The sequence below is a fragment of the Radiomyces spectabilis genome (genome assembly GCF_025331425.1).
Source record: "Radiomyces spectabilis strain NRRL 2753 chromosome Unknown BYT42scaffold_2, whole genome shotgun sequence".
Taxonomy (NCBI): Eukaryota; Fungi; Mucoromycota; class Mucoromycetes; order Mucorales; family Radiomycetaceae; genus Radiomyces; species Radiomyces spectabilis.
Genome location: NW_026251927.1, coordinates 259,588 through 1,290,910, shown reverse-complemented (window position 1 = coordinate 1,290,910; position 1,031,323 = coordinate 259,588). Strand labels below are relative to the sequence as shown.

The following is a 1,031,323-nucleotide window of genomic DNA, read 5'->3' as shown; positions in this document are numbered from 1 at the left end:
GAGTAGTGGAACAGGGAGAACCTCTAGAACGCGAAGAGGTAGAGGAGCGAGAATGCCGCTGAACTAGCTTGGAATGATCAATGGTGTTGGCGCTATGGCTATTGATCCCTAGGGGTGATACCAAGAGGTCGGAGCGAACAGAGCCAGAGGAAGGGGTATTGGGTGTAGATGACTGAACGACGGAGGCGGTGCTACGCCCACTACGCACAGACACAGTAGGAGATAATAAGATGGGACTGTGTAGCGATGATCGACAAATCTGTTGCTCTTGAGCAGGCAAAAGGCTAGATGTCAAACACCGTTCGTTTGATGGAACGGTGCTCACAGACGGCGAGAGATCTGGCACTTCTTCTTTGGAACCTCGTCGACGCAATACCGGGGACTCTTTCAGTATGATACTTCCGCGAGTGCTCTGCGCATAGGAACTTGCGCTGGGAGAATGGGGACGGCCTAATCCAATATTCAATCCTGTGGTATCAATGTGAAGAGCCTTTCTCTCGGGAGGAGTTGGTTCGAAAGGCTTTTGTAGCTCGGTGCCTGAAGATAATTGACCGTCTTCTGTCAGAGGTATAGGATTAACCGATCCGGGCTTCAGGCATTCAGAGGACGGGATAGCAACGAGCCTTTGCTTTGGCACTTGATGATCCCCAGGGCCATAACAAGGTGGATGATGAAAATGATGGCCAGTCTCAAACTGAGTCTCAGGGGTGTAGTTCAATTGTCCAGCAAAGTCGTTTGAGGAATGATTATCGAAGAAACCACTGGCAGATATAGAACCCTGATGTCCTACGAAACCACTGTAAATAATTTGTCGGTTCAGAAAGTGACAAACCAATGTGCATACCCTGAGTGTGATGAGCCACGTTGTCCTGAAATGCATACAATGTAGGATCTTGATAATGCGTCGGGATTTCCATGGAATGGCGGAAGCTCGCATACGAAATGTTATCATTGATGATGTCAGCTGGAGTCACCCTCGTAGGAGTGATGGCACCGTGTCTGAAAACTGCTGGAGGAATTCCTTGCGGACTAGGTAACGAATATGGACTGATGGAAAGTTGTTCCATCGCCATATCAAGCTCCGGGTTGTGTACATGATGTGCCTGAGGCGGGATCTGTGGCAAAGGTTTCTTTTTCCGTTTCATTCGACTATGCTCTTCTACGTCCTCTGCAAACTCCGCCGTACGCACAGACGCTGTTTCGCTATGGCTCCGATAGACATCGTGATGTAGAACTTCCGAAGTATTCCCCTGGTTGATGTCATATAGTTCCCCATTAAAGGACAATCTTTTCATATTTGGTTGTAGATGGTACTGCCATGACGAATCGTAAATGGGGGTAGCGATCATTGAGAAATATATAAATAGGATTCAATCAGGGAATAAATGACGGCAATAAATGAAAGAAGATGTTGAAAGGCTGCAACGATAGAAGAAGTCCAAAAAAAAAAAAAAAATCCAGAAAAAATGAGGTTGATGTGCTTTGATGTTTTGTTGTTTACTCTGGTTTGTGTATCCTGCCGCGTTTGGTCATGTAAACCATTTCCATTTTTGTATGCAGTGCCTCCGGAAATTGTTAGCGGTTTTGGGACAAAAATTACGAGTGTAACCTTGTAAAGATTGTAGAAAATTAAATTTGGAGTTCCACGAGACAAATTTGCAAGTTTTGACAAAGCAGATTTGCTCCAGCTTGAAATGCTTTCTTTTTCTATTCACAATGACGTTTGGATTTGCGTATGAAAACAGTCCAGGTGATATAGAATTAGAAAAAGATGCAGCAACACCTATGGAAACAGATGAAGATGTGCTAGGAACTGTGGATGTGGTGATGACTGTTAGCTCAATATGAAAAACATGTTAGAAGAAAGATCTCAATTTGCCCATGAACCAGCTAAAGACAGTTCTGTGGCTAACGACGGTAAAGAATATGACGTATCAGCCAATGATACACCCATCAAGAGGAATTCAGGGGTCGATATCCTAATTACTCGGAGCAACAGATCAAAGAACAACCTTTATCAGGATCAAGAGCAACACAATGCGACCAAACAATAGACATTGCCAGTGAACTAGGCATTGTTGAGAAAACTGCCTACACCTTACGCATGATAATGAAAATGAGGAAAAGGAGACCACATGTCAAATCAGGCGAGCGAAGCAAGGGTGAAGAAAAAGAAATGATAGATGAACACAAAAGTGTATATAATACAAACACTTGGAGAATAATCCGACAACCACTGTGGTCGACCATTACAGGCAGTTTAGGTCAGAGCTTCAGGACTTAATAACGAAATCGACTGTTCATGAATATATTATCCAAAGGATGCTCTTTTCAGTCTCAAACGCAAGGGAAGATAATCCACAAGCGAGTAGGCGGGAGAGAAGAACCTTCACATTAACCCTCTCGTGTAATTAGTAAAGCCACGTTTATGCATTCATTAGAACTAGCAAAAAAAAAAAAAAAGCACTTCCGTAAATATTGATTGTTCGACAACGAAGCAACGAGTTGCGCAACTCAAAACTCTGGACTGAAAATAAAAAAAATTGTCTTGCGATATTTTTACCCCCTTCTCGTCGCTTCATTTTTCACCTTTTGTTTTCTACTTTTTCATTGCAAAAGACAAAACATTGTGTCCTCGCTGCATTATTTCCAGAAACAGGTGTCGTTTATGTGAAAAGCACGCTGACAGAACTCGATATCAGACAACAAACTCAGTTCTGCGGAATTTTCATTTCGATCGAGGAGCATTCTGTTAATGGCGGCGGATTCGATAAGGCTCAACATCACATTCCATGTCACGGGTATATCCTCAATCTTGCTGTGCAAGTGGCATTAAATAGTTTATGCGCACGTCCGGAAGACGATGAGGACGATCGTATCGCCAGTGCTATCAGCCTGAATCCAGTCTCCAAACTACGCTCTGACATTAAGGGGATCAGGTAAATTTCTATAGTCACTTTGAATTGCTGCGCATTTGCTAAATCGCACGAGATTCATTAGACGCTCACCCTCCAAGTATGGCAAGCCATATGAGGACATTAGCAAAGCTTTTTCTGGACATGTGAAAGCCTCATGGTGGAAGTCAAGACGCGTTGGAATTCGACGATGCTGATGGTGAAGCGCGCGCTCTTGAAGTCAAGAATGCCTACAACCATAAATGTCAGCATTTTCCGGAACGCGTCCAGCTTACCCTGTCTGATTCCGGTGTCAACTTTCTGCAGCGAATGCTGGTCTCTTTCGGGAGTTCCATGAAAACGACAGAATCGGTGTCTTCATCAAGGTATGGATCGTATTTCAGTGAATCGGAATATAGCTTATAACGAGCGTTTGAAATAATAGACACCTCTCAATTGACACCGTCATATTTGCATATAATGCAAAAGGACGATCCCAGTCTTCATTGTAACAGCCGAGGTTTATCCCAAGTATCCAGCAACCGATATTCATGCAGAAGCATCGGGGTTATTAAGCCCTTATACCGACTCCCGCTATCCAGGAATCTTTACGGGAATCGTGCCAGATTCTGACGGCAAAAAATTGAAGCACAAGCTCGTTCTAGCTTCCAATACCATGAATTTGCTGTTTACCTGCTCTGTCATTCTTTCCGAGAAGGACAATGTGCAAATTGGACCAAGTGTCTCCGTCCCAACAGCAGCCATTGACTCCCAAGCGACACGAGTTTTTTATCGCAAATGGGCTGTGGAACAATTTAAACAAACCATTTCAATTGATGTCAATACCACCAATAACGTGATAATAGCAAGACTATATCACCCCCATTCAATATATCCAACAAATTCAGCTCCTCAGCGGATTCCATCATAGATCGACTTACGAGTTTTATCGAGCCTCTGCCCCTGGTTTTGAGGACCAGTTACATATGCCTGCGACCGTCTTCACCTTGTGCGACGTTCCCAATTCTGATGGGTATGGATTTGGAGAAAAAGCCAGTGCCACCATCGCATCCAAGATCCTACAGATAAAAGCAATTGCGCATCATCAAAAAAAACAGTAGAATCACCTGGCGGATTTCGAGGATTTGTTAAACACGTGCCAGACTCTCTTGGACAGGAAAAAGGATACTAAATACTGGGCTTGAATCCGCCAATCATTGGAAACGATTCAAATCAAAAGCAATCACAGCAAGTCAGCGTCTTCTTTGGCAGAATTACATGTTGACAACTCATACCATGAACTGGCACAAGAGGCTGCCAGTAAATGCTCAATCGTCAATGAAAAAAGCAGGAAAAACATACTTAGCAAGGGTCAACGGGCGAAATGGAAATGTCCATCAATGTGAGGGGACTGAAGACGATATATTACGCTGTCCTCATCTTCAAGGAAGTTAGCACATTGGAGATTTTCACCGACAACATGACGGCGCTCAAATATGTGACAAAAGCTGAGGGAACGGCATCATTTGCGCTACAAGATTTCTAGCAGTCAAATTCCAGGACTTGTGCAATCCGCATAAATTGACGATCCAGGACCATCATGTTCCGGGAGTCCAGAACGTACAAGCAGACAAACTTAGCCGATCCAGGAAAGCTTTCTACGAAGCGACCATTCCCAGGAGATTCTTCAACCTCATTCAGCGATTTGGAGCAAGAGTATGAAGATAACGCGTTTGCAGCAGCTTACAATCACCAATTGGCAATGTATTGGAGTTTTCGCGAAGATCCATTTGCGATAGCGACCGATGCGTTCAACCAGCACTGGACCGAGGAAAGACTTATATATGCACCCTCCATGGAAATTGATTCCCCAGGTAATTCGAAAAATGAAGCAGGACAAGACCAAAGAAGCCATATCGGTAACCCCCCTATGGATGAGCCTATTTTGGCTCCCCAGCATCCTACGAGTGAAGATCTGGTTCTACCAGTCGAATGGCAGGTGAACAGAAGGTGGAGTTTAATCGCATGGCGATTATCGACGACCAAAGAGGAGCCCATGGTATGGCGGATGGACTCCTTCAACATTTTACGCAAGGCTACCCGCTCCAGCATGCACAAAGCATACAACGTTTCCTGGAGGAAATAGTGGTGCCGGGAAGAGCAAGTTGATCCGGAAGATCATCAACCTGGATTTTCTGCTGACGATCAACATCTGTTGAATGGGTATGGGTCTGCCATCGCCTCGTACTTAAAAGTCATCCATCCTCCAAAGCCACCCATTGCCGGCGAACCGGATATGGTCCAGTTTTTCAAGGCGACGATCTTTTGCGCGAAAATAAAGACAGATAGTTGTTTGTCCTTTGCAACCATCCAATAATTTGCCATGATAAAATAGAGCATTTGACCCCTGATAGCTCGCTCTATGTCATGTGCCATCGGCAGCCCGGCAATATTCTATTTCAAGTATTTCGGTTGATAGGTCCAACAAAGATTTTGATATTCCTTAGAAGGGAAAGGCTTTGATGAAGCAAGTTGTGAGTGGTTTGTCTTTTTGTTGTATGTAGACTATCCGCCTTGGCATGCATGTTTTTCCGATCAGATCAGTTGTTTTATATTTCGCCAGAACAGAGAGTGTCCAAGCATCGGATCATCGGATAATGAGAATTTACAAATGACCAGAGCAAGAAATGAGAAAAACAATCTCATGGAGGCTGCTCGATTTCTCTGTCGATTGATTTGATCCCGATAAAGTTCGACAACAAATTATTGCTTAATATGGAATGTCCTCCGTTCTAGGTCAAAGACGGCATCATAAATGCATAGCACGTGAAGCCTATCTCTTTTGCGTGCAACGCCGTGGTGATACAAAGAAGAACTAACAAAACCAATTCAGCATCCGCATCAATAATTCTTATTCGCCTCGCCATTTTGATATTTATAGCTGGAGGGTCGCTTTAGCTGGATTTTCTTTGCGGTCTTCATCTATTTTCGCCACCCAACTTATAGTATTGTTATTTAGTTTGCTTTTTACGATAACAACACTAGTTCTTGTATTTATTATTATATTCTTTTTATACCATGACGACAGCTTCCACTGCCTCATCTTACGCTACTGAACAGTACCATCACTCTATGACTGAATCTAAACCTCATGCTTCTATGTACTCTTATGATGACACCACGGACGAAAGTGTACGAAAACAATATGAAAATATGTCCTATGATGAGATGTCGAAGCATCTGGCCGAGAGCTACAAGCAGTTAACGGAGGTCCTTCACAACAGTCGCCACAGCGTTCCTTTGGATATTGACGATTCTACTCTCCAAATCCATGGCGAAGAAGAAGTCCTCGATGACGAGCAGCTACTGAACCACGCCGACGACGAAACAAAGCGTAGTCAGTTGAACAAAATCTTCTCGCGCGCTGCTTCCAGTGGTGACCTTGAGAAAGTGACACAGTTATTAAACGATAAGCGCACAAGACCTTTTATCGAGATTGATGCTAAAGACCACGATGGGACAACACCTTTGATATATGCAGCTTGTTTTGGAAAAGCCGAAATTGCCCAAGCACTGTTGACAGCAGGTGCAAATATAGATATTCAGGATTCCTGTAAGTAACCTCGACTCGCTACTTTTAGCTTTTTATTTTCCAAATCGCGATCTCATCATCTTTTTGATTCATTTTTATCAAGTCGGCTGGTCAGCATTGATGTGGGCCACGAGTAACAATCATAATGATCTTGTCAAGATTCTTTTGGAACACGGTGCCTCGGCGCAAACAAAATCAGCTAAAGGAAGAACTGTGTTTGATTTCGTCAACACCGACAATCAGAAAATTGTGGATATTCTTGCCGTCAATCCCCGGGACAGCGTGTCTTCAACGAGCAGTATACTTGGACGAACGACGGTCGGAAGCGTTTCTTCCACTTCTTCGACTGCGGACGATTGCGATTTTTACTATCAATCGACCGTTGAAGCATTTGACAGCTTCATGGCTGAAGAAACTGAAAGAAGACAAAAGCTGTTGGAATCAGCAATGGGACCTCTTACATTTGACGACGACGATGACGATGACGATAAGGATGACGATTTTCAACAAGATACCGAGTTTTGCTGGGACAAATGCATGCCCGATCAGATGTTTGTTTTTTCTGCAGACGATCTAAATCACATACTGGACACTGTCATCAACAACGTCCAATTGCCGGTGGCGTCCCGACAAGAGATATGCATTCCGGCCAATGTGATCTTTTTAAGCGCACGTTTTGCCCATTACTTCTCGACTTCCGACCTTTTAAGCGAATGTCTCGATGGTGCATTGAGCCGTATGCGAAAACTCATCAAGGTAACTATTTTTGGAGGAAATTTATGGAAGGATGGGAAAACTGCAAAAGATTAAGGTGTGAAAAATGGGATTTTTCAAGGGTGAAGTGGAAAAAGGTTGGACAATGTATTGTATGACAAAAGAAAGAACTATCAGGAGCTGATATCTTATTAGGAAAATGCTCATAATGTTCACGTTCTCAGTTTCTGGATTACGAATTTCACTCAACTATTGTACTATCTGAAAAAGGACGGGGGTTTGGTCGTCGCCACCGCAGAGTACCAGTTGACGCTGTCGGAACTGATCTCGGAAACGTACATGTTCATCATTGGCGACACGGAGCGTCGACTGGCCAAGATGCTCGTACCTGCTATGTTGGCCTTTGAGCAGATCCCCGGCATGGAAGATCTCAACTTTGTCGATGATTGGCAACGTTTCTTCCGTCGAAATAATCGACGTTCAACTTTTTTTCAATCTGAAGAGACCAACGGTGTGTCCATGAAGAGAACAGGCAGCACGTCTAGTATGTTGGCAACGGATGCTTCAGACGTTACCTCGCCTCGATCCATCACCAATTTGCTGTCTACAACATTCCACGTTCTTCAGGAATACGAAGTCCATCCTACCATTATCATCCAGGCCTTGGCGCAGTTTTTCCATTACATGTCTTGCGAAGTATTCAACCACATTTTGACTACAAAAAAGATGCTGAGTCGCTCCAAGGCGCTTCAAGTCCGTATGAATTTGTCTCACATTGAAGATTGGGTGCGTCACAACCGGTTGCCATCGAGTTTGAACAGCTACTTGACGCCATCCACACAACTGCTGCAGTTGCTTCAATGTTTGTCACAGCTCAACGATCTTGCCAGCTTCATCAACACTGTCAAAAAGTTTGACGCTCTGAACGCTCTTCAAATCAAACGATGTGTCCTGAACTATCGTTACGAAGTGAACGAGCCACGATTGCCCGAAGAAATTGAAAAGTACGTTCAACAATTGGCCGAGGATACCATCCGCTATAAACAAGCAAGAAAGCTGCGATCCGTTGAAAGAGCCCGTCGCAGTGCGCCTCCAATGTCGCGAACTCAGAGTGCCCTGTTACAACGATCCCGATCGCGTCATGAAAGCATGACCAACTTCGTGGGATCGTTGATGTCGTCTGTTGGCATCACTGCCTCGACTTCGCTTCCTCCGTCATTGCCCTCCACGCCCACATCCACTGCGCATTCCAGCGAACCATCCTCCAACAGTAAATCCTCTACATCGTCGGATGAAAAGCGTGATGTTGCTCCAACGAGCGATGTAGTATCAACGTCCAAGGACGAGGAAGATACAGACGACGATGATGAGGAAGAGAAGAATGTAAAAGAGACACGCGACTCCAAATTCATGTTACCGTTTTCCGTACCTACAACTGCGCATATGGCGTTCAATTACAGTTGGGCGCCCGTCGATGCCAACCATGACAAGGCGCATCGAGTCACGCCAGTAATCCCGGAAAGTTGGATGGATAGACTAGACAAGGGAACGGCGTGCGATGCTTAGGGAACAAAAAAGGTCTATCAGACAAATGGGTAACACACCTATATCCTTCGGTTATATGCACCTATTATTTTTTGATTGTGTTCCACTTATTCCCCCATTTTTGACGTAAAAAAATGTACATATATCTATGCACACAACCAGCAAGAATTAATGGCTCATTCATTGCTTTCCACACTATGCCCTTTTCCTTTCTATTCCAAAAAATAAAATCAAAAAATATGAATATGATCTAAATCCCGTCTTTATTTACTCTCCTCTGTTTTTGGCTTGCTACTACTTGATTCCTCTGTTTTTGGTTTCTTTTTGTCGCCATTGGCTTGTTGGGCCTGTTTGCGTTTCTGTCGCTTCGCTCGCTTTTTAGCTGTACGCTCTTCATCTTCAGCCTTTAATCGTGCCATTTTCTCTTCATAGTCTCGTTGCTCCTTTTCCTGTAGAAAAGAAGAATGCCATCATTAATAAACCGCTGACAACAGACGCACGCACGATCTTGGTTTTACCTTTCGTTCCTGCTCCGTCATCTCCTGTAATCGAGCATACTCTCGTCGACGATGAGCTCTGTAAACGTGGAAATCGCCGCTACCAGCACCCGCACTGGACCCTGTTATGGTTGTGTTGATAAGCTCAAGCTGGTCATAGAGAGGGGCGGGGGCCCATCGCCGTGCAAAATTTACCTGGTACATTGCTAACGAATTCCTTTGGCGGCTTTACACTTGATTTCTCCTTTGGCCTCTCAGGAATGACAACGGGTTTATCGATTTTCTGGAACAGCTTTTCTAGTCGTCGTTGCTGTTCCTCGGCTGTCGTGAGATTATATCGTTTCGCTTTCGCTTTTTCTTCCTGATCCTTATCCATTGGTGCAAATGAGTAACAAAATTTTTGACCCAGAGTCTTCCAAGTGTCTTTTTTATTTCCTTCCCGGAGATTCAAAAATGGATGATATCCAACGCAACTCTCCATCAACGAAATAAAGATAACCCATCCGTGCACTTCCCAGTCATAGTAATATTAGCAGACAAAACCGCAGTTTAATGAAGCAGGACCTTTTTCACAAGCTTAAAAAAATTTCACAGTAGATACCATTTCAACTTTGTATCTACAGTATTTGTCACGGCTATTTCGCGCACCACGTTGTCTTTGGCCACAAAGCACGACCATTTGTATTGTTGGATTGAATATACTCCTTGATGATAATGTAGCGTTGCCCCATGTGTTTTATCTCTATACTTTTTAGTTCCCGTGCTTCCTAGTTGTTTTCTGTCCTCTGTCGATCCATGCTATGCATATCTCATGCCATATGATTATTATATTCTGTTTTTTTCTGTCATCTAGTGTAAATGTCATATCCGATTATATGAATGAACCTCAGTCTATAAGCATGTATTCTCTCACACTATCACATCCACTATCTTTTCTTGTCCGTGTGGACTTGTCCTTCTCTATTATTGTCCTTGCCTTATCTTCTAAAAGCATCCGACACCGTCTTTTATTCTGCCTGATCTTCCATAGTCTACGCATAACATACTTTTCCTTATATTTATTAATGTAAATATTTCAATATATTTAATGCCAGAACCCTATATACGAAATTTTAAAGGTTCTAAATGGGCTATTTCGGCTGCTTTCTGCATGAGTTTTACAAAATATCTCGATATCAGAATGCTTTCAGATAATCAAAGAACAGTCATGTGACTTGAAAGCTTCGAAATTTTCAGAGATTGGTAAATTGCAACTTGTCATATGTGGATGCTTCCCTAATTATTTCGTCGTTAAAAGCACAAAAAATATACCAACTATTCATAAGTTCGTTCTCGCATACGCTACATCACTACTGACCGCTGCAGGCCAGAAAACTGGCTTCAAAATTTGCTTCTGTTATTGAATAGGCTATTTTTTATAATTTTCTAAATTAGGGGATGTGGTGTAGTGGTATCACGTCTGCTTTGCATGCAGAAGGCCCCGGGTTCAAACCCCGGCGTCTCCATTTTTGGTTTTTTTGGTGCCGTTTTCGGCGCTTTTGATTGGACATTCCGCATTCATAACAGTCGCTTTGCCTAACTCAGTGGTCCCAAAAAAGATCCTATATTTTTAATGCTTCAGCAAAATATAACCAGACTGTGGTTCAGATCAAAGATCAGAAAACAAAAAAAAAAAAGCATGATCCTGTGCAGATATAGGGATCTGCAACTACGGTGGACTGGACTCGATCAATAAATTTCTGTGAGGATAACAATGGAGGCACGTCATTAATCGTTAGGTTTAGCAACAGAAGTTGCCAAAGCAACCTGACGCGTTAAGCATTGATGTCGCATAAAGACGTTGTCCCCTCATCTGAAATACCACAAAGCCCGGTGAGAAGGAATGAAAATGCCAAAAGTACCATTGACAGAGGGTTGGATATCCCATTATTGAACGAGAGGTAAACAGTGATAAATAAAAAGAATGGATTTTATTTTTGCAATGGTGATCCGGTAAAAGGCCAAAAAAAGGGAAAAAATGCGGAATGGTATGTGTCATTTTTGGAATTAGGATGTATACAGTAGCTCAATTGCATATTTCATGCTTCGGTCAGGCCATGATGTTTGGCCATTTCTTGGATTTTATGTCTCCACGATTTCTCGGAAATCGTTTGCTCAGGTATAGAAAGAACTTCGCGATAAGTTTCTTGCGCGGCCGTAGCATCTCGGCTCTTGATTAAAGCTTCCAAGGCCAGGCAATACGTCCGTATCAGCGGTAATTTCGGTGCCGTATCCGGGGAATCGGAGGCCGCCAAACGCGGGCGCGATGGTAAACGCCAAACCGTTCGAGCCCCGGCCATATCGGAAGCAGATACGGCGGCCTCTATCATGACATCAAACGTCACCGCATCCGGCTCCACCTGAACTTGATGTGGATCCGATGTAAACGTAGACCCTTCAAAGATGCGCTCGTTCATCATGGATTCAAAGACATTCTTGCATACAGGATACCACAGCTTGTTATGAGAAAAGCAGGAAAGCAATGCATCGTAATGTCGGTAACTGGGAGCCAGCATGCGCTTGCTCGACAAGCTATTCCAGAATTTCCACGCCAACTCGGGTTTCTCCAACCTCCGGTAAGAAGTGAGAATGGTGGTAATCGCTTTATCGTCCAGGTCAAAACCTTGTTGTTGAATCTCATCACATATATCCTGCACCTTCTTGATGTGGTAATCGCGCTGTTCCAACACCTGACTCAAGCTCAGTTTTTGCCGACCATTTTCTTGTACGTCCAAACTTCGCGCACCAGCAATACCATGGGCTTCGATCATCACCGTCAAGACCTGGAGATCCAATCGAAGATTCGATTTGCCGTCGTTGCTCATCTTGCGCAAATCCTTTAGCAATTCTATTGCTCGAACTCCGTTGCTGGATCCCGCCGATTTCAAAAACATTTTAGCGAGAATGGTGTAGGTAGGCAAGTCGGCAGTGATGCCCTGGTCGATCATGGAACGAAACGTGTCGTACGCTTTTTCATATTCGGCGGCATCCACGTAACCTTGGATCAAGGGCGCATAGATAAAGGCAGTTGGTCGGATATGATACGGAGCGTGGACCATGTGGTGGATGACCCTCTGTGCTTTCTCCATTTCACCCGCTTGAGAATAACCCACCACAAGATGTGTAAAAACGAATTCGTTGGGCTTGAGCCCGGATTTTACCAGCTTCTTGAAAGTGCGTTCCGCGCCGTTCATATCCTGTCGGTAAACATAATTGCGGATCGTCAATGCATACGTGAGTAAATCCGCTTTGATGTCGATGCTATCGAGGATGGATTTAAGAACGGTTTCAATGGCGTCGTGACGTTGTCGATCTTTTCTCTTGTACAAATTGCCAAGCACGTTCATTGCAATATTGTACGTTTGTGCCGCGGGTTTCAAGCCTTGTGCGTTCATTTGCTCGAACAAATCGGCCACTTCTCGAATCGTGTCGTCAACGTCGTCCTTGACTGACAAAGCTGTCATCCGAGTGTTGTATGACACCACATCCTGATCAATATCATCCATCATCATGGTCCTTAAGCGGGCTTCTACAGCATCGGCATGAGCTGGATCCTTGAACAGGCTGACCATTAATACATTGAAGATGTGCTGATTGCTGCATATTCCCTTCTTTCGCATCACATCGTAGTATTTGAGGGCTTCGGGGATATTCGCTTGTCGCACGTAGTAATTGATGAAATTGGCGTAGGTTTCTGCATTGGGTAATAATCCGCTGGTGGCCATGGAATCGTATGTTACAAAGGCTTCGTCTAAATTATGTTGTCGTAGATAATGTCTAATAAGTATGTTGTAGGTGTGAGTATTGGGCGTGAACTTGATGGGCGGTTTCTCGATGGGGTCCGGTTGTATCGTCTTGGGCTGGCAACCGGAACCGCAGCCGCAGTTCCCGCAACCCGTCTTTCGAGGACGGATGTCCAAAAGGTCGACCACCTTTTTCAGGGCGTCCTTGTCGTTGGCCGCGGAATAGGCCGTTAACAAACAATTGGCGGTGATGATATCCGGTTTGACGCCCAGTTGAACGGCTAAATCGTACAATGCTTTGACGGACTTGACGGCACTTTGCATGTCACTGTTGGATCGTATGCGTCGGTAGTATTCCACTTGTCGCGTGATGCCGCTAATGATGTTGTTGAAAGTATAAACGGACGGGATCATGCCAGCATCAATCATTTCGTCCATCCATACATTCGCCTTGATCACGTCTTCGTGGCGACAACTCCTCAGATAAGCATTCAAGAGACTGTGATACGTGGTCCGATTCGGTTTCAAATTGGCCGTGGCCTTGAGTTTGGCCAGTACTTCCTCCGCGCCTGCAAAATCGCCCGTCTTCAATTTGGCTGCAATCAATGCATTGAACGTTGTTGTGTCCGGTGATACGCCTCGTTGCTCCATCTGCCGCAAAAGACTTATCATTTTTGATACATATCGACGGCGTGCCTGGTCTCCGAGGTTGTTGAATGCGTTCAAATAGGCGAGCATCACCATGTTGTAGTTATCCGTCGTGATCGGGTCTTTGCAATAGACGTTTCGATTACGAACCACGGCTTCTATCCGCTCAATATGTCCCAATTTGCCGAAAATCTGTAAAATGGTCGAAAAATCTTCAGGGCTCCACGTTGTATCTGAGCGCTGGAGATGATTCAAAAGCGATTCCAGCCGTCTATGGTACAGTTGCCGCAAATCGACTTGTTCCGATGTGAGCGATGAGGAAAGGGAGCTGACGTCTTGTTCAAGCATGTGCAGTAGTTTTTGCGCAGTGACGAACGGTATAATGTGGTTCGCATGGGATGAGTGAAATGCTTGAAATGCTTCCCAAGCTTTGGCACTTTCTCCCGCTTCGGCTAGGGAATGGATGGACAGCGCAAGGGGGGATCGAATGTGTTTGGCGACTTCCGAAGTGACATGCGGAGGAATTCGTTTTTGAGCGATTTTCTTTTCCTTGTCCAGTTTTATTAACGTTGCTGGCTCGGTTCGGTTTCTGCCCACACACTCGTCAATGTCTTTTAGAAAACTGTGCATGTATGCAGTGTCTACGATAAACATCACCAAAAAAAAGTTTAGAAAACGAGGCCTCCAGCATCCTGACATGACTGCTGTATTCACCTTGTTTGGAATCGGTTGATAACGCTCGTTTGGCTGCGTATGAAAGCTTGCCCCTACATTTTCGTCGATGGCCCTCGCAAGGCGTTTCCAGGAGCAACGTCCGCCATTGAGAGAAAAGGCGTTGAGATACGCACTCCGTCACTTTGGAGTGCACATTTCGACACCGCAGATGAACCATAAAGGAGGGAAACTTATCTCTGGCAAATCGCAAAAATCGGAGGTATAGATGAGATGAAAGTCGGGTCGCCCTCTTTCTAGGTCTCGAGAAGTTGTTTTTTTTCAGAGGCCTGAGTTGCAGGTCAAAATTTCGGAAATTCAGGTGGCGTCACTTGTGACGACTGTCTTTCCGCAGAGGAAAAAAAAAACGACCGGCTTTTTTCTTTTGATTCCAGCATGGATCCATCCAAGGATTTTGCTTGTAATGAACGTATAAAGCCGAAGCGATGCGGTTCCGTGTATTTACTTTTTTTAATATGATGTTGCATTAAGCGAATCGTTTTCCTCATATAGTGTCAGGTTTGAGGTGTCATTGAATAACGCAACTAAAAAAGTAGCAAAATTTTGTTAAGAATTTGATGGGACGTGCATGATGCAGTGCAAATATTATTGTTTCGAAACAAAAAAAAAATAAAAAAATAAGTCGATCTGTGGCATCAGGTATGGTATGTCTGCAATACTATACTGAATGGGAATAAAATTGTCTCATTTCTTACTCGCGAACATCCATCTGTAGCGATCCCAAAACCCAATACCAACTAATGAGTGCACGTTTTTTCAAAGAGTCCCAATAAATCATCCAAATGGTTTACAATGCAAGGCAATTGGATCGTGCAAAGTTTGGATAATCGATATTGTTGTCGCTGATCAATTCAACATTGGCGAATCAATGAATAGTTTATTCTAGCAGACACCAATTTCTACATCCGTTTCATCATCCAGAAAGGAAAAAAGAATAAACGGATAGATTTACTTTTGGTAGGACCAGACGTTCTTCAAATCTAGAAAATGAAATAAAAGGTCAGCGCTTACATTATTTTACTGCTCGTCACAGACAACACTTACAACCGTCCTGAGTGGCCAAGCGGTTAATGGAGTCGTCAGCCTCAGCCTCCTTGCGAACGAATCCACACAAAGCGTAGGTGGAGAAGGTGTTGGTGTAACGACCTTCAGCATCCACATCGCCGACATTGAGCTGAATGGAAGCGTGATCCTTGGCGTTGATCAAGCGGTTGGTAGCAGAGCTAATATAAAAATAGGAAGAAATGTGGTCAGACTTCGGGTCATTGGGATACATGAAAAAAATGGGGAGGATTCAACGGCATTTACCATTTACGAGGAATGTAAAGATCGACGAGTCTACCCTCAGAGTTCTCCATGTTGGTTATTTCCAAAAAGTTAAGGTAGGTTAGAACCGGGAAAAGAGAAAAGAAGGAGCCATAAAAAAATTTGCTTGCAACTATTTAACAGTCCCTCTCATGATTGGCTTCCAAAAAAATTTTACTTGGGGGTCCAGCGGAAACAGGCCCATCCAGAATTTTTTTGTGATGTAGATCTGTAAAAAAAAGTCATTCATTGATTTTATCACTGTTTCATGCCGTCATTGATGTGATACTACGGTATCTATCACAAAATCATTCAAAGTTGTATATAAAGGAATCAATGGCTTTTTTGATGAAATTACTGCTATCTCTCCTCTGGACTTGTCATCAAAACAAAAACAATAAAGTAATATAATGCGTTCTGTCTTCCAATTGCTATTATTCTCGGTCGTGATCGCTTTGGCTATGATCCAGGCAACGATAGCGCAAGAAGTAGAAGCAGCGTCTGCCGATTCTGACGTGAAGCAAGCCGCAGCGGCAGCTAATGAAGAAATCAATAATCTACAGGCGACAATCCCTCCAAACGTACCATTGCCCACGGCCACGGTGGTTGTTACTGATACTATCACTACTACTGTCGCAAGCTTTACCCAGACATTTACAAGCACCATTCCGGGAAAACCCACCGGTACAGAGAAGCCGACTCACACGCCAGTTAGCGGTGCCAGCCAAACTCCTGGACGCGCTTACATGGCGCTTTTTGTCTCGATTGGTATTGCTGTATTTCATGAAGCTCTCTTCAACCAATTCAGCTCATGATGTGCTATGCCTGTTGAACTTGCGTGAAATTTACATCACCATACTATAATAACCAAAAAATTCATATGCTGGATAATAAATGCGTGTAATACTGTTGTAATCGTAAAATCAAATGTTTTGGACATGATCAAACGTATAAAACCATCACCAACTACTTGATTTATACTTGCAGCGGTTTCAGAAAAGCCTATACAATTGTCATTCCTAAGATCATACTCTGACTCCCATGCTGTCTGTATAGTTGAGGCTCTTTGCTTGAAAGCTTCAGCTTTCTGTGTTATACATATCCGCCTCATAGTGTTGGAAAAAACTAATACCGTGATCTTACAAGGAACTGACCCAAAATCAACTGCAGTTGTAAGATATGACCGCGATTAAAATTATGTCATTGTTTTCGAGAAAATCTCATCAGTTCTCAGGATCTAACGATTGTTCATCCAATGATCGCTGGGTAAACATTTGACTCTTGAGACAGATATGTTCACCGGATGGCACATTCATGACATCTCATCAAATGACGACTTGGGGGTTTACAGCTAATACACCTGCCAGCTTTACGTTTGAACATATCGCTGAAGCAAAGTAGCCGATTATACAGTTGGTTGACAAGCGGACCTGTGGCTTGAAACAATAATGCATAGCCAAAAGCGCAAGCGGCAATTTCTCGATGTTAACCTGCCCACGCTTTGCATAGATATTGACAGAATTTTCGATCTTGACACGGGTGCATCCAACTTTGGAAGCTTTGCCGCTGTGGTACCAATGGAACAATGAACTCGTCAGGGCAGGTCTCAATCCTGTGTTTCACCAATCTTGTATGTTCCCATTCTCACACGACCACCAATTCTTTCGATACGAAAATCACAGTAGATACGGAGCATTTCCGCGAACTGACTATGACCATGCAAATGAAGGATATTTTTCAATGATGCTATATATCCGCCATATCATCATATCCGTTCCAGGCTGCCATTAATAAAACTAAATATCTAACCAAAAGTCTTGATCACACAAAACAACAATAAAAAAAAAGAACTATCTCTGTAGTGCCAAAAACCAAAAGCAAGGCTCAAGGAAAATTTCGAAATGTGCACAACAGTAAAAAAGAGAAAGAAAATCAAAGACAGAAGATAAAGACTGGAGGAACAGAAAAAGGTAAAGTGAGGGTGAAAGAAGATAGGAAGTTCAACCTTTTTTCTTTACTGGAAGGTTGCTATTAACCTCGACGTCCTTTCCCTCACCAATTCGCAGACAAGAGCTGAAGGATGATGATGTTGTTTGAATAAGCTGCATTAGTAATGAAAATATCATGTGTTTTCTGGACCTTAAAGATAGCGATGTGTATGTCTTTTTGACAGGAACGAGAAACGGACTATTCTGCAAAAAACTTCGAATCGGCTCGTGTGTTAACTTTGTACAAAAATAGAGCGCAACTGGTTCAATATGTAGTTATATAAACGAGAATTTCGAGTTACGGTAACCGTTAACCATCCAGCATATATTGGTTTGATAAAATCTCTTTGCCTTCCACTGTGATTTATGATAAAATAGTCTTCGCGGATCTCCGAAAAAAAAAAAGAGAAATGCCAGCTTACGGCACAGTGCTCGATAGACGCGGCTGATTTATCACTACTTTCACACATCGTATCGCTTCTATAACAACCATAGACAACCATGAACACCTGATGGACATTGCTCCTGTCCGTCAAGGTTTTTCTGACGTCATATGCTTTTAGCGTTTCTGGGTATTCGCAAACAAAAAAAGCTTTGATCCCCGACGCAAATTGTTAATTTTTTGATGAAGACACTTGACAAGTTCCTGAGCTTTTCTATTCGCCATCATTGAACCTGATGAGTGCTTCTGTATTTCTCGAAACCTTGCGTAAGCATGAGCTGGATCAGGTAAATTTTGTTACGGGAATTGAAACGTTACAAGTTACTTGGAAAAGGTGACAATCAGATTGTTCATTCGCGTTTGAATTTTTGCTTGTATAGTTCTATCCTACGTGAGTATCGATCTTTAACCTGATTGACCGTTTTTTCACGAGCCATTGTCTTTATTGAAACAGTTTTTCCACCCATGGCATCACGCATTTACAGAGTTTAGCTCAGGTAGGGTTTTTTTTCCATCGTTCACACAACCGTCATGGGAGGTCTTTGTTGAGTTGTTGCTGCTTCGGACCCTCATCTCTTGTAATGTGGCTGACTCCCAATAGTTGTCTGTTCAAGATTATGCACAACTGGGCATCACCGACTCTGCCGACCGAAAGAAAATTTTTGGATTGATCCAAATGCTGCGGAAAGAAGCCAACCCAGGTCGTCTTCATATCATGACATCCGCTTCCACCATGACCAGTGGGTTGCGACAACCGCAAATATTTTCCAGCAAACTTGCTTACAACGACCACCCGTCACCTTCGCCCACTTCGCCCAGCACTTTCAGTAGCCGGTTGCCACAGCTACAAACAGCCTCTCCCACAGTGGATAACAGTCGCTACGCTCGCACAAGGAGACAAAGCGTCATTGCCACCCAGTCAGTGACCCCCAGCAAAACGGTAGCACCAATTGATAAGGTTCGTACACGCAATCGTACCATGTCGGACGCATCACGATTGGACTTGACAGCATTACGGTCCTCGGTACGGGATCGCAAACCCGAACTTCGTCGGTCACTTTACCTGGATCAAAGTTTCACCCACAATGACAGCAACGAATCCTCGGATGAAGAATCGCAAACCAGAAATTACAGGGCCTCCGCGCCTCTTTTGGACGCTTACGGTGTTCCGCTTTCTGCTTCTGCCACCAAATCTCGGTCCAACAGTGGCCTGTTTAAACTAGCGACTAACTCCGCCGTGGCAGCCAGTAGCCAGCATCATGCATTGAGCGATCTTAACCAGAAAATCCGTGTGTGTGTCCGAAAACGACCCTTGAACCACAAAGAGTCTGAAAAAGGCGAAAAGGACATTGCTCCTACCATTGGTACACGAAGCATTCAAATCAACGAACCAAAGTAAGTTATTACCCCGGGGCGTTCTTGTGTCACTCGCTGTCCAGTTTTCGGTCTTTTTTTTTTTTTTTTTTTTTTTTTTTTTTTTTTCTCAGGGCTTTACTTTTGACTCATTTCACCTCGATAGATTGAAACTGGACTTGTCGCGCTACATCGAACAGCATACCTTTACCTTTGACGATGTCTTCGACGCCGACACAAAAAATGCCAATGTCTATGAAAGAACGGCCTTGCCGCTTGTCAAATACATCTTTCAGGGCGGGAAAGCCACCTGTTTTGCCTAGTAAGTGGTATCTTAAGCGGCTCAACCTTATCCGAAAAGCACCATTTTGGACGGGTAAAAAAAATGTATCTTGAAAGGAATTGAACGACTCATCATTTTCTATGCAGTGGTCAGACGGGATCTGGTAAAACATTTACAATGCTCGATCCGAAGCACGGTCTCTACATCATGGCAGCAAGGGACATCTTCACTTTACTTCGAAAACCCGAAAATAACCACTTGTCAGCGTGGATCGGTCTTTACGAGATTTATCAGGGACAGCTGTACGATCTTCTAAACAATCGCAAACGGCTATTCGCACGTGAAGACGGCAAACACAATGTGATCATCGCGGGTTTAAAAGAATTTCCTATTGACAATGTGGATAAGTTGATCCAGGTTTTTGAATACGGGAGTCAAGTGCGAAGTACAGGTAGGGTGGGAGCTGAGAAATTTCCTCGCATTCGTCGGCATAAGAGCTAAATGGTGGATTGGGGGGTAGGTACCACGGGAGCCAACGACAGTTCTTCTCGATCGCATGCTGTACTACAAATTCTGCTAAAACCCAAGACGAACAGAAAGCGGATCCACGGCAAACTAAGTTTCATTGACCTGGCCGGTTCAGAACGTGGTGCCGATCGAGGCGAAGCGGATGCTAAAACAAGGTAATTGAAGGAGTACACATTTCTGTGTGAGAATAGAAGAGAAGACTAACCCTTTTCTTTTTTGTAGAATGGAAGGCGCTGAGATTAACAAAAGTCTTTTGGCTCTGAAAGAGTGTATTCGTGCTTTGGATCAGGATAAACGTCACACGCCGTTTAGACAGAGTAAACTGACTCAGGTAAAAAAAAAAAGTGGAAACAAGAGCATCATCATGTCATCCGTATTTTGACGAGTTTGTTTTGTGTGACAGGTCCTTAAAGATTCGTTTGTCGGCAATTCCCGAACGTGTATGATCGCTACAATTTCACCAGGTCATTCCAACAGTGAGCATACACTGAATACGCTACGATACGCTGATCGGTAAAGTCGATGAGAGAAAGGGGCGGCGGGGGGCGCTCTTGAAAGGATAAATAATGAAGACTGATGTTTTTTTCTGTTGATGACTGGTAGTGTAAAAGAACTAAAAGGAGAACGTGATCGAAGATCGCAAATGGAAAAAACCAGCAGTAGTTCTGGTAATAATGCCGATGAAGAGGATACACCGTGGATGATGGATACCTCAGCGGGAGATGAGGATGAGGATGACGAAGACTTTAATGAAGATTACGATACCCGATACATGCAAGAAGATTCCAACGACGAGCTTCGCAGCCATGGTGACTCTGATATCCTTGATGATGATACCTTCAATGCAGACGAGGAAGATATTTTCGATGTGGATTTCCCGCATGAACAAGACGCATTTATTCGATCCAATACCATGATTTCGCCCTCACATAAACCGATTCATTCTCCCGCATACCATCATGTCCCATCGACGCGGCAATCCATGCCACTACCGAAAGATCTGGAAGCATTGGGGTTGTCCAGTACCGGAAAGTGGAGTTCATCGACCATCCCTGATCGGGGACCGATAAACGAACCACCATCTTACACATCGCCATACAGCCCAGTTTCTACACCTCAATCACCCATCTATTCCGCATCTTCTCGACGAAGCAGTCTAGCCATGGATTATTCGATGCAGTCATCCACGTTTCAGGCACCTATTCCCTCTACGACCGCCAAAGCATTAAATAGTGGCACCACGAACGGATTGCCACAGTTTGACCATGTGCAGATGGAAGAGTTTGTCAAGTTCCATCGTGCCGAAATCCGAGAGGTGACCGAATGCACCAAGAAGGAGACCAAGCTCGTCGCCAATATTTCGCTGGATTTATCGTGCTCTCAAGATTTTGCCGATGAGGATCCACTAGGCGATAATGCACACATGGATATCTCAGCGATGCGGCAAAAAGCGAAAAGCAGCGAGCAATTCCGAAAGTATCTGTACGATCTCGAGGAAATCCTGGAACGAAAGATAGCTGCCATTGAAGCACTCCGAGACCGTATTAATCACACGGTCACCCAAGTCGAAATGTAACTGTATAGCATTTTCTTGAATGAATCATCATTTTACCCCCATTCCAGAAACACATTGGTTCCCCAATGCAGGATAAGATATGAAAACGAGAACAAGGAAACATCCTGCTATACTCCTGCACTTTTGATGTAGAATGGCACTGCGCACTTGATATCTCCATGGAACAGCAGAAGATGGCTACATACTATTCAAGTGTGTTGGATATATTGATCAGCGTTAATCCATAGCATACAATTCCACACCTTGATGAATTAAGAAAGGAGCCATCCACTTTGCAACTCTTTTGTTAGCTAACTGGAAGCATGTTTCCTTCAAGTTATTAAAGTAGTCGATTGAGATTGTTGGATAAGAGAATAGATTCTCATCATTACAGGATGAAAAGATTTCCCAAAGAAAAAAGCCCAACACATCCGTGCCCTCATCTCATATCTTTTATCTCCTTACTGCCCACGAGGAGAAATAGCAAATTCTGTCCTCTGCCACCATTACTCACATTTGCGTCCATCAAGGATGGCAACCAACTATAAGGATGAGCACAAGACATTAACAGAACATGTAAAACGACGGTACATCGCTAGTTTGGTACAATAGAGGTGGAGGAGCGATTTTTTATTTTTCAATCAAGAAAAAAGAACCCATCCAACTCGCGGTGGAAAAAAGAAGGACGTTCATCGTTATCTTTCAGCAAATTTAGATGTTGGAAGGATAAAGCATCTAGAAAAGAGAAAAAAAAGGTTAGCATTCATCAAATTATTAGATATGCCTCAAACTGTCAAAATGATACGTACAACGCGGACGCTGGCACCAAAGGTCTTGGGGGGCAAGTTGTTGCGGAAACGGGCCTTGACGACACCGTTGGTACCGTGAGTGCGGGCAATGCGACCCCAGATGACACGGATCTTGGAACCGTTGACGGCCTTTTGGGCACGGTAGACGTAAGCAATGCGCTTGCCAAGGTAGAATTGAGCATCCTTGGTGGTCTGGACACCCTCAATTTGGATGAGAGAGGTGTTGGGGTTCTGGTTGCGCTTAGCACGCTCGTAACCCAAAACGCGGCCCTTGCTGTACAGACTATATCATACAGACAAACAAGCTCATTAGTCAAATGTTGATCAACCTTTTGGGTGACTGGGTTACTTCAGAATGCTATACTCTCAAGAACGATCCATGCATCCGTCATGATGCCAACCGATGCATCGATCATCTTGTTTCACTCCATATACACTTTATACAATCCATCCGTCTCCCAATGACTGTTTCTCTATACTTACCGAGTAGCTACCATGTCTAAACGATAAGGTGAGGATGAAAGAAAGGTCCTATGTCTGTATGAGCTTGATCGGGACGTGCACTCCCACTCCGGACCTTATTGAAACCCCGCCCGCCCTCTGCGCCATCGAAAACGGGTCATGGCGGCCTGTTCTGGGTTATTTTTTTCTGAACTCCACTTGACTCTCGACACCATATTTATTCGTGCAAACAAAAAGTACACTCTTTTTGTATCCCTTTTCTGACGATGGGGAAGGATAAGCTTCACAGTCAGCGTCACATATCGGCTCCCGTTCCTCCACGATTATGTTTCAACGGACAGAATCAAGCGGTGGATCCCAGCCACCCCTCACCTTACTATGACACTATGTCAGCATCGTCACCGTATAATCAAAATGGTAAGACATTGCCAAGTACCCTCTTATCTCTGTACAAGCATCAGCTGATTTAACCTGAGAGCTTTCTAGCATTCTACTATCAACCCACACCACCACCACAAACAGTCGTTGTTCATCAAACACCCTCGAGATCTAAAGACGCTTGCTGCTGGGGTTGGTAAGTACAATAAAGTAGATCAAGTTGTCTACAATCCTCCTTTCCTCCACTCGATTCACCTTGTTTTTTTCTTCACATAGCTTGGCTGCACTTTGTCTGTGTTTCGCTTCAGAAGAATGCTGCTAATCTTGTTTGCTCAGCAGCCCACATTCAACAAGCCTGTAAATTACAGAAAATAGCCGCTGGCGGCTTTTAATTTTGGATTTGCTCATCGAGAGAAATATTCACCGAAAAGGACAAAGAAGCACATGTACAGCATACATAAAAAATACCATCTCGGCTTCCAAATGACGCATTAGAAAGACCATGTGTAGCTCTACGGTATTTGTCGATCGAATTCCATGCTATGCAATTTTTAGACACGCAGGTCACCAACCACAGCATACTATAATCGTCTGTCCACTCTTTTTTCTTTTTTCATCAACGGATCATGTCATCACAATATTCAAAAGTTGTAATAGCAATAAAAAAAAGCAAGAATACGGAAGATGAATGTGCATGGATAGTTTTTGCTGGAAGTATTCCTAATCAACCTGAAAAGATTGTATACATGGAGGGCTAATTCCTTATTTATCATCGTGGGTCCGCTCATGCTTCCATTGGAAAAAGTTGCATCGAAATTGTTCAACCGGTCCATCTTCTGGTCCCACAGGCCTAAGTTCCGTGATTTCAGTTAAAGCTAATAAAGTAGGACTGGTTCATCGCATCAAATACCTTGAGCATATATAGAAGCGGCGTCCCTGATTGGGTCCTTTTTTGTTCACTTTCAGTTCTTTGCACGGCTCGTTGTGAACACGACAACGAGGCGCGCTTGGTGGCACAAACATCGAATTCCAAATTTGCTTGGCTTCTTGGCGAACTTGGGCTTCATTGATAAGCGAATCAATATCGATATTTTCCTCCGCATCTTCCTGGGACGATTCGGTTTCCTTGGGCAACTGTTGCGATGATTCCTGAGACGATTGAACAAAGAAGGATCTGAAAACTTTTTGACTCCCGGGAGACACGGCTGTCGATTTACGCTTTCGATTTAGGACTGGACTGGGCACAGATGAGGGATGAGTAGCAGGTGCGTGAGTGGTGGGTATTGGGGAAGGACTTTGCACGGCAGAAGATGGCGATGTGTCCGAAGACGCAGGTGAAGGTGTATTGGTGTCTGAAGGCTTTTGAGCCTGCTTGCCGAAAAAGAAGGACAGCTTTTTTTGCTTGTTTGAAAATTCGGGAAAGTTCTTGGCAAGCAGGGCCGAAAACTCGATATTCTTGGAAATCATTTTCTCGTCCAGCTTTTCGATGGTTCCGTCATCATCCACTCGTCTTTCGTCCAAGAAATCCGCATATACCGGACAGTGATCCGATCCGATGATATCAGGCTGAATGTCAGAATACTTGAACCATTTTTTCAATTCCTCAGAAGCCAGAACATAATCAATGCGAGTGCCTAAATCAAGCCGATCAGTGACGTTTTTGGTGGTATCCTATCCTAGCAAGGCGGCATTACCGAAATTCGCAGGCCTAGAATGTATGTTAACTCCAAATTATGCTGTTGATCATAACAGGAAAACATACCTTGCATTCAATCTCGTGTTCCAACCTGTGAAATCACCCAATGTCAGTTATCTTTTAATGTTTGAAAAAAGCACCCCTTGAAGCTTACATGTATACATTCCCCGCCGGCCAGGATGATAAAAGCGGCCCATGTCAATCAAAGGCCCTTTGGGGGCAATGATCTGGTCCACCCACCTTCGATGAGGCAGATCCTTAAAGTCAGTAATATTATTTTCTTTCATGCTTTTCTTTGGATCACAGTGATCGATTTCTTCATGCGCCGCGTTAACATCGCCCACAAGGACCACTTGTCTTCCTTGTTTGAGATAATCGTCAATCCGTTTACGAACGCATTGATGAAAATCCATCTTGTAGATTTGTCGATCTTCCCCAGCGTGCGGGAAATAGATGTTGAACAAGATGAATTCATTCAAATCCATAATAATACATCGGCCTTCGGCATCCAGTGCGGCTGGGTCTGTCTTTAAGGTGGCGAGAAACTGGTCCATTTCCGGATCGTGAACACGCTTATTCCGTACTCCGGTAATCCCTTCTTCTGTCCACTTGGGTATGATTGTGTTTTTTACATAAACGGCTACTCCAGAGTAACCGCGTTTAGCTTCGGAGAACGAGAAATAGCCATCATAGCCGGGAACCATGCCCATCTCCCGCGTCAGTTTCGATCGTTGACATTTGATTTCCTGCAAGCTGCATACTTCTTAACATTCACTGCTCGTACAACATGCCTAAAGACTTGCCATATAATGTCTGCATTCAAAGCGTCAAGGAGATTCTGTATGAAGCACAATAAGAACAAAAAAAAGAGAGAGTTGCGATCAAGCAATAAAAAGAGGCCTACTTTGTACGATTTCGTCTCTGACCATGGATAATATTGCAATGTCGTTGCCAATCCATTAATGTTCCAGCTCAGTATTCGCATTATGAAGGATCGATCAACAATGACAGCATTGAGGGAAGATGTCGAGCAAGAGCAAGAGCAAGTCACAAATACCGGTATGCATTTTGCCGAATTTTACGCTCCCAGTTCCTCTGGAAATTCAAGCCATTGATCTGCATAACAGACTCATTATGGACATGGGCGATTGTTATTCCCTTATATGTGTATTTCAACCTCTATGCATCCAATGTTGCCAACTTGGCTAAAGGTCTACTATATTTCCAGTCACTGATGCTCAAAAAAAAAGCCAAACATCGCGTAACGTTTCCTAATCTATTGCTCTATTGCTCTTTGCTTAACGGCTGACGCGGATGGAATGGTTTGGCGGCCTTGTATGTGGAAAGAAGCCGGAGGAATAAGTTGGATGACACAAGATTTGAAAGACGCGGCATAGGAGCGGCGGAAGGCGCTAGAAAGTCTTGACAGTGACACTCATGTTGTGTAGCAGAAATAGCGAGTCCGGTGCTGTTGCTCAATGACACAGACTCTGTCAAGTTGGCCAGCACAGCCTCATTAAACAAATTGGGTGGCCAAGCATGTCAATAAATAAGCCACTAAGCTCTTGAATCCTTCATGGTTCAATAAAGGCAAAAACTATTACCATTTTTTCTGTTGTAATTGGTGACGATACATCCAGCCAAATTACATTCTAAATGGGCATGCTGTATGAATTAACTAGCTGAGGCACTGAGTAGGGTGACGCGACAAGAGATGCCATGGCATGTTGGTTTGCCATACCGTGTAGCGGACTCAACGGTTGCTAGTGTATCCATTGGCTTCCGAGATCCGGTTCCGGTAACGCAAAAGATCCAGTGGGCTCGTTTGTGTTATGTTGGAAGGTTGGTACGGAGAATAGACATCAAGGGCTCGGGATCTGGATGTCCAAGTCTTGGTAGAGAAGGTTATAAACACATTATCGAATAGGACAGCTTGGATCAAATGAATCGCTCCATAAGTTTATTTTTGTAAAGCAGCTCATTGGTGGAACTTTTTATTGGATTTTATATTCCCCGCTTTTTTCATGCCAATTTTTTTCATTTTGGCCAGGAAAAAATTGATAAAAATGGCAAATTGAATAAAGCGGGATTGAAAGATGCGCAGCATGCTTATAAAAAAAATCGTTGAACACTTTAGGTTCTTGCTATTGAATTTGCTGATGTAGCTTGTACCTGAGCCGAAGCATGCAATTCATTTGTTAGCAACTGTAATGATTTTGTAGTTCCTGAAAAAATTAGCATTTGGTTCTCTGTGTGATTTAATTTTATCCAGCGATTTGCTCGAAAAAGGTCATGTTACCAAACGGCCACCATTCAGATGGAGTCTCATTTCTTCTGTACGACGGGCAGATTGCTTCAAAAGATAACATGTATATATCGATTGCATGAACCACATGTCCGTTGAAAAAAAATAAATCCGCAAAATGGTCCAAGAGTACCAAGCAAGCAAGAGGCTGCTTTTTAGACGGATCAATTCTGCAATTCTACTACGCTTCTGTAAAATAAAGTTCAGCATGGCAGTAAATTGTGCCTATTTGGTCAGCCAAAGCCCCAAGGGATTCATTGACCGTGGTGCCTTAATTGCCAATCAGGTACATAAAAAAAAAATCAAAAAAGGGTGACGGGACCTTGAACTGTACAGCCATTTCTGTGCTACTGTGCTCGGTTCCTATCCAGATTATGTTTTTTTTTTTACAGAGAACGGTTCTCCTTTTTTTCTGACCACGCCGAGATTAATTAGTAATCGGTGGCAACGGTGATACAATAGAAATAATGAGATCCAGGGGCAGTCGAATGAAAACAAGATCTCTGTCATGACAACATAAGTATAAATAGTGGCAACATAATGAAAAAAACAAGTAACTTTTCCTGCAATCAGTATATTCACCCAACCGATCTTTTTTTTTTTTTCCAAAACCCATAGATATACCCCAATCTTTTTTTTTATTTCTCATTCAAGAGCAGGTCTCAATCGCAATCTCTTTTTTTTTCTATCATGAAGCTGGTTCTTCTCGTGTACATACTGATGGCCCTCATGGTGACATCATCCCTCGCCGTCCCACTTGCCAAAAGAAAACTGAAAAGCTGCTACAAGAAAGCGACTCTGACACAGTAAGTCAAAAAGTGGTTAACGAAATAACAAGAATCAAGAGAGCCTAAATACATTACACGCTGTAGATACTGGATACCGAAAGAGGGTGACAAGGACATGACCAACAATGGCAAAATTGTCACATTGAGCGGATCAAAAACCAAGAAACTCAAGACAAAACATGGTGACACCATTGCCAAAGTTTCAAAGACCACCTACGAGAAATTCCAAATGGAAGGCACCGGTTTGCTGAAAAATGGAATCATGGTCAACCTTGACAGCGGTGATGATACATTCATGAAAGTCGATCGTAAAAAGGCTCCCTATGGCTTTGGCAGTGAGGAAAACAACCCATTGGTTCCGTGGGTGAGCGTTGCAAGCAATGATCTGAAACCAGGCACCAAGCTTTATATCAAGGAACTCGACGGCGTTAAGCTACCCGACGGCAAGAAGCATAATGGCTGTGTTCGCGTCGATGACGAAGGCTGGAGCTTTGGAAAATGTCAACTCGATTTCTTCGTTTTACAGTATTCGGCCTATTCGATTCTTGATGATAAACTTCCCGGTCATGTCACAGTGGAAGAAAAAGATTGCGATGTCAAAAATCTTGTCACATCCCAAGTTAAGAAATGGGCCGTGTTGAACAAATAAAACCACCCTAGATTGTACATGTGCAATAAAAAAGAATCATTTTTCTGCTCCGCCATTTTTTGTTTTCATTTGCTTTAAACTCTACTACTTTTGGACTTATTTCAAGGCTGGAAAAAGGGCAAAACAAGCGGAAACAGAAAATGACATCGGAAATCAAACCCTCATGGATTCAAAGATGAACAAGTACACGTGAAAAGAAAAGATGAAAGCAAATTACATTTTCATACAAGATACATACAATAACAAACGTGATTAGACTACGATGGAATAACGAAAAACACAAACAACAACGGACTTTTTTGAAATATTGTACAATAACCGAAAGCAAAGAAAAAACAAGTAGAGCGAAACTTTTTGACAACAGTAAAAAAAAAAAAAAAAAAAAAAAGGAAATAAATGAGGTAGTAGGGTGGTGTAAGTAGGGCGAGGCAAAGTGTGGAAATATTGAAAGATAAATGGAGTGAAAGGAAAACGTGTCGCTCCACCGCGGGAAAAAGAACAAGAGTCGAAATAGAATGGATATGTACATGAGGCAGTGTTTTCATTTTTAAGCGAGATACTCGTCATCGTCATCATCATCACCGTCGTTGAAGTATTCGGAAGAAGGGGTGAGGGGGGGAATATAGGTGGAATCTTGCAAATCATCCGGCTGGAAATTGAGTTCTTCAAGTGGCTCTTCTTTCATTGGCATCAGAGGCCGATCTTTGGAAGATTCAGGTTTGCGGGACGACTTGGCGGATGAAGAAGAAGGTTCAGTCATCGATTTGAGTTTTCCAGATTTAGGACTAGTGGAACGTTGTGAATCCTTTTTGGTCTTCTTTTTCCGCGGTTTCTTGACTTTACGATGCGGCCATTCTTGTCGGAAGATGGTAAAATGTCGTTCACATCGAGGACATCGTTTAGGACGCCAGTCAGTGAATATTGCACTGGGGCTCCACGTCCACGTCGCCAACTCATTCGTCAATGACACATCCGAGCCTACTTGTTCCGAGATTTCCTCGCGTCGAAGTGTACGTCCACATGCAATACAGCACAATTCTTTGTTGCTGTCGCCTCGCTCTTTCTTGGCTTTTCTGATTTTCGGGGAAGAAGGCGCTGAAGGCGCTTCGGATGACGGTTCGGAATCGGACCAAGTGGAGAGTTCGGTGCTGCATACCGAGGAAAGATCGGATACATCGTCAAATAGATCGTCCATATCTGACACGCCTTCGTCAAATAATTCGTCCATATCACGTTTCCAGTGATCGTTCATGGGAAGATCTTCTTCCTTGACTTCGCACTCTCTGAAACGAGGAGACAATCCGACCGCCGAATCCGCTTTCGCATCATCCGTGGAGGAGGAGAATTCAACGCTTGAAAACGACGAATTAGGGGTGCCTTCTCGAAGTCCATTGACGAGATGGGTATCACTGCTTCGTCGACCGATTCGGGTGGTGGCATCACGATGAATTTCCGGACTCACAATGACGGTAATCCCTTCTTGTTTGGCCATTTCAGGTGCCACTTTCATATATTCCGCATCCATCACCGCATTGCAAAGCACATCCAACGGACAGTCGGAACCTGCGGATGAAGCGGATTTCACTTCCACATCTTCATGCATCTCTTGAGGATGAATTTCGGGCGACTCCGTGCCGCATAAAAACCCGATCCGCATTACCATAGGCCGTGGGGCTTGCTCGGTTGGATCGGCAAGGGGACTGGATATTTTGGGTAGATTCTCTTCGGTTTCTGTCTTTTCTGTTTTTACCGTGGCGCAGACATCCACGGCCGTTTTCGTTTCAATTTCCACGGAAGAACGTTTGGACGGCCTTGATCGTGATGTAACATAATCTATGATGATAAATAGAAATCATGAGTGTCCGGTCACCCTACCTCAGATGGGGTGCATGAAAAAAAATTACCTTCGTAGAAAGCCGATTTCCTTTTTCGCGTGCTTCTTCTTCCACTTTTGCTGGTAATATATTCTTCTGCGACAGGCTTATCGGGCGATGCAAAGTAACCGGTACTGCGCCTTTTCGCAAACAAAAAAGTATCAAAAAAGAAAACATCAGTATGCCACGTTGACTTCTTTTGTCCTAGGATTGCGTGATGCTTACCGTTCGCATGTGACACATCGACATTCGCAGTTGTTTTCACCAAAGTAGTGTTTACCATAGAACGAGGTTAATTCTTCGCCACATTTAATTTCCTTGATGACTTTAAAGGTGATGGTATTTTGTCCTGAAGCAATAAACTGGGTCGCATACATTAGCTCCAAGTCATTGAACCAATCAATCATCCCCTTTTCCCAAGTAAACATACCTTGCAATTGGAATCGCAGTCATGCTAAGAAAAAAAGAAAAAACAGTGAGACCTCAAATCAACCTGCGGTGTGTGGACGTGGTGGGCACTTACATTCACAAATCGCGCCGGACCAAGGAACAGACAATTGCAACCTTTTCTCGATGACCACATGACACTGATATCGCGATTTCCTTTTTTCAATTCGGCATCCTGTTTTGGATCAAGACACGCAATCATGCCCGTCAATAACCGCATTTCATCACCGACATGCCAGTCCTTGGTCGCTATCAAGCAAGCCTCCACCCTTCGGCCATTATTGCTGTATCGTCGTGTGTCGCCAATTTCAAAGCCTGCATTGGGCATATACCTAATAACGAAAAAGCAAAAAAATTCAGCAAGGCCGAAAGAGTCATTTGTTTCAAGGATGAGTCATGCTCGTTCTTACATATACAGATAACGTTTCATGTGTTGCACAAATTCTTGTTGTTGTTTAGCGGTTTTCGAGGCAAGGTAGTGGCGAAAATAATCCATGCTAAAAAAGGGATGCGTTGTCCAAAAATGTGAGTATATCATTCTCAAATGAAAAAGAAAAAGAAAAATTGACATAAAAAAAAAGATAAACAATCCTCATCCGATCATTCCCCCATTGCCCAGAATAACAAAAAACCAAATAAAGGAACACCCAAACAAAAAGAAAACAATAAGGCGCGTCAAATATCGGTAAATTGTTCTCGTTTCCCTCCTTCCTGTCGTACAGCACTTTTTTTTTCCATCTGTTTCGTTGTGTCTTTGGGTGAAAAGCTTGAAGAGCCAAAAAGTTGAATCGAAATGGTGTGGGATGATGTGAACGTTACACGGTACTAAAGTGGAGGCGCCCAAACCACCAAATCATGACCTCGTGTCACACCTTGGTTTCCGCCCGTGTCATCATTTGAACCAGTATGCTTACAGCTTGACGAAAAAAGATGATCACATCCATATTTCCCTCTTTTTTCCCACTCTTTGTAGACCGGTCGCTGTGCAACGGTTACCGGAACCGATATTGGTGATTGGTGCTTGTCAGGGGGAAAAAACCGTCGGTGGTGAATGCGTCACCGGATGATCCAAAGTCCACAAAAAATTCGATAATTCGTAAATACCAGTTTGAGCCGAATCATGATGACGGAAGGAAGAAAACGAGAAGGGAAAACGGAAAGCAAGCCAGATCATGCCATGTCAAAGGAGAAGAACGAAAAGGGAATCATCCGCCAAAAAACTTTTTGCTTTTTCTTCCGATAGCCCGCGTTGTCAGAGGGCGAATCAATCAAACAAATATGCAAATCGATTCGGCATCCGTTCCTTGTCTTCCTGTAGTAAAGCCGGCCCCCCAAAAAAAATTCAAGTAAAAGAAACCCACCACAGTCGCAGAAGAAAAAGTATTCCGCCCGAACCCCCCATGGCCTTTTTGTGAAAAAAAAAGAACACAGAAAAAAAAAAAAAAACTTACGCTAATAACTCAGCAACCGCATCGTTAAGTTTTCCTTTACCCAGAATATCTCGTTGAATGATATCGAGGACTTTTTGACATGGTATCCGTGGGCGTCGATGATCGTTGTTCATCTTGGTGGTATCAAACCAGAGGTAAAGGGCATCCAGGAATATGTCTGTGAATAAATCATCGTATTTTGACAGAAGGCAGAAGTCCATGGAATGTACTGGCTGCATGTCATGAATAAAATGTGTGTATATGATATGTATAAAATGTGTAAAATATGCGGATAATTGGAAAAAGCTAAAGTGAAAAAATAGAGAGAAATCAAATAAAATATGTATACAAAGGAACAAAGCAAACTTAAGGGTAAAGGAACATAAAGAGAAAAAAAAAAAAAAAAAGAGAGAGAGAAAAAGAAAGAAGAATAAAAAAAAAAGGGTGAAGGTGGGAAAGAAAAAAAAAAAAATCCATTCACACATATACACACACAAAGCAAGCCAATATTCGCAGCTTCACGTGATTCTGGTGCGAGCAAGGATTTAAAGTCCGATGAACACAAGAAAACCATTTCATTTGCCGCTGGGCAATCGCTCGGTGCGTCGCCGTTTGCATTTTTTCTCTCTTTCCAAAAGCAACCCTGTCCTTTTTTTTTTCTCACCTGCTTCTGCCACTTGAATAGTCTTTCATTCAGTATCACATAATGGACTGATCTACATTTTAGCAGGCAACAAGCAACAGAAGCAGCATTGCCTGGAGTCATTTTTAATCCACAAAAAGAATTTCATGTTTTGTATCTTTGACACCATCGGCATGATTCACCTGTATACAGACAGGGTCAATGACATCATTCGGATGAGCTGTCGGCTGGTTTGCGTCTCATACTCTCAACTAGCCAGTGAAGTATGAGGATGTGTATTTTTTTTGGTGGCAAAAATGGATTTTCTCATGCCTTAAAATGGTTAGCTTGTGATTCTAGGATTGTCCTTTTGGATTACACACCACTTGTCGCTCGTTCATCATGGGCGGGGCCAATGCACGCTCAAAAATGATATCATTCATGTTTCATTTCAGCTTTTTGTCCGTCAATCTATTCCCGCTTGTCAGCTTCCCTGCTTGTCAAATTTGAACGGAAAATGAGCCATTGAAAAATCAAACTCCGCCAACGAGCGCGGCATCCAAGCTTTTTTTTTTTTTGACGAGTCCCATCCATCAAGTATGAAGTAGCCCTTTTTGAACAAGGCAAAAGAAAAAAGAAAAACGACAGTGCGGAAGAAAAACAAGGGATACATGTGCATCTGAGAAATATATAAAAAAGAACGGTTTACCGTTTTTGGGCATTGCTTTCGCCTATTTCGCCTCAAAAAAAACCGTAAACTTGGCTTGGTTTAGAAAAGGCGGAAGGGATCACGTTGCCTTGCAATGCGCCCTTGCCTTTATTTCGATCACACCCACCGGTCCGGACTCCCTCTTCCTTTGCTTAGATTTTTTACACCCAAGATGAGTCGCCAAAGCACAGACTTGCTCAAAGGCTCCATTCTGGAATCCGATTCCCCCGAACCGACATTGCTAAAAGTCGCCTGTCTTGACCCAGAGTAAGACGCTTCACCTCCAACTTCCAAATACTCCGGCCTCTTGGCTGGGCATTTTCTTTTTATTCCCACTCGATTATTCGCTGAATAAAAAAAAATATCTTTGCTTTTGCATAGACGTGATTATCACACTCAGTATTGGCATAATGGATTGGGGATTACCCATGAAATCAGCATTTATCCACCAGAGAAGAACTATAAAACCGAAAGCTTCTTTTGGCGTCTAAGTGTCAACGACGTGAAAGCCAACTGTAACTTTCCCGTCTTTCCAGGTTATGATTGGTAAGTGCCTTGTTCATTTTTTTTTGAAACGTCAGGGGGTTTTTTTTTATATCATTTTCATCAATGATCCATTTTGCATAGTACGACCGTCATTTTGCCAAAGGGTGGGAACAAGTCTACTTTTTTACTAAATCATCAAGGAGAAGAAGTGTCCACCAATATTAAGCCGCTTTTTCCTTACAGCTGGAATGGTGAATGGTAATAAGATACCGACTAGGTTTAAACCGACTCGTTTATTGACCGTGATGTATTTTTTTTTTTTTCGTGCCTTTTTTTTTTTTGACGATTAGGGCCACGAGTTGCAAAGTGAATCATCCTCCGGTGACTTACTTACAGTTCATGCTGAAGCGTGATCTGGGGACCGCGCAATTCAATGTTGATAAAATCGGTCAACCGGTATCCAATGAAAGCGGAGAAACGGGCAAGAAAATGATTCTTGGATCATTTGCTTTGGTCTATGTCATTGAAGGCCATGTCAGAGTGGGATTAGATGAGAATCACTTGAACGGTCATTCGCTCGTCTTATCTGCGGGACAGACGCTTTATGTGGAGCGTGATGAAGACGCAAGTCCAACAAGCCTTGTCATGCAGGCATGCGACGAATCAGGTACCGTAAGCAACTCGGATCTGGGTAAGTGTGAATGAAAGTGCCATCAAGGCTCATTGTGCTTCGCCTTTCTCTTTTTTTCCTTCCTTCCTTACCATCGTTTTCCTTTTTTCCTTTTGTTGCTATTTCAACCGTCAGATGCAACGTTGGTCACTATTCAGATCACGGAATCCAAACGCCAAGCTGCATCGACCGTATCCGATTATTTTGGCATCTCCAGTGTGCCTACTTCAGCCGGCGTGACTCCCCTGATGAGATCATCTGCTGAACGCACCGCTACATCACCTTACGAGATGGATGCACTCAGTCGTCGTCGTGAGCCCCGTCGGAAAGGATCGCTCGTAGTATATGATGACCAACCTTTGTGGAATCTTCCCCAGGAATTGGCTCAAAAAATGGTAGCAAAAGAAGCAAGTGCATCGGCGAGTGCCATGCCTACCTCCTTTGATGATGTCGGTGGCGAATTGGCTTCCGTGCTCAAAGGTCTCGCCATTGACGAAACACTGAAACGGGATACCACTCAAATGTACGAACCACCGGCTTTTGCTTTGGCGCATCAAGACACGGATGTGCCTCCGCCAGTGGTTCGCGATCGTCTTGTCATTGAAGATTTTCCGAAACACAGTATCAGTACAGCATGGATCAAAATGATAAAACAGGGGCTCAGTGAATGGGTTCGATTGCCAGTGATTGTATGTCGAGGGACAGAAGAAGGGTAAGTATATGATAGATGTCTACCGGGTCGTTTTTCGTGTTTTTCCTTTCTTTGACTTGGTATCGTAATAGCCCAGTGGTCGGTATTACAGCAGCAGTTCACGGTAACGAGCTGAATGGTGTACCGTGCATCCACCGGTAAGTTGCACATAAAATGGGATGGCTGTACACAAAAGAGTGAGTGTGTTCAGTTAATAATGTCTTCTTGGGGTTTGCGGGGCGAAAACAGAGTGGTGTCGGAAATTGACGTCAAAAAACTTCGAGGCACCGTGGTGGCTGTCCCTTGTGTCAATGTCACCGGATACCTCAAATTCACTCGAGAATTTGCTGACGGACGTGATCTGAATCGTCTTTTCCCCGGTCGAGAGGATGGGTTTTCATCGCAAGTGTTCTGTTACCAGTTGATGAACAAGATCATTTCCCAGTTCAATTACTTGATCGATCTACATACCGCCAGCTTTGGTCGTGTGAATTCGTACTATGTACGAGCCGATATGGTGAGTGCAAAATAGAATTTACATTATCCATCGTAAGATGACGCGAATCAAGACTCCTCATTCTCTTTTTGCCGTAGAACGATCCATCTTCGGCCGTACTAGCTCATTTGCAACAGCCACAAATCGTGTTGCATAATTCCGGCCAGGATGGTAAAACTATTTTTGTCCCCAGTCAAGTATTCTCGCCTCTCTTTAACCTTTTTTTTTTTTTTTTTTTTTTTTTTTTTTTTTTTTTTTTATACATCACAGGTACATTGAGATCCGCTGCATCGGCTCGAGGTATCAAAGCCATCACAGTGGAAATTGGTAACCCACAACTGTTTCAAAATCAATACGTGCAAGTAAGTTGCGAGAGAATGACATGATCCGCGTGATGGAAGAAGAAATAGATGGAGATTGTGAAACTCACAAACGAGTGTGATTGATAGTGGTCTTATGTGGGGGTGATGCGTATTTTGGATCATTTGGATATGTTTTCAATGGACGAGGAGGACGAGACGGAAGCTGGCGTCATTCCCAGCCCACCGACAACGATTCTCTGTTCCAAGGGATTTTGGATCTACACGAAGACTGGTGGTGTACTAGAAGTGTATCCTGGTGTCAATACGATTATACGTAAAGGAGATTTGATCGCTCGTATAAAGAATATTTTCGGAAATGTGGTGGATGAATACTTTGCTCCGTGTGGAGGCATCGTCATCGGACGAAGCTCCAATCCGGTTGCCATGTCGGGAGATCGAATCATCCATCTCGGCGTCATCAAGAAGAAAGGAGAAACCTTACCCAAAGAAGCCAAAGAGAATTATTGATAAAGTGCAACATGTAAACAACCCCGACATTGAGAGAAATATCGAACGGAAGAAGATTGATGTTAATATTTTGTCTTTCTAGTATTATTTACAAGGGAGATCGACAATGTAAATCCAAATGAAAATTAAAGAAAAAATGCGGAAGTATATATAATGCACTAGGATGACTGATCAGCGGGAACGGTGGAGGGATGGTGACACGTGTAGTTGAAAGTTTGATGTTGATGAGTATAATACTTGGGCTGATGATAAGCCGGAAGATATGGGACTCCGTGGTCGAGAGGCGTGTCTTCGTCAAAATGATGAAATGAGGAAGCAGTTGATGAAAGACCGGAAGACATGAGCAGCGAAGGAGTAGGGGAAAGATTGATATGTTTCTGTCGAGTCTTGTTGCGTTCTTCAATCAAAAGAGCCGCTTCCGCCTCGTAGTCGCGAGTGGGATCAATCGGTTCGGGTTCTTCGGTAAACACGCCCAATTCTTCACAAAACATTTTGATCTCGGTGGTGTGGATATGATTCTCCGCGTCAATAATGGTCTCCTCGGGAGATAAAGCCCAAATATGAGTGAGATTCTCTTGACATTCAGAATCATCTAACCAATTGCAACAATCGCCATCGTTCACCCAATCGTCGTTTGTCTCAATATAATCGTTGTCGTCCGCCGTCAGTTGTAAGAATTCAATTTCCGGCATAGCGTGGGAGTCCATGAGGTAGTGCAAAAGTAGGGTTCATCCAAAAGAAGTTACTGAAATAAATAACAAAAAAGAGACAAAGATCACAAAATAACTTTAGTAAAAAAGGGAATAAAAAAAATTTTAGTTTCTTAAACAAAGGGTCGTTCACGAATGCAAGGCTTTTTGAATGGCTGAATTTTTTATAGTGGAAAATTTTCTGAAACCACCCTCGGAGTTTCCACCAACCAAATAATCTTATCACCCAGTCATTTGAATCGTGTACGGAAAATCAAGGATCTGTTCATCCAATGAAATCGTATGATTGCCCGAATTTTTAAATCCCCGCACTGATAAATGGGATGATACGGGATTTTCCACTAAATGCACCAAAATAGGCAGCGCTAATTCAGGTACCAAAAAATTTTGCTTACCAAAGCCGTGTTATGAAACTACGACAAAAAGGGAACGAAACCTTTCGATGTTCGCTGAAAAAAGGGGGAACATGAGGTCATGTTGCCCTTGTATCGGATGGTCTTCTATTTTTCTTACTTGTCGTTCAAAATAAATAGCACTCTATAGAGGCTTTTACCATTTACCTGTATACAAAAGCATTCAAATGCTATCAAAATGTAAAAATAGCTTTGCAAATACAAGCATTGAGCTACCACGGACCCAAGTGTTGTATAACTATATCGCCAACAAGCTGGACAGTTGCCGTCAGGAAAAAGCGTTCAAACCACACTGAAGCTATGCAGTTTTATCTGATGATCCGTCTTGAATAGTTCTCGCGATATTGCTTCATGATTTTCTGTGGCTGTGGGACTGTTATCGTAAGATCTTTTATTGCACAACTGAGGAAAAGTGATGATCAAAACAAACAGTTTTTTCCCCAATTTTCTATCAGATGATACCAACTGTATAATTCTCTCAATGCTGTTAAAAGTCCCAAGAACATGCTGTCACATTCGATTTACATGTTCTCAGAATCCTTATACAGTCCTTGGACATAACGCAAAGGGTTCATAACCGCATGACAAAAGATCGAAATCATACGGTAAGTTTTACGCCGACAGGCGTGGGGATGTCGTGTTCAGATCGAAGCAGGGTCATGCAATAATATGCCAAATTGAGCTGCATACGTGGCGCCACTGTATTGCTGCCATCTTTTATGGAATAATGGTTTAAAAGTGATTTTCTTCAAAACTCTCTCGCAATGATGAGCTCAATCATGGTTAACTGATCAAATATTTTTTATGATTCTGATTACAAGAGGAATAAATAATAGATTATACTTTGGGAATTGATTAATGTGTTTGTCTCCTGTTCTTGCAAAGCAGTGAATCGCGGCTCACAAGGTTTGCTAGGAACAGTCCATCATTGTTTGGAGAATGTCATGCGCAAATAATTTCGCGAATGCGTTCCTGATCTTCCTTTCTAAAACCAATGGAAACAAGGTACTTTTCGATCGATCCAAACTCCTCATCAATGAAATGGAGCACATCACGCATAGTCTGTTCAAGAAAAAACAAAATATCAATCGCATGCACTTCCATGTCATCGTATTTTGCCAACACCATAAACTTACCTCAGGTAATGCATTGGCAAAATCTTTCGAGAGACCGGCGTCCACCACGTGTTTCACCACATCGGAATAAATAGGGGCCAAGCCTGGTTGCGACATTGCATAATCTTTGACGATTATCTCAGTCGGTACGCCGGCGATCCCACAAACGAGAGCAGATACAAGTCCCGTCCTGTCTTTGCCTTGTGTACAGTGGATGTGGATGGGATAGTTGGATGGGATGGTGAATGTGTAGAGCGCTTGACGGATTTCGTCTTTGCAGTGCAACAAAAACTGCTTATACAGGTTGGGGACGCCCATGGGGGTCATGACCTCTCTTCCAACCAAATATCCCGCCCGTCGCCGGTTGCACATAATGCTGTATGCAATCACTCGTCTAGATAGAATAGGCAGGATTATTATGAGCTTATGCTTTCGAAGATTTCCTCTACTTACAGCTTTAAATATGGGGAACAGTTTGCAAAGACGTAATTGCGCTGGAATCCCTGACCGACAAAATCAATTCTGTACTTTTTTCTCAACGAAGTTTGTTTATCTAAAACATCCCTTTTCTCCACATCGGCACGTTTGGCCGACATGACTGTAAAAACATCCACCTACACAACAGTAATTGGCATAAGTATGTAGAATCATTCATCACCGAATGAAGCTACCCACGTCAACGAGTGCTGTGGTCGGAAAGAGCTGATCGATAGGGGATGCTTTTCCTTCTGCACTGAGAAAAACGGAAGGCCTTAGCGAAGGCGCAGATACCCAAATTGACTAGTCAGGCCGCCGGTGACTAGTCAGGTCGCTTCAAGTCAACTTACCGAGACCGCAAATCCAGTATGGTATGAATATTGTGCGACAAGATGAAATCGTTTACATCGTCGTGTTCCATGCCGTCCATGGTGGCGGATCGAAAGACCATGCCTTCTTTAATATATCTGTTCGGTGTTAACATGGAGCGCCAACGGCCAAATGTCAGACCTCAATGTACCTCTTCTGGCTGGCATTATCCGAGGTAGAAACTCCAATATCTCGAAAGTTGATCAAGCCGTGGCGTGCCTGAGAAGGATGGTTCATGTTGTTGGTGGCAACCAAAAGAAAGACCAGCAAGACGTTCGATTGAATATGTATTATGGAGAGCGGAGTTTTGTATTCGCAGACCCGCTGGTGGTTTGACAGCAGCAACCCCTATTTCTTTAAGCTTTTGGCGTAACCACGGCCCAGAAAACTGGGTGGAACCCGCTGCCAGCTACCGAGCAACAAGGGTGTATTCCGCTTGTTCACAAACCAGGAAGAATCACTTGATCTATCATGATTGTCTATTCTCGCAGTGATCCGAGTTTTTGGAAAATTCCAAAACGAGGTTTTACTTAATGATGATGACAACTCCATTTTTTCTCATCGTCATTTTGTTTAGCAATGTATGCTGTGTCCCAGTCTTGGCGAAACCTCCCCACAGCAACATTTTCTGAACTCTTATATTCGTTCGTCCGGGTTGGAATTATTCCATGCGTTGTTTGCTGATCTGCGAAGACGGCAGATACTCTACGCAGCATTTTGCTTTACAACTGGCCGAGATCACATTTTTTGGCCTCCGACAGGGCAACCTGGTCTCATACAAAGTGTTGCAGATTTAGCTGCCAGGCAATCATGGCTTTGATTGGTGCACCCGGCGGATGCAAGCGACCAACTGCACTTGCACGGAAAGAACCCCCGTTTCGTGATTTTGCCGTGTTTGTTGTTTTACCGACTGATCAACGCAAAGTAACCATTGCAAATCTGCAAGCTGCCAATCTCATTATTCCCCCATGCCGACCAAATGTGATAATGTCCGTGATGTCGGCGAGTCTTATATTTTTGCATATTCACTCCATGATACGATCTTTTCTCGTTTTGCCCTGTTCAACTGCATGATACGGCAATCGAATCCAAAAAAAATTTATTCTGGAGAAATCATCTTTTCAGGTCTGACCCATTCGTCAAATTCCTTCTCCGTCAGGAAGCCAAGAGAGCATGCTGCTTCTTTCAAAGTAGTGCCTTCTTTATGTGCTTTTTTCGCACATTGTGCTGCTTTGTCATAGCCAATCTTGGGGTTGAGCGAAGTGACCAACATAAGAGACTACCCCACCATTCATTAGAACAGCTTTCATATCATTTCTTTGCTTTATATTCTCACCTCGTTCATGATCGTATTAATCTTATCACGGTTGGCTTGAATACCGACCACGGTATTCTTGGTGAACGATCGAGAAGCGTCCGAAAGTAAGGTAATCGATTGAAGCAGGTTTTTGATAAGCACCGGCTTGAAAACATTCAGCTATATAACACCCATTTCAGAAAAAGCTTTAGAAAACATCCATTTGACGCGAATGCTGTGGAGGATGAGCTTACTTCGAATTGTCCTTGGCTGCCTGCAATGGAGATAGTAGTATTATTTCCCATCACCTGAGCGCATACCATGGTCATTGCTTCGCATTGCGTGGGATTGACTTTGCCCGGCATGATGGACGAGCCAGGTTCATTCTCTGGCAACGATAATTCACCGAGTCCACAACGGGGACCCGAACCGAGCCAGCGGATATCGTTGGCAATCTTCATTAAAGAGACAGCCACAGTATTGAGAGCACCGGAACATTCAACAATCGCGTCATTGCTGGCCAACGCTTCAAACTACACATGATTTGCGGTGAATATCCTTCAAGACAACCCACAAAAAGAAAAAAAGTCCAGTAACGACTTTTTGCCGTCGCTTATGCTGTAACGACTTTTTGGCATCGCTTTTTATGAGTCACGCACCTTGTTAGGAGCCGTTTCAAACGAATAGCCGGTCAATTGAGACACCGTCTCCGCAATCTTCACGTCAAAACCTTTTCGCGTATTCAAACCTGTGCCTACGGCTGTACCACCTTGAGCCAGACGGGACAGACGAGGAAGGGTGGCCTTGATACGCTCAATGCCATACGTAAGTTGTTGGACATAGCCCGAGAACTCCTGACCCAGGGTAAGCGGAGTGGCGTCCTGCAGGTGAGTTCGTCCAATTTTGATAATATCCGAAAATTCTTTCGATTTGGCATCCAATGCGTCACGCAAGGCTGTCAATGCGGGAACCAACTGATCATTGATTTCACACACAGCAGCGATATGCATTGCCGTTGGAAATCTAACCGATCCATCATTAGCACCCCCGGTAAACTATCCGGTGAATCGACTCGTTCCGAAGATCACTCACGTATCATTGGATGACTGGCTCATATTTACATGGTCGTTGGGATGCACAGGCGTTTTACTTCCAAGTTCGCCACCCAATAATTCAATGGCACGGTTGGAAAGAACCTAACAGCCCATTTTCACTGTGTCAATATCATGGCACGGTAAAGCCGTAAATCGTTTATCTTCAATGATTTCTTGCCTCGTTCACATTCATGCTATCCGTTAAAAAAAAAAAAAACAAATTGTTCAGTTTCTTTTGGAGTCGATATGCCAGGAGCTTTTGAATTTGGATAGCTTACTGAGTTTGGGTACCCGATCCCGTTTGCCAAACCACCAGTGGGAAGTGGTCCATGAGTTTGCCGTCAATGACCTCGTCTGCGGCCTGAACAATAGCATCGGCCAACTTTTTATCGAGGCCATAACCTACATTGATCAGAGCCGCTGCCTTTTTTAAGATACCAAAAGCCCTGATCAATGCTGGGGGCATTCTTTCGCTCGAGCCGCCAATCTCAAAATTTTGCAGGGATCTTGAACATACAATGATGCTGCATAAATATACCGCTTTGCCTCACTTTTGATTTTCGTCCGTTACAAGGACAACTAAATTACCGCTGGGTCTGTGCGCCCCAGTAGACGTTGGAAGGCACTTTAAGCTCGCCAAAGGTATCGCGTTCGGTTCGAAAGGAGTTGCTGGATGCCATCTTGTTTAGGAAAGTGAAAGAAAAAAAAAAGGCTCAAAATAAAGAGAGAAAAAAGGCACTAAAATTTGCCAATCCGATGTGACTTGCAGTGGTAACACCGCTTTTTATTTTTGGCAATGGGATGCTTTTTTCTTTGTTTGTTGCAATGTGCAAGTCAATAGTGTTTATTGTCAGTTGATATACTGATTGTGCTTTTTATGCCACTCTTCGAGAGAAACGTCGGGATACTCTTGAAAAGTATGCTTGGATGGCGGGACAATGGCCCAGTTTGCTTTGGACTTGTCATTCAGCATAATGCAATAGACATCTTCATGCGACAATTCCGGTAAAGGCGTGTCAATGGCACATGCCATGGGGTACACAAAATCCGAATAAGATTCATTGTATGCATACAGATGACTGCCGCATTCGCTGCAAAAATAGCGAATATTGCCACTGCCATGAAGGGTTAATGATATACAGCCGTCATGTTTGGCCAAAAAAAATCACAGGCAACAGCTGGGACTTACCAAAGTTCATTCGTTTCTTTATCACGAAGGGCTCGGTACTCTCTATCATTCTGATTAAGGAGAAGAAAAATATCGTGTGAAAGTGATACAACATACCGAACATGCTCTCGACCGTTCACCTTTAATGTTTTATGCTGTGTATCCCACCGAGTTAGTCAGTATCGATCCAACTCGCGCGTCGAGCAACTTTTTTTCCTACCTGTCCCATGATGTTAATTGCATAACCGCCACCACCTTGACATTTACGGCAAATAGAACTGAACAAGTCCATTTTCAGAGAATCATTCACGACCCTTTGGCGTACAATGAACACTGATCCAGATCGCTTACCAGTAACAACGCATAAACTAAACAGCGGAATGTTAACTTTTTTATTGTTTTTCGACAAACTTTAAACCCTCCCAAAAAAAAAAAAACATTTACCGGTGCAGGTGTATGAGAGGTAACGCTAAAGGAAACTTTTCCACAGTGACAAGAACCTTGTAATTCCATATTGACAGCAGAGAGCAATGCGAAATGCTTGTCAGGTCTCAAACGAAACTTTTTTTATATATTTCTTTTCAATTCTCCGCGGCCCGATGGACGCTGGGCAATCAACTTGACGTCACCTGTAAACTCCGTTACGCCACGCGTTGATTGGCCAATTAACTGTGACCGTGTCTCTTAAATTTTCGATTTTTGTGTAAATCCCAAATAAGGCCCCGGAGGCCGGGAACCCAGGTGAGGGTTCTTTTGAACCGTTTCCGATTCAAGGATGTTGTATTGCGATTACAGTTCATAACAGTGGGCTTTTTTTTCTTCACTTTTCACACTATTCATTGTTGCCGTTTTCTGCTTCTCAATGGCGCGATCTCCCTATGAAGTGCTTGGAGTGGGACGATTCGCGAGTCAAAAGGAAATCCGACTGAAATACTTGGACCTTTGTAAAAAGCATCATCCCGATGTTGCCAAAACTTCCGAAACGGACTTCCGAGAAATCACAACGGCTTATCAGCAACTGACACAAAAAGGCCACCCTGTCTCCTTATCTAATACCACCAGCGTTCATCGGCCTCAAGCTACCATGGCCAATGCCAGGTTATGGACCAATCGATCACTGATAGCCGGGTTCGGTCTCGCTGCTACCATTGTCGCCTATATCTTGTATGAACCTTCCCATCCTGAATTCGACCGTCCTCTCCCTCACCATCATACTGCACGTTCTGCTGAAAACTTTCGGCAATGGCGCAAGCAATAGAAAGAAAGAATTCTCGAGTCACGCGCCGCGCCATCTGGTGTGCTTACTTTTTTCTGCTATGGTTGGATGGATTCCAAATAGACAATCACTGTTCTTTTTCATTTTTTTTTCCCCATTTCGCCCTAAGAGTTTACCTTCTCGTCCCTTGTGTTGCATCCTTTTTTTTTATTTTTTTTCGTTGCAACTTATTGTATAAATAATATTTGGTCTATCAATCAGTGTTGACACTTTATTGACGTTCTCTTTCTTTTCACTCTTGTTATTTTCTTTTACTTCTTCTTCCGTGATAATTTCTCTATTCTATGCCAACCATTCTATCTCCTTTACCTATGAATTTGTTGTCGACAGGCACCGGTAAGTCTTCGTACCGAGATATCATCAAGCAACTGGCTGCCCAGTCGCCCCAACCCTACGGTGTCATTCCTCCTTTGCATAAATCTCGGAGAAAGAAAAAGCCCTCATCTCAGCATGAGTCCATGACGGATTCCACTTTGGTTCAGCGTCAGCGACTCTTGCGACGCATGTCTCATGTGGAAGATTGGGTGGTGGTAGATAGTAAAGAAAGTCTTCCCGATGAAGAGGAATTGGTACATAGTTTTTCTATTTCCGACAATCAAAAGAGTGCAACAGGAAACAAGGGCGAGCTCACTCATTATCCATCATCGATTGGCCTTTTTATTTCTGGTCATTTTAGGTCCATGAGTCGCTTTTTGGAAACTTTTTGTCAGCCGACGTGTTTACGCAGGTGTTACCGTTGCATATGCCACCACCTTCTTTGAGTGATCCCACCGCTTACTCCGAACCTAAAGAATTGCTATTGTCTTCGTCCAATGATCATTATCTTGCAACAGATCCATATGCTGTGAGTCCAAGGAAAAGGCATCCATTCGATGGGATTAAAACGCCGTCTACCGGTTTACAGGTGAGTCCGCACTGGACAATACCGGGGGTCCAAAAACTGTCAAGGCAGTATCACCGACGAACAAAGCATGGCATGAAAGACGAGGATCGCAAACGAAAGCGGACCATTGCATCCAAGTCGCAAACGCCATCCACATCCACCACGGCTTCGTCGGTGCTTTCATCATCTCCCCCTCGGATGTCGGATATTCATCAAATGCGATGGTTACAGACCATTGCCCACCTTAAGCGTTCCTTGGATCAGGTGAAATCTTCTCCTGCCAAGCGCACTCTGATTCCTATGCCGCCTCCTCCACCCAAGCGTCCCATGTCTCGACACCGACGATCCGAAGCCACGACTCAACCACGGTTCGATCCGGAAACCAATACCTATACCCGTGATACTCGGTCGAACCCTGATCATCTGAGAATGATATCAGCTGAACTGAACATGATGCGTTCACGCAAACTCTTGAGTCCTCTAAAGCCACGTGGATTTCTTCCAAGGCGCAAGGATCCATTCATACGCGGTACGAATCGTCGAGAATCCTGTTTGCGCAAAGAACTGTGACTTTAATTCATTGAATGTCGCTGCTTGTAATTTTTTTTTTTTTTTTTTTTGACTCTTTCCCTTTTCCAAATTTCCCTTCCGAAAAAAAAAGCCCCTCTCTCTTTTTTCTTCTCTCTCACTTACTCTCGCTTTTCGTTTGACCTTTGTTTTTTTTTTCTTCGCAACCAGCTCTCTCCTTTTACGAAAACGCCAAAGAATTCCGCCACGCGGCCATCACGAATTTTCATTATCAGAGTTTAAAATAAAAATACGATGCCTCCCCACGCGGGCGCGAGACGCACTCAGAAATATACTTCTTCTGGAAATGACTTTAAAACCCTGAAGCATCTTTACCGCGATCATTTGGCCACATTACGGGAATTGTTCCCCGACTGGAGTCAGGAAGACTTGGTATTCGTCATGCACGAAGCCAACGGTGATCTCGACCTCACCATTGGCCGCATCTCTGAAGGTAAAGCCCTTCCGCCTTCATTTGCTTATCCTAGTGATACCTTTATTTTGACATGGCAACTGACACCTGGGGTACTTTTTAAAAAAAAATATTTTAGGTCATGCAAGTCAATGGGGTCAAGTCAAGTCAAAGAAACCCAAAGCAGTCGCGTCACAACAACAACAACAACCACAGCAACCTATAAAGCAGGCCTTTACACACAGCGGTAAAAAGTCTTTTCCTCGTTCAAGTGGTATGTTACTAGTTACAAACTTTTCTTTTTCTTGTCGAATCACTTATCTTAACACCATTCGTAGACAGCATTCGTGGTGGCAAGACAAGGGGTACTGGTCGATCAAGTAAGCGTCGTGGTTTTTTTTTTTTCGTACAGATGAATTCATGTCAACGGGATTGACTAATGACGGGTATGGTGAATTAGATAGAGGAGGTCGTTTCGGTGACAGAGCCAATCGTACACAGCCGAGTCCCGCCGAACCCGAGCCTGAAAAGAAACCAGAAGAAGTAAAGCCGTCGTGGGCTAGTATACTCAAAGGCCCACCGAAACCAGAACCCGTCCCTGCACCTGAACCTGAAATTGAAGCCGCTCCTGCGACAGCAACATCCACAGAAAATGAAAAACCAAAGGTGACCGATGATGACGTCGCGGCCACATCGACGGAGCCATCTTTATCCAATGCAACGCCAAAACAACCCAGTGAATCCAATGACACAACAGAAGCGACACCCATGCAGAACAATGTAGAAAATCACGACGAGGGAGAGAAAGGAGATGAAGAGGAGACACCGAGGGATTCACCTACAGCTGACAGTGAATCCAAGGCTCAAACTGAAGATAAACCATTGAAGGACGATAAGGAAGTGGAGAAAGTGACCGATGAGAATGTGGAGTCACTCCAAGTGGAGAATGCGGCCATGGTGGTGGAGGAGACTTTGACCACCGTCAAGAAACCGGTAGTGAGACGATTGAAGCAAAGTGAACCGGTCGTACTACGTGTTAATCAAACCACCGAATTGGGAACAGTCAGTATGCAATTTGGCAGTCTTCATCTTGCCAATGGTGAGGAAACAGAACCGGACAAATCGATTCATGAAGATATACCAGAGTCGGAGAGTGTGGCCGATTCCGCTGTGGCGCTGGTATCGACACCAGCCTCAGTCCCTGCTTCTACCCCAGCCCCCGCGCCCGCCGCCGCTGAGTCCATGTCATCCTCAGGTGGCGAATCCATGCCTGTCTCTAACCAACAACAACAACAACAGCAAGATTCGTTGAATGCACCTGCAGCCGGTATGGCGGGCTATTCGCGAACTCCCGAAGATCATTCCTCATTGGCGGGTTATCAATCACAACCACAGGCATCGCTTCCTCAGGAACCGCCACAATTACAACAGCCGCAACCTTATCTTCCTCCTCATCAACAACAGCAACCACCTCAGACACAACAAGCTCAACCACAACCACCTTCGGCCATGGATCCCGTGGTCAATCATTACGCGCCTTACATGGCCAACAACCTTCCCAATACAGCCACTCTTTCCAATTTTGCAATGAATCCTGCCATGATCTCCTTACCCGAGTATGCCTTGTATTCATCCGGTGCTCAACGAGCAGCGGCTATGGTAAGCATAAAAAAAGGGAATTCATGAGGTGGAAGGGGAAGGGACATGGAGAAAAAAAGCAATCGCATTTTTTTTTTTTGGAGTTACAAGGTCTGGAAATACGGATGGAATGGAAGGAAACTCAAAAAGATGACAAAAATAGGGTTATTGTGATCCATCTATATACGGACAATCCCCGTCGCTGGCGGCTGCAACCATGTATACGCGTGACAAATTTAATTCTCAAGAACCGATGCCGGTCTCTTCGGGGGCGGTGGGCATGGTTCCGAATACACAGAATACGGCTCCGATGATGCAACAACAACAGCAACAGCAATCAGGATACGCTGGTATGCCTTACTATTCCTACTACTACATGCCGACGAACCAGTATCCCAACTATCAGCAATCGTATCAACCCACGTATGTGGGAAAGAATATGTATTCGATGTATGGTAAACCCGGCAATTCGCCCTATCATGATTACACTTCGCCGAGCTACGAGGATATGTTGCACCATCAGCAGGCCCATGGCATGATGCCATATGATAAACCGTATCCACACATGCCACAACAGTACATGCCTCCTCAGCCAATGCAGTTAAAAAATGATATGATGAATGGTTACGATAAATCATCGTCCCAGCAGCAACAACCCAATGTCCAGCAGCAACAGCAGCAACAGCAGCAGCCCATGGCCCCGATGTATCATCAACAGTTGCAACAACAACAGCAACAATTTTTGTATCCACATCAACAGCAGCAATTAGCACCCGCACAACAGCAACAGCAGCAACAGCAGCAACAGCAGCAACAGCAGCCACATCATCACCAACAAGCTCAGCAGCAGTATCCTTTCCAACAACCACAACCAACGCTTCACCATTCTGCTGCTGGCCAACCCATGGCTCACGCTACTTACCCGTCTCGTCAGCAACCTTATTGGCATCAAGCATAATCACTTTTTTTTTTTCCTTTTTATTTTCACTGTTTAAACTGAATTCTTTATTGTGTCTCTTTTTTTTTTTTTTGTCTTCTTTGCCCCATTTTTCTGTAGTCCTTTTTTGTTTGTGTTTTTTCCCCTCCTGAATAGTAGTGTGTTGCAATCATCATCAAAGAAAAAAATAAACCCAAATTCCCAAAAGTGTAAAAAAAAAAAAAAAAAAAGAAATAGACGGTTTCCATAAATAACCTTCCAATTTCGTCTCCTATTGGGAAACAGTGACATGAACAAGCAAATTTTTTGAACTGCCTTTGTCCTTTTGTTCCTTTCCATCTTATGCATTTTATTGACTCGAAAGGATTGTGGAGTGCTTTAGCCGTTGCGCTGCTGGCCAGCTTAACGCAAGCGCTCGGCATCTCCTTGCAACGACGTTCTCATCTGGAAGCTCGTACCGATGCCCTGTTTCGTCGGCCTTTATGGGTGTCTGGTTTTCTGATTTATACCTTGTCGACCATTGTCGGCTCCACCATCACCATCGGCTATCTTCCCATCGTTATTCTGGCTCCTATAGGAGCTATCGGTCTTGTGTTCAATGCTATTTTCGCTCGTTTGGTGTTGGGCGACCCTTTTACCGCCAGAACGGTGCTAGGTAACCTATTTCCGGCTTTTTTTTTCTGTGCAAAAAAAAGTTTTGGTTGACTTGCAAAACGGTAATGATGTTTTCGTTTCTGCATAACTAATGGCGAGAGCAATGATAGGTACCTCCTTGATTGTGGTGGGAGCGGTTCTTGTTGGTGGTTTCGGCGTGGTTCCGGAACCTAAACATTCTCTGCAAGACCTTATCAAGCTGTACAAGCGACCTGCTTTCATTGCTTACTTTGCCGTTATCGAGACGTTCACGTGCCTAGGTCTTTTGGTAACGCATGTGCTGGAGTATGGCATGAACAAGAAGAAACCCCATCCCCATGGCCTGTGGAGTCATCCAGATCTAAAAATGTGGTTGGGCATCAGTTACGGTATGCTTGGTGCGAATATCAGTAGCCAAGCGATGCTGTTTGCCAAAAGCGGATTAGAGTTACTGACGCTCACGATCTTCCAGCATGAGAATCAGTTTGTGTATCCTTTGACTTGGGCTATCGTGTTTGCTCTGATTTTTACAGCAATTCTTCAGGTGAGTGGCTATCAAAAGGAAGGGGTGGTTTCCATTTGGATAGAGTTTTAAACAATGAGGGATTCCCTGTTTAGCTTCATTATCTGAATCGTGGCGTGCAACTCTGTGATACCATTATTCTCGTTCCGCTCAATTTTTGCTCTTTCAACGTGTCTTGTCTGTTCAATGGATTGATGTATTACAACCAATGGGACCAGTTGTTTTGGTGGCAAGTCGTGGCCGTTCTCTCTGGGATTGTCATCCTTGTCTACGGTGTACTGGTCATCTTTTTCCAACCATCGACGACCCGTCTGAAAGACGTCGATCCCGATCACAACATCAAGGGACAGCAGAAAAATATACCAAGCGAACGTACACCCCTCTTGGCATCTGCCTAACATGCACAAGATCTCTCTCTCTTTATCACCATTTTTATACTCGTACGATCTAAATGTATATCCCTTTTGTTATCTGTTTTTCCACTTTTCTCAAGCACATGGAAAAATCCTATCTAGGTTTCATCGCTGATCATTCATTTGCTCTGTTTTCTCATTCCTTCTTTTGTTTGCATTTTCTTTTTATCTCACATGCTTTCTGTTCATTGCATGTGGTATTTACCCTTTTCTCTGTAAATAAACAATTTAATTTATATTAAAAGCATTCATTGGATCCAAATTGACACGTCCTATTTCACGAACGACGACGGTTCATTTGATTTTTCAAATCCATTAATGGTTTGCGAGGAGCCACACGTTGAGTTTCAGACGCTTGTTTCTTCAATGGCGGTTCAACTGTCGTGTAGTCATCCTCATTCTCGTCCGTTCGTTTTCTTCGTGCTCCGTGAGGTTTCATGCTCGAAACACCCCATGAGGGACGTTGGTCTTTCTCGTTTGCGTCGAATGATGGTGAAAATTTTTGACGCCATGATCCCGCTGGCCGCTGGCCTGTGTTTCCTTCTTCAGAACCCACATGGTCATCGAACCGAATATATTTATTGAAATAAGTTTTATCGCGAATCTCGCCACGATCAATACGGTCGTTGTACATGTCCTCGTCTTCCTCATCATATTCGCTGTGAGTGTTGTCATCATCATTATCGGGCTCATCAAGGGACCAGGAGCGTTCCGGTAAATACGATTCCAGAATGGACCCGGATGGAGATGATTCAATGGTCATCGAGGAACTCGTGGATTTCGGAGTTTCAGATCCATCTTCATGGGCAAAGTTCATGATATAAAAAAGACTGTGCAGAGATAAAAGACGAGAAGAAAAGAGACAGAAGAAAATTAAATGGTTTGAACAAAGGATGACGTTGATTTATACAATGCGGTCAATTTTTGTGGCAGAGGGGTGATGGAAAATATGTAAAATGAATTTTTTTCTTTCTTTTTTTTTTGCGCGCACATCATGCATTTTGATTTTTATGACGGTCGTTGTGTAATCTCGGAGCATTGGCCTCCAGCCAACGCTGGGCCAAGTCAAGGTCCTCGTTCTCTGTTTCCAACGCTTTGATGCACCAATCGATCCCGAACCGATTCGCGTTATTGTCTACCAAAATATCGGCCAAGAAGTGCTTGCGAGAAGTGGCTTCGTCCACACAGAAATATAGCTCCGGCTTTGGATGAACCGACGTGAGCTCACGTTGTAAGGATTGAATCATGGGTATCAGCATACTTGCAGCGGTGGTCGCATCTTTGGGATCCTTTGTAGCGGTAGCGCAAAACTACAAAAGGAACAAGCCGACGATCAGTTACATCCTTCTTAAAAAAAACAGAAAGAAATGCTTGGACCCGCAGGACCTACCTTGTTACCACACCATGACTTTTCGCAACCCACCGTGAGTTGAGAATGCAGTTTACGAGCCACGCGTTGAATTAATTTCATGTTTTTCGGATCGTCTTCGCTCACCCAAAACGGGCCGAAACAGTATTGACACAAGCGTAACCGGTTATTAGCTCTTGGACGTGTACAATTCTTATTGCTGCATAATGGAGGAAGCTTCTGATTCTGCCGATGTACTTCATGGATCTTGGCATGCACTTGTATATCTTTGATAGGTATCTGACGTTGACATTTCTGGCAAGTAATGGTTCGTGACCCACAGTAACTTTCATGGGAATGCAACCCTAGCAGCCGATCACGAGCGTCAGCCGATGACACCCCTTGAGGTACGAGATTCTGTAAACCCCAGTTAGCCTTCCGTAACATACCGACTCACTCGAAGTACTTACATGGCAGTAGCGACAGGTGATTAAACGTTCGGGGCAGCTCGTTCGACGATGTGCAGCGAGCTTTTCATACGAATCGGTTGTGCAATGAGAGCATGAACACACTTTTTCAGCGTGATAGTAAGCCATATGTTTGGGTTCGTCTTCGATTTGTCCGACTTTACTGCACAGCGGGCAATGCCAATGGTGTCGTGCTTCATCGCTATCCCTTTTAAAGACTCGACCACACCCTTGGGAACAAACAATATTATTACGCAAGCAGAACCCTTCGTGAAGCATCAGTGTGCGTTCGGGTAGCCATGCTTTACAATGGTGACACTGCACAAACCCTTCTTGCGGCGCGGTTTCTGAAGGCTGATCGGTTTGAAGCTGTGGTTGCTGATCATCGTTCGGTGTAGACAGGCACTCCCATGTGAACACGCTATCCGTATACCCATGAAAGGTGATGTATACGGAAGACGCATTTGATCCCATCCCTTTATCTTGCAATGAAATATAACGTTCTGAATCCGATGATAAATCGCTCCACAAATGGTTCTCTAGCGTCGGATTCGGCCTGTCGCTCAAAAGCACATCTATTTGATACGTAAGCATACTGTACGTTGTCCACTGCTATTGCATTTATTTTTCTGCACTTACCGAGGTCACCGGATTCCACCACCACTCGGATTGCTGCGCCTTGCTTCAGTTGCCAATGCTTGGACTCTCCTTGGGATACCGCAACCGAAACGATGGGTTGATCCACAGAAGCTACCGAGACTTCACTTTGAGAAAAGAAGTTATTTTCATCGGTACTGAGTTCCTTTGGTAATGGTTCAAGATCTACTTCGAGATCGGTGTCAGTAATGCAAACGGCGGCTTCGGGCTTGAGTTCCAGCACGGTGAATCGGTACAACTGCGATCCGTACCGGCAGATCAATGTCTGACCCGTGGTTAACGTATTATAGTGGCTACGCAGATGGGCTTCGAGAGCGGCTCGGTAATCCACAATGTCGGTATAGTTACTGGACAATGGCCGTAATCGCACCCACGTGCCTTTGGGTAAATCTCGAGCTTTGATCATGATGCGATCATTCGCTTTAAGGTCGAGCGCATTCATCATCCAAGCCGGTAATTGCACAATGTCCGCATCATTGCCAGAGAATTCTTTGACGCCACCGTGAAGCATAGCACCGGTATGTGGATGGCGAAGTTCAAATGTGAGTGGGGAAGGCAGACTTCCGCCCGGGGCTGCTTGCAACAACTGCTCGAGCGATTGAGACGGTAGAATGATCTTGTCACCTTCCTCCAAATGGCTAGGTGAAGGTTGGACGTGGAAGACCTTGGTCCAAGTAATCATGGTATATAAGACAAAGCTGGGTTGATTAAGACAAAACGATTCGTAGCATACGTCAGGTAATTGCTTTGTCATGCGGCGGCGATGCTACGGCAATCACGTGACGCATTCGTCAGCCAATGTCCTTTTTGGGGGATTTGCAGCAGGCTTGAATCGCAAGCAGCCTCGAAGTTTTTGAGATACGATTTGACAATAGTGATGACATATCCCACAGGAAACATGAGTAAAGAAAAGAAAGTCTACCGTCTCTAAAGTACATATTTTAGCACAACTTCCTCAGAAAACTACTCTTTTTATCTATAAATGGGAGCCATTTGACGTCTCGCAAACAGATGACCATTCATATGTATGTATCCTCGTTTCCGATTATCCATTTAATGCAGAAAAATGGAGGGTTTGAAGCAAAGAGTATTCCAAGAGTGGAAAGGATGTCAAAAGCCAGAAGTCGCATGTTAAATACATGTAATTGTCTAGCTGATTGTTATCGTGCACCATTTGAACGTGGAACCTGATAAAATTGGTCGACTATCCATTTTCGCGATTAGTCGCTTATCACTTTCTACCCGCAATCTTTCGCTTTTAATCACTTGCTAATGAGAAAATTGAGCAGAAGAGAGGAGAAATCCCCATTATTCGCTCTGTTTGAAGAATGGCCAATCATTTCGACTAACGCGAGATCAGGCCAAAAAACAGATTCTTGCCTCAGGCCACCTTGCCTGGTTTCCGCGGGCAAGGACAACGCTACGCTTGTAGGTCGGTCCCGTTTCATCAACTGTTGGCATACTAACAATCGCTACTCCATTCACAATGGACCCCATATTTCATGCCCTATAGCAAAAGAATCAAAGAATGTTCACCTCTTGCAACTAGGCCTGCCATTGTAACCCTATCTTTTTTCGATCTGCTATCGTATTTTTGGAAACTAAAGGTGACTGGCTCGAGTCAGGGTCAACAGTTTGTCAGGGAAACGAAACGCTTGATGTTGATGAGAACCCTGGTAGATTAAAGATTACCGGAAGTATCTTGATCGGAAATTCGAGTGTCCAAGTAAGTCTCATTTCGATAAGGGGGCGATCAACACACAAGTTAGCTGTCAACGTGCGCTGGCAGCAAGTGAATAGACCTGGCAGCCGATCTGACACCTTTGACAGTTTTTTTCAATCTACAGCCCCATTGATGCTTGATAGAGACCTATCGTGAGTGAGCTTTGCCAGTGATGATATTATCTCGGTTTTATGCCAACGAACAATTGCTGGGAACTTTAACTATACCCATGCCGATAGGAACGCTTACTGAGAGATACATCCATTAGTTCAAAGGAAAGACCACATTAAATCTGATGAATTCTTCGTGCATGCCGTCCCAAGCATTGGCACTAATATCATGTGTTATATGCTTTACGATGATTCTTTATTTCAGACGATGGGCCTCTGTCATCTTTTGGGCTGAGCCATCATTGAGACAAGGTAGACGTTTTTCTGACTTTTAAAAAGGCATGATATTGGGTGAGTGATGGAACTAGAGTCGGGCACTTGGAAAATGCACCTCGACATAACCATGCTTCATCAAACCCACCAACGGTTCCCCTGGCCATCAACGTTTCAATGATTGCAATCCGCGGTATGCAGTTTGGGGTATTTTGGAAACGAGACGTATTTTTTTTTGCTGTGGACATGTATATTTTTGCCTTGGCTGTCATGTTTTCCATACGGCGGAGAATCATTTTGCCAAGGACCACTGCATTTGATCGTCCAATGAAATGCATTGAATTAATCGTATGGCATGAAAAAGAAAAACAGGTTGAATCAGATGGAAAAAAATACCTTCTTGGATCCTGCAGAATAAACCTACATGCATATGGATCGAAAGATAAGAACAGATGGTAGGTGAAACCCATTCCTTTTGATATTTCTTGGGGGCACCTCTTTTCTGACACCATGATGCTGGGTATTACCAAGAAATCACCCTTGGTGCGTTTAACTCGAGGTCGTGAAACTGCAAGGTGCTAACCAATAGGTTCATACACGATAACCCTAGTGAAGCACGTGAAAAAATAAAAAAGAATCAAATAGTTATTCACGCATCTTAAGGACCGGATCAAGGAATCAACCGATGATTGAAAAAACGTGTGGATCCAATGATGTCGGTACCGTGATATTGGGCTACTATTTACATTCGGGTCCCGTGCCGAAATGGGGGGCGATCCATTTATGGTCTGAGAACCATTGAGCAGTGAATGAATAACAATTGTTCTCATTGGTGATGGATTCCGATTTCGTGTCCCACGGCCAGTCGGCCATTGTTGTCTAATCATGAAAAGGATAATATATTAATGACGGTAACGAAATTTCTATATGGGAACTGCAGGCTTGAAGATGATGATCCAAGCTGTCGGTTTTTTTTTTTTTTTTTTTTTTTTTTTTTTGGTTTTCCATTGTATACACTGAACACGCAACAAGTGGGTGTGGAATTGTTTTGAGAAACTTTGATCCTTATTGGTCTCACAATTTCGTATCATTGGCACATCCTGATATTGCTTGTCGTATTTTAGTCCGATTGGGGAGGGGGGAGGTTTGCCTTTTATGGAAGGAACTATGGATGTGGTTGGTTCATTTTCATCCACTGGGCTTCCAGATGAAGCTCAGCGGGATATCAATCTGCACAAGGTCCAGACTTCAATGCAAGCAAAAGGAAAAAAAAAAAAAAAAAAAAAGTGGAAAAAAAGACATATATCTGTGCCTTCTCCCCTACTTTTTTTTTCCATCTTCTTGTCTTTTTTTACTTCTCTTCCTTTCGGCTCGTCTTGTACTCGACAAACTGGATTACTTTAGCTATCAACATCAAAGGCGACGTTCTAGTGGCAATCCAACCGTCTTACCTCCATCACCTTTCTCCGACGGTGAAGGTGCCGAACCTATTCAACTTCCTGCCGTCTCACTCCCATCACCTCCTGTCGTCTCACCTGCGCCCTTTCTTTCCACATCATGGCCATCGTACCTTGATCGCAAATGTCTGTCCAAAAACAATTCACCTCAACGATTGAACATCATGTTGGTTGACGACAATCCCATCAATCTTCAAATATTATCGCGCGCCCTGCGAGTGCACCTACCTGACTTGATAAATCACATGGAATTGGTGGACAGTGGTATCAAGGCACTGAATATTCTTCGCGAACGCGCATTTGATCTGATCCTCATGGATATCGATATGCCAATCATGAACGGAATAGAGACAGTACGCTGTATCCGAAATCCTTGCAGCAGCTCGGTCCTTCCGTGTAATCGAATCATTCCCATCATCGCAGTGACTACCAATGATTCGCTCAAACAACGCCAAACGTACGCGGGCATCGGCATGGTAATTTGAAATAGAAAGAAAAGAAAAAACAGAAAGTTTAACCGACCAATTTCCATTGGACTAACTTTTTATTTTTTCCCCTTTTGGTGCATTCGTTATTTAGAATGGCTGCATTAGCAAACCTTTCACACCGGCCTTGCTGATACGAACACTGTCCAAGATTCTTTGTTTCTAGTTAAAAAAAAAAACGCCAATATCACTAGCATTGGATCCCTTGGGTGTGGGCTCCCCCCTTGGATAATCTCTTTTGTTTTTCCTTCCTTCCTTCCTTTTTTTTTCCCTTTCCTTGCATATTGTACATACTGCATCTTTTCACACACTTTTTTTTTATTATTTCACCCCCATCTTACCAGCATACTCATACCTAGTTTATACGTATACAAAAAGAAATAATTCAATCCATCCTTTATAATTACCAGAGACAATGGAGGATATATCTTTTGTATGATTCCATCTTGGACCTTTTTTTTTTCTTTTTGGGTTTTTTGATTTTTTTTTTTCGGCCGGTTCCTGGCTAAAACATTGGGAACCGTGAAAAAAGAACCGCAGCGACAAATTTTCCATGGACAGAGTCGCGACAAATCAACCCCGTGATTCGTCCACTGTCTCACGTGTCAAGATGTTGATTGGCTGAAAGTCGATTGACAGCCTACTTGGAATTGTAAAACATGAGCTGATGTTAAGGCCAACTTCTTTTTCGCTGATTGAAATGCAGCGGGTATGTGCGGAAAAAGGAGAAGCCCAACCTCGGACAAGTTCCCCGTGCTGTTTATTTGTCAATGTTTGTCGGGGTCGAATGAACTTTGACCAAGTTGGCTATAAACAAACAAATAACTTTCTGGTTCGGATTCACTTTTTTCATCATACGCTTTTTGTGTCACTTTTTCATCGCCTGCGATTGACTTGGCGAATGAGGTGATTATTTTCACTCATTTTCAGACTCCCGTGCCGGGGTTTTCCATTCCTTTTTTCTTTTTTGTATAAAAAGGTAGTCCACCAAAAACTCACCCCAGGAACCTTTGTTTTATTACCTGTCTTTTTCATCCCCCACTCTCTATTTCATTATCAATCATCATGGAACATATTGATTCTGCCAAGTTGTATGCCGATGGTGGCTACCGCTTTGAATACGTTGCCAAGTTTATGGATTTCGGTATGTCATCTGTGTTATTTTTTTTTTTTTTTTTTTTTTTTGTTGGTGCAATGCATTGCCAATGTAAACAAAAGGATCAATATATATGCTGACTGCATCCACCACTCTCCTTTTTTTTCTTAATTTGCAGGTGAGGCTGATATCAACGCTATCAAGTCCGTTGCCGAAAAGGTCCGTCCTCTTATTCCTGTCGTGGTCGATGCTGTGTACAACAAGTTGTTCCAGTACGATGTGACCAAGAAGCATTTCCTTCCCAAGAATGAAGGTTTCGAAGGTGAGGTCGCCACTTCGTTGGAAGACTTGACCTTGGAACATCCTCAGATCAAATTCCGTAAGGATTTCCTGTCAAAATATTTGAACAAGCTTTTGGATGGCCCCTATGATGATCGCTTCCTTCGTTACCTTGACTGGGTCGCCAAGATCCACACCGATACTCCTACCAAGAAATCCAAGATCAATGTCGATTATATCCACATCAATGCACTGATGGGCTTTGTCGAAACCACATTGGTCGGTGGTTTGTTGTCTCTCAACTTGGATCGTGAAACCGAAGGTGCCGCTTTGGGTGCTTTCAACAAGCTTCTCTGGATCCAAAACGATTACTTTGCCAAATACTACTGCAATCCTGTCCTTGCTGCTCCCACCGCGGAGGCAAAGAAGTGCTGTGCCAAGCTCTGTGACAACCCTATCATCCCTGTAATTGTTGGTGCTTTGGCTGGTGGCTTGGGTGTTTGGTTCTCCATGCAACGCAAGTAAAACCCCTTCATCATTTGCCCATTTACTTTATTTTCTTTTTTTTCCCTGGGTCTCTCTTCTCTATTTTATTTCTGTAAATACGACTGTAATTGATAACTCAAAATTAACAATTAAAAATTTATTGTTTAACAATTTGAATGAAAAAAAAAAGGCGTGTATGTGGGCAGGGATGGAAACTTTCCTTTTCCTCCAAAATGACGTAAATAAAAATCTTTCCAGCCGGCCATGGATAAAAAAGCTCCTTATTACCCCATGTTGCACAATCGAGAAGTTTCCTTTTTTTTCTTTGTTTCTTTTTTTTTTTTGTCAGTCAGCTGGTATATAAACATATATTACGAAGTAAAGCAGAAAAGATGTTTGGATAGCATCTCTCTCCAAGGTTGTATAGTTTGATGTTTGTGGTTTTTCTTGAGGGGGTTTTTTAACCTTGAGGTTTTTGTTGAGTTGTATCATATACACGGATAATCTTGGTTTGATCGCTGTCGTTTTGTGAAAAGGCATAACCTCGATTACGCTTAAGACGCTGTATCCGTCGGACTTTGTTGACGGCTTGTCGGAATCGATCCATACGCGGTCGGTAATCGGGAAGATTGTATTTCTGGATTTCTTGAATAAAGTGGTACGGCAACGGTCGGTACATGCGTTTCGCACTGCAAATCAAAGATTCAATCAATCAGTCAGTCAGTCATCCTATTCAATAGTTTTCATCCCACACAAATGACTTACTATTTCCAGAAAAAGTCACGCAAATTGCAGACAAATGGCACAAGGATAATAAATAACCAGAAATTCAAATTGCCCCAAAGCATAGGTACAAGACCATAGTATTCAGGGAACACATTCACAGAAATAGCAGGCCCAATGTATGCCACTACCGGAAGATACAGGAACCATACTGCCATGGATCCTGGAATAGCAATCACTGTATACTTTGTCCAGATACTAACATTCCAAGGATTAGTTTCTTTCTTTTTCTTGGTGGGATTTTCTTTTCAAAGAAGGGAAAAAAAGAAGAATACTTACTCGGTGCTCAATGCGCACTTCCACAGAATACAGCCCAAGACAGCCGTGAAAACAGCCGAACCTGCCCACCATTGGCCACCCACAAGACCATTGCTGAAAACACCATCCGTTTTAAATGCAGCAACACCCAGGAAAAATAGCAACTACACACGAAAGCGGGGTTTGACTGCCGTTCATTTTTCTTTTTTTTTTTTTCATTCCACAGAGTACTTACCAGCGAATGGAAACAGGCATTGGCAAACCAACCCCAGAATCGTTTCTGATTAAAGAATTCGTTGTTTTGACCAAGCATGTACATTTGCGGATACTTGTCAAGCAGTCGCGCCGATACCAATTGATCAAAAATACCCATCACCAAAGGCGGCAAAAATGTGAAGATGACGTTAAAACACGACATGGTCCATGATTCGTACAACGTCGAGCCCGAAAAGCCGTTGTAAAAGGCATACTAAAACAGCGCGTGTACGTGAGTTGTGTATCCATCAAACCCTGTTTCTTTGCCCGTACTTACCCAAAATTGTGTAAGATACAAGGCCACGTTCTTGTAAAAGTAGAAAAAGATCATTTTACTGAGTCGCTGATAGGCCCATGCACCATGAACGAGCAAAAGTTTCTTGAGGAACCGGAATTGGGAAATGGCAAAATCGGCACTTCGAGCCGCCTGAAGACCTTCCACACCAGAAATACCCACTCCCACGTGCGCGGCTTGAATCATTGACACATCGTTGGCACCATCACCAATGGCCAAAAGGATCGATTTGTCGTACTTTTTCACAAGCTTGACCACCAACGCCTTTTGCAACGGAGACACACGACAGCACACCACGGCTTTGCACAGAACCGCCAGATCGAATAAAATCTTTTCAATATCCTTCTCCAGTGCAAACGTCAATGCCTTGCCATCAATCACCAAAGCAAGAGGCTAATAAAAAGGGTGCGCGTTAATTTTAGAAAACTTTTTTTTTTTTTGGCCTCAATTTTCTCCACTTACTTCCATGTCTTCACCGCGGTTCAACACATCGGTAATGTCGCGCAATTTTCTTTCAAGGAAATTCTTGGTCTCCCAATGACTTTCTTCGTTGCACACAATCAAACTCATTTCTTCGTTCAATAACTTGCAAGAGTAACCAATGTTGATGGCTGTTTCCTGACGATCACCCGTCAGCACCCACACTTTGATACCGGCTTCCTGCAATGTGTGAATCGTATCTGGCACACCGTCTTGAAGCTTATCCTCGATGGCAGTGGCTCCCAGTAAAAACAAGTCCTTTTCAATCATCTCAGCCGCTCGATCCAATTCATCCGATCGGTTCACCAGTGTCGTCGATGCCTTGTCGTAAATCTGAGACCAACGAGCATACTCTTCTTCAGGAATCTCACGCATCGCGATACACAAAGTACGTAAACCTTCCGAGGCATAATCTTCCAAATGAACCAGCGTCGATTCGACAAACGGGTTATTTTCTGCTAACCGTTCCAAAATCACTGTATCGGCGCCTTTGCAGTACAACTTGATCTTTCCATCAGGGCCACGAATGATCGCCGACATACGCTTGCGAGTGGAATTGAATTCGCATACATTCAGTACTTGGAACTCCATATCATGACCGCGAATACTGCAGGTAATGGAATTCGGTCGTCGCGTCTATACACATGAGAGAGATACAATGTTTAATAAAATCACCACAAACTTTTAATGCACACTGTCGAAAGAGTGACTTACGTGGAATGTGTAGCCAAGTTGGCTTGCTCCTTTGACAAGAGCTCCTTCATCGGGTGACGACGCTTGATACACGATATCCTCACTGTTCTCCTGTTTTTCGGGGATAACAGTGTGACAACAAGCAAGCAGGGTGAGAAATTCGTTGATAACGTTGGCAGTCGGGTGAGTTTTCAGATGCTCTTGCAGTTGAGCAAACGTGTATTGAAGGGACGGATCATCCACACCGTCGCGTGCTTGTTTATCCGAATCCACCTTGTCTGCATACGAGAGACCAGCGATCGACGATTGTCGAAACTGCATCTCGTTACACGTTAATGTACCCGTCTTGTCAGAGAACACGAATTTCACCTGTAACCGCGTCGAGTTATATTTCATCGGATTCCAAAAAAGAATAGCTCCATAATAATCACTGAAGCTTACCTGACCAAGTTCTTCGATCAAACTACTACTTCTTGCCACCGCAGGTGTATCGGTCTTGTCATAATACATGTCCAAATCCGCCTCAATCAAGTAAGACAGGACAAATTTCACAATTTCCATCGTGACCATTAAACTATTACGATGACGTTGAGGAACAACTGGTTTTGCCGTTGAATAATTGGAAAAGTAAAGTCTTACCTGATAGGGATGAAACTATTGAAAAGAATCAAAAACGTCAAGATATCATAACCAAATTCTTCCCCCCGACTTTGTTGGCCCAACGGAAGATAAGACACTTCGTCTCCTTTGTAAATCTAATAATCCAGGATCCCACCAAGCTGATCAGTATACCCGTAAATTCACCGTCAACTTTTTTTTCCCCACTTACCGTGAATACCAAACCACCAATGGCGCCGGCAATACTCATGGCTACAAGGATCGCGAAAAGATACAGGATATTGCGGTTGGTAATATGTGTCACATTTGAGATTTTGGATGGTTTTTTGCTGTCAATTCGACCCCATTAATAAACTGGCACGTTAAAGTTTGCTCAGCAAGTTCCCTTACCTTGAGTTGAGCATCAACTTGGTCTCGTGACCAGTGAATACAACGATACCGTAAATCCAGGATGTATTTCGAAGCTGGGCGCCACGTAGTAACAGCTGAGTGGGGTCCAGAGCGTAATCGCGCGCTTTGCCCATTTCATCCGCAGAAGACGTCGATAAAACGCCATCGTAGTTGTATAAACGATTGTTGGGTTGTTCCGATTTGATGACTCCTTGCAAACGGCTCACTTCAATAGGATTCAGAATCTGAGCCGTTTGTGGAAGCGCTTGCTTGATTTTCAAATTGACTTCACTGAATGCGGGCGGGGTTTGGAGGATGAGTGAAAAAAGATTGTATAACCTGGGCCACAAAGAAAAAAAAAATCTAAGCCTACTTACCCATCGAGGTTGCTTGTTTCAATATAGCATAAGCCTTCAGGTTCCGAACTGCTGACCAAAATAAGATCGGCCGGAAAGTTCTCGCCACCCTCGACACGTAAAATATCACCCACAGCCACATCACGCCAAGCTTTTTCAACAAATTGGGTTCCAACCAGCACTTTACATTTTTTCGCGTTGAGTTCGGCGTCAGATCGATGAACTCCCTGGAAAATGCCATCCATGAATGAGTAATTCATCATACTCGCTTGCAAAGAAAATGTACCATACAAGGCGCAAAACACATACCCAATCTTCTACAATTTCCTTGATAGCCGTGATGAACAGTACAATCACCAAAGGGACCAAGGTCGTCCAACGTGAAGTAGGCGAGATACCGGGAATTTGCTATTGTGCAAATGAACCTTATCAATACATAGGTCCCCCAAAGACAAAAAAAAAATAGTCGATGATGTTTTTGTTGATGAATGTCTTACCTGGATACCAGATACGAACAAGAAGAACAGATTGGCGTACTTTGAGAATTCTTCGTACAAAAACTTGGGAAGGAAAGTGATCGCGGTATATTTCGCTGTAAAAATCTTGTTGTGCAAGAATCGTTGCTGATCATTGAGATCTTGGTTATTTAAGTAGATGATACGTTCGCCACCTTCGCCGGCAGTACCGGAAGCGGTTCCAGGACGGCCCAACAGATTATTCACCGTGCCTTTAATGGTCTCCTTGAATCCTCGTCGTTTCCGGGTACGACTTGTCGGTGCCGCCGATATCCCGGCCGCTGAACGAAGCTGAATAGCACTACCAGCATCTGACGGTGTAGGCGTAGGATTGTACCGCGCACCAGCAATCGGGCCTTGATGCGAAAGAAGTTGCAAATCATCCTCGTCATCAAATGCGGTTGTATCATCGTAAATAGAACCGCCTAACAAAGATTCGTTAACAAATCACTTTTTTCCTTCATCACCAACTACCCCCAACCTCTCCTTCTTTTGCGCGTTGGCGTGTTGGCGAAAGGGAGAAAGTGGTGGTTATTTTTTTGTCACTGTACCATTATCTGTGTTGAATGTCTCTGTTCGATTCAGTGGATTGTGTGAATGAGTCGGCGCAGTGGTGGATGTTGAATGATTTCGCACACGCGTTGCATTGGGAGGGGTGACATCGGTCGGCACAAAAGGAGAAGGCTCAGTGGCTATGGTCGCTGTTGCTGGTACTACATTAGCCGGGGATTGGGGCTGTCGTGATTGACCATTCTGGAGATCAATAAGGTCAGCCGTGTAAACGGAAGGAGAATAAGTGGTAGGTTGGCCATGAGGCGACGGCGAGCTTGCATTCACAGGCGTGGGGTTGGCAAAAGGATTGGCGGTGGCATCATCGCCTCCAAATGCGGAAGGCATGGGTGGATGCCGCTGCCAAGACTCGGCTTCCGATGCCTCATCGCCAAAGGGGTTATGCGGATTATTGGACGCCACTTTGAGTGGATGATATTATGGCACGTAGAAAATAACAGACGTTCGTTCAAGACTATCTACCGTCTGGAACGCTAATACAATATATAGAGAAAGGACCAAGAAAAGCAAGGAAAAAAAAGGGAAAAAAGGTTAATCTGCCTTTATTCTGTGCACACCAGCGAAAAAAGAAATGTCTGCTGCCTTTTTTTAAACGGCGCTTCAAGAACCACAAGAAACAAGGTCCGTTCAGCCAAGAAAATACCAACAACGAAAAAGAGAAGACCTCTTCATGAACCCAAGTTCCAACGTTCATTAATGTTGTCAGCTATGGCGCAGAAGCTGGACATTGAGAGTTGACTGCAATTGCGACTGGTGGTGAAAGAAAAAATTTAGCAGCGTGTAATTTAGAATTTGGTTCTTATTTTTATTTTTTATTTCGTAGTACTGCCGTGATGGGAAGTGACTGGTGCAATTCACAATTGGCGATTATTATGAGATAACAAAACGGTAAAACTACCTTTCGATGCCAAATAACGATCAATACGGTCAATGATGGGTTGATGATCCATTACTTTCCTGTCAATTGGTACATCGGATACAAGCATAGTGATTCTCCTTAAAAATTTAAATACGACAATTAACCCATTTATTACCATTGACTGTCATCACGAACTTGTTTACATAGAAATTTAAGATGGATACAGCACTTGTGCATACTGTACTTGTAGAAATAATTCGTTCAACCCTTGGCTGCTGTTTTGAGATATCGATGTGCCAAAAGAACAGCAGCTATGCTTGTCAAAGTCCATAAAAGACCAATGACAAGTTCGACAATCTGATGCTTTTCCGACGTCACCAAGAAAATCCTTAATTTGGGGGTGTTCCATCTATTGCAACGAGACCAAAGATGAGTGGAAATTGAACCCTTTTAGCATTTAAAGTAAAATTGAATCTTACGTGCTCTCGGTCCATGTGCCTTTGGTCGGATCCACCACACCAAGTTTTCCTTCGGCTTCATCGTAATGCAGCCCGGTGCCGTAGGCTGGGTGATATTCTGTAAACGTCTTTACACATTTTTGCTTGATACAGTATTCACCCGGGTTGCAATCCTGGATTTGATGACAACTGACGACTTGTCCCTGACTGTCTTTGCGTGGCGTGCCCGTCACACCACTGAGGTAGCTAAAAACGAACCGAGGAACCAGTTGCGGCATAGGATCTTCAAATGAATACACAGAAGTATAATGGCTAATGCTGCCTATTTTCGACACTATGGTTGTGCGCAAATGAGTCGCCACATTCTACTTTTTCACCGGACCGAAACTCGTCATCACAACTTTACCGTTAAAGTAATCTTGCATAAAAGGACAGGAGAAATTGGTGGATAGACAATCGAGCAAAGACTGAACCACCGTGCAATTGGCATTGATCAAATCCGCGCCGTCGGAAGACCCTTGCGCTTGAATAAATGTGGTACGCGCTGTGGCATTTACAAGTTTGCAGATGGATTGTGTCATCGGTTCAAGGTTCAACAAATAATCCATGTCACTGTGATAATATCTACAATAACATGCGGCCTTCCCGTTTAACAATCCATAATGGGAGACGTATCCAGTAATGGACATTTTACCTGCCAAACTCTTTCTGATAATCCGTGACTACCGTTGCTGGAATGGTACGCTTCTTGTCCAGGAAACTCATGATGCTGCTGGGAGGTAGTTTCCTCTGTGTATCTGCATAGGCATTACGAAGTTCGCTTCCTGTCAGCCTGGTTTGTTGCGCTAAAGCATCCACCAAGCCTTTGCTGGTGTCAATATCATCGACATGAGCCCAGTAGCCACCGCTGTAATTGGAAGTTCTGCCAGTCACCGATTTGAATTCGATAATGGAATCGATCTTTTCCATATTAATGCGCGTAAATTTGTCGCTGCGTATGCATGGAAATGTACAAGGCGCGTTTGTAAACGGACACGGCGTAGCTCGCGTCGCATTGGTGCACTGGAAAGGGGTAGAAATATCCTTGACAAACCGTTGAGAACCTGCAAATCCCCACGATTCGGCAGTGAAAGCCGTGTACATAATGTGCTTTCCCAGAGTATCCAGTGCCTTGGGCGCCTAAATGACTCGATGGTGAGAAAAAAGCATCAAGGCAACATTAGCTTAGTAACAGGGTTACCCGACTCAGCGTTTCTGCCACTGCCAGCAGAGCGACCAGCCCAGACACATCGTCTTCCACTCCGACTGTCAGGTCTTGAAACATGGAACGACTGTCCATGGCCGCCGTCAACATCAAAATAGGTTTATCATCTTGGGCATTCATTTCTAACGAGGGCGTGGAATAGACGGACAATCCACCAATAGCCTGACACCAGCCTATATAGCCGATTTTGTATGAGTCCGAATGCTTTTCCCTTGGTAACAGTATCTAGTTTACCGCGTCTTAGACATGTCCCAGAGTTGACAGCGGCCCACATGAATAAATCGAAATCAACAGCCTGAAGTGGGTAATGTTGATACTGTTTCTCCTTGTTGTAATTTAATGCCTAGGTTACCTGATCAGTCTGTGCGTTCTTGTATATGCAATGCAGTGGGAGTATTCATTACCCGAGTAAAGTACTGATACACTTTCTTGGTTAATGCATTTTCCGGCTTGATCGCGAAAATCGGAAAATTGAAATGTTCTTGCAACAAACCATCTCCCTAATATCATCAAAAACAGTTGACGCGAATTCCCAGCCTACATCTGCGAAACCTGGTCAGTACGACGAACCTGGGGATTCCACATATATTGATTCGGCTCGTTGGCATAAAGACCATATTCGCAATTCGGACACATCGCATCGGGTGATATCACTGAGACGTTGTTCTCGGATGACAGCCACGCAATGATTCCCGTAATTCGTTGGCTTGCCTCCAGTTTTTGGATATTCGTCCTGTGAAATAAAAATATGAATTGACGAAACATGGGGTATGCTTATGATAACCAAGCCATATACTTTGTCAATAAATAATACGGTAGAAATACAGCATACGACCGACTATCGCCTTGGAAAGGCGGAAACTGATCAATGTCGTCTTGTGTTTCGATTTCATACAAGATACCACTGGCCGTATGGGGCGCTTATGCGTCGACAGATCAAATAAAGAGTCAGCGATCGCGTTTGACGAATGAGCCATAGTTTCATGGACCGGACTTACCGTGGCAGCCCACTGTGCCATTGGCATGGAGTAATCGCACGCATGGGTAGTTATTAAGATTGGTATATATGTAGGGATATAAACTAGAAGCAATGTCCTGTGCTAAGAATGATCGTGAATACAGTCATTAAGGGTTTTCTTGTTCAATGGTAACCAACCCAAGATGGACGTTCCGTAGCATAAAAGGGCAAGGACAGTAATGAACGGCTTTATGACATGCATAACCATCCACCATTTACTGAAAGACAATCTATTCAAGTCGCATATTGAAGAATTGGATTTTTTTTTATTTTTCTTAGTTTTTTATTCCTTATCGCGGTTTTCAAGTTCAGTTCATTATTGCATGTTTGTAAGCCCATTCTACCAGATAGATCACCCTTTGTTCAGATTATTCCTTGTCACTTTTTTTTTTCTCTCTTTTGTTCATGCATTGATGACTGTTTTAAGAGAATCAAGGATACACATGCATATCTTTACAATGTTGCGTATGGTATCTTTTAAAATCCTCCACCATCCATTGCAGTGATTTTGATCAGTAAATGAAACCTAAGGGGCGCAGCATCAAGCGCCCGAATAATAGCTAGAGCATAACCGAGACGCAAAAAACCCTTCGGCCTTAGTCTTCGATCCAATACTGGTATTCATAAGGGTAAAAGTTTGTGTGAGAGAGGAAAGCCAAGCAAAGATGACTTTATTTTCAGGTGGTCAAATTTACAGAGGCAACTAGTACAAACATACTATGATAGCTAATATTAAAGCACCCGGCAGAAAGCGAATTCGGACTTGGACCAATGTGATTTCCAGGAGTTGGAGGCAGATAGCGGCGGAAAGATGATGGATGACAAGCAAATGACAAGCGAAAAGGAAAAACAAAATAAAAAAGTAATGGAACTCACCCTGGAGCAGTAGACTGTTCACGGGCGGCGTCGTATCTATTTAATCAAGAATCAGCTCCATAGCTACCTTCCCGATGGTCTACCCTACTGGAAACCTACAAATGGTCAGTCTCAAACTGTAAAAAAATAAGGAAAAAAAAAGCGCAAGTTAGTAAAAAGATGTCCTTCAACTTGTACTTGTGATAGCAATAAAAAATTGCTGTCAAGTGCTGTCATCCATCAACGCTCAAGAAAAAGGCACCAGGCACCTAAGAAAAAAATGAACGAGGCATAAGCATTTTTATTAAACGGGTTTATATTAAGCGAACCAGTGAGAGCGGATGGATGGATAGAAACAGTATAAGGATAAAGAGAAAGAGGAAGATGCAGAAAAAGAGCGAAGAAAACGAAAAACGATTCTCTTTCCCTTTTTATACTCATACTTCTGCGTTTAAAGTTTTTCGCGTTCAGTTCATTTCCATTGGAACAAACCAGCGTTTTCATTATGCAATTACGCCCTTTCCTGTCGTGGAACATGTCGCTATGAAATCATTATTCTTTACCGCAGCACCTTCTTATCTACGTAGAATTGTCACCTAAGCAACAGGCTTAGATGTAGTGTGTTCCAAATGATCCATCCTTTCAACTCTTAATATAGTTTCAATGTGCATTTTCCGATAAGCTTTCATTTATTTAAAAGCGATTCCATTTTAAAATTTCGCATGCGCCTTTTTCTGTCAATTGCCGGAGAGGTCCCGATTTGGTTACAGTTCTTTTTTTTATATTGTTTATTTTATCATATCTGAAACCTGGCTCCCTTGGTGTAACCAAAAAACCGCACATTCTGCAAAATACAATCTTCTCTATCAACCTCAATGTCGATGAAAAAAGGTGCAGAAAGTTGCTAATCCACTATTATCGGTGCCAAGGAAAATGATGGTGCAATGTATGTGAAGGGTTAGGTTTGATGAAAGCCATGCAAATGACTTGGGAAAGCCCATAACGTAAAATAACCTTTTGATCAGTGGGCCTGTCGATAAGAAAAAGGGGGTGTGTGGGACAGCTTTCTTGAGTGGCACCACTTTGCAGATATCGTTCAATCACAGTGCATGAATGACGTTTGAATGATTTCTCAACACTACAGTAATTTTTTTATATCAAAATGCTGCGCACCCTTCCTGTGGATCGATATCTGGCCATATGCACGAGGAATTAAAGCTTTTTTGTTGTTGTCATGAAAAATGCACTCTAATGTAGGAAAGCAAGATTTCGATGCACTTTAAGTTATCCAGGTTATTTCTTTTTTCTTCATCGCTGTTAGTGAAGGAATAGTTTATCAATACCCTGATTTTGCTTCCTCGGTTGTCTAAAATCAAGACTACGGTGAGAAAAAAAACGTGGTTCTGGATTTACCGAGTCACTCAAATTGAATCGAACCAATAAAGCCATCTTTAAGGCCTTTGAAGCGGGTGGTCCTATTTTAATTACAAAGTTTATCTATTCCACAACAAAAATCCGTCAAGATGAGAGAGCGCAACTGCAAGTGTTGAGGGAATATCTGTTTATTGGGATAGTATGCACGAAGTTGTCTATGCATGCACTGCAACATAAAATACTGAAAAAGCATATCACAAGTAAAAATGGAAAGTAAAAAAGCACGAACAATAATAATAAACGACAGATTTCATCTTGATGAGAAACTGGCTGAATTTCTCTGAGAGCAATATCTACTGTGGTTTGTCCTGAGCGGCCAAGCGGGTCAAGAATCCAACCACTTCAAAGCTTGTCCGGACGTGCCAGTTGGCCATGGTTTTCTTCTCGGGGGGTCCTACCGTAATTGAGAACAGGGAGGAATCGCGTTGCATCCATCCTGAAGGCAAAACAGGAGATAGTGGCAAAGTCGAAGACGGTCGACGAGCCGTGGTAGGTGAATTGGGTTGAGAGGAACTGCCCGAGTGGCACACGTTGAGCATTCTAAACATATCTTCATCCGTTTTGTCATCACCAGCGCAGATGACGAGTTCGCATGCAGCGTTCCGGGTCAATATCCGCTTGACAATTTCTCCCTTATTGATGGACATGGGGCGCACTTCTAGATTCTTCTTGCCAACGAGGATTTCTACCGGCAATCGAGACACGATTGCGTTCTCAAGATGGCTCTGACACTCTTTTGCTTGGAACGCTCTGATTTAAGGATGCACATTTAGTCAACGCATTCATCATAGGTACGGTATGTCCTTTTACTTACCCGTATTCGGCATCAGCCATGCGATAATGCCATGTGATGGATGATTTTTTATGTTCTACAAAGCTGCCTTGGGTTCGCTCGGTGTAATAATCAAAAATCATAGTGACATCTTGCTTCCAACTCATATCCACATCATTGACAATGCTTGTCCAGTTGGCTTCACCGGGTGATTTGATGTAACAACCATGCTCCGCACTGAGGCCCAAATTGGGAACAGCATTGCCGAGCCATTCATCCAAGGTAGCTTGATCACGACCAGAGATAACCCACACCTCGTTACGTGGATCACGGCAAAGAACTCTTAAAGCTTCCAGCATGTCGGCGGCTGGCTTTGCATCGGACGGCACAGAAACAATGGGCGTCAAAGTACCCTAATGTTATCCGATGCGTGAGTTTACATTGATTGTGACCCATAGCCTGATGGAAAAAACTTACATCGTAATCGAAAAAGAGCAGTCGTTTCTTTGCATTGGTGTAAGCATGCACCAGTTTATCCAGATCCAGGGCAGGCGTGGAATGCGAACGAAGCGACTGTTGTTGGCTACAGTCCACCAACTGTTTCACAAACGAATGCGCCCAGAATTCGGCGGTATGGCTAATGACATGCTGATAAAGTTGCTGTATCAAGTCAAGGAAAGTAATATCAGTAAAAACGTCAACGCTGGTTCTTTTTTTTTTCAGATTAACTTACTTCATGACGCGTGGACTTCTCTTCTGGTAACATGGTGAGTGCATCATGGATGGCCTTTGCTACTTCAGCATAATCCCATGGGTTGATAAGCATTGCGGCACTCAGGGAATTGGCGGTGCCTGCGAATTCACTGAGAATCAACGGAGCATGCGTTTCATGTTGGCAAATGGTGAATTCAAACGAAGTCGTATTCATGCCATCGCGCACGCAGGTAATCAATCCCACATCGGCCACCGACAGTAATGCATAGTATTCATCCCGATCGATATCTTGATGGAAATAGTGCACCGGCGTAAACTGCAACGAGCCATAAGTCCCATTGATGTGGCTTACTGTTTCCGAGATTTTGGCTTCCAATTTGGCGTGTTCGCCGTGTGTAGGCGTGGCGACTTGGATCAAGACCACGTTATTACGCCATTCCGGATAATCGTGCAAGAACTTTTCAAACGCCAAGAGTTTCTGCAGAACGCCTTTCGTCTCATCCAACTTGTCACGGCCAATCACGATCTTCTTGCCAGCATACATGTCCCTGATAGCGTTGATTTTCGGCGCTACACCTGGCTCCTTGCAAAACCGGTGCACACGGTCGGCGTCGATACCGATAGGGAAGGCACCCACAGATACAATATGGCCATTATGATTCACGCCTACTTGATTGGATTCACATCCCAGAACACGGGTGCAGGATGAAATGAAATGGCGAGCATACGAATACGTCTGGCACAAAGCACCAAGCACACATTAAGTTTGAATAACAAGAGAAAAAAAAAGATCTTTTTTCTTCTTTACCTGGAACCCAGCTAATGTCGCTCCCAACATGCCTTCCAATATTTCACTCCGGGCTAACCAAAGAGTAAGTCAATGTTACTTTAGCCAATAGTGATTCATTTCACTTTACTTGTCAAGCAACGAAAGATTTCGGAACTGGGAAAGGTGGCGTGGATAAAGATGCCAATGGTGGCTTCTGGTAACTGCGTTCTCAGCATTTGAGGTACCAGCAACAGATGATAATCATGAATGCATACTAATCTCATCAATGAATAAGCGTTCCAAATACCTTTCACACGGAGTTTTTCGCTTACCAATATCGCCGGGTTGATAATGAGCAATGATGGTGTCTGCAAACTGTCGGTTCACAGCGACATAATCGGCCCAGTTATTGAGTTCTGCACGGCCGTCGGTAGCTTTGGACGAAACGATGTAATGGAACAAGGGCCACAGGACTGTTTCAAAACAGATTAAGTAAGCATGCAAAAAAAAAGAATGCGAGAGGAAAATAAAACGAAAAAAAAAATTAAAGTTTTCATTTTGGACTACCTTCTTTACAGTAACCTTCGTAATGACCATGCGATGTTTTGTCCAAGAAAATAGGTACCACATGGGCCTTGTTCCACAACAATTCCTGCAATTTCTTCTTATCCTCAAGAGCGACTTGTTCCGGTGCCACTTGTTTTTTACTGCCTTTGATACGAATGGGACCGGTCCATCCGATATGGAGGGTCTCCCAGTTCTTGTTCAAACTTTGCAATCCGGCATAGAGCGCCTGATGGCCCCGACGTTCGACCACCGTCCAGTCGGCCGCGTGGAACTTTGCCCGCAAAGTACGGCTACGATAATGATGGCGAGCCAGTCGGCTCACGGGAGCGGCTGCCGCCGGATCCTTTCCGTTACCATGGTCCACTGGGGACGACGGAGGCAACGTTTCGGGGACACTGACTTGTTCCTGAGCTCCGGATTTATCATGAACCGCCGGAGGAGGCGAGTAAGGTGGCGACAAGGGAAAAACGTCTTTCCGTATAGCAGAGGCGGTGTCCTGCGTTCGAAGAATATTGTACGGTATTTGATGTGTGACGTTGATAATGCGTCCTGGAATCTCGGGAAGATGACCGGATAAAGGTAGGTAGTTGGCCACTTTTTCGGCCGTCAACGATTCACTGGACGGAAGAATCATTGGGAATCAAAGGGGAATTGTATTGTAGTCAGTAGCAGTGAAAAGAGGCAACAGAAACCAAAGGTACAAAAATACAAAGCCAAAGCGAAAGGAAAAAGAGACCCAAGGAGAAGCGAGAAGAAGGAAAAAAAAAAAAGAAGCCGAACGATTTGAAATTTCAGAAAGACAAAGGGTTGATTAAAAAAACGTGTTGTTATTTATACCATGCCTCCACTTTTTTGTATTGATCATGGGAAATGCCCGGTTTGAGTTACCAAAAGATGATGAAATGGGCAAATGCCAGCAGGTGACTCGTGCACCCGACCGATCCTGCCGGTCTTCCTTGTAGCATGGGCCACAAAAAAAACCAGGAAAAAAAATCCCATCGTAACGTATGATAAATTAAGCAACCCCCCACCCCCCCATCCCACCCCATTTTCCACCCAGCGGGCTATTTCCTTTGGATCTTTTCAAGGACAAAACTCCTACCACCGTGCCGTACCATCATCTGTGAATCTTTTTCGTCACACTGAAATCTCAAATATAACTCGTTACGGAAGATCTGAACTTTAACAGCTACAAACACGTAAGAAAAAAAATAAGAAAAAAAATTGTAAAATGAACATCCCGTTGGAAGACCAATTGGCACAAACTGTTTACCCATTACAGCAAGTGTCTCATGATGTTTTTACTTGTAATTAGGGACCCCCGTTTATCTTTCACTCACTTTTTTTTTGTATTCTCTCTCTCTCTCTTTTTTAGTGCCTATTTTTTGATTTTTCTCGCACACCATCCGCAAAACTTGGGCAGACACCGACAAGTTCGGTTGTGCCTAGATTTTTTGCCTTTGTTCTTTCGGAGTTTTCGAACGTTTGCGAAATTGAAGGAACCAGTATGTGCCACGGTGTGCTCCGTGCTTTGCCTACGTAACGGAATACAAGATTTTTTTTTTTCATGTCTAACAATGGGTCTTTATTGTGCATTTTTCTGTGTCGCTAAGAATGTGGATAGGGGTGATTACTTGCGGCAAGTTTCGTAGTTCTCAACGAACCACTCGACGGACTCCTTGACAGCTAGAAAAACAAACAACGTCTGAATAAAACTCATCCAAAATGGAAAACTCCAGGTTTGTCCATGATGTCAAAGCACTTACCAACGTCAAATGGAGTGAACTTAAAGTCGGGAAGGTACTTTCTCAACTTGGCATTGCTGGCGGTCTTTTTGTATTGACCATCAGCCCGGCTTGTGTCAAACTAATAGGTAGAGGGATGAGCATGCGACAGAGCATCAACAAATCAAAAAGTCTCCACTATTATATTACCGAGTAATCGCCCTTGAAATCAATAGCCTTCACGATGGCATCAGCGACATCCTTGATAGAAACTTCATCTTCTTCCCCAACTAGATACGCAGCGATTGATTAGTCACACAAGCTTTTACCTAAACGATCAGAATCGTTTTTCGTGCTGTACCTGAAAGAATGATGGGATCGATTTCCTTGTATTCACGCAAAGTCCAGATAAACAACTTGGCGAGATCGCGCGAGTAGATGAACTGGCGAAGGGGTTTGCCAGTGCCACTCACAACAAAGGGTTTACCTTCCTCTGTAGAAAAACCAAAAAAAAAAAGTCAATATGGAGAAAAGGTTGGGAACCGGCGATACGATGATCTTACTCTTGGCCAAGTAGCACTTGTGGGTGAGACCAGGAAGGACGTGGGAATCTTCCAGGTTGTAGTTATCATGGGGACCGAAAATGTTGGTAGGAATGACCGAAGTGAAGTTGCAACCAAACTGATCATGATAAGCACTGTGACGTGGATGACTGTGAGTGAGCTATTCCCCATCAGGTCGTACTACTTGCACGTCGACCGAAAACAAGAGGAAAAGAATCATATGCTTCCTTACCGGTTATATACATCAATCATACGCTTGCCGTGAGCGTAGCCAAAGTTGGATTCGTGGGGAGGACCGTTGTGGACCATGGTTTCGTCAATAGGATAGCTGGTCTTGTCAGGGAAGATACAGGTCGACAGACAGGACACCACTTTCTTGACCTACAATCCAGGACCATGTCAATTCTCGGCCACTATTTTTACATTCGCATTCGTAAAAAGTCAATCGCACTTACACCAAATTCTTTGGCCATGAAGAGCACATTATCGTTGATGAGCATGTTGTCACGCAAGAAATCGAGCTTGTACTTCATGTTCTTAAACAAGCCACCCACGAGAGCAGCCAAGTGAATGACATGAGTAGGGCGATACTTTTCAAAGATGGCCTTGGTATCTTCAAGCTTTCTGTAAATAAAAGGAAAGCTACCTGTGAGTTGAAACCCTTTTTTTAAATAGGCCAAGGACAGTCCAAAATGAACACTTCACCTGAGATCACCATCCTTGGACGTCAGGAAGATCCACTTCTCGCCCTCCTTCTTTCCGAATTGCTCGGACTTATCATTCTCAATGACCCAGCTAATAGCTTTTCCAACAAGGCCGGAACCACCGGTAACAAGAATTACAGATTCAGAAGACATGCTTGCAATAAGATGAGGAAAGAAAAAAAACGAGGAAAGTAGGAAATCGAAATCTTTTTGAGGCCAGTTCAATAAAGTTAGGCTAGTGCAAATCGATTGGTCGAGAAATATACAAAGATCGACAGCCCGAACGTGTGGGCTATTTTCGGAGAATGCTGCGCGTTCCCAGGTTATTCCAGCACCTCCAACCTCGCGCTGAAGTCGGTCGTGCGTAATTCACTCCACGCATTTTCTATGTTACAAGACCGAGGTCAATTGGTGGTCCCATTTCATTCCTTGTCATTTTGTTATTCAGAGAGCACTCACTGTTTAATGGCATAGTCGGCGTTACGGGGTCTTGATGTTGAGTGGTTTTTGTCCGTTTGATGCTCGGTCCCAGCCGTTCCTGCAACTGCAACCATACCATATAAGTTTCTTCAACAGTAAGACCCTTTCTCTTTCGCAACGTGGGTGACGGCGTACTGAGAGTTGGTGTCGGTTCGCTGGACAAAGGTTCGTCGACGGATTCAGTTTCCGGAACGTTGTCAGAATACGATGCCGGGCTGTCGGCTTTGGGGCTGGTTGGTTCAAAGGAGGAAGTGACATGGGAAGAGGATGGTTTTATGGAATCGTCCATGCTGGCAGTATCTGTGAGTGGATCGGTGGCAACCGATTTGGGTGTGGCTGCAATGGATTCTGTTTTGGATGTAGATTGTTGGGTCGATGACGGTGATGCATGCTTCAATCGCCAAACGATGGAATCAGCTTGATCGGCAGGGATGTCAAGCGAGTTTTCAGCGAGTTCAAACTTTGAACTGGTAGCGAGGATTTGTAATACGGGAGCCTGTGCGAGTAGATCAGTAAATTCCTGCAGAATTTCTCACTCGTATCCTGGTTTGGTTTTTACCAAGTTACCACCGGTGAACTCTTGTGGTCCACGTCGCGCCATGGCTTCAGCAATATCTTTGGTATTGACACCGTCAGCAGCAGATTCAAGAATCTCAGCAATCATAGATTCATAAGTACTGCTATCTTCGTCAACACATTGTTGCGGTGTGCTAGCTTCGGAAGCGGTGGCGTTTGCATTGGAACTCTTGGTGCTGTCTGGCCGTCGGTTTTGAGCTTCTGCAGGTAAAATGAAAATGAATCGAGTACCATTGATTTCTAGCAATGAACTTTTGCCGATGGGCAGGGTTAGAGGTATGGTCTACCGTGACTCCCTTCTTTTCACCGTACCCAGTCGTAAGAGGGATGGCCTTGACAGGCGGTTTTCTCAATGTCGAATTCACAGTGACTCCATTGGCACCGTGAATTACCAATTCCCACCGTTTTCGTGATCTGCTGAAACGTATTTCTGCATGCTTACGCGAGATCAACTTGGACGGACCAAAGTCGACGTCTGGTCGTCGCTGTCGGGTAGACTGTTCTGTAGAACGTCCAAGCACCGCAGAATCCCCCGTAATATAACAGGTCCAGTTGGATCCAGTAAGCCTTGGATAATACTGTATTTCATCCGAAGGCACCGACGGTGTACGTACTTTGACGGTGGGTTCCAGATCGGTCAACAGATGAAGACCGCTTTGCAGCTCAGATCGCGTCCACTGTGAATCCGTTATTGTCATGACGTTATCATTACTGTCATTGCAGGCAAGTAAAAACACCATTGGAAGGGATTTACTTACAGAAGAGGAAGCCGACTGCGTGGTATCTTTATCCATAAACGTCAAGGGTAAAAAACCTACCGCCAAAATAGGTGGACGTCTTTTGCAAAGGAGTTCATTATTCCATTCGTGCTGAGTGTTCGCTATCTCCGGAATTTCCAAAAATGGCATAAAGAAAAAAAAAGTTCATGACAGAGAAACGAATGACATCTTTCCCAAAGATCATTTTGTATCTATCGTATTTCATCGGCTGTTTGCTCACAATCTCCATTTAAAATTAGCTGCATCATTTGAATAAAAGGAACGCTTTTAATGATTTTTTCTCCACGACGAAAACCAATGAAAGGGTCACTGCGAATCAGAAAATCGAATGGTGTGTTTCGCTCCTTGTCTTTTGTTCCTGAGATGTTTGACAGGTTCGTTCCAGACTTTTTTGTTGGAATATCATACCATACTCGGGATCGCGTTGTAGCCTGCTCAATATCAGACTAGCAATGGTTATGGTTGGACAAGGCTATTGCTTGATATATAAGTTACTGTTTTAACAAGCCGTACACCCGCTGTGCAATGGATGCCACCTGCTACTGGATGCCGCACTCTTACATTGAGCGACATTCGTCAGACAAAAGCCTAACGCAATACGGCATAACCTGGGCGAGACTCTTGATGGAACTTTGGTATATTAATGTCAATACTCTGGCATACCATGAAACACTTTTAATGAACAAAGCAGCACTTATTGACCCCCTCCATTCTGTCCCGCCCAAGGTTATGATAGATCTACAAAGATGTGTGGGAATGTTGGGTATTTAAAAAAAATGAGTTAGTAAGCTCTTTGGTTGATTCAAATTTCGTTGAGATATTTTACCTTTGATGTTTGATGCAGCAGATACCGAGGGCTTCCCGACCGAAATAAAGAAAGGATACAAATATAAAAAAAAAAAGTAAATACAATAGGTGCGTCTGTAAAAACCCCCTAAAAACCCTGTGGGAAAAAAAAGGAGGAAAAAACTGCAAGAAGACTATTCACTAAAATACAAAATACATACTACAACTACAAAATAAAATGGTCGGGAAGAAATATCGAAGGCGATACCACGGGCAGCAATCCATATGAGAGGAACCTGGGGAGGACGCGTCAGCGTTTCCCGATGAAAAAGAGAGCCACACGACCGAAGATGTTTTGACGACAAAAACCGGATTGGCCACAATCTGGTGCCCGAACAAAGTAGAAAGGTTTTGGAGGGATGGATGGCTTGAATGGCTTGCCAGGCAAAAGAAAACCGGAGAGAAAACCAAAAGCTAAAGACAGAATAGAGAAAAAGGACAGGTAAATTTTTTCTTGTCGAAAAACGGATAGTCGTATCACACAAAAGGTACCTTTTTTCATAATAATCGAATCGACCGGATCAGATACACGCCATAGTCTGGATGATGGATGATGGATGCAATGATAGTGAGGGATTTCCAGGCAAACAGAAGAGATGCAAAACTAAAGAAGAAGAAAAAATTCGGACAAAAATATGTGATTTTCCATGGATGAAACAATAGTCACCTCACTGATGCATGAATGATGAGCTACACAGATCGAAGCATATCTGCTCCATGTATCATTCGATTACTGAAGAGAATGAAAGGGCATATATAGTATAACTGACAGATAACCCAAATTAAATGATGCTACAAAACACCAGATCGTCGTATCGTCAATCACCTTTCTTCAAAAAAGAGCTCCACTCACATTTTATGTGAACGGCGACGATGCTCTGTTTAACCACAACTGGCGCAAACGGCATCTTGCTGCTGATTGTTTCGCCTATTATCGTGAAAGTGGGCAGCGAGGCATGGTTGAAAGATGAAAAAAAGGTTTAACAGGTCTTGATAACTTAGTGTAGATCATGTGATTTACAAAATCGCTTAATGTCTAGCATAGAAAAGAAATCATCGCGCGTCGACAACCACTCTCAACTTTTTTTTTTTTTTTGTTATTTACGAGGATTACGCCGTCTTGGAACCCGGTACATATAACATCAGCTGCGTTTTTTAAAACTATATATTACGCATCTGATACCCATCTTTTTTCACCAAGTACATGAATGCGCCAGAACTCATCCACCGAGCCTATTCGATTTTTACCCACAAAAGAAAGAGATCTCCGGAGAATAACACTGAGGGTGGACATTATCATATTGTTTGGTCTTGTTTTTTAATTTATTTCTTTTTTAACCCAAATTGGAATCCTCCTGGTTTCTTTTGAGGAAGTCCAAAACTGAACTTGCTGGCTCCTTGGGTCTGTGGCTTGTTTCCACTGTTTGTGCTCAGCAGGGCTTCCGTCGCTGGAGTCGTGCTTATGGATGTTGGTGACGATGCAGTTGGCTGAACTGAGGGAAGCGGGTTTGAAGGAGGAGTCGCTGTGGAAGTAGGTTGGGTGGTACTGGAAGTCACAGCGGTCCATCCACTGGCAGCTGGTACAGAGGCCCAACCTCCAGCTGAAGGCGCTGATGATGTCGGTGTAACTGCTGTCGCTGCTGTCACCGTGGTCCACCCACTGGAGGCTGCGCTTGCGGGCAAAGGGTTCACATTTGTCCAACCTCCCCCGCCTCCAGTCCCGCTTGCAGAACTGGATGACGGAGACGGTTTGGGGATACTAGTTACCGGCTTTTTCCCTTCTTTCTCTAAATCATTCATGCGTTTTTGTGCCGTTTCCTGTATTCGTCTTAATTCGCGTTCTTCTCTCTTTTTTTCACGTTCGCGTTTCTTTTTCTGCTCATTCAGCGCCACGGCCGATTTTTTCGTTTGTTCTCGCATATCTTTAAACCGCTACACAAAGGATTTAAGCATCTGAAATGGTTTTTTGTTGGACGCAGCAAAAAAATAAATAAATAAAGTACCTTTCGATGGTGATGATCATAGCTTTGTAAGTGCTGCTCGTATTCACTAATCTTCTTATATTGCTTATCGCACAGTTCGCAATAGAATGCTCGTTTTACTTCCTCCAGTTCCCGTTGAATTGCCTCCTTTTTCTGAGCTTTCATCTCTCGTTTCGCACGATCTTCTTCCGTTTCTTCCAGTTGTTTCTCGCTGTCCAGCGCTTTTCGCCGAGCAGTGGATGATATATGATAAGACTGCTCCTCTTCAGCCTTGCCGACACCGAGAGAATCTTCCTTGAGCTCAGTGCGAATCGGTTCAAGGCGACCTGTGCCCATGATTCAGGTTAAGCTCGTGTGTCCCATTGTCAACCATGGTGTTGCTGATGATTGTACCTTGACCTGAACTGCCTAATCCTGATCCCGCCTTCCAGCCCATCTTTTGCAATAGTAGGTATCCTTTATTCGTCGCCGGGATAGGACTATCCAGCGTTATTTGATCGGTGGATTCGTAATCAAGATAACCCGATGTTCCAGCAAAGCGAGGTTGTGAGAATTCTTCGTAATCATCATCGCTGTCTGTGTCGCTAAGGTCACGCTTGAAAATTGGAATGATAAAGAAAAAAAAAGAAAACAAGTAATGGTAGAAATGGCGAATTGATTTTCAATCATAGGACGTTTATCAAACAACACGGACTTTTTATGAACACAACAATCCGTTGGCTGTGAAGAAGTTCCGGTGGTGTTGATAGGTTACCTACCTTGGCTGTTGCAGATGAAGCCATGCTGTTATACTTTCCGGAAAACTCTCGGTGCACTTTTGCAAGTTTCCCTGCGTGATTGAATCCCGTTGTGACGGCTGTGATTGAATTTTTCCAACCATCAGCTGCCGCACTGAGCTCCGCGACCTCTTTTCGAAAGATTAATAGACAGTGCGGCAATTCACCAGTATAAATGAAGTGTTTACTAGATTGCATATGAATTTGCAAAGGAAGTTGCACTGTTATTTGCGTTTGCTTTGGCAATGGATAAGTTTTTTTTTTTTTTTTTTTTTTTTTTTTTTTTTTTTTTTTCAAAGGCAACAGAGATGCAGTTTATTACTTAGAATGGATAAAGATTATCGCTCAACTCACTATCAAGATTCCATCTGCCCTGATCAGCTTTATGTAAGATTCATATGGAAGGACTGTCAGCTTGAAAATACCGGTAGACAAGGTATAGTAGAATAGAGTCTTTTTTTTCATGTTCAGCGCCCAGCTTGATAAGGAAATATACCAAAAGCGGATATAGGCTTACTAAAACAGCAATGTCCATCCTTCCCGATCTATCGCTCAACAGTAAGATGATGTGGTAAGGATACATTTTAAAGAGGCAGCTTTTAGTTTATTTTACATCTTTGGTAGAAGAAGCCTCCCATCTGATCACAAGTTCGGACGGCGAGACCACTGGAAAGGCGGTAAAATACCAATGGGCACAATTCCAGCCATTGATGATCTCCGAAGCCAAGTAAAAAAAGTTTACCATGCAGGAACAGAGGTTCACGGTACGATGGATCCTTGTGTCTGTACTGTTCATTGCTCGTTGAGTAATATATTTATTTGTTTGCATTACCCTCACATCTTTTGTAGTCAAAGTGAGTTGCAAAAAAAAGTAACGGATTGAATTGGATTCAACTGTCAAAGGAAGAGTCGGGAGACATAATCGTGCGAAAATTTGTCCAAACGCGGGGAAAGCGGAGTAGAACTTTGTGAACCATGTGAAATTTCGTTCACGTTATAGGACTTTTTTTTTGTTTCCTTGGTCCCTCACGAACCACCGCCCTTTCTTTTCCGCCTTATTCTTCCTCATGTTGAGATCTGCTGTTCGCTCTGTTGGTTTAGCTGCCCGTGCTCTCCCCAAGAGGTAAGCTGAATAATACATTAGGTGAACAAAACGTACGCTAACCTTTTTTTTTTTCCTCGGTGTGGGTCGGCTTGGTCTTGACAGAACTTTTACTTCTTCGGCTGTTGCTCGTAATGTCGCTGGCATTCCCGCTTCTCTTCAGGTGTTTACCGAGGAGGAAATGATGTTGAAAGATGCTGGTAAGTAGACTAGAAAAGCGTGCGTGGTTGTTATTTGGTCTAAATGTGTGCCTAGTCTCCAAATTCGCCCAGGAGGTCGTCAAGCCTAAAGTGTTGGCTATGGACGAAAAAGAATACATGGACGAGACAATTTTGAAGGGGTTGTTTGATCAAGGCGTAAGTAGAAAAGATAAGCAAGTTGTATAATCATTGGGGTTATTGACGGAATGCAATTTGTAAATGTTATTAGCTAATGGGTATTGAGACGGAGGATGAATATCAAGGTTCCAACTGCTCCTTCACCTCGGCTATTATCACTATCGAAGAACTGGCCAAGGTGGATCCCTCCGTTTCCGTTCTTTGCGATGTACAGGTACGACAAACATTATCGATTGCATTTTGCTAGTCATGACTCGATATTGATTTGGACATGAGTAGAACACATTGGTCGGCACGGTTGTCCGCAAATACGGCAACAAGGATATCAAGTCTCGATACCTGCCTCGATTGGCTACAGATACTGTTGGCAGTTTCTGTTTGTCCGAAGCCGGTTCTGGCTCCGATGCGTTTGCCCTTCAAACACGTGCTGTTGAAAAGGATGATCACTATGTGCTCAACGGTTCCAAGATGTGGATCACCAACTCCAAGGAAGCAGACATCTTCTTGGTCTTTGCCAACGTGTAAGATGGGCTCATTTTATGACCTGTTGCGTCGATGTAACTAAAACTTCTTTCTTTTGGGCTATTACAGCGATCCTTCCAAGGGTTACAAGGGTATCACATGTTTCGTCGTTGAAAAATCGATGGGTGTGGAGATTGCCAAGAAGGAAAGCAAGGTAAGTTTTGAGTGCGGATGGTTGCAAGGAACGATGGATAGATCCTAAGTTTTTGTTTTAGCTGGGTATTCGCGCCTCCTCAACTTGCGTTTTGAACTTTGACGACGTCAAAGTACCCAAGGAGAATGTTCTCGGTGAAGTGGGCAAGGGTTACAAGTATGCTATTGAAATCTTGAACGAAGGTAGAATCGGTATTGCCGCGCAAATGTTGGGTCTTGCTCAGGGTGCCTTTGACCTGGCTTTACCTTATATCATGCAGCGCCAGCAATTTGGTAAACCTGTTGGCGAATTCCAAGGCATGCAACATCAGTATGCTCAAAGTAAGTAGAAACCAAAAAGAGCTGGATTCTGTTGATGGTTTTTTTTGGGGGGTGTTCTGATATGTCCATCCCGCTATTATAGTTGCTATGGAAATTGAAGCTGCTCGTCTGTTGACTTACAATGCTGCCCGCTTGAAGGAAGAAGGCAAGTCGTTCATCAAGGAAGCTGCCATGGCAAAGTTGTATGCTTCGCAAATTGCTGAAAAGGCTTCCAGCCGTGCCATTGAATGGTGTGGCGGTGTTGGATTCACCCGTGAAATGGGTGTGGAGAAATTCTACAGAGATGCCAAAATCGGTGCTATCTATGAAGGTACCACCAACATTCAGCTTCAAACGATCGCCAAGATTGTCTCTAGCCAATATAAATAGACAATTTCTTCTCATTTGCTGTAAATACAAGCCCTTTTTCTTCATCCACCAACTTTTGTTTTTGTTCAACAGCCCTTTGTTTATGATACATGGGCGTAGCCATTAATACCTGCGCTACGACTCTTTCTTATCTTGCCAATTTACTCATTTACGGCGCTTTATGTCAACCTTGTGAACATCAGAATACAACTGAGCATAGCTATCATGATACTTATATTGTGGGTCATGCCCCGTAGCTTTACATTTGCTAACGTTGCATCACATGCTGAAACCTCGCAGGTGTACATTTTGTTTGCAAACGCCAGTAATCACTTTATGAAATGATAAACTTTGGTCACATATGGAAGGCCCAACCTATTAGCGCCAATGTGGGATTTACAACGCGCTTCAGCGGAAAAAAATTCCAGGAACGATGATCATCCAATGAACTGTTGCGGACCCAAATTCACTCCGGCAGAACTCCGCTATGACGTAGAAAGCTTGCGCTGACGTAGAAAAGGGTTGGTTGGGCTGGGCCAGGAAGAAAGATATTGACTTCTTTTTTATATCGTGTCGTGTCCTCGGTGCCTACTTCAGCCGTTGTTCGCTGTGTAAATTACCAAAAGACATACCTTTTTAAAAAAAGTACGTGGCGCCGTTTATTTTTCGTGCTTACTTTTCTTTATACTTAAATTCTCTTCCTCTTGGTTGTAGAGCATGAGTGAACCGCTACCTATAAAATTCCAAGAGCATGCACAAGTAAGTTGGCATTTTCCAGATGAAAAAGTAGTACTTTCTCATCTGGTCGTTGGTTGAAAAAAAAATACTCATTTCTGTATTGCCATCTTCTTCTATTAGCTGCAATCTCTTGGTGTCAATGCCGCGAGTATTGGCTTCAACACGCTGACCATGGAATCTGAACGGTTCATTTGCGTGCGTGAGCAAGTCAATAATGCCAACCAGGTGGTCATCATCGACCTTCAGAATAACAATGAAATCATGAGACGACCTATTACGGCTGATTCCGTTATTATGCACCCCACTACCAAAGTGATGGCGCTCAAGGGTAAGTGCTTGGCATTACCAATATGATGAATTGACCATGTTGACTTTTTTTTTTCTTGGCATCTTTTTTTTTTTGGGTCATGGTAGCTGCACGACAGCTTCAAGTGTTCAATCTCGAGATGAAGTCCAAACTCAAGTCGCATATGATGCATGAGGATGTTGTTTTCTGGAAGTGGATCAACTTGAAGACGCTTGGTTTGGTGACCGAAACCGCCGTCTATCATTGGTCTATCGAAGGCGATGCTCCTCCCGCCAAAGTGTTTGACAGACATTCGAGCTTGGCTGGTTGCCAAATTATCAATTATCGAAGTTCCACAGACGAAAAATGGCTCGTTCTCATTGGTATTTCCGCTCAGCAAGGCCGTGTCGTCGGTTCCATGCAGTTATACTCCAAGGATCGTGGCGTCAGTCAACCTATCGAAGGTCATGCTGCTGCCTTTGCCGAGTTGCGTCTCGAAGACTCTCAGACTCCCACCAAACTCTTCACATTTGCTGTTCGTTCTGCCAATGGTGCAGCCAAGGTACGCTCCATTTTTTTTTTTTTTTTTTTTTTTTTTGGCTTACACACACATAGTCAGGTTCTCACCACTCATTATTGTCTTTTTTCTTTCCTTTGCTCTCCTGTGCTTTGGGTATTGTTTTTGCGCGTCTAATAGTTGCAAGTCATTGAAGTCGATCATCAAGAGGGTAACGCTCCTTTCCAAAAGAAGGCTGTCGATGTATTTTTCCCACCGGAAGCCGCCAGTGATTTTCCCGTCGCTATGCAAATTAGTCACAAATACGGTATCATTTACCTTGTTACAAAGATGGGCTTCATTCACTTGTACGATTTGGAAACCGGCACTTGTATTTATATGAACCGTATCAGTGGCGATACCATTTTCGTCACGGCTGAATACGAACCGACGTCCGGTATCATCGGTGTAAACAAGAAGGGTCAGGTAGGAGATGATTCAAGCCCATACCGGCAATAGTTCTTTTTTTTTTTGATGTCTCATCCGTTGGTTGTCCCATGTAGGTGTTGTCTGTCTCCTTGGATGAGAATACCATCATTCCTTATATTATCAATACATTGAACAACACCGAGTTGGCGCTGAAGCTGGCTTCGCGAGGCGGTCTTTCCGGCGCTGATGACTTGTACATTCAACGTTTCAACCAACTCTTCTCGTCGGGCGCCTATGGCGAAGCTGCCAAAGTAGCGGCCAATTCTCCCAGGGTAACGATTTTCTGCCTAACCCAGGCATCCCACTTATGACTGTTATGGTTATTGATTCTTTTTGTCATTTCTATAGGGCATACTTCGTACAGTCCAAACCATTGAGCGATTCCGACAAATTGCAGCCACGCCCAACCAGTTATCTCCTATTTTGCAGTATTTCGGTATCTTGTTGGAAAAGGGCGGCCTCAACAAATATGAATCCTTGGAGCTTGCCAAACCTATTTTGACTCAAAACCGCAAGCCTTTGCTTGAAAAGTGGCTAAAGGAAGATAAATTGGAATGCAGTGAAGAGCTTGGTGACTTTGTGAAACAATACGATTCCGTACTTGCTTTATCCGTGTATTTGCGCGCCAATGTTCCTAACAAGGTAAGCACTGATACCAGCCTACGGTGGTCAAGGGGAGCATAACAATAATGATTCCATGTGATAGGTGGTGGTCTGCTTTGCCGAGAACCGACAATACGACAAGATTCTTGCCTATGCCAAGACGGTGGGGTTCACTCCCGATTACAGCTCCTTGCTCTACAACGTTGCCCGTACCGATCGTGATAAGGCCGCCGATTTTGCTGCCGCTCTTGTCAACGATGAGAACGGTCCTCTCATTGAACCCGATAAGGTACGATTTTTTTTTTTTGGAATAGATTCAAAGCTAGAGGATGTTCATTGATTGATCTATTTTCGACTGATAGGTTGTCGATGTGTTCCTTTCGCAAAACATGATCCAGCAAGCGACTTCCTTCTTGTTGGATTATTTGAAGGGTGATCGTGAGCAGGATGCGGCTTTGCAAACCCGTGTTCTGGAAATGAATTTGATCCACGCTCCCCAGGTGGCGGATGCTATTCTGGGAACTGGCATGTTGACGCACTATGATCGTGTCTTGATCGGTTCGCTTTGTGAAAAGGCTGGATTATATCAGCGTGTAAGTGACATTGGCGTGTAGATGCGCAAAGAACATATAACTTATGGTCGATGTTTAGGCGCTTGAACATTACTCCGACATTCACGACATCAAACGCATTATTCCTCACACCCATTTGATGCAAGCGGACTGGCTTGTCAACTACTTTGGCAACCTATCCGTTGATCAGACATTGGAATGTCTCAAGGAGATGTTGACCAATAACCTTCGTCAGAACCTCCAAGTGGTGGTACAAATAGCCATCAAGTATTCTGAGCAATTGCAAGCTCATAATCTCATTGACTTGTTTGAATCATTCAAGAGCAACGAAGGTAAAATTGAAGGCGCCAGAGGGATTGATTCTCCGTAGATTGCATGCTCACCACATATTTGTGCTTCATTTAGGATTGTACTATTACTTGGGCTCCATTGTCAACGTCAGCCAGGATCCTCTTGTCCATTTCAAATATATTCAAGCTGCCTGCCGCACTGGCAATATCCGCGAAGCCGAACGTATCTGTCGTGAAAGCAACTACTATGATGCGGAGAAAGTCAAGAACTTTTTAAAGGTAAGATCGAAAGAAGCCAATCTCTGTTGTTTTTATTAGAAGACCGTCTCGATTAACGAAATCAATCCAAATTATAGGAAGCTAAATTGAGTGATCAACTTCCTTTGATCATTGTTTGCGATCGCTTTGGCTTTGTGCATGATCTCGTGTTGTACCTCTACCATAACAACCTCCAAAAATTCATCGAAGTGTATGTTCAAAAGGTGAATCCTTCTCGTACACCTGAAGTGGTGGGCGGCTTATTGGATGTGGGTTGTGATGAAGATGTGATCAAGAATCTTCTCATGTCTGTCAAGGGGGATATTCCGGTTGGCAAGTTGTGCGAGGAAGTCGAACAGCGAAACCGCCTCAAGTTGCTTTTGCCCTGGCTCAATCTTCGTGTCACCGAAGGCAGCCAAGATCCCGAAGTATACAACGCATTGGCCAAGATTTACATTGATACCAACAACAATCCTGAACCATTTTTGAAGGAGAATGAGGTGGGTTTTATTTACTGATTGAAAAGAATGGACGGTCTTGAAAATTTTGGAACTCACCAATGGCTGTTTCCGATAGTTCTACCAACCTCGAGTGATTGGTCGCTACTGTGAGAAGCGCGATCCCTATCTGGCTTACATCTGTTACGAAAAGGGACAGTGTGATTATGAACTTATCAACATCACCAATGAAAACTCCATGTTCAAGCACCAGGCCCGTTATTTGGTGCATCGTCGTGATCAAGATCTCTGGAGCTTTGTTCTTCAGGAAAACAATGATAACCGTCGCGAATTGATCGATCAGATCGTGGCCACGGCTCTTCCCGAGTGCACCGATCCTGATGATGTGTCTACGACCGTCAAGGCTTTCATGACAGCCAACTTGCCTAATGAATTGATCGAACTTTTGGAAAAGATCGTGTTGGAAAGCAGTGCCTTTAACGATAACAAGACCTTGCAAAACTTGTTGATCTTTACTGCTGTCAAGGTAAGCAGAAAAAAAAAACAAATTTCAATATCCGATAGATGGAGACTTGCTACGTGTAACAAGGAAGAAAAACTTACCTGTGGATTTTTTCTTTCTAGGCTGATCCTACGCGTGTCATGGACTATATTTCGCGCTTGGATAACTTTGACGCTTCCGATGTGGCCGAAGTTTGTATCGGTGAAAACTTGAACGAGGAAGCATTTGCCATTTTCAAAAAGTACAACGTGAATGCCAACGCTGTCAATGTGCTCATTGAAAAGATTGGCGATCTTGACCGTGCCTACGAATTTGCTGAACGATGCGACCAGCCTGAGGTGTGGAGCAAGTTGGCCAAGGCTCAATTGGATAATATGCGTGTGAAGGAAGCCATTGATTCCTATATTCGTGCCAACGATACTTCCAATTACATGGAGGTCACTCAGAACGCTTCGATGGACGGCAAATGGGAAGATCTCGTGCGTTATTTGCAGATGGCTCGCAAGCAGTCGCGTGAGCCTTTCATTGAAACCGAACTGTTGTACGCTTACGCCAAGACGGACCGCCTGGCTGATTTGGAAGACTTTATTGCTTCGCCCAACATTGCTCAGATCCAGCAAGTCGGTGATCGTTGTTTCCAAGCTCACATGTTCGAGGCGGCCAAGATCCTTTACAGCAGCATTTCCAACCACGCTAGCTTGGCCACGACTTTGGTGCAACTCAAGGACTACCAGGGTGCTGTCGATTGTGCTCGCAAGGCCAACAGCACCAAGGTGTGGAAGGAAGTGAATGCCGAATGTATTTTGCAGCACGAATTCCGTCTTGCCCAGATTTGCGGTCTTCACATCATTGTTCACGCCGAAGAATTGGAAGCGTTGGTCAAGACATATGAAAACAATGGTTTCTTTGAAGAATTGATCAAGCTTCTGGAAGCCGGTCTTGGTTTGGAACGCGCTCACATGGGTATGTTCACGGAACTTGCCATTTTGTATGCCAAGTATGCTCCCGAGAAGATGATGGAACATTTGAAACTGTTCGTATCCCGCATCAACATTCCCAAGGTCATCAAGGCGTGCAATGACGCTCATCTTTGGCGCGAAGTCGTGTTCTTGTATGTGCACTACGATGAATTCGATAATGCGGTGGTGGCCATGATGGATCATGCTACCGATTCTTGGGAACATTCCGCTTTCAAGGATATCATTGTCAAGGTGTCCAATGTCGAACTGTACTACAAGGCCCTACGTTTCTATCTCAACGAGCATCCTTTATTGCTGAACGATCTTTTGGCGGTGATGGTACCTCGTATCAAACATACTCGTGTGGTGCAACTGTTTGAAAAGTCGGATAACATTCCCTTGATCAAACCTTACTTGGTGTCTGTGCAAGAAACCAACAACAAGGCGGTCAACGGTGCTTTGAACGAACTGTATATTGAAGAAGAAGATTACGAGTCTCTGAGAGATTCGATCGATAATCACGATAACATTGACACCTACGACCTTGCTCAACGCCTGGAGAAACACGAATTACTCGAGTTCCGACGAATTGCCGCCCATTTATACAAGAAGAACCGACGATGGAGACAATCGATTGCGTTGTCCAAGGAAGATCGCTTATTCAAGGATGCCATGGAAACCGCGGCGGAATCCAAAGATCGCGATGTGGCCGAAGAATTGCTCCAATACTTTATCGAAGTTGGCAAGCGAGAATGCTTTGCTGCTATGCTGTATACTTGTTACGACTTGATGAGACCTGATATCGTGATGGAACTCGCCTGGCGTCACGGTCTCAATGATTTTGCTATGCCCTATATGATTAATACTTTGAAGGAACAGTTCAGCAAGGTGAGTTAAAACCAAGTTAACATTGGGTGCTTATCGCTTTCTATGCAGTGTGTACTGATACTGGGTTGATGTGGCAGATTGAAATGTTAGACAAGGATGTGAAGGATCTTAAGGAGAAGATGAGCAAGCACGAAAGTGAGAATGAAAATGGTGAGTTGACACTACATCATACGATGGGTTCGATAGTAATGCTTACATATCTTTTTGTTTTTCCAGCATCCAATGTTCCTGCTATTGCCGGCGCAGGGTTAGGCAATCCTCTGATGTTAACCGCTGCCCCCACCGGAGGTTCTCTACCTCAACAACAATCTCCCATTAACTGGGGTTAAACAGAAAAAACAAACGAAAAAAGAAACCAATGTTTATATGAGCTACTTATGTCCCTTTAAAATATAAAAACATATTTTGTGAATGAAATTATTATTAACCGCTGACCAAGTGTCCACACATGCGATATGCTATTTTATGACCTCAATATCCATTTCCTCGAGCATTTGTGTATGATATCAGTCATGGATGATCCCTCTGATATTGTTATACATATTTATACATCTTGTCGTTCATGAGTCCAAATTGCATCTATTATTATATGTTCCTGTGTTAGCTGGTTTCATAAAAAGGACAAAATACTGGTCTCTGCTGGTTTGGTTTCATTATTTCATTACAATCTTTCTAGTTTTATGTTTGCGTTTATCAAAGTTTTAATTTATGACTATTGTTTATAATGTTGCCTAACAGGAACTTTGTTGCTGTAAAATTCATGCATGACAGACAAGTAACAAGAGCCGGCATTCTCAATGAGTGGCTTGTAAAATTTTGCCTGCATCTCAAAAAGAAATTAAAAAAAAAAGTGTAAAAGTCGGCGAAAGGGTCTATGCTATTGGCATCCAAACGTTTGCATTCTTTGTTCAATTCCTCATTCTCCCCTTTCCGACGCTTACTTACAATGGCCACCGGTGACATTGACATTTCTTTGTATAACACGGTCACCGAAGGAAAAGCGACCATTCTTTTCCCGAAGCAAAATGAGGTGTTTTACAATCCCGTGCAAGAATTCAATCGCGACATGTCCATTGCCGCCATTCGCACCTGGAGTGAAATATTCCTCCAGGAAAAGAGAGACCGTATTGAAAAGAAAATCCAAAAAGTCAAAGGTAACATTAGAAAAAAAAATGTCTTGTTTTCGTTTCGAGATGCTCATTGTGTGTGTAGATGAAGAAGAACGCAAGAAAATGGAAGCAGTAAGTCCATGGACGCATAGATTCCCAATGCATTTGACAATGTTGGACTAACAGATTTGGGTGGTGGTAATAGTCTCTCAATGAGCATATCAATGCAAAGAACTTTACCATCTTGGAGGCTTTGGCTGCCAGTGGGTTGCGATCGGTGCGTTATGCTAAAGAAATTCCCAACTTGAGACAAGTGGTCACGAACGATATTGAAGCCGAAGCTGTCGAATCGATCAAACGTAATGCGAAATACAACGGTATCAGCGAAGATCTTTTGCTCCCCAATAGGGGAGATGCCATGTAAGCTGTCAAATTCGACGAAAATCTTTCTTGATCTGCGCCAAATTTTTAGCTCACACCGATGGATTCGAATCTTCTTAGGCAGGTCATGTACAGCACGGTAGGGACATCAAAGCGATACGATGTAGTCGATCTGGATCCCTACGGCAGTGCAGCTCCCTTCATTGATGGTGCAGTCCAAGCGGTTTCAGAAGGAGGTAATTGACATAAGGCTAGTGGTCAGAGCCATTTTGGCAGATGCTGATGTGTAGGTGGAGATTAGGCCTCTTATGTGTCACATGCACGGATCTTGCTATTCTTACGGGCTCTATGCATCCTGAAACCTGGTACGTCTGGTATGCATAAGAACAATACCCGACTTGTGTTTTGATAAATGTCCTTGCTTAGCTTTGGCAAGTATGGTGGTATGCCTTTGAAGGGAACGTTTCCCCATGAAATGGCCCTTCGTCTGGTACTTCAACAACTTCAAACTTCCGCCGGTAGATACAAACGATACATTGTGCCTCTCGTTTCTTGCAGTATCGACTTTTATCTTCGTGTATTCGTCCGTGTATTCACTTCCGCTTCCGAAGTGAAAAAGGCAGCTAGGTAAAGTTCATTCATTTACTCTACCGATTCATACTCGCTGATATTGATGGATGATCTGTTTTTTTTATTCAACAGCAAAATGGCGATCATGTACGAGTGTTCAGGTTGCCACGCCTTTGCTACGCAACCTCTTGGTAAAATCGCCATGAAGGAAAACGGCCATGAAAGACACACACCCGCCACTGGTCCAGTAGTCAATGAACACTGTGTCAACTGTGGTAATACGCATCATGTAAGTTTCATGTGCAGATGATAGACTAGAAAGGTCTTCTTTACTCATACATATCGTATGTGTAGATTGGTGGCCCGGCATGGGGCAGTGCTCTCCACGAAAAGAGTTTTGTCGCGAAAATGCTGAATCACGTCAAGGAAAACGAAAAGAACTATGGTACCCATCAGCGTATGAAGGGTATGTTGACTGTCATTGGTGAAGAGTTGGATGCACCTCTCTACTGGACCATGAGTCGATTGTGTGGTACCCTGCACTGTACAAGTATTCCTCAGGTTGATTTATTGTAAGTTGAATATAAGCTCGGAGGGTTGAATGTGGGCAAAGATACTCATGTGTGCTTGATCATATCAATGCTACTGTAGCTCTGCCATCCTCAATGCTGGTTACAAAGTATCCGCTTCTCATTGCGGCCCACTGACCATCAAAACCGATGCCCCTTCTCACATTGTATGGGATATTCTTCGTGCTTGGGTAAGATTCTTTTTTTTTCTTATATCTGCTGTCATAATGATCCATGGATCTCATCCGTTAATCATTACTTTTTTTTTCCAGGTCAAGAAGAATCCTGTAACAATGGCCAATATCGCCCAAAACTCACCGGCCCGTGTGATCTTGAGCAAAGAACCAAGGTAACAAAGCTAACTTTAACATGGTTCTATTGGATTTTGATGACTTATTTGTGATATTTGCAGTATTGAGGTCGATTTTACACGACATCCTGAAGCATTCCCTGAGTCCCGATCGATTCAATTAGTACGCTATCAAGTGAACCCTACGCCCAATTGGGGACCTAAAGCGCGAGCAGGCACCAAGAGAAAGGCTGCTGATAAATAAAATACATATTCATCTAGACCCATCCGTAACCATATCCTATTTAACCTTATAACAAAAAAACTGCTATCTCACAAAAACGACGTCAAAGCAAAATAACAGACAGTTCCAATCAGAGGTTGTATTTTCGGGTTTGTGCCAATGGGGAAGCTGGTCGTCGGAGTTTGATCCACTCTCTTAATGCTCAGAATTTTGGGACACCGTTGGAACTTTCTGTTGCAGAAGTTTTACCGCTCCAACTGCTCCACCTCTTTTCTTTCCCTCTCTCTCTCTATTCCTTTTTTGTATCCTATTTCCAACTTTGTGCTTTTACAGGTGCACTTCATCTCGACCACCTCATTTTCATTCTTGTGTTATAGTATGTATATACTGTTCACTTTACGTTTTGACCGTCCTTGCTAAACCGAAACTTCTTTCCCTTTCCAGAAACTCTAGTGCTTTTACATCCGAACCATGTCTACACCGTCTCCATCGTCTACTCCTAAATTTCGAGCTTTTGAATCAATGGCAGGCCCCATTACCAGGGAACAGACGGTCGAGGAACGCTACGGTATTCCAGAGAACTTTTTGGAAATCGAAGTGAAGAATCCTCAAACTCACGGTAAGATATCGCTGACGGTTATCATTTTGGTTTGTCCATGTGTATATGCCTTGTGTCTTGTATTCACGTTTTTTCTTTCTTTCAAAGGCTTCGGCCGTAAAATGTATACTGACTATGAAATCATTTGTAAGGTAAAGCACGGACCATGAGATAACCAACGGTTTTAAGAGAGCTACTTGTTTCTATGAGCGATGGAGATACAACAGGATTGCGTATTAACAATGTTTTATTCTAGACAAATATTCCCGCTTTCAAGTTGAAGCAGTCTTCCGTACGCAGACGTTACAGCGACTTTGAATGGTTCCGAGATGTTTTAGAACGGGAGTCTACCCGCGTCAATATCCCACCTCTTCCCGGCAAAGTCTTTACCAATCGATTTGCGGATGAAGTGATTGAACAGCGACGTGAAGGACTCGAACGGTTTTTACAAATGTAAGTTGCAATGCAGGACAGGCTTATTTTTGGGAAAAAGGATCGTTGACTGATCGGTCCATATCATGTAGTGTGGCTGGACATCCTTTATTGCAAACAGGTAGCAAAGTGCTGGCGGCTTTTATCCAAGATCCCAACTTCTCGCGCGACAATTACAACTACTGAATTTAATGTACATTGCTGAATGTTTTACATCTTATACTTTTTTTTTCCCGTTTTATCGTATTCTTGATTCTTGTATTCTTAGAGGGTCCGGAAAACTTGCTTTTTGTCTGCGAGTGACCTTGGGTTCTTATGGCCAGCTGTAAAAAATTGTAATAAAAAAAAGGCAGTAAAGGAGGCTGTGGATTGTCGATGCTCCGAGGACAGTGATATCTGTGAGAAAGAGTATTTATCATTTGGATACCGTTGGAATGGTGGCAATATCCTCAAGGGTGAATCAACTGCGATTTGTTCATTTTTAGATAATGTAAAGATATAGTGAGGGTTTCTTTTTATTTACTCAGTTCTAAGCAATAGCAGACAGCACAATCTGCGAAATGACAGTGTCATCGCTTCGGACTGCCAACTCAAATGCAACGCCTGTTGTGTTGCTAAACGTCATTCTGCATCGCGCCAGTACTTTGCTACCTCCTACAAAGATACCTGCCAAAAGCAAGGTATGTACATTGCTACTCTTTGGCAACGCTGTATCTTCCAGTGCTTGCATGCCAAGAAGATCCATGATGGCAACACATGCAGCTAAAGGAGATAGATCATTTTTCATCAATAATCCATGCGTCGTTCTACCGATGGGTTCCTCAAAAACTCACCCTTCAAACTTGGAGCCTTCTCTTTATCCAAAGCAAATGTTTCTATTGCTTCATTTTCAGCAAGCGGTTCCCATTCTTCAGCAAAACTAGAGATGTATGTCGGACGAATGTAATCGCTTGTGAGCACTTCCACATCTTCCACTTGGTATTCGTCTTCATAACCCTCAGGGTCAGGCTCGCCCGTCGTTGGATCGCAATCTTTCACCACGAATTTAAGTGTATTTGTAAACGATACTATGGAGTAACACAGCCAATGATGGATGTCAGTGATCAAACATCATAATGCCCCTTTCCTTCGGTCTCTTTGCGAAAGTAACTTACCCACAGGGAATTCATCTGCTTGTTCTTTCTGGAAAGCAAGATACAGGACACCTGTCACGTTGTATTCTAATTTCTCGGCTGCAATACTGGCCACTTGGACAAGTCCACAATCGTCAATTTCGGGTTGCATGAGCATTTCTACACTCTCCAATAACTGATCGTTGAGCGTATTTGTACAGTTGAATTGGAAGACGATGTGATTCAGGTACGTGTGTTTGACACAGTGCACAACGTATTCCGTTTCGCTTTCGGTGAGTTCAACAGGCTTGCTAGAACTCTTGAATAAGGGACCAAATGTGGCAAATTCGGGAATGGCCGACAGTTTTTCGGCATACATGGCCTGTTGATCCAAGCTAGAAACACCCGCAGCAGGGGCACCCGGTGTCGACGGTGTAGCAGGGGTGCCAGGTTGTGCGGTAGAGGGCGTTGCCAACGTAGGCCCAGCTGTAATATCTTGTGTACGGAGACCTACAAGTTTTCTCATGCATAAGTTTGACATTCTTCTTTTTTTCCTTAAAATTTTAACTTACGTCGTCGCTCCTCTTCTTCTTGAGCTTTGCTGATGACAGGAATATTCTGCAAATCGAATTCCTGGTCATTACCGAGAGGGTTATTAAGATATTCAACAAGTTGATGTTCCAATGTAGGAAGTGCAAAGGTGGCATCTACAAAAAGCAACGTTAACATAAAAAAAAAAGATCAATCGACAAGTCCCCTGCAGAAAGCGTTACCATCCTTCACGAAACGTTTGGCGAGATCGGTGTGATCCATAAAAGTGAGATACAATGTAGCGCGGTCACGCACTTCGTCATCTGTATCATCAAGACATCTATACAAAATTTGTTTTTGTTAGCACAAACATTGCGCTTTCCGTTGAATGGGCTTGGATTAGGCAGACATACCTTGTCAATAAGACGTGAACACTCTTCTTGACGAGTGGATCTTCCACATTGACACCAAATTTAGCGAGAGCGCTGACGGCCGCTGCTCGCACAATCGAATTTTCAAGTATCACGCGGTTGTAAATGTAGCGAATAAACTTGGTAGGGGTCGTTGTCTTGGGACCTTCGACACCGAGAACGTGAAGAATACGCACCGACAATTTGGTGAATTCACAATCTTCAATAAACTCGCAAAGGTACGACAAGGCTATTGTGTTTTTGCAAAACAAAAAAAAAAGTAGGTCACATCAGCACAAATCACAGCAACGAAAGGTGACGTTGAAGCTCTCAAGTTTACCTGTATCTTTGCTTTCGGGAATGAATTTGATCATGTCAAAAATGGCTTCTACCACGGCCTTTTTAAAGTCGTAACCGCCTTCGTCACGTAACACTCCGCTCAAAAAGGTGAGCATGACGACTTGCTTGGCGGGGAATTTGAGGCACAACGATCGGATGGCATCCACCACAATCACCTTGAATTCATCCGAGATTTCACCCATGAAACCCGAAATTTGTTTCATCAAACGATCCACTGAGGCCTCGTTGCCGGTCTTGAGTAATGTGGTGATGGCAAAGGTGGCCACGCTACGGTTTTGATCGGTAATCAAGTTTTCAATATCCAGGTTGCAGGGCGACACCACCGCAGGTTTGGATTGGGCCAGTTTGTTCAGGATACGGATAGCCGCGAAACGCAAGGTCGGTTTAGGCGATGAAAGGAAGAGTTGCAAGACTAGACAACGAAAAAATCACATAACCATTGGTCAGCCCTTTCAACGGAAATACAGCACGTATATCCCCAATACACACCTGAGATGGCAGGATAGAGTTCTTTGGATGACATGTCTGGAATTTCACAAATAGCGCGTGCCGCTTCCAAATTGACCATATCACTGCGATGACGCAAAAATCCTTCCAAAAGTTCATACATACGACGGGTAGCACTACGCATTGTTGGTAAGATGCCGTTCCCTTTTTGCAACCATTGTCCCTTTTTTTCCAACTTGGTGACTTACCTTGGATCATCTTCCATAACTTTGCATGCATAGCGAATCAACAAGCATACAGCAGCAGGATTCTTCAAAGGACTTCCGCCACCACCAAGAATACCTCCGCTACGACCACCTGCAAATGCCTGCACCAATTTGGCCACCGCCATTCGATCGTGCTGTCTAATTTGATACAAGAGGCCCAAAGCGTGATACTGCGTAATATTGCTGGCTGAGATCACCACGTTCGATTTATCGGCCGCTCCGCCAAAGCTAGACATGTAACTGGAGGCGGCCGAGGCAAATCCACTGCTTGACTTTGCATGCACCGCTTCCTGTACTTCGTTTGACCATCTGCGAACGATATCCTTGGCGACGCCATAGAGATGATAGGATGACACGAGCGCTGCCGATGAAACAGAAGGCGTTTTATCCACGATGGATGCTTTCAAGATACGTTCGATACCTTGAATCATCGATGGCTAGTCGCCGGTAACGAGGGAAAGCGGCGTTAGTCATTCAAATGGGTGAAAAAAAAAAAAGATAGTTTTGCTGACTTACATCAGTGATGAGGCACAAGGCGCGAATAGCATTGGCACGATAAATGGTTTCTTGCTTGGATTGAATATCTTTGATAAGTGACTGGGTCACCATAATCACGTCTTCTGCTGTTTTGGAAAGTTCTTTGATGACAAGATACATCATTTGGCGTAAGGATGTCTAACCAGAATAGAGTGTGAGACTGGGTATGTTTTTGCTCCAAAAAGCAAGAGGATCGAGAGCTTACGTCTTTTGACTGAAAGAGTTTGATGACGTTGAAGAAAAGGTCGGTGGCTTCCTTTGTAGCGAACGGTTCGCCCAAGTAAAGCAAATAAATGATTTTGGTCAGAAGAAGACGACATTTTCTTGCACTGATAGGCGTGTCGTTGAAAGCGCGGGCTTCCTGAAGAACCACCGTTTTGTCGAGATGATAGAAAAGGCCGACTTCACCTATAAAGAAAACAAGGTCATGGGAAGAGCATGAGCAAGTGAGGTATGAATCCGACAATCACAAGACGCGCTTCCTCTCTTCTGCTGTGCTTCACCGCAACCCAAAATGCCACTTCTTGCTATCCAACTGCCCATGGACTTGCGGTGACGGGAAAGTTCACTTGTCCATGGTTCATGCGACGTGTAACCCCCCAAATGGAGCAGATGACAGTTTTACAGCAGAGCTTTCCGGTTGTGTGCTAGAGGTTTTTCCATCCCGTGTCCTTTTCGATGCCACCAACTAGATGAAAGTAATAAAAAAGAGAAAATATGTACCAGTGTCGTCGTCTCGTTTGCCGTAACTCATGATGCCACTATTCTTTTTTATTTCAGGGAACGAGGAGTGCTGCTGAAAAGAAATAAAAGGCGATGAGTCAAGTGGCGGTGTTGGTCAAAGGTGTTCGTCTTTTACACGTATAGCTCGTTTACAAGCCGGGATGAGATGAAAGGAATTCGTGCAAGTAAAAGAGAAAACACAAGCTGAACGAAAAGCGGAAACTTCCCACTTTCCCTATCTACGTGGTGCACAGCGCGAAAACACAAGTGGCGTCGGGCTTCTATTCCACCTAAAATGATTGGCCGACAAAAGTAGATCGACGTCACTCTCTCAATAACCAACGCGCTTTGGCATCCCACAGCCAATCCGATTCAACAATGAACAATGGGAAATCGCATGTTAGGACCCAACACAGCTTGGTACAGCCATCCTCTCTTGTGCTTGCTAAATCGACACCCATACTTTGCTTGATTCTATGTCATAGGTATACATATAAAGTCGATTCCTATATTAAACCAACTCAAGCATAACCGTACTGGAAAATCCATGCTGGCTATACCATATGCTGATCAAGAACGTATCTCAACATTTGACCGATTCGAGGTTGTCTATTTGCTAATGATCATATTTGGCCGTTTTATTTGAATAACCGTCACACGGATTCGTTATTTTATGTCGCAAAGATCAACGCAAATGGACAAAAGGGGGGTCCTTTATCGAATACCTTTCCAAGGCATTTAAGGGGAATAAGAGAAAAAATAAGTTGATACAGATCAAACAAGTGATACACACTTGATCAATCAAAATCACACTCATTGGTTGTTCATCACTCAAAACTACCTGTTATTGAAGACGCCATGGCTGTAAGTGTCGGCAATTGAACAGCCGCTGGAATTACCGTATAGATTTCATTTAAAGTCCGACGGTATCGTTCAACGTGAGCGACAAGGACCTTTTCTTTTTCCATTGCTGGATTAAGAGATACACACACCATTTCGTCATGTCCATATTCGCCCAGTCCATCAATCAATTTCTCGAAAAAAAACCTTTAAACACCAAACTTACGCTTACCGCCGTGGCGTCTTCGGCATTGACGGCGTTTGGTGTGTTGGGATACCAAGCATTACGGCGTCAACAGCGTACGCGAGCTCTCAAGCGGGAATTGCGATCCAGCGATCAGTATCAAAATGAACACAACGCGCCCAAGTTTATGGATCACCTGGATCAAGTCGGAAATCTCACCGCTCAACCTACCGAGTTTGACGAATCCTTGATCGATCAACAATTGGCGAGAAATACCGAATTCTTGGGCAAAGAGGGATCGAAAAAGATTCGCGACGCATTTGTGATTGTTGTTGGTGCTGGTGGTGTCGGTTCATGGGCAGCACTTATGCTGCTTCGTTCTGGCATTGGCAAAATTCGTATCATTGATTTTGATCAAGTCACCCTCAGTAGCTTGAATCGTCACGCCGTAGCGACATTGGGCGACGTCGGCACACCAAAAGTTACCGCGATCAAGAAACATTTCAAAGATATTGCCCCGTTTGTCGAGGTGGACAGCGTTGTTGATTTATTTACAGCAGAAAATGCGGATGAATTATTAAGTGGTAGGCAATCTATTTTTTATGAGACTCCAATTTGTTCAACCTATCATGGATATTGAGTTTCCGGTTGGTTTGTAGGCAATCCGGATTATGTGATTGATGCAATTGACAATATTGATACAAAACTGGATCTTATCAAGTACTGTTATGATAAAAAGTTGGAAGTCATCAGTTCCATGGGCGCAGGTGCCAAGGCAGATCCTTCCAGAATTCAAATAGCCGACATCAGTGAAACCATGGGTAAAATAGTGTGAGCAAAAAAATTGAATCTGTCCATGGACTAATGACGCTGGGCTTTCTACAGAGGATCCATTAGCTCGTGCTGTCCGAAGAAAATTAAAGAAGATGGGGGTTGAAAAAGGTGTTCCTGTTGCTTACTCTACCGAAAAACCCCATCACGTCAAGCTCTTACCGTTGGGTAATATTTTGGGATAGGCAGGGTTGCATATCGATAACCCATTAAACTCATTCATATATCTATTGATTAGAGGAAGAGCGGGTAGCCAACGCCGATGATTTTGCAGCATTGCCAGAATTCCGATCCCGTATTTTGCCGGTTCTGGGCACTATTCCCAGTATGTTTGGTATGGCGATTGCCACTTATATCCTTCTTCGATTGGCCAAATTCCCGTCGTTTGATCCTCTGGCCATCAAGTTACGCGAAGGTTTATATGCGCGTCTTCATCGCGATTTAAGAGCTCGTGAAATGAAGCATTATAACAATAAGTAAGTGCGAGTGAAAATTTCAATGCCATGAGACCGGTCTTGACGGATCATTGGATCTTTTTAGAGTGTGTCCCTTGGACGTACGAGATGTGGGCTACATTTTCGAACGGATGTGGCATGGAGGCAGCATTATTTCTGGACCGCAAGATCGACTCGCTCTAACCCGATGGGATCGAACCAAGCCTCTAAGTTCACTCAATGCTGTGTGTTTGAGCCGAACAGAAGCTGATGCTCACGATAAACTGCCACCCCATACCGACCTGAAAGCATACTATGGCGAAGGTAAAAATCATGGCTGCTTATTTATTCACCATTATTCTACCCTCACATCCTACTCTTCTCTTCAATAGATGTCTACAGCAGAGTAGAGACAGCATTCCAAGAAGAGGAAAAAACACGACGCATATGGGATGATGTGTTGTAAAAGGAGTCGAACTTACATTACATTCAACTGTGCGATTCCGAGATCATCCACATGATTTGTTCTCTGATGAAGAATATTTACAAGCAATAGACACAAAATACATCCAATAGAAAAGATATGAATAGTATCGTAGAATATGCTGCCTATATTTTCTATGACAACGCCTTGTATTTGTATTTCAAGGCGAAAGCACTAATTGCTGATTTTATCGACCTCCAATCGAGCCTCTTTCCAAGATTCCAAGTTCTGTGAAAAAAAAAAAAATTAGTCATTTTGCAAAGAAGAAAAAAAAAAGACGACGTTCCGTACCTGTTGGCAGTAGCGAATGTGCACTTTGGCGTAGGCAATCAACATATTACGCAAATCCTTGATTTTCTCGCGTTGGAATCGATCCAAATCAGCTTGAAGCTCCACCGATGCACCGGCAAGATCCTTGCGCGTAATTTCCAGTGCTTCCTCAAGCTGTAAACGAAAAAGTCATATTCAGTGAACAAGATCAGCACGTAAATGATGATGTTCGTTCCATAGACGTACCACACCCATTGCGTCTTTTGTTTTGCCGATCTGGTTGCGGCGGGTCGCTTCTGGATCGACATCAATGATGCCTTGGATTGTGTGACCAACAGCATTAATCACCTGCATCGGTCCGTTCCAATTTCGTGATCGGGACTTGTGCAGTCTCGGTTCAGTGTGATGAACAGCGTATGGATTCTCCTCGGTCGCTTCACCAGACCCGGTTTCCGAGTTGCCACCATTAATTTCGTCGATATCGACGGCGTTGCTTCCAATCGTTCGTTCTCTTGTTATGGCTTCCTCCAACCGCCGCGCCTCGCTTTCCATTTCCAAAAGGGTTTCCAGTCGCTCTTTCTTATTTTTCAGCGAATTTTCTATCAGCTCTACCTGAGCATGCTTCATGTGACGAAATCTCAAGACCTGCTTGATCGTCTGTGCAAATTGTGAATGCTCTTGTATGGGTTCGGCAAATTCACTCTCCAGCGTTTTCACCTGAGTTCCACAAAAAAGAAAACAACAAAAATAAGTACGCCACTCAATAACAAATTTCCCATGGAAACAGGAGAAATAGAGCCGTACCATTTGACCTGTCTCTGTATAGGATGCATCGACTGCTTGCCCAATTTTTTCAATCGCATTGGCAACAGCACCTGATTCATTCAAACTAAAACCATTGTACACCGCTCCGAGTTCTGCATAATCGTTGGCTAATTCTGTTTGCAAGTGGAAAGGGAGGGGGAAATTCAAGATCAGAAATGATGGGTGACGAAAAGAGTCATACGTGATATATCAATACATACCACCTAAACGTCGAATCACTTTACGTTGGCTTTTCTCCAAATTATTGCTCATATAATTGGCGATACGGTAGGTGAACTGTTCTGATTGTTCAAACTGAGGATCGGGATTTTTCAACGTATACGCCGCTGTAGGAGTTGGAATCAGACTACTATTGAGGATCGCAGCATTGCCTGGTGCGGAAGCATCACTGTCCTTGCTTACAGCCATTTGCAAAGGATTGCTGGGAAGCAAAGAGAGAGGCGGTGAGTGTAATACGTCATTCTAAGCAAGTAAAATAATATTCAGCATCGAAACCAACCTCTCACCCCAACGCACCCCCGCCCCCTCCCCATCATCAATAAAGAAACTACCTACCCATTGCACACCACTTTCTAGAAAACGATGAAATACATGATCGCGTCCCAGATCAGGATGCTTTGCTACTCGATTCAGGAACGTCTGCAACATGCGTTTTCTCTTTTCAATCATGAATAAATCGTCTCTAAGCCTGGTTTGCAACGCTGCATAATCAACTATGACCTTGAATTAGCGAATCGTTCCTCTTGAGTCCCTTATCTAATACAAGAAACGCAACGAACCAAGTGAATGCTTTTCGGGTATCGGCGGAACAATGACGTTGGGGTGTAATTTGACGAGGGATTTACGAAGCGATTCGAATTCGCTGTATCGATGCTTTGTTTCAACATCCTAGACAGCAAAGCATGAGCGACAATGCGTTACAACAGAAATCAAATACTGCCTCAATCCCAGAACTTTTTTTCTTTTTGGTAGAGATTTTCTCTTTTGGAGTAGAAGCAAATAGAGGGCAAATAGAGGGAAGCACTTACCCCCACACGAATATCGTAGGTTATATAGGATTTCTTGGCGGCCGTATTCGATTGTTTCTGAGTTCCAGTTATAAAGATGAACTCATCATCGTGGTAAATTAAGCGGTCAATCTTGCAGTTGCAAGCCGATTTATTGGTCATGATTGAAAAATGAGGAATTGGTAAAGATGGTTGATTTGTATTGAATGTGTGTCGATAGAAAAGAAATCAAAGCGCAAACAACAAAAACCAAAAATAGCATTGAAGCGCCGCATGACATCCGTTCAAAAAAAGGAAATTCCCGATGACGATGACGTTAATGGGAAGGCGGCCACCCTCGAATGGAGCTCAGGTCATCATTTAATGAAACATCCATATAGAATAAATGGTTCACAAAAACCAAAGTCTATTGTTTTAGTCGATGAAGATTTTACGATCATTAGGTATGAAAAAGACGCCTGCGTATCTAAGAAAACACGCGGCGTTTCGTTGGTAATCCTTTGGCCCGCACAACACAACTCAATGCCTAATGCGTTCCTGGTGTAACGCGATCAAGCAAATAGCGCAACAGCGTTGTTTCCAGATTCTATGTGAACACCCCGGATAAAGCTCAGTGCATTAGTGTGAAGCTTTAACGACTAGTCAAACCAAGGCCAAATGGGCCGTAATCCATCAGCATTATTGTTCATCCAACGATGAAGGAAAGTTGTGCAATCGGCTTGACAAGCAGGAATATAAGGTGGCGAAGTGATAGCGCCTGACCGCTTGTCATTCGGAAGCAATATTGAACCTCAAGTATTTTCGGTGATTCTTGGGAAGCCAGAGGTTGATATCTTGAGGTGATTTTTGCTAACCCTGCAATCAAATCCTATACCGAAGAAGCCTTGCAAAAAAAAAAAAAAAAGTCGGCATTTCAAGCTAAATCAATCATTTGTCTTCTTTAGATGGTCCACTTGGAGGACAGTCTTTCTCGGTATGCAAGCATCTTTCTCAATAAATTATGTCAATACAGAGCTCATGGAGTATAGTTATGGTGGCTCGAAAACCGTATTTTCTTGGGCATTCGCTCCCTATCTGCACATTTCCCAATCTAGATATTAACGATGTGTGCAACTCTAAACATTAGTAAATATCGGATTGTTACTGTCGCCATATACTATTTTAGCCGTGTGCCATAAATGCCTGTATGAAACATGTGGGGTGGACACGGCATGGTTCTAGATACTGTTTTCTATCAGAAAACAGACAAAAAATGGCCCTCCAAACAAAAACAATTACAGAGTAAAAATGTCGACGGGAATTGTGCGTGCAAAATGGTTTGTCGAGATGAGAAGAATGAACCATGGGATCAGAAAACACGAAAAACTTTATCCTTGGACTGTTTTCGTCAAGATCAAAAAAATATTCTCATCACACAGAATGTCCATTTAAGGAAATTTATCTGACTTATCAAAGGGTAATACTGCAGATCGTTAATAACACTCGGAAGCGGATTGGTCTTGGCGCGCTATAAACTTGTCCTTCTATCTAGTCGAACGAACCTGAGAATATCTCACACGCGCAACGGACTGGACCGCTATTCTTCAACCGCCACGGAAATAAAAGTTAGATAAGCAGCTTTAACAGTTTATCGCTTTTCATTTCTCACTTTTCCACTTTTTTTTCCACTTTAATTTATACGCTTATTTCTTTGCAATTCCTTTTTTTTTTTTTTTTTTTTACGAGTGATCTTATCCAAACGATATTTTTGATCAAACATGAATGTATCAAGTGGAAAACAATTATGCAAGGAAGGCAGTGATACGTGCTCAACAGACAAAGATCTTGAAACTCCTGCCAATGGCATGCCTTACAAGTCGCCCGAAGAAAAACGTTTTGTTCGTAAAATGAATTGGACTATTCTACCGCTTGTCGCCTTTATCATTTTTATCCAGGTACTTTTGAAAGGTTGTCTTTCTGCTTCTATTTTGTTTCTGACAAAGGCCTTTTTTTCAATGACCGCAGTTTGCCGATAAAGCAGCCATTAGCGTTGCCGCAGTACTAGGCTTAATGGAAGACACTCATATCAGTGGAGAACAGTTCAGTTGGGTTGCCTCCATTTTTTACTTGGGCTATCTCGTATATCAAGTAAGTGCTTATCCATGATGGAATGTTCAGAGAAATTATACCGTTGCTGAGCCTTGAAAATTGTCAGTTACCCAACAACTATCTTTTACAAAAAGTACCACATGGACGCTATCTTGGCGTGTTACTCTTAATGTGGGGTACGGTGATGTGTACCACCTCATTATGCCATAATTTTGCGGAATTGATGGCCACACGTTTCCTGCTGGGTCTTTTTGAAGCCGGCACGAGCCCTTGTATCTTTATCATCTTGAATACTTTATATCGTCGCACAGAACAAGCCGCATGCTTTGGTTATGTGGCCGCATGCACAGGTATGGGGGCCGTTATCGGTACCCTCTTATCATTTGCTATTTCATTTATGGAAGGCGTGGCCGGTCTCCGAGCATGGCGATGGTAAATCCAAAATTACACAGAAAGAAGACCGTCCCGAATAATCCATCTAATTTTAACCTTTATATTATGTCAGGGTCTACATTATTCTCGGTGCCATCACGATTTTCTTTGGCTTTATTGTATTTTTCTTCTTGGCCGATGACCCCAACCACAAATTACTTCGATTGACCGAAGTGGAGAAAGAAATTGTAAAGGAGCGTACCCAAGACAATGCCGTAGTCCGCAGCAGAAAGATCAAAACGTATCAAATGTGGGAAGCATTGAAAGAGCCCCGCTTATGGCTCATATTACTGGCTTCGTTATGCATCAACTTTCAAAACGGTGCACTCGTGAATTTCAGCGCGACCTTGGTGAAAGGATTCAATTTCTCTGTAAGCTTCTCGAAAAACGAATAAGCCGATTTCTTCAATGCTCATACATCTGGCTAGGCTACAGAATCGATCATATTACAAATTCCCAGCGGTTTAGCGGCAGCGTTTGCTGCTATCATTGCTGTCATAACTGCGCGAAAGTCACGTCAAGCCATTTATACTGGCATTGGCATGGGCATTGTATCTGCTATTGGCTGTTTATTACTGGCAGTGATTCCTCAGAGTGCCGGAGCAGTCAAGTTATTGGGTTATTACTTGAGCTGGGCAATGGCCGGCGCCTACACGATCATTCTTACCGTGATCGCCAACAACGTATCGGGTTATACCAAAAAGATCTTTTATAACGGGGCTTATATGATCTTCTCTACCTTTGGTAACTTTATCGGTCCGCTGATGATGGTCCAAACGCAAGCTCCCGGCTACGTTGGTGGTATGATAGGCTACACAGTAGCCAATGTTGTTGTCATCATTTGCTTGATCTTGATACGATACATCATGGCCAAAGAAAATCGTCGACGCTTAGCCGATCCTCCCACGGAACCGACGGATGTGTACCTCGATCTCACCGATGCCGAAGATAGAAATTACATCTATCGCCTATAATGTTACTGGCTTTCAGGGTGCGGAACTGACTCGTCATGTCAGAGCACGACATATTCTCTATTGTATTCTACATCTCACATGATGCTATGTTACACTTGTATGAGCAATCAGTCTTTGTATTTTAATAACTCTATTGATTGGATGACAATCGCGATCACATAGTAAATTATGACAAATTATTTCAGGATTATTGAATGCGTTTCCTTTTGAAAGGACAATGTGATTTGCGTTTTGTTCATAATTGAAAACAAAACAGTCAAGCTATTGGCCAGTTTACCTTTTTCTTTTTCCTGCACAATGATTAGCGTGGAAATTTTTTTAAGATTTCTGATCCATGTCAGATGATAGGTTGCAGCTTTGTGACACTTAGCTTGCATGAAATGTGCTGGAACTTGAGATTTGCAGATGTATCAATTGGCATTGTCATTCGAAATGAAAAATAAATACGCCATGTTCTTTTAAGAAACCAATCAACTCGTACCGTTACCTCGTAAGGCATACCGATCTTGCCTCAATTCACCGTTCGTGATCCTGCTCTGTAGATAGGGTCTGCTTTTTAGTTTAGACCAAAAAACATCCCACGGAAAATAAGTTGACACATCTTTATTTGTCGTGAGAATCTTTGGACATTCACCATTTGGCCATGTGAACCGCTCGAATGAATCCAACGTTAAAGCACTGTAAGAGCGCGACGCTACATACCCTCACATACCAGAATACCACATAATCTTCAGTTCGACATTTTAACCGAGCACAACATTAGCTTCATAGTAAATTAATATATCATTTGCTTATGCTCAAAGTTTTATGAAGCAGGGCTGCTTCTTCGCTTCATCATTATATAAGGACTTTTTTTAGTAACAAAAGGGTACTTCAAAATTCCACGACCAAATTACATTAATGATGCAGATCTGGATCTCTCAACTTGTAAGATTTCTCAACATGGGAAAAAGAAAAAATAAAGGCCGTATCACCCAGCAGCTTAAAATAAAAAATTTGGATGCAACTCTGCCATCAATGACAAGCGAAAATAATGAACTGTAAGAAAGAGCCATTGCAAATTTCAGCAACGCAAGAAAGAAGGCAACCTTATATTCAGAGATCATTTGGAATTTTACACGCTATTCTTCTTCTTCTCCTTTACATGTTTGACTAAAAGGCGTACCAATTCAGTACTTCGGTAATCGGGCGGCACACCATCGATCATTGCATTCATGGTGTAGCCGACGCCAATCTTGTATTCTTCATTCCACCAAAAGATACTGCCACCATTCCCTTCCCAGCCTGCAAAGACAACGCCATCAATGGTTTGGCCCGGTCCGATGCCAAATCCACCTCGAAGACTTGGCGAAGGAGCTCCGTTAAGCAGGACATCTACATCCACAGGGACCGGCTTCATGGCTTCTGTCCACGTTTTCTCGTTCAAAAGGTCCGGCTCGCCTTTCACTATAGCGTGGCCCTTATTGGCCATCATTGCAGCCAGTTTCGCCATCTGCGATTATCCCGTCCATATATATGAGAAAAAAAAAGGTACTTGTTGTTTTCCACCATGTATTGCATGAACACTTACGGAGCGTGAATTGGTGTAGCCGTTGTAGGCAGGACCTTCAACGTGGCGTATCTTCCACATTTCGGTATGCGCCACTTGATCCGGCATGGAGATACCTGCTGCCCTGTAAATGAGGTCATAGTCTACCGTTACGGTTGAATCCGCATCGTCATAAAGGTTAAGCCCAAGACTTTTGGCCCATTGTCGCATTTTTCGGTAGAAGGGCGAAGGTTTATAGTGTGGACCAATGCGTCGATCGAATTTGGGCTCATGCGGCTTGAGGTACCATTCAATATTGTAGACCTTATTAAGCTCGGCAGCGATATCGTTGATGGTTCGATGTGCTGGGTCAACCCGGCGAATGATTTCATTAATACACCATCCTTGTGTCACTGCATGATAACCTCGCGTGCGTACGCCACCAAAGTTGTGAGGCTGTTTCGCTAAAACAATCGCCAGTTGGTCCAAATCGGCGGCGACCGCAGCTGATAACGGTTCGTCAAGCCAACTCACTCCGGCGGCATGTTGCATCTATGAACATTGTCGCTTTTTCAGCTTTTTGGATCCTCTCTTGGCGCTTTTTACAAAGACTTACCAGATCGCCCAACGTGACGTCGCTCTTATTGTTTTGGGCGAATTCCGGCCAATAGGTAGCGATTTTTTCATCGTAAGACAAAAGTCCCTTTTCGACATACTGTGCAACAATGATGGCGCTCTACAGCAAAACACATAAATATCAACCAAACAGGTTCGCTTGCTTCTCGCTTGATGCAAGTCTGTTCCCAATACACCTACAAGCATTTTCGTGCTGGACCAGCTAAGTTGGAGTGTTTCGTTGGTGTAAGGAATCCGTTTCTTTGCATCTTGCCATCCACCGTAGGCATCGATCACCAGTTCCCCATCCACGTAAGCTGTCACCATAGCGCCCACTTCACGACCTCGGTTAAAGTTCTCTTGAAACTTAGCAAACACGTCCGCATATTCGAGTTGGGCGAAACCAGAGAATGGTATGTCTCGAGGGCATTTGTATTCGAACAAGGCACATGTCCATGGGATATAAGGGCCTTTGGACAAGTACTGATGAACGAGAGCCGCACCAACGGCCAAAGCCGCTAAAAAAAAGCCTGAACTAAACATAATACAGGTGGTCGACTGCCACTTGTAGAGAAGAGGGGAAAAAAACCGCAAAGGTCTGTCATCTGCTTTAAATCCAAATTTTTCTCACCATTGCGGCTTCTCAAAAAAAGAAATGTCTCGGCTTTCAAAGCCGAAAAGCCGTCGTCCACCGTTTGCATGAAAATTTCATATTGTCTTTACAATTGCCCTGTGTACGATTTTGTCTTCATTAGATTATTCATCACAGAGCAACCCTTATATCATCTACAGATGCATTTCCTTCAAACTTCTCTCTACTGCTTGCTGTACTGCAATGCAGTGTGTGGAAAAATAGGTTGTAAACATTTCTGCCTTGACATCTTTCACGTCTGTATTCATCAAAAATGTTGCGCCTCATCATACAACATCAGAGATTCATGTTATATGTGGTTTCAAACGCACTTTTGAAAGACTGGATATGATATCACATTCGACAAAGAGTAGAGCTGATTATTTGACTGTGAGAAGAAAAAAAAAATAGGGTATCGTATGTGATAAACTCTGTTTTAAAGTAAAGAGCTGAGTATAAGGATATAATGGATAATGGATAATGGATAATGGAAATAGAAAAAAAAAGATATAATGCATGATAGGTGATGCCAATGCGATGAATAATAGGGATAGAAGGGGGAGAAAAAAAAAAAAAAAAGGAAACGCTAACTGGAAATCCATAGGGATGATGTTTGGTTCAAAGGAAATGAAACAGCCGAGTTTAACCGGATGAGTAGGATACCGAGAAATCAACAAACAAATGCCTGTATGGATCATCTCCGGGTGTGGCATTGCAGTCGGTTTCGAGAGCTGCAGTATCTGGGTACTTTTCAAAATTACTGGTATCACCAGGATGTCGATAAGGAGGAACAATAGGTGCCTGGTTCAAAATCAATGAGCCCACTTTTTTCCATAAAAAGTGACAGTGGGTCATGCGCGCTGTTAACCTACCCGTACAGTTTTTTCAAGCAGACCTATCCAGTCAACGCCTCTAAACCATTTATGTCGTTTTACGTCATCTGACCCGGACTACATCCACATGAAGTATTAATCAATGCACATTGACAGCCAAGCCCACTGTTTGTCATACACACCTTCAAATTACCTAATCGTTTCGTCCGATCCCCTACTAGGAACCGTTTCAGCAGGTCTTTAGCTAAAGGGTCAAAGTGAGCAGGAAACTGCACTTTGCCGGCTAGAATTTTCTCATAGATGCCAAAGGAGTTGTCGTCAAAAAACGGCGGATATCTATCTGCTTTGTCAATATGCGGCCGTCCAACCCGTTTGGTGCTTAATGCATGAAACTTACCCTGCAAGCATTTCAAAGATGAGAATGCCCAAAGCCCACCAGTCCACTGCTTTGCCATGGCCTTTGCTCTGAATGATTTCAGGCGCCAGATACTCAGGTGTGCCACAAAGGGTCCATGTACTAGTCGATTCAAAATACCCATCAGTCAAACCTCCAACCTCTTTTGAATCACAGATTCTTTTTTTTCTTACCGATCTTCCACTTTCTTGGCAAAGCCAAAATCTGTAATTTTGATGTGACCCTGATGGTCTATCAGAAGATTCTCAGGTTTCAGATCACGGTAAATGATATTTTTGGAATGCAAATATTCGATGGCAAGCACGATTTCGGATGCATAAAATCGAGTCATATCATTCGTGAAGCGACCGGCTCGGCGCAGGTGGGTGAAAAGCTCTCCACCGACCACATATTCCAGTAACATGTACAGATTCGCATCATCTTGAAAAGTACAGAAACTATAGTACCCAGTTAGATGAGAGTTTCTCTTTGCAGGTCCGTGTGTCACCTACAGATCGACAACAAACGGAAATCGAATGGAGGCCAGAATTTCTTTTTCCGACATGATATGCTCGACTTGCTTCAATCTAACCACTTCTGACTTTTTCAGCACCTTCATTGCATAATACTTTTGTGTTGTTCTGAATTTCGTCAGATACACTCTGCCAAAAGTTCCAGTGCCTAGTAAAAAAAAAAAAATAAGGGATAACAAGGGATATTGGTTAGTACCTTTGCTAATTTGCCAAACAGTTCAGCAAGTGCATTAAATAATACTAATAATGATAGAAAGAACACATGTTGTATACACACACAGATAATGAGATCGCTACATTACCAAGCGTATCCTGCAGTTCGAATTCCGCCAGTCCGAACGAAGGGTTACGAACATAGACCGGTGGTCGTGTATGAAAATGTTGTAACCGAGATGCTTGCTGTTGATGATAAGCGGCAATATTGCCAAGTCCGGCAAGGGGATGATTAGGAGGAAAAGATAAATCAGTCTGGCGTTTGGCGGTGGACGATTGGAGTCTCACTGTTGTCCGTGATGGGGACTGGAATGGCTGGGTTCCTCCTTGTGTACCACGAGGACTGGTGAGGTAGATGGAGTGACTGACAAGCGTAGAGTTACTTTTAGGTTTGCCGTTATTGAAAGAACGCAGAAATGGTGGTGTCGATTGAGTGTCATCGTGCTCCGCTATGGACTCCATGCTGACAGAAGACGCATCTGCTGCTGCGGTAGATAAAGTCTGATATGCTAAATTTTCGAATTCCAACATGTGAAATGGAGTTTAGCAGAAGGTGAGAATGGAGAAACGGCGAGGATAAAGCAGCGAAGCTACAAAGAGGTACAAAAGTGATGGTAGTACCAGAAGCGAAGCACAGGTAAAAGTGGGAAAGGAAAGCCACAAGAAACAGTGGTGAAAAAAAAAAAAAAAAAAACAGAGCTCTTAGCAGACTTTCATCACTGGCCACTTTGTATAATCATTCAGAAAAAAAAAACGGGGGAAAGCTGAAAATTATGGCAACAGTTGCTGCTTTGGTTCGTGTGAATTCGCCCCTCAGTTGAAAAGGCAACAAAAGGAAAAAAGGGGCACAAGCATCTTTGAAATCTTTTTGTCCTCATTCATAATTACAGAAGAAGCAAAGGGAGCATTTCTTGTATACCATATTAAATACCAGATACATCAACTACATATTCGCAACCCAAAATAAAGAAGCCCCCCGAAAACGCCAGCTTCTTGAGGTGGTCAATATATGCAAAGCACACAGTTCCTTCTCCTCGAAAATTTTGTGGACAATTTAGGCAATCATAAAGACAAAGTAAAATCAATGTGCCTCAACTTTCCTCCTCTTATGCTTTGTTTTCCGGAGCAACGTTAAGAACATGATAATATCGCGTCTTTGCGGTGTGAAAGTCTGTATTCTTGGAAATGCGCAGAGGAGCCATGGCTGCAGCATAAATCGCATTGGAACTCAGACATGATCCGTTCTGGAATTACAAAATCTAAAATAGCGGGAACAATGAACAACCAGTAGAAACCACAAACACTGGTTGGACGTCCCCGAAACTTATTGAAAGAGTTATGAGATAGCTGGCAAGATGCGTAAAAGAAGAACAGGCGGACAACTTCAAGGGACATTACGAGACGAGCACCCGACAAAGATGTCCGAGCCGATAACTCAACATGCCATCATTTCATACTACTAAGCCGTATTCTCTTATCAAAACAAATTGATAGTAAATAATATGACACTACATGATGTGAGCCGCTTAATTTCTTTCTGATTTATTGTTGGACCATTAGAGAAGATCATATCTATCAAAAGCGATGAGCTGTTTCTTTTCTTCATTTGACATCCACTTTCATTATCTTGCAAGAATACCCATTGCATACATATTTTCATTTGCATATACAGAACATCTTTCATGTTTTTTTTATATATCGTTACATTTACTTCAATTACTGTACGCATACTGGGGATGACAACAATTGTCAACGATCTAAATTTCTACATGTATCATAGCTTGCGCACCAACAACTTTTCTTTGGTTGGCGATTTATCTAACGTTTTTCCAAGTTAAATTTCCTGTCAAGTGCCTTGCTTTCTGAATTTTTATACCCCATCACTGCTCCAAAACACCAACTTATAGTTTAATGGGTTAAACTCCGATGTCAACGCCAGATCTAATGTCTACTTTGAGCTATTATATCTTTTCATTTGGATAGTAAAACTCGAAAAAAAAACTCGTTATTGATTACTAGAAACATGTAAAAAATTACATTCCAACTTTGCATGTGCCTTTGGAACTTGTAGTTCGATATGTCTTTTTTGTAAAAGCTACTTATTTCTAAAGGATCTCCGACCCTAGATCTAGTGTCTATTTCAAATACATAATTCAAATATGCGCAAATCCCATGCCTGAATGATGCGCCCGCAATCCCAATAGACAAAAGGGTTTTGTCCTGTAAATGAAGAAAAGGAGAGTACTTCTCGCTTTATGAGCTCATATTTTTTTTTTCTTTTGGGTTCCTCTCTTCGGCCACTTGGAACACTTCCGGATAACTTGACTTGATTAGTTTTACACAACTTTATAACTATCTTTATTTTCACTAGATTTTTTTTTACGAAAATGTGCTCGATGATCCTCAAACTGCTGTATTTTCTTTATTTTCAACGCGGAGGCTGGTTTTGTTGGGTTGCAATACCGTATTCAGGATGGATCAATAGCTTTGGCGGAGATTCACAAAATCAACGTCACATGTGACGTAGCGCTCGAAAAAACATCGGCGAACTCCACTTCCGTTGAAGAACAAAAAAGCCTTCCATTTACGGTTCGCGCGATCATTTCTAACGAACGACCATGGACGATTCTCTTTATGATGAGTTTGGCAATTATATCGGTCCCGATATTGAGGACGAAGACGAGGACCTGGAATTAGACGAAACCGAAGAGTACGTCGAACCTGTGCAGCCTACAGTATCCCACTATGAAAGCGGCGAAGAGGAGGAAGAGGTCGTCGACGAATCGGCCTTGATGCAAGTGGATGGTATGCTCGCTAGGATTCGTCTCTCAGTTCAATGATAACTGCAAGGATACTAACCATGGTGTGCACAGATATTCCCGCCAATCAGATCGTTTTGCACGAAGACAAGAAATATTACCCTTCTGCCGAAGAAGTCTATGGCCCTGACGTCGAAGCCATGGTCCAAGAAGAAGACACTCAACCGTTGACCGAACCTATCATCGCCCCCATCAAGGTGCGAAAGTTCCATGTCACTGAAAAGGATTTGCCAGAGACACGATTCAGCAAAGAGTAGGCAGTTGTTTTGTTGTTTGCTCACGCAAGAACCCAGTGGAATTAACGTTTTCGATAGATTTTTGATGGATCTCATGACGTTCCCTAATCTCGTTCGTAACATTGCTGTGGTTGGCCATCTTCATCACGGCAAAACTTCGTTTCTCGATATGCTCGTATCCGAAACCCACGACATTCCTATCAACGTAGATCAACCTGTACGTTCTGTGACCCTGACGATGAACGACATTCCTCCAGTGCTCTGACATGCCGTTATTTTGTAGGAACGTTATACGGATACACATACTTTGGAAAGAGAGCGTGGTGTTAGTATTAAGAGCATGCCAATGACCATGGTGATGCAGGATCTTAACGACAAGTCCTATGTCTTGAACGTTCTCGATACGCCAGGTAAAATTGCTACTTGCTGACGTTTTCCATCTCTGTGACATATACTTACGTATTTATTTTTGCTACAGGACATACCAACTTTATCGATGAAGTTGTGGCAGCTACGCGTTTGGCAGATGGTGTTGCTTTGATTGTCGATGTTGTAGAGGGAGTAAGTAATCGTGTTGTAAAGGGGAAAAAAAAAGTGAATCTCGTTCGTGCTGTGCTGAGGCATCGATTTTCTTGCTAGGTGATGGTGAACACAGAACAGATCATCAAGCACTGCATTCGTGAAAAATTGGCAATGACTCTGGTGATCAACAAGATGGACCGCCTTATTCTTGAACTCAAGTTACCCCCGGCTGATGCTTACTTCAAATTGCGATATGCCATTGAAGAGGTGAACAGCATTATCAGGTACGTTGGTTATATAATGGGCGCTTTGTATATCAAAAACACTCACGGTTTTAATTGCTATGGTACCGTAAAGATCGACCCCTGGCGGTGAAAACATCCGACTGTCCCCCGAACTTGGCAACGTGTGTTTCGCATCGACCCAATACGGCTGGTGCTTCTCTTTGAAATCATTCAGCAATCTTTACGCGGATTCCTATGGTGCGTAGGATAAAAAAAAAGTTGTTTCGAAAAAAATGAACTAACCTGATACGGTATTTTTTTTTTATAGAGGAAGAAATAGATGTTGATGAATTTGCAAAACGTCTTTGGGGTGATATCTTTTACAATCCTGAACGTGGCAGTTTCCACCGCAAATCGCAAGGGCCCGATAGCCGACGTACTTTTGTCCACTTTATCTTGGATCCTCTTTACAAGGTCTATTCTCACGTAAGTAGAATCTTGGGGTAAAAAGTGATGATGCATCTGTGCACTCATTACCTGCTCGTCGTTGTCGTTGTTAGGTCATGAGTGAAGACACTGCGGGATTGAAAAAGACGTTGCGACATCTTGGCATTTATTTGAAGGAAAAGGATTTTGCTTTGAATATGAAGCCTTTGTTACGTCTCGTTTTAGCGCAATTTTTCGGTCCCTCATCCAGTTTTGTGGATATGACAGTCAAACATATTCCGTCACCCGCCGAAAACGCTGTCAACAAAGTTCAACATATCTATACAGGTCCTTTGGACACCAAGGTGGCTAGAGCTATGCAAGAATGCGATGCTGACGGTCCTTTGATGATCCAAGTTACCAAATTGTACAATAACGATGATGCCAGCGAGTTCCGCGCTTTCGGACGTGTATTTAGCGGTAGTGTCAAGTCTGGTCAGATGGTCCGTGTGCTTGGTGAAAATTACTCGGTGGATGACGAAGAAGATATGATGATGCAAAAAGTATCCAATGTCTGGATCCATGAATCAAGGTAACTATTGGAATCATTTTCATCGTGGAAATTTTGACAGAGGTCCTAATCTACTGCTGTTGATGCTGTGCAGATATCAAATCGAAGTGGATGGCGTCCCCGCTGGTGGCTGGGTGTTATTGGGCGGTGTGGACAGTTCAATTATCAAGACAGCTACAATTGTGGATCAAAAATCACCTGAAGATGCCTACATTTTCCGACCTTTACATTTCCCTACAGCTGCCACTTTGAAGGTAGCCATCGAACCAGTGAACCCCTCTGAATTACCGAAAATGCTCGATGGTTTACGAAAGATCAATAAGAGCTATCCAATTGTCACCACAAAGGTTTGTAATTGCCTCGCTTCCTCAAAAGTTTGATTTATCTGTGGCTCATGCGAAATATAGGTTGAAGAGTCGGGTGAACACATTTTACTGGGAACAGGTGAACTGTATCTGGATTGTGTACTTCACGATCTCCGTCGTATGTATGCCGAAATCGAACTCAAGGTCGCCGATGCTGTTGTCCGCTTCTGTGAAACTGTCGTTGAAACTTCTGCCCTGAAATGCTTTGCTGAAACTCCCAATAAGAAGTAAGCACTCAAAAATCGCCACGTTTTTTCATAAAGTGAGAATCAATTTCTAATTCAACCTCTTTTTTTTTTTTTCAACAGAAACAAATTGACGTTTATTGCGGAACCGTTAGAAAAAGGACTTGCAGAAGAGATTGAAGGCGGCCGCGTGAGTATTCACTGGCCTGCAAAGCAACTTGGAAGTTACTTGCAAGAAAAACATGGTTGGGATGTTCTTGCTGCACGATCCATATGGGCTTTCGGTCCCGATGATATGGGTCCTAATGTCCTGGTGGATGATACCTTACCATCGGAAGTGGACAAGAAGTTGTTGCACTCTGTAAAGGATTCTATTCGACAGGGTTTCCAATGGGGTGCACGTGAAGGACCTCTGTGTGATGAACGTAAGTGCTTTCTATATATCCGTCGTCGGATGATGCGTTGCTGACGTTGTTTTTGCTTTTTATTAGCCATCCGCAATGTGAAATTCAAGATTTTGGACGCTGTTTTATCAAACGAGCCCATTTATAGAGGCGGCGGTCAAATTATCCCCACTGCTCGCCGTGTATGTTACTCATCTTTCCTCACTGTAAGTATTGACACGCTGCATCAGAATTGAAGCTGGGGAATGAAATAGCACTTCTGACAATGGAAAACTTTTAGGCAACACCGCGTTTGATGGAACCTGTATACTACGTAGAGATCCAAGCACCGGCAGATTGTGTATCAGCTGTATATGCCGTGCTCCAACGAAGAAGGTAACAAAAAGAGGGATGGCGGCTGTATATGAAAATGACAATACTGAATTTATTGTTTTCGTTTTGCAGAGGTCATGTTACACAGGATATCCCGAAACCCGGATCTCCACTGTACACTGTCAAGGCGTATATCCCCGTGATTGATTCATGCGGTTTTGAAACAGATTTGCGAACACATACTCAGGGTCAAGCTTTCTGTCAACAAATCTTTGATCATTGGCAGATTGTGCCAGGTGATCCTTTGGACACCAGTATTGTATTAAGACCTTTGGAAGCTAGCCCAGCACAGCATCTGGCAAGAGACTTTATGGTGAAGACAAGAAGACGAAAGGTAAGATCCACTTTCATTTAACACTGTTGTTGAAATGGACATATTTGACTGATGACATATTCTTTTGTAGGGTTTATCGGAAGATGTCAGTATAAACAAATATTTCGATGATCCAATGCTGTTAGCTTTGGCACAAAGTGATGTTTTAGGAGGAACGTACACCGCACAGTAACTAAAAAAGAAAAGAGAAAAGAGGGTATACTACAAATAAAATAAAATACAACATGTTGTTCTCATTCTTATTTCACTTGGTATGCGAATCCATTATCATCGTTTGTTGAAGAACACACTCACTGTTTCATATGACACGTATTATTGATCCAAAGTTTGGCCATGAAAACCAGCTTCAAAAAAAAAGATACAATAAAAAGCAAGCTCGAAAAGAAGTTTATTGCATTAATGACTTGCAGTGATAGCTTTTCAAAGAGGTTGTGACGATTTTTTTCATTTTCTGCTTTTGGTAATCAATACGTACAATCATTTTGCTGAGCGGAGCACTTGACTGTAATTTGTTTGAATCGATGTTGGATCTTTCAAGGAAACATATTTCAGTATACTTCAATTAGCCTTGCTTCCTTGTCAAGATTCTCATTCAAAGAATGCCTGCAAAGATTGGTCGACAAACCATGGAATATAATTTATCAGAGATGTGGTCAGCTTATTTGGCTTGATTATTCACAGTGGCTTGTCATTGTTCACATACCGCACATTCGACCTCACCTTATCTATGGTTAGCATATGATTTGATAGAGTGCTGTTGCTTCCCAGCCATTGTGTGAACGAAGCAGAAATGTTGGGAGTTCAGAATTTGTATGCGAGAAAAAAGACACTTACCATTTTAGGTAATCTGTAATGATTTTGGTGTGAAACCGCAATGGCTGACCTTGGTGTGACTGTGAATTAATGGAAATTGAATAAAAAGACCATTCATTTTTTTCTGGATTTGTCAGGAAAAAGGAATCGTACTTTCTTTCGCAACTCTTGTCAGAAATATCATGAACCCAGCTCGCTTTATCGCCAGACCTACTGCACAGATCGCTCGTGGTAAATATCAGTTGTTATGATTTTTCTTTCTGTCATCACTCGTATTGATGCGAACTTTGTATGTCAGTGGCCGCAAGCCGACGTGCATTCCACGTCGCCCGACCCTGTTTGACCGGAAAGACCTTGGAAGGAACCGAAGAGAATTTTGATGAACTCGTCATCAACGCCGACCACCCTGTCATTGTCGATTTTTACGCCGAGTAAGCATGATACGGATGTATTTCGAAAAGCAAAAAAATTGGTTTTAATTTCTCGAGCGATCGAAAACAGTTGGTGTGGACCTTGCAAAGTATTGGGTCCTTTGCTTACAAAGGCAGTGGCTGCCAATCCCACGGTGACGTTGGTGAAAGTGAACGTTGATAAATACCAGGAGCTCGCTACCGAGTTTAACGTAAGTGATATATTTCGGGAAGGGCGGGTGGGGAATATCAGTGGTGCGCCTATATTTTTTTCCTTTTGGTGCGGTGACCGGCGGAAAAGACAAAAAAGTGGAAAATAGGTCAAAGATCCTAGTCTTAATATGTCATTGATGTTGAACTTGGACTTGTTTATTTTAAACAGATTGCGGCATTGCCGACGGTCATGGCTTTCCAAAATGGTGAAGTGGCCGATCAATTTGTCGGTATGCGCAATGGTGCTGCATTGCAAGAGTTTGTGAAGAAACATGCTTCCAGTGCGTGAAGAGAACAATTACTCAACTATTTTCTAAAAAAAAAAAAAAGAAAAAAAGTACCACCAATAAAAATATAGATTTCGCCAATGGATATGTTAAAGGAGCTACAAACTATGGCTTTGCAGCCTTGTCTGCCACACTAAAATCGTAATCCTTTCGAGCTTTTACCGACTTGGGCTCCCGGTTGCTTTTGAATGATGATTCAAATCGCGCAACGGAGTTTTTTTACCATTGCAAGTTCAAAAAAAAAATACAACCATAAAAAATGCCATGAGGAATTACATTGATCTGTGAGACTTTTAACATTATCTTTAATTTATCAAGAGCGAGGGTTATTCTATTTTCTAAAGCAAGGGAATAAACATGAAAAAAAAAGAAGCAAGTATATACAAAAAACAATGATCCGTTTATCTACTTAGGCCCAAACATCTTCCTGGTATCTGCCCGTTTTACGAAGCATATCAACATATTCCGTGGCTTTGGCATCATCCAAACCGCCAAATTCTTTCGCAAATTCCATCACAGTTTGAGATACATCCTTCGCCATACGTTTAGCATCACCGCATACGTAGAAATAGGCTTTTTTTTCCAGCAAGTCCCACATCTCCGCGCCGTTCTCCTTCAAACGATGCTGAACATATACTTTTGCGTCAGTTTCTCGTGAAAAGGCGGTAATAATGCGAGAGGGCGATGGCAACTGTTCAAACAATTCGGGCCACTCTTCGGCGTACAGAAAATCTTCAGTCGATCGACGACATCCAAAGTATAAGATAGTGGGACCCACGGGTTGGCCTTGTTTAGCTTGATACGCACGTTCATGCACAAATCCTCGGAAAGGTGCAATACCAGTTCCAGGACCCACCATAATGACCGGCGCCCGAGTATCGACTGGCAGCTTAAAATTGGACCGACGAACGTGCACGGGAATCTTTGCCATACTAAGCTTTTGATCATAATACTGTCCGCTGGGGCCGTCAATCATATACACCGGTTTTCCCTTTTCCATTGCCGTATTGTGAATGGCGTTATGCACCGCCCACAGGTAGTTTGTGTTCACACCGTACACCATGCGATCGGGAGCCATGGCTGGATTGTAGCTAAGGGTGACGGCTGTAATGCTGATAACATCAGGGCTTTCACTGGACGATGAAGAGATCGAATAATAGCGTGGCTGCAAGCGACTGAAGCATTCCACCAGGATATCCAAAGGTACAGTGCTGAATGCCCCTTCCTTTGCACTACCGTCGACACCTGATTTCGAGAGACAATATTCCAATGTTTCGGCAAGGTTACGAACACCATCCTGGACCACACGTCGATGCTCCTCCTTGTCGTCGGCCAAAGTCTTCAATAACTCCTTGCATGCATCATTCGGTGCGTAATCGACGAGTAAGCTCAAAGTGGGACGGCTTGGCAGCTGGCAGATTTCAAGATAATGTCTGAACATGGCCAAGTAGCTGGTAGGGGAAGGGAACGGTGACTTTTTGGAAGCCGATTGATCACGGAACTGGACGGAAATAATCTTGTCCAACTTGTCCTTCAATCCAAACAACGCTGCCACACGGATCACTTCATCTTCGGAATTGGTGGGCCATACACCGAGATGATCGCCCGTCTGATAAGAGATGCCGGAACCTGTAATGTCGAGATCAATGTGCATGCAGTGTCTATCGGAGGTGGCCGTCATGTCTTTTGTTGTAACAAGAGCGGGGTACGGTTTCTTGACGTCCCAAATTGTCTGTGTTGCATCTCCCAATTCGCCCAAATGAGGATTCTCACATGCATCGATTTCTTCGGCAACATAGGTGGACACAGTGACAGTGTCTGCTTCTTCGTTGGCCGTCACACCAAGGTTTTCTGCCAACAACGGCCAGAACTGTTCTTGCCAGGCAAGGAAATCGTCTTCAATGTCGGCATCGTCATCGCCTTCACCTCGTTCACCAAGTCTGGTAGCACCGAATTTCCGCAGCTTCTCATCGATCACTCGAGCGGCCCCGTTGAAATAGGTGTAAGAGCTGTTACCTAAACCAAACACAAAATAGCGCAAGTTGTTCAAAGGCTGATCGTCCCCTGTGCCTTGCGAGAATTCGGGTTGTTCGGCATGAAGCAGGTCCCAGAACTTCACAGCGTTATCGGTGGGTTCACCCTCACCATAGGTGGCCACCACAAACACCACCAAACTGTCGGACGGGATTTGATCCAAACAAGACATATCATGCTGTTCGATATCGGCAACAATAGCTTCAATGCCCTTTTGTTTACACTGCTTTCCTAAGCGTGATGCAAAATCTTCGGCTGTGCCTGTTTGCGAACCATAAAAGATGCAAACTCGGCGACCCTACGCCCACTATTAGTTTTTCCTCGGTTGACATGAGGGAAGAATTCTTGCAACTTACTTCATTTTTCATTTTATCGGCAATGGATTCCGTCTTCTGTTTTGGAACCCGGGCAACGTTTTTCGTTGAAGCGACCGTTTTGCTGGTGAATTGATTTTTAAGTAACCAGGCCAAAGCACCCAGACCCAGTGTGCCTGCCAAGATCATCATTAAATGACGATCATTTAAGGACGAACTGGAACTTTTGTTCATGGGTAAAAAAGTACAGCAAACAGCGTAAAAAAGTGTATGTGGAGTTAAAAAAATAAAAAATAACGGGAAAATGGATTGATATCAAGTCGTGGTTCTTATATTGCCCCTCAATTCGGAGGTCGTCGGCCCGTGTTTCTTGATTCCTATTGGATATATTGTTCGGTACCATGATTATCCTGGATCTCCCAACCGGCAATTCCCTGAATGTCCGATGACTCAAATGCACTCCACGCCGTCTTTTCCCTCTTGAGATCCGTCACCAAATCTAGGTGCATGTGTTCCCTCCAATAGCATATGTTTATCAGGATCCCTGTAAACTATGATTACAATGTGTCTGATATGATCAAAATCACAGAAAAGCTAATAGATAAAACTGTTTGCGCTTTTGCAGCGATTAATTGGCGCACTTTCAAAAAGTCGCTTTCGACAAATAGGATTCCATCTGAGCTTTCCATACTTGAAAGGATATGAAAAATTACAAAGTAGGCATAGGTAGACTGAATCAATGGGTAGACAGCTATTCTGAACAATAACAGCCGGGGTTGCAAAAGATGGTGCATCCTGGGAGGGTCCAAGGCACATTCATGTTGAATAATCTTGAAACAAGTTTTTGTTTTTATTGTCAGTTGCTGCACGTCAGCCAGCCAATGCCCCTTTCCGAAACGTCATTGATGATGTCGGCTGCAGATGCCTAAGATAGGCCCAACTGCCACATACGGAAAATGATTCATTTCGCATAGAATTTTTAACCTGTTCAGCCAAGACCAAGCCCGTACCACTTGATTTACGAATACTGCGGATTAAGTCTATTTGTTTATTATTTTTAGTTTTCAGCAAGTTGCCTTGCTTAGCCAATTCCACTTTCTTCAAGGTGATTTACAGTATGAAGGTTATTTGAGTATGAGACATAGAAAATAATTGGCTGATGCCAACGTGTTGCCGACGGCGACAATGACCTGCTGGAACGATGGATACTTCGATAGGCTACATATTTGTCTGCGGTTGGTCTATCGGCTATTCTTTAACGAAGCCTCATAGGGAGCATATTAGCGCAAACAATTTATTATTGCGATATAAGGTTTGCTATGTAGATACTTTGAAAGTCGAGTTCCAACCGCAATTAGCAATGACTTCGAAAAAAAAAACTGTGTGGGGCATTGTCTCCAGAGTGCGGTGTCCATGGTGAGGCTTTTTTGATCTCCCGAAGTTCATATAATTTCGCTGTCACAAATCTGGTTCGTTGAAATGGGGACAGGGAGATAAACAAAATTTTGGATATCAGCCATAAGCAACCGATTCCTTTGTCACCATGTCGGTCATGTCACTTGGTATGAAAGCCCATTTTCTATTGTAAACGCACGTTGCTTATATAGTCTACTTGTAGTCTCGTCTTTTAAGGCGTTGCATCCTTTCAAGAGAGCATCGACCTTTACGGGAGTGTTCGCTTCGCAGTCGGCCAGGTAAACAGTTACATGCCTGAAATCGTTGCACGAATCTCGATGAATAACCCTGTGCGCAGTTTTTCCAATGCAGCAGCTCGTTTAGCTGAACAACCTCCCAGTGAGCGACCACAAATCGGAGCTTCCTCTTTATTCGAGAATGTACAAGTGGAAGCGGAAGAGACTTTGACAAAAACCGGAGACAAGCCTGTCGATAAAGAAGTACGTTGTGCCATTCGTCGTCTTTTGCAGCTTAATGTGGGTCTTGTATTGATTATGAGTTTATAGTATCGTTGGTCGTCTACCAATTTCAAAACGAGTCCCCGAAAGTTGAACATGATTGCAAGACAGTTGCGCAATCTTCCCATCGATGAAGCCATCAAACAGTTGGAATTCTCACCAAAGCGATCAGCAAAGAAGATTATGCACAACTTGGCATTTGCCAAGAAGAATGCTCAAGATCAAAAGGGTTTAACAAACTTGGTTGTCGGTAAGCATATGAACATATTATTATTTAGCCAGGGGTCAGTACGCTTAATATGAATTTTATGATGGAAAATTAGCACAAGCGTGGGTTGGAAAAGGACGATATATCCAACGTATCAAGCCTCACGCCCGTGGTCAGTTTGGTATTGTGCATCGCAAAGAAGCACACATGAAGTTCCTTCTCAAAGAATTGGATCCCAAGGAGGAAGCCTTAAAATCACAACGACGAAATGTTCGAGGATGGCACGATAGAAAGAAGGTGTGGACACCTTTGGCGGAGAACAAGCCTATCTACAACCCCAAGCCTTTCTATAACTGGTAATAAAGTTATTGCATATAATAGAGATTTTTCAAATGTAAAAAGAAAATTAAACGCAACATCTGGATCTGATAAAATGGAAATATTTCAATCTGAAAAAAAGATTGATAAATGAACGAACGATGTGTGGATGGTTTTGACGGATGATGGAGAGTTTGGGGGCAGGTTCTCTGCGCAGAAGTCAACGGAGTGTTGAGCAGTGCTGTGGTGCGGTAAGCACAGATAAGGACAATGAAGGCTATTTGAGGATATATTGAAAAATATGTTTGGAGAAAGCGGACTTCTTACACATCCACGGGCTGCATGCACATCACTACATCAATTAAACCCTCTCCCACCCCCCAATGCCGCATATTTTTTGGCGCCTGTTTGCCGAAATAGTAACCGAACGATTTCATGGTTCAAAATACATTTGCATCATTCAGGCGTTTTGGGGGTGACCTATACATATTGATAATGTATGCATAGGTTTCTGATCTTACATGCTGGTATCAATGTTTGGTACGCATGAGGCTGCAGAACAAGACCGACTCTGCACATTGTTGGGAATTGAAGGATAGACTTTTAGCATTCCCCCACCCCCACGCTTCTCTATTCGTGCCCTTCTTTCCTTTACCCTGGTCAATTATGTTAGTTAACTATTTGACAGGATGTAGTGCATAAATGTTATTACTTTGAGAATTTTGACCATCCCAACGTTTTCGCTGTCTGGGATTGACAACTGAAAAAGCATGGCTCGAAAATGAGTCGTCACAGCATTGTGACTTGATTTTTCCTATTTTCCCTCATTTTGCCTTCTCCGGGGATTTATGCAACAGCAAACTTCTCCTCATTTCTCGATCCGTACGAGGCAATTCAAGTTACCATTGCCATGAAACCAAATTCGCTACGGCGTTACAGTTTGGAATCGAGAATAACTCCCGGAATTGCGGCGTATCTCAGAAATGCACCCGAGCAAGTCAATCAAAGTGAAGGCGATCTTTCCGCAGCTGCTGCGATTCCAAGCTCGGACGCTTTAATAAAATTCAAAGACGACATGGAAAAATTAATACCTCACTCATACAATCGCCTTGCATCTTTGAAGCACGATCTGATACAGATAGAACGTCTTGCCGATCCGTCGAGAAAAGGTAGCGTGGAACGACATGCGTATATCATTGTTTGCTCCTGACATTGACCACTTTTGTAATTTGATAAAAAGTTTTCTCGGATGAGCCTATCAATGGCGCAGTAGTGAAAGAGGAAGGTAAGTAAACACACGGCCATAAACTGGACCTTTTTTAATTCCAAGTGTGTATGCAGACTCGGGCAAGGATATCGCGGCAGTTACACAAGATAAAACAAGGAGCCAATCGACTGGGATCGAAAGCAAGGCAGAACGCGATAAAATGGAACCACTATCTACTAGGCAGGTAAATATCTCATCATCTTTTCCAAATACCGCATTGAAGAAAACGTAATAGTTGCTTCATGGAAAATAGAATAACGGAACATCAACAGCGACGCATATTATTAACGAAGCACCTACCGAAGAACCTTCAACGCGACGAAAAAAGCAAGCAACCCAAAATACACGGCAGCTTCCTCCACAAACACAGTTTACTGCTTCTTCCGACTCGGCGCCAGATGATCTCGATTTCGTACGCATGAAACCAAAAGATCAGGTTTCCATTCATACGTTCTGGGGAGCGGTGGATCCTTTGTTTCGCCCATTATCAGAAGAAGATCGATTATTCCTATTGGAAAAGGTATGTCATGGAAGGCAGCTGCGGCTGGGAGCTTTTATATAAGGGCATACATATAGAGTATAATCTAACTGGGATGTTACAGGGTGATAATGTCAAACCATATATCATTCCGCCTCTAGGCCGCCACTATTCGCAAGTGTGGGCAGATGAAGACAAACGATATGGCATACCGCCATCGCTGGACGAAAATTCCTTCAATGATTCCATATCCCAGTCCAGCAAAAAGCCTTTTACAAAAGGCTCTGCTTCAACCAAGAGGGCAGATGCAATGATGAGGGGCGCTCATCGCGGCAATCTTATCGATCGGTTGTTGAGCAGTTTAGTGCAGGAAGATATTGTTGATGAATCATCACTGCTGCATGAGTCGAATACTACACACACTCCTACGGAAGAAGCCAAGGGAAGTGGATCAGGGGATTTGCAAGTATGGCCTTGTGAATCGTACGATATTATTAATCTTGAAGAAAGAATGAGACGCGAGTTACGTTATGTTGGATTATTAAGCGCTGACGAGGTGAGTTTTGATTATTTTTTTATTATTGCGCATCTGTTGGGATTGACGAGGTTGTCTAACACACGACAGATTGATTTCGACGCTCAAGAAGATGATGAAATTTGTGCTGAACTACGAGCAGCGGGTCGAGAATTGCAAAAACAAGTGAAAGAGAACGAGTTTCGCAAAGCACGACTGCTTGACATTGTGGATCAACAGCTACAGTACGAGCAATATCGTCAGATGCTTGAAAAATTAAACTCACAAGTGGAGCAAAGTTACATGAAACGTTTCGTAAGTGTAGATATGACGGATCTGAATGAGAGCAAGAGACTCATGCTTTAGCTTATAGAGAACCCATACATCCAAAAAGAGAAAAACCGCCTCTTCCGCCAAGATAAATGCAGCTTACGCTATGCAAAGGCGAAATACTTGGATCAACTCGCTGGATGATATCTTCCGCAATAAGAATTTGATCTTGCCGGAAGAATCCATCTACAAGCAACAGGACTAGTTTCACCACGCGACAAAAATACCCTTTTAAAGCTTCTGTACTTTTTACATGCGCACATTTCTCGTCCAACTTCCTATTCACATCATCAAATCTTTCGATTCCTATCCTCTTTTTCCCTTTCACTCATATTTCGACATTTTCATGTATATATTATTATTTCTAGGTTTGATCCCTTCTTATCCCTATACCGATTACCTTCCATGCAGTGAAGAAAAGATATAAAAAAAAAAAAAGGAAGAGGACAAATTTCTCGTCGTCATCAGATCAAAAATTTAAAATAGGATTTCAATAAAAAACCGAAACACGGTTATTTCATCTTCGCCTTTGGATCATCTTTTGACTTTAGAGAAATCCATCCTTTTTTGCTTTTCTGATTTACTGCATTTCACTTTTTGCCTGGAATCTCTGATTGAAAACTACATTATTTGGCTTACACGGTTAAAAATAACTTCAAGCCTTACAATTGTCATCCTTGATTATAACAAAAAGTTTCTAATGTATAGAGAGAGCAATTAGTCAATGGAAAAACTACAGATGACGAGAATGGCGGTGACGACTTACACGACAGCTCCTCAGAAATAAAAAAAGATGAAAGCCATCCATGTCGAGAGTGGGTGCTCACAATGAAATATCTTCAGATGTCTGTTCCAAAATTCATCGTTTCAAAAGATCTGAAATAATCCCCACACGTGTGTGCTTTTGTGTTTTTTCTTCATCAGATACTTTTTTCACCGTGTACCCAAGCTTTCCTCGACAAAGACGCTCCCCGCCAAAAACAAAAACAGGCGCCAGTGATGAAGAAAATTTGATTGGGAGTCACGTGCAAAATTTGAGTCTCAGTAAGCTTCCCCGCAGGACATGCCTACAGATGGCTCGATAACAGTCAACATAAAAAGTGTAGAGGCCGATCTTCAACGGGACTGATAATATTGAAAATTTGCTTGAGAAAAGGATTTAATGAAACACAATAGGTAACGTGCAAAGAACAATATGCTGTAGTTTGCAATGACGTTTTTTTTTCGGTTTTTGTTTAAAATGTTGTGCTGATGAAAATGTCGCAACGTAGTGTGGTCGACATTGACCGCAGCACATCGCACCGAGGATATCACCCTTTGATGTCTGTCCATTAACTAGTCTGAGTATAACTTTTTTAGATATGCTGGCCTTTCAAAAAAAAAAAAAAAAAAAAAAAAAAAAAAAAAAAGAGATATGCAATGTTCTTGTTTGAGAAGCATAATCTGAACAAACAAAAGATAAGCCTAGACAATACGGTACTCAGCCCCGTTTTGTAGTAGCCTTATCTTTTTACTGCAGCTTATCCCTAATGCAAAGTGAGTAAAAAAAGTCGGGACATTTGAAAATCAAAAGAAATAAAAAGAATATCCCCAACTCGGAGGAATAAATATTTTTTGGCGGAGCTGACGAACGATACGATCTCTCCCCTTCGCGAACGGAGCGGCAAATTGGCAATCTATGCATTGACCTGAAAATCTTTTTTATTTCTTTTTTTATTTCGGTCGTTGATGTTATCGTAGATTTGGCCACGATAGGAAACACTGGTACGATATCGCGTAAAGGGAAGGTAAGCTAAAAAGGTACAGTTTCTTGCGATCAGTGAATATCAAAGTTTTTTGTGTTCCCCAATTTTTATTTTTTTTGTTTACTGTAAAATGAACAAGCTTGCACTAGGTAAAATATAGTAACCCTATTTTCATGTTTTGGGGTGGGAAACAAAGAAAAAGAAAAATGCATCTGTTTGTTGTTGTTATAAAAAGTCGTGTTGCCGAAAACCGTTGGGAAATTTGACATTGGAGAATGTTGCACAACATGTTCGAGATTTTTTTTTGGTTTCGTGATAAGTACCAAATATGTGAACTTGGACCATGTGCTTTCGTGATGCTCGGCAGCGATCGCATTTCCTTTCAGAAATATTCACCGATATGGGAACGATGAGGTGCTCAAGATCTTGGATGGTTCAAGACCTGCAGAAGATTTTTGGCGTCCAAATTTAAACCAGTGTTTTTTTTTCTCGCCCTTGTAATTAACCAATCAGTTTTCAAACAATCCAGTCACTACTTGTTTTTTTGGTTTTTGCGCTCAGGGCAGGTTTGTCCTACGTTTGTGTCACCTCATCGGCTTACACGATCCATCAACTCCGCTGTTAAGGCTGTCCCTTGGGAAAAAAAATCAAGGAAATTGGAAGGTAGTGCAAATGGCGTATATACCATTGATGCAACAATACAAAGAGAACTAGAATAATTGATACAATAAGATCACTTTATTCATATTGAATACCCACAGAAAAAAAAAATTGAGATTTTAGTTTTTGTAACACAATACAAGCGGGAGAATAATCAGTTTTGAGAAAAATGAAAACAACTTGAACCAAAGATAGAAAAAGAAAAGCAATATGTACATGATAAGGGAGGAATAAGGTGTCTTTGGTCGTGGGAGGGGGAGGAACATTTTTTGAGATGACGAAAGGGAGATAATATGAATGAAGCGAATTTCAAAGGAATAAACATAGAATGGGGTTGTAGAAAAACTAATGAAAGAGGAGAGTAAAAAAAAAAAAACCAATTAACCACGAATGGGCCTGGGAGAGGCAGAGAGGGTAGTATCTATCGGATCGCTATAGAAACAGTATTTGCTCACGAAATCTTGATAACCGGTTTGCCAATCAAAGCCGCCAGAGGTGGGTGATGATGAAAAGATGGGGCTATCCACAGGAGATGGGGCGGCGGGAGAAATAGGAGGTTCGATTTTCTTGGGAGCGGAGGGTGAGAAGTAAGAGTAGGTGGTGGCGGGTTCGAAAGAGTAGTTCTTGGAGAGGTAAAAGAAGGAAGGAGGATATGATAGCATGGATTCTCGGCCTTCGTCTACGGGTGTAGGAGGTGAAGCAGGAGGCGACCATGGCTTGCGTGCGGCTGAAAGTGAGGCACCAAAATCGTACCTTTGAGCTAATTTCTTGGTTCGTTCCTTGGGCGCTATTAAGTTTTGAATATCCTCGTCTTCGTCCTCGTCGTCGGTCAGATCATTTTCACTGCTGGTTTCCTCAAACGGTACTTGTGGAACGATTTCGAGTTCGTAGTTGTGACCATTGTTATTGTCCCAAAAATCTTGACCATTCACGGTATAGAGCAACGCCAAATAGATCGTCTGAGCGCCCTGCTTGGGTGATACAGGAATCGAAAAGGAAAACCGATCCCATTTGTTGCCACTGCTGCTAATCGCTTCACGGTAACAAGCAATTGTTTCGTGGTGTGTCTGCCAGTAATCGAGGGTATAGCGCACCTTGACTTGTTTTTCAAACGCGACATTGGCCACGCGGCATCGACCAATCAGACACAGGTTACCATGCGAATCCTCATGCTCGTCCAAATAAACATTCTCCATACGGATGTTGACGTTTTGCTTGCGGTATAATGTTGTCTTGGCAGGCCAATTGGGATACTTCAATTCATGTCGTGGAATGGGATCACTGTGTACTGCTTTGGGGGTTTGTGATTTCAAGAAAAGTCGCACGTCTTCCAGGTCTTCACGGAAGCGGACCGTCTTTTTAGGTTTAAGATTGACATTGGAAGTGGGCGCGGCGGCTGCATTGGTTGAAACTTTATGAAGCATGACCGGTATACGATTACTGGGTGCGCGTTTGAGTGACACTCTACGTTCTACCACAGGTCGAAGCGCCATAGGAAAATGTGAGGATGGAAATGAAGATACTGTCAGAGACATGGTTTTTTATATGTACATGCAAAAATGAAAAAAAAAAATGGAAAAAAAAAATAAACCAAAATGGTTTTTCCAAGAATGAAAAAAAGGTACGCTAAAGCAAAAAGGCTTTGCACTAAAGAGAAAAAGAAGAAATGTAAAGAGAGGGCGGTCAGTTTCCAATTATATTTATATAAAAAAACTGAAAAAATTTCAAACAGCCTAGATTATGCGAATGTCAGATTCCATGGTTTCACAAAGAAGTTGAATTCCAATTTCTTGCAATCTTTGAATCCCCGGTTTAGATATCTTATCGGGGAGAGTGATACCAAAGTGGCGAGCATCCCAAATGCGTTATCATGGTAGAATCTAGCAGAAAGAAAGAAAAAAAAAAAACTAAAAATATAGTTTCCTGTTCGTCTTTTTTTTGTTCTCCTTCACACACTGCGCAATGCTCGATAAATCAACTGTGCAAGCTTTTTCGAAATGTTATACCATTTTGGCATGATATTTCACATAACGAAAAAAACTTTTTTTCGGTGGTGCCTAATTCCTTATCAACCATCTTGAATCCGGCGGATCTTCATTTTTTTTTCGGATCAGAGCTTGGTTACAGGGAGAGGAGCTTATCAAATGACCCCCTTTCCACTTGCTCTTTCCCTTTTGCTTATCCACCATGACCCCCCAATCTATTTCCTTGGTATCGGGACCCCCCAAAGGGTTTTGCTTTTTTGGTTATGGACCTCCCCCAACATCCGAAAAAAAATCCCTTCATGCAATTTTGTCTTCTTTTTTTCTTTCTAACCCAATTGTGTAGGCGCTTCAAGACCTGAAACAATTTATCCACAAATGGCAACTCAACATGGACTCAGCGCACTGAGATGAATCTGGTATGGGATGAGCGGGATTGATCTAAATAGTACATTCGATGCATCACGAAGATCCACAAAAAAGAAAATCACAAAAAAGCGTTGATTACTCAAGTGTCGGATGAACACGGTGAGCTTCCGTAAATGAAACACTTTGAACGCGACAAAATTTATCAATAAGATCTGTCTTCCCACGACTTACCCGCCTTTTTCCCCCTTTTTTCCTATGCCAAAAAGAAAAAAAGGGGGCTAACAAAAACAATCCAAAGACACAGGGAGCGCGGCGAGGAGGTCATGCATTAAAATATCAAAGAAAAAAAAAGTGATAGTGGGACTGGCGTAAACCCGAAAATAGTTGTTTTTGTTTATATCACTCATTGCTCAATCGTTGGTCCCATTGATTGCTTAATAATAAAACAACAATAAGCCGGGCAATCGTAATGAATCGTTTTTCGTTCCTTTGTTACAATTGTCTCCCATTTTGCCGTCGGAGAAAATCCATTTTTTATTTTATTTTCTTTTTCAACAAAGACATGAAAAAAAAAGTAAACAATGCAAAACTTTCTAAAAAAGGCTCATAAACTTGTATCCAAGTCGTTTGTCTATTTTTCTTCAATCTTTGTCCCCTATTTTTTCCTTTTTATTTTGCATGTACTGTGTAAAAATAAAAAAAAAGAGCATGGCAGGAGCTTGCATTATGTAAGAAGGCACCAGTTGTTGTCTATAAGGGAACGAAAAAAAAAAAAAAAAAAAAAAAAAAAAAAAAAAAACGCCGCATCGGTGTGGCACTGTTTTGAAATTTTCAAAAACGCAGCCAACCAACGGTCGTCGTTCCTCATTGATGGAACTCAAAATAGCCAGACGACTGGCTGAAAGTGACATTGAATGAGCAACCATCGGCCATCCCGATATCCCCGACAACTCGAACCTGAATCCTTTCCCCTTTTCCATTTACTGGAACTGAGGACAACGCCGCTGGCAAAGGATTTATGCGCATGAAAATAAACGGCAACCAAATGCCAAAACTCTTTTCCTATCGACGAAAATTCCATGTGTTTATCACTTGTAAAAGAAAATCATGCCGATTAGGAACAGATAAACGAAAACAACCAAGTACGCGGTTAGAACCGTATTTGAAATAAGCCCTCCCACTAGACCATGTAAAGCAAAGTCTACTTTGTGTATGGGTTTTTTTGGGCCTTTTTTTTGTAGTCTATTTTTTTTCCCCCTACAAAAATTCGGTATCCAATCATTTTATTGCGCCCCTTCAAACCAACACCAATCCCCACCATTTGCGACGGCACAATTTCAGACGTTTATCTTTTTGTTGTTGCAGAGTGGACGGGGAATCGGAACAACAACTGCCCCAATGGTCTGGAGTGATGATCATCATACAACAGATCTGGGGTCTGGGGTTAAAATAAGTGGTGTGGGAATCAATATGCAATTGGCTCCTGCGGGATCGATACATCTATGCTAACTCTATCGTGTGCGAATATCAGTTTCGGACTTGCACCAGAATATCTGATATGATATCTTTTCCGCAAGAGCTCAACTCAGTTCGTTACACCCGCTTCATTGTTCTCGCGCTTGGACGACACTTATCTCGGCAAAAAGAAAAAAAAAATGCACCATATTTCCACATCTTCTGTGACTCATCAAAAAAAAAAAAAAGGAACTTCAGCAATTGCAAGCGTGTTCTCATCGAACAAGTTTCCCTACTTGCGATCCATATCAGCCAATTCACAAGAGTAACTATAACCAAATTTCACCCCACTGTTTATCCCCGCCTAGTTCCACCATGGGAATACAATCCTCTGCTCCCCCATGGTATTGGGCAGATTGGGTAGATTGGGGTGATAGCAGATATAAACTCATAGAATGCTTCACCCTCTGCAATTTTGGGCGCGATGATCGGAAATGACGATATTATTGAATGAATCATGCGAAGCTTTGCCATAGAGACGGTAGAATTCCTTGCATATCATGATTAAAACCGTTGCTGCATGTCAACGTACTTCTTGACAAATCTGTGTTCTTGGCGCTCGATATCATGCAAGGAACGTTCTAAGCTTGGCAATGCAAAAAGGGACATATATCATCCGATATCATTGAAACCTGCAATGCACTTTAGGCTAAACCAAGAACTGTCGATTTTTCCATGTCTGTGGCCTTTGCTAGAGTTCGCTGGGGTCATCTGATGATTTTGGCAATGGAATTCAGTTTTATATGTTAGCTTGACATAATGGATGTTGTTTTGTATAAACAATGCAAAAGAACGACGTTTCATCCTTCTCATATAACTTTATCCTACATGTCTATTTGCTTTGTGATCATAATCTAACTATTTTTTCTGCCATTTCGAGCGGTATCATTTTTTTCTATGCTTGTTGCCTTTATTATGTTTCGAAATACCATACCATCCATAAACATTTGGTCAGCTGCCGTGCATCGCAGAAAATTGGGACGTCAAATGACTTCAAATTTTCAATTTCGCCTTTTGATGACGATTTTTTTAGGTTTTTAATACCACTCTAAACGTCTATTCACAACACAAATTAGCAGCTCTTGTCAACTCTCTGAGTGAGCAATCTTTTCGTTGTATGTAAACAGAGATGTCTGTGCGATTTGTTCCTGAGGCGACAATGCCATCGCTACGCCCCAGGAAAATTCATGGAGAATGGGACGCGGGCAAACAACTTACAAAGCCGTATTTCTGTGGACGAACAGGAAGAAAGCTTTGAAGCCTACCAAGGCGCGAGATAAAGTGAAATATGAAAGCCATTGTATCATAAAGAATGAGTTTCGTCGAAATTTGCATCAACTAGAATTTTTATGGGCTTGCCCTCTGGGAAATATGCAATGCTCAAGAGAAAACCATATTTTCAAGCTACAGACAAGTTAAGAAATAACCACTATATATGAACTTTCGCAGCTTGTAAACGTGTTACTGTAGTTATGCCGAGAAATCAGCTCATTCCATTGGTTACCATGTAGGTGAATAGGGCACTTTCAAATTGAGAGATCCACACCTCGTGCGCCCATAACACACATGAAATACACAATCATAAACGTCCATATCGTTAACAGAACTCCATGGAGCACATGGTTTTATTACAGGTGGACAACACTCCATAAAAGAGCTCCAAGAGTTGCAAGTTTTGGCATGAAAAAGAGATACGAAAAGGACATAGCACAAGGGAGGTGATGATTGTGGGCTCCCAAAAAGAACGTCACTATTTCAATGCTCATCACAGAACAAATTCTCTATGATTCCGCGTAAAAGGGTGCTTTTGCACACAAGGTTTTGTCCTATTACTCTTGCAACGTTGCGTGCGGTGTCAATTGCTGCCAGCGATTAAATTTTTGTTCCTCTGATTTCATTCTACAACTGGAAAAACTGAGCTATTCGTGCAATTGAAGGACCGCATGTGATTGATTGGATATCATACACAAATTAAGAGGACCTTTTTTGAGAAAATGCATCATCCCTTTTCTCCACTTGCACTTTTTTTTTTTTCTTTCCTGACAAAATGACATATACCAAACCAATGCCCCACTTTGATCTTGTTGATCACCCTACTTCGGAAACCATAAAGATGCTAACGGGACTGTTGGAGCGCATCACAAAAGCAAACGATCAATTGTTCGCTACGCATGCCGAATCTCATCGCAAGTCGAAATCGGCACTGTTATCATATAACTGTTTCCATGCTCGCTCCATTCCGACCATCGATATTCACTCTTATCTTGTTCGCATTTTAAAGTATTGTCCTTGCAGTAACGAGTGCTTCCTCAGCTTACTGGTGTATTTCGATCGTATGTCTCGCAAATCGGTCGGATTACGTATTGACTCGTTCAACATCCACCGATTGATCATCTCTGGTGTTATGCTTGCCAGCAAATTCTTTTCAGATGTCTTTTATACCAATGCACGATATGCCAAGGTAAATTCTTCTTTCGTTATTGAAAAACCGGTTGGAAAGTGAAGTCATCGGAAGGGGAAGGAACATTTCATGTGCCCTTTTTCGGACCCTTTCCTGGAATTGGACTCTCTCATGTGATAGGCTGCTGACTTTACATTGTCTTAAACGCTATGAATCTTTTTTTTTTTTTTTTTTTTTGATTGTAGGTCGGAGGGCTGCCGGTGATGGAATTGAACGCATTAGAACTGGAATTCTTGCAGTTGAACGACTTTAATATAAATGTAAAGGTGGAGGAATTACAGCAATATGGAGACAGACTGCTTCGACATTGGATTCGTGAAGAAGAACGACGAAAAGAAAGCGAGAAGAGAAAACGCGAACTACTGGTGATACACAAATTCTGCTCCGAAGACGGCGCATATCGTTCATCCAAACTTCCTGCAGAAATGCATCGATCTTCCAGCACTGGCCATTCACGATACAGAGATACCCCTTCCGCATCATTAACTACTCAACTGCGATCGCATGCATTACACAATGATACCGAATCACCAGCGAATCGCGGTTGTTGCTTGGATACGCCAAAAATATATCAATTCAGCATCGCACCATCACTCCATTGATTTCATCCTTATTTTATCCGCATCAAGCTAATGTATAATACATCTCTCGATGGCAGTCTAATCGAAACAGATTAAAGCGGATCGATGAACTGTATAATAAATGGCTTTTCGTTCGCCCTCCATCAAATCATAAAGTCGGACAAAATGGAGAAATGGTAGCCAAAATTTGACAGAAACGTCATGGAATAGGTTGGACGAAAGTTCTATGATAGGCTATGCATTCAGTAGTTCAAAAGTTTTGATTCCAGGGGATATGTATCTGATGTATATACAAAATTGGCTCATTGTTACTTAGTATGGGTGTTAGCAACAATGATCTTGCGTTCCAAATCCGAGAAAATGTCGATGCCGGCTTCCAGGGACTCGATCAGCATGTTTAACCGCACGGTATTAAGTTCAGGTTCCTGCAAGAGATTAAAAAAAAAAAGGCGTATAAGTTGGATGGAAGCGTCAGATGCATGCCGAAATTTACCTGTCGAAGTTGATCCAAATCGGTCGCAAATGCTTGGGTCATTTGTGACATGTAATGATCACGGAATTGTTTGGCTTCCGAAGCATCTTCTGTGTCTTGTTTCGTTTCAACCGATTCTTCCTGTGTTTCTGCATTTTTGCGCCCGTTCTCGGTGCTGGACCGATCCACGTCGTCCACATCGTCCATATCATGATCAGATGAGCTATCGTTGTCATTAGCACCAATGTCAAAGTCGCTGTTATTCTCGTTTTGTTCTTGATCGCTGTCGCCAGATTCGAGTTCCTGCAGAGTTTGTTCCAATTGTGACGGATCCATCTCTTCATCGAGATTATCAAATAGTCCCTCTTCTACAATAGCAATGATTTAGTCAGCCATACAATATGTTTCCCTTTTCATCAGTATAACAATCGTCGCTTTACCTTGGATCTGTGATCGAGAATAAAAAAGGAACATGGCAAAGTTATTCATCGCTATAATCAAATGCGGACATCCATTGCTTTACCTTTTCTTCTTCTTCCTCTACTACAACAGCCTTTTTGGCTTGCTTCGCCACCGGTTTCTCAGAAGCTTTTTTTGCACGTCTTTTGATACCCATACTGTCACTGGTGTCTTGCAACTGTTCTCGTATGCAAGTGTTCACACTCTTTTTTTATTCCGCTGGCAAGTCCAAAATTGGATAGCTAAGCCACCTGTGATCTATGCGCTTTTTAAACATCACTGCAACAGATGGCCCGTTGTGTCGATTAATATAATGTGGAACCCCATACGAGCCAAAAGAAGCAAGATATCTATTGATTCCATGTGCCATAAAGCAAGGAGTAGAGAGACTATAACGCTAGCCTGAATTTAGATGTTAACCTGAATGATACTGATAAAATCAAGGAACAAAAAAAAGAAAAAGCGATGTCGTGTTGCCAGTGATAGTTCTTGGAACAAGACAATTTTGTATGCTGCATGTTAAGGTAGTTTTCTACGTTACTGTGTACAGCAACGATTCTGTGTTGTAGCCTCCTTCGTACTACGGAGATGACTTGTTGGTGGTCATCTGATCTCACATTTTCTACTAAAATTTATTGGTTGTTCTTGCCCGGCATAAAAAAAAGTGGTTGTTCTTGCAAGAATGCAACAGCCACATCAATGTACTCACTGAAACAGATATATTGGCGGCCGTCTCGACGATGGTCATTGTCTTATCTGAAGCGTTGTAGAAACACATGTCACAGACATGCTATGAGAACAAGTTATACGACAATGAATCGACAAGTGAGGTATTTGGCGTAGGAATGTGAACAACGCACAGTATATGAATACAACATGTTTTCAAATGGGCTAGTATAGAATCTTTGAAATACTGTAAAGTGCTCCAAAATTCCAAGTGCTATCAGTATATCCGCAAACTTCTTTCAGGTTCGCTTTTAATCCGGATGTCGGTCCGATATTTTCATATGAATGACCAAAAAGAAAAGAAAAAAAGATGGGGAGATTTAATATGGACGACATGTTCATGCCCTTCTTTCGTGTTTCCAATAATTTCGATAACAATGTGGAACCAATCAGATGCATGATGTTCGATATGAGCCGATAAATACAGTTGCGTGCTGGTTCAGGATGGTTGTACAAATGTCAAACCAAACGGGCTCAGAAAAGTTATACATTACTACAACAATGAAAGGAGAGCGGTCTCCATGGCGTCATTTTTAGGGAAATGAAAATGGATCATCCCACAACAGGAGAAAAATGGCACCGTTTGACAGGTAAGCTTCAGAATTATCCGAGATCTTTTTTTAATCTTTTTACAATCACTTGATCAGGAGACATTCTGTCGGAGCGATGGATGGAAATGTATGATTTTTTTCATACTGGCAGTTGACATTGGCAACAATAAAAAAAAAAAAGGCTGGCCTTGCACCAATGAGTCCCGACTGCATGATAATGGTAAATGTTTATTGTTTGTCATAGAAACGCTACTTAAATGGCGAAAAAAGAAAAGATTCGCATATGTGATGCCATAGTTGACAACTCTATTAAGGTTCTCCTGCGGAAGGAAAGGGAAAGGGGACACGCCAGTTGCACAAAAGGCAACTTCGCATTGAACCAATGATTGACAGCGGGGTTTTGAGAAATGGGTGAAGCCCAATATTTAAAAAGGATCGTTTCGTGATTTTTTTGTTTTTTCATTCTTCAAAAACTATCTGTTAACAGAATGCAATCAACTATACATATTACACCTGATGAAGTCGATGTTCATGCCCCTGCCAGTACCTATTACACCACAGGCAACAATGCCGGCGGTTTGATTGGTCGCCTCAGAACTGTATCGGTAATCTATGATGGACTTGCCTGTGCAAGAAAAACGATAAACACGTAACAATACACTAACAAGTTTGGTTCACCTTTAGAGTCGTCATACTGGGTTGCGGGATGCACCTCAACGCCGACGAAGGGCGTCTCACGGTGAGTTTCAGTCACGGTCTTGCGCCCATCCCATGTTCAAAGCATGTCCTGATGACTGACACCTCTCTCTCTCATGATCTGTAGATGATAAGAGCAAGGCACAAAAATTCCTTCTCGATGTCAAGGAGACCCAACGAATCTTGGTAGAACAGGAAGACACCGATGGTGATTTCCAGATCACGGTCAATGACCTTGGACCCAAAACATTATCGGTCGGTACGGCTGACAGCGGCGGATATCGAAAAATCGAGATTCGCGGTACCTACATGCTGTCGAATCTGCTGCAAGAATTGGCTCTCGCCGAAGACTATGGACGTAAACATATTGTGCTTGACGAAGCGCGTCTCAACGAAAATCCCGTGGACCGGCTTTCCCGCATGATTCGTCACAATTTCTGGGATGGTCTCACTCGACGGATCGACGCTGAAGGATTGGAAATTATTTGTGCGGATCCAAAAAACCGCTCGGCCAACCATACCCCGCGCATCTATATCCCTTACTCCGAGGATGAAGTGTATGCTTACTACCAGCACGTGGCGGAAACCCGAAAACATCTTAACCTTGAAGTCGTTCGTCTGCCAAAGGATATCACCCCCGAGTTTGTCCAGAGTATCAATGACCGACCTGGTATTCTCGCTTTAGCGATGCGACGTGCGGTCGATTCTCAGGGCCAACCCACTCTTCGAGGTGTTCCTTTTGTCGTGCCTGGTGGACGATTCAACGAAATGTACGGATGGGATTCGTACTTTGAGACTTTGGGGCTATTGATTGACGACCGAGTGGAACTTGCGCAGGGAATGGTGGACAACTTTATTTATGAAATCAAACATTACGGCAAGATTCTCAACGCCAACCGATCGTATTACTTATCGAGATCGCAGCCACCGTTTTTGACAGACATGGCTCTCAGTGTGTACGAAAAACTGCCTGCAAACAATGAAGAAGAAAACAAACAATGGCTTCGCAGCGCTCTGCAAGCAGCCGTGAAAGAGTATCATACCGTGTGGATGGCCGAACCTCGTCTGGATCCAAAAACACAGCTGTCCCGATTCCGACCTGACGGTGTCGGTATTCCTCCCGAAACAGAAGCCTCTCATTTTGACCATGTCATTGCACCCTTTGCCAACGACATCGGAGTCTCAATCACCGACTACATGCACATGTACAACAATGGCGCCGTGAAAAACTCAGCTCTCGATGAATACTTTTTGCATGATCGTGCTGTCCGTGAATCAGGCCACGATACCACTTACCGCTACGATGGACGCTGTGCTAACCTGGCAACAATCGATCTGAACTCGCTTTTATACAAATATGAAACGGACATTGCCTATGGTATCGAGTGCCTTCTTGATCATGATCTCTACGACTATGACGGTGTACGACAGGAAGCCAGTGTGTGGGCGCAACGAGCCAAGGACCGAAAAGAGCGCATTGACAAGTATTTGTGGAATGAAGAGAAGAGTTTGTTTTACGACTACGATACCGTCAAAGAAGAGCAGATTACTTACGAATCTGTGACCGCCTTTTGGGCCATGTGGGCCAACTGTGCTAGTCCCGAACAAGCCGAGAAGATGACGGAACATTCTTTGTGTAAATTTGAAGTGCTGGGTGGTCTTGTTTCCGGAACCGAAGAATCCAGAGGCGCTATTTCTTTGGACCGACCGAATCGTCAGTGGGATTTCCCGTTTGGCTGGGCGCCTCATCAAATCATGGCTTGGAAGGCTTTCGAAAACTATGGCAAGTTGGATGTTGCACGGCGACTCGCTTACCGCTGGTTGTACACGTAAGTAAAAAAAAAAAAAGAAAAAACAAACATTGAGAACCCTATGCATTGCATGGCAGATACATAATGATTCATGATGACCCCGTTCTACAGTATCACCAAATCATTTGTCGATTTTAACGGGGTTGTACCGGAAAAATACGATGTGGTGAGCTTGACCCACAAAGTCCAAGTCGAATATGGCAACGTCGGTGTTGATTTCAAATTTGTTCCCCGTGAAGGCTTTGGATGGATGAACGCTTCGTATCAAGTTGGACTGTCGCTCTTGAATACCCAGATGCGACGCGCTCTTGGTACCTGTACGAACCCTGATCTGTTCTTCGAGAAAGCATTGATGCGACAAAATATGTTCAACGAAACCATGTTACGTCGTCGTCGGTCTTCTGAAACAGCCGCCAGAGCCATTACCCGAAACGGTCAGATTACAGCCGCCATTACGCGTTTCGGTGCGGAATCCGGCATTGGAGGCTCTTCACCCTATCTCGTGTCATCGCCTGTTGAACGTGTCATGGAAAATCATCCACTGTACTTTGACGACTCGCACAGTGACCATTCCGCTTCAGCTCAAGATACCAGTGACAATACAAGCAGTGATGAACCAGCAACCGATCTTGCCTAGTGTAAGATTTTTTTAAAAAGAAAAGAGAGGATTCACAGCCATCACCCTATTCATTTTGCTTTGTCTTCTTATTTCCATCATGTTATATTTTGTTCTATCTGATTCCCCCCATTTGTCTATTTGTTAATGCAAATCCCTTAGATACAAGCACAGATGTTTTATTGACAAACGGGATGCCAATGTCCATATTTTTATAGTTTCAACTCTGCCTTTTTTTTTCTTTTTTTCTTTTTCGCTTATCTTTCTTCATCGCTTTTCTTTGTCTCTTCTGTGCTTGGCTTGTATTGCATTTCATAATAAAAAATGGGCACACATGCTCTTGTGTACATTCAAATATTCAACAACCATTTTTTTTATTTCCCCTTAAGATGTGTATTTTCTGGTTAGCTGCATGACGCCTGACATGGGAACGACTTCCACGTCCCTTGCGCGAGCCTTGACACTCAAGTTACGATCACCAGTGACGAGACACACGCGAGCACATGTCGACGGGGATCCATTGTCGGGAGCAGATCGATTCCACCAGAGACACGTCGAAAGGACAAGGTCATCGAGATTCTTGTCAGTTTCACCAAATACAAATTGCTCGGAGCGAATGGAGATATCAGACAAAAAGTTATTGTGAGAAGTCTGGATTCGAAGACCGCGTTTGTAACGTTGCTTATCCGCAAGGGTATCTTCAATCAACTTTAGCGCATCCATGGCGGTGGTACCAAGAGGAGGGGAGTTGCCACATAATCCATCGAGTTCAGTGATAACTATTCGAAAGTAGGTATAAATCAGGTTGACTGATTTTCTTGGTTTTTTTTTTTTTTCACACTTACCAACAAGCGGGATCACAATAATCCATGTATGAGATGCCATCAGCTTTTTGACGTGGTTCAGGTGACCAATAAAGCAATTGGTATCTAACACTAGAGTCGTGTATTCGGGTATCAATTTCTCTTCCAACCGTTTCAACCGTGCCTCACGCTCCTTGACACGAGTAGGTAACTTGCGGTAACCAAATCGTTGTTCATCTGTCACTGACACCATCATCTGCTGCAACTGATCGCGTCGTTTCTTCAATTGACTCAACATATCAGTATCGGCATCGTCTTCTTCATCCAGAGAATCGGTTTCATTGGATAACAGAACAGCGTCATCCATCTCGGCCAACGTAGCCACAACCGCATCGTCATCGCTGTGATGGTCGAATTCCTCTTCGTCCATATCGTCCACGTCATCCACTTGCAACGAACCGACTTTGTGCAGCAATTCGTGTTCCGTCGGACCATCATCATCCAAAAATCCCATAGATGCCGCATATTCCGCTATGAAGAACGTTTCCTCCACTGGATCAAAGCATACGACATCCTTCATTTGCTATATATATATATATATATATATGTATAAATAAGAGGATGTGAGACTGTGAGAGCAACGATAGATGCTGCCGAGTTTCTTTTTACCTGAACCAATGTAAATCCATAATGAAGCAGTTTCAGGCGTCGCTGTGTTGCCAAAGGATAAGAAGCTAGCGATTGATGAGATTCGGACGTCGGTGTATTGGTGAAACTGCCCGTAATATCGTCGATCCAACCAAGGCCGAGCAGATAATGTTCCTCAGGCAATAGAGGTGTGTTTCCAAGTATTCTTTGGATTTGTTGTGCGAAACGGTCTGCAGGAGTGAGATGGTTTTCATTCGTACCACTGGTATCGTGCTCCTGTGAAATGGAAGGCTCGTCATGGTCCAGCAAATGATAGTTGATCAATTCATATTTCATGTCATCCGAGAGTTCATGCAATATGGTGTTGAGGAATTCCATCAGCAGGGACCAGAAACTCGGGGATATGATTGACCCGGTACTGTCAAGCTCAGTATCATGTCCACGAGGGTGACGAACGGCTGCAGTATCCTTGCATGGCTCACTGATCACATATTCCCATACACTGTCAAGCGTAGCCGCCATCTCTGCTTTTTCGGTTTTCTCTCGAGGCAGGCTTCGTACACATACCCCGCTCATCACCATCCACTGGAGTAATACTTGCAAGTAAACCATCCAATCTTCTTGATCGTCCTCTTTCCCGCTTTCGTCGTCATCCCGCACGCATAGAGAACTGTCACCCATTGTTTCATTCACAGCCGAGCGTCCAAACAGCATTTTTTCATTGTCGCAGAGCGTCATGGAGATTTTTGGTAGTTGTGGCATGGTTGGAGCGGACATGGCCGGTCGTGTGGTAGAGTCAATGTATCGTTGGATCAGTTCAACAGCAATCTGACATGTCAAATCGATGCCGTGACTGAATACGACGCTTTCTTTGAGTTCATTTTTCATATTTTCCACAGAAGCATTCACAGTGATATTCTCGGTGGCGGAATCGGAGAGAACAGCGGCTGAACCGTCCGATAAACTCGATCTGGTGCGATAAAAGGACGTGACTCTGGACAGTTGCGCGGTCGAAAATTCATAGCGATAAAGGGATGAAAGACACAGAATAGCCGTTTCTAACCAAAACATGCTTCTTCCGCTCAGAGCGTGTGTTGTACGATCAGTGCAAGTAGGTGCATGGATGGCTGGATTTGGTTCACAAGACGTCATTGTATTTGAAAGAAGAGCGTCAAAGAAGCGTCTCTTGACCTGGGCAAATTGATCGAGACCGATTTTGGTAAACATCATCCCGTGCAAGCGAACAAACGTCCCGGCAATGATATCATCCGTGGTGAGTTCGGCGGCCGTGTCCCTGGAAACTTGTTTAGCCTGGGCATTATTCGATTTGTCTGACATGGTGGCGATCGCATTGGTCTTTTGCTTGGACTTTTTGCGGCGATTCTTGTCGTGCTGGAGATCGATGTAAGACTGATACCATCGGCGGTTGCTCTCGAATAAGACGAGCATTCCTTCACGAGCGTTGACAAACCCATTACGACGCACCATTAAGCTTCGTGTACTGAAATATAGTTTGTGAAGGTCGTCCTTCACACTTGGGTTTCTTTGGATGGGATCGTTCAAAAGAAGCGATAAATGAAAATAAGGTTTCCCGGTGCCTGGCATCAGCCAAGAGGTGAGATGGTACCACTGCCAAGCTTCAGCGAACGAGTCATTGGTCGAAAGGGAATCATCATCGACCAACATGCGTGCCTTTTTCAGACTCGAATGGACTGCCCATTTATACCGTGCCAGGTCGCCGCGAATAGGGACACACTTGTACCATTTTGATCGGACGGTCCGTCGCCATCCTTGCAGTTGGTGTTCGTGATGCTCCATATAGCTTTCACCATCACCTGAAAACGCCGATTGATCCAAGTTGCGTAGCATGACCATAAGATCGCGGTAAAACTCATCTGCTTTGTCTAGGAACGATACGTAGCACTCTTTCAACATGGCAATGGCTTGGTCTTTGATCGTACTCTCGGTTAGTTCCGCGTCCAATTTGACCATGGTCATCCCGGTTTCATCGATGACTGGGTAAGCGATCTCTTCGTCTGTGGCATGTTCATCTTTTGCCAGGTCATTCTCCGCGCCAGTACGCATACTCATGCAAGTCTTGAATGACTGGCGAAACAAGTCCACCAGGGAGTAAATGGCACGTTTCCAGCACAAACTTTCAAGACTCTTCTTTTCCGCAAAGTTGTAATCGAGCTGCAATACATCCAAATATTTGTACGCAAGCTTCATGTGCAAGTCAATCTTTTCTTCAAAGTACTTCTCGGCTAGCTCTATATCTTTAGGTGTGAGTATGGCTTGTTCCGCCACTGAAGATTCTGCCGGTTCAGGAGGGCTACGACGATACGATAGGAACTGTCCGCCGTCGCGATTTCGTACGTTGGCCGGGTGATCCTCGTTGCCAAGAGATCTTTCGTTGAAGAACACCAATGTCTTGGAGGCGGTCGACAGCTCTGCGATTTTTGTTTCAATGATATGGAGATCGTAAAGTAAGGCTTTGATAAGTTTCTTGTGCGGATCTATCTCTGGCTTAGGAACCGTTTTCGCCTTTGGCATTATCGGGTGAGAAGATATTGCAGTGGGGGATTCATGTGATTTCACGGTAGACGGCTCTTCAGAGGACTGGGATGACGTTTCTTTTCGGTGGAGAAACTGGGGTGGTAACAAGACTGGCGACTTAGTTTCCTTCACCACTTTATGCGTGGGTGGTTGTTCGTTTTTAGGTGGCGAGTGCTTGGATGAACTCTCGTTGGCATGCCATAACTTGCCTTTACTGGGGCCTCTTCTAGCATATACGACCTCGTCATCCTCATCATCATCATCGTCACAAGGTCTCTGGGAGGACTTTGCCGAAATGGAGCGCAAAGGCAGGCCAGCACGGCTGCTGGTTTCGTTATTGATAATGGAACCTTCTTTATGTCTATTCAGATAAGAGCGTCGGTTGGAAGCGGATGATAGCATAGAGGTAGGTTGACGATGGGGCGTTCGTTGCTCCACTTCGGGTACGGATTTGGCTTGCGCATTAAATGCTATAGGATTATCAGAGTTGGGATTGAAAAGTTGTCTGTGAACTGATTTTTCTCGTCCGGGGGTCAAATCGCGCGTATAATCGTCATCAGGTGGATAACGGCGTCGGCCTGAACTGCCTCGGTCGGATCGTCTAGATGACCGTCGCATGGAATTTCAGAATGGGAATGGGAACTGGAGAATGGCTCGGGCAGAGTCTTCCTTTTTATCGATAAAAAAGAGGAAATCAAACACAAAAAGGGATAAATAAATACAATGTTAAATATATAAAAGTAAGCTGCAATGGTTTGATAAAACTCTCGTCGACTTGGCAGCAGAATCTGACTTTGCAAGAAGACACATTAGTCAGAAGAAAGCTGATGAAGCAATAAAAAGGAAATTCAAATAAAGAAGCTTTCCAAAGAAGTATAAATAAGATGGCAGGAATTAGAAAGCTGAAGGTCGGTAGGTGGGGTAAACGTGTTCGCGTCCGTATCTGTGTTCGTTTATATTGTATAACTGTGGGGAGAGACTGAAAGCGCAAGCCAAGATAGGGCGAGATCTCTGATGAAAAAGGAGATGTGAAACAGCAGGATGACAAGCTTGTTTTTCCGTCCCGAACCCATTTCCTGCTCAGGCATTCATTCCCGGAAAGTGGTCACAAGTGACGGTCTTTCATTTGAAATTCAAACTTTTTTTTTTTTTGTGAGATCAGGTCGCTCGAAGAAAAAAAAGCAGCCCGGAAAGACAGAAGTAAAAAAAGACCGTTTTTGTACCGCTTGACAGACAGAGGTTGAACCATGGGCAAACAATCTTTTAAACGTAATCCCAATACGTCCGTGGTGACAACGTCCGAAACGGCGGCGGCTACCGCTGGTATCTTGTTCTCGGCATTTGACGACGGTGTCTCGGCTGATCAGTTTGCTATCGTAACTCATGGCGTTGATCGCCAACGATTACGAATTTTTAACGTTCGCAGCGGCACAGTTAATAACGATTACGCATCAGAGAACAAGGAAAAGTTTACTTCGTTGACATGGGGTCGCATTGTCCATAGTGATCTGATTCAGGTAACGTAACGACAGCGTGTCAATCAAGATCGGTTTAAAATATCTCATTCTGGGGTTTTTCTGTTTCCTTGCACACACACACAGAATGCCACCGCGAAAAGCAACAAAAAGGCCAAAAAACCAACATCAAAGACCATTCGTGTGATTGCTCTTGGCACCCAAAGTGGCAATATTCTTTTCTTCTCCCTTGCTCACGGCGACATTGTCCATTCATTAACGGGATCACATACCATGCCTGTCACTGATTTTGTTTTCAACCAAGACGGCACCAGAGGATACTCGGTATCACACGACAACTATATTGTGGAATGGAATCTTGAAGACGGAACAGAGATCACGTACGTAGCTGTTACTTGTCCGCACCTAGTATGCAGATGGTCAACCTCATTTCGGTTTATTCACTAACCTATTCTTTTCTTCTCCCTCTCATGTACAGCAAATGGAAGACTGAAGTTAAAAATGCCCGCAAACTCAAATTAAGTCATGATGAAACCAAATTAGCCATCGCCAGTCATCGAATTCACCTCTACGACGTCAAGACCCGAGAAGTGATCAAGGTAAACATGATGAGAGATCCAGGCAAAAGCGACTGCAGCGGAAGGTTCTAAATGGAATATGATTTTGCAGCAATACACAGGCCATGCAAGCTATGTAAGCCATTTGGCTTTCTCGCCCAAGGATGATATTTTGGTCTCAAGCGCTGAGGACGATCGATACATGAATGTTTGGGACAGTCAAACTGACAACCAGAACACGAACAATTTATCGTCATTAACCATTGAAAGCAATGTTGCACACATCGCTTTCTCATCCACCGAGTCGGCCGTACTGGCAGTGTCAGAAGACGGTATGGTAGCGATTTGGCAAAATGCGGGGGGTACTTCTGCTGGATCGTCGGCTCGTGGCCATTCTCGACGCAAGATGATCCGATCCTTGACCCGACAACCCGATTCCTCTGTGAAAATTGTATCCGAGGAAGCGGAAGATGCGGTCATTCCTATTCTGTTGGCAGCCTTTATTCCTGATAATAACGGTAAATCCATCATGGTGGCTCGTGGTTCCAGTGTCAAACCCTCTTTCGAGGCAGTGGTAAGTTGGCGCTTAATCAAAGGAAAAAAAAAAAGAGAAATTTGATAAATTGACGAATTGCTTGGTTTTAGCGTTATACCAATGAGGAGACGCACGCTGTGATGAGTGAAGTTACTCTGACACGACATTCAGTGACCAACTTTTTGCTCGACGACGCATCGATTGCTGCCAATAACCTGAAACTGTCACGAAAGGCGTACGATGAAATGTCGGTGAATGTGCTTGGTGAAGGCGATTTTGTGATTCAAAAGCCAGCTTTGAAAGAAGCCGAGGCGGAATCGGAGCTTACCATTGAGCAGAAACTGCAATCCATGAATGTGGAAGAGGAGGAAGAAGAGGAGGAGGAGGATCAGGAAGTCGAGGTGACGAAACAGCGCGTACAAAATCCCACACCCGGCGTCCCATCTGCAGGATCTTTGCAGCAAGCCCTCGTACAAGCACTACATTCCAACGATCGCCAACTGTTGGAAGCATGCTTGGGACACAAAAAGGAAGTCGTTTACAGCACGGTGCAAAGATTACCAGCAAATTATGTGATTCCTTTATTAAAACAACTGATTGCTCGATTCGAAGAAAAACCGATCCGAGCTCCGACCTTATTGATGTGGATTCAAGCGGTGCTGTTATTACATACCACCTATCTAATGACGGTGCCTGACTTGGTTGGCAAACTTGGCGGCTTCTATCAAGCATTAAATACCCGTTTGACTCTTTTCCCGAAAATGCAAAAACTGTACGGCCGCTTGGAACTCGTTGACAGTCAGATCGAATCACGACGCCGATTTATGTTGGCGGATAAACAGGTGGAGAAGGCCAACCAACCTGTCAATGTTTACGATGAAGAAGACTCTGATGATGAGGCTGCCCATGCTGAAACCTCGGCCCTCCAAGAAGAAGACATGGAAGAATTAGAAGGCTTCACAGACGAGGAAGATATGGAGGTAGGTTTAATTGAATGAGTTCACGAAAAAAAAAAGTATCAGCTTCTTAAATGTATCTCTTGTAGGACGACGACGAGTCGATGGAAGAAGGAGATGACATTTTTGAAGGGGAGGACGAAGATGAAGATGAAGAAGATGACGAAGACCAGGAGCACGAAGAGTAAATTTTATTTTTTTCCCTACAAAATCTTGACGATTACCACATGCATTCACAATCAATAGTGTATATTTTAGACTAACCATTAAAACCGATCATCATATGGAAGAAACATGCAATAAGACAAACTATTTTGACTTTGTAAAATTATCAGTTGGCTTTCTTCATCATGATTTCCTTGATTTAATGTATTGGCATGGATACCGTAGGATAAAACTTGAGTGTGACGGAAAAATGTTGAACAGCATTTATCATACATACTCTGGATATTGATCATGTAATCACTGACTTGTTTGTCACCATTTTAGTCAACAACGGCAATTATGCAGCAGTATTATACATCTTTGTTTCTGTGAAAAAGGTTTCTGTCGGGCGTGATTCTGTTTTCGGCATGGTTCAGGTCGTGCAAAAAGATGGGGTTAAAACGCGCATACGCACATTAATGTTCAACCGGTCATCAAAGTTTGTCCGAGGCCAGCCAAAACCCGGCTATTTTTTTCCAGCGTTGTCTATTCTTGCCAAAGTTTAAATCTTCAGTGACCTTTTTAAGTTGTAAGGTTGCATTTGCTGCTTTACATACATGAAACCTGTAACAGGAGAATTTGACTAGATTGATCATATACAGTGCACTTCTATTTTAGCTTTATGTATGTGAAGAAAAATCACATGATCGAATATGAACACCATTTTCTTTAAGTACGAGAATCATCCCTGTGTTAAGCAATTGGTATATCCTGTATTACAATATTGAAGAGCACGGCACATACTGTCGTACATCGTTTGAATGTGCCCTGCCTTGTCCGCTAACCTTTTGCCGCAAGATCTCTCTAGCTCGCTTTTCATCAGTAGCGAATCACGTCACATTTGTTGTTTGCTTACGAGCGTGTTCATCTAATAAAAACTAGTAGTGATACCCAGTCGAATGCTATCTAATCTGGCGTGTTATAGTTTTCATAATAAGCAGCATCTGGAGGTATGACAAGGAAAAAAAGCCAAGTCTGAAGAGCAGAATTAGCTTGGCTAAAAGCCGCTAGAATTGGATGTAACCTAGATTTGACCGGCGAAGCAATTTGAAAAGGTAATATGCCAGCCACTCCTCCGTTCATGATCAAGACCCGAAGCCGAAATGTGAAGAGATAAAAAAAATAAAAAAAAATCTGCCAATGCATAGTTACACAAGCAGATGAAAGTTCAATTTATGAGACGTTTTTTCTCAGTTTTATCACCTCTTTTTCCTTTCTTTCTTGTTCTGCATATTACGGTTGTGATTATCCAGCATGTCGTTTTTCACCAACCTGGCTTCCATGGTAACTGATTTGTTCCACGGTGATGATGATGAAGACAAGCGTGAAGAAGAATACATGAAAGAATATCATCGTTATGATTCTTTTGCTCCCGTTCGACACGGGGCTCGCGTGAAAACGTACGTCGACGGTCAAGATTATTGCTGGTAAGAAAACTAACAAGTATCAGACTTCAACTATGGATGCGCGGATCACAAATTAAACTCTGACCGTAGGGCTGTGTCTGAAGCCATCGAACACGCAAAGGAGTCGATTTTCATTGAGGATTGGTGGTTGGTAAGTGATGTTGACTTTGTTTTATCGGGCAACACAAAGGATTTGTATAACAAAGCTTATTCTTGTTTTATTTTTTCTCTCACTTTGAGTAGACGCCCGAATTGGTGAGTTTAGTAACGAGGAAGGATCATAAAATCATTTGACCAACGCGTCGTTTTTCAGTACCTTCGAAGACCGCCTGTCAAGTATCCTGAGTATCGTCTTGATGCTCTTTTGAAGAGAAAAGCAGAACAGGGCGTGAAAATTTATGTCGTTATTTACAAGGTAAGATGATGACACAGTGAAAAGAAGTTTATTACTGTATCGGGTTGTACTGCGTACCAAGATTTTTTTTTTCCCAAAAACATGCACACTTTTTTCCTCTGACATGTGCATTTTAGGAAGTGGAATTGGCACTGACACTTGACAGTGAGCATACGAAGAAAACACTGCAAGCCTTGCATGAAAATATTGTCGGTACGTTGCTCAATAAAGTTCGTTTCTCGCAGATCTATGACAACGTATCTAACTCTCGGGATGTTTAGTGCTTCGTCATCCTGATCACGCTATTGGTGGTACCTTTTTCTGGTCTCATCACGAAAAGTTTGTTGTGGTGGATAACCGCATCGCCTTCTTGGGCGGTATCGATTTGTGTTTCGGGTAACTATTTTTCGTTTATCGTATACTCCTCTCTTTCCCACTAATCATTTTTGATCTAGACGCTGGGATACGCATGCTCATCGACTGGCTGATTTCCACTATGCAGAACCTGGCTTGGAAATTTTCCCTGGTACGTCAATTTAAACTTATAAGATGGCGGACTTTTTTGGTTGGTGTGACCGATCACTGACGGTGGGCTTCCCTCGATATAGGTCAAGATTACAGCGATGCTCGTGTCCGTGATTTCGAAGATGGTAATATACAATGCCCATTGTGTCCAAAGGTTTCTTTTACTTACAATGTATATTTTACCAATGAATCACAGTGAAAAATTGGGATATGCGTTTGATTGATAAAACCGTCGTTCCGAGAATGCCATGGCACGACATGTCATTGTGTATCGTATGTGTTACCGGGAAACAGGTTTAACTACCGTTGTCACCGCCAAACTAAAACAATTTGGGAAAATGTAGCTTGGTGGACCTGTATTGGATGTCGCTCATCATTTCTGCGAACGGTGGAATTTCATCAAACACGAGAAAGCCATGGATCACGATAACGTGCCGTTCTTGCAACCCCCTCTTGGTGGTTTCGCTGGTCATCAGCGTTTCGTCATTCCTAATGAAGATCCAGAGAACCACCGTCATCAACGTCGTCGCTTCCAACATGGAACTCGCGGTGTCACCGGTACGTGCCGCGCTCAAGTCCTTCGTAGCAGCGGCGAGTGGAGCTTGGATATCCCTACAGAGGTAAGATGAAGTTTCTGCTCCAGCATGTTCCCGAACAGTGTTTATTCATCAGCAACCACTTTGAACCATAGCATTCTATTCAGAACGCCTACCTTGCTGCGATCTATGGTGCTGAGCACTATGTTTACATTGAAAATCAATTCTTCAGTAAGTGTACATCTATCAAAATTTAGAAAAGGATGTAATAATTCATCCCATTTTCTCTAGTTACTTCGACCGAAAAGGACGATGATTATATTTTGAAGAATTTGATTGGTCAAGCGATTGTCAACCGTATTATTCGTGCGCACGAAGAACGGTCCAAGTTTAAGGTCTTTGTCGTCATGCCATTGATGCCTGCCTTCCCAGCTGATCTCAGTACCAAGGAAGCAGCCACAGCTAGGTAAAACTTTCGTTTATCATCCTTTGCGTCGCAAATCCATAAAGAACTAAGCTGAACTATTTTTTTACGTTAATAGATTGGTGATGCATTATCAATATGTGTCGATCTCCCGTGGTGGCAAGAGTATTATTGATAAGCTTCAACAGGCGAATATTGATCCCAACGAATACATCCGCTTCTACAGTTTGAGAAGCTACGATCGCATCAACCGCAACAGAATGGAAGAGATGTTGGCTTCTCAAGCCGGTTACAGCAGCGAGGATCAACAGTTGAATGAAGCTGGTCAAAGAGATGAGGAACAACGAGCTCAATTTATTCGTCATGCTGGCGATCCCGATTTTGTTCGAGGCACAAAGGGCGAGAGCCGCGTCGACGACGAAGTGGAATATGCTCGTGTGGCTGGAAGAGAAGAAGCAGAAAGAATGCAAGAGGAGTACCGTCGCCGCGCCGAAGAGTACGATGGAGAACCTGGTATCGCTTCCGACTCGATCGCTCATAATGCCATGAAGGGTGGTGATCTTCAATCAGAACCCTGGGTGGATGATACAGCCACCAGTCAACCCCGAGATGAAGCAGCCGAAAAGGACGAAGCCCGTGATTATGTCAGCGAAGAACTCTACATCCATGCCAAACTTTTGATTGCTGATGGTAATAATGTTTGATCAAAAAAAAAAAGTGACCCTCGATCAACATCAAACCATATTAATTTTGTTTCCTCTTTTTTCCAGATCGTGTGGTGATTATGGGTTCCGCCAATTTGAATGATCGCTCGCAGTGTGGTGACCGCGATTCCGAGATTGCATTATTAGTGGAAGATCAGGACATGATCCCCTCCCGCATGAATGGACGTTATGTAAGTGAATAATTCAACGCTGCTACACATCGTCCAAAAACCACGACAACTGAGTGTGTCATTATTGTAGTATGAAGCTAGCCGATTTGCTGCCACTTTGCGTCGCAAATTGTGGAAAGAACATCTTGGATTGATCCCTGATCGTCCCACGGATGAAGTGAACGCGGATATGTTGCCTTTGCCTATTCCTCCCGTGGATACCACAGATTCTGAGGAGGATGCCATCGTTATGGATCCCTTGGGTGAGGAGACTTTGGAGTTATGGAATGATACCGCCAAAGTAAACACGGTTGCTTTCCGCGAAGTCTTCCATTGTGTTCCCGACGATAATGGTAAGAACGTGCCAACAATCCACTCGTGGCCCCTTTGAATATTTGGATTGACTTGTTTTTGTGCATTTTTTAGTCCGTGACTGGGAAGAATACAAGGCCTTCTATCCCGATCCCAGCCAGATCGATATCGGCCACGTATGGGATCCTGAAATGTCCGTTGAGACTATCCGTGGTCATCTGAGTGAAATTCGCGGTCATTTGGTAGAGTTCCCTCTTCATTTCTTGGAGAACATTGATTTGCAAGGCGAATCTATTCCCTTCATTAGCGATGTTGTGCAGGAACTGTATACCTAAGTTTATTTTTTGTTTATCTGTATATCCCCACTTCCAATATCCAATAAATTAGAAAATGCTGATCACTGAAATTATTCAGTGAGCCAGAAGAAAAAAAAAAATAGCTTTCCGGGACCCATGGAGATAAAGGAATGCCTTATCGTGAGAACGTGTTGCATCATGCCTGCATTCGGCGGTGGTGCCGAATGCTTGATTAGCCCCATAGCTTAAAGTATGCATGCTGAGCCAAAAAAAAATAAAAAAATAACAACCGTGGTAATGGAAAATGAGCAATTCTATGATATTTTGCCATGTGGCAACCATCTGCCGTTGCCATAAATAGCCTCAAATTCCCTTACACGGTTGTCGTGGGGGAAGGGGCGATTAATTACGAAAGGGAGTTTCTAGACTCCGACAAGGGCCACTTCGGTGGCGCGTACAAACACGTCAGATGAAAGGAGATCAGGAAAACTGGGAAGCTTGAAGAATTTTAATAACGTGAAGGCAGAAAAATGTTGAGTGTGGGGTAAAAAAAAGGTCTTGTGAAGGAAACACAGGGTGCCTGACAAAATAGGCGAAGGGCATCATCAAAGGGCAGACGGGAGATTAATACTCCGAAAGCTTCAAAATTTGAATCATCCGGAGCAAGACGGGAACGTGGGTCATCCGAAGGCAACAATGTGGAAATTAGGGATCTCCTTTTGTTCAGCCACTATAAAACCACAGACCAGACTGCGGCAGAAAGAAAAAAAAAAGTACCTGTGTACACATCTCACATGACTATCCTTGGAAGCTTACCATTGTTTGGATCCCTCTTCTCGTCTACGTCCAAACCTGACCGTATTCGCAAGAGCATCGCGCCCATCTCCACGGTTCTCAAGCGACAACAACCCTTTTCCACTTCCTCTATCCGCGCTTACCCTCATCCTCATCCGCAAGTCAAAGGAGCTGATGCGTACCACCACCATACAGGGTCGTCCCACACTGAACCTATTACCGAGAGCTCGATTATGAGTAATTTCCCTCGTCCCAATCTCATGCCAACGTTACACTTTTCCTTGTTCGGACTTCAGTCCCCACCCAACTCTGACGATACTTTCAAAACCAAAAAATGCTCCAATTGCGCAGGTCCTCATTCAACCGATTTCTGTCCCTGCTAGACCATACCAGTTGCTTATTGTTGTTTCTTTTTTTTTTACTTCTCTGTATCATATTGCGTGTTCTTGTTTATTACCTTGATTTACTTTTTTTTATTTTCTTTGTGTTTCCATATACAATCTTTAAATATTTGGATTTCAAACCACAGTATCTCTTTACATGCTTCTTTTCTCTGGTGTCCTGATGAGTGCAGCAGTTCTTTGATTCAGTTGCAATTACTCTGTACGATATGACAGACAGATCAAGCAAATGCCCCATGCAAACAGGATCTTGACATTTACAAGATTATAAAAGTCGTCAACCCAAAACGGCAATGCTCTGCAATGCATCAGCTAGACAAAAGAACATCATATTGTTACACAAGGATTTGAAAATTTTTATTTCAGAATGACATTTTTCCAAATACACTGTGTTGCTGTGTTTTAGCACGCCAAGTAAATGAAATATGCAAAAAGCGATAAGCGAACACATGGCAGCATAGACGGTGTGAGTGATCATGACAGGTTCACGTTCAACTTTTCACTTTTTTTTCGCATTTTTGGTGTAGGTCCCTTTCAGCATTATATGCATCCACCACTTGGTAGTTTATGCAATTAATGCTTCAACACTATGCTTTTAAGTGCGTAGTCGAGGCGATCGTTTCTAGAGGTTACATCATGAATATTTACAAATCACGGTTACTGTGTGTCGAGAAACCATACTAGTACCCCATGTCGGCACTTTTTTTTTCAGGAGAAGCGTAACCGTTCCCATGAAGATCACATAGTTTTGCGAGACATTATTGATAGATTGTCATGGCGTCATAAACAAAAGCACAAAGAATAACAACTGGTCTCTACATGATTTATCTTTACTCAATTCCTTCTACAGAGTTGTTGTAAGATAGGTCATCATTGACTATCTCAAAGGACATCCAAAAATTGAAAAAAGATACAGTGAACAAACTGGATGAAATTCTGTTTAACAACACGAGCCCCTTCTTTTAAGCTCTAACCATCTTTTTTTAACGTAAAGAACGACCCGTCTATTCTTTTTAAGTGCCAACATTTTAATATTTCTTTTCTTTTTCCCTTTTGTTCATTTCGTCCTTTGCTCCTGTCTTTTTTCTTCGCCAGTATGTTTGAGGAAAAATATATTGGTCTTATTCTCGCTATGAGTTCAAGTGTTTTTATTGGACTGTCATTCATTATCACCAAGAAGGGGCTAATGAATGCCCGACAATACCACGGTACATGCTAAATGAGGGCATGTTACGTTCCATGGCAGTAGCTAATCTTGCCATGCTGCAATTAGGCGTCTCAGCTGTTGACGGGAAACATCATTATCTGAAAAATTGGACGTGGTGGACCGGCATAGGCACCAGTAAGTGGACATTGATTTTGCAAAATGTGAAAGATGGATCCACTCAACGGCACTACACTTTTTTTCGCATAGTGGCTGTGGGTGAAATTTTGAATTTCTCTGCGTATTCTTTTGCACCACCGATCCTTGTCACTCCATTGGGTGCATTAAGCGTTATTCTTGGGTAAGAATAGCAGTGATATCTGGGATGTATGAATGAATGTCTGGCAGCTTTGTGATATTCATCGAAAAGCGATCTATAGCGCTATTTTCGCGTCGATATTTTTGAAGGAGCGTCTCGGTGCCATTGGGAAAATCGGATGCATGCTCTCAGTTGTAGGCGCACTGATAGTGGTACTTCATGCGCCGGCGGACAAAGAAGTTTCATCCATTGATGAATTATTATTTTATGCCTTGCAACCCGGTAAGCATGATGTGATTAGCCTCAACGTACTGGAATGCTAAAAGAAAAGGGATTATTATCTGCTGTAAAAAGGCTTCATGATGTATTGCACACTTGTGGTGACAGTGAGCCTGTTCATGATCTATAAAGTAGTACCACGTTATGGGAAGCGGAACCCGTTTATCTATGTTTCTATATGCTCGCTCGTAGGCTCTGTATCGGTGATGGCCATCAAAGCCTTTGGTTTTGCATTGAAGCTGACGATTGCTGGCAATAATCAGTTCACCCATCCATCTACCTATGTCTTTGGAATAGTGGTCGCTGTATGTATTGTGACTCAAATGAATTATTTCAACAAAGCCTTGGATCAATTTTCCACCAACGTGTAAGTGTGTTCTCTCGTGATGATAGTTTTTTTTTTCCCTGTTGGTTTTACTAACTGGACGGCCTATGTCATCCGTGGTATTGCCAAATTAGTGTCAATCCCATTTACTTTGTTTGCTTTACTACTGCCACGATTGCGGCTTCAGCGATTCTGTTTCACGGTTTCAATACCAATGATCTTGTCAATATTATCTCGTTGATGAGTGGGTTTATCATCATTTTTGCCGGGGTTTATCTCTTGGACTCAATTGCGCGGGCCACCACAAACGAAGCCAGTCATTCAGATAACCGATATGGTGAAGACGAACGGCTGCTGATGAGTGAAGTTAATATGATGGAAAATGAAGATTGCGTCAACCTGAACGAATTCGAGGATACCTTTCATAGCCAACCTATGATCATGCGATGATTAACATTCCCATGTTCCACTAACCGTTATATCCTTCAATCCATATATTTGTCTCTTCTTATTGTATTCATAGCTACATCCATTCTTTAGATTGTTCACGTCTTGTTTAAATTGAACGTTTTCTTTTTTTTTTTTCTCTCTTATCTGCCCTTATTAAAAGTGCAAAATGCTGATCTCTACTTTTATATCTATCATATAAGTACATTCTTCAGTACAGTAGTATTCGAATCATGTTCTTGCGGTGAAAAGCTCCCAATTTAAAGTAGAGGATCTGGACCCAAGAATAGCGTACTTAATTTACGCGTTGCATCTAACCGCACGAGAATGAACAGTTCTTAACGTCAACATGACGTACCATCTTGTAGTTTACTATCGACCAGCGCCTTTATCCAAGCTGTGGTAAAGATCTACCTGTGTTAAATGTTTTCTCAAGATAACAAAAGACTGTTCTCCTTGAGAATAATTGGTGGGTGAATCACCCTTTTCCAGCTTCCAAAATTGGGCGTAAACAAGTCGATAAAGGACCAAAGACAGGGACAATAAGAAAAGAGAAAGAGAAAATAGGCTATGTCGTTATCATTTGCTGTTGAAGATGTCGTATTTCTAAAAGGAAATCGGAAGAATATAGGATAGAATCTCCCATCTGTCCTTTTGTTTGTCCATGCAATGCTTACTATCGGAGAGTTTGAAGTTGCCAAACTCCGCAATATCAACCGGTGGAGGTCAACTAGAATTGTCATTCATTCACTGGCGTCACAGTCGTTTTCGCCGAAATCAGATGGGGAATCCAACATCATAAAAAAGGGTCCTTGAACGAGTAATAATATACAATAAACACGTGGAAATGCATTTCTTTATTCATAATAACATTTTAATCCATGGCAGGCGGCGAGGAGGTCATTGGAGGGATGATCTTTTTAAACTCTTCAAAGTCAATATAACCATCCTTGTTGGTATCTGCATCCTCCATCATGTTTTTGATCTCGTCAGGCGACAATTTTTCGCCAAGCTTGTTCAATACTTCTTCCAGTTCTTTTCTGCTGATTTGCCCATCTTGGTTCTTGTCGAAAGCTTTGAAACATTCCATCAGCTCATCTTCCTCGTGGTAACTCATGCGCTGGTTGTTGAAGCTTTTATGTCGGTTATCTGTGGGAGGATACGACTTGGTTTTTCGCAGATTCTCGTCTTGTGATTGCCCTTCGTCGTCTTTTGGCATCAGCTTGTCCATTGCTGAAACAAATTCGTCAAAGTCAATGACATCGTCCTTGTTCTTATCTATAGCTTGCACAAGGCTCTTCAAATGCTTTTCGTCCGATGCAACGCCGAGACTCTTGAGAATATTCTCGAATTCCTCGAGTGTGATGCTTCCATCCTTGTCGTGATCGTACAGTTGAAAAGCTATGTTTTATCCGTGTCAATTCGCGGTGCATTGATCGCATTCGCACTCTAGAAATACCTTCTTTCAAAGAAGCCAACTCGTCTTTGTTAATTTTAGCTGAAGAATCACTCATATTAATATTCGTTACGTGAAAAAAGAAGTATATGACAGGACTTGGCAAGGAATTTATAGCAGTTTTCACGAACTCAGCCTGAGCCCGTTTCGGTTTCCTAATGAAGAAATATAATCTCAGACGATTGGCGCGACGTAAACTGATCGTCATTGACGATCCAACCGTAACCGACAATGACACAAATCTTTAGAAAAGCTAGATATAACAATTATCATTTCCCCCAACATCAGTGATTCAAATACCGTGATATTTACCCTAGGCACATTCATCTACTGATAATCATTTTCGGACGCGGCATCCCTGAAACCGTTATTTATGACAGGAGGATCGTCAACACCACCTATTATTCGGGAAGCCTGATCGATACACAGGAAAAGAATGTAACGCTTATCGCCGCTGTAATTGATGGTCTTTCTTGAAAAGTGGATCATGTGGTGCTATGAACAAACTCGCTACTTTTAGATTAAGCAATCTGACTAACGGAAGATATGAGTTTCGACAGATCAGTTTAATCCAATCGTCCATGCCAAAAAGTCGTGAAATGAAAACCCAGACTGAGATGACAAATGAAGATGATTTTTATTGAACGTTTATTTTGTCACTGTCGCCGCTTGACGAAGGTTTGCTCGCGGTTTTCCTGTATCGCCTCCGCCTGGGATTACGGCAGCCGTCGCTGACGCTGTTGGCGGTATCGTTGTCAATGAAGTTGCTTCTTGTGTTTTTTAATCTGCAATAAATTATCTCTTAGTATTCAATCTTTAGAGCCAATGTGTGGTATCGGGAAAGACATACTTGGGGTTCATGAGGACCATGCTGCGGAAGAGGCCGTGCATCCTTTTTGGTATAAATGTGCTGTACAGTATGAATACTGTCATTACGTTCTTGAAAATAAACATTTGAGATGTCTTTTTCCACATCAAGTCTCTGTTTTTATTTATAAGCTCGTAGACAAAGAAATGCAATCGAACATGGATTTCTATCCCAGCTATTACAAGGTCGGACAATCATGCTGCTTCCACTTTCGATTGTAGAATGTCATCTTTTGTTTGCTTCTTTGGGACTCTGCTGTATTACCACCTATCCCCCCCCGTTTTATTTATTTACTATGCATCGCAGCGGGTGTTATGATACTTCTCACGAGGATTCCCAACATGACCGATTTAAATGGCGGTATATCATGGAAGTCTTAAAAAATGGGCACTCACCGCGTCTGTCAAAGGTCTTTTCTTTTTATTTTTCGAACCTCTATCCTACCTTTCAAATTGTCTTTTTTTCTTGCCTGGGACACTCAAGACTGTCGTTGAAGCAAGCGGAACATGAAGGGTAGGTCGTCGTACTCAGGCTTTCTTTTTTTTCTTTCCTTTCTAGGTGTACTCCTGCTGCGAAAGAAAGGCGCCACAAAGAGTAAACGAGCCGGCAGAATATGCTTCACTTTTCCACGTCCTCAAGTGCGAGAGACTTGCAATCGACGTGAATCAAGTCGGAATATGCGAAACATTGCCCTTGAGGGATTTATGGGATAATCCAGGCCTATAGTCTTCACTCGTCAGTTTGAATTTGCTCACGAAGAAGAAGAGGACGAACGAGTTCTTCGCACGCCAATTTCTTTGCCCAAATATAAGGAAAGACAAATTCCCAAAATAGCAATTTCCTTTTTCGACCGTCTGACCTTTTTTTTTGGAAGAAACAAGAAAAAATAGTGGAAACATTGAAGCATACCCTGCATTTTGGCATTCCGAATTTTCACCATCCGAGAATATCAACAAAATGGACACAAAAAACTTTCTGACAGCGCAAGCGTGAACTCAACGCACGAGTGGCTTGTTCGGTGCCAAATGATAAATGGGCTGTGCCTGAGCCATACTTCAAACACCACTTGATCTTTTTAGCGTAAATGGCAGCTTTTGATACAATCTACGTTATATGTATGAGTCTATGTATAGCCATATGAAGATTTGATGGATGTTGTTCATCGTAAAATTTCGCTGCAATGTTAGCATCGCAAAGATTCACTGCCAGCGCTCTTGAAGATCTGCGAAAGTACAAAATGCCTTTCTTGGAAACCGTGGCGGTGATTTTTCAAACCGCGAGATTAAATTCGTATAGTTGCAACATTGGTTCTGAAAAAGAAAAAAATTACAGTGTTGGTTTGTCTCTCATTGTTTTCTTTTTTTTTGAATGCCAGTGCGCAAACCATCACAATACCGCCCTTTTGTCGATCGCGTATTTCTGCCTGCGGTTCGCACTTTGCTAACTGTAGTAGGGCTATTCGCTCTTATTGCAGCCACTTGGATAGAGACCAGTCCCTCCATCGACAGTTGCGGGTTCCGAAGCAACATGGCGATCCTCGACGTCTCAGTTTATCGCAATATATCTGAACACCTCGATGCACCTGATACGGTGACGTTTGGACTCTGGAAGCACTGTTTTATATATTCTCGAAACTGTACTTGCGCCGATACGAAGCTTAATTATGAAGTCAGTAAGTGTGGTTTCCGAGCAGCTGTTTTTGTTGTTATTATGAACCTTATCCCAATCTAATTATCCTCAATTTTCTCCCCTGCTTTTCTTCCCATCCTGTCTCCTTGGCAACAACAATTTCTCCCTGCTTCGACGAAAAAAAAAAAAAAAAAAAAAGATGCGCTTCAAGTTCTTTCATATGCAATCAGTAACCAGTCATCGTCATTGAACACGACAATTCCCGAGTTTGATTATACACCTTCGTATACGCGCGTCGTTCCGTTGATCATGGCCAGCGTATTCGGTATCGTTGCGATACTGTTCAATGTTTGGAGCAACCGTCAAGTGGTAGCTTATCGTCGCAGCTGGAGCTGTTGGATCAACGTAGGGGTGGACGCGATCGCTGTCGGTCTTATCGCGCTTGCGTTGGGTTGCACTTACCGCTCTTATTCTCAAAATATTGAGGCGGCTTGCCAAGTTTTAGCGACCCGCGATGTGCACTGTGCCAACACTTCGGTGGGATTGGAAGTGATTTTATTCGCTATTGCCATTGGTTGCTTAACGTTGGCCTGCATCTTATGGGTGTCAAGAGGCCTTCAATTCATATCAGGGGATGCTACTTCGCAGCAAATTGATTCGTTTGTTTCTGAAAAATTCCCAGACGACAAACTACAGGGATACAAGTCGTTTCAGCGTGGTCGAACTCCGTCACCGATGAACCGTCGCGATGATGCCGTGGCCGCGTGGCAAGATGCGACGCATGCTTTTGATCACGAAACGAATCACGCACGACACCACAGCCAGGGATCGTCATTCTTATTAAGCAATTTTCACTTAAGACCACCACCCCATATTCGGATAGGCGAACAACAACAAGTGCCTAATGCTTCTCATGATTGGTATCACGATGCAGAAGCCGAGACCCAGGCCGCGGCCATTGGTCATTTGTACGACGACGTCGAACTAATTCCGCCGACGCTTCCCTACGCAAACAAGCGACCGAAACCCGTGCGACAGAGTTCAGGCAATACATTTGGTGCTAGCGAGATGCTTGGCCATTCTCGAGCCTCAACAGCGAGTACACTCGAGGATATGTATTCCGTCCAGCGACGGCACCCTTCCACGGATCTTTCCTCATTTCGCGATTCTCGAGGTTCCTTTTGCATCACACCGACTCAAAATTACAGTCCTTCTCCTCATGGCTCGTTTGACAGCATTGCAGAATATGATCCACCCTCGACGTCGCCAACAACAGTGCCCACACTACAAACCCCTCCTCCACCAACAGGCCAGGTTCTCCATCCCTTGAATCGAAAAGTCATCCGAGATCAACGTATAGGCGCTTATCTTCAGACAAGGCCCGCCTCTTCATCTAGTTAGTCCCATTTTTTGTATCATAGCCCATATAGTTCCCTTTTTTTTTCTTCATGCGAACCCCTTTTTATTATCCATTGCTACTACGTATATTACATGTTTACCATTTGTTTTTCTGTAAAAATAGACTGTCTCGTTCAACTTTAGTTTGTGGTTTTTCATTTTTTTTCTTTATATTGTTTAGTATTGCAATTTCGCGCGACGATCTTCCTGAAGCTTCATTGTACCAATTAAGGAAATCTGATTCAGTCTTTTTAACGCCACAACATCCATCTTTTCTGGTTCCGTTCGATGCACAATTACTATGGAACTGCACACGGTTGACAAAGTTGCCAACACCCAGATTTGTGGGTCTTCACCGCTTCGCGCTCCGAGAGCGGGATGTTTCGTTTTGTAACGCCGGGAGAGTTGTGGGTTAAGCAAGCCACATTGACTTTGTTAGTCGTTATCATGCTTCTGCGGCTCACTTGACATTTTGGCTGCCATACTTTATACCCACATTGAAGCAAACTGTAAGCTTAATAGCAATATCAACACATGCTGCTGTCACCAAGTTACAAGAGCACTGTGGGTCTGAGATCGCTGGTTATTAACAGTAACACAGTCCTCCACCTAGTCAAAGCTGTCCTGCGGATACGTTGCTGTGGCAACAACATTCCATTACGGATATGCTTCCACAATTATGTGATATTGTTCTGTTACAATAAGAAGCGTTGATTTAAACATCTCAATAACATTTGCACAGCCCAGGAGCAGAAGAAACGCCCAGCGTTGGAAGCTTCATTGCAAAAGCGAGCTGTGTATTCACTATTTTGATTCGCAAAACTGATGCTCATTGCAGATAAGGAACTAGAAGATCGTAATAGAAACCGTTGCCAAGCGATATATTAATAACCTAGTTACCAAACGTGAGAAAACGAAACAGGGCAACCGCTTCTAGACAATTATCAACTCAATTGTTTCAAAATGTCATATGCTGTGATCGACTAGACCCATTATTTGGGTTGGTTACGGTTCTCAGAGATTAGCACACGGTCGTGCATCCATGGCGACAACTTGTCGGGCTGGCACCATATCCATCAATTTCCATTTATCGCTGTATTCATTGCCCTACTTTGACTGGCCTCGAACTTTTTCTTTGCTGTATATTTCACCTGATGAGTATGAACTCTTGTCGTAATCCTGGCAAATCAGTGTGCCAGAATTACTGTTCCTTAATCGTGAACAGCTGATGTTTCTTTGCAACCAATGACGAAAAGAATGAAGCACTGAATGCGCCGAATCTAGTTTCGTCTCGAGATCGTAGCCATGATCATCATGAATTACAGATGTAACAAACAAGTACATTGTTAGTGTTATTTGGAATTTACTGTCACAACCTAAACACATGGAACTTTATTTCGAGAGAGTCGATTGACAACTCGTAGACACCTCTAATCAAAAATTCACTCGAGTCTGTCCTCGAAAAACGTTTTTTTTTTCCGCCGATTTCGCCATTTTGTGGAATATGTGGGACTTTTTTGGTAACTTTTTTTTGGCTGCTCGGACCCTTTTTCGATTGTCTTTCCTAGTACGAAAAAAAAGAGCTTTTTGGAGGCAAAAGAAGGGCTATTCCCGTACTTACAAACGTCATACACCATTCTCATTATGCAAAAGGGCAAGGTACTGTAAAATCATCGCCCTGTTTCTTGGCAAAAGCATCCCAATTTTTTGGACCAAAGAGCTAATGCTTTTCCAAAAACTGCCTAGACCCGAAGAGCCGTTCTCTGCACGGCACACTTTGGGCGGGGGATTTGTGTAACCATGGACTTTCTGAGTTCAAATGAAGACCATTTCGGCAAAGTGAGTGAGACTTCTTCCCTTTGATATTACAGTTACATCATTGCCAAGTGCTTTTCGATATAGTCTAGCAAAGACACTAAATTACAGAATAGTAAATAGATCGACGGTTATACTATGGAGGTGGCAGATAAAGTGTGGAAATCGAACCCCCGAGATCGTCATGAGGTTATTTTTTATCCGATAATCATCGGACCTTCATACCGCTTCGATACACTTTCAAATACCAAAGAGTACCATTTGTGAGAGGGCTTCGGCGGTCCTTGGATTTTGCCGTTCCATAACATTATACACGGCGATATAAATATCGTTATCATTATCGTTTTATTATTCGTGATTATTGCCTCATATATCCTTCATTTTTTTCTTTTTGTTGCTTTTTGTTTTCTTTTTTATCTGGATCCATTCTTTTTTCTCTTCTTTCTCTCCTGCCCCCGCATTTGGTATGTCTTCTCGCAATCCAGCTGCGCCGCCACCACCTCCTCCTCAGCATCATTCTCCATACGGAGGCAATGCTCCATCGTGGTCCACCTTGTCTACCACGATAGGTACGGGCGATGAATCTCCAAATGAGTTCAATGGTATGTCTTATAAATGTGGTATCTGTCTACCCTGTTGGTTTTACTAACCGTCATTGATGAAGGTGAAAAGCCTCCGGAATATACTATTAGACAAATCGATGATCCTGAAAACTTGAAGAATCGCCATCGTCGACGACCACTAACTGAAAGAAACCGGTGTGTGCGTTGCTGTTGCTGCGCTTGTTGCTTACCGGTGTGGGCACGCTGGCTCGTATGGTTCATTATCATTGCTATCATCATTGTGATCATTGTTCTTGTCTGTCTGCTCGCCACATTCAAAATGCCCACCATCAATTTCGCTGGAATCGCCCCTGCAAGCGTGGCCAATAGTCTGAGCCCCATCAGCTTCAGCGGTAACAGCCTCAACGTTAAATTCAACCTTATCGTCAATATCCAAAATCCAAATGTGCTTCCTATCAAGCTTTCCAGCGTCAATGCAACAGTAAGTGTGAATCGTTGACTTATTGTTGACATGTAACTGTTTGCTCAACAACCTCGTTAGGCATTCTATCCAACAGCAGCAGGTCGTACCCCTATTGGTGGTGGATTTTTACCCTACCAATATGTACCGAAACAAAGTGACTTCAATTTTACCTATCCATTTGCAATCAAGTACAACCCAAGTCAGGATTCTGATCAAACAATACTGGACAGCATAGCTGACAAATGCGGATTAACTGGTGGCGGGAAACAAGATTTGAACATTGATTATGATATTCATCTGACCGCAAAAGTACTTTTTGTCACCGTTCATCCTACGATTTCATCCAGCGCCTCTTTTCCTTGTCCGCTTGATGTAAGTTTTGCCCCTCAGCTCCGCAGTTGAATAGAGTTTAATGTCTTTTTTTGATGTTAGGGTAACACCTTGCCTGGAATGTCGGCCAATGCTATGGGCAGTATGCTCGGCGGGTCTTCATCCGACAATGACTCTCATTAGTTCACTCTATCTGTAAATAACTGTATATTTCTCATTTTAAAAAAGATTTCTGTACATGTGACATATACCCTCGTTTGTGTTGTCTTTTTTTTTCTGTTCTTTTTCAATACATACAGCTTTGCTTTTCGAGTAAATTAGTTACGTTTCCAAGTGAATAAGTTGGCTCTTTTATCAGCCACTTTGGGACCGCCAAAATTCATGTTGATTCCTCTTGAAGAGGACGTTAGCATAATCAATGAAAGACGTCGGCGTCATAAATAATGACTCTGAAAAAATCCAAGGACCGGTTCAAACAAACCACAATGATGTTTATTTGTTATGGTTGATAGAACTCTTTAGATGAAGATGCAGGGCAGGCGGATTACATTTCAGTGAAACAATAAGGCGGTCATTGAATCGCGAACGTGCCACGTGAAGAAACGCGTAATCGTATTAGAAAGAAAAAGACCCTGCATATCCCTTTCATTTCTGATGGCAGTAAACAATATGTTTTCTCGTTGAAGTTCTGCAGCACTTCTTGACAGTATAATAGCTGAAATGTGAGGACAAATCACGGACGAGACTCAAACAGCATCTAAAGCTTTAAAATTGAAACTTTGAGTCAAACTCTTACCGAAAAAGGACCGGTTATCGAGGGCAATGTATTTATTATGCAAAACTTGACATGGGGAAGAAACTAACATATTTGTTTGAGAGATCGGTGCGTTTTATGAAAAAAGTTGGAGGAGAAAAGGGAGTAAAGGCAAAAAGGATGATGCAGCGAAAAAAAAAAAAAAAAAAAAGAGTCGATGGATTAAACGACGAGTATTAATGTAAAAACAAAACAAAAACAACAGATTAAGTATGCTTTTTGATGAGCTGATAACAGGAGAAAAATAAGTTATGAGTTGTTCGTTCTTTGACGCTGTCGTTGATAATAAGCATTGGATAATCGCTTGTCGGCTTCCATATGTGGTGAACCAAAACCGGCCGGTTTTCCTAGTGGTGCATTATCGTCTTCGTCTTCTACTTCTTCTTGGATACCCCCATTGAATCGTTGAAAGTTATTCCACAAGCCATTGGTGGGCGGATACATGGGGAGTTGTCCGTACATATTGTTGGCTGCAGGCATTCCCATCATCGACATTCGAGGATCCATCATGGGCATACCAACCATATTCATACCGTTCATCATGGGCATACGTGGATCCATCATGGGCATCGATCCCATCATCGCGAAACGAGGATCCATCACAGGCATGCCCATGTTCATTCCCATACCGTAACCCATCATGTTCATCATATAAGGATTGGCACCCATCATCGCCTATGATGACAACGTTAAGGATATGTATTCCCATTATTAACAATCAGAAATACACATACCTGCTGCTGTTGCATCATTTGCTGTCGTTGCTCAAACATGATACGCTCTTGTTCCAGCATGTGCTCTCTCTCCATATCCATCGTCCTTCCTTTGGATGCTTCCTTTTCCTTCTTTTCATGCTCCAATTGAGATATCACGCCAATGAGCCCGGCTTTGGGTTGGGGAGGTTTGTTAGGTAATTGCACCAATGGTTGACCCGATGCTCGCGCCAGCTCTTCTTGGGAATGTACAGGCAGATGTTCACGTCTATAGTTATCTAATAAACTGTTGTGCGTCAAGTGTGGTTCGCCTAAATGCGACATGCCGGCTCCATCCATATATCCATCGTCGCCCCCGTAAACGCTGCCGTCGTATACATTATGCGGATCATTGTAATAGCCAAAAAACGGCGCTGCCGCACCACCCATCATCATACGGGGATCCACCGACGCTGTATCCCACTGTTGTTGGTGCTGTGGATAGATGGATCGACGATCGAAATCGCCATTGACCGATGCAGCGCCCGAAGGTCTTGAAGAAAGAGGAGCCGGTGTCCAACGATGGCCCATGGGAGGAGCTGGGGACGATAAATTGACGGAAGCCACGGATCGAGCTGGACGGCCCACTGCGGCAGTAGGATTTCGAAAGCGAGTACCGGGAAGACTGTTATCCGAGTCGCTAGGTGTCATACTTTGAATACTGGAGCGACTATCACCACTGGCAGAAGCAGCCACTTGATTGCTCGGTACATTGCGTGGACCTCGGTTGGGCGCATATGCACCAGGTTTCACTGCATTGACAGGTGGTTCGGCAGATTTAGGTATATCCACCGTGTGGCTTAACCGATCAGAAGCAACACTGGATGTAGAATCACGGGCTTGCTGCATTGACAAGGGAGACGGTACCGGTTGGATTGATTTTTCTTTGGACTGTGCATCATGGAAGGCTGGCATATCACCAAATATGCTTTGTGCAAAATCGTCGCTGCCACCAATCTGCGGTAACCCGAGGGAGTGATTGACTTTGGAGTCGGTACCTGACAGCGATGTTTGTGATGAACCTGTACTGGTTTTGGAATGTGGACTGACAAGTTGCGGGAGGTGAGATGGTGTAGCCCCATTTTGATGATGTGTAGGTAAGGATGCTTCGGATTTTGATACTGGTAGTTGTCGCTTGAATATTGAACTGACATTGTCATAGTCGGCACTATCGCTTTCATTTTCACTATCATCATTGTCGTCGTCTTCGTCGTCGTCGTCTTCTTCTTCATCTTCGCTATCGTCGCTGGCATAAATTATCTGTTTTGAACGACTGTGCGGAGGACGTGCCATTGCGAAAGAAGCCGGTCGCTGAAGTTGATTGGACGAGGACATCATGGACATTCTATTGGTGGAGAGTATTTGGGCACTAGCTGCCGAGTTCTTTCGGGGCATATCAGCATGCGACGGCAGCGCATTGGATAACAGAGGCATACTATTGGTTCGACCGTTGGTCAGATTAGGTGTTGGTGGCAAAAGAGGGGCAGTTTGCTGAGTTCTCAATTTGTGAGCGAGAATTCCTGCAAAAGTTGCTTTATTATCGAGCAACGTAGTGTCACGGGTCTCCACTTGAGCAACGTCGGCTAATTCCAAGAATAAACGTGGTTGTTCACCAAATACAGGTTCGCCAAAGTTGAGCGCATTGATGTGATTGGGATCGTCCAACAAGCGGGAAGGTCTTCCATAAAGTTTAAAAGCATCGAATATACCAATAAGCCACTGTATCAATTCATCGGGAGTAGCAGCCATGAGCAAAGCACTGGAGGCGGATGGTGTTGTATTTTGATCTCCGTTTAGATAAACGGTTCCTTCCACTTTCAGGAGCACGGCCGCGTTGATAAGTTGCGGAGACTCCGGATAAATTGTGTATGCTTGTACGACATTGAGGATCTTCATAATAGGGTCCTTGGCCTTTTTAGACGGAAAGAGCAACAACTGCCCTCGTGACGGAATGGATTTTTTGCCAAATAATTTCTTCTTCTCACTTTTGTCCGACACAACCGCCCAATATTTCTGCCATTCGGTTGCGCCTGTGGAACGTACTTGAAGAAAACCCTCCACTTTGGAACCGCGCTTCTTTAAAATGTCAGAGAAGGAGGATCGCACGATAAGTTGCCTTGTGTACATTTCTTGAAGTCTCGAACATTCAAAACTTGATAAACGAATGGCACGAATCCACATGCTGCGCATCTCGTCGTCTGCGGCTTGGAAGAGATACCGATTAGCTCCAGCTGAGTTGAGAGCAAAAATATTTTGTTGCGGTGACTGGTCGTGCATTACACCGTCCTCCACATACTCCACTTTGGCGTCCATGATATTGATATACTGTGGTAACGCCATTTGGACGGATTCCTCTTGCTCGGCTTCCCAGAAAGTCAATACAGGTCCGCACAATTCGATATAGCAGCGAGTCCATTTTCTGTTGGCACAAGGTTTTCCGTCGGTATTCAATTCATTTAGTTTGAAAAGGTAACCTTCGGTGTACACTTTTTGGTGGTACGTTTCAAATAGCTTCTGTATGCCAGTCATATCGGAAGGAACAGGTGCTGTAGATTTAGAAGGTTGGTTCGCGGGTTTCATGAAACGAGCCGGTCTCGGTGAATCGGCATACATGGCCAAGTTACGGACCGACATTGGGCGAGAGAAAGAGCTTGAAAATGAGGGCGAGGAATGCATAAGTGATTGACTGTGAATGGATGAGGGTCGATGAACGTTGGCAGAAGACAATGGTTGGTCGTCGTCTGAATCGTCGTCTTCCAGCGAAGGGTCTTGAATGAGATGCGTACTTCGATTCCATCCTGGACTAGTGTGTCCTGGTGCCCCACTATATAATGCTCGTGAATCTCTTTTTGAGACTATCCTGGGGTTATTTGCACGTGGAAGGGGTCGCTGAGACGTGGAGGTATCTGATATACTGAGCGATTCCACCGCAGACGGTAAACTACTGTCGTCTGAAGCTCGGGATATCATGCGTTATTGTTATGTGGCGCTATCTCGGGTCGAAAAAAACCAAAGGTATGGCAACTGGTCTAAATAAAATATGTGGTTCAGTATGTTACATTCAGGATGACGAACCCTGACTTTTTTTTGTAGATAAAAAGCGAACCCCTTCCTCGTGTAAAAAAGGTACTGCGCATAGCCACAGAAAACCAAAAGCATCACCCAATGCGTCGCAAAACAGCAATGTGGGAAGAAAAAGCAAAGAATGACTTACATCGTAATGCAAAAAGAGAATGCTATTGTTGCAATGGCAAAGCGATCAAAATGGGATACACTAGGGAATGGCGCCAATATAAACAAGGTATGAACGGAAAAATGAATAAAATTCGTTCTTTTTGTATTTCGCGTGGTGCCGGCTCGAGCTTGAAAGAGTTGCGGAGAATCAAAACTTTTTTTTTTTTTTTGTTGCAGAGAAATGAGTTCCAGATTATAGAAACCTTTGAGAAATAACTTCAACATTCAATGTCGCCGCTCCCTGAAGCGAAATATGCTCAATTTCCGGGGGGAAGGATTAGCAATTGAAAAAAGAAGGTAACTGTATCACTGCCTCTACAAGGGTCAGTATAAAACAAATCTCATTAACCAAGCTTTAAAATTAGAATAATCCAGCCAAGTGATTCTCTTCTGAATATTATACTTATATTTCACTTACAACCATGCAAAGTAATTATGTTTATATGGCAAGATGTAACAGACGTTGAAACGTCACTATATATAGACATAAAGACGATGCGGACATTTATCATCGCAAGGAAAACTGGAGAAACCATTCACTCGTACAATGCATGCCCTGTTGATGCAGGTGGGACACCCGTTGATATTTCATTCGACCAATTTTTCGATTTTGATGAGCCTTTCTTTTTCGGATGAACTACTCTCTGATAGCAAAACCCTAATTGTGGACCCGTGCAGTTGCTTCGTCATTACCTTGGGTTGTGGTTAGCAGCCAGGTTGACCTCGCCCTTGAAAGCGCACATTCTGTCGTTTGCAGTACCATTGAAAGCTTCCACACGATCACTACGGGAATGGATGGAAACCGCGTTGTAAATGCGAGGTAATAAAAAAAAGCGCGTCTGATTGAAAAAATAAGAATTCCCCCCCATAAACCACGACGTTGGTGGATCCAATACACATGGCTGTTCCGTTTTTCTGCTTCGCCTTGCCTGGATCAGCAAACTCTGCAGAGCCTGCACAAAGGACAAATTGCGGTAGTGATTCTACAACAGGTTCCATACTGCACTTGTTGATTCACCCTTAGAGAGATCTGTGGCTGTTCGCCGGCATCGCAACAAACATTGCAGTCTAATGGAAAAATAGCCGTGCATGCACTTGCAGCCTACTAGCATGATCAACCCTTTTGAATTGGTCATGAATTTCATTTTTAATCGGGAAAATATGTTTTCGATGGTTTATTAATTGATGCCTATTGATTGAAGCTGCTAAACAAACATGAAAAGGTGCACTGCCCATGGCTAAAATGATCAGGGTGATCATCTGCCCTCGATGATCCTTAACGAGGTAATTGCAAGCTGCGGTTGGAGATGCAGAGAGAATAAAGACAAAGTTGTATACTTGTGTATGCAAAGATTTTACTATTTGGTCACAGTTAACCCACCCAACATGTGTTCAACTTCAGCACGGTCCGCCTCTGATTCCAAGAATTGCTGTCCGCCATCCTCGAGAAAATTTTTCCTCACGTATTCTTCATAAGAGTCGTACTGCTCTTCATCTAATCCGTGATCAAATCAGTTTACTGGCCTTAAATGGCTACCTGCCCTGATAATACCTTGTTCGCTCCGCATATATTCCAAGACCGGCATCAGTCTTTCCCATATTTCTGGTTTGTGTAACTTGATTAGTTCGTAGACCTGTAGCATCATGTCCGACCACGGTATACGATTGACATAATGCTGATCCAATATCGCAGTAAAGGCATTATACAGATTCTCGTCATCGATGATTCGTTCACACTGAACTAGCATGGATTTGGAGTTGTCAGAATGTGTTTCGTCGAAAGCGTCACTACTGTGCCGTTGCGAATTCAGTACGTCTGTCACCGCTTCTCGTATCGGCATAGACAAGGTTTGTAAAAAGCCGTTCAAACTTGACATGACTTGGTGATGGGTGGCATTCGGCTCTTCTAACAGTAAGCTGTGTACGAAAGCACTGGATTCTACTTCATCCCGCAGTAACGCGGTCACTTGTTTGAGCGTTCCAAAGCTGTCGACGACCCGTGTCAAAAGAGCAGCATAGGCAGGATCGTAATCAGCAGCAGTGAGAATAGGTATTGCTTGAGCACCCAGCTGCTGTCGAGGAGGATTGTTCTGGAAATGAGGAGCGGTGAGTTCTAAGAGTGAACGCGAGTTATCGGTCGCTGTCACTGGTGAACGTAGCAATGTCAGCAAGTCAGTGAATTCCTGGGGATTGTTGAAAAGTTCATCCGCTTTACACAGAAATTTGTAAATAATAAATGCAGCCATGGAAAAGTATCCAGAAGAAAAGAAACGATAAAAAGTCTACAAAGGCAATACGTTTCGTGACATCATTGACAAATCACCGATTTGAAGGTTTCGCAAAATCCCAACTCGCAAATCCTGCGCTGGGCGAATAAATGCGACGTTCTTTTTGAATAAGAACTCTACGAATTCCATAATTCAAGGTCTAGTTCTTATCACTGCAAATGTGATTTTTAAGGTACTCTTGAATGAGGGCAGACTGAGGAATTTTTCATGGCAGCGATCAATGCAATCGTTGAAAAAAATGTCGGAGACCGGAGACAACGAATTGGAAGGAAAAAAAATAACACGTCACGACGCTCCTTCCCACTTCCTATCAGCCTTTTTCTTCCCTTTCAAATCTTCCTTCTATTCTGTTATGGCCGAAGATACCGATCCTTTTGAATGTCGTCTGATCTTCTCGGACCTTCTCCAAAAGCTAAATGCCTCTCAACAGTCCATACACAAAGTAGCCAATTATGCTATGCGTCATCGCCGATCATCAGAGGATCTATACAACTGCTTACGGGAGGAACTTGACCAGGTAAATGCGGCTTCTTTCTCTTTCTGTTTATTATGCATCTTTTTTTTTTTGGCTACGGGGAACAAATGCTGGCTGCTCTTTGGGCGATGGAAAAAAAAAAGTCACTGGAGGAGATTATGTGGGCTTCTCGATTAGATAAACATCAGCGTAGAAATAACATGGCGAATGACTGGAGGGAATACACTGCGTGCTCTCTCCAGATATAAACAAAGTTGTCGAACCAAAAGAAACCCAATACAATACTGCATATTATTGACCTTACGTGTTTGGCTGATCAAATCCTTCTGTTTTTTTTTTTTCTTTCTCTCCATTTACTCGCCAATGGGGTTGATCTTATTTAGGCGTCTTTAAACGCCCGTCTAAACTTGCTTTACGTACTCGATGCTATCTTATCAGTCAGCCAGAAATCGCGATTCAAAGGCTATATCGAACTCACACGCAGAGATTTCATACCGATTGTGCGCGCTGTCGTATTGAACGATGCCAAAGGGGTCGTCAATCTGCCAAACACGCGAAAGGTAAGAGTGAAATGGCGGCGTCTTAGGTGTAGGAGGGAAGAACTAAGTCAAAACCTCATATAGATCTTGAATAACTGGAAACGCAAAGCCATTTTTGAACCTGCTGCGTTTGAGGAAGTCGATCGTTTACTGTCGGAATCCGATGCTAGGTAAGAAATTAGCCATGCGAAAATGCGAGATTCACACATTTTTATTTGAATATTGACTCTTTTTTTTTGGTTTTTTGGGGGGATACAGTTCAGCTCAGACAGCGTCCTCGTCAGATGGATTTACAAAAGAAGATATATTACGACGTATGGAAGAAGACAGAGAACGCGTAAGTTGAATATATTTTTCTGTTACAATAGCATGTGTCACTAAAAATGAGGTCAATGACAGCATAAACGGTTACGTGAAGAGATCTGGATCCGCCCGTCGGACGAGTCGGCAGATGCCGAGTTTGAACAAATCTGGGAATCGACGCAAGCGCTCGATCCGGAAACGGATTATGAGACGATGATGGTCCAAAACATGCTGCGACTGCCGCAGTATGCTTGGCACATGATGCTCTCTCAACGTACATCAAAAACAAATCAAAACGATGATACATCCTGTACCTCATAGAAATTTTTTTCGTTGTTCTTTTTTTCTTCTATTATCCATTATTATCCTTTGTCGTTTTGCTGTCATACCTTGTCCCTTTTTTTGGGTGTTTTTTTTTTTTCTTTATCTTCACTCATCATCGAATCCCCGCTTCATACCTACTTTGGACCCTACTTTGGGCTTATCTAAAGGAATATAATAAAAACCATTTGAAAAAGATCAGGTCGTTGATAATAAATCATGTTACGTCGCACTGTTATTGATTCTTCTCTTTGATAAGATTGCACAATTTCTCGATACGATCAACGCAATCTGTACAGTCATCAAATGTAAAGGAGACATAGGCAATAATGCAAACAAGCTATAAAAAAAAAAAAAAAAAAAAAAAAAAAAACAATCCCGGTTGAGAGTACATTTGTTTACGAGCGTTGATGCATGTTTCCCGGGATTTCCCCATCAACAAAAAAACAAAAAAAATTTTTTTTTTTGGTACTCATCGCACTAGCGATGTTATATCATCCTGTGATCTTCATCCATCATATTGAGCAATTTGGAAATTGTTTTTCCGTCGTTTTGTTATGAGCCTCCGGCATAGCTTTTCTCCGGAGATAAAAGATATTCGTCACGAACGTGGCAAAACCATCCCACATTAAATTCCCTTATGCGGTAATTTTGCCGCTCTTTTTGGCGCCGCGAGAAAAAAAAAACTGACTGCAAACAAAAAGGTTATAAAAAAGTCGGGGAAGCAAAAAACTTCACTTGATCTCATTTGCAATTTTTCTTCTCTCTTCCTGTTTCCCTCATATCCTTGTCTTATTACTCCATTTTATTCCTAAATCAATTCATATATCATGCTGATGGTACATCCAATGCAGTTAGTACACGGATGTAACTTAAAAATCGACCTCGATACCGATAAAATTGCGCTTCACGGCAATGCAGACGAATCGGCTGGCGTTATGTTGAGAGGAACTGTACGATTCTCTTGTCAGGAACATACCAAAGTAAAATCTGTCACGCTCAAACTGGAAGGCAAAAGCCACGTTCACTGGACTGAAGGTAGGCTACATAGTCTGTATAGAGTGATTGCGAACCAATCAAATACTAACTCTTTCTTTGTCAGGTGCTGGTTCCCAAGTACGCCACTTCAAAGAAGAACGTTCAATAATCCAACACGAGTGGATTTTCTTGGCGTCTAAAGAGAAAGCTCAAGTTTTGAAAGAAGGAGAATACAAATGGTACAGTGATCTCATTGGTTTCTTAAAAATTTGTTTCTGACAGCCTGTTTCGGATTTAGGTGCTTTGAATTACCGCTCCCAGGCGATCTTCCCGAGTCCATTAAACATCCTTTGGGCGAAGTCAGCTATCGTTTGAAAGCCGTGATTGACCGTCCAGCATTCATGATGAACTATGTTGCTAAACGAACCCTTCACGTGTCGCGCCTGTTGTTACCGTCCTCGCTTGAATTAACCCAGTCCATCTTGATTTCCAACGTCTGGACCAATAAGCTCATGTACGAAATTGGCATCCCCCGCAAAGTCTACCTCCCAGATACGAAGATTCCTATCGCCTTTGACCTTGTCCCCATCGCCTCTAACCTTCGAGTACGATCAGTGGCTTGCACACTGAAGGAGTATACAATATTCGCCGCATCTGGGCACCAGCGAACTGAGGGACGGGTAATTACTCACTTGCGCGATGACCATTTTACCCGCTCCGCCAACGGCCATTGGATGAAAACGGAACAATTATACATCCCCTCCCGTGCATCCAATATGCGCGAGATCCAGTACGATGTAACGGGCGACCTTATTAAAGTTAAACACAAGCTCAAATTTATCGTCACATTGGTGAACCTTGATGGCCATATTTCTGGTAGGATTATTTTCCTGGAGTTGATAAATCACATCACGGAATGAATAGCATACTCATATGCAAGGTGACCTTCTTTAGAACTCCGGGCTTCTATTCCTGTTATTATTGCATCTAGCTTGCCTGAACAAGACCTCAACGACCTTCCCACTTACGAAGCTGCTTCTGGTGTCCCTCCTCGTCATGCTGCCTTTGAAAATGGCTTGGTGAGTCACGCTTCATCCGTCTCCATGGCCATTCCTGGCGCAGACATGTGCCAGTCACGGTACAGAGCCAACGAAGATTCAACCGATGATGACGAAGAAGAAGATAGCTTACAGCCATATCAGCCGATACTCTGGAATGGGTTAGACTTATCACGCGTTCCTTCATATACCACTGCCGTTCAAAGCAATCGCTTCTATATCTCGGGCTCATTACCTACTTATGAGTCCATCTGTGTCCCCCCTAGTCAAATAGCCTGAAGTACGCTTTTGACTTGACCTTTTCCCTTTTTTTCCCCTCCATCGAGTTTCTTCCTCTTTTTACCCCATTTTTTCACATCCTTTTCTCTCATATTGTAAATAGATACAGCATCCTTCTTGCATACACTATTGAATTTTTGTTTTACTTTTTCCTTGCCACTTGGTCTTTGAACAGGTGGATCATTTATTGTTCTCCTTTTTCCGTCTTTCTTATGCTTTTATCTTCTTATGGTAATTAAATAAGCGTTTGAATCAGTGATCTATTCGTCAAATTTTTTTTGTTGTTGCTTGCATAGGATGAAATATACTTAAAGAGAAGTCTATCTTGAATGGTCCCTCGGATTGAATACACCAATCCAAGTCAATGACTGGCAACGATTGCTAACTTACAAAGGCACCTCATTCATGACTTCTTCAAACCAATAATATCCCACCCCTTGAGTACCTCCGATGAAATCCTCCTGTGTTCCTTGTTTCACTTAATTGTGCAGATGATGATTGTTGTTGCTTTGCTTTTGTTGACTTTTTAGTGTGTCACCATCTTACATACGTTTGGATCTGTCCTGCATGGTACATGTTACTTAGGGTTGGCATCATAGCAGTGTGAATAATGGATTTTTTCGGCTAAAAACACTAGATGGTCTAGGTATCCTAGGCATTCTGGGTATCCTGGATATTTCCACTGATGTATTTCTGACATGAAAGCATTAATCGTATCAAATGCATATATAACAAGGGTCCTGCAATTGGATGTTATCCAGTACACGTTTGCCTGAATGGAATCCATAGTGGAGGGATCATACTCGTGAAGTGCCTAACTATGTGTAAAAATAAGCAGGCTACGAACAGTCTCATCTCGATCCGTCATTTTGCTTTGTCCATGAAAGTTTGATCGGCATCCACTCGCAAGTTTGTATCACTGAATCAAAAAAAAAAAAAACCAAGACCGGATCATTCAAGCATAGCATAAACGGCTGTGTGAAATGGAGAATCTCACTTTTTACGTGCTCCGCACTGCATCTCTAGGTTTACCTCGGAATCTTATTAGTCGCGCTGTGCCAAGGAGCGATTCGCAGTGATGCGTACCAATCGTCAAGATATGTAATGGATGAGTAATCCTCGCCCTGCAGCCCTGCAGCAATATATTGTGTGAGTCGCGATGCTTCGTTGTCGGCAAGCTGCCAAGTTGATGGGAAATAAAAGAGGATACATGTTCCACGTGTCAACGCATACTTTCTTATCCATGGGCATTGAAGGACCACAATGAGAAACCGAGAAAAATGTAAACATTGTACTGTTATTGTTACTATGGTTCGCCGATTGAATGTCAGATTAGGTTGTGAAAATGGTTCAATACCGATGCTTGACGATTCTGATGACATTTTTCGGGTGTCACTTGTGAGGCCGGGTTCCTTTACGACAAGGAATATAAGTCTTTGTCATCTTTTTCACCTTAAAAGCGGGTATTATTTTCCAAAAAAACATTGAACAGCGACCAGTTCGCTTGATGCCACTAATTATTCCCGCTAATCCCTTCTTTTGGGTACTTTCATTCTGGGATGGAGGCAGAAAAAAAAAAAAAAAAAAAAAAAAAAAAAAAAAAAAAAAGCCGGAAAAGGGTCCTCTTGAATGACCAATAAGTTATAGAGAAACCCCTTGCCTGTTTTGCGTGTGATTAAATTTTCAGCTCCGCTCATGTCGTACAAAAGCAAGTGCCCGTGTCGCTTGTTGTTTCTTTGCTGCTTGCACCGGCCCCGCACCTGGTTCCTGTTTTTGTTGAACTTGAAACCCCCTTACTTTCTCTCCTTTCCTTTTCACTCCAATTCTTCTTTGATCCTGTAATTTTAGGCTCTGAATTAAGTTTTACTGCTATTGCTTACATGCACAGACCATAACCCCGCATTTTCCAAACCATCCTTGGCTCTTAAGCACGAATCCCTTTTTTTTTACCCTTTTTTCACTGCATTTTTTATTGTGCTGTACCATGCCATTATTAGTGATGCATAGATTGGCAACTCGCCTATCTACCTACTTTTATGGGTATGGGAAACTTTGTGCCTCCCATTCTTTGATACTCTTGTTTTTCTCTTTAGCGTGCGTATGTTTCTTGTCCTTGCCCGTCATTACAAACGTCATTCACGCACATACCCACACCTTCACCATACCAACCAGCCACCTCGATGCTAAACTATGGCAATTTTCACCCCATGTTCATTCGATTGATCATTCCTCCAACTCCTTGCGTGCACCTTCCATGATCGCTCAACAGATTCACCTCATGATTCCTGAACAAACGATAACCACCGAACTGCTCAGCGAGACAATGAAGCTTCGAGACGCTCTTCAATCCGTCACCGTCAATGTGAACGGCAAACAGCAATCGCTTCGTTCTATTTGTGTTACGCATCACGGGCAGTGCATAATCCACTCACCTTTGGATTACTGGACTTCGTCGTCTGATTTATTACAAGATACTGCCTGGCCTACTACCATCAGTCGTCGTCAGCATGCTATCTCTCAAACCTCGGGTCTACTTTTGCATCCTTTTTCGCTTTTCGCCAATGTGACCATGAGTGCACAAAATCAATGGATCGATGCGGAGTCAATTATTATGACAGTACTAATCCAGCCGTCGCCTTTTTTTGATGCCCAACATATCTGGGACCTTTTATGGCAACATGCCACAGAATATGTTGGTTTGAAGCACCATCGTGACAGCATCAATTTCCAGACATCTTCCTCCTCGATCCCTCGTGGTTGGTATGATCAATTATTACTACCTCCGCATACGTTGCAATTCAAGGTACGTGAGACAAAATTCAATCAATGAAACTTTGGCGCGCCTCGTCAAAACCCTTGACTTATACGTCATATCAAAAAAATTAGTATCAGTTATTTCCCTATGCGGTTCCCCCTGAAATATATGTATCAATCGGAGCTTGCATCGCTACCTTTTACATGGTGTCGGCCGCCTTTGGCAGATCGAAACTTGTGCGATCTCAATATCTCTTCGGATTAGCCGCTGTTTTCTTGTCCATAGCCTGTTTCACGACAACGTTGGGCATCCTGCACTATCTCGATATCGAACTCACCAGGCTGCCCTGGTACCTGTTACCCGTCGTGGCATGCGTCGCCACCTTGGAGAACGTGTTTCTGTTGACCAACGCCGTCCTAGATGCAGGCTGTGATATGCATGTGAAAGAAAAAGTCGCTCGAGGTGAGTCCTTGAATATTCGGTGCTCTTCATCTATGTGACTTACCAATGGTTTTCAGGCATGCAAAGTGTTGGTCTTCCTATGATGGCCACTTTGATTGCCGAAATGGGCATATTGGCTATCGGTGGTTCCATGGAGAAACCCCTCGTAAAGGAATTTTGTTTCTTTGCCAAGTTACTCTTGCTCGTTGAATACGCTCTTCAAATGACTTTCTTCGTTGCTATATTGACGATTGACGTCAAAAGAGTCGAGGTACGTTCGTGAAAAGTTTTTTCGTAACCGAACAACGTATTTATCAGTGACCATGAATAGCTGGCTGATCTTAACGACAATAAAGTATCCAAGCGCATCCGGGAACTGTCAAAGTATGATGGAGACGTCGGTGACGATCCCGATTTTTGCCCGGTACAGGATACACCCGATGAGTTGCAATCCAAATCATGCGCTGAATGCAAAGAATTCAAAACCCATCGAGCCTTCAACGCCCTCATCGTAAGTATGACCTGGTCTCTGAAAGCAAATGTATCATTGCTGACGGAATGTCTCGCTACGCGCGTTTTTCCACAACTCCATAGCTTTGCCTTGTCCTTCTGGCTCTTTCGGTATTTTGCTCCCATAGCGATTATCCGTTGCCTACAGCTGTGACGATGCCTCCAAAACCATCTTCAACGATGCACAAACTGCTCATCTCCATTTCATCTCGTTTCTGGAGAACCGTCAATCCATCGCATGATATGCAGTCGCTGGTAGTAAATGCACCTTTTATGGTCATTTTTTCTGAAGATGTGGAGAGAAGTTCAGCTGTGCTTCTCCAACATGAAGCGCTATACCCGCCTGTAGCCACGGCATGGTCTGCTTCCGATTCTTTGACAAATGACCATACATCCTCTGTTTTCCGCCATGTCTCGTTTTTATTTATACAATACGCATCGGCACTGGCAGTTAGGATCAATATCCCGTCTGTGCTCTTATGTATCGTCCTTGCCGGTATCATGATATGGATGTCGCCGTACTACCGAAATCGATGGTTAATTCCCTTGTTGAAACATCTTTTCGTCAAAGCCACTCTCCAGCTTTTGCTTTGTATTCAGAAAATCGTACCTTCGTGGTCATCAGCCATTCTCGAGCGGACAACGCTTCGCATTTCCGAATATGACAAGGACGGTGTTCATTTTGGTGCCATCTCAGCCCAAAAACTGTTCAACCAACAACAGCAACGATCCGTGCAAACAGTTACCGTTCAAACACTTTCAGGAAAACACGTGGCCGATTTACGCCAAATAGGCGTCAGTGGAAAATGTACCACCATCGTTTCCAGCGGACAAGATGGGCGTGTCGTACTGTGGGACCCCCAACGAGGTGACTGGATGGCCCGCTTGGATCGATGCTACCAGACAGCCAATGGCAAAATACAAGCCCAGTTGAATACCGCCTACTACCGGGGTGGTCGAAAAAAGCCCACCCTCTCTCTGGATGCTCCAGCACAGCAGAAAACCATCAAATCAGCCAGATGCGTTCAGATTGATAAGAGCAATCAATGGTTAGCTATTGCTTCAGATGAAGCTGTTCTTCAATTGTGGGAGATCAGTACCGGTACGCTTATTCGTGAAATCGATATGCAATCCGCCATGCCCGTAGCGGATCTGCCAGAAGAACAAAATGCTCAGGACGGGCTTCGCCGACGACGAGCAACATTGCCAAAAGGCGAAAAGCCGCGTACCTCGAGGGACCGTGTCATGGCGATCTCTTTTCTAGATACGCTGACGATGAAAACGGCAGATACGTTGGGCGATGGACGGAGCTCACCTATTGCCGAGGAACCACTGCTGCCTCAAACGTCCGTGGTAGTCGTTTTCAAAAGCGGTGTACTGCAAGAGTGGGACATCTTATCGGGCGCGTGCACACAAAGCATCGTAACACAACATGGGAGAAATGTCAAACTGTTGCATGTCGTTGAAAATCGATCGTCGAAGCCAACCGATACGCAATGGATTTTTACAGCCTCAAAAAACGGGATTGTCAGATCTTGGGAACGCAAACTTGTCGACTGTGCTGATAGTGGTGCGGAAACAGACTCGACAGATGACACCTGTCCTGTGCCGACAAGCCGCATACAGTGGCATTGTCGATATGTTATTGATGGTCACAATCATGAATCCATAGTTGCACTGGCAAGCGAGAATTCGGCGGGTTCGGCAGGAATCGTGGTGACGGGTGCCAGTGATGGTGCGCTGAAAGTATGGGGTTTCGATACGGGCGATCATGTACTGACATTGTGCCAAGGCGGTGTCAAGAAGACGCATCCTGAAATCCATGCGGGCGGCCCACTGTTGCGTTTCAGTAAATTTGCTACCAACTCGACAGCCCACAGAGACAACGACGATCAATATCGCGAGCCAGGACAACCGTTGCACAGTGCTGTTGCAGAGATCGTTGTTGCAAGATATTGTGACGCCACGGAAGGCCCAGGTTCCCATCCAAGCCATGAGCGTTGCCTAGGCAGCGGATTTATTGTAGCGTGCAGCTCGATGGATGATACAGTACACGTATGGCGTTTGGACCGTCCTCAGGGTGTTCATGATAAATCGTGTCAGCCATACTCCAAAGATTATCGCCGTCAACAGATCAAGCGCAGTCGAAAACCCAGTATGTCACTGCAAGCTTCTTCAGAAGATGCCTTGTCCGATCCACGAAGCAGTCGGCAAAGACGAAGATTGGCTTCAATGAGCAATGGTACCAATGGAACTAACAAGCGCCGTATTCGTGTTGTTCGTTCTCAATTGACACTCAAGGAGGATGAAGTAACCGATCTCCTGGATATTGAGCAGCTGGCGACTGCACAGGAAAACGACGCTGCGCTGGAACCCATCTTCCTCGGAAAAATACAACAATTCGCTGGTCGAGGGTTGGTTTTCTGTGATAATATGGTGCTTGCCGGTGTCCGACAACGATTGCAAGATGAACACGAAACACATATCCAGTGGGAAGCATGGTTCGCGTCCCTGAGATATCGGGAAGCTCCTGATAGCGACACAACCATTCCTGTAGAAACCTTTAATCTAGAGGTTGATAAAAAGGAAGTGCCAGAAAAGCGACAAGCAACAACAGCCCTGTGGCCGCTTTTTCAGCAGCTGCTTCACCTCCTTTTACCAACACCGACTTCGACCAACAGACGATCGGCGCTTCATAGGCTGAAGTCAAGCAAACCGAAACGCCTACGCAGTTCATTTATGCATAACGAAGATTCAAGTTCGCATGACCAAGATATGGAAGAAGCCAACGAAATTCTTCCATTCGCTGTTATTCGCCACGTTCTTCCTTTGAACGGTAACGGTGTCATTTGCGACTTCGGCAATTTCATCAAGGTAGTCTCCATTGACAATTCAACGACAATCCCATCCGAGAAAGGAGAGTCACCTAGCCTCGATCGAGAAGTGGACCAAGCTCGTGAATCTATCACTGCCATTCAGCCTAGAAACGGCCACATCACCTTGGACGACGGAAGGCAAGACTTCCCACCTATAGAAGGACGGCTCGGATACAGTGGCGGTACTGTATGTAATCCTAGGAATAAGGCCAACTGCGTGCTTAAAGCCAACTGTGCTCGCGCGGCTGACTGTGCCGGAGCGCCAACATCCTTTGGGCGTCAGTAGAAGCATTGTATAACAATTGATTAATCGCATTTTTACCCTCATTTATCTATCATTGTATTCTTACATTCATCAATAAACATATGACCTTGCTTGAGATGAGACATCACCGGAGAAGAAACAAAGGGGACTAAAAATGGCATGTTTATCTGGCCTTCCAAACATACGATTTCATTTTTGAAAATTATCGTACAACACACACCCGACAATAGATAAGAGTATCAGGCGCATCATAGATATGTGCAACGTCGAATGCAGCTATGTTGTGCCCAAGGAGATACAAAACCTTGCCATTGTTTCACATGCCAAGCTACGGTTTTCCTTGCCTCTAATACGATTGAATTAGGTTCCAATTCCTCAGGTATAATGTCTGCCCCATACCTGACAGCAGCATCTAATTTCGTGAACAAGAAGGTGAATGCGTGATTAAAAATTACATTGCAGACTGTGTTCAACCTTATGGCGAAGTTTTGATAGATGGATTCTACGATCATCCCCGTTATGAAGTTGCATTCCCATAATTCGATGTCGATAGGAAAGAAGAGTTACTCAGAAACAATAAAATAAATGACGCAAATGCTGGGTCCCTAGGGATCAGTCTACTTTGACTAAAAGCCTTGGTGTATTTTTTGCTCAAAAAAGATTGCGAATGTTTCCATGAAGATAAGCAGCGAATAAGTTTTCAATTGTATTCGCTGCATTGATTTCACTATATTACGCATGTTTCTATGGCAATACAACTTTGGAACAATTCTGACAAAAGTGAACGTCTCACAATGCGTGATCAGTAATCCAGATCGCATTTTTTGTGTTTGATTTTTTTTGAGGATCATTTGTATAAAACGCTTCATACCATATCCAACCGTTGTCATCGATATAAACAGAGTCATGAGCGAAACTGTGAGTTTAATATTGCATATTTGCTACGGTAACCTTGTGACTATTTATTCCCCTGACGCGAACAAATACCATTCTTTTTTGGGGGGACTTCCTTTCATTCTATTATCGCGATTTCGTCTAAATTGACACTACCTTGATCCGACATAACTCAATATAAGATCGATGAAAATGATCTCCATCTTTCATCAACATTATGTGGAACTTTGCAGTAAACGAGACGCGCGCCAGCAGGAGCTCCAAAAATTACAGCACAACGTTCAACGGTTAGAGCGGCTCCATTTTCACATCAAAAATAAATCAACAGTACAACGACTGGAGCTTTCAGTAATAGAACATCAGATCCGCGACTTGCAATATAACGACATCTGGGTTTCAGCGGATGACTACGATAAGATTCATGAGAATAAAGCATTCATGGAGAAAAATCTTGAAGCGATAATGGACGAATTTGTACGGATTCAGAAACAAATCGAAGAACAATGTGAAGCGGCTCAAAAGGAAGCATCCCATATCATTGGCATAGAAAGGGCGCTTGTATGTCTCGAAATCGAAATGCAGCGACTCACAGAAAGGAAGCATCAACAGCGGTCGCACACATTCACTCGTAGCTCTTCCTCAATTCGACGCCTTTTTATTGACCAACTTTCTTCATGCTGATCTGCCTCCATCATAATATCTCCGACAACCATAGGCTCATAATTAATCAAGGGTAGACAAGAATCCAAGTACTACAACCAAAAACAACCAACCATAATAGCATATCCTGCCATTCAACAGCTTGTATAAAATAGGAAAATCTAATATTTCTTAACTATCACCATTAAAAGCATTCAATGAAGTGACAACGAAGAAAATAAAAAAAACCAAATGCCACTGTGGGTCGCTTCATCTGCGAATTTCCTTCTATGTCACCACAATCACGTGAGGGTGACGTCACGGACATTTTAGTTTTGGTGATCATACACGTGCAAATTTTTAAGAAATAAGCTGATTTGGCCGAGTTGGTCTAAGGCGCCGCACTCAAGTTGCGGTCTCGCAAGAGGCGTGAGTTCGAATCTCACAGTCAGCATTTTGCCCCCAGCAGGGCTCTCTTGGTTTTTTTTTAAGCTGTTGCGTGATGCAGAGCGCGAAGGGCTCTTTTTTGACTAAGAATTATGGGCGAAGAGACGGTATTTTTTTTTTGTAGACGAGATATTTATTCCCTTGTATCATTTTTTTTTTAAAAAAAATATTTATAATTGCTATTCTCTTTGAAGAGGATCAAGTTTATTGCCTTTCATATTTTTTTGGTTGGGTATCCTGTTAAATCATCTTTCTTCGATCTTTTCGCCTAGACGACCTTCTGACGTTTGGGGTTTCCATGAGATGAGTTACTGGAATTTCAGAGCATTTGACAACCGCATTTTTCGTTTGTATTGAGCGAGTGTTTCGACCGCTTTTGACAACGAAATCTCCCGTGTCCTCATAGATGGGATACTAAAGAGTGTATGTACAGACAGACGCCCGCAAGATGGCTATTGTCAATCGTGACTTGTTTTAATTAAAGGCTTCCAAAACGATTGCGAATTGTATCATACTAACTTGTAGTTTTTGCGGGAAGCATATAATATTCTGTCTGACCCCTTGAATCAGAAATACAACTGCAGGATTTTCTGGGTGCAGTAATGGATTGCAGCATCCTTATTTCATAAATTCCAAGTACACGTACCGTGCGAATATATTTCACATAATAGTATAACGTGATTCCGTATCCCTGATTCTCAATCACAAACCGTGATGGTTTGTGGTCTCGATACTGAGATGTCGTGCTTTTCCATTACGCAATGATATTGCGATAATTGATTGGCTGTGAAACTGGGCCGTTTAACCACTGACTAGAGGACCTGAATTTTATTTTCCGAGTCGTCATCAACTTCATGCAATTGAGAATGCAGATAATTCAGCCCTGAATCTATTCTTTTACAATTACGCTTCCTTTCCTAACATGAAGCCGTTGCTATTTAAATGTTTGACGATACTGATTCTCATTAGTACATCGAGTGCCAAGTTGCATAGTTCCATTCTGGGTTCCAAAAAGTCTTATCATCGTATTGAGAGAAATCATACAAGGCCACGGATTCTCGCACCTTTCTCGCGAGCAGACATGGCAAGCCCACTTGAAGTAATCCAGCACCCGTATTTACCAGTTTATGCGGACCCCAATTTTAAGAAAGTAGTACCTACCAATTCATGGATCAGCAACCTCTTCTATCCGAGCTCAGAAGATTTGGCACCCACGACGCCGGATCCGTATATATTGCGTCTTTTGGATGACCATGGCGGTTACCCAGGACTTTCTATCCGTCACACTGATGCAAAAGTAAGTACGAATTAGCAGACTGTATCCCAGCAATGTGGACTTAGGTTTTTATTGTAGACATATGGTTCCTATCCCGCCATGAACGATGTACCAGCTACGCAGATGGGTTTCTTCATCAATGGCGTACTAACGGATTTGCGTTTTACCAGTAAAGAATGGAGTCGAGAGAAACCTGAGCCCAAGGTCACCTATTGGGATCATTTTGGAGCAACGTTGCGACTTTCTTCGCCGCGCAATCCAACCAAACGTATTGATTTTCCGCTAGCGCGTGGCATGCCCTTTGTCACTGGTACATACAGCGGCTTGACGCCCCATTTCTATTCCGAGCATGGCATTCAACAGGTGGTAGCTGCCAGCAACAATAATGGCACTTATGGAGGCCGTAAATTCAAAGTTACCATGAATGATCCTTCACATACTACTTTCATCATCTATGCGCTGGGTGGTCCTCTGCAATTACGAAAAATTGGCAACTCAAAATTGGAAGCAACCACTATCTATAACGGAGTCATTCGCGTTGCGAAATTGCCTAGTCCTGATCATGAGCGACTTCTGGATGACTATTTTGATGTGTGGACCGTTGGCGGCACCATAACTACGGGGACGGATGGGTACGTCACATCAAGGTGATCAATTGGACGTTTTAAAAATAGGTCTAACTCTTTGTGTAAAGCGGTAGCTATACCATTACATGGAAAACAGCAGGCAATACTGCAAAGCCGCCATTGATATATGCCTATCCCCACCATCTACAGACACTGTCCGCGGATGTGAAGCGAACGAGAATGCAGCTGCAATCATCCACCAAGGGCGCTATGACAGCTGTTATCGGCAATTCATGGGTGCTGCGAGAGACGCAGTTGTCGGATATCGGTTGGCTTCCGCGGAATCCTGTTCCTGAACGATCGACTCAAAACGAAATTATGAACGCCCTTGCACAGGATGTGGCCGCCAACTATGAGTCGCAAACCAACAAGGGCGATAATTACTTCTCCGGAAAAGGCCTTCAAAAGTATGCCATGGTCGCACTTATTTTGAATAAGCCAAATGAGACACAGTTGAAGAATCCAGAATTGGCCAAGACGGCTCTCGATAAACTCAAGGCCGCATTCTTGCCTTTTCTTGAAAACAGGCAAGGGGACCCTTTCAAGTACGACAGTGTTTACAAGGGCATTGTAGCACGTGATGGGTTACCTGCATCTATGGGCGGCAAAGGCGATCCAAACGCTGAATTTGGACACACGTACTACAATGATCATCACTATCACCATGGCTATCTCGTCGTTACTGGTAAAATGGAATGACTAAACTCAAAGATTGATACCTAACTTGTCCTCTTCCCTAGCTGCTGTCATCCATCACCTGGATCCAGCATGGAAAACAGCCCAAATTAAACATTGGACGGATGTTTTGATCCGAGATGTTAACGCGGCATCTGATAATGACCCTTATTTTGCCCCTTATCGAAATTGGGACTGGTTTGCCGGTCATAGCTGGGCTGGAGGGATTAAGATAGGTGGTGCATTGGATGGTAGAGATCAGGAGTCTGTCCCAGAGGTAAGCAAGGTGATTTACAGCAATCAGTTCACGATGCTAAAGTGATCGTTTTTCAGGCCATCAACTTTTACTGGGGAGCGAAGCTATGGGGTTTAGCTACTGGAGACGCTGCGATGACACGATTGGCGACATTGCAACTGGCGATCACGAAACGTACCACTTACGAATATTTTTGGATGTTGGACAGCAACAAGAACAGACCACGAGATTTCATCAAGAATAAAGTGACAGGCATATTTTTCGAGCAGAAAATAGATTATGTAAGTGTTTGCCAACGAATATAAGGCACGATAATTTCTAAACATTCTACTTGATTCAGACCACCTATTTTGGCCGATACGTCGAATTCATTCATGGCATTCAACAAATTCCAATGACGCCTATTTTAGCCGATGATATCCGTACACAGCAATTTGTAAAAAAAAAAAAAAAAAAAAAAAGACAAAAAACTGTTATTTTAATAAGCAAACGTTAATGAAATTGATAGGTACAAGAAGAATGGGATCAACGACTCGGTCCAGTTATTGATAATGTGCATAACGGATGGGCCGGTGTCTTGTATCTGAATTACGCTCTTGTGAATCCCGCAGCAGCTTACCCTAAACTTCGCACTGTGGACATTGATGACGGCCAAACCAGATCTTATTCTCTCTATATCGCTGCTACACGGCCCAACTTTTACAGACGGTGTAAGTGGACCAAACTGTGATTGAACCGATGTGGTCAATCATATCTCACACGTTTTTCTTAGCCATTTCCAAGGTGCTTGCGGGACACCAGCACCTCTTATCGCTTGAAGATCCGCATCCTAGCCAAAGCTTTAACGGTGTACGTCGCTTGAACCTCACTAAAACGGAGGAGGATGTCGTCTACGATGACTATTGATGAAAGATGCTGTTTATTATTTACATTGTTCAAATTTTGAAGTAAAAAAAAATGCCAGTTTATGAACGACCCTTCAGTGTTGTCTCAGACCCCGAAGAACTGTCTGCCGTTTGATTATAGACATGAATTGCTGCTTCGAGCTCCTCTTTTCGAACCGGTTTACTGACATAACCGTTCATTCCTAAATTATATCATAATCGATCAGTTGGGAAATGGTCTGTTTCTCTCTGTCCGGTTATCAATGCCAATTACCTGCCGCGAAACACTTTTCACGATCTCCCGCCATGACGCAGGCGGTCATGGCAATAATATAAGGCTGTGTTGGTGATCCTGATAACTCTTGCCGGATCTTTATGGTTGCTTCAATTCCATTCATTTCCGGCATCCAGATGTCCATGAAAACGAGCTGAACAGGGTTATTTTCCTGATGGGCTTGCTGGATAATTTCAAACGCCTGTTTTCCATTGTTGGCTATCAATGGTGAAAGGTTCATTCGGCTTAGCATTCGTGAAAGCACTTTTTGATTGACTGGATTATCGTCCACGAGCAGCGCCTTTACTTTGGACAAATCTTCCGAGAACGAGCTTGTGCTGCCATTCAAATTTCCTTGACGGTTAACCGCAGACAATGACATATTGCTCCGCTTTGTGCGTGAGTTGACTGACGTCGTCTGCCTAGATAAGCGAGTGGTGGTTTCAAAGGTCGTAGGGGACATCAGCTGATGAAGTGTGGTTATCAAGCTGGAATTTTTCAACGGTTTCGTTAGATAGGCTGTCCTGGAGTTCCCGGTATCGTTAAACGGATCGGACTTTTCTTCTTGAGGGGTACACAGCGGTTGGTCAACCTGTCGCGTGCATTGCAACATCGTAGTGTCATGCTCTTTGGCTGTCAACTGATGCGCCGTACGATATCTAATATCCTTGACACAAATGACGTTGCTCGCCAATCCAACAGTGTTTCGCAAATAAGTGAGTACGTCTTCGCTTTTCTGTAGTCGCATATTGGAAACCTGGATATCTTCCATATCCATATCAATAATCAGAATGGTGATGTTGGCTTTGTCCTTTTGTTGTCGTTGTTGTGCAAACCAGCGGGTAACTTCTTCAAAGCCCATGGCACGGACTTGAGGGAATCCTAGATTTGATAACAATTTGATCCACGCCGTTCGCAGTAACGGGTTTTCAGCAATAATCATTGCTTGCACATAATGACTTGACAGTGCCTGCAACTTATTTTGCTCTCCGTAATTCTGAGTCCCTTCTTGTGTTTCTAGCCTTACGCGAAAGTAAAAGGTTGAACCTTCATTATACTTTGATTTGACCCACTATATAATCTGTTAATGCACTTTTCCCAGGCAACGGAGAAATAATTAAGAATGAAAGACAATGTACTTACCATGTCACCTTCCATCAATCTGCACAATTTTCGGCTGATAGCTAGTCCAAGGCCGGTACCACCAAAGTTACGCGTTGTCGACGCATCCACTTGCGAGAAGGACTTGAACAGTTTACGGACCTTACTTTCGGGAATACCGATGCCCGTGTCTTGGACAGAGAATAAAAAATCTAGCATTCTCCGAGAGTCGTTCTTTGCAGCATCTGCATCTGCTGCGCTCTGCTGGTATTCTTCGTCATTACTGAAGCATGACTGACAATCCTCGGAGATACGGCATGTATCATTAACTTGTACATGAACAGATACAAATCCTTTGGCGGTGAACTTGAAAGCATTGGATAACCTATGTTACACGCATGAGTCAAACGTCGGCAACCGCGTGATCCGTGAGTTGACGGTCGCCTTACAAGTTAAGTAAGATCTGTCGAAGCCGTACAAGGTCGCCATATACGTGGATGGGTACGTCTGCTTCGATGGTATACCATAGAATCAGCCCTTTCGTAAGGAAATTAGACGATACCAGTTTCATGGCACTTTCAACAACAAAAGTCTACATTGTTACATAAGTCTCTCTTCCTCTTGCATCTGTTGCCATAGGACACGAATCAGTTACCATATCAAGTTTGCTGCGCTCTAAGCTGAGTTTTCCCGATTCGATTTTTGAGAAATCCAGAATATCATCAATGAGAGCCATTAAATGATTTCCTGTAATGTAATGTCATGTGTTAATTTGACCTTCTTCTTCTTTGATTACTACATACCTGATGATTCGATGGTTTCAGCACATTCGTAAAGGTCTGGAGAAAGGTCGCTCTCCATGAGCATACGCGACATGCCAATGACCGCATTCAATGGCGTGCGTATTTCTGAAAAAATTAAAACTTAGTTGCATGTTGCATTTTTCCTGGTCTTTGGACCGGATTTTTACCATGAGACATATTGGCTAAAAAATTTTGCTTCGAAGCTGCCGCTGCCTCGGCCACTTCTTTAGCGGCTTTGAGATCTGCGCAACCATGCGTTAGAGATTCTCAATAAATTTGTTAGTTGTTAATCTCACCTTTGAGAAGGGTCTGGGTTCGGGCTCTTTCCTCTTCCAATTCCAACGTGCGCTGCTGCAAATTGGCAGTCCGTTTTCGTACTAGATTTTCCATGTCATTTGCGTATTTTTCAAGCTAATCAAAAACTGCATTAACAGGGTTTTCATGCGGTTATTTGCCAAACTCCACGTACTAAGACAGCCATATTGTCCACGACGGATCCTGAGCCTATGGAGTATGGATCTATAGATTGTATGCGTGACTAAAGAAGGAATCAGCTACGCATATCTAAATGTCTTGCAACTGTTATTTTACCCCAATGCCAGAAAACGTCGGCCTTAAGCTTGGGTCGACTTGTAAACAGTCAAGGATGACAGCATTCACATCGTCCGAATATTCGTCCTGCATTGGTAATTGCATTGTAGGTCTCAAGCCTTTATCGCGAATATGCTCAAAGATGACTTCAGGAGAAAGTCCTTGCTCAGTTAGTTCGTGATAAGGCGTTTCTCTGGTCAGTATTTCGTTGATAATAATGCCGGCACTGTATACGTCTGCTGCTTTGCTGGGGTGCGTCAAGTATACATCCAACGGCGAGTACGTTACGGATTCTGGAGCAATCCATAGAAGCTTTTCGTGATTTGGTAACGCTTGTGCCTCCGACTGTTCAGTGGCAGATGCGCCGTTGGATTGTACCGAAGATTGATGGTAGTTTTTGTGTAGCGATAACTGTATCAGCGGGTCGAGCTGCGAGTGGCGCACCTTTTTCAATCCGTAATCGGTAATCTTTAACTCCCATTTGCCAGAGATCATACATGTCTTTGAAGTTAGGCAGCCGTGATATAGAAACTTGGACCGATGTAAAAAAGCCATCCCTAACCAAAAGTAATCATCAGTGGTAGAAAACTTGAACTGGGGAGCAAGCCTTTAAACGTACCGTGGATCAAATCATTGATCAAAGAAAACCGGAAAATCCAGGTCAAATTGATGTCACAATCTGCCAAAACATCCGCCAGGGACCCCTTTGTACAATATTCTTCCACGATCAAGGTACGATGCGGTTCGAGACAAATACCAACAAATTCGGTTAGTTTTGGATGCCGGGCATCTTTCATCAACGCAATCTCCATTCTTATATTGTCATCAATACGTAGGCGTCTGTTCCCAATTTGCTTGATGAATACAGGAAGGTTACGACTAAAACATCATCGGTTAAATTCACCGAGTCAGCCATGACTTGGAATACTTTCAACTTACTGTAACCCTACTGCGTGAATTGATTCACACACCTTTTCGTGGAATTTCGACGAATAACTGGTTTAAAGCATTGATTACAATCGAAGATATTGCACAGAATGTATCGACTTACTTTGACATCTTTGGAGCGTCGGCCTTCAGGGACAACTCGGGTTCCGAGGCGATACGGTAATCTGGTTGCGGCGACCACTCGCGAGAGCTATTAGCCCGATCAATAGCTTCATCCGACATTATTGCTTTGTGGACATGCTGAGCATCGCGACGGGACCATGAAGAAGTACTCGTTATATGCTTTAACGAAGGACGCACCAAGTCATGATAGGATAGTAACCAGGTCTCATCTTCAAGACGACGACGCCGTTTCCATTGGTTGATAACTTTCCAGACAAGAAAACCAAGCAAAGAGAGAAATAACAATAAGCCCAAAGGAAGAAAAATTGCCATGTATACTCTTCGGTGAGCTTCCGATTGCTCAACCACATACGCTGCGCAGTTGGGGCTATTCTGACTGTTATTCGACGAACATTTCGTACAAAACGAAGACCCTGCCGGCGAATAGGTTCCATAATCGCAGGCCCTGCATGCCATTTGATTGGATAGTGGCGTATAAGTGTTGTTTGGACATGGAGTGCATTGAAGAGCTAATCGTGTATGACTGCTTTCGTCCAAGCAAAAGTAGCTGGAAGCTAGTTGATTGTAAAATGTACCGGGAGGACAAATTTCCTTGATGCGTTGAGGTGTGATGATCGTCTTCGCCCAGGGATGCGGACGAATGACGTTGGCAAGTAGAATGTTCATCATCGACATGAAACCAATGGAGAACATGTCCATGTACCTGTCAATAAAAGAGAATCAGTCATACCGTCTCTGCATTCATCGGTTTGGTGTTATCGTACCAGAGTGCTCTTATTCTGCCTTCCAAAAATGCTTGCACTTGACTAAATAAAGTGCCTGATGTATACAACACCTTGTCTTTGCTCATATATCCCTTTTGTTTTCTCTGTTTTACAAAGCGTTAGCACATGACGTCTCTGTGAATATATTCGATCATTTACCGTATCAATGATATTGAAGATATATTCGGATATGGTGATGTACGCATCGGGTGTATAGTTACGTGCCGTCAGGCCATCAATAATGTTCTGAAACTCTGCGTCCATAGATTCAACAGTGGATATGTTGAGCGAGTGAACCACATGGTGCTTGGGTGGCGAGCTTTTGCCTGTAAGATTGCTAAACTTTTTGTAGAAAGCTCCACAGAATGTGCCTGCATGGTGATGTGTATGCTCCGAAAGGCACATAGGGTACTTGACGTGGTCTGTAGCCGCTGCAGAGGCCATTGAGTCGGCCAGCCCAGCCAGATCCAGGGCCACATTCGACGATAACCTGTAAATGCGCATGTTTGGTGGACGCCCTGATCATCATACTGTGAGTGAATCAACACTTACGATTTACCGATATTTAGCGGTTCATAAAAATCGCCTATTTTTGCCAAAGGCACCTCATTCATTTTGCTGATATTGCTTCCATAGTTAAGCACCGAAGGATCACTGGATTGAAGGATGATAGCATTGACACCATGCTTTGAAAAGGTGGCCATTTCATTCTTCAAATTCATGCTTGGAGCAACCGGCTCCGGCTAAATATGAGATTTTGATTTTCAGCAACTGATTAATCATGTTCATCTTGAAATATTGCGTACCTCTAGACTATTTAAAATAGTCCAATTAAGTTTCCGGGCGAGATCATGAGCGCCCACCATCAAAGCACCATTGTATGTATCACCGCGAGCGTTGTGAATGATCGTGCCAACGTACGCATTTTGCTCGCTTAGTGGAATGAGAGTGGTTTGCTCATTCTCAATTGCTGACTGAAGGTTATCAAGTGTGATCAGATGGGGTCCCGTGCTGATCGTCACATTTTGATAGATGTTATGACCCGTAAGAATCTATTCAGACGACTATCATCAATACCCCGCTGCAATAGCTTATCTTACAGTGACACATTTTTACCCTCTGATACATATAGAAAACCGGTAATGCAGTTTGATAGTAAGGCAATTGAGAGACGGCGATCGTATCCTTGTGGCGTTGAAATAATTCTGTTGTGTTCATTCCTCCAAGATCAAAGAACGCTACACCGATACGTTTTTGGCTATCCGATTGTAAAAGATTCAACATGGCCCCCGATGTAATATCTGCGGCAACCTATCGAAGGATAAGAAAAAATCAAGCTATGATGGCTTCCATAGTCTCTTACCGAACCACCCAGAGATACAACCGAGTCGTACGTATTATTACTGGAGACGGCCTGTTTGATCTGCATAATGGGCTGCAAAGTGTTGTTGAACAAAGGTAAAGACAGAACGTCAGGTTCGGAACGCATCACTGCTCTTATGCCGTTCATGCGACTTTCAAATGTCTTTTGATCCAGTGTTGCCAGTCGGATTACCAGCGGACGATTATATCCACGTCGCACAAGTTCCGATGCGAGTTTCTGTCCCGCTTCGGCGTCGTCTTGCAATACTCGTGTTAGACCGAGTCTCTGCGCATATTCGAGTCCGGTATTAAACACAATGACGGGAACATTCTTCCGCAGAGCGTATTCTACCGCTTCGAATACATCGTCGTTGGGTATAGTGACTATGAGTCCATCTATTCCCTAAATTTTTGTAAACGAATCGCTTTTCTTAGGGATTTGAAGAAAAACGTCATGATTTTGTGCAGATCGTTATATTACGCTATCAACGGCGTTGCGTATATCACCGGTCATTTTCGAGTCCGAATCCACCAAATGTCGATTCCAATCGATGCGCAAGTCGAGAATGGCGGCGGCATCACGAGCACCTTGTTCCGGATTATGAACAAAGGTTGTAACAATCGAGTCATGCGATATCACGGCGATGCGTGGTCGCATGGATGAAAATGATCCCGAGTTGGCACAGCTTGGCAAACGCGGCAACTTTAAACTCTGTACATTCTCCCATGAAGTTTGTGATGCTGATAATGTACAAAAATAAAATAATATAATAATACAAAATCGATAATGGAACATTATCAAGTTTCTCAAGATGATAAAAAGACTCTGATTTCGTGAAGATCGTCCATTTACTAATGTCTGAAAATTTGAAGCTTCGGAAGAAATATGGCGGACAAAATTGCGATAAAATGTGTTGTGTGTGTGTGTGTGCAGTTTAATTATGTATGTGTGTGTAGGATAATAAAAGTGTCGAGCGAAAATGAAACGACCCAATGAAAGTTTTACGTAAGTACTTTGATCAAAGAACAAGAAAAAAAAACTATAAGAAAAAAGATAACATATAAAAAATAGAAGCTTAATATGCACGGGCCAGAAAAATACTGACAAGAGAAAAAATTTACAGTCTGCAGTAGCATATAATGAAAGTTGGGAAGAAAGTTAGGGAAGGGGAGAATGCTGTCCATAAAGGGATATATGCTTGTATGATATAAAGTAAAAGACATGTGGGATGGAGGAGCACGAATAGGAGGAATAGGTGTGGAGGTCGGGTTCCGTTCGACAGATCAACCGAATCTCCTTGGCCTTTTTCTTTTTTTGGAATTTTTCTTTTTTTGGTGTGGATTTTCCTTTGTTTTTTTTTTCTTCGACGTCGATTTACATGGCATGACGTTTGCGAATCATACCAGCAACTTTGGCGGATCGGAATTCACATTCACGCCACGAGCGTTCACCCATATCTCGGGCCACGGACTTCCAAGCTTGCTTGAAGAGACGTGCATGTTTTTTCATAGCAAGCATCAGCAAGCGATCCTCAGCGTCCGTCCATTCACGTTGCTCCAAGACCTTGGTTTGAAGGGTTTTAAAACGACCCCAACAGCATCCACGCGATCGATGGGGGAGGTAGGTTGAGGAGATCATGGCCCACGAGAGACCCTGATTATATCCTTGTTGCAATAAATAATCTTCGGCAGGTGTCCAGGGTGTACGGGTCTGCGATGTATTTCGAGCATGCTTTTGCGAGACGGGTCGTGCAGGCATAAGCGGAAGCACGATGGGTGAGCTGGAAGGCGAGAGAGAGGGAAGCGACGAGTACTGAGAAGACATCGATGGACTGTTGGAATAGGAAAATGCAGGTTCGTAATCTCTGATCGAATCGAAGCTGGTAGGTGTCTTTGGGCAAACCGGTTCAGTCAGAACAATGGCTTGATCTTGTTGAGAAAGAGGGCAAAGCAAGTTTTTGATATCCATGGTTGAAGTTGAGATGGGCAAAAGTGATATGATTATTATTAGAAATGGATGGATAACAAAAAAAAAGTCATCAAAGTTTAAGCCTTTATATATGTAATGCGATTAACTTTTTTATTATTATTCCCCACTTTCGCATCCCTAGCGACCTATCTCCTAAGAACATTTGGACCCTCCTCTGGCCCGCACAGAAGCACCTGTCAAGCTCCAGGGGAGGAAAGGGAAGAAAAAAGAAACAAAAAAAAAAGACGCAAGAGGGGAAAAGAAGGAAAAGAAAGAGGACCCTCAGAAACCCATTTCTGTTTTGACTGAGGCGCCCAAACATCGAAAATAATGCCATAGCTTATTTTGGCAACGGACGTTTCAACCAATAAGAATCCATCGATTCGGGTTATTGTCATTAAACTTGCTTTAACAAAATGTTGAGAACCCCTATGTCTCCACTCTGCTCCTTCAAAATGCCTAAAAAAAGCGGACAGCCTGATGGTTGAACCCTCCCGTTTGTTTCGTCACTAACGGAAATTCTCAAGGACCATGCTTTTTCAGCACGCTACAAGTGCCTAATTTATTAATCCTTTCAACTCCTCTTCCCGTGGCTTACTGTGAAGCACCGTTTTGAATGCTCCCTTTCAAACCTTTATTTCTTTTTTGGTTAACATGGGTAGACTATTTTTCTTTAAAGGGTCTAATTTTTTTTTCATCCGAATTTCGCACGACAGTTTCAAGAACAATCTAATCTATTGACGACAACACAGACAGCTGGTTAACGTGACGCATATCCACCATCCATTCTGCTATATAATTACTGTCTCAACTAGCATCCCCATTGTGCTGATGACTGTATTCATTGTATATTCTATTTTAGCGAAAGGAGACTTGTTTGATCTACAAGCCAATTCATGCTGAGTGTCATCATCATCGATCGTTATGACTTTACGGATCAATAAAAAAAAAGTGGATTGTGCCTCAGGGTTCAATTTGGGGCGACCCTTATTCCACCTCCTTGTGTGTCTATTCTCGCACCTCCTATCGCAAAACGTGGATTAGGATACAGATGCGCATGTCTGCTCCCCACATTATCCAAAGAATAAAATCAATGTTCCATCCATCTATTTTCGGTAGTCATGAATGAATGACAGTAGAAAAGACAACAATAAAAAGAAATAAGGATTTATAGTTTAAGATGATATATCAAATGCATAATGAAACATAATATAAAGTTTTATTTTTTACAGTAAATTGCGGATCATTCTTTTCGTCATTTCGAATGTCAAATCTTTTTCACTTTTTGCTCTTCTATTTCATAACGATTCTGTCTTGTTCTTTACTCATTTACTCACGGATCAGCGCCATTCTTTGTGATAAAGGAGCTTCAGGGAAGAAACGCTTCAAAGGAGCATTGCCAGCCAAAACACGGAAAAGAAAAAAAAAAAGTCGTCGCGTGTAGCGTTGTTGATCAAAATGTGTGATTCCTTATACTCACGAGGCTGTCCTAGGAGCATTAGAATGCACGCGCTGCAGAAAGGCGAGTGTTTCAGTTCTAGAATGGTGAGGACAGATTGACGTGCTGTGACGGATGATAAAACGGAAGCATTCACATTTTTGCTTTCTGAAACACGTAGTTGACGAGTGTTCCCTTGTACTCCACCAATTTCACTCTGACATGGGGTGATGCAGGTTATCATTGTATGAAATTAAGATTTGTCCTGTATCGCACGGACACATTCAATGTAAGCTCCTATCCTAAAAACCAGGTATCTAATTTGATTCATTTGCAACCACAACCTCCTTATACTCGACATTTTGTTACGAAAAGAAAATGTTTCAATTCTTTCATCTTTCCCCGAAGAGCTCCTGCATTTACGGCTTGAAAGCAGTCCCCTACTTATGCACCTGTATCCATCGTTGTTTACTGTTTACCTTTTGTTTCAGAAGGAGTTTTGCCTTTCAAAAAACAACAACAACAGCCTCTTCTACGGAGTGTTGTAGCCACCTATGAAAAGGAAGTGAAAAAAGCGGTTATTTACGTCGGTTGGGCACAAGCAAATTGACTTAGTGCCCTCTCGTACGCAAATAATTACCTCCTTGAGTACTCTTTCAAGTTCTTTACTGCAAGATTTTAACAAAATGGAAAGCTTATATTAATTGATACAAGTGCATGCAGCTTTTGGTGAACAGCATTTTCATATTTTGTATCTAGCCTCCAATAAGGAGCTGGAACTAAGCATTTACTACCCTATATACTTGTGCATGGAATATGTTTTCCACCGCATTTTTTGGTGAAAACAGCGTACCACTTTGTTTGTACAACATATGATACAACATATTTATCGCTTCCAAGGTGAAGCTCCAGGCAGACTGTGGCAGACCATCACAAATCCGGGCAAGTTTCTAACCCGGATTCACTGAAATTAAATGAATTGTCCCTCATCAAAATAAAATAGCATGTTCATATCCTCACTCATAAATCAATTAAAAATGCAGCAAGATCCCGAATATCTCTTTTTTTTTTGTAAAATGCTCTTGGAAAACTGCCATTTTTTTCTGTCATATGACAATGCAAAGTTTCTTACTTTCCAGCCGACGTAGAGAAAATGAGGTTATCCTTAAGGAGCTTGGCATTGGAGCTTATTTAAAAAGGATCAAAAAACGCCTAATTCTCACGATATGTTCCCGGTTTTGCGGTCAATGCAGCGTGACGGATTCGCACACTGTTGCTGTCCGACATGATTGGAGCACACGCACCAAAGTTTGTATTCCCCTTTTAATCCCAGAAAACTGTGTCACCTTCTGAATGCGAATTGACTTGCAAAATCCAAAGTCACAACGCCCATAAAGTCAATTGCACCCGGAAATGGAATTCTACGGTTTTTCATCCAAGAAACTCTAGTTTTTGTACGTGGAGTGGAAAACAAAAGCAACACAATACAATGCCCAGTCTATGTTGTAAATCCAAAGGTCATGACAATTTCGCGTCATCAACCGCAACCAACCAGTACGCACCCAACACGGTAATCGAACCAGTGCATCTTGGTGAGTTTCCTTCCAATACATGGCCTGACGCATTATTGTGAAACGAGCTTCAATATTTATGCAATGCGGTGGCCATGGATTAGACATTTCTCTCAAGTTTGGCAACTTGAAGGAGGAAACCATGCACGGAAAGGTCACATTGACTTTCTGCCACAGTGGCCGTGCTTTGATTGGAAAGGACGAACGCTCAACAGTGGTGCTCAACGCGGAACAGTTTGAGGATCTTCAAGTTTTGGGTGAAGGAGTGACCCATACCTATGACGGTCATCATATTCAACTTTTCTGGAGCACGCCTTTTGAGCAAAGTAGCCGACGCGAGGTGACAATCACCTATAAAGTGGAAGAGCCGATCGCTGGTCTATACTTCCAGAAGGCTGACAGTATGATCGGAGCGAGTCCTTTGTGGGCTATCACGGATCATGAAACAGAAAAGTACGTATGCCCTATCGGTTTTATTATATGGACTCTATCTCAAAATTTTTAACAACAGGGCTCGCTACTGGCTGCCTACGGTTGATTTTCCCGCTGTGAGAACTACGTTAACATGGGCTATCACTGCTCCGGAGGAGTACACGTCGTTGGCAAATGGTTCATTTGTATCGCAGGAGACAAAGGATGGATTGACAACCACTTGTTGGGAGTTGAAGCATCTTTGGTAAGTAGCAATAGAATTTCTGTTTTCCTGAATCTCTGCATATGTTGGGAACTTACTTTATTCATGATTCTTTTTTAGTCCGTCCTATCTCATTTGTTTTGCTGTGGGCGAATTCGTGTCCGTGGATGATGGCGAAGTCGACGGACGTCCCATAAAGGTAACTATTGCCTTTTGAGGATATAAAACCCTAAAAAGGAAATCCCGTCTGACCCGATGTTCTATTGCAGTATTTCGCAGCCAAAGGTTATGAACCAGCTGACTTGAAGCGGGCATTCGATAAGACGCCAGCCATGATGCAGTGGTTGCAAAACAAAATTGGTGTATCATGTAAGTTTATGAAGCTACACAGGCATACGTTAGGTCCTTGTCTCATGTGAAATTATGATAGTTCCATGGCCCAAGTATTATCAAATCGCGCTTCCAGCCGTTGGAGGTGCTATGGAAAACATTTCTCTGGTTTGTACACTGGTTTATTAATTAGCTGAACTGGAACTAATGATTGGTCATTTGTAGGTAACCTGGTGTGATACCTTTATTCAGGACGAAACCAACAGTCTTGAGCGCAAGTATTTGACAGATCTCGTCAATATTCACGAAATGGGTAAGCGAGAATATCACTCTAGGCTACAGGCATTAGACTAAGCGTACTTCTCAGGACATACGTATTTCGGTGATCTTCTTGTCATCCGCCATTTCGAGCATGCATGGCTAAAGGTAAACAACCAACGTAGCATGTGAACATCCTACCAACATCATTGACACATTTAAATTTGCAGGAAAGCTGGGCTTCTTACATCGAGTCATGTAGGTTTAAACATTGGCTTTTGTGTTGTCAACTGGTAGCTCAACTATTCTTTAGGTTGGTTGGAGGATAACGTTTCTGTGGATCATTTCCGCCACGAGATGCTTGAGAATGCTCATTCTTACTTTTCCGAATGCCAGCGTTATATGGTATGTAATTTATTGACGCACAGCGTTGATGGTTTTCGTGTTAATCGGATGAAATTTACAGCGTCCTATTGTCACCCGTAAATATGACTCTTCATGGGATTTGTTCGACATGCACACTTATCCTGGTGGCGCATGGCGCATTCACATGCTTCGCAAGCGCTTGGGAGACGAAGCTTTCTGGTGTGGTGTGAACCAATATGTCAAGGAATTTTCTGGAAAGACCGTCCAAACCACTGATTTCCAGACATGTCTTGAGCGAGCATCCGGTCTGAATTTAACCCGCTTCTTCGATGAATGGGTGTATTCCAAAGGATATCCAAAGATCAAGGCACAGTATGAGTACAGCAAAACTGATAACCGCGTCAAGTTTGTCTTGACACAGACCCAAGTTGATGAAGCAAACAACATTCCCTTGTTCGCCACTGATATCGAAATTGAATTTACCGACGACCAAAATCACGTCTACACTACTCGCGTGACGTTTGACCGCGATGCCAGTGTCACCACCTTCATCAATCTGAATGACAAAGCGTCTCCCCAGAGTCTCCGCATTGATCCCGATGGCAAAGTCTTGTTCAGCTTGGAATTGGCCGCTGACCAGGATATCCTGATTAACATGGCTAAAAATGCATCGGATGTTGTGAGTCGTATCACCGCTTACACTGAGTTGATTAAGAAGGGATCGCGCCCATTATTGAAGACTATTCGAGAAGCTATTCAAATTGAACCTTTCTATGGTGTTCGTGTCGCAGGTAAGCCATATTCTCATTGATTCTGACTCATTGACTGCGATACAGGCAGCTAACGTTATTTTCTACATTGCTCTTTAGCTGCTAACGAACTTGCAAAGCTTAACAGCACATTGAGTCTCCAAATCTTGGCAGAAATGCTGGATAATGAAAAAGATCCCATGGCAATGGCTTCCATTGCAGATGCATGCAAGATCCGGGATGATTTGATGCGATCAGCTATTTTGCGATTCCTCGAGAGACCATCGTTGCCTTACCGGTGAGTGAAGCAGCCATTTGCACAAGTGGATATAAGCAAATGATATTTATTGTTTTGTCAAATTTTTCCCCAGAGCTCATGGAGCCGCTTTGATGGCACTTGGTTATCAGCGAAATCCAGAAGATTTGGAATATTTATTGCGCGTGGCTCAGGATGATGGAGCTATCGGACAACATGGCATTGTCAGAAGCGGGGCTTTGAAAGGTAATCCATTATGAGCACAGATATCGTCAGTCAAATTACTAACAGGTATATCAACATTTAGCCCTTGGTTATCATCGCAGCCAAGAAGCCTTCAATTATTTGAATAATCGTGTAGGATCCGAGATTGGTCTTGAGCCTATGCGTGCGCGCCCACAGGGTATTCGCGCTTTACAGCACTCCGCCGAATGGCAAGAAGACAGACTGAAAAAACTCGCCGTCGAATCGATCGGTATGTCATCGTCTTTCGTCCCAAGTTCCTAAAAACTGACCATGGCCATGTTTCTCTTTTGTAGCACAATCGATTCGCAGTCCTCATCCGATTGTCAGAATGCATGCCGTAGGCGCGTTGGCAAGTCTCAAGGCAACGTCAGTTTGCAACGCTATTGCAAGCACGCGCCACATGTACCCTCATGACGATCATTCGTGGCTTAATCGACAACTTAAACGGTTGCAAGACTCGTCCCCTGTTTCAGAAGGGTTGCGCGCCGACAAGGATAAAATAGAAAAGCTTGAAGACCGTGTCAAGAAATTGGAAGAGCAATTAGCTGATTGGATGAAAAAATAGAGGCACGTGACGCGATCGCGTGGATATGACGCGCCTCGTGTGCTGAAAGCGCCCTTCACTTTTTTTTTCAGACACCTTCCCCTTCCCCTATTATTTGCTTAAATTCCTTATTTCTTTTACTTTTTATCCAATTATTGGGGAATAAAACGACGCCATTCATAGTCTCACTCAATTCAGTATGGGAACCTCTTTTTTCCTCGACACATTAAGAAGATACGAATTGGAGCAGGTGTGTTTCACTTTGAGGAGTGCGAAGCATCGTATGCAAGAAAAGAGACATTGAGGCTAATACAATCTGTAGTATTATCCAAAGTAGGCCAAACAGCAGAATGCCGCAACCGGATCACGGATGCGAGCTACTTAATGGGAACGAGCGTCGGTGCTGATCTCTTTTTCCCTTTTCTGATAGTTTATATTCGCAAGGAATGTCATCGCTGGATTATATTGCCGAGGTACGTCTTGTTTGCGAAGCAATGTGTATAATTCAGATGCGGGTTATAACTCGTAATGCCTCAAGTTATCTGCGCAAGATTATACGAAATTAGGCATTCGATCTATTGAAGATAAACGGAAATTCATGGCTTTAGCCCAAGACCTCAAACAACGAAGACAACTGAAAACACAACCCCAGCGTCCAGTGCCACAGCCAACGACGGCATCACCCACAAAAACCAACGAACGAATGTTGCAACCACGAAAACGGTCTACGAATAGTTATGATGCAGGCAAAGACAAAAAAGCGCGACGCATGACGATGGGTCCTCAGAGCATCCCGCGTCATCTACCTTCCAAGTCGCCTGTCAATAACCGTCGACTGTCATGTCTTCCAAAACGTGATGCTGCTCCACTGATTCGTCGATCGCCGGTCCGAGCTGGTGTTGGGGCCGTCATAAAGACCGCCAGCCCATTGAGACAAAATAAACCAAGTGCCAAACTTTTGAAATTCATGGAGGAAGTCAGTAACACCGCAGACACGACAAAAGATGTTATACCAGTTCAGCGAAATCGGACGCGTTTACTAGACGCTTATGGTATACCAATTACACCTTCAAAACGGCGATCGAGCCTCGATCAACTGCAGCCCGTGAGCCACATGTCCTTTGAAGAATACGTGAAGCAACGCCAATCCGGTAATACGACTGCGACAACAACAACCACCGCCACTACATCAAAGGTCACAACAACCTACGCATCGGGTGCAAGTGATTTGCAACAGCGCATCCGAGTGTGTGTACGGAAACGTCCGTTGAACAAAAAAGAACTTGCCTTGAATGAAAAAGATATCGCACCTTTAGTAGGTGCACGGACAATTCAAGTGAATGCGTCAAAGTAAGGCTATAGACCAAGTCAACTTGTATCGTTGTCATATTTTATGCTCATTCATATTGCTACCAGAACCCGTGTAGATTTATCCCGCTTTACTGAGCAGCATTCATTTACCTTTGACGAGGCTTTTGACAGTTATTCAACCAACTCTGAGGTGAGTGCTACGGTGGCTGGTTTAATTCCCCATATACTGATATCGTCTATTTTGTGCGGCAGATCTATCAACGGACTGCTCGACCGTTGGTCGATTATATCTTTGCTGGCGGGAAAGCGACCTGTTTTGCATAGTAAGTTGTACTCAAAAGGGATGGGACTGAATGGTTGAATTAATGCGTCAATTTCTACAGTGGCCAAACAGGCTCGGGAAAAACCTATACCATGCTTGATCCCCAGCACGGCTTGTATGTACAGGCGGCAGCTGACATATTTTCTATGTTAAACGAAGAACGATATTCCCATCTAGCAGCATGGGTTGGCTTTTACGAGATATATCAAGGCCAATTATTTGATCTGCTCAATCAACGTAGTCGACTGATTCCCCGTGAAGACGGAAATAGCAACGTGATCATCGCTGGACTATCCGAATACCCAATCAACGATGTGGATAAACTGATGGAGATCTTTGATTTTGGTAGTCAAGCGAGAACAACAGGTACGCAACTACAAAACCATTCCTACATTCCGACACATACAGAAGGCTGAATGTTGATGGTTAGGAAAAACGGGTGCCAACAGCAACTCTTCACGATCTCATGCCGTTTTGCAAGTTTTGCTGAAACCGAAAGATGAATCGACTGTCCATGGCAAATTGAGTTTCATTGATCTCGCAGGAAGTGAAAGAGGGGCAGATCGAGGTGATGCGAATAACAAGACGAGAATGGAAGGTGCTGAAATCAACAAGAGTCTTTTGGCTCTTAAAGAATGTATACGAGCACTGGATCAGGATAAAAAGCATACGCCTTTCCGAGGTAGTAAGCTTACTCAGGTAAAATACCCTTTTTTTTTCAGTCACTTGATCCACCCCTTCTGGAAGAGAAAGGAAAAAATTAAACCATTGATAATAGGTGCTACGGGATTCCTTTGTAGGCAATTCTCGTACTTGTATGATTGCTACCATATCACCCAATAATATGAATAGTGAACATACATTAAATACCTTGCGATATGCCGACCGGTAAGTCTAGATTGCAAAGTGGTGTGACCAAGGCGGAAAAGATTTGAATACTGACTATGGCGTTGAAAAGTGTAAAGGAGTTGAAAGGAGAGACGGATCCTCGGTTATTACCTGACCCAAAACATTCTGTAACTGAGCGAGCGGTGGAGAACGGCATACAGATGGAAAGGAACGAAGGCTCCAATGTGCAGTCGACGCCGGAACCTGGTGACATGAAAGACGATGCCAAGAGTCTCACCAATTCCGACGCAATTTGGGAGAACGAGACGGCCGAAAACTTGCTGGATGTGGATTTTCCTATTGAAGCCAATGAAGCGCTTAGTACACCTCAAAATGAACGATACTGGAATGTTACCACACCACAACGACAAGAAAATTATATGCGACGACTTTCAACGCCTCCCGATGAGATTTTTCAAACACCCATGGATGGATCGGACCCTTTCGCAGAATCACCGGTGCGACCTGAGCACGCAAAAGAAGAGGTGTTTTCGACCCCTGAGAGATCAAATGGCCTTTCCTTGACAGGCACCCCTGCTGATGGCGAGAAAATCACGGTGGATCATATTAAGAAGTTTATCCGATTACATCGTGCACAGATCAAAGAGTTGGAAGAGTGTATCCGACAAGAAAAGAAACTCATCGCCAAGCTTTCTATGAATCTATCAAGTCATCACGACTTTTCTGAAGAGGGAGAGTTGGATGACGGCAAATCAATGGAAGACTTTGAAGATTATCTGAACGATCTCGACGATATGCTTGAACGAAAAATCGCATGTGTCGAAACCTTGAAGGAACGCGTCAAAGTTGAACTTGGCGATGACGAAGACATGAACGACAGTTTGTAACTCCATATTTGTATACACCTTTTTTAGCCACATCATATTTCCTAGGACTCTTTCCATGGTCAATCCATAGAACGACTTGTATATTACACGCGTATTCCCGCCATCAAAAAAAATAATGCATCTGAAACATATCTAATGGGATTATTTTCTTTTTCTTGTGTTTTTTCTTTTTGGCGTTCACCGCACCGGATTTCCTGTTGACTCCTCCCCCTGGAAACACATACAGTACGCCTTGCCGAATTGCTCTTGTGCCGCGACATTGAATGAGTTCGCGAAAAGGTGGCCGTAAACGGCCAATACCTTTGACAGAGAAGCAGAATGGACAGAAGACCATTAGCAACTTCTTCAGCAAAAAACAGAAATGCATTGCCGATACCCCCACATCAACAGCCGCTGCGGTCGATCCAGATTCACCACTGATGACTGAAAACGAAAATGAACAACCACCTATTACCAGCAGCGGCGTCGATCCTACAGCTTCTGGAGATACCGCAACTGGCGAAAAACCGTTTTTCGAGACCTCAATGTACACGGATGAAATGAATCTACTCCTGGATACGGTCATGAAGGACGAACAACATCTTTTCACAGCAGCTGAAATCGCGTTATGTCGCCGATATCAGCAGTTAGAAGGTAGTTTGGTGTGATTTATTCTCTCTCTGATTTATCGGGTTTGTTGACATGGTTTTAGATCAATCGCAGCATTTACTGGTCCGTCTGCTACTGCGGAAACAACGATGGATCCGTGTCGACAAACTCGACTATACGAGCCATGTTAAGGATATAAAGGCAACGATTGACGATTTATGGCAACAAAAGTTTCTCCTCAAACAATCGTCTTTACATGATATCGATGAAATGCTTGCTTTATTATCCCTGGAAGAACTCAAGAATTTGGCAAAGAAGAAGCGTTTGTTAACAGGCTCTGAGAAACGGGTAAATTTTCTAGAAGCATCCGTAAAACGTGCATATCGTTACTCACGCCGATCTTTGACGCAGCGCATTGATTTTGTCCAATTACTCAAGCAGTATGCATCAAAATCAATACCTCCAATCTATAATGACAAGAAAGCCGACACAAATGACAAAGAGGACAAAGACGATAAGGAAAACAAAAAAACTGTATCAGGGTCTCTTGCGGTCATCCTAGAAGTAGCAGGTATGATTTTTTTCGAAGATTTGCGTTGAATTTTTGTGAGACTCAGGAGTTCAAACTGCAGGACACTGTATACGCGTGGAAGATGATGTGTATCTTTTGTTTCGTCGGTTACAGCTTGTGTATTATCGGAAGACGGATCTGTCGGATACAAATCCCATGTCAGCTGCGCTTCTAGCCCGGCTTAGCCGTCGCAATTATCCTACCTACGAGTATACCCGCACAATCATCTGGAAAAAACGCGACGAACTATTAGCATATGAAGCTGCTTTGCAGACAAGGCAGGTCTTTGATCTGAAATTAGAATCTTTGCAAAAACGCTCTGCGGCTGATACAAATGCCGAAGAGTACGAGCGAAATATTCTCACAGAGTGTGCAGCACTTTGCGAAAATATTATCGGCTTATGGGAAGAACAGGTAGAAGCGTCTAGACAGGATCTGTTCAGCGAGAATCCACGTCCATACTATTTACGACGATTTGAAGCAGGTAAGCACCGGTCTTTCGATCGTAGCATAAACGGCAGGGCAGCTTACAAATAGTGTAGGGTACATTTACACGCATTTATTGGAACACGGCACCAAATGTTTAGCCAAATTACGTGAATACGAACTGGAAGCGCTGATCCTAAGAAAACTGATCGATCAGAAAGTGTATCGTCTTGGCAAAAGAGGACACTGGTATAACCGATTAGCTCTTGTTCAAATGACGCATTTACGCTCAAAAGTGGATCGCCAACACAAGAAAGATGCTTTGCAGACGTGTATTGAAGCTATTCAGGATCCTCGCGTGCATCAGAGTAAATATCGCAAATTGTCTGTCCACTATACGCATTACTGACAATTTTTTGTTCAGTTTATTTGAACGGATTGTATCAACGAATCAAGCGGGTGGAACGCGACCTAAGGATCCCAAAACGAGAACAACACGACTTTTCATACGCCTTACTCAAACAAGCAGAAGAGCGTACGATTTATGGTTAGCATGTCCATCCTTCAAAGTCGTGAGCAGCAACTGACGCAGATTATGTTTTGCTAGGAGAGAGGTTATCCGATTCTGTCACCGGGAAAAAGTCGGTGTGGAGAGATGATGATGGCGCCGAATGCAGTGTGGAACAGTTGGCTTTGAGCTTCTACAAGAAGCAAGGCTATCAAGGGTAAACTCAAATGTGGCTAAACTGTCCATAATCTCGAATGACTTATACAGCTGATAGATTTCATTGCGAGGGAGGTGTTGTCTGCATGCTGGTATGGATTACAGTTGTTGTCAAGCCATTCATATGATATGTTGACTTTTTCGCTTTAGTTTGTTATATTATTCTGGGATATCATATTTGCTTCTATACCCGGCGTTTTCGAAACGCCTTACCAGACGGCGCCATTGGATATTGCGTCGGATACCTTTTATATCGGTATGACTTGCCAAAAAAAAATTTGGTGCCAGTAAATGATTATAACTAAACTTGATCACAGATCGTATTGATATGATCAATCAGCGACTTCGTGAAATCGACGAGGGTCGATACCTGGACATCATACGGGAAGTGGATGAAAGAGAACGTAGTCGGAACACTCTCTGTCTCGGTGTCCGTTGGGATTACGAGCTGGAGCCATTGTTGGAAATAGCAGAGGTAAGTGTTACTTTGGGTGAACCATCCATTAACCCTATATTCAACATCCTCTCGCCTGTTAGTGTATTGGTGGAGCTGGGCTTTCGGCTCTATGTAGATTATTAGCCGAAGAATTTCGCCGCGGAGGGATGCCTGATTTATGGTAAGCAAGATTTATTGTTCTGGTTTGCTGCCTGTTCGTCGCTTACAGATTGAATGCCTAGTTGCTGGAACATTGAAAAGAAGGAGTGCATCTTCTCGGAAGTCAAAGGTCCTGGAGACAAATTAAGCGAAACTCAGAAACTTTGGATTGACACCTTATCGGGGATGGGCATACACGTCGAGGTGTGCCATGTGAAGGAATGGCAGGGCGAACTTCAGTGGGTCAACACTTTGTAAAGCAGAAATCCCTCAGATGATCTGTTTTAACTTATTTTATTCCATTTTTTGGAGATTTCCGTTGTTACGATAATACAAACATGTGATGACATGAATTAAAAGAGAACAAAAAAAAAAGAGAGGGAATAATGCTGTTTTTAGTTGGCGGAACGGAGAGGGTTCATGAGCTTTCTTAACTTGGCGGGACCGGTCCAGGTACCGTTCAACAAACCGTTCCAGTAGATGGAGGGAATGACTTCCTTGTTCAAGAATTGAGCTGCCTGACTAATTTGACGTTGATCAACGGGGAAAGTTTCGAGAGGCGAACCGGTGTAACCCGAGAACTCCGCCAGAATCAATTGGTCACGGCCTACAATCAAAGGACAGCTGGTATAGCCATCGTAGGCAGCTTGTTCCACTTGCTTGCCCTCGAGATCGGCGATCAAGTTGTGCTTGAGCACGCCAGATTCACCAGTAATCGCAGCAGCCGTCTTGGAGGTAGGAAGGGAAGAGCAGTCGCCCAACGCATACACATTCTTGTATTTGTTATGACGCAAGGTCTCCTTGTTCACATCCACGAAGCCAGCCGCATCAGCGAGTTTGGATTCCTTGATGAAGGTGGGGGCACCTTGAGGAGGGGCAACGTGCAAGAAATCGTAGTGAACCTTGTGGGACTCTTTGGTGGCGTTGTTTCTGAACGTAGCTTCGCGATTGCCGGCATCAATTTCGATCAATTCAGTCTGAAAGTTAACCTTGATACCACGTTCGTCAGCCAACTGCTGGAGGACACGTCCATAGTGATCAACACCAAAGATCTTTCCCAAACTAGTATTATAGATGACGTCGGTCTTATCGCGAACACCGTTGCGACGGAAAGCTTCTTCAGCAAGGAAAGTGATCTTTGTAGGAGCACCGGGACACTGATAGCAATACAGAGAATTTCACACATCAATTTCCTGAAGTTTGTCAATATATTCCCGTGATTAAAAAAGTTTACCTTGAGAGGCGTGTTGGGGAAGGTGAACACAGCGTTTCCGCCCTTGAAATCTTGGATAAACTGCCATGTTTTCTGTACGCTGTCGGCGGAATAATTGGATGTAACACCGTCTTTTCCGAGAGCTTCCTTCAAACCCTTGACTTGATCCCAGTTGATTTGGATGCCTGCTGCCACCACCAGATAATCATAGCCAATGACTTCATTGTTGGCCAATGTCACTTGGTTGTTGTCGGGGTCGAGCTTCACCACTCTGTCTTGGATCCATTCAGCATCCTTGGGGACCACCGATCCCATCGGCTTGAAAGATTCGCTGAAATCCTTGATACCGCCACCAACATAAGTCCACAGAGGTTGGTACTACACTCTGTTAGCTCATGTCACTCCCAAAAGTCAAAACAAAAAAAAAATTATACACACATAATGTCTTTGAGCGGGATCGATGACAGCAACCTGATTCTTTCCCAACAATTTGGCAAGAGTGGAGGAGACTATCCGTCGATATCATTGGATGAGTATATCTTGTGATACCCCCAAAAAAAAGCCTCCTCTGGATTTTTCATCGTTTTTTTTTCGGTGGCATGGACGATGATAAGCTTACCGGACAAACCGCCAGGACCAGCACCAACAACAACGACCTTAAATTTCTGGCTTACGGCTTTGGGTTGCTGACTAGCAGCAGCAGCAGCAGCAGCAGTTGCAAAAGAGCGCACTGACGATTGAAGTCTTACCACACGGGGCACTGCCAACATGATGATTTGAAAAGGGGTAAAGTTAAGCAACGATGATAAACAACGGAACAAAAAGAAACAAGAAAAAAAAATAGCACAGTTGTATTAGATGATGTTTTAAATTCCGCAATTGCGTTATCATGCAAAGATCGTTCGGGATTCGCTGGCTTCGATGACTTATTCTTCGGCCACTGATCGTTTCGCGCGTGTTTCCGAATTGAAGCCGTTTCGAACTATGTCTACCTTATTTCGGACAATATCCACGCCCCGTTCCATTTTTCGTAAGAACAAGAGCTTACTGATTCTGTCATTGGCCAAATGTTGACGCAATTCCATAAAATACTTCACGTCATCTTCCAAGTTGTTCTCATCCCTACGTTCTTCTGCTACTTTAGACTCTTCTGATTGTTGTTTCACTTGACTGTTGTCCCCGTATTTCTCGCCATCTCCATGGAACCATTGTTTCAGTTCTCTTTCAATCTCCTCCCCTTCAAATGGATTGGCACCGAGCATGTCGAGTCGGAACGGACGTAGTTGGGCGTGTACAGAGGAAAAGCCAGAGACAAATTTCAAACGCACCACGATTTGTCCGTGGGGGCCCATCTCTGGCCAGATATCCTCGTTTGCGTTGTCCTCGTTGACGTAGTCATGGAGGCCGATAGTGACCGTTTGCCACTCGTTGTCATAGATCTGCTTCATTGACAAACGTCCTGTGGCACGGGTCGTTGTAAGCGTTCCTTGTCGGATGTGCACATAGAGTGCAGTTCGATATCGCATCAAAAGCGGAAAGTACAAATTATTACGACTCCATGTCTTGTTCTCATCAAGATCGCGGGCTTTGAGTCGTTTAACAATGACAGGATCAACGTTGAGTGCAAGAGTTGCTTGAATCGAACCTTCGGGCTCAGAGCCATCGGTGCCAAACTTGTTAATGTGCACACTGCCGATAACCAGGGTACCAACGTCTTTTTTTTTTTTTTGGATTGGTTACTGCAATGTTCCAACGTTGTTTAATTGTTGATTTCCTACCTGCACCTCGCAGTGGCCGTGGTACGGTCAGTTTCACGGGCTTATATTTGAGATTGAGATGGAACTTTCCGAAACCGATGCCGTTGGCGAGAGGGATCCAACGCTCCATTCCCTTATACTACACGAGATGGTGAGAAAAATGACAGCAACGGATTTTCTATAGTGAATTAAGCCTTGCCTTGTCACCTTCTCCTTCCAAGTATTCTTTCAACCGAATCACCTTCGTTCCCAACACCGGATCATGCTCGAGATCTGCATTATTTTTTATAGAGATGCGCAGGAAGTCATGATTGAAATCCTTGATGAAATGCTCTGAAATTGCGTTCCAGTACTACGCACTACAATGTCAGCCGTCTACTTCGTGAAAGGGACGCAATATATGCTATACAATCGCTTACCGGACTGGGGTTATTCAATTTAGCACGCGTTTGGTAGGCTTTTCGATCACTAATGTACAGCACAGCGTATGGACTGATGCCAATGTTTGGATTGTATGGATGTTTCAAATTATCTTGGCTGATAACAGATGGATCTCCAACTTCAAGATCTTTGGCTTCCCTGATCAGAACCGATAGAATCCCTTGGTATGAATCAGGTAAGTTCTCCGTATGAATCCAGTATCTGTTCGGCGATGAATACTACTTACCGCTTGTATGTTCTGGGTCGACCTTTTCTTCTTCTTCTTTGTTCTCTTTCTTTTTGGGGTCAAGATTCAGTAAGTTTGACTTTGGAACAACGTACTTTGGATGGAAGCTCAGTTTGAAATTCAAACGAACTTTACTATTGTCCATTTCTTCGCCATCCATCGGCGCCCATCTATCATTCGATAGCCGGATTATGAATATAAGATGTACACAATCATGACAGTTATTACTTACCCATCGAACACAACACGTTCGGTTTTGCACCAATCCGCGACGTTACCAAGGTTATCAATTTTGCCTCGCACGATGTCTTTGACAGGAAGTGACACAGAGCCCCACAGGTCGTCAAACTTTACTTTATCAGCGTCCCAAACTTTAATATCCACCTTGTTGTCCGCGGTAATATCATCTGCATCGACAGAATCTCTCTGTTAAATAAAGTTCACTTCAAAATGTCGGTTTTCAAGCCTTACCCTCATAAACAAGAGTATACAAGTCTTCATCCCAGCGAGGATCTTTATCGTTCGTCAATATGCGCGTGCTCGATACGTTCTGATGAGGCCGGTTGTTAACCGATACCGTCGCATAAGCATCTTGCATATCTATTGTACGCTTTAGCATTGCAAAATGACTTTGAGCAGTATGCTTCTTAGGTTTTACCTGTGAAGGTGATGGTATCGTCCCTAAACGCTTCACGAACCGTCACTTTGACTACACCAATGGCCTCCGTATCTTGAGCGGCGGCCCCCATCAAAGCCTGGACATTCAGCGTTATGCTTTTAGGATCCACCAGATCAGCAAAGCCAAGTTTGATGCCTTCGTCGACGACAGCCTTTAGCAATGGCAGCTATGCGTAGAGCATATATTTGAATTATATTCTTTTTTGAATCCAGTGTATGACCATTTCTCCTTACTCTCATCACATTGACCTTCTGGGTCAATGGCATGACACTGGTTTCGATAGTCGGAATAGACGCAAATGAAATTGTCACTTTGGAGACAAAGGGTGGTTCAAGGCATGTCAATAGCTTGAACCGCAATTTACCAGTGAGACGAACTAGTTCGGCCTTGATGTCGATAGGTGCATATAGACCTGTCTTGAATCGAATGTTGATACCAGGAGGAGAAGAGACGCCGTGAGTGAGACTTTTGGATGATGCTACTGGATTGGCGATCAGTTGAAAGGACGCGTCCCCGAACTACAGTGAATGGGCAATGACAAATGATGAGATTCCTTCGCTGTACGAATTTTTGGATATCCTTACGATGCTCTCTTCGCGCTGACCCTTTTTCTGCGGATGAATGGTTACTCTAGTTGCATGTCAGTTTTATGTCCTGTGAGAACCATTGCTTTTGATTCTTGATGCTTACTTATCTATTTGGAGAGCATGAACTCCCAGTTCCAAATCGGTCACTTTAACGGCTTTCTGGAGATGCAAAATGAGTAAATACAAACAGATTATCATCATTTCACGACTTACTATAAATGCTGGCGCAATGCCTCCTAGAATATCCTCTAGCAGATCTTCCACCACATTGAAAACAGAGGGGTCGATACTTCTCCATATCCTTCCGATAAAGTAATTTAACCATTGTACAGTCTCGCCGGAGGAATTGAGCTGACAATCAACAGTAAGATATCATACACAAATTCTTGTAGTAGTGTTGCTTATTCTAAATACCGTTTCGGAAGCATCCAATTTTTCGACTTGCCAGGCAAGAGCTTGACGTGTTTCCGATGTCAACAGCCAGTAACCACCACCGCACATACAAGCAATGACAGCACCGCTAAATATGCCAAAATGCATGCGTCCGCATATATAACAAATGGCTCCCGCAACCAGGATATAACGAAGAGCAATAAGCTGAAGACCGTTGGCGATCATGTTCGGATTACTCAAAGGCAATGGCTGTGGAAATTGCAATTTATAACTCTTTCCCGTGACGATTTCACTGTTGGCTGTTCGAACACTGCTTTTGCGCTTTTCTCTGCTATTCCGACTTAACGAATGTCTAGACTTCCCCGGATCTTTTTATACAAAGTATTTTTATTGATGAGAATAAAAAATAAGAATTTGATTGGTAGCCTCAATCAGTTTTCAACTTGCCTACATCGATGTTCTGAGACATTAAATCCGTCTCATCTTCTCCCACTTTTTTGCCTCCCATAATAGGTGCGGTTTGTCGTGCAAATATCTGATCATCATTAACGTTCGCTGACTTCGATAAGGGATCTTGATTCCGTTCGTTGGCATCATGGTACGGGTCGTCGCCGTCGTTTTTGCGGATGGTGGTACCAGTTGTTGGTTTCTCGGGAGCTTTTCCAGCGTTCTCGAAAGACGTCTTCACATCGTTGATCGAATTGATATTTTGTCCTTTTTTAGGCGTATCGTCATACTCTGGCCGTGGAGGAGGGGTGGCAATAGGTACTTGCGAACGATTATTTCCCATGCCAGCCATTGGGTAAGATGGATTTTCTGTGATATCACTTTCTTGTAGAAAAGGAGAATGCCACCTCAATGTGTCAGAGAATAAAAGAAAAAGAAATAACAAACATAATTCTACGAGACAAATCGTCATTTTTACAGAATATAACAGGTAAGACATGGGATTTATTTTGATCCTCATTGAACCATTTAGCATCGTATTGACATTGCAGGGTTTCTGGCAGATGCAGTGTCTGGGTGCTATAAATAATAAGCTACACGTAAGAAGCACACGCTTACTTTGTGTTCTATGAATAAATCACACCGATATGGATGGTGATAATGTGCCATATGAAATTAATCAATTCTCATTTTGTCCTCGAAAAGTAATATTCTCAAAGACATCTGTTTCATGCACATTGCCACAGATGGATCGTTTTGTCAACTTACTTCGGGTTCGCATAAAAGCTAAGCAAAGGACCGAGAGTTGTTGATAACTATGTGTCTTTTATAATGTTACTAGCATCATTTCTATTGTCTAGAGTTGCCACAAAAAATCATCTAGAATCATTTGAATGAGACAGCATAACCAAGTAGTCATCACTCATGGGTCGATTGGATCAGTCAAGTGACTGTTATTCCAACGGGCTGCTGCTAGGGATCCCGACGAGGAAAACGCGAGAACAAAACTTCCGAACTGCTCCACAATGAACTCATCGAGATTAGTGCCTCTCCTCCTCGCTACTGGTATTGGGATTGGGACTGGTGTATACGTATTTCAGCCTTTGTTGAAGGAATATGAAGCGTAAGTTGTTCTGATTTTTTCTTGACGATTTGTACCCCATCGTATACTAATGGCGGAAGGTTTAACAGAGAAACAAACGGTACTTGGCTAAGACCGGGGGATAAAGAACGTTTCCATCTCAAAGAATCGGATACCGTGAAGCCGAAAGATACAAAATCCATAGAAAAGAGCGATCCAACATCATCATAATATGAATAAAAGAAAAACAGTCGAGACTGCTGACCATAAAAATTTATTTTGCTGTTGTACTATTGCATTGTTCCTCTTAGACCACCAGTGACTGGCTGTTTATTACTGTCATGAGTAAACCTCAACCTATTGCCGTGCAAGCACCAACACAGAACGAAGCAACGTACGAGCAACAAAATGTGCATGAAGTATACGAAGCAATAGCAAGTCACTTTAGCGATACACGTTACAAGGTACTTTTACATTTCGTCTCATGGATCGATGGAGTCATTGAAAGACGTGATAGCCATGGCCGGTGGTAGAAAACTTCCTTCATGGACTTGCTCCGGGAAGCCTAGGTGCCGATGTGGGTTGCGGTAATGGCAAATACATTGGCGTTAACCGTAATGCCGTTATACTCGGATCCGACAGGTAAATGTCTGATACTCAGCCAGTTTTCTTAGCACTAAAAGTTGAGCTTGATGAAATAGGAGCTCGAACCTTATAAAAATCGTACGAGATCGAGGATTCGAGGGCATGGTGGCAGATGGCTTGGACTTACCGTATCGCTCTCACCTTTTTGTAAGTGTAGACCGACAGGGAAAACAGCTGAAAAATTACCGCTGATTCCTTGAAATCACAGGATTTTGCGATATCCATTGCCGTGATTCATCACTTTTCTACACCTGAACGAAGGCTGGAGGCACTCAAGGTATGTGAATACAATCTGTGAAGGAAAGTCAGTGCGTTAAATTTTGGCAAAGGAATTGGTACGCATTGTGCGACCCGGCGGACGAATCTTGGTATTTGTGTGGGCACTGGAACAAACAAAATTCAGTAAACGAAATTTCGAGCCAGGAGAACAGGATGTATTTGTGCCATGGATGTTGACCAAAAAGAAAACCTCGGAAGACAACCAAGATGAACCACCTAGGGTCTATAATCGATATTACCACTTATTTAGAAAGGGAGAGTTGGATATCTTATTCGAACAAATCCCCGGGATTACCATCGAATCATCAGGCTACGATCGCGATAACCATTATGTCATTGCAAAAACTTCATCTACTTGATAGCTAATATATGCCGCACAAACGTTTTCCTGGAATTTATTAAATTCTCCCGAGTCTCTTAGACCATCCTTGTATGCCGTAAAATGGTGAAAGCTCACTACCTAGGAAACGCTGGCAGCTTATAGCACAGTGTACTTTTGCGTCAACTGATCTAATGAATGCTGCCTTTATTGATAAGGGTCTGCTATTTGATTTGTCTCTAGAAAGGTTTAGCCAATAAAGTTGTGTGTGACAGTATGCACGTAAACAATAGTGCATGGCTAATCAAGGCGTGCGTTACACGATAAGCTTAAAGGTGGGATAGTTAAAATACCAAAGAGCGTATTTTGCGCATTGTCGATCTTCACGTGGCTTTTAAACCTTTCAAAAATTTATTTCGCGTCTTCCGTGTCGAATAAAGGAACTAAAACTTGCTCTTTCCGCACGCCCCAAAAAGAGCTCATTTTTACGTCAACTGAGATTGTAAAGATGTAGTTTTGTGGGTATTTTTTCGTTTGTCGGACTACCAATTTCCCAGAGTGGATCACACAGCGCAATATTTTTTTTGCGAGCGCAACTTTGGGGAAGGACTTCTTTTTCTTCCAATTCTATCCCAAACTTCGTACTCTCCCTCATAGAGCATCAGTTTTTTGCTGTACCTAGCAAAACCTTTTTATCATGAATCGCACCATGTTAAAGTGTAGAAACTTTCGCCCATTGTGTGCTCAACGTCTCATCCAGACCGGCTCTCGGAGCAGACCCCAAAGCACCAAAGTTGTTCGATACGACCAGGAACACTTTGATCATGCCGGTAAGTCTGTGCAGAGTAGTATTATCAAATATCATTATAGTTGTATTAACTGTAGTTCAATGACAAAAGAAATTAGATACTCGGTACGACCGGTATCGTTTTGGATGGATAAGATTTTGGAGAAGGAAAATAAGCGGCCATTAACCCAGGAAGCCGCGAAACAGGAACGTCAACTCGTCACAAAAAAGGCAAGGTCGATTTTATACTAGTCGGAAATACGATGGGTCATTAAATATAGGAATAGATGTCTGACAGTTACATGGAAGAATACCTTCCATTCAAATCCAGACCTGAATTGTTGGAGGAATATATTTCAACAGGGGGCAATATCAGAATCGGCAAGATTCTCGAAGGTAGCATCATTATCATCATCCGTGATGCCCCATTGTCCTGGCATGACCACTTGCTCATCAGGAATGTTTAGATCTTGATTCATTGGCCGGCTCCATTGGTTACAAGCATGCCGACACAAAGTTGCCTGGACCACCTACAGCCATCGTAACAGCGTCGGTGGATCGCATGGAACTACTTTTGCCCAACAATGTCGAAGACTTGAAAATATCTGGCCATGTCGCCTACGTCGGCAGCAGCAGTATGGAAGGTAAATGTTGTCGGCTCTTGTCATTTAATACTAGGTGGGAACCAGCTGACAGGAGAACCCAGTTTTCGTCAAGGTGGAAACAATGCAGAATTACGATCCGTCGTTTGTCTCCAGAGACGAACCCCCTGTGGATTTTATGGCCAAGCCTACCCCCAACACTGTATTATTCGCACGATTTACCATGGTTTGCATTGATTCGGTCACCGGAAAGTCGGCTAAAGTGAATCCGTTATACTTGGCCAATGATGAAGAAAAGAGCTTGTTCAAATTTGCTCAAGGTAACATCAAGAGGAGTGTCTAGGGTTGTACTGCGTAGACTAACCCTCGTCTTTGGTAGACTCCAAAATGCGAAAGCGCCTGGCCAGTGACACGGCTCTCAGCAAAGCACCGCCCACCGCCGAAGAACGTCTGGCGATCCATGATCTGTATATGAAATATTCAAAGTTTGATAGTATGCATCAGATTCAGTCATATCAAGTATAACCGCTTATCAGTCTTTGTTTTTATATTGTAGAGAAAGAAATGCTCCCCAAGGAAATGGTGTGGATGGAAGACACCTATTTGCAAAGTGTATTCCTGATGCAGCCCCAGGATCGCAATATTCACAACAAGATTTTCGGTGGTTATGTGGGTTACCATCATCTGCCAGCACTGGAACGAACTAGATGAACTCATTATCTTTTTGGTTTCATCATTGATAGCTGATGCGTCGCGCTTATGAATTGGCGCATGCAACCGGACGCATGTTTACCAAGTCTCAAATTAGACTGTTGTCCTTGGACGAAATCCTATTCCGCAAAGCCGTGCCAGTTGGTACATATCTGAACCTTCATTCTCAAATCACTTACGCCCGGGGTGATCCCGAAAAGTCCTTCGAAGTCAGTGTGACGGCCGAAGTCAAAGACGTCGACAACGACACAACCGACGTCACCAACACCTTCCATTTCACTTTCGCCACTGCCGACAAACCCGTCCCTAGCATTCTGCCGCGAACATATGCAGAAAGTATGTCCTATCTGGAAGGCAAACGCCGTGATGAACATGGTGTCATGGCAAAGAAGGAATTATTAGAATTAATGGGCTGCCGGCCGCCTACTGTATCCATTCAAGGATAAGAGCTTGGCTCATACTTCTTATATTTCGTATTTGTCCCACCTAGAATTGCTTCATTACCGAAACATAGAAACATAGAGAAAAGTAGTTAATAAATATGCGTAATAGACATTCCTGTCGGGATCATCGGAATCTTTTTGGCGTCGTACGAATCTTTTGCGGAGAAACGGGGCGTGGGAAAATGATATTTAATCTCCGAACGAGGTTCGTTTCCATAGCAAACTCCCAGTGTGTCCAAAAATTGCTCAAAGTGGTTCAACCAAGAGTAAAGTACACACAGTGTTTTTTTTCATTTACTTTCGATAATTGATAAGGAATCTTCATCGCCTGTCCACACTCTCTGTCCCTCTTTTTTGCCGGACGAAAGCTCTAGCTTAATACGACGTTAACTTTTCATCGTATCGCAATTCAAGCTGAGCTTCATTGGATTCATCACTCTCAATGAGTTGTGGGTTAAGCTGATATTTTGAACAAGGGTTCGTAAAACCACTTTCAAGTGTGATATCGGTGTCGTGCAAACCAGTAACAACTCCAAATTAAAACCATGAAACCAAAAATCTACTGGAAAAGAAATTTTGGTGTCACTTAGTGTACAGCGTATTTGAAGAACCATCATTGTTCATGAAAACGTAATGAATCGTTATTCATATTGAGGAAAGCTGGTTATATTACATGATACGGGTTTTAATGAGGGGACTCGAAAGTGTTACATGAAGCATCTAATGATATGTAAAACTAGGGCCTGGGTGGTCTTTGTTGGATGGCTGGAACGTATTCAATTGATTTTCGTACGCTTCAGCGCATCTCGATGAATAAATAGGGGGCCGATCAGGCCGCAAGTCATTATGCGGTGACGCTGTCGTCTTCTCTCTGATCATCCACAACGGCATCCTCCTGTTGCAAATGCTTCTTCACCGATTTGATGAAATGTCGGAAAGAATTTCGAATCAACACTTCTTTGATAGGCTTTTCCTATGTTTCAACGTTAGGCGTTCATACATCTTTAGCAATTTGCAGGTGTCTCGATTACCTTTTCGATCGTCTCACATAGCGTCAAAATCTTTTGCAAACGATCTTCTCCTCCTTCTGCTATATAGATCTTTGAGAGCATATGGCACATCGTTTTTCGTGTCACTAGATGTACATGTTATGTCAACGCTGTGTACGTTGGTTACAAACGCATATCTTACCTCCTGTCTCGTTGTAGATATTGCTTAAAATCTGAAGTGCCATGTCTGCCTGAAGCCCCAAATCCACCTCTTGATCTTCTAAGCGCGAAATTTTTGATCTGCTTATGATTAGATGGCGGAAAATAAGAAATCGCTGGTTAAAATACCACTCACTTCGCCACTTTTCGAGGGTCTGTCCAATCGGCCAGCATGTCGGATATCTGGGATGGGGATACCATATCTTCATCTTTATCCAGATCAGCATATGTTGAGCAAAGATCTTCTAATGTGGGTATCGCAATCTATAAAAGCAGCACGTATCAGCGGGAAGGATGTTCTATGAACCATGAATGGTGAATCCCCAACCTTGGCCATGATTGCTTGATTTTTCGCAGATGAATAGCAGAATGCAGGGAAAAAGTAGGTCAAGCACTGCTGAGCCTTGGTATTTTCAACACTGCTTGGGTAATAATACAAGAGCACCAACAATTTCAGGGTCTAAAAAAAAATCAAAAGTGATAAGAAAACGTCCTGTGATGGTTCCGATGAAATAAATAGGGAAACTCACCTCTTCGTGTTGAAATAATCGATGGAGCATTAGTTTGGCGATACCCTCGACGGCGATAGCTTGCAGCTCCACGTTGTCATGATCCAAACAGAATTCAAAAATTTCATGAAGCTCAGTCTCCTATAAAACTACTCAGTAACCCATTGAAAGATACTATGTGCCGAAGCAAAACTTACACTTTCCATTTTGGATACAACGGTCGATAAGCCAAATGTCATGATTAGGTCAAAGAGAATCTAGAGTCCAAATCAGCCATAGATTCATTTGCACAGTTTTCCAGCCATTTTGAGGATATCTTACCATGAGGGCTCTTTGTTGGAGCTCGGCATGACCATTTCTCAGTAGGTGAACAAACAAGTTGATGTTGTGTATTCCAAGCGTCTAACAGAGAAAGCGAATCAATACACGGTTTTTCTTGAAATGAAGGACTTGTCATTGTTACCTTGTCCAACATGCAGCAGAGACCCAAGCAATACAAGCCTTCCTCGCGCAGCACAATTTCTTTGCTTTGAACCGAAGGAACGATGAGTTCATTGAGCAAACCATAAACCGTAGAGTTTTGGTGCAACGACTATCATATCATCAGATATCACAGAACAGATGATCATACTGCAGCATTAGGTACCTCTTCAGTGTGCTCCAGCATATGTTTACATATAGTAAGACACTTTAAACGAGCGACCATTTGCCGTAATGCATGAGGATCAGTTTCTTCGTCAGCTTGCTCATTTTTCACGGTCATGGATCGATCCGCAAGTCTCATTCGTTTAGCAGGCAGTTCATTTTCCTAAGGCATGGTTCGCATTAGCCTTCAATTGAGACTATGGTTCAAGGAGGCTTACCATGTCCAAGTCATTGGTATCATCTGTGTCCGCAACTTCTTGTATATCCGAGATAATTTCCATCATCGTTCTATTGTCATGATTTCATCAATACACTGTCATCCTTGAGACGTCGCATACAGCATTGATATACCTAGTAAAATCTTTCTCGTCCAGTGAAATAATGCGGAAAAGTTCTACGATACTTTTCAGATGATCATCCGGTATATCAGGCACCATAAGAATTTCACCTAAAAATTAGCAAGCGGTTACGATAGATGAGCCTATTCTTGGAGACCTAGGATAGACTTACGCAACAAGACAAACATCTTTCGTCTACCGACTTCATCGGCGTAATCAAGACATTTGGCAATATCCAGTAATTGACCAATGATAAATTCATAGTCTCCTTCGGTCTCCTTTGATGCTTGTTGCCATAAATGGTTGTAATTTTGAATATAAAAAGCATGTCGTGTCACCTCTGGAAGTAAGGCGTCTAATTTTTCATCGTACTGGGCGCGTTTTTAGAAAGACGGCGCTTCATCGACCAAATATACGCAAACTACCTTTTTGGATTGCAGAAATTTGATGAATACTTTTGCCAGAAATGCACTCTCAGGAGAAAGATTGTCCCAAAATTGATCTATCGTTACAAACATTAGTGCTTTTAAATTTTTCCATGACGCCTCTCTCATTCGGTACCGTCGAATTTGATATCGTTGATAATATCGATTCTCATGGACAGGAAGGCTGTTAATATGTCTTCCGCGGCATCCCCTTCAACTACATCCATGCGTTCGAGGAACTAAAAAAAAAAAAAAAATCAGATTAATGTACATAATTTATATCATGCGATGAAACGCCTCATGTAAAGTACCTCCAGCAGATTATGATCAGCGTGTCGAATCCAGTGCGTGGCAATGACTCGACTGGCAGCTCTTCTCACCAAAGGATCTCTGTATTACCGGTAAGTATTATGCCAGATTTTACGAATACTTTTACTTTTGCGAACAGTACCTATCGTTGAGACCCCATTTCAATAACTGATGTCGTTGCTGAACCGTGAGCATTCTGAAATCCTGAAGATCGGCCATAGGTTTTAGAAACACAACCCGACGATTGATGGCATCCACATCACGCGCGCGTTCAATAATGAAAGGAAGGGTTTCTTTGGTCTGATCTAAGTTAAATAGGACAACGCGACGTACTTCCCTGTATAATGAATCAATATCTGGTGATTGGGCACACTAAGACACTCAACATACGCGCTTGGGTCATGCTGAAGAATATGAACCAACTTTTGTGTAATCGTTTTGCCGTCAGCTTCGTCTACTTCGTCGTCGGCGTTTTGCAATCGAGAAAGAGCGGTGGCCGCCTGAATACGAATAGAGGACTCCTTATCTTTGATGCGTTCAAACAATGCCTGTCTCAGATCCTGGTACAGGTCTTCATCAATTTCTCCCAGGGAATTGATACTGAGAGCGATAATCTGGCAACAACGTAGTCGAATGGATTTACTTTTCGCTTTCATGCCTCTGAGCAAGTGGCGCATAAGGTATTCGACAAATCGCGATGACACGGTTTCGCTTTCTTCCTCCTCTTCCTCTTCGTTTTCCTCGTCGTTATCTTCTTCTTTCTCCGTATCTTTGCTATCTTTTTTGTTTTTGCATTTCGTCGTATTAGTTTATCATTATGGGCTTTTGGGTGCGATCGACGAACCAACCTAGCTGTTGAGTGTATTGAATAAAGGTAGCGACAAATCGAATGATACGATCAGCATGGGGTTCTCGTTTTCGAATTCGTAGAATCTTATTGAGGTTTCGGATCGTCTCTTGTATAAAAGCTGCTTCACCTTCGGCATCGATATCTTGAGGCTGATCTTCGACAATGGGGCTGTTTAAAGCACACTGTTCCTGAATCTTTCGCAAGGCAATAGCGTGCTTTCGTTGGTTAGCGTTTGGTTTCTGAGCGTCATTGAAGATTTGAGGTATTGTTGTGGATAATGACGCAATAGCTGTCGCCTTTCTAGAAGTAGCTGTCGGCATGAGGTTAAAGATGTTTAAAAAGTCACCTCGATTCAGGTGGCCGATACAAAAAAAAGGCAGTCTTTCAGACGCGGCAATTGAAACGTTCCTATTTCCACTTTCACGCGTCGGCCCCAAATTGAGGAAAAAAATCTTGTTGACGCTTTACACGCGCGAATAGGGATTCCGACAACGGCTTCCCCACAAATAATACACAGGATCTCTTGATAAGGATTTCAGTCATCTGAACTCTATGACCTATTGAATGACTTTTGCATTGCTATTTATCTCCAGTTTAATAAAAAATGCTGTAATGGCATATTATCCCGCCTGAGAAACACGCCAAAGCTGGGTGTGATTTTCAGGTTGCTCAAAGCACAAATCAAAAAGGCAATGTGAACATGAAATATGGGCTTGTAACAAATAGGGCCGCCATCTTTTCCTTGTTCCTTTTTTATCATGTGGGATCGCAGCGATCGTGTTTTACCTACCATTGCTGTCACTGCAGCAGGAATCGCAATCGGCGCTTATTTATATTCTCGGCAGAAAGCTAAAGACGATGGCTTCAAAAAAATACCCACGCCACCAGGGCAGTTGCCTTATGTTGGTATGTTCGCATTGGAGTTTCAATGCACAACTTTTTAGCTATCAGATGCTGATCAGCGGAATTAGGTCATTTGCTGTCGTTGGGTGACATGCCACCCTATCGAATCACAGAGTGGCAGCAGGAGCTAGGTAAGCAAGCGCCACGACAAAATTGTTAAATCAATCAAGGGGGTTGAAAATTTTCTATGCGAGTATAGGGCCCATGATTCAGTTGAATATGGGTGTTCAAACCTGGATTATGATCAGTGACCCGATTATTGCCCACGAGATTTTCGTCACAAGAGGCAGTATAACTTCCGGGCGCACCACCGGCAATTTTGGATACGATATCTATGGCCTTGGCGGCCGGTAAGCGGAAAAAAAAGATCTTTCAGCGAATAACAGAACGTAACCAAATGTGAACTTTTATTTTTCGTCAGAGGCGTGGTTTTCGCGGACTACAGTCGCAAATGGAAAAATGCACGAACTACAGGTAACTCTTCAACATTGTCTGCTGCTTTTTTAATCCATTCACGTATGCTGTTACCGCAGTACTTTCAATTCTCGGTCCTTCCATGGTCGATGAATACAACCATTTGCTGTTAAACGATGCTGATCGATTGGTGATGTCGTTCCTGAAAGCCACAGAACAGAAAGGCAGCGTCTCTCCTGGCGAATTGTTCCATTTGGCTTCTATGAACGCTATTCTGAAGCTCGTTCTCGCAAAACATGTCGAGTCCACGGAAGATATTCTCTTCAAGCAAATTTATAACCTTGTGGATGAAGGAATGAAATACGCTGGCGCTTTTGGATACATCGGTGGATTCTTACCAGCGTTATCATGGATTGATGTATTGACACAAAAAGGCAGACAAATGCGCCATTTCGTAAAAGAGAAGCGCGATAAGATATACAAGGCATTGATCAAGGACGCCATAGAAGGTGACATTCCCTGCCTCGCCAAACAGTTTTACGCATTGAAAGAACAACAGGAACTCGATGACGACGACATCCTTGTCACTATCAGTAAGGAATACTTTATATTTTCTATGAACATTGTCTGCAACTACTGAAATTATACATAGGTGATCTGGTAGCAGCTGGTACAGACACCATTGCTGTCACATTGACGTGGGCGATTGCTATTTTGGTGCATCATCCCGAGGTTCAGCAAAATATTTGCCAAGAATTGGATGGTTTTATCAAAGCCCACAGTCGATTACCTAAATTCACAGAACGCGATGCCCTGCCGTACTTTATTGCGGTCCAAAAAGAATGCATGCGCTATCGACCCTCTGTGCCTTTTAGCGTTCCTCATCGTGCCACAGAAGACTGTATGCTATACTGCTTAGTATATAATATACTATGGGAACAAAAAAATACTAATCAATGTCATTTTACCGTTAGTCGAATACCGAGGTTATCTGATCCGCAAAGATGCGATTTTGATATCTACGATGCATGGTATGCATCTTAATCCGGATATCTACCCTCAACCGGAAATGTTTATTCCCGAACGGTTCTTGTCGAATACCAAGACTATGATGGCTTCCGCTAATGGAACTATTTATCAACGTGACCATTATAATTTCGGATGGGGAAGGTACGTTGGTTGATCACAACAAATATCTAAAATCATAAAAGCTCTAACGGCCCCGATCCTGATATATATTATAGGCGTATATGTCCTGGTATTTATTTGGTAAGGCTATCAGTTAAATGCAGTGGAGTAAAGTATGAGTTCATCTAATGAAACTTTATATGATAGGCCGAGACGGAATGCTTCAGCGTTCTCGTTCGAATCTTTGCTCAATGCACAATTGCCCCACATATCAGTACTGATGGACCAGTGTACCCTGATCTAAACGGGGCAAAGGACGGTGGTGCCGTTTTCTTGCCACCATCTTACCGTGTCCGATTTATAAAAAGAAACAAGGACGGACAACTATCAGCATAATCTGTCGGTTGCATGTCTGACAAATATCCTCTTTTGAAAACCTAGGAAAATTATGTATTTAACGAGTTTCAAATAAAGTAGTGCAACCCAATAATTGCTTTCATTACATAAGGTTAGTTTCTATCACCTATACATTAGTGAATTGTTTTCTCGTCCCAGTCTTTTTCGCCGTTTTCACGATGACTTGGTAAATCTAACATACAAGCCTTCCGATTATTAATGCTTCCAATACCTGATGATGAAGCTAGTGAACATGTGGGACATGAATGATGCTACAAGTGACTTTATGTTTTTTATCCTGTTGTGAAACTATCTTATAATGCTGCTGAGGAACATAGATAAATAAGCGTGTTAGAAGAGAAAGTTTCGAAGAGATCTACAGAATAACAATGTAGTAACAGAGGATAATTTAAGTTTTCATGTTTTGGTGCAGTTTGGCGCTGTGTTCGTTTTTTTTGTATGTAACGTAACAATGAGTGAGTGCAAAGTGTCATTGAAGTGTTGCAACTGCTTTTCAATGTGTCACAATGCATAACAGCAGGCGGCCTTTCAAAGAGTGACTCGGACCGAAGGTCTTCTCCCATAAAACATAAAAGCTTTTTCAGCTTACCTTGCTTATCTTTTCTATTCCCACATTTTTCCTACATTAATATGTCAGACATCTCTGCTCCAAAAACCTTGGGAAACCGTCGATTTCATAACGTGGAAACATCAACTTACTGGTTACCGAACGATGAAAGTGAACTGGATCGCTTGGACGAAGTAAGTGAAGTAGAGTTTCTTCAGAAAAATTCTTGTCTAAAAAATAAGGCATTAGTATCATTTCACTCTGAAAGATTTTTTTGAAGGGTAAACATAATTTCGTCGCATGTCCTATTTCCTCGCAAGCTCCTGATGCACCGATAGAAATGTTCTAGGACCTGGCAAATCGCTGTTCGAAAAACCCGTGAAGGCGCTGGATGTTGGTTGTGGCCCCGGCACTTGGGTGCTTGTAAGTATCACAGTGCGTACATCAAGTAAGATAAAATACCTAATACGCAATAGGATATGAGTACCGAGTATCCGAAAAGCGACTTCACAGGCGTGGATTTGAGGGATGTGACGTTCCCAACTAAAAAGGCATCCAACAGCCATTTCCTGGTGGGAAATGTCCTCACTGGCCTTCCTTTTCCAGACAATACTTTCGACTTCGTGCAAATGCGACTGTTGGTGGCAGCAATTCGAGTGGAGGAATGGCCGTCAGCAATGAAAGAGTTGATGAGAGTGACCAAACCGGGAGGATTGATCCAGTCCATTGAAATCGATCTCAAGGTATGACCAATTTGGCGGCAAAGATGTCCAGATACCAAAGCATAAAATGTTCCTTATCGGTATAATTTAGGTGGACGAAAACGATAAGACAGGATTAGTCAAAGCCAGTAAGTGATACATGCTGTATACCAAAGTTGGACAACATGTACTCAGGCGCGGAGTGACAACAGTGTGTGACGCTTGTACGAGCCGCGGACAGGACCCGCGCGTTGCTATCCGCATCAAAGATTTACTGACGGAAGCTGGCGCACAAGTGCTTCATACCGAGCGACGGGAAGTAAATTTGGGTAATTGTTTGAACGACAAGAACAAGGTTAATCAATAGGCAACAGAAGAGCATTGATTCCGGATTATCTTATAGGCGGCGACGATGCTTTGGCCACCAAGTTTATTTCCGTTTCCAAAAATAGCATCCACAGCATGCTGCCAGTGCTCGGTCCCATCCTCAACATCGATGAGAGCGAAGGTCTCGATAAAGGGCTGGACAGATTCTGCGATCGTTTGCGCAAATCGGAATCACGCTGGTATTACAGCGCCAACTTGGCCCAAAAGCCTGAATAATAACTATCTTCAAGGAGCTATTGCATCTTATAAACATACCCCACGTCAAAGCGTAAATATACTCGACTAAGCAATCAACGGATGTAATTTACAGACCCGATGCAAAGATCTTATTTGTGGCCCGACGTGCGTTTGCATTATTTTCTTTGCTGCTCTCAGAAGCGCAGATAAATGTAACAAGCTTTATCTATCCCTAATCTTAGTTTGTTACGAACGGATGCTCCTTTGCTTTGTTGAGTAACCTTAAATTAATAACATTTGAGCAAATCGTATCGAAGAATGAAATGATCTATTTCGTTTCGCATGAAATTAAAAAAAAAAAGACTATCTACATTAGAGCACCGTATATATAAAAAATGTTGATGATGTCTAAGCTTCATCTTCATCATCCAAGCGTGTGTTATCGATCCATCGTTCTTGCACCTCACTGACATCCTCGTTATAGCCTGATAACATTGCCGTCGTCATAATAGATTCGTTACCTTCGGTTAAACCACCAAAGACAAACCCGCCGGCCTTATCAATGACTTGCTGCAAATTCGTCATGGATTTCTTGTCCTCGACACACAATGTATAGAAGCCAACCAAAGAAAAGTCTTCAATAAGCTCGCACAGTGCTTGATTCAACTTTTTGAATTTGGAGCCGAAAGCATCTTCGTTCAAGGAATCTAAAAGGTACGAAAGATCCATAACGTCGGTGTAATATTGCAAGTTGAACCCTACACGTCGCATCAACAAGTTAGCTTTCAGGTATTTCATCAACAGGCTGTGCGCACAACATACTTAGTTTTCCATACGATTCTATCAGATCGACTTTTGACAAGACATTAACATGCGGTAACTCGAGCTGGATCATCGTCTTAAGCGAGAGGAGTAATACGGAGATATATTTTGCAGGATCGGTGCAGTAGTGAGCGTCGACGAGATGGACAGCAACCAGCTAAAAATTAAACAGCATTAGCTATCTCGAAAGACTGCAATTCTGTACATACATACTCTGTAATTCAGCTTCTGAAGACGATCAAGAATTTCTTTGACAGCAGTATGGTGGGTGAACAGTTCCACTTGGCCCGGGAAATCAAACAGAAAGTAATGATCTATACAAGCAAGTGTTCAGTAATCCCGTTGCGTTATAGTAAAAAAGAAGGTTATTGTTACCCTGCAGTTTGTCCAACTGTTCTGTCAACCAGTCCAGATTCTTCAAAAGATACTCGACGCAAAACATTATGCCGCCATTGGGTCCAAGCCGGAGTTCGTTCATTGTATCTTCCAGCGTGATCAGATCAGCCACATTGATTGCGCAAGGATAAGGTATATGGTCGTTCGCTGGGTCAAGATTCACAACAGCTACTTTTCTATCAATAGAGGAAGCGCTCTAAGCGGACTGATTGTCACATTGTGAGATCGTTATGTCGTCTTTACCTGCCGGCCGCTGTAAGATACTGGTAAGCGCCCCAACAATACGTTGTTTTACCGGAACCAGGTGGCCCAACGATAATCTAATCAGCACATTAGAAACTTCTATCGTCTTCAACACGATCGATCTTATTACCTGTCCGAACGGCATATGAATGAAAATGAGTTTATAGTTTAAAGACGGAACTGTCAAGCGTTAGTCGCCCAATCGGTCTTCATTGCCGGTTTCCGCAGTCCGAAAATTTTGCAGCTGTGGGTCTTGCCCATCAACCAGGACAAGGCATGCTTATGCGGAATGACAATTGCAAATTACCCCATAATAGCGCGTCTCATAGTTATGTTTGGCTCAAGTCTATGCACAGAGAAAAGACTATGATGCAGTGATTGCTTTCATATGACTCAGAGATGAAACGGACTATTGGTGAAAAACAGAGCAATGTCATAAAGTATATATCATACATATCATCATCAGAGTTTACTTTATCCAGACCATATATCTTTTACTGGTCATATAAGCAGCATAAAGCATGTTATGGGATTTAGCAAATAATCATACGCTCGGATAATTGTAATCCTACAGCTGCCACATACTCCTTGATAGCTTTCCAAAGTTTCGACGATTCGGTGTGTGAAGTCACAGATACAGCAGGAGCCACCATCCCACCTTCAACAAGCAGCAGGACTTTTTTCAGGTCTTCGCGAGTCAAGCTCCCTGGATCCAGCCAACCCGGTGGGACTCCTGGGTCGGCATCTTCCTTATCTGGACGTGCAAGCGAAACAAAAGACCTGGTATCCAGCAGTTTCTGATATTCGGCAAGAGGAAACCATTGGTATGCAAGAGGGTCCAGCAGATAGGATGGTTGATATTGGCCCTTGTAGTTCATCTTTGGACAAGAATGAATGTAATAGCCTAACAACAGTGAAATTAGTATTTCCATTTAAAGGCTTGACGAACTGCCACTGCGGATGTAAATTACCCATGTAATACCACTTTAGGTCGTCCTTTCCCTTCTGCTGATTAAGATCTTGAACTAGACTGATTTCGCGGAGAGCGCTGTATTTTCCAAGACCCAAAAATGAATAATCGGGATCATACAAGAAATACACCGAAGAAACGCATTTTGGCAAAATGTCCAGCACAGCCATAGCTATTAGCTTGCCATCGAGCAAGTACTTTTGATGATAGGAGCCGTAACCCACGCTTGTGTTCGTCGTTTTTTCCACCTGAATAATCGGCTCCATTAACACATTGTTTCTTATGTCGGCAGTCGCGGTCGATATTTTACCTTCATCGGCGATTCAACAAGGAACCGCTTAAACGACTTTGTGGAAAGCTCTTCTTTTTTATCGTTATGAACCACCGTCTGATACTTGCAATATACGTCGTATTTCTCTTTCGTATATGAAGCTGGTTCCAACACAATCTGACATGGCTCTTAGTTTAAAATGTACAGACATTGTTACAGTCACCGTTGTACCTCCAATTTGTGCCGATAATCCTTGTCCTGGGTTTCAGCTGCATGAATAATGTCGGTTAATGCCTGGTCATTTTTCGGTTTGGGAGGCTTTTTCTGTCTATTTGATACTGAGGAATAAGTTGATCATGGCAAGAAAAACTCAACACATCCACTTACGGGGTATTCTCACTCTTGGTGTCGGGATCCCATGTGCCGTCAATAAAACGATTGAACTTGTTCAGGACTTTTCGTTGTGATTTGGATATTTTAAATTCTTGTGCGTCCAATCTTTTTCCATTCGTCAATTTTCCCCCATTTCAGACTATTTCAGATCCAGATGTATAGAGAGTACCTTATAGTGTATTGTGGACAGCAGCTCTTGCGCAAGTCGGGTTTATAAACGTAATGCCCTGATCTTCTCGGAAGTGTAAGCTAGCTTGATTACATTGCTACCAAGTACATGAGCAAACCTTCTCCAGCCTCGGTCAATGAGCGATTGATAATCCTAAACTTTCATGAGTTACTGAACGGGTGCTGGACTTTTCCAAGCAAAACGCGCTTACTGAATACGAAAGAGCGTGCGCCCAGATTCCATATGTAAACGACGTGTCCTCCGAGTGACAGTAGCCGCAATCACTATTATTTTTCCCGACAATAGAGATAATGGAGATGGATTCAGCTTCATCCATTTTGTGCAAAGCGAACGAAGAGCCTATGAAATGGCACGTCACATCTGAGTTGCTTTAGAGTGGTCGGTTTTTTTTATGTGCAAACTTTATTCAAAACTTTCTGAAACTTCCTGCATTGATGCGAAATGTGTTTTGCAATCATACAGTACTTCGAGATTGCCTCAAACAAGATGGGTGATATTTTTAATTTGCTTCAAATTTTGTGGATGCCTTAATAAGCATACTATTTTTCTCGTCCTATTTTGCAAATTCTTATGCTGCATATCATCATATGCTCATCGGATTCAGCGCCATGGATCATCGTAAATTACTATTGCTTTGCGTTATTTGAAATACACGCCAAAAATAAACAGCATCATTAAAAAAGATATACAATGGGATAACAGATTAATTTGTTATCATATTTGCCAACGGCTTGTCTGATGGTGATTATTTATGCGCGAAGATTGCGCATTATATAATTTCAGGAAGATCTCATTATATACAATATCTTTGAAAGAAAAGATACATACACTGCAGAGAAATAAAAAGAAGAAACGCTCGTTGCATGATATTTAAATGTAAAGAATCCAGCAAGAAACGGCCTTGGCTAATCCATCCGGATCTTCTTGTAAATGTGTTTTGATGATGACATTTATGATATACCTGCTGATTCGATGTTCTCGCAAATAATTTACATTCATATTCATTGAATTTTCTTTCATTTTTGCTTTGTTTATATTGCTCTATTGTTCATTGAGCGATCATGCTTAGTTGCCATGATCTGGCATGCAAGACAGAAAACTTTGGGCAGCGTTGCTGGCATCCATTGGTCTGATTCGGTGTTCAAACCAATCATTTCCATTCATAAAAACAAATACAAGCGTCTACAGTTCATTAATAAGTGTGAAGATCTGAAGGACTTAAGTAGCTGACCATTTGATCATCTCTGCTGCCTTTTTTTTTTTTTTGCCATCAATAATAACACCACTAGATATTTCGGTCAAGGATGTTCGGAGATTGAAATGTTGAGCAATCGGATGAGGACGGCATTGATGAACGGCGTTGAAGGGGAATGATCGACATTTTTCAGGCTAAAAAATATGGATACCTGGGATAACAGAAAATAGGACCAAACGATCCTTAACATTGGTTTAATTTTATACTGTACTATTGCTAAATAAACTTCAAATAAAAGAGTTTTTTTTTTTTTGAAATTGGGAAGATCACTTTGACCGGTGTCCAGAGGAACCAACATCATCATGAGTGCCAAGACCCAAAAGACAGAAAGATGATCAATCTCCTTTTTTTTCTTTTACTTTTATATATATAACCGCAAAAATTAAATCTTTTTTCTTCATATTTTATCTTCGCTTTTCCAGCAAACTTTTTGATGAACCATCAGCTGGTGTGGACAATTATTTTTGTCATTGCTCACAACGGTCAACTTGCATTCGGCCAAGCACAACATCAAGAGAATAATGTCAATGTCAATGCCAGTGATACCATCAAATTCGGAACGGGCCCCTTCTGGGGTTCCGTTATTGCCGTAATATGCTTAGTAGCCGTGAGCGGCATGGTAGCAGGTATGAGCTTTGGGTCAACTTAACGATCCACATCTGCGATACCAAAGCAAGAGAACGGAAACCAGAGAACTAACAAAAATTTTACAATACATAGGTCTCACATTGGGATTAGTAAGTCAAGCAAACGTGATCAACTGTGATAATAACATTCCCTCATAACGAAAAAACCGTTCTTTTTATTTTCATTTTCTCATGGCCAGTTATCCCTGGATGAAACGAATTTAACGATTTTAGCAACAGCCGGTACAGCAAAAGAGAAACAGCATGCCATGCGGATTTTACCCATCAGAAGAAACTGTCATTTACTCCTCACGGCTCTGGTGTTAACAAACACAGTTGTCAATGAAACCTTGCCCATTGTTTTAGACAGCATTCTTGGTCAAGGTACATTTTCGAGAATGAAGGGGTTTTTTTTCCTCTAATGCATGAGTGAACTGACACCGTCAAAAGGCTATATTGCCGTTATCGCTTCCACCGTTTTGATTGTTATCTTTTCCGAGATCTTGCCACAAGCTGTATGCTCTCGGCATGGTCTCGCTGTGGGCGCCATTTTCGCTACTCCCGTACGTCTCGTGATTTGGTTTTGGTTCATTATTGCCTGGCCTATAGCCAAATGTCTGGACTGGCTGTTGGGCGCCAATCATGGTTCCGTTTACCGCCTCGAAGGTATTGCAGAATTTTCAATCGCTTAGCAAATTTATCAAGTACATATACTCAATTACAATACAGAAATCCGGGAATTGATTGATATGCACGGTGTGGTGAGGGGACGAGGCGGCCAACTACATAGCGGCACCGTACAACTCGTCCATGGATCATTGGAATTGCAGAATAAAACCGCAGGCGAAATTGCACGCTCTGTTGATAATTTCATCCTCGTCGCGTCGAATGAACTGATCACGCCATCATTGTGCCATAAAATCATGCAGCATGGTTGCACACGGATTTTGATTTTCGAACGCATGGATCATGCATCTGGGCGGCGTATATGCGGCAGTTTATCGGCCAAGGTAAGCATCTAGAAGATTGAAATTTTTACATTGTGTGATCTAATTATGGTAATTTTTTATCATTATCACCGATCATTTTTCTCTTGGTCAGCTTCTTTTCAGTTTACATAATCCGGAGGAGGCAATCACGTTATCAAAAATGGCATTGGAACCGGTGGTCAATGTCTTCGACAACGCAGCTGCCGTCACTTTAGTATCCACATTTCGCGATAAACCACGTAAGTGAACCAAGACACGACTTAATTTATCTTTTTTCCCCACCAATTACTGATGATATTTTCTTTTCCCATGATAGATCAAGTCATTGTTGTGTATGCAACGAACGAATGCAATAAAGAGACATTAATCACCATGGATAAACAAGCGGATACTGTATCATCGTTGGACGAAAAGAAAGCGGACTCAATATCTGTTTCAGGGAGTGCAACGACGCTTCACTCTTTACATACTGGCGATGTTATTGGAGTCATTACTTGCGAGGATCTGCTGGCTCAGATACTGTAACAACAACAAATCCGACATTTAACTACTGTACAGCCAACCAAAATGGAATGCATTTGTTCCAATAGTAATGATGTGTCAAGTGACTATTGCTTGTCGTATCTAGTATAAAAGCATCAAACAAGAAAAAGTCTTGCGGATTACCTTGCATAAATAAAAATGAAGCGTAAAATTGTTAGTCAATTGTTAGATAAGAAATTATACAAAAATAATGATATCACTTACTACAAAAAGACCTTGGAGACCCTCATATCATTGCGGTAACTGCTTTATTAATTTGAGCACGTATATTATGGTGTTTAAAGGTGCCTAGTAGCATCTGCTGAAGAGTTGCTACAGTAGAGTGGTTTCAACTCCCACACTGTGAAGAAAAAATGGTTGCCACTTTGCCCGGCCAAATAAATTGGAAATCAATGTCCGATGAGGAGGATCTGAAGCCTTTTCGATCGTCAACGATTCTTTTGACCTTGCATAAGTTCACGATGGATCAGGCAGTTCCCAAAATCACTCGCGAAGGTAATTCAAGGGAGGGGTTCTTTCAAAGTATCGAATACAAGGGATGGCGCATCATCAGCAAAAAGGCAGCCATATGCAATTCAGCCGAAATGGACAGGTACTTGTCTCTTTCTTCATAATGTGCCAGCGCTTGATATTAATCCGCCACACAGCATTCAAACCGACATTGGTATCCCTCCGCCCGAAATGGTGTTTGGAAATAGCGAAGTTTTGTTGAAAAATGAAGATTTTGAGCTTTCCTTCAAGGCGTATGACGCCTTGCGTATGGTTGATACCAGTTCCAACAGCAGTGAACACATCAAGGTGGCCTATGCGGACGACTGGAGTCGCAAAAGGTACTACAGCTCAGAGTGACTTGCTGTGCATCCCAGTACTAATTTATTGCGTATAATTCTAGTGCTGCGAACCATACGGATGTGAAGGACGTGATTAAGCCATACGACTGGACTTATTCTACCGAGTATCAAGGCACATGCGCTGCGTCATTCACAGCAGCGGAAGAACCGAAAATTGATATTGAGCGTCTTAAAAAGCCCGAACCCATTCTTTTCTACGATGAGAATATCCTGTACGAAGATGAATTGGCCGACAATGGCACCGCCATGCTTTCTATTCGATTGGTAAGTTTTTCGCATTCACTTGTGGATCACGATGCAGTAAATCAGTGGATCTCATCAACATATTAACATAATTCATGTATACAGCGTGTCATGCCGTCCTGCTTCCTTGTGCTGCAACGTTTCTTTCTGAGAGTCGATGACGTGTTGTTTCGCATCAACGATACACGCATTTACCATGAATTTGGCACCTCGTATGTGGTACGAGAATATACATCTAAAGAAGCCCCGTATCAATATATCAGAAAGGTAAGTAGGAAATGAGACTATGTTCTGCAGAAGCGGGAGAATGTGAGTTGATATTGGCATATGCTTAGATCATGGGCCATGGCGATGTTTCGCTACTGAATGATGCCAATTGGATCGGGTCAAAATTACCTGAACCGCCCCAAACTTTCGTCCGAGAACATGTGCGCTTGAAACGTTAATAAAAGGAAACAAGAGAAAAGAAAAGCAGGCAAGGGGGAGCGAATGTACAGAAAATTCTTTTATTGTGATATCACCAAAAATCATCGTCCCGTCCAGGCTGAATGAAGCCTATAGATACTCTATCCAAGTTGACTGGTCGCTTTTCAACGGCTCCAAATCGAGAGGGTGGCCATAAGATATGCGTGACTTTAGCTGTAATTAAGGCCATGGGTACCTTTACAATTGGATGAATAAAGGTTCTCGTTTCTGTGGATCCTTTTCCATGTCTTCTTAACATCTCTTTTGAAACTGTTCCCACTCATCCCTTCCAGCTGCCACGAGATCCTCCCAATGATATCATGTAAAACAAGCCATAGACTTACTGTGCCAAAAGAATTGCTGTCTCGTGAGTGGAAAGCCTCGTCACCTTCTACCCAGCAGTGGCCTTTCGGCACATGAACTGAAATGAACAGGCGTAAATATATCGAGTAAGTGGGTTTCCTTTTGCGGTTTTCTTACCTGGAGCAGCTGAATGCCGTAAAGGTTGAACGGTATCGCCTTCAATCGCGATAATTCGTTTTGTGATTTGGAGTTTTGGATCGGTTGGCGATCTACAATCGACCCGACTTTAGATAATGGAAGGCAGGCAACCGAATTGGTAACGAACTTACGTCAGGGTGACTACCTCGCCTCGTTCAAAATTGTGATCATTGACGGCCCATTTATTTAGAAAAACAAAGTCTCGTTTCAATTTGTTGGAATCGGGGTTGAAGGTGGGCTAGCGATGGAAGGTAAGATGAGTTTGCACTGCTGGATAGAATCAAGGGATCAAAAAGACGTACTTGCATTGATCGACCGTTCACAGGTCCATAACTAAAGCCGTGATCAACGACAAAGACCACTACTGGGAGCCAGGTCAGTGCCTTGAGCGCTGATACGGTGTATGGACTGGACCGTAAGCGACCAAACAATCCCATAGATGGCATAAATTGGCACCGATTGAGGCAATTGTTCCCTTTCACTGAACTCTATCAGAATTTTTTGGACATTTTTTAAAACTCCGTGATTGTCAAGGCGCGTTCTGATTATCGCGAACTGTGAAAGTCGTCCCACGTCGATCTCATGTATTCATGCTTAAGGTGCCGATCACTGCATATTACGCGAGGATTGTCGATGTGCAAGATGCAAAATGAAGCGTACCGGGGTTGACACATTTTTCTGCCAATATTGACAGATGGGGTGCATACATCCCCTGCCTATACTTTCTCCATGTGCAGTTGATCACTACGCTTTCCTCTGCATAGTGGCAATAAACTGACTCCCACATTCGAAACGAACAAAAATTCCAAGACAGTTTGGCAGATATTATTACGGTTTTTTATGCATGCAATATGATAGCACGGCTTGTTATCATCAAATTACGCTTGAAATTTGCCAACCATTACCAAATAAAATTTGATTTTGTATTTGGATATCAAAAAGGCTAATTCAATTGTTGCTCCGAAGTGTTCGCATATGCCGGAGGAAGGTGAAATAAAGAAATCGTTTCTATAAAGTTAAGCGTGGAAGCTCAGCAATGGAGGCCTTTAAATAAATCGTTGATGGTATATTGCGACGAGGATTTGGTTTATTCTTCATTGACTATCTACAATTAAATACTACCTTTTTTTTTGTATAATCGTCTCCCGGGTAAGCGTTATATTGTCCGTTTGAACAATCTGATGAACATACTTTGTGTCGAAATTTACGCAGAGTATAAGCAAGATTGTCTATGGGGTTGCCTTGGCTTCGAAACACGTCGGCTTGATAAGATGGAGAAGAGGGCCAAAGCGAAAGCGAACCAGATCTGCTGCCGGAGACACTGTAATGGCTGAAGTGCCTTAAAGTAGGGTATCTGACATTGCTGCCAAGAAGGGTTTTATGACTATCAAAATGAATCAGTTGAAAGCATAAAAAAGTCACCTGCTCAGCAAAGACGACATTTGTTGCCTTATTTTGAACGAAAACGGGCTGTTGGGAGAACACAGTGCTCCAAATGTAAGCTTATGCTTCTTGCCAACGACCATCTGAACATTCCTTCTCCTCTTAAGAAGCTCACAGCAAGTACCGGCGGTCCATTATAGAGAAGAAGCTGGTCCTGTGACCAGACCATCTGGTGGGGTGGAGCGCAACGTTAGCTGAATACCACAGAATATGAATCCCGCCACGACTCTTGGTAATAACGAAGTTTGGGTACTTCCAAGAAGCAAACCATTCGACAATAGCTTTTAGGCTTCAAAGTGTTCGCTGAATTTTGTAAGACTGCAACAAGAGCGCCGGCTGCGCTTCCAAGTAAACTGCATTATTCCGTGCTTCGAACAGGCAATGACACCACTATGACCATTGTAAAACTGATCGCGGGCCAAGCAAAAGTCATAGTTAGAAGAAGCTGCGCCATCGAGGAATCACGTGCAATTTTGGCCTTCGAAAAGAATATAAATATCGTCCTTGACGGGTTTTCATTATTTCTTATCAATCTCGTGTCTTGCTCTCTGGCCCTTGGATTTCCAGCTCATATTTGGCAACGACAGAAGAACTGCTACGGCGTCAATACCAAGACGGATAAGCATTATCTTATCCGTAATTTTTTTATTTCACCCATGGCACCCACTTTACCGTCCAAACCCCGATTTAGACGCCCTGACATTGGAACATTAATCTGACGACCACAACTGCATCAAGGACAACGACGATCTTGTCCGTACCAGCCTTTATCTTATCGGGATTGGCCTTTATTTTGTCAAGATCGACCTTTATCTTCGCAAGGCCGACCTCTATGTTGTCAAGGCCCACCGTTATATTGCTACGACCGGCCTTTATCTTGTCGATTCCCAGCTTTATCTACATTGAAAGGTTTTTGGAGTGGAATGGAAGGACGACCCGACCGTTGTGCTGTTGTATACGGTTGCGAAAGAGCTCTGAACCATGAGATCCAGAATCACCGTTCCGCGATTGATGTATTAGTCGAAACGCATACTGAAACTAACAAGCAGTAAACGTATACTTTAGAAAGTGGTCATTCATACTTCTTTTGGAGCTTTAATTTTTATGCAGCTTCTTTCTGCTTTTCATCTTTACAGTCTTTATCTTCAGTTTTTATTTTGGACTTTTTCTTGGAAAAAGGGTGAATTCATTGTTCTTTGGAGCTCTATTTTTGAAGCTTTTTCTTTTTCGCTTTTATATTTAAAGCTTTTATTTTTGAGCTCTTTTCTTCTTCTTGTCTTCGTTTTTCTCGCACTTCGGTTCAACTAAGAAGTCCTGGTACTATTTTATTTCATCAAGTTCCTAGCTGCATTCCATCGCCCAGACTATGGCTTTCCCGTGTAGCTGACTCGGTTAAATCGACCATCACAATCAGAAGGTACCATCAAATGGTTTTTTATCAGTTCTTCAACAAGAAAAAACTTACCTGTTCTTTTTTCTATTCTTCTTTAGCTTTGGTTTTCTCTCCGGTTTTCTTTTTCGCCTGGCAAGCCATCCATCCTCCAAATCTTTCTACTTTGTCGCGGAGCAAATGTGGCCAATCCGGCTTTTGTCGTCAAAGGGCATCGCCGTTGGTGACTCAATTTTTTCATCGGAAAGTGCTTAGGCGTCCTCCTCAGGTTCGTCTTTGGATTACTTCCCGTGGTATTGTCTTCGATATTTCTTCCCGACCATTTTACTTCGTAGTTTTTGTATATACTTTGTATTTTATTCGATAGACCTTCTTGCAGTCTTTTTCCTCCTTTTTTTTCCCACCTATTGTTTTACTTTTTTCATATTTGTATCGTTTCTTTTTTCCGTTTGGGAAGCTCTCGATATCTGCTGCATCGAATAACAGAGGTAAAATATCTTGACGACACTTGAATCAATCGAAGAGCGTACGAACGCATTTTTTTAATACCCAACATTCCCACACATCATTCTAGGTCTATCATAACGTTGGGCGGGACGGGACTGAGGGGGTCAATAAGTGCTGCTGCACACATGTTTGAAAATCATGACTGTACGGTATGCCAGAGTATTGACATTAATATACCAAAGTTCCATCAAGAGTCTCGCCCAGGTTATGCCGTATTGCGTTAGGCTTTTGTCTGACAAATGTCTATCAATGTAAGAGGGCGACGTCCAGTAGCAGGTGGCATCCATTGCACAACGGGTGTACGGCTTGTTAATGGTGAATTAGTAATTGTCTCTCTCACTCTCCCTCCAGACCTAGTTGTCCGAAACGAACATGCTTTTGATTACGAATAAAATTCGGTTGATCGGGGTCGAGATAGCGCCTTCCACCAGTTTCATGATCTCCAGAGAGGCATACATACGAGTGTATGGCCCATGGTAATCCGGCAAATCCTAATGCAGTCAACGAGTTCGTTGACCAGTCATTTTGGGAGCATGCATTTTACCAAGGACTCCGAGGCAACTATTCGTTTTACAATATTCTCCACCGAATATTTGATCTCGTTGAGGAAAATTAAGGTGACGTGTGTTGAAATCGGTTGTTACTATATGAGCCTGTAACCGCTCACATGTGTGCAAGTCAATGAACTCATGATCCTCATGAGTTCGACAGGGTTTCAGAAGCAGGATACTTGATAATGCTAATATGTGTTGTACATTTTCTTTCAACGTCAAATTCATTGGGCCTTGATCGATATTTGCTTTGACCGCAAGCTGAAAATTGTGAGTGCTCGGAAATGTCCGTGCCCATAAACACGAGGCGGTCATTAGCAGCTCATGGTTGAAATTCAAATGACGAAACAGAAACTGCCACGGTGTTAGTGGGGTTATTCTGATCATATGGTGTATCAGTATCCGTGTCGGTCACGGAATATGGGATGCTGTCCGACGAAGTACAGGTGCTGGGTATAGGTGATTCTTGAACAGTGGAACGCGACGAATTGGAATCAATAATAAGGTTACATTTTAAGATGGTGTTGCTTAGAAAGGTTTTTCGAAAATTGCTTTGCATTCTTCAACAGCGAGGCACCGCCAGGACAAGGAAAACCTTCATTTGTGCGCAACACAGTTGTTTTCGTCTGTGTGATTAAATCGAAGTTCGAATGAAAAAGAAAACGAAGTTATGCAGATGTGATACTCACCGACAAGTATACGAGACACATGTTCGTCCATAGTGTGCTTGTCACGTTCATATTTTGTTCGTAGACTTTTTTCACAATGTGCACATCTAATATCGGTCATCTTGCTCACAACAAGGAAAAAGCAAAAAAAAAGTCCATATTTCTTTGTAGCCTTTGAAGCCTGTTCGCGGCCTTTGCAGCCTTGCTTCTGGAGTCTTTCTGCACCGCCAAAGAATGATTACCATTTTAGGCACAGTCACTGTTCCAAGCCACGCACAAATCGACAGCCGGCCCATGTTCGGTTCCCTGGCCCGAACTTCAGTCTCCTTTGACTTGTCATTTTTTTTTCACTTCTCAGATTCGTCTGTTCGACATCGATCATGTTGCGTTCCGCCGCTGTGAAAGCAGTCCGTCAATGTACCTCAGTTCATATTCTCAAGGTACGTTACGTCCAAAATTGCAACAGAACGTGAAAACTCAATTTTCAGTACAGCGAAGCGCGCACAAGAAAGCTTCCATCCAAGTCAAATTGAATGAATTTGTTGAAGGCGTAGGCATTAAAGGTACGTGACTAAAGGACAACATAGAGTCTGCATGATGGGCGATTAATCGTGCATATAAACAGATGAGGTTGTTACGGTTCGACGTAAGTTACTTTAAAGTACAGAAAGTACACTTTTGACTCGGCCCGCTTACTTCCGCTGTTAGCTGGTTTGATGAGAAACGTATTGTATCCTTCCGGAAAAGCAACGTATATTGAGAAGAATCTCGGATCGCGGAATCGTCAATTAGCAGATCAACAGGAGTTGGAAGCAGAGGAGCAGGAGGTAAGGACGAATTGACGAAAAAAAGAGGCACAGAAAAAAAAACAAAAGAAAGGGAAGCATGGATCTGCTTTCCCTCGTGGCAAAATAGAACCCCCTTCTTCTCTTTTTCTTTTTCTGTACGAGATGGGTCTGTGTGTTTGATTGACACTGATATATATCACGATTATATGTCTTCTTTTTTTTTTTTTTTTTTTTTAGCTTCATTTATCTATGAAGGCAGAGAAGCGTCGCGAGCGTACCAATGAATTGCTGAATGTTCTTGAAGATGTTAAAGTGGTAGAATTTGAGCGGGCTCTCGTACCGAACAGCAGCAATACTTTTGGATCGGTGACGGCGGACGACTTGGTAAACAAGTTAAAAGAAGAGTTTGCACTGGATGTGGATAAGCAGACTATCGAATTCCAGTCCGAGGGTGGTCGTATCAAGTCAGTTGGAGAGCATTTGGTTACTATCCAGCTGGGACAACAGTCGGCCACGATTAAAGTGATTGTAAAAGCAGCATAACCGTAAAAACACTGTAAAAAGAAGTGTGTGTTTGAATCCAAAAATAGACATTGCCGGTTTTTTTTTTTTTTTTTTTTTTGAACATCTGTCTTTTTTTGTTACTTTTTCTTCATCCCGCATCCCTTTCTCCTCCATAACTCCTCCATCTGCCGTATTTTTTTTATATCTTTATATCACTGTTGCAATACAGGAAGAAACCACCTTGGGTTGTCTTTTTCACTTTTCTTCTTTCTTTTGCTCGTTACTTCTTTTTTTTTTTGGTTTTATCTTCTATCTGTTTTCGCCTCTGGGTCCTCGTCCCTCGTTCTTTCTTCTGTTTCATACATACCATTACTCGCCATGGGTCAAGGTGCCAGCAAAGCACAAGGATCAATCACCTTTGCTCATTTAGCAGCTTCCGCTAAAATGGATGGTGTTCTTCCATCCTGGGATGACGAAGATCCCATTCTCGCTAGACCTTATTTGTACGGATTGGCGGACAAATCTCACATGAGCTTTCCACCACCCCTTTGTGATATCTCGATACCCAGTTCGTCTTCCTCCATGTCGACGTTAGCTTCCTCTTCCTCTCGATTATCAATTCACACAGCCGCTCCAGATCGCATGGGACGCACAGACTCTGGATATGGCGAGAATGAAAATCGTCTCCTCAACGATCTTGCTTACGTAGATAAAACATATTACAACAATCGTCGTCCAGCAACGCATTCACGGGAGCCAAAGCATCCTGCCTTATCCACCATCACCATTACTTTTACCGACGTTGCAGTAGCGTCTATCGACAAAACGATGCAGGAGGTGAATTTGTCAAGTCGTTCTTTGGGCAGTCTGAGTCCCAATATCGGACTCTTGACGATGATACGTAAATTGGTTCTGTAAGTAATTACGCAGCTGCGGACCAAGGAAAAGAAAGACTTTGGGGGATGGGGGGAGTTGTGAATGCGTATTGAAGAAAAAAAAAGGACACTTGGAGTGGATTTCCAAACACAGGAGTATAACTGCATCCCCACCATCATGCAAGGGGGTTGGGTGGATCAATGTCAATGATAAAAAAGGGGGAAAATCCGGGAAGACGATTCTTGCCAAAAAGAAAAAAAAACGAAATACTATTGTGTTTGAAGCTTAAAAATATGTAGTAAGAAGGACAAAAAAAAATAGGAGACGAGTGGCAAAAAGGAAGGAGGTTTTACTGGACGTGAAAGCATGACAAAAAAAAAGGGGGGCGCCCAAGACACAAAAGATGCTTTCATTTCAATGTCACTAATCATCGCAATTTCGTCTAGTTCGGACAATCAGTTGACAAAGCTTCCGGAAACCATTGGCTATTTGCAAAATCTTGAAAGTCTATCCATCGACAATAACCAGTTGAAAAAATTACCGGACTCTATCGGTCATCTTTCGCGACTCACGGAATTGGACGTATCCAATAACTGTTTAACGTCATTACCATCAACAAGCTTCTATCTCAAGAAATTGCAGACGCTTAATTTATCGAATAATCAGTTGACCAATTTACCCATCGATGTGATCGGCATGTCGAATCTCGCCACTCTCGATGTATCGTACAATCCGCTCACCATTCTACCCGCAGAGATTATTCAATTGGCTTATCTGCGACGACTGATCCTCTTTGAATGCCCACTTGAGACCACGCCCGAGTATTCGCTGACACATGATCCCCCTAGCTTATTTGAAATCTGCGCTCGCCAAGTTATACGGGACCAGGTTCCTACGCACAATCTCCCGGATTATTTGCTCAATTATCTCGGAACAGCCAAAACTTGCACCTCGTGCCAGGGACCTTATTTTGAATCTCATGTTGTACGTAGTCGCTTGGTGGAAAGGGGTGATTTGATGGTACCGCTGGAATATCGGCTTTGTTCCGCTCACTGGACGGATGATCAAGATCGCACCTTGTCCATGTTTTCCAGTCGACCTCCCACCAGTTGTGTCCATCGAGTATTCCCCTCAAGGAGAAACTTGCCGCCAATACCCCACCATGGATCTCAGAAAATGACCATGTTAGCGCGTCGACCGCGTTACGCCTCCTCATCATCCCATCCTACTCTATCTGCTGGCATGGATAGCGCTATACAGAATGACGAAGATGATCTGGTCAATTCGCCACAGAAACTCTTGTCCGGGTGGAGGTCTGCGCAACGCATGCGGGTGATGAACCGGAATCATTCGGGATTCCTCAGCCTCACGACGAAATTAAAGAGACCTGCCAATTTGTACAGCAATCACTCAAAACGATGATCCTTTCTTGTCTTCACATGTTTATCTGTAGTATATCCCCTCAATTATAAAGAAGACAAAAAGCAAAAGAACAACGCATATACAATAAACTCAAAACGGATACCTGCTTGTAGAATAAAGATCTGGAAAGCAAATTATCAGGCTTTGGGTGGGGGAGGTGGAGACAAGTCATGTGCGATCAAACAAGGAGTGAAAAAAAAAGAGATTTACAGGAGATGGTCGTCGGTTTTGTCTCCGAAATGGATTGTATACCAATCATTTTGTTTTCGAATGGAATCTAGGTTATCACATACGGTTATCATGGTAAACAACAACATCTGAATACAACGTGCACAGCATGCATTGGAGACGATACAAGCAAATACATATTGAATTTGCTTTATAGATGACTCCAGGATACAGTATTTGTTTACAGTTTTAGCATGGCGCATGTCCGCCAACTATGTTTCATGAAAAAAAAGAAGGGTTCGCTTAGCCTGAGTGCGGATCACAAACAACAACAAAAAAAAAGTAAGAGTGCGGCGTTCCGGTATTGGTGGCGTAAGAAGGGGGGCGATTTCCACCAGAAGATCCGAAATGGACAGAATGCACATGCTGTCATGGAAGAAGAAAAAAAATACAATGTGGCGCCATGAGTATACGGCTTATTCTTCCATGTAACATATCAAACGTTCTGGTTAAAACATGACCGCGTGATGTCACTGCATGCCTAAGGTAGGAGGAGTTAAAAACAAGATTGCTTAAAGCAGATCAAAGGAAAACTATGATATTACCTCAGAGGAAAGCTTATTGCCTTTCTTGTCATTCATCTGTAACACCACATCCCTTAAAAAAGAAGAGTAACCTGCAAATCATCCTGATTATCGTCATTGAATAACAAACCCCTTGTTGTCCAATTTTTATCTCCAAAACGCCTTGATACTGCATCCATGTGTCGCTCCCCACAGTTACGTGGCTCTCACATGATTTTTTTATGGCAAAAGTGACCATCGTGGATCAGTGAGATGTAAATTGAGCTGCTATTATAGTGCTTACCCAAAACAGCTAATCTAGGATTTTCTTCTGCCAAAGAAATGGACTCTATACAATTCTTTAAGCTTCTCCTTCAATCCAATTTTTCCTATTGACAAACGCGGATAACCTTCTTCGGTTGTTGAGCGTAAGATGGTGTCAATCCAATACTATACCCACATTATCAGGCTACTTTAGGAGAAATAAACCATAGAATAGCATTTCTATAAAAAAACTAAAACTGGATTAAAATAGTCGCTATCAAATGATACATTCTCAAGCATAACCATGCAAAAAAGCTGAATGCAACAGACGTATCTGCATAAAGCACTCAACTCCTGCTGACCGTCAATATAAAAATTGGTAGGAAAGGATCGTTGCATTTAGGATGCTACTGCAGGGTGAACCCAAAAAATATCTCCAGTCTGCTAAATGGAACCATGTTAGATTGGTAACTCCGTGAATGGTTTTTTATCATATTCTTATACAGGTCTAGAATATCATTTATCACATATAACAGAAGCTGACATTTATTGTACCCATTGCACTTATTCTCGGTATGTATCATATACACATGTATGTTTTTAGACGACAAGCCATTCGCGGAGACGAGCGGAGCGAGTTGCCACTTGCAAAAAATAAAGCGTTTTTTCAGCGCCAGCTCACTGCGCTCGGCCCCGGCGCTTGAAATCACTCTGACACAATTTTGGTGCTTTATTTTTTTGATTTTTTTTTTTTTTCGGTCAGCGTTTCTCTTATTCTTTGCTTTAGCGATCTGCTGTCATAGAAATGATTTCTATTCTTAATCGACTTCGACGCCGTAATTCGCACGAATATGCTCCGTATCAACATTTAGAACGTCATTTCGAGTCGGCTGAAATTGTGCGTGATACGATTATTGGTCTATCTGGTAATATATCATGACTAACGTTATTTGACCTTTATGCGTTGTCGGCAACTTATGGAATATTCGTGTCTCTTTGTATAGATGGTTTGACAGTACCATTTGCGTTGGCTGCGGGTCTCTCATCTCTGGGCAACTCAAAAATTGTGATTTATGGTGGCGCTGCAGGTAATCATATTGAGTGGACGCGCAGCTAAACAAGGACAATATCTCATAGTTCGAACATAGAGTTGGTGAGTGGTGCTATCTCCATGGGTCTTGGCGGATATCTGGCCGCGTTGTCCGAAATCGACCATTACAAAACGGAACGTCAGAGAGAAGAACGAGAAGTGGAAGAATGTCCTCAAGATGAGGAAGACGAGATTGTTGAGATTTTGGAACCTTACGGCCTAGATCGTGAGACAATTCAACCCATCATTGACAAGCTCAAAGCCAATCCCGAGAAGTTTGTGGATTTCATGATGAAGTTCGAACTGAATTTGGAGATGCCCGATCCACGACGAAGCTGGGTAAAGATCACATCTTATTATTTTGTTTTTTTTTTCTCGTTCTTTGTGTAACATGATCACGGTTTCTTTTTTGGTTCAACTTGTTCTCACCTTTCTTTCATTGGTTTAGATTTCCGCTTTGACTATTGGTTTATCATATTTCGTGGGCGGATTGATTCCCCTATTGCCGTATATTTTCATTGATGATGCTACCTTGGCGTTATACGTATCTGTTGCAGTCACTTCCCTCACCTTGTTGATCTTTGGATATGTCAAGAGTAGATTAGTCAATCCCAAGGGCGCATTATGGGGCGCCATCCAAACCCTGTTGATTGGTGCTTTAGCAGCGGGTGCAAGTTACGGCATTGTCTATCTCCTTCCAAGCGAACATGGACTGTGAACCTAAAGTTTAACCTTTTTCTTACTTCCACTCTCTTGTAATTTTCATGTTCGGTATTCCCACCTGTATTTTTTGTTTTTTGTTTTGGACACGTCCCTGCTCTAAACATGTTTATTGTAAATGATCCATAAATAGAACGAAGTCCTTCGCCGAGAAGATTCACTCTCATCCTTTAAAGGCTAAATACAAAAACATCCTTGAAATAATTTGTGATACGAGTCATTTTGATTTCTGCGCTGCGCAAACAACGAGGAAACTGTATCAAACTACATGGTCCTTTTAATCTTGGATTATGTGACATTGCTACATCAAGTACTCTCGAGTCTGAAATTCCTTGCCATTTGTTATACAGTATAACGAATTGCCACCTATTAAGAGTCCCGTAGAATTTTGTATGGCCTTTAGAATGCGAAAACCGCTGCTTTCAATGTGACGACCGCTGATTGTGCCTGGGTAGAGTCAATGGCATAGTGCTGTGTTGCTGTGCGATAGAAACGACAAGCTTCAAAGACGCTATCGTCTGGTGAGCAATAACTTTGGAAGCTGTTCGCTGCTTAAAGTACTGTGCAGTACATCAGTATATGTTAATAAGTTTTGCGGCTGATAAATGGTCCTTTTCTGATTGGGAAAAATTGATGATAGGGGTATTCTTGCATCCAGCATAACGAAAGGGGAGCGGCAGACAGCCTTCTGAAGCATCGCTCCACCAGGTTGTTGGCTTGTAATATACAAGTTCTTCGGTTAACGAAAATAATGCGTAATTTTAGAATCAAATGATAACACATAAGACGCTGATATACTGCCACTTGTTTCAAACCCGATATTGGAATTGTCGTGAGAAGTATTTGAGGATTTAATTGTCCTTCACTCGAACTAACAGGTTGTGCTCAAGTCAGTTTTCCATACTTTGCTAGATATATAATAAAGTCTCCTCTGAAAGAGGATTACCCAGAAACTTTTATCACAAACTATGGAGAGCCAGTCGAAATCCTTCCGTTATATCCTTCTTACCGATGTCGAAACATATTTGGGCCACAATCTGGCCCTTTACCTACTAACGACAGTCAACGATCGTCCTGGCAAATTGAAGAAGCACTGGAAAGTCCGCGTTTTATGCCGCAACAGAGATAAAGTAGCCGATTTGGAGCAGCTTGGAGCGGATGTACAGGTACTGGACAATGGGAATGATCCATTTTGATTGTTTTGAGCCTTGCATGTCTAACGTTTTTGTTTCTGCGTTTTCTCCTAGATCGTCAATTATGACAATCTTCAGTTATTGTGCAACTGTATGAAAGATGTCAAATGCATGATCCTTGTTCCTAGTATGAGCCGCAACCGCTTGGCTGAGGGACAGCTCCTTATTGATGCAGCTGCTGCTATGAACGTCAAATCCACTGTCATGATGTCTATGTACGTACACAATAATTTCAATGTCAATTTCGCATACTGATCACTTATATCATTTTATAGTTGCGGTGAATCACTTTCTTCTGGCCAGAATAATCCTATTGGGGAATATCGCGCTCTGGAAGATCATCTTCGCACAAAATACTCCTTTGGTCGTTGGTGCATTTTGAGGTACGAGAACATAGCCAAACTGTTCTTAAAACGGTCATGTCATACCCTTTTTTTTCGACTGCTAGAGCGGCCTTCTTTCACCAATACTTCTACTATTGGTCACGCATGATCGAAGAACGCGGAGAGCTCGGTATGCCTTTGCCAGCCGAGGACAGCATGCTTACCGTTGGCATTATGGATGTATGCAATGCAGTCGGTAATCTGATCCTGGGCTCCAAGAAGCAAATCCTTGAAGACAATAGGGAAGACGAAGAAGAAGACTATGGACTCTCAGCGGCCGTGTCCACCCGCATGTTTAGTTTGACAGGTCCTCACAACTATTCTGGCAATGCGCTTGTTCATCGCTTGAACCAAATCTTTGAAGGTGACGGCGAAATCAAATACACCGAAACTTCAACGGACGATATGCGCAAATACCTCGAATCGATGACCATGCAAACCACTGATATTACGCGCCTTGAGAGTAATGTGCCTGGCTTCTTACCTGATCCTCAGCAATTCTTGAATATGGAGGAAATTGATCTCATGATGAATTTCTTTGATGTTATCAAATCGTGGCACAGAGGTAGACTGACATCTGATGTTGCTCACTTGACAGGACGAGACCCGATGGATTTGCTCGATTTCTTTGAAGAACATAAGCAGCAATTCCGTCGTCCCGGAAATAATTAAATGCAACGGTTGTAACTTGTACCTCTGATCAATAAATGTGTTATCCATTGCGTCTCTTAAGCTGTATGTTTATAATTTGTAGTTTTTATGTGTTTTTTATCATCAGTGAGCAAGGGACGGTGATTTTGATTTCAATCAACGACGGCGGAATTCTTGTCCATTTATGCCCTCGATCTCTTTCTGGCAAATGGAAGTTGCGCAAGCTCAACTTGAGAGAAGATGACTAAAATTTCATAGTGTCACTGAAGCTTTCTCGTTATAACACATCGCTACAATTCGAAACGTGTCTCAAGGCCTATTTCTCATCAAATTACGGGTCTTAAATCTTGTCCCTTATTTCAAGCATCAACGAACACTATGTTGTCCTGTCCGGATTCAACTGGTGGCAAGAAGAAAGGTAATCCCAACGGTGAGACACGCACCCTGTTGCAGTGGAAGCTGGGCACGAAGCAAACCCTTCCTCCCGGTATGCTCAATGAATTCAACTGCGCCAATAAGAGATCTAATTGACTTGCCTTTGTTTTACGGTCACCACTCGATTTAGAGGGATATCCGATTGAAGATTCACCTTTTTGGACTTTTGATAATTGTAGGCGGTAAAGCATTTGCTCGAATTTATCACTCTCTGGAGCAGGAGTAAGCTAATCATTCAAAAAGGTGGCCCGGTGTAAAAAAGATACGAGGTCGGAGAAAGTTAATCCCTCTCATCATAGCTAATCTGCCGCTTGTTGCATGACAAGAGAAACGGTCTCTTGGTTTCCGGTATCCCAATCTTCGCCTTCACAAGAAAAAAGGTTTTACATTCAATTTGTCGTGTTGGTTCCTCCCAAGTACGAAATGGTGATCGCGAGAGTCCACATTCACAAAAGGTGCAACCTGACCATCGCGCATTTGGCCTCACAACCCTGAGAAGCACCATCACCGCCATGTTCGAAAGCTTGGCGGACTGTCTTCCTTCCTCAACAATAACTCCCTCTCCTCTACTTCCCTCTCTTTTATGGTTTAGCAAAACACAGCTATAGCAGTTCTGTTGATGTTTCCGCCAACTACTTCCTCATTACTCGTCGCATTTGCTGGTCGATGATTCTGCTTTTGACGCCAAGAACAGTCTCCCTCAATTTGGAACGAACAAACAATAACCCACTTCGGCGTTAACTGGGTGGATGTGGAATACCAGCTTAATGAGTGAGCTACGGCAGGCAAAACGCATGAATAAAGAGGACGGTTTTGGACGTCTTTATTGAATAGAGAAATCATGTGCAAATACAACAAAGAGGTCTATCCTGTTGCATATCCTCTAAGCAAAGTGTTTTTCATTCATGTTTCCTTTTTATATGAAGTGGCGTGTGATCGTCCACAGGACGTTAAGCCCACTTTTTATTTTATTATTCAACCCACAAAGGGCTGAGAAAAAGAATAATAAAGGCAAAAAGCCTTTTTTATTTTTCATTTACCTTTGTTGCGATTAAAAAGCAAACCCACCGACATACCTTCCACAATGACCGCGCTGATGACTAGTCAGGCGCCCAAAGGGAAGAGCCGACGGGAACGAAAACAATCTTCTTCAGAGGATGGCCAATCCTATCATTAGAGGATGGTTTTCGGATTTTTCGCCATACCCCGAATGCTTTACCAAAAACCGGAGCGTTCATCATTACCAGTAACCACCAGCCTAGCAGCCCCTGATTCCGAACTGGCGCACAAAAGAAAAAAAGAGATACGAAGAAACGCCCTCTTTTTATATCTTTTGCGGACCTTCGATTTGTGACCCTGTTTATGACCGCGAATGCACCTCATTGGCTCGATTCTCGCAACAAAACTGGCGAAATTCAGCGCCTCACACTTCTTTCGCGTAAGCGATGCAAAGAGGAACTGCGCCGTGTCAATCATGCTACCAGCAGCATCCAACGTATACTACAGTCACTCTATAACGTGCACTATAGCCTATGATTGGACGCTGGTGCGACATGCTTCAGACTTTACGCACTTTTTTTGATCTTGTTGTATGTTAGAAAGTTTCCCCATTTGCCCTGCCCCTGTGTATCAGTTTAGTTTTTGAAACCGCATATTCAATACTGCTGTGACAATAAACGCTCACGTATTACTCCATGAAACCAGGGTTTCAGGTCTCAGTGCGCCATGTTGCAATGGCGACAGATCACAGAGACTGCAATGACCAAAGCCGAAGCGAACGCAGTGAGCATGTCTGCAAAAGGAATATTCTTGGCGGGCTACGTCAAAAATGTTCTTGTAGATATTTAAGCAATTGAAAGGCGCATCAGCAGGGTAACAGAACCTGTAGCCCGGTTTCTCCATTTACGATGTGCCATATCCTCGCATAAACCTGATTTGACCGTCCAGGATCACTGTTATCTCCTCTTGAAAAATGGAGTCCTCCTTCTCCGCTTCTCTGCACAGTGACGAGTTAGGACTATTTTGTGTTCGATAAAAAGATGCTCTCGTTTGTGGGTTTGATTCGAATGAATCTTGGCAAAGCATAAAGGTACTATTTGATTTTGGCATCACCTTTTTGTGCTTTCATGGGATGATCCCAAAACCGAGCGGTGTCCAGTCGCCACTCGATTTAGTGGTGACTGTACTAGCTTTTGCTGTTGAGGAGATCTAATTCATCTGGCATCCTCCCCAAAGAACTGGATCGCGCTTTATTCGGTGCTCGATGAAAGTGGGTCCATGGGATTCAGTTATTCTTCGCCATATTTCCACCTTTAACGTGTATACATACAAGCTCAAGACACATATTCTTCGCCATATTTCCACCTTTAACGTGTATACATACAAGCTCAAGACACATGTATAAAGACATATTTGCTTTTACATCTTTTCTCTTTATTCGGTTTAATTTAGTCATCGGCAAAAAAAGGATCGAGATCGGTGTCTGGTATGGGTATATCGGATTCAGATGCCTCCGTTTTCTCTATATTCTGTGGTTCTGTATCTTTGCTTGCTTCAGATACTTTCGATTTTGGACCAAGATGATCGGTTACATCGAACATGACGTCCGACTTCTCATCAACAGGAAGGGATGGCTTTTGGGGGCTGACTTTCGGCGAGGAAGGCGGTGATTCTTGAGTGATGGTCGATCCACCAAAATGTCTTGGGGTTGCCGTGTTAATAGTTGGCTTCGTTTCGTTGGGACTGTCCGCAGCAGCGCCACGTTGAAATACGCCCATCATCGAATTCACCCCCCATTTGGCGGTGTCTTCCATGTTTGGTCTCATAAACGACATCAACCCGCGCTTCTTTGTTGGCGAAGTCGCTTTTCCTCCTTGATCCGCCAATGAAAAATCGGATTTGCTTGCTACCAAAGGACGTGCCTGACGTCGTTTTTCACTTTCGGCATGAGACTTCAAGGTATTCTCCGAGAAAATTTCCTTTTGGTGTTTGATTAAATCGAGCGCCAATCTAACCGGTACGCGGCTCGTCAAAGTCGTTAAAGATTCCGTTCGTGCTCGAAGTATCACAGATCCTAAAGATTGGCTAATTTGCTCAATCATAATGTTCTTGCCATCGTTGCCGTACTTTTCTATATGGCTGTCAAGTTGAATAATTAGATATGACGCATTTCAGATGATGTGTGTAATCTATCTTACCCGGCAATCTTTTGTAGTAACAAATGCAGCGTTGCAAAATGAGCCGCGGGCAGAGATGCAATAAGGTTGCTCAGAGAGAGCAATCGCAAGCTGTCATCTTGTTCATCTGGCGATATATTCCATGATTAATCGCATGCACAAATAAAATGTTTGAATTATAATATACTTACTACTGTTACTGTAAAGAGCTTGTGCTGCATCGTAAAACTCAAATGTCATTAAGCATTCCGGTAACTCCAAGAAAAAAAGACGCAATATCGCGACCAGAAGAACTGGTTCATACTGCTGCAATAGATCAACCGTAATGCGTCCGCTGGGTAGGTTCAGATCAACGTGAGCTGCATGAACTCGATCGAGAGCGAAAGGTGTCGACCAAAGACGACGCTTATCTGTGCGTTTTTATGTTCGTTATACCGATGTGCTGTACAATAATTTTTTACATGTCATCTTTTTACCTTCCTCAGATAACCCCTCCGAACCTACTCATAGTCATACTTTCATCAGTATATGCAAATTCCCATACATTGAATATCTCATCTGCCGCTTACCTTTATCGATTGTTTCCAATAGAGAGCGTACAAAGATGGGGACATTATTCTCGCCTTGCTTTGCCAGCTCCTCCAAAGGAACTCCAAAGGTTTGATCTAATGATATGCGTCAGTGGCTCGAAAACGCGAGGATTCCGCGTATGACGTACCGTGAGCAATGCCATGGTAATAATTTTCGTAGAGTAGCGCCTTTGGCGAAAAGCCAGCGACGCAATACTGCTGGACGATATATTGTATCTCTTGATCAGGTTTCAGCGACTCTTGAAAAACGAGCATTTGATCCACAATGGTCTTGTGGCTCGGTAATGCTTTCGATAAACAGGAGGAGAAATCGGCAAAAACTGCATACGACCATGTTAATAGAGATTCTCCAAAAAGTAAAATGGTCTATTGCTCTCTTCTTTTGCGAATTACTTACCGGATTTTAAAGTAGTAACTCTTTGCAACTCCACTTGCTCCATCTCGGCAAAATGGGCAAACTAACGAGCGACGCAATGTTTTTAATAGCCGAGTCGCTGTCATTATATGCCGTGAGTCTTACCAGAGCTTCTTCCACAAACATACGCATTTGGTCCGCTCGCTTGATAGCACTACGGTACATTTCATCAGCACGTTCAGCGTCGCTTCGTGCCTTCTTGTGTGGTTCAACTGCACCATTGGCGGGGTATGTGCCGGTTGTCGTTGTCATGGTGCCAAATTTCTCCAAAAGACCCCCGAAAGCCGATGCTCCCACATTCGATTCCGACGCACTAAATGCTTCTTCGTCGTTGTTGTTGATACGCCACTGATAAACTGAATTTGCCGCCGGAAGAAATTTATTGCCTCTTTGTCCAATCAGACGGAGCACCGCATACGATTGGATCAGTTGTTGACCTACAATGTCGGCCATGGCAGGCGAATCTTTGCACTGTTGCATGTTCTGCTGTAACCAGGATGCGATATCCTCGCCTGTCGATGTATTTTGATAACGACCTAAAATCGGAACGCGGTGATCTTTGATAGGAATCTCTTCGCGCATCTTGCGTATCAAGGCGTCAAATTCGGTTTGTGACATGGATTGATTTCCCAACTGGATTTTCGCATCGGATTCAGCGGAAGGCGTAAGGTTGGCAGTGGTTGATTCCATTTCTGACGCAGAGGTGGAAGTAGGTCGTTGATTCGCACCGTCTGGCGCGTTGTCGGTAGAAGAACGGGCGGTTTGCTCTTCGGTTGCTTGTCTCACGAGTGCCTGCTCCTCAGCTGTATCGGCTTCACGGCATCGTCGATGATATGTTGTACGTGCTCGTTCCGCTTCTTTTACTAGAGTATCAAACTGTTTCAACGTAGCATCCACGGCTTGTTTGCTGCTCTGAATATTCTTCTTATAATCCTCGTGAAACTTCTGCAAAGGCTTCAAGACCGTGTTGAGCATGGCGGACGCCGACTGTTTATGCTGCTGACCCAACTCGGTGCTTGCCGTTTTCATATTCTTAAAGCAGCTTTTCAGTCCGGCACCTTCGTCGCGTTCAAAACCGGAAGATTTCCCCGCTTGTTTGCCTTGGTCGCATAACTTGCTGCCGTACATATCCTCGATGGCTATACGTTCTTTGAAAAATGCAATGATTTCCTCATTTTCCACCTTGCTCTGATTGAGTTTCTGATGCAACACTTGCAGACCCGATTGGAAATTGGGATGATTGGCATCGTTTTGCTTCTGCGACCAAAAAGCTGTCTCAAAATGGAGGGCAGGAGTCATTCTCGTAAGATATGCGCTCTCTGGTATGCACCAAAAAATTGAAACACCAATGCCCACCCACGCTGGCTGAATGGCCAAAATTTACAAACGCAGAAGGGGCAGAAAAAAAATTTGTGTCACCTGCATAACGCCCGCTTTGGCCTTGAGGATTTCCATTTAAGCCTTTTCTACATTGGTGATTAGGTGCTACACAGTTTGAATCGAACGTCTCTGTCTGCGTCTAGATTTTGCTACTCCCCTCTTAAAGAGCGCCTCGAATCAGCACATTTGTTGTTTGACGCCGTATTCCAATCTACCAAGTTGTTGATACACCACACGGTTGAAGAGTAGGTTGGGCTTGGCAGTCGGGGGTTGCATGCTGAGAGGTAACAGACAACATCAGAGCAACTACTGTGAAGTCCGGCACAGCAAACACGGTAGTTTGGTAATTGTAGCAAGATGGGATGATATCTATATCGTACCACTAAACAAGAAAGTGTGTACAGAATTCATCTGGTACATCGACTGTGAAAGGGTGAATCGACCAGCATGGACAGACAGACACTTGGCGCACCGGAATTTATTAGTCGGGTGGCTGCTTTCGATACAATCAGGACAGCCAATAACTTTATTATTATTATCATTTACAAGTAGGGTTTCTTTCTCTTTGTACAGATCCAGACGGGAAATGACTTACTGCAGCACTGCTACACCCGATAATCGGACCGCTGTAAGATTGGATAATTGGCACAATTTTGAACAGTGCGCCAAAATCATCCGTATGAACGAATTGCTGTACCGAGACACCAAGGAACCGACCAGGTGGTTGCTGCTTCAAGGTTCATTCGTTTTACTGGTTTTAGCTGCAGCTAAGATATTCGTAGGAGGAGGGGTATTAAGTTGGAATGCCAGTCATGTAGTTCTTCTCTTTTGTTTTCTTTGGTTTTTAACACATATTTACAAGACCTTTAACCACGGCCACTCGTTGTTTTGACTACCAACGTCACTGTGATCAGGAAATAATTAGTCTTCGGATTATTCAGAACATTATGACGCTTTAGATTACCTGCTGTCGTTCCTGTGCTGCTCTTCGTACTCATAGGATATGTCGTTCATGGTTTGATCTGATATTGATCCATAGGTCAGGGATGGAACAGACGAACCGTGAGAGGCCCTAGAACCGGTACGACGGGTAAAAGACCATACCGGATCGGTGGTAGTCGTATCTCTCAGTCTTTCTTCCGGTAACATGATGGGTGATCGCTGAAGGTTATTCACTGCTATAGGGTCGGTACCCGGAAGTGAGATACTCGAATTCCACATATCGTGCGACAGCGAATCGAGGCTGCAGTTGGAGTTATTTTGTAAATGGAATCCTAATTGACGATGCGTATGTTGTTCACTCCGTTCATAGCCATGGCTACGGCGCTTTGTATAGGGTCGTCCGTCATGCACCGGCCATTTTTCTCGCTTCATGGAATCGAAGTTGTGAATCTCCGGTCCATCAATCGTAATATAAGGCCGAGATTTTGCTGAATCATGTAGAGCATACCGCTGCGAACTGTTTTCAATCATGACAGGGCTGGTTCTCCATGAACTATGCTGATCGATAGAACAACCACTTGAAGGTGATGGTATATGTTTTCCCGATCCCAAGGATGCTTGATTCTGTAAAATATCATTGCTTAAAAGCGGGTCGTCATTTAGTGCATCGTCGATTTTATCCACCAGGGTATGTATTCTGTCTTCGAATCCCGAGGAATCACTAGAGGTTTTGCTGCCGCTCGACTGTCGTACTTCGAAGCGTAGATCACTAGGAACCCATTCGTGCTGCTGACGATAACTTGATTCCGAATCAGGGTATATAGGTTGCGTCAACATCTCGGGGGCACTTGTGGACAGCATATCCATTCTGTAGTCGGTATCCAACGTATCATTAAGAATGCGGAATCCATGCGATAAAGAATTCGTATTTGGAACTGGTTGTTCAGAGCTATCGGTAAAGAAAGGATGATTGAGTGCTTCCGCCGCTTTTAGTCGCTGCGTTGGGTTGAAGCATAAAAATTGACGAATAAGATCAAGCATGGATGCTGTGGCAGTAGGTAGGACGGAAATCAACGGCTTCGGCGGTAACTAAAAAAAAAAAAAGGTCATCCAAGGAAAAAGGTTCGTTATCAATGTTACACCACGCTATGTCATTGTCGGGAAAACAAAAAAGTAAAAAGGAAGAAGCATTCACCTGAGGAAATTCAAAGCCAATCTTGTGAGCTAGTTTTACACCTTCACGCCATTCATTCACAATACCGTCCGATGGACGTGCTGGTACTGAGCTGATAGAGCGACGTCGATCCAGTGGAGAGGGGGTGGGCAATTTCTTTCGTGCAAAGCCAGGACTCAGACGCTTTTCCGGTTTGATGGAGCCTTTTCGTAAGAAAGGTCTATTGTTCCCAGGACTTCCCATCAATTCGCATATTCGGTATAACTGATCAATCTCCGATTCGCCAGGAAATAGAGGATGAAGAGTAATAAGCTCAGCAAAGATAGCGCCTATAGCCCACAGATCTACCGCGGAAGAATAGCTGGTGGATCGCAGTAACACCTCAGGTGCCCGATACCTAAGCAAACAAATAATGATTCATCAATTTGACATCCAATTGGCTGATATGGATTCGAACAACTGAAAAAAAAAATCGTACCATCGAGTGCTCACGTATTCGGTATAGGGTGGATTGCTTTGAAGCTCTCTGGCAAGCCCGAAATCAGCGAGTTTGATAACCGGTTCCCCGCTGGAGGATGGAAAACTGATGAGCAGATTTTCGGGTTTCATATCCCTGTGGAATATGCCATGGCTGTGTATGTGCGCAACGGCAGACAATATTTGATAACTAGTGACAAAAGAGAAAAAATGGGATGAGTCTTGATATGACATTGACGGAAAACGTTACTGCGGTACAAGTCATACAATATGTGCCGTAGTTCGTCAATTGAGAATACTTCATTGGCTTTCCGTCGTTGATTCATTAGCTGGTACAGATTGCCGCCTTCCATGTATTCCATCACAAAACATAAATCGTTTTCTGGCGTATAAAAGGTATCATACAGTTGAACAACGTTCTGATGAGGTGGTAAAAGTGTCAATAATCTCGATTCCAGGAGCTTTTCGCACTCTGCAACGTTGTCGAATTTTCTCTTCATCGTTTTGATGGCGACCTATTGAACAAGAAAAAATAGGTCAATTACTGATGATTCAGAGAAGACCATTTGACACCCATTCGTCATGTCAATAATTACAATCTTTGATGTTGCTTTGCTCTTGGCTTTCTGCACGGAACCAAACGATCCGTTGCCTATATCCTCTAAGATATCATATTCGTCATGCGGATATCCTATTTTAGTCATATCTTTTTTTCGCAGAAAAGTAGAAAGAGCAAAAAAAAAAAAGGCAGAACACAGGAGGAAAATTTTCCAACCCGCTTTTTCCTTTTCTTATTGTCATACAAACTTCAAAATTTTATCTTATCAGCAGAAAAAAAAATTATATCACGAGACGTAGCGCGAGGGTTTTCGTGAGTTTCTTTATTTTTACAAATGTGAAGTTGGTGGTACAGCAGTTATTTGGCTTTTTTTATGCGAGGTTTTGAGAGCGTCGTCGACGGAGACTTGGATCCGTGAACAACTTGCGTAGCGAAGCATAGGCACCTCCTATAAGGATAAATCACGATCAGTTTCTTGAAATTGGGGATCCAAAGTCACTTGATACAGAAAAAAACAAATTCTCACCAATGACACCAGCTGATACAATTGCCACCAAAGGATACACCTCTCTAGGCAGCTTTCGGTTTTGAAGACGGCTCATAATCATCTTGGATAAGATATATTGTTGTAATAAGATGGAAACAAATAAACGATGCCTATGCGAAGAAATTTTTCTGCTTGATTTTTATAATGACTAGCAAATAAGTTTCATGCAATAAAGCAATAATGACATCACGCTTGAAACCTGCCGAAAAGGCTTCATCTAATGACCCATTTCGCCCGTCTTTTTTGTCTTCGTCCCCGTGTAATATTGGGGATCACTATCGCATACAGCGGCTCCGCAACTGCAGATTTTACGGCACATTGCATTTACTTTGCAATGAAAATCTCTTGTATAGCCATGGTTTGCTGTATGGACTTCCATATCATCAAAAAAGCTTTCCTGATCATGCGATACCGTGTCCCAAGCTTTAAGTTTGATATCTGCCATTTGATTTGTGCTTCTTTTACTGCCTAAAACAGTAAAATAAGATAACAGATTATTTTCTATTGGCTGCAATGATCGTCACTCATGTGAACATAAAATTTTTAACTTCATTGGGGCAATGGACATGGTAATTCCCCGTAATCTGTCAAGTTGGCACAAAAAATGCAATCAAACGACTGCATTGCTAGGATTAAATAACTAGAAAGACGATATAATGATCATACAATGGGATATTCGTATCCTTGAATCACACAACATGGGTAAAAATCGAAAAAAATCACATAACACGATGAAATACAATAATGAATAGGCGAATTGGCAATGTCAAATAGGCTCTATGTCTGGATGCAATCATGTTGACGGCGTTTGACGTAATTGCAACGGTTTTGCAGATATGGGTCATCGATTTACCAGCTTTGTCGATTGCTCATCGAAGAGTTTTCTAGTTTATATTTGCGCAATTCATGCGTAAAATCTGGCATTCGAGTTCCCCAATGTCCCAGTCGCACCACCTACATAACCCAAAAATAGAATAATGAGTATATGCTATTGCTAATTTACCAAAAACCATGACATACCATTGCGCTGAGGTTATCTTCGGAACCATACTGATCTGCCGCATCGACCAGCTTTTTAGCCGCCGTCGTAGGATCTTTGTATTGTTTAATGAAATCAATGATCTCTTGGTCAGACATCACGGAAGTGATCCCGTCTGTCACCAAAACCTATCAAATTTTGAATCCATGAATGGGTCGGTCGGGCGTATTTCCCATGTCACACAAGGTATTCGTACCATAAATGCCGCCGGTTTGTCGTTGTTAAAGGTATACCGCATAATATCGGGCTCGGATGATACTCCATAACGTTTTAATCGTGCATCACCAAAGGCTCTGCTTGTAGCCAACATGCCGAGTATTCGATCATCACCCCAGGAATCGGTGGTCACAAAACCGGCATATTTGCGTAATCGATCAATCTCAGCCGGATTGCCTGGATGATGATCCCCAGTAGTCAATGTCACCACTTCTCCAGATGTAGCATCACACAATAAAATTCGCGTGTCGCCGACGTGGCCGATCAAAATATCGTATTGTTCACTCTCCCAAAATGGCTTCTCATCTCTCGGTTCAATGATCGCTACACTGCCTGTAGAGCCTTCTTGGTTACTGTGGAGATCGTTGTTTTCGTACGGAATATGCTGTAAGCATTCGGTATCAGCCTTCAAGAATCCGAGCGTCAATCGTTGTTCGATCGTTAGGTCGTTGACCGATACATTATCTAACGGGTATCCTTGTTCATCCACGAAATCACGCAATAGAGCAGGAATGGGAAAACGTTTAAAGTAGCCACGATAAGCTCGCAGTGTTGATAATGTGTGAGGAAATTCATCTAGGCTTGCTGATTCGATCATGTTATGGAGTCTTGCTGCAAGCCATTCGGATACCACCGGTCCGCCGTGTCTAGTGTACATCATGGTGTCAACAACGCTTGTTCTCTATCTTTTGGGCTGTGACCGAGACATCTTTTGTATTATTCATTTACCCGTCGAATATACCGAAATAAGCCCGATTGGCTTCTCGCTTCATCGTGGGTAGATTTTCCCCTTCTGGTAATTCCAAAGTACCGGCAGAACACTTATCCTCGTTCGATAACCGGGTTCCGCGCGTGCTGAAGATGCCTACATAATCCAACATTCGTCAAATGTCAGGGTCACAGTGGTAGATGTAATGAGAGGCTGGGGGTGTATTACCGACGAGCGAAGTTGCTTTCTGTAATTTCAGTCTCAAGAAGGCACCTGCATTCAAACGTTAGCATGGCATTATCATTTTCCAGGAAAAAAGTCGGTTCGCCACTTGCCATTAACAGCTTTAGTAAGGTAGTACTCCTGGAACCGTTGGCAATGAGTACTAGATATGCTTCGAAAAGGTACGATTCTGCGCAGTACAGGAATGGGCTTTGCATATAAACTCATGTTACGCAATAACACTGGGCGTGACAAGGAGAACATGTGCAAAAAGGATGGGGAAAAAAAATTGAAAATTGGCCATGATTTCTTCTCCAAGAGAGCACCTGTTTTCAAGCCATGACGTACAGAGTGACTTTTTCCAAAGTTTGTCTTGTGCATAGACGATCACTTTCAACCCAATAGATAAATATGGCCCATACTCAATAGCCGTGGAACGAGAAATGGTGTGAAACGGACCTTTTGTTGATTTCTTCATGCGCTACTGTTTTTATTATGGTCGTCTATTTAATGAACTACTTCAATGCCAACACTCTTTGCTACACCGATGATGCTACCGCAGATGCTCTCCAGGGAAAGATGTTTGAGATTGGCATCTTGCTGCTTCAGTTTTGCGATTTCATATACATGCTTCAAGCTGACTGTGCCGACAACTTCTGAGCCGGGTTTTTGGGCACCCTTGGTGATGCCGGCTGCGCGTTTTAGTAGAAATGTAGTAGGAGGAGTCTTGACAATGAAAGTGAATGTACGATCTGGTTTGATGGTGATGACGGTGGGTAATGGGGTTTCAGGAACAATGTGTTTGGTTTTATCGTTGAATTGCTTGCAAAAGTCCATGGACTTGACACCTCGAGCACCAAGGGCCGGACCGACGGGCGGTGAAGGAGAAGCTTTTCCAGCACCTATTAAAAGACGAACAAAGGCTGTCGCTGCTTGCGGCTTTTTCGACATGCGTAAAGTTTACAAAGAGAGAAAAAATGCCCAATATTCGGCTGACAATTTGTCGATGAGAGAACAAATACCTGGGCTTGCTTCAAAAAAGCCTGGGTCAGAAAGTGGCTTGGAAAGGAAATTTCAGTCACAGCGGTCCAAACTTTCGTTCCTGACAGTTGCACTTGCAACTTCGAGTGCACCCAGCAGTTGAGAAAACTGTTGCGTCTGTTCGATAGATAATAAAATCAAATCCATATAAAGTATCAATTATTCTTTGCATAGAAATTATAGGATGTTGGTTTATGTTTAAGCTTACGGGGGATGTTTCAATATCAACATAATGGATCCAATTATTCTGGCAAAACTGACGGAGGCTCCGGATGGCAGACGTTTAAGTCCCACATATTGCTTACAAGGTACACATACTAGATATATGCTATGCATCAAAACAAGGATACATCTAAAGCGTAAATAAATACTGATAATATTATGGAATGATATCATCTATTTTTTATATCTTGATAGCAGAACACACTAAGCTAGGTTGTTGCTCAGGCATCACATTGAACCAAGTTTTTTATCAGCAGCTACCGTAAACAGTAACCCTAATGAAAAGTCTACCGCCAAGTTTTCAAGAATGATGTACAATGGCAGGTTAGTAACATTTCACAATAAAACCAAAAAGAAAAAAAAAGCTAGACGCCCATAAGGTAGTGGATGTCAACATGACAAGAGTAGATAAATTCGCGGGATACAAGCGGAATTTGCCAAATGCACACAAAGTTTCCACATAAAAAGTAAGGGCGCACAGAAAAATAAGGGCGTGCCGCACAAAAGCTATCGACGTCACTCCACAGTTTTTTTTTTACTAGCTGATTGCCTTTTTACTTTACTTTCCTTTCCTTGGCACAGCCAATACACAAAAAAAAAAAGAACGTTCGTCGCGATGCCATCTGAAACACAATTAGCCGATTCCTTTTTTGAAGACGATGCTTATGCCGCCAGTCAGTCTTTGGAAGAAGAGTTACTAGGCAAAGGGTATATGACGCAAACACCTTTGGGAGCATCTTTGGCTGCTGAGCTTCACTCAGCTACAAGCCCTATTTCTCCAACAACACAAGAAACGCCACTTTCGCCAACAGCGGTTCAACGGAGCCTGTCTACGTCTCTGATACAAGAATATGCAAGCAAAACATTCCCAGCAAATATTAAGTCTTTAATGGATGCCCATCCTTCTGAAGATCTGCTATTTCGAGGAATATCCGTGATGGACAACACAGATGTCACTAGCCCCGTGTCCACGCCACTACACTTTCAAGCTATGCATAGTTCTTCCACGGGATTTTTCTGCAGAAGTCGTCGAAGCTCATTTTCCTCGACATGGTCATCACTTGATGCAGAAGATGATGATCCCTTTGAACAGCTCAAACGTCAGCTGGAGGAACTGAACTCGAATATTTGGGAGACAAAGACTTTACATAAACGGCTGTGTAATACTTTATTGGCGGACGAAAGTCTATTTCCTAAAAATCAAACCCAAGGCAATTTTGCGCCACCACCGGAGTTACCGATCACCTCTTTCATCAACGTTGTCGAACGAAAATGGCGCGACAGAGAACGTCAAACCAGCCATTTAAAAAATATCGGAAATTCGATCCGCAAGGAAATGGCTTGGATGTCCAAGGACGATATCAAAGATTTGGAAATGCTGGTGAACTCGATGATGTCGACCCTACACGATCGAACCTTTAGTTACGAGAATCCTTTGCCGGTGATAAGAAGTCTCAACATGGATACGCTGGCGGTGACCGATTCGTTGGAAGAATTGAAAGAACTCATGTTTGTTAACAAACACCAAGTGCAAGAACTCAACTCGCGCCTCCGATCCATTGCCAAAACGGTTCATGAAGTTCGAAAAGATATCAGACGAATAAACAAGTTCTTAGAAGAAAAGGACGACGATGACGCCGTAGTACTTGAACGAGGCGAAGTGCAAGCTCGTGTCAAGGAAATTATGTGGGGACTAGACGACCTAGATAACGAAAGCTCCCAGAAGGTGAAGCAAATACAAACATTTTTGGAGGAAGAGGAAAAAATGGCAACTGCACCTTAATTGGTTGTATTTTGTCCATTTGTCATTTTGTTTTTGTTTGTGATATGTTTTCTCTGTATTTGATTCCCTCTTCCTTTTTACTGTTGTTCATTCATTTTCCTCTATTCCACAATCTTTTTTTTTCTTTCTCTCTTTTGTTTGCTTTTTCTCCCACAGTCTCTTGTTTTTCCCTGCCGCGATAACCCTTCCATTCCCCAAATTCTTATATCTGATTTTTATTTATCCTTCGAATGATACCAATTTTTGGATATGCATTTCTTTTCTTGTTGCAATTTAGCACCTGTATATGCTTATGGTCGATTTTCTTTTACACTTCCATAAAAAAAAAGAGTTGTTTTGCTACCAATTTCCTACTGATGTTCGTGACTGTATCTTGGTCCGTCCCTGCGGCCCCGCATCCACCCTCTAATCTAATGCTATGACTACCAGTAGAGTAACTTACTATAAGAGAATTCATAGTACGTATTATGTGGTGTTTATTGACAAAATCAGCCGATGAAAGGATCGTATGTCATGAAAAAAAAACGACCTGTTGCCTATCTACTTTCTATCTCATCGATCGTAACCCCCACGCTGAACCACACTGATGTCGTGTTTCAAGGATGAACTACTGTGACACCCAACACCGTGACCAAAAGATCAGTCACGCCACTTTCACAGAAATCATGTTGGTAATAGAACATACATTTGTGGTGGCTGTCGGTTGCAATGCTGTTCTTTCACAGGCCGGAATCGGATTTCTGGAAAATATGAATGTGAGATGAACATCATGATATGTTTTGATTTACGATTGTAACACTAAGCATACATGGCATGGTTTCACACGTTTTTACGGGAAATATAGTAGTTGCAACGATCGTAACTGTTGGACCATTTAGTTCACTTGGCTAACTGCAAGCTTACATTCAAGTTGTCGAAAAGGGTAGCGTATATATTGCTAAACACCATATAAAAAACGTCTCGAGCATAATAGAAACTTCCAAAAACTATGGGGCGAGTACTTCTCAGTGGACAATTTCCATTGTGTAGAGGAAAGGAAGATCCTACCAACCTACAATTGCCTTCATCCTTTTCGAAACACGGCAGAGGTCTAAGCCTGAGGCATATGCGTAATTTTTATTTTTAGACGGATGCAAGTCTCTTAGCTAAGCACTTTTTGATTGCGCAGATCAGTCCTGTGGACCGGGGAGATTGTACCATTTACGCTTGCGCTGCATTGAAGCCAGGTGATCATGCCGCAGCCTGATTTTCTAAATAAAAACTCTTACGTTTATTTTAAGGCGGTGCTGTATAGGATATCAGAGTTTACGGGCTCGTTCAAAAATCTTGCTCAAGGGCTTCCGTTCACTCACTGTTGTGTATTATGACGTATAGCTGTATCGAATCAGTCTGTCCCCATACGCTAGTGAATCTCACACGGAAAACCATGAACGGGAAAAAATCTAAACACTTGAATCTTTGGGAAATTAGCGATTTTGTAAATCACATGATCTACACCAAGTTATCAGGACCTGTTAATTCTTTTTGCATCTTCTTTTTTATCTTTCGACCATGCCTCGCTACCCACTTCCACGGTAATAGGTGAAACAATCAGCAGCAAGGTGCCGTTTGGGCCAGTTGTGGTCAAATAGAGCACCGTCGTCGTCCAAATAAAATGAGGGTAGAGCTCCTTTTTGAACAAAGGTGGTTGATGATACGACTGGCGTCTTTGTAGCATCATTTAGTTTGGTTTCTCTGTCAATTATACTTTTTATGCCCTTTCATTCTCTTCAGTTTTCGATGATCGAGTAATTCATGGAGCAGGTATGCTTCGGTCTATGGGTTCATGCATCAGTGGGGTGGCTATCGTTTCATCCATGGGAAATCCACATATTTTTGTCTTCAATTTTTTCTTGAAGACATTGTAATCAATCAAAGAGCTTCCTAACTCATTTTTTAATACCCAACTTTCCCTCACATTATTCTGGATCTATCATAACCTTGGGCGGGACGGGACTGAGGGGGTAATAAGTGCTGCTGCACACACGTTGGGAAATCATGACTGTACGGTATGCCAGAGTATTGACATTAATATACCAAAGTTCCATCAGGAGTCTCGCCCAGGTTATGCCGTATTGCGTTAGGCTTTTGTCTGACGAATGTCGCTCAATGTAAGAGGGCGACGATCAGTAGCAGGTGGCATCTTGCACAGCGGGTGTACGGCTTGTTAGTCAAATGACCAATATAAAGTTGCTGTATTTAAGTTCACATTTTCATATGCCGCTGCATTGTATTATCGTTTGTCATACTCGGTATTGTCTTGTTTTCACGTGCAAAGTGCTTCAAATGTATGCTACAAACGATGTACGTGATGCATTCTTTTTTAATTTATTCATCAGCCTCGAATTGTATTTCATTCTTTTTTCCATATCTCTTCTCCACTTTATCGTTCTCATGACAGCATTAGTATCGACGGTTTTGTCTTATGCAGACAAGGTTCCCGTATTGAACCAAGCAACATCATGGTTGCCCGCATCCTACCATCATGACAAGAAGGCATCGACTTTCCACCATGTGGATCGCACTTCATTAGCAATGCACTTTGCTGCTACAGATCCTTCGCCATTACCTCCTTCTTATGAAAATGTCGTCTCCCAATCCAGGTTATCAAGGTTGTCACAAATGATTTGGAAACAAACTTCTACCGATGTATCCGACTACGGCCTGAAACAACCATGCCCAGCACAACAGCCTTTCATGAACAGGAAAGATTTGGAGCGGGCAATGGCATTAATCCATATTGCAAATGAGATGGAACAATCGAATAATCGAATGATGGCTATGGACCTGTACCTTATGGCGCTTGACCGGTTTATGGAAGCCATTCCTGGTAAATGCTCAGTATTAATGGCCATTCTAATGAAAAAAGACTGATCAAGGACGGGAAAAAACCTGCAGTTGATACGGACGCTAACGTAAGACATGCCCTGACACAAAACATTATGGAATTCCGAAAACGGCATGACCTATCGTTTGACGAAATATCGCATGAGCATTTGGGAACCGCAACCGAAGCAGAGCAAGCCAAATCGGAACAGGAAACTACATCCACCTTGTCCAATCTCATCGTCAACACGGCCGTTTTTACGGCCATTGCGTTAAAGAAAAGCTTTATTCCAAGTAAGCCTTACCGTTACATTTCCCTTTGTTATTTTGGGTTACCCCTAATTCGTTTGATCTATCCAGATGTGATGTCGTCGGCCATAGATTATTGCAAAATGGGACTTGATACTATCGATGAAACATGTCAGATCCGTCAACACACATGGAATATGGCAGCTCAAGGAATCGCCAAAATTGTTCAGGTTGATCAGCAATATGAGCTGCACCAAACATTGGCCAACATCATGTACATTGGTTGCACAGCTTTTTTCAAAGCCGGTGTTGCTTATGCTGAAACTCCTGGTTATGGCGAAACCCCAAAATCGACATCAGGCAACAAAGCTTGAAAAAGTTCCTCTTCTCCATTTTTTAGTTCTACCATTCGTATCTGCCCTCGTTTCACCGTGCTATAGTCAATGTACTTAAGATACCCCCTTCTATTCATGTGTCCATCGAAACGGCAATAATAGAAAAAGAGCAGAATAACCAATACTAATGTTGCGAACACGATCCATTCATTTTTTGATTCCAAAAATAAATAAAAAGGTTATTGCGGATGCATTTTGTAAAATTACATGAGTTGCATAAGAAAGTAGAGAAGGAATAAAAATTGTAAAAAGAAATGAGAAACAACAAAAAAAAACCTAATAAAAAGGTACAAGTAGAAGGTATGATAAAAACATGAGTGAAAGTAAATATGAGTTGGATTCAGATGGTGCTTGCATTGGGGGGAATTGTGGAGCTATTAGATCCCGAAGCCGAAGGTTCGGGCTTGATATAAGGAGCATGCGGATTTTCTTCGACCGTTTCCAGGGTGCCCCAAATTTCAGAGAAAGGTTTTTGTGTGAAAGGCAGAGAAATAAAGTGGCTGGTAGAAGGGAGGTTCGTCAAGGTATACAGTCGAGTGGTCGATGCAGAAACGATGCCTTTGATTTTCGCATAGGTTCGCAAGTGATCTGCCACATCAGCTCGTCGTGCAACAATGTATTTTGTAACAAGGGGGTTTAGCGGCACCGAATATTCCAGGCTGTCGTGAATCGGCTGAAGCGCCTGACAAATCTCCAGGGCGTCTGGTCGATTTTCTGGCCGTGGTTCCAGACAAGCTATATACAGCTTTTGGTACCACTCGGGCAGTCCCGGTACTGGCTCGATGATATACACTAGGCTGTTGGGATCATGACTTCCATCCAGCAACACATCGGGCGATGGGAAAATCACTTTGCTGACAAGCTGCCAGATAATGACACCAAGACTGTATATATCCGACTTTTCGGTATAAACACCCTGGCGCACCTCAGGCGCCACATAGGGCAATCTTCCATAGACAGCTTTCGTCAATGTGGTGACACTGCTCGATTCAAGTGAGGGGGTCGAAAAGCGGTAGTCTACCAAGAAGTAATCGCTGTCGGTACAGATAATGTTGCGTGGATGGACATTGCGATGGCACATGCCGGCCTTGTGAAGATCGGCTAAATTGGCTGCCAAGCGCAAAATAGTTCCCACAATCGTTTTCAAATCCAAGTCGCCTAACGGAAGTTGCTGCATATGGTCCTCCAAATTGCCATCATTGCTGAGCTTCATCACCATCATCAGATCGCCCGTACTCTCGCATACTGTTAATCCTTGAAATAAGAGAGGTAGAAAAGCTTTGGATTGCACGGAAATCTAAATTGTGGGGTGAGAACGGTAAGTAATGTGGAGTGAGTGAGTGGCACCTGACTCTTTGAACAGGAAAAAAAAAAGGAAGTAGCCGTTTTGGCGTTTCTTAGGTTACCTCGTTCAGTAACTTATCATCGACGATTTTTAATGCCATGCGCAACGGTTGTGGATCGTACGAGGGAGTCATCATTACTGCGTAAACGGCCGAAAATCCACCGGCACCAATAAATTGCATATTGGAAAACCATGACCATGGAAACCACTGCATATATTGATCAAGCTCTTCCAAATAGATTTGAGCAATCGCTTTTCGTGCACGCGGGTTAACCGAAGCCATGATTTGTTCATATCCATAGCGCGTAGCAAGCACTTTATAAGAAAGCTGCTGGCGCCATATCAAAGACCAGTGCTGCAAGAAGAGGGTTGACAAAAAAGTGGGTTAGTTAGTATGATTCCAAACAGGCGAACGAGAAAAAACTGTGGAAAAAAGTGCTTACCCATGCATGATCGAAAACGATCGAGTTGTCGACGTACGATTCACATACTTCTTGGTATAGTTGCGCGACCTTTTCGGCGATCGTCACCATGGGTCGTTGTGGTATTGGTATAAGATTCTCAAGTCCAAACTCCTCAGGATACATTTCCACGAGTCGCGAAACCGCTTGAGCCGTTTGATGAGCGAGCTGATCATGCAACTGTTGATTATAAATTAAATCCAGCTCTTTGTCGTCCATAGAAATGAGAAACCGCAATTATGTACAAAGAAGTTCAAAAAAAAAAAAAAAATTATAAAAAAAAGGTTGAGGAAGGTGATGGAAATCGAAAAAGGAAAATTCTCTCCAATGGCACAGACAATTGGGAAGAAAAAAAATTAGAGTTTAAAAAAGTCATGGCGGAAGAGGAAAGTGAGCCCACTGAAACTACTCCTTCATCTCAGTCACAGCTCCGCCGTTGTTACACAAGATGCACTTGATTGGTGTTGATGAGCATGAGACAGTGGGGCGAGCTTTTCCCGTATGAATTTATAAACAATTGGCGCTTGCTTTTTTTTGTCGCATTTTGACTTTAATAATGGCGCACAATGCATAAATAATTAAAACCTTGCGCATGTTTTTTTTTTTTTTTTTTTTTTTTTTTGGCGGCGTAGAATTTTACTCTTCTCGCGCGCTTTCTCTTCACACCGTGGCGTCGCTCTGTTAAAGAAACCCCACATACACAGCCCGCCATGACTTTTTACGAATAAGAAAATCACTCGAGCAATTGGTGAAAGTACTCAATTTCAAAACTTCAAGCCAACAAGCGATACAGTTCATGGGCCGTGGATGCACATCTCCAGACGTTAAACAAAAGACGTTGAATCAGTAGATAATGTTATCAAAATTCCTCGCTAATGGGAAATTTGACGTTGAGGATATGCCTCACTTTGTCATTGTGTAATATGGATAGGACAATATTGATGACAAAGCCATATTTTCGATAGAAGTAAAGGTCGGTTTTATACATTTTTCTTTCTTGGTTTTCTGATCACATGCCCTATAGAATGAGGGACAAGATCTTTCATGATTTATTTTATCTGTAACTGTGTGCTTTTCCGTTAAAATGATGTGGATTGTTATTGCGACCAAGATCGTAAACGTGTGGCTTCAAAATAAAGATGCATTTTATATTGAAGCTCCAGCAACGGTGAATCGGTTTTCACGAAACCGGCATGGCAGGCTTCTTCCAGATAAGACTGAACGTCCAATACGAGATTAAGAAGTGAATCGCTACAATAATCATGTTCCGCATCATCGTAATGATCGTTTAAAACATATTCGTTGTCGTTCATGATCTCGTCGTCGTAGTCATTCTGCATACAACCATCTTCATAGTCAGCGACGGCAATCGTATCAAGTATTTCTTGATCATAGTGCGCAAAATACGCTTCCTCGGCAGCTAAATCAGTTTCGTTCATGCGATGAAAATACCACGTGTCAACAGATTCGCGAGTGTCTACAGTCACGTTGTCTTGTTGGTTCATGATTCAACTGGTGATAGAGGTCTCTGGGACTACACGAAATGAATGTATAGATCAAACGAATATTCCAATCAGGTAGAATAGAGCAAAGACGTAAAAGGAAATAAATAGTCAGAGAGACCTCAACAAAGTTGGAGAAACCAAGATAACTGGTCTTTAAGGAAGGAAGGGGAAGAAGCAAGTGCAAAGCACGTACGGAAGGAATGGAAGGCGTTAAGAGAAAGGACCAAACTTCATGGTTGCTCTCATGTATTTATAGTTTAGAAACAATACATTTGACTTCAGATAGACATTGCTGTCAAGGGTTTTTTCTTTTTTTTTTTTTTTAACAAAAAAAAAAAAAAAGGATGTCCCTTTGCGTTTCGCTGAACCGTGTTATCTTCATTCCATGAAACTCTCTTATTTTCATGGATGAATAAACTGAAATTCCTTTTTTCGGTGCCGGTGGATCCCATTTCTCGTACCATTCTCCACAGGGGCACTACAATGATGCTATCCTCGCTTGCTTATCCTTACGATTGTGTTACATGAAAACTGCGGTCAATTCTTGCTGTCAGAAAACCTAGTCCGGCCACCGAGTGATCTAGCTAGACAAAGTAAGTCGGTCCTTCATCGCTTTCGGCGAGCAAATGTTTGACTCAACTAGCGCGTTCTTTAAAGACACTTGACAAAGTAGATCTCGGTTGCAGGATGCATCTACTGAGCAGAGTTTTCAATCGTGATCTACCAATTATTATACAGTGAAGCTCAAATGGGACAGCCGACTCCACGCGCATCGAAAATCACATCATCAGTGGTCATCCTCAGAGCTGTAAATTCATCGTCCGAAGGTTAACAACTAAACAAACGATGATGCATTTCACATAATTCGTGATCAATTATTGCTCAACTACGATCATTAACGCTTATTCCTTTCAGTAAAAACTTTAACATCTTAAAGCCAAGCCATGCTTATTGTAGCGTTAATGCCAATCCTCCTAATCACCAAAGATTCCGCTATTTAATGAGGAAGCCAGAAAGTTTGCAAATTGCAGTGGGCCAATTTTACAATTTGTCGTAGTCGTTTAGAAAGTCTAGAAAAAAGCTCCAGATGACACGGGAACATCCACTATCAACATAAGAAAAAAGATAAATCTTTGATCTCTGACACATGAGTATGTTGCATGCACAGCATTATTATACTGTATGATACCCCAGTAAGCTGGTAAAACAATATTGTTTTGTAAAGTTTTATTCATCAGAGAGAATGATTTCAAATCTGGCAAGTTCGATCTATAACGGATGACTCTCGCCAGCGCATAGCCAACTTGTTTGAGGGCGAGTCTTCATTGCTGCTAGCACTGATATATTCATCTGTTCATGCTAACCATGAAAACTCCACGTATACACACCCTTATAAAAATGCTCTAACAGCACTGGTATTATCAACGCGCATCAAGCTAACCTAGTGCAGATAGCAATGGGTGGATTGGTGATACGTGGGATTCTGAAAACCTCCATGTAGATCTCTTCTTTTTTCAACAGAATTCTATATTAGTATGGCATGCATAGATATTATGATAGATGACTTTCATCTACATTGTATCCAACTGATCATCGAAAGCTGCCCCATTGTGTGCCACAAAAAGAGACGGCATTTTCCCTTTACGGTCGGTTGTGCCTGGAACACAGTACTATTTATTGGCTTCTTCCATGTGATTCCAACTTCAAAGAACAATGAGAAAAAAAATTGAAAATAACGGATTGTTTCTTGTCACTAGGTTAACGTGCTATGTCGCCATTAAAAACCTTCTAGATCCACTGTTCTCAACTCAAAGGCCGTTTCTGGCCCCTCTGAGAATTTATTTGTAATCCGCCTATGTTCTGCTTTTTTTTTGGGTCATGCCCATAATAATATGAAGACTGATAAGCCGCCATGACCACAAAAACGCATACTGGAACTGCACCATCAGGGTTTGTTGCCTTTATAAGGAGAAAAGTGAAGCTCCTTTTTCATTCCGAAATGACAAAGGAGTCATTTTCATAATTACGCGGTGGCGGAAGACAAAGGCCCTTTTGACTTTTGTTGAGTTTTATATGAGAATCGCAGCTCATATAGGAAGCAGTAGCGTGATAAAGTGATGTAGGACTGTGAACACAATGTGTTGATTTGGGGTTATTTATGGAGTTCAGGTTATGCAAGTAAGGCTCTTTTTTTCGCAGTGTAGTCAATTCAGACCGTACGAAAAGGATCATCAAGCAGTCACCTTAATCGATAAGTTACACCCGTCTTGGCTTAAGGACGTTTCTGCTCCTTTATCTTCTCTTCCCGATATACATGAACATGCATAAGCTGAAACTGTTTTACGGCACATATCGTGTGATCTTCCTGATCTTCTTATGTTCATGGCTCTGGACAACTGTGAATGCTCAGGAAACGTCAGTGACAGGTACAGATAGCAGAAGATTCATCGTACTGTTGCCCAATGTTTCAAATATCAATCGCTTGACGGTGTGAATTTATTTTTCTTCAAGATAAACCAGCAGAACCTACAGAAACATCCGGCGAAGACGATCAGAATGACTCAGGTGGGAGTTATTTTGCGATTTCTTGAACCCTTGTTGATTTGATGTTCCTCAACGCCAATAGAAACCGGCACTCCCGAGTCGGCCACCACCAGTACTACAGCAACAGATGCCTCCACTTCCACAACTACCACAGAACCTACGACAACAACGACGATTACATCAACGACCACGACGACAACGACTATCATAAACACAACCGAGGATGCAAAATCTACTTCGACCTCCTCGAAGATAGAATCGTCTACCTTGCCCACGAATCCTAGCATAACAGAATCCGATGCTGCCCTTGTAACCAGTATCCACAGTTCTCTCAGCAGTTATTCCACGCAGATGACTGGTTCAGCCACCGTTACCGCCGCGGTGATACCTAGTTTACCTAATGTCACACCAAGTGGGTCTGGCGATCATTCCAACAATAACGGTGGTGTTATTGCTGGAAGTGTTGTCGGCGGTGTGGTTGGACTCGCCATTATTTCTGCTGTCATCTTCCTTTATCGTAAACGAAAGCGAGAGCGTGAAATCTGCGATCTGGAAATCTTTGAACCACAAAACGATTCTTATGATGGGGACCATGACTATAACAGAGCGTGGAACCGTAGTCAGCCAAGCATGGCGCAAACATCCAACCAATTTTAAAAGCCCTTCATAGATAGACATTGGTTTTCTCTATTTCTTAAATCGGCACTGTATTCTACTTAATTCTACATCCAAGGCAAAAATAGCTTTTTATGCTCAAGATGTGATACCCTATCTTCTTACCGTTCCCGCATTAAATATGCTTACTGGTCTCTATTGCCAAATTTAGATCATTTGCAAGTTATCATATGGTTGTTTGTGCCAGTTAGCATTAGATGTCGTTTGACAGGTTTTTCCGAACAAATCCTCTGACAGTTAATATGTTACCTATATACCTACCATTATTAAAATGTTTGGGAGTTGTGCGCGCTAATTTTCAGTCACAAGGCAGTCGCATTGGGCTTTTGCTACATTTGTTGGCTTTGATTGGGTAATTTTTGAAAAACAAATATTTATGATTGGTTGACAGACAGCTGTTGATCGGTCCGACCTTTGCGCTCGAATTTTTAACATGAAGCGTAAAGCTCTGATCTAAAGAAGACCCATGTTTTGGAAAGAGACGTTACCCATGTACACACGGTGGAGTTTCAGAAGCGAGGCTTACCGCATCTTCATTTGCTTTTGGTGCTACATCCGGAGGAAAAGCCGAGAACACTTGATGACTATGATCGTATCGGGTGTGCCGAACTTCCGGACAGAGAGAGATTTCCTGATCTCTACGACACCGTCAGCAGATGTATGATGCACGGTCCGTGTGGAACAACGCATCCGAGGTCTCTCTGCATGGAAATCGGCTCATGTAAAAAGCGTTACCCGCGCTCCTTCAATGAAGCTACTATCGAAGATCACAGTGGTTACCCGTGGTCGTCGCAACAATGGTGATTTTGTGGTCATGAACCATGTCCAGCTGGACAATAGATGGGTTGTTCACCACAATCGATACCTCTGTGCAAGATATAACGCTCACATTAACGTCGAAATCTGTACTTCTCTGGAAAGCGTCAAATACCTGTACAAGTATGTTTACAAAGGCCACGATCGTGCTGCAGCAGCAATGTATCATGCCGACAATGACAGAAAATGTCAGGCTCCTGACTCGTTTGCGCTTTGGATGCAGTTCCGCCAGCATTTGGCAGAAGTCTATTCCATTTTTGGAGCAATCAAAATCAAGACAATGATCATCAAATTGAGCCGCCCCAAATCGTGTACGATCGCGCTATGCTGGACATTGAAGAGCATCTGAACCGCCAATCGAGTTCACTGCTGAATTACGATCGCTTTGTTCTTCCTGATCGCCAAGAAATTGGCAGAAGCACACTTCGCCGTCAGCCCAGACTGGTAAGAGAACAATTCGATCTCATCGCAGACGCTGCCAATGTTCCCCAAACACACGAGGGCCTAAACCGTGATCAACATGCCGTATACGACGCAATTCTCCAGAGTGTCACGCATGGAAACAACGAATCAGCCCGATTGTTCTTTGTTGATGGTTCTGGTGGCGTTCTTTACCCTTATGTTGTTGTTTTTATTATTCCTTTATATCTTACTGTTTGTATTTTGTCTTATGCTCCTTTGCTTTCATCCTTTGCTATGATTTTTCAAGTTATTCTTCACCTTTATGTTTTACTGTATGCTTTTTATCCTTATGTTCCTTTTGATTTTATCCTCATGCTATGTTTTCCCAAGTATGATTTTTTCTTTTATCTATTTTTGTCTCTCCATTTAATATTATACGATGCCTGACTATTTCTGTTCCTAACTTTGTGTACATATTGTTGTTCCTCTGTCGTGGATGAAGAAAATGATCGCTATGTGGCGGTAGGTCAGGGGGGGGGCAAGACCCCCGGGAAAAAAGAAAAAGAGACTGTGCTACTCTGTTGTCCATTGAATACGCAAAGATTTATGCGCACATCAACTAACTCTTACCGAAAAATCAACCGCTTATTGACAAAAGATTAGAGTTAAGAGAACACCATGACCTTTGGATACACAAATTCGAGTGCGGAGTTCTGAATATTGGAAATGGAGCATACCATTTCGAACACATCTTTAATCAGCTACTATTCCCACTAGCCTCAAGAGTAACAACAAACTACAGACCGAAAGAGCATCACTTTATGATCTATAAAAGATAAACACGTGCTACTATTAAAATTCTTGCCAAACTAAAGACCAGTCGCCGCACGCCAAAATTTGCGAGCTAAAAAACAGTTACATGGTGTTCCTTTTCATCATATGGATTTGGCAGCTACTTCGCTTGGTGTTATTTATTCATTCAAAGATGTTGGAAAAGTTCAATGGAAGGAGAGGAGAACTTTCTGTAAAGGGCTATTGTCAATGTCGATCTCGCGTCTTTGTAGCATTATTTAATAAGTTGTCTTTGTCAGTAAATGTGTGTCCTTTTGATTTTTTTCTTTCCAGTTTTCGGTGATTAAAGGTGCATGAGCAGAAATGCTTTACCAATGTAGCTGATCTGGCGACATTGCTCATTGTTCATTCATTGGTGTGTGTCAATTTTTATTTATTTTAAAGGCGATCATTCATACTTATAGAGCTCTATTTTCATGCAGTTTCTTTTTGCTTTTATCAGATTTTATTTTTGGAGCTTTTTTTCATTTAGAAAGTGGTCATTCACACGTCTTTTGTAGCTTTAATTTTTATGCAGCTTCTTTCTGCTTTTTATCTTTACAGTCTTTATCTGCAGTTTTTATTTTGGTCTTTTTCCTGAAAAAGGGTGAATTCATTGTTCTTTGGAGCTCTATTTTTGAAGCTTTTTCTTTTTCGCTTTTATATTTAAAGCTTTTATTTTTGGAGGTCCTTTGTTCTTTTTGTCTTCGTTTTTCTCTAACTTCGGTTCACCTAAGAAGCCCTGGTACTATTTTATTTCATCAAGTTCCTAGCTGCGTCCATCGCCACGACTATGGCTTTCCCGTGTAGCTGACTCGGTTAAATCGACCATCACAATCAGAAGGTACCATCAAATGGTTTTTTATCAGTTCTTCAACAAGGAAAAACTTACCTGTTCTTTTTTCTATTCTTCCTTAGCTTTTGGTTTTCTCTCCGGTTTTCTTTTTCGCCTGGCAAGTCATCCATCCCTCCAAATCTTTCGACTTTGTTTCGCGCATCAAATGTTGCCCGTCAAAAGGGCATCGTCGGTGGTGTGACTCTCTTTTTCATCGGCAACGCTTACGCGTCCTCCTCAGCTTGGCTTCACCTGGATTACTTCCCGTGGTATCGTCTTCGATATTTCTTCCCGACCATTTTATTTCGTAGTTCGTAGTTTGTATATTTGTATTTTAGTTATAGTCTTCTTGCAGTCTTTTCCTCCTTTTTTTTTCCCACAGGATTTTTAGGGGGTTTTTACAGACGCACCTATTGTATTTACTTTTTTTTTATATTTTGTATCGTCTCTTTTTATTTCGGCCGGGAAGCTCTGGATATCTGCTGCCTCACACAACAAAGGTAAAATATCTTGACGGCATTTGAATCAATCAAAGAGCTTACTAACTCATTTTTTTTTAAAAAATACCCAATAACCTTGGGCGGGACGGGACTGAGGGGGTCAATAAATGCTGCTGCACACATGTTTGGAAATCATGACTGTACGGTATGCCAGAGTATTGACATTAATATACCAAAGTTTCATCGTGAGTCTCGCCCAGGTTATGCCGTATGCGTTAGGCTTTTGTCTGACGAATGTCGCTCAATGTAAGGGGGTGACGTCCAGTAGCAGGTGGCATCCATTGCACAGCGGGTGTACGGCTTGTTAGTAAAAATGATGGAAATGATCTTTATGCAAAAAAAAAAAAGCAATATTGTAAAAGCAAGTGTCTACGAAAAGATGTTGAGATGTGAAATGTTGAAGCGTCAGTATATAAAGGCCAACAGGATGCAAAAAAGTCTTTTTGTTATACCGGTAGAGGGAATGGAGGCCATTTAAAAAAAAATGCAAAAAAGTGGAGTGCAAAGGGTATATATGATTGAAAAAAAAATAGATGCGATGATGAGGTGTTGCAAGTATTGGGTTCATGAGCAATTAGGGGTATTAGAGTAAGGCTGCAGATTTTTGGATCATCAAGTTTAGCCCATTGAGAATCTGAGTATCATAGACCGAACCAGATAATGAATGATAAGGACGGCAAAATTGCTTTAACCGTCGCAGAATCATGTCTTTTGTGATAGGTTTGCTTAGAACGTCATCAAATGTGCCCGTCAAGTGAGCTGTTTGTTCATACGCTGTGACGGCAATAATGGGTGTATCACGATTGACATGGTTGGTAGACTTGATCATACGCGCTGCAGCTTCGCCATCAACTGAAGCGATGAAATAAATGTAAGCACCATAAATAAATAAACAACATGCTAGGGTTTTTTGAACTTACTAATAGGCATACGAATATCCATGAAGATGATATCAAATTGAACATCGCCTACGGCACAACGAATAGCTTGCGCTCCATTTCGTACAATGACGCACCGGCATTGATGCATCTGTAGTATGGTTTCGAGAATCTTACAACTGATAGGATTGTCATCCGCTATTAAACAATCCAAAGGTTTTACACGCTGATCGGAGGGGGTGGTATCCATGGGATGTCGAGGGTCCGAGAGACAAGCGAACGACAGTAACGACGATCGGTAGATGCGTTCTCGAGGGGATTCTTCCCTTGGAGAGGAAGGTGATGGGTTCCAAGGTAATGGAATCGGTGCGCTTCGAGTGACAATAGCAGCTGTATGGTTTCCGGGGGAGGAAGCTGATCGTGTACGATGCGATTTGTCACCTGTGGATCGAAGAAGTCGAGAGGATGTATCCATTGATTTTCGAATGGATGGTGGTAAGAACTGGGATGATGTGGAAGGTGATATATTGCGTGGTGTCGTAGGCATCGAAGTAGACAATTGGATTTCTGTTCCTCTACGTGGATCCGCCTCACCCAGGGAACTTTGGGTTATACGAGAGATAGCTGGTAAAGATCGATGCACCACTCGCTCATTGGCTGAATCAATGTCGGTACTGCTGGAGGCACTGGTGACGATACTGTCTTGGCGAATTTTGCGGATAGCGTCTTCGTTGGCTTTTTCAAGCATAGGCAAATTTTTATACACAAAGGTACCAAAATCAGCACCGGCAGTTGTATCACCGCTGATAGCAAGGTCGCCCAATGGAATCCCTCCAGCGTTTTGCGGTCCATCGGGGAATGGTGTCAGTTTTTCGGGGTTCTGCTCTCTGATAATGGCTCGCGCTTGTTCCACTTGTTGCTTTGCAGCCGATTTAAAAGCTTCGTCAATAGGTTGCATAGTCGCACCCCGCGTATCAAAGTAATCAGTATCTTCCATATCGGCTGGTTGAGGTACAAAAGGAGGTGTTTCGGTCAAAAGTTTCTCCCAATCGATGCATCTAAAAAAAGGATGCTGTTGCACTTCCTCTGCCCCATTTACACCAAGTCGTTTATCGGGATCCAGGGTCATAAGGCGCTCCATGAAATCGCGGGCCTCTGCTGATATATGAACGGTATCTTCATGCCAGTCAATGCGCCGTGACAGGATATTCTTGAATACTTGGTCGGGTGTATCCGCATGAAAAGGCGGGTAACCGTACAAGAATTCGTAGCAAATTACGCCCAAAGCCCACTGAATTCAGCAGTTAGTTTTCCGCTATTTTCATCATTTGATGTACTTTATATCGTAAGCCTTACCCAATCCACCATAGAATCTTGTCCTGTACCGAGAATACTCTCAGGGGCAAGGTAATCGGGTGTACCAACAGCACGCTTGGCGCAGCCCTTTTGCTCGTTATCGATACGTTCAGTAGCCAATAAACTGGGCGTCAAAATGCCGGGCGTGGTTGGAGTGATATTACTAAAAGCAGCACTGCTTGTTCGATGTCTTGGTATGCGTTCCTCTGTGTAGCCAGATGCCACACTGCTCGTTCCGGTATCAACGGCCATGCCCGGCGTAGTACCATCACCGGAAACGGAGCTACCGATCGATCCCCGGCGCTTCGGTCCACGGTCGAAAAGTAGGTTGAAATAAGAATGACGATACATGGGCCCGGCAGACGATATCAAGGAGGAAGCAGGTGAATGAGGTGGAGTACCCGAACGGGATGGCGCTGGCGAAGTAGGTAAAGCGGCCTCATTGTCAAACGGGCTGCTGCTAAGTTCGTTCCTTACGCGACGATCTAAAAACCCGATACGCGAGAGTCCAAAGTCTGTCAGTTTCAAGTGCCCTTGCGCATCAATTAACAGGTTATCGGGCTTTAGATCACTACACGCAGAGGTTAGCGCAATCGCTGCGGTCATGAGACAGTAGGTCACTTACCGATGTATGACACTCTTGTTGTGCAGGTACGTGAGCCCCAGTGTTACTTCCGCCAAATAATTGCGAGCCCAATCTTCAGGTAAATTGCCCAAGACCTTGATCAAAGCCGAACAATCGCCCCCATTGAGATATTCAAGAACGAGGTACAAGTAGTCCTTTGACTGGAAAGTATAATATAACTTGGTCACAAACGGACTGTCAGTCTGCGTCATGAGAATCATACGTTCGGCTTTCACGTTCGTCACTTGGTTTTTGGAAATCATGTCCGCCTTTTTCAGGAATTTGATCGCATAATAATCGCCTGTCAAACGTTTCTTGGCAAGAAAAACAGATCCAAACGCGCCTTTACTGATCGGCTTAATAATGTCAAAATCCTTAATGCAAGGCACAGTGGGTCGGTTCGTCATGGTGGCGTTGGGAGACATGGGTGGCCTTCCAGACACAGTGCCATTGGGGCTTTGGCATGCCGAAGTAATTGAGTGCTTGGAAGGACGTCGTTTTGGGTCGTCGCAGGTAACATTAGAAGGTTCGGAAGCTTCTTTCTTCAGAATCTTCAGCGAAGCGGGCACAGTGGGTGATTTTTTGTATCGATGACGCTTTGACAATCGGTTCATACTCGAAGCACTTTTTGCTTTCCAAGTCATCAGGCGACTCAAAATGCTTTTCTTGTTCGTTGATTGTTCTTCGCCCTTTTTGGGGTTAGACGTTGGATTAGATTCAGTATCCTTCTGTGTAATCGGATTCACGGGATCATGTTGTTGAGCGTCATCTATCTCGCATTCTTGCGGTACAAATTCCGTCCATCCTGTTTCCTTCTTCATTGTCCGCTGATATTCGGCACGAACAAGCTCATTATACTCGAGTCGATCTCGCATACGATTAACAGCGTGCACTTTGCTTTTGATCATCAGTTCGACGTCGGAAATTAGTGAGGTGACGCTTTCTTCGTCTGCAGTGGGTTTGCGCCAATACAAGATTTGTGCGAGCTTGTCCCGTGCGTTGCATGATTCGGCCAGATGCTTTTTACTTACTTCTCCGTCTGACTTTTCTTGCCGCATGGTCTCCTCTGTAAATTCCTCTACATCTTCTGGGCTGCCTGGCATAGCAATACTAAGAGCCACATCCATGATGGCCAGCAAATTTCTGTAAGTCGCTTCGTGGCATTGCTTCGTTTCCATTGGATCCGTTGCACAGGAGACGTGTGAAACTTGAGTTTCAGAGGATTCGCCATAGAGACTGTTCTCACGTACTGTGCTTCCTATCACAGGAGTAACTGGTCGAAAAAGTTCACTCTTCTCTGTATCATCGGCACTGTGCTCTTTGTCCATGTCTTGTAACTTGTCGTGATCCGAAAGCTCCAAGAGCTCTTGAATGTGGCCCTTGACTTCTCGCAGGTTATCATTACATAATATAACGTCCATCTCCGTACGATGAATTTCGACACATAGTTCCGTATGTTGCTCGAAAAAAGCCGCAACAATCCATCGTTCGCAGACATAACATAGCACAGGAGGCATGGATATTATAGGCGATGGACAAGAAGCCGGAGATTCCGACGCTGCTGGGTTTACAAGCAGTGAGGAGCCTGTGCCTGCGGATGGTAAATTATTCATCAAGACCGGTGGCATATCTTCGTCACCATAAGGCTTCGGTTGGCTGCTTGCTTCACGGTCAGTCACAAGGCCATCCTCTATTCGGCCTTTCTCCAATGACTGTATATCCGATCCATCGAAATTCTCTGATGGCTGAGATGCATCATCCTTCCGGGCATTGGTTAATGAAATCTCTTCTGCGAACAAACGTTGGCTAGTGTCCAGTGATGTCGGCTCCATTGGCTCACGGATCGAAAGGCGATCGAATATCAATGGTTTTAACACCCACATAGTATGGCTCGGTTCTCCTGTTACGCGATTGTATATGAGCATACCTTTGCCTTCCATCCTGCGTTCCTTCGCCTCTACCGTTACAGTGAATTGTATTTCCACCGTTTTTGAGTTGTCCGTCAAGAGCGCATTGCTCGCAGTCTTGAAGATATCCCCATCTTTGTCCGCTAAAATAGGCAGAATGGCCGAACCGACGAGGGTTTGTGGATCCGATCTTTGTTCAATTAATAAAAATTCCATGTTAAGCGACATCGGAATAACAAAGGTTTTACAGGGACTCTTACCCAATAAGATCGCGCCATATAGGGCTGACATATTGCACCGTTTGATCAGACAGGCTCAGTTCCATCACTATTGTACGACTCTGACCTCGCTCTGCCTCTGCTTGCAGTTGCATATGACCATTTATATCCCTTATTCTCGAGTCGTCCTCACGTGTTGCAGTGGACGTCGATGTGGAGATTTGGAATGGTGTGGCTAAATCGTGCGGGAAGGACAGTGTATCCACGCTTCCACTATAACTACAGGCGCTCCCTGTCTCGCTAATACGACGATAGCGACCGAGGCTGCTACTGTATTCGCTCTCATCATTTCGCGAGATGCCACTGACTGATTCTATATCAGTATTGTCCGGTTCATGGGTAGAATGAGCAGTGGCCGATGGGGTCGAGGCCGATGCCAAGGTCGCTGTCCAGAAATTTCGTTCCGCTTCCCACCATTCAAGCACTCGGTTCAATGCAGCCACACTAAGCAACAGTCGCACATACCATTCTTTGCATGGCCAGTCTGGATGACAGTTCCATTGCATGCCTACGGCTTGAATAAGGGAGACCAATTCCGCGCAGGCTCCTGCGTTCTCGAGGAACAACTCCACTTCCGTATCGAGAACCTTTTGCGATAAGCAGATAAGATCTTGCAGAGCTAGAACAAACGGTGTCGGAAGATAGGAATCTTCAGCAATGGGTGTTACTGCAAAAGTAGGATCTTTTGTCTTTTTCGCATTGATATTATCGATCTCTGTTTTATTCCAAGGATTGTTGGTTGCATAGGCGGTTGGTGACATTTCATGTTTCTGCTTTCGGGCTGATGTATGGTCCGATTGGGAATCGTGGCAGGTGATCGACATTTCGTTGCTTTCAAGGTTCTGCAGGCATTCGAGAAGTTCGCTCTTTCTCAGCGGACTCGGTGATATGGGTGAATTGTAACCGACGCGATCATTTCCGCAGGCGTTGCCTATATCTTCTGCAAAACATGTCCTGCCATTCTCTGTAAACGGAAGCAAAAAGCAAGTAGGAAAGATGACGTTAAATACGGTTTCCTCCTTCCCTAATACCAGAACTATCATGCAAACTCACCCTGCGATATACTGTCATTGACCGTTTCCACATAGAGCAACCCTTTCTCGACATAATTATTGATACCGTCAATAATTTCGCATAATTCACGGTCGCATACGCATTTGGTATATTGTAGTCTTGACCGTATGGTGTGATGCATCCGCACCGAAGTTTTGGTATCATTTTCCATACCGACAGCAAAAATGCTGCTTAAAAGACCGGTTGAAGGCATTCTATCAATGGGATGCGCTGAGCGATGTCCATCCACGGTAGAATTACTGATAGCTCGAGACATCGCAGAGGGATGGACGGCTTGCAAAAGCGGGCTCGCATGGTTGGATAGAGCGTCGTTATTGTAGCTTCCCCAATAGTTGACTTCACTACTGTCACAGGGTGGAGTGATACAGCGACGTAACAGTTTGACTCCGTTGCTGTTTTGTCGTGACGGATTTATCGTTTCGGGAAAATGGTAGTGAAGATCATGTAAATCCAAGGATAAGGAGGCTTTGTGTCCAGGTGATACAGCATTTCGCGCTTTAGATGAAGCAGGCCCGTCTGATCTGGGTCTATCTGGATTCGTTGATGGGGATAATAACACAGGATCCGAGGTATTGCTATATGGCACGGAAAACCCCACAAATAAGGTTATCTACAGGCGTGATATAAACAGAGTAAGTTTATCTTTTTTTCTCACCATGGCAAATGGTCGGAATTCCCATCCAACGCAAGTACTCTCACGGTATTCCACCAGGAGAATGCGGTATGAACGATAGACGGTTGTGCATCATTTCCTTTTTCTGTTTTTGTCTTGACCGAGTCATGAGGATGGTTTACTGTCATCTCGTAATCTTGTGTCCAATCATTCCACGGAATCGAATGCATCACGTTTAATTTATTTTTATGGTTGATATCATTCGCGTTCTGGCAATCGGTTGGTTGGTGTACTAATTCCTGCTCTGATGTGGATCCCATATTTGTACCGTCGTCTTTTCTTAAGCGAGAATTCGACGAAAACCATTTCTCTATCTTTGCTAGACGAGAAAAATAAAGCTTTTCAGCGTAGATACGATGAGATAATGTGGGAACTGGCTGGCTCATTGGATGAACAGAAGGTGACTGTGATGCCAATATAGAAAGATCATCTACACAAACAAATGTTATTGCGACATGCGTCATGTGTTGGCAAAAGATAAAACAGGAGAAAAAAAAAGTCATACTCTCGCTAGACGGCATATCATGCCAGTGCCAAAAATAATCGAATTGCTGTTCGTCCTCTGGATGAAAGAGCTCAGGGGCAGATGTACTGCCTTGCTGTGATTGTATGAAGGCAATCAAAAACTCGGTATCATGTTCTGTAGCATTTAATAACGTGGATGGGTAGATGGGTGATCGGCATTTCGAAAAATCAGGAATGTCCGACGACGATTTTTTTTCGTCTTCCGAGTGGTAGCTTGCATCAAGATCAATTTCGATCACATCTTTATCTGGCTCGCACCGTCTGTCGTAAGCATGACAGCTTCGGTCGCGTGGTATTTTTCCTTTGGTGAAAAGTTGCTTCCGCAGATACGAGCGTAACGAGTGCTGATAGGCCGGTATTGTGGCATGGATTAGCTTGGACGACCGACTGGCAGTGGTGGGTTGGGACGAAGTACTTGAATTAATCGACCGTTTCTCTCGCGGGCCCAGCTCTGAGTGATCCGATGCATTACCATTGCTTATGGTCGAAGTGCTGGTGGTGGATACATTGCGTGCCATAGAGAGAGAAGGTCGATGATATACTTTTTTCACTAATGGTTGAGCGGACGATCTAAAAGGTGCACTCGATAGAGGATGTCCCCCAACAGGAGAAGACGAGGTGGGGCTGGAATCGTGTGCTGGTGATAAACGACCTAATTGAAAATTTCAAGGCGCTCTTAGCTCAGTATGTACCGATGGAGTTGATTTGTCAACAAGTCTTCGAGACAAAATAAGCATACCTTTATCGATGCTTATCGATTGATGAACTCTATTAGAAAGTGAGGGATAAAACGTATGGTTAAGAAGAGAAGAGCCATAGTCTTCTGTAATCACACTAGCGTCTGTCATCACCGATGACATGGAGGATGTGCGACCGTGATAAAACGATCCGTTTTGCTGAATTTCGGGTCTAGATGTGCCGCGCAAGTAAAAGGAGGACAAACTTTGAGTGTCTGGCGATACGGTGTCCTCGGTATCGGCCATATTCCCATCGATAAAGGAATAGCCTTTATGGATATCGGCATCATAGGAGGAGGAGAGGGTCGGGGGACGATGGTCGGATGAAGTCGATATCGATGGCATCATGGAATAATCGAGTGAATTCTCACGGTAAGGTTTGGCCCTTGGAATATTGACCGGCAGTCTCCTCTCACGCAGTTTTGAAAGAGAGCCTGACTTGTGCACCGTATTTGACCCAGTCACGTGGGACCATGAATCAAGGTCTTGATGTTCTAGTGATGATCCTCGGTGTTTGTCTGCTGGTGTAGTAAGCACTTCGCCTTGTGAGGAGTGAGCTGCGGGCGAGGAAGGATGACTATCGTCGGCCAAGGAACTTTTCCTCGTTGTCGAAGGACGGCTGTGGTCGGGCAATATGATTAGAGTCGAAGAAGTGCCCCCATCATGAGGTTGCATAAAACCGGCGCTGGCATCAATCCAGCTAGCGCGTTTCGATTTGACCATGTAGCGGCCTCCACTGCCTGCGGGTGGACTGGCAAATTTAGGCAAGCCTGCTGCCATGGATATTGGCGTTTCAACGGAACGAGGGCTGGAGTAACTCGTGCTCTGTTGTGATCCAAAGGAGAATTCCGGTTCGCTATTGGGACTGCTGCTGTAAACTGTATCATTCAACGGCGGTCGTTTTTTTGGACTGGCGGTAGCGGAGTTATCAACGGGAGTTGCGGGTTTAATAGGCGCGGAAGGTGTCAAGGAGGTAGAAGAAGGCACTGTGGACGAAGCTCCAGCAGTATGGTATTTGCTGATAGGAATGGGAGGCAGTTGAGAGTGAGGACTGTTTGACAAAGAGTTTGAGGTTGACACCGATGATGGAGATTCCGAATGAGCGGCAACGATATGCTCGTCGCTGGAAGAAGAGCTTGAAGCGACGTTCTGTTTCTTTAAAAAAGGTTGCACAAATAATCCAGTTCGCGTTTTGTAGCGAACAGCAGTAACAGTTGCCGATGGTGGAGTGTCAAGGTGAGCGGTACTTTCACTGCCGTCAGAATACATTTGCGCTGATGACGAATTATATAGACCTCCCGAATATAATGTAGTGTCTACTTTAGATGGATTGGGAAGAGATTTTGCCGTTGAACGATCCTTATTGGGAACTCTAGAATCTATAGTATCCATGGATATGGCATTGACAAGCAATATGTCGGTAAAGAGGAAGGGAAAATAAAAGCAAGACAGAAAGTTACCAAAGGAGGTAGTGGACGAAAAAGTGAGCTTGTTGCGTCACACAAGCATGGCGCATACTGCGATTGGTTCGTCACCGTTTGGACTTTGCCTGTCGCATGCATAAACATCATGGCTCCAAAAAAAATCGGTGATTGAAATGGGGAAGACGCCGAACTTGAGATTTAAGTTCAGGGAAAGATGCTGCTGCCGGCTTTTCCACATTCCTTTGTGCACTGAAAAACAGCTAAGAAATGCCAATATGCTGATTGCTTAATTGAAAAGAAAGGGGGAATTTTATCAAGATCTCTGAAGAATATTCTTAACTATGAATTCAGTCTTATTGACTCGCTGGCCGATACAAAAAAAAACGACGATGCTATTTTTATCCACTCTCTGCAAAACCAAAACCTTGGACAAAAAGCTCCTCTAAAAACAATGGTCGAAGTACACAAGCCTGCATACTTAATAATTTAGGCAAACTGCTTTGCTACTGTGCGCACTCACTGTAAGATAAAGTAAGGGGTGGATGTCTACAAATCACTTAAAATGATCAGTTCTCAACCATCTCTACTGCGGCTGATAAGCACAAAATTCATAGGATACCACATACACAGCAGGTAATCTTTTCGAGTCAATGTTGCCAAGCAATCGTCACTCATCGCATTTCAGGAGCTTGCGCAATTTTCGCGGAATGATGTCTTAAATATGACTTCCTCAGGTGTCTCATTGCGCAGCAGACCCATGCTTTATAACTATGACAGCAAAGATGTAGAACGGATACGATGGTCTTTGTTTTTGTGTTGGTTTCTACTATGGGTCCTAATCAGGGGAGAGTCCGAAGTGTTTACAAACTGTTTATCGCATACAAGGGCAGAAATATGAAACAGTGGCAAACAGTGCAAGTTACAAGCGATGGTTTTTTTCGCAGTAGGATTTGTCAAAAAATGAAACATCCAAAAGATCTACTTCACATGTGAGTCCTTTCAAAAACTCCTTCAGCAAACTGCTACTTACGATCATATGTAGCCAACGATGTCAATAAAGCTTCGGGCGTACAAAAGTGCAATTTGTAAGTTTCTGCCTTGGAAGCATCACTTCAAGAAAATATAGGAGATTCGATTTTCGCAATAAACTGTATCGTCAAAAATAATTCTTGATTATTATTGGAGCAATGTGGTCAATAAAATAAACGGGTTCATATTATTAATATTGATCGCACGGTATTGCGTATGTGATTATGATATGGTGTTAATCTGCATCGGATCTTCAACGAATAGCTTATGACAAAATGAAGGCACGTGTACGTGAAGTATTTTGGGAGGTTGTCGATTTTCACCTGGCGGAGTACGGAAAAAGAAACTTTTTATGCGAATGGATTTTTCTGGGCGACCTGGTGGCTGCTCTTCCCCGATTTTTCCATCTGAAGGTGCTGATGACGTTCTTCATTACAACTTTACCGGTATTGTCGCTCTTGATCTCGCCATGGAGGCACCGTCTGATAAAGACATTATCCTTCGCGACTTGGAAGCACTTCAGCATAACCAAACAAGGTCCAGAATTACAAAAGATTAATACTTCACTGCCTATTTCATGCAAGGAGAGGATGTGCAGCGCCAAATCCCAGCGGAAGAGCGCGCCCCGCAAGTACTGCGTATGGGTGTCCTTATTGCGCCATCGAGGGCAAAATCGACCTTGCCAGTGGTCCCATTCGTTTGACAATTCAGCACGGAGAACATGAGCAGCCAGACCGTAACAGTCAAGTTGTACTGCCTCTACCGCTTCCATCGTTTTCCCACCACAAGTAAGCATAAAAGATATACAGATTAGCGATAAGAAACTTACTCAGCTACGTCAAATTTGACAGACTCAGAGGATACATTACGTATACCGAAGATCAAGGCCCACAGCATCCTTTTGTCCTCGGGAAACAATACGGTGGCCAGTGATAATATCACCAATTACAGCAACAATAACAATGGCGACGATGGCGACGATGGCGACGACGGCGACTCGAGCACTGATGACTCGACAGTCTACAACCTTCAATGTCTGCTACAGTCACCCGACACGAAAATTTGAACAATTTTAGAGATCCGCACTACTGGATATGCTTAATGATGATAAATAAGATGAATAGAATATATTGAATAGTGTCAAATGATGCTATTGTCTATTGTCTATCTTTGATAATCTTTGCTTCCTAACTATGATTCACAAATGTAAAAATCATATGTGTTTCTACGTTTACCACCCCCATACCTTCTGATTACCACCGAGTTGAGCGGCCCTTCACCTCCAGCACTGCCTTGATCCTCTTGACATAGAATCCACCGACTTATTGATGATGTTGTAATCGATAGACTCCCAAGTATCTCGGATTGCTTGGGTATGCTGTTCGTCAGACATACCCGCGTGGCACATTTTCGGTACGCTCAACTTCATTGAATACCAAATATTTTCTATTGAATTCAGATCTGGAGATAGAGCTGGCCAATCTAGCTTTTGAATGCCATGATTGAGCCGCCATTGTTGTGTGACTTTGCTGCGATTGCTCCATCTTCCATAAGAACCAAGTTGTCATCAGGGTTTCAGAAACGCTTCAAGGGTTCTACATAGATCTGATCTACAAAATGTTGGGCTGCGATGCGATTCTTTCGCCCCTCTTTGGCAAAAATGCCCAGTTCCGTTTTCTTATTTTAAGTTATGGCACCCCATACCATTGTTGATGTTCTCTCGCTTTTAGACGTGGTTGCCAAACAATCGAGATTATTTGCCTCGTTGTTGGTACGCCACATGCGAATTGACGTATATTTTTGCCTTTCTAATGACGCCTCGTCAGCCCAAAACACCTTTCGCCATTGATCGACTGACCAGTTTTTATGCTTTCTTGCGAATTTCGGCGACGTGTCTCTTATTGAGATAAGGATTTTTTTTTTACCACGCGGGAGTAGATGCTAAGGCGATGTAGTTCCCTTTGAAGTGTTCGCTCGGAGACCTTCGTTGTTAGCAGATGGGAAAGATCAGCCAATCGTGTACGCCGATCCTTATGGACTTCTCGCACCAGCGTTCGGACGTCTCGTTCTGTTGACTTCTTGTGTGGTTCGGAGCCCTTCTTACGCTCACGAGTTCCTTTTTGCTCGTAGTTTTTGATGACAATGTAGATGGTGCTCGTGCCACATTGAAATATTCGCAATTTTGGCTGCACTCCATCCAGCATTCTTGTAAGCCATGACCGCGATTTTTTGTTCAACGGTAAGCGCCATGATATATCGCGAAAAAAATTAAAGAAAACAAGGGGGCTTGTTTATTTGATAAGCTTCAGAAAAAAGTCGAGTTACTGTACTTGTCGTTATCCATCCTAGACCGTTGTTCCCAAACAGGGAAGGTTGGGATTTACATATGTTTCCATTCTGACTGAGCTTGGTACATATTATTACACCATCCCTACCTCTCATCCGTATGATACCACTCCATCATATCACTTAGTCATCCATGACTAATCCATATCACCCGATCTACAAGAGAAAACAATTACCAATGATTCCATAATTATTATACCAATTGGATCACATCATCATGTCACGTCAAACACGTCTGATCTACATGTCCGATCATTTCTCATTTTCTCTTATATGAATCAACCTCACATCCAAATTCATACCGCAAATACAGCCTATTATTGGTTTATCTGTCATCTATTCTTTCTATGAAAAACACACTTTATTTTGTCACGGATTATACTACATCTAAAAATACCCATCTAGTATAAAAGACCTACCTTGTACTTATCCCGCTTTAGAGTTTATTCTTTTTTCCTACCTTTTAGGTATCAAGCTCTCGAGAATAAAAGGAGTCTCCTGTGTTTTTGTTTTGCTAGTATTAATCCTTTACTTCGTCCACTCCCAAACACCACAGAGGTTCTCCATCAGAACCCCGATTGAGCCTCTTCATCCATAACTGGGATCTATGACCGAAATCAATTCATCTGAGTAAAGCTGTCACATCACAGAATGTGGATCTTCCAAATATACCTTATAACCGAGGACTGCTCACTGATAATTATTAATTGCGACCCAAGACTAAAGTATAAATAAGCAGATCATTAATCGAAATAAACATATCCAACAAAGAATTCTCATTGTGTGTCGTTCCTAATACAATTGCTGTTGGCTCCACCTCCGATGCCTTTGTTTCGCCAACAGTGCCATTGTTCTTTTGTTCTAAATTTCTCATATATCACAAGATACACTAAACTACAATATAAAATCTAGAATAGACTTAACTCGTAAGGACACAAGGTTTATCTTTCTCAATTATACAAAGATACTTGACATATTCCATTTGCCTTTTGGTAGTTTTTTATTCTTTCTCGCAATACCACAGAGCACAGCACATTCAGAGTGTAGACGGCACTTTTCACAGCGTAGACGGCACATTTGAAAGTGTAGACAGCACTTTTTAGAGTGTAGACAGCACTTTTAAGTGTAGACAGCACATTTTAAGTGTAGACGGTACTTTTGAAAGTATAGACAGCACATTTGAAAGTGCAGACAGCACATTTGAAAGTGTAGACAGCACATTTTAGAGTGTAGACGGCACTTTTGAAAGTGTAGACAGCACATTTGAAAGTGTAGACAGCACATTTGAAAGTGTAGACAGCACTTTTAAGTGTAGACAGCACTTTTTAGAGTGTAGACAGCACTTTTGAAAGTGTAGACAGCACATTTGAAAGTGTAGACAGCACTTTTTAGAGTGTAGACGGCACATTTGAAAGTGTAGACGGCACTTTTGAAAGTGTAGACAGCACTTTTGAAAGTGTAGACAGCACTTTTGAAAGTGTAGACAGCACTTTTGAAAGTGTAGACGGCACTTTTTAGAGTGTAGACAGCACTTTTGAAAGTGTAGACAGCACTTTTAAGTGTAGACAGCACATTTTAGAGTGTAGACAGCACATTTGAAAGTGTAGACGGCACTTTTGAAAGTGTAGACAGCACTTTTTAGAGTGTAGACAGCACATTTTAGAGTGTAGACGGCACATTTGAAAGTGTAGACGGCACTTTTGAAAGTGTAGACAGCACTTTTGAAAGTGTAGACAGCACTTTTAAGTGTAGACAGCACTTTTAAGTGTAGACAGCACTTTTTAGATGTAGACAGCACATTTTAGAGTGTAGACAGCACTTTTGAGAGTGTAGACAGCACTTTTTAGATGTAGACAGCACTTTTTAGAGTGTAGACAGCACTTTTTAGAGTGTAGACAGCACTTTTAAGTGTAGACAGCACTTTTGAAAGTGTAGACAGCACTTTTGAAAGTGTAGACAGCACTTTTTAGATGTAGACAGCACTTTTTAGAGTGTAGACAGCACTTTTGAAAGTGTAGACAGCACATTTGAAAGTGTAGACAGCACTTTTAAGTGTAGACAGCACTTTTAAGTGTAGACAGCACTTTTTAGAGTGTAGACAGCACTTTTGAAAGTGTAGACAGCACATTTGAAAGTGTAGACAGCACATTTGAAAGTGTAGACAGCACTTTTGAAAGTGTAGACAGCACTTTTAAGTGTAGACAGCACATTTTAGAGTGTAGACAGCACATTTGAAAGTGTAGACAGCACTTTTAAGTGTAGACAGCACTTTTTAGAGTGTAGACAGCACTTTTGAAAGTGTAGACAGCACTTTTAAGTGTAGACAGCACATTTTAGAGTGTAGACAGCACATTTGAAAGTGTAGACGGCACTTTTGAAAGTGTAGACAGCACTTTTTAGAGTGTAGACAGCACATTTTAGAGTGTAGACGGCACATTTGAAAGTGTAGACGGCACTTTTGAAAGTGTAGACGGCACTTTTGAAAGTGTAGACAGCACTTTTGAAAGTGTAGACAGCACTTTTGAAAGTGTAGACAGCACTTTTAAGTGTAGACAGCACTTTTTAGATGTAGACAGCACTTTTTAGAGTGTAGACAGCACATTTTAGAGTGTAGACAGCACTTTTTAGAGTGTAGACAGCACTTTTGAAAGTGTAGACAGCACTTTTTAGAGTGTAGACGGCACATTTGAAAGTGTAGACGGCACTTTTTAGAGTGTAGAAATGTGCTGTCTACACTCTGAATGTGCTGTGCTCTGTGGTATTGCGAGATAGAATAAAAAACTACCAAAATACAAATGGAATATGTCAAGTATCTTTGTATAATTGAGAAAGATAAACCTTGTGTCCTTACGAGTTAAGTCTATTCTAGTTTTTATATTGTGGTTTAGTGTATCTTGTGATATATGAGAGAATTTAGAACAAAAGAAACAATGGCACTGTTGGCAAAACAAAGGCATCGGAGGTGGAGCCAACAGCAATTGTATTAGGAACGACACACAATGTGAATTCTTTGAGACTGTTGGATATGTTTATTTCGATTAATGTGATCTGCTTATTTATACTTTAGTCTTGAGTCGCAATTAATAATTATCAGTGAGCAGTCCTTGGTTATAAGGTGTATTAGGAAGAATCTTCATGCTGTGATGTAACAGCTTTACCCGTATGAATTGATCTCGGCGATAGATCCAAGTTATGGATGAAGAGGCTCAATTGGTGTTTTAATGGAGAAGCTCACTCAGAATGGAAACACGTCTAGATCCCGATCTTTCCTGTTTGGGAACACCAGTCTAGATGGATAATACGACAAGTAGTGGATATACCACAGATGGAAATAAAAAAAACAGGTACTTTTTTTTGTGAGCCAACAATCTTATTTTATTGATGGAGTCACGGGTCGCAATGAGTGCTGGGTCTTGAAACAAAGAAAATAGGAGATTGGGGCAGGGGGAGTCTACAAAAGAAGTCAATAATAGATTCAGTTTGGTGTATAATATTATTAAAGAAACCGCTGGTGTCGAAGGAGTGGAAGGGAATCGGTATTGTCAATGGGAGCACTATATATATAGTGGAGGATAATGGCTGTGATAGAAAATAAGAATCACACACGGATATCCTATTCATATTCTTATTCTTATTCTTATTCTTCACAGAGAAATGGCTGAAGTGAGGCTGGAATGGCATTTTCGGTTGAACTTGTGGTATATCCACTACTTGTCGTATTATGAATCCTAAACATGTGTTCCAAAACAGGATGGATCGGGATCTTGACGTGTTTCTATTCTGAGTGAGCTTCTCCATTAGAACATTGATTCAATCTCTTCATCCACAACTTCTATCGTCGATCAAGCTTCTCCATCTATAACCTCTCATCACCGATGGATCAGGGCATAAGAGTAACGCTGTCACATCACAGCACATGGATTCTTGTAAATATACCTTGCAAGAGAGGACTGCTCACAGATAATTGTCAATTCTGATACAAGACTAAAAGTATAAATTGCAGATCAGGTCTATTGAAATAAAGATATCAAACAGTCTAAAGGATTCTTATTGTCTCTTTTATTCTACAAGTTTTCTCACATATTACGGAACTCAGCCAACCATGGGCACAGCGGCTGGAACGGTCAATGAAAAAGGCGAAACGTGTATTTTTCTTGTTCCTGGACAAGATGAAAAAAAAATTTCAAATCAATCTTATTCATTGATAGCTTTATTACTTTTTGTTATATTTTCATTTCGGTATTGAATTACACAAATTACAAATTACAAATAGCGTCATCAGAGACTAGGTGGGAATAGTCGTCGTTGTTACACGTGATGGAGAAGGTCGATGATAGGGTTCATATTGGCGTCACCAAAGATGACAATGTCATATGTGTCGAGATATATAGCGTGCGATAACGCTTCAGTATTATGATTCCGGAATCCAGCGTTTCAAAGAACGGTCATGTTTTATTCCTTGGCTCCTTTGCAATTCATCGATCGAGTCGCCCATTAAGATGACATTTTTCCGCTGGTTGATCGTTTGACGCAACCAGATCTCGATCTGAAAACTTGAATTTTCTTTTGGTTCCCATGCAACAGAGAATATCTGTGCAGTACTTCTATATGGCTGTCATGATCCACAACAATTGCTTTGACCATCTTACAGCTTCTATAAAAGATACAACAAAAGTTAGTAAGAAATAAACATGAGCAACATTTTTTCATACTTTAAGAACAAGACGACATCGCCAGGATTGTTTGAAAGTCCAGCATATGAAATCACACAAAGTCGAATTTTCTTGATCGAAGGTCCAATGAAATCAATCATTGCTTGGGTATCCCCATCGCAATAAGCCAGGTCGGTGGCCTTGATGTTGTTGTTGCTGTTGCTATTGCTATTGCTGTCCACGAAGAAATCTCTTTCCAAGATCGGTGAAGATGATATCGAGCTGGTAGAGGCAAATATATAACGACAGAGACATCGGTTCCTTAACTTCATGATCATTCCCTCGAGGAGTCCTTGCCGTGTCGCCACGCTTTCAATGCCCGGAGATTTCCTGACATACCCCACGTTTATCCAATCGCTGCCAACGTTCTTGATTTCTGTTCGGAAGGCAGATGCAGATTCCACCAACTTTCCAATCGCGTCATCCTTGATTTTGTATAACATACGTCCTTTCAAATTTTTTCCGTCGACACGTTTGGACACCCGTTCGCCGAAGTCATTGTCTTTGATAAGTCTTCCAAACTTCGACGCATTCATAAATTTGTGTAGTCGTGGCAGTTGTTTGGTGATGGCGTTATAAATGTCTGACGTGGTATAAAACCCATAATCAAAGAGTTCTTTGTTTTCAGCATCCGTGAAAAATATCGACTTCGTGATATGTAGCAGAGTTTCAAGTTTGTATACTGTCGACCCATCAGTGCTGTCGTCGCTGTCCTCGCCATCGTTGTTGCTGTTGCTTAAATCGCTGATTTCATCATTGGCCGCAGTAATGCTTGGATATATAGTTGGGCTGGTAGGCGGTGTCCTCGGATAGGCCTTGTAGGTAAACGGGTTTTTTTCGATGGTGGACTTCCCCATCGCAAAAGGATGCTGGGGCCCTTGGTCGTCGGTATATGTAACGTTAAACACACTGTTCTCTACTATGTCATTTCCTTTTCGTCGGTTTTCGACAGTGGGCACCATATCAAGTACAAGGCATATGGCTTGACCGCGTGTTAATAACTTGTTTTTGGATGTTGACATGAATTTGATAGTAAATCGATAAAAAAAACACCAGGCAGAAAGAGAGAGAGACACGGATGCTGCGGTCTTCTGGCTTTTTTTTTTTTTTTTTCTCGTGACGGCTTACATTTCTAAAAGCTGAATTTAATTTTGAATGATTAATGACATTGATTTTGACTCACCAACAACATCATTTTCATCGCCCAGCGACATAGATTTTTGATTGGCTGTGACATTTACTTGTTGGAAATCGTTGCATTGATCAAAAAAACATTTAGTAAATGGGATTTTCGCACTTTGAATTTGTGGTTATTTTCGGCTCACCTTGTATGTATTGCCCAGAAATGAGTTTGGGGCGCCAGAGATATTGTATGATCTTGGGCCCGAAAGGAAAAGGAAAAGAAAGGAAAGGAGAGGAGCAAGTGAACTTATATGCTTTTATGGAGCAGTTGAATAACCTGTTTCATTGATGTATTGTAAGCATGCTCACAGGTGATCGTTGTATCATAGTGATGTAACTCATATTGAAAACTCTCCTTCTTCTGCTGGTTGCTGGAAATTGAATTATTGTACGCATAATGACAGGTCATATCGGTGATAACTTATATCCTCGTCAAGTCTTTTCCTGTCGGAAAGACTACATAAAATAAACCACTCCCATAACAAACATAAAATCGTTTTGTGTTACAGTTCCTGCTCGTTGACCTTGCCGAAACCGTTCGTCAGGCCTTAGCACGTATCCTGTTGATTGGCGTCTTAAACAGTTAATCCGTTTACGAATTGAGCGATAAAATGCAACGATTGGAGTTTATTGATGATAATAGCGCTAGACAGGTCATCATAGCGCGAGCCACGATATATGATTATAACATCTCATCGGGAACTCACTTAGAACAATATTGAGGCGACTGATGTCTGGCTTCGTTTGCTGGTGCACTGCAAATGCCAGATAAATTTCGCTCCATGTGTTCACCATATCACAGCATTCTCGGCTGCTTCTCCATCAGATGATGAAGTATGTGGGACTGTCACCGCATTATGCGGATCGATTGGAAAATTGAACGCAATAACCTCGAAACGGTCTCCAGTTGCCAACTGAGGGAATGTGCTCCAACTTTGCTGCCATTCACTATACTCGCACGCCCATACGCCGCAAGTCAGTTGTTGACATCGATGATTCAAGCTCGTCGATACTGGCTTCAGCAGAAAAACTGTACGGTAACCTCTTCTGAAAGACGGTGAATGGCAAACATGTGCATATGAGGTTTTTGCTCTCTTTAAAACTTATCGCCGGAAGTGCATTTTGGGTTATACAGGTGTTTAACATAAACAATTTGGACAATTATTTGGCTCGAGGTACAGCGATGTTTCTTCGCTTGTAAGGTCTCTGATTATTGAAGTCTTGGTTGTTCCTTTGTCACTGTTTTTGTGTTAATCTAATTGGCAATTAAAAGTAAAAGGAAACTTTGTCAGTAAAAATAAGCAGCTCCAAGGCCAAAAATAAACATGATATCTCTTCTTTTTTCCATCCAACTTGTAAAAATTATAATGTAAGACGATAGAGCTCTTTACTAATTGCTTGTTGCTACTGTCGTCCCTCGATAATTTCACGGCCAAAGGGGGGTCAGGTGCCTTGAAAATATTGAGGTGTTGAAATTGACGAAATTCGGCATAAATATGTTCCGGATAAACCAGAGTGTGATTGCTGCATTTGTGCACTGAGCCTTCTCATTGTGCTCACGACACCAATTAAAAAGTGTTCAATGAAGAAGCCAAGCGGGGACCAATGTAAATATCAGCTTTATACTGAGTTGCTTTCCCTGAAATACCAAAAGATTGCACACTCAAAGCGAAGTAAATTAGGGGCTTTTTTAAGAAATCATCAACCAGCTACAGTAGCTTGTATTCTCTCATATCTTTTCCCTTCTTCAGATCCCAACCTTTACTTTACTATAATTCTCAAATGTGATTGGCTGATGTTGTTCTTCGTAAGTATTCACGACCAAAAATTACCGTGAAAGTTGAAATTAAAGAGAATCGTGAAAGTTACCTGCTATTTTTCGGTGGAGGGCCCTCAGAGTCGTGAAAATATCGAAGGGTTGAAATTTAGGGGCGTTGAAATTATCGAGGGACGACTGTAACGATGCCATTTATACCCTCTTCTATGCAAGATGCAGAAAGTTGAGCAAATGTTTTACGCTTTTACTGGAGAAATCCCTAGTTCTTTGGTAACAGAAAAAAAAAGTTGAATGCATCGGGAGCGCTCACAGTAACTTACACGGCCCTGGTGTTGAGAGCACGAAACTTCATAGTATTTCGCACTAGTCTTTAACGGTTATCAAGGTATGTATGAACGGCCTATATAGAAAATTTCTAGGGACTTATTTTCAGATACGTCGGTCGATTTGTATTTGATTCAATAAAAGCCACAGTTGCAAATGTGCAATCTGTATTCGCTTTTCAATAAACGTTTGGGCCACTGGTCCCCTGCCAAAAGAAACGCGATTTAAAAATGGACAAATGACAGACTCATACATCAGGCGCTCTCACTTTTTAGTATGAACTGTGCGTAGCATCATTTTCTAGCCATAAAAAAACTCACATTGGAAATCCAAAAATAGCTTTGCCGTTTCCAAGAGAGCAATAAAACGGTGCTGCCGCGAAAATGCTTTCGCCCTCAAATCTGGGCTGTCGCCACAAACATTACCGTTTTCCAGATCGGATCCGCATGTATTGAAACACCGATTCTTCTTGGGTGGAATCGGCGACCAACCCAAACTTGGCACTCTTTCTCCATTACTCTTAATGACACAGCCTAAAATCATTGGTGAGCTTGCGGTGGTAGCGCTAAAAGCTGTAAGCATTTATCTGCTCGAAATATTGGCTTAATATGGCGTTACTGACCTTTGCTATTCGTCTTTTTATGTGTTTTTTATATGCGTTTCGGCTGCCATCTAGAGAGATTTGCCCAATCGCGAGGTAAGTTCTGAAAGGGGATGCAAAGTGCTTTACTTCAAGGCACTGAATGCAGCTTTAGATTGTGGGCAAGCAAGATCCTTTTTGTGTTTTCCGACTCGGCGAGGTTGCTAAGAAAACGAAAACTGATTACCGTGGCGGACAACATCCTTTGTGGGATGATCAGGTACGTGCTTTATCAAGCCCGAAGCACTATAAAATACTAATGCAATATATCATTAGGTGAATATCCCTGTTCCTGAGGGGAAAACCAAAATGAGAGTGCAGTTATTTGATGAAGATTCGAAGCGTGAAGATCTGATTTCGGAAGGCGAAATCGATATCACTAAAGCAATTACAGAAGGCGAAGCCGACGGTATGGACGATCAATATATTAGTGTGAAATCATTAGAATAGCGTTGTCTAAATGCTGATTTGTGTGCCATTTGGATGCTAGATTGGTTCCCTTTGACCTATCGCGGCAGAAGCGCAGGGCAAATCTATCTTGAGTTGACGTTTTACTCGGCAGTAAGTGTTGATGGATAGAGTTGTATTCCCCGTTATATCTCTTGCAGTCAATGATAACATAAGGGATCTAGAATCCTCCGCCTCGTCGTCAACCAACGCGTTACAAAAATGCTGGTCGCCCAGTGTCATTTGGTGGCTATCATCCACCCGTACCAAACGCAGGTTACAGACCGCCTTCGCAAAGACCTCTTCCGCCTGCGCCTACTGAATCGATTTCTACACCAGTGCGTATGAACAAACCAGGTCCGCCTCCCTATATTCCGCCTCCACCTCCAGGTACCTCTCAGGATCAGCAGGCCACACCTCACATGCCACCTACCATCAATCCTACACCCTCGTTATCTTCCGGTGTACCAGGCCGTTATTCTTCTGGCCCCGGACGTTCTCCCAGCCCAGCAGGTTTTGTAGCTCCTTCTTCTCAATCTTCCCATGGCTATCCGCCTCGTCCTCCAATGGGTTATGGAACTCAGAGACCCGATTCATCGGCCGCTCCATTGTTATCAGCGCCTTACAATCCTCAAGGGGTGTCGCCCAGACCTCATAGTAATGGACGTAAGTTTAAGAAACCCAATTGGTATAGAAAAGACAGGATCCACTAAATTAAATATCGCAGAGTATCCCCACGGTGATGTATATCCACCCGCTCATCCTTATCCTCCTTCTAATGGCCAATATGGATTTCCCGGCCCATCAAGCTATCCTCCACCAGCGCAGTCGAATATCGGTTTCCCAGAACCACAACACTTTAACGGCAACTATGCCCCGCGTAATGATGTTGTAGGCACGCCGTTTGCAGCACACCAAGGCATTTATCCACCGGTGTCGTCGGGAGGCTATCCTCCTGCTAATACATATCCGCCTCAGCAAGGTTACCCACCGCAACCTGGTTATCCACCATATTAGAATATGATTATTAAAGAGAATCAAAAACCATAAAAAAAATGCAAGATGTTGAGAAAACAGCAACAAGGTTGCGCATGTAACCAAGGAATAAAAAAAAATGCAGTGAAAAGCCTACATTATACTTCCAAGCAAAAGTCTATTTTTTTTTTATTCAATTTCGGCTTTATCCATCTAAATGTCTGCCAACTGGGCACAAGAAGATCATATACATAAAGGGATTGAACATTACTGAGAACATATTCATCGTATTATGACTGCTCTTTGATCCCTCTTTCTTTACAATAGTTTTCATTTTTTTTTATTTTACTTATCAACTGTTACGCTTAGAAACCTGGTGCTTTCAATTGACCTTGTTGTTGTTGTTGCTGTTGTTGTGCTGGTTGACCTGGTTGAGGTTGACCATACATACCGGGATTTAACATCTGAAAAGAAGATATGTGTTAGAACGCAGGTATTCAATCCATATAATCCGCAAAAGCGATGAGTTATGTGCTTCTATATAAATATATATATTTATATATATATATATATATACCTGTTGAGCACCCTGTTGTTGCATGGCTTCCTTTTCATAGGCCACCAAAGCTTGTTCTTTCTCGATCTCCAATGCAAGAGGCAGGACAAGTAATAACATAGAAGTGGTCAATACCCAAGCGCTTTTTCCAACAAAGGTAGCGCCAGTCTTTCCCCAGGAAGTTAAGGAAGAAACACCGGAGGAAATGCGGTTGCGATGCTTCAATGGCACAATTTCTTTGAGAGCGATAATACGATCCAAGAGCGATTCGTCTTCGTCTTCATCGAAATCATCGTCAGAATAATCGCTGTAGTTATCGTCGTCGCTCAAATATTCCTGGACTTCAGTTTGATCGATAGCGACTTCTTCGAGTTTGACCATTGTAGCTAATAAACAAGGATATTGTATATATTTTAACCCTTGTGCTGTGCCAAAGCTCCGTATTTGTGGACTGCACTCCGAAAAATTTCGTCCTCACTTCCTCGGTCAATCCTTATTGGCAGACACGTCGAAAAAGCGCTAGACAAGCGAAATCGAGTCACATGTGTCCAACGGTTTCCAAGTGATACTTCGATTTCATGGTCACCGTTGTCTAATAAATCGATATTTCTGCACAGTTTTGGAAGCAAGGATTCCTACTACAGTTTATTCATCAAAAGCTTAAGATCCTTCTTATTACGGTGTACGTTACAAACATGTAATACTCTATTTATTCCATATCCTGATACATTGACATAATTATGAAACCAACATAACGTCTATAAAGCGGCGAGATCCTCCAGGGATTTGCCTTCTACACGATGAATGATCCATTCAGCATGAGGTTCAGCGCCCAGCGATTCATAAAACTTTCGCGATGGCTCATTCCAGTCGAGGACAACCCACTCGTAACGTCCACATTCACGTTCTTTGGCCAAAGCAGCCAACTGGACGAGCAGCTTCTTGCCAACACCGAGGCCTCGATATTCAGGGAGGACAAACAAGTCCTCTAGGTAGAGACCAGGTCGTCCGAGGAATGTACTGAAGTTGTGGAAAAACAATGCCATGCCTGCAGGCTCTTTCTGTGCGTTTTCATCTTTCTGACAGTAAGCGATAATCACTTCGGCATAGGGACGGTCGCCGAAGAGGTTCTTTCTGAGAATTTCTTCGGTGGCAACGACTTGGTGAGCTAACTTTTCGTATTCTGCAAGTTGCTTAATGAATCCCAAAATAAGGGCGACATCATCAACGGTCGCGGGTCTAATTTCTATGGTGGCCATGATATCTAATGAAAAACAGGAGGGAAAAAGAAGGTGAGGAACCCGGCTTTCGTTTGACTCACGATGTGACTAGAGCTGTCAAACCCCGATGTCATGTTCCTGATCCAATCAGTTTTCGGAGATGAGAAACACTGATGACACCTTCCCCACTTTTATTAAAAATGTTTGCCAATTATCTCACCGCATGGAATACGGGCTATGTTGTTTAACCGGTTGCAAAAGTCTCTATATGATCTGCACTTCCGTTGGATGGACTACAATAATGCTGTATGATTCTCTAATTGAATCCTCTCTTTATCCTGGTTCTTTGAAATGAACTATGTTTTATTCAATGTCATTTTCAAATACTGCCTGTGTTTCCTGTGGTTTGCCAGGACCATGCTCGATCCACCAATCGCGACTGTCCCCACATCTGGGGCACGCTGAGGAAGCTGTATCCTTCCACTCAATCATTTTCTGCACTCCTTGCAATCTTTCAGAACATTCTCGTTCCAGGTTTACAGGTTGTCCCAACAATCCGAGCGTGCCTGAGAAAGCAATGTTGCTCTATCCAAAGGTCGGCCGTACTTCGTTGTTCTTCTTCAGCAGCAAGAGCTCTAGCCAATCAGCTTGCCCATTAAATCCAGCGAGACTGACCATGAGAGAAGAACGATCATAACGTTACAGGACACATTCGTTAAATGCCTTCAAGAAACACGACCGTTGCCATAACGAATGAGTTTGCTCGTTCAAGACATTTGTATTCCATTTCATCAGAACTGCCAACACAATCATCATCAAACGGCAAGAAAGAAAGAAAGAAAGAAAAGAAAAAAAATATTTGATGCAGGACGATACCACTATCCGAATTATCCTTTTGCACAAAAGATAATACGGAAAGCGGAATCGCGATCAACAAGATGCATCCGCCATTGGCAAATGCTGTGAGACTTCTTCAAGGGACAATGTTACTTTGCCGCCATCGAATCGCACCAATAAGTGTCGAACGAACTATAATTCAGGCTGAATGATAACAACGACACCATCAACTATTTTTCGGCAAGAAACATGGATGGACTCACTCAGCTTTAGAGAAATAACTGCGGGTAAAACTCCCAAGGCTGTACTCTCGCGCGCTATTCCTTTGAATCAATTCGCAATTAGTAAACCTAACTTGCGGAACTTGATCGATGAAATGGCGGAGAGCTAACCCATAACAGTAGCATTTCCTCTCGTCGAAGGTATTTCTATAGTTCCACTTGTTCATTTCTCAAGAGAACCGAATCTTTAATGGAATGGCTAATATGGGAAAATCATTCACGCTCTAAATTTACCCCTTGCAGCAGCATCGATCTAAATCGTGCACATTGGTGGCACAAATTCCCGCATGATGATGATGGTGTTTGCAGAAACTGAGGATCGCTATTTATAACCGAGGCAATTCGATATTCATCCAACGGTGTGTGGCTTAGTCCACTGTGCAATAACGCCCCATATCTTTCAACTATCATAGTTTTGACGAACGGCAGTAATAAAATACGAAAGTGACACTGTATGTACCTTATTTCTCCAGCGACATCAGAAGTGAAGGTTACGAGTAACTCGCTGATGACATTCAAAATCTCGCAATAATCTCATCTGAGAAACTCCAATACACTATATGCAATTATCAGTTTTAAGGTGGTAGTGAAGTGATCGCTCATAACAGTAAGCTTGCCGTTCTCAGTTAAAAGGAAAATGTAAAAATGGCTGTAAACAACCATACGCAGGCAGAGATCTTGTAATTTTTCAACGGCCTGAGATCCCATTTTAGAATTAGTGAAGATAGTAATGCCGTATGCATATTTCGGGCGAGTAAACTATGGCATATAGGCAGAAATATCATAGGTAGCCCTCATAGCCATGCGGCGAGGACGGAAACTCTCTTGGCAGTATCCAGCATAGGCAAAAGATATAGAAGTGAAGCAAAGGATAATTCGATGAGGTTCAGGAGTTGGGACGGGCTTGAGAGAAAGAGAATATCTCGGGTCATATGTTCAAAGATTGGATATATTTCGTCATGCTCTACAACAGAGACACAAAGGGCGACTATTTCAAAATGCAGAAAAAGACAAAGGAGCGTTTAGGACATTTGCAGAGGCGATGGAGCGGACCATATCGGCTTTGACGCTATAGCAGTCTCCTTGGAGAAATTTTTTCTCTTAAATAAGGAACGATTAACCGTATCTATAGCATAGTAGCGCCAGTAACTGAGATACAGCAGGACTGTTACCGTTTTTCCATCTATAACGAAGTGTATCCGCCTCTGGCTTTGTCACACTGCCCTTCACATTTCCGACGGTTTGAACGCGAACGTGACTGTATTCATCTGGGATGCTTTCGGGAAGACTCGATTCACCAATAGAGCGCCGTTGCTATGGAAATTCGATAGTCACAAAAAAATTTTCACTCCCAGTTTCAGCGACTCAAATTATTATAAATATGGAGTCGCATCGGGGTGGAAGGATGTTTTTTCTTTACGCTTGTAATATCACTTGGCAGGGCACGGTAGGAATCTCATAGTCGAATCTGATGTATTTATACTGAAAGGTTTGGCGGGGAGGTTTCGCTATAAATCTGTGTATATCCATCAAGTGAACAAGTACGATAGACGTTGCTTCGCGTAAGGGTGGTTGGGGTATGGATCCTTGAGCTAAGGTCTTCGGACTGGTGTTCGGTGAAGTCCTCGATTTCATCTGCAAGCATTCGCGATGATATATTCCTGAGCCTAAAGTATGCTGCTATGCGGCTTTGACTGGTGGCAAAACCATATCATTGATATTACTCAACTTTAAAAAAAGAACAATGAAGTAAATGAAAAAAGAACTCCCCCCAAATAAAAAAGCTTTTCCCGGAAGATATGAAAAAAAGGAAGGTGTTTCAATAAAAAAAAAACTTTTACCTTCTTACACAATGGCGTGTCTGTCTTTTTATTCAGTTTTGTGTAATTTATGACGTTCTCCTTGCTCTCTCACTAATTCTACACCTTCTACCATACGTTCTTTGGCCATCCTTGTGGCTTCTCCTGCAACAGCGGTAAAGATACGCTCGAGAGGTCCCCAGAGGTTAAGCGCATAGATGACATAACCGCAAGTGATGCAAAGAACGAAGAGAATGAGATAGATAGGGCTGGAAATGACCGCTAAAAACTCGTTCCAACCTAGCGCCATCATGACAACAATAAGCCACATGGGTATCTTGGCTGTGGTTGCGACCACTGAACGCTTTGCTTCCAGGTAGAATGCATCAGATTCCCGCTTGAAACGATTCGTAATGTCGATTTGTTTCGCCTCTCCCAACACAGTCAGAGATTGCTTGAAATCAAAATCCTGTTGAGATGATCAGTTACAACGTCAATCATGTGGTATTTTCTCCTGCGTTACTGGAGACTCACGTCTGTGGATTCTATTTCAAATTCGGGATCTTCGCTCAAATCGATTTTGGCAAATAAAGGTATCAGCGTGAGAGTCTAACCAAGATGTTACTTCACTGTTTTCGTCCTCGATTTGTTGAACTTTTTGTCCCTTACCTCATCCTTTGCACGCTTAAAGTGGCTATCAATATCATCCTCTGGTTTCCATACTCGAGGCAAACCATTTTCATCGTATCGGAATTTTTCTTCAAATCTGTAGAACAACGTTACTTCAAACATGGACACAAGAAAGAACGCTTGAATTAGCAAATGGTTAATACATACGTTGTCCGTAATTTCAGCAAGAGCATGTTGTCTGCCAACTCTTCATCGACCTTTTTACGTAAAACAATCCAAGCTTGTCGCTTCAAGCCAGCAATTGAATCTTCTAGCTCCTTCTCTGATGAATTGAAGTCTATTCAATTGTAAGTATGTATGGCCCTCGTTACCCATATGCGTATCCCTTACTCTTAGCCTTTTTCATCAGTACGTCTTGTCCGTGTTCGATTGTGCTATTGTACGCCTGAATAATCTTGTGCCATGCATCCGATGTTGGCTTGTTCAATATCAGTGACACAGGTTCTGACAACTCGTTTTCCACTTGTTTCTATATCATTCAGCGGTAAGACATGTGTATCTCTCAAGTCATATAATCATCATCATCAGCAGCATACAGTCAAAGCCTTGCTCATCTTCTTAAATTCATCGGCACGAGCTCGAGCAGATACTTCGGCGAACTCTTCCTCCAAAAGGCTGTGCTCGTGATCATAAGACCAATCGGTTTCAGGAAGAATGATATCTGTGAAACGAGTTAATACGAGCTCTACTGCAATGAGTGGATCTCGAACATACCTTTAGCACCGGTTAAGAAATACTCATTCGCAGACTTGAGACAGTCTTCAACAACCTGTCCAAAATTGTACGATGGCTTTTTCAACTCAGCCTAAGAGTAAAGTTTTTGAGTTATACAAACACTCAGAATGAAGCAATGAAGAATAAAAGTCGTACCATCAAATTTTCATCGAACATGGTGATGGCCTTCTTGTGGAGATTCTTAAGCTGACCCATGAAGTACACGTTCAACTGCGTATTCAACTTCGTCAACAATTCCTCGCGCTTCTTTTGATATACGCCTTGATGGTATCTGGACGCATTCTTATCAAAGGACTCGAGTGCTTCCGATCGAATCTTTTTCATCTCCTTCCCAAGGTCTGGGATCGTTTGTCCTTTTTGCAAAATGGGAGACTTGAATGGCGCTATCCGTTGCGAGAACACTTCAATAGCGGCCTATGACATTAGTAGAGTTAGATAATTGATTTCTTTTTGATATGATCAAGTGGGTCCTACGTTGGAGATTTCATCGCATCGATATTGTGCCAAAAGTTCTTGTTGAGTAGGCAAATCAAGGTCCTTATTGGTCAGAATTTTGTCCCAGATGCTAGATGCATACACGTGATAGCCGTCAGCAGGAATTCGCTTGTGATATTGAGGACGGAACACGAAATTAACGTCTTGGGGATCGTTAAATCTACGAGAAACACGTCAGATGTGGAATAATCGTTGAAAGGGCTATGCAGAATTACCTGTGTCGAAGTTTAGTCACTTCGTCATCGAACTTCTCGGGCAACAAAATTTTATGCGGCAGACCAGTATACATAAAGTCGAAATAATCATGGATCTTACAGTTCTCCAAACCCTCAGGCTAATGTCCAAAGAGAAAGTTGACTTAATATACTATATGCGGACTTGGTGCAATCATGATTCGTCATATTTACCTTGGATAACCCGTCCCAGATTTTCTCTAAATCAGCTTGAAGTGTTTTGGCCAAATTTTCCAGGGGCGTAGAACCGACGTGATCACGAATAACAATCAATAACAAGGTCTTCTCTTTGCTACAGTGGGATGAATATTAACAGATGGTAATTATCAAATATTTTTCGCCGGTCAGACATACCCATTTTGGTTCTGGAAGAGCTGTAAGTTCACTTCGAAGACGGTCTTCAACAAACCCATATTGGCGCCTTGGTACAAGCCCACTTGATGCTCCCACAAATTAAGAATGATCACTTCACTGGTCGCCATGGAGAATAGAGCCGATTTACGCTCAAAGTCCTGATCTTCGCCACGCTCACGACCGTCGGTACCTTCAACGTCCATGACAAGCACATGCATTCCTCGACCACGGGACATCCAAATACCCTTTGTCGTCTGACTTCTCTGCGCTTCGTTCATAACATCAAACGATGTTCCAAACAAACCATTTAACAGAGTACCTATCGTCACCTAAGCAAAAATGTTCACTTGTGTTTAAGATCCGTTATACCTACTTTTTCCGGTACTTTGGGAGCCAAAAACGGCGACAACATTATATTTGAATCCAGCATCGCCGAGCTTCCATTTATTCAAATATTCCGGTAGTTTATCGCTACAGGGCGAAATCATATTCTGTATTAGTAACTAGAAAACATGAAAAACGCGCAGCAAGCTTCAAACGCAATGACAAGGTCTGCCTTTCACATGTATATCGGAAAAGAAGAAGAATGTACATACGTAAAAGTCTGATGTTCGTCAACAATTTGAAGTCGAGGAATAGGTTTGGTATCTTGTTCCCAGTTTGTAGTAGAAATTCCTTCATTCGACGAGGTTGATTTCTCAGAGACATCGATTTCAGATTTATTGCTTTCGGGAGTAGCCATCGTCTCCATAATAACTTCGTCTTATGTAGTTACTAAGTGGTGTCCTTTGAATACCGAATTCTGTGCAATAAAGCAAATGCGCTATGCATTCTGTCATGCTTACCTGATAGTTTGAGAAGTTTGGCAGGAGAAAGAATATTGAGCCAAGTCCGCCTGCGTCAAACGCCTTGAAGTTATCAATCCAAGTGGCGCGACTCGGGTCTCCGTTCAGTGGGACCGGCCAATAAAATTTACGTCATTAGCTCCCTCACTGTTTGGCGCAATATGATTGGACAACTTGGTTAATCAGCAGCGCATGATGTTGGATACTTGCAAATGATCTTTCCTTTCTTTTGGATACTTCCCCAACCATTTTTAGGCAAGAACAACCTCCTTAGTGTTTCTCAATACGGCGAAACTGCAACAATACAGACATTTCCAATGCCCTATTTCCACTAGAAAAGCGAATTTTGCGAACTTACTGTTGTAACACTTCTGAGCTACAGAGTCGTCCGTGCTTTATCTCTATAATCCTGAATGTCTCGGATAGTGACCGTCGATACAATCGACAAAGACATATTATTATTCTTCACCTAAGTAAGATAGTCTGCGACTGGCTGAACGAGAACCAGCCAAGCTCGACCCCACATCTGCATATACTGTGCGGATTAGCAAACCTTAGTGACGCCAAAAACTGAACGTGTTTTTGATGGTTTTGAACAGATAATGAATTTCAGAATCTATAATATCTACTTAAATTACAACATCATCTTGAGAGGATTTTCCATGAATTCCTTGAAGGCCTGCAACCAGGTAGCACCGACAGCGCCATCCACCACACGGTGGTCAGCGCTCAAAGTAACTTCCATGACATCGCGGACAGCCACACCGCGTTCCTGTGTTGCGTCAGCGATCACCTTCTTCTGTGTACCACCAATGGCAAGAATGCATGCTCCAGGAGGGTTGATGATAGCAGTGAAGTGCTTGATACCGTACATTCCCAAGTTGGAAATAGTGAAGCTGCCACCTTGGTATTCATGGGGAGCCAGTTTACCATTGCGAGCACGACCGGCCATTTCCTTAACCTGAGAAGAAATAGTAGCCAAGCCCTTGGATTCAGCCTTGGTAACAATTGGAGTGATCAGACCAGTAGGGGTAGCGACCGCCACACAGATATCGGATGTATGATACCTAAAAATGGTCATGTTTAAGGGAATCTTTTCAACAAAGAAGGTAAAAAGGGTCTCAAGCTTACTGTCTGATGAAGTCGTTGTGCCAGGAGGCGTTCACTTCAGGCACCTTTTTCAAACTAAGAGCGGAAGCCTTGATGATGAAGTCGTTGACAGACAGCTTGTATTGACCGTTGCCCGATTTGTTGAGAACTTCACGGAGCTTGTTCACCTTGTCCATATTGATTTCCACGGTCAAATAATAATGAGGCACAGTCTGCTTGCACTCTTGCAAGCGGGAACCGATGATTTTTCTCATATTCGAGGTAGGGATATCGGCAAAAGCATCACCTGTGGCACTCTGAGGAGTATAGGCGGGAGCAGCGGCCTTGGGTGCGGAGGGTGCAGAAGCAGCTGGAGCAGCTAAAAACAATCTTAGTGTAGCACTCAAAACCATTGTATGGAACCAAGGAACAAGTGAAAGAGAAATTTACCAGGCTTCTGAACGGGTGTCTCCTGCTTAGCGGCCGCAGGCTTTTCCTCCTTCTACGCGCGAAATAGCAAAGTCAGTCATCAGAACCGTGTTTTCACCTCTAAAACATTACCTTTGCGGGTTCTGCGTCACGGTTCAAAAAGCCCAAGCTCAGTCCAGGAAATCATTTAATTCCAAATTTCGTTATGTTCACTTACCGAGAGTAGCGGGTGCAGCTTCTGCCTTTGTGGGTTCTTCCTTCTTAGCAGGAGCAGCATCTTCTACTTTATAGTCCTCGAAAGCAGCAATATCGGCCTCATCTTCAACGAGAATAGCAATGGGCTAATGTTTCATTCAATTACCAATTGCTCAGATAAAGAATAGCTTTGGAGAGCGTTTTGCTTACTTTGCCGACAGGAACATCCTTATCGCCCTCCTGAACCAGGATCTTGGCAATGAAGCCTTCTTCTTGACATTCAAAGTCCATTTGTGCCTTATCAGTCTCGATCTCCATCAGGACATCACCAGGTTGCAATTCATCTCCCACTTTCTTCTGGAAAGCACCGATCCCACCGGCCGTCATGCTATGTACCAATATATCAGCCGATTAAACTATTGTACTTCGCAGAGCCTAAAACGAGGTATCGCTTACGTAGGCGAAAGAGCGGGCATGGCAATGACGTTGTGAGCAGGATAAGCTAACGATAAATTTAGCCAATGATGATCCAGCCACGAAAATGCAATTTGTGTAGTTGCTTACCCTTTGCGCTGTAATACTTGGCATCCTTTGCAACGGTAGGTTGCGCCAAAGCGCGCAGTGCAATGAATTTAGGAGCCCTGCAATTACCGAGATTTAGCGATTGCCATGTCATAATAACCTAGTGGACCTACATGGAGGTAGAGAAACCGCGAGCTGCTTGCTGACCAGCAACAGGAAGCGCACGAGCCATTGCTCTGGAAGCGGCTACGCGTACGCTAGAGCCAAGAGTAGCGGATTTTCTCACAAACTGTTGTCTAGCAGCGAACATTGATGTGAACGGAAGAAACTAGAGAGGAACAAATCGGAAAACATAAGACGGATAATGGAGGAAAAAACGGGAAGTCTATCAATCTCCGCTTCAAAGGATAAGAAAATCGAGCTCGGCTGACGGAGATCCGACCTTGTCATATCGCGGGCTTCCGATTGCAGTGTCCATAAGGCTATATTTTGCTTGCCATACAAACAAGAAGAAAGCTTGCATTATGCGGTACAAGTAACCACTTCCTATTGACCTTTGACTTTTTCCAACTGATTTAATGGCTATCAAGAAAGGTGGTGGTGACGTTTATTCATCAAAACTGTTGGTTGCTACATACTGTCTATCAGCCATATTGATGATGCTGTTAGAAAGAAATCGTAATGTAAGTGATCATAATCGTAGCCATACTATTTATTCTTAGCTATGATGAGATATGCAAATGTTGCTGATGCACTCGTAGTAGCCAAGCGAAATTTCTTTTGAGGTCAGCAGTCTATACAATTGTCGGTTACAGATTAATGAAATATGCAGAATGAAAGCTGGAGTTAGCAAATGGATGCTAATTGGATTTCCTTGAAATTTACTGCAAAGGTTTGAGGCAAGTAAATGAGGTATTATCAGGTGCCATTATGCTAGATTTCTTTGCTGACGATGGTACAGACCCGCATTGTTGAACATGCTTTAAACGAATAACGAAAATTGGCTTGGATCCATCTAAAGTAATACACATACATAATTTGACATTTATCATTGTACCAAAAAAGCCTACTAATAGATGAAAGATACAACTCGTATATCACTGTCTACTACGCTGTTTTGGTTCGTCTTAAGGACAGTTTACCAAATATGGTCGACCGAAAAACCCTATTCATCTGGACGATAATATTGTCATTGAGATGTTATACACGATTGGCGGTTTTTTATTTTGATACTTAGACAAGCGAGTCATATGACAAAGTGAGAGTAGACCAATGGTCGGAACAATGAATCGAAAAATAGGGAGAGATCGTATGAATGAATAGCATTGTAGGTGTATGATGATGCTATGGCAATCGGTACACAAGCTAGCTAAAATAATCCCAAACCCTTAGGATTTCCAGGTAGAAAGCGTGATCGTGGACAATGAACAGGTTTCCACGTAATATCCAGTACACCGATGCCTAGGTTTCCTGCTGGAGCAATCTTTTGAAAGGCAGCAGGAGTCAAGTCAATGGCTTTGCCTAAATTTAGAATAAGTTATTTTACCGCTCTCAGGAGACTACATTGAAATAATGGGGAATCACTCCATGAAAGTATCGAAAGCAATTATATTTAGGACTGTCAAAGTGTGCTGACTGGTATGTGGAAAGAAATGAGAGAATGAAGTAGTAAAGCACTCACCGACTTTGCAGGCTGCGCATTTATCGACAATTTTCACAATCACTGAAAGAGCGGGAATCCGGTTATTGGTGATTTTGACGCACTTATAGCATTGCTCGAAATCGTTCATTGCCTGAAATATGACACATATTATAAAACTGGTACGGCAAAACGCATATTATGATGAAACATACCATGGCACCAATCATACTATGAGTCGATGCATGGTAAGGCGCAAGACCTTTGCGATCATAGCAAGCAGCGTTTCGAAGATCGCTTCCTGAATACCTAGTTCGTATGTCGTGCATAAGCGGGACGATGTCAAAAAGTTTCTTTTAGGGTAACGGAAAATTTACCATGTACCACGTCCACCACGCTTCTCCAGTCCAGAACTGGTCGAATCATCTTCGATTTGCATGACTGTTGCGATACCGCGCGTTCCAAGTGCGCTAGCAGCCTGTGCCACCGATACTAATGTACAATAAATTCCCATATATAATGTGGTAAGGACAACGATTCTCATGTTAAAATTGGCTGGGGAAAGTGATAAGAACGTTGGAAAGAATAATGAGTGGAAAGGGGCCAGAGGCAATAAGTCGGGTTTGTTCGCAAAAGAGAAATAGAGATAAAAGTGAAGATGGTAAAGACTCGGCTGGCAAATATAAAGAGATCCGTCGGATAGGGGGAAAATCTATTGAGATAGAAGGGGTTTCCGGTTTAGGGTCTGATCAGTTTAGATGGACAAAAAAAGGAAGGCTGCTGAAAAAATTCCAAAGACACACTGCGAAGAGAGGTCGCTGTGTGTATAACAATTAATGCATTAGAGAAGAAAGTAAATTGAAAAAAGGGGAATACATCGTGCTCTTCTATCGGGTTTCGAGACGGACTTTAGCCTGCTTAGACGATTTGCAGCTGCTTCATAGCTTAATGTGCTCAGAAGCAAACAATGAAGCACTCGGTTTGTCATGCACGCCTTCCGCTTTCTTCGTTAAACGCTAAAGAGCCATACACACCACGTTCCTAGTTTAAGATCCTTTTCTCTAAACGGGCCATGTGTGTCAAATCTGTTGTGTACTGATCCCTTGCTGACCCATAGTCATAAATGATTCGATTGGTTATTTTGCTCCTCTCTCAGACACTCATTCTCGAGTAATTCATATGGTTCCTCACATAGCTGACCTATATTACATTTATTGCGATATTAAACTATTGCATTTTTTTTTTACTATGACGTAGTCCAACATCAGCTGTAATTATGAAATCTTTCGCGGTAAATAGACCATACTATGCTTTTTTTTCTCATATGAAAGGAAAGAATATAGATTGATCAAGATACTCTTATATCTATCTGTATCAACCACTGTATCTCCATTGTTTCGTGCTTCTCCGCATTGAACTTTGCATATAATGGGTTCATCCGTTTCCAGAGTCTCGAACAAAACTCAGGGATAAATTGGATCCTTAATTTGTTCGGTCCGGCAAACTCTGCTGCTCATTTACTGATGTCTCGCTATAAACTCATAAGCATTTCTATTGGTCTCCCTGAAATAAAGGGAAATTCCAATGCTTCCTTAATTTTTCTTCTTCTCGTATCTCAGTCGAGGAAATTAAAGTATCCTATACATGTCTAGTAAATCTATGCATTGCTTTAGTAAATCTTCTTATTCCATAATCGTTCTAATCTATGAAACCAATACGTTCTATTGTATTTTATAAAGGATGCTGATACCGCCGCTTTTTTCGCAATTCCGAAGACCCTTTTCAAGCTTTAGTAAACCATGTAGGTTGATATGAGTTCTAGGCAAAATGCTCATTTATAGTACAGGTAAACGCGTCGCATTATGCATGCTGTTTCATATCCTCTCTGCAAGGACTTAAAATAAGTGTTCCTAATAGATCGATTTTGCAAATGCTGGAATGCACATTACTCTTATTCGATTAGTTTTTCACTGTAACCATTTTGTAGTTGTATGATTCTGCTTATTACATTTTATTTATACCAAGCTGTACACCCACCGGGTGCCGCCTGTTACTGGAGGGTAACCCTCTTACATTGGGTGACTTCCGTCAGACAAAAGTCTAATGTATAAATAAAGCATAACCTGAGCGAGACTCTTGATGAGATTTTGGTATAAATTAATGACAACCTTATGGCATCTCTTACAACATGAGTTGTGTCTGAACATGCGCAAAGCAGCACTGGTTCCCCCCCTCTCTCTCTCTCTCTCTCTCTCTCTCTCTCTCTCTCTCCGTTCCTCCCGCCCAGGGTATGGATGTCGACCGGTTCAGATACACTGGATAACCATATTCTGGATGATGGATGCGGATGCAATGATTGAGGGGTTTCCACTCAAAGAGAAAGAGAGACAAAAACCAAAGACCAAAGAAAAAATGAAGACAAAATACTGTATGATGTGATATCCCATGGATGAACACTATATGCCCCACTGATGCAATGAATGATGAGCTGCACAGATCGAAGCATGCCTGCTCGTGTATCATTCGACCATTGAAAGCTGAAGAAAATTTAAAAGGAAATATACAGTATAACTGACAAAATCCTAATAAATGATGCTACAGAACGCCAGACTCACGTACCATCAATCACCTTACAAAGAGATCTCTACGCACATTATATGTTTTCACGTCCGCTGTCCGACTTATGTAAGTAACCACGAGATCCGCAGTGCCTTCTTTGTGTTTTCGTTACTTCTGTGGTGTCATCTGCATTGCTTTCAGGACGATTGATTGACTTTACGGGAAAAGCAATGGAGGTAAGGAAATTTAGGATGATGACCAGCTCCGATCGTAATGAAATCGAGAAATTAATTCCATAAAGGAGTAGTAAGAGAGCAAAGAGTCGACTTTTCTTATTGTGAACACTGTTATTTGATGTATCTGCTTTTTACGCCCTACATGATGGCAGTAAAACAATGAAAATCCTTGCATGTGGCAAGCATGCTTTCTCCAGTGACAGTTAACGATTTTGTGGGGTCATTGTTTGTTATAACAAAGTTAGGAAACGACAATACGCGGCATATATCATAATCAAATTTAAAGATAAGGTATAGGATATGACTCACGAACTAATCTTATAGCGTCTTTAAAATATGATCTATGACATTGTTTGGTCGTTCAAATCAAAAGTGTTGTATTTTAGAGTTAGAAATTGAGTTCAATACGCAGAAAAGTAAAATTAAAGGCTGGTTCTATAGTAGAGACGTCAACGTTTTGAAAAAACATAGTTTTGGTATGATGAATGATTAAGCTGTAATCTGGAACTTGAAGATAAGAAAAAATGACTTCCATAAAAACAGCTCTTTGAGCATAATTTAATTATAATTTATTGGCATTCAATATGCACGGATTTAAGACAGGAAAGAGTCAACTGCAATGGCTGTTTTCCTAGGATGATGAGACGATAGGCATTCTTTTTCGTCCGTTGGTTGTGATTCCTTCAAATTTCTTATGCTTCACATGTCGAACACCAAGTTCATCGCATCTATTTAACGCCAGATTGAGCCGGATTATCAATCGATGTTGGAAGCTGTAACTGTTGTATTCTAACGCTTGCTCCCACAACTTTCGACTTTTAGACCGATTTTGCATCCCCCAGCTGGTGATGCCCGCTTCTATATTTATACGGAAACGTGTAAGAATACTGGTTCAAGCACAATAGTCACGATGTGGTGTTACCCCAAAGACTGAATGGAATAACCCATTTTTCGCCCTTGATATCGCTACGATGGTCTAGTATCCAGTTGAGATGAGTTATAGCTTCATGATATTGATGAAGTGCGTTGAAAACCGAGGCTTGAATGAGTAGTAGAATGGATCGCTGCTCTGTGTAGTCAGGTGGCGATCTCGAGGGAGCCAGTTCTCGGAGTCGGATACTGTATTCGGATTTCTCCCGTTCATAAATGCTTTCCAGTTTTTGAAGTACAACCACTAAGCATTGCTCGAGCGTCTCATTATCCATCTGCTCGAAAGCGTTCCATAAAAGGATCATTTCCAGCCCTGGGACGCAAAAATCCATATCCTGGTAGCCGCTGCATTGATAAAATTCCACTTTCTTTTCTGCATAGGTGTCTATGTATGTCTTCTGGTTCTGGTATTCTTTTGCCATCTGTGACAGCTTCGCGAATGCCAGTATACTGTCGGTACGTGAACCCTGCATCTCATAAGATGCCCCCACCATATACTGACAGAAGATCGGCGACCAATATTTTTGCTGGCTTAATTCGTCAAACCTGGCTGCTGCGTTTTTCCAGTCGAGTTGCAAAATATGACTCAGTGCTATTTCATAATCGGTTAGCTGCTTCATTGCTGCTTCCGGCCATTCTCCTTGAGCGGATTCGGCAGCAAACTTCAAGGATCGAATAGACAGCGTCATATTATTGGCATTGCGCGCGACTCTTGCAGCGTAATATAGGAAAAAGCAGGAACGTGGATGATTTTCCTGTGCCGCAGATAAGCAGTCGACAGTAGCTTCCTGAAATTCTTCTCTGTACATTTGTGGTATAGTTGCCGTCATTTCCGAATAATAAGCCAACATCCTACATAACAGATGCCTGGCTTAATGCGAGTATCTTGTCAACATTGGTCCATCATCACTTACAACAGAGAGGCTAATGGCGCCCGTATTCCCTTTCCCTCGATACAAAGCTTCAGCAATGCTACTGCCAATTGCTTGTCGCTCTTCCAGCCTAAAGTGGAAAATATCTTGTGTACCTTAGGCGGTAATGACAACAGCAAAAGGTGAATTGCGGCAATGCCAAACTGAATAGCAGAAACCGTATCACGGTCCATGTACTTTGTGTACTCTTGCCCCATACGCTTATATTCTTGCCATACAATCGTGTAATCACTATAAGCTACAGGATACCCCAGTTATAAATGGATACTCATGTTAATATAATACTTGTATTACCTCGGCGAAGGTTCAGTCCGCATTTTAGATATTCCATAGTGTTTTCATGTGTCATTTGTAGTATTCCCATAAGCAGGCAGCTTTCACCTCTAATGGCGTGAGCACGCAGGATACCGTTAGGAACAAAACTTGCTTTTGAAGCTCCAGCTGTGTCCGAATGACTGGCGGACACTGGGCTTGCATATGTCATTGGTAATCCAGTACGGTTGCTCATTTTCAATGACGAAAAATATTGAGACAAAGACGATCTGAACGGGCGTTTCAGCGTTTCATTATCGCATTGCGCTTTAGCAATTGCATACGTCGAAGCAAGCGAATTCATGGCGATTTGTCGATCGGTTTCATCATGGGTCTACCACAGTGATATCAGAAATAATCAAAAAATGCACTGCCGAGGTTGCCTTACAATCAGCGCTATATCATTAGAACAGTCAGAAGATAGGAAATAGTGCGAGAAACAAGTATGTATGCTAAAAACTTTTACCTTTCATGGATGCCATAACACCAAGCTGTAAAGCGTACAAGGGCTCTCTGTCGAGTACACCATCAGTTACCATAAATCTAAAATAGCTGCCTCTGATAATTTACCTATCGGCTTTAGAATGAAATACTGCCTTTGCTTTCATAAATTGGTTATTGAACAACAGTTTGACCGCATCTCGGATCGGATGATCTGATGTTTGCGTTGGCGTTATGAGTTGTAGAATTGAAAAAGAAAAAAAATTCGAATGCCGTATTTACCAGCCTCTTCCTGCTCTCTAGGACAGAGAGTGTTTGGTGATACTTGTCTGGTGTCTACATCGGACGGGATAACAAAACTGTCTCGAATCATGTCTAGTTGGATCTCCCGTTTGCTAGAATCATCGTGGATATCAAAATATGTTTCGTTCATTAACAAGCCTTCGTTATTGGCAGACACTGGGTCAGATTCCGCGTCCGCATTTAGCCCACGAGCGTATTCTTCTATAGCTGGCAGAATACATCCGAGACAGTCGCGTTCATCGGTGGAAGATCTTGCCGATTTTGTAAGGTTCCATAACGTCGATCCGCTAGGCTCGTCTACCCAAATTTCTGTCGTTCCCGCACCAGCGCGATGGAACACTTCTCCAGTTACTGGAGAGATGATGGTTTCTTCCATGCTACTTCGAAGTTCTCGTCTTGTTGTTGGCAATGCTTCGGCATGCGTCACATAACGTCCAATTGCTAGGGATTCGACTTCTTCCTTGGATTCAGATAAGCCCTCGACGGTTTCATCTGATTTGTCGGCTCCCGCACACCGCTCTGTTTTGGGATGATTTTTATTTTTCCGATTTTCCTTCGTCCCCAAATCACCACAGGCATCTTCAAAAACATCATCGTCCGTGGGAGTAACTGGATGATCACTTGACTTGGCATGACATTCCGACTCAGTTGGAAGAAGTACATCTGGCATATCAGAGGAGGATTCTGCCCAATCTTTCATTTCAGTACAAGACAGTACCTGTCGTTTCCGACCGCGAATCCATCTGTCAGTAAGGTTACCTCCCTTATTAGCCACAATACTCTCTTGCTCATTTACGGCTATGATTTCTTTGTACACCATTTCCACATGTGTTTCTGTAGCATCAAAGAATACGACGCTTGTATCATTGTATGACATCGTGCACGAATATAAGGTACGCTGAGTTCAGTAATGAATAACAGTAAAAGAGGTTTGAATGGTGTGCTCAGGTTTCCTTTACATATTATTAAAAGTGGCTGAAGGGGCAGTATATTACACTAATCTATCGCTGATGTTCCCCTTATTTCATAAGCACCCCTTTTTCTTGATTTACACATTAAATGAAAAGCAAAATGTGGTTTGTCAGTCGTGGTTTGACATATGGTAGTTATGGTTTTATCTCGTAAAAAATGCAGCTGTAACCTGGCTTTCTGCGGATGTCTCACATGAAGCACTGGCAGTGAAAGATTCATGCACGGGTGACAAACGTTTTTGGCACTTTATTCAAAAGGAAATTACTTCACTGGGTTTAAATTGTAATCGTTTTCTTCATGTTTCCTCACGACTTGCCTCAACTACAACCGAGAAGTATATAAAGACAATGAATAACCGCATCCACGGAGTCCATGTCATCAGACAGCAAAGTGTGTGCGCTTAGATTATCCTTGGGCCGTATGAGATAGGCCCATGTATTGGTTTGAATTTATCATAGTCGGGTTTTGGATAGAGAATACATCAGAGTAAAAAGAACGGCTAGATCATAGCTAACGGGAAAGCCAAATGCAGCAACATTGATGAAGGCTCCACAATAACCGTTAGGACATTATTTCCATTGATCGCGCCATAGAAAGTACATAGAAAGGAAGTGCTCAATCTTGAATGCCGATTGGAGCTAGATGTCAGCATGGAGTCATTGATTTCATTGTAAACCTCCTCAACAGTTGCACACATTGATAAAGTTTGATCAGCACTTCTCTGCGTTATATTACTATTAGCAAGAGTTAACGCAACTTGCAATTAATGTCCAACGCTTGAATAGTATAGATGCATTGCATTTTGCATCGGGATATCTTCAGTCTCCCATGGTTACCAATATTCTTGTTTTGCTTTAATGTGATTTCGAAAGTCCAATCTATGAGGGGAACCGTAATTGCATGAACAACACGAGCGATATACATACGGAGCATAAGAGCAGCTGCAGAGCCATATACCGATAGTAAAACAAGTAAAAACAAGTAAAAAGTGCCCAACGTTTGTGGAACTTTAACAAATGTTCTGGCCAAAAGAATAAAGAAATATCGAAGGATGAATTGCAGCACTATAATCGTAAGATTTAAAGAACCATATCTTGATAAGTGAGGAGTATGACGATATACCTCAAGGAATTCAAAACTGCAGATTGAGACAATGTACAACCGGCTGCAGATGACAACGCGGTGACGTTTTACGCGTTGTCATGCCAAAACCTTTTCGAGTGTTAATATTCATTTCCTAAAGATCATGCATCTTCGATCGTTTGCAGCTTAATTTTGTCTTCTCGGTGTTAATTTTCCCCTTTTCTTTTCTTTTTTTTTTTCCATCGAACAGCTCAAATGATCTGATATATATCGAAAAATACTATATCTGATGTTCACAACTTTCAACCCAAACAGTTTATACTTTCTACCTCGCAGACACCTGTAACAGTATGTAAAAGAGGCTAAGAGCCTGAGGAAAAAAGATAAAAAAAAAGGAAGCGACAGAAATAAGAATAAAAAGAATACTGAGGTGAAAATACAATCCCGAACAAAGGTTTAAGTATGCAATGATATTTATACTGAAGCTGATGAATAAAATAAAGGCCACGGTAAAATAGCCACAGAGCGGCCTATGGAGATAAACCCACAGGATTAGAATTATCTGCATTATGCGATCTCAGCTTGCGCTCAGAAACAATAATACAAGAGGCTTAATTATGATATAGTATCAGAATAGAAAGATTATATCAATGACAAGATTTACCGAATCAATAAATGAATTACATAGTCAAAGAGTTATATACATAATAACGGGACTGTAATAGAGACGAACCAGAAAAACATTCAGATATGAAAAAAAAGACCGTTTTAGAGGAGTACAGTCATCGATCAACCGGTGGAATGCAGACTTCGCCACAAATTTCCATAAAATAGAAACGGAAAAGCAAAATTCGTAATGATCCACCTACCTTATACACCGTGTTGGTGGATACAATTATCTTCGCAACCGGAACATGATTTCAAAGCGAAATGAATGGTTGTCACGGAGTCCGGGTAAATATTTAGCCGTTTGATATTACCAACAACAGCAAGATTGTACAAAAAAGATCGGGGATGTAGCTCAAATGGTAGAGCGCTCGCTTAGCATGCGAGAGGCACTGGGATCGACGCCCAGCTTCTCCACTTTTTGTTTTTGTTTCGCATTTTTTTTTAGCAAGCATAGTTTAGCAATTGTAGTTTCATTGAAAAACAAGCAAGCATTTTATTTTTAGATAAGGTCCAGCGAGAAAAAAAGTAAAATGGGCTTTGTTTTGTCAAGAGTGAATGAACACGCGTCTGTGGCGGACTATTGTTCGCCTTGGATCGAAATAAATTAAAAAAAACCTTGTGGGAAAGTCGAAGGGTAAAGGACGCACTAGGAAGCGTGGGGGGGACTTAGAAGGGCAGAAAAAAAAAAGAGAAAAAAAGGTGATAAAATAAAATGAAAGAAAAAGAAATAAAGAGAGCAAGAAAAAAAGGTGGGCATCGACAGCAAGAAAATTAGATGTGGGTGGGCGGCAAGCAGAGAGCAGGAACCTTGGGTAGGCAGAGATTCGAAGCTTATTAAGATCCCGTTTTATGGAACTCCAGGAAAGTGTGTGCAAGGGGTTTACTGTCGGTATCTTGCTGGAACTTTCGTCAAGGGGACTGGAAGAGAGAGTAAAGCTGTAAATAAAGTCGGCTGGAAGGTGGATGAGCGTATAAGGAATTTACAGATCAGATAGAGGAGCGCTGAGAAGCGGGAGATTGGTTACATGGTGAAGAATTGTGTGCAAGAGGTCCGATAGCCACCAAAAATTTTGCCAAGACAGGTACTTTGGTTACGGTTTAATAACCCAGAGATGGCGCTGAAAGAGTGGAGTGATGACAAACCATATTCGCACATTGTGCAAATGAATTGGTAGCTACAACTGGACGGCCAATAAGCGGGGGAAAGCCAAAGGGCCGAGCTCTATTCACTATTGTCGTAAGCGAAATTATGTTTAGAAAGCAAGAGCATAGATGTGGCCATGTTGCAATTCATAGCAGACGCTCAGTTCTTGGAGTCCTAGTACCTGACCCAAGATACCACGGTGTTCCCGCGGAACCTAATTCCGGTAATATTGAGCTGGGGATAGCATTCGTAAAACGGATTTCTTAGACTGATTACCAGTGCCTTGCGGAAAATCGACGACAAGCTGATAGAGCAATAGTTGGCCGAATCGTTACGGCAAGCTTTTTAAATAGGTGCACTTCGGCTATTCTCCAGGAAGTAGGAGTGGTAGGCTGACTCCAGCAAATAATGAGAAGGATGGTGAAGGGTCGTGAGAGTACTGTATATCAGCAATTGATCTTAAAAATTTCACCACGGAAATGGTTACATCCGGAGCATTTCCCGATTTCCAGCAAGAGTTAACCCGGAACTGTCGAAGAAGGACTCAACAAATATATTGATTTTGAACTAAGGTGTATTGATTTTGCCTTATGCGCCTATGCGAGCATATAGCTTTGACAATCTACCATTCACACATAGTCAGAAACAGGCCAAAAAGGATCAGAAAATATCATCTTTCAGATGATTAATTGCTGCCACGGTCTACTAAGGACATGGCGAGTAAAGAGCAGCTGGTTACACTTTCAAAAACAATCGGCGGAAAGCACTTTTTAATCAAGCGGTTCTGTGAATAATTTTGTCAAGATACAGTATACCACTGAATGCTGATTTAGCTGGGGAGAAAGACCGATATGGCGGCGCACAAACCGCCAACAGGAGATCAGATAAAAATGCTTGCGAAAAACGCATAAGCTTAAGATACCATCTACAGCGCCGGCGTAAGCTAAACATGATGTTGATACCAAAATAAACTATAATCTAAAGGCATTGGTATCGACGTAGTCGGATAAAAACTTACTCAGGGATGACAAACAAAGGGAGGACTCGTGGATCAGTAGAACAGTAGATTTGTCATTGAAATTGCAGGAAGGTGCAACAAAAATTTTGTGGTCGGCTAATTTCGCCCAGGTCGGATACCCTCTCCCGTGATCCTTCTACAACAACGAGAGGTGAAGCAGAATTATGAGTAGCGCCTCAGAAGAAAGAGGCAATGATACTGTATTACAGCAAGAAAGTCTGCAACTCATGATAGACGGAACGCTGACTGAAAAACGTGGGCCATGCGCTTCTATGATCTTACATGTAGAGGCTCTCCTAGGGAAAACGCGATTAAATAGTAAAGGGCTGTATAGATTCTGTTCGTTGACCGTCAAATACAATACGAAAACAGGGTTCAAAATGAAGAAATGCCGTCGGAGAGGAAGAAAGTTGGCTATATCATCATTTCAATACATAGGCCGAATTAAACACCCATAGTTGATGAAAGGCGAAAAAAATAAAAAAAACTGTGGATATTGAAATTTAACGAAAAACTACTAATTGCCTATGGAGCCACTCCAGGGAGAAATAGAACGAATGGATAAGAAATACTAATAGATAGAGGGACTGTAAGTGATATATATACAGCTTCATACAAGTAATCAACAACGAACTCCACACCATTATCTCGTCATCCATTTTTTCTCTATCTCTTATCGCAGAACATTTCCGTTATTTTTATTTTTCAGTATATAACATATTTCTCCCTTATAGAAAAACAAATAGGAATAGAAAGTGAAAAGAAATTTATGAGCAAATTTCGTTACGAAACGATTTGACAATCAAATGGCAAGGTAAAATATCTTGGAACAAACTTCCGGACTATCTTACTGCAGAATTAAGATACCCACAAGTCTGTCTAAATCCAACTTAGCCAAAACAGAAAAAAAACAGAGGGTGTCAATAGATGTTGCTTTGTTACTTAACTGGTAGTGGAAACGATACCACAGTGCATGGTGTTAAAACTGGATTCATTAGCCAGGCCATCCGCGTGAAACCCGCTCAACGATTGGAGATTTACTGAGTTTCAATATGAATTAGACACAGAGTCGTGAAACTGCACGTTTTTTTTTCCAATTTGTATTCCGTACTTGTTACAGTCCCAACGCAATTTTACAATTTCTCTAGGCATGCCAGCCGACTCGTCGAAAAAGTTTGCAGTAGGCGATAATGAAGGAGCACTGGTATCACCTCCTACCAATACTGGAGCCATGGTTCACACAGCTCATAAGAAGCCTACCCGACACCATGTGAAACGAAGATCGAGTGGCCGAGTTCATGTTACCAAGTTGGCTCCCATGGCAAGAGCATACAGCAGCAACACAATTCACACAGACGCGGAAGGAGACGAGGGGGTAGTTGAGAAAAAGCCAGTTATGCGTCGGTCGCAATCGCAACGGTCACTGCACCGTTTATCCTCTTTCGAGCGAAAAGGCGGCATCAGCAACTTAACAGCGGCCAATGTCCCGAAATCGCAGCAACCGCCTACGAAGACAACAGTTAACAATGCGTTGGAGACAGGCAAAGTAACCCCGTTGGCTAACTTACCTACCACGGGCGATGTCATAGCTGAAGAACAGAACAAGGAAGAAAAATCAGAGGACATAGGCAAACCTACTCCTTCGCAATCATCGCCCTCCGCTTCCCAAGACAATGAAAACGGCAATTGCACCATTGAAGAAGATGTGAGCCAAGAACATGGATACCATCAACGTCGGCGAAGTAACCCCGGTTTCTTCGTTTCCCAACAAGGACCTGCTGCCCCGGTCGAACAGATTTTCAATGCAATGGCCAACAATCTGGTGGCTCCGGACAAAGCGGCCGTATCAACCATCACCCATGCATCTCCCACTCAATCTTCGCCAGTCACGGATATAAGTGCTCGAAAAAAGCCTTTACTACGATCACACTTTGTAGACGATCATGCTGATTGGCATGCATCGGCTGTTTCACCGGATCCTCACCATTCCTCACATAGCCGACCGAATTCTGGAGTGGATGTTTCGAGGGCGAAGTTTATGAGTAATGGTGCAGTGGCAGCAACTGCACAATCGGCTGGAATGACACGAACGCAACAAAAGATGATGCTGCAGAAACAGCACTCATTAGTGGATGATGAAAACAGTCTGGCTCATCCCCGGAATATGATTCGCCTCACTCGAGAATTAGAACGCATGGGGCGGGAATATCGATGCATGCGACGATTTGAGGACCCAATGATGGAAAGTTTATTACGATGTATGGCCCAAAAAGAAGAGGAACAACGACCACAAAAGATGCACCCGCGATTAGCAAGTCTAGGTGCTCATCAACGGACAATGTCATCTTCTATCCTGCCTACTGCATCTCAGTCTGACTCATCCTTGGCCGTCAAACCTCACGTGGAACATCGACAAGCCGCTCATCGACGCCAGCTATTATTAAAATCCCTGGCCTCTTCCAATCATCTCCCGAACAAACACCTTTCACAACAAGCGGTTCAATCACCCAACACACCAAAAACGGGCATACGATGGAGCGCCGGAGCTTTCTTAGATAGAATGCTCCACGGATAACTGGTGTCATTCGAATCTATCCGTTCCTTTGTCCGCTCCTTTTACGCCCTATCGCTCGATCGAGTGCCTCCATCGTTGCTGTTTGAACCTCTAATGTAATGTATTTCTTCTCCCGGAGGGTTATTGTTTTATTTAGTATAGGTTGGGTTTTCTTGGGAACGAATAATAAAAGACAATTTTATACCAACTATGACAGTATTAATTCCAGCATACCATGCGTCCACTTCCGTTGCCGGCCAACAATGTAATTGTCGGTGTAGTTGGATGAAACTGCGCCACAGCAGGTACAGCAGTGATATGGTCCCCATCGTACAATGTCGCGATTTCCTCGCCATTTTCACCCGAGTAGATTTCCAATGGATGCTTCATGCTTCCAATAACGAAATGCTGATGGTCCAAAGCTGCTGTTGCCGAACTTTTATTCCACCTTGCCCGGAAATTGGTGACCCATCTGGATAATCGATTACGTAAGGACTCCATAAGTGCTGGTGGCATACCGTATATACTTACTTCCCTGTATGATTATTATGCTTTATCGCAGATTGTAGTGTCATCTCGTTCGGACTTTGCATATCAAATATTCGGATGTAATCGTCATATGATGTAGTTGCCAATTTGTTACCTAGGGGAGACCAATATGCGCTTGTCACAGAGTATCCATGTTCAAATTCATGTACTGGTTCGTAATGTGCCGCTTTGTTTCCGGTTAACATGCGACTATCCCAGATTGTGGCAGTTCGATCATTACTGGCCAAGGCTATTAAATTTTGATCTGTTGGGTGAAGATCGATGCAGCCAATCTTTTTGTCTCTCAGTTGAAAAATCGATGGGTCGGCCCGAGAGCGAAAATCTTTCATGCAAAGTTCACCATCGGACGTAGAGAACCAAATCTGTGGTAATCAGTCAATTTACTAGCGACACTAAGCGTCCATAGGAATACTTACTGTACGACCGTCATTCGTAATATCGAAATTTGTGAATGGGAAACTTTCTAACCCCATGGAAACAGCTTCGAAAGATGCATGCTCCATGTCGAAACACTGCAAAACTCCATCATACGACGATGTGAACAGTTTGGAGGGATTGGCAGGGTTAAACTTTAAGTCCGTAATTGTTCGAGTATGAGGTCGATACATGTAGACAACGGGATCCGCTTCACCAGCTTCATCTGCTTCTTTGCTTCCTTCCACATCCCAGAATCCCAGATAGCCTGATACGTCTCCTGCGCAAGCTAACAATTTCGTATTTGAAGGATGAAATCTATTACAGACGTAAGTAGAGGGATCGTATACTGTAGTAACATAAGAAGGTTACTAACACGCTGCAGTTGATTCTTTCTTGCGTGACTTTGACCGTGGCCCAGATGTGTTTGATGGATAACGTTGATGTCAGCTTTGATAATTCGCACGTCGAAGCTTTCTGATTCGTCATCTCTCGCTTCACAGGTTCTGTATTAGGAATCTTGCGGACAGTATTTAACAAAGCGAGAAACTCTTTTTCATCCGATTGATCCAATTTCTCGATCTTTCGTGCTTTATTGCTGGGTGCTTCGGCGGATTGATCTCGCGCTTGACGTTTGATATGGTCTTCATTGTCTGCTGCAATTCCTCGAAGACGCGCAGAAACCCGGGTAGGCTGAGCTATCTCCTTCTTCACTTTCTTTGGTACATGTTGTTTGACTAATTTCTTTTTTGGTGATTGAGACCGATCGATCAGATTGGGGACCCTTAACTCTTGCAAAAGTTGCTGATTACGACTACAAAAAACTTGTTCAATACCATTGGCGATCTCAGATGAGCATTCTCTTACGCTATGTTCGCTTGGCGCTGTTTTTCGTATTCAGAAAGTTCCTGCTTCATTTATATTCTATTGGCAAAGCGGTCGAAAGTGATTTCTGACAGCAGTTTGAAATTAAAAAGAAAAAATGCTGCGCCTTGATGAAAGCTTGATCTCCACTGACAGTCACTTTGAAGGCACAGTGCAGATGTCGCGGATCAAGTGAAAAGTCTTGTTCAGTGATTTCATGGCATTTATTGTGGAAACATCATATCGTTCCTCCGTTAATTCCCTTTGTCATAAATTACTGAATAAAGGGTATTCGACTCTGAAAAATACCCTGAAGGCATTTGTATTATATCTTTAAGATTGCAGGGCATTCATAGCTTGTCCACAGGCAAGCCTCTAAAGTGGTTTACTGCACAGTCTAATGGAATCGAATCAAGGGTTCTCTTTATCTTAACACGCACACAAAGTGCTTGTTATCAGATGCCAGCCTCTTCCATTGAAGAGCGATTCATGGATTACAATAAAAAAAATTATCACAACTGTCCATTCCGCCTGAATAGAGGCTTTCAGTGTTGTTGCACGCCATGCGTAAAAGACGGACTGGATCTTCTTGGCTGCCATCCAGTCCCTGTTATGGTACGATTTGCTCGTAAGTGGAGCGTGGACCTTGGCTCTTTCTACGTCGATGGATGGGCGTTCCTTTTTCTTCTCTAATTTTCTCGTCTGATATTGTGGGCAAATTGGCGATATCACACGCTCATCGATTATGCTTATTTTTCCCTGATTTATTGGCTCCTTTATCCCCAGTGCTGCTTTTAGACTCGAATTAAGAATGATTTCGGTTTTCTCTCCAAGAAGCCTACTTCAGTCGTTTCACGACCAATTTCCTCGGTATATCTAGCTTTCCTCTCACCGTTACCGAGAAGAAACCGTTTCGAAATGCGAACACAATGTTATGCATATCGTCTATACAATCTTTGAATTTTTCGCCATTATTTCTGGAGTATGATCGTTGCAAGTGCGGCCGTTCGGCTGTGTGTGTTGCTGTCCCTAAGACCGTATGTCTCCATTTCTGTGATACCTTTTTGCCTGTTCATATATGTTTCAATTTGAGCCTATTGTATCTACCAAAGCCATATTATCCGGGCAAATAGTCAAACAATGAGAAACAGGTAAATACTATCTGCTATCAGAATTATAGAATCCCTGACGGCGTCGTGAACCATTCAAAGGATACTGAACAGCAGTGATGAGAAGACGTTTAAATCAACCAACTTCTCAATGCCAATAATGCGCTCGACATCGGAGCCGCGTTCCAAAGCGATTTCTTATGGCAGCAAATTTTTTTTCTTTTCGCGAATGGCGTACCGGATACGATGGGCTTATCGTCACAACCATACTCAGTAACAAAGTCGAAAATAACCACGGCACCAACATCCCAGACTGTGGCGTTCGCTAGGGTAGCTCGGCCTAAAGTGAATGGGCGCCTTCGATTTCGGCCGCCTCGTTTTCTTCCTCTTCTTGAAAAGTAATGGGACCCCCATACCATCTGTGACGATTTGTCTTGAAGAACAACAGAAGCGATGTATATAATACGATTTCAAATTTTAGACGAAGCTCCAAGCACGCGCGGACCTGATTCTAGGCATTCTATTGTGGGAATAAACCCAATCTTTCTCATATCAAACAGGCGGAAAGTGCTCTTGCCTGGGCAGAAAAGGTGAAAAGAAACAATGGCATCTACTGACTTCCTTCTCTTTCTTTTACTTTTACCACCTTTTTTCTCTTTTTTTTCGGGCCTTCTAGCTACCCCCGCGCTTCCAGTGCGCCCTTCACCCTTTATTTTCCCACGTGGTTTTTCTTTAGGACGATTTTATTTTCGATCCACGGCGAGCAACATTCCGCAACGGACGCGTGTTCGTTCGCCCTTGATAATGTCAGATTTGAGTACTCCTTTAGAGTTCAGTTTAAATCTGTAGTTTTTTTGTTCATTCTTTATTTCTACCATAACATGGTCATATTTATATTTTCTATCAAGATCATTTTTATGTCTACAATCTTCAGGAAGGTTCTCGTCAACTTCCTGCACGGTTTTCTATTATTCCGAAACATAACCAATCAAGAAGTATTGCGGACCACTTTAATGCTAAACGGATTCGGTCTATATTTCTTCCGTTTTCCAGGCAATACCTTTGGTATGCCTCGTTCATCCATTGGTCCTTCATACCTTCTCGAAGGTTCCTCCAGACATCGATCTGCGGACGAGCCAATGCGCTGTCTTCCGTATTTGCTAAACTTTGGTATAGCAAATCTAATCGGCGCAAAAGAAGAACCGGCGTAACTGACAATAACTCAAAACCCATTTTACTTTTAATTTTCGCTGGACTATATACAATAATAAAGTACTTGTTTGAAAAACAAGCAAAGTTCTTCGCAAAGGAGCCTACAATTATAAATTATGCTTGTTAAAAAACAAAGCAAAAAATGGAGAAGCTGGGCGTCGATCCCAGTGCCTCTCGCATGCTAAGCGAGCGCTCTACCATTTGAGCTACATCCCCGACCTTTTGTCACGATTGTTATTTTATCGACAAGCCTCCGCCTATACGACATGACTTCCCGAAAATAAGATATAACTTGTTCAAAAAAACGACATTCTCGGCCTTTCGCAAAGGGATTTTCCGATCTCTGATGAAAGATGGCACTAATTCATCTTTCTCATTATTATTATCCCAAATTGTATTAGTTATCTTTAGACTAGAAAATTCAGTATAAATATCTCATGAATATCAAGGAATAAAAAGGGAGGAAAAAATTGGAAAAACTACGACAACCCTAACACAACACGCGACAAGTGGAGGTCGTGCCGAGGAAACCAATTTATCTTGCGTATTACCGTGTTGTGCATACTATGGATAGAACGTCGATTTCAAGATTTTTGGCTACTCCCGAGGCTTTTACCGGAGGACCAGGTTGTGACCCTGCTGCCTGGTTAAACCATATGGATCGCGTGAGAAAAGCGATGAAGGTTAATGACGAAGATGCTCTGCTGGTTGCTTCCACTCATTTCAAAGGATCGGCTGCACGTTGGTGGAACACCAGAGAGAAAGACATCAAGACCTGGAAAGCCTTTCGACATGAGTTCGAACAGAAGTTTATTTCGCAGAATCAAGAGGACCATCTGTGGAATATTATCGAAAATCGCAAGCAAGGTCCACACGAGACAGTAGACGAAGTTGCTATGCATCTCGACGAGTTATTTCAACTAGTCGGTTTGCGTAACGACTATATTAAAATCCGTTTCTTTTTGAAAGCTATCGACCAGGATATCGCCTACAAGCTTGAACGTAATGGTGTCCCACGCAACTGGGAAGAGGTTCCCGCCGTGGCTCGTCATGTTGAAGCCGTAGAAAAGAAGTACAGCCGTGGTGAGAAAAAGATCCCTGCATTTATTGGTCAAAACGAGCGATATAACTGGGAACATAATTCTTGGCAACTTGGTGACAACCTTTCCGATGGTTCCCCTTCTCTGCAAGGTACTCTCAGTGAACTGGCAGAAGGTATCAAGGCACTCAAGGTTCACTTGGTCGATAACCCCAGACCGCCAAAATGTTTTGGTTGTGGCGAAGAGGGCCACAAACGCTACCAATGCCCCAAGAATGCTGGTTCCTTTCCCCAAGGTCCGGGAAAAGAAGCTGGGCGCCAGTAGAGAGAGATACTGCCGCCCAAAACTGAAAATCTGCAAATCTCTCACCTCAACCGCCCGAGGTTCATCTCATTCAAGCCGCCGAAATTTATAACGCTCAAAAAAGAACTGCATCCGACGCGTCTCTGATGCAACATGGAGAATCATCGAAACGAAAAGACAAGCAACCGATTACTGCTATGGCGAACAACAATATCGATCAAGACGTAGTTATGAAGCCCAAGAGACAATGAAAACCACCGAGAAAACTACCTGTCATTATTCCGAAGAAAGAAATTTGGAAACAGCTCGAAAACGTACAGTCCGGACTTAGTATGGCCGACTGGATATCCATGGACAGAAACGCATATAGGGATCTGCGGGATGGATTGCGTTTTATCTATGGAAGACCTACGAAGATTACGAATGCAAGAACGAACCAACCTGGAGTCGTGAACACGGTCGATGTGCAAGGAGACTTTTCTACTGATGATAGTGACACCGAACTCTCTGAAGTGGGTTCCGATCAAGCAACCTTCGCATTTTCAACGGAAGATTTAAGCGTTGAAGGATACGATAGTGACGACACCTTTTATGACAATCCGTACGATTTTGAGAAGCTCACCAGAAGTCAACCCCTCAAGGCTCCCATCGTCATAAATGGTGCGATTATTCAAGCAATTATTGATACCGGGGCAAGTGTTTCGGTTATCAGCAAGGAGCTGGCAAAAAAATTAAATTTGGTTCCCAATGGTGATCAAATTCCCTTATCTGGTCTGGATGGTGAAGCGAAGTATCCATACGAAATTACTGTGGACGTTCCAATACGAGTCGCTGGTAAATTGCGCCCTGAAGCAATGTGCATCCAAGATAACCCATCGACTCCCGATCTGTGTATCCTTGGTATGACCTGGTGCAAAGCCCACGATATTCAGTTGCGATTGAAGGATTCCATGGTTATTATCCCCACCAAGAATGGGACATCGTCTGTCGAATTACGAGGTGATATCGAATCCGTAAGCTGTGCTCCGCAAGTGTACCGTGTCAATGTGAAGCTTGACGAACTCCCTGATACATCGGAAAACTCAGTGGAACCCATTGAAGTTATCGAAGACCGGATTCCGAACTACATCGAAGACACGTTATCCGTTTCTACCGCCATGGAAAATGAAGAAGAATTACCAAGTGAAATTACCGAAATTGTTGCACAGTATGCTAATTTATTTGTTGAAAACTCTGGCCTAGGTCGAATCTCTTTACTGGAGCATGAAATACCTACTACCTCGGATCAACCCATCAGGTCCCGCCCATACCGGTTAACGTGGGAAGAGGAAGACTGCTTACGTAAAGAAATCAATCAACTCTTGGAGCTTGGCCTTATCCGACCGTCCCGTGGTATCTGGACCTCCCCTGTGTTTTTTGTGCGCAAACGCGATGGAAGCTTGCGACTGGTTGTTGACTACCGACGACTGAACCGAATTACCCTCAAGGATGCGTTCCCACTTCCTCATATTGACGATCTTCTGGATTCCTTTGGTGGTAACTCCTGGTTTTCCACGTTAGATGCCGCAAGCGGATTTTGGCAAATACCCGTCGAAGCTAAATCCGTTGAGCGTACTGGTTTTGTCACCCGACAAGGCACATATGAGTTTACTGTCATGCCCTTTGGTTTGACATCTGCTCCCTCAACCTTCCAAAGAGCGATGTCGAGAATACTGGAACCCTTCCTTAGCCGTTTTGTCTACGTATTTGTGGACGACATTATCGTATTTTCAAGAACACTCGAAGAACATTGTGAACACCTCAAGTCGGTCTTCCATGCTTGTCAAGAGGCAAATTTACGTCTGAAGTCCAGCAAGTGCAAGTTTGCGAAGAATTCCGTGGAATACTTAGGCCACGTCGTTGGTGCTCAAGGCCTGTCCCCATGCGAAAGAAATGTGTCCAAGGTCCTTTCTATGGCGATACCTAGGTCAACGAATGACATCCAAACGTTTCTAGGAATGGCTGGCTACTATCGAAGATTTATTTCCGACTATGCGAAAGAAGCCCAACCCCTTACCAAGTTACTCAAGAAGAATCATCCATTCGTTTGGACGTCCGAACAAGACAAAGCCTTTGAATATCTCCGGTCTGCGTTATGTAACCCACCCATTTTGGACTATCCCTCGAAGGAGAAAATGCAGGTGCTTACTACTGACGCCTCTACGAAAGGACTAGGTGCCGTCCTTTCCCAACACCCGCAAGACAAACCTGAAGAAGAAAGCGTTATCGCCTATGCGTCCCGTGGTCTCCGAGGTTCCGAAAGAAATTATGCCGCCACCCACCTCGAAGCTCTCGCCCTGGTTTGGGCAACCCGCCGTTTCCGTCATTATCTCGCTGGTAGAAAGTTCATTCTACGTACCGATCATGCTGCCTTGGTATATATCCTCAATAATCCGAAACCGTCACCGAAACTATCGAGATGGGCTGCCGCGCTCATGGAGTACGATTTTGTCATCCACCATCAACCGGGACACGCCAATCCGGCCGACGCATTATCAAGACTATCTGTCGACCAACAGTAAGAAAAATCAAAATATACAAGCGAGTACTCACTCTCGATTCGGTTTATTTTTATATTATTGACGGCATTACCAAATGGACTACCCCCTCTACCTCTCTATTATGTATTACCTCAAACGGCGAGGCGAATTTCCCAATGGCAGTACAAGCGAAATCAAGAAGAAAATCAAGTTTCACGCAGCAAAATACGAAGTTCACAATGACAAGTTATATCGAAAAGGCGGAAATACCCCCTTTGATCAAGAATTATTACACGAAGGCAACGCAGAACAAATTATACATCGTATCCACATGGAAGGACATTATGGCATCAATAACACTTGGCGGCAATTGCGACTCCAGTATACTGGCCCTGGTCTGTTCGAATTGGTACGAAAGGTGGTTCAAGGTTGCGTGACGTGCCAGGTCCGGCAAAGAAGAAAACATAGACGAAGTGAACCGGCCCGCCCTATTCCTACACCCATGCATCCCTTTTACATGATTGGCTGCGACGCTGTTGGCCCTCTGGAAATTACCAACGAAGGATACCGGTATATACTCGTGGCTGTGGATTATCTGACAAGGTGGCCCATCGCTGCACCTGTGAAGCAAGTTACCGAAGAAACTACTGCCGACTTCCTCTACAATTACGTCGTTATCCAGTTTGGGGTTCCATGCTTCGTACTGACCGATCGGGGAAGTAATTTCACGTCTGGTTTTGTCCGAGAGTTTTTGAAGATGCTAAATTGCCGTCACCTCACAACTACCGCTTATCGCCCACAAACCAACGGACTTTGCGAACGACTCAACCAAACCCTTGAGAACACAATTGCCAAGCTTGCCCGAGATGAAGATGCCCGCCACAGATGGAATGAATTTATCAACCCTGCCCTGCTAGCTATACGAACGACACCCAATGATACTACCGGACATAGTCCCGCGAAACTACTCTACGGTTACGACATGCGAACACCTGGTACTTGGCCATCCCCACGAACCGACTTTGTTGAAGGCGAACAGATCGGAGAAATTTACAATCGAGTCAAGGTGATCGAATATCTGACAAGGAATCTACACGCTGAAGCTCGTGAACGATCCAGAATACGCAAGTTGGATGATAAAAGACGCTACGATACCCAAGTTCATTTCAAGAAACGATATTCCCCTGGAGAACAAGTGCTAATGAAGGATCAAGTCCCACAAGGAAAGTTTGCCGACCGCTGGCTAGGCCCAATGGTTGTTACCCACGCAAACAACAACGGAACGTATCATCTCACGGGTCCCAATTATCAACGACTTCAAGCTGCGGTACACGGGGACAACCTTATCCCATTCCATCAGCATAAATACATGGTCCCGGACGTACAACGTAAACGAGCCCACGACAATTTTCAAGCTTGGTTAGAACGAATCTGAATCCTATTGATTGTCAAGTCTTATAGGCGTCGTCTTGGGAGGGAACCCTGTCACGATTGTTATTTTATCGACAAGCCTCCGCCTATACGACATGACTTCCCGAAAATAAGATATAACTTGTTCAAAAAAACGACATTCTCGGCCTTTCGCAAAGGGATTTTCCGATCTCTGATGAAAGATGGCACTAATTCATCTTTCTCATTATTATTATCCCAAATTGTATTAGTTATCTTTAGACTAGAAAATTCAGTATAAATATCTCATGAATATCAAGGAATAAAAAGGGAGGAAAAAATTGGAAAAACTACGACAACCCTAACACAACACGCGACACTTTTTTGTACAATTTCGCTGTTATTGGCAAATCTAAACGGCTAAATATTTACCCGCACTCCGTGACAACCATTCATTTCCCTTTAAAATCATGTTCCGCTTGCGAAGATAACTGTATCCACCAACACGGTGTATAAGGTAGGTGGATCATTATGAATTTTGCTTTTCCGTTTCTATTTTATGGAAATTTGCGGCGAAGTCTGCATTTCCACCGGTTGATTGATGACTGTGCTCTCCCAAACGGTTAATTTTTTTATTTTTTTTTTCGTATCTGGATTCTTTTCTGGTTTCTCTCTATTACAGTTCCCTTCTTTATTTATATAGCTATTTGACAATATAACCCCTTTATTGATTCGGTAAATCTTGTCATTAATATATTAATCTTTTTATTCTCATCCTATATCATAATTAAGCCTCTTGTATTTTTTCTAGAGCGTAAGCTGAGCATAATGCAGATAATTCTAATCCTGTGTCATGACCGTTCCCGCGTACACGTTGTCTTGGCCATAATGCACGACTATGTGTATTATTGGCCCGAGCAAGCTCTCCACTGTTGCCGTGCTGATCCATGCGCATACCCCTTACTTGGTCTCCATTTTTCTCTCTTACCGTTGTCCTCTCCTTTTGCTGATCTATACTGTACCTCATGTTATGCTCTGCGTTTTATTGAATTATTTTATTATCGTTGTCTGTTCTGTATCCGATCCTTTAGTATAAATATCCGATCTCTTCTCATGAAATAAACCTCAATCAAGAATTGTTAATTCCCTCGTACTATCTTGTTCTCCATCTTGTCTTGTCCTTGTCTTGGTTCTTTTCCTGTTTTTATTCTTGTTCCGATTTCATTCTTGTTTCTTGTTCCTGTTTTATTCCTTTTCTTATCTTGTCTTGTCCCTGTCTTGCGAAAGCACTTAACACCACCCTCTTGTCCAGCTTGCACTGATTCTCCCGTAATCAGTGCATAACATCCTGCCGGTTTATCTCCATAGGCCGCTCTGTGGCTATTTTGCCTTGGCCTTTATTTATTTACCAGCTTTAGTATAAATATCAACTTGCATACTTAACTCTTTGTTCGAGATTGTATTTTCACTTCAGTGCTCTTTTCTCTTGTCATTATCTGATCTCATCCATTATTCTTGTTTTTTTATATTAGACTCTTAGATCCTTTACACGCTGTTACACGTGCCTGCGAGATAGAAAGTATATGTTGAAAGTTGGGAACACCAGATATACTTACAGTATGTTCCGATATATATCATCTCATTTGAGCTGTTCGATGAATAAAAATAAAAGAAAAGAGGGAAATTAACACCGAGGGCTTTTCTGTGCCAGTTATAAGAGTATATAAGACAAATTGAGCTATAAATGTCAAGAAGTCGATTAATGATGAAAATTAGCAGTCAAAACGTTTTTTGGCATGACAACGAGTCGAATATCATCGCGTCTGTCATTCTGCAGTCGGTTGTACATTGTCTCAGTCCGCAGTTTTGAAAACTCTCCCTTCCTTGAATATACCGTCTTACTTTCACTTGTGCATGATCTGTGGCTCTTTAGATCTTACGATCATTGTAATGCGATTAATCCGTCGCTATTCCTTTGATCCTTTTAGCCGGAGAATTTCTTCAAGCCCCAGAACATTGTACATTTTTTACTTATTTTACTATCGCTGTATGGCTCTGCAGATGTTCTTATGCTCCGATGTGTACCTTTAATGCCGTTAATGCACTTTTCCGGTTCCCCCATACAATGGTATTTCCGAAAATATTTCTTGGAGCCTAACCGAGCTGAATCCGTCTCCCGGAAATGTCCATTTAGCAATCAACAGCATATACACCCTCTTTTCGATCAGTTTTGGTCAATGCTTTTATAGATTTATCTTTTGCTCTTCGTTTGATTACCTTTATTATGAATCCAATTAAATTAATAATTTAGTTGGCGTGGTCGATGTATCGATCTACCAGGATTCCACCCTTCGCATCAAACGGTCTACTTCCCATTATGTCAACTGTTATACTTCTACATAAATAGTACGCAGTTTAAAAGAATTGAATATCCAGGTAATAGACAACGCAGACAGATATAGGTGATTAACACGTGCGAATCTATTAATTGAAAACAAAACCGAAAAAAGTAATAGTTACAGATACTCTTAAACTGCGTAAGCATAAAGTAAAGAACAATCAATAAGTACAAGAATCAATATGTGCACATTAAATAAAAAAAGTAAAGGATGTACAGTTGTAGGGGGTATCGGAATAGGGTACATCTTTCTTCAGTTGGCGTTCAACGATTGGTGATGAACAAGCTCGCTGTAAGTTCCATTGAGTTTCAGTAGCTCCCAGTGAGTGCCTTGCTCAATAACGCGACCATTTTTGATCACGCAAATAAGATCAGCTTTCTAAAAAAAAGAGAATGCATTTAGTACAGCGTAAACTAACGATCCATTCATACTTTAGACAATACATACCTGAATAGTCGACAGACGGTGAGCAATAGTAATCGTAGTGCGTCCACCTTCGTCAAGGATATCATCGATAGCAGCTTGCACCAATTTCTCGGATTCGCTGTCCAAAGCTGAGGTTGCTTCATCCAACAATAGTACCTTGGGTTTGCGAATCAAAGCACGGGCAATCGCAATACGTTGCTTTTGGCCGCCAGATAGTTGACTTCCTTTATCGCCGACGCGAGTATCGTAGCCATCCGTCAGGTTGACAATAAAATTGTGGATGTTGGCCGCCTTGCAAGCTGCTTCGACTTCTTCTTGCGTAACGTTCTTGCTTTCTTCGACACCAAAGCGGATATTCTCGCCAATCGACATATCGAACAATACCGGTTCTTGACCAACCAAAGCCATATGGCTGCGAAGATTACCAACGGTAAAGGATTTCACATGATGATCATCCAAAGATACAACGCCATCGAGCGGATTATACCAACGCTGGAGCATACCGACGGTGGTTGATTTGCCACAACCAGAAGGTCCCACAAGGGCGATAGTTGTACACGATTTGCCATGAAGATTGAAGTTGCCATCGAAAATAGGCACGTCAGGACGCGAGGGATAACGGAACGTAATATTCTTGAAATCGATGTCTCCTTGTACAGTGCTGGGCTCAATTCCTTCCATATCGGGATCAACTGCAGGTACGCGATCAAGGATAGCGAAGGCACCAATAGCGGAAAATTTGGCTTTGGCAAACGCGGAAATGAAGGCGCTTGAACGACCGATACCTTGCAATGTAGTGAACATAGTCATATGCGCAGTGAAAAAGTCGATGAAATCGATGCGTCCACTCATAATAAAATGGATGCCGGCATAGAAAACGATGGAATTGGTGTACATGTTGATACCCTGGTTGAAGGCATAACCGACGGAGGCTGTGAATGCTTTACGTCCTGCAAGTTTGTGAGGATATTCAGTTGCTTTAAAGAACTTGTCCTCGAAGTACCCTTGTTTGTTCAGGGCAGCCACAGTTCGGACCTCCTTGATGGCTTCACCAGCTACTTCACCGCTCTTTTGGTTGGCTTTCTGCGTCGCATCCTCGTAACCGTTCTCCATCTTCATTTCATAAGCAGCGGCAGCGATGTTGAAAGGAGCCATCAACATGATAACCAAAGTCACTTCCCAGGTATAGATCATGGCGATAATGAAACCTGGAATAAGAAGACGGAAAATATGAAAATCAGCCTTTTGATGGATCGAAGACATGTCAGAGCAGCAATAGTTCACTTACCAACAACGGCCGTCATCACAAGTTGAATAGCATCACCCCATGTCTTGGTTACCATTTCGTTCACATTCTTCGCATCAATAGCAAGCTTCGAAGTCAGACTGCCCAAGGTGTTGTCTTCATCATCGAAATAACCGATCTCTTGCTTCATAAAAGCGTTGAAAATATCGCCGCGAAGCCGTTTCGTGTATCGTTCGCCGGCCACTTCGAAAGAGATGATTTGCAAGGAGATACCCAAAAAGGCGACAATACCCAAGATGACGAATAAGAAGGAGAAGAGGTTCCCGCCCTGCATTGGACCAGGCGCAATCAAGGCATGGTTGTCATTGGCACCAGTATTCAACATAACCAGGTTAATCACTTGCGCAATGACAAGAGCATAACAGGGAAACACAGCGCCTGCAAAAGTAGCGCCTATGACACCGAGAAACAACAGTAACCATTCTGGACGCATTTGCTTGAGAACTCGACCAACGGGAGCTTTCTGCTTCTTTGCAAGCTTCTTTTGTTCTTTTTCCTTTTGCAACTTGACTTGGAAGGCATCCACCGAAGTCCGCGTATTCATCTTGACGAGATTGGAATCTTGATCATCCACGAGAACTTCTGTACCTTCGGCAGCGATTATTTCCTTCTCGAGATCACGAGTTTCTTTGCGCAAAAGTTCATCGTCAGTGGGAAGTTGTTCACTCGTGTCGCCATTCTGTGTGATGATTTCTTGTTTTTTCACCAAACCCGCATAAACACCGCCCAATTCGAGCAGCTCGTTATGTGTTCCTTGCTCCACAAGATCACCTTCTTGCATGACCACAATAAGATCGGCGTTACGGATCGTAGATAAACGATGGGCGATTACAATGGTCGTACGATTAACGGAAGCAGCGTCTAAAGCGGTTTGCACGAGGCGTTCCGATTGCGTATCCAAAGCAGAAGTGGCCTAGAAAGCGAGTCGGAAACATATTAATGATATGAAAACGGAAATAACAGAGAGAACAATGACATCTTACCTCATCTAACAAGAGAATAGCCGGATTCTTGAGAATAGCACGAGCAATAGCAATACGTTGTTTCTGGCCACCGGACATCATACCCCCGTGTTCTCCTACGATTGTATCGTAACCATTGGGCAGTTGTGTAATAAACATGTGACAATTGGCCTTCTTGCAAGCATCGACAATTTCATCCGAGGTCACATCGTGCTGGACGCCCATCAAAAGATTTTGGCGAATCGTCATGTTGAATAGAACAGGTTCTTGACTGACGACACCGATTTGGTCACGAAGCCATCTCACGTTCAAAGTCTTGAGATCATGGCCATCCAAGAGTACTTGACCTTCGATAGGATCGTAAAAGCGTTGTAGCAACTGGACGCTCGTTGACTTCCCTGAACCAGAAGGACCAACAAACGCTACAGTCATACCAGGACGGATCTTGAGACTCAGGCCTTTCAATACGGGAATATTGGGGCGCGTCGGATAGCTGAACTGAACATTTCGAAATTCGATGTCCCCCTCAAGCGAACTGGGAACGAGACCTTCATTAGAAGCGGCGTTAATCGCCGGTATGCGGTCAATGGTTTCAAAGATCTTGTAAGCGGCACCAGCAGCACTCGAAACAGCAGAAAAATTTTGCGGCAATTGCAAGAGAACCAAAGCGCCAATAATCATGGCGAAGAAAACGATCAGTATAGTCGTACCGTCAACGTGACCTTCTGTTGCCAGTTTGCAGCCGTACCATAGAGACAAGCCATATGTCCAAAAAAGAACGAGATTAAAACCAGCGAATCCGAGACCAAGCGCAGTGCCACGTTTGATACCGGTGGTCATGGCTTTTTCCAAGAGATCGTTGTAACGACGTAAGAAGCGGTTCTGAAGTGAGAAGGAATAAATGGTGCGAATACCAGCAAAGACTTGTTCAGCGACCGCGCCAGCATCAGCATACGAATCTTGCGCCATGACCGTGTATTTCGTGATAAAGTAACCCATGGCCCCGCCAGCACCGAGCAAGAAAGGGACAGCAGCGAGCATCACAACGGCGAGTTTCCATCCCTGAGTGAAGGCGACGACAAAACCAGACACAAACTGGGCAAAGCAATAAATGGAGAGCCCCATTTTCTCGGAAATGCCATTCTGAATCATTTGGGTATCGGCAGCCAGACGACTATTAAGAGAACCCTCTTCCGCCTTGTCAAACCAAGCCATGTCTTGGTGCATGATAGCGCGGAGATAAAGGATACGAATGCGGCGTGTTTGGTTTCGTCCCGTAAGCACCCATAAACAATTGGCAACGTAGGAAGCCACAAGTACAGCAGTACCCAAATACACGTAGGTGAGAATCATGGGCATTGCAGAGTCGAGCATTTTTGAGGGGTCTCCCATCATATCGGCGACGTTCCCAAGAAGTTTACCGAATAAAATGATCTGGAGTGGTATGACCGCACCGATACCGGCAGAGAAAACCGCCGCGACAAATATCATCAGCAGATCAATAGGGGTGGCAAATCGAAACAGCTTGTAGTATGGGACGGATTTCTGCTTTTCCTTCTTCTCTTGTTTATTCGCGTCATCTTGGACGGTATCCATATTGGCGGAGATTTGCGTCATAGGTATCGATTCGTTAACTTCATCGTAAACCGTCTTCAAGTTGGAATTGGCGAAGTCTGTTGTGGTATATTTCCCATCAGTCTGCGTAGTATCACTGTGTGCAGACGACTGTGACCCTGATGTTGATATTAAACCCATAGTCAAATGACTAATAAGGTAAAGAAATAAAGATCTATAGAGAATAGAAAAAAGGGACTGAAAAACTTTTTTTCTTTTATATGAGAGAACTTTTTTTTATGGGTTTATGCAATTTGGAGGCGCAGCAAAAGAAAATAAAAAAATAATGATATTGTGTGAAACTTTTCTTTGTGGCAAAAACCTTCCTCTCTCCTTGCAGAAAATAATAACTCAAATATTTATAACCTATATAAGTGTTATACGTAAAATATAATGAATACAAGAATGTGTATCCCTTCTTACAATAATATCAACTTCGTCTTTTTCGTCTGCAGCGCGTTCTTGCTTCATTTCCGACCCGGACGATTGAATTGAATTACCGGTGTTTGAATAATTTTCTGTTTTCGATTGGATTCGTGTAAAATTGCCGCAGTAAATCTGCAGTCCGACTTTTTTTTTGCAAACGTGTTGCTGCGCGCACAGGTTCCAGCTCTCCTGACTGATTAATCATTGTCGGCTTTGGACGAGAATTGCTGCGGATGCATGAATCTCTGTTTGATGCATAATCATACGTAGACAGGGATGGGGAGTAGGAGAGTAGCTATAACCTGGAACGCATCCTTAAAAAGGCGAGTTCACATGTGTATATTTTGAATTAATTATCGTGGATGTAACAAAAGCCCTTATAAATCAGAATAGTCTTGTAAGAATATGACTTTATATGATGTTACGTAAAATATACTTGTCATTATGGGGAGACTGTGTGTATTTGCTAGAAGATGAACCTATTCACACATGAAGCGCCGATCCTTTCCATTTTGGGGGATCGACCAAAACGTGGGGAGCTGATTTGCTCAATATGACAGCATTTGCTAGTCAACCCAGTTTTTTACTGATGTAAACCTGCAAAGATGATCCAATTCGCTCAAATAAAGCGTAATAAAACCGGAAGAGTTATGAAGTCGAGCTTGCTTGAATTCTAACACCCCGACAGCGGTTCATTCTAACTGGCCAATATTTTCCCATGCTAGGTATTATGATCGACTTTCATTTAAAGAAACAGACGATGAACTTGGCCTATTTGTAAAATAAAGGAAAATCACCATGTCTAAGATGCTGATGAACGGTCATGAAAAATTATGTCAACTGTTATATTGACACTTAAACAATATCGCAGTGGAGAATACAAGGATTACGTTGAGATAAATAAAAAGAGAAATGAGATAAACGGAAAATAAAAGAAAATAACAAAAATAGTACTGATAAGAAAATCACAGTTTATGTCCACATAAACTTGCTATTATGGGGCAAGACCTCTTTACAAGAATCCAGATTCCTGCAAAAGACGAGTAATCTTTTCATCTTCACGCTCTCTAGATAAGTAACGCATGGTTAAAGACGATGGGAGATCATTGATAAAAAACATGTTTTCCACCTACCTAGGCTCTAACTTTAAGCTTTCCTTGTACAGCTGCTCTTCGTCACGAGTACTTTGGAGATTTGCTTGAATAAATGCCTGCAACTCTTCTACGGATTTCAACTGGTATAACGATGATTGGTACTGTTGAATCTCGCGAATGACTTCGGCTGTTTTTGCTCGCTTAGCAAAATTGATCAGTTGTTTCGATTTTTTCAGGTAGTTCGTGTTGCCGTCCTCGATAAAGGTCAAATCTTGCAGATAAATACCCAGGAATGGGATACAAGGTGGATTGATGGAATGAATAATAGCACGATATTCAGTGAAATTACGATTGGCTCCCATCAATTTACGAATGTTGCCCAACGTTTGGTTTGTCCGCGCGCCAACCATCTGCATCGACAATTGTTCAGTCTATCAGCGTACATCCATCATGTACTATCTTTTACGCCATACCTCCCATGTTCGCTTCAACCGACCGACCGAACTATTATCAAACGCTGACAAGATAGCCATGCACGTATTAAAGTTGTTCAAAAGACGACATTTCTACAAAATTGAGGAAGTATTTCGTTAACCCTGGATAATAGTGCGAGCTTACTCTGGAAGGAAGTTTTACCTCGGCTACTTGTACCCAGTACTTGATCAAGTTGCTTCGTTTTTTGATTTCGCTCTGACTCAGAATTGCATCGGACACCCAAGAAGTCACCTGGTTACAATATTCAATGGAAGCTCGAATATTCACTGCCACACTGCCCTTTTCGTCATTTGCATCGCGCGACCATGATTTATCCAAGCACTCCACGGGCCGGATAGAGCTGTAGAGTTTAAAATCCATAATGGTCAATTGACGCGCCATTTCCAATGGATCAATATCCAAGAGACGGAACTTTCTGCGATTGCGGGGCAAAATGGGTTCTGGAGGGTCGGGTAGAGTTAACACCATCTTCTTTAGCCCTCCTTGAGTTTCTGCTTCCTGTCGCTTGCGAATCAGTCGTTCCAACTGGTCGCAGGAGAAACTTAAACTGTGCCGAATCGTCGTATTTGTGAATTCCGTTAACCGATCGAGGATAACGTGGTCTTCTTCGTTGTAATACAATTCAAGCCAGTTCTTCAGGACGTTGAATACACGCAATCTGACCAGCTTGAGCTTCTTTTGGGTCCATGTTTCCATTTCCTCGTCTGTCAGATTAGGTGGCGGGACAATGTTGTAACGTTGCTCTAATAATTCCAACAGTTCCACTGAGGTGGCAAACGATCGATAGGTCAAAAGGAAGGTGTTGATGAAATTCATGTCAAGATAATCATGCATCGTAAGGCGCTCAACAAGAGCAGGTAAGGTGCCGCCTTTGACATAACCTTCCATATTGAATACAATTTCACTCGGATCGTAATCATACTGCAAAAACCACGGCCGTTCCTTGCTCGTAGGTTTAGTGGCTGCTGCAACCGCAGCAGGTGCATCATCCCCGAAGAATTTCTTCAGTTTTGCGGTTGTTTTTGATGGGCCATCAGGTGTCGTCGGTGACCGCTGTTCGCTAGATGGTGATGCCACGACAGTACCACTGCGGCTTGATGGAGAGTTGGCAGTTTGATCTCGCTTCTCGATGTCCAAAGACTGGACAGAAGAACGCCCATCAGCCGTGGCTTTGTCGTTATTACCAGCATTATCGACGGACGACTCTAGTGGGTCAGTTTGAGTACCGACGACTGTCTCGGCATCAGTGCTGAATCTGTCAAGAACCGAGCTTTTTCCAAGTTCATCAGTTTCATCTTCTTCTTCGATTGCAGTGTTTCTGATGGTGTCCGAATTGTGGGCGTCAGATTGTGTTGTTTTCGCCGTTGCATTAGACTGTTCCAAGATAGTTTTACGTTCGGCCACAAGGTTTTTAACATACTCGCATATATCACGAATAGGCTCGCTCACATGTCTAGCAGCCTTTTCCATAGCAGCCACGTTGGACTGTATCGAAGTTGATTCGTCGGTTAAGGTCTGCATCTGATAGAAAAGAAGTCCTACGCCGTCCGACAGTCGCTGCTTGCAGGCGTACAGTTCGCTTAATAGAGGCGAACTGCTGACACCGTCAAAGTCAATATCTTCTACGATCCCAAGGAATTGTCCGGTTTGGTTGGACAAGTTACGGAATTGTGTGAAAAGCAAAGCAGATAGCGAGAACGAGGTATTATTTTGATATTGATCCGACTTGATGCTGCCAATAATAGAGTCGACCGATTCTTGCATGCTCGTGCCGTAAGCTTCGAGATTGTCGGCCAAATCATTCTGCAGAGCGTACTGGGCTCGCGAGCCATCAGCGGCCGCGAGTGATTCAATCTTTGCTGTTTTCTCTGCGGCTTCGGATGAGTCGAGTAACCGAGGATCGATATGTTGAACAGGAATGGGAATATCCTGACATGTGATGACGAAATTACGAACAGCAACCAAGAGTTCGTTTGATTCTGAAAGCATTTTACTGATATTATCGTTGGCATTATCCACGCTGAGTTGGGCAGAAAGTACGAGTTTCGACATGGAAGCCATCATAGATCGATGATGAGCTCGAAGGATAGCGTGCGTTCTGATATATTGGGACTCCTTATCGATGGTGCCCGAGGTGAATAGCATCGTGCGGATAGCGTTAACGACGACTGCAGCATAAGGTAAAAATAAATGCGCTTGAAGGTTCTTTGCCGCGGTATTAAGGTTGTGTATAGCAAGAGCAACATGAGCTGAAAGCTTATTCCAGGTCAGTGGTTCATGACTGTCAATTACAGACGTTCTTCGTGCAGAAGGGCGACGGGAAGGTGAACGTGGAAATGGACGTGGTGGAAAGCCTTTGTCAGATCCTGACAGGTCATCTGACGTCCCGGACTGAGGAGTATCTTCGAACGACGGCCTCGTGATCTGTATGTCAAAAATGTTAATTTTGCGAAAAATCCAAATATACCCTCCTTATTTGAATTGCCTACCGAGCGATTATTCTCAGAATCGGTGGAATTCGCTTCCTTCACAAAGTCCTGAGAAGGAATGGGTGGAAGGTAGCTCTGTCCTTGAGATAACGTTCTTCTCATCCATGGCATTATTGGCTGTTATGTTCACATCGCATCAAAAAGATAAAAATCAGTTCAAGTCCAAGGAAGCAACGTATGACAACCGCCCGGTTGTCAGCATGAACTTTATAGTGAAGTACAGTTACCTTCTCAGAAAAGCTCCCACTATCGATGCGATCGCTCGTACTTCGTTCATCCCAAGGTCGACTGTCAACAGATTTATAATCGTAATTATCGTCATTGTCTTCTCGTTCACTGTCGATGGATCCATTGAGTCGTTGAGACGACAAATCATCATCGAACTCGGATTCCGATACGTCGTCTGGATGTGTCGATCGCATTTCTCCAGTAGCATGGTTATAGAAATAGCAGCCTGATTTGTCTTCGGTCATTTGAAGAGACCAATTGGGCGGTAATGTCGTGCCTATATTGGTCATACTGTGGGGAGCAAATGAATTACTTCGTTCATGTGTCGTAGGTGGCGCCAAATTATCGAGTAAATCCATCCCCGACCCCTGGTACGGTAAACTCAGTCGATATTCATTGTTTCTCCGCAAAGGAACAGCGTGGTCCGCCTTGGCGGTATTCACAAGGGTTGCCGGAAGATCATGTTCTTTCAGACAGATGAAGTTCTTTTCCTTATTCTGCATTAAAAAGCATTATAGGCGTTGGTATCACAGATAATTTTTTTTTCCAATTTCACACAGATTGGATTCCATGATACAAATTTGTGCATGAAAAAAAAATGATATGGTGCAAAAAAGGGGATAAAAGAAAAAAAAAATTACCTCCATTATCATGTTCTGAGCATTTGTCTCGCGAACAATAAAGCAACTTTCGTCTTTGTACTCTTCAATTATTTCCACATAGTTGCTGGGAAACCAGCCACGAGCACCTTTACACCTATGATCGGTTGAAATTAGATTATGACCGTGTAAATAAGATACTCGCTTTTATTATTCTTATATATGCCCCGAGACCACATCAGTTACATACCAACCATCCCACCATCCGGACTCTAATTTGGTGAGCACCTCAATGGAATCGCCTTGGTCGAAGCTGAGCGAGGATGGATCGTTCGATTTGAATGGGTATAGAGCTCGAACTCTACATTTGATGGATACTGTTGGCATGACGAGTGGGTCAAGATGAACAATCCACAAGCTTGGTGACAACGAAGCAGCCGGAGATTACGTGAGAAATGGTAATGACTGGAGAAGGAGTACGAGAGATTCGAGGCAGAGGAAAAATAGGACAGTAAAAAGGAACCAAAAAGAAATATGGGAATAGGTTGGCACGTCTTAATCTCCAAGAGCACGCGGTCTGGGAATCGACTACCAGTGTAACCAACTTTTGGCCCGCGCTCTAATAAGCTCTACCTTTAAATTTTATTCGGTGTTTTCTCAGCACCTTTTTTTTTCTTTTTTTTCTTTACTACTCTCTATCTCCTTGGGTACAACTCCCAACTATAGCTACAGGCATCCTCCTATCGTAACCTTTTTCGTTTTTTTTTTTATCAGATGCAAAGTTTATCTCCTCCGCATGCCTAAAATGCTGGTTTCAATTTCATTGTTCCCAAGAAATAATAACATGCAAAGGAGAAGGGAAAAAAATAGCACGCTTCTCGGTATTTTATCACCGAAAGCTCAGATTCAATGGTTGCCCAAAGGAACAGAGACAAAATGGAAAATGATATCTTAACAGTCATCCAAATGAAGCGGATAATGAAAAATACACCCGCGATGCAGATCCGTTCTGTCGATAAACCGTTGGAATTGCTGTTGCACACACAACAGATAGATAACAAATCACAGCAGGTCCCTGAGAAATAAAAGAAAAAAAAAACACAGGGTCAATCACACGGTGTCTTATGTGGAAACATCAACTCTTAAAAGGCAGAGATTTTGTTCTTCATAGTGCAATAAAACTTTGGTATGACAAACCGATTTCTATAATTGTAACCATAGATCATTTGGTGCAAGAGTTTCCAAATTGAATATAAATGGTAATTCACAGCCCCAAAATCCCGGTCGATAACCTTGACACAAACAAAACAATAAAAAACTTTTTGTGCATCCAATTTCGCCAATTACCACGTGCAACCTGTCAGAAAGCTTAACCATCCTAAAAGCGACTTTGAAATGTTGGAATATGTTTTGTAATAAATAGAAATAAATAAACTTAAGGATATACAACGTGGAATGGTTGTCCAGATGTTAAATGCGAGTGAAAATTATGATGCGTCTAACTAAATGATGCTTCTAACTTAGTAGCCAGAGTATTTTCTGATTTTTTCGCCCTTCAATTTCATTAGTAAGAGTAGAAATGCCCAAAATAAATTCAGCATTCCAAAGAAAAAGGTCACCCATCCTGGTCCTACCGCAGCTGTCATGGGATTGGCTAAACGGCATCAAGAGGGATTGAATATCAGTCTTACATATCTCCATTTTCTCTCCCATTTTACTTACCAATAAGACTGAGCACACAAGACCATATCATACGGACTAAATTCGCAGCGGCCGTCACACTGGCACCACGATCAGATACAGCATCCACAAGATAAGACATGGCAGGATTGAAAATTTGAACCATAGCGAAACATTGCACACCGAACATGATAATAGACACCCAGACACTCCATCCGAATTGCACCGGCCAACCCCACAGAAAGAAAGATAAAGGATTCAATATGAAAGCAGCGGGCCTAAGAATCAGTATTTAATACCACTCATGAGATGATCGATCATTCGACTCTGCAAATCTGCTTTATCATCTTACCACACATTGGGCGCCAGACGATCTTCAGGGATGGCGACGCCATGCCGTTTTGAACGAGCTCGGTTCAGGAAATAGTCTGAAAGTCTACCAGAAATAAGAGAACCAATGACTTCACCCAAACCAGGGGATATGAACGTGAGACCAATAATGCCTGAGCTCAGGCCATACGTCTGGGTATAAAGCGGTGGTAGCATGTTTTCGATAGCAAACATGCCACCGAAAGCAAAACCTGTGGCCACGGCAAAGATCAAAACGAAAGGATGCCGCAAAAGTGCCTAATGATAGTATATTCAGCAACAGTCAGTCGGGTGAAGATTGCAACGCCATTGTATCTGCTTGACATACCAAGGAAGCCAGCGGATTAATCATTTTTTGATCTATCGCAGTCTCGTCTGATTTTTCATCTGGTTCTTTTTCCTTGAGGCCACCATGTTTTCCCCATACTTTTTCATCGCGATAAGTTTCTTCCATGGCAAATATAATGAGAAGCAGCAAAAGACATCCAATGACAAACAATAGCCAGAATACCGATCGCCATCCCCATCTTTCAACAAGATAACCTTATGACCTCAGTGAGTAATGGTCCTTATTTGGACGTGCATTAATGTCAACCTACCGCCAATGATGGGACCAAAAAGTGGACCTGCAAATTGACCAGTGAAGTAGATGCCAAGGGCGTTGCCGCGTTCGTGCACCTCATAAACATCCGCAACCGACCTTTTGATATCAAAATGTCAATTTCCTATATGATACAAACCAATAAAGCGTGCCGTTAACTTACCCAGCGCCAATAGCCCACGCAGAAGAAATACCAACTGCTTGCAAGATACGCATGCCCAATAAGACGTAGATATCATTTGCAAATACTGCCGCAAGGGATCCAACTGTATAAATAATGATGGAGAAGAAATAAACGGAACGACGGATATTCCAATGATCGCTAATACTACTGTAGAAAATAGGCTTTTTTACTTTTGTGAGTCACAATTTCTTCGTTCTCGCAGCGGAAAAAGACATACCGCGATGCCCATGAACAGCATATACACAGAATTACTGAGAGTAACCATAATGGACGGACTTTGCAATTGGGTCATGACTTCTTCTAGTGCGGGAAGCTGTAAAGAGTCAAAAATTTCACTTCAATGAAAAGCAATTGGAAGCAAGCATATACTGTGAACACGTACATAGATAGTGGAGCAGAAACCAGGTATAATGGCAATAAAACAAACGAGTCCCAACAATAAGCGTTTGCGCCACACCGGCAGATCACGAGGATCCGACTGTACTGTGTTCCGCCATGCGAACAGCGATCTGAAATATTGTGATCGCAGCATCATGGTGGTAAACTGACGATCAACAGAGAAAAAAAAAAAAAAAAAAAAAAAAAAAAAAAAAACGGCAGCTGCGGTTTTTTTGGATTGTGATCCCTGATCGTAATTCCACACTCCGTCGGCAACTCCTTGAATGGAGATCGATTCGATTTGCTGAATTTCGCTAGATGGTTGCAGAATTGAGAGATCAAAAACTTATTTTCGCAATACTTTCAGAGTAAATAGCGCATAAAAGTGTCATTATAAGCATGTATGTGAATGATGTATTTAACAATGTAGATATGATAAAGCTGTAATATGTAGAATATGTCTAGAGATAATGATGCAAAGTTATATTTAGGATACACAAACAAGGCTCCCACGACAAAGGAAAAAGGCGGTGGCTGTAATCAGAAACACATAAAACCTTCCGTGCCCTGGGGAGATGCCGCCCTCATTGGATCGATCTCAGACAAAGAGCAGTTATCCGAGATTGTAAGTCCGCAAGGAACTGATAAGGAACTGCGCAGAGTGAACGAAGAATTGGTGGTTACGTTTTGTTCCTGTCCAGCTTCTGAGTCGATCGTTTCAATCATCATTTCTCTTGCTGATAAAGGGGCTTCTGTAGTGCATATCACGTTAGCGTTGGAATACAATAGGACAAGACCGTTGAGATAGTGAACGCGGCCTTGCATAGCTTGTGAATGTACAGAATCGAGCATAGTAGTAAATTGATCACAACTTTCCTGGCTCATGCCTGCCATGCCGTGTTCGCGTGCTAATCGGCGCATCTTTACGAGTGTTTGCTGAAAACGGTGCAGTGACTGATCAACTTGTTTTAGGAGCGTGCGACACGTTTGTTCTTCGGCCCGACTCTCGACAAGCTCTTCAAGTAGGAATTTCGCAACCGCTTGCATTTCATCAGGCTCCAAAGATTGGATAATAAATGAAGCAATTTCATATGCTGCCTGAGCTTCATTATACCCTTGGTTTGTGGTTGATGGATCGACCACCTCTACCCAGCTATCGTCATCGTTGTCCTCTAGTTGTTGGGCTTGGAGCTGATCAAGTTGATATTTCAAGAAATCAACCTGCGCTGTAATCATGTCGATGCGCTCATCCATATATTGCGGTGCAGAGGCGTTTACTACGACGTCCGAGTCCATATGTTGCGCTTCTTCCGTCAGTACAGCTTGTCGTTCGGCTAAAAGTTCCTCCTGCTCCGTCTTTAAGCGCTGGCACTATAATGCAGATTCAATATCATTTCGCCCATTTGATTTCATGCTCGCCAAACTTACCTTTTGTTCAAGTTCCTGGATTATCTTCACTGGTATTTGCCACGTAGTATGCAGTGCGATAGCCCTATGGGACTTTGTCAGAAAAACACTCGTCAAGAAGAGGAGCTTCTCGCTTACCGTCGAAGAAGATTTTTGCGGTCGTGAATACGCTCATGCAACTGTTTGATCTTTGGTTCTTCCGTTTTGTTCGACCGTCTTTGCGAGTTTTGCTTAGTAAAATGACCTTTTGCCGCAGTACAGGACAGCGCTTTGGCCACTAATGCTCGGTCTACTTGTTTCTGCGCCATGGCTTTCTTTAGCATCAGTGCCACTTGCTTTAACTGCGTGTTCAAATTCATCGATTCCTCCGAGGCTCGCTTGGCTGCTTGCTTATGATGCGCCAGCTCGCGTTCATGCCGCTTACGAGCATTCATCGTCTTCGTCTCGGACTGCCTTAACCTTTGTAATTCGCGTTCATGGTCACCGCATCGATCACGTGCACGATCAGATTCTTGCTTGATGCGCTTTATCAGACGTTTCTTCTCGTGACGTGCTTCTTCCAACTTTTGTTTCAAACTGCTGATCGTCGCTTCATTTTTTGAACGAGTGGTTGCGCTGTTGTGGACCAATTGCGAATGCTTTCGACGTAAAGTTTGGATTTCGATTAACTGCTTCCGACATTTATTCTCGTGCTGCTGCGAAAGCTCTGATACTGCTCGTTGATGCTGTGTTATGGCTTTCGTGTGCTTAGCTGTCAATGCAGCAAGTTGCTGCTCGATTTCCTTTCTCTCTTTGCTCTCTTGTTCCAGTTGCACAATTAACTGCTGCCGTTTTTCTATACCAGCGCTGTAGCGTGCCATGAGTTTATGTACAAGATTATTGTGGGGCGCTGAAGAGGATCTCAAGGCACTGTATCGTCTGTTGGGCTGCGGTACGGAAACTGGAATTGAAAGCTTAAGGTCGGCTTGCAATGTATCAGTAAAGCTGTAAATATCCGTATCCTTCTGTTGCTGCATTTCCTAAGTGAACCAAGCAGCGTCAGAACAGAGAGTACGGTAATATTCACAAAATTCCGCTAATTTACCTTGAATTTCACCAAGAAACCTAAATCGTCTCGTATATCTGCCTTGGCTTGCTTTACAAGGAAATTTCCAGCCCCGGTTGCCTTGTCACGGCCAGTTGATGCTTTGGGTGCATCCTGAGACGTAAAACTATGTCGTCGACGGCCGCGCACCGATCTTTTGCTGCCGAATCTGTAGCTTCGTCTCTTCTTGCGGCTTCGTTCTGGACTTTCCATCAATTGTTCCATGCTTTTCAACATCGAATCCTTACTGAGAGATCCAACCAAGGTTGCACTATCGTCTTCAGAAAGGCCACTGGCAGCTCCTGTGCTATATCCAGAAGAGTGAGGAATAGGCAGTACTTGGGAAGGGGCCAGGTGGGTATCGTGCGCAATTTTGGAGCTTGAACACTGTGCACTGAGTAGATCAAGATGTAGCTGTTCAGTTTTTCCATTTTCCTCCAAAGAACAGTTGACTTTGCTGATTGCTTCTGCCGATACCTCGGTGCGGAGAAGATCACGTTCCTTTTTCGTCCTGGCCAGTTCATCAGCTAATGCTCTCGACAGTTGCGTCAAGGATTGCACTTCACGTTTGAGGCTATCCATTTCGTCGTTCACTGCACGTAAAAATTCGTCGTTGGTTCGAATTTCATCTTTAAGTCGGACAATCAAGGCCTTCAAACGGTTGCTCTCGCCAGTATCTTGATTCACCACCACTCTATTCCGAATATTACGCGCTCGATTGGCATATTTTAAAGTATTGAGCGTCTCGGGGAAATTGATGACGGCCGGTGATAAGCAAGCAAGCATCAATGTTTGACTGTTTCCTCCCAGACTGTCTTGTAATAAGCGCGTCAGCTTGGAATCACGATAGGGGATATGCGAGACTCGTCGAGAAGGATCTCCTAATGCTGAAATCACGTTGCCCAAAGCAAGTAAACCTGAATTGATCGAGATGCCTTCTTTGGCACGATCGCCGACCGCATTAGTACGTTTAAGCTATCACGTGGTAATTAGCTTGCATAATTCAAATCTCGGAGGTAATAGAGAAAAAAAAAAGAAAACATCTTTCGGGTGCTTTTTTCCCCGTAAGTATACGTACCCTTTCAGAGCCAGCTAGATCGACGAAATGAAATTTTGATGTAATTTGTCTAGTGATTATGGTCGCGTCGGAAGCTGGAACTTTATTGTCTGACATGATATTCGAGATCACCGGAGATACAATAGTCGGATCCACATTCGATCCATCGTCAACGTTATGCTCCGCTTCCTGAACGGTCTGCTTCAGAATTACGGAGAATATGGCATGCGATCGTGATGATGTTCGGTTCATGTCCGTCGAAGCTGTTGTACGTGCAATTGATCCTTTTTGCAGCAATCTGTATGTTGATAAGAGATGATAATTGATTTTTTTAAAAAAAAGGTTAAGAGATGAAACGACGACGTTTGCGACTTTCGTGATTTTTATGCCTTACCCGAATAGTTCGTCGGGATTTTGCACCAACTCTTCTCGCACACCCATCCAACAGATGTTTCCTTGACAATCCTCGCGGATCGACAAATTGACACCTTCTTTTCTGTTCGGACTTAGAAGATCAATGAGATCTTCATGATACAGTTCCACAAACGATACTGCAACTTGGAATGTATGTGTTGATGATGTCAATTGTTGAATTTTGTCGAATAATCCGTAAATAAATCGTGGCACGATCCCTTCTTCAGCAATGGTTTCTAGTCCGATGCCCATGCTGTATGTTTTGCCGCTGCCTGTTTGGCTATAATTTTCTAGGTGTTAGCAGGCTTGATCGAAATCTAAAACTTCATATAATTTGTGAATTTTTTACCCATAGGCGAGAATGGTAGAGTTGTAACTGTAAGATAATAATTAATGAGTAATGGCATTCATTTTAGTTGACACGCCATGCACGAACACAGACTTACCCACTGACAAATTTATTAAGAAGCGGCATTACGCATGTATCATACAACTCCTTCTGTGTTGCTTGCGGAGGATAAGCGTAGTCGAATGTGAATGAACGATCGTATCCAATTAATATTTGTGGTTCACTGGGTACAAAACGAATGATATCTTCATTATTTTGCTGCTGCCTCTCAGAATCAGAAAGAGGTCGTACACGCACAGCAACTCTATTTGTAGAATAAAAAGCTTTAAGCGATTATGTGGAGCATGAGTTGATGCCAAAAATTTGTAACCTGACAGAAGTCGTTGTTGCCATGGTCGAAAAGAGCAAAAAATTAGGATTTCAAAAAAAAGAACAGAAAGAGGACTGTAAATTTTAAGAAAAAGGGAATGAAAAGAAAGGGGAGGAACAGCTGGTCAAAATCCGCAACATAATGCCATTACAAAATAAACAATAACAACCAAAAGGAGTAATAGCGCTCCTTTCGTTGTTTGTAAGTTTTGCTCGTGTCAACATTCCAATATTGGTTTCTTGGCTCAATTTGGGGGATCAGCGGCGTATCGATTGGCTGAAAGCAACTGCTGGATAGGAAATCAAGTTCGTGTACGTCCCTTTATGGAAATCGTGGCGAACCACGGCAGAATACCATCGGGATCGTACTGTGCGAAAAAGTCGATTACTTGAAGCTTAATATGCTATAAGCCTGTCATTGATATTCATGTCCCAATGAGTATATAAATCCGCCCTTGTACCTTTTCGCATTGTATAGAGGCGTAAATGTTTCCCAAAACGCAGCAGCATCTGATAAATTTGGCATCTTGTTTTCATTCCCTCGCCTTGAACGCGGGCTTTGGCAATTTTGGATCTTCTTTTTTTTTTTTTTTCTTCCTTTAAGGCTCTTTAAAAACAATTGGCCATTGGATTTCTCAATTCTGAATGGTGAACCATGAGGAGAAGCAGGCTAAACCTGATTGATCCGGTGACCCATCCAAGAAATAGGTTATAAAGTTTATCCACTACACAAATCCAGTCTGTGCATACTTCGCCATGTTTTTTCATCATCATTTATATATGGAAAGCTCCATCCATTAAATGTTCTCAAAGCAATTTCTCTAATTTTACTACCATGACTGACATAACAGCATTTCTTGTCGTATCTCTTGAGTGCCAATTGAATGAATCGGTTGACTACAAGCAACTTAACTCGTACTGTGGACCACGTTAGATAATATTTGGTAATTTTTTCTACTCCCATCGAAAGTGAATATAGGATGGATTGTGATGCTCGACCCTTCCGCTGGACAGCTCATTCATTTGAAAATAACAAATTATATGATTGTTTCCATATATTATGTGCGTGTACTAACTTTACAGCATCATAAAATTTTCTGTAAACCGATGCCGTCATTTGGATTGCCATAGTTTGATCATTTGACTTTTGTGCAGCTGCTTGCTCTTAAATCAGGTCTACATCATCCGAAAAATTTGAATTGCCCTGAAACGATACAAAGCATGTCATTGTACTTAAGGTATGTGACATCCCACCCATAGGAGTGGCTAGAAATGTATTTCAGAGTTCTTTTTTTTTTTTTTGAAATATCGATGTCGCATAACTGCTTGTGCATATGTGACAATACCACCTTCCGCCAGTCGGACAGAGTAGTCCTAAACATCGTACAGCCATTCTCTTGAAATAATAGGACCATCCGTTATAAATGTCCCACGTGCAACGTGAGTATTGATCCACAACTTGATTATGATATATTATTTTCAGAGCCACCGGCAATCTACAGTCTAATGTGGGAAAAGGTGACAGCATGCTCATGGTCCACCATTTTATCTAATAAAATTAATGAAAAAGCAAGCATAAAAAAAACGTGACGCGAGAAGAGAATGATCGGCGCGCAGACCCAGAAATATGACGAGTGACAAGTTCCGTGTGGCGAATATTCCGGTTTACCGGAACCCGAGAAGGATTATGAGTCAATGGAGCAGGGTCAGATCAAATCGTTTGATTAATGCAAACGGCAAAAGGAAATGCACGTCTCACTATTAAACTAGAGTGTTTGGCAGACTGGCTGCGGCGCGCGCCCTTGGAATTCCACGATTTCTGCTTGCCCAGCTTTCAAAATTGCTAAAGAAAACAAAAATTGGAAGTCCACGTTCAAGGTACACAATCGGGTACAAAGACCATACAAAGTAATGCCGAAACACAAGAAAAGTGATCGATTATCGATGGGCCACCTATTGCACCACCACATATCTGGTAACATTTGCTTCCAAACATAAAAGTTTTCCAAGATTTCTATGTCACAAAAGCAGAAGAGTGGATTTCCGACATTACCTTTTTTTGACTCAAAAAATCGAAGGCAGTAACTTGTCTCACGTGGACCGGCGACTTAGACTACGAGTCCTCCAAGACAACGGACAAAGCGCCGGCGGCCAAGCTGGAGCGTCCCGAATCGGGGGTTAAATTCTGAATCACAAATCGAAAATTGGAAATTTTTGAGCTGGGCGCTGCAGCCACCTCCTTAGAGCTGCCACAGGCTGATCTGGCAGATACCATTCCCTTGCCCGTGGAACCCTTCTGATCCGAATATAAATACCGACATCCATTTTTGTGATCTCCTGTTTTCTGTGATTTTTTTTTTAATTCTTTCATCTTTCTTTTTCGTAAGTTACTTCCACTGGTAACGCTTCATTCAAACAATAGCGACCTCAAATTACAACATTAACTTGTTATTGAACAACAGAGACTTTGCCATAACACGATCATACTTCATGACCGCCGCAGCCCCGGAGTCTATCCATGTCGAAGCCAAGGGCTCTTTTGACGAATCTATCGAAGAACTTCCTATTCCAGAAAAACCTATAGAGAACGATGATAATGACAATGACAAGAAGAAGGAAGCCAAAGAAAAAACCAAAGCCGTACCAATCTATAGACTGTTTCGATTTGCCACAACGTTTGACCTTATACGGATTTGCCTTGGTATCATTCTTTCGGCCGGCATTGGGGCTATGCAGCCTCTTAGTATTATTATCTTTGGTGATATTCTTGGAAATATTTCGTTTTCGATCGACAGTCCATCGGCTATGCTCGATTCGGCCATGCCAATGATTCTCATCTTTGTCTATATGGGTACTGCCGCCACCGTTGCTGCTTATTCTACAAACTGCATTTGGATTCTCACGGGGAGGAATCAGACTCGACGAATTCGCGCAGCTTACGTTCACGCGATTTTACGTCAGGACATGAGCTGGTTTGACAAGGCTGAAGAAGGTTCTCTCAATACCCGCTTGGCATCAGATACCCAGCTCATCCAAGATGGTATCTCTCAGAAATTCGGTCTTCTTATTACAGCCATCTCAACATTTATTACGGGTTTTGTGGTTGCTTTCGTGGAAGGTTGGGAGCTCGCCGTAGTGATTTTAGCCACGCTCCCCCTCTTGGCTGGTACAGGTGGCGCCATGGGGTATTTCATGACGTTATTTACCACCAAAACACAGGATTCTTATGCTGACGCCGGTGCGGTTGCGGAACAAGCTTTTTCTGGAATTAGAACTATTTACTCGTTTTCGTTACAAGATCGATTCGGCCACCGTTACAATAAATTGTTAAAGAAGGCCACCGCAACAGGTATCAAGCGCGGTATTGTCCTCGGTCTCGGTTTCGGTATCTTCATGCTCGTTCTCTTCTGTACTTATGGTCTGGCTTTCTGGTACGGCGCGAAGCTGGTAATCGACGGAAAAATTGACGGCGCCACCGTGATGGTCGTGTTTTTCACCATGATCATTGCCGCCTTTGCCCTTTTACAATTGCCTCAGAACGTGTCGGCTGTCTCTAACGCTGCCGGTGCTGCTTACAAAATCTTTGCCACTATCGATCGTATTCCTGAAATCGATGTCGACTCTGAAAAAGGCATTGTCCCGGACTCCCTCAAGGGAGAAATCGAATTTCGAAACGTTGAGTTCAAGTATCCTACTCGCCCCGATGTTCCCATTCTAAAGAATTTGAGTCTCAAAGTGAGCCCTGGCATGACTGTCGCTTTCGTGGGTCCCTCTGGTTCGGGCAAGTCCACGAGTGTGCAATTGATTCAACGTTTCTATGATCCTTTAGCGGGGCAGGTGCTTTTGGATGGTCGTGACCTGAAGACATTAAACGTTAAGTGGCTGCGTGACCAAATTGGTGTTGTCAGTCAGGAGCCGGTCCTTTTCAATATGACCATTCGGCAAAACCTGTTGATGGGTGTTCAACATGAAGTCACTCCGGACGAAATTGTCGATGCTTGCAAGAAAGCTAACTGTCACATGTTTATCACCCAGCTGCCCAATGGTTACGATACGATTGTAGGAGAACACGGAGGTATGATGTCGGGTGGCCAGAAACAACGTATTGCTATCGCTCGTGCTATCCTCAAAAATCCCGCTATTCTTTTGTTGGATGAAGTAAGTCTCCATAATTTTCTTTCCCCCATTGGTTTTCTTTTTGTACTTAATATTTACTGGCAAATTTTAGGCCACTTCTGCTCTAGACACGCAGTCGGAGCGTCTTGTGCAGAAAGCATTGGATGCTGCTTCCACGAATCGGACTACGATTGTTATCGCCCATCGCTTATCCACGATTCGTAATGCCGATCTCATTGTTGTTATGCAGGAGGGCGACCTTGTGGAACAAGGAACGCATAACACGCTTCTTGCATTGGGGGGTGTCTACGCGGAGCTGGTGAAGAAGCAAGAAATTGCAACGAAAGAGATTGGTCACGTAGAACAAGAGGTGGATGACGAACAGTTGCTGCTCAAGGAGACCATTCAGTTGAAGGAAGAAAAGGAAGCTGCCGAAGCAATTCAAGTTGTGACGGAAAAGGAAGACGGTTACAAACTTACCAAGACCGCCAGCCGTTCTTCCATCGACGCGTTTCAATTGAAGTTGGAGAAGAAGAAGGCCGAGAAGAAACTAGCCAAGAAGCAGAAAGCTCCTATGGGTAGAATTCTCAAGCAAATGCGTCCAGAATGGCCCTTACTCGCTTTGGGTGTGGTTGGTGCTGCTATTTCCGGTGCTGTATTCCCTTGCTTTGCGTTGGTTCTCAGTCAAGTCATGAATCTGCTCATCGTCAACACGGCCGATCCATCCAGACATCATTTAATCGCACCCGGACCCATGCAAGGCGCGAATCTTTATTCTTTTCTTTTCGTTGTACTCGGAATCGTCGCTCTTATTGGCATTGCTGTGGAAATCATCAGTTTTGAAGTCGCAGGTGAACGCTACACAGGACGGCTTCGTGGTAGGCTTTTCCGAACCTTTTTAAAGCAAGAAATTGGCTATTTCGACGAAGAAGATCACAGTATGGGTGCCTTGACGGCCAAGCTGGCAGTAGACGCCAAGAACATCAATGAGATGGTCACAAAATCGTGGAGCAGTTTTACTGAAATTATATGCACAGCTGTCACTGGTAGGTTAATTGAAAATGTATTTCAAGCATGCAAATGAAACTCACTTGCTATGTCAGGACTTTCGATTGCTTTCGCTCACAGTTGGACCCTAACCCTGATTATTTTGTGCATGGCTCCTTTCGAAATTGCTGCTGCTGCCTATGAGATGAAGGTAGAGGGTGGCTTTGAAGACGAGACGCAAAAAGCGAATGAACAGAGTGGTGAAGTGGCCGGTGAAGCTATCAAGGAAATTCGTACTGTGGCTGCATTGAATAAGCAACCGCAATTCGAGAGCAAGTACTACAGGGCCCTCGATTATCCACACAAACTGACTCAACGCAAGGCGTTCACTTCTTCCATTGGTTATGCTTGCCATCAAGGTGTAACTCTCTATACAAATGCTGTTGCTTTCTACGCTGGAGTTCGTTTGATGAGTGAAGGCAAGATCGACTTTCTTCAAATGTTTACGACCATGATGGCTATCATGATTACAGCTCAAGGTATTGGTCGCGCCAGTGCATTCGCTTCTACCTTTGCCAAGGCCAAGTTCGCCGCTATCTCCACTTTCGCAGTGTTTGATCGGAAGCCCACTATTGATCCTGATATGGAAGGCATCGAGACGGATAAGGTTATTGGTGAAATTGAGTTCAAAGACGTCGCTTTCCGATACCCATCACGTCCGGATATATCGATTTTTCACGGTGAATTCAACTTATACGGCAAAGCTGGTACAACTATTGCTCTTGTGGGGCCTTCTGGTTGTGGCAAGTCAACCACCATTGGTATGCTTCAGAGATGGTACGATCCCGCCAGTGGCACGGTACGCTTGGACGACCATAATGTGAAATCGTTTTCTTTGGATAACCTTCGCAGCCATATGGCTTTGGTGAGTCAAGAACCGGTCTTGTTCGATATGTCAATTGGTGAGAATATACGGTTTGGCGTTGAAGAAAGCAAGAATGTCACACAAGAAGAAGTCGAAGCAGCTTGCAAGGCGGCCAATATCCACAAGTTTATTACACAGTTACCGGATGCTTATGACACTCGCGTCGGCGACAAAGGAAGTCAATTGTCAGGTGGCCAAAAACAGCGTATAGCAATCGCTCGTGCATTGATTCGCAAGCCCAAGGTACTCCTGTTGGATGAAGCCACATCAGCTTTGGACAGTGAATCGGAGAAATTGGTGCAAGCTGCCATCGATAACATTCTCGAAGAAGGAGGACGCACTACTATTACTATTGCTCACCGCTTGTCCACCATTCAGGTAAATATTACTGTCTATACATACTTTTATGGAGGTAATCTTAACTGATCAAAAATTGTGCTTATACAGGGCGCAGATCTGATCTGTGTTGTAAAGAACGGTCAAGTAATCGAGCAAGGCACTCACTGGGAACTGTTGAAACTTAACGGAGCTTACAGTGAGCTCGTCCATCAACAATCGTTGAACGCTCATTAACAATAGCATCGAAGCTTTCTTATTCCTTCGCATATCTATCGAGCGGCATCGTACTTTTTAATACCCCATCCCAGTCACTTGTATACAAAGTAATCATGTACTCTATATAATATATTTATCCACCATATGTATATATGAATGGTTGTTTGAAGAGCAAAAGCAAACACCAAAGAATTAACGCTACGTTTAGTTCAGCGATCTTCTTTGATAACAACGCTTTGTCGCTAGTCATACACTCCAATCCAAGTTGCAGGGAATCAACCTTTCCAATCACCTGGCGTTAAGCCTATTGATTACAATTTATGATGTGTCACCCTTCCTTTTTTTTCTTTGATTTTTTTTATCTATGAAAAGTTATCAATTTGTAGGTAGAACGTCCCACTTCGCTCGTGAATGCAAATTGGCCACTCTGCTGTGCCCTGAGTTCCGGTACCTGAAGGATCGAATTCGTATCATGACCGAAGTCTTTGCCGTTGCTCGTCAGGATGCATTAAACCTAACTAATCTGCATTGCCATCGATGGGTGGAAGGTCAATTTGCAGAATGTCCTCCGATACATGATCCAGTCTTATTGGTCATGGGCGTTGGTGATGACCAATGTCCATGGAGTACGAAGTCGCCCTGTGAGTACACTGAACTATACAATTGAATACCTGTACGGTTACTCAATGATAACTCTATCCTATCAATGTAGCCAAATCAAGGCTGGTACCACCAGTTAAATGCGACATTTGCCAACCACTTTAGACCAGCAACGATCGATCCCAATTCTGGTCAAAGTCAGTAATGAGTTTTGTTTTATCGCTGTTATATATGTATTTTTACTGACCATACTGTATCATATGTGTATCAGACTTGTATCAGTTCCCTGTGTTGACGTCTTCATTCGTTCATGTTGCCAATTCCTTTTGCCACACAGCTGCTATGAGTAAGTGAATCGATTTTTAAGTCAAATCAGAAAACAAGCAAGATTCATGACTGTATTTTCAAGATGCTGTCGAACATTTATCCCGAAACTTACGGGGTAACATGGTGCGTGTATGGTCGGCTTTTTCCTTGGACTACGCAATGCCGGCCATAATCTCCCAGCAGGACCAATCAACTAACTTTATCGACTCGGTCTAACTCTGTTATACGATAGATCCTGCAAATATCCACAACCAACCGCCGATCTTGTTTGACTGTAGCTTCCAGTCCGATGGAGTCATGATTTCGATGCGCTTTGTTGTCCGTGGCCGTGGTAAGGAATACCGTCCTAATTTTCCTAGCATAACCAAACTTACAAGCTTTTACTCCTAGACCCATTGCCTTCCTCTCGAAAGGAGTTTCAGTTACTTCCTCGACAGGTCGAATCGGCACCATATTCTCACCCGTCTGTCGAAGAAGCCCCGAGGACTGACCTCCGAAAGGCTAGAGCAATCTCGAGTCATTGGTATCGATCCAGGTAAATTATTTCGTCGGAATTCTAGCAGAAAAAGTACAACTTACAATATTATCCAGGTATCCGATCGATGGTTACCACGGTCGATACCAATGACGACCTCAACACAAGGAGCTCCGACAGCAGCATACCTTTTCCGTAAACAACGGATATTACCAGTAAGTTTGCTTTTGCGGACAGATACGTTTCTGTGGGCATCTATTAACCATCTTATTCTGCTAGGGTCTCCTGCATGTTCCGCGTTGGGCTGCGCAAATGGAGAAGAAGAAGAGAGAAATGTCGCAGATTCAGCCTACATACAATGAATTGGCCGCCTCCCCCCCTTCCGTCATGTCGGTGCAGGCGTTCCAGGCGTATATACACGCATTGATCCGTGTACGTACGAGGTAAAGATAGGATAAAATACTACAAAATAATGGTCTTGGTATTGAAACCATGTTTCTTGATAGGCTTTTCGACTTCAACGCACACTATAATTATTGTGAGCTTCGAGCTGTTTTGAAAAGAGCCCGAAAGCGAAAGATGGATGTCATCACGGAAAGGCTCACGCGGAACTTTCCTACGCTGGATATGGTGAGTCGATGCATCCAAATGTCATAGCTGGTTTTGTTGACACTTCTGTGGTAGCCGATGCAATGGTCCATAAACCCGACAGGTCAGAACGAAAACGAGAGCGGAGGGCAATCCGGAGGCAACCGGGACTGGAAGCTGACCACCGCCTTGTCATCATTGCCTTTGGTGACGCTGATCTCAAGCCTTCGGTGAAAGCTTTGGCTCCAGTTCCTGTGAAGGTATTTTTTCTTCTTGCTAATGAGTTTGTGACATAACATACTCATATTTTTATTTTGGTAGCGGGTCAGACAGGAACTCGTCAAAAAGGCACTCGTATTGTGCGTGGACGAGTACAAAACCAGCAAGGTTTGCAGCCACTGCGACTCGACCACGACGGAATTCCGGGATCCAAATGTAATCCGCTGCCACCATAGGTTCGTACTGGAGCAAAAATGAGACCCTTCTGTTATTGATGTAGTATTTCCTCTTTTAGGACGAAGATGATCCGATTCCGTGGGGATCGCCGACATCGACGCTGGTGCTTGAATGATGAGGGACAAGTCCTTCATCATACCTCCGCCTGTCCAGATCGCCGACAAGTTCGTGAGTACTTTTATTTTGTTACATCAGGCTTTTACTCTTACTGATGAAGTGGTATTTTTAAAGCGGCCAACGATTATCTCACCAATGTGTATCCCATTCGGCAATGCCCTCAATGCCAGTCCGGGCAAGACGAAGCGAGAACACTTGTAAGTGAACAATATAACCTGCCTCATTCACACAGCTTCAAATTAAAAGTCGAGCATAAGTGCGTAGCTTTTGTTTGTAACTTGCTTTATTCGGTGGAAACAGTCAGGCCCTCGGGTAGACCGGCAACAATTCCGTTTTACTTCTTACTCCCGTCACACTATTCTCATTTTTTAAATTGCTTTATGGGGTGGAAACATTCAGGCCTTTACGGTAGACCGGCAACAATTCCGTTTTGCTTCTATTACCCTATACTATTTGTGATACATTACAACAAATCATGTTTTCCATCTATATACATTAAACCTTCAAAGTCGTTCATGATTAAATATATATTATGAAGGAACTTGGATACATATGATACAGCTCGTAACCTGCACTGCTAACATTTGTGTAATATAGGAAACTTCAGTGAAACAATAGCTTAATAAAGAGACATTTGATGTCCATCCGTATATCAACGAGCAACCCAAGTTCTCAATTTCAGCACAACGCTTCTCCGTTGCGATCCGCATGGCCAAAGGCGAAATTCCACAAAGGCACGAGTGAAAATTCCGTAAAAATTGTCAATGCTCCAATAAAGCGTACTATGGTCAGTCTGGCCGACCCACTCTCCAGTACTGTAATGGTGCGATCGCGCTCAATATCATCCCACCCTTCAATGAGACGGCAATCGATACAGAAAATGGAAACGTTAATGATTTGCGTGCTTCATATTGACAGAGATTACCTAAAAAGGCCTACAACATCAGGCGAACGGCCAACGCATTGGAGGACGTTATTCAAATACACAAGTTAAGTAACCCAATTACTCGATCGCATCACTACAAAAAAAAATGACTTGGGAAGCTTAATTCTCCACTCAAAAACGTAAGTCATGGATAAGTTAATGAATGGCAAGGACTTAAGACATTATTATACTTCACCTTGTTGTAATAGATTAATCAAAAAAACAGCAGGCGACCTCAAGGAGAAGAGAACTCATCAGCAAGTGAATACTCAACGACTGGTAGTCACTTGAACGTAGTGCATTCATCCACCAGTTGCAAGTGAAGTCAATCTCTCGGGTGTTTAGTCCTGAACAGATGGAAACTGTGGAATTCAGGCGATCGCACATAGCGTTAAAGGCAATGCACAGTGTTGGCAGCTGGTCAAATCAGATATGCTGCGCCATCTGAAGGATAAATTGGATTTGTATCTCAGTATTCTCGGCAAGGACGCTGTCCAAAAACTTTCTAACATTGAACAGCACTGATGCACCTCAACGCCTCCAAGCTTTATGGTTTATGATTCCTTACTGTGCTTTAATTGCATACAACACTTACAACATTGCTATTGCCACTTATAGTGAGCAGCAAAGCATCTTGTTTGTACCATGTCTCTCTCTTCTTTCATCCGTTCACCCGATTATCCTTCAGCTCACGTCAAGTCATTTTTATCTGGTGACTATAAAATCAAGACACAGAACCGAGTTCCCGCCACTATTCATCGCTCATGAAGATATATGTGAAAGATTCTATGATCTAAGCAATCAGAAGCTTCTTTTCATACAATTTGTAACTATTGCCCACTAAAATTGATCTATAACCTCTCAACTAACATCATATATTATAGCTGTTTTTGAGAATAACATAATTCAAAGCAATACTGTCACTGTCGAGTCTCATTTATGTGCATAAAAAGTCGCAAATGCACATAAGCTACGTCACCAAAAAAAATGAAATTCTAAGTGATGTCACTTAAATTCAATTTAGCAGTCCCATTATGTGTAATCTCTATGTGCATTTAGTAAAACCCTCTCATTGGCCCAGAAAAGAGTATCGTGTAACCAAATCGGTGCTCCACGCGGAACACGCTATATTGCCAAAGCCATTCTTTGTGGGGCAGAGGAAAGGGGACTGACAGAAAAGGCAGTCTCCGAAGGACAAGCCAGTTGGGACATGAACCTTGCTAGACTGGCGCAGCAACTAAAAAAAAATGTAAAGCTAAAAAAAGAAGCGCATCATTTTTTCCCCCTCTTTTCATCAACTAAATTTCTTGAATTGATACTTTTCCTTTTACTTTACTGCCTTTAAATAGTGCGAGACAAAACTTTTGTCCCGTTGTGTAAAAGACGTTGTTACCAAACAGATAAGGAGAGGACGCGCAGCACGCTTGATCATTTACCATATCGTATTGACAAGCAGTTGCGGTGTTGTTCCTGTAAGCAACATCCAATAAGCTGATTCAGGCTGTTATACCATATCGAATATGAGGACGAATACCGAGAGCAACAAGGCGTTCTTTGACTTGTTACCTCTATCCCCGCCGAGAAAGCATACCGTGAAGCCAGAAGAAGAAGTGACGTACCCATATCCGTCTTCCTCGGTGCCTGCCGCTCAATCGTCACCATGTGTAACCACACAGATTTCATCAACATCCGACAGCGATCAGGATCCTGTAACCTTAAGAGATGCACGCGCATTTTTCGAATCCTTGCAACTTTCCAGCTTGTCGATCCCTTCGTCACCAAGAAGCGTGACTGCAGAAGATGACTTTTTGCTCTTTCACGAACGTTATCAATTCTCTCCATCGACACCACCTGATTCACCAGCAGCGCTGAATGATCTGTTTTTAGATTTATCTGAAATGGCGTCTGAGCAGTATCATTGACACAAAAACTAATGTGCTAACGACCCTTTCCAAGACAGCTGTTTTCCGTATCTTTTCTACCACTGCTTCTTGTGTTTCCCCTTTTCATTCACCCATGCCCCATTTCTATTGTTTTGCATTTTCTTCTCATAAACCCTTTCCATACATTTTTTCATTCATTACATAGCTTGCAGCTAGTTTGTTTATTGTATTTCTTATTGTTATCCCCATGTTCCAGTCCCTTCCATTGCCATGTCCTTATTATTTTTTAGCATCTTTTCATTTCAGCACATTGTTTTGTATAAATTGTTTTCCGATAAATTTCGTAAGATCACAGAGTTTTATACCCGTATTTATCATATATGATACCGTTATTAGTTCCGACAAAGAGGTGTGTTTTTGCCTCTTTTGCTTGGAGTTGTAGCAAAGCAACGCTAAATATGACATAACCATAGAAATCGCTGTAGTCGATAAGGCTTAAAAGAGCAAAAGAGTCTTGCGAGAATTTTTCTGAACTTGTGATTATAGGGTATATTGCATTAGTAAATTGGGATAATCGAAAAGGAATCAGCTAGTACGCTGGATTGTCGTTGGATAGTTGCAGAAGTTGGATTGAGGACATGAAAAAGTTTAACGAGGAAGAGCTTTTGGAAAAAGCTGGTTGTTCTCATGGTGATACACGATTTATAGCGTTGTGTTATTTAGTTTGTTGATTACATATGGACATTATCTGCGTTTTTCGTGGTTGAGCGATAAATGAGCAGATACAGCTGCGATTGTATGAATCCACACCAAGAAGGCTTTATACGATGAAGCCGCATAACACGTGTCAATCGCTGCCTGGATTTCTCTTACGTTGCGTCACATTGGTAACCTGGCCAACACATTTATCCTATTCTGGATACTTTATCGAAGTGAATGCACATTTTTTTGCAGATCGAGCCATTCTTACTGCCAGAAAAAAAAGATTGCAGGCGTTCGTTTCGGCGGCAACGCCGCAGACAGTTCCAAGGGAAAAGAATTGCAAGTAAAATCAGATTCTAATACCATTGTTGACAATGATGGTCCTTTTAGGATCGATGATGGGAAAGCTCATTGGGTCAAATAGACCAGTATTTAAAACGGTATGAACCGTCGCCAAAACATCCTGATCCACCTTGTATTTTTATTTTTGTTATACATAGACGCACAACAATAAGCACCAAGCCATCCATCCAGGCGTTGTGGAAAGTATGGTTTTTTTTCTATTTTATGGATGTTGTTCAGAGCAAGAGGACGGTATCCAATAACAAGGACTTTATGCTTGTTAGCTGATTATAAATAAAATGATTAATATTGTGTACAAGGCAAATAAAAAAGTTTACAAAATCAAATAATGATAAGTTGTTTTAAAAAAAAAGCTGCAAAAGAGAAAGGGTATTTGTCTAGGATAGCTTTTTGTTTCCCAAGGTAAATAAATGTTCCAAAGCGTAATGATACACGAGTCGGCAATAACGTGAATCTCGGAAATGCAGAATAAGTAGCCAAACGACCAAGTAGTTCGATATGAGGTACAGAACGTGCGTGTATTTGATGCCGTACATGAATGCATAAGCAATGATGCCGTAGAAAATGAAGTAAGTGGTCCAACGCCAATATCTACAAAAAAATAAATAAGTTTCTCCTTGATCCACTGGATGCGATGCTTTCAACAAACCTTGATGTTTGCCGGGGTAGCATATTCCTTTCACTGATCAGCGCCTCCACGTACATCATAAATGGTGCAATTGCTAGCACATTATGATCGGAAGAGAACGGAACATACCAGTGAACCGCGAGATTTCTGATCCACACCAGTAAAATTGGCAGATTAAAAGGTAATAATGTGATGAGTAGCAGTAGGACAGACTGCATGTAATGATATCGATTTGTTTCCTTTCGATCGGATCGTGACAACTAGAATCGGTATTCAGTCAGTCATATGATTTCTGGAGCGAACCCTCCATTTTCAGCTTTACTTACGATAGCCCGTTTACGGATAAGCGACCGGGTACACGTTACAATATGAACAAAGAATGCCACGACGAATACAAACTGATAAGTAATCACCGTAGCGACCAGAATGAATAGAATCGTGATAGTGATAACGCGTCGTTGGAGCCTTCGTTGCCGACTCTCAGCAGCCCGGTTGATGGGCCAGAATTGCCAATCAAGGTACCGTTGAAAGAATGGAGGAATCAGGGTACACAACCGCAAACTGGCTTCCACAAATAACCACAGCAGGGACATGATCCCGACACCTAACAGAAGGCCCAGTAAAGGTAACCACCAGAAGAACGGATCCGAATTGCCGGCGAGTACATCATGCCATTTAATATGATGAGGAAGGTCCCACATGTCTTCGAGCGCATAAGAGGCAAAACACTGATAAATACTGCACAACGACACCAAAAGCATGGCGATGGGAAGTGTACGCCGCAAGCAATACATCAAGCCTTGACCAAAATGAGGGAAAATGCCTACAGCGAAAAAAGTTGACCATGTAAATTAAATTTTGTAGCTATCAAAGAGGGAATCATATGTATCCACCTACCAGTGTTATTGTAGGCTTGGATTTGAGCCACAAACACGAGCATGACGATAATAAAGGTGGATGTAGCCAACATGATGCCATTTCGGAAACCAAGACGACCAGCACTACCATACCAATCGATGCTGAGTTCCAAGTTGACAGGTTGAGGGCAGACCGGATCCATCCACACTTGCAAAAGTAGGCCACGATGATCGATATCTGCTTGACCGACAGCAGCCGAAGAAAAAGCAGTGCGACCATGCAGCGACAGTTCAGTTTCCTCATTGTTGCTGGCTAAATTTACGTAAAACTTGGATTCGTGCATGCTAGCAATCGATTGTCGCAGAAATGGAGTAAATCGCATTTTGGCTTCATCACACGATGGGCGAGACAATTTCAGGTGATAACCCAGCATCGAATTCTCAATCGAAGGGATGCGAATAGACGAAAACAATGATGGTTTCACGGATGCACGAATTCCTCTTACAGCGATACCTAATAAAACATCATTCATCAGTCCCTGTGCCTGTAATTCTCTTGCCACTCTCTCCACGCTCTCCACCAAAATGACATCTTGCGCCCATTCCTCTTCTCTTTTTACCTATCATGCTCGTACTGATTACTTGGGTATTTTCTCGTGTGTTGAAAGACTCAGCAATCAGGAATCCAAATCGACCTCCTTTGTCCCTGATGGCCACATATTCATAGTCGCTCATTTCCGCAAATGCAATACTGGCGAAGCGGAATTCGTTGCCTGAAAATGGATCGGTATCCTGTTTGGTAGACGCTGGCACAGGAACGGCGATAGAATTGGCAATGCGACATTCCATTCGAGTTCTATTCGGTTCATACTCTTTTATTCTTTTGCACAGCAAAAGATCAAAGCGCTGACCAATAAGCTGATCCGTCAACACAGCATATGCATTTTTTCCTCTTGATCTTGGCAGAAAATGCATGGCTGATGGCCTATCTCCTAGAATAATCAAACGTTCATCCTGGTCATCCTTGGGTAAAGGCTGCTGCCATTCGAATTGGATGGTATCTTCTACAATAAATCGTCCATCTTAAGTTCACTGTATCCTGTCAGTTGTGCATACCGTGTAGACATACCAAGCATCAGATCCGAACCGTCGCCCCTTCGATCCTCCAGCCCCGTTAATAATGCTTTACGCATGACTCGCATGCGATCTTCCAACGTCTGAGTTTGAGAACCTCGTCGCACATCCACAATATCGAGAAGGCTCTTTGCCAAGACTTTGACGAATTGATTACAGGATAGGATTGATACATGATTTGCTGCTGTCCAGACGTGAGGTACAGCCGTCGTGAAAACGGTAAAACCATTGGTAGCAGGTAGGAACGGGCCGACATTGGCAGCGTCCGAGTTGACCGTATTATCCAGCGTGCCTCCAGCAATCGAGATAAGCATGACATCTTTCAGCGAGGTAGAATGATGCAGGTTATTCGTCTGAATCTCATCAGAAAATCCCTGCGTCCAATGCCGATAGATATCCTTGTAGATCTGAGAGATTTTCCAATCGAATGCTACGGGCGGGAGGATATGAGGAGTGGACAACGTGATGATGGAGTTGATACTTCCAGGTTGATAATTCGGCAACGTAAACATGGTTCTGGCAACAATACCGCCCATGGAATGGCCGACGATGATAATGGATGTGGGATCGGGTAATTTGGAGTTTAAATGAGGATCTAGTTTACGAGATTGAATGTAGAGTTTGAGGATGTAGTCGACGGCATCGTTGAGATATTCGGCTTGTTCAAGCAATGATTGTCCGTGAAGCGCGGAAAATTCCTCATGAAAATCCACTATATCCACTGTTAACCACGGGCTTCTTTACAAAGCTTACCATTGCATCCATCCTTACCCGTGAAAAAGTCGAGCGATCGTACACCGCGATTCCAAGCATCATTATCCTGGGCATAGTGCTGGTAATAGTAATATGCTGCTTCTGCAGAAAGCGATCGGACTTGCTTATAGCTGCCGGCATGACCGGGAATGAACAAGACAGGCACACCAGTCGGCTATCCAAAAATGGAAGACAATTCGAGAACAGAGAGATTAGATCATCATAAATTATTATGCGGGGCATTTTTTTTCGCTCTTCCTTCTTACATAATCGTAATAATCGTGATCCGCTTCACGGTACAGGTAAAGACCATACTTGCCAGCAAATCGAGTCATCTCACTGTCGAAGCCTGTCTGCTTTATGTAATAAGGACGCATGTAGCTCATTCTACATCCACTTTTATCTCGTTGATGATGCTGAAAAGAGTCAATGATAACGGTAATGCCCAGAATGGAGAGAAAGATGATGCAAAATATGAGCAAACGACTTGCTCGTGTCAAATGATAAATGGAAGGTAGCAAGGCTTGCGTTGTAGATGGAGATAAAGGCGGAGACGGCGAATTGGAAGGAGATGAAGTTCGACTGGAGGAATTACTACTGTCGCGAGAGCGTAACGGTATGGGTGGCGACCGGTCGATCCGCAGATGAGGAGCCGAAGGACTCTGATTCTCCTTCGACAGTGAATCGGGATCTTTCATCTTTAAAGATCCGGTATTGTTTTGCTTTCCTCGCTTTGCAGCCGATATTGTAAGTGAGATGACAACCGAGCGAAAGCTGCCAAGCCCGGAAACATACAAAATAAGAAAAGAAGTCAGGTCAAACTGAAGGGAGGAAGAAAAAAAAAAAGAAAAAAAAAAAAAAAACTGATTGCGCAAATTCAAAGCCAGCCCAAGATCAGCACTTGGCACCCACCCCAGTCCTCTGCAATGGACTCGCACTCTAAAGATGTCTGCTAGAGATAGACGTGTCAATCCTCCGATCAGCAGGCATCGCCAGTCCCTTTCTCATCTCCGTGTTCTTAACCCCTTGATGGTCTCTGTACTGCCCTTACTTGCACCGGAAAAAATTTCCGTGATTCTTTGTCTGAGTAGGAAGCATTCACGGCATGCCAACTGCGAACCCGAGGGTGAGCAGCAATTGTGCTCTCCGAATGTCATCATCAAAAAGTGACTGCACAAAAGCCTAAATTGCAGGTGCATGGTTGTAAGCAGGTCAATCAAAATAGTAAGAATATAAGGTCCTGTCACAAAGATAAGCTCTGAGTATTCTCGTCATGAGAAAGTTCAATCCATTTAGGAGCATGACGTTTTATCATGCCATATGATCAAAATTGATAGTTGAGCCAATGACAACTGATAATAGCTACTCACAACGATAAAGGTATCCCCTTGATTTTTTCGCCTTATCAAAGATACACTTTGCCAAAAGCGGTGTATTATATCGTTTCTTCATCCTCATTGGTGGGTTCTCGCCTTACGAAAGGGAATGGGAAAATGAAAGTTGATGTGTAGATTGAATTGTGTGCAACGCTAAATGCATAAACAAACACTAGGAAAAAAATTCAAGTACGGCAGCGTGAGAGTGCTCTCACATTAAAAATTTTATTTGCACAAAGGGGTCAGTCATGCGGGTGCTATCTTTCAGTTTGGACTGTATATAAAGGCTCCCCAAGTGAAAGCTTACTGTCCGTGTCTTTTTGTTCTTTCTCCTTTTTCACTTCTTACACTATGGCTTTTGCTACCTTTATTCGAGCGAACCCTGCTTTAGCACCACTTTTCCTCTTCGCAGGCGGAGGCTGTGCAGCTGCTGTTGCGTAAGTTACTCAGCACACTGGTCTCCTTGATAAACGACATTTCTAACGACGTTCTAATTTTTTGTTGTCGCTTTTTTTTTTTTCTGGCGATACTTTTTGCAGCTATCCACGTAAGTCATTGCAGACGAAAAAAAAAAGAAGCCATTGATGAGTGTTTGCGTGGGACTCATGTGTGATTCTAACCTTATCATTCTTTTTTAGTTTATTTGCTCCGAACCCATCCTGAAATTAACATTGACCGGAGAAACAACCCATTCCCGTGGCAGCGTGTACAACAACATGAAAATATCAAGGTAATTGGCTTGTTTCATAGCGCATTCAATATGCATCAGCAACGTTGTACTGAAAGCTTATGTTTTTGCTTCTTAGTTCATCAACATGGTACCCGAATTCTATGAAGGCCGCAAGGACATGAAACGACCTTCCTACTAAACACATCCCTTAATCCAACCATCAACCATATCCATTCAAAGCCAAATAAAATTCCGTGTGTCAAAAACAGCAACTATTTTTATCCAGAAAGGATAGATGAAGGGAAATGGCAAAAAAAAAAAAAAAAATTCGCCGTTGCGTCATAATGATGAAAGCCAATGAAGGAATCCATTAAGTTTGGAAAGCTACATACAGTTTTATGTATGGTGGAAAGTTCACAAAAGGGCCACAATATAATGGTTTGGAAGCCGTGCAGTGAAGGTGCAAAAGGGATGCATAGGATGTGGATTTGAGGATGATGTCAAAATTGCACTGGATGAAACAAAACTATCGACAAAAGAATGATGCATGAATGACCGGACCTTTTTTTATTTTCTACATTTTTTGGCGACTTTTGTCATTGTAGATTGTGGTCTTCATTGTTCTCCCTTTGTGCAGTTATGTTGAGAACGTTTTTAACCTCTTCGCTCCGCACTCAAAGATTGGTGATCCACCGTACAGCGATACGAACATTATCGTATTCAGCTATTCGACATGATGAACTGTCCGATAAAGGAAAAAACGGTCGCCGTACAATACCAAAGGATATGTTGCGTGAAATAAGATCTTCCGTGCCCAAGCCAATGCGAAACGAATTCTCCCATACATTGTCCACAGAAGAGCTCAGAAAAATCGAGGTAAACAGCGATAGCCACTATGTCCCACAACGGATTGGCGATCGCCTCGCTTACAGGATCGTACGTATCCTTCGGCTGCTTCCCGACCTTTATTTTCGTGACGACCATTATATGAGAGCTTTGATGCTGGAAACCATCGCTGCAGGTAATGAAAAGTTTGGTCATTAGGTCACTACATCAACTTCGCCTAAAATATAGTCGCGATTTTTTGTAGTGCCGGGTATGGTGGGTGGCATGCAAAGGCACATGCGTTCATTAAGCAACTTGAAACCCGATACTGGCTGGATTATCCATTTGCTGCATGAGGCTGAAAATGAACGCATGCATCTGATGATCTTTATGAAATGTATACAACCCAATTTCTTCAATCGACTGCTCATTCTCTTTGCCCAAGGTGTATTCTTCAATTCGTACCTCCTACTCTACTGCATTTCATCCCAGACTGCGCATCGCTTCACCGGTTACCTCGAAGAAGAAGCCATCCATTCCTATACACACTTCCTCAACGACTTGGAGGCTGGAAAAATTCCAGACCGTCCTGCTCCTCAATTAAGTATCGGTAAGTTTCTTTTTTCGCCTAGGTTGCAAATAGAAAAGTGCTGAAAAAGCGGCCATCTTCCTTTAGACTATTATAATCTCCTTCCTTCGGCTACAATTCGTGATGTAGTGCTAGCTGTGCGAGCCGACGAAGCTCTTCATCGCGATGCAAATCATTATTTCTCTGACCGAATTGCTCATCATGATGAGGATTTAACAAAGGATATTCCGGGTGAGGATAAAAAGGAACAATAAAAATTAAAAGACCGATGTTGTTGCGCACCCGCGATTTTCGTCACGGATTCATCGCCAAGTGTGCTCCTTCTTTTCCATCCCTTATCCATCCGTCATGGTAAAATTGTGGATTCCATGCATCCATCCATGTGATCGTTACAAAAATACAGTATATTAAGTATATCATATAATCTTGCTTTAGTCTGGTAAGCGTGCTGCTCCCAAGAAGCAAGTTGAGCCTGTCACTCTCGGTCCCCAGGTCCGTGAAGGTGAACTCGTCTTTGGCGTTGCTCACATCTTCGCTTCCTTCAACGACACTTTCGTCCACGTTACCGATCTTTCTGGTCGCGAAACCATTTCTCGTGTTACTGGTACGTTAATCGCTGTAATTTATCTGCAAAAGGACTGCCCTCTTCTTGTAAGAGGTGTGAGCGGCGTGTGGGGTTAACCATACGCTGGACTGAGTGGTGAAAGACACACTCCAGCCCGTTGGTTTTTCAAGAAGATTTTTTATTCTTACCCACATCCCCCTCTTTGTTCCTTGTTTTGTGTTTTTCTTACTTGTAGGTGGTATGAAGGTGAAGGCCGATCGTGATGAATCTTCTCCCTATGCTGCCATGTTGGCTGCTCAAGATGTTGCTGCCAAGTGCAAGGAAGTTGGCATCAACGCTCTTCACATCAAGATCCGTGCTACTGGTGGTACCGGTACCAAGACCCCCGGTCCCGGTGGTCAGAGCGCTCTTCGTGCCTTGGCTCGTGCTGGTATGAGAATTGGTCGTATTGGTAAGTGCTCACATAAAGATCAAGCTTGTATTTTATTCATGCTGACCTTACTTTTTCTTTGCCTGCAGAGGACGTTACTCCCGTTCCCACCGACAGCACCCGCAGAAAGGGTGGTCGCCGTGGTCGCCGTCTTTAAGCGTCTCCTTCTTACCATTCTACGTTTTTCACATTTTATGCCCTGTTTTGTTTATTCAATAAACACCGTATAGGTTCATACATTATCTCATCTTTTTTTTCTTTCTGCATTCAATTTTGACTTGGCAAGCTGTGTAGCACTAAAATGAACACCATGTTGCAGAATTATTGGAAAGGTTGATGATACAGCATGTATACTGCATCTTTCGATAAAAACTCGAGCGCGACGGTAGCCGCGCGCATAAAGCAATCTAATCTCTCTACGACGCACGTTACTGTTTGTGTGTGTATGCACTGGGAGATTTCATTGCAAAAAGGAAAGCAGAATGAAAACGGTCAACATCATGTATTAATGAATCACGTGGCAAACATTGTCGGTATTTCAATCGATCTCAACACAGCAGATCCCTTTGCTGAGTCACCTCCTTCTTCAATACTGTCATTCTCCAACAACCTTTTCATGACCACAGGAAAAAAGGCGAACAAGATCGCAAAGTCTAAATCAAATACATATGCGAAAGGAAAAGCACGCAGAATACACAGCACTACCACCGAACCTGCAAGGAAAATCAATGCTGTCCCTACCAAGCATCCACCATTATACTCATCTTTGGAGGCTTTGTACCATAATCTGTCACCTCTGAACACAACTTTTGGCATGCCATACGCACGAGGACTTCCTGTTCGTAAAAGCATCGATCGTTTCGAGAACGCTAGACTATTAGCAGAGGTTAGTCGGAAAAAAAAGACGCGTCCGTCACCCGCCGATGAATAGCTGGCGACCGTGCCATGTCGAGAGGCTTAATCAAGATCGAATGTTGTAGGCACAACGTACTGATGTATCTGCTGAAAAAATGCAAACTTCCCACAAAGATGACACGTCTGCAGCAACGAGTTCGCGGCATGATCAATCCAGTTTATCAAACTCCGCGAAAACTACTTCCTCGAAAGTTCAACGGCGGGTGCTGCGACGACGTCATGATACTAAGCCTATACTTCCTATGGAGCCACTTTCCATCCGATTATCCCGCAGTTCATCAATCAATCAGATCAAATGTCAAAAAGAGCCGGGGCAGATTCGTAAAGTGAAGATTGGTCCGTATTTGATTGATGTATGGTACCTTGCGCCTTATCCCGAAGAGTACAGTCAGCTTGAAACTTTGTATATATGCGAGTTCTGTCTCAAATACATGAAGAGCGCCTTTGTTGCTAAACGACACAAAGTATGATATCATGCGTGCAGTAAAACTGTCAATACTCCAGTTTTCTTACAGCTGCGATAGATCAAATGTACCATGAAACACCCTCCAGGCGATGAGATATATCGCGATGGTCACTTATCAATATTCGAAGTGGACGGCCGCAAAAATAAGGTAACAATCCTAGAGGTCTCGCTACTTTCGAAATAAGCTTTCTTAATCCTCCATATTCATCCGTAGATCTATTGTCAAAATCTTTGTTTACTGGCGAAAATGTTCCTGGATCATAAAACCCTATATTACGATGTGGAGCCATTTTTATTCTACATTCTTACAGAAATGGATGAAAATGGTTGCCATTTTGTAGGTTATTTTTCCAAAGTAAGCCACTTTTTTTTTTTTTTACTTGTGTGGTAGTGCCACGTGTCATCTACGTTGAACAGTTTGTTAATCTTCTGGGGGTTGCTTTTTATCACAGGAAAAGAAATCATTGTTAGACTATAATCTATCTTGTATCATGACGTTACCTGCGCATCAACGTAAAGGCTATGGGCAGTTCCTTATTGATTTTAGTAAGTGCAACTATCTTTGATCGACATGCTCGTTGTTGACTGAAAAAGAAAATAGGTTATCTGCTTTCGCGCAAAGAAGGTAAAATCGGATCTCCGGAGAAGCCGCTTTCTGACCTGGGACTGCTGAGCTACCGAAAGTATTGGAAAAATACTCTGAGACGAGAGCTACGGGAACAAAAAGATTCGGTTACCATTGAAGGTATGTCCAACGAGAATCGACCTATTGCTGTTTGAAGAAAGGCCAGTTCATTGATTGTGTATTGTCATCCCCTGCGGCATCGAAAAGAATTGAGTCGACGAACATGTATGACCGTAGATGATGTGATATCAACACTAGAACTCAACAACATGCTTCAACGGCAGGCGAGCGGGCAATATGAAATTATAATGGACGATGAGACCGGTCACGGGAATGGAGGCAACCAGCACCTAGTCGCTAAACCGGAATTGTTGACTTGGGTACCCTATATGGCAGCAGTCAAAGGAGATGCAGGCGTCTTGAACGTACCACGAGAACCGACCATGACAGCCGCGGCAGCCGCGGCGGCGTCCGGTTCCCCAGTGGCTGCTCACCCACATGTTCGTCAAACATCTATACCCAGTCGTAGAGGAAGACCGCGAAAATATCCCAAGACTCCAACCTAAAAAAAAAAAAAACCAAAAAAAAAACCGTTCTAAATCAGAATCTCGCTTAAAATGGACATTTTCTGAGAATAAAAACAAAAAGCACTTTTCTCTTCCGATGGCATGAACGTGTGAGGAAGATCGTCCTACATAGTTGCGACCAGAGGAGCGGATCGAGTCAAGTTCGCACTGAACTTTTCAAAGTCCTCCGCGTTAAAATTTTTCTAGCGGTAAAAAAGAGCGGTGGTTTTAGTTCATTTTATAGTGCCTGAAGTAGTATCAACTCTCTTCTTCTTGAAGTATCCATCTTTCTGCACCGTCACTGTATGCGTTTTTTTTTCCTAAAAATGACCCATTCTGTTCCTAGTTTATCATCTACTCACACAAAACGCGAGATTGATGATGAGGAAGAAGCGAAAACAATCAGCGAAGAAAGAAGAGGCTCCACTGGTGGTTATCCTCACATACTTGAGACGGCTCCTTTCCCTGCATTAGGTTCACTGGAAGAGATCACACAGACAATCACTAAAAATAGTTCTCGTCAGGCTTCCGGTGACAAAGTCGATGTATCAGAGGCCCTGCCCTCGGAAGGATGGCGAAACCGCGGCTGGTTAGTGGTGATCTCTACATTTCTGGTCAATTTTTTCGCGTTCGGAACGATTTATTCGTGGGGAAATTTTCAGCGTTTGTAACTATTGCAAAATATTATATCATTTCTTCTACTAAAATTTTTTGATGGATCATCTACCAGTAACTTGTTGCTAAACTACCATGGACTTCTGGAAATAGATATTTACAAGACGTATATGCCGGTCAGACGGACGATTTCAAGATCGCTTTTGTCGGTACTTCAGCTACTGCTTGCTTATTATCATGCGGATTATTTTTGACACCGGTCATCCAACGTCTCGGTTACCGTGGAACTATGTGTATCGGTACAGTGGTGGCCCCTCTGGGACTGATATTGGCCAGTTTCGCCACCGAACTGTGGCATATTTATTTATCTCAAGGCATTCTGTTCGGCATCGGCGCTGCTTTTGTATTTTCAACTTCTATTACCCTCCCCAGTCAATGGTTTGTCAAGTATCGCGCTTTTGCCACTGGCATTGCCGTAAGCGGTTCCGGAGTAGGCGGCGTGGCCTTGTCACCTATGAGTCAAAATTTGATCGACACCGTCGGATATCGCAATGCGCTTCGAGCCATGGGCGGCATGGGATTTGGTATTCTTTGTATTGCTACTGCTCTTGCTTTCTCTCGTTGGAAACCGCCAGGTGACCGCTTTGTGATTATCGACCGATCGTTGATTAATTTTCATTTCTGTATTCTTCTCCTTTTTGGACTCATCGTGCCTTTTGGATATGTTGCACCATTTTTCCTTACACCCACCTATGCTGCATACATTAACGTCGATGCATCTAGAGGGGCTACTCTTGTATCAGTAATGTCAGCCATGAATGCTGTTTGTCGTATTGTGCTTGGTTTTCTTGCTGACTACATCGGTCGTTTGAATACCATGTTTATATTTACACTTATTGCAGGTACTTGGGGGAGGTTGCTCAAAACCTTCTTCATAATGTAGCAGAGATTAGTGTATTGATTCTTTTTTCTTTCCTCTTGCAGGTATCTTTTGTATGGTAATTTGGCAGTTCGCTACTAGTTACGGTTCTTTCGTTGCTTATGCAGTATTATACGGTTTAACGGGAGGTGGATTCGTCTCACTGTTTCCTGTGGTGACGGCTGACATTGTGGGTGTTGCTAATATTCAACGCGGACTCGGTATGTGTTACCTTGCCACAACGGTGGGCAATTTATTGGGGACACCCATTGCAGGTCTGTTACAAAAACACTTTGGATGGACGGCTGCTATCCAGTTTGCAGGAGCCCCTTCGGTCACTGCTGCTTTGGTAATATTGGTGCTGCGCCAAATCCGCAGTCGCGGAAAGATATTTATGAAAATCTAAAAAACGTTTTCATACTTTCATACTCCCATTAAAGTGCTTCTGTATATTTGTCAATCCAGTCATTTCCATGTCGCTTTCTGCAAGCATTGTAATTAAGTACGCTTTAAAACAAAATAGGAGAGAAATGGAAAACAAAACAAAACGGAAGTACTTATTAATTGCGATACCTCAGAAAGATTGTGATTGAAAAGTGCGCAGAAAGGTATATAGAAGATAATCGCATTACGGAATCTCATGTTGCCGATGAAACTCTGCGCAATATGACATAATTTTACCATGGTAAAGGACTCCTTTAGCTGTTGGACTGTAACCGCAATCATTGATCAGTAAAGTTGGCCCAATTCTGGTAATATCCAACACTCTTGCTAAACAAGCTTCTTCCATGATTGAACGGCAGCTCATTGCATTACGAAATGTTATGTGTCACCTGAATCAATCAGTATGCCATGATGTATTTTTCTCCTGGGATACACGTCTCAAATCTACCATACTGACAAATTTATTATTGCCGTAGCAACTATAGTCGTCGTTTGTGAGATAGCGGAAAATACTCCAACGGGTTCGGGAAAACCGGGTTTCTCCTAATCTTCAATATAGGTAGATAACGTGGAATCGAATCCCTGATAAGAAGGTGATAAAAGCTGGTTTTGCGCACACATGCTTTCAGTGCAATTTTGGGAGGTAATATAACGTATGTTGTTTGATCTGCGAAAGAGAGTACTTACTACGGTTGCAATCAGGTGGAGAACGATCAGCTGCCAGCTGAAAATGCTTAAACTGATGGAGACGCATTTGTCCGCGCATGCAGCCAGTATCCAGTCCGTTCTAGATAAATGCATCGACAAACTGTAACCGTACCTACATGGCAAGTGGCTGTTACTCCTAATTGAGCGCACACTATAAGCCCCGATTGCATGATCAACGCGACATTTTCTGACGTTAGCAACAAGAGGTTGTGTTTCAAACTGTATTGCCAAGGAACACCGTCAAAAATCCATTAATAGTAAGTGATGGCTCACGTTTCCAATTTACAGCGTAATACTAAATTTGGTGTATTGCCGATGTCAAACCGTTTCATTATGATGCTTTGATGGGCTACGGAGAAAATAATCGAGAAAAAAATTGCATTGAAGAGGGAAGCTGTAGGGGAAGCGCGAATTCCATATTCGCACTGCTCGATCAGTGCCACTTTCAAAAAAGTAGAAAGCGCGATTTGTTACTGATTCTTTGATCTATGTGATTCTATTTCAAAGGATCAAGGGCTCGCTGCGCCCCTGAACTGTTCAAAACTGCTTCACACTGACCGTTGCCCGTCTTTTTTCCTAAAATATAGTATATTGTCTCTTCTTTTTCTCTCTTTCTCAAGAGAAAAACGGATACAGAAGGTAGGATCAAGGAGTACTGGAGAAAATTTGATCTGTCAAAGGCTCTTTTTTTTTAAGGAGAGACCCAACCATGTACGTAGTTTCGTCGGTGGCTGCTTATATCTCTACGATATGCATCGTTTGCCTTCTTCTGTTTCCTGTTCTTTCTACCACCCCTCTTATACTGCTCATACCTTTTTCTTTAAGCCAACTGAATGATGACAAGACTATGGTCTTCGGCTGCTATCAGCAATTTGGAGAATAGCAAACGGAAACATTCATCGATTTTGTTACCACCTGTGGCGGGCCATTCAACTCCCGCTCTTCCACGCATAGTATCCTCTGAAACGGATCTGCTACATTGTCCGGAAGACATTCCGTCCTGGAACGATTCACCCTACAGTACTACTCATCTAAAATCACTCAATGGGCGACGCGCTTCTTGTTCACCGCAAATTTCATCTGCACTCATCAAAAATGGTCGCAAAAAAGTGACATCAATGATTCTTCCTCGATCACCAACCACTTCCAGCATCACGACTTGTGACTCCAATCCTTCCATTAAACAGTTTCCATCCGCCCGTAGACCCCGCCAATATGCTTCGATAACTCAGTGGTTTTTATCCGGATCCGAGACCGAACAGCAAAAGAAGCATAAAAAGCTCAAAGATTCCATCAAAGTTATACGACCGATCGCCATGCCTTGTGCTACCAACGTTGTGCCAACGTCGATTCGATCCTCCAGCATTGTTTCGAATCCTCTGGAAGAGAATGAGATCAAAAGAGAACGTGTGATTCAGGAACTATTTCTCACCGAAAAATCGTACCAAAAGGATGTGGCGCTCATCAAAGAAATTTACTATGATCAGATCCGGACCCTGCCATCGACTTTTTTTACAATCGCTGATATCAAACTTGTATTTTCCAACTTGTTAGCTATTCTGGATTTCGAAAAGGATTTCATCGAACGCTTGACAGAAGCTTTGGAAAATAAACGATCCATTGCTCGAGTTTTCATGCTACTGGTAAGCGCGACATTGTCGCCAAAAGAAGAATTCATCGTTAATTGACAAAACCTATTGAGATGGCCCGTATGGACGAAATTTACTCTGAGTACTGTAAACGACACGATGACGTTGTTGCAAAATTGCAGGAACTCCAAAATAAACCTCACGTAGCCCAATTTCTGGATGCAAGTAATCTAAACTTTATCCTGGCTGCGGAAACCAGGTCAATGATTGCAACGGCTCGCTAATGCTCCTCTTGGAATAGGCATGCAAAGCTCAAATGAAAGGACGCACAATGAGCTGGGATTTAGCTAGCTTACTCATCAAACCTGTTCAGCGTGTTCTGAAATATCCTCTTCTTCTAAAGGTGGGAAACGAAAAACGAAAATGGTTAACAAATAGAAGCAACAAATAATCGCTTCTGATCATTCTCTATTATAGGAAATATTATCCTTGACTCCATCCAGCCATGCTGAATATGCTGATCTAGTGGCTGCTACTAAAGGGATTCAGCATGTTGCTGATCGCATCAACGAAATGAAGCGCCGCAGAGATATCGTGGGCAAAATCGTGCATGAGAAGAGAAAAATGGAACTGAGTGTAAGTGATTAGCTTTCCTACTTCTTTTTATCTTTGATGGTTCTGCGTAAAAGCGTAGAAGGGCGAAAAATCCAGCGTGCGAGAGACAGTGAATTGCGATCTATAACAAAAAAGATGAAAGGAGTTGAATAAGGAACAAGGGGAGGGAGCCAAGGGGCACTGGCTAGAGGGAGTTGATGTGTAGCGTCATCTGTATTGAACAGCATTAACGGAGACCAGATATTTTAGGTTGTGTAAGTTGGACTGTTGCTGTTCTTGTTTGCTACAAAACATTACCGACAAATGGGAACGTGGAATACCTGGAAACTAAGAGAATAAGTGTTTCATAGACACAGCATCAACAAATCTCTTACCCGTCGTGCACAACGATTAAAGCAAACCTCTGGGTTAGCTGGCCTTGCAACGCATGATCCCGTTTTCGATAGATTATATCGCCAATTTGAGAGACAAAGAGATGCGGGACGGCAGTTAATACACGACATTGAAGAATGGGTGCGACAGACAAAACAGCATGACACTCATTTATGCTTCTTGGCCATGCGGTTGGAAAATCTTTACGATGGCAATCCACGGTCCAAGAATTCGTTGAAAGACAGTTTACGAGCTTACGTTAGATTGACTGATAACTTTGCTCAAACCACATCCCATTTCCTGGTAAGCGTAGAAAGCTTACTTGACTTTATTCACGGGTTGCCCTATCCTCATTTCTTCGTACTTGTTTCAGGGACATCGATTGCATAGCTTTATCCGGCAGTTGGAAACATTTCTTCGCGAGTTTGACAGCCCGGCCCAAGTGATACAAAGGAGAATGATTAAGCTACTTGATTATGATCGTGTGCGTAGCATGAAATCTAAAGGCACTTCGCCTGACAAGTATTTACAAGCTTCTGCTGACGCTTATCCATCCATTAACGCACAACTGCTGGATGAACTTCCCATATTCCTCAAGCTTACATCGCGGTACTTTGATCTGTTAATTGCCGACCTTGCCAATATTCAAACCCAATACTACGATTATCGTGCTCAAGAGTGGCACCATTTCGCGCAATTGTATCTCCAAGGAGCATTATCCAGCAATATTGTTGGGGGATACCAGGAAGCAATGATGCATGTACCCAGTTTGAAAAGTTTTCGATTTTTTCAACCGGCACGCCCACGTTCTCTACCCGAAAAAACACAGCCATTTCAAATAAGCGCCTATCATCCTAGCAGGTCGTCTGCCGATGATTCATATTTTCGACGTACATATAATTCGTGGAATTATGGTAAGAGTTTGGCTGTAGGGATGTCATTATGTGTTCGAAACTCGTATTAATGAGCTTTCCTAAGAAAAAACACCCATTCCGTCAAACCACTACACACAACAACGACTGGGAGATTATCCTCGCTCTAATATTAGTCTGAATCGATATGCACCGATTCACGAAGATGAACAGCGCTTGGTATCTTCGTCATCCCTTTTCGATGGCTGCGAACCAATTTTCGAATGCTTGGTAATAACACAATACCAAGCGATCAATCCAGAATACCTTACGATACAGCAAGGTGATATCCTACAAGTGTGGCTAGCTGATAACGATCACAGTAATACACGAGAAACGTGGTGGTATGCTAGTCTTGAAAAGCGACTGGAGACAAAATATGGCTGGATCCCAGCCTGGCATTGCCATAAACTCTAAATGCGAAATAAATGTACTAAACCTTGTTAAACACCGTGAAGATATACAATTTAGTGCTTTTATATGTAAAATCGTCTTTTTTCAAAAGCGGTGAATTCACATTTTCCTTGCAACGGAACAAGTTGTCGATGCTGATCTTTTTTTTTTATTACTGTAAATGAGCTGAGTTCCATGTATTGATAAGAACAAGACGCCATAACATAATGAACAGTTTTTAAATGCAAGAAATTAAACTGTTTGGGTGTCCGCCGCTCTACAAACACAGGCCATTCTTTGCTTCGGCAAGCGATTACATAAAGAGGCGGCGATCTAAGTTTCTGCTTGAACATGGTCGCTGAAGCATTTTCTTTTTTATGACATTTTACGTAACAGTACCCATCGTTTATATCTTTTGTATTAACAGTTGCATATCATGTTTTGGTGCAAGAGTGATTTGATGTTTGATGCCTGGCTCAAAACCAGGCTTTTCCGAAAAATGAAACTCCTTTAGCAGAACAGCTAAAGCGAGTTTCATTTCTGTCAAAACAAGTCGATTACCAATACAATGGTGCGGCCCAGCCAAGAAAGGCATGTAGATGTAGGGATCGATATTGTTTGCGGGTGCTTCATTCCAGCGGGAAGGACGAAACAAATGTGCGTCATCGCCCCACCACTCTCGGTCACGATGGGTTATGATAGGAGCAAGCAAGACGAACGTATCTTTAGGTATCAAATGCTCGCCTAATAAGGTGTCTTCTGTCGTTGTACGCACGGTGACGGGCACAGGAGGAATGATCCGAAGTGTCTCTTTAACGATATTGCTTAGCAGCTGCAACTGGTGGATGGTGTCATAGGAAAGGATCTCCGCTTGTTCAGATTCAAATGCCTGTTTGATTTCCTTGCGAACATCATGCTGGATGTCGGGATGCTTAGCAAGAAGCCATAGAGTCCACGACAATGCGACAGCCGTTGTTTCGTGTCTGCCGTTACATTATTAAAAGTCACGAAATGCATTAATATGTAGCAGGCCTAAACATACCCTGAATGTAAGAAAGTAAGACATTGGTGTTGCAGTTCTACTGTTGATAATCCGCGGCCGGTGTCGTCGTCAATTTCTTTCATCATATGTCCCAGTACGCCACTTATATTGGCACCGGCACTCTTACGTTGCAATGCTTCTTCTACCATGGCCAAGGCTTCTTTATGTAAAGTTATCAGAGCGCGTTTAACCTTGTTATTTTGCTTTGTCGGAATATCTCGAACTTTTCGAAACCAGGGATAGACAAAGCAGAGCAGATACATCCAGAGTGGCTCCATAAAGTGCACAGCTCCATAAGCTTCCAATAAGCGATGTCCTCTAGTCGCTTCGTTATGATCCAAACACTGAAAATTCTGACCAAACGCTGCACGAGCAATTACATCCAAAGTCATAGAACGGAACGCTTCCAAAGCAAAGATTGTCACAGGTTTATCCGAATCTACTTGCTCCAGCCATTGGTTCCGTAGTTCGATGATCGGCGTCACCATCAAGGGAATAAGCTGGCGAATCATTGGCACAGAAAAAGCGGGGTTGAGCATTTTCCTTTGCTGGCGATGCATTTCTCCTTCGGCGACAATCAGGCCATTGCCAATCCGGGATGCCAAGTATTTTCTTGTGCTTAAGGGCTTGACAAAGATCTCATGCTTCGTAGCCAAAATCTGTTTCATCAGCTTTGGATCTGCGATCACAACATGTGGTTCATAGCCGAGGGCGCGATAGCGAAAAACGTTGCCGTACTGCTTAGTCCATAAAGTCAAGCATTCAAGCAATGAAGTCGTCAGGATTTGCTTCGCATTGCCTGAAAATGGTATCCATTCCATAGACGGACCTGGAAGCTGATTCGCAGAGTGCAAAAATATTCGATAGACGATAAGTTGGTAGAATATCAATGATAGGATCGCTAGTAGTCCGATCCATGCAAGACGATCGTATGATAGTATGTACTTGGAGTCCAAAGACGTTTTTGTAAGTGAGTAGTCCGTCTTGTTGAAAATATCGTAGAGTTTCACCGACATCTGTGAATGGGGAAGAAAAAGGTAAATCCTCTCTTTCCTCAAAATAGGTCCATATAAACAAGAAAATGCCTACTGGTGATCACGGAATCTAATTAAGGCCAGAGTTCAGGAGTGAGACCTTGACAATAAACCAAAACTTGACGTGCTGCGGGTCCCATGCCATAATAAAAAATTATGTTCCTTAAATCAACTTTTAACAAAGTGAATTTCATGTTCCTATTACGATAGTTGACCGAGAAGAAGATCAAACTATTTTTACTTTTTTATGTTCGACAATTTGAAAACCGGGCTTTTTTGATGGTGACACCCATTAATAGAGATCGCCATAAATTTTCTTCCTCACTGTGATTCACTGTCGAGATCTGCAATGGTGAAAACTCCTTTCGCTCGTAGATGCAGAATTCTCAAACCAATAACTGATACATCGCATACGAGTTTTTTCATGAACAGCGAGTGCACTAAAGTCCTCTAAGAGCTTTCCAAACTTTGTCCGTTTAACTTTTTTGGTCATCTATACAGATTTATCACCGCCTGTACTAAGGACGAGATATTTTTAGACCCTTATTTTGATATTGTCCATTAAGTGCGACCGACTTTGAAGAGCATGCGCTGAGAACATAACAGCACTTTCGCGAATTTGACATTATGCACATCTCGCGACGACAACAAGCGTCACAGAAGTATGTGTCCAAAGAATGGCACCAAAACAAAGGCCGAACCCCCAATTGAGTGTCCAGTTGTTGCTTAAATATATCGCCTTTAAACTCTTTTGTCCAACACACCTGTCGACTTTTACGGGGCTCCTAATTTTACATGAGGAATAGTTTCAATTTTTATGGTCAAAACATCGAGCGCTTAGAGCTATGATATGCTGAAAAAAATAATATGGGAGTGGAATGGCCCCATCTATATTAAATCAATCGATTTACGCTGAAATATGGTTACCACCTAGAATTTTTACCCACTTTACTAGCTCTAAAAGTCCGTGCGATTTATTGATCGACTTGCCAACTCCTATTTTGGAAAGCCTCAAATAATTGATTGTAAGGGGTTTGCCCCTTGCGAAAGGCTTATAGACTTATAATCCTGCAAAGGCAACAAAAGATATGTCGAAGGCTTTGCAGGAGGAATGTAAGACGCATCTTCCCACAGGAGCTGAAGATATCCTCTATTATCTGACATGAGTTTAGATAATTGGTTAGCAATAAACTTCTTTCCGAATTTTGGTCTTTGAAGCGCATTTACTAGAATTTGAGAAGATTATGAGCAAAACCTATCGAAAGGAACCGACAACAAGAAAACTCAAACGATAAAGGCATCCTCAGAGCGTCACCTACTCGTTCGGATTAGAAAATTTGTATGCTCAAATGATTTTGACTCATCGCTGCTGTAATGACGTATTACAAGGTATAGGAAAAACATTAATCTTGTGTGAAAACTAAGATACGGAGTCCTGTAATGTTCAGTGACCTAACTTTTTTGAAGAACCATCGAGCAAACAATCATTGAAGTCTTCTCATTTTTATTGCATCTTATGAATAGTATTTTATCAGTCTATCTTTTGCATTAACAGTTGCATATCATATTTTGGGGCAAGAGAGACCTGATGTTTGAAGCCTGGTTCAAAGCCTGGTTTTTCCGTAAAGTGAAAGTCCTTCAGAAGAATAGCTAAAGCCAGTTTCAGCTCTGCCCACGCGAAACGATGGCCAATACATTGATGTGTACCGGCCAAGAAAGGCATGTAGATGTAGGGATCGATCTCATTTGCGGGCGCTTCATTCCACCGGGAAGGACGAAATAGGAGGGCGTCGTCGCCCCACCACTCTTGCTGCCGGTGGCTTGCAAAGGGAGCAATCATGACGAACGTGCCTTTCGGTATCAAATAGTCACCAACCAGGGTATCTTCTGTCGCCGTACGTAAAGTGACGGGAATAGGAGGAACTACCCGAAGTGATTCTTTGCAGATATTGCTCAGCAGCTGCAACCGCTGGATAGTGTCATAGGGAAGGGTCTCGGATTGTTCAGCTTCAAACGCCTGTCTGATTTCCTTGCGTACTTCATGCTGAATGTCAGGATGCTTAGCCATAAGCCATAGAGTCCATGAGAATGCAAGAGCCGTTGATTCGTGCCTGCCATAGATGATGTAAGCTAACTGGACAAATACATGGCATGAGTTCAACCTACCCAGCATGTAAGAAAGTAAGGCATTGATCTTGTAGTTCCTTCGTTGATACTCCATGGTCAGTGTCGCCATCTATTCCTTTGAGCATTTGTCCCAATACACCGATAATATCGGCCCCGGCAGCCTTGCTTTGTACAGTTTCTTCTACTATAGCCAAGCTCTCTTCATGTAGCGTGGACAGAGCACGTTTGAACAGAATATTTGGTGTCGTTGGAAGATCACGAAATCTTCGAACCCAAGGCCAGATAAAACACAATAAATGCTGCCATCTTGGTTCCAAGTGTTGCACATCTTCGTAAGCTTTCAAGAAGCGACTGCCTCTAGTCCCTTCTTTACGATCTAGGCATTGAAAATCTTGGCCCAACACTGCACGTGCGACGACGTCTAAAGTCATGGAAAGAAAAGCTGGTAGAACATTGACCGTCACGGTTTTACCAGAATCGACTTGCTCCAACCACAGGTTCCGCAATTTTATAATCGGCATTGCCATCAACGGGTAAATTTGGCGAATAGCTTGTACGGAGAACAGAGGATTAAGGACCTTTCGTTGCTGGCGATGCACCTCTCCTTCTGCAACAACCATGCCGTAGCCCAGCCGTATCGCCAGGCCTTCCCGTACATGTAAGGGTTTGACAAAGATATCATGTTTTGTCATCAACACCTGCTTCACCAGTTTTGGATCCGTAATGACGACGTGTGGATCATATCCAGGGGCGCGATAACGAAAGATGCCACCATACTGCTTGCTCCATAAGACCAAACATTCGAGGATTGACATTGTCAGGACTTGTTTCAAATTGCCTGAAAATGGTATCCATTCTATAGGCGGACCTGGAAGCTGATTCGCAGGATGTAAATAGAGACGATAAACGATGCGTTGATACAATACTGTAAGCAAAATTGCTAGTAACGCAGTCGCTGCAAGCCAGTCATACGATATTACGCTCTTAGGGTCCAAAAGCATCCTCAAAGATGAGCAACTCGTTTTTTGCTTCTTCAGGATAAAAACGATATTTATAAGTAAAATGGAAGCAACATTAACGACTGTTCCGTGTGGCTAAGGAGGTTGAGTATTGCAACAGAGCGTCAAATAATGCACATCTTATCGATCTGCCACGAGTAATTCAGCCGGTGCAGCTCAATCGATCAAAAAAAAAGAAAAAGGAGGTTACTCCGCATAAAAGAGCCAACTACACAGGGTCATTCGTCTGAAAACCATTTACCATGTCACTTTTACATTGATCTCAACAACGTTAACGGAGTTTCCTCACTGATATTTAAAAAGTGACTCCCAAAAATGCTGCAAGGACTGCATCTAACGAACAGGCACACATGCCCTGTTGGGGATAATTATTCCATGTTCGCAAGTGGCTGTTGCATCTGGGTTGCAGATGTGATTGTTCCTCTGACATTTCGTTGTATCTCTTAACTTTAGCCTGTTTCAGCTGTTGCGCATAATGGTGATCCATTCATTGTGCCTATACCATCCATATTCCATTGGTCACTATGATCTTGCACACACGAGCGTTTGACTCAATTTAAAGTAGAAATCATTTTGGCATCCTGAGTTTGACCTGTTGTCGGCATATTAGATTGGATATGACTTTTTTACATTGTTAGTGCGAAATCCATGTCCGCACACCCACTGTTCTTTCATATTTGAGAACTGTGCTTGGTATAAGAATAGCATAGGAACCTCATTACATAGTATTCCAAAACATTTAAAAAATTAGCTTTTTTTACAATCCGCAATTTTATTGACCAAACATACAACTTCGTCTTTCGCGCTTTGCCGTTTTAATTGGAGAATAAACTCCTTCACCGTCGATTGATCCCCGCAAGCAAAGCAGTTTTAAAAAGGGGACTATCTTGGTTCGAACCAATCATACTATATGATCCTAGTTTGAGCATCTCCGGGCCAAAAAATTTTCTGCTCCACGTCATATTTTTCATGGTATAAAAGGAATTAGCTCGCTTATAGTTTGTAACTGTTGCTGTTTTTCGCTTGACTTATAGCATCAAGTGGGTAAAAATTAATGGTAGACTGGGAGAGCATTTGGCTCACCTTCAATGTTATGATTTGATATAGAATGTCTGACGATCACGATCATACTTTCGAGTCCACCGATGCTGGTGCTTCTTTGACCTTTCCCATGCAATGCTCTGCCTTGAGAAAGAACGGCCACGTGGTTATTAAAGGTCGCCCCTGTAAAATTGTGGAGATGTCCACCTCCAAGACTGGTAAGCACGGTCACGCCAAGGTACACTTAGTCGGAATTGACATCTTCACTGGAAAGTAAGTATTGGAGAATAGCTTATTAACAAAAGTGTTGGTGAAAAGCATCTATCCTCCTGGTCGGGCTATTTCCTTCCGGACTTGGAGGTTTCATGCAATTCCCAAATATGGTAATCTTAATCAGCAAACTTATCATCTCATTTCAACAGGAAGCTTGAAGATCTTTCGCCCTCTACTCATAATATGGATGTGCCCAACGTTGTCCGTAATGAATATGTATTGATCAATATTGATGATGGTTATCTTTCGTTGTTACTTCCTGACGGTGATACCAAGGATGATGTAAAAGTGCCCGACACCGATATTGGAGCTGCTATCGAAGCTCAGTTCGAAGAAGGCAAGGAATTGTTGGTCTCTGTCGTAGCTTCTATGGGTGAAGAGCATGCTTTAGCTTGTAAGTGATATATATTCAGATACGAAAAAGAAGTCCCTGCTGATAAATGCCTGTCATGTTTTATAGTCAAGGAAGCTCCCAAGACCGATTAAAATTGGAATGCTGATTGTTAGCCACAAATCATTACCCTTGTATATCGTGTATATTTTTTTCTTGTTTATACTCATTCAAAGAGAAGATTATTCCAAACATCATGATGATATCTAGATTCAAGTAGCAGAAAAGTGTCCCTAACAATTCAGAAGGGAAAAATTTTCGTTTCGTCAATTGACGGTTGTTCCGATTGGATGACCATCAAAAAAAGGAACACGCTTTTATTTTCTTTGCGGGAAACCAAAAAAAAAAAAAAAAAAAAAAGTTGCGAATGGTGTGATTGCGGGTTCGTCAACAATCATCTTATGCAATGGCCAGCCGATTCGTTCGCCGTATATCCAGTTTTCGTTTTCTTCCAGTAACAGCACGGCCCACGTGTTTGTCGCATGCTAATATTCCTCGTCAGTCTCACATTGCGCCTCTGAATCGACGATGGGCCAGCACAGCCAAAGAATCAGCCGACAATAAGAGCAATGCGTCAGCTGGCATGTATGCTGCTGCTCTTTTCATCAGCATGCTTGGTTTATCCTATGCTGCCGTGCCTTTGTATCGATTATTCTGCGCTAGCACAGGTTACAGCGGGACGCCCGTAACGGATAAGAGCCGCTTTGGACCGGAACGTCTGGTGCCGAAAGACGAAAAGAAAAGAATACGAATTACATTTGAAAGCAACACATCCGACGCTTTGCCTTGGTCGTTCAAGCCCGAATTGCGCGAAGTATGGGTTGTTCCTGGCGAAACGGCGTTAACGTTCTATCAAGCCAAGAGCAAAGCAAAAGAAGATATCGTAGGCATTGCCACTTACAATGTCGCACCTCATCGAGCAGGCTCGTATTTCAATAAGATTCAATGTTTTTGCTTTGAAGAACAGAAGTTATCTCCTGGCGAAGATGTGGACATGCCCGTATTCTTTTTCATCGATCCGGATTTCCTTGAAGATCCCTACATGAAGGACGTTAATACCATCACGCTGAGCTACACATTCTTTAATGCCAAATATGCAAAGCACTTGAGCCCAGGTCAGCCTCAATCTTGATAGAACATAATATTGTCATAATCGAATCTTATTATTATCACGCGTCAAAACGGGAAATAAAAAAATAAGGGCAAAAAATTTTGATGTCATGGACAAGGTATGGTTCGTGTATGTACACAGGTATCTAGAAGGGGCAATAATATCAAAATAAACAAAAAGGAAGCTATAGACTAAAAAAGACAAAATGCATATAAAAAGCAATTAATGGCAGAGAAATGAGCAATAGGAGGACGATATCAAGGTTTTAAGGGAGGAGGGTCCGAAGAAGAGAAATTGTAATGGAATCTACGATAGACAAGGGTTGAGCGCAAGAGCGATAATGAGCGTTTGACAGCGACAGACTCAGCATGATCTGCTTCGGATGCTTGTTGGGGAGATGTAGTACAAATTGGACTGATGCAGGATGTCTGTACGGGAAGCGGCCATATGAGCTTGTTGTTGCGAGCTCAAGGAAGAGGAGGAGGAAGACGGAGACAGCATGGACTGTTCATGCATCTGTTCAAGGTGTAAGCGTTGTTGCAAACGTTCCTGAGGATCATCATCGTGGTTATATTCGCTTGGATGAATAATGGATGCCATGACAGGCGGCGAAGACGGCATAGAAGAATGGAGCAGAGATGAGGTTCCAGATTCTTTATCCATAACCGTGACGGGCGATGTCGATCGAGGAATTGAGTAAGATGATAAAGATGAAGAAGTTGACTTCCTTGACCAATGAGGAATGAAAGCTGAAAAAAAGCGAGATGAGGAACTGCTTGTTGTACTACTGAGACTGTGCATCGAGTGATTAGAAGGCCGACGGCCCGGTTGATCGTTCAGGGACGATGTGGAGAAGAAGGAAGCCGATGAGGAACTGAGACTGTGGCAACTACTAATCGATTCTGCTGATCGTTGGCTGCGTAGAACACGAGGTTTCGGGGACAACAGGGACGCATATGATTGACTGTTCATTGGTTGCTTCTGACAACTAGATGAGGATAATGGCGGTGATAATGGCGTTGATGGTAATGGCGCCGGTGTATGCATATCCAGTCTCTTCAACCATTTATCAAGGACGCTGGTGGAGTTGATTACTTCCTCTTGCAGGTGCGAAATCCACAAGTGCATGTTTTCTTCAGAATCGGCCTGCAACACGTAATCCGGTCGTTCTTGCTTCTGCTCATCATTGGATAACAGAAGAAATGTGTGGAGTCGTTGTGATGACTTTTTCGCGGGTGCATTAGATATAATGTGGTAATGGTCGAGGTCGATAATGGTTTGTGGAATCGGATCGCTCTATTTCTGTCATTAATCATACTGGACCTCATCCAAACTGTCTTCTTTTTTTCAATCAATTTGTTCCTTCGCGCTCGATCGATCAACTGGGATCAACCGCTCTTCTTCCTCGCATACTACTGTTGCTTTTTCTCTATCGTTTCCCCCCCCCTTTTACACATCCGCATAGTTTATATGCTGGTATATGATCATTACCTCGTTTTTGTAATACCGAAGTTCACGGCCCTCTAACACAAAATACCGCCGTACAAATGTTTTGCATACTCCGTGTTTCTGTTTATTAAGCCAGCCTTTGAGGGAAATAGAGGAAGTCATTATAGATTGTCTAAAAGTGAAGGAAGTGGTAAAAAAGTGTAAAAAAAAGGAGTTTGAAGAAATGAAAGAAAGTAAGTAAAAAAGGCAAATGAGAAAACAAGCAAGAAAAGGAAAAATGGCAATAACAAATGAATCTTTATATGTTTTGGGTTCACGGCACTTTTTTTCTTGCCCCTCATTCTCCTAAAAAATTCCCTCACACGCACACACGCACGCAGACACGCACACCGACGCCCACATTTTTTTGCCTTTTTTTTTACTCTGGTCTCCTTTTACTTCTATAAGAAGTTACACCGCAATAAAACCTAAAGCAAGGTAACACTACCAAACAAGGCAAACTCAAAAACACCTACTCCTTTCTTCTTAATCGTCCGCGGCAAACTGGGGTTTGCCGATTTTCTCTTTGATATCGTTCAGTCCCCTCCCCCCTGTTCATCATGAAGTCGATTTCTACCCCAACGTATGTGTACAATAAAGCACATTCTCCATGGTTCTTGGCGTGCTTCTTGAAAACATGGTTTACGTAGTTCCGTACGTAATGCTATAGCAACAGCGCTGTTTCTCTATGAGAGTTTTCGCGGCTCAGTCAGTGAGCACAACTATGGTTCGTATCTGTATTTGCAGCACCTTTCATTCATAATAATGAGCTTTTGGAAGTTTTACTTGTTTATGTATCACCAAACAACATTGATAGATCATGTATTACTTCACGACGCGCAGCTGTATTTATAGCACAAACAAATTCTCGTTTGTGATTCGTGCCATTCGTACACGCATTTCACATCACCCTCAATTCTGAAAAATATCTTTTTACTTTTGGACATCTTTGGATTGAATAATGGAATATCGTTAAATTCGCAAGGGACGCGTGCCTCAGAAAGCTATGGTGTCATCTGCGTTACCTCTGATTTTGATTCCGACACGGTGTTGCCATCGTGAATCATAGGCACCTACCCTTTTCTGGGATACGCATGGCACTATACCGATACCACTTGCTGTAATACAGTGATGTGAGAATTGAATGATAACACTGTACATCCACAGATAAAACCTTATTTTTTTTTCTGCTTCCCTTCACTTGTTTTGCCCTGCATAAGCATTACAGTACATACAACCAATCGCAAATGCTGCAAGCGAGATAAAAGATTGCCTGGATATAGCAGATAATCTGAACCATGCACTATAATGAATATTTTAAAGAGAAGAGAAAGACATTCATGCATAAAAATACAAAAAAAAGAAGAAAATAGAAGAGAGTGAGTGATGGAAATTATGACGCACTGACAGAGAATGGTTTGCACACAGAACAAGTGGGAAATGCGTCAAAGTGAAAAGGGAAACCCCCCCCCCCAAAAAAAAGAAAAACAAAAAAACGTCTATGATGGCTTATCATTTGTGGGAAGTTTTTCTTTTGCAGCCTGACTCTCAATGTAATCGTAATTTGGCGAAATTTCCGCGGAGGAAGGCGTGTGTATACCAGTGACGGTAGCAATAATGGGAAGCTGAGGTTTGGATGGTTGGGGTCCCGAGCGTGAACACGCTATCGTCGTAGCAGGTCGGTTTGCAAGTGCCATTTTTTGTCTCAGAGAATCCTGGCGCGGAGGTACTGTGCCTGACGCTTTGGCGTGTAAACTCGACTTTCTCGCCAAGAATGGAGTAGACGACAAGGCTGTCTTGATAGAGGGTGCTTCCTCAGATGGAGTGCTGGGGGGTAAGAATGTCTTTTCGTCCTCGGGTGTTTCATCTAGTGTCTTTGACGAAGAAAACAATGTACTCATATCAGTATTGTACATATCATTGATCGGCTGATAAGTGTAGTGTTCTTGGGCAAGTTCTGGCGTGTACTGCTTGCCGATACTAGGGTACGATTGCCCAGAATCGATAGTATGATCATTCAAGGTAGTTGTGGCGTTGTTGAAATGGCTGGGCTGGGCAAGCGATGCCGAACGTTGACTCTGTGGAGGTTGTACGCGTGATCCTTCTGATACCCCGGCTACCGGTATCAGGGGCGGCTGCATAGGCGCAGTAAGCAATAGGTTTGTCGGTGTTCCATGGTGGGATGAGATTCGGTTGCGCGTTTCCGATGACGGACTCGCAGAGGATGGTATACCTTGCATCTGCTGCTGAATGGTGTTCACGGAGGGTCTCTGGCTGTCAGGATTGGCAAAGACGATATCTTCATAGTTGATGAGATCCTCAAACACACTGTCGGTTTGCCACTCGCCAGGATGTTCGGCTTGGTTATGATCGTGGAATATCGCCGGTGTGAAAATAACGGATAAATTCTGAAGATTCATCTTGTTCACATGGTTGTTGGCGTTAACTCTAATTTTTCATTAAAGCGGCAGATAAGCAAGAACGTCATGAGTGTCAATTTTTTGTATCGCATTGCACTACGCGGTGCACTTTTTGTGTCTCGCTGCTGATCAATTTTTTCACATTGTGGCACTGGCACCCAGGCCTTCCGCCCGCCCTCCCTCCCAGAAAATTACTTACTTGACAAGATGATGAATAAGGCACCGCAAAGTATCGCGATGAGGTTTCGGTAAGGATGCAATATGTGCCTGCAAGGATGTTTGACGTCGCAATTTATCTTGGACATCTAAAAACGCATTTTATGGTGAGCAATCAGGTTGCGGCTTTCCTCGAATATGTATTATTATTACTTACGCGAGTATTTCATACGATCCTGCACGCTTAAATCAAACAAAGGTTGTGGCAGTTCTCGGAGATAAATCTTCAATACGGTCGCAATGGTGAACACATCATATTTGGTTTCCAAGTCTTGAATATCTTCGTTCTGCTCAAAGAGGGTCTTGAGCATTTCAATATTACTTTGGCGCCCTGGAATTCGATAAATGCCCTCCTTTTGAAGACCGCCCATGCGCTCAATCGCCTCAATGCATTTAGTAACGACAATAGGGACCGATCGCTCATATTCAGCGGCATATTCCTGCAAAGAAACACCAAACACGATATCTACAGTGTAATTTTTTTAGAAGTGACTCATTTTTTACTTGGTGCATTAAAAAATACTTACGTTTGCATCTCCCATAAAAAAAGTTTTCGTAAAAAATAGGAGATGGAGTCACCGCTTTTCTCTTTCTGTTGTATTCCGCAAAGAAACTCATGATATCCTTTTTACTGTCAACGGCTTCGGTGATGCGAAGTGAATAGTCCAGGACCTACAATACAGGTTCAAGTCAAACCACTCACATGAGCGCTCCGCACTGACCACCCACATTGTTGCAATTAAAAAAAAAAAGTCTTACCGCAATTTCTTCGCACAGCACGGTCCGTTCTGCCGTCAAAATGCCTCCCAATACAGACCGGGTCATCTTTGCTTTGTCCGTCAACACGATCTCTATTTGCTGCAGGCCAATGCATGAGTAAATGACATTTTAATGTAACCCTAAATTAATTAATTGGTCGGACCTTCATTGCCACGTTGATTGCCTCTATTTGCCTTTTGCGACGACGTTCCAGCTCGCGAATGCCCTCTCTGTACTCAAGATCTACATGAACGCCAATAGATACAATATTAAGTTACGCATTTTCTTCTTTTGCTTGCTTTTTTCTCCCAGCTTACCAGCATCGGCTATATCCTTTTTCATTTTAGATAATTTGACATTCTGTTTTGATATATCCATTGGCATATTGTTATTGGCAGCGGCAGCTGCTGCTGCAACATTCGCGAATTGTGTTCGAACTTGGGCCATGAATCCAACGAGTGCTTTCTTGTGCGCATTATCATGAGAGTTATTGCTCGTGGAATGAATTGAACTGGCGTCAGCATCTCGTCCGCTTTCACTGGATAATCGTGGCTGTGGTTCGTCCACCGATAATCGCGTCGGTGGCATGTAATGATCCGCGTAATGATCCCCTGCCGATAAAGGCTGGCCACTTTGTTGCTGTTGATGTTGTTGCTGTTGGAGTTGTTGCTGTGCTGCTTGATATTCGTGACATCGATTTTCATAGTTCTTATGAAGCTATGCAATGTAATTTAAAAGCATTAGATAGGCCGCTGATTTGTCACGGGCTTCGATCCATTTTTAATTATCATCAGGCCACTTTTTCCCTATTGCGAAGCTTACCTTGACAATATCTTTGGTACGGAAGTTGGCGTAATCCATATTTTTCTCGCTTATATAACCTTTGGTTTTACGGCGACGATTATCTTGCAACTCCTGGTGCATCAAGTCATCAGCACTCACATTACCCACTTCAACCTATTAGCAGGGTAGCCTTGATCAAAATTCTTACCTTGACCTCGAACACTTGGTTCAGCTGAGTTTTCAAAGAGTGAATCAGATCTCGTTTCAGATCGACAATCCTTTGCACGGAAAGCTCGTACTGGAAGACCGCATGCTGAAAAGTTCCGTTGATTTCACCGAAATAGGTGGCAGGTTCAGGTTCAGGCACAGTGACTGATTTTGTAATTTTTTGTAGTGATTGTACGTAGGCTTCTTCAGCCGTCAGTCTAACCAATAGAACATCCAGTGAATACGCACATATTTTTGTATGATCGATTTTTAGACTTGTGAAATAAAAGCTTTCCTTACCGCGCTTTGAGTAATGTTGCAAATCGATCTAAATCCCCAATGTTCCACTTCATAAATCGGTTGATATACTCCATCTGGGCGTCAATTTGGAACACCTGTATATTTCAAAGGTTAAAAGTTGGATGGACTCGTCTCACATGTAGATAGATATCATACCTCGTCATCCTGTATCTGGGAAATGCTTCGTCCTCGCGATCGATGCATTATGGGTTTAATCGGGACGGGCGGTTTCTGGGATAACTGAGTATGCGAAAGCTTTTAAGCGCTGGCGTTGGATATGAGAAGAGCCGGGCTGAGGTCGAAACACAAGATGTTCAGGAGTCAGGATTAGGAAATTCTGTGGCCACTCATTTTTCGCTTGCTGAGCCAGAAATACCAAAAAAAAAAAAAAAAAAAAAAAAATTGAATCTATTGTTTCCAAGGGTTATTTTTGGAAGACATTCATATGATGACTTCGTTACTCTTGTTGTTAAGCATAAATCATTGTCAATTTGTAAATGTTCCTTGTTTCCTGCCGATTCAACCGAGTAGCTGTATCATGCTTTCCGCTTTTTTTTTCTCTTCTTGGAATCGTACGATCTAGCTCTATTTGATTAGTAACAGTTTGTTCCAACAACGTGGTTGAAGGATACATGTGGTTGGAGAGGTCGTGCAGGGCCATTTGTCTATTTCCTTATTTTCGCAACACCTTGTCTGTACATAACAGCAAAATATCTTTGTAGCCTAATTATAAATATCATTTACGTTCCTCTTCTGTCAGCACATATACCAACGTTTCTAATGATTCTCTTCTTTTATTCCATCAAAAAATTTGTACTTCTTTTTCCTGGAATAGGATTCGGTTGCTGCAGTAAATTGTCAACACATTTTCTGAGAATTTGGATAAAATTAATGAAGGCAATGATGGTCTGCTTTTTGAGGGTCGTATCCCTTGGTCACGGGAGAACCTATATAGTCTCCTTTAGCTTTGCTTATTGACTCTATGTAGCTATTGCGAAAGTTTTATTATGGGAAAAGAAAGCTTGTCAACAATACATATCATTTGTCTATGCGAATTCGCAGACATTCAAAAACCCAAAATGTCAATCAAGGAGCTAAACCAAGCTGGTTCTGTACCTTTAGACTGTTCTTTAAGTACTGGGCCTACAATAATAGCGATGTCCACGATCAAGGAACCACCGAACTGCTGTCGTAATTGGAAATCCGACAAACGACTTTATGTGTTTCAGCATACGATGAGCCAAATGATCGCTACTGTTACCAATACGAACAATAGTCGCCTGAAATGAGACCGAACAACAATGTATTCATAAATGGTGGACGGTGTATTGAAAGCAGGTTTGTCATTATACAAATGCTTGTGTTCTCTCTGTTTTAATCTTCATATTTTGCAAAAGATTTTTTAGCAGCAGCGCCACTGACTGAAAACTTTGCTTCACCGTTTCAACTTTCCAGGAAGGTGCGCCACCATTTTTCTAAATGCCTTTCGCATTCAAATTTCAACATCTACAAGGATCAAGCCTTTATATTCATTGCCTCATACTTTTATTGGTTTTCCTTTGTTTTTTTCTCCCTCTTCCTCTTGTTGGCTTGGGCCGCAAGCAAAGGTAACTGGTTCCTCCTTCGCCAAGTTCTATTTGAGTAAAATGTACCAGCATGCAATGATTCTGTTATTCCTCTCCATGTTTTCCTTCCATTCAATAGCTCTTATAATAGTGTCAGGGAAACTGCGATGTTCTCAATATGATAATGTTTTCCAAAAACAGCGACTTTACTTCTTGAAAAAGACTGCAAGCCTTCCAACGAAAAAAAAAAAAAAAAAGTCGAAGCGCCGTTCTGCGGACCTTGAAGAAATTTTTAAAAGTCCAGCTGGCTTGGATTTTTTTTTTTCTTCAAACCTTTCCTTTTTTTTGCACCCAAACAAGATTCGTCGATTGACGTGTGTCTTATTGATCCAGCATCGATAGCTTGTATTGCGTGAATCTATAGTGCTTCATTATTGAAAGCGTTTCCCTATTTCCTTGCTATTTCTCGGTTTTTACGCTGTCCTTTGATATCTCTCTGGGCGTTTCTCTAGTTTCGAACTATTGAATCACTGACACCATACCCTGTGCTTCCAAACGCGTCTATCCGTTACTGCATTTCTATTCATACTCTTGATTGGATCTTTGAACAATGGGAGGGTAAATACTCGCGATTTTAGACTGCTTGCGTTCGATCATGGCTTTGATCTCACCGATTCTCTTATAGAGTTACCATCGCACATCAGCCCGTGTTCACGAATGACGATTCTTTTGCTACTACTTATCCCTCTCATAAAGCTCAGTCTTCGGAAACAGCCATGACCGAGGAGCAGCTCAACGAGTTATTGTCTACTGGCAATCCTTGGCCTGTGGAAGATTTGACAGGTGAAGTCCAAGAATTATTGATGAGGTTCGTTTTTTTTTTGTCACACATCTCTATCGTCTTCAGTTTCGGTCCACTAAAGGCTCGGGTTTATTGTAGGGAGTCTATGGCTTCGTGGCTTCAGCCTTGGCCTACCGAGAACGAACCAAATCTCGACGGATTTGACGCTCAAATGTACGCTCAATCTGTACAGTTTGAGGATCTTTTTGGCCAAGATGAGCTTAATTTCGATGGTGCCGCACCATCACCTTTTTACGATGAACTTACATTTGGTAAGATTTTACCTTATATTATTGCTTATTTTCAGCGTTTCTGACGTTGTCAAACTTTTTTTTTCTTTTTATAAAAAGAAGTCACCGACGATACCAGTGCTCCTACCTCATCCGTGGATTCTTCGCCCCATGAAAGTCCTCAATTGCACCCAATGGGTACGCCTGGCGAACCTTTGTTGATAAACGAAGCAGTACCAGAGCCTTTGGAGGTTTTAACCGAAAAAACTGTTGAAGATGTTGAGGCTCCTCAAGACAAACAACTCGACACTTCAGAAGTCGTACCAGTCTCCAACTTGAAACGTCGCAGAAGTTCGAGTAGCTCCTCTTCTTCATCGGAAAGCAGCGATTCCTCAGATGATGAATCCGATTCAGAAGATGACGAAGATGTTATCCCTACCACAGTCGCCAACCTGAGCAATCGTCGTCGTCTCAGTTACTCTTCGGATGAATCAGAGTCAGATTCTGAATCATCCTTTGGTCGTGGCAATCACTCTTCTTTGGCCGTTCAACCCAATCAGTACTTATACATGCACAAACGAGAGATCGAAGAAACTTTGCTGGATAAAATTACCAACCAATTGCACGCGGATCGATTACCGGGTATTTTGACTATTCTGTCATCCGAAAATGCAGGCCAGCAAAACGATGAAGTCGAAATCGATCTCTCCTGTCTTGCTCGTGAACAGCTCGTTCGATTGCTGTCTTATGTGGAAGCATGCATCCGAGAACAACATGGTGGCGCTGTTGTCGACATTTCTGACTACATTGCTCGCGATGAACCTAAGCGAAAAGGACCTCGAACTCGTCCGGCAATTCAGAAGCAATTAGTGGAAGATGATGTCTATGCTGAATCGACTCACCCAGCACGCCGTCAGCCACGATCCCGTAAATCGAGACAGCCCAAGCGAACCAAGTCTCGTGCTGAATTGACTGAAGATCTCGATGTGGATGATGAGTCTCAGGAAGCTGGTACAACCATGTGTAACAGACCTCATGCTACAAAGCACAAGGAAGGCCCGATCTCCATGGCCTCTCTGTCCAAACGAACGGCTGCAAAGAAATCTCGAGGAACTCGCAAATCAAAGACCGTGCGTCGGAAACGAGGCAGCCATGACGATGCGGATGACGATGTGGTAGTCTCTTCGGTCTCTGTCGCGCAAGATCTCGAAAGCATTGCTATTTCAAGACCGAAACGACGAGCCGCACTTCACAAGCGACGATTATTAGAAGACATGCTGTTGCCGTCTGATAACGAGGACGACAATGATGGTGAAGAAGAAGAGGTGCTTGTTCTGTTTAGCGATGAACAAATGGATTTTGCTGTCATCGACAATCAGACAATTGTCCATCAATCGGAGCGAGCTGTTGAAGAGAAGCCCTTACCTACATCGGTGGCCCTGGTATATGACGACGGAGTACGGGAAGACTCCGAGAATGAGGAAGAGATCGATATCATGATATAGACCAAATCAATCATCTCATTTCTTTTTCCTTTTCTTTTTTGTTTTCCACTCAAAATCATCAAGCCATGTACATTCATTTTTGTAGACTTACTTCATCTTCATTTTCTTTGCACGCTAGTATTCTATTTTTAAAAAATCTACCCATCATCATCTCGTATATCGTGTATACTACTCCCATCAGCAAAACAAAAATAAAAAAAAAATCTGGCATTTTTTTCATCCCAAGACTGCTATTTTTCGATCGCCGCATCATTCGTGCAATCCCATGAACCTTGGATGAGTGCACAGAGAAACGATAAATTGGCACTAAAATTCACGTCGCTTTCCCACCGTCATTGCTCATCGTTATGCTACCTGATACCTTACCTTTTATCTCTCGCCGTTCTACTGTATATGGCACACATGCCATGGTTTCGAGCTCGTAAATATCCATTTCAAAAATATAAATTCTTGTTATGGCATATTCATATCAATTCAGGCAACCTCTTGCCACCCAAGCTGGTATAGAAATTCTTCGACGTGGAGGCAATGCCGCTGTAAGTATCCATATCCAAATGAGTAAGTTCAAGGGTTAGAGTGTATTAGCTAATATGTGTATGAAAGGATGCGGCTGTCGCTGTAGGTAGGTTTTGACCGAGCAGTCGGTGATAAAAAAAAATATAGATTGAATCAAAAAGATGATGCCAACCGCATTTTCCAACGAAATTAGCCGCTGCATTGAACGTCACAGGTAATCACTGGATCCAACCAGATGAATATAAAATTATTTTTTCTCACAGTATAATTCTATTAGAACCTGGATCTACCGGCATTGGTGGTGATGCATTCTGTCTATATTACAGTGCTGCTGATCGTACTGTGAAGGGCCTAAATGGTTCGGGAAGGCAAGTAACAAGCGAGAAGAATCAAGTATATCGTCTTAGTAATCAAGAACGTTTTCCTATGGACTTTGAGCAGAACGCCAGCTGCTTTGACTATTGAACATCTTCGGGAGGTATCGGAGATCAAGGGACAAAATCTTCCCACAAACAGTGCTCACGCCATTACTGTTCCCGGTGCAGCGGCCGCCTGGGTCGATACCGTGAAATATTTCGGTTCACAGAAAGTCGATTTGCAAACGATTTTGCAACCTGCAATTGATCTTGCTGAAAATGGATATCCTGTCAGTGAAGTTGCAGCTTATAATGTATGTTACTGTAACTACTATTCTACTTGCACCATGATCGTATATATCTCACACTTTTTTTCCCCTTTTTTCGTAGTGGGCAGCCCAAGAAGAAGGGCTGCGTGCTGCCAACAAGGGAGAGGTGGAACTGCTGCTGGACGGCCACGCACCTCACCACGGTGATTTAATGACCATGCCGTCACTTGCTGAGTAAGTTCCACCCTTTGTTGTGATTGCCCAGTTCAAGTAATGCCCTGACGTTTTTTTTTTTTTTTTTTTTTGCAAACAATAACAGGACGTTTCGATCGGTGGCAGAACATGGGAAAGATGGATTTTATAAAGGGCGTATCGCAGAAGCCATGGTGGATGCCGTTCGTTCCCGTGGCGGTTTGCTAACGCTGGAAGATCTTGCTGCACACGAGTCAGAGCTTATCGAACCTATTTCTCTCGATTATCATGGCTGGACTATCTGGGAAATCCCACCAAATGGTCAGGGAATTACCACTCTTATTGCTTTGGGTATTCTAAATGCCCTGGAAGAACAACACGGCGTGAACCTCGCAGAAATGGACCCTAATTCCGCAGAGTACCTTCATCTGGTGATTGAAGCGCTGCGCCTTGCCTTTGCAGATACTCGTTATTACGTGACCGATCCTCAAGTTCAGCACGTTCCTGTCGAAGCCTTGCTGAACAAGGTATGATAAAAGTGGAATTGCAACATAGCTGTATGCTGACTGTTCTTTCATAGAAATACTTGGCAGAACGTGCCGCTTTGGTGGATCTGAAACGCCGCAATGACAGCATCCAAAAGGGCTACCCTGAGGAAATGGGTAATACCGTGTACTTTTCCGTTGTAGACGAAGAAGGCAATGCCTGCAGCTTCATCGTAAGTGAACTCAATGAGATATTGTATGTATCACGTGTTCTAATGAGTTGAATTACCAGAATTCCACTTTCATGCATTTTGGCGTAAGTTTTTGATTCAAGTGAAATTACTTTTACTCCATCTTACAGGTCGATTATAGTCGCATATTATTCCCGAAAAATGTGGCTTTACCTTGCATAACCGCGGCTGTAACTTTGTCCTTATCGAAGGACATCCTAACTGCATTGGCCCCAGCAAACGTCCTTATCACACAATTATTCCATCGATGATCACTCGCAAGACGGAAAATGGGCATGAGCTCGAAGCTTGTTTCGGCGGTAAATAATACAAGCATTTGGCTTTGAAAAACGAAATAGAATTAAGAGTTAATATTTGCTTTTTTATCTCGTAGTGATGGGAGCATTCATGCAACCGCAAGGCCAAGTTCAAGTGGTTCTGAATCTTTTGCACCATTTGCATAGTCCGCAACATGCTTTAGATGTACCTCGCATTTGCGTCGCTCCGCCAAAGCCCAGTTCACAAGCCGGAGGCGATGCTTATACTTTTACGGATGTAACTCAGTCGGTGGTGTACATGGAAGAGGGTATCTCGCAAGAAACCTCTGACAAATTACAGTCGATGGGCCATACTTGTTACTTCGTCTATGGCCATAACCGTTCACTATTTGGTCGAGGACAAATAATTCAAGCCAGGAAGGATCGACGTACTGGAAAGCGAGTGCTTGCTGCTGGCAGTGATCCCAGAGGCGATGGCCATGCTTCCGGCTGGTAAACACTTTGGCGTTTACCGTTCTATATCTTCTCTTATCAACCATCAGCTTTTCCTCGTTCGAATACTTTGTACTAAACGTCCAATTCCATAATAGCTGATGTGCTATTCTTTTAGATACAAAATTACACTATTAAAAGATGACGCATCCTCAGTCTTTTTATTGGCATCGATACGTTGTATAAATGGATGTGGAATGGCTAGCAGAAATTTATTTCTTCTATAAACGCAGAACAGCAAGTCAACATTAGTACTATGTCACTTCAATTCAGTTTTTAGGTTTCCCAATCTTACCTTGTTGGCCTCTTCCTCAGCCTTGTCACGGGCACGCTTCTCACGGGCACCGAGGGTGCGGGCCGCAGAACGAGCATAACGGAGCTTCATGAAAGCATTGACGTTCTTCTCGTCGGCAGAGATAGCACGAGCCTCGGGAGCAGCAGCAACCTGCTGAACGGGGAGAAGACCACCGCGGAGCTGAACAGCGGAGGCAAGCTCAGAAGCCTACGTCAAAAAAATTCGCAAACCACTTTATAAGCCACCCATCCTCGAAGAATACCACGGCTGCAGATGCAAGCTTATACGTACCTCGGCATCACCCTTCTTGGCCTTACCAGCCTTGCGGGGGAAGACGATAAGCTTAGCCTTGTAAGCCTTCAAGCGCTGAACGTTGAGTTCAAGAGATTCTTGAGACTTGTTGCGGCGACGGTGGTCAACGGCAATACCGATGGTGCGGGCTTCCTTGGTACGAATACCAGCCTCCTATTATTCCCATACAAGAATTAGCACAACCGTCGTAACATGGCCGTTTCTGCAAGACCGATTATGTGTGGTCTTTGAACGAGCTGCTTACCTTGAGTTCTTCGAAAGTGAAACCACGGCCAGATCTCAACTTCATGTTGTAGCGGAGAGTAGGGCAACGAACGGCAGGACGGAGGAGACCGTCAACAGGTCTGGGAGCAATGCGAGCGGCCTTTTGGATGCGTGCAACTCTTCTGGACTTCTTGCGGCCAGCCTGATCGAACCAGGTCTTGACACGACGGTCCCACTGCTTGCGGAAATGCTGGTTGGGCAACTGGTTGTTGTGCTTCAAAACCATTTTCTATTTAGGTGTTCAATGAATGGTAAAGAAAAAAAATCGTCGAGCAAAGGAATCGTGAATGAAGATATGTATAGGGAAAATAAAGAAATAAGGTTAGTAACATTGGTCGAAAAATAGTATGATATATGGAACCATTCCATCCTTCGACATCCATGCTGTATACTATACGATGGATGCAGAGGTGGGATGGATGGATCCTTTGATGATAACTATACGTACGGATGGACCAGTGAGGGGAAAGAGAAAGACTGAACGACTTCTCGAGCACAAGTGATGTTGTGTCGCCCAGCCGTCGGGATTGCCCGCAACGCCAAAGCGACGTCACGCATTGCGAGCCAAATTTCGAGTGGCTTAGTTCAACTTTGATAATGTCCAATCAAAAAAGGGTCAGCAGACAGTGAGCGGTTCTGTCTTCGCCCCTCTTTTTCTTCAAGCGAGACGTGTCCTGTCCTGCCCATTCACCATTCCCTTTATTCTTTTTGTTGGCTGACTACCTTTTAATATCGCGAAAAAAACTTATTAATCAATATTAGCTTATCATATTAGAAGATATCAGGTTTCTCCAACATGTGAGTTTTGGCCCATTGCAGACAATCCATATGGCTTTCTACGATCTGATAATGTGCCTTTTCATGCGACTTGACGCTCCCAGAGAAACCTTTGATAGTAAATTATCCATCTTTTTATGAGATAAAAATATTTCAATTATGGGCAAAAATGCAGATTCACATCGATGGCGAGCCGATCAATATCCAAATTTTGGTTTGTGGATTAGCGCTGTTATTTATATGACTATGCCGACAGTGGCGCTGCCATAGCCTCCAAGAAGCATACGCTGTCGATTAACTAGTGATTCGTTGAGTAATTTTTTTGGAGAGAGGGTGCTGAATGAAGCCCTGGTGAATGGCAAAACCGGGGATCAATTTTGTGACCCTCAAGCCGATTCGGTAATCAGTTAATGGCTGACGGGGAAAATTCAGCAAACCCCATAATGTTGCTCAGAATTTAATTCTCGGTGGAAAGGTCCGTATCGGCTAATCTTCAGGAATTAAAGAGACTGACAGTATCGTCATGATGATGCGCGCAGGCAGTTTGAGGCGGTCTAGTCGCCAAACGAACAATCGAATAAGAACAAACGATAACTGCAAAATTGGTCTGCTATAATAGAACAAATATTTTGTTACAGATATTTTACGTTGAATGCACATCCGCAGCAACTGCCCATCCGGTCCGGCATCCGAAAAAGTGTTTCCCGTTCTCCCATGATGAAGCATTCCCGGTTGTGTGGAGAGATTTGCGCGCAGGATTTATATTATCAAGTTTCGGTCCGTATGATTGAAACATGTAAATCGTTGTATCAGAAATATGAACACCGTGAATCCATTTCATCAGGCCACACCAAATAAAATGGCACCATCGGCTGATGAGGCCTTTTTGAGAGAACCGGATATTAACGCTCCGACAAACTTTCCATGAGACTCCGCGAAAAGTCAAGGGCATTGTCAGTAATCGCTCACTGTTGGAGTCTACCGTAATTTCCCGTTTTATGACAGGACCCTGAAAAGAAGGTGAAGTAGTCCAAGGGTCCATTCGCCCATTGTCCTACTTGTATATTCTTCCTTCATCATTCCGCATAAATTGTATTGTTAATGGTCGAAAAGCTGGCGTAACAACAGGAAACATACAATGACACAAAAAAAAATTGCAAGAAAAAAAAATAGGTATGAAATATATGATTATAGCATAAAGAAGAATGAAAGTAGGATGCGCCCATTTTGGCGTGACAAAGATTACACAGGGCAATAACAGCGAATGACGAGCGGGCGGAATTTACGATCGTCAAAAGCGGGATAGAACAGAAAGTGTGGGGAGGTATTTCATTATGTTGTTTGGTCCATTTCGATTGGTAATGTATCACAATGGTTCACATTGCCATTGGTTGCTATAGCTGCACTTTCCGCGGGATCCCACCTCACCTACCAAATTCGACTTTAATGATACGAGTTGCCCGCACCACAACGAATAAATTAGAACAGAAAGCCGCAGAATCCAGCCTTTTATTCCTTCTTCTCCGCCCGATTTTTGGCCCTTTTTTTTTGTTTGTTTTTTTTATTTCACCTTGTTTTCATCTGTTCGCTCGATCGGCGCCGCCCTTTCTGCTTATCCCATTATCACATGAACGATTTTGCTTATTCGCCGATAACCAAAGAATGTTTCTACGGCAACGATCAAGATCCTACGCACATCCAACGATCTTCTCTCAAACTTTTGCAGCCAGATACAGACCAATCGACATCATCCTCGGAATGGCGTAACGATCCTGCAAACAACCCTGTATCCTGTGATCTCCAGGATGTAATTCTCTATTATCAATCGCAACCTGAACTTTTACGATTGATTCTACTGAGCAAAGTTGAAGAAGATAAACGTCGTACTGAAGAAGCAAAATTACGAGCAAAAGAACTTGATTTGATGATCTTGCAACAGCAGCAACAACAACAACAACAACATTTCCAATCATCCTCCTCCAATACCGTCGATATGGATACAATGGCCGCCCCGTCCTCATTAACTCATTCTACATCCATGTCTCCACCTATGGCTGGTCCAGTTCAAAATATTCGCATGATGTCCTTCCCGGAGCGACGAAATAGTATCGACATGCTTTTAGAAAACGCTCAGCGACGAGATTCAGCCCTGGATTCTTCATTTGATGACAGTACTCATTCTGAAGAACTCGATGATCGAAGCTTTTCCCCAATTTCCACACCTGCTGCAGCGGCATCCTTACTTCATATGGCCAGGTAATATTTTTTAGGATTTTTTTTTATCCTTTTTTTCTTGCTGGCTCGAATGATTATTTTTCTTGTGTGTTTGGGATTGGTTTTATTTTTTTTTATGATTTTTTTTTCAACTTTTTGCGGATTCATTTGGCTTACCGGAGTTTCTAGTTTCCCCCCACCAATGATGTCGCCCTTTGCTGGCCCCAAAAACCCTCTTCAACACCCGCTTTCACCGCCAATGTATAATTTCAGCCCCTCCATCGAAGACACCCAATTCCACGTAGATCTCGAAAATCACCACCGCTTGTCAGGCACGTCGGCTGATGAGTCCCTACGGTCACAGAATGATCCGTACTCCGCACAGCGTCCTCGCCGAAGACGAGAAATGCAAGCCATCACTAAAATCGTTGAAACTCGGGAATTCCCCTATGCCGATGGCTATTTCTGGAAAAACAATGGTAACACCATACAAAAAAAGACAGGCAACAAAAGCGTCTACTACAAATGCTCAAACAGCACAAAGGTAAGACATGTTTCCTCGAAAAACCCACATATTTATCGACACAATGATCTGATATGCTTATCGTGCAGGGATGTCCTGTGAACAAAACAGTAACATGGAAGGAAAACGGCGAATTTCTTATCAAATACCGGGGAGAGCATATTGCAGAATGTGGAAAAGTTCAACGTATCGTTGACAAGTAGAGAACCCAGAAAATAGATTCTCTTGTGTAATATATTTTTAGATGGATTAGGGTAGCTTCAATGATTTTGTCATTATGTCTACATAGTGACTATGAGAGTCATTTGCTTTTCTCTATTGTATATTCAGCTTTACGTAATGTACCTCCGTCAGACCGTAATAATATGCCATTGCCCGTTTCACAAAGACAAAACAACGCAGCTCACTCTTCGGCAGAAAGAATCCCCTTCTGGAAGACTTTCATACTCCGTTTTTGTCATGGCTTGCTTGTCAGGCGTGGACTGGTGTCAAACATCATGTTCCGGATGGTAAAGGTATCATCATACTCAAGATCAACGACTTTAATAAGTTCCAAGTAAACAGTGATGATATTAATAGTTATCTTTGCTTTGTTTTTCCCTTCCAGGTGTGCTCCTGCTGTGGAAGAAGACTTTACAAAGGCTCAAAAGCTGGCAGAATGATCCTTCATTTTTCCGCAAGCTCAAGCGCGAGAATTGCAACCGACTTGAATGCAAGTCGAAATATTCGACTTTCTTGACCCATCGAGCTGGTGAATTGCTGATGAAGACAACGAGCAAATCCCCTACCCGCCAATTATCTTTGACCAATGTACATCAAGGTAAAAACATATTCCCAAAATGGCAATTTCCTTTTTTGACCACGTGGCTTTGGGGTCCCAACATTGCCTATGAATCCAGCTCCTGATGGAAAATAAGGCTGTGCAGAGATTCGATCGTCAAGGTCGTCAAGGCGAACAATTTGTGCGTATCGATACTTTTTTCTTTTTATAAATTAACTATGAACAACATGCACACTTTGTATGTTAAAAAGCGGATTAAATAAAGCGAGCAATGATAGTTAATCACTCTTTTTACCTTTGCTGACTTTTTCACCCCAAAAAATTGAGCACAAAAAAATCTAACAGCCAACAAGGATCGCCTTATGTTTCCCAGCGTCCAACAATATCGTTCATACATTTCCCGACCGATATTGCCGGCAGCGTCCCATCCGCTTTGATCATTTATTTTTTCACTCTACTATTCTTACCTGATCTGGACTTTCTCAAGTCAAAATGTTCGCTACTCTTGAATTGCCCATTCGAGGTATTTCCTTGCATTCTTAGTTCTCGTTTGATCGATGTGTTGACAATCAACAATTATTAGATGACAGCCGACATAAACGATTGAAAGTCGGCCGAGCTTGCCATCCTTGCCGAATGAAAAAAATAAAGGTATAACAACTATGCACTGGTCGTCACAGATTGAAGTGTAACTATTCTCATCAACTCATCGATTAGTGTGATGGCAAACAGCCTTGTATGCAAGTAAGTATTTCAGGTCAAACAAAAATAGTTACAAACGCATGCATTTGCTAATTATAAGCTCATACATAGTGTAAAGGTAACTTTGACAACCAATGAAATCCCATTTTCCAGGATAAGGGGGGAACGGTATATGTGCCTGGATACTGATAATATGCTGTAGCAAGGCGAAGAAAATGCATGTATCTCAAAAACACCGACGATACGTACATTAAGCTCGATCCTGTCACAGATTCTACTGCAGAATCCTTCATGCAGGAGATGAATGATCAAGCCCGTCGTCCCGACCCGCATGGACAGCATTATGTTTCGGCACCGTTGGAAGAAACGGTCTACATGGCCAATTCCTCCGACGCATTGTTTGCAAGTGCTTCACATCGAAGTACATCGTCACAACCGTTACAACCCAGCACCCGGCCCGATAAAATGGTGGAGCAATTAGCAGATAGTTTGGTCCGGCTGAGCCTCCATCAAGATACGTCCAAACTCGAGAACGATCATATGGCGCCATGGCGTAACTATGGCGAGTTTGTCCGGTGGTCGAACGAACCTTCATTACCAAAGTACTATACAGCCTCCATCGAAATGCCGCCGCGGCCTGCTCAGGAACAACTGCTTTGCATATTTTTCGAACACTGTCATCACATCTTACCCACTATTTCCCGGAGCATGTTCTACGATCAACTCGCTGTCAAAGGTCCTCTCATCTCCCCGCTGTTACTGAACATCATGTACGCTCATGCAGCCAAACATACCGATAACCCGGCTTATCGATCAAAACCAGACGATCCAGCATCACAAGGCGATCTCTTTTATCACCGGTCCCGACGTCTCGTAGATGATTTCTTGGATGTTCCTCGACTCAGTACTGTGATTGCACTGTTATACATGTCATCGTACGATTACTACGTGCCGCACCAGGGACAGTCGCGGATACGATCCAGTCGAGCGTGGATGTATAACGCAATGGCGGTTCGCATGTGCTTGGAATTAGGACTACACACCTCTAACTACAGCAGTCAAATGTCCCAATTTGACATTGAATTGCGAAAGAGAGTGATGTGGACATGTTATACAATGGATAAGCTGGAAAGTTGTGTCATGGAGCGCCCCTGGATGTTGCGATCCGAAGATATTGCACTGGATTTTCCTACACCTTTACCAGAAGATAGCCGAGAGGAACGATGCGTATTGGAAGGGTTTGCTCAATTGTGCCGGCTGATGATACTGATGGAGAAGATTCTGCATTTCTTCGCCTACGACATCAAGAATCGTCATACATGGACGCTGCAGGAAGAAGATCGAACTCTGCAATTTCTGGATGCTATATCGCAATGGCGGAACGCATTGCCGGAGGAGCTTCAATGGTCGCCGACATCGAATCAATTGCTGACATCCATGCCCACAGCATCTATCGTGACTAATCTCCATTTGGTGTCGTATGACCTGGAATTGTCGTTGGTGATGTGTTGTCGTTTCCAAAACGAGCAGCTTCATCGGCAGCAACGGCGATCTCTGGCTAATACCATCACGCATCTTGTGTCACTGACGGTTGGACATCATCGACTTATGTACACATTTACGCTGACCACCTTTTCCGGTATTTTTGCTGCCCTTACACATGCAGGGGACTTTGATCATCCGTCAATAGAAGTAGCCGAAGAGGCTAAAAGTCAGTTCCGCAAGAGTTTGGAGGATGTGCGAAAAATTGTCGAGACGATTCCTGTGCGTGATTTGCCAGGCTTTACACGATTGTTCGAACTGACACTGCAAACACCAGCAGCAGCAGCAGCAACATCGATGCCAATGAGTGGTTCAACGAAAATTTCGGCATCACCTGCCTATGCGAGTGCATTTTCAGCTATCAGCGATCTCTGTCATAACAGGAATGAGGAAACAGTGGACCACGTGCTGGGTCCTGCTATGGATCTGCTAAACGTAACGACTTCCGTCATCCATCCAACGACACCGGCGACTACCTCGGTATTTGCGCCCACGCTTCCGCCTGAACGACGGTCTTCACCTTTTGATAATGTGGTACAAGCACCATTTATGTTTGATTCGTCATGCCTGCATACCACTTCCGCACCATCAGCATCAGCGGTGGCGGCGGCGGCAGCAGCAGCTGCTGCTGCTGCCGCGGCAGTAGGCGCTGTTGGTGCTCCCATGACAACACCGACGGCACGACCGCTCAAAAATATCGAACCTGCCGATTACACGTTTGAACTCATTTCCGTCGCAGACGAATGGGCGCGATCGTTACCCTACTAAATTATTTCCCATCTTCCAGTCCATCGTCCGTGTTTATTTTTTTAATCCACAACTTATCTGTATATAGAGTCTAATTGCTAAAGTATAACAGAAAAATAAACACATCCATCGCTAAGCCAAACAGATGTGTGATGGATGACAAAACAAACAAAAATTCATGAGAAGGTTTGGATCTCCGCAGATTTATGATTCATGTTGCGCTCTCCTTGGAGATATCCGTTAATTTTTTTTTTTTTTTTTTTTTTTTGTTCTCTCGGATTTTTCGATCAATGGTTTCTGCATAGCAAGCACATGCAATGGCAAGGACATTGAGGTCTGACTAATACTGGTCGACAATAAAATGGAATAATTCACTCTTTACAGGTTTAGTAAAGACCCATATTCTTGGTTCCTGGATACTCGCAGAATATGATCTGAAAAGGAACCCATGGATGTTTGTTTTTCCCGTTAGGCGCCAAAGCCTATATTTCGCTAATAGAGTTTGTGTACCACGGCGGTTTGCATTGGAAAAAAAGGTTAGAGTATTTTGCAGGGATCTTTCGAGATTCACCGAAAAAGGAAAAATTTTCCATCGAGCCAAAATGTTTGATATACTTATAGGCCCGCCACAGGTTCTAAGAAATCATAACATTGGGATGGCGACAAACGAGCAGTTTTGCTATCATATCAATGGCATGCGCAAAACAGAAACAATGTAGAGAAGCTACTGAAAATTCATTGTCCCTGTATGTATGCAACTGTGTATATACTGTCATTCGATTTCTGGCTAATGTATTCATATGATTCCCAGCCAATGGAGCAAAAACGTGATGGTATCGCCTTAATTGAACCTGCAGTGACCAAAAAAAAAAAAAAAAAAATTTAAAGGAAAGGGCCTTTCGTTCTTTGCATAATAACGAAAACCGCAAAATGTGGGTGCAGATGTATTGTCTCGGATCCTCGTAGTTACAGGTCCTCCTATTACAAACGTTTCGAAACATTCGATGTGAGCCACACCAAGAGAGTAAGGTGGCTGCAAGTGCAGATAAACAGAAAAGTCAAAAAACGAACTGACTTTATCATCACGCTTTGCCAAGGCAACCACAACAACAAAAACCCCCTGGAGAACTGGCGCCAGTTTATTGATAACAAGGGAGATGGTTAGCCGCATATGCTGTATGGGGTGATGCGATTTTCATGGAGTATTCGAAAATGCTAAAACAAAAGGGCAGACTAACCCAGATGAATATTGATGGCAAGCGCCAATGGCTGTATATTGACCAAAAATCTTCCGTTGTATATCACTGTGTATTATTAGCCCTGAACGCATAAACGGCTATCATCCCCATGTCCACGTTCAGTAAGTTGAGAGAGATTCTCATTGCAGAATAGAGTGTGATGATGGTTCCTTTTTTCGGACACGGAAATCATCAGAGGAACAAGAAATCTAGCGGCTCAGCAGAGTTGGAGATCCGATAAAGTGGAATTCCCATCTTCCCATTGCATAAGTTCAGGGAGAAACAAACTTTTTTTTTTTTTTTTTGGTTCATTGCCTATATAAAGGCGCCGGCTTTTCCAAGCCCACATCACCGCCGAAAACAAACATTTGCCTCTTTTTTTTTATTCATCTACTTTCCATTTTTACTACAATTTATCACTAATTGAACTGATCTCTTGTTCACCAATATGCGTAATATCCCGGATATCTTACTACTCGTCTCCAGCATTCTTAATTCCGCTTCGTTCCTTACATCGCCACCTACCGCGCCACAGGATATCAGTGATCCTTCATTACCTGGACAACCTTCCGATTCGTCCCATTCATTACACCCACCACAACCTTTGCCATCGTTGGATGGATTTAATCCTACAAAATCCCATTTAACCGGACGTTTTATTCAAGTAACAGGTGAGAATCACCCAATAAAAGCAAACATACAAAAAAAGAAACGAAGTCCATCCAAAAATATCATGGCCGTAGAAAATAGAAATTCTAAATGCGCATTTTTTCTGTTGCGGTAATTAGATTTCCATTTGGATCCGACTTATCTGGAAGGCTCCGACCCATCTGAGCTTTGCCACAGAAAATCAAGTTATGCTGGCACAGTCGCTGGAAAATTTGGAGTTCTCGGTTCAAAATGTGATTCCCCTGTCGTACTGGTATGGATTTATCAGCCATTGAATGCTCCTACATATCTACATGTATTGTGTATCTCATCAAACGCACTTTTTTTTTGGTCCCTTGCATCTAGGTCGAATCAGCGTTTCAATTTATGAAAAAAAATTTATCTGATGTTGATTTCATCATGTATACTGGTGATTCCGCCCGCCATGTAAGTAGTAAAATCCATCATGATTTTGCCCTGTTGCCATTTCTAACAATATTATCGCTGATGATCCAGGATCGAGATAAAAGCGTGCAGCCACGCACTGCCGACGACGAACTGCAAGATCAGCGCGCCATTGTAAATTATTTCACCAAGACATTTGACTTCTCGCGCATCAAAATTGTAAGTATTTTGTATACGTGTGATCTTTGTCAATGTTCTATTTTTAATTTATCATGACATTGCAGTTTCCCACCATTGGCAATAATGATGTATACGACAATAACATTGTAGAATGGAAAGATCCGCAATTCGGCAAAGTCAAAGATCTTTGGAAACCTTTCGGCTTGAACCTGACCCAAGACTTCAACGATTTTGGCTATTTCGTGCAAGACATTGTCAAAGGCAAATTACGTGCCGTCAGCGTCAATACAATGGGTTTCCTCAAGAAGAACAAAAATGTCAGTGATTGCGATGATCCTAAAAGTCCCGGCGCTTTGCATCTTCAATGGTTAACCCAGGTGTTGGAAGATGCCCGTCGTCAAAATATCAAGACATACATCATGTAGGTTTATTGGAAACCGAATTGACGACGCTGTGCATTTTTTCCCTGAGATCGGTGTTTAACGTTCTTTTTTTATTATTATTATTGTTACAGTGCTCATGTACCACCAAACGGTAAAAAGGACCAGCCGCTGTTTCGCGACGTATGTTACACCGAGTATTACAAGCTGCTAGGAACCTATGCCGATACAATTTTGGGCCATTTTGCAGGTCACTTCAACAGTAAGTGCCTACCTGATTTTGATTGCCGGGTGTCACGAATTTAATCAGTTCCATCTACGTAGATGATATGTTAACGGCAGTTCTACGGCAACAAACTGATTACGTACATGCAGCAGCTGTCGGTTCCACAAGCACATTGGCTACCAATGAAGTGGAATTCAATAACTTTGTCACTGGTCTTTTCAATGCACCTTCTGTGGTTCCTGTGAATAATCCGGCTATCCGAGTCTACGAATATGAAACCAAGGGCGGCAAGTAAGTTGATGCCGGGTGCGACTATTTTTTTTTATCTTTTTTACTTATCACTGATTTTTTGTTCCTCTTTTAGATACCCTGTTGGTACCATCCGTGATTGGTATCAGTATTATGCGGATATCAATGAAGCCAACCAGAGCGGACAATTGACTTTTAGACTGGAATATCAAGCTTCCAAACTGTTTGGTGTCGATCACTTTGACGGTGATGGCCTCAAGGCTGTGTTTTTGAAATTAACACAAGACCAGATTGCACAGCAAGATTACAACAAGTTCGTCACAGTCAGCTCCGAGGGTGAAGTAGATGACGATGAAGACGACTAAATACGTTGGATTTTCATATGTTCTTCCATTTTATTATACCTTTCTTGCATACCTTGTACTGTACATTTGCTGTTCTATAGGAAAATTGAAGATCGAACCATAAACGATCATTCACGCCGTCCATGGATTCTCATTTTTTACTGTCGCTGTTATTCTTTCTTTTTTACCGGATTTATTTTTGTTTTCTCGGTTTAAAAGCACTGAAATGATAATTTCATGCATTGGGGAACATTTATTTTGGCAGAAAAATTACGACAACATACAAGTCATGCACTGCGCATATCATTTCTGCTCGGCACGGTTCATAAGGGCAGCAGTATCACAGGATATCACTTGTATCCGCCTTGTCATGGGCTCAACTCCTTGCAGAACTGATCTCTGCAGATCTGTAGGTCGGCTGCTGAGAGCACATATCTCCCTTTTTACAATTCATGAAACATCCAATGGCGCTCTTTCTCGATAAGACATGTGAGTTTGCACTGGATGTTAGCTTGGTTCAGCTCAAGCTCCAAAGCGTGGCTCAAAGGATGCAGCCCAATGCAAAATACAGCCACAGTGACGTTTTGCCTCGTGTTCATGTTGTCGTGTGCATAAAGACAAGGATAAATAAACACACATCGGCGTTTTGTTTATCTTCCGGTAGAAACACCTGCTGCAGCTGTCAATATGCGCTGTCTTTTCTCGTTGGTTTGACCGAGAAGCTTAAAAACAGGTTGTTTGCGGTCGTGTTGTTACGCTTCTGCATTAACGGATTGGATGTACACAAATTTGGAAGAAATCATAACAGCTGTAAATCAATGTTTACGCTGTATTTCCGCCTAGTTGCGTTGGTCTGCTACCATGCCAAATATGGATGCTTTGTCTGTTGATAATGATGATCGGAGGAAGAACAGCCAGGGAATGAACTGAGACAACCATTACCTTATTCACCTTGCATGTATTCTCTCTTTTTTTTTTATTGATACAAGATCTTCTCTCTACTCAAGATTGCATCCACTTATTTAGAGTTTTTCTGTAAGTTCAGGCACAGCCTTGAACAAATCGTCTACCAAGCCATAGTCGGCGACCTGGAAGATGGGTGCATCGGCGTCCTTATTGATAGCAACAATGACCTTGGAATCCTTCATACCCGCAAGATGCTGGATAGCGCCAGAAATACCTAAGGTAATAATTTAGAAAAAAAATTATCTGATCAGACTACCGGTTTCAAGTTTCCCACGGTCTTCTCATCTTTACTTACCGACAGCAATGTACAACTCTAATCAATAGGAGAAACGAAAAAATGGAGGTTGTGATCAATATCGCTTCCCTACTCACTGTATGCATAAATATCCCTTACCTGGAGCCACAATCTTGCCAGTTTGACCAACTTGCAATGAATTGTCGACGAAACCGGCATCGACAGCAGCACGAGAAGCACCCACTGCAAAACGAGACGGTGTGAGTCATCATTTTCGCATTTTACATATTCCGCTTGTTTTATTCTCACAAGCACGTGACTTACCAGCAGCGTTCATCTTGTCTGCCAAAGCATACAGTAACTTGAAGTTGTCGCCGTTCTTCATACCACGACCACCGCTAATAACACGACGAGCTGAACCGAGATCGGGACGATCCGACTTTTGAATCTCTTCGCTGAGCCATTGAGTCATAGCGGGTTTCTCGGCTTCAGGAGCAGCTTCCTGTTCCACCGATCCATCACCAGAAGCTTGGGCGGCTTCGAAAGCTGTTCCACGGACCGTGATGACTTTGACACCATCCTTGGACTTTACGGTAGCAATAGCATTACCTATGTCAAGGTAAAAAGAAGAAAGAATGTTTTCTGGTTATCCTATATGCTCATTATTTAGAGTCGTCAGAGGCGTGAACTTACCAGCATAAATAGGACGGACAAAAGTGTCGTCGCCTTCAACGCCTGTGATATCAGAAACAGCTGCGACGTCCATGAGAGCAGCAGCACGGGGCATAATGTTCTTGCCAACCGCAGTATGACCGGCAATCAAGTGAGTAAAGTTGTATTTTTTCTGGAGTTCAACGAGAAGGGGAGCCACGTCTTCAGGCAAAGCCTTGGCATAAGCAGCATCCGAAGCAGTGATAACCTTGGAGACACCGGCGTATTTCGCAATCTCTTTGGCCACGCTCTCAGGGGCATCACCAGCAACCAAGGCAGTAACTGATCCTCCGAGCTTGCTGGCTGCTGTGAGGGCATTCAAAGTCGCACCACCGATGGCCCCATCTTTATGTTCGACAAACAACAGAGCATTGGCGCCAGCGGCTGTTGCATAAAAGCGCTGAGCCAAAGGTCGTGTCTGAAACCGGCACACATAGAATGAAGCGAAAACTGGGTTAGAAAAAGTGTCATAGTAGCAGTTGTGTCAGAGCCTCCAATACCTTGAGAGCAATGCGTGCGGCGGTAGTGGTAAGCATGGTGTGAGCGTATATGGAAAAAGAAAAAAAAAAGTTACGGTCCCCACAATAAGCGCGTGAAAAAGTTCAATTTGAGGACGATGAAGCCCGATCGAATTTCGCAACGTCATCTTCATGTGACGATGTTTGTTGACGCTCCGCTGTGCAACTTATTTTTCGAGTTCATGTCATCATTTCGCGCGTCACAAAACAAATAGACACCATGCTGTTGCTGAGTGCCTCTATTTTCCCTCTCTTTCCGTTCTTCTTCATAAGGTATGTGTTTGTCTATTTTTTATAGGTCAACACTATTGCTGGCGCGTGTGTCTTACCTTATCAATAGCATGTCCGTTTCTCACGCGATCAACGCTACTACCAACTCGGTCATCCGTCCTCTTGAAGACTTTTGCATCTGAATGTCCTGCCGTCTCCATATTTCCGCAGGATGTGCTTCCTCAAATTAATCGAGAAACAAGAAGCCAAGTGTTGCTGTAAGTTCCTCCAGAAAGGGTCCATCGAGCCTGGTCAATTCTCCGTTGTTATTACGAATGCCATCGTGAAGGCAAATATGTGCCTCAGGCAAAGAAGCGTTGCACTCGTCCCTCCATGCGGTGTGGATGCACGGCTAGAATCACCGCCTCATCGTTCGATGCCGACGCTGGTATGTGAACGTGACTTACCATTGGAAGCAGGAGGGTCATCTCCCGGGTACTTTGGAGGACTTGCGTTCTGGTCCGCTCCACTCCACTCTTTCGAGATGGATTGACGAGCAGGTACTAATGCAATTTACCTGGGCGCAGATCAATTGGATGCTTCGTATTAACAACGATACATTGACGAAGGTAAATCATTTTCTTCGGCTTCAGTGTTATACGTTACACCTGTCGTGTAGATTTGGAATAGTGAGGCCCTCGAACCGGAAAGCTTTTTCCATCGGTTACATGCATATGTACAACGTCATCCAACGAATCTTGAAAAGAGTTCCCAACTTATGAGAAATATTCATGGAAGCTTGGCTTTATGGCGAAAAAGGTCGGGTGTGTTGGTTTTTCATGCAATTTGAAAGTATCATGGTGAATAGTTGGTAATTTGCTTTTATGAGTCAATGGCAGATTGAGGTCAGCGCACAGATTGGGTTATCTCTCTATGTTAGTAATGTCTTCCTCTTCCTAAACTAAATAAAATCTCAATTTTCAAACATTATCAAAAACAATACATTTATTCTGTGCATGAATGCTACGCGTTACTTCAAAAGTAAAGAAAAATCTGGTGCAGAGAAAGACGTGTCCCTTTCCCCTCTTTCTCTTCACAGTCAACTCTTCTAATTATCTACTTGTGATGCAGTTTTTTTGAGGCGAATACGAGATAAAGAAAAGCCTGGCGCTTCATGGCTGACCTACACTTACCTTCTACTTCTGGGTCGGAAGCGGATGTATACTTTCTGTTTCTGGGAACATCTTTTGATATCCATATTGCAGGATCTGTGAAAATGATGTTCCTGGCTCAACGCAGATATATGCGTGGCCCAATAATGCTCAGCACTAGTAATACATTACCATTGCAGCGACTCCAGTACCGTGGGGAAATACAGCCACCCGTGACATGCCTACCTACCAGTCACTATGAACGTGGTTGTGACTATTGTTTAGCGTGTCTTGGAAAAGGTGCATATGTTCTGTGAACGATGGATTTGATTCATGAGAAAACTAGATCGACTCGACGGATGAGATATCCGAACGTTGCTCAGTAATTTTCGGTGTTCGTATTGGGCAACGGCCTGTATTCGTTGCTTCGCATAGAGATAACTGATCTCTTCAAGACTGACTTCATATGAAACCGGACTTGCGTCCTCAAAAAAGGAGCACACACCAGCTATGTCAGAAACTACTGTGATATACAGTATGAGAGAATTTGAACAAAATGAGACAATGAGAATCTTTTGAGACTGTTTGATTTCTTTATTTCGATTAATGTGATCTGCTTGTTTATACTTTAGCCTTGAGTAGGAATAATAACTATATATCAGTGAGCAGTCCTGGGTTATAAGATGTATGGAAGGATCTACATGCTGTGAGATGTGAGCGTGACCCGTGTGAAGTGATCTCGGTGACAGATCCAAGTTATGGATGGAGAGGCTCAATCAGTGTTCAAATAGAGAAGCTCACCCAGAATGGAAACTCGTCTTAATCCTGACCTTTCTTGTTTGGGAACACCAGTATAGGATGGATGATACGACAAATAGTGGATATACCACAACTACTAAAAGAGTAAGACGCTTACCGGATCTTGTTTTGAGCATGTCTTGGTGTCCCAATGGGCCGGTTCGGTGTACTTTTTGCATAGGATCCGTCGCGTCAAACTCCATTGTTGGGGTCGATCTCCCCCACTGTCTGCGACGGCCTCTGTCTTTGCAATATTCATATCCATTTTCTTTTCATGAAGAATAATCGTTTATGCGTAAATATATTGATAGGATTGTCGGAGGAAGATAAGAGACTCAATTGTGGCTACTTATTGTGCTCTTTGACATTGATCTGCTGAGCTAAAACATTGATGGTCACCAGGCAAGCCGAAACAGTAGTCATAGTGCATGTGAGCCATCCTATTTAACGCCTTCTCTTCCCTTTTTCTTTTAACTCCACTTTTCAACATTGTAACGTTTTTTTTTTCTTTTACACGTCTCTGTTCATCCAATAGATGATGAACGCCGCCGAAAAGCAATACACACCCGTGTCGATCCGGAATCTCAAATATATGACAATTCGCAAAATTAAGTTGTCAACTTGTTTAAACCCTGCTTATAGTTCACTAAGGGAAAGCTTTGTTTTTTTACATTGTACGTTACTTGGATAATTGATACTCAATAACTTTTTATCTAGCAACTTTTCAGGACATTGGCAGAGAATCATGCTGTATTACGAAGAGACGCGAGTAATTTCGCCCTGCTTCACGCCCTTACAACAAAGTAGTCGGGACCAAAGAGCCATGCAAACAAAAGCTGGAATGGGGTTTTTCGCGATTGGCCAGGATGCCACCTTCAGGGGTAAACTGAAAAACAGTGCATAAGGTATCATATCTTGCTGTTTTGCTTCTTCCAAATCTCACGCATATGCACAGGAAAAAATTACAGGCTTGTCTTCATGCTGCTGCACTTGCAAGAAAAACCCGAGGTTGAGACGCTGATATCAGTAGAACTAAACGAGACAACGTACTATAAGGACCCCTGGATTATCCGGGATCAGCCATTTTCCTCCTGCACTGCTTTCTTGTCATAGATTACGGCGTTTTTTCATTAGATGTTTTATCATATTCGACAGTTTTAGGTCGTTATCTTTCTACACAAAGCGGACTCGTGATCATTATATGCGATGATGCTGCGGAGAAAAACAAAATGGACTATTGCAAAACTGCAGAGAAACTATAACAACGTTTATCTATTTAGTGGATCTTTTTTCTTGCAATGGCTAAATTAGTTCCCCTTTCTGACCGTGTCACTTGGTGTTTATACGACGTCAACTCTGAAGCGCCTCAAAGATCCTTTAATTCTAAACAATTTGAGTTTTTCCAAAGCTCAACCCTTTGTTTTTCTTCTCCCATATTCTTTTTCTTCGTCGAATGGATTCCAACCGGATTATCAAATACTTTGACAAACCATCCAAGTGGTCCTATCTGAGCGCTGCAGTGGCTCTTTTCGTTACTTTCAAAGTGTATAAAATTTTTCTTGTCCCATCAAAATTGTGCCACATACCTGTACCTTATTGGTGCATGATCAAAGCTTTCTTGCTGCAAAAGTCACCGCAAGAATGCTTCGAACAGCTCACTTTGCCAATCATTCAGCGGTCAAACGGCATCTACTTGGTATAACAAAAAATTAAAGAAGGTTGTTGGAAGCGGCATGTCATTGATGGCTGATTCACTATAGAACAAAGTACCTTTCGAATGGACCGTTTATATTGCAGATCCAATAGCGGCTAAAACCTTACTTAACACAAGTAAGATGATGCAGCATGGTATCAACCGCCTGAAGTATCATTAAAAAGATATACAGGAGATATCCCCAAAGACCAATCCGTTTTCCACAAACTTGCAGATTCAACGCCTAGTGTCAGGCTTTTTGGTTACGAAAATCTCCCGCTTAGCAACGGCATTACATGGAAGAAGCAACGAAAGGTAAGACGACGATTATGAGTCACGAGTGGGTGACCAAGGGAACCGGAGTTAACATGCAAAATGGGCCCTTAAGCTGCTACATCCGGCTTTCAGTCGAGCTGTGCCGACGGACGTTTTCGGAAAAGTGATGCTCCGAGTCTACAACAACATAAACAACTATGCGGGAAATCCTGTCAAAATTCTGCAGCTGATGCGATTGATGAGTTTGGATGGAGTTGGATTGGCATTTTTTTGGTACACATGACGCAAAAAAAAAAAAAAAAAAAAAAAAAAAAAAAAATAACAAAAAAAATAACAAAAAAGAAAAGAAGAAGAAAAAACTCTTCCGTCGAGGAGAGTCTAAAATAATCCGTTTCCAGGACTTGATTTCCAGGCGTTGGACGGAAAGGAATCAGAATGGACCGCGTTACAGCATGACTTACTTACTGCATTAATTGATCCCGTTCAATACGTATTTCCAGGCATAAATTTCCTTGCAGCAAAGATTTTTTCCTCATCTGAAATCAAGCAACAACGCCATCGATGTCCTCAATCAATACCTCCTAAGCAAAGCACACAAGCGACGATCTATGCTTCAAACACAACAACAGCAACAACTTGGAAGCGAGCCCGAGAATGAGAAAGACGTTCTCACACTGATGGTAGAGGCGGAAATGAAGGATGAAGAGGCTCACCCATTGGAAGAACTAAGGGTATGTTATTGAAGCAAGCCGATGTGGTCTGAAATGTAAAACTGACATGCTATTTGATGCCAGGCAAATGCGGTCATCCTTTTCGGAGCCGGTAATATCATTTTGTATGAGCTTAATTTCGACCCCACCCATTCATTGCTTCTTGTCCAGGGTACGAAGTTGCAGGTCGCGTTCTGCATTTATCATTTGGCCGCTCACAAAGTGTGTCTTTTGCAACCATGGAAATATTTGTCTATGCTGATTTTTCTCACCTATTGGATCTTAGGATATTCAAGACAAAGCTCGTCGGGAAGTACTTGACATGCTTGGAGATGAACCAAAGGATGTTATTCCTACCTTTGCCGAAACCCAAAATATGGAATATATCCACATGATCGCAAAAGAAGTAAATTTTCTGAAACTTTCCTTCGTTTACTCAGCTCTCTAATATGCTTTCCTAGACATTGCGAATAAGCCCACCGGCAGATACCATCTGGCCTCGAATAACTCAAGAAGACGCCTACATTGGTGATACCTTCATTCCCAAAGGCACCAAGATTAGCATTGATATACATGCTCTTCAAAATCGTCCGGATATCTGGGATCAACCAGCCGAATTTAGGCCGGAGCGATTTGCAAAAATTGATGAACATGATCAGCATGAAGGCATGACATGGATTCCTTTCAGCAGCGGCAATCGTAAATGTATTGCTACCAAGTACGTAATGACGCAACTAATTGTGTGCTTGGCAATGTTATGTAAGTGTTACTGGATGTATAACCCACCTACAAACGATGATTAACTTGTCTTGGTTATGATAGTACGAAAATACGAATGGGATCTTCCCGAAGATTCACCATACCGCGGCGGTATTATCTATGAAACGGTATACAGCACATTCCCCGCATCTCTTACTATTAATTTCAACGCACGCTACTGATTACATCGAAGACGTGCGGTGTACTATGTTTATACGATGATCATCCAAAGAGCGTTCTAATTATGCGTACATTATGCGTGCAATAAAATGGCTATTGACGACCGAGGAAGGTTCCCCGAGTTTATTGGGACAACCGATTGTTAAAGCAGTGTTAAATAGAAAATCTTACCTTCTCGAGTAGCTGAATGCAGTCCTTTTGGGTATATTCACGGCTTGTTCATATTATCACCCTGACTGGGGGTTTTCATGACTCAACAATTAACCAGCTAGAAAGGTTCGGCAAAGTATGTATGCATCCATCCTCGCATTGATATTGATATTGATATTGATACTGTATATTAAAAATCTTTGGGAGTTATGCAAGTTAAATCATTTGCACGGTTTCTGATTGGCTAAAAAGCAAAAACAATACATTTGATTGGGCACAACTGTGTAAAAAACCTGTCTCGGCTGCAGAAAGCGTTCATCGGTTACTTTCATTTCGCACTCTGAATATCCCAACACTCAACGCCTGGCCATCCATTTGGAAAATGAGCAAATTGTGCAATTTTCCGAAGATGATAATCCTCAAATAGTGGCAGAACGTGCTCATGACACAACTTTGACAGCATGGTTTGCCAAAAACAGAACGGATCCTCAAGCCCGAGCCGACTTTACCCTGATTTCCCATCGCAATACGTATATCACCAAAGAACACGGACACGGAGAAGACGTCAACGACGCTTTGGCGGTACGATCGGCCGGATGTACGCTGTGTCACCAAGGCAATCCGAAAAATATTATTTAAGGATGATGTTGTATAACATCCCAGGTGCGCAAAGTTTCCAAGGTCTTCGCATAATTAACGGCGTCATCATGCCAACTTTCCAGGCTGCAGCACGACAGCTTGGACTGCTCTCAGATGACAGCGAATGACAACTTGCTCTTCAAGAAGCATCAACTTATCAGATGTCATCTACTTCGAAGACTATTTGCAACTATAATCAATTTCTGTGAGCCTACCAACCCCTTTTCCCTGTGGATGCAATTCTGTGATCATTTAGCGGAAGATTATGCTTATATCTGGAAAACACAAGAGGGAAACAGGGCAATAGAGCCATCACAGGCTGTGTACAATCGTGCGTTGTTGGAGATTGAAAACCTATTGAGCACACTATCGAGATCACTGACTGATTTTGATGGCTTTGTCGTTCCACGTCGTCAAGATGCATTTCAAGCAATCATCACCGAAAATCAACCAGACTAAATAGAGAACAAATAGCCATTATTGCAGAAGTTATGAGCGAGCCAGAACCACATTATGAATTCAATACGAGCCAGCAGGCTGTTTTTGATGCTGTCATAGAAGCTACTACCAGGGGTACCGATCACTCATCATCCAGATTATATTTCGTCGATGGTCCAGGGGGGACAGGGAAAACTTTCCTATTTAATGCCCTTTTATCTGCCATTCGTCGAACAAACAATGTTGCTCTAGCAGTGGCGTCAAGCGGAACAGCTTCTTTACTGCTTCGCGGTGGCCGAACCGCACATTGTTTGGAATTCCATTGAAAGTTGATCAACGCACAATGTGTCGAATAACGCCGCAGTCGCCAGCAGATCTGTTATTGCAGTAAACACAGTTAATCGTATGGGATGAGGCAACCATGGTCAGCCGACATCTTATAGAAGGTGTCAATCGCACTCTTCAAGACGTAATGAAGATGGTAAATCCGGCTCTTCAGCATGTGCCTTTTGGTGGTAAATTGATTGTTTTTGGCGGCGATTTCCGTCAAGTTCTTCCAGTTATCCCCAAAGCAACCAGGCCCTAAATTGCTGAACAATGTCTAAACAGAGCCTCTTTCTGGCCATCTGTGGGGGTTCTTCGATTAACGACAAACATGCGTGTAGAACAAGCTCGCTTAAGCAGTGGTGTGGATGCTAGCATATTGGATCAATTCGCCTCTTATCTTTTGCGCAATGGTAGTGGAAGGGAACCGTACACAAATGGGAACTTGGTGTTACTTCCCACCAGAGATGCTGGTGCCTTCTTCCAATGTCAAAGATCTGGTATATCAGTATATGGCCAATCTTTATCAGAAATGCTCTCGAGAGAATTCTTAATAAGCCGTGCCATCTTGCTCCAAAAAACAGACATGTGGCCTTTTTCAATGAGAAGGTGATGAACAGTTTCCCTGGAGATGTCTGCGAACACAAAAGTGCTGACAGCATGGACACAGAGGAATATCAACTGGAGCAAACTAATGTAATCTTGAACTCTATAAATTCAGCCAATTCAAGCGCGGAGTTTGACTATAACCTATCACAAAATGAGCAATCGATCCAACCTCCTCTTTAATCAAGTTTGTCTCGCTTTCCTCAGAGCAACATCCCAACTACACATCCAAAGAACCAAACTTTTTATCTTCCAACCATGCCTCGCTGCCCATTCACGATATTAGACGAAACAATCAGCAGCAAGGTGCCGTTTGCGCCAGTTGTGGTCAAACAGAGCATCGTCGTCTTTCAAATAAAAATGTGAGTGGAGCTCTTTTTGAAGAAAGGTGGTTAATGATACGACTGGCGTCTTTGTAGCATCATTTAATTTGGGTTTTCTGTCAGTTATACGGGTCATTTATACCTTTCATTCTCTTTCGATTTTCAATGAATCGAATAATACATAAGCAGACGTTCTTCGATCTATAAATTCATGCATCAGTAGGGTGACTATTGTTTCATCCATGGGAAATCATTATAGTTTTGTCTTCAATTTCATCTCTCTTCCTGTGTGCTTGATAAACCCTCACTACCATTGTATCAAGATCCCATCCGCATTCATCATCCAGACCATTCTTATCCCAGTGTATCAAACTTGGTTAAATCGACTACCATCCTCAAAAAGGTAAGCGTCGAGTGGTCTACCATCGATTTTGCTCCGGCAAAACAGACTTGCCTCTTTTTTTTTCATCTCTTCCGGCTTCCGGTTTTTTCCGTCTTCTTTTCTCCTAACAAGTTCTGTATGCTACAACTTGACTTTCTCTCGCCATCCATCCATCCATCTGGCGAAACCGGATGACGTCAAAGGCCATCGTCGGTGGTGTGACTTCTTGTTCATCGGAAAAACGCTTACGTGTCCTCTTCATGTTCCTCTCCTTTGGATTGCTTCTCATGATATGGTATTCAAGATGTCTCCCCGATTATTGTATCTTGTAGTTTGTATTTTGTATTTTATATTCATGTACATATTCTTTTCGCAGTCTTTTCCTCTTTTTTCTCACAGGTTTTTTTAGGAGGCTTTTACTGACGCGACCATTGTTTTTTTTTATCATCATGCACTTTATTTTTATTTCTTTTTATTCGGGGGACTCTCGATATCTGGAATCCAACTCGAAATTACCGTCACTTCTGCCCACGTCAATATTTTTTGCCTGCTCAAACTGACACCACCGATCCATTGCTTAACTGTCCCTGGGAGCAATTCTATTGTCCGCATCGATGAAGAAGCTTACCTGGCGGTCCGTACCATCTTTCTTTTTTCCGGTATACCATTTGGTTCAAAGGCAAGTCCAATTTCTTTTCCTTTGCTATGATGTAATGAACGTATACTGATTCAAATTTTTTCAATGTCATATAATCCAAGTCATGTCAAGCGATCAATGGCTTTTGCAAACTCAAATAACAAAGGTAAAATATCTTGACGAAAATTTGAATCAATCAAAGAGCTTACTAACTCATTTTTTTAAATACCCAACATACCCACACATCTTTCTAGATCTATCATAGCCTGGGCGGGATGGAACTGAGGGGGTCAATCAGTGCTGCCCTGCGCGTGTTCAGAAACAAATCACGTTGCAACGTATGCCATAAGGTTGTCATTAATATACCGAAGTTCCGTCAAGAGTTCTCGCCCAGGTTATGCCGTGTATGCGTTAGGCTTTTTGTCTGACGAAAGTCGCTCAATGTAAGAGGGCGGCCTCCGGTGGCAGGTGGCATCCATTGCACAGCGGGTGTACGGCTTGTTAACGAATAGAAAATATCACTTATAAATACTATCTAGGGCGGGAACATCGGATTTGACAGCATATGTTTTAAAGTATACTTTTGCTTATAGTCCGCTTTCTCTTAATAGATCACGGCGTTTTTTCATTTGGTTTGTCATCACTTGTGTCAGTTTCAGGTCACTATCTTTTTACTCAAAGCCAACTCCTGTCAACATATGCGATGATGTTAAGAAGATAAAAACAAAACAGTTGACTAGGGCAAAAATGCAGAGAAACAGAAACACCGTTTGTCTTTCAGTATTACTTTCGGATACTTTTTTTTTTGCCAACGCAAAACGAGTGTCCATTTCTGACCATGTCACTTGATCTGATACGCTGTCACAACGACGTCAACTCTAAAGCGTCTCAGGGATTTTCAAGTTTAAACAACTTTCATTTTTCCCAAAGCTCGACCCCTTGTTTTTTCTTCTCCCATATTCTTTTTTTTTCGTCGAATGGATTCCAGCCGGATTATCAAATACTTTGACAAACCACGCAAGTGGTCCTATCTGAGCGCCGCCGTGACTCTTTTCCTTACTTTCAAAGTGTATAAAATTTTTCGTGTCCCATCCAACTTGCGTCACATACCTGCCGTACCTTATTGGTGCATGATAAAAGCTTTCTTGTCGCAAAAGTCGCCGCAAGAACGCTTCGAACAGCTCACTTTGCCAATCATTCAAAGGTCAAAGGGCATTTACTTGGTATAAAAAAAAGATTAATTAAGGAAAAGCTGTTGGACGCTGCATGTAATTGACGCCTATATTCACGTTAGAACAAAGTACCTTTCGAATGGACCGTTTATGTTGCAGATCCAATAGCGGCTAAAACCATACTTAACACAAGTAAGATGATGCAGTATCCTATCAACCGCTTCAAATATCATTAAAGGGTACACAGGAGATATTCCCAAGGACCAATCTGTTTTCCATAAGCTTGCGGACTCAACACCTGTTGTCAGGCTTTTTGGTCATGAAAATCTCCCGCTTAGCAATGGGATTACATGGAAGAAGCAACGAAAGGTAAGAAGAAGATGATTAATCACAAGTGGAAAATCGATCAGCAGAATCGACGGTAATAGGCTAGATGGGCTCTTTAGCTGATAAATCCGGCTTTCAGCCGAGCTGTGCCGACGGACGCTTTGGGAAACGTGATGCTCCGAGTCTACAAAAACATAGACAACTATGACGGAAATCGTGTCGAGGTTCTGCAACTGATGCGCTTGATGAGTTTGGATGGAGCCGGATTGGCATTCTTTGGTACATATGACACGACAAAAAGCCTCCCGAGGAGCATTTAAAATAATCCATTGTTCAGGACTTGATTTCCAGGCGTTGGATGGAAAGGAAGCAGAGTGGACCGCATTACAGCGTGAGCTGCTCAATGCATTAATTGATCCCGTTCAATACGTATTTCCAGGCATGAGTTTCCTTGCATCAAAGATTTTTCCTCATCTAAAATCAAGCAACGACGCCATCGATGTCCTCAATCAACTCATTTTAAAGAAAGCACACGAGAGACGATCTATGCTTCAAACACAGCAACCAGAACAAAGTGGAAGCACGCCAAACAGTGAGATAGACGCTCTCACACTGATGGTAGAGGCAGAAATGAAGGATGAAGAGGCTTGTCCAATGGAAGAATTAAGAGTATGCTATTGAAGGCGATATGATGTGAAATGTATAACTGACATATCTTGATACTAGGCAAACACGGCCATCCTTTTCGTAGCCGGTAATATTTTTTTGTGTGAGCTTTATTTCAGCATCACCCATTCGTTGTTCCTTGTACAGGATACGAAGTAATATGTCACGCTATCGCGTTTTCTATTTATCATTTGGCCGCTCACAAAGTGAGTCTTGTAACATTTTGAACACATTTGTGTACGCTGATTTTGGGCTCCTACATCCGATTTTAGGGTATTCAGGACAAAGCTCGTAGGGAAGTACTTGGCATACTTGGAGATGAACCAAAGGATGTTATTCCTACCTTTGCCGAAACCCAAAATATGGAATATATCCACATGATCGCAAAAGAAGTAAGTTTCCTAAATTGTAGTCTATGAACTCTAGCCTCTAATATCTGATTTCCAAGACATTGCGAATAAGTCCGCCGGCAGATACCATCTGGCCTCGAGTAACTCAAGAAGACACATATATCTGTGACACCTTCATTCCCAAAGGCACCAGTATTAGCATTGATATGCACGCTCTTCAAAACCGTCCGGACATCTGGGACCAACCAGCCGAATTTAGGCCGGAGCGCTTTGCAAAAAATGGTGAACATGATCAGCATGAAGGCTTGACATGGATTCCTTTCAGCAGCGGCGATCGTAAATGTATTGCTACCAAATATGTAATGACGCAACTAATTGTGTGCCTGGCAATGTTATGTAAGTGCTGTCCGGATGCATTCCCACTTAGACGAATAATATTAACTTGACTTGCTATGGTAGTACGGAAATACGAATGGAGTGTTCCCGAAGATTCGCCACATCCTGCCTCTGACACGCTATTCAGCACATTCCCCGCATCTTTTGCTATTAATTTCAGCGCACGCTACTGAAAATAAAGCCATGCGGTGAACAATGGCTCTGACAAGATGTTTACTTTAAGCTTCCGAATCCAATAAAACCATTTAATCAATGACCAAGAAAGGTCGCCCAGCTTCATTGGGAGAGCCGGCTGCTGAAGCAATGTCCGTTAGAAGGTCTTCCCTTCTCGTTCGAGTAGTTGAATACAGTCACTGTGGTAATTCACTGCTTGTTTGTAATTATCCATTATTGGCTCTTGACCAACAACTAACAAGCTAGAAAGTCTCGAAAAAGGATGATGCATTTATCACACGTGCCTCGCATCATAAATAAACAAGGAGGTAATTTTTTCTCCAAATCATTTGACTCGATTCCGCAACAAAGAGTCATCGGTGTGCGGATAGGTTATTTTCAATCCGGCAAATTCCGACCATGAATTTAATATCTTTTTTCCCCATCATTGGCGGTTTTTTCTCACACCTACCTTCATGGATCTCAACAAAGTTACAAAATACCTGGAAAAACGGTCAAAGTGGTCTTACTTGGGGATCGCCGTGGCGCTCTTTGTCAGTCATAAGGTGTATCGGTTTCTTCATGTACCACCTTCCTTACGCCACATCCCTGCGGTCAGTTACTGGCGTATGGTAGGCTCCTTCCTTTCCAAAGAGCCACCTCAACGTCGTATGGAACGATTAATCCTACCCACCATTCAAGGGACTGATGGAATCTATTTGGTAGTTCCGATCCTACATATCTATGAGAGGAGCCCTGTTTATATTAACCTGCGATTTAAACGTGTAGAATAAAATACCGCTGGATTGGACCGTTTTCTTGGCCAACCCGACGTCTGTCAGGTCTTTGTTCTTTGATAACAGTAAGATTGAGCGTGCACATATCGGTTACAAAACGGTGAATGTTGATGAAGATCTACTTTCTTTTTTGCTCTTGTAGAGGATCTTCCCAAGGATCAATCGGGGCTCTACTACCTTGGTGAAACTAGTCCTGTTATTCGGTTCGTCGGATACGATAATATTGTGTTTAGCAATGGACAGACGTGGAAAAGACAGCGCAAGGTAACATACACATTTCAACGCTGTTGATCGATCTATGTAAATGCTAAAAAATGAGTTGGATTGCAAACTAGTTAATGAATCCAGTGTTTAACCGTGCTATGCCGGTGAACGTGTTTGGCAATTTGATGCTCAAAGTCATTCATAAAATTGAAAATGAATATCAAGGCAACAATGTCAGAGTGGTCGATCTTATGCAGCGAATGACATTGGACGCACTTGGGCTGGGCGTTTTTGGTGGGCGTTTGAATCCTCATAAACTGCTACCGGTCATTAATTAACGACACAAAAAATCAATAGGATTCGATTTTTTGTCCTTGGAAGAAGAGAATTCGATATGGCGAGAGACCTATGAGAATGTGATTGCCAGTGTACGAGATCCCATAACCAATGTTTTCCCTCAGATTGATTCGATCCGTGCGTGGTTTTTCCCCTCTCGAAGAGCCAGGCTGGAAGGTACCGCGAAACTCAACAACTTGCTGCTGAACATGGCCCAAGAGCGACGTCGTTTCCTGACGGAGCAAAAAGCCACCGGTCAAGAAGATACAAAATCCGATAGCGAGAAAGATCTTTTGACATTGATGCTGGAAGCCGAAATAAGAGGCGAAGGTAACCTGTCGGATGAAGAACTCAGGGTATGCTATCGTCTCAGGAAGCGAAAAAAAAAAGAGTAAGCACAGACGATTCTGATCATGACGTTTTAGACCAACATGGCCATGATGTTTGCGGCTGGTAATTTATCATTCTTTGATCATTTTTTTTGGCATTCTAATGTTTCATGTGAGTAGGGCACGAGACAACATCGCATGCACTTGCCTTTGCCATCTACTATTTGGCTGTGAATAAGGTAACTAAGTTTATACTTTGACACGGCTTGAAAGTCATTGTGTATAACCGTCGTTGCTCTTAGAACATCCAAGACAAAGCTCGTCAAGAAGCTCTTGAAGTCCTTGGAAACGACCCGGAAGATGTGTTACCGTCTCTTCACGATTGCGGAAGGTTCGTCTATATCGATATGATTATCAAAGAAGTAAGTTGGCCAAAAAGAAAGAAATAGTGATCGGAAGAAAGCGCATCTGATGATTTTGTTTTCAGAACTTGAGAATATCTCCCACGGGTGAATTCATTTTGCCTCGAAAGGCTGTCGAGGATATGTATGTGGGTAATACGTTTATTCCCAAAGGCACCAAGGTCTCGATCGATATCCATACTCTTCAGAATAACCCAGAAATATGGGAAAACCCCAATGAGTTCAGACCGGAACGCTTTGCCAAGGACGGGGAACACGATAAGCATGAAGGTATCCCCTGGGTTCCCTTCAGCGACGGTACGCGAAAATGCATCGGCGTTAAATTCAGCATGGTAGAACAGTACGTGTGCTTGGCAATGCTATGTAAGTAAAGGTTTCATCAATGGTAGATAATGGCTTGTCTTTTCATCATATTATATAGTGCGTAAATACGAATGGGAATTGCCGGAAGAGTCCATTCATCGTAATGGTATCGTCCATGAAATAGGCGCCAACGCCGCTCCTACATCGTTGACCATCAACTTTACCAAACGTTACTGAACCAATGATTTGGGCGTTCGAGAGCGTTTCTGGATTTCCTTTGTGTCATCTTTTAGTTCAAGCATTTTACAGGTTATACTGTGTGTTCCTATTAAGAATGAAGTGGGATTCCTCCAGAATACATTTGAAATGCTCCATTTTCTATCAATAAATAACAAATATAATCGAGTCCACGAATTGTTCATCGTATGTATAGCTAAATCCGAAACCTCAAGTTTGAGCTTTAACTTTAAGTCCAGTTTCCCGTTCATTCGCAGCTTGAACTTTCAAAGTTGCAAAATGAGACAAAAGAAAATTACCTGTCATGAGCTTGTACTCTTCAAAATAGCAAAATACTGTGATCCCATTTCAACCACCATTGGATCCTTGCTTGTCCGAATTCAGGGTCACAAACTATCCAAGATTCTGGTCGGATTAGAAAAAGAGGAAGACTCTTTTACTCCGCAACGTTCCACCAAGAGACGCACCCTTAATTGTGTCAGATTTGAGTACTCCTTTAGAGTTCAGTTTAAATCTGTAGTTTTTGTTCCTTCTTTATTTCTACCATAACATGGTCATATTTATATTTTCTATCAAGATCATTTTTATGTCTACAATCTTCAGGAAGGTTCTCGTCAACTTCCTGCACGGTTTTCTATTATTCCGAAACATAACCAATCAAGAAGTATTACGGACCGCTTTAATGCTAAACGGATTCGGTCTATATTTCTTCCGTTTTCCAGGCAATACCTTTGGTATGCCTCGTTCATCCATTGGTCCTTCATACCTTCTCGAAGGTTCCTCCAGACATCGATCTGCGGACGAGCCAATGCGCTGTCTTCCGTATTTGCTAAACTTTGGTATAGCAAATCTAATCGGCGCAAAAGAAGAACCGGCGTAACTGACAATACCCCCCCTCTTGCCTGAAGTCCGTCCTCGGGCTTCGTTATCGAAAGAGGCATCCGAGTCAGAAAGGTGATACTGGTCAGGAGGTGGCACGGTAGAAAGATCCATAGGGGCATCGATGGGTTCGTCCAGCGTAGGATCTTGTTCCAACGGTTCATCCAATGAGGGTGCCATCTCGGTATCGTAGGGAGTCATTTCTTTGATCGGTTCTGTCGTCTGCAGTGGAACTTCGTTAACTGCCGTGGGTTCAACGGTGTCAACTTCGCACATGGCGGGGACATCTTCAAGTTCGGTTGAAACCACGTCGTCAGTGATGTCGGGGTCGTTCATTAAGTCCAAAGCGGGTTCATAATCCGAGCGGTCATGTTCGTTAGGGTCAATCGACTGAGACATTGGGGACATCGGGTCTGTCGATATATCAGTGTCGTCGAGATCTTCATCACAGATTGTATCCTCTTGATCGATTGTTGCGTCGGGTGAATCGATAACTTCGTCAACCATAGAATTTTTGGAGTCATTTGGCAGGGCAGGTGTTTCGACGGCATCTTCAACCATGGGGTTTTCGGGAGCAACGATTTCTTGCGCATCGTGAGTGTTGGGCTCGTTCACGATGGCGTCAACCTTTTCGTGAAAGTCGTTAGATGGCGGCAAATCGCGTAATGCACCAGCAGGCCATTGGGAACGGGACGTTCGCACATCGAACCAGGGTCGCGTTTCGAGTAACTGTTCGACTGTGTTTGCTTGCTTCAGGCGATCGACATGTATCCAATCAGGTCGAACCACACCATCGAGACTTTCCAATAAATAAACATCGTTGTCGTCGTTCTTGCGTCGTACACGATAAGGTCCTTCCCATGAAAATTCCAATCCAACTTTCTGTTCCACACGCAACAAGACTAAGTCACCAATTTCGAACGTAATGGGCTTAACCGTAGCATCCCATCGAACTTTGTCACGTTCGGCTTGCGACTTCAGTTGTGTTTCGGCGTCTTGACGGGCTGATTCTAGCTTGTCCAGCTCTTCAGAAGGTCTGTTCGGGTCCACAGGAACATCAGGTCCAGCTAGATAAGGTCGTAATGGGTCACCAGGGAGCACAGGTTCTCGACCGTACACCAAGTAGAATGGGCTATGTCCAGTAGTAGCGTGTTTACGAACACGTAAGGCCCATACGGCTGCATCCAAGTGTTGATCCCATTCATGAATTCGTCCACGCAAGTACTTGATGAGCATCGACTTCAGGGTTCCATTCAAGCGTTCGACTTTTCCGTTCGTTCGAGGATGATAAGCCGACGTAAATCGATGCGTTGCCTTGATTCGTTTCGTGTATCGCTGCAAGATTTGGGACATAAAGGCAGCACCACGATCCGAGAGAATCTCCTTGGGGCAACCAAAGCGCATGACGATTTCTTCGTACAAAAAGTCTGCTACCGCTGCTGCAGACGCCACTGGGACAGCTCGAGCAATTGGCCAATTCGTCAAATAATCCACGGCAACAATGATCCAACGATTGCCTTTACGAGTCGTAGGTAATTGACCAATGAAATCCAGATGCCATCGTCCAAACGGTTCCGGGACGTTAAGAGGATGCATCGGCGCTTTGCGAACAGATCTTTGAGGTTTACCGGCTAGTTGACACTCTTGACACTGCTGTAACCATTCTTCGATTTCCTTCTTCATCTGGGGCCACCATACACGGGGTTGTAATACGTGTAACATGGTTGACAATCCGGCATGTCCAACGGAATGGTGATAACGAGCAAGCAGGTCGGCACGTTCAACGTAAGGAACAAATCGGGTCCAGTGTTCATCGTTTCGGTGGTAGATTACGTCGTCCTTGATCATAAACGTATCGCGATTTTCCTTCAGCTGTTCTCGTACGGACTCAGGAATGGCTTCTTCGGCGTACATGTAATAAAGAGGCCAATCTGTATCATGCACCACAGGCATCACCGTGTCCATTAAGTATAAGTATTCGGGCACTACGGGCTTCTCATCATGGTCATCGTCAGGGTCTTGAACGATCCGAGAGAGTGCATCCGGTACTACTTGTTGTTTGCCTGGTCGATACTGAATATCGGGGTCGTACAGTTCCAGCTCGTTAATCCAGCGTACCAGCCTAGGGGTCGGAGTTTTCTGCGAACGTAGGTACCGAAGTGGCAAATGATCCGTGTATACCACATACTTGGTACCGTCCAAAAAACATCGCCACGTGCGCAAAGCATGAAGGATAGCAAATAATTCCCTTTCTTGAGCAGGATAATTTTGCTCAGTCTTGCTAAACTTCTTGCTCTCATAGGCGATCGGATGTTCCAAACCATCGTCGTCATCTTGAACCAGTACAGCACCACAAGCGAAATCTGAAGCGTCTGTATACACCTTGTACGGACGATCGAGTCGAGGAGCAACCAACACAGGAGCAGAGGCTAACCGTGTCTTCAATTCTTCGAAAGCAGCTTGACATTTCGGCGGCCAAACGATCTTTCGGCGTTTCGGTCCAGCACCTTGCGTGAGGTCGGTCAATGGTGCGGCGATGTGGGCGTAATCCTTGATAAATCGGCGGTAATAACTTGCCAATCCAAGGAACTGTCGCACCTCCTGGACATTGGTGGGAGTGGGCCAAGTTTGCAGCTTCGCAATCTTCTTGTTATCCGGCAGGATACCGTTCTTAGTCACTCGAAATCCAACGAACACCAATTCGTCGACACCAAATTCGCATTTGTCCGGGTTCAGAAACAGCTTGTGTTCACGCAATTTTTCCAACACCATGTGCAAGTGCTTCTTGTGTTCTTCCTCGTTACGGCTGTACACCAGAATATCGTCGAGATAAACCAACACGAATCGATCGATATATTCTCCGAGAATTCGATTCATCATTGCTTGAAACGTTGGTGGAGCGTTCGTTAAACCAAAAGGTAACACCTTGAACTGATACTGTCCATATCGAGTGTTAAACGCAGTTTTCGGTCGATCCTCGTCACGTAATCGTACTTGATGATATCCGCTTTTGAGATCCAAAGAAGAGAAAATACGTGCGCCAGCCAAGCGATCCAAACATTCGTCAATTCGTGGCAATGGAGAAGTGTTTCGAACCGTCAGTTTGTTCAAAGCTCGATAGTCAACACACATACGCATGCTACCATCCTTCTTTCGTACGAACAATACTGGAGCACCCCACGGTGACTTGCTGGGTTCGATCAAGCCTTTGTCCAATAACGCCTTGATCTGTCGCTGAAGTTCATCTAGTTCACGCGGACTCATCTTGAAGGGGTTCTTCGATACGGGTGTTGCGTCGCCGACGTTGATCACATGCTGTACGTCGCGTTCTGGAGGCAAACCAGGTAACTCGTCTGAGAATAGGTCTTCGTATCCCTCGATCCACTTAGCAGCTTTCTTCGATAAATCGGACACCACCTTGATGTCGTTCTCGCTGTTGACCAACAACAGGGCTACTTCTTCTCGCTGCTTGATCGACTTGACCACTTGCCTCGGGCAACACACAAAATTCAGTTCGTCATCGTCCGTTCGTTCGTTAGGGGAGAGCACCATCTCGCCCTTTGCCGTCTGGATCCGCCATGTTTTCGTCTTCCAGTCTACGGACGGGTTAACCGTTTCAAGCCAATCCATGCCCAAAATGAGATCGAATCGACTGGGAATCACCAATGCCTCGATGTGATCTTCTTTCTCGACTTGTCCAAAGGAGAAAGGCACCTTGACCACCGTATCCACCATGATCGTCTTGTTACCAGCAGACTTAACTGGCAGAGCGCATTTCAACTTGCGTTGCGGCAAACCTTTTGCCAGACGTTTGGATACATAGTTCGCTGAGGCTCCCGAGTCGATAATAACTTGCATAGATTCTCCGGCGATATAACCTTTATATGTCGGCAAACCAATTGCACCACGTCCTTCGTTGGCCAAATGCTGTAATTCTTCCAAATGGTCGCGTTCCTTTTGCCAACGGTCGTGAGTTTCCTTGTCCTGGTACCACTTGAAAGGGGAAGAAGCTTTCGATTTCTTGACACCACCGCCCTGCTTCTTCCCAGCACCCTGATCCTTGCTTCCAGGACCTAGTTCCGGTAGAGGGGTGGTTACATCTTCTTTGCGCAATACGGCCCCCTCTTGACCTATTGCGCGTTGACTTTTAAAGCAGCTTTGGCCGCTTTAACCACTGGGCAATCCTTCACGAGGTGACCTTCCTGGTCACAGGCATAGCACTTCGGGGTCTTGACGTGCTTCTTGCCGTTGGGACGTCGTTGTCTCCTGGGACGATCCAATTCATGCAAGTCCAGATCCATCGGTTCGGGTCCATTGAACCGACGTTGAGCTTGCTGGGGACGGAATACGGGACGGAAATTACCACGGCGAGCATCTTCGTAGTCCATAGCCAACTCGATGGCACGATCCAGAGTCTCCGGTCTATAAGTGTACACATATTCCTGGATCGGAATACGTAAACCACGAGTGAAGCGGTCCAAAGCTTCCGCTTCCGAGACATCACCAGCGATCGCTCTCAAGTCCTGGAACTCTTCGGCATAACGTTGCACGGAACCAGTTTGTCGTAGGTTGTGCAACTTTCCACGGACTTGTCGGTACACACCAGTTGGGACAAAGTAGTGCCGAATGGCATCGCATAAATCTTCCCAGTTATCGATCGTATCGTCACCACTAGTCTGCTTGTGACGTCGCCACCACATCTTCGCCTTGTCTTCGAGGAGCATAACAGCAAAGTTGAACCGCTGTTCCTCCGGCATTTTTGTAAAGGTGAAGTATTGGTCGACATCATCGATCCAGTTTTCCACGACGACGGGGTCCTTGACACCTCGGAACTTCGCAGGCAGAGGAACCTTGACTTCTGCACCTTGGGTCTGCTTTCCGGCGTTTTCTTCCTTCTTCTTCTCGCGTTCCAGAAGGTAAGCCAAAGCTTCGGTGAGAGTCTTCATTTGTGCGTCCATAGTTCCGGTTTCGTCGTAATAGTAATTGGGCTCAGGTCGGGTTTCTTTTCAGCCGCTACCAGTTGTCAGATTTGAGTACTCCTTTAGAGTTCAGTTTAAATCTGTAGTTTTTGTTCCTTCTTTATTTCTACCATAACATGGTCATATTTATATTTTCTATCAAGATCATTTTTATGTCTACAATCTTCAGGAAGGTTCTCGTCAACTTCCTGCACGGTTTTCTATTATTCCGAAACATAACCAATCAAGAAGTATTACGGACCGCTTTAATGCTAAACGGATTCGGTCTATATTTCTTCCGTTTTCCAGGCAATACCTTTGGTATGCCTCGTTCATCCATTGGTCCTTCATACCTTCTCGAAGGTTCCTCCAGACATCGATCTGCGGACGAGCCAATGCGCTGTCTTCCGTATTTGCTAAACTTTGGTATAGCAAATCTAATCGGCGCAAAAGAAGAACCGGCGTAACTGACAATTGCTCTCACTTACTCACTCTCCTTTTTGGCTGCAAAAAAATAATACAATTCATCAGCCTTTAAAGTAAAAACACGATGCCCTTCGCAGCGAAGAAACTCCAAAAGAAAATCGCAGAAGATCTTTAGCCAAAAAGGCAAAAGATGCAGACTGCGAGATTCGAACTCGCGCCACTTTCGTGAGTACGACCTGAACGTACCGCCTTAGACCACTCGGCCAAATCTGCCAATTGTCGGAGAAAAATTCTCCGTTCAATATATTGCAGTACCATGGAATTTTGGATTTTCCCAATCTTGAAGGCCATAACGTGAAGATAGTGATGTAAGAATCAGTTGTCGGATTCCGGTATATAGAGGTTGTGTTGAGATGAACACTATGCGCAGGTGATGGTATAAAAATCACCTGTTTTTCAAGATTAAAGCATTTGGTTCGAACGGTGCTTATTTATACTCCGTCTGATGCTTTTTTGATTTTTCGGCCAGCTAATTGCACGATTGACATCGCCAGTACGCAATTATTATGTATCGATACATTGAGCAATCTGCGCATCTGCTTGACCAAAATGGCTTCGACAATAATAACAGGAGAATTGATATCACAAAAAGTAAGATGTTGACTAGGGACCTTTTTTTTTTTTTTTTTTTTTTTTTTACTTCGTTAATAAAAAGGGATCAAATACCGTGTCAACAGGAACGGAATACCAACGTTGTTAATGAGCGGAATATTCATTCATAGATTTCAATGAGTTGTCAGTCTTTTGCGCAATTTATTATTACTTATACAACACATTGGGATCAAGAACACTTGATTCACCGAAATACATCCGTGTTGCGGAAACTGGAATTATCTTTAAGTGCATCATTATGTGTCTTGTACTCCATGATGGTATCTTGGGGCAAATTCAAGACCTTTTTAATCGTATCTCTGCAAATTGAATGAGTATCATTTCCGAACAATCAATGGATCATTTTGAATAACTTACCGAATTTTCAGGTTGATTCTTCCGTTGGAGGATGTCTTGTTCCATACGGATATGATATCTTCGGAACTACGAATGGATAGCACCAGACCGCAAATCTCATCGTTTACATCAAATTGCTCTCCAATGATCGCCAGGACCTAAAGAAAAAACAATGACCGAGAATTGAGTGCTTACGTTCCCCGGCAATAGATTGTAGTCCAAAAAAAAAAAGATACATACCAGAGATTCCCAGTATCTGCTTGCTAACCCCTTCTTCAACCGCACAATCCATTTACCACCGTTAATATTTGCGTTATCCTGGTATATCATGACGTTAAACTCTGGTTGCACGGATCGACGAAAATTTCTTTTTATAAAAAAAAAGGAGAATAGTCAGTTTGCCGTACCTCCCACACAGGCCTGACGCCATGCTTGAATAAGTGATAATCGCTAATATTTGGTAAGTCGTGCGGACGCGTCAGATGACTATATACAGCCCAGAAATCTTCAATCTACAATAAACATCGTTGTGAGTCTTTCCCTTATTCTCGATAATATTGCAGGTCAAAAAAAAAAGCTGTTGGATTCATACCGAAGAGAAGGCAGCGATGCGCTTCATCGCTCCTTCGTAATTGGTGATTTTGGCTCTCGGAGGACGATGCATGAACCAAAATACCCAAGTATAACGCAATGGATGACGTTCGGAATCTGCTGATTTCTCTGTTACTGAGATGTCTTGAGAGTCTGTCAAGCTGGTCATGGTGGTGGGCATTAATCTGCTAGTGCTTCCAGGTGCAAGGATCGGTTGTGACATGCCAAGTCTATAAAAACGCAGTAAGAAAACAATGACAAGATGTTAGTGTGTCTGGATGCATCGAGCAATGAATAGTGAGGGCATCTATCCTCTTTACATACACTAAAAAGTATTGAAAGACAAAGAAACAGGTGAGAAATGACGAACAGTGGTGAAATAGATGGTCTCTGGAGATACGTACAATAAGGAGTCTATATGAGTGAAAGTGAAATGTAAGTTGATTGACCGGCGATGGGTTGGAATACAAAATAACAATAAAAAAAAATTACAATCGAGGAAATATAAAAGACAAACGGATATGTGATGAGAGCTCAAAAAGTCAATGACGGGCAGCTTCTTCGAGGCAAAAAGTGGCTTTGCAAGGCTGGCAATGAAAAATAGTCGGCAAATGAAATAATGATCCAATGGACCCATTTCTCCACAATTTGAACTACATCATTTATTGAGTCTGGATCTATTATGCAGATTAGATGGTCATTTTGGAACGATTTTGTACATATTGCAGTCTGCCCAAGTTACTCTCAGCTCTACTGATTATGGTTGTTCCAAACGTCCGAGACGATGCTCAGGGTAGTGCTGGTGCAATCCAAGAATGGATCCATAGTATTTGCCCACAGTACCCAGAGTCTGCAAATCATTATTTTAATTTATCGAAAATCAGTTGAGCGTGCAACATATCTACTTGAAAATGTATTAATCACAGAGAGATATAGCTGGTTGTCCGAAAAAAAAAAGATCAACCATCAGATTTCTGACATGAATGTTCACCGAAATGCCATAGGGCAAGACCAACTTTATCCATGCAGATCTATTCATGTGTCAGGCTGTGAAGTATCATAATAAACGCGGCCAACATCATGCAAACAAAACCATATACAGCATTGCTTGATATAGGTTTTTGGCTAGCAAGGCACTGCTTGCTTTACTGGAGAAGCCTTCAAGGAAACATTGAAAAGCGATCGCGAGATACGTTTATACTGTAATAAGACAGCTGACAATTACACTAACACAGGAATATCTCCAGTAGCTACAAGTGAAGAAGAAAAATCGCGAGTTGAAGATGGCAATCAGATGCTCGTATTTGCAGCCGAGCCAAGTTAATCACCGAATGCAGTTCCAATCAATGAAAGAAAACAACTCATACAAGGAAACTCCAGCGAGTCTTCATTGGCGGTTGTTCTTTCTGCCATACGAAATAAACACTCTCTTTAGCTTCTCACTGAAAGCTGGAAGAAGGATAAAAAAAAATAGTTAGTAGGCGTAGAGCAGCCGTTACTGAGGATTACCATTCGGATTTCAAATTGTTGCCATGTATTTGACAGCAATTCGACAGATCATGAATGATTATTTGAGAGATGCTCTACCGCACATGGATCTCTTTATAGACCACAGTAAGTGAAACATAACTGTGGCAAAAAAGCTTGGTATGTAATTGTGTTTTTTTGCAATCTCTTGGATGGTAATTAAAATGGCCAGACTTTATATCTAAATGATGTATTCGCAAGCTCAATACCTGCGCTAAGACATCTTGTTTCCTGTTTTTGACACTACACGGTCTCTCTGTTTATTCACGGTAACTCGGTTCAAAACTAAATGCATGTGGTTATCAGGATAATTTTAAATTGCATATTTTCTGTTCAGCGCCACCTTTATTACCTTAGCAGCATTCGAAGCACATGACCTTGTAGTAATGGCCTCGAGTGACGATATCTCTAAGGAGAATAGATGGCATTTATGGCACACTTCAGCGTCACATGGATGGTCTGACATCACAATGATATGGTCCGACAGGTACTCTGGGTAGCGTTGCCCTGGATGGTAAGTTTAAGTGAGTTAAGTGGGGATGCGTAGTAATGATTGTTTTGGGGAGCTGACAACGAATTGGTTTGCATAACAACCGACAAAAAAAATCATGCACGTGGCAAACAATTTTTGTTTGTTTTGGTTTACGTTCTTGTGTGCCAGAAAAAATAGGGGAAACGGATTTGCCTGCTATGGCAATGTTAAGGTAGGATATGTTGGATGATGTTGCTATGCATACAGTGCATGCAGAACACGCCAAGACCATTCTCTCCTTGTAAACAGTTACACAAAAAATAAGATACGTTGGATTTTTTTACAGAGGCTTTTTGCAGCAGTAAAAAATAGTCTTCCGATTATCATAACCAGCGAGTCGTAAAAGCCTTTATATTTTATCAAATATGCACTTTCGAAAGATCATACTCTCATGCGTAAAGTTGCCAAATATTGGAAGAAATCAAGAGAATCTTTCTGCTAAAATCTTTACAGATTGATTACATTCAATCAGTATTCTCAGTGATAGCGAGCGGATCCAAGGGCTTCGATGAACCTACCATATATAGGAAAGTTATAGAATAAACTGTTGTTTAACGAGGACAAGTATTTTATCGGCTACCACCCTTGAAAGCGTGACACAGACGGTGTAGGGGTAAAACAAATCAATGATGTGCGATTCGTACAGTGGTACTCGAAAAATTGCCCGTTCTATAAACCGACTGGCTGGTCAAGGCGTCTGCATTGGTGTTGAAATGATGTCAGGCCACGGTGCCAGGAAAGGTTAGTGACACAACGCCATTGAGTAACCGTGGTACAAACTTCTGCGCGACGTTAGCCCAAAAAAGTAAAACCCTATTTGTTTATGTACTACAATTTTTTCCGCGTCTTCTTTACCAAGGGCAAAAGTTTAAAGCAGGGCATGTCAAGTTAAAACTCAATGATATGTCTGAACAAGTTGAGCGATCTCCCAGGGACAAAGAAAGGCACAAAGCAAAATCAAGCCATTAAAGAATAAAAGCACATTAACAATATCATGCGACCATTTGCACCAATAATTTTGACTGTTTACATTGCCAAATCATGATCGTTATTTTCTGCAATATGCAGGCTCGGTGTGAGAACGCATGATAACTTTATGCTTAACAAAATCATTCACACGTAACAGGGCAAAATCGCGTCAGTTTTGAGTTGCTTCTTGTTTAATGACAACAAAAGATGTGTAAAAAAGTCGATCGTTAAAATTCATAACCGATGACAGTCATCAAAGTCAAGTAAAAAAATAAATTGTGAAGACAGTTTTTAGATTTCCTCCCTTTTCTCCCGAAAAGGTAAAACCAGTTCTTTATATGTCATAAATGAGTAAGAAAAATAGAGTTTGGTGCATGGATACATCAGGCGTCATAAAGAGCATAGTTAAATCTCAGCGGGCATACAAAGGGGGTTTGGGGAGAGAGATCGATGAATGAAATGGATGAGAAAAAAAATGAAAGTAATGGAACAGATGATGCTTAAGTACATAGGAATACACGGTATTGGCCAATGATAATGATGATGATATACATACAAATAGGTTATCTATAGCAGAAAACATGATGAAAAAGAAAAACAAAAGGGAATATACAAGGACAGAAAGAAAGTTTACGGGATCAAGGAAGGATGATCGTAAATCAAGGTCTCAAAGGGGTACGAATCGCAGAAATCGGCTGGCTCAGGAGCAGGGTAAAAGGAAGGAGCATATGATGGCCAAGAATAATACATGGGCATTTCTGCACAATTCGAAGCGACGGCACAAGAAGACATGTAAAGAGCTGGATCCAACATTGTCTGGGGCAGGAATTCCATTGGCATCATCATGGGCTGCATGGGCTGCATTGAGTACAAGCATTCATCGACAAAAAAGGGCGAGTCGTACACGGAGGAAACAGTGGAAGGGGAGGAGATCGATTCGGTGACTGAATAGGGCGATGCCTGTGGCGTCGGTGCAGGTACCGATCGAAGTTCCTTGATCTTGTTCTCCAATTTCACGACCTTCCGTTCGAGGTGGGTGATTTGTAAATGCAGATCATCGTAAGCCGCGAGCAATTCTTTTTCCATGTCGCAAAGCTGGTTGGGATGGCTTGATTTTTCCAGTTGGGGTTTTCCGGCCGAATAAGCATTGCATACGCTTTCGTAATGAACCATGATGGTAGCCAAGGTGTCGTAGGTAAACGACAGTTCGTTCTCCAATCGTTCGATTTCAGTAGCAGGTGTTTTTTGTTTTTTATCTTTGGTATATTTGGAAGGGAGGGTTCCACCAGGTGCGGATTTGCGTTTTTGGACGCGACCCGATTTTTTGGGAGTGTCGCGTGGCATTGCCCATTTGAGGGATTTTGGACGAGAAGTGGAAGTCATATTGTGAAGCATGTTAAATGAAAAAAAGAAGAATTGAGATGTGGGTATAGTCAGTGAGACGAACGAGTTGGGTATAAGATCAGAAAGAAAACGAGAAGAGAGCGGGTGTGTGTGTGTGTGACAGAAGCAAAGCTGTTGAATTTACTTTTTTTTCTTCGTCGTTCATGGGTTAAGGTTCGCATATTTATACAATTTTTTGAGTTTTAGACTAAGGACGCTGCACGACGTGAACCTTAACGCCGAGCATGACGTTACAGTAGTACAAAACCAATTCTAAAAGGGACACGGCCGACAACAGAAACGTTCCGAGCTTGGCAGTCGGACAAAAATAGAAGGTACATATCTGTACGATGATTGGTTGGCGCCAATGGTTTTGTACCCTTGAAGCTTTCCCAAAACTTGCTTCATTTCCCGGATCTTTCCCAGTGAGGAACCGCCTCACCCAAATGGCTCAACTATTGATCCGACGATGTATGGTCTCATTGCCACAAAACAACCATCAATGGCCGTGCGCCACTTTTTTTAGAGGCTAATGGGAAGACAACTAAAAGGCTATTCTACCGATCGTATCTATATTTATCTCAACCTTGCAGGACCACGTTGCCGCCCCATCCCTTAAACATGAACGAGATGTGCATTGCAACTGTTTCCCTAATCCTCGCACGCACCATCCATAATGTGGCTGGAATTCCCCACTGAAAAAACGTCCATCCGTATCACCCACCTTTCAATTTTTCATTTTGATTTTTTGTTTGTTAACCACAAACAGTGTTTTGCTTGCTGCAACAATTTTTTTTTTTATTGATTGTTTTTGTGCCTTTTTCTTTTGCCCTCTTTCTTTTTGGCGGCTTTTTTTTCTTCGCTCCTTTGACAATGGATGAGCAACGTTACCAACAGTGATCGGTAAGCGAATATGTACTGTGGCGTTACGACTAAAATAAATTAAAAAATGTGTAAGCTACCATTTTTTTTTCTTTATCGCTACCCGGATCATGTTCGCCAAGATTCCGTGTTCAGGAGTATGATGCAATTTAACTTGCTTGGAACCAATCGTTTTCGTGATGATGGTAGCACATAAATGAGGTCATGGGATCTATTTTTAAAACACGTTATGCAAGTCGCCCAAAGAGACACTGAAGTCAAGGAGATGCGCCATTTGCCCTTTTCGGATCTGCCCGATCAATGGTAAACTCCTCATACTTTTTTTTTGTGATTTCTCTTGTCCTTTTTTGGAGACAAATCCATAATAACGCCAAACAACATAACACATGAAGAAGGCGAAAAGAAAATAGGAGCAAGACATCGGATGAAATAAAAACAATATGCATATGAGCTGATAATATATTGAAACTGAATTCTATACATGGGTAAAAACAAGCAAATTTTAAGCCTTGGATTCACCGTTGAAGAGACGATGGAAGATGGGGATCAACTGTTGTGCCACAGTGAAACTGAAAATCAACTTGGGACCAACCTAAAAAAAAAGGAGAAAGAAACAAACCATGTGAGTTTAATTTTAACGCCCTTTTTCTTTCTTTTTTCTTTGTCTGTGTTTCCCAGTTCTCGGGATTTTATGATACGTACCACCAAGATCTTGGGTGTCAAACCCTTGAAGAAGCCGTGGAAGCCTTCCTTTTTAATCAAGTCCTTGATAATGTTCAATCCGGATTCTGGGTTTTCAAAGTTACGGTTCTGGATACGGGTCTTGACGACATCCAAAGGCGCGGCCACAGTGATGGAGGCCACGGCACCACCAATCGAAGCACAGAAGTTCTGGAAGAAAGTGGCTTGGCTGTAATCGTGCAAAGAGAACATGTACTCCTTCACAAAGGCGGAACCACCGAACAAAGCAAAGGAACCAGGGGCGTTACGAGCCGCGGTCCAGCCGGCACCACGGTATAAGCCCATACCTTCATCCTTCACAATCGTCAAGAAACCACGACCACGGAAAGCTTCAGGGTTGGTCTGACGCTTGATCTTCAAGACATCCAAGGGAAGCAAAGCAATCTCACCAATACCCACCAGACTGCCAGCAGTGGCGTGCATGATGGTCTTGCCAGTCTTTTCACCAAAAGCCGAGGTGAACATGGCTTTGTGATGACGGTTGAGGTAATCATTGACAAAAGGCTGACCACCAAACTTGTACACTCTCTGTGCAACCTTATAACCAGCAGCAAATCCAAGACCAGGGAATAAGGAAGCATACTTCTTCATGAACGTCTTTTGAGCGGCATCCTACACAAGATAATATAAATGACTGTCAATATCCACCTATCGATCACCATTGATTATCGCTTTCTCTCTTCTTCTTTTTTTTTTTTTCATGCGAGCCCTGGACGGATCCCTGTCATCTCACATGTTGTGACCGGCTTGTTTTTCCCCACTGTTTCTTTACCTTGAAGACGACTTGGTTCAAAGCGGCCATGTTGGCAGCCATGGTATTGCCAGGAAGGAAGATCTATGACAAGTCACCCGTCAGACGATCGATCCACCAAGCTGGAACTGATCTATCTACAGCAACACATACCTGCTTCTGATTGCTCATCAAACGCTTGGCGACGGTGTCGACGGGATGGAAGATGATCAATTCAAGGATACCAGAGCTGGCGCTACCGGCGAAACGGGCCATACCGGACTCGGACTTGTTCTTTCCTGAAATGGGCGGAGACATGGCTAGACTTGAAGAGAGTGAAAGTGTGAAGAGGGAAGGAAGGAAAGAAAAAGCAGAAAAAAAAAAAAAAAACTCGAGCAGTTGGAGGGATGTCCCTGGAAGACTGTCAACCAAAACAAATTTTTTGGCGGCTTTTCAAAAACGATATCACTTGAAAAAGAATCTGAGTTGGTGTTGTATGAAAGAACATTCCAAAATGTTAAATCAAAAAGTCTCATATTTAGGGTTTCATGCTTTTCTATGAGCTGCACTGTGTAAAAAATCTTGCATGACCTACGGAAAGCAGTCTATCTACTTTGCAAAGCAAAGAGATAAGGCAAGATCGACCCTTGGAAAATCAAATTCCGCCCATATGCAACAAGATGAGTCACTCTTCGGCTCGGACAAGGCTTGAACGAAGGGCCGCCTTTTTATAAAAGAAAAATCGGAAAACTAGCAATTTGTAAATCACATGACTTCCACACTGAGCTATCGGAACCTTTTTTGTGCCTTCTTTTCTTCTTCAACTACACTAAGCTATCAGAACTTCTTAATATCTTTTTGCAATACACCAAGTCATCAGAATTTAAATTCTTTTGGTTGGTGCCTTTTTTTTGTTCATCTTTGTTGATGCATTATAGCGTCGTGGATCTGGGACATCGTCAGCTCGAATAATCATTCTGATGTTGGAAGCACCACCATTATCCTCTATGTATTGGGCCATTGTCTTGAAAAGATGGACGAAAGGATTGGTTTCATGCAGTAATTGCTGAAGTACTTCCAAGGTGTCTCGCGCGAGATGGCTTGCAATTGCATGTCGATTTGATATTTCGTTGTCAGTATCATGGACGTATATTTGTGCAAATGAAGGTCGTTGGCCCTTAGCAGGAAGTAGCGATCCCATCAAATGGTCAACACTTCCATGAATACGGAAGCAGTAAGCGCCCCGTCTGTCATTCATTACACTTCGTCTAAATTTACACCAAGAGAAGTAAACTGAGAGCACTACAATAATCACATGATCTACCCTAAGTTATCAGGACCTGTTAAACCTTTTTTTTTTTTTATCTTTCAACCATGCCTCGCTACCCACTTCCACGGTAATAGGCGAAACAATCAGCAGCAAGATGCGGTTTGCGCCAGTTGTGGTCAAACAGAGCATCGTTCGTTGTCCAAATAAAATGTGGGTAGAGCTCCTTTTTGAAGAAAGGCTGTTGTCGATGTCGATCTGGGTGTTCTGTAGCATCATTTAGTTTGGTTTTCTGTCAATTATACTTTTTATGCCCTTTCATTCTCTTCAGTTTTCGATGATCGAGTGATACATGGAGCAGATATGCTTCGATCTATGAATTCATGCATTGGTGGGTGACTATTGTTTCATTCATGGGAAATCCACATATATTTTGTCTTCGTTTTTTTTTCTTTTTTCTTTGGTTTTCTCCTCTATCTTCTGTTTACTGAATAACCTTCACTATCATTGCATCCCCTCGCATCCATCATCCATCATCCAGACTATGGTTTATTTCGCGTGTATCTGTAACCGGTCAAGTCGATTAAATATCAAAAAAGGTACGTTTTGTGTGATGTGACTCGTCCGTTTTTCGACAAGAAAAAACTTACCTGTTCTTTTTTCTCTATCCTTTCCTTAGCTTTTGGATTTCTCTCCGGTTTTCTTTTCGTTCTGGCAAGCCATCCATCCCTCCAAGTCTTTCTACTTTGTTCGCGCATCAAATGTGGCCAATCCGGTTTTTGTCGTCAAAGGGCATCGTCGGCGGTGTGACTCTTTTTTTTTCATCGGGAAGTGCTTACGCGTCCTCCTCAGCTTGGCTTCACCTGGGTTACTTCCCGTGGTATTGTCTTTGATCTTCTTCCCGACCATTTTATTTTTGTAGTTTGTAGTATGTACTTTGTATTTTATTCGATAGACCTTCTTGCAGTCTTCTCCTCCTTTTTTTTCCCACAGGGTTTGTAGGGGGTTTTTACAGACGCACCTATTGTATTTACTTTTTTTTATATTTGTATCGTTTCTTTTTTTCGGTCGGGAAGCTCTGGATATCTGCTGCCTCACATAACAAAGGTAAAATATCTTGACGGCATTTGAATCAATCAAAGAGCTTACTAACTCTTTTTTTTTTTTTTAAAAATATCCAATAACCTTGGGCGGGACGGGACTGAGGGAGTCAATAAGTGCTGCTGCACACATGTTTGGAAATCATGACTGTACGGTATGCCAGAGTATTGATATTAATATACCAAAGTTCCATCAAGAGTCTCGCCCAGGTTATGCCGTATTGCCTTAGGCTTTTGTCTGACGAATGTCGCTCAATGTAAGTGGGCGACGTCCAGTAGCAGGTGGCATCCATTGCACAGCGGGTGTACGGCTTGTTATAAAGGAAAATAGTTACTGCTTTTGGATTTCAAGTTACTTGTTCCAAGCCATATTTCTAGATCTGCCACCTAATCCAATGGCAAGTATCTTTGTGGTTGGAATCAATCGTAAAAACCATATCTCTATCTGTTCTTTATTCCGTTTTGTAAGCAGATTCACATGAAAGTAAAATATTCTTGAATTTGAAAAAAATTTCAAAGCATGAACATTACAAATTTGAAATTGTGATTCATAATAGCAGTATGAAGGGCTTATGTTCATATCAAAAAATGTATGTTTTATTAAATATGTCAGCGCTTGGTATGATTGGGGGAAGTTACAGTTTACTGTCGGCGGCGACCATGCTGCCGAGTCTCTTTGTAATGATATCTTGGGCATCTTTGACCATGCGTGAGACAAGTTCATGACAGGTGGGAATATCATTGATGAGACCCACCACTTGGCCAGCCGTCCACACACCAAAATCGGGGTCACCAGTTACGTAGACTTGACGCCCACGGGAGCCCGCCACAAGTTCTCTCACGTCCTCAAATACAACCTTGGGATTCTTTTCACGGTTATTGACTTCTTTCGCAATCTTGTTTTTGAAGATACGCGAAGTGTTGCGGAAAGGTCGGAAGACAAGCGTAGTCGATCGCTCGTCAGCAGCCACAATGGTTTCTTTGATGTGATGATGGATAGGCGCTTCTGCGGTACACATGAAACGAGTACCCATATTGACGCCTTCGGCTCCCAGAGCAAGAGCTGCCGCCAATCCTCGTCCATCACCAAAGCCTCCTGAAGCAATATAAGGGATTTGGAGGGTGGTAGCCGCCTTGGCAAGCAAGATTAAACCAGTAATATCATCTTCGCCCGGATGACCCGCACATTCGAAACCGTCAATGGAGAGTACATCCACACCCAACTTTTGAGCCGATAACGCATGTCGAATAGCAGTACATTTGTGAATGACAATGACGCCTGCATCTTTGAACATCTTGATATATTTGCCAGCTGCATACGATAGATTGGCATAGGTTAAAAGACGGCAAGAGAAAGATCGATCATGATTCGGTAGGATGACTTACGATTGTTACCGGCCGTTTCCACTACCTTGATACCTTCATCTATAATGACCTTGACGTATTCCTCATAAGGCGGTGGTACAATAGCGGGCAAAAAAGTCAGATTCACACCAAATGGGTTGTTCGTCATGGTACGACAACGACGAATTTCGGCACGAAGAGCCTCTGGCGTCGGTTGGGTCAACGCTGTCAAAACACCCAACGCACCCGCATTCGATACCGCCGAAGCCATTTCTGCTGTTCCCACGTACTGCATACCGCCTAAAAAAAGATCACAAAGAAAAAAGAAACACTATGAGTATTAGTGCCTGTGATGGTGGGGTACTGTGTGGGCCGCCGGCAGAAACAGTGGGCTTTTTATATTCGTTGTGTCCACTCACCTTGAACAATTGGATGTTTGATGCCAAGCATCTTTGTGAGCTTTGTAACAAGGACCATGGTGATAAAAGAAAAATTGAGAACGATGCAGTAGGGGTCAAGAAGAGAAAAATATGTAGGAAAAGATCAAAAATATATAATGTGAATGTCGGCTATTCTTTATTAAATTGGCTGACAAAGGCTTTTTGTAGCGGACGGTGAAACTTTTCCAGGTTCAGTCAGCGGATGCATCAATCACATGCATCTTTTTTCACGAAAATTGAAAATAATACGATCGGTGATTGAAAAAAAAGCAGGACTCAGGGATGTTTTTGAATGAAAGAGGAATGACCGTCAGACTCTTTGCAGGAATTCGCAATAGCTGAGTCGACCATGGATCGTTGTCCAGATGACTTCCACTCTGGATTGGATTGGAAATCATCCAGCTGAATGGTGTTATTTACAGCGTTGGATTTAAAGATGCGTCGCGAGGGAGACCGACGATGAAAGTGTTCCGGATCGTCGTCAAGGTCCGGTCTGTCGCCGACCATGGGTGAACAGAGTAAAGTGATGGCGTTACACAGTGCAAGTAATTCGATGCTAAGAGCCGCAAATAAGATGATGTAAACGGTGCTCAGTTGCTTTTTTGTGTAGGCGGTCAGGGGAAGATGGCACGGCTGAATGGCGTTGGGTGGCATATCGAGTGAGCATGTTTTCGAAACCGCCGTGTGGTCCATGACGTGCGAGAAACCACAGCATGATAGCTAATACTTGTTTTTCAGTTCTACCCGTTCCTACAAATCCCAAATAGACTCGGCCTTACATACTTTGTCCTGTGCGTAAGCCCGATATTCCGTGGGTGATTCGTACCAAATATGGCTCAACCAGGTGCCCATGTGGGCTGTCTGATCGTAAACGATGACGGCAATGGATATTTGGTAGACGAAAGCGATGAGAACAATCGCCGTGTAAAGAATGTGGATCGTCTGTCGTCCTCGAAGAAAAGCGCCGATAATGCCGATAATGGCGGTGAACGTGATGATAATACCGAGAATATTGATCACTAACGAAACCATGAAATTATCAAGCATGCAGATCGTGATCGTCTTTTTGTGTGTTTACTTTTGAGAATGTTAACGGGAAATAGCACCGATCCGTCGAAACGATGCTGGAAACCCATGACGCCAAAGATCATTAACCCGAAGCCGAAACACGCAAACAAGAGATTGGTGGTGATAACATAGCCTTTACTCAGTCTATCCAACTGCGAATATAAGTCAAGCGAATCCAATCAAGGTAAACCATCCCAATCCCCACTTTTTGCATTCACCTTTGACAACACGTCATGCCTGCGAACAGAAAGAAGAAAAGGAAAAAAAAGAATTGAAAGAAAAAAGGATAATCAAAAGACTCTATGATTTTTGACATTAGGGAGTGCGTCTCAGGAGCATCTACCATAATTGGAAATTCAGGAACAATGTCGGGTTTTGCTATTTTTTTTTTTTTTTTTTTGTTTTTGGATGGGAAGCGCAGGGAGTGCTTCAGTTTTTTTATTGCTCACGTGTCGTGCTGAGTGACGTGCTTTAAGGTGGAAAAGTAATATTTAGGGGGAATTTTTTTTAAAGCGTCTGTTCGAGGAGAAAAGACGCAAGAAGGCGGCGTACCACCGAGAGCACCTGGTGCGGGGAGAAAATTTGGTCTGAGAATATGAAATCCCAGTGGTTTTGCCAAATGCCTCGGATGATACTGGTAAGAATTTGGGAGCCGTGTAGGCAAATGGCCCTGGTGGGAAGATGAACGGTTGCAGAGCGGCGAGGGCAGCAGAGGAGGTAAAATTGACGTTAGAATATTCCTGCCAGACAGTGGGCCATATAATTCGTTTGAGAGGGCATTCGAATAAGAAGTGTTCAGGCGTTTCGTCTTCGCAGAGGCATAAGGGAAACTGAGGATCCGGAAAGTTGGATGGTAACAAACGGTGCAAGGTAGTGGCAAGTTTATGGTGTAGAAAGCGGAACCAAATGTAACGACTTTTTGTGGTGAATCGGGAGCCGCCAGAAGGAACGCCACTTTGTGGCAAATATCGATCGAGAGAATTTTGGCACTGAGGTCTGAGTGTACAGTCGGTGCCGGTATGTTCTCCCAGTCAGTTCGGATAAAGGCGGTCCTTCAAGACAGAGACTGGGTAGACAGGTTTGAGCATCGACCGTCCCTGCATAGTCTCCGGCAACAACAGTAATTCGCGGAAATGGGAGACAAGCCTGCGCGAAGAAAGGCCACAGGAAAAGAGAGGATGCACTTAGTGCCCGGAGGAAATGTTTAACAATGCGCGGAGAGGTAGTGATCTCTGAAGGATGTCGCCGCCGGAGATAGCCCCAATTGAGGGTCATATATAAACGCATCGGCAGCTGTCAGTTTGCGAAGACCGGGTGCAAGTAGAATTGGGTCTCTGGTTGCAAGCACACGCTCAGAAGTGGAAGAATGAGGCAGGTGGCAGGAGACGGTGCACACCGCACAAAATCTCGAGGTAAACGATCTACGGCTTGGGATAATAGGCGCGTGATGTGGGAGACATCCCGTAGGGCCGCTGGGCGTAACGAAGGAAACAGAAGAAGAAGTCGATGGTCGGCTGCCTGGCTATGAGCCTGCAGGAATGTGGCAAGACATGCTGTTGCTGGGTGAGTGGGTTGGCGACGTGTTAATAATGGGCAAAGCCAGCGCACCTGTACGGCCGCTTGATGTGTACTGGGATCCAGAATGCCTAAACCACCGAGCTGCCGTGGTTGGATTAAATAATCTCATTTGATGCCAGGAAAGTGTGATATACGGTAATACAATACATTTGTTCCTGCAGTCTATCCTTCACATTCTACATTGATTATTGTGCTTATCATCAAAAACCCACACACAATGAGAGGGAAAAAACGCATGAGCTTCATTAACGCTGCACGTCGGACCGAAACGGAGAGACAAGTTCTCATAGCTTTCAATAGCCAAGTCATTGATATACTAAAACAGCACTGGATAATCCGCTTTCTTTGTATGTCGGTACGTCAAATAGAGCTTATATCATTAATGGCATTGACTATGTAATGAGCAACTGCCATTGGCCAAAAAGGTGCGTCGAGGGTACTATTTTAGATACGATGTAAAATCGTCTCCTGGTGAGCTAGCCCCACAGGAAAGCAATAACAGTCTTGGTTTCCTTTCCGGCAGAACAGCCATTTAATTATCGAATCTTGTTCCCAGCAGCTCATCGCACTATGCTTCTTTTGCAAGTACGACCACCGTTTAGGTCACTGTCATACCTGGCCGAATAAGAGCTATAGACCTATTATTGCATTTTTCGTTTTGATGGGTATGCCATAATCCCAATGTTCATAGCCGCTGAAAGTGTAAAGTGGCTAAGAAAATGATACACTTTTTGTGAAAGGTTTTAAAAAAGATGTTCGCAAGTGCACATGCATTGCCGAGAAAAAGGTCGATTTTCCAGGAATAGTTCAAACTCAGTCGTGACCACGATGATTGGGGTCAGTCATTGTTCGTCTGCCCACAGCAATTTTTCCTTTCGTTGGTCCGCTAGAGACTTATTTTATTTTATTTTTTACCCTTTACTCTCCTACAATGGCAACCAAAGCCGCTTATAAACGCTTGACCAAAGAATACCTAGAAATTCAGAAAAAGTAAAGCTTCTTGGTACAGATTTTGCATGCGTCAGCAAAAAAAGCTAATTCAGCGGTTTTTATTTTTTGATTCTACAGTCCTCCTCCTTTCATCACAGCCAAGCCAAACGAAAGCAACATCCTCGAATGGTAACTTGGAAACCTGCTTGTTCATAGCCTTGCTTTTGTGACTTAAAACCTTGCTGCTAGGCATTATGTCATTCAAGGACCTCCCGACACTCCTTATGACGGTGGAGAGTATTACGGCCGTCTCACGTTTCCTTCAGATTACCCTTATAAACCACCCGCTATTCGAATGAGCACACCCTCTGGGCGATTTCAGCCGGATACTCGATTATGCCTAACAATGAGCGACTTCCATCCTAGCTTATGGAATCCCAGTTGGTCGGTTGTCACGATTCTCAATGGACTGCTAAGTTTCATGGTTAGTGGTCCAGTTCCCTTGCATTTGCAATCAACCCGTCCTTCCTTCCACGAAGCTAAATCTGTTCACTTTCGATTAGACAACAGATGAAAGTACAACTGGCAGCATCAAATCAACCGACTTGGAGAAACGGCTTTATGCATCCCGATCGCACAATGCCAATCTCAGAAACCCCAAATTTAGAGGTAAGTTTGGGGATATGGACGATGAATGGGCAACGCTGCGGGGTCACTTACTGTTTTATCACTCACTTTGCGTAGAGGCATTCCCCGAATTATGTATCCGTAACCCTCCCACCAGCAACCCAGCCATCACCGATTCCATCCTACGAAAACGACTAGCGAAGCAAGCCGCAGCGAAACATCCTACCTCCACCGAAGACAGCGGCAACAGCAATAATTCACCAAATGCTTTAACTCGAACCGTGACTCGATGGAGACGATGGATGGTCATTTTATTGGTGTTTATCTACTTGATCATTTCCAAAATCATTGCACGGTCTTCAGCTGCCGGAGAAGGAACAGCATAAGCTTTCAATATCTTCTTTTTTTTTTCCCTCGATACCTGAAGCGTATGCGTATACTTTGTTTCGGTGAAGCCTCATCGTCATTGACTACATCGACTGGCCAATAAAAAAAGTCCTCATTATATGATGGTTATGCACAAGGCAGAAAGAGATGTACTTTTTTTTTCATTTCGTTATACAGCTACTATACATCATGATTTTGTCGGGTTGGATTCTGGGGTTTTATTTTATTTCGCCGTCAGAGGAAGGGGCATGAATGTTCTTCCTTGTGGTAGCTGTCCACAAATAAGCACGTGATGGAGCAGCGAAAAACCAATACATTTTTGCAATCAAATGATACAGTTCAAAAGCGGGCATGTTCTAGAGCGTCATGCTGTTGATGTGATCGTATTTCTTGAAAAGTACAATACAACGAAACTCGTATTCCGGACCCCGGCCAGTAACGTATTTTGGTCCCGATTTGTTAAACATGGACAACCGTATTATCGTCTTTGGGAAGTTGTAACAAGGAATCGGTATAATCAACCAACGATTTGTTCTCTTTTGCTTCATGGTATAAAGAAACCTGGTCTTGCTGTTCCGTATCGGCGTCGTGGATATTTTTATGGTTTTCTGACGGATTTTGGTTGGGTTGTGGAAGAATGGATTGGTGACCATGTTGAGCTGACAGAACGGTGATTCCTCGCATGATATTGCGAATACATACAAGGACGACACACAGAATAAGAGACATCAACAGGATGATGACCAAATTTGTAAAGACCAAATAATAGCGAACAAACTGTTGGGTAAAAAAAAAGCAAGCATATGAGTAAGTAACAAAGATCCAATAGTGCCCACCGACATGGCTTACTTTGTATGGGTCTTGTGTCGAAAAAGTCGGCTGCGGCGGCATAGCAAAGGTGACGAGTCGAAATACATAGTAGCCGATGCAAACAAAGCAAAAAACGGCGACGAGACAAAATGGAAACACGCGTTCTTGACCAACGGCATGCCAAGCAAATAGAAACCCCAAAGCTGGCAATCCCAATACAAGCATGATTTCCAAAGGCGTAATACTGTAGTGCAACAGTCCGGAAGGCACCAGCTGAATCGCATAGGCGAAAACATAGAAAAAGGCTAGCTTCAACAAGCTTGTGCAAGTGGACAAGGCGAGCAATGCATGGCGCGCCCGAAAATCGGAGGCAGTGCGGTTATAATTTTCCCAAGCAAACGATTTTCGGAGTCGGATAGCGCAAACGACAAAGACGAGGAAGCATAGTGGTGTGACTCCAATCACAGCATACTCAAAGGGACGTATTTTTTGTACATGATCGGAAATAGATTCTGTAGGCAATGTCGTACTCGAACCTCTGGGGCATTCCTGCAGACCATCTTCGCGGTTGATATGTTGTTGCGTCTGCAAGCACACCGAGATGACCGTCAGCAGCCCTAACCATTCACATTAATGTTTAACAAGGCATACACCTGGCAAAATTGTGGCCACATTATTTACCAAAAAGAATCAATGCATAGAGCTGAGCAGTAATACGGTGTTTCACGGCATCAATACATATTAGCACCTGATATATCTGAGTGGCCATCATTAATCCGTGAAGAATGAGATCCGCTTCACTGGCGCCGAGTTCTATCGTCGAAAGAATGCAGGAAGAAATATACGAAACATGATACTGCACGATCAATGCTTCCAGAACAATAACCGCCGCGGCTTCAACAAAGATCACCCCCAGTAATAATGCGGTAGGATCGTGTTGTGACACGGAGGGTGACCTTGCTGACAAGGTTTTCTTCCACCATTGCTTGAACATTGCAAAAATAAAGAGGAAAAAAAATTCGATCAATATGCAAAAGCGTTACAAATATAAAAAAAGGCCGTTATAGAAAGCTGGATCAAAATTTATTGAGAAATAAAGGAGGTTAGGTATCAGCATAAAAAAAGGCACAAAAAGTTGGGTCGATGACTGTGACAAAAGGCGTCATGACTCCTTATTATCCATCTCAAGATACACACACTCTCTAGTTAATGACAACGGACCAGGGAGATTCGACGTCACCGTATTGGATATCCATGATGGCATCATTGAATCGCTTAGTATAAGGACCGGCCTGAGCTGACTTGTCATTGGGATCCAAAGGAATCTGCAGCTCTTCACCAAGATACTCAATCGCCTTGATAGGGCTCACAATGCAGGCCGTACCAGCACCGAACATTTCCAAAACCTTGCCTTGTTTGATGGCTTCTCTCAGTTCGGGCATGTTCATCTTACGTTCGGTGACCTTGAATTCGTTCCAGTCTTTTGCAAGCGACAAGATGGAGTCTCGGGTCACACCGGGCAAAATCGAACCGTCCAAGGGAGGAGTGACAAGTTCAGTCTCACCTTGCTCATTCTTCCAGAGCACAAACAAGTTCATGGTACCGACTTCAGTGAGTTCGTGCTGTTCACCGAACAACCACAAGTTCTGTTGATAACCCTGCTTGGCAGCCAAACGTTGAGGCAAAAGACCTTGTTTTTTTTATAATGTTAATACCAATGTGCGATTTCCATGACCGAGACAGATGCTTACCAGGGGCGTAGTTGCCACCAATCTTGGCATCGCCAGTTCCACGGGGCCATGCGCGGACGTATTCGGTGGTGGCCTTCAACTTGACAGCCGCGAAACCGGTCTTGTAGTAAGGACCGACAGGGCAACCAATCACAAAGAGCATAGCATCGGTGGGAGGATTGACACCGAGCATTTCCTGGGTGCCGATCATGGTGGGACGCAAGTACAGGGAATAACCGCGTTCGTTAGGGATCCATCGTTCATCCAACTTGAGGTATTCTCCAATACATTTGAGCAACTCATCACCATCAAATTGCTACAGGAAAATGATGGCGTCAGTCGTTTGGTACATTTCACTCTTTTCAATCATTCATTCCTACAGGCAAAGCGATACGAGCCGTCGAACGGTTCATACGAGCCATGTTCATATCGGGACGGAACAGGCGAATCTTTCCGTTCTTATCCTTGTAAGCCTTCATACCTTCAAAGCACTACATATTTCAAGACAAAAAGAGTAAGAAAAAAATAAAGAGCCTTCCCCACCAAAAAAAAAAAAAAAAAAAAAAAAAAAAAAACCACGCGTCACTCATTGTTCAAAAATTTACCTCGGACGCATAATGGAAGACAACAGCACTGGGATATAACTCCAGTCTCTCATAAGGCTTGATTTCAGGTGAAGCCCAACCGTCATTCTCATTCCAGTTGGCAAGAATCCTTTTTGACATTTTCGCTCCATTAGCCATTCCTGTTCCTGAACAAAGCCGTCTCTTTGGCGGACGCAGTCCCTGGTTGTCCGAATCAACCAACAAATACTTACATGTGATCCGTAAATGTTTTACCAAAAACGAGGTCCTTGTTAGCGACGAGAGGCTTGAGGATCTCACTTTTGGTGAGACGCAATTTGCTGGCCTAAATAAAAACGATCCATGGCTTGGTGAGCAACAGAATCATCAAAGTCAGCCAGAAAAAGTGAACTACTTACATCCAGACCAGCGTGTGCGGCCGCAGTGGAATTGAAGCGTTGTGATGCTTGGGCAAAGGATCGGCGGAAAGCCGTAGTCAGGGAAGTTCGGAGCATGATGATGTGGAGAAAAAGAACAAGAAAGTAAAAGTATAATCGGTGAAAGACATAAATTATAGGTGGAGGATCGGAACGTCGGGGATCAGAATGAGCTGGGTTTGTTTTCTTTATCATCATGAACTGGTTCGAGTCACCTTGATTCTAATCTAGGATTGGTCGAATTTTTTGCAGAACGCCAGCATGCAATGATAAGCGCTTTCATCGCGTCTATGGTGCAAGGTCATGGTGTGTCATAGCTTGGCACCCATTTCCATGACAGTAGCAACGCTCAAAGCCAAGCGGTTCGGCGCAATTAAGCTGGATTCGATTTTTTACCTTTGAACGGGACCCCAAAAGGACTTCAAAGTCTATACACGGAAAAAAAGGACGAATTTTCCCACGATGCCGACTACACATTTTTTTGACAATGAGCTTAAGTGTTGGTTCCTTTGTATGGGTAACTGTCGGGATTTCTCACGGTTGTTTTTTTCTCCATTCACCTGGAGAATTGAGCAGAATGGCCTGCTTTGTTTGTACCTTGCGATTGCCCACCATGCACGAGACATTCTATTTACCCCGCATCATGTTCAGTCGACACCACAGCCGTAACTGAAAATTCCTTCTAGATCCCATTCAGTAAAGAATTCCCACGGTTATATGCCGAGCAACGGACGTCTGGTTGTTATTATTTCCCATTCAAACAACAAATTCATCAATCAATACCAAGCTGCATGACTACTGGTTCCTGACCACGCGAACCAACATACCTACAGTAAAACGGCGCCAACCACGCAACTCTACCTTGATGCCATCCATGAATTCTCTTGGTGTACCTTTCACGCGGATCATTAGCAACTATCGTATCAAACATAGTCATCGACATGTTGCTTTTTTAATTTGTATCCTTTTTATTTTATCGTCCTTGGTTGTTCGAAGAGAGCGCGCGCTTATATCTACAAAGACCAGCATGTAGCGAAAAATACCACTGATGCGATAAAACTGAATTGCGGACAAAAGATCGCCGATCCAAGGGACAGTCGTGTCGCATTGCGACATGGCGCGATTTCAAAATGACGAATCAAGCCAATTTCTCGAGGCAGCTTCTTCCGCAGCAATTCTCCGCCGTGAGTTCTCATGATCACGATTGACGGTTCGATTGGCCATTCGCAAGCCATTGCAAAATGGTTATTATCACAACAGAGACAGCTTTCCAATCGCAAACTGTCAAAAGGTCGTAAACGTCCGGCTTCTTTTCCGGAGACTGAGTTGAAGCCAAGTTGGCGTCAGAAAAAACGATTTCAAGGCACGATCGATCTTGTTCGCCTCCAACTTCCCGTGCACGTGGCTAATCTTGACCTTGATGAGTTGCGGGAGTTTCAGACAGTGTTTGAGGACATGGAACAAGCACTGAGAGCTGTGTGGAGTACGGGCATCGTGTGCGATCTTGAAACAGCCACTATGAAAATCAAATCAGCCGACGGGGTCACCCTTATCACCAACGAAATCATGTATTCAGCAGAGCAGAAAATTGACGACGCTACCAATATCATTGCTACCATTGCGCGCTTGGTCGACGACGACCTTGCAGATACCGTTTATATTCAATTGTATTCCGACGATAACGGAAACCTGATCTGCGAACTCTCCATTCGCGTTCTGATCGAGAGCACTCAATTGTCCCAGAGATCAGTAATGCAGTTGATAAATCAAGTATACCCGCCTCCCGCACCGCCAAAGTCAACCTCACTGGAAGAGTTCAATGAACACTTGCAGCCACCTGTATCAGACACGCGGGTCACAGCATGCACGCCCAATGGTTTAACTACCATGCTCACGCCATTTCAAACTCAAAACGTTCAATGGATGGTAACACAGAAAATTGGGCATACGGTAAAGGAACATCGTATATTAACATCATTTTGACTATCAAGTTGGCGCGAGAAGGGCATACGGCGAAAGATCCCAATCGTATAGAATGTCTGGGGAATCATCAAGAGGTGCCTTTCTTGTGGGAAACGATCCATTCCGATTCAGGGCAACTGATTTACATCAATCGGGTCGCGCAGAAGATTGCCGTCGAGTGGACCGACGAACTGCAGAGAGCCTCGTATCATATGAGAAGAGGTGGTATATTGGCCGATGAAATGGGTCTAGGCAAAACACTTAGGTAAGCACGGCAAAATTGGTGCTATCTTGACTTTTCGGCTTTTTTTTTTTCTCTGATCTCCTTTACTCACACTGTTTCAGCACCATCGCACTTATTCTTTTGCATAAACTCAATTCTACCGATCCCTGCGTTCCAGATCCTGCAACACCTCGAGAAGATGGGCTGATCGTGGCTCATGCTACACTTGTCGTCGCTCCAGCCGCTATCTTGCAACAATGGAGAGCAGAGATCGAGCGCCATGCGCCCATGCTTCGCTACTTTGTCTATGAAGGTGTGCGGAGCCTTTCTTCTAATGACGATATGGAGCATATTTTAGCCGAGCAGGACATTGTATTGGTATCATATGAGGTACGGTGATACTTTAATCCAACATGATTGTATAGAAAAAGCTAAAAATCGGTATCGATCTGGATAGACATTGCGCGTTGAAGTGCACTATACCGAAATAAGGGAACGATCGCGCAGAAAAGGTATATTGATTGTAAGAAAAGATGAAATTATATCCGCCTCACGGTTCCTTAGCTGCAAAATATCCTGTGCGACAGACTCCTTTGATGAAGTTGCTGTGGTGGCGCTGTGTCCTGGATGAAGTATGACATGCAATGGGAAAATTGAAGGCAGTGATTCCCCCTAATCATTATCTTTTAAAGGCACAAATGGTGGAAACAGCTGCGGGTGCTGCTAGCATGGCACGATTGATCCCGCGATGGTATTCATGGTGCGTTAGTGGAACACCGATGCGCAAAAGCAATCATGACGATCTGTATTGGCTGTATCTATATTTGGAATGTATTCCATCATGCCAGAAACAACCAACTTTCCTTCGTCTATCAAAAAACGATGAACTCAGAGGTCTTTACTGGGAGTTGACAAAGGCCACCATCCGACGTAATACAAAAGCCATGCTTGTGCATCAGATCAATATTCCTCCACAAAGACGATTTATTGTCAATGTCTCCTTTTCGACCATCGAACAGCATTATTATGACGATATGTGGGCACGTTGCCGAGGAGACGTCGATCTTCCTTATTGGGATGCCGAAGGGTGGCAGTCTACTCGAGAAAACGAGCAACGGTATACAAGTCTTTTTGCAAAATTGCGTTCCTGGGTACGTATTTTGTTCAAGGAAAAGAAAACAAAGTCGCACGGGAACTCACAGACAAGCGAAGCTTCTGATGCTCCGTCAAACATGTGTGCATCCAGCCGTTGGAAACACAACTTCAAGAAGACAAACCAGTGAGACGATTCACACATTGGAAGAAGGTAACTATCAATCCGCTTATGATTCTGTAAAAAATCATTAAGGCATTATTATGACATGATGAATCTAACGATATGCTGTTCGTTTCTGTTTTCTAAAAAAAAAGTTCTGCATTCGATGATCGAGCAGACAAGTGATAAAATTAATGAAGCAGAGACCGCGTTGACTACCGCAAAGTTGAAACAAGCGGGCATGTTTGAAGTGCTAAAAGATTGGGGCAAGGCACTGGAGATCTATCTCCAATGTATCCCGCATGTTGCGGCGTGGGCTAAAGCGATGGGAGCAAGATGCGACCAGTTAAAGTTGGATTACCGACAGCTGGAGCGGCAACAAGAAGCAGAGAAAGACGAATCGACAGACACTGTAAAGAAGATATCGCGCGGACCAAAGAAAGCGCACGAACTCCAAAAAGAACATCTACGAGAAAAATTGCTCTTAATGACGCAGCGGCACGGCAGCTGGCTAGGGCTTTTGCATCGTTTTTACTTTTTCACGGCGGGAATTTATCACGAACTAGAGAAAGAGACCGAAGAGAACGATTTCTATGCAAAGGCGGCGGATGTTCGTCGTCAAATGCTACTTCGTATGGAGGACAAGGTATGCTTTACTACTCCTTAAGCTTCCATTCTGCTAAACCATTAAATTATCTAGTTTACAGCTACGCTTCAAGAGGTGAAAGAGCTGCAACTCACGTCATTGACGGATGCATGCTGGACAGTGGCTCCAACCCAACAAAAGGAAACCTTCCTTCTCACCGCCAGCATGTTGGAGCGCATTCAACGTGTGACCAAGATGTTGAATGACCAGATCGACGTGATAAACAACTGGCGACAGACGCTCCTTAATTTATTGACAGTGAACCTTGTGGATCACGGATCGGAAGAGGATGAAACAAAAGGTAGCCTGCAGAGTATCGACTCTATTTGGAGATGATTTATTTACCACAGATTTTCAGGCAATGAATACGAAGAGTCTCTCGTTTTACAAGAGGTAAGCCATGGCAACACAACCTGTTATCTATGACCCCGTATTCATGATCTTGTTGCATATTTTAGCAAGCCAATCTGTACCAAGATGCGTATCAGGCCATCCTTCGAGATCGCAATTTCTGGGTAAACGGTAAAGGTCTGACATGTGATACACGATGGAAACGATATTGATTAGTTGGATGCTTTAAAGGGACATGGTTCGAGTCTACGGTTAAAGAATCAACCACTGCAGACAGCGAAACGACAGTTGTCGAGGAAGCAACCAAAAATGAAAATAGTGAAGACGAGGTATGTACCCGAGAATGGCATTTGCATGTCGGATTAGTTCACCGCTTGTGGGTGAGAACTCACATTTTTTATTTATAGGCCATCAAGGTATTGAAGCGCAATCTTCGTGAAACTCGCCGTTCAATGGCGCCTTCCTCGGAAGCAGAAGCAAGCTTACGTTCTATCGCTACGGAGCTTCGCGAGGCCATGTCGCGGACATTCATCAGCGAATTAGAAAAGAACATCATTCGAAGCGAAATCGCTCGACTCACCAAAATAGCCAGCACCCAAAGAGAGCTCCAAGACAAGCTCGACAGGTAAGTCATTTTTATTTTATTTTAAATGGTCGCTTTTGAATTGATCTGAACACATCACAGTGAGTTTCGAAAATTATCACATCTGTCTAATACGCGTATCGAATACTACAAAGCGTTGCAAGCCATCTCCGATCATGTTGTGGTAAGTTGCAAGAGTTATTACATCAAAACAAAACGTTGACATTTTGGTTTCGTGAAATATCGACATTTTTTAGGCTTGGGAAAATGCCAATCCAACAGGAGAGCTAAAGAAACTGCATGAACAAGAGAAGAAGCTCAAACAGACCGTGTCAGAACAGTCCGCTAGACATCGTTATCTTCAGAATCTCGCCAAGGAAAAGGACCAAGGATCGGAACAGTCTGAACAAAGAATCTGTCTTATCTGTCAGACAGGGTTTGACAAAGGCATTGTGACATTCTGGTATGTGATTTGAAATTGCGTTTGTCAAGAATGTATTTATTTACGGTTGGGCTTTATGGACTTGCATTGTACTCTTATAGCGGACATGTGGTAAGTTGCTTGAAAGTCTCAGTTGCCTCGTTGACTAGCTGGTTAATTCGCAGCGATAGTATTGCGAAAGTTGCGCTTTAGCGTGGTTTTCATTGAGACGCAAATGCCCTCAATGTAATGCCACTGTTAATCCGTACGAATGGTATACTGTTGGTAAGTCGAACAATACCCGTGTTGGGTGGTAATGATTACTAATCTACAATTTTGTAAAAATATTACACGTTCATTGTTAGCCTGGTCGCAAGCCGAAGTGCAGACAGACGATCTAGATACCAGTACTGAACAGCAGGACATTGGCAGCAGTATACCGAGTGATGTGATGCGAAAAATCGAAACTTGTAATATCAAAGAAGGATTGGGTACGCTGCTTTTTTTTCGAGATACTATTGCTTGCTTGTTGTTTAACATGGATATACCGTATGACAGGTGCCAAGCTGGATGCGATTGTGCGTCACATAAAATACATCAAAGAAACCACCAATGGAAAATGCGTGGTTTTCTCCCAGTGGAGTGCCGTGCTTCGACTGTTGGCCAGCGGGTTGGAAACGAACGATATTTCTGCCGTTAACTTCACTAGTACTCGACAACAAGAAGGCTTGCAAGCATTCCGTGAAGACCCCAATGTCAATGTGCTTCTTTTGCATGCCCGCAGCCATGCTAGGTAAACACGGAGAATTCGCTTTCCTTTTTACCTTTAACCTCATGCTCCCAATAGCGGTCTGACCCTGGTACAAGCACATACTGTGTTTATTGTAGAACCTGTTCTCAATGACGCTTTGGAAAAGCAAGCCATCAGTCGTGTCCATCGTATAGGACAAACTAAAGAGGTTTGTCTGGACTCAAATCAAGCCAAGACTTTTTCAATGATGCTCATGGGTTGTTTTTTCTCAAATCCAAAAAAAAAGACGGCTGTGTTTTGGTACATAGTTCGCAACACCATCGAAGAACGGATCCAAATCATCCATAACGCCAAAAGGCGAAGCCGGCTTCGCGACAATGTGCCTGACGGTATGGAAACGGAGAACCTCGCGGATGTGATTACTTTGGATAGTGCCGCAGCTGGAGGAGGAGAATTTGTGTCCAACGACGATTTACGGAGTTGCTTTGCACGACAAGACATATGGACTCAACACCAGCAAAAGGTTGAAACATCGGCATCCACATCCACATCCACATCTGCAGAGTGATTCATTGTATTTTACGGTTGAATAAATATATGAAACGTCTGTATTGTTTTCCATGTTATATATCAACTGGTGTCTTTTACAATTATGGAAGGGACTCTTTCTTTACATGCGGCTGACACCATACAAATTTCCTCCCTCCACATTGGTATTGTAAATAGCAGCTAAGCAAAAGCCAATGACAGTGCGTGTATCTCTCGGATCGATGATTCCATCGTCAAGCAATCGCGAGGATGTGTAATATACGTCCGATTCGGCTTCCACGGATGCTTGGAACATGGCTTTTCCTTGAGCTGCCATTTCTTCGTTGATCTTCTTGCCCGATCTACAATGACAAGTCAATTTGATGAGACTTTTTGGTGCTAATATGATATTTGATCAGGTCATTATTAGACTTACCGAGCCGCGCCTTGACGCATGACGATATCAAGGACGCCTGCCAATTGTTCGGCCCCCATGACAGAGCACTTGGAATTTGGCCAAGAAAAGAGGAATCGGGGTTCGTAGGCTCGACCACACATGGCATAGTTACCAGCACCGTAACTGGCACCAATCATAATTGTAATGGCAGGTACTTTGGAGTTGCTGACAGCATTGATAAATCGAGAGCCTGCTTTAATGATGCCTTCTTCTTCGTAGCGCTTGCCAACCATGAATCCAGTGATGTTTTGCAGGTAAATCAGAGGTGTATTCCTAAATCAAAATATTATTAATATTTCATTGTGTTTAATGACCGAAAAATTTGTGACCCATGCACTCACTTCATATTGCACAGTTGGATAAACTGAGTGGCTTTGTTGGCCTCTTGAGTGAAAATGACATTGTTATTAGCCAAGATACCCACAGGAATTCCCTGTATAAAGGCCCAGCCGGTGATCAAATTGACACCATAGTTTGGTTTGAAAGGCGTGAAACGCGATCCATCCACAATGCGGAGAATGACTTCGGTCGCGTCGAACGGGATACGAATGTTTGCCGAAACGATACCGAGAAGTTCCTCTTTGGTCAGCAAAAAGCACGATTTTCACCGTCAGCTTAACGTCGATAAACAAAATTTGTCCTTTGTCAATGCAGGTATTTACCAACGTCATAATAGGGCTCCTCATACTGTTGTAGTAGGTGGCGGGCTGGTAATTTGCCTTTTTGTTCCCAGTTGAGATTGGCCACCCATTCACGTGCCTTGCGGATACCATCATATTCATCATTGGCGAGTTGATCACTGACCCCTGATACACGTGAATGCATGTCAGCGCCTCCCAGACTTTCGGAATCGGTGATTTCGCCGGTGGCCATTTGCACCAAGGGAGGACCACCAAGATAGACTTGGGCTTGTTTCTATCGATGCATATCTATGGGTTTAAGTGCTTGATGATGTACCAATGCCACAAAAAAAATGGAAACAGTACCTTGACCATAATCACGTAGTCGCTCATGCCTACTGTGTAAGCACCACCCGCCGTGGACGAACCAAACACGACACAGCACGAGGGAATATTTGCCTTTGATCTAACAATATGTTGGCCCAAAAAAAGCAAGCATGGTAGGCTGATTGACTTACTGTAATGCTTGATTGCGGAATCCGGCTCCGCCTTTGTGGAACACGCGGAATTGCTGTTGAAGATTGGCGCCCGCCTACATACAAAAGAATGATTATTGTTTGGTGTAGGATGGTTCGCATAGCAACAATAGTTACATACCGATTGCACGAGTGTCACTGTTGGTAAGCGATTGGCAAGAACGATCTGATGGATACGACCACCTTTCAAGGCCGAAATTTCTGTTGCAAGGGTGCATCAGTCATAAGAATAAGGAGAAAAATGACATACACTTACCGTTCATGGCCCCACCAGCCATAGTTGGCACGTTGGCAGAGACGACACAAAGAACACCGCTAAATGATGGTTGAGTAATTATTCAACAGTATACTTGACGAATGAAAATACGGATACCTTACGAGACCGATACCCGCCACAAGGGAACCTCCTATTTTTTCTATTAGTATAAAACCAAAAAGCCACTATACAGGAGTGTGATTGAACATCTTACCGAGAGTCATGTCTTCCTGGTCATAGCCTGCCAACGTACATAATTCAAGGAAAGGAGAGTCTTCGTCTAGAAGCAGCTCCAGACGTTCACGAGCTTGTGAAAAAAATTATGCGTGAGAATGGGGTGGGTGGTGGGGGAGTGGGAGGAAAGACGATTTTGAGGTGGAAGCGAGAATTTTGATTGGGGTAGAAAGTGTGACAAAAAGAAAACAAGATGAAAAACAAACAAAAAAAGAGTCATGATGGGCAAGAAGACGTACCTGACAATTGGCCGCGCTTTTTGTGGAGGGCGAGTGCCTTTTCTTTGCCTTCGCCTGTTGCTTGCTGAAGCCGTTCTCTCAAGTCGGCAATTAATGTTTGCCATTCCTCGACATTATTTTTATACTCAGGGCTAGTTTTCACCACTGAGGTTGGAAGTCGTTTAACCAAATGGTCTCTTGAAGTGATTGTTGACATGATTTGCTTGGCCACAAATAAAAGAGGCAAATCCCACTAAGTATAAAAAGAAAATCCAAAAGATGCAAGATAAAGTGAAGGAAATAGGTGTCTCCACGCAACCGCATTAAAGGGAATGGATCGCTCTCACATGATGAAGCAGTCACTTGCTTGATTCGGTCAGTTTGATTACAGTCAGCCTGTGAAGCGTCCATCTTCACGAGGAAAATACAGTTCATGGTTGGGGATACTAACTTGACCTGTCTACAGCCTTATTTTTTTTTTTTTTTCATCTGTATCTACTGCTCTTTCATCCGAATAGATAAGACGTTCATGTTCACAAAACATACAATTTTTTTTTTTTACAAGATTCTGGGGATTCTAGATACATATTGAACATTTCGAGTGGAACACCCCCCGCATCAGAAAATTTTTCTAATCTGCGTTCTTATTAAAATGTTCATGATGACCGTTGTTAAATCGGAAGCCCATTGTAGGGGTAGTCCATTGATTACCCGGATTGAAGTGGTATCCTCGGGATCCCATCACAAGTATACAACGACATGGTAAATAGTTGTGATTTGCAAGAATGATGATCCTGTGAGAGCATCCAAGTAGAATTAGGAAAAACAGGGAAATGGTTTCTCATTGGTCTCGTAATGAACGGAGATGGCGATTTGCGACACTCCATAATATAGCACATAGGAAGTTCTCTATTGGTGCATGCAACATATTAGGAAGGTAGATTTACAATGGATGATATTGGTCCCCTATGCATGTACACACTGTTTTTGTTAGGCGTGGGTATCAATGCAACCATCGAAATCGACAAATGCACTGTGCAGGCCATGTTTACGTCCCGAAAAATTCTCGAGAGTTACACGATCGGTGTCGAGAACAGGTTATTGACATTACAGAAAGTCCCCAATGATACAGAAGAAGTGTATTCATCTTCTGCACCGAGATATATTTTACCTATCAGAACTGGAAAGCGACATAGCAAAGTTCACAATCAACGCTAGTGATTCTACGTCATGTTGGTGTTTGGATGTCCATAACAGGATTAGCAATTGTGTGAAAGTTAATCGGCATGTCATCTCCATTTTGGGAAATCCATTTTTCCAGAACTTTTTTTTCTGAAATAAAAAAGATTCTCACACAAAAGATCTTTTTTTTTTTTTTTTTACTACGGGTTTTTTTGTTCGATTCAGTTATTTATTTTTCCGGCCTTCTAAAGAGCTTTTTTTTTTTTTTTTTCTCATTGTTATTTCACTATTCATTTGTAAAAGTACTTCTTTTTTTTTCGTTAATTTAATCATATCACATCTGTATGCTGCCGACAGACGGTGACGACGATAGTAACCCATCGCACACTGGCCAATCTAGTTCGCTACATACGTCTTTGTCATGGCCACGGTTACCCGAGCTACTACTGACCAACTCTCATGATACCCCTACACAACCTGTCCTATATTCCTCCCCTCTCGCTAATAATGTATATCGACGTTCCTCTAATGCTTCCAAGAACAACGACACCGATTCCTCATCAGAATATGTCAGTGACGACGATGCCGCTTCACGACAGAAGACCGATCGTAACGACTTGAATGAGAAGACAGGATCCACCCACGAGAAAGCAGATTCACAAGTGGACGGCGGTTCAGCCGACACTTTGGTGGAAGCAGCATTGGATCAAGACGAAGCCAAGGACCGACATGTACGCTTTCCTGATCATGTTGCTGAATCGGCTGCTCTAGTGCAACGCATGTTAAGTACTCGGGGTTACTCCGATGGCACATCGTCGGCCAAGTCCAGTCATCGTCGTGCTGATTCTTCCATCGACATGCAATCTGAAAACTCCGGAAGTGTCTTGGCGAGCTTAATGAAGTTAGAAGCGCAACGGCGACAACAGCCATCAACCTCAAGTTATCGCTCCAAACGAAAAAAGGTAAGGTTTAGTCATTTGTCACACCCAGGAGATAAATTTGCATACTGATTTGTGGTTTCTTCCTTTTTTTTCTTTTGTTTGACAAATAACAGTCCAAAAAGAAAAAGCGTCCCAAAGAAAAACCCGCGTCCTTGTACAACTTTCCATTGACGGGCAGTGCCGATGCTTTAAAGACGACGGTCATACCACGGCAGCAACGGCCAAAGATGGTCAATCGGCCAGCCAGTTGGTTGTCGACCATGACAACCACCAACCATCTGGTACCGAGTCTCGAAAAACGGAAAAAAGATGTCGCAGCGTCTTCCCGCCGATCGTCGGTCGACAGCATGATGACCACCGCCTCCCAATTTGAGCCAATCACACTCGAAGATCGGATACGTATCACCTTTGAGATCGCCAATATTTTGCAGAAACAGGAATTTCTTCGCAAACTAGCGAAATCATTGATGCTGTACGGTACCCCGGCGCATCGTTTAGAATACATCATGCGTGAAGTGTCTCGTACCTTGGGGGTGGATGCCGAATACGTGTATATGCCCAATGTCATGTTTGTCACTTTTTTCGATCAATCGACCCACACGACCGAGACGCACTTTATTCGTCAAGCTCAATTGTTCGATATGCATAAACTGGGCGAAATCTATCGATTGGAAAAACTGATTTCCCATGGCGAAGTATCCGTGGATGAAGCGCTCGAATTTATAGACAACGTTGCCAATGAAGACGATTTCTATCCGCTATGGTGGAATCCTATTATTTATGCGATTGCCAGTTTTTGTGGTTGTATCATGTTTTTCGGTGGTCGTTGGAAAGAAGGCGGCATGTCGGCCATTTTAGCAAGTAAGTGGGGGATTTTTCGTTAGCATTGAGCAATCACGATTTCATTGTGGGGGGAATCTGACCCTTAAAAAATTTTTAGTGTTTTTTGCGGTTTACGAACTTTTTTCTGGCCGTTTCATCAGTTTTCAACCGATTTGGGAGATTACTGTATGCATCCTCATTGGTTTCGTTGCACGTGGTATGTATAAAACGTTCATTCTCCTTCGAAATCTTTTGTGGGATATCCATAGGATACTCATTCTGTTGACATAGCAATTTGGCGCTATGATTTTTGTTTCACTCCTATTGCGTTTTCCGCCTTTATTGTGATTCTGCCGGGTTATTCCATGGCCATTGCTATCATTGAGCTGGTCTCTCGTCAGCTTGTCAGTGGCGTGATTCGAATGGTGTACGCTATTCTTTATTCGTTTTTGCTGGGTTACGGTGTCGGGATGGGATCTGCCTTATTTGGTACCATCGATCCGGCGTCTATTTCAGAACAAGCTTTGGCGCCCGCTTGCAAAAAAGCACTGAACGCAGGGACCTGCTTTGCCTCTGTATCACAGTGGTATTACTTTTTGACCGTGCCTTTGTTTGCTGTGGCCTACTGTATTTATCTGCGTGCTCGTCCTCCTCGATGGCCTGTCATGATTATCGTCTCGGCTGCAGGCTATGTCACCAATTATGCGCTTTCGTGCCATGCTAAAGCACCCCCGCAAGTACTTCAAGTGGTGCCTGCATTTGTTATTGGCATGCTCGGAAATCTCTTGACGAAATTCACGGGAAAAATGTCATTTGATGCAGTCTTACTTGCTGTAAGTTCATTTTTTTTTCTTGATACATGACGCCATGAAAACGTATTTGTATACTGATAACCATGCATTGCAGGTATTCTACTTGGTGCCGGGAAGTTTGGGTCTCAAGGCTGCTTTAGGCCTGTTTGGATCTGGTGGCGGAGGCGAATTTGCCAATCAAGGCAGTACTTTTGCACTGAGCATGATTGAAGTTTCCATCGGTAAACAAAAAAAAAAAAACCGCGCACTCGATTATGTTGATTTTTGTCATACTGAATCTTTGCTTGTTTAGGTATCACTGTCGGTCTTTTCGTGGCTAATTTAATCGTTTATCCCAAAGGCACCGCCCACACGCCACTCATGAATTTTTAGGCATTGCATTACCATGCTCTCACATCATATATCCTCTTTAACTATTTTTTCTTCATCATCTTTGATATAATTCAGTTATGTAAAGTTTTTTTTATATCATTCTGAAGATTGTACAGATTTATTGTAATGAATTATTTTTTTTGCTTGGCAAAAAAAAAGGGAAAGCCTTGACCTTGACACTTTTTTTACGTGCTAAACATTATTTCTCCGTTATGCATGATGAATGTAAGGGAAAACTATCGTCCGTGTCACGGGATCGCTTCGAGAGTACATCTACGATATGCATCAATGTATAGGGCGGCAAGATTATTGTGAAAATATTACATGGCTCCATTGCTCGAATGTTATCCTGAATGACTCGAACGTATTGCTATCATTAATTTAGTAAATAATGTATCCTTTAAACTTGACTTTATCATGTATCCTATTTACTCAAAATTTTGGATTTTGGATATTTAATTAAACTGTACAGCGTCCCAATTGACTAGATCTCCATAATACGCAGTGATCGCCTTTAGATTGCCCCGGAGATAGTTTTGCTCAATTTCACATGTTTGACCTGGACCTGCCAGAGCGCACAACTGATGTGGATCGGTATTACGAGGGACAAAGTATGCAACGTTGGGAGTAATTTGTGATGCTATCTGATGAATGTGTAGTCTAACGAGGTATGTTAGTCAAGGAAAATAGCTGTAATGGAATGAATTTGCGTACGAACCCATTGCCTGGTATCATGGTGGATAAGTTGTATGTTTCAGCGCCCAAATAAGAAGGGCCACCCCAAGGCGGTGATAAGAACACAGCATCCGCCTGTGAAATGTACGATCAATAACTTTGTAATAAAGAGGGAAGAGGTTTGGTCTATAATTACCTTGAGGAAGGGTGCGAGTTCAATAAAATTGCCAAGAATAAACTCGATGCGGTCTTCTACTCCATATATCTTTGCATTATGTCGGGCGCATTCCAATTTCACGGGATCAAGATCAATTGCGATGACTGTTGAATGTAATTTACCCGTCAGTAAAAATAAATGCACAGAGTTATCAACCATTTTAATGTTTACCTCGTTCACAAGTCAGCGCAAACTGAATCGTGTTGCCGCCACATCCACAAAATGCATCAATAATAATGTCTGATCGACATCGCTCCGCAATATGTTCGGCTATCCGTTCGGGCGTAACTGAAAACCAGCCCTCTATAAAACATTGACGATAAGAAAAAACACCATCACAATGGGATCTAATGAGATTTATTTACCCCGATCCATTAATATGCCTTGATCAAATTTCGAAAAATAAGAGTATCGCTGGTACCAATATCTAAAAAATCAATGAGTATTCTCGAGTCGTATTCGTGGGCATCACAATTGCAAGTTGCTTACTTTGCCATATCAGAAGGCATGGATTGTTCGGAATAGTTCACAACGACACCATTGATCTTGATTTCTTCGTGTTCTTCGACGTCATTGTTGTGCTGCTGCTTCCTTGCTCGTTTTCCTTTTTTACGTTTCGGAGTACCATATCCAGCATAAGGATCATTTGACACAGCAGCTTTCCGTTTCTTTGCCGATCCCTGCTTTACTGCGATTGTATCATTCCCGTCATTCACGTCGTTCTTGTTTTGAGCTACTTCAGGCATGCTGGTGTCCTCGGTTGTTGTTGCTGACTCTACAACTGGAGATGGCGCACTCTTATCGTCTTGAATCGTGGTATTGTCACGTGCATCACTGTTCGCAACAGCAGGCCGTGGTTCATGAGTTTGGCTACCGACATTTTCATCAGACGTTTCTTCTTTTTCGTCTGGCTGCTCGGGTATATTGACTGGATCTCTATTATGTTTCGGGGTGGTATGATCTCCCAGACTGATTCCGTAGACTTCCGGCGGTGATTGGGGGCTGTCGTTCTCAACAGTTTGTTGATTGGTGGACTGGAGGGGTTCCATACTTGTTTCGGCAATCGCTTGATCTGTGTCTTTAGTAGCCGACATAATAGTGGGTGCTGAACAAGTCTCAGCGACAATCCACTTTCGGACACTGTTGTAAGCTTTGGACAGCATCAATCTTTGCGGAATTAACAATTGTTCTCAAAAGGAAAAAAAATTAAGCAGTCCATCACAAACGGATATTCACCCTCAACTGGTGGCTTGCAGAAGAATAAGTGCCTCGCCATGTTACATAACCTAACTAACGTTAAGGCTATCAACACCCCCCTCCCCCCAAAAAAAGGACGCTTTCAACATACGTGTTGTTACTGAACCTTTTGTTTGCAGTTTATTTTTTTTTACAAGAGGACAATCTAAGGAGTGCATCTACCAGTGAAACGGGGATACAGCTGGCAATCACGCACAGTGTATCGGTTAAGGAGCCAAGCAAGGAAACGTTCGACACCAAGACCGTAACCACCGTGAGGAGAAGTACCGTACTTGCGCTGATCAGTGTACCAGTAGTAAGGAGCAGGGTCAATACCTTCTCTCTTGTATGCTTCCAACAGTTCCTCCTACACATCATCCAAGTTATAGTCAGCCACAGCGCCACTCCAAACCGACTTTTTGTAGAATTGTGCACTTACTCTGTTGTCCATTCTCATACTACCACCCACGATTTCACCCACACCAGGCATCAATACATCAACACTTTCGGTGACACGTCGGTCTTCAGGCGACTTTTGCATGTAGAAGGCCTTGATCTCGTGAGGGAAGTGAGTGAGGAAGATGGGACGGTTGATCTTGTCGGTCATGGCACGTTCAGGAGCCTCGGGAATGTCTTCACCAAATTCGTAAAAGGTACCGTCGTCCTTCTTGATGTCGTTGGCTTTAAGGTATTCAATGGCATCAGCGTACTTCATGCGCATGAAAGGTCTAGAAGGAGGCTTAAAGTCAGGGTTGAGTTGTTCGATAAGTTTGCGAGTAGGTTCATCAGCGAGAACACGTTCAATCACATCGCAGATCAAATCTTCCAGCTTTTCCAACATTTCATCAAAAGAGATGAAAGCCATTTCGGCTTCCAAGTGAGAGTATTCAGACAAATGTCTGCGAGTATGCGACTTTTCAGCACGGTACGATTCGGCCAAACAGAACACATCACCCAACGAAGGAAGACAGGTTTCCAAATAAAGCTGGGAGGATTGAGTCAAATAAGCCTATAATAAAAATTTTGAATGGGTTTAGCCATCGCAGTTTTAAATAAGTTGTCCACAGGTTAGACTTACGGTTTGACCGTAGTAGTTGAACTCGAACAAGGTGGAACCACCTTCGACCTGAGTTTGGACCATACAGGGGGGAGTCACTTCAGTGTAACCGCGAGATTCGTAATGGGCACGGAAAGCCTTGATCACTTCAGCTCTAGCTTTAAGCACAGCGGAAGCGGTTTCACCACGGAGGACGAGATGACGGTTGTCCAACAAGTACGAAGGCTCCGCATCAGGAGTGACCTTGTTGTTGAAAGCATCATCGCCACCAGGAGCCTTGCCAACAAGCTGCCAGTAGTCAACCACCAATTCGTGGTGATCAGGGGCCTGCAGTAAAAAGAAAGGACAAATTGAGTCTCGATGGAAAGATGTATAGAATATGTTACAAGGATGCTTACAGTTTTGCCTTCGGGAAGAGCGTTGATTACACCATAGACAGTGATGGTGGATTCAACAGTGAGAGTAACGGCGTCAAAGGTGTGACACTATAAGAATTTCGAGCGGAACAGCATGAATATTTTTTTTTTTGGCAAGCATGGTATGACTCATTATTATTACCAATTTGCCAGTCAGCACACACTGCAAAAATCCGGTACCGTCACGGATAATCACGAACATCATGTCTTTTCCTTGAACACGAAGACGATGAACCCAACCGGACACCTTGACACGCTTACCGCGAGAAGCAACACCCTGCTTGATCTTGATCTATATTTTTTTCACACAATGGATGTCAGTGCCTGACAAGGAAAAAAAAAGTTGCATGTGCAACCAATCAGGTTTTTTTCTCTCTCCAACCTTTTCAGCCTTGGGCAAGCTGGTATCTTCAGTAAGAACGACGGACTTGGCGTATTCAAGAGCCTTGGCTTCTTCTTCGGCCTTCTTCTTCAATTCTTCATCTTGCTTGAGCTTTTGTTCTTCCTGCTTCTGCTTCTTGCGCTGTTGTTCGGCAAGGGTCTTCTTGGCCTTTTTCAAAGCAGCACCGGAAATCTCTTTGAAACCTTCCTCATCTTTCTTGACCAAAATCTTGACAGACTCGCCTTTGGCTTCAAGAGCCTTGAGGGCGGATTTGAAGGGAGCCGACTGAGTACCGTTACCGGCTTCATCGGAACCTGCCACTTCGTCAACGTACACAGCTAAGCGCAGTCCCCTCAGTTAGCTCGAGAACGCGTGCAAATAACAAGCCCTATTAAGTTCCCATCTTACTTTCACCAATGAAGAGTTCCTTGGCTTTCTCAACAATTTCAGACGCCATTGAGTATAATTTAGACGGAAAAGAAAAAAAATTAGCTTTTCAGCCAAAAAGTCGCTCGACATGGGAAAAGCCACAGTCATCCGCCATCCAAAAAGGAAGATTTCAATCTCCTATTAAATTGGCTTCTGATTAGCCAATCACATTCATTCTCGTTATATCCAAATTTGACTGAGAAACTTACAATCAACAGGCAGCAGAAAAAAAAAAAAAAAAAAAAAAAAAAAAAAAAAAAAGAAAGAGGAAAAATAGCAATCACGACGGTTGGACCATTTTTTCTCTTTTTCAACGGAATCTTTATAGTTCAAATGAATCTTGTTCATGCAAAGAGTAGTCCTTTGTCTGCCAAACGATCACTCAGTTCCGTGTCTTCACCAGAGTCCTTGAAGAACACGCTGGCTTTACAGTCACGGTAGGTTGAGAAAGCAGCCAAGCTTAGGAAACTTTTTTTTTCTGGCCTTTTCTTGCTTAGAACCACATACCCTTTTTTTATATACCAAACATCACTCATTGTCTATATAGAATGGCGGCCAACCGCATGCTCAAGAAACGACGACTCAGCAGTGGCAGCGAAAGCCGAAGCAGCGTAAGCAGTCGCGAAGAAGGTGGTGACGAAAGGCCCGAATCCAGCGATTCCGAAGACGATCGCGAAGGCGTTTCCAACTATTATTCGTCTGCGACAAACCCAGTAGAGGAATCCGGAACGGTGCCACCCAAAGGTATATCGTTTAGACCGACTACAAGGCGCCAGGCCGGTACACCTTTTCTTATCGACGGGGAGGCACCGCGTCGAAAGGAAGGATTGGAACGATTTGAAACGAGTAAAAATTACGGACCTGGGCGACGTCGATCTACGGATTATAAAGGCCAATTGATGGATTTCATCGATCAGATTTACCCTCCTCTTGTATGCTCCGTATGTTATCAGACTTCGACCGGACGAGCCGATGCCGAACAACATCTCAAAGAAACTCACAAAGGCGTGAAATCCTATTCATGTATGCATCCATCGTGTGAACATGCCTACAGTTCACGGGCCGGTTTAAGGTATCACTTGGAGCATGCTCACACTATATCCATTGAAGTCAATCATAAGTAAGTGTTACAAAAAAAGGAAAAGAGAGGCGAAAGGACTCCAAATTGTGCAGCATGGCTAATCTCAAATATCCGAAAAAAAAAATCCAGATTCCAAACGATATCTTCCGCTAAAGAGGCCAAGCCATCCTCGGTGCACTCGTCCAAGAAGAAATTACCGATTTTGTCCGCCGAATTGCGAGCCATGCTGGATGCGGAGTATGATCCGCTCGTGTGCCCGCGAAAAGACTGCAAGGAACGATTTGAACGAAAGGCCTACATGCTTCGTCACATGCAATCCGCTCATCCGCGGCAATTCCTCTATACTTGTTTCTTTCCCGAGTGTACAGGCACCAAGACCTATTCTACCCGTAATGGCTTGATATATCATTTGGTCAGTATTCATAATGGTGACCTACCGGCCCAACAGTAGGTCTGTCTCACCATCGCAGCTCTCCCACTGTCGTATCATTTTGGCGGTTGTATATAATTTTCGCATATTCAAAGTATCAAATTTCTGGTTTTTCTTTTTGGTTTTTCATATTTTTTTTTTTTCTGTTCAAAAAGCGAGGCAAGCACTCGATAGACTTTTTTTTCGATTTCGGCATTGTTGCTGTCTTGTCTATGCTTCATAACTTGGCACATCACTATTTTTCATTACTTCATATTCTTTATTGCCCAAAACGGGACATATTTTCCCCCATTGACAATAAACTTGCATTACTTACAGTAGAATTTTTCATAGTATACTTTTTATCTTGTTCAAAATTCATTTACAAATTATTTCATTCGATTCGAATATGATAAAACAGTTGTCATAGGATTGATTATCAATAGCAAATATGCGAGGTGGATCCAATTGCATGATTTGTCAATTAACGTTCCATAGCGCTAATGACTTGTTACAAGCACAACTGAGAAGCTAGTCCCTAAATCAACATTTTATCCGCCAGTCAAAAATGTCCAGAACATTAGATACAACTCCATGCAAATATACCGGATACTATTGGCACGAACACGATCCATCAACTAGAAATACATGGTGGTACTGTACGCACACAGGAAAGCTTACAGTCTCTTCGAGATCCATTGCAAAGATGATATAATATCAATGCGTTACATATCAGTAGTTGCACCTATGCTGCTTCATTTATAAACCCAATGATGGAAGTGGGTGTCACACTATCGGAAGTATACAGTGACCAGCAATCTCAGGGTTATACCGGTGTCTACGGACTTAGCATGAGCTTTATAAAAATCACTTTAGCGACCGACATAATGCATCCTTTTTAGTTACCATTTTATTGCATATATATTACTTGTCAATAAAAAACATGCAGCATTCTATTAACTTTATTAGGCAACAAGGTAAGTTACAGATCATTTCTACTACTGCTGGTGTCGTTGAATTGACGCTCCCTCCGTTTCCTCGCCTTTGAATTGTCAATCCTCTTTTTACAACCAAAATGAAGCGCCAAAAAGAAGACAGACTATGATTGACAAACCAAGACAAGGATGATCAACGAGTTACTGCTGGCTGAGAGCAGGGTTGGTGACAGAGAGTGCGTTGCTGGTCGGATCTGCAATGCCAGCACTGTGCGGGAGTTGAATTTCGAAAAATGGAAGCAGGAACGACCGCTGAGCCTTTTTTTTTTTCTTTCCGTAGATCGTAATTCTTCGCATTGACCCTTCCCGCTGGACTCCCTTTCACACATCGTTGCCAAAAACCGTAAAATAAACAGTGAATCAATCTGCCCCACAATTAAACTGTAGTTTCCACCTACTGACCTTCTGTCCTTTTCTTTATTGATTTCGTTGGATCGCTATTCATCGGATCGTTCCATGTCGCTTGTCATTTGCCCTTCCCATCCATCGCCTTCTGTCATTGACCCACCCCCTTTCACCATCATAAACCATTCTCCGCCAAAATTGTCCAATCGTCCACCACGGATTTCGTCCTTGAAAGCGAACTCGTGGAAAGTGGTTTCAGATAGTGCTCTTTTGCAAAACGCGACGCAAGAACTCTCCGATCACCCTTCTTTGTGTAACCCTGCCACGCGCCCACAGCTTGTCCGTCCACACTCCATTCCTTCCATAGCTCACGCTGTCAATCCTTCTCAGGTGCCATCCATCTCACCTAACCGGTCAGAGACCTTAGGAAAGTTTGAACCGATTTCGCTGAAACCCCTCGTACCGGGGTCGGAAGCCTCAGACCATGCGCCAAATCATGATATCGATCCAGAGCCTTCCAGTCTACCCAATCACAAATGGGAAACAGAGGCAAGAGATAGAACACCCGACGTCGCCTCACCTTCAGCCACTTCAGGAACAACGCTTTCAATCCGACCTACGCTGGATTTAGGACCATTGGATGCGGATGATCAAGCCGTACTGCAACAGGAGATTACTTCCCGCCGAGCTGCCCGTCGTTTGCACCGTCAGCAACACGCTTTCTCGGACGCTGAATCGGACGATGGCACGGACAGAGTGGTGATTGGAACAAGAGTAGCAGAAGGGCACCGCAACTATCAACTCATGTAAGTACCGACTTTTTGGTGGCTCACTTGACAGCCTTTCACTTACCCATCGTGTCTTAGGTACAATATGCTCACGGGTATTCGCATTGCGGTATGTTTCCCTGCAATGAATAATTTTTCGTTGCGTCAAAATCATTGACTGGATCTACTTTTTTTTTCTTCATAGGTTGGTCGAGTGTCGGCCAAGATGAAGCGAGATTTGGTCAAGGAAGATTTCAAGGCCGCTCATAAACTTGTTTTTGATGTGTAAGATCTCCCAATGTTCAGTCACACATCTCGTGTCACGAGTTTTTAATTCGTCTATTTTACAGCACAGGAAACGAATTGACACCAGGCGTCAGATATGATTTCAAGTTCAAGGATTATGCTCCCTGGGTGTTTCGCAATCTGCGTGAAAAGTTTCATATTGATGCAGCAGATTACATGGTAAATCTTTCGACTTTGTGTTATGCCAGTGGTCCGACATTGTTTAACCGCCATATTCTGTAGATGTCCTTGACCAATAAATACATCCTTTCTGAGCTTGGGTCACCGGGAAAAAGTGGAAGTTTCTTCTACTACTCGCGCGATTACCGTTTTATTATCAAGACCATCCGTCATTCTGAACATATATTCATGCGCAAGATCCTCAAACATTATTACGAGGTAAATTTGCATGCACTCGATAATGCATAAATGTTTGTCGTTAAAAATATCGTCGAAAAAAAAACAAAGCATGTATGCAAGAATCCGAATACGTTACTGTGCCGATTTTATGGATTGCATCGCATCAAATTACCGCACGGTCGCAAAATTCACTTTGTTGTCATGGGGAACGTGTTTCCTGCGAACAAGGATGTTCACGAAACATACGATCTCAAAGGATCTACTTTTGGAAGGTTAACGTCTGACGAGGAAATTGAAAGGAATCCGCGCGCTGTGATGAAAGACCTAAATTGGGAACGGAACCACTGCCGATTGCAGCTTGGACCTAGAAAGCGGTCCCTTTTTCTTGATCAATTGGACAAAGATGTCGCGGTAATAAGCATCTGTGCGCGTATTCAATCAAAATTAGTTATTCACGCTGAGGTTCCAATACCATTAGCTTTTGAAGACCTTGAATATCATGGACTACAGTTTATTGATTGGCATGCATGATATGAAACGAGGTAATACGGAATGCATTCGCGATAATTTGCAAATAGTCAAGGTAGGTCATAAAAATGAATGACTGCTGTTCGATTTGATAACACCATTCGATATCATAGACAAACCATTCCAATGATCCTCCATCGTCCTCGCGGAATAAGAGGCAGGAGCAAGCGCACATAGTACGTAAAGCTATCAAGAACGTTAATCCCGTACAACTGGATACTTCGGAGCTTCCCGAAAGCCCGTCTGAAGAGTGAGTTATCTGAAAGGGAGTTCCATATCATTAAGGACGGTCAAATTCATCATCGTACTGTGCAACAGGAGACGACGGTGCATATTTTATGCTGATGACGGAGGCTATCAATCGAGCAATGATCGTGACGAACCGACCGATATAATTTACTTTATGGGTATCATTGACATTTTGACACCGTACAATTTTATCAAAAAAACAGAACATTTTTGGAAGAGCTGGACGCAGGACAAGGTACAAAAATTATGTAACATTCATACGAAGCGACTTTTTACAGGACCACTAACTACGATGGATACCAGTATACAATCTCTTCGATACCGCCCAACAATTATGGTGACCGATTCATGGAATTCATGAGGAAAGCTGCTGGCGAACTTTCTCCCAGTGAAGATCGGCCGGTTGCGCGTTGATCGCGCAATCATCATATTTCCAATCCATTTGTAAATAACGAACAAAAAGTCTTTTTATTGAACATTGGCCGGCTTATGGGCCACTGAAAGGAAAATTTGAAGCTTCCAAATGGGTTGGGATTGCAGCCACAACAAACCTAATTTGAGACCCAGGGGGGAATGATACTTGATCACATTTTTTTTATTACAGTTGCTCCTATTCGGAAACTGCGTTGTTGTACTATACGAAATTCATTGATACAACAAAAGCTCGCTTTATAGAAAAGCTAATTCGAATAGCGATTACCCATCGGCGGGTTGGCAACAAGTTCTGACTCCGAATATGCAGGGAATCCTGCCAAAGCTGTTAGCACACCGGGGGTCGCCGCATTCCTCCTGTGCCTCGAATTGTGATGCCGCTTGACATATTTCGACTTCGTTGTCATTACATTCACCAGGGACACAGTTAGGTGGAGAGCCGCCTGCCCAGCGAGCGCTCGATAGGGTGGAGATAGAAAGCAAGGTCAAGCAAACAAGGAATAGATATTTCGCCATGATTTTTGAACCTCCCATAATTTTTCTCGTCGGGTTTAAATAAGCTATATAAGCTATCAAGAACTGTGCACTATTCTTAATGCCGAATAACGACCCGCTACGTACTATTACAGTCGGCACTGATAACAAAGGATCCCTTGTCAAATGCCGCACCTGTTGTATTTTAATATGCAGATCATTTGCAATGATGCATATGCAACCAACACGGAAAAATGTGGGTCCAAGAAATTTTATTCTAGTTGATGGTTGTAGTCATTTCTGGTTCCTGTGTCTATGAATTTCACTCGCTATATAATAATTTTGTTTTTGTCATAAAAGGTGACCATCGTGGAGAAAATGGAAAATAGCACCCATTGAGAAGTTGGGTGCGTAAACCGCCTGCCGAGGCCGACTTTGTTTAGGTTAGCGGAACCATTCAGGGGCATGAAATAGCATAAATCATGATAATAATTACCTTGGATGCTGCCGCTTCGGCATCCAAAGCTCGAATTCCATAGGGCCAGAAGGAAGCACGTCTTTCAAACATGATCATCATCATCATAATAATTGCTTGCAGAAATGCCTACTTTTTACAATATTGCAGAGCTTTTGCCGAAATACCGTCAATTTTTATCTGCTGCTGTTCTTTATTGGATTGCGCGTCATGATTTTTGCATAGTTTAATTTAAAGCACGAAGCCGCACTTGGAAATAAAACTAGCTGAACCTCAGTTAAATGAAGGGAAACCAACAATATCAGCTTCCGATCATGCAAGCAATGGGGCCATTATTCGGGCATTCGCGCGGGCAAACTTCCTCTTGCTTCAAGTTGTGCTTTCCCTCGGCATATCATCACGTTCTCCATCGTACAATTCATATTTGGCACAAGGGATGTTACATTTGAATATCTGAGTATTGATCGTCATTGGTAGTGTAAAATTATTTGGGCCATTTGACATCGAATCGGTTCAGTCAAATATCCATAGCACAAAAACAAAGAAAACTTAAGCGAAATAATGCGCCGAAAAAAGAAAAGAAAACAACGATTCTCTTCGGTGCGGAAAAAAAGATGGCCTCCCAGAGTCAACATGCCTGTGCGTAACATTGTGTGCCGGTGGATCCAGCTTGAATAGGCGATCCATTGTTCTGGACGGAACTGGCGGCTAACCGGTAGCTCAACCATAACCTATTACAGTTGTGACATTGACTCACCATTGTCCACCATTTCGTCTTGGTTTGAGTATCACCCGTGACGGAGTACTTTGTCGCGCATTCATCTTCGACTTTCTTTTGGAAAAAGGAAACTACCGTTGTTTCTTCGACTAAATGTAACCAAAGTTGAAAGGAGCGCATCAGGATTGCTGGGGTAAGAAGTTTGCTGCCAATTCTTGCTCTTTGTTATGTTGAATGCGGCCCGTTTGAATGTGAGTAATTCTGTTTGAAATGGAGTTGCGCGATGCCCAAGAAGTTCGCTGAGAGATTCGGTGGTGGCGCCCATTTGCGAGTTATCGAGCCATTTACCGGATTAAATTCAAGGTAACCACCTGACGTTCCATTATTCAGTGACAGATGGAGTAGTCAAAAAAGAGAGTGATTTATTCAAGAGAAATAAATTACACAAGAAAGGAAACCACACAAGGAAAACTAAACTAAGGCGGCCAAATAGCTTTTTTTTTCTTCTAATTATTTTGATGTAGGCAGAAGAAATCCCTCCCCGCCGCACTCAGGAAGAGACACCTACCCCATCAAAGCCGATGGGCGAGGTAGTGCGTTAATTCGCTAAAGAAGAACCTATTATCTTTCTTTGATTTTTTATACGCAGGAAACCCCTCCATAGCTCGCATTTAGATGACAAATCCTTTTCAGTCTTGCACATCAGACAGCCCACAGCCACTAAAACGCTGCGGTGTGGTTAAGAAATAAAAGACCCCCTTCCGGACGAGAATCAGTTAAATCCAAAGACCTGCAGCCAACTTGCACTGCAGTGGGGGTGGATCACACAGAAAGCGTCCATAGATACTAGATTTCAGGAATAAGACAATCAAGCTTATTCCCAACTTTCCTGCAAACAATCATATTGCAGCTGGGACCGATTTGTGATCCCGCATAAGGTTCCAACAGCTACGGAGGGATGCCTTCGCCATCCCACAGGCTCGGCAGAATAGCTTATGCTTCAAAGACTGCGTACGGTTGTCCATTCCCGGACCTGTAATGCACCTGGTCTCTGCGTCAAGGGAAAAGACAGAAACAGGGCCAGAAAAGCCAGACGCGGTTACCTTCCTTCATAGGGCGCGTAAATACTGGAAGCCGTTACAACGACTTACCCTGCCATTAGACTGAGCTTCATTCAGGAATAACGGGTATGGGATCAATTTCTGGAAACACCATTCAGGCTTCTAGGTCACGGGCAACCCGCACCACTACTGGGCCCATCTGCATTGGGGGACTGCCACAAGAAGAAGCGTAGTCGATGACTGACTCCGTTGAGGAAGCACCGGTTCTCCTGCGGAGGTTTTATACAGAGTTGCGCCTGTATAAACCTGGGGGGGGGGGGGCAGCAACGACGGCAGTAGCAGCCACGGGGTGATGTCTCTGTAAACCATGTCTCATAAAGAAACCGTTGCTTGACAGGGTGAAGGAAAACCCAAACGCCCAAACCGGTAGGGATGGTTCCTGACGAACACCAGGACAACCGAGGAAAGGACCTGGACCAGACCAATAGAGCTCGCCGTAGCCCTGCCAAAAAATAAATAAAGAAACGCTGCTTTTAGTACGGCCTTGTTGAAAAAAAAAATAGAAAAAGGGGGAAAAAGCCTACTCACCATGAGACTGCTCGTTATTTAGCCGCGCCGAAGAGAGAACAGACCAGGCTGCTCACCACTATAAAAAAGACAAAAAAAAGGTAAGATTTCTAGACCAATAAAATAAGAGGATTAAAGAGTTGGCTTACCAGAAAAAAGCCAGAAAAAGGCGTAAAGAAGCGCGTTTTCTGGAGGCACTCTTTTTATATCAATTGAAAAGCGGTCACATTCGGGATTAATGGAAGGATAATGCCGCCCAAACAACCTACTTGGGTAGCGACGTTACACAACGAGAACCTTAAATTGCGCATGGACGGGGTGGAAGATTTTTGTGGCAAGGTTGCTCATCCTAATTCACTTTTGGTTTGTAACTGGAGAAAGTACCTTGGATTGTTTTTCCCGACGTCTATAGAGCGAAATGGGGCTGTTGGACAAAAATTGATTTTGGGTCACATGAACGTTTAATGCCACAACTGGTATCCGGTTTCAGATAAAGAAAGGAAGCGTGCCCTATTTATTGTAATCACTGTCCGGAAAGCGAGCAGATGTATGCGCCACTGTATGACGAATCCACGATTAATCCGCATTTTTGCTGAGATGCTAAAACCAATCGTTGCTACGCGATACCTGTTATTTTGGTCTCTACGCATCGACAATTTACTATGCCATCCCCGCAATGTCGCGATGATGGCAATGAGGATCAGTTCATGACGGTCCATGAAGCTGCTTAAATTGCGATACTGATTTCTGAGAATCGAAGTGGGCTTGCAGAGTTGAAAATTGCAGGAATTCCGTCTCTGAGACTCATTAAGATGAGGCGCTTTCCACCTGATTTGACCTCTTTGTTTTCTGTTACACGGAGGAAGTGAGCAAATACCATCCCTGGCCCTTTATCATTGTTTATTTGGATATAGTCTCCAAAGTTAAGACTTAACTCCTCCGAATAAAGCCTGGTCCCAGGGGCCATGCTTTGGAGTGCCTTGGAAATTAGTGGATGTGGCTCCAAAAAAGTCGAAGAAAGAGCTCGCTTTCGTTAATCTAGCCAACGGTGTGTACGCGTGCTGGACCCCCAAGATCGCCACAATCAACGAAGCAGTTGACATCTCTAGCAGCCCTGAAACTTAGCGTTATTTGCGCCACCAGGTTTTGCTCATGCTACTAATCGACATTTTCCTATGGAACTGGTCTGCGAGTATGACAAAGTTGAAGACAAGAATGAGGCCATGAAGAATAACGACATAAAGTAGCGAAGAAAAGCGATAATGAACAAGAATTTAAGCTCCGGAAACTGTTGATATAGTTGGTGAAGAAAAAAAAAATTGGTACATGAATACAGGCCTCACCGTCAATGCGTCAGATTGTATAACTTTGAAAAAAATCGCCCCAACACAACTGTCATTGGCAGTTACGGGATCCATATTTACAATGAGGGTGAAAAAGGCACTTGGAATTCTCCAATGGAACGGAAATTACTGAGGATGGAGTTGTCTTATAGCCGAAAAAGATGATTGAGAACGTCAGTGACACACATTTGCCAGCAAATTCCGAGAGAATTGTTTGATTGAAAATCAAGCAATCATTGACACATATTACTCATGCAGCGGCAGGCAATGAAACGTCAATGATAAACATCGACGGCAGGTAACAAGAATCGAGCGCAATATTCAGATTCGCTGTCCAATTCATTACACTAGTTGTTGTTGAATTATCAAATTATACGTTTTTTATTTTGACGAATTAGAAATTTTCTAGCAATAGGTTCTATGATGTACTGGCGAATATGGACAAACTGTGAAAATAGTTAACCTCCAGATTATTGTACTTTATACAAAAAACAAAAAGCCCCAATAGTATCTATAGGTTGCTTAATCCGTAGTATCACCTGCACCGCAGCAAAGCCAAGCCAATTTGTTCTTCTTCTTCTTGGCACCGCCCGGTTGATTCGCAGCAGCATCAGTGGGTTTGCCCGTGCCGGTGGTCGCGCCAGTTGTACCGGTCGTACCGGTCGTACCCGTCGTACCGGTCGTACCCGTCGTGCCAGCTGCACCCGTTGTACCGGTTGTGCCAGTGGCATCTCCAGTGGCACCTGTAGTCGTGCCTGTTGCGCCCGTGGTGCCGGCCGCCGCGCTATGAGGCAAAGCAGCCGCAGCAGCTCCAGCGGTTCCAGCAGCGGCGACGCCTGCAGCTGTACCGACAGCTGTGGGGGAAGAAAGATCTTGCACTTGGGTTTGTCCTTGTGGGTTGGTTGTAGTGATGGCCGGTTTTTGGCTCACATCACTGCCGCCGCTGGCCAAGGCTTTACCTTTGGCAAAAGTGACGACGACTTTGCCAAAATTTTCTCCCTGAATCTTGGCCAAAGCAAGTTCGGTCTCCGTCGGCTCACGCGATCCGTCTCCGTTAGCAATGGTGCCAGCGCCATAGGCCGAGCCACCAATGACTTCATCATTACTGAACATGCGCGTATCGCAATAGCCAAAGGGGACATACACCATGCCGTGGTGCGCAAAGAAGGTCACCGCATTCAAAGCGGTCGTTTCCTGACCACCATGCTGTGAAGCGGTGGCGAAAAAAGTTCCCACAAATTTTCCAGCCAATCCACCCGAAGCCCATAGTTGGCCAGTAGCATCCAATAAACTAGTGGCAAAAAATAAGAAGTTGAATAAATATAAACCAGTTCGATCATAAAAAGTCCCCAACTTACGCTTTCATCTGAGCGGGAAATATTCCGAAGCGAGTGGGGATGCCAAAGAGGAAACCGTCGGGTTCATGGAGTTGATCTTTGGTGATGATGGGGATGTCGGGCTTGGGAGGGGCATGCATTTTCTCGAGAATCGTATCATCAAGAGTTTCTTGCACTTGCCAAATGGTGGCATCAACGCCCGAAGCTTTCAAGCCTGAGGTTGGGGGGAGAGAGAGAGAGATCGATAAGATAAGACAAATGGATTATTTAAAAATAGATACGTGTGCATTGGGCACTGACATTGCACTCACCTTCACAGACGGACAGGGAGAGCTTATAGACGTGATGGTAAAGCGAATAGATGACAATATAGACTTTAGGTTTGGTTGTTGCCATGACACAGGGAATGAGATGAAAAAAAAAGTTTAAAAAACGTGGAACAGAAGAGACTTTGTAAAGACCAAATCCTCGGTAAAAACCCTGTGGATGGGTTTAAAATCTTTTTGTTTGCTTGTTCATGCACGCAAACCCAAGCTGAAACCCTTTTTTAACTCCTCGGAAAATTAAAAAAAAATCGAAATTGCATAAAAGGATTGATCGCGCAATTTGACGCAGCTTTTTTCCTTGTTTAATCCAAAACTCCCAATTTTTTTTTTATCGCTCAAGAGAAATTAGAATAAGTTCATCATGGCTGGCACTGTTTACATCGTCATTTACACAATGTACCACCACATCTACAAGTTGGCTTTGGAGGTGCAGAAAGGCTTGGAATCCGCTGGTGTCAAGACCACCATCTTCCAAGGTAAAGGCTCTTTTGTGCCAACAATAAGGTTTTTGTATAGACAATAAACAACTCACACATGCATTTCTTGTTCTTCATCAACATTAGTTCAAGAAACATTATCGGATGAAGTCTTGCAAAAAATGCACGTACCTGAGAAGCCAAACTTGCCAGTGATCAAGACTGAGCAATTGACCGAACCCGACGGAATCATCTTTGGTATTCCTACCAGGTAAAAGACCGAGATGGCTTAAATTTTTTTAGCATGAGCTAATGTGAGTTGCATTTTTATCCTTCAGATTCGGCACCATGCCTGCTCAGATCAAAGCTTTGTTGGATGCTACCGGTAAGATCTGGGCTACCGGTGGTCTTGCCGGTCGCTTTGCTGGCACCTTCTTCTGTACTGCTTCGCAGCATGGTGGTCAGGAAACAACCGCGCTCACTACCGTGACCTATTTTGCTCATCACGGTATGATTTACGTGCCATTTGGTTTCGCCAATGCACACTTGTTCGATAACAGCGAAGTTATTGGTGGTTCCGCATACGGTTGTGGTACTGTTGCCAACGGTGACGGATCACGTCAACCGACTCAAAAGGAACTCGAAATCGCTGTCAACCAAGGCGAAAATTTCGGCAAGATCGTTAGCACCTACGTTCAAGGCAAGAATGCCGCTCAATAGACATACTTTCTGTCACTGTCAAATAAAAATAAAAAGTAATGGTGTTATTATTGCAAGCATCTCTTAATGTCAACTAGAAAAATAGAGGATCAGATAATGACAGCTGTCAACTGATCAAATAGTCCAGATTAAAATAGAATAACGATTTTATCAATGTTTGTTATTCAATCGCTTCGTCTAACGCAACCATAAATCCACCGATACTAATCAAGAGCATGGGTCTTTGATCCTGGTTTGTGCGCACTTGCTTTCACGACCGTTTCACATGCAAGCAGGCCCCAAAAATTTGCCGATCTCGACTTTTTTTTTCACAATCCCCAATTCATGCAATAACGACGATGTCTATTTCAGACCCTTGCATAATGTGCGGTTAATCGGGGCGAGGTAAGCGAAGATGGGTCAACCTCCCTCACCACAGCACCGTGTTTGCGCAACAAGGGTTTTTTCACCATTTTCTCACGGATTAACCGTGTATTACTATAAGTGATATTGCGATGGTGTCCTAGCGACAGCATTTGGTTTGCACATCGTACTGTATTGTGTCTGACACAAGCCATGTTGAAATGCTAAAAGATGCAATATGAAGAAACAATTTAGCGAATGACACGCACATGTCTGACGCAATCCGCTAACGTACTATGGTGAGATAAGTTTCGCTGTAATAAATAGTATTCTGGAAAATCATGCATAACCTTTTTCCGGATGAACAGCTCAGTCGTCAAAGAAAATTGCCAAGGGCTCACTCTCCATCATATGACAATTCAGCGCATTGACAGATGATATGGCCAATATAATACATTTTGATGCTGACAAATTTGACAAATCAAATGCGGTTTTTATGCTTTGCCTTTTTTAATTTGCGAATCTCAAGGTATCTGCTGTACAGCTTGTATGAGGCCTTCAAATCCGGCTTGACTCACTTTACAGCTCGCCAGTTTGCAAGCAACTTGCATTGCGCTCGAGATCTCACGTCCCTGATGGAGAGCAAAGATCATGCCGGCAATGAATGTGTCTCCTGCACCCACAGGGTCAATGATACGATCGATTTTTGGAGCTGGTACTCGGTGGCCGGTATCGTTATCATCAAGACCCACAGCACCTTGCGCACCCCATGCACAAAACAAGCGGGCACTATTGTATCATGTTTGATTGAGTACAAGAAAAACCCAGCAACTCACTTGGCACTTACTGCGGTTTGCAATGCGATCGCATATCGTTCAAAAATTGAATCCCATCTTCATATCCTCTACGTTCAGCGAAAAGCTTGGAAAAGAAAACAACATCCCCCTAAACCAGCATTTAAATAGTATAGTCTACATGAGTCTTGATGCATTCCATGCAATTCTCCTCCCGGCTTAACGCACCTTTGGCATCAACTGATCAATATGTTCCCGATCAGGTTTTTCCAATTCCACAGATATAGTTAATCGATCTCGCCACCCTTCGTTTGTTGCCTTTGTTTCTAGCCAGTCAATCTGCTTCACTACTTGAACAATATTGCGACCCTCAAAATGCACCCAATCGAATATCGGCTGTCGCGACTGAACTTTTGATACGTCATCCAGGGCTTGAGCAAATTCGTTCTCTGTGATATCGTTTATACTGAACTGATATTTCAATTAACCGAATTTATAACGGACCGTGAGTCACTTACGAAGTACATGAGATGATGGTGCGCGATCCCGTTTCCAAGCTATGGAGAATGTACGACGAGGGCGTCACGGTATCGCGGTGAAGACAAGTAGAAGTATTAATGCCTTTGGCTGCTAATTGTTCAACCAAGGAACTATTAGCGTATTAATGGCGAATCGATCGGGGGGCTTTAGTTGACGATGAATACGTTACCTCGTGGTTTCCTTTGAACCAATGGCCGACATGCACCATGTATCGATGGAATGGGACTGCGAAAGCACTTCTGCTGCATTCATACAGTTGCCTCCGCGACGTTGTTCCATTCGACTGGCCCGCAGCTTACTGTCTTCATCGGGGAAATGGTCGACGGTAAGGATAGTGTCAAGGTAGATCTGGCCAACTAACAGCACGCGTGCGCGTTTCTGAGGTTGGTCGAGCATTGCGTCCACCAGAGCTGAACCCATAGTTCCATCGAGTCGCACCATGGAATCTCAAGTTTCAATTACACTCCGCTCGTGTATCTTCTAATAAACAATAGGTCGAAAAGTAAATAAAAAATACAGCACCACAATCAGAGATGCCTTACTTTCTTCCACGGCGCCAAAAAGATGAGTAGAGTGAGCTACGATAGCATAAATGACTTACACTGCGGGAATCACCAGTTATTCCTGCTTAAAGATACATAACACACATTTTCTAAAAAATTACCACTACAGCGAAGACTTGAGAAAACACCTTGCCAATTTGAAACAGTAGGAACATGTAATGATTGACTCGGCGAATTAAAAACTGTATATCCAATAGCTGAAGTTATACCCAGAAGAATAATCATATTCGACAATAAGGAATGTTATTACAGGGCCTAACATTGGATGGTTCATTAATCCGGCATAGTAACTAAGCACGGGGTAAAAAAAATTTTGCAAATGAAGAAGGCAAAATTCTAATGGAATTTTGAAATCACCGAGTTAATGCCTTTAACTGAATGTTCGATCTTCGGTGCCCTATGGAGATATGACGCACCATTTGCAGCTGCAAGTCGGGCAGTCTGCTTGCGAATACACAGCAAGTAGACTTCTATAAAAACGACCCGGTCTACATTATCGCATAAACCAGCCAACAATTATTATGGGAAAGATAGCCAACTGGGCTTTGACTTTATCGGTTTTATCATCAGCCAATTTTGCTCCATCGTGATTTGCCGAAATAAAAGAGGTCTATTTTTTCTGTTTTCGTTTTGAGCTCATTCATGAGATGTTATTTTTACATAAATTGAAGAGCGTCTTTTATCATTCATAAATTGTAATTTTGTTAAATAATACTATCTTGACAAAGTTGCCTGTAAAAGCATCAGCACCCAAAATGGACCAGCGGCCGGAATAACATGTGTGTTAAAGAAGCCGTTGTCAATGGGAATCCGTGCGTCAAAAAAGAATTGCTGCGGCGGTGGTTCAAGCGGTGTAACAAAGGTTTTCTCTCGGTTTTTCAAAAAAAAAAAGAAAAAAGCGAAGGACTGCCAGGCACACGCACCATCACTTTTCTGTTCTTTCCTTCAGACATCACAATGGATAGCCTTCAATCTCTTTTAGCGTCAGCGAAACAGTGCCTGAGACAGTGTGAAGCCTGGCTTGAAGCACAGGCCACTGCAGTCAATGTTGAAACACGATGGGCTCTCGAGGAATGTTGGAATGCCTATTACACGCTTCTGGAACGTTCCAAATCTCAGGACGGCGAATCTTTGATTGTCAATTTATCAGCATACTACTTTGAACTGCTGCGACTTGCGCAATATTGTACCATTGAACCATTGACGATGCACGTTCAGAATGTACGATCGACCATGGTGACGTTTGCTGCCGATAATCCAGCTGCATTGGACAGATTAACAGAGGCAGAAAAAGCATTGGCCCAACTTCCATCGTCTTCCGATCCCAACTCGGTGCCATCATCGCCTACACCACGTCCTCAAAAACTAGCAAATGACCCAACCGCCGTATCTGCGGAACAACTCCACCGTATATTGAGTGGATATGCTTCGGGGATGACAAATCACCAGTTGATGCATGAAATCATTGTGGACCCAAATTTTAAACTTCAGACACACCAACCGCAATCCGCCCTAGAGGAAAGAGTTAAATCGATTGCCACCCAAGCCTTCTTTGACAAATTGGCAGAAGACATTCGATCGGGAAATGCCGAGCAATCCATAGCATCTATTATGGAAGACGTTCGAAAAGTAAGATATCACACTGGTATGATTGTTGCGGTAGGATACTTACAATATATGGGCTTTGTAGTCTCTTTTGGATCTTGCAAAGTCGAGTACCACACTATACAAGCAGCTGGATGATATGATGGACATGGATCTGATACGTCAGAATTTAAGCAAGGGCACGTTTGACTTGGACATGATGCTGAAGGACATTGTACAAGTTATGCTACGGATTTGTGCGCCAGTCAGAGACGAGACTATTCAAAATATATCTACAATGGACGATCCTGTGCAGCAACTGCGAGCAATCTTGGCTGTATTAGACGAAATGACCCTTGATCTTATCAACTTTCGAATACGCATGTTGAGACCTCATCTGACACCCATGGCTGTAGAATACGAACGGTCCGACTTTGCAGAAGCTTTGGCACAAGGGAAAACGGGATTGGCCAAAACAAGGGCATGGATTCGCAATACGAAACAACGTCTTGACGAAACAGCTGTTGAACGTAACAAAAAGGATCGGGATCTATCTGTAACGGCTGTTTTCGAGGAAGCATTGGTATCATTCATCACATCAGCCGAGCCACTCTCTCCCATGACATGCCCCGAAACCCTCCTGCTGGACATTCATCGGTTGAGCCAATGTCAAAACGAAATCCAAGCGACGAGTATGGTGGCATCATTACTGTTATTGGCACGCAATTTCAAAGTGCCGAATCATGCGTTCGATAGTATGGCGAAACGGTTCTTTGTACTGTTGAAAGATCACACAACTCACATTGACCATCTCTCGGGAGAGATTGAAAAACATGCCGACATTGATGCTGCACATCTTCCCTTGATCCGTTCCATGGTAGACAAGACTTTATCACACGATGATGCAGTTTATGCCCTGCTAACACGGCGTATTGGGACCGTTGTTCGTTCGTCCATCAGCAACGGCCAATTTGTCGACAGTGCTACCCTGGCGACCCACGGCCTTGAGCACGTGCGTCGACCACTTCGAGAATTATGTCAACGACTGATTCCACTGGCTCGACATAACTTTCAAGTATATCTACCATGGTACAAGGAGATCATCATGGAATAAAATCTCCACATATGAAGAATTTCAGTCTATTTTTGACTCGTTTTTTCTTGACAATACGTGTATCCTATGTTTGCCTTTTTTTTTCACGACAGCAGGGGCACCGAAAAAAAAAAAAGTTGACCAGCGTGCTGGGCTGCTTGCTTTTGAAGACAATGCTTGATGGAATCCAGTTTTTATTCAAAAAAAAAAAAATCTTCAACTGTATATCTGGTATTCCCAAGCACGCGACTAATAGTTGGTTTCTGACATTATGATAAAAGAGTCGTGTTGTAACATCATGCCATGATATTAAAAAGGACTTGCCATCATCATTTAACTTGGTTTGCAGTTACGGAAACAAGGGTATTCCATAGACATGCATCACAACGTGTTTCTGCATCCACAGTACGGGCTGTGTATCCCTTCGATGCCGACGCTCTTGATGCCACGAAAGGTTGAGGATGCACGTTCGGTGGCCGATGCAATGGAAGCATGTTCTGGATTTTTCAGATATCAACATTCGGTTGAGAGTCTGATTTATTGGAAAGCAATCCTGATGGTTCGAAACTTGGTATTACCTTTCATGGCATTACTGTGAGCCGCTGGCAAATGGCGGAAATAGAGCATCCGATTATTCGCCTGGCGTTTCACCTTTGTCCAGTAAGGACAGTTTTGATGATTATTTGCCAATAACGTTTTCTCGTACAATGTCCTCGGAGACAATGGGCGGCGATAATTACTAGCAGGGGTTACTGTCACTCTCTGGTAAGAATGGCTGCAAGCGTCAAGAGTATAGGTTGGCGTATTACAATACACCTGCTAGGTTTTTGCTTAGTAAAGTTGCTGTTACCGACATGATAACATGCTTTACATACAGGTCGCTTCAAGGACTGCGGTGTGAATGCGGAACCGACAGATTCACCATTCAAAGAAAACACCGGATCGTATGCAAGTGACCCTAGACGAGAGTTGAATAACGGCAATTGCTTGTTAATGGCGCAGTATGCGGAAGAAGAGGGTGTAAAGTGAAAAAATACCGTGAGAACTTCTTTCTGTTACTTGTCCACTAGAAGATCTTTCGTCTCGCACTTCAGACTGGCGCGAGGAAGGATCGCTTGGTACTCGATAGTGGGAGCTTGAGGTCATTGATCAAAAAAAATAAAGAAAGAGAGCTAATCCACAAGCGCCCATTGCGTGATCATTTATATGATGACATCCGGTCATCATGTTCTTAAACAAACATGTTATACCACTGATTTGTCGTCAGACCGAAATACTTTGCGAATGTGCGCATAAGGGAGCGGTCTGTTCGGTAACGTTGAGCAACAATTGAGTTGAAAGTAACAATACTACCAGTGGATTTTATTAGAGAAAGAGTAACCTTGCAATATCAAGGTTCGTTACGTTGAGTTTACGAAACAGGTCAAAGTCTTTTTGAACTCACGACTCTATATAGCAAAAGGAGTCTGGACGTCTCAGCTTGATTGCGAACATTGTTTCTATTATACCGAGACTGTATTGTTGCGTACTGTATACGAATGCCGTTGGAATACGGTACGCAGGTTGTAAACGATAGCACTGGTAGTTACGGCGTTCAATCTTTACGTTTAAAAAAGTAAATACCAAATAGGTTGCATTACTGAGGGAACGTTGTCATGGAGCTGGGATAGCTCGTACTTGTCCCACATATTATTCATCATCAATGATCGTCTGCCAAATACGATTGTATCGAGGCGGCACAGAATGACCGGAAAAATAGGTATCCTTGTATTGATCATCCACATGGCACGTAATGTTGCCACATTAGCATGGAAAAAGCTAAAATATTGCCCTGTCACCGTCTCTGTGATACGTAATTGGTGGACACAGAAGCACAAATATTTTTTTATGTCTCGATCATTGTGTTCCTGTGTGCAGACTGTTTATGAGGATCACAAACGGGTATGTAAACTGGTGCAACCATACCGTGCGCGTGTCGACTGAGACTATGGATCCACAAATAAACACTTGGAAATACAAGCTCGACCTCTCTCTTCACCGTAAGAAAGAGCCAACCATGAGTCAATCATAGGAATCTTGGTTACTCTGTGCTTATGCTGCGATACAATTTAAATATAATCACTATTCACCGATTTGACTTCATCTTTGATATCCAAAGGAGTAACAACAAATGAGGCGGAAAAACTATTTAGCGGTCTCATCTGTGCCAGACATATCATCTTGCTGTATGCGGGCTTTTGATCCATCATTCGTTTGCAAATCGCATGTACAAAGGCATACGTCAGTGGTTCTCGTTGCAAGTTGTACTTTACTTAAAGGTTAATAAAATAAAGAAAAAAGTACAGCAATTGACGTTAAGGTTATGTACTACAACGATTGCAGCATATATTCAAGTGGGGTGCTATGAAGAAAAAATATAATAATATGATGTCGGAAACAATCGGTAGGATATTGAACTGCATATCTCAGGGTCATAATTTTTTGATATATGATGGAGCTAAGAATGGCATATCATTTTTTTAGATGAAAAGCATTGTGGCAACGAACCATATTAGTATACTCCATAATGTGATTGACTGTTTCGTCCATGCACGCGCTGATAAGATGTCCATGGTTCAAGCGGCTATTCAATCTACACAATCAATCTTATGTCAGAACGTAAAATGATGCCGTCTCTCTCTCTCTATTGCGCCTCCTCAGGAGCGGATGACGACGATCACAACCATGAATGACAATCAATCAACTGTGGGTCTTTGAAACACTTGATCAGCATGTTCCACACCTGTTGGATTGGTCATGGTTTTTTCTTGTTTTCCTTTCCCTTGGATGATGGAGAAAAAAGAAACCATCAATATAAGAAAGGACTTTACATAGTAGGTCAAACTTTTCTGTTGCTTTAGTTTGTCAGTTGGAACAACCTATTAGCAATGTAACATCTGTAAGCTTGCAATTATTATACGTTTGATGATGGATTTTAATCTCATCAGGACGAAAAATCGTCCGCTTTTTCATTTGTTCATTCCCCGTTTTTACGATCGTTGTTTTTATCAACCGCTATTCCAATCTCAGTGATTCCACGTTGATGGGAGCCAATGTGACACAAATGTCGTCTGAGTCTCAGGTCGGTTCCTGTTCTTGTGTCGCTTCGTTGCCTCTTATGCGTGAGGTCTAATATGTTATTTTACACTTTTTTTCTGGTGCTACAAAATAAGGGTCTTTATAATAACCAGCAATATGAGTTTTTGGAGAAAGTACTGATGAAAGGAAAACCTAATCAAAACCAGATGAACCATGGACGTAGGATCATTGAGGCACATAAGATATAGAAAAATCGTCTGCTATTGAAGAGGCCAAAAAAGAAAAGAAAAACAGAAAACATTGGCCTGTGAATAAAAAGATTCCAGCCAAACTTGGTTGGCAAAAAGTTACACCATGTTCCAGTCAGCTTTTAACCTTTTGGCTTATTAGCTCCGTGCCCTCAATTCTATTTATTTTTATTTTTATTATTTTTATTATTTTTTTCACTCTTTATTTTATTTTGTTTTTCTCCAACCGCTGCTGTCCTTGGCCTATGTTCCAGTTGTCACCATGTCAACGTTTCCAAAGATCATTTGTCGAGTGAGAGCTTTATATCCTTATTATTCAGAGGATCCAGCATCGTTGAGTTTCGACAAGGGCGCTGTAATCGACGTACTCACCCAACTTGACTCTGGGTGGTGGGATGGATGGTAATGACCCCAAACTGAATGGACTGACAAAATGCACAACAAAACAACCCCATAGTAATTATAAAAATAAAAAAAAATTCCTGCTTTTTTTCTCCCTTTTTTCTATTTAAAGGTGTGATGGCAAGCGAGGCTGGTTCCCAAGCATCTATGTCGAGATCCTAAGCGTCAATCCCGACATGGCAGATACCCTCAAAGACGTTCCTCAGCGTTCTGGCTCCCAGTCTGCAACCAACGACGAAAGAAACGACGACCCCAAAGTCCCCACGCCAGCTTCTATTTCACCGATTGACACTTCACGACTGGATCCCGACTACTCTTCATCTCTCACCGCACAACCACCTTTAACCGACACGCAGGCGCGTCATTGTTCCTTATCTCCACCAGCAGCAGGCCGACGGTCATCGTCCCAGTGGGATGTTCGAGAACCGAACCGACCTGACCTGGAGATGAATTTGGGAAGTGATTCCAACTTACCTGAAGGCTGGACCATCCAAATGGCAAAAGATGGAACGACGTATTACTATTATAACCAGCTAACCGGTGGCTACCGTTTAAAACATCCAGCGTTATCCGATTCTGAAACCGAATATGATAGTGACGGGTCAGGTGTGATGATTCGCCATTTACCGAAACGTGCGAGTGACGATGAAGACGAGGACGACCAGTTTGAAGACGCACGCACGGATGACTACCACGAACACCCCTCAGCCGAGAAACGACTCGACGTCGATGCGTTGCCTGCTGCTGTGCAGTCCGACACTTCTCCTACCGTTAATCCCGTAAGTTTATCCATCCTGAAATGCTCTGGCTTCTTTTTTGTTAGAGGTCTGCACAGATGGCTTAAGTTATTTTTTTGTTTCTTTTCTCCATCCAGGTGATGAGTCAATGGGTCAAACGAGTGACGCCTCAAGGCAAATCGTACTATTGCAATCTCGTTACTCAGGAAACGACGTGGAGTTATGATGATATCGATCAAAATACCGGCACCCTGGTATGTGTTCTGCAGAGTTGGTGTGACCAAAATGAATTTAGGATGGATTTTTTTTTCTCACCCCAATTCAGAAAACGAGCAAACAAGACGATTCTGACACCGAAAATGGAGACGCGCGTGTCTATCCTTACTCGTTTTCACCGGCTCTTCGTTTAAACAACACATCCGCCAAGAAGATTCAGAGCTCTCTTCCCATTGATGCCCAAGTCATACTGACCTGGCAGAAACTGTCGAGTGATATCGCTTGCGGTATTCATCAATTGAACACCGCCGCTCAGTATGGCGATTGTGAAGATTTCTCGGCGATTGCCGCAGCTATTGTGGAATCCATTCGGCTCATGTTGTATTCTTCTCGTTCCATGGATAAAGAAGCAAGTCACATGCAAGACCGAGCGTTGCGCGAACCACATCGAGCTGTCATGGCCTCATTGTCGAAGCTCGTGTTATCGGTGAAAATGGCATCGGAAGGAGCCTCAGGATCGTTGTCCGATTTGTTGCACAAGGTGCAGCGCGACGCGGGCGATGTGTTGGCGGCCGTTCGTGGTTTCGTCACCATGTGTCAGGAAAGAGATATTCAAGTGGAGCAAGTGTGTCCAAAACTGCTGGATGATGCGCAACCCATGGCGCCACTAGCGATGGAACCTATGCTTCGAGACGTATCGGACACCACTGCCGCACGAAAAGACAGCGCGGGCGAGGATACCATCAGCAAACGGCGTCATTCCGAGCAATTGATGAACAGCACCATGCAAAAAGCAAAGTATCCACTGAATCAAGATCTCCTTGTCAGTTTGCAGACGCACGCCAATCAGATTTACGGATCAACAGAAGCTCTTTTGAAAGCGACTCAGTTCATTTACAAACTGGAACAGGAGGACGATATGCCACCTACAGAAGAAGATCAGGAAACCAACACTACAAGGAACAAACAGAAAGCGCGATCTAATGTTATTTTGTTGTTCCGAAACTTGTCCATGCAAGTCGGACAATACTTGGGCATCCTGGAAGACATTGACTTGACAAACTTGGATAGCACCCAGATTCCGTCACTGTCGGAATACCGAGTGCACAAACAGAACCTGTATAATGCGATCGGCACATTATTTGGCACAGTACAAGTGCTCACGGACATGAACGCGGATACCGGGAAAACGGTTGCGGCAATTGAGGATGCTATCTGGGCGGCTGAAGATACCATTGAAAGCATCTTTTCGAGTGTCGATCAAATGGTTGGACAGCGTAAAATTTGGATGATGCGACGCGGTACCCACGATACCGATGATAGTAGACTGAGTGATAATACCCCTGGATCGCCTAGCTATAACCCATACCAAGACAATCCATTCGGTGATGGCGAAAGCGATGCGGATACCATGCGTAAGTTGACATAGCAGATTGGCCGTTGATAAGAAGCATGTATCTCATATGCATTTTTTCATTACGGTAGCTCACGCTCAGTCCACGTCAACATCTGCCACCATCAAATCTGTCCCCTCCTTGGATAAAGCTCGCAAACGTCAATACAGCACACGGCCCACCGATGGGACTGACACTTGGTATATCGGCCATGATTACGCAGATGGCGAGATCCTGTTTGGTATGGATGGCAATGTCAAAGCTGGCACGTTGCCAGCTCTAATCGAGCGATTAACGATGCACGATACGCTTGGTAAGTGATTTGTTTTCTCGTTGTTTCATCGTGGGTTGACCGTACTAATGACTTTTGACCGTTTAATCTGAACATAGACATGAGTTTTATTGCCAACTTCCTCTTGACATATCGATCGTTCTGTACCACGGAAGAATTTGTAACCCTTTTAGAACGACGCTACAACATGCGAGCGCCTGAAGGACTTACTCCCGAAGAACTGGAGATTTGGACAGAAAGAAAACAAAAGCTTGTTCGTCTAAGGTAAGAAGTGGATCATTTGTTGATGAGAACGGAGAACAGTGAATGCTAATCGAAATCGATGGCAGAGTGTTCAACGTGATGAAGACGTGGCTGGAAAACTACTACAACGACGAAGATGAATTTATTCTTTCTCGTCTTGAATTTTTTACCAACACGGTGATTCGGGATGCTTCTCCGTTTTCTGCTGATCAGTTGAATCGATTGATTCGTAAGCGTAAGGAGCTTGATGCAGACGGTGGATTGAAAAAACTGGTCCCCAATCCGATCGATGGTCCCATTCCTATCATGCCAAAGAACATGACCCGCATTCGATTGCTGGAAACCGACCCGATTGAACTGGCGCGCCAGCTGAGTATCATGGATTTCAAGTTATACAGCAGTATCCGGCCCATTGAATGCTTAAGCAAGGCTTGGTCCAGGGAGGATGCCAAGGGCAATGTGGCCACCAATGTAAAACAATCCATCGACTACTGCAATCGCCTTACGGCATGGGTCACTGGCAGCATTCTCGTCCACGAGGAAGCCAAGAAGCGTGTGGTGATCATCAAATATTGGGCCCAAGTTGCACACGTAAGTGATGGATTATTTTGGATCATGCGATTGATCGCTTGTAAAACGTGATGTAGCGACTTACTCATATGACTATCATTCGATTTATCCAGCGATGTCGTCTTTTGAACAATTACAATACGTGCATGGCCATTATTTCAGCATTCGACAACAGTGCTGTAGGACGACTGAAGAAGACGTGGGAGGTAAGGGGCGACAGTGCAGTCAGCAGAAAGGAGTTTTTATTTACAATATCTGAATAATTTTATGAAATATAGCTGGTGGGCAGTCGTACCAATCAGACACTGAGTCACATTCGCAAATTGATGGGTGCCAATCGCAACTTTACCGAATATCGTGAAATGATCCACTCTGTCAATCCTCCGTGTATCCCCTTTTTGGGTATTTACCTCCAAGATCTGACGTTTATCGAAGACGGCAACCCCGATTATTTGAAAAAGTCTAGCAATCTGATCAATTTTGCAAAGCAACGTAAATCGGCCGAAGTCATTCGTGAGATTAAACAGTTCCAGTCGCCACCCTACACGTTCCAAGTCATTCCGGAACTTCAAGATTTCATCAAATCGCACCTGGAGAACAGCCATGACGTCGAGACTTTGTATGAACGCAGCTTGCAGTTGGAGCCCAGAGAAATAGCTGCGGCTTAAAAAGGAAGAAAGAAGACGAACAACATTGCATATCGTACCCATATTACATTCATATAATATGATGACCATTACAGCGCCCTACAGAAACACAATGTTTCATTTCTTGACGCTTCTATCTTTGCAAAACTATTTTACATGTATCAAATGGCGCGTGTCAATAAGTGCTGGACTATGTATATCTCGGCAGATAATAATAAAAAAGTTAAATAAGTGGAATGGGCAGCCATTCTTTGTCCTTTATTCGACTTTATCTTTTCTCTCATCTGCTCATAATCTGGTCAAGATCGACCGCAGAAAGTCGTCTTTTACCGAGATAAGATGGACCACTCACATCGTTTGCATAGTGATCCAAAACTTGAAGCTGGAGCCGAATTCCGAGCTGCCCCAGCTTCACACCAGCATTCAAAAATTTCGGGATTTTGACCTGAACATGGTATATGTCAAGGTATAGGGGTCATAGTACATGAAGTATTGTAGTTTTGATTTCGATGCTGGTATTACATGAATGGTGCCATAACATCCAAACAAACACAATAACGTCCATCGAAATGGACAAAAACAGGTAAAACCCAGAGCTGATCACAAAAAAAGAAAGAAAAAAGCACATCATCTGAAAGACACAACAAATGATCAAGGCTTGGAAAGGCAAGAACAAAAGTCTTACAACCGTAACGTGAACGACAGCATGCGTCACTCAACAGATCCATCGGCGGGATCGCTCCCATTTTTATCCTGACACGATATTTTTTTCTGCATGCATACAATTTCATTCATGGGGAGACGAGCGTCAATATCAGCAGCAAGATACCCCAGAAAAGCATGAATCGATGCCACTAAGAATATGCTGAAAATTCTCATGCATCACTATTGAACCCACGTACGCAGGTACATACAAGCACGCATTGGCTTCGTTTGCGGAACAAGCAGCTATCATCTTTGTGAACTCTATCACTAAATAGTTATAGCATCGAATCACGCGCGTTTCATGTCTCAAATTGCAAGCAGTACAAAAAGCCACTTTTTTCCATTTACTTGTTTACAGTATGTGCACAGCATTTTTTAAAAAAAAATTGTCTGCATTATTTTGTGTGTCACTGTAACCTTTTTTCCTACTCTCGAAGATTTCTCTAATCGATGATAACTTTATTCGTTTGCCGTTTTTTAGGCGGCATGATACAGCATTTCATTGAAGACCTGAAAACCGCGATTGATTTTTCTGAATACAAAGGGAATGATTTTGAAGAAAGCAAAGAAAGTAGAACAGGGGCTACTGCTGAACCAGGATAATTTTCCAATACGATTTTATTGTTGTGCGATTTTTCTTTTGTGTGCAAAATCCGGAAAAAAGAGAATCAAAAGCGAAAAACCCCTTTCAGACCATTTATCACCTATATCATATTGACTGCCCATGCATCAAACATTAGGGGGCGTTGCATCGGGCATCCATGTTTATCCTTTCTTCCTTCCCCCCAGCACGGACTTTGACCATATTTAGTAAAACTACAGTTTGACATAGTTTGTTGTGACGTTTTCACATAATAAAAAAGCGCATTGCTTACCCTGCTCAAGTGATAACGGACCGTTCCTGCAGAAAACAAAAAAATATAAATCGAGGAGTTGCAAACAATAATCCGCTTTTGCCAATATTCTTTTGTCCATATGAACGACGTCTATGTACAAGAGAAAGGGGCCCTCCACCAGCATATAAAGTGGCTTTTGTTAGGCTTCTAATGCAACCCTTTCCTTTTCGATTTCTCCATCATTTTTCTCTGTTCCTCTCTTCTCTTAATTGCAAGCACTCGGCCTCGGCAATCATGTCACATATCATCTCTTCCTTTACCCATGTTATAGCACAACGTTATCCCGCCCTGTTTCGCCATCGCTGGATCGCAGTCGTCAGTGTCATTAGCGCCTTGAGTGTATTGCAACGCATCTATTCCACGCTGCGTGTGCCAAAGCAGCTGCGGCATTTGCCAAAAGTCAGCACGTTTGGATGGTTTCTCAGTGTATTTCGAGGTGATCCCGCGGATATTCGTCTGACACAATGGGTGATGCCGACGGTGGAACAACATGGAATCTGCTTAAAATATTACCTTGGACGGTGGACGGTGACAGTGGGCGATCCTTTGCTGCTGCAAGCCATGCTGAAAAATGTCAACGCGTTTCCGAAAGAAGATAAAGCGCGCCTTGATCCTGTAAGCCAACCATCCAATCCACCATTGTTTTGAGCATGATACAAACGAACAAGTTTTTTTTCATAGGATCTTTTATTGACCAACCGAGAATCCAATATGGGAAATGCTAATTATGATGTGTGGAAACGACAGCGACGAGTGGCTAACCCGGCTTTTCACCGTGCCATGCCTGTTCACGTGTTTGGAGAGATTACATTGAGGATGTTTCAAGCCATCGATAAGCAACATTCAGACGGGGTCATTGACGCAGCGGATTACATGAGACGGTAAGCCAAATTCTTTTTCTTTTCTCAAGAACACCTCGAAAGCGTGGTATAAGGCGAAAGAAAATTTCTAAGATGACCGAGAAGAAACGATCAAAAAGTGGATGAACCGGGTGGATGCAAATGATAGGAGAGAGGTGCTTTTCAACATTCGAGTAACACGACTGATTTTTATGAACCGTTTACAGATATGCACTGGACTGTCTAGGAATTGGTGTGTTTGCAAGTATCCAATCCTATCAAAGCATATGTAGCATTATGAATGATAAAGTGGGGCGCTGAAACGAAATTATAGGATTTTGATATGCATGCTGTGACCGATCGTGCCTCTCCTTATGCCACGTTGTATAAAGAAGCTTTTAGTAAGTTTGATTCGCACTCCCAATTATTCCATGATATTTTTCTGATAGGGGTCATTTGGAATGCATTAGGTATCGTGCGCGATCCATTGGTCTATCTATTCCCGGCATATACCCGCATTCCATCGCGTTGGATCCCATATCGATACAGGGCACGGCAAGCGAATGAGCGACTGCGTCAAATTCTGTATAAAATTATCGAGGACCGAAAGCAAGCGATTACAGACAACACCAACAACGACCAGTCCAAGAAGGATCTATTGACAATGATGATCGAAGCGTCCGTCACCCAATTTTCACCCGATTCGGATTCTCTCGGAAGCTCGCATGCTTTTCTTACCGATGGCGAACTCGTATCGAATCTTGCCGTGTTTTTTGTGGCAGGCCATGAAACAACGGCAAGCGCTACAGCGAGCATGATCTACTACTTGGCATCCCACCCCGAGATACAAGAAAGAGCGCGAATGGAGGTACTTTCAATACTCGGTGACGACGACCAAGATGTGGCGCCCACCGAAGAACAGTTGCGTCAAATGCCGTTCCTCAATAATTGTATCAAAGAAACGATGCGGATCAACCCTCCTACCTCTGGAAATTTGCCACGGATCGCAGCGCAAGATACACGTATTGGCGACTTTTTTATTCCCAAAGGCACACCCATTTCGCTGGTAACGTATATCATAACAAAGGAGGGGCCATCATTTTTATTCAACCATTTTTAGGAGTTGTACTGCGTGCATCATCTCGCAAAATACTGGCACGAACCTCAAGTATTCAATCCTGATCGATTCGATCCTACGCATGCCTCATATATGAAAGATGCCATCTGGATGCCCTTTGGTTACGGACCACGTACTTGTATCGGATCCAACTTTAGTTTGTTTGAACAACGCGTACTTCATGCCATGCTTTTGAAACGGTATACATGGTCTTTAGTCCCCAACAGTGAACATGCCAATGGTCTGCAAAATCAGCGAGGCGGCGGCATCGGTCTCTTGGGTCCCGAAACACTACATATTCAATTGACGAGACGATACTAGATTATTTTCACTGCCAAAAAAAAAAGTTGATTTTCTTTTCTCATTTCCTCATTGCTTTTCTTTTTTTTTTCTTCTTTTTTTTTTCTATCTACGGATGGGGTTTTTCATTAAGTTTTGACGATGAGGACTATAAGAGCTACAAATACAGTACTAGGATGACATTAAAAACAAGCAAAGTACATACAATAAATTACTTTCAATTCTTCAAGACGTCTCTTGAGCCTTGTTTTCGTCACTGCTTTTTCCTTTTTTCTTTTGTTAAAGTAGGGGTCAAGGGATGGGATTAACGTTATTATAGACTATTTCAATAAGAACAAAAACGATTAACACAAAAACGCACGTAGAAAAAAAACAAAAAAGAGCAGTTAGAAAGTCATTGTCATAAAAACTGTATACAGTTGTATCACCAGGTTCCAAGCCCCCCTCCCCAGAAAACCAGGCACCGAACACCAGAATACAATAGTACTTACTCATTGGGTGCCAGCACTGAATCGAGTAAGATGCCATTGGTTACGGCTGGATTATCGTTGACGGTGGGAAAGCAATCGTCTGGGTGAGAAAGATCGTCCTCGGGAGAACCGCCCACACCGGGTTCTTGCACGGACAAAGCGGTCTTGTGCGACATGCGAGGAGCATTCCCGCATCGATCTTTGCCATAATTGATTCTAAACTTCTTATACTCTTCTTTGGATCGAATGCCCTCAATAGCACGCACAGCCGCAGCGATGCCGGTAAAGTTGACAAATGCGCAATTTTTCTCTTTCAACGTATTCACCAGCTCGATTTCACCATATTCGGAGAAGTCCTGCTTCAATTTTTCCTCTGTGATTGTATCGTCAATGTTTCCCAGGTACACATTACGTGATCCGCCATTCTGCACTGCGGTGATGACGGCGGCCGGTAAAGTGGACGGCTTTCCCCAACCAACTTTCAGACGACGGTTCTTGATGACGAGGCCGTGGTAGACGGCTTGATTGTAGAAATGAAGAGCCAGAGCCGGATCGACAAAGGCGACAAATGCAATATGTTTATCAGGCATATATCGGATTTGACTGAGGATGCCACCGCGAATTACATTGCAAATTTCCTCGCAGGTCGTATCGGGATGAATGTTGCCCAGATAGATGGTTCGATTGGCCAAACCTGATAACATGGTGGCATTGGTGTGATAGACCGGCGACCCATTGGTGGTCTGTACCGCGGCGGGATGATAGGTCTCGATGGCTGCCCCTGTGTAAGGGTCGTAGGTGATGGTGGGGTAACGCAAAGAATAGGCGGAATTGGGATAGTTGGCTGAAGGGTGGTAGACGTGCTGTACGGGACCATGGGGTAACACTTTGGAAGCAGCGGGAGCGCACCGATCTTTTCCATAATTGATGCGTCGGCCTTGCCAAAGACTTTCGGTTGGCAATGTATTGACGCACTTGACCGCGTTGGCGACGCTGAGGAAATGCACAAAAGCGATATTTCTTTCCCGAATTAATCGGACATGTTCAATGTGACCAAAGCGAGAAAGGTTTTGTCGGATCATGGATTCGGTAAAACTGTCGTCCAAGGAGCCCAGAAAGACATTTCGCATAGCTCCATTCTGCATTGCCAACTGGAGATTGACAGGAACGGCACTGGCCTTTCCCCATCCTACTTTGAGATCGACACCGTTGACGGTCAAACGCTTGGAGGAAGCTTCATGGTAAAAGTGGGTCGCTGCGGTCGCTTCAGCAAAAGTAATGAAAACACAGTTTTTCTCTGGTAAAGGTCGAACGGATTCAATGACGCCGGACTTGACATGATCGAGGATTTCGGAGACGTGAACATCGGAAGGGACATTGCCGAGGTAGACGGTACGTGCTGTCTGATGAGCGGCGGATGGAAGCTGTGGGGATGATAAGGGATGGGTGAATCCTGACTGATGAGCCGAGAAAGTGGATCCTATAGATGGTGAGGGAGACCCAAGGTTGCCGTTCACAAATTGTGGAGTGGGTAAATTCATGACGGTTTGCGGCGATCCATTATATTGTGCCATATTTGTATAGGATGCATTTGCAGCGCTGTACAGGCCATATCCGTTGGGAGTATTCACCGGTGAATAATCACCATTAATCATGATTTGTCCAGACGCCGGTGATGGATACGCAGCATACATGTCCGTACTATAAGATAGTAAGGAAAAGAAAAAGAAACACGAAAAATAAAGACAGAGGGAAATAGGAAAAAGATAAGAAGTTAAGAAAATATATAAAAAAAATAAATAGAAAATTTGTAGACCCCCCACTCACCTGTATGACGAAGGGAGCCTTGCCTTTTTATCACCAGTATCTATGATGGTCGTTCCAGGTGTATTGGGAACCGCAGTGGCTGTGGTTAAAGATGGATGGGGTTGATCAACAGGTGTCATTATTAGCGGGACCTAATATATATTTTTTTTTTGAACCAGCAAAAGAAAAACTGAATGAGCCAAAAGAGCTACAATAGCAAGAGGCGTCCAGATGAAGTAGACAATCACTTTACCGTATTAATAAGTAAGTAAAAAGGGGAGTTGGATGCTGTCCCAATGCAAATTAAAACACTGAAAACCCAAAAAGTTAATTAGACCCAGGATCAAGAAAAGAAAAACCCAGGACACAAAGCATGAGTTGTTACTTACAAAAGAGAGCTTCTAATGAAGTGAAAAGATGAAGAGGATGAAGATGGGGATTCTCTATTCTGAACAGAGAATGATGTAGTCTAGATGGGATGCTTTTCTGCTTGGCCAACGACAATCGGAAGCAGCTGGCAAAATGGGGGTTTCTGTGGGTCAGAAAATTTGGAAAAAACGAAGTGAGACAAGAATAACGAGGCACACTCACAGGTAGGACTCTAGATGATATTCAGTCTCCGACATCGTCGCTCCTCCCCACCTGAACATGACAGGTAAAGAGGGCTCCCAGCAACGAAAGGCCAGTCAAGTTAACGACAAACAAAATACATTAGAAAATATGACTTGTCGTTATAACAAGTTTGTTACGATGGCATATGTCATGGTATAGGGGTCATTGTTGAGGTCGACGAAGGTGTGTGCAGGGCATAACGTGAGGATCTTTCTATTTGATCTCAATTCAGCCGCCGCGACTTAACTGATTCAATCACGATGAATGCGAGTTTGCTGTCTTGGATATTATGGGCAGGAAGAAAAAAAACATACTCTTATGGTACGTCCCTGATTTATCCAATCATTCCCGCCGTCTTTACACATGTTGGATCATGGATTGAATCATGTATATTTTTTGAAACATGATAATCATGATCGAATCAAACACTCTCAATATGGCACCGTTGCCAAGCTGGTATGTTGGTGATGCTCTATTCTGTTTGAATATCAATTAATGGTGATGTTTATTGTCGCAGGCACCTTTCCATACACTGCCGTCCTCATACACTTCCTTCTTCCAAATAGGACACCGCGCTTTCAATTCATCTATCAGATACTCGGCCGAATGAATAGCATCCGCTCGATGGGCCGAGGAACAAGCTACCACGACGCTTGTTTCACCGACAGGGACCAGCCCAGTACGGTGATACACCGCAATGTGCATTACATTCCATTTCGAACGCGCTTCCTTGATCAAATCATGTAATATCTTGATGACCATGGCTTCGTAAGCTTCGTACTCCAAGCGCAGTACCACCTTGCCTACAGTGAGGTTTTGTCAGCGAAGTTTGGTTTCAACATGGGTCGGTTTGGTTCTGGTCTGTACCTTGAAAATGATCACGGGTGGTGCCAGAAAACGTACTAATGGCACCTGCACCGTCGTCTGCTACTTGCTTGGCAATAACATCTAACGATGGTAATGATGCCTCGCTAATGACTACGTGATTTCTTGGTTCAGCCATCGTGAGCACCTTTTTAAAGGACCAAAAGAATTTGACTGTCCTGATGGGGATAAATTTTTGTGGTTTTCCCTGTTCCGGGGAAATCGCTGTCATTCTTTATTTGCTGATTTGTATTCATCACTGTCCAATATGAAATTTGGAATTCTACAGATTTCCTTCGCATCGAGAAAATGCGACTATCACTAGGTGGCGATAAAGAGCATATTTGCTCACTCATCAACAAAAGCGTACAATAAGTCAAGTCTATTCAGAAAGGGCTTCCTTCTATTCGTTCTCCATAACCAGGGCATTATATGGAAACACTGTATGTAAAACGTAGGGAATACAGACTCTATACGATATGCAGCGGCTTGATCCATGCAATAAAGGTCTTTAAGGCCGAGGGATGTTTCTCCGTTTCCCCGCCGGGATGATGCTGATGCTTTCACACAAATGGTTTGTGTCACCTGGCATTTTTGTCGTTTGGCGGGATACGTGCCATCTATCAAGCGGAGCTTCATTCTCCCCAGAATCGATGAGCATCCGAGGTGTGGGTGGGAAAGCGTTCAAAGATTGTTCGCCTGTCACCGACATGTTGAAGAATGTTGTCAAACCAGTAATTATTCAATTCCGTCCTTTCACTTCTTTTTCGAGAATACTGAAACGAGCATACAGTTGATTGTAGTCGGTGGCGTTGCACTAGACATTACAGCTACAGTTTCCAATGTCAAGCAACTGTCCGCGATTCTGAATACTTCGACGCCAGGTATTGCTCGACAAACCGTCGGTGGCGTTGGCCGCAATATCTGTGAAGCTGCTATGCGTAACGGAGCTCCAGCGCTGATGTTATCTATTGTGGGAGACGACCTCGCTGCCAAATCCGTGTTGCAAGGAATGACGAACCTCGGAATGGTAGGTTGGGCATGGACCAAAAACCGTGAAAATGAGGGCGGTTAGACTCAACGCGTTCCTAGGACACAAAATACGTGCAAACCAAGCCAGGACACAGCACAGCCGTTTGTATCCCAATCTAAAAATGATCAATTGGCGACGACGACTTAACAAAATTTAATTGTCAAAAGGTTTATAACGCTCTGCATGCCGGTGATGGTCAATTGGTGGCTGCTGTAGCAGATATGGCGATTTTTGACCATCTGCAACCCCAAGAGGTGAGCCAAGAAACAGGATCATCTTTTTTTCTCCAAAATTTCGGCTGACGGGGAAGACGTGTTGTTTTCAGGTATCCGATATCCTTCACGCGTGCGATCCAGGATTTGTATGTTTTGACGGGAATATTCCATCCAAGGTGATGCTCAGTGTCGCCAACACTTGTCGCTCTTTGGGCGTGTCAGGTAAATCAACGGCCACTCTGTGCAATTGATCTGCAGACACTAAGAGCCAACATAACGCAGCCTTTTTTGAGCCCACTTCCGTCCCCAAATCTCTTAAACTGTTTGAAGATCCCGAGATTATCCTTTCAGGATCGGTTCGATTCACTTCGCCTAATCAATACGAACTCGAAGCAATGACAGATATGGCCAAAACTGTCCTACCAACTGTAAAAGATACTGCTTCAGCATTATGTCCCAAAGGTAGGTTTGGAAGAGGTTGCTCGTTATTTGGATCTACCAAGTAGAGGATATCTGAAATGAAGTAAATTATTTTGCTTGCACCGATTTTGTATAGATGCCCCTTCTTTGGCTCATCGCGTATTACCTCAAGCCTTATATCTGTCCAACTATATTCCTAATATCTTGCTCAAGTTGGGCGAACACGGTTGTCTCTATGTGGCAAAGTGGAGAGACGCGCCCATCATTCAATACTTTTCCCCTGAAAAGATTGCGGCCAGTGATATCAAGAGCGTGAATGGGGCCGGGGATACGTAAGTACGAAAAGGTTAATTCATGAGTTGCAGAAAAGTAACTTGCCGTGTTCACTGTTGCCGCGTTAGTTTTGTTGGTACGCTGGCGGCCAGTTTGTATCGCCACCCTTTGTTGGAACCTACCAACACTGATATGTGGCGATCCATGATCACTCGTGCCCAGAAGGCGGCGGTTTTAACGCTTCAGTCTGAGCTCGCTGTGAGTCCCAAAATAAGCGAGATGGCCCGATAAAAAGACGATCATGAATTGCCGTGGTGTTAACATGGAGCCATGGATCTTGACAAAACAATACAATAAGTAAATCGGGCTTACATTATATGCATACTCTACAATGTCAGTCGGCTTTGCTGCTGACCATCAAAAATAGACGAAATGAGGGCAAACTTGAATAAAATTTTAGACTGCGTTTCCCAAATTCTGACCACCATTATAAGCTCGCAAGTTCACATGGGGTTACACATGCCAATGTTTACCAACAAGGTTCATGCAATTAAAACCGCATTTTATTAAGCAGCTTTCCGTATGAAGCATACCACATGAAGTCAAAGTAATCTGATATTGAATTCATGTGATATCTTACTTTGGATGATCGTTTATCCAATCCAATCCCTGGACCATATCAAGGTCAAGATACTTCCAAACCACTAGGATATGAGAAATCAATAGGTCGAGTGGACGATAGTTAGTCGTGTTTAGTGATGCGCAGTGTGGTTACTGCAGATCTGATTACGTGAGTTTATCAGTATCATTGCACTAAAGACTTCGTCAACAGGTCACAAACGTGTCATCTCTTTTTCCTCTTTCCCAAGCGGATAAAAATGAGTGCAAGAAATGAGCATTTCAGACAGTTATAGCTGAAAATAGCCACTCCACAGGGAAAATGGACTGTCATTTCAGGGAGAGTCTGTGAATTTTTGGTTTGTCATTCACGGAAATTCCCGGCTAAAATAAAAAACCGGATTAGATGGAGAAAAAAAAAGCTCTAATTCAATAGAAAAGCTTATTGTCGAGTAATAAAGCATTGAAGGATTATGGCGGTTCACTTGGCGGTTTTATTCTTTAGCTTACAATATTTTAACAACAAATTGAGCGCTTCTCTTGATTGAGTCCAACTTTTTTTAAATCTTGAAATCGTACCACAACTGTGCCACGATGAAAAAGTTTGGGTTTTTTTTTTTTGGATGAACAGAATGCAGTCATGATCTCATGAACGATAAGCGTTATCTACAGCTCTTTTTCTGCCGTACGATATTTTTTTTTCTTCAGACACGACGTAGACCACGCATGGTACCACAGGGCGAGATTCCAAGATGCTACATACAAAATTGAGGTTATTAAAAAGAAACTCACGTACTGACAAGTTCAATGTTTTGATTATGGCAAAAAAAGTTGGGTGGATATTGTTACACTGGATGCCAATGGAATCAATTCTGCAAACGCAGTTCCGTATGTATCCACGGTTGTATCAAGAATTACCCAAGTGCAATCCCCCGAACTGGATTTCAATGGCCAGTCACCTGTGACACACACAGATACCCACTCTAAAAATGCCGAGGGGAGTTATCGAATGAATGATAAAATCGAAAGCAAACATGGAGAGGAAGAAGTTGTTTGGGTGATACAAGCCATTTGACTTTTGAGAAGCAGTAACTTGGGATGAGTGAGCCAGATTTTGGTTCTATCGGGATCAGATAGTGGGACACATGAAGCTGATCTTCCCGACCTGTCCAGTTTGGGTCTTATCTTTTGAGTGGGTTGCACAAGCGCACGAAAGATATTTTATCCGCATTGTGACTTGCAATTTGAACTGAACCAGCAGGGCTCCCTCAGATTTCCCCAAATAAATTTTATCGGTCCACCCGCACGCCCCCCGACTTTTTTTTTTTCCAATCTTTCCTTCACTCCAACCCACGAAAAAAATCATCATGTTCGCTGCCACCCGTGTCTTGTCCTCTGTTGCCGCCAAGCGTGCCTTCTCCACCTCGGCCGCTAACCTCTCCAAGGTCGCTGTTCTTGGTGCCGCCGGTGGTATCGGTCAGCCTCTCTCTTTGCTCTTGAAGGAGAACCCCCACGTCACCCACTTGTCCCTCTATGATATCCAGAACACCCCTGGTGTCGCTGCTGATTTGAGGTAAGCGAGGCTCTAGAGAGCTGGTATGTGTTCAATATCACTCACCTATTGTATTTTCCTTTGTTTATCTCCACAGCCACATCAACACCAACTCCAAGGTAACAACAAAAAAAAATTGTCAAAAAGGGAGAATATGTCAAATTTTAAACACTTTTTTTTTATCCTCATTTAGGTCACTGGCCACAAGCCCGATAACAACGGTTTGGAAGAAGCTCTCAAGGATGCTCATCTCGTTGTCATCCCCGCCGGTGTTCCCCGTAAGCCTGGTATGACCCGTGATGATTTGTTCAACACCAACGCTTCCATCGTCCGTGACCTTGCTCAAGCCGCTGCCAAGTATGTATATTAAATGCCGTGTGGAGAAATGGCGGGGAGAGAGGGAAAGGGAGGGAGGAGAAGAGTGGGGGAGGGGACTTGGCACACCAAGCCATGAAGAATGAAGAAATGGGATAAAGAGCAAGAGCGAAGAGCAAAAGAGAAAAGGATGACAAGGACTGACAATCTGAAACTTAGGCACTGCCCCAACGCTCACTTCTTGATCATCTCCAACCCCGTCAACTCCACTGTCCCCATCTTTGCCGAAACCATGAAGAAGGCTGGTGTGTTCGATCCCAAGAAGCTCTATGGTGTCACTACCCTTGATGTTGTCCGTGCTTCCCGCTTCGTCGCTGAAGTCAAGAACTTGGATCCCAAGGATGTCAAGGTCACCGTTGTTGGTGGTCACTCTGGTGTCACCATTGTTCCCCTCCTTTCCCAGACTGGTTTGGAATTCACCAAGGAAGAACTTGATGCTTTGACCCACCGCATCCAGTTTGGTGGTGATGAGGTTGTCAAGGCCAAGGATGGTACCGGTTCCGCCACCCTTTCCATGGCTTTCGCTGGTGCTCGTTTCGCCAACTCTGTCTTGGAAGCTACCGTCGGTGGTAAGAAGGGTGTTATTGAACCCTCTTTCGTCAAGTCCGATGTCTTTGCCAAGGAAGGTGTTGAATACTTCTCTACCAACATTGAGCTCGGTCCCAACGGTGTTGAAAAGATCCACGGTCTCGGTGAGATCTCCGACTACGAGAAGGAACTCGTCAGCAAGGCCGTGCCTGAATTGAAGAAGAACATCGAAAAGGGTAACTCCTTTGTTCAGTAGATTATCTCTTTTTCCGTCCCATTTGGAGATGTAAATTTTGTACAATATTTGACAGTCTAAAATTTTTTTTAATGTAAAACGATCGTGTAATCATGGAATTCTGCGGATTGTGATTGGATATTGGAATGATGGGTTTCTTTTTGGAGTAAGGTGATGAAAAAACATGTCAGGAGTACGTGCTATGTGTGATAAAGCGAGTGTTTGTTTTTCCTGGGGTCCATCCCACCATATCAACATGAATACATTGTGTGGCAAAAACCATTCCGTTGCTTTTCAAGGTCAATGAGAAAATCAAAACGGAATATACTTTAAGCGTTCCGATGAGGCGCATCAGCAGTCGTCATCATCCTCATCATCGAATCTTTACCGCACGCGTCGATAAAGCTGTCAACGTGAAACCCATTGTAACACAAGCAATACTCTGAAAGAAACCTTTCAGCATAACAGTTAGACTCTGAGAGGGTTCTGGAGAGCCACATCTTTGCCATTTGTATTTGAAAAGTATCATCCATGCATGGGCGGCGCTGTAAAAATCTTTTTTACTTATGCAACTCGATGCTTTCTCAACAACTGTAAGATGATGACATTCAAGCTGAGATCCAATGCATAATGATAGGGAGGCGTCATCACTACAGTCTGCGCCAAAGTCCAATTTATTCCTTCCAAAAGAGACCGACATCCCAGTCTTTTAAACTAGAGTGTTGACCTGACAGACTGAGCATTTCATTTAGAATGTCTTTTTTTTTTATCTTTTCATCGTTTGTGGGCAAACAAAGAGATAAAGTTGTAAACTGAGAATAAGCACCACGATTTCACAAAGGGAAGGATTTGTTCCCCTTCACACCTATTGACGGCAGTTCCATTTGTTGAGCGCTTTTGGCTTTTTGGCGCCGTTGCCGACAATTACCTATTTGATATGCCAATGTTTCCTACAGTAAACGTTAGACCCCTAATTATCCACTCACCTCTGTTCTTATCGGACAAAGCTTCGCGCCACTAGGGTTCGTTGAAAGGTCGTGATGGCAGAGGACCGCCAACCCTTACTGGCTTGAAATAACGTCCACTCGTAATTTTTTTTACCCACACCAATGCTCATGGTTTAGCGGCAGATGTAACGAACCATGTCTTTTGCAACATGGATCGCTCAAAGAACATTTTGGGTCAAGGATACAGGCCGCATGAACGTAGAGGCATAGGCAACAGAACTTTGAAAGCGGGTAGTGCATACCGTAGCAGTGAGACAAAGTTGGTCGAGTAAAAGAAGAGCTTCGCGACGACCACCAGTGCAAGGGACGCTGGCTATACATTGGCAATATACAAAAAAGCGAACAAACTGCACTTGAAAATGAAGGATGCTGTTGTCATCCGATAACATCAACCCATTTTTTATGCCTTTCTAAAAAAGGTGGTGTTAAGGTGTCAATGACCATTGCTGGTAATGCAAAATTGGGCGAATAGCCCATACTGGTGGACTCCTTTGACATAATCACCGCCTTTTTACCGCGGCGGGTCTTGTTGCAATCCACGAGGACGAGACCTCTGCAGACCAAAATGCCATCGTGCTGCGACACTGACAGGAAGAATGGTACATCGTTGCAAAAGCGTGGGTCACTCGCCCTATCTCGTTACAACATTGAGGTGTTCACCAAGATATGAGAGGCAAGTCCACCTCTTCAAACTGAGAAAAAGAGAAACGGAAGCTAGAAGTATGAATTCACCTAGTTGAAGATTTATTTCAGACATGATACAGCGCTGCTATGGTTAGTTTTCGATTCCCTTGTCTTTTGAACAACCTCGACTGACGTTGGAGGCCTTGTTCGGTAAACAACGAAAGGGGAGTTGCATCGATTACGGTACGCTGTAGTCTCTTTAATTTTGACCTAGTCAATATAAGTAGATCAAAGAAATGGTTATCTACTTGGTCATTCTTTCCGATATTCTATCTCGCCATGACATACTGAAGAACACCGAGGCCAACTTTTTGACCAGATCGAAAAACAACCATGATGGTTACTATTACGAATCTCTATCGGATTGAAAGAGCCATGGTTTGGTTGTAGATCCAATAGCAGAAAAGTTGCACTCATCACCAAAGTCCTGGGATATCTGCTGTGAAAAGTGTCGTCGTTGTGCATAACGGTTAGTCGACCATGCTTTTCTGTACCGCTGCATATCAAAAAACAAAAGTGTTATTTCTTGAAAAAATGAATCCAGCTTTTCGACTATGAGAAAACAGATATAACGATAAAAGATCGATTCTGAAAAGCATGCTATGAATTGTTTCGAGTTGAGGTACTTTTGCTAGTCAGTGTCGGCTTCTCCCGTTTTTTCTCTCCGTCTGAGGATAAGCGGTGGAAAAATTGGATGATATTTGGCTTCTAAATCATTTAAAAGGGCGACGTGGATTGGGCGAATAAAGTACAAAGTCCGACAGGTACTCACTCGAATTGAAGAAAGCCATTTCGATATCACGCAACACACGACCCAACCCCTTTTTCCCTTTCCCTGTGCCTCTTATTCCCGTCCCTCCTTTTTCACTTTACAGTCCTTTTTTTTCATCACCTCGGGATTCTTGGTATATAAAAGCACTTGCTGTGGCAAACAAACACAACAACAAACCATACACAAAAATATATATATATATATACACCTTCACTTGCCGATCGGCGACCGAAACAACTGTAGTGTAGGTTCTTTTTTCTATGCCAAGGGTTTAGACTAGGCTTGAATCATCATCCCACTCAACATTACCATTTCAAAAACTGACACTTTATCTTTTCTTCTTCGCCCATCACTACCCCACAAAAAGACAATCAGTGTTAATTCCCTTGTCCAACCCAGTCAAAGCTCAACACGGGTAATTCTGAAACCTAGCAAGTCAATTGTTTGCACACAATGATGAAAGGATGGAAAGGCGTTGTAAGTGAATGGCCCACAAAAAAAAAGAAACAAGACAATAAGCTCGCATTACTCATACAAGTTTACTTGGCGTGATGGGTAACTTTTTAGCTTTCCAGAGGAACCAAGTCGGTGACCAACGATAAACCTCCAGCGACACCAGCACAACCCACAGCAACACCACCACCACCGGTTCCTGCGGCTTCACCTTCGCCGTCGCCGTCGCCAGACCTTAACCCATATACGCAGCATGTGCAGAGTCAACCCGTATCTCCACAACCTATCGTCGCACCATCGATTGTCGTTGTCAGTCCGGACGATAATACTGATACGGTAAGCCTCTCTTGCTTAGTTCGATTTTGGGTGCTGGGTGAAGAAGAATATAATGAGTGACTTTTTTCTTTTTGCTTGATGCAGCAAAAAACGGCTCGAGCCAGTCCTCATGCCGTCTCATTCATGCAACATCCTCACAATAAACCGGTCGAGCGTGATATCCCGAAAACAGGTCCCTTGAATCGACTGAAAAATGCCGCAAAAGATCAAATTCCTATCAGCAAAGCGCCACGTCGTCAGAAATCATCCCGTTTTTACGTCACCGAAAAGGTTCAGATGGAAAAGACACCCGGCTTTCATGGTAAGGTTTCTTAGTTGTATAGAAGCCTCTGTATAAAACAAAAAAGAAGGAAACCGAAAAAAAAAAGCTTTTTCGTCAATAAGGAGTTGCCAAAATATCGGTGCACTTGTTCTGATCCCTTACTCCATGTAGAGGTACCTCCTCATCTGCGACAAGATCTATTCATACAAAAGATACGTCAGTGCACTGTCGTATTTGATTTTAGTGATGCTTCAGCAGAACTTCGTGAAAAGGAGATCAAGCGTCACACACTTCAAGAAATTCTTCAGTACGTCAACATGAATCGTGGTGTACTGACAGAAGCAGTTTATCCGGAAATTGTGAACATGGTAGGAGGAGGAGTCAAAAAAAAAAAAGAAAAAAATTTCAACAGACATGACAGTCCATGTTGGTGATGCAAGGAGAAAAACCGTTGACTTATAGCCGATATGCATAGTTTGTCATTAATCTTTTCCGCCCCATCCCTCCTCAAGTCAATCCCGTAGGAGACGCTTTTGATCCCGAAGAAGATGAACCGGTTCTCGAGCTTGCTTGGCCGCATTTGCAAATCGTGTACGAATTCTTTTTGCGATTTCTCGAATCTCCAGAATTCAATATCAGTCATGCCAAAAAGCACATTGATCACAAATTCATTCATCAGGTAAGCACGTAAAACATAAGATCCAATGACGAAGGCTCTAAATGAATATGCGGGCCCAAATCATAGCTATTGGAATTGTTTGACAGTGAAGATCCAAGAGAACGCGACTTTTTGAAAACGACGCTTCATCGTATCTACGGCAAATTCTTAAACTTGCGTGCATTTATTCGTCGATCCATCAACAACATCTTTTTCCAGTTCATTTACGAAACCGAACGTCATAATGGTATTGCTGAATTGCTCGAGATTCTGGGCTCCATCATCAACGGTTTTGCCTTGCCACTCAAGGAGGAGCACAAGACCTTCTTGATGCGAGTTCTTATCCCTCTCCATAAAGTCAAGTCCCTTGTTCTGTACCACCCGCAACTGGCATACTGCGTTGTTCAGTTCTTGGAAAAGGATCAGTCATTAACTCAAGAGGTAACTTCTCGCTTTGATCCCGCACATACTATGTCCATGTTACTTACAGGAAAAAAATATTATTGGCTCTGGTAAATTAGGTGATGAACGGTTTGTTGCGCTATTGGCCCAAAGTGAATAGTCCGAAAGAAGTGATGTTTCTGAATGAAATTGAGGAAATTCTCGACGTGATCGACGCCTACGAATTCCAGCGCATCATGGTCCCGCTTTACACCAAACTTGGTGAATGTATATCGAGCTCTCATTTCCAGGTATGATAAAATACGGGCAAAATGGTACGGTACAACCCGCTGATTCACCTGTGACGAGATTAGGTAGCGGAACGAGCGCTCTACTATTGGAATAACGATTACGTCGTGAGCCTGATGGCCGAAAACATGTCGGTTATCATGCCCATCGTTTTCCCTGCTCTTTTCCGAACATCCAAAACGCATTGGAACAAGTAAGTGTTTCATCGATGAGATTTTGACGGCGTGGGATGTTTCTTATGTATTCTGCTTAGGACCATTCTTGGATTAGTATATACCGCGCTGAAACTGTGCATGGATATCAACCCTATATTGGTCGATGAATGTGTCAATCAGTACAAGTTGCAACGACAAGCGTAAGTAGATACCTGTTTCAACCGATGTGAAAGCGATTTGGCTGACATTTTTGCTGGGATGGGTGGCAGGGAGCGAAAGAAGCAGAAACAAAAGGAGGAAACATGGAGAATATTGCAGGAAAAATACGGCAAGGGCAATGTCATTTGTCAACCTATGCAGTACGAGATCGAACCTCCGGAAGTGTTTTCATTCCCTACTCAGTTAGGTAAGGTTTTAACGTGGGCAAATTTTATTCAAAGGTTTTTCCATATTCATTGTGGGCTTTTCTTTCTTCGTTATGGTTTGTTTTGCAGATGATAGTATGGACGTCGAAATTGAAGAGGTAGAGCACGTGTCTGATGAAGAAGGAAGCGATGACGAGACAGATCATCACGCTGGCGAACACACCGACGACATCCATCCAGACATGGTAAGATACAAGAAGAGAAAATTGGTCGTTGAAAAGTGATGTGGTTTCGCTTGATAAACTTACATTATCTCTACTGTTTTTCCAGCAACAATTCGAGATCACGCCTCAACAATATCAGCAGTTTAGGCGCAAGTCAATTATACCCGTGGACGAAACCGTAAGTCATTTTGCTGCTTTGCAAAACAATATAATAGCTTCTTGGCGATGATGCGTTTTGATAAAGTCAAAATACTAAACGAGTTGACCCGTGGGATGTAGGTGTTTAATGAACTTTCCCGTCACGTTAGCTTAGACGAAGTTTTGAACCAAGCACCGACGGCCCCTTCAACGCCAGGTGTTTCGGCAGCCAACCCAAACTAGGTGTTGATGGTTCAATCCTAAAGAAAATATCCAATTTCTCATAGTTGTTAGAAACGAAGAAAAAAATTAAAAGGCATTTATACTCCCGTATGTTGTTATTTTGAGGCTTTTTGTCATAGACTATAGACCAAGGACATGTGTCATGCCAGCCGAAGAAGGAAGTCTTGAGGAAACTACGCGTGACAAGGCTCAAAGCATTAGCCTGTAATGCAGCAGGGGACACGAGATCAAATTTATTGACTTGTCTAGTATTTTCAAATTCACGGCTTCATCCGGCCGCTTCTGCTGTTTTTCTTTTCTGCCAGCAGCATTCGTCTGACGGTGTCTGGGCCAACCTTGCATGGACTGTTGCTGGTGATTTCACCTAATGTAGTGCGAGGATGCATTTTCATATATCGCAATATGGCACGCTTATCCCTATCATCCAATTTTGGCGGCCGTCCTACACGTTTTGGTACGGCTGGAACCTCGTCTACTTTTTTTGGCTTGATGACGCTATAGATGTCTGATTCGGATCTGCCCATTTTGATTGCAATCTCGGAGACGAGCACGCCTGCATCATGTAGACCTTTTATATAGGTTTGTTTTTGCAAGATGTAAGATTCTTTGTAGGACGCATTTGGGGAAATTGATGACAACTGAAAACGAACGATAAGATTGGACTAACAAGCCGTACACCCGCTGTGCAATGGATGCCGCCTGCCACCGGAGGTCGCCCTCTTACATTGAGCGACTTTCGTCAGACAAAAAGCCTAACGCATACACGGCATAACCTGGGCGAGAACTCTTGACGGAACTTCGGTATATTAATGACAACCTTATGGCATACGTTGCAACGTGATTTGTTTCTGAACACGCGCAGGGCAGCACTGGTTCCCCCCCTCAGTTCCATCCCGCCCAGGCTATGATAGATCTAGAAAGATGTGTGGGTATGTTGGGTATTTAAAAAAAATGAGTTAGTAAGCTCTTTGATTGATTCAAATTTTCGTCAAGATATTTTACCTTTGTTATTTGAAGTTTTCGATAGCCATTGATCGCTTGACATGACTTGGATTATATGACATTGAAAAAATTTTGAATTAGTATACGTTCATTATATCATAGCAAAGGAAAAGAAATTGGACTTGCCTTTGAACCAAATGGTGTACCGGAAAAAAAAAACGGTGAATACGGACCGCCAGGTAAGCTTCTTTTTCGATGCGGAAAATAAAATTGCTTCCAGGGACAGTTAAGCGATGGATCGGTGGTGTCAGCTTGAGCAGGCAAAAAATATTGACGTGGCCAGAAGTGACGGTAACTTCGAGTTGGATTCCAGATATCGAGAGTCCCCCGAATAAAAAGAAAGAAACAAATAAAGTACATGATGATAAAAAAACAATGATCGCGTCAGTAAAAACCTCATAAAAAACCCTGTGGGAAAAAAAGAGGAAAAGACTGCGAAAAGAATATGTACATGAAATATAAAATACAAAATACAAACTATAAACTACAAAATAAATAATCGGGAAGACATCTCGAATACCATATGATGAGAAGCAATCCAAAGGAGAGGAACATGAAGAGGACACGTAAGCGTTTTTCTGATTAAAAAAAGAGCCACACCACCAACGATGGCCTTTGACGTCATCCGGTTTCGCCAGATGGATGGCGAGAGAAAGTCAACTTGTAGTATCCAGAACTTGTCATGCGAAAAGAAAATGGAAACCGGAAGCTGGAAGAAGGATGGAAGTAAAGGAGAGGTAAGTCTGTTTTGCCGGAGCAAAATCGATGGTAGACCACTCGACACTTACCTTTTTGAGGATGGTAGTCGATTTAAATACACGGGATAAGAATGGTCTGGATGATGGATGCGGATGGGATCTTGCTACAATGATAGTGAGGGTTTATCAAGCAAACAGAAAGAGAGAGAGAAAATCAAAAGAAAAAGATAAGACTGAAGACAAAAATATATGGTTTTCCATGGATGAAACAATAGTCACCCCACTGTTGCATGAATTCATAGATCGAAGCACGTCTGCTTGTGTATTATTCGATTCATTGAAAATGAAAGAGAATGAAAGGACATATACAGTATAACTGACAAATAAAAACAAATTGAATGATGCTACAGAAGAACGCCAGTCGTATCATCAACCACTTTTCTTCAAAAAGAGCTTACTCACATTTTTATTCGAAAGACGACGATACTCTGTTTAACCACAACTGGCGCAAACGGCATCTTGCTGCTAATTGTTTCGCCTATTATCGTGAAAGTGGGCAGCGAGGCATGGTTGAAAGATAAAAAAAAAGGTTTAACAGGTCCTGATAACTTAGTGTAGATACAAAATCGTTAATTTCCCAAAGATTTTAATTATGTAGAGATAGGTGGAGCCCGTGATCTTCAAGATCACAATTGGGGATATTTATTGTAGACTTCAGGGTATACTATATTTTTGGTGAAAATTTTCATTTGAACTGCTGTGGATCAGGTATCTCCGCCGATACGATAGAATCGTAGTGCTCTGGAGTCACAGGTTTATCAACTTCTTTTAAAATGGGTAGAATATGCGCATGAGGCAATCCTCTTTTTTGGAACTCGACGGTATAAACGTAGCCAATTACTTTTCCAAGTGTATGGTTTTTTGTTAGATCCTTCAAAAGAGCTCTGAGCTTGAGGTTGAAAACTCGTGCTGTCAAATCTGGCCGATCAGATACTGTCTGTGAAGCAAGAAGCTCATTCCGATTTTCTGGCCATTTTGGATTACACGTGAATGTAATGAAGAGGTCAGGCTTTCCGAAACATCTGACGATACTCATTGCATCTTGGTATAGCTATTGCATGTTTCGAGGGCTGCCAATGAATGACGACGGAAGGATGACAGGCTGACCGATGGAATTTCATATTTATATTGTTGTCGTCAAGTTGGAGAGCATCTTGTACGCCTGAATACACATCAGCACGCAGTCGGGACTGGTTGAGGCGAAGGTAATTGAGGCGGTTTTGTTCCATCTTGGCATATATATCTACGATATACTGCTGAAAGAGTCGGCCAAAGAGGTGCAAGTGGTGTCCATCATTTCGATACATCAATCTGAAACTGTAGTAGTTCATCACGGTGACTTTCTCGTTTCTGGTCGATCGAGTTTCAATGTTCCACCCAGGGTCGCCTTCAGGAAACATCAGCACGTAATGGAGTGGGTCATATAGGCGATGCATCTCACTGATTGATGTCAGTTGGTCACTACGCGTACAGATCACAATATCCCTTCCAGAGGACTCTGCGTTGTCACCGATAATGACACCAATTTCAGAAGCATTTGGTGCATTATAGCGTCGTGGATCTGGGGCATCGTCAGCTCGAATAATCATTCTGATGTTGGAAGCACCACCATTATCCTGTATGTATTGGGCCATTGTCTTGAAAAGATGGACGAAAGGATTGGTTTCATGCATTAATTGCTGAAGTACTTCCAAGGTGTCTCGCGCGAGATGGCTTGCAATTGCATGTCGATTTGATATTTTCGTTGTCAGTATCATGGACGTATATTTGTGCAAATGCAGGTCGTTGGCCATTAGCAGGAAGTAGTGATCCCATCAAGTGGTAAACACTTCCATGAATACGGAAGCAGTAAGCGCCCCGTCTGCCATTCATTACACTTTCGTCTAAATTTACACCAAGAGAAGTAAAACTGAGAGCACTACAATAAGCTCTGATCTTTAGCCGGAAATCTTTTGCTTGCGCCCCAGTCCCTGTCAAAAGCGAGGCAATCAAAGGAGGGGTGGGTTTGAGAGGATAAAGTACAAATTGACCATTTCCACAACAGAGCTGAAACTTAGGATCATTCATAGTACTTCCAGCAATTTTTTCTCCACTCCACGTTCGTGCCTGACAGTGGCTGCAGATGACATTCATGGCTCCTACATCATGAAGATTTGGCATCGAGACATTGGGATCGCGAGCCACATTGGGCCTAGAATTGAAATTTTCTGTATTTCCGTCTTTATTATGAAGGGGACAATGGCGGTTTGAGCGACGACGATGTCCTGTTTGACCACAACTGGTGCAAACCGCATTTTGCTGCTCATTATTTCGCCCATTATTTATAGTAGTGTTTCGTGGAGAGAAATTTGGGCAACGACGATTGGTAGAACGCTGGTGATCGTTGCCGTTGCAAGATGGGCAGCGAGGCATGGTTCAAAGATGAACAAAAAAAAGGCACCAGTCAAAAGAATTGAGATTCTAATGGCTTGGTGTATTGCAAAAAGATATTAAGAGGTTCTGATAGCTTAGTGTAGTTGAAGAAGAGGTTCTGAAGAGAGAAGGCACAAAAAAAAGGCCGATAGCTTAGTGTGGAAGTCATGTGATTTACAAATTGCTAATTTTTCAAAGATTTTAGCGATTGAGCTTGAGGAAATGGAATAAAGAAAGGAATTGGACCTAGATAATAAAACAATACAGCGTGGTTTAACTAAACAAATCATATAATAACACGGTCCGCTCATGCATAAAGGAAGTGCAGATCATGAGCAACTCCAAGTGACCGGTTTTTACAAAACGTAAATCATGTGATCTATTTTGTTTTAGCCAATCAGCAGCTTTAAAAACATTTATTATCCAATCAACAACGCCAAATTAGCGGACAATAAAAGTGACTGCGAACTAAAATTAATAAGATTGGACTAATTTCTTTGAGCGGAGTATTCGAAAATATGAACAGACTTTTTGCGGAGGGGACGACTGCACAGCAAAAAAAAAAAAAAAAAAAAAAAAAAAAAAAAGAGGCAAAAAGCGAACAAAAAAGACGCTTGCACGTTTGGTTGGAAAATACTCTTTTTACAAGAAGGGGTTGCACTCAAGACGGCATCAAGTTTGCATGTGTCTTTTTTTGCTTTTTTTCCTTTTTCCTTTCACTTGCTTGTTTCTTTCTGCCGCGTTCATGGATTTAAGGTACGATCCGTTGGTTGGTTGCATACGCCTAGTTCGCTAGTCTATGTTCATATTCAGGTCGTGTGTGTAAAGACTGTGTTCCTCTCCATCTTACATGTTATATCAGAGTTTTTGATCTCATTTCTATTTAAATAATGTCCACTCCAAGAATAAAGTCTACAAGGTACCACGGTGACGGTTTTCCTTTTGGTTTATACATACTAAACATGATGAAATATGTACACAGCAGCTACGTAACAAATGAACCGCAAGATATTCATATTTTTTAGAGTAAACAAAGGAATACATCTAAAGTCTTGAAGTGGTGGGGTATTTTTTCATGGCAAAATTAGTACACCCACGGGACATCGGGAAAAGCGGCAGCAGGAAAGCTTTATACGCAGTCATTGTCCCTCCAACTTGTAGAAACTCCTCAATAATATAAAGTGTTACCGTCAGATAAAAAGACTGCTGCATTCTCTCCTTTTCTTCATCTAACTACAAGTGTGTTTTTATTGATCAATTATGGCTGTCAATGCAAAGCATAGCCTTTCAAGTCCGGCAGGCTGAGACTGAAATTTGTACTCGAAACCATACGTCAGCAAGCGGGCTTGGGAGGTCTCCGATGGACCATGAATATCTCGGCACGGCCAGCGTTTCACAAACGTTCAAGATATTTCTATTCATCAAAAAACAAGTGAGACCATGGACGAGGTATCGATTGAAGAGAAAGTCAAGATTGCTTCCAGCTTTGTGTTGGCCAGCCCTCCCGGAGAAGTGAATGACGTTTTCAACGGTACGAGAATAACGACCATCACTGGCCATGAGCCTTTTTGGAATCGGCGGTGTTAACGGGTCCCAATACTAACCTTCGGATACCTTTCTATTAGATGTTCGACTTTTAGTCGATAATGACAGCGCTCTTGAAGATGGCATTTTGCAAGCGTTAGAACAATACCACATTGACCAGTTTGCTACGGTCACTTTACCTGACAGCGAATCTTTGGTAAGTTCCGTCTTGACTGTAGGCTGGCTTCATGTAACGCTGACTGAGCACTCCGCTGCTGCAGGTCATTGTTTCGAAGTATGGCAAAGTGGGCGAAAACCGATACTTGGATCCACAGTCGAAGCAGACCTTCAAATTAGACTCTTTACGCTTGGTAAAATTAGGGACCTGTGAAATGTCTTTTTACCAGTCGCTTTTTAACCATTTTTCTGTCACAAGGCGGCATCGGACGTGGAACCTCACGACGGTGACCAACCAGCAGAAGAACTTAGGCAAGTTACATTCTAGCCTCAAGAATTTCTGTAAGCTTCAAAGCTAACTACATGATTTAGATCTGCTATTCAAACAGAAGCCCTGGCGTACGTCGAGGATCATTTTCCAAACGGAGCTTGCGCGGTCTATGCGATCGACAGCACGCATATCGTCATTGTCATTGTCGACAACAAATATAACCCTCACAACTACTGGTAAGCAAAAAAAGGTGGACACCAACAAGGCGCATGTAACCGTGATTTTCTGATGAACAACCTCTCCCCGGTTCCAGGAATGGAAGATGGCGCGCGACGTGGGAGTTGGATACAGAGTCGGGTGAATTGAAAGGCACCACCAAAGTCCAAGTTCATTACTACGAAGATGGCAATGTCCAACTGAACTCTGATAAAGAATGCACGTTGAATGTATCCTGTAGTACCGAGGTGAGAATTTGGGTTATAGCAAATATGGTAAGAGCCATCTTCCTGACCCGGTTTATGTAGAATGCGAAAGAATACGCGACATCGATGCTCAAGGAAATTGCCAAGTTTGATAAAACACATCAATCGGCGATGAACGAGAGTTATGACGATCTAGCTGAGAACACGTTCAAAGGATTACGTAGAGCATTACCACTGACACGAAACAAATTGGACTGGAACAAAATCCTCAACTACAAGATTGGCAACGAATTATCTCAAAAATAAACCTGAGAAGGAAAAATCGTGTTTTCCTAATAATGGCTTCAAGGGTATGGTTATGCAATTAGTGATCAATAACAACACAAATGTGGGAATGTGCTGTTGGACGCGTATGCGGTTACTTTTGCAATCGGAAAGTGGATGAGGTACAGTATGGTTTTTAGGAAACAGTTTTTCTGGTGTCATTGTTCACATAAGGTAAGAGAGAAAAAGAATAATACAAAACCTTTGATTATCGCATACGATGGAAAATGAGAGGTAGGAGGGGATAATAAACATGTATTTTAGATTATAATATAGAAAAAAAAGGCACGCAACAAAACATAGTTGGTTGGGAAAAATGGAGAAAAAAAATTGATGGTGCGACATATTCATAGTTAGTAGCTCATGAATGGGATTTCTGTAAACGCAGGTACTTTTTGTCCTGCCCAATTTTCGACCATTCGTTCATTGGTTGACAACGGAAAGTGTTTGAATAGTTCGCAATGACGTTCTTCTTCTTGCATCATTTCGTGTTGAACGGGTTTCGACAACTCAAATTCGGGCTGTTCCGTTTGCGCAAATTTCTGCCATGGTTGTGTTCGCGTCGTAGGGCCATTCTCTGGCAAGTCCTCAATGTTCGTAAAAACGTCGTCTTCCACGTCGGCTGTCCCGTCACCGTTGTCGACCTTCTTCCAGCAAAGCTGGTTATCGTCAAAAATCATCGACCCTACCATCACTTGCGTGTACTTGTTTGCACTTTTCTGTGTCTTTTTGATCAAAACAGGCCGCACTTTGGTGGGAGGACTGGCCTTGCCCACAGCCGTTTTCGCAGGGACTCCATCGAATTTCGTCACCACGTTCTCGTTCCCTTTCCATTGGTAAGTGGTCGGATCGTACACCATGTTATTGTATTCTAAAGTAGGTAGTTTATGGGTTACTACTTTTCATCGACAAAAACTAATATGGCGCGCTTACCTTGTTTGCTTGGCTGATCGGACATTCGAATCAATGTTGGCTTTCGAAGAGACTGCCATATATTGAGATTAGCCAACAAAACTCAAGCGACCGCAGGAAAACCAAAACAAAAGTCAAACATACCATATTCTGTCGCCAAGGACGTTTAGGATCCACCGAGGTTCGGGCTTCATCGGATGTATCTAAATTTAGCCAAGACAAGGGCAGGAAAGAGGGAGATGATGATTAGAGATTTTCAAAAATATTGGATGATTGAAGAAATTGGCGATACTCACCTTTCACCGCTCTCACTTTGGAGTGGACCGGTTGGCGTGTAATGGCCAGGGTGTTGTCGGCTCGTTTTTTCATTTCGTTCAATGTCAATTGTGGCATGGAACGGATGTGCCGTAAACGGTTCTTGGCTTGTTGTTGCATGTCTTTCATACTTTTCATCGATTCCTGCGTCCTGGCGGTTTCCGTGACCCGGGTGGACTGCCTAGACCCTCGCCACGTCGGTATGTTATCGAGATCATCCAGTTCAGTGCCGTTGCCGTAAGGAACCTTGGAGTGCGGTTTGCAGAAAAGGGTCAGACCCGTAGGTCCTCTGCGTACGGAAGGCGTCTTGGCTTGGGATTCAGCATGACTGGCACCAGGGGCTACCCCATTGGGGGTGGGACGTGTACGCGGCATACTGGTGCGCGTCGTTTGGTTTAGAAGCGCATTCGACCGCGTCTGAGGTGGTTTGGAGGTTGTCTCCATGTGACGTTGTCTCGAAGCAAACGTGGGGGCCTTGAAGCTGCGCCTGGATTCTCGACGTTCAGGAAGTTTTCCACTCATCGTTATATTCCGCGTATGGAGATCAGTGGGACGAGGAATCTGCGAAACGTTCGAGGGCGACGGTCGATGGTTGGGAGTCGCGTTGTTGGGCTTAAGCGCGGTCCTTCCGAGCCGAAATGTTGATCGTCTAATAGTACCTGTTGGGTGGACACCGTTGCCGGTGCTGTGGTGGTTGAGATGCTCGGTGTTGGTCGCGTTGGTATTGGCCTGGGTTTCCGTGACTAATCGATCGATGGAAAACGTATCGTCGCTGTTGATGGAGAGATCCTTGCAAAAATCATCGTCCTGGTCCTGCTCGATAAACTTGCTTGAGATGACCGCCCTTTTAGGACTCAACACACCGGCTTTCCGACGGTCCAACCGTGGGTTCAAATCCGCCATGTCTTCTGGAAACTGAAGGTCATCAAATGTTTCGTCGTCGGCTTCTGGTTCAAAAACAGGAATGGAAGCTTCCCTACTGGGGCGCGCCTCATGGGATAAATCCAGCGTGGATGTATGACTCCACGGTGCGTAAGTGTTGATTTGGTCGGTATCGTTGAACCGTACTCTTCGCGCCGGTTCTTCTTCTGCTGCCACGTCAACGGCGTTGCCGTCGTTCAGAAACTCATCGGCAAGCTTGGTTACCGGTGGCTGCGTTCGCCGAGAGAATTTGGGAAAATCGGTCTCGGGAATATTGAGATCGTCACACCAATCGTTGCTGGCATGCGACGGACGATGGTGGCCAAAATGAGTAATTGTACCGGGTCCTGACGACGCCACGATCTGTGGAGAATACATAAAGGAATCAATATCCGACAACTCGTCGATCCCATTAAGGCTGGTCTTGTCCGAGTGAAGACTGGAAAAAGTGGACTCGGTATCGTCGTCGTCGATGGATTGCGTGTCAAGCAAACGGTGGCTGGCCAGGGCTAGATCCGCTTCATGATCCTGAAGGTACAGAGGTCCACCGGCGAAAGCCGGTTTAGGAGACTTCAGAAACGTGCCGGTAGAGAAGTTAAGCTCGCCTTCCCAGTTATCGTCTTCGGGAGAGAAAACCATAAAGTCCAGCGAAACACAAAATTGGTGGCCAAAAATAACAGACAGTACAAAATTGAAAGAGAAGCTGTAGAAAAGAAAAAAAAAAAGCAATAAAAAAAGGATAATGAAAAAGATGGACAAGATTAAATAAGCGGGAAGGGGGGGAAAAAAACTATCATGGTGTACAATGACGGTACAAAGAACCCCATCTTTCAAGGACAATGAAACCCATCCAATAATAACCTTAAATCATCCTGCATTGAACTCCCGCACTTCATGCAGGCCGGCTCGCCATATAAAAACTCCAAATGTCAGATGTCCTTGACTGTCGTCATTTGTGTACGGTGATGTTCTTTTATTGACACCTCGGCCCACAAAAAAAATTCCTCCATCTCTAGCTAATCAATCTACCATGCATCTGCGCTATTGCAATCAATATATTTTACCGCTTAATTCGAAGCGGTCTTTCCTACTGTAGATGTGATCAGTGCTTATGGTCAGGATGTTGCCCTTGCCGAGAGTGAAAAGATCCGCTCAAGTCAATATTGCTACACTGTTCATAATTAAAGCTGTTGCTTTTTTTTTGTTGTTGCTTTTGCTAAACGTTGGTGATGAAGAACGAGACATTGAAAAAAATACGGTGTGAAACTTTGTTCATCATTGTCAGCTCTAGATCATGTTGCGAATTACTATCGTGACGTTGTTGTCGCGTTGTTACCTGACAACAGCATCATGCCTGAAAATCTCAATTCAAAATGTGTGGAGCATCAATAAATTGTATGTAGTATCAACAAAACGAAGTGTGCCTGAATAAAGGGTGTAATGTATAGAAGAAGAAAAAAGATGTGTAATACTGATCCTTGCAGTTCGTTCAAGATTGGCGGTATTTACGACTGCAAAGCACATTGCTTTATTGGTTCTTCCTTTATCCCCGCAACCCTCTACAGTCTTATCAGTCGATCAATCTGGCAAATGCCATGGTATTCTTTGAAAAGTAGTCTGCAATAATGGAAAAGCTGTCTTCCTCATTATCCAACTATGATAGCCCAGTGTTAGTTTGTTTTTTCTATCGATGGTTTGTAGTCGGTTCTGTGAGTCAAAGCCTTACCTGATCGAAAAAGATATCGTGACGATCCGCATTGGCTTCTTGGTTACGACGGATCTCGGTGATCATGCGATGTTGGATAGCGCATTGTGGGCACTCACGATCATCATCCCCAAGACATCTACAAGTACAATCCGTCAAGAGTCGAGCGCATACTCATTCAAGAAATAAAGAAGACTTACCGTTGATGATATGAATGTCGGCAAAGAAAGTGAACAGCCGGTAAATCGAGCACACCATCACAGCCCGAACATTTTTGAACCTGGAATATCCGTGCGCTGGTTTGCAATTCTTCGATTTCCTTGCGTCGTTTCCCGGTTTCTTCGCGGTAGCTTTCAATCAACTCTTCGTTCTAATCAATAGAATAACCCATCGTCAATAAAATCCCATCTCCATCCGTTAGCGCGTAGTTATCACCTGTTTCAGATCTTGCCGCTCATGTTCAATTTTCTTGCCGATGTATCCTTTCAGCAATCCAATGGTGGCGACATTGCTGCGTGACAAGGCTTGGACAACTTGGATTGGTGGTAATAGATCCTTCTCGTCAATGTGATTAAGCACCGATAACAGTTCGGAAGTGGATTTGGAAAGAATTTCCGGAGTGGAAGAAAAGTACGTAAGCACCATCGGATAAAGCGAGGGATCTTTGGGTCCGTATTTGCGCACGCCTTCAATGACTCGCTCGGTTTCCTCCTTCTCCATCCAGAATCGAAGAATGTCCGTGTACATGCCCGTCTTTTCGTACAGATAAACCACCCCCTCATCAAAATGTTTGAGCTGACACAACACCAATGCTTGGTTCGTGTCGTATTGAACTGTCTCGTCCTTGAGCAACGCCAGCGCTTTGTGCCGGCATTCTTTTATCCGCTTTTGTTTTTCACGCTCACTGAAAATATTCGACCTCGCCAAAGCTCCTTTGGGGGTGCCTGGATCGCTCGCCAAGGAAGCCGCGGCGGTCTTGTCATCCAACAGGTATAGTTCCAACAGTGTGTTCCAGATCGCTTTTCGCTCTTCGTTTTCTTGCGCAGACCAAGTGGCCGCTTTGTCGTCTTTGGTTGAATAACTCTGAATCGACCCGGTGTCGTTCGCTGTCGTCGGTCCACGTGGTGTGGTTGGCACGGCCCATCGCTTTTCAAACACGCGTTCCAGGAACAAAATCAAATGATCCGGTAAATCGACAAATGCAGGCATGAATATACGTGGTGACGGAGCAGCATAGCTTAATGCGTTGCTCTTTGCCGCCGAGGGACGACTTGGGATGGGCGATGGAGCATGAGGAGATTTGAGTTTTGAACCGCTGTCGGATAACGGCGACTGATCGCCGACGGCTGTTCCTGCAAAAGGAAGGTTGGACAGAGCGCGTGTGTTTTTGACCGATGGTGTAGGCGACAAAGCGCGACTGGCCGACGTTGAACTGGCTGCCGGTACATCAGTCGTCGGCTTCACCAACGTGCCCGTACAGAGTTCAATCAGTAGCTCGGTTGTCTGATCGGCGAGGTGGCTGAGCAAAGTTTTACTGTAGTGCTGTAGATTCTTATCCGCCTAATAATACAACACTTAGCGAGACGCCACGGATTTCACTCACTGGATACTTACCTCGTACGGCCCCAACGTGCGGATGTAATTGAGAGCTGTTTCATAGTCGCGCATATCCTCAATCACGATATCCAGATATCTACATTAAAAAATCCAATCAGTTCACGGTGGCTTTTTTGAGATTACATCGGTCCTATTTGTCTACGCTTACAGATCGTGCTCGTTGAACTTTTCGGCTAGATACACTGCATGCTCATAGTAGCCAGCCTGACGGCAAACACTAATGGCTGTCTCCAAATCAAAGTTTAGATCGGCATCGGTCTATCGGCAAATATGAGGGTCAGTCACTTTTTTTTATTCTTTTTTCCTCTCATTTCAGCTTGTCCATTTACCTTTATAAACTGATCTAATCGAGAGACGTCCTTGAGCTTAGTATAGCAATTAAGTAACAAGGTGGTGTGATCGGCATTGGCCAGTCCCTTGGCATGCAGCTCTTGCAAATAGTTGGTCAGGTTATAGATTCGTTGGGCATCCAAATACTAGTCAACTTGTTCAAAAACCGTGGTCTGCAATAAAGTTAATTTACCTAGCACTTACTTTGCGAATGATGTAGGAAGGTTCCAATTGGCCAATAGTCCGTATATATTGTTCCATGGCACCATCGTAGTCCCCTTTACTGTGAAACCTCTCATCAGTCGGATGTCATTTTGGTTTACCCACCGTGTCATCATCGAGCACTTACGTGTAAAGATGGTCTCCGTATTTCTTGAAAATCTCGGCAATGCTTACATCATCGTACTTTTGCATGTGCGCAAGATTGATGGCCAGGACGTACAAATTAAGCTTGAATAGGATTTCAAGTTTTGTCGGGGTATCTTTTTCGTCCAGGCGGATCAGCTGAAAAAAAAAAAAGAGCATCAGAAAACAAGATAATCTGCGCGCCAGTTCACTGCTTTCTTTTATTGTACCTTGCCATCTCTGGTAACAATCCAGACCGCGTTCCATTCACACACAATGCCAGAAATGCCACCCACAAATGTATCGGTGTAAGCAATAAACTTGTTGGCGGTATCGAAAATGGTAATCTTTGTCAACTCGCTGTTGGTGCCTAGGCTGTTGGTCCTAAAGTTGACCGAGGTACGAGTACCGGAGGAAAGGTGCGATGAAGTGGTGACGGGAGGCGACACGATTACAAGGTAGTTGGATTTAAACCACATCAAGGATGATTTCGGTGTATCATAGGCAAAGCATGGGCCACGACCTGTAGGATCGTACAGATAAATAGCTTCATCACGGCCCACCACCATGTCTTGCGCTTCGCTCATGACGGCACATCCCAGACCGCAGCCTTGTTCGTCCAATGTCGTCTATCACCCACAAATTATCAATGCCTCGCCTTCTTTTTCACGCATCATCGCAGACCGAGACGCAGCCATGCTTTGAATTTCAAAACTTACCACCGCAGGTTTATTGGCAGATGTATTGTAAGACATGATACTGGTCGTTGTGACGATGAATAAAATGGTGGATTTTGTTTGCTCGCGGAAACCGAGTCCTTTGTACATGTGGTTTGTAAATAATCGCCAACTTTTGTCCGTGTCTTTGGGTTAGATCTATCGTACCTGTGATTGGCTCGACGCCTTCGTAGATTACTTTTTGTTTGGTGGTTCGATCTTTGGAGAGGTCACCGCGAATGAGGATCACGGTGCCGTTGGCGAGGCCAATGGCGGCTTGCGACATATTCTCCAGTATCGCAAAAGTAGACACCTACAGCGGGCAAATGGGTCTGTCAGCATGGATGGCCGCAAGCGCAATCTTTTGGACGTCGTGTTACTTACTGGATGCGGTTTGCTGCCATGTTGGATTTTGATGGATCGAATGCATGGAGGATAGATGATTTCCTCGGTTTGTCGAGCAACGGCTTCCAAGTCCCAAAATTTGATCACCGGCTGCGTTGCCGTGCCATCCTCTTCTTCCTAGATATTCGTGCCTCACAATCAGTTATGCATGTTTCTGATAAAATCGCGCGTATCCGACGTACTCCGACTGTAACAAGGATATTCTTCTGCTTCAATTGCTTCAAGTGGGTGACTCGACCGCTGTCATGGGCCAAAAATGTTCGCGTCTTGAACTGACGATCTATAATAGAGACATTGCCGGAAGAATGTGTTGGTGGCGAAAAAAAAAAAAAAAAAAAAAAAAAAGTTGAACAATAGGCAGAGCGGTAGTTAAAGATAATATGTCTACGTGCGAGTTATATACTATATAGGTGGGTAGTAGCCATTCATGTCATGTTTGCACTTTTGCAGTCATAAAAAGGATATCTGCCGTAATAATATGGCCACGTCCAGCGGCAAAGACAGTGAGGCCCGATTTCTATGCAAAATATTTCGAATGAGCTGATGTTCCAATCCTCCTTCAGGGCAGTTTGGTAATGAAGCATGCCTGGAAAATGGAAGGAGACTGTGAAGCGTCGTCGGGATCCTTGACTTGCTGCTTGTTAAAGAAATTGAACTGTCTCCACTGGGTCAGCGACATGGGGGTACGCGAAAACTCGTTCTTCGTTCGTGTGTGAAGTGTCGAGACGAAAAAAAGGTCCGCTTGCCTTTCTTTCTTTCGGTGTCCTCCTGCCATTCGGAGTTTCATGCTCTCTTAAAACTCCGTAAAAAAAGGTTGTGACATCACTTTTGGAAAGAAATTCGAAATTTTCGATTCGAGGAATTTCCCAAGTTTTTTTGACATTTTTGTTTATTTTCCAAATTTCCTTCTTTTATTTTTTCCTCTTGCTGGACGATATCCCCTTGGTGACAAAAAAACGATGCGTGTGGTCGATTACAGTGACAAGATTCAGGGATTATCTGTCATTGAGGAGTTTGTGACGGAACAAGAGGAGACGTCGCTTATAGATGCAGTGGATAAAGAAACATGGTGTGGTTTAGGAATAAGGTACAATCCAAAAAAAAATTTAAGCATGGGCAAACCATTGACTTGTTCCTGATGCTGATTTTTCCCAAAATCTCGGATTGTTTTGGCCAGTCCAAATCCGGAACTGAAGCGACGTACACAGCAATACGGTCATCTGTTTAGTTATCGTTATCGGTAAATACAATTTTTCCGCAGTTGTTATGCGGGAAACAAACCTTGATTCTATTGGACCATTGTGTGAAAAAGCTGAGATTTTTTGGGGGTTCGATTGCGCGATGCATAGCAAAGTACTGCAGGAGTACGGTCCATTACCTGCGTTTGTTGAATCCACGGTTGCACGAATTATGGAGCACAAGCTGATGCCTCAACCTCCCAATCATCTTTTGATCAACGAGTATAATGCCGGTCAAGGCATTATGCCTCACGTAGGTTCGTACCTCTCTCTCTCTTTGTCGATGTTGTCCGTGAGCGCTGTCCCAAACTCATTCATTTTCATGGCTATTGCAGATGCGCCCACATTATTCGGACCCGCCATTTTATCCTTGTCACTTTTGTCGGCTTGTATCATGCGTTTTTCAAGTATTGACGGTGACCACACAGTTGACGTTTTGCTGCGTAAGCATTTGACCAATATCCAATCATCATATCACATACTGATTTGCCATTGCATAAAAAAACCAGCGCGTCGATCGATCGTTGTGCTCAGTGGAGCTGCTCGATACCAATATAAACACAGCATCTCCAAGGACCTTATCGAAACGTCGTCGGATGGTGTAACTGTTCAACGCGATCGACGAGTATCCTATACGTTTAGGACCATCATTGCCTGGGAAGCCTCCGACGATTGCGGTTGCGACGCAAAGGCGCGTTCCAAAGCCGACCCAACAGCACCACGTGCAGCAGCGTGTTCCTCTCAGATGACCTAGTCCCTTTTGTCTGTCGCATTCTACTCCTTACCTTTCTCATCTAAAATAAAATCATTATTATAGCATCCCCATTCATCCTACCTCTTCGAGACCCGTGATACCCATTTCATCCACCTATTCTAGGCCCGTGACAGCCAGCCGTCGATTGTAGGCTGCCCCATCTGTGTGCATCGTTGTCCGTTGTCCATGCAGCAACTCAACTTCCAACGTTCATCTGCTGCAAGTCAATTAACAAGAAAATGAGGAAAACCGTATCCACCAGCCTCGAATCGGAATCGTCCCGTCCGCCTTTATTATCGCATACTTCACGATCGAGTTCCACACGTCATCGTACACATAAGCCAAGATTAAGAAGTGCCACCATCAGTATGATGAGCCCCAGTCGGGTCCAAATGGAGAATGAAAAAGGGGCATTATCAGAGCGCACCATTCCTCTTCAACCTTTGCCGGATGAAGCTATTGAATGCTCTGACAGGACTGGCCCTGAAACGCGTGATTCGTCGGTCGAAAATTTCGGCCATCATTCCGACACCCCATCGTGTGATGAATTTGTTTTGCCAGAAATGGATAATTCGTATTCTATTTGGTCGCTTCCCGACAGCAGCAGTGATGAAGAACGCAGTCAAAGACGACAACAGCAAATTTTGGACGCGCAAGCTCGGATCGATGATCTTTTACGACGACGCGACCAGAGAGTCGCGCATACCCTAAATGACCCTGTTGTAGATGCCGTAACAGAGAAAATGCGTCAAGTGTTTGACGACGTCTTGGATGATCATGTTGATATGACTGGAGAAGATCTCGTGCACTGGATCCGAGATCGATACGATGCACAAGTGATGCGTATTCGACGTTTAGAACGGGCATTACTTGAAAAAGAGGCTCAAATTCGGGAATTGCAATTCTCAAAAGCAACGGCCGACTTGGCCGTGGTTAAGGAGGAGAAGCATACCCCAACGATTTTGGACTTGATGCATCAGTATCCGCGGACAATGGAAGCGTTCCGCCAACATATTGAGCGGCAATCGGTAGCGGCTGACCATGAAAAATGTCGAAAGCAGCTCATGGACCAGAAGCAGGCGATGCTCCAAGAACAGCAGCGGAAATTTGAAGCCCTGAGATCAAAGTATCGTGCTGGATTCCAAGAGATTGTGGATCGACTACTCAACGATCCCTCCCGACTGGAAAAGGAAGTACTGCACAGATTGAGACAGGAAACCGCTCATCAACTAGAACAGAATACCCGATATTGGAAGCAACAATGCGATAAATTACAGCAAGCGATGCATCAGCACACCGTAAGCGAATAAACCAATGTAGAATCAAAGATACTTTTTCCTTTCGTACTCTTTTATCCTCAGACCTCTTTATATAAAATAAACATTTTTCATGCAACCATCAGGTCGCCGTGTATCATGGCTAGTGATAGTAACACATAACCCTCATTCAATAAAAGATGTTTTTGTATATGGTCATTGTAGTATCTTGAATGCATCAACGCAAATAGCATATAAAAGAGAAAAGAGACAAGAATATACAAGTATTTATTTATGTAACGGATTAAATGACAAGCAAGTTCCTTTCATGGCTGCAACAAAAATCAAAGGATCAGCTCGTCAGGAATAATCTAACCACACACACATACAGACACCCAACATGGCACAACACCATTGCTTCGAGCCAAAATTGTGATCTTTCGGGTAGGATCTAATTGTGAGTGTATGTTTCTGTTTGAAAATGTGCGAATACAAACAAGAATATGTTCAAAATTGATGGCAGACTTTCCAAAATTGGGAGAGGAGTTATCCTCGCGTGGTAGAGGAATTATCCCTTGCTGCTTTGGCAACCAGACGTTCCAGTTGTTTAAAGTGATTGCCCATTTGAATTCTAGGTCGTTGTCTCGGCCTTGAAGTCGGTGTTTCTTCGTGATGATAGAATCCACCGGTTTGCGGCGTAGATGATACAGGCATGCGGGTCGATTCGTGCATAGGTCGGTGGGTGGTTGGCGGTGCTGATGGCATCGGTTCGCTGACAGCCGGCACGGAACCCCATCCAAGCTGCTGCGTCTTCTTCCACTGCTCCTCAATGTCATCGAAAGCTGTGTTTCCCGCAGATTGAGTCTTTTCCGTTTGTTTCGACATATCCATCGTGTTCCACTGCAAAGACGATGGTTCATCATTCTGTGTCTCAACGAGCCTGATGACAGGATGACCAGCGGATACGGATAACGTCGGAGAACCTTCTTGAGGAACTGCTGGCGACAGACTGGCGTCCCAGTGGTGCTGCTTTGCAGCTGGAACTGGAACTGGAGGAGGAGCAGGAGCAGTACCAGATCGCGGCGATGACTCGAATGTGTTCGTGATGGGTGATGGAGGAGGCGCTCGCTTCATCTCGGGTTGAACATTAACAGGTTTGGGCGATGGCTGCGGGGTTTGCATGGTGGTGGATGGATAATGTTCGCGCTTCATCTCTCGTTTGGCGGCTGCAGCAGCTGCAAAATCATGCCAGCTCCGAACACTGTCAGGCTGGGAGGGTGCTGTTGTAGACGAAGATACTGGTGAAACGGAGGAAGTCTTGGGTAACGATGTTGGCGTATGATCTTGACGTCTCGCTGCTTCTGCCAATTGTTTCCACTCGTTCGCATGGTCTTGCTGAGGAACTGGTAACTGCTGCTGCCAAGCTGGAGGCAACTTGTGAACAGGTTTTTCTCCTTGGTGAACGGGCGGTGACGCGGTCTCATGGACAACCGTGGCTGATGCTTCCATCACCGTTTCAGGTTCGGCCACTGTCTTGGAAGGATCGATTGCCTCGGAGTCACTAGCTGTCCCAACGCTGTCGACTACCTCAACCGGTTTCTCTTGGATCCCTTGCAATTGTTCAGCTGGTTTCTCTGGTCCAACCATCGTTTCCGATTCTTTAGAAGTTATCTCCGGCTTTTGAACTGGTGTTGCTGCTTCTTCAACGATCTGATCCGACAGTTGTGCTGCTTTGTCTGGCTCTTCAACCACCTTGTCCAATTGATCAACCGTCGCTTCTGGTTCAGCCGTGGTTTCTGGTTCAACCGGGGTCTCTGCTTCAGCCGTCGTATCGGGTTCAGCCATCGTCTGTGATGCTACCGCTGGTTCATGAGGAGCAGATGCCTCCTTGATGGGTTCATCGTCATCGAAGGTGATTTCCAACTCTTCATCGTCGTCTTCAAGCATGTCTGCCCAATTCAAGTGACCAGGGGGGATATCGTAGGTTGGCGGACTGGTTACGTTGGGTTTTGCATCCGGACCCTTTTGCTGATCGGGTATATGGTTCGATTTCAGGGTGTCATCTTGAGATGGCCGTTTCGCGTTGGCGTCCAAAGAGAGATCCTTTAATTTCTCCAGCGATTGCCCGGCTCCATCCTTATCGTTATCGACACCTGTGCCCGACGGAGACTGAATGACAGTGCTACGATTGGTTGCTGATGGACGCCGCGCTTGTGTTACTTGTGTATCGTCTTTATTTGCAAGCGTCTCATGATGCACGCCATGGATACGATCCGCCGTCGTTTCCTGGGTCACATGGTTTGGACGCACAGGACGCGCACGCCAGGTATCAGGTTCGTCATTCCGTTGAACCGGTTCTGAAGGCTCCAAACCCACACCTCTCTCCCATCGGCTATCCTCCTTGTTCAAGGGTCGACTTTCTCTGTCAGGGTGCGATCTCCAACTGGGCTGCTCATGGTCAACCAAAGCGTCACGATTCAATCGTCCCTCAATTGTATCCCGATTCAACCGTCCTTCCACTGAGCTTCTGTTCAAACGTCCATCAAACGAGTCGCGATTCAGTCGTCCTTCCACTGTACTCCTGTTTAGCCGTCCTTCCACTGTGCTTCTATTCAATCGTCCATCATATGAGTCTCGGTTCAGTCGTCCTTCGTAAGGGTTGCGATTGAATCGTGGTTCGTGATCAAAATGGGATCGATAGTTGGAGGTAGATCCGGTGGTGGCCCAACGACTAGAAGCTGTCCCTTGTCCCTCGCTTGACCATTTGCTGACGGAACCGGAAGAAGGGGATGATGACCTGTTGAACGATGGTTTCGAAGGCGTGCTCGGTACGCTGGCCCATTTACTGGCTTGCACACCATCGCTTTTAGAAACGGGCTTTGCCACGGCAACCGGTTTAGCCGCGGTGTCGGATGAGTTGGTTGCGTTGTCCGGTGGTGTAGTGGTGGTGGTGTCTGTGGACGGCACGACAAGGTGTTGGTTATCTTGGTGGGTTACCTTGTCAGCAGATGACGGTGGAGATCCGGGGTTGGGCAGACCGTCAGCCATGGAAACAAAAATTTGAGAAAGGCGGTGGTTAGATTAGATTGCTGTGGAAGAGTCAAAGACGAAAAAATGGGTATTTTTCCGATATGGGGGGCAGACAGCGGAGAGACGGAGCCTCATCGGGAGAGAACACTTCGCAGAATTACTGTTCCTGCGGATTTTTCCAGAGTCCTTTTTTTTTTAGTTTTCCTGAAACGGTATTGAAACAACGTTGTAGTGGAGCTTACAGACCCTGCCTCGGTTACTATCCCCCCTCCCATTTCAATCGCCCTCCGTCTCATTGGTTGTTGTGGAAACATAAAAAAGACAGTACCTAAGTTGGACTAGAAACGGATCTCACTTCTTTCACCTCTCATACCATGCTATTTTTTCTTATCAGGTGGTATCTGTTGTCAGAGATCTGAAGATGAATGGTAGCCCCTTCTTGCATTTTTTTCATCGTTATTTATATCCAAGTGATTAAGGCAACCTCCAAACACATGCGTATGACCTCATACGGAATAATTGTTGCTTGTTTTGGTATCTCTGATGATGCACCCCGAATTAAATTTTTATATCACTCTCATTTACAACGATTGAATCTTTCACTTTATGCATTTTTGCTAAAAAGCATTGATATTCTTTTTATTTTTCATTAACTAGGTTGAATAAAGTGTGATACAGTATAAAAAAAAAAGAAACTATAAAGAGGGAAAAAAGTTTGAAAGTGGAAAACATGGCGAAGAGGGGTATTTTACAGAATTACAGATTATAAAAGAAAAACGCCATAAAAACACACAGGTGCCTTGATTCCACCAGATAACTAACTAACTGGTAAAAAAAGTGAAAACTATAAAATCATCAGAGGAAAAACAAGCAGACGGGAAGAAAGCAAAAGTGTACAGATTGACCCTCTAGAAGCCAGACACAAATACAAGTTCTTGGTAGCATTGACCATCGACGGTGACGGTTTCGTCGCCGACCTTGATTTCAGCCGTAGCCGTATCGAGCCATTGATAGATGTAAGGTTTTACCACAAAGGTCTGAACCAACTTCTTGAGGAACCAGGGAATTTCCGCCAACACGTCGATTTTATCAATCAGATTCTTGACGGTAACAACCATGGTCACTTGCACATCCTTGGTGTCTTCGGTGTTGCCTTCTTCAGCAATCGTTTTGCCCTTCCAAGTCAACTTGATTCTCTGGGGGATATCGTAATCGGTGTCGGTATCCTTTTGAAGATCCAACAGTTCAACGTGATTATCCACAGATACGCAAATCAGCTTGCCATTGAGAACAAGCGAGCCTTGATTGATATTGACGGCACCGTATTGTTTGGTAGTTTGGAACTGCATCATCGAGAGGGCAGCGTCCTTGGCTTGGAAATTGACGAAATTCCAGTTGGAAGCGATCAACTGAGGCTGCATGCCTTGAATAGCGTGAATGAACATGCCATCGCCATCAATTTCGTGGAGTTGTTTGTCAATGATAAACGTGCCCTTGGCCACAGCACGAGGCCAGAACTTGTGGGAAACAAAGCCAGCTGCCGATCCCTTATCACCGCCCAAATAGGTTTTACCTTCGCCTACTTTGAAGCCACGGTCGACTCGGGTGAAATCAAGGGATACGACAAGTTCGGGATGGGTAATCTGGACTTTGAAGGTCTGCTGATCGGGAAGCAAGGTAATGTTCATGTTATCCGTTTTCACGGAACGACGGTCGGTAGAAAGCTCGAATTTCGACATGTTGATGTTCTTGAATACATTGATGTTCTTTGAAGGGTCGTAAAAACGGCAAGTAAAGGAAATCGTGGGATTCCAGATACTACAATCAAAAAAAAAAAAAACAAAGCGGAAGGTCAGCATCCATCAGTCAGAAGACAACCCGCGTGTACGTTGGTGCTTTTTTTTTGGTGCTTTTTTTTCGGATTTCTTCTCACTCTTCTTTTTATTTTCTGGAAACGGAAAACCTTACCCGATATTAGAGTGAATCAACTGAACAAAAGCAAAACCGCCGGAGGGAGTGGTAATATAAAAGATTTGATTCTCGGTAGATGAACCGGATGCCAATGTCCAATCCAGATCGTGGTCATCAAGTTTACCGTAATACTGTCCATCTTTGGCGGTTTCAGCGACCGTCTTGACGCTTTCCACCGTCGTGTTCAAACCAGCTACACTTGATACAGTACTGGATAATTGGGAAACTAATATATAAACCGTCAGACATAGCTCATCTGCCGAAGTTATCCATGTCAAGCTTACACCACGATGCCATGATAATGAAGTTTTACAAAAAAAGAAAAGAATTCGTGTAAAAAACACAAGCAAAGAGCCGGGCGCTCCAAAGGAAAAATTTCGGTGGAAAAAAAAAGGCCGGCCACAAACGAAAAAAGAAATTTTGACATTGAGACGTCACACTTTTCGGCGGCCTTTCCGCTTCGGACTCTCTCTAAGTATTCACGGAGCCGGCCCGGAATATTTGTATTTTTCTGCAAAATAACTACCAAACCACCGCTTCAAACTTGCCCCAACATTGGGGTCTCCAAATGCGCTGTCGGTCTTTATCATTGCTACAAAAAGGATGACACCGTGGAATTTCTTTCTTTTGAAGGTATTCTGTCACAAAGGTCGAATAGGCACAACAGTGACGTTAGATGTAAAAGCAGATCATCATAACTGCTTTCGAGTCAAGTGAACCCATATTCCACCATTCATTCGTTTCAATTAATCCTCGACCGAATGGATGATATTCTATCTGTAGCTCCAAAGATTGAAACAACAGCAAATTGCGATAAAGGGAAATCTGTCTAGCAGGGTGATAGAAAGCCTCGATGACCTATCCCTGATTATTCGATCTTTCAATGGAACATCCTATAATATATCGATTTGGTTCTTCCTAAGCTTGACAATTTTGAGTGCCATTTCATGGTCATTGACCCGGTATTGCTATTATCTGCCCAAAAGTGTAGGGAGCATTATTTATAGAGGTTTGCCTCAAGGCTCAGAGATGTCGGAATTTTTTCTAATTTTTGCAGGTGATGCATCAATCAAAAGTACGAGACGGCAACTAGTCTTTGTATTCATGCGAGTAGACTGCAGAAGCAAATGCTGATTGGCGCAACATAATCATCGGTGTGCGCGTCATTGAGGGTTCACAGCGGAATAAAGGAAAATGAGTGTGAACAAGTCCGGGTTTATGGTGTGAGAAAAAGAAATGTTTGTATTTCCACAGTTGACGCTTGTCCATAAACAGATATTGTAAGTGTTCCAATTCATGCATTGGCTTTTTCTCGGACTTCATTGAACGGTTTGTTCATGTTGCATGTTTCAATCAATTTGTGCAATGGAAAATATTTAGCATTCAATTTTTGATAACGCAAGTGGATGAAGTGAACCGATGGCCTAAACGGATATTTATAGTACACTGTTACTGCATGCATCATGCAAACGGTATAGCAGGCAAAGCCCAGCATTGGAAAGATCCGATTCCGATTCAATGCATGGAGTACAGTACATACGGCTTTAAAAAAACCCCTATTTTGGGCTACATTACATGAATAAACCCAATTATCTTGCCCGACCCTCACTTTGCAGTTAATTTGTCTCGGGAGAAGATGCACAATGCCACTGACAAAAAGAGTAATAGTCATATATCTGTATAAATTGCTCTTGCATCTTGGCAATATTCCATGCTGAATCTGTACGCTCAATTGGCTTGCGAATAGAGGCCAAGTTAAACGTACACAACTTCTAGCGATGAAAACCGTAAGTGTACTGTCCCATGCTCAGCCTTGACTCGAAATATGACGCATGATCCATTCGGATGCTTCGGGTTTTATGGCCAGCATAAGAGCCACGTCGTCTATAGACTTGCAGTAAGTAAATAGAAGCAAAGGGTTGGGTCTTCCACATTACAAAGTGCATCACGCAAGGTAGACAGTGGATGACCTGGCGGTAAATGATAAAGGGCTGTATCGATTAGACGCCATGGTAGTGATTGCAATCACAAATTTTTCAATTCTGTAGTGTCACCTACCAATATGGAATAGCGTTGTTTGGCTTTTGCTTAGATTTCAACCTCATGATGCATCATTTGTTCAGCAGTTTTGATGACGAATTGCAATCGCTTAGTCAATGAAACGTTTGAATTGAATTGACATTGAGCTCTTTGTAATATTCAGAACGTACAATCATTACAGCAGCGACAATCGTCGTCTTAATGCAATACGTGCTAATTGGAAGTATGGAGAACCAGTCACCTATGCTTGAATTAAGGTTGAGAAATCATCTTGTCGATATTTTTTTTTCTGACATGTTCATCGGTGTTCCTGGCTTGACAATCGTTTCAAAATGCAAACTATCCGGAAGCAGATTCTTTTGTGATCCTAGTGGTCACCTTTTTGTTATTACACCAATGCCCATTGTAACATACTGAATATTACAAATGCCTACTGAATGATTACGGTTGGAACGGTTTCCAAAAGCCGTTTATTCTTTTTTTTTTGAAAGTTTGGAAGATGTAACACTAAGCGCTCATATTTTAGGTCATTTCAGATCATCCGCTATTTTTTTATTTCCGCACTTATGAGGATGCACTCTATGTAGGACCATGGAGTTTAGGATGGCATTGGATACCCATTTTTCTCACAGAACTTGGCATTTAGGAATCTAATTCGCGAATGTATTAACATTTTTCTCTACTGTATTGTCAGAAAGGGGCGGAGGCAATTACGTTTGCTCCGCTTATCCATGCCTTTTTAAGAACTGTAACGAAACACCGGAGTAGAGGTGAGTGATCATGGGAATGAAAGTTCGCATGCTGTGTTCTCTGAAGGATAATCATCGCTGTACACCCAATAAAACGGGCATCGGCACGTTAATCAAACAAAAACAAAAAACAATGAAAGTCCCGACGCACCCCAAAAGAAAAACATAATGATAACGGTGATGCATTGTTTTGTAACATTTTCCTTGCATACCCACTCCCGAAAGGTCATTAGTGTTGTTTCTTACACCAAAATCGGGTCAAGCTAGTGAAGGAATGCGTCAAAGAAATGCAACAAGTCCGCGTTCAGTGCCGTATCAATTGATATTAAAAACGAAAGATGTCACCGCCAAGATAATTCGTGCATATAGTGATGCCAAGAGACTCTTTTTTTTGAGCGATTACATGAAATTGGGGGCGGTGATGTTCATCCGTCGATCCTCTATATCACAGCGTGTGATAAAAATCACCTGAGTTCTTATCTCATCAAGAGACGCTGAAAAAAAAAAAAAAAGCGTAGGGGATTGGCAGACAGGTTACACGGATGGCTTTGCTTTCGCAAGTGATGGAGCATAACGATTATGGACAGATGATAGAAATAATATCATTTTGTTTCAGTCTTATTTTAGTCAAGATTGACTTTTTGGTATGCTACATATAAATTATACTTTTTCTCTTTTTCAACGATGAGTAGAACAAAGAAGGGAGGGTATTAAAAAAAAGGGTTTACAGAAAGGGGAATAAAAAAAATAGGTCATATAAATAAATAAATAGCGACATGTATAGAGAAAAGAAATTAATTGGGCCAATTTGGGCCAAGCCATCCCAGTTCACCAAAGGCGGTCCAAAGAGCGCTTGTTTTGTTGACATCCACACGATTGAGCTTTTGTGCGTCGGATTTTCGAAAGGCTACATTCTGATGACTGTATTCATATGCTGCCAAGATCAGTGTGCGCTTGCATCGCAGATATTGAATGGGTGACAACCTTAACGTGGATGCAATGGTGGCCTCAACAGAATGCAGACGCTGGTAATAAGGAAGATGGTCAATGGAAAGCGGAGCACCTGAAAAAAAAATGGCAAACATGTCAGCATCATCGTGTAGCGGTAATTATCATGGCCATCAATAAAATTGTAAAGTAAAAAAATAAATAAAGTAAAAAAGAAAAAAAAAAAAAACAAGGTTTGATCAAGTGATAGGTTCTGACCTTTCCAAAAAACCTTGACGGGAATTTGATCCAATGCTGTTGGCTGAGGATACCAATTGGGAGGATATTGGCTTGGATCATCACGGTCAATATCCACTGTATCGTAGACGGCGGCGGTGTCGACCTTTTCCTTCCGGGGCAAAGCTTCACTGGACCGCCGTTCGGTAGCAATGGTAGAGATGATTTTGGCGGTTGAAACGCGACGCTTTTTCTTGGTATCAGCAGAGACGGGCCTGCTGGACATGGGCTGCTTTCTCTTTTTGTCGGGTTGTACGACGTCCTTGTCCAACATGGTACAGTCCTTGTTTTCAGCACCGCCATCGATCTCCGTCCTCTGGTGGTGAATGTAACCCGCTTCCAGGGCTTCAAAGACATTCAACATAAACGCCCGTTCATAATTGGGTCGTCGGTCCGTGGCCAACCCGCGGCGGTCAGCGTCTTTGGGCGGTTTCAGAAAATGAACCATATCCGCGTAGGTTTGAATGAACTTTTTACTTTTCCTCTTACGGAAAGAAGGCGACGATGACGGGGACGACGACGACGGGCTCACGGCATAATGATCGCCATTGGATGAACTGTGGCGACTGCGTTGCCAGGGTAATTTGGCAATGGATTGATAAGTCTCCGTAGGAGTGAGGGGAGGTGACATTAATGATGAATCATCCCCGGAGAGACAAGGATCAGTCGTTTTCATGAGTGAGTCTTGCATGATCTTCAGATGATGAACGGAAGGCATAATATACGGTTGAGCGGAAATCAAGGATGTTCCAAAGGAAAAAAAACAATAGTAATAACTGGAGAAGGGGTTGGGTGAACTCAGGAGGCGTTGTTTATGTGAAACGAATTTCACTGTGGCGCGCGATAAGAATGAGAAATAGCAAAAAAAAAAAGGGGGGAAAGAATAGTGAAATGAAAAAGGGAAGCGGAAATAAATACAAAAAGCAATAAAAAAAAAGGGCAAGAGTCGAAGATCGCACCTTAAATTTTTTAGTGCGGCTGATCGGTTTTTAACATGTATGTGTGAAGGGCCGGAAACAGTGAAGAGCTTTTATGCATCACCGGAACCTGTCCGATGGACACAAATGAGGGTTGATAATGTTCTTTTAAAAAAATCATCATCCATTCATCACCGACCCCTGCGATAAGCGGTTCTTTTGGTTGAAGCAATGATCTGTCGAAACGTATCAAAAAGTATACAAACGTCATTGTCGCATCTGAGGCAGCTTTTGGGGGTCATGTTACCATCAACTGAGTTCCAAAGCCTAAAGGAATGACTCTTTCCTTCTGAAGCCATCCCACTCTATTGGTATCATAATTTTACCATCGGCTGGTGGTTGAATAAAAGACAAATTTTTTTTTATTAAACTTATTGTTGGGGTCGACCCCATTTCCTCAGCCTTCCTCGGCGATCCGTCGTCACGATACAATCTTGTCGGAATAGGATATCTACACATGGATCTGCATGCACGGTTTGTACAGTAATGGGTTGTAAATAAGGCACTTGCGTTTTGTTCGGAACAGGATGAATGGTTGGTAATTGAACGTGGTAAGGTTTCTCCACCTCGGCCGGGGTGGAAGGCACCGTAGCCTTTTTGCCACCCATGGTGGATCGTCGACGGAACAAATTCAATGCTTTTCCATTCTCAGAGAACAGCGAAGATGGGTCGCCTGATAAACTCAAACTTCTGAGCTGTTGTCGCCAACTTTCCTTCTTATCCTCCGCCACTTCTTCAGGCATTTTCAATGCCGGTCGAAGTATACTAAATCGTTTCCCAGCCGAAGCTACCGACAGTCGATTGGACTAGCAAACAAGACCAGATTAATGTTTTTTTTTCCTCCACCAGAGCAGAAATCGTTTCCCCCCGGTCCCCAAAAAAAGGGAAGGAGATACGATATGCATGGAACGATGCCCGCACTTACCTGCTTTGGTCGGTGCAGAGCGCTCACGGAGAAATCCCACAGAATTAGAGTACAATCCTCGCCTACACTGGCAAACCGATACACTTGTTCATTACATTGCCATGGATCAAACGCTACACCTGTCACCTAAAAACAAACCCAAAAAAAAAAAAAAATCACGCACAACATTTTGGTGATTAATTTTTTTTTTTTCATAAAAGCTGGCATTGAATGGCTGAGTAAAAGATACGTTACCCAAGATTTGTGTCCCTGACATCTCGCCACAATTTTTTGCTCACGGAAAGCCCAGATAGTGACAAGATCATCTTGTCCGCCAGTCTATCAACAAGACTGTCGGTATCAATATCCGACATCGTCTTCTTTTTTTTTCTTTCTTTCTTTTTCATTTACCAAGATATATTGGTTATCGGGGCTCCAGGCCACACAAAGTAGTTTCCCGTAATATCCTCCAAAGACATCGCATAATCTGAGGTGCATGGAAAAAAATGAGCCGGCGTTATTTTAAAATCGGCGGGCGACGGTAACGTAACCTTGACCCCACTTGCCTTTCTTCAGAGTAATTCACGGTTCGGAGCAACCCGTCTTCACCTACAATAGCTACGTGCGAGCCATTGGGAGAAAAGGCAAAACCTATATGAAGCAAATTAGTTCACTGCATTGCCCAAAACAAATCATGCATCCAGCCATGCATGCATGAGATATAAAAAAAGGTTTTTTGTTCTTTTACCTGCAACACTTTTTTCACTGACACGCCAATGCGATACAGGATTATGTTTCGGATGCTTGTGAGGGGTGGTCACCTGAAATCTAACCATGACATTTCAACGGGAATGACGGCATTTGATCAGTCATTGCAACGCACGAATGAAATCCCCAAGGCGTTACTCACTGCTCTTCGGCCCACGATCTCGGTGCGGAAGGTGTAAAAGGTTGATCATCTCGATCCTTGTCAAAAATCATGACGGATCCATCGCGAAAAGAAGCCATAAATAGATCCTCGGAACCAGGGATCCATTTTACCATCGTCACCGCTGAAGCATTCATGGAACCCTATGACATGTTCGCGTGAGTTTTTGCCAAGTAACGGGTGATCACAGCAATGACAAAAATCAAAGATTCAATTTACATTCTTATTCAACCGAGAGTACCGGGTATTGATGGGGTCATACCATATGAAGTCCCCCGACGAGAATCCAATAATCACATCCATATGCTCATCACTCATCGTCATCGCATTCACATCGTGGCAAGTAGGATGACCTCCAGAAAAAACGATCCGCGTCAGTGGTTCCTATGCCATCCATTTTTTTTGAGTCCTGGTTGCTACGTGCTAGCGACCCCCCCCCCTCCCTACCCCTCGCTGGTGCCATAATATAAAATCAGAAACAAACCTTGGGATGATCATTGGCATCCATCCAAATAAAATTGGACCCGACATTGAAAAAGAGATACCGATCCCTAGGCGATCGTGAGGCGAGTACTTTGGGTAACTGTTCGTACACTACGACACGTTCAATCAAACTGGATTTGGATTTAATAAGACTATTTTTCGGTCGTTTGATATGGTGACGAGATGGGTGATGATGGTTGTGGTTGTGGTGGTGGTGATGGTGATGAGCATGGTGATGGGAGCCGTGGTGCGAAAATGATGAAAATGAGCCCACACTCCATCCATGACTAAAGGTTTGTGTGATGGGTAAATGATCGTCGTCCGCGTTGGTCTCTCTCGTTGTGGAAAGAAACATGGTTTGGGATCGTTCTATATCGACATAGGAATTGGGGAAACGGCGACTGTTGGTGGGAGACATGATTTCGGGGAAGTAGGAGTTGGTACTGGCGACAGAAGTACTATGCGATAATGGGGACGGTGACAGATCACTGCTTCCGTCCGTGCTGGACATGGACGATGATCGCGTCAGGGTTCGGGATGCGGTAGGAATGTCTGGGTCGGCCAGGGTTGGGACATTATAAGGTGTGGTAATATTGATACCGGGTGAACCAATGTCCTTGTTCTCGGCAAGAAGCAATTGAGGCAAGATGCCGGGACCTGCGTCTGATTCCAACCCGTTTTCCTCTTCTCCTCCAACGTGAAATACCGGTTCGGTGTGTTCCGGTAAGCCTTCAAAGGCAGGTGATCGACTGAAAGTCCGCGCTACGCCTGCATCGCACGAACCTTGGCTGGGTGACTTTTTCCTTTCATTTTCTATGAGACTGGCATGGGTTCCCGTGGCATACTGGGGTGGAATGGTGGAAAAATAGACTTCTTGCTGCAATCGGTAAGTACCGTCCGGAGTCAGCAATGCTTTGCAATCAACATCCGGATTAGATTCAGGTATAGCTCGAATGGGCGGCTTCATCATATGCGACGTCGCCGGCATGGAGCGTGAAAGCATCGTGCTGCTGGCCAATGGCTAATACGAATGCATCGCAAGAAAAAAAAAAAAAAGAGAGAGTGTGAGCAATAGGTTCAATGTGGGGTACAGACAATGAACGACAAAAAAGTTGTAATTCAGTTGCCTGCCATCGTTACTTGGATACTAACTGTATGCAAATAACTATCCATCAATTATAAATCCACGCTCGTGAGAGTAAGGGAACATGAGTGAATGAGACAATGGGGCAGAGACACATTGGCCAGAGAAAAAATAATAAATTCCGGGCATCAATATGGTATAATTTCAAGGGTCTGGCGAGCAACAAAAATGGTTTAGAATTTCCATCTTTGGAACTAGGTGCCACCAAAAGAGTGGCGCATGCACGTCGCACAAGCTTTTTTTCCCCCCTTGAATCGCCTGCTTATCTTCATTTGCATTGAAGCCATATATGGAAATCCCTCTTTATTTTCTGCCTTGTTGCGTAAAATTTGCAGCGGGATCTTGTCGAAAATTGTCACGGGAAAGGCTTTTCGCTGGATGAGAGCCTCCCTTTTTTTTATGGCCTCAAAGACTTTTTGTTTTTTCTCGTAAATTCTTATTTGACTGGCCAGATCCATGGATCGGCACACGTCCAAATTGAAATATGCTTTGTTATTTCACACGTATTGATAATTGTAAACAAGTGATGGGAATTTTCTGGAGAATGATTGTATAGAAGCAGCTGCAGCTGCACCTAAATACCATGTATGCTGAAACAACCATGGCAAATGCTGAGTTGCAAATCACGGTTTCATATGGTCTGTGGTGGTTGAGCAAGGCCACGAGTCCCTTTGCCTTGGCATCCTCAAACCGCCCTGAAAGCGTTATAAATCAAATATCATCATCTGATGAGGTATAAACTTTGAGCCTACTTATCTTGGGTGTCGGTACCTTTCGAATAAGCTGCACTCATTCGCTGCAGAGAGAATAGTGATCAAAGGATAAGCCTAATGGGGTAACTGAAATGCCTTGATCACCTGCTCATTAATGTTTGACTGCGCAATAACAGGATCACTTTTTACCATACTTAATTTAACTAACTGCTGTAATTGCATAGCAGCAGATGATTATTGAAAAACGTTCCTTATTGTCGTATGGTAGCGATCCTCTACGCTTCACAGTGGAAGGAAATGGATAACAATGGCTGTGAGCAAAAAAATTTCGAACTGAGTGTGGAAATAAACTTTGTCATCAAATCATTTTACAAATTCAAAATGAACGAAATTTGGCTGCCTCAAGAACCGCCAATCTTTCTCCGCTGTCATTGCTCGGTATGGAGGAAACAAGTAAAATTACGATTGTCAATGACCGTGGCGAGTCTATTGTCGGCATTCTAGAGAAAAAGCCCACCATTGACATTCACCGGGCACAACCAAGACTCATTCTCATTACCCATGGTGTTCTCGGTACCGTTTTTCGTTGCAATCCAAGCATATAAAGAAGCTTGACCCCTCGAAAAATGTTATACTCACCCATCATATTGTGCAAAACAGGGCATAAGGACTATCTCTTTCAAAGACTCATGGCACAGGAACTTCCTTACTCGACATTTCGGTTTGATTTCCGTGGCAATGGCGAAAGCGGAGGTGAACCGGGATATGCTAATATGACGGTAAGCCGAGTGACTATACAAACCTTGACCCTGTCTCCCTTGTTCTCCTTTCTCCATCTTATCTCGAGTGTCCCTTTTTTTTGGCTGGATCTATATTCTTCACGTCGATCATCACTAAAAAAGGCATCATCACCTCTTTATTAGGAAGATACTGAGGATATACATACCGTGGCTTCGCATTTCGAAAAACAAGGCTATCAGATTTTTGCCGTCATTGGACATTCTCGTGGTACGTCTATAACAAAGTGTAAGCGCGTGGACCAATTGAAATGATAACATGGATGCTATTTGAAAAAATAAAGGGTCGGTAGCTGGACTTAAATATGCAACGACGTGTGAACGGCCTTTGGATCATTTTGTGAATATAGCAGGCCGTTACAAGATGAACGACAACCAAATATACCGCAATCGGCCTCAGATTGGCGAGGCATTGGATAGACAAGTATGAACTCATCCATGAAGAAAAAAGGAAGCTCGCATGGCTGGGATTGACGGGTTCAATTTTTTGTGTTAGGGATACTTTGATTGGGCTGTCAAACAACGCGACAGAATCGTGCAAATCAAGGTGACTAGGGAGGATGTCGATCGGTTTACGTCCTGGGATAATTCGCATGGTAAGTTAGGTCCACTGCAATCTGAGAGAGATGGGCTGTATCCCTAAAATCTACACGGCACCAGTAACGAGAATGCCCAAGTCGACCTGCGTCTTGACGTGTCACGGTACCAATGATAATGTAATGTAACAAGATCATAGGATTTGCATCCTCTAAAAAAAGCGCGGCTAACCGAATATGGATGATAGATTGTGCCTGCTTACAATGCGGCTATGTACGCCAACAAAATCCCCACCCATACACTTGCACTCATCCAGGACGCGGACCATAATTTCAAGGGGCATTTCGACGAACTGGTATCGACCGTGAAGGAATATTTTGCCAAGCATGAAAGCGATGCCTATGAGAAGCAAATGAGCATGGGTCAGCATGTGGGCCTGTGTATTCCGCGATGGATCGACGTGGAAGGCGTTAAAAATTTTCGTGACATTGGCGGTTGGCCAGTAAAAGACGGCAGTGGTTACATTCGAGAAAGAGTGGTGTTTAGATGCGGGCAGTAAGTCAAATGATTGAAGAAAAAATATGCTGGCATGGTTTGTTTTGCTGATGGATTGGAACTAGTCTCACCGACATCACCGACCAAGGTATACGTACGTTGCAGGAATTGAACGTCGTGGCCATCTTTGATTTCCGCTCGGATATGGAGATCAATTATCACGGTGGCATCAGGTACGCGCCTTTTTTATAACAATAGACGATAGGGTTTCGTTGGAATGACATGAGTGTTGTTATCTTTGCTTGGTAGAGAAATTCCAGGAACCACTTATTATGAGTCTGCTATTTTCAAGGATGTTGACTTTTCCCCCGAAAATATGGGTCAAACCATGGGCCGATTTCTGGAGGGAACCGAAGGATTTATTCTCGTTTATTTGACCATGCTGGAGAAAGCCAAAGATCAGTACCGTAAAATTCTCTTGCATATGATCGAACATCATTCGCGGGATACCAGAGATGCTTTGATCATCCATTGCACTGCTGGTAAAGATCGAACCGGCCTTTTCTGTATGATGCTTCTTGGCCTGTGCGGAGTCGATGATGAAATCATTGCACGAGAATATGCACTGACAAATCTTGGTTTTTGGGGTACGTTGAAACGTCCGTTGTTAAAATATCTTTTTATCGTACTGATCCGAAAGGTAGAGTCGGAAGAGGATATGCGACGAAAAGCCAATCGAGCTGGAGTGCCTTTGGAACATATGAAGGCCGCCATGTCGGCTCCGTAAGTTGGGGTTGGAAGTTTTCCATACGATAATTGGTACTGAATTTTATTTGTTGACTTGTTAAAATGACAGATACGAGGCAATGAAGGGTACACTTAAGAAAGTCGAGGAGATCTATGGGTCCATGGAAGGATATGTGCAAAAGACATGCGGTCTGACCAGTGAGCAATGCCAAGCCATCCGTGATATAATGGTGTTATCCATCCGATTCGAAGAACGGCAGTTATTTAGACCTAAAATATAACATTATTGTCAATTAACCATAGCTCGGAAATTTAGAATAAACAAGCTACTGAAGATCTGGTCAGTACACGACAAGAAAAAGAAGAAGGGAAGGGGTGGGATCTCAGGGACACAAGGGGAACATTTGTTTGGATTAATCAAAAAATTGACTTTTGGAGTGCTATTAGTATCCCTCTTTTTTTTTTGATCCGGTTTCTCCTTGACTTTTCTGTGCGGGGGAACGAGGGTCTGTGTGTGTGTGGTGGGTCTTGACAGGGACACGTGCGATTGGGGTTCTTTTGGTACGTCATGCGGGATGGGTGATTGTGTGTTATAAAACAATGATAATTATACAAAAAACTTATGAAGACCCAGTCATTTACGAAGAATGTACACATATCAAATTAAAGAGTAAAAAAAAAAAAAAAAAAAAAAAACCTCCGTTCCTCTTTCTATATATTATTGTTGATCTCTCTTTTCATCTTTTTTTTTTCTTGTTGGTTGTTTTTCTTCTCTTCTTTTGTTGTTCCTTCTATTCTTTATACCTTTTTTCTTTCTCTTTGGCTCTTTGCCCTTTTGGCCGGTGTATGTCCTTGAGTTGATACTTCTCGATTAATCATTATCCTCATCCTGATTGTTCTTTTCCTACTTGTATAGTCACAAATTCATCCTATCTAATGACATCTACCGTTAGAAACCATGCTGAAACCGTTGCGCATTCTCGTCCGCATCTCGCCTTGACACTTCCCGAGATTGTTACCAGTATCTTGATGTGTCTAGCTCCGTCCATGGCGCTTCTAGAATATACAAAGAGGAAACCTTCCGCTCAGCTTTATGCGTGCCTTTTTGTCAACCGTCTTTGGCATGACTGCGCAGCTCGCTTGCTGTGGCGTACAGTTGTTTTTGAAGATACCAAATCAGAATATGATTTGCTCTTGAAATTCGCCTCCACTTTTGCTAACGAACCCATCTCCACACCATCCCTTTCCTCATCTTTATCCACCTCTGCCGCTATGCTTGCCATAGCTACCCCCAATGCTAGTTTTTCTTCCAGCATCACATCACTTGCTTCGGTTTCCTCGGAAACATCGACTTCATCTTCGACGTTATCCACCCCGTCAACCTCGGCGTGCGTCAAATGCCATCCTGCTCCGGACAAGGCACCACTACCGAGTCGATCCTTACACAGACGGTTCAGCCATCCGAATGACTCCTTATCACCTCGCGACTATCCTACCGAATCCAATAACAACCAAACGCTTAAAGAGCATCGAAAGAATGTTCATCTAAACAAAAAATTACTATCGAACCAACCGTCGCAAAATCAATTAATCGTTTCAGGCACAGAGGATATGCAACCTCAATTACCGCTGCCGCCAAATCATCACCTTCATTTCTATCGCAATTCTTTAAGGACACTGTTTGTGCGCAAACTTAAAGAGACCTCCATCAACGAACCACTGATGCAAATCGGCCGCCACGCCACCAAACTGAAGCGCCTCGATGTGTATATCTGTGACCACTTCACCGATCGTGCGCTGTATCCGTTTCTGGCTCACAAAACGCTAACCTACCTATCCTTGGCGGGGTGTCACCGATTGACCGATGTGGCGGTACTTCGCGTGTCCGAGACATGTACCATGCTGGAACACTTGGATTTGCGAGCTTGCGGTCTTGTGTCGGATGTGTCCATTTCAGCTATTGCGACTCGATGTCCGCGTCTACGCCATCTCAATGTGGGCCGTATTCGGGATCGGCATCGGATCACGGTACGCTCCATTACGCTCATTGCCAAGCATACCAAGGCTACAGTACTCGGCTTGGCAGGATGTGATATCGACGACGAATGTATGAGAGTGCTAGCCCACTACCGTCGCGCCGGTCTCGAACGGGTATCGGTCAACAACTGCCAACGACTCACCAACGCCACCATCTACTCTTTCATAAAATACTGTCCGAATTTATCCGTCTTTGAAATGAAAGAGTGTCATTTGATCAACGACTGGGAAGCCGTCGCCGAGCTCGTCCATCGCAAAGTGCTGCTCACCCTGTGTGACCGACAAAACCGTGCTTGTACTGAATGGGCCCAGCGTCGAGGTCGGCCGGTCGATGTCAAAGCCCCTCTCAAATAATGGCTCATTTTCACTCGATTCCCTCACTCTTTGTGTTCTCTTTATCCCCTCCCAACTGTTAACCATTACCCTAATTCCGGTGACTTGGGAAGACCATATTCCATGTTGTTTATTTGTATATCTTTTTTTCTTTCCTTTCCATTTAATCCCTCTTCAAAGGATAAGTCTGCAGTTCCACGTCACGATCCTTTCGAATAATAAAGATTTGTAAACTATCACCCGTATAAATGTCACGTTCAGTGGCCGAAGTGAATGCATCCTTCACAATACGGATCGCTGTGTCGAGGTCTAAAGTAGGATGCTCTGCTTCCTGGATATTTTTGCGAGAAACCTAAGGCAATGCCATGTGAATATCTATCCGCACAAAATCCAAAAAAAAAAGCATCGTCGGTAGCTTTACCTGATTATCCAAGAATGGCTGAATTAATGCTGATGCTGATCCACTGGCACGGCAAGTTTCACGTTCGAATGATCCAATAGCATCGTAACAATACACAGCGCCTTCGCCTGCAAAACAAAAGAAACGGGTAAGTTTAGCATACCATACTATAGCCAGATAATGCGAGAATAGAATAACATACCGTTCTCATCGACACCGCCTAATATACAGAATGCATAGTAAGGGAAGAATCGTCTCTGATACAATGTGATGGAAAGCATTTGTGCCAGAGCTGTGCAGCTCATGTCTTTGTCATGTGAAAACTTGTACCACTATTTCACAGCAAAAAGAGAGGTAAGCTAACGAGTGGGTAATGGTACAAGACAAGAGTGTTTGCGTTTACCTTTAATCTCTGATCGAGGACCTTTTTCAGGGTCAAGCCGTCAGCGTGGAAACCGTTCATGGCAATAGCGGCCGTATTAGACAGTTTGTAACACTTTGGCGAAAAACGTGAATTGATGCTGTAGCCAGTACTTTGACGGGTATCTGATGCTACAAGACAGAAATCTTTTCCAGCAATGGCGACACTGGTTCTATAGTTTTACGACGGTTTTTTTTTTGTTAGTCTTTTTTGTCAGTGCCTTTACATAACCGGGAATGAAGCACTGTAATGAGTTAATAAACACTTACCCGCCATTGTCATCATACGGTTCAAAACGATGTTCAATAGGGTGTGAGACGGTTTCTCTAGGTTCGGCGAATGCGTATGCCATGGTGGAAATGGTGTGAGTCGAATAAAAAAGGTCGCTTTGCAAAAGAGTCAAGAAAAAAGATACGCGTAGGCTTACAATTCAATGTCCGTCATGCTGTGGGTGACGTACGTCTTTCACACTTTAAATGTCGTATTATTCCGAAAAATATCGACGGACATTTGGCAAACCAAGAGGAGCCGACCCGCATCATGCTTACTCTCCATGAACACCATTTTTTTTGAAATTGGTTGCATGTTCGTTTAGGAAGGAATGAATAACCGAGTATTCTTTGGACGCTCTGGTTTATCGATTCAATAGGCACGCGCTCTCTTCGCTCACAACTGAAATTCAGACTTTATCCAAAACGATCATGAGGCGCTTTAATCTCCTTGATAAAGTATGTCAGAACACTGTCCGTGTTCGATGTGGTTAAAAAGTAGGTTACTACTTTGCTTTAGATTTCTTGATTTCAAGTTTCGTTGTATGGATGTTCTTCCATTGCATTATTAAGAAGAGGGGCGTCCCTGAACCTATGTGGACCTTATAACCAGCAGTTGCTTCATTTTCAGTTTTGGATGCTGCAACTCTCATATCAAACAGCGGTTTTGTATGCCAAGACGCTATTATACTTATTGTGTAGAATTATTCCGAGCATGGGTAAAGGAATGTTCATAAAGTCTTTAGTATCTTGCAAAGACTGGTTCCTTCAACCTAAACTCTAACAAATCGTCATCTGTCTACTTCCAGTTTCACATGAGCACATCTGCTCCATATGGCTATACAAGTCCAGCCGTCTTGAGCTGCGAACCAAAATACAGTACCGTTTTATTATTCTGAACGGGTGAAGAAAGGCTATGTGTGCGCCCACAACGCTGAAATTTTGACTAAAATGGGTCACATGCACATACGATATATTTGCAGCCGCAGCAAGACTCGACTGCGGTGTCCAAATTCAGCGTGATGGATGCTGCGTCGTAATGCAACTGCAGGATAACACATTTTTAATACTTCAAATGAGTAAAAGAAATATTTCAAGTACAATAGCATGGCTGTCATACACACACTCCTAACATCTCCTTGGCACTTTTGCCGTAATAAGAAGCTATCCACTCTTTTGTGGGTACGACGAGCATGAGGCCTGGATCACAAGACAGTCACAGTGTCATCCGGTCCATCGCGGCAATATGAAATAGGGAAAAATCATGCCCTTTGAGAGTTGATTTCAAAGAACGCTGATGCGACTTTCTCTTTGACCTATATGACCACTCACTCTGCTTTACTGGGCCATCAGTCCTCTGACGATGAATATACACTGGATCCAGTGAATGTGCCACGCCGTTCAAGGCTCAAAGCTCAATTTATGCGCCCTTCGTCCTCCAGACCCACTTATCAACCGCTCCCCTCGGACCATTTCGAGAACGATGAGCACGAAGCATCTGACACTTCCGACTTGGAAGCCCCGCCTTCGCTCATTGTGGAACAGCCAGCGCCAACCTCTGGTGCAACGACGGGGTCGAATACGGCTCCTTTGAACCGGTTTAAACGGAATTTACTCCATGCACGAACGGACGCTGAACCATCCACCAGAGATCACCTTTCCACATACGATCGGACCATGTGGCGTTGGACCAATGTTCAAAACATGGATAATTTCTTTCAGCGAGTGTATGCATATTATCAGGGCAAGGGTGTCTATTGTATACTATTTTCCCGATTACTTAACTTATTGCAAGTATCCCATTTTTTTTAATCCCGCATCAACAGAGCCGCCATGAATATTAACTTTTTTTTTCTCTCTTTACTCCCATCCTTTAGAACTCTCGCTTTTGTCATCGTCTTTTCCACGTTTCTTATCGGTTGCGTGAATTATTCCGAGATTCCTCGTCATAATTCCATGTCAGAAGTGGTTGTACCACAATGCTTCACCAAGTAAGTTCAACTCCATCTTGCGCCATGAAAAAAATTCGCTGCATGAATGCAACAAATTGACCGCATTGTAACTGTGAAACTCTTTTTTTTTCAGGTTGTCATTTTCAAAATCCATGTTTTTATTTATATTTTCATTATGGTGGATATGGCAAGCGATTCGTTTTGTCAGAGATATTCCAGCGTTGAAGGAAATGCACAACTTTTATCATCATCTTTTACATATTCCTGATGTAAGTGATAAAATGACTCGACGGGTTTTCTTGCGTTTTTTTTTCGTTCCGGTTTTTTTGATGGTGATAATGTGCTTCGTAGGAAGATATGCAAACGGTGGCCTGGCAAACAGTGCTGGAACGCATCATTGATATTCGTGAAACGAATCCCAATACGTCCGAAGCATCACCGATTCGATTGAACGAGCACGATGTAGCCAATCGCATCATGCGCAAGGACAACTATTTAATCGCTCTTTTCAACAAGGATATCCTCAATATCACCATTCCGTTACCCTATTTAAGGCATAAGCACGTCTTCACCAGAGATTTAGAGTGGAATCTGTCATTTTGCGTTCTCAGTTACGTATTCAATGACCAGGGTCAGATCCGCAAACGATTCCTCAAAGAACGAAACAAACCGTTACTCGTCGCAGGGTAAGATTGGCGCTATTATGTCTTGTTTTTGGTTTTTTTCGAGAAATAAGGGAATACTAAGCCAGTTTGCGCTTGCGGCCACAGACTTCGACGTCGTTTTATTTTTATGGGGTTATTAAATCTTATCTTCGCACCGTTCATTCTTGGGTATCTGCTTATCTTCTTCTTTTTCCGGTATTTCGAGGTAAAGCTTTGCTCTGTCATGCTGTTAGAAAAAGAGGAGCTCATTCGGATTTTCGATCACAGGAATATCACAAGAACCCCAGTGAAATCGGTTCGCGAGGTTATTCGCCTTTTGCAAAATGGAAATTTCGCGAATTCAATGAATTACCCCACTTTTTTCGCGCGCGGCTCAGCTTAAGCTATGGTTCCGCCAACCAATATATCAACCAGTTTCCCAAAGAGAAAGCGGCGCTGGCAGCTCGGTGAACAAGTCGTTTCAAAAAAATGTCAAGTCAAATGAAAGTATAGAAAAAAAACTGATGATGCCATATTTTTTTTTCCGTCCTAGATTCGTCGCCTTTGTTTCTGGATCGTTTGCGGGCGTATTAGCGTTGTTGTCGCTTTATGATTCGGAGGCGCTATTGAATTTTGAAATCACGCCCAATGGAACGGTTTTGTTTTATCTGGGGATCTTTGGCACGGTGTTCGCCGTCAGCCGCGGAATGATTCCCGACGAGCATTTGGTTTTCGAACCCGAACGGTTACTGAAAGAAGTCGTGGAAAACACTCATTACATGCCACAGGAATGGCGCGGCAAATTACATACAGATGAAGTAAGCTCAATGTTTTCATCTCCATTTCCACTGCCAAATGCAGTCTATCGAGACAATCTTTTTGGCAAATCTTTTTTTGGCACATTTTGCTGGTCTGTTTGTGCGGGGATCCGGACTCACCATGCTTTGGATTGATTAGGTGCGTGCTCAGTTTTGTCAGTTATTTGATTATCGTGTGTCGTTGTTCTTGCAAGAGCTCCTGAGTGTGATATTTACACCGGTGGTGCTTTGGTTCTCGCTTCCTCGATGCGCAGAACAGATTGTTGATTTCTTCCGCGAGTTCACCGTGCATGTGGATGGTCTAGGCTACGTGTGTAGCTTTGCTCAATTCGATTTTGCTCGTCACGGAAATATCAAGTATGGCGCTCCCACTGAAGTCGAAGACGAATACTACATGACCAAAGAAGGCAAAATGGAGAAGAGTTTTCTGAATTTCAAGGTAAAACCGAGACATGTCATGCCTGACAAAATCTTTTTGCCCCAGAAAAAGAAAACACCAACAGAAAAAATGAAGCTTCCGATGATGTCTTTTATTTTATTTTTGCTCTATTGAAACTTGCTTTTGTTTTAGGTGAATAACCCTGGATGGGAGCCCAACGACATTGCAGGATCAATGTATCTGTCACGACTAGCGCACTTCCAACAACAGAAACTGCCGCATACCTCAGACACAAAAGACGAGCCTTCCGGAGAAAGCAGGGAAGCTTCGCCGGAACCTGCGGATGTTCTTCATACGCCGACATTCCAACGACATCATTTTGTTCCGCAACCAATGCAACCCTCCAACATAGAATACTCCGATCCTGGTACACCTAGTCATCCCGTAGAAGACCGTCATGTTCCCAGTAACTTAGGTGACTCATTTGCTCATCCCCCGGAAAACCGGAATATCCACTATACTTGGCAACCTCACGAAGAAGAAGAAGAGGAAGAAGGCGAAGGAGCGGATCAAATCCCACGACAAGCGCACCCTCCTGTGCCTGGCATGTTGGGTTTACTCAACGAGTTCTATGACCTTAATAATAACCCCGGCCGATGGTAATAAAAACAATGGAAGGGCCTGACGATCGGAACTTGGAGTGAGGATTGAAAATCTTTCATTTTGACCCGCGGCCTTCTGTTCCTTCTTTTTTTTTACTATCACCAATCATCCACAATAAAATATCCATGATTCGTAAGAAAAGAATGCAAAAATGGGGATGACCAATAAGCTTATTGAAGTGTAAACAAGCTAAAATAATGAAATGAGCAAAAGGGAAACCGGCGCTGGAAGATCATTTGTTGGAACCATTTGCGTATTAGCGTTCGGCTTACAACCAAATAAACAAAAACGGCGCTAGGAGGGAGCCGATTGAAACTCAGTTATGACATGAGGGGATCACAAAAAAAATGACATGGTGTGCGGAATTTGATTCGTCATTTGTTGATCGGAAAATCTCCATGTTTCAGCTCGGGGACAATCTCAACAGGCTAAAATCGCGTCATTGAACTACCGATCCCTCGAGGAACGAGTCAAAAAAAACCTGGGGTGGGGTAACGAAGAAAACCGGGTATGTTCAGGCAAATAAGTACACTAATGTAAAGTGAACAAAAAATGAATACTAGCAATGCATAAGACTCTGAGAATCGGCAGAAATTATAATGGCTACAATTTTTCCCATTGGGTGGCAACGTTTTCTCTGTGTAAAGTGGCAATGCGTGGGAAAAGGACTTAATTTGGAACGCTCGTTGATTGGTCGTCATATCCAGAACCTATCCATTTGCTTGAAGTTAAAAAAAAAACATCCTAAAAAAACATATAAATTACTACGCTTCGCTGCCAAGGGAACGGGTTCGCTTCTTTTACTTTACTTCACATCAAATAAAGCATCATGGCCGCCATTCAGACTCCCACTCTTGCTCACTTCAAGTTGCCCAACATTGAAAATGAGCCTATGGTAAGTTGAGCGACGCGCCTATGGGCTACAGTGTTGATGTCATTTTGCAAGGTTTAGGTATCTAACCCACATTTTTCTCCCTTTAGTTGAACTATGCCCCCGGCTCTACTGAGAGACAGAAGCTCACCGAAGCTCTCAAGGAAATGAGCGCTCAAGGTGCTGTTGAAGTCCCCGTTGTTATCAACGGTGAGAAGGTTAGTTGAAAAAAAAAGAGCATGCAATGGATGACCCTGATAAGGACAACCATGGAACTGATGCAAATATATGCAATGAATATATTAGATCTACACTGGTAACACTGCTGAGCAGTACAACCCTTCTTCTCACAAGACTGTGGTGTGCAAGTACCATCAAGCCGATAAGGCTCTTACCCAAAAGGCCATCGATGGTGCTTTGGCTGCTCGTGCCAGATGGGAAGCTCTTCCCTTCAACGACCGTGTTGCCGTCTTTTTGAAGGCCGCCGATTTGTTATCCACCAAATACAGGTAAGCGTGGGGTGGGAGAGAAAAAAAAAATTATCGTCGGGTGACACGGAACTAACGGGTAATCCATCCTCCAGATTCAAGATCATGGCTGCCACCATGCTCGGTCAGGGTAAGAACATCTGGCAAGCTGAAATTGATGCTGCTGCCGAGTTGTGCGATTTCTGGCGCTTCAACTGCAAGTACGCTGAAGAGCTGTACCAGCAACAACCCCCCAAGAACGCTCCTGGCAACTGGAACCGTACCGAATTCCGTGCTTTGGAAGGTTTCGTCCTTGCTGTGTCTCCTTTCAACTTCACTGCCATTGGTGGTAACTTGCCTTCGGCTCCCGTGTTGATGGGTAACGTTTGTTTGTGGAAGCCCTCTCCTTCGGCCGTCTACTCCAACTACTTGGTGTACGAGCTCCTTGTTGAAGCCGGTTTGCCCGCGGGTGTGATCCAGTTCATCCCCGGTCCCGCCGAAGAAATTTGCGGCACCGCCATTGACAGCCCCGATTTCGCTTCCCTCCACTTCACTGGTTCCACCCACGTCTTCCGTCAGTTGTGGAAGCAGATTGGTAACAACATTGAAAAGTACAAGAGCTACCCCCGTATTGTTGGTGAAACTGGTGGCAAGAACTACCATCTCGGTTTGCCCGATCTTGATTCGGCTGGTATTCGTCACGCCGCTATTCAGACCATCCGTGGTGCCTTTGAATTCCAGGGTCAAAAGTGCTCTGCATGCAGCCGTGTCTACTTCCCCAAGAGCAAGTATGACGAATTCAAGTCCGTGTTGCTTGCTGAACACGCCAAGATCTCCCAGGGTCCCGTTGAAGAATTCAAGCACTTCATGGGTCCTGTGATCAACAAGTTTGCTTTCGACAAGATCAAGTCCTTCATTGACTTTGCTGCTTCCAGTGACGACTGCAAGATCCTTGCCGGTGGCAAGTACGACGATTCCAAGGGTTACTTCATCGAACCCACCATCATTGAAACCACCAACCCCTTCACCAAGACCATGGTTGAGGAAATCTTTGGTCCTGTGATGACTTTGTACGCATATGATGATAACAAGTTCGAGGAAACCTGCAAGTTGGTCGGTGACACCACCCAATACGCTCTTACTGGTGCCATCTTTGGCCGCGAACGTGCTAACATTGTCGAGGCTTCCAACTTGTTGCGCAACACTGCCGGTAACTTCTACATCAACGACAAGTGTACTGGTGCGGTGGTCGGTCAACAACCTTTCGGTGGTGCTCGTGCTTCCGGTACCAACGACAAGGCCGGTTCCTTTGCCTTGCTCGGTCGTTTCTTGTCCATGCGCTCCGTCAAGGAAAACTTTGTGCCCATTGACGCCTTTATCTACCCCTCCAACAACTAAGAAGGTCTAACTATTGTGAATTAAGTCAGTCAAACAACCAACCACCAAATAATCATTTTACAACCGCCGGAATCTAGGGTCACTCATCCATTGGCTGGGGAAGAGTTTGTATATTCATTGTAGTATAGTTTCAACATCTTGTTTTTTTTTTCTTTATTCTTTTTGCGCTTATGATTCCAAAAATCATACATAATATAAACAATACTTTTTTTTTTGGTTGCTTACATTTTTGCTTTCATTCCTCTTATTGAATTTTGTTTGTTGACACCATCAATAAATGGGAAAGGAAAAGGAGTTCCTTCAGGAAACAAAAACAATTTTGTTTATTTTTTTTTTGTGGTGATGAATTTGTATAATAATGGTGTGAATAATGGACTGATGACTGTAGGTGAAAAGATGTCCCATTATGTGTGGATTCACCAACCCCTGTCAATTATTGATAAACGGATACAGACCAGGTTGGAGAGAGCGGTTCATCAAAAATGGACTTGGTATGCCGCCTTCGAATCTCCGTAAATAGAGTAGAGCGGACGAACCAATTTCGGCGGAAGCGGGACATTTTTTATGACGATGGCACAATATGCCTGTTTGGTGCCAAACATGCTTCTTCCACATTTGGAACAATTTCCACCTTGATACCATGTTGTTCTAACAACGACACTCCCGTGCAATTCACGAGATTAGGAGGTTCACGTACACCCATCACGACACGAGCAATTTTGGCTTCAATGAGACGGTCGGTGCATGGGCGGTTTTTTGACAATCGGACAGAGCAGGGCTCCATTGTAGTATACATGATGCCACCTTGAGCATCGGCAAGAGAATCAAGTTTCGCCAACGCACTTTCTTCGGCGTGGGTGTTACCAGGTAACTCGCGTGAATACCCAGTACTCAACACTCGTCCGTTGGCTGACACGAGCACCGCGCCCACGCAATACGCTTTTTCCACAGGAAGAGACTTGTGCGCTTCAGCAATAGCCATGTTCATAAATGCGGCATCCGCGGCATCCTCGGTATAAGGCGTTCCGTGAGGATCAGTAGCTGGCATGGTGGAATGAAAGAAAGCAAGGAACTTTTTTTTTTTTGAATGTCAGTTCCCCTTTTGATGGGTGCCGCCTTGGCCCAATTCGGCAGTGCGCGATAATTTCCACCAATAAGCGATGTAGCCCGCACATGGAGCTTGCCCGACAATTCATGTTTAAATAAAACTGTCGTTGAAGGATCAACGACTTTTCATCATCTTGCTTACTTTAACTATATCCAGTCCCTTCCATTCCTTTCATTCCCCTCCCTAAAACCACTATGTTTCACCATTCACAAAGTTACCCTAATGCCGATCCTCACTATCACAAGTAAATGACCAGACCAACACGCAAACGCATACCAGAGCTCCGAACTAACCAAAGGCACCTCATCTGTACCTTTTTAGGCAGCAAACCGACCTTCCATTCAACCAATACCCCGCTGTAAGTCTTTTTTTTTCTTGCAATAGGTGAGATTTCCACTCGTATTGAGTCATACTTTTTACTCTTTGGGTTCATTGGATCAGGATCATCAGGTAACTTATTTCACGCAGCGAGACATGATACCATGACAAGTAACTGAGACCCTGAAAAAAATGGATCTGAAACCATAGACACGCCACGATTACAACCATTTTTCAGGCGTCCATTCCGCTATCCTTGACCCACCCGCTGGTCTTTCACGCGAAACTATCATTGGTAAGTCTTGTCAACTCCCCAATGTAATTCAGATGATTATCTTGCACAAACTGAGTAAAAATTTCGAAAATCACACTTTTACACACCAAAAAAAAAAAAAAAAAAAGAACCGGCATTGTCATCGTTGAAAACCTTTTCAGTGGTGCCTCAGAGTATCTACGGAATCGAACAATTGCCACATGCTTCGCCAAATGATACGGTGTCGCGGCCTATTGCCGATTTTTTCCATACGGCAGTGGAAGATGATCTCGCGGAGCCTGACACCCGATCCATTGATTGTCCATTATCAATCAAACCTCGAGTTCATCATGCCGATATTCCTATCAAAACGCAACAAGCTTATGCCCAGGTTCCTATGCCCTCTTCCGCCACCATCGAGGTATGCCACGACGCTCCGTATGCTCGTCCGTCACCGCCATCTCCGCTTCCTCCACCGCTCAAGATACCCCTTACCCCTGACTCATCCATGTCAACACCGCCATCGGGATGCACGACTGGAAGAGCACTGACACCGAATGCGTTTGCTGCCCCATCCAGCGCCTTACCTACACCTCAATCGCTTAGCTCCGCCACTCCATCTTCCGCGACGCCGAGGTCGGCAGCCACCAAGTCCTCGTCTTCAGCCGCGGGTTCAGAAATTGAAAGCATGGTGCATGAAGGTATTCGACTCCATGAACAAGGTCAAGTTGAAAAGGCAACCCAATTATTCCGTATTGCCGCTGAAAAGCAAGATCCTCTGGGCATGTTTCTTTACGGTGTGTCGCTCCGTCACGGTTGGGTGAGTCAAAACTGACAATTCGTAAAGGTTCTGACAGTTGATCTGACATCACGGATTTCTTCAGGGTTGTAAGCGTAGCGAAAGACTGGCCTTTCAATACTTGCAAAAAGCGGCGGAACATGCTGTGTTGGATCTGAATAGTTTCTCATCCACCGTCAACACGTCGGCTTCACAAAGTGAATTGGTCATGGCTATTTACGAATTGGGGGTGTCGTTCCGTCACGGTTGGGGTGTAAGTAAACGTTGTCACTACTCTTGATGATGAAAAATCGTCATCTCATTTTGTGTACTTCCATCTCTAGTGCAAGAAGAACAAGGAAACAGCTGTGTATTTTTTCAAGATTGCGGCGGATTTAGGCGATGCCGACGCTCAGAATGATTTGGGTCACTGTTATTACTATGGTCACGGAGTGAAGAAGGATCTGTACATGGCAGCCAAATATTATCGTAAAGCCGACAAGCAAGGACACGGAATCATGGGCAACTCTTGGATCTACAAGACAAAGTATGATAAACCCAAACCATGAACGCGAAAAATGTTGATGCCACTCGATGACACTGTATCTAACCAGTTGTATCTCCTTGAATGCTCTTTTTAAAATGAGCTTTTTTTGTCGTTTCTTTTTCTGCTCTTCTATATAAACTTATTCACCTTTTTTTTCTCCCATTTCTTTTTGAATTTAATCATGATTATTGTTTTATCCATGACATCAGTTCACTGGATTATGTCTATTATTCTTTGGGTTGGAGCGGCAGACTCCAGGAACAGCCTAGGAACGCTATGGTTGTCACAGGGATAATTGCTGTAGTACCACAGAAGGATTTATTGGAAGCACACACAAAAACATACCCTTGCATTCATTAATACAGAGAGCCATAATGATATTTATTGCAAGAACAAGGAGCAATTAACCTAAAATTGAGTATGACGGATAAGCTACAAGCTATTTTAGTTTCAACATCTAGAGCTACCGCAGCCTATTGAGTTTCCTTGTAGAAAGCAATCATCAGCCCTCGCTGAAAGAGTGTGCACAAGCTCTTTTCATGTTTATTAGTACCAGAACTCGCGAGCATTGTATAGAAAATGGCACAATTTTTTTTTATTCTCCTCACGCAATGGTGCCTTGCCAGCGTGTCACGTGGACGACCAATTTTTTTGGGTCGGTGGAGGGCTAAGGGAAAAAGACGACGAGCATTTTTGGATTTCAAAGAGCTTTGTCTCTCCACCCATTTACTCGTTTCCATTGACAGCCTCCTTGTCATGGCGTCTGCCAAATTGCTGGGAAAGCTACAGGCAGATCAAAATGCCATTACTCAAATGGCCGAGCTGCATGCCAAACAAGGAGCCACCGTCCATACGTATTCCCGAAGACCTGTCGGAGAACCCCATCGTTGGCTTGCTCATCGACGGTCTCAACAGCAATCGACATTTAGCGGAAACAATGTAACTAGGCTGTTTTTGTCATGGCATTCTTGGTTAAAATATACTTATCATTTGACACCGTAGGAGGAACTGTCCAAACGAGACGAAGCAGGTGAATATCCTATCAAAAACGCGCAACCACTTTTTTTTTCTCCACGATTGACACGCATAACCTTTCCTCTCTAGACATTATCCGTCGCCACGAAAACGACCCAGCTTCGCTTGTTCTTCATTTATATCCGACGTACTTTAAATTCGAACATGAAGTAAGCATTGTCGACCTCAATATGCAAAACAAAGATTTTTGCATAGCGATTGCAAAAAGACTGACCTGATCGTTTCGTTTAGGATGGCTTCTTTTCTTACAAGAGTCAATTCAAGGTACTTTATTGGGAGCAAAACACCTTGTCACATTTTTTCCAAACAGCATACAATTAACCACCAACTGCCACATGTAGGACTTTTTAGCTTCCATCAAAGACAAACGATTGCCACCCGATTTGATGGATGTATTCAACGAAGCGTCTTGTCGCTACTATGAAGGTGCAGTGCATTTCCCACTTTGTTCGCTCGCTATTATTGACAGTGCGTTCGGTAATGTTAACACAAAACGACACAAAATAGGGTGCCTGATTGTGGAAATCCATGACCATCGTAAAGCGAGGAACAACTACCATAATGCGACGAATGACGAAGCCAGTGCCGATGTCGAGATTAAACGAATTGTAATGCAACCGACTGCTGAAAGTATTTGGACCGATATTAGCTTACTCAGTGAAGAATGGGGGTTTCCCTGGACCGAGCAAGTAGCCCTGCAAGTAGAAGCCGAAATCTTGGTAAGCATTCACCGACGGGAACCAAACCTTTTGCGCCAAAATATGCTATTGACTAATGTTTGGATGGTTTGGTTTAGTTGGCGACAGAGGAGCCTTTATGTCTCGATCCTTCTATTCAAGTAGCACGGGTCAGCAATGCCATTGAGTTTACTACGAGTGATCGTAAACCCAAAAAGAAACCAAAATGGAATTCTCTGGAGCGAGAGCAAAAGTTGGCCAAGAAGGCGGAAAATAACAGAATTATGACTATCATGGATTCGGTAAAGTGATGATGTTAATGAACGGTATGGTGAAGATGTGTGTTTTCTCATTGATCGTTTATCTCTTTTAAGCGTGGCAAGCGTCCTTTCCCGTTCGAGCCCAGGTAATTCATGAAAATGTATCTATGAGGCGTATCCATGATCTGACGGAAATTTCTTGGTGTAGTTTTGGAAAGATTTCGTTTGTACAAGAATGGCGATCCAAGAAACAAAAGTTGATGGCCGAACCTATTCCTTCCGTGGAAATGAAAAAAGGCAAAGGTAAGTGTGAAAGTTGCCCATTACCACTGTTACCGGGTGACTGACGAGTAGACGATTGAAAGGACGCAAAGTCTTGGGCGAACCTATTTTATTGCCAGATGGACGCAAATGTGTACGAACCATACGATTTGAACGATCCGAGGGGACCCGTATGTAACACGACGGAACATTGAACGTTACATGGCGATCATGCCTTATTCATTCATATTTTTTACCACCACAGGAAAAATATATACCCTTGTCAATCTCTATATTCTCAATGGAGAATACGACGGCGTGTTTCGCTGGGGCACGGCTTTTGATACGAGTTTGAATGGAGGAAACATTGAGTAAGTGATTATGGCAGTTAAACCGAAAATGATGTTGGCTAACGGGAAGTGATCACCAGTTTCAGGGTCGGACCAGAATACCTGATGGAGACGTATGTTGTTCATCTTAAAACCATGTATGGCCGATTCAATACATTAGTCTGTGACAACAACCTAGCCAATCCTGTTCCTCGTTCCCCTTCGGTTGCGGCTCGATTGGCGGCCGCCGCAGCGGCTCAACAACAGCAAATGAATTTCCAGTTGCAAGCACAGAATCTACAACAGCATCTTCAGGCCCAACAAGCAAGGGCCATGCAGCAAGGAAAACCCATGACAGCTCATCAACGCGCGTTGCTCACTCAAGCTCAGGCTCAGGCCCAAAGCCAGGCATTAGCCCAAGCCCAGGCTCAAGCACAAGCACAAGCACAAATGCAGCCAGGCGTAACACAAGCCCAAGCGCAAATGCAACCACAAGTTCAGGCACAAACCACTCCTCAAACACAAGCACAGTCACAAGCACAAGCCCAAGCCCAAGCTCAGGCACAGGCTCAAGCTCAAGCTCAAGCTCAGGCTCAAGCCCAGGCGCAAGCGCAAGCCCAGGCGCAAGCTCAAGCACAAGCTCAAGCTCAGGCGCAAGCTCAGGCGCAAGCTCAGGCACAGGCTCAAGCTCAAGCTCAGGCCCAGGCTCAGGCTCAGGCTCATATGCAACAAATGCAACAAGCTCAAGTACAATCGCAGTCGCGAACATCCACGCCTTCTCAACCCCAGCTTGGAACGCCCACCCCGCCGCACGCTCAAACTCCAGCACAGGCTGCTGCAACGTTACCACGTCAACAGCTTGCTCTTCCTGGCAATGCTACCATGAAACTTCCCACGACGACGCAAGCTCCAGGTCAACTGTCTGCTCAACATATGGCTGCATTGCAACAACCTACCACCATGTCACTCTCGCTTCCTCCACGCGCCATGAACCCCATGGCTCACATACCTACCAGTGGCGCTCCCAACCAAGGTGTACCTACCTCCAATCCATTGCATGCCATGAATACAGCTGGCGTAGCTCCAGGCACCGCGAATCCCTTGTCCAATATACAACAAGCAGCTCTTGCCAATGCTCTTGGTCTGGGTGGACAGCAAACGGTATCACCTCAAGCCTCACTTCAACGTATTCAACAGTTGGTGGCGACAGGGGCTATACCATTAGCTACTGCACAACAACTTGTAAGCCAACTCGCCGCTTCAAGCAATATTGGTCTGCTGCAAAGACAGCAATTGGCTGCTTTACAACAACAGCAACAGCAGCAGCAACAACAGCAGCAACAGCAGCAAGCATCCCAACAGCAACAAACGCAACAATCACAGGGCCAACAACCTCCAACGCCGCAGCAACAACATCAACAACCCCAAACCCCTCAACAATCACTGATGAACACTCAACAATCTCCTGTGCAACAAAGAGTAAGTGAATAGAAATATTTTTACTCCCTCAACTCATGTTTATTCACTTTATTTCTGGACGCAGATGAATGCCAACATGCAGTTACCGCAAGGCACGCCACAATTGTCGGGAGGTCAACCAGGTAGGTTTAATGGGAGATTGTCTTTGTTTGTTCAAAATTGCAAATTTCATTGGTTAGCTCATTCGTACTCTTTTTTTGATTTATGGCTACAGTCAATACTGCTGCATCACAGTTGTTCTCGCAACTTACTCCTCAACATCAACAACAATTGACACATGTGATGATGCGACGTAATCAACTGATGGCGGCCGCGGCTCAGCGAGTAATCAGCCAGGAGCAGTTGCAACAGTATCTACAACAACTTCACCAAATACAGCAGGGCATTCTCCAACAATACCCACAACACGCGCAACAGGTGCAACAAGCACAACAACAACAAGGTCAACAAGGCCATCAAGCACAGATGCCGCAAGCTCAAGCACAGATGCCGCAAGCTCAAGCTCAAGCACAGGCACAGGCTCAAGCTCAAGCACAGGCTCAAGCACAGGCTCAAGCACAAGCTCAAGCTCAAGCACGGGCGCAGGCTCAAGCACAGGCTCAAGCCCAAGCTCAAGCACAGGCCCAAGCACAGGCCCAAGCACAAGCACAAGCACAGATGAATCGAACGCCTCAAGTCCAAGCGCAGCAATTACCCAATCAGCAAACCATGGGTGGTGTACCAGGGGCTGGCTTAAATCTTGGATTGAGTGCACAACAAGCACATATGTTACGGCAACTCATGCTTCAACGAACTCAAAATGCAGCGAGAGGTCGAGGTCGAGGGCAGGTTCCATTGACGCCTCAGCAAATGGCAGCAATACAGGCGATGCGTCAAAATAGCGGGGCGTTAAGGCAAGGCGCGAGTCTTCAAGATATGAACAGCCTCAATATGATGGCGGGATTGAATCGCGAACGGATTGCCGCGGCTGCCGCGGCTGCGGCCGCAGGCAATAACGCTGGTCTTTTAGGTACACAACAACCGCAGCAGGGATTGCAACAATTTCAAATGAATTTACAATTTCAACAACAACAAGCGGCCGCCGCCGCCGCTGCCGCACAGCAACAACAACAACAACAACAACAACAACAACGAGGAATGATGGGAATGCAGCAATCACAAGGAAATCCCAATTTAGGTCCTGGTGAAACACCTTCTCAACCCAATTGATCCATGCACTCGTTTTCTCAATGTTCTCTTCTCCACAAATGATCTTTCTCATCCCTCTTTCCTTATTTATCCATCAATCCCAACCTTGAATTTTTATTTTTATTTTTCCTGTCATCCTGTCGCATCACTTTTTTTCTCTTTTAATACAACTACTACTCTGAATACATATCTCTATTTTGTGTACTCTCTTTCTTTTTTTTTCCTTCTGAAAAAACTGAACAATACACTCATGACTACTTTTTTTTTCTTTACGTACACAAAATGCATCGTGATGGGCGACCCTTTTTTCTGACTTTTTGAGTTTGAATTAGGAAGTATTTTGGCCAAATTTGGTAATTGTTTTCCCAATGCATTATTTTAACTCATTTCTTTTCTATGGCAGCAGGAAAAATAAACAAAGTTCCCCAGAGAATGGAACTTGACGTTTGTTTTTCCTTTATTTTTTTATCTTAATTACTAAATAACCCCATGTCCCCTAACGCAGCTGCCATGGACGCATCACCCTCAGATGCTTTCACTTCGTTCGCCAACAGTTTCTGGGTAAAAAATCAAATGCCACGATCCAAACTATAGCATGTCAAGAAAAAACTGCTTGTAACTGACGAAAAAGATCGTCCTAGAGTTGTGATCGTCAAGGCTTGGATTCTCTGCAAAATTATGTAGAGGAAGCCTATCATACCATGGAAACATTGTATACAATGTACAGCGAACGGTAGGTATTTCCGGTTTGGATGGGTCCTGGACGCTGGCCATGGCTGATCGAGTTTACTTGTAACAGTGCACAATTGGAAGCCGATTTCGGTCAGAAGCTGATGAACTTGTCAAATAAAGCCCCTCCCTCCACCAAGGATTCAGAGGATCAAAAGGAAACCAAAGGGGTCGCTGCTGCAATAGACACTGTCCATACCGAACTCCTCAAGACAGCCAAATCACACATTGATCTCTCGCGACGGCTTGAACAGCAGGTAGCCGGTGCCTTGCAAACATGGATCTCTGAGCATCGCGATGCAGTTACCAAGGTAATTTCATACGGCTGATTATTTTTCGGGTTCACGTCATTTTCCTTTTCGCCCTGCATGCTGACATTGATCGTTCGGTTATATTAGTGGTCCATTCCACTGAACGAGTGCTATCAACGACGACAGACTTACATCATGCAACTCCTTCAAGTACGCGAGAAATATCACACTGAATATCGCTCAGCCGAGGGTCCACACTCATCACGGTTACAATCGCTTCGTAAGTCGGTGAATGTTCCTCATTTTGGCATTGATGATTGCTTAACCTAGTCCTGCCACTTTAGAAAAAGAATATAAACAACTGCTGGCAAAAGTCGACGAGGCTGTGAAGCAATGGAATAACGAATGGCTAAAGGCTTGCAAGGTAAAAAATGACATATTCTCTGCCTAGGCCCAAATTCAACTAAACTTTGTTGAACACCGTTTTGCAGCAACTAGAAACAATGGAACAAGAACGAATAGAATTTTTTACCAACAACACATGGGAATATGCCAATCTTGGATCGGCAAGGTTGTTGGTACAGGACGAAGTAAGTTGGTACTTCAGTTTGACAAATCCACATTCATCACTCATATTGTCGTTGCAGTGGTGTGAAAAGATTAGAAAAAAGCTGGAAGAGTGTGATATTGGCGAGGAGTTGGAAAGACAGGCTCGAGAGTTTGGGCTTGGAACCGATATGCCATGTAAGTCATAGCGAATAGATGCAAGATCCATCCATGGCTCATTATTCATGCTTTGCTTTCCCAGCGACCAATGATTACGTTGATTTCTACATTAAGCAACAGAAGCAACATCCACAAAAGTTGCGAAAAGCATCACCGCAACCAAATGATCATCGTCCTAGACCCATTGCCGCGGATGCGCATAAAAGTCTTCCACCTCGCCCAACAACTACCAACGACAATAGATTGCATGATGCACCTAACAACCCACAACCATCGACGTCGACATCGTCATCGTCCTCGTCATCGTCCACCGCCAAACGTGGGCCTATCAAACGCAAGCCTTTGGATCGACAAATGATTGGTGATCTTAAATCAACGGTATCCTCACAACGTGGAGCCCCCTTGGATGCCAATGCCTCATCTCGTTCTGGTCCTGCCCGATCGTCTTTGGCCAATCTGGAAGATCTACTTCGCAAATTTGAAGGACCGACCACGGATCACAACTCAGAACCCGTGCACCATCGAAACTCTGTGCAGCCACCAAAACCAGGCACCGGCATACCTCAACCACCTATGCACTCGGCGCTTCCTTCAATTCCTTCGGCCCCAGAGTCGCATCATGGAGATACAGGCTTACCCAACATTCCGACCCCCAGTAGTAGCTCGGCTTCCTTATCCACCATGAATGAAGCCATCAAACCTCCTAAATCCCCTCGACCATCCTCACAACAGCTAGCGTCACATGTATTACAACAGCAACAGCAACAGCATCAGCATCAGCAACACTCCTATCAACCACATCAACAGCAGCAGCAGCAACATCCACACCAGCACCATCAGCAGCATTCACACCAGCAAATGCCACCAGAGCAAAACGCTACACCGGGAATGATGTCTGATTATAACCGGCCACTTCCGTGCTCTCCTGCGATCCAGCCACAATACGGTCCACAACAGGATCGGCTACAGCAGCAGTCACATCCACCGGCATCGAATCAACCCATCGGTAATCCCATGAATATGTCCATGACATCGGAAACACCCATGATGCCACCTTACACTCAGGCAGCCAACGGTCCCGCTCCATCATCAATGGCAGCTTCTCCTATGCTAACGTCTACTCGGGCCGCCCCACCCTCCCCTATTATGATTCCTTCTGGCGCCTCGCTTGCGCAAGCTCGTTCGCCTGTAGCGGCTCCTGCTGCGCTTCACTCACCTTCCATGTATCAAGCACCACCCAGTCCCTACATGACGCCGGTACCGTACGGTGCACGCGACATGCGATCAACGTCTGCTGCAGGACAACCGTATCAGCCGCCATCGCAACAGGCGTATCCTCATTCGCCCATGCTGATACCCACCTCACCTCACGGACCCCAGCATCAGGCTTACTCTCGTCCGGCTTCACCAATGATGGGCCCCGCTTCTCCTTCGGCGTATGCCTTGCCAATGTATTTACCCGACGGACGACCCGTTGCCACTTGGGCAAGAGCGAAATACGATTATGTGGCCAATGATTCCACGGAACTTACGTTTAAGCGCGGCACTCTGTTTGCGCTCACGAGCATGTCAGTGGACGAAGGTTGGTGGAACGCTGAATTATGGGACGAAGTACGTCAATGCTCTTGTGCTTCGGGTTGCATCCCGGGTAATTATGTAGTGAATGTTTGACGAAGATGCTCCTCTTCAACTTTTTTTTCTTTTGATAATAATAATAAAAAAGGAAGATGTGTGCCTATTGGTTGAACAAGGACGATCGGCGTGATTACGTACTTTAAAATATAAAAGCATAAAAAAAAAAATGCAACTTCATATTGTCGTCATCTGTAACGATCCAACGTTATTGGTGTAACGGTGCCGGTCAGCATGTTTTTTATACATTTGCATCGAGAACTTTACATTGGTCAACAACAGTGGGACAATGAATGTAACGTTACACAAGAAAAGGGGATTGTCAATTCGAGGTACATTAAGAATAAGAGTGGGTCGTCGACAAGTATGAGGTAAAACAATGATGAAAAATGCATATCAGAGGGATTTTGCGAATTGTATGGATTTGCTCAGTTAAAACGGAAAATAATGGACAAGGTGGGTGGCTTGCACTAGGATCGTCGAAACTTGAAAGACTTTTTAATATGCGTGTCTATGGCGGTGGATGACGATGAATGAACTCTTTTTTTTATTTCGAATAGCGACACCAGAATTCGTGGCTGTGAAATAGACCTGGTAGGTTAATAATTGGATGACATGGTTGCATTCATGAACCACCAGCTTACCTAAAACAAGTGACATCTACCCCGCATGAATCGCAAAAGGTTTCGGTCGAACGCACGACAAGGAGATGCGCGTGAAAAAGGGTATGGCGGAAATGAACGTGTTCATGGTGACGAGACGAACAATGATGAAATGGCATGGCAATGAAATATTTACAAGGAAGATGATGAAAATGAGTAAAAATAAAAATAAAAAGGAGAAATGGTGAATGAAAAAAAAAAAGAAAAAGCTTAATGATGCCGTGCCTCTACTTTTATAGATGACAAGAACGAATTTTTCCCCTTTACGTCATATTCTTATGTGATTTTTTACTTGCATTTTCTTCTGTCGTTTTCCATCCAGTCCTGGCAGTTAACACACTTTCTCTTGAACAGTTACTAGTTCTTATTATCATGCTGACGTTTGACTGCATATGTTGCCCCTCTTTACTTTGGTTCTACTAAAGTATTGAATGAAGGCGCGGGATTCCTCTCCCGAACGCATCCGTCCGATTGGCCAAGCCCGGGGCGTCACCTTTATTCAATCTGCGCTCAAGCTTTTGGTTCACCGCCCAGGATCCACATCCATGGACGGCGGCCGGCTTCATCGTCCTTCTCCATTTCTTTAAACCGTTGATCAGCGGATGCCAGTTGAAACAATCTGCGCGCTGAACGTGCTTAAAGTTCTTTGACCTTCTGTAATTATCCGTGCAAGGGCTACCAAAAGCGCCCAATTATCATTCTTTTCAAGCTCATGAACAGCGGGTCTTTTTTTATTGTTGCAAATATTATGGCTTCTCCACCACCCTTTATTAAACATTTATTCAAGACCCTATCAATAGCAATTTGAGACTATTGAATTGAAACAGTAAGTACGTTCCTTGAGGTATTACGCTTCTGATTCTCAACGATCAAAGTTGCGTCATATAAAGTTTGGCAACAGAGAGCTGTCACATCCGGTCTTCAATCATCGTCCTCCGCTTTTTTCAACTGCATGATAGTGTTTATTATGTTTATTTCCGTATTATCCGTCAACTGTAATTTTATCAGCGGTCTATGTCGGAAAACCACAAACAGATTCCACCTTTCCTGAATGGCGCCAGCAATTTCTCTGGGCGCGACTCCACACAAAGCCAGCGCATCGTCTAACAATCACTTTTTCAGGTAATGGATTTGAAAACATCAGACAGCAAACATTGCGTTGTGATTTGGTATTGGTTGATGCATGTTATTATGTAAAACTGTTTACACTTTTTTTGTCCAACGTATCGTGTATCGTTTGCCAGAAATGGTGCTCAGTAAGCCTGTACCATCTTTCTGAGAAATGACGGCACACTCGACCAGCAATCAGCTTTGAATTCCGTAATAGGAAAATGAACGTCGCCAACCCTACGTCACTCATTGTTTGTAGGTACTCAAGTTCACACCGGTCGCGCTCCCAAGGCATACATAAACTTGCTCTTGAAACCCATCTTGGAAACTGGTAAACGGCTTGCCTTTTGCGGAAATTTATTATCAAAAACCCATATGTACTGCCCTTCCGGGTGAACTTTCATGCCTTGATACAGCCTTCCTCGCGTCACACTGTGGTCTTCCAGGAATACACAATATTACAGCTGCATGGCGGAAGGAGCTGGTATGCTAAGTGTTTGGAAGAGCTGTCCGTGCATTAAATTTGTGTTTTTCGGATGCATAGGTTGCAGAAGCTTGCGTAGCTTAGAAACGACCGTGGCCAGAATGACGTACAAAGGATGGTATTACTGCTTGGTGCTTTGACGCAGTGAAGGGACTCGATTTTTTTTTCTGATTTTTACCACGGTTGTCCCACCGACACGTGGGCCCGCTTTTGGTTGCTGGATTTGACGTGAACTCTCATCGAGAGTGTGCTGCTGCGTCTGAACTTGGCAATGACATTGCTATTCAAGTCAGATAATTTGGATAAGGTTATCTTGCTGTTCAATTTCGAGTATGACTTGCAGGGAACTTATCCGAGTTTCTGTGGGAAAGATCTTCTCCTGTAGTAAGCATAAAAAATTTCGAATTTTTCGAATTAAGCAGTTGCAAGGCGTGTAGGTACACTAAAATGAATCGCTTTTTTTCCGGTTTCTGCTTCATCATTGGTAGGTGCCCGTCCAACTAACCTTTCACTTTGTTCAATTATCATGATGTGTTCAGCGGTTGATGCAAAATTGGATTTTGCGACTTTTGAGAGGAGGGTAGATTGCAAGGCCGGCAGGAAAAACACGAAAACAAAAAGATGGTTTGACAGACGTGAACAAGCACGTTCAGGTCATGGTCGTCATTGCTCGAAATGTCACGGTACAACGGGAATGTTCCACTGCTCAGAACCACATTAGTGAATGTGTCTAACTTCAGTTCGGGTCAAGACTGCTGTACATGTTGTTGAGTCATCATGATTCGATGGCTCTGGTCAGAATGCCGCCAAGGTGTTGGGAATTTTTTTTTATTATTATTCTGACGTTGTTGGATTTTACAGGCACTACGTAATACATGTACGCTTTAAATGGCGTGAATAAAGAACACAAAGTAAAAAGAAGGAGGATATGGTAAAAGGGGAATCATGATTCATACTGCCAAGAACTATTGCCTGAATTGAGAATATGAAAGGACACATTTTTGGAAATGGTACTATGGCAACGATCGTAGGGCGCTATACACATTGAAAGAAACGAAGATGTCAGTAATCAGATGGGTAGGTCATGACTTTTTTAAAATTAAAAAAGTAATTTACCTTTTCCGTCGTGATTTCGCGAGCATGGGAAAGATGATCTATTAGGTAGGAAAAAATACACAATTAATAAGGAGATGAACAATTAAAAATAAAAATAAAAAAATCTCTATTCATGGATTACGCACGGTCCAGATACTCGTATGCTGTAAGTTCCATTGGGCATGTTCTGCGGAATGTACCAAAGTGCATGACCGTGTCTGGTTACTGAGGAATTCGCTTCTGACCAATCGGCGGCCGGAAAATAGGTGATGACTTGATTTGTTTCTGCATTCAACAAAGCGACTGAAGCCGAGTGAAGTTTGGCCATGCCTTCAAAGCGAACTAATAAATGATGATTCAAAGAATTAGAGTTTTTTTCGTTGTGCCCTTTGTGCATATATGTATTCAAGCTCCAATAAATATGCAGCAATGCTCCATGGGAACGAGAATCAAAGATATGAATAAAAAAGCAGTAACCGAAGCGTACCTCGATAACGAATGTCCATATAGGTGCCTGCTGGAAAAATGCCCTGCGATGGCGGTTCGTCGAGGATGATACGATCAGCACAAGAATAACTGATTAGATAAAGAGACAACAGAAAATATAGCAGTCGCATGAGCAAGTAAAGAAGAAGAAAAAAAGTAGTGAGAATCCAATGGATTGAACAGATCATTGCAGAAATCGCGGGTTTATTTTTATATAAAAAAATTGGGTGGGACCAGGAGAGGGTCATTGAAAATGTTGCCGTTATTAGTACGTGGTTGTTGGATAAGGGGACCTGAGAAAAAAAAACCAACTGGCTGATTGTACGTTTTTTTTTCTCTCTGCTCCTCCAATAATCTATCCATCCCAGTCCATCGGCTATTTCTAGATTATGGCAATCATTTGAAAAAGCCTGTGTCATCCAAAACTTTGGACTTCAAAACACATGGGAAAAATGAGCGCATCATGACCTCTTTGTCACTATTTTTTGTGCCATTGTATATCATTTATTTGTTGCCCATTTTTCTGATGACGCTATTTTTTACTGTTTTTTCGAGAACACGCCCAAACGTGAGATGAACAATGCGTATACATAACTGAATTTGACATGGTCTATTGAATGTCAGGAGTGGTATGAAAGCAGAAGCTTTGGACCTTTGTTTTCCTTGAGGTTCCCCTTGTATGAAGATTTCACATGAAATAGAGGGTGTATCTATCTATGTGTAAAACTTGACACCCGAAACGTGTTTAATAAAGTGCTGCTTTGGGAATCCAGGGTCTTCAATCTTACGAAAAATCCATTCATGCATGATGTCAAATCAGAAGTCTGCGAAATGAAACAGGAAATATTTAGGAGAGTAAACTGTTTTGTGCTCCTAGTCGGATCAACCCCTCTGCGGGATGCCTGATGTTGTGTCTATTCCTTATCATCATTGCTAGATTCCCCAAACAGGATCTCCACTATCAACTGAAGCAGAAGTATATACGCCATCGATAAAGAAAAAAGGATCTTTACCAATACAGATGCTATGTTTGAAGGGACAAGGAGACAACATAACACATGTACGTTTTTTCAGCAGCATCCTGTGCGGTCAACAGAAAATTCAGCGAGAATTCATATGTTAAACAAATCCTTTGTTACAGTATGTACTTACCGAGCACGCAGACAGCGATCGACGACGATAGTCAAAATTTGAAAAAAGAACAATAGCCAAAGGATGGATCATAATCTGTGGCGATCCCAAATATGACAGAGGGCAGAAATCAAAAATGCATACATTTCTGTACTGAAAATGAAGTATGGACTTGTCAACAATGAGCATGGATGCATTACGTGAATACCACTAGCTGATTCGGCTGCAAGGGGAAACGCTGGCTGCTTCCCGCAACATGTACTGACGTAGCTGGTGAAGTTTGAATTTGAGCATATGTTCGTATTCACATACAAAGCAATCATGAACCGACTTCCCTTTTGATGCCAATCTGACAGCTGCATGGTCATACCGATCAGACAGAGCAATTACCAAAGCGTTTTCCCAAGTTTAGCATTACCCCTTGCTAGGGAAAAAAAAGCATCCCTCCGCAATTTTATCTTACCCCGTAATAGTCGGATCTATCAGTATATTACGAAAGGCTTCCAAAACATTTATTTGAAACAAAAACTCTTAACAGAACAATTTTGTCATCCATTACTAATCACAAAGATGACACTAGCCTACAAGTCAAAGCGCGAAGTGGGTAATTGCGCCCCTCACCCCTTTGTCATAAAATTCAAGCCACACAGATGTCCACAGACAATGACATACGGATTTTGTAATGCATTCAGCGGGTGGGTTGTGGTGGTTATCCTTGTGCTTGTCAGCATTAAAACTTGTTTCCGTGCCCAAGGCTCGCAATATGCGTTGGCTATCCAAAGGCGTCCATTCGTGACCTGGGACATGTCATGTCCTATCCCGATGCATATATCGAAAAAAGGAATCACGAAAAAGAACTATTCGCGGGTTCGTTGTCTACACCTTTCTCTGGCCCGAAAGCTGGGCCTCAGATTCCAATAACCAACTACAGTATACAAGTGACCATGAGCAATTCGAACTTTTGCAACTTGGGACCAAAGCATCGGCAACAAGTTTTGTCAAATCTTTTACTTGCATCAGCTGACCGATGGCTCTTTTCATTCTTTTTCATGGGCATACAATAACAGGATTTATTGCTGCAATGGAGGGGAGAAATGGAAAATATAATACTATTAAAAATAAGTAGATATCACAGAAAATGACGAACCATCGAGAGTTGGGAGCGGGTAGGGGGAAAAAATACAGAGATGTAAATAAGTAAGCGGAAACAAGTGTACAAGAGGGGGGATGGTGGGCGAGAGAAGAGACGAATTTATGCTACAGGCTGTGAAAGAACTGGAGAGATAGAGGGATCTTTTAGTTCCATTTCCATGCTGTTAATCATTTTTCTGATTTTCTTCTCATGTAATTTGAGGCGGCATTCGTCCAGAACCATATTGAGACAGATGAACAGATTCGCTTGTATCCGTGGAAGTAGGGACTGGAGCGAAGACGGAAGTTGTTGACGAAGTTTACTGACACGTAACAAGACATGCCAGGAATTCAACAACGATGTCATTTCAAAGTGGCAAGGATAGTTCCGTGATCGTAAAAACTGCAAAAGACGAACGGCATTCAGAGCAGCATGGACTGACAAAGACACCATCGGCAGAGAATAGTTGGTTTCATGCAACCGTATCGTCCTATTCACCATGTTCAGGTACTCTTCGTCGGAGCCTTGAAATTCAATCGCTTTTCGTAACGCCAGTAACTTTTGTATCCGTCTTTCCCACTTCTCGTTGTACGAGCGCGGTTTGTTCCGTTCGTTGGAATTCTCTCCATGCCAAAACTTGGTAAGATTTTTCCATTCGTATTCTGCGGTGGGAGGATTTTTGGGCAAGAACGACTGTCCAACGACGAGATACTCTTCGTACAGTCGAAGTGTGGTCAGGGCAGGAATGATCGCATGCTGACATTCTCGTTCGAGTGTGGCAAAGAAAACGTCATCCGCAATATCAATATCGAAAATAGGGAGCGACAGCTTAAACAAGGGCGGCAACTGATTGTACCAACTTCGCAACGCCATTTCGCATCGGTGGGTCATTAGGCCCACCAGACCTTCGAGGTCACTGGATTGCGTTAAACAACTGGCTTCATGCACTTGCTTATGCAACTTGGATACGTAGTGATGCATCAAAAGCCATCGTTTTTCTTCTTCCGATTCATCGCTCGCACTTTCGTATCCCGGGGTCTTGCTGTGATGATGCGCCAGGGAACACATATCAAAGGGGATGTGAGGCACAGGCTCGGCATGTTTGTAATCTCTGTCCAGCAAATCCATGGAAATACGTAATCGTGCTAGGTGACTCATTAATCGCTTGAACAGCAACCGTTCGCCGCAGGACTCCAGGGATTCCTGTTCAGGAGAGGAATGGATGTAGGTCGGTCCAAGAATGTTGCCAAGTCGTTCGGCCATGGCCCCGTAACGTCGAGCGTCATCGAGATGATAAAGGGCGAGCTTGTAATTGGCCAAAAAGACATAGGTGGCAAAAGTATCGAGGGACATATCATCAAACTGCTCCGAGACGAGATCCCAAGCGCGGTTAAAGTAGAGATCGCGGTAATGGGTCACGGTTGCCACAGGAAGTACGTCGGTCACATGCTTGCAGGGCAAGGCACAAACAAGGGCACTGAGCGCCATCATGGCCGGCGAGTAGCCAATCGATACGGCACGATCCATGGTGAGGCGAACAAATGATTGGGCATGAATCGCCATGTGTTTCAAGTGTTGGCACTGCAAATATGCATTGAAGAGACGGATGGCCGTGGCGGATAGTGAAACGTCAGTCGGAGTTACGGTTGTCACGGCTGTGGTTTCCGTCTCCACGGGAAGGCGAAATTTAACCGAGATGGCGGCGGTATGACGCTGGGTCTTGCCATACTTTCGCCTAATTAATAAATTAAGGACGTTGGACAATGGATTGATGGAGAAATAGGATTGAAACGCAGGCGACAAGTGGCTATTCTGTTGAATTGTAGCGAATAGATGTTGCAGTTGTGTCAGGAGATCGGAATAAGTGTATACATCGGTGCGAATGCTCAGTTGACCATTGGCCACGGTCAACGTCCACGATAAGTTTTGTTGATTTTTGGTCACCGTCGCCTGAATATCGCTGTTTTTGTTGGGAGTAAGCGTTACTGTGTCGTTTAACGGTGTATTTCCGTCCACCGAGGTCGCAGTGGCATCACTATCCTTTCTCAAAGACATATTGCTACGAGCATCGTCCTGAGGAGACGAAGTGGCGATTGAGGGAGGTGACGGGTAAGCCGTAGAACCGGAATCCTTTTCCTGCTTTATTACTTGGAGCGAAGCCAGTTCTTTCTCCATTGCACCCATTTGCGAGTTCAGATGGGTTAATTCTTCCAGCAGTTGATTTCGTTTGGCGATGGCACGAAATTCATCGTCTTTCGGTGATCGATTGGCCAAGTAGACACATTTGAGGTTGAACTTGTGGCATCTAGAAAAAAAGAGGTAATAGAATAAGTAATGGTGGCGAGGCGACAAAGGTGGGGGGAAGCCCTCCTATTTTGGGTGTTTACATGCCTATCACAAGGGGAAACGCCGTTGCATTTACGTTTTTGATTTCTGCACTCTATTGAAAGCAAACCCGTTTTTTTGGTTATCAGGTTATTGACTGGGGAATACAAAAAACTTATCAATTACCTTCACAGGGAACACCTTTTTTCTCAAAAGCCATTGCGATACATAGAATAAATATAAAAACAAAACAGAACAAAGAACTAAGGTTTATTTTTTTAAACCTGTTATGAAATAAAAAAAGAAAATTTTGAAACCGAAAAAAGGGAAAAGGAAAAAAGATCTGATAAAGATTCATTTGATGGGATGTGACTTTGAAAACTGACAACCAACGAATCAAATTCAACTTGCGGAAAACAGGAAAGGGAAAAGAAACAATAGACCCGACTGCGGCTCTCGTTTTTATTTTTCTTTGGAAAAGGAAGACTAAGACTTCAACATGGCGGAATTACTGCCCTTGCAGGATGACGATGTCCAGAAACAAAAGCAAAAGAAAAAGCATTCGACCATGGTGGATCCCGAAACAGGAAAGACCATTCCCATGAAGGACGGCAAACCTTGCCGCGTGTGCGTCGATTTCAAGACTTGGTCCAAACTCGAAAAACAAAAAGCACATAAAGAAGGCAAAGAAAAGCACGATTCCACCACATCCAAAGATACCACAGCTGGCACCGTGGCAGCAGGTGCAACGGCGGCAGCGGCAGCGACAGCGGCTGGAAGTGGAACTGCCAATGACAAGGCGGACAGCCAACAGCTGACTAATGACGAATGGCGCAAGCAAAACTGTCCGCCCGATGTGGAAACGCTCGGCAATGCCACTTGGACACTCTTACATACCATGGCGGCCTACTATCCGGAGAAACCGGAACCCAAAGAAAAACAAAGCATGAAATCCTTTATGTCTTCATTTGCTGAACATTATCCATGCTGGTTCTGCAAGGTAACCAACCGGCCGCGAGTCTTTTTTTCTAATTTGTCTCGAATAATCCCAACGTTTTCATTATTTTTTCTAGAATGATTTCCAGAAAGCGATGCAAAACGAACCTGTGGATGTGGAAAGTCGTGAATCTCTAAGTCAATGGCTGTGCCGTCGTCATAACGAAGTGAATCAGAAGCTCAATAAGCCAAAGTTTGATTGTTCCAAAGTGTTTGAACGCTGGCTCAATGGTCCCCCCGATGGTCGATGCGACTAATGTAGATTTTTTTAAATTCTACTTGAATTTTTTTTCTTTTGTATATAGACCGATTCCCATACTTTGGAATGATAAAAACCTACAATGCCATAGAAGGCGAAGCAAATCGTCTGTATCACATGTTGCAGACCTCAGTTGATCAACTGCCCAACAGAAAAAGAATAACCCCACTGATACGACGGGTGTGTGGAGTATTCTCCAGATTGAGTATTAACCTCGCACAGATAATCTTTGCTTAAAGGCAGGAAAATAATCACAATTGAAACTTTGCCACAATATAAGATGCTATCACCAAAGTGTTGTAGAAGTCTTTGGATTGCTTTTTCAACCTGAGCATACTTGAGTCCCGTGAAGCCGGCGTTGGCACTGATTCAGTGTGTTTGGCCGCTGCTTCTTCAACGAGCTAAGCATGGTGATGACAAGATACTCCATTCGTTCTGATTGGTAGAGACATTTTTAGCCCAGGCCTGGATGAGGCTGACTATTGAGCACACCATCAACTGCGCCAACAAATTTCGTGGCTGTGCTTCATAGGGCCATATTTTTCGGGCTATACCTGGTGTACTGTATCTTAGATGGATAGCGAGTCTGTCCACACTCATACGAACTATTGATTCGCCTTTTCCATCTGACGAAAACCATTTCTCCCGCGACACAGGTCGTTGTGCGTCTGGACACTTTGTCCGCTTCAAAGAAGAAATGACTATCCTGGCGTCAGGGCCTACAGTTACTTGGAGTGAATCTAACACAAAGATGCTTGCATCAATCATGATCAAATGAAAGCAAAAAGGTGATCGAGGTTTGAAAGATTCAAATGAATAAGGTGTTTTCCATTTATCCATACGCCCTACGCAAACAAAAAAAAAAGTGAAGGGGAGTGGTTGCAGGGTTTTTTCATTTTGATATTCCGCAGTTCCCCTTTTCCCGCTGCTGTCGCCGCCGTCGTTGTTGGACTCCTTGAAATTGTTCTGGGCGAGTTTGCCTTTGACTAAAATTGGCATGTCGTACAAAAATTCTTATAGCGAATTTTTTAATACCAATGCAACGGTCCCTTCTTTTTTTTTTTTTTTTTCTTATTTGCTTGTTTGCCGCTTTGATCCATTCATCTGTTTTTTCCTTTTTTCCGCATTCCCTTTCATCCTTCATCTAGTACTTTGCCTAAGTATTGTTTCTCATCATGCTGGGTGAACTTCCTCCTGAACTGTTGCTCCATATATTCTCCTACTTGTCTTACCCAGAGGCTTACCGAATACGAGCCGTCTGTCGGACATGGCGACTCATGGCAGAAGAGCACATTTACATGAGCATCAAGACGCATGGGGCCAAAGTCAAGATCAAGTTAGGCGAACGCAATAAAACCGTGATAGACCTCGTTCCGCATCGTTTTGATAAAGTCAATGGTATTATTGAATTTCGTTCACGTAACCAAGCATCGGTCCCGTTGCAGGATGTACCCTCGTTATGGAGTGCGTATCATCGACGTATGCAGATACACTTTGACCAATGGGTGACCCCGCGACTGCCACTGTCCGACACTCTCAGCATGCAAGAACAAGCGCAGTTATTGTTCCATTTGCAATACAATCCTTCGCTGGAACGTGTTTATGAACTTCCGCCTTATGTTCCGATGCGAACTTTATCTGATCGTCGCTACGTGGGTGACAAGGGCATGATCCTCAGCATGTCTTACCTCCATCCGCAGGATGAATATCAACATTTGGAGCGCCAAGTAGCCGCTATTGGCGGACTTCCCGTTCACTTGGCTGCCACGTCGTCGGCCGACCACCGTACCGCAGCGTCGTTGTCTGGATCCATGCCATCGTCGCCCCGACTGGAAATTCACCACTTACGTGTCACCCTCGGATGGATCGTGTCCGGCATGAACCCCAAAATTTCTCCCACGGATATCTACAGTGACCGGTATCATCATCTTGCCAACTGCCTTGCGCGTCACGGATTTTACAAATACGATCCAGTCTCTGAACCTGTGCTGGCTTACATCCTTGGTGAAGAAGAAGACTCTTCATTGGCGACGGTTCCTCCGCCCAAGTCAGCTCTTCCCACGGTGGTCAACAACTCCGATCCCCCAGAGGACGAGGATGATCTGCCTGCCAGTCTGGTGAAATATGTCCAAGCGCACACTCACGAATGCCACACACGGCTCACACGACTTCAGCATATGTTGGAGGGAGCAGGCGTTGATGCACGTGTACTATGGAAATACACTTTTGCTAAATCGTTTGTGATTGGCAACGGATCCCTTTTAGGGGAAGAAGATGTGGTCCGTCGTATCCAGGATTCCGAAGACGAATGGCGTCGTCAACGTGTCACTTTGACCAGAAAATTGGCGGCAGCCCATTAAAGAAAAAGATTCCCATCATGCACAAAATCACCCTCTTTCCCCAGGTTTCCTTTTTCGGATTTGTTGTTGTTATTGCTGTTGCTCTGCATGCATTCCTATTCCCCACTCCCATCCATCGATTGATTTTGTCGCCATCTATATTCTATTATTCCCCCCCCCACTTTGTAAATTCGATATCTCGTTCCGCATTGTGTCGACCCTTTGATTGGGTTCCCTTACTTTCACTAACTAGTAATTCTTTTGTATGCATTATCATTTTATCAATCCAATTTATCATCTCAAAACTTTTTCATCTTAACAATGATGCATGTGTGAGCGCATGAACGTGTGTGACTCCATCATCACTTATGCCCAAAAGCCGGTTCTTGCAGGATTCATATGCCCTCCTTCCGGGGGCGGCGATGAGCGACCCTGTTATTCAACATCACTACACTCTGATCAAACACCCCACTGGCTCAGAAGGATCGACAGGGGTTCTATGGATAAGAGACACGCCCGCAGTTCGCTTTATGGGTACAAGCTATCACTTGCTTGCCGAATGCATCTGGCAATATGCCTAAAGTTTTGTATGGCAATGACTCGGATCCTCCACAGTTACATTTTTCTTGGCCAGATCATAAGGTCACTAGGTCAGATCCTGGATGATACACGTGCAAACTATGCAAATCCACTATTGCGTAAAATGAGTAAGATGTTTGCACGTATTTCTGGTTCAACTTGCAATCTAATAACTCGAGTGGGTGATAAATTTTAGGTCATTCTCGGTTCGTCGCTGCATATTATGCCATATCTGACCTTGTAAAGTTTTTATTCCTTTCCAGAACGCTAATTTACGGTTATTCAACAAACCATGTCTTGAATCAAACTGAACTAACCGATGAAAAGATGATCCACTTACTGCTTCTTGGGTCATCATAGCCGGATCTTTCCTCTATTTGCTCACATTCATTTCCTAAATACTTTGGCAATATCAAAACACAAGCTATCGACAGTTGTAGCTGACTGATATCTCGTATTCGATATAAGTCATCATTGCGAGGGTTAGTCCAACAGCACTATTCGAGCGATAACAACATTTCCAATGTAAAGCTTCCCCCTTCAAAACATGAGAATTTCTGTGCCGGTGATTTCGAGTTATGATGACGATCAATTCTGAGCTTGGTTAAAAGGAACGAAGTAAAAAAAAGTCCGCGAAACTGGTGATTCTTGGCATGGAAATTCCGCAAAGAGCCAAGTAGTAATCGATCGCTGTGGAGACTATTTTGCATTAGCGTCAAATCCGAGACGGCATTTAATCAAAGAGAGATGATAAAAAAATGAACTTTGTGCAACCTACGGAAGATCTTCTTACCATAAGCATTTTAAACACCTTTTTTATCTATAAACAAGCCAGTCACTGTTGGCCATGTGGGCAAAGGAGAGAGTGGATCCGGGCCAACAAGTCAGTCAATCAGAACAATGAAATCTATTCACAGATCAGCCGTATTTGGAAGAAAAATGTGGCAGGTTATCTACAAACGGTTGTCGACCCGCCAATTTAGGCAACTGCTATCTATAAAGCTGACCATTTTTGTCATTCAAGATTAAGCCGTATACCATGTTCTCCCGCGACGGAAATATGGATGGAATGAAGATTGCTGAATATAGATCAATTTAAGAGTTTACGATGTCACTTGCATGACATAGTAAAGAGAGTGAATGTCAGTATGGCTTGATTTAGCGATAAACTTGTGTGCCTTTATTTATCCCAGTGGAAACTATCTAACTCCGTTAAAGTGGAGCCAATATCCAGAGACGCTGCTTTTGGACCGAAAAAAAAAGGCCACCAATTTTCAGACATTTGACTCTCCGATCCAAAAAGCATAGTGTGCGATTTGCCCTGGCAGCCCAAAAATTTTGTCTTCTTTCCTTTCCTTCTCCAGTGTCGAGCCTCTCGCCCCCCTTTTTTTTCCACCATGGCATCGAAACATGAGGACATTCGTATGACTCGCCGGGATGATGACGAGGATCAGCAACCTTTTCTGCCTAATCCTGCCGTCCAACGAAAACCCGCTGAAAACCCGGTGACGCTGATCGTCGCTGTCGTGGCTTTCTATTTCGCTATCTCGTTGTCGGTGGTCTTCCTGAACAAGATCATCATGAGCGGTTCTGACTTTCCCTATGCTCTTTTTGTGACTTGGTACCAACTGGTAGTGGCACTGGTCTTGCTACTGATTTGGGCTCGTCTCGGTGAATCGTAAGTGAATCAAGGGAAAAAGAGAAAAGGCACAAGGGACCGAGAGAGTTCATCCAACGGTTGAATGAATAAGGCACGGCTTATTGACTTGTTTTTGTTTTATTATCTATCTTGGGGTTGCAGTCACGTCATGTTCAGCATTATTCCTCCTTACGAATTTGATACCAAGATTGCCAAAAAGGTGGCGCCTTTGACTTTTGTATACGTGATGATGCTGGCTATGAACAACCTTTGTTTGAAATACGTCGAAGTGACCTTTTACCAGGTACAACAGGCCGTCGACTATTTTTAGCTGCTCTTTTATGGGCTTTTTTTCTTTTTTTATTCTCCAAGAAAAAATATTAACTCCTCCCTCCTTCAACGCCCCACGAATTTTAGGTTGCACGGTCCTTGTCGATCAATTTCACCATTCTGTTCACCTACTTGATTCTCGGAAAAAGCACCTCTCGACCGGCCTTGATGGCATGCTTCATTGTATTCGCAGGCTTTGCTATTGGATCTTACGGTGAAATCAACTTCTCCTGGGAAGGCATCTTTTATGGTGTCGGCTCTTCCGCCTTTGTCGCTCTTTACGGTATCTACGTTCAGAAAACCCTCTCCGCCGTCGATAACAATCAATGGTAAGTGTCGCGAGATCATCCGTAGTCCTCGTCATCATCCAGCCAATTCAAGATTGTTCTGTCGCTTCCAAAGGAAATTGCTTCATTACAATACCACCTTGGCTATTTTGTTCCTGTTTCCCCTCGTTGTGTTTTCGGGTGAATTAACCGAGATCGCCGCCAAGAGCACGGACGTCATTCAAAGCATGAGTTTCTGGGTTCTGATGGTAAAGTGTGGATAAGAGGAACTTCTGATAGTAGGGGACATTGTCTGATTTTGGGTTTTTCGTTGATTCCATAGACAATTACTGGTATTACTGGATTTGCCATCAACATTGCCATGTTCCTCCAAGTCAAGTATACATCTGCATTGACAAACACTATTTGTGGCACCGCCAAGGTACGTTCACTCTAAAAACCTTTGATCCTCTGTTTCTTTTCAATACATTTGAGATGCTAACCCTATATTCATCTAGGCTTGTGTTCAGACCATTTTGGCTGCCATGATCTTCAAGAATCCTGTATCGGGCCTGGTAAATATATGGAAAAAATCAACTTGGTACGGGGCAACTAGCATCTTACACCACACTTTTTCTTTTTTCCTTTGTAGAATGCTCTTGGTATTTTGTTGGCTTTGTTCGGCTCGGGTTACTATGGCTGGGTGCGCTACCAAGAAAGAATGGCCAAATAGATCAACTCGTCAGTGGTATCTGACATGTAGATAAAAAAAAAAAATTCAGAAAGACTCTGAATAAATTTAAACCAGCATTTTTCATAAACTGAGCCAGGTCGATTTTGCATAAGTGGAGCTACCGATCCCGGCATCGATATACGTCGTCGAGAGGAAAATGATCTGCGCTAATAACCGACCCGCGGTACCCACAACGAGGATCATCAGTGTTCGTATATACGACAAATTGAGATAAACTGTATGAGAACAAATATGTAAAATTGAATTGGCGGCGATGACACGATGTTGATTTGTTCCTTGCGAAATGTACCTGAAAGAGCTTCGACATTCGACGCCAAGACAATGATACTGACAAGCCACGAATATTCCAGTTGTTTGTAATCCCAGATCACCATCAAGATCAAAAGCATCTTGCCAAAGCTGGAGATAATCAATGCCATGGACACGTAGTTGTACCTTTCATCGCGTAGCAACTGTGAGATCACCTAGTCGACTTGATGGTGTCTCGGCATCTCTTTTTTTACCGTTTTACCTTATGTTATCACGATGCCTTAAACAGCAACGAATAGTTAGACAAACCACACAGTGAAATAGGATGAATTCTACGCGTGGATTTTTCATCAGTATGGGATGGCCAGGTCTGTTGCGGCTCTTCAACGTACCAAGAATGCAAAGCGTTAGTATATACAGGTATTGGTAGTAGAGTGATTGCTGGATAAATAAAGAATCTTGATCGGTATAATATTGCTCCAATCGAACCCATTTGATGTACACTTCGAACAAAATCAGCAATATCGCAAATCGGCTCACATGAGGCTACCAAAGCATCCATCAGTTCTCGTTTCCAATTGATAATTGCAAGTTTCCTTACGCACCTCAATACCGTTGCCTTTTTCAAAAATCCTATTAAAAAGTAAATGCCGATACACTTGGGATTTGTGAAGCAACAGATCAATGAAGATGATGACTAGGTCATGCTCAATGTATTTGTCTGCGAACTTGTGGCAACGTTCCTGTGGCGTCCAAACGAAATTCCGCTTCAGTGCTATTTTTTAATGAGCTTGTCCATAACGACACTTACACAAGAGGTAAGCCGGATATTGTCTTTGCTGTATTGCGTATATAAATGCTGAACCGATGCTCCACACTCCACGCATGTCGGCATGTTGATCAACTGGACAAAAGAGGAGTGAAAATGAGATGGTTTCAAATTCAGCCACTGGAAGTCATCCTGCATATGGACTGTCATCCAACAACATCGACATCCAATTTCTCTTGTTCTCAGTTGGCAAATGTTTACAAACTAGTGATCTCTTTTCTGCGACTTATAGATGACCCCTATAACAAATATGTATTTGACGAAAAGCGGTATTCGTGTGTTCTAGTCTCGACAACCTATTTACATTGGATTGCACTACTATGACTGTCGAGGTTGAAAAAATGGGTTGTGTCATGAAATTGGTAATTGATATCACCAATCCTAAGCCTTATGTTACTGATCGATAGGATGACCTCTTACGGCTTGCTTTCTCTTATTAGCAAAAACGATGCAACTACCTACATAATAATCAGTCAGGAACAGCATGCGAATCCTACCGCACCGACGTATAATAATAGAACTTACCCGTCTCATGAGCATGGCTACTCTTCAATGCTATATAAAGCCAATTCTACTGGTCCTTCGACTGAAAATGCCAAAGGATATCAAAGAAAAAGAAAAAAAAAAAAAGAGTATCAGCGGTGTGGATTTTTGGGTATATTTTCGGATACAACAGAAGCCCGCTTTAATTTGTTGAGTACGCAGCGCAGAAAAATCACCAGCAATCCGTTATTAACTCTTGACCGAGTCAACATGTTGTCCTCTTTGCTTCGTTCGCAGAGATCTCTTCTTCGCCACCACCATGTGCGCACTTATTCTTCTATTGCTCTCGGTAAGTGAATATGTGTTTTTTATCACCCTTTGACAATGAGCTCTTGTCCTAATGATCCGTCGTCGAGGAACAGCCCCAGGCGACTCGCTCCACGGATTCCGAGTACAGCAGCGACAAACCATTCCAGAGTTACAGCTTTCGGCGATTCTCTTGGAACATGAAGCCACAGGCGCTCAGCATTTGCATATCGATCGAGACGATGCCAACAATGTGTTTGCCGTCGGATTCCAAACACCTGTAAACGACAGTACCGGTGTCCCCCACGTTTTGGTATGACTTTCGATACGATATAGAAGAAAAATAAAGAATACTGAACCGATTAAAAATGAATCAAAAGGAACATACGACCCTGTGTGGAAGCCAGCAATACCCAGTGAGAGATCCTTTCTTCAAAATGCTAAACCGAAGCATGGCCAATTATATGAACGCACTCACCGGTAACGAAGCACCATCAAAGGTGGATAAACACAGCTTCAAAAGATGTACTTACCAATCTTCCATTGTTTGTAGGCAGTGACTATACGATTTACCCCTTTGCTACCACCAATATGACGGATTATGCTAATCTCCAAAGCATATATATGGATGCTGTATTTTGCCCGAAATTAACCTATCTCGACTTTTCACAAGAAGGATGGCGGTTAGAACATGATGTAGCCGCCGGTAAAACAAACAGTAATACCATATCGCAGGAAATCTCAGAGACTAATACTGTCCTATTCATCTTGATAGATTCCAATACCCCCATCAAGTTCAAAGGTGTCGTGTACAATGAAATGAAGGGTCGCACGGTAAGCATCTTTTTCTGAATACGTGGTGTATTTGGAGCTACCTAGAGACTTAGGTACATTATCTTCGTAGTCGGACACAAGCTATCTTTTCTATCGTCAGTCACAGCAAGCCATGCTTCCGGGTACAACTTATAGTCACGTCAGCGGAGGCGATCCTAGTCATATTACCAATTTGAGCTATGATCAGCTAAAAGCTTTCCATGATACCTACTATCATCCCAGCAATGCAAGATTTTACACCTATGGTGCGAAACTAAGTCGGTTTTATTCTAAGTACTAGACATACTCAATTGACGTTTGTTTTTTGAACAGGCAACTTCCCTCTGGAGCATCATCTAGCAGCTATACAAGAGAAGCTCGATGGCTACAAACGGAGATCGATTCCTGCCGCAAAGAGCACCGTAGATCCTTGGGATCAGCCTCGGGCATCATTCACTACCTGTTCTCTTGATCCCAGTAAGCAACATGCCAATCTTTACTATATCCGGATGCTAACATCTTATGTTTAGTGAAACCTGAAGATAAACAAAACAGAGTATCACTATCTTTCCTTGCCAATAACACAGAGGTAAAGCCCAACAGCAGAATTTTAGAATGATCTATTGATTATCATATCCAGGATGTATTTGAAACGTTTGCAATGAAACTATTGTCAAGCTTGCTTCTCAATGGCCATGCTTCACCGATGTACAAGGCACTTATTGACACCAACCTCGGCTCTGAATTCTCGCCGAACACAGGCTACAGTAGCACTACAAAGTACGTATCATTATTAAGACTCTTGTTTCGGTTCTCCCGATTGATGGCAACCGTACTTACAAACCCGGTTCCCTTCTTTTTCTTTTATCTGTGTATACGGATAGGTCAAGCTATCTATCCATCGGACTGCAAGGCGTACATGATAAGGATATTGACAAGGTAAGTTCTGGCTCCTAAGTTTTTAGATCATTCCAAGCAAGGAACCTGATTAACATGGTGTAGGTCCAAGCTGAAATTCGATCCGTATTGGAGCAAGTAAGACGCGACGGATTTGATGTCAAGCGAATCGACGCTATCCTTCATCAAATGGAACTGGGACAGAAGCATGTAAGCCAAAGAAGAAACACGCTCTGGTCGTTGTTATCGGACTAATCATAAAGGTGATCATGCGTCATGTTGATAGAAAACGGCTAAATTCGGCTTGGGCATCATGAACAGTATCACTTCCAACTGGTTGAATGGCGCGAATCCAATGGAGTTATTGCAAGTGAACAAGGTAACTTTAATGGAGTATCACAGATAAATTCGACAATGGTACTCATGGATAGGGCTCGTCGGCCGGGATTAGCATATTGATCGGTTCAAACAAGAGTTTGCCGATGGCCAGTTTTTTGAAAGTCGTATTGATCGCTATTTACTGAACAATCCGCACACACTGACGTTTGTCATGCAACCTGACGCTACATACACCAAACAAATAGCCGAGGAAGAACAATCACGCCTGAAAGAAAAAATACATGCTTTGACCCCAGAAGATAAAAAGGAAATAGTCGCGAGAGGCCAGGCCCTGGTAGCCAAACAGGATGAAGTGGAAAGTCTGGACTGCCTTCCAACCTTGCACCTCAATGATATTGCTACCAAACAAAAACGATTTGTGTTTGAGCATACTGGTTTATGCAATCTTCCTGTTCAGTGGCGTACAACGAGTACCAATGGCGTTACTTACTTCAAAGCCATCAGCACGCTTCCTCCCATGTCGGATGATCTCGCTCTCTATCTTCCCCTGTTCTGTGATGTAAGTTTTTTTTGGCTAGGTGTTCTCATAACACAATCGAATCTCTTATATTTAAAAATTTTCCTCTGAATCTGCAGGCATTACTTTCCTTGGGCACACGATCACAGACAATGGCTGACATTGATGATGATATTCGTCTTTATACCGGTGGTTTAAGCGTTTCACCCATCGCTTCGACAAACCATTCAGGTAGGTTCTATATTTGCTAGAAAAAAAGACAACGCATCAACTCATCAACTCATGTACTTCAAATGTCGAAAAGATCTTGATCTGGCGGAACACGGAATTATCCTTGGCGGAAACTGTTTGGATCGTAACGTGGACAGAATGTATAGCATATTTACCAAGCTTATTCGTGAAACCAATTTTGAGGACACCAAGAAACTCAAAACCTTGATTATGGGAGTAAGTATACTAACAACAACAAAAAAAGGCGAGAGAAGTTGTGAATGCTGGAAAGGAAAATACTGATGTTATGGTTTTCCTTTTCCTGTTTTTAGAATGCGTCCGCATTAGCCAATTCGATCGTGGGTTCAGGCCATGTGTATGCACGAACTTATGCCGGTTCCTCATTGACACCTGACATGCATTACAGTGAATTGTCGGGTGGCATGAGCCAAATTGATTTCATGAACTATTTGGCTGCGCTGGACGATTTGTCGCCCGTGTCCGACAAACTTAAACTGATCGCGTCCAATGTTCTGCATCAGCCTTCTTTGCGCATGGCCGTTACCTGTGGTGAGGATGCTGTGTCTGCCAATACGGATGCTCTGTCAAGTTTCATTCAAAGTTTACCTACGGAATCCTCTTCCTCCTTTGACACAAATGAAGCTGTATGTAAACATAACAAACATGCAACCATGGACACCAAAAAAAAAACAAGTGCTGTGAACTAACATGGGAAACCACATGATCGACAGGTGTTTGCGCAGAACTTCCAAAAGACATTCTTCTCTCTGCCGTATTCCGTGAATTTCACATCCATGGCTCTACGTGGGGTGCCATACACCCATGTGGATGGCCCCAAATTGCAAGTGTTGTCGTCTCTTATGACAAGCCATCATTTACATCGCGAAATTCGTGAAAAGAACGGAGCCTACGGTGGCGGACTTGTTTACGCTGGACTTCAAGGTCTTCTTTCATTCTATTCTTACCGTGATCCAAACTATCTTCAATCGCTCAAGACTTACCAATCGGCCCTTGACTGGCTTTGTCACCGCGAATTTACCGACCAGGAAATGACTGAAGCGAAATTATCCATCTTTCAGAATATTGACGCTCCTTTGAGTGTGTCCAGTGAAGGCATGCTGCAATTCATTCACGGCGTATCCTACGATATGCAGCAACAGTAAGTTTGCATGCTACGTTACGCTTTGTAATATCTTGCTCCGTACTTAATATTATGTCAATTTGTTATTCTCTAGACGCCGTGAACAGCTGTTCAATGTCACTCAAGACGATGTTCACAGGGTGGCCAACAAATATCTGAAAGAAGCCATCGAACAAAATAATTGTTCCATGACAGTCCTCGGCAAAGAACCTACCGAACCTCAACAACTTGAAGCCCAAGGATGGAAAATTCGCACCAGTACTTCCACAAATGTTTAAAGATTGCTCTGTAAATAGCTTTTTGCATGCTGAAATGACGGCGAAGAAAATAATTATTACCGAATTACAAGGACTCCGTCTTCTTGTCATTCTTTTTCTCTGTAGATGATCACATGTATTAGTGTTGAAGTATTTTCGTTTATTTTTCAGTTTTATCTCGCCAAACATTTGGTGCATTGCATATTTTTATTCGCTCCTGAGACGTCGCCCTCAGAATACCACATATTCAATTTGTACACGACGAAATGAAAAGGTATAAATAACGTGTGCTTCCACATTTATGGAGGTTTTAGATTCTTTTTTCTTCTTTGCTTTCTTGAGGTATTGCAAACATGACAGTGGATATTGAAGAAATTGCTTTCCGTGAAGAAGTTGAACGCGTCAAAGAGTGGTGGTCATCTCCCCGCTTCCAACACGTCAAGCGGCCTTATACTGCGGAAGCCATTGTTTCCAAACGCGGTAATTTCCCCACGGAATATCGGTCAAATGTGCAAGCGAAAAAATTGTGGCAATTGTTGCAAAGCCATAAGCGGAACGGCACTACCACCCACACGTTTGGGGCTCTGGATCCCGTTCAGGTCACGCAAATGGCGCCTCACTTGGAGACGGTCTATGTATCCGGGTGGCAGTGTTCATCTACGGCATCGACAAGCAATGAACCTGGACCGGATTTGGCTGATTATCCCATGGATACGGTCCCCAACAAAGTGGAACATCTTTTCTTTGCTCAATTATTCCATGATCGTAAGCAGCGCGAAGCAAGATTGGCCATGACCCCGGAGGAACGCGCCAAAACGCCCGTCATTGATTACTTGCGACCCATGATCGCCGACGGTGATACGGGTCACGGAGGCGTTACGGCCGTCATGAAACTTGCAAAAATGTTTGTAGAACGCGGTGCTGCAGGTGTTCATGGTATGTATCTTGCTCTCATAGATTATCATGATTTGACTTTTTTTTAACTGCCATGGTTTTAGTGGAGGATCAATCTCCAAGCACAAAAAAGTGTGGCCATATGGCTGGCAAAGTGCTTGTGCCGGTGGCAGAACACATTAACCGACTTGTAGCTATTCGAGCTCAATTTGATATTATGGGAGTAGAGAATGTGGTTGTAGCACGTACGGATGCCGAAGCTGCCACACTGATCACCAGCAACATTGATAGCCGCGATCATGCATTCCTTGTGGGCGCCACCAATCCGCGTCTTCCACCTTTGGCCACCGTGATGATGCAGGCCGAGCAATCTGGCAAGTCAGGAGCCGCACTGCAAGCCATTGAGGATGCTTGGTTAGCTGAAGCAGGATTATGTCGTTACGGTACCGCGATAGCTGCCGAACTTGGAGCACGAGGCAAACAACGAGAAGCAGCTGAATTCTTGACGAAAATCCAGTTCAAATCAAATGCCGAAGCTCGCCAGGTGGCGCAATCATACGGTGTGGATATATTTTGGGATTGGGATCTGTGCCGTGCTCGGGAAGGCTTGTATCGATATGAAGGCGGTACCGAAGCGGCCATCTCTCGTTCCATTGCTTTTAGCCCCTACGCAGACATGTTATGGATGGAGACCAAAAAACCAATCTTGTCACAAGCAGAACAGTTTGCTTCAGGTGTTTTAAAAGCATCCCCTCATTCTCTTTTATGCTACAATCTGTCGCCTTCCTTTAATTGGTACAGTAACAGCACGTCTTATACAGAAACGAATCACAGTTGAGTTAAGCCGGCCTCTTTTTTTTTTTTGGTTTTTCCCTAGGGATGCGGCAGGTCTGACGGATACGGATATGGGATCCTTTATTGAAAAACTGGGCCAGCTTGGATTTGTTTGGCAATTCATCACTTTAGGCGGTCTGCACGCGAATGCACTCGCTACCGCTACGTTTGCCAAGAGTTTCAAGTCGCAAGGAATGCTTGGCTACGTTGCCAACGTGCAACGCAAAGAGCGCGAACATCAAGTCGACGTTCTTCAACATCAAAAATGGTCCGGTGCCAACTACGTAGACGAACTCATGAAACTCGTCACGGGTGGTGTTGCCACCACCGCCGCCATGGCCAAAGGAGTTACCGAAGATCAGTTCACACAATAACTAAGACTTCCCGCATTGTCGTCTGGTTTATCTTGAATTTATTTGTAAAAAAAAAAAAAAAAAAAAAAAAAAAAAAAAAAAAAAAAAAAACCAAAGGTCAATGCGATGTTAAATAAAAAGCAATGAGCCCTAATATGTATCACTCTTTTTTATTGCGTTGCTACTTTCTGCCCGCAAAATAGCACTAAATTCTCTCTTTCATATAAGAGAAGTAAACATCTGTGTGCGAGAAACAAAAAATTATATAAAATAAAAAAAAAAAATCCAAAAAACTTGCGGAAAAAGCAAAAAGCGATGCGCGAACCGGGAATCGAACCCGGGCCCTTCGCGTGGCAGGCGAAGATTATACCACTTAACCATCCGCGCTCCGATGAATGATGCGGCCTGTTGTGGATGTTCCGGTCGGCCTTTAAAATATTGGTCCGGAGTTGGCTGTCCGGCATGCGACCCGGAATTTGCGAATGTAAATTTTAGCTTAAATCGAATTGATCGTGCATTGTGAATAAATCGACTCTTCTTGGAGATCTATTTTTTTGGGGGCCTTACGTTTATTTCGTGCTGACAGCAGACTTATTGACGACCCTATTTCTAACATTATATCGACTTTGACTGTCACGGAAATATACTTGGATTGCAGTATCAGAACGGCAATAAGGAGTATTGTCAGAACGGTACTGATCGTATATTTTGCGGAAAGGCGGAACCCGTGCAACGACCTTCACTGTTTTATTTTACCTTGATCATATCTGTACCGCGGGCTCTATCGCTTACCACTCATTCCCCGATCCCTATTTTCGTTCTTCTTTAATCGCCAGCCACTTGCCCGTATCAATTTATGGTGGAGAAGCTGGGCGTAGTGGCATCATCAAACAAGAATAGGGAAGAACCAGACACCCGAACTCAAGAAGACATCGAACGAACTGGAAAGGCCATCGCCGAACGAATTAAAGAAAATATCCTACGGCGCGGTGCGGCAACGCAGAATATGCCAACTGGAGAGAATTCGAGTGGAAAATTGCCAAGCGGAAAAGCGCCAGTTGTCAACAAGGAAGAACAGCAACCGGTTCTATCGCTAAAAGCGAGCATGACTCAAGACATCACAAATTTTATTGCCAATCCAGAAAAATTTTTCGGCACAAGAGACGAGAATCCCGTAGCGTGGTTGCGGCTTATGAAGCGCATCAAGAAAGGTACGAATATGACCGACGAAATGGCGTTAATCATGGCAGGTACCCATTTGCGAGGACGCGCAGGTACATGGTGGGATGCAAAAGAAGATTCGGTCACTACGTGGAGCCAGTTCGAAACCATGTTCATCGCCAGATACGTTTCTAACGGAATGGAGGATACTTGGTGGAAAGAGATTTCCAACATGAAACAGCGACCGCACGAAAATGTAGACGACATTGCTTACCGTTTAGAAGAACTTCTAGCATTGGTCAAGGAGAAGAACGAACGCACAAAAATTCGATACTTTTGGAAATCCATCCATGCCACCATTGCCTTTGAATGTGAAAAGGAGAGAGACAAGCCTCAGTCATTCGAACAAGCTGTAGAACAAGCACGACGTATCGAAATGGCGTTACAGAAATATGGTCACCGCGAAATTCCTGAAGTAGAAAACAAGAATACCGATAACGTAGACGACAACTCGACAAACAAGCCAGTATTACCATCCGATTCGACGAGCACGACCAGCACTTTGTCCGCTCTGAACAACCTTACTGAAGAATTCCGCGCGTTACGTATTAACCTGACCCAACCGAGACGAGTACCGCTCGTATGTTTCAACTGTAACAAAGAAGGTCATAAATCGACCGCATGCACCGAACCGATGAGGCCGCGGGCGATTCGAACAAACGGTAACGACCAAGGAGGAAGTTCGGGAAAAGAGCGGGGATGGCAGTAGAGGGAGATACTGTCATCCGGAACAATCAAGAAGCTCCTGGTCCTGATACTAGTGCAACGAAACAAACCGACGAAGTCAAGAATGTCAGCTTGATACAAGGCGTTAAAGTATATACCGCAGACAAACGAACTCGATCGCAGACAAGTTCCACCGACGTAGCAGCAGAAGAACGACAAACCAAGAAAGGTAAAGGGCGCGCTGATCCTATCCCGCCGATAGCAAGTTCTTCGAAGCCGCTTACGAAGGAGACACCTGTCAAAAAAACTACGAAACGGAAGCCGCCAAGAAGGTTGGAAGTCGAATTAAGCGAGCGAAAAATATGGGATCAACTCAAGGAGACGCAAGCGAACGTAAGTATGGCAGATTGGATCGCACTTTCGAAGAGTGCAGCAAAAGACGTTCAAGACGGAATACGATATTTTCACGGACGACAACCACCAAAAAGATTGACGGCGCCCATGGAGGTCAATATGGCAACACCTGCCGAGAACGGAGAAACGGACCTCGACACAGACACAAGCTCAAGTTATTTGTTCGACTCAGAAGAAAGTATTTGGGGTTCAGACAGTGAACAGTTTTCCGACGCAGACGACTCTGATAGCGATGATACCGAGTACGAGTATCCGTACGAAATCGACAAGTTGAAAGCGAGTTCACCGTTACGTGGTGTGATCACGATATTCGACCAGCCACTGGAAGCGACCTTCGATACCGGATCCGGAGTCTCGTTGATCAGTCAAGACCTTGTCAACGCACTTGGACTGAAAGTAACAAAGGACAAGTTATCGATAGAATCAGTTCATGGCGACGTTTCATCCCCTTACCCAATCGTTACCTCCGTACCAATACGAATTGCCGGAAAACTGCGACGAGAACACATGGTCGTAACCGATCGACGAACGAACTTGATATTGCTCGGTAATACATGGTTCAAACAATACGATATACGGCAGCATGTGAAGAACGGAAAGCTGATTATACCGACGAAGCGGGGAAGAGGTTACGTGGAACTGGCGGTGAAGATAATGGAAGATAACGATCAACAAAAAGACAGTGTCGAAGCGTTCGCTGTGTATGCGAGTAGAAAGGCTGCCGACGATCTGAAAACCTATACCGAAGAACGGCTAGAAGCGCAAATTCAAGAACAAGACGGAAAAGAAGAACAAGAGAAAATACCGAAAGAAATCGAAGAAATACTGCTTGGTCACGAAGATTGTTTTGTGGAAAACGCGGGGCTCGGTCGTGTAACGGACGTGCAGCATCACATACCGACGAATACGGAAACGCCGATCACCTCCAAACCGTACCGACTGACATGGCAAGAGGAGGAACAGTTAGATAAAGAATTGAAGGAATTGCTGGAATTGGAACTTATACGACCATCAAGTGGCACTTGGACATCACCTATTTTGTTCGTCAAAAAGAAAGACGGTACTCTCCGGCTATGCGTAGACTATCGGAAACTCAACGCCATCACTATCAAGGATCGATACCCTTTGCCGATCATCGAGGAGCTACTGGATTCGCTAGGTGGTGCAAAGTACTTTTCCACGTTGGACGCAGCAAGTGGGTATTGGCAAGTACCTATGTCTGACGACTCGATCGCAAAAACCGGCTTTGTTACGAAGAAAGGTACTTACGAGTTCATGGTCATGCCCTTCGGACTGACGTCAGCACCGGCCACGTTCCAACGGCTCATGTCAAACCTGTTCGCCCCGTATATTGGCAAGTTCGTCTATGTTTTCATAGACGATATCATCGTTTATTCCAAGACACTCGACGAGCACCGACAACATTTACAGCAGATACTGACGGTATGTGAAGCAGCAAATTTACGACTGAAACGATCGAAGTGCAGCTTCGCTCGGAACCAGGTTGAGTATTTGGGACACGTTGTCTCCGATCGCGGACTTTTACCGATGACACGCAATGTGGAGAAAGTATTGGCGATGAAGGAACCGCGAAACAAGGATGAAATCAGCTCTTTTCTGGGAACCGCGGGATACTATCGAAAGTTTATCCCCGATTATGCGACGATCGCGAAACCGTTGACGAAATTGCAAGGAAAGAAGAAGAAGTTCGAATGGAGCCAGAGCCAGAAGGAAGCCTTCGAGAAGCTCAAATGGTGTTTGTCCCATCCACCCCTTCTGGCGTTTGCAGACCGCAATCAGGTACAAATCGTGACAACCGACGGATCGTTTAAGGCCATTGGTGCTATTTTGTCACAATCCCCGGATGGATCTGAACAAGACGAAAAGGTTATTTGCTACGCATCAAGGAGTCTGCATGGAGCCGAGGTCAATTATTCCGCTACGCACATCGAGGCTCTTGCAGTCATCTGGGCAATCGACTACTTCCGACATTATTTAGCTGGACGACATTTCGTACTGTATACCGACCATCGCGCACTGAAGTTCATTTTTGACAACCCGAAACCGACTTCGAAACTGACGAATTGGGCAGTTTGTCTTATGGAGCACAATATGGAAATCCGATACCGCCCAGGAAAGAAGAATCCAGCTGATGCTTTCACCCGGTTGATCACACACGACGAAAATGCAACACCGTAGATCCAGCGCGAATTATGCAACACCGAGCGAAACACAAAAAAAAAAAAAAAAAAAAAAAAAAAATTCCCAAGAAAACCTACAAAAAAAAAAAAGAAGAAAAACGTATCCGGAAAACATCAACAAAAACATTTCTTTTCGACACATGGAATACCCTCGATATCTTGCGTTATATTTTTACCTTAGCGAAAACCGGTACCCATTGGACTGTACGGAATCTATGAAGAGAACAATACGCAACCAAGCCAAGAAGATAGCCATCAGCAACGGAAAGATGTACCGAAAACGAAAAGACGGCTCGATTGCACAAGAAATATTACACGAAGGGAATGTCGACGACGTTATCCGAAGCGTACATAACGAAGGTCATTTTGGAGTCAACAATACTTGGAGACGAATACGATTACAGTATGAAGCCGAAGGCCTATTTGCAAGAACAAGAAAACTCGTCAGCGAATGCCAAACATGCCAATTTCGCGCTACAGGAAAACCAAAAAGAAGAGAACAAGCCCGACCTATACCTTCACCATCCAGGCCGTTTTACATGATAGGATGCGACGCAGTGGGCCCTATGACGGAAAGCAAACGTGGTAACAAGTATATACTGGTAGCTATTGATTATCTAACTCGTTGGTTAGTTGCTGCAGCCGTTCCCAATATCACAGAAGAAACCACCGCGAACTTCTTATTCGATTGCGTCGTGAAGGATTTTGGCGTTCCCACATACATACTCACTGATCGCGGAAGCAACTTTACCTCAGGCTACGTTGGTGAATTTCTACAACGCTTGGGATGTCGACACATCACCACCACAGCCTATCGACCACAAGTCAACGGTCTTTGCGAAAGAATGAATGGAACTATTGTGAGCGCCTTAGCGAAACTTGCCCGTGAAGACGACAACCGCGAGCGCTGGGACGATTATCTCGCAGCGGCCGTATTAGCGGTACGAACCATGCCGAATGAAGCCACAAGATTTTCTCCAGGGATGCTCCTATACGGATATGAAATGCGAACCCCCGCTACATGGCCACCACCCAGAATGGATTACGTAGAAGGAGAAATCGACGAAGAAATACTAAGCCGAATGAAGGTCATCCAGCATCTGACTGAAGACGATCGGATCGAGGCAAGAAAGCGTACCAGAATCAAGCAACGAAAGGCGAAAGAACGATACGATCGCACTGTCAAAATGCAAAGAAGATACGAAATCGGTGATAAATTGCTCATGAAGGACACCCGCCCCCCTGGGAAGTTAGCTGACAAATGGATTGGCCCCATGACGGTCATCAAGGCGAATCACAACGGGACATACTATTTGGAAGGACCCCAACAATTGCGATTGAAAGGACCGGTATCCGGAGACATGCTCATACCGTTCAAGGCCCACGAGTCCATGGTTCCTGACGTTTTAACAAGAATGGCAGAACAGCAATTTCGTTCCTGGATTGAGCGTACCCGACAGGATTGATCCGATTTTTTGACGGCGACCGGTTCAAGTGGGGGAGGAGATGATGCGGCCTGTTGTGGATGTTCCGGTCGGCCTTTAAAATATTGGTCCGGAGTTGGCTGTCCGGCATGCGACCCGGAATTTGCGAATGTAAATTTTAGCTTAAATCGAATTGATCGTGCATTGTGAATAAATCGACTCTTCTTGGAGATCTATTTTTTTGGGGGCCTTACGTTTATTTCGTGCTGACAGCAGACTTATTGACGACCCTATTTCTAACATTATATCGACTTTGACTGTCACGGAAATATACTTGGATTGCAGTATCAGAACGGCAATAAGGAGTATTGTCAGAACGGTACTGATCGTATATTTTGCGGAAAGGCGGAACCCGTGCAACGACCTTCACTGTTTTATTTTACCTTGATCATATCTGTACCGCGGGCTCTATCGCTTACCACTCATTCCCCGATCCCTATTTTCGTTCTTCTTTAATCGCCAGCCACTTGCCCGTATCATGAAAATTTGAGCGAAACAACTTATGCGTATTACAACTGTGACTGCGTTGTGACGCCTTTGGTTCCGTTTCTGCCAATCAGCTTCGTAGCATTTGATGCGTCCTCTTTAAAACCAAAGGCGATGTCCTGGCCCTGGTGCTTGCGCAGATTTGCGCGATTCTATCAGCATATCTGTTAATGCAGCGGTATCTGATAAAAAATTATGGTGGCCTTTAATCATTTATTATGGTATACCAGCTACTTGTTGTTGTTATATCAATTTTCATCCGATTCGTCATGATTTTCTATAATCCATGCAAGAATTAAATGGTGTTTTGTTAATACTTGTTTCCAGTATAGTTATTTTTCTGTGTTTTTAGCGAGAATTCGTTACGGTGCGGTATAAAATCGCCGATTTAAAGTATTTGATTTGCTTGTATTTTTCTTCGAGCAACGAGGAATACAGTTGTCTGTCCGACTCTGCTTCTTTGGTGTGTCGTAGTGTTGCTGGTCATTCTTGATGTCTTGCAATGTTATATACTGTTAATTGTGCAGCATAAGACTTCATGTAAGCCGTGCCTTGGCTAAATCATACTTGGGACAACAGGGTAGCGCCATAGTCCGACTGGCGTTTCTGTTGCCCTACAGTTTCTCTTTCCTCTGTTGAAATGAACCTTGTTGCTTTTACAGTGAGAGACCGAGACATTTGGTTGCTTGTAAAATTGTACAAAATTTTTGTTCTACCTTCTATCTTTTGAATAAGTATTTCAAGTGAGTCCTTGCTTCGAGTTGCTTGTCAGATTTTTATCTGATGGACACAGATCCTAGAAGACGCGACGATCGGCGACTGAATCAAAGACTCCAAATCCACCGTCACGCAACAATGGGTTGGTTCCCCAAGCGGACCACTAACATCGTTTGCGACCTCCTTACAAGTTGACTCTCTTTTTTCCTTTTTTTGGTCCTTTCGCATCTTGAATCCACCGATTGCAGGATAACTTTTATTAAACCATGCAAGCAATCAAGTGTGTTGTTGTTGGAGACGGGTACGTACCATCTCGAGTAAAAGAGTCTATGCACGTCAAAAGGCAATAGCAAACGACACTTGGGTATCATGTCAGTCGACTTGCCCGAGATGACGAGCTATTTGGGGAAAAAAAAGACCATGAACGTCATCTGAGTGATGATATTAACCTATTTTTTTTTTTTTCGCGTGGTTTCCTTTTTCTTTCGCTCGACATTTCAGTGCCGTCGGTAAAACCTGTTTATTGATCTCATATACGACCAATGCCTTTCCTGGAGAATACATTCCTACAGTGTAAGAGAGCAAAACGAGAAAAAACCATGACAATGCTGAACAGGACAACTGGCTGACTGGGAGACTATGTATTGCTATAGTTTCGACAACTACTCGGCCAATGTGATGGTGGATGGCAAACCTATCAATCTTGGTCTTTGGGATACAGCGGGTCAAGAAGATTATGATCGATTGCGTCCTTTATCATACCCACAAACCGATGTGTTTTTGATTTGTTTCTCACTCGTCAGTCCACCTTCCTTTGAAAACGTGAAGACAAAGGTATTATTTATTTGACTTTTTTGGGATCAAGCCATGTCGTTGTTCATGTTATATCGCTTTTTTTTTTACTAGTGGTATCCTGAAATCAGCCATCACGCACCAAATACACCAATGATTTTGGTAGGCACGAAATTGGATTTACGCGAGGATCCGGAAACCATTGCGAAACTGCGTCAGAAGAATATGGCCCCGATTTCATATTCACAAAGTCTACAAATGGCCAAAGACATCGGCGCAGTAAAATATTTGGAATGTTCGGCTTTGACACAAAAAGGATTGAAAAACGTGTTTGACGAAGCTATTCGCGCCGTGCTCTGCCCATCTCCGCCACCCAAAAGACAGAAGAAGTGCACGATTTTGTAAGAACACAAAATGAATACATTATAAAAGAGAAAAAACCCACCAAAAAGAAGACATACGGCTTCATCCCACCTATGAGATTCTAGCTCTCGACCCTCTTTTTTTTCATTCTCCCATTTTTTTTATTGTGATAATCTTCAAGAGAAAGTAAAGAAAACTCCTCAAAAACAGTCAAAGCGAATTTGGTTTTGCCAGTGTTTTTACGATTGGGCTTCTGGCCAGTAATAACTTTTTATTTAACGCTATTGACTGTCAAGGGAACTACTGGGAGCAAGTCTTTCTCATGATCCGTCTTTTTATTTTCTGCGCTTGAGGATCATTTTAGGATCGTGCTTTGACATTCAAGTGCAAAAAAAAGCTCCACACACACGCAATCGGCCGCCAACTCCGCGATTTTTTTGGAACGCAGAAATTTTTTAAAATTTAAACAGCGTCATGAAACACAACCATGTAAATGAATCTCGCGCTTCTGGAAAAAAAAAGAATGCAAGTCCGTTATAAGTACAATAAGCCTGCCTAATCTCCAAACACCTATTCAGAGAGGAAAAAACGCGACAGCTTGTTTGACTAGTATTGCATTAATGTGTTGCACACAACTTTTCCAGAAAATAGTAGCCCATTGAAGAGATGGACTATGGAGGGCAGATCGAGATCTAGATCGTAACAAAACGCAGATAAGGCACTGAACTTTGAAAGAAACCATGATCGAGGCAGGACGGGCACACGATAGATGCTTTCCTTGTTTCATGGTAACAAACAATTCTGACAAATATGCAGATCAGTGTGGCATTGCACGCGCTGTCCCGTGCTTTCAAGAGCTACTCTTTTGTCATGTGGTGCTGAAGATGCGTGTCCAGCGAACCTTGCATCAAAAGGAAACAACAAATCATTAGCGGAAAGGATCAATGAGTCTCAGAATGCTAAATTTGGAAACTTCGACGATCTGATTTCTTAGATGCACGTGCGAAATTTGGTCGCATCATTGTCTGAGTGTGATTTTACCAAGAACCAAGGAAAACTAGAAATGGATCCATGCTGTTGCCCCGTTTACGCTCAAACTTCAGGTAGCAGAACAGTATCTTATACGACGCTCCAAATGAAATTTGTAGAGTTCCCAGGCTCAAATAACGCTTTCTCAATGTTTATCAAGCTAATCAAGCTGATCTGTCATCAGACCCTTGCAAGCAAGTGCTGCAGTTCAGCGCCTGTGTAGCAGTGGTAAGAAAATCTACTATTAAATTGCAACTGATGCAATCAGCTACAGTAAGCTTGATCCCAGCCATTTCCGCCAGCTAATCCTGCTTCCTGATGAAAAACGGAAGCAATAGCGTTTGAAGGGAAAAACGCTGTAAAGTAAAATGACACAAAAACAAGAAACGTATGTGAGGATAAATGAGGCTATTGAAAATTACAGTCTGATCATTTAGCTTATCAATAATGACAAAAAGCAATGGTAAAAGGATGGTCAACGAGAAATATGCCTCCATTCAATAAATCACTCATCCATTTTGTAAGAGTCGTCACTATAAAAAAAATCCTGGAAAGATCTTCAAGGAGATTGCAATCTTTATTTGTTTTTACAAAATGGTATCATTCTTCAAAGCCATGAGCGAAATGCAAAATGTCCTGTTCTGCATATGCTGGATCTTCAACTAAATTTGGCTCGCTCTGAGTAGGAATGGTAACCCCATCGATGATGGAGGTGATTGATAAATCGGACGACAAGGGCCAGCGTCTTGGTATGGGCCTTTTAGGGTTCTCGGTGGAAATGAGGCGATGAAGGGACGAATGATTATCTTCAATCAGTGGTTTTCGAGCCCACGCCAAGTAATAATTGTAGTAAGACTTGTATTCATACACCTCTTTCATGAGTTGATCGATGTCTCGATAGAATTGGTCTTTGGGAAAATGGCAAGCTTCGGCGAAAATCTTGCCATAACTCTGGAACGTCAGACGAATCACCTTTTCAATCAAAGCCCCCTCCGGTCCCTCTGTCGGAAACCCAACCGAAATGATATCATGGTGGATATCCGTCATGCCGCCAACATCGCACAGATAGTCACACATGTACTGAGCCCAGTTCACATCCACACCATAGCCTTTTAGAAACGCTTCGGCAACTGAGCACAATTCAATAAATTAGAGTGCATCATACATGGGAAAAGCTTTCCATCAAGAACTTACATGGTGCTAATAATTTTTTTCCTGTAGGGCCGACGCTTTTCATGATGGGGTCCACTTCACGGAATTCTACATAGCCTCCTGGTTTCAAAACACGCCGAATTTCTTTGACGATAATCTAGTTGAAAAAAAATGAATCACCCGTTCCGTGGAGCCTGATAGAGATTTTTTTTTTGCCCTACCGTCCATTCATCCCGGGAAAAACACTTGTAGGTCATTCGCATGTGAATGTAATCAAAGTGACTGTCCTCGAAAGGCAAGCCTTGAGTGACATCGGCTTGAATGAAATGGGCATTGGCAGGTTTGATATCGAGTGGATATTGGACGGATAAATCAATGCCATAAAATTGAGTAATAGGATAATCGGTGGCCATTTCTAACACCCAAACGCCCGTACCACAGGCCACGTCCAGCACGTAAGCCGGTTCAGTACGACGGACCCAATTAGTATGCGTGGATGTAGTTCGTTTCGTAGCCGATGATAACTGAGTATCAGCGGAACATCGGCGTTCTTCGTCGTTGCCATTGGAAGCATCCCATGAAACTGTCAAAGTCTGAGACAATAGATCATGCACAGGTGCTGAAAAGTTGCCGGAAAAGCAACGCTTGAGCATAAAATGCTAAAGGGATCGTACGAGGAGTTATGAAAATTGTTACATCCAATCAAACGATATTGACAAAGAAACAAACAAATAAAAATGCTCAGACGAAAAACCTTACCGCCTGAATCAGACGATCTTGCTCTTCAAGATCATTGGGTAACGCATATCTGGTATTGAGAGCCTGATATCGTCTTCCGTCAATAATGACATTCTGTTCTGGCTCAATGTTGTGACCTCCAGATGGGTCCAAGGCCACTGGTTCAGTAGCCGTCCGTTCTGAAGACGATGTGGTCTTGATATATTTGGTGGGAATCCGAAGGATCTGCTTAGCCCTTATTGATTTGGCCCGTGGTAGGTGCGGTTTAGACTTAACAGAGTCCTTTATCTTGTCTGTCGCTGACTTGGGCTCGGCCTTTAGATGATGAAGTGTGATTGCGTTTCCCATACAGACAATAATCAATAGTGAGAATCATCAGATAAAAAAAAAGCGTTTCCAAAAAGCGTAAAACAGAAAGGAAAACTATAAAAAGGAAATTTTGCCACACGACTTATTTTTATGTTTTTCTGGCCCCATTCCCAAGTTGGATAATATTTTACAGCACGTTGTCGAGTGTTGGCCAATCAGAAATCATAGAATAAAAGAATCATGCAAAAATTTCTAACCCGAAAAACCCATTGCAAATAAAGATTAAATGACGTTTTCAACAGTTTTGTGCGCGATTTTTTTTTGTTCATTTCTTCTTCCTTGTTCATTTCTCTTATCTGCGTATTATGCCACCTACTCCTGACGAAGCACCCTTTGTAGCTCCAGCACGTCGATTCTCACTCGCTCACATCCCACAGCCCGTGTATCTGGGTCTGGATGTCGAAGTCTCGGAAGACCTTAGTTCATCCATCTATTCCATTTGTGTCCATGACGGTGCTTACACTACCGATTACTACAGCGGTCACCTCGCCGACCACAAGGAAGGTCTGGATAAGAAGGAATGTGTACGCGAAGCATTGGAAGAATTGAAGAAAGTGGTCAAACTGTTTGCCACCTCGCAGCATTACAAAGTCCAGTTAATTGCCTGCTCTTATCTTATTGCAAAGCAATACATCCGAGATGAAGACAAACCCGAGCACTCAGCCATGAGTGATTTCTGGAGAGAATTTGATGCCATTCCTTTCCGAGTGCAAACCCACGGCGATACGTCAGATGAACGCGCTAGTGCCGCCGTTCGCAAGGCCGTGATGTGGTAAGACAACGATCCAGAAAAAATGTGCCATTGACGTGGAATCCATCCATATTGAACACCCATGCAATTTTTTCCTCTTTGTTTTTACAGGATAAGTCCTCAATATCCAGGAAACCTTCCCAGAATCTCGGTTGGCTATCGTCATGAGGTAAGAAAATAATTTTTTTTATTAATTTCTTTATGGCAACTGTGTGAGCTGACATTAACGTAATTTCCAACCGTTATTTTTTTTCAATTTTTTCAATCTCCTCTCCCCCGGCATAACCATTTTAGGTGGAAGGTAATTTATATACCCGTTGTCATGGATGAAGTATTATATCATACTCACGGAATCTCCTTGGCGATCTAGTCGATTTTAATAATATTATCCATTTGGTGGACTTGGTGGATTATAAGGAATCAGTGAAAGCCGAGACATGGAGAGTCTGGAGCGAAATCTCCCAGGTTTTCAAGAACAGGAATCTTCGTGTTTCCTTTTTCAATTCTACACCTCAAGGTGGTGGTGGTATGTATAAAAACCCTTAAATGTGTCATTATTTTAAAGCTCGGACATCTCACCGTTTCTCTTTTTGTCGTCGTTGTTATCTAGTGGCTTTGATGCGACATGCTTTACTGCGTTTTTTGAACCTTAACGGAATCAAAGTGCACTGTAAGTTTTCTTTATTTCTTTACTTGACGTTCCTACTAGTTCGTGGCCGGGCGCTTCTAATTCATCCGGGTTCAAATTTTACATAGGGTATGTGGCGCGTCCCAAGCCTGAGGTGTTTGATATCACCAAACGCAAATTCCATAATGTATTGCAAGGTGTGGCGGCTCCCAATGTGCGCCTGACGGCCGAAGATAAGCAGACCTTCATTGACTGGTCCAACGACAACGTGAACAGATTCTGGGGCGACGAGAAAGGTCCCTTGAGAAACTCGGATGTCATCGTTATTGACGATCCTCAAGGTAAAAATTGTCTCTTTATATGACGTAATTGGAGCATGCTGCCGAAATCTTTAATCATCTCTTGTTTTGCAGTGTGCGGTATTATCCCTCATATTAAGCGATGCAGCCCTAATACACGTATTATTTTCCGTTCGCATATCGAGATTCGAGCGGATTTGATTCGTGATTATCCCGACGGCCCACAGGCTGAAACATGGAAGTAAGTGGCAAAAAGTTTCACTTTCTTGGCAGTGAAAAAAAAAGACCCACCCTTTTTTGGACTTGGCTAATCAGAAACCCTTGCTTTCTTTTTCTTTTTCCCTTGTTAACCCTCCCCCACCCCCCAAAAATACCATAGTTTCTTGTGGCAATTCATCAAATATGCCGATCTATTTGTGGCTCATCCGATTCAAAACTTTGTTCCGGACGTGGTGCCTCGTCGCAATGTCGTTTTATTACCTGCCGCCACGGATCCTTTGGATGGGCTGAACAAGGAATTGACAGGATGGTGTGTGACTTACTACCGTTCCGTGTTTAACCGTATCTGTGTGGACCAAGGTGCCAATGAAGTCGATTGGAAACGTCCCTACATCACTCAAGTGGCGCGATTTGATCCTTCCAAGGGTATTCCGGATGTGCTTGAAGCTTATCGCTTACTGCGCGAACGCATGGACAAGGAAGGAGTCGAAGAATACCGCATTCCTCAACTGATCATTTGTGGCCACGGTAGCATCGACGATCCCGATGGTACCATCATCTATGAACAAACTCACGAAGTCATTAATTCGCCTCCTTTTGCTTCCATTGCTACCGATATTATCGCTGCTCGTCTTCCCGCTTGCGATCAGTTGCTCAACATGGTGTTACGCGGAGCTCACATTGCACTTCAGTTGTCCCACAGAGAAGGTTTCGAAGTCAAGGTCACTGAAGCCTTCCAAAAGGGTAAGTCTTTGATCTCAGTATCAATCCATTGGATTTTACTCATGGATCGCATTTTTTACATTTCACATTCTTGTTTGATTTACAGGTGTGCCGGTGATTGCTTACCGAGCTGGTGGTATTCCTCTGCAGATTCGCGAAGATGTGACGGGATTCCTGGTGACCATTGGCGACGTGAAAGGCGTGGCCAATAAGCTGTATGAATTGATGCAGGATCGCGAGTTGCACGAACGTATGAGCTCAGCTGCGCTCGAGCTTTTAACCGAAGAATATTTCACGGTTTGGAACGCGACTTCATGGCTCTTCATGTGCAATGAATTGACCAATTCGCGTGTATGCAGCGAAGGTCTCTTGGATGTTGAAAATACTTATGAAAGAAACTCCAGAATTGGCGACAGCAAGAAAGTGTGCGATTTCTGGATCCAGAAATACAACTACAATCCTTAGAATAATTTTTGTTTAGTGAACAAATGTCTGTAAAAAAGAAACCAATCACAAAGCCCCAATTCAAGAAACCAAAACATGTACGAATATAAACAGATTTTAGTAAAATCAAAAACTGGTTTGATATAAATAAAAAACGTCCGTCTTTCAAGATTTCCTTCCACTGCCAAGCATATTTACATTCGACCGATGAGAATGATTAGTCGATGACAGTTGTAAGGATGAAGTCGGCGGCTGTTGTTGTTGCGCCAGGGTTCTTAGCAGTGTTGGAGGCTTGCTTCCTGAAGCATCCGAAGATGAAGAAGTGCTGCTGGTAGCAGCCGTAGCAGCCTGTTACGGCAGCATGGATGATTAGCGACCATCTTCTTTTTATTACATCACATACTTCAGGATTCACTTAAGGTGAGTTTCTTACCTCTTCCGATAGCGGCTGCCTTCGTTTTTTTGCACTCTCTTTTAGTTTTTCCCATCGTTCGCGATATTTCTTCATTAGTCCTTCCTGCTTTTCATTCCGGGCTTTGAGCTGACGATTCTCTTCCTCCAACTCTTTAATACGGAATACTACACATTCCGATGATTATCTTACTGTAAATGTATCAAAGCAATCCACTTTTTTTCGCTAGAAAATATTGAACGTACCTAGATCAGAATGGATCATGTTGTTGGCCATCATGGACGGCGGGAAACGAGCGTTGGTGCTGGCGGCGAGTGAGATGGCGGAGGAGGATCGCAAGTTGGCATCTTGGGTTTGCATGATCCGCTGGGCTTGTTTCTGAACATCGTTTCGAAACTGAATAAAACTGCTTTTCAACATATTGCTTTCAGCTTCCGTTTTTTCCAAGCGTTGTATTCGCCGCGTCAATTGGTCAATCTTGGCTTTTAATCGCCCGTTTTCCGCCGCGTATTCTTCCAGCGTTCTAACAGCCATGAATACCTAGATGAATATACAATGGACTGGTGTGACCTGATGTTTTACGCAACCGGTTGAGTCAACTTACCGGCATTCGTGGCTCGATGTATTTGCATTGGCCGGTTTTTGTGTGTCGAGTTGACTCTTGTTTTTTCCCGATGGCCGAGTGTCGGAACCGTCATTATCATCAACAGGAATAACGTAATAGGAATCGAGCATGTGTTGATGTAGCAAGTCGTCATCGCCATTGGCGTCGCAGTTGGAACCGTCGTCTTCCGCTTTGGAAAGAGGGGTTGGAATATCGTCATCATCGATGGGAGCCGACGTGAAAGCGACGGGATTCGATTTGCCGCCCAACATGCGCAAAATCACCTCCCAAAATTTCTCAAACGGATCAGAATCGTCTTGATCATCCTTGTAAAAATAACAAAATGTGAATATACGACTGCTGAGGATTTTTCATCAGAAAGAAAGTACAACGAGTTACCTACAGTGGAAAGCACGGCGTAGGATCCTCCCATCACACTAAGTGAGGCCATTAATTGCTGCTTACTAGAAGCAAAGAGCTTACCATCGGGTAAAGCGTTCCGTAATCCGTTCATATCAGAATAAGCATTGGTCATTTTATAGCCGGTATTTCCCACCGCATGCACAGGAGGCGGAGGGGATGTTCGTTCCATTTGCCGCTTGAATTGTATTCGGCGTTGAATGTCCTTGATTTTGCGGGTGTGGTTGGCTGTAAGTAATTGCAAGGTTTTTCGTGCCTAACTTGACTTTGGTAAGTATTTCACGCCGCCTTTGTACTCTCATAGGGTGTCGACTCACTTCTGGATCTTGGGTGTCGTCAATTGCTTTTTGGAATTGTTCTATATATGCAAATATGTATGCGTAGGTATGTGGAACAAGAAGAGTGGAATGATCGTAAAAAATGCCACAAGTCAGTAATAACAAACGATTTCGTCGATAATATCACTTTTTACCTGCTGCATGTTGATGGGCTTCTATGGCTTGTGTCCAATTCTCCCTGTCTTCATATTCTTCTGCCGCATTGGCATAAGCGTGACCCTGCAACGAGACAATTAGAAACATGAGCCATGTGAGCAATCGGAAACGAGAGAGAACAACTTACAGCATTGACAGGTGCTTCCTTTGTAGACATGATAAGGTTAATACAGAAGCAAGGTAGGTATACAGTTTAAAAGGGCACATGCAACAGTGTGAAAAATCAAAGCTCTGGTCTCTGCGGAGAAATACAAAAACAACTCAGCTGAGGCATATCATGCGAAATTTTTCAAAATTTAAGATCATTGATTACAATCCCTCGTAGATATACGCGTATACTATCAAGATTGCGTTATGCATCATAATAAAAAGAAAGGCTGATTGATAAAAACCTTTTTGATACAAGTCTGAGATGGAGCGGACCATCTAGCAAAAATCGGCCTGCCATCCTTATTCAACTTTTTTTGACCACAGTTCAAGTAGACTAGTTGTGCTCTTTGATTTAGCTGATGCCGGAAGCGACAACGAGGGAGAGGCATTAACGTTGAGGATAAGATAACGGAATACTGTAATACGTTTTTCATTATTGTTGTGCTGAAAAGTGAGCAGAGTCATCAAGAGTTCTTGATTTCAGTTTCGTAGTTGTGACTTTGTCTGTAAGCATGTAAACATTAGGGATGAATAAAATAAGTTTATATGATGATAGAACAATGATAATTTGGTATAAATATTTCTAACTAAAAATTGGGGCATTATTTGAAGCTTTTCTCAGGTCTCTCTATTCAAAGAGATACTTGAGCATCTAAAAGGCCTGAACAATGCCTCTTCCTTTTCTGTATGCTTGCTGTATGTATGTAGTATGTTTGAAAAATGGATTGGATGCCCAATGATCCCAGATGGAGATTGCCGATTATGCGTTGAGAAATTGACGCATGCTTGTTTGCTTGTATCGTGCTTGTCTGTCAAAGGCAGCGAGGGCTTCGTAAAACACATTCATGGTGACCCCGGCACGGGCATCGACGTGAACAAAGTGAACCCCGAGCGTTTTTACTTCGGCATTGCGTCGTTCGTCATCAAAAAATAACATGTCCTTGCATGCAATCCCGGATTTCTCAGATAGGGCCGTAAAGTGGCGCAGTTTACTGGTCGGATAGATTTCCATGAAATCAATATTCTCTCGCAAAGTCGTGTTACCAAGTTCAGGCACCCGCAGCAACGTCAATGCATTCAAAGCCCTGTCACATTTTTTAATTTAGCAAAAATCATCGCAAGAAAACCCCATTTTTCTTTCAACCGAATTACCATTCAGGAGCACCTGTACGAGAAGCAATGGCAATCTTGACATCCTTGAACGATCGGATCAGTGTAAAAATGGCCGTGATATGTTTGAACAACATCAATTGCTCGCCATATCTATTCAACTTGCGTAAGCTATCTATCATTACTTGGATCGTTAATATGTAAAGAGACTTACTTGTTTTCAATGCGATTAGCGACTTTATCATACGCATAAGGAGGACCATAGGTGCAGTCAATCCTAAGGTGGAACAGTGAGTGGTTTAGATCACGGCCATTACGAAAATAACGAAACCACTTACCATTCGGGCCAAATGGTATAATCAAGATCAAAGACAATCATTCTGGGTAAGCGTTCAGGAATTGTCATTGACTTGTTGCTGTTGTTATTGTGATTAGCGGATTTGGTCATGTTAGAAAAGTCTGATCAGGAACAAAGCACAGAAAAAAAAGTGCCATTTTAAGCTTCTTTTTTCTGCACGAATGATTGAACTCCGTTGCTGCGGACTTGGCTGTGACGACTTTTTCGCGCAGCTGTTGCTCGGTTTCTTTTTTTTTTTTTTGGGACTTCCAGATTTTTATTTTTATTTTTTTCTTTAGTTCCGCAATTTATCGATATTCCGATATGGAAGCAGCACAATGTAAGTTGAGGAAATTAAACGCACCACCAATCCACTCGACGCTTCGCCCAATATCTAATTTTCATTGATAACAGTACAAAGATTGCACGCCGGACGCGTTTTTGTTTTTGGTACGGGCGATGCCGGCGAACTCGGCCTGGGTGAAGACATGCTGGAACGTAAGAAACCCATGCCATTAAGGGCCCTCGATGGCGAATCGATTTGCGACATTGTGTGTGGTGGTATGCATACACTGGCTCTGACCAAAACAGGCAAGGTAAACGTTTGGTTCACTGGCTCAACAGCGCGTTCAGGACAACTCACTGGTTTTTGTATTCGCGCCGTTAGCTGTGGAGTTGGGGTTGCAACGATGAGGGAGCGCTTGGAAGACAGGGCGACGAATATGAACCGGGATTGGTGGAAGCTTTGAAGGATGTGGTGATTGTAAAGGTCGCTTGTGGCGATTCCATTTCTTTGGCCCTGTCAGATCAAGGCAAACTGTTTTGCTGGGGTACATTTAGGGTAATGTATTGGAGAAAGTCAGTGATCATTGATGGGAGAAGCTAACATTCTAGTGGCCCATGATCGATAGTCTACTCAGGGCGCCTTTGGTTTTTCACCTAGTCAGGCCGTTCAACGCGAACCGGTCTTGTATCCTTATTTGGCCAAGGAGACTTTTGTGGACATTGCTGCTGGTTCAGATCATTGTCTTGCATTGACAACAACCGGTCGTGTGTTTGTTTGGGGCAACGGACAACAGTTCCAACTTGGACGTCGATTGATCGAACGTCGCCAACGTAACAGTTTGATTCCCGAACCGTTGGCGCTTCGTCACATTGTCACCATCGGATGCGGCTCGTACCATTCATTTGCAGTGTCTCGCGATAACACATTGTACGTGTGGGGACTCAACAATTTCCAGCAATGCGGTCTCATGCAAGATCCCCAAGACAAACAACCACTCGAGGATATCATCACTACCCCGACCGTGGTGACAGGACTGCAAGGAAAAGGGCAAATTAAAAAGGTGGTTGCCGGCGAACATCATTCGTTGGTGTTGATGGAACACGGTGCCGTGTACGCGTTTGGTCGCGCCGATGCTGGACAATTGGGATTGTCGGAGAAAATCATTGAAGAAGCCCAGGTGGACAGTGGAGAAGCTTCGCATAAGAAAGCCATCGGATATCCTATTCAAATACCTACCTTGTCGCAAATCGTTGACATTGCCAGTGGTGGTAATCATGTGGTTGCGGCTGCTCACAATGGTACGGCTTACGCTTGGGGCTTTGGCGCTCAATATCAACTAAGTAATGGCACGGGCGAAGACGAAATGGAACCCATTGTTTTGTCGGGACAAAAGATTGAAGGATTGAAGATTCGCCGTGTGGCCGCCGGTGGTAACTTTAGCGTGATTATTGCCACGGATATTTAAAAAAGAAAAAGAAGGAAAACCTCATTTTCTCCTGGTACCTTACCTTCATTCATTCATCTATTGACACATTATCCACATCTATTTCACGCAACGCAAGACAACGCAACGCAACGCACCACACGTAATTCTCATGCACAAATTCCATGCAACACATACACGCACCCATTTATCGTCCATTGTTTCCAATGCCCTTTTTTTCTTTCTTTTCCTCTCTTACTTTTTTTTTTCTTTTGTGTTCGTTTTTGTACAAAAAAAGTATTCCTTTTTTCTCCACATTGTTTCATAAATTGATCGCCATGTCCATGCGTTTTTTTTGTTTTTTTTTGTTTGATTTGATCTCTGTTGTTTGGTGCATCATATTTACAAATATTTTAGTTCCAATTCCATACTTCTTTGACCCACTGACCGAGATCCATCGGTACATGTTCCCATTTCTTTATAAAGGGATGCTCCAACATGCGACCTGGTCCTGGACGATATCGAGGGTCTTTGGTTAAGCTGAGCAAATCGCATGCAAGACCAAAAAAGAACAGAAAAAAGAGGTCTCGTCAGAATTTTCTGTACATGAATTTCGTCACTTCATTGTATAACTTACCAAATAGCGACAAAGTTTCTGCATTCTTCCGAGATGTGACCGCCTTCGATGACAGGCACCGGTTGTCGTACGATAAAGTCGAGAAGTTCAAAGATGGAGAGATGAGGTTGGCCGGGAGGGGGTAACGCCGGGCGATTTTGAGACACTTCAATAAGAGTTAGACCCAAAGACCAAATATCAGATTGGACCGCATAAGCATTTCCTTGAATACGTTCAGGCTGTGCACAGAAAAAAAAAATTATAAACAAAAAAGGTGTGAGAACCATGACGAAGGTTGGCAAAAAGCAGATAGCAATCCAACTTACCGCCATATAATACTGAGTGCCGGTAAATGTTTGAGCAATGGAATTGATGAGTTCGCCAGAAACGCCAAAATCGCAAAGTTTGATCTCGCCCTTTCGTGTCACAAGGATATTGGAAGGTTTGATATCTAAGGTTGGCCTGAGTGACATGGGGATCTCTAGTGCAACCCAAATTTACTTTATATTTACCTCGATGGATGACGCGTTTACTATGAAGATACACAAGACCCTTACAAACCTAATTCCCGTAGTAATCAATGTCAATTCATCCCACCTTCGAACCCCATCGTCTTCCGGGTCTTGAACCTTACCGATTCCGCAATACGTTCCAAAACGGGTTCACCAATGACTCCGCCGAGATCCCTTGCTCGTTTGTAAATATCTTCCAAACTGCCGGCTTCACAGTATTCCATGCAAAGTGATACGGTACTGTCACCATCGTCCAGAAAGGCACCGTAAAAGGATACGATGTAAGGTGAATCACATGTTTTGAGGAAAGCGAGCTCTCGCAAGATTTGACGTTGTACACTTGGATCAGGATCCGTGGATATAGACTGTGAATCATGATGAGGATAAATAAATAAAAATGGGCTTTTTTTTTTAAAAAAAATGCGGAAACAGGAGGACCAATGGAGCGATACTCACCTTTTTTGCCATAATTAAGTGGGTAGGCTTGTGTAACACTTTACGCACCGTACCGGCAGCTCCTTCTCCGAGTCGTTTGAGTGTCTCGAGATCGTCGGCCTTGATTTCCATAAAGTGGTTGGTAGAAGGGGTTTCGTCCGAGGGAGCCGTGGATGTGGTGGATGAAGAAGCGGAAGCGGCGGTATCAGCAGTGGTGGAAGAAGAACGGGATCGAGTGGAACGGTGAGGAGGAAGAGGAGGTTCGCGCAGAACAGACAGTCCGGCCATGGCTTGTCGTTGTTGCAAGTAGGATACGGCCAGCGATTCTTCCTCGTCCACCGCAGCATAGAAACCGTTGCTGGCCGTACTTGGATTGGAAGGCGACCGATTGCCATTGACGAGATGACCGATTTGTTCTCTGAATGTGGTGGTGGTATTCTGGGGTCCGGAAGCATTAGGTGACGAACCTGATGACGTTGGCTTGTCCAATTGTGGGGGCGATATTCTTAGTCCCGGTTTCCGTTTCGCACCGCCTGTAGCCCCACCAAGTCGTGCTGAACTATTCATGACGGTTGGGACAAGGTAAAAAAAAAAGATAAAAAAGATATAGGAGGAAGAGTCAAAGAACGAGTTGAAGAAGGAGAAAAAAAAAAGACACTGAAATTTTCTCTTTTCGGATTTTGGTTCTGAACATGAACGGATCCGTATGCCAAGCGTTTTTGAGATGCGCGTTCACTGCTACCGTAACAAAGCATTATACCATCCATAGATATTCTTTCTAATGCCATTTTAATCTTGTATGAAAGAGGAAAGCCAGTCATCGTCCTCGTCAGCCCGAAATATACGATCATCACTGCTTTTTTTTTTGTTTTTGTTTTATGTGGTGACACTTTGCAATATATGTAATAAGCTTATATTTTACACTATTTATACTGCTTATACTGCTTATACAGATTATGCTGCTTATACTGTTTATGCTGGTTCATGCAGGTCGATTGTTTTATCATTCTTTATCTCGTCCCACTCGTCGCCCTGGTGGCACTTTTTTTGCCTTTGCGAACGGTGAATACCTAGCGACGTAATCGTTTAAACACTGTATCGTCTCTAACTCCTTTACCAAAGTAAATTAGCTGTGGAAAACTTGTCAAATGCTTGCGATCCTCGGTCTTTTTTATTTTTTCATAGATGCGTTTTTTTCTTTTTCTTTCCCCAGACCCACATCTGCAGGCCTCTCGAGCCTGACCTTGGGGGAAAACCCAAGATTTTGATTCTCCGCCACCGTGCGACACTTGGAGATGTCCCACCGGCGATAGGGTTGGTCTCTTTACTTCTGTTTCTCCTCTCTTTCTTTTGCCGTGCACTTGAATCAACGTTATCGTCCTTTTCGGGTTTCGTTGTATCATTTTTTATTGTGATAACACTTATTTAACTGAGCCATGGAAGTTGCTGATTACATTAGCAAGGCCAAGACGTTTGCTGAGAATGCGTCGAAACTGACGCAAAAGGTGTCGCAAGGTCTCGTGGACAATGCTCGCGAGCTGGGATTTCCAGGTGGCGACTCTGGCGCTCAGTATTTTGACACCAATGAAGAGAAAATGCGCAATATTCGACGTCAACTCGACTCCAAGAATGATCGCGAAAAGCTGGACGGTCTGAAACGTCTGATTGCGGTTCGTACGATTGAAGAAAAAAGGGGGAAAAGCACGGTTAACACTAACTCATGCCATCAAAAACCCACCTTTCTCTTTTATTTTCCTTTCGCCTCGTACTGCGAACGGTTAGATGATTTCGAAAGGCCGTGATGTGTCCGAGTTTTTCCCGGATGTCGTAAAGAATGTCGTTTCTCACAATATCGAAGTGCGCAAACTTGTGTACATCTATCTGTTACGTTACGCTGAACAAGAGCCGGACTTGGCACTGTTATCGATCAACTCGTTTCAAAAGGATTTAAGCGATAAGAACCAAATCATTCGAGCCATGGCCCTGCGCGTTATGAGCGGAATCCGCGTTCCCGTCATCAGTCCCATTGTATTATTAGGTATCAAGAAATGTATCACCGACGGAAGCCCCTATGTTCGAAAGACAGCCGCCCATGCCATACCGAAATGTTACAGGTAAACCTATCACCTTGAACTAGAGCCTGTTCTCTCTCGATTTGCACCTTTTTAATTTTTGGGTTACATCGATTCCCAGTCTGGATCCTTCGCAGAAAGAGTCCCTCATCGAAATCATTGCCATTTTGCTCAAAGACCGATCCAATATCACCATCGGCAGCACAATTATGGCTTTCAACGAACTATGTCCAAACCGCTTCGATTTGATTCATCCATGTTTCAGGAAATTATGCGGTGTACTTGCTGACTGTGATGAGTGGGGACAAATGGCCATTCTCGGCGTATTGCTACGTTATGGCAGGTAAGTAAAGAGATTTGCAAGGGAATGAGACGACGCATGCTAAGCTGAATTCAACATTTTTATTTTGAAACAGAACTCAATTTCTCAATCCAAATCCTCACGTAAAGTATTGGACTGAAGTGGGGTAGAAAATGTCAAGGTTTTTTAACTGGATGGTTTGTAATTTAGGGAGAAGATACATCACGCACACGTCCGACAACTTCTACCACTGTCAAAACAAGCAATTTTTATTCAGACGAATCGGAAACCGAAACGGAATCGGACGATGTAGCGGTGGACGATGTGGTCGAGTTGGATGAGGATCATGAACTTTTGCTCAAGAGCTGTATACCATTACTGCAGAGTCGCAACAGTGGCGTAAGTGACGAGAAAAAAAGGGAAAAGAAACCGAACAAAACTGACCTTTTCTCATTTACCATCTTCTTTTTTGGGACTTTAACCCATTAGGTCGTTCTTGCAGTAGCCAAGCTCTTTTATCATCTTGCTCCTGCTTCTGAAGCGGAAAAGATTGCCAAACCTCTGATTCGCCTACTGAGAAATCATCGTGAATTACAATTTGTCGTATTAACCAATATTGCCACCATGGCACTGAAACGACCAGTAAGTTTCTGATAAGTAGTTTTTTTCTTGTTTACTCTATTCACTGACTTATACAACGTTACAGTACCTCTTTGAACCTTTCTTACAACACTTTTACGTACAATCTACCGAAGTCGGTTTTATTCGCGATATCAAACTGGACATCATGACAAGCATTGCCACCGAAAGCAATGTGCATATGCTTCTGAATGAACTTCAGGTAAACCTAGCAACCAACAACAACAAATCGGTTCCATGACAATCCATGTGTCTTACATTGTCTTGGGTTGCAGCAATATGTCAAGAGCGCCAATAAGGATTTTGTCGCCGCATCAATACAAGCCATTGGTCGATGTGCAACCAACGTTCCCACAGCCGCAGAACGGTGTTTGCGTCTGTTGATGAAACTTCTCCGTAGCAGTAATGGTGAGACTTCATCTTGCGAATGGGTTGTTTTGAAAACAGAGACCAGACATTGATACCGGTTTTTACATAGAACTGGTGGTAGCCGAATCTGTGGTTGTCGTGACCCATCTGTTGCAAGATAAACAGCAAGATCAATCACGCTCTATCATCGCTCTTGCTAAGTTACTGGAAACTATCAAAGTATCGACGGCACGCGCCAATATCATTTCGCTGATCGGTCATCACGCAAAGGAATTACCCAAAGTCGGACCGGACGTACTACGCCAAGCTGTAAAATCATTTACAGAGGAGGTAAAATAATCCGGGAAAGAATCTGATACGCTCAGAGCTCGATGCCGATGTCGATGCTTCAGTGACTGACTGGGTCTTCTTTTAGAGTACAACCAGCAAGCTGCAAATTCTTACACTTTCTGCTAAATTGGTTTGCTTGAATCCATCACACCCAACTTTGAACAAGTTGAATCAGTATGTACTGAATCTCGCTCGGTACGACTTGAATTACGACCTTCGAGATCGAGCTCGATTCCTCCGTGCGCTCACCATCCCTAATGCGAGCGACGACCAACCCCAACTGAACATTTTGAAAGACCATATGAAGGACATTCTCTTTAGCGATAAAGTACCCGCCATTATCCAGAGCGACGTTATCAGTAAGTACATGGGATATCATAAGCATTGGTGATAAGGTTTTTCATACTGATGGATCTGTTGCGCATGTGTAGACGCCTCTGATTATACCATCGGTTCCTTGTCATTGTTGGCATCACAGGCACTGCCAGGATATGAGCCACTGCCGGACTATCCTGAAGAGCAACCGGATCCGTCCGTCCGCGACGTGGAAGAATTAGACGGTTGGAGCGGTAGTCGTACTCGACTGATGGAACCGGAAGGATTTGGCAGTGACAGTTTCCAGGGACGGTACCGTGGCGATCATTTCGCAAGTGCATCGACAGCGTTGTCGGGTATTGAAGCCACCGGAATGAGTAGCTTCCGTGGATCGACAGGGAAGAACATGGGGCTTGATAACGACTTGGATGCATTTTACGACGATGAAACAAGCGAAGAAGAATCGAGTGACGATGAGGATAGTGATACAGATGATGATTCCGACAGTGTTTCTTCCGATGATGATGATGATGATGAAGATGACGATGATGAAGAGACGTCTTCAGATGAAGCAGAATCCGTAGGCGAAAAAGGGGAAGAGAAAGCGGCAGAAACGGATGATGACAGTTCAGACGATGAACAACATAGAGACAATCATCACACTTTGTTACATAAGAAATGAGCGTCTCTTGATGTATTATATATGGGATATCTCCTACAATTTGCGTTTTTCAGTCGCGCATGTTTAAAAATGATACAGTCTTTGAATACACGACTGTTTTGGCTCATCTATATATGATCTGAATAAATCCAGGGTTGGGTTCGCCAGAGATAGGACCGGATCCATGGCGCGACTTTCTGATGATTGTGCATGCAAGATAGGCCAAACTGCTTCGACATGTATCACTACAGCAGTAACGGATGGGTAGTATCCAATTCTTTTGTCGGTGGCCCCGAAGCTCCATTACAACAGTAATTCATGACAACCTGGCGTACTTAACGAACCGTAAAGAAAGTTGAAGTCATTCGTGACGGCTATAATTTCTTATGATCGTCGCGCGCCTGCCATAGATGCTTGGCAAGATGCTGTGGGGAAGCTTTGCTGTTCTTCGCAGATATTTATTATTAAGGTACTTAAGTGTGGGCTTTCGTGTAACAATAGCATCGTATTTCTGATGAGTTAGGGGCGGAAAAGCTGTTCTGCTCACTGAGAATCGTGGAAAGGATTAAGATGAATCGGGCGCAAGTACTATATGGCACATCTACGCGGAGGCAGGGCCACATATAACAGAAGCTGAGCACATCGATGATCTTGACAGATTATCATTATTTCGTGTTTCGCGTGTACTATGTTTCTCTTGGCATGGGTAAAGAAAAGATTGGTTCTGAACTTACCGGCCAATAATGTTGATACTGAAATGACCATCTTGTTTAGGGGCAAAATGAAAGACATCAATAGATAAATCCTCATCATCAAAGCTTGAATTAAAGATTACCCCAAGTTCCCTGTTATTTTCCAGAGTGAACTGGTGCAGAGAAGGGCCGTAAAATTACGGGCATGGAATTTTTGAGAGGACACTGCATGTTTGATGTATTAGTAATGCTGATTTTTTTTTCATTTTCACAATGATTTCTAAAAAATGGACAATGGATCATGACCGGCACCTAAATGTTTGAACCGCGATCGCTGGATCCGCCCCCAATTTATGCATGTAAACAGGGAATATTCCATCAGTAAACTTACCTGTCATGATAAAAAATCCATTCATTTATTCATAGGGAAGATATATGGCCACGTTGCGAGGGCAATGCTTGTGCCTCCTAATTACCCTGTTTGTCAAAAGAAACATCCATTTTGGGAAATATCAACGCAGGGGCGATCAACGCTTTGTCCTGTTTCATCGATGCAACCCCGAAATTATGACATCCAGGTACAATGCTGCGTCCGAACGAATGCTGCAAACTCACATATCGTGCTATCTTGCGAAATCCAATTGAAAACTCCAGCTAAAATCCAATACGAGCAATAATAATGAATAAGGTAATATGTATTTTCTTCAAAACTCCTCTAAACATGGCGTGCATTAAGAGCTTATATTTTCCATTTATGTTTTTTTATCCCACAATATCGCCCGCATGTCCTTTGAAGAATTTCAAGGAGGCGCCTCAATTCGTGCTCGAAACGTCAACGCCGAAGGAGTGATGGACAACGGTGGCATGACCTTGGTCTGTGTCTCCTGTGGAGCAAAAGGCTGGGAGGACGAGAAAGTGGCTGGAAGCCGACAAAAACCTCGGTCTGCCATTTGCTGCAACCAGGGAAAGGTCCAGTACCCGTCCTTCAGCCACCGCCTGAAGAGCTGCGCCAATTGAAATGCCCAAACCCGTCACGCCTGTGAGCCTGTCATCTAATCCGGGCGCTTATATCCCAATGCTGAAAATGATTCTCTCACAATACGAGCTTGAGCATTCCCAGCACAACCAGCCAGAAGCCGGACAAGACGAACATGCTGCTCATCCCTGCCTGTTTTCACTGTTTTCGCTCCCGACGTTTAAAAGGCGATACATTACAATCAATCCGAATGTCCTTGCCGCCTTTTTGGGCTATACCGGGAACATTTGAAGAAACTATGAACATGTTTTACAGCGTATATTGTTTCAGAGGCTGAAGCTGGATAGGTGAGTATCGAAATCATACGGAAGATACCATGAATCCCTCTAACACCTTCTGATTATATAGTTTTGAACAATTGCAAGATCCAGCTCGAAGAAGGAGATTGGCTTTTGCAAACTAAACTTGATGAGAACCGATGGCTTCGGGGCCGACGTGATGTTGTTCAAAAGTTCTTCAGTGTCCCAAAATGAGTTCCGCTTCTACTCTGACCTGGATTCCGATGTTCGCTACATCAGTCGTGAGGTCCAAGGGGCAGCTCTCACCAATATCTCTTTATGCTCGGTCTTGATCCGGGACATACACACGTGTTTACAGCCTCCTATGGTCAGGGCGAAGGACGTCATCAAGTGAGAAGATGTTCCACCAAGGAATACTATACGCTTACCGGGTCTGTTAGGCATGCTAAAGAAGAAAGGAGACGGATGGACCGAGCCCAGATGACCGACCTATTCTTGAACATTTCGACGGCAAAAACCGTGTCGCCCTTAGTTTATCATCGGTACCTCACGTACATCCTTGACAGTCTGCCACGTATTCTGCGGTTCAACGGACCAATAGTGCCGAAGGCCGTTTCCATCTGTTCCAAGGCCTGCAGAGGGCGAGAGCCGAGATGCAACATCATCACCAACGGTGGTATAAAATACAACAAAGAAAAAAGGAAGCATACCTAACAAAACAGAAAGAAGAGAAGAAAAAACGAGAGTGAAAAAGAGGTCCGGGACAGAAAGGCAAACTAAAGAAAACCAAAGGTGAGACATGGAAGATCAACATTTACTGACAGTGGTGCTCAAAAAGGTATTACATAGGCAAACGTCGGGCGGACAAGATGGCCCAAAAAAATGACAAATATTGGAAGCCTCGGGCGTTTGCTGACCAAAATTGGTTGCTGCCTGTGGTGGGTTTCGGTGCCGGCATGTTCGGCAAAGACAGCATACGATTCAAGGGACATCGAGTTGGTGCGACCAGAGTCCTTCACGAAGAACTCACACGCCGGCAAAAGGGCGGAGAGCTACTGGTCGTCACGGTCGACGAATTTCAGAACGTCAATAGTATGTCATGGTTGTCAACAGGCCAACCTAACTCATGCTCTTTCAGATTTCCATGCGGTTCTCGCTTGCCAAAAGTTGTGGAATCGTATGGAGTCGTGATATGAACGCAGCGAAAAATATTTTCAAAGTCGCCAACGAACTCATCAATAGTGGCGGACGAACTGCAATCAAAAGGTTAAAGAATCTGTGATTGCAAAACTGGAACAGCTTTTCGGACTCTAATGATTATCAACTCTCATTTATCCACTTCTTCATGACTTTTGTTTTATATACACGTCTGTCCTTAATTGATAAATAAATGGGTCCCAAGCGCACCACAATTTTTTTTATTTTGGATGAGACACTCTGCTTAAGTTTCTCAAGCGGACCACATTTTCTTGGAGCCAAATGTGGTGCGCTTGAGAAAATTATATTTTTCAAGTGCCAAGGAACCCTTTGCAACATAATGTCAAAGCAAGTGACATAATATCTAGACCGTCTGAATACACGACGACTTTAGATCCCAATTGTTCAGCGACATCAATTTCAATTGGCTGCGACATTGCTTGTTCGATTCGCTTGAATCGTCACTGAAATGAAAATTTGTCACTCCGATTGAAGACGCACATGCGTAGAAATGCCGAGAAAAATGAACGTGTTCGCTTCTTGTCCTGTCGTCTTAATTTTCAGTCAAGCAACATGGCGATCTACTATTCAATGACATTTGCTCTTCTCGTGACCGAGGTAATATATGCGACTAGTTCACCCTTATGATTACCTTTATTCAACTGTGTTTGATGTCTTTCGAAACCGTGTAGATGGTCTTTTTCGGCGTGCTCATTGTAAGTAAATTCTCGGTGCCTGACTTTTTTACTATTGAAAAGAATCAGTCATAATTGACCATGCCCTTCTGGGAAACAATAGGTGCCTTTACCTTCACATTGGCGTCGTGCCATGTTGAAGTTTGTCTCCACGTCACCCGTGGTAAGTCTTTCCGGAGGGCTCGAGTCAAGGATATAGGATTGATCAAGTCTTGGCGGGACGGATTTAGGTGGCCAAAGCTCTTTATGTATTGAAGATTATCTTTGGGTAAAATATTCGTCATTCTTTCCAATGTGGTTTCATCAACTCTAGGAATATTAACCCGTTTCCTTTCCTTTTCTGTTTTTAGCTTTATCTTTGTTCTCTTTGTTGGTAAAGATGATGACTTATCCGTGACGCGGATGACGAAAGAAACTACAGAACTAAGGAAGAATCTCGGCATTTTTAGATACCATTAACCGATTACAACGTATTGAAGCGGATGCTAGTGAGGAGCAGCGTCAGCATCACGATTACAGCTTTGAAGCCAATTTGAAAGCCAAGAAATTCTATGCTCAACGCAATCTTTACTTGACCGGTTTCACCCTTTTCTTGTCTCTGTAAGTGGACCGAATCCCCAACGTTCTCGTTGTTGTGTAAAATTCGAAAATTCTCAACTCATCGAAAATATCTACTAGCATCTTGGAACGTACCAGCACATTGGTGATTGAAGTCTTGAAACGTGAGGAAGAATTGGACAAGTACAAGAGCGAGGTAAATTGGTGGCACTGAATCAGTGAAATTGGTGATGACTAAAACTGGAATGGACTTTTTTTTTTTTTAGACTGCCTCTGTAAACGCCGATTCCCGCCGTCTAGGAGAACTTGAAGAATCATACAAGAAAGAAATCCAAGATTTGAACAACGAGATCAGCGAATTAAAGAGACAGGAACGTGACTTTGAGACGCTCAAGAAGCAAGTGGAGCAGCAATCCAAAGAATACAACCGACTGGCCGATAAACATAATGAACTGGAACGTGCCGCCAGCGGACAAAAGACCGAACAACGCAAAGACATTTAAGCTTATATTCACTCCCCTGTTGTTCCGGGATGGTTGCTTCTTTCATCTTTTTACTTTTTTTTCCTATATTTTTTTTCCCATCTTGGTTTATTGCGCTACTTCGCTTGATTAAACACGATGGCATTGGGTGTTTTACTTTGCACATTCTTGGCCTTTTTCATGGTGGCAATATCGGTTAATGCCTTGTAAAGGAGCTTGGGCGTGGGATGGTCCATGTGTGGTAATAACAGAGCGGCTACTCCCGTCACATGAGGTGCTGCCATGGATGAACCTGACATGGTCGTGGTCGCTGCTTTCGACCCAATGTAATCACTTTTGACATTCACACCTAGAAAAAGTAAAGAACAAACAATAAGATGTCATAATCGCCACTGGCAAGAGATATGGAGAACTCGTTTTACCTGGGGCCAGCATTTGGACGCATGTGCCGTAACAACTTTTAGGATCCATTCGATCGTTTTTGTCAAGCGCAGCTACAGCAAAGACATTGGGATTACCGGCCGGAATAATGTCGCAGGCATCACTACGAACACAACTTTGTGAACAATGAATAAATCACAGCTTGAGTGCTTGAGGACTTACGAGGCAGAATTTCCTGCCGCAGCAATGATGGGAATACCGGCCTTCACAGCCGCTGTCACAGCTATTCATGGGATGATCGAGTTAGATTTCACGTTGGCAAGCATGTATACCAAAGTTCAGCATCCTACCGTCGTTTAAGACCTTGCCGTTTCCGCCACTTTTGGGCATGCCCAGCGACATATTGATGAGTACCGATTTCGGCTGTTTCTTTACTTGCTTCATGACCCATTGGATCCCGCCCAAGAGATTGGAAATCGTGCCACGACCATTCTCGTCGAGCACTTGCACAGCAATCATGCTGACATTTTTCGCCACACCGTATTGAGTGCCGCCAATAATACCAGCTACATGGGTGCCGTGGCCCCCACCATCGCGTTGTTGGCTGTTCACTTTACCAAAGGCAGACCATCCCCATTTGGCACGGCCATGGAAATCCTTGTGATGAATGGCTAAACCATCGTCAATGATGTACACTTCGACACCGGATCTATAAAATAAAAAAGATGTTTGTAAACATGATATGGCCGACGAGACTCGAGGAACGAAAGAAGAAAAAAGAGACGGTACCCTCCGTTTGAATCGTAAATATACGGCTTGTTCAAGCTTCGCGCATGCTGTGAAATGCGCACAAGATTCCAAGGAGCATTTTTCTGTTGCAGTAACGACAAACTCGAGGATGCTGTTTTCAAAGACGGTTTCGACGATTTCTTGGTGGATTTTTGCGTTTTCGTGGACTTTTTAGTTTTAAACGACGAGTTTTTCTTATTCTTGGAGGTGGAAGCTTGCTTCTTTGCCGAATTAGATTTTGACGGTTTCTTTTTACTGGTGACCGACTTTTTATTGGACGATGACGACGACGAGGAGGAGGCTACGACGTCGTCGGACGACGGGTCGGCCTCATCCGAGTGGGCCTCGTAAGAAGTGGCGAGCTGCTTGGACCGATTTTTGGGATGATGTTGACAGTTTTCGTCGTGTTCGAGGTCATTGTGATGTTTTGGTTTTCGGTGGTGACGAGGTGTCGAAGGTTTTTCGTGATGAGGTTTTACATTGGCAAATCTCTGCGGTCCGAAGGAAAAATAGATTCATTTCATTTCTGGTCAGTTTGCGATGTTGCACAGTCAAACTCAGCAATTAATTTTTTGTTCTTGCTCTTCTTACAATGTAATATCGTTTATCGAGAGAATGCGACTCGGGCAGGGGAAGATCGAACTGAATCTCTTTATCGGGAATGATGGAAACGATTTCTTGAAACTTGGAAAGGAGACGAGGTACCACGTCGTGCTGTCGGATTTCCATGCTGATCGCTTTAAATTCACCAGCGATGTCAAAGGTGTCGAACACATGGAAAGGATCCTTATTCGTTCGACGCGCAAGATGCCCTTTACCGAGATCGTCTATTGCATCCATCACATCGTCCACCGTATCTTGAATCAAATCAACCGCGGCATCAATCATGCGAGGAATAACTAGATACAACCATGGAGTGAATACCCGTATCCATTATAAATGACCTCTTCGATTCTTACAATCTTTGATACATGTTTCCCGATTGATTTGAACAATATACTGATTGCTGTGACCTGCAACAAGCGAAAAAAGAAAGAAAAAGAGAAAAAGGAATGGCTTGGAGGTCATTACGCTTCAAAAGAAACAGAAAGCGCTGACCGGTTGTATAAAAGAAAAAAACTAAAGAAACTAGGAAAGAAGGAAAGAGAGGTGCTAAAACATTGACGTGGAAAAAAAAATACGATCTGTATACTAATTGTATCGTGTCTGTAACATGGAGGTGACACTCATCGGGATTTCGGTGCAACCTCTAATAATAAAAAAGATAGTGCAATGTGATGTCCAGATCACAATGGCTCGAACAATTAAGCCCATTTCTAATCCCGTCAAGTGTCACATTGGCCAAAAAAAAAAAGGCCCATCGTTTTGGCAATTATCAAAACTTCACCCCAAACAAAAGACATGGCGCCTATGATGCACAATCTAACTTTACAAGGTACGTCGATCGATCCCGGTTTTTCCTTGGGTTTGGTCCCTGCACTTCACAGCAAATTTCATCTCATTTCTCTATTGCAAATAGACCAGTATCCGACTCGATAACAATGATCGAATTCCTCATTGAAAAAATCTCATTAGAGATAGTTGTCACGGCAACGATCGCATTTCAATGTCGCATAGCAAAAGCTTAGGTAAAGACTTCGTGATGGACACATAGATCACCAAGAGAGACAGGCAGAAACGTTCAGTACTTGTAAGCTGACAAAAGTAGAATACACGGGTGAGGCAGATGGCAGATGGCAGATGATATTGGAACTTCAGGAATCGGAATGGTCATAATTTACTTGACCTACGTTAAGCAATTGAAAACGTCAGGGCTTTTAATGTTCTTTCGGCACAAAAGAAATCATCTTAATAGATTCCATCCTTCCAAACAGTGAACATTATTATATCTCAACTCACGTCTCATCCAAAATAATACAAAGAATGAAGCTAATGAAGGTCAAAACAAAACTAGCGTAGTCAAAGATACCGTCCAGTTTTATTCCCAAAGCTAACAGCACTAACGGTGACGCCATGTAAGAATTGCCAAACGAATCGAGAAGAAATCACTAAATGTGTATTAGCGCAAGACGAGAAAGAAAAAGACGCTTTCGCGCGGTAGATCCCATGACGTACCACCGCTTTAAAGTTGGATCATGGCCACGTTTAAGAGCAGGTTACAAATCACTATTTATAGATTGCTGTGTTGCCTGTGGTTGATGAATTTGATGCATCTGAGCGTCAAAACTCGTACTTTCTTAATAGTCTTTTCGTTTGATAGGACCCATTTTCCCAACCTTATTCGCACACGTTTTGGTCGTACAAGTGCCACACCGGTCTGCCTTTTATGGCATCTCCAGTTTTGGTCATTACCCCACTGCAGATTTTTTCTTGCGCAAGTCGGTTCAACCATAAAACAAAATAATTGTAATTTTCTTGAAAGCAATTTATTGATGTGGGGATGCTGGATGAATATGATGGAGTTGTCTCTCTTTTTTTTATTATTATTTACAGTGATTATTTTTCATTTTATAATGCATCGTCTAGGATCATTCTCGGGGAAATGTTCATGGCCATGAGTTCTTGGAATAATAGCTTGGCAGCGTACGGTATCTGCATGGTTTTGACGTTCTTGCTACTCTTACAGTATTGACACCAACCCGCATAGCCAATCAAGCCACACTTGTCACAAACATGAACTTCAAAAGCATCCGACGAAATCATCAATCGTTCCAGCAAAAGCATACTGGCACCGTAACCAATCAAACAATCACGTTCCATTTCACCCAAACGAAGACCACCATCGCGAGATCGACCTTCTGTAGGTTGACGCGTCAGTGTCGCACGCGGTCCACTGTACGTACAAAGTACATAATCAGCATCGAATAATGGGTTTTTTTCTTTATGCATTTTTCTTTTTTGACTTACCGAGCACGAGCGTGCATCTTATCCATGACCATATGTTTCAACTTTTGATAGTAGATGGGGCCAAAGAAAATGTATGCAGAAAGAGGCTCGCCAGTAATACCTACAACAACAGGTTTGACGTCAGGGTCCATTGGCTGGGCGAACGAATTTTAGACAAACAAATTATATACCTGAAGTTACGTAATCCTTGCCCGAATAATTGAACCCGTGTTCAATCAAGATGCGACTCATGTCTTCAACTTTACTTCCGCCAAACGCCGTACCGTATTGCAGCTTGCCCGCCAACACACCGGCTTTGCCCGCAAGCAATTCAATCATTTTACCCACAGTCATACGCGAGGGGAAACCGTGAGGGTTCATGATAATATCCGGACAAACACCAAGATCGGTGAATGGCATGTCTTCTTGCTGTACAATAATACCACAAACACCTTTCTGTCCGTGACGCGAAGAGAATTTATCACCCAGTTCAGGTCGACGCGTTTGACGAATGTTGACCTTGATCAAAGTTTGATCACTTTCCGTAGTTGTAAACAACACCTTGTCCACGTAGCCGGTTTGCGGCGACTTGTATCGCATCGGCGATGCTTTGTAGGCCACGGTCTGCGCCGAACCAGCCACACCCATATCGATGCCGCTGCTCACCGGCGTTTGCTTGTTAATATACACCGAGCCATCATTCAGAGGCTCACCCACACCGGCAATACCATCTGCTTCAATCGCATCAAATGCAGGATCCCACGTATCCGATTCGCGATTCGGTGGATCGGCCAAACGATCATGGCTGTCAAAAACTTCGTGGTTAAAATCATCAAAACAGTGAGGATATGCGTCATTCTCATTTGATACGTACGTTCCATTGGGATATCGCTTCACCATGGTAGCGTATTTTCTCATGACCTGACAACGTCCAAAACCTCGATCCAGACCAGCCTGTGAAGGTACGAAAATATACAGATGGTGAGACAACACTGTTGTTGACCAGAAAATAGCCAAAAATCTCATTTTTACCTTGTTCAGTACCAAAGCATCCTCAATATCATAGCCGGAATAACTCATAACTGCGACGGTGGCATTCTGACCAGCAGGAAGCTGTAAAAAAAAAAAAAAAAAAAGGGTGTGAATAACCTACAAACAGTCGATCTGTAGTTTCATAGTCTACCTTGTCGTAACCGATAAGTTCAATTGTCTTTGTCTTGACCATGGGTTGTTGTGGATACACCATCAAGTAGATCAGCGTTTCAATACGGTTGAGCTGATTATAACCGATGGCACCAATAGCTTGTTTACCCATAGCACATTGATAACTAGTGCGAAAAAAAAGGGAGACCGAAAGTGAGTCAAAGAATCATCGTCGTTGGTTAGAACATATAGAAACATACGTGTTACGGGGAGACTGATTGTGATGGGGGTAAGGAATAAGGCCAGCCACCGCACCAAGAATCGTAAATGGTTCAATTTCCAAATGGGTCGACTGTGGTATAATATCGCGTTCATACGTGGCAATATTCGCATCACTCTCTTCATTGACATCCAAATATTCGACAAGACCTTTCTTCAAGAAATCGTCAAACGTTAATTTTTCCCTAATCAAATCCTAAGAGAAGAGATGAACTGGTGTGAGTGCGTTTCTGGGGGAGGCAAACATGGAGGAATACTTACATCGATGTGTTGTTGTGTAATTCTCGGGCGACCGTTTTCGACAATAATCAAGGGACGACAAATACGACCACCATCCGAGGACAAATTGACGGTTCGTTGATGCGTGTTCACAAAGACAGTGACAAATTCAGAGATACGACCGGCACGACGCAGTCGTCGAAAGTCGGCAACAAACTGCTTCGTTCGTCGCGTCACACCCAGAATGCCACCGTTCAAAAGGACGACAAACGTGTTGGGTTGATATAATTCCACACCGGTCAAAAGATTCACATCCTCCACACCGAGAGAGAACGCAATCTTTCGGATAGGTTCTTCCTCATCATCCGTGGTAATATGGGTCATCAGAGCCAAATTCTTTACAAGACCACAAGCTTCACCTTCCGGTGTATCCGAAGGACAAAGCATACCCCACTGAGAAGGCTATTCAACGCAAGAAACAAAGTGTTACTCCATCATGCATCCTTCAACGCAAGAAAAAAAAAGTGGATGGCGCGTACCTGCAGCGCTCTGGGACCCGAGACTTTTCTCGTCTTCTCGAATTGCGAATTGATTCTGGTCATCATACCCAAAGCCGAAATATACGAGAGACGCGATAACACCTGGGTAATACCTGCACGGTCCATTTTGAAACGTTTCAGGACCCAGTTACCGGTGGAAATGGCACGAATAAATCCACTCGTAATGTGATCACCATGCAGCACGAGCTGGTTGAAAATATCGAATTCTTGTGTACGATTCGGTTTCTTCAACACTTTGTCGGCATTCATTTTCAGATCCGAGTTGAATTTCTTGAATAAATCTTCAAACAACAGCGAAAGCAACTGGCCAGCTCTACAAACCCTGTCAGTGATTCCCTAATTGCATGGAACGTCACGTCGGACATTTTTTTGACTTACAATTCCAATCTCTTGTTACCAACGTAATCACGATCATCGACTTGCACCTGATCATTCATCGCAATGAGCACACGACGAATCATGACCGCTGCATAGGTACTCTTTTCACGGAAATTCAGATTCTCCACAGGCACATGAGCCAAGATAACTGTTGCCAGCACTTCAAGCGCTTCTTCAGCCTAAGTTCAATCCATTCAAAGGTCAATCCATTGCATCATGCTTATAAAGATCCAGGCGGGACTTACAATGGTTTTGCGAACAGTGGCGAGTTTTCGATTCACTTTCACTTTGGCGCCAATGTATTCCAAAGCTTGTAATTGAGTAAAGACACGCAGACGAGACGATTCTTCAATATTGATAGCGAATGTATCGTGCAAATCATGGTCGTTGCCACAGACAAGTTGAGCAATTTCTCGATCGGATTGAATACCCATGGCCTAAAACAAACAGCAACAAGCATGGTAACGTTGAGCCTCTGATTGTTCCTTTTGCCGCTACCTTTACGATGATGATTTTGTACCTTCATAAAAATGGCGACCGGAATATCTTCGGCAATAGAGTTATGTTTCAAGTAGATCTTGTTATTTTTTACGAAGATGGCCGTCTTGGATTTACGTTCATGAGTGGAACTAGGAGACAGAATCAATACGTCAAGAACATAATAGGAGACCCTACCGCTTCCATTCATTAGCTTACCTCTGTACGTTTGCAATAATGTTTCCCTTTTTATCCATGTCGACAATAATACGATTCTTGGACAATTGTTCTTGGACGAGAATAACTTTTTCCGTTCCCTTGACCACAAAGTACCCACCGGGATCCAGTGGACATTCCTTCATTCTCGCCAATTCTGCTTCGGATTTGCCTCGAAGAACACAATGCGAGGATCGCAACATGATGGGGATACGACCAATGTTAACATTTTTACGTTTCACAATTTGCTTGCCACGCGTATATTCGACATCGACGAAAATATTGGCGGAATAGGTCAGATCGCGAAGACGACACTCGTGAGGGGTGTAACTGCGGTTGGCGACATCCGCATCGGTACGTTCAGGTGCACCCACACGAATTCCAGTATATCTACATAAACAAATAAACGGAAACCCATGTAAGATTTTACCGCTTCATTCTAACCAAAATGAACTGAATATTACTTTAGGTAAAAGTGAGGATCGACGTCGGACGTGACTTTTTCGTTGGCTTTCACGATTTTGCGTAGATCGACATTGATAAAGTAGTTGAACGAATCAATGTGCTGCTTGACAAGACCCTTCACTTTCAAAAACGCCGGTAACAACTTCCATTTATCCTATATGAAGTGAAATGCAAACCACATGAATCACTCAATGCCAATAAGCCTGTCAATCAAAAAATACCCCAGTGCCTTACATTGATTTCTTTCACAGGTTCAGTCAAGTGTTTCCCTTGATAGTATTCTTCCATCAACGGTTCAAATCCTTCCTTGTCACCGTGAGCATGTCCGTGACCGTGCTCTTTTCCCTTGGCAGACTCAGCCATCCTCCTGTTGAGTTTAATAAACGCGCAAGGCACACAACCCTTTTTTCCTTCTTTTTTTTTTTACTTTTTCTTTGACCGCCGTTTTGGATCCACTTCTCAATTTAGCGGTCCGTGACTGCGAAATCCGACGACCAAGTTCATCCAATGCGCTCGCTAAGCCTCTCGATCAGGCACATGCATTGAACTGACTTCCACCCCGCAATTGGAATCCCATAATAATGTCCATGGATGACACATGAATATATCATCATATCACTTTTTCTTGACATGCACCATTCGTATGCAACAGCAAAACTCAAGTAGAGTAGTTTACACAATAGGCTTCTCTGGCACTGTATAGTTTCGATCAAATCATGCCTTTTACAAGAAAATAGTGGGTTCCTGCAAGTTACGTGCTTTAATGCATACACCGTCAAATAAAAGTGGATTTATCTGCGTGGACGCCGTTCATTGCAAGAAAGTGGACTTGGTTGTGTTTCTTCTGACAAAGCAGCAATGAGTGGAACGGAGCCAGTGAGAAGGTGGATAGAAAATGGGTCACCACGTGAGAAACGTCCGTGCTGCGGCGATTGAATTAAAATGATGAAAAAAGCGAACCTCCTTTCACCGTTTCGGAAATTCCATCCCCCTTTTTTTTTTGTTCTTTTTAGTATTCACTGCCCGTATTCCAAGGCAGCTGCAGTATTACATCATACACTCGAATGGAAACTACACTTCGTGATAAAGGATACGTTGAAGTGGCATCGCAACGTGAAGCTGCTCCTGTGAAACTGTACTATGAACGCCATGGAGATGGACCGGAAAAAGTGCTTTTAATTATGGGTAGGTGCTTTTTTTCCGACCAAAAACGAGTCGTTCTCTAATTTATTCTGTCAATTTAGGGCTCAGCACTGCATGTCATGCATGGGAAAATCAGGTATAATCAATATCCTTGTAACGCAGTAACATGATGATAATGAAATAAGCCCCGGTGTTAGGTGCAATATCTGGCGAATAGTGGCAAATACACCGTTCTCATTTTTGATAACCGTGGGGTTGGTAATTCAGGTAAGCCAAATCAAGAATAAGTGGCCTCGGCTCCATATCTCATGGACTTGGCTTTTTTTTGTCAATTAAACAACATCAGATGCTCCGTGGGGCGTTTACTCGTAAGTGATGACTGTCGTGGTTTCTCAACTTGAAAAAAAAGAAACGCTAAACGCATTGACCATAACAGGACGTCACAGATGGCAACCGATGCCATGGATTTATTGGATCACTTTCAGTGGTCGCAAGTTCATGTGGTCGGTATTTCCATGGGTGGAATGATTGCCCTGGAACTCGTTTACCAGAACCCCAAGCGATTCCGTTCGTTGACATTAACAAGCACCACCGCTCGTCGCAATATACCTACGGTAAGTGACCTTCCACGGATGACCTTTTTCTTTCGACATTAGACAGAAAGATATCTCATACGAGTGTGACATCCGCTAGTGGAAAGCATTGACGACGTTGTCAAAAATCACTCTGTTTGTGAAAACGCCCGAAGCCAAAGTGAACTCCGCCATTGGCTTGCTGTATCCTGACGATTGGCTTGATAAGAAACCAGACAATCCCGAATCATCATTTGCCACCAATCGTGAGATGGCCACCACCAACTTCCTCGCACGAGCCAAACGAACGCGGGTGCAACCGATTCAAGGAAACCTTGGCCAAACTGCGGCGTGCCTTACCCACTGTGTTTCCGATGACCGGTTGCGGGAAATCAAGCGCGCGGGTTTACCGATTCTTGTCGTGACAGGTACTTGGGACAATCTCGTGCGCCCAGAATCGTCATATCACATGAAAGATGTCCTCGAAGCCCGCTTTGAATTGTTCCAAGGTAGTGGTCACGCCATTCCCGAAGAGCAACCCGATCGTTATAATCGCTTACTGGATGAACACTTTACTGCTGCCGCCGCAACATCAACGACAAATTAAATTTGAGTACGAATGAATGCCATACCCTTTGCGTCATCCTTAAATCCATGTATCATAATTCTTGTATGAAAGAAACCATTGTGAAAAAAACTCTCATCGAAAAGCATATGAATTTCATTTTCATTGGGTAAAAAAAAAAAAAAAAAAAACCATGGTGTTGCATGTGCGGAGAAAACAGAAAAGAGGAAAAAGATAGAGAAAAAAAAGAGACACAGTTAATTACTTAAAATACATAAAAAAAAAAGACAAAACTTGGATGGTGGCATGGGGGAGAGGTTGGTTTTTTTCTTGCATGTTTTAACTGTATTGCATAACATGGTCTGTGCGTTGCATATCTTCAAAAGAAGAGGTGTTGAGAAAAGACGACCAGTGACCGCTAGATAGTAAAAAGTGATTCATCGCTTCGTCGTCGGTTCCCAAGGGCGGATCAAGCATCATTTGGTCTTCCGCAGGGTGAGCTGAACCACTGTTCAGTTTGCTGGTATCCACACACGGTTGACTGTCGGCCAACATGTCACAGGGATTGTGAGACACGGGCGCGGTCGGGGGTTGGAAAGGAAAGGAGTTATCAGGAAGAGAAATACTGTGTCGTCTAGGATGATTCGATGCTAATGCATAAGGTGACTGCTGTAGTGATTGCTGGTCTTGAAGTGATACTTGCGATGTGGCTCGGACCAATTGGTGGTGGGGTGGTGGTTGGGATGGTTCTTGTGGTGAATCCAAACTGGCATCCAGCGTGAGCGGCGAGGAGATGGGAGCGCCGGCGTGGGCCACGAATCCTGAAGGTGACAGTTGATGGGAGTGACTGTGATGATGCCGTGGCATCATCATCATCGATCGATGATGTCTCAAACGGGGCACTTTGGGCTCCTGAGTTGGGAAGGGCGCATGATGTGACGACGCCGGTTGCCCGTACACCACGTGTGGAGACACATACATATTATTCGATGATGACGACGATGGCGGGTGCGCGGATCCAGACAGAGGCGGCCACGTACTGTGGATCGACGAAGGCTTAGCCATATCCGCTCGTCGTCGCGCCCGTAAATCCTCGACCGAGTAAGAGATGTGATGGTTTAATCCTCGCGGTTTCCGTCTTAAATAAGCATGCTGATTCACCGCCCCAGGATACGTGGGCGGCGTAATCAGTGGCTGTTGATGATGATTGTAAAGCGGCAATCGTTGCTGCTGCTGTTGTTCATGCATCATGAGCGAAGCAAATCGTGCCGGGTCGGTCAGTGACGCACTAGAGCTAAATAGATTGGCTTGATTCACCGGCGGCACATCAAGCGTAAATGGCAGGGCAGGTTGTTGCGAAGCCGACCTTGACGAGGTGGAAGGATTGGTGGCGGCGGCCATCATCATGATATTGGTCGATGTGGGACCGGTCATGGTATGTCGACGGGTTTTCGGCATTTTGATAGCTCGTGTCGATCGTGGCATGTCCACGGAGGCGGATAACACCGGCGATGATGAAGTGGACGAAGGGTTGCTCTGATTGATGTGAGACGTAGAAGGCGAGGAGGAAGCAATGGACGCGGTAGGCGTGGCTACGGGAGGGTACCAGGGTGACGACGACGATGCATGTGAGGCCATGGTTCCAGTCGGTTGCTGGGACGACGTGTCGACGGCCAACTGACCATACAATTGAGTCAGTTCGGCTTCCTTGATGTGGGAATGGAGCTCAATCGCCGGCGAATCCACGGCCAGACGATTCAACAGATGGAGCGATTTCAAGTACTGTTGTTTCGCTTTTTCGTTGGTTCCACCTTCCCCACATGTGGTCATTTCGAACCGGTGAATGGTAGCGGCCATGGCCACACAGTGGATGGCGTGCTGGATACCTCGTGTTGAATAACTAAACACATCCCTCGATTTTTTTTCCATCAGACTTTCGGTGATGTTCGTGATATTGCTCGCGGCCGCCGCACACAACGATCGGTGTTCATAAGATTGCAAGTTGAATTCGGTGTCCGGGAACGGATGCAGTACATAGTGACGGTGCAACAAAATCACACTGAAATTGTACGTCATGTGGAAAAAACCGACAAACGCATCGGTGATGGGATGTTTCTCGGCAGGGTACGTCTCCATGTCTTGGGTCGGTACATAAGTCAGTCCAGGAGGTAATTCGTGAAGCAAATTTTCCAAGTGGGTATGTAAAACGAACAGTCGCCCTTGCTCTTCGACGACTTGTCGTACCGTGCGTGTGTTCGCTTGCACTTGTTGCCGCCCTGCGACTCGACGAGACATGTGATAAATGGACGAAAGGATTTTGCACAGCTGGAACATACTGTTGTATTGAACCACCGTCTCTTCGAGTGATCCCTTTTCATCGTTGGTCACTTGAGGTAACTCCGTCGTGCATTCGACCGATCCAAAATACGGTTCTCTCCCTTGTTCAATGCTGGCAAACAGAAAAAAAAAAACCAATCCCATCGCCGATAAGTATACACGTATTCTCGGTAGAATTACTTTTTTCTTTCTCTCTCTCTGTTTTTACCTGGTAAGTATGTCGTACATAAAAGTCATCCAAAAGGTACGTTTCCTTGTTTCCCATTCAGATATGGACATGCCTTCGTGCATGGTGTCCAATCTCGATAATCCCAGGTCATTGCACATTCTAACCGCAATACTCAGAAACAGGCCAGATCGATTAAAGAATCCGAGACGTCGGTAATGCTCCTGATATTTGGTGAGTAGCACGAGGGCTTGAATGGTGGAGACGCGGGGCACATCCAGGTACTCGTCAATCAAGGCAAATGCGCGCTGATAAAAAGGGAATCCCGGAGGCATCGGTGGCGCGTGCTGCGATGGATCCGCCACCCAACGTGAAGCGACGGCACACATGGCATAGAGCAAAAGCTTGGAAGGTGGATCGTAACGGAGGGTAATCTGAGGATCAAAAGACGGTTTGTGAATCATGGGTGCATATTTATGGACATGGACAAAGTAAGCTTCCAATAAAGCGGGAGGGATTTCACCGGGAAATCCTGCCGATTCCATTTTCTTCGTGTCGGGTTCTTTAACCATGGGAAGCGAGGACAACGAAGCCGTGGCAGTGGCAGCAGCTTCGGATAATTCGGCAGCGGTGGAAGAATATCTGCTTGATTCCGATACTGCCGAACCGTTCAAATCTTCCATACTGGGTATACGATCGACCCTGCCTTGGTAATCATGTACATACAGTGCCTGGCCGATTTCATTCACCAGAAACCGATCTTCAGCACGGTAACAAGGAGCCGCACTCGACACTCCTCGCGATCGGTTATCTTTTTAAGTTAAAAAAAAAACGAACGTGAGTGAACTACTGTATCTTGTATTTATTATTTTTTCCTTTTCGAGGTCTTTGTACCTTCTTGGATGGTGGTATCCGTGGTATCATCATTGGTGGTATTGGTATCTTGGAATCGTTGAGGGTTCAAAGTGAGTGCATCGTCGAGTATGCGTCGAGCGGGACCGTCAATGGTCCGTAAAGCTCGTTCGACTAGCTGAAGTCGTGCTTCCAAAAGCTCCATATATTGGCGGGGTAAACCTCGCTTGGGGGGCTGTTTAGCGAATACACAGTCGGCATCGGATTTACGACAACGACCACACGGTTGAACACCGTCGCATTTAACCTGCAAGAATTTTATAAAACCATGTTCATGAGTGTGAATGTTGCCATGACGTTTTTGGCGGGTTTCCGCTTGCGTTTTCCCTCTTATTTTTTTTTTCTTTTCCGCTTGTTCTATTTTTCTGATTGACTAATTCTTTTTACCTTTCGTTTCCGACATTCATCGCATGCTCGAGTGATTTTCAATCGTTTGCTGTTGGCAGCAGCATTAGTTTTCTTCTTGTTCTCTGTCGGATAATCTGCAGTAACGTCGGTTGATTGCATAATCTATCGAGATTGAGACCAAAGAAGGCTTGGGGGTATATCAAAGAAATAAAGTAGAAGGAGGGGGATACAGTGGCGCACGCTAAGAAAAAAAAAGCGAGAACAGAGGGAAGCCAGACCAAAAGAAAAAAAAAAGAAGAAAAAGAGAAAGGGATAGGCAGAAGAGAAAAAAAGAAAAGAGGGCAATGGAAAGAGGTTGCACTACCAAGAACCCAGAAGGGTTAATTGTTGCCTTGGTTATACAGGTCGTGATGGTTGCTGTGCTGTAAACATCTGAGTTTGACTTGATTTCTGTACGAGCTTGCTTTTTTCGACCTTTTTTTTGAAAACACTTTCTAAAATAATCAGAAGCATCCTCTTCCACTCTTTCTTGCTCATCAAAGCACGCTTTTTTTAGTGGAAGTATCTGTTAGGAAGGCTGTTACTTCTCCTTGTTCTTTCGTTCTAACACCAACTCAAAAATGTATGCAAAGTCACTGTATAATGAAGTAAGGTTGACTCGATATCAAAGGATTTCCAATTATAAATCCTTAGTATCCATTGTTTGGCTAGTTTCCGGAAAGAAGGCCAATATGCTGTGAATATGTAGAGATCTGTGTCACCTCAATGTTGATCTCACTCACTATGTGCTGTGGTTGCTTTTATTTTTTATTTTATTTTGTCTATTTTTCTTTTTTCTTTTACAGACGAACGCCACCACCTGTTCTTTAGAATCGTGGGCCGGGCGTGAAGAAAGGAAAAAAGTGCAACGATGCTCACATGATATCATTCCATGCGCCTTGATATTTCTGGAAATTACTTGTGGCTACTGTAGTTATACAACGACCCGATCGATACCCTGCAGGCGTAAATGTGTGTGTGCCGCGGGGTAGGTGGGTTATCCTTTCTTTTCGTGATTTCGCCGGATGAAACCCCATCATTATGAATAATCACAACAAGTAATAATGGAGAGTTCTTCAGATCCAAGCGTAAACTCAGGACCGACAATTTTGGCGAGCCGTCGATGATAAGACAATAAAGGATCAAGTGCTGCTTCAGGGTGAAAAATCCTGGAAAGCCCAATTTTTTGCACCTTGGAATATGTCCAACCAGTTCGTCGGACTCAATAGGTCGCGCCTGCAAGGGCTTTGGCAAGATTGGTGGTGGCGGTAATATTGCTGAGACGCGGTGCAAGCAATGGAACCGGGTAAAGATATGCCGCTCTGTAGACAAGCGCATAGATTTCCGGGGGCAGCTACTGATTATGAACACGTACTTGGCCTTGTTGGATCGACGCGAGTTGATGAACAGCGTATCCGATGAGAGCAATGTTGGATCTGGGGGTCGCGAAAGATGCGACAGGACAAAGATCAGCTTCATTGTGTGGATGGATAAGGAAAGGTTTGATGATACGGCGATCCTTAATTGGTTCTTTCGGAGCAACCACAACGAACATTGGAACACCTAGAAGAGCTCTGAACAACCGTCGAAAAAATATGCCAGAGGACAGCCAGAGGACAGAAAGGTGCAGAAAGGCACCCATAGTAGGAAGACGACCTTGGATTACAACTGAGGAAGCATGCAATGTGGACCATGTTGTTGGGGCACTGTTCTAATCGATATTACACAACACCAGCAAATGGCAAAAAGCCGCCACGATCGAGCTTCCCAGTTTTGGCGCTCGGTGATGCTGGATTGAAGATGACCGAAAAGGGAAAGATCAGCGGCATTTCCCGAAATTTACAACTGTATACTGCCGTTGCTGGCTTCGTGGGCAATGGCCGCTCAACCACGTTCACGCAGCATAACGTCGACGAGGAAGGCTAATAATTGTGTTCACACCCGGGCTATACGATGCCTGGGGTGGAAGTTAATAGTGAAGTTAGTTTTTTTGTGAGATTACAGATTGTGTGTGCATGGACTTTTTCTTTTAAAAGATCGTTTGATTAGTTGTTACTCAGTCGAGCATTCTAACTGATAACATCACTAATCTCAAAGTTTCGTTACCAGCTAAAATCGAATTTATTCATATGAGCGTGTTTGCGGTAGTGCGCACGCGTATATCTTCCTCTCTTGAGCTTTTATTTTATATGGTTTTGTTGTACATTCAGTGATAACAAGCTGGTTTATGCACTATAGACCAGTTCGTCATGGGTATCTCTCTAGTCACCTGGTTTAAAGAACCATATCCTTTCATCGTGAGAATGCAGTCGATGTAAATTTTTCTTTTCCTTCACTCGGCTACTGGAGCCAGTAGACATTTGAATTTTGCATGGACTGCATCAAGTGCCTGGGCCTGTAACCGTGGCAAAATGCAAGTGGGAGGGCCGGGATCGGTGACGAAAAAGGCAACGTTATACCTAGAGAAGCACGATTGTTGTCCCTGAAGACGAAAATGGTAATTTAGGAATCTTAAACACCTGCACAAACTGACCAACCCAAATGAGGGCATTGACCAATTGCACGCCCATAAACAGTGCTTCCGAGCTAAACCAAGGGACGGAGTGCCACGGCGGAGGACGAAAATGCAGGGTCAATGGAGCATGGTGTGACCCCGATGATTTCCATCCATCTGACCCACCTGATCACCTCGTTCCAATGCCATCATTGTAGTTTTACCCTAACCGTTTTTTGCCCCTCAATTCATCTCCCCCGCCCCGCAGCACTACATATCTGTTGGTGATCAAAGAATAATGGCACAACCAATCGAAGCGATCTAACTTGTTGCATCTTGTACACACACACACAGAGAGAAAAGGGCATGACTTTTCAACTCCACTACTGACAGTTTTTTTTTATCAAGACATGTTTATCAAATACAGTGAATCAACCGTGGGTTTACCATTTGAAACTATGACTGACTAGACTAGATCGATCTATGTTTACCCGGAATTTTTCTTAACTTGTTCGAACAAGATCTGATCATTATATGCAAAAACACAACAGACGCAAAAGACATAAAATATACACAAGCTGAATAAAAAGAAAAAAAAAAGCAGAAAAAGGCATGGTTTTTTACGATGGAGTTGATTTGGTAGCATCTTTCTCGGCACGAATGTTGATGCCGGCGCTGGCTGCGATGACTCGAATAATATCGGTGAGAGAAACAACGCCGATCGCTCGATCTCTTTCATCCGTTACCCACACACGGTGAGATTTGGTCGCCAGCAATTTCGCCGTTGCATAACCAAGCGTGGTGTCAAGGCGGACATCGAATACTGGTAAACGATCCTGAACACAGAGAAGTGGGGTTAAAACATACATGGACCGATGGACTGAGCGTCACCCATGACTCTTTTGCCACACTTACCTGACCGTCGTCAATTCCCTGTTGCGTACGTACAATGCGGACAAATTGGAAGCAACGTGTCCACAGCAGTTGATATCGATAACTCTTCATCACGTGCTGTCAGAAAAAAGAAGACCGGCCGGTAAAAAATTGGTTTTAGACATGGGTTTACCATTTTTTTTTTTTTGATAAGCATCTCAAGGACAAGGTGGGCGCCCCCGTAAGGTGCTTGATAATCTTACCTTGACATCGGTCATGCTAATGTTCCCCACAATTTCCCCATTATTACCCAAGACGGCCACGGATGAAACGCCGTATTGACCTAAACATAAGAAACCCGTCAACATCCCATCAGTCACACCACCCACGGAGTCTCTGTGGCGTTATCTCTGCCTCACTTACGCATTAATGATAAAGCATCCAGTACAATGGATTCGGCACCCACAGCAATGACATCTGCTTCGCCCAAGTTCAATTGACGCAACTAACATAAAAAGAGAGGGATATCAATAATGTGGCGGAGTTTTATGCTCAAAGCAAAAGAGGCATTTACAGTTTGGTTCATCAACTGTTCAATGTCGCTGTAAGACTTTCGATTGTCAAACAGATATTGAACCACTGTTGACTGGGAAAGGATTCCCAGGACTTCACCATCGGCGGCCATCACACATACTATCACCATGACCGTCAGCCCCTCACCATATAACAGTTCCAAAACATTCATCATCACCTCTTTCAACCACTTACCACGATGAATGCCACAGGCGAATTCTTCCATGGCAGAAAGTAATGTCGCTTCAGGAAGGATGGAATAGAAAGGGTTTTTTCGGGATAAATCTGCGACAAAAAAAAAGCATGAACTGTGAGTGATGAGTGATTGAGTACCCCAAAAACCAACACGTACCACTGGCGAGTTTGACGGGGATACTTTGACCGGCGAGAGCGCGTCGTACAATATCTTTGACTTCGAATGTATCGCCTGGGACGTTTTCGCCCGAATTGATGGGAGCGGGGCATTTTTGTAGTACCAAGAGAATATAGCTCATAAAGTCACCATAGTCAATCATGCCAACATACGACCGCGGATGCGTAATGGCATGATCTTTAGCTTCGTGATGACCGTTATAAACCGGGGCAGAAGAAATATTGTGTTCAACAAGGACATTGCAGGCTTCTTCCACAGGCATGGCCCCATCACTTTTGAACAAGAAAACCAAAAAGGGTTACCGGACCGAATACCCTCCGTAACAAAAGGATTAGAAAAATTAAGGCTTACATGGTCACTACTTTTTGATTTTTTACAAGCGCCGAAGCATGGACCATAGTCCAATCTCGTGTGGCGGTGGTCACTCCTTCTCTGTGAGCCATAACAAGCAGGAAATATTCAAATCAATCAAAAGGGAAAATGCAGAAAAGAGAAAAAAGAAGTATGCAGACAACTTTAGACGACGCAAAAAAAATATTAGAAAAAATGGCCCCATTTTTTGCCAAATGGAAAAAGAAAAAAATGTGACCCTTATCGTTTGGCGGTGCTTCAAATAGGAAATGCATGAACGAAAGAGATCTTTTCAAGGTCTGAGCACACTTTTCAACTTGGTCATCATCACCTTTCTTCGACTGGACGCTTTTGGTCGTAGTCTTACAGGTTGTTGATTCGGATAAAAATCGACCTTGTTTACGGTGTTTTGATGCGTGACGGTCCACTGTCGAAATGTTCTATTATATTTTTCCATGGTTAGTGGGGCCAGGTTGTTGGGAACAATACAAAACAAAAATTTGCGTCCTCAGAAAAATACTTGCGCAAGGTAATGGGGATCCTTTGGCGGCGGTGTAGGAGGAGTTTGCGGAGATCGACGGTGATGCCCACATTGGATAAAGTACGACGGTTCCTTTGGAGGTACAGGAGGAGGGTCGTTGGTCGTCCTGGGTGATACGGGCGTAGCCACGGTCGGCGGAGTTAACATTGCACGATCAGCGATGCCCAATACCGACGGTTTCGGATAACCACTGCCACACGATTCTAGGCTCATTTCTTTTTTATAATGAATATCATTTCCTCCCCACTTTGCACTTACTACCTACTTTTGGAAATCGATACATGCTCCCATTCTTCATTGCAAAGAGTATCGTCGGTCATACGAGGTAACAAACGATCCTCAGCTGTATTGTTATGAAAAGGCAGCAGACGATGAGTGCACAAGGGCATGCCACTACACCGTAACAACATGGCGGTAAAGGTGAGAAATGAGGGGTGAACAGTATTAGTAATATGGGCAATGCCTTGGACGTTTGAAAGGTGGCTTGAATGGATTAACGAAAATCAAACCACGGGTAAAAGGGAAGAAAGAAAAAGAAAAAGAAAATAAAAAAAGACCAAACCAAGAGATGGTGGTCTGACTGAAGAAATGCATTTGTTTCCTTTGGCCTGAAACCAATGCAGCAGGCCTATGGCATGTTAAATTGATCTGCATGTGTGTTTATGGATAAATGATGGTTGGCTGTTTATGATTGTTATTCTTTCTTTTTTTTTCCGGCGAATTGGGGTTGCAAAGCGGGGCAACCGAGGAACCATTTGGGTTTTGCTATATGCATATAGAGTTTGCGCATAAAAAATAATAATTGGTTAATCTTTGCTGATGTCATTCAATTTGAAACTCAACTCGAATTGACTTACCAACCCAGACTTGACCTGGTCTGCATCAGGAGGCTAGTCCACAAGACTTCGTCGTCAAGCGCAGCTTGTGCGCGTCGTTTGAGGGAAGCCGGTCTTGAATCGATCTGGTAACCGGAGTTGATATATGTTGCGAGGATTTTTCTCATATTCACGGCAGCGTTGATATCTCGGTCCCAAATCTAGAATAACCAATAATGTAGTCATTATATTGTCAAAGTAATCCGGACCTCCTTGCTTACCAGTGCATTGGCATCGTTATTCGCCGACTTGAACTGGGGCACAGTCGAATCGGGTAAATAACGCTTTGCCAAGATCGGCCTACTTGATTGTATCAGTACCACCCCTTAACTTCAATAAAGTCTTGAACTTGCCTGCGGGTCTGCTTTGACGGTATTCTGATGGATAGCAAAGAATATTGCCGTCATCATCCAAACAACATGTTTTTCGCCTTTTGTCAACATTTTTCAGTCGGCAATACTTCTTCCTATTGTCACTGCACTGTCAGCTTGATAATACAATGTGCAAATTCGTTATGACTCACTTATGCTTGCACACAGGTATCTGTGGGTCTCGTACTTCGACCGTCTCAGAGTCGCAACCTTGCTCGTCCGATATTCATCCAATCAAATAACCACTGCCTTCCGGGCAAGAACCTTGCGAAAATCCGGTGACTTTTGCATGAGCAATGTCTTCTGGGGTATATCATTTTACCATCGTCCCGTACCTTGATTAAAACTGAGGCATGTTTTTTCATGGGCTTCAGGTGTGCATCCCCAAATGCGACTATGGCTACACCCTCTGGCCTCCGCTCATTTCTTCGAGCGTTTTTCCTTCTTCGACGACGTGATTTTCGAGAATTTTTATAAACCCATTGACAAGGCTATTGAATTACAACGTTCATTACTACATGTTGAGAAGATGTGAAATATCATCAACTTACAATTTTTGGCTCGGCAGGATCCCCGAGCAAGGTGTCGGCCATTTTATCTAGCACCATTTGCCTTTGCGAGTGGAGCAGCGCACGTTTTTCCCGGTGGCGGAATGTGCAATTGAATGTATGCAACCTAAAGGATGAAATTAATCGTTTAACATACAGAACACTTCTTTTGGCGCTTTGCTTCCCACTTGCTTCTGATGATTACGAGCGATAGCCTCGATATACTTCTTAAACGCATCCATCGTGAAGACAGAGGGTGGCGCTTCCTTGATTTCGTCATAGCATGGCTGTATGTTTGCTTGTTTTCTATTTTTCAATTCCATCTGGGTTGTCCAACGGAACATACTGCTCTGCCTAAACATATCGAATGATCGGTTACATATTTGCAGTTATTCTCGTATATATCCAATGGCGATACTTACTGGTATACACGATTGGTAATCTGTAAACATGGTTACTTCGTTCTTCCTCCAAATGCAGGTTGGTGTCCGTGTCACAGCTTGTTATGAATGAGCGCTGGCCTATCGTATCATCAATCAATTGTATGCGAGTTGGTATCATGAGTATCAATACTTACCGGGATCAATACCGATGACACGCGCAGCAGGGTTCAAGCCAGTCGGCTCTTTCTTTAAATGATATAAACCTCCGGTCCAATTGATCACGTTGGGCCGTCTAGAAAGAAAATCAACTCATTCTTGGAGGAGGGGTACGGCGCTAATGATAGATGGGGAAGATCATCTGAATAATGGGAAATACACCTTCAATTGCAAGAACTTACTCCGGTCCCACCGTTTAACGAACTTCACGCTCGTCATAACACTATCTGTCTCCATGACGTTGGCGAACTGGGTATGCTTTGTTGTACCGACTGTTTATTGTCAAAAAAAAAAGTCGCGAGTTAGTCTCTTTCCAACGTATTGCTGTATCAATCGCAGCCTTTTACCTGGTTCCACCTGCAAGTAGCGCAACCGTTTTGGGCAAATTTTGTCAATGTTAAAAATTGCTTCCCACAGGTCTTGCTTGTATTGTTGGTCTCGGTAGGACCTTTCAAACAAGGCTTTGGTAATAAACTGTATACGTGACTCCGTTCCGGACTTTAAACGCTTTTCGTACTATAGACGTTTGCTTAGCGTAACTCACAGAGTTTTTCTACACGATCTTCACGAACCGTCAAACCGTCAAATCGTCAAACCGTCAAACCGTCAAACCGTGAGGAACAGGATGTCCGGACATCCAGGCTTCGTTAAGAAAATCAAAACAGCCGTTTCCCACCAATCGCACGTAGACTGCAATGTTCGGTTAATTGTCTACTGAAATATATGCAATGGGGCCATACAATATCTTACCGACTTGGTGCTATGAGAGGGGAAGGAGAGACCACTGTTTAGCCCCCAACTCGTGCGCCTTCTGTAAAAGCCATGCTGAGTACCGAATTAAGTTGGCTGGCATCCTTATAGCCGTTTGTTCTTCTATGGTGGCAGCGCTTAAACCGGCAAACTCGCGGTTGCGTTCATCCAGGTTTTCCCTACATAGCATTTTTGTTGGTTACGATCATGGTTTTCAATATACAGATTTCAAACTTACTGGTAAAATAATTGAATATCGGCAGTGTCGCCGGCAACGCGGTTCCAATCATTGGCATCATATGGCTTGTAAGCGCACAACTTGGCAATAGCCTTACCGCCTATATCGCTTTTTCAGAATCTCGATGGCCCATCATGACTACTTTTTATCTTACCCAGCTTTTTTGCGCTCTCAGAAAGCGTAACGCCGTGGCAGTTACTGTAAGCAATGAAGAACGCGGGACAAACAACGCGGTACATTCAATTTTAAATGCTCCATCACATCTGCATAAATATTTGGTTCCTATATACTCATAGTCAAGCAGTTAAATAAGAGAATATAGTTACTTGTGAGCGATGACGAAGCGTACTGATCAGCGAGGTCAGTGAACATGGGTGTCCATTTTGGATAAACATAACCAGCCATATAATGAGTGCTTATAAATGTATAGAGTTCGTTGTCAGTATCATACCACGTGTGGAGGGCTTGAAGTCGTTGTCGAACGTGGTCTTTTAACTCGTCTTGCCAAGAAGACTTGGGCGGGAGCTGTCAGGACAATTTCATACGACTGAGTAAAGTATAAAAAGACTGTCATTGTTAACAACAACTCACAAGCTCTCTAGCTCCTCTACACGATGAAGCAACTGACGTAAAGCACCTGCGCCAAAAAACTTCGGTATTTATATGCGGGAAAGCGAACGCTCGGCTGTTGTCCACCCAAGTCAGCACGTGAAGAAGCGCAAGATTGCTGCATTTCGCTTAAGGTTCGTATATTCTTCGGATAGTCTTCGCAAAAGTTGCTATTTTGGGAAAATCATCAATAAATTCAGTGGATTCTTGCTATAGGCTATCTACAATATAGAGGTGTCTTACGCGGTAGCTGGCGAACTCGGGTCGTAGGATTGTTGCCAACTTATTTTACGAGTTTGCAAGTATTTAAAATTTCTTATCGTTAGCGGGATGAAACACCGTCCCGTAGCGGCATCATGGTAAGGTCGAGTGTGAGTACGGTGTGGAGTCGAATGATAGAGGGAAGAAGAGATGTGGATTTAAAAAAAAAGGACGCGTTTGTCATGCTCGATGCCAGGTCAGTCACACAGACACAGTTGGCCATTTTTTTTTGTCATGATTCACCATGCACCCAATCGCAAGCTGAGCCAAAATTGTGCCACCGATGACTGAAAATATGCTCTTGCTATGGCTCCATTAGCTTATCATAATGGCTTTATGTATACACTTGAGATCGAGCTTTATTCAGGCTTCAACAATCCATCCAACTTAGGCTTGCTTAGATTGGAAAATCACAGGGTTGACAAAGCAGAGAAAGAACTGAATTATGCTAAAATGCAAGTAGCTTCTCTCTGTTTCCGTACATATGATAGCACTAAACCTTTCATTCCCTTCGTAAATACAGTAACCAACAACATGATGTACGGGATCTGATAATGATATGTTAACTATCGATCATCGATAGTGCAGCAACAACTAGACGGTTCAATGTTTACACTAGTGCTACAATAATTGGGCGAATGGGATAATGGGAAAGGGAATAACCTCCTTTTTTTTTATTTGACACGTAAACGAATACTATGCCATCAAACATTCACAGTGCCATCGTATGATACGAGGCACAATAATGCCGTTCAATATAAACGGCGATTGTAACCTCACAGTCGTCATAAGCCTTTCCCTCCACAACACCTCGAATCATCATGCCTTACTTACGCGTAATCAACCCATATCTCCTGCCTGTACGGAGACCCTTCGTCATATCGTCCACAAGTCGTGTTGCCCGTTTGCAACCACTGCAAGCAGATCTCCGGCATCCCTTCATGCCGAACTCAACGGGTGATCTCAAATCTCGACGACTGTCCAACCGGCCTTCCAATCCTCACCACGAGCTATCCAGCGCAGCCTCCTACAATAACATCCTCGCAACTGTCCGCCACCTCGTTGCAACCATTCCATCGGTAATACCGTCTCAAAATACAATTTCGATGCGACATTCAGTGAAGCCGTTGAAAGTAAAGCAGCTTTGTGGTATGCTCGTGTTGCATGTGGCAATATACATCAACTTCTTCGAACGACAGTGTAGCGAGAGCAAATACATACCTAAAAGTTTAGACAAGCGAAAGAGGGAGGAGGGAAGGGCAGCGGTTCAAGAAAAGTAACAAAGGAATATATTTTTTTTATTTGTGCGATATTACCGCTTAACAAGCCGTATACCCGCTGTGCAATGGATCCCGCCTGCCACTTGAGGTCACCCCCTTACATTGAGTGACTTTCGTCGGACAAAAAGCCTAACGCATATACGGTATACTCTGGGCAAGAACTCTTGATGGAACTTTGGTATATTAATGACAACATTATGGCATACGTTGCAACATGAGTTTCTGAGTGTGGTATATCCACTACTTCTCGTATTATCCATCCTAGACTGGTGTTCCCAAACAGGAAAGATTGAGATCTAAACGTGTTTCCATTCTGAGTGAGCTTCTCCATTAGAACACCGATTGAGCCTCTTCATCCATAACTTGGATCTATCGGCGAGATCAATTCATACGGGTAAAGCTGTCACATCACAGCATGTGGATCCTTCCTAATACACCTTATAACCGAGGACTGCTCACAGATAGTTATTGATTCCGACTCAAGACTAAAGTATTAAATAGGCAGATCACATTAATCGAAATAAAGAGATCCAGCAATCTCAGGGGATTCTCATCGTCTTTTTTGTATTCTAACATTACCTTTATTATCTGCTACAGTAGCTGGATTTTTAGGAAGGAATTTACTAATATGTTTTGATTATTGCAGTTCTTCTCCTCAGCTGAAAACCTCTGCAGTAATGCCAGAAAACGCTTCTTCGCAGCTTTCTTTGCAAAGTGAATGCTCACAACTGATGGTCACTTGAACGTAGTGCATGCATCTATCAGTCGCAAGTCAATCTCTCGGACGTTTATCCTGAACAGATGGAAACTGTGGATTTCAGGCGATCGCACATAGCGTTAAAAGCAGTGGACAGTGTTGGCAGCTGGTCAAGATATGCTGGATCATTTGAAGGATAAATTGGACTTTTATATTAGTACTCTCGGCAAGGATGCTGTCAAAAAACTCACTACATCACTGAGCGGCACTGATGCATCTCAGCGGCTTCAAGCTTTGTGGTTTATGATTCCTGACTGTGCTTTAATTGCATGCAGCACTTACAACATTGCTATCGCCACTTATAGTGAGCAGCAAAGCATCTTGTTTGTAGCATTTTTCTCTCTCCCTTCTTCCGCTCGTCCGACCACACTCCAGCCAACTTCCATTCATTTTTATCGACTATAAAACCAAGACACAGAACCAAGCTCCCGCCACTATTCATCGCTCATGAAGACATGTGTAAAAGGTTCTATGATCTAACCGGTTATAAGCTTCTTTTTATATAATTTGTCAAGTGTTGCCCACTAATTGATCTATAACCTCTCGAGTAACATAATATATCGTAGCTGGAGTTACGTCACCAAAAATATGGAAATTTAAGTGATGTCACTAAAATTCAATTTAACAGTCACATTATGTGCAATCTCGATGTCCATTTAGCAAAACCCAACCATTTGGACGAATTGCCTAATATGGCATAGCGGAAATACATGAGGTAGGACGAAGGGGACCAAGTGGGACGGATTAAAAGAGGGTTCCGCGGACCAATTATCAAGTGTTCAAGTAATGGTTGGACGCCTCATTTGATCATTTAAAAAGTTTGGCTGAGCTTTTTCCGCCCTTTCATCTTTCCCGCCACCCCTTTTTATTGGGCACCCTTTTTTCTTCTCTCTTTTCTTCCCTTCTTTTTTTTTCCTTTTTGCTTGAACTTGTTTTTTCTCGCTTTCCTTTGTATTCCCCAAGATTTCCGTATTAACAATTCATCATTTGACCACGCAACATGAATGAAGACCGGTTCGCTCCTCTCTCTGTCACGGACGCTTCAGGCCGTCAGATCAGCTTACTCAATACAGATAAACCACAACCATCAACTATCACTGCTGCGACCATGACCATGACCATGACCACGACCTCTTCTTCCTCTTCCTCGCCCGCCATCGTCTTACCAATGCAATCATCTCCGACGCAGTCTTACAGTTCTGACGAAGAGGCACGCCCAGTCTCCTCGCACCAGGACAAAACAACCTTACAAGATCAATCCAAACGAAAATATCACTGCACCGAACCGGGATGCAATAAAAGCTTTACGACCAGGTGAGCTTCCTTCTCATTTTATGTCACCCAAGGTTCCCTACGTTTGAGACTAGTCCAATTCTCTTTTTTTTTTTCCATATTCGATTTTCTTTGTTTGTTTACTACATTGTGGGATAGAATTAACCCAGCGACGGTGCTTTACTTCGTTTTATTTTTTATTTTCTGTTAGTGGGCATTTGGCACGGCATAACCGGATTCATACTGGCGAAAAGAACTTTCCATGTCTTTTTCCAGGATGCCAGTCTCGGTTCTCACGTCAGGATAATATGATGCAACACTATCGAACCCACATGTCGCCTAAATCGAGACGGTCTCAGAAACGCTCGGCCGCCGAGGAACCCCGTCCCCGTCCTCGTCTACACGCTCATCATCGTATTCGGTCCGATTCCGTCGGCCACGAACCTCCTTTAACCATTGATCAGCATTTAAGCAACTATCATCGATCGTTGCATGCTTCCGCTTCCTCCAGTGCCCAATATCATCCACCATCACGTTATAAGTTCCGTGAACCATTGGGTGTCATGGTTCAAAACAAACGTTCCACTTCGGCCTCCTCCATTCATCAATTGGTTACCCCTACTTCACATTCATCAACGCCTGAAACCGATCCCATGTCTCCTCCGGCCTCCACCGATCTCCAACCATCAGCACCATTATCACCCTCATTTTCCTCGCCATGCCCCGCAGACATCTTTTTCCAGCATCGTCCATTGACCTATTCTTCGACCGCCCAGCGTCCATCCACGACCTTACTGTGTCCTTCCACCACCCTTCCTACGCCCATGGCTACTTCCCAACTATCCATAGGTTCTCCCGTCTCAGACCCCCTCTCTTCCACAACAATCACCACTACCACTGCTAGCAGTGAAACCACTTCAGAAGACGCAGGGCGAGATAAAGAAAAGGAGGGAAGTGGACTACTGCAACTCGCCCATGTAGTCAGTACTTTTGGTTAAATTATCGTGGATACGTGCTGGTTTTCTATTCCACCTACACCAAAATGTTCGTTGCTACAAGGAAAAGAAAGAGAAAAAAAAGATTTAATATGACAATCTCATTCTTCCATTCAGCTCATAATCGAAGCCACAACCATTCATACTCTCGCTAACTTTCTTTTCGATTCCTTTTTTTTTTTTTTTTTTTTTTTTACTTCATTCTCAACTCGATTGTGATAGATCTCTGTTGATGATGATCATGTCTTTCTGCATGTATTCTTCATTTCTTCCGTTGGGCCGGAATATCATTGGTTTATTTTTTATGGATTTGCATTAAAAACTGTGTAGTTTTTTCGGGAATCAATGGAGATCATCATAACTGGGTGGTAAATCATTGTAGGGCTGGGTTGCTGCGGTGGAGGCCTGCGGCTGCGATGCACTCGCCGCTTCGTAAGCTGGTAAAGGTTCAAAATGTTGTGGCATTTCGTTCGTTTCAGCCATCCGTTCCATCAACCCTTGTAGTATCGTTGTAAATTCAATCGCTCCACCTTCTTTAAAAGTAATAGTCGCCGTACCGCCTTTGCTCAACCCCCCTCCGATGACCTTTATACACATAATATCAGTATGAGATGATCAACCGCGACGATGCCCATTGAGGGGCGTCGTTGATTATATAAAAAAATCATATGAATGTACTTACTGGTACCACTATACCTGCCACGTAGTTGGCGCCAAACCACGGCTGTTCAAGTTTCCAACCCTTAAAGTGGGTAATGGGTATTGCCAGTGACAAAAACTCGGCCGAAGGAGGATTCGCAACAAATACGATCTGTAGGTTTGTCAGTCAACAGCGAGCATTTCTTCTTCTTTCATTCCAACATTCACGTACCCGTTGATTCGTCAACGTAACATGACCCGTTCCTTGCCAATAGCCGCTATCATAAAGGTCAATTTCAAGAGAGAGCGAGGACCCATGAAAGATAAGATTCACCTACCCTGAATTACCGGGATAACCACTGATGCATGGTCAGAGAAACAAAAAAGGGTGGCATTGGGTGAGCCTGAGCCGGTGAATGAACAGCATGGAAGAATGCACTCACTTTTCGTTACAGTCTAGGACTACTTTCACACTGTGCTGTTGAAAAAAGAACTTTTCTTGTGGCAAGGGGACAGGCGAGGTCCCGTTGGGCGAGATTATGCAGCAGTTGATGCTCATGACAATGAAACTTTTAAAAAAGGAAGTACCCAATGATGAAATTTTGTAACCGGAATTTTTAAAGAACGTTTCCTTCCATGGCTCTTTTGAAGCATGATCAATTCATCAACTGCTATCATTCTCAGCTGGGATTCGCCTGCACCGCTCAGTCTGCAGCCTCCTCTTTTCTGTCCTAAACGAGCAGCCGCACACCACCAATAATGCATTTATACATCACAGTAAAAATGACTCTTTATGCTTGCAATCGACGTGGCTATGGAGGAATATTGATAGCCAAGATTGCTTTTTATTACAAGGCAACGCAACACAGTGTAAACGCTTTTACACCCCGTGACCTCTGAGTTCAGGAGGACAGTCTTCTTGGTTGTGAGGATGGGTCTTTTTGAATTCGGGCAAGGTCAACAACGTATTGTTGATACGAGTGATCACCGGGAATTGTTTCATGTCCACTTTATATCGGAAAGCATTGTATACCATGGGCACTAGGCAGAAATCCGCCATCGTGATATTATCTCCCACACAGTACGTGCCAGATACTTCTTCCAGATGTCTCTCCAGACCTATGTTATTCATATATAGAGTGAGCCATTTCCCTCGGTGTCAACAGTCAAGTTGAAGGTGCGGACTCTACCTTCGAATCCTTGTGTAATCCATTCACGGGCCCAGGCCTCTCGCTTTTCCAAATCACCCCCTCCTTGTTTAATCAACACACCAAGGTTCTGCAAAGGATGAATGTCACAAGCAATCGCTTGAACAATTTCACGGACCTATCCAAACGAAATTTTTAGCTTTTTTCACTCTCTCTTTTTTCGTTTTACAGGCCCATGCAGGCGGAGTAAAGCGATTCAAAAGCGGGATGACGAAATAAAAAGTACCTGAGCCCGATGCCATAAGCTTTTCGGTAACATGGGTCTGTCTACACATGTATCAAAGGGGCGAGGTAAGCCACAACCGTAATGGATTAAACGTATAAAAGATTGCATGTGCCTACCCGGATAATGTTCTTCGATGTATTCAAGAATAGCGATGCTCTGGGTCAACACCTTGTGCTCCTTGGTCACCAGAGCTGGCACCTTTTTACTGGGATTGATGGCCAGAAATTCATCTTTTTTCTACAGCGATAAGAAAACCCGTGAGCATGCTCATCTAGTTTGCCAGTGTATATTGTTCGGGAACCGGCACTGACCTGGTCTCCCTGAGCAAGATTCACCGAATGCTGCTCGTAAGCAATGCCTTTCCATTCTAATGCCAGTCTGACACGCCACGAGGCTGACGAACGGAAATAACCGTACAATGTGAATTCCTACGCAAACCTGTCAACACTTCTTCAGGTTTCTGGCGTATTCTTTGCTGACCAGCGCATGTACCTTTGAGTCCGTCATGATAACGATAACTTGTATCCTGAGGAAAAGAAAGCTGAACCCCAAATTCCCACGAGTTCCTGCAAGACGTTCCACAAGCGCAACCTCCGTTCGCTCAGCGTGACTGCCCATCCGAAGCGCCATCCCTCATGCATGGTTGCATTTCCACCGCACTGGCCACCTTTTGGTCCTTACCGGCAAACCGATTACCATTTGCTTGTTGGATAAATACTACCCATACAGCCGCATATACAATACGCATCTCACGGCTAAATAATGAAACCCTTTTACGCCGAGGAAAAAGAGGGAAGAAGAAGGTAATAATCGACCGATTGTAAATGACGAGTTATACTCGACATTGATGTGTTGGTGTTTTGCGTATTGTTGATCTATTGTTTTGTAATGTATACAATCACGTACAAAGAATCAACTAAATTTCAGCTCACAAATAGCTACAATTCATTCCGATATGCGAGGTTTATGAAAGTCTAGAGTATCGCTGGATCAAAGTCTCATAGGCATCACACCAGCCTCGGATATTGATGGATTGCGTCAACAGGCATCAATAAGCTGCTTAATTCCAGTTGAATATGATGTCACTCTATTAAGGTGTTAAAGCGGGCGCTCTTTTATTGTTGAAATATATAAATAACTTGAGAAACAAGAAAAAAAAAGAATAGAAATCCAAACGTTTTTTATATATTTTTAATCTTTTGTTACCTCGATCCCTTGATAATGATGCTGCAATCGGATTTATACTACCGCTCTTCAACCACGGTTTTAATGGTGCTTGCATTCGCTCTTGTGTTGAGCTCCGGTGAATCTGTGATCGCTGCCTTGCTTTACAGCGTCGAAGCCCGGGTATTTCATGTAAGACAATAAGGCTGGAGTTTGAAAAACCTCAAGCTCATCTGTACTGTAGGAACTCATGCAGGTTCCTTTGCTCGACGACCTTATCCACAAAAAACGGCAAGCGATAAATTGGTATGATGAAGAAATCAGATCAACCTGTTCTGTCCGACTCACGGCTTTTGTTAGGTTTCTTTACATAATCGCCAGTGCCTGGATACTGGGTGAGATTGTGCAAGACACGGTTCATCTGCCTTTGGTCCGTCTCCTCAGCACGCTTGGCTACAGTACATGCAAGTTTGTCGTTCTCTGTTTTCGCTTCAAGCTGTTTCTTAACGATTAATTGTGATGTATTAGGGCTTGCTGCATATATCGCTACATTAGATGTGAAGCTTGTAAGAGACGAGGTGCTGCATATGGCATGGTTGCAATTTTGTGTCTCCATTACATCGCTGCAAACGTTTTTCCTTTTTCGCAATCTTCAGCAAGGGCTCATCTGGTATGTGGGTTGGGTGTACAGACACGAGAACTGAAGACATGAACTCATTCCGGGAAACAATTACAGGTTTCTTTTACCCACTTCTCTCGTGATTTTCAATGACATTGCCGCTTACGTTTGCGGCCGCGTCTTTGGCAAGACAAAATTGGTCGACATCAGCCCACGAAAAACCGTCGAAGGATTCCTCGGGGCCATCATCATGACCGTGCTGTTTGGCTACAGGGTAAAGTTCTCCAGGAAAAAAAGTGGCAACACACACACATACACGTCCCATGAGTGTATTTAACAAGCAACGCCTTTTTCCTGACAACAGTTTTCCCAATGGCTGACGCAGTTTGACTACATGATTGTCCCGGTAACCATCCTGTTTTTTCGAATATTTACAAAAACGCACATACTCACACCGTCTTTCTATTCCATTTAAGCATGCTCGTCCGTTGCTATTGCAATGGATGCAAGATGATCAAGACACAATGGGAAGCGGAAGCGTCAATAACATGCATGTTCACGGCGTGATCCTGGCTCTGTATGCGTCAGTTGCGGCTCCTTTTGGCGGGTTTTTGGCAAGTAGCATCAAGCGAGCCTGTTCCAAAAAGGATTTCGCACAGCTAATTCCAGGTCACGGCGGCATGACTGATCGTATGGATTGTCACTTGCTTATGGGGCTATTCACCTTTGTCTATTATCGCTATGCCGTCAACGACCAGCAATAAGATTACCTTATCATCATCTCGGAATAAAGACTTTTGAATATGAATCTTTACCGACATATAAATCCCGCTGTAAAACGATACAGTATCTGAGAAACATCAGTTACATACAACTCTTCTTTGTCTTTTGCTGACCCCTAATTCTTAGATCATCCTCAACTCATCATGATGGATGGCAAAATGTGATGTACAAGGAAATTCTAAAGTGACCAGCTTGCTAAGCTTGAAGCAGCTAGAGTATCAATCATCCTTCTTTGTTTTTTTCTTCGTCAATATGTAGACCTCCCATCGTTGACTATCGAATAAGAGGTCCTGTATTATGACGGTGACAAATGAAAAGAAAAAAAATTGCCCCAATGCAAGAAAATGTAGTGAATCATTGTGACTTGGCAGTCACTGGATGAAAAAGGGAGCAACAATCCTGGGATTTTTTTTTTTTGAAGCCCTTCCCCGACACCGCTCTATTTAAACTTTTTTTTCCCTTTTGATTCCGAGAAATTCGTCAGTGAAGAATGGAGGATCTGATTCCTGTGTTTACCAAGATTGGGCTTTCAGAGCAAAAGGCCAAAGATACGGCCAAGAACAAAAAGTTGGCGCCGATGCTTGAAGCGGTCATTGACGATGCCAATGCACGTGAAGCCGGCTGTGATAAGGATGTTGGTAACTTGCTGTACAATCTCGCATCAACCATCACCAAGGATGCCCAGTCCCACCGTGCTTACATGGTCAAGAGAATTGTCAACGGTGACCTGAAGACTGCTGATCAGGTGGCTGGTATGTTTAATGCATCACCCACACTCGTTTGACATGTCAAACTCACTGCGTTGTTATACCTACCTGTGTTTTAGCCGCAATCAAATACTGTGAACAAGTCGATACCATTGACGACAAAAACTTTGATGAAGCTGCGGGTGTCGGTACGTGTCTGCTACGGTTATACTTTCCTATAAAGGCTTTTTATTACCTGCGACGTTTTGAGACTTATCAAGCTGTGTAGGTGTTGTTGTGACGGACGATCAGATCCAGGCTGCTGTGAGTGGTTACATTGAGGCCAACAAGGACAACATCGTGCAAAACCGTTACAAGACGCTGGGCCCGGCTTTGGCCAATACCCGTAAATTGCCTGAATTGCGTTGGGCCGACGGTGGCAAGGTCAAGAACCAAGTGGAATCGCAATTTCTGGCCTTGTTGGGACCCAAGGATGAACGTGACGCGCCTCAGAAGAAGAAGAAGGAGCCCAAGAAACCGGCAGTGGCAAAGAAGTCCGAAGAAAAGGTCGAGGAGAAACCGAATGTGGCCAATATGTTCTTCGAGGGCGAATTGTCCAAATTGCACAAGCCCGGTGAGAACAAGCAGATCAAGCCTGAATTGATGCAGGAACATTTGAAAGCCACGGGCGGCATAGTGTATACCCGTTTCCCTCCTGAACCCAATGGTTACCTCCACATCGGTCACGCCAAGGCCATCAATGTCAACTTTGGTTACGCCAAAGCCTACAACGGTGTGACCTATCTTCGTTATGACGATACGAATCCGGAAGCGGAAGAAGAAAAGTATTTTGTGTCGATCCTGGATACGGTTCGATGGCTCGGATTTGAACCTTGGAAGATCACCTACTCGAGTGATTACTTCCAGGAATTGTTTGATTTGGCCGTCAAGCTGATCAAGAAGGGATTGGCTTACACTTGTCAGTGTACTGGTGAAGAGATTCATGCTCACCGTGGAGGCGATGACGGTGGCGCTCGTACGGCATGTGTGCATCGCGACCGTCCCATGGAAGAAACGTTGGATCAGTTCTACAAGATGAAAGAAGGTCATTACAAGGAAGGTGAAATCACCCTTCGTATGAAGATGGATTTGGAAAACGGTAACCCTCAATTCTGGGATCTGATTGCCTACCGTGTGTTGTATACACCTCATCATCGTACGGGATCGCAGTGGTGTATCTACCCTACCTACGATTTCACTCACTGCTTGGTCGATTCTTTGGAGAACATCACACATTCCTTGTGTACCACGGAATTCAGACAGTCGCGCGAAAGTTACTATTGGCTCGTGGACGCCGTTGAAGTGTACAAGCCTGTGCAGTGGGAATACGGTCGCTTGAACGTCACTGGTACCATCATGTCCAAGCGAAAGATCTTGAAGATGGTGAACAATGGTTATGTCAGTGGATGGTAAGTTTTGGGTCAGTGAACCGTTGACTTTTGTTACTGCGAAATGAGAAATGGGAAAAAAAACTGACGTTTTCATTGTTAATAGGGATGATCCTCGTCTTTACACGCTCATGGGTATCCGTCGTCGTGGTGTGCCTCCGGAAGCGATCAACAACTTTGTGTTGGAATTGGGTGTGACGACATCGCAGTCGACCATTGATGTGGTGCGATTCGATGCCAAGACCAGAGAATTTTTGGATCGAACCACGCCGCGTTTGATGGCGCTTTTGAAACCGCTCAAGGTGGTCTTGAAGAACTTGCCTGATGACTTTGAGGAGGAAGTGTGTGTGCCCAATAAGCCACGCGATCCCAGCATGGGTGAACACAAGGTGCCTTTTACCAAGGTGCTGTATATCGATGCGTCCGATTTCCGTGAACAGGATTCCAAGGACTACTACCGTTTGGCACCAGGCAAATCGGTGGGCTTGCTTCACATCAAGTACCCTATCAAATGTGTTGAGGTGAAAAAGAATGCCAATGGCGAAATCGAAGAGTTGGTATGCGAGTATGAAAACGAGGGCGAGTTCAAGAAGCCCAAGACGTACATTCACTGGGTGGCGGAATCGCCCAAGCATGGATCGCCCGTGCAGCTCGATCAAGTGCGTTTGTACGAAGCTCTGTTCAAGCATTCGAATCCCGAGGATGTGGAAGGCGGATTCCTCAATGATATCAATGAGAACTCATTGAGCATCATCAAGGGCGCTATTACCAATGTGGGTATTTATGACCAGATTGCCGATTGGATCAAAAAGACCGGCGGCAAGGACAAGGAAAGCATGCGATGGCAGTTTGTGCGAACGGGCTACTTCTGTTTGGATTTGGATACCGAACTGGATCTCGACAAGGCGTCCAAGGGCGATATCAAGGACGCCTTGAAACACATCGTCGTCAATCGCACCGTCACTCTCAAGGAGGACGCCGGCAAAGCATAGTTAGAGTAAAGTAATTGGATACAAATTAAAAAATGGAACCATAATGCAAAAGCACCAAAAAAAAAAAAAAAAAAAAAAAAAAAAAATTCGGACATGGTCCTTGAACCTGTGTTATCGATTCCACAATCTTGCCATCATTTTCCTTTTCGAATACACATGGTGGAAAAAACGAAGTTGTCGTAAATTTAGCCAGTCTCGCAAAAGGCAATTTCATCTGATCTTTTTATCTATTTTTCCTTTCATAGTATCTCTCTTTTCGACGTCTTGCTTGTCGGTAATCATGAGAAAAAACAGGCAGATAGTGTCTCTCTCTCTCTCTCTCTCTCTCTCACGTAAACATAAAGCGCACAGAGAGAAAGAGACAGCGGCGCCCTCCAGTAGCTATTGATGATTGAGTATGATCAGCGCATAGCACTCATTATTCTGCCTGGCAGAACGAAAATTAACACATCGGAAAGAACACAAAAACAGTGGCTGTGTCAAATCTGATATGTTCTTTGCAGTTCTCCTTTTAGGGAAAGGACAATAAGATATGATGATATAAGAGTAGGCTATTTCCATTAGCTACAGGGTGTTGCGGTAATATTATATTAAAAACATGAATGGAAACAAAACTTACCTCGACCGGAATCGCTAAGACTGGCATCACTCATTCAATGTAATAAAAAAAATAAAGACAGGAAAATTTATAATAAAAAAAAAAGGTCTAGAATTCATATATGAGGGTATCTTGTGTACAAATGAGATGATGCAATGTATAATAGAATCATAAAATGCGAGGGAATGATGCGTGTGATATGTATGTACAAAGTCGTAGTGTATGTGATCAGTGGTAGATGCCGTCCTGCAGCGATTTAGGAGTGGGATAAAGGACACAGTCGTTGAGGTATTGGCTGAACTCGGGAAATGGATCGTAGGGAAGTTCTTCGTTTTTCCATCGACACTGTGAACATTCATATCGTACGGTGGTATTGTCTGTAATACGTTTATTGAATAGGATCACTTGTTTTTCACATCGCATAAGTTGCACCGACGCCTTGTTTTTACATCGTGGGCAGGCGTGAGTGGCACGTTCAAGTGAGATCTTTTTGCCACTACTGCTAGCTGCAAAGAATAAAATGAAAACTAAGTCAGATACGATGCACATCACAGCATATAGAATACTATAGTGGAAACATACCAAAGACAAATGGAGGCATTTAGACAAGAGAGTGTGTAAGGAAGCGGTAAAAAATTGAGGGATTCTTTTCGGTTACTCTGGGGTTATTTATTGGGAATCCCCTTTCCACATATGATAATTAATTAGGGCGAGTCCAAGCACCGACAGGCTATGTTTCAAAACAATAGCATCATCACGTCAATGTTATCAGTTCGGCCACGTTGTTTTCCACCTCCGATTTTCTTACCCTTTTTTTCGATTTCATTGGCATTTATCTGGCTCCTTTTGCGGGGTATTCAAATTTGATTAAAATCCATAATCGGATATCTATCATAGCTTGTCATTTGTCACCAAAGATTTCATCCCAACTTTGCTAAATATTAGACATCAATCTCGACTCCGAGATTACCGATGAACTCGCTCCGTAGTATCGATCGATCTCGATGTTACGATGAGGAACTTCAATCTACTTACGATCGTTTGATGCTCCGCTTCAACGTCTGGCTTTCATTGCATCATTGCACTCTGCAGCTTGGTGAGTAAAGAAAGGACGACCCAAAAAGCCTTTTTTGATTGCCAAAATAGGCATAACGATGTATCACATTCATATGTTTCCCTTGAAACTGTTCTTGTTCTTTTTTTTTTCTTCCAGAAATTCCGTAGAATTAGGTATGTCTCGCTCATGGCCCTCCCTATGATTGTAGAGTAGGAAAGTGTTTTTGCCTACGTCTACTGTTTATTTTTCCTTTCCATATCTACATTCTGTCATGAATTAAATTACAGAGTTCAAAGGAAATGTATGGTGCACTACTAAACAATGACCAAGTGGATAAACCATTTCCGACATTGTGTAAGTGTTCCAGAACTATCGTAATACGGCACAAGCTAGTGTCACTCCATTACCACTCGACCCCATTGCGTAATTTTTTTTTCTTACTGCACTACCACGCAAAAACGGCCGTGCATTTAACAAAAAAGAGATGGATCCATCATTCATTGATACAATAGCTCTTCAAGTCCATTGTCTATCATCGACCATTCGAACTCAAGAACAAAGGGGATACTGTTAAAAGATATTAGTTGCTTGACTAGTCGTACATACATTCATTGATCCATCAAGTCTTTAATTTTTTTATTTTTTTGGTTACAACATGCCTGGTTGTTTGGTGTGTTGGCTATATTAGAAACTGCAGTAACATCACTCATCACACCTTGCCCTGAGCTAAATTTTTTTTTGCGATGAAATTTTTTTAGTGCCTTTTTATTTCAAACCCCGTACCTGAAAAATGGGACTAACGGTGGCCACGTGGTTATCGGCTCGGAAGCCGTCATCCATCCCACAGATAACATGAAGCAAGCCATGACTGCCAAAAAAAATCAGCTCAAGGCAATTCCAAAGGGCTGCTCATTCAGCGATTCCAATTTTAGCTGTTGTTTAAAGCAATATCACCGTGCTTAAATAAAGTTCTCGTCGGTTCTGCTCTTTTTATTAGTTGTCAGGGGATCAAAAAGAATGAGGGATACCATTATTTATTTCTTCTCTTCTTGACCCCCACCCCTCCCCCCACCCACACACTCTCCCACCCCTTTCGTGATACATGAGGTATCAAAGGGCCAATGCTTAATTTTTTTTTACGCATTCATGACACATTGACATACAAACCATATGTATACTATTCCATATCACATGGAGACAAAAAAAAAACTAAATGCCTTCAAGCATAGCATGAAAGATCAAGCACTGTAAGAGATGGGTCTGTCATTGTGGACAAGAAAAAATAAGGGAGAAGCGTGCCATAACAAGAATGATAGAAGCACAAGCATAGCTCATTGTTTTGAAAACCGTGCAATGGGAATTCATTTAGCTCTGAAACAACCTTCAAATCTCCTCACCCCCCTTGGAACCTGCGACCTATTTATGCAGCTCACGAATAAAATAGACGATTCAAACTTGATACGTCGATTGAACGTCCTGATGACATTGACTCGTAGTAATAATGATGACACCAACGTTCATTAACACATCATTGATACAGTGCATGATTGTGATATCACGATCATGAGAAAGCAAGCAGAAAAACAAGCATGATACTCAAAAAGTTTCAATTTGCAGAAAACAATCATTTATTCAAGGAGATGAGCAGAAAAACAACCACACTGAACCTCATTTGGATGGAGGTATATCATGCTGTCCAAATTTCTTGAATAGGATGACCATGCATCCTATTCGGGTCCAACGTCTGGGTACCGAGTTGACGGGTGGATGTCACTCCAATCATCAGGCACGGATCAGTCGGCATGGATGAGAGCATGATGACTTAAACTATGGTCTTGATTCTTGTAAAAAAGAATCTATCAATGGATCCTTATTGTAGACTGTCGTCAGGGTCACAGCAAGTCATTAAATCAAGGACACTAAAAATAGAGCTTTTTCATCATGCATTTTTTTTTCCTGCGATGGTTCACAGTAATATGTACTTTTTTAATTATCCAACCTATTGGTGTGAACGTGATGAATTCCTCATATTTAATCTGACACATGCTGAATAATTAGCCACTAAAAAAAGGTAAGGGCTTGATTTAGCTATCTCGATTCCTGGTTCGTCGTGGTGGTGGTGTGGTTGATGCTGGCTCCCTTGAAAGCGTTGTACGCGGTCGGACGAAATCTTGAGAGTTATCTGCAATATGCTAAGGGTCTCGACTCTTGGCCGATACATAAAGCACCAATCATTATTAATAAACGGATGCTCATGGATAATGACTTTTATATATCTTTAGCATCGTTTATGCCGTTTCTCGTTCCTTTATCATTTTCAATGATGCAGCATATTCCGATCATTAATAAACATTGGATTCTCGCTTGGTGTTGATTGAGTTGTACAAAGCGTCCAAAGGCAACCAAAAAAGAAAAAAATATGAGTGACGTGATAGGACGGTGGAGCCAGATTCGATAGTTCGATTTCTTTCTTTTTCAATAACCCTTGGTTCAACCAAAATCCGGTCAAGTTCTAAAGACAGGAGAACCCGATGGCAAGTCCATTCATAAAAATAGTTGCTTGGGGTTGGTCTATGGGAAATGACCATTCTAGAGTAGCATGTGGGTTTGCTCATTCCCGAATTAGCTGTTCTGCATATTCTTTATCTGCTGCTTAGTCTCCGTTTCTTTTTTCTCTCCCCTTCTAAGCAGACTATCCACCCCTTAAGAACAACTTTTCACACATCCCAGTTGGTGTCTCTTTTTCTCTCTTTTGTTCTCTCTCATATCTCTTTTTATTTTTATTTTATATACCAATCACTCCTTTACCTAGTCTGCTTTTTTTTTCTTTTTTTGTTTATTATTATTGTTATTATCATATCCCCTTCTCCACTATGACCAACGCCTTTACTGCATTATCGCACAAAAGAAACCGGTCCGTCAGTACCACCAAGACCAGTAACGGGTCCACAGAACCACATACCAAATTATCCAAACTCAAGTCCGGTCTTGCTATATTTACCAAGCTCACCAACCCGTTTAATAGCGACAAGACCAAATCACCTTCACCTCATGACCACCGTCGTCCATCCCTCACCATCTTCCTTCATCAGTACCTTGGCAACGGTCACGACGTTGGTGATGATTTGTACAACAACCAGGACGACGATACCATGGACGACGACCACCCATCAGAATACGGGCGCATAAATAGCGCTTTTGCAGACGATGATTTATTTGAACGTATGCGTTACAAGCAGCGAACGCAGGAGAAATCCATGTCGGCAAGAGAACAATACAATGCACGGAGAAATGCTCACACTGCACCCGCCAAACAACCTTTACCGAGCATTTTGGTTAAAAATGGACCGTCCACATCACGAGACAGTGCGACCCCATCCTTATCAGAGATCCATCGTCCTCGTCATCGTCACACCAGCAGTGTACAGAGCACATCGGCTTTATCTGCTCCGTCGTTTACCCAACGCCGAAAACCTGGTCATCACGTTCGTCATTATTCTCATGTTTCTTACATGTCGACTTCCAATATCACCGTCAATTCGGAGGATCTTACTGCTAAGGAATTTGCTGATATCGCCGGGATTCGAATTCTGCCTGAAGAGAGGGATGGAAATACCGTTGTGGACGAAGAACGCGAAGACAACAAGAGTTGTTGTTGCAATTACGATGACGACGATTTGCGTACCGCATCATCGCGTTCGGGCCTTACCACACCTTCTGGACCGGGTGGGCCTCTGGCCGATAACGAAGAGAGCCAGGTGTCCATCATGAGCTGCTCATCCATCCATGATAACCGATCCTGCCGCAAACCACAGATCTGGGACACTGGGTTCTGGCGAAAACCTGGTGAGGACGTCCCCATGGTACCGCCGCCACCACTACCGCCCTTGTCGGCCCATTCTCTATCCACACAACAGCAGGTGGTTTCACCTTGTTCTCCTCATCCTTCTATATCGACTTCTCTGCTCGAACAGAAATCCACCAAACCCCGTACGACTAAATCGCATCGGTCGACCCTGTCGGTACCTGTTGTGGAGCCTCCAATTATGCATGAATTACGCAGGATGAACACATTATCCACTGATAAATTGTCCAATCACGACGCGCAGCGAACCACACGCAACTGTGTGATCAGGAAAGGTCGCTTTGAGATTCATCTAGAATCAGCCGGTTCTGCATTCACCTCTACCTCTACCTCTATCACCACTGAATCTGTTTCAGACGATCAAACCGTCCCCGTTTCTCGTCATCACCACAGCCGCAATCTCAGCACGCCCGTCATCCAGGGTCATCCACACCAATGGAACCACCCTCCTCCTCCTCCTCCTCCACCTAATCATCAACATCATCATAATAACAGTAAGCGCACCCTTCACACGGCCGGTGAATGGAAGCGCCAACATAAACCTTCGCTCTCATTCTCCAATCCACCTGCCACGGTCCGTGCATAAACATACATTATACTTACATATACACACACACACACACAAACACTCACACACAAACGCTCACACACAAACACCCACATATTTGTCACCCACTCATAATGCACACATGCACTTCTCACATATCAAAACATAGCTTATTTTTTTTTGGATTGCCCTAAATTACCACAACCTACTTTTTTTTTTTTCTTTTCAATGCCAAAGTTCATTGAATCTAATTGGACGGTTTGAATTCTCGTCCAACCTACCTGATCCCTGCAGCAATCCAAACTCTCTTTTTTTGGTTTTTTTCTTTCCCTGTTTTCTCTCCATTTCCTGTTTTTGGTTCCTACCACGATGTATGGTTGTTCCCCTCCTCCATAGTCAATGCCTGTATAAATTCGTAATGAAATGTTTTATTTTTCCCCCCGTGTGAGCATGTAACCAAGCCATGGTCATCTGAAGATCTATCCCTAGTTCCATTCACTAACGTGGTGGGGAGATGGGATAGCGTAATCTCCAATCATTGTTCCTCATTTTTGCAAGTCAAAATAACAGCGACAGAATGACTCAAAGTACCTTAATTTTGCATGTCACATGTCCCATTTATCCGATTTTGGTGCAATGCAGTGATACAGAACTGAGTGTGAAATATGATTGGCTGTAGATGCTGACGAGACGAGGTTGCAGGACACAAAAAAAGGGCTGTTGACGTTTATGTATGTGACAACAACATGAATCCAGTGACTCTACCGCTGTCGTATGCGGTTTATGATCTTACTGTCATGATCATTAGTTTAATCTACTCTTCTCCATCGACTAGTGTCCGAAAAACCGGCTGCTGTACTGATTCTGAGTCATGCCTCTGTTTCAAAATCCGCAAATCTCGATAAAAAAAAAAGTAACTGTAGAAATCTTGCTAGTCGTTTTATTCCTTTGTTTTCCTTCAGATCATGTCGACAATCAAATACCCCCGAAGTGAAGCTTTAGTGGAAACGGACACACTGACTCCGCAACCACATTTGACCAGCAGTCTACAAAAAAAAGATATCGCTTACAAGGAGAACGACAATGATCCAGACTATCTCCGTCTTATCTTGACAGCCCGCGTGTACGATATCATTAACGAAACCCCACTTCAAGAAGCCGTCAACCTCAATGCCAAGATTGGTGCTCAGATCTTCTTGAAACGTGAAGATCTTCAGCCCGTGTTCTCATTCAAGATCCGAGGGGCATACAACAAAATGGCCAACTTGACCGAAGCCGAAAAGAAAGCAGGTGTCATTGCATGTTCAGCAGGTAAGCCTTTCATTGCAGTCTTGTCTAGTAGCTGGGTAACCGTACCCTGTGAACTCGATGGAGACAGGGGGCAGTAGGTTGAACTAAAGAGTGTTGTATAGGCAACCATGCTCAGGGTGTCGCCTATTCTGCCAAAAAGCTGGGCATCAAAGCGAAAATTGTGATGCCGATCCCGTCTCCAGCCATCAAGGCAAGTGGTGGAATGTGTAAAAACGGATAGATGTACGGAATGAATAACCAACTGGGGACAAATTAGTGGCGAAATGTTCAGCGCTTGGGTGCGGAAGTGGTGTTGTTTGGCAACGATTTTGATGAAGCCAAGAAGGAGTGTGCTCGACTGATGGAAAAGGAAGGGTTGACCAATATCCCACCTTATGATGATCCGTACGTGATTGCTGGCCAGGGTACGATTGGTATGGAGCTTTTGCGACAGCATGATCTCAACAACATTGCCACCATCTTTATCTGCATTGGCGGCGGTGGTTTGATCGCGGGTATTGGTAGTTACGTCAAGCGTATTGCCCCTCACATTCGTATCATTGGTGTGGAAGCTGAGGACGCCTGCGCCATGCATCAAAGTTTGCAAAGCAAAGAACGCGTTGAATTAAAGGAAGTCGGCCTTTTCGCGGATGGTGCAGCCGTACGACTGGTCGGTGAAGAAACCTTTCGCCTCGCAAAGGACCTCATCGACGATATGATCCTCGTCAATAATGATGAAATCTGTGCGGCTATCAAAGACGTCTTTGAAGGTGAGCCAAAAAGAAAGAAAAAGAGGGATGTCTGCATTTGTGAGGCTTTTTTAAACTAACCATGATGAGCTGATAGATACAAGATCCATCTGCGAGCCTACGGGTGCTTTGGCGTTGGCGGGGGCTAAAAAGTGGTTAAAGCTACATCCTGAAGACAAGAGCAAAGGAGCACATATCACGATTGTGTCGGGAGCAAATGTAAACTTTGATCGACTTCGATTTATCAGTAACCGAGCGGAATTGGGTGAAAATTCGGAAGCGTTCTGCAACGTGACGATTCCTGAGAAGCCCGGCAGTTTCATGACCATGATTCAACAAGTGCAACCTCGAGCGGTGACGGAATTCTCTTACCGTTACGCAGATCCTGTCAAAGCACACATCTACATCAGTTTTAAAGTCAAGGACCTGGCCTCGGAGGTGCAAGAAGTGATTGCAGGATGGAAAGCCAACGGCATGGAAGCATGGGATGTCAGTCACAACGAGCTGGCAAAAACACACGCAAGATACATGGTCGGAGGAAACACCAAACCACCCCATGAACGAGTCTTCCGATTCAGTAAGTTTATGTCAACCGCCGTTTATCCTTTGGCTTTCCCCTCTAACGATCTCTTGTACTAGTATTCCCTGAACGGCCCGGTGCCTTGATGAAGTTTTTGGAAGGATTAGAATCAAAGTGGAATGTCTCGCTCTTCCATTATCGAAATCACGGTGACGGTAAGGCTCTGGGAAGGCCCTGGAAAATAAAGGAAAGCCTAATTAGCTAACGGAATAATTTTGGGCTGATAGATATGGGCAAGGTATTCTTGGGTGTCCAGGTACCGCCGAGGGATAATGAGGCGTTTAGCCAATTTTTGGATCGTCTTGGATATCACTACATAGAAGAAACAGACAATGTGGCATACAAGACCTTTTTATGCAACGAATCATAGACCCCATTTTTTTAAATGTAATAAAATAAAAGCTCACATGCAAAACATCCAGAAACAAAGGAGTCATCATTCTTTCCACATTAAAATTCTCGGGGCACACTCTGAAGGATGAGTGTGCGACTCCAAAATGGTGTCATTTTCAAGATGCTTCGTAATGTTCAGGAAACACCTCTCGACCTGATGTGCATTGGGCATCATTGCAACATTACGTGTTTATTTAGTGAATGACCAGTAACAAGATACATAGCAAATTACCAGTTGCCTAGCATGTCACAAAGTGTCATTCCACTATAAATCGGCATACGCCACAACCAGGCTTTCTACTTTTCTTGATAGGTGATTACCATAAATAGGGTAGCTTCCTTTCTTTATCTGAAACCGGATACCAATTTGGACATCAAACGTTCATGTGACCCCAAAACCGATTTTTGTAAAATGGCCCCGTTTCGGTCTAAAGACATCGGGAAAAAAGGAATCCAAGGTGCTTTCCCCAATTACATTATCAAAAGTGAACTTGGATGAGCAATCTTGCCACAAAAATCTTCCACCCCGTCCATGCACAAGTTAAGGTTCCCGTTGTGTAACGTCGCTACCTAAGTAGGTTATTTGGGCGGCATTATCCTTCCATTAATCCCGAAAGTGACCGCTTTTCAATTTATATAAAAAGAGGGCCTCCAGAAAACGCGCTTCTTTTACGCCTTTTTCTGGCTTTTTTCTGGTAAGCCAACTCTTTAATCCTCTTATTTTATTGGTCTAGAAATCTTACCTTTTTTTTGTCTTTTTTATAGTGGTGAGCAGCCTGGTCTGTTCTCTCTTCGGCGCGGCTAAACAACGAGCAGTTTCATGGTGAGTAGGCTTTTTCCCCCTTTTTCTATTTTTTTTTTTTCAACAAGGCCGTACTAAAAGCAGCTTTTCTTTATTTTTTTTTGGCAGAGCTACGGCGAGCTCTGTTGGTCTGGTCCAGGTCCTTTCCTCGGTTGTCCTGGTGTTCGTCAGGAACCATCCCTACCGGTTTGGGCGTTTGGGTTTTCCTTCACCCTGTCAAGCAACGGTTTCTTTATGAGACATGGTTTACAGAGACATCACCCCGTGGCTGCTACTGCCGTCGTTGCTGCACCCCCAGGTTTATACAGGCGCAACTCTGTATAAAACCTCCGCAGGAGAACCGGTGCTTCCTCAACGGAGTCAGTCATCGGCTACGCTTCTTCTTGTGGCAGTCCCCCAATGCAGATGGGCCCAGTAGTGGTGCGGGTTGCCCGTGACCTAGAAGCCTGAATGGTGTTTCCAGAAATTGATCCCATACCCGTTATTCCTGAATGAAGCTCAGTCTAACGGCAGGATAAGTCGTTGTAACGGCTTCCAGTATTTACGCGCCCTATGAAGGAGGGTAACCGCGTCTGGCTTTTCTGGCCCTGTTTCTGTCTTTTCCCTTGACGCAGAGACCAGGTGCATTACAGGTCCGGGAATGGACAACCGTACGCAGTCTTTGAAGCATAAGCTATTCTGCCGAGCCTGTGGGATGGCGAAGGCATCCCTCCGTAGCTGTTGGAACCTTATGCGGGATCACAAATCGGTCCCAGCTGCAATATGATTGTTTGCAGGAAAGTTGGGAATAAGCTTGATTGTCTTATTCCTGAAATCTAGTATCTATGGACGCTTTCTGTGTGATCCACCCCCACTGCAGTGCAAGTTGGCTGCAGGTCTTTGGATTTAACTGATTCTCGTCCGGAAGGGGGTCTTTTATTTCTTAACCACACCGCAGCGTTTTAGTGGCTGTGGGCTGTCTGATGTGCAAGACTGAAAAGGATTTGCCATCTAAATGCGAGCTATGGAGGGGTTTCCTGCGTATAAAAAATCAAAGAAAGATAATAGGTTCTTCTTTAGCGAATTAACGCACTACCTCGCCCATCGGCTTTGATGGGGTAGGTGTCTCTTCCTGAGTGCGGCGGGGAGGGATTTCTTCTGCCTACATCAAAATAATTAGAAGAAAAAAAAAGCTATTATGGCCGCCTTAGTTTAGTTTTCCTTGTGTGGTTTCCTTTCTTGTGTAATTTATTTCTCTTGAATAAATCACTCTCTTTTTTGACTACTCCATTTGTCACTGAATAATGTAACGTCAGGTGGTTATCTTGAATTTAATCCGGTAAATGGCTCGATAACTCGCAAATGGGCGCCACCACCGAATCTCTCAGCGAACTTCTTGGGCATCGCGCAACTCCATTTCAAACAGAATTACTCACATTCAAACGGGCCGCATTCAACATAACAAAGAGCAAAATTGGCAGCAAACTTCTTACGCCAGCAATCCTGATGCGCTCCTTTCAGTGTTGGTGACATTTAGTTGAAGAAACAATGGTGGTTTCCTTTTTCCAAAGAAAGACGAAGATGAATGCGCGACAAAGTATTCCGTCACGGGTGATACTCAAACCAAGACGAAATGGTGGACAATGGTCAGTCAATGAGTCACAACTGTATTGGGTTATGGTTGAGCTATCGCTTAGCCGCCAGTTCCGTCCAGATGAATCGCCTATTCAAGCTGGATCCACCGGCACACAATGTTACACGCCGGCATGTTGACCCTGGAGGTCATCTTATTTTCCGCACCGAAGAGAATTGTTTTTTTTTCTTTTTTCGCGCATTATTTCGCTTAGATTTTCTTGGTTTTTGTGCTATGGATATTTGACTGAACCGAATTCAATGCCAAATGGCCCAAATCATGTTACACTACCAATGACGATCAAGACTCAAATATTCAAATGTAACACCCCTTGTGCCAAATATGAATTGTACGATGGAGCACGTGTTGATATGCCGAGGGAAGACGCAACTTGAAGCAGTAGGAAGTTTGCCCGCGTAAATGCCCGAATAATGGTCCTATTGCTTGCATGATCGGAAGCTGATATTGTTGGTTTCCCTTCATTAAACTGGTGTTCAGTTAGTTTTATTTCCAAGTGCGGCTTCGTGCTTTAAATTAAACTAGGCAAAATCATGACGCGCAATCCAATAAAGAACAACAGCAGATGAAGGTGAGGGCATTCGGCAAAAGCTCTGCAATATTCTAAAAAGTAGGTATTTCTGCAAGCAATTATTATGATGGTGATCATGTTTGAGGGACGTGCTTCCTTCTGGACCTATGGAATTCGAGCTTTGGATGCCGAAGCGGCAGCATCCAAGGTAATTTTATTATGATTTATGCTATTTCATGCCCCTGAATGGTTCCGCTGACCTAAACAAAGTCGGCCTCGGTAGCGCCATTTGCGCACCCAACTTCTCGATGAGTGTCATCTTCATTTTCTCGACAATGCTCATCTTTTATGACAAGAGCAAGATCATCATATAGCGAATGAAATTCATAGACTTAGAAACCAGAAACGACTACAGCTATCAACGGGAATAAAATTTCGACACAAGAATTTTTTCCATGTTGGTAGCATATGCATCATTGCAAATGCATCCATTATAGCCTATTTTTTTTCGGCAATAGGATCTGCATAATGAAATACAACAGGTGCGGCATTTTGACAAGGGATCCTTTGTTATCAGTGCCGACTGTAATAGTACGTAGCGGTCGTTATTCGGCATTAAGAATAGTGCACAGTTCTTGATAGCTTATTTAAACCCGACGAGAAAAATTATGGGAGGTTCAAAAATCATGGCGAAATATCTATTCCTTGTTTGCTTGACCCTGCTTGCTATCTCCACCTTATCGAACGCTCGGTGGGCAGGCGGCTCTCCACCTAACTGTGTCCCTAGCGAGTGTAATGACGACGAAGTCGAAATATGCCAAGCGAGATCACCATTCGATGCACGTTGGAATTGCGCCGGCTCCGAGTGTGCTAATAATTTCGGCAATATTCCCTGCATGCAAGGATTCAGGACTTGTTGCCTACCCGCCGATGGGTAATTGCAATTCCGGATTAGCTTTTCTATAAAGCTAGCTTTTGTTGTATCAATGAATTTCGTATAGTACAACAACGCAGTTTCCAAATAGGAGCAACGGTAATAAAAAAATTGTGATCAAGTATCATTCCCCCCTGGGTCTCAAATTAGGTTTATAGTGGCTGCAGTCCGAACCCATTTGGAAGCTTCAAGAATATACCAGAAAAGCATTAAAAATGTATCACGGTAGTAGCCCATATAAGTGGTTCAAGATGCAATAAGTAGAAATTCAGACATTTTTGACCTCTCTCTATCAGTAATTCTTGGAACTGTTTTTTCTGCATGTCTCGACTGCACTGTGTTGGTTCCTACAGATCATGAGAACATGAGTTAAGGCTGTCAGTTCATGGATAAAGGACTCCAATGGCAGCCTCGTGTGGCGATCGATCATGCTTTGGGCTGTCGGTCGATCCGTCTTGAATAGCCGCAGCCCCGCAACATAGTCATGCGTCTTCTTGCTTTTTCCCTTCTGAGAAAAGCGAAAATGCTTATTTCAACACCTTTTCTGGCTTAGATTGCCCTTGATAAATGCTGGCCTAAAGCTTCTTCGTCCTCAACGGGGTTCGTCGTCGACATCACCTTTACGGATTCTTCGTTTTCCGGAATGCTTGCAAGTGAACCAGATTCCGCGGTCGCTGGATCGTTTGACGCTGAGTACGATGTTGAACTTCCGTCCGGTATTCCGCAGTAGCGTCGGGAACGTCGGCAACTGAATGATATTCGCAAGGGCAAATACACCGTTTTCAGTCACTTGCACAAGATCGTTGAAAGGCTTCAACCGCAGCAGTGATGTAAGAGACGTTGGTCAAGTTGATGGTGGTCAAAAGAAAAGAAAGGCTTCAATCTACGCGTCAACACCCTGAATTCCTGTTAAGCTTGCATTAAATTCGGGGTCCGTCGCGATTTTTTAAGAAGGATATGAAAGAAGGGCATTTTCCCCATCATTTCTCTCCAGGTCATCTCGTCGGAGCGATCAGGCAGCTTTAGTATAGCGTCTATTTGTGAAGACGTCTGGTTTGTGATTGTATTCAGATATGAGGCTGGGAAAACCGTAAAACCACCTTCCTAAGGAAGTCCACCTGTGAAAAAGATTGTTTTCGTTTCGCGGCGGTCCTATAGGATGTGGCTGCTTTTACTTTTAACTGCCCAACAAAGGTAATGAAAAAAAAACAAGGCTTTGCCTTTATTCTTATCGGTTGAATAAAATAAAGGTGGGCTTAATGTCTGTGTGGACGAACTACGCCACTTCACATAAAAGAAAAAATTAAATGAAGAAGCTTTGTTTCCTTTACGCTACGGTCATATTCATTTCGTGACCAAAGCGAGGTCAAAAGCCAAGGAAACCAACGTTTTTTTTCCCACAAATCGTTGTTGACTGAGCTAGGAATAACAGGTGCTCTGTTAGGATGTACAGTACTTTATCCAAACTTCGCACAAACCATTTTCAAATGCTTTTTGGTGGATTAGCTGCCTCGGGTCTCGCTTCGCTTCGAGAGCAGATCACTGTTTTGGTTCTTGTTCTTGTTTTAAACAATCTTCATTTTCTTAGCTTCTCGAAGTAACGCATTTTTTAATTTCTGTAGGATCATGAATTTTCCTTTGATATGCCTTCCTATATGGCTTGTATTCGCCGTATGGCTTATATTTGAATTTGATCGTGTAAATGAGAACGGCATAAAAGCTTTTTTACCAATAGTTGTTGAATGGAAGATGGAAACATGCTTTTTAGCGGTCAGCCATAATTGTTAACTTTTCCTCTAGTTCATCAATAATGAGGATGACGGTATGTCTGTGAGAGTGATGATCATCGGTGCATGTATAATACATGCACTGATGATATACGAGTCGACATACAGTACCGATCAGGGCATCCAATTACATTTGAGTATATCATAGCTGTGCAGGTTCTTCCTATTTGAGAACAATACAAAATGGTCAGCTCAATGGCTTACAGACAACATACTGCGTTAGATGCTATGATAGACTCTTCAATGAAGGGCTAATAGAACAGCAGGTTGTCATCATGATCAAAATAGCATTTTCGCCTACTTCACCAAGGCTGAAGAAATGTGTGGTCGATCTACAGTATTTACTTGTTTTCCTAGTTGGCTGGGTCTTTTTTTTGTAGCCCTTTAACGATCAGGAAGATAAAAAGTGTGTGATTGCTTTTGTGGACGTGATAGGAACTCGTTTATGAATTTATAATGGCGAGTTTTTGAAAAAGTGGAGAATTTCATAAGATTTCGATTTGGAGAAATTTGGGCACAAGACAATAAGAACCGGAATGGGCAAGCCGAGACCGATCTCGTCATAATTTTTGTTATTTTCACATGGCAAAACAAAAGGGTGTATATTTTTTCTCTCCTTTTTCTTTGGTTTCTCTTTCGTTCCTACTTTTTTCTACTTTCCACGCTTTGAATTCACCATTGGTTGTTTCTCATTGACCACTTTTTGGCCTCATTGAATCATGGCGTACCACAACAACAATACCAAGTCCAGAGAAGTCGATAAATACCAGCTTGTGGACGATATATTATTAGCAAAGACATATTATGAGGTCCTCGGTGTGACCAAAGACGCAGCAACCGACCAAATCAGACGTGCTTACATCCGTGTAAAGTATTATTTTTCAGGGAAATCCCTTCCTTCCCCCCTTGCCCGTCTTGTTGGGTTCTTCTAGGTCTGTTGGAACAAAAATCTCATCCTGAATTATTAGCGAAGCCGTGTATGTCATCCCGATAAATTCGTACCCACCTACCCTCGAGCCACAGAAAGCTTTCAATGTAACGTAAAAAAAACCAGATCTTACTCGTCCTATCGTCCGTTGTTATCTCATCCCCTTGCGTTCATTCAATCTTTAACCAGTGTTGTCGTTGGCGTATGAAACGCTCAGTAATCCATCCAGTAAAATCATGTACGATCTATCCTCCAAACAAGACAAAGAGTCCTCCAATACATCCTTTATGAACATGGATGAAAATCCTAATGATACCCTGCAACGAGTCTTACATCAGGTAAATCTCTGTCAAGAGTGTCAACGGGAACATGGAACATGGTATTTAACACGGACATTTTTAGCTGTTTGAAGAAATGATGGAGGGCGAATTCCAAACCATGCGTGCCTTTATACGTAAGTAAATCCACCTGCTTTGGATACCAAAGATTCAGGAACGAATAAAAAAAACTTTGTTTAGATGCGTTGAATGAAAATAATCCCGGAGTGCAAATCAGTGAAGACGCCGTCCTGCAAATCGAACTGGCATTTGCCAAGATGCGAAATTTATGTCAATGTAAGTCTTTTGAGAAATAGAAAGCCGGATCAATAGACTCACAGACATCCCGGTTGACTGTTTACGCTTAGCCACACATCAATATTACAAAGTGATCCAATTCGAGCTAATGCGGTTGTATGAACTACAACAAGAACTTCGAAGTCTGTCTTATTTCAACCTGTGGCGGCGCATGCAGCTATCCATGACCATTTGTAAAATTCTGCTACAACTACCGATATTAATCAATGCCGAACAACAACGACAGAAACAGGATAATGAAGGTATCTTTGGTGGCCGCATCGAAAGTGCCCTGAGGGTAGCCGTCGGCATCCTAGAAACGGGCGAACGCTACTGGTAGCTGTCCTGATTTCCCCCCCCCCTGAACCCCAATCGAATCATCCATATCCCAGCATTCAATAAGCCAAACCGATCAGAGCCGTGATATCTCGTTAGCCAATTTATAACTTGTTCTAAAAAAAGTCAAACATGAAATGAACGCCAAAAAATGGGCTTGTTTGTCATCATATATACAATCATTGTCACAGAAAAATTGAAAAGAGAAAAAAATTCTACCCGGATGAATGTAGAGAAACTATCCAAAAATAGCTCCTGCAACGGACTCAAATGTCCACCAAACAGAAAGCAGGAGAGTATGAATGTGTTCTCAATACCTTGCCGATATATAATTTCAGTGTGGTCGATGTCATGGGCAGCTGCTCAGAAATCCCGTTCCAACATCTTCAGTGAAGACCGGCGCATAGATATAGAGTCGAGAAGCGCGCTTCAATTCGTTGATATCTTGTTACTTAACAAAAAATCCATCGAGTGGAGCACGTTACTTTCTCTAAGTCTTGTTTATTTTATTGGTAAGGTCTCGATTCAGGATTTTTTGGCGATCAACGCCTTGGTTCGCTCTTCCCTATCGATGCTGGCAAGCATTCGGCTGGCATTCACGATTTGCACGACATTGATAAATTGCTTGAGGAAACAAATGATACCAGAAACCGCCAAAACAAGGCACCACGTTGCTATGATGATCCCCACCAAAATACGCAGGTTAGATGAAGCGGACTTTCAAGCTGGGGGATGCGAGCGTGGACTTACCGTTGATGGGACCAAAGAATTTCAGCACATACAGCGTCACAAAGAAAAGCTCATTACCGGCACACATGATAAACAGCACCACCTAATTTTCCCAATTCCTCGGTTAACAATTCCGCCAATGATCCATTCACCAATTTCTCAATTGACATACATTGTTGTTGTAATAAAGTCGCAAGTACCAGCTTTCCGATTCCGAGATTTTCTTATGGCTCGATGAACCCGCCGTCATGGAACTAAGGTGTGTTGATTAACATCAGCTAAGCACATCCTTCCAACCCCAGATTTTTGCTTTGCTTACCTGTACATGTGCATATAATGCGAACTGAAATCTAAAGAAATCAGAAACTGGAACAACACGGTCCAAGAAGGATATTGGTTGGACAAATAACAGAGGAGACACGTTGTTGTAGACCTAGAGGTCAGCAGAAAAAGAAAAGAAAAGCAAAGGCTCAGTATCCGCCATCATCCCGCCAACTCGCTCGTAGGATAGAAATACCTATCGGTCACCATATCGAGTACTGCACCAAATTTACTACCTGTTGGCCCAAAAAATCAAGAAAGCTTTATCAGCGTGTGCGAGCTTTATCGTGTCGAAATACTCCGCTTACACTGGTCAAAATACCGTGCTGCATTGCCGTCGACAGCATCGAGAAGACAAGAGATACCGTAAAGTGTGACGCAGACTTTCGGATGCCATGGCATATAATATAGTGATAAAGAAGCGAGAATAATCCGCGTATAACCTATTGTTACGGTATTCGGGATAAGCGCCGACTCCTTTGGTGAGCAGATGACTAATACAGTAGGCATGTATACACTTGTATATACGAGAGAAAGGAAACATACCAATTAAATTAGGGACAAAAAGAAACACATTCTTTGTATCTTGCAAGGATCGCTTCTTTGCCTCGACCGACTTTTTGTTACTCATGCTCCAGATGAACGAAATAAACTGTAAAAGCCGGCTGCAAAAATGGCAAAAAACACTATTTTATTTTCCATTTCAAACACCGCAATAGCGAATAACGCACGTTGCCCATCTTCAGAACCAGTCACTGCTCATCCTTTGTGGGATGGGGTTTTGCCAAACGTGCCCAATTTTGTCAATGTCATGCTTATTGATATTATTTCCTCCATATTCAAACGTGCACAATATTAATAAGGAGGTCCCCGCTGATTTTTATCGACCTTCCATCGACGTGGTACTTTTTCACAGGTAATGTGTGGTACCATCGAAACTATGACTACGGCAGCGCTGCAAATGCGGGCAATCCAAGCGCTTGAATTCAGGGATACCTTTTGCAATTGCTGTACGCTTCGGTTTTTGCAAGAAGGAAGCATCCGAGTGATAAAGCCTTTTGATCATCCTACTGTTTTTTCAATCAAGCTCTATTAACCTAATGATGTACGAAAATTCCAGTTGACTATCAAAAACCTTCCTTTGCATAGGTTGCACTTTTTCCATGGCTTTTCTTTTTTGCAATTTTCTCTAAATTGCAAGCGAAGCAAAGTGGGCATCCCTTGATCCAGTCACAAGATCTTCCAGTGTTTTTAAAAGTCAGATCAAACAGCAATTTGTCGAACCTTGCCGTTGCTCTGCTTCATTGTTTCCATTGTGGGCATTATGAAATCGAAGGAACGTTTGGTGCGTGGGCATCGTAGAGAATCAGTTTTATTAACCGAAACTGAATTACAGGATCTTAGAGGTACATGTTGAACTCTTTGGAGGTTCATTGTGTCACAAGTTGCTAACATGGAGCCAAAAAATAGCTAGACAGCGTACTTTTGAAGGTGCTTATTGGCGTACAGCCCTTGCAGCCTTTTCGACTGGACTTCTCATCTTGAAAGTTTTCACTCGTGAATTCTACAAAATCGGCATCACCTTTTTCGTTTTTGGCTTAGCCATGCTGGCCATTGCGCTTTGGCGTCGGAGAACCGCTGGAGATGTATTTGATCTGTCCATCCCATTCAAAACCAGTGGTGACTGGGTCATCTTGACTACCATTGTGACTATGGCAACGTACATTGTTCTCCTGATTCTTCTCTGGAAGCTATAACGATACCCTGAAAGCGTCTTTTTTATTGTACATAATCACCGAAAGTTTGGGGCACAAATAAAACTCTAAACTTTTTTCGGTAATGCAAGCGTTGTCTTCACGACGCATTGTATTACCATTGTAACTTGAATTTCCAGAAGATGACATCCCCAAAACGGGATTACTATTGGCTATAAACACCTATAATGGTAGTATTGTTCTTGTTGATAGAGTTGCAAATGCATGGATGAAGCAAGTCTTTTTCTTCGCAATTTGCTGATATGTTTCAGTTCTCGCAGCTACCCAAAAATATTGGTATATAGCCATCTTGGGATAGCTTCTATTTATGGATCGTGGGCTTCATAAAAATGATGTTCGTTGTATAGCTCTATAACAGATAGTGCAAAATACAGGGACCTGAAATATGGACCTGGATTGCGAGTGAGGTCTCCTTCGGTGACGGCGATTGGAAGAGGGGAGTTCAATGCTTTCCAAGATTTCGCCGACCATGATATTTGAAATTTGCGATTCTCTGCTACATCTCTGGGCCATCGGTAGGCTTTGGTTATATATGTAAGCACCAAGGGGCCATGGTTGGCGTTCATCGAGATCCTAGCCAAACAAATAAATAACATTGTAGTATGGAAGCTTATGGCTTTTCCGTACTTGCCTGCGAAAGGATTCGGTTGGGAACAAAAAGTATTGTTTCGATCTACTCTCCAAAGGCTCCACAGTGTTGTCAACAGAAAATGTTCATGTATGCTGCGGTTGGATCTCCTTCGAAACGCTGGTCAGTTGCTTTGTAGGCAGACAGCTGTTTGTCGCTTGCTTTCCCAGGAGGCGTTGCTCTTACTCCCTGCACAAACGCTTCTCCTCCAGTATGGGCGTAGTCCTCCTTCTTCATGGTGCCGCAAAAATCTGGCAGAGATAACCGACCCCTTCATAGGTGAAGCAACCCCACAGCGTGATTCCACCTTTGCCATGCTTGACGGTGAGATCCAGATGATAGTGTCTCGTCAATCTTTGTTTCCTTTGCTTCTTGAATAATATAATTTCTTGGACTGCCAAGCCGCTGTATCGTTTGCTTGATGATGGATAGGTGATGTGCATGACCAAGGTAAGGTCATAGGATAATAACCGAGCCCTTCGTAGGTGAGGCAACCCCACATCATGATTCCACCTTTACCATTCTTGACGGCGAAATCAAGATGATGATGTCTCGTCAATCTCTGCTTCCTTTTGTTCTTGGAGAATATGACTTTTAGCGCTGCGACGGGTATCGTTTGATGGATGATGGGTCGTTAATATACATGATTGAGGTAAGGATAGAAATAATAAAAGAGAAGAGAAGTAAAGGGGTAAATCAATTCATCCCAATGTCAAAAAGAACATAACTTTTTCTTTTCGTGGGAAAACCCAAATTATGCATTGGATGGATTTGTTGTCAAACTGTAACGAATTTGTATCCTTTAATGCTGTATGAATTTTGGCCTTGCGAAGCCTCCCAGGATTGGTTCGATTTGAATGCTTCATAAAATTTGCCATCAGCATTGACATCAAGGGAAGGTGGCCAACCATATTCCAAAATGCGCTGTAGAAAAGACGAGTTCAGTCTACTGGGAAGATGGTACTTATTGGTTACCTTGTCTGCCAGATCTAACATGCTGGATCTTGATATGTTAACGCAATTTATTGGCCGACAGTGACGGGGTCCCAAATAATTTCAAATCAAGGGAAAAGCGAAATTGTGAAGAAAAAAAACATGAACCCAAGAATAGCTGTCTCATGTTGAACACACATGCCGAGGGAACCACTTGAAAAGCCGATTGATGAAGTTCTTTCAGGCTATAGAAAACTAGACGTAGGCTATCAGAACAAAAAATTTGACTTTGTCAGTTGACTAACGTCGTCATCCCAAGGTCCATGCTTTACAGGAAAACCACAAGCTTGAACTGCCACTGGCTATGCCATGGGTAAGTAGCGTCTGTTCGACCAGTACATGACATTGGCTGTGAATGCTGATATTCTATTCTTAGCGAATGAACTTATGCGCGACGAGTCAAGAATATGCCTGTACTTTCTTCGTAGGTGAGTCTCATGTACGATGTAATGTCGTCACTTGCCGATGCCTGACCATCCATTTTGGTGACATAGCCGTCAACGACACAGTCAATGTATACTTCGTTGATAATGATGGCGCCCAATTCAACCGACCAGTACATAAACTAGTCAACCCGAATGCTTACCAAGCAGGACAAGAATCGGTAAATCAGCAAATGGGATCGGCTTCGTTGCGAGTGTGATACAACTTTTGGCTGACTCGCGCTGCTGTTCTTTTTTTAATTTATTTTTATTGCTATACATTTAGCCATTTATGATCAATGCAATTCTTGTGGACCGATTGTTGGATAAGGAAGTTTTGATTACGGTGGCAGACAATGGCGACGTCTGCGTGTGGCGAACCGAGGCTTTGGATCAACAGCCAATGATGTTGAGGTTGGTCGTGATCTGCATGAATTTTAGAAAATCATTGACCCACGAACCTGTAGGGCTGAAGCCTCGACGTGGGGAGTCGCGGTTCACACCGAGCAAGGGCTTCTGGCGGTGTCAGCCAACGATAAGAAGATCACCATATTCAATATTCTGCGTCTGACCCAATCAAGTCGCCTTTTCGAACATACATCTCCATGTGAGCCACGAAGGAGAACCAAAAACTGGCTCAGAGACGACGATAAAATCGTGCTGGAAGGTCACGAACATAATATACCCAACGTTGATTTCAGTCGCTCCGGTCGATATCTAGCCAGCTGTTCGGTTGATAAAACATGCCGTGTCTGGGACATCGCTAAACGAACCATGGTCACCAAGCGAACCATTTACTCTAGCCAGTCAGATAACGGATGGTAATACTGCATACAATATTCCGTCATGATGCTCTTGGGATGCACTAACGAACGATTCTGCATGTAGGGGTTGGTCGGTTAAGTTTATTCCATCGGGACGCTTCAAGTATGCCTGCATGGATGACAAGAGAATCAATCAGATGATTCAAAAACGACTGGATCGAGGCTCCACGATTCGACAATCCTCGGTTGGTTTGCGTCATTCGGCTCCATTGCCAGTCTATCGGTTCAATCAGCTCAATTTCAATGAAGGAGAGCGGTCCGAGGCGACAGTAGAACTCAATCGTATGATTTTCGGATTCGACCCTGGCGACTGGGATCCGGAATTATTTCAAGGAGAAATGGAGGATGGAGCCACCGATGACGATCTGTCGTTCGACTTTGCTACGCAGCAGGAATTAGCGTATATTGCTTCGCCTACCTCAGACAGCGACGATTCATTGAACGAAGCTCAGGTCATGCAACAACTGGAACGGATGGAAGACGAAGATGAAGCCGAAGATGCTCATCTCGTGGAAGAAATGGGACGACGTGCTACCGAGAGCGATTTTCTGGAAGAAATGCAACGATCCATCCAAAGCTCTGAACGTTACAGAAACTTGGAAGAGCTTGCATCGCAAGGGCATCCCACCGAAGGATCCAGGAGAGACAGTACAGGAACTTCTCATTCAAGGGATCCAACGAGGGACACGGAGACGGCAGTATCAGAATGGGATGCACCAATAGGTTCTGGATCACGATCCCACAGGCATGGTTCGGATCAAAGCATGGACGATGAGAACGATGGTCAGCACAATGAAGAGACTCCAGTGGTGGACAGTGGAGAACAGTTGATCCACACGGTTCCCGGAAATGGATCTGGGTCAGGCGATGCTGACAACGGCACTGTGACCGATCCTTGGCTGGAACCCACGAATGAGGACCATGGATCCTTGTTCCTCCTTTTGCAAGCCACGTTGGCTCGACATCGTCGAGACCATCCTCGGTTTCAAAATGTGGCATTGGCCAATAGTCACTGGGATAGGGGAGAGGATGTCACGCTTGATATGATGGAAACAATGGAACCATCACTGGATCCACGGCTAAGCGATGGTGAAGACGAAGACGAAGACGAAGATGCCAAGGAGCTGGACGATGTTAGCCACGGTTCACGTATCCCGGAGGTGGTGCATTCTGATGAGGACAAGGCCGCTACGGACCCTGGGAAGCGATCAAAACAGTTTATTGAGGAATACCTCATGCTGGCCACGGTGTCGGACCTTTACATGCTCAAAATTGATAAGCCGTCCATGACGACTCTCAAGGTAGAGCGAAATGTCATTAGCGATGTCGATCTCCGGTCCGATCGGATTTTAAGTCTGATAGATCGGCTGAATATGGTAGAATGGGTTCCCGAGTTGGAATTGCTCATTGTGGCCAGTCAGAAAGGCACCGTGGCACTGATGCGCATGCTTCAAGTGGAGTTGGAGTCGGGACAGCAAACCGTGATCTTCAATAGCGAGCGATATTTGCCTTTGAACGGTGTACAATCGACCCCTCTTTATGGTAAGTGATGGCGGCGACGTTCCATTGATGGGGGGGGGGCAATCGTGTTCATTGATGGTTTTTTTGTCTTTATTGTTCTATAGGCATGACGGCTCGAAAACTGGAAACGGATCGCGTATCCATGCCTGCATTTAATCTTTTCCTGTTTTACTATGACGGTGCGGTTCTCGGCTATCGAATCTCACGTCATTGCGAGAAACTTTGCATTGAAGACCTTCTTATTTAAGAAAAAAAGGCTTTTACTTTATCATCTTTATGCACGTTTCCTTTGGTGAATCGCGCTCTCACTATTATTTTTTGTTTTAATCTCACTTTCACTTCCGGCTTGAATATTTTTATCTATCCTTTTTTTTATAACTATATATTAAATATTTCCTTCGTTGGCTCCTCTGAAGCATGATCAATTCATCAACTGCTGTCGTCTTCAGTTGGGATTCTCCTGTACCGACCCATCGGCAGCCTCGTCTTTTCACATTTTCAAAATGAACAGTTGCACACCAGCCATCATGCAATTCATACATCAGAAATATAGTCTTGTTATCCATGCAATCCGTGCGGCATCGGTAGCTGATATTGCTGAGCATTGACGAATATAATACATTAAAGGTTATTCAAAGAGATATAACAAGAATCAATCATACGTTAAGGGAGATAAAGAATCATCCCTAAATGTTCTCATGTTGTGCCATAAAATTACTCAAAAACATCAAAACCAACACTTCTCTCTTCGAGTTACTTGAGAGAAGCGTTATAAAAGTTTAAAGAGCGAGAGGTGAATGCCAGTCGCAAGCTTATCTATCGACGATTGCTAGTTTCATGGTCAATGATCGGCAAGTTCACGCCCGGGCCATACTATGCCTAGGGTGGCAGATGACAGTGAAGGTAATGTTTTGTGAAATGAGGAATTGTGTGTTGCATGGGCTAATTTTTTTAAAAGATAGTTTCAGATTATGAAAATTGCATTTTGCAAATATACTTTGTTGGTTTTTGAAGCGAGAGACGATTTGTATTTTGGGAAGAGCGTACAAAAGGGTCAATGCGGCCGTTTGTACGTTAGACCGGTAGACCCATGTTTAGTTTAGATTGAGTAACACGGTCTTTGAACCCTTAAGGAAATCCAGAGAAACCCCCTGAAAGGGGAGATGCATCTCGTTTAATAACTTTGTTTTGCTCCTTAGTGCAACACATGGCAGTCTCCAACATCATGAACATGCATACAAATGGTGGTGAGTGGCTGGTGATTGGACATCAAGTTCCGGTTGAACACGATGGACAACAATGAACTGTGGGTCTTTCCCCAAAAGAAAGCGACAATGTCTGTGAGAAAAAGAGCCCAGGACATGGTTTGTACCCCAAAAACAACCGGATCATCAAAAATGGCGTTGTATGATCAAGTTGCAAATTAATATATGTGAAGGGACCATGCAAGCGGTCTAAATGATCAATATTGGACATGTCAACATGACCGATAGTGATCCAATTTTTAGGGGATTCGGCTGCTTTTGATTTTTTTTTCTTTGGGTTCATAGTGAACCAAGAATTTTCGATCGTTTGGTTTTTTTTCTTTTTTATTTCCAAGGGGCAATTATTTGCCTTTTTCAATTTCAGTAAATGCATCTTTATCAAAAATAACACTTGATAACATGGCAAGTATCCAGTACCATTGGGGGAAACCCCACCTCATGGCATCTTTTGGTGGTTGGTCATGTTCCGCCAAAGTTGTGGCCGTGTGGAAAAAACATTGGCAGTTCTGCCACCTCCTCCAGATGAAACGAGAGGCTCATAATAATGACATATTGGATGATGATGGAACGGAACCGGAAGATACCTAAAGATCGGCAGCGGGCGAGCCAAGCCCATACAAAAAAATTTCCCTTTTTCTTTTTTTGGGAGGGTGACGAGCCAAAAAAGAAGCGGAAATGTACGTCAAACAAAAAGCAAGGTCATTAACACGATTGTGTAACGATGGCGAGGTAATTATGGCCCTGTGAATGGATATATAGCATGCAGCTCGATGGTGTATAGGAGGGAGCAGAAAGAGTGAAAAAGAAAACAAGAAAGACATGAAAAACCTGAAGGTTGTTGACATAAGGATGGCATTGTTGTCCAATTTGGAAACAGGTTTTTTTTTTCTCTTCCATCAGAGACACCCTCCACCACGGGGCAAGCGTGCCTTGACATTGTCGAAAAAGAAAAAGGAATTCTAGTTCAGGTGAACCGGAGTGCAAATGATGATGATGATTTATTTGAATGCATGGTGAGACTGATGACAAACAATGACACGCCTCAAGGAGACACCCAGGAAAAGCCGGAGTCTGAACAAGCGATGATGTCGGTGGGATGAAGAATTAAAAAGCACAAAAAAAGATACTAACACCGAGAGAAAGGAAAAGAACCGGAAAGAAGAAGCCTATTGTTGGGGACAAGGGGACTCGTTCAAGGTTTAACGGAAATAGATTGTTGCAGGCCGGATGAAAAGATGGGTAGATGTGTGTTGAAACCCGTTGGAAAAAAATGAGGTGGACACTTTTTCAACGTCCTGAACTTTATGTAGGTTGGGTTGATTGCAATCATGCCAAAATAAAATTCTGAGATGAAAGAGTAAGTCGCAAGGTTGGATTGGACCGTAGCGGATGATAAATTACCTTTTTAAGCGAGCATACGATTTGCGCAGCGGAATAGGCATATAAAGAAATGGGGAGATTGACGTCCAAGCGTTGCCATTTGGAAAAAAAAAAGAAACCAAGACATCTTAACACCTTGCCTTACGTTAGGGAGTTGTATCTACGCTTTTTTTCTTCTTCTTCTTCTTCTTCTTCTTTGTACCTCGTCTCCCTATTGTACTCGACTTACTCCTCAATTTTTTTTTTTTTTTTTTTTTTTTTTTTTTTTGGTTTCTTTGCCTTGGGGTTTCCGTATATAACACTTTCATTCTCCAGAATTCTTGCATCACACTCCCGTCCTGTCTTTTTTTTTTCTTGTAGTTTTTTTTATCGCTACTATTATTACTGTTGTTTAGTGCATCCCATTCTCTTATTTTTCTTTCTTTTTGCTTTTACAACCCACCCAACCGATTTAGTCAAAAAAAAAGTGATAGTTATCATCACATCTTAACACTATGGACCCTAATGTTTCACAGCAGGCTTATACCTCAATGATGAAATTCACCATTGATGGTCGCCCTTTTTTAAAGGTGAGTCGTGTTTTTTTCCGAAAAGATATGTAGATTGGAAAGCTTACCGTTTGTAAATTTATGTTTAGGATATCCATGATTTATTTGCAGCACTCATTGTGCAGATTCCGTTAAGCACACACCGGTATCTTTTTCGCAACTATAACAACACATTTTCGTCCGAGGATGCTATCCAGGCTCTCGGATCATTGCGATTCTCTCACAGCGTTCGATCACCGGATCCAAACAATCCATCGCGACTGCTTCGAACCACCACCACCACCACTTTCAACATGGCACGCGATATGGCCAAGGCACTGTGTCAGCATTTCCAAAACTGCCGGTTAATGGAAAGCGCTATTGACCCCCAGAATCGCTCCTTTCGCGACAAGGGTATCTGGCATCTCACCCCCAAGGGTCTCTGTGTGCTGCAAGATTTTTGCGTACGCACAGAAGTGGACATGACTTCCATGCGCAAACATTTTAGTCACATTGAACCGATTCAGCTCGTTCGCTTGGAACGATCACCGGACGATGATCAGTTACTGCTGGGACGGCAAAACGTGTCGCTTGTATTTCGCGTCATGATGTCGTCGCTTCCCATGGAAGGAGAATCCGAGAATGGAAAAGAAACCCCCAACAACGCCAGCAATATCACCTCAACATCTTCTTCCTCTACAACAAGAGCTCCTTCCTCGGCGTCGTCGTCGGCGTCGTCTACAACATCATCCACTCCTGGCTCCTCCCCCTTTTCCATGTCATCGCAAGTCTCCAGCAACGATTCACGAGTGCAGCTCCTCGGCAATTATCTGCTGACGTTATCCAAGGCCCATCGTCAAAATGTAATGAAGACCATCAAGAATATGCGCACCGTGTTCTCCACTCAAGTGTGTTGCGACTGGCTCCTCGATTACACGTCAGTGTCGTCGCGCGAAGAATCGGAAATTTTAGCCAACGAATTCCTGAAATGCGGATGGATCGAGTACCAGGACTCAAAACAGGCAAATAATCCGTTACGGGCATCCAAATCGGTTATTCTTGTGGTGACCGAGAAAGGCAAGCAAATGATGGCGGAAGTGGATAAATCGTGTGAAGCGGCCGCAGCCGCTCGTGCTGCCGCCGTTCAGATGAACGATCGAGCACGCAGTGTACGATCACGCACAACCACCGACGATGACAATAAGCCTACCACTTTACGGGAGATCTTATCCCAAGATCCTGAAGCCATGGTCATCACTTCATCCACCACCACGTCTTCGGACGAAGAATGCGTGGAACCGTCCACGCCGCCACAGCCTCGTCCGGGAGGTTTGAAGAATCAGTCAAGGCCACCGAGTGCGGCTATGGATCAATCGGCGCCAGCCATGGATCCCAAGGAGAGTAACTTTGCCCGCTTAAAGGTGATCTTGGACGATCCTCAGCTTCGATCACTATTCAAGGACTTTTTACGCGCCAATTTCTGTGAAGAGAACCTGGACTTTTGGATCGATTACACAACGCTGCGCCGCAAATGCCGCAATCAGAGTCCCGCTTTGCCGTCTCAAAATCAAAAAGACCTGCTGGAAGATGCCTACGATATCTGGTCGACGTACCTCAAACCGGGCGCTTCCTGTGAATTGAACGTAGAACATTCACTGCGGCAAGAGATGGCTCGACTGGTGAATTCTATGGTGAGCGTGATACCGACGTATACTCCCGGGCAGATCAAGCCTACCGTTGTTATTTCCACTCCTTCGGCATCGCAGAGTCTGCGGATGATGTTAAAATGGTTTGACCGTGTGGATGATCATATCAGTCGTTTGATGGCTTCGGACTCTGTACCAAAATTCGTCAAGACAAAAGAGTATCGAAAGTTACAGGAAGCCCGTGAAAAAGAACAGGCTGCAACAGAGAAGGAAGGTATCCTTTACATTCCTTCCGGAGAATCAGATGTGAGCATCTCAGCATAATCGCAAAGATCCCCTCTTTTTTTTTTTTTTTTTTACTACTTTCTCATTTGTATTGCAAGCATAAGCTAAAATAAATAAAAAAAGTTTACAAAATAAAACAAATCGTTATTACAGATGATTTTCGACCTCGTGTTTACGTGTGATAACTGCACTTTTATGTAGCGAATAGTAATACTAAATAGCGTGCTGTTTGTGTCGAATGACTCGAAAGATGGTCCGCATACTATGACTTTATCCCCAAAGGCCCGTGTAATACTATACATGTTGCCATGTTGGAGTGAGGCGACGGTTTCCATCATGCGGTGAAAACAAAAGAAGACTAAGCTTGGTTTGCCTGACGAAACTATCCTTGATGTCTTGTTTTGCTTTGGTTTTTCGGTGCCACTTTCGATAGCTTGAAATCACTTTTAATATGTGACCTACTTTTTTATATATGTATTTATTCGGGGTTGTGTAAATTTTGCGTGAATCTTTTCAATTTTACTGTTGCTTTACAACGATGAGTTTAACAACATTCTATGGCAAGATTTTTGGCCTAGGATTCGCCATGGGTGCTGGTATGGAAGTTTTACTCATCAAGAGTAACTACTGTAAGTTTTAATCTGTGTAGCCTTGGTAAAAGCGCCTACTTCACACCATCGAATTAACGAACGACATGCGTTTGTAGATCAAATGTTGGCTGCATCGGAAGCCAAAGCCAAATTGAAGGAAATGAAGCAAGAGGAAGAAGATATGGAACGTTTGCGCAAACTCTCAAAAGAATCGTCTCCTCCGACCAGCTCTTCTTAGTGTTCCCGTGTTTATATGTACATACTCTCTAGTCTCCCGCTCGCTCCCTGCAGGAAACAATACTTCTAGATCTTGCGTGCCCGAAACGAGCCAATTCGTCTTTCAAAGGCATAGTTTTATTCATCCCATGATGTTCTGAATAGATAAATAAACATCACATACCCTGAAAGTGATATATACGATAATGCTCATGTCGATCTATGAAGAATATGTGGAGGAAAAGAGTGGCTGCCAATCTTACAGGAAAAAAAATTGCGATCCATCTACTATTTACTTTATTTCTATACTTTGTATATATCCAGAAAAGAAAGATTTCATGTCCATGAGTTAGCGTACTGGCTTGTGTGCTTTGCTTTGCGAACCATCCCAGCTGTCAAAGTAAGCTGTGGTGGTGCTCATGGGTGGAAGTGTTATTTAATTTTGTGGCTCCGCCATGACGTTGGTTTCTTTTCACCCGGAAAACGCGCAGCGCGAAAAATTCAAACGCGCTCTCTTTTTTTCTTTACATTCTTTCACGCGTAAACTCACCATTGCCCCTCATGAACTGTAAGTCTTTTGTTATCAAGATTCTTGCAGAGTCCAAAGCAAAATGACTAATGAATGGCCTATCTGAATTACCTGCGTTAGCCTATTTCAATTCTAGCGGCTCACAAACACAAACCGGTGGCGGATTCTTTAGCAACGATTCGTCTGACGGCAATAGACAGCCAGCAAGAGTAAAATGCCACCAATACACTGTGACTAGTTGAAGCTTGTTACTAATATTTGCGGTTTTTTTTCCTTACCAACAGAAACCGGCCAGTGATCAAACTATCCGTCCTGTTACCTTGAAACAACTTGCTAATGTAACCGAGACTGCGGATGGCAGCTTCCAGATCGATGGTGTCGACACAACTCAGGTACTTGAAATGACCGGCTAAAAAAAAAGGAATGCCAGATTGACTCACACATGATGGCGTTTGTGTCAAGATCACTTTTGTGGCCGTACTTCGTAATGTTACTGAACTTGCGACCAACATCTCTTACACCATGGAAGACGGTACTGGAGCTATAGAAGTCAGACGATGGGTCGAACAAAACGAAACAGCCAGCGAGGCTCAAAAGCGCCGTGAACTGATGTAAGCCCGTATTAGTAGCACTCGATTTGACTATTTTATACTGATATGGAATGTTGGAAAAATATAGTCCTGACACATACGTTCGAGTGGCTGGACGCATCAATAGTTTCAATCACAAGACGAGTGTCGTTGCTTTCCTTATTCGACCGATTACCGATTTCAATGAGATCAGTTATCATTTCCTGGATGCCGTCTATACGCACGTCAATTTGACAAAAGGATCTCGGGTAAGTCTGTCGATGGAGATTGGAAAAGGAAAGACCGCATGGATGCTAAGGGTTCAATAGGATTCCCACATGCAGAGGGCCGATTATTCACAGTCATCTGCGGTTGCTTCCGGTAATCAAGTCCATAACCGTGTATTGGAAACACTGAAGGAATATCGCGACAATGACGAAGGTGCCCACGTCGAAGAAATCATTCAAAAATTGCAAAGCGTGTGTACAGAAGGGCAAGTGAGAGAGGCAATAGAGTATCTGACGAACGAGGGCCATTGCTATCAAACCATTGACGAAAACCACATCAAGTCTACCGATTCTTAATCATCTTTTGCTGTATACATAGGAGGAAAAAAAAAGGAAAAAACAAGAAATAGTGCAAAAAGTTCAATATACTGCAATGCAAAATGGGAAAATTACATGGACCAGTGTACGTGATGGTATAATTCAGGGCATCTTATGGATGGCTAAATATGAATGGGAGCGTTGTGCGATGGTGCACAGTTGTTTTGAGTTAAAAATAATGCAAAGGAATTACGGTGTAGAGTGGATGGGAAAGCCGAGAAAGTGTACTTATAAGATTCGATTCCCTGTGACACCATGGTTGTAGATCCGTAGTTTCCAGCTCTCTCACCTCATCAGGAAAACACCTGTACAGTGCCCTGGCAAAAATTTTTGTAGTCCCAATAAATTTGTTGACTTCCCCAATGTCTTTGCATCTTTTTCAGTTCATTTTTCTCGGGAAATGAAGAAATAGTAATAAAATAAATTGCAAGGAAGCAAAAACCATGACTTGGTCCTTTATTGGCGGGGAGTGTGGGGGATCTCGTCATATTACCTTGGCCTTGTAGAATACCTGCGTAATCCTGGAGGGAAAAATGCGCTGAAACTGACGACTTTCTTCATCAAAAAGAAGAGCCCACCTTAATGAGGGTGACTTCTATTTTCAATAAAGTGTATAATATGAGTTGAAATATAGTTTAACGAGCCATGCATCACGTCTGTACCAAAGTTATGTGCACCTGTGTATCCCATCAGCCAACACAAGAACACTTGAGAATAAAGATCTCTCTCTAGCATTATCTGAGACCTACTTCATGCAGCTATTTCATGCGATGAGTCCACCCTCTCTTATCAAAGGATAAATATGACGTGAAGCGATGAGAAAAGACACATGGCGTCTTTTTCGCCTGCTTCATTATTGGACAATAACGGTTAGCTACAGTCGAGGGATCGCCTCTTTCATGTCTATGAAAAACGACGCATCTTCCATCCATTTTATTTCCACTTCATCGCACATCTATTTCTTTTTGCTTTTCTTCGCAAGCCATCCATCGCGCCATACATTTTTTTATTGCTCATTTTCATCAACATTTGCTCAAACCCAACTGCACTGTACGTATAGTCAGGATGACCACCGCTGTGATATCAAAACGACTGAACCTCTACATATAGCTTGCGCGCCGAAAACGTTTTTTTCTTGTGTGGTCAACAAAGAAACTTTTTTTTGAAAGGTAATGCATTGTGCTCAAATGCCTTCTTTACGCTTTGAATGTTATGTCGAATCACTTACTTGTTGTGTGTGCTTGTTAGCTTAAAACTTTGAAATAAGTCCATGCCTTGGCGGTGTGCGGTGGCGGCTCTCACAGTGTGGTGACAGCAGTTTTGTAAGTAAACATAAAGAAGTACACTTGGCTTGTCTAATGCATCCATCTTTCTTTTTTGTAAATCTTTGTCCTTTGGTTTTATCTCTTATTTGATTAACTTTAACTTAACTACATTACTTCGTCTCTTTTTATAATTTGAATTGTAAATTTTTTTATCCGGAATTTTTCAAATTAAACTGTATAATAAAAGTTTCCTCAAATAACTCCTTGCCTTTTGTACAAAGTCAAAACGCATGGCTTCTTTATACTCAATTATACTTGCACAAACGTATTATTGTACGCAGTCAAGAGGAAGCACTGAGACTATAGTTGTCAATCGAATGTTGCACAGGGAAAAAAAAAGATTCCACATTCACACGGAGCCTACTTTCTTTTGCGACAAATCTGAAAATTTCCGTAAATTCAGTTCTTCCCGTTTACCATTTCACTTTTCAATGTCATCATGCCGAAATTAGACAAGATGAGCTCGCAAGAAATTGTATCCATCAGCAAAAAGTTGTTTTACGGAGGCTTGGCCTTTCTTCCATTCTTATGGCTGATGAACTTCATTTACCTGTTTCCTGCCACACGACGCCCGACCATGCCCAAAGAACTAAGGAAATGCAAGTATCTTTTCAAAATAAAGCAGGCTGAACAAAAAAGGAATGTCAGTGATCAAGCGATCTAAAAGATTAAAATAATAATAGACCTTTATCTGTCGCTGGGCGGTTGCATTCTTTGGTTTATCGCCTTGACAACGTGGTACGCGCTGTTTGTTCAACGACGAATTACCTGGGGTGCTTTGGCAGACAAGCTGACCGTAGTGATACCAAAAGGTGTCTGACATGGTTGCACCAAAGATATCATTTGATCAAAAAAACCGAGAGTACAATCACGCTTATCTTTTTTCGGATTTTACATTCAGTATCAACGATTTATTATTTGCAAGATTGTGAGGGACGACGAAAAAAAAAATCAAGGGGAAGAAGCTCAAACTATTATACAGAAGAAACAAAAGAAGACGAACACACCAGGTGGTCGTTTTTCTTAAGCGGAAGCGGTGGCGGCCACACGGTAGGGAGCGAAATCTTCTTCAGTAACGGGAACAGGATCGGCGGGACAAGCCAAGTGGGACTGATGGAAGATACGGGTATCAGTATCCTTAAGAGAGCCGACAACAGAGTGGAGGACACCACGGTTATGGAAGATCACAAAGTCACCATCCTCCCAGTCGTGAGCGTACACGTTCTCGGGGTTGATAGCAGGACGCTGCATCTTGTACACCAATTCACGAGCCTTCTCCAAATCACCGAGGGGCTTGCCGTCAATGATAAGGTCCTCAATAGCCGAGGGGTGGACTTGCAAGTGGATCTTGTTGGTAACAGGGTTCTTCCACAACTAAAAAATGACCGATATCCATATCAGTATATGCTTTTTTTTTTTTTTTTTTTTTTTGCTAAACAAATAAATAGCTTCATTTTTCTTACCATGGGGTAGATCTTGATAGCCTGTTCTTCGACAGGGGGTAATTCTTCAGGCTTCATTTCCTTGCCTTCAGTGACAATGCCCAAACCAGTGGATCGAGATTTGGCCTTGGACATCCACAAGTAGGGATGAGCAGCGTATTTCACCTTGGTGCGGAAAGCCAAGTCCTTCAAGTCAGGGGGCAAAAGTTCAAAGGCTCTTTGACCAGAGATAACTAAGCGATGGGTCACATACTATCAGTTTTTCCCTGTTTTCATGCGATCCCGGCGGTTTTCCAATATCAACTTACATGCGGTGGTACCCAACTGAACATCAAGAGTCTGGTTGCTACCATCATCGTAGAGCAAAGTCTGACGTCTGGGTTCCTGTAAACAACCAAGTCGTTAGGACAAATGTGCGGCTTGAAAAGAAAAGATAATGACTTACGGGGTTCTTGAAACCGAACAAGGTGGTGATTCTGGGAGGGTTGAGCTTGTACAAAGCAGCATCCATGTGCCAGCGGTAGAAGCGGGTCTTGCCTTCGGCTTCTTGCTCGGGGGTGAGGGTGGTGTGATGGAAACTGCGGTGGCTGGGGTGGGTCAACTTGCGTTCTTCGATACCGTGGTAGTTCTTCACAGTGCCGTGACCCAACAACTGAACCTGGGGAACGGTAGGGAAGGGAGACAAATCGCGAGCAATGATGGATTCGCTGGCACGATGCTGAGCACCGTGACCATAGGTATCGACCTGAGGTTCGAAACGCTGAACTAAGCTGAATTGAACTTCGGGAGTGACATGGCTCTGACCACGGACAACGACCACCTGGTAAGTGTAAACGGCTTCTTCAAGCTTCTTGAATTCCTCATCTAATATGTCAAATGCCCAACAAAAAAAATCATTAGCAAACCTAGGGTCTACGCAGCAAGGCTTATTGACAGCTTAAAGGGTACCTGTGATCTTGGCCAAGTCCAAATCGTGGATCATGCAGCCGAAATCAACACCGCTTTGTTCGGGAGAGGGAACGATGGGTTCGATAGTAAAAGTCATGTTGGTTGGAATGGATTAGATTGGAGTTTAGAACAGTGAAGTTGCTGAAGAAGAACTGGGAACTCGGGGGATGAGGCTTGTCCCTTTTATAACTTTGGTGTTCGGAGTTGGACCCGTCTTGATCTTTTTGTTATATTCATTTTCATGCACGTATCTTTGTGCTACCTTATTGAAGTTTCGGCCAATGAGCGGAACGATATACTTTCTATGACAGGTATACGCTCAATGTTTTCCCATTACGGTTCTCCTTTTTTTTCAGTCTTGTGACTCTTTTTTCTTGTGAAAGTATGAAACAGAAAAAAACACTGAAAAGACAGTGTTCCTGACCTCACCCTCACCTATAATTTTTTTCAAAGGCAGTATTTTCTTACTATGCCCAAACCAGTACTTCATATAATACCCGGTGTTTTTTCTTTCTTCATAACCAATGTCCATTGGGTCCCGTCCTTCTTCACATAACATAATTTGGTGCAGGGAAATAACCAAACTTTAAATTGAATATGAGTAAGCAAACCTATTTTTCACTCGCTGTCAGTCCCTTGTGCACAGTAAAAACGTATCCTCTCCGTCGTACTGTGATTATCTTTTGGCTACTCTCCATACACACACATTCCCTCTATGCCTTTTTGTTTATCTCTGGAAAACACCTAGTTCCAAATGCCTATTTCCCCCCCTCCCTTTGTATCCCCTCGTACATATCCTCTATTGTATTTGGTAACTAGACTCTATTATTTTTCGATCATCCATACTTTCCCCATAGTTTAGTTTACTTGGCGAGCTTCGGTTACACATTCTCCCACTTCTTAATTTTTTTCTACTGCTACTGTAGCTACTTTTTGTTCATTGATCGGATTGAACAAGTTTTTCCCTTGTTTCTTTGAAACGTGCTAGAGGACCTATTTCATTTGTCATGGAAATAGGCGCTGCCCAATACACAAATTGGATGAGCCCTCATTATTGGGTATCGTGGCTGCCAAATTCAAGCACAGGATGCGATCTTCCATTTGGGGAATCTCCGAATGTCCCCAGCCGACCCTAAAATTTCTCAGTTTGCTCAAACATGCACAGCACAGCCTAAATAGTCAAAAAAAAACAAGGTCACTCTCTTGGAAGTAGCTATCTTGCACCAAAATAGAGGTGCTTTGGATGCTGTCCATCGTCATTCCATGTTTTCTTTCTTTGCTAGTCGTTTTTTCTCTTTTATCACAAAAACTCCACAGAAACTATCATCAAACATAGCTAATTATCATCCCACCAAAAGGATATCAAGCACATTATAGCCGGAATGTCATCAGAAGGACGTATTTATTCAAACCACAAAACAGCACGTGCTCCAACTCTTCGTATTTTACAATCGCAATGCAATAGATAGCAGCTTTGTCATCTGCTGAGGTTTATGTACAATGACAGCATCATCGCGCAGGAACCCCGTCTGCAACTATGTCCGCATTGGTTGGCATTGTGTCAGTCCTTTGCACACATGAGCCGACTCCTATGATAGCCAGGGGTGACACTCGCACAGTGGTGCAAGCATACCCACTGCCAGCTTTCTATCGTTAAATCACAGATCGGGATAAAGTACTCTGTCACTCATTCTTCAACGTCCTGTTTTTACTGTTTAAGTATGCTTCAATGTGCAGAAGTATTGCGAGTTGCGCACAGACATTCCTTTTTTTTTTAAACACCTTAACATCATTTCAATCGAGGGCTTGTCCTCCATCAGCCTCTTAAGCAAAGCTCCGGACGTTACAGTGACTGCAAAGTTTATTCCCCATTAAGTGAGTGGACCTGTTCTTACAGCTATGATATATCTATATGATGAGCATACGCTTCGTTATGATGGCATGATGATATGATCCTCAAGGTTTGAAAGTGCAGAATTTTTTTTTCTTTCGATTGGCCAAATGCGGGAAGTCAAGGTTGGAGAGGAGCAACAAGTGGCACAGAAAATGTCCTGGAGCCCATTTTGCTGAGATTCAACAAAAGATCAGAGTCCCATCCTCATGTTGTGCAGCCAATAAGGATATAGTATAGATTTGCGGGCTGGGAACGTGCATCACTTTGTGCCCTCGAACAAATGGCTTCCCAAATCAGAAAAAAAGAGAAATGACGCAAAAACAATATAAAAACTGCAATAACCAGATCGGCCCTACATATTCTTAACTTGGTGTTTGTTACAGAAATGCTTGGGATATTTTGCGTTGGCATATTATTTTGAAGGACTCCCCGAAATGGCTCTCACTCTTCTTGTGAAAGAAAAAAGATGACAATGCATTGAGGGGATGGTAATAGAAAACGTCGTATTTTATTCTAGGATGGATTGAATGACGATGGGGATTATCAATATAGGGGTGTAACATTGAGGTCAGGAAACTACTGTTGTTGATCTTGTTCGCCTTGTTGCTGCTGGCCATTGCCACCGCCACCGCCGCCACCGCTCTTGGGGGCCACTTCAACAGCCACGACGATAACGACAATGATAATAATGACTGCGAAAATAGAGAAACAGATCCATTTCTTTCTTCGTGTGGCTTTGGCGGATTTAATGGCGTTGGAAACGTGCTGGTTGCCTTGTTCGAGATGGTTCACGACATCATAAGAGCTCGCTTCAATGGTGTCAAGAACGTGGGCTTGATTTTCCAGTAAATATTGCATTTCGTTAAACATTTCGGACAACTCTTGGATACTCTTGGCCAATCGCTTGATGTCTTCGTGACGTTCCTGCACGGCATCCAGGGTTTCCTGTGCCTGGTAACGACGTTGTTCGTTGTTCATGGACTGCATGAGTTGTTGTGCAAATACGGCGGGACGGCCTTGTTCGGCTTGGGCAATAGCTGTCTCGATTTCTTGTGGAGTTGCTTGAGGGTTGGCGATTTTGATCTGTCGTTCCATTTGGCGGGATTCGGCACGTTGAAAATCCAGGGACACTTGTCGGTGGCGTTCAATAGCATCCATGAATGATTTAGTCACACTAGCAAACTGGTTCTTGTGAATCGCCAAATCGGTATGCTTCGATGTGGGTTGAATTTCCTTGAGTTTTTGCTTCACATGGGCCATGGTGCGCTGTGTATCCTCGGTCAACTCGTCCACAGCCACTCGATGGCGTTGGAGCTCCGACGCGTCTGCGGTCTGAAGCATAGCCGACTGATACGTTTGAATGCGTTGCACATTGTCGTTGATGCTGCGAATGTTCTCCTGAATCTGTGAAATCTCGTTCAAAAATCCTTCTGTGGAGGTAACGTCCGTTTGCGTGGATAGCAACGGTCGCATCTCGTATTTGCCCGGTTGATGAGACGGATTCATTCCATCTGAGCCTCCTTTTCCCGAGAGTTCGGCAAGTCGATCACGATTCATTATATTTTAAGAAGAAGTAAGGTGGATGAAACTCGCACGTTGAACAAAAAGGGAAACAAAATAGACGTAAAAAAGTAAAAAAATAAAAAAGAAGGAGATAGTAGGAGTTTACCCAAAAACGAACTTGTCTGTCTCGAGGGGATAATCAAAAGGACCATCCGCTCAAAAAAAAGAGCGGGCCCAGATTTCTCATTGGTAGGTCTACACAACTACACAACTTGAAGTCCAAATTTAGTAAACTGGATTGCGCAGTTTGAATTGTGGTTATTTTTGGCTCACCTGTGTATATGACCCGAATTCGGGGTTGGGTTCGCCAAAGATGTTATATGATCTAGGCGCCCGAAAAGAAAAAGTTCACTCCTCGTCCTCCTGGTCGCTTTCGGAACGAGCGAAAATTGCCGGTCTTCCGCGTCCTGCAATCTCTTCCAACACAATCGAACGCATGTTCCTGGCGGCATTGACATCTCGGTCCCAGAACTTCTTGCAATGGTCGCATTGGAGAACCTTGTGGAGTTCTGTGTTGATTTGACGACTTCTCACGTTCTTCACCGCTTTTTGCGCACAGAAAGAACAGACCTAAAGAGAGCAATTTAGCATAACATCACATAATAATATTTTCTCCTACCCATACCTTTGAGGTGTTATATTCGTCGACTTTAATCAGCACCAAACGGCCTTCAAGTTCTGCTCTTTTGAGGACTTTCGACAACTTCCCAGACAAACCGCTGATCTTGCCTTTCATGGTCACAGGGAACGCAGCATTTCCGAGTCCAACAACAGGAAGTTTCCAATCATTCGTTATAGGCTTTTTTCGCCATTTTCTAGTACGCAAATTCTTAATCAATATTGGCCATTTGATTTAAAAGTTTACTGCGCGGCTTACTCGGTTTGGACATTTTCCATTGAAGAAGACTGCGATCGTCGTTGGTGTTCCGCTATTTGACGCGATTTTTGCTCTGCAGTGATCTGATCGTATTTTTGTCCGCCAGTGATGAACACGTTGGCGAGTTCACTTAATGTTTGTTGGTTCTTTACAAAACGTCGGAACCGGAGCTTGGTGAACCTTTGGTCGTAAAAGGTGAGAAGACGCTCCATGCTTGCAAGCATACCGGTAATAAATAAGCGAGCTGAACGTAAGTTTATGGCTTTCGAGGTAACAATGTTCTGCTCCACGTCCAACACCTGGGAACGCATTTTCCAGTTCTGCACGCAGATCGTCGAATGCTTGTATTGCGCCTTTGTGTAGAACTCGACCGTGGAAAATTGTCGTACCTCATGCGGCCGAGAACGTTGAAGGGCGTTTTCTTCGTTGGGAAGAAACTCACCGCCATCCGAAGCAACAAACACGTCCGTCACTCCGGGATCTGCGCCCCATATGCGAAGGTAGGGACGTTCCCAATCGGCGAAATCGGCTGCTTCCAGATCAGCCAACACCTGTGCCGATCCCTTCGCCCGGAAGAAGGACACACTACAGCCGTAGCCATCGGTCATGACTATGTCAGCAAAATTGGTGCCACTAAAGACGACGATAACCAGTGAATCACTCAGCAACAGAGAGCAGCAACCCGTTTGCAAACTTACCGTCCCCCCCGAACCTTCGACAAATCGAAAGCGTATTCAAAACAGTCGGCCGTTCCTCTGGTGATTTCGCCGATGGACCTCAACATTTGTCGCAAGATTGGCTCCGTGATCGTAATATATTTGCGGGTAAATGTCGGGATCGGTATCAATTTGAAAAGCCTCTGCTGATTCACAACGAAGTGCAAATCCGGAATGAAGCAATCATCGCGGGTGACAGGGCTGTTGACCAGCGGATCAAGGTATTCGACAGAGTTCCGGATACGGCTTCTGGTTTTTCTATAAACTGGTTCAGGTTGTTGCCCGAATCTTCAGATAAGGTTATCCCGTTGGGGATGATGAAAGCAGTGCCGTCGTTGATGCTTTTCAGAACAGCTCGAGCCAGCCGCCCACGACGTTTCTTACCGAGCAGCTTACTTTCTTGCAAATGCCTGATAATGGAATGAACAAACTGGATGGTCGCTTCGGTTTGAACTTCTCCTGCATTCGCAATTTGGCCGTTGTTGTAAGCATCGAAATACTGGTTTACTTGATAGAGGATTCTCATGAAGTGCTGAGGGTTCCGAGTGATGCTTGCCAATGTTAACTGCTGATGGTAGTCGTGTAAATCGTGATCGACTACTTCTGAGATCTGTACAGCGGCTGTGTCTACTCTCTGATGGAGTTCTGGAGGAATGCCCGCCTTTGGCACTGTACTTTCTGTTTCTGCAGCAAAGGAATCATAGCTATGGCGAGCCAACTTGGACCACTGTTTCTTTGGTAAGCCCTATATAAGAGAAATTTATTGGTTAGTTAACTTATACATCCGGTGAACGTTCCCTTACTGTATCCATACCGGCAATAGTTCTCGAAATCGCAGTGTCAGATATTCAATGTAACGTGACTCGAAGTTCTCGACGAGGTTGTTTGCAAAAGTTACGGCCATGTTTTTTGCTGTAATTGAAAGTATCCTGGCTTCCATCGACGCATCTGATGCGATCGGTCGTCCGCCTGTCGGAAATTCTTCAAGGTATTGCTGATAAGCTTGAACGAGCTCTTCTTTTGGAAAATACCGGTTCTTAGAGCTGATCTCCCGGTTTAATAAAAGCTGGAAGACGGAGTAGAAGAATGTTTGATGAAAAACCATGGGCGGCAGAGGATCGTCGGTAAGGAACTTGTGATGCAGATAATACAACGTAAAAAGAGTTGCTTTGAGCATCAACTCTCTGTTGAAGTCCACAATATGCTCGATTTGGTCGATCAGCTGCTGCTTTTTCTCCGTAGGAAGCTTGATCAAAGTGGAGAGGCGACATTTTCTAGTGAACTGCTCGAGTTGAGCACCGAGAATTTCCCGGTTTCGTTCCTTCTTGGATGGCTGGTGGAATGGGCAGATTTTCTTTCGAGTTGATGAGTGTGGATTTTCGCGCAAGAAATCTGGGCGGAGTTTGGAGCAGCTTTGACACACGCGGCTGATTGGATCATGATGGTCTTGTAAGCGATCCTTTTTTGCCGATGCTTTCTTTGACTTTTCTTCCACCGTTTGCTTACGCTTTCGCTTCGAGCCTACGAATAAAAACGTTAGCATAGTTAGAGAAAAGAGAGAGAAGTTTTCAAGTAGTCTACCTGATACAGGTTTCCTTATCTTGCGTTGAGGACATAACGCCGATCGGGCATTCACATGACCAGTCTCACCACATTTGCTGCAAATGACTATCCAAAAAAGGGATGTCAGCGTCAAATCAAAGATAACAATCCAGATGATAAATCTTACCTTGACCTTGGCTGTGCTGTAACTTCCACTCTTTCCATCTCTTCTGTAGCGGATGGCTTCAGGAAACAAGTGATCTTCATAAAGTTGCCGTAATCGTGTCTCCGAAACTCGTCCTCCGCAGCATTTTCTTCGGTGGAGCCGTCATCCGAATAGAAATCGCCATCGTCTTCAGTATTGGAACTGAACTCAGATCAGGATCTATGGCTGCGCGGCTTGAAAACGCCATTACATAGTCAATAAAAGGATGAACGAAAAATGAAAGAAAAAAAGAGAGAGGAGTCAAGTTGACCAAAAAAAAAGGTGCATAAAATTTTTATATGCCTTCACGGCGCAGTTTGAATAATGTGGTTTTATTGATCGATTCAAGGACGTCCTTTGAGTGCACCAGGTCGCCATGCCAGAAGTCAATACCTATGATTGCTCCTTCCATTTACCATACTGTTACAGTCTCGCCAGATTCTCGGGAGTGCGATCGGGCAAAGAAGTGGTCGATTCGCATTGCTTTGGAGTGGCGATGAGTGGCGATGAGTGACTCTAGGTATCCGAAGGGCAAGTTCAAACAGACCGTAATTGACTCCTCTCCTTCGACAGAAGATCGACAAATTCCGATGCAAAAATGGCAGTTTGTTTTCCTTTCGATTCTGATAGTTCAAAGATAATTCAGTTTGGGAGGTTGAACAAAACTTTCCTCTGCACAGCATTATCGTCAAGTTTCAACAACAGTGGCAAAACAAATAAAAGCACATTATAACCGGAATGTCATCAGAAGTACGTATTTATTCAAACCACAAAACAGCACGTGCTCCAACTCTTCGTATTTTACAATCGCAATGCAATAGATAGCAGCTTTGTCATCTGCTGAGGTTTATGTACAATGACAGCATCATCGCGCAGGAACCCCGTCTGCAACTATGTCCGCATTGGTTGGCATTGTGTCAGTCTTTTGCACACATGAGCCGACTCCTATGATAGCCAGGGGTGACACTCGCACAGTGATGCAAGCATACCCACTGCTAGCTTTCTATCGTTAAATCACAGATCGGGATAAAGTACTCTGTCACTCATTCTTCAACGTCCTGTTTTTACTGTTTAAGTATGCTTCAATGTGCAGAAGTATTGCGAGTTGCGCACAGACATTCCTTTTTTTTTTTAAACACCTTAACATCATTCAATCGAGGACTTGTCCTCCATCAGCCTCTTAAGCAAAGCTCCGGACGTTACAGTGACTGCAAAGTTTATTCCCCATTAAGTGAGTGGACCTGTTCTTACAGCTATGATATATCTATATGATGAGCATACGCTTCGTTATGATGGCATGATGATATGATCCTCAAGGTTTGAAAGTGCAGAATTTTTTTTTCTCATTTCGATTGGCCAAATGCGGGAAGTCAAGGTTGGAGAGGAGCAACAAGTGGCACAGAAAATGTCCTGGAGCCCATTTTGCTGAGATTCAACAAAAGATCAGAGTCCCATCCTCATGTTGTGCAGCCAATAAGGATATAGTATAGATTTGCGGGCTGGGAACGTGCATCACTTTGTGCCCTCGAACAAATGGCTTCCCAAATCAGAAAAAAAGAGAAATGACGCAAAAACAATATAAAAACTGCAATAACCAGATCGGCCCTACATATTCTTAACTTGGTGTTTGTTACAGAAATGCTTGGGATATTTTGCGTTGGCATATTATTTTGAAGGACTCCCTGAAATGGCTCTCACTCTTCTTGTGAAAGAAAAAAGATGACAATGCATTGAGGGGATGGTAATAGAAAACGTCGTATTTTATTCTAGGATGGATTGAATGACGATGGGGATTATCGATATAGGGGTTTAACATTGAGGTCAGGAAACTACTGTTGTTGATCTTGTTCGCCTTGTTGCTGCTGGCCATTGCCACCGCCACCGCCGCCACCGCTCTTGGGGGCCACTTCAACAGCCACGACGATAACGACAATGATAATAAATGACTGCGAAAATAGAGAAACAGATCCATTTCTTTCTTCGTGTGGCTTTGGCGGATTTAATGGCGTTGGAAACGTGCTGGTTGCCTTGTTCGAGATGGTGCACGACATCATAAGAGCTCGCTTCAATGGTGTCAAGAACGTGGGCTTGATTTTCCAGGAAATATTGCATTCGTTAAACATTTCGGACAACTCTTGGATACTCTTGGCCAATCGCTTGATGTCTTCGTGACGTTCCTGCACGGCATCCAGGGTTTCCTGTGCCTGGTAACGACGTTGTTCGTTGTTCATGGACTGCATGAGTTGTTGTGCAAATACGGCGGGACGGCCTTGTTCGGCTTGGGCAATAGCTGTCTCGATTTCTTGCGGAGTTGCTTGAGGGTTGGCGATTTTGATCTGTCGTTCCATTTGGCGGGATTCGGCACGTTGAAAATCCAGGGACACTTGTCGGTGGCGTTCAATAGCATCCATGAATGATTTAGTCACACTAGCAAACTGGCTCTTGTGAATCGCCAAATCGGTATGCTTCGATGTGGGTTGAATTTCCTTGAGTTTTTGCTTCACATGGGCCATGGTGCGCTGTGTATCCTCGGTCAACTCGTCCACAGCCACTCGATGGCGTTGGAGCTCCGACGCGTCTGCGGTCTGAAGCATAGCCGACTGATACAGTTTGAATGCGTTGCACATTGTCGTTGATGCTGCGAATGTTCTCCTGAATCTGTGAAATCTCGTTCAAAAATCCTTCTGTGGAGGTAACGTCCGTTGCGTGGATAGCAACGGTCGCATCTCGTATTTGCCCGGTTGATGAGACGGATTCATTCCATCTGAGCCTCCTTTTCCCGAGAGTGCGGCAAGTCGATCACGATTCATTATATTTTAAGAAAAAGTAAGGTGGATGAAACTCGCACGTTGAACAAAAAGGGAAACAAAATAGACGTAAAAAAGTAAAAAAATAAAAAAGAAGGAGATAGTAGGAGTTTACCCAAAAACAAACTTGTCTCGAGGGGATAATCAAAAGGACCATCCGCTCAAAAAAAAGAGCGGGCCCAGATTTCTCATTGGTAGGTACCGGGGAAATATCATCATCCAATACGTCTACCGCCAATAGATTGCTAATTAATTGATGATATGCCTCGAATTCTCTTCATTACAACGGCTCCATGGAGTTTTCATCTTAAATCAAGCAGACCTCTGTGGGTTTACGCGTATTCGTGGTAGCACGCATTAATTTTCTGAAAGATATAGATCGCACCAAAGTATTATAACATGGGTGCACCCATCACTCCTCCCAAAACAAGTGCTTAATTTTAGTGATATTTGAAGCAGCAATCGCTTAATCGAAAAAAAAAAAAAAACTGTTGAAAGGCCTTCACTCCTCGTGCGAGCCACTCATACAAAACAAGCTGGCTTCTCAATGTAAACGGATACCAGCAAATCAATGCTGACTTTCACACCGATCAAAATTGTGAAGTCCGCCGATGCGCAGTCATTACACTTTTCTCTAATCCCAAGACGATGATCAATAACCAAATCCACATCATACAAACATACTTACGACCTCGTACATTAATCCATCTTTATTCGTTTTCGAAAATATGGCACCTCCGATTGATAATGGCAGCACCAGAAGCCCCTTCCAACATACGATCACGTGCCTCCGGTGACGTCGACGGTTTTCTGCGATCTGATTGGCTGACGTTAAAAATTTGCGCCGTAATTGTAGTACGAAATTTCCACCAACAACCGGCTTTAGCTCAGTTGGTAGAGCGGAAGACTGTAGTTAAACTGTCATCTTTAGGTCGCTAGTTCGAATCTGGCAAGCCGGATACTTTTTGGCTTTTCAAAACTTGGAAAGTCGGATTTTTTTTTTGTTTGGTCTGAAGTGAGTTTGGTTCTTGCTGTAAAACGAGACGACTCTGCGAAAGTTTTTATCTTTTTTTTTTTTTTTTTTTTTTTTTTTTTGCATCACTGAAGAAAGATGGGACATTTGTATGAACGAAAAGTAGAAGATTGTTCTTTATTAAAAGGGTGAGTGAACACATGTCCATTGCGGACTATTGCTCGTCCTGAGATCTATAGGAAAACGCGCAATTGCAAAAAAAAAAAAAAAAAAAGACTCACAGAGGAAGAGTAAAGGTAAAATTGCGTGGAGAAAGCATGGGGAAACAGGAAGGCGAAAAATAAAATAAGACAAAGAGAAAGATTACTGTCTGCCCAATAGCCGAAGGAAAGATTTATGGCGAAAAGGTGAAATGGAGGAGAAGGCAAAAAACTGTAGCCTGTAAGTCTAACAGAACACAGCAAATCAATAAAGACAGTGAAGAGATATGATATGATATTAGCATCTTAGCAGTAAGCACACATGGCGATCCCAAGTGATCTATTGTGATGCATATATTCTGTTGAAATGCTGTTCAGGCACACATATTACTTGTGATATTTTATTTTTAGGACAAACATCGGATCAAGGAATCTTGGTCAATCGCGAATTTCTTTTTTCGAGCGTATTGTACGAGCCATTCTAGGTCTTTCCAAGATGTCGCAATGCATCTTCTTTTAGAATCTTAGCACTAGTCGCTCAAATACATTTTCCCCTTTAATTATGCAGAACGGAGAAGAAATACAGGTGCATTACCAATCGATAGGCGGAAAGCTGAGTCGGCCAAAACTACTTTATTTTGGAATTTGCAGGTTCCAAGTATTGTAAGTGTTGCTGGAGTTTCCTCAGGAACCAATGCCAGATAATTTGACAGTAAATGTAACAGTATTGATTCAAGTTCGTATTGTCTAGAAATCAATAGAGGGTATAGACACATTCATCTTCACCTATCGGTATGCAGGATAAAAACGAGCGTATTACAAGTCGCTTCTCTATAAGACCAATCAGTGATTTGGAACATCATGGTTTTCTGAAATAGTCCAAGTTATTGTCTACTGAATATCAGTGTAGTTCGTCAAAAGTACCTTGACAATATGCAAGTGGGTGTCGTTATATATTAAGGTTTGATGGCCAGCTAAGTCATAATCCGGTAAACATTATGGTTGTGAAACGGAGGACCAGAAATGACTGAGGGACAGCAACGCATGTAACATATGTCTTGGAAGAAATTTAGACCACTCGCTTAAATGCAACATGATTTTATTGCTGCTTCACATGCTGCTCTACGTAGGGGTACACCCAATTCTGGATGGCTAGGTAAATATATCAGTTCATGCAAAGGAGGAAGACAAACTGGCGGAATGTCATGCTTTCAAGGGAGACGTATAAGATAATGGAATAGCAGTACCAAGTTCATGGGACCTCTCTGACATGAAAGTCAAGCATTTCTCTAATGCATTTTTTCAAAAAAAAAAAAAAAAAAAAAAAAAAAAAAAAAAGGTTCCTAAACGGCTATTCTGCTTTAACCGGTCTATGATCATATTTTTTTAGTGATAATTCAACTATATCCATCCTAGAAGAATAAATGTACCAGACACACGAGTAAAGAATGCAGTTAATGTATAAAAGGCTTCTTAAAAACAGCCAGTTCGAATTATGCTATTCTGCCTGATGAATAGGTCGTAAACATTTTAGGTCAAAGAAACGAGCTGCGCTGCATTATATCTTTTATGTATTCATTTATGCAAGAAATTATATTTGCATAGCGTCTGTACCCATCGGTTACTTCAAATATACTTGCGCCGATATAATTCAAGAGGTAGGCAATTCATGAGTCTTGTCACAAGAATTACTGTGCTTTTGACTTGTTATTGTTGATCTAACTCACCAGTCCGTCGAGGCAATCATTCCTACCGGTGCGTAAGAAATCAAATGCTAAGCTTTGCTAGAATCAGGGAGGAGCCGCACGTCGTTGCAAGATTCATAAGATGATATCGTTTAACTCCTTATGCATACGTAAAAAATCCGCCACTTTTGTTCATGCACCAGGCACCGATTTTCTCCCTTGGCTCATACCGCCAAATGACCCTGGCTGGCCCAGCGCCTTATGTTTCTTTCCTTTTTGCCTTGTATTACAACAGATGTCCGGTGCTGACCATAACAAAGAATTTCTTTGGAGTTGAAAATTGAATACGAAGGCAACGTGCCATTATATTCCACGCAATTTTACATCGACTTCTTTTCTTGAAGCTCAATAAGAAAAAATAACTGATCGTATGTCGTAAGGACGTCCGTACGACCAGTCTGGTTCGAGTGACAATACTCTTTTTTCATTTATCGCCTTTAGTCAAGCTGCCAGAAAGGCATACCTTAAGAGTCAAGCCAGTATCAGCGTCTTATTAGATAGCATGAATTCCCGAGATAATCATAGATGATATACACCTCGTTTGCACTCAAAAATAAAGAGCATCACATCTTCCGGTTAACTACTTTTATCCCATCTCATAAGTCTCCTTGCCCAGCCGTTGGATCCTCTAGCTGAACCAACAACTATAGTGTCAGTTACGCCGGTTCTTCTTTTGCGCCGATTAGATTTGCTATACCAAAGTTTAGCAAATACGGAAGACAGCGCATTGGCTCGTCCGCAGATCGATGTCTGGAGGAACCTTCGAGAAGGTATGAAGGACCAATGGATGAACGAGGCATACCAAAGGTATTGCCTGGAAAACAGAAGAAATATAGACCGAATCCGTTCAGCATTAAAGTGGTCCGTAACACTTCTTGATTGGTTATGTTTCGGAATAATAGAAAACTGTGCAGGAAGTTGACGAGAACCTTCCTGAAGATTGTAGACATAAAAACGTATCTTGATAGAAAATATAAATATGACCATGTTATGGTAGAAATAAAAACAATCAACAAATTACAGATTTAAACTGAACTCTAAAGGAGTACTCAAATCTGACAATAGCACGTAAAAAATAAAATAAAAAAATTAAAGAGAAGTAACCAAAAAAAAAAAAAAAAGAAGGGTTCTCAGAATTTGAGAAAACAAAAAGTATCCGGCTTGCCAGATTCGAACTAGCGACCTAAAGATGACAGTTTAACTACAGTCTTCCGCTCTACCAACTGAGCTAAAGCCGGTTTTTGGCTAAAAATCAGTAGCACAATTATGGCGAAAAATTATTAAGCGGATCACGTGACGTTGCACAAGATTTCGGTGCACATTTTGTCTGCATATCAGATGGACAACAATTTTACGCGAGTTGGATCTAGATACTCTAACATTAGCGGTATTCTCATTGTGTAATGTTCGAATGGTTGGTGATGTTCTTTGATGGTAATAAAAAGCCGCTATATTTTCCGCTCCTTTTAAATAAGCGAATGAAACCGATGGAACGGGAGGGTGACGCCAAATGTTGATTTTGCTGATAGATGCGAGCTTACTTAACTTAAAGGATATTAGCTGATCGCTTTATCGGCGAATGGATTTAGTTTTACCGACAAGAATACATTTATTTACATTCTTTGACTTTTTATCCATGATTTTCCAAGGTGTAGTAGTTATGTTGTTCAGGTTCTTCCAGAGAAAAATCGTCCTTTGTGTAATGTCCTTTTCCGGGAAGGATAGTGTCTCTGAGAATGTCATTAGTATGCCAAAAAATATATCGAAATTCAGTCAGAAAGAGACTGAACACGCCAGACGGCATGCCAAGTGTCGCTGAGAATACGATTCCGATGTTCCGTATCGTCATCTTGTTGACGACCGAGTTCTGCACGATTCGGACAAGATGAGCTGACAGTGTTCGCAAAATGTGATAGTTTGCGGGCGGCAACATGGAAACCAGTCTTCCAAGTTCCCTCGTACGTTGAAGACGGTCGACGTAATCTATTATTAAGTATTCGTAAATGATTGATCGGTGAAAACCATTTACTGGTGTTTTCCATTATATTTGCACTCACCAATGAGACCAACAAAGGAGGACATCAAATCGTTTGTTAATATGTTGGAAGGAAGTTCGCGTAACCACAGCTTGAGTAATCCAGTAATGGTATGAACATCATGATATTCATCGCTATCCAGTAAGCATATATCACCCTCTAAAACGAACAGTTGGACCGTTAGTATCATTCTTCCCCTTTTCAATCTACAGTCGCAACATGCACAATGAGCAAGGTAACGACTAAACTTCTGTTCTTACCTTTGTTGAATCGATCTTTCAAGCCTTTGATTTTAGCCGCGCTGCCACTTAGACGATAGATTCCTTCTTCGTCTTTAGCGTTCCTTGTTTCGAGATACTCGATGCATCGGTACACTATGGCTGGGAGCTCTGAATGATTGGAGATCCGGGACACATTGACAGCTTGTTCGAGAGATACACCGAATACTTCTCTGGAAGCTTGACTACCAGCAGATCCATTTGCTGGGTGATCCCGATCGGCAACTGTATGATATCGCAAATGATCATTGGCATCGGCAAACCCACTGTCAGAGAAATTAATGGCATGGCCGTTACTTGGTGCATCTGACGGCGCCGTTGCAAACAGCTTTCTGCCCCATATGGTACGTCGATTTTGTTTCTTTGAATTTTTAGCTTCGGATTCCAAATCTTCATCCGCATCTGCATAAGGAAAAAGATAATCTGTTAGAACGCGATAATTTTAGAACATCAAATTCGTCTCCTTGTACCAGTTGGATCCGCATAAGGTCGCTGCTGTTGAGGATAGCCATAGCTTGTCTCTGTGGTTGCTTGATGATAAGGTGGTTGTCGACCATCGGATGTGCTGGTGGTTGAAGAAGAAATCGACGCGTCTGAAGACATGTATGAGGAACTAGCTGGATTGAGCGTAGGATCCGATGCAGACAAGTGGGGGTGGTGGTAACGTGCCGTGTGAGTTTTCTGTGCATTATCTGCTTTTGTTGCTGATTTCTTTTTTGAGCGTTCAGAGGACTTGTCAAATGATTCATCGTCATGATCCGTCATAGGATAGTTGATATATTGACTCAACGCATCGATCCATTCGTCTCTGTCAGCATCCGAGTCTGCACAGAGAACATGACGGTGTATACCGTTGGGAGCAGTTTTCTTTGGTTCGAGAATGATTAATGCATGTCGGAAAGAACTGGTGATATCAGACCCTTGGGTCGGTGCTGTTTGGCGGCCGATCTGTGCTCCAGATAAACGAATAATTCCAAGGAATGGGCCATCTTTCTATAATGATTGATGCGTTCAATAAAAGAGACAATACAACTGCCCAGCCCTGGAATAAAAAGCCTACATTTTCATAATAACGCAGAACCGGTCCATCAAGAATAAAGTATCGAACTTTCCATCCGCCAAAGTTCTTGCCTCTTTTGGTGATGTAACCTTCTTTATGTCCGGGAACCTTGAAGCACAATTGATGAGTATTGTATAAGACGAAGATAAATGATATGACAGATGTCTTACCGTATTCCTGTGCTGTTTCGCGTCGATCACATTGGTACTCAAAAATTCGCACACTTCTGCCATGTCTGGCAACTGGAGTTTGATCGTCGATTGCAAGTATTGTTCAACGCCAATCTAGTCCAGGCTATATGAGAGACGATACGAAAAAAATGGGATACAGCAGGGTGTCGCTTACCTTGCGTTGATCTACTTTGCTGGGAGCGTAGCTCGTAAATAAAGCTTTGTCAGGTAATTTTTCTAGATGATCGGTCACCAATCGACCATGTCGTCTAAGCTAAAGCCGGGTCAACAGTGAAGCCTTGACTCACATGTATACAATTTCCCCTATACAGACCTGGGCATCAAAATCCAAGATATCCGAATACGATTTTTCGACTCTCCATAATTCTTCAAAGGCGTCGTTGACATGTCGGCCAATTGAAATAGTAAAAGAGGCAACATTCTTGCCTTTCTTGTTGGTGCTCAAATTGGATCCGATGACCCTAATAATGACGCCTGCCATGGGATTAGCGGCCAAGGCTTGCAAGGGGTGTCCGAATGGTGGCGCTTGCTTGACTGGTTCTGGATGGTTTGTAGAGGTATGAAGCTGTTGATGATGGGCTTGCTTTATTAAATCGGGAACCGAGGACGATCGACGTAGTTTTTCATGTATATGGGCTTGATTAATGACTTGTAAGGTATTATTTGGCGAGGTATTATACGGTGTATGGATATTTTGTGGTGGATATACAGGCGATTGGATCTCGCTGCGATAGGTGGCAGTGGAAGGGGTCGTTGGCGTCGATGGTACATCATAAATCGATGGATCAGCGTCAGCGCCTGCTCGCGAAGGCAAAGTGGAAGACCTTGTAATAGGTGTCTTGGATGATTTGATACGAGGATCTTGAGCTGCGTGGCTATTCGGCCCATACGCTTCATGCGTAGCGTCCAATGGATTGTGTGGTCCGTCATACCGTGTGTTTGCAGAGGTCCAGGAAGTAGTGTAACTGTCCAGTGTGGTTGGATGCACAGGTTCTGGCCAAAGATACGCAGGCGAGCCTTCGTTACTGTCATTAATTTCTAATCCAGCACGACCCATCGCTCGATCAGTGCGTTTTAAGGTATAGGCACCATCTGATAGTTTCCTTGGAGCTGGATTCATGTGGACTTCCCGCTCGGACGAATAAGGAGAGAAATTAGCGTTAAGAGTAGGATAAGATGGTCCCATATCCGGCGGACTTCCGCTGTCTTTGGATGAATTTTGGCGGTAGGGAGATCTGGGTGGCGGGACCGGACCAGTGGGCGAGATGATTTCTTCTTGATCAAGAACAAGCGCGTCCTGTGGTGGATATTCGCGCCTACGGATCTGGTAATTTTGGTCTTGCGAGGAGAGGCCCGTCTCAGGGATAGTGTTTTGTTTTTTGGCGTCTTTTGCTTTTAATAAGGCATCTCTTTCTGCTGTCATCCGAGCTAATGCTTTTTGCAAGTCTTGAATAATGAATCGTTGCTTCTCGATGATGGACCACAACTGTTCTGGCGGGGTATCAGCTTCAGTGAGACCTGGAGATGGCAATGTGATCTTCCCTGACATGACCGAGATCCCAAGTCAGGAATTTAAAAAAAACGGGACAATTGAAAATAAAAGATCACAAAGTGTCTGAAATAGAAGACACCCGGTCAACTAGTGCTCATAGCTGGGTTCTACAGACCAAAAACACAAACAAGGGATTTTGGCAGAAGGTCGACTCTCCGATTATGGAAGGCAAGTGATTGCACCTCAGCTATAATCTAATGGTGACACATTGTTAGACACACACATATTTTTTACGATTTCCCAGGTATAGCTAGAAAAGTTCGAAGTATATATGCTTCCGATCTATAAATTATCGATTGCTTCACTAACAACGACATCGTAAGATGTACCCATTGAAAATGATACTGCATCAAAGAAAAAAGGTAAGCCATTCAATATTCAAGAGATTCGTCACGTGGCCCAACATGAAGCGACCATTTAAAGTTTGATGTAACTTTAGGAACGTCCATTGCACATGGGGCTTTTTCTTTCAGCGTCGGATGAGCTTTTGGTTACCATCGATATTCAGCTGAGTATGACTTTCTAATACTGGTTATCGTTGTTGAATAAACAGTGACTCATGAGGACATCGGTTTTGCTGTAATTAAAATCCCGTCCGGATGAGGTTTATACAATGAAGGACTGTAAGAAGGCCATGGAGATTTTTTGAAGGTTGTTGCCGCATTCAAATCAGATGTCGGAGCTGCGCACAAAAAAATGAAGCGTGCCTTAAATGAAATGAACCATCTCCACAGCAATTTATCGGGGAAATAATGGACCAACAAGAAAGGTTGGACCGCCTAACCAATTTTATATTTATTTCATCTTATTTGTTGCTGATATTTAGAGAAATGAGATTACCAAAGATCCGGCATGCTTTGGGAAGGTCCACTGTATGGTTATCCATATATAATCATCTATGCTAATTGAAGCCGTCAATTTGGAAAATATAAGTTTCTAAGCAGCGTACTGGATTCCAGTGAAGCAGAAAATTTGGGCAATCGGAACGAGGCGTACGATTTTGCCCATTTATTTATATTGCGAGGCATCCTTGGAATCCCTCGATTCCTCTGTTTGTACCACTATCAATTGCAAAATCTACAAGCCTCGAGTTTACCCTTGGCCCGAGATAAACTTAAAGCAGAAATGACATTATTTAGGATCATTGTTGCAATTTAGACCATCTTGTCAAGAGTAAATATTGTTGAGAATAATTGGGTTGCCGCGCCACGCGCGAGAGGCTGGGTGTGTGTGTGTGTGTGTGCGGAGAGCAAATCTATAGCTTTTTCGCTCTCCCTTCAAGCGTATTCTTTCACTGCCGTTGAACATGCTGAGAGTACCAAGGATCTGCTGTCGTGCTTTATCGTTGCAGAAGCCTTCTGTACGATTCTTTTCAAGCTCTCAAATCTTGAATAATAAGTCAAGCACTCAACATCCTTGTAAGTCAGGTTCTTTGGTTTTTTTTTTCCAGGGCCACATGGGTTAATGGTTATTCTAAATGTCTTGAGCAGCACACCCAGAGCTTCATGTTCACGAAGCTTCAAAAAGTTCACCAGCACCCAAATTACGATATGCGATCTCGTACGTATCAAGTGCAGATATTCCGGCCTCCACCAGTCTGCTTGATCATCCGGATCTTATCATCGGCTGGACTCCCGAACAATTCGAACTGAATCACAATTCATTTGTCGAGAATAATTCGTTTGTACAGTTTCTCACAAATACTCTGTCGGAAAACATTCATAAAGTGAATGATCCTACCTTGAAAGCCACGGCTCAATGGCAAAAAGAAGGGTACAATAAGAAGCCATGTCCAAAATCCATCCTTCAATTGTCTATCAACGAAATTAACGATTGATGTCCTATTTAGATGGCTGCATATCGGCGATGAACGTAATCCACCTCCGTGGGGCCGTATTCCTTTCCCTGAGGATATTATTGGCACCGTGTTGGTTAAGGATGGCGAAATTCAACCTGGTACATATCAAGCCATGCCTACGCATCGAATCGTCTCTCCTAACGGTGTCTTTCAACTTTCTGAACCTCTGGCACGATGTGTTATTGAGAAAGCCAGAGCCAAAGTTCAAAGCTCGTAAAAAATTCCTGGCAATAAGAAGGAATACTGTTACGTGACGACAGGAAAAAGGAAAGGGCCCGCAAATCATATTCAGTAAATGTGGGAACATAACATGTATATTTCATGGATCATATAGACATGCTACCTTCAAGTTTATTGGGGCAGTTGAAATAAAATGACACTGTAGATTAACACGCAACAGGTTGGATAATTTTTTTACTACAGGGCAATAATAGTTCCAACCTGACAGTGAAGAAATTCGAAGACAAGGATTTAGTTTGTCAGAAAGCAAAATGCTTTCATCGAAAATATGTCATAGACTCCGAGTAATATCAAGGATTAACCACTTTGTATCAACATCGTTGTATTTGAGGCCCTGAAAACAAAAATGTCGTTTGCCACAGCAGTGGAGAAGGCAAAGATTTTTTCTGAGAGGACCCTTGCCAAAACCCAGCGGGACCACCGTGACTTCCTTTTCCATAAATTTCACAAGAAAAAAAATAAGAGTCGGTTCCTTCACCTCACTATACAGACTGACATTCCCCACATGCTTCGTCCGTCCACTCGCCTTATCAGCAGCATTCGCTTAGCGGCCACACCAGCTGCCAATGCAACATTGCGATGCCAACGTAATTTCTCATGGTCAGTTCAACGCTTGGCTGAGGAACCTCCAAAGGCCACCGAAGAAGCGACAGTCGAACCAACCGCCGAAGCTACCGAAGAAGCCGCTGAAGAGGTCGAGCCGATCAAGTTATCTCGCCGAAGACGAAAATTTCATGCCTGGGTACAAAAGGAAGGAAGCACATTTGCTCGACCGTCACAAGGAGGTGCCAATTACCTTGACGAAACGGTAAGTGGTCATATAGATCGCTTTTTTTTTGGTCTTGTCCTGGGTCTTGTTCAGGTCAACTAATCAAAGTATATTCCAGCCTTTTCCCAACAACAAGCTCTTCAAACCGAGACCCCCACTTTCCGATGCTCGTCGCGAAGAGATCTATAACACTTACATTTCCGATCCTGAACAATGGACCATCCGTCAGTTAGCCACCAAATTCAGCCTTTCCCTGAAGCGTGTAGAAGCTATTTTGAAGCTGAAAGCGGCAGAGAAGGAGATGGAACAAAATGTATGCTAAAGCCTTTTTATTTTTCATTGGTTTTTTACGTGGAGGTTTGTGGATTGGACAAGGAGACTAACAGGCGATGTCTAGGGTGTTGTTTTACAGCGAAAGTTCACCAAGGCGATGGAGCAATATATGGGTACTGATCATGCCATTCAAAACTTGGAGGAACCTTTGATCGATCTTTTCCCTCGCATTAACAAGCCTCGATTTGAGATTTTGGAAGAAGATGCGCCTTTTACACCAGAGGTATGTTAGTTTTTACGCATTTGCTTGTTTCACGGTTGAATGCTCATTTTTTTCCTTGTAGGATGCTGCCAAAGTGCTCAACCGCAAGCCTTACAAACTTCTTGAAAAAGAAGCCATCGAGTCTGAGCAGGCCCATTTCGAACTACCATCCAAAAGCAACAATCAAGCCAATGTCGCGGCCGGCAAACGACATAAATTTGTGATCGTCGATACAAGCAGTTAGATTTTATTCACCATCTCCTCCTTTCGTTCTCTATAATTTTTTAAAAGTAAAATGGCATGCATTAGAAATCATATACGGATACTGGACCGTCTCCATCTTTGTTCGGGAAATGTTGACTCAATGGGGTTCCGGCGGAAGGTACACTTATGAGTTGGAAGTGGATCTAATGTCAGAGCAGGGAAGCAGCAGTTAGGTTATTGAGTCCAATTATTAGTGTTCGACAACAACATATTTTTTGCTTGTCAGTGGTCGTTTTCCCGTTTTCCCGTTTCTTTTATTTTTTTTTATTTTCCAATCGGTCATGATGGAACTGGTTGACCAAGACTTTTTTTTTTGGCTGCATGTTCCTCGAATGCGTTCGAAACTAAATCGGGCAAAATTCTCGGCCAATAAAAGGCTCGAATTTGGATCAGGAAAACGTCACAGCCCAGAAACCCGTCACTGCTGCAATATAAAAGAGAAAAAAAAAAGTGGAAAGCAAAAAAGGAGCCAAAAAAAAAAGCCAGATTTCTCTTATGTCGAAAAATGATGAGCCGTACTCGGAAAATTTACCATCGAAATCTGAGGCAGCAATGTGTGACAAGAATTACGAGGAACACATGAAGGTGGCGTTTGAGGCAGCCCACGATTTATAATTATCTGTCTGTTTTTATTTAACTCGATAAACTTCAGTATGTGGAAGCGAAAACAGCCGTCGTTCTTTTGAAAGATTCACGGTTATGCACCAAGAACGAATATACCCAATGGATCCTAAAGACCATCTTTCAACCACTTTTAAAACGAAAATACGAGGTATATCACTGCTTCTCTTGCTTGTGTGTCATATTCTGTATTGTATTTGCGTTGATCTTAAGCTGTTGCCAACCAGACAATGGATATTTTGTATCTTTCCAGAAATCGACGACGAATATGGAAGACTGATACGACCAACCATAATCATGGTAACTAGGACAGAAATCTTCCATTTAGCAGGTTAATCCGGGCGAACTCATTGTCAAAGAACGCGGCAACACGTCGCGTGCTTCTTTAGCTCAGCATCCAGTACCCGAACCATCGAAGCCTGCCGGTCATACTTATGTATTAACCCCTCGTACCAACATCATGACATTAACCAGCGAATATCGCATGGTTTATGTGATCGACTTGAGCTCGAGTCTCGCTACCGTAGGCAACGCTCGCGCTGAAATTCTCTTATCAGAAGTTTTCCGGACGTAAGTTGGGCAGAACAATAGATAGTGTCGTCTCACTTGTGTAACTTGAATTTTTTTAATTCGCTTAGTTTGCGTAATTCCTTGGAAGCCGTAGTACAACCCTTTTCGCTGCAAGTGTCAAATGAAGAGAAGATCGTCGTAAGTGGTTCAAATGATTTTGCCGAGTGAATATTTCAATAGCCGAGAACCACTTTTTTATGGCAAATTCTAGTTTCGACCTTCGATTCGTCTAACCGTCATAGCCGATTGTTCACAATTTGCTTCCAACGTTAATATCATGCCTATGCTTGTGGAACATCCTACCATGCGCGTATTCATGCAAAACGCCGTTATATCCGCCCAGAATATCCACGGTATTATCAAAAAGCTGTATGCCGAATTTTTGGCGTTTCAGCGCGACATTACCGACTTTCGCAAGTTCTTGAAACGAAAACGATCGCATATGGGCTACGAATTGGATGTGGGTGGAGAAGTACTGGATGCTACCTCGATGCCTGTCACGGCGTCTCCCACGGAATCATTCACTGAAACAACTACCAGTAATCGCGAGGAACGATCACCGAAACGGATTGCGTCGCACACACGATTGGCACACAGATCAAATCATGCTCAAAGTCAAAACGCAAGTCCAACCAGTTTGCACGACGTGACACAACGAAGAGACACCACTTCCTATCACTCTTCAAAGAAGGAAGTATGGGGTATAGGCAAATCCGGGGCTAGTCTCTCACGCATCCTTCATGCTGCCCATTTTGCGCTCAAATTGCTACCTCACGATGGACGGCCGCAGCTTGTCCTAATTACTGACGGGGCGATGAAATCCAAAGTCCAAGACAACACGTTTGTGCGCCAATTTGCAGATGAAGATATTACATGCCACATTGTTCAAATCGGCTGCCAGAATAGCTTTATTCCTGGTATAAATTTTGGGTTTGTGCCTGATACCGAAATCCTCAAGTTTTTATCGCGCGCCACTGGCGGTACGTTCGTTTATTCAGAGCAATGTGTCAATAGCCGGTACAGTGCAGCTGGTGCCGATTTACCGCCCGACCTCCACGATTTGCAAAAAGAAGATGATCCGTCAAACTTGACGACGAATGACGACGTATCGACTACCAGAATACAAACAGTCCCTAGGAGTGATACCACGGTTGCGCCACCTAACGCATTTCATCAAATGCTCCTCTTTCGGGAAACTGCGTTATCGAACCCATCGTTCAACAATCCTTTCCAAAGTAACAATAGGGACGCCTCACAGATGAATATAACGGACAGGGGAGAAAACGCCGGAATCGATATAGCAGCTAAAGACAATTTTCCTTGGGATCCGTATGCAAAACCACCTCAAGATGAATGGCGGTTACTCAAGTATAGGGAGTATCCTCTCTCTTGTGAATTTTCTCATATCATCGCGGCACGGTCGAGAGAGGGCTTCGATTTACAGACGATTATATTCGAAGATGGCACGGGTGGTAAACGATCGGATTGGGGAATCGAAAGCTTGGAGACGATCGATCTTGCCAATCTTAGGAAAGAACGAGTGCAAATGACCATGGTGCTTCAGTGGCAACCGAACATTGCTATTGAGTACAGGATTCGAGCAACGTGGCTTCCGGCAGTCGGGGTCAATTCGGCCAAGAGTGAAATACCCGTAATCCCCAGTAATTTCTTTGCACGGGCTAAAGCCCCACGCGCCGAAATATTTGTCAGAACCGATGCCGAATTTGCTCACATGTTACAAAACTGGGATGTCTTCCGACGCCGTGCGCAGATGATGGGGGTTGTCACCGGGTCGACGTATTTCGGCGAGGCTTACGCTGCTCCTGCCTATGCCAAAATTGAAAAGTTGAAAGCTTATCTCGTCGATATTTTTGAAGGCGACGAGGCACTTAAAGGCGTGGTAGGATTCAACAGTCGGTTTCTGTTGAATAATACAGCAATGGATGTGCTGCCGTTACGACGGGAAGAAGATGGCCGTACAACCGTGGCTCCTGAACAAAAGCTATTTTTTGAAGAGTTTCATCGGTTCTGGGAACGTATGAATACCGCCGGTTCCAGAGAACGCACCCGGTGCTGGTATGATCACGACTGCATTGATCTACTGATTGGTGATGTATCGCCTTATATGTCTCCAAAATTGGCATCCAACTACAATCAGGAATTCGTCTTGAACGTGGAATCCATTATCTTTGACACCATGGAACATATTCGGGAAATTCTTCGAGACTGGGCTGATTTCGAAAGCAAGGATGGCACCCTCGTACGAATGATGCATCAGTATATTACGACCGCTAGTACCCACGATGATTCGAGCAAAGAATGTCTCTTTACTCTCAATCTGAGCTTTCCACCGTCTTTTTGCGAATTGAGGTTTCGGCGAGAATACGGGCGGCTGATGACGATCCGGCTTCTGTTTTTCAACGTGAATGTAGCGTCGAGGATACGTGCCACGAAGCATATCAGACAACTGCTGCGACAATTGGAATCGACGGCCGCGTTGGGGACGCGAATGTGTGCAAGGCCCTTTTCGAGATTGCTGATGCGTGATCCGAAACACTTTCAAGAATTGTCAGCGGGCTCAATGAGTCCATCATCCAAAGGTGGATCAGTCGCGTCACCTACGCATCGACCGCGTTCCCCGGTTTCTGGTTTCAACACCTGGTATCTTCCTGTGGCGATGTGGCTCACCAGTGAATACATTGTGCGCGATTATTTACGACATATGACTTGGTCATGGCAGACGGATAATCATCAAGATCAATATCACAAAGACAATCGAATGATGCCTATTCACGATCTTGCCTTCCAATTTCTGTGCCAAGCTAGACTTGATCAGGTAACAATAATGACTTTTTTTTTATGTACTTGTTAAAGATGAGACAAAAAAAAAACGTAATTGACGTTGTTTATTGGTAGGGCTATCAATTGGTATCACCACGTCCGGATAGCACCCATTTCTATCAAGAGATATCCTTGCCTACGCCAGATAACAAATCGTCATTGTGCGCAATTCAGTACTTCATATGGAAGGATTCAAACAGCGGAAAGATCACAACAGAGTTATGGATGGAACCAGCTGGCAAACTGGACTTTGACTATTACGACCTTGTGAAGCGTTGGACGGTGGAACCCGATCGGAAAACCATTTCGCAATTGGTGACGTTTGATCAAATGCATATGATCGGCCGATCCAAAAGTAAGGGCGATTTCAAGATGAAGCGTGCACCTTCGGCCGACATTCCACCGAATGATGGAGAAAATGCTACCATGATGATGATGTTGCCGCAGTTATTCGATGTGGCTTCGGTATTACGATCCAACAAATTCGCCATTGCTTCCTTCAAAGCCCCCCAATTCGAGACTCAGCAGTTCCTGAACTCGCCCTTACCAGAGTCAAATATTCTACAAGTAGAGGCGGACGATACCGATCTTGAGCATCCTTCGAGATCACGAAGTGATTCTCATATCTTACTGAAACGACAGCGTCATCAGAATTTGAAAACGGTGGGCATCGCGCCTACTTTTCATCAGCCATCGATGGTCAAAGAGATATGCTTACGTCCGGATCCAGTGTTGAATCGAAACAAAACCACCATCGCACAACTTGATGTTCTTGCGCAAAACTATTCACTCCTGCATTACTTCATGGAACACTCACTGAGCAACTTGGCCGACGGTGAAATATTGATGTCGTATCATGATATGGGGACTGAATTTTGGGTCGAACTGAAGAAAGCCGTCGAAGCAACATCGATCGGACAGTGTTCCAATACTCATCTGGTGACAGATTTAACCCAAATGCGGTGTTTCATCATTATCTTTGATGTGCGTTCCTTCGTTGTGATTTTGTTTCCAGGCCTTGAAACAGTCGCGGCGAGTCTGTCAAAAGCATCGTCTTCTGATATCCCGCGAAGAAAGATGGATCTATTCATGTTCGAATGTTTCCGGCAAAAACCGATGCGACCTTCTAAAAGCACCTTTTTATTCGATAAACCGTTGGAAGAAGCAAACCGTTTACGTCTTGCGAACATGTCGCCCGATGATAGTGTAACCATTGTTCCTGTGAATCATCTGGTCCATGTAGCCGATGGGCTGGGAGAAGTGGCACGACCGCAGCTTTACGAAGGCTATTTCAAAAGCGGCACCGGACATTCAAGTTTATCGGAAAGAACGCTCCGTGTGGCGCAGGACGTGGCCCGTATTTACTCTCGCAGTTTTTTCCGATCTTTCTACAGTTGTCTATTGCGAGATGTTGCTGTGGATGACGCCGATTTGCCCAAGATATTAGAGATATGCCATGAATCATCTATGGAGATAGATATTACTCCTTTTATAAACACCATGGTCTCAGAGTATCGGAGTAACGATAATACGTAAGTTCAACTATTATTTCGCACGTTGATTTTCAGACTCCTGATGTCGTTAGAAGCATCCTTAGCCACGAAGATATTCAGGACAAATTCAATGCCATCGTGCGACAGTATTTCGCGCCATTGAAAACGATCAGCGGACGTAACTCGTACTTGTATTATTATAAACCTCCTTTTGCCCATTTGTCGGGGACTTTGGACCAAGGATCGTTGGATGAAAAGATCTCTTTCCTTATCGATCTGGTCGCTTATACTCAAACTCCTCTTTTGATGCGATTGGAATGCCATTATGAAGCGATCAATGAAAAAGGCGATATCACCAGTATGACCGTCCCTGTTTCCTCGATCCCTCTGTCTTACGAAGTGCATACAGCAGACAACCGGAAATACAACTTCACACCCAACACGATGGGTAACGAGGAGCTGCCATTATACTCGAAAGATGCGTCAGTCAGACTGCATTTGACATGTCTAAGTATGACAACCGTCGATGACGCCAAATATTTCCATCTCGAGCCGTCAATGCAGTTTGCAAAGCAGTATGTGTGGAATAAAAAAAAAAAAACGTCCGCTGCATTTGAATATTGCGCGACTCACATCTTTACTATGTAGGCGTTTCCTGGATCCTATGGCTACCCCACCGGCATGTTTCAGCTCACTCAATCAGGAGCAGCAGGCAGCTTTAGCAGAGACCGAAGCGCGTATCCGTTGGTTGTTGACAGAAGAAATCATTCATGGCTTTTTACAGACACCAAACATCACCAAACCTATCCTGGATTATGTGGTGGATCATCTCTCTTACGGCAGTCCCTTTATTGATTTTCCTACAGTGATTAACGTGCCATTCCGTTATGTGAAAAATCCTACAAAGACTCGCCAGACGTTTATGGAAGAATTCGAAAAGCGTACCCAACGCAGCGATTGTGTATACAAATTCACCAAGGTGGATGGTTGTTTTTATATCAGCGAAGATTATACGTGTACACCAGAGGAAAAAGAAAGGTTCTCGCTATCAACGCCAGTTTCGCCGATCAAAGTGGAGCTCGCCGATAGAGGCAACGATTTGATGTCTGTTGGCGAAAAAGAAGCTGCTGCTCAAGAGCGCGAGGAAAGTCAAGATACCGATTATTGTGAAGGATTAGGAATAAGCCTCACCCCGCCCCAGATGAGCTCCAAGGCCGAGCAAGATACCCCCCGTGGACGGACTTCCAACGATAGGCGACCGCCCTACTGGTTGATCATTGTACCTCGAGAGCATAATGTTCAAATTTACTTTTACTCGAAATATCAAATGCTGAGAGATCGATATGCGGTGATTAAGCGGACAAAGGATGTGCTGCAAGAAATTCAGGAACGCACAAATCAGTTAATTCTTTTGGAAAACTTGCAAGAGACACGACTATGCAGGTAACGTTTCTTATTCTACGTTGTTTAATGAGGGCCCTGCATCCCTAACCTAGTCATAGTAAATTTTTGGAGCCGCCCATCGAAGGTTATGACGATAGTGTTAGCGAGTCTGAAGATAACGAGGAAAAGCTGGCGCCGATGCCTGAAAGCGAAGAACCTTTGGCAGCAGTACCCCAGTTCGAACCTGGTCATTTTAGATGCCCAATGGTCTTCCTGAAGAAGCTGGCTTTACATCCACGCTTACAACCTGAAGTGGCGATCAAATACTTGAAAGCCGATGTCTTGCAGTTATTTTTGGTCCGTAACCGTCCAAACATGTTCGTTATCGAACGGGAGGGATCGATTGTTTATTGCAGGATATTCGAGCAAGCTGTTCCCGTACCCACCAGCAATGATGATGAAGTTGAAGGTGAAAAGAAAGTTGGAAAGGAACAAGAAGACACAGAGAAGGTTCAGGAGACCAACGGTGGCAAAACGGCGACGACGCAAGCGAAACAGTCCTCGAAATCTGGCGGTTCGGAAGAAAGAGAACTGGTGGTTGAAGTTCACGGCATTGAGCTGCCATCGTGGATCGAGAATGAATTTATGGATTTAATCGAGAATCGACTGATGTCGCATATCACGTTGAATGAAATCCAACAATTCTTCTTGAGAAACCCCACCAGTAAACCCACGGCAGCGGTAAAGTGAACACATGCAAATAGACCTTTATGATGAATAGTAGACTAACGGAACCATCATAGGATGTTCATTTCGTATTTCCTTTTGATAAACCGCCCATGGAACGAGAATGCTTCAGAATCCCCGATCTCGTCAAGAGTCCTTATACTTTGATTACGTTCTTCAAGCAAGTTTTGATGGGAGATAATATTCGGCCCTTTAACGGCTCCAATGTTGTGCAAGCAGTCGCCGATTATTATGAACGAGCATTCCATCAGAAGAAGCAACCTGAATTTGAAGCTGTCAAGTATGCAAGTGGCGAAAAGTGAGTGGTGGATATTTTCTTTGCTTGCATATTCGTTGGAAAACTAATACTTGATCATTTGTCTTGTAGCGGAAATGAAAATTTTCAAGGCATCGCTTTGGGTGAGCTCTGTTTTTATTATAATTGCAGCAAGCGAGTGCCGGGCACGTCGACGTCGTTGGAATTGACTGCCGGCCAAGGGTTTGCTGGTATCTGTATTACGGTTGTCGACGATACCGGGATGCCGGTTTCTTTGTTGAAGGAAGCTCAAAGCTCTGGCGCCAATTTTGATCCTGAAGTGATTAAAAGCTGTCTTCGAGACGAGTTCAGAGATGCCACCGTGGGACTGTCGCGCTATCATGTGTGGATAGATGTTTGGACCATGGGCTCGACCGATGGAGGCGCTTTGATGCAATACATCTACGATTGCTATCGACAAAGTCTTTGCGATTATTTTATCGAAAAGGTAGTAACCATCGACCTTGGAGCCGCTCTGTCGGAAGCGGGTGCACTTCAGAGAGCCATCACAGCCAAATCAGATCAACGACTAAGCACGGTGGTGCGCAACAAATTTATTGAGTCTGTGCTTTTTATCCTCGAAAAAGCAACCGAATGGAAAAGTTCGACCGTTCATTCGATGGATCATATGATGCCTACGATGCCTTGGGGTATGGATGACATTGTCAACTATCTGGACGTGGAGCTACGAAAAATCGATGCTTTGCTGCGTCCCACGGTGGCATGGACATCTCTTGGAAGCGATCTGTTACGTACAGAGGCAGGCGATGAACATGCGACAGGACCGCCCCATCAGTGGGAGATTTATCGTGGACAGGCGTACCGACATCGGCAGCAATTGCAGCGTAACATTCAGCTGGTGGCAATCAGTGGTTTGAACGAGTTTGTGGAAAAGCTAGGCAGTGTCTCTTCTCTCAATCGGCCCGAGCGTAGAACAAGCGTAGCCAGTGATGAATCCAGTGTGCACGGTCACTCTCGCCACAGCTCTGTTTCTGATCTATCGAAAGATATAAAGAAGGTTTCGAAAGTAGAGGAAAAGAGTCTGCGCAGTGGAGAACAGTCAAGGTCCTCCTCCATTCGATCGCGATCCTTGTCGGGCACCTTTGGAGCCAAGCAAAGAAGTGTGCCTCAAATGGACCCGATGAAGCACTGTTTCCTCATCATGACCTTGGATGTCAATCGTCTGGCGGTATACTCATACAACTGGTCGGAAAGCATCAGCCGAGACATATTTGACAAGATTTATCGTGTAGCGTTGCGCCAAACATCGCGCAAACAAGTGCTTGATAACATTCTGTGTCAGAAAATGGGATTATTCCACCACATCGATTCCATTCATACTATTATCGAGAATCAGTCGGCGTTGATGTCTTTGTCGGATACATCAGCTGAGACGCCCGTTACTGCTAGTGCTTCTTCGCCGCAGGTGATGTATGCATCCCCTCGACAACCAAAGAAACCACGATCGACCGATGCCTTGAGCCGAAACGATTTGCCCACCTCTGGCTCGGTTTCCAGACGGAGTACGACCGATTCTGTAGCAGCCAATATAGCGGATTTGAAGGACATGATTCTTTACCCCACCGTTGTTTTAAGCCGCGATATCGCACTGGATGATGCAAAATTAGATTCTGAAACCTTGGACACCGACACAGAGAATATTTCTAGCTTGCAAACCCCGTTACAGCGAGCGGAATTGGATCATGCGTTGATGGATTCCACAGCCATATCACCTACGCCACGAGAACAGGATATTCTACGACGTCACGGGCAGCCGTTTTTGGAAGCTTACCTGAGACGCACCAAACTGCAAGTCATTCATCAGAAAGCTCTCCAAGTCTACGCCAAATGGCGAAAGCGTTACGGGGCTCCTGAAATGGAGATGGATCAGGCCGAGAAATTGACACGAGCTGAAGTGGCGACGATTCTACGCACTTCCAGATTACTACACTTTTGTCGAACACGATTATTATTCTTCAATCGCGACAAGGAATGGGCCGACGTAGAGGATGCCACAGTTGCCAAAGAAACAGCTATTGTTTGGTACCAAACCATGGCAAGCGCTCTTATGAGCGAATATGCGGCATATCTTGAAAGGCTCGATATGCAGTTCATCGATTTTGGTAACTCAGAAATAGACGACGTCGATAGTCTGAACCCGTCGTCGTTTGCTGTGGCGAAGAATATGACCCTTCATCGCCCATCGACTTACCTGTTGCGCGTTTTCGAAGGAGGCTCGATTATTTGCGAGATTCGATTGACCAGTGTTTTCGTATCCGTGACGCTGTATACACTTCATCGACAATACGGCCGCATGGATTACAGGCGGTTTCATCAAGAAACGCGAGCTAAAAAGCGGTTGAACTTTCAAAATTTCGAAGCAAGTTGTGGTCAATTCAAGCAATTGATTCACATCAATTCATTCGTGTATGATTTTCATTTACGATATATTCAACAGTCGCTTGAAACCAATGCCCGATTCCCGCAAGGTCTCAATTTATTGGAAGTGATCCGTAAATTCGCCTATTACTATCGTATTCCGGCACCCTATTCACACAATCGGATGATTCACGGATTCTACGAAGTGGAGACGAATACTGATATCAACACCTTTTTTGAGAACCTATTCAAAAACGCGCCGCGACATGGTCTCTCGAACATTCTTGTGGATAACAAATACGTTGGGGCGTCGGTTACCAGTGATGATTTCTCTTTTTCATCTACCAAGCATGACGCTGCATCTAAATGGCGATACAGTTTGGTCATATGCCCAATGGAGAGCGATGAGGATGAACTCGCCAATCCAGGCTCCGAATCTCAGGATACTGCACCAGCGTCCCGATTAAGCAATATTGGCTTAGAGTATTTTATTCTCATTGTGAAGCAAGGCGATATTACTCCGGAAAGCATGAGCAAACCGAACCGTGCGACAGGCGAAAAAGCCAAGCACGATCCAATGGACGAAATTGTGCTACCGGAAGAAGGTCATACGTTGAAGGATATCGTACAAAATACGCGCAACAGATTGGATGTGATCACTTCAGAGGTAAAAAATGAAGTGGCACAACCTTGCTGATTTCATTATATATTAACAAATAGAGTTTGTAGGTTATCATGTGCTGCAAGCGCATTCATGACTGGAAGCAGTTGTATTCTGCTGAAACCAGCGATAATAGCTTGAGTGGGGATGAACGTCCGGATTTGGTTCAGCTGATGGATGAATTTGATCGGATCGATATTACTGCCGTCGATGATAATATGGCGACCCTTTTCCGTCTGAAACTAGACTGGAACGTGATATTTGACATCATTCTATACACGAAAAAGGGTAGCGCCAAGTGTATCTGTAAAGGCGGGCGTCGACACTTGTTAATTTACAGCGCTCGTTATATGGATTACATGATCCATCTGCAACTCAATAGTAGCGATCAGATTGAGGGATGGATGGTGAGCAGGGAAACAAGAAAGGAGAAAACCCGATTTGAAGGCGCTGAGCTAGAACAAATCGCCAATTTGGGCAGGATATTCTGCTACTTTATGTGGAGACAAGCAGTGGCCGATGATAACTGATAAACCCCTCCTAATTGAACGGCCCCTTGCACACTAATTTTTCTGTACATTAACCATCGAATACTAGCAAGGTATTGTTGTATATATATAAATAGTGAATTCTTGTTTTCATGTTTTTATTATGCGTTTGAAGGGCGGATCTGCTCAGAGTAGCGATGGATATCTTTTTTTATGTTGGGTAGGGAGGGTGGCAAAAAAATATTCTCATTTTGATGAGCCTAAAACGGATATGAGTAAAAGGGATAAACTTCAAGGGATGATTGAAAATAAATAAATAATAAATCAAGGGTCCCACAGACAATGAAGAATGCAGTATAATACCCTAAACCCCCTGACTGCTGTCAGTTTCCTTATTCAACAGAAATCAAACACCTAAACAATACCAGATTAAAAAAAAAAGGACTATGGCTATTAGCGGTCGATGATTAACCTCATTCCAAGGATGCAATTCAATTGATACGAAAAAAAAGCAAGTCATTGATCGTACTATTATGGATCAAGTCATAATTTGTTTCCTTTTTCTTACAGTGGGTGTTTCTTCCAAACCTATACTAGAGAAGGAGAATAGCTGTCAAGTACCGAAACCATGTCCAAAGAGACAGCTAATGACAAAACCAAGCCTGAAGAAGAACCCACTACACCATCTGCCACGGATTCTTCAACATCAGTCACACAAATAGAAGAAGAGATCAACAACATATGGCAGCAATACCAAGGATTGAATTTGCTTTCGCTGCCTATACCAGAACAAAGCAGCACTTTCTCAGCGTAAGTCACTCATGGCCAACAATAATACACACTCGTTTTTTTTGACACGCCATTGTCTTGCATAGTGAAATATTTTCCACTCAGAATAGTTTCTGTAAGTAAACATACAGCGAGAAATGGATGGCTTTTTGTTAATGACGATGCTGTGGCAGGTGCCTTTGACCCAGCAACCACCACCAAAGTACCCGAAGAACGTTCCGAGGCATCGTGTGACCCGCATGAGGATTACGACAGCGATTATTGGCAACAAGACTCCACGGTTTCGATGCAGTCAGGCTCCCGATACGCTATGTCGTCCAATGCCGACCTGTACGATCATGCTAGAGAGGATTTGCACAGCTCCGGGCGGTACCTTCGTTGTGCACCGTCCACCGAATCTCTCTTGGCTTTATTGGAAGCAAAACGGTTTCGCACACCCAGAGAATGCATGCAAAACGTTCCAGGCATCTCGCCAACATCCACAAAGGGAGAACCTTTCAGCAGCGAGCTACCACCACTCTCAGAATCCACGTCCAATGCTACGCTCGTCGCTGAAACCACGGAATCATTTTCCACCGATTACCCTGCATGGTCTGAAGCTGGCAGGATCGGTTTACCGTCGGCTCCACACATTCATGGTATTTTCGTCCAGTTAAAAAACGTGTACGGTTTTCAACAGGACAGTATGCGCAACATGTACGATCACCTTATGGTGATGCTGGATTCACGCGCTTCACGCATGTCTCTGAATTCCGCACTACTTACTTTGCACGCCGATTACATTGGAGGTCCCAATGCAAATTACAGAAAATGGTACTTTGCAGCTCAGTTGGATCTTGACGACGCGGTAGGAAGCCAACATGCAGCTACACGGGTTGCCGAGGAAACGTGTGACGAACTTGGCGACGATTCCGAACTTATTGAGGAACTCAAAGATGCGGAGGAAGGTTGGCGACTCATGATGGAACGTATGCCTGATAGCGAACGTGTTCGGCAATTGGCTCTGTGGTTACTCATATGGGCAGAAGCGTCCATGATACGGTTCTGTCCTGAAGCGCTGTGTTATATATTCAAATTAGCCGACGATCATTGGCACGCGCGAGCAAAAGACGTTACTGCACCGGAAGGCGAATTTCTCGACAGTGTGATTGTGCCTCTGTATACTTTTATCCGAGATCAAGCTTACCGACAAACACCCGACGGTAGCTACATAAAACGCGAGCGAGATCATGCGAGCATTATCGGTTACGATGATGTGAATCAACTTTTTTGGTATCCCGAGGCTATTGCACGGTTGCGCTTGAAAGACGGTAATCGGTTGATCGACTTGCCCTCCTCTCAACGATATCAGGCGTTGCCTCGTGTGGACTGGCCTAAAGCTTTTCAAAAGACATTTAAAGAGAAACGATCCTGGATGCACTTGGCGATCAATTTTACCCGTATTTGGATCATCCATATTGTGCCTTTCTGGTACTACATCAGTGCCAATGCTACGAGCCTGTACCTCAGCAGTGATAAAGCGATTGCCAGTAAAGAATTGGGAGTGAAGCTTTCTGTGGTAGCTTTAGGCGGCGCTCTTGCCACCCTGCTCATGACCATCGGTAGCTTTGCTGAATACTTGTATGTGCCCATGACATGGCACGGTGCTCGGCTGTTGACACGGCGGGTTCTGTTACTCCTCATCATTTTTGTGTTCAACGCAGGCCCTTCCGTATACTGTATCTATTTCGATCGGACAAGTCAGTTGTCTGTCGCAGTGGGTGTTCTTCAGTTGCTCATCAGTTTGTGTACAAGCATATCTTTTGCCATCATTCCACAAGCACAGTTGTTTGTTCATCACATCCAAAGCGATTCCCGAAAAACGCTCGCCAATCAGACATTTACAGCGAATTTCCCGCATTTGAAACGAATGGATCGGCTACTCTCCATTGGTCTCTGGTTCTGTGTTTTCAGCTGCAAATTGATCGAATCTTACTTTTTCCTCGCTCTGTCGTTCAAAGATCCTCTCGAAATTATGTCGCAAATGACCATTCAGAACTGTGAAGACTCCATCATTGGTTCTGCGCTCTGCACCCATATGCCTAACATCACTCTGGGGTTCATGCTGTTGATGGAACTGATTTTATTCTTCTTGGATACTTATCTATGGTACGTCATCTGGAATACCATCTTTTCAGTTGCGCGGTCGTTTTACCTTGGTATCTCTATCTGGACGCCTTGGCGAAATATCTTTTCACGATTACCGAAACGAATTTATGCCAAAGTGTTGGCGGCTTCTGAAATAGACGGTCGTCGCAAACCCAAAGTGCTGTGCTCACAGATATGGAACGCTATTGTTGTTTCCATGTATCGCGAACATTTACTATCGACGGACCATGTGGCTCGCTTACTGTTCCACCAGGTATAAAAAAAAACCCACAGCTGGATGGCCAAAAGTCATGGCTAATACTTACAGCATCCTTTTAGATACCAGTGACAGACGATGGAAAACACATTTTGCGATCGCCTACTTTTTTTCAGACGCAAGAAGATGCGGCTTTCAAGACCGAGTACTACCCAAAGCAGAGTGAAGCCGAGCGACGTATGCAGTTTTTCGCTCACAGTTTGACCACGCCCATGCCTGAACCCTTGCCTGTACCGAACATGCCAACCTTTACGGTGATGACGCCTCACTTTTCCGAAAAGATCATTCTATCATTACGCGAAATTATACGAGAAGAAGATAATAGCACGCGAATTACACTCTTGGAATATTTGAAACAGCTGCATGCCTTTGAGTGGGATAACTTTGTCAAGGACACCAAGGTCCTGGCCGACGAGAAATTGTTATCCGATCTGCTTGGCGAAGATGGTACGCAATCCGAAACCAAGAGTTCCAGCATGTCATCGGTGGGTACGCTTCCATTGAATAGCCAGCGATCCAAGGTGGACGATTTGCCGTTTTACTGTGTGGGATTCAAATCATCCGCGCCCGAAAATACCTTGCGCACGCGCATTTGGGCTTCATTGCGATCTCAGACTCTATACCGTACCATCACAGGCTTTATGAACTATCAAAATGCAATCAAGCTGCTTTACCGTGTGGAAAACGCCCATTTATTGTCCACCAAGATGAACGTGGAGCAACTTGAGGACGAGTTAAATCAGATGTCGGATCGCAAGTTCCGATTTTTACTAGCAATGCAACGCTACAAGGAAATGTCAAAGGACGACCGAGAAAATGTCGATTTTATCCTGAACGCTTATCCCAATCTTCAAATTGCTTATATCGAGAAAGAAACGGATCTCAATCAGGTCGACAAGGAAAAGGGGATATCAACGCGTTACTATTCCGTGCTTATTGACGGCTACTGTCCGATTCAAGCTGATGGTCAACGAACACCAAAGTACCGTGTGCGATTACCAGGAAATCCTATTCTTGGCGATGGCAAATCGGACAATCAGAACAATGCTCTCATCTTTTATCGCGGCGAATATTTGCAGTTAATCGACGCGAATCAAGACAATTATCTAGAGGAATGTTTGAAGATCCGCAACGTTCTGGGAGAGTTTGAAAACTTGCATGGGACTGACAAGTCACCCTATACAGCCGACAGCGAATCCGTCGCCGCGCCTGTGGCTATTGTCGGCGCAAGAGAGTACATTTTCTCTGAAAACGTAGGCGTTCTCGGCGATGTAGCTGCAGGAAAAGAGCAAACCTTTGGAACGCTAACCCAACGAATTAATGCTACCATTGGCGGCAAGGTAAAGGATCGTGAGCTTGTGTTTGATTTGGAATACTCCATAACTCATTTTCTGTATCGTTGCATTGCATAGTTACATTACGGTCATCCAGATTTTCTTAACGCTGTTTTCATGACAACTCGTGGAGGGGTTAGCAAAGCGCAAAAGGGGTTGCACTTGAATGAAGACATTTACGCAGGCATGAATGCTTTTGAACGTGGTGGCCGTATCAAACACATTGAATACTACCAATGCGGTAAAGGTCGTGACCTGGGCTTTGGATCAGTACTGAACTTTGCGACGAAAATTGGCACCGGCATGGGTGAACAGATGCTTTCTCGAGAATACTACTACCTCGGCACCCAGTTACCGCTCGATCGTTTCCTGACATTTTATTATGCTCATCCCGGGTTCCATATCAACAATATCTTTATCATGTTGTCGGTGCATATGTTTATGCTTGTCCTCCTCTTCTTGGGGGCATTAGGTCAACCACTGACGGTGTGCGAGACGGACAACGATGGCATAGGAAATCATCCGGATGGCTGTTACAATTTGATGGCTGTGCTTAGCTGGTTAAAGCGTGTGGTGATCTCCATTTTTGTCATTTTCTTTGCCTCGTTCTTGCCGCTGTTTCTCCAAGAATTCACGGAACGCGGATTCTTAAGGGCGATCACGCGTTTTTGCAAGCATATTCTTTCGTTTTCGCCATTTTTCGAGATCTTTGCCACGCAAACGTATGCCCATTCCATTCTCAGCAACCTCAGTTTTGGCGGTGCCAGATACATTGCCACCGGTCGTGGATTCGCCATCTCGCGTCTGCCGTTTAGTACCTTATACAGCCGTTTTGCAGACAGCAGTATGTACACTGGTGCGCGCAGTGCACTGATTCTGCTATTCGGATCGCTGGTGGTATGGGTGCCACATCTGGCTTACTTTTGGATTACCACAATTGCTCTTGTACTGTCACCGTTTTTATTCAACCCACACCAATTTTCCCTATCCAACTTTCTGCTCGATTATCGCGATTTCTTGCGCTGGCTTTCTAGAGGAAATGGTAAATCGCACGCCAATTCATGGATCGGGTATTGTCGCTTTATTCGTATGCGGACCACTGGCGTCAAGTCGAAGCAGTTGGGCAATCCATCAGAAATAAGCAACCCGCCAAAACAACCACGAGCTCAGTTTACGGTGGTTTTCTTTTCCGAAATCTTTATGCCGTTTTGTATTGCTGTGATTTCCATGATGGCCTATTTATTTACACACAGCTTTGACGCTTCTCACCCAGAGCAACCCATACGTCAACCTCAAGGGCTTATTCGTATTGGCATTATCGCCGTGGGGCCCATTATTCTGAATGCAAGTGTACTAATTGGCCTGTTTGTTGTGTCGCTTCTGTTGGGATCACCTGCTGCGTATTGTTGTCGTGTGAAGTTCGGCGCTACAATTGCCAGTGTCGCACATGGATGGGCAGTGGTCAACTTTTTCGCTTTTGTCGAGCTTCTCTATTATCTGGAAAACTGGCATTTTTCGAGCGTGATTCTAGGAATGATCGCAGTGGATGCAGTACAAAAACTCATTTTCAAGGTGATAACTGTATGCTTTTTGACGCGTGAATTGCAGCAAGACCAAAGCAACCTCAGCTGGTGGACCGGTCGTTGGTATGGTCGAGGTGTAAGTATTGACGTTATTGGAGCGAGACACAAAAAAACCAAGCAACTGACTTAATCATCTGCTGTGTAGCTTGGAAAGTACGCATTTTCTCAACCATTGAGGGAATTTGTATGCAAAGTGGTAGAGATGAGCTTATTCACAACGGACTGCATCTTGGGTCATGTTATTTTCTTTGCTCTCTTTCCGTTATGTCTGATCCCTGGTATCGACAAATGGCATTCTCTCATTCTATTCTGGCTTCGTCCGAGCCAGCAGATCCGGCCACCTATCTTCTCAGCAAGTCAACGGAAACGAAGAAGAAGAATATGTATCATCTATGGCTGTCTGCTTACCTGTTTGATGCTGATCTTCGTTGCCTTGTTCGCCGTTCCCGCCATACTTGGCCCCACCATGCCATTTTAACATCCTCTTTGTTGCCTTTTTCGATTATTTATTCTTTTACCATAATGATCAATATTGCTATCCTATCAGACCGCTTTTTCGTTTACCTGCAGAAACAAGCATCAAGCGTTTACCTTGTATAAATCGAACCACTCAACTGCACAAATCATCGAATTCGGTAAATTAACGTTATTGGGGAGGGATTGCCGACAAAGGTTACGTGAAAATCTTTTATACTACAATGCAATTGCTATGTGATGTGGATATATATAATATAAACAGTCTACAGAAATCCTACGGGCACATGTAAATGATGCGGTCTTTAAATTTGACTGTTCAAAAACTTACCCGTATATGACCGAATAAATCCGGGTTGGGTTCGCCAGAGATGTTAAATTATCTAGGCGCCCGAAAAGAAAAAAAATTCACTCCTCATCCTCCTCTTCCTCCTGATCGTTCGCGGAACGAGTGAAAATTTCCGGTCGTCCCCGTCCTGCGACTCCTTCCAGCACAATGGAACGCATATTCCTGGCGGCGTTGACGTCTCTGTCCCAGAATTGTTTGCATTGATCACACTGCAGAACCTTGTGGAGAGTCGCACCCAGTTGTCGACTTCGGACATTCTTCAATGTTTTTTGCCCGCAGAAGGAGCAGACCTAGAGTAACTGGTTAGCACAAATCATCACATAATAATTCTTTTTTCGTACCTTGGACGTGTTATATTCGTTGACTTTGAGCAACACCAAACGCCCTTCGAGCTCTGCTCTCTTCAGAACCTGGGACAACTTTCCCGACAAACCGCTAATCTTGCCTTTCATCGTAACAGGGAAACCAGCATTTCCCAGTCCAACAACAGGGAGTGTCCAATCATTCGCTATAGGGCTTTTTCGCCATTTTCTATGCACGGATTCTTAGTTCTTTCCTTCCGATTGCGATTTTATTTGCCAAAAAAAAAAAAAAAAAAAAAAAAAAAAACTTACTCATTTCGGACAATCTCCATTGAGGACTGTAAACATCGTTGCTGCTCTGCCAATTGGCGAGCCTTCTGCGCCGCGGCAACCTGTCCGTACTTCTTTCCACCCGTGACGAAAACGTTGGCCAGTTCACTTAACGATTGTTGTTCCTTGACATAGCGCCGAAATCGGAGCTTGGTGAATCTTTGGTCGTAAAATGAGAGAAGGCGCCCCATGGTCGTAAGCATACTGGCGATGAACAGTCTGGCTGCTTGCAAATTCGTAATTTTCGACGTGGCAATGCTTTGCTCCAGCTCCGACACCTGGGAACGCATTTTCCAATTCTGTATACAGATTGTCGAATGCTTGTATTGAGTTTTGGTGTAGAATTCCACCGTCGAGAATCTCCGAATTTCATGGGGTGGTGAATCCGGGACCGCATCGCCATCGTTCGGGGCAAATGTCCCGCCATCGGAAGCTACGAAGACGTCTGTCATTCCTGGATCTGCTCCCCATACACGAAGGTAGGGGAGTTCCCAAATGGCAAAGTCATTATCCTCGAGGTCAGGTAAGGTCTCATCGGATCGTCTGGTACGAAAAAAGTGCACATTGCAACCATATCCGTCTGTGGAGACCATGTCGGCGAAATTGGTGCCACTAAGGATGAATCAACGTTCGATAAAGTTAGAGAATACAAGTGTGCAACGACAATATTTCAGAAACTTACCTGCCAGCCCGAACTTTTGCCAAATCGAAAGCGTAGTCAAAACAGTTCAGTATACCTTTCGTAGGAATTTCGGCAGATAGGAGGATACTCCGCAAGATCGGCTCTGTAATGGTGATGAACTTGCGCGTGAACGTGGGGACAGGCAGCAGCTTGAACAGCCTTTGCTGGTTCACTATAAAATTCAGATCTGGTACAAAGCAATTTTCGCGGGTGACGGTGGCGTTATTAGGCGGATCGAGGTAAGCAATGGAATTTCGGATGCGGCCTCTTGTTTCTTCGATAAACAGGTTTACATTGTTGCGAGAATCTTCCGACAAGGTTATTCCATTAGGAACGGCGAACACCGTTTGCTCGTTGATGGCTTTGACAACTGTCCTGCATAACCGGCCACGACGTCTTTTTCCAAGAACTCTACTTTCTTGCAGTTGCCTGAGAACGGAATGCACGAACGGGGTTGTCGCTTCAGTTTGCACGTCTCCTGCATTGTCGATCTGGCCATGGTTGTAAGCGTCGAAATACTGGTTGACTTTGTGCATAATTTTCAGGAAATGCTGAGGAGTGTGAGTGATGCTTGCCAACGTAAGTTGATGCCGATATTCATGCAAATCTTCATCGATCGCTTCAGAAATGCGTGATACAGCTGTGTCGACTCTGTCGTGGAGCTCCGTTGCAATGCCCGTCTTCGGTGTCGTACCTCTATGGGTTTCTGTCGCAAAATGATCGTATATATGACGAGCCAATTTGGACCATTGTGCCTTTGACAACTCCTATGAGTGTATGGCAGAGTTTTGGTTAGTTAGCTAATACATCCGCTGTATGTTCCCTTATTCTGTCCATACCGGCAAAAGCTCCCGAAATCGTAGCGTCAAGTACGCAATATATCGAGATTCGAAGTTTTCAATAACATTGTTGGCAAAAGTCACTGCCATGTTCTTCGCTGTGATTGTAAGTACTCCGGATTCCATTGATGCACTTGCGGGAATTGCATGTCCACCCGAGGGAAAGTCTTGTAGATATTGTTCATACGCCCGGGCGAGCTCTTGTTTTGGAAAGTGGCGGTTCTTGGAGCTGATTGGCCGATTCAAGAGCAATTGGAAGACGGAGTAAAAGAACGTTTGATGGAACAGCATTGGCGACAGTGGATCGTCGGTAGGGAGCTTGTGGTGGAGATAATATGTCGTAAAAAGAGTTGCTTTGAGCATCAAAACTCGGTTAAAGTCTACAATATTCTCGATTTGCTGTATCAGGCGCTGCTTTTCCTCCGCAGGAAGCTTGATCAAAGTAGAAAGGCGACATTTTCGAACGAACTGCTCGAGTTGAGCACCGAGAGTTTCACGGTTTTGTGCCCTCTTGGATGGCTTGTGGTATGGGCAAATTTTCATTCGACTTGATGCGTGTGGATTCTCGCGCAAGAAATCTGGGCACAGTTTGGAACAGCTTCCACACTTGCGGTTGATTGGATCGTGATGGCCTTCCAAACGCTCCTTTTTGGCGGATGCTTTCTTCGACTTCTCTTCCGCCGTTTGCTTGCGTTTTCGCTTTGAGCCTATGAATAAAAACGTTAGCACAGTTAGAAAAAAGAGAGAGAAATTTTCAAGTAGCCTACCAGATACCGCCTTCTTTTTGCGTTCAGGGCATAACGCCGATCGGGCATTGGCATGACCAGTTTGACCACATCTTGTACACACGACTATCCAAAATAAGAAAGGATGTTAACGTCAAATCTGAAATAGAGATGTCCCAATTGATTCTCACCCTGATCCCGACTGTTCTCTATGTTCCACGCTTTCCATCTCTTCTTGTAGCGGATGACTTCTGGAAACAAGCGAGCCTCGTAAAGTTGACGTAGTTGCATTTCTGAAAACTCGTCCTCCGCAGCATTTTCTTCGATGGAGCCGTCATCCGAATAGAAATCACCATCGTCTTCAGTATTGGAGACTGAACTCAGATCGGGATCTATGGGTGCGCGGCTTGAAGACGCCATGGCATCATTAAAAGAGAGAAAGAAAAAGAGAGAAGAGTCAAGTTGACAGCAAAAAAAAGGTGCATGAATTTTTTATATGCCTTTCACGGCGCAGTTTGAACAGTGTGTTTCATGGAGAAGCGCATGGCTAAAGACAACAATGGCAAAGAAATTGATGATGACAGATAATCAATTAACCGTATTGTGTGTTTTTCCTGACATTTACCACATAGTCTCTTCTCGCTGCGAGGTATGCGTCACAATACGAGTCCCCATCTTGTAAGCCTCGACTACCCACGAATCGTGAAAAGGAACGGGTTGTTCAACGGGTGTCATCTTTTCTTGCTCACGTGAGGTATCTTTTTTTTTCACCACCACCAATCATGAGCTTTCTGTCTTTCGCTTGCTGACACAGTTTAAGAAGCTCATGGAGGAAAAACGATCATCGTATGAATTGAGCATGGAATCCAAATAACGTCAGATGCAATCTCGCACATCTGCCAAGGGCCTCTGTTATGCGATCTCCAATACCCCGGCTTGACAAACCCTCTCCGTCACATGAGAGGATTTGAATAAGACAGACTTCAAAGCTGCGCTTCGTCAATATTCTAACGATCAACTCGAGCTTACTCATCTTGCCTCAGAAGCTGCCCCCACACAGAACGCATGGCTCCGACTGTGGAAGGACCTCCCATGTGCAAGAATTGATCCATACATTTTCAGCGGCAGACCAACATCATTTCTGAATAAAGTCACCAATGCTACAGTGCTGTACTGCATGTGATCGATATCCGTAATCCGCCTCAGGGACGTGAACGAATACGCATGATTATTCCTAATAGAGCTTTATAATTTTAATAATGTTGGTTACAATGAATCTAATCTATAAAAACTTTGAGGGAAAATTTTTCGCCATTCGTCATCAATCGCCTTGTCTTTCACAGTATGCTGGTATGTAATATTGATTCGTGGCCAAGTTACATTATTTATGGCGGTTCTTGAGACTTCAACAGCTGTGAAATGGCCATCCTTCAGCTGAAAGACTAACGGAAGGCGTCTGCATATACCAGGGCTGGTGGTGAAAGGAACAAAAAGCTCGCAGGTTTCTCCGAAGACGGCTATTGGCATTTTCAATGTTTCGGCTGCTAATTGCGCACAGTCAGGGGCATAGAACCAAGCGTCTGAGGGGGCACGCTCATCGTAGTTATCCAATACTTCCAGCATGTGTGCTGGGATGTACAGTGAAGCTTCCCGGAAAATCGTAGACCTCATTTTTCGAATTTGTCCCGCATAGAAAGCTTGACCAACGTCCATTTCTCCTCATCGCCAAGGGTAGCAGCAGCAACAGCTCTGAATCCACAATGTCCGTCAGATTTTACTTGGTGAACATCGGTGATATTTTGGACACCAATATCCCTTTTGATATCTGCACAAATGTAAGATATACTGATACTAAAGAAAAAGAAAATAACACTTTAGATAACGCAAAATCACAATGCATACACTGGCTTTCACCTTTCGATTGAGGACTTCATTTGCAGATATGACGACTTCAGTCGCAGGTATGATTGATCTTGGCTCCTTAGCGGCATTGTAATCTTGATTTATGGATTTAGAAGACCATGTAATTGTTATTTTGATTGGCATTTCGAAGATAAGATACTCACTCTTTCTTGGTTAATTGAAGGGTTTTCAGTAGGGCTGTGTCGCTTTTGTGATAAAGTGACAGATACCTCGTCATTCACTTTGTTGCGCATAGCTTTTTCCATCTTCCTTGCCCGGAGTGTCGCCTCCTTTTCTGCAAATTCAGCCCTTGTTGGTAGCCTTGCTGTACCTGTTGGTCTGCCTTTTGTCTTTGGTTTGGCCGGGTACTTGAGCTGATTGGCTATCGTCTCTGTAGAGAGTTCAACAATGGCGTTCGTCACAAGCTGGTGTACATTGTCTCTCTCCTGTTGTGTTAAAGCTGCCTCGTAAATGGCTTCCAATTTATACAAGTCAGCAATAAAAAATGTCGATTCAACATTAGCAGATTTTGTCGTGCTTGTGGCGGGGAGGCCAGTAATCACTGCAAGAGAAGCTGCGGTCAATAAATGATAATACTACATGACAAGCTATCTTACCATCTTGATGCAAGTACCACCTTGGAGAAATGAGAGAGAGAGGAATGGTACTTCGGCCGGTCAGTATATGACAGCAGGGGAGACCGAAGTTTACCATACTGCTGCACCAGTTACACTCATCAGTAATCACGGGGATACATCGTTGGTCAATGGCGAGCTCGTCAGCCTTGAGTAGTTCTTGCTTGATTTTCGCGATGGCAAAGAGAGATATTTCATTAAAAAGAGGAAGAAGCTGCTCCATATGGCCCTTTGCTACATGGTAATCGATTTTGGCGCATTCTCGGGTAAACTCGATAGCGGCATCTTCCACCTATCAGAAAAGGTAAACTACAAAGTTCGTACTCAAACAATCAATACATATACCTTCACTGACATCCATCGGTGAATAGCTTCGCAAGTTGCTTGTATACTACCAGCTCGCTGTATTTGGCTCTTCATGGCAGAATGAATGCTTTCGACTCGCTGCGTTGTAGTTGCACCCAAATGGAAAAGTTTGTGGACGTAACAACCGACCCATTTTTCTTTTATCTCAAGCTTACTAATCCGTGATATATCAGTATAGTACATAATGGCACCCAGCTTCGCATGCACTAACCTGTGGAGATATTTCATGAGAGTGTCTTGCTTATCCAGTTTTCCTTTAGTAGCTTCTATCTTTACTTGAAATGAATTGGTCTTCCATAAAAATTTAGATACAGTAAATTATCAGCAAAATCGTAGTAATTCGAGCAAAAGCTTACATTAACCGATTCCGCATCATCACGCAGCGATGGTGTATTGATGCTTTGACTTTCTATGTGTGCATCTAAAGGGTATGTGAGCAGATGTAGCTTTATGATGTGGCAAGCTGAAGAAATTTACCTTTCTGAAGCAATTTAACAGCGTTTTCATACTTCCGATATGCGTCATCAAATTGCTTCAAAGTCTTGCAGCTTATCATCTGGTCTACAGCATTCATAAATTCTTCCATGTCATCTTCAAAATCGAAATGTTGCAAGGCGTGCTTCCTGAAGTTCTGCTTGATGTGCCAACTACAGAGTATCTTGCTGTTTGTCGGGAAGGTCACATCGAGAGCGTACATAAGTGCTTTATCTTCATCAGTAACAAGGACTCCGGGATTGACCTCCTTGAATACAAATTCGCATAGCTGCGATGCCACCCAAGTATACATTTCTTTGCTTTCGTTGGAGACGTAAGCAGAAGCCACGAGGAAAGTACGAAGGCGCTTGGAGTCACCGATATTGGAGACACCACAGATGTTCACCTATGTTTATGTAGATAGTGAGTATCACACAACAGCTATCAATTAGCTGAATGTTTATCTTACCAGTGGTAAACCAGCATTGTTGGTCTTGTACGTTGTATCTAGCAAAACTACCTCGCTGAAACGTTGAGCTTGGCTTATGGAGGTTTTGTGGCAAAAGAAAATGCAGTCTACTGTTTTCCTGACGTTTTGTATGAAACCAGGTACTGCTTCTCTTCCAAAAACTGCATGAGCTGCAACACCTTGTTGTTCATGTATGACGGGCACAGGTTGGCCTTGAGGTTGCCCAAATCCTTTTTAGTAACCTTTACGGATCCTTCCTTCAACCGGACGACTTCCATGATATCTCTAGGTTTTACGCCAGCTTTGAGCAAAACCTCCACAGTATCTTGAGTTTCATGCAACAATGAACGGTGCTGATGATAGACCCGGGCATCAGGAGCAAAAGGATGATTATGCTCGTCATGTATCTTGAGGATCGTCCAAGAATCGCTCCCAGCATAACGATATGCTTTGCAGTTCCATGGACAATCTGTTCGAAAACTGGTGCGGACACGTTTGCGTGATTCTTCAGTAACGTGATGGTTATTACGAAAGGCACCACCCGCGACACATTGTAATGTCAATGAACGTTTGTTGCTGTTCTTTGTTGAGACGGCAAAAGGGTACTGACGAGCAACATCGTTTACAGCAGCCTTCAAATCTTGGATAGTTTGGTAACTTTTTCCAATTAACGAATACATCTTTGAGTAGTAGGATTGCTGTCAGATAGAGATGGATGGGACAGAATAATAAACGGATGGAAACAGAAGCAAACCTGGTGTTATGCGCAATCAGGACAGGAGGATGGTGTTAAGTGCTTTCGCTAGACAAGAACAAGACAAGACAAGGAAGAACAATAAAAGGACCAGACAAGAAACAGGAACAAGGACAAGGTTCTGTACATATCAAGCAGTTTTATCTAATTAATACGAAAAAGGGTAGATTTAATAAGGCATATTTGTGGAAGGTATTGAATTGCTTAATTTAAGATATGACAATTCCGTTCATGCATGATAGGCAAAAAGAAGGTTGCTTCGTTACATGTAATACTAGGCATAGCATCATGAGTGTCGTATCCGTCATCATGAGTGTCGTGTGCATCACGTGAGTGTCGTGTACATCACGTGAATGGCATGAAATCTAGTGCCGGACTGTCGTGCCGGACTGTCGTGTCCGTAGGAAATCCGAACAACTAAAACAGTAAAACAAGTTATGTAATATACATGAAACAAGGGAGGGGGGAAGCAAAGGCGTATATGTAACAGATGCCGTGAAGGGGGATGAGATGCGTAGTATAATGTGACAAATCGCCATCTGTCTGAAGTTAACGTACTGGTTGGACCAGGTCTGGGCGATGAATCGTTCGAGATTCATCCAACACCTGATCACCATTGGCCAAGAAATCCCATCGTCTTCCGCTGTCTGGATATTGCAACCAGTTCTACAACCAAAAAAAGATAATATTTAGCATGTATTGATGTCGATCATTTCAACGAGCGAAAACCTACGGGAAGACAGGATCCCCACATGGTATCAAAGTTGGATACATCCTCTAATGGTAACTGATAAGCTTTCTTTCTTTGGACGACTGTTGTTTTTTTCCCTTTCATGGTCATACCTGGGCATAAGCAACTGCCATAGATACCGTCGTCCACACAATGAGCAAAGTTATCATGCTTATAACCGATATCGTTGAAAAAATGAACTTGCGTCTTGTTGAGATACAGACCGGCCGCTAAACTGTGGACGATGGCGTCACCCCAACGCTCGTAAAAGAAGTTGCCTGTTTGGTCGAGGTAATCAAAGTATTTCTGGTATCGTTCGTCTCGCCATAAATTAAGGCTGGCGATCTCAAAATTGGACCAGAAATGGCACATATTGTATCCTGCCTCGGGACTGCCGAAGAATCCGAGTAGAGTGGTGTTGATGTTGTTCTGATGAGCAAATCGAAGAGTGTGCTCCCATAAAGTGGGGATCGTCTCTGGTATCTCTTGCAGCGTGATTGTGAAACCATAAAGTTTGCCTTCGCGTTGCATGTATTCAAAAGGATCATAATCTAGATTGCAGTAAAACTGCACGCCAGGTTCAACACGCCTGTGTCGTATCTTGAATTAAACCATTTGATGTATGACGACGGATTTGTTTACTTTATATGCCTTACCAGTAATAATCATATTTTTGTAGCAAAGGATGTCGATAAAAAAAGCCGGAATTGAAGCGGCACATGTGACGGTAGGACAAGGAACCGCCATACATGATATTGCGATCAGCGTAATCTTGTAACTGCGACTGCATCAGTGTTTCATTGACAAACGATGGAACCGACCACATCTCCGAAGGTACGAGACCGAATTCAACTTTGGCGTCTGTCATTGATGAAATGGATCGAACGAATTTATCACTGAACGGCACGTCGTTGAGAAATACATAGGGATACTGGTACTTTCGGTTGAACCGGCTGTCATTTTTTCGAAATATGAATCAGTTTCAACCGTTTTTCAAATAATGGAACATCTTTTTGTTTTGGAGCCGATACTCACTCTTCAAATTCTCGCAAGGTACGCCGCATGGGTAATAGTTCATCGTTTCGGCATAAAACGACGATAACAGCATTCGCCTTTCTTGATTCATTGATACCGCCGTTCTTTGAGTGGGTGTCAATTGGTACTTGGAGTCCGTTACTCAGTTCGTCCTGTTGCGCCAGCGCTTGTCCTTCGACTTTTTGCTGAGAAGCGATAGACGAAGGTCTACCGGGTTGCGAGAGGAGATACATTGAACCTAAATACAAGGCTATGGCCCCAAAGAGGACCACCGCAAAGTATATGCTTCGTCTCATTCAGGAATTGGTATTTGTGTTTGAAGTGGGGAAAAAGAAGGTAAGATATATATATCCTCGCCGGGTCATCATTAGACACTGTTTTATAATCCAGGCGGCCAAAAACTCCGCTTGTCTGAGAGACATTCACCGATGTTTGGGCGATCCTTTCTTTTTTGGTCACACAAGATTCACTGATATGGTTATGTATTGAAAACGCTGGACTGTTTATTTGCGCAATGTACACCATTTCACAGTATTCGCGTTCATATTAGGCATATTGCCAAGGATGGCTGAAATTACAGCATCCTTTGTTTCAGTCGCCGCTTGGTTTTGCTTCACCAGTCATTGTTGCTTGCTCCAAGAACTGGCTATTGCCAAGCAATGTATAGTTTATTGGGCGTAATAAAAAGTTATTGAAGTTATATATGTGAGACGTTGGAAAATAGTAGGCTTTAACCATGTTTACCAGGGCAAGTGTGTCAGCGAAAATTTTTTCTTCTCCAAGCATCCCGACTGCTTGACAGCAAGCATGATATCATCCAGTGAGAATTTGACTTCCAGCTCGGTAAAATTTAATCCCTGAAATGCATGAGAAAAAGATCGCCCTCGTCAGGAGGCGTTCAATGAAAGTTGGACCAGGTAGGATATTAAGTAACCATAATATGATGGAGGGCTATAAAGGTCCTTCATGGAGGATGATAATTACATGTTACTACAGGATGAAATCAAATGACATCTTCCACATGACTTTTTTTTTCACACCAAATAAAAATGATAGGTTAACGTGTATCCAATACCATTGACGGTGACAAATGATTCGAGCAATGGTATGTCCTCCTTTTTAGCGAGATGGTCAAGCTTCTTGGCGTATCGCGTAACGGTCACAAGCAGCATTGCTGCATTAAGAACGCTCCAATCCACATTATCCCTTTTGTATTGCATTCCTTTATGCCATGTCCTGCTATATTTTATTATTATTTTGTGCTTGTGTTTTCGTAGTAACGGCTCACTATGATATTGGCACGGGAATGGCCGATATCACTGGCCCTGTTGCGGAGCTCAGTTTGATGGGTTATGCCAAGCAAGGTCAAGTAGGGGAAGGTCTATTACAACGGCTGTATGCACGAACGTACATTATATCTGACGGTAGCAAGCGAATCGTGTTTGTCAATACGGATACTCAGTCTATGGGCGACATCATCAAAATGCGGGTGGTTAACAAATTGCAATCACGATTTGGCAATGAGTTATACAATGTGGACAATGTCATGATCTCAAGTACGCATTCACACAGTGGCGTGGCTGGTTATCTCCAACACGGTAAAGGACTAAAGAATGCATCCATGAAAATCAATATCGGATGGAAAAGAAAGGGACTCATAGGTTTATTTCAGCACTGTATGAATTGCCCTCTTGGGGCTGGCTGGAAGAAGTGTCAAAGCCACTTATTAAAGGCATCGTGCGATCCATTACGCGAGCACACGATAATCTATGCAAGGGCGATGTGCGAATAAGCATGGACGAACTTTTCGATACAAACATCAATCGATCTCCAGCAGCTTATTTACTCAACCCTGTCGAAGAACGCCGGCAATACACATATGATGTGGATAAGTTGATGACTGTCTTGGGTTTCCGAACCGACAGCGGTACTGATCTGGGGTTGATCAGCTGGTATGTAAAGATGATATACTCAATATGACATGTCATTATTTTTAGTTGATTCGGTATATGCAGGTTTGCAGTTCATGGTGTCACGGTGAATAATACCAACCGACTAGTGAACGGCGACAATAAAGGCTATGCGTCATATGTCACAGAGAAGCATTTTCAGAAAGATCAAGATCCTCGCTTTGTTGCTGCATTTGCCCAATCCAATGAAGGCGACGTCAGTCCTCATACCCTTGGTGCTTTCTGCTCAGGAACAGAGATCCCATGCGATGGTTCCTATGCCAACAAGTGTCCTTTTCGATCAAGATGCATTGGACGGTAACTGATGACTCATGAGACAAGCGAAATGTCTTCAAGTTGGTTCTAAATGATTAAAAAGAGGTCCAGGATGGGAAATGGGCCATTACGAAACGAACCGTATTATTGGACAAAATCAGGCTACGAAAGCTATAGAGTTATTTCGTCAACAACGCGATATGCCCACTTACGTTAGTGGTGTGATCGATTTCCGGCATCAATACTGGGATATCACCAAGGCAACAGTCCGCACTACAGACGGTGATCTTGTCCATCCTTGTCTCCCAGCCATGGTAAGTCTTGCCTCTCTTCGTGCTACGCTGTAAAAGTATTTATGCATCATCCTTGTAGGGCTATGGATTTGGTAAAGATTTGAATGAAATTAGTCGACGTATATGACCTGATGTGTAAAACTGTTTCCATACAGCGGCCGGCACCACCGATGGACCTGCTGTGCGAGGATTATATCAGGTTAGCTTATTTGTGTCTTTATATGTTTGTCCGTTTATGCTCACCTGATCCTTAGAATATGACCAAGGGTACTTTACTTTGGGGTACGCTGGCCCACTTGTTGCGATGGCCATCACAACAGCAAAAGCTGTGCCACGCTCCGAAACCTATCATCCTCAATACTGGGGAAATGACATATCCATTCGAATGGCAACCGCACATTCTGGATATCCAACTTTTGCGAATTGGTTCTGTATTTATTATCGGTGTGCCCGCAGAATTTACGACTATGAGTGGAAGGCGGTTACGGAACGCAGTGCAAAAGACTTTGTGCGAATATGGAATTTGTGATACTGTCGTCATTCTTTCTGGCCCAGCGAATGGATATTCTGTATGGTCTCTTTGTAGTATTTGCCCAACGATCTTATACTGATCAGTGCTGTACTTTATTTAGTCTTACGTTGCCACTTTTGAAGAGTATCAAATGCAACGTTTCGAGGGTGCAGCGGTATGTTCCCTCCTTTTTCTCCCATCGAGATTATTGTCTGACTCGCTAAACCTTGATTCAAGACGGCTTATGGTCCACATACGCTACAAGCCTATGTAGACGCTTTCAAGACTCTCGCAAAGTCCATGGCACTGGAGGATCCGTCTATGATCCAGAGCGAAAAGTTTAGAGATTTTACTCCACAGGCATTCAACTTTGTAACAAGGCATGGTGCAGATCGGCCGAAACTTTTTCATCATTTCGGAGACATTGTGTCCGATGTCGATGTGCAGTATAATAGACGCTTGAACCAAACCGTATCAGCTACGTTTGTGGCCGGTAACCCGAGAAATAATGTTTTACACGAAGGAACCTTTTTAACGGTGGAACGAAAAACACCGCAAGGAACATGGTCCGTTGTTCGAACCGACAATGACTATGATACAAGGTTCTTTTTTTCGGCTTTCCATGCTTGAGGAAAAAGACAGTGTCAGTTAACCAGCCATTTTAGGTTTCGATGGCGTTACACGAGCAAGTTGTTCGGACAATCGGAAGCAACAATCGAGTGGGACATCCACGAGCACACAGAACGTAAGTACAATTGAGCTTGGCATCGATCGATGAGAACCCTGGGAATACTAACTGTATATATCCAGCCGGAACATACCGATTAGTCTATTACGGACATAACAAAGAATCGCTGAAAAGGTAAAGCTTTGAAAGATATACAATGAAAATCTTCTCACTGAGATATCGCGTGATAGGACGATTCGACCTCACAGCGGCCAATCTTCTGAATTCACCGTCTATTAACCGTCGTTATAAATTAAGAACATACAGCGTGCATGTTTATCGATACCCAAGTAAAACTAAATCGGTTAAATTACGGCAAAGATAAATAAAATTGAGGAAACAGCATCAACTGATATTCGTGCAAGGAATAATTCCCAAGAGCGAGTGCTGTGTCATTGTGTGACAGATAATGCATTGCAATTTAGCGCAGTTGGTCGCATAAAAACTATTTTTAAAAAACAGAACGCTGGCAACGAGATCATCGCCAAAGTAGTCTATTTCTCAATTTGGCAAAGTGACCAAAAAAAGACAAACATGCTGATCATTACTCAATGACGCATGGCTTAGGTTCTGTGACAAGTTTTAAGGTTTGCAAATAACGAGAACAAAATTAAATCCTTTTACCGGCGAATGCAGTTTTGTAGCTAAATAACGTAGTGTTTGTCGTGATTATCATAAAGAGTAATTTGAAACAGAAAAAGGAAACAGTAAATAAAAACGCAGAAAGCAAAAGCAGAAAAATCAACTAGAGATATTTAAAAACAAGTAAAGCAACAAATAATGCGTATAATACAGAAGGAAAGGAAATATCTTATAATGTCTCTTGGTTTAAAGAGCTGTCCACAGAATGCTTGATAAAATACAAAGGGCGGAGAGGGTAGTGTAGCCGGCAGGAGTAAGGGAGACCGCGGAACCGGTGGGCGGCTGAGAGGTATCGGCTTCTGCAGTTGCCTGGTTGCCATCGACGCTTCCACCTGATCCTTTGGCAGCAGCAATACCGACCCGGTTTTTACCCATGTCAAATACAAGATAAGAGCTTCGTAAAACGGAGTCACCAATAAGGATCATTTCGGAACCTTGGGATTGGCCACCCGAGGGTGCGGTAGGTGCAATACCAAACATACAGGCGCGAGCCTCTTCAGGTGTGTCGGCATCAAGAGGAATCACCATATCGGCAATAGGTACGGACAATGTCACGGGATTGTTGGTCACTTTACCAGTAGGAGACATGAAAAGTTGGAATGAACTTCCAGTAGAAGCAGCTTTACAATCGACGACGTAAGTGCCCGATTGGCGGTCCAACGCGAAGCCTCGACGACCGACCAAGGCTTCAAGAATTTGGTTGGCCATATCCATGGGCAGATAAGTCAACGTGGTGCCGGTATCCAAAATAAATGCTCCAATATCTCGCAGTGGGAATGACATATCTTTGACCTTGTCACCGCCCTTCAAAGCAAATCCTTGACCGTGAACCATCCAGTAAAAGTAACCATTGGTATTGGATCGACCATCTCGGCGAGAGCGATGCGATGGCACAAGCGAAGCCACAGGAAGATAGGTGAGATTGCCCGTATATTTCGTATCGTCGACGCCTCCAAAGATCACTTCTCCTGCCCATCCTTCTTCGCTAGCACGGTTCATGTACACCGAAAAGACAGGATTGGCAATAATGTTCTTATCCATAAGGTTGAATACGAACGGGTTGTACGGGGCTTCACCGCGAGTGACCCCGGCCGTCAACTGGGGATAGCCAAGACCGAGGATACCATTCGCTTGCACCTCGCTATCGTCGGTTTCACCACCTTGAGCCCCTTGCACAGTGAGGATGTCGCTGGTCGTACTCGCCAATCCAAACTGCTGATCGGGTACCGTAGCGCCGGCGACGGTAACTGTATCGGTAGCATAGGTACCGTTGACATTGCCAATACCGTAGGTAATGCCGAATGGTTGATCCAGCGATTTGAAAGTGGATGACTTGCTTGCGTCAAAATTGGTAAAGGGGCAAGTTTTGCTAGGACACTCCGTTGAAGGGACCCACAAATCCGCACTAAGACAATAGTTTCATCATTAGACGTCTATTCATAGGTGATTTCCTTTCTGGGCTAGTTGTACGATTGTACAACATTATGCCATTGCCAAGCATGCGTTCGAAAAGTACCTTCCCGTATCAAGTGTCACCGTAAAATTCTGCGGGGGTGTACCAACGCCGACTTGAATGAGATATTGTGAACCTTCGTCGTTGTAAAGCGAAGTCTGAAACGGATCTCGTTTATTGAGAGTGTTGCTTCGGCGTTGTCGTGCTGTGAGCATATCGGTTTTACGCGGTTTACGGATGATGGGAACGCGCACGAGTCCGTTGTCGGCAGCAGCATTATGATTTACTGGAGAGGCGAGAGACGCAGTTGCCAAGGCTGCGAGGAGCAGACCAATGGAGGAGGTGATGTGCATGTTAGGGAGCGGAGGGAAGGAAAAAAGAAGAAGCTAGGAAAAACGAGCAGCTTTTCAAGCTCCAGCTTCATAAATAGTCTGAGTATTTATTTTATTTACAGACATTTTTCACCACTATCGGTAAATCTATAGTGCGTTTTCCCCGTCAAGAAGCTTCTTCTTTCCTGCTTTTCTCGTGATGATGCGATGTCGTAGGTGTGCTGAGTTGCTTCGCCAAAGCCCGACAAGGTTTCGGTGCGGAAATTCTGTGGACAAGAAGGTGCCAAGACTCCACATGCACCAATGCGTAATTGATTACACCCATTATAGAATATACGGTAGTATCTTTTCGCCGGACATGGACACAATGTGATGAGAGAAAAACGAACCAATGGAGACGGGCAAAAAAACTCAGGACAATGGCTTGTTTTGCGCACGGTCCTTGCTTGCCATGAAAAAAAAGATTCCCCTTATTCATCATTCTGCAGCCTGACTATCAATTATCCCTGCGAATGATTGGTTGGACAGTCTCCCATGGTCATATTTATCAGGAAAAATGGCGGTTTCAGCAAGGGACAACCGACATCAATATCAACAGTAATAGACGTCATTGTCCTTGGCATCACTGCTGCCATGGAAAGAAAATACTGCGCCGATGATTTAACCGAGGATAGAAAAAGGAGTCCCGGTGTCGAAAAATCAATCATTGTTTTGGCATCGGTATTCCAAAATGTAATATGTATGCAAAATGTTTATCGAAAAACGTTATGTCACAGGAATCATTTTCTTTCAAATTACAGTCCATGGACTTGTGTAATTTTCTATTAATGTGAAACATAGTAATGTGCTGGCATGTCGCGATGGTTTCAAGCCAAGTCAACAATTGCCTTAAACGGGGCATGACGAAAGTGTTTTCTCCTTTCTTCCGTTTCTAGGCTCATTTAATTCGCAGATATGACAAAGGCGAAAAAGTTTAAAATATCTACTTATCAGAAGGAAGTTCTGCGGCCATGACCCATCCGTGACATAATTAGAAATTTAAAACGGCGCAAAATGAGGACAACTCAGCTACGCGTCCAAACCGGTGCTTCACTGAATCGAGATTCAGTAACACTAAAGAAATTCTTTCATTATTAGACACAGCATACTTGTTGTTATGGAAAATGACAGATGTTGTAGTAGTTTATCCCCGAGTTCTGTAATATGTTTAAAACCAGCTCAGCTTGCATTTGACAGATTTGCCTGCAAAAATACAACGACCAGGACCCTGCACTTCCAAGACCAGTCCCCTGTTATGTCATGTTTGATAAAACGTGAATTATGTTCTTTGATAGTAAAATAAAATATCCGTAAAATACAAGTACACTCAGGATCCATTATTGAAAATTATAGACGAGCGACGTCACCAGGACGGCCACCATGGTTGCAGCAGACCAAGAAGCCGACAAGAAAACAGCAGCGGAAGCGGGTACGGAAACTCCTGGCGTTGGTCGAGCATGATCGGTAGGTCGGGCAGGGTCGACAGGAATGGAGGAACGAGCCTCGGAAGGATCACTGACGATGTCCAAGCCAGTGGCGGGTGCAATACCCACGCGGTGATTCTTCATATCGTAGACTTGGTAAGCCGATCGCAGCACACTTTCGCCAATAATCCAGTCTACGTCTGTTCCGGCGAGCATAGGAGCAATGCCAAAGTAACATTGTTTGGCAGTCGCCAGTATGTCACTGTCGACGGGAATGACTAGTTCTTTTGCTGTTACTGTAATCTTGACGGGTGTTTTGGATGGCTGGCTAGACGATGTGGAAAAGGTGAATTCCATTTTGTTGGTCTGTTGTGCTACGTCACAGCCGACCGCATAAGCGCTATTCAAAGGATCGAAACGCGTGGGCGTCTTGGAATTCTTTGTAAATTCCTTGACAATGGCATCAGTGATAGTTTTAGGTCCGTATGTAAGCGTAGTGCCAGTGTCAAGAATAAAGGGTTCCAGTTGGGTAAATTGTTGGTTGAAGCCCGCGGTCTGACCGTCTTGAGTAACGATGCTAATTCCCTGACCGGGCGCAGTCCAGTAAGCGTATATACCACCGGCAGCGTTGGCTCGGCTGTTAAGATTCGCCGTAGCCGCATAACCTGACAGATCATACGAGACTACGGGAACGTATGTCAACTGTCCCGTGAATTTTGTGGTGTCGACACCGCCAATAATCATTTCTCCACCGTAACCAAACTTGTATCGGCTGCCCAAGTAAATGGAAAAGACAGGTTCCGTAATCGCATTGTTTTCGACAAGACTGAACATGAAAGTCGTCGTATTGGGCATCGTAATGCCAGGCACTGGGAATCCCAGACCGAGAATACCGTTGGATTGCTGATCAGAAGAAACGCCGAGAATATCTTTTGTATATTTCGCAAGACCAATAGGTTGGTTTGCCTGAGAAAGAGTACCAACGGTGATGGTATCAAGAGCATAGGTACCGGTGGCTTCACCAATACCGTAAGTGATCTCGAAAGGTTGACTTGTCGGCTTGTACGTAGATGACTTGGCGTGATCGAATCGCTTATAGGGGCAAATAATTGACGAGCAATCCGACGAAGGTACCCAGAGATCAAAGCTATCGCACAAAAATTATTTAGTGATCATTCACTCACAAGCACCGGTAACGGCTAGTTTCTTTGTTATGGTATTCCGAGTTTTTACCTTCCAGTATCCAGGGTGACATTGAATTTTTGAGGTGGGGTACCGATACCGACTTCAATCACATATTCACGACCCCATTCGTTTAATAAAGGCACGGTCGTCTTATCGCGCTTTAAAAGGGCTGATCTGTGAACACCGGTCACACCAGTGGTTGGTACTCGTTGTAATGGCAAACGAATAAAGCCATTTTTTTGAGGTGGAGGTAGAGAGGCAGCATTAGTAGCTGATATAACTAGGGCTATGACCGAAGCAATAGCGATTAAGCGCATTGGGAAAGGTAAGTTTATGTAATGGGATATCTACAGAGTAGTCAACCAAGGAGAGATCGCAAAGAGAAAAGGAAAAAGGAAAATGCAGAAAAGCGGTATATAAGTAAGCAAATCAAAGAGGGAAATGAACGAAATAAAACAAGGCTGTGGCAATAAAAAAGAAGAATAAGAAAATGTAATAAGGTCGTGCAACCTCCATGAGTTCAAATCGAAGTACGCAATGAATATCTGAATTTACCACGGCGGATATACGTGCACTTTTTTCAGAAATAGATATGATCTGCTAAGATCGATTGTTTTTGCATCATTGTCCCTTATATCTTTGACATTCAAATAGATGACTTCCTACATACCCATACACAAGATCATATCCCTAGTGAATAGTTGTTATTTGACCTGTGTGATGGGAATCAGAAGATCCGTGATAGAATTCCAAGCCACGTTCTACATGTATAACCGCGAACACCACAGAAATTTCAATTCCAGCAATAAGGATAATGAGGTTCCAGTGACACATGGGTTGCACCAAACGAGGTCTTTTACTCGGGAACATTGAACAGAACACATTCTCAATTCTGGATATCCAATTGAACATCATGCCTATTACTCCTCTTGTGTAACGTCTTTTCCCATCTCAAAGATGCGCCAGTAATTTCTGAAAAAAGTCCAAGCGACAATAAACGCATGTGCAAATAAAAACCCGGACCATTGGTCCCTCATCTGAAAATAAAGAAAGCGGCGAAAAAAATAGCTTATTTAAAAGATCGTAAAGAAAAAGAGGTAAAGAAGAACGTGAAATGCAAAGAGCAGAAATCATACGAAAAGAAAAGTAAGAAGTGAACGAAAGAGAAAGGTATTTCGCTCGCAAGTATGGAAGTGACGAAAAGAGCGAGGTACTTGCGTGCTATTGTCGATAATCTTGGGGAAGATCGTCTGGACATGGTGCCAGTACTCCAACACGCAATTCACCCCGTCGTTCCCTCCAACATCCATCAAGGGAAGCACTCAAAATACTCCTCCATTTCGTCCACCACCCGTTGGCGCCTCGGTCTGAAGCGATTTCCGCCATCTCTATGCACTGAAATTTTAGCTGTAGTGGAGCCCCGAAAAAGATTCCAAGCTGATCGCACCAATTCGCATTTTAGATGTAACGTGCCTCCCAGTTCATGTTCTCTCAGTACCGAAATTTCAAGGATAGGGTGAGATAATTGGTTAAAAGAATATGTTGATTCTTGCATATACTTCCCTTTGCTTTTTATGCATCTTTTTGAAGTGCCTGAACATGGCGGCATGTCGTGCCATTTCAAAGAACACCGGGTGACTGCCTTCTTGATATCGCCTCATTTGGTGACATTTCGAAAAGATCGGACGAATTCTGTGCTGATGAGGACGTATGGGCGGGTTTTTGTTCAGCAGAACGGAAAGACATGACGCCCTTTTTTTTTTTGACCCGTTGTGCTATGAACTTTGATCGGAATTCGAAAAAGTGGCATAATTGAAATGATGCATGCTTCGTGGTTCGCTTCAAAAACAGCATGTGTTATATAAACGCAATGCCTCACATAAGGTTACATGATAAAACATAATTCTGAATCTATACGATGGACTAAAGTGGGTTTCTGCTAAAGCGATAATGGCGAAGAACTGCGCGCTTACAAAAGCCCTGATGCAACGCGTCAGGTTCATGTAATTGCCGTTATGGAAGTGAAGCCGAATTTCGAATGGTCATATGGCAAATTAACGCCGCCACCTGTAGAGTGAAAACGAACCATGAGAAGCCGTTCATGTTTATGGCTCATGGTAAAATGCTACCAATTAAAGAAATAAAGCGTACGCACCAGTGCATTTACTTTCCAAAAAAAAAAATACTAAACCAAGCTGAAATGACGCGGCGAACTACACAATGAGGAGATATTCCCTGAACGATCAAAATGCATGATTGTCAAGCAATTGCATAAACAACGTTATCATGCTGAGAAACGGACAGAAAAAATTTCGATAAAGTCAGAGCAAAAAAGCTTCTGGCCTGAACTCGCTCGAATGATCCCAGTTCGGTTCGGTTCGGGTCAGGGCTTGACCCGGCAGTCGGCCCGCCCCGATAAGGAACCTTACGCCCTCAACGAGGTGTGGGACAAGTTAGACATTGGCCTGGCACGTAACTTGCACGAAATATGCACAGCAGATGTTGAGGTGTGATTATGGCCGAAGGCGCACAACAATGTATGAAAAAATTTATTCTTTTGAGATATATTCTCTCTCCTATCATCCCAAAGTTTTGAAGCTCTAGCAGCATTCATTACTGCACTGTACGTTGTTGGTCATGCTCGGCTTCATGCGTCAATGGTGCGTTGTTGAGAACGTTATCAATGGTTTGAATGATCTAATAACGCGTACGAGTTAGTCAGTCTGGATCAATAAAATCAGAACGATCAAGGCTTTCCTACCGTACCTGCGGAAGCAAAGCACTGAGAGGTGCTAAAATATCACGCGAACAAAATTCTTGACAAAGACTGAATACACGGACACCAGATTACGAAGTGTACTGACAGGTTTCTTCCAATACGTCCCGATTATCGACCGTCAAGCGCTCAATGAGCTTAAAAGGATGCCTTTGTCATATTTCGTTTGATGAAAAAAAGATAATCATAATCGCCAATAAACAGAATAGGGGCAGCGGCAAAAGAAGCATACTATTGATGTCGGGGACGGTCATTGTTATGACACGAAAGTCTATAGGATATTGTATCGTACTCGTCAACCACAACAACACCGTTGACTTCTGATTCAAGCTGCTCCGTAACATTTTTCTGCTCCAGAACTAAAAACTGTACAATATTATATTTAGCATGTATTTTCACGGAAGATACTAAAAAAAACTCACATGAAGAGTAGCGATGAGTACAAAGAGTTTCAACATTTGGTGCCGTTTCGTCCAGTTCGTAGGAATGGTTGCCGAACGCAGGTCAATGAATCTCCATGTGCTTGGACTGATGATGCTCGTTTCTGTGAGGGTGATGGTATTTTGGATGACTTGAATACCATAAGTTTTGCATTTTTGAATGGTGTGATAGGAAGCGGATTTGTAGGTGTTGGTCTGTCACTTTAAAGCGCTTGAAGTCGATTCCAGTTGCTTGAGAGTATCGCCCTTGGAGTGTTGGATATTTCCAGACACGTTGAAACTAATCAATTGTCAAACATTGTTGATGAGCAACTGCGGCACTTCTGCGTTTCCAACAAGGTATAGCGCAAATTATTGCTGAGGTGACAAGCTTTTGATGAATCGCTACAGTAACCGTATGCAAGCCATCATCCAGTGTTAAAGCTAATGCAATGCTTTTTTATATCGTACCTCCATCCGATAAATAATCAGATCACATTTTTGCCGGCGATCCACTCACGCCAGTTTCATAAATTATTGAATAAGATTTTTACGGATCATGGTCGGTTTGTTTGTTAAAAAGGTAAGAATCACGTTTACTTAGAGCGTTCGATACCCCACGAAGCTTCCCCTACTGTTTCTCGGGAACGGATTGAGGCATGATTTGCATTCTGATTACGAAGGGAAAAAAATGCATTATGTCTATGGATTAAAGGTTTTTAAAAGGAAGCTTACCTTAATACATGAATCTTATTGGCTTCTTCGTACCCTTTATTCGAGCCTACGACTTCCGAGAGCGCAGCTCTATTGTCTCAAGCTTGCGCGCCTACAAAAAAAAGAAACAAAAAGAAAATGGATCTCCGTTTAAGCAGTGCAAGAAACTGTTGCAAGACACAGTATCATGGAATGAAGGTTCAATCATTCTGTCACTATTTATTGCTCGATACTAGTGAAAATCCATGTTTATTCCTGTTAAAGTTCATCGCTTTTCGATCGATAGAATTTCGTGGTACATTCCAAGATCGCTTGAACGCATGGTCCTTCGCTTTTGCGTTTATGTTAGACCATTTGCCTTTATCTGTTAGCTTGTCTTCCTACCCATATAAATGTAAAACCTAATGGTAGCTTCTGCTTTCAAGAGAATGGCTCTGCAAGAAAAATAGCTGTTCCGTTATGTCGAGACAGGATGATGCAGGCATCGGGTCGCAACTTTTTCTTTTTCAACTCCATTTCTCTTTAAATATTCATAGCTTGTTCAATTTGCAGTCAAAATGACTGCTGTGCTTAGCTTACACATGCACATTGTCGTTTTATCTCTCAAGTTCCATGAATTATGGTGGAACACGCTGTAAGGATCCATGTTCTTGGTAATTTCTTTTGTTGAGTATTGATTTAAATGAGGAGTTCTGGTCATGTGCTGCGCATCATTGCACGAATCATTTCAAGCAAAGTGCGAAGCGGGGGCTGACGTTGTTGATCCGCCGGTTCTCTCAACCAATCAATTTTAATAACCGACAAAAGATTTTGTAATGCTACGTCGGGTGGTTCGGATTTTGGGATAATCAATGGATTCTGCATCTTGTTCCATAGACTCTGTGCACCATCCATACCACTCCCTCTCTTCGACTGGCTGCTTTTCTACCCCGCACTTGTTGCAATGGAAAAAGCCTACGAGGCATCAAGATCCCAACTGCCAAAAAATACCGAGTTCTATCTCTCGGAGACACCTGCAGAGAAGGACAGACGTATTCGCGAACTGTTTGATACCCTCGACCGCAAGAAAAATGGCTTACTCGACAGCGAAGCTATCCAGAAAGGATTTACTGCCATGACGCATGTACCAGCTCGAATGAAATATGTCAATGAGCTTTTGGCTTGTTGTGATACGAGTAACGACGGTTACGTTGATTACCACGAATTTAAAGCCTACGTCAACGAGAAAGAGCGAGAGCTATGGGAATTATTCAAGCAAATCGATCGCAATGGCGATGGAAGACTGGTTTCAAGTGATTTGGAAAGAGCGCTTCAAGGTGCAGGCATAACGTTATCCAAAGAAGAATGTCATGATTTCGTTCAAGCCATGGATCTCGGTAAGTGCACATGCATCGACGTTGGCATGATACCCCACACTGGTCTCATCTGTGATCCTTGTTTTCTCTTTTCTTTCTTTTGCTGGGGGCGCCATTATAAGACGGCAATGGTTTTATCGATTTTTGTGAATTTAAGAATTTCCTGCTCGTAAGTGGTAGTGCCAACGGAGGCTGCATTGGGAAAAGTTGCATGTAGTTGACAATGCGCGTTAGCTATTACCGGAAACAAACATCCGAGATATTTATAGATACTATCAAGCATCAACGCAACTAACGCAAGATGCCGATGTTATTATACCTCCGACCGATGAGACAGCGCATAACGCATTGAGATATCTGCTGGCAGGTGGCATTGCAGGTGCTGTATCGCGATCCTGCACAGCGCCGTTTGATCGACTCAAGGTATATCTGATAACGCAAAGCACCGAACACAAATCTCTGTCTTTGCGGGATGCGGTCACTACGATCTACAAAAAAGGAGGTTGGCGAGGCTTTTTTGTGGGCAATGGCTTGAACGTACTGAAGATCATTCCGGAATCGGCAATCAAGTTTTACTCGTACGAAACCGCCAAAGGTCTATTTGCGCAAGCACTGAAATGCGAGGACAAGGATTCGATTCCGACCGGTGCACGCTTTTTATCCGGTGGCATTGCTGGTCTTTGTGCGCAATTTACGATTTACCCTGTGGAAACGCTAAAAACCAGAATCATGTCCCAGCAAGCCATCAATGGGTCAAAAGCCGATGGCGGGAAGTCGGGGCTGCCAAAAACACAAGCAGTATCGCGGTCCCTTATCTTCAATACGGCGAAAACAATGTATACTCGTAATGGGATTCGCGCGTTTTGGCCAGGATTGGTAAGCGGTCATCATGTTGGAGTCACTGGAAGAAATGAACGGAACCATATTAAATCTAAACCTTGGACAGACACTGGGTCTGATCGGCGTATTCCCTTATCAAGCGATGGATCTCGGTTCGTACAATTTACCATCAATGGTTACATTCTCATCCTGATCTCATCCCCTTCCATATGATAGGCATTTACGAGAGTTTAAAAATGGGATACCTGCATTATACAGAAAAAGATCACCATGACGGTAAGAAACGTCAACCGAGTGTCTTAGTACTGTGGGCTTGTGGTATGGTAAGCGGGTCCATTGGTGCGACAAGTGTATATCCGTTGAATGTGATCCGCACAAGGTACTGAATGATAAATTACTGATGAAAAAAAAAAAAATGGTCGAGAGAAACTTACCTCGGGCTGGTAGGCTGCAAGCGCAAGGTACTGAAGCGCATCCTCGATTTTACAAGTCACCGTGGGATGCTGTTCAGTTGACTTATAAAGCTGATGGACTTCGTGGATTTTATAAAGGATTGGGACCGACTTTACTCAAGGTAAAAAGTCTACTGTTCTTTGGTAATTAGCAGATCGAGGTTTCTGATTGAATAATCACTTGAACCAGGTCGTTCCCGCGGTCAGTATCAGCTATGTCACTTATGAATGGAGTAAGCGTGAGCTTGGTATCTCATAACTAGACGGGAAAAAACAAAACATTTGTATCATCTTTATTGTGTATTTTTTGGCGAGGCTCCTTTTAGACGAAAGTATATTCTTCTGCCTCGAATGAATTGACTGTAGATATGTAAAACAAGGTTACAGGCGAAAAAGAGAACGGAACTGTGCAACGGGCGTGAATAAAACCGTAACATAGCAACGAACCAGCTTTTCGACAAAAAATACAGCATAGCATTTAGGATCGGTTCCTATAGTAATCGAACAAGACTTACTAGTTCGAAATGTGAGAGACTAGCGAGTGTAAAGCAATCTTTTGGTCTGTTGGACAACACCGACCCACAACTTGAGTACAAATAAAATTGGGATCACCATCTTGATACCACTCGTAATGTTGTACGGTATGTTTTAAACTGTGTTTGATTTTATCATAATGTCCGACAAATGAGCGACGCGTTCGTGGCGGACAAAAAGCTAACACTCAGAATATGTGAAACTCACTGGGCAGTTCAGCGGACTTCTGAGTTTTTCGGAGGGACGAAGTTGGCTATAATCAGTGTAGTATACATTTTTTTTTTGATTTCAAACCATTCAATGAAATGAAAACCTCTCAAAAAAGCATGGGATCGTTCGTGTTAAAACGGATTGATAAGTTTGCAATTCTTATGCTGCAATGATACCCTATGCGCATCGAAGTAGAAAGCCGATCCATATCACAAATAATGGACCTTTTTGATCAACTGACAAAGGGTACGTTTTTGCTTCATCCACTCAAGGCATCGAGAGATCAATGGGCAAATTCTATTTATTATAACTTTTTGCGGGTTCCCTTTTGAGGGACTGTCAGACCATGAGTTAGCAGTTGCAAAAAATAAAATAAAAAAATGAATGTTGTTCAAATTAACGCTATCGAATCAAGTCTTCATTGAGTTGTATCTATACAAAACGATTGAAATGTTTCTTCTGGAAAAGAAGAGACGCGTCGGAAAACCTCACCCGTCTCCTTTCAAAATATATTGCGTCTACTGCCATGCCCTTCTCTGAAGCCTTCCATTGCCGTTTGTGAATTTCGCAGTTTTGTGATTTTTTTCCCCCTTTTGACATAGAAGCAATGCCATCGATGACCATTGACCGAAAAGGAAAAAAGAAGCTTGTTTTTTTTATGCCGATTTGATACGTGTATATAAGATAGATGGAGGGTGGCTTGAAATTTATGATGAGATGACGCCGAGATAGTCTTCTTTGATCGTGCCAATAGCAAACTTTGATAGGGTCGAAAAGCGTTAAGATACATACAAATTGCGATATCATGATATCTCCAGATACTCACTATTTCAGTAGCATCGACGCGGGTGCCTACTAATTTAATGCGAACCTGCACATCTTTTGTGATCATCTATGCAACGCGTTCACCAATGTTTTTTTTCTTCCGGTAGTCATGCCAACTAATATGTTACCTGATCGTCCGATGAGTAATATGGTGGATTTCCGCTGGGATCGTAACGCATGTCGTTTGGTATGAGCTAGACAATGACAACCCCGTGATGGTTCAGTGTCATTCTGAACATTGTCGTCTCTGTCTCCATAATGGGTCTCCCTCGAAAACTTACATGATTGGAAACGAAAATTTGCAGTGGTCCCGCATCCGCAAAGAAGCCCATTTTGTTGACGGTTGTAACCACTGCGTCTAATACTTCGCCTTTGTATGGTTTGAAAACGATAGCTTGATATTTGATTTTGAATTCTGCTAGGCCGGATCCCGGTAAGATCTTGCCTTTGCTTGTACTTAATACGGATACGACAGTAATGATGTAACCGAATCGTCCCGAACATGTTCCCTGTACATCTGCGTAGAGTTTATCTTGCAGTTGCGCCTGCATGTCCGGTCCAAAGTATGATGGATGCAACGTGATAGTGTGTGTCAACTCTTTCTGCAGAATCGTGCTAATATTAGTACCGACGATAATATGCTTCCCGTGTGGCGTACCAGGAAGAACATCGGTTATGCCTTATTATTTGGAGAAAAGGGGAAGCGACTGAAGATTTCACGGATAAAAAGGCACCGATATTAGCGAGTCGATCGCGTGAAACTGATGAAAGGGAAAGCGTGGCGGATGCGAGTTGCGTCGAATAAAAGATACTAAAAAACAACACTTGACGAGCTTTGCCATTTTTTTTCGTGAACGAAAAAACAAAATTTCGTCGAGCAGAGCAATATGACGTCATGTAATCACGTGCCGCGATGATGGGTGGTTCTCATCATTGCAAAGAAACACGGACCACAAAAGCAAGGAAAAAAAAAACGCACTACTTCCCCACGCTGCTTCCCCATGTCCCACTTTGCGCCTTTTCGTCAAGCTATCAATAGCTATAATTCTCAAATAATCGACGATGATAGTATTTCATTAACAGAATCAAGCATGTCTTCGTCGTCGTCCACAATTCTGGCTCCGAGATCCTCGGCCCCCATGACCGGAAGTACAGATCGAAGGGGTGACGTGCGTATGGAACGGTCCGAGCGACCAACAGCTACTGCTCGAGCTGACAGCAACGATGACCAACGGCGATGCTGGATATGCTTTGGTGAGGATGAAGACTCCGAAGGACGGTGGGTCAAGACGTGCCGATGTTCGCTGAATGCACACGAAGAATGTCTATTGGAGTGGATTGATGAAAACCAGCGCAATCATCATGGAGAAAAGGTACAATATGGTATACGCATATAGCACTTTTTCTTTATATGAGTTGATGATTTCCGGTTCCCTTACTTTTACCTGGTTTTTTTTTTTTTTTTTTTTTTTTTTTTTTTTTTTTTTAGGTTCGTTGTCCACAGTGTGGGTCAGAATATCAGATCATTCAGCGATCAAGTGTTCTTTTGGCGATGCTGAATTTGACGCGTGGCCTTGTTGCAATGATTTCGCCCGCGGTGTTGACGGCTGGGTTATCATCTGCTATTTTTATCGCATCAAGTACCTATGGCGCTCTTTCGGTGTTGACATTTTTTGGCAAAGAAGAAGGGTCACGTCTCCTCGGTAATCCTGCAGATTGGTCCTGGAGACCATGGTTGGGATTATCCATAAGTCCATGGGTCTTGATTTTCTCCAAATCTTCCTGGGGCGATCACATCATTTTCGCATCAGCAATTGCTTATATGAGACTAACAAACCAACTGTTATATTTATCCTGGCCTCCAACGCCAGCAACCATTGTGAGCCTCTTGCCACCCATGAGGTAAAGCAAATATGTGTTCTTTTTTTTTTTTTAATTCGCGATTGGCTCATTCACTCGAACAATGACGGATCTCTAGATTGTTCTATAAACGTCTGTATGCGTCCATACAGCGGCGTGTGTTGCAAAACCTTCTTGACAAACGAACTCAAGCGACGGGAATGTCTGGAAGACAAAGCGCGTTGGTGGGACTATTCCAGCGGAATCCAGCGAGGGGCCATCGTGGCCAGAATCAAGGGATAGCAAACAATACCACAGAACAAGGACGTCGACAATCTGGGAGTGGCCTTACGGATAGGGAGCAAAACCGTGAACTTGAATTGCTGAATAGGAGCTGGAATCGAGGGCTTCACATCGATATCACGGAGGCATTGACGTTTCCCGTCATCAGCAGTCTTATCGGCATGTTAGTATTACAGCGAGCAACAGTGCTTGGAATGGATGTTAGGGTTACTGACGGAACTCCTGTAGTGGTCTAAGTTATATCAAACCTGTCCGGGAATATTTTCCGCAGACCTTCCATCGCAGTGTTTTAGGGGCTTGTATTTTCATTGTTGGCAAAGTAAGAATTTTCTCGACTCCTTCGGAACGGCGGTGATGCACGTGCGTCTTTACCAACTGGATTATTCTTATTCAATCGGTTTCATCTAGGATCTAAGTAACCTTCTCGACGGATATGAACGTGTTCAACAAATTCGTTCACGACGCGTCCGAAGTTACAATGACGGAAAACCTCCGTCTTCTTAACAAACAGCAATTGTGAATGCAGACAGACGTAATGTATAACACCACCCACCCTAGTGATTGCTATACCCCCTTCCTGGCTGGTTACGTTTTTTTTTTCAAAACCGCGAAATCCAACCGGTTTTCCTGTATTATATTTTTCTTTTTTCATGTTAGAAACGGGACTTCTTTGGAGAAACTCCTGCGTTTTTTCTAAAGCTTTATCTGAACGTTTTGTTTTCGTATATGTTCGTGAAGGAAGGAAACGACGACGAATTTGATTAAACAAGACAGTATGAAGCGCCATGTATTGGTTCATCAATTCTCATTTTGATGGTGAGTGGAATGGGTTATTCCACATGCAAAAGCAGTTGCAGAAATGCTGGATATACGAACTGTGTATGGCATAGCAGCCGGTCATTTTTTCAGCAAGTTTTGTCATTAACTCGGAACGATCAAAATAATCCATCTAAGGGTCTGATTTTCGCTTGCTACAGCGAATTGCTGTTTTGAATTCTTTATGTTTAGGTTCCGTGTTTAGAGTTAAAGTTGCAAGGATAGAGTGACTGAACATGCGCAACCTACAGATATCAGTAAACGCATCGCAAATGCGGAAGACAAGGTTTGATATCACCCATCTGATAGTTTTGTCGATATTCTCATGCATTCACAACTCACTCGTTGATAATAAAATGGACGTTTTTATCTTGCATGATGGCTACTGTATTTTGCTATGCCTGCAACTCATATATCATCTATTCGGTCCGTAGGTTTCATGCAGATAGACAGTTGGGTAAGCGATCTGGATTGTTTCCTAATCTGGTATCATGCATGACACCTCAATATTCTTAAATCACATCAGATATGGCATACGGAGTATTTCGAGCTAAATGCAGTGTACCTTGACGCAAAAGAACAGCAATAGTAAACATCCAAAACAGGAGCACATACCGTTACGGTATCTGTTATGCATGCTTACAATGACGCAAAGTGACAAAGAAAGATTATCGAGACGTGTAATGGTATGTCCACATGAAAAAAAAAGGAAAATGCTGGGAATTTGTTTGCTTAAAGCTTATAAAATACGCATCGATTCAAGTGAATTGACAGTGAAAGAGTACTATCAAAAGTCCGGTGGGATGATTTTACAATGTATCTCGAAGTTTTATAAACTACAAGTGATGCAAGTTATATGGGCGACCTTGCGAGATCGTTGGAAACTTAACGTACTAGTATATCCGAGGTTTTCCCCGCCTTCAATTCGGTAGAAGTTGTAAACCTAAAACGATAAACCTTGATAGCAACGTCACAGGACCTAGAAGCGCCCCTTGAATGACAATCGATATCATTTTTGATGCAGTAACGTTATTGTTATTATAAAAAGAAAATCCTCTGCAGCAGTAAATCTATAAAGAGAAAGAATCAACTTAGGAAATGTTGATGTCTATCTTGGCAGCAACAAGATACAAAAATCTGGCAAACAAGAACTCCTTTGGGAAGTTAAATGACCCCGTTCAAACTCCTTCAATGAAGATGAAGTTCCATCAATCGTGGCTAATCCTTTCATTATTCGCGAGTTGGTTGCCAGATGAGACAACCCGTAAGGAGGATTCTCCACCCAAGATTCGAAGTTTAAAAAAAAATTATTGAGTTAATAATTTGATAGCTTCCGTTATAAACAAAGCTTTTCACCTGTTACGCTCCGTCATTTAATTATACATCAAACTGTTTATCAAATGTCTTTTAATATCGATCAAGCGTCTCATACAGTAGCAAAATCAGTTCCTGATGAAGAGAATAGCAGTATTTCAAGCTGCCAAACCGTAAACGCTGTTGCTGCTGTGAGTAGCAAGAAAACTTACGTTTGCACATACTGTTCCAAAGTGTTCACCAAACCCAGCGCTCTACGACCTCATATATACTCCCATACGGGGGAAAAGCCTTTCGCTTGTACTATGTAAGATGAAAAATCTGTCATTGGTCTTTCTCAGGGTTGCTAACCTACCCATAGTGGCGGATGTGAACGTCGATTTTCTGTGATCAGCAATCTTCGCCGCCATTGGAAATCACACCAGCGAAAGCTGTCTCGAGAAGCATATAGAATATCGGGTGATCGGCTGATAAAGCAAATCAAACCTCTCCCTCATACCACCAGTTATCCATCACCGGAAGCGGCACCAAACTACCTCAAAGGTTTCGTTATGGCTCAAGACGTGATAAGTTGCAGCTTGAATTATTCAGCAACACATCCGAGTATGCTGCAACTACTCCTTAACGGCGATGATGGTCGTTCACAATTCCCGCATGAGGACGACGCTGTATGGGTACAAGATTACCAGCAACCATTTACACCCAAGTATTCATGGAGCGAACCAGTGGAAGATATTCTTTCTTGTGTTTTCCCGAGTGGTACTCCATTTGGTTGATACGGCGAACGTAGCATGTTCTATAACGGTGACAGCATTCCTTTAACCAGTAAAGAAGGACAACGGCGCTGCTTTGGCTATGCTTGCATAAATATGATATGGATCCCAGCACAAGCGAGTAAAATAATATGCCCCCTTCCTTAACCATTGCACATCATTTAACATTTCAAGTTTAAGCAGAGTATGCCTGATAACTATGTATTTAATCAGAAAAGATTTAATAAAAATGGACAAAGATACATTTCGGAAGGATGAAATGGAGAAGAAAAAGGGGCAACAAGTTCTAAAGATCGCTAAACTATGCAGACAAAGGTTTGTGGATCATCTCATCTCTGCCGGGACCAACACCGATCCATTCGACGGGAACACCGCTTTCACGTTCAATCATTTCGATGTACTTCTTGGCATTTTCAGGAAGCTCTTCCCAAGTTCTGCACTTGGAGATATCGGTCATCCAACCAGGCATCTCTTTATACTGGACTTCGATCTTTTCGAGCACAGACAAATCGGCAGGGAAGGAAGCCAACGGCTTACCATCGAGAAGATAGGCAACACCCACCTTGATAGTAGGCAACTGGTCGAGGATGTCGAGTTTGGTAATGTTCAAGCTAATTCATTTCAAACAAACCTCAGCGTTAGCATTGTCACAGCATCAGCAATCAACATTTTTTGTCCCGTATCATTTACCTGGTATAGCCATTAATCATGGTAGAGTACTTGAGGACAACCAAATCAAGCCAGCCACAACGGCGCTTTCTACCAGTGGTGACACCAAATTCGAAGCCCACAGTTTGAAGATGTTCACCAATTTCCTATAAGTTAACCCGCACAAAGATAAGTCATTACAACCACGATAAGATCTCTGCGGCATCCAATATCCTTACATTCAGCTGTTCGGTAGGGAAGGGACCACCACCGACACGGGTGGTGTAAGCCTTGACGACACCAAGGACGTTGGTAATCTTGTTGGGAGCGACACCGAGACCGGTACAGACACCACCGACGCTGGTGGCGGAAGAGGTGACGTAGGGGTAGGTACCAAAGTCGAGATCGAGCATAAGAGCATTGGCACCTTCGACGAGAACACGCTTGTTCTGCTTAAGTTGTTCGTGAAGATAAGAGATGCTGTCGATGACATAGGGTCGGAGACGTTCGGCGAGTTCCTTGTAACGGACAAGTTCGGCTTCGACATCATATTCAAACTGACCATAACGCTTGCGCTTGTTCTCGACCATGACTCGGAACTTGGCTTCGAATTCTTCAAAGTTGTAAAGATGATGCACACGAAGACCGGAACGAGAAGCCTTGGAAGAGTAGGTTGGGCCAATACCCTTGCGGGTGGTACCGATGCTACCGCGACCCAATTCAGCTTCCTTCAAACCATCAATCATTTGATGAAGGTCGAACACAAGATGAGCACGATCCGACACAAAGAGACGCTTGTCACAGTCAAGACCCTTGGCTTCCAACTTTTCCTTTTCCTCAAAGAACGAAGGCAAGTGAATGACAACACCAGCACCGATCACGCAGACGCAGTTAGGGTTGATCAAACCTGAAAAATGATGAGAGAATAAGAATCGGCTCTTTGGAAATCCACGATATTGAATAAAAATATTATCCAGGTACGAAAAAAAAGGACTTACCAGAAGGCAAAATATGGAAATCATATTTAACGTTGTTCACAACGATGGTATGACCGGCGTTGTTGCCACCCTATAATCCATATCCATATCAGTATCCATGGAAAATTAAATATCAACACCTTTTTTCATCGACTCTGACGAAACAATCGACAAGCCCAAACCACCGTCATCCTCGCCCGTCGAAACAGGAACCAGGAAACAATAAATACCTGACAACGAGCACACACGTCGGCTTCACCGCAAAGAATATCGGAAAGCTTTCCTTTACCTTCGTCACCCCATTGGGCGCCGAGGACCACGGAAATTTGGCCAGCAGGCAACAAGGACATCACTGTCAGTTTTACGAGATAAAAGGAGAAAACCCATTCTTGCTCTCAGTTGATAATCAGTCCGTTTTTATTTCGCTCGAAAAAAAATGATAGTCGCAGCTCGGTTCCCAGCCAATTGGGGAAATTCAATCCACAAAAATTTTTATGTTCCTTTTTCATTGGGTCGTCTCAGCCACTCCCTTTTATTTGCCCATGCCATCTTTTTTTTTTGAACGCCGTTTCAGAAACCAAAGTTTTTTCTTTTTTCGCCCCTCCTAGCTTTTGTTGATAAATTATCCTTCCCTTTCTAGTCGATTTTCCCTCAATCTCCGAATACAGCGGTCGAGGTACTTTCATATACCGGTAACATCATCCAAGACTATTACTCACAGTTGCCTTTTATGGTCATCACTTCGTTCCAACACGATTACCATTGTTCCCTCCATTTGGCTACAGAGATTGTATATACATGAGATAGGTATTGTTGGCATCAATCACTGCAAACAGGTTATCTGTTTGGCTTAATCGGGATATCTAACACCGATTGCGCCTATACACCCATTGGTGCGAAGAAATCCCGTTTACAGTGACACATTAGGTGATGACTCATAAACAACTCTTACTGAAGTTTTTCATATCTCGCTACTCTATGAAAAATCGACTCATGAAACTGTGACCATTATTACTGTTAAGCTCTATATTGACACATATCGCCTTTGAATTAGTATTTTTTCAGCTGGACCAATGTGGATACCTGAATCTACAATCTTTGCTGATCGTCACCGATATACACGTTCTCAGAAGCTGGTCACGAAAAAGATGATTCATTATTTCTGATTAGGGTTAGTTGATATCTGATGTGTTCAAGAACTAGAATGGCAACCCGTAACCTGGGAAACATACAACGCGTCAAATAGAAAGCTTCGACACCTTGAATCTGGATAATTCTACATGGGAAATGCAAATGTATTATAAAAAAGGCAAAAAAAAGACTACTGGATAATAACAGAACGAATGATTTGGAAAATGGAAAAAAAAAGATATGCATGTGACAAATCTATGATGAACTCTTTGATCGTGAAATGGCTTTCTTGGATTCTTTGCGGAAATAATCCTTGCGACGTTCTTTATCCTTGGCGACATTGACGGCTTCAATCTTGGCCTTCTTCTTTTCATTCTCCACTCGTCGTTCCGCGTCTTTCATCTTGCGTTTGCGTTGCTTCTCATTGCGAAGCGTATTCAGCTGTTGCATAAGTGTATAAATTTTCTTCTCTTCCGGTTCCAGAACCACTGCGCGCTTAGCCAAATACGACTTCTTCGTTTGTGCTTTAGGAATCTTGGGCTTGGAAGCAAAAGGCAGCTCGGCCTGCAGAGCCTTTGGAATCTTCAATGTATTGAATTTTCTTGCTTTGCGTTCGATAGGCTAGTTATCAATCAATTAAATCCATCAGTATAACCGACTTTGCTTGCATCCTTCATTCATTTGCATTATCAGTTTACCTTGTAAATGGAATCGACATTCTGCGGTGCATGAAGGTTAAGATCCCTTCGCACTTCGCCTGTCAGACGCATTCCTTGCCATGATGACTTGGATGATAATAACAAGGATGTAACGGGATTATAGAATTTACGGGGCTTAACGGGATACCATGCTCTCAAAAATACGATATCTATCAAAAAAAGAATCAATGAGTAACACTCACGCGATACGATCATTCATAGTTTCACTAACCGCTCATCAGGACTTTATCTTCAAAGGTTGCACGGAAATGACCATCCGGTTTCTACAAAAAACACACCCATGAATATGTTTGATAAACAATCAATTCTTATCTTAAAATAGTGCTTACCGGCATTGCTTTCTTTACTTGACCGCGAATACCAGACACAGTTCGGATACTGGCGCCTTCGAATTTCGCCACTTCCAAAGCCGACGTGAACATGTCCTTGATAAAAGCGGTGTTTTTGTAGATTTTGTACGGTGTACCGGTGAGCTTCAATTTCTTGACGATTTCAGCTGATTGACTGATATCGACCACCACACCTGTGGCGCTGATACGGAAGGAGGACGTCTTGCTATCCGATACCGATTGCACTGCACAGAAACCAGTATTTGGTGTATGAACAGGACCGTAAAAGGTGGCAAGACAATGCATGTGCTCTGGTGTATATTTCAACATGCGGTTACGCGTGCCGTCATTCAGGGAATAGATGGGTATGCTCTGGAATCGTCTCCAACCGATCGAAAAGATGAGAGGATCGTTGGTCTTCAAGATCTTGCGATGCCAACGATGACGCTTGATTCTCACTTGTACAAGACCAAATTGGTCTTCGGACGTCAATAAACCGCCAACAAGAACAGGATAGGTGGGATCGAAATTTTCCACAAATTCACATGGCATGTCCTTGATGAGCAAACGTACGTAGCTGCCAGGACGATATCCTTCAACCATTGCACGAGTTTGCGGGTCATCATGTTCGAATTCATTACGATTCGTAATCAATTGCTGCTCGATCTCGGCTTTGCGCTTTTCATAAAAATCCATCTTGGGTTGATCGTCTTCCTCATCATACTCCTCATTGAATTTCTTCTTCAATTCTTCTTTACGCTTGGCGATACGTTGGCGTTCGGCTTCCACTGGATCCAATTCTTCTTCAGGCTCCTCTTTGGATGCCTCGCCCTCTTCACCTTCCAGATCTTCAAAATCACCATACACCTCTTCTTCTTCGGCTGCAGGAGCATTGGGTGCACCACCCTCTTCCAATTCACCGGTGATGAATCGATTACGGATAGAATTCAGAGTCTATAGCGTTGACAGACAACCGAGAATGAGAAGATCGACACGGTAATAACATTAAAAAAAAATAGCACTTACATCTTCATCATCCCATTCTTCCAATTCTTCCATATCAGGTTGCTCTCGTACAGTATCGAGCGTTTCTTCTTCATCTTTCTTTGTGTCCTTTTTCAACTTGAAGAATTCTTCATCTTCTTCATCCATATTATCATCGCCGTTTTCATTATCATTCTCTTCGTAATCACCGTTGGCGATATCTTCAGCGGTAAGTTCGGGTCGATTGTAAATCAAGGTCATCAAGTTGACACGACGATTGGAAAAGAACATATTGCTGGCTTTTTCCTTGAGATTCGCCTTCCATCGTAGTTCGCCAGCAAGTTCTTCGTCTTCAGATTCAGTACGGCGCTGACGTCCGTCAATATTGATCATGTCTTCGTCATCTTCCTCGCCACCGAAATCACTGTCACTGTCTGCAAATTGGACATCGTTTTCATTGTCACTTTCAGCATCTTCTTTTTCACCCTTTTTGGGAATATTTCGTGTGTCAAATTTCGTCAGCGCACGACCTCTGCGAGGAACATCATCTTCATCTTCATCCTCGTCTTCCTCCAGATCGTCGTCTTCGTCCTCTTCCATTTCCTCATCTTCATCTTCATCATCCTCGTCATCGTCTTCAACGTCTCCTGTCGCAAATACAGCACGTCGACGCGTTCTACCTGAATCATCTTCTTCAAGAGATTCGGTAATGGCACCTTCATCATCTGAAGCAACGTCCCCAGCGCGCAAGGGGGCTGATCCCGAGAAAATACGCAATTCCGAATCGGCCAATTGAGAAGCCAATGTATCCTGAACGTCCTGCAGATCCATAACCATTTTTTCTCCCAAACCAGCAGGCTGAACTTCATCGTCTGATTCTTCTTCCGCCTCTTCACCGTTTTTACGCTCAATGGGAGCCAGAGCCGATTTTTTCGTGAAAGTACCGGGAACGTTAATGTAAACGGCATCTTTATCGTACATGACACCACCGACATCGGACATGGGGGCGTAAATAAGCTTGTACTTCTCATCCAATCGTTTACGTTCTTTATCAGGTAACGGACAGGGATCAGGAAGAACGGAAACATCGGCTAACACATGATCACCAGCACCGGGAATGTGAATACGCATGTTGCTCTTGAGATTGGTACCGCGAAGATAGCCGTACAAGGTTACGGTACGATCGCAAGTCGGCTGTCGATGCAGCAATTCAGGATCAGTCAAATCTTCAATACGATCGGCGACAACATAAGGATGAGTATTGCGCCATACAAGAGGTCTGAATTTCATGACCGAAATGAAGCGTGACAAATTTTGAACTTCCATGTTGGGATATCGTCCATTGATTACGCCGGATAAGTAGAATAATTTGGCACCTTGATAAATTTCGGTCCAGAATCGATGCTTCAGTTTCTTCTTAGTAGTGCGCAATGTTTTGTTATTGCGGAATTTATCCAAATGGGTGAGCACGCCCATCACCTTGGGGAAACCATGTGATTGAAGAATGTTCAGAAATTCGAATGTTTCCTACGAAAGGGCATTGTCAATATCCAAGTGCCTTGTCATGAAACCAGTCAAAACTCACCATTTCGAAACCGAAACTGGCATCGATCATCAGCAGTACGAGATCTGCAATTTTAGCCACATCGATCATGGAGTTCATGTCATTGGCACATTCGATAAAAGTCAAACGTCGCTTTTTGCCTAAAGTATGGGAGAGGAAGATAAGTTTCCACCGCTGTTGATGTATTTGTATATTCACGACAAGTCACTTACCGCTGACAACGGTAATGGGTCCCTTGATTTCGTTGAGATTATGTTTGGTATATCGTTTCACAAGCGATTTAATAAGCGTCGATTTACCGGTCTAAGCAAGCAGAAGCAAAAACATAAACAATCATGAGTACCACAGACTCCATCGGCTGATTGGTGTACGCTGTACTTACACCGGGTGGTCCGACGACAGCAATCACGACCGGGGGTGCTTCGATGGGAGTACGGTCCACCAAAGGAACGTGCAGTTTCTTCTCACCGATATCAAAGTTACGTCGAGCAGTCTTTTCTGCCTTAGCTGCACTTTGGAATGAGAAAGCCTATGGTAAGAATGAAAGCCGGAGTGGGTTAGATCGCATGACACAACGGTAGATCAAGAAAGTCCAATACGTTACTTTAGGATTGCTCGATTTCTTGGCATTGACGAACTTGTTCTCTTTCTTTCTTTCGACCTTTTTGCCGGCCTTTTTGGCACGATGCGCCTTTTGAGGTTTGTCTTCCATGACTGAGTACAAACCAAGCGAATTCAAGTCAAAGGGATTGTCCTGTCCTGCTTCCAACAGCTACTGAGAAAAAATCAGGTTATTCGAGAAGAAAGTGGAATTGTGTGACTACTAATCCTAGACCATTGGCTAAGCCCACTGGACCATGTCGGAAAATCGAATCTTAGTTGTGAACAGCCACAGAAATTGAAATTGTGGGAATCGGGGTGCTTTTGAGTGTTGGGTTGTTAGGTTACGTTGTTCTTCTGTCGAAGTGTACCGTATGAGCTGAACTCTGATTTATTTGCATTCAAATGATGTGCATGTTTGGAATATTGCCATGGATATTTTGTGCACATCACTGCCTATAATAGGAGCAAAAAAAAAAAAAAAAAATGCAACTGTCACAAAGTGGATGAAGTGTATCGGGAGGACCAGAGGTGCCAAGAGAAGAAAGACATTGCTTTTGTTACAGCAGTTGGTCAATTATACCGGCAGCTTTTTCGTTGGTCCACATTTTTCTCCACATGTTGGCACGCAATATTCATTCTCCAAGATCCTAACAACCGTCGGGAAGATTTGAAACGTCTATATCCCCCTTGGGACATATTCCTCAGAGAGGACACTTGCCACCAAAGCACGGTTCTTTAAACTTATGGCTGTTTTGTTGTGATGGCATTAAGGCTACTAACAGGACATGCTTTAACACTGGAAGATAAGAATTTACTTCCATAAATGGCGAATCTGATTGGCTCTTTGCCCTCCCTTCACGCATAAACCTTCCAAGCAACGCCATCTTTATCACTGAGAGTTTGAGAGTGAATTAATCCCATCGTGCAGCAATGCTATTCTCTGCTACTAGAAGACATGTTCCGCCAAAGAAATTATTCGAAGCTAAACTCAAGCTCTTTCGTATTTTTGAGCATTAAGCGGAAAGAGGAGTGATAACAGCCCGATACGGTTGTGTAAGATTAATGCTAGCAGATACAATCGAGGACAAGCTCCGACGAGGAAATTGCTTGAAAACAGCCAGCTGGTATCATCGTCGGCTGGGCAGCATCATTCAACCATCAGATCTACCATAACAATAATTCATAATAACTCCTTGTTCATTGAGTGAACTTGCAGCAAAGATATATCTGTTATGCTTTTGTCCTTTTACTTATTCATAGTTCGCTGAAAACAGATTTTGCAAACATAGTCTCTGCTGTTTCTGATAAATTGATAAAAGGGAGGCTCGTAGGATGTTACAATGTATTGCTAGCACTTTATAATTTAGCATGGGTTGTGTCTATGGTAATTATGGGGGAATCGCGAATTATGCTTCGTATCCAGCTCTGCGGGCCAGAGACGACTTTAGGATATGATCCGTTACTTCGATATTGGAGGCTGATTTGTCAGCTTCTTTGTATTTGCCACGAGTTGCAATCCATAGCAGTTTCGGAACAAAAGGTTGCAATTTCTTTACACTATTACCGCCATCGTCGAGCTCTCCTCCACCTTCCACATGCATGTACGGTTCCACGTGACGCACAATATGAATTTTGCCTTCTTCAGTGGAACAAAACAGGATTTTTCGCTTGTCCAATCCATCACTACCTATTAATCCCGCATGATCAAGCAAATGTTGGATCTGATCTTGCTCCTCCTTTGAGCCAACGCTAATAAGCAAATAGACGTCGTATAGCTGCGACAGACGTGATAACAACGTGGTGGCATGTTCGTGGAACGCATGGTTGGGTACATCGACATCAGAGGACGGGTTCCACAGAATGGTCTACCCATCCCATTTCAATAATCCAGACACTGATACACAGTTTTTGCAACTTACATTCTTCAAGGAAATGGTTAGTTTTTCTTTCTTCTTACGTGAGTTGGGGACCGAACCGAGCAGTTTAGCGCTCCAACCACCTGCCGCTACGGTTGAAGAGGATGTACCCGGAAGGGCAGATTTGTCATCGCCAGAAACCTGAAACAATAAATATTGTCAGCTCATTTCAAAGTGATATTTATAAATGTGACTTACCTGAGTAGAGGATCCACTTAAAGAAGGAATCGATTTCGAATGGGAATTGTCCTGGAGTTGGCGAGTGGACTTTTTGTAATAATAAATGGCAAAACTAATGACAGCAGCTGCCAACGAAGAGTAGCCGAAAAGCTGTAAGATCCAGCGTGGCAACCAGCGCGATCTTGGAGAGGGAGAACTGGAGACCATAATATGTATCAGAAACAAGGCTTTCCAAGAGAGTGTCTGGGTGAAAGAGAAGAATGTGGAGAAACGGATGTCGGAGTGCCAAATCGGTATATTTCACATCGCAGGTTTAGTATTTCATGTGTTTTTGATACTCAGTCTTATTGTCAGCAGAAAAATGTCACTATTATGTACAGCATAGCGACGATACGGCTGCAGGTAACTACATACGCACATATTCACTATCGGCAGAAAAAGTGAACAAGATTTGCACTGCTTGCGCGGTTGAAAACGCTGATAACGGAACAAAGCTGAGATAGGCAATGCCATATACTATCGATCGATACGTTGGAATTATTGGTTTGATAGCACAGTGCGTACGATATACACATCCAAAAGGAAGCAGAAGAAACATGCCTGTGTTTTTACAGCTTAGACATGCTACAGAAAAACTCAAGAGCTGAGGAATTAATGCTCTTGGAACTTCTCGTGGACTAATACCGTTTATTTCAGTAAGTCACCGTAGGAATTTGGAAAATTACAAGAAAAATCGCAAATTATTATACAGAAAAAAAAAAGAGAAATGGCAATACGAGAAAAAGACATAAAAAAGCATAAACATCAAATTATGAGAGTAAATCAAACATAGACAAGTAAAAGCTAGTTAATTCGCGAGTTGGAAAATGACCACATTAGGGAGAGAAGAAGACATAAAGAAAACAAAGAAAACAAGAGCCATCAATAAAATTATATCTTATACGGCTTAACTTTTGATCATTCAAAAACTTACCGTAACCTCTGGGAAGATGGTCGCCCACTCCCAGAAGCCCGCAACCTGGGGGAGGACGGCGATAACCGCCCAGGAAGAGGCGAGGAAAAACCAAGAAACACCCAGGAACGACAAGAGGAACCCCCCCCCCCAAAAAAACCAGACGTCCAACTAGAGGGACACAGGAGAGAACGCCAGAGAAAAAAAAAGCCCGACCACGCGAAAAAAAAACACAAGCGGGAGACAAGGTCAGGCCAAAAAAAGTTCTCCGGAAGGAACAGAAGCAACGCCGAAGGGACAGGCAAGCAACGCGGACAGCGGAAAAAAAAAACGAAAAAACCTTGGTAACGGGGGCCACCAGCAAAAGGACATCTTCACCAGGACGGGACCAGAAAGAATGCGGAAAATGGAAGGGTGCCTGCAAGCCCTGTAGTGGTTGGGTGCCCAATAGGTGCCGCATTGTAATAGAGAAATAAGGCGGTCAAAGGTCGTATTAATACTGTTTGTTATACATTTATTCATTTACAGGTTATCGAATATCTCATCTATAAATTTTGGAGTTGTTCGGATGGCCTTTTATTATTATGGACGCTGTCCATCGAAACATATCATGCATTTTTTTTTTTTTTTTTTTTTTTTTTGGGAAATTAAGAAAATTTTGAAATTCCTACGGTGACTTTTGAACAGGAGTGTACACCAAAAGAACGCATCAAGGACTTGTGTCGTTTTTTTGGTCAACAGACAAGATGCGAAATATATTTATCATGGTAAAATAAATAGGAATAGCTTGGTGAAGTGACTATGGGACAAAGTACAAATACATTATCGCTTCACAGGAATCAATGTTCGGTATATAATAGTAGGAATAGAAGCCAAGCCTAATGCTGATGAGAAGATATAAGTTGATCAGGAGCCTCTTCGAGGACGACCATTTTCCCTTGCATCATATGAGATGTGATATGGCAATGTACTGCCCACGCACCAGGATTGTCCTATAATCGAAGGGGCATCAGGTTAGATGATTCAAAATAATTCAGTTAGCCCAAAGTTCACTGTACATACCCCTATAATACGGATTTTTGTCCAACCACATCCTGTGGTGCCATGGGTGTCATTGATCAGTCCGCTTGGATATACAGGGGAAACATCTTTATACAGAGGAGTAGGAAAATTGCGTATGTGGCCGTCCCTTTTATGGTCGTATTCGCCGGGACCACTGGCAATGAGGAAGTGGGAGTGGCCATGGGTATGCCAAGGATGGAAAAGGCATCGATTACCGACTCTTTCTGCATTTTGCAGAACAATGTCGACAATCTCATTGTACTTGACGGGAAACGTGCCGTGCTTCTTGTAGTAACCATCGGACTCGAGATCCGTTGTGGAAATATGAGGTTCTGACATGGCCATTTGAAGGACAGGCGTTTCATGCTCCGGCGGGGCTCGTCCATTGATGTAATATCGAGTGGTGTTGTCTTGCTGAATCGTTTCTACTGGGCGAATTTTTATGACGCGTACATCGTTTGCTTTTAGAATATCAGAGTGAGGAGCTTCATGCAAAGGCGCCAACTGCGGCCAAATCCAATCGGGAGTCACTGTTAAGGGGAATGTAGGTAGAAGATCAGTGGCTTGACTTGGTGCAGGAGGAACAATGAGGGGTTTCTTGGTCGACGTATACTTTGTTCGGGTCGCGCTGACATATTTCAAGTAACCGTAGCCATTCTCGGTATAGCTTTGACCTGAGCCTCGCCAGCGGTAACCGGTAGCAATCGTGAAAAGTTCGCCCGGCTGGGCATTGTTGGTTCGTAACAAAACGGAGAAACGCTGACCGGAGGTTACTTCCAGGTAATCGGTTTCGTAGGGCTTGGTCATTTCGCCGTCCACTTCAATGATGGTCATGGTATGCTTGGCAATACCAAAAGCAAGCGTACGGAAGCTCATACCGCCAATGATGCGCAATCGATACACTTTGTTCGGTTCAACGTTCAACGTGGTGTAGCCAGGGCAATCATCCGGTACAGGCAGTGAAGTGTTACAAATTGTCTTCCCGTTCAACAGAATACTGACTGGGCCAGGGTCGTTGACAAACTGAGGACCCATGACGTAGGCTGCTCGTTCGTCGAAGGATTGATGCCACCATTCGGACAAGTGGAGAATCAGTTCGTCATCATATGTGTAGCCACTATCCTGCAGTTGCTTAGACTCTTGTTTTCGGTTCATTGGCCAGGACGCATCATCATCGTAAACAATAAAGGAGCCCTGCACAGTGTCGTCTTGCATGTCTACATGCGCATGATAAAAGTAGGTCCCAGATTGCTGGGTCACACGGAACCGTTGGACAAAGCTTTCATTTGGAGGAATGGCCACTTGAGTAACATTGGGTACACCATCGGATTCCGAGGTCCCCAATTGCCGGATACCATGGTAATGGATGGTGGTCGAATACTTGGGATTTCTGTTATGGATGGTAATCTCTACATCGTCGTCTTTCTTGACTCGGAGGGTAGGGCCGGGAAATTGACCATTGACCAACAACGCAGGATACGATTGATTCGCACAATCAGGATTCAGGCTACCAGAATCAACGTTTAGCTCGAATTTTCGGATAGCCGCGTAAGCGAAATTGGTCCAACTGGCGCCAAGCAGCAAGCAAAACAGTATGTGTAATTGGGGCAATTTCATGAGGATCTGACGAAGGAGAGGCAAAGTCCGTTGGCGCGTCGTCTTCATCCTATTTAAAAGAGCCCAAACGAAATAGACCTAAATGATCGACACATACTGCAAAGCATCCACGTTCTTGTTTTGGGGAAGTCAAGGATAATGCATAAACGATAACAAAGTCACGGAAATAGTTTATTCGGGAAAAATACAACGGTGGATGCTGGATTTGCAATTAAGGAGCGTTATGTGATTGAAACTAAATTTGTCTCGTTTGTAATTTCTGTGTCTCGCAAGCTGCATTCTATTGAACAGATGGTCGTGCGTGCAGACAGAATATGGTGATTATCTTGAACAGTGATTTGCGTAGTGCATGGAACATTTATTTGCCATGGCCACACCTCAAGTTGCATCACGGCTGATCAAAATAGATGCGCTATGCTGATTCCCATGCATTTGACTGTAAGGAGGTATTTGTGTCAAGGGAGAAAGGTACTTCTATGTCGATCGCAGTCAATACATTGACCACTTATTAATATCATCATTGCCTTTTATTTACAGAGGAGGAAATCTGGTATTGGACGGTTTCGATGCAACAGATGAATCTGCTCCATGGTTTCACCAAACACACGAAATCGACCAATGACGCAAGATTATCCATTTTCGATAGATTACTCATTCACACACCGGTGGAGTTGGAAAAAAAAGAAAGGGACCACAACGCTAAGCTGTGTGGCCCCAGTTTACACTTGAAGTTTTTCCTTTTATCACTATATTTCTACCATGAGTATCTCGTCGTCTCCTGTTACCGACATTGCCCGTGCTGCACGTTTAGCCTCTGTCAGCCTGCAGTCCGTGACCAATGAACAAAAGAATGAAGCATTGCTGCGCATTAAACAAGTGCTGGCTGAACGCAAAGACGAGATTTTCAAAGCCAACGAGGAGGACAAAAAGGTACCCTATCCCTGTATTGCGACCGTTCACTATTCAACTTGCGTTTATTGCGGATGAGGTTGCCCAAGGGGTGGAAGGAGGAGTTACTAACATCTTTTGAAACCTAGTTGGCTGAGGAGCAGGTCAAGGCCGGCAAGTTGTCGAGTTCCTTGTTCAAGCGTCTGGATATTTGCAACGGAGACAAGTTCGAAACGATCTTATCGGGTGTGAGCGACATTACCAAACTGGACGATCCTACAAAGAAAGTGACATTGGCCACCAAGTTGGATACCGATCTTCAGCTGTACCGTGTGAGCGTCCCTGTGGGTGTGTTGCTGACAATTTTCGAAGCCCGCCCGGAAGTCGTGGTCAATATTTCTTGCTTGGCCCTCAAATCCGGCAATGCTGTAATTCTCAAGGGCGGTAAAGAAGCGACGCATACGAATGCTGTCTTGGCTCGGGTGATTCAAGATGCTTTGGCCAGTCTTTCCAGCAGCGGTATTCCGAAAACGGCGGTTCAAATTGTCGAAACACGTGAAGACATCAGTGCGTTACTGGAACAGGACCGATACATTGACATGGTGGTGCCTCGCGGAAGCAATAGCTTGGTGAAATATATTCAGAATAACACTAGGTAAGCTAATAAGCGTATGGAAAGGGACCTAGTCGTCAGATCGCTGATTGTTTCTTTGTTTCTGCGGGTGGTTAGAATCCCCGTTCTCGGTCATGCCGATGGCATTTGTTCGGTTTATATCGATAAAGATGCTAATATTGCTAAAGCGGCCAGAATTTCAGTGGATGCGAAAACGAATTACCCTGCGGCGTGCAATGCTGCTGAAACTTTGTTGGTGCATCGCTCGCTTCTACAATCCGATGCATTCAAGACGGTTGCTCAAGCACTTCTGGACGCGAATGTGACGTTGAAGTGTGAAGCCGAACCCAAGGCGGCGTTGGCAGGACTTGGAAGCGACAAGGTGGTGGATGCCACAGAAGATGATTTCTATACCGAGTTTTTGGATCACACAATGGCCGTCAAGGTTGTAGCGGATGTGAACGAGGCGGTGGAACATATCAACGAGCATGGTTCCAAGCATACCGATGCTATTGTCACTGAGAATGGCGAAACGGCTGATTTCTTCATGACACGCGTGGATGCCGCGGGATGTTATTGGAATGCCAGCACCCGTTTTGCCGATGGTTTCCGTTACGGTTTTGGTGCGGAAGTTGGTGTAAGTGACCAGTGACCACGAAGAGAAGTGAAAGCGAGGTTGCCGTATGATCATGAAGAACTGACCATTGCTTTCAATTTGAATAGGTATCTACCAACAAGACGCATGCTCGCGGACCGGTAGGATTGGAAGGTCTGGTTATCTACAAATACCGTGCCTATGGCAATGGTAACGTCGCTGGCGATTACGGATCAGGCAAGAAACAGTATCTTCACGAACCCATTAATGCCAGCGAGCGCATTCTGTAAATTGCATACATACACTACGTCTTTCTGTTTACAACAGCAAGCTGTATTCTGTACCGATCCAAAGTAATGCATGTTTATTATTTGAGAAAAAAGGTGAAATGAAAGCAGAAACAACAAAAACAAAACAAGAAACCAAATATGCGACATTGCAAGATTATTTGGAGACTTTTTACTATCCATGATGACGATGAAACAATAAGCATGCAATGCGCGCTGCCGCGCAGCGGCAGTACTGTGGAGACAACGTTGTAGCTAGAGGGATAGCTCAGGATAATTATAGCATGGTCGTAAGGGACAGAACTGACCTGATTGCAGAAGCCCAAGTGTTATATTTTTACGTGGCGGCGGATATTGCTGTGGCACTGTTGTAGTGACTCATGTTCAATGTGGAATAGTCTGCATGATCGGGTCTGGGTTCCTGGTGCCTGGGTTAGTGAACTCCGATCAGAAATCGGGAATTTCAAATCTGATGAAAGCAAAAAGATGAATTCAGATCATAAGATATATAGAGGCTGGGTAGGAATAGATAATCCTGTCAGTATCATAAATTCTCTCACTTTTTTTTTTGCTTTATTGTGATATTTTTTGTTTTCTTTTGTTTTTTTTTTGTGAACAAAAGCGGAGGGTCATTTTCGACCCTTGAGCGTGAAGGAGAATTTATAGTTTTATATGCTTGAGAACTTTTTTTTTTCATAACACAAAAACATAGCAAGAAAAGATCATAAGAAACAATGGCGTAATAAGATGAAAGGAAATAAGAGAAGAAAAAGAGAAACAACAATAAGAGTAAGTGTAAAGAAAGAGATGTTTGAGCGTAGCGTGATAATTCTAAGCTAGTGTACCACAGGTGACAAAAGCCATAAAACTATGCCAAAATCCACCATGTTGAGGTTGGACCTTGGGCATGGTATCTTCTTGTCGCGGTGGCGACAAATTATGTGTATCGGCTGGATTGGGCGAGATAGGCATGGTTGTGTGAGACTTCTTATGCTCGGTATCCAGCGTATGAAGGGGAGGGGAAGTCGGGGTGGGCGTTGGTGTGGCTGAAAGCCTTGTAGGTTGTTGAACTTGTTGGCGATTGGAAGCATGGCGTTTGACGGATTGATGATGAGCCGCGGATCGGCGGGCTTGCGTACTGTGCTGATGATTTAATCGGCCACCGTTGTCTCGTTCTCGTTGCCGACGGTGCTAAGAATAAGAAACCATTGAGTTGCAGTTCTTCATAGTCATGAGGTCCAGATTACTTACCTCCCATCCTTTACCATCGTTGAGTAACATCCAGTCGTACACACCATCATCGGTTTCACCTATACGAGCGAGGACTTTGTTGAAAAGTTCGCGCAAGAAATCGTAATCAGGGGTTTCTTCGAATCTGAGCTTGCGCACATACTGCAAGTAGATGCCAAATTCTTCTACAGTGGACGAACAAAAAAAAAAAAAAAAATTCTGAATGAGAAAAAAGTAGGTTCCTTTCCTTTCTGCGGCGCCACCCGATTCGCATGGAATGGAATACCACTTACCTGGAAACCCCTCACATAAATCTTTGACTGCTGTTGATTGTTTTTTCTCGCCAATCTTTTCGTATTTCTGCTTGTTGGTGGCAGCCTTGAGCCCTTGCCAAGGTAATGAACCCCGTAAAAAGTACATGAATACATGGCCTAATGATTCAAGATCGTCTCGCCTTGATTGTTCTGCATAAAACAAACATCAAGAAACCAGGGTCAATAAAGGGGTTTCAAGAATGATCAATTTTGGATGAAATATACAGAGGGGTCAGTGTGCGCGAAAAAAAAAAAGAAATCGACACAGAAAAAGATGTACGAAAATGAATTGCGGGGGCTTTTTACCTCTTCCCAAATGCGTATTGATGCTCATATACCTTGCGGTGCCTGATAAACTTTTGCGTTCTCGGTATGGAATGTGTTGCTTCGTTTTCGGATCGCGGTACTGTTTGGCCATGCCGTAATCAATCAAAAATACCATGTTGGCGTATTTGGTGCCTGGGCGGCCAATTAAGAAATTATCAGGCTTGATATCCCGGTAGATCAAATTGCGTTCATGTACACTTTCCACTCGACACAACTGATGCCATCATCAACACATATGCAGAAAAGCAGATTGCAACGTCAGTGATCCATGTTCGGTGGTTCATGGCCAGTGATGATTTTTCTCTATGATGCTGGTTTTCTTACCATCTGTTTGGCGAGCATGGCCACCGTTTTTACCGACATTTTGCGGTTACACATGTCAAACAAATCTTCTAGACTTGGACCCAACAAATCAATGACGAGAATATTGTGCAGACCCTCTTGTCCGAAATAATAGGCGCTTGGGACACCGGCTACAGGACAAACCCAGAAAAAAAAGAAAAACAAAGGGAAGAAGCATAAAGTTTAGTCGTCGCTTTTGTTCTTGGGGCTGACCATGTCGAATGTTACGTTACGTAAACCGGCGAGGATCTTGTAAGTACGATATTCGTCTCTCAGTTGTGGGGCGTCGGATTTGCGTGGTTCAAACTTGATGGCAACAGATTGATTGTTGAGCAGATTGGTGCCTGTGGTTTGCGTTGGCGTGAAAAAAAAGTATTTCGATTAGTCTAACATAAGAATGGGGGAAAAAGCCGGGGGCCGCGGGGGGAAATACGTTGAATGATCACCTTCGTACAAGACACCAAAACTGCCTTCACCCAACTTCTTGCCCACACGATAGTGTACACCGACGATGTTCTTGGACGACTGGGTGGATGTGGTCGTAGATGGACTATGATGAGTCGCCATTCACGGGAAGGATGGGAACAAGAGGGAAGGAAAAAAAGAGGAAAAAAAATTCACAGGGAATCAAAAGGCGAAATAAAGAAAAAAGGAGAAGATGAAGAGAAATGAAACCGCTGTTAAAAATTGGGTTATGCTAAATTATATTTTTCGCCGTGTTATTGATATGTTTATGATTTTATACAACTTTTCTAATTACAAGAAAAAGAGACATAAACAGGTACACCTACAGACAATCGCTAATAAAGTGCAAAAACAAAAACATCCTTTTTTTTCGCTCTGATATATAAAGCGACACGTGTTTTCCGTTTTTGTGTTGTGGCCATGCCTTGAAAAATAGCAGGGTGACACTTGACGGAAAATCAAATCTATCAAAACAGAAAAGAGGAACATTGTATTCTTGGAATTTGCATCCGATAAATAATACAGGAAAAACAGGGAAATTTCACCAATCGAATCAAGCCTCTACCAAAACACCAACAAAGTTAAAAACCCAAGAAGACAAAAAATGATGAACAGATGCCATGGAAATCTGGAGAAAGGGGCGCTCTGCTTTTCTCCAAAAGGAGGCACACCGAAGGAGCAAGAACAGTATCATACACGCATCTTCGTCACATCACCACAGCCACACGCACACACCAAGCTTCCTCAAGTAACCTTCCAATGAAAAAGTGTGTCAACAATGCCTCTTGATTCATTAAAAGGAAACCCTTTTCAAAATAGTATATGCAAACTATCGATTCTTCATTGCTCGGTTTCTTATCCCGCCTTCCCGCCATTCGTCTCATTTATTGCAATAAAATACCAACAAGATCCATCGGCCCCAGACCAGCTCCGATCATCTTACATCATTCCTTCAACGGGCAACAACAGATCAAAAAAAAAAAAATTCTGCCACTGATTCGTGCCACAAGGTTTCGTTGCTCCCATGACACTTCAAACAGGACTCTACACGCTTACTTGTACTGTATGCTGCCTACCTCAGAGTGATCATCGCTCCGTTTGGACATTGCAAACTCAGACATAGCATCTCAAACAAGCAGTAATAGAGTAAGGAACTCCCAACCACCGGCATCGTCAACTCAATGCGATCAAATTTCCGACACTAAAATAGAAATTATAGCTGATACGTCATCTCCAAACATGCATCCACTATTTGCAGTATCTCAATATTTTGTTATAGAAAGCAATCAAGGGACCATTGCTCGCTTTCATTTCTGCCAAATGATCCGAATCCATAATAGGCAATGACCAATAAAGCATTATGATCATGGCTGGAAAAATGGTCATCGTTTGCGTTCACAGAACTGTATCGAGAGCGCTGGTAAGCAATAAGATGGTTTACTCGGCCTGCGTTCGTTACTCATTGAGAACCTTTTGCAGCATAAGGACTTGTCCTTTCACCCAGACAACAATGAACAAATAACGGTCATCGCCCCCAACTGTCTTATAATATTTCAATCATTCCTTTTTTTTTAATTCTGAATTGAGCCTATATCTGTGAAATATATCTTGCGATCCGCCACGATATTTGTCCTAGCCAGCGATTAGAGGGATAGTAGCGCATCTAGGGCGATATGAATATCCGGATGAAAGGCAAATGTATGAATGATGACAGCCGACATATCGCATTCAATGCGAAAAGACGGTTCTGGATAAAACACAATCATTACAACGAATAAAATACACCATGGGCGTATCTGCTCGTGGATGGACGAGATGGAATTAAGGGACAAACATATCAAATTTACGCCGGAGAGAGGACTTGCCGGACCCGAATTGCTTGCCCGAAGAACTTTTGCCGACGTTCTTATGTTTAACTTATGTTATAACTGCGTCTTCCTGTCGGAAACCGAAGATAATCCTGGTAAACTCGATGTAGCCGGAAACCCTATCGAACCAGAGATATGAAGGTAGTGGCTATAGAGTATTGACAGTAATTAATTAATATCTCATTTTGGTGACAGATGGATGTCTGCTTTGAGGAACGGTTAGAAGAACCCTTTTGGTCTCCCAGATGACCATAGTAAGGCGAGGGTAATGGAAGCTGTTGCTGGAGCCACATCACATGGCAGTTACTCACGCTTTAATAACGTTACTGAATATGGTTAAAAAACGTTGATATTATCCGTGCGGGAAGCATGAGCTAAAAATGTTTCTTCTATTTTTTGATTCTATCACAAAAAAAGCCTGGCAGCCATTGATATTTATCATCATTCGATTGGAGCTTGCTCGGCTTTACATCATGAGGAAAGCTTCCTCCATTTTAATTTGCTCTTTTTGTTGCCGCCTTACCCGAAAAAGTCGATCATCCGCTGAATGAACGTAAATCGTCAAGTGTCAGCCATCGAAAACGCTCAAATGTGGGAAGCAAATATAAGTCGGAGTATGAATGACGAAACCATGATGCACTCAGTGGTGATGTACGAGTTTGTCGGCATGAATTTCGCTGAAGATATATAAAAGACCAACGGCTTATGCAGTAGCTTATAGTTTTAAATAACCTTTTCTTTAAACAGAATCACCATGTCTGATAAAAGCCAACTTACAAGCGACGTTGATAACATGACGAACCAAGTCAAAGCTTCCATTGAGCAAGCAACAGTATGTATTTCTGTTCACCTACCGTAATTACAGTAGAATATGCATTGATTTTGATTTTTCAGGATTCTGCACCTCGAAGAAGAAGTTCGTTGTGGAAGGAATTTCAATCGGGTAGTGTACTAGCCTCACAGCGTGATATTACCGGTACTCGCTCTGGAGATTCCACCGGATTTTCTACATGTGCTGCAAAGTTTGAAGACACTTTTGGTGGTTCGGCTTTAACAGAAACGGGATTCACCGAAGCACCGACGGATCCAAAGTACCGGCGACAAACTATCGATCTATCTGAAGATGCTTTACGTCAAATGACATAAAAAAAAGAAATCGTCTTCCTTTCTCTTCTTTTCCTATCTTCCAACTCTTTTCTTTTTGTACAGCGACTTGATATATATATATATATTTGATAACGCAGAATGAATAAATGCAAAAACTGTAGCTGTTGAGATTGTAGTGCTGTATATTCTGGATTTGCCTACGCATTTTCAAGCAAGAAAGTCGTGTGTATCTTGATATGGTGCGTGCTTCATGTCTTATGGTAATGGTGGTAAAAGCAGAGTGGTACTTGTTGAGCTTACTGATCTAAGAACGTTGACCTACTGAACTTCGCTTAATGCTTCTCAATTCTCAACCACTTTGCCCGAAATGCTCAGATGGGCCATTTGGACAATGTCAACACATTCGAAGACAAAAAGCCATGAACTTTTTCGATTGCGGATTTTTTGGGGCGTTGTTTAAATTCTGACTTTTATTTCAATAAATGGACGACATTGATGCTGATTGTTCAGATGGCTGACGATATTCTTTCGCAACGCATTCGCTTTTCTTCCCCATGCAAGAATCACTGGCCATACAAACGGAACGAAGTTCAGGAAGTTCAACATCCGACGAAACCAGTGTTAATGGTACACCGTCATCGTTTGACTCCAATTATTCATCGAATTCCAATATGAGCGATCCCGTCAAATGTTACAACAAATTACGTCGACAAGGTTCAAGAAGCTCAGTTCTCGGTATAGTTAATAAAAGACATTCCTCTCAAGGCAAGTGAAAGTATGACTCCCGTTCAAACTTGTTCATAACCGCCTCATCGTCGGCTACGATCATTAGAACCCAATATGTCAACGTGGTATCAGCACAAAAAGCATTTTTTCATTCTCAGTAGTGCCGGCAAGCCGATTTGGACAAGGTAAAAGAAGCACTGTCCATTTGTCGCCAAAGAGAAATATGTTTAAGATGAATTTCGCATGTCTAGATATGGTGACGAATCAAGGCTATCTTCTCTGATGGGTGTGACCCAAGCGATTATTTCTTTTTTTCAGGATGGTGACGATACCATAAAGTAGGCATATATGCATTGTGAAGCAATATCATTGAGAAATCACCTGTTGAATGATGATGATTGGCCATAGGTTGATCAACGCCGGAAATCACAAATTTGTATTTCTGCTCAAAGGACCTCTTTATTTCGTAGCCGTATCACGGACAGGTGAATCGCACATTCAGGTAAGGAAAATTATGTCACGATCAAAGACATCAAGTGCAAGAACACTCACAATTTAGTGTCAGCTGCGAGATCAATTATTATATCTGCATAATCAAATCCTGAGTGTCCTGACCAGCCTTCAACTGACAAAGATATTTGAACAAAGAGTCAATTTTGATTTGCGACGATTGCTTGGAGGTAAGACTGGATGAAAACAGCCAACTGGGAGAAAGCTGTGAACGACGACTCATCCGTGTCCGTCATTAGGAACCGAAGTATTCTTGGATAGCTTAGCAACGTTGTTCAACAAAGATCACAGCTTCATGTTGAGCGCACTTCAATGTCTCCGGCTCAGTCGATCCATTCGTGATCAAATGGGATCAATATTAGCGGATAACAGGGCCAACGTAAGTGATATAAGCAAAAACCACGCCAACCAAGTTGATGACACAAGGTAACACACGAAAAATCCCCGACAATTAGAACCTGCTTTACGGTATGGTCGTCGCCAAAGGTTCGCTAGTGACATTGTTGCGCCCGAGAAAACACAGTTTACATCCGTCAGGTAGTAAATGATCATGGGAAACATGAAAATGGGGCTCGTTGATCCGCTTACGCTGGATGACGATAGATCTTCATCTACTGTTTAATATGCTCACGGGATCGACGACCTTTCACACGGGTGAATCATGGACGCCGCTGTGTCTACCGAAATTCAACTCTAAAGGATTTCTCCACGCATACATATGCTACATTGAACGCGATGTATCCATTGTCATGATCAGTACCGACAAGGACAACTTTTTCCAACTCAGTGAATGCAAAGCAGCCATGGTAGAGGTAGGCACTCAACAAAAACGGTTAAGCTAAAATACCTCCATCGATTTCTAACCTCATCGGTCCACAGCGTATGCGGAAGCAGAATATTATTGAACCTATCCAAAAAGCAGCTGATACCATGTATGTGACAGGTAAGAATCTTGACTTTTGAACCGTTTTAGGAGCATTGGTTTGCGATTCCTGACACTGCATAAATTACAACAGAGGATCTCGGCATCAGTCATTTGCGCCACTTTTTGTATAAATCCAAAGTGCATGTTCAGTTCACAAGTCCTGGCTTTAGCGGGCCTTATATACAAAAGAATGACCAGAAACGGTAGGCAATTTCTCGGTTGCCAGAGCAACAATCACGCATGCTAACAGGGATACATTAGACTTTATCGTTTATATCAGCATGTCTACGACCGTATGCATGCAAGAGCAAGACCTTTAAAACTGTACTATCATGACAGTGATAAAGAAATTATCCTAGGATGGGTACGTATGTTGGATGATTTGCAAAGCCAAAGAGAAAAACTCACCAACCTCCGCACACAGATTACTTCCTCTTTTGAATTATACGTAGTCTTTGCGCCCAATACACCCAAACCTACGATCATTTCACGATCGAACCAATTATTGAACTGGATTCGAAGAAACGAAGAAACATTGTTTATTCTCAATTCTCCTATTTTCTAGAATTTCTCATCACCCTCTTCCTTTTCACGCAAATTCATGATTTCCAACTGTCCCCTGCCCTTTGTTTCGTTTTGCAACAGTTCGCTGATCACACGGTATTGTCCAGGATCCACTAATGCAATCTATATCCAGAATAATAATGATTATTAGCTTCATCTCTTCGTCATTAACAAATCACTAAATATTACCAATTCGTATTCTGTGCCTTCAAAGTCTTCATCCTCCACGGACGTAATGGAAGGAAGAAGTTTCTCGCGCAGCTTTTTCGTTTCTTTTCCTTGTGGAAGTGTGATGCGTAACCGCATTTGTGCACGTTGAATAGGCAGCAAGTTATTCTTTTGCAGCTGTTTAATCACGTCTAAAGCCTGTAGATAATTCACGAATTAGCATGGAAAACATCACGCCAATACCACCATTCTCGGGCTTTTACCTGAGATTTGGAGCTTCGTTTGGGATTGACACTCAAGTGCAAGTCTTGCATTGCCTTTTCGATCATGGTCACAGTATATGGTCGCTTGGTTTGAGGATTCACACAGTTGTCGGTGACAATATTGGCAATATCGCGCCACATCGACTCGAGTTGATTAGATCGCTCCTTTTCTGCCACCTGAAGTTCGCCTTTTTTCAGAATCTAAGGTAAAAAAGAGTTAGTAATGGGGCCACAAATTATGTATTTAAACGAGTGCCTACTTCTTGAATCACTTTATCGACTTCATCGGTTTTGAACGTCTTGATCATATCATCTTTACTGGCCACTTGGCCTTTGGACACATTCAGAAATACGCTGTGAATCTGCAGTACTTCATCCAAATCCGTTTCTCTAAAGCCTTTTTAATGCGACGATCCAGTTACTGGTATTTCACTAGACGCTTACACATTGCTTCGCCACTCCATGACTTTATTTTTGTAACAGGCGAGTTCGAATCGTTTACCGCCTTTCCGTAATCGTACCACGGAGACGTTGGTCAACCTACCAGTGGCAATCCCTTGTAAGTCTCGAACTTAATTGAGCATTCATGTAGTGTTTTAGGTCATACTTGATCTGTGTGTTGGGCTGCTTAATGACCATGGTATGATTGCTTGTTCAGAGTATGATCAGTGCAATTGCTTTATAGTTCTTTTTTTTTTTTCTCGAACTAGGGAGCAGTAAAGAAGGTCGGAGATCCAACTTTTATTTTTTCGGGGTTTTATTGCCGCAGCCCACACAAAAAAAATAGGGCCACCACATTTTTTTTTGTTTTTTGATGCACAAACATCGTGCGACTAATAAAAGTATCAGGTATACAACAAAAAAAAAGGCAGCGGCAGGTTTGACGCATCTTTCTATTCTTCCTAACAAGCACAGCCAGGATCATGTGTGTGTTCACCACTGGGTATATTAACGGTGTCCGGAAATTCACTGACAAAGAAGAGTCAGGTTCCTGCCATCGATGTACTTCTTCAGTCGCACTTACATATCCACTTCGCTTTCTTGAGCTAAAGCATTCTTTGCAATGGTCTGAAACGCTTGCTCCACATTAATCGCTTCTTTGGCCGACGTTTCAAAGTATCTGAGCAAAAAGAGAAATGGTTGCGCACGTTGACATTTACTTCTTCCTTAGCTGCAATCTCCCCCTCCCCAAAGATCACTTACGGCACATTGCCTTTCGATTGGCACCATGCCATGGCCCGTTTTTGGGAAATCTAAGCCAAGGCGCGTGAGTGTGAGCAGCCTCGTAGGATGAAGCATATGCAGTGCGGTTCCCGGTTTTTCTTTTACCATTCTCCGAGATTCTTCGACGTCAACCTTATTACCGAGCAAGACAAACGGAAACTGTTCAGGATCTCGGGGTGAGGCTTGCACCAAAAATTCATCACGCCATTGATCTGGTATCACATACACCTTTTCAATACGATGTCTCGTTTTTTCATTCATCCAAACATGGATACTTTACCTAGTGACTCAAAACTCTTACTATTGTTGACATCATAGGCCAGAACACAGCAGTCGGCCCCTCGATAGAAAGCCACACCTAAGGATTGAAATCTTTCCTGACCGGCTGTATCCCAAATCTAACCTAGAGTTTCAGGCACGGAGTTCTTCATTTATAGTCACCACACGATGACGTGCTTACCTGCATGGTAACAACCCGACCGTCCACCAGCACTTCTTTAGTTAGAAAGTCAGCACCGATGGTAGCCTTGTATTGGTTGGAAAACCGCTTGTTCACATACTGGTTCATCAGCGATGTTTTGCCAACACTGTCCGAGATGTCCACATGAGATGAATAACCGCACAAGTCGCCCAATCATGCTAATCCTTGATACTTTACCCGCTATCACCAAGAATGATGACCTATGTTTTCCGACAAGGTCGTTTAACCTTCTGGCATACACTTCTTGTTGTTAGAACTGACCTTCAAAAGTACTTTTTTTCGACCAGAAGACATCGACACTAGTGAATGAAAAAAGAACGGGAAAGAAAATAAAAAAATAAAGAAAAAAACACACACAAAACCAAGGTTTCCAGTCCAGGTGGTTTTCCCTTCTTCTGGCCATATTATTATAAGCTGATGTGCGTGATCATGTGCTGCTGTTTCATGCACAGAAGAAGGTACTTCAGCCAATCATCTTCTAGCTTTCCTGACAAGGTTCATCACCAATCGCCATCACCAAAAAGAGTCAAACCGAGTCGAAAGAAGTAGGAGGCAAAGTAAGAAAAACATTAACAGAACAAAAGTTATTACAGAAAAAAAAATGCAAGCAAAATAAAGGAAAACGAGAGGAAAAAAAAAGGAAAACTATAAATGTAAGGGAAATACAAATCTAACCGATAATTCTTTCAATGACTTCACTTGCAAGCTTGGCATTCTGAAGTACATTGATACTGCCTGCACCAAAGTTTGGATCGTTCAGTGCAGAGAACCCGACCTCTTCTAATAGCGCTTTCTGACTACGCTTGTTTTTCGCTTCCACGAAAACAGGATCCGAACATGCTGTGAGCAGAATGGATTTCACCGACTCAATGATTGGTTGCGTATGGCTGCTCATCACAATTTGATGCATTTTCGGAAGGATCGTATCATAACTACAATAGATACAATTTGGTTAATACCTCTGGAAGAAAAACCATACTCATATGGAAGTTATCAGGAGACTCGAGACTCCAGAAGGGGTTTTCATAATGGTATAGTACAAGAGATACTCGCTCACTGAATGGAAAGACACTTACACGACCGGGAATACTTCCGGCATGGAAACGGCCGCTTCGGCCAACAGTCCGTAAAGGAAGAGTCGTTCAGATTCGTTTTCAGCTGAGTTCAGCAAAGTGCTCAGCATGGAAATAAAGAGGAGCGCGGTGGTGTTATCGGGTATGTCCAGTTTATCAAAGATACCATAGTACGGCTTGCTCAACCCTTCCAAAGATGGTTCCAATTCCAGATCAGAAAGCCCAGCCATCCTAAGAACTTCTTTCAACGCTTCATTTTTGATTGCCAGAGGTAGTAGCCCAGCAAGGTAACCCAGCTTGTGTGATTCGATGTAGTTGTTCTCGTTCGAATTATGCTTGCATTCAATGTCAAGGAATGTCGTCAATCCCTGATAGATCATTCCTTTGGCGTTGTTATACTTTAAGCCTTTCATGAAAATACTCGCCATGGCAAACGAGAAATGCGTCTCGAAATTCACTCCGCACAGCTGATCCAGCTGTCCCGCTATATCCGCCATCGGTTCGCGTGCAGCCAGTAACACGTCCACGATCGTATCACCACCGAAATATTCGTTCGCATCAAGCGCCCGTAAAATACCAAGCAACAACTCGATTGCCATCGTAAATGTCGCACCATCGTTTATCTCCACCAGCGACACCGCTACCCAGAATAACGGTAACAGGTATCGCGAGTCCGCAGGCAAGCTTTCCACCATATTCTTCAGACACATCATGATGCTCAGCACGAGGCTGGAATTGGATTCGTTGAAAATCGCTACCGCGCCTCGTAAAGCGACCAATATCTGATACAGTAAATCGTCGTCCACTTCTTCTCGACCCAAGCAACCCAGCACCACAAATGCGCGTGGCTGGATAGCAGGATTGAATTGGAACGCTGTACTTGCCACTAGACTCATCCATCGCGCTCGCCATACGTTGGCCATATCAGCCGAAGGCGCCCCGTAGTTGATCACATCCAATAAAATATTCACAATCGTCTCGAGCGACAATAACTGCAACGGCTCCGCGGTGTCCGTCATCGTATCGGGTGTCAATGTAAACGCATTCGCGTGCGGCTTCAAGAGGCCGAATAAAAGTCGACATTTGGAATCGGACAATTCGCTCAAGGTTAGCTGCAGTTTCTTGACGTTGGCATCATTCAGAGGCATTGAGGTACACAAGGATTGGATCATATTCACGACGAGACCGTGCACGGAGGCCCGAATCAGAGTGGGACCCACACCGACCACCAACGTGACAATATGGAAAATTTCAGGCACATAGCTTTTCACCGGTCCGCGGTTGTTGAACGACAACATGAGAATAAATCGGATCAGCACGGCAATTTCTGTCCAAATCCAATGCTCCGTTAGTGTGCGTGTCGGTTTGAAGGACGTCTTTTGCAACACTTTGCGCAATCGTGTAATCACTTTGCCACGAACTGCGATATTCGACAGCGTCACAAAAGTATCGGCCATCGCTTCCGCTTGAGGCGATCCCACGCCATGCTCGTTCGAATACTGAACAAACGATTCTAGCACAAGATTCACAATATCATCCACCTTGCCCACGGTTTTCCACACTTTGGTCTGCACCAATTTGTACATCTAAATGAGATGACGTGAGTTGATTCGATGCCACTAAATGCTAAATTATAGTGCAAGCTTACGTCGGTGCGATTCACGGTCAGATCGATCAGTAGCCGTAGAATTTCCTTCGTTTTCGCCAGGTTGTTCTCGTCGGTCGTACCATGGCAAAAAAGAGCCAGATTCGACAGCCACGGCATCATGTAATCGAGACACAGGTAGCGAAGCGCTTCATTGGATTTGTTAAATCCCACAAAGCATTCACTCAGGAATTCTAGAGTCAAGGAAGGTTCAGCCACCGCAATCTTTTCGCTAATATTGACAATGAAGGCTGTGCTGTTGGCAGGTAAACACAGATCTATTTACATAATAAATCAGAAATCCGAAATCCCACATTTTCGGTGTTGATCAGCAAGTAAGGTAACGTACCTCGTGCATCCAAAAGTTGCTTGCCAACGTCAAAATTGAATGTCATGCTCAACGCGTACAGCAGGTTATATGCTGCTAGACGAAGATTCGGATCATCACTGCCGATATTAAGCAAGGCCATGTTGAGCAGTCTTCCAGGAACATCGTTGGGTCGAATGGTGCGCTCGGATATGCTGGTGGGCTTGGCCATATCATAACGGCGTTTGCTGTGACGTATCGTCTATCATTAATCGTTTAGTACAGGGACAGAGAAAATAAAAACCACGACTTGCACACACACACACACACACACACACACACACACACGCATGCATATACACACATATGCATATACGCTGCACAAACAGAAAACATACGCCCAGGCACAACACAACACAAGATAACATAACATAACGTCACAACACAGCGCGCACACACAGATACAAAAAAAGATGTCATGACTTACACTGACAATGGCATCGCGTTTGGGTGTAGAGAGCATAATCTGGGATTTGCCTTTGTTGTACTTGAAGCTAAATTCATGGGCATTATCGTTGCTGCGACCGGGATGCTGTCCGATGACCGTGATATCTTCAATCTCCGATATGTGATACACATCGTTGGTGACAGCACTGATGCCATACAAAAGCTCCTGCTTGCGCACCGACATGACCTGAACATACTCAGCGCCGACCTTGACGGTGACGGGAATAGTGATCTTATACTGCGAGATGCGGTTGACCGGGTAAAACACAGCACTTGGCTCGGTATCCAAGGCCACTAGAACAATGTAAGTACGCCACATAGCATTATAAAAATCGATTGGCAACTTACTGGTGGATTTCAATAATCGGATCTCAGAAGGATGGATATGTTCATGAAGTTCGGCCAATGTAACTGCAAAAGTGATGCGTTTACTGATCTTGTGAGTGACCGGCCGGGGTAACTTTTTGATGTATTTGCGAAGATACGAATTCGGGTTATAGATGTGAATCGTGGCTACATTGTCGTATATGTCAAAAGGAAGTAGCTGAAGAATTTGACTGATCCATTGATTGGGTATTTCGTTCATCGGTTCGAACATGGTCAAATCAATCAATACTTCAAATGATTTGTTTGTAGCTCGTTCCAATGTCTGGAGTGTCCAAAAAAAAAAATTAGGTGTCATCAGTTTAGCGTAAGAAAAAGAAAGGTAAGAGCATTGATTAAACCGATGATACTGTTTTTACCTGTAGCATAAAGTATACGAGTAACTCAAAGTCGATACTGTCGGCGATAACGTTGCGTGCGACAAAGTAAAAGATGGGACGACCGGCTTTCGAGACCCCGCCTTCATAAAAGATGTTTTTGGATGAAATCGATTCCGTGCTACGATGGCTGTTACGACGCATGAATTCGGCGTACAACTGGTTGGCTGCGGCAAATGTGTAACTTCGCAACGCACTGAACTCTTTCTTGGAGATATCTGGCGGTCGACCCAGCTGGGCAAGCAGGTTGGAGAATTTGTCAAACGTTCGTTTCCATGCCGTCAACGATTCTTGATCCGTGAACTGACGTAAACGGTGCGCCGATAAGTCTCTGGAAATACGCTCCATGTTGTCAGCAAGCACACGATGCAATGTGGAGTAGTCTTTCTCGTCCATGGGGCGCACATTGGGCCGCACTTCTTCTTCAATCTCCGGAGGCACGTCCGAGATTTCACGCAAGAATCGCGTCACTTTGTAGATGTTGCCGGTCAAGAAATCATTGAGGACAATCATGTACGTCTCCTTGGCACCGAACAACACGTTATTCGCCAGATTCTGGATCACCTTGGTCGCAATCAAATGCCCACGACGCATATCGCGTGACACTGACGCATTGGTTTTCACCAGACCTTCCGATTCAGGAGACACAATGGCAGGACAAAAAAAGCGCAAAAAGATAAACGCACCCACCGCCGTATATTTGGCCTCCGGGAATCGTTCGCGGACTGATGTCAAAATACAATGACACGCTTGTCGGAAGCATCTGTATCAGAGGAACAAGCGTATTTAGCATTTGCCAAGAACCATGGTTGCGCATTCCAACTTGTATACTTACGGAGGTGCTTTGCTTGCGGATGCACAAATAGCATTCAAGAACAATTCTGTAGCACTGACAACGTTTTGCTTGTTTCTTGCGACATCTTCTCCGGGACCGACTTTGCTAGAGTCCAATTCAAATGTCCTTTCTTCCGGCGGTTTCTCAGCCAGCTTATGAAACACAGGCTGAAGGACGGATTGAACGTATTCGGAACCGTTATTCTTGGCAAAGACCGACAATAATCGCGTAGCAATGGTAGTACGTCGAAACAATTCACTTTCACTGTCTGATAACCACCCTCATCGCATTAGTAACATACATACTATTGGCCTGCATTTTTAACTTCGTAACTTACCAGTACTTTGCACTTCTTTCTCAATGACAGCTTTGAGTAGTACCAGCGACTTGTCTCGCGATTCGAAGCATGCCAAAAGTGCATTGGCTACATCATCAATGTCAGAAGCCGGGCATACTTCGCATAACGACAATACAATGTTAATATCGAAATCAACTAGCATCTAAATGAAGAATATAAACCAAGCGGCAGAAAAAAAGTCAGTAGCTGAAGCTTATATCGCAGAATAATCCGTGCACCTACATCAACTAATTTCTCGTAACGATCGGTCATGACGGTTTCTGCAAGCGTTTCAAATTCGGTGCCTTGGTTTAGAATATTGGTCAAAACCTGCATAAATGCCGTGCGCATACGCGTGTCTTCGTGGTAACCCATCGAGAGCGAGTATTTTAGGCCGGCATCCACGTTGGCGCTGAGCAAGTTGGACATGGCGAGAATAGTGCAATCCTTCAGCGGGGCCAAATACGTCGACGTTTCTTTATTCTGTGAAGAGGCATGAGCTTTCTTACTGACAAAAAAACGGAGATTCTCAGCACTTTAACATACCTTATTCACCATGGTTAATTCCCCACTGCGCGTCGAATGAGTATCTGGTTCGGTCTATGCAGTCCCAATATCAGCCACGGTCAGGAATATCATCGAACCGTCCATTTATCCGAAAACTTACCTCGGAAATACGGCACCGATTCAGTAATTTGAGGAAAAAGGTGAAATACTTGTAAAAGATTCGACTTTTGACTTGAGCCGCATCGATTTCTTGGACAGGGTCGGATGGCTGCAGAGGCAATTGATGAAGGAGACCCACGATAGTTTTCAAACACGCCAGATCAAGATCACGATGCAACTTTTCGCTTTGATGTGAGTCATAAGCAGTCGTATACGCAGTTGAGGTATCGGATTTCTATTTGACTTTTGTTAGAGTTGGTGCCCTTCAATCCATGCCTGTTTATCTATTACCAAAGAAAAGTCACTTGTCCATTCCACAATAATCTCCAAGAGCTTATTGCGCAGTTTGAACTCTTGACGCAAGGTGACTCGGTCCTTTTTGGCGATCAGAACTTCACAAAGATGGCAAAACTTGATCTTGATTTTCAGCGCCACTTGGCCACTACCAAGCTTATTGAGATATTTGGCGTATTGATTTATCAGACCACCGAAATCCACGGTGACAAGGTTGTCTGTCGAGTCCTCCATGCGATCCAGCACAAGTTTCAGGACACTGATGGCTTGTTCGACAAAGAGTGTGTAACGTGAACTGCAGATCGCATCGCCATCTTGACCGAAGCACTTGCCAAGCACCATCTCCAGTTGACGGAATAGGATCGGGAAGAGTGCAGGCGACAGATCGGTACCAAGGATTTCCTTGACCCATTCACGCACAATGATATTATCACATAGTAGCAGATCCACCATTTCGGCGACGAATTTTTCTACCATGGTGGCCGATTCAGATGGCGCGGAAATGCGGCGATGTTGTGCTGGATCGGTATGTCGAGGGGACGTAGGAGACGTCGGGGGACCATCGGCCATAAGACAAATACCACCCAGAGCAGCTAGAAAACCGGCATAATTCTGCCATTCCGACGACTTGTCATCATCCAAGCTGTTGACGTCTCGATTGGAGATAAGATTTGGCTGCCGATTGCTACCGTAATTGGAACTGCCGAGATTGTTATTGTTGCGTAATTTATCATGCCACGTTTGGCCTCCTTTTCTATTGTCGACGATATCTTCTTTCTGATCTTCCAACGACCGCGACATGGCCGGCGTCATATACTTCCAGCGCTTCCATGCTTCTTCCCAAGCTGCCAAATTGCCCGGTGCATAATGCGTCATCATACGTAATAAACGACGGATCCGTTTTTGCTGCGATTTGCGGCCAGTAACAATACCGGTATTGGAACTGAGTTCGATGTAGACGGGAAGGTTTTCAATTATGGTTAAACCTTGTTGTTGAGGGTCTTCAATGCTGTCTGAAATTTGCACCGCAATGCAGACTTGGCCAAAGCAAGCAATAGCCGCGGAACATATCTCGGTGTCCGATGAGCAAAGAAGAATCAATAACGCCACTTCTAAAGCAATGGACGCTTGCAATCGCTCTTTTACATCGGCTCCTTGCATCGCAATATCCTAAAACAAGTTTAACACTTGGAGTTATACGAGTGTGTCCCATTATAAAGGTACGCGGATAAGGATAAAAACATACCTGATGAATACGCAAGAAGTCGTTCCTTGCCATGAGAAGCTTTTTCAGCAGATCCAATAATTTTTTTAAACCGTCATCGCGTTCACGATTATCGAGCATTTGCTTGGCCAACGTAAAGAGGACTTGGGACGAGATTTTCCAGAAAGCTTCCATAACTCTGTCTGGAGCGGCCCATTCCATGATGTAATGAGGGGCATGTAGCTTGTACAAGCATTCAGCGGCCGCATCACGGATATTCGCATTATTTTCACGGAGGCAGTTGGTGATGGCAACCATGACGGCCGCATTTTGTTCGAATCGATTTTCGTTCTCACCCTAAGCAACAGTTCTATTGTCAGATGCCAGAATCACCGTTATTATGTATGCGATACTCACAGCGATGGCCATTTTGGGATCGGTTTGATACAGTCGAAGCATATCCAAAACAAGTTCGATGCGATCATTGCTGGCATCGGGACGCTGGTCCTTTTTCGATTTTTTATCATTATTGGCGCCAATAATGGTTTTGCGGCTACTGCTGGTGGTGCTTAAAGAGCTGAGATCGGATCGAGCCGCTTCACGTCCGGTGTAAGTAAGAAACAGTTTGCGGAGCTGCCCGCAGACAGTATCATAGAGTTGACAGACCGAAGGATTCCAGGGCAACTTGTTTTCTTCCGAGGCGATGGCCAGACACGCTTTGACCATACTCAACTTGAATAGCATCGGCGCACGATCGCTCAAGCAGGTAGGAAACAAGCTGCGCAAGACATTGCGTGGATTCAATCGGAACATGGCCACCAAGCAATCGGCTAGCAAACAACGATGGTCTATGATAATGCCCAAACTTCCCATCAAGGTATCAGCAATCAACGGCTTGTCGATATCGAACAGTTTATCTTTGAGTTCGTTCTCTATATCAGGCACAATGTGACGCAGAGCCGACATGTCGCTTTTCGAAACGTAAGTAGCAGCTTTGCAGATATCCACATAACAAATCGCTGAGAGTTCGGCCATTCTTCCTCCTTTCAGTGATTTTCGAAGTGCGGTGAGGAACATGGTCTATTCAACAAAACACCAATCCATCAGTCACCACCATATTTCTTTTTTCTTTGAACGTGCCCATAATGTGATTGGGCAGCAGCAGTGTGAGTAACGTACCTTTTTGGTGCTAATGCCTTTACTTTCAGAGACGGCGGATTGAAGTAGCAGATCGGGACACAGAATAAGCAGAAGGATTTGTAATGGCCAGAGAATGGCTTTCTTTCGTGTGGTGTCGGCTAAGGAATTGCACATGTCAAAAAAGACTTCGGGTCCTCCATCCAATCGTTTCTGAGAATGACACAACTGCAAAAACTCGCTCGGGTACGTTTCAATCCATCCCCAAATCGCTTTACGCAAAATCACTGCAATCACCAGCTGCGCCGACTTTTTCAAATGCAAAAAGGTGGAACAAAGATCTAATATGATTTTTCAAAAATGTGAGTAACGCCAAGCAAAAAATCACACTTTGCCAAGCCGGTGCCGTGGTGTTACCTGAAAGTATCATGCTCAGTCGTTTGGCATTGAGAGCACAGCATTCGAGCAGGCGCATATCAGAGGTCTCTGGGTTTTCATCCATGGTCGAAGAAAGGTACAGAATACGGGTATGGATTTTGGCGAACGTAATCGGCCAATTGCTCGCACTGACATAAAAGACGACGCGACTTGCCGCTTTGTAAATGTCGACAATGATGTCGCTGGAAGAAGCGGCAACACTGGTGGAGGTATAGTATTCGGTGCGTGTGATACTGGTGACATGATTGGTAGAGGACCCATGTTCTCGCTCTTCCATGACGGACATTTGATGCATGAACCGAGCCATCAGCGATACGAGTATTTTGGCTAGATTATCGTCTAATGGGGGCGGATCTTCCAGATCGGTAGGCATATTGCTGTCAATGGAAAATTTACTCTGCTGCGACCCCGCGGAATGATTACTGCGAATCGATCCTTCTCGGTGAACCGACGCTGTCTTGTTGCTGGGTTCACTTTTTTCGCGGATGAACTGCCAGTGATGTTGCATACATGCCGACAGCATGCGTAACAAGAATAACTGCGATTGCAGCACATCGAAGGGTATGTATTCGTCGCTGGCAGCAAGTGATGAGGTCTATGTGAAAGAGAACAGAGATGAGTGCTTCCATTGCCCATCCTTTTGTCACGAGCAATCGTTTACTTTGGAAACGTTCTCCAGGAGCGTAGCCAGCGTGCCAGCAATCGTAGGGAGACGAAACTTTGACAGCTCGATTAAAGCAGCAACTACAGAAGCATCGAGTTTACTGTAAGATTGGAGAAAGAAAACACAGCACAATTGGTGACCGTGGGGAAGATCCAGATTTTACCTCTGATGATTCAGGCACACGAACAATGATGAGGAAATTTAGATGACAGAACAAAGATGTAAAATGGAAGCATTATCAGTGACATTCTCAGTGATGCAAATGAAAGAGAGAGTATGTCGCTTACGTTTGTTGTACCAAAGGATCGTTTTCGAGTGAATCAAGTTTCTTTCCACTGTTGCTCGGAAGCTACAACGTTATAAAGGGTCGATGAGTGGGAGTTGAATGCTTTAGTCTGATCCGTGGATCGATAATGGTACCCGAACAGAGATTCTATTGACGAGGCTCAGGATAAGTTTCGTATCCGAGCTCATGGCTTATGCATACGATGGAATGGGGCAAAAGAAACAAGAAAAAAAAAAGAAAGAAAGAATAGGTTGGCAATGGAAACTTAAGCGTGTATAAAACGATCGGGACGCGAAAAGGGCACGCTTGGCCCGGTGATGGTGAACACAAGGAAGAGGGAAAGAGAAAAGGAAACCTCTTTTCGAGAAAAAGCAAAAGAGGGGGAAAAAAATAGAGGTAAAATAACAAAAATGGTAAAAGAAGAGGACCAAGATGAACGGAAAGTTAATAGCCCGTGGCACCTCAATTTCGAGGAACGCAGACTATCCAGGGAAACGATAAGCCAAAGTTTTTCCCTGTATTTATTTGTTTGTTTTTCTTTTTACCATGATATTTTTTTTCTGTCCCTCAATGTTGCACTAGAAAGAATAGCATGTCAGTTTACAGAAAGACGACACAACAGGGAAGGTTGCAATGGTTGAATCAAGCATGGACCATTCGATAATTCGATCCAGCTAGAAAAGGGATAGTTCGCACCACCAATGCCATGGATATTACCAAGGATGCTTCCTCGCCTGTCTTTTCTGAACAACTTATTGTATCCTGACGATTGTCATTGGATGTTGATAGTGGGTGCACAAAAAAAATTCCATGTAACACATGCCATTGACACCAAGGTTATAAAAAGAAAGCCCGACCGCAGAGTAGATGTCAATTTTATATTTTACCCCATCCCAGCCTATTATTTTTTTATTCACCCTGTCGGGCGGAATATGAGTTCACGGAAATGGATAAGGAAATTGGGTAGGCTGCATACAGAAAAACATACACCCACCCAAAAACACACATTCTTCATGGATCGTCTAAATAGGAGCCATTCAGTAGATCCTAGCCACTTGTCTTGCCTTTTTCCAATCCCTTCTTTTTTACTGGTTGGAACGATTACCCACTTTACTGCATGCTTGCCAGGATGAAACATGCTACAGCATAGTAAGACCAAAAAAATAAAGACAATAACGCCTATAGTAATTTCGGTGAAATGTAATGAACTCTCATGCAATTATGAGGTTGCATTTGTTGATGAAAAACGATTGCATCCAGGAGTAACCGCCCAAAACCCAGGGGTTCGACTTGTTTGAAAAGAGGTTGCAGCCGCACGCATGGTCTTGCGATTCACGTATAAATAGACGACTTTTTTCCTTTTTATCAGTTCTTAAGGTTTTTTAACTTTCATTTTTCTTCTTTTTCTCCACTTTCAAGCAGGACTCTGGTTTTTGTTTTATCGTTTTCTATTAAAACAAAAAAGTTATACTTTTCCTGTTTACATGACGAGTCAACTAAGCAGCGTTTATCCCGCTGCCAATACCAATGGGTCAACAGTGTGTAATACGCCGGCTTGTGCCCAGACAGCAGCCGCCATCATGAAAGACGTCGATTTGACGTTGGATCCTTGCTCCGATTTTTATCAGTATACCTGTAACTATCTCTTTTTTATCTGTGCCTATTCTCTTTTTTTTTGTAGTTTTGATAAGCACCTTTTTTATTATACGAGACGCATGATGATCTTCTGACTGTGTTTTTGTGGAATTTCTCTATATAAAGGTGGCTCCTGGCTCAAGACGGCCACCATCCCTGAAGACGAGTCGAGTATGTGTTCAATACAGGATAACCTACAGATTGTCTTCTCTGTATCTAACCCATTTCCTTTCTTGGGGAATTCAGGCACCGGCACTTTTCGAGTGTTGCAGAATGACAACTATCAAATTCTGCAGCAGATATTTGAAGGCACTTACGATGATCTGCTGAAAAAGAGTAACGCTACCGAAGGATTCCACTTGGACGATCAAGGCGACCTCGATCGTGCCAACTTTGCGCTAGTCAGCGATTATTACCGGTCTTGTATGAACCTTGACATTATTGATTCGCTCGGCCCCACCCCAGTGTATGCCGAACTCAGCCAATTGTTGTCCAAGTTCATTCAGGAAAACCGTCGATTCATCACAGGGGAGGACCGCAACATTTTGACAGAGACCGCATTATTCGCTTACTTCAAAGGCGTCGAGACCTTGTTCTCTTTCAGTGTGGTCCCGGACGACAAAAAGCCAGACACCATTGTCATTACGCTGGCCCAACCCGACCTCATTCTACCGTCGAGGGAGTACTATGAGCAACCGGACGTCCTGGCCATTTTCCGAGAGGGCCTTGTGGATATTTTTATGCATATTGTTGGTGCCGGCAATGGCACGGACAGCGATCCGATACGAGCGCAGAAAGCTTCCCAGGAGAATCTGCATCTATATTCGCGCGACGAAATCACCGGTATGGTGAATCGCTTTGTCGACTTTGAAACGAAATTGGCCAACGCTACAGTAAAGCGGTAAAGGAGTTTTTTTTAGATCGCGTAGGATATGCACACTAATTGGATTGACGTTTTCTTGTCGTTAGCGAGGATATGCAGGATCCTATTGCGCTTTATAACGTAATGTCACTAGCTGACATCCAGCAAAAGTACGATTTCCTCGATTGGGAACGCTTTTTGCGGTTCTGGGTACCGGAATCGTCACCGCTTCCAAAAAATTTAATCGTCGCCACGCCGTCCTACTTTGATAAACTTAGTCAATGGTTCCGTCAAGATGTCTCCACCGAAAACATCCGCGAATTTATCTTAATTCGGCATGTGATGGCCAAAATCCACGCGCTTGACACCACTTCACGTCAGTTGCAACAGACAATGTCCAGTAAAATCGCAAGCGGTACATCTGTCATGCGCCCTCGTTCGCAAATCTGTACCCGCAACACCGCTTCCACCTTCGGACAGTTGGTCGGTCGATTCTACGTCATGGCTGATTTCGGTGGCGAGAAGGAACGCGAAGGATTGTTGGTATTCCTGGATAGGATCCATGACGCTTGGCTGAACCGGTTGCCGGAAATGGAGTGGTTGGACTCGGAAACGCGTGCAAAGGCGGTGGAAAAAGTGAACAAGATCAAGCACAAGGTTGGCTATAATATCAACTCGCCCGATTTACGCTCGCCCCAATCTTTGAGGGACTTCTATGGTTCCGTCAAGATCTCTCCCACGTCATTCTTTGAAAATCAGGAAAGTACCACCCTTTGGTCCCTGCGTCGTGGCTGGGGCAAATACGGAAAACCGACCGATCGGTTTGAGTGGTTTATGAGCCCTCAAGAAGTCAACGCCTATTACAGTCCCAATTACAATGAGGTAAGTATTAACCTATCACAAACAGTTTACAATGGACCGATCCAATGGTTTTCTTTTTTTTTTTTTTTTTTTGGCTTAGATCGTCGTTCCCGCAGGAATCTTGCATACCACCTTTTACGATTTCCACGCTCCTGACTACCTCAATTACGGTAGTATTGGCATGATCATTGGTCACGAGCTAACAGTAAGTGGGACAAAAACTAGGTCCCTTGCATGAGCCCGCAGGCCACTTATTCATCCACTGATTTTTTTTTAGCATGCATTCGATAACTCGGGCCGCATGTATGACGGGAATGGGGCGCTACAACAATGGTGGACCAATGCCACCTCAAAGGCATTCGAAGAAAAAACCAAATGCTTCATCGATCAGTATAATAATTTCACCATCAAGGGAGCGGATAATAAGGAATATCACGTCAACGGCAAGGTAAAACGTTTGCATTCCTAGGACCTTATCTTCATAGACAAAATTTGTTAACACTACGCGCATGTTTGCCAGATGACCCTGGGAGAAAATCTTGCTGACAATGGCGGCTTGTCGGCTGCGTTTATCGCATATCAGGAACTGACCAAAAGCTCAGACATGAGCAATGTACGCTTACCTGGTTTGGACCAACTGTCACCTGAAGCTCTCTTTTTCATTAATTTTGGACGAACATGGTGCAGCCTCGAACGACCCCAAATGGCCGTACAACAGGTAAGACACCCGAATATCCATCGGATCAATAAGCATTGATGAGTCCTATTGCCTTGTGTGCGGTTCTGATCATTGAATCATTTGTTGAAACAGATTTTCGTTGACGTGCATTCGCCAAACCGTGTACGTGTCAATGGCGTGATTCAGAATTCCGATGATTTTGCCAAGGTATTCCAATGCCCTGCAGGAACGCCAATGAACCCCTCCAACAAATGTCGTGTATGGTAAACAAAAAGCTTGAAAATAAAGAGTCAAAACAACGCACATCCCTTGCATTAGGTAAAAAAAAACCATAAAATATAGCGAAAGACTGGCTTCGATCCTGTCTCTCTTGTCTTCATTAGCCTTTTATGAGGTATTTTTGTAAAAAGTAGCCTATGATATGGAAATGAGGGTAATCGGAGGACTATTGGCTTTTTCTTTTTCTCTATTTGGGCAAATCAAGGAGTACCACGCCGCGCATCTTGGCTACGTTCTTCAAGATATGATTATCGGCGTCCGAGTCTTTTGCCATGCGTGAAAGTTCCCTGATAATTGTTGGTTCGTCCATATTCAGATATTCATACATCTCAACCAAATCAGACAGTGGCTCCACATCCAACGCTGACAGCACGTTCACCAGATACTCGATATCCGTCCGCAGTTGCCGACTGCCTTGTGCTGACAGGTTTTTGATTTCAAAGACGCTGGTCAAGAAAGATTTCATGACACCCCTTGCGACCGAGGTCGTCCATCGCTGAATAATTTGTTCGTTGGACATCGTATCATCGTCTTGCTCTTCTTTATCGTCTTCAGATTTTTCCGATCCCAATTCTTTTTCCTCGCGGTCTTCTTCGTTCATGAAAGGTACCGTTTCCAACCGATAGGCGAACGCTTTATCATCCGAATATACTTCAAACTGTTGCGGCAGCATCAGCAGCTGCTCGCCGATACGCGTGATGTATTCATTGGGTGACAAATTGAAGGTCGGCATATCCACATCCAGCGTTGCGTCTCTGTTGCGACCTTGATACTTGTCTTCGGTTTCGGCGGTCCAAGCGTCCTGAATGGTGCGAATGTCCGCCAAATGACGCGTCATAGGCGTATGGATGGCTTCATGCACCAACAACTGACACTGTTCCGCGAATCGCCAAATACTCCACTGCGCGTTACTCAAAGCTTTGGCCACCGCATTCTCTTGTCCTTCCTCTGTCACCGAAGACACTTGATTCATTAAAGACTGAAGTTCATGGGTATTGAGAATCGAAGTTCGTAACAGCCCCAGGGATGCATGAGGGTATTTGTCGTGATGTTCAGCCATCATGATATCACGGAGTCCACTGCTTCGTTTCCGTTCATGAAGCGCCGGTCGACTCACAGTCATATCGTTGCCAAGGAAACTCTTGCGTCGGTGTTCACGTGGGCTGGCGATCGAAGGTGTCATGGGTCCTGCATCTCCTTCCGTGACCGTAACACGCACGCTTTCCAGTGACCGGCAAACCGTCTCTACCAAAGCTTTGAGTTGGACTTCCATTTCTTGGCAGATACCAAGCGATCGTAAACCGATTTGGAAGATGGACCAGTCGCTTTGAATAAGGTCCGCGTCAAAATCGAGATCCTCTGTGACATCCGACGAAGTGGATCGTCGTGGTGGGGCAGTGTCGTCTTCAGTTTCTGGTCGCTTCTCGGAGGTGGTCATTTTCTTGTTGATTTCAGCAACAAAGCGAGAAAGTTGACTGTTGGTTTCGCACACATATTCATTTGCCACTTTAAGCCACTCTACACTTCCGTATCCGTGAGTCAGTGTCAGGCATCGGTCTAGCGATTTTTTGAGTAACCGGAACACTTGGTCAATCGTTGTGTTGGATACCGTTTGAATGGTTTCCATGGCATTGGACAGATGATTGATTTTGACGTTCTTGAAGAGCGCGGTCAGTTGTTTGGTTAAATGGCCAAGCTCAAGCGTAGCATATTGTGTTTGGAGTGGCAGAAACGGTTCGTAAAGGCTGTAAGACCATGCATTAACGTCTGTGTGGCGAAGCGTTAAAGGGATTAGGGAGATAGAATTGGAATGAGACCGTCGGCGTGCGTGTGTCTTGAGATGGGCGTCCAAAGTGGATCGGTCGTCGGTAGAAGCGGTATTCACAGGAAGCTTTGAAAAGAGACGCTCGAGCGAAAGACCAAAGGATTCGGTAACGTGAAAAGTCGATACCAGTAAAGGCAATGCTTCCGCTTCTTGTTGTTGTTGAATGGTATTGAGCTTGTCGTCGAGTGGTGGATTCAACGATTGCATCATATTTTGCACGAGGGTTTGAGCCATGATCCTAGCGTCGGCAAAGATGTAGGAGCACCACGTATACTCTTCTGATACCAATGAATACATGGATTTATAGAAGCCGTCGAGTGCTTCGTGCAAAGGCGAGGATGCCTCTGCCGCTGATACAGCACTCCACAGGGGGTGAACGGCGGGTGTGCGTACTTCAAAGTACAAATCGACAAACTCTTCGGCGCGACCAATCTTGCTAAATACCTTGTAAAACTTTTGACATTCAGTAGCGTCATGGTCTTCGAGAGCCTGAATAACCTTGGATCGAATCGCGGTTTCCAAGTTTTCTTGTAACCTGTTCAGCAACTGGGATCGAGGTTCGTATTCGGGCGTGTGCTGGAATACATCCAAGCTCTGTTGCGCGCTTTGCAATCGAACCGCGGCGGCTTCCCAGTCTTCCTTTGCAAGGATAGCGTTTGTTTCCTCTTCCAGGTTGCTCCAATTCTCGGCTTCGCGTAAGGACGATCGACAACTCTCCATGCGCGTCTTTACTAGATGGAGCTGTCGAAGTTTCTCGAGCGCTTCGGCCGTGTCACCTTCCATGCCGCCGACATTCTGTCTGACTTGGTCGATATCGTCCTTGATACGCCGCGCATCCTCGGCAATGAGTTTGAGATCGTACAACATGCGAGGCATGGTCTTTATAACGTTGTCGGTGATGGCGCCGACTTTTTGCGATGTCTGATCACTGACCAGTTGAAGTTGGGTGACCAGCACAGTGGTGTCCTTCTCTGCTGTGGATTCACACTTATTCAGAGTTTGATTAATCCATGCCTTTACATTAAAGTTTTCATCGGCAAAGCATTGCGTGTCGATAAATGGCGTCGTCATCTTCCTAAAATGACCATGGCAGCGAAGCACCAACTCACTACCGGACCTGCATTTTATAGGTTTTTTTCCCTAATTTTTGGCGTGGTTTTTTACCAGAAAACTCAAGGCCAATCAGTGATTAGTGAATTTTCAAAACGCTTGTACTAATTTGGATTGGCAGACAAAGCAAAGGTGGGTTTGAATATTAATGTAGAGTTATTCGGCTGTAAAAAGTGAGTATCGATACAAGTGCACCGTATTCCATGCAAACAACCTCTGTAGGGCTCCTTCAGCCGCCATTGTCGAAAGCCAAAACAGTAGTTCTTCACGAGTTATCAAAATTGGCAACGTTCCACTTGCCAGCCTTCCCGAATTTAGAGTCGAGTATTTTAACCACTTGTTTCCAATGTCATATGTTTTATCTTTCAGTTTTTTACCCCTTGACCTGCTTCAACTTATTTTCATTCAGTTTGTGCTTTTGAGATTCTAGTTTTTGCTTGTCATACCTGCGGCCGCTTTGACGAAAATGGTGATCACAGTTTTGTATGGAATTACATTGATGCGACATTTTTTTAAAGATGGAGTGCTCATTTGCCATCAATACACAGCCAAAGTTACTTTACTTAGACGCTTTCAATAAACCAGAAAAAACCATGATCAAGACCCCTCAAACAAAGAACGTACCCTATGCAATGCACAGCATATCAAAGAAAAAAGAAAGGCCAAGCGGCCTTCGGATACTGCAATCATTATTGAAGTGTCGTGGCTGAAGCGGATAACGTCCGAAAATGGTAATCAGCTTAGCATCTTGCTAAGTACAACCATCCTTTTATCAAAGTTTTAGCCGCTCAGCCATTATCCTCTTTAAGAACATAGACCGAATAAGCACATATAAATATCTCCTTATAATTGACAAAAATAAAGCGTTATCTTTCCTATCCCTAATCCTCTTGTTTCCCACTCTGGTGATCTTGCCGGTATATCAGATCCGAGTGAAGTACGACAGAAGCTTTTATAATTCAAAAACTCCTTCATCTTGCAACAACCAAAACTAAACAAAAAAGGTTACAAAAGAGGAAACTGGGTTTTGACGCCCTTGCTTGTGCTTCTCATGGTTCGAACCATGGAAGCACGATCCAGATTTAAGAGTTGTTCAATTAAGCTATTTCCTCTGATAGTATTTATTTGCAAACTCACAAACTCGTTCGCAGCAAATTACCTTAAAAGGGAATTTCGCATACAAGATTGGCACAGTGGGTTACTGCGCCATCTATGTCTTGTGCATCGTATCCAAGTGGTCTATTTCACTTCAACGAATGACATATGAGATGGCACCAGAAGCATAAAAGCAAACTTTCTCAAAAGCGTTGATTATGTGAATATTTCCGTTAAAGATGGCATCAAGTCGTCAATTTTTACTGTCAAACTGTTGCTGAAGGATACGAGTTGGATCATACTCCTATCGCAACTTCATAAGCTTCGAGATTCACTATAAAAGGGAAGTGCAAAAACAAGAGTTGCATTTCTAATATATTTACTGTTTTTTTTATTACTTTTTCAAAACTGAAAAGCGGCGGTGCAAATGAGATTATGTGTTATAGACAGAACACAGAAATAGATATGACTTTGAACGACGACAGATCTGTGAGTGCAAAGAGAATAGAAATGTAAGAAAAAATCTACACTGCTCCTTTAATGGACGCAAGCAAATGAACAAAGAGTGGTCAGGTCGTTTGAAACGGTCGACTAGTGATTCGCTGGTAGGGCACGGCTCCAATGCAATATTCGCGATCCATCAACTTTATACCTAGGGTTGATGATATGAAGGTACTGTAATGTGTTGCTGTCAATGTGCTCCTGCTCTTTGGAAGAAAGATTCTACAAAGAGGTAACGGGCCGGCAGAATGATGCTTCACTTCGTGTGTCCTTAGCAAAATTTAGAAATCATGACGTGGATGCATAGTAGAAATACCCGAAGCACTGCCCTTGCAGGATTCTTGGGACAAGCCAGGCCTACCGTCAACCAATCAACCAGGCAACCAGGCAACCAACCGACTAATCAACAACCAACCAAATTTTTTGTTCCAACTAGAAGGAAACTCAACATAATCATCTGTTTGGGGTCAAACATATTTATTTTACGTGAACCCCCATCATTTATTGAAAGTCATTGATGTTGTCTGGGGAACAGAACCACTATTGAGACATAAGACATGCTTTTGCGTTATGAATTTACACTATACAATGTGTTGTGTTGCACCTTCTATCACTAAAAAGCAGCCCATTGGATCCGTCTCGCAAATGATGAAGGCTATGAGTGGTGTCACCTAATTTTACCGTGGTTTTTTCGGTGTTCGAATGAAGGGATCGGCAGCGGTTCATTTCACACCGAGCCCTACAGAGCCTGAGAAACGTCCATGATATGGATGCAGGCAACCTCCACTACAACGTTCTTTCACTGCGTCAGTAACATAATGGTATATAGGCGTACAGAGCCTTGAATATAAAGATGTCATAGCAGAGTCAACAGTACCGATGCAACAGAGCTTGGCAGAATGATCAAAAAGGGCGATGGAAATGTCATTGTCAATAGTTCGAAACCCCGCAGCATTGGATAATTGAACAACCGCCGTTGGAAAAATGCGTGTTTTTTTCTGCCCATCGATCGTTTATCGCCGTTACTCCCCGCCTCTCTGTTTTTTTACCCAGCCAACATGTCATTTCAATACTTACTACGCAGTCTCGGTAATTAATATTAGAAAATGCAAAGTGCGCGCTCATAAGGCTTACATTACACCTAGCCGGCACACGAGCTGTCCTGAAATCCGCGCATCCCACCACACCGTTCACTTGGCAGCCTGCCAGATCATTAGCTACCAGTACAAATACCATTAAGAAACCGTAAGTGAGGATGTTACGCAAACATACGCATGCCTGTATCATTGAGTCTCATTGTCGTTGAATCTGTAGGCCGACGGCGGTGTTGTTGACCAATATGGGAGGTCCCGAGACACTCGACGATGTCCATGACTTTTTGCACAATCTATTCAGCGATCGCGATATCATGCAACTTCCGTGGCAAAAACAATTAGCCAAAATCATTGCCAAAAGACGGTCTCCCAGCATTCGTGAACAGTATGCCGAAATTGGTGGTGGATCGCCTATTTTACGCTGGACTCGTGCCCAAGGTCAGGCCATGGAAAAACTCCTTGATGAAATCTCCCCTGAAACCGGTAATGCCACCTCGCAGCAATCTTTTTTTTTTTTTTTTTTTTTTTTTTTTTTTGGTGTCAAAACGGCAGGTATTCATTCCCTTTTTATTCTAGCGCCCCATAAACATTACATTGCTTTTCGATACGTGGAACCGTATACGGACACCGCCTTGCAACAGATGAAAGAAGATGGAGTCAAGCGAGCCGTTGTATTTACTCAGTATCCTCAGTACTCTTGCTCAACCACTGGCAGCAGCTTAAACGAATTGCAGCGTGGCATTGACCGCGCTGGATTGACAGATCAAATTCAATGGAGTATCATTGATCGTTGGCCTACCCATCCAGGATTCGTTGAAGTAAGTGTGCAACGGCAGGTATCATGCAAAAACTATGAATATTAAATGCGCGGACAGGCAATGGCGGTGAAGATCGAAAGAAAGCTCGCCGAGTACACAGCGGAGGAACGTCGAGATGCTATCATCTTATTTTCCGCGCATTCGCTTCCAATGCAGGTGGTGAATCGAGGCGATCCTTATCCTGCTGAGGTTGCCGCCAGTGTGCAGCGTGTGATGGAACGTTTAGGCAACCAGAATGCCTATCGATTGGTATGGCAATCGCAAGTCGGGCCCAAGGCTTGGCTTGGTCCTCAAACGTCCGATGCCCTTGAAGGATATGCCAAAGCCGGTAAGAAAAACATTGTTGTCGTTCCCATCGCTTTCACCAGCGACCACATTGAAACGTTGTATGAATTGGATCATGAATACGGAGCCGAAGCAAAAAAGGTACGTTATTCCTGCTCCGATCACACGGGGTCGATCGATTAAACATGAATGGCGGTCTCGTATAGGCGGGTGTTACGGGTTGGAAACGTGCCGAGGCATTGAACGACGATCCAGTATTTGTCAAAGCAATGGCTGATATCGTGAAAGAGCACCTTCAGAAAAACGAATCGGCTTCCAAACAGTGGTACTTGCGATGCCCTGGTTGCACCACTGACGCTTGTCAAACCACTCGCGATTTCTTTCCCTATAAGATTTTAGATAACAAAGCATAGAGCCATTAGAAAAAGCCCGCATTTACAACCAATCTCATCTCCACAATGGATATTCATCATTATCACTTGATTTAGTGGTCAACAGGCGATACTGTTATGATATGTTTACGTAAAGCGATAATTTTTAATGACATTTGAATACACAAAATTACAGATACACAGTAGAGAATACATATAGAGTAAGGGAATGTTTACAATGGTCAACAAGGGTAAATACAAAATAAAGATTTAGGTCGTGGAGTTGGGGAGGGGTAGGGGATGTTACTTCCACGTTCACTCGGCCTGCAAGGAACGTAGCAAATCTTCTGCTGTCACCTCTAGCAAATTACTAGAGGCCACCGACATGGGTCGATTCGGATCTTCAGACACTCTCATTTTGCGTTCTCTTCTTTTCCGTCGTTGTCTAGTCTTGGTTTCGATCTCACCGGATCTTAACATAGTCATCAAATCGTCCATGAGTCGACGATCATCACCACTTGCCGAAGATACTGGAAAACGACAATCATTAGCATGTGGGTGCAAGAATCTGCAAGCTGAAAAACCGAAAATAAAAACTTACAATGTAAGGCTCCGTTGGTGGCTGTCACGCGATGCTGGCTTTCAGTTTCCTTCTTTTCTTTCAACTTTTGACGTGCCTTGTCTTCTTCGGCCTTGCGTTTCGCTTCGCGTTCTTTACGCTGGGTGTACTTCTCCTCGGCCACAGAGGCCAACCGCCAACTGTCAACGAATTTCGCAAAAATTCCAAAGAAATCATCCGGTCGCATCGCTTTCGGATTTTCACCGTAGAATACCATGACATCTTTCCACCGACTGTCCATGTTTAAATACAACGTTTCCAGTGCCTCAAATCGATCTCGGGCCGCCTCGCGTAATTCTCGCATAATGGCTACAAATCTGTCGTCCTTCAAAAGATCATTGGTCTTATCCTTGTTGCTTTCTTTTAATCGAACTGACTCTTTGTCTTGCTCGTTCGTATCGATATCGGCATCACCATGCTGGCTGTCACCATCGCTACTGCCGCTTGTCTCAATGTCATGGTCTTCGTTGTCTTGGCGCCAAAGAGTTGATAGTTTTTCATCCAGCTGTTTCAGCCCTTGACGCATCTCGGTATATTGCTGTACAATATCATTGACACTTGCCATGACTACAAAAGTATTAATGTCATCAATCGATGTCATGGATGGCTTGTTTCAAGATATTTAGGTACTCACTGCGAGTAGCGTGTTTGACGTCCTTGAGATCATCCAGGAACGCTAAAAGATGGGGAAAATGACGTCGTATGATCCCCACAAGAATATGTAGCAAACTGAGCGACGAAGTGTGAGAGGCTTTTGTATCGGACAGCTAAATTCGATATCAAATGATTCTTGTTAATGAGTAAAAGTACTCTACTAGAAACTAAACAGCACCAGGCTGCGTACCTTGTTGATGCTAGCAATACGCATGCCGTAGGCTCCGCCATTCAGAGTTGAGGCATTCATGTAGTTACCCACGCTCAGGATCAGCTACACAAGAACTATTAGCCGTTATGCTACTTGTTCCTCTTTTGGAAAATGACTTACGTGTAAAAGTTCGTTGAAATTAGACGAGTGGCGAAGTGCATCCGATACATCTAGCACAGTCGACATATTCTATAGCCCGAATGGTTACCTCAAATTCTCCCTGACACTCCCCCCCCTTTTTCTTTTTGGTCTACATACATTGGTCAGATGATGGTATCGTTCCCAAAATTGAACTCGAAACAGCATGAATTTTAGCCGTTCTTGGCAATGAGGGATTTTGATCATCTATCATTTGTGAAAGGGAAATCCTATTTTAGAATATGCATCCATCTTTTAATCCATGATCTATACCCTACCTCAATCATAAATTGCTCAGGAAGAGCTAAAACTTTGCATTCTTCTTCGGAGGCCTTCATGTATTTGTCCATCGTTCTTAAATCGTCGTCATTATTGGGAAGATTTACTAGAAGATTGCTGAGGAAAGTCTCTGTGCATAATTGATCATCCACAGCCAGAATATGTTGAATCACTTCCTTGAAGGAAGCAAAATGTTTGATTTTGGGCAACACTGCAATATCTAGAAAGTACGTCTGTGAGTATAACGCGATAGACAAGTTGAAAATCCCGATGACACATACTTAAATTTCGTGTCTTGTCCTTGGACAAGAACCTGACAATGTTTTTCTCATCTTCAGATTTTGTCTTGATTCTGCGTTCAAAGAGTGTATTCACTTTGGCGGGGAACAGGGTCTCGATTTCACTAAAGATACCCATCTCGTCCAACCTGTTTTCCAGTTGATCTTCATTCACTTGTCCCGACTTCCAGATGGTGTGATCGACATTATGGGCTTCCAACTTTTGCCACTGAAGATTTTTCAGTTTGATATTGGGTTGGTGGTGAATTTCTTTTCGCGAGGGTGGAGCAATCACAGGTGATGCTAGCATTGGTTCATTTAGAGAAGATTTTTTGACCTCTTCATGATTGGTCGTAAGAACACCTGGCTTCACAGCTGTAGCTGTATGAATATCCGCTTTTATCGCAAAATAGTCCTTCATTTACTTACCGGGGCCTGGTGGAGGAGGCGGAGGCGGAGGTGGAGGTGGTGCAGTAGCGGATGACCCTAACATGTCTCGTTTAATATGACGTTTTAATACAATATTCTCATTGATACTGTAAAGATACCTGATGTAGACGGCAACATCGATGGCGGTGGCGGTGGCGGTGGTGGCGGTGGTGGTGGAGGAGGGGTTACGGCAGACGGTAGTGATTGTAAGGTGGATAAGGGCAAAGGAGGTGGCGGCGGAGGTGGCGGCGGAGGTGGGGGAGCAGTTGCAGGTACTGGTGCTGGTGAAGCAATATCTGCGGGAGAAGTCGTGGTCGACGCTCTTGTGCTTGTTTCATTGCTTTGATCATCCGTTGCGGTTTGAATCTTTAAATCTTTGCCGCCACGACCACGCAGGCTCCGTGGAAATTTGTCGCTCGAAGTGTTGCCAGACATAAAAGGATGATTGGCCATTTTTTCCTTGAGTTGGCGAGTCACTTTCCATGCGTTGCCTAGTACAATGCGTGGCGGTTGCGATGGGATGGGATTTGTCGCTTCAAGCTGATCAGTAAGTTCTCGAACGCGTTCCTGCAGCATGGCAATGGTTACTTTGGACGTTTTTAAAAGTGTTTTTAACTGCGAGTTTTCAAGATCCATGTGTAATCGATCTAGTATTTTCCAGATTAGATTATGGTTTGTTGGAATTGGGACAAGATCATGATAACCTACGGTGTCCTGCACGATTCATACTATGTGAACCGTGTTGACGGTCCTGTAGTTGTACTTCCAGCTCTTGTTTTTCTGTGATCAGTCTGGCTATGGTTTCTCTGCTTTTCGTGGCTTCGTCTTCCAGAACATGTAGACGATCCAAATCGCTAAATTTCTGAATCAGATTGCCCACCGAAACACCGAAGGTGGAAGTAAAATCTTCGGGCAAAGAACTGCATCGATCCATCACTGTATGCTCTACCAGCACACTCACCATGTGATAATAATGGACACTGGGAAATAAAAACTGTAAATCAATGAATGCCAGGTGAGGTAACTATTGTGAACTTACCGAGTTCCTGGATCGCCTTTGATTAAGAGCAAGCTTCGCAGTATGCCGAGTAGATAATCATGTGCGTCCGGTGTATCTTCCATAGTCTCCAGAATCCGGTCGAGAAGCTCCGAGGGATGGAAGATATCCGCATAAATCGATGCTTCATCTCCAAACAAATCCTCTGCATCGTTTTCGGCTGCGATTTTATAGGCGTCGATCTGGTAGTTGAGAAGATGGTAGTTGAGCGATTCAAATTTGGGGAGCACACGCGCTTGAAATCCAGAAGCGTTCAATTCGTTACGAAGATGAACACGATCATTGATGTCAGTGGTGTTCTTTAATAAAGTATTCACCAGAATCATGCTTGATAACTAAATAATAGCATCATGACTGAGTTTCATTGGTCCCATGGTAATTGTTTTGGTGTGACCTACTGCATATTCGTTGACATGTTTATCGAGGCCTGTTCGAATGCCGGATTGTTTAAGCTCTTGATGAGCACCGACCAGCGATCCCGCTTTCCCGCGACCAGCAATGGTGTGTTCCACCGTACTGAGCCAGGCGTCGAACCTTCCCAAATCATGACGATGATCTCGCAACAGATCGAACCCGCGCAAAACGTGAGCCAAACCGTCAGGATGACAATAGCTTAAGAAGGCGAGCAATTCACACACCAGTTTACGCGTTTGCCAATGAGCATTGGGTAAAGAGAAGACAATGGTATGGATGTAGTTGGGGTTGGTCACGGCTTCCTGCACTCCGTACTACATAGATGCATGAGAAACAAATGAAAAAATGCAACATGGCAATCGCCATGACCCGAGAGTCATATGACCCTTTTATTTTTTACCTTTGTGTTGACAAGCGTCTTGATGCACTTTACAATTTCAGCTTCCACTTCGATGTCGCTATCCGTCCTATAATCATTTCAAAGTCAATCAAACACCGTCATAGGGTGGTAGGTCGGGGGAACCAGTTGTACCTATCTTGCTTGCGATTCAAGTAGGCGAGACTGTTATTGAGCACATGGAATCCTTTGAGATCAATAAACCCGATGACCCAGCTAAATAAGACGCAAGAGCAAATGATTAAAGCTCCGAAATTCATGTAACGGATGGGGACGTAACCCAAGAAAACTTACTCCATGGTCCGTGTCCTTAGACTGACTTCCAAGCTGCTGGCGACGGCTGGAGTTACGGCGCGAAGGTTGGTTTCCATAAAGGTACGTATAAAATGACTGGCCGATAGTGTATCCGAAGCCTCTTCCCTTGAGGGCGATCCTTCGGTGGGCGTGCTTTTCGAAGTTTTGATCGAGTTGGGTCGGTCGCCGCCCGTCATCGAAAAAGTGCGTGAAGGTGTGGCACAGTAGATCGTATCACCTACCATATCTGTAGAGCCGGCCAATGACGGATTCGATGACGGCGTCGATCGAGAACCTGTTTCCATGGCGGGTTGTCCTGAAGCCAGTCTTTCCGCTTGACGATCTTGCTTAATCATCAACCTCTTCTTGTCCACATGCCAACTCGACATGGTTGCTTTCGCCTGAGGATCGTGAATCCCACGACGTTCCTATATCAGATAATGAAAAACAAAATGAATTCGACGATCGCAGGGTCAAGGTGTAGGTTTGGATCACAAACGAGCATTTGTTCAAACATGTCTGTAATTTCCGAATCGGCCAACTCATCGGTAGGATGGTGATCTTGTGCTACATCGCGACGATCATCGATCGATGGTCGCATGCGCAGAAGCGATCGCTTGGGGGTTAAGCGCGACACTCCAGTTTCTGCAAAGGGTTGGGAAACAATGAAATAAATAAAAAGAGTGAGAAGTGTTTTCCAAAGAGGACTAGCTTACTGCTGCGAACTGGTGAAGACTGTTTTCTAGAGACGGCGGTGCGAGGCGATAGTGGGTGGAAAGGGGTTGTGGTGGGGACATTTTTTAAAAAGGACGCATTTGAAGATAGGATGGATTGTTTGACTGACCTCTTCCTTCCCAGACGGTCAAGGAAGTCGGTCATGGTTGCGAATACAACAATTACAAGGAAGCGAACCAAACCGAAACTTGACGTGTCCCTGATTTTTTTTTTTTTTTTTTTGCGACTTTCAGTTTGGCCCAATGCGGAGAAGTCTGATTTCTTTTTTTGGCGCGCACTCAGATAACGACGGGGTTTTAATTCCGAGTGGTTACAGCGTATTCGAAAAACCACCATCGTTAAAAAGAAGTTGCTATTTCGGAATATTTTGTCTTACCTTTTGGGCGGCTCACGTGTATCTTACGGACACGACAATCCGGCACGACAGTCCGGCACTAAAACTCGCAAGGAGCACGTGACGTTCGCGACCTCCTTTTGAACTCCTTTTCTGCATCGATTTGATTGTTTGGTGTCTTCCTGCTCCCAACTGTTGCCAAAGCGCGTCCTCTGCTCAACAAATGAAGAACTGAGCACAGTAGCACTGACAAGTAGGCGATTGTAGATCTTTAAGCCTCTTGTTACTGGACTTTTCTTCTGTCGAGTTTGCAAAAGAAATCTACTCAAGATGTCTGCTCCAGATTTTGGGAGTTCCGGAAGTTGCACCAATAGCACTGCCGATATCCGGACAACAAACGCAAGCACATGCATGTCTGACGAAGGTCTCCATGAAAGCGACGCTGATTCTGCAGTTGGAGGCACAGATGTTGCTCCCAGCAAGCAGCAATCTGACCCGTGTTTTGTCCAAGCGAGTCCATTTTGTGACAAAACAATACGCCCGTTTCAATAAGGCACGATCACGTGTTTACCGGCACCATCATAAGGAATTCGAGGAGCGGAAAAAGAATGATCAAGGACGACAACGTATTTCCAGCGACGCGATATGGAAATCTAAAAAGCGTGAATATCCCAGTACGCCAATGGTCTTGGGACACGATTTTCAATACCATACGCGCGATTTGGTGGATCCCTTTGGACAGGCGATCCTATTTCCGGAGAACTACCCAACTGGAGGTGAAGTATGTATGCGCTTCATGCACTGAACGTTTTGCACGAAACCTGGACTCGTCCGCCATGTCAACCAAATGCACCTGATCCAGTATCACCGTCAACGCTTGACAATCACTGGATATTGGACGGCAACATTATTTCAAAGAAATTTCATGCATACCGACAAGCATGTCTCGAGAGATCAAAGAGTGCCAGCTTTACGGTGGAAGGTAACGTCAATGAACTATTGTCGATGTCAGGTGTACTTGTATTGCAAAAGCGATACAATTACCAAAGCATTCCTGTGGAGATCTTTCCACCCGATCTTTGCGATCGATGCATGCTCATGTCATCGATTCCTACAGTCGTCGCACGTTCAACACACGAGTTCTCCAGGTGGTGGCCATTATCCAAAAATACACGAATGATCAAATCGACGAAGAAACCGCAAAAATTGACTTGCTTGGCTGCGCTCGGACCGCCGAAACGGAAAGGGCAGTTGTTAATGCGGCTGCTGCATTGATACCCTATTTGTACGATTGCCAAGCGAAAACACTTTCGGAAGCGCACCTGGCAGCAAGTGACATTCATTGCTTTATCCATAGTCTCTTGTCATGGAAAATGCCACGGTAATCGCTCATTGTTCGAACACTGTGCCTGACGAACGACCTACTGCCAACCGTCCAGACTACGAAGTGGATATTTACACGCCAGGCTATACATACAATTATACGAACGTATATGGTGATATCAAGCCAACTTCGGACATATCGCCAACGTTGATTGTCAAGGACTTTTATCCTCGCCATTTTGACCAAAGATGCACTGGACACATTTCATCTGCGGCAGTCACTTGTTTCTCAGGCTATTGGGAAAGACCATCACGGACTCTTGACAAACTCCTCGGAGCCATCCGCATCCGTCACAGACCCCCGGCCTTCCCCGCGACTGACTCACGGAGTTCCTTCGTGCTGTGGGCAATCACCGGATCGACATCTCCCCACCTGCTCTTCCTCTATTCTGAGGATCTCATTGGGAGAACTCCGCAGTTCTCGTACTCATGACTTGCGACAGCAGCTATCACCTCACCGCGATGTATTCGCCAGCTTCTCTAAAGCTCGGGACTTACGGCGCCATCTTCAACGCCGTCTGTTCCCGCAACACTCACAAAGTCGCCCCGAGAACCCCCTCGTCCGCATGGCGCATATCTGGGAATACACTCCTCCATCGCACTACCTGGTATCGGGTCCTTCACGGCAAACTTCCATATCGCCAACTCTGCCTCTCGCACTTTGCTTCTTCGAGTTGCTCTTGCTGGTCGGCTATCTCTAGACCATTGATAATTTTTTTTTCTTTGACTCGAAGAAAACATCCTTCTGGCTCCTTGTGCTATCGGTGTTCTCCCTAACAGCTTCACTGAGTCTACAAGGCATCAGACAGCTACTCTTACACCTCAAGTTACCGCTTGCAACTATTCACTCCACAGTAGCACCTTCTTTGACTCTTCCTGCCGCAGTCATCTGGGTACTTTACTGTTCTGGCGCGCCCGCTGGGCCTTTGTTTACTCTTTTCATCCACAAGAATGGCGGTGTACCATTGGAATCAAATCTGGATCATCTTCGTTGTGATACCCTGAACACCGCTTAAATGGGAAGGAAATGACGCCGAAGAAACGATTCTTTGCATCGACCACCGGCTTGATGAAAGCGAATGGAATGATTTATTAAAGTACGATGTTGTATATGCGCCTCTGGACCAGTATAGAATCTCTTTGCCTACAAAATGGTATCGATGAAGCCGAAGCAGACAAACTCGACGTACAGTGGCTGAAAAAATTGTCCAAACCTACGCCCCGTTTTTTTACGTTTTTATTCATACCGCAGCTTTCGCTATATGTACCGTCTGAATTTTTTTTATATGAAAAGTACATTCTCTTCTCTACATTGTCACGAAGTGATCGCATTGCAATTCATCCCATTGCATCCACCATTTCAAGATGAGCGGTCGGTTTGAACAACTTTTTTTCAATAAATGCAAAATAAGAGAAAGCGTTTTTTTACCCGTTTTTCTTCCTTGCCGATATGAAAAACGCTTTTTCTTATTTTGCATTTATTGAAAAAAAGTTGTTCAAACCGACCGCTCATCTTGAAATGGTGGATGCAATGGGATGAATTGCAATGCGATCACTTCGTGACAATGTAGAGAAGAGAATGTACTTTTCAAAAAAAAAAAAATTCAGACGGTACATATAGCGAAAGCTGCGGTATGAATAAAAACGTAAAAAAACGGGGCGTAGGTTTGGACAATTTTTTCAGCCACTGTACTTTCGACGGTATGCAAGCAATCGCACAAACCGGTTTCCTAAAAATGGCGTCAAATATTACAAGAGAAGACGATATTCCAGGATAATTTGGAGCGTGCTCGCAGGTAATGTAGAAAATTCATCAGATAAGCCGTTTCTTCTTTTTCTGATTTTCATTCTTCATCAGATAGGTAGAAGACGGGTATTGAATATACTGAACGCCATTATAAAAAATATCATGTCACATGTCAAGGAACCGAGTCCCGTTTGTCGGTCGCCTATGCAAGAACCTTGTGACATACAAAATGTCACTCGACTGTTCGATTAATCGACAAAACCACTGTCATTGACATCGACATCGACAGCGAAACTGAATTGCACACCAACTCCGATTCCATTTTCATTACACGATACCTGCAGGACCGTTGTGGACGTGTGCGGTGGAGGTCACTGTTTATCGAAGGTAGATCGAAAGATCTGTTCAAAAAGTGCAGCAATTTCAGTCGCTTGAAATCAAGCTATTATTAGAGTGTAAGCAAAATGGCAGACAAAGCAGTATTACAGACAGCGCGTCTACATAATTACGAGCGAAGCATTTACGGCAAACATTGTGTACGACGAGGTGTTTGACCGCCAGAGTGTGGTTGATTAAAGGAATTTGTTGGAATAAACATTGTTTCTATTTTTTATGCTATGCCTTCATGCTGATTTTATATTTGTATTCTTAACATATTCGAATGTTCAATTACAGGTTTTTAACTTGACAGCTGACGGGGCATGGCGCGTTACTAAAAGCTAGCGGGCCATGGCTCATGTGTTGCAAAATTAGTAGCATCGTATTAGAGGATGTGACGGCTTTGAATTTATGCGCCTTAGTTCAGGCTGAACGATGCAAGATGGTCTTATCAGCAAGCAAGTAAGATCTATATTTTAGATCGTCGATTGTATGTTGGCAAAATCTATGTCTTGTCAATATTTTATGCTCTTTTTCCCGTTCGGCAATGGCGATGGATCCCTTTCAGAGGTGGTTTGCATAGAATACGGCTCACTTGTATCAAATTTCCACTTTTACAGCCAGATAACTCTAGATGGATCGAATGCACACATGTATCTTTTTGCCTTGTCTGCCAATCAATTTGGTAAAAAGCGTATTTAAAAAAAAATGCTCTTCGCTGATTGGCCTCAGAAGTTTCTGATGAAAAAGTACGCAGGAAAATAACTCCTACGAAAAATTTTGGGGTGGGATGTTGGGTGGAGGAGGCGACGGCATTCAGGTTGATACGCTCCCCTATTTTCTTTCTCCGAGACTCGTGACATGGACGACAGCACACATGACAGCACCACTCAAGCCTCACTAAGCACCACCGACTTGTCACAAACGCAATCTCAACCGAAAGATCTTTCATTTAACATATCACAAGATGATCGTCTGTTCGCACAAGCAGGCAAAGATCCTATTCGGTACGACCGTGACAATCCCGTCCTCATGATCACGCAAGCATGGATCGATGAACGAAACGCGCCCGAATTATTACCCTATAAACGTCACATTGTAGAAACGCTGATAGAATTATTAGAACAACAAGTGAGTTCCCAGTTACCAACAACCCCCCGCTGGATTCCCTTGGTGACTTATTGGTATAATTTGCTTTCGTTTTATGACAACCATAGACAGAAATGGTCATGGAGGACATGTCCTCCACGGTGGAAAACAAGTTCATCTCCATGGTATACCAAACAGAAATAGAACGCATCAAGTATCTCGTCAAAAGCTACTTAAGAACACGCTTACACAAGGTAATTTGGTGAAAAAGGAAGAGAAACTGCAGATACCAGAAAGAGTTTCTGACGCGACCGATCATTGAATCCAGATCGAAAAGTTCACCCTTCAGTTACTGCGGACCTCTGGATATGATTTAATCATGTCGCCTCAGGAGATCATTTACGCTCGTCGGTAAGTTCTTGTTCATCTTCCCCCCTGTGGCTTCCATGCTTAAATGGGAAAAAACCGAAAAAATAGATATCAGGAACTTCTTGAGGCACACAACCATGAATCGTTTCTTCATCTTTTGCCCCGATCACAACACCGTCAAGACGAATCCCACGGTGGTCTCAATATGGGTAAGCATTGACCGTAGTATGGAATACATATGGAGGGTTATGGAACTGACGGGTCATCGTTTTTAGTCACCACGGCCGATATGGAAGCACCGGTGTTTTGTCGGGTCATGGAAAACGTAGGTCAAGTCAGTCTCGGCGGTGAAAGCCAGTTACTGGAAAAGGGCGAAATATACATTGTCCGTTATTCAGACATCAAGCATCTGGTGCAAGACGGTCGTCTACAACTCATTTAGGTGAACAACCAGAATTGCAACGACGGAGAAAGCGTGTTGAGGGCAGGAAGGCACGCTTTAGGACGTGAGGGAAAAAGATCTGGATTCATCTTTTTACAATGTAAATAGTCTTTCACTGCAAACAATGAAATGACACCATGCAGAAAAAAGGAACCTCTTTTTTTTTTTTTAATCAGGGGGTTTTTCTTTTGCAGCGTACGTCAAAAACGACATGTCATATAAAACCGTTCTTCTGTTTTCTTTGCATATTTTCTTCCTCCTCTTGGTGTGTGTACTTTTATTCTTTTCTATCCATTGAATCCTTTTATTTGACTGAGAAATACATGGCGGTTGTCATCACCTCACTTATTGTTGCCCTTGCTGTGGGCTTCCCCCTTTTTATTTATCCGCGACTGCATGCCCTTTTCGCCGTATTTTCTCGGCTTCAATGTTTTCAGCAATGTGTATTCCGAAACACCCCGGAAATATCTGAACCTACATGGTTGCCTGTCGAAGGAGCATTACCTGACTGGCTCAACGGCATCTTGTACAGAATAGGTAAAGGAAACCCTTGAAGTAGTTGATGAGGGACTGCCAGACTAAATGAATGGTTTTTCTAAAAATCGTTGGTAATACAGGACCTGGAACATTTACCTTCGAATGCAAAAATGGCGCCTCAATTGCTATTCAACATGCTTTCGACGGACTACCGTTTATGCACCGATTCGAATTATCGGCTTCTCAGCAAAAAGTGCGCTACAATTCCCGCAACTTGGCGAGCCAGGTTGAAAAGGATATCATTGCGACAGGAGAAACTCAAGGCATCTTTTTTGGCCATATGCCGTTGTTCTCTGTGTGGCAGCACATCAAGACGCTGATCTACCGGTTCGATCGCATGGTCCTTCGACCTCCGAAATGGAGAGACATCTCACCGTCTTCCCAAATGGTCGGCGTCACCGCTACCCCCAACTACCCTTTGCCTCCCGGCGCCAACGGATCGGATGATGCACATGTCTTGGTATCTAAAACGGACGCCAATATGATGCAACACATACACTCGGATACCCTTGGTCAGTATGCCACAAAGTTTTCTTGTCTCACAAAATTACTCACACCTGTTTTTCCCCCTTTCAGAGCCTCAACAACTCTTTGACTACGGTGACTTTCACGACCAACTCCAAGGCAATCTATCAGCGGCCCATCATCAATATGATCCTGAAACCAATACCATTTACAACATTACTCTCGATCTGATGACTAGTGCCTTGACTGTTTTCAGCATTGATGGATCGGGTAAAACCACCGTATTGGCTAAAATCACGCATCGTCTCGACAAAAAGAAGAGTCGCATTCGGCCCGCCTACATCCATTCATTTTGGTTAACCAAGGAATTCATTATCATTCCCGAAGCCCCGCTCTACTATACCTATGCCGGCATTGGACTACTTGCGGGTGGTCCTGCTTTGTCCTGTTTCCATTGGGATCCACAGGCGCCGACGTATCTCCATGTGATTCGCCGCCGTTCCAATGTCTGCCACGTGGCCTCGATCGCGGTCGATCCTTTCTTCACTTTCCATGTCGGCAGCGCCTGGGACGAATGGAACGAGGATGAAAAGGACCACATCATCGAGTTGAACTGCTCCGCTTACAGCAACGGCGACATCCTGTATCAGGTTCACTCTTTTGGTAATCCCTTGCGTAGTGGCACCGATCCAGCCGTGTATCGCGCAAACTCGTTCCAGACTCCCGACCCATTAACAGGAGTGCCTTTACCACCTACGCGTCAATCCAGTTTCGGCGATTTTCGGCGCTATGTGATCCGGCTGAATAGCACAACATGCGAATCCGGTACCATTGTTGCCAATGTCGAGTTTCTTCGTTACCGTCAGGACCCGACGTTGTCTCCTCACCAATACATGTATGGTTGCCAGTTTGAGCGAGCCAGTATGAGTAATAGCGAACGATACAGTCTCATCAAGGTCGATATCCGCTCCGGCACCGTGACAGCCAAATACGATCACGACGGGTATCTGTGTTCGGAACCCATCTTTGCACCCAAACCTGGAGCCATCGAGGAAGACGATGGAGTCTTGTTAAGTTTTGTTAACCAATTCCGATCATTATCCTCCAGCCCCCAGCAAGATCGCTGCTTTCTCGTGGTGTTGGATGCCAAAACCTTGAAAGAAGTAGCACGATGCCATATCGGCTCCTTCACTGCCAATACCTTTCATGGATCCTTTGTCAACGAACGCTTTGAGAACGTCTCCATTAATTGAATGCTCCTTATTTTACATTTTAAAAAGTCTCTCCCATCCTCGAAACACCCCCCCCCCCAAAAAAAAAAAAAACTTGACCAGATCCTTATATGCTGCGAAACTTTTAATAACTGTCAAAGCAGCCAATTTTTATGGCAAACTTAATGTACGAGGTTTTGTTGGTAGTGGTGCACGGTGAAGGAATCGTGGCCGCTGTCATTTCACTATGTATCCAATTCTTCTTTGTTTACCCTGTTTATTGCCTCGTATGTAATATCCCATCTATAGCGAGCAAGCAATACTTTGAAAACCTCCCCTCATCTGTCAACTTGTCACCGATATCACACAGTGAAACGACAAGCAAGTTCAGGTGCGCTTCAAAAATTGAGTTGTCTATCGCAGTATCCGGCATATCGAAAAACATCCGCCTGTTATCGTTTGCGCTGAGGAGAAGGCCATGTAGTCAAGTTTAACTAGAAATATCTGGACAAGATAACCTGATATTCTATAAAATTGCCCTGCTGGTTCTATACCAACAATCGAGCGAAGAAGAAAAAGCTCAGTTTTTAACCGGAGACAGTTCACCAGCCCTGCACGTCAATCATCCAATGCTACAAGACAGCACAACTCACATGGTGAAACGTGTAGAACGATATCGTTGCTTGGTATCATAGTAAAAGGTCTGATCTTAATTGATCTCCAAGCCAACAATTGATAAATAAAAGAAGTGTATTTAAAAAAGAATATAGAGTGATCACAATCGAACCATGTTTGGGATAAAAAAAAAAAAAGAGATTAATATAAATTACATAGCATAGCGAAATCGTCCTTGTGAGAATAGAGCCAGACACATCGATGTTTGGCTTCGATCAATTTTTCAACCGCTTGTTTCGCTTTCAGCAGGGTATCTCGTTGGTTGATGGTGGCAAGATCCATGAGTTTCTTCAGTCCATCATCTTGCCAAAAGTTGTATTCGTTCATTTTCTTGATCAACTCCTTGGGTAGATCAAAAGCGATCACTTGCACTTCATCGCGCTTCAGACTGTCCATGATCGGCGTCAAATGATGAATAGCTATATCGAGAATTCATCAGCCCTTGGTTTCTTTCTTTCAATCCGCCGGGAATTTCCCACAATGTACCTTTATCAGTGAGCATCGATTTATGCTTGTGTTTCATTTTCATTCGCTCTTTGCCTCGAGCCTCGCTGTACACTACTTGCACATCAAAGTTACTCTTCTTCAACTCGGATCCCTCGCCCTTGGACACCTCATGCATCAGATAGTCATGTCTCGCTGATCGAGACAGTACGATATTAGTGAAGAGCCTATTTTTTTGGACGTGTTCAATTCAAGCGACTTACTTGCTTCCGAGGCTTCTTTGGTTTTAAGCTCATGTTTGTTACGAATTTTACTGGAATGGGAGTGATCGACGCGCATTTGTTCCCCAATTTCCGCCGTGAGCCAAATGCATAAATCAGCTTTACTGATTTCATGTTCCGTTTTGCGCAGCACATCCTTCACTTTGACGGTGGTCGAACTGTCCCCATTTTGTCCCGAAGACTTGCCTTCGGGATTCTTATACTTCACAATGACGATCCAGTTGATGCTCGCCTTTTTACAGTACGTGACAAGTTCTTCGGGCGTCAACGTGTTCCCGTCATTGTACTGGAAATCGGCTCGAATACCGTGGCTCCACAGCTCGCGAACAATCTCCAACCTTTCCTGTATCAATACTTTGCCGAAACTAGCCACATACACATCGCTCTAGAAAAGAGAGAAACATACACATACATGAGCAGACATGTCAAACATCCAATCTTTACGAATCGGAGTCATTCATTTTTTACCTTTTTGGGAGCCCACACGCCGAAACTGCGTAAACGTTCGTTCTTTGCTTTGACCAAATATTTGACTTGCTCCGATTGATGCATATCCAAATGTCGAATTAGCTTTTGTACCGCGATATTCACGCCCACCGCGCGAAGTTTACGATTTGCAGAAGCACTGGGATGAGCAAAATGCTGGATCAAAATATCATATCTAACAAGGGTGTATCCGTCAATGTTCACTGAGCGGTCAGGGCATCTGCTTAGCAAGCTTACCGTCCACCAACCGCGAGCACGTCTTTCTTTTTTGAATCAATCGTATCGGCCACCGTCTCAAACACCATACCATTTTTATAAAAGTGGTTGTTATACCTACATCATCCAGTTGAGTCCAGCATGTCCCCGGTATGGGTTTGCGATTACATTGGCAGTACTTACACTAAGAGAGGATGGAAAAGCACCTTGTGGTGCACCCCGATCCTTCGACACATAGTGAACAGAAGTCGAAGGTCGTGCACATATTCTCGGAAACGGGACTTATGCGGTCCCACCAGGAGATTTTCCACCTTTTTGCTCACCACTTCCAGTTCCCCTAAAGTTCAACCGAGTCAAAATTCAAACTCTTTCCGTTTCTCACACTTATTTTTCTCGGGGCTTTGCCATACCTTGAATGTTGAAAATGGACAATTCATCCAGGACACTTCGTTGGAGATGGAATTTGAGTTTGAGCACATTGCGGACTGTGCTGAAAGAGGTCCCACGGCCAAGACTGGACAGCGCGACGAGAACGCCTTTTCGGTAATCGGTCGGTACACGGCAGTTATCCAGAATTAAATCAGTGATACCGGCATGATTGATGATAAAGTGAAATCCGCCCTTGCGATAAGGCGGTAGTTCCTCTAATACTTCCTCTACCACCTTAATCACTTCCGCATCAGGAACCATCGGTGTCGTATCTCGGTGCACAATGTCAAAATCAGCCTCCAGCACCGTTTCAGGTTGTCCTCCACTTGGATTTTCACTAGCAACATTCATTCAGCCATTTTCATCCATTGATGCCATAGGCGGGTCTGCTTACCGATACACTTTCTCGAAGGTGAATCGCTTCAGTTCAGGAAACCCTTTCTTTCGAGAGATGTAACGTGCAAAGGGCACGGTTTGATCAAATGGCAACTGATTCAGAGAGCCGTGAGAATCCATCAGATACACTGGATTCTTCCAGTTCCATTCATAAAGATCGTTTTTCGGAATCAGTAAAGGAACCGAAACATTGATAGCTCCATGGCGTCGGAACACTTTCGCCATGTGTTCCTGGATCCGATCGTGAAAGATGTGGTTGAACGGATCAAAAGGCATTTCCACTTGCTGTGTTTATAAACAAAAAGTATCTGGTTATTTGAAAGAACTTTAAACAAAATCAGGAATCAAACTTACAGTCTGATAGTCATATGTAAAATCTTTGTGACGATCCGAGGATTGCGAAAACATGGCCGACATCAGTTTGTTGTAGTAAGGCGTATTCGGATTGGCTGGAGAATGACAATGAGATTCTTGCTCATCTTTCTTTTTCTATACAAAATCATGCACTCCCGTAAAGACAGTGACTCACCTATAGTTCGAACACATTCTTTGATATACTCATCTTCCTATAGGCAAAATAATTTTAGTATTTCAGGTCCTTTCCGCCTTCTCCTCCTCATCTTCTTTTTGATCAACGTACCAATTTTGGAGGCAGCAGGTCACTTCTCAACAATTCAAAACTGTTGGGCCGGTCCTTCGGTTGCGGTGAGAGAAGCATGAGGATAATCTTCTTCTGATTGACATATTCCTTTGGAAAATCGTCTGGGAATTTCCCATTGCGTAGTTCGGTCAGAATAATCGCTCGTTGCATGCCGGTCTGAAACTTGTAGCACATTTCGAAAAACATAACACCGAGAGAGAACATGTCCACCTTCTGATTGTACCGCATCCCAGAGGTTGCGCCAGTGGTGGGATCGGGAAGTACCTCGGGCGAAACATAAAACGTCGTACCTACACCCGTCGTCATACTTTCGTCGGCTGTAAAGTTGATACTGGTTGCTGAATATCCATTGAAGCTGTTGACGCCACTCTCCGGCGCTGAGCCCGCGTATTGCAGACGACCGACCGTCGACGTCTTTGTAAACGCATTCACAGCATCCACCAGAGTCTGATTGGTCGTCGCCAAACCAAAGTCACCAATTTTCACATCATTGTTGGAATCCAAAAAGATATTGGACGGTTTCAGATCACGATGAATCATGCCTTGGGAATGGATATGCACCAAGCCTTCCAGGACTTGACGGAACAAACGCCACGCTTCGTCTTCATTGATGCCTTCATCAATAACATCCCGCAACGTCTTCTTTTCGCAGTATTCCATCTGGATGTACAATACCCGCGTACGATGCTGCGACCGCCTTTCACTTGCGCTACTCTTGTCTTCATGATGTTGCTTTTTCATCTTGGCCAGCACCTTGCGCGCAAGTTTCTGTTTCTTGGTCGCGTCCGTAGAATCGCTCGCGGTATCATCTTGGACGAATGAAATGAAGTCTTCAGAGGAGGCCACCGTTTCGGTGTCAAAGCAACTGTCTGAATCTTCCGTCGAAGCGACATCGTCGTCCTCATCGAAACGCACCGCAGAGTAACTGTGACTCTTGGAATGATTCATGGAAAGAAAATCAAATCGCTTCTGAAGCACGCTCACATCTTCGTCTTCCTCGTCATAATCGGACTCGGATTCGTCTTCGCTGTAGTCATCATCGTCGCTGTCTTTCCAACCGGTCCCATCTTCATCTACACAGCACGTTCAAAAATCATTGTTCCCAATAATCACAAATCCCCAAGACCCATTCTGGCATACCTTCGAACCAGGTTGTATAATAGCGTACGACATATTGATGATGCAAGCTTGACAGTGTCTGCACCTCCCTTAGAATTTTGCGGATATCTTCACTGTCCCTAGGATCCAGTCGAATTTTCTTGATGGCATATAATCTATTCTCCATGTGAGTAACTCCCTAAGCGCCTTTTGAACACGCAAGAGGGACACCTTACCTGCCATCGAGCTTATTTCGAGCTTTCACGACTTCGCCAAACCCTCCTTTTCCGAGAAATTCAATTTCTTCAAAATCGGCCTTGTAACGCGATGTGCCACTGCCAACGGAAGCCATAGCCATTGATGACATGTTGGCGGTCGGTGTATAGGTGGGTCGAGTAAAATCGTTGGGAGGCGCCATGGATGGCTCAAACCCAAAATGGCTAGTGGGACCTAGGGTCGGTGCTTCTTTAGGTTGAACAGCCGGAGCCACTGCGATATGTGTGTAAATGAAAACTTTTGCATTTGATTTAGGGATAGTCCCAGTGAGAGAGCCCTTACCACTGTCAGTAAATATTGGCGGGTTGGCATCGGCTATGAGTGATCCGCCTTCGCTGGAAAAGAAGGGGTCATTCAAAAGGTCAATAGCTGTCAACCGCTTTTTAGGATCGTTTTCCAACATCTTTTGCGCAAATTCTCGAGCTTGAGCGGGAAATTCACCCGAGACTATCAAAGGCATTTCCCTCATATTAATCACGTGTCTCAAGAAACGATAAACCCTATTTGTATTAAACATACCCGATCGCAGAAAGGCGGCAAAATCACCAAATTCGCGGGTCACATCGACACCCCACAGCATTTCGAGGAATATGATGCCTAGACACCAAATATCGTTTTTACGACCATAGACGCCTGGTCGATCTCTTACTTCGGGAGAAATCCAGGCCGCCAAAGGTTCATTGGACATGCCACGGTCATTTTCCACTAATGGATTGGATTTGTGTAAATCTGTCCAATAAAAATTTTGTTTCACGTGAGTAACACAAAACAGATAACCTCCTGAAGATCCTTCTAATGCAAGATCAGCTTACCATGCAGCCGCTTCGCATAACTGACGTCGGCCAGTTTCAAAATCTGATCGTTTGTACAGAAAACACTCTTGGAACGAATGTCTAAAACGTTTACTCGGTTAAATTTCGGATCTACGAAAAAATTGGGATGGCATGTCTAGCCAGTTACCTTTGCATACAAAACCATTCAAATGGATATGGTTGACTGCCCACAACAGTTGTTTCATGTATTTCCGCACAATGGCCAAACGTAAACCGCCTCCACATTTTCGGATCAGGTCATACAGACTGCCTCCTTGCTCGTAATCCATGAGAACATATAATGCCCACGAACTGCGATCGGATTCACTGCGTTCCAGTCTTGCATTATAAATACACGAAATATTGGGATGCTGCAAGGAGCGTAAACGGTCCAGTTCTCGTTCTATTTCCTGCAACTAATGGAAGAATCACTAGATCAGTGGCTAGAGCGTCAGTGATCAGAACAATGGAATTCCTCACCTTTCTTTTGCCAGCTTGTGTCACATAATATTCTCCACTGACATCGATGCGTTTCAATGCCAATAAGCATGGGAAGTCAGCCCCGTCACCGTCATCCACAGGTCCATTGTCACTGATCACTTTGTAACCGATCGGTTGCGCCGAGTAAACCTCGCCAATGGTTCCTTTACCAACACACGGTCCCAGGGCCACGGCGTGAAAGCAAACTCTCTGAAAAAGGCATTGGTCATTTTTCATGCTAATCCGAACGTATTACGGTGACGCTGTCTCACCTTGGGGAACGTGGTTGCAAAATTCTCTTCAATGGGAATCGTCATTGGATTATCAAATAGGACGGTTTTGATTTCGCTGCTGACAACATCACGCACTTTGCTATCTTCCGTATCTTCCTCTATACCGAAATGGGAGTGAAAATCATCGTCGACAATCGGTTCGCCAAATTCATGACGATGCTGACGCGCCACTCGGGCATGTTCCCTTTTGCGTTCCAACTCTTCCTGGATTTTCGCATTCATCATTTCCGATTGAACGCGCAATTCCGCCTCTTCCTGTTCCGCTCGATCCCTTTGCTCTTGCAATTCTCGTTCTTTTTCCACCTGTGAGCAGCAACCGGCCTTAGATTAACCCGATTGTTGGAGAGGGTGTAATTTGCTTACCTTGAGATCATTTTCCATGCGTTTCACCATCTGTTCGTGCAAGGTAAGTTTACTGCCTTCTGGAGGTGGCGAGTTGTAATTGGCGAGAAAAGTGCGCACATGATCGGCGATATCATACATCATCTCGCGCCCCGTCATTTCGCGAGCAGCACTAAGCATGGATTCGTTCAATTGTTGGATCGTTTTCGGAAACAAACCAACCGGGTTGATCAAATGCATCTCTGGTGGTTTATTGGGATATGTTTTCGGAAACCTGGAAAGAAAAACAAAAGATACACGATGATCTGAGATTTCGTCCATCATGGCCAAGCTGTTGCAGAAGGGCATTTTACCTGACTTTGAGATCTATTTTGACGTAAGCTTCCGATGCATCAACACCCAAAGGATAAAGGTGCAGCAGGAATTCAGGAGCTGTTTGCGAAACCTAGCCATCGTTAAAAAGGATTCCATGAATGAGCGCTCACGGACCGTAAAGATTGCGTTTCCAGTGAATAAAGTGTACCTTCCATGCTGTCTTGTTGATCACTTCTTCATAATCGTCCATAAAGATGGCTTTGAGCGCTTCTATTTCATTTTGCTGTATTTCTTTGATTTCGTCGAGATCCATGATTCAGCAACAGAGATGAAGGGTATTGTCGGATATATATGAGGCAATACGTAAGTAAAGTGGAGTTGGTCTATGAGTGAAACGACGTATGCGTGATTGTGCGTTTGTGTGTATGCTGCTGTAAGCGACAATGGTTTTAAGGGTAATTAATATGCGATGTCGGGATAAACAAAGTAGGTTGTCAATGCGTGGTAGCTTCTCTCATAAAAGTCGAGAAGTAATCACTTCATTTCTTGTGGAATCACGCCACAGTGGAAAACGCATTCAAAGGGTACAAAAACAAGGGTCCCTTTGTAATTTCACTGCTGGGAGATTATTCCGAAAGTGGGCAAAGGGCGGACATGCAATTCCCAGGAAATTTCAGCATGCACTGCTTTGACGGGAACCGATCACACCATTGTTTGCACAATAGCATCATTTTTTCTTGGTGTTAACAAAGCAATCAGCTTAATAGAATTTTATTACGTCTTTATATATCATTTAATGCGCACTATAACCGCAGCAGGAATGATGTAAAGCAAGACAGCGCACAGTCATCAGTCGATTCGACCTTCAATGACTTCGCTTTCGTAAGCTAAAAAAAAAACAGTTAATGCCGTTTGAATCGATGAGCAAAAAAGAAGGGACGCCCTTTGATATTTACCGGTAGCCTTTTTTGTATGGCAGTTTTCGATGACATAAGAAGGATGCTCGCGGGAAGCGCCGCCCATGACTTTACCAGAGCTATTTTCCTGAAATTTTCAAAGAAGGGTAAAAATGAAATATCCAAATATCAAACGACACAACGATATGTTAATAAGTTACCTGAGGTTTCGTGATCACTTCTGTGATGATGCCTTCCGAGAATGTATCAGCTAATAACGCCAGGTTATTCGCTAGCCAATCAAGATCAGGGAATTCGAAGCAAAAACATACTGCCTCGCAGAGGTCGGTATTGCACCTTGTCACCAACTTTGTATTTTTCAGTAGTCATGCTGTATGTCAAAAGTGTGTATGTAAGAAGATAAAGATTTCTCGAAATGAAGATCACAACTTTTGGATCTTATAAGCATTCTTTCGCATGAATATGCATCACATCATCATTGTATGAAAATACGATCATTATTGTATGAGGATAGGATCACTGTTCAGTGGGATGTGAGTCATAAGCGCATGCCGTTCACATATGCTTTTGACCCGGTCATACCTTGGATGAAACAAATGTCAACGAGTTTTATCAATCCTATTATGTATATGTTTCGCGTGTGTGTATGTGTCTACGTCAATGACGGCTTTATATGGAACAGACAAAAAAAAGGGTGAACAAGGAATGATGCAATTGAAATGAAGATGATAGAATGATGAGAGTACCGAGTTTTACAATTCAAAGCCTTCTTCTGCCAACCACACGGCCACAATACGCATACTTGCTTGGGCAATGGTGTTATTTTCGAGCTCTTCATCGTTGTCGGTTGTATCTTGGATGAAGCGAAGGAGTTCCATCACGATTTCCAAAGTGTCGGATAACGTCTTTCTGATTTTCAGCAGCACTTCGGGATCCGTTCCGCTGTTACTGTCATTGTCAAAATGCATGGATAAATATTGTATGCAAGCTTCAAGAATTTCGTAATGCACAGGTATCATAATTTCTTGTCGCCTCTCCTTTTCTTCATCGTGGACCACCGCATTCAGATTGTGGAGCGACCGCAGTCGATCATTGATATCATCCAACATCACCCGGGTTTCAACAGCCGACAAATGCACCAATAATGAGGGGAAATTGGCGTCGGCATAAGCTTCCAGGACCTTTTTATCTTCAGATTGCTTCTCTTTCTTCCGCTTACAAGCTTTGGTTTGCTCCAACGAAGAAAACAGCCAATCAGGTCCGAAGTAACGCAACATGCAAGCCGTGACTACCATGGCCTCATCTCGATCGGAATCACCTGTCAAATGTTTTTTACGAGTCAGTCAACGATACGGATCATTTTGGATGGTTGAGCAATTCACACATACGTAACCTGCTGCTCAGCAGCTGCCGTAATCCCACTCGCAGATGTTCCAGCCATCGTCCATAAGACTTTTCCGCATCATGTTTCACTTTATCCATAACCTAGACAACGCAGACAGAAAAAGATCAGATGAAATCCCACCTGACGGTATGGCGTTGTCGTCGTCACTTACCGTAGAAGGCACCAAGGGAAGAAGTTGACTCAACATATGCAATGTCTCAAACTTGAGCATATCCTGGTCATTCTTGAATATCTGTGATAAAATGGATAAAGTAGTTTTCAGCGAGTATTTAACAGCGGAAGTCAAGCTCGGAATCGGTTTCTCATGCAATTGATGGCATGCGCGCGCGTAAACAGAGGTGACAAGTTGAACACACAAGGATCGTTCTTTCGCTGTTATGAGGCCAGATTAGCTCATAAACTGATGTACCACCTTGTTGTTGCAACTACCTTTTTGAGTTTGTGCAAACACTTCAAAAATGTTCTTGAGGACGTCGGGATCAAGAATTTTCACCATGCTTTCTTTGGTGACGGCCATACACAGCATAATATGAAGCGTTTCCTCCGTGACATCGGTTGGATCACTACCAACAAAAAAGGAAAACGACGCCATTGAGCATTCATATTTTTTTCGTTGCTTCTCATCTTCATTCGATTTACTTTGGTGTCAGAACCGTGGATAAGGTAGGAATACGTTCCGTCATGGGCTTGCTTGTTACCAAGTTTTCGTAACGTGCAAAACAACCGAGAATATTCACAGCAATTTCTTTCATAACTGAATCCGGTACCTCGGCATTTTCGTCGGGAGCTGCCCAGCACTGTTGTTTAGACGAAACACCTCGATTTTGCCCAAGACTTGATATGAAACTTACCTGTGCGCAAAAGACGTTCAATAAACGTAAAATTCATACCATCAAACACATGTTGAATAGCGGCGGCATCGTTTTGTTGCAAAAGTTTGGGCAGGATCAGCATGCCCACAAATTTGGATTCATCCGAGGATGAAGGCGAGATCATGGCCAAGCAACGATCAATCTCGGCGAACCGATCTGCTTTCGAACTACCGATCGAAGTCATGGTGATCGAGTACTGAAGATGTTCAAACGCGTCTCACACACCGACAACTCTCCACACATCTTGAACATTGCAGTCACAAGCGGTCACAGAACGTCCCAAAAAAGGTCAAAGAAGCTCAAATGCAGAAACCGAACCAAAAAAGTGACATCATATTTGGAAAATTACGTCAATTTTGGTAATGACCAGATAAGCGAGCAGCAAGCGAGTATAAAAACCTTGGTGGGGGGCCTGAGAAAATGCGCAAACCATTTTTAGTTTTTCTGCAGTTCCTGTTTTGATGGCCAGTTTTTCTCGACTTCCTATGCGACTGGCGGCAACGGCCGATCTTGGTGCCACCACTGTTGCCAAGCCCGCCACCTTGCCCTTGCCAACCATGTCTGTTGCACGATCTTCAGCCACGTCGCCGGGAGTACAGAGCCGTTTCGAAATTCATACCTCTTCCATACTCACAAAAACAAAAGAAGCCGAAGGTTCGGTGACCCAGGATCTCAAGGGACAGAAACCTCAGATGCCTTACAATGAACGCCAGAGCGCCTCTGGCACTGTGAGTGAAATCACAGATAAAGATACCAGTTTTGACCCTCACAACGTTGACCCCAAAGAAGAAATCCGAGAAATGAAGGAAGAAACCCCGGATCACCAGTCCCCTATTGAATGGAGTGGAGCAAACGAAAATGTCAGCCCTCAAACCAAAGAAGAAGAGTAGAAATTTGCTCATGTAATATATTTGTTTAGATAAAAAATTCGATGCCTTTTTTTACATAATAACAATTGGTTTTTTTTTTCCGATTTATATTTCCATAACCTGCTTTATTTCCTCCATGTGTTCGAATGGATGCATGACATGTAATGGCTGTGATATTATTGAGGTATGTTCAGTTTCGGTTCCAAAACGAAAGGGCCCAAAACCGAAGGCACACCGCACTGCTCACGATGTCCGAGTAAATGCCATAGTGATGCAGTATTCCCAATATAGAATGTTGTAGGGCCTGTTGAGAGGTATCATACAAGAGAAAAGAGTCCATGTTTTTGTTGCCTTTAACTCGACCGAGGATTCCGCCCTGACTTTTCACGTTTTTTTATCTTTTATTTATTATCCGGTATTTTTGACAGTAATAAAAACTGAACAGCATAATGTATCGATATACATACCATATTTATGCGCTCTTGCTCATCAACGAATAGCTTATATGTGAGGCTCATCGAATTTTCTGTATCACCACTTGGAAATCATGAGCGAGACATCCCTGAAAACATGTGAAGAATTATGCACGATTTAGAGACCTTCAGCGTATAGTTTTTTGTCTAATGTCTACTGTCGAACTGCCATCCAAGGAGACCTGCCTTTTTTTGGCACATGGACGGAGCGCAGCGTCCAACGGAGCGAGCGGTTCATAGATGGCCGTTGCACATCTGCGCTTTCTTCTTTCAAGCTAACGCCACCTACTGTTGCTTGAACGGAGTGCACTTGCTTGATAGTCACTTTGCGTCAGTACAACTACAAATCACAGAGAGTGACACTCCTGATCTCTTTTCTGAATAATGCATGCGCCTTGAGCGCTAAAAAAATGCCGAAGTACGTCAGATGCTGAAAGGTACCTTTAAAGCATCGGCGAGACGGTATTCCTGCTAACGTCGCCGGTGATTAGACAGTAAAGCCATGCTCATGGCGATCGGAAGCCCCATTGTTTCGGCCAAGAAACCCCCTAAAACGGCCACCTTCAACTGAACCGACGGCAACAGATAGTTTTGACATTAAATTAGAGCCAAATAAATGAGGACGGGATAATTGACAAGACATAAAAACTGTGTCTGAAAAGACGTGTTACTGCAAGTTTTATTGATGAATATTTGATACAGTTAAGCAACAAAAATGTAAAGGTCAAGTCTATGATATAGGGCTTTTTCCTTCGCAGAGGAAAAAATCAAATAAATAAAAAATCTATGCTTAAATTTTTTTATGTTTTCGTTTACTTCTGAAATCACTTTCTTAAGCCCGCCATGGAGCTTGGCGAGTAATACAGGAAAAGCCACGAAGGCAAAAGGAAAGAAGTAATGCGCACCTCCAACCAAGCCCGCCCGTACAGCCGGGAAGGAGGCATCCCCATCAAGGCTCCAAAGACCAAGAGTGGAGATTACAGCTTCATAAGCATTGTTTCCACTGTTCGCCAGACGAAGAATTTTTCAGAACGGAATGAGGGTCTTTATAATTCTGTTCAATTTACATCCCGCCGGTCCATGATGTGCCTTTTTTCCTAATTTCTATCCTCACAAAATACGAACGGGAAATTGGGCAACATGGCCGCACTGAATGAACATTGTACGTTTAGCATTTTGTGGCTGCAGTTGGGTTGATTAGCTTCCATTGGCTGAGTGCACCAAAAATCGCATTGTCTACACTTTGATTGGCAAATCCTTGTATGTCGATTATAACAGCTCAACATAGTGGGGGTGGGTGCGAGTTACCCTCTTCAAGAAGAACGGTCGACGTGGACTCTCTCCTTTTTCCCAGTGGCTTTTGCATCCATTTTTATGTGCCTTGTATAGGTTCTTAGGGGCAGAAAAAAGCCTAGTCCAGAAGCCGCAGGCCCAACGATCACACTCCAGAAACCAATATCCCGCTCGAAAAATCACAGGATTTTGTTAAACGATAGCCGTACCATTGCGATCGCATTTCGGAAAGGGATCCTTCCCAGAGTCAATAGGAGGAAACCTACGTACAATGAGGACTGACTTGAAACGACTGAAGCAAATCTTTTGCAGAGAAACACGAAGACGGTGTTAATCCAAAAATAGAAGCAATCAGTGCAGGTGGACAAAACGAATCAAGGTGGGTCTGGAAAAACTCATCATGGTCGTTGAGTTTCGGACATCACAATTTGCCCAAAATATGAGAAGAGAAGTTTGGAGTACAAAAAGAAATGTCAGGCCAGCAACGGGGAGCGAGCCAGAAGGCAAGTTTTGTTTTACGTACAAATCGTGCACTACAGTATGGAACCTGGGACTGTGCGGCCAAGAACATCCGATCCATTTTCTACGCACGACGCACAATAATAAGGAGCAGTCTCCATCATTCAGGCGGAATGGATAGTGGTTTTCTCTCTTTTGTTTTTAATTCATGACGCTAAGTAGATGCAAGAAAACAGCATCCTGCAATGAGTACTTTGCGCTTATTTTGCATAGCAAATCGTACTTTCTTGTAATCTTGTCATTTTCTAATCTCAGTAAAGGCTGTGTTTGGGCTTTGCAAGTTTGTGCACCCAAACGGAGTACAAAAGCCAAAGTTCCCTATCTCTTACATTGTGTGAAAAAAAAAAGGAAGAAACGCAAGGAAACCATTTGCGTTTACCCCGGTGCCTGATTTTTTCAGTCTTTTTTTACCCTTTTTTTTTATTCTTTCTTCACATTTTTCTTCCCTTGTTAGTTTGGCGTTGATATTTCGACATATCGACATAGTACACTAACCATGGCTTCGGAATCACAGCAGTTGATGCAGGCCATCGACGTGTACAACAAGGGCACCAAGGCCTGGTTCGAAGATGACCAACACGGCTGGGTATCCGGCACGCTTCTGTCAAAAGAAGTGACAGAAACCAGCGTGAAAATGACGTTTCAGGATGATGACGACGATTCCAAGGTAGCTTGCGATTCTTTGGCATCTCCCCGAGCGAGTCCCCATTTAACCCGTTTTATTTTTTTGGTTGATTATGCATTCCAGCAACATGAATTTGAAAGCACCTTGGCGCAACTGCAAAAAACCAACGGTGGCAACTTGCCGCCTCTCAGGAACCCTCCCAAAATGGAAAACACCGATGATCTGACTAATTTGAGTTATCTCAACGAACCTTCCGGTAAATCCATCTGGAGTTATAGAAACAACCGTATATTCATTCGTGACCGAAATACTAGTTTTGAATACCATCCGCACTCGATACCAGCAGCGTAATATTTATACCTATTCCGGCATTGTATTGATTGCCGCCAACCCGTTCGATCGTGTACCGCTTTACGAAGCCGACATTATTCAGCAATATTCCGGACGCCGTCGCGGTGAGTTGGAGCCTCACTTATTTGCTATTGCTGAGGACGCCTATCGTTGTATGATTCGCGAAAAAACGAATCAAACCATCGTCGTCTCGGGTGAAAGGTGAATACCAGAACCAAAATTATAAACGCGATGGTGACATAGAAGCCGGTAGTGGCAAATCAAATGAGCTAACGCGAAAAACAGTGGTGCAGGTAAAACTGTGAGTGCCAAATACATCATGCGTTATTTTGCTACAGCCGATGATGATGAATCGGGTAAAAAACGCGATACCTCATCTGGCATGACGGAGGTGGAAGAACAGATTCTCGGTAAGTCTGCTTATGAGCGACACAATCTTTCAATCTCAGTCAGTCCAGCTCATTCGGTGCCTATTTAGCGACCAACCCTATCATGGAAGCGTTTGGCAATGCCAAAACAACACGAAACGACAACAGTTCTCGATTTGGTAAATACATTGAGGTAGGTTCGCACGTGAGCTAAAGTTCGATGCAGCCCAAGCTAACACCTTGAACAGATTCAATTTGACCAACGAGCCAATATCGTGGGCGCCAAAATTCGAACCTATCTCTTGGAGCGTTCGCGATTGATTTTCCAGCCTGAAACGGAACGCAATTACCACATTTTTTATCAAGTAAATAATCAGATGCTTGACGTGAGGAGAAACGTGGAATGTATGGGATGATTGACGATTAGTAGCTCTGTTCAGGTGCTCCTTTGACGGAAAGAAAGGAATTGGAATTGAAGGATTGGACCAAATTCCATTATCTGAATCAAAGTGGGACGGGTGTGGTACCCAATGTGGATGATGCGGAAGAATTTGATTTGACGCAGCGATCGTTATCTCTTGTCGGTATTTCGGTTCAAACGCAATGGCAGATCTTCCGTCTGTTGGCGGCATTACTGCATATCGGTAATATTGAAATTGGCGGACGAAACGACGCCACGTTATCCGAAACTGAGCCTTCTTTGGTGACCGTGACGAAATTGCTGGGCATCAACCCTAGCGAATTCCGAAAATGGCTCGTTCGCAAACAGATCATCACACGATCCGAAAAAATTGTATCGAACCTCAACCCTACGCAGGCGACCGTTGTTCGTGATTCGGTAGCGAAATATATTTATGCCAGTTTATTCGACTGGTTGGTCAATGTGGTCAATGAGAGTCTGTCCTGTCACGAAGAAGGTCGTGTAGCCACCTTTATCGGTGTGCTGGATATTTATGGTTTTGAACATTTCAAGAAGAATTCCTTTGAACAATTTTGTATCAATTACGCCAATGAAAAGCTGCAACAACAGGTAGGAAGTCGAATTTTTATCGCATCTACAAAAGTAATGTGCTTAACAACAAAACGATGTCTCTAGTTCAATCAACACGTGTTTAAACTTGAACAAGAAGAATACGTACGAGAGCAGATCGATTGGAAGTTTATTGATTTCAGTGATAACCAAAAATGTATTGAAATGATTGAAGCCAAGCTCGGTATTCTTTCGTTGTTAGACGAGGTCAGACAGTGGAATGGAAATGCAGAGGCTGAATTGCTTGGATTGATGTTTGTGTCGCATAGGAATCTCGTTTGCCATCCGGATCCGATCAAGGATTTTGCGATAAACTGTACGCGAATTTTGCCACCCCCGCTTACAAAAATTATTTCAAGAAACCTCGATTTTCAAATGCTGCATTTACCGTGGTGCACTATGCTCACGACGTGCAATACGAAGCCGAAGGGTTTATTGACAAGAACAAGGATACCGTACCTGACGAGTTGCTAAACTTGCTTCAAAACGCGGATTCCACCTTCCTCGTGGAAATGCTGCGATCCGCCACTGCTTCCGCGGCTGCACAAGTTGTAAGTCAGAAACATCGGATGCAGGGTCGATCAGGTTGGTAACCAACGATGATTGATGTAGGTCGACACGCCGAAAAAGTTGAATGCAGCCAAGAAGCCAACCTTGGGTTCCATTTTCAAGGTAGGTTCGGACATGGGAGGATGTGTCTTCGTTTAGCAATCGTTGAACGTTCGCTAAATAACGTTGTTTGATGATAGTTGTCGCTGATCAATTTGATGGAGACCATTGGACAAACAAATGTACATTACATCCGTTGTATCAAACCAAACGAAGCCAAAGTCGCGTGGGTGTTTGAACCCAACATGGTGCTAGCACAGCTTCGTGCGTGCGGTGTGCTGGAAACCATCCGTATCAGTTGTGCGGGATATCCATCACGATGGACGTTTGAAGACTTTGCTGATCGGTAACTAATCTTTTTCCCTATTTCGGTTAACTTGGAACAAAAATATCGGGCTAACGCTTATTGGACTGTTATCAGATACTATGCTCTTGTCAATTCCAAATATTGGGATCCAAACACGAATCCAGACATCCACAACCTGTGTACGGTGATTCTCGATACGTATATCCAGGACCCTGATAAATACCAAGTCGGTCTTACAAAGATCTTTTTCCGAGCAGGACAAGTAAGGCAAACGTTTCTCTTTGTTTTTTTTTCTCTCTCTCTCTTCCCCACGCATCCTACCATGACAGCCATTATTATGATCATCCAGATCTTACTCACAGCTTGCATCGCATCAGCTTGCATATATGGAAAAATTGCGATCGGACCGATGGAACGAATGCACCATTCTGCTGCAGAAAAATATGCGCCGATTCATCGTTCGCCTTCGCTATTTGCGCATGAAAGATATTGCCATTCGATTGCAACAGATTGCACGTAAAAAGATGGGCGTTCGTAAATTGGAATTATTACGGCAGGAGAAAGCGGCCATCAAGATTCAAACGGCGTGGCGAAGATATATTGCACGAAAACGGTATCTGCAACAGAAAATGTTCACTGTGCAATTGCAAGCAGGTCAGAGAGTCATTTGGTTGATAATAATACCAATGGAACACCATTTGTTGACACTTCCTCTGATTAGTGGTACGAGGCCATTTGGCGAGAAGACAGTTTGGTCATTTCAAAAAAAACTTTGCTGCCACGCAAATTCAGCGTCTGATTCGCGGATGGTAAGAGGGTGAAACTGTGGAGTTTTGCAATCAATATTCATGCGGTTTTCGTGGGAGAACAGGATGGCCCGAAAACTGTATCATGCACGACGTGATCATATTATTGCGGTGCAGTCACATGTACGACGACGTCAGGCGCAGAAGAAATTGATCGCCATGCGTGCAGATGCCCGGTCGGCGAGCCATTTCCAGGAGGTGTCATATAAACTGGAAAGCAAGGTTGTCGAGCTGACGCAGTCGTTGACCCAGCAAAAATCCGAAAAGGAGGAACTAAGAAACAAAGCCTCCCAACTGGAAACCGAAGTGAAAACATGGATGGAAAAGTACGAAAAGCTTAACAACAAAGCCAAGGAACTCCAAACCGCTTTGGAAGCCTCGTCTACGTTGCAAGTGGAATTACAAACCGTCCAAAAAGAACGTGACCAGCTTCAAAAGAGCTACCAGACTTCCTTGGACAAGATTAAAAAGCAAGAGGACGATTATATCAAATTGTCCGACGAGTTATCCAAGCACAAGGAGGAAATCACCTCGCTTCGCAACGGGCAACAGCAGCAACCACCACAACGATCCATGTCCAGGTCAGGCTCCGGTACGCGATCGGAAGACAGGGCCGATGTGATGGAACTGAAAAATCAGATTGCAGTGCTGAAAGCGCAGCTCGCGCAATCACTTAAAGTGCAACCGAAGCGGCAGCAGTCGGTGAACGCATTCTCGCGAAACTTGTCGCCGGCTCGAGAACAACGACGAGCCATGTCACCTGAATCACCTATTCCTCGTGGTCGGTCCCCAACGGGGGCCAGTGTGCCTTTCCGACGCAACAGTCTGGCCGATAGTGGCAAATCGAAACGTGACCCGGTCGGCAGTAACCGAGTGATCTATGCTGAACCAGATCAGATGAGACCCATGTCCATTGATCACTTTAACAAGTTGCGTGGCACGGAAGCCGAAACCAATCCAGAAGAGGCGGTAAGCAACTGTGGCTCGACGATAATTTATCAAGTTATTTAATGGGTTAACTGAATTGTAATTATTTCAAGATTCATCGTCTGTTGAATGAAGATGAAGGGTTCCTGGAGGAAGAAATTTTGGAAGGATTAATTCGATCTTTAAAGATCATTCCACCGAATCCGCAAAATCCGCCGCTCAAACCGGAAGTGATGTTCCCGGCTCACATTATCGGTCTTTCCGTGACGCAAATGTGGCGATACGGATATCTTGCTGAATCAGAACGGTTAATATTCACTGTCATGGATACCATTCAAAAATACTGCTTGGTAAGGATCTGTCAATGCCGAGTGTCTAAACGTTAGTCAAGAAAATTATTAACTATCGACTGAACAAATGAGTATAGAGCTTCACGGGTGAAGAGACGATTGTTCCTTGTGCTTATTGGTTATCGAATGCGCATGAGCTCTTGTCGCTGGTTTGCTCGACGGAACAGGAATTGGAACGAGAAATGCATTACAATGCGATGAACGGCCGTCGAGCGGTTGGATGGCACGATTTTGAGAAATTGGTGGCTCTGGTGAAATATGAGCTTCAGTGCCTTGAAGACAACATTTACCATCACTGGTTGACAGAACTCAAAAAGAAGCTCAGTAAAATGGCCGTGCCGGCTGTGATAGAAAACCAATCGCTTCCTGGTTTCATTGCCAATGATACAGGACGCTTTTTCGGCAAGATATTGTCAGGCAGCAGCCAACCCGCGTTTTCCATGGACGATTTGTTGAATTTTATGAATCAAATTTATCGAGCCCTGAAATGCTACTTTGCGGCGCCATTTGTGATTGAACAGGTGTTAACGGAACTTCTCAAACTCATTGGTATCACGACCTTCAATGATCTTGTGATGCGTCGTAACTTTAATTCATGGAAACGAGGTAAGGAAGAAAATCAGGATTGAGAGGTCTTTCGATACGCCAAGAGGTTAACCTTATATGAATGGATGACTTTTTTTTTAGCGATGCAAATTCAATACAACATCACACGCTTGGAAGAATGGTGCAAAACGCACGAAGTAGCCGATGCGACGGTGCAACTGGAGCACTTGACACAGGCCGCAAAACTGCTGCAACTGAAAAAGTCAACATTGGAAGATGTGAAGATTATCTATGATGTATGCTGGATGTTGGCACCAACTCAAGTCCAAAAACTGATTCAAAACTACATTGTAGCCGATTATGAGGCAAGTATTTTTTTTCATTATTATTTTCCCACTGTGGTGCGGGTCATTTTTCATCAAGATGAAACATCTGACCGACCATTGAATGGGTTGATGATCAATTTTGGGTATCACTGACACTGTATTTTCGATACAATAGGATCCCATCAGCAATGATATCTTGGGAGCAGTAGCATCACGCGTGGACAGCGGTGATACAAATGACATTCTGCTACTTGACAATGTGTCATTGGACGATAGTCCTTACGAAGTCCCTGAACCGCATACAGTTACAGCTAATACATATCTGCCGGCTTTCGTAAGTCTAGAGAAAATCCAAGGATGGGTTTATTTACACGCTTTATTGAGGATGGCCTTATTAAAAAAATTTCTTTGTCACTGTAGCTCAATCTGAAGCGTGTTCAGAAATTGATGGCATTAATGACGATAGCGATGCAAACCGCCAAACGAAAGGAGTCATTGTAATCGGCGTTTGGCGTCGTAGCTCTTCTCTTTTTTTCACCCCCTTTTTTTTGGATACGATGCTGCTGCCTGGATTGCAAATCTCTTTTTTATACACTTTTTATAAAATTATTATATTTATCATGACATTCAGCGTCCGACCGTTTGGCTTTTTTTTTTTCCCTTCTTGTTTGTTTTCTCCTGCAACGCTTATTCGGTCGATTGGCCTGTCAATCTTCATTGCAAGGATGGGTGTTCGTGTGTATGTGTGTGTGAGTGTGCGATATTATGAATATGGTGTTTTCGGCCTAGTAGGTGGATGTGTGAAGGTTGACACTGTGCTGTTCAAAATGATCGAACCGATGAGCCAGATCGGCCAAGAGATCTTTAATGGGTGGTAACTTGGTGGTGGGGGGTGGTGGAGACACCGAGGGGGACATGGGAAGCACCCTCATTTTGGTAGCCTGGGTCGCCAAAAGATCGAGATTGTCATGTGGTCGCTTTTCACCAATTCGGCTTGCAACGGAAGGTTCCCGAAGGTTGGACAGGGGCTCTGCGGCACTGTGATTCAATGAAATGCGGCGACGGCGTGGGTGCGGTTGATGTTGTGATAGTAACGGTGGTGGTGGCTGCTGCCGCTGTTGTGGCAATGAATGTGAATAAGAAGCAGAAAAATGGGTGAGATTGGTAACGCCTGCTAGGGGTTTGACGAGGATGGGTGGACTGGGCAGATCACTTTGTTGGGGAGTGGAAAGCGGGCTCAATTTTTGCGGGCTGTAGGAGGATGAGGAAATAGGAGGTGTGGCAATAGTGATATACTTTGCTTTTTTGCCTCGTTTCACAAGCAACTGGGATGACTCGAGCGGTTTTTTGGTGGTGGCAAACAATGTTTGTCTTTGACGGCATTCGATAATGGCCAACTGTTGTCTCTTAATTTTCTGCGCCGTTGTGTAAGCCTGAAGTGTGGATGGATCGAGGGTGCGTAATGTCGTCTCACTCAGTGACTGGGTCAAATAATTTTCCCAGGGTTCCTTCATCGATGAACTAAGGATCACCCAGCAGCCAAAAGGGTAAAAAAAAAAAAAACAAATTAGAAAAGGTCCAAGTAAATAAAAATAAAAATAAACGCAGGAGTTTCAAGGGATTCGATAACGAAAATTAAAACTGAACAGGAAAAACAGGTTACAAATAAACAAAGAACAAAAATATCGGCAGCTTACGTTGAGAATGAAGCAGGGAGTGTATGTTGCGGTGGTGGCGGTGGCGGTGGTGGATGATGCTGATATGGAGAGGATGAATGCTGCGATGGTTGTTGGGTATAAGGGCGACTGGCCAGCAGTCTTTGTTGTTGTTGCTCTGTTGCCAAGGCGAAATCGTAATGGGCTAAAGTATCGGATAGGGGTTCCAGCTCGAAATGGACTTGGTCCCAATGCGGCACAGTTGCACATCGAAGGGTTGGAATGCTGCGTAGCAAGGGTTCACTGACACCGGCCGTGATTTCACCATGAGATAGCTTGCATAGTTCAGCGAGAAGGTAGAGGTTAAGCCTTCGTGCTAGTTTAAGGGCGATGTGAGTGGAGATGAAGATTTGATTCTCGTGTTGACGAAACTGATGCGAATGTGCTGCTGTCAGCTGCTGAAACACTGAGGAGGCCGAAGGGGGCGGCGGCGTATCACAAAAGAATAAATGAAGGTCTTCCACGCAGAGTAAACTGATGTGTTTATCTTCCAGATGATACAGTTGAAACACCGTCGGAGGAGTGCCGTAGCTGCCTAGCACTAGCGCTTTTGTCATTGTCATTTAGAAATAGCACACAATAACAACAGTAACACCTGCGACGGTAACAAGTGGTGATAATATCAAATGAAATAAAAATAGATAAAATAAAGAAACTTTGAAAAAACTAAAAATGAAACAGAAGCACCACTAAAAAACTAAATAAAATGAAAGAAAAAAAAAAAACAAAACAAGACTATGGACAAGAAAGAATTTTTTGTGAAGAGAACAAGTAAAAGAAAAAAAGGTAATAAAAAAAAGATGACGGTAATAAAGAAGAAGAAGAAAACCAAACGAGGAGTTGGGGAGAGGAGAGAGAAAGTGAAAGAAAGAGAGAAAGAAAAAAAAAGGTCGCTACACGCACACCATTTTGGGTGCTTTTCTCTTTTCTACACCATAATGTCATTTGGTGCAAATTATTGAGTACGATTCAACTCCTGTCTCCTTTAACCCCCTGAACTCCTGCTGACAATGGTGTGCGATCGGACTTTTTATCATCAAAATATCCTTCATGTTTCATGATTCACTTTTGATCTGCAGTGTATCACAGGATACGGAAACCCATCTTTTTTTTGTTGCTACTTCCAAACAATCCATGCTTCATGTCCAATGGCTGGAATTGAAAACCATCACACAATAATAATCACTCTCACATGAATCAAGTCATTCATGACTACGCTTACATACGCCTGGTCCAAGCGTGCAAAGTTATTGGGCATATGCCCACTAGGGATAAGGAGGGACCTACCTTGTTCAGCCACCTTGGCTTTTTTAGATGTAGCAGCTTAAAAAGACGAGACCCAACAGCGAAAAACTCAAAAATTTGCAATGAAGAGAAGGAAGTTGGAAGATTTTTATTTTATTTTTCTCATAGCTGGTTTTCATCTATGTGGTTTAGAGACAGTTGACATATTTTTTTGACCTTTGCATTTTCAAAGAGCGACAGTGGGTTTTGCACTGCTCCATTCACTTTTGTTAAATCATGTCGTCTGACGAAGAAGATCTCGATCTGAACGATGACACCATTTCGCAAATGGACACGGTGACAGACGACGGTGGAGAAGAAGGTACCTTTATTGTTATCGCAGTGGAATCGAGAACCTCCATCGAAACTCATGCGCGTTGCCCAGTGATAGATCTTCCTATGCCTTCACCTGCACCACAGCAGCAGTCAACCGACGACGCGCCACCCAGTCGTCGTATCAACCTTCGCTTGAATCTTGCTACGCTGACTTGCCACTCATATGACTGCATTCCCCACGTACGTTACCATTCGGCTTCAATCAAGAGAAGCGCCTTCCCTTTTCTTTTGAAAACCCCGCTGTTATGTATATGATACTTATTTTGGGATCATTGGATTGGTCGTTATAGGTAGCCGCTATTCACCCGTTTCCGATTTACAGTTTAGCAACGACAAAGTGTTTTCGATGGGTACTCACAGGATCTGAGGACGGATATATACGGAAATGGGACTTTTTTGCTTCCATGAACGGAAAGGCGATGCTGACCCAAGCGCAAAGGCATCAACATGTGGATTCTGTCACGATGGTACGGATACAATACTGACAATAATTGTATCGAGCATGGAATTGCACAGTCCCTTTTTTTATTTTCCATCGAAAAACCGACTAACAGTCGCATCGACAAAAATAGGCAGGCGTGATGAGCTCATGGTGGGAAAATGAAGAATGGCCAGGTAAAGAAAAAAAAATCAACCACGGACAATGACATCCTAGGGACCCAAAAACGCACTTGAAACACATTTATTTTGGTTTTTATTTTGCCGCTTTGGTTAACCTTGTTGGGCGACAAGAGATGAGATAATGGGGCTAGCAATCTGATCATCCATTAAGCAGTAGTGGCACCCACCTCAGCCGAGAATATTGTCAAATCAGAAACTGGCGAAACGATCACGAATGTACCCAGTCAGCCAGAAACAACGGGCAAATTGTCACCTGTGTACAGTTTAGATATGCATTCGGAAGCATTGTGGGCACTGCAAGGCAATGAAAATGGAAATATCAACCTTGTCACTGTCCGTCACGATGAGGGTAAATGTCATCATGTACTACGGAAACACACAGCGCCAGTATCCGTTTTAAACATCACCCCCGATGAAACCGGTGTCATCAGTGGATCATGGGATAAGACCGTTCTGGTAAGGAAATAAAAAGGCCCAAAAGACCTAAAAGAAAAACGGAAAGCTTGGGTGTAAAAAAAATGGAACCCAAAAAGAGCAATGCATGGCATCTTATTCTGTTGCACCTTTACAGGAATGGGATCTCAATACGGGTGCTGTCATCCGAACCTACGGAGGTTACAGTTCGCAGCTGTCATCCGCCGCTTTTCAACCAGTATTTACTCCTTATGAACCTAATCCTTCAGAACCGACGGACAAAAGTACCGTCGATACCACCTCCACCCCGGCTTCTTCCCAAGATACAGATCCGTCGCTCATGAACGATCGAAAAAATCCAAACATGTTACTCACCACCAGTATTGACGGACAATGTTTCCTGTGGGATCGTCGAGAACCCGACAAAAACGCACGACGTTTAGGATTGCCGGAAAAGACACCTCCCTGGTGTTTATCGGTACGTCGTAAGAACAGAATTCATGCGGAAATAACAAGAGAGAAAAAAAAAATTTTGGCTCATTTTACAATGACAGGCATGTTGGAGTACAGATGGTACCAAGATCTATGCAGGCCGCAGAAATGGCACAGGTACAGTGGCCAAAATCTTTATACAAAATCATAAGAAAAATTGTGGATATTGCATGTTTTGTGTTATTGACATGCATTGCATTTTTTTTTTTTTTTGTTTGTCAAAAAAAAAAAGTGGATGAATGGGATTATGCATCTCAGAAACACATTCGATCGTTCCGCATGCCGGCTAATTCAGGTCCAGTGTCGTATGTGACCAGCATGCCTAATGGCAATCACATCATTTGGTATGTATGAACAGAGATTCTTTTTTGTGCCTGCTCTGATCGACCAATCGAATGAACGGACCCCACTGATTCATTGACCGTGTATATGCATTATTCGACAGTGCTTCGAACGATAACATTCGTTTATGGAATACCACCATTGAATCCTCGTTTGTCACATATCCTGATTCAGACAGGTCTTCGAAACCCTCATCATCCACCATTCCCTTTACAATCTTACCCGGTCATCATGGAGGTTGCGTTTCACATATTTGTAAGTGATACTTGTATCATAACCGAAAAAGGATCGATGGCTGACATAATTGTATACAGCAATTGATCCGACCTGTCGTTATATGATTACAACTTCCGGCAATCGAGGCTGGGAAGGCACATCGACCAACGCATGTTTATTCTATGATATTACTCCCATCAGCTGATGCCTTGGTCCATGACCATTCTTTCGTTCCCCTTTATTGGCAAAAGAAAAAGAAGAAGAAAAAAAGCCCTTGAAAAACTCGTGCTTGATCTGACTGAAACAATGCCACGCAAATTTTCTTTTTTTCCTTTTTTCTGTCATCTTGTTTTGACCCGATCATTCGTTGTGCCCGTAAGAGGCAAAAAGCTTTTTTAATTGTTATTGTTCTCCAGCATGGCCAATCCATCTAGAAATAATGATGCACCGCGGCCTACAGCCTCTTCTCGGGATCGAAACGTATCGCCTCATGATATTGCTGACCTTTATTCACGTTTGCAGTTGGCCATGGACAATGTTCATTCCAAACTTGATCATGTCCACCACAAATACATACCCATGGCATCCTCACTTCCCGTTACCCCATCCTCCTCTACTCCACGATTATCCCACCAGATAATCAAACGAGTTCCATCGCCACTCACACTACCCCGCGATTCTTCGGCTACGTCCACCAACGATCAGTGTGCATGTCGGCACATTCTAGCATCCAACGATGCCAGTCATTGTGCGCTGTGCAGTCAAGAAATAAGCGTCGTCATCGACTTACGTCAGTTATGCCAGCAACAACTGCGCGAAATACAGAGCCTGCAATCATGTGTTGTGAAGAATCATTCAAGGCTCGTGGAACAGCAAAAGGTGATTGATCAGCAAACCACGTCGTCCGAAATCCTTGTGCAACAACTGGAGACACAGACCCGACAACTTGGCTCACTGCGACAAGACATGGTGGTTTTAGACAGCAAATATCGACGTGAAGTTGACCGTTTGCAAAAGACCGAACGAGCCAAGACATTACTGGAAGGCGAACTGGAAGAATTGTCACGAAATTTGTTTGAAGAAGCCAATCGCATGGTGGCCACCGAGAAACGAGCGAAACACGAACTGCAGACAAAATACAACCATTTAGAGGCACGATTAAAAGATACCCAAGCTCAATTGCATGCGGAACAAATGCAACTCAAAGAATTACGCTCCAGGATGCAAATGATGGATAAACAACCTTCCGAGAAAGATTCTGTCTATAAGAGTCATCCCGGTACTGCCGAACAAAAGCATCACTCGTTGACAGACGACGGTAGCGAGACGGAAAATGGCATACCCGCGAATCCCGATGCCTTGCCAGGTTGGGTGGGTCGCGAACATCTTGCAGTCTTTGACCCTATGGCCCTGTATGAATTCCAGGAATTCGTCAAACTGGGCAACTCGGTGCCTCTGAAGAGACTGCATACCATTCCATTCCTTCGTAACTGTCAGATGGAAGACACTGAACCGTGTCTCCGCTTTGGCCCCCATCCCCGTTTTTCCGCACGTAAAATCAATGACGCGATAGCCAACAACGTGTGTTTCATTGAAATCGCCCCTTCTGGATTTGCCAAGCAACAGATGAACCGAGCCCTGACCGTTCCGCTTCATTTTTCCGCGTCAAAATCCATGGTGTGGGAACGATTCAGTAGCAGCAGTAGTACAAGTCATTCTGCCAGTGCGGTCTTGGCATGTCACGCTTGTGGGCGACACGATACGAAAGGATTGCCATATCGATTCCGAATATCGCCAATGGATGATTGGGCTTGCATCGACAAATTTTGTCGCGACCGGTTGGTTGCTGTGTGCGAATTTTATCTATTTGTTCGAAATCTACGTCAAGGTTACTATAGCAATCGGTCTCTGCCTGATCTGTATCAGGAAGTTATTCGATTAAAGTTGCAGATGTTTTACGCCAGGTAAGCAAAAAAATATACCCATTTTTGGGGACCTCTACCCAGTGGAAGGAAAAAAAAAGTTTGGCTGGGAAACAATATGACGACAATGACACACAAAAAGGGGTCTCACGATTTTCTCATCCAATCTTTTTATTTTTTATTTTTTTGTAGAATGGGAAATTTATCATCAAAGATTGAATCTTTGGATCTAGACCACGGCAACAGAACCTGTTTACCATCAGCCCCACTGTCGAATATGCCGTCTCCTCCCGTCAATCTATCAAAGAACGACGAAACTGGAAATGAGGAGAAAGAGAAGTCGGAAACTCAATGAGAAACTAATGGTTTTTCAGTGATGAAGGTGGCGGTCGATTAAAAACAACCCAAAAAAAATGATACCCATTTTTGAAGCGATTTTCCCGGGCTCGCGGTTATTGAAAGTGAACCAAAAAGGATGGAGGTCCGTGTCCAACGTTGCGATAACCTTGATGGCTCAGTTTTTGACCGACTCGTTCAAGTTGGAAGGCGGTTGTTCAAAATTAGAGCCATCCGCCGAACCACTGTGGATGTTCCAGTGGAAACTATCTCAAAACGGGAAATTCAGCTAAATTGTTGCCTGAGATTACGAATGGTTGTTTCTATTCGTACACGCACCCAACCTTAATGGCAACAAAAATGAAACAAGAATTCCAAGGTGGCGTTTTCTCCATTGTCTATACCAATCAACACTTTTTACTAAATAATCCACGTGACTTTTTGATCATTAGCGCTTTTGACAAATTCGCCAAAACCGTAAAATTTTCGCTTCTTTTCTGCTCATTATTTCAGCACTTTTTTTATTTTTTTATTTTTCGCCTTTTCACACATAGAAGAAGGGTTATTGCAAACAGGGCAAATAAGCTTTCATTTTCCTTATCTATACTCGAGAGAGTCAAAAATCTCCGGTTTAAACCACTGAACCAGTGAGCTCACCATTGAGTTGATGTTATAAATACCTGTCCTTGAATCTTTGCTTACCGTCAATTTCGATCATCGCCACTGACCTACCGTCGACGATGAATAATTGCATTCCTCCACCTCTTGGATTATCGAGACCGAGCCGTGGGGATACTCGTTATCGCTTGGGTACGTTTGGCGTTCCTATAGTTGGGGTTGGGCCTTGGCCCTATTTTAGGCTAAAAAGTTAATTTTGTTCCTTTTTTTTTCTTTTTTTCTTTTTTTCTTTTCTTCTCCCAGTTGTCGTACAGCAACCGATAAGGGCCCGGTCTTGTGGATTTGGCGAGAAAGACAGACGCTTAGTAGATCCTCCTCCTATTTTACAACTTTTTGCTGAACAAGACACTGGCGAAATAGTCAAAGTCAAGTAAGTATATGACCTGATTTGCTAATATGATACTCTCCACCTTTTTTTCCTTCCCCCCTCCCCCCCTTTCCTTCCCCACCCCCTTTTTTTTCTGGACGCGTCTTTCTTTACGCCGTCACAATAGCCATTGTTGACCCATGGCTTATATTATCTTTTCCATTGTCTTTCTTTTGTGATTTTGATTAAAGCCATCTATACTAACATGGTGCTCTTTTTTTCCGGCCCAGGGCTTCTGAATCCATGTTATTCTTAGTGCAATGCGAATTATATTGTGAACGACAAATCGAGAATCGGACAGTAGTATATACACCTGGTTGTGTTCCACCTTCGGAATCCAGTGGTTCACTCAAAGGCGTCATTTCACTCCGCAAACCACAATACGTACGAAACTTGACGGGCTCGGTGATTTCCAATGCGTATCATCTGTTCAACGAGAAGAACGAAATGGGAGTTTATTTCATATTTCACGACTTATCTGTTCGTACCGAAGGCCGATTTACATTAAAGTTCATGTTCATCGATTTAGCAGCAGGGTAAGTGTCTGGAAACGTCGAGAAAACAGCTATAGTGGATTTTCCGCTTTCCTGAAATGTCCATGGTTCAAACTCAATTTCATGTATCACCTATTGATCGTATCACCCTAGCGAACCGTTGACCATGAGTACCCAGGTCCAAACTGAAGTCTGCTCGGATATCTTTGTTGTTTACTCTGCAAAAAAGGTAGGTCTTGTTAAAACCTTGACCACACGTTATCCCAATGCGCACTTATTCATTCACCCTTATTTCCCGTTGTCCAGTTTCCCGGTATGACAGGTAATGAATTTCATCCAGATTAGTAACAAATGAAAAAAAAAAAGACTCAAATTGTTCCTTCCTTTTTTCCAAACAGAATCCACGGAATTATCAAAATGTTTCGCACGGCAAGGGATTAAGATTGCTATTCGGAAAGAGTCGTCGTATAAGCGATCGGCCGATAGATATTATCAAATGCCAGTGAAAGTAGCACAAAAGTCAAAGGACGATAAAAACGACGACGATCGGAGCGAAGAAATAGAAGACCGATTCTACACGTCAGCATATCCTTCCTCTTCATCCTCCTCGTCTGTCCCACCATCCTCCTCTTCCAGCATGCCCTACACACGCCTGTCCATTGCCAATGTTCTCTCGCCTGTCGACGACGAGTAATATACCAGCCAGTCGCCCACCTACATTCACATCCCCGGGATCTGATGATGCTTTTTTATCTTTTCCTCCCTGTTTTCATTATTATTATTATTATTATTTGTGCTTCTATCATATTTCATGCCTTCGTCTTACTTCTTTCATTGCAATTACAGAAAAAAATTCACTTCGTTTTGATGCCCAATGTACATATTGTTTTACAAAGAAAAAAAAAGAAAATCATATTTATAATTGTTACTATGCTCATTGATCCAGGAACCCGATCATTCACACTTATTTTATTTTAAATGAATGCCTATCTTTTTTTTCTTTTTCTTTTTCTTTTTCAGAAGCATGTTGAAATGTTTATACAAATTGCATTGAATGATAAAAAGTAATCTATTTGCGACGAATGGTTTTGAGGGGATCATGTCTTTGTTTTTTGCCACCGTGACGATGGTGACCTTGCTGGTTCCGTCGTCGTTTCTTATCACTGTGGAAGGGGACATCGACTCCACTGGATTCGACCGGATTCACGGGCATGGTCACGCGTGGCATCAAGTAAGATGGAATATGTTTCAGGTGTTCCTGAATACGAGTGGGCTGCAATGCTTGGTCATGACGAAGGAAATCCAAATCTTTCGGCTTATCTTCAAAATGGGACTAGAACGAACATGAAGGATGAGTTTCAATGCAACGGCAACATGGGCATAAACATCAATCGCATTTCTTTTCTTTTTTTACCTTTAACTTTTCAGAATTCAGGATTTCCCGTTTAATTTCTGTGATACGGGCTTCTTTGACAGCCATTTTGGTCACCGCTTTGAGAGCATCCTGGACTCGATATCGGAAACCGTCCACGACCTTTTTATCGTAAGTGTAAGACTTGATCTCGGCGTTCTTGGCCTTTTGTTGCTTCTCTACGCGCTCAAACACGGCGACATCGTTGACGCCCTTCACACGAGCCACTTCTCTGTGATGCACTGAATCATCCTTGTCCACCACAAAACTTAAACTCATACCACGCTGGCCTCCACGTGCTGTGCGACCAACCCGATGAGTGTACGCTTTGACCGACGTGGGGAAATCGAAATTCATGACAGCCGTCACACCTTGGAAATCCACACCGCGGGAAACACCATACTCCTTATCCTTGTGGAACTTTTGTTGTTTCTTTTTTATCTTTGTACCTACACGAAAATGGTGAGTTTCGCGCTAGAAAAAAAAAAAAAGAAGCAATATTGACTGTGTATACGCTCGTTACCTTTACCAGTCTCCTCTTCCGTCTTTGATTCATCATCCTGCTCTTCTACATTTGGCTCCTCATTGTTCTCCTCGTCGTCTTCACCCTTCAGTTCCGACTCATCCGTCGCAATTAAGTAATCGTAGATACCACGGTTAAATTCTTCCACAATATGATATCGAGAATTCAACGGTAATTCCGAATTCAAAACGCACGATTTGATGGAAAATTGTTCCAAAAACAGCTTCAACTTGTAGCATCGATCGATATCATTCACAAACAAAATGATCTTGCCGCGAATCAGTCGTAATTTGATGGTGACAAACGTGTAAAGGAATTTCTCGAATTCAGTGCATCTGGACGCGCAGAAGAAAGTGTCACTGTTAAAAACCTTGGCATAGAGGAGGATGAATTATTTGTTTGCTTACCTAACAGCATACTGTGTTAAATGTTCTGATTCGTCTTCTTCTTCTTCCAATCTCAAAATCGCTGGCTGTCGGAGTACGAGTTGCTTCAACTCTTCAATATCCTAAGACAACCTCTGGGTAAGCAATGACTCCCTTTTTTTTGATTCAATAGAATCAAGCTGTATCAAGTTTACCTTTGTAAATGTGGCAGACATGAGGAAACTCTGGAAGATTTTTGGGAGATGGGTCAACACCTTGCGCAAATCTTCTTCATAACCAAACGACAACACCAAATCGGCTTCATCAATGACCAAATTCTGCAAGGACTCACGAAGCACCATATTCTGTTCCATTTCTCGTTAGTACTCTTACACTAACAGAAAGCTGTGCTGTAGGCTGGAAATGGAACTTACTCCTGATTCAAGATGGATTAAAGCTTTGCTGGGGGTAGCTACGACAATGTCCGGCTTTTCCGCCAACATGGGTCGTTGTAACTGCGGCGAGACTTGGCCGGCCAAATTGACGACTTTCACTATTTCTTTCGCATAGACCAAGAGTTTTTTCAGATGTGTAGTGACTTGCTCAGCGAGTTCGCGGGTAGGAACAAGAATGAGCGCTTTGATCGATGGATCCGTTTCGCCATTCTATCGATCGAAAATGCACAACAGAATGAGTTAAAACTATCCTTCTTCATTTGTTCTTTCCTCGGACAGGACAATATTCGTTGAACTTACCTCGTTGGCTGCTAGGATCTTTTGTACAATGGGTAATGTGTAGGCGGCGGTTTTGCCACTACCTGTCCGTGCACGAGCGAGAATATCTTTTCCGGCTAAAGCCAGGGGTATCGCCTTTGCTTGTACGAGTGTAGGATGAGTGAAGTTCAGCTGAGCCACGGCCCGGGCCAACCGAGGATCGAAATCAAACGAAGCAAATGTCTCTGATTGCTCTAGTAACTTCGCTTCAGCCATTGGAAATGAAAAGGTTGCCAAAATAGCTTTTTTTTTTCTCTCTGCTTGATTCACCCAATTTTCGTTGTAAAGCTTTCCGGTCCCAAAATTATGTCCGTGTGACTCGCTTTCGTGACCTGCGCCACTTTGCAGGAATTCGGGGATCCAAAAATATCTCTCCACCGCGAATAACTGACGATCTCTCCAGAAGCCAACGATCAAATTAACCATATTGCAAACATGGCTGGAAGTGATGAGAAAAACTCACTCTTACTTGAAGATTTCCGTCGGTTTACGTCTTGATTCAATTCTTTGAGGGTCAGACATAGACTTCTTCAATCATTTGAGTTTGTATGGCTTAAATTTGGATGCAATACTGTCAGTTTGGCTTGATTTCATACACGCTCAACTTAGCAACTACAAGCCGAGGAAATATTGAATGTCAGTGGATTGTGGTATAAACTATCTCCTCGCAAAAGTGGTCACTTCCAATCTTACAAAGCTATAGATTTTCTTTGCTGGCTAAATGACTTCAAGATTTGGAAATTAATTGGACAAGGAAATACCTCAGAACGACGTGAATACGATACATTAAAAAGCATACAGTGACCGATTTATTTTTTCTCTTGTAACCGCAACCTCAGATACTCTTACTTAAACTGCAACGTAGCAATTTTCTCTGCATTTATGCAAATAGGATAAAGATGTTCATATTCAAAATAAACGCACTGTAACCTTGTGGATAAACAGCGCTTTCTGTAATCCCCTTTATTGATTATGACAGGATAAAGGAGCTTAGGTGATAGAATGCGATTATCCGATACATAAGCCCTTTACTGACGATAACCGTGAATGACAGCAGAGGAATGGGTGGTCTGCTCATACGTCGAACCAGTGACAGTTGCGTTGTATTTCCGACGAAACATACCGAAAGCGTAGTTTGAGGATGTCAAGGAGCCGATGGTGATCACGAGAAAAAAGATCTAGTAGCCACAGACAACCGTTTAGTTTCAGGTTTTAATGAAATAATCACACAGGACCCAGTTACCATGGTTTTATACGAAATAGGTTCCACAAAGCTGTTGATGATTTCGGCAATGGTTTCGGCGGATACTTTGGCCCTGTAATAATAAATAAAAAAGAAAGGACATTCAATCTCACCGTGTAATCAAAAACCGCCTTGGAAAAACAAAAAACGAGCATCGTTGCAGATACATACCTTGCGACGATCATATGATCTCGATCCATGCATGCTTGCCATTTATTGCATGCTTCTTCCATATAAGGGACGCGGGTGGCTGGATCACAATGGTTACGGCGATATTCAGCAGCACATTGGGTTATACTTCGTAGGATTTCTAGATCCAAATAAAACCATGCTCTTTAGTATATCAAACCGCAGCAAACGGGAGGGAGCCCATCATAATCAAGTACCGTACCTGCTGATTGCTGTTGAGCTTTGATTTCAAAGTCCTTGCGAACGGTAAGAATGACTTTGAGCAAGACGTAAAGTATGGTGCTGATGATAACAAAGTTAAAGATGACTTGAAGGTAGGTTAAAAGGGTAAGCGAGATCTCACGGTGGCGTATATACAAGGGTCGTTCGATAATGGAGGAAGAGGAGGCATAATGTACATTGGATTTCGTGCTGACGGTTGGGGAAAGAGAAGTAGTGGGTGACAATGTCTGTGCAAAGGCAGTACGATGGATTGGCTGTGTTTGTAGTTTTAATCGTCGGCGGAATCGTTCAGTGAGTGTGAGTGCATTGTAGTAGACGCGCGAATGAGCAGAGGACTCTTTATGTTTCTTGTTAGAGGGTAGCGAGGGTATAAATTTGAATTTGTAGTCGGGAGGAATGAATATATTGGCCTCATCGTCGCAGGAACCTATGTAAACACACGACTCATTAATTTAGTGTGCTCTAGATTCAGTGTATTTTACTTTGTTTCCATACGTTTGATCCCTGTGATTGTTGCAGGACATGCATCGGACGTCTTCATTAAGGATGCTGCAGTGGTGCTTCCTTAGTTGTTGAGCGACACAAGCCGGGCAAATGCATGTTCGACAAAAGGTTCAAAATCGATATCACACTGTGACTCGCTTTCTGAGTAACCTGCGTTAATTGCACCACACTGTAAGATGGCATCGATTGTCAACTCGTTTAATGTCTGGCAAGCACACCTTGTCTGCATACGAAAAGAAGACTTGATTTTTTAGGTGGTATCCATGACTTGAGGCTGATTGCATAGTGGTGGTTTATAATGTTACATTTTAGAAATGCAGGACAAAAATGATGATAACATATGATAATCTGATAAGGCCCATAAACAGACGAACTGGTCTTGGTTTCAGACCACTATTTTATATCCAGCCACGGAACGAGTTGGCGATGATATGAATACGAGAAAAGATGTGCTCTTTACATCCGTGGTATTGAAGGAGGTGTTCCATGTTGAAGATATGCAGAAGGACGCAATTCAATGCATCATGCAAGTCAAGAAACTCTTGCTTGTCTTGCGCGCTGATACTGTTTCAACGAGCCTTCAAGCACATGCATGGTGTCAAATTTCCCAGTCAATTGATATTTCTACGAATGCCAGTAGCAATTGCAGACAATGAATCCTATCAGTGATACTGGTGGTTTCTGTTTTTTTGTTTATTGCTTGTTTGGCGTATTTGCTGGAAATGAGGGATGGAAATAGCGGGTATCGGTGGAAATTTAACACATCTCTTCCAATGCACAACAGATGCAAAGACCGGCCAAACTAACGGGTGAATAAAACAACAAGAAACGACAGTCGATTAAAACTCCACACATTAAACAATATGCCAAGAAGTCCAGGCGGAAAACTCACCATCCCCAACAACACGAGCTGTCGTCTTGTTTTTGTGGCTGTTGCTGGACATACACGGTGTGTGGAGGAGCGCTAATCAGATGATAAAGTTAATGACGACGTGTAAAAAAAAAAAGGGATGCGTGTTCAAGCATGGGCTCTGGCTCGATTCTTACGTTGGCTGATAATAACCGCCTTGGTTAGGGGGAGGAGCACCGTAACCGCCATAGCCCGCCGGTGGAGTGGGTGCACCATAGCCTCCATTTGGATCGGGAGGAGGTTGATAGTACTGGTTCTGAGGCGGAGGAGGATACGAATAATTATTGGACATGGAAAAGGAACGACCGGACGGGGAAACAAAAAAGAAGGGACCGTTTCTAAGGGACGACCAACGACAAAAAAAGAAAAAAAACGAGGCACCTTGGAAAAAAAAAATTTCGGCCTCTGGGCGTTGCGTGACGATCGCATCGGAAAAACATTCAGCCCTCGGCAGCTCGATGATCCCTCATGGAGGAAAAAGAATGAAAGGCACCGAGTTCCCAAATTGAGGATAGCACAAGGAAAAAATACAAAAAGCGCTTTTTCCGCTACATCAATGAACTAGCAGGAAAGAAAAAAATTGCTATAATTCACAGACACCCATTTTATTTTATTTCCTTTTTTTTCCTCTTGCTTCTTTTATTATTCTCTTTTTCTTCTTTCTCCTTTAGCTTTTGTCTCTTTTTTGTATTTGCCTCGTTTTCATTCTAGTTGCTTCGTGCGATTGTTCAGAAATGGGCTTCATGGAGATGGTGCGGCAACGCTACGATATGCGTAAAGTGGAACGGTACACGAAACGAAGACAGTCGCAAAGCCAGTTTCAATGTCATGACCGTAGTTACTATGAAGCGATATATCGGGATGGCGTGTATCTTGATCCATCGGATTTGGACACGGCACCTTCGTCTGGACAGAACACGACACGCTTATCCTACAAGCCTCAGCGTTGGTCACTTTCCGATGTTTTGAACAAGAAAAAACGCTCTACTAGCCTGGCGGCGGCTCAAATCAAAACCTCAGAAACATACACATTGGGCGGCCGACCTTGAACGGATCGTCGTCATTCTTCCTGGGTTATTGAAAAAACTTGATTTACCCTCACGATGAACCTGTAATCGAGGATTTTCCTTCTTTCTTTATGGGCTTCCCCCCGTCGATTTAACTGCATTTATTCATTATCATACTCAAGGCGAGAATCCAAACGAGATATTTCCAGGTTTCTTCTTTTTTTTTCTTCCTCTGGCCAGTTGGCTCTACGGATTGGGTCATCTGAAAAAAAAAAAAACGGGAACCCTAAATATCGATTTTCGCAGATAACTCTCGTGTGTACCATACATATTTTGTAAAAGAAGCACATAAAAACTATACGTAACACCAGAACTCCTTCCTTATCCTTACTTCTGCACCTGATAATTTTGCCCCTAAGAGAATCCACCTACAGAGGCTCCCACGCCTTCCGCGTAAACTGTGACAATTTGTTGAACATTTGGAAAAACTTTCCAGTGAGGTTTTGCTGTCAGGTTTCTTTCGATGCTTATCATCCTCATGTCTCTGTTTATTACAAAATAAACCCTTGCTCAAGAATATTCTAACAGGCGATTCAACCGGATTCCATTGGAGCGTAAACAACGCAATACAAATAAACACAATCCCAATAACGAGCGAACAAAAAATGGAATGGATCAATATCTCCGAATCCACGCGAACTGCAACCAATTGAGAACACAAAAATAAAAAGCTCAATGGACTGCATGCAAATAACACACGTATGGTAGTTCATATGATCAGCGGTGGTCAGTTGTAAATGGTAGATTGCTGAGAGCCTTACATCGATGCCCGTTTCCTAACCACTTGCACATGAAAAAAATTCAACCTCGGGAAAAGCAAAAAAATTAAATGACTTTTTACAATATAACCAGAATACTTCTACTTCTGTATCGTTAACTTGAACAGCGCTTACATAAAAATACGCTGCCAATGAGCTTCCTCAAGCAGATATAACGTGGAATAAGCAGAACTGGGTGCTTGTTGTACCTATTTCTATTTATTCAATGACACAAATGTTGTTCATGTTGGTAATGATGAGGCCACGGCGGAGATTGCGGCGAGGTGGGCCCAAGTCCTTTGAGCGACCCGATGCCGACTGGACAGTTAAATTTGATAGTTGCATTGAGCATGCCAATAAGTCACCAGTCAACTTTATGTGATGTGTTCATGCATATCTCGATGCTCATGTTACAGTTATCGATTTTTGGTCTTGCCGATGCATCAAATAAACAGTTTGGAAGAATCTATTGACTTTGTCTTCGCTTTTTACTGAAACCTTGCTTTGAGTATGAAGTGATGCTCTATGCTTCTAGATCCTTCTTTTGAAAACGGTTCATTTTTTGCCAGGCTTTAGGGTTGTCATGCGTGCTCCGAGTACCTTGGTTCGTGCGTATTTCCCCTTCATTCAGGAAAGGCGAAAGGGAGGAAACAAAAATTCATTCTGATGCTGTTGACGATCAATAGTCAAGTTGTGATTCTTTAGACAAGCGCCCTCGTACAAAGATCGACTCTTAAATAACCGTATGTTTGTAGGCATCATTCGATAATGTTTGCGTTACGCAATGGTCGGCACATTAAAGATGCAAAGTGCTAAGAAATTGATGATCACCACACCCGTTAAACACTGTGTCATGCCAATCAAAAATAACAAGCATTGTCCTTTGCCCCCATTGTAATTCTGAATCTCCGCGCCACCAAAAAAGAATGATAATGCTTGTATTGGTGTGATATTTTTTCATGAAACAATGAGAAATGAAAGAAATGCAGCAAGGTCTGTGTAACTCTTAGTTCCTCGGATAGCCGATCATCCATTGTTGGAAAACACCAATTTCCCATCTTCCAGTACAACCGCAACGGCCCATTTTATACGTTTACTATGTCTTTTTTTTGATAATGATAAGAATGTTATTGACCCATTCTTCATTTTGATGTTTCCAATAAATATACACATGATTGTAAATACAGTTGCAGGTGGAGCGGGGGGGGGAAGCAAACAAGGTTAACCGAGGGTGGCTTCCATGGCGTGTAGACGTTGGCGCATCTGATCGGTTCCTAGATTTTCCACCTAAAAACATATCATGGGTAAATGGGCCAAGTGAACAATATGTGTATAGCCTTCCTTACGTTACGTAGAACTGAAGGGTAAAGGTCCCAAGGAGGGGTGACATCTTGCGCCTCCTGTTGAATCATTTGACGCTGATGCTGCTGCGTCAATTGTTGCCAATTGATTTCCGCAAGAGCAAAGTGTCGTTCACGCCGTGAACCGGCAATATTCATTGCTGCAAAATTCATCTGACGGTCTTTTGTACGGACGGGTCGGATGGGACGATGAACATAGCCGTTTCCAAGTCGACGAGATAACGCTGGATACAAGTCGTAGCTGGGGACGGCTGACATATAATGAGTGTAATACGCCCGTGGCGTCGTTTCAAGATGGACAGAACGTGAATACGACATCGCAAAGAGTTGAATCTTGCTGAAGGAAGAAAGCTCAAAAAGAAAAAAAAAGGAAAGCCAACAATGACCAAAGCAAAATAAAATAATATTTTGCAGAAAGGGAAAAAAAAAGCGTTCACTCTGTGTGTGAAACGGTTTGGTGTGATTGAAGCAAGCGACGGGTTTTACCGGATGATTTTGAAATTCTGGGTTTGTTTATATGATGTATGAAGCAAAAGGGAAAAAAAAAAGAAACGAAGGAGGTAATTCTACGCACAACCTTTATCTCTTTGCAAAATAAAAAAAAAAGGGTTGGCTTGTCATGTATAATCACTGCATCATACGATCCGGTCATGTGCGTAATGCAGTTTCCTCCAATGAACATTGAGAAAAAAAAATTAATCAACAAAGATCCCCTTAATCAACTGTTGCTTTTTTTTGGAGAACATAATGTTAGATTTATACTCTAATAGATTGAGCGACGTCACTAAGAGACTATATATATACTATGATTGTTTGATCGCCTCTGCAGTAAACATGCCATTAACAAATGATCGATTATCTCTTCAGAGACAGGGACCATGTCTTATCCCATTTGTTTACAAACTAACTATTTTAGGTAATAGTTGCCCATCTGTAATAGTCAATGTGTGTCTCTGTGGATCGAAAAGTCATTTTAGACAATCCGCGTTGACTACAGTGTATCCGATGGGTTTTCACAAGTAACGCAAATCATGATATGACAACACACAGTCATTAGATACTCTTCATCAGATAGTTGTTGCAGCCGTTTCGTATCTTGTGATGATTTTGGGCAGCTTAAAAATTTTAAAAGCCATCTGGGCAATTTCCTGGATACAACTGGTGATGACTGACAGAAAATTGCATTTTTATTTTGATTATCGATCGTATGATGAATGTGCGTACAGTCGTCATTTGATGTTACATCATCCGTCTGAAGCTTTGATAAAGCGATGGAGTAAGCTTGTGGTTATGATGCGATCAAGCTGGACGATTTTCTTCTGCTCTCATTCGGGAAAACGTCCGCTGCTCTATTGTATAGACTCTAGGAAGTACCACCATCGCCCGGATACCTGCATTTACAGAATAAATATCCATTGTTCACCATTTGCCGAATTATTCAATGCCGTCATGGCACACACCGTCTAAAAACCTTATTTGCCTTATCTGCTAGGGCGCATACAATCAGAGTTTGGGCTGTGCAGAGCCAGTGAGTAAGCCCTGATGCTGAGCAAAAAGATTCTTTCAAAAATTGGCCAAAGTCTCGTATGCCGCAAAGCTTTTTCTTTGGATGAGAAAAGAAAAAGTTAAAAATGCTGGTTCACTATTCGTTGTTTTCAATCTGTCAAGTCCGGGAACAAATAGCCCGTGTCACCATTAAGCCTAGAAGCTTGCATCATTGGTATTGCGGTCTTCCACTCTTTACGCAAACCCCACATGTGTCGCTATGTCTACGGTCTTGCATCTGTGTCTCAAGAAATCGAACAGTTTCAGTTTACACAGGAAAACACACCATGATGTACCTACTATCTCGGTAGCTCATGCCATGTGAACCTTTCCCTCTTATCTAAATAACTATAGATGACGCTCGACAGTTGTAAACATAAATTCAGACTGATCCATCTCGTTTAATAAGCTCCAATTAAATTTTTCCATTCACCCAAGTATTCGTCATATAAATGCATCCCTTGACTCGCATTTCGTTTCTGTAACGCGCCCAGTTTCTGTACGGCCTTCCAGCGTAGCATGGGCCTCACGGCAAAGCTTAAATCTCTGATATAGCTAGAGACCATGTCTGTCAAAAAAAATCCTGATTATTAGCTCTTTTCTTGGTATACTGTCTACTGAGCCTTCCTACTGTTTATTTCAATGTCACTGTAGGAATTTCAAAATCACAAAAAAAATCGCAAATTATGACACAGACAAAAAAAGAGAAATGGCAATACGAGAAAAAGACATAAAAGAGCATAAACATCAAATGATGAGAGTAAATCAAACATAGACAAATAAAAGATAATCAATTCGCGATTTGGAAAATGACCAGATTAGGGAGAGAAGAAGACATAAAGAAAACAAGAGTCGTCAATAAAATTATAGCTTATACAGCTTAACTTTTTATCATTGAAAAACTTACCGTGACCTCTGGAGAGGGGCACACTCCCAGAAGTCCGCAACCCGGGGGAGGACGGCGATAACCGCCCAGGACGAGGCGAAGGAACAAAACCAAGAGAAAACCCCAGAGACGACAAACGGACCAAAAAAAAACAAAAAAACCAGACGTCCAACCAAAGGGATACAGGAGAGAACGCCAGAGAAAAAAAAGCCCGACCACAAGCACGACCACGCGGAAAAGGACACAAACGGGAGACAAGGTCAGGAAAAAAAAGTGTTCGGAAGGAACAAAGCAACGCCGAAGGGACAGGCAAGCAACGCGGACAACGAAGAAAAAAAACGAAAAACCTTCGTGACGGCGGCCACCAGCAAAAAGACATCTTCAACCGGACGGGACCAGAAAGAATGCGGAAAAAGGAAGGGTGCCTGCAAGCCCCATAGTGATTAGGGTGCCCATAGGTGCCGCATTGTAATAGATAAAGAAGGCGGTCAAACGTCGTATTAAATACTGTTTGTTATACATTTATTCATTTACAGGTTATCGAATATCTCATCTATAAATTTTGGAGTTGTTCGGATGGCCTTTTATTATTATGGACGCTGTCCATCGAAACATATCATTGCATTTTCGATTTTTTCCTATGGTGACTTTTGAACAGCCTTCCTATGTCAGCGATGTGTTCAAGGAATCGGAGACTTGAGGATGGAAAAGATTTGATACAGCATGAATTTCTGTTCGTTGTGTCTGCCAGCCAATCGGCGGTGTTTGATTGGTTGTGGCGTTTAACATGAAGCAGCATTTTGGGAAAAAAGAAATTTTTTTAAACTTTTTTGTCGTCTGATCAACAAGACATGGTCTCAGAAGACAGAAAGACAGAGGCTCCGAAAGGCCTTCTCGCCATGTTTGGTGGAGGAGGAAAAACGGCGGCACAATTACCATCGACGACTGCCGCCACCAAAAGTTTCTCATTCTCAACCAATGTGAAGTCTACGCCGATCGATCAAAAAGAATCAAGTGCAGGTGGCGGTGCTTGGCGAACGGCAGGACAACGGCGCTCGGGAAGATCATTGGCGTTGAAGGCGCGAATGCCCGGAAAGACGGTTTCTATCACTGCCAGCAAAGGTGCAGCCAATGGCATGGATAGTGACGACGATATCACCATGGGTGGCATGGGAAAGAAGAAGAATAAAAAGCGATTGTAAGTGGGCCGGCTCATCCCACATGAGCACGGTGGGCATTGATCATCACCTCTTTTGACCCTTTGTCTTTTGATAGCTCACCTTATGGCCGAAATCGACCCAAGAAAGCGGCTTCTGTTATGCAGACGGCACCTGAACAACGGGTGGATATTTTGGTAAGAGAGGCGCAGCACGTAACAAAAGAACGCAAACATGGTAACCAATTATATCGATGAAATCCTCAGATTCAAGGTTTTGCACCGGGTACTGAGAATGGCTTGATCCCATATTTGCAAATGAAATCCAAGAAACAGTGGAATCCCGTCGATGCCCGGGTCGAACCAGGCCAAATGCTCCTAACGGTCAGCGATCCCGCCATTGCCGGAACGATTACTCGCTTGGATGGTTACATTTTTGGATCCGAACAGTTATCCATTCGCTTATTCTCGGAAACCTCGGCGACCAACGATATGATGGCTGACGAGCCTAAAAAAGTGACCACCATCGATACCTTGCGGGCGTTTCTTCGATCTCGCTGGAACAGTGACATGAAATACTTGAATTTGGACGACATGGCCTCAGATCCGATCCTGAAAAAGGGCGGCATTCGTCCTCCAGGCGCGTCTGGTGCCACCGAAGTCGTGGGCCCAGCCATGATGAAATTAGCCGGTGAAATGTTTGAAGAGGTTACGACGATTTCCTTTGCTCGCAATCGATTGCGCAACGTTCAACCCATTTCAGTAATGACCCAGTATCTTCCCAATCTGCAGAATGTTTCGTTCCAAGACAATTTGATTGGAAAGTATGAAGGTATCGATGCGCTTAGTGGCACAGGCAAACTAAAGCATTTGCGTGAATTTGTGTTGCTCGGCAACCCTCTTCGAGAATCCGAAATTAAGCAACGGGGTAACGATCGCGCGTACATTCGAAACATGGTCAAACGATTTCCTACCATGGTGCTACTGGACGGTGTGCCTGCGGCTCTCACGGAAGAAGAAAGACAGAGTGTACAAAAGAGCGGCAAAGTCCTGCCGCTGGATACAAAATCTAATTTCTTTGACAATGAAGCCAGCCAATCGACGGGCTGGGATTTCCTCAACCGTTACTTCCAAGCCTTTGACTCGAATCGTGGGCCTTTGGCCGCTCTTTACGATGCCAATGCCATGTTCTCTGTTTCCACTCGCCTTAAATTACGCAAAGACAACAAAATCCGACGACGAGAAAAGAAGAAGATGATGGAAGATGAAGGTGAAAAAGTAACATGGACCACTATGGATCGCAATTTGGCCAAATCCAGCTCAAGTAAGTTATGAAAATGGGATCCCAGGGAAAAAGGTACAGTAGACTGACTTTTTCTCTCTTTCTTCTTGTTTCTGGGAACAGAGACACCGGGTAAACATTTGATATGTGGACCTGAAGCGATTGGTGACGCACTTGTGCGATTACCTGCAACGATCCACGATTTAAAGACGACCAAGGACTTTGTCATGGATGCGTATCAGCTACCTCTGGGTCTTTGCGTCCATTTGCACGGTGAATTCAAAGAAGGTACGCATATACTGTAACGACATGGAACAACCGTAGTGGTATTGACGATTTTCTATTTTCCACCATACTTGTTAGATGAAAACTCGGGTCCCCTGTCTTTTGATCGCACTTTTATTCTTCGTCCAGCTATTCCCGGTTCTCGGTAAGTGCTTGATGTCTTTCATTGTTACACATAATGAGTGTCTGAAAACTGATCCGTTTTTTCCAGTGCAATGGCCGAAGGATGGCCTTATATGATTCTGTCGGATATGCTTTGCGTACGTGATTATGTTGGCAATCAAGGTTTCCAACCTAATCAGCAAGCTACGACTAGCATCTTTGCCGCGTATCCATCTCTTCCTCAACCACCTGTAGGACAATAATAAGTTCATCAACATTTGCTGCATTTTCCCGCCTACAACATCCTCCGAAAAGCAAGTCACAAGAGGCAAAAAGCGAGGGTCGCTTTTTTATAGGTGCATCCGTGCGTAACACAAGCAATCATTTTCTTTTATACATTTTGAACCCTGACAATATTCCTCACTGATTTTTCCAAAGTAGTTTTAGATATCTCACATATTCTTTTCCTTGATTGACTGTTTAATTTATAAACGGTGTAAACTTTTTTTTTTACTATTTTTTTTGTTGCGGAAAATCATTTTATCACGATGGTGCCTGCACATAAACCGTTCTTCCGAGGTTGGGATGGAGCGGCCGTCGAAAGGCGACAGAACGTAATGTTCAAGTCATCTTCCTCTGGACTCCAATGTTGTAACACGAATTGCTTACGCAATGTGAGAATGCGGGGTAATCCATTTGCCCTGGGACCCCTTTTTTCTTTGCATCAGCTCTTTTTCTTTTCCCTTTCCTTTCTGTCTTCATTTTACTTTCAAAGCACTCCCTTTTTTATCAAGTTTGACCGCTTTTTTTAAACCTTCTTTTTTATTGTAATAATTTGTCAAGTATGGATGTACAAGAAGACTGGCCCGGAAATATTGGGCAACTGTTGATGTGCGGTTTCCATGGCACGACACCCAGTCAAGGCATCATTGACCTCATTCAGCATCACAACCTGGGATCGGTCATTCTGTTTTCGCGCAATATTGAGTCGCCGGAACAGACCAAAGAACTGACACGGTCGTTGCAAGAAGTGGCTCGTCTCGCGGGTCACCGTCGTCCTCTCTTTATCGCGGTGGACCAGGAGAACGGCGTGGTGCGACGTCTCGGTCAACATGCCACGTATCTTCCTGGCAACATGGCACTTGGCGCGTTGAATTCATCCTCTGCTGCAAGGGATGTGGCTCAAGCGACAGCCGAAGAAATGTTAGCTTTGGGTATCAACTGGAATTTGGCTCCTGTGTTGGACGTGAATAACAACCCTTTGAATCCCGTCATCGGCGTAAGATCGTATGGTGAAGATCCCGACTTGGTCGCACGTTTAGGCATCGCTCAGATCGAAGGATACCAAATCAATGGTGTCGCTACCAGTGTGAAACATTTCCCAGGCCATGGTGACACAGCCACCGATTCCCATTTGGGTGTTCCCGTCATTGAGAAAACCTTGGATGATCTCGAAAAGGTCGAGTTGATCCCGTTCCGCAAAGCGTTTGCCGGTGATAAGAATTCGTACCCTACCAGTGTCATGGTGGCTCACGTATCGTTACCGCATCTTATCCACACCAAGGGTCACGTCGCCAGTTTGTCGTCCGAAATTGTCAACGACTTGTTGAGAAAAGAGCTAGGATATAACGGGGTGGTGATTACCGATTGTCTGGAAATGGATGCTGTCAAAGATACCGTCGGCACTGCTCAGGGCGCATTGGTGGCACTGCAAGCCGGAAATGATATTGCCATGGTTTCCCACACCTACGATTCTCAGCGGGACGCTGTGAATCGATTGAAGACTGCGATCACTAACGAACAAGTCGACAAGGAAGCTCTGCAAGCGTCATTGAAGCGAGTGGCTGAGCTGAAGGATCGCTTTTTATCTTGGGATTCGGTTTTCAAAGACGATGATCTGAGCCAAATTGGTTCTGACAAGCATCTGAAGCTGAGCAAGCAATTGTACGACCGTGTACCGACGTTGGTCCGTGACCGTAAGCAACTTTTGCCGCTTCGTCCAAAGGAGTCCGACAAGATCTTGTTCTTGGCCGCCCACGTTCCTCTGACGCTCGCTATTGACTGTGATCCAAGACCATTCAACCCTTTCCATGACTCTTTGGTTCGACGCCACAAGAACGTGGAATACATCATCTTTGATGAAGCGACGAGCAATTTGACGGAAAAGATTCAGTCCGCCGACTATGTGATTGTCGGTACCGCCAATGGCAACCTTCATCCGTACCAAGTGAATATGGTGAAACTGGCTCATGAGCATGCCAAGAAGCTCATCACGGTCGCGGTGATCAATCCGTACGATCTCATGACGTTTACCGAAATCGACACTCACATTGTCACCTACGAATACTCGCCTCCAGCCCATGAAGCGGCAGTACGACTTATCATGGGAGAAAACACATCGTCCAGCCGATTGCCCGTGACCATTCCCGGCGTGGGTTGCGGTAAAAACGAAGAGCGACAGTGCGGATACCATGTCAGCGATTACCACGACAGCGATCTGAAGGACGTGTTTAAAATTTGGCAAGACAATTTCCAAGACACTTGGCCACTTTCGTTCGATAAATTCGAATTGGTTCTACGCACTTCTCAGGAGCCCCGACATTTTGTGGTTCGAGCGTCTAAAGTAAAGGGCGAAGTGATCGGTTTTGTTTCCACCCAGATGGTTGATTCCGTAGGCCAAGTGGCCTTGCTGATGGTCGCGCCCCAGTATCAGAAGCAAGGTGTTGGATCGTTGCTGCATGATCATGCCGTGGCATATCTGCGAAACGCTGGTGCCAAGTCGTTGAAGTTGGGATCGACGTATCCTCGATTCTTTTGCGGCGTACCGGATGACGATGCTCAAGGCAAAGCAGCGCAAGACGTTTTCGAGCATCGAGGATGGAAGTTTCAGGGCGGACCAGTGTGGGATCTGAAAGGCGACTTGACAAATTACGAGACGCCGCAGTTCGTGGTGGAACGTATGAAAAATGAAAATGTATGGTTCGGTCCTATCAAGGCGCGTGAAATCGATGATCTGTTTGCGTTCCAGGAACAATATTTCCCGTACTGGTTGTCGACCTACAAGCGTCATGTGGAGGTGGGTGATTTGCAGGATCTTATTGTGGCAAGAGAAGGAGGCGAAAACGGACCGATTATCGGCAGTCTTGTGTTGTACACGACCAACCAATCGAATGAAAACCGAGCTGATCTTATCTGGACGGATGAAAGCTTGTTTGGTCAGCAAAGTGGTGGCATGGCTTGCGTTGGTGTGGCAACGGAACAACGCGGTCGAGGGATCGGATTAGGCATTGTGGCGCATGGTAACCAAGTACTGAAATCTCGCGGTGTGAAAACGTCCTATGTCGATTGGGTCGAGCTGGTTACATTCTATGGCCGCTTGTCTTACCAAAAATGGCGTAGTTATCGTCTTGGGTTCATGTAAAGTTTGAATCCAAGCCTGCCTATTTTTCTTTTGTGAACAAGCGTCCCCATTTTGTATTTCTCGGTTAGTGAACTATACACGTGTTGTGTAGAGCCCAAAAAGCCGTTTTGACGGGGATTTTTCTTCTTTCTATTCAGTCTTTTTAGCAGATTTTTTACCTATCCTTTTTTATATCATCTTGTATCTCTTTCTTTATAAACAAGTTATACTATTGTTTTTTTTTTAGCATTTGGGAAAACCGGTGTTTTTAGGGTCTTCTTTTTTTGGAGCTTTCTTTTTATATACTCTCGACCATAATAGCACCACCCTACACAAGATAAAAAAAAACGAGCTTTCCTTAACTTTTGTTTCTTCTTGGTGTGTTGATTATTTTTTTTCTCACCATTTTTTTTGATATTTTTATTCCTTTGCTCAATTTTTCACTTTCTCTGCCTATTTATTAGCTTGGATTTTATGGCGCTGGCAGCCCGTCCTCAACAGCAGCATCGGTCGGTTTCTGCCAAACTGATGCCAAGAGACAATGCTGGTCTTGCCTACCATCATCCAGCGGATTCTCTAGCACCCACCGCTGCCAATAACAACCGGCCGCATTCCTATTCCCGGTCACCCCAACATCATTCCAGCGACTATATCAACACGGCCATCGACGATGATGACCAAGAAATCACCCTTGACAACGATGTATTAATGTCGCCATTGGATCTTTCACCGCCCAGTTCCCCCATTCTCAGCAGCCGACGAGATGAACGGCCTTTGGTAGCACGATCCGTGAAAGGAAGTTTACCACAACGTCAGTTGTCCACCGACGTTACCAGTGTACAGACCGAACCAGCCACCCCCACCGACGATGTCATGGATCGGATGACGGTACCTAAACGATATTCGACCACCCATTCCATGGTATATGTACCGAAAAAGGTGAAGCGACGTTCGCTGTCTCGAAATAATACCACAGGTCACACACTCTCGATTCCTTCCGATGCTCCAGACAACTATATCAGTGAAGATTTCGAGAAGGAACTATCGGCTCGTCGCAAAGCGTTTCGTCGCCTTTCTCGACGAAAACAAACGCATTTAGACGACGACGATGACCGGGTGCTCATGGGCACTCGCATTTCCGAAGGTCACCAGAACTACGTGCTCATGTATAATATGCTCACGGGCATCCGCATTGCCGTTGGTCGAGTGTCAGCCAAGATTGATCGCCCATTGGTAGCCCAAGATTTCACAGCAGCGCATAAACTGGCGTTTGATGTGTAAGTTGAAAAAAATAGTAAAAAAAAATCATGGGTAAGGAGGTCAAATACGAAGAGAAGAGATATATTAAAAAAAAAAAAAAAAAACTTTTTGCCACAGCACAGGAGACGAATTGACACCGGGTGCCAAATATGACTTTAAATTCAAAGATTATGCACCTTGGGTATTCCGTCATTTGCGAGAGAAATTTGGTATTGATCCTGCAGATTACTTGGTAAGTTTATCGAAGGCCCTGACACTATCGCTTCGTGCTTATCTTTTCTGTGCACAACACCACCAGATCTCCTTGACAAGTAAATATATCTTGTCAGAGTTGGCTTCCGCAGGCAAGAGTGGCAGCTTCTTTTATTATTCAAGAGACTTCCGATTTATCATCAAGACCATCCATCACACCGAACACAAATTCATGCGGAAAATTTTAAAGCAGTATCACGATGTAAGGAAACTCCTTTTTTCCTTTTTCTTGCACGTCCACTGTTTCAATTTCAGGGAATAGCTAAACGTATTTGATAGCACGTTTGCAATAACCCTGATACTTTATTGTGTCGCTATTATGGGCTACATCGTGTCAAGTTGCCTCATGGGCGAAAAATTCATTTTGTCGTCATGGGCAATGTATTACCACCGAATAAGGATATCCATGAGACATATGATCTAAAGGTAACCTTTTCTTGTCTGACACGGACGACGGGTTGCATTGTGCGGACCTGGCCGGTATATTAATAAGCTTTGCTCACTATCATTTATCTTTGCAGGGTTCTACTTTTGGCCGTTTCCTTCCAGAAGAGGAAATTAAAAAGAACCCGTACGCGGTGATGAAGGATCTTAACTGGGAGAAACAGAAAAAGAAGCTTCAGCTCGGTCCGCGGAAACGAAAAGTGTTTATCAGTCAGCTTGTGCGCGATGTCAAAGTAAGTCAATAATACTTTTTTTTCTCCACTTTGGCGTGATTTCCCGATGTCACAATGATAAGATAACGGTACTTATCATACAATATTGGTATGGTTATCAGCTTTTAGTGCGATTGAATATCATGGATTACAGTTTGATGATCGGCGTCCATGACTTACTCCGTGGAAACAAGGACAATGTCCGTGACTCGACGTTACAATTTTTCCAGGTAAATCAAAATAGTTTATACACATGTATGCAGCGAGAGGAGGGATGTTATTGTAAAAAATGAAAAAAAAGGCATGTGAAAAGCATATGGAACAATAGACTAAAATGGTTTGTTTATCCCAAGCCCGACACCAAAACCGCCGAACGACGAGCGTCGATGATGAAGCGACGTCAAAGCAAAGCTCAAGTCTATCGTCAAGCCATTGCCGAAACCAATCCTGATAAAGTGGACGTTTCCGAACTTCCCGATGCCATGTTTGAAGAGTATGTATCCCCAAAGGCTCCTCCAATTGGCACTCAACTCAACAGTTTTAACATGTTTTATGTAGACGGCGCAATTGCATCTTTTACGCAGATGAGGGCGGATTGCAGGCCACTGATGAGCAAAACCGGCCCGGTCCGGTTCTATACTTTTTAGGCATCATCGATATCTTGACTCCTTATGATGTGAAGAAGAAATCGGAGCACTTTTTCAAATCAATGACACAAGACAAGTATACCATCTCGTCTGTGAAACCCACTCTGTACGGTGATCGGTTTATGGGTTTCATGGCCAAGGCATTGCTACACAACAATGATATTCCACGTGAATACCAGCTATCCGATACTCCACAATCGTAGCCTTTTTTTTATTTGATATTTAGCCTATTTTATACCTATCAAAATCCAAGGGAAAAAAAAGCCGTGCTTTTTGTTATTATTCAGTTCAAATAAAATAAAAAAACAGATAACAAAAAAAAGGAGTTCAGTGTCGCGAATCATTTAAATACCCGATGAGAGTGCACTCCAATCTTACGGTCCGTTTCCGACTGATTGCCTATCAATGCATGCACCTTACGCTTATCAATAAGGGCTTATCTCTTTAACTTCTTTTTATTTTTTTTTATTTAATCTTTTGAATGCATTTTGTTTATCACTGATCAATCACTGTTATTTTTTTTTTGTCACTTTTTTTCATTTAATATTACCCTGTTAATTACAAATCATATCTGAGGAAATGGCTGCTTATACAATTGATAATGGCGACACGGCTTGGGTTATGGTGTGTGCTGCCTTGGTATTTTTGATGGTACGATTCAATGATCAACAGGAAAAACAACGAGATCAAAAGTTTTTACTGTTCTTCCGTTCCATGGAAAAATATAGTCTCCAGCGCTCGGATTTTTCTATGCTGGATTAGCACGCGCGAAAAATGCGCTTTCACTCATGTATCTCACTGTATTATCCGTGGCCGTGGTATCCATCCAGGTATGAACTTGTGGTATAAGTAAGGCATGATGATAATGCATGATGCTGATCCTTTTTTTTTGAATGCAGTGGTACCTTATTGGCTACTCCCTAACTTTCTCTGAAACTGGCGGCGCGTTTATTGGTGATGCACGTGCGTTATTCATTAGACAAAGTGGAGTAATGAGGAGACGCTAACATTAAGACGACTTGACAGAGCACTTTTTGCTTCGAGGCGTAGGTCAGGCGCCGCAACTTCCCAGTCAAACCGTTCCGGCTTCCGTTTTTATGATCTTCCAAGCAATGTTTGCCTGTATCACACCTGGTAAGTCAATCATCTCGCGTCATTCATTCCTGTTTACAAACCTTGTCGATTTACATATCATTCGTAGCACTTGCTTTTGGCTCAGCCGCGGAACGCATGTCGGTAAGTTTTTTTTTCTCCGTGACTAATAAACTAAACAATGGGGAGTAAAATAATAATCCACTTATTCTTAAACTTGTTTGATAAAATAAAAAATTATTAGCTAGGCCCAGCCATTATCTTTGTATTTGTGTGGACCACATTGGTATATGGTAAACAAATGCTTTTGTTCCAGGAACACTCATCAGTTGATATCTAACCGTAAAATGAAAAATAGACGTTATCACATGCTGGGTTTGGGGGCCTCAAGGCTGGCTCGCCAAATTGGGCGTCATGGACTATGCAGGGTAATAATATTTTGGATGACTTGACCACACTTTTTTTTTTCAGCATTCCCCCCGCACCTATCCTTATGACTTGAATATGAGCTGATGAATACGTTGTCTTAGTGGTACGCCGGTGCATATTGCCAGTGGACTTGCTGCAGGTGAAATGACAAAGTTTTAGACCACTACGATTTTTTCTGATTCTCACACCCATTTTTCTTATCAGTGGCCTATGCCATGGTGCTCGGAAAACGCCGGGATTACAATGAGAATGTAAACACTCCTCACAATGTTTCGTTTGTTTTCCTGGGTTTAGCCCTCTTATGGTTTGGCTGGTTTGCTTTTAACGCTGGTAGCGCCTTGGCCGCCAATGCCCGTAGTGTGAATTCGCTTGTTTGCACGCATCTGTCTGCATGCGTTGCCGCCATGGTTTGGATTCTCTTGGACTACCGCCGTAGTCGCAAATGGAGTATTATTGGTCTTTGCACTGGCGCTGTGGCGGGTCTAGCCACTGTCACACCGGGCTCCGGTTTTGTCAGTCCCAGTAGCTCCTTGGCTTTCGGTGCTATTGGGTCCATCGTCTGCAACATTGCTCTCAATTATAAGCACAAATACCGATTTGACGATGCCTTGGATGTGTTTGCCGTTCACTACATTGGTGGTCTTGTGGGCCTTTTGTTAACTGGAATCTTTGCTCAACAATCCGTGATTGCTTTGGGTTACCCTGAAGGCACATCGCTGGACATGATTCCTCAGGGTGGTTGGCTCGACGGTAACTGGATGCAGCTCCCTATTCAATTAGCTGCCATTGCTTCCGTTTCCGGCTGGTCATTTGTTGTCACGTATGCGATCCTTATCCTTCTCAACAAAATCCCCGCTTTCAAGCTACGCCTGGACGACGAAGCTGAACTCCTCGGTACCGATCTCTCAGAAATGGGTGAACGCGCTTATTCGTACCTTCCTTTGGAAGACGACCAAAAGCATACCCGAACGGCGTCAGCCAGTTCAAGCGACATTGATGCCGTCAACGAAACCATGAAGGTGACCCACACGCATCCGCCGACGGAGCTATTTGGCGGTGCTCTTCAACAACTCATGACATCTCCTCGCGACATCGTCAAAGGTGTGCCAGAATTGATCGAACCACCTGTCCAACAAAGCCATAACCCATCCCACCGTTCCTCAAATCCCAGGCATACCGTCGACATGATACAGTCGACAGGTGGCGCGGTTTTTCAGAAAAGCAGCGCTCAAGTGCGAGAAGAGAAACAAGAACAAGAATTCGTGGGAATGGAAGATCAGCCAATGTCAGTGACAACCCACATGTATCATAATAACAGACCCAACACCCACCACAGTACTAGTACTTCTTCCACCACCGTCACCAAAGAAAACGAGAAATAAAATACGGCGAATAAACTGATAAGCTATAGGCGAACATTCCAATTCTTAAAGAATTTCAGATGTCTTCTTTTTTTTTCCTCAAAAGTGCATTGCTAACGTGCAGAAAAAAAAAGTCAACAGCTTGTACCTTATAATGATCTTTTTCTTTCGTTTTTTTTCTTTTTACTACTAACTACTTCCCCCCACTCACCCACTGTGCAGTTCTAATCAGAATGTTCAAGTAAAAAAATAAAAAAATAATGAATCATAACGGGCAAGAATCCCCTTTTTTTCCCGCCTCCTTCTTCATCTGTGCGCAATCCTAATTATCCTTATTCAATCTTTCGTTGTGGAACCCCTTGTGAAAATCTCCCCCTGTGGATCGCTCTTTCTTCTTTTTTCTCTCTTCATCTCTCACTGTTATATCCCCATTCCTCTCCTTAGAAAATCATCGGGTCCATGTCTAGTACTCATGAATCTCTGTCGGATGTATATTCTACGACGACTGCCACATCCAGCGTATCTGCCACAGCAATGCTGTTATCTTCCCATAACCTTGCTATACCGACAACGGTGACTTTTGTCTCGCCTTTGGTGATCACCATCACAGACTATGTTACGCAAACTGTCACTCCTACATACAATAGTTCCGCAGCTGAAACACCGCATGGAGACACTGATTGGTTACAACATGATTATCCTCTATTGCCAATCCTTATTGCCTTTGCTGCAGTGGGCGTTCTATCCATTTTTTCCTTTATTTTCTGCATGATATACCGATGTGCAACACAGAAAAAATTGCGACACAATGACGATCCGGATCAGTATCCTTTTCCACAATTATCGCAAAAGCCAGAGAGCGACGCTGCAAATCCAGGTCGCTCCATGTCACGCATTCTTCCGTGGCTGATGATAAAATCACCTAATAATGAACGCATGGAATCTGAAAGAGACGCTCACAGTCGCCCAATGGGCCATGTTGCCTCGGTCAGGTCCACTCAACAGCCCTGGTATCGATGGCGGTTTCATCGTAAAGTAAATGGGGGAAATAAGACCGAAATTGTAACGTCATCTTTGCCTGGCACCTTTGTTCCTATGCACACCAGTCCGCTGACGTTGGTCCCACGGCATGAGATAATGGGCGATCCCAGCCGACGACGAGGCGTGGATGAAGTGGATATGTGGGAGCAACGACAACAACAACTACGTCGACCACCCATGTGGCAATTTAATGGCGATTTTCCCGATTCGCCGCCGCTAGCCCAACTGCATGAAACGTCAAGAGAACCATCCTCAGTCCATATCCAACAGTACGATCCATCATTGCATCCGCGAGATTTATCCAAATACATTGTAGAGTCCTCTCGACAGTCCATTGTATGAAATGTCGTTCAACTTCTCTTTTCAAAGTGTTTTTTCTTATTCTCCATCCCGGATATTAATACTTTGAAACCATAATTTCACTAGATTTCTCGAAGGCCATCTGAAAATACCTTGCAGGTCACCACAGATGGGACACCTTCCATACCACATATACCAGCTGCTACTCATGCAATGCCGTCATCCATCAGTCTTCCTCCATCGCTGAATCGGTTCTCTCAGCAACAGCACGGCGATCCACACAAAACGAACGGGTTCGGGTTACGCTCGCAACCAAGCGATGTGACCATGGCGAGAAACATGCTAACCGAAACCGCTTCCAATGACAGTAGCGATCAATGGTATGGTTCTCCCAACCGCAGCCCAAGTCTTTAAATATCCCTGACATATAAAGTACTAGTAATAATTTTGTAACCTCCCTTAAAAATAAATGTGCACTTTCCGAACGAGATTCCATTTTATTTTTATGAGCCAACACCTCCCATTGGTGTAGCAACTGACCTTTTTTTAAGACCTTTGGCTGGCTGTTCCTATGGGGATCTCTTTCTGGCAATATGCGTTACGAATCACTCAGCCTCACAGTTAATTTCCAGCATCTGTCAAGCTATTTGTGATTTTGGCAGGTGACTTTTATAGGTTTAAGAGACATCTTTGTATACTGTGATGAAAACCATAGTCCATGATGACATGTCATGACTCGGAACTATTTGCTGCGTTGTCAGACAAACTTATTTTTGAGATAAACTTGATGTGTATCTTGAATCTTCAAACTTTATGCAGTCAATGGGAGACAAGGCTGCGTCAAATCGCAGTCAATGAACGCGCAAATGTTGATTTTATCGATTCGCGTCAATGTTTACTTCATGCGGTAAATCCATATATGAATAAATAAAGTGTCCTACAAGGCTGCAACTGGGATTTCCAGAATAAACAATGGATCAGAAAATAAAAAGGCTGTTTTTCCCCCCAATCATCAGTTGCCGCCTTTGCAAATTACTGTATTTTAGCGCATATATTCAATGTGACCCACTACCTCCCAGCATTCGGTAAAAATAAACAATGCAACAAAAGCTGCCAAGTTCACCCCAGAACCGATATGATCCTCAGTAACCAGAGAATCCTCTGTGGCCGGTGGAGACCCGATATTGAACTATTGTACTACTCCCGATCCATAAACTCAGTGTATGACAGGTCTTTCTCAGGCACATCAGTCTTGGCTCTTGAGGAGACTATTCTATCGTAGTTTATCCAGCGTAAAGCTTTATATATTTACTACTACGGATACTTGGACAAACAAATACGTCATTGAGCCACTCCTTGAAACATGCACTGACATCATTATATGGACCTGTCATTTAGGCCAGGTACTGTACGACCAGTAAATTCAGGGACACATAGGATGACGGATCAATCCGAAGATTATGTTGCAATGCGGAACTAAACTTGTGAGTTTTGGCAAATGTCCTAATCATGCACTGCTTTTGATGTATGTGAGAATTTCCTTATCCTCTTTTATGCATAAAGCATACAGCCCTCCGCCCGCCTCCTTCTGAAATCGAAACTATTCAGTCGCAATTACCCGCCCATGAACAAAGGTAACAAAAAAATACTTCCATTATCTGAAAAGCCTTTGTATACAGGCTAGCAAGAAAAAGAGAGATGCGTGGGTTGCTTTCAGTCGGCCTGTCGCATTGACAATCAGTTCACCAAGTTTGTTCCAGGAAAGACAAAGGTCGATCATTGTGAGAATTAAAAAGGAAATCGCTATTAAATATTTACTGGCCGTTGTATGGATCACATATCAAGCTACGATCATCATCTACTGCATAGCTACTGCAGCCGATTTGCTTAATTATGGTCACCGTCGGTCGCCGATAAAAATGTCATAGAGAATTAGATGCAGGAAGTAGAGAATTCTAAAACAATACACATACTTGAGAGAATCGGCACGGAGTTGGTCGTATAAAAGAAATTGAGGTCGTAGTGGTGCCGTGTTCGAGATTCTTTGTAATGTTCAGGAAGCATTTTGATCCAATCTCATGTTCATGGAGCCTCACCATAACATTACGTGTTCAATTAGGAATTGACATTGCTGGACGCACAGTAACAAGAATACATAGAAGATTATCAGTTAATTAGTATTAGTATTCTCACTAAAGTGCTAATGGCCATAAATCGGCATACCACACAACAACGACGCGCTTTTTTTCTGAAAGTTTGGCTGTGATTGCCAAAACGGGTAGCTTGCTTTCTTTATCTGAAACCGGATGCCAATTTTGGCGTTAAAGGTCCTTGTGACCTCAAAACCAATTTTTGTAAAACAGGCCCGTTTCGCTCTAAAGACGTCGGGAAAAAAGGCAATCCAAGGTGCTTTCCCTAATTACAAATCAAAAGTGAACTTGGTTGAGCTACCTTGCCACAAAAATATTTCACCCCGACCATGCGCAAATTAAGGTTCCCGTTGTGTAACATCGCCACCCAAGTAGGCTTTTAGGCGGCCGTATCCTTCCGTTAATCCCGAAAGTGACCGCTTTTTAGTTGCATATAAAAAACGGGCCTCCAGAAAACGCGCTTCTTTTACGCCTTTTTCTGGCTTTTTTCTGGTAAGCCAACTCTTTAATCCTCTTATTCTATTGGTCTAGAATCTTACCTATTTTTTATTTTCTTTTTTATAGTGGTGAGCAGCCTGGTCTGTTCTCTCTTCGGCGCGGCTAAATAACGAGCAGTTTCATGGTGAGTAGACTTTTCTCCCCCTTTTTCTATTTTTTTTTTTTCAACAAGGCCGTACTAAAAGCAGCTTTTTTTACTTTTTTGGGCAGAGCTACGGCGAGCTCTATTGGTCTGGTCCAGGTCCTTTCCTCGGTTGTTCTGGTGTTCGTCAGGAACCATCCCTACCGGTTTGGGCGTTTGGGTTTTCCTTCACCCTGTCAAGCAACGGTTTCTTTATGAGACATGGTTTACAGAGACATCACCCCGTGGCTGCTACTGCCGTCGTTGCTGCACCCCCAGGTTTATACAGGCGCAACTCTGTATAAAACCTCCGCAGGAGAACTGGTGCTTCCTCAACGGAGTCAGTCATCGGCTACGCTTCTTCTTGTGGCAGTTCCCCAATGCAGATGGGCCCAGTAGTGGTGCGGGTTGCCCGTGACCTAGAAGCCTGAATGGTGTTTCCAGAAATTGATCCCATACCCGTTATTCCTGATGAAGCTCAGTCTAATGGCAGGATAAGTCGTTGTAACGGCTTCCAGTATTTACGCGCCCTATGAAGGAAGGTAACCGCGTCTGGCTTTTCTGGCCCTGTTTCTGTCTTTTCCCTTGACGCAGAGACCAGGTGCATTACAGGTCCGGGAATGGACAACCGTACGCAGTCTTTGAAGCATAAGCTATTCTGCCGAGCCTGTGGGATGGCGAAGGCATCCCTCCGTAGCTGTTGGAACCTTATGCGGGATCACAAATCGGTCCCAGCTGCAATATGATTGTTTGCAGGAAAGTTGGGAATAAGCTTGATTGTCTTATTCCTGAAATCTAGTATCTATGGACGCTTTCTGTGTGATCCACCCCCACTGCAGTGCAAGTTGGCTGCAGGTCTTTGGATTTAACTGATTCTCGTCCGGAAGGGGGTCTTTTATTTCTGAACCACACCGCAGCGTTTTAGTGGCTGTGGGCTGTCTGATGTGCAAGACTGAAAAGGATTTGCCATCTAAATGCGAGCTATGGAGGGGTTTCCTGCGTATAATAAATCAAAGAAAGATAATAGGTTCTTCTTTAGCGAATTAACGCACTACCTCGCCCATCGGCTTTGATGGGGTAGGTGTCTCTTCCTGAGTGCGGCGGGGAGGGATTTCTTCTGCCTATATCCAAATAATTAGAAGAAAAAAAAAGCTATTTTGGCCGCCTTAGTTTAGTTCTCCCTGTGTGGTTTCCTTTCTTTGTAATTTATTTCTCTTGAATAAACCAGTCTCTTTTTAACTACTCCATCTGTCACTGAATAATAAAACATTAGCTGATTGCTTTGATTCCTATGCGATGTGTGATTTAGTAGTTGCATGCGGCAAATGGGTACCACAGAAGCTCTCAGCGATCGTAGCTCCTTTTTCAAGCAGATTCACTCGCGTTCACCCGGACTGCAATCACGATCCCAAAACGAGGAATCGGCAGCAAACTTTCGCCAGCAATCCTGATGCGCTCTTTTCATCCTTGATTACATACAATAGAAAAAGTAATGGCGGCCCCCCTTCGCAAAAGAGAAATGACGATGAAAAAAAAAAAAAAAAAAAAAAAAAAAAAGACTCGTTAGATGACTGAATCATGGCTTGTACTCAGTTTTAAAGACGAAATGGCTCGCAATGATGAGTCGATGGGTACCAACTGTATTGCGTTGTGGTTAAGCTAAGGCCTGGTCGTCCAGTTCCGCCTAGGATATTGCATCGCCTTCTCAAGCTGGATCCACCGGTACACAATGTTACACCGACATGTCGATCCTGGAGGTAATCTCATTTTCAGCACCAAAAAAGAAACCTTACGTGTCTTTCTATTTCGTTTAGCCACTGTTTACTATGGATACTTCGAACTTGTACTGATTCGACTCGATGTTGCATGGCCCAAATCATGTGAAACTACCAATTTCGATGAAATTAACGGATTCATCTCAGTCCCACAGTTGAGGTAATAAAAGGCAAAGATGGTCGTTTGCAGTTCCTCGGACACCCATTTCGACCCACATCCAAAAAGATATTTGGCACCGCACTCATGGTTTGTATTTTCCATTCATATTGTCATTCTTTCCTATGGTTGGTAGAGACGTGGAGGTATCTCATTTTGGTATGATCTGCATCTAGCTTATAGTTATATCTGAATGCAACTTCCTCTCATTGCAATGTCTCGACACCAGTATTTGCGCGATTTCTATCTGCCTCTTCCGCTTCCCTCTAGAAACCGTATGGACAAACATCGTCTATAAAAAGGTCAATGTCTTTAGACGATATTACTTCTCATAACATAGTTTGTAGACTCGAGTATTTATAATCGTCCAACACAAATATTTTTTTTGTCTTCAAATAACAGCTCAATGCTGAGTGTGACAAAAGGGTTTGTGTGGCGACAGTTTCTGGTAATGCGACACCCATATTTTTCAGGACCGTAAAGCGACATGAATTTTTCAGAGGTGATTCCTCATACTAAATGCTGCAACGTTTTGTTCTCGAAGCGACTTTACTGTCTGGATGCACTTTACGCAATAGGCGCATTTACGATCTTTGAAAATCTCGATAGCTTCCTATAACAGGATCCGATGCACGAAGACATTCTATTCACAGCCACCTTAATTTGGTAATTTTTGGATTGGAACATTTCAGGCGGCGGTCATTGCAAGTCAGAATCTTGCGGATGAAGTGAATACATGCAATTGCATTCTAAACCACCCACTGGCCTCCTAATGTTTTAATCCAGTGGCAATTATATGGATCATGAATGCAGGAGCGTCCAAATTACGAACAGATAATCAATCCCTTTTGGATACCAAAAGCGGGGAGCTGTTTCCTTGTTTTCTTTTTGGTGAACGGGACTTCAAATCATCCAAGGAAACGGCTTTCACGCTGGTTATGGTAATCATAGTTATATTGCAACCATGTCTTTTATGTCGCCTTTTATCATCAGGATAATGCGAATTTTGGTTTCCAGATATCAGCTAGTTACCGACGGCATGACCAATGACTATGAACAAAAAGGGAGAGAAGATAATAATAATAAAAAAAAATTGTCAACTCAGCAATGGGTCTGAATATGCGCACGATGGGGTTTGTGGAATTGACGAGCGGCGCGGCTTGGCTTTCAAAACGATACATCGAATTCGTGCTGGTTGGGCAACATCATTGATAACAAAAAAGTAGAAAGAGAGAGAAAAAAAAAAGAGAAATGCTTGGTGCGGCTTTGTATGAGTTTATAAAAATCTGTACATGGGAGAACTGTAAATATGTTATGCGGATGTTGTGCAACAGGAAAAAAAAATTCAAATTCAAAGTGCTTTCGAAATCATGGCTTGAATCACACCTCGCTTGGCGATCTTGACGGCGGATACAGGAACACTGGTGGTAATGTCGGCGGGTACAATGAGCGATGAATCTTGCAAAAGTTTGCCGAGATGAATGAGTCGGATTTGCTGGGTGGTAGGGTCAACGTGAGCGTAAAGCAAACGGCGCAAGCCTACTGTATCGATGTAAGGAGGTACACAAGGTATCTCCAATTGAATATCTTGGGCAGTGGATGATAATCTCACCAAGATAGGCCAGGACGACGGTGGATTGGAATCATGACTGTCTTTTGCTGAAGCGATCTGTACCATACTAGGGTTGGTATCGTTGTCATCTTTGGATTCGGATGGCGGATCATCCACATGGTCCATTGTCGACGTTAGGTGAAAGCCGGAGCCCGATTCCATGGTGGAACGAGGGGAAGCCGGTACGATATTAACGATAGGTGGCAAAGGCATACGACGAGGTACTGTATCGGATTTTGCAGGACTATTGCTAGAATCTGTAACATACAATATACACAACAAAAGTCAGCATGAATATCGGTGTCTGGGCTTGGACACTTTTCAAAGGTCCCGTGGATGATTACGAAAAGAAATACAAAAAAGAAAACAAGTACGACGCTTACGGCCAATTTCAGGTGGATTTCGTGAGGATACAGTCATGTCCACTTCATGATTAGTGGATGGACGTGAAGCACAGCAGCCCATGATGAAAAGACAAAAGGCAAAACAGCCGTGCTAAAAAGAAGAAAAAGAAAGGAAGAAGAGAAGAATGAGAAAATGAAAGACAGAAAGGGAATCAGCGGGTCATCAATTATCGATGAAAACCCAGGAGCGGAGTCCGACGTTGCCATGAATTTTTTTTTATTTCTCTTTTTATTTTCTTTTAATCGTTCCGAGGATGACTCTTTTTTTCCCCCTTTATCATTGGCAGTGATGACAATTGATTTTTTTTATTTCACATATCTTTTTTGTTATGGCATTCAGCTAGTCATTGGCTGCTACGAGACGGGAACGTACATCGTCCAACCATTGGTGCCAAAGTTTCCACCACGATCCTTTACCACGTGAGTGATGTTGGCAAGGCGATCCATGTTCTTCCATGGAAAGATCTGAGTCGGTTTGTACAAGCATGTTATTCAAGTATGTGTTCCACAACTTCTCGCCTTGTTCCGATTTTTCCATCATGCGTTTTGCCAGGTCAATCCAACTGTCCACACTGAGATCGGTCATATTATACGTTTCGTCCGTACTGTATTCAACTTCAAAGGTTGGCAGAGTCAGATGATCTTGCATATTCCAGTATGTCAGGTTCGAGAAGAACTGTGTATACTGCGTCCAATCGCCTGTTGAGGTGTCGTACTGATTCATACGGAATGCCGGATAATACACTGGCAGTACAGGAGGAGCCACATGAACCGCTATCAACGAATCACTATCAAAATGGCGAGCCTTTTTATACTGCCTACGGAGTGAGCGGAGGAACTTCTTCATATTGCGCATAATTCCGATCGTGCCTTCTTCAGCCGTGTCCGTGTCATCATGATGACCATGCCCATGCTTGTGGTGACCGTGCTTACGATGGTGACCATGTTCTTGCTCATTCCTTCGCTTGAGTAACTGGAAATGATCCATGTTCGCATGACCGTACATGTGACCCGCAATCACGTCTTTGTATTCCAGCGATACGTCGATATATTCGTCCAGACAATCGCGGTAAAACGTTTTCTTTGAAGGTACAACATGGCCGATAACGTACACTTTGACATCGTCGTTGCGTGCTTGAGCCAGAGTGGTGCGCATCCAAGCAATATGTTTGTTGCCGGGATCGTCTTGGACATGGCATCCTTCCACGTCGTCATTGGAACTGAAAAAGTACATGGTGTTCAATGACATGACACGCACTCCCGGTGCCACATCGACTACAAAGTAACCGCCTTGCTGGAAAGTTGGTTGCTGATCGAGAGGAATCAAGTCCTTCCATATCACACTGTAAGCCTGAAGTTGAAGATCAAACGGTTTCAGTTTGTTGTGCGGGTGCACGTCATTATTGCCTAAAAAAAAACGCATGCATTAATTCCCTTCTTTCTCAAATCTGTGCGTAAAGCCGACGAACCGATGCATGGTACAATGGGAATGGTCGTGTTATCTGAACGTACAAAGCTCTTCTGGAGGAGGTTAGTCATGTCCCAGTTATATGTGAGAAGTTCCTTGGTAGTTCGAGGTCGTGTGGAATCTGTGTCATGTCTTTTTGGGTTTGGAAGCAAAGACGGATTTTGGTAAGAACTTGAACACCAACGGGCTCCAGTCAAGATGTTTCGTTACCTTGCATTATCTCCAGTCCATATAATAAAGTCGATGTCATCCCTCCACTTATTGGCAATGTAATTCACCGTGTGCTCCGCTAATCGCATGGGTGCATCACAAATCGAGGTAGGGGTGCCCCAGAAACCAGCTAATTTTCCGTGCCGCTGTTTTCGATGTCGATGCTTTGTAGGCGCATCGTGGCACGCCGATTTAATAACAGTATCAGCCTCGTAATAACGGTCAACCTACGAGGAAAAACGGATCAGTAGGGACGTTCACGATGTTTTGGGGTTGCACTTAAAAAACGCACATGGAAGTCAGTGACATGCAAAAAGTGACCATGGGACTGATGTGTTATTTTCGTGTCGATAGTGTTGAACGGCTTCTGCTGGAAATCAAAAGCCAAGCATGTGGTAGCAACGGATGCTAGACTCAAAAACGTTAAGCGCATCTTCCGAGAAAAAAAATGACAACGTTCTAGCGAGAAATAGAATGTCAAGATCCAAGGCAGAAAATGGAAAGGGACATTCTTTTTATCTCTTTCGAAAAGATGCGGAAGCCCATTTTTCAAACCCAGCGAGACATTCAAGGCGCTGCAATTTTCAACGCAACTGTCCAAAGTCCACCCATGACGTTACTGAGTTCGGACAGCGTTCGGCATAAAATCAGATCATAAGTAAGCAGTTCACTACTTTAGGCAGAGGAACAGAGAGAAAAGAGAAATTGACAGTGGCAACATTATATGCATTGTCTTGATGACTTGGATGCTTTATCCACAAATTCAAAAAGCCCACAAAACGAACCTCTATTATAAAAATTACCAAATTAGGAGGCAAGGTATTTTTCACTTTCCCTTTCAGCCATTCGCTGTTTGCTTATCTGTTTTTCGGCTATTCCGCTCGTTTGAGATTGATTGTTGTGGAAAATATTTGAAAAGCTTATATGAAAAGTGCTACTGGCAAGATGGCCATATGCAATTGGCTTTTGGGGCATCATCATACTGTTATCTCGCTAATTTTTTAAGTATTTGAACCCCTCCCTCACAGTTTCATGAGATTCAAACGTTACTTGATTACATCAGGCTTCAACTAGGTCAAATAGTTCTTTTGTTCCAAATCCGATAATTCTTTCTGCGTCAAATCTTCTAGGTAGCTCTAACTTGTGGGGGTTTCTCAGAGCATGAAAAAATCTATGTCCAGGATGAACGTTATCCGAATCGAAACTCTTTTATAACTCAACCCAACGATCTATAGCAGAAATATTACGCGCACAAATTGATTACGTTGGCTCACCAAATCAGTGATCGGGCGGAACACAAAGAAGCGTCCTCACCAAACACGGCTGGATGCCGGAAAAGGAAAACTAAAAAATTTCAGCTGAGTGCCAAAAGTCGATGGCCGAATTTTTGTGGGATCCGATGTTCTCATTTCTTGCATCTTCAGTGCAAGAATCGGTCACAAAAACCAGCGTTTTGTAATCTTAAAGTCAACAGACAACGCCTCTCGCTGATGGATTCTGTCAGTTAGAGAATGCTGATGCCTTTAAAATCGATCGAATATCACAGGATATTACTTCCAGTTCAATCGTACATTGCATTTAATTATATTACGACGTCATTTTTGATCTTTTCAATAGCAATATGTGCTATTTTCCCTGCCTGCGCAGCCGTCCGTTATAATTGTCAGTTGATGGTAAAGCAAAGCGTTATCGTACGGTCGGTCACTACAGATAACGTCTAGTTTGTCTGACAAGCCTGTCCGCGACTTTCGTGCCCAATCATTTGTAGTGTTGGACTGAGGTTGGCTGATGATTGGGCTCAATGTTTTATTAGAACTTTTGCATCGATGTTAAACGATACCATTGGGTGTGGTTCGAAAGGGTGGTCAGGATACTCATCTTTCGAATCAAAACTGTTCTTGTTCTTCGAGGCTTTGTAATTATGTTCTTTAAAAGTGTTAATGACAGCTGTTGTAAGCTAAGTGGCTTTTTGTCCTTGTTTCTTCAATAAGCACCATTTTTCTCAGATTACTATGGCATGAACGATGCCGTTACAAATGATATAGTGATTCAATTGATCAAGTCCTTGAAAATGTTCTTTTACTATGGTGATCATGCACGTATCGTTGCATACCAAATCTTAACAATTTGAAAGACGACGACTCTCTGTTTGACCACAACTGGCGCAAACGGCATCTTGCTGCTGATTGTTTCGCCTATTATCGTGAAAGTGGGCAGCGAGGCATGGTTGAAAGATAAAAAAAAAAAAAAGGTTTAACAGGTCCTGATAACTTAGTGTTGATCTGATTTACAAATCGCTAATTTCCCAAAGACTTAGAGCTCTTTTTGAAGAAAAGTGGTTGATACGACCGGCGTTCTTCTGTAGCATCCTTCAATTTGGTTTTTTTGTCAGTTATACTGTATATGTCCTTCATTTTCAATTTTCAATGAATCGAATAATACAAGCAGACGTGCTTCGATCTATGAATTCATGCATCAGAAGGGTGACTATTGTTTCAATTTTATCTTTTTCCTTTTCTCTCTCTTGATAAACCCTCACTATCATTGTATCAAGATTCCATCCGCATCCATCATCCAGACCATTCTTATCCCGTGTATTTAAATCGACTACCATCCTCAAAAAAGTAAGCGTCGAGTGGTCTACCATCGATTTTGCTCCGGCAAAACAGACTTACCTCCCTTTTTGTCCATCCTTCTTCCAGCTACAGGTTTTCTCCGTTTTCTTTTCGCCTGACAAAGTTCTGGATACTATAAGTTGACTTTCTCTCGCCATCCATCCATCCATCTGGCGAAACCGGATGGCGTCAAAGGCCATTGTTGGTGGTGTGGCTCTCTTTTTAATCAGAAAAACGCTTACGTGTCCTCTTCAGGTTCCTCTCCTTTGGATTGCTTCTCATGATATGGTATTCGAGTTGTCTTCCCGATTATTGTATTTTGTAGTTCATAGCTTGTATTTTATATTTCATGTACATATTCTTTTCGCATTTTCCTCTATTTTTTCCACAGGGCTTTTTAAGAGGTTTTTACTGACGCGACCATTGTTTTTTTTTATCATCATATACTATATTTGTTTTTCTTTCTTTTTATTCGGGGGACTCTCAATATCTGGATTACAACTCGAAATTACCGTCACTTCTGGCCACATCAATATTTTTTGCCTGCTCAAGCCGACACCACCGATCCATCGCTTAACTGTCCCTGGAAGCAATTTTATTTTCCACATCGAAGAAGCAGCTTACCTGGCGGTCCGTATCATCTTTTTTTTTCCGGTACACCATTTGGTTCAAAGGCAAGGCCAATTTCTTTTCCTTTGCTATGATGTAATGAACGTATACTAATTCAAAAAATTTTCAATGTTATATAATTCAAATCATGTCAAGCGATCAATTACTATCGAAAACTCAAATAACAAAGGTAAAATATCTTGACGAAATTTGAATCAAATCAAAGAGCTTACTAACTCATTTTTTTTAAATACCCAACATACCAACAAATCTTTCTAGATCTATCATAGCCTGGGCGGGATGGAACTGAGGGGGTCAATCAGTGCTGCCCTGCGCGTGTACAGAAACAACTCACGTTGCAACGTATGCCATAAGGTTGTCATTAATATACCAAAGTTTCGTCAAGAGTTCTCGCCCAGGTTATGTCGTGTATGCGTTAGGTTTTTCGTCTGACGAAAGTCGCTCAATGTAAGGGGGCGGCCTCCGGTGGCAGGCGGCATCCATTGCACAGCGGGTTTACAACTATTATTTTGAGCTCGCTAGGCTCAGAGGATTGAGTATCAAAATTACAGTTAGGTCGGCTATTTTATTTTTCCCGCTTTATTGTGTTGCCATCCCCACCAATTGCTGTGCTTTCTATTCCCGGAACCAAAACTATGGATATTGCGATACGTAAAGCTACCAGACTGGAGTATCGTCCCCCCAAAAGAAAACACTTGGAAAGTAAGCGGCCTAGATAAGCTTGCGGCTTTTTATTGTACTGACTCATGTCCATGGCGCTCAGCATTAATTCGATGGACGGTTCAGAATCCGGACAGCATTGGCGAAATTGTCCATTTGTTGGAAAAGAGGCTACGGGAGAACTCTTGGATCGTAAGTGTAACTGATACGATTTATGTGGTTGCAGGATTGAAGTACGATACAAAGGAGACTGAGCGCACAATGGAAACCCAATAGATAACATTTAAGGTTCTGATTATTTTGCATACATTGATGAGAGAAGCGAACGGTGACAATATTTATGGCTATATCGAACGAAATAATATGGCTGTGTTGTCAACGCATGGATTAAAAGAAAAAGCATCAGGTACGTTTCTTCCTCAAATTTCACCGGTGTTCCGTTCACTCATCCATGAATGATGACGATTTTATTTCCATGTTTGTGAGCAGCCATGAACAAGATTCAAAATATTCACACCTATTGTTCCTATCTGGAGAAAAAGACGACTTCTTTTCGCCAATTGAAGAAGGATTACGTGAAACTAACCATGAAATCACGAGTCGGACGATTACGGCATCTCGCTGTGAATGATGGATTACTGAAGGAAACCAAAGTATTGCAAGAGCAAATCGAATCATGTTTACAGTGCAAGGTACGGAGGCTTTCTGTTATCTGTATCCTTTGCAGCGCATGGACTCAAAAGCGCCAATTAGTTTCAATGGGATGCAGGAGATAATGCGATTAATTTTAATGCATTTCGGTTGGTGCTTGAAGACTTGTTGGCTCTTTTTCGAGCCGTCAATGAAGCGGTGGTGAATATTCTTGGTAAAAAAATCACGTTTTTATATATACAATATTTTTGACGATGAAGGATGAGACTCATTGTCATTATTTGCAGATCACTATTTCGCAATGGAGAAAACAGATGCTAGATCAGCGCTTGATATTTATAAACGGTTTGCGAGTCAAACCGAGGACACCATTGCTTATCTGGATCGAGCACGCAAAATACAGTCGGATTTGTCCATGGAGATTCCGATATTAAAACATGTAATATCTGCTTCCTCGGCTAGATCACTCGCAAAAGCTAACGTTAGTTTTGGCGTTCTAGGCACCGTTATCATTAGCTGCTGCGCTGGAAGAATATCTGGATGCACCGTCGGCAAAGGAAGAAGAAAAACGAGTGCCATCACCGAAACAAACATCAGGTAATATGTCTTTTACATCAGCATGATCAAGCAAACTGTTGCTAATACGATCGTCATTTCGCAAGATCAAACTGCATTATCACCTCCACCGCGATCGGCAGCCCCAGTGATTGACTGTTTGACCAGTCTCGACAACGAACAAACTACTCTATTTATGCCGAATGCACCTTTCATGCCTTCTCAGCTCACAGGGTTGCCCATGCAACCACAAACGATTCCTGTTGCTTCATTATCATCTGTGACAAATAATCCGTTCCGGGCTTCTACAGCAGTTCTTTTATCACAAAATACAGGCTTCCAGAATCTTCCGATTCCCGGCAACGGCTATTTGAATCAATCTTTTTCTACGTTACCTACCATGCCAACAGGTCAAATGAACCCCTCCTCTAATCCATTTCGATCCAGTACCCTGCCACCTCAGGGCCTTCCAAACTATAGTGGGTTGCAAGCTCAAATGACAGGCTGGCAAGGAGCGCCGTCCCCGTCCGCCGGTTTGGTGACACAGCATGTCACCGGAAATCCATTTACATTTACCATGGCCTCTGGACCCAATACGGGTTATCCTGTCACCTCTAATCCATTTTCTCATGAATTCCAGTAATTTATGTAATAAAAGACCGAAATATCACCCTCCCGCATTCTTTCTCTTCAACGACCGTCGTGTGGCGGACTTTAAAATGAGCATGTCATTTGGAGCGCGCTGAAAGTGCACGTCGTGGTTTCTCACATTGTGGACTTTTTTTTTGTTTTTAGTGCGTGCTGAAAAAGAAAGAGGTGTGCGCCCATGTTCCATGAGCTCCTGTTTGCATTATCCGGTTTCCCTGGCGATGTGTTTGTGCCGTATCCACCTGCGCCTGACATAGCTACCACGTATGCCGTTCTCCCTGCATTCCCTCTTCTACACGCGGCCGAACGCGAATCCCTGAATCGGTTAGGGCAGTTGGGATGGATCTACGCTCAATTGAATGGCTTTGTCACCTCGACCAAGAATCTGAAGCATGCAAGGCAAAGACAAACACAGCCTCACGGCGCGTACGTTCAAGCGATGATAACTGCTCTGGAAGATACGCTAAACGAATACCGGCAAACGCTTCTTGATATGGAACAACGCATACTCAATAAACAGGACGAAGCAGGAGCGGGCATCATTCCATTATCGTTACTTACGTCGACCCTAAGCCGATGGGAGTTACTGTTACCAGCACTGTATGACTTTGTTCTTCGCTTGCAAGAAACACCGGAAGCTTACCATGGATGCAAACTGTTTGATTTGTTGATGAACCAAGCGCGCACAGGGATCTACGAACTACGTCTTACGATGGAAAAAATGATTCACTCGGCTCACGATGTTCTCTACCGACAGCTGACAGCATGGATGGTTTATGGACAATGCGTGGACCCTTATAACGAGTTTTTCATTCAACGAGTCGATAGCGACCAAACCAATGCCGCAGGATGGCAGCGTCATTACACACTGGCCAAAGACCGAATTCCGTCTCATTTAACATTGGCGGTGGCAGAATCTGTTCTGTTTGTCGGACGGGCGATCGCTACAGTGACGGAGATGGATACATTCACAAAGTCCATTCTACGCGAAGATCCTCAGAATGACGAATATGATTCAAAGCAAATGCTGCAGGGCCAGCTGTTACTTGAAAACCGACAGAAAATACAGATACCTAATGATATGAAGCACCGCCATCTCCAGCTACTCTTCAGTTTACATTCGCAGAAATCAACAGCATCACCATGGTTAAGTTATCCACAGCAGTTGCAACAAGTAGTCCATGATATCCAAAAATCCACCGCGGAATGGCTGTTCTCCCAGGTCCTCGTCGATCGCCATAGTCTGGAGCGCTACCTTTATTCGTTTCGACAAATGTTTTTACTTGGTCATGGTGACCTGGCGGTCAATTTGATTGAAGAATGCAGCCACTGGAGACGCCGATCGATTCTTCGCTCAGGGGACAAACGATCATCGTCTGGACAGAGCAGCGACCGTGAATCCACACGATCGTCGTCGCATAAAAGCGCCAGCACCATTTTCAGACATCAGGAACTGAATGCCTTGCTGGTCAAAGCATCGGTTGGCACGGATGCAGAAGATACCCTTCACGGCTATTCGTTGCGTATTTTGGATGACAGTCAGGAAACCGGATTCGCTGACCTGTTACTCATGGATGCGCAATGTTGGCTTACCTATGAAATGCGATGGCCTATCGATCTGTTTTTGAGTGAAGCCGATTTGGCGCGATATGGCGAGCTGTGGTGTTTTCTTATTGGGTTACGGAGCGTTCAAATGTCTCTCAGTGGATTATGGCAATATTTGCGTGGTGGCAAGGAAAGCGATCGATCTGAACAGTGGATACACAAGGGTAATCATGGGAATGATGAAGAAGGATTCGAAGAGCGGCTCATTTGGCGGTTACGATCACGTATGATCTTCTGGGTCGATGCTCTGTGGAGCCACATGCAGGTACGTGCAATGGTTGTTGTTTGTACATCATTGAAGGCCACGAAATACTGACTGAAAGTGGTGTGGCAACTAGGCCAATGTCATTAATACACATTACGAGAACCTGATCGACATGGTGAGCCCCTGTTCGGAGCAGAGCAAGAAGCGGAGATCAGTGTCCAAGCCGGCGACGCTTGACTTTGAAGAGATACAAGTGGCACATGACGATTACCTTGGCAACATTACGCGTGGTTGCTTATTAACGTCTTCACGGTGTTCCGAAGCCATGAATCATACGCTTCGTACTTGCGTGGACTTTTGTGAATTAGTGAAACAGTTGTCGGAAGATGAAGAATGGTTATTCCGCAAACGACGAAAAACCACCAAGACGGCGAGCGAGATCGTGCGTCAGTGGACCCAGCCGTCGACGCTTGCGCAGAATCCCTGGATTCATCGCATCTGTGAATTGGAAGAAGTAAGGCGCTGGTTACAAATAGGTTAAGCTGGAATACTGTGATTATTAACGACGACATTGTAGATATTCAACAGTTCGACTGAATTATTTTTCGAGTTGATAACGCATCAATCTCAGGAAGTGAAATCCAGCGGCAATTTGGATTTGCTACTAATGCAGCTTGACTATAATAACTGGTATTCCAAGTAATTTATTGCTTAGAAATAAAGAATTTACAGTCGGCACATTTGTACATATCAATCATATCATCGGCTATTCTTTTTTTTTTTTTTTTTTCTCTGGGATGTGTGCTCGTGTGGATCAAATTAAGGTAACGGAGTGAGCGGACAATCAAAACAAGCGAGTGGGTCGCTGGAAAGTTCTCATTGTGCACCCGCTTTGAGTGTGCGAGTTCATCTTTGCGTCTTTTCCCTTCATGTCCAACACGAACGAATCGGAAGCCAAGAATAACAGTAGTCTTTCAGAAGCTGAAAAGTTTTTGGAATCACTCAACTTGGATTCTCAACAAAACGAACATTCTGATAATCCTGCCGCACCGACCGATCCAAAGGACATCATGTCTTTTTTGGATGAAATCTCCAACTATCAAACAGAAGAGAAAAAGCCAGCAAGCGAAACTGCCCAAACTTCTCAGGAGAATACAACAGCTTCAAACGAGAAACAACCAGCCGCAGCTACTGGCCCCGCTTCTTCAAGCAACACCGCCACCGCGGCTCAATCGAATGCACCTGCTACCGGTTCAGGATCTAATTGGATGTCGTGGGGCAACTCTTTATGGTCACAAGCCAGTGCCGCCGTGAAAACGACGACAGAGCAAATTAACCGCTCAGTGAATTCCGAAGCCACAACCAAGATGCTGGAAGATCGCATGAAGAATTTGCAAAGTCTCGTCAACAAGGAGAACATTGAGAAACTTGGCAATGAGCTTCGTAATTTGACGCAAACTATCATGGAAACGGTCGCTCCTCCTATTTCCGAGCATGAAGTTGTCGAAGTCTGGTTATCACATGATATGGTGGGTTATAGTGGATTGGAAGCCCTTGTCTATCGGTCCTTTGCACGCATCATGGAATACACAGAAACAGGTCAGGTCATCGTTCGTGGTACCAGCGAAAAGAGCACGGCCAACGAAGCGCCCAATGTGCAAGAATTGAATATGTGTGAAGGCCTTGTAGAAGGTACCAAATTAACCAAGGTATGGTGATCATTCCAAAGTATGATAAAGGAGAGACAGACAGATGCAAATGGATATTGACCATCTTGACCGTCTATTGAACAGGCCAACATTGATCATCTGGTGAAGACGTATTATACCCCACCCAAGTCCGGGACCACGTTCACACCACAGTCGGGAGCTGTTCCTGTCATTAATTGCCCTGTTTTTATGGCCATTCAACCTGTAAAGTATGCCATGCCTTCCTGGGGAAATGATTCTGGAGAGGACGACGAAGAGACGCATCAACTGGTCTACTTGATCTTATTATACGACCCTACCCATCAGTTGAAATTCAAGACCCTGTCACAAACCATGCCTCTTTCATGGCTCGATGTTCCTTATGAGGAGAATGAATGGATTGAGGATAAAATGGTGGAAACATTGCAGATGGCGGTCAGAACCATTGCTCAAGATTATGTATGGACGCGCATGACCGGAGGACATCAAGCCATGCAAGCCACAGCCAACGAGGTTAACAAATCCAGTGAAACCCAGGAAGCATCCTTGAAAACTGAAAAAGAACCTTGACTCATTTAACATTTACCTGACATCACCGTATCGCATGGTTTGGGGCGCATGAAGGCTGTCTTTTTCTGAGTGGGCCGCATTTCCCGCTGCATTTTATGCAACGTGTATTTGATATATCTGTTATTTTTTGCTTTACCAATTAAACGCGTGTATTTTGTACAGTAACGCACCACACATCGCTCGCCATCTTCTTTGGATGCTATTAAGTTTCGATATTTGTTTCTGTACAAGCGACATCCATTTGAAAGTGTAAGCTTTTAACCGCTTGTCGAAGGCGGCTGGGAAGATCATAAAAGAAGGGCTCGGTCTGGCGTTTTTCCCCGGGAATAGCTTGGTCCGGCCTCCGGGGGATGGCTCAGAAGTGGTTTGCACGCATGTGGTGGTGGTAAGGGTGGTGATGGTGCAAAGCGAGGTGGAGGTGGATGATACGAAATAGGAATCGATTGACATTCCAAAAGCAGTTGCTGGATACTGTGGGTGGATGATGCTTTGCTCAGCTGAGTGGGTATCTCGTTGCACTAAGGAGAAGATGTAGAAACGTCAAAATAATTTATGATCGGCTAGCATTCATTGCATTTACCTTTTCCCTCGCTTGACTGGATACCCATGATGCTGCGTCGATATTTTCTTTGGAAGCATATTGAGTAAAGCCATGTTCCACATAAAACCGAGAAAAAAAAGAGTCGTGGTACCTGGTGTATCTGCTGATGGCAGCGAGAGATACTGCTGTAGGCTATCCTGTGAAGAGTATAATGAAATGGAATTTTCTCCCAAATGGGAAGCGGTCTTGGAGCTTGCTTGCGTGGGGAGCGAGCTGGGAAGAGAAGGACGAACGCTAGGCGCAGTGGATGGTGTATATGGTTTGAGGAACTCCATCTCGGAAAATACGAGGCCTGTCACGGTACAAATGAAAGAGATACGTCAAAAACTTTACCAGCAAAAACCATGCGATTTTTTTTCAGGATTGACCTTTTTGGAATCGACGTGGTTTCGTGGAGCTTTTGCCTTTATTGAAAATGCCAAGACGAGGTTTGGCGCGGTTCTTTGGGCGCATCCGGCAATTTCCGTGACAAGTAGGAAAAAAAAAAGAAGAAAAGCGAAGAAAAGAGAAGGATGCGAGATGACCATGGTCACAGAACGCTAAATTGTTGTTTATTTCAAAAATTCACGATTTTTTTCCTTTTCCCTGTCATTCATTCATTCATTATTTATTTATAACTATAAAAAAGTACGCGAGTCAAAGTTTATGCGCCATATTTCGGTACGAAGCCCAGTTTATGACCGATTTCTGCCAAAAAGTGCCATGCCAGTATCGTTGCGTTACAACCTTGAGCCGTTATCTCTTCCGCATTGTAGTGGGTCACTGTATCCTGCCGTGTGGATCCAACATGTAGGTACGAGCACATCAGCCTCTGTTCCCGATCCACCGCTACTTGGACGCCATTTTTCATTACACAACTTTGTCGAGGAATGATATCGCTCCATGAAGGTTCAAGGACATCCATGTCTATCGCCTTGCACGGGCTCACCACGCACTTCAAAAGATGCGGTGTGGTGTCCAAACTTGATTGTATCATATCATCCATTTGTCGCCACGAATTCTTGGAATCCTCGCTCGTAAAGTCGATCAATAAGCAGCGAATGTCTTGTGGTGCATCCGGCGCCATCAGACGCTCTATGTGGGAAACGATATCCGCTGACGGCGGCATAGCATGTGCATAGGCAAAACCAAGCTTTTCCGCCAATGATGTCACTTCATCCGAGGTCGAAATAATACCCATAGTCAGTTTCCCAAATCTAACACACATTCGTTTTTCACGTAAGCCTTCAAAAAGCATACAACCCAAACTCACACCTTGGCTACCTTTCCCGGAATCGGCGACTCATCTATGAATTTTGGAGGAAAAGGATCAGTTTATGCACAATATCCATCACCAGTGGCGTTTGGTTTCTTTCTTACCTCATCGATAGTAGAACATCCAAACAATCCTAATAGCTGAATGATATACTGCAACCGTTCATCTAAACCATGAACAAATGAGATTAATTGAAACCATCGTGTGTGTGGCATGCTCCGTTTAGCTTACTTTGACGATCACAGACTTCCAGTGTCAACCGTCCAGAACAGCCACGACGAGCCAGCTCATCAATGGCTGGATAGCTTTCTTGAGGAGGGCAATGGTTGTAGAGGATTACGGCCTTTTCTGGTGTGGCCATGGTGGACAAGGAACAAACAGGATATCAGCATATCACGGTCACACAAAGTTTTACAGCTTGAGGTTTCGAATTTTCAAACGGAAAGACAATTGCAGACAAGATAATTGCCCAAATGCTTTTCTGCTTTATGTTTGAACCATTTTATGGGAAAGGTTTTATAAGGATCGTTCTGTAGACATTCGGACAGACTAGAAAAGCTTACCATGCTTAGCATATTTTCGCTCGATTCGTGTACCTTTGGGATCAAATCTACCCTTCCTTTTTAATGGAATGTTCATACTATAATTCCTGTATGAACTGATATCAATTCATCATTATTTGCGGATGTATAAATAGGAGTAAAGAAAGCAAACCCATCGTCTTGGTTTTCTTCCGTTAAAGTTTGTTGTCCAACTTAAAAAAAAAAGTCTCAATTTTTATACAATTCCAATCATTCAATTCCCTTGCGAGAGGTTCAGTTTTTCAGTGCTTGGAACTATTTCCCTTACTCATGTTTTGTCATTTTCTGGCATTGAAAGCTACACGGCAAGCTAGCCGGTTTCACAGTCTCTTTTATAGGAAGCTTGTATCTTTGCAACCCAGGATTCCAAGAAAAGTAAGCCATGGGCACGTCTCCTTCGAAAGGTTCAATGTCCGTCGATACATTATTGGTCTGAGTTACCGATATAGTTTCGAGGCGTGTCTGGAACAGAAAAAACAATCTTTATTTTGTTTCATTGCCATGGCTCCCGATCTCCAGAACTACGATGAAGAGCAAGTGCGTCTCATGGAAGAGATGTGTATTGTCATTGACGAGAATGATAAGCGTATCGGTGCCGATTCGAAAAAGACTTGTATGTTTTTCTTGGTTTGCCATTCTCCGGAAAAAAAATATATACAAAAAAAACAAGCTTTGACTAAATAACATGGTTGGGGATCAGGTCATCTGATGGAGAATATTCACGGGGGACTTTTGCATCGTGCTTTCAGTGTGTTTCTGTTCGATTCGAAAAACCGTTTATTGCTTCAGCAACGTGCGTCCGAGAAGATCACCTTTCCTGACATGTGGACCAACACTTGTTGCTCGCACCCGTTGAACACGGCTTCGGAATTGGTCGAAGAGGACCAACTCGGTAAGACAGGGATACTCGTCGAATCCGCATTTGGATCAAATGGACTTACAATTAATACAATGTATAAAAAAAAGGTGCTCGTACGGCTGCTCAACGTAAATTGGAACATGAACTTGGCATCAAGCCTGAGCAAGTGCCCCTTGATCAATTCAAATTCCTTACGCGTATCCATTACTGTGCTCCCAGTGACGGATTGTGGGGCGAGCATGAGAGTAAGTTCAAAAAGAGGATACGATTAATGATGATATGAGTGCTTACCTTGGGATAATATTAGTTGACTACATTTTCTTCATCAAGGCCGATGTGGATCTTGAAGTGAACCCGAATGAAGTGCGTGACGTTACTTATGTGACCCCTGAAGGACTTAAGGAAATGTTTAATGATCCCAGTAAGTGGCCAACTGTTCGGCTACATGCCTATTTTCGGACACTTGATATTGACAAAATCATGATTTAACTAGACATTCCAATGACACCCTGGTTCAAGTTGATCTGCAACTCTTTCTTGTTCAAATGGTGGGCAAACATTGATAACATTGAAAAAGAGAAGGACACAGAAACCATTCATCGTTTGGGATTTTAAAGCCATTCATACCCTTCTCTCAGTTCATTGGTTCCTACCTTTCTTTTATATTGATTGCCGCTTCTTTTATTTGAATTACTTCCATACCATTACAATTTGCGTAATAAAAACACTACTGATCTAATGGGATTTTTTGCAGTCATGAAGAAAACCAATGTTTATAAATATCAACGATCAAAAAAGGCAAAAAGAACCCTGCCTAATTCACTTTACAGTCATTGAGCTTGAAAGTAATCAATGAAGCCACGTGGAAACGTAGCACATCGTAGCATGTCCTATTCATTGTGTTCAGGCACATTGCATCATCTTTCTAACCTACACTCACTGGCCGTCGTGGGAAGAAAAATACCGCTGACCCGCGTTGGTCAATAATGAAAAAGAGCACCAGAGATGAGTATATTATATCAGTTGCATTTGATCATCCAGTGTGGCTACTGTGAGAAAAGTATCTGATAGCTGTAGCCTATCGAAAAAAAAAGAATCATGTCTGTCACATGTGATTCTGAGAAAAGCTAACACGAATATCACTTGCAGCGGATCGCTGCTTCATTGTAACAAAATTCAAATGCAGGCAATACGATCGTCGACGGAAAAAGCTTGGCTTTATTTTTTATTTTATTTTTCATTTTACTGATTCAACATCCAGTTGGTCAAAGTTTTCCGCTCAACGACATTTGTGAGCTACACAAAATAAGGTGACGCGACACCAGCGCCAAAAAAACGTTACGAGAAAAAAAAAACGCCCCTCACTCCCCTCTTTCTCCATTCCCTCTATTTTTTTTTTGTTATTCATAATACTTGTTCACTATTTTTTTTCTGTTTATTTATACTTACGCCTCTTTTCTTTCCTGTTCTTTTCTTCTTTTTCTTTTGCGTGCATTTTTATTTGGATGATTCAGTTCACGATACATTTACATTTATAAGAAACATTTGATCCATTTTTTTTGTCTATTTCAAATTCCTCGTTGCCTTTTTTCACTGACACTGTCTGTCTTCTCATTCTTTGTTTGCATCTCCATTTACCATCACTTCATGTCGGTTCCCTCGTTGGACATTCCACAAAGCAAGAACTGGTTGCCTACATTGAGCAGTATTATACTTGATAACGATTCATTCGCGGGAGATCTCATTCGTGCATTTGACGACCGACAACTTCAACTACGCGCCGAGTTGCAAGTAAGCGTGTGTAAACGCCAAATTTGGCAATTCCGCAAAGCACTCAATTGACTAAAATAATGTCACTTAGCACGACCCAAAAATCGCCTTGTCAAACACAAATTCGATCTATTCGGATGGCCCTGATAACGAGGATGCAGCACGTTCTATTTCTACTCCGTCTCAACTGTATCCGGTTCCTCCTACACCTTCTTCGCTACCACCACCACCACCTCTGTCCATGCCTGCACCTGCTCCACCCGCCCCACCCGCCCCACCCATCCCACCCGAATTCTATGGTGTGCCACCATTCGCACCGCGTGAAACTGAAACGCGGGTATCGGCTAAAAACTTGCTTCGGCGATCGTCCGCCTACCTACGCGCCAAATTTGAAGCACTTCGAAGCCATGACGATTGGACCCCTGCCAATGCGACGTTTCCTTCTACTTCTTCGCAGCGACAGCATCCTCTCCATAAGTCATTGAGCAGTTCCAAGTTAAAACGACGTAACCCCCACCGTTTGCACGCTCAAGAGATTTTCTCTTCCTCTTCAGCCTCGTTGCCGCCTCCTTCCAAAATTGCTATTAATACGACTATCTCGCTTCCTCAATTCACCACCGTGTCGCAGCCTGCTTCGGTTACCTACACCGTGAAACCACCCGTCATTACGCAATACCCACCGAAACCGCTCAAATACTCGCCCGTGGATCCTCCCGATGATACTGCCGCCAAGAGTAAAGCCCATCGTATTTCGCTGCCTCTGTTCAACTGCGTCAATCATCATAAAATTGAGAAAAATCGACGGCGGTCCATCGCTTTCTTGCATTCCGCCAAATCGGCTATTCAGCGTCCGTTTCTTTTTTGCCAAAGATCCAATACTGAGCCTCGAGCCACCAAAGAACGCGTCTCTTAGCTTGCGCATCTGCCGGTTTCTCCCCGATATCGCCAAAAAGTAAGAGCCTAAATATTAACAAATATGCTTCTCTCGTTTTCGCCGCCCACCCCGAGGTCCGTCCCCAGTTTTGGCTGTGAGCCGAAATCCCCACTCAGCCAATGCCGCTTGGTTCGGAACGACGCGGACAACTTCTCCGTTCTTCAGTGAGCTCGAAATCGACCTATTTTTTTTTCCTCGGTTTTGCTTTTACTTGATCACTATGTAAATATGTATCCATACCACTTATTTATGACCCTACTATCCTTACTTACTCCATACAATCCAAGCTACAAAATAATAATGACACCTTTATTTATCGTTTTTTTTTTCTTCATCTCTAAATTTACTATTTTTATTACCAAAAATCCTGTTAATCTCACCTCGCATCTTCTTCCGCATGGTTTAATTGCAGAATAAAACGTCATATTACTGCCGCAGAGTCCAATGCGCGAAAGAAAAAAAAATTGATCTCACTATTTTATTCCCGCAGTATGCATTCCTTCTGCATCTCTCACTTAATGATGTCTGCAGTAAGAGACGAGTCACGATTGATGGGGGAGCCAATAGAATGCGTGAATGATATGTGATAAAGTACGTGACATTTTACTGTTATTTCATGAGTCCATAAATAAAGGTGGACTCCAATTTGGTCTGGATCATGGTTACTTTCAGTCTAGGGCTTGGCAGATGGTGCGACTGGAAAAATGTACAGACAAGTGGAGGAGCTGAGAGTCATTCAAAAAAAACGGGCGTGCGGTGGAATCCATGGCAACACAAACTGAGATTCTTTTTTTTAATTTTTCCTCCCTGAACCGTCTGTTTCCGCCTGTCCATTCCGTTACTCATTTCTCCCCATTACCGCCATGTCCGACCTGGCAAGCAGTGTCTTGTCCGTAGCCATGGTCTTGGCTCCTGTCATTGGCTATGTCGATCAGGTAAGAAAGTCATTCCATTCATCACGGGCTTTTTCATCTTGCTTCAGCTGTTTAGATGTTTTACTCATGGTTTACTCGACAGTACCTCATCATTCGAAAAAATCGTTCCAGTGCTGGCTTCAATTCCTTGACTTGTGCCATCCTGTTATTTGCAAAGTATGTATCTGGAACAGACAGCGGCTCAATTTCCCTATGGAGACATGCTAATAAACATTATAATCATCTAACAATTTCAGTATTCTGCGTGTTTTTTTCTGGTGAGACAAAAAAAAAAAGGCCAAGGGGGTTTATTGCAGCATTATTGATGATCGACATGCATTTGGATGATGGCAGGTTTGGAAAACGATTCGATACCACGCTTTTGGTGCAATCCATTGTTATGATCATTGCACAATTAGTGCTACTGGAAGCGGTGATACGATACAAGCCCGATTTTCTCATTTACCGACGCGCTTCGATCTCGTCCATGTCGTCTGAATCTTCTATCGGTTCTTCTCTCTTGTCCATGGCCGATCGAACACGTTGGTGGGGTCGCATTTCGTTGTGGGGATGGCCTCATTATTTGGATTACATTAATTGCTTGCTTGCATTTACTACGCTGATCGGGATTTTGTATGTGTTTCTGCACCCATACCCTGTTTTTATTGAAGTCATTGGAGCCATCTCGCTTGGCATCGAAAGCACCTTGCCCTTACCACAATGTCTTTCCAACTTTACTCGTCGATCGACATCAGGGTTCAGTCTTCTCGTCCTTGGCAGCTGGGTACGGATCCCATCGAAAGCAACCCCCCCCCCATGATTTTGTTTATGTGTTTACTGACAGAGAAAATTAGTTCCTCGGCGATGGTTTCAAAGTCTTTTATTTCATTTATACACAGGCGCCTCTACAGTTCGATATTTGCGGCGCTATTCAACTCACCGTGGACACAGTCATTGTCTTTCAGTTCATTATTTTCTCCTCCACCGTGAAGAAATGGTTAGGCATCTCGGCCCCCAACGTTTTTGAAGATGATCACGACGGTGCTGGTTACCAAACCATTTCCTAACGCAAAATACTCTGCCTCTCTATCCTCCACAACAATCCGATCTTGATTGCTCTCTTTTTTTTTGTAGATACCAATAGACATGTTTCCATTGAATCCCTTCACTGCAAAAATATATCTGAAAATTTTGATACACACGTAACCCAAATCAGACCATGGTGAATGTGGATGAAAAAATGTGTCGATAAGAGTTTTTATGCATCCAGGGCGGTTAAGCGACTTGAAAGTAGGTAGATTGATCAGTATCAATGCGTCATACCTATATTGCGTTAGATCAAAGATGCATAGCAAACCGTGTCATCTTGTAAATCATTTTTGTGTTACGCTAAGGGACGATGCCGTCAGTGTAAGATGAGCGGCGGTGATTCATCAACACCACTTTTTTCTTTTTCAAGCTGATAAAGACTCTTATCATGTGGCTTCTTACATGAGTTACTGACTTTATCCTGTGAGCTATCATAATAAGAAGCTTGCTATTCATATAGTCTTGGGTTTCTGAAAATCATCGTTTCCGGAATATATACTACTGCACATAATATGCGTCTGGTATCCTATCAGGTACGGATCCCCCACCCATAGCAACGCTCCTTAAGAATCCAAAAGACCTGACCCGTGCAACGCAAAAGCTTAAGGGCAGATATTGGATAGAATCTATTGTGGACAAAGACGCAGAGCCGTACAAACTTTTTTTTTGCAGATGGCAGTATCAAATATGGCAAGTGGGATGATTGGTGCTCCTTTCTTGTTATTTTTCCAACACGATATCAAAAGTGTGTGACGCCAATCCATGGAAATAACAGCATCAAAGAATATCAAGAACAGAAACAAGAGAGTTATATAAGGTTTTTCTTTTTTTTTGAATTTAATAATCTTATTTTCTTGGTTTTTTCCCTTCAATGGTACTGATCATGCAACTTTTTGGCTTTTTTAAAACCGGTGTCATGACGACGGGTCGACTGTCTGTGTTATCTTGACTTTCCTTTCCTTACTTTATTTTTCAATCCAGCCTTCGTTTTTACGTTATTATTTGCTTCTGTTTTTGCTCCCGTTCATCCGCTCTTTATGATCATGGCAACCATTCCCACGACAATGCCAGGTAAATGCAAGGGTTGGCGACGATTGGATACCAAAAAACCCAAGATTAACACTTTGAAAATCATCTCAAGTCGTTGATACCCCATTATGTCAGTCCATGTCAAACATATGGTCCTTTTTGTACGGTTGTTTCCACGGTGATGAATGTGGCGGTAAGTAGTTTCTTGGGCCTTTTATTTTGGTCGTCAGGTACCTTATTGATTCATCCATTTCCGAATTTAGGATTTCGACTGTGGTTCTGGCTTGGAATCGTTGGGTTGGCGGTGTTTATATTGGGCGCTTTCGGATTTGCCCTTTATTATTGGCATCGCCGACCGTCTGGCGATGAGGATATCGAGGAAGAAAGGCAACCTATTTTGGGACTTAAACGTACACCCACCTATTATCAGTGGAATCGACCTTGCCCTTCACCGAAACGAATGGCAGAACAAAGCAAGGAAACCTGGCAACGACGACGGTCGGCTTTGTTGAAGAAATATTCGCCTACAGACCAAGACCCCCATCCTGTACAAAACTAAAAAGCAACATGCATGCCAAGCCAAATAGGTCACAAGAATGGCTCCTTTTGAATGATAAAAACAAAAAGAAATAAATATAAACCATGTATACACACCATAAAAGAATCGAATGAAAAAAAAAGGTAAAGAGTTTAAATATGTATGTGGGTTTTCTCTAACCCCAGTATGAGTCAAGTTCTCTTTTTAGTTATGTTGTAAAAATGCAAAGTAAAGGTTCTGATTTTTTTAGGTCCTTTTTTTTCTCTCTCTTATGGAAGTGGAATGAGTTTTTTTAGATTTCAAGAAGCAATCTTCTGGGGTCTTCGATCATTTCCTTGATTCTGACCAAGAAAGTCACGGCCTCACGACCATCAATGATTCTGTGATCGTAGGTAAGAGCAACGTACATCATGGGACGGATCTCAATCTATGAACAAAAGAGTAATGGTTAGCATCATGGATAACTAGTATACAGAGAAATGACGTGACACTTTACCTTGCCGTCAACGACAACGGGTCTTTCTTTGATGGCGTGCATACCCAAGATGGCGGATTGGGGGGTGTTCAAGATGGGAGTACCCATGAGGGAACCAAAGACACCACCGTTGGAGATGGTGAAGGTACCACCGGCCATATCTTCAATGGTGATCTTGTTGTCACGGGCCTTTTGACCGAGAGCGGCAATGTTCTTTTCAATATCGATAAAGTTCATGTCTTCGACATTTCGCAAGACGGGAGTCACAAGACCCTTGGGAGTGGCGACAGCGACGCTCATATCGATAAAGTCGTGGTACACAATCTCGTTACCGTCAATGGATGCGTTGACAGCTGGTAATTCTTCCAAAGCGGCAGCTGAGGCTTTGACGAAAGCAGACATGAAACCAAACTTAACACCGTGCTTCTTGACAATGGCGTCCTTGTACAATTTGCGGAGGTTCATCAAGTTGGACATATCGATTTCGTTGAAAGTGGTTAAAGAAGCAGCGGTATCTTGAGATTCTTTCAAACGTTCAGCGATTCTGAGACGCATACGGTTCATCTTCACACGTCGTTCATTGCGGTTGCCGTACACCTTCTTGTCGGATTCGTCAGCAGCAGGTGCAGCGGGAGCTTCCTTCTTGGGCTGGCTAGGTGCGGGAGTAGGAGCAGGAGCGGATGATTCTTGCTTCTTGGGCTCTTCCTTCTTGGGTTCCTCAGCAGGCTTGGATTCTTCTTCCTTCTTCTGTTCCTTCTTGGCAGGAGCAGCAGCACCTAATGATCATAACAGACTAAGATTAATATCAAATCCAACACATCATCGACCGTGCTTGATCCTTGGCCTTTTGCTTTTTTTTTTTCCTTCGTTGGGCTTTTTTTTTCCATCATGTCATCACGTAAGGAAAAGTTCCGTCGCTTCCACATCGTTGTCACGCACGCAAACACAGCCACGGCCTCCACACAAAAAAATAGTCTCCATTTTCCCACACTTCTTTTGGTTGTTGCAATAGTTTACCTTCTTTGGGAGCGTCACCCAATTCGAGCTTGAAGAAATCGGCACCGACGGCAACGTTGTCTTCCTCCTGAGCATACACTTCAACAATGGTACCGGATGCAGGGGAGTTGACAGTAACATCGATTTTGTCAGTTTCAATGGTAGCCACTTCTTCGTCCTGTGCAACGAAATCGCCGACCTCTATTAAAGACTGTAGGTTAGTCTTGTGTACCATCGATGTACCGTGCATTGATCTTACGTTTGACCCATTGTTTCAGAGTACCCTCAGAGATGGATTCGGCCATCTGAGGCACCTTGACGACCTTGTCGGCTGCAATAGAAAGCAACGTTTCTCGTTTAGTAACAAAAAGAAGTGTCATTTTCTTTCTTCGTGTCAGGTCACGTCACTCACCATAGGTGCGAATCTGCTGACGGTACCAATTGCTCTGAACGCCAGCGTTTTGTCTGTAAAAAAATTACGAATACCATAATCGTTTAGCCCATGTAAATACAAAGAAAGCGACAGGGATCCAGGCCAAACACAGGAAGGGGACGCTTTACCTCAAACGCTTAGAACCGACCATGTATGTTGCTGCAGGTGCTTGAACGTGCAAGTTTCTTGCCTGTGCGAGGTAACGCATACCTTGTGCAAGAGGAGCGCGGGCCGAGCGCGACAGATTCATGGCAAGGGGAGCGAAGCGAGATGACTGCATGTCGATATAAATGGAGTGGGGAAAAGAATAAAAAAAAAAGGGAGCGCTGTCTTTCGAGGGTTGGTTTTTTTTGTATGAAAAAATAATAACAGACCGGGTCCGGCGAAGAACGGGTCAAATTTTACTCGGGAAAAGGAACGGAGTCTGAAATATTAAAAAAGGATGGACTGAAAGGAAGGGGAGGCAAGAGAAATCTTTCGGATTATGATGTCAGAACAAAGTAAGACATTCAACTCTCTTGAAAAGTATTTCGTCTATTGTATGGATCATGGTGTTGCCCTGGATACTTTCTCACTACAATATTAAATGATATGTGTAAAGGAAAGAATCCACTCCACGCTACAACTTAATCTGGTGCTCCCTTTTTTTTGGGACAATAAAGTTCCCCATTCTTAAAAATATAAAAAAAAGAACCAAGCGGGGTTTATCTCTCTTTGATTTTCTATTTGATTCGCAGCGTAATTTCAGCCAGTAAAAGGTAAAAAGGGTTCCAGCAGACGCGCGTGACACCTTACCCCATATTTAGGTGACGCTTTGGTCTCGGTTGATGATGATGAGCGGTCGCCTGCAAAAACCTGGTAGCTCTCGGCAGTTTATTCAGTAACCCAAGCCAAGTCATCGTCACTACAAAAATGTATCGAGTGCTGATCATGTCGGGTCCACTCTATGTTGTTACATCACATGTGCGCCTTTTTTTTTGGCGACGGAATTTATCGTGGATGAACTAGAACCAGTGAGTGTTCGCTGTCTCCGCGGTGACGGGCGGCTCAATTTCAACCTATGCTTAAGAGCTAACATAGGCCCAATAAGGGCTGTAACAACCGGAGCATCTCGGAACCTCCGTCCCCCATACAATGGCAAAGAAAAGGAATAGTGTGTGACCTTGCCAACTATTATGTTTTACTCTTTTCTGTGAGTCGCCATGACATTTTGTGTGACCAAAGTCAATCCTACAAAAAGCCTTGTCATTTTTTTTCGGCCCTTCTTTTTCCTTCAAAAATAAAAAGGATCGTGCAACATTTTTTTTTGGGAACTTGTTGGAGACCCGCTTTTACCGTCGTGCACAACATTTTTTTTTCTTATTAACAAACATGACCATTGGGACAATGCTGGTTGCACAAAGCTGGTCGCTTTTTATATTCGCTATCCATGACTAAACCGCTTTTTCAACTCCCTTTCACACCAACATGGCGATACCCCAAGAATTATTGTGCCTCACTGACGATCAATCTGAAGTGTTTAGAGCCATAATCGATACCATTGTGGCACCGTTGACGGACCAAGAAGAATCGGAACTCCTCGCCAATTTAGCCGACATTGCCATCCACACAAAAGATCAAATTACTACTTTTGCTAAATTGCCGGCTCTTCATGGCGAAATCTTTGACTTTTTATACCATGCTACACCGCCCGATCAACAAAAAGTGTTTGCTACGCTCCTATCCTTACTAGCGAACCCTCACAGTGCTCTTTTACTCACTGGTCACTGGTCACGATTCGACCAGTTAACGAGACAACAACGAGAAGCCGTGGTCAACAACTGGCGAACCTCCAACTTTGCGTTTAAACGTTTGATATACAAGGTCATCTACTTCATCGTCACTTATCCCCTTTATCGAAAAGTCGGCACTGAATTTCAGGCATGCATCGGCTACTCGGGTAAAGACCACGTTCGCAACCAACCAGATTATCAACCCAAACGACAGCATCCTCGACTACCGATGATGACAACGGAAGAAGCGCTCGCGGAACCCTTGAAATTCGATATCATTGTTATCGGCAGTGGTTGTGGCGGAGGTACTTTTATAAAGTGAAACCATGCAGGAATGCATAATGACATATGGAAAAATAAATACAGGTGTATGTGCGGGACGATTAGCCCAGGCTGGCAAATCCGTACTGGTCATCGAGAAGGGCAAATATTACCATCATTCCGAGTACGACTTGCAAGAAACCACTGGATTTGATGATCTTTACGAAAATCGCGGCCTCTTGACTACGGGGGATGGCTCCGTTCTGGTGTTTGCCGGTAGCACTTTTGGCGGCGGTTCAGCGGTCAACTGGGCAGGATGTCTTCATGTATTGTATCAGGCCTGTGTAACCTTTTTGTATAGAAAGAAACACCTGATCATTCTCCAACCCATTTTTTGTTTGATAGACACAACATTTTGTACGTAACGAATGGGCCAGCGAAGGATTATCTTATTTTGCATCAGAACAGGTACGTTTCGATGAAACCTTGGTCAGGTCTTTAATGTGACCCCTCGCCCTTAATTTTTGGTTTGGTGTGCTTGGCCAGTTTGCCGACGATCTTGAAGAAGTATGCCATCGTATTGGTGCCACCACAGCTGGCATTGAACACAATGTACCCAATCAGATCTTGGCCAAAGGTTGTCGGTAAGCCCTCAATCACGGTATCGGGAAAACCGACACGGGTATGGTGTGGAGATATTGAACCGCCGAAATAGAAAATTGGGGTATCCTCTGTCGGCCATTCCTCAAAATACGTCCGGTCATCAACATGAGTGTGAATTCTGTGGGTGCGGTTGCAAGGATGGGATTAAGAATACCACGACGCATACATGGCTCCGCGATGCTCACGAACATGGTGCCCGTTTCTTGGATCAAACTCGAGTAGTGCGAATCCTGACTCGTAACAAAAAGGCGATTGGAATAGAATGTATTGTTCACGGCCAACACACGGTCACCATTGCAGCAAACCAGGTCGTCGTATCGGCTGGTACGCTTCACAGCCCCAATTTATTGATACGTAGTGGGTTGAAGAACAAGCATCTCGGGCAGCATTTGCGTCTCCATCCATGTCATGTGGTGGTCGGGTTCTTTTCTGAGACCGTCGACATGTTCCGCGGTCCGATTTTGACCAATGTCAGTAATGTAGCCGAAAATTGGAATGGCGACAACTATGGCGTCAAAATTGAAGCGCCTACCGTGCTGGGCGGCGGGTTTTCAGGACTGTTGCCTTGGCGAGGCGCCGCTCATCACAAGGAAATCATGCTTCGCTACCGTCAGTGCTCGCCTTTGGTGATCGTTGCACGTGACAAGGATTCGCAGGGTTCCGTTAGTTACGACGATCAGGGCAATTTGAAGGTGAACTACAAGTTATCCAAGCACGATACTCAAAGTTTGATCGAAGGAATGATCCATGCTTTGAAAATTCTATGTGCTGGAGGCGCAGCTGAATTGCAGACCACCCAATTCGGGCTTGAGCCTTTCCGATTCTCCAAAACTGAAAAACCAGATGTCAACAATCCTCGCTTTGTCCAATGGCTTCAACAAGTACGCGCGTACGGTTTGCCGGCTCACGGTTGCAATGTCATGTCAGCTCACCAAATGGGAACCTGGTCAGTGCTTATAATCCCAAAAAAAAAAAAAAATCTCGTACTACCCATTTTTGACAGTGACTCACATATGCATATGACGGTAATTTTTTTTGCCCGTAATTCTAGCCGTATGGGCGTATCCCCTTCTGTATCCGCTACTAAACCTACGGGTGAAACGTGGGAAGTCGAGAATCTGTATGTGGCGGATGCTTCATTGCTCCCTACCGCATGTGGCGTCAACCCAATGATCACCATTCAAGCCACAGCCCTTCACGTCGCCAACACCATGATTGCCGCATATGGAAATCAGAAATCATCCACAGAACAGAACCCGGAAATGTAAATGAATTTGTGTGGCACCATCCTCCGAGAAAAAAAAAAAGACCAAGAATAAAAACATGCTTAAATACAAAGATTTGATCTTGCAGCAGCTATCTTTATATTTATATTTCATTTCTTTAAATCATGTACCTTAATCACCAAACGGCTGCGGTTGCGTGGTTTCTTCTGTCGACTCTGAGGAAATCGTACCTATGGTAATTAGAGACCTTCGTCCTTTTGGTAGAACAACGCGTTTCTTATTTTTCAATTTTCCTTAGCCGCCAGTTCCGTCCAGATGAATCGCCTATTCAAGCTGGATCCACCGGCACACAATGTTACACGCCGGCATGTTGACCCTGGCGGTCATCTTATTTTCCGCACCGAAGAGAATCGTTTTTTTTTTTCTTTTTTCGGCGCATTATTTCGCTTAGATTTTCTCGGTTTTTGTGCTATGGATATTTGACTGAACCGATTCAATGCCAAATGGCCCAAATCATGTTACACTACCAATGACGATCAAGACTCAAATATGCAAATGTAACACCCCTTGTGCCAAATATGAATTGTACGATGGAGAACGTGTTGATATGCCGAGGGAAAGCACAACTTGAAGCAAGAGGAAGTTTGCCCGCGCGAATGCCCGAATAATGGCCCCATTGCTTGCATGATCGGAAGCTGATATTGTTGGTTTCCCTTCATTTAACTGAGGTTCAGCTAGTTTTATTTCCAAGTGCGGCTTCGTGCTTTAAATTAAACTATGCAAAAATCATGACGCGCAATCCAATAAAGAACAGCAGCAGATAAAATTGACGGCATTTCGGCAAAAGCTCTGCAATATTGTAAAATGTAGGCATCTCTGCAAGCAATTATTATAATGATGATGGTCACGTTTGAAAGACGTGCTTCCTTCTGGCCCTATGGAATTCGAGCTTTGGATGCCGAAGCGGCAGCACCCAAGGTAATTATTATCATGATTTATGCTATTTCATGCCCCTGAATGATTCCGCTAACTTAAACAAAGTCGGTCTCGGCAGGCGGTTTTCGCACCCAACTTCTCAATGGGTGCTATTTTCCATTTTCTCCACGATGGTCACCTTTTATGACAAAAACAAAATTATTATATAGCGAGTGAAATTCATAGACACAGGAACCAGAAATGACTACAACCATCAACTAGAATAAAATTTCTTGGACCCACATTTTTCCATGTTGGTTGCATATGCATCATTGCAAATGCCTATTTTTTTCGGCAATAGGATCTGCATATTGAAATACAACAGGTGCGGCATTTGACAAGGGATCCTTTGTTATCAGTGCCGACTGTAATAGTACGTAGCGGGTCGTTATTCGGCATCAAGAATAGTGCACAGTTCTTGATAGCTTATTTAAACCCGACGAGAAAAATTATGGGAGGTTCAAAAATCATGGCGAAATATCTATTCCTTGTTTGCTTGACCTTGCTTTCTATCTCCACCCTATCGAGCGCTCGCTGGGCAGGCGGCTCTCCACCTAAGTGTGTCCCTAGTGGATGTAATGACAACGAAGTCGAAATATGTCAAGCGGCATCACAATTCGAGGCACAGGACGAATGCGGCGTCCCCGAGTGTGCTAATAATTTCGGCAATATTCCCTGCGCGTCCGGATACAGAACTTGTTGCCTACCCGCTGATGGGTAATTGCAATTCCGGATTAGCTTTTCTATAAAGCGAGCTTTTGTTGTATCAATGAATTTCGGATAGTACAACAACTCAGTTTCCAAATAGGAGCAACTGTAATAAAAGATTGATCAAGCATCATTCCCCTGGGTCTCAAATTAGGTTTATTGTGGCTGCAGTCCGAACCCATTTGGAAGCTTCAAGAATATACCAGAAAAGCATTAAAAATGTATCACGGTAGTAGCCCATATAAGTGGTTCAAGATGCAATAAGTAGAAATTCAGACATTTTTGACCTCTCTCTATCAGTAATTCTTGGAACTGTTTTTTCTGCATGTCTCGACTGCACTGTGTTGGTTCCTGCAGATCATGAGAATATGAGTTAAGGCTGCCAGTTCATGGATAAAGGACTCCAATGGCAGCCTCGTGTGGCGATCGATCATGCTTTGGGCTGTCGGTCTATCCGTCTTGAATAGCCGCAGCCCCCCGACATAGTCATGCGTCTTCTTGCTTTTTCCCGTCTGAAAAGCGAAAATGCTTATTTCAACACCTTTTCCGGCTTAGATTGCCCTTGATAAATGCTGGCCTAAAGTATCTTCGTCCTCAACGGGGTTCATCGTCGACATCACCTTTACGGATTCTTCGTTTTCCGGAATGCTTGCAAGTGAACCAGATTCCGCGGTCGCTGGATCGTTTGACGCTGAGTACGATGTTGGACTTCCGTCCGGTATTCCGCAGTAGCGTCGGGAACGTCGGCAACTGAATGATATCCGCAAGGACAAATACACCGTTTTCAGTCACTTGCACAAGATCGTTGAAAGGCTTCAACCGCAGCAGTGATGTAAGAGACGTTGGTCAAGTTGATGGTGGTCAAAAGAAACGAGCTGGAATCCTGGTTGGTCCCGCACAAGGACAGTCGAGGTTGATTGTCGAACGGGTTGCAAGCTGATGAACTGAGCAACGCCGGAACCATCGGCAACAGGGCGCCGTCTTGATGTACTGGATCGCTGTAAAGATGCCAATCGTTGGGTTCATTGGATCGGATGATAGGACTCATGGCCCAAAGACTACCGGTCATATGATCGTCCAAGTGTGAGCTCGTGGGCGTAACAGGTTCACTTGATTCAGGTGACGACGAAGGAGACAGATCGGCATTCGGAGGGTAGAAAGGCTTCAATCTACGCGTCAACACCCTGAATTCCTGTTAAGCTTGCATTAAATTCGGGGTCCGTCGCGATTTTTTAAGAAGGATATGAAAGAAGGGCGTTTTCCCCATCATTTCTCTCCAGGTCATCTCGTCGGAGCGATCAGGCAGCTTTAGTATAGCGTCTATTTGTGAAGACGTCTGGTTTGTGATTGTATTCAGGTATGAGGCTGGGAAAACCGTAAAACCACCTTCCTGAGGAAGTCCACCTGTGAAAAAGGTTGTTTTCGTTTCGCGGCGGTCCTATAGGATGTGGCTGCTTTTACTTTTAACTGCCCAACAAAGGTAATGAAAAAAAACAAGGCTTTGCCTTTATTCTTATCACAGCTTTTGCCAGTATACACTATATAAAGCCGAAGGATCCCATTACTATGTCCGGAGAATGAAACTCGATGGTTGCCTCGTTGTTTGCGGGTGCTTATACGATATACTGTTCGTGTTGTACCTCCTAGGCCCGGCATGGTCCTTGTCACTGCAAATCACAGACGCGTTGCTTGGAGAAAACCACGAGGTAATATATTCATACGCAGTGTATTTTAGTAGGAACACACACAAAATGAAAATTCTGTAGATTGCCGCCAGTACAGTCTTTGGTCTCCTCTATGTTTCTAGTTCGTCCGTCACTCTCTGCTGGCCGCATGTGATCTTCGTATATTTTAACGGATCATCTGAACCCATGGTGGACAACGAAGTAAAAGACAGTCATCCAGAGCACAGCATAACGGGGTTGTTTCCCTTTATTATCTTCTTCACCGTGATTCCACGATTGGGATCGTTGGCTTTGACACCGGTCGCCATCCCGCTGTACAACTGGTCCCCCACATTTATGCCATTAACCTTACTACCGCTTGTGTAAGTTAATTCATGAAACCATTTAAAGAAGGATCTCTAATGGATGTAAAAATGAAACCACTCTAGTGCTATAAGCCCTAAACTCAGTGAATACCTCGGCTTTTTTGCGGAAAAGTGTTTAGGCTTATCTTCCGCATGATGGCACATCGCTTTCCTAACACAAACAGTGAGAATGAAGAAGCTGCTGCAGAACAGCACGAACCTACTACGAACAAAGAGAAGGAAGATGATGCTGCAGAACAACGTGATAAGAGCCAGGCCGCTTCGGATGAGAAATATCTCTCTGTACTGCGTCCTGCGCTGCAACGGTTTGGCGAACGATTGGATGGTGCAGTCAAGCGAGAGATCAACATCAGCGTATTAGGGGAGCCAGCATTAGCACAAGAGATCACGGTAACCGAGTATGAAAAGAACTTCCATATAATGATACCTCGCGAAACCTTCTCGCGACTTTCAGTGGATGAAATTGCTGGAATCATTGGTATGGCTCACATATCAGATAGAGCTGCTTCGTTTCTAATGGCTTATTTACGAAAATTATGATAGGTTCAAAGATGCACCTGTATCTGACTTCTAAGGTTCAAACTCAAGTTTTGCTGTGTGGTTGCATTGTTCTGCCGTCGTTTTTGTTCTCGATGACCGATCCCTTGATTCGATACTCTGATTTTGGTTTTGCCGCTGCGCCTTCGACCATTGTTCGTTTTGCCATAGCGTATGAACGGCTTCAGCCTGTCTATGCGATCTATAACTTCCTTGAAAATATGTATAAGCGAAACCTCGTTTTTACAGCAGGTAATTTATATCAACGCCTTATGGTTGCTCATTCCCCTTTGCTTATCCCTGGTATTCTCATCTTAGACGCTTTTGCGGCAAATCTCGATTACGTACTTGCCCTTCGTGAAGCTCTTGAGAAACCCATTGGCCAAACGGGCGAGGAATCATCGTACAAGTTGGATCCCGCAGTCTCTCGCTTTTCCTCGTCTGTCTTCCGCAGACGCTGTACAATTATTCGCCACACGTAGCAAAGCACCGTTACGCAGACACTGAGTAGGAGCTTCAGAACTTTTGGATAATGGCACTGAAACAAGTTAGCAATTTCGCGATTAGTAACCCTTCATTCTTTTTCATATGGATTGACGTACACGAGCAGTAATAGCACAAGCGACATGTATGTGGATGACCATTTGTACAACGGGATTACAATAGGCACCAAAACCACTGTTCCCAAATGTAAAAGAAGCATGATGGACGCTGTAGACGAGAGCGTCACTTTCGCGAGACGGCTTGGATAACGATCATTTGCTTCGCTGGCGACCGTGAATTCGGATGATGCATGATACCGGTAGAAACTCCCAAACGGCCAACAATGGGTAACGAAGAAGCTGACAACATAAAGAAGACTAAACACCGTACTAGCGACAACCTGCAAAAAAATATACTGTATTGAGTGCATATTCCAATAACCCCTGCATACAACATAATGTACCTCATGGTATTCTCCAACCAGCGTGTCAGTCATTTGCAGTAACAGAGTCCAAGCCGGGCGCAAGAAGTACAAGATCCATAGTATATCGTACAAACAACTGCAAATAGTCATGCACCCATTGAACTTCAGCAGTTAAAAATAATAGCGCGATCTTCTGGCTCTGTGAATTGGATATTGGCGAAATCTGCGAAAATAATAGTAAAAAAAAAGTCAATGAATGGCCTTCCGAAAGAGCGACAGTTCATAAAAGTTACAATGGATAGGACTTTCACAGACTTAGCAGAAGAGCCGACACAATATAAGTAGTCTGGTGGTTCAGATACATTGTTTTGTGGAAAACACTGTGTGCAGATTCAAGCCCCTCCTTTTACGTGATCAGGACGTCCTTGTATCATTAAACAGTCTCTGTTCATTATTCCCTTTTCTCTCTTTTGGATTATAGCAAACAAAATTTCGTTGAGTCATCTACAGTTCCGAGTTGTATCAGCGACTGCCGAGTTCCATATGCAACAATTTTATATTGGTATTGACGACATGAAGCAGTCATCCACACACCATCAATTTTTCATTTGTTTCCTTCTGCAACGCTTTGCAGCGTTCCATAAAACTTGGGGATTCGGTGCAAATAGAGTAAATTGACGACATGAAGAGCCGACTGTTGAAATGATGATTGATTAAATTAGCGCCAAAAGTAGTTGGAAGCAACGAAGCATTCGTATCAAAAAAAATCCGCAGGTTCCATGTTTCATTCGTAGGTGTAACTTGCTGTTACAGCCGCTATACAACTCAGCATAGAAATTTGGACTCGTATAGAACCTGAGATTTGATTCATTGTTTTTCTGCAATGCTTCACAGCCTTCGGTATAGCTTGGGGACTCGCAACAACAAATAGAATAAAGAGGGTCTAATCTGTAGGATGATTCCTCGCTCGTTTGGCCAATGGATTTTCAAGAGCTTGGCAAAGAGCATCTCTGTACCCAAATTCGCCACAAAAGCATCTGCGGTAAAGGAACTGGCGCTAGAAAAGTCGCCAAGATGAGCCATGTTGTCTTGATAAATTATATGCTTTGAATACATGGCTTTGTTCATACACATTTTCAAGGAACGTATGGAGCTCGTATACAGGTTGAAGCAGTCCATATGCGATAGCAAACCGAACAATGATGGAAGGCGGATCGGCGAACCCAAAATCGGCATATTGAATCAGCGGATCAAAAACAAGACCATGGCAAAACAATTATACCGAAAAGGAAGACCCCAAGCTTGTGCCAGTAAGTAGAACGGAGCTGCATTTTTGAGCCTATCGTAATCTTTGTAAGCCCTGAGGATGCAAAAACGCTTGGGATTACAAGCCATACCGATGAGGCTAGAGAATTCCTTGATTGAAAGACGGATCAGGGTCTCTCGAGGTACCGTTATAAATAGGCTGGACCAATCAGGAGCACAATGATGGCTCGCGCTGACGATTTTTCCCCTACTATGTTGATTGCAATACCGTGCTTTACTCCACTGTCCAAGCATCGCTGAATTGATAGAGCGCTGGACGCATTAACGACTTGAAGGATTCATCCAACCTACTTTCGTCGTATCGTTCCGCTCTGTTTCATGTTTGCCGGGTTTGGAACTCACAATCAACATACAACTCGGAAATGTAATGACTCAAAACCAAATCCGTTTGCCATGGTCATCCGAAATCAAGTAACAAAGGATAAACAAAGGAACAAAGAATAAAGAGCTTGAATATATAAAGACGCATGTATGCTATAGGAACCGACCTTCAGTCTCGTCTTCAAAATCTTTAATCTATGCATCTGAACCACCAAACTGCTACTGTTCTGTGGACGCTTCTTTTGGCGCTCGCGAGATCGTACCTACTGTAATAACGAACTGTTGTACTTTGGCAGATCATCGAGCACTTAACTTTTTTAGTTTTTTTTTTTTTTTTTCGCAGTTTCCGCTAGTATCCACTGCATAAAACCGGGAAATCGCGCATCTTCGGCAATTAAAGCTCGTATGGTGCATGTCTATTGTGTTTACGCATGCAATTTGCTCTGAATTTTGTATCTCTTGCAAGCGACGTGGATTTCACGAAGAAAATCACCCATGCGTTGCTTGGAGAAAATCATAAGGTATGTGCAAGTGCGACAGGGCGTTAGTAGAATATGTAAATACTGAATGCCATTCTGTAGATTGTCGCTAGCACGGTGTTCGACTTCTTGCATGTCGCCACTACTAGCGCTATCACTTGCTGGCCGTTCGCAATTTTTCAGTTTTATAATGGCCCATCCGAATTTGCGGTCCCCAACCGACAAGACAACCGCTACCCAAGACACGTTTTGGTGGGGATACTCTTTTTCACCTTCTCTCGTGTTCCTTCCACAATCTGTGACGGTGGCTTTAACGCCGATTGATGTCTCGTTATATAGTTGGTCACCTACATGCATGCCCCTGGTATACCTACTGATTGCGTACGCCAAGTCATCGAAAGGAGAAGAAGCACCGCTGATATTTTTGATGTATTTTCTAATGCCGCAGTTCCAAAAGCTATCGAATACCTAGTCATCCTGTGCGTCAATTTATTGTTTTACTTGCAGCCAACGGTTCTGCAGCATCAGGTTTTGCCAGACTATAAAAAGCAAAGCACTGCTGTTACTCAGGCCGATTTGGACAAAATATACGGATCCGCCCTGCATTCTGCGCTTCGACGATTCCGCAACCGGTTGGCTGGTTCAGCAAAGCCAGGTGTCTGGATCCATACAGTAGGGGAGACGTCGTCAAGCACGGACTATATAGTGTACAGCGTCCAACAGGGGTTCTATATACTCATACCTCGGAAGTACTATTCGCACTTTTCAATAGATGAACTCGCTGCAATGAGTATGGCTTAGCATCCAACTGGTTATCCTTAACACCTTGCTTAAAAATATTTATCATAGGTTCCAAGATGTATCTTTCTGCGACTTGGCAGGAGATTCAAGTCACTTTGTGTATTAGTTTTGTGCTTCCATGGTTCTTGTTTTCGATGGTTGATCCGCTGATTCGATATGCCTATTTCGGTTTCGCCGATGCTCCTTCCATCGTTGTTCGATATGCGATTGCGTATGAACTGCTTCGACCTGTGTATGAACTCCGGGGTGTCCTTGAGAATGTGTATAAACGGAATCGTGTATTTAAAGCAGGTAATTTTATCAGCACAGTATGGGATGTCTTGACGATTTTCTTACTCAGCATATTTTTTTTTGTCTTACTGCAGATGTTTTTGTGACGGATCTCGGTTATGGGGCTCCTCTTAGTAAGGCTCTTGCCAAATCAACCGGTCAAACGAGCGAAGAGTCCTCCTACGTATTGGACCCCTTGTACTCTCTGTGTTACTGCGATCCAAGTGTCGAGGAACGCTTCAAGGCGTTGCAGAAAAAATCAAAATAGTCAGAGGTGCATATGTGACTCGGCCCACCAGGACTGTAGTATAGCATCTTAGTATGGTGTAAAATTTCAGCATCTCATTTGATGGCCTGAATTGCCAAATAAAAATGGACGTTTCAACGATTCATTGCTTACAGCGCCATCTATATATAATTTTGGAACATGAAGATAATGGGCATATGGAACTTTGTTCTATGAATAAGTAGGCAATGGTGGGTTTTCAAATGGCATCAAATATCAAATGGGTGGTTCGGGTCAATCAGAGCTCATTATCGCAATTTTCCCTATATCCTTGGTGATATTTAACTGGTAGGAGCAGCAATGACATGCAATGCAAATGATTCAAATGGTCAAAATTCATCAAGCATTTTTTTCCAAACGGGAATCGGTGATTGTCACTTGATGTCACGATATACCATTTTGGTAATTTTGTTGACGTTTATGCAAATTCTCTTTGTTTGCCATACAAGGCAATAGGTGAATGGTGGTTTCATTGGATGAAACACGCTGCTTGCTTTTTTTCATTTACATCCCCGTTCTGCGGCACTTGTGGGCGCCTTGGCAGCACTGGGATTCTGATTTGCATTACGGATGATCTTGTCTCCGTCTTGCAAACTTTTTTTAAAAAAATCTCGTTGACACAGCGTCAACATGATTTCAAAAGAGTTGGCAATGATGGGGTCGTATAAATAGAAAGTTGGAGAGCTTTAGCTCCCTTTTAATTTCGACTTTTTTTGTTTCGTATCATTGACATGGACTTATCATGGTGTATTGTTGGCGATGGTCATTGTCCTGGAGACGATGTAAGCTCGACCAAAAAGCTAAGCGCCAGTGAGATGAGTTGGGGTCGCAGCGTCCGTCAGAGGGTTAAAACAGTCGACGACAGGTTTATTGCTCAGAGAGTTGCCGACTAAAGGACATCCATCAACGTAATAACACACATCCATCGTTAAGATTGCCATCTCGGCAGCAATCCTTTACGTGAAGCGTCTTTTCAACCTTCGTCACGACCTTGCCGTCGCCCCAGTCTGCTTTATCGTTCGTCTCATTCACGCACCAACTCTGTCTCCTCGTCGAGCTCGAATCATTCATCCAATGAACAGCAGTGCTAACATATTGTTCCCCTCCAAGCATGTCAATCCAAGCTGCGTACTGGTTAGACGGTCCTCCATTACGGTGACGAAGCATATTTTTCGGCGGCAGAAGAAAAAATACCAGGATATCGCAAGGTTGCAGGAACCGGAACATCGTTTTTTTTATTTCCATGCATAAGTTATATAGAGATTGGCTTTTATTCTATGTCTATTTCTAAAGTAGGTACATGTATTTTGTAGTGAAACATTCAATGAAATGGATAGGATAGTACATCATGTTGATTGATCGCGTGCGGGCTTGGCAGGACATACTTCCAAGTGCCATTGATGACGACCCAGTGATCCAAAAGCAACGCAACAGTGAGGACAATAGTGCCATTTTCGTGAATACAGAGATGTGGGGGCCGGACGGCGATCTTGACTGGAATGAGGATCTTGATGTTGATGATGGTCATGATGCTGATGATGAAGATGAAGAAGACGATGTGACAAGAAATTGAAAAAGCTGCTGTTAGTGACCATGTTATATATGTAAAGAGATGCGGTAAGGTAAGGACTGGAAGAATGAAGAGATATGATGAAAAATAAAGAATGAGAGAATGGAAAGACGTTGGATCTGGAAAAAAATAAAAAGGCTGGAGGATGGCATCGACGGGTTTATATACCATTGCGGTTGGAAAACGGCTTAATCAACATGCTTCAAAGTGATTTGTTGCCAACCCCTGATACTGCAGCTAATATTGAAAACTTTTGCAATAAATCATTGCAGACAAAAATAGAGCTTCCGGATGGAAAATGGTGTATCATTTTTTTGTTTGCTCTGGTAGGTCAAGTTGGCATATTTCTTTTTCTTGACACGAGGGTAGCAATCCATCCTCCCATATTTTATTGCTTGCATTTGCCGCGGCCGCGAACGAGCTGAAACTCATTGAGATGCGAACCAATTTTAAGGAAATTCAAGGATGGGCGATTGTCCCAACCGATTCCATGGATCCACTTGTCGTCACCGGCCGATCTTGTCCATCATTTACACCACGGAAATAACCAGAAATGGTATTGTCGAACGTCGGTCAAAGTCCTTCCGTCTGGACCCCACTCGTCTCAGCACGTTCCGAAAGAAATTTCATTGACAATGAAAATGATCTCATTATCTCGGGTATAACTTAACTTGGCAAATGTCGATCCACTTTTTTTTATCGGGTTTTTTGTTTCATGCCAAGACGCTATCGCGTTTCGCGTCTCGAAAAGATCGCATGAATCCATCAGATGACTTGAGTTCACATTGATAGCTAGTCATTATTCCCTCCATTTATTTTTTTAATGAATTCGATTTCTACCCGAACGGTTCATCATTTATCTAACAATAGAATCAAAGGGAGAACAAAAATAGGAGTAATAGTTGTCACAGTGAATACAGCGGAATCAGCATTCAAATTTTTAGGGGTCCATCTTGCCATTATGGAAAAAGCTTATTTTTTTATTGATGCCATTTTGCTTTGACATGATTGATGTCAATGACAGCTTGCCATTGTCATTATTGTTTGCCATTTATCTCGGATCAGAACTATTTAGTGACTATATAAAGATTCAAAAATTGACGATCTCCATTGTGTCGAGTAAATATAGAATGGAACTCATGCAATCGCTGTCAAAGGTAAAATTACATGAAAAATACTGTAAGCGTTGAAGTTTATTGTCCAGCAATCATGATGCGCAAGAAAATGTATCTACTTATGGATTTTGCGGATTGTATTCATCAGCACTCTAAAAAAGCAAGTTAGTGCATCCTATTTACATCATGAAGTCTCTTTCTGAAATCGATCATTCATTGCATCCATCAAAGCGACGGCTGTAACCCATGGAGTGTTCTTGTCTTCGTTGTGTCATACACATCATTGAATCTGCAATAAAATGCCATGCAACTGTTTCTATCTGGAAATAGCACAGAGATTCATAGAATAGAGTGTTAACAATCCACCACGTACTGAAAAACTGCGTCTCATTAATTTCTGTCGTTCACTTCTTCACAAAGGCACAGCGTGAAACGTCCACATAAATTTTGAAATAGCTCGTCTCGCCCAACGAATCGAATGGTTGCTAGTTTCCACAAAATACAGTAAACTTCTCTATGTGATCGTATGCTATAATTATTTGGATTGATTGAAGTCTTTGGAACCGTCCCTGTCACGGAAAAATCACCAATAAAATTTTTTGATCTGACCGGGATGTCCATTATCCTACAAATGGTGTGCTTCATTACTTGAGCCCTTTTATTTAACCTATGATTCCAAAGGCTTTCATTGACGTGCCGAAAGGCCAGAATATGTCGGGTATTTGTCTTTTCTCAATGCGGATAACCGAGAGTAATGAGGACATCATGTCAACCGCTTTCTAAGGACACTTGGATTTCTTTAGCTTCAAGGATAGATAATAAGTCTTGCTGGTAAAAATGCTGGACGAATACGAATAACGAAAAAGAGCAGGGCAAATATTACATGCATGCAAGTCTGCAGCGACTGACAGGAACTGGGACTGACCTGTCATATACGGATGCAGTCTCCACATACTCGGTGTCAAAAGTTCTGTGAGTTTATATTTTGCTCTGCGAGCAGCTCCGGTGACCTTTATGAAGTATGCTCACACTCAGAAGATGACATGTGAATCTGCTTGACCAACCGAAAAGGAATTTGTAACATGAACTTTTTCACAAAGACAAAAGTACGGTACCGTAGGGAAAGAAAGCATGTCTGATAGACAGAGTAGCTGCAATATGAGAGTTGAAATAAATAAAGCAAAATGAATATATCTTTAAGATGCAATTTCAGTAACCGTAAGAGTATGATGATGTGCTGGACCCAGCAATGTCGCTCATTTGAACCACGCACATACTAAAGATGGGAACAGAGTCCAGTGCTTCATTGGTGTTAGTGTATTAAACCTTAATTAACTTTTGGTCGTGGATGCGGTTCCATCTACTTTGACGCTTTGTGGAACAAAGGCTATCTTGAGATTTGCGTTTATATACCGTTGTCGATCAGCGTAGGGTTAGTGCGATATCTAAAATGGTCATCTGAGTTGGATACGGTCCGCCGGTTTCTATACCTTCATTGGAGTAAGAAAAATAAGATTGATTATGCTGTCTCAGTACAAGAATTGGAAAAACGTTATCGCACTGCTTCCGGTTATCCTTTTGCCCAACAGGTGTCTGGTTTCAAAATGTGTTGAAAATTTAACAAAATATCCACCCAGATTCGCAAGTCAGGCGCATCCACCCATATAAAAGAAAAGCTGGCATATGAAGCGTACTGTTTGCCGAAAGCGCTTTTAGCCGAGTAACGGAGTGCACTTCTCCAAAGATTTCTTTGTGCTGTATTTGACATACTGATGGAGATGCATATTTCCAGCAACCACCACTGCCGGAGCTTTGTTTAACAAAGTTACTGGAGCCAATTCGTAACTTCGCAGTCTTTTAAAGCAGTTACCAATTCACACGTTACTGCCATTAAAGTCCTTGGGCATGGTAAGTATCAAAAGAGCAGATCCAGTAAATAAGCATGTCCATTGAGACTCGACTGTTCTTGAGCCAATGAGTTTCATTTTCTGTGCACAGTGTTTCAAGGCGAGGGGAATTCGCAAGACAATTTTGTCAGCCGTATGCTCGTGCTCACGTGGTTGACATGATGATAGCTTTTAATAAAGCTTTGGAACCGGGATGGTTGTTGCAATGTCCTCAGAAAATCTGTTCATGTGTAACCACCTTTGTTGAACATGAACATACGCTCGATCATGAAGCCGCTGTTCCTGATATCCGTACGGCCTACAGTTAATTCCTACTTATTTATACTTTCTCACGAGTTTGGCTATATTATGTTACAGATTTTATGGCAGTATAAGTGAGTTACGAGAAAATCGGTTAGCGATTGCAATCATCCGTGGCGGCCCAAAAGATGATCAATATGCAATAAAATATGCGCTCTGCATAGAGGGATGTCCGGATCCTATTCCCGACATCGGTATTGATATCAGTGATAAGACTGAGCCATTTGACAAAGGGACTCCACAGAGTCCCGGGGTCGTGCTGGGTGAGCCCAAATTAAAAAGTGTTACAGAACAGCTGACGAGGAGGGGGTTGGCTGATAATGATAGGCGCAACTGCTGCTAGACCGTTGGACTAGAATTGATCAAACTGAGGCCATGCGCAACCTCTTTTGAACGGGGAATATACAGTAGGTATGAAAAGGATATGTGGCGTCAGGCACATGATGCAATAGCAAGCGCAAAGCAAAGCGTGCTCTATCAATCTGAAAAAGCAAAGTAACGATCCCCACTGCCCGGTTACAGTGCTGTCGTAAGCGAACTTTGGATGTCACCATGGGCGAAAAATTCTTAATATGTTTCCTATTGGAACGTGCGATACCCTTGGGAGAACGTGCCCCACACCATTTTCAAACGTTCTACAGATAATGACTGTAGCAATAGATATCGATTTGGTATGAAATCCTATTCATTCTACAATGGTCCGTTTTTTTGCCAGAAAATCGTCAGATATTTGTGAAATAAAATCAGAACATTTTGTTCAGATCCCGCCGAGCTTCTCAGAGGGGCAGACGCCCAAGTGGGAAAACTTTCCGGATTGATTGGTTTCCAAATCCAGCTGTCCGTGCGATTTTATGAAAAAGGTGGATCGTAACATTCAGTTGTGTCGCTCCCCCCAAAAACCTTAAATCCCACCATCTAAAGTTAGCAAACTCTTGGACGTTGCAATACTTGACAAACACATAAACAAACATAATACCAATGCACTTTTTATTATATTATTTACAAGAAAACAAAAAGAAAAAAAAGTAACCAAGTTTAGCTTTTTCTATAATCGTGTACATGAAGAAAATCAATTAAAAATAACCACACAAAGAAAATAGAAACATGACCCAAGAGTTGATAGAGTACCGGAAATAACGGTGAGAGAAAAAGAAAAAAAAAGCATATGATAATGAGAAAATCGTGATTCTCTCTAATAAAAGTCGGGGAAACAGGAAAGGGGAAAAAGAGAAACACAGGAAATTGGGAAGCAGGGAAACAAAAGTCAGAGAATGGAGAGAAATGAAAAAGAGATGGGAAAACAAAAAGAATAAGAAGGATCAAAAGTCGAGGGTAATAAAGGAAGGATATGCAAAAGTAGTGGACGGGATGTCAAAAAAAAAGTTTGGGAACTATGGTACAACTGAAAGGGAAGGGCAAGGAAAGATTGAGAGAAGAAAAAAAATCAAACTGGGGATTTAGGGTGAAGATGGCATTTGTTCATAAAGCTGGGTCACGAAACGACTGGCTAGGGCAGTCAAAGTTTCTGGGTGATTACTCAGTTGGTCACACTGTTGGTAGATAAGAGAGGCCTAATCATCACTAATCTTAGACATCGGTATTCCCAGTCTATCGATCGTCGCTGATAGACTATACATGGATAGAATGCTTACCTCACTTTTCGCCATCGATTGCAATCGTGTCTTTATCTTATCATGTGGCTCCACGGTGACTTTATCGGAAGCACTACCCGTCAGCGCACTTCGTTCAACTTTCCAATCTTGCCATGTCTTGTATGCCGCGGCCATGCCAATAGTCTTATCACTGTATTTTTTTTCGTGTCCATAGTAATTAATATTGACATTTTCATTTACACACTGGATCGATGTCGCCATGGCAATAAAAATAAAAATAAAGCGACACGAGCAGCGTGGTTATGTGTTACTTGCCTAAGATGCGGATTTTTTTCAAGGTACACCATTTGATGACATTCTTTGAACGCATTCACCGATAAAGATGATAACGAGCTTTGAGATCCTCGCTTGGCCGGCGTAAGCGCGTTGGTAAAATTGGATTCACCCAACGGATCAGTGGGCATGGGACTGGTGGAATCCGTTGTCGCATGCTTGGCCGTTAAAAGTACGTCCGCCGACAAGGAAATGGAGGCATCCGAGGAAGATACAAACGTCCAGCGTTGGTTATCATTGTCGAAGGGTTGATACGGGAACAGAATGAGTTTGGAGGGGTCCTCGTTGAACTGGATGTCGAGAACCCAATCATCGTTACAAATGGAGTAAATAGCGTAGCCGGGATGAGATTCGCCAATGTTGGTAGCCATTTTACGAACACCCCACAGCTGATTATGAGCTTCTGCCACCGATTTTTCGGTATACAAACAAATTTCGGTGTCCTCAATTAATCTTAGCCGGCCTAGAATCGCATTGTTATTATTCGCATAAATCACAAAAACGGCGTTTTGGGAAATTGAGAAGAACTTGTACCTTTGCGAATATCAAGCACCATGCCTGTGGCTTTATTCTTGATAAATTGACCTTCCCAACGCCATAATTCATGGTCGGTATGCTTTGGTGGCAACACGTAAACTTGAGAACGAAGAGCATCAGGGGTGGTGGTAGCGGAGATTACTTTGCCAGTGGCTAATGACTGAATATAAACCCATCCTTCCGGTAATTCTTGGATTGTCGCGACCATGACTTGAAAACTGTAGTTGTGAGCTGGAAAAAGGGAAGATGCACGGTAGGTGAACGAGAGGCCGGGAGATTTTTTTTATTCTTTTTTATTGTCTAAAAAAAGACTTGAATGGTATATGAACCAACCAAAAGAAAAAAGTAAAGGGCAGAAAGAATCAAGACAAGCCAAGAGGATTACTTTTTAAATAGGAACCCGCCCTATTGACCATTTTAGAATTTTGTGATCCACAGTTGAAAAGAAACCCAAAAAACAAAACGATTTACTATGCTGACCCCACTAACCCGGACGGGTAGTGCCTTATTTAGGTGTCCATTGACCACAAATGCTCAACGGGGTTTTCTGTCCGGAACCGGGCCATGGGACCTCAAAAAATTTCGCCTGTCTTTTCGTATGTTACCTATATCTTCGCACTGCTTTTCTTTGAGTCGTACACAGTGATTGGCTCCATCAGACGATCTTACCTTGCGCTACCTTTCGTTTTAATAGTCAATCTTTCATCACCCTTGTCGCTATTATTGACCTATGCTCGGGGCCCTTTTCGTCCCCCGAATTTTGCTATATCTTCGAAACCTTCTTCCTCCCCCACCCCCAACGCCTTATTTTTAAACTGATGCTATCTGTGTCATCCAACTTCCGCATGGGCAAAAAAAAAGCCTTGTCATTTCTTTTTCTAGACCTGTCTGTTTGTTTATTCCCGATCTCGGTCAAAGCGAACTTTGGTTCTCGTTGCACCGCACGGCCATTGCTAATTGATATACCAAACTTAAATCCGTCAAAAAAAGTGTGATTTATTTTTGGTATAGGCCCATCAAAATCTTTTTTTTTTCTTCTTCTTTCTAGATCAGTTTTTCAGATCGTCCAATTCACCTGTTTTTTCTTATTACATACGTGTTGATTAACACATTATGCAGATTAGCCTTTTGTTGTGAAAGAAAAGTTGATCGAAATTTTGGCTCTCCGCCACAACTATTGCAGCAGAAGTGGGTTCGGCTCAGTGAGCATAGTGAGTGCGCGCTACCGTACGACGGCCACATTTTCATATAGATAAACATGTGTTTCAATCCTCGTAAAATTCTGTGTTAATAGAGTAAATAGATTGAGCATCAAGTCCATTGGTTACCGGACATGAAGTAGACTGATGGCCATTGTACGTTCCTCAGGAACTTCCAAAAAAAAAAACGCTCGTTACGGTAAATTTTGAACCAGTCAGCAAAATGCATAGCCAGTCACGCCATGTGCCATTCCCATTTGAAAATCAAATATACTGCACCCCACCCGTTTGAGGACCACTTTCCTTGATTGTATTGTATAAAAGAAACAAGTGATTGCGTAGCTCCTTTTTTTTGTGACATACTACTTTTTTTCATTTGTTCACGAAACTTTCTTTTTTTCTGTGTGTGTATCATGTTGAACCCGACCCAACAACGGCCAGTTCGTATTGGATGTTACTCTGCCTTTTGGGGAGACTCAGCCGCGGCTGCTGTTCAGCTCGTCCAACATGAAGGTGCCAATCTCGATTATCTTGTGGCAGATTATCTGGCTGGTACGGTATATACCCACATCCACTTTTTTGTCTTTTTGGATATATTAAAAAAAAAGATTCTCTGACAAATTTAGCGGCATATCCGATGCTGTCATACTATACTGTATAGAAATTACAATGGGAATTTTGGCTGCCCGACGTAAACGCCGTATGATGCAAGGCAAAGAAGGCCGAGGGGTAGATTTCATCAACGAATTTCTAACCCTTGTCTTACGCCGAATCCTTCCGGACATTGCGAAGAACGGGACCAAAGTGATAACGAATGCGGGTGCCTTGGACCCGGTTGGATGCAAGCAAGCCATCGAAAAGCTTTTGAAAAAAATGGATATCACCGGCATCAAAGTCGCCGCCGTGATCGGAGACGACGTATTGACAGATAAAGAAACCGCTACGCTCGGCTCGTTCAAGGAAATTCACTCATTCTCTGCCATTTCTGCCGTGAACCATCACTTGGATGCCGACCGATTGCCGAATTTAGACGAGCCCATCGTGTCACTGAACGCATATTTGGGCTGCAAAGGCGTCGCCGCCGCCCTCGATGCAGGCGCTCATATCGTTGTAACGGGCCGTGTAGTCGATTCAGCCCTGGTGGTGGGACCTCTCATGCATGAATATCAATGGTCACCACAACAACCCAATTTTTACGACCTACTGGCGTCGGCTTCTTTGGCAGGTCATATCATCGAGTGTGGTTGCCAGTCCACCGGTGGCAATTTCACTGATTGGAGGCTGGCAGCCAATTCCCCTTACGGAGGCTATGCCAATATGGGCTATCCCATTATCGAATTCGATCGAAACGGCGATTTTATTGTCACCAAGCCCGAAAAAACGGGCGGCTTGGTCACACCGGCGACGGTCTCCGAACAAATGGTGTATGAAATTCTTGATCCGGCGCTTTACCTTTTACCGGATGTCATTCTTGATATGCGATTAGTCAAGCTTAGCCAAATCGGTCATAATCGTGTCCTTGTTCAAGGCGCTAAAGGTAGTCAACCCACCCCCTGGTTAAAATGTTCTGGTATCTTTATCGATGGCTGGAAACTCAGCGGCGAATTGCTTATCGGCGGTTTCGAAGCCAAACAAAAGGTACTGTAAAAACAGACAAAAGAAAGAACAAAAAAGGGAAAAGCAATCCGTGCTTTGGCTGAACTAAAAAAATTGATTGCATTAGGCGATTGCTGTGGGTGAAGCCATCATCCAACGTGTGCGTGGCATGTATAAAGAACTGGGTATCGACGATTTTCGCAATGTCAATATTGAACCTTTGGGTGCCGAAGTACTTTATGGGTAAGCAACATTCACTTGGTGCAATCACGATCTAGATTATGCATAATGAACATCGTTTGATTGATTTTATCCCAGCCCCAACGCGTCTGCTAACCATCAAGCTCGTGAAATTGTGTTGCGACTGACGGCTCACCATGATGATCCAAAAGCCCTGGGCCTATTTGCCATGGAAATGATTCCTGTAAGTTTAATAATCATTTTCGTACCCGATCTGCGTCCCTGCGTGAAACAAATCTTGCGGTTCGGTTGCTAGCCAACTGTGTATGCTGAGTTGATCGTGGCTAATGATGTTTTCATAGTCGGCTACTTGTATGGCACCTGGTATCACTGGCAGTGGCACCGGTCGACCCAAGTCTATTCCTAATTTGGTACATTTCCCTTGTCTTTTACCTAAAAATGAAGTGCGTACCGGCGTGGTGGTTGGCGATGGGGCCACGCAGTGGGTCGAATGGGATGCATGGGATCTTCACGAGAGCTTTGGCAAGCCTGTTTTCGTGCCTACCATTCCTGATGTGAACCTCGATGCCGCGGGACCTTTGGTGAAGACCAAGCTGATTAATGTAGCCTATGGTCGAAGCGGTGATAAAGGCGATGTATGCAATGTCGGAATCATTGCCCGGGACCCCAAATTCTTGCCATTTATCAAGCGGTCGCTCCAGGAGAAGGTAGTCGCTGATTACATGAAGCATTTATGCAAAGGTACCGTCACACGTTTTGAGCTACCTGGATCGAATGCTTTGAACTTCGTCTTGACACGGTCCTTGGGTAAGAAAGTCGTCCTAATTTTTTCCACCACATGTTGCTAACCCATTCTGATGGCATATCCAATTGCAGGTGGAGGAGGACTTAGTTCGCTTATCATCGATCGCCAGGGAAAGACATTCGCTCAATTGTTATTGAGCGGTCTGGATGTCGAAGTTCCCGCGCAGATGGTGCCAGCGGATGCCAAACTTTAGGGCACTACGTTTATACCATTCTTCAAAAATAGCTATTTCCATGGATTTCCATGGCCTTCATTTCAAATTGTTGAAATAAGCATGTATCACAAATGGTTGATATTGTTGATTCTTCCACTGAAACGCGCTTCTTGAAAGTTTGTAGGGCTCTCTATCCAATTTTTTTTTCCGTTTTCTCACGTCTACTGCTGGCAATTGTTTTGTGATACGTAAAGTTGATTTTCCTTGTTTTGTTCAATAAAAAAGATTGGTCTTCCGTATTTGAGAATAAAAAAGTGTCCCCATTTTGTACCACACTGCCACCGTGGCACGCATTAAATAGGTCGCTTAGCCAAATAATATACAAAAAATGAGCTGATATGCAAACACTGCAGTTGTTTTTATATTTTTATTCACTCGCACTCCGATGTCAAACCAGCTTATGCTTTATGTTTTTTCATGTTAAACTTTTTGTTTGTCATCCCATGCACTTATACTCCCCGCTTTTGGCAGTTAGACCAACACCCCCAGGAGGTGCCCGCAGCAGATTCACATTGGATGGGAATGTTACGCAAAAAGAACAGACTGTATTAGCTGATCACCTTATGAAACGTTTCTCTTTACTATTGTCACGGCTTCAGCGAACAAAAAAAAAAAAAAAGACCGCCGCAGAGGAATAAAAAAAGATGCATGAGAAAGCGGAAAAACGCTTCACAAAGGATCCGCGACTTAAACTCCGCCAGTTTTTGTTTCCTACAAGAACGAACGACGGACGCGAAATTCAACCAAATCCGTGCTATTGGCTTTTTGTATATCTTATATCTGCTTTGTAAAATGATATACAATTCATTGGTTTCACAATCTTGTCTGAAAACGAAGGGAGGACGGGAACATTTATTGTTTATTCAAGGAATTCCCGCTTCCCAAGGAAAAGGATCGACTTAAAATGAGACACACAACGTCCAACAAATTAAAATATTTGTGTTAAACTATATCCGTTTACAATGTCATTGAACCAAGATCGTCACTCGTTAGAGAAAGATTATGTTTTTTTTTTCTTTTTCCAATGTCACCACAGCGTCACATCCCCTGGGTTACACAATGTCTTGCCTTTAATATGGTACGCTGGCGTGGCGTTAGGTATTGACACATAAACATCAGGATTGATCAATAAAGTAATAATAGGAAGAACAGAAAGAATATAAATGTATGCGATCAGTATCAGCCAAAAAATGGTTCGCAGGTTTTGGAAAAAGTAAGAGAAAAAAAAGTCTATCTATAAAATACATCCCTGAAGAAAACGTCGTTATTATGATGCATGTTGTTTTTCTTTCTCATCTGGTGCAAGAGACATATTGTTAAGCAAAGACTGTACCACTATATTAGATCGAGTTAGCATTTCAAGAAAAAGGGAACGTCGTGATGATCAGAGCTTACGGTTCGTTTCATCGGTCGAAGAATGGTGAGGTGCAAATAATGAAGGGTAGTCTGTAACATGATGATGCGCAGATTCTGTTGCCGACAGTGGCTGTTGTGCTACGATGGTGGAGGAGATGGAGGACGAAGGAGACAGAGAATAGGTTGCCGAGGGATACAAAAGAGGGGTGGATTGATTGGGGGTATGGACAGAAAAGTTGGAAGATTTGGATGTCAAGATATGAGTGGAGGGTAATGTAGCTGCTTTGATAGGCGTGGTATCGTCGTGGCGTCGAAGAGACGATGCGGAAGCGCTGTTCCGCATATCATGATTCCGAAGTGTTTCCGGCATCGATTTGCTTGAATGCATTGAACTATTGCTTCCTGTCGAGGTCGAAGATTTCGGATACACATAATGATGATAATCGGTGGATGTCGACTTGTTCAGACTGTTTCGCAAAGAGTATGGATAAAATCCCGAGCTTTGATCAATGCCATAGGGCTACATTCAACCCAATGTTAGTCAACATTATATACTTTCCGTAAATCAAAGACACAAGAAAGACGTTTATATTACCATGCTAGGCATTTTCCCGCCATCTATATTTAGAGGAGACGACACGGTTGGCGTGGACGAAAAAGAGCTATTCATGAATGCTACTTGCGGCGTATTCATCCATATATCTGTACCGGTGCTCGAGGGTATATGGCTCATCATGGGCGTGTTTCGAAATTTATACGTGGATGGACTCATCGGCATGCTCAGATGACCACTTGAAAATCCACCTTCTTCGCTGGAACGCTGGTCCATCGGTGAATCAAAAATCGCTCGAATATTGTCGGCTGCTCGAGTGTTCATATCACGGAAACTTTTCCAAGATGCGTCAAATGGCGTCCCACCCGCAGACGAATAGTTAAACAGCGAATAACTGGGATAGCCCGGTAACTGAGTGTGTTGGAAACCAGGAGGTGGCGATGGCAGGTCTTGAAAATGAACGAAATTTGCAAGGTAAATATTAACAAGACATCAATATAGGCGCTACCTATTTCTGAAGTCATGGTTCTGTCACTTACCGGCAGGTCCAACGGTGGGCAATACTTTGCTGCTGAAATGACTGAAACTGTCTGGAATAGAACTCGTACTGGCACTGGATCGTTTACTGGTCGTGCTGGTGGAGGAAGCGACTCCTAGTTTGGCGGCCGGTTCATCGTATAAAGGTACTTGATGCGCCCCGAGGAACGCAACAAGAATATCGAGCGCGGCTGGTAGACTATCAATGTTGGCTTTGGTCATTTTCAGACATAATACCGCATCTGTGGTATCGCATGCAACCGATGGGGCAAGCATAGGCGGTGCATCGGCCAATGTCGCGGAAGGTGGGGGACTCGACAGTAGCGGTTGCTGATTGGACAATGTGGGAGAAAGAACTGACATGGGTTGATCCGACGAATTGGAGGAGGTCGAAGAAGGTGAAGACGGACCCACCTCCAATACAATGTCCAGTTCCTTGCGCAACCGATCCACGACTAAAGTTCTAAATGCGTCAAACACGAGGACAGAATTCAGGGCAGGGCTCTCTGGAACATGGAAGTGATATTCTTCGGGGATCACACTGCGTACAAGATGCATGGCCGTATCAATCTGGGTTTCCGGTCCCATTAACGTGACAGCGTCGCTAGCGAGTTCGTGATCGGGCCACAAAAGCCTGGTATTTGTCTTTCTGGTAAGCTGAACAAAGTGATCTTGATGATTGTGGACTAGGATCCGATGATGCCGGAAAGGGATTTCGATGGATCGCGTGACAAAATCTTTATCCTTGGGACTGATGAGTTCCATGACGGCATGCCGTAGATTGTCGAGATTGATCTGATTTTTCATAGGTGTACGAGCAACCACGTTGTCGTCATTATCGTAGTATCCACCAAGGGAAGCAAATTCTTCCGCATTTGAAAATTTGACATAGACACCGTATTTCTTCATGATGCGTTGGATGTTTTTGCCCCCCACTCCGATGATGCGCTTATGGTACGATTCAGGTACATAAAAAGAGATTTCGGCGGGCAATTCTTCTTGCAACAAGGTCAAACCATCCAAGGCTTTGGTGAAACTGGCGCTTTCCACCTCGATGATGAAATTGTATTCACTAAAAGGCAAAAACTTGATTTTGGCGCCGGAGGTCTTTATAATCTTGTTGATTTTGCCATTCTTCTTCCCGCTGATGAATTCGCGCTGATCGTTGGATAACTCAACATTAAACACGGTGTCTTGATGAAATATCTACATTGCGATCATCACACAAAAGAAATATTAGTATCACCCGTCAAAAATGGAGGTGGTGGTAGTTGAAAAAAAGGAGTCAAACAGGTAAAGGAACAATGAGTAAACTCCGCCAAAGACAAATAGAAAGAAAGCGTGCTTGTGCTACCTTTAAAAACGTCATTTCATGTAAGTGTTGATATACATTGCGGACCGCACGTTCTGTTCCAAGAATTTCCATGGAGGCCGTTTCCATGTTATAGGTTACTTCAGCTCCGGAGATAGCGGACAGTTGCGATACAAGGCTTGCCACGCTGGTAATTGAATTGAGACCAGTCTCCGTGCCTTGAGAACCATAAATTGCATTATCACAGCAACTAAAATAAAAGCACGCTTCGTAGATGCTGCAAGCCTAAGGCACCATAATGCGAATAAAAAACAAAGACCCCGAAAAGTTAGGTGCTATGATGACAGACCACGAGAAATGATGTAACATTACCAAATAATTCAACAGACGCAAAGTTCGTTCAGCGTTAACACGGTTTTCCGCATAGACCACCACCGTGCCACTATTGGCCCCCAAAGCGGGAAATTCAATGAAAGAGCCTAACGAGAATGTCAACCATCAAAATGAGCAAAAAAGATGACGTGAATGATCTGTAGCAACTAGTGGGAAGGCGTACCATTGTCATGCATGATACGACGTAGATCATCTCGTCGATGGACAAGCATCCAATCCAATTTCCGCGCTTGCAAGGTAGCCTCTTTATGGTACATGGATTTTGCCTAAAGAAACCGTATTAATTAAACAGACGCAGCAAGCCATGGAAATTTTGAGTTCCAACCTTTTGGACGGCTAATTTATTCAACATTTCTTTCACACGAGCGATATTGTTGTGATCACCAGAGATGTAAATGGCTGAACCATGCTTGGTATCACTGTCGTTGTCGACAAAATCAGTAAAAGGAGACGGAAAATAAATGTTGGTGGATGTTTCTTCAATGATAGGTTGGAGGCAGACGCGTTTCTTGCCGCAAATGAGATTGTGAAGTTCGAGTGGAATATGCAACGTATCCGAATCAAGGTGAGACTATAGCGGAAATAAACCGTTATGAATAAATCAAACAAAAGAATGATTATTCGAATACACGTCAATAAAAATCGAGGAGGGAGGAAAACGATGGCGTACCAATTTATCTAACAAAACGAGAAAACGGATACGAGCATGGTCGGCTTTGGCGGGTGTACCAGTAATTACGATAGAAACGCGATTTTGGGCAACGAACGAAGACCGATTGGCAAACGTAGGTGGGACGATAGCGATCTCTGTTTGTGATTCTTCTTGGATCTTTTCGCACTCGGTACGCAGTACGTCAATGTTGGGGCAATCGATGGCCGGTAAGCTGAGATTGATATTGATCTAACAAGAAAGAATCGAAGAAACGCGAAAAAAAAGAAGTCGAGGTCGAGGGAAGCAAAGCGTTGGAAAAAAAAAAGTGAATAACATAAAGTGAGACGGACTGACATGAGCAAGCAACACAACACCAGCCAACAGATCTAAAAAGGGAGGAGGTCGATTGTACCTTGATAGGACATTGCTGAAGCAATTCGAGGCGACTTGCCATGACATTCCGAATGGGACCTGTCATGGTGAGGTTGTAAACGGTGGGAGAGTCTACGAGGGAAGAATGTGGCTTAAAGGAAGGTAACGATGTCTCGGGTGCTGCGGCTATTGATATCTGGCAGCAGTGACGGTTCATGACATTTCTGCAGGTATCAGCTAAAACGGCTTGTTGGCTGTGCGAGGAATCATGATAAATGCTATACTGCCCAGACTCGAGAGGACAATAACGAAAAGAATAAGCGGCGGTCTGGGCCATCGTTATCAATGTGGTATCTTTGAAAGAAAGGAAGGAACGAAAAAAAAGAAAAAAACAAGAAAGACGAACGCGAATGCAAGAAATAAAAAAAAAAGAAGAGAAAAAAGCGACGTAATTAAAAGAGCATAAAGGAAGAAAAACCCGAAAAATCCTTCAGCGAGAGGTGAAAAATAAAAAAAAAGTCAGGTCAAAAGAAGACCTTTTTTTTTTCCATTGCCGAGGGCGAACTGACAGCGGGAAACACGGTTTTTTTAAGAGTGCTTCAAGTGTCATTTAAAAAATGCTTTTTTCTCTGTTTGGCGCTTTTTCAATGATGAAGCATTTTTTGATCCCACAAGGAAACATGCAGAGTTATGAATCATCATCGCACTTTTTGACAAGGATCATACCAGTGTCGTAATGTGGAGCCATAACCTTTTTTTTTTCGGGAGTACGCGTCATGAATAAAAAAAAATGTTTTCCGGCTTGGGCCAACCGTTTTGACGTTGAAAAGGGTCCCTTGCAAGGTGATCATGGTAAATCATTGGCTATGTTTCGAATACATGGTGGAGTCTGGATTCCATTTTCGTCGGGCGCTGTTCTCTTTTTGGGATGACAAGGACGTACAGATAGGGCAGAGGCACATGAAAATGTCAATAAGGACTTTTTGATCGTTGGGATCAAGGCAACAAATAATCATCACATTCCATATTTGTCTATAACCCGAATTCAACCGGCTTTCCAAAATGCACAAATCCCTTGAGCGCAGCTCGAAAGAAATGAATGCAGAAAAACAAGAAAAAAAGAAAAAGATGATTCGGATCTCAATGACTCTGGCGGAACCAAGCGTTCAATCGGATGGGACGATTCACCGTCACAGTTTGTCCGAGCTGTATCAGTTCCGGACAGCGTTAGGTCCGGACATGAATTCGAACGGTTTCTTCAGCATTCCATTTGGACTGTCTTCTGTTCAATAGGAAAGTTTTTTTCCCTGCTTACTTTGAAAGCGAGTAAGGGAGTGAATACCTGACATTGGTCAAGTTTTTTCAATCCAAATTTTTTTGTTGTTTTTTTATAAGACTAAGCACTTCGGATCCCGCTATTCCTCCCTCCCCTTTTTTTTTCATCCTTTTTTTTTCTTCTTCTTGCGTAATAAACCGGTATCATGGTCCGCGAAACGAAGTTCTACGACGTCCTTGGTGTCAGCCCTGATGCTTCCGATAGTGAGCTCAAGAAGGCTTACAGAAAGCTTGCTTTGAAATATCATCCTGATAAAGTATGTAGCTTTCTTTACTCAAGTTCTTTATGTCCAGTTCATCTGAAATTGTCGCAATGTTGGATCCTTTGTTGATTGATGACTAATACCTCCTTCTCTTTTTCTTCTTAGAATCCTGAAGCTGGTGACAAGTTCAAGGAAATCTCCCATGCTTACGAAATTTTGTCCGATGGAGAGAAACGTCAGTTATACGATCAGTTTGGTGAAGAAGGACTCAACGGTCAAGGTGGCATGGGAGGCATGGATGCTGAAGATCTGTTCTCTCAACTGTTCGGTGGAGGACTTTTCGGTGGAGGTGGCCGTGGTCGTCCTTCAGGACCTCGCCGTGGAAAGGACATGGTTCACCATTTGAAGGTGTCCCTCGAGGATTTATACAAGGGCAAGACCAGCAAACTTGCCTTGCAAAAGCACATCCTTTGCCCAAAGTGCGATGGTAAGGGTGGCAAGGAAGGTGCCGTTCAAACTTGTCGATCTTGTAACGGTCAAGGTGTCCGTGTCATTATGCGTCAAATGGGTCCCATGGTCCAGCAAATTCAACAACCCTGTCCCGACTGTCGTGGTGAGGGTGAAATCATCAATGACAAGGATCGTTGCAAGAACTGTAACGGAAAGAAGATTATTGGTGAGAAGAAGATTCTGGAAGTTCACATCGATAAGGGTATGCAGGACGGTCAAAAGATCGTCTTCTCCGGCGAAGGTGATCAAGCTCCCAACATCTTGCCCGGTGACATTATCATCGCTATTGAAGAGAAGCCTCATCCTGTTTTCCAACGCAAGGGTGACGATTTGATTTATGAAGCCAAGATTGATCTCCTTACAGCCCTGGCTGGCGGCCAATTCAGTATACCCCATTTGGATGACCGTGTTCTCCTTGTCACTGTTTTGCCCGGCGAAGCCATCCAACCTGATATGGTCAAGGTCATTCCCAACGAAGGTATGCCCGCTTACCGTCATCACAACCACGGCAACTTGTTTGTCAAATTCAAGGTCGAGTTCCCCCCACCCAAGTGGGCCGACGACGAAACCATTGCTAAGCTCGATACCATTTTGCCTCCTCGACCTGCTTTGCCCTCTTTCGGTGACAGACACGTTGATGAAGTGGTGATGGCAGAAGCGGATAGCTACCAATCACAAAAGGCACACGGTCACATTCACGAAGATGATGATGACGAGGAAGGCCGAGGCGGTCCTGGCGTCCAATGTGCTCAGCAGTAAAATAGTTGGAAACCCAAAGAGCAAAATTTCACCAACCCAAAAACAAACGACAATATCCATTCGACACATGCCGTAGAATTTTTTTTCTTTTCATCTTTATTAAAAGGATTACATTTAGGAAAAACAAAAGGGAAACAAGATGATTTGATTATTCGTATTTAAGCAAATGAAAACTGAGAAATATAAGCGATCGACTCTAAAAAGGTTAAAGAAAAAAACATGGTGTTTGTACAGATAAACTTCAATAAAGTGGAAAAGCCAGTATTTGTCTATCATTTTCTTTTTATTATTCAACAGCAACAGGACAGCGGACATAGCACTTCAAAGTAGCCGATAAAAATAAGGAGTCCCGCATCACAGAGCCATCAAGCTGAAACAAGTCCAGGAAAACAAATGATTATACAATCCAGTTGGTCCGAAACACATGCTTTTGTATAAAGGTTTGGAACAAAAACTCAGGCCAAAAAGTAAGCTCTCTTTTTCAAATACTCCAGCAATCATTACTTCAACATCAGTTACTATGTTGTTGTCATGCTTTTGTTCACATGAGGTCTCGCATTCTTTCCAGAATACAACATACAATATTGCTGTTGTAAGGTTAGTAGATCACATCGATCAACAAACGTCATTTAATTTTCTTTTTACAAAACATAAGTCATCGCCTAGTCGTTATTTCTAAGTCAATGCTGCAGCCTAATAATTCTTGTGTCAGCATATGGCCATACTTGTCTACATGCCACTACAACCTACCTTTTGATACAAACTGGAGATCACCTTGTCGACTTGTTTCAGCGTATCGATGGCCGATTCATAAGTTTTCTGAATAGACAAGAAATTTTTACATGAGCACATTTGAATACAGTCATACCCTCATGGTCCGTGTCCTTACATCTTCTTCGGGTTCGTCAAATACGATCAAGCATCCGGCTCCTTGATCGAGAATACCATGGAATGCCTTGTCCAAAATCATCTGCGATAATCTATTGTTTGATAATAAAGGAAAGTGAGATGGGATTTCTTTCAATACTAAAAACATGCAGCTTACTTTGCTTCGACTTGTTGTGTGGGCAATTTCACCATATCGGCAATGTGCGAGATCTCTACACGCGAAAACGGTTCAATGATACGAACCAAGTTTTGCTCAAGTAAAGTATCATAGAGAGCAGCCAACTGTGTTCGAATGATAGGATCATTGTTCAGTTCTAAGCAGAAAAAAAAAGTTAGCGTTCCATTGATGAGTCGTCTATTGAATCTTGCTTTTTTTTTTTTTTTTTTGTTCGTACCATTTGTGTACGTAGCAAGCGCCGTTTCGAATTCCTGAAGATTTCGATTCTGATGTGCTGTGGCAACGGCCTTCATCGCCTCAATTTCGGGACCGGCATACTTTAAAGCCACTTTACCACCAATGATGGCATGGACATCATCGGTCTATCACCTATCGTAAATACTCCATTCCAGATTCATCGCGATCGATGAATTCGCACTTACCAAGTTGAGCATGATCTTGCAAAGTAACATATACTTTAAAGCCAATACAGCCTTGGCATCTTCTTGGCTGGAGTAGCCTTCAAAGGTTTCAAAAAAGTAGGAATACGCCGTCTTGTAGTCTTTTTCTTCAGCGTGTAAGATACCCGATTGCATATCGAGTGCGGCTTGCAATAGAGGAGGACAGTAGATGGAATTGGCAGATGTACGTGCCGAAGTCAACGCAGCCTACATCAGTTTTAGTATCCACCAGTAAACAAAAGATCCACTTGTACTTACGCGAGCCTTGGGAATATTTCGCAGGGCATGGCAGACGCGACTTTCGAGTAACTGAACTTCCACAAGCATCATCTTATCATCCAATCGTTTCAATTCTTTCAAAAGCTGCGAAATCAAATTCAACGATTCGTGGTACATCTTGTTGTCGAGGTACAGAGCCACCAAACGTGTCTCCAGTGATTGCTTCAAGAAGATGCGTTTTTCTTGTACACACCACTCAATGTTCTCTTTGCAAACTTCAATCTGAAGTGGCAGGCAGTTTGGTATTTCACTAAACATATCGACAAGTGTTCGAACTGATGAAATAGAAATATTAATACACTTAATACCTCAATTTTCTAAAAGCTATCGTAATACATACTGAGTTTGGCCGTCTTTGCTTTGGCGATCGATGACATGAATGCACGCGAGGAACGGAACAATTCCGCTAATTCTTGCGGTAATCTGCGTAAAATGCCAGTCTAGTGAGTGATCCCTATCCGCAGCTAATCTAATAAGATTATAAAAGGCAGAAAAATGCTTACTGAAGATCTCTGTAGAGTTCTCCCAGGTGAATGATTGCCAATTCTTGCTCTCGAAGTTCCTCCTCGCCCTGGGTTTGCTGTGCGAGAATAGCCTTGTATGCATTCAAGGCTTGGTCGTATTGTTTCGACTTTTTGAGTTCTTCGGCATGCTTCAGACGTTCAGTCCATGCCGAGGAAGACGAAGGGATGGTGCTAATCATGATGTGGTGCTGGAGATAAACAGTTGCCAATGAATGCCAATGTGGAGCTCCCCAAATACGAACTGCCTTTGAAAATTACGGAAAGGATTACGTGTCTTTTCGCTGTCACGGTGATGATGACGACTATTTCGAATTGCGACAGCACAAACGCGAACCCGACGACCGCCTTACTGAATTCCATACTCTTTTTGCTTTTTTTAACATATCATGTCCTTGCCATCTGACGAAAACGAAATCCCCAAGATCCCTGACCTTTATCTCGCTGTAAATATGATTAACCATAGTTGTTTTTACTCAATGTCGCTCATGCCCAGTTTGATAGCATCACCGCTTCATTGTGAATCAAGGACCTTCCGAATGGAAGGAAGAGTCTAAAAAAGAGCTGTTGAAGGCCATTGAAGAGAAGAGTAAGTTGCAACCTATATCTGTTGTTGGATTGCTGACAGTGCACTCATCGTTTGCATCAGATATGGCTCCTTTCTATAAGATTATCGTCGACGAATTCAGTATCCCTTTTGATCAGCAGTTATACACTCGCATGGAAGCGGCAAACACTGAAGCATTACAAAAATTCGACGAGAAAGTGACTGACGCCGAGCAGAATCAGGGTGAAACTGAAGTAAACGAAGCTTTACTGGGCAAAGCAGACTACTACGCCACCATTGGTGACAAGGTACGATTTTTTTTTCTTGGAAAGAAACGTCGATGTGATGAAAATGCCAACAAATGATGTTCTTGTAGGACAAAGCGTTGGCTCAATATAACGAACTTCTTGCCAAGTCCATCACGCTTGGTACACGCATCGATATCGTGTTTGCCCTTGTGCGTATCGGATTTTTCTTTGGCGATGACAACCTTGTGCGATCAAATATCGATAAATTAAAGGAGTTGATCGAACAAGGCGGTGACTGGGATCGTCGTAATCGATTGAAGGCTTACGAAGGTGTTTATCTGATGTCTATCCGCGACTTCAAAGGCGCCGCTCAATTGTTCATCGACACATTGAGCACATTCACAAGCACAGAAATGATGTCTTACCAAGACTTTGTCAAATACGCCGTTTTAACCAGCTTAATCAGTATGCAACGGGTGGATATTAAGAAAAAGGTAAGCTCGGCCCTCCTTTGGTATGATTTAGTGAAGGTAACTATATTTGCTCACTGTGTTGCTTTGCTTTTAGGTGTTGGATGCTCCCGAGATTTTGGAAGTCATTTCGGATATTCCTCATTTGGAAGATTACATGACCAGCTTATATAACTGCAACTATGCTCAATTCTTCCGCGCATTAGGTAAATTCTACTGTTTTGTCTTTCTCGTAGCAGGGCGTTTGACTGACAGTAACGATGGTTGGACATTGTAGCTGATGTGGAACAAACTCATTTACGCACATCCCGTTATCTCTATCCTCATATGCGCTACTATGTACGAGAAATGCGTATCGTGGCCTATGCACAGCTGTTGGAAAGTTACCGATCTCTCACCCTTGCCAGCATGGCACAGGCGTTTGGTGTTACAGAAGATTACATTGACCGGTAAAAGCGATAAAAAATGCAGATCATGTTCATAAGCGCTGTAACTAACATTGATATTTTTTGTCGCACCATTTCAGGGAATTATACAAGTTCATTGCAGCAGGACGCCTCAACTGTGTGATTGATAAGGTGAACGGTGTCATTGAGACCAACCGCCCTGATGCCAAGAATGCACAATATCAGACAGTGATCAAACAGGGCGATTTGTTACTGAATAGAGTTCAAAAGTTGAGCAGAGTCATCGATGTCTAAATCAGCTAAATAAACAGCATGTTTACCTTCTTTTTAGTCTCAATTATTTCAATAACCATCGATTCCAAGTTTGGAATCGTTCAATCCCACAGGCACGTCATGACCAAATGGGAAAAAGCCAAAGGCGGTGTGCTTAGTCGGTGTTTTAAATAGGCAACCCCCCGGTCTTTTGTGGAGGATCCCCCTTTTTTCTTTTTTTTTTTTCTCTTCCTTCACTCATTCCTCTTTCTTCATTCATCATGTTGCGATCCTTGACAGCGAACTCTCAACTCAAATCGGCGGCTGCCCGTCAAACCCGCTTGTTCAGCTCGGCCGCTGCTGCCTTGGTATGTTCCCTGTTCTTCAAAAACTAAAAGTCCCCACTGCCCGAAACTTTATGCCAATACCCGTTTTTGTCCAACTATAGCAAAAGTTCCGTGCCGAGCGCGACACTTTCGGTGACTTGCAGGTCCCTGCTGACAGATATTGGGGCGCTCAGACTCAAAGGTAATGTTATTATACTCCCGACCGGCTTCCTTCATCGCCTGTCTCAATCAACGAATGCCGCCGTGGCAGACTCAAGAGTTAACGCGACGTTTCTAGATCGCTTCAAAACTTTGATATTGGTGGTCCCCGTGAGCGTATGCCCGAGCCACTTATCAAGGCTTTCGGTGTGTTGAAGAAGGCCGCTGCTACCGTCAACATGACCTACGGCTTGGATCCCAAGGTCGGTGAAGCTATTCAGAAGGCTGCGGATGAGGTAAGTCAGTGAGGGGAAGAACGAACTTCGTTGCGATACGTGTTCCTCACGACACTTATTGTTATTCTCGATACCATCTTTCACCAGGTGATTGACGGTACTTTGCTCGACCACTTCCCCCTTGTTGTCTGGCAAACGGGTTCTGGCACCCAAACCAAGTAAGTTGTGACTTGTGTTCCATGGTCGTTGCATGATTTGATTGCTCATCATCACAAAAAAAATTTCCCGCGTTTGTGTAGCATGAACGTGAATGAGGTACGTGTAACAATAGATAAACAAAGATTTCATACACAATTTCGCTAATTTTGGAATATAGGTCATTTCCAACCGTGCCATCGAAATGCTCGGTGGTGAACTCGGCAGCAAGAACCCCGTTCATCCCAACGACCATGTCAACATGAGTCAGTCTTCCAACGATACGTAAGTGTGCATTAAATAAGAAATAATGGCGATCGAATCGAGAAATTTATAGACAGTGAAACGGAGCACCCCGGGGGGAGTTCAGTGGACAATGAGAGGAACTCGTTGACTTATATATATTTTTCCATAGGTTCCCTACTGCTATGCATGTTGCGGCTGTTGTTGAAATCAACCATCGTCTCGTTCCTGCTCTTACCCAGCTCCGTGATGCTCTCCAGAAGAAAGCTGATGAATTCAATCACATCATCAAGATCGGCCGCACTCACTTGCAGGATGCTACTCCTTTAACCCTTGGTCAGGAATTCTCTGGTTACGTTCAGCAATTGACCTATGGTATCCAGCGTGTCGAAGGTACCTTGGAACGTCTTTACAACTTGGCTCAGGGTGGTACTGCCGTTGGTACCGGTTTGAACACTCGCAAGGGTTTCGATTCCAAGATCGCTGATGCTATCGCTCAAATCACCGGTCTTCCCTTCAAGACTGCTCCCAACAAGTTTGAAGCCCTTGCTGCTCATGATGCTATTGTTGAAGCTCATGGTGCGCTGAACACTGTGGCCGTTTCGTTGATGAAGATTGCCAACGATATCCGTTTCCTCGGCTCCGGTCCTCGTTGTGGTTTGGGTGAACTTTCTCTCCCTGAAAACGAACCCGGTAGCTCGATCATGCCTGGTAAAGTGAACCCTACTCAGTGTGAAGCTATGACCATGGTCTGCGCTCAGGTGATGGGTAACAACACCACCGTCTCTATTGCTGGCTCCAACGGCCACTTTGAGGTATGTTTTATTTATGAAATGTTCATTTGTCAATGCAAACTATGATTTTAATCACGGAAATTGTGCGCTATTTTAGCTTAACGTGTTCAAGCCTGTGATGATCAAGAATTTGATCCAGTCTATTCGTCTTTTGTCCGATGCCTCTGTGTCTTTCACGAAGAACTGCGTTGTCGGTATCGAAGCTAATGAAAAGAAGATCAACGACATCATGAACGAAAGTTTGATGTTGGTGACTGCTCTGAACCCTCATATTGGCTATGATAATGCTGCCAAATGTGCCAAGAAGGCTCACAAGGAAGGCACTACCTTGAAGGAAGCTGCCATCTCTTTGGGCGTCTTGACCGAGGAACAATTCCAGCAATGGGTCCGTCCCGAAGACATGATCGGTCCTAAATAAGCAAGCATAGATTCATTTTTAAATATTCGCACTATTGTAGACGGTGACTCCCTTTCTCTCCCTTTAAGTTCGTATGCTCACTTTTTTTTTAAAAAAAAAAAATTGCTGTCCATGTATAATTGTATTGGTGCACTGCCCTATTCAGTCTCCAAAAACCAAACTTCACACCATCAAACTATTTTTCGCTGTAGTTCTTTCTCAGAATCGCAATATACCTCCACCGTAGAGCCGTAGAATTTCGTGCGCATCAAAAGAAAAGAAAGTTATCGAGCATGTAGAATCTGCCCTGCATCACAAAGTAGTAGAGTAGTTTCCGGATGACGATAGAAAGCGTTACACGTGCAACTGGATGCTGTCTGTGAAGCAGTGGTATAGGACATATCATGGAATAATCGAACTTTGACCGTCTGTATAAAATAATATAAGCAACGTCGCAACAATAAGATATCGCTGCACAATATATGAAGTAATTGGGTGGTTTATTTGTTGAATAATCTTGCTAGGGAGCTCTTGCCATCTTTGCTCAGAGAGGAGATAAGACTTGAATAGTATTTGGGATTGCTTGCAGGTGACAAGATTTTGTCCGACAAGGGATACTAAAAATAATCATATGAGCCAACGATCATACCTAATTGTCACAATGACAACACACCTTTAGCTTGAATTCATTATCCAGTAATCGTTCAAGTGCATCCAGCTGCTTTTTGGCTTTATCAATGTTGAAAACTTCAGTTTCACTCTGCAACGGTTGTCGAAAAGTCTCTTCCACTCGCTTGGCCAGCATCTGCTTCATGTCGCGATTAGGTCGTACTTTATCTGCTGGCCAATCCCGTACCAGGCGCAGGTAGGAACGGTAAAGAGCATGAATTTCCTGGCGTGGTATCTGCGACATGGTGATAGCGGAAGTGGATGAAGCCCGTTCGGCAGCACGGAGCACAAACTTGGGGACAGCTCCAACGGTTCCAAGGATAAGCCACCCGCACAGAAAATTCCCACCTTGTGCAGAAAAAAAAAGATGACAGGGCAGCACACCCCGCAACCGCAGTTCCTTTTTTACGCCCACCCATTCCACCTTATTTCCAATAAATCCATGTATACTTCTCTGTTGTCCTCTTTCCTGTACAAAAAGTCCTTTTGTGGCGAACCATAAACGGGAAAAACGCTGCAAATAGACTACTGCTGCGCTGACCCACTGGTACCACTTCAGTCTGACTTTTTTTACCATGCAAAAATCCCCGACGCACGATATAAGTTGGTTGACAGCAACATCCGTCGTTCCATTGCGCCTCTTTCACCCCCATGCGTTTTCACATTCTTGGAACCGGCGCCATCGGTTGCCATATAGCCTCGCAATTACGTCCGCATCATGAAGTCACTCTTCTTCTTCGCTCTCGACAGCATTGGCACGACTTTGAAAGTCGCAAAAGAACCATTAAATATGAACGTTCAGGAAAAACCACCCTGGTGCCTGACTTTGAAGCGACTGTCGCTGAAGATATTGGCGCCACATCCGATATTGACGCTCTTGTAGTGTCAACAAAGGCGCATCATACCGTCGACGCCTTGCGCCCTATTGTTCCTCGTTTGAAAGAAAGTAGCACCATCATTTTATTGCAAAATGGTATGGGAACAGCCGAAAAAGTAATTCACACGCTGTGGCCGAAAACATCTCCGCGGATCATGCTCGGAGTCAATCGACATGCGGTGCACAGAAAGGCACCGTTTGAGATTGCCCATTATTCTGGCTGGAATGATCATGAAGCACTTGTTCTCGGATACTACCCTACGAGCAACAAGCAAACATCAAGCGAAGTAGAAAACTCTTTTACCTCGATTCCTGATCTTAGCGCGGCTGTCTATCCCTGGGAGGAAATTCAAAGACGAATGCTGAAAAAATTGATCATCAATGCCAGTATCAATCCTGTGGCCACTCTTTTGGATGCGAAAAATGGCGCTTTGATATACGATAATCCATTTGCTGAATCTTTAATGCGTAAATTATGCCAAGAAGCCACCATGGTTTTCGGAAAGGATTTGCCCGGGGAAACGTTTGAATCTCTCTTCGACTCGGTCTGCAGCATCAGCCGATTGGCCGCTGAAAACGTCTGTTCTACCCTTCAGGACATCCGCGCCGGACGCCTTACTGAGGTGGATTATATTAACGGATACATTTGCAAGCGCGGTCAAGAACGGGGCATACCGACTCCCACCCATCAAGCTTTCGTCGAATTGGTCCATGCCAAAGAATGTGTGCTTGGTTTATAAAAATAAAAAAAAGACTGAACCCACATTTCATAAAGTAAATGCAGTCACGCGAAAAGCGAAAAACCATTCATTACCCGAATAAAGTTTCATGATCCTGCAGAAGAAAAAAAAAAATTGGATGAAGCAGTAAAAAAAAGGGCTTACCGCACCGTCTTTTAGCTTGTTTAATTGACAGGAATGAGTGAAACAGAAGATCCCCGACTGCCTGACAAGCATCGGTCTTCGGAACCGAAGGACATTGACAACGAACAAGACATTCAATCCACGCTATCCGCTGTTCAATCAAACGATGCCATCAAATTCATCAAAGGTCGCATCATCGCTACCAATCGTTTGCTGCGCACCCTTGAAACAGCTAAGAAGGGTAATCTTGAATTCTATTAAACGATAATAGCAGTATCACTGATAGTCTATCACGATCTGTATTAGAGTCGAGCGAAGATAAAGCTCGAATTGCCAGCTTGGTTGAAGAAGTGGCGGCGTTGAACCAGAGCAAGCTGGAACTCGAGAAGGAACTGACTACGGCGCGAATCGATCTTGGCCGCCTTCGTGAAACATCCATCAATGTCGAATCTCAGCTCTCGGCGCGTGTGCAAGAAGTAGAAGCGCAGCTAAAAAAGTCTACCGACCGCGAACGCCAAGTGGAACCAGTCAAACAAAATAACGGCAAGGAAGATGTAAGAGCAAATCGAGCAATACCTTACAAGCATTCAGTTCATTGATTTTATATGTTTTTAGTTTCTTGTTGTCCAGTTGAAGGCCAGAGTCGACGATTTGCAGGAGCAACTGAAAGAAAGCGAACAAAAGATTCGCAAGAGGTATGTATGCAAATAGTGGAACCATCTTGTTAAGCAGTTCCATTCACATCATTCAAAAAGAGCCAATGCCGCCGCTAAGAGCAAAGATGAGGAAATCGCACGGTTAAAACAGGAACTGGCCAAGAAAGAAAGCGAAGCGAAACGCGCCGGTGATGAGTTCATGGAAATCGAAGTTAAAAATATGATGCTCGAGAGCGATCTAACCGAAGCCAAGGAGGATTTGGAGGCAGCTCATAGCGAATTAAACACACTACGGGAGGAAATGCGTGTATTGAAGGAACACGAAAATATAACGAACGACCAAAATGACAACAATACTCATGAAGCACTTGTCGCAGCCCATCGAGAAATCACTGTGCTTCGAAACGAACTCGGCCATAGATACCAAGAAAACAAGAAACTGGCAGCCAAATTGGCGAAAAATGAAGATCACTTATCCAAACGCGATGCCATGGAAACCGATAACGATGTAAATAATGCAAACGGCCAAGTGCTGCACCTCCGCTCAAAAGATAGACGCTCTGTTACTCCTGCTGGTCAGGGCCAACAACACCTGATGAATGAACTGAGGCGGTTGATGGAAGAAAATGCCAAGCTTCATAAACAAAAGGTACTATTTAGATCACTTAATCATTGTGAGTGCTAATGACTCACTTCTTTTTTCACAATCTATAGCGTGTATTGCAAGAAAAATTAACCGAACAATTGGTGATTAATGCAGAATCCCAAGCAGCTTCACTTTCATTTCCAAGCTCGGTAAGTTGATGCTGTTTGCACCATAAAATGGGTCTCGTTATTAATTTAATTTATGGTAGTCGCCGTCCTACCTCGTTTCAGAAGGAAGGCGCATATCCTACGACAATGACTATGATAAGTCTTTTGATGCTGGCAGCGTCGATTTCCCCGCCTCAGTTTCTGACATCTCACGCACTTCATCTCGTTTCGAAGAAAATGGACCTAAATATGCTGTCTGCGATAAAACGCTCAAGCAGCAGTTGCACACTACACTTCCAGTGACCTCTTCACGACCTCAAACCGCGCGTAGCTCTCCTACACCGTCACCTTGCAGTCCTCTTCTTCAAAGCAATCCACCACCGGCTTTTAAACGAAGTCTTTCCATTGACACCAATCCCAGCACGTCCTCTGCTTCCAGTTCTTCTGCGCTTCCTGCCGTCTCTTCGCCTGCTACACAAACTACGCCATCCACAGGTGTGCCCACTACCGCCTCTACCAATACCCTCACCAAAACATCATCAGCAGCAGCGATGAATGCTTCGACAAAGGCACTTTTGCGCGATCAATCTATGGTCGTCCCGGAATCCAGTGTCACCGTGCCATCATCTTCAAAGATGACCAGAAAAGCCCGACCGTCAAAGCTGGAAAAGTTTGCAAAAGCCCGTTTACCGAGCAGCATGGCGTCTCTTAGCCGTAAACGTACAACACCCACTCCAGAGAAAGCATCCTCGGCCAGCGAAAAGAGAACGACTAAACGAGTGAAAATGACTCCAATTCCAGAATCCGAGTCTAAAATTGTCCCTAACACAGATACAGTGACTTGTAGGTATTGATTTTCTTGTTTTAGGGTTCGGGTAATGTAGGTCTTCTCAATTGACCCTCTTTTGTAGTGCTCAAGGCACGTATCGAAGAATTTGCAAAAGAAACGCCAGATTATATTTCCCAGCATTTCGATGAGATGAACGAATTAGCGAAAGACAAACTCGATTTGTTACTTGCATGTCTGGATGGCTTTTATCAATCACTCAAGAGCCACGGTAATCCTATCTCGAAGAACACAACCTTCACATATCTCCAATATGGTATAACGAATTACATGCTGACCTGTCCGACGTGGTGGGATCATCGAGAAAGGAACATTGCCTGGTTCTTGTATTTCTTGATTGCTAAATATGACAAGGTGACTAAACATGGAAAATTTGGTTCGATTGGCATAAATGGGAAAGAAGGGAAGGTCAATTAAAGAGGGGCAGACCGACCAATGGCAACTTTTTATTCTCCCGTTTGCTGACACACATGTTTTATAGCAGGATCTTTATGATAAAGTTTTGACATGGGCTATCGGAAAAGCCTTCTCTCACATCAAAGCGTCCAAAGTCAATTTGTCGTGGTAAGGTTGCCAGGTCAAAGTTTTTGTGCATTCCATTGTCTCACGCTTTCTTCCCTTCTTTATTATTCATCATAGTCGGTATGCGCGTCTCATATCTGTGCTTTGTAGAACAACAAACGATTTACAACGATTGCGATGCTTCTGCTATGATCTATGTCGCACTATGCCTTTGGAATCAAATGTTCTTACGACCACACTCAATGTGGCTCTTGTATGTCCTATTATCTTGTCACTCCATAAACCACCCGAAGTGAATGCTGCAGGTGAGTTATGAGTTCGATGCAATTCGCTCCGAGAAACGAACAACACGCACAATTAGCTCACTCTTTCCTCGACGTATTAGGTACCGATCTGGTTATCAAAACGCTCGAAAGTGTCATGGCAAGGAAAACCGTAACTGAACCAGTAAGTTGTCGTATTCCGCGATCAAGACGCATCGTTTAACGCTTAATTTTATCCTAGTTGAAGAATATATACCGAACGCTTTCTAATATTCTTGGCTGGCGATCCCTGGAACAAGTGCCACCGCTTGAGAATGTCATCAAAGAATTTGCGACGCTTTTCCAAATTGAAGACTTTAAAGTCCTGAGTACTCTCAATCCAGGTAAAACACTATTGCTTGTGCGATTGAAATTTTCATCAAACTCACAACGATGGTATCTTTTAGCGGCTTTTGAAGATTTGCGATTCAATCTCGTGAAATCCCTGGAATTGGCATTCTATCACATGACGCACTGGAACATCGTTTATGACGACTTTGTTCGTAACGTAGTCTGGCCAATGATGAATGAGGAAGCCCTTGCCGATATCGCCTTGGAGCTCATGGGTATGCACCATGATTTTTACCTCATTAATGATTCTTTACTGATATCTTCATTGCTGTATAGTACTACTTGGCCAATTCGGTTTACCGAAAAATGATACGGAACAAGAAAAGAAGGGTGTCCGATTCATTCGCGATCGCCTTTTACATATACTTTCAGTAACAGATATGCCGCCTGAAGGTAGGTGCAAAATCTGCAGGACCGTGACATCCGCGGATTTTGTTCTTATTTCAACTATTCATAGATCTCACCATACAGGTGACAGCTGCCCGCGGCATGCTCGTCTTGCATAATAACACAATATCCAACATCCGACCGATATTGACGTGGTTCGAAGCACTCCCTTCGACTTCCAAGTCCCATCTTCCAAATGACTTTTGTCAGCACATCGTGAAGATCCAAACAGCTTTGCGAATGCTGCGCTAAAATCCCTTCTCCCGACATTCGAACAACCACATACTCTACGCAACCCAACATGTTACCACACCTCATCGTACTTTTTCATCTATGCATAAATTTGTGAATAAATTTCATCTACAGAATTAGCTTTTGCTGCCACAATTGATAACCCAAAAACCAATCCCAATCAAGTGCTGACACAAAAATATGACGCGGTTACGAAGGACTTAATTTAAAGTAACATATCGGATAAAGGCACGTTTATCACTCAATACGTAAGTTTTTGGCACATCTAGCTTTAATTTTCTCAGGCTGGTCGGACTCCTTGCAGTAGCGCCAAATGACATTGAGGATAGCCAGTAGCTTCTTGATATTCGCCAAGGTGCAAAAGGAAGGCAAGTTTTCCAAGCCATCAGCAAATTGTAGATGGGCAAGTTCAATAAAGGTGTATGCACCAGTGGCTACCAATTGTATCAAGAAAGAAGTGCCATGCATGCCTGGAACGAGAAATTGTCAGTGCTATAGGATGTTGGCCTTTTTTTATTTTCCTTACCATGAATTTGAAATAGGATCGCTCCGTCCAACTTTTTGACATCAAGGTATTTTACAGAAGGTAATCAGACGCAGCATATCATTGCAAAGGCTGGACCGGGCACCAGATTGCTGGTTAACTTTGGCTTCACCAAAGCCAAGGCAATATGTGAAAGTCAGGCGAGGCTTCTTGGCCTTAATGCGCGTTCCGAAGCCTAACTCCTTCATCATATTACGCACTACCGAGTAGCGGCAATGCAGTACTTGTACACCTCAATAGCGGTCTTCTTCAAGCTCTTGCCGATTAAAAGGTGGTCTTTGAGGATGTTACAGTTGTTTTCGGTCCGTTTTATATACACCTTTATTCGTGATATGTGATTAGAAGAGAAAGATAAATCAAGAAGGCTAGCATGAGAACACTTTCTAAAGGCCTTCGTTTTGCTTACTATCTCGGGTACGTCATGGTTTACCCATTTTGGAGAACAATGTTTTATTTTGTGTGAAAAACACTCAGTATTTTATCATTTTTGCCATCATTGTAAATACCCATCAGCGTTCATTGTGTGATAAACTCATTCTATTTTCGGTTTCATCATTGACACCTTGGACTTTACATCTTTAATCCTAACAGATGATATATCAAATTTTTAAAGCTGATTGAACCTTCAGACTGTCTCGTGTTTTTCAAGCTGAAAGGAAAGATATGTCATTAAAAGGATCTGGAAAACAAGTATGATCACTTTGCCAAGTCCAAAAATTAAGGGATGCTTACTTGGTTATTTCTTGTGTCCTTAAGCCAAGGGCTACGTTGCCAATTATACAATAAACAAAATCAGTGAGGTGGACATTCTGTCACAAGGCCTCCAATTTGAAGGCAAGATGCATGCCTGAAAGCACCATTGTCGATTCAACATACAAGTTCGACATACACAAGGTTGTATTCATCAATATCGTCAGAACCAAGCAATATCATGGTTAAGAAGCAACGTACCCTGGCAATTTTCGAGAGTGCAGGCTTCTGAATTGATGAAGAGCCTCTGTATTCAACATGATCACTTACATATCCGACGCAGACATCACCACTCCAACCTCTCATTAGACATGGAATCCTCATCTCTCCATAAGTCCAGATATTCTTTCAATATGTCATTATCTCCTCCTCAAACCAAGGAAGCATTGTTTCTATCGGTAACCTACCTTTACAGAGACGATTACCTCAGAATGCAGTTGGTAGTCACCAGTGAGTACATTTCGATTGGAGTTGCTCACCTATAGTTTGCATTCTTCGTGCCTTAGTGAATATGAAGAAGCTACAGGCTATCAACGGTGTATTTTGGCGCTAGTGCAAGGAGTTCGTCCAGTCGGAGAAAATTAAGCCACTGCCAAAAACCTCGATGACCTTGGACAATCTGATTGGTGAAAAGCAAGACAGCTCTCGTAACTGTGTCCTACGTTTGGCGATGAACATGACTTCGTTATTTCCTTTTGTCAGTATCATCCCCACATGGAACCTCGCCACTCTACTCCAATTCAATGATTTCTTTTTATCTTAATGAGGCATAAATTGGATGAACCATGCAAATGCAATTCTTTTTTTTTCGGCTACTTCGAGGCACACTTTGAGGCCTGATCCTCACACCAATAGGAAGGCTAGATTTACGAGCTTTCTCAACATAATAGATCACTGCAAGAAGCAATGTCTAAGGATCTATTTTTATTTGATAAAGGCCTTCAAGTAACAAATTGAATAATATGAATGCTCTAAAAATAATGTATGGACTTATTTACAGTGATTTTGGAATAAATACTTGATAAAAATGATATGACACTATTCTTTTAAAATTGTGAATACCTCTGACACGGAGAACTGTATGGGGTTTCCATGTTCGAAGAAATATGTTCTTCCTTCCAATCGCCATTTCCCAGCTAGACAGTCTCCTGCTGCTCCTCCTCGGAAACTGATACTTGCGCTGCAGCGGTAGTGCCTGGCTTGATGTTTTCAGTACCTCCTAGGGACTCCTCCGATTGAACTTGATCGGACTGTTTAGCTTGAGCATTCTCGTCTTCTTTATCTTCCTCATCACTGCTGTCGCTCTCATCGTCACTATCTGAATCGCTGTCCTCATCACTGTCGTCTTCGGCGACGCTATCACCGTCATCCTTCTTATCTGCACTGCCAGCGCTATGGGTATCACGCTTTTCCGCACGGTTGGTCGAATCTGATTTCGAGTCTTGAGGCACGCAAAGTGTCTTTTCTTCCCAACTAAGGTCTGCATCGACCTGTCCAGCAAGCCAAACATAAAAGGTCGGGAATTCAATGATACGTTCTCCTCGTAACACATCGGCCATGGAAAGGTCCAGGAGATTGGTTACATTGATAAAAGTACGTCGTTGGCCTTCCTTCTTCAAGCCAATAACCAAATTGTCCATATTCGCCAAAGTAAAGTCCCGCAGCTGATGCCGAATGGCACCGTAAGACCCTCCGCCAACAGGGTTCTCAACAAACAGCAAGTTGTTAAGAAATTCCCTCAACGACTTGCGATGTGAAATGCTTTTGAAAAGATATTCATCAACAGTGATCTCCTAATTGCGTCTTTCATTACTTGACTTACGAGTGCTCTAATACACGTTCTTGATGATCTGAGTGACAAAAGAAACATTCCACCGTCCAAAAAAGCTGCTTTGAGCTACAAAAATAGGCATCGTTAGCACATCATCCAGTGCCAAAAGAAAAGTAATCGCTGAATCCTACTTTTGACTGTAGATTGTCTGACTTTGCTTGCGCCGCGACATGCCAGCAGGAAGGACATCGTACAAGATACCCAGCTGTCGCGCTTGTCGGACGAGTAACCGAAGTTTGGCGTCTTTTGATTTGGAGTTTCTGTTTGATGTCGTACGTTCTCGAGTAAATGTATCGGATTGTCTCGCCATGTCTTCCAGGTATACATAATCTAAAGAGTAGAGTTAGAAAATAGTCCAGATCAGAAGAATCTCGAGACGTCATTTTACCACTCATCATAGTTCTGTAGTCGTATTCTTTGCGAGGCACAAAGTGAGTCTTGCTCCTTTCACCGGAACAGTTGTTCTCCTTCTTGTGAGCTTTCACGCAATCCAATGAGCATGTACGCATGCTGCAGCGTGGACAGCGGTATTTCCAGGCATGAAGGTGACATATTTCGCATTTCGGTTGCTGATCGACAGCCATGGCTTCGGTCGCAGGGAGATCCACTACTATATCAATGGCACCTGCTCTGTCATCCATAGAGAGCTCAGTTTCTGGTTCCATTATCCCGATATTCTTGTGATCGTCTGACATTGTCACTGCTCTTGTTGTTCGGCACGTCTGTGTTCGGCTCAAAATAAGGTGGCCTGTCATGCAACTTTTTCATTCAAGCCACAGAATAGAATGACTTACACCTAAACTCCGACATTCGTCCGCTTTGACTGTGTCACCCAACCATTATAGTTTCACACAATTCCCTTTTGAATCCTGTCATCCAATAGACCTACCATGGATACGCAACAAAGCACCAGCGCGAGGTCTCCGCAAGCGACTTCGCTAGTTATGCGTCATCAAAGCTGGCTGGACTTCTCCTTAATCCTACCGAACAAAGGCAGCATGGCTCGAGATCAACTGGCGAACGAGCGCAATTGGCTTACTGGTTTTCGACTTTCCTGCACCCTCATGATACTCGGTATTCATCAAATGTATTCGCTGTTAAGACGAGATACTCTGCTAATGATAAATATACAAAAGGATTTACCGTATTACTTAAATTCCGACTGCCGGCGGTTGACAGTGAGGAGAGTGGCGATGACTCAAACAATCTTCAAGAGCGGGCTCGACAACCGTTTGGTTACCTCTTTGTCTGTATTGGCATTTGCTCTTTCCTTATTACGCTGAGGAGATATTTCAAGGATCAGATGTTGTTGGCGAATCAGCGATCCTTTGTACAGGCCGGCTGGGGCAGTTTTATTATGGTCGCTGTAGTGTTCGTATTCGCGTGTGTTTTTATGGTCTTTGCATCCATTCACGGCGATACGTTTTCTGCTTAAAAGCCATTAATTAATATTCCTCCCAAACATCAGTATATCCTCACTTAATCATACCATAAATTTGTAATTTAGTTGCACAACAACAAAAAGTAGCTTCCTATGCTAACAGAATAAAACAATTCATTGTGCCGGATTAACTATGACTAATATTGCTATTTATCAGTGAAAACAGTGAAAATACAATATATCTCATCGTTTATGAGATGCCTCAAGAATAATAAAAAGCAAGACTGTAGGGCTGGTACGCTAAATGTATGGAGTGTTGAAACGCCGCGGACGCGTCAATTTTTGGAAAACCGCGTCTGTCAATTCCAAATTCTTAACACGGTTTTTCCGACACGTCTGCATCCGCTTTTTTACATTTGTCGAATGAGTCGCCTCAAGCGTAAGCATTCCAAATTACACCAAGCCGATAATAAGCAGGCAAATGAAGCAGATCATGACACCAGTGAACGGAATGAAAAGCGTCAAAAGCGAGCAGCGGCTATTCGATCTCATCTTGCAGCATCCGAAGACGACGACAGCGACGAGGAAGATAACGTACCACTGATGCAACGCCGTGCATTCTCGCAGACATCCGTTCAAGTTGTTATTGAAATGCCAATGTCGGATTGTTTGAGCCCTGAACCCTTTGAGCCAATCGAACAGGAACCGGCCTACACGGCATCCTCCGACATGGCAGTGGATGAGTTCAATGTCGTCAGCGAAATGGATATTGCTACTCCTGGAGAAAGTACGCTCTTCTTTGCAGTGATGAACCTTTTAGATCATGTAAACTAATTCAGAGATGTAGCTGCTCTAGAAAAGTTGTGCAATTTTATGGATCGTTTATGTGCATCACTCGATAGCGCAACATCCGACGATCTAATCCAAAAGTCTGCTTTGCAAGATGGTCATGCATCTCCCACGATTCGTTTAAAAGCTTTGAGAAAGTTTCGAGTGCTAATGCTTCGAGCCATTCAGGATCGATGCATGGATTCCGTCGACAAAGAGAAGCTTGGACGTATCATGAGAAATATGGGCTCAATGATCGAACACGTTTCGGAACTCGATATTATCGCCTGTTATGCGAAAGCCGTCGACGACCAAAAATTACAAACGACCCAATCGCTTCAATCCATTTGCCATGCTATTGAGATAGGCGCCTTGGTGTTAGAAATACTCACCGCTTCTGAATTCGATAAAAGAGTGAGTGCAATCACTTTTTATTTTAGCGAGAATACGCATTGATCGATATTTGCTTTTTTAGATATTCCCCGAAGGCCTCATTTTGAGTTGCCTGCAGTTGGTGAAAAACCAATTAGACAACATTATATATCCTCTATTCAGCCTAACTATCTACGATGACGATACCACCCATTGTAAGTTACCCTTGGGAAATGAATGTGACCGGATAAGTGGGAGTACTTACATGATGAATTCGTTGCAGTCCAGACGAACGCTCGTTCATTCCTTCAATTCGCTGAATCGATGCGCCAAAGCCGTGTCGATCTGGCTACTTTATTACCACTGATCACGCGCTTCCTTCGCTATACCTTCAAGCTGTTGCAGCAAGATGAAATTGATGACCACATGATTGTCGTGATCGCTTACATCAGCATGGGCCCTTTTTTCCACGAATACGATGATCAGAAACCCTCGTGCCTTATTCCATTTGTTGAAGATATGTCAGTACATCCTTTCGAACAGTTAAAGTACAACTCCATGGACATGCTGTGCAAATTATTCAGCAACTATCCGCGACACCGGTTATGGATGCTTGAAGAGATCCTCACAAGCCTTAATAGCATGACGTCCATGGATCATACGGTCAAACGCTACCGCTTACGTAATAATACCACCATCCATATTATGAGCGCCCTGTTTATGCAATTGATTCAGTCCTGCTGCACCGTCACCGATCTCACAGGCAATCGAAACTGGCTACGGCAATGGGAACTCAAGGCGCAAAAGATGGAAAAAGCGAACAATGACCAGCAACTTAGCAATTTGCGCTCAACCCTGATGAAAAAAGCATCCATCACATGGAAATCCGGCATCGAAGCTGCGTCCCAGAGTGCTGTTTATTTTGTAGAAATGCTTCTATCCAAGTAGGTTACGAAGACACGATGATGAGTATGTATATCACATACTGATGGATTGACCGATAGATGCAAATCCCGGAAAAAAGAGTCTTACTCCGTAGTCGAATACCGTATCATTGTAGAAGACATCTTGAACGACGTCATGACCGTGCTAAATAACCCTGAATGGCCCGTAGCGGAATTGATCATTCGTGTGTTTAGCAAGATCCTCGTATGCATTTGTCTCCCGCTCTCTCCGCAGTTCATCACTCATTGATTCATGCTGTGACTCATACTTTTTTTAGATCGCTCAATTGGAAAGTGAACGTTCGGACGCGTACCTGAAATCGTTGTCGATCGACTGGCTCGGTACAATTGCTCGTCACATCCAATCAAGTAACAATCGTCTGGCCGGTGAAGACAATAGCTTTACCCCAGAATGGATCTACACTCTCTATGAAGAATTACCAGATAAAGTAAAACAAAAAAAAATATTCATGCCGGTCGATAAAGCCACTTACGTTGACGATGATGTGTTAGATCAATAGCGATACGCCAGCTTGGGCTATTGAACTTTTGGGAAGTTGTCGCTCAAAACTCCTTGAAGGGCTTGCCCGTAATCAACTCAATTCGTCCGTCTCTCAAGTAAGCTCAATGTAGACAATGCAGCGAGATGGTGTACTGATCGACGTGAGTTGCAGTTCTATCTTTGCACATGGGGTTATGCCAATATGTTGAATTGGCAATGGGACGCCAAGAAGGACAGTGACGCTGTGGAGATCAGCAATTGGTCACCGGAATCGGTTCTAGCTGTACAAACATCGGTGGAAAGATATTGGTTTATGAGTCTACACCTGTCACCGGAGAGTGAACCTGAATATAGGTAGGCAACTGTTCTGTCAGCAACGAGTCAGTGATTTAACCTCTTCACAGTGATTTTCAGTTTCCCGAGATGAATTATGCGGATATTGAACTGCTTGCAGAGTTACTGATGTCGAAGCAAGCATTGTATCAAAGCTTCAACTTCTTGTTGTCTCAGATTGTGGCGTGCCTCGACAAGGAAATCGTCACTTTTCGTGTCAAAGCACTGCGCGCGCTGAGTCGTCTTGCTGCCGAGTCTCCAAGACTGCTAAATGAGGTAAGCTGTTTGTAAGTGGCTTTTCTTTCAACCGTTCGCTTATCTGTATGCTAGACTCGTCTTCAAACTGCAGTGATCCATCGCATCCGTGACAGTTCTCCGTCCGTCCGTGATGCCGCTATTGAAGTAATTGCCAAGTATCTGGGAGGACAAGATAATATTTCTTTGAAATTGTACAAAATTGTCAGTGCGCGTATCATGGTAAATGTTAGAAAAAAAAGTAACGCCAAACTATTTGGCTAACATGATTAATTATCCAGGATACGGCTGTCAATGTTCGCAAACGTATGGTCAAGCTTCTTCGGGATTTGTATTTCACATGCGATGATGGCTTTATCAAGATTGATATTGCCGCCAAAATAATCCTGCGCATTGGCGATAATGAAGTAACCATCAGTGATCTCGCGATCAAAATGGCCCAAGAAATTCTGTTCCACCCATTTCGCGATATTGATATGGAGGAAGCCAACTCGTTTGGCTATGCTTACGGCGATTCTAATAAGCAACGAAAAACACGGATTGCTCGACTCACCGATATCATTGTCAATGCTATGGCGAATATGGAAATGATCACTGCCACGAAACGCGATACAGCACTTGTTCAAATTGTGCAAAAGGTGAATACAATAAAAGCGCACTTACAAATTCAGGTATCATGCTGACTATCCTTGTGATAATGTTGCAGACCATGAAAACTACGGATGAAAAGCAGCGGATATGGTATGAAAAGGTGTTCCAATGGATCGTCGACGCGCTATTCGACAGGCTGTTGCCGTTAGATGAAGTTGGGGAAAGAAAAAGATTCCTCCATTGCCTGGAAACAGCCTATGCTTTTATCAAATCGTGTCCAAACTTACTGCGACAGACTCAGATTTCATTACTACAGCCTTATTTGAGTGTTGCTGAAAAGGTAAGTTACTTAGCAGGGTTGCTCTGTATCTGACATTGGCGACTAACTCACTATTGTGGATCCCAGGATGACTGGCCGATAGCACGCTATGTCTTGACCATTTATCGTGAAGTATTGCCACGGATGCGATTTCTTGATCCCGACTTTGTTAAGCATATTGAACGTACTTTGCTGCAAATGTTGACCAATGGTCCGCTTGAAGTAAGAGGAGTTAACAAAATTTCAAGATGGTTTCCGACCATATACTGACGAGAACTTTAGATGATGGATAGTGTAGTCGGTTGTATTTGCTCGTTTGTCAACATCTCTGGTCGCTACATATTACTTGTCAAAGTACTTGGTTCTTGTATAGGTAAGCTAGCTCTGTCATCTTGCTCTCTTGGTTTTGGTGCGTACTCACACTGTTTCGCAGAGAAATTGACAAAGGAACAAGCGTGCGTCGAGCAATCGGGTACTTGCCTCAGCAATGAGAAGCAAATCATGAAGATGATGCTTATCTGTGGGTTACTCTGTCGGTACTTTGATTTCGATGGCAAACGAAAAACCGAAGCTTCGCAAATGGATCTATTGGGGGACACCGACAAGGTAAATGGAATAAATCCATATAAAGAAGGAATGAGGTTCTAATGAGGCCTGATTTCTTAGCAGGATATCACCACGACCATATTTGAATTACTCTTATTTTTTGCTCATTTATCAGAGAATAACATGGCACAAGCTTTACAAATCAGAGTAGTGGCTCTTCAAAGTCTGGGTAATTTGCGAAAGAATTCGTGGATATTAATGCTTCCTTCATACTGACGAAGCCTTTCAGGTCACGTATATGCAAGAAATCCCACATTAATGATTGATAAACGAAGCACCGACTTATTGGACTCGACCATCGTCGACAGCTCCATGATTATGAGAATCCAGCTCATGAAAGTTTTCCATGACTTTCTTGGCACGGAAGAACAGCGTATCGAAAAGCAAGAAGAAGGTAAAAGAGAGAAAATAGAAAGCCCACAAAGAGGTGTCTCACAAGCTCAAACATGAAAATAGCGGCTGGCACGTCTCTTTATACCAAGCTGATAGATGTCGAGACATTGCTGGGTAATACTTCGGAATTCGCAGAATTAGGGTAGGGTGGAACTTTTTTGTTTGTCATGGGCATCTGCAAGTCTAAATGCTTTTTGTTTAGTGTGAATGGTTCTATCATGCAACGGTACCTCGGTAAAATTTTGGAATGTTCCATTGATACTCATACGGAATTACGTGATGCGGCCTTTGAAGTCATTACTGTGGTCATGCAGCAAGGACTGGCACATCCAGCTTTTGTGAGTTGATAGCTGGAAACCGAAGGAATTATGTGGAATATTTACCCTTCTTATCGTTTAGTGCATGCCGGCTATCGTAGCTGCAGAAACGAGCCCAGATCTGATGCTACGGAATAACGCGTACTACTTGCATAAGATGGCCCATACGAAATACGGATCTATCCTATATATTCGTCTTGCCGATTTTGTGACAACAGCATACCGATATCAATGCATGATATCTTCTGAAGCTGTGAAGGGTAAAATATGATGCGTTGCTGTCTAGAAAGGTGACTAATGTGTTGAATCAAAATTAGGTTATGGAAGAATGGGCGGTGATGCTATGCTTGAATCGTTGTTTACCCTTGCCTATGGTATCATGGCTCAGAAGAGAACTGTAAAATTGGATTTTCTCCTGGTACTGATAAAGCCGTTTGACTGTGATTTGAAGGATCCCGAAACAGCTAAGGTAAACCCCGGCAGCGATGGAGAAGTTAAAAATGACCTTTTACTGACGCACATACAGTTGGAAGTGGCTTTCCTTCAGTTCCTAGCGGACAATTTGCTCACTTTACAATTCACGCACTCGGAAGAACCTCTCCACATCATTCACTATATCAATCGGATAATGACGACACTAGGCAGTGATTTATTGTCTCAAGTACAAAACCTGCGAGAAGAAGGCGTTCTTGATGATGATTTTTATGGCATCTCCGGAACAGGAACAATGGACCTAGACTACTTGATCACGGCTATTTCCTGTACGGGCCTATGTATCTTATACCACGTCAGACGGATGCTAAAAACGATCTATCATCTATCGGACAAGTGAGTGAATCTTGACGAGCAACACCGGAATAGCAATAGCATCATTCACCAAAAAATTGGTTGTCTTGTAGGGAAACGGAAGGGTATGATCCGAATGAGCGCCAGAAAGGACGATCGATTGTCCGTAATGTAGAAATGAACGGCGTGATTGATTGGTATAAAGTACTGCCTTTCACTGTGAACGGCATGGATCATGTCGCGGCCAGTCGAGCTTGCACTGAATTCGAGAAACTGATCCTGGATGGATCTATGAGCGACGACGGTGACGACGACGATGACGAGCGAGATGAGGAGGAGACTAGAGGCGATGAGGAGTAAGATAACGTGTATATACTATATAGCCTAGGCATGTATAAAAGGGAACTGTAATACTATTTGTGTCGTAACATCTGATTATTATTTTTTTTGGGACATGTTTGTTCCGTACGTAATGGCAATAGATGACCTTTAAATACATTTAAAAACAATCGGCAATTGTGAAAAAAATAGCAAGGCCTTTTTTTTTTTATAGCAGGACCCTTTTTTTTCTCGCTACTTCATTCTTCATAGAGCAATCAAATACAAGACAAATTATGTCGTTGTCTGTCATCAATGATACCGATAGATCTCATTCTACCAGCTCAACACAGTCTGTCAAGTCAGAGATCGACCATACCGATCCGGCATCGAAACCACAATCGCAACTACAACCCCAATCACCATCAGATAATGCACCTTGTCAATTTTCAGCATTTTATCGATGGTTTATACTTTTCATCATTGCTTTGCAAGGCTTTTTAGGCCCATTGAGCAGTTCAATTTATGTATGATTATCGGCCAGTTTGGTTTTGAAAAAAAAAAAAAGACGCTCATGGAAGTATAGATACCAGCTATTTACCGCGTGAAGAAAGATTTCAACGTATCTACTACTGGCATCAATGCAACCATATCCATCTACATTTATATACTAGGAGTGGCGGTAAAATGGAACATCACACACCATACCTTGCATGCACATACTTATTCTAATCTTCTTTGACACTGTTTTCCCCTATAGCCAATGATCTGGGCTGTTATTTCTGAGAGGCACAGTCGGCGACGAGTCTACATTATATCGACAGCGATGTATGTGGTCTCTACTTTAGGGTGTGCGGCTTCTAAAAGTATTGGCCTTTTTGTCACTATGCGAATATTTCAAGCTGCTGGTGCAAGTGCTGCTCAGGCAGTCGGCGCAGGGTAAAAAAAAAAGCTATTACCGAAGACCGAAATGTTGAACATGAGATGCTTAACCTTTTTTTTTCTTTTTTTTCTTTGTCCATAAATTTATGCATATTTCCAATGGTCCAGCACCATCATTGACCTATTTCAAGTGCATGACCGAGGCAAAGCGATGGGACTTTTTTTTCTAGGACCCTTGGTGGGCCCTGTTATCGGTCCTATTGCGGGCGGTTACATTAGTCAATGTAAGTCATCCGCTTTTGCTGCGGTGTTGAGTGCATGACCAGAAAAACGCGCAATGCCTTTTTCTTTTCTCCTTTTTATTTGGGTTTTGCTAGTCTCATCAGTTGACTTAGATTTTCATTGGCGAGACATATTTTGGAGCCTTGCCGCTGTCGGTGGATTCGTACTTTTGCTCATGATCTGTTTCCTTCCCGAGACAGGCACTCGATCAGTGAAAATCGATGAAAGTGCTATCAAAGCGATGCTGCGTCCTTTAAGCTTTTTGTTAGAGAAAATCGTGGTGTTAGCCAGTATACCTTACGCGATTGCTTTCGGCTTCATGTATTTTGTTATTGCATCGTTGTCACATGAACTCATCACGCGGTATCATTTCACCAGCTCGCAAGTCGGTCTGGCTTACCTCGCCAACGGAACCGGCAATGCCATCGGCGCAATGGTATCTGGAAAATGCGCCGACTGGATTTTACGGCGAAATAGCGATCAGCGTTCATATGTCATTGAACATCGATTATCGGTGACATGGCTAGGCGTTGTGTTGCTTTGTGCAGGCGAGCTCATGTATGGCTGGTGCGTTCAACTGCAGCTGAGTGTGGTGGCCGTGTTAGCGGGACTTTTCCTTTGTAAGCCCCTTATAAATTAGGTTACTGTGATCAAGGAACATTGCTAATTTATGGATCTGCTTTTTTCTTCTTACGACAGTGGGACTTGGTGTAGGCATTATTCAAACACCTAGCAACACATATGTAATGGATGCTTACGAGGGACATGCGGCCAGTGCCATGAGCGCTTCGAACCTTATGCGTTGTACGTGGGCCGGCTGCACACCACTGATGGCACCTTTTATGCTTCATCGCATGGGCAATGGCTGGTCCTTGACCGTAATAGCAAGCGTAAGCGCATTGAGTGGCATCTGTATCTTCCTCGTCCAACATTTTGGTCATCGATGGCGAAACGCCAAATGCCATCCGCTTCCATAAACTGGCGTCCAATATTTGTACTGTATACAATAAAAAATGATACTGTAAGAAGAGACTATTTTGCCCTATGCCTCGAATTGACTTGAAACAATAGCATTTTACAAAGTACCATCTTGATTATGACTTTGTTGCAGATTGTATATTGAGGTTTTTTTTCTTGGAAGTTTTGACACTAGAGTTTTTTAAGGTTTTTATTTTCAGTAATTTAGCGAGAAATGTCGTAGACTATGGCAGCATTCTTCGACAGCATCACGCAGTCATTTCCGCTGTAAATACCAAGGCATGTTCATCTATCTAACGTATTGGCTGTACTGACAGTGTTGGATTATTATTTTGGACTGATCATTAACAGATGCAACATGAGCAACACATTCGATATTTATTTTGTTTGTTTATCATTATGGTAAACTTGCATGGATCGCTCATAAAAACGGTGCAAGCAATGCAGTAGCGAAAATTCCAGAAATAATAAACAAAAAAAGCGACCTTATACATGACGAATGTTTACATAGAGTCAAGAGTTGGAGACCAAGGTAATTTTGGTTATGGTACGAAGCCTTCATTCATTGTATATAGTCACCCTGTTCTCCAGTGCGGCCTTGTCGAATGGTTGAGCCATGTGGATCATTTAATGACCGAGGATGCAAAAAAGTGGAACATTCACTATACAAACTCTCTTTGCTCGCGATTACTCGCATACAATTATTTGTATCATCGCATTCATCTATAAAATTATTTTCTTACTCTGCAACTCCTCAGTGAACGAGCATTCATGCATCCTACCGTTATGTAATGGAGCCAGCTTGCCTCTTTTTCGTCGTCATCATTTTATGTGTCGTTGGGGTCGTCGAGCTGCGACCGACGCATATTATCAAGCTAAAAACGGCCCATAACCGTTCCTCTGGTAAGCGAAATTGATACTATTCATTTTCCATCAATTATCTTGCTTATTCTCTTCGTACGACCAGTCTTTGAACCATCGTCCTTTATTCAACAGCATTACTCGCTTTTTCAGAGAGACGAATCGGGCCTTCAGAAAAAGGGCTTACACCTACCGCTCGAAGATCATGCTATGAACACGATTCACATCGGCCATGAATTTAATGCAGTCGTGGGCTCTTTTTCGCATTCTTTTGCTGATTACCTGCACTCACTGCAAGATGTGGATTACGTTGAAAAAAATCACATTTACAAAGCTGCTCGTGTTCTTCCCAGATCGGAAAATGCGAGTATGCCAAACGACAGTGTATCTGTGAAGCGCGATCAGTATACACACGAATCCCCAAGTTGGGGCATTGCCCGCGTTTACCACCGCGAGCGCAATGAGTTGTCGAGTTATACAACCGATACGGGAGCACTGGGTGACGGCGTCCATATTTATATCTTTGATACAGGCATCAACACGGCTCATCCAGACTTTGGTAATCGAGCGAAACATGAAGGCTGCTTTGTAGACAGCGAAGGAGATGAAGACCGTTCAGGCCACGGCACTCACGTCGCTGGGATCATCGGTGGTCAGACCTTTGGTATTGCAAAAAATGCAATTTTACATAATGTGAAGATCCTCGACCGCCGTGGAGACGGATCAACCGTGGCCTTGATTCGCGCCATTGCTCATGTCATCAAAGTGGCGAAACCAGGCAAGGCAATAATCAACCTGTCTTTGAGTGGACCCCGTTCACAGACCATCGACGACGCTCTCGACGCTGCTGCTTTAGCCCATAATATCCCTGTGTTTGTATCGGCCGGAAATTCAGCGGACGATGCTTGCGACTATTCACCCTCAGCGAACCCCAGTGTATTCACCGTAGGCGCTTCCACAATCACCGATACAGTCGCCCACTTTTCGTCTTTTGGACAATGCGTCCGTATGTATGCTCCCGGGGTTAACATCACTAGCAGTTGGTTGCAGAGTGGATCCCATGTTATGGATGGAACAAGGTAAAAAATGGGAATCCTGCATGGTGACATATCGTAAATTATTTTTAACAACGCTCGTATTACGTTTTTTTGCTACTTCATTTTTAGTATGGCCAGTCCACATGTCACAGGAATTGCAGCTGTACTGATGTCTCGCTATCAATACCAAAGCGTTTATGATTTATACAATGTCCTCATGTCGATTGGCACTCAAGGAAAACTTAGCATGGCCCATGCTGACGGTGAAAGCGTAAATCTCCTAGCCTATGCAGGCATGGATGCAGTTCCTTAGCAGTTCGGTGCGATAACATATGATGGCTCTTTTCATCATTGCGCAATTTGGCCAGCTGCTCACTGGTTTGTTATTTAGGGTGCGTCGAAATTCCAGCATTATAACATCAGTTACGTTGTCAATTTCATTCTTGTCAAATTTAAGATTTAGGAAAATCCTTTTCCACATCGCTTCTTTAAATGCTACTTTGCAATCATTCAAAAAAAAAGAACACCAAATATCGGAAAAAACGCATTGTTGCACGCTAGTAAAATATCTACAATAAATAGTAACAAAACAGTGAGTGCTGAATCAAAATGGCTAGGACGTTTCTTCATGTTTTCGTTTGATTCCTAAAGAATCACTGAGGGGTGGTTGCGGCAATGGAAGCCCTTTCCGTCGGGAACACGCGCGACAATACCAAGGATCAATATCGAATTCGTACTTTGAAATAGGAGGATCTTCACATAACATATGCACGCCCGCGTTACATTCATCGCAGAAGAAAATCGTGTTGATATCGTCTGCCGTTTCTGCAATCCCACAATGCTTACACACCGTATCATCTTCCTCTTCGTACTGTTGCTGATAGACATCCGGCACATGTTCGTCGTCGTCAAACGTGTAATCTTCGAATGTAATCTCTGAATTACTTGAATTGGCGTGCTCTGTTCGCTGACTCAAATCGAGGTTGGTAAGATCTTCGTTGCAGTAAAATAGGTATACAGGATGGAATTCAAGTGAAGTCTCGGACGGTGCTACTTGACTTTGATTATCTGTCTTGACAGGTGTATTTGAAATATCGGCAAGTGCTTGCTGAGAGGAGATCTAAAAAAAACCAACAGACATGAATAGTGAATGGCTGGTGAGAATTCCTATGATTACCTTTGTCTCATATTCTTTTGACCCCGATAAATGTAGTACTCTCCATGCTGAACCCGACACGTCTTCGATGTAATCCCTCATGTATAAACACCATGCATCGGCAGCAAACCCCGAGCTTTGCATGCTGGTATTTCGGATCATCAGCACCCCCATTAGATCAAATAGCATGTCCTTCTTTAGATGATTGGTACTTGATTGACCATGCTGTTGAGTCTCGTACCGTTCACGCGCAAACCGCTCCAGCCTACATTCAATCAATTGTTCCAATTGATGTCGAGCTTCTGCTTCGGCTTGCGATGATAATGCAAGCGATTGTGGGGATTGTAGATACTGAAGTGTACCCCATAATATGGAATCATTGGGTATAGCTCGTCCCTATAAGTCGCAGAAACAAGGACAAGGAAGCAGAAACAGGAATATGTTTGCATATCAGCATGAGGATGAATGTCCACAAATGATAAAAGTCCAAAAAGCATACATGGTATTGATAAATGAATCGATCGTCCTGAATATTGCTCGTTCCTGAAACGCACAATTTCAATTCCACCTTTTCCCTCACCTAAGAGTTCGTTTTGAATACAAGTGTACATCAATGCATCATGGATCGACCGATGAAAGAAAAGAAAAAATTGCCGTACAGTTTCACTAGCTAGTTGAACCCTCAGGCCTACAATATCTTGGTGGATGTCGTCCAATACATCGTCCCAGTCCTGCTGCTTCGTAAACACTTTATTGGCCCACTTCCAAGTGTCAAGATCTTCCTTGGTATTTCTTTGACTGTTGATAAGAGCGATGGCTTGTCGACAGCAGAAAGTCAAAAGACCGTCCAAATTCGAGGAAGATCCATATTCCTGCAATCCTGCCTGCAGGACCCCCAGCAGATCAAAATGAGGATCTCGTGTTAAATGTTGCGGAATAACGAAAAGCTGGAGCAATATACGGCATAGAAACACTTGCGGAATACTTTGCAACGATAGGCCCTCCATAACAATAAGTAATCGATGTATGAACAAGAATGCGCTGCCGATGAGATGTGATATGTAATTCCGATTTTTTTTCTTTTTTGATCGGCAAAAAGAGTCAACTTTACCAATGCGGCCCCGCTGTAGCGCGACGATTACCTTAAAAGGAAGGTGTGACATCACAAGCAGGACTTATCGCGAATAAGGCGAATCAATCCGGGAATCCTGCCTCTGCTTTCACTTTGTGGGACGAATGGCAGACAGCACGGCACGCGCTCAATCGTCTGATTTTTTATCAGAGGCATCGTCTCCGGCGTCCATGGATGAAGGTACCATGTTGGAAGCGTTTGACCACTGCAAATACTGACTCGTCAATAAACAGGTTCGCAACAGTTAAAACGACACAGACAAAGTAGCGAAGAAGGTCGATATAAGCGATTACGATCAGATCTGGAAGACGACGAAGAGAACGACGAGAGTGACGATCCACAAGAACTGAAACAAAGTGATCTAAGCGATGCAGGCGACGACCATCCTTTGACAAGTCACGTTGACCACGCAGAAGAGGAGTATGACGAAAATGCTAGAGATGAACAAGAAGAAACAAAGGACGACCTCGATCACGAATATAACGAAGGAAATTCAAATCATAAAGATATATCGGCTAACGATCCATTGCATGACAATTCATCCACGATTGACAGAAGTAAACATCCGCCAAAGCACGCAAACCTTGAGGGAAAGGACGACGAAGAAGAGGACGAACGGGACACTGAAAAGGACAATAGCAAAGCCGACGATACACAAAAGGACGATGCTGCGGTTGATGCGATGGACAACACTGCCAGTATGCCTGCTGTGAAGGCCGAACCGGAAGAGGGAGAACGGTTACTCAATGAAGAAGCGATGAATGTGAATGGACTGTTCCATGCCAAAGACGGTGTCCTGGATGGCGATGGCAACTTGAAGATCTTGGATGAATATAAAGCTTATGAAAAGAAGGAAAGCGCTGCGATGCTTGAAGAACGGAATGGCGAGATTGAGATTCGAGTGGTATCCAATGATGGCGATGCGGAAAGTATGATTCTTTTAACAGGGTTGAAGAACATTTTCCAAAAGCAACTACCCATGATGCCCAAAGAGTACATTGCGAGGCTGGTATATGACAGGTAGGACGGAACTGGGAAAGGAAAATGGTGTCTGATCTGGTTACTGAAGAACCATCGATATTAGGAATCACTGCAGTATAGCCCTGATCAAACATCCAATGAAAGTCATTGGTGGCATTTGTTACCGGCCATTTGATGCGCAAGAATTTGCTGAAATTGTATTCTGCGCTATTGCTTCCACCGAGCAAGTCAGGGTAAGTGTCTAGCAATCAGCTGTCATTTGTTTGGGGAGGGTAGTCTATCTTATTTGTTGAGTCCAATGTCTTGTTTTCTCTCATTTAGGGTTATGGATCACACTTGATGAACCATTTAAAAGATTACATTTTAACGCATACCAACATGAAACACTTTCTCACGTACGCTGACAATTATGCCATTGGATATTTCAAGAAGCAGGTAAGAAAGAACTTTAGAAAGATGGGAAGGAGAAATCAAGCGAACAGTATCGGCTCAACCGTGACATTAGGGCTTTACAACTGAAATTACCTTGGACAAGCGAAAATGGGTTGGATATATCAAAGATTACGAGGGCGGAACGATTATGCAGGTACGGCGCAATCAATAGTATAATGAAGCGTGTACTCTAATATTACAATGCATAGTGCACGATGGTTCCGAAAGTGAAATACCTTCAAGTACACAAAATCCTAGCAATACAACGAAGAGCCGTATATGAAAAGATGAAGCAATTTTCAACGTCCCATATTGTATACCCTGGCATTCAAATGTCGATTGATGAAGATGGCAACAAGAGAATCGATCCGTTGCAGGTTCCCGGTGTTAGTAAGTAGTCGGGTTTTTGAGTAGCATGAATGTTCGTGCCTAATAATGACCAATGTATCCATAGAGGAATCAGGCTGGACTCCAGAAATGGATCAACTGTAAGTATTGGTAGGAGAACAATAAAAAGACTGCCGCACAGAGAGAGACCTGAAACTGATCGCTAATCTTGTTCCTTTTACCAATCTTACAGATCCAATCGACCACGGCACCCACCACATTATAATCAGATGCGTCATTTGGTGACTGAGTTACGAGGCAATGCGCATTCATGGCCTTTTCATGACCCTGTGAATGCAGACGAAGTGACAGACTACTACGACGTCATTAAAGAACCTATGGGTAAGTGGGAAGATGACTCACCTTTATCTCTGTGAGAGAAAATGGGAACTAATCTCGATCACTTTTAAAAACAGATCTGGCGACACTGGAACAAAACGTGGAAAATGATTACTATCAGACAATGGATCAATTTGTTCGCGACGTACAAAAGATTTTTGATAACTGCAGGTTATATAATGCTGAATCGACAAACTATGCGCGATGTGCTAATCGACTGGAGCGATACTTTAACGAGCGTTTGCGCGTCTGGACGAGCGGAGATAGTTAGATGGGTGCTCTACTCTTCTCAGCATGCGGCAATGTTATGCTATTGTATATTTAAACTCTTAATCAAGCATTCTGACCACCCATTCTTGGCGCTCCCTTACTTCATATCCACGATTTCTCTTGTGAATTCCACTAAAATCACCATGTATAGCTTACTATTCTCGAAAACATACTTTCTCTTGGATTAGCCGTTGAACTAACTAAATAAAAATGAAAAAAGAACCCAAAGATGGAAACAAAAGCGTACTATCTTTTCATCATTCATGCAAACACATATAGAGCATTCGATCTTTTGCAAAATGGCATCATCGTGCTTTATAATCCAATAAAAAAACCCAACTTTCCGTGTTCGCGTTATTGGGTGAGCTTTTTACCTGTATAAATATAGCCGTACAAATTGAAGGATCTAGGATTGGCCTTGTCCATATGTATCATCAAATGAGGTACAAACTGTTCATGGTCGAGAACGGCAGCTGCATGGTGGATAACGGCAGATTATGTTGAAGTCGGTCAAATGAGGGATGGTTGATTTATTGGGATATAAAGTGGAAAATAATCTTGCTATAAAAACCGCCTTGCGACAGTTTTAACACGATTATCAAACTGTGGATTAGCAATAAGTGAGTTTTGCTCGTAAAATGGGTTCATGAGGATCTGTTACAGATAAAATATAAGCTTGGCTCTATGCCATTTCAATCAAAAGCGTGTTAAGCTCACCTTGATATACAGCTCGTATACTTCGTTGAAAAAGTTCTTAATACTATCTTCCGACTTCTGGTCATGTAACAGCATAAACTTGACATTGGCCGCTGTAACAAACGCTGAAACAAAATGCTCGTTGAAGCGATCGACCGACTTCAAGTACCTGAACGAAAATATTGTTACGTTCTATTCAGCGCATCCGTTGTAACGCCATCAACATGAGCTTACATTGCCTGAGTGTTCCATTGTACTTCTTCTACGACATCCAGGGCGGCATGAATAATGAACTGGTTCAGATGTTTATGATCGTCTCGCTGTGAATAGATCGCTTAATACATTTGCGTGCTTCACTCATAGTTGCGTGTCGAAAAAGAACAATATATCATACGCGATTGGCATCCGTAAAAGCAGACGATCGGGAAGAAGGCACAATTTCGGCCTCGTATATAGGATTATCTGTTGCACCCACAATAGCAAAATAATAGTAGAAGGACATGCTATTCGCAGATTGAGCAAGTCGGTGGATCCATCAGCGACAATATGAACAAAAAGGCGGCTGCCAACGAGTCTCTTGTGACATCACACTCCACTGATTGGCCAATCGAAGCGCCTGGTTCAATCTCAGTTAAGGACGCCAAGGTGGTGAGAACTGCTCAAGTGATTTCCAGGACGGAGAACGTCAAAAAGCCAAAAATTGAGGCACAGTTACGTAGCTCTCTTTTGATTTTACTATCATTTATGCTTCATTCTTGAACCCCAGGAATTTGGACGCATCTGTATCTGACCTTTTATTATTACCGAATGAACAGCGATTATGAGAACGTGGAGTGGAATGTGCACGCCACTACCGATGTTTTTACTCCACAGATAGATTCACCCGATCCTCTTTCCGCATTGGACTCGTTTGAGAATGAGGTATGCTAAGCACATCGCAAGTAGCAGTTGACAAGTGAGATGCAGCTTCCAATCACTTATGATGCGGAAAGAATTTCACAGCAGAACCCAGCCATGCATACTATCGTCAGGATGCTCCGAGTTTCCCGTCGATTATGTCGTCTAATACCACGGAACATGCACCAGATACCCAACCACAATCGACCGCAAGCCTGTCTGATCACAGCGAATCCATAAAAGCTCCCGTTGTAAAAGAGGAATACACGGCAAAATCAATGACCATCCGAGTAAGCGATCCTTTGAAGCATTCAGACAGCACGCAGGGAACATACATCAGTTACCTTATCACCACTATTGTAAGTTTCTCGCCGGCACTATTTCATCATCCGTCCAATTCGTCTGATCTTTTTCATCGTTTACTGAAAGACGGAAGTGGGGACGTTTAATTCAACCCATCCGAGGCCTGTGCGGCGGAGATTTCAGGACTTTGTTTGGCTGCATAATGCCTTGATTTTAGAATTTCCTGCATGTATTGTTCCACCATTGCCAGAGAAACACCGACTCGGTTTGTGTTCTATATTTCACCATTCCATGCCCATTCCACTCCTAAAGTAACACCATCCTCAATCGTTCATATCGTAGAATATATCAAGGGTGATCGTTTCAGTGCACAATTTATTGAACGACGAAAAGTGAGGTAGGTCAGCAGTGGGCTGGGTTCAATCAATCAATAATAACATGTCACTCGTTCGCAGCTTGCAATGGTTTCTCGATCGGATAGCTCAACATCCCAAATTACAGACATCGCAATGCACCAGAATATTTCTTGAGTCGAATGATTTCGTACGTATTTTTCTGACTGAATTTATCACGGACAGGGCGCCTACTTAAGTACTTGTAGCGAAATGATAAACGAGTGACATCACAATACATCCCACCTTCAGCCACGGTGTTCCAGTCGCTGAGCGATACCCTTGTGAACGCCTTTACAAAGATCCGAAAACCGGACGAACGATTCGTTAATATGAAAGAAGTGGTCGATAAACTGGAAGACAATTTGGGCACGGTTGAACGTCTGTACAATCGCATCGGCAAGCGTCAGCATGGTAAGATTGGGCCAACTTATTCCAAAGCAAACTATCTTCATTGGTCATGCATTAGATTTGGAGCAGGATTACACAAGTTTCGCTGACAGTATCCAAGGACTATCAGCCTTGGAAAGTGAGCTCACGGTCCCATTGCATCGATTTGCTAAAACCACCAAAGCCTATGTGAGCGCTATGAAAGAAATGGTATACTGTTCGTTTCATTTCCGGTTCGGGTTATGATCAGATTTATTTATCGCTCTTTGTAGACAACGAAGGAAGAAATGTTTTATCTCAACGAGATCCATGATTTACTGGCGTATTGCCATGCTACCAAGGTATGGATGAGGTCGAATGTATCTCTGTGTCCGTTATTTATTTTTTTGATACAGTCTGTATTGAAAGCAAGAGATCAAAAGCAAATGGATTTCGAAGAATTATCGGCCTACTTACAGCAAGCCATCGCCGAACGTGAACGCACTTTATATCCGAGACATCATGTTGGAAATCGTGGCATGGTTACCATCACCGATTTCGTAACGGATAAGATCAACGAAGTGCGAGGCATCGATATGCAACGAGCGCGTCGAGAAAAATTATCTCGTCTGGAAGCAAAAATCACTGAAGTAAATGCCAAAGCAACTTTGTTTGTTATTCCATTCATTTTGGACTAATCGTCGGTTGATATGTGACAGTTGCAAGATGAAGTGGCGAGGACAAACGATATCTCGGATGAGTTCTCTGCACAAGTGATCAGAGATTTTTCAGTATTTGAAAACAGAAAAACTGATGAACTTAAGCAAGGATTGGCTGCGTATGCGGATTGTCATATTGAATTTTTCCAAAAGGTAGATTGATACTGCGACATTCAATTCTCATTTATAGTGTGGTATTTACGATTGCTTTGTTAGGGGATATCCATATGGGAGGAGATCCTTCCAGTACTAGAAAGTATTAGCATCGATGATCCTGAACAAGTGGATCGTTGAATCCCAAGCGGTAGCTTGTAATAAACTTGTAGCTAAATAATCTTTGGAATGTGTTATTTTTTCCAACTGTAAGTCGAGTATGAAATCAAGTTACTGCTTCGTACAATAGATGAAAAAAAGGGATGACCTGTTATTATTGACAAGCATGTCATGTACATTCATGCAACCAATATGGATTTATCTCGTTTCGTGCTTGCATTGCTGTAGATCGAGTGTGCACATCATGTGTTTTGTAGAGAACAACTGTAAAAGGTTCTATTAACTGCTCTTTCTTTACGATGCTTCATCCAATCATGATACGAATATTTGCGGTGGCTTTATATTGTATGCAACATAGACACAAGGCGAAATGCTTATAAAATATTGAATAAACATATCATTAAAAAAATAGTACGATTCCGGCAGAAGGATATAGGTTGCAAGTGTTTTTCGTCTATTAACAAGCCGTACACCCGCTGTGCAATGGATGCCGACTGCCGACGGAGGTCGCCCCCTTACATTGAGCGACTTTCGTCAGACAAAAAGCCTAAGGCATACACGACATAACCTGGGCGAGAACTCTTGACGGACTTTGGTATATTAATGACAACCTTATGGCAACACCATGCAACGTGAGTTGTTTCTGACACGCGCAAAGCAGCACTGATTAACCCCCTCAGTTCCATCCCGCCCAGGGTATAATAGATCTAGAAAGATGTGTGGGTATGTTGGGTATTTAAAAAACATGAGTTAGTAAGCTCTGATTGATTCAAATCTCGTTGAGATATTTACCTTTGTTATTTGAGTGTTCCATAGTAATTGATCGCTTGACATGACTTGGATTATATGACATTGAAAATTCTTTTCGCAGTCTTTTCCTCTTTTTTTCCCACAGGGTTTTTTAGGAGGATTTTACTGACGCGACCATTGTTTTTTTATCATCATGTACTTTTTTGTTTTTCTTTCTTTTTATTCGGGAAACTCTCGATATCTGGAATCCAGCTCGAAGTTAGCGTCTCTTCTGGCCACGTCAATATTTTTTGCCTGCTCAAGCTGACACCACCGATCCATCGCTTAACCGTCCCTGGAAGCAATTCTATTGTCCGCATTGAAGATGAAGCTTACCTGTGGTCCGTTTTCATCTTTTTTTTTCCGGTACACCATTTGGTTCAAAGGCAAGTCCAATTTCTTTTCCTTTGCTACGATGTAATGAACGTATGTACATGAAAATACACATACAAAATACAATAATCGGGAAGACATCTCGAATACGATATCATGTGAAGCAATCCAAGGGAGAGCAACCGGAAGCGGACATGTAAGCGTTTTTCCGATGAAAAAGAGGAGCCACACCGCCGAAGATGGCCATTGACGTCATCCGGTTTCGCCAGATGGATGGATGGATGGCGAGAGGGAGTCAACTTGTAGTATCCAGACCTTGCCAGGCGAAAAGAAAACGGAGAAAACCGGAAGCTAAAAGAACGATGAAAAAAAAAAGAGGTAAGTCTATTTTGCCGGAGCAAAATCGATGGTGGACAACTCGACGCTTACCTTTTTGAGAATGGTAGTCGATTTAACCAAGTTGGATACACGGGATGAGAATGGTCTGGATAATGGATGCGGATGGGATCTTGATACAATGATACCGAGAGTTTCCAGGTAACAGAAAGAGAAGGGAGACCAAAGGAAAAAGAAAAAAATTGAAGACAAAAAATATGTGATTTCCTATGGAAAAAACAAATAGTCACCCAACTAATGCAGGAATTCATGGATCGAAGCATATCTGCTCATGTATCACTCGATCATTATAGATGAAGAGAATCAAAGGGCATATACAGTATAATTGACAAAAAAAAAGGTGAAATCAAAACACCAGATCGCCGTATCATCAATCACCTTGAGCTCTACCCGCATTTTATTTGAACGGCGACGATGCCCTGTTTGACCACAACTGGCACAAACGGTAAAAAAAAAGCACAGTGGAGAATTGATGCAAATAGAATTATTGTCCCAATATAGCATGCATGCGACTGATAAAATGGGTTACGAAAAGCAGGGAGGAAACAATCCACGTCATTAAGGAAATTGACGTGGTGCGGCGCCACGAATTGCATAAGGTCCACTTTTTTATATTCTTTTGACTGGCAATGTTCTTTTGTCACTTTTAAATCCACCTGCTTGAAATAAAATCTCTGATTCCTTATCCAGGAATCAGTTGGCTTCATCGAGATCACCTTTACTTTGCCAGCCACTTGATCCCTTATGTCGCATCCTATCCCATCGACTTTGCAGGAAGCTCAGCTCGGTTTCCGCCCGCAATCACCTTCGGCCTCTTTTACCCCGCCCACACGTATACCCCCTCATCAGCTTAGTCCGCAACAAATGTTCCACCATACTATGGCCCTACCTAACAAAAGCGCATCTCCACAGCACCCACAACGACAGCAACCACCGCCACAGCAACAGCAGCAGCAACTGCAACATACCCATCCGGTGACCTTTGCATCCATGCCGGGGAATCAGCAAGCGTTAACAGCTGAAGCCAGCCATAACTCGTTGTACTGTGACGGATGCCAAATATTTCGGCCCGTTTACTACTTTCAACGAGAAAGAAATCTTAACTATAACATATGCGCCCTGTGCCGACAGCGGGAAGTGCAGCATAAACGAAAACAACAAATGGAAGCTTATGAAGAACAACATGAACGGCTCAAAGCTTCTCGATTCCAACAGTACCAGCCGCCTCAACCTATGGCAGCTTCTCACTTACCGCCCACTGCGTATTCTCATCACGTTTCCCATATGCTGCAAATGCCAGGTTGTTTTCAGGTGCAACAACCAGCCCAAATGCTGAGAGCCTCGCCACAGCTACCGACGTCAAGTCCACAACCACCATTGGCTCTACCGTCCGACAGTATGGTACCTATGAAGTCGTCAGATACCATGACAAAAATCAAACCTTCTTTCCAGCCATCGGACTCCCCTTCTTCATTTGTTTCACATCAATCTCCCGAACAGAAAACCGCATCTTATGCACAAACATCGCTCCCTTCTCATCTCATTGTCTCCTCTGAGCAGTCATCCTCTTCGTACTATTCCTTATCTACTGCCGGGTCCATGCCAAATCAGCTGCCTGTACAAACAACGATGGATCCTCACGAATCCATGGTACCCCAGCTTCCTGTTCTGCCTTTACCAGCACTGCCGCCATCCTCTCCTTCGCAACCCCAGCGTCAAAACCCCCCTTCTGCTAAAGATCGGAGGGAAGAACTTCCAAAAGGGCGTAAAACCGCAAAGAAGAAACAACAGCCACAGCAGTCATTTGAGCAGGGTTCATTGCAGGAACCATCGACAGCCGCCCAGGGTACTCATGCATCTGTTCTAAAAGATTCGATATATTCAACCACCGCGGCAACAGGGACGACTCTCCCGCCAGTCAAACAAAAAGTGAAAGATTTGAACGCCATCTCGATCAATGATTTTATAGCCGCGCTAAAGCATGAGACCGTCTTCCTTCGTAAACAATATCTGGTGGATATTACCCCTTTACTGGAAAATTTGACGGAATCAGCAGGGTTTACTCAACTTGGACGGGCCATTTGTGAACGAGTTCTTGAAGGGACTACATTTAATTTCAGGCAAGTGTTAACTTGCAGTGCAAAACAGCGGAAAAGTCAAAACGGGAGGGACAAGATAAAAGCGCTTTGAATTGGGCAGGTGACTGAATACATGATTCCTTTAGTCTCAAAGACCAGAGGCGATCCACGAAGCATCCCAATACATTGTCGACTTTACGTTACTATTGCTCTCAGCGCGCAGATATTGCGAAAGCCCGGAAAATGGAGAGCGGCAAAATGTCTAACCGTTATACTTGCTCCGGAGCGTTAACAATGATCGTGGACCTTGTTAAGCGGACAGCGCAAATTACGCTTATCCATAAACAACCGCATCCTCCATTTGGCGGTCATCAACCTACGCAAAACAACAAGGGGAATCAACGACGAAATCAAGCGAAACAGGGCAAAAAGAAGCAAATGAAACAGGTGGAAGAACAGTTCAAACTGCTGAAGCAAAAAGTGACGGATTTCGGACAGTTGCTGGATGCGCAAAGACCGCTCTTAAACCAGGATTTTATAGATACAGCAATAGAAGCGTTTGCCGAAGTTAACCAAATGCTCGTTGCTTGTCAAGCGGCCGAACAAAACCCCATGCAAGCCGAAAATCGATACACATCCCAATATAATAAAAAGAGTCGCCACATCGAAAGTTGAAGAAACCCGGGAGAATGGACTATGTCAGATAATGATCTACCTTTTTTCTCTTCGAAAATCGCTTTGGTCGGATGTGGGTCAGTGATTGTTCTTACTGTCTCTCTTTGTCTGTTCACAATCAAGTTACCGCAGAAACGGCGGTAGGAATTAGTTGGCATTCTAGATAACAAGATGGATGGTGAGAATGTTCGATGGGGGCCGGGAGTAGATTACTGCAACCTATTGCATTTGAGTTGGCGAGCTTTAATCTAAGCAAGCAAATGCCGAAAAGAGCAGTTGCAGTCAAAATCTTGCATCAACGTCTGGAGTTCCACTAGTCTTGGACCTTACTCATAGCCAAGTATCATTCGGTGTATATTAGTTATTGAGTGACGAATCCTAGGGAATGGTTTGATACAGGTTAACGAACCATTGCCATGCCAAATCCCATATCTCAAGGAGAACCCCCAGATTAAGTAGGCTGTCAAGAGATCATGGACAGACCAAACACAGATATTTTGGCCAATACTACAGACACTTGGTTTTCGGCCAACACTTGGTACACTCCAAAACTCACTCCAAATTCACTTCAATTCACTCCAAAATCTAGTGTGACGTCACTCGATGAAAATTGGAGTACACTCCAAAAGTTGGATGTCTGAATTTATACACTGAGCCTGACACTGAAGACTAAGACCTTTTCTTTTCTGAATTTTTTTTTTCCAAGATCGCCTTTTTCTAACTACTATCATAACTAACATCTCAAATATTTCTGCTGCTGCTGAGGCTTTTAATGATCTTGTATACTGTAAGTGAAGGAAAATAATGCAGTTACTGTATCCTACTGTACATGAATATTATTCAGCTGCCGACACTCTCAACACTGCTGCCAAATACATACAGAAGTTCAATGTTGTACTTGGTGTCGAAAGATTGAACAGTATAGAAATCTGGTTTACCTGCAAGCATTTTAGTAAATGTACAGTGACTCAGGAAATTGATCCAATGTTTGCCGATTTTTTACTTTATTGCAATTATCTTCACAACCACCATATCTATCCACCCCAAATAAAAAATATGTTGTAGCTATAACTCCTAGCTTTAAAATAAAAAAAAGATAAAGATTCTAGCATAAGTAGATGATGAGTAATTAAGGTTTCCACACGACCGCTCATTGGATCAATTTTCTGAGTTGCACTTACTTATTGAATCAATAATCAATCTGTCCACCTTTGGCCTTGATGACCGCCTCCAAACGTCGAGGCATGGTGGCAATATACTTCTGGCATGCCTCCTTTGTCACCTTGTTGTACCAGATATAATGGACCCACCTCCATAGCTCTTCTATTGATGTGGGTGCTTCATTATAATCAGCAAGCTGACACTTCAGATAATACCACATATTTTCAATGGGATTTAGATCAGGAGAGTAAGGGGGCCACTGGAGTACTTCAATACCCTTGGATTCAAACCATGCTTTTGCTTTTTTGGATGTGTGCTTAGGGTCATTGTCTTGTTGAAAAATGATATCATCAATCTGCATACCATATTCTCGAAGGCTACCAAGCATATCATCCTCCAAAATATCACAGTATAAAGCTGCATCCAATCCTCCTTCAATTTTGGTAATCAAACCAGGGCCATTGGCAGTAATGCAACTCCAAAGAAAGAGACTGCCGCCTCCATGTTTGGTAACATGATTGACGTTGTGATCTCTAAGTGGTTGCCCCTTCTATGTCCATGTCCACTGCTTACCATCTGATCCCAAGTGATTGATTTTTGTTTCATCAGAAAATACCACTCTGTTCCAGTCTTCAACAGTCCAAGAATAGTATCTTTTTGCAAAGGCAAGGCAAGCTTTCTTTCTGGAGGGAGTCAAGGGCAAGGCGTCAGGTTTATGCATGAACTTACTGTATAGTTGTTGGCCTGCAAAAAGTCCCGAATTGTCTGGGGAGCAATAGGCGTGGTGGAGGAGAGTTGTCTGCTGGCGTCCACAGCCGTTTTATACTCCCCAGTGTTGAAGCGTCGAAGGATCAGGCGTCCCAATTGTGTGGTAATCAGCGATGATCGTCCAGTGGAATTAGTGGCAGGAATGCCTAATTGCTTGCGAATTCGTCCGACTGTGGAAACACTGACATTGAAACGTGAAGCAATAACTCTGTGAGAAACGTTCTCGCGAAGTTGTTGTTCAATGTTGTTGATTTTATCTTGTGAAATCGGATGCATCTACAGATGATCATGTTAATTAGGTCAATTAGGAATCGGATGAAGGAATTGAGCGAAATGGATGCGGATTTCACCTTGAATCGGAATAAATAACTGAAAGAAGTGAGAAGGAGAAAAAATTCGGTGATTCTATTTACTTATTGTGACTGTCCGCAAGAAAAGTAGGCAACTTAGGAAATTGATCCAATGAGTACTTGTGCGGAAAAAACGATTACTCCTCATCTACTTATGCTAGAGACTTCATCTTTTTTTTGTTTTAAAGCTATGAATTAGGGCTACAACATATTTTTTTAACGGAAACGATACGTATGACAGTTGTGGAGATAATTGCAATAAAGTAAAAAATCGGCGAACATTGGATCAATTTCCTGAGTCACTGTAGAATCTATACAGTGGTAGTAAAAATAGTTCTTGAGATTGTGATTTTTTGACGTTTTTATGACTAGGCAGATTTTCTACATAAAATCTACAATTTTTTTTTCCATTCCTATAATCAGTGACCACTTTTTTCCTATGGTGCGATTTTTCAGTCACCTTATGTCAGTTCTTCTTATCCTCATTTAAATAACTTCATGAAGGCATCTTGAGAACTGTTCTTGTCTGTGATAGAAATGCAAATGCCATTGCAAAAATATGTACTATATATAAAACATATGAACGTTTTTTAAAAATGGATAAACAACAACATCTTAATGTAATAAGCAAAACAGAAGTCTTTAAAAAGTATCTTCATACTAGTATTCTTAAATTTACCTTTCTTTAATTACTATTTTATAATCACAACCATAACATATACCAAAAACTGACTGAAGATAAGCTTAACAGTATTAAAGTGTATCTTTTAAATAGCAAAAGCTTAAAGAAAACTGTGGCTGCTTTGTACTTGTCTGTTATTATTGTTTCAAAGTATGTAAACAGCTACTCTCTGATCATACTAATGGTGATGCTGGGTAGTCTTCACTTTTCTTGAAAACCATGGCCGCCTCTATATGATATAGATACTGTAGATAGAGATATTGAGTATAATAAGACTGTTGTTTATTCTCGAAAGAGATGATCTCTTCAGGATCTGATATTCAAGAATACTGTAATAACTGATATCAGGATTTAAATATGCAAATAGTGTATAATTACTCTAGTGTTTCTTATCTGCTTAAACTAATATAATTCTTACTGTATGTAGTGGCATACAGTAAAAATCCTATCTACTGTATATACTGTAATATTCTGTTCATAGAAAAGCCCTCATAAAAAAACTTAAGACTGCTATTGAGGTACTGTATATAGTACAAGTACTACAGTACTGTGGCTGCCAGATTTTTAATGATACTACAGTATGAAAAAGGAAGACAACAGTATATGAAAACACAGTCTAAAGCTAACCACATGTTATAGGAGTAGTGTTATGCACTGATTACAGAAGGATCAGTACAAGCTGGATAAGAGGATGGTGTTAAGTGCTTTCATAAGACAAGGATAAGATAAGATAAAAAAAGAAATACTGTAAAACAGAAATAAGAAACAAGAATAGAAATAGGAAAAGAACCAAGACAAGGACAAAATAGTATGAGAGAATATACAATTCTTGACTGAGATTTATTTCATAAAAGAGATTGGATATTTACAGTATACTAAAAGATGCGAAATAGAATAGACTACAATAATAAAATAAATAAATGAAATGCAGAACATAACATGAAGTAACACATACTGTAGATCAATGATAGAGAAGAACATACTATAAGAACAAGTATAGAAGTAAGTACATAGACTAGCATGGCAACAGTAAAGGTGTGCTTGGACCAATAATGCACATGGTCATGCATTATTGCTAAGACAACATGTACAGTATGCGGGAATGGTCATAACAAGTAGTCATCAAAAGTGGCTCTATGTTTGCAATTTTTAGCTTTACAACATTATATCTCAGCATCTACAGTACCAACTACTGTATAAAATATAGTGGTAGTAAAAATGGTTCTCAAGATTGTGATTTTTGATGTTTTTATAGCTGGACGGATTTTCCATATAAAATCTGCAATTTTTTTTCTATTTCTATAATCAGCAACCACTTTTTTATTATAGTGCACATTTTCAGTCATCTCACGTCAGTTACTTTCTATTTTTATTTCAATTACTTCATAAAGGTATCTCGAGAACCATTCTTGTCTTTAGTTAAATCCAAACTAATAACAGGTACTGTATGTCCACTCTTAGCCTTTATTACAGCTTCAACTCGTGCAGACATACTCTTAATATACAGTACTGTACTTGTGGCAGGTACTACAGAAAAAGTTTCCCACTCTACTTCCATATGATCTCACAATTCATAGACACCTTTAGCCTGGCAATCATAAGCACTCAATTTCAACTTTAAGTAGTGCCAGATGTGCTCAATCGGATTAAGATCCAGCGACTAAGCAGACTAGGGCAAAACAGAATACTGTTGCAACTCAAGGTACGCCTTAGTGTACTTGCTGATATGTTTCAGATCATTGTCTTGCTGGAAGATTATGGCATCTTCAGTAAAGCCAAAATGGTTGATTGTGCACTGCAAAGTAGTATCCAAGATATGGACATAGTCCTTCTTTTTTATAGTATCATCAAAAATCTGACAGCCATATCCAAGCTCTTCATAAGTGAGGCAATCTCACATTATAATTCTACCTTTGCCATGTTTGACAGTAAGATTAAAATGATGGAGTTTCAAGTGATCACCAGGCTGTGACCAGCAGTACTTGACACCATCAGAACCTCAGACGTTGATCTTAGTCTTGTCTGACCAAACAACTTGCTTCCAGTCATCAATAGTCCAATTTTGGTGGGCTTTTGCCCACTCCAGTCTTACCTTCTTGTGCTTGGCAGTAAGGAGAGGCTTCTTTATCTTAAAGTGGGATTTGAAGCCTAATCTCTTCATCAGATTATGGATAGATGAGTAGCAGCAATCAATGCTGAGACCCAAGACAGTACTTGTATACCTCAAAGCAGTCTTAAGTTCTCCTGTGAGGACTTTTCTATGAATAGAGGTGGCCATGATCTTCGAGAAAAGTGATGGCTGCCCAGCATCACCATTAGTATGATTAGGGAGTAGCTGTTTTGCATACTTTGAAACAACACTACAGTATTAAAAAGTGATATTCCCTATTTTAGATTGAACTGGTATTTTCTAATTCGAATTAAACTAGTATTTCCTATTTAATGTAGTCAATCAAAATGAAGCATATCAGGTAAACCTCCTTACTTTTTCTTTTTTTTGTTACCATCTTCCTTATACAACTCTTTTTTTTGTAAAAATGAAGCTCTTCTATATATACTGCTAAAATCATTTCTTAACACTAATGACATTAAGAAGTCACCTTCGCACTATATACAGTATACAGTAAACTCAAAGTGCCATATGATTGCTGTGGCCCTCATTGGTTTGACCCAGTTAAATATCAAAAAAGATGACAGGAAACAGAAAAAAAATATAAAAAAAAAGATCATTAGAACAGTGTATGGACAATATCATCCATATTGCTTATTCTCAGCCCATTGGTCATCTGTAATGACAAGTTCTTATTGCAGTGTCCCACTTTCTGGCTACTGTATGTAAATACATTGTCGATCAGGATAATATTAAGCAGTTTGCCTTTGGTGATGCTTTACTGTGTGTTGACAGTTTTAAAGATGTAGACTTCCTATGGCTCGTTGATTCTTGGAAGCTAGGATTTGGTCTGTTGATAGACAGAGATTGTCGTCATGCTTCTCATGCCACTAGAAAGACTATTTTCTCTTTTTGTACCACTCACTCTTAGGCAATTTGTCATCTGGAGAAGGATTCTCAACTTTTGCTTCTTTTTTAGCCACTTCTTGGCTGTTTGATGATAGCTACATTTCTTCCCTTAGTTTTCTGCCTCCTACTCTGTCTCCTTTTTTGGCCTAATAAAATTTGTATACTGTATATTTTTTATTTGTTTATACAGTAGATTTACTTTATGTAAACTCTTTTATTTCTCTACTTCTCTCTTACATTACACTTTTATTTTATACTGTATATTGTAATTTATGCTTCAATTGAAGATAATAAATATCACTTTGATAACAATCAATATATGAATCTTCATTTGATTTCCACCTAAAAAATGTATGGATAAAAGCAGGCCACCGATCCAATGATATAGTAGATACTGTATACAGTTATGTTTATCTGGAAACACCAGCAGCCAGAGGACTGTCAGTGAGTTTGCACTCTTTCAAAGCATGTAAAAAATGCTCACTAAAACAAGTAAGGGATTCACTACCATTCATTTTCATAATGACAATTTTCTTTATTGCTTTGTTATATACTGTAGTAGTAGTTGGGATTTTTATAACATTCTTTAAAGAGATGCATGTCTATTTCCATCCTAAATCACAGTTCGCTACATTTACATTGAACCAATCATCTGCTTGGTCCAGAAGTACAAACATAAACTATTTTTCCTAATGTTGATCAAGCTCATAATTGGTTTGAACTAACAGGTGACGGAAATTGGCACAGAAATGCTCCACCAAAGTGAAAACATCTCTATTCTTATTCAAGGTCCAGGGACAACTATGTCATTAGAACAAAAGAATGTCCTTTAGGCTCTTACTGTAATACTCTTTATAGGATAAGAATCCCTAATCTTACTCTCCCAAGCAGAGGACTGAAGTGGATTTCTCATATTCAGAATGTTATACTGTAACTGGTCAGAAGTTGACAGAGAGACTCTCTCTCTGCCAAGAGTTTGTAGGCCTTATCTCTAACAGCGCCTGCTTTGTCTGCAGGATGTTGTTGAGTACCCAACTAAATAAATAACTCCTCCAATTCCTTTTGGCAACCCTCCAGATAGCATTTGAGTGCGGCAGTCAGAGAAACATACTTGAATACTCGAGTTGACTGAGCCATAAGAGAACCCTGATCAGTGGATGTATCTGATGCATCCATTATTGGCATGTCTTTAGATGCATGCATCTCAGTCGAATTCTCATGGGTGGGGTTCATATTGGTAGTATTCACTATAAAAAATGTGATACTGTATAGATAGATAGAGACATTGAGTATGATAAGACTGTTGTTTATTCTCGAAAGAAATCATCTCTTTAATATCTAATATTCAAAGATAATAACTAATATCAGGATTTTAATGTACAAATAGTATGTAACTACTCTAGAGTCTCTTATCTGCTTAAACCGAGATAATTCTTATATAGTGATATACTGTATGAACCCTATTTATACAACAGACACTTCAAGTAAAACCATAGGTTTTCAATTAGGTTCAAGTTTGGAAAATATACAGACCAATCTAAAACATTCACCTCATAATTCTTTAATCACTGGTGAGTCATTTTTGAGGTATGCTTAAGATCATTACAGTATTATATTGAAAGATAATATTCTATAGAGACAGATGATAATCATCTAAGGTCTTTTGCAAGTCATTTTCTAAGATTTTATAATAAAGTGTAGAATTCATAGTCTCTTGAATCTAAGTAATACAGTATACTGTAGCCAGGGCCTTCAGCTGTGATACAGCTCCAAAGAACCAAAGATCTGTCACTATATTTGTATGTATAATTGACATTGTAATCTTGAAAAGGCATACTGTATCACTGTTTCTCCATGACCAAAGCAATTCATCTGAACCCAATCTATTTACCTTTGTTTATCACAAAGATAACACTTTTCCAGTCAGTAACTGTCCAGTCCTTATACTTTTTGACAAAGGCTAAACAAGCTTTCTTATAGGTAGAAGTCAATAACAATGCAGGCTTCTTAATCATAGCCTTGAAATTGGCTGCATGCAAAAGATTTTGGATTGTTTGAGGGTAAACAAGTATAAACTTAGCAGCCAACTGCTCAGCAGCCTCCACAGCAGTAGTGTATGCTCCAGTCAAAAATCTCTTAAGAACAATGCATGCATAGTGGTCACTAAGCTTGAGTTTACAGCCACATTTTGATTCTTAGCAATTCATAAAATCATTGCAATTGAGACACCAGTTATATGTGAAACTGCTCACTAGCAATAAGACATTGTCATGACCATTCCTGCGCACATGTTATCTTGGTGATAATACATGACCATGTGCATTATTGATCTAAGTATACTCCTTCACTGTTGCCATGCTGATCCATGTGCTTACCCCTATACTTGCTTTTGTGTTCTCCTCTATCAATCTATGCGTTACCTCATGTTATGCTCTGCATTTCATTTATTTATTTTATTATCATTGTCTCTTCTGTTTCACATCTTTTAGTATAAATACCCAATCTCTTTTATAAAATAAACTTCAGTCAAGAATTATGTGTGTTGTGTGTATTCTCTCATACTATCTTGTTCTCCATCTTGTCTTGTTCTTGTCTTGGTTCTTTTCCTATTTCTATTCTTGTTTTGATTTTGACTTATTTCTTGTTTCTGTTTTACTGTATTCCTTTTCTTGTTTTGTCTTGTCTTTGTCTTGCAAAAGCACTTAATACCACCCTCTTGTCCAGCTTGCACTGATTCTTCCGTAATCGGTATATAACAGACGTGCTTTAATAATGTTGTAGATATTATTGGAAATGACTTTCATGTTGTAGAATCTACAGATTATTGATGGTGATTAGTAATTAGGATGCTAATTACAGGATCAATTGTCAGATTTTAGGATGAGAGAAAGAGAAAAAATAAAAAGAGCGAACCTTTTGGCTATTTACGGCAAAACAAATAGTGTATGACTGCTAATTGGTGAAAAATTCTATCTTTGAACAGCAAGCTAAATAATTTTTTCAATGGTAAAATTTATGTTTTGGCTTATATCTCTGCTCATATTCATGCTAAAAATATGGGGCTTAGCTCGTTAGAAAGCTTGAACCTTCAGCTTTCAGATGATATAAAATATGACATACTTTATTTGGAAAACCGACTATTTACACAACATTGAAAAAATAATTTGAGTCACTATAGCTCTAGATTGAATTTAATACATAGAGCAACATTTTTTATCTATAAAAAGGAAGACACCCTCTATCTTAAATGTTAGAATTAGCATACCTCTATACCATTCTAATCACACTCATAGTCAAGTTACACTGCACTACACTTGTGTAAGAGGCATAATACTTATTGACCTTTATATTTCAAAATTCATATTTTTCAATATTCATTTTGAAATTTAATATTTATAACAATTATTAATAATAATAATTGTTTCTCATAATGGACAGATCTGAAGACAGTCAGTACACTGCATCTTTTTTTTGAGTATGTTTTTTATAGTATTATGACTTTTTTTTATTCATAGAAAAAAAGAATTTTTTTCTTTATGCTGTACTAAAATCTCAAACATTTTACTCTAATTTATCCTAATGTCATTGTCAATCCCACATGTATTCTTCATTAAAAATAATACTCAAGTGACATTAAAAAAAAAGTAGCCAAAAAAGCCTAAAAAATAATATTGCAGTGATTAAAAATTGTGTTAGTATATACAGTGGGTGTCAAAAGGGTTCGCATTGTCGTAAAAAATTCAGTTTTTTGCCTGTAACTTTTGAACTACGAATGCTAGTCACAAACGGTCACACCATTCAATAGACATTGTTTACTTCTATTAGTAAGCCAAATTTGAAGTTCATAGCTTTGTTATTGGATGAGTAAACTCAGATCAAAGTTAATTAGTACATGCGAACCCTTTTGACAGTTACATTAAATGATCAGATTTTCTGAGTTTTCTTATGATAATCTAATCTAAAAAGAAATATAAGTATCATTATGAGTCATTATGAGTCATAATGAGTCATTTAAGTCACAAAAAGATATAAAAAGAGATTAATTTTTGTCTTCTACCTTCATTATCTTTCTTTATTATCTCATTACAGTAGCAACATTCTGTGTAGATGCAACCCATTTCCCAAGATCAGATCAACAACATTGAGCAACAACTTTGTCAAAACGTTCCTCACCGCACTATTGCCTCACGTTTTAACGTCAGTGTCAGTACTGTTGGCTGCATTCATCAGTAATTAGCCATTCCTGCTGGTAATTCCTCCGGACGATCATCAGTAATCACCACCAACTTGAGTCGCCTCATCCTCTGGAAATTCAACACTAGTGAATATAAGAATGCTACAGACGCCAGCAGAAAACTTTCTGCTACAGTGTCTATCTACCCTCAGACGATCTGAAACTTTCTGAAAAAAGAATAAGTTTAAGTCAATGATCAAGCCTAATGCATTACCATTAATTGCTGCTAGAAAAAAGGCTCGCCTGGCATTTGCTAAAAGGTATCATTCCTGGACAGTTGAAGACTAAAAAAGGGTTGTGTTTTCTGATGAGACAAAAATCAACCATTTGGGCTCTGATGGTAAGCAATGGATATGGAGAGAAGAGGGAAAGTCGCTTGGAGATCATAATGTTAATCATGTTGTCAAGCATGGTGGTGGCAGTCTTGTTCTCTGGAGTTGTATCACTGCAAACGGTCCTGGTCTTATAACCAAAATTAAAGGAGGGTTGGATTCAGAATTATATTACCATATTTTGGAGGATGACATGCTTGGTAGTCTGAGAAGTTATAGTATGGATCTTCATGATATCATTTTTCAACAAGACAATGATCCTAAGCATACATCCAAAAGGGCAAAAGAATGGTTTGAAGCAAAGGATGTTGAAGTACTTCAATGGCCTCTCTACTCTCATGATCTCAATCCAATTGAGAATATGTGATATTATCTGAAATGTCAGCTTGCTGACTATGATGAAGCACCCAAGTCCATAAAAGAGCTGTGGGATCGTGTTGCTTACAGTATATTTGGTATCATAAAATTACCAAAGAAGCATGCCAAAAGGTTATTGCTACTACAGTATGTCTGACCGCCTGAAAGCAGTTATTAGAGCCAAAGGTGGTGCTATCAACTATTAATTTAATAAGTAAGTGTCACCCAATAAATTGATCCAATGAGTGGTCGCATGCAAATACTGGTTACTCACCATCTACTTATGCTAGAGACTTCATCTTTTTTTTGTTACAGAGCTATGAATAAGGGCTACAACATATTTTTTTAACGATGGCGATATATATAATGGTTGTAGAGATATTTACAATAAAGTAAAAAATCGGCGATCATTAGATCAATTCTTTGAGTCACTGTATGTTATTTTCTAAAATAACTCTTACAGTACTTCAATGTGCTGAAAGGTTTTTTCTGATAAGCTTACTATTGCAGTTGCCATGCAAGAATATCTTAGAGATTTGGAGGTATCATGCACATATAAAACTATATGTAATCTGATAAAGAAACTCAGTTTTGAATCTCACATCAAAATCAAGAAACCATTGCTTTATCAGAAGTACTGTATATCAAGGCATGACTAGAATGAGTCAAAGCCTATCAATATTAGACTGTCAATAATTAGAAGCAAGTTGTGCAGTCTGATAAGATCAAAATCAACATCTGATGCTCAGATGAAGTCAAATACTGCTGGATCAAGCCTGGCAATCCTTTGAAGTTCTATCATTTGGATCTTACTATCAAATATAGAAAAGACAATATTATGCTATAAGACTGCATGACTTATAAAGACCTTGGATATGTCTGTCAAACTCTTGATGGTACTATAGTATGAAGAAGAAAGATTATGTTAGTACTATATTTTGAAAACAACTTTACAGAATATCATCAACTATTATCAGATCAACAAAAATATTATAATATGATCTTCTAGCATGATAATGATCCAAAACATACTGTCAAGTATATCAAGAAGTACCTCAACTCGTGCCATTTTTTTATATTGTCATAGCCTGCTCAGTCACCAGACCTCAATCCCATTGAATATATTTAACATCACATCAAGCTCAAATTGAGCTGCTACAGTATGATTGCCAAGCCAGTGGAGTTACTGAATTGTGGACTCATGTAGAGGATCAGTGGAATATACAGTATTCGCTTCAAAGCTTTATAAAAAGTATGTTGAAAATATGTCTACTTGTGTGAAAGCTATTTTGAGAGCCAAGGGTGGGCATAATCAGTATTATTACAGTGACTAAAAAAATTGTCCAAACCTACTGTATGCTGTTTTTTTATCTTTTTATTTATATTGCAACTTTTGCTATATGTACTATACCGTCTGAATTTTTTTATACAGTATATATGAAAAGTACATTCTCTTCTCTACATTGTCGCAAAATTCCGGTGATTGCATTGCAATTCATCCCATTGCATTTACCATTTCAAGATGAGTGGTCAGTTTAGACCATTTTTTCCAATAAAACCAAAAATAAGAAAAAGCACGTTTTTCTTCCTTGCCGATATACAGTAATAAATGCTGGCGAAATAAAAGTATCTTTATAGCAACGTCCTCTAAAAAATATACATGAAGTATTTTGCATAAAATCGTGAAATGCATTAGCTCCATTAGCTCCATGTTGCATCCGACGTATAATAGGCAGGTCTGGAGACCGCCATCACGTTGCATCGTTTTTTTTAAACACATTTTTTATAGTACTGCGCCTTTTTTTTATTCATAAAAAAAGAGAATTCTTTTCTTTACTCTGTCCCGAAATCCTGAGCATTTTACTTCAATTCATCCTAATGCCATTGCCAATTCCGCATATGATCTTCATTAAAAAAGGTACTCAAATGATGCGAAAAAAAAGCAGCCGAAAAGCATGCGAAATAATCTTGTGCTAATAAAAAACCGTGCTGGCAAGCCTTTTATAGTATTGTAGATGATGTTCAATTTGACAGAAACGTGGAAAGTATAAAAGCAGTTGTGCCATGTGGTCCTGATTAACCTCATCCTCTGTGATAACCTCATTTTTCTCATCTTACTAACATGCCATCCCAACTTACCACTGACAAGCTCAACAACCTCTGAGTGCGGCTTTCATGAGGTGAGAGCTATAAAAAAATCGCCGTTGCCTTGAGACTGTCTCCTAGTACTGTTTCCAAGTATGTAAAGAAGTACTTCCCGGAACATGAAAATATGCAAGCTGGATGACCATTGTTGTTTTCACCAACAACCATTGCCTCAGTGCGCCGGAAGGTTTTTTCTGGCGAGCTTACCACTGCCATTGCTGTTCAGAAATATTTGAGGGAGCTGGGGACATCATGCACATGTAAAACAGTGTGCAATCTGTTGAAGCAACTTGGTTTCGAAGCTCGCATAAAAATCAAAAAACCATTACTTACCAAGAGACACATAAAGGCGCGATTGGATTGGGCCAAAGCTCATCAGCACTGGACAGTCAACGATTGGAAATAAGTGGTGTGGTCTGATGAGACTAAGATCAATGTCTGGGGCTTGGATGGAGTCAAATACTGCTGGGTTAAGCCGGGTGATCCCTTGAAGCCCCATTATCTGGATCTGACTGTCAAGCACGGAAACAGCAACATCATGCTATAGGGCTGCATGACATATGAAGGCCTCGGTTATGCGTGTCAGATTTTCGATGACACAATGAAGAAGGAGGATTACGTAGAGATTTTGAAGACCACTCTGTATAATTCAATCGAGCATTACGACCTGGACGAAGATGCAATGATCTTCTAACATGATAACGATCCCAAGCATACCACCAAGTGTACGAAGGACTACCTGAATTCGTGCTATTTTTCTGTTCTGTCTTGGCTGGCCCAGTTACCGGATCTGAACCCCATTGAGCATATATGGCATCATCTTAAGCTCAAATTGAGCTATTATGACTGCCAAGCCAGTGGGGTTACCGAATTGTGGACTCGTGTTGAGGATCAGTGGAACACATTCCCTTCGGAACTTTGTAAAAAATATGTTGAGAGTATGCCGGCTCATGTGCAAACTGTTCTGAGGGCCAAGGGTGAGCATACTCGATTTTAATAAAGTGCTTTATGCAAAACGTCGCCATTGACAAAGGATGCATAATTGACAGTAGCTGGGGAACAGTTTGTATGAAATGACCGAAATTCCAGAAGAAGAGTGGGAAGCGTGCGAACAAAAAAATAAATAAAAAACGGCAGCTAAATAATTGCCGGTTTACTGACGAAAAAAAAGATGCAGTGTGCTGGTGGTCCCCAGATCTGCTGCCCATTATGCACTGAATTCAACATGGAGCTAATGAAGTTTATAAATTGCATGATTCCATGCAGAATGCTTCACGTATATTTTTTAGAGGACATTGCCATAAAGATATTTTTATTTTGCTGGCATTTATTATATCGGCAAGAAGAAAAACAGGTGAAAAAACGCTTTTTCTTATTTTTGGGTTTTATTGGAAAAAATGATCTAAACCAACTGCTCATCTTGAAATGGTGAATGCAATGAGATGAATTGCAATGCGATCATCAGGATTTCGCGACAATGTAAAGAAGAGAATGTACTTTTCATATAAAAAGAAAATTCGGACAGTACATATAGTGAAAGCCGCTGTATGAATAAACACGTAAAAAAAGGGCATAGGTTTGGACCATTTTTTCCCCCACTGTATACAGTATAATGCATAATTAGCAAAAGATGGGGAACAATTGGTGTAAAATGGCTGAAATTTCAGAAGAAAAGAAGGAAGTGTGTAAATAAAAAATGGTAGCTAAATAATTGCTAGTTTACTGATAAAAAAAAATGCAATGTGATGGTGGTCCCCAGGTCCATCATTATGTACCGAATTCAATATAGAGCTAATGACGTTTATAAATTATAGTACCTTGACAACTAGAAAAAAAGACACAACAACCGAACCTTCCAATATTTACCTCCAATGCACTGCCCACTACTAGCTACAGTATGCAAGATCTATTAGAACCACAGAGCAAAATAGTGCATTTGTATTGTACAGTATATACAGTAAGTTTGCAGTGAAATAATAAAATCATTAAGAATGCAAGTCAGTAACTGTGAATATTTCAGTTATGAAAAAAGACAATTCTAGTGAGCGATTTAAGCCACGATCTACAGTAGGTTGACTTTCTTAATATACCGTGAAATATAGATGTTTTGGAAAATATTTGAGGTTGAAAAAAGCGGGGAGCCACTGTAGGCTCAAACTCAACCCGACTTGATAAAGAACCCTGATCCACACCTACAAACCATGGGATGGCTTACTGTTTGGATTCGAGTACAACGTATTAATGTACGCCACAATCACGTAACAAATATTGTCACTTGTACACTATAATCCGTCAGTTTATAGGCTTATAAAGGAATATTGTCCAACTCCAAGAACGCGCACATGTGGGTAACTGTATACTTATAATTTAAGGCCAACGCTATTATTTATGTTCAAAAATGTTTGAACAACAAACATAAATGGAGCTGTTAGATTTTTATTATTTATAAAAAGACCTTTTAATGAAACATCTAATGTGCGGGTTAATATAAATATAACCGATATTTGCTAGCGTGTATATGTGTCGCCGCGAAACACTCCAAAATTTTGTCGGGTGAAATCATTTTTGACAATAGTATTTTCAGAACTCTAGTTGTTCAAGTCAAAATACTCAGCAAGGAAATTGATCTCCATATTATTCTCTCACTCTGTCATCTGATTATCCTGACGGTCTCTATTCTATGGTATATCAAGAAATTCAAGTACAGATTGAGTAATATTTTTTTATCTATAATCTAGAAGTTAGAATAGCATGCTCTTATACTATTCTATAGTAACTACCCTCACAGTCAAGAAATACTACACTATGCTTGTCTATTTTTATATTTATTTTTTAACTCTTATATAGAATACAGTGGCTGAAAAAATTGTCCAAACCTATGCCAGTTTTTTACGTTTTTATTCATACCACAGCTTTTGCCTATACAGTAGGGGAAAAATGTTCTAAACCTATGTCCTTTTATTATGTTTTTATTCATATGGCAGCTTTCACTATACAGTGACTCAGGAAATTGATCCAATGTTCGCCGATTTTTTACTTTATTGCAATTATCTCCACAACTGTCATACGTATCGTTTCCGTTAAAAAAATATGTTGTAGCCCTAATTCATAGCTTTAAAACAAAAAAAAGATGAAGTCTTTAGCATAAGTAGATGATGAGTAATCGTTTTTTCCGCACAAGTACTCATTGGATCAATTTCCTGAGTTGCCTACTTTTCTTGCGGACAGTCACAATAAGTAAATAGAATCGCCGAATTTTTTCTCTTTCAGTTATTTATTCCGATTCAAGGTGAAATCCGCATCCATTTCGCTCAATTCCTTCATCCGATTCCTAATTGACCTAATTAACATGATCATCTGTAGATGCATCCGATTTCACAAGATAAAATCAACAACATTGAACAACAACTTCGCGAGAACGTTTCTCACAGAGTTATTGCTTCACATTTCAACATCAGTGTTTCCACAGTCAGACGAATTCGCAAGCAATTAGGCATTCCTGCCACTAATTCCGCTGGACGATCATCGCTGATTACCACACAATTGGGACGCCTGATCCTTCGACGCTTCAACACTGGGGAGTATAAAACGGCTGTGGACGCCAGCAGACAACTCTCCTCCACCACGCCTATTGCTCCCCAGACGATTCGGGACTTTTTGCAGGCCAACAACTATAAGTCCATGCATAAACCTGACGTCTTGCCCTTGACCCCCTCCAGGAAGAAAGCTCGCCTTGCCTTTGCAAAAAGATACCATTCTTGGACTGTTGAAGACTGGAACAGAGTGGTATTTTCTGATGAAACAAAAATCAATCGCTTGGGATCAGATGGTAAGCAGTGGACATGGACACAGAAGGGGCAACCACTTAGAGATCACAACGTCAATCATGTTACCAAGCATGGAGGCGGCAGTCTCTTTCTTTGGAGTTGCATTACTGCCAATGGCCCTGGTTTGATTACCAAAATTGAAGGAGGATTGGACGCAGCTTTATACTGTGATATTTTGGAGGATGATATGCTTGGTAGCCTTCGAGAATATGGTATGCAGATTGATGATATCATTTTTCAACAAGACAATGACCCTAAGCACACATCCAAAAAAGCAAAAGCATGGTTTGAATCCAAGGGTATTGAAGTACTTCAGTGGCTCCCTTAGTCTTCTGATCTGAATCTCATCAAAAATATGTGGTATTATCTGAAGTGTCAGCTTGCTGATTATGATGAAGCACCCACATCAATGGAAGAGCTATGGAGGCGGGTCCATTATATCTGGTACAACAAGGTGACAAAGGAGGCATGCCAGAAGTATATTGCCACCATGCCTCGACGTTTGGAGGCGGTCATCAAGGCCAAAGGTGGACAGATTGATTATTGATTCAATAAGTAAGTGCAACTCAGAAAATTGATCTAATGAGCAGTCGTGTGGAAACCTTGATTACTCATCATCTACTTATGCTAGAATCCTCATCTTTTTTTATTTTAAAGATAGGAGTTACAGTATAGCTACAACATATTTTTTATTTGGGGTGGATAGATATGGTGGCTGTGAAGATAATTGCAATAAAGTAAAAAATCGGCGAACATTGGATCAATTTCCTGAGTCACTGTATATATCATCCAAATTTTTTTATATGAAAAGTATATTCTCTTCTCTACATTGTCAGGAAATCCTGGTGATTGTATTGCAATTCATCCCATTGCATTCACCATTTTAAGATGAGTGGTTGGTTTGGACTATTTTTTCTAATAAAACCAAAAATAAGAAAAATCACATTTTTCTTCCTTGTCGATATAATAAACACTGGCAAAATAAAAATATCTTTATAGCAATATCCTTTAAAAAATATACATGAAGCATTCCATGTGAAATTCATTAGCTCTATTAGCTTCATGTTGTATCTGACGTATAATGGGCAGGTCTGAAGACTGCCATTACATTGTATCATTTTTTTGAATATATTTTTCATACTGTATTTGTAGTACCACGACCTTTTTTTTATTCATGGAAAAAGAGAATTTTTTTCTTTAGAGGAATTATCACTATCATCATAATATTGTAAAATATTAGAAGAATTACAGTAAATATTATATCTAAAAACACAAAATTTTAATATTTTTTAAAATAATATATTACTATATTATTAAATTGTTAAATGTATCATGAATTAAAAAAGAAGTTAGTAGAGTCATCTGATGTAGGTAGCATAAATATAGTGTTGCTACTTGTCTATGGATATAGTATCATGATATTGTGAGGTTGTCAATAAGGAACAGCCACTACCCTCAGAACATATCATGAATGTTGACGACCTCACAACATTATGATACCACACTCATAGCCAAGTAGCAACACTTCGTTTATACTACTCATGTCAGACACCTCCTCTGACTATTTATTTATTTAAAAACACAATTAAAAAACTATTAATACATTTTTATATATTTTTAAAAATAAATTATCATTTATTTAAATATTTTAAAAATTGTATCTTTAAATACACATTTATTATCTAAAGATATATGTATTTATTATCTCGATATAGATAGTTCCTCAATATACATGATACGTTCTGAGGGTAGTGGCTATTCCTCCTATGCTGTGCCGAAATTCTGAGCATTTTACTCCAATTTATCCTAATGCTATTGCCAATTCTACATGTGATTTACATTAAGAATGATACTCAAATGACCTGAAAAAGCCTGGAAAATAGCAATGCGGTGATCAAAAACCATACTAGCATGTATTTTACAGCCTTTCGGATCATATTCAAGCTGATGAAAATACTGGAAGAATAAAATCTGCTTACACCATATAGTCAAATTAATCTCATGCACGCCAGTACAGTTTTTGATCACTACAACTAGGGTTCCTTAACAGGTCGGCAGGTCAGTGACCTGAACCGAATCGAACTGATTTTTTTTACGGTTCGGGTTAACCTTTTCTGACCCGCCCACCAGTTCGGGTCAAGGTTTGACCCGACCCATTGACATCACAGTTCAACTGCTGACTCGACCTGGTAACCTGTTAGTGACCCATAAATCTGATTTAGAATGGTGATAACATGGCACAGATTCCAAATGAGGATATAATTAAAGAAGCAGAATCAGAATCAGAATTTATTACGAATGAAAAGAAAATCTATGGCAAAGACAAAAAAAGAAAAACAGAGGATAAAAAATAAAGAAAATGGGAGATATAGAAGAAAGAATGCAAGGGGGAAAAAAAGATATACAGAAAAGAGAGTGGAAGATATAAAAAGGAAGAAAAAAAGGAAATAAAAAGAGAACGTAAGAGAAAAAAAAGAAAGAGAATGAAAGAGCAGAAAAAAAAAGAAAAGAGAAGAAAAGTGAATGAAAGAGGAAAAAGAAGAACAAAGGTGAAAAAAAAACCAAAGGGAATGGAAGGAGGAGCTTAAAGCCATGAGTTCAGAAAGATACTCTGCTTCAACAGCTCAGGTTGCAACCGATTGTGCACAGTAGGAATGAAATGCTTCACACGAGAGAAAAACTGCTCGCATGGCGTCAATGTTGCTGGAATGGCAAAATACTTGCATGCCATCTTTGCTAATTGAGGGTACTGGACTTGCCTCACAGTTTGCCAAAACAAAAGCTCACAGCTGTCTTCATTGTCATTGCTGGGTCCGGCCTCAATCAGCAAAGGTGCCTCCACATATGCTTGCAACAAGTCAAGCACCCGGCATCTTTTCGGTCAGTATATATCATGCACGTTGTCACTTCTGTCTTCCTCAACATGATCAGGGCCCTTCCATTCCACCCAAGCTGACTGAACTTTGCACTTTACATTGACAATGAACTCTGGCTCCCAGTTCTGTTCCATCCAGTACGCGTACTTTAATCGCAGATCCAATGCTGTTGCCGTCGCATATACAGAGCTTTGGTCTGTTTTGGCATAAAATTGCTGCAGCTTTTCCTGTGCTCTTCTTGCTGCTTCAGAGAGTTCAGGCGGATTTTTTTCATCGTGGAAATCCATGATCTGATCGAGTAATACATTGTATGCAAAGACTACAATGTTGATCAAAGGATACCTATTTTCAAAACCATCAGAAAGTCATGTAAAGTCAAAATTCAAGCTATATTTTATACAGTACCTTGATGAAGAAACTGCCTTTGTCATCCCTGAAAACATCGAAAAAAGGACAATAACTCATTACAAATAGGTCACATCCTCATCTGAGAGCACAAATTCAGAAAGTTCAGAAAAATAACAGTACGTCTCATTGTATGCCTCTCGTACTTCCAGCACTCACTCCACCATCACCATAGTGGAATTCCACTGAGTCTTCACATCAAGGTTCAATTGCTTGACCTCATGATACAAACTCTTGCATGAATCAATATAGAACTTTCGGTACTTCGAGGTCGATCATCTATAAGTAAAATTAGTTCTCTGATAAAAGCTCATTTTCATTTTTTGTATTACTCCACATACTGTATCTAATCATCTTGATCCTGGTTCGCAATTTTGACACCACATTGCTGGATTGGCCATGCTCTTCCTCATTGTCAACCAACGGTTCTGCATGCAACCCATCTTTCAAGACACTTTGGACGGCAAGATTCAAAATATAGCCCAAGCAAGGTAAGTGATGGTGATCCTTATTAAAAAAAATCTGCCATCCTGCATCGATCGTCCCTCCAGCACCTTTGCCATCTTGGCAATGTTCGAGCCATTGTTGCTGGTTATGGTGAACAAGAGATGCACCACCCTAAAATCTTCAAGAACACATAAGAAGATATCAGCCAGATCTTCACCAGTATGACGATCTTTAGGGTGTTCAAATCCAATCAGAAGCTCCTGTTGCTGCCAGTTGTCATTAATAAAATGGGCTGTGATTGCAAAGAAATCTTGCCCCCATTCTAATGTCCAAAGATCGAGGGTAAATGAGAGACTTACAGTACTTGCTGCTGTAAGAGCTCCATTACCTTGATCTTCTTCTCTTCGTAAAGTGCCGCAATGTCTCTCTTAGCGGTGTCAGTGTTGACTGGCTTAGTAATCATACTGTTGTGCACTGAAGAAGCAGTGGCAACCAGTTGACAGAACTCGGGCAATTCGACAAGTGTAAACAGAGACTGGCTCTTCACCAAAAAGTGCAAAACAAGACTGCGCCAGGTATCTCTTGTTATTTCAGTCGCAGATTGGCCTAAAGATACAACAGGAACGTTTTCAGGTAAGCATACTAAATTGTCAAATGAAAAACACCTGAGAGAAACTTACTTTGAGCAACAAAATTGTCCAAAGGTCCACTGACAGCTGCACTGGAGTGTCTGTCAGCATTACTTTCTGTGATGCCATGCTGGTTTTTTAAATGTCGGCAGATGTTGCTAGTTGAATAGTCTCTGTTGATGTAAACTTTTCAGCAGCCTCTCACCTTATAAAAAAAAAGGGTGAGCGACAGTTGTTGTCTGTAAGATCAAGTCAATTTACCTGGCAGACAATGTGCGGAATGCCTTTATAGTTTTCACGGCGAGCAAGATCATTGGTAAAGATCCAACTACTGTACGCTTGATTCATTGGCTCTCCAAAACATCAACAGTAGTAAACTCTTCTTGAGAGCTGATTAGCACAGAGACGTCGGTTTCAAAAGAACTGGAAAAGCTAGACATGATGATTGAATGGACAAGTGATGAGATAGTTATTACAGTATATGTAAAAAATATAGTAATACCTTCCTTTCACCATCGTATTTTCGTCCATACTGTATATATATATCTTTTTTGTCTTTGCAAACGACAAAAAGCAGTTACAGAAATTGGATTAGTGAGAATTTTACCGCGCTACTGAATTTTGGAAAACAAGTTCGGCCTTCCCTTTCTTGGTTCTAGCCACATTATTTTAGCTTCTTCATTCCCTATCGACCTGATGATGACGGCCATTTCTTACACCCTTTGCCATTCTAATGCTTAGCTTCTTTTTTTTTGATTAACTACTACTTGCGTCATCACTCCATCTTAGTGCCTTACCTCTAAAAAAATACAGACCAGAGATGACGATCACTTTTTACGCTATTTTCACTATTGAACGCCTTCTTTTTTTTTCGATTAGCTTATTTGTAATATTTCACTCCGTCTTCATGCTTACCACTAAAGAAAAATATGAGCAGATATGACGACTACTTCTTGCGCTAATTCATTATTGAAGCTTTCCTTTTTTTCAATTAACCACTTGCATCATTCACTCCATCTTCAATGCTTACTATAATTTTTTCTCAAGTACTGTATTTAATGCGTTCACTTCTTTTTATTTTTGTTAACTTACTTGCGACATTCACTCCATCTCCACGCTTACCAAATAAAAAAAAATATAGACCAATAATGACGACTATTTCTTTGCATCATTAAGCCATATAGTCCTTTCTGCAAACAAACTGACTAACAATGTTGGCTTACATGGCTGATTTATTTACTTAACTGCAAGGAAGATATTCTCAAAGGAAATGTAGTTAATTATGACATGGAATGGAAGTAATGAAGAGTTGAAAGAGATGTAAATAAACTTCTTGCCTTCCCACCAATTTTTTCCAAGGTCTTTTTTCACTGTCACTGACCCATATGAACTGAACTGAACCGAACTGTACTTCTTTATAGGTCAGGTTGGTTCACTTCTCTCATTGACCCGTGATCGGGTCAGTTCACTTCTCTCATAACCTGTGATCAGGTCGGTTCACTTCTCTCATTGACCCGTGATCAGGTCGGTTCACTTTTCTCTCGACCTAGGGTCGGGTCGGTTCAGGTCTTGACCCAACCCAACCCGTATAGTTGTGAAACCCTAACCACAACATTATTTCTCAGACTTTTTTGGCTACTATTTTTCAGGTCATTTGAGCACCATTCTTAATATAGATCACATGCAGAATTGGCAATGGCATTAGGATGAATTGGAGTAAAATGCTCAGAATTTTGGTACAGCATAAAGAAAAAAATTCTCTTTTTCTATGAATAAAAAAAAAGTTGCAGTGCTATGAAAAATGTGTTCAAAAAAATGATACAATGTGATGGTGGTCTTCAGACCTGCCTATTATGCGTTAGATGCAACATACAGTAGAGCTAATGGAGCTAATGAATTTCACGATTTTATATGGAATGCTTTGTGTATATTTTTTAGAGAATATTGCCATAAAGATATTTTTATTTCGCCAGTGTTTATTATATTGGCAAGGAAAAAAAACACGATTTTTCTTATTTTTAGTTTTATTAGAAAAAATGGTCCAAACTGACTGCTCATCTTGAAATAGTGAATGCAATGGAATGAATTGCAATGCAATCACTGGAATTTCGTGACAATGTAGAGAAGAGAATGTATCTTTCATATATAAAAAAAATTCGGGCAGGAACTGTGTATTGGTAAGTTACTGTCATGACCATTCCTGCGTACACGTTGTCTTGGCCATAATGCACGACCATGTGTATTATTGGCCCAAGCACGCTCTCCACTGTTGCCGTGCTGGTCCATGCGTATACCCCTTACTTGGTCTCTATATTCCTCTCTTACCGTTGTCCTCTCCTTTTGCTGATCTATGCTTTACCTCATGTTATGCTCTGCATTTCATTTAAATTATTTTATTATCATTGCCTGTTCTGTATCCGATCCTTTAGTATAAATATCCGATCTCTTCTCATGAAATAAACCTCAGTCAAGAATTGTGTGTGTTGTGTGTATTCCCTCGCACTACCTTGTTCTCCATCTTGTCTTGTCCTTGTCTTGATTCTTTTCCTGTTTCTATTCTTATTCCGATTTCGTTCTTGTTTCTTGTTCCTGTTTTACTGTATTCCTTTTCTTGTCTTGTCTTGTCCTTGTCTTGCGAAAGCACTTAACACCACCCTCTTGTCCAGCTTGCACTGATCCTCCCGTAATCAGTGCATAACAGTATTCTTGACTCATCTGTGTTACCTGCTTTTTCTGTTCCTGTACCTGCCCTGATTTTGTTTTATGCAATCATCAGTCGCTGATATTGCCGCCATTTTTGATCAATTGTCTGTAGATTCTCTCACTCTTGCTTCTCCTTCCGTTCCTACCACCCCTCATTCACCCCTCATTTCTCCAGTGGTGCCTGCTGCCATGGGTACTGACCAAAACCTGAGTCCTGTTGCTGTGACCTCAAGCCCTGCCAGCATCAACAAACCGCCCTTGTTTGATGGAACTCCAAGCAAGCTCGAAGATTTCATTGTCCATGTCAAAATGAACATATTCAATGATTCAGTCTGCTACTCGACCGAAATTAGCAAGATCATTTTCTTGTGTTCATTCTTGACTGGTTTTGCTTTCTCCTGGGCTCGTCCATACCTCGAGAAATTAGGTACTGACGACCTTGATCCATGTATGTCGACCTTCACTGCGTTCCTTGATGAACTTCGTGCTGCTTTTGGTGTCGTGGACGAATTATTGGTTACTGAAACTGCCCTGATCCGCCTCCGCCAGGGGTCTTCCTCTGCATCTGAATATACTGTAACTTTTCGTCGCCTGGCCGTTAAAACTGGTTGGAATGATGCCGCTCTGTTAGGACGCTACCGTGATGGTTTATCCGATCGTATAAAGGATCATATCGCCCCATTGGACCTCCCCACGACCATTTGGGAGTTCGCCACAAAGATCATCTTAATTGATAACCGTATGCGTGAACGTGACGATCAACACCGCCGATCCATGTCCCGTGCGTCCCCCAGACCTGCTCCTGTACGTCCATGTTTTGTGCCTCCTGTTTCCCCTGCCAATGACGATGTCCAACCAATGGATATCGATGTGGCCCGCGTTCGAAAATTTGTCCCACTGACTGCCGAGGAAAAACAACGCCGCCGTAGTTTAGGTCTTTGCTTGTATTGTGGTGATGAAGGCCATATTGCTTATTCTTGTCCCAAGAAGGGAAAAGGCCCATCCCGAAGTCAATAAGAGAGTTTTCTCTGGGATCAAACAATAAACATGACTTTAAATCATCATCCAAACCTCTCTCCTCCGATATTACCTCACATACCTGTCTTGCGTCGTCCGCCCCTCTTGTCCCTGCCCCTGTTCCTGAGTCGTCCAAACATCTGGTCGTGGCCGTCACCATTAGTTGCGGATCAACCACTATTGAAACCGTCGCCATGGTCGATTCAGGTGCTATGGCCAACTTTGTCAACACCAAATTCGTAGAAGACCACCAACTACCCCTCAGAACACGCGATAATCCCTACCTTGTCCAAACTGTGGATGGCCGTAGCCTTTCGTCTGGACTCGTACAAAAAGAATTCACCACCTCCCTGTCTCTGGGCCAACACCACGAAGATATATCATTGGATGTCGTCCGAATCGCCCACTATCCAATTATCCTTGGTATGCCTTGGTTGCATCAGCATGATCCCATCATCCGATGGAGCAGTCAGAGCATCGAATTCACTTCCCACCACTGTTCTGAAACCTGTCTCGAACTGTCACCTGTTGTCAATGGTGTAGCGGATCATCCTGTCCTGCCAGATCATGATACCTTGTCTCCTGTAACATCTGTTGCTGAAGCCCAATCCACGCCCGATATCAGAATTGTCAATGCCACATATTTCTTTGAACTCCTTGAAGCCGATGACTGTCCAATGGTGCTGCAACTGAACTCGAAACCCGTTCAAACTACGGCCAGCCAGTCTGCCGCTGGTCCCCTTTTATATGAAGTTTCGATCGCGCCTTATGGGTCTTCGATCCCCGAAAAATACGAATCATACAGGGATGTTTTCAGCGAGCAACAAGCCAATGCCTTGCCGGAACATCGACCCCATGCGGACCACCATATACCCTTGATGAAAGATGAGCAACCCCCGTTCGGACCCATATACGCCCTGTCTTAAGATGAACTCAAGGCCTTGTCGAAATACCTGGAGGAAAATTTGGCCTCGGGTTTCATTCGACGCTCTTCTAGTCCCGCTGGTGCACCGATACTGTTTGTGAAGAAGAAAGACAGATCGTTACGATTATGTGTCGACTACCGTGGCTTAAACAAAATTACAATCAAGAATCGGTACCCTCTCCCGCTGATCAATGAGCTCATGGACCGACTGTCAACGGCAAAAATTTACTCGAAGTTGGATATCCGCAATGCCTATCATCGTATTCGTATCGCTCCTGGTGATGAATAGAAAACTGCTTTCCGCACGCGTTACGGCCATTTCGAATACCAGGTTATGCCCTTTGGGTTGACTAATGCCCCAGCCTCATTCCAAGCCTTGATTAATGATACACTTCGAGAGTATCTGGATCAATTTGTCGTAGTTTACCTGGATGACATTCTTATTTTCAGCGACACCCCCCAAGAACATGATGAACATATGAAGCTGGTATTGGCGAAGCTACGCACTGCAGGCCTGTTTGCAAATGCTGAAAAATGCGAGTTTGATGTCTCCGAAGTCGAATTCCTGGGTTTCCGAATTGGTGTTTCTGGGATATCGATGGATCCCGCCAAAGTCACTTGTATCACAGATTGGCCTGCTCCCCGTTCCGTCCATGACGTTCAAGTGTTTCTTGGATTTGCGAATTTCTACCGTCGTTTTATCAAAGGTTACTCGAAGCTGGCTCTTCCCTTAACTAGTCTTTTGAAAAAAAATGCCCCATTTGAGTGGTCCCCTTCTGCTGACGACGCCTTCCAAAATCTCAAACGTTGTTTCACCACTGCTCCGATTCTTCGCCACTTCGATCCTGCACGTCCGATTACCGTTGAAACTGATGCTTCAGACCATGCGATTGCCGGTGTTCTTAGTCAAGCCGACCCAAACAACAAGCTCCTTCACCCAGTTGCATTCTTCAGCCGAAAGCTCTCTGCCGCGGAAGTAAACTACGATATCCATGATAAGGAACTTCTCGCCATCATCGATAGCTTTGCAGCCTGGCGTCATTACCTCCAAGGAGCTTCGCATCAGATCACGGTGTATACTGATCACAAAAACCTGGAATATTTTCTCGGAAATAAGCAGCTCAATCGTCGCCAAGCACGCTGGTCCCTGTTTCTCAGTGATTTTGATTTCATTATCACATACCGTCCTGGCTCCCAGAATCCGAAAGCTGATGCTTTATCCTGACGGTCTGACATGGTCTCCAAAGGGGGGGAAGGATCCATGCAACCGGTACAACAAGTTTTCCGTTCGGACCAAATAACGCTCGCCACCACTTTCAAGATCTCTCCCGATACCGAATTACGATTACGTATCCTGGAACTCACGCAAGCTGACGTCAAATTGAGTCGCCTGTATAGCCTTGTTCAATCACCTAGCAGCGCACCACGACACCTCCGCAAAAAACTCAAGAGATATTCCATTGATCCAGATGCCGGCTTGCTCCTATGTGACAACTTGATTTGCATTCCCAATGACGATGCCTTGAAGCTGGATCTTCTGTCACAACATCATGATGCCCCCACTGCTAGTCACTGGGGACAGGCGAAAACTTGTGAATTGCTCTCCCGGAATTACTACTGGCCAAACATGCGACAATTTGTCAACCGATATATTGCGAACTGTTCCACTTGTATCCGTGCGAAGTCCTCTCGCCAAGCACCCCATGATTATCTGCACCCGTTACAAATTCCGGATACTCCATGGTCCTCCATCAGTATGGACTTTATCGTCGGCTTGCCCCCTTCCTCTGGTTACAATGCTATACTGTATGGGTCGTCGTTGACCGACTGACTAAAATGGCTCACTTTATTCCTTGTCACGAAAACATCACTGCCCAGGATCTAGCCATACTCTTTGTCAAGAACATCTTTCGTCTGCACGGTTTGCCCAAGGATATTGTCTCTGATCGTGGTTCCATCTTTACATCACGGTTCTGGCAATCACTATTGGGACTGTTAAACATCAAGTCGAATATGTCCACCGCTTTCCATCCCCAAACTGACGGCCAAACTGAACGACTGAATGCAATCTTGGAACAGTACTTACGTACGTACCTTAACTATCAGCAAGACAACTGGGAATCACTCCTGCCTCTAGCCGAGTTCAGCTATAACAATGCGCTTCAAACAAGTACCCGCCGGTCCCCATTTGAAGCCAATTATGGTTATCATCCGCGCCTGTCCTTTGATGCACTTTCCTCTCCGACCAGTACCTCGGCATCGTCCGAAGAATTCTGCGCAGCTCTCAGAGACCTCCATGAAATGCTCAAGAATGAGCTTGCGATCGCTCAGCGCCAACAGGAAGCCTTTCACAACCGTAACCGACAACCCACTCCGTCCTTCGCCATAGGTGAACTGGTTTACCTGTCCAGCCGTAATCTGAAAACCTTGCACCCATCGAAGAAGCTGGACCATCTCCAACTTGGACCTTTCAAAATCCTTGAACGTATCGGATCACATGCATATCGTCTCCAGCTGCCCGCGTCCATGAAAGTGTATCCAGTTTTCCACGTCAGTCTCCTTACACCAAAGTCAAAACGTCTCTATCCGGATATTCCAGGACGAACTGAGGCATTGATGCCGCCCATTGAAGTTGAAGGCGAAGAACATTACGAAGTCGAAACGATCCTAGATTCTCGGAAACATCATAGTGCCGTACAGTATCTGGTCAAGTGGAAAAGTTACGACGATCCGAGTGACAATACGTGGGAGCCAGTTGAAAATTTGTGGAACTGCCGTGACGCCATTCGTGACTTCCATCGCCAATACCCAAACAAACCGTTTTCCACCGAGGCTGGCCCTTCCCGTTCTGTCCACCGTTCTTGCCCAGCTCGATCCTAGAGAGGAGGGTAATGTCATGACCATTCCTGCGTACACGTTGTCTTGGCCATAATGCACGACCATGTGTATTATTGGCCCAAGCACGCTCTCCACTGTTGCTGTGCTGGTCCATGCGCATACCCCTTACTTGGTCTCTATATTCCTCTCTTACCGTTGTCCTCTCCTTTTGCTGATCTATGCTTTACCTCATGTTATGCTCTGCATTTCATTTAAATTATTTTATTATCGTTGTCTGTTCTGTATCCGATCCTTTAGTATAAATATCCGATCTCTTCTCATGAAATAAACCTCAGTCAAGAATTGTGTGTGTTGTGTGTATTCCCTCGCACTACCTTGTTCTCCATCTTGTCTTGTCCTTGTCTTGATTCTTTTCCTGTTTCTATTCTTGTTCCGATTTCGTTCTTGTTTCTTGTTCCTGTTTTACTGTATTCCTTTTCTTGTCTTGTCTTGTCCTTGTCTTGCGAAAGCACTTAACACCACCCTCTTGTCCAGCTTGCACTGATCCTCCCGTAATCAGTGCATAACAGTTACATAAAACATACTTTATACTCCGTCTATTTACAAAATACACAATTTAGGTAACTCATAATCACCTTGTTTCTTTTCATTCAACAAAAGATGTTCAAATCAAATGAGACACTCTATAGAACCTTATATGATGATGAACAAGCAATTATCTATTTACAAAATAATCATATTATCAACCATTTTATATGCCCTACAGTATATGTAAAAAACCATTATCTATTGGAAAATATTATGAATGATACAGATACTATTGCTATACAGATAATGTCAGAAAAGGGATATACTCTGAGACATTATTTGAAAAAACAAATTTAAGATCAATCCAAATTGTAGAGCTTTTACGACAATGGACCATCGGTTTGTATATTATCTATTATATATAATCTCAATCTAATTTTATATTCTTTTATTTAGATTCATCTCCCATAAGAGTATCAAAACAAATGGGAATCGATGAAGATACTGTGACAAGATTATATACGAAAATTAAAAATGTGATAAAGCTATAGATAACAGTGACTCAAAAAAGTGGGGCAATGTTTGTGAAAAATGTCTATTTAAATGAATTTCTCAAAAATGGATGATTCAAATTAAATGATATTTCATACAGATAAACTACAGATAGTACTCTAAAAAATAAAATAAAAATGAAGCAGATTGATTGGCTAGATCTAGAGAAATCGCTGATTAAAATATATTATGCATTGCCCCACTTTTTTGACTTACCTAATTTTTATTATCTACCACTTTGTTTGTCCACCTTTAGCCTGAATCACGGCCGCCAAACGTGCTGGCATACTTTTAATATGCTTCACACACATTTCCTTCGTTACTTTTTGATACCAGACATCTCCTGTGCGCCTCCAAAGTTCAGTGATGCTGGTGGGTGCTGTATCATATCCACAAAGCTGACACTTGAGATAATACTATAGGTTTTCAATGGGGTTGAGATCTGGAGAGTATGGAGGCCAATCCAAAATGTTAACCTGATTGTCTTCCAACTACTGGCATGTCAATTTTGAGGTATGCTTAGGATCATTATCATGTTGGAAGATAACATCCTTCAAATTTATATTATAATCATGCAAGGTTCTGAAGAGATCATCTTGCAGAATCTTACAATATAGATCAGAATTCATACCACCGTCGATCTTGGTAATGTAGCCAGGGCCCTCAGCAGTGATACAGCTCCATAGCATAATGCTACCACCACCATGCTTGACTGTAGGATTAACGTTATGATCGCGAAGAGGCTCTCCACCTTTCACCCAAGTCCAATGCTTCCCATCAGAACCTAAACGATTGATTTTAGTTTCGTCACTAAACACCACACGTTTCCAATTATCTACAGTCCAATGTTGATACTTCTTTACAAACTGTAGACGAAGCTTCTTGCATCTTGGTGTCAATGGAAGTGCATTTGGTTTAATTCGCGATTCAAAACCACATGTTGAAAGGTGATTTTGGATGGTTTGGGCGGAAATAAAAGTATTTTCTGCTGCAAGCTGTCTTACAGCATCAGCAGCAGTAGTGTAAACACCAGTGGCGAACTTGCACAAGATGAGCCGCCCAAGATTAGTGCTGATTGTTGATGGGCGGCCATTGGCAGCATTAGACTGAATGTCTAATTGCTTAGCAATTCGTCCAATCGTTCAACGTAAAACGCCAAGAGCAGCTTCAATAGTCCGTTGGGACTCTCCACGTTGCAAACGTACTTCAATATTCTGAGTGGTGGTGGTGGGAATTAACTTCATGTTAGAATGGTTGCTAATTGCGAAAATTGTTAGTAATTGATGAAGAGGATGGGGATGAATCACTTTATTTCGAAAGGGAAAAAAAGAGAAGACCTTGTTTTGATAGCATCCATGATTTTGAAAAATTTCAGACAGCGGTCACTTAGGAAATTCGCACCTGCCAATTTTTTTCCATACAACTCAAAAAAGTGAGGCAATGATATATAAAATCGAATCGCCCATAACTCTACAACCAGACATGGGAACAATATAAGTAAAAATTTATTCGAAAGGTAATTAAAAGGACTTTTATTTAAAAAAAAGAAAACTGTACTTTATTATGTAGAAAATTACAAAATTAAATAAAACGCACATTTTTTGCAAACATTGCCCCACTTTTTTGAGTCACTGTATTAGACAATGAAGATATCTGGAAAAACAAAATCGGTGGAAAAGAAGAAATTGTCGAGATCGATGAATGTTGTATGGGAAGAACGAAAATTAGCACTGCAAGGCACAAACGATTCCAAAAACATATGTGGATACTCGGTGGTTACCAGAGGAAATCAAATTTATTTTTCCTTACTGTATATCTGTGCCTAACCGACAAGCAAAAACGATACTACCGATAATTCAACAATATATTCATCTAAAAACAACTATTATAACTGACGAAATGAAATCTTATGTGAACCTAAACAAGATAGGATATCATCACTATACAGTAAATCATTCTAAATATTTCATTGACGCTGAAAATCCTACAATACACACAAACACGATAGAAGGATTCTAGATGCATTTAAGAAAGTATATACCTAATATCCAAAGAAACTCTGAATTACTGTATATACTTTGTATTTTTTAGAATTGGCTTTTAGAAAAAGATATGGTCATAATTTATTTGACATGTTAAAAACAGTGATCATATATTATAATCTAAATCAAAAGAAAATCCCAAATCAATAAATATATATTTTATTCTGTCAAATATTATTTCAACATTTGTAAGTTTTGCTATGTTATTTTCTGTAATAAGCTTCTTCTCATATATCAATATATTATATAATAATTTCAAACAAAATTCATCTCTTTTAAATTCATCATTATCATCTTCATCATCTTCATTATCATAATTCTCAGATTCTGCTGAACTTTTAATTTTATCAATTATCTTTTTACTCACATTGGTATTACATATATCAACTTTATATTTTTTTTTATTTACATCAGATGTATTCAGTTGAGTCAAATTTCTTTTACAGCTGAAATTTTTGGTTACATGATTAATAGGATTATCCATGTCATTGATTATATTTAAATTGTTATCCTTTATGTTGCTTCTTTCATTATTACTAAATTCATTGTCTGTAGTTATAGGCATAGGTATATTATTTGATCGTTTTTTCATTCTTTTATTTCTTCGTTTTGGAATCATATATTGATCTTCAAATTTTTAATTATCTTTACGAAAACTGATATTAATTTTATTATTTTCTTTTTTATATTCAACATTTAAAGATCTGATATCATTCTCTATCATAAAATTAAAAATTATTGATCTCTTTATTTTATAAAAGAATTGTGCACAAGTACCTTCCATCTTATTTTTTATATATAACCAATTCAATTTGTATTTTCTTCTTATATGCAAATAGTCGATTTCGAAATCCAAATACGGAGTTTTAAAATTACCATTTCGCAGGTGTTGCCAAAATTCGGATAGTACATACAGTATAGTGAAAGCCACTGTATGAATAAAAACGTAAAAAAAGAGCATAGGTTTGGACCATTTTTTCCCCTACTATATTTGCACTGAATATGATGATTTTTTTATTCATGCTTGGCCTCTGCTGGCAGCCGCACCAAAACTGATATCTTGATATCCTTATTGACAAGGACAATTTCTCAAGGAACGAGCATCTGTCTGGCACATTTGCTTCTTCTCGACTATTTCTCAAGCACCGACAACTGCTTAAGAAACGCATTTGCCTATAGGAAGTGTGTGAGCTGGTATATATTA

The 1,031,323-nt window shown here is 43.2% G+C and overlaps 346 protein-coding genes and 8 non-coding genes across 354 annotated transcripts in view; 188 read left to right on the top strand and 166 right to left on the bottom strand.

Moving 5' to 3' along the window:
- The window catches only part of BYT42DRAFT_542836 (uncharacterized protein), a gene marked incomplete at both ends in the record, with an annotated part of 2,707 nt that extends 1,634 nt beyond the window's left edge, over positions 1-1,073 (bottom strand). Inside the window, 2 exons of the mRNA XM_051565635.1 lie at positions 1-786; positions 845-1,073. The exon at positions 1-786 is cut by the window's left edge and continues 716 nt beyond it. Of these exons, the coding sequence (XP_051427188.1) occupies positions 1-786; positions 845-1,073 (1,015 nt within the window). The remainder of the gene's footprint in view (positions 787-844) is intronic.
- A 2,449-nt stretch (positions 1,074-3,522) lies between these two features.
- Positions 3,523-3,711, top strand: BYT42DRAFT_477543 (uncharacterized protein; the record flags this gene model as incomplete). Its single annotated transcript, XM_051563642.1, has 1 exon — positions 3,523-3,711. A coding segment is annotated over one exon (189 nt), but the record flags the coding sequence as incomplete, so codon positions are not given.
- Positions 3,712-4,494: 783 nt separating this feature from the next.
- Positions 4,495-5,271, top strand: BYT42DRAFT_610493 (uncharacterized protein; the record flags this gene model as incomplete). Its single annotated transcript, XM_051571400.1, has 2 exons — positions 4,495-4,953; positions 5,041-5,271. 2 exons carry the CDS (start codon positions 4,495-4,497, stop codon positions 5,269-5,271), a joined length of 690 nt encoding a protein of 229 aa, XP_051427186.1.
- A 701-nt stretch (positions 5,272-5,972) lies between these two features.
- Positions 5,973-8,766, top strand: BYT42DRAFT_610492 (uncharacterized protein; the record flags this gene model as incomplete). The annotated part of the gene is made up of 3 exons (XM_051571399.1): positions 5,973-6,507; positions 6,590-7,242; positions 7,396-8,766. 3 exons carry the CDS (start codon positions 5,973-5,975, stop codon positions 8,764-8,766), a joined length of 2,559 nt encoding a protein of 852 aa, XP_051427185.1.
- A 242-nt stretch (positions 8,767-9,008) lies between these two features.
- BYT42DRAFT_610491 (uncharacterized protein) lies at positions 9,009-9,618 on the bottom strand (the record flags this gene model as incomplete). The annotated part of the gene is made up of 3 exons (XM_051571398.1): positions 9,009-9,194; positions 9,264-9,364; positions 9,438-9,618. The coding sequence occupies 3 exons, from the start codon at positions 9,616-9,618 to the stop codon at positions 9,009-9,011; spliced, it is 468 nt and encodes a 155-aa protein (XP_051427184.1).
- Positions 9,619-10,675: 1,057 nt separating this feature from the next.
- On the top strand, positions 10,676-10,747 carry BYT42DRAFT_t28. The gene has a single exon. It is a non-coding gene; the product is annotated as a tRNA-Ala (tRNA).
- Positions 10,748-11,191: 444 nt separating this feature from the next.
- Positions 11,192-14,652, bottom strand: BYT42DRAFT_526655 (uncharacterized protein). The gene is made up of 2 exons (XM_051565352.1): positions 14,387-14,652; positions 11,192-14,313 (listed from the first exon to the last, which is right to left on the bottom strand). The coding sequence occupies exons 1-2, from the start codon at positions 14,562-14,564 to the stop codon at positions 11,321-11,323; spliced, it is 3,171 nt and encodes a 1,056-aa protein (XP_051427183.1). The 5' UTR covers positions 14,565-14,652; the 3' UTR covers positions 11,192-11,320.
- Positions 14,653-15,072: 420 nt separating this feature from the next.
- Positions 15,073-15,816, bottom strand: BYT42DRAFT_556157 (30S ribosomal protein S21e). Its single transcript, XM_051566748.1, has 3 exons — positions 15,713-15,816; positions 15,449-15,627; positions 15,073-15,384 (listed from the first exon to the last, which is right to left on the bottom strand). Exons 1-3 carry the CDS (start codon positions 15,760-15,762, stop codon positions 15,353-15,355), a joined length of 261 nt encoding a protein of 86 aa, XP_051427182.1. The 5' UTR covers positions 15,763-15,816; the 3' UTR covers positions 15,073-15,352.
- Positions 15,817-15,980: 164 nt separating this feature from the next.
- On the top strand, positions 15,981-16,577 carry BYT42DRAFT_556155 (uncharacterized protein). The gene has a single exon (XM_051566747.1). The coding sequence runs from the start codon at positions 16,120-16,122 to the stop codon at positions 16,522-16,524; it is 405 nt and encodes a 134-aa protein (XP_051427181.1). The 5' UTR covers positions 15,981-16,119; the 3' UTR covers positions 16,525-16,577.
- A 2,295-nt stretch (positions 16,578-18,872) lies between these two features.
- Positions 18,873-21,879, top strand: BYT42DRAFT_489280 (P-loop containing nucleoside triphosphate hydrolase protein; the record flags this gene model as incomplete). Its single annotated transcript, XM_051563928.1, has 7 exons — positions 18,873-19,534; positions 19,659-19,814; positions 19,922-20,226; positions 20,296-20,458; positions 20,526-20,634; positions 20,707-20,816; positions 20,907-21,879. The coding sequence occupies 7 exons, from the start codon at positions 18,873-18,875 to the stop codon at positions 21,877-21,879; spliced, it is 2,478 nt and encodes an 825-aa protein (XP_051427180.1).
- Positions 21,880-22,457: 578 nt separating this feature from the next.
- Positions 22,458-23,319, bottom strand: BYT42DRAFT_509152 (ribosomal protein L35A). Its single transcript, XM_051565128.1, has 3 exons — positions 23,151-23,319; positions 22,668-22,950; positions 22,458-22,593 (listed from the first exon to the last, which is right to left on the bottom strand). Exons 1-3 carry the CDS (start codon positions 23,162-23,164, stop codon positions 22,570-22,572), a joined length of 321 nt encoding a protein of 106 aa, XP_051427179.1. The 5' UTR covers positions 23,165-23,319; the 3' UTR covers positions 22,458-22,569.
- A 1-nt stretch (position 23,320) lies between these two features.
- BYT42DRAFT_641749 (uncharacterized protein) lies at positions 23,321-24,184 on the top strand. Its single transcript, XM_051572564.1, has 3 exons — positions 23,321-23,546; positions 23,616-23,703; positions 23,784-24,184. Exons 1-3 carry the CDS (start codon positions 23,396-23,398, stop codon positions 23,827-23,829), a joined length of 285 nt encoding a protein of 94 aa, XP_051427178.1. The 5' UTR covers positions 23,321-23,395; the 3' UTR covers positions 23,830-24,184.
- BYT42DRAFT_556139 (Endonuclease/exonuclease/phosphatase) lies at positions 24,185-26,285 on the bottom strand. Its single transcript, XM_051566746.1, has 6 exons — positions 26,108-26,285; positions 25,358-26,041; positions 25,270-25,294; positions 25,202-25,215; positions 24,418-25,141; positions 24,185-24,357 (listed from the first exon to the last, which is right to left on the bottom strand). Exons 2-6 carry the CDS (start codon positions 25,911-25,913, stop codon positions 24,270-24,272), a joined length of 1,407 nt encoding a protein of 468 aa, XP_051427177.1. The 5' UTR covers positions 25,914-26,041; positions 26,108-26,285; the 3' UTR covers positions 24,185-24,269.
- Positions 26,286-28,064: 1,779 nt separating this feature from the next.
- BYT42DRAFT_556134 (uncharacterized protein) lies at positions 28,065-29,332 on the top strand. The gene is made up of 2 exons (XM_051566745.1): positions 28,065-28,314; positions 28,381-29,332. The coding sequence occupies exons 1-2, from the start codon at positions 28,199-28,201 to the stop codon at positions 28,943-28,945; spliced, it is 681 nt and encodes a 226-aa protein (XP_051427176.1). The 5' UTR covers positions 28,065-28,198; the 3' UTR covers positions 28,946-29,332.
- A 1,479-nt stretch (positions 29,333-30,811) lies between these two features.
- Positions 30,812-31,594, bottom strand: BYT42DRAFT_490179 (uncharacterized protein; the record flags this gene model as incomplete). Its single annotated transcript, XM_051563986.1, has 4 exons — positions 30,812-30,959; positions 31,045-31,181; positions 31,250-31,273; positions 31,343-31,594. The coding sequence occupies 4 exons, from the start codon at positions 31,592-31,594 to the stop codon at positions 30,812-30,814; spliced, it is 561 nt and encodes a 186-aa protein (XP_051427175.1).
- Positions 31,595-34,052: 2,458 nt separating this feature from the next.
- Positions 34,053-37,343, top strand: BYT42DRAFT_556125 (uncharacterized protein). Its single transcript, XM_051566744.1, has 11 exons — positions 34,053-34,294; positions 34,409-34,573; positions 34,655-34,771; positions 34,864-35,204; positions 35,319-35,895; positions 35,967-36,032; positions 36,124-36,391; positions 36,469-36,541; positions 36,641-36,732; positions 36,820-37,213; positions 37,283-37,343. Exons 1-10 carry the CDS (start codon positions 34,122-34,124, stop codon positions 37,198-37,200), a joined length of 2,253 nt encoding a protein of 750 aa, XP_051427174.1. The 5' UTR covers positions 34,053-34,121; the 3' UTR covers positions 37,201-37,213; positions 37,283-37,343.
- Positions 37,344-38,033, bottom strand: BYT42DRAFT_556123 (uncharacterized protein). The gene has a single exon (XM_051566743.1). The coding sequence runs from the start codon at positions 37,905-37,907 to the stop codon at positions 37,359-37,361; it is 549 nt and encodes a 182-aa protein (XP_051427173.1). The 5' UTR covers positions 37,908-38,033; the 3' UTR covers positions 37,344-37,358.
- A 1,232-nt stretch (positions 38,034-39,265) lies between these two features.
- Positions 39,266-39,756, bottom strand: BYT42DRAFT_489683 (protein-tyrosine phosphatase-like protein; the record flags this gene model as incomplete). Its single annotated transcript, XM_051563950.1, has 2 exons — positions 39,266-39,385; positions 39,460-39,756. The coding sequence occupies 2 exons, from the start codon at positions 39,754-39,756 to the stop codon at positions 39,266-39,268; spliced, it is 417 nt and encodes a 138-aa protein (XP_051427172.1).
- Positions 39,757-41,370: 1,614 nt separating this feature from the next.
- On the bottom strand, positions 41,371-43,423 carry BYT42DRAFT_186500 (fumarate hydratase). Its single transcript, XM_051562443.1, has 8 exons — positions 43,264-43,423; positions 42,954-43,181; positions 42,854-42,869; positions 42,674-42,777; positions 42,241-42,604; positions 41,836-42,114; positions 41,621-41,761; positions 41,371-41,563 (listed from the first exon to the last, which is right to left on the bottom strand). The coding sequence occupies exons 1-8, from the start codon at positions 43,353-43,355 to the stop codon at positions 41,384-41,386; spliced, it is 1,404 nt and encodes a 467-aa protein (XP_051427171.1). The 5' UTR covers positions 43,356-43,423; the 3' UTR covers positions 41,371-41,383.
- Positions 43,424-43,525: 102 nt separating this feature from the next.
- BYT42DRAFT_490215 (Mss4-like protein) lies at positions 43,526-44,356 on the bottom strand (the record flags this gene model as incomplete). Its single annotated transcript, XM_051563989.1, has 6 exons — positions 43,526-43,790; positions 43,865-43,902; positions 43,957-43,998; positions 44,064-44,121; positions 44,195-44,211; positions 44,288-44,356. The coding sequence occupies 6 exons, from the start codon at positions 44,354-44,356 to the stop codon at positions 43,526-43,528; spliced, it is 489 nt and encodes a 162-aa protein (XP_051427170.1).
- A 349-nt stretch (positions 44,357-44,705) lies between these two features.
- BYT42DRAFT_610476 (uncharacterized protein) lies at positions 44,706-45,101 on the top strand (the record flags this gene model as incomplete). Its single annotated transcript, XM_051571397.1, has 1 exon — positions 44,706-45,101. The coding sequence occupies one exon, from the start codon at positions 44,706-44,708 to the stop codon at positions 45,099-45,101; it is 396 nt and encodes a 131-aa protein (XP_051427169.1).
- A 329-nt stretch (positions 45,102-45,430) lies between these two features.
- On the top strand, positions 45,431-46,572 carry BYT42DRAFT_489614 (uncharacterized protein; the record flags this gene model as incomplete). Its single annotated transcript, XM_051563949.1, has 3 exons — positions 45,431-45,695; positions 45,830-45,880; positions 46,103-46,572. 3 exons carry the CDS (start codon positions 45,431-45,433, stop codon positions 46,570-46,572), a joined length of 786 nt encoding a protein of 261 aa, XP_051427168.1.
- Positions 46,403-48,752, top strand: BYT42DRAFT_186551 (uncharacterized protein). Its single transcript, XM_051562444.1, has 5 exons — positions 46,403-46,531; positions 46,741-47,023; positions 47,121-47,255; positions 47,320-47,361; positions 47,442-48,752. The coding sequence occupies exons 2-5, from the start codon at positions 46,825-46,827 to the stop codon at positions 48,665-48,667; spliced, it is 1,602 nt and encodes a 533-aa protein (XP_051427167.1). The 5' UTR covers positions 46,403-46,531; positions 46,741-46,824; the 3' UTR covers positions 48,668-48,752.
- Positions 48,753-49,793: 1,041 nt separating this feature from the next.
- BYT42DRAFT_556104 (uncharacterized protein) lies at positions 49,794-51,383 on the top strand. The gene is made up of 3 exons (XM_051566742.1): positions 49,794-50,211; positions 50,321-50,733; positions 50,808-51,383. The coding sequence occupies exons 1-3, from the start codon at positions 49,899-49,901 to the stop codon at positions 51,108-51,110; spliced, it is 1,029 nt and encodes a 342-aa protein (XP_051427166.1). The 5' UTR covers positions 49,794-49,898; the 3' UTR covers positions 51,111-51,383.
- Positions 51,094-52,097, bottom strand: BYT42DRAFT_186346 (uncharacterized protein). Its single transcript, XM_051562442.1, has one exon. It carries the CDS (start codon positions 51,940-51,942, stop codon positions 51,403-51,405), a length of 540 nt encoding a protein of 179 aa, XP_051427165.1. The 5' UTR covers positions 51,943-52,097; the 3' UTR covers positions 51,094-51,402.
- A 20-nt stretch (positions 52,098-52,117) lies between these two features.
- On the bottom strand, positions 52,118-54,279 carry BYT42DRAFT_542816 (ubiquitin fusion degradation protein UFD1-domain-containing protein; the record flags this gene model as incomplete). The annotated part of the gene is made up of 4 exons (XM_051565634.1): positions 52,118-52,435; positions 52,516-52,788; positions 52,944-53,515; positions 53,580-54,279. 4 exons carry the CDS (start codon positions 54,277-54,279, stop codon positions 52,118-52,120), a joined length of 1,863 nt encoding a protein of 620 aa, XP_051427164.1.
- A 2,725-nt stretch (positions 54,280-57,004) lies between these two features.
- BYT42DRAFT_556098 (CheY-like superfamily) lies at positions 57,005-58,087 on the top strand. Its single transcript, XM_051566741.1, has 2 exons — positions 57,005-57,636; positions 57,740-58,087. Exons 1-2 carry the CDS (start codon positions 57,325-57,327, stop codon positions 57,809-57,811), a joined length of 384 nt encoding a protein of 127 aa, XP_051427163.1. The 5' UTR covers positions 57,005-57,324; the 3' UTR covers positions 57,812-58,087.
- A 415-nt stretch (positions 58,088-58,502) lies between these two features.
- BYT42DRAFT_602120 (Protoglobin-domain-containing protein) lies at positions 58,503-59,694 on the top strand. Its single transcript, XM_051571041.1, has 2 exons — positions 58,503-58,789; positions 58,920-59,694. Exons 1-2 carry the CDS (start codon positions 58,711-58,713, stop codon positions 59,543-59,545), a joined length of 705 nt encoding a protein of 234 aa, XP_051427162.1. The 5' UTR covers positions 58,503-58,710; the 3' UTR covers positions 59,546-59,694.
- On the bottom strand, positions 59,695-65,255 carry BYT42DRAFT_602119 (uncharacterized protein). The gene is made up of 15 exons (XM_051571040.1): positions 64,701-65,255; positions 64,132-64,574; positions 63,944-64,042; positions 63,656-63,861; positions 63,279-63,569; positions 63,100-63,217; positions 62,910-63,025; positions 62,712-62,844; positions 62,292-62,639; positions 61,560-62,213; positions 61,080-61,490; positions 60,783-61,016; positions 60,569-60,711; positions 60,272-60,487; positions 59,695-60,195 (listed from the first exon to the last, which is right to left on the bottom strand). Exons 1-15 carry the CDS (start codon positions 65,044-65,046, stop codon positions 59,967-59,969), a joined length of 3,987 nt encoding a protein of 1,328 aa, XP_051427161.1. The 5' UTR covers positions 65,047-65,255; the 3' UTR covers positions 59,695-59,966.
- A 584-nt stretch (positions 65,256-65,839) lies between these two features.
- On the bottom strand, positions 65,840-68,520 carry BYT42DRAFT_610467 (Nicastrin-domain-containing protein; the record flags this gene model as incomplete). The annotated part of the gene is made up of 11 exons (XM_051571396.1): positions 65,840-65,987; positions 66,058-66,370; positions 66,443-66,660; positions 66,731-67,215; positions 67,277-67,473; positions 67,535-67,643; positions 67,705-67,800; positions 67,871-68,033; positions 68,097-68,220; positions 68,299-68,400; positions 68,457-68,520. 11 exons carry the CDS (start codon positions 68,518-68,520, stop codon positions 65,840-65,842), a joined length of 2,019 nt encoding a protein of 672 aa, XP_051427160.1.
- A 2,380-nt stretch (positions 68,521-70,900) lies between these two features.
- BYT42DRAFT_489249 (glycosyltransferase family 20-domain-containing protein) lies at positions 70,901-74,063 on the bottom strand (the record flags this gene model as incomplete). The annotated part of the gene is made up of 10 exons (XM_051563923.1): positions 70,901-71,043; positions 71,089-71,357; positions 71,422-71,792; positions 71,857-72,039; positions 72,113-72,829; positions 72,902-72,954; positions 73,011-73,136; positions 73,195-73,335; positions 73,430-73,772; positions 73,899-74,063. 10 exons carry the CDS (start codon positions 74,061-74,063, stop codon positions 70,901-70,903), a joined length of 2,511 nt encoding a protein of 836 aa, XP_051427159.1.
- A 686-nt stretch (positions 74,064-74,749) lies between these two features.
- Positions 74,750-76,658, bottom strand: BYT42DRAFT_186026 (uncharacterized protein). Its single transcript, XM_051562440.1, has 8 exons — positions 76,422-76,658; positions 76,172-76,340; positions 75,949-76,097; positions 75,717-75,850; positions 75,515-75,646; positions 75,364-75,443; positions 75,196-75,295; positions 74,750-75,115 (listed from the first exon to the last, which is right to left on the bottom strand). Exons 1-8 carry the CDS (start codon positions 76,571-76,573, stop codon positions 75,060-75,062), a joined length of 972 nt encoding a protein of 323 aa, XP_051427158.1. The 5' UTR covers positions 76,574-76,658; the 3' UTR covers positions 74,750-75,059.
- A 52-nt stretch (positions 76,659-76,710) lies between these two features.
- Positions 76,711-78,536, bottom strand: BYT42DRAFT_186061 (uncharacterized protein). The gene is made up of 4 exons (XM_051562441.1): positions 78,235-78,536; positions 77,789-78,153; positions 77,460-77,727; positions 76,711-77,396 (listed from the first exon to the last, which is right to left on the bottom strand). Exons 1-4 carry the CDS (start codon positions 78,382-78,384, stop codon positions 76,806-76,808), a joined length of 1,374 nt encoding a protein of 457 aa, XP_051427157.1. The 5' UTR covers positions 78,385-78,536; the 3' UTR covers positions 76,711-76,805.
- Positions 78,537-80,314: 1,778 nt separating this feature from the next.
- BYT42DRAFT_556057 (uncharacterized protein) lies at positions 80,315-82,075 on the bottom strand. The gene is made up of 4 exons (XM_051566740.1): positions 81,842-82,075; positions 81,477-81,678; positions 81,105-81,409; positions 80,315-81,033 (listed from the first exon to the last, which is right to left on the bottom strand). Exons 1-4 carry the CDS (start codon positions 82,055-82,057, stop codon positions 80,425-80,427), a joined length of 1,332 nt encoding a protein of 443 aa, XP_051427156.1. The 5' UTR covers positions 82,058-82,075; the 3' UTR covers positions 80,315-80,424.
- Positions 82,076-82,584: 509 nt separating this feature from the next.
- On the top strand, positions 82,585-84,870 carry BYT42DRAFT_185986 (acyl-CoA dehydrogenase/oxidase). The gene is made up of 9 exons (XM_051562439.1): positions 82,585-82,623; positions 82,709-82,982; positions 83,067-83,161; positions 83,217-83,317; positions 83,391-83,513; positions 83,579-83,820; positions 83,891-83,975; positions 84,037-84,295; positions 84,378-84,870. The coding sequence occupies exons 2-9, from the start codon at positions 82,927-82,929 to the stop codon at positions 84,662-84,664; spliced, it is 1,248 nt and encodes a 415-aa protein (XP_051427155.1). The 5' UTR covers positions 82,585-82,623; positions 82,709-82,926; the 3' UTR covers positions 84,665-84,870.
- Positions 84,871-85,360: 490 nt separating this feature from the next.
- On the top strand, positions 85,361-91,511 carry BYT42DRAFT_490201 (uncharacterized protein; the record flags this gene model as incomplete). The annotated part of the gene is made up of 15 exons (XM_051563987.1): positions 85,361-85,402; positions 85,502-85,709; positions 85,796-86,229; positions 86,365-86,649; positions 86,727-86,924; positions 87,001-87,294; positions 87,359-87,544; positions 87,618-87,848; positions 87,907-88,159; positions 88,233-88,396; positions 88,474-88,875; positions 88,952-89,359; positions 89,458-91,182; positions 91,260-91,332; positions 91,399-91,511. 15 exons carry the CDS (start codon positions 85,361-85,363, stop codon positions 91,509-91,511), a joined length of 5,016 nt encoding a protein of 1,671 aa, XP_051427154.1.
- Positions 91,512-92,128: 617 nt separating this feature from the next.
- BYT42DRAFT_610459 (N2,N2-dimethylguanosine tRNA methyltransferase) lies at positions 92,129-94,365 on the top strand (the record flags this gene model as incomplete). The annotated part of the gene is made up of 11 exons (XM_051571395.1): positions 92,129-92,336; positions 92,395-92,423; positions 92,497-92,711; positions 92,793-92,908; positions 92,974-93,037; positions 93,099-93,299; positions 93,375-93,531; positions 93,597-93,814; positions 93,894-94,002; positions 94,084-94,160; positions 94,224-94,365. 11 exons carry the CDS (start codon positions 92,129-92,131, stop codon positions 94,363-94,365), a joined length of 1,536 nt encoding a protein of 511 aa, XP_051427153.1.
- Positions 94,366-94,522: 157 nt separating this feature from the next.
- BYT42DRAFT_556047 (sorting nexin-3) lies at positions 94,523-95,764 on the top strand. Its single transcript, XM_051566739.1, has 4 exons — positions 94,523-94,963; positions 95,051-95,094; positions 95,199-95,395; positions 95,467-95,764. The coding sequence occupies exons 1-4, from the start codon at positions 94,816-94,818 to the stop codon at positions 95,558-95,560; spliced, it is 483 nt and encodes a 160-aa protein (XP_051427152.1). The 5' UTR covers positions 94,523-94,815; the 3' UTR covers positions 95,561-95,764.
- BYT42DRAFT_556045 (adaptin N terminal region-domain-containing protein) lies at positions 95,755-100,026 on the bottom strand. The gene is made up of 12 exons (XM_051566738.1): positions 99,761-100,026; positions 99,243-99,445; positions 99,017-99,175; positions 98,483-98,937; positions 98,277-98,410; positions 97,768-98,199; positions 97,431-97,677; positions 97,260-97,357; positions 97,059-97,193; positions 96,529-96,996; positions 96,208-96,441; positions 95,755-96,136 (listed from the first exon to the last, which is right to left on the bottom strand). The coding sequence occupies exons 1-12, from the start codon at positions 99,789-99,791 to the stop codon at positions 95,904-95,906; spliced, it is 2,829 nt and encodes a 942-aa protein (XP_051427151.1). The 5' UTR covers positions 99,792-100,026; the 3' UTR covers positions 95,755-95,903.
- Positions 100,027-100,971: 945 nt separating this feature from the next.
- On the top strand, positions 100,972-102,441 carry BYT42DRAFT_489889 (uncharacterized protein; the record flags this gene model as incomplete). Its single annotated transcript, XM_051563967.1, has 5 exons — positions 100,972-101,365; positions 101,444-101,605; positions 101,670-101,783; positions 101,854-102,091; positions 102,156-102,441. The coding sequence occupies 5 exons, from the start codon at positions 100,972-100,974 to the stop codon at positions 102,439-102,441; spliced, it is 1,194 nt and encodes a 397-aa protein (XP_051427150.1).
- BYT42DRAFT_556040 (uncharacterized protein) lies at positions 102,351-104,869 on the bottom strand. Its single transcript, XM_051566737.1, has 8 exons — positions 104,657-104,869; positions 104,408-104,516; positions 104,184-104,341; positions 103,829-104,090; positions 103,608-103,741; positions 103,050-103,520; positions 102,825-102,977; positions 102,351-102,761 (listed from the first exon to the last, which is right to left on the bottom strand). Exons 1-8 carry the CDS (start codon positions 104,795-104,797, stop codon positions 102,708-102,710), a joined length of 1,482 nt encoding a protein of 493 aa, XP_051427149.1. The 5' UTR covers positions 104,798-104,869; the 3' UTR covers positions 102,351-102,707.
- Positions 104,870-106,348: 1,479 nt separating this feature from the next.
- On the top strand, positions 106,349-108,314 carry BYT42DRAFT_556038 (major facilitator superfamily domain-containing protein). The gene is made up of 5 exons (XM_051566736.1): positions 106,349-106,569; positions 106,640-106,762; positions 106,830-107,155; positions 107,229-107,526; positions 107,584-108,314. The coding sequence occupies exons 1-5, from the start codon at positions 106,393-106,395 to the stop codon at positions 108,127-108,129; spliced, it is 1,470 nt and encodes a 489-aa protein (XP_051427148.1). The 5' UTR covers positions 106,349-106,392; the 3' UTR covers positions 108,130-108,314.
- A 795-nt stretch (positions 108,315-109,109) lies between these two features.
- BYT42DRAFT_185621 (beta-lactamase/transpeptidase-like protein) lies at positions 109,110-111,049 on the bottom strand. Its single transcript, XM_051562438.1, has 4 exons — positions 110,474-111,049; positions 110,274-110,393; positions 109,700-110,209; positions 109,110-109,621 (listed from the first exon to the last, which is right to left on the bottom strand). Exons 1-4 carry the CDS (start codon positions 110,813-110,815, stop codon positions 109,244-109,246), a joined length of 1,350 nt encoding a protein of 449 aa, XP_051427147.1. The 5' UTR covers positions 110,816-111,049; the 3' UTR covers positions 109,110-109,243.
- A 496-nt stretch (positions 111,050-111,545) lies between these two features.
- BYT42DRAFT_489868 (camp-dependent protein kinase 9) lies at positions 111,546-113,338 on the bottom strand (the record flags this gene model as incomplete). The annotated part of the gene is made up of 7 exons (XM_051563964.1): positions 111,546-111,704; positions 111,776-111,853; positions 111,919-112,072; positions 112,134-112,253; positions 112,325-112,588; positions 112,643-112,811; positions 112,966-113,338. The coding sequence occupies 7 exons, from the start codon at positions 113,336-113,338 to the stop codon at positions 111,546-111,548; spliced, it is 1,317 nt and encodes a 438-aa protein (XP_051427146.1).
- A 2,115-nt stretch (positions 113,339-115,453) lies between these two features.
- Positions 115,454-119,636, top strand: BYT42DRAFT_526583 (P-loop containing nucleoside triphosphate hydrolase protein). Its single transcript, XM_051565351.1, has 16 exons — positions 115,454-115,681; positions 115,750-115,948; positions 116,010-116,148; positions 116,215-116,341; positions 116,410-116,492; positions 116,571-116,737; positions 116,811-116,935; positions 117,006-117,163; positions 117,238-117,695; positions 117,769-118,021; positions 118,082-118,266; positions 118,348-118,649; positions 118,716-118,834; positions 118,909-119,003; positions 119,073-119,334; positions 119,405-119,636. The coding sequence occupies exons 1-16, from the start codon at positions 115,495-115,497 to the stop codon at positions 119,504-119,506; spliced, it is 2,961 nt and encodes a 986-aa protein (XP_051427145.1). The 5' UTR covers positions 115,454-115,494; the 3' UTR covers positions 119,507-119,636.
- An 802-nt stretch (positions 119,637-120,438) lies between these two features.
- On the top strand, positions 120,439-121,059 carry BYT42DRAFT_490750 (thioredoxin; the record flags this gene model as incomplete). The annotated part of the gene is made up of 3 exons (XM_051564024.1): positions 120,439-120,578; positions 120,649-120,769; positions 120,940-121,059. 3 exons carry the CDS (start codon positions 120,439-120,441, stop codon positions 121,057-121,059), a joined length of 381 nt encoding a protein of 126 aa, XP_051427144.1.
- Positions 121,060-121,231: 172 nt separating this feature from the next.
- On the bottom strand, positions 121,232-123,774 carry BYT42DRAFT_556024 (uncharacterized protein). The gene is made up of 2 exons (XM_051566735.1): positions 123,448-123,774; positions 121,232-123,389 (listed from the first exon to the last, which is right to left on the bottom strand). Exons 1-2 carry the CDS (start codon positions 123,637-123,639, stop codon positions 121,467-121,469), a joined length of 2,115 nt encoding a protein of 704 aa, XP_051427143.1. The 5' UTR covers positions 123,640-123,774; the 3' UTR covers positions 121,232-121,466.
- Positions 123,775-123,838: 64 nt separating this feature from the next.
- On the bottom strand, positions 123,839-124,213 carry BYT42DRAFT_556023 (uncharacterized protein). The gene has a single exon (XM_051566734.1). The coding sequence runs from the start codon at positions 124,197-124,199 to the stop codon at positions 123,963-123,965; it is 237 nt and encodes a 78-aa protein (XP_051427142.1). The 5' UTR covers positions 124,200-124,213; the 3' UTR covers positions 123,839-123,962.
- A 676-nt stretch (positions 124,214-124,889) lies between these two features.
- BYT42DRAFT_641715 (ribosomal protein L22/L17) lies at positions 124,890-126,004 on the top strand. Its single transcript, XM_051572563.1, has 5 exons — positions 124,890-124,967; positions 125,024-125,099; positions 125,159-125,300; positions 125,367-125,568; positions 125,642-126,004. Exons 1-5 carry the CDS (start codon positions 124,949-124,951, stop codon positions 125,884-125,886), a joined length of 684 nt encoding a protein of 227 aa, XP_051427141.1. The 5' UTR covers positions 124,890-124,948; the 3' UTR covers positions 125,887-126,004.
- Positions 126,005-126,693: 689 nt separating this feature from the next.
- Positions 126,694-127,436, top strand: BYT42DRAFT_185461 (uncharacterized protein). Its single transcript, XM_051562436.1, has 3 exons — positions 126,694-127,013; positions 127,085-127,129; positions 127,186-127,436. Exons 1-3 carry the CDS (start codon positions 126,755-126,757, stop codon positions 127,341-127,343), a joined length of 462 nt encoding a protein of 153 aa, XP_051427140.1. The 5' UTR covers positions 126,694-126,754; the 3' UTR covers positions 127,344-127,436.
- BYT42DRAFT_185466 (histone acetyltransferases subunit 3-domain-containing protein) lies at positions 127,220-128,906 on the top strand. The gene is made up of 5 exons (XM_051562437.1): positions 127,220-127,291; positions 127,365-127,631; positions 127,714-128,145; positions 128,215-128,418; positions 128,477-128,906. The coding sequence occupies exons 2-5, from the start codon at positions 127,530-127,532 to the stop codon at positions 128,636-128,638; spliced, it is 900 nt and encodes a 299-aa protein (XP_051427139.1). The 5' UTR covers positions 127,220-127,291; positions 127,365-127,529; the 3' UTR covers positions 128,639-128,906.
- A 1,988-nt stretch (positions 128,907-130,894) lies between these two features.
- Positions 130,895-132,512, bottom strand: BYT42DRAFT_556010 (putative phosphatase regulatory subunit-domain-containing protein). Its single transcript, XM_051566733.1, has one exon. It carries the CDS (start codon positions 132,371-132,373, stop codon positions 131,219-131,221), a length of 1,155 nt encoding a protein of 384 aa, XP_051427138.1. The 5' UTR covers positions 132,374-132,512; the 3' UTR covers positions 130,895-131,218.
- Positions 132,513-136,640: 4,128 nt separating this feature from the next.
- On the top strand, positions 136,641-137,371 carry BYT42DRAFT_556004 (cyclin PHO80-like protein). Its single transcript, XM_051566732.1, has one exon. The coding sequence runs from the start codon at positions 136,752-136,754 to the stop codon at positions 137,205-137,207; it is 456 nt and encodes a 151-aa protein (XP_051427137.1). The 5' UTR covers positions 136,641-136,751; the 3' UTR covers positions 137,208-137,371.
- Positions 137,372-138,054: 683 nt separating this feature from the next.
- BYT42DRAFT_490295 (uncharacterized protein) lies at positions 138,055-138,554 on the bottom strand (the record flags this gene model as incomplete). The annotated part of the gene is made up of 2 exons (XM_051563994.1): positions 138,055-138,171; positions 138,240-138,554. 2 exons carry the CDS (start codon positions 138,552-138,554, stop codon positions 138,055-138,057), a joined length of 432 nt encoding a protein of 143 aa, XP_051427136.1.
- A 1,870-nt stretch (positions 138,555-140,424) lies between these two features.
- BYT42DRAFT_526569 (trehalase-domain-containing protein) lies at positions 140,425-143,425 on the top strand. The gene is made up of 4 exons (XM_051565350.1): positions 140,425-140,559; positions 140,639-140,693; positions 140,778-142,479; positions 142,573-143,425. The coding sequence occupies exons 1-4, from the start codon at positions 140,443-140,445 to the stop codon at positions 143,096-143,098; spliced, it is 2,400 nt and encodes a 799-aa protein (XP_051427135.1). The 5' UTR covers positions 140,425-140,442; the 3' UTR covers positions 143,099-143,425.
- Positions 143,426-143,428: 3 nt separating this feature from the next.
- BYT42DRAFT_641709 (uncharacterized protein) lies at positions 143,429-148,130 on the bottom strand. Its single transcript, XM_051572562.1, has 3 exons — positions 144,550-148,130; positions 143,923-144,463; positions 143,429-143,856 (listed from the first exon to the last, which is right to left on the bottom strand). Exons 1-3 carry the CDS (start codon positions 147,700-147,702, stop codon positions 143,462-143,464), a joined length of 4,089 nt encoding a protein of 1,362 aa, XP_051427134.1. The 5' UTR covers positions 147,703-148,130; the 3' UTR covers positions 143,429-143,461.
- Positions 148,131-148,191: 61 nt separating this feature from the next.
- Positions 148,192-150,918, top strand: BYT42DRAFT_555996 (WD40-repeat-containing domain protein). Its single transcript, XM_051566731.1, has 6 exons — positions 148,192-148,601; positions 148,686-148,939; positions 149,038-149,158; positions 149,229-149,690; positions 149,762-150,631; positions 150,697-150,918. The coding sequence occupies exons 1-6, from the start codon at positions 148,332-148,334 to the stop codon at positions 150,793-150,795; spliced, it is 2,076 nt and encodes a 691-aa protein (XP_051427133.1). The 5' UTR covers positions 148,192-148,331; the 3' UTR covers positions 150,796-150,918.
- A 1,147-nt stretch (positions 150,919-152,065) lies between these two features.
- On the top strand, positions 152,066-155,617 carry BYT42DRAFT_474927 (uncharacterized protein; the record flags this gene model as incomplete). The annotated part of the gene is made up of 14 exons (XM_051563600.1): positions 152,066-152,238; positions 152,308-152,368; positions 152,531-152,605; positions 152,749-152,824; positions 152,893-153,007; positions 153,067-153,137; positions 153,333-153,409; positions 153,481-153,756; positions 153,828-153,903; positions 153,964-154,138; positions 154,215-154,786; positions 154,867-154,991; positions 155,062-155,323; positions 155,412-155,617. 14 exons carry the CDS (start codon positions 152,066-152,068, stop codon positions 155,615-155,617), a joined length of 2,340 nt encoding a protein of 779 aa, XP_051427132.1.
- Positions 155,618-156,288: 671 nt separating this feature from the next.
- Positions 156,289-157,158, top strand: BYT42DRAFT_555987 (uncharacterized protein). The gene has a single exon (XM_051566730.1). It carries the CDS (start codon positions 156,373-156,375, stop codon positions 156,754-156,756), a length of 384 nt encoding a protein of 127 aa, XP_051427131.1. The 5' UTR covers positions 156,289-156,372; the 3' UTR covers positions 156,757-157,158.
- Positions 157,159-157,751: 593 nt separating this feature from the next.
- Positions 157,752-159,432, top strand: BYT42DRAFT_555982 (magnesium transporter). Its single transcript, XM_051566729.1, has 6 exons — positions 157,752-157,982; positions 158,048-158,116; positions 158,189-158,279; positions 158,359-158,519; positions 158,592-158,883; positions 158,976-159,432. Exons 1-6 carry the CDS (start codon positions 157,871-157,873, stop codon positions 159,289-159,291), a joined length of 1,041 nt encoding a protein of 346 aa, XP_051427130.1. The 5' UTR covers positions 157,752-157,870; the 3' UTR covers positions 159,292-159,432.
- A 684-nt stretch (positions 159,433-160,116) lies between these two features.
- BYT42DRAFT_555980 (uncharacterized protein) lies at positions 160,117-160,924 on the bottom strand. The gene is made up of 2 exons (XM_051566728.1): positions 160,748-160,924; positions 160,117-160,689 (listed from the first exon to the last, which is right to left on the bottom strand). Exons 1-2 carry the CDS (start codon positions 160,800-160,802, stop codon positions 160,163-160,165), a joined length of 582 nt encoding a protein of 193 aa, XP_051427129.1. The 5' UTR covers positions 160,803-160,924; the 3' UTR covers positions 160,117-160,162.
- Positions 160,925-161,716: 792 nt separating this feature from the next.
- Positions 161,717-162,203, top strand: BYT42DRAFT_185083 (uncharacterized protein). The gene has a single exon (XM_051562435.1). It carries the CDS (start codon positions 161,809-161,811, stop codon positions 162,127-162,129), a length of 321 nt encoding a protein of 106 aa, XP_051427128.1. The 5' UTR covers positions 161,717-161,808; the 3' UTR covers positions 162,130-162,203.
- Positions 162,204-162,700: 497 nt separating this feature from the next.
- BYT42DRAFT_185076 (uncharacterized protein) lies at positions 162,701-164,790 on the top strand. Its single transcript, XM_051562434.1, has 2 exons — positions 162,701-163,284; positions 163,441-164,790. Exons 1-2 carry the CDS (start codon positions 162,981-162,983, stop codon positions 164,640-164,642), a joined length of 1,506 nt encoding a protein of 501 aa, XP_051427127.1. The 5' UTR covers positions 162,701-162,980; the 3' UTR covers positions 164,643-164,790.
- Positions 164,791-167,336: 2,546 nt separating this feature from the next.
- Positions 167,337-167,882, top strand: BYT42DRAFT_490379 (uncharacterized protein; the record flags this gene model as incomplete). Its single annotated transcript, XM_051563998.1, has 2 exons — positions 167,337-167,498; positions 167,559-167,882. The coding sequence occupies 2 exons, from the start codon at positions 167,337-167,339 to the stop codon at positions 167,880-167,882; spliced, it is 486 nt and encodes a 161-aa protein (XP_051427126.1).
- An 871-nt stretch (positions 167,883-168,753) lies between these two features.
- Positions 168,754-170,583, bottom strand: BYT42DRAFT_555965 (uncharacterized protein). Its single transcript, XM_051566727.1, has 2 exons — positions 169,359-170,583; positions 168,754-169,299 (listed from the first exon to the last, which is right to left on the bottom strand). Exons 1-2 carry the CDS (start codon positions 170,289-170,291, stop codon positions 168,874-168,876), a joined length of 1,359 nt encoding a protein of 452 aa, XP_051427125.1. The 5' UTR covers positions 170,292-170,583; the 3' UTR covers positions 168,754-168,873.
- Positions 170,584-173,968: 3,385 nt separating this feature from the next.
- On the bottom strand, positions 173,969-174,856 carry BYT42DRAFT_610433 (uncharacterized protein; the record flags this gene model as incomplete). The annotated part of the gene is made up of 2 exons (XM_051571394.1): positions 173,969-174,105; positions 174,163-174,856. 2 exons carry the CDS (start codon positions 174,854-174,856, stop codon positions 173,969-173,971), a joined length of 831 nt encoding a protein of 276 aa, XP_051427124.1.
- A 394-nt stretch (positions 174,857-175,250) lies between these two features.
- BYT42DRAFT_490820 (CTD kinase subunit gamma CTK3-domain-containing protein) lies at positions 175,251-176,536 on the top strand (the record flags this gene model as incomplete). Its single annotated transcript, XM_051564031.1, has 5 exons — positions 175,251-175,415; positions 175,757-175,933; positions 175,997-176,082; positions 176,171-176,249; positions 176,312-176,536. The coding sequence occupies 5 exons, from the start codon at positions 175,251-175,253 to the stop codon at positions 176,534-176,536; spliced, it is 732 nt and encodes a 243-aa protein (XP_051427123.1).
- Positions 176,537-177,276: 740 nt separating this feature from the next.
- BYT42DRAFT_509054 (uncharacterized protein) lies at positions 177,277-179,109 on the top strand. The gene is made up of 5 exons (XM_051565127.1): positions 177,277-177,574; positions 177,639-177,753; positions 177,813-178,390; positions 178,469-178,555; positions 178,670-179,109. Exons 1-5 carry the CDS (start codon positions 177,367-177,369, stop codon positions 178,849-178,851), a joined length of 1,170 nt encoding a protein of 389 aa, XP_051427122.1. The 5' UTR covers positions 177,277-177,366; the 3' UTR covers positions 178,852-179,109.
- Positions 179,110-180,470: 1,361 nt separating this feature from the next.
- BYT42DRAFT_555932 (uncharacterized protein) lies at positions 180,471-185,847 on the top strand. The gene is made up of 5 exons (XM_051566726.1): positions 180,471-181,654; positions 181,738-182,068; positions 182,125-182,318; positions 182,379-182,558; positions 182,642-185,847. Exons 1-5 carry the CDS (start codon positions 180,836-180,838, stop codon positions 185,717-185,719), a joined length of 4,602 nt encoding a protein of 1,533 aa, XP_051427121.1. The 5' UTR covers positions 180,471-180,835; the 3' UTR covers positions 185,720-185,847.
- A 751-nt stretch (positions 185,848-186,598) lies between these two features.
- BYT42DRAFT_555927 (uncharacterized protein) lies at positions 186,599-187,320 on the top strand. Its single transcript, XM_051566725.1, has one exon. It carries the CDS (start codon positions 186,779-186,781, stop codon positions 187,271-187,273), a length of 495 nt encoding a protein of 164 aa, XP_051427120.1. The 5' UTR covers positions 186,599-186,778; the 3' UTR covers positions 187,274-187,320.
- Positions 187,321-187,602: 282 nt separating this feature from the next.
- Positions 187,603-187,685, top strand: BYT42DRAFT_t29. The gene has a single exon. It is a non-coding gene; the product is annotated as a tRNA-Leu (tRNA).
- An 864-nt stretch (positions 187,686-188,549) lies between these two features.
- Positions 188,550-191,521, top strand: BYT42DRAFT_184787 (endo-1,3(4)-beta-glucanase). The gene is made up of 7 exons (XM_051562433.1): positions 188,550-188,975; positions 189,033-189,586; positions 189,649-190,265; positions 190,321-190,532; positions 190,589-190,792; positions 190,852-190,947; positions 191,020-191,521. Exons 1-7 carry the CDS (start codon positions 188,601-188,603, stop codon positions 191,239-191,241), a joined length of 2,280 nt encoding a protein of 759 aa, XP_051427119.1. The 5' UTR covers positions 188,550-188,600; the 3' UTR covers positions 191,242-191,521.
- Positions 191,477-198,019, bottom strand: BYT42DRAFT_602084 (uncharacterized protein; the record flags this gene model as incomplete). Its single annotated transcript, XM_051571039.1, has 18 exons — positions 191,477-191,598; positions 191,670-192,741; positions 192,813-193,155; positions 193,220-193,362; positions 193,426-193,517; positions 193,574-193,678; positions 193,741-193,815; positions 193,870-193,984; positions 194,165-194,771; positions 195,104-195,160; positions 195,216-195,938; positions 196,000-196,103; positions 196,159-196,489; positions 196,552-196,742; positions 196,806-197,051; positions 197,116-197,310; positions 197,363-197,764; positions 197,843-198,019. 18 exons carry the CDS (start codon positions 198,017-198,019, stop codon positions 191,477-191,479), a joined length of 5,100 nt encoding a protein of 1,699 aa, XP_051427118.1.
- Positions 198,020-198,667: 648 nt separating this feature from the next.
- Positions 198,668-199,406, bottom strand: BYT42DRAFT_509050 (uncharacterized protein). Its single transcript, XM_051565126.1, has one exon. The coding sequence runs from the start codon at positions 199,328-199,330 to the stop codon at positions 198,737-198,739; it is 594 nt and encodes a 197-aa protein (XP_051427117.1). The 5' UTR covers positions 199,331-199,406; the 3' UTR covers positions 198,668-198,736.
- A 2,798-nt stretch (positions 199,407-202,204) lies between these two features.
- Positions 202,205-205,830, top strand: BYT42DRAFT_555911 (peptidase family M1-domain-containing protein). The gene is made up of 15 exons (XM_051566724.1): positions 202,205-202,360; positions 202,444-202,792; positions 202,851-203,015; positions 203,094-203,172; positions 203,243-203,342; positions 203,404-203,471; positions 203,529-203,616; positions 203,671-203,729; positions 203,792-203,819; positions 203,875-203,966; positions 204,028-204,718; positions 204,797-204,974; positions 205,048-205,178; positions 205,240-205,407; positions 205,472-205,830. The coding sequence occupies exons 1-15, from the start codon at positions 202,258-202,260 to the stop codon at positions 205,741-205,743; spliced, it is 2,571 nt and encodes an 856-aa protein (XP_051427116.1). The 5' UTR covers positions 202,205-202,257; the 3' UTR covers positions 205,744-205,830.
- Positions 205,831-206,168: 338 nt separating this feature from the next.
- BYT42DRAFT_610426 (P-loop containing nucleoside triphosphate hydrolase protein) lies at positions 206,169-209,091 on the top strand (the record flags this gene model as incomplete). Its single annotated transcript, XM_051571393.1, has 8 exons — positions 206,169-206,195; positions 206,261-207,072; positions 207,139-207,223; positions 207,286-207,356; positions 207,417-207,721; positions 207,786-208,054; positions 208,134-208,243; positions 208,314-209,091. 8 exons carry the CDS (start codon positions 206,169-206,171, stop codon positions 209,089-209,091), a joined length of 2,457 nt encoding a protein of 818 aa, XP_051427115.1.
- A 132-nt stretch (positions 209,092-209,223) lies between these two features.
- Positions 209,224-212,608, top strand: BYT42DRAFT_184483 (VRR-NUC domain-containing protein). The gene is made up of 12 exons (XM_051562432.1): positions 209,224-209,724; positions 209,783-210,027; positions 210,091-210,250; positions 210,312-210,734; positions 210,793-211,044; positions 211,101-211,223; positions 211,284-211,401; positions 211,459-211,492; positions 211,551-211,656; positions 211,718-211,875; positions 211,938-212,017; positions 212,079-212,608. Exons 1-12 carry the CDS (start codon positions 209,355-209,357, stop codon positions 212,251-212,253), a joined length of 2,244 nt encoding a protein of 747 aa, XP_051427114.1. The 5' UTR covers positions 209,224-209,354; the 3' UTR covers positions 212,254-212,608.
- Positions 212,391-213,978, bottom strand: BYT42DRAFT_489400 (uncharacterized protein; the record flags this gene model as incomplete). Its single annotated transcript, XM_051563937.1, has 4 exons — positions 212,391-213,152; positions 213,230-213,586; positions 213,647-213,717; positions 213,828-213,978. The coding sequence occupies 4 exons, from the start codon at positions 213,976-213,978 to the stop codon at positions 212,391-212,393; spliced, it is 1,341 nt and encodes a 446-aa protein (XP_051427113.1).
- A 42-nt stretch (positions 213,979-214,020) lies between these two features.
- Positions 214,021-218,226, bottom strand: BYT42DRAFT_555889 (uncharacterized protein). Its single transcript, XM_051566723.1, has 15 exons — positions 217,739-218,226; positions 217,313-217,659; positions 217,112-217,249; positions 217,002-217,057; positions 216,896-216,941; positions 216,545-216,829; positions 216,291-216,477; positions 216,104-216,232; positions 215,865-216,039; positions 215,633-215,802; positions 215,385-215,566; positions 215,165-215,317; positions 214,987-215,104; positions 214,353-214,922; positions 214,021-214,277 (listed from the first exon to the last, which is right to left on the bottom strand). The coding sequence occupies exons 1-15, from the start codon at positions 218,208-218,210 to the stop codon at positions 214,135-214,137; spliced, it is 3,171 nt and encodes a 1,056-aa protein (XP_051427112.1). The 5' UTR covers positions 218,211-218,226; the 3' UTR covers positions 214,021-214,134.
- A 166-nt stretch (positions 218,227-218,392) lies between these two features.
- Positions 218,393-219,096, top strand: BYT42DRAFT_555879 (uncharacterized protein). The gene is made up of 2 exons (XM_051566722.1): positions 218,393-218,861; positions 218,930-219,096. The coding sequence occupies exons 1-2, from the start codon at positions 218,764-218,766 to the stop codon at positions 219,048-219,050; spliced, it is 219 nt and encodes a 72-aa protein (XP_051427111.1). The 5' UTR covers positions 218,393-218,763; the 3' UTR covers positions 219,051-219,096.
- On the top strand, positions 219,081-220,411 carry BYT42DRAFT_555875 (S-adenosyl-L-methionine-dependent methyltransferase). Its single transcript, XM_051566721.1, has 5 exons — positions 219,081-219,283; positions 219,337-219,461; positions 219,521-219,611; positions 219,673-219,741; positions 219,794-220,411. Exons 1-5 carry the CDS (start codon positions 219,161-219,163, stop codon positions 220,100-220,102), a joined length of 717 nt encoding a protein of 238 aa, XP_051427110.1. The 5' UTR covers positions 219,081-219,160; the 3' UTR covers positions 220,103-220,411.
- Positions 220,412-220,951: 540 nt separating this feature from the next.
- On the top strand, positions 220,952-222,608 carry BYT42DRAFT_489433 (HotDog domain-containing protein; the record flags this gene model as incomplete). The annotated part of the gene is made up of 7 exons (XM_051563939.1): positions 220,952-221,068; positions 221,137-221,245; positions 221,317-221,493; positions 221,556-221,771; positions 221,831-221,944; positions 222,008-222,120; positions 222,195-222,608. 7 exons carry the CDS (start codon positions 220,952-220,954, stop codon positions 222,606-222,608), a joined length of 1,260 nt encoding a protein of 419 aa, XP_051427109.1.
- A 615-nt stretch (positions 222,609-223,223) lies between these two features.
- BYT42DRAFT_555872 (nuclear condensing complex subunit) lies at positions 223,224-227,350 on the bottom strand. The gene is made up of 19 exons (XM_051566720.1): positions 226,888-227,350; positions 226,430-226,817; positions 226,182-226,376; positions 226,042-226,120; positions 225,867-225,969; positions 225,731-225,807; positions 225,478-225,676; positions 225,319-225,415; positions 225,186-225,255; positions 224,969-225,130; positions 224,786-224,914; positions 224,644-224,724; positions 224,520-224,579; positions 224,344-224,463; positions 224,142-224,273; positions 223,950-224,077; positions 223,797-223,894; positions 223,637-223,740; positions 223,224-223,578 (listed from the first exon to the last, which is right to left on the bottom strand). Exons 1-19 carry the CDS (start codon positions 227,207-227,209, stop codon positions 223,450-223,452), a joined length of 2,673 nt encoding a protein of 890 aa, XP_051427108.1. The 5' UTR covers positions 227,210-227,350; the 3' UTR covers positions 223,224-223,449.
- Positions 227,351-227,391: 41 nt separating this feature from the next.
- Positions 227,392-230,056, top strand: BYT42DRAFT_184216 (cytochrome P450). The gene is made up of 9 exons (XM_051562431.1): positions 227,392-227,795; positions 227,861-227,923; positions 227,992-228,142; positions 228,214-228,266; positions 228,326-228,799; positions 228,859-229,107; positions 229,181-229,376; positions 229,451-229,475; positions 229,542-230,056. Exons 1-9 carry the CDS (start codon positions 227,648-227,650, stop codon positions 229,728-229,730), a joined length of 1,548 nt encoding a protein of 515 aa, XP_051427107.1. The 5' UTR covers positions 227,392-227,647; the 3' UTR covers positions 229,731-230,056.
- BYT42DRAFT_183960 (S-adenosyl-L-methionine-dependent methyltransferase) lies at positions 229,887-231,886 on the top strand. Its single transcript, XM_051562430.1, has 7 exons — positions 229,887-230,492; positions 230,548-230,579; positions 230,637-230,721; positions 230,775-231,041; positions 231,112-231,148; positions 231,212-231,328; positions 231,403-231,886. The coding sequence occupies exons 1-7, from the start codon at positions 230,382-230,384 to the stop codon at positions 231,600-231,602; spliced, it is 849 nt and encodes a 282-aa protein (XP_051427106.1). The 5' UTR covers positions 229,887-230,381; the 3' UTR covers positions 231,603-231,886.
- An 85-nt stretch (positions 231,887-231,971) lies between these two features.
- BYT42DRAFT_542766 (GPN-loop GTPase) lies at positions 231,972-233,169 on the bottom strand (the record flags this gene model as incomplete). The annotated part of the gene is made up of 6 exons (XM_051565633.1): positions 231,972-232,321; positions 232,386-232,542; positions 232,599-232,699; positions 232,761-232,957; positions 233,025-233,101; positions 233,155-233,169. 6 exons carry the CDS (start codon positions 233,167-233,169, stop codon positions 231,972-231,974), a joined length of 897 nt encoding a protein of 298 aa, XP_051427105.1.
- Positions 233,170-233,557: 388 nt separating this feature from the next.
- Positions 233,558-235,164, bottom strand: BYT42DRAFT_490772 (arginine-tRNA-protein transferase; the record flags this gene model as incomplete). Its single annotated transcript, XM_051564027.1, has 8 exons — positions 233,558-233,928; positions 233,996-234,242; positions 234,305-234,451; positions 234,497-234,593; positions 234,653-234,763; positions 234,828-234,893; positions 234,946-234,980; positions 235,039-235,164. 8 exons carry the CDS (start codon positions 235,162-235,164, stop codon positions 233,558-233,560), a joined length of 1,200 nt encoding a protein of 399 aa, XP_051427104.1.
- A 1,239-nt stretch (positions 235,165-236,403) lies between these two features.
- On the top strand, positions 236,404-238,425 carry BYT42DRAFT_183883 (uncharacterized protein). The gene is made up of 7 exons (XM_051562429.1): positions 236,404-236,729; positions 236,824-236,840; positions 236,930-237,113; positions 237,180-237,395; positions 237,459-237,739; positions 237,831-237,957; positions 238,035-238,425. The coding sequence occupies exons 1-7, from the start codon at positions 236,537-236,539 to the stop codon at positions 238,241-238,243; spliced, it is 1,227 nt and encodes a 408-aa protein (XP_051427103.1). The 5' UTR covers positions 236,404-236,536; the 3' UTR covers positions 238,244-238,425.
- Positions 238,426-238,614: 189 nt separating this feature from the next.
- Positions 238,615-239,801, top strand: BYT42DRAFT_542763 (TIP41-like family-domain-containing protein; the record flags this gene model as incomplete). The annotated part of the gene is made up of 5 exons (XM_051565632.1): positions 238,615-238,853; positions 238,909-239,091; positions 239,154-239,376; positions 239,461-239,622; positions 239,691-239,801. The coding sequence occupies 5 exons, from the start codon at positions 238,615-238,617 to the stop codon at positions 239,799-239,801; spliced, it is 918 nt and encodes a 305-aa protein (XP_051427102.1).
- A 71-nt stretch (positions 239,802-239,872) lies between these two features.
- On the bottom strand, positions 239,873-240,758 carry BYT42DRAFT_610413 (peptidase S24/S26A/S26B/S26C; the record flags this gene model as incomplete). Its single annotated transcript, XM_051571392.1, has 5 exons — positions 239,873-240,016; positions 240,165-240,241; positions 240,301-240,392; positions 240,453-240,559; positions 240,624-240,758. The coding sequence occupies 5 exons, from the start codon at positions 240,756-240,758 to the stop codon at positions 239,873-239,875; spliced, it is 555 nt and encodes a 184-aa protein (XP_051427101.1).
- Positions 240,759-243,870: 3,112 nt separating this feature from the next.
- On the bottom strand, positions 243,871-245,071 carry BYT42DRAFT_555837 (uncharacterized protein). Its single transcript, XM_051566719.1, has 2 exons — positions 244,902-245,071; positions 243,871-244,807 (listed from the first exon to the last, which is right to left on the bottom strand). The coding sequence occupies exon 2, from the start codon at positions 244,597-244,599 to the stop codon at positions 244,162-244,164; it is 438 nt and encodes a 145-aa protein (XP_051427100.1). The 5' UTR covers positions 244,600-244,807; positions 244,902-245,071; the 3' UTR covers positions 243,871-244,161.
- A 134-nt stretch (positions 245,072-245,205) lies between these two features.
- On the top strand, positions 245,206-246,276 carry BYT42DRAFT_555833 (uncharacterized protein). Its single transcript, XM_051566718.1, has 5 exons — positions 245,206-245,320; positions 245,374-245,443; positions 245,506-245,526; positions 245,589-245,707; positions 245,906-246,276. Exons 1-5 carry the CDS (start codon positions 245,261-245,263, stop codon positions 246,209-246,211), a joined length of 576 nt encoding a protein of 191 aa, XP_051427099.1. The 5' UTR covers positions 245,206-245,260; the 3' UTR covers positions 246,212-246,276.
- BYT42DRAFT_555829 (uncharacterized protein) lies at positions 246,269-248,658 on the top strand. Its single transcript, XM_051566717.1, has 2 exons — positions 246,269-247,086; positions 247,495-248,658. The coding sequence occupies exons 1-2, from the start codon at positions 246,551-246,553 to the stop codon at positions 248,468-248,470; spliced, it is 1,512 nt and encodes a 503-aa protein (XP_051427098.1). The 5' UTR covers positions 246,269-246,550; the 3' UTR covers positions 248,471-248,658.
- Positions 248,659-250,197: 1,539 nt separating this feature from the next.
- Positions 250,198-251,479, top strand: BYT42DRAFT_555825 (Ccc1 family). Its single transcript, XM_051566716.1, has 4 exons — positions 250,198-250,391; positions 250,470-250,553; positions 250,614-250,894; positions 251,004-251,479. Exons 1-4 carry the CDS (start codon positions 250,271-250,273, stop codon positions 251,271-251,273), a joined length of 756 nt encoding a protein of 251 aa, XP_051427097.1. The 5' UTR covers positions 250,198-250,270; the 3' UTR covers positions 251,274-251,479.
- Positions 251,480-252,243: 764 nt separating this feature from the next.
- On the top strand, positions 252,244-253,523 carry BYT42DRAFT_610409 (uncharacterized protein; the record flags this gene model as incomplete). The annotated part of the gene is made up of 4 exons (XM_051571391.1): positions 252,244-252,441; positions 252,523-252,683; positions 252,744-252,851; positions 252,917-253,523. The coding sequence occupies 4 exons, from the start codon at positions 252,244-252,246 to the stop codon at positions 253,521-253,523; spliced, it is 1,074 nt and encodes a 357-aa protein (XP_051427096.1).
- Positions 253,524-256,384: 2,861 nt separating this feature from the next.
- Positions 256,385-259,417, bottom strand: BYT42DRAFT_610408 (uncharacterized protein; the record flags this gene model as incomplete). The annotated part of the gene is made up of 8 exons (XM_051571390.1): positions 256,385-257,075; positions 257,135-257,240; positions 257,305-257,523; positions 257,590-257,613; positions 257,683-257,778; positions 257,832-258,023; positions 258,101-258,161; positions 258,224-259,417. 8 exons carry the CDS (start codon positions 259,415-259,417, stop codon positions 256,385-256,387), a joined length of 2,583 nt encoding a protein of 860 aa, XP_051427095.1.
- A 936-nt stretch (positions 259,418-260,353) lies between these two features.
- On the bottom strand, positions 260,354-262,795 carry BYT42DRAFT_610407 (kinase-like domain-containing protein; the record flags this gene model as incomplete). Its single annotated transcript, XM_051571389.1, has 6 exons — positions 260,354-260,402; positions 260,463-261,529; positions 261,636-262,011; positions 262,093-262,281; positions 262,359-262,606; positions 262,688-262,795. The coding sequence occupies 6 exons, from the start codon at positions 262,793-262,795 to the stop codon at positions 260,354-260,356; spliced, it is 2,037 nt and encodes a 678-aa protein (XP_051427094.1).
- A 69-nt stretch (positions 262,796-262,864) lies between these two features.
- Positions 262,865-263,302, bottom strand: BYT42DRAFT_555813 (uncharacterized protein). Its single transcript, XM_051566715.1, has 2 exons — positions 263,177-263,302; positions 262,865-263,098 (listed from the first exon to the last, which is right to left on the bottom strand). The coding sequence occupies exons 1-2, from the start codon at positions 263,256-263,258 to the stop codon at positions 263,022-263,024; spliced, it is 159 nt and encodes a 52-aa protein (XP_051427093.1). The 5' UTR covers positions 263,259-263,302; the 3' UTR covers positions 262,865-263,021.
- Positions 263,303-264,046: 744 nt separating this feature from the next.
- On the bottom strand, positions 264,047-265,110 carry BYT42DRAFT_490490 (phosphatase 2C-like domain-containing protein; the record flags this gene model as incomplete). The annotated part of the gene is made up of 3 exons (XM_051564006.1): positions 264,047-264,151; positions 264,218-264,364; positions 264,433-265,110. The coding sequence occupies 3 exons, from the start codon at positions 265,108-265,110 to the stop codon at positions 264,047-264,049; spliced, it is 930 nt and encodes a 309-aa protein (XP_051427092.1).
- A 585-nt stretch (positions 265,111-265,695) lies between these two features.
- Positions 265,696-266,465, bottom strand: BYT42DRAFT_555809 (50S ribosomal protein L11). The gene has a single exon (XM_051566714.1). It carries the CDS (start codon positions 266,332-266,334, stop codon positions 265,891-265,893), a length of 444 nt encoding a protein of 147 aa, XP_051427091.1. The 5' UTR covers positions 266,335-266,465; the 3' UTR covers positions 265,696-265,890.
- A 797-nt stretch (positions 266,466-267,262) lies between these two features.
- Positions 267,263-268,429, top strand: BYT42DRAFT_489793 (uncharacterized protein; the record flags this gene model as incomplete). The annotated part of the gene is made up of 2 exons (XM_051563959.1): positions 267,263-267,528; positions 267,607-268,429. 2 exons carry the CDS (start codon positions 267,263-267,265, stop codon positions 268,427-268,429), a joined length of 1,089 nt encoding a protein of 362 aa, XP_051427090.1.
- A 2,237-nt stretch (positions 268,430-270,666) lies between these two features.
- Positions 270,667-272,126, top strand: BYT42DRAFT_555795 (uncharacterized protein). The gene is made up of 2 exons (XM_051566713.1): positions 270,667-271,298; positions 271,367-272,126. Exons 1-2 carry the CDS (start codon positions 270,686-270,688, stop codon positions 271,915-271,917), a joined length of 1,164 nt encoding a protein of 387 aa, XP_051427089.1. The 5' UTR covers positions 270,667-270,685; the 3' UTR covers positions 271,918-272,126.
- A 152-nt stretch (positions 272,127-272,278) lies between these two features.
- BYT42DRAFT_490569 (kinase-like domain-containing protein) lies at positions 272,279-273,963 on the bottom strand (the record flags this gene model as incomplete). Its single annotated transcript, XM_051564007.1, has 3 exons — positions 272,279-273,235; positions 273,345-273,638; positions 273,814-273,963. 3 exons carry the CDS (start codon positions 273,961-273,963, stop codon positions 272,279-272,281), a joined length of 1,401 nt encoding a protein of 466 aa, XP_051427088.1.
- Positions 273,964-274,822: 859 nt separating this feature from the next.
- BYT42DRAFT_555791 (uncharacterized protein) lies at positions 274,823-275,448 on the bottom strand. The gene has a single exon (XM_051566712.1). It carries the CDS (start codon positions 275,247-275,249, stop codon positions 274,842-274,844), a length of 408 nt encoding a protein of 135 aa, XP_051427087.1. The 5' UTR covers positions 275,250-275,448; the 3' UTR covers positions 274,823-274,841.
- A 2,097-nt stretch (positions 275,449-277,545) lies between these two features.
- On the top strand, positions 277,546-278,593 carry BYT42DRAFT_641668 (uncharacterized protein). Its single transcript, XM_051572561.1, has 3 exons — positions 277,546-277,675; positions 277,761-277,814; positions 277,876-278,593. The coding sequence occupies exons 1-3, from the start codon at positions 277,564-277,566 to the stop codon at positions 278,448-278,450; spliced, it is 741 nt and encodes a 246-aa protein (XP_051427086.1). The 5' UTR covers positions 277,546-277,563; the 3' UTR covers positions 278,451-278,593.
- A 3,332-nt stretch (positions 278,594-281,925) lies between these two features.
- BYT42DRAFT_555780 (uncharacterized protein) lies at positions 281,926-282,160 on the top strand (the record flags this gene model as incomplete). Its single annotated transcript, XM_051566711.1, has 1 exon — positions 281,926-282,160. The coding sequence occupies exon 1, from the start codon at positions 281,987-281,989 to the stop codon at positions 282,158-282,160; it is 174 nt and encodes a 57-aa protein (XP_051427085.1). The 5' UTR covers positions 281,926-281,986.
- Positions 282,161-282,205: 45 nt separating this feature from the next.
- On the bottom strand, positions 282,206-289,351 carry BYT42DRAFT_183352 (uncharacterized protein). The gene is made up of 7 exons (XM_051562428.1): positions 288,664-289,351; positions 287,950-288,580; positions 286,879-287,860; positions 284,712-286,808; positions 284,087-284,657; positions 282,773-284,021; positions 282,206-282,704 (listed from the first exon to the last, which is right to left on the bottom strand). Exons 1-7 carry the CDS (start codon positions 289,162-289,164, stop codon positions 282,436-282,438), a joined length of 6,300 nt encoding a protein of 2,099 aa, XP_051427084.1. The 5' UTR covers positions 289,165-289,351; the 3' UTR covers positions 282,206-282,435.
- Positions 289,352-291,697, bottom strand: BYT42DRAFT_183351 (uncharacterized protein). The gene is made up of 3 exons (XM_051562427.1): positions 289,908-291,697; positions 289,641-289,820; positions 289,352-289,555 (listed from the first exon to the last, which is right to left on the bottom strand). Exons 1-3 carry the CDS (start codon positions 291,295-291,297, stop codon positions 289,539-289,541), a joined length of 1,587 nt encoding a protein of 528 aa, XP_051427083.1. The 5' UTR covers positions 291,298-291,697; the 3' UTR covers positions 289,352-289,538.
- Positions 291,698-292,598: 901 nt separating this feature from the next.
- BYT42DRAFT_183200 (uncharacterized protein) lies at positions 292,599-293,394 on the bottom strand. The gene has a single exon (XM_051562426.1). The coding sequence runs from the start codon at positions 293,152-293,154 to the stop codon at positions 292,678-292,680; it is 477 nt and encodes a 158-aa protein (XP_051427082.1). The 5' UTR covers positions 293,155-293,394; the 3' UTR covers positions 292,599-292,677.
- On the bottom strand, positions 293,395-293,895 carry BYT42DRAFT_628521 (uncharacterized protein; the record flags this gene model as incomplete). Its single annotated transcript, XM_051572424.1, has 1 exon — positions 293,395-293,895. A coding segment is annotated over one exon (261 nt), but the record flags the coding sequence as incomplete, so codon positions are not given.
- A 5,017-nt stretch (positions 293,896-298,912) lies between these two features.
- On the bottom strand, positions 298,913-300,529 carry BYT42DRAFT_526494 (uncharacterized protein). The gene is made up of 2 exons (XM_051565349.1): positions 299,417-300,529; positions 298,913-299,358 (listed from the first exon to the last, which is right to left on the bottom strand). Exons 1-2 carry the CDS (start codon positions 300,436-300,438, stop codon positions 299,199-299,201), a joined length of 1,182 nt encoding a protein of 393 aa, XP_051427080.1. The 5' UTR covers positions 300,439-300,529; the 3' UTR covers positions 298,913-299,198.
- Positions 300,530-303,222: 2,693 nt separating this feature from the next.
- On the top strand, positions 303,223-303,918 carry BYT42DRAFT_489903 (C2 domain-containing protein; the record flags this gene model as incomplete). Its single annotated transcript, XM_051563969.1, has 4 exons — positions 303,223-303,273; positions 303,455-303,559; positions 303,616-303,748; positions 303,830-303,918. The coding sequence occupies 4 exons, from the start codon at positions 303,223-303,225 to the stop codon at positions 303,916-303,918; spliced, it is 378 nt and encodes a 125-aa protein (XP_051427079.1).
- On the top strand, positions 303,745-304,919 carry BYT42DRAFT_183181 (uncharacterized protein). The gene is made up of 3 exons (XM_051562425.1): positions 303,745-303,900; positions 303,964-304,452; positions 304,514-304,919. The coding sequence occupies exons 2-3, from the start codon at positions 304,131-304,133 to the stop codon at positions 304,801-304,803; spliced, it is 612 nt and encodes a 203-aa protein (XP_051427078.1). The 5' UTR covers positions 303,745-303,900; positions 303,964-304,130; the 3' UTR covers positions 304,804-304,919.
- Positions 304,920-304,924: 5 nt separating this feature from the next.
- Positions 304,925-305,766, bottom strand: BYT42DRAFT_555757 (mitochondrial import receptor subunit Tom22-domain-containing protein). The gene is made up of 2 exons (XM_051566710.1): positions 305,339-305,766; positions 304,925-305,225 (listed from the first exon to the last, which is right to left on the bottom strand). The coding sequence occupies exons 1-2, from the start codon at positions 305,696-305,698 to the stop codon at positions 305,127-305,129; spliced, it is 459 nt and encodes a 152-aa protein (XP_051427077.1). The 5' UTR covers positions 305,699-305,766; the 3' UTR covers positions 304,925-305,126.
- A 119-nt stretch (positions 305,767-305,885) lies between these two features.
- On the bottom strand, positions 305,886-306,721 carry BYT42DRAFT_555754 (acyl-CoA N-acyltransferase). The gene has a single exon (XM_051566709.1). The coding sequence runs from the start codon at positions 306,574-306,576 to the stop codon at positions 306,076-306,078; it is 501 nt and encodes a 166-aa protein (XP_051427076.1). The 5' UTR covers positions 306,577-306,721; the 3' UTR covers positions 305,886-306,075.
- A 2,750-nt stretch (positions 306,722-309,471) lies between these two features.
- On the bottom strand, positions 309,472-312,944 carry BYT42DRAFT_555744 (RHD3/Sey1). The gene is made up of 15 exons (XM_051566708.1): positions 312,807-312,944; positions 312,558-312,735; positions 312,335-312,432; positions 311,962-312,280; positions 311,782-311,899; positions 311,590-311,708; positions 311,354-311,534; positions 311,015-311,293; positions 310,859-310,949; positions 310,681-310,805; positions 310,475-310,613; positions 310,292-310,421; positions 310,124-310,220; positions 309,989-310,063; positions 309,472-309,923 (listed from the first exon to the last, which is right to left on the bottom strand). The coding sequence occupies exons 2-15, from the start codon at positions 312,710-312,712 to the stop codon at positions 309,525-309,527; spliced, it is 2,325 nt and encodes a 774-aa protein (XP_051427075.1). The 5' UTR covers positions 312,713-312,735; positions 312,807-312,944; the 3' UTR covers positions 309,472-309,524.
- A 7-nt stretch (positions 312,945-312,951) lies between these two features.
- On the bottom strand, positions 312,952-315,394 carry BYT42DRAFT_555738 (2-oxoacid dehydrogenases acyltransferase-domain-containing protein). The gene is made up of 9 exons (XM_051566707.1): positions 315,215-315,394; positions 315,084-315,160; positions 314,976-315,021; positions 314,730-314,907; positions 314,542-314,665; positions 314,457-314,467; positions 314,346-314,397; positions 313,938-314,274; positions 312,952-313,873 (listed from the first exon to the last, which is right to left on the bottom strand). Exons 1-9 carry the CDS (start codon positions 315,349-315,351, stop codon positions 313,441-313,443), a joined length of 1,395 nt encoding a protein of 464 aa, XP_051427074.1. The 5' UTR covers positions 315,352-315,394; the 3' UTR covers positions 312,952-313,440.
- Positions 315,395-316,148: 754 nt separating this feature from the next.
- On the bottom strand, positions 316,149-317,343 carry BYT42DRAFT_555735 (uncharacterized protein). The gene is made up of 4 exons (XM_051566706.1): positions 317,058-317,343; positions 316,896-316,989; positions 316,723-316,834; positions 316,149-316,562 (listed from the first exon to the last, which is right to left on the bottom strand). Exons 1-4 carry the CDS (start codon positions 317,222-317,224, stop codon positions 316,411-316,413), a joined length of 525 nt encoding a protein of 174 aa, XP_051427073.1. The 5' UTR covers positions 317,225-317,343; the 3' UTR covers positions 316,149-316,410.
- Positions 317,344-320,008: 2,665 nt separating this feature from the next.
- Positions 320,009-323,693, bottom strand: BYT42DRAFT_555731 (uncharacterized protein). Its single transcript, XM_051566705.1, has 9 exons — positions 323,153-323,693; positions 322,373-323,077; positions 322,220-322,304; positions 322,116-322,162; positions 322,038-322,045; positions 321,632-321,983; positions 321,320-321,575; positions 320,398-321,257; positions 320,009-320,333 (listed from the first exon to the last, which is right to left on the bottom strand). The coding sequence occupies exons 1-9, from the start codon at positions 323,268-323,270 to the stop codon at positions 320,107-320,109; spliced, it is 2,658 nt and encodes an 885-aa protein (XP_051427072.1). The 5' UTR covers positions 323,271-323,693; the 3' UTR covers positions 320,009-320,106.
- A 1,765-nt stretch (positions 323,694-325,458) lies between these two features.
- Positions 325,459-325,531, top strand: BYT42DRAFT_t30. Its single transcript has one exon. It is a non-coding gene; the product is annotated as a tRNA-Ala (tRNA).
- A 2,824-nt stretch (positions 325,532-328,355) lies between these two features.
- On the top strand, positions 328,356-330,037 carry BYT42DRAFT_555730 (uncharacterized protein). The gene has a single exon (XM_051566704.1). It carries the CDS (start codon positions 328,430-328,432, stop codon positions 329,852-329,854), a length of 1,425 nt encoding a protein of 474 aa, XP_051427071.1. The 5' UTR covers positions 328,356-328,429; the 3' UTR covers positions 329,855-330,037.
- On the bottom strand, positions 330,038-331,846 carry BYT42DRAFT_555728 (WD40-repeat-containing domain protein). The gene is made up of 5 exons (XM_051566703.1): positions 331,664-331,846; positions 331,173-331,610; positions 330,799-331,114; positions 330,365-330,744; positions 330,038-330,305 (listed from the first exon to the last, which is right to left on the bottom strand). The coding sequence occupies exons 1-5, from the start codon at positions 331,711-331,713 to the stop codon at positions 330,053-330,055; spliced, it is 1,437 nt and encodes a 478-aa protein (XP_051427070.1). The 5' UTR covers positions 331,714-331,846; the 3' UTR covers positions 330,038-330,052.
- A 2,278-nt stretch (positions 331,847-334,124) lies between these two features.
- BYT42DRAFT_t23 lies at positions 334,125-334,197 on the bottom strand. The gene has a single exon. It is a non-coding gene; the product is annotated as a tRNA-Ala (tRNA).
- Positions 334,198-341,883: 7,686 nt separating this feature from the next.
- On the bottom strand, positions 341,884-345,921 carry BYT42DRAFT_490649 (putative ABC transporter protein; the record flags this gene model as incomplete). The annotated part of the gene is made up of 4 exons (XM_051564016.1): positions 341,884-342,009; positions 342,079-343,265; positions 343,346-344,276; positions 344,347-345,921. The coding sequence occupies 4 exons, from the start codon at positions 345,919-345,921 to the stop codon at positions 341,884-341,886; spliced, it is 3,819 nt and encodes a 1,272-aa protein (XP_051427069.1).
- Positions 345,922-347,377: 1,456 nt separating this feature from the next.
- On the bottom strand, positions 347,378-350,099 carry BYT42DRAFT_591804 (ras guanine nucleotide exchange factor domain-containing protein; the record flags this gene model as incomplete). Its single annotated transcript, XM_051570573.1, is given in 6 exon segments — positions 347,378-347,432; positions 347,499-347,869; positions 347,933-348,025; positions 348,096-349,123; positions 349,139-349,373; positions 349,404-350,099. 6 exon segments carry the CDS (start codon positions 350,097-350,099, stop codon positions 347,378-347,380), a joined length of 2,478 nt encoding a protein of 825 aa, XP_051427068.1.
- A 742-nt stretch (positions 350,100-350,841) lies between these two features.
- Positions 350,842-351,657, bottom strand: BYT42DRAFT_479489 (SH3 domain-containing protein; the record flags this gene model as incomplete). The annotated part of the gene is made up of 4 exons (XM_051563667.1): positions 350,842-350,962; positions 351,047-351,099; positions 351,349-351,427; positions 351,521-351,657. Coding segments are annotated over 4 exons (390 nt in total), but the record flags the coding sequence as incomplete, so codon positions are not given.
- Positions 351,658-352,790: 1,133 nt separating this feature from the next.
- Positions 352,791-354,136, bottom strand: BYT42DRAFT_591803 (major facilitator superfamily domain-containing protein; the record flags this gene model as incomplete). The annotated part of the gene is made up of 6 exons (XM_051570572.1): positions 352,791-352,924; positions 352,993-353,228; positions 353,303-353,577; positions 353,648-353,862; positions 353,919-354,019; positions 354,084-354,136. 6 exons carry the CDS (start codon positions 354,134-354,136, stop codon positions 352,791-352,793), a joined length of 1,014 nt encoding a protein of 337 aa, XP_051427066.1.
- Positions 354,137-354,869: 733 nt separating this feature from the next.
- On the bottom strand, positions 354,870-359,272 carry BYT42DRAFT_555709 (uncharacterized protein). Its single transcript, XM_051566702.1, has 8 exons — positions 358,891-359,272; positions 358,794-358,820; positions 358,425-358,724; positions 358,052-358,328; positions 356,974-357,948; positions 356,028-356,908; positions 355,911-355,974; positions 354,870-355,853 (listed from the first exon to the last, which is right to left on the bottom strand). The coding sequence occupies exons 1-8, from the start codon at positions 358,917-358,919 to the stop codon at positions 355,023-355,025; spliced, it is 3,384 nt and encodes a 1,127-aa protein (XP_051427065.1). The 5' UTR covers positions 358,920-359,272; the 3' UTR covers positions 354,870-355,022.
- Positions 359,273-361,652: 2,380 nt separating this feature from the next.
- On the top strand, positions 361,653-365,763 carry BYT42DRAFT_489379 (P-loop containing nucleoside triphosphate hydrolase protein; the record flags this gene model as incomplete). Its single annotated transcript, XM_051563936.1, has 4 exons — positions 361,653-363,320; positions 363,391-364,324; positions 364,382-365,568; positions 365,638-365,763. The coding sequence occupies 4 exons, from the start codon at positions 361,653-361,655 to the stop codon at positions 365,761-365,763; spliced, it is 3,915 nt and encodes a 1,304-aa protein (XP_051427064.1).
- A 356-nt stretch (positions 365,764-366,119) lies between these two features.
- BYT42DRAFT_182687 (uncharacterized protein) lies at positions 366,120-367,136 on the top strand. Its single transcript, XM_051562423.1, has 6 exons — positions 366,120-366,386; positions 366,458-366,542; positions 366,617-366,691; positions 366,755-366,795; positions 366,905-367,003; positions 367,063-367,136. Exons 1-5 carry the CDS (start codon positions 366,321-366,323, stop codon positions 366,971-366,973), a joined length of 336 nt encoding a protein of 111 aa, XP_051427063.1. The 5' UTR covers positions 366,120-366,320; the 3' UTR covers positions 366,974-367,003; positions 367,063-367,136.
- On the top strand, positions 367,095-368,137 carry BYT42DRAFT_182696 (uncharacterized protein). Its single transcript, XM_051562424.1, has 6 exons — positions 367,095-367,207; positions 367,264-367,362; positions 367,427-367,590; positions 367,654-367,777; positions 367,832-367,995; positions 368,057-368,137. Exons 2-5 carry the CDS (start codon positions 367,297-367,299, stop codon positions 367,967-367,969), a joined length of 492 nt encoding a protein of 163 aa, XP_051427062.1. The 5' UTR covers positions 367,095-367,207; positions 367,264-367,296; the 3' UTR covers positions 367,970-367,995; positions 368,057-368,137.
- A 4,232-nt stretch (positions 368,138-372,369) lies between these two features.
- On the bottom strand, positions 372,370-376,415 carry BYT42DRAFT_555690 (PGAP1-like protein-domain-containing protein). Its single transcript, XM_051566701.1, has 8 exons — positions 375,820-376,415; positions 375,572-375,728; positions 374,796-375,512; positions 374,287-374,727; positions 373,707-374,180; positions 373,136-373,632; positions 372,831-373,069; positions 372,370-372,772 (listed from the first exon to the last, which is right to left on the bottom strand). Exons 1-8 carry the CDS (start codon positions 376,249-376,251, stop codon positions 372,559-372,561), a joined length of 3,171 nt encoding a protein of 1,056 aa, XP_051427061.1. The 5' UTR covers positions 376,252-376,415; the 3' UTR covers positions 372,370-372,558.
- A 748-nt stretch (positions 376,416-377,163) lies between these two features.
- Positions 377,164-377,926, top strand: BYT42DRAFT_526460 (uncharacterized protein). Its single transcript, XM_051565348.1, has 4 exons — positions 377,164-377,366; positions 377,469-377,476; positions 377,568-377,659; positions 377,736-377,926. Exons 1-4 carry the CDS (start codon positions 377,281-377,283, stop codon positions 377,796-377,798), a joined length of 249 nt encoding a protein of 82 aa, XP_051427060.1. The 5' UTR covers positions 377,164-377,280; the 3' UTR covers positions 377,799-377,926.
- A 122-nt stretch (positions 377,927-378,048) lies between these two features.
- BYT42DRAFT_555686 (alternative oxidase-domain-containing protein) lies at positions 378,049-379,617 on the top strand. Its single transcript, XM_051566700.1, has 4 exons — positions 378,049-378,620; positions 378,690-379,034; positions 379,101-379,364; positions 379,449-379,617. Exons 1-3 carry the CDS (start codon positions 378,239-378,241, stop codon positions 379,265-379,267), a joined length of 894 nt encoding a protein of 297 aa, XP_051427059.1. The 5' UTR covers positions 378,049-378,238; the 3' UTR covers positions 379,268-379,364; positions 379,449-379,617.
- Positions 379,362-380,465, top strand: BYT42DRAFT_555684 (ribosomal protein S11-domain-containing protein; the record flags this gene model as incomplete). Its single annotated transcript, XM_051566699.1, has 4 exons — positions 379,362-379,364; positions 379,449-379,617; positions 379,814-380,029; positions 380,098-380,465. 4 exons carry the CDS (start codon positions 379,362-379,364, stop codon positions 380,163-380,165), a joined length of 456 nt encoding a protein of 151 aa, XP_051427058.1. The 3' UTR covers positions 380,166-380,465.
- Positions 380,466-380,585: 120 nt separating this feature from the next.
- On the top strand, positions 380,586-382,604 carry BYT42DRAFT_555679 (acyl-CoA N-acyltransferase). Its single transcript, XM_051566698.1, has 6 exons — positions 380,586-381,387; positions 381,448-381,537; positions 381,604-381,744; positions 381,842-381,935; positions 381,991-382,134; positions 382,222-382,604. Exons 1-6 carry the CDS (start codon positions 381,019-381,021, stop codon positions 382,578-382,580), a joined length of 1,197 nt encoding a protein of 398 aa, XP_051427057.1. The 5' UTR covers positions 380,586-381,018; the 3' UTR covers positions 382,581-382,604.
- An 880-nt stretch (positions 382,605-383,484) lies between these two features.
- BYT42DRAFT_591797 (major facilitator superfamily domain-containing protein) lies at positions 383,485-384,520 on the top strand (the record flags this gene model as incomplete). Its single annotated transcript, XM_051570571.1, has 2 exons — positions 383,485-384,097; positions 384,180-384,520. The coding sequence occupies 2 exons, from the start codon at positions 383,485-383,487 to the stop codon at positions 384,518-384,520; spliced, it is 954 nt and encodes a 317-aa protein (XP_051427056.1).
- Positions 384,521-385,856: 1,336 nt separating this feature from the next.
- Positions 385,857-389,214, top strand: BYT42DRAFT_555674 (uncharacterized protein). Its single transcript, XM_051566697.1, has 8 exons — positions 385,857-386,909; positions 386,969-387,076; positions 387,157-387,258; positions 387,333-387,489; positions 387,665-387,671; positions 387,821-388,145; positions 388,216-388,756; positions 388,821-389,214. Exons 1-8 carry the CDS (start codon positions 386,100-386,102, stop codon positions 389,168-389,170), a joined length of 2,400 nt encoding a protein of 799 aa, XP_051427055.1. The 5' UTR covers positions 385,857-386,099; the 3' UTR covers positions 389,171-389,214.
- Positions 389,215-389,552: 338 nt separating this feature from the next.
- On the bottom strand, positions 389,553-391,204 carry BYT42DRAFT_490399 (cytochrome P450; the record flags this gene model as incomplete). The annotated part of the gene is made up of 2 exons (XM_051564001.1): positions 389,553-390,129; positions 390,189-391,204. The coding sequence occupies 2 exons, from the start codon at positions 391,202-391,204 to the stop codon at positions 389,553-389,555; spliced, it is 1,593 nt and encodes a 530-aa protein (XP_051427054.1).
- A 1,515-nt stretch (positions 391,205-392,719) lies between these two features.
- On the bottom strand, positions 392,720-394,363 carry BYT42DRAFT_641643 (cytochrome P450). Its single transcript, XM_051572559.1, has 2 exons — positions 393,389-394,363; positions 392,720-393,333 (listed from the first exon to the last, which is right to left on the bottom strand). The coding sequence occupies exons 1-2, from the start codon at positions 394,348-394,350 to the stop codon at positions 392,754-392,756; spliced, it is 1,542 nt and encodes a 513-aa protein (XP_051427053.1). The 5' UTR covers positions 394,351-394,363; the 3' UTR covers positions 392,720-392,753.
- Positions 394,364-395,390: 1,027 nt separating this feature from the next.
- Positions 395,391-396,249, top strand: BYT42DRAFT_555666 (translation protein SH3-like domain-containing protein). Its single transcript, XM_051566696.1, has 4 exons — positions 395,391-395,408; positions 395,476-395,682; positions 395,832-396,076; positions 396,143-396,249. The coding sequence occupies exons 2-4, from the start codon at positions 395,477-395,479 to the stop codon at positions 396,166-396,168; spliced, it is 477 nt and encodes a 158-aa protein (XP_051427052.1). The 5' UTR covers positions 395,391-395,408; position 395,476; the 3' UTR covers positions 396,169-396,249.
- A 169-nt stretch (positions 396,250-396,418) lies between these two features.
- On the top strand, positions 396,419-397,212 carry BYT42DRAFT_555665 (cytochrome c oxidase assembly protein CtaG/Cox11-domain-containing protein). The gene has a single exon (XM_051566695.1). The coding sequence runs from the start codon at positions 396,480-396,482 to the stop codon at positions 397,203-397,205; it is 726 nt and encodes a 241-aa protein (XP_051427051.1). The 5' UTR covers positions 396,419-396,479; the 3' UTR covers positions 397,206-397,212.
- BYT42DRAFT_555664 (uncharacterized protein) lies at positions 397,213-398,970 on the bottom strand. Its single transcript, XM_051566694.1, has 2 exons — positions 398,676-398,970; positions 397,213-398,480 (listed from the first exon to the last, which is right to left on the bottom strand). The coding sequence occupies exons 1-2, from the start codon at positions 398,793-398,795 to the stop codon at positions 397,548-397,550; spliced, it is 1,053 nt and encodes a 350-aa protein (XP_051427050.1). The 5' UTR covers positions 398,796-398,970; the 3' UTR covers positions 397,213-397,547.
- Positions 398,971-400,171: 1,201 nt separating this feature from the next.
- Positions 400,172-403,561, bottom strand: BYT42DRAFT_542723 (uncharacterized protein; the record flags this gene model as incomplete). Its single annotated transcript, XM_051565631.1, has 11 exons — positions 400,172-401,092; positions 401,292-401,359; positions 401,466-401,774; positions 401,836-401,980; positions 402,068-402,166; positions 402,231-402,310; positions 402,385-402,784; positions 402,890-403,024; positions 403,059-403,275; positions 403,358-403,452; positions 403,514-403,561. The coding sequence occupies 11 exons, from the start codon at positions 403,559-403,561 to the stop codon at positions 400,172-400,174; spliced, it is 2,517 nt and encodes an 838-aa protein (XP_051427049.1).
- Positions 403,562-405,428: 1,867 nt separating this feature from the next.
- BYT42DRAFT_182210 (uncharacterized protein) lies at positions 405,429-407,753 on the top strand. The gene is made up of 4 exons (XM_051562422.1): positions 405,429-405,540; positions 405,608-405,790; positions 405,863-406,035; positions 406,117-407,753. Exons 1-4 carry the CDS (start codon positions 405,533-405,535, stop codon positions 407,496-407,498), a joined length of 1,746 nt encoding a protein of 581 aa, XP_051427048.1. The 5' UTR covers positions 405,429-405,532; the 3' UTR covers positions 407,499-407,753.
- Positions 407,754-407,845: 92 nt separating this feature from the next.
- On the top strand, positions 407,846-410,320 carry BYT42DRAFT_489769 (nucleophile aminohydrolase; the record flags this gene model as incomplete). The annotated part of the gene is made up of 12 exons (XM_051563956.1): positions 407,846-407,919; positions 407,977-408,034; positions 408,102-408,120; positions 408,208-408,228; positions 408,292-408,386; positions 408,430-408,684; positions 408,761-408,873; positions 408,959-409,358; positions 409,412-409,549; positions 409,609-409,632; positions 409,689-409,866; positions 409,941-410,320. The coding sequence occupies 12 exons, from the start codon at positions 407,846-407,848 to the stop codon at positions 410,318-410,320; spliced, it is 1,755 nt and encodes a 584-aa protein (XP_051427047.1).
- Positions 410,321-410,446: 126 nt separating this feature from the next.
- Positions 410,447-411,697, bottom strand: BYT42DRAFT_555654 (50S ribosomal protein L13e). Its single transcript, XM_051566693.1, has 5 exons — positions 411,636-411,697; positions 411,168-411,416; positions 410,903-411,076; positions 410,612-410,818; positions 410,447-410,537 (listed from the first exon to the last, which is right to left on the bottom strand). The coding sequence occupies exons 2-5, from the start codon at positions 411,411-411,413 to the stop codon at positions 410,529-410,531; spliced, it is 636 nt and encodes a 211-aa protein (XP_051427046.1). The 5' UTR covers positions 411,414-411,416; positions 411,636-411,697; the 3' UTR covers positions 410,447-410,528.
- Positions 411,698-413,759: 2,062 nt separating this feature from the next.
- BYT42DRAFT_478386 (uncharacterized protein) lies at positions 413,760-414,898 on the top strand (the record flags this gene model as incomplete). The annotated part of the gene is made up of 3 exons (XM_051563655.1): positions 413,760-414,220; positions 414,452-414,722; positions 414,791-414,898. Coding segments are annotated over 3 exons (840 nt in total), but the record flags the coding sequence as incomplete, so codon positions are not given.
- Positions 414,899-415,752: 854 nt separating this feature from the next.
- Positions 415,753-418,808, top strand: BYT42DRAFT_555645 (fungal-specific transcription factor domain-containing protein). The gene is made up of 5 exons (XM_051566692.1): positions 415,753-416,005; positions 416,066-416,226; positions 416,296-416,302; positions 416,387-418,659; positions 418,779-418,808. Exons 2-4 carry the CDS (start codon positions 416,221-416,223, stop codon positions 418,492-418,494), a joined length of 2,121 nt encoding a protein of 706 aa, XP_051427044.1. The 5' UTR covers positions 415,753-416,005; positions 416,066-416,220; the 3' UTR covers positions 418,495-418,659; positions 418,779-418,808.
- A 1,186-nt stretch (positions 418,809-419,994) lies between these two features.
- Positions 419,995-422,380, top strand: BYT42DRAFT_182067 (Metallo-dependent phosphatase-like protein). Its single transcript, XM_051562421.1, has 8 exons — positions 419,995-420,382; positions 420,500-420,633; positions 420,726-420,806; positions 420,876-420,983; positions 421,049-421,365; positions 421,459-421,586; positions 421,649-421,841; positions 421,915-422,380. The coding sequence occupies exons 1-8, from the start codon at positions 420,160-420,162 to the stop codon at positions 422,162-422,164; spliced, it is 1,434 nt and encodes a 477-aa protein (XP_051427043.1). The 5' UTR covers positions 419,995-420,159; the 3' UTR covers positions 422,165-422,380.
- Positions 422,381-423,025: 645 nt separating this feature from the next.
- Positions 423,026-424,662, bottom strand: BYT42DRAFT_555640 (uncharacterized protein). Its single transcript, XM_051566691.1, has 6 exons — positions 424,556-424,662; positions 424,038-424,473; positions 423,669-423,953; positions 423,504-423,587; positions 423,405-423,422; positions 423,026-423,323 (listed from the first exon to the last, which is right to left on the bottom strand). The coding sequence occupies exons 1-6, from the start codon at positions 424,589-424,591 to the stop codon at positions 423,166-423,168; spliced, it is 1,017 nt and encodes a 338-aa protein (XP_051427042.1). The 5' UTR covers positions 424,592-424,662; the 3' UTR covers positions 423,026-423,165.
- Positions 424,663-428,481: 3,819 nt separating this feature from the next.
- On the top strand, positions 428,482-430,352 carry BYT42DRAFT_555636 (cytochrome P450; the record flags this gene model as incomplete). The annotated part of the gene is made up of 9 exons (XM_051566690.1): positions 428,482-428,562; positions 428,619-428,740; positions 428,814-428,954; positions 429,114-429,191; positions 429,220-429,432; positions 429,496-429,633; positions 429,698-429,817; positions 429,873-430,170; positions 430,234-430,352. Exons 3-9 carry the CDS (start codon positions 428,868-428,870, stop codon positions 430,350-430,352), a joined length of 1,053 nt encoding a protein of 350 aa, XP_051427041.1. The 5' UTR covers positions 428,482-428,562; positions 428,619-428,740; positions 428,814-428,867.
- Positions 430,353-434,826: 4,474 nt separating this feature from the next.
- Positions 434,827-437,236, top strand: BYT42DRAFT_641631 (cytochrome P450; the record flags this gene model as incomplete). The annotated part of the gene is made up of 10 exons (XM_051572558.1): positions 434,827-435,072; positions 435,144-435,213; positions 435,269-435,390; positions 435,468-435,627; positions 435,686-436,017; positions 436,075-436,102; positions 436,162-436,220; positions 436,287-436,406; positions 436,463-436,760; positions 436,824-437,236. The coding sequence occupies 10 exons, from the start codon at positions 434,827-434,829 to the stop codon at positions 436,931-436,933; spliced, it is 1,545 nt and encodes a 514-aa protein (XP_051427040.1). The 3' UTR covers positions 436,934-437,236.
- A 72-nt stretch (positions 437,237-437,308) lies between these two features.
- BYT42DRAFT_555604 (cytochrome P450) lies at positions 437,309-439,750 on the top strand. The gene is made up of 10 exons (XM_051566689.1): positions 437,309-437,635; positions 437,703-437,775; positions 437,853-437,974; positions 438,046-438,208; positions 438,272-438,606; positions 438,676-438,703; positions 438,760-438,818; positions 438,882-439,001; positions 439,067-439,364; positions 439,423-439,750. Exons 1-10 carry the CDS (start codon positions 437,390-437,392, stop codon positions 439,539-439,541), a joined length of 1,563 nt encoding a protein of 520 aa, XP_051427039.1. The 5' UTR covers positions 437,309-437,389; the 3' UTR covers positions 439,542-439,750.
- A 6,245-nt stretch (positions 439,751-445,995) lies between these two features.
- Positions 445,996-446,077, bottom strand: BYT42DRAFT_t22. The gene has a single exon. It is a non-coding gene; the product is annotated as a tRNA-Leu (tRNA).
- A 583-nt stretch (positions 446,078-446,660) lies between these two features.
- BYT42DRAFT_489968 (translation initiation factor eIF 4e-like domain-containing protein) lies at positions 446,661-447,572 on the bottom strand (the record flags this gene model as incomplete). The annotated part of the gene is made up of 5 exons (XM_051563975.1): positions 446,661-446,775; positions 446,834-446,970; positions 447,053-447,130; positions 447,220-447,324; positions 447,405-447,572. The coding sequence occupies 5 exons, from the start codon at positions 447,570-447,572 to the stop codon at positions 446,661-446,663; spliced, it is 603 nt and encodes a 200-aa protein (XP_051427038.1).
- Positions 447,573-450,588: 3,016 nt separating this feature from the next.
- On the bottom strand, positions 450,589-451,955 carry BYT42DRAFT_555585 (uncharacterized protein). The gene has a single exon (XM_051566688.1). It carries the CDS (start codon positions 451,824-451,826, stop codon positions 451,062-451,064), a length of 765 nt encoding a protein of 254 aa, XP_051427037.1. The 5' UTR covers positions 451,827-451,955; the 3' UTR covers positions 450,589-451,061.
- Positions 451,956-453,081: 1,126 nt separating this feature from the next.
- BYT42DRAFT_555583 (mitochondrial carrier domain-containing protein) lies at positions 453,082-454,528 on the bottom strand. The gene is made up of 4 exons (XM_051566687.1): positions 454,342-454,528; positions 454,210-454,272; positions 453,399-454,049; positions 453,082-453,288 (listed from the first exon to the last, which is right to left on the bottom strand). The coding sequence occupies exons 1-4, from the start codon at positions 454,483-454,485 to the stop codon at positions 453,199-453,201; spliced, it is 948 nt and encodes a 315-aa protein (XP_051427036.1). The 5' UTR covers positions 454,486-454,528; the 3' UTR covers positions 453,082-453,198.
- A 2,532-nt stretch (positions 454,529-457,060) lies between these two features.
- Positions 457,061-458,442, bottom strand: BYT42DRAFT_555570 (2-nitropropane dioxygenase). Its single transcript, XM_051566686.1, has 3 exons — positions 458,298-458,442; positions 457,921-458,178; positions 457,061-457,846 (listed from the first exon to the last, which is right to left on the bottom strand). Exons 1-3 carry the CDS (start codon positions 458,353-458,355, stop codon positions 457,170-457,172), a joined length of 993 nt encoding a protein of 330 aa, XP_051427035.1. The 5' UTR covers positions 458,356-458,442; the 3' UTR covers positions 457,061-457,169.
- On the bottom strand, positions 458,443-459,790 carry BYT42DRAFT_555560 (uncharacterized protein). Its single transcript, XM_051566685.1, has 4 exons — positions 459,605-459,790; positions 459,397-459,530; positions 459,102-459,337; positions 458,443-459,038 (listed from the first exon to the last, which is right to left on the bottom strand). The coding sequence occupies exons 1-4, from the start codon at positions 459,730-459,732 to the stop codon at positions 458,595-458,597; spliced, it is 942 nt and encodes a 313-aa protein (XP_051427034.1). The 5' UTR covers positions 459,733-459,790; the 3' UTR covers positions 458,443-458,594.
- A 2,050-nt stretch (positions 459,791-461,840) lies between these two features.
- On the top strand, positions 461,841-463,301 carry BYT42DRAFT_555555 (ubiquitin-conjugating enzyme/RWD-like protein). The gene is made up of 5 exons (XM_051566684.1): positions 461,841-461,954; positions 462,033-462,083; positions 462,144-462,378; positions 462,458-462,563; positions 462,639-463,301. The coding sequence occupies exons 1-5, from the start codon at positions 461,896-461,898 to the stop codon at positions 462,905-462,907; spliced, it is 720 nt and encodes a 239-aa protein (XP_051427033.1). The 5' UTR covers positions 461,841-461,895; the 3' UTR covers positions 462,908-463,301.
- Positions 463,302-463,336: 35 nt separating this feature from the next.
- On the bottom strand, positions 463,337-464,740 carry BYT42DRAFT_181445 (uncharacterized protein). Its single transcript, XM_051562419.1, has 3 exons — positions 464,400-464,740; positions 463,758-464,335; positions 463,337-463,685 (listed from the first exon to the last, which is right to left on the bottom strand). The coding sequence occupies exons 1-3, from the start codon at positions 464,710-464,712 to the stop codon at positions 463,368-463,370; spliced, it is 1,209 nt and encodes a 402-aa protein (XP_051427032.1). The 5' UTR covers positions 464,713-464,740; the 3' UTR covers positions 463,337-463,367.
- Positions 464,741-464,773: 33 nt separating this feature from the next.
- Positions 464,774-466,609, bottom strand: BYT42DRAFT_555551 (aminotransferase). Its single transcript, XM_051566683.1, has 6 exons — positions 466,431-466,609; positions 466,266-466,357; positions 466,054-466,162; positions 465,829-465,939; positions 465,470-465,764; positions 464,774-465,408 (listed from the first exon to the last, which is right to left on the bottom strand). The coding sequence occupies exons 1-6, from the start codon at positions 466,524-466,526 to the stop codon at positions 464,921-464,923; spliced, it is 1,191 nt and encodes a 396-aa protein (XP_051427031.1). The 5' UTR covers positions 466,527-466,609; the 3' UTR covers positions 464,774-464,920.
- Positions 466,610-467,517: 908 nt separating this feature from the next.
- BYT42DRAFT_181579 (SNF2 family N-terminal domain-containing protein) lies at positions 467,518-473,236 on the top strand. The gene is made up of 21 exons (XM_051562420.1): positions 467,518-468,374; positions 468,440-468,675; positions 468,756-469,023; positions 469,091-469,145; positions 469,198-469,265; positions 469,326-469,784; positions 469,846-469,939; positions 470,044-470,534; positions 470,589-470,835; positions 470,893-470,927; positions 470,993-471,056; positions 471,117-471,214; positions 471,293-471,510; positions 471,571-471,652; positions 471,726-471,931; positions 472,012-472,021; positions 472,081-472,174; positions 472,255-472,380; positions 472,448-472,682; positions 472,778-472,848; positions 472,927-473,236. Exons 1-20 carry the CDS (start codon positions 467,643-467,645, stop codon positions 472,791-472,793), a joined length of 3,834 nt encoding a protein of 1,277 aa, XP_051427030.1. The 5' UTR covers positions 467,518-467,642; the 3' UTR covers positions 472,794-472,848; positions 472,927-473,236.
- Positions 473,224-475,533, bottom strand: BYT42DRAFT_555530 (carboxyl transferase). The gene is made up of 10 exons (XM_051566682.1): positions 475,252-475,533; positions 475,155-475,188; positions 475,038-475,096; positions 474,903-474,982; positions 474,764-474,837; positions 474,612-474,711; positions 474,288-474,540; positions 473,967-474,204; positions 473,605-473,898; positions 473,224-473,530 (listed from the first exon to the last, which is right to left on the bottom strand). Exons 1-10 carry the CDS (start codon positions 475,259-475,261, stop codon positions 473,311-473,313), a joined length of 1,362 nt encoding a protein of 453 aa, XP_051427029.1. The 5' UTR covers positions 475,262-475,533; the 3' UTR covers positions 473,224-473,310.
- Positions 475,534-476,934: 1,401 nt separating this feature from the next.
- On the top strand, positions 476,935-477,760 carry BYT42DRAFT_181359 (uncharacterized protein). The gene has a single exon (XM_051562418.1). The coding sequence runs from the start codon at positions 477,016-477,018 to the stop codon at positions 477,679-477,681; it is 666 nt and encodes a 221-aa protein (XP_051427028.1). The 5' UTR covers positions 476,935-477,015; the 3' UTR covers positions 477,682-477,760.
- Positions 477,761-477,959: 199 nt separating this feature from the next.
- Positions 477,960-479,618, top strand: BYT42DRAFT_591782 (uncharacterized protein; the record flags this gene model as incomplete). Its single annotated transcript, XM_051570570.1, has 5 exons — positions 477,960-478,473; positions 478,553-478,651; positions 478,726-479,267; positions 479,341-479,467; positions 479,539-479,618. The coding sequence occupies 5 exons, from the start codon at positions 477,960-477,962 to the stop codon at positions 479,616-479,618; spliced, it is 1,362 nt and encodes a 453-aa protein (XP_051427027.1).
- Positions 479,619-479,744: 126 nt separating this feature from the next.
- On the bottom strand, positions 479,745-481,792 carry BYT42DRAFT_181336 (RNA cap guanine-N2 methyltransferase-domain-containing protein). Its single transcript, XM_051562417.1, has 6 exons — positions 481,000-481,792; positions 480,876-480,937; positions 480,682-480,813; positions 480,490-480,614; positions 480,337-480,428; positions 479,745-480,278 (listed from the first exon to the last, which is right to left on the bottom strand). The coding sequence occupies exons 1-6, from the start codon at positions 481,671-481,673 to the stop codon at positions 480,074-480,076; spliced, it is 1,290 nt and encodes a 429-aa protein (XP_051427026.1). The 5' UTR covers positions 481,674-481,792; the 3' UTR covers positions 479,745-480,073.
- A 120-nt stretch (positions 481,793-481,912) lies between these two features.
- BYT42DRAFT_610342 (uncharacterized protein) lies at positions 481,913-484,058 on the bottom strand (the record flags this gene model as incomplete). The annotated part of the gene is made up of 7 exons (XM_051571388.1): positions 481,913-482,113; positions 482,186-482,755; positions 482,825-483,130; positions 483,202-483,288; positions 483,362-483,511; positions 483,602-483,939; positions 484,010-484,058. 7 exons carry the CDS (start codon positions 484,056-484,058, stop codon positions 481,913-481,915), a joined length of 1,701 nt encoding a protein of 566 aa, XP_051427025.1.
- Positions 484,059-484,326: 268 nt separating this feature from the next.
- BYT42DRAFT_555515 (uncharacterized protein) lies at positions 484,327-485,870 on the top strand. The gene is made up of 2 exons (XM_051566681.1): positions 484,327-485,150; positions 485,241-485,870. Exons 1-2 carry the CDS (start codon positions 484,579-484,581, stop codon positions 485,560-485,562), a joined length of 894 nt encoding a protein of 297 aa, XP_051427024.1. The 5' UTR covers positions 484,327-484,578; the 3' UTR covers positions 485,563-485,870.
- Positions 485,871-487,598: 1,728 nt separating this feature from the next.
- BYT42DRAFT_526376 (uncharacterized protein) lies at positions 487,599-489,463 on the top strand (the record flags this gene model as incomplete). The annotated part of the gene is made up of 10 exons (XM_051565347.1): positions 487,599-487,666; positions 487,727-487,757; positions 487,833-487,912; positions 487,978-488,092; positions 488,156-488,311; positions 488,381-488,683; positions 488,751-488,855; positions 488,914-489,050; positions 489,119-489,284; positions 489,353-489,463. Coding segments are annotated over exons 1-10 (1,206 nt in total). The 5' UTR covers positions 487,599-487,664.
- A 1,142-nt stretch (positions 489,464-490,605) lies between these two features.
- Positions 490,606-490,924, top strand: BYT42DRAFT_181307 (uncharacterized protein). The gene has a single exon (XM_051562416.1). It carries the CDS (start codon positions 490,712-490,714, stop codon positions 490,877-490,879), a length of 168 nt encoding a protein of 55 aa, XP_051427022.1. The 5' UTR covers positions 490,606-490,711; the 3' UTR covers positions 490,880-490,924.
- A 3,561-nt stretch (positions 490,925-494,485) lies between these two features.
- Positions 494,486-495,928, bottom strand: BYT42DRAFT_555507 (flavoprotein-like protein). The gene is made up of 3 exons (XM_051566680.1): positions 495,768-495,928; positions 495,478-495,670; positions 494,486-495,410 (listed from the first exon to the last, which is right to left on the bottom strand). The coding sequence occupies exons 1-3, from the start codon at positions 495,850-495,852 to the stop codon at positions 494,642-494,644; spliced, it is 1,047 nt and encodes a 348-aa protein (XP_051427021.1). The 5' UTR covers positions 495,853-495,928; the 3' UTR covers positions 494,486-494,641.
- An 83-nt stretch (positions 495,929-496,011) lies between these two features.
- BYT42DRAFT_555505 (NAD(P)H:quinone oxidoreductase, type IV) lies at positions 496,012-497,062 on the top strand. Its single transcript, XM_051566679.1, has 3 exons — positions 496,012-496,258; positions 496,346-496,469; positions 496,537-497,062. The coding sequence occupies exons 1-3, from the start codon at positions 496,144-496,146 to the stop codon at positions 496,916-496,918; spliced, it is 621 nt and encodes a 206-aa protein (XP_051427020.1). The 5' UTR covers positions 496,012-496,143; the 3' UTR covers positions 496,919-497,062.
- A 493-nt stretch (positions 497,063-497,555) lies between these two features.
- BYT42DRAFT_555500 (Ribokinase-like protein) lies at positions 497,556-499,074 on the bottom strand. The gene is made up of 5 exons (XM_051566678.1): positions 498,764-499,074; positions 498,573-498,704; positions 498,283-498,520; positions 498,108-498,205; positions 497,556-498,049 (listed from the first exon to the last, which is right to left on the bottom strand). The coding sequence occupies exons 1-5, from the start codon at positions 499,033-499,035 to the stop codon at positions 497,785-497,787; spliced, it is 1,005 nt and encodes a 334-aa protein (XP_051427019.1). The 5' UTR covers positions 499,036-499,074; the 3' UTR covers positions 497,556-497,784.
- A 1,535-nt stretch (positions 499,075-500,609) lies between these two features.
- Positions 500,610-501,855, top strand: BYT42DRAFT_490153 (T-complex 11; the record flags this gene model as incomplete). The annotated part of the gene is made up of 2 exons (XM_051563983.1): positions 500,610-500,786; positions 500,848-501,855. 2 exons carry the CDS (start codon positions 500,610-500,612, stop codon positions 501,853-501,855), a joined length of 1,185 nt encoding a protein of 394 aa, XP_051427018.1.
- A 357-nt stretch (positions 501,856-502,212) lies between these two features.
- BYT42DRAFT_555498 (uncharacterized protein) lies at positions 502,213-503,054 on the bottom strand (the record flags this gene model as incomplete). Its single annotated transcript, XM_051566677.1, has 4 exons — positions 502,872-503,054; positions 502,710-502,792; positions 502,413-502,650; positions 502,213-502,331 (listed from the first exon to the last, which is right to left on the bottom strand). The coding sequence occupies exons 1-4, from the start codon at positions 502,978-502,980 to the stop codon at positions 502,216-502,218; spliced, it is 546 nt and encodes a 181-aa protein (XP_051427017.1). The 5' UTR covers positions 502,981-503,054.
- A 2,220-nt stretch (positions 503,055-505,274) lies between these two features.
- On the top strand, positions 505,275-509,915 carry BYT42DRAFT_555495 (ras guanine nucleotide exchange factor domain-containing protein). The gene is made up of 9 exons (XM_051566676.1): positions 505,275-505,562; positions 505,675-506,341; positions 506,437-506,553; positions 506,625-507,930; positions 508,001-508,222; positions 508,300-508,465; positions 508,531-509,035; positions 509,128-509,220; positions 509,293-509,915. The coding sequence occupies exons 1-9, from the start codon at positions 505,423-505,425 to the stop codon at positions 509,680-509,682; spliced, it is 3,606 nt and encodes a 1,201-aa protein (XP_051427016.1). The 5' UTR covers positions 505,275-505,422; the 3' UTR covers positions 509,683-509,915.
- Positions 509,916-511,272: 1,357 nt separating this feature from the next.
- Positions 511,273-512,259, top strand: BYT42DRAFT_181187 (uncharacterized protein). The gene is made up of 2 exons (XM_051562415.1): positions 511,273-511,877; positions 511,944-512,259. Exons 1-2 carry the CDS (start codon positions 511,413-511,415, stop codon positions 512,145-512,147), a joined length of 669 nt encoding a protein of 222 aa, XP_051427015.1. The 5' UTR covers positions 511,273-511,412; the 3' UTR covers positions 512,148-512,259.
- A 185-nt stretch (positions 512,260-512,444) lies between these two features.
- Positions 512,445-513,539, top strand: BYT42DRAFT_591777 (cytochrome P450; the record flags this gene model as incomplete). Its single annotated transcript, XM_051570569.1, has 3 exons — positions 512,445-512,502; positions 512,572-513,167; positions 513,222-513,539. The coding sequence occupies 3 exons, from the start codon at positions 512,445-512,447 to the stop codon at positions 513,537-513,539; spliced, it is 972 nt and encodes a 323-aa protein (XP_051427014.1).
- A 466-nt stretch (positions 513,540-514,005) lies between these two features.
- Positions 514,006-515,934, bottom strand: BYT42DRAFT_610333 (uncharacterized protein; the record flags this gene model as incomplete). The annotated part of the gene is made up of 2 exons (XM_051571387.1): positions 514,006-515,689; positions 515,816-515,934. 2 exons carry the CDS (start codon positions 515,932-515,934, stop codon positions 514,006-514,008), a joined length of 1,803 nt encoding a protein of 600 aa, XP_051427013.1.
- A 952-nt stretch (positions 515,935-516,886) lies between these two features.
- BYT42DRAFT_555486 (Molybdopterin biosynthesis MoaE) lies at positions 516,887-517,469 on the bottom strand. Its single transcript, XM_051566675.1, has 2 exons — positions 517,274-517,469; positions 516,887-517,209 (listed from the first exon to the last, which is right to left on the bottom strand). Exons 1-2 carry the CDS (start codon positions 517,407-517,409, stop codon positions 516,899-516,901), a joined length of 447 nt encoding a protein of 148 aa, XP_051427012.1. The 5' UTR covers positions 517,410-517,469; the 3' UTR covers positions 516,887-516,898.
- A 1,008-nt stretch (positions 517,470-518,477) lies between these two features.
- Positions 518,478-519,763, top strand: BYT42DRAFT_555481 (Ribokinase-like protein). The gene is made up of 5 exons (XM_051566674.1): positions 518,478-518,557; positions 518,629-518,740; positions 518,801-518,980; positions 519,075-519,270; positions 519,340-519,763. The coding sequence occupies exons 1-5, from the start codon at positions 518,525-518,527 to the stop codon at positions 519,500-519,502; spliced, it is 684 nt and encodes a 227-aa protein (XP_051427011.1). The 5' UTR covers positions 518,478-518,524; the 3' UTR covers positions 519,503-519,763.
- Positions 519,764-521,096: 1,333 nt separating this feature from the next.
- Positions 521,097-522,738, top strand: BYT42DRAFT_555477 (malate dehydrogenase, NAD-dependent). The gene is made up of 4 exons (XM_051566673.1): positions 521,097-521,402; positions 521,479-521,500; positions 521,575-521,738; positions 521,916-522,738. Exons 1-4 carry the CDS (start codon positions 521,197-521,199, stop codon positions 522,538-522,540), a joined length of 1,017 nt encoding a protein of 338 aa, XP_051427010.1. The 5' UTR covers positions 521,097-521,196; the 3' UTR covers positions 522,541-522,738.
- Positions 522,739-525,894: 3,156 nt separating this feature from the next.
- BYT42DRAFT_490463 (protein phosphatase 2A regulatory B subunit) lies at positions 525,895-527,740 on the top strand (the record flags this gene model as incomplete). The annotated part of the gene is made up of 7 exons (XM_051564005.1): positions 525,895-526,072; positions 526,205-526,401; positions 526,509-526,712; positions 526,779-527,132; positions 527,213-527,383; positions 527,447-527,574; positions 527,635-527,740. 7 exons carry the CDS (start codon positions 525,895-525,897, stop codon positions 527,738-527,740), a joined length of 1,338 nt encoding a protein of 445 aa, XP_051427009.1.
- Positions 527,741-527,971: 231 nt separating this feature from the next.
- Positions 527,972-528,618, top strand: BYT42DRAFT_180960 (uncharacterized protein). The gene is made up of 3 exons (XM_051562414.1): positions 527,972-528,146; positions 528,232-528,303; positions 528,405-528,618. The coding sequence occupies exons 1-3, from the start codon at positions 528,015-528,017 to the stop codon at positions 528,504-528,506; spliced, it is 306 nt and encodes a 101-aa protein (XP_051427008.1). The 5' UTR covers positions 527,972-528,014; the 3' UTR covers positions 528,507-528,618.
- A 76-nt stretch (positions 528,619-528,694) lies between these two features.
- BYT42DRAFT_555470 (uncharacterized protein) lies at positions 528,695-529,247 on the bottom strand. Its single transcript, XM_051566672.1, has one exon. It carries the CDS (start codon positions 529,028-529,030, stop codon positions 528,767-528,769), a length of 264 nt encoding a protein of 87 aa, XP_051427007.1. The 5' UTR covers positions 529,031-529,247; the 3' UTR covers positions 528,695-528,766.
- A 4,768-nt stretch (positions 529,248-534,015) lies between these two features.
- On the top strand, positions 534,016-535,562 carry BYT42DRAFT_555453 (F-actin-capping protein subunit alpha). Its single transcript, XM_051566671.1, has 7 exons — positions 534,016-534,209; positions 534,304-534,419; positions 534,484-534,573; positions 534,639-534,691; positions 534,752-534,886; positions 534,964-535,114; positions 535,175-535,562. The coding sequence occupies exons 1-7, from the start codon at positions 534,119-534,121 to the stop codon at positions 535,376-535,378; spliced, it is 840 nt and encodes a 279-aa protein (XP_051427006.1). The 5' UTR covers positions 534,016-534,118; the 3' UTR covers positions 535,379-535,562.
- Positions 535,550-538,316, bottom strand: BYT42DRAFT_555451 (uncharacterized protein). The gene is made up of 4 exons (XM_051566670.1): positions 536,605-538,316; positions 536,453-536,511; positions 536,330-536,381; positions 535,550-536,267 (listed from the first exon to the last, which is right to left on the bottom strand). The coding sequence occupies exons 1-4, from the start codon at positions 538,181-538,183 to the stop codon at positions 535,750-535,752; spliced, it is 2,208 nt and encodes a 735-aa protein (XP_051427005.1). The 5' UTR covers positions 538,184-538,316; the 3' UTR covers positions 535,550-535,749.
- Positions 538,317-539,114: 798 nt separating this feature from the next.
- Positions 539,115-542,543, bottom strand: BYT42DRAFT_591772 (uncharacterized protein; the record flags this gene model as incomplete). The annotated part of the gene is made up of 12 exons (XM_051570568.1): positions 539,115-539,198; positions 539,530-539,619; positions 539,685-540,124; positions 540,194-540,809; positions 540,864-540,942; positions 541,015-541,124; positions 541,196-541,342; positions 541,401-541,479; positions 541,546-541,700; positions 541,772-542,170; positions 542,261-542,358; positions 542,426-542,543. The coding sequence occupies 12 exons, from the start codon at positions 542,541-542,543 to the stop codon at positions 539,115-539,117; spliced, it is 2,415 nt and encodes an 804-aa protein (XP_051427004.1).
- A 470-nt stretch (positions 542,544-543,013) lies between these two features.
- On the bottom strand, positions 543,014-543,486 carry BYT42DRAFT_180867 (uncharacterized protein). Its single transcript, XM_051562413.1, has 2 exons — positions 543,249-543,486; positions 543,014-543,179 (listed from the first exon to the last, which is right to left on the bottom strand). The coding sequence occupies exons 1-2, from the start codon at positions 543,447-543,449 to the stop codon at positions 543,093-543,095; spliced, it is 288 nt and encodes a 95-aa protein (XP_051427003.1). The 5' UTR covers positions 543,450-543,486; the 3' UTR covers positions 543,014-543,092.
- A 31-nt stretch (positions 543,487-543,517) lies between these two features.
- BYT42DRAFT_508836 (uncharacterized protein) lies at positions 543,518-544,686 on the top strand. The gene is made up of 4 exons (XM_051565125.1): positions 543,518-543,749; positions 543,840-543,902; positions 544,012-544,343; positions 544,410-544,686. The coding sequence occupies exons 1-4, from the start codon at positions 543,622-543,624 to the stop codon at positions 544,652-544,654; spliced, it is 768 nt and encodes a 255-aa protein (XP_051427002.1). The 5' UTR covers positions 543,518-543,621; the 3' UTR covers positions 544,655-544,686.
- Positions 544,687-546,120, top strand: BYT42DRAFT_555440 (uncharacterized protein). The gene has a single exon (XM_051566668.1). It carries the CDS (start codon positions 544,894-544,896, stop codon positions 545,962-545,964), a length of 1,071 nt encoding a protein of 356 aa, XP_051427001.1. The 5' UTR covers positions 544,687-544,893; the 3' UTR covers positions 545,965-546,120.
- A 57-nt stretch (positions 546,121-546,177) lies between these two features.
- BYT42DRAFT_555439 (uncharacterized protein) lies at positions 546,178-549,424 on the bottom strand. Its single transcript, XM_051566667.1, has one exon. It carries the CDS (start codon positions 548,956-548,958, stop codon positions 546,457-546,459), a length of 2,502 nt encoding a protein of 833 aa, XP_051427000.1. The 5' UTR covers positions 548,959-549,424; the 3' UTR covers positions 546,178-546,456.
- Positions 549,425-549,550: 126 nt separating this feature from the next.
- On the bottom strand, positions 549,551-551,279 carry BYT42DRAFT_555435 (oxidative stress survival, Svf1-like protein). Its single transcript, XM_051566666.1, has 3 exons — positions 551,196-551,279; positions 550,909-551,137; positions 549,551-550,758 (listed from the first exon to the last, which is right to left on the bottom strand). The coding sequence occupies exons 1-3, from the start codon at positions 551,206-551,208 to the stop codon at positions 549,849-549,851; spliced, it is 1,152 nt and encodes a 383-aa protein (XP_051426999.1). The 5' UTR covers positions 551,209-551,279; the 3' UTR covers positions 549,551-549,848.
- Positions 551,280-554,304: 3,025 nt separating this feature from the next.
- On the bottom strand, positions 554,305-555,821 carry BYT42DRAFT_555430 (uncharacterized protein). The gene is made up of 2 exons (XM_051566665.1): positions 554,907-555,821; positions 554,305-554,763 (listed from the first exon to the last, which is right to left on the bottom strand). The coding sequence occupies exons 1-2, from the start codon at positions 555,640-555,642 to the stop codon at positions 554,495-554,497; spliced, it is 1,005 nt and encodes a 334-aa protein (XP_051426998.1). The 5' UTR covers positions 555,643-555,821; the 3' UTR covers positions 554,305-554,494.
- A 451-nt stretch (positions 555,822-556,272) lies between these two features.
- BYT42DRAFT_591770 (WD40-repeat-containing domain protein) lies at positions 556,273-557,849 on the bottom strand (the record flags this gene model as incomplete). Its single annotated transcript, XM_051570567.1, has 7 exons — positions 556,273-556,548; positions 556,827-556,952; positions 557,061-557,144; positions 557,217-557,292; positions 557,372-557,456; positions 557,554-557,633; positions 557,716-557,849. 7 exons carry the CDS (start codon positions 557,847-557,849, stop codon positions 556,273-556,275), a joined length of 861 nt encoding a protein of 286 aa, XP_051426997.1.
- Positions 557,625-559,480, bottom strand: BYT42DRAFT_180711 (uncharacterized protein). The gene is made up of 4 exons (XM_051562412.1): positions 559,369-559,480; positions 558,218-559,237; positions 557,716-558,117; positions 557,625-557,633 (listed from the first exon to the last, which is right to left on the bottom strand). Exons 1-3 carry the CDS (start codon positions 559,387-559,389, stop codon positions 557,944-557,946), a joined length of 1,215 nt encoding a protein of 404 aa, XP_051426996.1. The 5' UTR covers positions 559,390-559,480; the 3' UTR covers positions 557,625-557,633; positions 557,716-557,943.
- A 776-nt stretch (positions 559,481-560,256) lies between these two features.
- BYT42DRAFT_180669 (uncharacterized protein) lies at positions 560,257-561,596 on the top strand. The gene is made up of 5 exons (XM_051562411.1): positions 560,257-560,646; positions 560,734-560,852; positions 560,997-561,081; positions 561,155-561,294; positions 561,367-561,596. Exons 1-5 carry the CDS (start codon positions 560,514-560,516, stop codon positions 561,511-561,513), a joined length of 624 nt encoding a protein of 207 aa, XP_051426995.1. The 5' UTR covers positions 560,257-560,513; the 3' UTR covers positions 561,514-561,596.
- A 229-nt stretch (positions 561,597-561,825) lies between these two features.
- Positions 561,826-562,689, top strand: BYT42DRAFT_489070 (tyrosine phosphatase family-domain-containing protein; the record flags this gene model as incomplete). The annotated part of the gene is made up of 4 exons (XM_051563910.1): positions 561,826-561,962; positions 562,028-562,135; positions 562,212-562,549; positions 562,607-562,689. The coding sequence occupies 4 exons, from the start codon at positions 561,826-561,828 to the stop codon at positions 562,687-562,689; spliced, it is 666 nt and encodes a 221-aa protein (XP_051426994.1).
- A 748-nt stretch (positions 562,690-563,437) lies between these two features.
- BYT42DRAFT_555424 (uncharacterized protein) lies at positions 563,438-565,069 on the top strand. The gene has a single exon (XM_051566664.1). The coding sequence runs from the start codon at positions 563,922-563,924 to the stop codon at positions 565,038-565,040; it is 1,119 nt and encodes a 372-aa protein (XP_051426993.1). The 5' UTR covers positions 563,438-563,921; the 3' UTR covers positions 565,041-565,069.
- On the bottom strand, positions 565,070-566,233 carry BYT42DRAFT_555422 (nucleophile aminohydrolase). The gene is made up of 5 exons (XM_051566663.1): positions 566,110-566,233; positions 565,823-566,012; positions 565,622-565,751; positions 565,441-565,547; positions 565,070-565,371 (listed from the first exon to the last, which is right to left on the bottom strand). Exons 1-5 carry the CDS (start codon positions 566,190-566,192, stop codon positions 565,183-565,185), a joined length of 699 nt encoding a protein of 232 aa, XP_051426992.1. The 5' UTR covers positions 566,193-566,233; the 3' UTR covers positions 565,070-565,182.
- A 1,130-nt stretch (positions 566,234-567,363) lies between these two features.
- Positions 567,364-570,717, top strand: BYT42DRAFT_555420 (autophagy protein Apg9-domain-containing protein). Its single transcript, XM_051566662.1, has 9 exons — positions 567,364-567,899; positions 567,987-568,100; positions 568,195-568,330; positions 568,413-568,747; positions 568,832-568,931; positions 568,994-569,172; positions 569,259-569,523; positions 569,663-569,962; positions 570,095-570,717. Exons 1-9 carry the CDS (start codon positions 567,430-567,432, stop codon positions 570,563-570,565), a joined length of 2,370 nt encoding a protein of 789 aa, XP_051426991.1. The 5' UTR covers positions 567,364-567,429; the 3' UTR covers positions 570,566-570,717.
- A 677-nt stretch (positions 570,718-571,394) lies between these two features.
- Positions 571,395-573,301, top strand: BYT42DRAFT_489945 (1-pyrroline-5-carboxylate dehydrogenase; the record flags this gene model as incomplete). The annotated part of the gene is made up of 4 exons (XM_051563973.1): positions 571,395-571,460; positions 571,547-571,654; positions 571,743-571,945; positions 572,020-573,301. The coding sequence occupies 4 exons, from the start codon at positions 571,395-571,397 to the stop codon at positions 573,299-573,301; spliced, it is 1,659 nt and encodes a 552-aa protein (XP_051426990.1).
- A 562-nt stretch (positions 573,302-573,863) lies between these two features.
- BYT42DRAFT_489275 (uncharacterized protein) lies at positions 573,864-574,085 on the bottom strand (the record flags this gene model as incomplete). The annotated part of the gene is made up of 1 exon (XM_051563927.1): positions 573,864-574,085. One exon carries the CDS (start codon positions 574,083-574,085, stop codon positions 573,864-573,866), a length of 222 nt encoding a protein of 73 aa, XP_051426989.1.
- A 411-nt stretch (positions 574,086-574,496) lies between these two features.
- BYT42DRAFT_555412 (uncharacterized protein) lies at positions 574,497-576,495 on the top strand. Its single transcript, XM_051566661.1, has 7 exons — positions 574,497-574,653; positions 574,731-574,767; positions 574,851-574,859; positions 574,938-575,022; positions 575,130-575,800; positions 575,865-576,032; positions 576,103-576,495. The coding sequence occupies exons 1-7, from the start codon at positions 574,604-574,606 to the stop codon at positions 576,325-576,327; spliced, it is 1,245 nt and encodes a 414-aa protein (XP_051426988.1). The 5' UTR covers positions 574,497-574,603; the 3' UTR covers positions 576,328-576,495.
- A 503-nt stretch (positions 576,496-576,998) lies between these two features.
- Positions 576,999-581,931, top strand: BYT42DRAFT_555404 (Spt20 family-domain-containing protein). The gene is made up of 14 exons (XM_051566660.1): positions 576,999-577,244; positions 577,308-577,335; positions 577,410-577,489; positions 577,572-577,604; positions 577,682-577,766; positions 577,848-578,059; positions 578,137-578,319; positions 578,392-578,423; positions 578,486-578,580; positions 578,643-578,729; positions 578,804-578,909; positions 578,969-580,346; positions 580,411-580,468; positions 580,561-581,931. Exons 1-14 carry the CDS (start codon positions 577,062-577,064, stop codon positions 581,553-581,555), a joined length of 3,555 nt encoding a protein of 1,184 aa, XP_051426987.1. The 5' UTR covers positions 576,999-577,061; the 3' UTR covers positions 581,556-581,931.
- Positions 581,932-582,023: 92 nt separating this feature from the next.
- Positions 582,024-584,911, top strand: BYT42DRAFT_610310 (uncharacterized protein; the record flags this gene model as incomplete). Its single annotated transcript, XM_051571386.1, has 8 exons — positions 582,024-582,095; positions 582,176-582,267; positions 582,334-582,574; positions 582,662-582,794; positions 582,859-582,938; positions 583,006-583,104; positions 583,162-583,258; positions 583,323-584,911. 8 exons carry the CDS (start codon positions 582,024-582,026, stop codon positions 584,909-584,911), a joined length of 2,403 nt encoding a protein of 800 aa, XP_051426986.1.
- A 3,230-nt stretch (positions 584,912-588,141) lies between these two features.
- Positions 588,142-588,840, bottom strand: BYT42DRAFT_610309 (uncharacterized protein; the record flags this gene model as incomplete). Its single annotated transcript, XM_051571385.1, has 4 exons — positions 588,142-588,163; positions 588,245-588,282; positions 588,366-588,565; positions 588,711-588,840. The coding sequence occupies 4 exons, from the start codon at positions 588,838-588,840 to the stop codon at positions 588,142-588,144; spliced, it is 390 nt and encodes a 129-aa protein (XP_051426985.1).
- Positions 588,841-590,813: 1,973 nt separating this feature from the next.
- BYT42DRAFT_555399 (uncharacterized protein) lies at positions 590,814-593,351 on the bottom strand. The gene has a single exon (XM_051566659.1). It carries the CDS (start codon positions 593,154-593,156, stop codon positions 591,093-591,095), a length of 2,064 nt encoding a protein of 687 aa, XP_051426984.1. The 5' UTR covers positions 593,157-593,351; the 3' UTR covers positions 590,814-591,092.
- A 331-nt stretch (positions 593,352-593,682) lies between these two features.
- BYT42DRAFT_555396 (ERV/ALR sulfhydryl oxidase domain-containing protein) lies at positions 593,683-594,652 on the top strand. Its single transcript, XM_051566658.1, has 2 exons — positions 593,683-594,297; positions 594,371-594,652. Exons 1-2 carry the CDS (start codon positions 593,797-593,799, stop codon positions 594,548-594,550), a joined length of 681 nt encoding a protein of 226 aa, XP_051426983.1. The 5' UTR covers positions 593,683-593,796; the 3' UTR covers positions 594,551-594,652.
- A 1,177-nt stretch (positions 594,653-595,829) lies between these two features.
- BYT42DRAFT_489168 (uncharacterized protein) lies at positions 595,830-596,912 on the top strand (the record flags this gene model as incomplete). Its single annotated transcript, XM_051563917.1, has 3 exons — positions 595,830-595,985; positions 596,112-596,556; positions 596,641-596,912. 3 exons carry the CDS (start codon positions 595,830-595,832, stop codon positions 596,910-596,912), a joined length of 873 nt encoding a protein of 290 aa, XP_051426982.1.
- Positions 596,913-599,125: 2,213 nt separating this feature from the next.
- BYT42DRAFT_555390 (triose-phosphate transporter family-domain-containing protein) lies at positions 599,126-600,897 on the top strand. The gene is made up of 7 exons (XM_051566657.1): positions 599,126-599,148; positions 599,272-599,413; positions 599,527-599,768; positions 599,842-599,974; positions 600,049-600,147; positions 600,224-600,280; positions 600,358-600,897. Exons 2-7 carry the CDS (start codon positions 599,279-599,281, stop codon positions 600,436-600,438), a joined length of 747 nt encoding a protein of 248 aa, XP_051426981.1. The 5' UTR covers positions 599,126-599,148; positions 599,272-599,278; the 3' UTR covers positions 600,439-600,897.
- Positions 600,255-601,854, bottom strand: BYT42DRAFT_180181 (Arv1-like family-domain-containing protein). Its single transcript, XM_051562410.1, has 5 exons — positions 601,520-601,854; positions 601,314-601,451; positions 600,971-601,254; positions 600,749-600,894; positions 600,255-600,674 (listed from the first exon to the last, which is right to left on the bottom strand). Exons 1-5 carry the CDS (start codon positions 601,685-601,687, stop codon positions 600,520-600,522), a joined length of 891 nt encoding a protein of 296 aa, XP_051426980.1. The 5' UTR covers positions 601,688-601,854; the 3' UTR covers positions 600,255-600,519.
- Positions 601,855-602,346: 492 nt separating this feature from the next.
- On the top strand, positions 602,347-606,814 carry BYT42DRAFT_555364 (peptidase M16C associated-domain-containing protein). Its single transcript, XM_051566656.1, has 17 exons — positions 602,347-602,639; positions 602,707-602,806; positions 602,880-603,032; positions 603,102-603,160; positions 603,231-603,405; positions 603,473-603,616; positions 603,670-603,728; positions 603,780-603,919; positions 604,024-604,078; positions 604,142-604,246; positions 604,323-604,415; positions 604,488-604,934; positions 605,012-605,123; positions 605,197-605,339; positions 605,435-605,767; positions 605,855-606,282; positions 606,359-606,814. Exons 1-17 carry the CDS (start codon positions 602,421-602,423, stop codon positions 606,540-606,542), a joined length of 2,949 nt encoding a protein of 982 aa, XP_051426979.1. The 5' UTR covers positions 602,347-602,420; the 3' UTR covers positions 606,543-606,814.
- Positions 606,815-606,874: 60 nt separating this feature from the next.
- On the top strand, positions 606,875-608,623 carry BYT42DRAFT_490583 (isocitrate lyase; the record flags this gene model as incomplete). The annotated part of the gene is made up of 3 exons (XM_051564009.1): positions 606,875-607,457; positions 607,520-608,210; positions 608,293-608,623. The coding sequence occupies 3 exons, from the start codon at positions 606,875-606,877 to the stop codon at positions 608,621-608,623; spliced, it is 1,605 nt and encodes a 534-aa protein (XP_051426978.1).
- A 295-nt stretch (positions 608,624-608,918) lies between these two features.
- BYT42DRAFT_t21 lies at positions 608,919-608,989 on the bottom strand. Its single transcript has one exon. It is a non-coding gene; the product is annotated as a tRNA-Gly (tRNA).
- Positions 608,990-615,917: 6,928 nt separating this feature from the next.
- Positions 615,918-617,250, top strand: BYT42DRAFT_555356 (rac protein). Its single transcript, XM_051566655.1, has 4 exons — positions 615,918-616,092; positions 616,293-616,364; positions 616,445-616,625; positions 616,698-617,250. Exons 1-4 carry the CDS (start codon positions 616,058-616,060, stop codon positions 616,986-616,988), a joined length of 579 nt encoding a protein of 192 aa, XP_051426977.1. The 5' UTR covers positions 615,918-616,057; the 3' UTR covers positions 616,989-617,250.
- Positions 617,251-618,504: 1,254 nt separating this feature from the next.
- BYT42DRAFT_555350 (uncharacterized protein) lies at positions 618,505-620,333 on the bottom strand. The gene is made up of 4 exons (XM_051566654.1): positions 619,887-620,333; positions 619,349-619,786; positions 619,170-619,284; positions 618,505-619,105 (listed from the first exon to the last, which is right to left on the bottom strand). The coding sequence occupies exons 1-4, from the start codon at positions 620,211-620,213 to the stop codon at positions 618,576-618,578; spliced, it is 1,410 nt and encodes a 469-aa protein (XP_051426976.1). The 5' UTR covers positions 620,214-620,333; the 3' UTR covers positions 618,505-618,575.
- Positions 620,334-620,482: 149 nt separating this feature from the next.
- BYT42DRAFT_555348 (uncharacterized protein) lies at positions 620,483-623,455 on the top strand. The gene is made up of 9 exons (XM_051566653.1): positions 620,483-621,006; positions 621,097-621,154; positions 621,280-621,286; positions 621,356-621,511; positions 621,596-621,655; positions 621,742-621,954; positions 622,027-622,153; positions 622,292-622,875; positions 622,961-623,455. Exons 1-9 carry the CDS (start codon positions 620,540-620,542, stop codon positions 623,317-623,319), a joined length of 2,031 nt encoding a protein of 676 aa, XP_051426975.1. The 5' UTR covers positions 620,483-620,539; the 3' UTR covers positions 623,320-623,455.
- Positions 623,456-625,580, bottom strand: BYT42DRAFT_641575 (uncharacterized protein). Its single transcript, XM_051572557.1, has 9 exons — positions 625,542-625,580; positions 625,356-625,466; positions 625,207-625,291; positions 625,052-625,092; positions 624,718-624,990; positions 624,315-624,640; positions 623,956-624,233; positions 623,732-623,877; positions 623,456-623,646 (listed from the first exon to the last, which is right to left on the bottom strand). Exons 2-9 carry the CDS (start codon positions 625,383-625,385, stop codon positions 623,464-623,466), a joined length of 1,362 nt encoding a protein of 453 aa, XP_051426974.1. The 5' UTR covers positions 625,386-625,466; positions 625,542-625,580; the 3' UTR covers positions 623,456-623,463.
- A 322-nt stretch (positions 625,581-625,902) lies between these two features.
- BYT42DRAFT_555336 (magnesium-dependent phosphatase-1) lies at positions 625,903-627,098 on the bottom strand. The gene is made up of 4 exons (XM_051566652.1): positions 626,827-627,098; positions 626,703-626,765; positions 626,531-626,641; positions 625,903-626,463 (listed from the first exon to the last, which is right to left on the bottom strand). Exons 1-4 carry the CDS (start codon positions 626,934-626,936, stop codon positions 626,139-626,141), a joined length of 609 nt encoding a protein of 202 aa, XP_051426973.1. The 5' UTR covers positions 626,937-627,098; the 3' UTR covers positions 625,903-626,138.
- A 1-nt stretch (position 627,099) lies between these two features.
- Positions 627,100-628,887, top strand: BYT42DRAFT_555333 (regulator of chromosome condensation 1/beta-lactamase-inhibitor protein II). The gene is made up of 4 exons (XM_051566651.1): positions 627,100-627,165; positions 627,240-627,421; positions 627,493-627,666; positions 627,737-628,887. Exons 1-4 carry the CDS (start codon positions 627,150-627,152, stop codon positions 628,574-628,576), a joined length of 1,212 nt encoding a protein of 403 aa, XP_051426972.1. The 5' UTR covers positions 627,100-627,149; the 3' UTR covers positions 628,577-628,887.
- Positions 628,888-628,947: 60 nt separating this feature from the next.
- On the bottom strand, positions 628,948-630,229 carry BYT42DRAFT_490432 (kinase-like domain-containing protein; the record flags this gene model as incomplete). Its single annotated transcript, XM_051564002.1, has 6 exons — positions 628,948-629,074; positions 629,172-629,373; positions 629,473-629,601; positions 629,663-629,711; positions 629,785-630,064; positions 630,093-630,229. 6 exons carry the CDS (start codon positions 630,227-630,229, stop codon positions 628,948-628,950), a joined length of 924 nt encoding a protein of 307 aa, XP_051426971.1.
- Positions 630,230-631,703: 1,474 nt separating this feature from the next.
- BYT42DRAFT_179500 (adaptin N terminal region-domain-containing protein) lies at positions 631,704-634,900 on the top strand. Its single transcript, XM_051562409.1, has 10 exons — positions 631,704-632,211; positions 632,291-632,512; positions 632,586-632,613; positions 632,681-632,869; positions 632,960-633,112; positions 633,177-633,311; positions 633,385-633,517; positions 633,588-633,808; positions 633,894-634,167; positions 634,240-634,900. The coding sequence occupies exons 1-10, from the start codon at positions 631,880-631,882 to the stop codon at positions 634,803-634,805; spliced, it is 2,253 nt and encodes a 750-aa protein (XP_051426970.1). The 5' UTR covers positions 631,704-631,879; the 3' UTR covers positions 634,806-634,900.
- Positions 634,901-636,906: 2,006 nt separating this feature from the next.
- Positions 636,907-637,549, top strand: BYT42DRAFT_179478 (uncharacterized protein). The gene has a single exon (XM_051562407.1). The coding sequence runs from the start codon at positions 637,070-637,072 to the stop codon at positions 637,463-637,465; it is 396 nt and encodes a 131-aa protein (XP_051426969.1). The 5' UTR covers positions 636,907-637,069; the 3' UTR covers positions 637,466-637,549.
- Positions 637,383-638,009, top strand: BYT42DRAFT_179490 (uncharacterized protein). Its single transcript, XM_051562408.1, has 2 exons — positions 637,383-637,543; positions 637,601-638,009. The coding sequence occupies exon 2, from the start codon at positions 637,621-637,623 to the stop codon at positions 637,945-637,947; it is 327 nt and encodes a 108-aa protein (XP_051426968.1). The 5' UTR covers positions 637,383-637,543; positions 637,601-637,620; the 3' UTR covers positions 637,948-638,009.
- Positions 638,010-638,521: 512 nt separating this feature from the next.
- Positions 638,522-639,704, top strand: BYT42DRAFT_542654 (B-cell receptor-associated protein 31-like-domain-containing protein; the record flags this gene model as incomplete). Its single annotated transcript, XM_051565630.1, has 8 exons — positions 638,522-638,566; positions 638,641-638,664; positions 638,747-638,806; positions 638,874-638,911; positions 638,994-639,016; positions 639,093-639,243; positions 639,322-639,397; positions 639,468-639,704. 8 exons carry the CDS (start codon positions 638,522-638,524, stop codon positions 639,702-639,704), a joined length of 654 nt encoding a protein of 217 aa, XP_051426967.1.
- BYT42DRAFT_179340 (peptidase S8/S53 domain-containing protein) lies at positions 639,431-642,025 on the bottom strand. Its single transcript, XM_051562406.1, has 7 exons — positions 641,813-642,025; positions 641,445-641,752; positions 640,854-641,344; positions 640,415-640,773; positions 640,287-640,347; positions 640,106-640,227; positions 639,431-640,032 (listed from the first exon to the last, which is right to left on the bottom strand). The coding sequence occupies exons 1-7, from the start codon at positions 641,919-641,921 to the stop codon at positions 639,800-639,802; spliced, it is 1,683 nt and encodes a 560-aa protein (XP_051426966.1). The 5' UTR covers positions 641,922-642,025; the 3' UTR covers positions 639,431-639,799.
- A 1,242-nt stretch (positions 642,026-643,267) lies between these two features.
- Positions 643,268-647,872, bottom strand: BYT42DRAFT_555310 (DNA-directed RNA polymerase III subunit RPC2). Its single transcript, XM_051566650.1, has 15 exons — positions 647,711-647,872; positions 647,476-647,630; positions 647,015-647,401; positions 646,839-646,947; positions 646,564-646,755; positions 646,319-646,497; positions 645,920-646,253; positions 645,423-645,842; positions 645,143-645,357; positions 644,923-645,067; positions 644,772-644,852; positions 644,614-644,693; positions 643,931-644,544; positions 643,761-643,860; positions 643,268-643,686 (listed from the first exon to the last, which is right to left on the bottom strand). The coding sequence occupies exons 1-15, from the start codon at positions 647,837-647,839 to the stop codon at positions 643,362-643,364; spliced, it is 3,465 nt and encodes a 1,154-aa protein (XP_051426965.1). The 5' UTR covers positions 647,840-647,872; the 3' UTR covers positions 643,268-643,361.
- A 588-nt stretch (positions 647,873-648,460) lies between these two features.
- BYT42DRAFT_555307 (Alpha/Beta hydrolase protein) lies at positions 648,461-649,947 on the top strand. Its single transcript, XM_051566649.1, has 6 exons — positions 648,461-648,661; positions 648,721-648,755; positions 648,817-648,886; positions 648,966-648,987; positions 649,056-649,233; positions 649,313-649,947. The coding sequence occupies exons 1-6, from the start codon at positions 648,541-648,543 to the stop codon at positions 649,796-649,798; spliced, it is 912 nt and encodes a 303-aa protein (XP_051426964.1). The 5' UTR covers positions 648,461-648,540; the 3' UTR covers positions 649,799-649,947.
- Positions 649,948-650,095: 148 nt separating this feature from the next.
- BYT42DRAFT_610287 (fungal-specific transcription factor domain-containing protein) lies at positions 650,096-653,678 on the bottom strand (the record flags this gene model as incomplete). Its single annotated transcript, XM_051571384.1, has 4 exons — positions 650,096-652,205; positions 652,302-653,070; positions 653,154-653,418; positions 653,559-653,678. The coding sequence occupies 4 exons, from the start codon at positions 653,676-653,678 to the stop codon at positions 650,096-650,098; spliced, it is 3,264 nt and encodes a 1,087-aa protein (XP_051426963.1).
- A 1,102-nt stretch (positions 653,679-654,780) lies between these two features.
- BYT42DRAFT_610286 (uncharacterized protein) lies at positions 654,781-655,037 on the bottom strand (the record flags this gene model as incomplete). Its single annotated transcript, XM_051571383.1, has 2 exons — positions 654,781-654,880; positions 654,934-655,037. 2 exons carry the CDS (start codon positions 655,035-655,037, stop codon positions 654,781-654,783), a joined length of 204 nt encoding a protein of 67 aa, XP_051426962.1.
- Positions 655,038-656,413: 1,376 nt separating this feature from the next.
- On the bottom strand, positions 656,414-658,397 carry BYT42DRAFT_179008 (uncharacterized protein). Its single transcript, XM_051562404.1, has 8 exons — positions 658,223-658,397; positions 657,851-658,143; positions 657,694-657,783; positions 657,500-657,618; positions 657,349-657,430; positions 657,189-657,268; positions 656,968-657,051; positions 656,414-656,888 (listed from the first exon to the last, which is right to left on the bottom strand). The coding sequence occupies exons 1-8, from the start codon at positions 658,312-658,314 to the stop codon at positions 656,673-656,675; spliced, it is 1,056 nt and encodes a 351-aa protein (XP_051426961.1). The 5' UTR covers positions 658,315-658,397; the 3' UTR covers positions 656,414-656,672.
- Positions 658,398-658,613: 216 nt separating this feature from the next.
- BYT42DRAFT_179029 (uncharacterized protein) lies at positions 658,614-659,791 on the bottom strand. The gene is made up of 4 exons (XM_051562405.1): positions 659,621-659,791; positions 659,227-659,528; positions 659,029-659,156; positions 658,614-658,978 (listed from the first exon to the last, which is right to left on the bottom strand). The coding sequence occupies exons 2-4, from the start codon at positions 659,415-659,417 to the stop codon at positions 658,731-658,733; spliced, it is 567 nt and encodes a 188-aa protein (XP_051426960.1). The 5' UTR covers positions 659,418-659,528; positions 659,621-659,791; the 3' UTR covers positions 658,614-658,730.
- Positions 659,792-660,870: 1,079 nt separating this feature from the next.
- BYT42DRAFT_542647 (uncharacterized protein) lies at positions 660,871-662,383 on the bottom strand (the record flags this gene model as incomplete). The annotated part of the gene is made up of 8 exons (XM_051565629.1): positions 660,871-660,911; positions 660,980-661,078; positions 661,135-661,182; positions 661,339-661,428; positions 661,504-661,604; positions 661,990-662,085; positions 662,145-662,244; positions 662,299-662,383. The coding sequence occupies 8 exons, from the start codon at positions 662,381-662,383 to the stop codon at positions 660,871-660,873; spliced, it is 660 nt and encodes a 219-aa protein (XP_051426959.1).
- Positions 662,384-663,477: 1,094 nt separating this feature from the next.
- On the top strand, positions 663,478-664,321 carry BYT42DRAFT_555276 (uncharacterized protein). The gene has a single exon (XM_051566648.1). It carries the CDS (start codon positions 663,836-663,838, stop codon positions 664,292-664,294), a length of 459 nt encoding a protein of 152 aa, XP_051426958.1. The 5' UTR covers positions 663,478-663,835; the 3' UTR covers positions 664,295-664,321.
- A 2,334-nt stretch (positions 664,322-666,655) lies between these two features.
- BYT42DRAFT_542646 (uncharacterized protein) lies at positions 666,656-667,321 on the top strand (the record flags this gene model as incomplete). Its single annotated transcript, XM_051565628.1, has 1 exon — positions 666,656-667,321. The coding sequence occupies one exon, from the start codon at positions 666,656-666,658 to the stop codon at positions 667,319-667,321; it is 666 nt and encodes a 221-aa protein (XP_051426957.1).
- A 181-nt stretch (positions 667,322-667,502) lies between these two features.
- BYT42DRAFT_555271 (uncharacterized protein) lies at positions 667,503-668,636 on the bottom strand. The gene is made up of 5 exons (XM_051566647.1): positions 668,401-668,636; positions 668,296-668,316; positions 668,190-668,235; positions 668,001-668,129; positions 667,503-667,903 (listed from the first exon to the last, which is right to left on the bottom strand). The coding sequence occupies exons 1-5, from the start codon at positions 668,514-668,516 to the stop codon at positions 667,661-667,663; spliced, it is 555 nt and encodes a 184-aa protein (XP_051426956.1). The 5' UTR covers positions 668,517-668,636; the 3' UTR covers positions 667,503-667,660.
- Positions 668,637-668,728: 92 nt separating this feature from the next.
- Positions 668,729-669,922, bottom strand: BYT42DRAFT_555269 (glutathione S-transferase zeta 1). Its single transcript, XM_051566646.1, has 6 exons — positions 669,884-669,922; positions 669,703-669,819; positions 669,508-669,628; positions 669,392-669,432; positions 669,148-669,283; positions 668,729-669,076 (listed from the first exon to the last, which is right to left on the bottom strand). The coding sequence occupies exons 1-6, from the start codon at positions 669,896-669,898 to the stop codon at positions 668,838-668,840; spliced, it is 669 nt and encodes a 222-aa protein (XP_051426955.1). The 5' UTR covers positions 669,899-669,922; the 3' UTR covers positions 668,729-668,837.
- Positions 669,923-670,545: 623 nt separating this feature from the next.
- On the top strand, positions 670,546-672,296 carry BYT42DRAFT_555264 (phosphatidate cytidylyltransferase). Its single transcript, XM_051566645.1, has 7 exons — positions 670,546-670,747; positions 670,800-670,861; positions 670,916-671,019; positions 671,084-671,225; positions 671,292-671,448; positions 671,539-671,580; positions 671,651-672,296. The coding sequence occupies exons 1-7, from the start codon at positions 670,613-670,615 to the stop codon at positions 671,936-671,938; spliced, it is 930 nt and encodes a 309-aa protein (XP_051426954.1). The 5' UTR covers positions 670,546-670,612; the 3' UTR covers positions 671,939-672,296.
- An 87-nt stretch (positions 672,297-672,383) lies between these two features.
- Positions 672,384-675,138, top strand: BYT42DRAFT_601958 (tRNA synthetases class I, catalytic domain-containing protein). The gene is made up of 4 exons (XM_051571038.1): positions 672,384-672,709; positions 672,784-672,852; positions 672,933-674,112; positions 674,198-675,138. Exons 1-4 carry the CDS (start codon positions 672,448-672,450, stop codon positions 675,081-675,083), a joined length of 2,397 nt encoding a protein of 798 aa, XP_051426953.1. The 5' UTR covers positions 672,384-672,447; the 3' UTR covers positions 675,084-675,138.
- An 861-nt stretch (positions 675,139-675,999) lies between these two features.
- BYT42DRAFT_478843 (uncharacterized protein) lies at positions 676,000-676,197 on the bottom strand (the record flags this gene model as incomplete). Its single annotated transcript, XM_051563661.1, has 1 exon — positions 676,000-676,197. A coding segment is annotated over one exon (198 nt), but the record flags the coding sequence as incomplete, so codon positions are not given.
- Positions 676,198-679,611: 3,414 nt separating this feature from the next.
- On the top strand, positions 679,612-681,189 carry BYT42DRAFT_542642 (uncharacterized protein; the record flags this gene model as incomplete). The annotated part of the gene is made up of 1 exon (XM_051565627.1): positions 679,612-681,189. The coding sequence occupies one exon, from the start codon at positions 679,612-679,614 to the stop codon at positions 681,187-681,189; it is 1,578 nt and encodes a 525-aa protein (XP_051426951.1).
- An 836-nt stretch (positions 681,190-682,025) lies between these two features.
- BYT42DRAFT_555256 (threonine ammonia-lyase, biosynthetic) lies at positions 682,026-684,198 on the top strand. Its single transcript, XM_051566644.1, has 6 exons — positions 682,026-682,461; positions 682,563-682,651; positions 682,718-683,210; positions 683,287-683,766; positions 683,829-683,924; positions 683,997-684,198. The coding sequence occupies exons 1-6, from the start codon at positions 682,116-682,118 to the stop codon at positions 684,137-684,139; spliced, it is 1,647 nt and encodes a 548-aa protein (XP_051426950.1). The 5' UTR covers positions 682,026-682,115; the 3' UTR covers positions 684,140-684,198.
- A 6,347-nt stretch (positions 684,199-690,545) lies between these two features.
- On the top strand, positions 690,546-691,708 carry BYT42DRAFT_610274 (uncharacterized protein; the record flags this gene model as incomplete). The annotated part of the gene is made up of 6 exons (XM_051571382.1): positions 690,546-690,692; positions 690,795-690,861; positions 690,944-691,092; positions 691,157-691,208; positions 691,273-691,368; positions 691,440-691,708. 6 exons carry the CDS (start codon positions 690,546-690,548, stop codon positions 691,706-691,708), a joined length of 780 nt encoding a protein of 259 aa, XP_051426949.1.
- Positions 691,709-692,229: 521 nt separating this feature from the next.
- On the bottom strand, positions 692,230-693,385 carry BYT42DRAFT_490264 (CDP-alcohol phosphatidyltransferase-domain-containing protein; the record flags this gene model as incomplete). The annotated part of the gene is made up of 7 exons (XM_051563993.1): positions 692,230-692,378; positions 692,455-692,536; positions 692,606-692,687; positions 692,753-692,776; positions 692,951-692,990; positions 693,063-693,197; positions 693,301-693,385. The coding sequence occupies 7 exons, from the start codon at positions 693,383-693,385 to the stop codon at positions 692,230-692,232; spliced, it is 597 nt and encodes a 198-aa protein (XP_051426948.1).
- Positions 693,386-694,064: 679 nt separating this feature from the next.
- On the top strand, positions 694,065-694,657 carry BYT42DRAFT_178495 (uncharacterized protein). Its single transcript, XM_051562403.1, has 2 exons — positions 694,065-694,160; positions 694,229-694,657. The coding sequence occupies exon 2, from the start codon at positions 694,359-694,361 to the stop codon at positions 694,509-694,511; it is 153 nt and encodes a 50-aa protein (XP_051426947.1). The 5' UTR covers positions 694,065-694,160; positions 694,229-694,358; the 3' UTR covers positions 694,512-694,657.
- A 1,606-nt stretch (positions 694,658-696,263) lies between these two features.
- On the top strand, positions 696,264-699,333 carry BYT42DRAFT_555239 (uncharacterized protein). The gene is made up of 9 exons (XM_051566643.1): positions 696,264-696,351; positions 696,410-696,463; positions 696,527-696,578; positions 696,645-696,754; positions 696,859-696,986; positions 697,040-697,393; positions 697,461-698,697; positions 698,777-698,938; positions 699,022-699,333. The coding sequence occupies exons 1-8, from the start codon at positions 696,289-696,291 to the stop codon at positions 698,834-698,836; spliced, it is 2,058 nt and encodes a 685-aa protein (XP_051426946.1). The 5' UTR covers positions 696,264-696,288; the 3' UTR covers positions 698,837-698,938; positions 699,022-699,333.
- Positions 699,334-701,830: 2,497 nt separating this feature from the next.
- Positions 701,831-704,093, top strand: BYT42DRAFT_508743 (regulator of G protein signaling domain-containing protein). The gene is made up of 2 exons (XM_051565124.1): positions 701,831-702,131; positions 702,200-704,093. Exons 1-2 carry the CDS (start codon positions 702,057-702,059, stop codon positions 704,057-704,059), a joined length of 1,935 nt encoding a protein of 644 aa, XP_051426945.1. The 5' UTR covers positions 701,831-702,056; the 3' UTR covers positions 704,060-704,093.
- A 418-nt stretch (positions 704,094-704,511) lies between these two features.
- On the top strand, positions 704,512-705,101 carry BYT42DRAFT_555232 (uncharacterized protein). Its single transcript, XM_051566642.1, has 2 exons — positions 704,512-704,649; positions 704,727-705,101. The coding sequence occupies exons 1-2, from the start codon at positions 704,559-704,561 to the stop codon at positions 704,846-704,848; spliced, it is 213 nt and encodes a 70-aa protein (XP_051426944.1). The 5' UTR covers positions 704,512-704,558; the 3' UTR covers positions 704,849-705,101.
- A 219-nt stretch (positions 705,102-705,320) lies between these two features.
- BYT42DRAFT_555231 (uncharacterized protein) lies at positions 705,321-706,809 on the top strand. Its single transcript, XM_051566641.1, has 6 exons — positions 705,321-705,394; positions 705,476-705,564; positions 705,640-705,747; positions 705,818-705,966; positions 706,034-706,193; positions 706,254-706,809. The coding sequence occupies exons 1-6, from the start codon at positions 705,388-705,390 to the stop codon at positions 706,506-706,508; spliced, it is 768 nt and encodes a 255-aa protein (XP_051426943.1). The 5' UTR covers positions 705,321-705,387; the 3' UTR covers positions 706,509-706,809.
- A 1,968-nt stretch (positions 706,810-708,777) lies between these two features.
- BYT42DRAFT_178364 (taurine catabolism dioxygenase) lies at positions 708,778-710,457 on the bottom strand. Its single transcript, XM_051562402.1, has 5 exons — positions 710,245-710,457; positions 709,742-710,160; positions 709,605-709,680; positions 709,318-709,529; positions 708,778-709,228 (listed from the first exon to the last, which is right to left on the bottom strand). The coding sequence occupies exons 1-5, from the start codon at positions 710,339-710,341 to the stop codon at positions 708,878-708,880; spliced, it is 1,155 nt and encodes a 384-aa protein (XP_051426942.1). The 5' UTR covers positions 710,342-710,457; the 3' UTR covers positions 708,778-708,877.
- A 2,204-nt stretch (positions 710,458-712,661) lies between these two features.
- Positions 712,662-714,116, bottom strand: BYT42DRAFT_178205 (t-SNARE). Its single transcript, XM_051562399.1, has 3 exons — positions 713,975-714,116; positions 713,808-713,912; positions 712,662-713,658 (listed from the first exon to the last, which is right to left on the bottom strand). Exons 2-3 carry the CDS (start codon positions 713,851-713,853, stop codon positions 712,715-712,717), a joined length of 990 nt encoding a protein of 329 aa, XP_051426941.1. The 5' UTR covers positions 713,854-713,912; positions 713,975-714,116; the 3' UTR covers positions 712,662-712,714.
- Positions 714,117-714,399: 283 nt separating this feature from the next.
- BYT42DRAFT_178216 (uncharacterized protein) lies at positions 714,400-715,507 on the bottom strand. The gene has a single exon (XM_051562400.1). It carries the CDS (start codon positions 715,184-715,186, stop codon positions 714,575-714,577), a length of 612 nt encoding a protein of 203 aa, XP_051426940.1. The 5' UTR covers positions 715,187-715,507; the 3' UTR covers positions 714,400-714,574.
- A 173-nt stretch (positions 715,508-715,680) lies between these two features.
- On the bottom strand, positions 715,681-717,303 carry BYT42DRAFT_178270 (uncharacterized protein). Its single transcript, XM_051562401.1, has 5 exons — positions 717,024-717,303; positions 716,876-716,962; positions 716,801-716,815; positions 716,107-716,721; positions 715,681-716,032 (listed from the first exon to the last, which is right to left on the bottom strand). Exons 2-5 carry the CDS (start codon positions 716,908-716,910, stop codon positions 715,999-716,001), a joined length of 699 nt encoding a protein of 232 aa, XP_051426939.1. The 5' UTR covers positions 716,911-716,962; positions 717,024-717,303; the 3' UTR covers positions 715,681-715,998.
- Positions 717,304-718,870: 1,567 nt separating this feature from the next.
- BYT42DRAFT_542630 (t-SNARE) lies at positions 718,871-719,668 on the bottom strand (the record flags this gene model as incomplete). Its single annotated transcript, XM_051565626.1, has 1 exon — positions 718,871-719,668. One exon carries the CDS (start codon positions 719,666-719,668, stop codon positions 718,871-718,873), a length of 798 nt encoding a protein of 265 aa, XP_051426938.1.
- A 1,056-nt stretch (positions 719,669-720,724) lies between these two features.
- Positions 720,725-720,807, top strand: BYT42DRAFT_t31. Its single transcript has one exon. It is a non-coding gene; the product is annotated as a tRNA-Tyr (tRNA).
- A 3,114-nt stretch (positions 720,808-723,921) lies between these two features.
- Positions 723,922-724,004, bottom strand: BYT42DRAFT_t20. Its single transcript has one exon. It is a non-coding gene; the product is annotated as a tRNA-Tyr (tRNA).
- A 392-nt stretch (positions 724,005-724,396) lies between these two features.
- Positions 724,397-727,880, bottom strand: BYT42DRAFT_490709 (uncharacterized protein; the record flags this gene model as incomplete). Its single annotated transcript, XM_051564023.1, has 9 exons — positions 724,397-724,749; positions 724,833-724,961; positions 725,063-725,503; positions 725,551-726,073; positions 726,141-726,248; positions 726,311-726,424; positions 726,486-726,584; positions 726,645-727,198; positions 727,529-727,880. The coding sequence occupies 9 exons, from the start codon at positions 727,878-727,880 to the stop codon at positions 724,397-724,399; spliced, it is 2,673 nt and encodes an 890-aa protein (XP_051426937.1).
- Positions 727,881-728,952: 1,072 nt separating this feature from the next.
- On the top strand, positions 728,953-730,339 carry BYT42DRAFT_178118 (uncharacterized protein). The gene is made up of 3 exons (XM_051562398.1): positions 728,953-729,301; positions 729,374-729,656; positions 729,733-730,339. The coding sequence occupies exons 1-3, from the start codon at positions 729,190-729,192 to the stop codon at positions 729,956-729,958; spliced, it is 621 nt and encodes a 206-aa protein (XP_051426936.1). The 5' UTR covers positions 728,953-729,189; the 3' UTR covers positions 729,959-730,339.
- A 114-nt stretch (positions 730,340-730,453) lies between these two features.
- Positions 730,454-731,615, top strand: BYT42DRAFT_555194 (eukaryotic mitochondrial regulator protein-domain-containing protein). The gene is made up of 4 exons (XM_051566640.1): positions 730,454-730,789; positions 730,869-731,063; positions 731,148-731,306; positions 731,368-731,615. The coding sequence occupies exons 1-4, from the start codon at positions 730,487-730,489 to the stop codon at positions 731,527-731,529; spliced, it is 819 nt and encodes a 272-aa protein (XP_051426935.1). The 5' UTR covers positions 730,454-730,486; the 3' UTR covers positions 731,530-731,615.
- A 415-nt stretch (positions 731,616-732,030) lies between these two features.
- On the top strand, positions 732,031-743,167 carry BYT42DRAFT_601943 (uncharacterized protein). The gene is made up of 13 exons (XM_051571037.1): positions 732,031-732,134; positions 732,202-732,321; positions 732,398-732,470; positions 732,530-732,740; positions 732,809-732,878; positions 732,952-735,576; positions 735,657-737,113; positions 737,170-737,649; positions 737,723-738,517; positions 738,571-739,198; positions 739,261-739,502; positions 739,572-742,545; positions 742,608-743,167. The coding sequence occupies exons 1-13, from the start codon at positions 732,045-732,047 to the stop codon at positions 743,067-743,069; spliced, it is 10,227 nt and encodes a 3,408-aa protein (XP_051426934.1). The 5' UTR covers positions 732,031-732,044; the 3' UTR covers positions 743,070-743,167.
- A 488-nt stretch (positions 743,168-743,655) lies between these two features.
- BYT42DRAFT_591741 (glucan synthase) lies at positions 743,656-749,615 on the top strand (the record flags this gene model as incomplete). Its single annotated transcript, XM_051570566.1, is given in 7 exon segments — positions 743,656-743,736; position 743,837; positions 743,990-744,407; positions 744,423-746,217; positions 746,283-747,560; positions 747,633-749,213; positions 749,283-749,615. 7 exon segments carry the CDS (start codon positions 743,656-743,658, stop codon positions 749,613-749,615), a joined length of 5,487 nt encoding a protein of 1,828 aa, XP_051426933.1.
- A 778-nt stretch (positions 749,616-750,393) lies between these two features.
- Positions 750,394-751,450, bottom strand: BYT42DRAFT_178017 (uncharacterized protein). Its single transcript, XM_051562397.1, has one exon. It carries the CDS (start codon positions 751,183-751,185, stop codon positions 750,571-750,573), a length of 615 nt encoding a protein of 204 aa, XP_051426932.1. The 5' UTR covers positions 751,186-751,450; the 3' UTR covers positions 750,394-750,570.
- A 3,199-nt stretch (positions 751,451-754,649) lies between these two features.
- BYT42DRAFT_177816 (uncharacterized protein) lies at positions 754,650-756,030 on the bottom strand. The gene is made up of 5 exons (XM_051562396.1): positions 755,953-756,030; positions 755,721-755,891; positions 755,358-755,667; positions 754,905-755,302; positions 754,650-754,835 (listed from the first exon to the last, which is right to left on the bottom strand). Exons 2-5 carry the CDS (start codon positions 755,793-755,795, stop codon positions 754,749-754,751), a joined length of 870 nt encoding a protein of 289 aa, XP_051426931.1. The 5' UTR covers positions 755,796-755,891; positions 755,953-756,030; the 3' UTR covers positions 754,650-754,748.
- Positions 756,031-757,037: 1,007 nt separating this feature from the next.
- On the bottom strand, positions 757,038-757,364 carry BYT42DRAFT_481825 (uncharacterized protein; the record flags this gene model as incomplete). Its single annotated transcript, XM_051563692.1, has 1 exon — positions 757,038-757,364. A coding segment is annotated over one exon (327 nt), but the record flags the coding sequence as incomplete, so codon positions are not given.
- A 348-nt stretch (positions 757,365-757,712) lies between these two features.
- Positions 757,713-759,624, bottom strand: BYT42DRAFT_177797 (glycolipid 2-alpha-mannosyltransferase-domain-containing protein). The gene is made up of 5 exons (XM_051562395.1): positions 759,204-759,624; positions 758,825-759,121; positions 758,282-758,757; positions 758,172-758,215; positions 757,713-758,104 (listed from the first exon to the last, which is right to left on the bottom strand). The coding sequence occupies exons 1-5, from the start codon at positions 759,497-759,499 to the stop codon at positions 757,988-757,990; spliced, it is 1,230 nt and encodes a 409-aa protein (XP_051426929.1). The 5' UTR covers positions 759,500-759,624; the 3' UTR covers positions 757,713-757,987.
- Positions 759,625-760,944: 1,320 nt separating this feature from the next.
- Positions 760,945-763,389, top strand: BYT42DRAFT_555124 (Neutral/alkaline nonlysosomal ceramidase). Its single transcript, XM_051566639.1, has 11 exons — positions 760,945-761,155; positions 761,219-761,470; positions 761,532-761,742; positions 761,801-761,813; positions 761,877-761,920; positions 761,976-762,290; positions 762,354-762,407; positions 762,470-762,834; positions 762,898-762,977; positions 763,043-763,094; positions 763,151-763,389. Exons 1-11 carry the CDS (start codon positions 760,998-761,000, stop codon positions 763,197-763,199), a joined length of 1,593 nt encoding a protein of 530 aa, XP_051426928.1. The 5' UTR covers positions 760,945-760,997; the 3' UTR covers positions 763,200-763,389.
- A 10-nt stretch (positions 763,390-763,399) lies between these two features.
- Positions 763,400-765,525, bottom strand: BYT42DRAFT_555111 (aspartic peptidase domain-containing protein). Its single transcript, XM_051566637.1, has 2 exons — positions 765,118-765,525; positions 763,400-765,006 (listed from the first exon to the last, which is right to left on the bottom strand). The coding sequence occupies exons 1-2, from the start codon at positions 765,405-765,407 to the stop codon at positions 763,788-763,790; spliced, it is 1,509 nt and encodes a 502-aa protein (XP_051426927.1). The 5' UTR covers positions 765,408-765,525; the 3' UTR covers positions 763,400-763,787.
- A 1,237-nt stretch (positions 765,526-766,762) lies between these two features.
- On the bottom strand, positions 766,763-768,351 carry BYT42DRAFT_542619 (aspartic peptidase domain-containing protein; the record flags this gene model as incomplete). The annotated part of the gene is made up of 2 exons (XM_051565625.1): positions 766,763-767,996; positions 768,083-768,351. The coding sequence occupies 2 exons, from the start codon at positions 768,349-768,351 to the stop codon at positions 766,763-766,765; spliced, it is 1,503 nt and encodes a 500-aa protein (XP_051426926.1).
- Positions 768,352-770,779: 2,428 nt separating this feature from the next.
- Positions 770,780-771,436, bottom strand: BYT42DRAFT_628215 (uncharacterized protein; the record flags this gene model as incomplete). The annotated part of the gene is made up of 2 exons (XM_051572423.1): positions 770,780-771,176; positions 771,233-771,436. Coding segments are annotated over 2 exons (339 nt in total), but the record flags the coding sequence as incomplete, so codon positions are not given.
- A 1,231-nt stretch (positions 771,437-772,667) lies between these two features.
- BYT42DRAFT_555105 (mitochondrial carrier domain-containing protein) lies at positions 772,668-775,110 on the top strand. The gene is made up of 7 exons (XM_051566636.1): positions 772,668-773,319; positions 773,421-773,467; positions 773,533-774,174; positions 774,245-774,290; positions 774,355-774,517; positions 774,586-774,712; positions 774,781-775,110. Exons 1-7 carry the CDS (start codon positions 772,887-772,889, stop codon positions 774,847-774,849), a joined length of 1,527 nt encoding a protein of 508 aa, XP_051426924.1. The 5' UTR covers positions 772,668-772,886; the 3' UTR covers positions 774,850-775,110.
- A 507-nt stretch (positions 775,111-775,617) lies between these two features.
- BYT42DRAFT_555103 (RNA polymerase Rpb7) lies at positions 775,618-777,029 on the bottom strand. Its single transcript, XM_051566635.1, has 5 exons — positions 776,818-777,029; positions 776,441-776,761; positions 776,288-776,353; positions 776,161-776,226; positions 775,618-776,092 (listed from the first exon to the last, which is right to left on the bottom strand). The coding sequence occupies exons 1-5, from the start codon at positions 776,827-776,829 to the stop codon at positions 776,042-776,044; spliced, it is 516 nt and encodes a 171-aa protein (XP_051426923.1). The 5' UTR covers positions 776,830-777,029; the 3' UTR covers positions 775,618-776,041.
- BYT42DRAFT_555098 (uncharacterized protein) lies at positions 777,030-779,100 on the top strand. Its single transcript, XM_051566634.1, has 5 exons — positions 777,030-777,532; positions 777,649-778,061; positions 778,138-778,464; positions 778,530-778,620; positions 778,710-779,100. The coding sequence occupies exons 1-5, from the start codon at positions 777,161-777,163 to the stop codon at positions 778,803-778,805; spliced, it is 1,299 nt and encodes a 432-aa protein (XP_051426922.1). The 5' UTR covers positions 777,030-777,160; the 3' UTR covers positions 778,806-779,100.
- A 1,417-nt stretch (positions 779,101-780,517) lies between these two features.
- BYT42DRAFT_610249 (uncharacterized protein) lies at positions 780,518-781,207 on the top strand (the record flags this gene model as incomplete). The annotated part of the gene is made up of 2 exons (XM_051571381.1): positions 780,518-780,738; positions 780,793-781,207. The coding sequence occupies 2 exons, from the start codon at positions 780,518-780,520 to the stop codon at positions 781,205-781,207; spliced, it is 636 nt and encodes a 211-aa protein (XP_051426921.1).
- A 165-nt stretch (positions 781,208-781,372) lies between these two features.
- BYT42DRAFT_177178 (Adenylosuccinate synthetase) lies at positions 781,373-783,308 on the bottom strand. Its single transcript, XM_051562394.1, has 5 exons — positions 783,060-783,308; positions 782,851-782,920; positions 782,092-782,759; positions 781,895-782,019; positions 781,373-781,815 (listed from the first exon to the last, which is right to left on the bottom strand). The coding sequence occupies exons 1-5, from the start codon at positions 783,177-783,179 to the stop codon at positions 781,506-781,508; spliced, it is 1,293 nt and encodes a 430-aa protein (XP_051426920.1). The 5' UTR covers positions 783,180-783,308; the 3' UTR covers positions 781,373-781,505.
- An 841-nt stretch (positions 783,309-784,149) lies between these two features.
- Positions 784,150-788,389, bottom strand: BYT42DRAFT_555079 (uncharacterized protein). The gene is made up of 9 exons (XM_051566633.1): positions 788,161-788,389; positions 787,939-788,085; positions 787,769-787,859; positions 787,578-787,696; positions 786,035-787,519; positions 785,009-785,962; positions 784,891-784,942; positions 784,659-784,828; positions 784,150-784,581 (listed from the first exon to the last, which is right to left on the bottom strand). Exons 1-9 carry the CDS (start codon positions 788,266-788,268, stop codon positions 784,216-784,218), a joined length of 3,492 nt encoding a protein of 1,163 aa, XP_051426919.1. The 5' UTR covers positions 788,269-788,389; the 3' UTR covers positions 784,150-784,215.
- Positions 788,390-789,389: 1,000 nt separating this feature from the next.
- BYT42DRAFT_555077 (uncharacterized protein) lies at positions 789,390-790,503 on the bottom strand. The gene is made up of 3 exons (XM_051566632.1): positions 790,274-790,503; positions 790,079-790,216; positions 789,390-790,024 (listed from the first exon to the last, which is right to left on the bottom strand). The coding sequence occupies exons 1-3, from the start codon at positions 790,460-790,462 to the stop codon at positions 789,566-789,568; spliced, it is 786 nt and encodes a 261-aa protein (XP_051426918.1). The 5' UTR covers positions 790,463-790,503; the 3' UTR covers positions 789,390-789,565.
- A 1,437-nt stretch (positions 790,504-791,940) lies between these two features.
- On the bottom strand, positions 791,941-793,887 carry BYT42DRAFT_641529 (multicopper oxidase-domain-containing protein; the record flags this gene model as incomplete). Its single annotated transcript, XM_051572556.1, has 2 exons — positions 791,941-792,199; positions 792,270-793,887. Coding segments are annotated over 2 exons (1,732 nt in total), but the record flags the coding sequence as incomplete, so codon positions are not given.
- A 758-nt stretch (positions 793,888-794,645) lies between these two features.
- BYT42DRAFT_489450 (glutamate-5-semialdehyde dehydrogenase) lies at positions 794,646-796,272 on the top strand (the record flags this gene model as incomplete). The annotated part of the gene is made up of 4 exons (XM_051563942.1): positions 794,646-794,816; positions 794,924-795,429; positions 795,505-796,024; positions 796,111-796,272. 4 exons carry the CDS (start codon positions 794,646-794,648, stop codon positions 796,270-796,272), a joined length of 1,359 nt encoding a protein of 452 aa, XP_051426916.1.
- An 828-nt stretch (positions 796,273-797,100) lies between these two features.
- On the bottom strand, positions 797,101-800,068 carry BYT42DRAFT_591731 (kinase-like domain-containing protein; the record flags this gene model as incomplete). Its single annotated transcript, XM_051570565.1, has 8 exons — positions 797,101-797,460; positions 797,521-797,684; positions 797,793-797,963; positions 798,120-798,354; positions 798,465-798,613; positions 798,716-798,826; positions 798,929-799,007; positions 800,024-800,068. 8 exons carry the CDS (start codon positions 800,066-800,068, stop codon positions 797,101-797,103), a joined length of 1,314 nt encoding a protein of 437 aa, XP_051426915.1.
- Positions 800,069-802,655: 2,587 nt separating this feature from the next.
- On the top strand, positions 802,656-804,842 carry BYT42DRAFT_176839 (vacuolar fusion protein MON1). Its single transcript, XM_051562393.1, has 11 exons — positions 802,656-802,833; positions 802,900-802,986; positions 803,057-803,150; positions 803,214-803,328; positions 803,398-803,537; positions 803,614-803,695; positions 803,762-803,970; positions 804,038-804,101; positions 804,175-804,286; positions 804,345-804,447; positions 804,508-804,842. The coding sequence occupies exons 1-11, from the start codon at positions 802,763-802,765 to the stop codon at positions 804,646-804,648; spliced, it is 1,218 nt and encodes a 405-aa protein (XP_051426914.1). The 5' UTR covers positions 802,656-802,762; the 3' UTR covers positions 804,649-804,842.
- Positions 804,645-805,717, bottom strand: BYT42DRAFT_591730 (SBDS protein C-terminal domain-containing protein; the record flags this gene model as incomplete). Its single annotated transcript, XM_051570564.1, has 6 exons — positions 804,645-804,770; positions 804,837-805,013; positions 805,079-805,279; positions 805,339-805,468; positions 805,523-805,618; positions 805,686-805,717. The coding sequence occupies 6 exons, from the start codon at positions 805,715-805,717 to the stop codon at positions 804,645-804,647; spliced, it is 762 nt and encodes a 253-aa protein (XP_051426913.1).
- An 82-nt stretch (positions 805,718-805,799) lies between these two features.
- Positions 805,800-807,157, bottom strand: BYT42DRAFT_555054 (vacuolar biogenesis protein). The gene is made up of 8 exons (XM_051566631.1): positions 807,045-807,157; positions 806,961-806,983; positions 806,763-806,889; positions 806,583-806,700; positions 806,408-806,514; positions 806,282-806,331; positions 806,103-806,198; positions 805,800-806,047 (listed from the first exon to the last, which is right to left on the bottom strand). Exons 1-8 carry the CDS (start codon positions 807,075-807,077, stop codon positions 805,981-805,983), a joined length of 621 nt encoding a protein of 206 aa, XP_051426912.1. The 5' UTR covers positions 807,078-807,157; the 3' UTR covers positions 805,800-805,980.
- Positions 807,158-817,410, bottom strand: BYT42DRAFT_508674 (uncharacterized protein). The gene is made up of 20 exons (XM_051565123.1): positions 817,072-817,410; positions 816,939-817,000; positions 816,649-816,733; positions 815,967-816,582; positions 815,592-815,890; positions 814,830-815,492; positions 814,455-814,769; positions 813,206-814,378; positions 812,916-813,149; positions 812,795-812,848; positions 812,492-812,731; positions 812,249-812,411; positions 811,912-812,179; positions 811,059-811,839; positions 810,664-810,964; positions 810,296-810,609; positions 809,851-810,070; positions 809,505-809,779; positions 807,860-809,442; positions 807,158-807,715 (listed from the first exon to the last, which is right to left on the bottom strand). The coding sequence occupies exons 1-20, from the start codon at positions 817,123-817,125 to the stop codon at positions 807,454-807,456; spliced, it is 7,962 nt and encodes a 2,653-aa protein (XP_051426911.1). The 5' UTR covers positions 817,126-817,410; the 3' UTR covers positions 807,158-807,453.
- A 913-nt stretch (positions 817,411-818,323) lies between these two features.
- Positions 818,324-821,326, top strand: BYT42DRAFT_508673 (uncharacterized protein). The gene is made up of 8 exons (XM_051565122.1): positions 818,324-818,572; positions 818,699-818,743; positions 818,819-819,473; positions 819,542-820,316; positions 820,396-820,500; positions 820,573-820,743; positions 820,816-821,013; positions 821,107-821,326. The coding sequence occupies exons 1-8, from the start codon at positions 818,422-818,424 to the stop codon at positions 821,239-821,241; spliced, it is 2,235 nt and encodes a 744-aa protein (XP_051426910.1). The 5' UTR covers positions 818,324-818,421; the 3' UTR covers positions 821,242-821,326.
- Positions 821,327-821,440: 114 nt separating this feature from the next.
- On the bottom strand, positions 821,441-824,149 carry BYT42DRAFT_490386 (oligomeric Golgi complex subunit 7; the record flags this gene model as incomplete). Its single annotated transcript, XM_051563999.1, has 2 exons — positions 821,441-822,332; positions 822,486-824,149. 2 exons carry the CDS (start codon positions 824,147-824,149, stop codon positions 821,441-821,443), a joined length of 2,556 nt encoding a protein of 851 aa, XP_051426909.1.
- Positions 824,150-826,794: 2,645 nt separating this feature from the next.
- On the top strand, positions 826,795-828,556 carry BYT42DRAFT_555039 (ferrochelatase). The gene is made up of 6 exons (XM_051566630.1): positions 826,795-826,873; positions 826,930-827,029; positions 827,099-827,361; positions 827,455-827,696; positions 827,754-828,122; positions 828,188-828,556. The coding sequence occupies exons 1-6, from the start codon at positions 826,843-826,845 to the stop codon at positions 828,392-828,394; spliced, it is 1,212 nt and encodes a 403-aa protein (XP_051426908.1). The 5' UTR covers positions 826,795-826,842; the 3' UTR covers positions 828,395-828,556.
- Positions 828,557-834,101, bottom strand: BYT42DRAFT_555035 (uncharacterized protein). The gene is made up of 17 exons (XM_051566629.1): positions 833,839-834,101; positions 833,622-833,767; positions 833,123-833,550; positions 832,964-833,044; positions 832,832-832,898; positions 832,416-832,745; positions 832,000-832,352; positions 831,669-831,940; positions 831,080-831,607; positions 830,961-831,017; positions 830,535-830,906; positions 830,253-830,473; positions 830,095-830,181; positions 829,957-830,025; positions 829,816-829,899; positions 829,606-829,738; positions 828,557-829,538 (listed from the first exon to the last, which is right to left on the bottom strand). Exons 1-17 carry the CDS (start codon positions 833,999-834,001, stop codon positions 828,838-828,840), a joined length of 4,092 nt encoding a protein of 1,363 aa, XP_051426907.1. The 5' UTR covers positions 834,002-834,101; the 3' UTR covers positions 828,557-828,837.
- A 758-nt stretch (positions 834,102-834,859) lies between these two features.
- Positions 834,860-835,816, top strand: BYT42DRAFT_628147 (uncharacterized protein). Its single transcript, XM_051572422.1, has one exon. It carries the CDS (start codon positions 834,975-834,977, stop codon positions 835,464-835,466), a length of 492 nt encoding a protein of 163 aa, XP_051426906.1. The 5' UTR covers positions 834,860-834,974; the 3' UTR covers positions 835,467-835,816.
- A 2,744-nt stretch (positions 835,817-838,560) lies between these two features.
- BYT42DRAFT_542599 (uncharacterized protein) lies at positions 838,561-839,599 on the top strand (the record flags this gene model as incomplete). The annotated part of the gene is made up of 5 exons (XM_051565624.1): positions 838,561-838,830; positions 838,917-839,042; positions 839,117-839,199; positions 839,266-839,366; positions 839,433-839,599. 5 exons carry the CDS (start codon positions 838,561-838,563, stop codon positions 839,597-839,599), a joined length of 747 nt encoding a protein of 248 aa, XP_051426905.1.
- A 90-nt stretch (positions 839,600-839,689) lies between these two features.
- BYT42DRAFT_176268 (carotenoid oxygenase) lies at positions 839,690-841,972 on the top strand. The gene is made up of 2 exons (XM_051562392.1): positions 839,690-840,648; positions 840,713-841,972. Exons 1-2 carry the CDS (start codon positions 840,186-840,188, stop codon positions 841,852-841,854), a joined length of 1,605 nt encoding a protein of 534 aa, XP_051426904.1. The 5' UTR covers positions 839,690-840,185; the 3' UTR covers positions 841,855-841,972.
- A 550-nt stretch (positions 841,973-842,522) lies between these two features.
- BYT42DRAFT_176247 (kinase-like domain-containing protein) lies at positions 842,523-849,657 on the bottom strand. The gene is made up of 22 exons (XM_051562391.1): positions 849,225-849,657; positions 849,055-849,146; positions 848,723-848,975; positions 848,339-848,662; positions 848,067-848,276; positions 847,735-848,002; positions 847,587-847,667; positions 847,294-847,503; positions 847,057-847,221; positions 846,735-846,987; positions 846,541-846,674; positions 845,380-846,473; positions 845,269-845,305; positions 845,094-845,188; positions 844,738-845,024; positions 844,325-844,680; positions 844,098-844,251; positions 843,936-844,031; positions 843,681-843,873; positions 843,195-843,597; positions 842,974-843,126; positions 842,523-842,906 (listed from the first exon to the last, which is right to left on the bottom strand). Exons 1-22 carry the CDS (start codon positions 849,327-849,329, stop codon positions 842,629-842,631), a joined length of 5,241 nt encoding a protein of 1,746 aa, XP_051426903.1. The 5' UTR covers positions 849,330-849,657; the 3' UTR covers positions 842,523-842,628.
- Positions 849,658-849,865: 208 nt separating this feature from the next.
- BYT42DRAFT_610231 (uncharacterized protein) lies at positions 849,866-850,302 on the bottom strand (the record flags this gene model as incomplete). Its single annotated transcript, XM_051571380.1, has 4 exons — positions 849,866-849,903; positions 849,973-850,060; positions 850,134-850,183; positions 850,245-850,302. 4 exons carry the CDS (start codon positions 850,300-850,302, stop codon positions 849,866-849,868), a joined length of 234 nt encoding a protein of 77 aa, XP_051426902.1.
- A 383-nt stretch (positions 850,303-850,685) lies between these two features.
- On the bottom strand, positions 850,686-852,394 carry BYT42DRAFT_610230 (Neurochondrin-domain-containing protein; the record flags this gene model as incomplete). Its single annotated transcript, XM_051571379.1, has 6 exons — positions 850,686-851,251; positions 851,322-851,418; positions 851,490-851,710; positions 851,768-851,901; positions 851,978-852,125; positions 852,190-852,394. The coding sequence occupies 6 exons, from the start codon at positions 852,392-852,394 to the stop codon at positions 850,686-850,688; spliced, it is 1,371 nt and encodes a 456-aa protein (XP_051426901.1).
- Positions 852,395-852,648: 254 nt separating this feature from the next.
- BYT42DRAFT_641514 (uncharacterized protein) lies at positions 852,649-853,550 on the top strand. Its single transcript, XM_051572555.1, has 2 exons — positions 852,649-853,112; positions 853,274-853,550. The coding sequence occupies exon 1, from the start codon at positions 852,672-852,674 to the stop codon at positions 853,098-853,100; it is 429 nt and encodes a 142-aa protein (XP_051426900.1). The 5' UTR covers positions 852,649-852,671; the 3' UTR covers positions 853,101-853,112; positions 853,274-853,550.
- A 2,310-nt stretch (positions 853,551-855,860) lies between these two features.
- BYT42DRAFT_628134 (P-loop containing nucleoside triphosphate hydrolase protein) lies at positions 855,861-862,039 on the top strand (the record flags this gene model as incomplete). Its single annotated transcript, XM_051572421.1, has 19 exons — positions 855,861-856,031; positions 856,113-856,245; positions 856,304-856,541; positions 856,626-856,750; positions 856,819-856,901; positions 856,957-857,073; positions 857,139-857,738; positions 857,805-857,945; positions 858,008-858,289; positions 858,351-858,410; positions 858,488-858,693; positions 858,769-858,916; positions 859,032-859,308; positions 859,376-859,463; positions 859,526-860,429; positions 860,501-860,737; positions 860,815-861,343; positions 861,425-861,681; positions 861,785-862,039. The coding sequence occupies 19 exons, from the start codon at positions 855,861-855,863 to the stop codon at positions 862,037-862,039; spliced, it is 4,851 nt and encodes a 1,616-aa protein (XP_051426899.1).
- Positions 862,040-862,394: 355 nt separating this feature from the next.
- BYT42DRAFT_542593 (uncharacterized protein) lies at positions 862,395-863,887 on the bottom strand (the record flags this gene model as incomplete). The annotated part of the gene is made up of 2 exons (XM_051565623.1): positions 862,395-863,130; positions 863,307-863,887. 2 exons carry the CDS (start codon positions 863,885-863,887, stop codon positions 862,395-862,397), a joined length of 1,317 nt encoding a protein of 438 aa, XP_051426898.1.
- An 821-nt stretch (positions 863,888-864,708) lies between these two features.
- BYT42DRAFT_555007 (WD40-repeat-containing domain protein) lies at positions 864,709-867,150 on the top strand (the record flags this gene model as incomplete). Its single annotated transcript, XM_051566628.1, has 9 exons — positions 864,709-864,930; positions 864,994-865,124; positions 865,235-865,411; positions 865,517-865,559; positions 865,720-866,021; positions 866,137-866,457; positions 866,534-866,588; positions 866,704-866,815; positions 866,917-867,150. Coding segments are annotated over exons 1-9 (1,382 nt in total), but the record flags the coding sequence as incomplete, so codon positions are not given.
- Positions 867,151-867,446: 296 nt separating this feature from the next.
- On the top strand, positions 867,447-869,306 carry BYT42DRAFT_610225 (uncharacterized protein; the record flags this gene model as incomplete). The annotated part of the gene is made up of 2 exons (XM_051571378.1): positions 867,447-868,993; positions 869,144-869,306. 2 exons carry the CDS (start codon positions 867,447-867,449, stop codon positions 869,304-869,306), a joined length of 1,710 nt encoding a protein of 569 aa, XP_051426896.1.
- Positions 869,307-869,786: 480 nt separating this feature from the next.
- Positions 869,787-871,844, top strand: BYT42DRAFT_555002 (velvet factor-domain-containing protein). Its single transcript, XM_051566627.1, has 6 exons — positions 869,787-870,097; positions 870,209-870,335; positions 870,557-870,868; positions 870,980-871,055; positions 871,133-871,148; positions 871,225-871,844. Exons 1-6 carry the CDS (start codon positions 870,028-870,030, stop codon positions 871,518-871,520), a joined length of 897 nt encoding a protein of 298 aa, XP_051426895.1. The 5' UTR covers positions 869,787-870,027; the 3' UTR covers positions 871,521-871,844.
- On the bottom strand, positions 871,760-874,153 carry BYT42DRAFT_526159 (P-loop containing nucleoside triphosphate hydrolase protein). Its single transcript, XM_051565346.1, has 7 exons — positions 873,881-874,153; positions 873,560-873,790; positions 873,341-873,490; positions 873,168-873,268; positions 872,761-873,095; positions 872,241-872,686; positions 871,760-872,159 (listed from the first exon to the last, which is right to left on the bottom strand). The coding sequence occupies exons 1-7, from the start codon at positions 874,112-874,114 to the stop codon at positions 871,896-871,898; spliced, it is 1,761 nt and encodes a 586-aa protein (XP_051426894.1). The 5' UTR covers positions 874,115-874,153; the 3' UTR covers positions 871,760-871,895.
- A 546-nt stretch (positions 874,154-874,699) lies between these two features.
- BYT42DRAFT_175700 (Di-sulfide bridge nucleocytoplasmic transport domain-containing protein) lies at positions 874,700-876,473 on the bottom strand. The gene is made up of 6 exons (XM_051562390.1): positions 876,275-876,473; positions 876,048-876,206; positions 875,688-875,979; positions 875,533-875,612; positions 875,313-875,451; positions 874,700-875,214 (listed from the first exon to the last, which is right to left on the bottom strand). The coding sequence occupies exons 2-6, from the start codon at positions 876,091-876,093 to the stop codon at positions 875,061-875,063; spliced, it is 711 nt and encodes a 236-aa protein (XP_051426893.1). The 5' UTR covers positions 876,094-876,206; positions 876,275-876,473; the 3' UTR covers positions 874,700-875,060.
- A 471-nt stretch (positions 876,474-876,944) lies between these two features.
- BYT42DRAFT_610221 (uncharacterized protein) lies at positions 876,945-877,258 on the bottom strand (the record flags this gene model as incomplete). The annotated part of the gene is made up of 2 exons (XM_051571377.1): positions 876,945-877,020; positions 877,104-877,258. 2 exons carry the CDS (start codon positions 877,256-877,258, stop codon positions 876,945-876,947), a joined length of 231 nt encoding a protein of 76 aa, XP_051426892.1.
- A 442-nt stretch (positions 877,259-877,700) lies between these two features.
- BYT42DRAFT_489559 (uncharacterized protein) lies at positions 877,701-878,015 on the top strand (the record flags this gene model as incomplete). Its single annotated transcript, XM_051563946.1, has 1 exon — positions 877,701-878,015. The coding sequence occupies one exon, from the start codon at positions 877,701-877,703 to the stop codon at positions 878,013-878,015; it is 315 nt and encodes a 104-aa protein (XP_051426891.1).
- Positions 878,016-879,684: 1,669 nt separating this feature from the next.
- BYT42DRAFT_554989 (uncharacterized protein) lies at positions 879,685-880,723 on the bottom strand. Its single transcript, XM_051566626.1, has 2 exons — positions 880,138-880,723; positions 879,685-880,078 (listed from the first exon to the last, which is right to left on the bottom strand). The coding sequence occupies exons 1-2, from the start codon at positions 880,468-880,470 to the stop codon at positions 880,013-880,015; spliced, it is 399 nt and encodes a 132-aa protein (XP_051426890.1). The 5' UTR covers positions 880,471-880,723; the 3' UTR covers positions 879,685-880,012.
- A 2,394-nt stretch (positions 880,724-883,117) lies between these two features.
- On the top strand, positions 883,118-885,987 carry BYT42DRAFT_175572 (uncharacterized protein). The gene is made up of 6 exons (XM_051562389.1): positions 883,118-883,781; positions 883,859-883,937; positions 884,007-885,063; positions 885,145-885,309; positions 885,385-885,451; positions 885,518-885,987. The coding sequence occupies exons 1-6, from the start codon at positions 883,435-883,437 to the stop codon at positions 885,669-885,671; spliced, it is 1,869 nt and encodes a 622-aa protein (XP_051426889.1). The 5' UTR covers positions 883,118-883,434; the 3' UTR covers positions 885,672-885,987.
- Positions 885,988-886,297: 310 nt separating this feature from the next.
- BYT42DRAFT_490070 (glycoside hydrolase superfamily) lies at positions 886,298-888,829 on the top strand (the record flags this gene model as incomplete). The annotated part of the gene is made up of 1 exon (XM_051563978.1): positions 886,298-888,829. One exon carries the CDS (start codon positions 886,298-886,300, stop codon positions 888,827-888,829), a length of 2,532 nt encoding a protein of 843 aa, XP_051426888.1.
- Positions 888,830-889,726: 897 nt separating this feature from the next.
- Positions 889,727-891,826, top strand: BYT42DRAFT_489440 (uncharacterized protein; the record flags this gene model as incomplete). Its single annotated transcript, XM_051563941.1, has 8 exons — positions 889,727-890,085; positions 890,186-890,300; positions 890,367-890,522; positions 890,600-890,746; positions 890,842-890,997; positions 891,099-891,206; positions 891,330-891,469; positions 891,535-891,826. The coding sequence occupies 8 exons, from the start codon at positions 889,727-889,729 to the stop codon at positions 891,824-891,826; spliced, it is 1,473 nt and encodes a 490-aa protein (XP_051426887.1).
- A 376-nt stretch (positions 891,827-892,202) lies between these two features.
- BYT42DRAFT_490235 (ammonium transporter AmtB-like domain-containing protein) lies at positions 892,203-894,526 on the top strand (the record flags this gene model as incomplete). Its single annotated transcript, XM_051563991.1, has 9 exons — positions 892,203-892,274; positions 892,352-892,453; positions 892,523-892,607; positions 892,638-892,757; positions 892,825-892,859; positions 892,960-893,008; positions 893,074-893,143; positions 893,246-893,283; positions 893,349-894,526. 9 exons carry the CDS (start codon positions 892,203-892,205, stop codon positions 894,524-894,526), a joined length of 1,749 nt encoding a protein of 582 aa, XP_051426886.1.
- A 684-nt stretch (positions 894,527-895,210) lies between these two features.
- BYT42DRAFT_475679 (uncharacterized protein) lies at positions 895,211-895,786 on the top strand (the record flags this gene model as incomplete). Its single annotated transcript, XM_051563615.1, has 2 exons — positions 895,211-895,466; positions 895,542-895,786. Coding segments are annotated over 2 exons (501 nt in total), but the record flags the coding sequence as incomplete, so codon positions are not given.
- Positions 895,787-901,898: 6,112 nt separating this feature from the next.
- Positions 901,899-902,624, bottom strand: BYT42DRAFT_610213 (uncharacterized protein; the record flags this gene model as incomplete). The annotated part of the gene is made up of 2 exons (XM_051571376.1): positions 901,899-902,416; positions 902,543-902,624. 2 exons carry the CDS (start codon positions 902,622-902,624, stop codon positions 901,899-901,901), a joined length of 600 nt encoding a protein of 199 aa, XP_051426884.1.
- Positions 902,625-902,780: 156 nt separating this feature from the next.
- On the bottom strand, positions 902,781-904,766 carry BYT42DRAFT_175335 (Metallo-dependent phosphatase-like protein). Its single transcript, XM_051562388.1, has 4 exons — positions 904,534-904,766; positions 904,242-904,468; positions 904,033-904,163; positions 902,781-903,970 (listed from the first exon to the last, which is right to left on the bottom strand). The coding sequence occupies exons 1-4, from the start codon at positions 904,672-904,674 to the stop codon at positions 902,904-902,906; spliced, it is 1,566 nt and encodes a 521-aa protein (XP_051426883.1). The 5' UTR covers positions 904,675-904,766; the 3' UTR covers positions 902,781-902,903.
- Positions 904,767-908,094: 3,328 nt separating this feature from the next.
- On the top strand, positions 908,095-910,032 carry BYT42DRAFT_554955 (ANTH domain-containing protein). Its single transcript, XM_051566625.1, has 8 exons — positions 908,095-908,188; positions 908,250-908,338; positions 908,423-908,552; positions 908,636-908,838; positions 908,900-909,011; positions 909,085-909,236; positions 909,298-909,394; positions 909,460-910,032. Exons 1-8 carry the CDS (start codon positions 908,122-908,124, stop codon positions 909,993-909,995), a joined length of 1,386 nt encoding a protein of 461 aa, XP_051426882.1. The 5' UTR covers positions 908,095-908,121; the 3' UTR covers positions 909,996-910,032.
- Positions 910,033-911,024: 992 nt separating this feature from the next.
- On the top strand, positions 911,025-912,513 carry BYT42DRAFT_490214 (Spc98 family-domain-containing protein; the record flags this gene model as incomplete). Its single annotated transcript, XM_051563988.1, has 3 exons — positions 911,025-911,870; positions 911,944-912,324; positions 912,388-912,513. The coding sequence occupies 3 exons, from the start codon at positions 911,025-911,027 to the stop codon at positions 912,511-912,513; spliced, it is 1,353 nt and encodes a 450-aa protein (XP_051426881.1).
- A 679-nt stretch (positions 912,514-913,192) lies between these two features.
- BYT42DRAFT_489401 (maintenance of telomere capping protein 1) lies at positions 913,193-914,068 on the top strand (the record flags this gene model as incomplete). The annotated part of the gene is made up of 2 exons (XM_051563938.1): positions 913,193-913,519; positions 913,604-914,068. 2 exons carry the CDS (start codon positions 913,193-913,195, stop codon positions 914,066-914,068), a joined length of 792 nt encoding a protein of 263 aa, XP_051426880.1.
- Positions 914,069-914,355: 287 nt separating this feature from the next.
- Positions 914,356-914,944, bottom strand: BYT42DRAFT_610208 (uncharacterized protein; the record flags this gene model as incomplete). Its single annotated transcript, XM_051571375.1, has 3 exons — positions 914,356-914,586; positions 914,649-914,695; positions 914,761-914,944. The coding sequence occupies 3 exons, from the start codon at positions 914,942-914,944 to the stop codon at positions 914,356-914,358; spliced, it is 462 nt and encodes a 153-aa protein (XP_051426879.1).
- Positions 914,945-915,312: 368 nt separating this feature from the next.
- BYT42DRAFT_490693 (uncharacterized protein) lies at positions 915,313-916,294 on the bottom strand (the record flags this gene model as incomplete). The annotated part of the gene is made up of 2 exons (XM_051564021.1): positions 915,313-915,821; positions 916,123-916,294. Coding segments are annotated over 2 exons (681 nt in total), but the record flags the coding sequence as incomplete, so codon positions are not given.
- A 712-nt stretch (positions 916,295-917,006) lies between these two features.
- Positions 917,007-917,979, top strand: BYT42DRAFT_591712 (isopentenyl pyrophosphate isomerase; the record flags this gene model as incomplete). The annotated part of the gene is made up of 5 exons (XM_051570563.1): positions 917,007-917,118; positions 917,206-917,397; positions 917,472-917,609; positions 917,672-917,785; positions 917,858-917,979. The coding sequence occupies 5 exons, from the start codon at positions 917,007-917,009 to the stop codon at positions 917,977-917,979; spliced, it is 678 nt and encodes a 225-aa protein (XP_051426877.1).
- A 773-nt stretch (positions 917,980-918,752) lies between these two features.
- BYT42DRAFT_554937 (uncharacterized protein) lies at positions 918,753-920,515 on the top strand. The gene is made up of 2 exons (XM_051566624.1): positions 918,753-919,155; positions 919,226-920,515. The coding sequence occupies exons 1-2, from the start codon at positions 919,012-919,014 to the stop codon at positions 920,045-920,047; spliced, it is 966 nt and encodes a 321-aa protein (XP_051426876.1). The 5' UTR covers positions 918,753-919,011; the 3' UTR covers positions 920,048-920,515.
- Positions 920,516-920,817: 302 nt separating this feature from the next.
- BYT42DRAFT_554932 (uncharacterized protein) lies at positions 920,818-922,183 on the top strand. The gene is made up of 5 exons (XM_051566623.1): positions 920,818-921,003; positions 921,086-921,159; positions 921,240-921,260; positions 921,337-921,766; positions 921,837-922,183. Exons 1-5 carry the CDS (start codon positions 920,932-920,934, stop codon positions 922,047-922,049), a joined length of 810 nt encoding a protein of 269 aa, XP_051426875.1. The 5' UTR covers positions 920,818-920,931; the 3' UTR covers positions 922,050-922,183.
- Positions 922,184-923,114: 931 nt separating this feature from the next.
- On the top strand, positions 923,115-923,659 carry BYT42DRAFT_610203 (uncharacterized protein; the record flags this gene model as incomplete). Its single annotated transcript, XM_051571374.1, has 3 exons — positions 923,115-923,142; positions 923,213-923,293; positions 923,364-923,659. 3 exons carry the CDS (start codon positions 923,115-923,117, stop codon positions 923,657-923,659), a joined length of 405 nt encoding a protein of 134 aa, XP_051426874.1.
- Positions 923,660-923,777: 118 nt separating this feature from the next.
- Positions 923,778-926,082, bottom strand: BYT42DRAFT_175026 (dihydrolipoyllysine-residue succinyltransferase E2 component). Its single transcript, XM_051562387.1, has 6 exons — positions 925,671-926,082; positions 925,522-925,574; positions 925,369-925,440; positions 925,131-925,310; positions 924,135-924,889; positions 923,778-924,065 (listed from the first exon to the last, which is right to left on the bottom strand). The coding sequence occupies exons 1-6, from the start codon at positions 925,820-925,822 to the stop codon at positions 923,931-923,933; spliced, it is 1,347 nt and encodes a 448-aa protein (XP_051426873.1). The 5' UTR covers positions 925,823-926,082; the 3' UTR covers positions 923,778-923,930.
- A 667-nt stretch (positions 926,083-926,749) lies between these two features.
- BYT42DRAFT_526121 (uncharacterized protein) lies at positions 926,750-929,506 on the top strand (the record flags this gene model as incomplete). The annotated part of the gene is made up of 5 exons (XM_051565345.1): positions 926,750-927,619; positions 927,681-927,877; positions 928,122-928,219; positions 928,291-929,184; positions 929,290-929,506. The coding sequence occupies exons 1-5, from the start codon at positions 927,010-927,012 to the stop codon at positions 929,504-929,506; spliced, it is 2,016 nt and encodes a 671-aa protein (XP_051426872.1). The 5' UTR covers positions 926,750-927,009.
- Positions 929,507-930,724: 1,218 nt separating this feature from the next.
- On the top strand, positions 930,725-931,260 carry BYT42DRAFT_174890 (uncharacterized protein). Its single transcript, XM_051562383.1, has one exon. The coding sequence runs from the start codon at positions 930,891-930,893 to the stop codon at positions 931,158-931,160; it is 270 nt and encodes an 89-aa protein (XP_051426871.1). The 5' UTR covers positions 930,725-930,890; the 3' UTR covers positions 931,161-931,260.
- Positions 931,261-933,237: 1,977 nt separating this feature from the next.
- BYT42DRAFT_174959 (uncharacterized protein) lies at positions 933,238-933,714 on the bottom strand. Its single transcript, XM_051562386.1, has one exon. The coding sequence runs from the start codon at positions 933,671-933,673 to the stop codon at positions 933,278-933,280; it is 396 nt and encodes a 131-aa protein (XP_051426870.1). The 5' UTR covers positions 933,674-933,714; the 3' UTR covers positions 933,238-933,277.
- Positions 933,469-934,338, top strand: BYT42DRAFT_174952 (uncharacterized protein). Its single transcript, XM_051562385.1, has 3 exons — positions 933,469-933,595; positions 933,741-933,986; positions 934,053-934,338. The coding sequence occupies exons 2-3, from the start codon at positions 933,749-933,751 to the stop codon at positions 934,214-934,216; spliced, it is 402 nt and encodes a 133-aa protein (XP_051426869.1). The 5' UTR covers positions 933,469-933,595; positions 933,741-933,748; the 3' UTR covers positions 934,217-934,338.
- On the bottom strand, positions 934,263-935,178 carry BYT42DRAFT_174923 (uncharacterized protein). The gene has a single exon (XM_051562384.1). It carries the CDS (start codon positions 934,789-934,791, stop codon positions 934,309-934,311), a length of 483 nt encoding a protein of 160 aa, XP_051426868.1. The 5' UTR covers positions 934,792-935,178; the 3' UTR covers positions 934,263-934,308.
- Positions 935,179-937,702: 2,524 nt separating this feature from the next.
- BYT42DRAFT_610198 (uncharacterized protein) lies at positions 937,703-938,106 on the top strand (the record flags this gene model as incomplete). The annotated part of the gene is made up of 2 exons (XM_051571373.1): positions 937,703-937,859; positions 937,934-938,106. 2 exons carry the CDS (start codon positions 937,703-937,705, stop codon positions 938,104-938,106), a joined length of 330 nt encoding a protein of 109 aa, XP_051426867.1.
- A 5,876-nt stretch (positions 938,107-943,982) lies between these two features.
- Positions 943,983-945,846, bottom strand: BYT42DRAFT_554903 (uncharacterized protein). The gene is made up of 4 exons (XM_051566622.1): positions 945,497-945,846; positions 944,945-945,425; positions 944,669-944,819; positions 943,983-944,587 (listed from the first exon to the last, which is right to left on the bottom strand). Exons 1-4 carry the CDS (start codon positions 945,705-945,707, stop codon positions 944,474-944,476), a joined length of 957 nt encoding a protein of 318 aa, XP_051426866.1. The 5' UTR covers positions 945,708-945,846; the 3' UTR covers positions 943,983-944,473.
- A 1,152-nt stretch (positions 945,847-946,998) lies between these two features.
- BYT42DRAFT_554896 (uncharacterized protein) lies at positions 946,999-949,818 on the top strand. The gene is made up of 7 exons (XM_051566621.1): positions 946,999-947,250; positions 947,360-948,336; positions 948,422-948,537; positions 948,613-948,718; positions 948,837-949,302; positions 949,372-949,572; positions 949,632-949,818. Exons 1-6 carry the CDS (start codon positions 947,112-947,114, stop codon positions 949,491-949,493), a joined length of 1,926 nt encoding a protein of 641 aa, XP_051426865.1. The 5' UTR covers positions 946,999-947,111; the 3' UTR covers positions 949,494-949,572; positions 949,632-949,818.
- A 2,136-nt stretch (positions 949,819-951,954) lies between these two features.
- On the bottom strand, positions 951,955-955,026 carry BYT42DRAFT_490751 (uncharacterized protein; the record flags this gene model as incomplete). The annotated part of the gene is made up of 7 exons (XM_051564025.1): positions 951,955-953,166; positions 953,315-953,557; positions 953,645-953,751; positions 953,829-953,931; positions 953,991-954,236; positions 954,336-954,566; positions 954,730-955,026. 7 exons carry the CDS (start codon positions 955,024-955,026, stop codon positions 951,955-951,957), a joined length of 2,439 nt encoding a protein of 812 aa, XP_051426864.1.
- Positions 955,027-956,170: 1,144 nt separating this feature from the next.
- On the top strand, positions 956,171-957,496 carry BYT42DRAFT_490574 (uncharacterized protein; the record flags this gene model as incomplete). The annotated part of the gene is made up of 2 exons (XM_051564008.1): positions 956,171-956,281; positions 956,393-957,496. The coding sequence occupies 2 exons, from the start codon at positions 956,171-956,173 to the stop codon at positions 957,494-957,496; spliced, it is 1,215 nt and encodes a 404-aa protein (XP_051426863.1).
- A 295-nt stretch (positions 957,497-957,791) lies between these two features.
- BYT42DRAFT_601890 (PCI domain-containing protein) lies at positions 957,792-960,029 on the bottom strand. The gene is made up of 9 exons (XM_051571036.1): positions 959,785-960,029; positions 959,622-959,704; positions 959,261-959,556; positions 958,985-959,209; positions 958,780-958,924; positions 958,542-958,698; positions 958,386-958,476; positions 958,247-958,315; positions 957,792-958,189 (listed from the first exon to the last, which is right to left on the bottom strand). Exons 1-9 carry the CDS (start codon positions 959,982-959,984, stop codon positions 958,172-958,174), a joined length of 1,284 nt encoding a protein of 427 aa, XP_051426862.1. The 5' UTR covers positions 959,985-960,029; the 3' UTR covers positions 957,792-958,171.
- Positions 960,030-960,453: 424 nt separating this feature from the next.
- BYT42DRAFT_490801 (26S proteasome subunit RPN7-domain-containing protein) lies at positions 960,454-961,768 on the top strand (the record flags this gene model as incomplete). The annotated part of the gene is made up of 5 exons (XM_051564028.1): positions 960,454-960,657; positions 960,726-961,091; positions 961,165-961,273; positions 961,345-961,516; positions 961,594-961,768. 5 exons carry the CDS (start codon positions 960,454-960,456, stop codon positions 961,766-961,768), a joined length of 1,026 nt encoding a protein of 341 aa, XP_051426861.1.
- A 239-nt stretch (positions 961,769-962,007) lies between these two features.
- On the top strand, positions 962,008-964,097 carry BYT42DRAFT_489727 (fumarate hydratase; the record flags this gene model as incomplete). Its single annotated transcript, XM_051563952.1, has 8 exons — positions 962,008-962,094; positions 962,175-962,254; positions 962,351-962,507; positions 962,595-962,665; positions 962,747-962,762; positions 962,824-962,927; positions 963,058-963,700; positions 963,777-964,097. 8 exons carry the CDS (start codon positions 962,008-962,010, stop codon positions 964,095-964,097), a joined length of 1,479 nt encoding a protein of 492 aa, XP_051426860.1.
- Positions 964,098-964,576: 479 nt separating this feature from the next.
- BYT42DRAFT_542563 (uncharacterized protein) lies at positions 964,577-964,989 on the bottom strand (the record flags this gene model as incomplete). Its single annotated transcript, XM_051565622.1, has 2 exons — positions 964,577-964,693; positions 964,750-964,989. The coding sequence occupies 2 exons, from the start codon at positions 964,987-964,989 to the stop codon at positions 964,577-964,579; spliced, it is 357 nt and encodes a 118-aa protein (XP_051426859.1).
- A 407-nt stretch (positions 964,990-965,396) lies between these two features.
- BYT42DRAFT_591705 (2-dehydropantoate 2-reductase) lies at positions 965,397-966,362 on the top strand (the record flags this gene model as incomplete). Its single annotated transcript, XM_051570562.1, is given in 3 exon segments — positions 965,397-965,430; positions 965,443-965,468; positions 965,496-966,362. The coding sequence occupies 3 exon segments, from the start codon at positions 965,397-965,399 to the stop codon at positions 966,360-966,362; spliced, it is 927 nt and encodes a 308-aa protein (XP_051426858.1).
- Positions 966,363-966,451: 89 nt separating this feature from the next.
- Positions 966,452-969,060, top strand: BYT42DRAFT_174573 (uncharacterized protein). The gene is made up of 7 exons (XM_051562381.1): positions 966,452-966,726; positions 966,792-967,039; positions 967,101-967,180; positions 967,241-967,790; positions 967,856-967,936; positions 967,996-968,741; positions 968,806-969,060. The coding sequence occupies exons 1-7, from the start codon at positions 966,540-966,542 to the stop codon at positions 968,870-968,872; spliced, it is 1,959 nt and encodes a 652-aa protein (XP_051426857.1). The 5' UTR covers positions 966,452-966,539; the 3' UTR covers positions 968,873-969,060.
- BYT42DRAFT_174635 (uncharacterized protein) lies at positions 969,046-970,688 on the top strand. The gene is made up of 7 exons (XM_051562382.1): positions 969,046-969,095; positions 969,223-969,568; positions 969,649-969,710; positions 969,774-969,909; positions 969,973-970,131; positions 970,193-970,309; positions 970,388-970,688. Exons 2-7 carry the CDS (start codon positions 969,469-969,471, stop codon positions 970,420-970,422), a joined length of 609 nt encoding a protein of 202 aa, XP_051426856.1. The 5' UTR covers positions 969,046-969,095; positions 969,223-969,468; the 3' UTR covers positions 970,423-970,688.
- A 274-nt stretch (positions 970,689-970,962) lies between these two features.
- Positions 970,963-971,413, bottom strand: BYT42DRAFT_554880 (uncharacterized protein). The gene has a single exon (XM_051566620.1). It carries the CDS (start codon positions 971,288-971,290, stop codon positions 971,123-971,125), a length of 168 nt encoding a protein of 55 aa, XP_051426855.1. The 5' UTR covers positions 971,291-971,413; the 3' UTR covers positions 970,963-971,122.
- Positions 971,414-972,722: 1,309 nt separating this feature from the next.
- Positions 972,723-974,592, bottom strand: BYT42DRAFT_554878 (uncharacterized protein). The gene is made up of 5 exons (XM_051566619.1): positions 974,570-974,592; positions 974,069-974,428; positions 973,812-974,010; positions 973,672-973,746; positions 972,723-973,610 (listed from the first exon to the last, which is right to left on the bottom strand). Exons 2-5 carry the CDS (start codon positions 974,373-974,375, stop codon positions 972,986-972,988), a joined length of 1,206 nt encoding a protein of 401 aa, XP_051426854.1. The 5' UTR covers positions 974,376-974,428; positions 974,570-974,592; the 3' UTR covers positions 972,723-972,985.
- Positions 974,478-975,361, top strand: BYT42DRAFT_554876 (uncharacterized protein). The gene is made up of 2 exons (XM_051566618.1): positions 974,478-974,754; positions 974,817-975,361. The coding sequence occupies exons 1-2, from the start codon at positions 974,571-974,573 to the stop codon at positions 975,113-975,115; spliced, it is 483 nt and encodes a 160-aa protein (XP_051426853.1). The 5' UTR covers positions 974,478-974,570; the 3' UTR covers positions 975,116-975,361.
- A 527-nt stretch (positions 975,362-975,888) lies between these two features.
- BYT42DRAFT_174389 (uncharacterized protein) lies at positions 975,889-977,622 on the top strand. Its single transcript, XM_051562380.1, has 4 exons — positions 975,889-976,303; positions 976,365-976,476; positions 976,545-977,205; positions 977,266-977,622. The coding sequence occupies exons 1-4, from the start codon at positions 975,935-975,937 to the stop codon at positions 977,453-977,455; spliced, it is 1,332 nt and encodes a 443-aa protein (XP_051426852.1). The 5' UTR covers positions 975,889-975,934; the 3' UTR covers positions 977,456-977,622.
- BYT42DRAFT_489850 (sister chromatid cohesion C-terminus-domain-containing protein) lies at positions 977,553-981,353 on the top strand (the record flags this gene model as incomplete). Its single annotated transcript, XM_051563963.1, has 17 exons — positions 977,553-977,654; positions 977,719-977,823; positions 977,880-978,061; positions 978,112-978,316; positions 978,371-978,517; positions 978,577-978,933; positions 979,002-979,161; positions 979,309-979,427; positions 979,488-979,578; positions 979,639-979,811; positions 979,872-979,980; positions 980,041-980,238; positions 980,301-980,346; positions 980,407-980,542; positions 980,604-980,781; positions 980,839-980,990; positions 981,048-981,353. Coding segments are annotated over 17 exons (2,766 nt in total), but the record flags the coding sequence as incomplete, so codon positions are not given.
- A 568-nt stretch (positions 981,354-981,921) lies between these two features.
- On the top strand, positions 981,922-983,784 carry BYT42DRAFT_526096 (major facilitator superfamily domain-containing protein; the record flags this gene model as incomplete). Its single annotated transcript, XM_051565344.1, has 6 exons — positions 981,922-982,152; positions 982,212-982,307; positions 982,386-982,564; positions 982,676-982,791; positions 982,903-983,409; positions 983,489-983,784. 6 exons carry the CDS (start codon positions 981,922-981,924, stop codon positions 983,764-983,766), a joined length of 1,407 nt encoding a protein of 468 aa, XP_051426850.1. The 3' UTR covers positions 983,767-983,784.
- Positions 983,785-984,558: 774 nt separating this feature from the next.
- BYT42DRAFT_628052 (peptidase S8/S53 domain-containing protein) lies at positions 984,559-986,277 on the top strand (the record flags this gene model as incomplete). Its single annotated transcript, XM_051572420.1, has 4 exons — positions 984,559-984,670; positions 984,963-985,707; positions 985,795-985,936; positions 986,057-986,277. 4 exons carry the CDS (start codon positions 984,559-984,561, stop codon positions 986,126-986,128), a joined length of 1,071 nt encoding a protein of 356 aa, XP_051426849.1. The 3' UTR covers positions 986,129-986,277.
- A 1-nt stretch (position 986,278) lies between these two features.
- On the bottom strand, positions 986,279-987,010 carry BYT42DRAFT_591703 (uncharacterized protein; the record flags this gene model as incomplete). The annotated part of the gene is made up of 2 exons (XM_051570561.1): positions 986,279-986,785; positions 986,882-987,010. The coding sequence occupies 2 exons, from the start codon at positions 987,008-987,010 to the stop codon at positions 986,279-986,281; spliced, it is 636 nt and encodes a 211-aa protein (XP_051426848.1).
- A 1,700-nt stretch (positions 987,011-988,710) lies between these two features.
- On the top strand, positions 988,711-990,363 carry BYT42DRAFT_490387 (Bromodomain-containing protein; the record flags this gene model as incomplete). The annotated part of the gene is made up of 8 exons (XM_051564000.1): positions 988,711-988,973; positions 989,038-989,167; positions 989,256-989,369; positions 989,440-989,520; positions 989,576-989,756; positions 989,821-989,854; positions 989,947-990,095; positions 990,170-990,363. The coding sequence occupies 8 exons, from the start codon at positions 988,711-988,713 to the stop codon at positions 990,361-990,363; spliced, it is 1,146 nt and encodes a 381-aa protein (XP_051426847.1).
- A 333-nt stretch (positions 990,364-990,696) lies between these two features.
- Positions 990,697-991,617, bottom strand: BYT42DRAFT_554863 (trafficking protein-like protein particle complex subunit 2). The gene is made up of 4 exons (XM_051566617.1): positions 991,453-991,617; positions 991,293-991,378; positions 991,080-991,227; positions 990,697-991,016 (listed from the first exon to the last, which is right to left on the bottom strand). The coding sequence occupies exons 1-4, from the start codon at positions 991,558-991,560 to the stop codon at positions 990,924-990,926; spliced, it is 435 nt and encodes a 144-aa protein (XP_051426846.1). The 5' UTR covers positions 991,561-991,617; the 3' UTR covers positions 990,697-990,923.
- A 44-nt stretch (positions 991,618-991,661) lies between these two features.
- On the top strand, positions 991,662-994,162 carry BYT42DRAFT_554859 (uncharacterized protein). Its single transcript, XM_051566616.1, has 10 exons — positions 991,662-992,314; positions 992,385-992,523; positions 992,601-992,655; positions 992,714-992,801; positions 992,860-993,064; positions 993,120-993,250; positions 993,313-993,381; positions 993,436-993,669; positions 993,739-993,891; positions 993,955-994,162. Exons 1-10 carry the CDS (start codon positions 992,114-992,116, stop codon positions 994,030-994,032), a joined length of 1,353 nt encoding a protein of 450 aa, XP_051426845.1. The 5' UTR covers positions 991,662-992,113; the 3' UTR covers positions 994,033-994,162.
- A 1,941-nt stretch (positions 994,163-996,103) lies between these two features.
- On the top strand, positions 996,104-998,519 carry BYT42DRAFT_174165 (uncharacterized protein). Its single transcript, XM_051562379.1, has 2 exons — positions 996,104-997,649; positions 997,754-998,519. The coding sequence occupies exons 1-2, from the start codon at positions 996,274-996,276 to the stop codon at positions 998,280-998,282; spliced, it is 1,905 nt and encodes a 634-aa protein (XP_051426844.1). The 5' UTR covers positions 996,104-996,273; the 3' UTR covers positions 998,283-998,519.
- Positions 998,520-1,022,454: 23,935 nt separating this feature from the next.
- On the top strand, positions 1,022,455-1,022,637 carry BYT42DRAFT_484470 (uncharacterized protein; the record flags this gene model as incomplete). Its single annotated transcript, XM_051563735.1, has 1 exon — positions 1,022,455-1,022,637. A coding segment is annotated over one exon (183 nt), but the record flags the coding sequence as incomplete, so codon positions are not given.
- Between the last annotated feature and the right edge of the window lie 8,686 nt (positions 1,022,638-1,031,323).

Excerpts from the sequence above, each read along its gene's own strand:
- BYT42DRAFT_526655 (XM_051565352.1), bottom strand. The coding sequence starts at position 14,564 with ATGGTTCATCTGCGGTGTCGAAATGTGCACTCCAAAGTGACGGAGTGC. Across the intron at positions 14,314-14,386 it reads ATCAACCGATTCCAAACAAG|ACACTGCATACATGCACAGT; the intron begins GTGAATACAGCA and ends TGTTTATCGTAG.
- BYT42DRAFT_556157 (XM_051566748.1), bottom strand. The coding sequence starts at position 15,762 with ATGGAGAACTCTGAGGGTAGACTCGTCGATCTTTACATTCCTCGTAAA. Across the intron at positions 15,628-15,712 it reads CTTTACATTCCTCGTAAATG|CTCTGCTACCAACCGCTTGA; the intron begins GTAAATGCCGTT and ends TTTTTATATTAG. Across the intron at positions 15,385-15,448 it reads CTTGGCCACTCAGGACGGTT|ATTTGAAGAACGTCTGGTCC; the intron begins GTAAGTGTTGTC and ends TTCATTTTCTAG.
- BYT42DRAFT_556155 (XM_051566747.1), top strand. The coding sequence starts at position 16,120 with ATGCGTTCTGTCTTCCAATTGCTATTATTCTCGGTCGTGATCGCTTTG.
- BYT42DRAFT_509152 (XM_051565128.1), bottom strand. Across the intron at positions 22,594-22,667 it reads TTGGTGCCAGCGTCCGCGTT|ATGCTTTATCCTTCCAACAT; the intron begins GTACGTATCATT and ends TCTCTTTTCTAG.
- BYT42DRAFT_641749 (XM_051572564.1), top strand. The coding sequence starts at position 23,396 with ATGGGGAAGGATAAGCTTCACAGTCAGCGTCACATATCGGCTCCCGTT. Across the intron at positions 23,547-23,615 it reads GTCACCGTATAATCAAAATG|CATTCTACTATCAACCCACA; the intron begins GTAAGACATTGC and ends AGAGCTTTCTAG. Across the intron at positions 23,704-23,783 it reads GACGCTTGCTGCTGGGGTTG|CTTGGCTGCACTTTGTCTGT; the intron begins GTAAGTACAATA and ends TTCTTCACATAG.
- BYT42DRAFT_556139 (XM_051566746.1), bottom strand. The coding sequence starts at position 25,913 with ATGGGCATGGTTCCCGGCTATGATGGCTATTTCTCGTTCTCCGAAGCT. Across the intron at positions 25,295-25,357 it reads CCGGCGGGGAATGTATACAT|GTTGGAACACGAGATTGAAT; the intron begins GTAAGCTTCAAG and ends GTGATTTCACAG. Across the intron at positions 24,358-24,417 it reads CGCTTCTATATATGCTCAAG|GCCTGTGGGACCAGAAGATG; the intron begins GTATTTGATGCG and ends CACGGAACTTAG.
- BYT42DRAFT_556134 (XM_051566745.1), top strand. The coding sequence starts at position 28,199 with ATGAAGCTGGTTCTTCTCGTGTACATACTGATGGCCCTCATGGTGACA. Across the intron at positions 28,315-28,380 it reads AAGAAAGCGACTCTGACACA|ATACTGGATACCGAAAGAGG; the intron begins GTAAGTCAAAAA and ends TACACGCTGTAG.
- BYT42DRAFT_556125 (XM_051566744.1), top strand. The coding sequence starts at position 34,122 with ATGCGCCCTTGCCTTTATTTCGATCACACCCACCGGTCCGGACTCCCT. Across the intron at positions 34,772-34,863 it reads TACAGCTGGAATGGTGAATG|GGCCACGAGTTGCAAAGTGA; the intron begins GTAATAAGATAC and ends TTTGACGATTAG. Across the intron at positions 35,896-35,966 it reads TGTCGAGGGACAGAAGAAGG|CCCAGTGGTCGGTATTACAG; the intron begins GTAAGTATATGA and ends GTATCGTAATAG.
- BYT42DRAFT_556123 (XM_051566743.1), bottom strand. The coding sequence starts at position 37,907 with ATGGACTCCCACGCTATGCCGGAAATTGAATTCTTACAACTGACGGCG.
- BYT42DRAFT_186500 (XM_051562443.1), bottom strand. The coding sequence starts at position 43,355 with ATGGCATCCAGCAACTCCTTTCGAACCGAACGCGATACCTTTGGCGAG. Across the intron at positions 42,605-42,673 it reads AGCCAGTCATCCAATGATAC|ATTTCCAACGGCAATGCATA; the intron begins GTGAGTGATCTT and ends TGGATCGGTTAG. Across the intron at positions 41,564-41,620 it reads TTAATACGATCATGAACGAG|TCTCTTATGTTGGTCACTTC; the intron begins GTGAGAATATAA and ends ATGGTGGGGTAG.
- BYT42DRAFT_186551 (XM_051562444.1), top strand. The coding sequence starts at position 46,825 with ATGCCTCCCCACGCGGGCGCGAGACGCACTCAGAAATATACTTCTTCT. Across the intron at positions 47,256-47,319 it reads GTCTTTTCCTCGTTCAAGTG|ACAGCATTCGTGGTGGCAAG; the intron begins GTATGTTACTAG and ends CACCATTCGTAG. Across the intron at positions 47,362-47,441 it reads AAGGGGTACTGGTCGATCAA|ATAGAGGAGGTCGTTTCGGT; the intron begins GTAAGCGTCGTG and ends ATGGTGAATTAG.
- BYT42DRAFT_556104 (XM_051566742.1), top strand. The coding sequence starts at position 49,899 with ATGCATTTTATTGACTCGAAAGGATTGTGGAGTGCTTTAGCCGTTGCG. Across the intron at positions 50,212-50,320 it reads TACCGCCAGAACGGTGCTAG|GTACCTCCTTGATTGTGGTG; the intron begins GTAACCTATTTC and ends GAGCAATGATAG. Across the intron at positions 50,734-50,807 it reads TTTTTACAGCAATTCTTCAG|CTTCATTATCTGAATCGTGG; the intron begins GTGAGTGGCTAT and ends TTCCCTGTTTAG.
- BYT42DRAFT_186346 (XM_051562442.1), bottom strand. The coding sequence starts at position 51,942 with ATGAACTTTGCCCATGAAGATGGATCTGAAACTCCGAAATCCACGAGT.
- BYT42DRAFT_556098 (XM_051566741.1), top strand. The coding sequence starts at position 57,325 with ATGTTGGTTGACGACAATCCCATCAATCTTCAAATATTATCGCGCGCC. Across the intron at positions 57,637-57,739 it reads CGTACGCGGGCATCGGCATG|AATGGCTGCATTAGCAAACC; the intron begins GTAATTTGAAAT and ends TTCGTTATTTAG.
- BYT42DRAFT_602120 (XM_051571041.1), top strand. The coding sequence starts at position 58,711 with ATGGAACATATTGATTCTGCCAAGTTGTATGCCGATGGTGGCTACCGC. Across the intron at positions 58,790-58,919 it reads TGCCAAGTTTATGGATTTCG|GTGAGGCTGATATCAACGCT; the intron begins GTATGTCATCTG and ends CTTAATTTGCAG.
- BYT42DRAFT_602119 (XM_051571040.1), bottom strand. The coding sequence starts at position 65,046 with ATGCCTTCCGCATTTGGAGGCGATGATGCCACCGCCAATCCTTTTGCC. Across the intron at positions 64,043-64,131 it reads TGTTCGTATCTGGTATCCAG|CAAATTCCCGGTATCTCGCC; the intron begins GTAAGACATTCA and ends TTTGCACAATAG. Across the intron at positions 62,845-62,909 it reads AATAGTTTCATCCCTATCAG|TTTAATGGTCACGATGGAAA; the intron begins GTAAGACTTTAC and ends TCATCGTAATAG.
- BYT42DRAFT_186026 (XM_051562440.1), bottom strand. The coding sequence starts at position 76,573 with ATGTCTTCTGAATCTGTAATTCTTGTTACCGGTGGTTCCGGCCTTGTT. Across the intron at positions 76,341-76,421 it reads TCCAAGGATGGTGATCTCAG|AAAGCTTGAAGATACCAAGG; the intron begins GTGAAGTGTTCA and ends TTTTATTTACAG. Across the intron at positions 75,647-75,716 it reads CAAGTGCTACTTGGCCAAGA|AGGAAGGTAAACCCTTTGTT; the intron begins GTAAGATCATCG and ends GTTTTTCTACAG.
- BYT42DRAFT_186061 (XM_051562441.1), bottom strand. The coding sequence starts at position 78,384 with ATGCCATTTTTGGAAATTCCGGAGATAGCGAACACTCAGCACGAATGG. Across the intron at positions 78,154-78,234 it reads CGCAGTCGGCTTCCTCTTCT|TGGACGCGATCTGAGCTGCA; the intron begins GTAAGTAAATCC and ends ACGGATTCACAG. Across the intron at positions 77,397-77,459 it reads AGTTCACCGGTGGTAACTTG|GCTCCCGTATTACAAATCCT; the intron begins GTAAAAACCAAA and ends CTACTCGCACAG.
- BYT42DRAFT_556057 (XM_051566740.1), bottom strand. The coding sequence starts at position 82,057 with ATGCAATCTAGTAAACACTTCATTTATACTGGTGAATTGCCGCACTGT. Across the intron at positions 81,679-81,841 it reads CTTCATCTGCAACAGCCAAG|CGTGACCTTAGCGACACAGA; the intron begins GTAGGTAACCTA and ends CCAATTTTCAAG. Across the intron at positions 81,034-81,104 it reads ATGATCATCACCATCGAAAG|CGGTTTAAAGATATGCGAGA; the intron begins GTACTTTATTTA and ends TCCTTTGTGTAG.
- BYT42DRAFT_185986 (XM_051562439.1), top strand. The coding sequence starts at position 82,927 with ATGTTGAGATCTGCTGTTCGCTCTGTTGGTTTAGCTGCCCGTGCTCTC. Across the intron at positions 83,514-83,578 it reads CCGTTCTTTGCGATGTACAG|AACACATTGGTCGGCACGGT; the intron begins GTACGACAAACA and ends GGACATGAGTAG. Across the intron at positions 83,821-83,890 it reads TTCTTGGTCTTTGCCAACGT|CGATCCTTCCAAGGGTTACA; the intron begins GTAAGATGGGCT and ends GGGCTATTACAG.
- BYT42DRAFT_556047 (XM_051566739.1), top strand. The coding sequence starts at position 94,816 with ATGTCTACACCGTCTCCATCGTCTACTCCTAAATTTCGAGCTTTTGAA. Across the intron at positions 94,964-95,050 it reads GAAGAATCCTCAAACTCACG|GCTTCGGCCGTAAAATGTAT; the intron begins GTAAGATATCGC and ends TTTCTTTCAAAG. Across the intron at positions 95,396-95,466 it reads CTCGAACGGTTTTTACAAAT|TGTGGCTGGACATCCTTTAT; the intron begins GTAAGTTGCAAT and ends CATATCATGTAG.
- BYT42DRAFT_556045 (XM_051566738.1), bottom strand. The coding sequence starts at position 99,791 with ATGAGTTACGGCAAACGAGACGACGACACTG. Across the intron at positions 99,176-99,242 it reads AACTCTTTCAGTCAAAAGAC|ACATCCTTACGCCAAATGAT; the intron begins GTAAGCTCTCGA and ends TATTCTGGTTAG. Across the intron at positions 97,194-97,259 it reads CAAACGTTTCGTGAAGGATG|ATGCCACCTTTGCACTTCCT; the intron begins GTAACGCTTTCT and ends TGCTTTTTGTAG.
- BYT42DRAFT_556040 (XM_051566737.1), bottom strand. The coding sequence starts at position 104,797 with ATGACCAATAAATCGGCTTGCAACTGCAAGATTGACCGCTTAATTTAC. Across the intron at positions 104,517-104,656 it reads CCTACGATATTCGTGTGGGG|GATGTTGAAACAAAGCATCG; the intron begins GTAAGTGCTTCC and ends TTTGCTGTCTAG. Across the intron at positions 103,521-103,607 it reads ATACAGAGACAGGTCAAATG|GTGAAAACGCTGGAGAGTGA; the intron begins GTACGGCTCTAT and ends TGTGGAACTCAG.
- BYT42DRAFT_556038 (XM_051566736.1), top strand. The coding sequence starts at position 106,393 with ATGAATGTATCAAGTGGAAAACAATTATGCAAGGAAGGCAGTGATACG. Across the intron at positions 106,570-106,639 it reads CCTTTATCATTTTTATCCAG|TTTGCCGATAAAGCAGCCAT; the intron begins GTACTTTTGAAA and ends CAATGACCGCAG. Across the intron at positions 106,763-106,829 it reads TGGGCTATCTCGTATATCAA|TTACCCAACAACTATCTTTT; the intron begins GTAAGTGCTTAT and ends GAAAATTGTCAG.
- BYT42DRAFT_185621 (XM_051562438.1), bottom strand. The coding sequence starts at position 110,815 with ATGTTTAGTTCAGGCTTTTTTTTAGCGGCTTTGGCCGTTGGTGCGGCT. Across the intron at positions 110,394-110,473 it reads GGTCCAGCACGAAAATGCTT|AGCGCCATCATTGTTGCACA; the intron begins GTAGGTGTATTG and ends GTTTTGCTGTAG. Across the intron at positions 109,622-109,699 it reads GCTACACCAATTCACGCTCC|ATGGCGAAACTGGCTGCAAT; the intron begins GTAAGTGTTCAT and ends GGATAATCGCAG.
- BYT42DRAFT_526583 (XM_051565351.1), top strand. The coding sequence starts at position 115,495 with ATGGACGATTCTCTTTATGATGAGTTTGGCAATTATATCGGTCCCGAT. Across the intron at positions 116,738-116,810 it reads GAGGTGAACAGCATTATCAG|ATCGACCCCTGGCGGTGAAA; the intron begins GTACGTTGGTTA and ends GGTACCGTAAAG. Across the intron at positions 118,835-118,908 it reads GTTACTCATCTTTCCTCACT|GCAACACCGCGTTTGATGGA; the intron begins GTAAGTATTGAC and ends GAAAACTTTTAG.
- BYT42DRAFT_556024 (XM_051566735.1), bottom strand. The coding sequence starts at position 123,639 with ATGAACAAAAGTTCCAGTTCGTCCTTAAATGATCGTCATTTAATGATG. Across the intron at positions 123,390-123,447 it reads CCGATAAAATGAAAAATGAA|GGTCGCCGAGTTTGCATCTT; the intron begins GTAAGTTGCAAG and ends TAGTGGGCGTAG.
- BYT42DRAFT_556023 (XM_051566734.1), bottom strand. The coding sequence starts at position 124,199 with ATGCACCATCTTTTGCAACCCCGGCTGTTATTGTTCAGAATAGCTGTC.
- BYT42DRAFT_641715 (XM_051572563.1), top strand. Across the intron at positions 125,301-125,366 it reads ACAAGCCTGTCGATAAAGAA|TATCGTTGGTCGTCTACCAA; the intron begins GTACGTTGTGCC and ends ATGAGTTTATAG. Across the intron at positions 125,569-125,641 it reads TTTAACAAACTTGGTTGTCG|CACAAGCGTGGGTTGGAAAA; the intron begins GTAAGCATATGA and ends ATGGAAAATTAG.
- BYT42DRAFT_185461 (XM_051562436.1), top strand. The coding sequence starts at position 126,755 with ATGAAACCAAATTCGCTACGGCGTTACAGTTTGGAATCGAGAATAACT. Across the intron at positions 127,014-127,084 it reads TGCCGATCCGTCGAGAAAAG|TTTTCTCGGATGAGCCTATC; the intron begins GTAGCGTGGAAC and ends TTTGATAAAAAG. Across the intron at positions 127,130-127,185 it reads CGCAGTAGTGAAAGAGGAAG|ACTCGGGCAAGGATATCGCG; the intron begins GTAAGTAAACAC and ends GTGTGTATGCAG.
- BYT42DRAFT_185466 (XM_051562437.1), top strand. The coding sequence starts at position 127,530 with ATGAAACCAAAAGATCAGGTTTCCATTCATACGTTCTGGGGAGCGGTG. Across the intron at positions 127,632-127,713 it reads GATTATTCCTATTGGAAAAG|GGTGATAATGTCAAACCATA; the intron begins GTATGTCATGGA and ends GGGATGTTACAG. Across the intron at positions 128,419-128,476 it reads AAAGTTACATGAAACGTTTC|AGAACCCATACATCCAAAAA; the intron begins GTAAGTGTAGAT and ends TTTAGCTTATAG.
- BYT42DRAFT_556010 (XM_051566733.1), bottom strand. The coding sequence starts at position 132,373 with ATGTCTCTGACAGTATCTTCATTTCCATCCTCACATTTTCCTATGGCG.
- BYT42DRAFT_556004 (XM_051566732.1), top strand. The coding sequence starts at position 136,752 with ATGACATATACCAAACCAATGCCCCACTTTGATCTTGTTGATCACCCT.
- BYT42DRAFT_526569 (XM_051565350.1), top strand. The coding sequence starts at position 140,443 with ATGCAATCAACTATACATATTACACCTGATGAAGTCGATGTTCATGCC. Across the intron at positions 140,694-140,777 it reads CCGACGAAGGGCGTCTCACG|ATGATAAGAGCAAGGCACAA; the intron begins GTGAGTTTCAGT and ends CATGATCTGTAG. Across the intron at positions 142,480-142,572 it reads GCTTACCGCTGGTTGTACAC|TATCACCAAATCATTTGTCG; the intron begins GTAAGTAAAAAA and ends CCCGTTCTACAG.
- BYT42DRAFT_641709 (XM_051572562.1), bottom strand. The coding sequence starts at position 147,702 with ATGCGACGGTCATCTAGACGATCCGACCGAGGCAGTTCAGGCCGACGC. Across the intron at positions 144,464-144,549 it reads ATGGATTTACATTGGTTCAG|CAAATGAAGGATGTCGTATG; the intron begins GTAAAAAGAAAC and ends ATATATATATAG. Across the intron at positions 143,857-143,922 it reads TATTGTGATCCCGCTTGTTG|TTATCACTGAACTCGATGGA; the intron begins GTAAGTGTGAAA and ends ACTTTCGAATAG.
- BYT42DRAFT_555996 (XM_051566731.1), top strand. The coding sequence starts at position 148,332 with ATGGGCAAACAATCTTTTAAACGTAATCCCAATACGTCCGTGGTGACA. Across the intron at positions 149,691-149,761 it reads AACCCTCTTTCGAGGCAGTG|CGTTATACCAATGAGGAGAC; the intron begins GTAAGTTGGCGC and ends GCTTGGTTTTAG. Across the intron at positions 150,632-150,696 it reads CAGACGAGGAAGATATGGAG|GACGACGACGAGTCGATGGA; the intron begins GTAGGTTTAATT and ends TATCTCTTGTAG.
- BYT42DRAFT_555987 (XM_051566730.1), top strand. The coding sequence starts at position 156,373 with ATGACTATCCTTGGAAGCTTACCATTGTTTGGATCCCTCTTCTCGTCT.
- BYT42DRAFT_555982 (XM_051566729.1), top strand. The coding sequence starts at position 157,871 with ATGTTTGAGGAAAAATATATTGGTCTTATTCTCGCTATGAGTTCAAGT. Across the intron at positions 157,983-158,047 it reads GAATGCCCGACAATACCACG|GCGTCTCAGCTGTTGACGGG; the intron begins GTACATGCTAAA and ends TGCTGCAATTAG. Across the intron at positions 158,884-158,975 it reads GATCAATTTTCCACCAACGT|TGTCAATCCCATTTACTTTG; the intron begins GTAAGTGTGTTC and ends TTGCCAAATTAG.
- BYT42DRAFT_555980 (XM_051566728.1), bottom strand. The coding sequence starts at position 160,802 with ATGAGTGATTCTTCAGCTAAAATTAACAAAGACGAGTTGGCTTCTTTG. Across the intron at positions 160,690-160,747 it reads GTTGGCTTCTTTGAAAGAAG|CTTTTCAACTGTACGATCAC; the intron begins GTATTTCTAGAG and ends GATAAAACATAG.
- BYT42DRAFT_185083 (XM_051562435.1), top strand. The coding sequence starts at position 161,809 with ATGCTGCTTCCACTTTCGATTGTAGAATGTCATCTTTTGTTTGCTTCT.
- BYT42DRAFT_185076 (XM_051562434.1), top strand. The coding sequence starts at position 162,981 with ATGCCAGTGCGCAAACCATCACAATACCGCCCTTTTGTCGATCGCGTA. Across the intron at positions 163,285-163,440 it reads GAAGCTTAATTATGAAGTCA|ATGCGCTTCAAGTTCTTTCA; the intron begins GTAAGTGTGGTT and ends AAAAAAAAAAAG.
- BYT42DRAFT_555965 (XM_051566727.1), bottom strand. The coding sequence starts at position 170,291 with ATGCCAGCCTTCCATGATGCACAGTCCAAAGAAAAATCAATCCAACCG. Across the intron at positions 169,300-169,358 it reads AAATGATGCAACAGCAGCAG|GCGATGATGGGTGCCAATCC; the intron begins GTATGTGTATTT and ends TTGTCATCATAG.
- BYT42DRAFT_509054 (XM_051565127.1), top strand. The coding sequence starts at position 177,367 with ATGCTGATGGTACATCCAATGCAGTTAGTACACGGATGTAACTTAAAA. Across the intron at positions 177,575-177,638 it reads CCACGTTCACTGGACTGAAG|GTGCTGGTTCCCAAGTACGC; the intron begins GTAGGCTACATA and ends TTTCTTTGTCAG. Across the intron at positions 178,556-178,669 it reads CACTTACGAAGCTGCTTCTG|ATTCAACCGATGATGACGAA; the intron begins GTGTCCCTCCTC and ends GAGCCAACGAAG.
- BYT42DRAFT_555932 (XM_051566726.1), top strand. The coding sequence starts at position 180,836 with ATGCCATTATTAGTGATGCATAGATTGGCAACTCGCCTATCTACCTAC. Across the intron at positions 182,069-182,124 it reads GAAAGAAAAAGTCGCTCGAG|GCATGCAAAGTGTTGGTCTT; the intron begins GTGAGTCCTTGA and ends AATGGTTTTCAG. Across the intron at positions 182,319-182,378 it reads TTGACGTCAAAAGAGTCGAG|CTGGCTGATCTTAACGACAA; the intron begins GTACGTTCGTGA and ends GACCATGAATAG.
- BYT42DRAFT_555927 (XM_051566725.1), top strand. The coding sequence starts at position 186,779 with ATGAAAATGATCTCCATCTTTCATCAACATTATGTGGAACTTTGCAGT.
- BYT42DRAFT_184787 (XM_051562433.1), top strand. The coding sequence starts at position 188,601 with ATGAAGCCGTTGCTATTTAAATGTTTGACGATACTGATTCTCATTAGT. Across the intron at positions 188,976-189,032 it reads TCCGTCACACTGATGCAAAA|ACATATGGTTCCTATCCCGC; the intron begins GTAAGTACGAAT and ends TTTTTATTGTAG. Across the intron at positions 190,793-190,851 it reads TCGAGCAGAAAATAGATTAT|ACCACCTATTTTGGCCGATA; the intron begins GTAAGTGTTTGC and ends TACTTGATTCAG.
- BYT42DRAFT_509050 (XM_051565126.1), bottom strand. The coding sequence starts at position 199,330 with ATGGATATCAAAAACTTGCTTTGCCCTCTTTCTCAACAAGATCAAGCC.
- BYT42DRAFT_555911 (XM_051566724.1), top strand. The coding sequence starts at position 202,258 with ATGCCCAGTCTATGTTGTAAATCCAAAGGTCATGACAATTTCGCGTCA. Across the intron at positions 203,343-203,403 it reads AAACAAAATTGGTGTATCAT|TTCCATGGCCCAAGTATTAT; the intron begins GTAAGTTTATGA and ends AAATTATGATAG. Across the intron at positions 203,967-204,027 it reads CCGAATGCCAGCGTTATATG|CGTCCTATTGTCACCCGTAA; the intron begins GTATGTAATTTA and ends TGAAATTTACAG.
- BYT42DRAFT_184483 (XM_051562432.1), top strand. The coding sequence starts at position 209,355 with ATGAGTTCGCGAAAAGGTGGCCGTAAACGGCCAATACCTTTGACAGAG. Across the intron at positions 211,402-211,458 it reads AAGAAGCAAGGCTATCAAGG|ATTTCATTGCGAGGGAGGTG; the intron begins GTAAACTCAAAT and ends TACAGCTGATAG. Across the intron at positions 211,493-211,550 it reads GAGGTGTTGTCTGCATGCTG|TTTGTTATATTATTCTGGGA; the intron begins GTATGGATTACA and ends TTTTCGCTTTAG.
- BYT42DRAFT_555889 (XM_051566723.1), bottom strand. The coding sequence starts at position 218,210 with ATGACGATTTGTCTCGTAGAATTATGTTTGTTATTTCTTTTTCTTTTA. Across the intron at positions 217,250-217,312 it reads AATTGGATGCTTCCGAAACG|CTCAATTCCTCCGGCGAGAC; the intron begins GTATTTAGAATA and ends GTTGATTGTCAG. Across the intron at positions 215,803-215,864 it reads GAACGTGTTGTGTTCGATGG|ATGGGCGCCGATGGATGGCG; the intron begins GTAAGTAATAAC and ends ATCGAATGATAG.
- BYT42DRAFT_555879 (XM_051566722.1), top strand. The coding sequence starts at position 218,764 with ATGAACTCATCGAGATTAGTGCCTCTCCTCCTCGCTACTGGTATTGGG. Across the intron at positions 218,862-218,929 it reads TTGTTGAAGGAATATGAAGC|AGAAACAAACGGTACTTGGC; the intron begins GTAAGTTGTTCT and ends AAGGTTTAACAG.
- BYT42DRAFT_555875 (XM_051566721.1), top strand. The coding sequence starts at position 219,161 with ATGAGTAAACCTCAACCTATTGCCGTGCAAGCACCAACACAGAACGAA. Across the intron at positions 219,462-219,520 it reads GTTATACTCGGATCCGACAG|GAGCTCGAACCTTATAAAAA; the intron begins GTAAATGTCTGA and ends TTGATGAAATAG. Across the intron at positions 219,742-219,793 it reads GAAGGCTGGAGGCACTCAAG|GAATTGGTACGCATTGTGCG; the intron begins GTATGTGAATAC and ends ATTTTGGCAAAG.
- BYT42DRAFT_555872 (XM_051566720.1), bottom strand. The coding sequence starts at position 227,209 with ATGCCGACAGCTACTTCTAGAAAGGCGACAGCTATTGCGTCATTATCC. Across the intron at positions 226,818-226,887 it reads TCAATACACTCAACAGCTAG|ATAGCAAAGATACGGAGAAA; the intron begins GTTGGTTCGTCG and ends AAAACAAAAAAG. Across the intron at positions 223,741-223,796 it reads TATCTACAACGAGACAGGAG|TGACACGAAAAACGATGTGC; the intron begins GTAAGATATGCG and ends ATGTACATCTAG.
- BYT42DRAFT_184216 (XM_051562431.1), top strand. The coding sequence starts at position 227,648 with ATGTGGGATCGCAGCGATCGTGTTTTACCTACCATTGCTGTCACTGCA. Across the intron at positions 228,143-228,213 it reads ATCTATGGCCTTGGCGGCCG|AGGCGTGGTTTTCGCGGACT; the intron begins GTAAGCGGAAAA and ends ATTTTTCGTCAG. Across the intron at positions 228,267-228,325 it reads GAAAAATGCACGAACTACAG|TACTTTCAATTCTCGGTCCT; the intron begins GTAACTCTTCAA and ends CTGTTACCGCAG.
- BYT42DRAFT_183960 (XM_051562430.1), top strand. The coding sequence starts at position 230,382 with ATGTCAGACATCTCTGCTCCAAAAACCTTGGGAAACCGTCGATTTCAT. Across the intron at positions 230,580-230,636 it reads CTGAAAGATTTTTTTGAAGG|AAATGTTCTAGGACCTGGCA; the intron begins GTAAACATAATT and ends ATGCACCGATAG. Across the intron at positions 231,329-231,402 it reads GCGACGGGAAGTAAATTTGG|GCGGCGACGATGCTTTGGCC; the intron begins GTAATTGTTTGA and ends ATTATCTTATAG.
- BYT42DRAFT_183883 (XM_051562429.1), top strand. The coding sequence starts at position 236,537 with ATGAACCATCAGCTGGTGTGGACAATTATTTTTGTCATTGCTCACAAC. Across the intron at positions 237,740-237,830 it reads GCGGCAGTTTATCGGCCAAG|CTTCTTTTCAGTTTACATAA; the intron begins GTAAGCATCTAG and ends TCTCTTGGTCAG. Across the intron at positions 237,958-238,034 it reads CACATTTCGCGATAAACCAC|ATCAAGTCATTGTTGTGTAT; the intron begins GTAAGTGAACCA and ends TTCCCATGATAG.
- BYT42DRAFT_555837 (XM_051566719.1), bottom strand. The coding sequence starts at position 244,599 with ATGATCAGAATAACCCCACTAACACCGTGGCAGTTTCTGTTTCGTCAT.
- BYT42DRAFT_555833 (XM_051566718.1), top strand. The coding sequence starts at position 245,261 with ATGTTGCGTTCCGCCGCTGTGAAAGCAGTCCGTCAATGTACCTCAGTT. Across the intron at positions 245,321-245,373 it reads CCTCAGTTCATATTCTCAAG|CGAAGCGCGCACAAGAAAGC; the intron begins GTACGTTACGTC and ends TTTTCAGTACAG. Across the intron at positions 245,708-245,905 it reads TGGAAGCAGAGGAGCAGGAG|CTTCATTTATCTATGAAGGC; the intron begins GTAAGGACGAAT and ends TTTTTTTTTTAG.
- BYT42DRAFT_555829 (XM_051566717.1), top strand. The coding sequence starts at position 246,551 with ATGGGTCAAGGTGCCAGCAAAGCACAAGGATCAATCACCTTTGCTCAT. Across the intron at positions 247,087-247,494 it reads ATGATACGTAAATTGGTTCT|TTCGGACAATCAGTTGACAA; the intron begins GTAAGTAATTAC and ends AATTTCGTCTAG.
- BYT42DRAFT_555825 (XM_051566716.1), top strand. The coding sequence starts at position 250,271 with ATGATTTCTATTCTTAATCGACTTCGACGCCGTAATTCGCACGAATAT. Across the intron at positions 250,392-250,469 it reads TACGATTATTGGTCTATCTG|ATGGTTTGACAGTACCATTT; the intron begins GTAATATATCAT and ends CTCTTTGTATAG. Across the intron at positions 250,554-250,613 it reads GATTTATGGTGGCGCTGCAG|AGTTGGTGAGTGGTGCTATC; the intron begins GTAATCATATTG and ends GTTCGAACATAG.
- BYT42DRAFT_555813 (XM_051566715.1), bottom strand. The coding sequence starts at position 263,258 with ATGATTATGAGCCGTCTTCAAAACCGAAAGCTGCCTAGAGAGGTGTAT. Across the intron at positions 263,099-263,176 it reads TGTATCAGCTGGTGTCATTG|GAGGTGCCTATGCTTCGCTA; the intron begins GTGAGAATTTGT and ends TTATCCTTATAG.
- BYT42DRAFT_555809 (XM_051566714.1), bottom strand. The coding sequence starts at position 266,334 with ATGTCGAAAAAGCCGCAAGCAGCGACAGCCTTTGTTCGTCTTTTAATA.
- BYT42DRAFT_555795 (XM_051566713.1), top strand. The coding sequence starts at position 270,686 with ATGCCGCTGCATTGTATTATCGTTTGTCATACTCGGTATTGTCTTGTT. Across the intron at positions 271,299-271,366 it reads GTTTATGGAAGCCATTCCTG|TTGATACGGACGCTAACGTA; the intron begins GTAAATGCTCAG and ends AAAAACCTGCAG.
- BYT42DRAFT_555791 (XM_051566712.1), bottom strand. The coding sequence starts at position 275,249 with ATGAACCAACAAGACAACGTGACTGTAGACACTCGCGAATCTGTTGAC.
- BYT42DRAFT_641668 (XM_051572561.1), top strand. The coding sequence starts at position 277,564 with ATGAACATGCATAAGCTGAAACTGTTTTACGGCACATATCGTGTGATC. Across the intron at positions 277,676-277,760 it reads TCAGGAAACGTCAGTGACAG|ATAAACCAGCAGAACCTACA; the intron begins GTACAGATAGCA and ends TTTTTCTTCAAG. Across the intron at positions 277,815-277,875 it reads AGACGATCAGAATGACTCAG|AAACCGGCACTCCCGAGTCG; the intron begins GTGGGAGTTATT and ends CAACGCCAATAG.
- BYT42DRAFT_183352 (XM_051562428.1), bottom strand. The coding sequence starts at position 289,164 with ATGCCGTCTAGCGAGAGTATGACTTTTTTTTTCTCCTGTTTTATCTTT. Across the intron at positions 287,861-287,949 it reads CAATGACAGTATATCGCAGG|AGAATGGCAGGACATGTTTT; the intron begins GTGAGTTTGCAT and ends TTCCGTTTACAG. Across the intron at positions 286,809-286,878 it reads ATATGGCGCGATCTTATTGG|ATCGGATCCACAAACCCTCG; the intron begins GTAAGAGTCCCT and ends AATTGAACAAAG.
- BYT42DRAFT_183351 (XM_051562427.1), bottom strand. The coding sequence starts at position 291,297 with ATGGATACTATAGATTCTAGAGTTCCCAATAAGGATCGTTCAACGGCA. Across the intron at positions 289,821-289,907 it reads ATCGATAAGCATCGATAAAG|GTCGTTTATCACCAGCACAC; the intron begins GTATGCTTATTT and ends ATTTTCAATTAG.
- BYT42DRAFT_183200 (XM_051562426.1), bottom strand. The coding sequence starts at position 293,154 with ATGCTTACTTGTGGTGGGAAAACGATGGAAGCGGTAGAGGCAGTACAA.
- BYT42DRAFT_526494 (XM_051565349.1), bottom strand. The coding sequence starts at position 300,438 with ATGTCAACATCCAAAAACAAGTTATTAACACGCGGTCAAGCCATATGC. Across the intron at positions 299,359-299,416 it reads GATGTCGTCTTGTTCTTAAA|AAGCTGTAAGATGGTCAAAG; the intron begins GTATGAAAAAAT and ends TATCTTTTATAG.
- BYT42DRAFT_183181 (XM_051562425.1), top strand. The coding sequence starts at position 304,131 with ATGAACAAACCAGGTCCGCCTCCCTATATTCCGCCTCCACCTCCAGGT. Across the intron at positions 304,453-304,513 it reads CAGACCTCATAGTAATGGAC|AGTATCCCCACGGTGATGTA; the intron begins GTAAGTTTAAGA and ends TAAATATCGCAG.
- BYT42DRAFT_555757 (XM_051566710.1), bottom strand. The coding sequence starts at position 305,698 with ATGGTCAAACTCGAAGAAGTCGCTATCGATCAAACTGAAGTCCAGGAA. Across the intron at positions 305,226-305,338 it reads AACAACAGGGTGCTCAACAG|ATGTTAAATCCCGGTATGTA; the intron begins GTATATATATAT and ends TCTTCTTTTCAG.
- BYT42DRAFT_555754 (XM_051566709.1), bottom strand. The coding sequence starts at position 306,576 with ATGGCCACCATAGAAATTAGACCCGCGACCGTTGATGATGTCGCCCTT.
- BYT42DRAFT_555744 (XM_051566708.1), bottom strand. The coding sequence starts at position 312,712 with ATGGAGACGATGGCTACTCCCGAAAGCAATAAATCTGAAATCGATGTC. Across the intron at positions 311,900-311,961 it reads CTCTTCCAGAACCAAAATGG|CAAAGAGAAGACCTTGTTAT; the intron begins GTATGTCTGACC and ends ATCCCACTGTAG. Across the intron at positions 311,294-311,353 it reads GATGCGATGAAATCTCCAAC|GCCGCTATTGAAGTGTTCTC; the intron begins GTAGGACCCACT and ends CTAATGTCATAG.
- BYT42DRAFT_555738 (XM_051566707.1), bottom strand. The coding sequence starts at position 315,351 with ATGTTCGCTGCTAGACAACAGTTTGTGAGAAAATCCGCTACTCTTGGC. Across the intron at positions 315,161-315,214 it reads CGCGGTTTCTCTACCTCCAT|GGCTCCTAAATTCATTGCAC; the intron begins GTAGGTCCACTA and ends CGGTAATTGCAG. Across the intron at positions 313,874-313,937 it reads CACAACGACTTCATCAGACA|GTATCATACATCCGATATCT; the intron begins GTAAGCTTGAGA and ends GACCATTTTTAG.
- BYT42DRAFT_555735 (XM_051566706.1), bottom strand. The coding sequence starts at position 317,224 with ATGAGAATCGTTGTCCTTACCACATTATATATGGGAATTTATTGTACA. Across the intron at positions 316,990-317,057 it reads CGTGGTGGACGTGGTACATG|GTATTCAGGAAGCGATCTTC; the intron begins GTAAATTTTCCG and ends CATACGAACTAG. Across the intron at positions 316,835-316,895 it reads ATAGTATGATTGGTGCCATG|GCAATGAACGATTTCGAGCA; the intron begins GTATGTTTCATC and ends GTCATATTTCAG.
- BYT42DRAFT_555731 (XM_051566705.1), bottom strand. The coding sequence starts at position 323,270 with ATGTCATACAATGATACAAGCGTCGTATTCTTTGATGCTACAGAAACA. Across the intron at positions 323,078-323,152 it reads TATTGTGGCTAATAAGGGAG|AATCCTCCTCTGATATGCCA; the intron begins GTAACCTTACTG and ends AAGATTGGGCAG. Across the intron at positions 320,334-320,397 it reads TATTCCATTCAGTCTTTGGG|AAGCGGGCATCACCAGCTGG; the intron begins GTAACACCACAT and ends GTATAAATATAG.
- BYT42DRAFT_555730 (XM_051566704.1), top strand. The coding sequence starts at position 328,430 with ATGCCAGCCGACTCGTCGAAAAAGTTTGCAGTAGGCGATAATGAAGGA.
- BYT42DRAFT_555728 (XM_051566703.1), bottom strand. The coding sequence starts at position 331,713 with ATGAAGCAGGAACTTTCTGAATACGAAAAACAGCGCCAAGCGAACATA. Across the intron at positions 331,611-331,663 it reads CAGCGCCAAGCGAACATAGC|TCGTAATCAGCAACTTTTGC; the intron begins GTAAGAGAATGC and ends AGTTTTTTGTAG. Across the intron at positions 330,745-330,798 it reads TTACGAATGACGGTCGTACA|ATTTGGTTCTCTACGTCCGA; the intron begins GTAAGTATTCCT and ends TGATTACCACAG.
- BYT42DRAFT_555709 (XM_051566702.1), bottom strand. The coding sequence starts at position 358,919 with ATGCCGCTTCTTAATAAATTTGTCAGTGG. Across the intron at positions 358,725-358,793 it reads TCTACCATTCTCGCCTATGG|CCAAACAGGCAGCGGCAAAA; the intron begins GTAAAAAATTCA and ends AGAAAATTATAG. Across the intron at positions 357,949-358,051 it reads ATCTAGCTGGCTCTGAAAGG|CTTAAACGTACTAATGCGGT; the intron begins GTACGTATACTT and ends ACCACGTGATAG.
- BYT42DRAFT_182687 (XM_051562423.1), top strand. The coding sequence starts at position 366,321 with ATGATCCAGTCTTATTGGTCATGGGCGTTGGTGATGACCAATGTCCAT. Across the intron at positions 366,387-366,457 it reads ATGGAGTACGAAGTCGCCCT|CCAAATCAAGGCTGGTACCA; the intron begins GTGAGTACACTG and ends CTATCAATGTAG. Across the intron at positions 366,543-366,616 it reads CGATCCCAATTCTGGTCAAA|ACTTGTATCAGTTCCCTGTG; the intron begins GTCAGTAATGAG and ends TATGTGTATCAG.
- BYT42DRAFT_182696 (XM_051562424.1), top strand. The coding sequence starts at position 367,297 with ATGACGACCTCAACACAAGGAGCTCCGACAGCAGCATACCTTTTCCGT. Across the intron at positions 367,363-367,426 it reads GTAAACAACGGATATTACCA|GGTCTCCTGCATGTTCCGCG; the intron begins GTAAGTTTGCTT and ends TTATTCTGCTAG. Across the intron at positions 367,591-367,653 it reads TTGATCCGTGTACGTACGAG|GCTTTTCGACTTCAACGCAC; the intron begins GTAAAGATAGGA and ends GTTTCTTGATAG.
- BYT42DRAFT_555690 (XM_051566701.1), bottom strand. The coding sequence starts at position 376,251 with ATGAAAGATCCCGATTCACTGTCGAAGGAGAATCAGAGTCCTTCGGCT. Across the intron at positions 375,513-375,571 it reads ATCGCTCGACTTTTTCACGG|TGGATTTTCATGAGGAATTT; the intron begins GTAAGGATGGAT and ends CAGTGGATATAG. Across the intron at positions 374,728-374,795 it reads CGGTTCGGATCTGATGCTTG|ATACCATCCAATTCGAATGG; the intron begins GTATGTCTACAC and ends TTATTGTAGAAG.
- BYT42DRAFT_526460 (XM_051565348.1), top strand. The coding sequence starts at position 377,281 with ATGGCTTTTGCTACCTTTATTCGAGCGAACCCTGCTTTAGCACCACTT. Across the intron at positions 377,660-377,735 it reads AACAACATGAAAATATCAAG|TTCATCAACATGGTACCCGA; the intron begins GTAATTGGCTTG and ends TTTGCTTCTTAG.
- BYT42DRAFT_555686 (XM_051566700.1), top strand. The coding sequence starts at position 378,239 with ATGTTGAGAACGTTTTTAACCTCTTCGCTCCGCACTCAAAGATTGGTG. Across the intron at positions 378,621-378,689 it reads GCTGGAAACCATCGCTGCAG|TGCCGGGTATGGTGGGTGGC; the intron begins GTAATGAAAAGT and ends GATTTTTTGTAG. Across the intron at positions 379,035-379,100 it reads TGCTCCTCAATTAAGTATCG|ACTATTATAATCTCCTTCCT; the intron begins GTAAGTTTCTTT and ends ATCTTCCTTTAG.
- BYT42DRAFT_555679 (XM_051566698.1), top strand. The coding sequence starts at position 381,019 with ATGCAAACTTCCCACAAAGATGACACGTCTGCAGCAACGAGTTCGCGG. Across the intron at positions 381,745-381,841 it reads TTGTAGGTTATTTTTCCAAA|GAAAAGAAATCATTGTTAGA; the intron begins GTAAGCCACTTT and ends TTTTTATCACAG. Across the intron at positions 381,936-381,990 it reads GCAGTTCCTTATTGATTTTA|GTTATCTGCTTTCGCGCAAA; the intron begins GTAAGTGCAACT and ends AAAAGAAAATAG.
- BYT42DRAFT_555674 (XM_051566697.1), top strand. The coding sequence starts at position 386,100 with ATGATGACAAGACTATGGTCTTCGGCTGCTATCAGCAATTTGGAGAAT. Across the intron at positions 386,910-386,968 it reads CTCGAGTTTTCATGCTACTG|ATGGCCCGTATGGACGAAAT; the intron begins GTAAGCGCGACA and ends AAACCTATTGAG. Across the intron at positions 387,259-387,332 it reads AATATCCTCTTCTTCTAAAG|GAAATATTATCCTTGACTCC; the intron begins GTGGGAAACGAA and ends TCTCTATTATAG.
- BYT42DRAFT_641643 (XM_051572559.1), bottom strand. The coding sequence starts at position 394,350 with ATGCTTTTGGACCCTAAGAGCGTAATATCGTATGACTGGCTTGCAGCG. Across the intron at positions 393,334-393,388 it reads CTTACTTTCTTACATGCTGG|GCACGAATCAACGGCTCTTG; the intron begins GTAGGTTGAACT and ends CATCTATGGCAG.
- BYT42DRAFT_555666 (XM_051566696.1), top strand. The coding sequence starts at position 395,477 with ATGTCTGACGATCACGATCATACTTTCGAGTCCACCGATGCTGGTGCT. Across the intron at positions 395,683-395,831 it reads ATTGACATCTTCACTGGAAA|GAAGCTTGAAGATCTTTCGC; the intron begins GTAAGTATTGGA and ends TCATTTCAACAG. Across the intron at positions 396,077-396,142 it reads TGAAGAGCATGCTTTAGCTT|TCAAGGAAGCTCCCAAGACC; the intron begins GTAAGTGATATA and ends CATGTTTTATAG.
- BYT42DRAFT_555665 (XM_051566695.1), top strand. The coding sequence starts at position 396,480 with ATGGCCAGCCGATTCGTTCGCCGTATATCCAGTTTTCGTTTTCTTCCA.
- BYT42DRAFT_555664 (XM_051566694.1), bottom strand. The coding sequence starts at position 398,795 with ATGACTTCCTCTATTTCCCTCAAAGGCTGGCTTAATAAACAGAAACAC. Across the intron at positions 398,481-398,675 it reads TTCGGTATTACAAAAACGAG|AGCGATCCGATTCCACAAAC; the intron begins GTAATGATCATA and ends TGACAGAAATAG.
- BYT42DRAFT_182210 (XM_051562422.1), top strand. Across the intron at positions 405,791-405,862 it reads GTCCAAGAATTATTGATGAG|GGAGTCTATGGCTTCGTGGC; the intron begins GTTCGTTTTTTT and ends GGTTTATTGTAG. Across the intron at positions 406,036-406,116 it reads TTACGATGAACTTACATTTG|TCACCGACGATACCAGTGCT; the intron begins GTAAGATTTTAC and ends TATAAAAAGAAG.
- BYT42DRAFT_555654 (XM_051566693.1), bottom strand. The coding sequence starts at position 411,413 with ATGGTTTTGAAGCACAACAACCAGTTGCCCAACCAGCATTTCCGCAAG. Across the intron at positions 411,077-411,167 it reads TCACTTTCGAAGAACTCAAG|GAGGCTGGTATTCGTACCAA; the intron begins GTAAGCAGCTCG and ends TGGGAATAATAG. Across the intron at positions 410,819-410,902 it reads CCAAGAAGGGTGATGCCGAG|GCTTCTGAGCTTGCCTCCGC; the intron begins GTACGTATAAGC and ends TTTTTGACGTAG.
- BYT42DRAFT_182067 (XM_051562421.1), top strand. The coding sequence starts at position 420,160 with ATGCGTAATATCCCGGATATCTTACTACTCGTCTCCAGCATTCTTAAT. Across the intron at positions 420,984-421,048 it reads ACTTCTCGCGCATCAAAATT|TTTCCCACCATTGGCAATAA; the intron begins GTAAGTATTTTG and ends ATGACATTGCAG. Across the intron at positions 421,366-421,458 it reads AATATCAAGACATACATCAT|TGCTCATGTACCACCAAACG; the intron begins GTAGGTTTATTG and ends TTATTGTTACAG.
- BYT42DRAFT_555640 (XM_051566691.1), bottom strand. The coding sequence starts at position 424,591 with ATGCTTACCACTACCGCCGCACGCATTGCTCTCAAG. Across the intron at positions 423,954-424,037 it reads TGTCCGTCCTATTTATGCTG|GTAATGCTATTGCTACCGTA; the intron begins GTAAGTTCACGC and ends ACCTTGACATAG. Across the intron at positions 423,588-423,668 it reads AGACAAGATGAACGCTGCTG|TGGGTGCTTCTCGTGCTGCT; the intron begins GTAAGTCACGTG and ends CTCGTTTTGCAG.
- BYT42DRAFT_555604 (XM_051566689.1), top strand. The coding sequence starts at position 437,390 with ATGGATCTCAACAAAGTTACAAAATACCTGGAAAAACGGTCAAAGTGG. Across the intron at positions 437,636-437,702 it reads GGACTGATGGAATCTATTTG|AATAAAATACCGCTGGATTG; the intron begins GTAGTTCCGATC and ends TTAAACGTGTAG. Across the intron at positions 439,002-439,066 it reads TCGATATGATTATCAAAGAA|AACTTGAGAATATCTCCCAC; the intron begins GTAAGTTGGCCA and ends TTTTGTTTTCAG.
- BYT42DRAFT_555585 (XM_051566688.1), bottom strand. The coding sequence starts at position 451,826 with ATGCTTCACAATATGACTTCCACTTCTCGTCCAAAATCCCTCAAATGG.
- BYT42DRAFT_555583 (XM_051566687.1), bottom strand. The coding sequence starts at position 454,485 with ATGTCTCCGCCCATTTCAGGAAAGAACAAGTCCGAGTCCGGTATGGCC. Across the intron at positions 454,273-454,341 it reads TGATGAGCAATCAGAAGCAG|ATCTTCCTTCCTGGCAATAC; the intron begins GTATGTGTTGCT and ends GACTTGTCATAG. Across the intron at positions 454,050-454,209 it reads TGAACCAAGTCGTCTTCAAG|GATGCCGCTCAAAAGACGTT; the intron begins GTAAAGAAACAG and ends TATCTTGTGTAG.
- BYT42DRAFT_555570 (XM_051566686.1), bottom strand. The coding sequence starts at position 458,355 with ATGGTCCTTGTTACAAAGCTCACAAAGATGCTTGGCATCAAACATCCA. Across the intron at positions 458,179-458,297 it reads CAAACATCCAATTGTTCAAG|GCGGTATGCAGTACGTGGGA; the intron begins GTGAGTGGACAC and ends ATCTTTTTTTAG. Across the intron at positions 457,847-457,920 it reads GGAAACGGCCGGTAACAATC|CTGGCAAATATATCAAGATG; the intron begins GTAAGTCATCCT and ends TATCGTATGCAG.
- BYT42DRAFT_555560 (XM_051566685.1), bottom strand. The coding sequence starts at position 459,732 with ATGGTAGATGCTCCTGAGACGCACTCCCTAATGTCAAAAATCATAGAG. Across the intron at positions 459,531-459,604 it reads GGCATGACGTGTTGTCAAAG|ACTGAGTAAAGGCTATGTTA; the intron begins GTGAATGCAAAA and ends GCAGTTGGATAG. Across the intron at positions 459,039-459,101 it reads GGGCTTACGCACAGGACAAA|CTATCATGCTGTGGTTTCTC; the intron begins GTATGTAAGGCC and ends AACAAGTATTAG.
- BYT42DRAFT_555555 (XM_051566684.1), top strand. The coding sequence starts at position 461,896 with ATGGCAACCAAAGCCGCTTATAAACGCTTGACCAAAGAATACCTAGAA. Across the intron at positions 462,084-462,143 it reads GAAAGCAACATCCTCGAATG|GCATTATGTCATTCAAGGAC; the intron begins GTAACTTGGAAA and ends CCTTGCTGCTAG. Across the intron at positions 462,379-462,457 it reads ATGGACTGCTAAGTTTCATG|ACAACAGATGAAAGTACAAC; the intron begins GTTAGTGGTCCA and ends ACTTTCGATTAG.
- BYT42DRAFT_181445 (XM_051562419.1), bottom strand. The coding sequence starts at position 464,712 with ATGTTCAAGCAATGGTGGAAGAAAACCTTGTCAGCAAGGTCACCCTCC. Across the intron at positions 464,336-464,399 it reads CTATGCATTGATTCTTTTTG|GGCTGCTGACGGTCATCTCG; the intron begins GTAAATAATGTG and ends GTGAATGGTTAG. Across the intron at positions 463,686-463,757 it reads CGACACAAGACCCATACAAA|TTTGTTCGCTATTATTTGGT; the intron begins GTAAGCCATGTC and ends TTTACCCAACAG.
- BYT42DRAFT_555551 (XM_051566683.1), bottom strand. The coding sequence starts at position 466,526 with ATGCTCCGAACTTCCCTGACTACGGCTTTCCGCCGATCCTTTGCCCAA. Across the intron at positions 466,163-466,265 it reads AAAACATTTACGGATCACAT|GATTCTTGCCAACTGGAATG; the intron begins GTAAGTATTTGT and ends AATGTCAAAAAG. Across the intron at positions 465,940-466,053 it reads TCTTCCATTATGCGTCCGAG|TGCTTTGAAGGTATGAAGGC; the intron begins GTAAATTTTTGA and ends TGAAATATGTAG.
- BYT42DRAFT_181579 (XM_051562420.1), top strand. The coding sequence starts at position 467,643 with ATGATCACGATTGACGGTTCGATTGGCCATTCGCAAGCCATTGCAAAA. Across the intron at positions 468,676-468,755 it reads GGTCTAGGCAAAACACTTAG|CACCATCGCACTTATTCTTT; the intron begins GTAAGCACGGCA and ends ACACTGTTTCAG. Across the intron at positions 471,653-471,725 it reads CCATCTCCGATCATGTTGTG|GCTTGGGAAAATGCCAATCC; the intron begins GTAAGTTGCAAG and ends GACATTTTTTAG.
- BYT42DRAFT_555530 (XM_051566682.1), bottom strand. Across the intron at positions 475,097-475,154 it reads GCGGGTATCGGTCTCGTAAG|CGGTGTTCTTTGTGTCGTCT; the intron begins GTATCCGTATTT and ends ACCATCATTTAG. Across the intron at positions 474,712-474,763 it reads TTCCGCAATCAAGCATTACA|ATCAAAGGCAAATATTCCCT; the intron begins GTAAGTCAATCA and ends ACATATTGTTAG.
- BYT42DRAFT_181359 (XM_051562418.1), top strand. The coding sequence starts at position 477,016 with ATGCTGCCGACAGACGGTGACGACGATAGTAACCCATCGCACACTGGC.
- BYT42DRAFT_181336 (XM_051562417.1), bottom strand. The coding sequence starts at position 481,673 with ATGCTGTCCAAAGCTTACAACAGTGTCCGAAAGTGGATTGTCGCTGAG. Across the intron at positions 480,938-480,999 it reads ATGCCTTCTGATATGGCAAA|ATATTGGTACCAGCGATACT; the intron begins GTAAGCAACTTG and ends TTGATTTTTTAG. Across the intron at positions 480,279-480,336 it reads ACCATGATACCAGGCAATGG|ACTACACATTCATCAGATAG; the intron begins GTTCGTACGCAA and ends ATACCTCGTTAG.
- BYT42DRAFT_555515 (XM_051566681.1), top strand. The coding sequence starts at position 484,579 with ATGGCGGCCAACCGCATGCTCAAGAAACGACGACTCAGCAGTGGCAGC. Across the intron at positions 485,151-485,240 it reads TCCATTGAAGTCAATCATAA|ATTCCAAACGATATCTTCCG; the intron begins GTAAGTGTTACA and ends AAAAAAATCCAG.
- BYT42DRAFT_181307 (XM_051562416.1), top strand. The coding sequence starts at position 490,712 with ATGAAGGGAAACCAACAATATCAGCTTCCGATCATGCAAGCAATGGGG.
- BYT42DRAFT_555507 (XM_051566680.1), bottom strand. The coding sequence starts at position 495,852 with ATGGCAACAACCAAACCTAAAGTCTATATTGTCATCTATTCGCTTTAC. Across the intron at positions 495,671-495,767 it reads CTCCCTGTCCGTCTGTGAAG|GCTTGAAAGCTTCGGGCGTT; the intron begins GTGAGTGCAATG and ends CCCCAACCTCAG. Across the intron at positions 495,411-495,477 it reads TTTCCCGCTCAGATGAAAGC|TTTATTGGATGCTACTGGCC; the intron begins GTAAGTTGGGGA and ends TTTTGCCACTAG.
- BYT42DRAFT_555505 (XM_051566679.1), top strand. The coding sequence starts at position 496,144 with ATGGCTGGCACTGTTTACATCGTCATTTACACAATGTACCACCACATC. Across the intron at positions 496,259-496,345 it reads CAAGACCACCATCTTCCAAG|TTCAAGAAACATTATCGGAT; the intron begins GTAAAGGCTCTT and ends CATCAACATTAG. Across the intron at positions 496,470-496,536 it reads ATCTTTGGTATTCCTACCAG|ATTCGGCACCATGCCTGCTC; the intron begins GTAAAAGACCGA and ends TTTATCCTTCAG.
- BYT42DRAFT_555500 (XM_051566678.1), bottom strand. The coding sequence starts at position 499,035 with ATGGTGCGACTCGATGGAACTATGGGTTCAGCTCTGGTGGACGCAATG. Across the intron at positions 498,705-498,763 it reads GGTTCAAAGGAAACCACGAG|TTCCTTGGTTGAACAATTAG; the intron begins GTAACGTATTCA and ends ATACGCTAATAG. Across the intron at positions 498,521-498,572 it reads ACCATCATCTCATGTACTTC|TATAAACGATATCACAGAGA; the intron begins GTAAGTGACTCA and ends ATATCAGTTCAG.
- BYT42DRAFT_555495 (XM_051566676.1), top strand. The coding sequence starts at position 505,423 with ATGTCAACGTTTCCAAAGATCATTTGTCGAGTGAGAGCTTTATATCCT. Across the intron at positions 507,931-508,000 it reads AAGCGATGCGGATACCATGC|CTCACGCTCAGTCCACGTCA; the intron begins GTAAGTTGACAT and ends TCATTACGGTAG. Across the intron at positions 509,036-509,127 it reads ATTGGGCCCAAGTTGCACAC|CGATGTCGTCTTTTGAACAA; the intron begins GTAAGTGATGGA and ends CGATTTATCCAG.
- BYT42DRAFT_181187 (XM_051562415.1), top strand. The coding sequence starts at position 511,413 with ATGCAACCCTTTCCTTTTCGATTTCTCCATCATTTTTCTCTGTTCCTC. Across the intron at positions 511,878-511,943 it reads ATAAAGCGCGCCTTGATCCT|GATCTTTTATTGACCAACCG; the intron begins GTAAGCCAACCA and ends TTTTTTTCATAG.
- BYT42DRAFT_555486 (XM_051566675.1), bottom strand. The coding sequence starts at position 517,409 with ATGGCTGAACCAAGAAATCACGTAGTCATTAGCGAGGCATCATTACCA. Across the intron at positions 517,210-517,273 it reads CACCCGTGATCATTTTCAAG|GCAAGGTGGTACTGCGCTTG; the intron begins GTACAGACCAGA and ends ACCTCACTGTAG.
- BYT42DRAFT_555481 (XM_051566674.1), top strand. The coding sequence starts at position 518,525 with ATGGCGATTTTTGACCATCTGCAACCCCAAGAG. Across the intron at positions 518,981-519,074 it reads TTCAGCATTATGTCCCAAAG|ATGCCCCTTCTTTGGCTCAT; the intron begins GTAGGTTTGGAA and ends GATTTTGTATAG. Across the intron at positions 519,271-519,339 it reads GTGAATGGGGCCGGGGATAC|TTTTGTTGGTACGCTGGCGG; the intron begins GTAAGTACGAAA and ends TTGCCGCGTTAG.
- BYT42DRAFT_555477 (XM_051566673.1), top strand. The coding sequence starts at position 521,197 with ATGTTCGCTGCCACCCGTGTCTTGTCCTCTGTTGCCGCCAAGCGTGCC. Across the intron at positions 521,501-521,574 it reads ACATCAACACCAACTCCAAG|GTCACTGGCCACAAGCCCGA; the intron begins GTAACAACAAAA and ends ATCCTCATTTAG. Across the intron at positions 521,739-521,915 it reads CTTGCTCAAGCCGCTGCCAA|GCACTGCCCCAACGCTCACT; the intron begins GTATGTATATTA and ends TCTGAAACTTAG.
- BYT42DRAFT_180960 (XM_051562414.1), top strand. The coding sequence starts at position 528,015 with ATGGTTTGTTTTGCAGATGATAGTATGGACGTCGAAATTGAAGAGGTA. Across the intron at positions 528,147-528,231 it reads ACGACATCCATCCAGACATG|CAACAATTCGAGATCACGCC; the intron begins GTAAGATACAAG and ends CTGTTTTTCCAG. Across the intron at positions 528,304-528,404 it reads TTATACCCGTGGACGAAACC|GTGTTTAATGAACTTTCCCG; the intron begins GTAAGTCATTTT and ends CGTGGGATGTAG.
- BYT42DRAFT_555470 (XM_051566672.1), bottom strand. The coding sequence starts at position 529,030 with ATGGGCAGATCCGAATCAGACATCTATAGCGTCATCAAGCCAAAAAAA.
- BYT42DRAFT_555453 (XM_051566671.1), top strand. The coding sequence starts at position 534,119 with ATGGACGAGGTATCGATTGAAGAGAAAGTCAAGATTGCTTCCAGCTTT. Across the intron at positions 534,210-534,303 it reads AGTGAATGACGTTTTCAACG|ATGTTCGACTTTTAGTCGAT; the intron begins GTACGAGAATAA and ends CCTTTCTATTAG. Across the intron at positions 534,574-534,638 it reads AATTAGACTCTTTACGCTTG|GCGGCATCGGACGTGGAACC; the intron begins GTAAAATTAGGG and ends TTCTGTCACAAG.
- BYT42DRAFT_555451 (XM_051566670.1), bottom strand. The coding sequence starts at position 538,183 with ATGGTTTTCTCTCCCGAAGACGATAACTGGGAAGGCGAGCTTAACTTC. Across the intron at positions 536,512-536,604 it reads CAAAGTGAGAGCGGTGAAAG|ATACATCCGATGAAGCCCGA; the intron begins GTGAGTATCGCC and ends GGCTAAATTTAG. Across the intron at positions 536,382-536,452 it reads GTCCTTGGCGACAGAATATG|TCTCTTCGAAAGCCAACATT; the intron begins GTATGTTTGACT and ends AATATATGGCAG.
- BYT42DRAFT_180867 (XM_051562413.1), bottom strand. The coding sequence starts at position 543,449 with ATGAAACTCCGAATGGCAGGAGGACACCGAAAGAAAGAAAGGCAAGCG. Across the intron at positions 543,180-543,248 it reads AGTCTCCTTCCATTTTCCAG|AAATCGGGCCTCACTGTCTT; the intron begins GCATGCTTCATT and ends TATTTTGCATAG.
- BYT42DRAFT_508836 (XM_051565125.1), top strand. The coding sequence starts at position 543,622 with ATGCGTGTGGTCGATTACAGTGACAAGATTCAGGGATTATCTGTCATT. Across the intron at positions 543,750-543,839 it reads TGGTGTGGTTTAGGAATAAG|TCCAAATCCGGAACTGAAGC; the intron begins GTACAATCCAAA and ends TGTTTTGGCCAG. Across the intron at positions 543,903-544,011 it reads CTGTTTAGTTATCGTTATCG|CAAAGTACTGCAGGAGTACG; the intron begins GTAAATACAATT and ends CGCGATGCATAG.
- BYT42DRAFT_555440 (XM_051566668.1), top strand. The coding sequence starts at position 544,894 with ATGAGGAAAACCGTATCCACCAGCCTCGAATCGGAATCGTCCCGTCCG.
- BYT42DRAFT_555439 (XM_051566667.1), bottom strand. The coding sequence starts at position 548,958 with ATGGCTGACGGTCTGCCCAACCCCGGATCTCCACCGTCATCTGCTGAC.
- BYT42DRAFT_555435 (XM_051566666.1), bottom strand. Across the intron at positions 550,759-550,908 it reads TTGATTCACTCTAATATCGG|TATCTGGAATCCCACGATTT; the intron begins GTAAGGTTTTCC and ends TTTTGATTGTAG.
- BYT42DRAFT_555430 (XM_051566665.1), bottom strand. The coding sequence starts at position 555,642 with ATGCCTTCCGTTCATCATCTGAAGATCATGCAAGACTCACTCATGAAA. Across the intron at positions 554,764-554,906 it reads CGTCAAGGTTTTTTGGAAAG|GTGCTCCGCTTTCCATTGAC; the intron begins GTCAGAACCTAT and ends TTTTTTTTTCAG.
- BYT42DRAFT_180711 (XM_051562412.1), bottom strand. The coding sequence starts at position 559,389 with ATGGATAGTTATTTGCATACA. Across the intron at positions 559,238-559,368 it reads TGGATAGTTATTTGCATACA|CCATTGGCCAGCAGCACGAT; the intron begins GTTAGTATCCAA and ends CATTCGTATTAG. Across the intron at positions 558,118-558,217 it reads ATGCCAATGATCATCCCAAG|GAACCACTGACGCGGATCGT; the intron begins GTTTGTTTCTGA and ends TGGATGGCATAG.
- BYT42DRAFT_180669 (XM_051562411.1), top strand. The coding sequence starts at position 560,514 with ATGGAGGAAACAAGTAAAATTACGATTGTCAATGACCGTGGCGAGTCT. Across the intron at positions 560,647-560,733 it reads CATTACCCATGGTGTTCTCG|GGCATAAGGACTATCTCTTT; the intron begins GTACCGTTTTTC and ends TGTGCAAAACAG. Across the intron at positions 561,295-561,366 it reads GCGAGGCATTGGATAGACAA|GGATACTTTGATTGGGCTGT; the intron begins GTATGAACTCAT and ends TTTTTGTGTTAG.
- BYT42DRAFT_555424 (XM_051566664.1), top strand. The coding sequence starts at position 563,922 with ATGCTTGCCATAGCTACCCCCAATGCTAGTTTTTCTTCCAGCATCACA.
- BYT42DRAFT_555422 (XM_051566663.1), bottom strand. The coding sequence starts at position 566,192 with ATGGCATACGCATTCGCCGAACCTAGAGAAACCGTCTCACACCCTATT. Across the intron at positions 566,013-566,109 it reads CCGTATGATGACAATGGCGG|AACCAGTGTCGCCATTGCTG; the intron begins GTAAGTGTTTAT and ends GTAAAACTATAG. Across the intron at positions 565,752-565,822 it reads TCCTCGATCAGAGATTAAAG|TGGTACAAGTTTTCACATGA; the intron begins GTAAACGCAAAC and ends GCTGTGAAATAG.
- BYT42DRAFT_555420 (XM_051566662.1), top strand. The coding sequence starts at position 567,430 with ATGACCACTCACTCTGCTTTACTGGGCCATCAGTCCTCTGACGATGAA. Across the intron at positions 568,101-568,194 it reads GTACCACAATGCTTCACCAA|GTTGTCATTTTCAAAATCCA; the intron begins GTAAGTTCAACT and ends TTTTTTTTTCAG. Across the intron at positions 569,173-569,258 it reads AAAGCGGCGCTGGCAGCTCG|ATTCGTCGCCTTTGTTTCTG; the intron begins GTGAACAAGTCG and ends TTTCCGTCCTAG.
- BYT42DRAFT_555412 (XM_051566661.1), top strand. The coding sequence starts at position 574,604 with ATGTTTCACCATTCACAAAGTTACCCTAATGCCGATCCTCACTATCAC. Across the intron at positions 574,654-574,730 it reads GCCGATCCTCACTATCACAA|GCAGCAAACCGACCTTCCAT; the intron begins GTAAATGACCAG and ends GTACCTTTTTAG. Across the intron at positions 576,033-576,102 it reads CGTTCCGTCACGGTTGGGGT|TGCAAGAAGAACAAGGAAAC; the intron begins GTAAGTAAACGT and ends TTCCATCTCTAG.
- BYT42DRAFT_555404 (XM_051566660.1), top strand. The coding sequence starts at position 577,062 with ATGGCGTCTGCCAAATTGCTGGGAAAGCTACAGGCAGATCAAAATGCC. Across the intron at positions 577,245-577,307 it reads CGACATTTAGCGGAAACAAT|GAGGAACTGTCCAAACGAGA; the intron begins GTAACTAGGCTG and ends TTGACACCGTAG. Across the intron at positions 578,910-578,968 it reads TTGAATGGAGGAAACATTGA|TTTCAGGGTCGGACCAGAAT; the intron begins GTAAGTGATTAT and ends AGTGATCACCAG.
- BYT42DRAFT_555399 (XM_051566659.1), bottom strand. The coding sequence starts at position 593,156 with ATGGGTGCAATGGAGAAAGAACTGGCTTCGCTCCAAGTAATAAAGCAG.
- BYT42DRAFT_555396 (XM_051566658.1), top strand. The coding sequence starts at position 593,797 with ATGGCGGAATTACTGCCCTTGCAGGATGACGATGTCCAGAAACAAAAG. Across the intron at positions 594,298-594,370 it reads ATCCATGCTGGTTCTGCAAG|AATGATTTCCAGAAAGCGAT; the intron begins GTAACCAACCGG and ends TATTTTTTCTAG.
- BYT42DRAFT_555390 (XM_051566657.1), top strand. The coding sequence starts at position 599,279 with ATGTTCAGCATTATTCCTCCTTACGAATTTGATACCAAGATTGCCAAA. Across the intron at positions 599,769-599,841 it reads GCCGTCGATAACAATCAATG|GAAATTGCTTCATTACAATA; the intron begins GTAAGTGTCGCG and ends TCGCTTCCAAAG. Across the intron at positions 600,148-600,223 it reads CTATTTGTGGCACCGCCAAG|GCTTGTGTTCAGACCATTTT; the intron begins GTACGTTCACTC and ends ATATTCATCTAG.
- BYT42DRAFT_180181 (XM_051562410.1), bottom strand. The coding sequence starts at position 601,687 with ATGACAGTCCATATGCAGGATGACTTCCAGTGGCTGAATTTGAAACCA. Across the intron at positions 601,452-601,519 it reads ATATCCGGCTTACCTCTTGT|GAACGTTGCCACAAGTTCGC; the intron begins GTAAGTGTCGTT and ends TGGACGCCACAG. Across the intron at positions 600,895-600,970 it reads AGGCATCGTGATAACATAAG|GTACAACTACGTGTCCATGG; the intron begins GTAAAACGGTAA and ends ACGCGATGAAAG.
- BYT42DRAFT_555364 (XM_051566656.1), top strand. The coding sequence starts at position 602,421 with ATGATCCGTCGTCGAGGAACAGCCCCAGGCGACTCGCTCCACGGATTC. Across the intron at positions 603,161-603,230 it reads ATGAAATGAAGGGTCGCACG|TCGGACACAAGCTATCTTTT; the intron begins GTAAGCATCTTT and ends TTATCTTCGTAG. Across the intron at positions 604,935-605,011 it reads ATCTTCCCCTGTTCTGTGAT|GCATTACTTTCCTTGGGCAC; the intron begins GTAAGTTTTTTT and ends CTGAATCTGCAG.
- BYT42DRAFT_555356 (XM_051566655.1), top strand. The coding sequence starts at position 616,058 with ATGCAAGCAATCAAGTGTGTTGTTGTTGGAGACGG. Across the intron at positions 616,093-616,292 it reads TGTGTTGTTGTTGGAGACGG|TGCCGTCGGTAAAACCTGTT; the intron begins GTACGTACCATC and ends TCGACATTTCAG. Across the intron at positions 616,626-616,697 it reads TTGAAAACGTGAAGACAAAG|TGGTATCCTGAAATCAGCCA; the intron begins GTATTATTTATT and ends TTTTTTTACTAG.
- BYT42DRAFT_555350 (XM_051566654.1), bottom strand. The coding sequence starts at position 620,213 with ATGGGAAACGCAATCACACTTCATCATCTAAAGGCCGAGCCCAAGTCA. Across the intron at positions 619,787-619,886 it reads AAGATCGTCTGATTCAGGCG|CATTTTATGCTCAAGCGTTG; the intron begins GTAAGGTTTTTC and ends CGATCCCTTTAG. Across the intron at positions 619,285-619,348 it reads TTTCCCGGGATGAATGGACG|ATTATCGTCAAAGAAATTCG; the intron begins GTAGGGCAAAAA and ends TTTTTCAACTAG.
- BYT42DRAFT_555348 (XM_051566653.1), top strand. The coding sequence starts at position 620,540 with ATGCCACCTACTCCTGACGAAGCACCCTTTGTAGCTCCAGCACGTCGA. Across the intron at positions 621,512-621,595 it reads TACACCTCAAGGTGGTGGTG|TGGCTTTGATGCGACATGCT; the intron begins GTATGTATAAAA and ends GTTGTTATCTAG. Across the intron at positions 621,656-621,741 it reads TAACGGAATCAAAGTGCACT|GGTATGTGGCGCGTCCCAAG; the intron begins GTAAGTTTTCTT and ends AATTTTACATAG.
- BYT42DRAFT_641575 (XM_051572557.1), bottom strand. The coding sequence starts at position 625,385 with ATGTCTACAAAGGAAGCACCTGTCAATGCT. Across the intron at positions 624,234-624,314 it reads ACATCGAGCCACGAATGCCG|AACGCTGGAAGAATACGCGG; the intron begins GTAAGTTGACTC and ends CATGGCTGTTAG. Across the intron at positions 623,647-623,731 it reads GGCAGCCGCTATCGGAAGAG|GCTGCTACGGCTGCTACCAG; the intron begins GTAAGAAACTCA and ends CTGCCGTAACAG.
- BYT42DRAFT_555336 (XM_051566652.1), bottom strand. The coding sequence starts at position 626,936 with ATGACCAAATCCGCTAATCACAATAACAACAGCAACAAGTCAATGACA. Across the intron at positions 626,642-626,702 it reads GCTAATCGCATTGAAAACAA|ATATGGCGAGCAATTGATGT; the intron begins GTAAGTCTCTTT and ends CAAGTTGAATAG. Across the intron at positions 626,464-626,530 it reads CGTACAGGTGCTCCTGAATG|GGCTTTGAATGCATTGACGT; the intron begins GTAATTCGGTTG and ends AAAATGTGACAG.
- BYT42DRAFT_555333 (XM_051566651.1), top strand. Across the intron at positions 627,422-627,492 it reads CTCTGACCAAAACAGGCAAG|CTGTGGAGTTGGGGTTGCAA; the intron begins GTAAACGTTTGG and ends TCGCGCCGTTAG. Across the intron at positions 627,667-627,736 it reads TTTGCTGGGGTACATTTAGG|TCTACTCAGGGCGCCTTTGG; the intron begins GTAATGTATTGG and ends CATGATCGATAG.
- BYT42DRAFT_179500 (XM_051562409.1), top strand. The coding sequence starts at position 631,880 with ATGATTTCGAAAGGCCGTGATGTGTCCGAGTTTTTCCCGGATGTCGTA. Across the intron at positions 632,870-632,959 it reads TGCAGAGTCGCAACAGTGGC|GTCGTTCTTGCAGTAGCCAA; the intron begins GTAAGTGACGAG and ends TTAACCCATTAG. Across the intron at positions 633,312-633,384 it reads TGCTTCTGAATGAACTTCAG|CAATATGTCAAGAGCGCCAA; the intron begins GTAAACCTAGCA and ends CTTGGGTTGCAG.
- BYT42DRAFT_179478 (XM_051562407.1), top strand. The coding sequence starts at position 637,070 with ATGCTCGGTCTTGATCCGGGACATACACACGTGTTTACAGCCTCCTAT.
- BYT42DRAFT_179490 (XM_051562408.1), top strand. The coding sequence starts at position 637,621 with ATGGCCCAAAAAAATGACAAATATTGGAAGCCTCGGGCGTTTGCTGAC.
- BYT42DRAFT_179340 (XM_051562406.1), bottom strand. The coding sequence starts at position 641,921 with ATGACCTCCAAGCCATTCCTTTTTCTCTTTTTCTTTCTTTTTTCGCTT. Across the intron at positions 640,774-640,853 it reads ATTTACGATTCAAACGGAGG|ATCCGGTGTCGAAGTGTACA; the intron begins GTACCGTCTCTT and ends TTTATTTTATAG. Across the intron at positions 640,348-640,414 it reads CGGCAAGGTCTTAAACGACG|CTGTGACAGCGGCTGTGAAG; the intron begins GTAGGATGCTGA and ends TCCCATGAATAG.
- BYT42DRAFT_555310 (XM_051566650.1), bottom strand. The coding sequence starts at position 647,839 with ATGGCTGAGTCTGCCAAGGGAAAAGAGCACGGTCACGGACATGCTCAC. Across the intron at positions 647,631-647,710 it reads AACCTGTGAAAGAAATCAAT|GATAAATGGAAGTTGTTACC; the intron begins GTAAGGCACTGG and ends CACTTCATATAG. Across the intron at positions 646,756-646,838 it reads CGGTCGCCATTTTTATGAAG|GCCATGGGTATTCAATCCGA; the intron begins GTACAAAATCAT and ends TGTTTGTTTTAG.
- BYT42DRAFT_555307 (XM_051566649.1), top strand. The coding sequence starts at position 648,541 with ATGGAAACTACACTTCGTGATAAAGGATACGTTGAAGTGGCATCGCAA. Across the intron at positions 648,662-648,720 it reads AAAAGTGCTTTTAATTATGG|GGCTCAGCACTGCATGTCAT; the intron begins GTAGGTGCTTTT and ends CTGTCAATTTAG. Across the intron at positions 648,988-649,055 it reads GCTCCGTGGGGCGTTTACTC|GACGTCACAGATGGCAACCG; the intron begins GTAAGTGATGAC and ends TGACCATAACAG.
- BYT42DRAFT_179008 (XM_051562404.1), bottom strand. The coding sequence starts at position 658,314 with ATGGCTCACAGAGAAGGAGTGACCACCGCCACACGAGATTGGACTATG. Across the intron at positions 657,269-657,348 it reads GGATGCTTTATCATTAATGC|GTCAATACGGCGTTTCATCC; the intron begins GTAAGTGAGGCA and ends TCTTATGTTTAG. Across the intron at positions 656,889-656,967 it reads AGGGAATTGACGACGGTCAG|GATCGTTTACCAGTATTCGA; the intron begins GTAAGTGTGGCA and ends CTCTGTGTTCAG.
- BYT42DRAFT_179029 (XM_051562405.1), bottom strand. The coding sequence starts at position 659,417 with ATGCAGATCAATTTAACATGCCATAGGCCTGCTGCATTGGTTTCAGGC. Across the intron at positions 659,157-659,226 it reads CCACCTTTCAAACGTCCAAG|TGGCATGCCCTTGTGCACTC; the intron begins GCATTGCCCATA and ends GTTACGGTGTAG. Across the intron at positions 658,979-659,028 it reads GCATGTATCGATTTCCAAAA|AAATGAGCCTAGAATCGTGT; the intron begins GTAGGTAGTAAG and ends ATTATAAAAAAG.
- BYT42DRAFT_555276 (XM_051566648.1), top strand. The coding sequence starts at position 663,836 with ATGCCTTACTTACGCGTAATCAACCCATATCTCCTGCCTGTACGGAGA.
- BYT42DRAFT_555271 (XM_051566647.1), bottom strand. The coding sequence starts at position 668,516 with ATGAGCATCAACTGCTGCATAATCTCGCCCAACGGGACCTCGCCTGTC. Across the intron at positions 668,317-668,400 it reads GTCCTAGACTGTAACGAAAA|TGGTTATCCCGGTAATTCAG; the intron begins GTGAGTGCATTC and ends ACCATGCATCAG. Across the intron at positions 668,130-668,189 it reads TTACGTTGACGAATCAACGG|ATCGTATTTGTTGCGAATCC; the intron begins GTACGTGAATGT and ends ACAAACCTACAG.
- BYT42DRAFT_555269 (XM_051566646.1), bottom strand. Across the intron at positions 669,284-669,391 it reads GCTTATGGCATCGGGCTCAG|GTCCGTGAAATTGTTCAAGC; the intron begins GTACTTTTTATT and ends TCGTTTGGATAG. Across the intron at positions 669,077-669,147 it reads GATTACACAAGGATTCGAAG|GTCTGGAGAGACATCTGGAA; the intron begins GTAGAGTCCGCA and ends TGAATAACATAG.
- BYT42DRAFT_555264 (XM_051566645.1), top strand. The coding sequence starts at position 670,613 with ATGATGCTGCAATCGGATTTATACTACCGCTCTTCAACCACGGTTTTA. Across the intron at positions 671,226-671,291 it reads CTTCAGCAAGGGCTCATCTG|GTTTCTTTTACCCACTTCTC; the intron begins GTATGTGGGTTG and ends AAACAATTACAG. Across the intron at positions 671,449-671,538 it reads CCGTGCTGTTTGGCTACAGG|TTTTCCCAATGGCTGACGCA; the intron begins GTAAAGTTCTCC and ends TCCTGACAACAG.
- BYT42DRAFT_601958 (XM_051571038.1), top strand. The coding sequence starts at position 672,448 with ATGGAGGATCTGATTCCTGTGTTTACCAAGATTGGGCTTTCAGAGCAA. Across the intron at positions 672,710-672,783 it reads GACTGCTGATCAGGTGGCTG|CCGCAATCAAATACTGTGAA; the intron begins GTATGTTTAATG and ends CCTGTGTTTTAG. Across the intron at positions 672,853-672,932 it reads TGATGAAGCTGCGGGTGTCG|GTGTTGTTGTGACGGACGAT; the intron begins GTACGTGTCTGC and ends CAAGCTGTGTAG.
- BYT42DRAFT_555256 (XM_051566644.1), top strand. The coding sequence starts at position 682,116 with ATGTCGACAATCAAATACCCCCGAAGTGAAGCTTTAGTGGAAACGGAC. Across the intron at positions 682,462-682,562 it reads TGTCATTGCATGTTCAGCAG|GCAACCATGCTCAGGGTGTC; the intron begins GTAAGCCTTTCA and ends AGTGTTGTATAG. Across the intron at positions 683,767-683,828 it reads TGAACGAGTCTTCCGATTCA|TATTCCCTGAACGGCCCGGT; the intron begins GTAAGTTTATGT and ends CTCTTGTACTAG.
- BYT42DRAFT_178495 (XM_051562403.1), top strand. The coding sequence starts at position 694,359 with ATGCTGGCCATTGCGCTTTGGCGTCGGAGAACCGCTGGAGATGTATTT.
- BYT42DRAFT_555239 (XM_051566643.1), top strand. The coding sequence starts at position 696,289 with ATGCCGAGGGAACCACTTGAAAAGCCGATTGATGAAGTTCTTTCAGGC. Across the intron at positions 696,755-696,858 it reads ACCAAGCAGGACAAGAATCG|CCATTTATGATCAATGCAAT; the intron begins GTAAATCAGCAA and ends CTATACATTTAG. Across the intron at positions 697,394-697,460 it reads AGCCAGTCAGATAACGGATG|GGGTTGGTCGGTTAAGTTTA; the intron begins GTAATACTGCAT and ends TTCTGCATGTAG.
- BYT42DRAFT_508743 (XM_051565124.1), top strand. The coding sequence starts at position 702,057 with ATGGACCCTAATGTTTCACAGCAGGCTTATACCTCAATGATGAAATTC. Across the intron at positions 702,132-702,199 it reads ATGGTCGCCCTTTTTTAAAG|GATATCCATGATTTATTTGC; the intron begins GTGAGTCGTGTT and ends ATTTATGTTTAG.
- BYT42DRAFT_555232 (XM_051566642.1), top strand. The coding sequence starts at position 704,559 with ATGAGTTTAACAACATTCTATGGCAAGATTTTTGGCCTAGGATTCGCC. Across the intron at positions 704,650-704,726 it reads ACTCATCAAGAGTAACTACT|ATCAAATGTTGGCTGCATCG; the intron begins GTAAGTTTTAAT and ends ATGCGTTTGTAG.
- BYT42DRAFT_555231 (XM_051566641.1), top strand. Across the intron at positions 705,967-706,033 it reads CAAAAGCGCCGTGAACTGAT|TCCTGACACATACGTTCGAG; the intron begins GTAAGCCCGTAT and ends GGAAAAATATAG. Across the intron at positions 706,194-706,253 it reads ATTTGACAAAAGGATCTCGG|GATTCCCACATGCAGAGGGC; the intron begins GTAAGTCTGTCG and ends AGGGTTCAATAG.
- BYT42DRAFT_178364 (XM_051562402.1), bottom strand. The coding sequence starts at position 710,341 with ATGACTTTTACTATCGAACCCATCGTTCCCTCTCCCGAACAAAGCGGT. Across the intron at positions 709,681-709,741 it reads TGTTCGGTTTCAAGAACCCC|GAACCCAGACGTCAGACTTT; the intron begins GTAAGTCATTAT and ends GGTTGTTTACAG. Across the intron at positions 709,229-709,317 it reads CTATCAAGATCTACCCCATG|TTGTGGAAGAACCCTGTTAC; the intron begins GTAAGAAAAATG and ends GTCATTTTTTAG.
- BYT42DRAFT_178205 (XM_051562399.1), bottom strand. The coding sequence starts at position 713,853 with ATGGTCCTTTTGATTATCCCCTCGAGACAGACAAGTTCGTTTTTGG. Across the intron at positions 713,659-713,807 it reads ACAGACAAGTTCGTTTTTGG|GAGGCTCAGATGGAATGAAT; the intron begins GTAAACTCCTAC and ends TCTCGGGAAAAG.
- BYT42DRAFT_178216 (XM_051562400.1), bottom strand. The coding sequence starts at position 715,186 with ATGACCGATGGCTACGGCTGTAGTGTGTCCTTCTTCCGGGCGAAGGGA.
- BYT42DRAFT_178270 (XM_051562401.1), bottom strand. The coding sequence starts at position 716,910 with ATGTCCTCAACGCAAGATAAGGAAACCTGTATCAG. Across the intron at positions 716,033-716,106 it reads TTTCGAGAACTATTGCCGGT|CAAAGAAACAGTGGTCCAAG; the intron begins ATGGATACAGTA and ends TATAGGGCTTAC.
- BYT42DRAFT_178118 (XM_051562398.1), top strand. The coding sequence starts at position 729,190 with ATGCTGAGAGTACCAAGGATCTGCTGTCGTGCTTTATCGTTGCAGAAG. Across the intron at positions 729,302-729,373 it reads GTCAAGCACTCAACATCCTT|CACACCCAGAGCTTCATGTT; the intron begins GTAAGTCAGGTT and ends TGTCTTGAGCAG. Across the intron at positions 729,657-729,732 it reads GCTCAATGGCAAAAAGAAGG|ATGGCTGCATATCGGCGATG; the intron begins GTACAATAAGAA and ends TGTCCTATTTAG.
- BYT42DRAFT_555194 (XM_051566640.1), top strand. The coding sequence starts at position 730,487 with ATGCTTCGTCCGTCCACTCGCCTTATCAGCAGCATTCGCTTAGCGGCC. Across the intron at positions 730,790-730,868 it reads CCAATTACCTTGACGAAACG|CCTTTTCCCAACAACAAGCT; the intron begins GTAAGTGGTCAT and ends AGTATATTCCAG. Across the intron at positions 731,307-731,367 it reads ATGCGCCTTTTACACCAGAG|GATGCTGCCAAAGTGCTCAA; the intron begins GTATGTTAGTTT and ends TTTTCCTTGTAG.
- BYT42DRAFT_601943 (XM_051571037.1), top strand. The coding sequence starts at position 732,045 with ATGTCGAAAAATGATGAGCCGTACTCGGAAAATTTACCATCGAAATCT. Across the intron at positions 739,503-739,571 it reads AAGTATGCAAGTGGCGAAAA|CGGAAATGAAAATTTTCAAG; the intron begins GTGAGTGGTGGA and ends TTTGTCTTGTAG. Across the intron at positions 742,546-742,607 it reads TGGATGTGATCACTTCAGAG|GTTATCATGTGCTGCAAGCG; the intron begins GTAAAAAATGAA and ends TAGAGTTTGTAG.
- BYT42DRAFT_178017 (XM_051562397.1), bottom strand. The coding sequence starts at position 751,185 with ATGGTCTCCACAGACGGATATGGTTGCAATGTGCACTTTTTTCGTACC.
- BYT42DRAFT_177816 (XM_051562396.1), bottom strand. The coding sequence starts at position 755,795 with ATGAAGAGCCAAATACAGCGAGCTGGTAGTATACAAGCAACTTGCGAA. Across the intron at positions 755,668-755,720 it reads ACCGATGGATGTCAGTGAAG|GTGGAAGATGCCGCTATCGA; the intron begins GTATATGTATTG and ends CTTTTCTGATAG. Across the intron at positions 754,836-754,904 it reads CTTCAATTAACCAAGAAAGA|ATTACAATGCCGCTAAGGAG; the intron begins GTGAGTATCTTA and ends CCATAAATCAAG.
- BYT42DRAFT_177797 (XM_051562395.1), bottom strand. The coding sequence starts at position 759,499 with ATGAGACGAAGCATATACTTTGCGGTGGTCCTCTTTGGGGCCATAGCC. Across the intron at positions 759,122-759,203 it reads ACCTTGCGAGAATTTGAAGA|CCGGTTCAACCGAAAGTACC; the intron begins GTGAGTATCGGC and ends AAAAAATGACAG. Across the intron at positions 758,105-758,171 it reads TGTGGGGATCCTGTCTTCCC|AACTGGTTGCAATATCCAGA; the intron begins GTAGGTTTTCGC and ends TTTTGGTTGTAG.
- BYT42DRAFT_555124 (XM_051566639.1), top strand. The coding sequence starts at position 760,998 with ATGGACGAACTTTTCGATACAAACATCAATCGATCTCCAGCAGCTTAT. Across the intron at positions 761,156-761,218 it reads GATCTGGGGTTGATCAGCTG|GTTTGCAGTTCATGGTGTCA; the intron begins GTATGTAAAGAT and ends CGGTATATGCAG. Across the intron at positions 762,408-762,469 it reads AACGTTTCGAGGGTGCAGCG|ACGGCTTATGGTCCACATAC; the intron begins GTATGTTCCCTC and ends CCTTGATTCAAG.
- BYT42DRAFT_555111 (XM_051566637.1), bottom strand. The coding sequence starts at position 765,407 with ATGCACATCACCTCCTCCATTGGTCTGCTCCTCGCAGCCTTGGCAACT. Across the intron at positions 765,007-765,117 it reads GTGACACTTGATACGGGAAG|TGCGGATTTGTGGGTCCCTT; the intron begins GTACTTTTCGAA and ends CTATTGTCTTAG.
- BYT42DRAFT_555105 (XM_051566636.1), top strand. The coding sequence starts at position 772,887 with ATGGAAAAAGCCTACGAGGCATCAAGATCCCAACTGCCAAAAAATACC. Across the intron at positions 773,320-773,420 it reads CGTTCAAGCCATGGATCTCG|ACGGCAATGGTTTTATCGAT; the intron begins GTAAGTGCACAT and ends CGCCATTATAAG. Across the intron at positions 774,175-774,244 it reads GCGCGTTTTGGCCAGGATTG|ACACTGGGTCTGATCGGCGT; the intron begins GTAAGCGGTCAT and ends AACCTTGGACAG.
- BYT42DRAFT_555103 (XM_051566635.1), bottom strand. Across the intron at positions 776,227-776,287 it reads ATTACTCATCGGACGATCAG|ATGATCACAAAAGATGTGCA; the intron begins GTAACATATTAG and ends CGCGTTGCATAG. Across the intron at positions 776,093-776,160 it reads GCGTCGATGCTACTGAAATA|TTTGCTATTGGCACGATCAA; the intron begins GTGAGTATCTGG and ends ACCCTATCAAAG.
- BYT42DRAFT_555098 (XM_051566634.1), top strand. The coding sequence starts at position 777,161 with ATGTCCCACTTTGCGCCTTTTCGTCAAGCTATCAATAGCTATAATTCT. Across the intron at positions 778,062-778,137 it reads AGCCTCTTGCCACCCATGAG|ATTGTTCTATAAACGTCTGT; the intron begins GTAAAGCAAATA and ends ACGGATCTCTAG. Across the intron at positions 778,621-778,709 it reads GTATTTTCATTGTTGGCAAA|GATCTAAGTAACCTTCTCGA; the intron begins GTAAGAATTTTC and ends GGTTTCATCTAG.
- BYT42DRAFT_177178 (XM_051562394.1), bottom strand. The coding sequence starts at position 783,179 with ATGTCCTTGTTGCCTGCTGGCCAAATTTCCGTGGTCCTCGGCGCCCAA. Across the intron at positions 782,020-782,091 it reads TCCCTACCGAACAGCTGAAT|GAAATTGGTGAACATCTTCA; the intron begins GTAAGGATATTG and ends GTTAACTTATAG. Across the intron at positions 781,816-781,894 it reads ATGATTAATGGCTATACCAG|CTTGAACATTACCAAACTCG; the intron begins GTAAATGATACG and ends GAAATGAATTAG.
- BYT42DRAFT_555079 (XM_051566633.1), bottom strand. The coding sequence starts at position 788,268 with ATGGAAGACAAACCTCAAAAGGCGCATCGTGCCAAAAAGGCCGGCAAA. Across the intron at positions 787,697-787,768 it reads ACCCATTACCGTTGTCAGCG|GCAAAAAGCGACGTTTGACT; the intron begins GTAAGTGACTTG and ends CCCATACTTTAG. Across the intron at positions 784,829-784,890 it reads AGATAAAGTCCTGATGAGCG|ATATCGTATTTTTGAGAGCA; the intron begins GTTAGTGAAACT and ends TTTTTTTGATAG.
- BYT42DRAFT_555077 (XM_051566632.1), bottom strand. The coding sequence starts at position 790,462 with ATGGTCTCCAGTTCTCCCTCTCCAAGATCGCGCTGGTTGCCACGCTGG. Across the intron at positions 790,217-790,273 it reads TAAGTGGATCCTCTACTCAG|GTTTCTGGCGATGACAAATC; the intron begins GTAAGTCACATT and ends TTATTGTTTCAG. Across the intron at positions 790,025-790,078 it reads TAACCATTTCCTTGAAGAAT|ACCATTCTGTGGAACCCGTC; the intron begins GTAAGTTGCAAA and ends TGGGATGGGTAG.
- BYT42DRAFT_176839 (XM_051562393.1), top strand. The coding sequence starts at position 802,763 with ATGTCAACGTGGTATCAGCACAAAAAGCATTTTTTCATTCTCAGTAGT. Across the intron at positions 802,987-803,056 it reads GATGGTGACGATACCATAAA|GTTGATCAACGCCGGAAATC; the intron begins GTAGGCATATAT and ends GATTGGCCATAG. Across the intron at positions 803,538-803,613 it reads TAGCGGATAACAGGGCCAAC|AACCTGCTTTACGGTATGGT; the intron begins GTAAGTGATATA and ends CCCGACAATTAG.
- BYT42DRAFT_555054 (XM_051566631.1), bottom strand. The coding sequence starts at position 807,077 with ATGTCTTCTGGTCGAAAAAAAGTACTTTTGAAG. Across the intron at positions 806,701-806,762 it reads GTCGGGTTGTTACCATGCAG|ATTTGGGATACAGCCGGTCA; the intron begins GTAAGCACGTCA and ends ACTCTAGGTTAG. Across the intron at positions 806,048-806,102 it reads CAAGAAAGCGAAGTGGATAT|TGAATTTCCGGACACCGTTA; the intron begins GTAAGTGCGACT and ends CTTCTTTGTCAG.
- BYT42DRAFT_508674 (XM_051565123.1), bottom strand. The coding sequence starts at position 817,125 with ATGAGCTCGGATACGAAACTTATCCTGAGCCTCGTCAATAGAATCTCT. Across the intron at positions 812,412-812,491 it reads GTTACGAGAAATTAGTTGAT|ATGCTAGTTGATTTCGATAT; the intron begins GTAGGTGCACGG and ends TTCTTCATTTAG. Across the intron at positions 811,840-811,911 it reads TCCGCAAGCAAAGCACCTCC|ATGCTTCCGACAAGCGTGTC; the intron begins GTAAGTATACAA and ends CCTCTGATACAG.
- BYT42DRAFT_508673 (XM_051565122.1), top strand. The coding sequence starts at position 818,422 with ATGACGAGTCAACTAAGCAGCGTTTATCCCGCTGCCAATACCAATGGG. Across the intron at positions 820,744-820,815 it reads AATATCACGTCAACGGCAAG|ATGACCCTGGGAGAAAATCT; the intron begins GTAAAACGTTTG and ends CATGTTTGCCAG. Across the intron at positions 821,014-821,106 it reads CCCAAATGGCCGTACAACAG|ATTTTCGTTGACGTGCATTC; the intron begins GTAAGACACCCG and ends TTGTTGAAACAG.
- BYT42DRAFT_555039 (XM_051566630.1), top strand. The coding sequence starts at position 826,843 with ATGTCATTTCAATACTTACTACGCAGTCTCG. Across the intron at positions 827,697-827,753 it reads CCCATCCAGGATTCGTTGAA|GCAATGGCGGTGAAGATCGA; the intron begins GTAAGTGTGCAA and ends ATGCGCGGACAG. Across the intron at positions 828,123-828,187 it reads ACGGAGCCGAAGCAAAAAAG|GCGGGTGTTACGGGTTGGAA; the intron begins GTACGTTATTCC and ends GGTCTCGTATAG.
- BYT42DRAFT_555035 (XM_051566629.1), bottom strand. The coding sequence starts at position 834,001 with ATGACCGACTTCCTTGACCGTCTGGGAAGGAAGAGGTCAGTCAAACAA. Across the intron at positions 833,045-833,122 it reads CTAAGGACACGGACCATGGA|CTGGGTCATCGGGTTTATTG; the intron begins GTAAGTTTTCTT and ends CGTCTTATTTAG. Across the intron at positions 832,899-832,963 it reads TTGAATCGCAAGCAAGATAG|GACGGATAGCGACATCGAAG; the intron begins GTACAACTGGTT and ends AAATGATTATAG.
- BYT42DRAFT_628147 (XM_051572422.1), top strand. The coding sequence starts at position 834,975 with ATGTATGCGCTTCATGCACTGAACGTTTTGCACGAAACCTGGACTCGT.
- BYT42DRAFT_176268 (XM_051562392.1), top strand. The coding sequence starts at position 840,186 with ATGGTTTTTCTAAAAATCGTTGGTAATACAGGACCTGGAACATTTACC. Across the intron at positions 840,649-840,712 it reads CATACACTCGGATACCCTTG|AGCCTCAACAACTCTTTGAC; the intron begins GTCAGTATGCCA and ends TCCCCCTTTCAG.
- BYT42DRAFT_176247 (XM_051562391.1), bottom strand. The coding sequence starts at position 849,329 with ATGGATCTCGACGAAATCAAAGAAATACAGCAAAATGAAATAGAAGCG. Across the intron at positions 848,277-848,338 it reads TTGCAACCACGTTCCCCAAG|AGAGTTTGCTTTCACGCCGT; the intron begins GTGAGACAGCGT and ends TGCCTTTTTCAG. Across the intron at positions 847,504-847,586 it reads TTATGCGAAGCGGCTGCATG|ATTTACACAAATCCAATCCA; the intron begins GTAAGCTGATCT and ends TTTATTGGACAG.
- BYT42DRAFT_641514 (XM_051572555.1), top strand. The coding sequence starts at position 852,672 with ATGGCCAGTTTTTCTCGACTTCCTATGCGACTGGCGGCAACGGCCGAT.
- BYT42DRAFT_555002 (XM_051566627.1), top strand. The coding sequence starts at position 870,028 with ATGAATAATTGCATTCCTCCACCTCTTGGATTATCGAGACCGAGCCGT. Across the intron at positions 870,336-870,556 it reads GGCGAAATAGTCAAAGTCAA|GCCCAGGGCTTCTGAATCCA; the intron begins GTAAGTATATGA and ends TCTTTTTTTCCG. Across the intron at positions 870,869-870,979 it reads TTCATCGATTTAGCAGCAGG|CGAACCGTTGACCATGAGTA; the intron begins GTAAGTGTCTGG and ends GTATCACCCTAG.
- BYT42DRAFT_526159 (XM_051565346.1), bottom strand. The coding sequence starts at position 874,114 with ATGGCTGAAGCGAAGTTACTAGAGCAATCAGAGACATTTGCTTCGTTT. Across the intron at positions 873,096-873,167 it reads TTAACACAGTATGCTGTTAG|ATGCACTGAATTCGAGAAAT; the intron begins GTAAGCAAACAA and ends CTGCGCGTCCAG. Across the intron at positions 872,687-872,760 it reads GGAAGAGGAGACTGGTAAAG|GTACAAAGATAAAAAAGAAA; the intron begins GTAACGAGCGTA and ends ATTTTCGTGTAG.
- BYT42DRAFT_175700 (XM_051562390.1), bottom strand. The coding sequence starts at position 876,093 with ATGAAGACGTCCGATGCATGTCCTGCAACAATCACAGGGATCAAAC. Across the intron at positions 875,980-876,047 it reads AACAATCACAGGGATCAAAC|GTTCCTGCGACGATGAGGCC; the intron begins GTATGGAAACAA and ends GTGTTTACATAG. Across the intron at positions 875,452-875,532 it reads AGCTCAACAGCAATCAGCAG|AAATCCTACGAAGTATAACC; the intron begins GTACGGTACTTG and ends ATTTGGATCTAG.
- BYT42DRAFT_554989 (XM_051566626.1), bottom strand. The coding sequence starts at position 880,470 with ATGTCGTATTCACGTTCTGTCCATCTTGAAACGACGCCACGGGCGTAT. Across the intron at positions 880,079-880,137 it reads ACCCTTCAGTTCTACGTAAC|GTGGAAAATCTAGGAACCGA; the intron begins GTAAGGAAGGCT and ends ATATGTTTTTAG.
- BYT42DRAFT_175572 (XM_051562389.1), top strand. The coding sequence starts at position 883,435 with ATGGTCTCAGAAGACAGAAAGACAGAGGCTCCGAAAGGCCTTCTCGCC. Across the intron at positions 883,938-884,006 it reads AACAACGGGTGGATATTTTG|ATTCAAGGTTTTGCACCGGG; the intron begins GTAAGAGAGGCG and ends TGAAATCCTCAG. Across the intron at positions 885,064-885,144 it reads TTTGGCCAAATCCAGCTCAA|AGACACCGGGTAAACATTTG; the intron begins GTAAGTTATGAA and ends TTCTGGGAACAG.
- BYT42DRAFT_175335 (XM_051562388.1), bottom strand. The coding sequence starts at position 904,674 with ATGCGCTTAACGTTTTTGAGTCTAGCATCCGTTGCTACCACATGCTTG. Across the intron at positions 904,164-904,241 it reads TGGACTGGAGATAATGCAAG|ACATGACACAGATTCCACAC; the intron begins GTAACGAAACAT and ends AAACCCAAAAAG. Across the intron at positions 903,971-904,032 it reads TCCCATTGTACCATGCATCG|GCAATAATGACGTGCACCCG; the intron begins GTTCGTCGGCTT and ends GTTTTTTTTTAG.
- BYT42DRAFT_554955 (XM_051566625.1), top strand. The coding sequence starts at position 908,122 with ATGGATATTGCGATACGTAAAGCTACCAGACTGGAGTATCGTCCCCCC. Across the intron at positions 908,189-908,249 it reads CAAAAGAAAACACTTGGAAA|CATTAATTCGATGGACGGTT; the intron begins GTAAGCGGCCTA and ends CATGGCGCTCAG. Across the intron at positions 908,839-908,899 it reads AATCATGTTTACAGTGCAAG|TTTCAATGGGATGCAGGAGA; the intron begins GTACGGAGGCTT and ends AGCGCCAATTAG.
- BYT42DRAFT_554937 (XM_051566624.1), top strand. The coding sequence starts at position 919,012 with ATGTCGGTTCCCTCGTTGGACATTCCACAAAGCAAGAACTGGTTGCCT. Across the intron at positions 919,156-919,225 it reads AACTACGCGCCGAGTTGCAA|CACGACCCAAAAATCGCCTT; the intron begins GTAAGCGTGTGT and ends AATGTCACTTAG.
- BYT42DRAFT_554932 (XM_051566623.1), top strand. The coding sequence starts at position 920,932 with ATGTCCGACCTGGCAAGCAGTGTCTTGTCCGTAGCCATGGTCTTGGCT. Across the intron at positions 921,004-921,085 it reads TCATTGGCTATGTCGATCAG|TACCTCATCATTCGAAAAAA; the intron begins GTAAGAAAGTCA and ends TTTACTCGACAG. Across the intron at positions 921,767-921,836 it reads TTCTCGTCCTTGGCAGCTGG|TTCCTCGGCGATGGTTTCAA; the intron begins GTACGGATCCCA and ends AGAGAAAATTAG.
- BYT42DRAFT_175026 (XM_051562387.1), bottom strand. The coding sequence starts at position 925,822 with ATGCAGTCATCTCGCTTCGCTCCCCTTGCCATGAATCTGTCGCGCTCG. Across the intron at positions 925,575-925,670 it reads GTCGGTTCTAAGCGTTTGAG|ACAAAACGCTGGCGTTCAGA; the intron begins GTAAAGCGTCCC and ends ATTTTTTTACAG. Across the intron at positions 925,441-925,521 it reads TCAGCAGATTCGCACCTATG|CCGACAAGGTCGTCAAGGTG; the intron begins GTGAGTGACGTG and ends TTTCTATTGCAG.
- BYT42DRAFT_174890 (XM_051562383.1), top strand. The coding sequence starts at position 930,891 with ATGGGAGGTTCAAAAATCATGGCGAAATATCTATTCCTTGTTTGCTTG.
- BYT42DRAFT_174959 (XM_051562386.1), bottom strand. The coding sequence starts at position 933,673 with ATGATTCCAGCAATTTCATCCACTGAAAGTCGCGAGAAGGTTTCGCGA.
- BYT42DRAFT_174952 (XM_051562385.1), top strand. The coding sequence starts at position 933,749 with ATGCACCTGTATCTGACTTCTAAGGTTCAAACTCAAGTTTTGCTGTGT. Across the intron at positions 933,987-934,052 it reads AAACCTCGTTTTTACAGCAG|ACGCTTTTGCGGCAAATCTC; the intron begins GTAATTTATATC and ends TTCTCATCTTAG.
- BYT42DRAFT_174923 (XM_051562384.1), bottom strand. The coding sequence starts at position 934,791 with ATGACTATTTGCAGTTGTTTGTACGATATACTATGGATCTTGTACTTC.
- BYT42DRAFT_554903 (XM_051566622.1), bottom strand. The coding sequence starts at position 945,707 with ATGGTCGCGACAATCCAAGAATTACCGGAAGGATGGGTTTATATTCAG. Across the intron at positions 945,426-945,496 it reads GGTGCTTGATATTCGCAAAG|GCCGGCTAAGATTAATTGAG; the intron begins GTACAAGTTCTT and ends ATGCGATTCTAG. Across the intron at positions 944,588-944,668 it reads AATCGATGGCGAAAAGTGAG|GCCTCTCTTATCTACCAACA; the intron begins GTAAGCATTCTA and ends AGTGATGATTAG.
- BYT42DRAFT_554896 (XM_051566621.1), top strand. The coding sequence starts at position 947,112 with ATGTTGAACCCGACCCAACAACGGCCAGTTCGTATTGGATGTTACTCT. Across the intron at positions 948,719-948,836 it reads TTGCCATGGAAATGATTCCT|TCGGCTACTTGTATGGCACC; the intron begins GTAAGTTTAATA and ends ATGTTTTCATAG. Across the intron at positions 949,303-949,371 it reads CGTCTTGACACGGTCCTTGG|GTGGAGGAGGACTTAGTTCG; the intron begins GTAAGAAAGTCG and ends ATCCAATTGCAG.
- BYT42DRAFT_601890 (XM_051571036.1), bottom strand. The coding sequence starts at position 959,984 with ATGATTAGCACCATCCCTTCGTCTTCCTCGGCATGGACTGAACGTCTG. Across the intron at positions 959,705-959,784 it reads GAACTCTACAGAGATCTTCA|ATTACCGCAAGAATTAGCGG; the intron begins GTAAGCATTTTT and ends CATTTTACGCAG. Across the intron at positions 959,210-959,260 it reads GAAATATTCCCAAGGCTCGC|GCTGCGTTGACTTCGGCACG; the intron begins GTAAGTACAAGT and ends AAACTGATGTAG.
- BYT42DRAFT_174573 (XM_051562381.1), top strand. The coding sequence starts at position 966,540 with ATGAGTGAAACAGAAGATCCCCGACTGCCTGACAAGCATCGGTCTTCG. Across the intron at positions 966,727-966,791 it reads CCTTGAAACAGCTAAGAAGG|AGTCGAGCGAAGATAAAGCT; the intron begins GTAATCTTGAAT and ends GATCTGTATTAG. Across the intron at positions 967,040-967,100 it reads AAAATAACGGCAAGGAAGAT|TTTCTTGTTGTCCAGTTGAA; the intron begins GTAAGAGCAAAT and ends ATATGTTTTTAG.
- BYT42DRAFT_174635 (XM_051562382.1), top strand. The coding sequence starts at position 969,469 with ATGCCTTTGGAATCAAATGTTCTTACGACCACACTCAATGTGGCTCTT. Across the intron at positions 969,910-969,972 it reads CCTGAGTACTCTCAATCCAG|CGGCTTTTGAAGATTTGCGA; the intron begins GTAAAACACTAT and ends GGTATCTTTTAG. Across the intron at positions 970,310-970,387 it reads AACAGATATGCCGCCTGAAG|GTGACAGCTGCCCGCGGCAT; the intron begins GTAGGTGCAAAA and ends CTCACCATACAG.
- BYT42DRAFT_554880 (XM_051566620.1), bottom strand. The coding sequence starts at position 971,290 with ATGATGAAGGAGTTAGGCTTCGGAACGCGCATTAAGGCCAAGAAGCCT.
- BYT42DRAFT_554878 (XM_051566619.1), bottom strand. The coding sequence starts at position 974,375 with ATGTCAGACGATCACAAGAATATCGGGATAATGGAACCAGAAACTGAG. Across the intron at positions 974,011-974,068 it reads CTACAGAACTATGATGAGTG|ATTATGTATACCTGGAAGAC; the intron begins GTAAAATGACGT and ends TCTACTCTTTAG. Across the intron at positions 973,611-973,671 it reads GAACGTGTATTAGAGCACTC|CATTTCACATCGCAAGTCGT; the intron begins GTAAGTCAAGTA and ends TCTTTTCAAAAG.
- BYT42DRAFT_554876 (XM_051566618.1), top strand. The coding sequence starts at position 974,571 with ATGGATACGCAACAAAGCACCAGCGCGAGGTCTCCGCAAGCGACTTCG. Across the intron at positions 974,755-974,816 it reads CTGCACCCTCATGATACTCG|GATTTACCGTATTACTTAAA; the intron begins GTATTCATCAAA and ends AATATACAAAAG.
- BYT42DRAFT_174389 (XM_051562380.1), top strand. The coding sequence starts at position 975,935 with ATGGATCGTTTATGTGCATCACTCGATAGCGCAACATCCGACGATCTA. Across the intron at positions 976,477-976,544 it reads CGATGACGATACCACCCATT|TCCAGACGAACGCTCGTTCA; the intron begins GTAAGTTACCCT and ends AATTCGTTGCAG. Across the intron at positions 977,206-977,265 it reads GTAGAAATGCTTCTATCCAA|ATGCAAATCCCGGAAAAAAG; the intron begins GTAGGTTACGAA and ends ATTGACCGATAG.
- BYT42DRAFT_554863 (XM_051566617.1), bottom strand. The coding sequence starts at position 991,560 with ATGTCCTTCTACTATTATTTTGCTATTGTGGGTGCAACAGATAATCCT. Across the intron at positions 991,379-991,452 it reads CTTTTACGGATGCCAATCGC|CGAGACGATCATAAACATCT; the intron begins GTATGATATATT and ends ATCTATTCACAG. Across the intron at positions 991,017-991,079 it reads TATACGAGCTGTATATCAAG|ATCCTCATGAACCCATTTTA; the intron begins GTGAGCTTAACA and ends TATCTGTAACAG.
- BYT42DRAFT_554859 (XM_051566616.1), top strand. The coding sequence starts at position 992,114 with ATGTCGTCTAATACCACGGAACATGCACCAGATACCCAACCACAATCG. Across the intron at positions 992,524-992,600 it reads GCCAGAGAAACACCGACTCG|AATATATCAAGGGTGATCGT; the intron begins GTTTGTGTTCTA and ends TTCATATCGTAG. Across the intron at positions 993,892-993,954 it reads ATATTGAATTTTTCCAAAAG|GGGATATCCATATGGGAGGA; the intron begins GTAGATTGATAC and ends TTGCTTTGTTAG.
- BYT42DRAFT_174165 (XM_051562379.1), top strand. The coding sequence starts at position 996,274 with ATGTCGCATCCTATCCCATCGACTTTGCAGGAAGCTCAGCTCGGTTTC. Across the intron at positions 997,650-997,753 it reads GGGACTACATTTAATTTCAG|TCTCAAAGACCAGAGGCGAT; the intron begins GCAAGTGTTAAC and ends TGATTCCTTTAG.